Source organism: Ambystoma mexicanum, chromosome 2q (assembly GCF_040938575.1).
Source record: "Ambystoma mexicanum isolate Mex_15411 chromosome 2q, UKY_AmexF1_1, whole genome shotgun sequence".
Lineage (NCBI taxonomy): Eukaryota > Metazoa > Chordata > Amphibia > Caudata > Ambystomatidae > Ambystoma > Ambystoma mexicanum.
In genome coordinates this window covers 1,467,786,405-1,468,761,579 of record NC_090924.1, presented here as the reverse complement: position 1 = coordinate 1,468,761,579, position 975,175 = coordinate 1,467,786,405, and the positions used below count along the sequence as shown (strand labels likewise).

Below are 975,175 nucleotides of genomic sequence, written 5' to 3'. Positions count from 1 at the left end.
ATTTTAGTGTGTCTGTGTTTCTTTGGCCTTTGTGTATGCTCTAATTAATTGTACCTCCCTACAGCCCTTTGTCCCTCTTAAAATAAGCCTGGCTCCTCAGCCACTGCTACCAACAAAACGTGTGTTGGAGCCCTGTGTCGAAGTGTGAGACTTATTTTGCAAAACTCCCTAACAGTGTTGTGTGGCTATTTGCCCACCCTTTAACTGCCAATGGCCATGCTAATCCCTATAGCCCTTCCCACTCAGTTCCTGCCCCACCTCGCCCAAAACACCTCCTCATAGGAACTCTTAGAGATCGCTTTAATCAAGCCTGAACGTGAAGTGGCTGCCAGGGTTTCTGAAAGCAGTCTTCTGAGAGTTAATGATATGATATGATAGGTTGCGAGGACCGGGAATCGAACCTGTGGTGCTCTGTGTCGCCTTGCTTCCAAGGCGAGCATGTTGCCCCTGAGCTATCCACCCAATAAAACGTCTTAACCAGGCCGGACTTCAGACACTTGATTTATAAGCACTGGGCATGTCCTTCACTGAGGACCTTTTATAAACAAGCATTGGCAAAGCCAACAGTTTTGGCTTGTTTATAGGTTGTAGGCATTTGCCAGGCACTGCTATTAGATGCACCTGCTACCATTAATGCCCAGTTAATACCACCACGGCAGTGCCAGGCAGCTGTCTTTCCCATGCCCACACAAAAGCCCAAACTGTTGGCATTGCCAATGCTTCTTTTAGTTCTAGGTCACACGTCTTCGCGATATTGCCATAGAAATTAGAACGATTGTTAGACCACATCTCTGGTTCAGTTCGAGCACGACTGTGCAACAGTGGTGCCGAGCAGTGCAACAGCTGTGCCGAGCAGTGCAACAGCGGTGCCGAGCAGTGCAGCAGCGGTGCCGAGCAGTGCAGAGCAGCGGTGCCGAGCAGTGCAGCAGCAGTGCCGAGCAGTGCAACAGCAGTGCCGAGCAGTGCAGAGCAGCAGCGCCGAGCAGTGCAGCAGCAGTGCCAAGCTGTGCAACAGCAGTGCCGAGCAGTGCAGAGCAGCAGCGCCGAGCAGTGCAGCAGCAGTGCCAAGCAGTGCAACACCAGTGCCGAGCAGTGCAACAGCAGTGCCGAGCAGTGCAACAGCTGTGCCGAGCGGTGCAACGGCAGTGCCGAGCAGCGCAGAGCAGCAGCACCGAGCAGTGCAGCAGCAGTGCCAAGCTGTGCAACAGCAGTGCCGAGCAGTGCAGAGCAGCAGCGCCGAGCAGTGCAGCAGCAGTGCCAAGCAGTGCAACACCAGTGCCGAGCAGTGCAACAGCAGTGCCGAGCAGTGCAACAGCTGTGCCGAGCAGTGCAACAGCTGTGCCGAGCGGTGCAACGGCAGTGCCGAGCAGTGCAGAGCAGTAGCGCCGAGCAGTGCAGCAGCAGTGCCAAGCTGTGCAACAGCAGTGCCGAGCAGTGCAGAGCAGCAGCGCCGAGCAGTGCAGCAGCAGTGCCAAGCAGTGCAACACCAGTGCCGAGCAGTGCAACAGCAGTGCCGAGCAGTGCAACAGCTGTGCTCAGTGGTGCAACAGCAGTGCCGAGCAGTGCAACAGCAGTGCCGAGCAGTGCTACAGCAATGCCGAGCAGTGCAACAGCTGTGCTCAGCGGTGCAACAGCGGTGCCGAGCAGTGCAACAGCAGTGCCGAGCAGTGCAACAGCGGTGCTCAGCGGTGCAACAGCGGTGCCGAGCGGTGCAACAGCGGTGCCGAGCGGTGCCCAGCGGTGCCGAGCGGTGCAACAGCGATGCCGAGCGGTGCAACAGCGGTGCCGAGCAGTGCATAATAAACTGTTAATTTGGGGCTAAACGGATCCATTTGATTTGAAATGAAAGTGAATCATAGAGAACATTGCTGGAATTCCAACTAGATGTGCAATATATAAGAAACACATTGGCCCAGCGCCTTGAAACACTTGTGCACCAGCGCGCTATAAATGCCATATCATTTCATATCATATCATATCACAGCCCTGTTCAGAGCAGACGCTCGTGCAGAGCAGGGGACGTGCCTCACTATAGGACTGGCAGAGCTGCCAGCTGTGCTGATGCCCGCCTGCTAGGGCACGGGCACTCGATGCAAGCGTTGGCAATGAAGCGTTCTGCTGCACTGATGGCAAGTCTTTCTTGCCTGGGCAGCAGAGATGCGCGCGCCCAGCTGCCACTCTGAGCCTCCAGAGGAGGGCAGACAGCACTCCATTGTTCTGCTCCCCCAAAGGCCCATTGTCCCTGGATGAATGGAGCCAGGGACCAAGTGTGGCAGCGCCGGAGCTTGTGCCCGGGCAAGGGGCTGTGCTGAGATCACCTGCATTGAAAGAGACAGGGCTGGAATCCCACCCACAGGCAGCAGGGTGGCAGGGCTGGAATGCCACCCACAGGCAGCAGGGTGGCAGGGCTGGAATCCCACCCACAGGCAGCAGGGTGGCAGGGCTGAGATTTCACTCAGAGCACGGCGACGGCGCTCAGCTCTCACCCAGAGCAGGAGGATGTGCTGAGATCCCATACAGGGCCTTGCATAGGAACTGCCTGCGCCTGATCACCATAGCCAGGGCACGGAGCAGCACCACAGATCCGCCCTCTGCAGGGCATTGCTGGGCACCTATCCTCTGCCAGAGGCTGGAGTCCCTGGCCAGCGCATAGGCCCAGTGCCCACGTGCTCGGGCGGAGATCAGACACTGTCGGCATGACTGGTGCACCCTGGCATAGACCGTGCTCACATGGCATGGGCCTGCTGGCCGTCGTGGGGGTCCTGTGCCTGCCCTCTGCGTCCAGCTCTGCTCCGGAATTCTCAGGTGAGTGCTGGTGCCCGCCACAGGAAGGGTTTATAGTCTGACACTGGAGGGCATTCCTGTAATCTGCGACAATGCCACTACAGCCGGTGGCAGCTGGGACGTGGAGGGGTGCAGGGGCGTTGCTAGGGGGGGGCTAAGGGGGCTATAGCCCCTGATCTTTTGGTTGTAGCCCCGGATAGAATCTCAGGATCTACAGCCAAAAGACTAGCTAGCCCCCAGTCCCAACAGTTCCCACAACAGCTTAGCCCCGGGTCTTTTCCAGACCTAGCAACTCCCCTGGAGGGGTGTAAGGGAGCAGAGAAGCAAGAGAGTCGGGTCTAACAACACGGGGTGGGAGGAATTGCCCTCAATGGATCTACCAGTAAACAGGGGAGGACCCAGGCAAGCACACCTGAATTAATCTAGCAAGATGTCGGGCACTGATTTCTTCTAGAAATGGTTTAAAATTTTGGATTGCAATCATGCATTTCGCTGCAAACATTGGTTAACAATGTAGAATGTACATTTGGTTCTGCAGGACACCCCATGGAACACTCCGATAGGATCAAAACAGTAACAGGAGCATTTCACAACACATGCAGAGGCTGGTTCTCCCCAAAGATAAACACAGTCAGCATTTCTCAACAGCATATGGCAGCATTGCCTTCGTTCAAATATATGCCAGCATTGCCCTCGTTCACGCTGGGTCTGCCAACATCTAATCATGAGACGTGCCCCCCTTTCATCCTTTGTGTGTGCTGGCCGGCATTGCTGGTCTCAGTAATGCATGCCATCATGGCCACTGCAAAGCGCATGCTTGTGCTGCTATTGCCGAAAGAAAACATAAGGCCTGTCTCAAAGATATATGCCAGTGCTGCCCACTTTTCATGCTGCTAGTGCTCAAATTAAATCCTGCCGCCTGTCTGGCTGTATGCCCTCCGTTCTTCATCGTGTAGCCCTCAGCGGTGCCCACAAAGAGTGCATTTGCTGCAGATGTTCATTCACGCACTAATGCACACACATTCCCGCAAACAGAAAAGCAGAGACATGTTTTAAACATACCTTTTCTTAACTTAAAAGCCATGAACGTATAAAACTAGCATTGGTAAAGCCAACCGTTTAGACTTTTGTGTAGGCATGGGAATGGCGATTGCTAGGCACTTCCGTGGTGGTATTAACTGGCAATTGCTAATAGCAGATGCAAAAGCGTGCCAGTGCCTGGGTATCTAATAGCAGTTACTTTCAAATGCCTAATATCGTTGGCTTTTTAAAGGAATGTTGTTAACAGGACTTCAGTGAAGGACACTGAGAGGCTTATAAATCGAGTGGCTGAAGGCAGACCTGGTGAGACATTTGTATTACATCAGTATCGGATTTAAAGCTGCAATTCATCTATAAACGCTCAGAACAATGCTTTGAAAAAAACACTGGCAGGTACTTTGAGTGCAAGGTTTGATTTGAAGGCTTGATACAGCTAGCTCAAAGGAGGAGGCGTTTTGGGCGGGAAGGGGCAGGAAGTGTGTGGTGATATTAGTGTAGGCATGGGCAGTCAAGAACCAAACAGCACCTACAAGCTGCGCCTCCCTCCTAATGGCCCAAACTAAAAAGGACAGGAAGGAATATCCGAAGCTAAAGAATTCCATAATTTAGGAGCTAAGGGCTGGAAAGAACGCACATGGGGAGGTGCACGGGGGTCGTGGAACAGAGAAAAGAACCCTAGAGAACAGCAGTCATTAAGACGCGACAAGACAACGGATTGCAATGAAACCTATGCCCAGGCAACAGTTAGCAAATGGCGGATATTCCTGACATTGAAAAGATGAAAAGGACAACGTACGCCTCCAGCAGAGATTGATGTGAAAAGGATGAGTTAAGAACGAATCAGAGATTAGGCACGCGATGGCCAATCCGAAGCTGGAGTGGAGGGAGCAGAGTAACAGGATGGGAAGGGCTTGAGGAAGAGGCGGGGCACATTTAGAGAGAGGAACCGAGGGGGTGCAGGGGGTGGGAGCTTCCATGATCTACGAGCAGAAAGACTGGCAGAACTTTGCTGATGGGCAGAGTCCCCCAATAGGGGAGAGAAATAAAGACGTGTGCACTGTGGGCACACAATTGCACCTGAACCCCAGGACCTGAACCCCAAGAGGCCGGCGGTGAAGAGTAGCGTGTAAAGAAGAGCCGGCCTAGAAAGGAACCCTGGGGGCAGCAAATGAAGGCCCGAAAGACTAAAGAGTGACCTCAAAGAACCCCAAGGATGAAAGCCCAGGAGGCAGTGTGTGAGGGTTAACCCGTAGGGAGCGAAAAATCAATGCTATTAGGCCAAGAAAAAATATCGATGTATAAAGACCACTCGGAGAGCTCCGAGCGGTCTTCCTAAATCAAACTGTCCTGTCTCTGTCGCACAGGAGCGAGCTCCGAGCGGTCTTCCTAAATCAAACTGTCCTGCCCCTGTCGCACACGAGCGAGCTCCGAGCGGTCTAACTAAATCAAACTGTCCTGCCCCTGTCACACACGAGTGAGCTCCGAGCGGTCTTCCTAAACCAAACTGTCCTGTCTCTGTCGCACACGAGCGAGCTCCGAGCGGTCTTCCTAAATCAAACTGTCCTGCCCCTGTCGCACACGAGCGAGCTCCGAGCGGTCTTCCTAAATCAAACTGTCCTGCCCCTGTCGCACACGAGCGAGCTCCGAGCGGTCTTCCTAAACCAAACTGTCCTGTCTCTGTCGCACACGAGCGAGCTCCGAGCGGTCTTCCTAAACCAAACTGTCCTGTCTCTGTCGCACACGAGCGAGCTCCGAGCGGTCTTCCTAAATCAAACTGTCCTGCCCCTGTCGCACACGAGCGAGCTCCGAGCGGTCTTCCTAAATCAAACTGTCCTGCCCCTGTCGCACACGAGCGAGCTCCGAGCGGTCTTCCTAAATCAAACTGTCCTGCCCCTGTCGCACACGAGCGAGCTCCGAGCGGTCTTCGTAAATCAAACTGTCCTGCCCCTGTCGCACACGAGTGAGCTCCGAGCGGTCTAACTAAATCAAACTGTCCTGCCCCTGTCACACACGAGTGAGCTCCGAGCGGTCTAACTAAATCAAACTGTCCTGCCCCTGTCGCACACGAGCGAGCTCCGAGTGGTCTAACTAAATCAAACTGTCCTGTCTCTGTCGCACACGAGCGAGCTCCGAGCGGTCTTCCTAAATCAAACTGTCCTGTCCCTGTCGCACACGAGCGAGCTCCGAGCGGTCTTCCTAAATCAAACTGTCCTGCCCCTGTCGCACACGAGCGAGCTCCGAGCGGTCTTCCTAAATCAAACTGTCCTGCCCCTGTCGCACACGAGCGAGCTCCGAGCGGTCTTCCTAAATCAAACTGTCCTGCCCCTGTCGCACACGAGCGAGCTCCGAGCGGTCTTCCTAAATCAAACTGTCCTGCCCCTGTCACACATGAGCGAGCTCCGAGCGGTCTAACTAAATCAAACTGTCCTGCCCCTGTCGCACACGAGCGAGCTCCGAGCGGTCTAACTAAATCAAACTGTCCTGTCTCTGTCGCACATGAGTGAGCTCCGAGCGGTCTAACTAAATCAAACTGTCCTGCCCCTGTCACACACGAGTGAGCTCTGAGCGGTCTAACTAAATCAAACTGTCCTGCCCCTGTCGCACAAGAGCGAGCTCCGAGCGGTCTTCCTAAATTAAACTGTCCTGCCCCTGTCGCACACGAGTGAGCTCCGAGCGGTCTTCCTAAATCAAACTGTCCTGTCCCTGTCGCACACGAGCGAGCTCCGAGCGGTCTTCCTAAATCAAACTGTCCTGCCCCTGTCACACACGAGCGAGCTCTGAGCGGTCTAACTAAATCAAACTGTCCTGCCCCTGTCACACACGAGCGAGCTCCGAGCGGTCTTCCTAAATCAAACTGTCCTGCCCCTGTCACACACGAGCGAGCTCCGAGCGGTCTAACTAAATCAAACTGTCCTGCCCCTGTCGCACACGAGCGAGCTCCGAGCGGTCTAACTAAATCAAACTGTCCTGCCCCTGTCACACACGAGCGAGCTCCGAGCGGTCTTCCTAAATCAAACTGTCCTGCCCCTGTCACACACGAGTGAGCTCCGAGCGGTCTTCCTAAATCAAACTGTCCTGCCCCTGTCACACATGAGCGAGCTCCGAGCGGTCTTCCTAAATCAAACTGTCCTGCCCCTGTCACACATGAGCGAGCTCTGAACGGTCTAACTAAATCAAACTGTCCTGCCCCTGTCACACAAGAGTGATCTCCATGTGGTCTCCCTAAATCAAACTGTCCTGCCCCTGTCGCACACGAATGATCTCTGAGCAGTCTAACTAAATAAAACTGTCCCGCCCCTGTCACACACCAGCGAACTCCACATGGTCTTCCAAAATCAAATTGTCTTGCCCCTGTCACACAAGAGTGAGCTCCATGTGGTCTCCCTAAATCAAACTGTCCTGCCCCTGTCACACATGAGCGAGCTCCGAACGGTCTTCCTAAATCAAACTGTCCTGCCCCTGTCACACATGAGCGAGCTCCGAGCGGTCTTCCTAAATCAATCTGTCAGGCCCCTGTCGCACACAAGCGCGCGCAGGTGGTGACAAGCGTGACCAGGCGAGGGATGTCACTGTAGTGAGGTGTCATTCTTTATGTGTGTCTGAGCAGAGGTGTCTTTAAGGGAGGGCAAAAGGTGCACATGACCCGGGACACCACCCTGGGGGGGGGGGGGAGAGGAGTTCCCCATCTGGCTGCCTGTTTGAAAGCAGTCAGTGCCCATTTTTTTCACAAAACTAAAATAACCCAAAACAGGATGTTTTGTTTTGCACTGCTGCGTTGCCAAACCTGCTGCCATGTTCTTTTCCCAACTCAGCCTTTCCTATGGATGAGGTTGCAAAGCGTGCATATACATTTACATTTGTGATAGTAACACTTACTTTGTGCTACACAGCAACGCAACTGTGATGTGTGTACTTTCCAAGTCAGTTCTTAAGATAATAGGGTATTCTTTTAGTTCATGAATTTGAAACGTTCACAAATAATTGCTCCTTTCTCTACTGTAAGAATAGGCAAACTATGGGGTCAAGTGCATACATTTCAGATTCGACTCACATCTCAGCTGCAGCTCTTAACCGACAGGCAACTCAATCTTGTGTTCCCTAACTCGTCAACATTGCCAGAATGTAAGCTTTTGAAAATTGTCAGCCCAAAGAGTCATTTAAACCTGAAGGTATGCTCTTCAAAAAAGTCTCACTCATGGATTTAGTGTCCCATCTCCTGAACTATGGACCTCTCACCTCACTGCCACTCTCCCACCTTACTCTTCCACTTCCATCAATGGCGGCACCAAGTGGGAAGCCCTCCTTGCAGGCTTCTTCTCACCGCGCTGCCTGCATCAATGTCTACTTCACAGGCACAGTCCTGGTTCAAGGCCCTTAAGCCAACCTCCTCCCCTTTGACCGGATCCTGCCTTCTCTCACCAATTTCCTTCCTTCTCCTCCCTCTCCCCTTTCTTGCCCCTCTGCTCCTCCACTTCTGATTGAAGCCCCACACCCCAACACTCCACCTCAAAAAACCTTCAAAGGGAGTGATCGTCTCCACCCAGTGACCCTCAACTCGCGCTCAGCCATCAAACACTCTGCTGACATTTGCCGCCTTCTTGAAGACACTGATCTGGAAGTCCTTTCAGGATGGCAACCTTCTCCATATTGCCACTCTTAACTCTCGCTCAGCTGTCAAACACTCCTCCAACATCTGCTGCCTTCTGGAGGAACTTGACCTTGATGTCCTCGCTCTCACCGAGACATGGTTCACAGCCAGCTCTGTCACAAGTTTTGACACGCTCCTCACAAATGGCTACAAGATCCTCTCCACGCCCAGGCCCAACCGCTCCAGAGGGGGTATAGCTCTGATCTTCCCCAAGTGGATTCCTGCCTTCACCATTCCTACGCAGGCCTACCCCTCTTTCAAATGCCTCGTCTGCAAGCTCTCTATCCTAGCCATTCCCTTACTGTGGCTACTATCTATCGGCCACCTGGTCAGATCTCCTCCGTCCTCTCTGAGTGGGCAGACCTCTCCTCTTCACTCCTGGCCTCGACCACTCAACCCCTCCTTCTTGGAGACTTCAACATCCACCTGTCTTCCTACTGTCCACCCTCTGGACTCTTTCACAACCTTTGCGACTCTCTCTCACTCTCTATCCTCCCCTCTGGCCTGACTCACACTGCAGGGCACACTTCGGATGTTCTGATTTCCTCAGACCTCCCCCTGTCTATCCCCCTCACCACTCCTCTCTCCTGGAGTGATCACTTTCTCCTTTCCTCCCATCGCTCCCTCTCTACCCCTCAGGCTAAGCCACCTCCATCACTGCCACCCACCTTCTCGGTCATCCGACCCATGAAGCGCATGTCAGTTGAGGCTTTCGCTGCCACCTTCTCGCCCCCCCCCCTTCGGCTGACTCCCACCCTGACACAGCCCTTTCCATGCTCCACTCTGCTATATCTGATACTCTTGATATCCTTGCCCCTGTCATGAGAATCCGCTTGAAGCCCAAAGCCAAGTGCAACTCCTGGTACGACACAGACCTCGTCACCCTTAAAGGCAAGTGCAGATGGCCGAGAGGAAATGGCGTGCTTCATGTTCATCCTCTGACAAACTGGCCTGCCTCCTGCTCCAAAGGCAATACTGCCTCTCTATCCTCACAAAGAAGAGAGCTCTTATTCAAATCCGTGTCTCTGCAGCATCAAACAACTTGGCTGCACTCTTTAAAATCTGCAAGGAACTGCCCAATCCTGCTGCAGTCTCTACCTCTCCTGTCCCCTCCCAGGCCCTCTGCATGGCACTGGTATCTCACTTCATCTCTAAAACCCAGAACATCCTGTCCTGCCTCTCCACCTCTGTCCTCCCTCCCTCTACTCCCTGCTCCTCCTCTGTCCCTTCTGCAGCAACCTCTCCTCCCTCCTTCTCTGCCTTTCCCCTGTTCTCTGCAGATGAGGTTTCTAGACAAGTCCGATATATGAAACTCTTGTCAAAACAGGTTCACCCCTGTTCCTCCAAAACCATCAAGGACCACATTGACTCCCTGGCCTCTGCCTTGGCTGACTTCTGCAACCACTCCTTCGCCACTAGAGTCTTCCCATCCCCCTGAAGCACTCCCTTGTCCACCCTCTTCTTAAGAAAGCCTCTCTGTATACCTCCTGCCCGGCTAACTATCGCCCAATATCCATCACTCCCTTCCTCGGCAAACTCCTAGAAAAACTGGCCATCTCCCAGCTTAATCTCCTCACTGAATCTGTTGGTTGTCTTCATGACTATCGATCTGGCTTCAGAGCTGCCAGAAGCACGGAAACTGCTCCCCTGAACATCCGTGAAGACCTGTTCTCCAACCTTGATTCTAACACCCCCTGTGTCCTCATCCTGCTTGATCTCTCTTCTGCCTTTGACATGGACAACCATGCCATCCTGCTCAAATGTCTCCGTGATAACCTGGGTATCACCGGTCAGGCCCTGGCGTGGTTGACCTCTTTCCTCTCTGACCGACCGTCCCAGGTCTAACTTGAGTCCTTCCTCTCTACTATCTTTTACTCTACCTGTGGTGTCACCCAGGGGTCTAACCTCTCTCCCTGGCTTTTCAATCTAAACCTGGCACTTCTTGCCCACACCATTGCCACTCTCGGCCCCAATTTCAGTGCTATGCTGATGACACTCAGCTCATTTTCAGGCTACCTTCGGCCAACTCTTCCCCGTCTCTCATCATTGACTGTTTGTCTACTATCCAGGAGTGGTGTGCTGACAAAGTGACCTCTGCCTTAATGCCAGTAAGATTGAGATGCTCCTCATTGGTACGCCTGCTCCCTCCTTTCCTGTCACTCTCTGGCTGGCCTCCCTTGGCCCTCCTCCTGTTCCTACCTGCGAGGCTAAATGTTAAGAAAGGAAGAAGGTCTTGACTATGGCAAGGGGAAAAGTGCACAGAATTGCACAGGGAACAACTTTGGATCTAACAACGTGCATAAAATACCCAAGGCTTGTGTATGTATAAACCCAGGAGTGCAAATAAAGTATTTACCAATATACGAAAAAGGAATGTAGGGTAAGCACTTAAGACCTCCTTATAACTGAAAGGAAAGTCAGAAAACTCTTTACCCACTATGCTCTTACAGATACTGACGGCGCTAAACCCACGTAGCGGGCAAGCAAGTACAGATTCTATGAACTGGCACTCTGTAAAATACTGAATAAGTAACATTCAAACAGTACTCACGAGGACCGGAAAGACCACTAGAATGTCAGTAATTTCACGAACCCTGTAGATCAAACAGGAACCCAGAAGGCTGTAAAAGCAAAGTGTTAAAGATAACAAAATACATTAACCCTAGTCAGGGGCAAGTATGAATTGATATTAACTTGTGAGGAAAACAAAAGGCGATACACACTGGAACATGTTACAACAACACCCACACCTAATATGCGATGGAAAGTAAATGCTGAAGTGCAATGGAAAATATGGAATGGAATCTGAATAAAGTAGGATCAGGAGCAGGGGAAACGCTATTACAAAGAAAACCTTTCCCACCCAACCAAGGGAAAAAGGCAGTAAACTAATACTACAAAAGTAAGGTTAATGCATCAAGTCTTTCAGTAACCAGAACAGCATAAAGAGACAGAATGCTCCGGCAACCTGGGCTGCATCAAATAGTAAAGCACAGAGAAAGGCTGTCTGCAGACAGAGGAAGATAGAAAGGGAAATGCAGAAAGCATAAATCAATTAAGCACATTAATCCGAAATCCAGGACAGAGGAACAAGATACTGGAGCTAAGAACTGGGCACAAAAGCTAGGAACTGGAACTAGGTACAAGGCACAGAAACCAGGAACAAGGAACAGGATACTAGTCACAACAGGAACACTGCTACAATGACCAGCGCCGGACTGAAGCAAACTGAGGCTTTTTAAAGCTGCTAAACGAGCACACCCCTCAGGCGTGCCGCCTGCTGCACCTGCAGCCACAGGTGTTGCCTATCCTCCACCCAGCCTTGTCCTGCAAGGGAGGAGATGAAGCAGTGAGCCAGGCATTCTGGGAAGCAGGAGGTGAAGCAGTGAGCCAAGGCATTCTGGGAAGCATAGTCATTTGATTTAAGTAGCATGCTGGCTGTCAAAAACCTGGAATGGATCCGGAAGGGAAGAAACTTGGAAAATAAGTTTGTAACGGTCCCAATTCATCAGAACACTGTAGCATAAGGTTCGAAGGAAATGTCCAGTAGGGAATAAACCCCAAAACATGCCCCCAAGTGGCGGGAACGGGAACGAAGGGAGCGAGAACGGGAGCGAAGGGAGCGTGCCGTGACACTAAAAACCTCAGGGTTATCTTCGACTCCACACTCTCCTTCTCCCCTCACATCTCAGACATCTCTAAACTGTCACACTACCAGCTGCACCTCCTCAGAGGTATTCTACCTTTCCTCTCCTTCCCCCAGAAGCTCACTGTCTCCAGAGCTCTGCTTCTCCCTAGGCTGGACTACTGCAACAGTTATTTTCTAAATCTGCCTGCCTCTACTCTCTGCCCTCTGAAAATCATTCAGATCAAGACTGCAAGACTTATCCTTGGCCTCAAGCCCAGGGATCGTATCTCTCCAGGACTGAAATCTCTGCCCTGGCTCCCAGCGGCTGCGAGGAATAAGTTCAAAACCCTATGCATTGTCCACAAGGCCTTCTGGGGCCTGGGACCCCAATACCTTCAACTCTCTCATCCTAAATATCTTCCCTCTTGAGCTCTTCGCTCATCCGCCTCCAACTCCCTTAGGGTCAGTTGCTTCTCCAAGCAACGAGTTGGTGGTAGATCTCTTTCTTCGGCTGGGGCCTCCCTGTGGAACAGCCTCCCTGTCTCCCTGAAACTTGAGGAGAACCATCTCCGATTCCGGAAGCATCTCAAAACCTTTCTCTTTGCTTCTGCCTTTTCTCCTCCTCTCCCCTGCTGACCTTCTGTCTGAAACTGAATCTGCGCTGATTACCTGGGCACCCTTTGATCATGGGCCCAGCCCCCCCCCCAGTCACTCCCACCGGCACTGCCTGCCTGGCAACTCATGAACTTGGGGACTGTTTCTGCATCCCTACAGTCCCACTACCAGCACTTGACTCCTGTTGTCTGCACACACATGGCACTTGCCACCTGCTGGACGTTACTTACTTATGTTATTATTCTATGCACATGTACTGCACTGTCCCTGCATTTTCCCCTTTCCCCATCCCTTGCACTTGCACAATCTGATTGACACCTGGCCTAGTAGGATCGTTGTCTGTTCTCCCTTTGTTCACCCTCCCTTGCTTTGTCACGCCTTGAAACACTTGTGTATAGGCGCGTTATAAATGCCATATCATATCATATCATATCATATCATACTTGCACTCAAAGAAACTTGGTTCAATGCCAGCTCAGTTACCTCCTTTGATTCACTCCTAACTGACGGCTTTAAGATCACCTCAAAGCTTGACCCCAACCGGCTGGCGGAGGAGTTGCCCTAATCTTCCCAGAGTGGATTCCTTCTTCCATCCTACCCACTCAGCCTTATTCATCCTTTTAGAGTCTACTATGCAAATTGGTCATCTCTCCTTCCTCCACCTTGACCATTGCTACCATCTTCTGGCCCCCTGCCACTTCTTCTCTCTTGCTCTCTGAGTGGGCGGACTTCTGTTCTCCCTACTCTCTACCACCTCCAACCTGCTACTACTAGGTGACTTCAACTTCCACCTAGACTCCCCTTGTACAGCAACCATCCTCTTCACTGACCTCTGTTCCTCCCTATCCCTCTCCTTTCTTCCCTCTGGCCCTACCCATTCTGCTGGACACACGCTAGACACCATCATCATATACTCCAACCTCACTCGCTCTACTTCCGTGGTCACCCCTCTCTCCTGGTATGACCACTCTCTCCTCACCTCTCACCTGGGTCCCTATGGCCCTTTGACAACTTCTCATAAAACTCTTCCAACCTCGTTCAGGAACAATCGTCCAATGAAACGAGTGTCAGCTGCTGCCTTGTCCTCCTCCTTCATTCCACCACGCCCACCCAAAACAGACTCTAACACTGATTCTGCCCTCAGCAAGGTATATCTATCCATTACCAACACACTTGATATTCTTGCCCCAGTCATGAGGACCCGCAGGAAACCGGTCTCTAAGCGTAATACATGGTACGACTCCGATCTTGCAGACCAAAAACGTAAGTGCAGGGCTGCAGAAAGGAAGTGGCAAACCTTAGGTGCACCCTCTGACAAACTGGCCTGCGGCCTGACCCAAAGACACTACAGACTCTCCATCCGTGCCAGGAAAAGAGCCCACATTCAGGCATGAGTGTCCTATGCCCCCAACAACACTCTTCAAAGTCTGCAGGGAACTTGCCAACCGGTCCGAAGTATCTTCTGCCCCTACTCCTTCCCAGGCCTCTCACTTCATTTCCAAAACCCAAGACATACTGAATCAACCCTCCCATCTCTCTCCCCCTACCACCTATCGTCCTCCTTCCTCCTTCTCCTCCTTCGCTGCTGTTTCTCCTGAAGAAGTCACCAGAGTTGTCAAATCCGTAAATGTCTCTTCCAAACAAGTCGCCCCTTTCTCTTCCAGAACCATCAAGGACAACATCTCCTCTCTCACCCCTGTTCTTACTGATCTTTGCAATCACGCCTTTGCCATTGGCTCTTTTTTAATCTCCCTCAAGCACTCCCTTGTGCACCCCTTCTTAAAAAACACTCTGCAGACCCTTCCTGCCCAGCCAACTACTGACCCATTTCCATCACCCCCTTCCTGGGGAAATTGCTCGAGAAGTTGGCCCTCCCTCTACTCAAATCTCATACCAAACTTGTTGGCGGACTACACAACCACCAGTCTGCATTCCGAGCATCCTGAGGTTATGGAAACTGCTCTTCTGAACACCTGTGAAGAACCCTTGACTCCAACTCCCCTGCTGTCCTCATCCTCCTTGATCTCTCTTTGGCATTCAACAGAGTGAATAACTCCATCCTCATAACAAGGCTCCATGATACCCTTGACATCTCGGACCGGGACTGGTCGGGCTCACCTCCTTCCTTACGGATCGTTCCTCCAACACCATTCTGGGCCCTTTCTCCTCCCCTACTTCCTTCCCCACCTGTGGCGTCCCCCAGGGCACTATTCTCCTGCCCTAGCTCTTTAACATATACCTTTCTCTGCTGGCACGTCTCATTTCCTCGTTCTCCCCCATCTTCCAGTGCTACGCTGACAACACACAACTCTTCTTCAAACTTCCCACTGATACCCTTGCACCTTCCCTCGTCCCTGTCTGCCTCTCTGCCATCCAGGCCTGGTGCACTGCTAATGACCTCTGCCTCAATACTAGCAAAACAGCGATTCTCCCTATTGTGTCCTATTTCTTACCCTCACTCTGGGCTCCCCCTTCCCCCTCCTCTGTAGCCAGGAATCTCAGAGTCATCTTCGATCCCTCCCGCTCCTTCATCCCTCATCTTCAGGACATTGTCAAAAAGTCCTACTTTCAGCTCTTCCTTCTCAAAGGAACTCTGTCCTTCCTCACCTTCCTCAGAGACTTAATGTTACCCGTGCTCTGGTTCTCTCCAGGCTAGACTATTGCAATAGCCGCCTCCTTAATCTTCCTGCATCCACACTGCAACCCCTCCAGCTAACCCAGAATATGGCAGCGAGAGCCCAGGGACTGCATGTCTCCTGCCCTACAAATCCTTCACTGGCTCCTGGTCTCAGCACGGATTAAATTCAAATCTCTCTGTATCTTCCACAAGGCTATCTGGGGCCGGGGACCTCTCTAACCTCAACGCTTCCTGACTAAATATTCCCCTTCTAGACTCCTGTGTTCCTCTGGCACCAACTCCTTGGGTGTGAAGCGGTTTGTGAAACAGGGATCTGGTGGTCAATCATTCTCCAAAGCGGGCTCCCTCCTTTGGAACACCCTCTCCCTCTGGGTCTTGAGCAGGACCTCCGTAAGTACTGGAAAAGCCTCAAGACCTTTCTCATTACCTCTTCCTTCTACTCCTCTCTTCCCTTCTAATCATACAGTACCGTGACTGATGTGCAGGGCCTTTATGTATCCTTGGGGCCCTGACCTCCCACATCGCTCATCCCAGCCGCTGTCTATTTACTGCACTTACTTGGATCACCCTCCCCACGGGAGGTTGCACTTAGGTTCTTCTCTTCTTAGCACTTCACCCTGAGCACTTCACCCCGAGCAGCACAGCACCTATCTCTTACCCCCTCCCCTCTGCACTTGCACACTCTGAACGCTCACAAGGCATAGTAGGTTTGTCTCCCCTTCCTGTTATTCTCATTATTTGTTTGTAATATTAATTCAATTAGTTATCTTTGTTGGAATTCATTGTCTACCTTCCCCTGACCCCACCCTGTTGCCCTGTGGGTGCTTTGAAACAGTTTTGCTAATTGTATAAGCGCCTAACAAATTCCCAATAAATAAATAAATAGAAAAAATGTCTGGGGCAAACAAACAAGTATTTTGGAAAAGGCTACTTATTCTTTCTAAAGGTTTTCAAAAGTGACACTTGCGGCTCTTATGGTGTTTCCTTGGTAACACAAATAAATAAAAATAGCATAGCAATGATGTGTGGAAAAGAGTATCATCTGAAAATAGCAAGTCTTGGAAAGGAAATCTACAGCTGGAAAGGCCATCTCATAACCTCAAAGCCCTAAAGCGTGGCTGTGGCTGAGATCCTCGGGATGGAGAGAGCCTCAGCCTGAATGAACGGTGCATTCCTGAAACTTGTCAAACATGCATTGTCAATGCCAACAGCTTTGCCTTTTGTGTAGGCATGGCAAAGGCATTTTCCATCCACTGCCGGTGTAGTATTAAATGTCCATAGATGGTAGCTGCTACACAGTGATGCAAATACATGTCCAAATAATATCAGTGTCTCACTGTTATGCTGGGACCATGCTCTAGAGCAGGGGTCTCCAACCTTTATGTTAGCTAGAGCTACTTGTAGTGGAGGCCAACAGTGGAGAGCTACTAGCGGGCGATAACGGGGTGGGGATATTTATAAACCTCTGAATTTTTAACAATATTTCTTTGCCCAATTATTTCCTCTCTATAAACAGATGGAATAACATATGCCTTCACGATTATATTTAGAACTTCAAAAACCTCTTTGTTGACTTATTATTTATTAGTAGCTGTCTCAAAAAGACAGATATTTGTTGGACTACCACACAAATATCCTGTAATTATTGTGCCCTTCCTTTGCGTTTTATGAAGGCTTTCTACATGCTAGGCACACTATTGTTTTCCAAATGTGCATTTCACACTTTCATTAAAAAAACAAAAGTAATTTCCAAATTGAAAAATGCCGCTTGCATTCTCTAGTTTTCGTTTAAATGTTTTTTTTTGTGAGACACCACACATACTCTGTTATTTGTGTGCCCCTCTGTGTTTTAGCACAGGTTATATTTATAAAGATGTTATATGCTTGTCAAACTGGTTAATCACAAATAAATGCTTCTGTTGTGCTGACAGCAGTTTTTAGGAAATTAAACTTTGGGTTCATGGATGCCAACTTTTGATTTTCATTACAGGGGCAGAAATATCCCCACCTCCGTCCTGAATATGAACAAGCAACCAGCCCAACCCATACCCTGGACAAACACATTTATAGCACTTTTTATATGATTCCAGTGCTATGCAGATGAAACTCAGCTCATTTTCAGGCTATCCTCGGCCACCTCTTCTCCCTCCCTCATCTCTGACTGCCTGTTCGCCACCCAGGAGTGGTGTGCCGCCAATGATCTCTGCCTTAATGCCAGTAAGACCGAGATTCTCCTCATTGGCACACCTTCTCCCTCCTTCCCTGCAGCTCTCTGGCCGGCCACCCTTCTCCCTCCTCCTGCTCCCACCTGTGTGGCTAAAAACCTTGGGGACCTCTTCGACTCCACACTCTCCTTCTCTCCTCACATCTCTGACATCTCTAAGATGTCACACTACCAGCTGCACCTCCTCAGAGGTATTCTTCCTTTCCTCTCCTTCCCCCAGGTGCTCAATGTCTCCAGAGCCCTGGTTCTCTCTAGGCTGGACTATTGCAACAGCCTCTTTCTAAATCTGCCTGCTTCTACTCTCCGCCCTCTGCAACTCATCCAGAACAGGACTGCGAGACTTGTCCTTGGCCTCAAGCCCAGGGATCGTATCTCTCAGGACTGAAATCTCTGCACTGGCTCCCAGTGGCTGCGAGGATTAGGTTCAAAACCCTCTGTATGGTTCACAAGGCCTTCTAGGTCCTGGGGCTGCAATACCTTCAACTCTCTCTACCGAAATATCTTCTTTCTCGAACTCTTCGCTCATCAGCCTCCAACTCACTCAGGGTCAGTCGCTTGTCCAAGCAACGAGTTGGTGATAGATCTCTTTCCTTGGCTGGGGCCTCCCTCTGGAACAGCCTCCCTGCCTCCCTGAAACTTAAGAAGAATCATCTCTGCTTCCAGAAGCACCTCAAAACCTTTCTCTTTGCTTCTGCCTTTTCTCCTCCTCTCCCCTGCTGACTTCCTGGCTGACACTGAAACTGCACTGGTCACCTCCACTGGTCACCTGGCAACCCCCCCTGCTCTGAAGCCCAGCCCCCCCCAGTCACACACCTGCACTGCCTTCCTGGCAACCCCTACGCACTTAGGGATTGTTCTGTACCCCTACAGTTCCACCACTAGCACTTGACACCTGATGTCTGCACTACCCTTCCACCAGCTGGCCACGGACGCTACTGATTGTTATTTATTATCCCATGTACTGCACTGTCCCCTTCCCCTCATCCCACACTTTCCTCCTTCCGCCTTCCCATGCCCTTGCACGATCTGAATGACACCTGGCATAGTAGGATCATTGTCTGTCTTCTCTCTGTTCCCCCTCCCATGCCTCGTCGCGCCTGAAACACTTATGATATGATTTGATACGGCATTTAGTTTTGATTATATAACATCTCAGCATCGGTCTGTCAACTTGTTGAGCTATCCTGGTAGGCTTCTAATGTACAGCGTGTCTATGGATAGCTTAATGTACTAAAAGTGGGTGTACCTGTGTCATGCAAGTGATTTAAAGTGGAAATGTACAATGTGGAGTTTGGAAAGAAGCCACATGAAAGAAATTGCACCACCCTTAAAATAGTATGTTCAACAGTTCCAGGCGAGCAGCAGTGCTACTGTGATATTTTCATTACGTGGTCACAATGATCCTGATCCTGCCCCAACCTCTCTGACATCTCTGGCAAACAAGAGCAGCTTGCTTAAGAAGGACAATGTTGGGGGGCGCACAAGGCCAACTCTGGTACTACAGGCGGCCTGCAGAAGCAGGATGTGATACTGAAATCTGTCAGGGAATATGCAAGCTGCTCCATGTGGCACAGCAGCCAAGCTCCCCACCAGCAATTGGAACGATCCTGATCAAGGAAAATAACTGCGAAAACAGCATTGAGTAATTTCACTTAAAAAATTGTTTCTTTTTCAGTATTTCCAGCGCGGACCGTTTGGCGACCTCTGCTCTAGAGTGTGGTGCTAACCACACATTGCTGTGCCCTGTGTCTCCCTGTTAGGCAGAAACCTGTGCAGTACCCTTAGGGACCACTGCAAAAAGTTTAAGTCTACAGGAGTAAGCAGTAAACCCAATTGGTAGCAGTCCGCACCACCCAGATTTACCTGGTAGCTGTGGCTGAGCAGTCAGACTTCTCTCAAGAAGAATTAGGCAGTATATAGAGTATACACAATAGGGCTAAAAATACAGTAGAACAAGCAAACACTGACCAGAGCTCTGGTATAAAAGTATATAATTATTTATTTAAAAACACACTTATGAAAATACACTGGCACTAATATATCAAGCAAGTTCAAACACAGTCACTATAAGTATATATGCCTCCCTAGTTAATTATTCGACAAGTGTAGGTTAAGACACCACTTATTTAGCAAAACAGAGGTGAGCGCCTAACCGTAGATGGCACTCCAATAATTTGTTTAAAAAGGGAGAGAAAAGGCAGAGTAGGAAAATAAGACAGTACCAAAAATTTTAAGAAACCTCAGCAAGTCAAGAAAGGCAGGGTCTACTGTAGAGCAAAAAGTTCATAGGCCAGGCCCACTCTTGGAGAGAGCAAGGCGGAATGTGCCCAAGATCACACAGTGGAAATGCACTCAAAGTCTTTGCAGAATAGTCAAAAAGAGATTGGATCAGTTCAGAAAGGCAAAGTTAGCAGGTCTGAGGTCAACCCAGTTAGAAAGTCAAGGATTTACGGGACACCTTGGACAATCTGTTGCAAGGGAGACCAGGCGGGGCACAATACCTGAAAGGGTGAGAAAGCTCCAGTGGTGGCAGTTGTTCCTGGCAGCGGGTGCAAGTTGTGGCTTCAACCAGAGGAAGAAAGGATCTCGACGAGGAAGAAACCTGGAGGTCGTTGTACTGCCAGGGAAGAAACCAGCCGCGGAGTTTCCCAATTAAAAGGTACGACCCTTTCATGCGCGGTAGTGGTGAAGCGTGGCTATCCGCGTGCCGGGGTGCTTGGCATGGGCAATTCGACCACGAGACATCCAGGAAGGCGAAAAAGGCGAACTGGTTGGTCCCACCAGCTCAAAGGGAAGAAGACTCTCCTGGAAGAAGATCTCCTCTGTCATCGGGGAAATGGTGAGTTCGTACAGCAGGGCTCCACCAGTGGTGTCGTCGTTGTAGATGGCTCAGCTTCTCCCCTCTTCGGATTCTTTAGGTCCTGTGGCGACTTCTGAAGTTCCAGTCCCCAAAGCCCTGCTTTTATGCAGAAAACCCCCCATTCAACAGCCTAGCTGTCACTCAAACATGCCAAGTGGTGAGCCGGGCGGCTCACCACTGGGCCAATCACACAAGAGTGTGACTTGAGTTGCCAAGGCAACTCAGTCCAGGGTGCCTAATCCCCCTCCCACACATCCTGTAGACCCCAGACAGAGTGGCACCACTTTTGGGGCTTCTGTGGAGAAGCCCGCCAAAAAGTGGAACAAAGGGCTCGACTTGGGTTAGAGTTTCAGAGGCGAACACAAACGCCATTTTAAAACCGAGTCCTGGCAAAAAGACCCGACCGGGGAATAAATATTAAATAAATAACCCAGCGGTATCTTTAACATTGCACCAAAAAAGTGGTGCGTTTAAAATCAATGGGAAAATCCCATAGGAAATATTCTGGTGGAATATTTCGTGTGGTATCCACTGCCACCAGCCAGAAACTTGACAAGGGGGGACTGGACAGTGCAGACCCAGGGACAATCGAATTACCCCTACCAGTACTTCCACAATATGATGGTTTGTACTGGTTCTGTTCACAATTTGAGACTAGTAAAGCCTATGGTGACTTTACATGCCCTGGGAGACAGTAGTCAGTCCCAGGGTATGGAGTCTATGTTTGGGGGTCACTATGACACCCCTGTGTTACTGCACTGAGGGTGCTGTGTAACACACGTACCAAAACAGATGACGCCCTATGGAGTAAAAGACCCCATAGCCCACAAGCACACACCAAGTCAAAATCATACCTCAAATCATGCCTAAGAGTGGGAGAAAAAGAGTCTCACTCTTAGCAGGAGAAAAAAATAAACCCCAAAAAAACCAGCAAAGCTGCTGGGGGACTCACTAGGTTTGGGAAATTAGCCTTAACAGAGAATTCTCCCTAACACTCCCTCTGGTGCTGGGCCCATGCTCTCGAGTCGGAGTGCTGACCACGGATTGCTGTGCCCCTGTGTCTTACTCTGATGCTGGGTCCATGCCCCAGAGTGTGGTGCTAACCGCAGATTGCTGTGCCCCTGTGTCTCCCTCTGGTGCTGGGTCCATGCCCCAGAGTGTGGTGCTAACCGCAGATTGCTGTGCCCCTGTGTCTCCCTCTGGTGCTGGGTCCATGCCCCAGAGTGTGGTGCTAACCGCAGATTGCTGTGCCACTGTGTCCCCCTCTGGTTCTGGGACCATGCTCTCGAGTGGGGTGCAGAACACACATTTCTGTGCCCCTGTGTCTACCTCGGGTGCTGGGACCGTTTGAGTGGGGGTGCTGGCTACCCATTGTAGTCCTCCTGTGCCTCACAGTGGTGCTGTGACAATGCTCAGAGTGTGGGTGCTGGCAAACCATTGCTGTGCCCCTGTGTCTCACTCTGGTGCTGGGCCAATGATCTCAAGTGGGGAGGGGGGGGAGGGGATCTGGCCACACATTGCTGTGCCCCTGTGTCTCCCTCTGGTGCTGGGACCATGCTCTCGAGTGGGCAGCTGACCACAGTTTGCTGTGCCCCTGTGTCTCACTGTGATGCTGGGACCATACTTAGAGTGGGGAGATAGCCACACATTGCTGTGCCCCTGTGTCTCACTCTGGTGCTGGGCCAATGTCCTAGAGTGGGGAGGGGGGGGCTGGCCACACATTGCTGTGCCCCTGTGTCTCCCTCTGGTGCTGGGACCATGCTCTCGAGTGGGCAGCTGACCACAGTTTGCTGTGCCCCTGTGTCTCACTGTGATGCTGGGACCATACTTAGAGTGGGGAGATAGCCACACATTGCTGTGCCCCTGTGTCTCACTCTGGTGCTGGGCCAATGTCCTAGAGTGGGGAGGGGGGGGGCTGGCCACACATTGCTGTGCCCCTGTGTCTCCCTCTGGTGCTGGGACCATGCTCTCGAGTGGGCAGCTGACCACAGTTTGCTGTGCCCCTGTGTCTCACTGTGATGCTGGGACCATACTTAGAGTGGGGAGATAGCCACACATTGCTGTGCCCCTGTGTCTCACTCTGGTGCTGGGCCAATGTCCTAGAGTGGGGGGGGGGCTGGCCACACATTGCTGTGCCCCTGTGTCTCCCTCTGGTGCTGGGACCATGCTCTCGAGTGGGCAGCTGACCACAGTTTGCTGTGCCCCTGTGTCTCACTGTGATGCTGGGACCATACTCAGAGTGGGGAGATAGCCACACATTGCTGTGCCCCTGTGTCTCACTCTGATGCTGGGTCCATGCCCCAGAGTGTGGGTGCTGACCACACATTGCTGTGCCCCTGTGTCTCACTGTGATGCTGGGACAATGCTCAGAGTGGGGTGCAGAACACACATTGCTGTGCCTCTATGTCTCTCTCTGGTGCTGGGCCAATGCTCTAGAGTGGGGGCACTCACCACAAATTGCTATGCCCCTGTGTCTCACACTGGTGCTGGGACCATTCTCTAGAGTGTGGGTGCTGGCCACACATAGCTGTGCCTCTGTGTCTCACTCTGGTGCTGGGACCATTCTCTAGAATGGGGTGCTGACCACAAATTGCTGTGCCCCTGTGTTATGTTATGTTATGTTAATGTCATTTGTAGAGCGCAAGCGCATGTACGCCCATGGGCATCATGGTGGTAGAGGAGACAGTGAGGTGGACGTTCCAGGGCGCCGTTGATTAAAACAGCAAAGTCTTCAGGTTGCGCCGGAAAGTGAAGTGGGCAGTAGTCTCCCGCAGGGAGAAGGGCAGGTTGTTCCACATCTTAGCAACCGAAAAATCACGGCCGCCTTTGCGGACCAGCCTAAAATGAGGCACCACCACCCAAAGAGCTGCTTAGGATCGAAGGATACTAGTAGGTAGGTAGCGGGGGAATTTGACTTGCAAGAACTCCGCTCCCATAACATAAAAGGCTCTATGCACTATGCACATGGATTTGAACATAATCCGATGAGCAACAGGGAGCCAGTACAATTACCTCAACAAAGGGGTCATATGAGCCGCCAATGGAGGTCGGATGATAAATCAGGCGGCCGCATTTTGAAGCAGCTGCAGCCGCCCAATGAAATAACCTGGTTCAGCTAAATAGAGTGAGTTGCAGTAATCCAGAACACTAAGGGCCAAAGCAGCAACTGCTGGTGCCTGGTTTACTGTCGGAATGAAGGGGAGAACCTTACAGAGAATCCAAAGTTTAAAGTGGCCAGATTTACATGCCGCACTGACCTGTTCATCCATGGTCAGTGTGGCCGAGATCTGCACACCAAGATTCCGCACAGATGAGACTGGTATTGGAAGAGAGCCGAGGGATGGGGGCCAGAAGTCTGACGTCCAGATTAGTTGAGGATTAGAGGTGCCCACAACTAGAACCTCGGTTTTACTTGCATTAAGTTTCAACCAGTTCAGCAAAATCCATCTTCCCAGTTCCTCCAGGCAGCGTCTGACACGGGATGCCTCACTCTGATGCTGGGAACATGCTCTAGAGTGGAGTGCTGACCAGCCATTGCAGTGCCCCTGTGTCACATTCTGGTGCTGGGACAATGCTCAGGTGGGGGTGTGGGCCACCCATTGCTGTGCCCTTGTGTCTCACTCTGGTGCTGGGACCATGCTCTGGAGTGGGGTGCTGGCCACACATTGCTGTTCCCTTTTTTCTCACTCTGGTGCTGGGACCATGCTCTGGAGTGGGGTGCTGGGCACACATTGCTGTTCCCTTTTGTCTCACTTTGGTGCTGGGACCATGCTCTGGAGTGGTGTGCTGGCCACACATTGCTGTTCCCTTTTGTCTCACTCTGGTGCTGGGACTTGTGAGGTAGGCATTGTATCAAGAGATGACACATACAATGTATTTTAAGTTTCAAAGAAGCTGTATTTTCTAGCTTTGATTTAAGTTGGTGTTCAGTATGTTTTAACTAGCAGCTTTGCTTCAGTTACATATTCAATATGCTTTAATTAGCAGATTTACTTCAGTTTGTTATTCAATGGACTTTAACTAGTAGCTTTACTCTAGTTCAGTATTCAATATACTTTAATTTCGCCTGGACCGTTGCCTTTCTATGGTCCCATATGAGCGCTCCGGTCTCCGGTGTCCTCAGACACTTACCAGCTCTCTGTGCCTACCACAGCGGCCTCTGCTCACCTTCCCGGTAATGGAGAAACAGATCGCCACACATTCTTCCCGACTCCTTCTCGACTTCGTGATGGATGCGGACCATGTCTCTCCGACTCTCGGCTGCCCCGCTGCACCGAGACGCAGCACAGATGGTGTTTCTCTCTCTCGTCTCTCCGTTCTGCATCCCAGCTGCCTAACTTCCTTGTTGAAGGCTTCCGGACCGGCTCCTACTAGCTGCAGGTCCTCTCGGATTTGTGGCCGGCATCCAAACTCTTCAGTGTCCTCCCAACATAGCGGTACACCTCCCAACACGGCGATACTCTCCTTCCTCCTTTTATACACCTGGGCCTTATTAAGGGTCCTTAGGTGTAAGTCCTTGGCTTCCCTTGCCTGACTCCAACAAGCCCAAATAAGGGGACAAGCCTGACCTTCAGTGTAGGAGGATTTCCTACTCATCTTCTTTGTCCCACTACTAGCGTGGTGTTGGATATTGGAAGTGTGCATTACGTTGAGTCGCTTCTACCTCTTCTTAGTACTGGGTAGATCTTTACAGGGAAGGGTGGGGCATGAATGATCGTAGTCCATGAAGGCTGAGGGAGGGGATCGAAAGTCAATGTCGGGGAAGCAGGGATACCATGTCTCATCATCCAGCACCCTCTCTCCGATCCCTGAGGATCCTTCACCCAGGTAATCCTCCCTCACTTGTCCACCCCTAGGGTCCGGATCCAAAAGCGATGGCCCTTCCCAGGTCACCTGAGCAGAGGATCCCAGGGGAGTAGTAGTGAGATTGGCTTAAGGATTCTCACAGACCATGCTCAGAGTGGGGTTGCTGGCCACACAATGGGTCACTTGTGATGGACTGACTTCTGTCCTGACGGAGTATAACAATGAGTACAGGCTGAAGTGCTCAGTCAGTCCTTACACTTGTACACACGAAGAGCCAACACAATCATAAAAGTTAAACAGGCACAGTCAAGATATATACGTCCTTGACCTGTTTTGGTAATATGGGCTGAGGGAAGGCTATACTCTCAAGTGGGGTGTGAATGATGTTTAGTAGCAACCAAAATAGCAAGGTTACACAGTCTAATCAAGGTTCTATAAAATAGATATACTTTAATTAAACACACCATCTGCAATTTTAACTAAATAGAAAAACTACACAAAATCCACCCTTGAGGACAGAACACAGAATAAGCAAAGATTGCAAGTTGCAGCACTCTGGGTAATACATCAGGAGTGTAAGGCAAGTAATAACCACAATGTTTTTTAAAGTGACATGTTCTTGGGTCAAAAGTCACCTAACCAGTCTCTAGGGCTCATAAATGGACCAAGGGGGCAGTTAGCAGTCAATAGTACCTTTTACAGTTCTTGGTGGTCCGGAAGCACCAATTCAGACTTCTTTGCACTTTCTTAGCAATTCGAAGATCGGGAGAGTGCAAAAGGAAGCAATGTAGGGTCCTGGTGGTTCAAATGTGTCGAACGGTTCTTGAAAAAAATGGCTATAAGCAGATCAACAGTGATAAACACTAGCTTCCTGGCTGTCTTGGCTCTCAGGTTGCAGTGCGTCCCACTTCAGGGATCAGGCACAAGATGGGTTCTTGTTCTCTGGCTTCCAAACACAGGGGAGGATGGCACACAACTGCAGGGGTCCTGCAACATGGCAAGATCCCAAGTACCACTGTGGCTGGCAGAGAGGCAGGTCTTGCTATGGCAGTAGGTCACTCCTCAGGATGCTTTGATTCCCGCTCCAGGTAGCCAGGGACAAGATGGCGATAGGATGGGCCATTTTCTCTCAGACTCCCAAACACCGGGGAGGTTGGCACACAAAAGAGTGGTCTTTCAACACAGTGAGGTCCTGGTTACTGCTCTGGCTCGCAGAGAGGTGGTCTTGTTCCAGCAGCAGGATCACCCCAAATGGTCAATGGGGATGTGTAGGGGTCAGAGTTTGCCTCTGCCTGGGTACATCCACTTTCACCCCACAACTGGAGGACCCTGGAAAGGACAGCTCTCCCAGCAGAGTCTAAATTTAATTTTCTTCGAGGGTTGCAGTCCAAACGATGATTAAAAAAAGTGGTGTGAGATCCCTTTTTTTAAAGGTAAAAGTGCGCAGGTGAATGGACTAAAGTCACCCAATACATGTTCTGTGAGTGGACCTTGCCTTTCTGACATCACACTCAAAGTAATTTGCTCTAGAGTAAGTGTATGGGACAGGAAGGAGAGAGAGAGGCAGAGAGAAACAAGATGGTGGAAACCTTCCTCCACTATACAGAGATCTCCGGTCTACACTAACCCCTCCCCTTTGCCTTCTCACAAGGATAAGAGGCATTTAGAAATGCAGCGCCCTGGTGTGAAGCTACTCCCTTTGGATGGATATGCTCCTTTGATGCCTAATGTGCCACTGTATCTGGAGGAGGGTGTTACCTACCCTCACAAAGAGATCAAAGAAGAGGCACGGCCAATCAGGATCCTGTCCTGTCATTTGGCAGGATCAGCCTGTCTGGCCAGAATACACACACCTTTCACAGCTGAGCTGGCTTACAAAGCTGACACATGTGTGATATCAAATTGGATGTGAGTGCAATGATCATGACTAGTGCCATGCATCATGCCTTGACCCAGGCATAGCTTATATGTAGAGTTCACCCTTCCACCAACATGGGCAGCTTATGATCATCATAGTTTTGTTACAAGGGTGAATATCTTAAATGAAGGCTTTGTGTTGCTGAGACTTGACTGTCACTGCAGCTGTCAAAAAGGCACCTGTGACCTCTGTACCTGATCTGTGCCACTTGTAGAGCTACTGCCAGGATACTAACGCAGCAAGGCAAGAGTGTACACTATGTGTTTGGTATGGAGCTTATGAAAGGGGAATCTTATCAACAGATTACTCTTGCAGAGATGGAATTACTTGTGTCATTGTATTAACTAAAATGAAAAAGCCAGGGCTCCTACACCCTTGACAGATAGGCATTCATCACACGCCCCGAGCCAAAAAGGTTGAGAACCACCCTGCCAAGGGCCAGGATCATACTCAAGCAGGGAAAATAACCAGTTGCATCTGCACTAGCAAGTTGATGCCTAGGCTTGGGAAGCATGTCATTCTAACTCTCTGTAAATAGATGTCCCAATGCCCAGGTTCTGGACTATTCTCAACCACGTCCCAGTTTTCCTCTAACCCTATCAGTCACCTGTTAAGGCAGGTACTGGGCTGATCAGTGACTTCTGAGCTCAGCTGTGCTAAGAAGTCCACTCTAATTCCAGTTTTACAAGTGCCTCTCTGGCTTTTGCTTCCCTGCCCAAAGTCTGGGGTTTCTTGAACTGGGCCCTGGTCAGGCCAGCTTTCCAATGCTGGAACGTGGTTTGGCAGGCAGATGCCACCTGAGGCTTCTGTGATGTATGCACAGCGACAGCGATGACATGGGACCGCTGTTAATTAACGAAATCTTGGAGGAATCCCACCAGAGAGAAGTTACTGTTCCTCTTACAAGACCACTGAACAACAGGTAGTGGAATTAAATGGGTCTGGCATGCATCTCCTGTCCTATCAGTAGCTAGGTAGGATTGGACTGAGTGCACAGTTTTCATCTCGGAATGCGCACATGGATTACCAAAATCATCTGACAAGCTTTACAGATCCCCCAGCCACATCTAAATGGACAGCAGATTTGTCAGGAACCAAGTCCAAGTCCATTAGGAAACTCCTGGAGCTTGGGTGAACAACCATGTCCTGGCTGTGCCCGGATCGAGAATTGTTGGGATCCTTGTCTTTGAACTCACCAGGGCTTTCACCCTGCACTGGTTCCTGGTTTTGAAATAGGCCAGGGATTTTGCCCTGCACCTGTTGTCTTTCTAGGAGTTGTTCAATACCTCTACCCTGCGCATGCTCCTCTGTCTGCTTCAAAAGACTTGGGACAGTACATCTATTCTCGGCAAGACTCAACCTGTCCTGGGCCAACAGCTGAAGACAACTCTTTCATCTCTGCCAGGTCCTTCCTGTGTGTAACATCCTTGTCCATCATCTCAGGTATCTCCTATATGTCCTTAGACAGTCCTGAGCTCACTGAGTCATTTTCTAACTCCAAAGTCACTTCTGTGGCCGTAGAGTCCTCGCCTGCAAGAGTAGGAGTCTCAGGGGACTTCAGGCCTGGCTGGCAACTACTATTGAGATCAGTCTCTCCCACATTACAGTGGAGGAATCCTCCTGTTTATGGAATAGGTATAGGCTTTCCCTCTGTGCTTGCTCCCTGTGTGGGAGTGGTTCAGGACGTCCGCCCCATACCTGCTCTGTAGTCAGCCTCAAGTGACCTACTTAAGTGGAACAGCCCTGCAGAGGCTTGACTGTCACTGCAGCTGTCAAATAGGCATCTGTGACCTCTGAACCTGCTCTGTGCCACTGGTACCACTGGTGCCAAAGGCTTGGTCGGGGACTTCTCAAGAGTGTAGAATCTGTAGGCTCTGCAGTGTGGCATTGGAGACAGCCCGGCATGTGCTGACCCAGATTCCTAGATTGCAATCTATGTATGATAGGGGGTATGCATCCTATCAAAACATCTGCTCTGATCAATTCTGGAGTCTCCTCTATGGAGCAGAATCCTGTGTTCTTGCAGCTGGGGCAATCCAGACTAACAGCCTCATCATGAGTTTGGCAGTAACCCTTAAATGCAGAGGTAACGCTATTACCACGGCATTTAAGGGTTTGCCAAATCACGGGTTTGGCTGTATTTGCGCCAGGAAAATTCCCATTTTCGGGAGCAAATAGCGCTCCGCTATTAGCACACGGTAATTGTGGCAAAAATCCCCTATTGGGTCCAGTGGGCCCAATGGGGAATTACTGTTACCGCCAAACCCGTGAACCAGCGCTAATAGCTCCAGAGGGTTTGGCGGTAATGCTATTAGCCTAGGCGGTATTTTGTGGTAATACTGCCGGGATGCCGGGATACTGGCCAACTCGTGATGAGGCACTAAATGTTTGAGCTTTTTTTCATTGGGGCCATTTCTTATCTATATGTAAATGTTTATAATGGATTTGCACATTTTATTTTGTTCTATTATGTTAAATGTATGTTTTAACAAGTTTTAACTAGCTTGTAAATTCTTTTTATTGTTTTTATATGTAGTGTGAAAGGTTAATTTACCATATGCACTTAAAACAAAAAACAAAAAAGAGCAAGTGCTGCACGTCAGGATACTGATGTAGCAGGGCACAAGTACACAATAGGCTTTTAGCATGGACTGAGTGAAAGGGGTATTTGTTCAGAAGATTAGCCTTTCAGAGATTGAATTACCCTCAAAATTGTATCAAATAATAAATAATAAAAACACAAGCTGTCACACCCTTGCCAGATGGCAATTAATCACAGCACCCCTGGGCCTCTGAGTGGTGCTGGGACAAAGTTCAAAGTAGGGTGTTGGCCACTCCTTGTGGTATCCCTGTGCCTCGCAGTGGTGCTGCGACGATTCTCAGAGTGAAGGTACTGGTCACCCTTTGCTGTGCCTCTGTGCCTCACACTGGTGCTGGGATAAGGCCCTGAGTGGGGGTGATAGCCACCCATTGGGGTGCCCCAATGCCTCTCGGAGGTGCAGGGACAATACTCAGAGTTGGGATTCTGGCCACCCCTTCAAGTGCCCCTGTGCCTCTCTGTGTTGCTAGGACAACGTTCAGAGTGAGGGTGGTGGCCTCTACTTGCTGTACCCCTGTTCCTCTTAGTGGTTCTGGGACATTGTTCAGGTTGGGTTTGCTGGTGACCCATTGCTGTGCCCCTGAGCCTCACAGTGGTGTTTGGACAAGACCTCGGTGGGAGTGCTGGCCACCCCTTCGGGTACCCCTATGCCTCGCAGTGGTAACAGGTCAATGGTCAGAGTAGGGGTGAAGATACGCATTGCTGTGCCCCTGTGCCAAACATGCTCAGAGTAGGGGTGCTGGCCACCCATTGGGGTGTCCCTTTGCCTTTCCATGGTGCAGGGACAATGCTCACAATAGGGGTGTTGGCCAGCCATTGAGGTGCCCCTGTCCCTTTCAGTGGGGCTGGAACACTGCTCAGATATGCTTGTATCATCTCACAGTGAGTTGCCAGAAGTCATTTGTAGTTTTGGCTATTAGGTGGCTCTGAAAGCGCTACCTTTAAGCTGAAACTGTTGTCATTAAATTATGAGCTTCAAATAGGGGCTTTAAATGAGGGTCTGTAATGATTTTCAATGCAGATGATTTATGAGGCTGGGTTTGTGTTGTTTAGCTATGTGTCCCACCTAGTTAACGGCCATCTCTAAATGCAAACTATTTATTGTCCTCCCATTCCCACCAATCCCACCCCGAACGACACCCCTTTTTGCACTCTTTGCTTGCAATTGTGTTGTGTGCTGAATATGTCAGCCATTTGTACTACCACAATGGTGGCCGCCATGTGTTAATGCTATTATTATGTTATTTGACTTGTTTGATGCTTTAAATAAATGTACTATATATTTGAATTTATGTAATATATTTGTATTTATTTTGTATGACAAATAAACAACTTACTTTTATAAATATGTTTTATTGCAAGCTGGCTCTAAAATGCCCATGTACTAATTCATGGGTGTTGGTCTAGTGTGTTGAAATGTAAGCAGTACCTGATTGGTTGGCAGCATGTTAAAGTGATGTCAGTATGATGTGATTGGCTCTAGAGTGATTTTTTTTTCAACATGGCAGCCCTTTTCTTTCACCTCCTTGTTTGCAACCGAGCAGGGCTTTATAGGTATTACTATAAGGTGAAATTGCTGACTCCGCATTAAATTGTTTGGTGAAATCTAAATAACTTGTTTAATGAGGGGTTCCTTGAAATCAATGCACAGGTCTCTGAGGGGAGCTTCGTGAGTGCATACACCCAGCTGCAAGTTCCTATCAGCAGCTGAAGCACAGCTTGAGGCGGTGGAGGAAGATTCCCGGCACTGACACAGGTGAGGAAGCAGAGAGTGGCACACCGGATAGGAAGGCATGCAGCGCCTTCAGCAGCACCATTCATGTCTGGTGTTAGGACTGATTTTCTACACTCTGGCGTTGTGGACAGATGTATAGAAGGCCAACCTATATTGTGACAGGTACAACTCTGGGGAGCTGTAGCCAAACCAGTTCATCTAGCAGTGATAGGCTACGTTCTTCAGAGGTGGTGAGCTTGTAAGGTGTCCACAATGAGGTCACACAATGGGAATCACAGATTACACTTAGACAGGATGTATAAAAATACAGCTATTTATGGCCGAAAACACACTATGAGAAATGACTACAAGCAGGTAGAGTTATCACACAATACTATTAAACTAAATACATATATACATTCACTTTTTATAGGGTCTAATACACATCAGAAACTCCTGCAAAGGAAAGTTTAGGATAGTATTAGGTAATCAAGGTCCACAGAGATGATCCCTAACTAACATTGTCCAGCCCTAAATTGTCTCTGGCCTTTTGCCCAATTGTTCAGGTAAAGGTTCCACCGAAGTTATGAAGTTATGAAGTAGGAAAAAATTGCAGGTAGGATCTCCGGGGTCCAATGAAGGGCTCTTAGGGTTAGGGTTCAAGTTAGAAAAAATACCAAACAGTCAGATGTCTTACACAGGTAAGCAATGGCAAAGCCAATAATGTTAGACTTAAGGTTTATTATAAGCCTATTGACCTATAATGGAACCAGTAGGTTAGAAGCTCTGAAATTTACCCCCCTACTCCAATTCTTCCCCAGCCTTGGCAGGACAAAGGAAGAGGGTCCGAGGTTGCTTTTCCTGCCAAAAGTCACAGTGCCCGATTCACAGAGGTTGCAGATTCAAGCTGATCTCCGGTTGGTCTCTTTCACAGTTGAAAATTGAAGAATGCATCAAAACTTGATGCAGGACCCCTCTCAGGAATGGACTTGGGTCAGGTAAGCTATTTCAGATGGTGGTCACTGCAGCACGGTGACACAAAAATAGTCATCAGCCACAGTCTTTTCCACGATGCTAGTACGCCGTAACTTCGCAGAGGTTAGTCACGTAAGACCAGCTGAGGATCCCCCAAGTTTCAGGCTGAAACTCGGAACAGTAATGCCAGCAGCACGGTAGCCCAAAATCGAGGCTGGTCAGCAACAGGAAGGTTCCAGGGCTCTTCAGAAGGCTTCCTTTGACAGGGAACCGAGCAGACGTCAGAAATGGATGGTCCCTCCACTCCAAGGGTCACATCACCTTCACAGGACTGCTAAAGATCACGAGCAAGACAGGGCTCCTCCAGGACAGCAGCAGAAGTTGGTTGCCAGGCCTCCTTCAGTCAGGTCTCAGGTTTCCTGGACAGGATACCTGGCTCCTTCAGGTTTCTCCAGGATCTCTGAAGAATAGGAGAAGGAGTCCACTTCTTATCAGAAAATCCAGGTAAGAGCTGAAACTCCCACTAGCCAACAGCAGCACTAGCCCACACACACACTCCCCAATCAGAAACCAGTTTGTGGATTGGGACCAGACAGTCCCAGCCCACATTCTGCCAGCAAACACACACAGCCCTCCAATAGCCCGCCAAACATTTCTGCTTTCCCGGGCACTGGAAGTCCTTATAAGGATTTTCCTGGCCTTTCAGAAGGCTAAATAGGAAGATGGCAGAAGGACAAGCGACACATGTGCTGGCACGGTCATGTTTGACCAATAGCCACAATTAGTAGCCAAACGTGGTAACTGCGGTAAATGCAGTTAAGCTAAAATGAAAATTCCCCAAAAGTGGGAAAAAGTCACTGCTGCCACCAGCCTGTCCTTTTAGCACACCTAGTAACCAAAAATCCTCTGAGTGTTAGTCTAGGGCAACACAAAAATGTACCTCATTATACTGCAGTGTAAGCTGCTGTGCACAATGATGAAAAGCTACCACAAGTGATACAAAAGTAACTAAAAGTAGTGACACAGTAACACGACTAAGGGAAACAATGTTTCTCAGTACTGACAGCCTGAAGGAATTGTCAATTTCCCCATAACATATGAGCAAACTCCAGTGAAGTGAAGTTTAAGGCTGTGACTGTGCAATGAATATATCAGTTTGGAAATAAATATTAATTTTCTGTTTAATGCGGATCGTGTTCGCGAACTGCAAGACCTGCAGAGCCACACACCCTTATTCACGTCAGCTCTATGGCCTGTGAAGAAATGTACGTCCGCATAACTTAAAAATAGCTCCTGTGCTAATGCACCCGTGGGGACAAATTGGAAGATGGAACTCGATTTCTTTTGTTGGGTTTACAATTTAATTCCGGAAAGAATCAGGTCTTAATTCCCAAAGTGTTTTTTTCCCTCCATCCAACAGGTGAAATCTCGCCCTAATCCCCCCGCTGAAATCAGCAAGGAGGGCTCTGCCGGGATGCACCGGTGAGGGGCACGCCCTTCATCAGGGCTTCTAAATATAGCTTGGCGGCGACTGAGAGTGAACTGCAGCAGCGGCCAGAGAGAGCACAGTAACAAACCTGGCAACCACATGGCGGTTGCTTGCCAATAATAACAACGCGCGGCCTGCTTTCCCACCTTACTGAAAACAATGACTATTCATATATATATATATTCAGCTCCAGGGTCAGACGCAGAAGTACAAGGTGGGCGTTACTTGTCTTTTGCCTGTTCTTTCCTTCGGAGGTCACACAATGAAGCCAGAATGGGATGCTCAGGTCTCCAAGGCCATGGCCTGCAGTGATCCTGTCTGGCAACATTCGCAGGGCAGTCCCCAGTGTCAGGCAGACAAACTGACAAGCCAGCAAGATCCTTTTCAAACCCAGATGAGGGCAAAGGTCCATGCACAAGTCATTTAGTCAGTGCCACGCAATCTGGGCACATAGGGAGGGCAGTATTTTGATACTCAGGTATTCACGATAAACATTGAGCTTCAGCTCAAACTCCCCCTTTGGAACGTGCATTGGTAAATCCAGCAGGTTTGGCTTGTATTTACATACGGGATATGAAAGTGCCAGGCACTGCCATAATTGCACTGTCTCTTCATAAGATGGCAACAGCTAAAACATTGTGTGAGAACCCAGGCATATGATGTCAGGGCCTGTCACGTGTCTAGCTAACACCTAAACGCAAGTCAAAACTATTACATTTGACAATGCTTGTTTTAACAGCACTTTAGTGCCAGAAGCAGATGCAGGAACAAAAAAATCAAGTGGCTGATGGCACACTTTGTTAAGACCTGTATATCACACCAGTATCCAATGTATAGCTGTGATTGAGCTATTAACTCTCACCAAGACTACTTAGGAATTCGACTGGCAGGCCCTATACAGCATTGCAATGTTATTGCTTGAGAGAGCCCAGAAGAGAGTGTTTTGTGTGGTGTATGGCCTAGGGCAGTGTCTGCAGCATTTGAAATGACAGGTGTTTTGGAATGCAACTCCCATCATCCCTTGCCAGCATAGACAATAATGAGGAATCATGGGAAACCTAGTCCAAAACATCCAGAAAGCCACAGGTTACACACAGACTCCTGCCACAGTTAATGCTAAATCCGCCTCCCTTGTGAGACCCCCAGAACTGTTTGCTGGACTTGTGGATCATGTGTCCTTGTTCCCCATTGAGTGGGATCCTCTCTCCCCACTCACTCTTACTTTAACTCTTTTCACTGGTGTCAGTGCTTTGAGTCTCCATAGTGTATTTCTGATTTGATCCTTCTTGATAACTTTTTGGCATCTGCATATTACTGTTGTAACAAACAGCATTTCCTGTGCAGTGTTGCTGTGTTGCACTTTGGGTTCCCCTTTTTGTTTTCTCTGGTTTACCTTGTTTGAACAACTGTTCCCAAGGGTACAAAGGATATTTTTATCCTCTCTACATACTGTGTTGGCTTGGGTATTACCTACCTTAAGTCTTCTCTGAAGTCCCTGGACCCCTTCTGCAACTCTGAAGTAAAGTACTTACTTGTTTGAAGAGCATTCCTCAGGAACTATGACTGTTCGGCATTCTGTGCCTATCCTGATCCTGCCAGAATCTGGCCACTAGACCTCTAGGGCCCCTCTTCTGCCATAGAGAAGACTCATGTTTCAAGAGTAGGGAAGGACTTACAAGGTTGGACCTTTGCCTTGAACTTTATCAAGTGCTGAAAGTCTCTTACTGGTGTATGAGTTGGTTTGGTAACTGTCTGTCTGAAATATTAACAGTTACAACAGTTGTTACTTACCTTGGAATGTGTTCTGCCATTCCTAAAAGTATAGAGGGTTATTTTACTTGCCTGTGATTTGGATCCTATCCTCCTTTTCCAAAAGTAATACTGTTGGCTTCTCTTTGTTATTTCTTTCAGAAAACGAGTGTATAAGTTCACCAGCTGGGTTTTGCTTCCCCAGACGTTCTGTATAGCCTGTCTAGAATAAGTCTGCCTTTGGTTTTACCTACCCTAAATAACTGTGTGCCATTATAAATAAGTGTACTGTGGGTTTTGCTAATCTTGGTCTGCCTGTTGCAATCCTAAAAGAGTGTAAGGAGTTACTGCTTACCTTAGTATGTGTTTCACTGATCTGAAAATCAACAGTAATCGTTTATTACAACATTGGGTCTTGCTCACCTGGTATACCTGAAGGTTACCCTAAATGTAGTTGTAGGTTCATACTGTTCCATGAATTTGTATTCCACTATTCAGAAAATGTATACTTGTGAATGTAAGCGTCCCCAAAAATGCACCCCCCTTAGTGAGAGGCAATAACAGACACACCCCAGGAGGGAATTTAGACCAAGACGAAGTGCGGGTGAGATCAAAAGTGTTTTTATCTAAACCAATACAGGGCATGCAAAGGACTCTGCAAACTCCGAGAGCGCTCTGTCTGACAATAGCAAAGACAGTCCTACTTATTACAAAACTACATCACGCATGACACAAGCTATAGGGGGCACATATTCTTAGAGATTGGGTGGTGATGGCTAGGTGGTATACATTGTATACAGTTTCTGCTCCAGGATTGGTGGACGTCCGTGCGGTGCCACGCGGGGTGGATGGGTCAGCTGGGCTCATCGGGGTGGAGTGCTGGGCCGGACATGACTTGTAGTGATGATAAGTGGCGACTCTGATACTTTGCCCTTGTGGACAAACATTCACATCCATTCATCATGTTATACAGTTTCAGTTGTCTTGTAACTCTTGTAATACATTGACCTCAGATCGAGAATGAGACAGGGACATTGAAATATAATAGGAAGTACCCCAATACATCTGTTGTAAGGACACCTTAGGTTCAAACACGTTAATCCCATGGGTCCATGTGTGGGGTCAGAGCACAGGAGGGGTTACTTGATCGTCCTGTTGGTGGTGGGCACCCTCCTTCGAGGGCCATTAACTTGGGGTGAACGGGGATACCAATGGGCCGTGGGGGGCATGTAACCGGTGCCCGGGAGATGGTGGGATTTAGGACCAGGTAGCTCGTAATTGATAGAGTCAGGCTGTGGCCACCTCTGACATGGGGGAGGTGGATGCTTGAAGAGGGTCCAGCAAGATTGGGAGGGGAGGCGAAGCTGTTCTGTTTGAACACCAGCTATCCCCGGCGAGCCGGGGAGGGAGGAAGGGGGAGACGACCTTGCAGCTCTGAGCCTGTCTCCCTGCACAGGTCAGAGTATCGTACAATTGCCAAGGGGCGGGTGACAACACTTGGGGGCTTCTGGGTTGTGCACATATATTTACATTAGTAAGAATATAAGCTGGGTGACTTTGTCATTTAGCCAATATTTCATAACAGCAGTTGACATACGAACCTGAGGTAGTGTTAGATTGGTTGGTGTGCAACAGAGGGCAATACATATTATACCATGATACAGTCTGCCTCCAGTCCCTTGATGGGCCTATATGCATTTCAGCGATTCATTATTACATTATGTACAGGGGCTGTCAAAAAGCTATCACATATCTTATGGCCACTCTTCTACACAATAGCGGCAAACGTTAGTCAACACGGCAAATATCACAAAAATGGTTACCATACAATACAAGGTGCCTCGGGGGTAGGCGGGGTAAGGGGTGCCACACAGTCCAACTTTGGGAGCTTGGTACAGGGTCAGGGCATATAGGATTGGGCTGGTTTCGGTTACTTCCTAATGAGCTCGGTCATGACTGGGGCAATGATATACTGCGGAAGGTTAATTGATACAGTGTTTATTTTGTTGTTTGTTCATGTCTGGGTTGCTCGTGAGAATGAGCTCTCAGCGGATCTACAATGAGGTGGAGGCCGGGGGAAGTGCAGGCCTCTGTGAACGCGGTCAAGCAAGGGACAGGCTGTAGCTTTCAATGTGTGCAAGTTGTTATGCCTGTGTTAGGTTTTAGCGCCTTTGACAAAATGGAGTTGTCTAGTACAAAATGGTGTCCGTGTTGTGCCATATATGTGGTCGTGCAGCCTCACGTGCCGATCCGCAGCCACCTCGCCTCCCGGGCCCTTGGGCGCAGGAGCTGTCGACGAGTCATGAGTCTTCAACTGGGTAGGAGATGTAGGCTAGAGGGGGGTCCTATTGACCTGCCCTCCCCTACATTTCCCCCTGTTCGTTCCTTAATTAACGAATACCGTAATTCCCCTAGCCGCTCGCGTTCTTTTTCATCCATTACTGCTTCTTCCCATGGTGGTGTCCACTTTATTGGCATCCACGCCCTACATACTCCCCGGAGGCTTTCTCCCCTTCTAGCATACTCATCTGGCGTGCAGCTCAAATATATGCAACCCCCATCTCCCTCCAGGTCTACCCATACTTCTGTGTACCATTCTAGTTCCAGGGGCTCTTTTATTGTTGTATGATATAACCTATCTACTATATCCCCATCATAGTATATTGGCACCATTCTGAACTTTCGCTTAGAGCTCTCACCAGTCTGTACGTGTACCTCCTGTTGCGTTCATGCCTCTAGCGTTGCCGATTGTCACCATCATCATTGCTCCATTGGGGCCTGCACTTGCGCAGCAGCAAAGACCCAGCTGGCACACACAAAAAATCAAGAAAAAAAACATGATGAGGGGCATCAGCATTTTGACGGCGAGTCCCATCCAGGAAGGCACCCATGAAAAGATGTTGTCGAACCATGTGCTTGACTCCACGCTGCCTTCTTTCCTCATGCGTTCCCCCAAGCGTGCACTGCAGTGATAACGTGCAATAGTGTCCCATTATCTGCGTCTTCAGAAGGCGCGAATGTGCAACATGCACTCCCAATTTTTCAGCAAATACCTCCATCCATCACAATCAACAGGTCTAGGACATACCTGTTTTGCATTGTCATTAGTCTCAGAGCCCTTAGCTCCACCTTGATCACGTTGAACCCTTCTTCAGTGTTGTTTGCCAGTTGGATCAACTCCCAGCATGTGATCTGCAGCCACTTCGCGTTCGTTCGTGCCTGGCTGCTCGGGAAAAGGGAGGCGAAAAAGGTCTCTGCTGAACTGAATGACCTGTACCTGTCTGGGATCTGTGCCAACAGTTCTGAGGAGGCTTTTGATATATAGTTTGATGACCTTCATTTCTGGGATACGCCTCCTTCGATGTGGCCCTCCGACAGGGCATACAGCGGTGGCTCCTCAGTGGGTGGGGCGTTGGCTGCTAATCAGACCACTCTCCTTCTTCCTTCTCCGATGTGGCTCTCCGGGATCACCATTAGGACTGAATGCAGCGTTGCCAGGGAACACGTGCCCCTCCATGATGGTGGGAGGTGCATGTATGCCTGTTTGCCACAGACCCAGTAAGTGTCCATCAGGGCAGCTGTCCCCTTTTTCATGTCTGGTATCATGAGTGTTTTATTGCAGTTCGTGTTTTTTCCTAGATCATTTTTTTCCTTCTCCCAGGAAGCTAAGTTCATTTGAGATTTCCTTCTGCAGCTTGAACGGTTTTTCTATGGCACTCACCCACGTCAGTTTGGCTATGTGTTCTGTCCAGATTGTGGTACAGGTTTCCTCGAACCATTGTCGCTTTTCGGTTGGCAACCCTCGCAGTGCTTCAGCCTCACACGTTATCAAGTCATCCTTCCACTTGTTTTCAGAGAATAGGGTTCCTTTTATGATGAAAAATGGTTCTTTCAAGCACAAAACTCCTTTGGCTCTTGAGTAGCATGTCTTCTCATTTTTCATCATTTCGAACAACACCGTGTGTGCCTGGAAGGTGTTCTTAATTCTACACAGAGTGAGATGAAGGAGGCATTGGGCATTTGTGAGAGGCAGTTCTTGTGGCATCAATACCTTAGGTGTGCCTGAAGCATGGGGAATCAATGAGCACGCATAGCAACTTTTGTTAGTTTGTTTAGCTGTGGAGCTCATGTCTGCATACCATTTATTTGATTGGCGTGGGTGTCTGGGATCTTCTATTGTGTCCAGCCCCAGGCCGCAGTATTCGTCATATTTTTCCCTACCCACTTCCCTCCTCCTTCTACTGCTTTTAAGGAATTATTTTGCATTCCTGGCTGCTCGTAGTAGTGTATCCCTTCCCCCCACTTTTTCCACTCGTCATACAGGGTCATGAAGTTATTAGTCATTTCTGCATTTTCTTTCATTCTATCTGTGATGTAAACATTTTCTATTGGTTAACTGGTTGCTGGGGTGGGCAGGGTAGCAGTGGTGTCATATAGCCATGATATAGCAGAAGGATTTCGATCATTTAAATCATATACACTGACATTTTTTGCATTGAGTTGGGGCTTTGGGAGTGTGGTTGGGCTTGTAACGCTCACCTGATTCCCGCAGAGGCGCCGGTCTTGACTGGGTGAATGCCGTATCTTCAAAGGTGATGTGTAACACACGGTTGGCTCTTTGGGCTGGACCTCTGTGCACTGTATGTCTGACTCGAAGAGTAAGATGTCTGCAGATAGAAAATATGGGATTAATGAACTGGGTTTATTGGGTGCCTCTCTCCTCTTCCCTTTCTCTTCTCCTGTAGAACCCCAAAGGTTAACGCCCTCACCTTAGGTAAGTGAACGCCGAGCTCTCCATCTGCCTCGGGGCAGGGTGCCGTAACCAGTTTCTTCACTGGATAAGGGTGCAGGCCTCTTGACCTCAGAGGACTGCTGTCCGTCGTTAACTGCACGAACGGTAAGTTCTGGGCACTTCAAATGTCTTAAAAGTCTTTTGTAATGATATCTCTTGTTTTGCAGGGTTCTGGCGATGGCGGATCGCGGGCTGATGAGAGTTGAGGATCGAATCCGCGTGAAGAATAGAAGCGCCTGGAAGCACGTAAGTAAGCGCTTGTAGCCTGCTTCATGATGCGCATTAACTGTCCCTTTTATCTTGCAGGTACAAGTTCGGAGCTTTAGAGAAGCTGAGGGTGCTGGAATACCCACTGGATTCGGCGTGGGAAGGAGTAATGGCACGTGAGTAATAAAGTTGCCCAATGTCTTTAAACGCACCTTCTTTTGTCTTTCAGATGCGGGATGCAGCGCCGAAGGCCTACGGAGCGTGCGAAGAGCTGGTAAGCTTTTGTCTTTCAGATGCCGGAATGCAGTGCGAAGACCTCCGGAGCATGCGAAGAGTAGGTAAGCCTTTGTCTTTCAGATGCCGGAATGCAGCGCGAGGTGTTGGTGACAGCCGATGGACCAGGTAAGAGATGCGATGCCACTGAAGACCGTAGTGCTAACCTGTTCTTTCTTTGTCTTTACAGGTGCTGCTGAAGACTGGATTCCAGGATGGTAAGCCTTTGTTCCCTTAGGCCCAGGATCAGAAGCAGAAGACACAATGAGCGTTCTGCTGCAGAGAATGCAGAATAACACAAAGCAAGATTCATCCATCGGGTGTGGTTTAAATAGCCTCCTGTAGTGCTTAGGTGTCTCCCTCCACAGCCACGCCTAGGTAAGAAAAGAGTTCCTGCTTTCCAGAAGAGTTCCAGTGTTCTGAACCTAGGGAGTGGCACCTGCCCCACCCAACAGGAAAAGTAGTCCCAAACAGAAGAGGATCAGGGGTTCAACTGGCAGGTAAGTAAGCAGCATGGTCTGCTGCAGGTAAGTCCACCCAAGCATTATGAGCCCGGCGCTTCCAGCGCTGGGACTGGGCATCTTTATGAGCCTGGTGCCACTGGCGCCAGGACAGGGTCCAAAAGGTCCCAATTGGGAGTGGCTGGCACTCGGAACCGGGGTTATGGGTCTGCTTCCAAGGGAGTCGGGCAAGTCCTGATTTTTTGGAAGCAGAGATCATGACAGCACCCCCCCTCAAGGCCCCTCCCAAACCGGGCTTCTCCGGGGGTTTGGGCTTGTTAGGAAATGTTCGATGAAATCTTTTGATTAGACGAGGCGCGTGGACATATTCTGCAGGTTCCCAGGATCTTTCTTGGGGACTGTAGCCTTTCCAGTCAATCAGGTAAAATAGTTTAGATTTGGAGATCTTGGAATCCAGGATGCTTTTGACTTCAAACTCGAGTTCTCCATCAACTAGAATAGGTTTTGGAGATGTAGTTAGTCGGGTTTGAGGTTGCACGGGTTTTAATAGAGAGACGTGGAAGACGAGATGTATCTTCATGTGAGGGGGCAAGTCCAACTTGACCGCTACTGGATTTACTATGGTAGTGATGGAATAGGGACAAGGTATCTTGGGTTGAATGTGCGTGGTCCTTTTAGAGGTAGATATTTGGTGGATAACCAGACTTGATCTCCTACTTGATATTGTGGGGCTTCCTTCCGATGTTGGTCTGCTCCTTTCTTGTATTGTTCTTTAGCCCTTTGAAGGTGAGAAACGGCTTCCTTAAAGGCTTGGGTGATTGTAGAATGCAGGTGGTCTACTGCTGGTGTTCCAAGATCTTGGAGTGGATCCAACTCCGAGGTTCGAGGGTGACTGCCGTATAGAAGATAAAATGGGGTTTTCCCAGTTCCCGAGTGGACAGAGTTATTGTAGGCATATTCGGCTATCCAAAGGATATCTTTCCAAGTTTTTTCAGTTTGTTGTAGCATGCAGCGCAAATACTGTTCCAGAGTTTGATTGGTCCTCTCGGTTTGTCCGTCGGTTTGAGGGTGGTGGCTGGTCGAAAGTCTCACATCAATTTGAGCCGCCCGACAGCAACTTCGCCAAAAATGAGAAATAAATTGACTACCTCGATTCGAAATTAGAACTGAAGGAAAACCGTGCAGTCGGACGATGTTTTCGAGAAATTCTCGGGCCAGAGTTGCTGCTGTTGGTAAGCCTTTGAGTGGAATGAAATGCGCCATCTTGGAGAATAGGTCCACGATTACTAGGATCGTATTGTATCCGGAGCATGGAGGTAGATCGGTGATGAAGTCCATAGAAAGCATATGCCAAGGGCGAGGCGGGATGTCAATAGGGCGTAAGAGGCCGGCTGGTTTTTCCTTTTGACTCTTGTTTTGGGACTCTTGTCCACAGGACATTATAAAGTCTCTGATATCTTTTTTCCAAGACGGCCACCAGAAGTAGCGCTAGATCTTTTCCGAGGTCTTGGTCATACCGGGATGTCCTTCCATTAAAGAATCGTGATAACAAGAGATTACCTTTTTCTGTAAATCTGTGCTGGGCAGGTATAACCGTTCTTTGGAAATATAATAGGTTGTCCTTCACCGTAAAGTCCTTTCCCTGCAGATGCCAATTCTGTATGTCTGCTGGAGTTACCAGTAGCCTGGCTTTATCCTTAACTTCCTCTATGGATTGTGTGGTGATTACACCTAGAATTCTTTGTTCTGGAATGATAGGTACAGGTTTAGGATTGATCAAATGTTCTTCCACTCCCATCCGAGAAAGGGCATCAGCTTTACCGTTTTTTGTACCAGGTCGATAGGTAATTATGAAGTCAAACTCGGCAAAGAATAGTGCCCAACGGAGTTGCCTAGAGGATTGAGCTTTTGCGGTTTTCAAATATTGCAGGTTTCGGTGATCTGTAATCACAGTAACGGTGTGTCGGGCCCCCAGAAGATAATGCCGCCAAGCCTTAAAGGCGGACTTGATAGCTAGAAGTTCCTTATCAGTAATAGTGTAATTGATTTCAGGAGGCGAAAATTTGCGGGACCAAAATGCCACGGGATGCAACTGATTGGTCACTGGGTCCTTTTGTGATAGAACTGCCCCCATGGCAAGGCTCGAAGCATCAGTTTCAACGATGTAGGGGAGTTCTGGGCGAGGATGTTTTAAGATCGGTGCAGAGATAAATCTAGTCTTCAAATTCTGGAAAGCTTGTTCCGCCTCGGTAGACCATTCAAAACGTTTGTTTTTCTTTAACAAGGCGGTGATGGGCTGGACTATTCAAGAGAATTCGGGGATAAACCTGCGGTAAAGGTTAGCAAAGCCTAACATGCTTTGAACACCTTTTACGGAGGATGGCGATGGCCATTTGAGAATTGCATCGACCTTCTTTGAATCCATACGCACTCCGCTAGGTGATAATATGAATCCCAAGAATTCAACTTCAGTCACGTTGAAAACGCATTTTTCCAACTTAGCGAAAAGTTTGTGTTGACGCAATCTCTCGAGGACCATTTTCACGTGTTTCCGATGTTCAGTTTCCGATGAAGAATAAACGAGGATGTCGTCAATGTAAACAACAACACACACATCTATGAGCTCTCTGAGGACATCGTTCATAAAATATTGAAAGGCGGCCGGGGCATTGCAAAGTCCGAAGGGCATGACCTGATATTCAAATAGCCCATACTTGGTGCGGAAGGCCGTCTTCCATTCATCGCCCTCTTTTACTCGTACCAAGTGGTAGGCTCCTCTAAGATCCAGCTTTGTATATATGCATGCTTTTCTGACTTGGTCCAGGAGTTCAGGGATCAAAGGTAACGGATATCTATTCTTAACGGTGATCTGGTTCAGGGAGCGATAATCTATCCAAGTTCTAAGGTCCCCTTCTTTTTTTGGAACGGAGAACAAAGCTGAGGAAGCAGGGGACTTGGAAGGACTAGGTATTGATCCAGGTATTGTCGGAGGTGAAGATTCTCAGGCTCGGTGAGGGCATAAATTCTACTACAAGGAGGAGTAGATCCAGGTATCAGGTCTATCTGGCAGTCATAAGACCTATGAGGAGGTAGAGAGTTAGCCTGATCCTTCCGGAAAACATCTTGGAATTCTAGGTATTCAGGAGGTAACTGGGGAGCCTCCGAGGAAATTGCTGCCAGTGCAACACCAGGTCGAGGGTGACAAGTAGAGACACATTCTGGAAACTGAACCGTTCTTGCTCGCCAATCGATCTGAGGATTGTGCTTCTCTAACCAATGAATTCCTAGAATAATCTGGAACTGAGGGGCCTTGATCACATCGAACACGATCTTCTCATGGTGTCCATCTTGACTTACTAGCGTCACTTCTTGGATGGTATGCGTTACTGGTCCGGAGGCTATCTCCGTACCATCCACCGTAGTAATGACGTCCTTTACAGCCTTTGGACAAAGAGTCAGATTCATCCTCAAAACCATTTCATGATCCACATAATTGCCGATGGCACCGCTGTTGACGTAAGCTTCAATCGCATGTAATCGATCTGGATGTTTAGGGCTAATGAGGACCATAGGTATCACGAAATGCGAGGTCACGGAACTGGTTTTAACGCTCGGCAAGAGGACCTCTATTCTTGTCGGGCGAGGTCGTTTCCCTGCTCAGAGTTTGTGACCCTGGTAACTGCAGCTCCTACTGCCTTCTTGGCTGGTTTCACCGGACAGTCTCGAAGAAAGTGCCCCGAGTTTCCGCAATAGAGGCATAATTGCAGCTGTTTTCTCCTTTCCCGCTCCTTTTGTGTTAGTGGTCCTTTCAGGCCCCCTATTTGCATGGGTTCCCCGGAGTCTACTCCTTTGGTAGGAGTTGGTGGTTTGGAAAATACTCGAGCATCAAACTTGGAACGATCGGCCTTCCTGTTCTGCAGTCTGTGGTCAATTTGAACGACTAAGTCAATATAGTCCGGACAGTCTTGCGGGGGATTCACTACTTGGGCTAACACATCTTTGAGCTCTCCACATAGACCTCTATAAAACAGCGTAATCCTTTTGTCCTCAGGCCATCGAGTTTCCACTATCAGTCTGTTGAAAGACACAATATAAGCCAAAAGGTCTTGATTACCCTGTCGCAATGAAAGGAGCTCATTGTCCAAGGCCTGCCCCTGTGAATGTCTTGCAAACAGTTTTTCCATACTGAGCTGAAAAGCTTGAAAATCATGGAGAACCGGATCATCTTGATTAACTAGAGGGAGCTCTCCATCTGCCTCGGGGCAGGGTGCCGTAACCAGTTTCTTCACTGGATAAGGGTGCAGGCCTCTTGACCTCAGAGGACTGCTGTCCGTCGTTAACTGCACGAACGGTAAGTTCTGGGCACTTCAAATGTCTTAAAAGTCTTTTGTAATGATATCTCTTGTTTTGCAGGGTTCCGGTGATGGTGGATGGCGGGCTGATGAGAGTTGAGGATCGAACCCGCGTGAAGAATAGAAGCGCCTGGAAGCACGTAAGTAAGCGCTTGTAGCCTGCTTCACGATGCGCACTAACTGTCCCTTTTATCTTGCAGGTACAAGTTCGGAGCTTTAGAGAAGCTGAAGGGTGCTGGAATACCCCCTGGATTCGGCGTGGGAAGGAGTAATGGCACGTGAGTAATAAAGTTGCCCAATGTCTTTAAACGCACCTTCTTTTGTCTTTCAGAGGCGGGATGCAGCGCCGAAGGCCTCCGGAGCATGCGAAGAGCTGGTAAGCTTTTGTCTTTCAGATGCCGGAATGCAGTGCGAAGACCTCCGGAGCATGCGAAGAGTAGGTAAGCCTTTGTCTTTCAGATGCCGGAATGCAGCGCGAGGTGTTGGTGACAGCCGATGGACCAGGTAAGAGATGCGCTGCCACTGAAGACCGTAGTGCTAACCTGTTCTTTCTTTGTCTTTACAGGTGCTGCTGAAGACTGGATTCCAGGATGGTAAGCCTTTGTTCCCTTAGGCCCAGGATCAGAAGCAGAAGACACGATGAATGTTCTGCTGCAGAGAATGCAGAATAACGCAAAGCAAGATTCATCCATCGGGTGTGGTTTAAATAGCCTCCTGTAGTGCTTAGGTGTCTCCCTCCACAGCCACGCCTAGGTAAGAAAATAGTTCCTGCTTTCCAGAAGAGTTCCAGTGTTCTGAACCTAGGGAGTGGCTCCTGCCCCACCCAACAGGAAAAGTAGTCCCAAACAGAAGAGGATCAGGGGTTCAACTGGCAGGTAAGTAAGCAGCATGGTCTGCTGCAGGTAAGTCCACCCAAGCATTATGAGCCCGGCGCTTCCAGCGCTGGGACTGGGCATCTTTATGAGCCTGGTGCCACTGGCGCCAGGACAGGGTCCAAAAAGTCCCAATTGGGAGTGGCTGGCACTCGGAACCGGGGTTATGGGTCTGTTTCCAAAGGAGTCGGGCAAGTCCTGATCTTTTGGAAGCAGAGATCATGACAGGGCTGTTACTGGTATCATTATGCTGCTTAGCCTGGTTGGGGTGAGGGCCGTACCCCCATACCAGCTGAAAACCATCCCATATCAAATAATTACCCTCCTTAAACGGTTTTGTTGCATTCTCCATAATGGTTCCATTACCTCCCCCCTCATTTATCTCAATGGAGATAAATGCAACGGCCCAGTAAATTACGAGCCCAAACATTATAGTAAAAAATAGAAATGCAGAAACAGTCAAACCACATTCATACGAATAAGTCCGCAAATCAAAAGTTACATTTCTATTCCTAATTTCCCTATCCATATCCGTTGAAGGCTACCTGTTCGTTACCATGGCTTCTCCTACATGTTAAAACATAAAAACATATTAAGCATACAGATACATTAAAATTCACATTTCTCAATTTCCGATAGTATAGGTAAGGAGTGGAAGATAGAAAAAAGAGTGAAAGAGAAGGAGCGAGAGAGAGAGAGAGAGAGAGAGAGAGAGAGAGAGAGAGAGAGAGAGATATTTCACTTATTTACATTTTCCTTTTAAATTTTAACGCACGTTAAATATAGTTGTCATATATTGTCATTCGGTATTCTTGTACATCACGTGGAGACATTCAGTGTGGCTATTTTGTCAGTGTTGTACACTTGTGCTTCTAGTACATTTTCACCTTCTGTGCTATTCACCTGTGTGACGGTGTCATAAGCCCTTCGGACGTCTGTCAAATGTATCCAATATCTCAGGCCCTTCACCTTTACAGCCGTGGGCGTGCAATACACCATCTCGTATGGGCCATGAAATCTTGGGGCATTCCACCTACGTACAAAGCTTCTGACATAAACCATGTCTCCTGGCTCTAGCTGCCCTGTTTGTATTTCGATTTCTTTATCTGATGCATCTGATTCTCCCTCACCTGTGAATGGTGGTCCGAGCTGCCTTGCTATCATGCGGGCTGCTTTAGTAAGTTTTGTCAGATACTCATTAAATTCTTCTCCCAGTACAGTTGCACTCCTGTGGGCGTCAGAATGTCTGCGAAGGGGTGAGTTTGCTGTGTGTATTCGTCTTCCTGTCACAATCCCATGGGGTGACAGATAGTGGTCCTTGCTGGGCTGATTTCTCAGCTCGAATAGGGCCAAGGGGAGACAGTGCACCCAATTATTTTTAAGAGTGAAGCAAAGCTTTGAGAGTCTCCCTTCCAGCAGGCCGTTTATTTTTTCTACCACGCCGTGACTTTGCGGGTGATAAATCGAGCACAATTTGCGTTTTATGCCCAACATTGATGTTACTTCCTTAAATAGATCATTAACGAAGTGCGTGCCATTGTCTGAGCGAATTATGTCTCAAATTCCCCAGCGGGGCAATACCTCTCTCACCAGAAACTTTGCAGCGCACTTCGCATCAGGACGTGCACATGGTCCTGCCACAACCCACCTTGAGAAGGGGCACACTACCACTATCATATACCTAGCTCCATTGCATCTTTCCCCCATGTCTGCATAGTCAATATGCAGCTCTCTGAATAGGCCTATTGGCTTGGGTATTGTACCTCTTAGTGTTCTTAGAGTCATGCCTGAATTGTATATCTGGCACGTTGTACATTCCATTGCCAATTTTGAAAGTTGTTCTTGAAACCCAGGGACGAACCAGTGTTCTTGTATTTCTGCAGCAATGTGTTGTTTTGCATTGTGTGCGGGAAAATGCAATTGCTGGAATGCCACTTATAATAATTTAGTGGGCATGACCACCTTCCCTGTGTTGTTTTGTCGCCACAATAAATCAGTTGCTGACTGGCTGCATCCCCTATTTTCCCACAGTTCTTTTTCCTCTTCTGTTGCTCCTTCTTGCAGCTCTAATATTTGTGATATGGGCATTGTGTTGTAACCGTCTGGGAGGTCCTCCACTGTTTCCTTCCTCACTAAGTACTCACCTGTCCTTTCTTTTACAAAATAGGATGCTTCTGTGGTGGCAGCGTCCACGGCTGCGTTTCCCAAAGAGACGAAATCGTTGTTGATAGTATGGGTTTGGCATTTCACTACTGCCACTGCAGCGGGATCCTTCAAGGCCTCTATAAGTTCTTTCAGGAGTTCTGCATGTTGCACCGGGGACCCATCAGCCATATTAAATCCCCTTCTCCCCCACCTTGCAAGTCCACCATGTACCGTTGTGGTCATGTTTGCTGAGTCTTTGTAGAATGTGACTGCACACCCCTTTGCAGCACTCAGCGCTTCAATCAATGCTATGAGCCCTGCCGCTTGTGCTGAGAAATGGACGGGCAGGCGCTGCTGTATTAGCACTTCATACTCACCTTCTTCCAATCACACGACAGCCACCCCTACATGTTTTTCTCCTGTTTCTGAATTTATAGAGGCTGACCTGTCTATTAAAAATATTTCACCTTCAGCTAGTGCGTTTTCACTCGCTATTGTTGCCAAATTTCCTCTCCTTGGAATGTCGCACAGTCATGTGCTTGTATGTCCTCCACAGTGCAAGGTTCTGAAATGAATCTAGCAGGGTTGACCACCTTACATCTCACTACATGTATGTTGGCGCTAGATAGGATTACTTCATATGCGGTGGCTCTTTGTGTGGTTAGTGTGCTTTTTGATCTTTCTAGTATAGCAAACAAGGAATGTTCCATGTACAATGTCACTGAACACCCCATTACTATTGTGGCGCTTTGCTCAATGGCGAATGCGGCAGCTGCGAGGGCTAGTTCGCACGCGAAGTGTCCCTGCATTACTGCATCTAGTGTTCCACTGTAGTATGCCAGAGGCTAGTGCCCCAATGATGTTTTTTGTGTTAAGACTGTTGTCATGAGCGTTCCTTTGCAGTGTGAGAACAGGTAGAACTCGCGTTCATAGTCTGGGTATGCGAGTACTGGTGCACTTGATATGAGTTCTTTGAGTGAGGTAAATGCGTCGCACACTTCTGAGTCCCTCTGGATTTCTGTATTTTCCCTCTGTGCTTCTTTGAGTGCCTGAAGCAAGAGGCGTGTGTATGAAGCATAGTCTAAAATCCATCCACGGCAGTAGTTGCACATCCCTAGGAATTTTTGCATGTCCTTCACTGTTTTTGGTCTTCCTACAGCTCAAATGGCTGTTACTCTGTCTGGAATTATTCTCTTGCCATCTTGTTAAATCAATTGCCCCAGGTACAGTACTTCACTTTGACAGTATTGCAACTTTTCTCTGTCAACCTTGTACCCCTTTTGGGCTTGCAATGTCAAGAGGGCAAAGGAGTCTTTTCTACATTCGGCTTCATTTTTACTGCAGATCAGCAGATCATCCACGTACTGAATTATTGTACTGTCTGCTGTCATGTTTCCAAGATCTTCATGGAATATTCTGTTGAATATGCTGGGGCTTTCACAATAACCCTGGGGCAATCTGCAGTGTTCGTACCTCCTCCACCGTAGGGTGAATCCTGTCAGGTATCTACACTCTTCTGCGAGTGGTATTGAAAAGAATGCATTCTTTAAATCCACCACGGTGAAGTGAGATGCATCTTTTGGGATACTGCATAGAATAGATGCAGGATTTGGCACCAAAGGGAACTCTTTCTGAATGACGTCATTAAGTGGGCGTAGATCTTGGATCATCCTCCATGCCCCACCTTTTGCTTTTTTGATGGGGTAAATGCATGTGTTACATGGGTTGTTTTAGGGTACTATTATCCCCTGTGCCAATAGTGTGTTGATTGTTCCCTTTATCCCTTCTTCAGCTTCACAGGACAGGGGGTATTGTTTTACTTGGGGCAGTATGGCTTAAGGTTAATTTTCACTGGAGTGACCCCCTGTAGTATCCCTACGTCATGTGGACCTGCTGTCCATAACTGGCAGGGCACTGATTGCATGTCATCATTGAAAAATGATGGTGGGGCCCCCACTACCGCCATTAGCTGTACTGGCACCTGTCTCTGCTGTATCATTATTTCACAAGGGATGGCTATCTCCATTATGATTTCTTCATCACTCTCTGAGTCTGTGAAAAGCTCCTCGTCTGACAAATCTTGAAGTGCAATGTCGGAGTTTATGCATAACACTGTACGGCACTCGCACCCGTGTAAGTCCATTGCAATTACAGCTATTCTCTTGGCAGAGACTTGTACTGCATGTATGTCCAGTGACATGACTGTCCCTGGCACTATCTCTGGGCGGGTTATTGGATGAAAAGCAAATTCTGCTGGCACCCTCCACTCCAGCTTCTTTAACTCTGGGACCACCCGGGCCAATGTTTTTAACCCATGGAGGAACATATCTGGGTCCACCGGTAAGCCGCGCACCTCTTGGCATGTTGCTCGTGAATATATCACTAGCATTACATGCATGGAGCACTTCCCTGGGGTTGGGCAAACAATCCCTCCTCTTCTGGTAAACGAAATAGTCATGTTAAGCGTGCTGAGGAGATCCCTCCCCAGTAAGTTGACAGAGGATTTTTCATAATACAATAGGGGTGCCCTTACTGTTTTTCCCCCTACTGTTACATCCAAATCTTCTGTGTAAGGAACTTCGACCACCACCCCAGAGAACCCCTGCCTCTCCAATTTACGATTAGATAGCGGAAACCAGCTTTCATGTATACCTGACTTCTCGGCACCGGAATCTACCATAAAGATTAATTGCTTATTCCCTATCTCTGCCCCTATCAATGGTTCCTCAGTTGCATTGAAGGTCGTCGATAGGATTGGACACGCAAGTGCTCCCTGTGGGCTGTCCTATGCTGGGTGTCTTGTTGTTCCCCTTGGCTGAAAACATTACCTGACACTACCGCTACTCCTCCATATGGGCCAGGTGCGCCATTCAGTGTCATGGTGAACGGGTTGTTTTGTGTGTAGGTGAGGTGTTCACTACTTTGTGGGTGTTGTTGAACATTATGTGGTTGTTCCCTTTATTTCTCTTGCCTTCTGTGGTCTTGCTGTTCTCTCCCCCGTCCCGGGGCAATCCGTATGGGCTCCCTGGATGGGGGTGCCCGCAATACTGATCATCTTGGTAAACTGGGTTCGGTCTGCTTCTACACTCGCGTGAGAAATGTCCCCACCTCCCACAATTCCAACAGTTTCCTTGCCCCCCTCTGGGTCCTGGTCCCCCATTTCCGCCATTAACTCTATATCCCGGTCCACCTCCTCGGCGCCCCCTGCCCCACCTTTCCTGTTGCTGGGGTGCCACACTTGCCACTGCTGTCCTCCGTAGTCCTCCTGTCCATTCCACTGTCTTTGTCCATTGTTTGCCCAATTTGCAGCCATCCTCCCCTGTATCACTACCAGTCCCTCCTCCTCCTCTGCGTCTCTGTCGTGGGGGAGTGCTGCTACAGCTGCAGCGACCTTCACTAGTTTCGTTTGTATTAGTTTAGCTTCATCTGCCAGCCTTTTTTGTGCCACCTCCTTCTCTCTTTCTTTGATTCTTTTGCAATGGTGAACTATTATGCTCTGTATTTCTGGCCATCCCTTTGCCTCGATCCCTGCTATTTTATAAAGCGATTTTTGGACTTCTTTCGGGAGCCGCCTCTCTATTATGAAGTAAAATAAGGATGTTGATTGGTCATATGGTGGGCCCGTTTCAGTTCTCCACATCTCCTGCACTCTGAAAATGTAATCCATAGCCTCTTCCTCATCATTCATGGTGCATTGCATCACTGACTGTAAATCTGGCGTGTCTGCGAAGATTTCCCTCAACGCGTCCCACACTCGCGCTCGCACTGTATTGAAAGCAGCGCCATCATGTCTGTCACTGTACAATGTTATTCCCGGGAAACCTGCTTTTGCTCACACTCTGTCTGATTGGTCACCTACTGCTGACACGAGTAAACTCTTAACATCTTCTATGGCCAGGGGTACTCCCGCGGTATGCTTCTCGAAGGCATATATCCACTTACTGGCTCCTCTGGATAGCGGGGGCAATGATTTTAGTAAATTAGCCTTATCCATTTGTGCCCAGGGTATGTAATTTGGTCTTAACACCCCCGATGTATCAGTGGGAGTTGTAGGCGTCCCTTGCTTCCTCTCCCAATACGCACCTTTGACACTTTCTGTACCACCAGGGCCATCCTTCCCATCCTGTTCCTTAATCTCCCTGTCCATTCTTGTTCCATTGCTCATCCCAATGGTGTCCCCCCAAACTCCAGTAAATCACCCCCTGTGACCATTCCTAATCTCCCAGCTTCTTGCTCGTCCTCTTCTATATCGCACCATAGCTCTTCTCTCCCTTTGTCCGCCACTTCGTCTGCCACTTCTTCCCCCTCTGCACTCTCTCCAAGGTTGTGTGCTCCCAGTTCTGCTATCCTTGTAGGCTCCTCCTGTATCCTGAATAGGATCTCCCCCTTTTTCCACCCCTCCTCATTTCATTTATCTAGGGTGTGTGATCGGGACAATCACTCTGATCTTGTCATGCCTGGGTCACTTTGTTCGCAAATGCTTTGTATCTTTGATAGCTCTTCTCTGGCTATTGAGAGTCGTGTATCTAAGTCTCCTGTTAGTTTACATATGTTCACTGATGGCACACTCACCTGCCCACTTGTTCGGGGACAATCATATGGTGATGGTGCTGTTGGTTGTGGTTGGGGGCTGGGGTGCAGGTGGGCACATATGTGGGGTCACTATAACCTTCAGCAGGTGCAGGTTTATTCAAGAGTGGGTACAATCGGGTTACCTCCACCGGTCCCTCTTTCCCCCGTCCTCCTTACCACCTTCTGCTCTTGCTGATGGGGTGGCAGTGAGGGCAGGTTGATCGAGTGTGGTGTCTATTTTCTTCGGTGGGGGTATTTTCTCGAATAATTACCACATATCTAGTATTTCTCTCCTGCTATGAAAATGTTTTCCCTTGTATTTTAGGAATATGCACGTCGCCACCATATCCAGAACGCTCTTATCAAAGAACCCTCCTTGTGGCCAGACATGGCAGAGACCCTCCCCCTTCAGCTCCGTGACCCACTGGTCATGGTACTTAGCTATTCTTTCCGCATGTCCCGGTAAACTTCTACAAATGTGCGCTGAGGGTGTCTCCACCCCCATGCTTAGACCTGTGTTACTCTATTCTCTTGCGTCAATCTCTTCTACCACCATACATGTGTACCTGTATATGTGGGGCTCTACTCACTGTCAGTTCCTAACGATCAACTTATAATTTTACTCAAACAAGAACATTTCTTTGTCAAATCTTACCAGGTCACACTTACATTGACCACATCACCTGGAAATCATTTAAATCAGTAGTAATATATATAGACAATCGATTGCAAAAAATCATAAACACACAAGGTGCACAACCTACGACAGACATTCATCATACTTCAGCATACACGCATAGCATTTACCCTCCCTGCCTGGCTCTTCGCCTTTCTCTACGGCGATACCCCCTAACCCTGACACAACTTCTTTTGTTTATTTATTTATTTATTTATTTATTTATTTGTTTATTTAATTTATTTTATTTATTTATTTATTTATTTTTGTTCCCTTATGCGGACCTTGTTTTACCCCAAATAAGAAGAAGAGAAAGAAAGGCTAGTTCTAACGTATTTACTGTGTCTGTTTACGACACCCTCAATGTATTTTTCCATTGTTTTACTTATTCCCAGCACTAGTCGAGATAGCACTACGCGGCACCCCCTTCTACCCCCTTGCAGAGTTAGGATCCCGTCCTCTTTTCCCTTTTTCACTTTTGTATCCTAATGGCTATATGCAAAGAAAGAGAAAGTAATAGAAATTTAAAGTCTCTCTATGTCCCCAACTTATTTCCCCTTGTCCTCTCGATTATCTCCCCTTTTAGTATCGCTCGCACTTAATACTCACGTGCCCATCTTGATTCGAGACTCTCCGGACTTGGTCCGTCCAAGCGGCGCGGCCTCGCACTCAATGGCCCCTCCCTGCTCCGGCGAGTGGTACTAAGGGTTTTAAGGGACCGTACCCTCTCGCCCTAACTGTGTGCACACGTCTCGGCGTACCAGTTGCCGTAGGTGGGCGGCTCTGTTGAGCGGGCGCACCGTGCGTCTCCACTGCGACTGGGGCCGTCTCGTGCCAAGGGGACAATTATTAAAATAAATCACGTCACCACTGAATGTAAGCGTCCCCAAAAACACACCCCCCCTTGGTGAGAGGCAATAGCGGACACACCCCAGGAGGCAATGAGACCAAGACCAAGTGCAGGTGAGATCAAAAGTGTTTTTATCTAAACCAATACAGGGCATGCAAAGGACTCTGCAAACTCTGAGAGCGCTCTGTCTGATAATAGCAAAGACAGTCCTACTTATTACAAAACTACGTCACGCATGACACAAGCTATAGGGGGCACATAGTCTTCAGTATTGGGTGGTGATGGCTAGGTGGTATACATTGTATACAGTTTCTGCTCCAGGATTGGTGGACGTCCGTGCGGTGCCACGCGGGGTGGATGGGTCAGCTGGGCTCATCGGGGTAGAGTGCTGGGCCGGACATGACTTGTAGTGATGATAAATGGCGACTCTGATACTTTGCCCTTGTGGACAAACATTCACATCCATTCATCATGCTATACAGTTTCAGTTGTCTTTTAACTCTTGTAATACATTGACCTCAGATAGAGAATGAGACAGGGACATTGATATATAATAGGAAGTACCCCAATACATCTGTTGTAAGGACACCTTAGGTTCAAACACGTTAATCCCATGGGTCCATGTGTGGGGTCAGGGGCACAGGAGGGGTTACTTGATCGTCCGGTCGGTGAGGGATGCTATTACGATCTGTTGATACAGGGGTGGGCGCCCCCCTTCGAGGGCCATTAACTTGGGGTGAACGGGGATACCAATGGGCCGTGGAGGGCATGTAACCGGTGCCCGGGAGACGGTGCGATTTAGGACCAGGTAGCTCGTAATTCATAGAGTCAGGCTGTGGCGGCCTCTGACCTGGGGGAGGTGAATGCTTGAAGCGGGTCCAGCAAGATTGGGAGGGGAGGCGAAGCTGTGCTGTTCGAACACCAGCTATCCCCGGCGAACCGGGGAGGAAGGAGGAGGGAGAGACGACCTTGCAGCTTTGAGCCTGTCTCCCTGCACAGGGTAGCGTATCGTACCATTGGCAAGGGGCGGGTGACAACACTTGGGGGCTTCTGGGTTGTGCACATATATTTACATTAGTAAGAATATAAGTTGGGTTACTTTGTCATTTAGCACAATATTTCATAACAGCAGTTGACATACGAACCTGAGGTAGTGTTAGATTGGTTGGTGTGCAACAGAGGGCAATACATATTATACCATGATACAGTCTTCCTCCAGTCCCTTGATGGGCCTATATGCATTTCAGCGATTCATTATTACATTATGTACAGGGGCTGTCAAAAAGCTATCACATATCATATGGCCACTCTTCTACACAATAGCAGCAAACGTTAGTCAACACGGCAAATATCACAAAAATGGTTACCATACAATACAAGGTGCCTCACGGGTAGGCGGGGTAAGGGGCGCCACACAGTCCAACTTTGGGGGCTTGATACAGGGTCAGGGCATATAGGATTGGGCTGGTTTTGGTTACTTCCTAATGAGCTTGGTCACGACTGGGGCAATGATGTACTGCGGAAGGTTAAACGATACAGTGTTTATTTTGTTGTTTGTTCGTGTCTGGTTTGCTTGTGAGAACGAGCTCTCAGCGGATCTACCATGAGGTGGAGGCCAGGGAAAGTGCAGGCCTCTGTGAACGAGGTCAAGCAAGGGTCAGGCTGTAGCTTTCTATGTGTGGAAGTTGTACTGCCTGTGCTAGGTTTTAGCGCCTTTGACAGAATGGAGTTGTCTAGTACAAAATGGTGTCCGTGTTGTGCCATATATGTGGTCGTGCAGCCTCACGTGTCGATCCGCAGCCACCTCCCCTTCGGACCCTGGGGTGTGGGGGCTGCCGACGAGTCATGAGTCTTCACCTGGGTAGGAGATGTAGGCTAGAGGGGGGTCCTATTGACCTGCTCTCCCCTACACTTGTAACAGGGTTAGTTTACTATGTGATTTCTACAATTGTCACTGTATAACTGACAGCATCTACTACCCTTGAATTACTGAAAGTAATAAAAGTAACTTATGGTTTTAATCCCCCTGAATATGTGTGTTCTTTTCTAAATGTGTATAATTGGGTTTGATTTACCTAGAATTATTGTCAGTTTTATTTTTTAACATGGTCTATGCTTTGGTCTGTATTCCTAAAGCTTTGTGTTGTGTTTTCATAGTGTGTTCATGATTCAATGACAAAGTACCCCCCCCACCCAAGATTTAACTTGGCCTACTTGTATTTATAATAAACCTTTATTTTTATTATACTTCTTGATGTAAGTACTTTTTTTGACTGATTTGTATGCTACAGGTTCTTTGTACTTTCCTACAGCTCTCTCTCCCACCTGAGATAAGCATGGCTGCTCGGTCTACGCTACCAAATATTCAGGTGGTACAGCCTTATACTAAGAGGGGAGTTCTGTGCTGCCCCAGTGGACCGTTTTGTACTTAATTGGACTTTAACAAACTGGTCCTTACAGACAGTATAAGAGTAAATACCTACACATCATGACTGAACATGTAATTGGTGTTCACAAATCCACAAAATGGGTTTTTCAATTTAATGAACAGCTATCAAGCTGCAACAATGGGTATGGCAGCACATGTCCATGCAAACAAACAGCTGCTTTTGGGATAACCTAAGCATGGGTTAGCAACCAACAAGTCTAACAAAAGCCTGATTCAAAACCATCAAGAGTGTAGGAGACTTTAGGACTATCAAAAGTAGGAATACTAAAACAGCTTTAATAAATAATTGATTAGCCTTCATAAAGCCCTCCGTATGAAACACTACCCAGGGCGGTGAAGTCACGTGGCGTGATGGCAACGTTCTGCCATCGCGCCTTCATATAAATAAAGGGGGTGGACGCACTACACGAGTAGTGTGCACTGGGAGCCCAGTGACATTCAAATCTGTGTCTGTGTGCTTATTTCAGGTACAGGGGGCAAAGCCTTCACACGGGAGTCCCGGGAAAAGTCCAGATGTAACATCGGCAACGAGGATACAGCTAGGCAGGGGGAAGATGCTCTGATGCTTTAATTAGCTCCGGTGGCCCGATCCTACACCTGTCAGAGGCATTCACCCTCACGGTGAAGCAAAAAAGACAATTTTTGGGTCCCTACGGCAGCAGCTCCACGTGTGGAGTGCTTGTGCGCTGTGAGGGCCACTAACCAGAAGTAGGGTCACAAGAGCCCTTTAAAAAATAAAAAAAAGGAAAAGATTTTTTTTTCTTCTCCTTTTCCACTGTACAGTACATTATGCCTACAACCAACACATTTTTGCAGCCATACTGAAGTGCCATCTGGGAGGGCTCATGTGCCAAAAGGTGAAAACGACAGCACCGGGAGTCTGGGGAGTGCGCCAACGGGTGCAAAGTGCGGCCTTCTTCCACAAACAGGGTGCATGTGCAGTTTTCTACCATGGGCGATGAAGAGGACCCCAGGGAACCGGTCAGAGAGCGGCAAGGGCCGTGCAAGCGAGAAGGACACCATGCCAACAAGGGACACTACCCTGATGCCAGAATTCAACACTTCAGGCAACCCCTCCAAGCTGGGACCAAAATGGCTGCTCTGGATCGAGAAGTTGGACGTGTATTTAAGGGTGATTGAAGCCAAAATTGCAACCCCCATATACTCCGCTGGGTTTGAGGTTCACAGAATGATCACGTCCCTCACTCCCATCGACAACTCCTACCAAGCTGTCAAACACAGCCTCAGAGAACACTTCCTGCCACTAGCCAATCAAGACTATGAAAGGTTTGTTATGTGCAGTGAGAACCAGAAGGAGGAGGAATCCCGGGATTAATTCTATGGCAGGCTTCGTCACCTGGCAAGTACATGTGCATGGGAGAATGAGGAGGGTATGGTGAGGAACTAGTTGATACAAGGGTGCGCTTCAGGGAAGCTGCGTCGACAAGTGCGGCGTGAGACTGGGGCGTCGTTGGCCCAGATCTTACAAATGGGATGATCATATGAACTGGCGGAGAGCCGCGCAACTAAATTGGACGCTGCGCTTCGCTGAAAGGGGAGGATGCATGCGCAATAGGGCTCTTGCAAAATGCTGGTCCGTCAAGACCTAGATGGCCCCCAAGGAGATCTGAGACACTGCTGCCATGCCCCAAATTTGGCTATGACCTTCCACATGTGGGGGAGTGCCTGGCGAAGGGGAGAGTGGAGCAGCGGGTCACTTTGCCCGGATGGGCAAAGCCTCCACACCAGTAACTATTCCCACAGGGACCAGCCGGACACCCAGTGACACCCCACGGCGACAGAGGCAGGTTGCGGGTGTTGAGCAAGGAACGCTGAGTCAAGACCTGGAAGAGGAAGAGAAGGAATAAGAGAGATTTTCTTTAAAGAAGAAGAGAAGGAATCCCATGTGCACACTAGCCGTGGATGAAACAAGACACCCGTACTTGTAGACAACGGGGCATCGGTTGGTGCGTGTTGGCAACCTGCCACTACGAGGCACTGCCGTGGCCTCCAGCACTCATGAAAAGCCTGGGCAAAAATATTCACATTTGGTGGTACTCAGCCGATACCTCTTAGAGGCATGTTGGTGACCATGGTTGCCCACAAAGGAAAGGAGATTTGAGTCAAGTTCTTCAACATAGGCATAATCACGCACTCTCTACTGAGCTGCGCCATGGCAGAAGCCCTCAGAATTGTACATTTCACCCTCAGCGTCTATCTATGCTGAAGACATCAACAAGGTTCTCGAGAGGTTTACGGCAGTGTTTGAAGGCATTGGTAAATTGAAGGGCGAGCCCACCAAGTTGCATATAGATGAGACAGTACGCCCGACCCCACTAAAACACTGACAAATCCCCTTTCATATCCGACAACAGGTGGAAAAAGAACTGCAAAACCTGGTAGACCTGGACATTATAGAAAGGGTGAAGGGTACCACCCCATGGGTATCTCCCATCATCGTGGCAATCAAACTGGAGCAACCCGGTTCAGTATGAATCTGCGCCGACAGGAGGCTTCCAAACCTGGCCATCAAGCGGGAATGACACATCACACCGACTCTTGATGACGTGGTAGGAGAAATGCAAGGGGCGAGGGTATTTTGAAAGCTAGATCTGCGGTCCGGGTACCATCAGCTGGAACTTCACCCGGACTTGCGCTACATTACTACATTCACAACACACCAAGGGCTTTACCAATGCAAGCACTGTTTTCTGGTCTCCTCCGCAGATGAAGTATTTCAGAATGTCATATGTGGAGCCTTGGCAGGTCGCAAAGGTGTCGTCAATCTCAGCGATGACATTCTGGTCTACGCCACGTCGGAAGCCCAACACATGGCTCTTCTCGACAAAACTCTGGAAAGAATCCAAAGCCTTGGACTCACCTTATATCGCGAAAAGTGCGAGTTCCTGAAGGACAGCGTTGCATTCTTTGGATTCGTTTTACATGAGAAGGGGATATCCCCAGACCCACAGAAAATCAAGGACATTCAGGAGGAAAAATCACCAGGAAATGTGTAGAAGTCAGGAGCTTCCTGGGGTTGGTGACGTATTGTGGTCGGTTCATACCAAACCTGGCGACCCTCTCAGAGCCCCTCAGGATGCTGACGCAAAAGGACAAAGTGTGGGAATGGTCCATCAAAGAACAGGAGGCTTTTGAAACCATCAAAAAGGTGCTCACCAGGAAAGAATCAATGGTGTTCTTCGACCCAAGGAAGGAGTCAGAGATCATTGTTGACGCCAGTCCGATTGGGCTGGGAGCAGTTCTGTCACAACAGGATGCGCTAGGACAGATGAGGCCAATTGCGTATGCCAGCAATACGCTCACCAACACAGAACAATGCTACTCCCATATCAAGAGAGAAGCCCAGGCCGTCCTCTGGGGATGCCGTTATTTTCGGTTTTACATTTCGGTCAAACCCATTACTTTAGTGACTGACCATAAACCACTACTCCCCATCATGGCAGGATCCTCGTTCAAGCCACCCCAAGGATCGATGGATGCTGGCCCTGATTGAGAATGGAGTAGTGCTGATATATAGACCCAGAGCACATAACCCAGCTGACTACCTCTTGCGATACCCGAGAAGTAGAGGAGAACAAGGTGGCACAGCATCGGTAGAAGTCGAGGAGCATGTTCGCCTAGCAGTGGAAGCCGCCAAGGCAGTAGCTCTCACCATTTAGGCAGTAACAGATGCCTCCAAAGAAGACAAATGTTTCCAGGTGATCCGGACTGCCATGATCAGCGGTGAGTGGAAGACGGTCCTGTCCAATCACAACCGCACGAGCCGAGAGGTGCAGCAGGGTCTGGAGTAGCTGTGGCAGGTCAGGCATGAACTGTCGGCAACTGATGGTTTAATACTAAGAGGACACCAGCTAGTGATCCCGCAAGCACCGGTGGGAAAGGTAATTGAGTTGGCACACTATGGCCATCAGGGAACAGCAAAGGCGAAGGCCAGACTACGATCAAAGGTCTGGTTTCCAGGCATAGAAGCAAAAGTGGATAAACACACTGCCAACTGCATCTGGTGCCAAGCGACCGCACCAGCTATCAAAGAGCCGGGGATAGAGTCCATGCCCTGGAGTGAAAATCCCTGAGACATTGTCCACGCTGACTTTGGGTCCACGGGCAGGGGGATACACTTCCTCGTCATGATAGACCAGTGGTCCCGATACCCGGAGGTCGAGTTAGTGGAGTCCACCTCATGTGACCAGGTGATACAAGTCATGGAGAAAATGTTTGCAGCACATGGTTTCCCCAAGATTGTCTGATCGGATAATGGGCCACCATTTCACGGGGAGAACTTTGCTGAGTTTATGGCAGACTGTGGGATCACACACCGGAGGGTCACACCAGTATGGCCTAGGTCTAACAGGGAGGCTGAATGTTTTATGAGAACATTAAACAAAGTATTCCACATAGCCCAAAGCCAGGGAAATGAGCTGAGGAGAACTCAATACCAATTCCTGAGGGAATACAAAGCAATACCTCACCAGTCAACAGGCATGTCCCCTGCAGAGGCGCCTTCCGGAGGTGCCCCCTAGGATTACTCCCAGAGGAGGAAGGTCGGTCCCCAGGGATCATTGATGACAACAGGAAGTCTGAGGCTCAAAGAATACTTAACGACAAGGAGAACCTCCAATGACATCTCAAACCACCAGATATGGGGGTGGATGACACTGTACTGGTGCGAAAACCCGAAGGGAAGTTGTCCCTCACCTATGAGCTCTCCCCCATGGGGGTGTTCCAAGTCCAAGGCTGGATGGTAACTGCCACCGATCAGAGGGGGAATGCAACTCGGAACCCCAGTTTCTTTCGGAAGCTGGTAGGAACAGAAGGGGTGAGAGAGCAAGAGAAAGGTCCTGTGACAGGAACCACAGGTGTGGAGCAAACATCGGATGACAATGAAGATTCCCCCTGCTAATAGAGCAGGGAGCTCTTGATTCTATTAAAGACAAGGAGGCGAGCAGTAAGCTTTCTCTTCTCTTTAATTTACACTCCAGCAGTTTCAACAAATAAATCATATTTCGTAAAAACATTTTTTTTTTCAAAAAACTTCAAGTCCCATCATTCCCTGTAGTTTCAGTCTCTAGTCTCTGTGCCTTAGCCCTTTCCGTTCCTGTGTTCCTCCTCTTTGACTGCTTTAAACTGCTTTAAACTGCAATCTTCTGTAATATTAACTATGGGCCCAACACATTGGTTTACCTGCTTTCAGCGGAATCGATCTCTTTGCTTCGGAACTTGCAATTCGATCTTCTCAATCTAACTTCCTCAAAAAGAGTTCAACCGTTCTTGTGATCATCTCCTAAAAGAACAATAGAGATATGTTAGGATTGGGAATACACACCCTATTCTGGGAAGAAAATGATAATCCTGGTTATTTACAATGCATACTTCGTTCATTACATTAACTTTTCCTATTTCCTGTGTATTTGGTTCGGGAATTTAATGTTTGCCTCCTTGTCTTTAATAGAATCAAGAGCTCCCTGCGCTATTAGCAGGCGGAATCTTCATTCTATGTCAAGACGGAGGCGAGCATTAAGCTTGTTCAAAGCTTTTTGCTACTGCTCCTGCTATCGTGTTGATTGGCCTAAAATAAAACGTCCTAAATGTTTTATCACTTGCCCAATCTGCTGCTTTCATGATGTCTTGTAAGGCCTCGCCTTGCCCTAGTGCCTTCGAAGCCATTGCTCCTCTGACTGAATGCGCTCCAAATGTAGACAAATCAATATCCGCTAGGCCCATGATATCTCTGACCCATCTTGCTATCGTGGCTGATGCTACATCTTTGTGTGGTTTTCTGTGCGCTATAAGGAGTTGGGTTGAACCTATAGGTCTCATTTCTGCCGTTCTACTTTCGTATTCTTTTATACATGAGGCTACGCACCATTTGGGATAGGCTTGCATGTATGGATATGTGATTGTAGACAAATTTGTTGTCGTTCTTTTTTCCAGGTGAAACGTTACTCCTTATGGCCCATATGTCTTTCTATCTATCTCCAGTGCCTTCACGTCTGCCACTCTCCTGCATGATATCATGCACAGTAGCATGGCTAGGTTCCCTGATAATTGTTCTAGAGATAAGTATCTGTTATTAGGCCAGTCTGCCAGCAGTTTCAGTAGCACTGATACGTCCCATAGCACCTTGTACTTAGGCTGTGGCAGTTTCCTAAATCTTATTCCTTTTAGGAGTCTAATCACTGCCACGTTCTCACCCACTGGTGTGCCATCTAGTGGTATATGACCTGCTGAAATCGCAGATCTGTAGACTCCTATGGTTCTATATGCTTAGCCATCCTGCAGAAGTTCTGCCAGAAAGTTCAGTACTTCGACTAAAGGTGCAGAAACGGGATGAACATCTCTCCTTCTGCACCATGATGACCACTTATTCCAAGCTGCGTCGTAGCTCCTTCTGGTTGAAGGTGCCCATGAATCGCGATGAGGCTTGCAGCCTGCGCCGAAATGCCCGGGAGGTTCCAGCGTCTCCTGCTATCCTGCACGCCATCAATGGCAGCGTCCCCTTCACTCTCAGAGGGTGAAATCACCCAACTGGGTCCGTGAGAAGGCTCACACCTTGGGGTAGCATTCTCGGGTAGTCTACTAACATTTTCATGAGTGCCGGAAACCATACTTGCGATCTCCATATTGGAACTATTAATATCTGATTCGCTGCTTCCCTGCGAGCTTTCGCTAGGACTCTGCTCAGCATTAGGAAAGGCGGCAAGGCGTACAGTATCTGCTCTTGCCAGTCCTGCAGAAAAGCATCCACTCCAGCTGCTGCTGGATCTAACCTCCAGCTGAAGAACTTCTCTTTCTGTGCGTTCAGTCTGGACGCAAACAGATCTGTATGAATCGGTCTCCAACGTTCTTCCAGCTGATGGAAAACCTCTCTATCCAGCCTCCAATCGCTGGAGTCTGAGAGGTACCTGGAGTTCCAGTCTGCTATCACGTTCTGTGATTCCGGCAGATTTTCTGCTACTACCGAGATCCCTGATTCCAGGCAGGAGTGCCAGAAATCTTTGGCTATCTCCGCCAGGAGTTTGGATCTGGTCCCACCTAGGTGGTTGATGTATTTTACTGCTGAAATGTTGTCCATTTTCAACAGAATACAGGAGTTCACTTTCCCTTTGGTAAAAGCTTTGATCGCAAATGATCCGGCTAGTAGTTCTAGACAGTTGATGTGAAGTTTCAGTTCTTCCGAACTCCACTTCCCTCCTGTCTGCAGGTCTCCGCAACGGGCTCCCCAGCCTGCTCTGCTGGCATCCGACTCTATAACCAGGTCTGGACAATCGCCGAAAATGGCTCTCCCGTTCCATGCTTCCATGTTTGCTAGCCACCACTACAGTTCTGTTCTGGATTCCTGGTCGATGTGGATCAGCTGCTGATATTGCAGACCCTGATGGAGGTGTCTTATCTTTAGTCTTTGCAGGGCTCGATAATGTAATGGCCTTGGGAATATCGCTTGTATTGAGGCTGCCAGGAGGCCCACCACTCGTGCTATCGTGCATAGTGATATCACAGATTTGCTGAGACATAATCTTATTTCCCTTTTTATGTCTCTTATTTTCCTGTTTGGAAGTTCTAGTTTTGCTGACCTGGTATATACAATGAAGCCTAGAAATTCTATTCTCTTGTTTGGTTTCATTTCCGATTTTTCCTAATTCACTAGGAATCCCAGCAAAGTCAAGAGATTCATTACCCAGCTGGCTTGGTAGCGGAGCGTCTCCTTGCAGCTGGCCATCAGAAGGATATCGTCTAGATATATAATCATACGAATCCCCTTCCCCTGATCGCTGCTGCTACTGGCTTCATGATCTTCGTGAAAGCCCATGGCTCTGATGCCAGGCCAAATGGCATCATGGCAAACTGCCATAATTGCTCGCCCCAGTAGAATGCTAGGAATGGACGGAAATCTTTTCGAACTGGTATTGTCAAATAAGCATCTTTGAGGTCTATCCTCACTAACCAATCGTCTTGCCTGAGTGTGTCTCTGAGATGATGGGTTCCTTCCATTTTGAAATGGTTGTACGTTACCCATCTGTTCATGTCTTTTAGGTTTATTACGGGTCTCACTTTGTCCTTTCGATGGACTAAGAACATGTTGCTCACAAATTTGGGAGGAGTCTCGCAAGGCTCTGACGCCAGCTTCTCCGCTAACTTCTGTAGCTCTGCGCGTAGAAGATCTATCTCTATTCGTGTTTTTGCTAGAGGGCGGGGTACCTGACTTTTGAATGGGAGTCTCTATAAAAATGTATGTGCATGCCTTTTACTGTCTGTAAAACCCAGGCGTCGCTGGAAAGCGCTTGCCAGTTCTCCCAGAATACTGCTGTTCTCCCCCCAACTGCTGGATAATTTGGGACTCTCACCTGTTCAGAAGTTGTGTCCTCTCCCTTGTCCTCTACTACGTCTTCCTCTCGGGAAGCGACCCCTGGGTGGGAAGAATGCGTCTGGCTGTCTGTTTTCCCAGTAATTACTTCTGTTACCTTGAGGCCTCCTGAATGCTTGGTAGCGACCGGCCACTCGGCCTCTAGACCGACCGGTCCCTCCAAAAATTCTTCCCGTAAAAATCTTTTTCATGGATGCTTGGGCCTTTTCTAGGGAGGTGTATGATCCCACAAACCTCCCCATTTCTTTACCGAAGGTTTCACCGAATAGAAGGCCTTGGGGGCTTTGCCTGTTTCACAGGATGACAGGTCTCCTAATTTCTGATCAATCTTAAGTAGCAGGCCTTTCCTGCGTTCAGAAGAAATTGCGCAGTTCGCATTGCCTAAAAGGCATACTGCCCTCTGGGCCCAGTTTGCCAGGACTCCTGGGTCCACTTCTTCCCACGTGTCCTTTGCTCGTTCGGCGAGATCCATAATCTTCGCTAATGGTCCCGCTATGTCAAGCAGTTTCTCTTGACAGCTTTTCCAAGAGCGATCTATGCCTTTCCTTGGATCTTTGTTAGATTTTGAGACAAATGATAACATTTTTGTGTCGAGCTCCGGAGCATCTGCTACCTTGCCTGGTAACTCCGGTTTCAGGCATTCCGCCCTCATCCTCTGCCTGACCTCTTTCTCTAAGGCTTTTCACAATCTCTGCGTCATGTATTTCGCCACTCTTGGCGATGGTACCCATTCTGATGATCTTGGGTTTCTGATATCATCGGGGTTAATCATATCGGAGGTCTCTTCCTCCTCTAAGTTGTTGAGCTTTCTGAGCCTCTTCCTCAGCGGAGGTTGGCTGCTCTCGTCCCCTTCGTTGTCTGCTTCATCTTGTGAGAAGGTAGGGGATTCTGGAATTTCCTCTTCGGGGAAACCTCCTTCTATGTTGCCCATATTATCATCGCCTGGGTAGGGGATCTCGAGGCTCGGCACCTGCGATTTTTGTAAGAATGCTTCACTTAGTTTGGTAAAAGCGTCTAAAGCCTCCGGAGCATCAGTACTTGCCCCCTCAGTTTGGCCCGGGGCGTCAGAAGAGTCCTTGCTCTTCCGGGCCTTGTTACACCCCTTGGGGTCCTTTGCTGCGACCCTGGTGGACTGCTATCATTGATGCATTTACCTTTTGTGCTCAGGTATAGTTCTATGGTGTGTAGCCTGTCTTGCAGGGGTCTCACACCCTGCGCATCTGCCTCTGTGAGCGAGTCTACCAGCACTTCCTTAAAGCTGTAGGCTAAATCTTCTGGATAGATTGCCTCTTGCTCCTCATCACTCCACTCAAAGTTAGACATTATTGTGCTGTTTAGGTGCCTTTCAAATATCTTTACAGGTGTAGGGGCACGTCCACTGCTCTACTCAATGAGGCTGCACCTGTCTGCACTATTTCTTGATGTGCAGGGATCTTCAGGGCTAAACTCTATGCCCTATGCGCAAGGATATATGCCTGCGTAAGAATGTATTTGTGTTAAACACGTAATGTCAATCCACTGAGCTTATTAACGCTCCATAACACACAGCGCTGTGAAATCACTTCAAAGTGAAGATATCTCCGTGCCGTGTGTTTGATTCCGCCCCCCCAAGGGTGGGGGGCTCCTCAAGCCGAGCGCTCGCGCTCTTATTGGCTTAATCGCTCAGGAGTAGTGCTCCTCCCTCGCAAAGGAGGGAGAAAAATTCTCCCTTCGGGAGCGCGAGCTTCTGTGCGTGTTCGCGATCCGCTCCGTCCCCACAAGGGTGGGGGCTATTCTATACTCTCTAGCGTGAGTGGGAAAGCAAGGTTTCCTGCTCGCGCTGCTTGCTCCGCCCCTCCAAGGGTTGGGGCCACCCGCCCTCGGCCGCGCTGGGCACCGCTGCAGGCTTGAATGAGGAGATCGGCAGGCCCCTGATGTGCCGGGTAATGCGGCACGGGCCGCCGATTCTCCTCAGTGACACAAATTACTTCTTCACCGCACGCTGCGCTGTGCTCACGCTGGGCTCCACAATGAACCCCATACCATTAGACCTCATCATTAACAATAAACGCCATACAATCCTACTTCTATAAGCATCCAATTCACGGAGCTCTAAAATAACATGTGCTTAGCTGGAGAGCAGGAAAAGAAGAGGAGGAACACAGGAACGGGAAGGGCTAAGGCACAGAGACTAGAGACTGAAACTACAGGGAATGATGGGACTTGAAGAAAAAAAAGGTTGTTTTCACGAAATATGATTTATTTGTTGAAACTGCTGGAGAGTGAATTAAAGAGAAGAGAAAGCTTAATGCTCGCCTCCGTCTTGACATAGAATGTGGAAGATGCTGTCCCCTACCAGGTGAGGTGGAAGGAGACGCCATGGAGGAACCAGCAGGAGGAAGATACCCCTGTCGAGAGAGCAGAAGATGCCCTGTGTGGTTTTGAGACTATATAACGGATGGCTAGTCACGAAAGGACCTTTGCCAGACCAAGTTACCTGATGTTGCCCACGTTGAGCCCAACCTAGTTTGATATGTTACCATGTTTAAGACCATACTATTTGCACTGACTTGATTATGAAAAGTTGTGTTTTTCAATTGTTATGCAAATGAAGGAATGTGATGAAGTCATGTGGCATGATGGCAACGTTCTGCCCTTGCACATTCATATAAATAAAGGTTGTGGTCCTGCGACACGGGTAGTGTGCGCCGGGACCATGTGACATGCAGATCTGTGTCCGTGTGATTCTTTCAGGTACAGGGGGCAAGGCCTTCACACGGAAGACATGGGGCAAGTCCAAATGTAACACTCAGGATGTTTATACCCTCCTTCAATGTTTCTTACATTCATAAATACTGTGCCACATACAAATATATAACCACACTTGGGTGTCATTATCCAAAAAGAGACAAGGCCTCACCAGAACGCTACACTCATTTGTCGCAAAAACGCAAAGTGCAGCTAAAAATCAGTCAATTTAGCAATCCAGTACTGAGCCAAGAATTACAACGTTTTATAATGAGAACCGTGCGCAGGATGAACCTAAAAAAATGTCAGCACAGCACAAAGCACACGCAATGCCCTGGAAACGAGCCCTGTAGGCGTGACTCTTGATCCTTGTTAATCATGCCCTCCCCATTACACTCGTGACCCCAGTGTGGGCAGACAGGACATCAGCTTCAGGTGACGTGCATGGGGGCTGGGGGTGATTGTGCTGCAAGGCAGCAAGCATAGACCCATAGGTCTACACGGGGTCTCCCAGGGCCTGCTAAGCACAGCTGTGAAACGATAAACCCCTCCCCCAGGCGCCCCAGCCTGAACCAATGGGTGAAAGAAGTGAACACCCGCTCTCCAATCAGCAGCTTGGTAAGAAGCAGGTCAGGCGCCCGGCTTCAGCAACAGCAGCCAGCAGCAGTGTCAGGTCTGAGGGACCCAGCTGAGGCAGGTGGATGTTTGGTGTCTGTGGGAAAGTGTTGGTGAAGGTGGATGCGGGGAGTCTGGAATGGAGGAGGGGGTAGGAGGTGATGCTGAATCGGTTGAGAATAGGATATGTGGGGCTGAATGACTGTCTATATCGAGTGGGGAAGCGTGAGTCGAGGGACTGTGCAGCGTGTGGGGTGCCTGAGACTGTGGGACATTTTCTGCTCAGGTGTGAGAGACATGTTGAGGAGAGAGAATTGATGAGAGTTCGGATGTCTGCGCTGGGTGTGGCTGAGCTGAGTGGGAAGGCTTTGCTGGGAGGTGACTGGGTGAGAGGCAGGAGAAGGAGCAGTGTGTTGTTGGATTTTGTGAGGCAGACCGGGCTTTGGGAGGAGTTATGAGATTGTGAGGGCTATGTGTATGAATGGTGGGGGTAGGTGCACATCATCCTATTGGATGGGGAAGCGCCTGCGTGGGTCCGCCCACGGATTCAATAATTTAGAAGAAGAAGAAGAAGAAGCTGAGGCAGCTTCCGGGAAGCTGCAATGAGCTCGGTAGGGAGGTCTGGTAGGGTCCTCGAATTAAAAACTTCGTACTATTTCGCAAATTGAAGTTGCTAGAAATCAATGAACCATCAAACACTGCGTGATTTTTAAACTGAACACATTTTAAACAATTGTGAATCGAAATTACATTTTAAAAATCGCGAGGATGACCAAACACACATATAGAATGGGGGACATGATGTTAACATGAATACGAGGATAACACATTTCATTCTTCTACCCCCCCGTCCAAGTCTCACACAGTGTATTATTTAATGATCCCGGGAGAAATATTCTAATCCTACCACATTCATACCACCAAACTGTCCTTCCCACTCACACTGTCACATGCTGCCACAAAAGACACATGTAAAACACAAGAGCGTTACAAAAAGAAAAACAAACTGTTGTATCCGCCCTGCGTCCCGCTACGCGGTCACGCAGGGCGTCTAAATATAAGCCCCGCCCCCGCGCACGGGAGGCAGTTCCGGGGTAGTGAAGCCAGCAACATGTGTGTTATTCAGCTCCTGCCGGAGCTACGCCACTGCGGTCTACTCCGAGGCCTTGAACGTTCTGTCCCACGGCCGCCGCAGTGCCGGGCCAGAACGTAACACTGGCAACGAGGGACACGAGAACCAGGGCACGCGTACGACGCACTATAAGTTGTTACACATAGCAGCAACTCATAATTTTTGGAAACCCGGTGGGGGGGCACACAAAACCCCCCCGCCCAAAAAAATATATATATATATTTTATTTTCTCTCGCCACACGCCCGCTTCGCTGAATGGAGATGCTGTTTCCACATCAGGGCCATAAGGTACTGCCAGAAGTAATCGCTAACATCTAGGAGTCAGAAGCAACACACGGCTCGACATTGGAAGGACACACACACGCGGCAAGTATGAATGATCACAGCAATCTGACATTTTGGGTACCTGGGACAAGGTAGCAGACCCATCCACGGCCAGCACGTGAATTCACCCGCAGAGGGGACCACAGACCCCTGCAGCTACGCACAAAGGTGAGGAGAAAGACCCTGTCAGGGGAAGTGAGGCCCTGCCAGGGCGACCGGCACATCCACCCCCAGGCCTGGCACGCCATCTAGACTAGCTGCTAATTTGTCGGTGTCGACACTGCAAGCTCGCCCACAAGGTGGCTCCTCTGTCATGATACAGCCATTTGACCCTGTTAGGCAGAAACCTGTGCAGTTCCCTTAGGGACCACTGAAAAAAGATTAAAACTACAGGTGTTGGCAGTAAACCCAATTGGTAGCAGTCTGTACCACCCAGATTTACCTGGTAGCTGTGGCTGAGCTGTCAGACTTCTCTCAAGAAGAGTTAGGCAGTATATAGAGTATACACATTAGGTACAAAAATACAGTAGCACAAGCAAACACTGACCAGAGCTTGGGTATAAAAGTATATCATTATTTATTTAAAAACACACTTGTAAAAATACACAGGCACTAATATGTCAAGCAAGTTCAAGCGCTCCCTGATTAATTATTCAACAAGTCTTAGGAAAAGAACACCACTTATTATCAATACAGAGGTGAGCGCTTAACCAAGATGGCACTGCAATAATTATTTAAAAAGGGAGGGAAAAGGAAAAATTAGGAAAGCACACAATACCAACACTTTTGAAAGAACCACAGCAAGTCAAGAAAGGCAGAGTCTACTGTAGAGCAAAAAGTTCATGGGCCAGGCCCACTCTTGGAGAGAGCAAGGCGGAATGTGCCCAAGATCACACAGTTGAAGTACACATTAAAAGTCTTTGCAGATAGTTCAAAAGGAGTTGGATCAGTTCAGAAAAGTTAGTTAACAGGTCCCAGGTCACCCAAGTATAGAGAGTCAAGGATTTACGGGACACCTTGAACAGTCTGTTGCAAGGGAGACCAGGCGGGACACAGTACCTGAAATGTTGAGAAAGCTGCAATGGTGGCAGTTGTTCTTGGCAGCGGGTGCAAGTTGGTGCTTCGTCCAGGGGAAGAGAAGATCTCGACGTGGAGGAAAGCTGGAGGTCGTTGCACTGCCAGGGAAGAAACCAGCCACGGAGTTTCCTGGTTAAATGGTACTACCCTTTTATTTGCGGTAGTGGTGAAGCGTGGCTATCCGGCCGCCGGGGTGCTTGGCACGGGCGATTTGATCTCGAGATGATCCAGGAAGGCGAAAAGAGGGCGAACTGGTTAACCCCACCAGTTCAAAGGAAGAAGACTCTCCAGGAAGAAGATCTCCTCTGTCGTTGGGAAGTGGTGAGTCGGTTCAGCAGGGCTCCACCGGTGGTGTTGTCGTTGCAGGTCGGCTCAGCTTTTCCCTCTTTGGATTCTTTATGTCCTGTGGTGACTTCTGAAGTTCCAGTCCCCAAAGCCCTGCTTTTATGCTGAAAACCCCCATTCATCAGTCCTAGCTGTCACTCAAACATGCTAAGAGTGTGACTTGAGTTGCCGAGGCAACTCAGTCCAGGGTGCCTATTCCCCCCCACACATCCTGTAGATCCAGACAGAGTGGCACCACTTTTGGAGGCTTCTGTGCAGAAGCCCGCCAAAAGTGGAACAAAGGGCTCGACTTGGGTTGGATTTACAGAGGCGAACACAAACGCCATTTTAAAACTGAGTCCTGGCAAAGACCCAACCGGGGAATAAATATTAAATAAATAACCCGGCTGTATCTTTAACATTGCACCAAAAAAGTGGTGCTTTTAAAATGAATGGGAAAATCCCGTAGGAAATATTCCGGTGGAATATTTTGCGTGGTAACCACTGCCACCAGCCAGAAACTCGACGAGCAGGGACTGCACAGTGCCCCCTCGAACAACAGACCCAGGGGCAATCTAATTACCCCTACCAGTACTTCCACAATATGATGGTTTGTACTGGTTCTGTTCACAATTTAAGACTAGTAAAGTCAATGGTGAATTTACATGCCCTGGGAGACAGTAGTCAGTCCCAGGGTATGGAGTCTATGTTTGGGGGTCACTATGACACCCCTGTGTTACTGCACTGAGGGTGCTGTGTAACACACATCACAAAAACACATGAAGCCCTATGGAGTAAAAGACCCCATAGCCCATAAAACACATTACTAAGTCAAAGGACATTCTCAAATCATGCCTAAGAGTGGGAGAAAAAGAGTCTCACTCTTAGCAGGAGAAAAAAATAAACCCCAAAAATCCAGCAAAGCTGCTGGGGGACTCACTAGGTTTGGGAAATTAGCCTATACAGCAAATTCTCCCTAACAGACCCATTCACTGATCCATCGTCAGTTGGCCCCCGGTGGCAACTATGGATTCAGAAATTTGAAATGGCAATGGAATGCAAGGACATCACTACCGGCAGAAAAATGAGATCTCACCTGTTGTTGAATGTGGGGGGATGAAGTGCTACGTATTTTTAACTCGCTAACCATTGATGATGGCCAGGACATTTACCAGCAGGCGAAGGATGCGTTGACGGCTCAATTTCTCCCACAACTTAATCCTGATTACGAAACATTTATATTCTGTACCACCATTCAAGCAGAAGAGGAGACCTTAGATGCCTACCACACCCGACTCAGAAAACTGGCAATATCCTGCGAGTTCACAGACATTGAGAAAGAAATCCGGAGACAGCTCATCAACGGCATCCAATCGGAGAAACTGCAAAGGATGGTACTGAGTGAAAAAGGCATCTCCCTAACACACATTCTTGAATTGGGTCAGCAGAGAGAACTAGCACACGCCAGGGCAGCTCATATGGGCACTACACTTCAAAAACTACAGCCTGCCCTCACGATGGCCATGGTAGCCCAAGTCACTAATCGACAGTCAACGAGGGATGAAACTGGTGGAAATCACATGCATGCCAGATGGCAGCCATGAATCCCGGGGCCCATGTAGTGCGGATGGTGTGGTGGACCGCGACATGGACAACGGAACTGCCCGGCACAAGGGACCACATGCAGATCATGTGGCAGGAAGGACCACTATGCCAAAGTGTGCCGGTCGTCAGGTGTCCAACAACCGTCACCACAAAATGCCCTGGAGAAGAGTGCAAGAAAAAGAAGGGGCAAGAAAAAGAAGCAAGCTAGTTCTCAACGAGTGGAAACCACAAATTCATCGACTGAGGAAGAAGGGGATGACACGACCGGGGTCCAACAGGAGTCTATCAAGGAACAGTGGAAAAAGGGGAGAAAGGTTTACCTGGTGTCAGCCCTTAATCATGGACATGCCATGCCAAGAAAAGGACACAAATCCAAAACCAGCAAATATGGATGACCATAGACACGGGGGCATCCGTAAATGTCATGCCCATGAGCACTTTTCAGACACTGCAGCCACAACCGAACATGAAAGACACGGACACTTTGCTGTTCGCATATGGATGCAGGAAACCTTTACCTGTGGTTGGCAGGTTCCGCACTACCCTCAGCCATGGTGAAACCATGTTACCGTCCAAGATCTACATAGTGAACGCGGGCATTGAATGCCTACTAAGTGGTGATGGGCTGAAGACCTGGGGTTAGTAAGTTTCATCTGTCAAGTAAAGGACTCCCAAGAAGTTGAGAAGCTCTTAGAACAATATCCTAACCTGTAGAAAGGCATAGGATGCTTAAAAGGAAAGGCGATCAGACTCCACATTGACAAGTCGGTCCAGCCAAAAGCCGTAAGACACAGGAGGACAGAAGGACCCCCTTCCACATGCGAGAACAAGTGGAAAAAGAGCTTGAAGCATTGGAGAAGGCTGGCATAATAGAAGAGGTAACAGGACCCACACCATGGGTCTCCCCGATGGTGGTCACAAAATAACCAAAGCAGCCTGGCAAAGTCCGAATCTGTATAGACATGCGTTTCCCAAACGCCGCCATCAAGCGGGAACACCACATCACGCCAACCCTGGATGAAATCGTGGACGATCTCACAGGATCAAAGTTATTCTCCAAAGTGGACCTAAAAGCCGGATATCATCAGCTGAAGTTACACAGGGAATCCTGATACATAACCACTTTTTCGAGACACATGGGTTTGCGAAGATACAAGCGTCTGAGTTTTGGTATCTCCTCAGCGGCCGAGGTATTTCAACAGACAATTCAAGAGGTCATCCGGGTGTTAGGAAAGATTTCGTAATTGTAGGTAATTTTCCTTCCATGTGGCAACCCCTAAACTTTTTGCTATTGTTTTTAACCTTGTTCTTGACTTTGCCAGAGAAGTACAGCCTTCTGCCGCACTTCTCTGGGCTTTCGCTCCTTTCTTACGGGGAAACTGACATGCCCTTAAGACAGTCAGTACCGGGGAACGCTGTTTCCCGTAGTTTCTTCTATTATGTTGCGGCTTTCGCGCAACATGACACAAGAGGGCACTGTAAGCTAAGTTACAGCTCTCTTGGGTCTCTAGCCTTCTACAGGCCCTAGATACTCTTTTAGGATGGTATTTGATCGGTGCAAGTCATTCAGGGACTCGAATGGTGGCAGCGATCGTTTTGTTTATTTTGAGCTCCTTTTGGCGTTCTGAGCACGTTTTTCGCACTGAACCCAAAATGGTGGCCTGGCTCCCAAAATGGCCAGACCACGAGGCTCCTTTGTCTTGTCCACTGACCGTCTTGCGCCCTTCACCTTCCCCAGGTCAAGCGACCCGGGGCCTTCCTTATTTGGGCATGTACTTTCCCGCGAAACGTGGTTGCTTTCGCGGGCTTCTACATGTCGTTTGTGTGCCTCCAGGGTGTGGGCTGGGATGTCTGGTCCCAATACACATCCTGGGTGCCAGAGAGTCTAGGGTGGTGTGAATGCCTGGGACCACCGTGGTCCGTGATTGGTCCACGTATGGTATGTGTGTTGATGAGCGGATCTCCCATTGGCTCCCCTCCGTTTTGGCGCGAAGGGAACCGTGGATAAGAGGGAGCTGGAAACACCACTACCATGTCGATCTCCTGAGTTCTCACGAACGAAGGAATACAGGAGCCAAGTATCCTGCAACCAAGAGGCTGGACCGAGGAATCGCTGGTGACCCGCTGAAGGAATCCTCCTTTGCACTGCTGTCGTCCTGTGAAACCCTTTCCTCCTTTGATCGAACCAGAAGGCCTGTACTGGTGCTTCGACCTTTGGAATAGCAGGAACAGCTATTCCCGGCGACTTCATCAACTCCTGCCAAGTAAGCCTTCGGAAGTGTCTCTGGGCCATCCAGTTGACTGACCAGCTTACAAGGGAGTCCTGCTCTGTAACTGCCGCCAGGTTGTGTTGTATTTCGAGTCCTTGTCACTCTCCCACGCTTCGTACACTTGGCGTTCCCAAGTCTGAAGGGAGGAGTGTACATTTGGCTCGAATACACACGGCCGCTCCGTTGTCCTGCTGCGGCAACAAACTGTGCTGGTTTCGTCGATTGGGACGTCTTTTTGCTCTACACGACTACGAGGCGTTCCCTGCTCTTCTGAACCTGCCAGCTGCTGAAACTAACGTGGAGAAGCCTGGGTCTGCTTGCTTCGGGGACCGGTGAGTAGTTTAGCTAGGATCTGGTCGCCCTCCTGCAGTATCCCATTGCTTTTCCCTGCTGTGTAAAAACAGCACCCTTTTGGCCGTACTCGCGCTCTGCTTCTGCCCGCTGTGGAGGCTGCGCTTGAGTTGCGGAACCTGTTCTCCTTCTGCTGTGCACTAACCCGAACTGCCTGACTTCCTCCGAAGAGCTTCCCCTTTTGCCCGTTGGCACCGGCGTGGCAGGTACTTTGAGCACAAGGCTCCACTCTTCGCAGGGCTCGGACTTCCATCTAGTTAGGTGCCTCTGAATGCGAACTGAGTCTAAAGCGTTATCGCACTGCCTGTTTTCCTTTCCTTTCAGGTGGACTACATATTTCGTGCTTTAAACGCTTGCGACTGTGTATTTGTATATATATTGTGTTGATATGGTATGTGTTGGTTTAATATTGTGATATTGTGATTTTCTCGCTACGGTCATTGTTTTAAAGGCCTTAAAATAAATGTGTATCTATTTTTGATATAACAACTGTTTGGAGTAGTTTGTAAGCGCTCTTGCTTTGTGTGCTCATTGCGGGCTTTCAGTCACCCTCACCCCTCTTGAGACCTAGTCTTGACCGCCGCGATCGCTACCTTGATTGGTCTGGCTTGTCCAGAGGTTACCCTGTTCCAAGTAATTAGGTTGGCCTTCTGAACTTCTGCGCCACCAGGACAGAGTTCAGAAATCCGTCTTAACAAATTGGTGTACAGCGGTGGGATACGACTGAAGGTATCCAGTGTTGCGCTCGAACTAAGGCATTTCAGGTTATTCCAACCAGTACACGTAGTGAATTGTTGTAGTATAACTTTAAAAAGGCCATAGTCCTATCAAACAGTATGGAAACAAATACCTTGTTAACTTTAAATGCTTCCAAATCAGAAACATTGAAGAAGATGTGTGCGGAGAGAGGGGTTTCCTCTCAAGGCACTAAATTGGAAATGATCCAAAGAATCGTGGCGTGGCAAGAAGCGCAGCTTGACGCTATTACTTCTGAGGACAGTGCAGAAGGTGGTGGGGCTGCTCTCACTGGTAGAACCGACGGTTCTGCCGCTGCACTGATCCATCGCGACCACGAGGACAGGGAGGACGAGCTGTCTAATGTTTCCTCTGCCAGTGTTGATGGGGAGGCTATGCTTGAATTCAAGAAGCAAGAGCTGCGGTTTAGGCAGCAGGAGCTTGAATTCAGCATAGCCAAACTAAAAATCGAACAGGCAGAAAAACAGAAAGACAGGGATCACCAGTTGGAACTGGCCAAGCTTCAGGTTGCAAATGGGTCCAAGGGTCCTGGACATGGGTCTGGGGCTTCCTCTCATCCACGGTTTCCGAAAGATCTGCTCAGTGTGTATGAAGAAAGGAATGACATTATGGACTGGCTGAATGCGTTTGAGTATGCATGCGAGGTTCAAGAAGTTGACAATGCTGATAAGATTGCGTGGTTGCTCAGTAGACTGCCCCATTCTGGCTGTAGTGCCATTATGGAAATGTCAAAGGCTGAGCGAGCTGATTTCGCAATGTTAAAGCAAACTCTCATTTTAAAGTTTGGGAAGACTCCGGCCCAATATTTAAAGCGTTTTCGAGAGTATAAGAAAAAGGAAGGTGGTACTTGGGTATCTTATGTCGCTGAATCTTTGAAAAACTTAACTGGCTGGGTCGAAGGTTATAAGGTTTCTACCTTCGAAGGCATGATAAATCTTGTCATGCTGGAACACATTTTTGGTTCTTCTTCCCCGGAGCTTAAGCAGCATTTGGCCGATTCGAAGGAGATAGATCCTAAGAAGCTGGCCATTGCAGCAGACTTATGGGTGTCACATCGAGTGTCCCATAAGGACAAAACTCATCCTGGTAAGCAGGAGGAAGGGAAAAAGTCCAAAGATATGGAGGGTGGGGAATCTGCTAAATCTTCTTCCCATAAGGGCCACAAAAAGAAAAACAAGGGTAAGACACAAGAGAACTCACAGGGCAGTGGAGGTCCGCCTCCGAAACAGAACTCTGGTTACAATAAGCCTCCCTACGTAAACAGACCCACTGGGGCTTGTTTTTCTTCTGGAGCAACTGACCATGTGAAGGGGGATCCCGTTGTAAGGTTAGACCTTTGGGGGTCCACTCTGCTAATCTGGCCTTCTCCTCCTACGAGGAAGAAGAGATTACAGGAGCATCCTTCTCCTCAGACTCATTTCCCAGCGGAATAGAGGCTGAGGTAGTTTTAGTGTCCCTGGGTTCCTGGGAGCCTAAAGTCGCAGAGGCTTATGCTAGGATTCTGGATAATACCAAGCACTACTTTAAAGACAGTGTGCTGATCAATGGAGTGGATACTCCAGCTCTTAGGGATAGTGGGTGCAGTCGCACTGTAGTGGATTCTACCTTGGTAGACTCAGAGGAAGTTGCCAGAGCTACTCTGATGCCCACTAAGTTGGCTGACGGCCCCCTCCGTATGTTTCCCGTGATCCCTGTAAATCTTACTTTAAATGGTACAGCAGTCAGGATTCCAGTGAGCATTCAGAGAAACGTCCCGGGAAAGGTCTTGTTAGGTAATGATCTCAGAGCTTTAGGGCTCGTAGGAGACACTGCCGAAAGACCCTACACACGGTCTCAAGCACGGGCAGCATTGGCCAAGTCCAATACGCCGCCCCAGCCAAAGGGGAAACCCAAGGCGAAAGGAGTCTACAAGTCAAGACGAGGGAAAGAGAATATTCCCCCGAGCTCGCCTACCACTGCGGTGGAGGAAGTTGGTCAATCGACCGGGCCTGACGAGGAGGTGGTGATGCCTGAAGTATTCGACCCCAACGATCATCCTGAACTAAAAGACTTGTTAGTTGAAGGAGGTCCTGATAGGGACGAATTCAGTAAAGGCCAACGTGAGTGCCCATCTCTGGAAGGCCTAAGGAGACAGGCCTGCTCCCAGCTTGAGGGTGAACCTCCTGGGAAGCATAGGATTTATTGGGAAGGTGGACTCCTGTATAGTGAGCCCACAGAGTCTACAGAAGGAGACCATAGGAGGTTGGTGGTTCCCCTTGCTGTTAGGCCCTTCCTCCTGCAGTTGGCGCATGAAGTTCCCCTTGCTGGTCACCTTGGTATGAAGAGGACCAAGCAAAGGTTATCCATGCACTTCTACTGGCCCAAGATGGGGGTGCAAGTAGAAAGTCACTGCAGGAGTTGTGCCTCCTGCCAGTTGTCTGGTAAGGTTGGCGCGACAATCCAAGCTCCGTTGGTACCGCTCCCAGTTGTGGGGGTACCATTTGAAAGGGTAGGGATCGACATCGTTGGTCCCCTTGACCCGCAAACATCCTCGGGCAATATGTTTATCCTGGTGCTGGTCGACCATGCAACCAGGTATCCTGAGGCCATCCCATTGAAAACTGTAACTGCCAAGTCAGTTGCAAAAGCTTTACTCGGCATATTTACTAGGGTTGGCTTCCCTAAAGAAGTTGTGTCAGATCGTGGCAGCAACTTTATGTCGAAGTATATGCAGGCTATGTGGAAAGAATGTGGGGTCACCTACAAGTTCTCTTCTGCATACCACCCCCAGACCAATGGTCTGGTGGAACGTTTCAACAGAACGTTAAAGAGCATGATTGGGGCTCTGGAGGAGCCTCAGAGAAGAAAATGGGATCTTCTTTTACCATGCTTACTGTTTGCCTACCGAGAGGTACCACAGGAGGGTGTTGGCTTCAGCCCCTTCGAACTTCTGTTCGGTCATCCCGTACGGGGACCCTTAGCCATCGTCAAAGAGGGATGGGAGATGCCCACTCCCCCTGTTACTACCAATGTAGTTGATTATGTGCTAGGGCTCAGAAAACGGATGGTACTTCTGATGGGCTTGGCTAGTGATAAATTGAAGGCAGGGCAAGCGCTGGTGAAACATTGGTACGACCAGAAAGCTTCCCTCATCAACTTTACACCTGGTCAGCAAGTCCTGATCATGAATCCAATAAGGCCTCGAGCTTTACAGGACAAATGGTCAGGCCCTTACACAGTGGTGGAGCCCCTGGGTGAGGTGAACTATTTAGTGGACCTTGGAAGGCCTGGACAGGCTCCAAAAGTGTTTCACGTGAATAGGCTGAAGGCTTTCGTCCCAAGAGTCGAAATCGCAGCACTGCTACTGGCTCCAGATGTTGAGGAAGAGGAGTCTGAACCTCTCCCCGACCTGTTCCACAGCGGTCCTTCAGATAGCTCCATTGAGGGTGTCCGAGTGGCCCCTCACCTGACTTCTGATCAGCAGGCTGAGGTGAAAAGTTTGCTTAGGCAGTTTTCCCCCCTGTTTTCACAGTCGCCTGGTTTGACACCTTGGTGCAAACATAACATTGACACAGGAGACAGTGTACCTACCAAAAGTAGGGGATACAGGATGTCAGATAAAGTACGGTCTTATATTAAGACCGAGGTCAACAAGATGTTAGACCTTGGGGTGATTGAACCCTCTAGTAGTCCTTGGTCCAGCCCAGTGGTGTTGGTTCCAAAGGCAGGCACTTCTGAATTGAGGTTCTGCGTGGATTACAGGGCTCTGAATGCTGTCACCAAGACAGACACACACCCCTTGCCTCGAACAGATGAGCTGGTGGATACTTTGGGTGCCTCCAAGTACCTCAGCACGTTTGACCTCACTGCTGGCTATTGGCAAATAGCTTTAGCAGAACATGCCAGGGAGAAGACGGCATTTTCTACTCCAGACGGCCTTTACCAATTCCGGGTAATGCCGTTCGGGTTGAAGAATGCACCTGCCACTTTCCAGAGGCTTGTGAATCATGTGTTGAATGGGTTGGACGAATTCTGTCTTGCATATCTGGACGATATAGCAGTTTTCAGTGCCACCTGGGAAGACCATGTGAAACACCTCAGGATTGTGCTCCAGGCTCTTCAGAAAGCCCACTTGACCATAAAGGCTAGTAAATGCCAGATTGGACAAGGCTCAGTGGTTTACCTTGGACATGAAGTAGGTGGAGGGAGGATACAGCCTCTACCCAGTAAAGTACAAGCAGTACAAGACTGGCCTACCCCCACTACGCAAACCCAAGTGAGAGCCTTCTTAGGACTCACGGGGTATTACCGCAATTTTGTGGCAGACTATGGCACCATAGCTGCTCCTCTGACTGCCCTCACAACTCCGAAGAAACCCAAGAAGGTAACTTGGACCGACGAGTGTGAGAAGGCCTTCAATGGCTTAAAAGACTCCTTGTGCCAGGCCCCTGTGCTTAGGGCCCCTGATTATCAAAGACCTTTTATCGTGCAGACGGATGCCTCTGACACTGGGATAGGAGCTGTACTATCACAAGTAGATGAGAAGGGTAAGGAACACCCTATCGGTTTTATTAGTCGCCAGCTTAAGGACAGAGAGCTCAGATGGTCCACGGTAGAGAAAGAATGTTTCTCTGTTGTGTGGGCCCTAAGGAAGCTGAGGCCCTACCTCTATGGGACCCACTTCACTGTGCAGACTGACCATAAGCCGTTAAAGTGGCTAATGAACATGAAGGGGGAGAATCCAAAGTTGCTTAGGTGGTCCATAAGTCTACAAGGCTTCGACTTCACTATTGAGCATAGGCCAGGTGTCCAACATAGCAATGCTGATGGGTTGTCCAGAATGTTTAACCGACCTGAACAAGAGACTCATCCAGGGGTGGATTAGTTCCCCCTGTCCATAGTCTGGGAGGGGCGAGTGTTAGGAAAGATTTCGTAATTGTAGGTAATTTTCTTTCCATGTGGCAACCCCTAAACTTTTTGCTATTGTTTTTAACCTTGTTCTTGACTTTGCCAGAGAAGTACAGCCTTCTGCCGCACTTCTCTGGGCTTTCGCTCCTTTCTTACGGGGAAACTGACATGCCCTTAAGACAGTCAGTACCGGGGAACGCTGTTTCCCGTAGTTTCTTCTATTATGTTGCGGCTTTCGCGCAACATGACACAAGAGGGCACTGTAAGCTAAGTTACAGCTCTCTTGGGTCTCTAGCCTTCTACAGGCCCTAGATACTCTTTTAGGATGGTATTTGATCGGTGCAAGTCATTCAGGGACTCGAATGGTGGCAGCGATCGTTTTGTTTATTTTGAGCTCCTTTTGGCGTTCTGAGCACGTTTTTCGCACTGAACCCAAAATGGTGGCCTGGCTCCCAAAATGGCCAGACCACGAGGCTCCTTTGTCTTGTCCACTGACCGTCTTGCGCCCTTCACCTTCCCCAGGTCGAGCGACCCGGGGCCTTCCTTATTTGGGCATGTACTTTCCCGCGAAACGTGGTTGCTTTCGCGGGCTTCTACATGTCGTTTGTGTGCCTCCAGGGTGTGGGCTGGGATGTCTGGTCCCAATACACATCCTGGGTGCCAGAGAGTCTAGGGTGGTGTGAATGCCTGGGACCACCGTGGTCCGTGATTGGTCCACGTATGGTATGTGTGTTGATGAGCGGATCTCCCATTGGCTCCCCTCCGTTTTGGCGCGAAGGGAACCGTGGATAAGAGGGAGCTGGAAACACCACTACCATGTCGATCTCCTGAGTTCTCACGAACGAAGGAATACAGGAGCCAAGTATCCTGCAACCAAGAGGCTGGACCGAGGAATCGCTGGTGACCCGCTGAAGGAATCCTCCTTTGCACTGCTGTCGTCCTGTGAAACCCTTTCCTCCTTTGATCGAACCAGAAGGCCTGTACTGGTGCTTCGACCTTTGGAATAGCAGGAACAGCTATTCCCGGCGACTTCATCAACTCCTGCCAAGTAAGCCTTCGGAAGTGTCTCTGGGCCATCCAGTTGACTGACCAGCTTACAAGGGAGTCCTGCTCTGTAACTGCCGCCAGGTTGTGTTGTATTTCGAGTCCTTGTCACTCTCCCACGCTTCGTACACTTGGCGTTCCCAAGTCTGAAGGGAGGAGTGTACATTTGGCTCGAATACACACGGCCGCTCCGTTGTCCTGCTGCGGCAACAAACTGTGCTGGTTTCGTCGATTGGGACGTCTTTTTGCTCTACACGACTACGAGGCGTTCCCTGCTCTTCTGAACCTGCCAGCTGCTGAAACTAACGTGGAGAAGCCTGGGTCTGCTTGCTTCGGGGACCGGTGAGTAGTTTAGCTAGGATCTGGTCGCCCTCCTGCAGTATCCCATTGCTTTTCCCTGCTGTGTAAAAACAGCACCCTTTTGGCCGTACTTGCGCTCTGCTTCTGCCCGCTGTGGAGGCTGCGCTTGAGTTGCGGAACCTGTTCTCCTTCTGCTGTGCACTAACCCGAACTGCCTGACTTCCTCCGAAGAGCTTCCCCTTTTGCCCGTTGGCACCGGCGTGGCAGGTACTTTGAGCACAAGGCTCCACTCTTCGCAGGGCTCGGACTTCCATCTAGTTAGGTGCCTCTGAAGGCGAACTGAGTCTAAAGCGTTATCGCACTGCCTGTTTTCCTTTCCTTTCAGGTGGACTACATATTTCGTGCTTTAAACGCTTGCGACTGTGTATTTGTATATATATTGTGTTGATATGGTATGTGTTGGTTTAATATTGTGATATTGTGATTTTCTCGCTACGGTCATTGTTTTAAAGGCCTTAAAATAAATGTGTATCTATTTTTGATATAACAACTGTTTGGAGTAGTTTGTAAGCGCTCTTGCTTTGTGTGCTCATTGCGGGCTTTCAGTCACCCTCACCCCTCTTGAGACCTAGTCTTGACCGCCGCGATCGCTACCTTGATTGGTCTGGCTTGTCCAGAGGTTACCCTGTTCCAAGTAATTAGGTTGGCCTTCTGAACTTCTGCGCCACCAGGACAGAGTTCAGAAATCCGTCTTAACACCGGGGCATACCAGGTGTCCTAAATGTGAGCGACGACATTCTGATCCATGCTCACGACAGAGAAGAACACATGAAGTGGCTGCATATGCTTGTTGGCAGACTAGATGGGGCAGGATTAACCATTCACAAGGAAAAATGTGAATTCCACAAAACTGAGATATCCTTTTTTGGCTACAAGTTCAGCAGCACTGGCATCTCACCGGACCCCCAAAAGGTTGCAGACATCCAGGCTGCCAGTCCACCCACCACACCAACCGAAGGGCGCAGTTTCTTGGGGATGGCCACATACTGTGGCAGATTCATCCGTAATTTGGCCACACTGTCGGAACCCCTTCAAGAATTTACTAAGATCAATGCAAAGGGGGAATGGGGGTGGGTGTGCCAGGAAGCTTTTGAAAACATCAAAGAGTCACTGTCAACGGACACCAAGATGGCGTACTATGACACCAGCCTCCCAACTGAGCTATACGTGGATGCCAGCCCAGTAGGCCTAGGGGCCATCCTCACACAGGTGACTAAAGAGGGTGAGCAAAGACCAATTGCATACACATCCAGAGCCCTCACGATGACGGAACAACAATACTCCCACATTGAGAAGGAGGCAATAGCCGTACTTTGGGGGTGTTGCCACTTCTACCTTTACCTGTATGGCAGAAGATTCACAACATATACAGACCACAAACCCCTGAAACCTATTTTCATGGGCTCGTCCTCCCACCCGTCGGCCAGAATAGCCAAACGGCTATTACACCTCCAACAATACGATTTCGAATTGGCCTATAAACTGGGAAGCGGAAATCCGGCTGACTTTCTCTCAAGGCACCCTCGAGCGGCGACTCAACAGGAGGTGCAGGTAGCAGAGGAGACAGAGGAATATATCTGCCAGGTGGTGCGTGCTATGAGACCAAAGGCCGTCAGCATCGACGACATTGCAGAAGAAACACACAAAGACCTGTGTTGCGACCTGGTGAAGAACACATTATTTCAGGAGAATGGAAGTCATTTATGAAGAACATCAGCAATAGGACAACGGAAGCAAAGGCGTTCCTCATGGGGATGTTCACATACGGTGGATCTATCTATCACGGAACAGGGGCTACTACTTAGGGGAAATCGAATCATCATCCCACCGAGCCTCCAGGACAGAATAGAGGCATTAGCCCATGAAGGCCACCAAGTAATGGAACGTACTAAAGCTTGCATCCGTCATCGAGTGTGGTTCCCTCAGATAGACGAGAAAGTCGAGAGACTAATTAACACCTGTTTACCATGCTAGATAACTGGAGCTCCACCTGACCTAGAGCCGATTCAATCAGCAGCACGAGGACTTGGCAGATGGGACGCAATAAGCATTGTTTTTTGCAAACTGCACGAAGGCCTTCATCTCTTAGTGGCCATTGACGATCACTCCCGATACCCCGAAGTCAAGATTGTAAACTCCACGGCAGCGGAAGTGGTCATCCCAGCAATTGAGAACATTTTTGTGGCGGATGGATTACCCACAAGACTCAAGAGTGACAATGGCCCCCTATTCCAAGGGGAGGAGTTCAAACAATACCTGCAAGAACTAAACATACGTTACCACCACATTATGCCAAGGTGGCCACAGGCGAATGGGGATGTGGAACGATTTATGAGGACACTCAACAAAGTTCTGAGACGGTCAAGAGCAAATGCGAGTCTTTGGCAAATTGATCTATATCGATTTCTGCGAAACTATAGGGTCACACCTCACAGTACAACTGCCGTCCCGCCAGCAGACCTGATGTTTGGCACAGTCATAAAGTCCTCCATACCGCACCATCCCAGCAGAAGCCCGGACAGTATTGACAATGAGCGAACAGAAAGGAGGAGAACAAGTGCCAACGCGCACATGAGTGCCAAGAGAAGGTCGAAACCATCCAACCACCAGGTGGGTGACCAGGTGGTCATGATGCGAAATCCGACAAAATCCAAGCTGGAATCTCGCTATGAGTCCGTCCCATGGACCATCAGTGAGAGACAAGGAACAATGATAAGAGCACAAAGAGGACTCCGACAGGTGACACATAATGCGTCGTGGTTCAAGGTCGTGCCAAGAAACTTATGAACTGACAGGGATTGTCCACGAGAAGATGACAACCACCTGCCGGACGAGGGAATACCCGAGCACCTGAATGGGGGAGAAGATCGGATGACAGAACGTGGGAGCTGTGGAATGAACCAGAAATGGGTGTGGTGGATACTGAAGGTGAGACACCCAATGAGACAATGGGGCCCAGTTCCAGGGTGGGGGCTATGGTTTAAGAAGCACCACCAAGCCGCCAGCTTTGCTCAAAGACTAAGTGTGGTAGGCAGCCCCCTGAGGACTAGAATAAGGGGAGACGCCCTGTTTGTAATTGAAGTATTTGCAGATATATCTGACATGTTTTGTCCATTTTGATTTAAGTTAAAATAAAGGAGGAATGTTGTATCCGCCCTGTGTCCCGCTATGCGGTGACGCAGGGCGTCTAAATAAAAGCCCCGCCCCCGCGCACGGGAGGCAGTTCCGGGGCAGTGAAGCCAGCAACGTGTGGGTGTGTGTTATTCAGCTCCTACCGGAGCTACGCCACTGCGGCCTACTCCGAGGCCTCGAACGTTCTTTCCCACGACCCCCGCAGTGCCGGGCCAGAACGTAACACAAACTGCACTGCTTCATTGGGGTCTGAACATGCCAGTCAGCTCCCCCCATCTGTTTGTACACAATACTACGGGTGCTGGTATCGGTGAACACTCTGTGCCATTACAAGGCATACAAGCAATTCTAAAAAGGCACTAACTACTAATAGCATGTAATGTACAGTTGGATAATTGGAAAAGGAACAATAAAGCAGGTGAGTACACTTTTCATGTACTTGGCATATACCACTCGCAGAGTGACTTCAGTAAAAACACTTATTTCTATCAACTCTGCAAGATTCAGTTTTAGGCATAGCTCTCAACTCACACGCATTTGGCGGGTGTAACCTGCCTTGTAAAGGGCTGACTCACCCGCCAAGCCTCCTGCACGCCCATTCATTCCAATAGGCGTCTCACCCGCCTAAAACAAAATCGGGTGATTTCACCCGCCTTTGTATCACAAATGGTTGCGAGCTATGGTTTTAGGAGAAAGTAAAGGTTAGCAAGGACACGGTTTCAACAGGTAAGTAATAAAGCTACACTTTCAAAGGAGGATTTAAGCAGTCTGTTCCCCAACTAGAAATGAGTTCACAGTTCAGGTTGTGGAGGGACAAGCAAGGCCCAAGCCAGTAGGTTGAAGAAGATAGCCTTTTGGGAAAACAGCAATGCCAAAGTAAAATGGACAAGACCAATTCTGAGCACAATCTACAGTGGAACGAGTCACGTGTTCTTGTAGAAGGCACACAAGCTCAGGGGGAGCCTTCCTGTAGGCACGCAGGTTGCAAGGCCTGAGCAAAGGATTTGGGGTCAAGTCCCAAATGTTGAAAACCGGCACTCATACAGCAAAGGAGCACCGACAATGGCCTAATGGAGGTGTAGCCCAAGTCCTACAGTACATGGATGGTGGCGTTGAAGATGCAGCTGGATGCCTCCCGAAGCAGCGGTGCAGACCCGGTTTCCTGCTCCGTGGTGATGAAATATGGGACCTTGGATGCGCTTCTACTGCAGCAATCAAGTGAAGAGCTTGCCAGCAAAGGGGTCAGCTCACTCCCACATTGGTTTGTGGTTTTGGTGCCTTTTTCTGAGCATCAAAAATGAAACAATATTGCTGGTCAGATTCTCCTTGATTTCTCGGTGCTGAACTCTTTTGAGGGGACTTTGGAGAGAGAAGTCCCACATCTGGAGGTCCACGAGGCTGCCTGAGATGGTTGAGTGGGTTTTGTTGATTGCAAGATGATGGACTCTGAAATGGGCAAGGTAGCCCGAGTATTGGGGTTCTGCAACTCAAGAAGGTCGCAGGATGTCGGGGGATGGCCCAAATCGAAGATGGTCTTGAGGCTAATTATTCCCATTAGTTCAAAGTTGAAAGCCGTCCTTGGACGAACTTCCCTGCTGAGTACAAATTGAGGTCAGGACGGTAGCAGGGTCTCACCGGTACTTCTGTGGTTGCTGAAGATGCTGCAGGCGTCTCTGGTCATCTTCAGCTTCAGATTTCCAGTTTCAGTCGTTGACTCTATCTGAGGTCCACAAATCCTCGCGTTATATGCTGGAACCCACTCATTCAATTCCTGATGATTTTCATGCTCACTCAGAGCTCTGCGCTAGAGACTGCATCATTCACAGCGGTGCCCTCTACAATACCCACATGCAAAGAGAGCTCTTCATGAATATGCTCAGACTCGCTCAGAGCTCTGCGCTAAAGACCCCAGGTGTGTGGTATGCATTCAAGATACAAACCTTCCTGTCCTCATTGACACGGGTGTGTCAGTTAATGAAATGGCCATGTCACACTACAAGAGGCTGTGCAGGCCCTCACCACTAAGGAACACTCAAGTGCATGTATATTTACGCTTGGAGGGGTGCCACCGATTCCGGTAAAAGGAGGTTTTGTAGCCAGAGTTCTAAATGGTTCTAGTCAAATACGTTCCATATCCTTCGTAACACCTGTGAGTGAGGTCACTCTGCTTGGCTGCACCGCAACTGAAGCACTACAGATTGTACAGTTTTCCTTTGGAGCCTATGTTAAGGATGTCAATTGCCAGATTGAAAAATCAGTCGCTCACAGTCTTTGAAGGATTCGGGTGCAGGGAAGGGGAACCTCTTCTGTCAACCTAAGACACTGCAGAGTGCTATTTTACTTGAGAGATAAAGTGGGGGAAGAACTGAACAAATTCGTAGCCTTTGACATCATCAAGCATGTGGAAGGTTGCATACCACGGGTCTCCGCAATAGTGGTGGTCAGAAAACCAAAACAACCTGATTTGGTGAGACTCTGTGTGGACATGAAGCCGCCAAAGAAAGCCATTGGAAGAGAAAGGCACATGACACTTACAATTAATGACATTGTATCATACTTGCAAGATCATGCATTCTTTTTGAAGCTCGATTTGAGAGCAGTATACATTCTATTGCTCCGACACCCTTCGTGTAGGGAGATCGCCACCTATATTACTAACAAAGGCCTGTACTGCTACAAGAGGCTCGGCTTTGGCGCCTCCTCAGAGGTGGAGGTTTTTCAACACACTGTCTGGGCAGTGCTGGCAGGTCTCCATGGAGCTGTAAATATCAGTGATGATATACTGGTATATGCTAACACAGAACCAGAACACTGCAAACCACTGGAAATGGTCTTGGAGAAGATAAAGTCTGTGGGTCTGACGATCCACAAAGACAAATATGTGTTCCTCTGGAAGAGGTTGGAGGTTTTCTAATACAAATTCCAGGAAGATGGAATTTCTGTGGATACAAAGAAAGTGCAGGACATCCGTGTGGTTCGAGCTTCCATTAACATATCTGAAATCGGAGGGTTTCTAGAAATGGTCACATACAGTGGTAGATTTATTAAGAACCTAGCGACCCACTCCAAATCTCAGACATTTAATCCAGTGGCAATAGACACCTCTTGAAGAGACAGCATTCATAGACATTAAGGCTGCCCTAACTTTGGAGATGACGATGGGTTTGATCAAAACAAGGTGGCGATCGAAACTGGTGGTCAATGCAAGTCCATTTGTTCTGTTACAAGCGGATCTGCATGAGGACACGAATTCCGCGACATATGGCCACTGAACAGCCCTGCTCACAGATTGAATATGAGGCACTGACGGTGCTGTGGGGTTGTTGTCATCACCACTTATTAATTTATGAGAAGTCCATTGTGGTTGTCACAGACTATAGATCACTGCTACCGATCATGTCTGGGTCATCGCTACAACTCCCAACAGGAATAGGTAAATGGTTGCTCACCTTGCAGGGCTATGATGTGACACTTTCTTACCACCTTGGTGGAGACAATCTGGTGGACCACCATCCTCCCATAGGCCAGACACGAGATGCATGGAAATTGCCACAGAAAATTATCTGTGTATGGTCACGGAGAGTGCTGTTCCCAGATCCATGTCAGAAGAGGAGATATGAACAGTGCCAAAAGACAATGGAGGTCATCACGAGTTGGGCAGAGTGGGAAAATGTGGTGATACCGCTTTTACCGCTGCATTTAGCGCTCCGCCCAATCCTGTGTTCCTTTTGGTGGTTATTGACCAATCATCACAATACCCTGAGGTGTAGTTTGTGACTTCCGTGGTGGCTGCTGATGTAATACTGATACTGATACTAGAGAAGATATTTGCGATGCATGGCTATTGTGGCAAATCCGTGGATGTTGTCCCCTTTTCACTGGGGCGAGCCCCTTTGCATGAGAACTCAGCCCCTTCCTACAACCCGCAGAACAACCACTTCCCTAAACAGTTCAAAACTTGTAGTCACCCTACCATTCCCCTAGAATGTATTGGGACGAAGAAGAATAGGAGGTACATAAGTGAAATTCCCTTTCCCAGTACTGCGATGAGGAATAACCCCAATGCCTCACAAGGGAGTCCTAAGATCAGTACTGTGACAGGGGTGAAGCGTGAGGCATGAGGATTAACTAAAGGAACCGTGTTGGGCTGTCTAGTGTTTTCCCAAGTCCTATTAGCCAGAGCCAGTATAAAAGGGAAGCCAGACTCAGGAAGTATGAGAGAAAATCTCCCTGAAGAAGCAAGGAACAGGAATGCTGTGCTGAAGCAGAGGTAGAAGCACAAGAAGCTGTGGACCAGAGGTTTTGTCAGAAAGTAGGGGAACCTTTTGCACACCATGAAATGCTGAGAACTGGGGGGAGCCCAGGCGAATCCCTTTTCAAAGGAACTGACAGAGAGCCTAACCCTCCCTGTAGGAACCAGGGGAACCACATGCTGTGGGGCTGCTGCAGCATACCAGAGAAGGAGAAACCAAATCAAAAGGACCCCAAGACCGACCACAGACTGCTGGGAAACCCCCAAATGTACTGGGGTGAACAGGACAGTTGGAAGGAGCAGAAGGAAGCAGGGAGTTACCCTGGCTCAGCAAAACTGAGGAAGAAGGGAAGCTTGGGGAAGCAACGTAACCTTCCAGAGCCCCTCGAAGAAAGAAACTTAGAAAGATGGGTTGGGGACCCCCAATGAAGATTACCATCATCAGTCATCTTAATAGTCACAGTACTTGGCAGACTAGTGAACCAGGTCTGTGTCACTATCACGCAAGAACGTTACGGGTTTGGGACCAGTACTCTAGAGGCTTGAAAGCAAGGTGAAACAAGGTGAGAGAAGAAGGGACCAGGTGAAGGGGAGCATGCTCCCTGGTGTTGTGAGAACTGTATAAGCGAAGCCAAGAGACCAAGAGAAGGAAGGGTCTCTCTTGACATTGTAAGAAAGCCAGGGGAAGGGAGACATTTCCCCTGGTGTTGGTAACCACAGTGAGAAGCCTGAGCGAATCCTAGAGAAGGAAGGGACTCTCTTGACATTGTAAGAAAGCCAGGGGACGGGAGACATTCCCTGTGGTGTTGCTAACCACAGTGAGAAGCCTGGCAAAGCCAAGAGAAGGAAGGGTCTCTCTTGACATTGTAAGAAAGCCAGGGGAAGGGAGACATTCCCTCTGGTGTTGGTAACCACAGTGAGAAGCCTGACAAAGCCAAGAGAAGGAAGGGTCTCTCTTGACATTGTAAGAAAGCCAGGGGAAGGGAGACATTCCCTCTGGTGTTGGTAACCACAGTGAGAAGCCTGACAAAGCCAAGAGAAGGAAGGGTCTCTCTTGACATTGTAAGAAAGCCAGAGGAAGGGAGACATTCCCTCTGGTGTTGGTAACCACAGTGAGAAGCCGGTAAGAAACCCAGGGGAGGGGAGACATTCCCTCTGGTGTTGGTAACCACAGTGAGGAGCCTGGGCGAGACCAAGAAAAGGAAGGGTCTCTCTTGACATTGTAAGAACGCCAGGGGAAGGGAGACATTCCCTCTGGTGTTGGTAACCACAGTGAGAAGCCTGACAAAGCCAAGAGAAGGAAGGGTCTCTCTTGACATTGTAAGAAAGCCAGAGGAAGGGAGACATTCCCTCTGGTGTTGGTAACCACAGTGAGAAGCCAGTAAGAAACCCAGGGGAGGGGAGACATTCCCTCTGGTGTTGGTAACCACAGTGAGGAGCCTGAGCGAGACCAAGAAAAGGAAGGGTCTCTCTTGACATTGTAAGAAACCCAGGGGAAGGGAGACATTCCCCCTGGTGTTTGTAACCACAGTGAGAAGCCTGGCAAAGCCAAGAGAAGGAAGGGTCTCTCTTGAAATTGTAAGAAAGCCAAGGGAAGGGAGACATTCCCTCTGGTGTTGGTAACCACAGTGAGAAGCCTGAGCGAGACCAAGAGAAGGAAGGGTCTCTCTTGACATTGTAAGAAATCCAGTGGAAGGGAGACATTCCCTCTGGTGTTGGTAACCACAGTGAGGAGCCTGAGCGAGACCAAGAAAAGGAAGGGTCTCTCTTGACATTGTAAGAAACCCAGGGGAAGGGAGACATTCCCCCTGGTGTTTGTAACCACAGTGAGAAGCCTGGCAAAGCCAAGAGAAGGAAGGGTCTCTCTTGACATTGTAAGAAAGCCAGGGGAAGGGAGACATTCCCTCTGGTGTTAGTAACCACAGTGAGAAGCTGGTAGGAAAGCCAGGGGAAGGGAGAGATTCCCTCTGGTGTTGCTAACCACAGTGAGAGGCCTGAGCAAGACCAAGAGAAGGAAGGGTCTCTCTTGACATTGGAAGAAAGCCAGGGGAAGGGAGACATTCCCTCTGGTGTTGGTAACCACAGTGAGAAGCCTGACAAAGCCAAGAGAAGGAAGGGTCTCTCTTGACATTGTAAGAAAGCCAGAGGAAGGGAGACATTCCCTCTGGTGTTGGTAACCACAGTGAGAAGCCGGTAAGAAACCCAGGGGAGGGGAGACATTCCCTCTGGTGTTGGTAACCACAGTGAGGAGCCTGGGCGAGACCAAGAAAAGGAAGGGTCTCTCTTGACATTGTAAGAACGCCAGGGGAAGGGAGACATTCCCTCTGGTGTTGGTAACCACAGTGAGAAGCCTGACAAAGCCAAGAGAAGGAAGGGTCTCTCTTGACATTGTAAGAAAGCCAGAGGAAGGGAGACATTCCCTCTGGTGTTGGTAACCACAGTGAGAAGCCGGTAAGAAACCCAGGGGAGGGGAGACATTCCCTCTGGTGTTGGTAACCACAGTGAGGAGCCTGAGCGAGACCAAGAAAAGGAAGGGTCTCTCTTGACATTGTAAGAAACCCAGGGGAAGGGAGACGTTCCCCCTGGTGTTTGTAACCACAGTGAGAAGCCTGGCAAAGCCAAGAGAAGGAAGGGTCTCTCTTGAAATTGTAAGAAAGCCAAGGGAAGGGAGACATTCCCTCTGGTGTTGGTAACCACAGTGAGAAGCCTGAGCGAGACCAAGAGAAGGAAGGGTCTCTCTTGACATTGTAAGAAATCCAGTGGAAGGGAGACATTCCCTCTGGTGTTGGTAACCACAGTGAGGAGCCTGAGCGAGACCAAGAAAAGGAAGGGTCTCTCTTGACATTGTAAGAAACCCAGGGGAAGGGAGACATTCCCCCTGGTGTTTGTAACCACAGTGAGAAGCCTGGCAAAGCCAAGAGAAGGAAGGGTCTCTCTTGACATTGTAAGAAAGCCAGGGGAAGGGAGACATTCCCTCTGGTGTTAGTAACCACAGTGAGAAGCTGGTAGGAAAGCCAGGGGAAGGGAGAGATTCCCTCTGGTGTTGCTAACCACAGTGAGAGGCCTGAGCAAGACCAAGAGAAGGAAGGGTCTCTCTTGACATTGGAAGAAAGCCAGGGGAAGGGAGACATTCCCTCTGTTGTTGGTAACCACAGTGAGAAGCCTGACAAAGCCAAGAGAAGGAAGGGTCTCTCTTGACATTGTAAGAAAGCCAGAGGAAGGGAGACATTCCCTCTGGTGTTGGTAACCACAGTGAGAAGCCGGTAAGAAACCCAGGGGAGGGGAGACATTCCCTCTGGTGTTGGTAACCACAGTGAGGAGCCTGGGCGAGACCAAGAAAAGGAAGGGTCTCTCTTGACATTGTAAGAACGCCAGGGGAAGGGAGACATTCCCTCTGGTGTTGGTAACCACAGTGAGAAGCCTGACAAAGCCAAGAGAAGGAAGGGTCTCTCTTGACATTGTAAGAAAGCCAGAGGAAGGGAGACATTCCCTCTGGTGTTGGTAACCACAGTGAGAAGCCGGTAAGAAACCCAGGGGAGGGGAGACATTCCCTCTGGTGTTGGTAACCACAGTGAGGAGCCTGAGCGAGACCAAGAAAAGGAAGGGTCTCTCTTGACATTGTAAGAAACCCAGGGGAAGGGAGACATTCCCCCTGGTGTTTGTAACCACAGTGAGAAGCCTGGCAAAGCCAAGAGAAGGGAGGGTCTCTCTTGAAATTGTAAGAAAGCCAAGGGAAGGGAGACATTCCCTCTGGTGTTGGTAACCACAGTGAGAAGCCTGAGCGAGACCAAGAGAAGGAAGGGTCTCTCTTGACATTGTAAGAAATCCAGTGGAAGGGAGACATTCCCTCTGGTGTTGGTAACCACAGTGAGGAGCCTGAGCGAGACCAAGAAAAGGAAGGGTCTCTCTTGACATTGTAAGAAACCCAGGGGAAGGGAGACATTCCCCCTGGTGTTTGTAACCACAGTGAGAAGCCTGGCAAAGCCAAGAGAAGGAAGGGTCTCTCTTGACATTGTAAGAAAGCCAGGGGAAGGGAGACATTCCCTCTGGTGTTAGTAACCACAGTGAGAAGCTGGTAGGAAAGCCAGGGGAAGGGAGAGATTCCCTCTGGTGTTGCTAACCACAGTGAGAGGCCTGAGCAAGACCAAGAGAAGGAAGGGTCTCTCTTGACATTGGAAGAAAGCCCGGGGAAGGGAGACATTCCCTGTGGTGTTGGTAACCACAGTGAGAAGCCTGGCAAAGCCAAGAGAAGGAAGGGTCTCTCTTGATATTGTAAGAAACCCAGGGGAAGGGAGACATTCCCTCTCGTGTTGGTAACCACAGTGAGAAGCCTGAGCGAGACCAAGAGAAGGAAGGGTCTCTCTTGACATTGTAAGAAAGCCAGGGGAAGGAAGACATTTCCCCTGGTGTTGGTAACCACATTGAGAAGCCTTAGCGAAGCCAGGGCCTCTCTTGACATTGTAAGAAAGCCAGGGGATGGGAGACATTCCCTGTGATGTTGCTAACCACAGTGAGAAGCCTGGCAAAGCCAAGAGAAGGAAGGGTCTCTCTTGACATTGTAAGAAAGCCAAGGGAAGGGAGACATTCCCTCTGCTGTTGGTAACAACAGTGAGAAGCTGGTAGGAAAGCCAGGGGAAGGGAGAGATTCCCTCTGGTGTTGCTAACCACAGTGAGAAGCCTGAGCGACACCAAGAGAAAGGAGCCGTTTTCTTGAAATCAACATTTTGAGTAAGAACTTTGCTGCCTTTTGAGCCCAAGAACTTTAATACTTTACTTGGATTGCACTACATGGTACCTAGTTTCGGTACACGTTGGAACTTTGTTTTTCCCCAAATTGGAACACCAATTAATTCTTCTGCACCAAGAAGACCCACATTCTTTCTAGTTTAGTTGATGAGGTAAAGGACAGAAATAGGTTTTTGACACAGGACGTTGGACCATATAATTTTTACGGACATCCTGCCAGAGTCCTTAGTATTTGGTTTGAGGCAGGAAAATGCCTCTTAGCAATAGGTAAAGGTAGTTTTCCTGCTTATTTTCTATTGAATACAAGTTTATGCCAACAAACTTACCATTCCTGTGTCTGTCTCCTACCACCACAGTAATCCCACCCTTTCAAGGTGACTCTTTCTGGCAGTTCCTGGTTGAGGGAAAATTATGTTGATATGTTCGTGAGAAAATGGTGATGCAGAGCGCATTTTGTGTACTTTGTACAAAGTTTTAATCATAGCTAATGGTCAGGGTGCTAGACGTGCCCAGGCCCTGTATCAGTTTCTGTTTGAAGACCGGTGGACACCCATCTCACCAGTGGATGCACTGTTTGGAAGATGTCCCTGGTGCCTGATCCCTCTTCATGAATCGCATGAGCCCTCTGTGATTGACAATGGCAACATAGAAAAGAAATGACTCATGATGAGAAGAGAGATGCAGGCCCTTAACCAGCAGTGTCAGGCGCCCTGATTGTGTATAAAAGAAAATACAAGTCTGCCTCTGAGCACAAGAAGGTAAACGATGATTACCATCAAAAAGAGTAAATAAACAAAAAAGGGGCATGTGCCTGTGCCCCTCAAGTCATGATCCAGGTACCTTTTTATGTTTGTTCAATGCAATACGATAACACCAAGAAATTGAATAATAAGAATTGCTGACACAGGTTTCGGCCGTTCAGTCTTCGATAGGGCAACATTTTTATAAATACAAAATACAGCAATAACCACAATTGATAAATTCATACCATGAAAAAAGCAAGGAAAACATTTACACATCATGAAAACAATACCATAAAAAAGATTAATCGGTACATTATTTCAGAGATCAGTAATCATACAAATACAAAGCATACAATTACTGTAAGTATCTGTTACGCTCACCTGGCTCCCACAGGGGCGTCGGTCGGACCCGGACAGCTGCGTTCTCCACCCACGTGATGCGTAGTGCAGCGATGACTGAATGGATCTGCCCTCCTAATCTTATCTGCTTAACCCGTAGAAATATTCTCCTGCAAGTGGAGAGATGGATTTAGCCACTTGTAGATTCAAGTAATGGCACCCCCAGAGTCCTCCCCAACTAATCACCTCCGAAATGCCCTCACAGCAATCTCACCTTATATTCATGAAAGATGAGCTCTCCATCCTGCGTGGATTTGCAGGGGCGTGTCGATTCCAGTTACTTCACTGGTTTGAAGGCTCGGGAGAGCCAGAGAGTATTGACTCTGAGGTTCCTGGTGAGGACCAGTAAGTATTATGTTCATAGAGTTCAATATGTCCGATGTTCACTCTTGTTTCCCCCCTTCATTTCTTGTCTTGCAGCTGGCTCGTGAAAAGATGCTATTGTGGCAGCTGGTGGCGCTCAGGTAAGAGTCTGTATTACCCGGCGCTGTCCGGTAAATGTTGCATGAGGAAAACGTGTTGTTTTGTCTCTCTTTACAGATGCGGCACGTGAAAATATGGAGAGTCACAAAAGGATGCCTCCGGTGGTAAATCAGGTAAGTCTATGGTGGTAAGAATGATATTTGTTGGTTCCCTCGGCTCACCTTGTGGTTTTCTTTTGTCTCCTAGGTGCCGAAGTTCAGCGAAGAAATGATGGAGGCAGCGCCGACCCGAAGGATGCTGTGAAGACTGGAGAGTATGGCGCGGCGCTGCAGCTGGCGATGCGGCGCGTGTAGAAATGATGTTCTTTACAGGTCCGGAGACGAGAGGGATCCAGAATCAGGTGTGGAACAGAAATAAGTTTGTTTTCTAACCTTGTCCCTTTCTTTCCTCTTTGTTTTAGGAGCTCCGGATTCGAGGCGGGCGTGGCAGAAGACTGGATGCAGGCTGATGGCACGGTGAGTGTTAAGCTGCTGGATGCAGAATAACGCAAAGCGTGTGTTGCTGGTCGGTTGTGGTTTAAATAGCCTCAAAAGTAGTCCCAGGTAAGAAGTCCCTAGAACCACACCCGAGTAAAAAATAGTCCCTGTAGAAAAATAGTCCCTTTCAGGCTTCATGTTCGATTGGAGTCATCTGCAGCATGGTCTGCCTGAGGTAAGTAATGACTATGAGCCTGGCGCCCTAGGCGCCAGGACTGAACCCAGATAGCCCCTAGCCGGAGCTGCTGAGGTTTTACTAAATGTCTAGCTGCCTGCTCCCGGGGCTGATGGGCTTGGTCCAGATGCCTGGCGGTAGGCATCATGACAGCATCACAGAAACATGCAAAAGCCATTATTGGAGTAATCAGTCAAGTGGGGAGAAAGTAAAGAAACCACATTTAGTATCTAAGTCTAAATCTGTTATGTTCATGTCAGTGGGTTTTCCATTCGAAGTAAACCAAAGAACTGTGATATGTAAATACGTGATATGTAAATGTGTGTAGAAAAATGATTACAATGTTAATATAAAATTCACATTGTCTGACTGATGTGAAGAAAATGACACAGAAGCAAGCAACGCGGTTTATGTTTATGTTAAGGAACTTGTAACGTCCCTTAGGCTCAAAGGCACATGGGTTCACATAGGACAAGCATAATCAGCATTACACGAACATTAAACACATGAGATGAAAGCAATAAAAAGAATGCAGCAAAAATCACATAGTAAAAACAACAGCAACAATCAGCAGATAAAAGCAATACAATCACAAAGATAAAACCATGCAGACTAAAGCAAAGCAAAACGATCAGCAGGATAAATCACCAGAACCGAACTGAAACAGTACAAGTAAGAAAGAATGTCTGAAGTGACCTCTTAAAAGATGTGAGCAGGGGATCCAGTCTTAGCATACAAGGCAACGTGGTCCAGAGAGACGAGGCAATAAGGTCAAAAGACCATTCACCTGACCTCTCCAGATTCCCCTCAGGCACTGTGAGCAGATTCTTCAGTGTGGGTCTTAGCACTCGGACAGATTGGTTCACCTGCTGCCTCCTTATGTGGTAGGAAGGGCATTTGGCAAATATACCTGTATGTGCAATGGCAAGAATCCTGAAGCTCAGACGGTCTTTCGCAGGTCACCATTGCAAAGCCTTACGAGCATGTGCAATATGTGCTCTTCTATTAAGATTGGAGGCGATTCTTACCACACTCTTTTGCAGCACTTGAGACTTGCAATATTTTTCTGAGCAGTTCCAACAAGAAGACTTCCACAGTAGTCGGTTTTCGCATCAATTATAGAGCGAGCATGAATGGCGCAGTCCTCCTTAGTGATGAAAGGTCTGATGCAGCAAAACAGCTTCAGATAATAGGCTGAAGATGCGATTACTGCATTTACTTGGTCCTTCACGGTCCTTCTCATTTTGAATCTAGTTGTGTTTCCACCCACTGTTTCATTTTGAATCTAGTTGTGCTTGGCCAAGTGACTGCATTGTGCTACTCTGCCACATTGGTCCTATCCTGACCCTCACCCTCTGATCCTATCTCCCCCCCTCTCTCCACATCACCTATGTCGCTCTCTGTTTCTCCTATCTTCTCCAACTGTTTCTCCATTGACTATCCATCCCTCCTCACAAAGTCTGGCAAGAAGAAGTTCAAAAGGGATATCTTGGTCTCAAACCCTGGACTCCCTATCGCTGACACTTCTACCAGCGCTTCCTCCAGACAGACCCTCACTGACATCCTCTTTGTCATTCCCTCGCCAGATCTATGGCCTCTATGCGCTCTCCTTTCTCCTCTTCTCCCATTTATGGTGGCAACTGCTGGGTGCCCCTCCTGGCCCCCTTTTACTCCTTTAAGCTCACAATTAATGTCTATCTGAATGGTACCGTCTTGGTCCAAGGCCCTCAGGCCAACCTCCTTCTCTTTGATAGGCACTTGCCACGCCTCATCAATTTCCTTTCATCTCCTGCTCTCCCCTCTCTTATTTCCTCTGCTTCCCTGCTTCACCCGTTTGCCTCCCTTTGGCCAACTTGCCCTCACCTTCTTCCTCTCCTGCCCCCCCCCCAGGCTCTGTCTACACCTCCCTCTACACTTCCGCAGGGCATACCCCTGATCTGTACCCCTCACCGGAAGTCCTTCAAGGATGGTAACCTTCTCCACATTGCCACTCTCAACTCTCTCTCAGCCGTGAAACACTCCTCTGACATCTGTCGCCTCCTGGAAGAACTTGACCTCGACGTCCTCCATCTCACCGATACTGGGTTCATGGCCAGCTCTGTCACAAGTTTTGACTCTCTCCTCCCTGATGGCTACAAGATCCTCTCCACGCCCAGATCCATCCGGTCCGGATGGGGTGTAGCCCTGATCTTCCCCGAGTGGATTCCTGCCACTGTCATTCTTACGCAGACCTACTCCTATTTCAAAAGCCTTGTCTGCAGGCTTTCTCTCCTGGCCACTCTCTTACCATTGCTACCATCTATCGCTCACCTGGTCAGATCACCTCCTTCCTATCTGAATGGGCGGACCTCTCCTCCTCCCTCCTGGCCTCAACCACTCAACTACTCCTTCTTGTTGAATTCAATATCCATCTTGAGGTGCCCTGTTCCTCCAGTGTACTCTTCCGTGACCTTTGCAACTCCCTTTCTCTCTCTATTCTTCCCTCTGGCCCGACTCACTCTGCAGGGCACACGCTTGATGCTCTGATCTCCTCCGACCTCCCCCTCTCCATCCCTCTGACCACTCCCACCTCCTGGAGTGATCACTTTCTCTTCTCCTATCATCTCTCTCTCTCTACCCCTCAGGCCAAGCCTACCCCCACACTGCCACCCACCTTCTCAGTCATTCGACCCATGAAGTGTGTGTCAGTTGAGGCTTTCGCTGCCACTTTCTCTTCACCTCCTCCCCCTCTGGCTGACTCACATCCTGAAGCAGCCCTTTCCATGCTCTACTTTTCTATCTCTGATACTCTGGATGTTCTTGCCCCTGTCATAAGGATACACTTGAAGCCCAAAGCCAAGTGCAACTCTTGGTACGACTCTGACCTAGTTACTCATAAATGCAAGTGCAGGATGGCTGAGAGGAAATGGCATGCTTCCTGCGCATCCTCTGACAAACTGGACTACCGCCTGCTCCAAAGGCAATACTGGCTCCTTGTTTGCACTAAAAGCAAGCCTATATCCAAGCCTGCGTCTCTGCGGCCTCTAACAACTCAGCCGAACTCTTTCAATTCTGAAAGGAGCTGGCCAATTCTGCTGCAATCTCTACCCCTCCTGTCACCTCCCAGGCCCTTCGCATGGCCCTTGCCTCTCATTTCATCTCAAAAGCCCAGGACATCCTGTCCATCCTCTCGTCCTCTCCTCTCTTCCCCCTCCTCTCTCCGCTACCTCTGGCCCTCCTTCAGCTGTCCTCAGGGTCATCTTCAACTCTGCACTCTCCATTTCTCCTCACATCTCTGACGTCTCTAAGAAGTCACACTAACAACTGCACCTCCTCAGAGGTATTCTTCCTTTCCTCTCCTTCCCCGAGAAGCTCACTGTCTCTCGAGCTTTGATTCTCTCTAGGCTGGACTACTGCAACAGCCTCTTTCTAAATATGCCTTCTTACACTCTCTGCCCTCTGCAATTCATCCAGAACAGAACTGCGAGACTTGTCCTTGGCCTCAAGCCTTGAGATCGTATCTCTCCAGCCCTGAAATTTCTTTAATGGCTCCCAGTGGCTGCAAGGAGTAAGTTCAAGACCCTTCACATTGTCCACAAGGCTTTCTGGGGCCTGGGTCCAAAATACCTTCAGCTCTCTCTTCCTAAATATCTTCCTCTCAAGCTCTTCGCTGTAAAGACTGGAGGGGGGTGTCTGTACTTCTGCTCTCTATATGGTAGAGGAGAGGCACAGAAGACCCCAGCCAAGATTCTCTATTATGGTAGCAATGGACGAGCAATCAAGGCCTAGCTTCTCAGGAGGTGATGCAGGCTGGTTCTTAAGTACAGTGTAGTCCCCGAACCCCCACAAAGGAATGTCCAAACACTGTATTACTGAAAACACAGTCTTTATATAATTAATATTCAAAGATATGTACACTGTCACAATAACTCACTTTGTGCTCGGGAAAATCAACAATGGTAAATATCTACAATTCTAAAGTGGTACCACCAATATTATTAGATCTCATTAAAGTGCATCCATAGCAATGTAAAAATGTCACACAGATCAATAAAGAGGAAACCAGCAATAGAGAGGAAGGAAAGCAAGATGGTTGAAACAATAGGCAGAGTACTGAGTCAGCTACTTAACTACAGTTCTGTTTGGAGATCCCCCCACCTGGGCAACCTGTAAAATAAGATATATAGCACAAGCCCAGCCCGTATATTGTTCAATAGTCTTATTTGCTCCTGTAATGTTTTTACCCCCCCAATGTACCTGGTGGAGTAGAGTTCTTTGAAGAGGGTTTGACAGATCCTTCTTGAGTGACCCCCTTTAAAGCAGGAGTCACGGATCGTCGAGAGGTGCCGAGGAAGGCAAACTTGGCGTTCGGCGTCAGGGAATCGATGACCGTTCTTGAGTGCCCTCCCTTTAAAGCAAAAGTCACGGGTCATCGAACGTCCGACAGCGAACAGGGTAGAACGGCGTCAATGAGGTGGCAGCTTCGATCCGAGCGGTGCTCATCGACGATGGAGCATTGGCATCCTGCAAGGAAGAGGCGTACGGGGCACCACGGTGATGATAGTTCTGGACTGCAAAGAGTATAAAGAACTGTGGCCCAGCAAAGGCGTTGAGTCGTTGAAGTCTTTGTGGTCGTGAGGTGGCGGGAATCCCACCGGCTGATTCTCATCGGCGCGTTGGTCGTCCTCGACTTTCTCCGGTGGTATAAAGTGGTCAACGGCGCGGACAAGGGAGTCCTTCGATTCAAATGTTCTTAGGCAAAGGAGCGAGCGGCTCCGGTCGTCAGCGGCACGGCATCAAGCGGTCCCCACGGCTGGGCAACACAACTTCGACAGGCCTCCAGCGGTAACACAAACCTGCGAACCCTGGTCGACGGCAATGGACTTTGACGGCGGCGAAGTCCGGGTGCTTCACTTTGATCTCCTCGGTGGTCCCGTCTCCGATCGGCAGCCTTTCCAGGGTCTGGCATCCAGGGAGCTTCGGCGAACGTTTAGCGGTGCTCGATGGTCCCTCAGAGCACGGGAAGAGTGCGCCTTAGCAGGTCCTCTCTCGGATCAGTCTTCAACAGATTCGCAGCTTTAAGATCGGTCGAAGCAAATGCAACAGCAAGCCTTCTTCCAGCTGGGCATCGAGGATCAGCAGTTCCAGTTACTCTTAAAGTGTAGACACAGCTTCTGAATGCTTCCAGTGGTGAGAGGTCCCCAGATTTACTATTCTGTCTCTCATCCACACTGATGGGTCACTCTCAGCAGCCAATCATACAGAAGGGCATTCATGCAGTCAGTCAGCCAATCAGGCACACAGTGCATTCAGGCCATCCTCCTCCCTCTCAGACACTCAAAACAAGGAATGTGGATTGGGACAAGTACCCAGCCATTCAACACTACACACTGCATTCAGGCCAGTTTCGGGCAGGGCTGTCTCAGTCTTTATCTCTCATGCCAGAAACCAGACAACCACAACAAGAAGTGCATATTGGTCACACACTCCATTCACCCAGGTCCCACCCACAGGAGGTACCCACAACATACAGTCACTGGGAAGGCTCCAGCTAGTCTGGCCGGGCCTTCGCAACAACACCATATATGGCACTTCCACCCAACAGCCAGTCAGGGGGAAGGGACAGAGTCAGGGCTTCCCAGGACTTTGGGAAAACAAGGTAACAGGCAATAGAAAGCAAGAGGTCACAGGGGCCATCTTGTTTCCTATCAGGAATCAACTGATCCCAATGGCAGGGCCTGGGTATCCCAAAATGGAGGACACCCAGAGCACCTGTCAAATTCAGCATGGAGCTGCCACCAGCCCATACCCTGCTCTGCAGGCCACCCACAGGTGCCCAAAAACATACACTAGGGGCACAGGGTTGTACCCCCACCCATGGGTGCCGTAAGGGTATCCATGGGTCTGTACACCAAACCAAAAACAGGAAGAGCTGCACTGCCAGGAGTCCCACATGGACTCCTGGGCAGAAAATAATACAGAACACAAATGAAAAAAGGACTACAGGACAAGGACAGGGAGGCCCTGTCCCTCCAATGCATTTCCAGCATCACAGTCACCCCCCCCCAGACTGAGGTGGAGGGTGCCTAATCTCCCACGGGATAGACACCCTCATCCAGACGGTCGACATACCTTCTGGAAAGGCCATCTGCATTATCGTGACTCTTCCCTGGTCTGTGCTCTATGGTGAAGTCTAGCCCTTGCAGGCTAATGGACCACCTGAGCAGTTTCGGATTTTCACGCTTCATCTGCATGAGCCACTTCAGAGGCTTATGATCTGTTTGGACCTTGAAGGTAGACCCCGTAAGGTAGGGCCTAAAACGCCTAAGGCTCCAAACTATACTGAAGCACTCCTTCTCAACAGTAGTCCACCTAAGTTCTCTACCCTTAAGTTGTCTACTGATGAAGATGATAGGATGTTCCCTCCCTTTGTCATCTAACTGGGACAAGACAGCTCAAATTCCGGTGTTGCAGGCATCCGTCTGGACGATAAAGGGTTGGCTTTAGTCAGACGCACACAACACAGGTGCCCTACACAGACTTTCTTTCAAGCCATCAAAGGCCCTCTGATAGTCTTCCATCCAATTAACCTTCCTAGGTTGTTTGGGGGAAGTCAGAGCTGTCAGTGGTTCCGATATGGTTCCATAGTCCGCCATGAAATTGCGATAATACCCAGTGAAGCCCAAAAAGGCTCTCACCTGGGTTTGAGTAGTGGGAGTCTCCCAGTCCTGTGCATCCTTTACCTTACTAGGGAGAGGTTGGATTTGACCCCCTCCTACCTCATGACCAAGATACGTGACTTTCCCCTGAGCTATCTGGCACTTGGTGGCCTTGATAATGAGGTTAAGTGCTCTTCCCAAGTGGAACTGTAGACGGCAATGTCGTCTAAATAAGCCACACAAAGACTTCCAGCCCACTGAGCGCATGATTGACCAATCTCTGGAAGGTGGCAGGGGCATTCTTCAACCCAAAAGGCATGACCCTAAACTGGTAGAGTCCCTCTGGTGTTGAGAACGCCGTCGTTTCCTTGGCATGGTCCGTCAGAGCTATTTGCCAATAGCCTGAGGTGAGGTCAAAGGTGCTCACAAATTTGGCAGCACCTATGGTGTCCACGAGCTCATCAGCCCTGGGCAATGGGTGCGCGTCATTTTTGGTGACGGCATTGACTCCTCAGTAGTCCACACAGAACCTCCAATCAGTGGTACCTGCCTGGTAACTTGCCTTGGGGACAAGGACCACGGGACTGAACCAGGGACTGGTTGAGGGTTCAATAACACCCAGATCCAACATCTTGGCGACCTCAGCCTGGATGTGGTTCTTAACAGTGTCTGACATACGGTAGCTCCTGCTTTTAACAGGCACGCTGTCACCAGTGTCAATCTCATGTTTACACCACGGTGTAAGGCCTGGCGTCAGCGAAAAGAGAGAGACATACTGATGGAGCAAATTCCTGCATGGCCTCTGCTGCTCGGTTGTCAAATCTGGAGAGAGATGCACTCCCTCCACTGAGCCATCCTGAGGGTTGCTATACAGCAAATCAGGAAGGGGCTCACTCTCATCCTCTTCTTGCTCTGAAGCTAGCAAGAGACATGAGACTTCTGCTCGCCTGTGGAAAGGCTTGAGCCGATTAACATGGAATACCTGAGGGGATACCCATGGGATTCCCATGTCAACCAGATAATTGACCTTGCCCATCTTGGAGATTATCCTGAAGGGTCCAGTCCATTTATCTGCCAATGCCCGAGGCTTGGTAGGCTCCATCACGAGGACCTCCTGTCCCGGAGTCCACTCCACTTGTGATGCTTTAAGGTCATGCCAGTATTTGTTCTATTCCTGGATGGCCTTGAGATTCGCTGTTGCCTGACCCATCAGCTGTGTCATCCTCCGTCTGAGGCCTAACACATAGTCCCCCACTTGCTTTGCGGGACCTGGAGGGGCAGCTTCCAAACCTTCTCTGATCAAGGCAAGGGGCCCCCTCACGGGATTTTCAAAGAGTAACTCAAAGGGGCTGAAACCAATACCCTCTTGAGGCACCTCTCTGTAAGCAAACAGCAGCCATTTCCTCCTTAGGGGCTCTTCCAAAGCACCGAGCATGCCCTTGAGAGTTTTATTAAATCTCTAAACCAGACCATTGGTCTAGGGGTGGTAAGAGGTGGAGAACTTGTAGGTTACCCCGCACTCTTTCCACATGGTTTTCATGTAACTAGACATGAAGTTGGATCCTCGGTCAGAGACAACCTCCTTGGGGAATCCAACACAGGTGAAAATGCCCAGGAGAGCCCTGGCAACCACCTTGGCAGTTACAGTCCGAAGGGGGATAGCCTCAGGGTACCTGGTGGCATGATCTACCAAAACCAGGATGAACCGATGTCCACCTGAAGTGGGAGGGTCCAGGGGACCGACAATGTTGATGCCCACCCTCTCAAATGGTATGCCAACCACTAGCAATGGCTGCACTGGGGCGATGACACTGCCTCCAGTCTTGCCTGACAACTGACAAGTTGGGCAGGTCCTGCAGTGGTACTCCACTTCTACTCCCATCCGGGGACAGTAGAAATGGGCAGAGAGCCTCTGCCTAGTCTTCTTGGTACCAAGATGACCAGCCAAGGGCAACTCATGCGCCAACTGCAGTAGCAAGGGCCTGTAAACCTGGGGTACCACCAACCTCTTGAGGGCACCAGGTTCAGGCTTAGTGGGCTCACTAACAAGGAGCTCACCCTCCCAATAAATCCAGAATGTCCTAGGCACTTCTCCTTGTGCCTCGGACAGGGCCTGTTTCCTCAGACCCTCGAGAGAGTGGCACTCTCTCTGTCCTTTACAGAAGTCTGCCCGGTAGGGTCCCCCTTCACCTAACAAGCATTGAAGACGGGATGATCCTCCGGGTTGAGAACCTCTCCCACAGGAGAGTCTTCTGGCTCTTCTTCCACAGGAGTTGAGACGGGGTTTACCACTGGACCCAGCCCGTTCGGAGCATGGATCCCAATGGGTGCTGTCGGAACAGCAGGAAGAGAAGGTGTTCCTCCCACAGAGGTGGCCTTCTTGGTCTTCCTTCTTCGTGCCTTAGGCCTCGCCTTTGGCTCGGGTACCTGACTCACAGCCAGACCCGGAGTCACCTGTGACCTAGTGACCGCAGCAGCAGTCATGGGAAGACCATCCGAGATCAACCCCAACTCTACTAGATCATTACCTAACAGAATGTTAGCAGGGACATTGTCCTGAACCAGGATAAGAAGCTTTGCTGTCTTGTCTCCAATTACGAGTGTGACTACGGCTACAGGCGATAATTTGGGAGGCCCACCAGCTAACCTGGTAGTTCTCAGAGGAGCACCTACATAGTCCTCTGGCTTGAGCAGGGTCCTGTCCACCACTGTCATGCTTGCCCCAGTGTCTCTCTAAACCAGTAGAGGGCTGGCCATTCAGGAGGACACTTCTCAAAAATCTACAGGTGTTCTGTGGGATAGTCGCCAGTACTTCCGCCTACTGGTCCCAGGCCCCAAGGGACACTAAGGAAATCTCTACAGGAGCACCAAAGGTGATCCCTGTAGAGGAGGGGAGGACAGTGGCCTCCATCTCAGACATGGGGTAAGGGTAGGTCAGGCTGACAGCCTGTATTCCAAGTGCCTTACCTTTACACTTGGAGTCACTCCTCTTGTGATCCAGAGCCCCACAATCCCAACAAGTGCCGGGAGTGCGGGGTACGGTACTGGAACAACTGGGAGCCTGCTTTGCAGCAGGTGGACCACTACTCTTATTCCCACCCACAGATGATTTATCCCACTAGGTTTTTGGGTCTTAGGAGAGCAGGGTTTAGGTTTACCCAACTGTGACTGCTTTTGGGACTCCTCAGCTTTCTGAGAGGCCCCCTTTTCATTGTCCTTATCCTTCCCAATGGAATCCTTAGGGGATACCTGGAGGGAGACCCACTTGTCAGCCAACCTAGCCAGCTTAAAGGGATCCAAAATGTTCTGGTCAGCAACATACTGACGCAGCTCCGGTGAACAGGCTTCAGAAAAATGCTCAAAAAACAACAGGTGGGACAATTTAACAAAAGTTTTCACCTTGTAACCATCAATCCACCCCATCATGACAGGGCGCAGCACTCACCCAGTCAACCCAAGACACATTCTCTCTTTTCTTAAAATCCCTGAACCTTTTAAGGTATTGGGTAGGTGTCTTGCCAAACTTGGCAATCAAAGCAGATTTCATACACTCATACTGACCCCTTTCTTCCACACTCAGCTTCAGAATACAGTCATACCCAGTCTGAGGCACTCTACTTAACAAACACTTAGCCCAATCTCTTTTGTCAACATCATGAATTGCACAAACCATTTCAAACGCTTCAATCCATCGGAGGATATCAGAACCGCCCACAAACACATCAACCAAATCTTTCATAAATTTAGTTGCTGGGGACCGGATACTCTCACTGGGTTTCACTGAAGTCTCCACTCTAGCTTTCTCTAGCTGGATTCTCTGACATTCAGTGTCCTGGTTCTTGAGTTCAAGGTCCTTATTTTTGAGTTCAAGATCCCTATTCTTGAGCTCCACTTGTTGAGCCAACTCCTCCTTCTTACGCTCAGCATCTATTTCCAACTTGTGATATTCAAAGGCCAATTTAATCCTTAATAACTCAAGCTCCAAGGAATAGCTGGGGTTCAGAACAGAGGCAGCAGGAATGGTGGCATTCCCAGAAACAGATTCAGTAGAACCCCCAGTGGCAGAGTCCTCATTGGTTGCATTCCCCCCCTCATCAAGAGTTTCACCATCAGTCTGGTAGTCCACCAGGGCAGCTATCAGCTCAGCCCTAGACTTATCCACAAAGTCTAACTCCCTGGCTTCATAAGCACTCTGGAGAGCCTCTAAGCTCATCCTAGTCAATTTACCATTTGCAATAGACTCCATTGCTTGTAATGCAGGTATTTTGTACACAACCAAACCTTAATTTAATAAAGTGCATATATTTTGTAAGTGGCACGGTTATACACTGATTCTTAAAACCATATGCATCCCACCGCTGCCACCAGTGTAAAAACTGGAGGGGGGTGTCTGTACCTCTGCTCTCTATATGGTAGAGGAGAGGCACAGAAGACCCCAGCCAAGATTCTCTATTATGGTAGCAATGGACGAGCAATCAAGGCCTAGCTTCTCGGGAGGTGATGCGGGCTGGTTCTTAAGTACAGTGTAGTCCCCAAGCCCCCACAAAGGAATGGCCACCCACTGTATTACTGAAAACACAGTCTTTATATAATTAATATTCAAAGGTATGTACCCTGTCACAATAACTCACTTTGTGCTCAGGAAAATCAACAATGGTAAATATCTACAAATCTAAAGTGGTACCACCAATATTATTAGATCTCATTAAAGTGCATCCATAGCAAAGTAAAAATGTCACACAGATCAATAAAGAGGAAACCAGCAATAGAGAGGAAGGAAAGCACGATGGTTGAAACAATAGGCAGAGTACTGAGTCAGCTACTTAACTACAGTTCTGTGTGGAGATCCCCCCACCTGGGCAACCTGTAAAATAAGATATATAGCACAAGCCCAGTCCGTATATTGTTCAATAGTCTTATTCCCTCCTATAATGTTTTTACCCCCCCAATGTACCTGGTGGAGTAGAGTTCTTCGAAGAGGCATCGACAGATCCTTCTTGAGTGACCCCCTTTAAAGCAGAAGTCACGGATCGTTGAGAGGTGTCGAGGAAGGCGAACTTGACGTTCGGTGTCAGGGAATCGACGACCGTTCTTGAGTGCCCTCCCTTTAAAGCAGGAGTCACGGGTAGTCGAACGTCCGATGGTGAACAGGGAAGAACGGCGTCGATGAGGCGGCAGCTTCGATCCGAGCAGTGCTCGTCAAAGATGGAGCGTTGGCGTCCTGCAAGGAATAGGCATGCGGGGCACCTCGATGACGATAGTTCTGGACCGCAAAAAGTGTAAAGAACTGTGGCACAGCAAGGGCGTCGAATCGTCGAAGTCTTTGTGGTTGTGAGGTGGCGGGAAACCCACCGGCGGATTCTCCTCGGCGCGTTGGTCGTCCTCGACTTTCTCCGGCGGGATAAAGTGGTCGACGGCGCGGACAAGGGAGTCCTTCGATTCGAATGTTCTTAGGCAAAGGAGCGGGCGGCTCCGGTCGTCAGCGGCACGGCATCAAGTGGTCCCCACGGCTGGGCAACACAACTTCGACTGGCCTCCAGCGGTTACACAAACCTGCGGACCCTGGTCGACGGCAATGGACTTCGACGGCAGCGAAGTCTGGGTGCTTCACTTCGATCTCCTCGGCGGTCCCGTCTCCGGTAGGCAGTCTTTCGAGGGTCTGGCGTCCAGGGAGCTTCGGCGAAGGTTTAGTGGTGCTCGATGGTCCCTCGGAGCACAGGAAGAGGGCGCCTTACCAGGTCCTCTCTCGGATCAGTCTTCAACGGATTCGGCAGCTTTCAGATTGGTCGAAGCAAATGCAACAGCAAGTCTTCTTCTTTCAGCTGGGCGTCGAGGTTCAGCAGTTCCAGTTACTCTTAAAGTGTAGACACAGCTTCTGAACGCTACTGAACAATTTCCAGTGGTGAGAGGTCCCAAGATATACTATTCTGTCTCTCATCCACACTGCTGGGTCACTCTCAGCAGCCAATCATACAGAAGGGCATTCATGCAGTCAGTCAGCCAATCAGGCACACAGTGCATTCAGGCCATCCTCCTCCCTCTCAGACACTCACAAGAATGAATGTGGATTGGGGCAAGTACCCAGCCATTCAACACTACACACTGCATTCAGGCCAGTTTCGGGCAGGGATGTCTCAGTCTTTGTCTCTCATGCCAGAAACCAGACAACCACAACAAGAAGTGCATATTGGTCACACACTCCATTCACCCAGGTCCCACCCACAGGAGGTACCCACAACATACAGTCACTGGGAAGGCTCCAGCTAGTCTGGCCGGGCCTTCGCAACAACACCATATATGGCACTTCCACCCAACAGCCAGTCAGGGGGAAGGGACAGAGTCAGGGCTTTCCAGGGCTTTGGGAAAACAAGGTAACAGGCAATAGAACGCAAGAGGCGACAGGGGCCATCTTGTTTCCCATCAGGAATCAACTGATTCCAATGGCCGGGCCTGGGTATTCCAAAATGGAGGATACTCAGAGTACCTGTCAAATTCAGCATGGAGCAGCCACCAGCCCATACCCTTCTCTGCGGGCCACCCACAGGTGCCCAAAAACATACACTAGGGGCACAGGGTTGTACCCCCACCCATGCGTGCCCTAAGGGTATCCCATGGGTCTGTACCCCAAACGTAAAACAGGAAGAGCTGCTCTCCCAGGAGTCCCACATGGACTCCTGGGCATAAAATAATACAGAACACAAATGAAAAAAGGACTACAGGACAAGGACAGGGAGGGCCTGTCCCTCCAATGCATTTCCAGCATCACATTCGCTCCTCCAACTCCCTCAGGGTCAGTCGCTTCTCCATGTAACAAGTTGGGGGTAGATCTCTTTCCTCTGCCGGGGACTCACCCTGGAACAGCCTCCCTGCCTCCCTGAAACTTGAGGAGAACCATCTCTGGTTCCCGAAGCACCTCAAGACCTTCCTCTTTGCTTCTGCCTTCGCTCTTCCTCTCCCCTGCTGATCTGTCTGCTTTGGCACCAGCCACCTGGTTACACCCTGATTCTCAGGCCCAGGTCCCTGCCCACCCTGCTACACACTGGCATTGCCTCCTGGCAACCCTGCACTTGGGTCTTTATCTGTAACCCTACAGTCCCCCTACATGTACTTATCAGACACTCCTTGTCTGCGCCCTAACCTTGGCACCTTGCTGGCTGCACTACAAGTTGTTGCAGTTTTTTCCCTTGCTCTGCACTTTCCACTTCTCCCCATTCCCTTGCACTTTCCCTCCTTCCCTTTCCCCTGCGCGTTCTCAATGTCACTGGGCCTAGTAAGATTGTTGTTTCTGTTCCCCTCCCTTGGCTGGCTGCGCTCTGAAACACGTGTGTATGAGCTCGATACAAATAAAATATCATAAGTGGAGTCGAAAAAGGACACCACTAGTTTCAACTGAGGCAAGAACTGGAATAAAACAACCAGCGATGATAACATTTTTGAACAAATCAGAGAGCCTAGAAATTCATATCCAGGAGCCCACCAGTAAAAGCTCAATCTTGGGATCATTTTAGGCGAGGCAATTATGAGCCATCCAGCCTCGAATCAAATTAAACATATCTTTAACTTGCTCAAAATCTGCAGAATAGTCACCCGATAGTCGAGTCAGGATCTGGGTGTCGTCATCGTCAGGATCTGCGTATCGTCATCATAGTTTGTATATAATATATCCGGCTCAGCTAAAAGATCAAATAAAGACTTCATAAAAACATTAAAAAGAGTGGGTGAAAAACAGGATCCCTGCGGTACAGCACTCATGACCTAAAGAGGGGCCGACACGGCATATTTAGGAATTACTCTAGCAGATTTGCTCGATAAAAATTATAAAAGCACATCAGCTGCTTTTTAGAAAGGAGAGCAATGGACTGAATTCTGTAATACAAATTGTTAAAATCCACAAGATCAAATGCAGTCGATAGATCTAAAAGAACAAGAAGAGCAGCCCGTCCATTTTTCATAATCTGGGACATACTTGCTTTCAAATCCCGAAGTGCGGACTCCGTACCATGCATGCCTGATTGTCTAGCACCAAGCAAACCAAACTCTTGCAGAAGCGCTTGTGCCCGCAAGTATGCCAGGCGGTCTAGCATCTTCAGCAAGACTGGTACACTTGTGATCAGTCTGTAATTAGTGGGGGAGTTTGTATCCAGAGTGGATTATTTTTTATGAGTGGAGTGATCCAAACTTGTTCAATGGAGGCTGCACTGAAGCCATCATAGAGGAGGCCTTCACTAATTTAGTGATCATACGCGAGAGAACAGACACGCCTGTCTTAATGATCCTGGAAGGACATGGATCCCCAGGACAGTTGGTAGGGTTTGGAGGCTGTAGCACAGCCCCTTCCTGAAGTTGTAAAGGTTATAAAGACACACCCCTAGGGGACGATGGCAGTCAGGCTACCTGAAGACTACTCAGCTTCCAGGTAATGGCTGCTTTGAGTTAGGAAGCCTTCTGAGAAAGTGCTTGCTGAATGTTAATGCACCCACCTTGATCCAATTGGGTTTCTATAACTCTCTCAAGATGATCATAAATAACTCTTTCCATGCAGCCTGACTAACATGAATGTTAAAACGCTCCTTCTTGGCTAGTTCTTATACTGGCTACCTACTAAGAGGTAAGACTCTTTATCATGAGAGATGGATGACTTGTGCCAAAGTCGATATGCTTTATTTTGATTGAACAGGGTTTTTTTTTGAGTGGGCTCTAGAATGGAATCAACCTTGCTGAGCCCTGATAATGAGATTCCTTAGTTTCTGTTGTTGTGGCAAGGTCACAGGTTGTGGCTGAGGTGTAGCCCACACCCCGTATGTTTGGTATAAAATCGAAAAAGACCTGGATACCTTGCCTTAGTGGATAGATGAAAAAATGTATTTTTCACACAGGTTTGTGTTTTCTTGGAAAGTGCTGCTTTGTAGAAGGTCTGTTTATTTACTTGTGTTGAACCCAAACATGGTGAGGGTGGGATTCTTGATGTCCCATGTGGTCATCCGACATGAATTTCGACCCGAAGGTCTTTCTCAAGGCTATGTCTGTTCGGTCCGGCACCCCCAGGAACGGAACGTGGACAGACAGCAATGGACACACAGGGCCCAAAAGGAGCCACTGTATATACAGGACCAAGAATACAAAACAAAATGTCACAGGGGGCGCCGGACCGAACAGGTTCAACCCAAGTAAATAAACAGACCTGCTTCAAAGCAGCACTTTCCAACAAAACACAAATCTGTGTGGAAAATACATGTTTTCATCTATCCACTAAGGCAAGGTTTCTAGGTCATTTTCGACTTTATTTTTATTCGCCCGCAAGCTACGCAGATCCTGTGTGTATCAGATTCCACCGTGGTGGATTTACAGTTTCTCGAAGAGGCAATGGTATGAAGGACTAAAGACAACATATGATTGCAACATGCTGCTAGACCCTCAGGCAAAGAATCAGAGCAAGGGGCATGGTAGGGGAACTCAAAACACGGTTGGGGAGAACAAGGTCTTCATTTATGTAAACTGGGCTTCATCAACGACTCAGTCGGAGGATAAGAATGTGATGGCAAGCTGGAAACAGAATCAAGCAATGGCCAGGTCATGGGCTGGCTGAAACCTGTGCAGATTTAACAGGAATGCCAGAGGTGCAGATCCAGTCCAAAGAGTGCCCGTCCTTTTGAGGAGGCTCTAAATGGCCTGAACAAATCCACAATCAGTAAAGGCTTGGTCCAACAAGGCAGCTCTATGATCCTGCGAGTCATGTGACCACACGTTAAAGTCTCCAAGAATGAGAACCTTGGAAGAAGATTTAACAACAGAATGTAATAATAGAAAAGGTCCTTCAAACGTAGCAGTGATACGAGGCAGTTTATAGGAAAGAAACGATACGGCTACACCACGCCGGGGATAACCAATAGCTTGAGAAAAAGTCATTCAGGGGCTTCAGGGGCTTCCACATCAACTTGGTAAATGTGCAGGGATTTAGGATAAATAATAGAAACCCCTGCCCCGCACCAGCAGTTCTATCGACATTGAGAATTAGATAACCTTGTGGCGCTGCCAAAGCTAAAACGGGGACCTGAGGTAGAAGGGAGCCAAGTTTCAGTGAAGGAAGCAATACCTCTGCCGCTCTCCTGAATGCAGTCCAACACCCCACTAGTGAACGGGCGTGTAATGGGATGCAGCAAAGCTGAGGAGCAAGAGAATCCCCTGTCCAAATCATCAAGACGAAGGCTGCTTGCACGAGTATGGAAATCCAAAATGGAGGGCTGCACATTGGATGGCAATTCCTGTGCAAGAATATGCACAGCTGTCTGCTTCCAGTCACTATCAACATAATTATATACAGCGACGGGTGTTAGAGTAGAGAATGGATCAAGAGCCCTTTAAGAGGAGCAGACCAAAGCCAGAGGGGGAGGCGGGAGGAGGGAGCAAGGGGAGGCGGGTAGGGTGGAAGGGGCCAGTTGTTGTAAGGGAAATAAAGAAGTAGGATGCAACATCCGTGAGTCCTGTGTCGTCCGTGAACGTTGTTCGTTGGGGCCTAAGAACTGGCGATCAGGCGCCACGACCCACACTGCACCCACGCGAAGACTACTACAGGTGGAAGTACCCAGCACTGTGCGGACCAGAGAGAGAACGGCCGCTCGTCAACGAGCACTGCCGGGCAGGTGAGAGGACACCGACGGAGGAGGCTGGACAATGAAGGGAAGAGCAGCAGAGGACCTGCACTGGGGGGCCGCGTGTGAGCAGCAGACCGGGAGGAGCCAGCGTAGGAGGACCGACCTCCATCCGTCAGTGATGCAGGCATAGACGTGCAAGGAGGGCACGCGTGGAACGGCGACACAGTGGCCCACTAAAACACAATGCCGTAAGGATGCCTGCCCCGAGGGACACACGAGGAGGGTAAACGAAGGAGCAGGAATCAGCAGGAAAGCAGACCACCATGCAGCAGAGCCTGCAAGCAGGGCCGACTAGTACCTGAAATACACGTGGCCTTGCCCCCCAAAAACATCTAAAAATAATCATAAATACCCGGAAGGGCAATTGAAGCAAATACAAAAGAGAAAGCAGCAATAATCTCCCCCATAACTAAAGGAGTAAGAACATCAAGAGGAAAATAGTAAAAACAAGAGAAAGCAGAAGGTGACCCAGAGAGGGGAGAGCACAAACAGCCCACGGAGAGAACACAGATAACAACCGGTATCTGACCTACCCAGATAAGAGTGATAAGACAACCTCCCACATAGGCACGAGGAGGAAGAGCCAGAGCTCGCACCCACAGTATAGGGCCATGAAGGAGCTGACCAACCTGCCACACAAGACAGACAAGCCGCCACAAGTAAACCGAAGCAACCAGAAAAATGTCAGGAGTGCAAGTGGCAGCGGGAGCAGAGGCCCAAGCCGCCATCGGGTAAAATATAGCATCCAGAGCCACATTCCTATGGCACCCCAACCCATTTACACTGCAACCACACCACAGCCAAGGGCAGAGGTGGGAAGAATGGATGGAGGAGCTTGAAGACTTTATGAGAGCCATAGGTGACCAGGACTCACCGAACAAAATGGACATTTTCGCAAACCTAGCCGGGAAAGAGATCAACGGAATCTTGAAGACCATCCCAGTGCCAAGGAAAGCCACATACCAACGCCTCATTGCTGCTGTTAGCATGAAGCTGATAATTCTCCCCAACAGAGACTACGAGAGATACACATTTAACCAATATGCAGAGTTGCCACACAAAACAATCGGCAAATTGATTCGCCAACTTCAGAAAAATAAATTACATACTGCGTCTTCGCCAAATTCAATGATGTTGAAGTAATCAGGCTGAGAGTAATAGAAGGATTCATGTCCTCACAGTTCCGAAAACACTTGCTGAAGAAACCCCTCCCGCTGCAGGAAATAGTGGACCTAGCAAGGGTGTACGAAAGAGTAAACATGCAAGCAGAAGCTATAGAAAACCCAAAGAAAAGCAACATCATTGCAGCCATAGCCACTAGCCCTCTGGGATACACCCGATACCCAGGACCACCAGGCTGACAGGAACCCCGAAGCCCAAACCACCGCACCCTAGGGGAAAGACAATGCTACAGGTGCAGGTTCGAATTTCCCCAAAAAGGACACTGCCCAAAACATAGGGCAGATGTGTATGAGGTGTGGACAAGAGAACCACTTTCAAACGATGTGTAAGGAAAATGTTTTGATGCTTGTGGCATACAGACCAACGCCATCACCCGGCCCAACCAGGAGATATGACCTATGGAGAGGATCCATTCCCTGGCCATTCCAAGAGAGAGACGTCAGGAGAACATTCCCAAGCAGAAATGCCCCGACATACCCCGCCCACCAGGGATTCATAAGGGAGGTCAAAAACCTCAATATTGATCTGCCAATGAGATACTCTAACGCGTATGACTATGCACCTAGCCCGCAAGCAAATTACGCGCTGGTGCAAGGCCCTATGCAGGAATATGGTGTCCATGACTCCTACAAACCCAACACCCAACGAAGAAGAACACTCAGTGGATGAACCATACTACACTCATGACAGGTACAGCAAAGAATATGTGCGACTCATCTGCGACACCTCGGATGACCGCACAGCACCAAAGATCGCAGTCCAGATAGGGGGATTAAATAACCAGTTCATTGTAGACACCGGAGGGACAGTCAATGTCATCACGATGGTGTGTACAGTGCCATAGAAGGTGTCTACCCGGTATGCCCATCCCAGGCCTGTATATTTCAATGGGGAGCAGCCCTCCCGCTCTAGTCCGAAGGCCAATTTCACTGCAACCTACTCCACAGAGGACGACGAGTGCCCACCACCATCCATGTCATCCACAGTCCGATGACTGGGAGATGTCTCCTCAGATACAGGACGGCCAGAGGCCTAACTCTAATTGACATCCAGTACGACCCATCTTTGATAGTCCAAGGCCTATCTCCAGGGGATCAGATCCTGAGAGCCATATCACACCAAGAGCTTGACATGGAGGAACTCAAATGCACCTACCCAAAACTGTTTGAAGGAGTAGGAATGATAAAAGACATTGTCATAACTCTCCACAGTGATTCGTCAGTGTGCCGAGTGCCTCAACACAACTGCAGAACAGGATTTCATCTACAGGCTCAAGTCACACATAAACTACAACTCATCCTCGACAATGACATCATTGAGAGAGTGAATGGCCCCACACATGGGTATCCCTCCTAGTAGTTGTGCCCAAGGCCAACTGCCGCCTGTGCCTCTGTGTGGACATGCGAACCCCCAACACCGCAATCCAGAGGGAGAAACATCCAGGACACAACATCAAAGACATGCTGGTGAGACTCAACCAGGCCACCCGGTTTTCCAAATTAGACTTGAACCAAGGGTATCACCAGCTAGTCATTGATCCTGCCTCCAGACCAATTACCACCTTCACGACACATGAGGGACTGTTCCACTACAAGTGGCTCAACATTAGGATATCGTCTGCCACAGAGATATTTCAGGAGACCATCCGCAGACTGATATCCCACGTGTCCATTGCGCTCAACTACAGCGACAACATCCTTGTCTTCGGCATAACCCAAGAACAACGCCATGCAGCACTAAAATCAGTATGTGACATCCTCCACAAAGCTGGACTCACCCTCAATGGGCCCAAGTGTGCCATCAACAAATGAAGCCTACGCTTCTTCAGACACATCTTTTTGGATTGAGGCATTACGGCTGAACCCGTCAAAATTAGTGCCATCGTCAACTTCGATGCCCCCACCGGGGTTGCTGAACTACGATTATTCCTGGGGATGGCAGGGTACTGTGCCCGCTACTTGCTGAACTATGCCACAGTGACGGACACCCTCCAGAGACTCCTCAAGAAAGTCTTCCCATTCCAATGGGACCCACAGTGCCAGGAAGCATTTGGCACCAAAGACAAACTTGCCAACAATCGTCATCTGCCCTACTTCAACCCGAAGTGGGTCACATAAATTATGGTTAATGCCAGCCCAGTAGGCTTGCGGGCCATACTGGCCCGGATGGACCCAGACGAACCCAGCAAGACAGAGATAGTGGCATACGCCAGCAGAGCACTGTCGCCTTTCGAACAAGCATACTCCGAAGCAGAAAGGGAAAGTCTGGTAGCAGTATGAGCAAAATTCCATCATTTCATCATTGGCAGAAAAGTCATTATCATCACGGACCACCAGGCATTGCTCTCCCTGTTTGGGAACCCCAAAACCAAAATGCCCCCACACATCGAAAGATGGGGCATCAGACTTCAGGAATATGATTACCGGATTGTCCACCAAACTGGTGGTGACGCCAACCCAGCAGACTACTTGACCAGACACCCGTAAGGCAAGGTGGGCGATGTGATGGGAATAGAAGCGGAGGACTACCCATATCATATTTGTCGCTCAATGCCCTCCCGCCCGCCATCACGTGCAAGACATTTGCCGACAAGGGCAGGGCCGACTCGATGATCCAAGCAGCAATACGCCTTACAGACACCAACAAGTGGAAACACCTCAACAAGGAACAATTTGCGAATGGAGAGGTGAACAGAAAGGATCTGTACAGGATGGCAAAGATACAGAACAAACTAGCCCCAACCAACCAAGGAACACTGCTACGGGGAAACTGCCTAGTAGCCCCCAAGAGCCTGAGGAAAGCGCTAGTGATCATAGCACACAAAGGTAACAGCAGGGCTGCGAATACAAAGAAGATATTGAGAAATCAAGTACGGTTCCCATACATGGACACCATTGTAGAAGACACCTTGACACGCTGCATACCTTGCCAAATGACAGCGGCAAACATTCCCCCGTGTCCACTACAGACAGAAGGACGATAGCAAAGAGTAGCCATGGATATCTATGGGCCCCTGGAAGAAGGAGGACACTTCCTGGTGACAATAGATGAATATTCATGCTTCCCACTCATATAACATGTACAGTCCACAGCATTTTAGCACATCGTGGGAGTAATCAACGAGCTGTTCAGTGAATGGGAGATTCCCAACACTGTAAATATTGACAATGGCCTGCCATTCAGGCACAAGACTTCCACAGATTTGCCACCCACCTGGGCTTCCACCACCAGGGAACCACCCCACAATGGCCACAAGCCAACTGCATTTGTAGAACGATTCATGGCACCATCAAGTGGACCCGTGAGAAGGCAACCACTGATCAAACGTCGCTACCACATGCCATCTGCCAAATTCTAAGAAGCTATCGAAACACCCCACATGAGACCACAGGACGGACGCCCCTCAATCTCATGATAAAGTTCAAGCCTAGGACTCGGCTTCCACAAGTAGGAGACTACATGCCAGCGCAGGACGCAGAGATTAAAGAAAGAGATGCAGAAAAGAAAAAGAAGGCAAAGGAGTGGGCGGGCAGGTAGAGGAGAGCGAAGGAACCTCAACTCCCAATAGCTGAAGTTGTGTTGGTAAAATAAAGGCAGCAGAAGAAGGCCGACCCAAGATATGGCTCGGAACCACTCCTGGTCACAGAAGTGAAGGGACCAATGGTCACTGTGATGGGGGCGGAGGAGACATAATCTGCGACACCTCTTTTTTCCGCAAGTTGTACAAGAAGAGCCCGAGCTGACAGAAAAAACAGCAAAGAGAAGAAGAAGAACTGAGAGAGGAGGAAGCCCAAGACCCGCCAGACACAGAACAGGCTGGTGAAACCTGTGAATTACCAGGCCACCCACAAGGGAACACACAGACACCTGCACGCCTAATTGAGCAAATGTAGACTGCGAACCTCCCTGCTAAGCAAGGTGGAGATGTTAACTTAGAGAATGTAGCAAGAGCCATTTAAGAGGGGCGGACCAAAGCCAAAGGGGGGAGGTGGGAGGAAGGGGAGGAGGGTAGCTAGGAAGTGGTTAGTTGTTGTAAGGGAAATAAAGAAGTAGGACGCAACATCCATGAGTCCCGTGTCATCTGTGGACTCTATTCATTGCGGCCTAACAACATGTCTGCAGTAAAGATGGTTTCTTCAGGCATTGGGGAAGACTGCAGTGAACCTGATCAGCTGTCTGAGCGGCCGGGTCACATACATTGTCAGTTCACTTCTCAGTTTTGCTTGCAGAGGGCAATGCATTGCATCAAGGTTCAGCACCAGGAGGGGAATGCTGCTTTAACACGCACCCTAGATTTTTGAAGCCATACCGGCTTAGAAACCTCCTGAATGGTATTCTTGGACTCAGGGGGTGCTACGAAAGACCCCCATGTCCAGAAATCTTTGCAATCATGCAGGCACCCCAGAGTAGCAAGGCAATCAAGTTCAAAAATCAAATACAGCAAGAACTTTATACCGAAGGGCCCAACAGTGGAGGCTCATGGGTTATGTAGTCCCAATGTAATCACAACATCCAAAAGAAACTCCTTCCTACAAAGCCCAGCCAGCCGCGCAAGCGTGTGGCTTACAATATTCTCTCACCAAGCACACACAAAGGACACACCTGTGCTTACTGATGAAGACGGAATTAAATTCACTGTCAGATCAAAGCAGACCCACCTTCTTTGCCTGTGGATTAAGACCCTCAGGGGTGATCTCGTGCCCTAAGAGGTTCACTTGGGTCGTAAACCACTGTGCCTTCTGAAAGGACAGCTTTGCTCTGGCTTTCTGCAATGGGGTCAGAACATAGCAGATTTCTGCTATATGTTCCTCCACAGTTGAGCTCTTGATCAAGACATCATCCACATAGGCCAGGTTTCCCCTTTCGACCAAAAGGGGCATGGCCTTATATAGGAAGATGTTCAACTAATTGCTGGAGTTTATGTATCCAAAGGGGGTTCGGATCCACGTGTACTGCTGCCCCCCGGAGGTAAAGGCAAGCTTGTACTGGTCTTCCATACTCACGGGTACTGTTCAGTAACCGTTGGTCAGGTCATTGGCAGTGTACACCTTGGACCCTTGGATCTGGGCAAGTCCCTGATCGATGTAGGAAAGGGGCCATCTTGACATACGGACCATTTGTTCAACTCCCACAGGTCTGCACATAGTCTCCACTGGCCGTTTGATTTGAGTATCCCCAGCACTGGGTTATTGACGCTGCTGTGGATAGGACAAATTATCCCACAGCATTCAATGTTCTTGAAAATCTCTATGAGTGACTCCATAGACGCAAGCGGTAACCAGTATTGTTTCACAAATACTGGAGCCACCTCAGGGTCCGTGAGAATGGTCGTTGAATGAATGGATGTGCGTCCACCGTCGTATGAGCCCACTGAAAAGACACCTTGGAATTCAAGGAAGCCCTGTTTTAGATTTTGTCTCTGCTCCTCATTCTCACAGGCATCATCAGCAGGAGTGATCCTTTCCTTGAGCATCTGCTTGAAACCTGGAAAGACCTCAGGCTTGGCAATTTCAGCGATATCCTCCAGTTGTGTGGAGCGCTCCCTTTTGATGATGTTGATGTGGATAGGGGATTCAAGGTCCTTGACTGTGAACACTATCTCCTCCCTCCTAATGTCACAAGTCACCTCTTCCACCCCGTAGGGGCAGAAAGAGTGCACCATCAAATTCCCCCATTCCTAGTAAAAATCTTTTCTAGAGGAATACCGTCACTGAGGCCATTTTGGACAGGAGCATGGTTTAGGATCTAGTATCCACCAGATCTGATAATTCACACTGACCCTGCACCTTGACCGTTGCATAAAATCGGCCTTCTTTTCCTCCAAGGTGCAAAGAAAGAGTTATTTGACAGCCCGGTGGTCATTTTCTTAATATTGGAGTTTGGGAATCTGTAAAAATAACCTCTGCAACTCACAATGGGAGTGTGTAAAGACCAGAGGGGGGGGTCTGCACTTCTGCTCTCTTTATGGTAGAGGGGAGGCACAGAGACCCCTGCCAAGATTCTCTATTATTGGTAGTTGTGGTCGAGCAATCAAGGCCTAGCTTCTCAGGAGGTGATGTGAGCTGGTTCTTAAGTACAGTGTAGTCCCCAAGCACCCACAAAGGAATGTCCACACACTGTATCAGTACAACACAGTCTTTATAATTAATTAATTAATGTTCAAAGGTATATACAATATCACGATAACTCACTTTGTACTCCGAAAATCAGCAATGGTAAATATACACAGTTTCTAAAGTGGTACCACTAACGTTATTAGATCTCATTAAAGTGCATATGGTCAGAATGACACACAGAATGACACACAGATCAGAATAAAGAGGAAACCAGCAGTAGAGAGAGGAAGGAAAGCAATCTGGTTGAGCAATTGGCAGAATACTGGCCCCGTACCACTAGACACAGTTCTGTGTGGGGATCCCCTCACCTGGGCAACCTGTAGAAGAAAGATACAAGCCCAGTCCATATATTATTCACACTAGACTTTCCAATAGTTCTGCAACCCCAAAGTACCTTCGCGTTGTAGCGTTCTGTGTCGGGGAATCGACGGCCCTTCTTGAGCGTCCTCCCTTTCAGGCAGGAGTCACAGTGACGGAGAACAGGTCGAGCTACTATGGTGAAGTGGCCGCATCGTTCCTAGAGGTGCTCGTTGACGGGGAAGCATAAACGTCCTGCCAGGAAGAGGCGTGCGGGGCACCTCAGTGTTGATAGTTCTAGACCGCAAAGAGTGGAAGAACTGTGGCCCAGCAAGGGCGTCGAGTCGTCAGCGTCTCTGTGGTCTTTGGGTGGCGGGAAACCCACCGGTGGATGCTCCTCGGCACGTCGATGGTCAGGCATTCTCCAGCAGGATACAGCAGCGACGATGCGGACGAGAGCGTCCTTGGATCAATGAAGTTCTTAGGCAACAGGAGCACAGCGGCTCGCTTCTCATTGGAGTTCCGCAGCAATCCCTGTATCGGGTCGGCAGCCTATCGAAGGTCTGTCTACCAGGGAGCTTAGGCAAAGATCAGCTCTGCACGATGGTCAGTCGTAGCTCGGGAAGAGGGCGTCTTGCCAGGTCCTCTCTGGGTCAGTTCTTGAAGCACAGCCGCTTTCAGATTGAGAAGGAGAGCAACAACAATTCTTCTCGTCCAGCAGGGCTTCAGGATCAAGCTTCAGTTACTCCAGTTACTCGTCGTAGTGGACTTCAGCTTCTGAACACGATTCCTAGCAGTGAGAGGTCCCCAGATATACTGTTGATCTCCCATTCATTCCGCTGGGTCATACTCAAGCATCCAATCATGACCACGGTCATTCATGCAGGCAGGCAGCCAATCAGGCACACGGGCATTCAGGAAATTCATTTCTCTCCAGACACTCACAACAAGTTATGTGATTGGGACAAGTACTGAGCCATTCAACACTCCAAGCTGCATTCATACCGGTTTCGGGCAGGGCTGTCTCAACCGTTGTGTCAACCACCAGATACTAGACAGCCACAACATAGAATGTATATTCGTCACACACTCCATTCACCCAGGTCCCACCCACAGGCGTACCCACAACATACGGTCATTGAGAAGGTTCCACCCAGTCTGGTCGGCACTTCCCCACACTACCATATACAGAACTTACACCCAACAGCCAGTCAGGGGGAAGGGACAGAGGCAGGGCTTCCCGGGACTTTGGGAAGATCAAGGTAACAGGTGATGGAAGGCAAGAGGCCATGGGTGCCATTTTGTCTCCACCCTGAATCTACCGATTCCAATGACAGGGCCTGGGCACCCCAAAATGGAGGACGCTCAGGGCACGAGTCATTTCAGTCAAAACATACACTGGGGGAACATGGTTGCACCCCTACCCATGGGTGCCATACCATAAGGGTATCCCATGGGTCTGTTCACCAAACCAAAAGAGAGAGCTCTGCACCGCCATGAGTCCCACATGAACTCCTGTGCGTAAAACACGACAGAACACATGATAAAAAGCAGTAAATGACAAGGATACGGAGGCTCTCTCCCTGCGATACATTTCCAGCATCACAGAGTGGTTGGGAAATCCTCCTTTTCCCCTGTTCCTTGGCTGTTCACCTTTACCTAGCGACAGTTCTCTTCACCTTTACCTAGCGACAGTTCTCAGAACCTGGTCAGAAAAAGGACACCCACTCTATTTCAATTCTGTCTGACTCACCCTTAGGAGTTGAAGCGTTTCCTATTCTGGGTCAGTCTCTATACTTATCCTGTCCCACTCAAGGTCTTTTAGGACCCATTTTTCTTTGGGAGGGATCCCCCCATTGTTGAAAGAGAGACGGTCTGCTTACCTGAATCCTCCAGGGATTCTTTTCTTTCAAAGGGGATGATCCAGAGTTCCTCCACAAAGGGGATTCTTCTTTGGCCTCTCCTACTTACGCTTTGCTCTTTGGCTTCAAATATTTTAGGGGGTAGAAGATACACTTTCAGGCTGAGAGGTCCTTAGTGGTTCTGTTTGGGTGAGAAAGGAAGCTTCCTCTATGGCTTGGAATCCCCCCTCCACCCAAACCCCCTCCCCTCCTCAGGAACCTGTGGTTTGTCGGAGGTATCCTTCCATCATACTCCACCCCCCACCCCGCCTGAGGCATCAGCCCTGGGTGTTAGAGAATTCTGGGAAGTAGGGTTAGGTTGAGAGTCAGACTGAGCCCTCCGCATGCACCCCAGGTTATCAATCAGTCGGTGGATCTGTTGCTCCAGTTGTAAGACCTGGTCTGGGTGGTAAGGAGATCTCAAGTCATACCTCGCTGCTCCCGAAAAGTGTAACTGTCCCTTCTCCCGGAATAGCTCAGGTACTGGAAATTTCCCCCATCATTTTCTATCCTGAATCTCCCTTCTCCCGGGTTCATGAATCTATTGTCCTGGAACCGGGGAGAGAGAGAGACTTTTTTTGGAAGTTCTGATTCGGGGGATATCTGGGGAAAAAGTTCAGATTGGGAGGTGGAGTGATACTTCTCTCCTGAGGTAAGTTTGGAGGGAAGTTTCCTGGGGCAGTACTTACCTGATTATTTACCCCCTGTGGCCAGGGGAGTGTATACATACCCTAGGATTGGTTTGGTACCCTTGTACCTAGGACTTATATAGGTGACAGTGTCATAGGGATCATTGTTCTGGGCCCATGCCTGACTACCATTCAATTGGGCATGGTTGCGGGTCCCTTATGCTTTCCATTTTGCTTGTTGGCAGGAGGGTTACTTTTAGGAGCCCTGTCTCCAGACCCAATGGAGGGATCGTTTTTACCTCTGCCACCTTTGCAGCAACAGGGGTGTACAATGGTTTGGGAGTGTTGTAAAGTGACTTGCAGGCTTAACTTGGGTTATATTTTAGGTTTATCCAAGGCACTTAAGTTACAGTTACATGAAAGAAAATACAGGAGTATGGAGTATAATCATCACTGGCCCCATCACCCAGGCAGGGGAGCTCTAACTGCCTGCCTCAGTATGGAACCCTCAGATCAGCATTCCATCATTCAACCAACAACATTCCATGTGACATCACACACTCACATATGTCAGACTAACACAGACAGTCACTATATAACACATCTCCTTCCTTTACCAGACCCACATACACAGAAGGTCACAACATAACACATCTCCTTCCTTTACCAGATCCACACACATGCACAAAACAGTCACAACATGACACCTTGCTGGACCCATCTCAAATCACGCATCTAATTCCAAACCGAAAACAGAAACACTCACAACGTGACACAACACAACTCCCTCATTCAAACACCAAATAGACTCAGCCTGTTGGGTATGACCTACTTAGCCAATCCAATCAAATACTGCTGATAAATCTGAGACACTGGCCAGACATCCCAAATCCATCTGCATACCCGGTAAATGACCACTGATAACCCAATGGCAGTATTGCGGAGTCTGCCATGCCAAAACCCACACTGGAGAAGGCAAAGGCTTTTGCACAACAACATATAAGAAAATATCACTTACGAAGGCGCTACCTCCTTTAACAATTGTGGAAACAATCCGGTGTGGGACTGATCCACTCAGATCCCTGCCCTACTTCATACTGGCAGAGGCGCTACCGCTCGCACATCGCAGTGTTCCACAAATCAGAGGCGCTACCTCCCTCACATACACTTGCGTCCATGCACACCAGAGGCGCTACCTCTCTCCAATACAGTTATTTGCATGAACCGGAGGCGCTTCCTCCCTCAATTACCCCAGCGACAATTATTAGCATAAACCAGAGGCACTATATCCCTCAATTACCCTAGCGACATTTATTCGCATAAACTGGAGGCGCTACCTCCCTCAATTACCCTAGCGACACACACATCAGAGGCGCTACCTCACTCAAATGCCAAATGTGTCACAAACCGGAGGTTCCAATGGATTGCCAACACACCAGGGCCCTCATTGACATCATCAATGCTGCACAGAGGCCGGCACCTAACGGAGCTCTCCGTTCCTGACCGCCACACATACACAGCGAGAGACTGGTGACTGTTACAATTCGAACAGACCAACTTTTACACTATGTGCGCAGCACGCAATATGCTGCAAAGAGTTCATAAAACGTCCCTGTGTGGAAGGGTCTTTTCTAACTCGCTCAGGACCTCTCATTTTCTCCGCCTATATTAAAACGGGACTTCGCACTTGTAGCATTGTGGGATTCCCACTGCTCCTCCCCTCTCCTGCTATTGGGCGGCCCATCAGGACATGCAGATTCCACTTGCTCTTGAGGTGAAAGCAGGAACGGGTGCAACGCTTCCCTCGGGACAGCTGCCCTCAACCACAGTTCAATCTTCACTCTGTTTTGCCCATGGGATTCTGTTCACCTAGGGAGTCTCACATATGGGATGACTGTCCCCATCTTAACCAACAGACTTCTCGCTTCCTTCTCCAACTGACTTCTTGCTTCAGGGGCCCTTTATATTGCCAGTTTTCTCTGCCTGCAGACTTCACCTTAAGGGCGCAGCTCCCTTCCTGAGCTTCCCTTAAAGGCCCTGCTTCATTCTTCAGCCCCCTTGGGACCAGCTCTCCCTCTCACTAGTGAGCAGCTAATGGGTCTTTATTATTTTCTTCCTGCTACCCCTTAATGCCCTGGGTGATGGGTCTTACTTGTCTTGTCGGGCAGTGCTGATATCCGCTATGTCGTCCTCTCTACTGCACCCCCCGCAGCAGGCTCCTTCATCTTCAGCTTCTTCCTGTGTGCAGATTCTTCTTTAAAGACCAACTCGTTGCCAATGTTGTAAAGTGACTTGCAGGCTTAACTTGGGTTATATCTTAGGTTTATTCAAGGCACTTAAGTTACAGTTACATGAAAGAAAATACAGGAGTATGGAGTATATTCAGCACTGGCCCCATCACCCAGGCAGGGGAGCTCTAACGGCCTGCCTCAGTATGGAACCCTCAGATCAGCATTCCATCATTCACCCAACAACATTCCATGTAACATCACACACTCACATATTTCAGACTAACACAGACAGTCACTATACAACAGGGAATGTTGGCAGTATTTTCACTCAGTAGGCTTTTGGACCTCATATATTCTGGTGGCCTATTCAATCACCCAATCCAGGGTCCTATGGTCGTGAAAAAAAATGCACCAACTGAGTCAGGATGTATTTGGGGAGTACATGGAACTATGTAGTTATGAACTCCCTACTATTTGTGTTCACCCACCGGAAAGTCTGAGCAATTGAGCGCTTTATCTCCTACACAAAATCCCCAGGCACCTGATCCTCCCAACATTGCACATTATGTGCAGCCTCATGGCCCTCCTGTGGCTTTCTGTGTGAAGAGAAATGTTTTTAAAGGGTTGCCTTATAAATGGTTGCTTTATAGGTGGACCCTTTATAATGTCCTGGTTCTCCAGTCCCGCAAAGAAACTGGAATATGCAGGTGAGAAAGTCCATTTAGCAAATGCTGAACAATTCACATCATTTCTGATCTGGAATGATGCCATCCTCTGCTCATAAAGTTCCAGGTGCTCCCATACCGAATACTTGGCATTCTTCTGTTATAGGGTCAGGAAACTCAAAACTCTTTATAGCCTTGATTTGTCTTCATGGGTCTTTCACAAAACACTTTCTCTGTTTCCCTGTCTTTCTTCCGCTGCGCCTGAGTCAATTCATCTTCTGACTCAGAGCTGCTATTTGCACTCCATTACCTGTCCTCTAGGCACTGCCTATCCCTATGAGACTGGGAATATATCCCAGAACAACAAGGTCTTGACTCCTCTCACCTGGGCAAAAGTGAACTCTCCCTGTAGTTGTTTTTAAGCTCAGGATAGAAACCAGTTTCCACATCCCTCCTTCCAGGGAGTCTGGGGAATTCCCCCTTCCCCTGAATATACAGAGTTTTTTAGAATGACCCTCCTAGGCTGAGGGTCTGGCTTTAATCCTTCAGTGAAGCTGGCAAGGTGGTCTCTTTGCATTCTCACCTTCAGACAATCTAACTTCCTGACTTTCTCATCATAAGAGTTTTCATGGTCTGAAGTACTTACAGTATTATTCCTTACTTCCCAGGACACACTGGTCTGGCCACTTTCCCTACTGTGTGGTAAAGATGAATACACGTCAATGTCAGACAGGGACTGGCCTTCTGGATCAGTTGAGCTAGGCCTGGCTAAGTCTAACTACCTCATGTCACACTGTTCTTGCATGGGGTAGGTTCCCATTTGTGCACAAGAGTTTGTAAATGACTGGCATGAGGCCCTGCTGGAAGGGGCACCTCACCTTGATCTGTGGGCCTTTTTCCATATCCTGATTGGTCAGGGTACCTCAGCGCCTGTTCATATTTTTCAATGTCCTTGGTGAGACTCTCATACATATGTCTCTCTTCCCTTAGTTCCTGCTGGTAGTCAGAGAGCTGGCTTTATTAATTCTGACACTAAGGCCTGATAAGCATCAAGCACCCTGCTCTGAGCTACCAACCAATTGTTTCATTCTCCCTCTGTGAGCCTTGTATGCTCTGTGCATATTCAAGTCACATTTCCTTCAGGAGACTAATCTCTCTCTCTCGCTCATCCCTACAATGCGCTGCCTCGGATAATTCTGCTTCTATTTGTATCACACACCTTTCCAGCACATTCCTTTCTTCTCTAATTCCAGTCAGTTCTTGGGAACTTGAATGTTCCATTTCTACTTCCATTTCCAACAGATTTATCCTCTTTAATAGGATTCTGTGATCCTGATTCAAGAGTCATTTTTCCTGAAACGGCTGCGTGCTCTGTTGTTTCTGAGTACTTATACTTTGGTGCATTTCATCAAATCCTTTTGTGAGTTATTTTTTTTTAATGATAAACAGACTATTTTCCCTTTCTAAGGTCTTCATTTGTTGTTTGAGGCCCACAATGTCATCTAACAACCCTCTCTTATGACCAATTTGATAATTTAATTGGCTGTAAAGATGGCTTACAATATGTTTCCCTTCTTTACGTGTATCTCACCGTGCAGAAAGCTGCATTTCTCGCTCTGCCCTATCTTGCCGCAGTATTTTCAGCTCATTTTTGAGTTGTTGAACAAGATCATGGGCTTGTGACAGGTCTCCAGCCTGATTCATCTAACTAACCCCACTATTTTGCCCACACTCTTCCGCTAACAGCAAATGAAAAAACAACAGAACAGTTAGCTGAGCCATATGTAGCTGTTCATCATAAGCAGTTGTGGTTATATAAAATGCCTCAAGCGCCTGGTGTAACATTCCACCTTCAGGCAAAATAGCATTGCTTACTGAGGTAACCTCCCGCACAATTCTGCTTTGCCAGTTTCCAGCATCGCCCTCATCCTATTCTCCATTAAGAAATTATTTAGCTAGGAGATGTTCCCTGGCTTTACCAATTTGTACAGTAGTCCTTTTTACAATGGCTTTTTGCACTTTAGTAAAACTTTCTTTACCCAGGAGCAGCATCCCCCTGTGCCTGCTTGATTTCTTCACACAAATCAATTCTTACACAATATTAATTTGTTCACCTTTACACCTCCCTGTAACTCAGGGTTCAAATCCTTGTGGCACTTTAACAAAACAAAAATGATTTTCCCTCCCATTGCATCTAAATGAACAGTCTGTCCCAATGCACTTGCCCTGAGTTAGAAGTAGCCAGATAAATCCCGGTCACAGGCCCCCAATTCATAACAGTTTATTGAGAGGCCACCCTCAACACAATGAGTTCCTTTCCTCCCCACTCAAGGTGTCATGCAAAAAAATGTTTAATGGATTGTTTTATACAGCCCTATCTCCAATTCATCTAATACCTCTTGGATCCCTCCCCCTGAGCTACCAATGAGCCAAGAACCAGGCAAGTGTACAGGAAATATAAGTGTATGTATTTAATCTATAAATAATAGAAATCACACTCAACTACACACGCCACCTTCTTTGTGGATCGCAATTAACTTGTTACACAAGTGAGTCACACCCATGGGTTAGGAAAAACACAAATTACAATACTTTTCTTTCTACAAATTTCAAATCAAATCATCATCAACACTGGTTCATGCCTAAAATCACTTTACATTTGCAATGCTGTACAATTTCGATTTTGTGCAAATGCATATTGCAATTATTATTTCACCCACCCTTTTAGTTTAAAATAAACACAGAGTGATTTAGCATTTTGATTTTCATCAGCCCCTCGCTGCTTTGCTCTGGATTGGGGAAGTGTGACAGAAACATTAGGATGATTGAAGAATTTTTGATTTCAGGCCACCCTCCACTGAAAGGCCTGTGTTTGGGAAAGTTGGCCAAACAGATTGGACCGATTTAAGAACAAAGATACCTCTCTTCCTTGAAGAAGTCAGGATCAACAGGAAAAAAGGATGACCAACTTAAATTATAGGCTATAGCTTTTCACCACACACTGGGAAGGGAGCTTGTACATTTCAAATTTTAACATAAATCACCCTGTAGTGTTCCACCAAATGGGGAATTGATAAATTCATATTTTTAGTTAGGTAGGTTAAGGATCTTAACAGTTTTGCCCCCCTACCCACTATAAAGGGAAAGGATTCAAGACAAGCAGACGCCCCCACATTTTGGTTTTCCAGGGCTTAGTTTTACTTACTTATAAAGCCTCAGCTTAAAGTTCAGGAAAGCCATCTGTACTTCAGGACACTCTGGAAAGATATGGCAGGGGTCTGGTCACTCCACTCTCAAGGATGGCCTCCCGTTCTCCACCATAGGATCCAGTCAGCTCTTTTAGGACTTCCTATAAATAAACAGCCTTACCCAGATGCACTGTCAGCAATTTCCTCTGGTGTCTCCTTGCAGCTGCCAGATGATAAGTTTCGGTAGTCCTCTTGACAGTAAATTTGAAGAGCTCTCTATTCCTCCTAGTGCATTCCTTCTTATATAGTAGCGTTGGCACCATCAAGTTTACAATCTTTGGGTAGTTCCCTGCAAGAGGTTTTGCAAATAGGATTGGACAGTTACCCTTCTCTCACCTCCCAAATCCAGCCTCCCTCTAAGGATTGGTTTAGGGGTTTGGAGCAGACATATGGTAATTCCCATTTGCAATCCCCATTTGTTCTCATGTCAAATTTTGGCAAAAATCTAGTTTTGTGACCAAACTTTATAATTTTACTCACAACTGCCATAATATATATACATTACATACATTATAATAAGAATCCCTTGTACACATATTTCATGAAAAGTACACACACATGTGATGTCATCAGTGATGTCATCAATGACATTTGTGATGTCATCTTTGATGTCCTGGGTGTTAGTCTTAGCAGTGCACGGTGGTGTCGCGAGTTATGGTTGCTTAGCTTATCATAACTGGCAAATTTCAAGATTTTTTCGGTTTTACTTGGAACCATAACGTCCCTTTGACAAAGTTTTTTCACTGAATTTCATAGGTTTTTAGTAGCGCAACTTAACCAAAACGTCCCTTTAACAACGTTTTTTCACTGAATTTCATAGGTTTTTAGTAGCGCAACTTAACCATAACGTCCCTTTAACAAAGTTTTTTCATTGAATTTCATAGGTTTTTATTAGTGCAACTTAACCATAACGTCCCTGTAACACAATTTATTTTTACTGCATTTCATAGGTTTTTATTAGTGCAACGTCACCATAACATCCTTTTCAATAGATGAAGACCACTAGCATCTTAGGTCCTCAAAGTGGGAACCCCAGGTGGTAAAAAAAAGATTTTTCTTCCCAAACCGGGACGGCTGCGGCGTCCCGGTGCAGGAAGGAAAATCTTTTACCAAGATGGCCACCATGGAAAGGGAAGGCAGGGTGTATAAAGAGAACACAACAGGGCATGAGCAGGCGGTGGGCGGGAGGGGATAGACACACACAGGGCATGAGCGGGGGGTGGGCGGGAGGGGATAGACACACACGGGGCATGAGCGGGGGAGGGCGGGAGAGGATAGACACATGGGGCATGAGCGAGGGGGTGGGCGGGAGGGATAGAGACACACAGGGCATGAGCGGGGGGTGGGGCGGGAGGGATAGAGACACAGGGGGCATGAGCGGGGGACAGATAGAGACATACGGGGCATGACCGGGGGGTGGGCGGGAGGGATAGAGACACACGGGGCATGAGCGGGGGGTGGGCGGGAGGGGATAGAGACACACAGGGCATGAGCAGGGGGTGGGGGAGAGGGATAGAGACACATGGGGCATGAGCGGGGGGTGGGTGGGAGGGATAGAGACACACAGGGCATGAGCGGGGGGTGGGTGGGAGGGATAGAGATACACGCTTCTTAAATATCTGTGGAGGTGAATGGAGTCACACTACGAGCACAGAACCATATTTTAATGAAGAAGCCTACAAACAAAAGCAAACAAATACAATTGCCATAAATAGCAGTGATCGAGGTTATGAAAAAGTGAATAATACCATAATGGAACAAGAAGTACTCCTTACAAAAATATGCCCTGAAAACTTAGAATTACCCCTCCATTCAACTGAATCAGAACGTCTAGTGTACAAATGGCCATGCACGTCAATGTGTAACATTCCCAAACAATGTTTCAAATCTTTACGCCAATTCCTCAATAAATATGTAAAAAGCAAAGACAAAATCAAAATTAAACTACTGCAAAATATAGATACCTGTCCAGTGCGCAAGTACACAGGACTACAAGGACATTCATTGGCCTGCATTACAGGACCTACTTGTAAAACCACTTTCCATGATATCAAAAGGATATCAACACATCATTCAACTATAAGAAATCTAGTCTATAAACTGTACTATGCTAAAAGTCCTGCTTTAGCACTAGCAAAGTTAAATAACATCCTTCTACATGGTACAGCAAAAGACCTACTTGAAGAAATTCACTATATCCAGAAAAAATATTTTGGAAGTGAAACCCATTTACAGAATGAAATAGCTTTAAACCAATTAAGCAACAATTCTACACATGGCAACCTTTTGCTAAACACATACAAAAAAGAAATACTAAAATTTAAAAGTACATCTGCTGAAGTACCAAACCATGTAATGTTGCTGTAGAATTTTTTATAAAAGTAACACAAAAACTGTGGACCTATCATACAAAATAGAAGACAATGAAGATTCTAAATGGTTTGAATTAGCTCTCTACCTTGTAGCAGAAAACAAATACGAAATAACTGACCCCGTAATACTTTGCAGTTATTGCACTACAAAACTTGACAACAACCAAACTCCTTCACGTTCTATCACAAATAATTTGGAATTATACCCAGTACCAAAACCTCTACAACAACTTAATTTATATGAGAGAATCATAATTCAAACAGTACACCCATTTCAAGCAATAATACGCCTTCAACCAAAACCAGCAAAATTACCTCCCTCTGAATTGGTAAAAGGCATTCGTGGGAAAGTAGTTTATTTACCATTAAATCTAAAAGAAAATGTGCATACTCTAGGAGTGCAACGTCCAATGCAGCAATCTTTAATTATATTAGTAAATGGAGTACCTACAAAAGACAAAAAAATATGGCAACAGCTGGTAGATTTATATAAAGTTAGACAAGCCTTCCAATATCTTAAAGAGAATAATGAATATTACAAAGAAATTAATATTGAAGAAAACTTGAAAGATACAACTGAAATAATTCAAGAAACACAAGAAGCTGGTCAATTTGAGCTACTAGATCCTGCTACAATATCAAATACTTTAGACCATTATACAATTCATCCTTTGCACTGTAATGACACCATACAAGATCTACTGGAAACTTACCAAATGCGTAAAAAAAAAGGATCGCCAATCAGTATATGGGAAAAAAGTATAGAAGCACATGCTTTTCCTCTACTCTTTCCTACTGGAAAAGGAGGAAGGTATGATGATAGACCTGTTCAAATATCAGCTTCAGAATACCGCTCATTACGGATGTATTCTGAAGATCCCAGATTTAGACAAAATGTGGAATAGATATTCCACCTTCTCTTTGAAAGTGAACTAGCAACTTTACGTTACGGAGTTGCACACATATTAAAATCAGGATCACACTTTCAAAATATGACAGCTACACAATTATTAGAGAAAGTGCAACAAAAGGATGAGGTTTTACAATCAAATATTACAAATCTATTAGCAAATATGCGTGGTACTAAAGAGTACTGGTTTCGACGTCATGGAGATGTACGTTGTCTGATCAGAAACCTTGGCCCACCCACTTGGTTTGTTACATTAAGTTGTGCAGAATATGCATGGGAAGATTTACATGACTTCCTACGCATATCAAATAAAAACAAAACAAACATAGATATTCTAACACCTGGAGAACTTTGTTCTTTGGATCCTGTTAATGTTTCAAGATATTTTCACCATCGCTTCATTGCTATGCTACATTTTATTTGTAATAAAACTGTTCCTCCCCTTGGAGAAGTGCAACACTTCTTTTGGAGAAAAGAATACCAAGCCAGAGGAGCACCACATATCCACATGCTTTTATGGATTAAAGATGCTCCTAAATTTGGTCAAGACAGTGATGCCACTGTTTTACAGTTTATTGAAAAATATGTCACTTATGAAATTCCATCAGAAGCCACAAATATTGTTGTCGCAAATACAAAAACAAAGGCAAAGGTTCCCAGTCAATTGGTCTAAAAAATTTGGTTGACAGGACAATTGGTCGACACCATTTGGTCGAATGCCAAATGGTCGAATTTTTTTTTTTTTTTTACACTTTTTTTTTTTTTTTTTTGGGGGGGCCCCCCCCAACCCCCTTTTTTTCTATTTTTTTTTTTTTCGACACACGAAAACCCACAAAACACATATATATATATAAAAAAAAAAAAATTCGACCATTTGGCATTCGACCAAATGGTGTCGACCAAATGTCCTGTCGACCAGTTTGCTGTCGACCAATTGACTGGACACCAAGGCAAATACTACACCAAATGCCGATTTGGTTTCCCTAGATCAGTTACAAATACAGGTCAAGTAAACAACCTCATGTCTTCAGTTAGACATAGTGTTAAAGGTAAGTCACCTAAAAATACATATTACATAAAAAGAAAAGAAGAGGAAAAATATATCAATGATTATAATGCAATCATTGCCCACTTATGGAATGCAAACATAGATGTGCAGTACATTGCAGACAATTCTACTGCAGTTGCACAATATGTCACAGCATACTTACCTAAAGCAGAAAAGACAGAGCTCCAAGACCTCTGGAATGACCTGTCATCAGATAAAACAGTATCTCAGAAATTATACAGCTTGGGCATAAACATTCTCACCCATAGAGAATGTGGATCTTATGAAGCAGCTGATCGTTTAACTGGTACTTCATTGTATGGTAAATCTGAAAATATAGTATGGCTAAGTCTTGGTCCAGCTAAATCTAGAAAAAGAGTTCTAAAATCATATGAAGATATAGAAACAATAGCCACACATGATCCCAACAGCCAAGACATTTTAAAAAACAATTTATTGGACACATACTACCCAAACAGAAGTAATACTTTGGAAAACATGTGTCTATACCAAATAGCCCAAAACTACACATACAAAAATAATATGAAACCTGATGAAAAAAAAGGTAAATATAGAGTGACAGACTGTGAAGGCAGCTTAGTTAAACTCACTAAACCAAATGTAATTAATCATATCAAATTGTCATTGAAGACTCCTCAACATAAAGAAGTATATTACATGTCCCTGCTACAACTCTTCAAACCATGGAGAAAAGAAGAACAATTACTAGATAACTATGACTCATATGAGGATGCTTTCAAAGCAAATGAAAGCACTATAACTGATGTAAACTTTACACAGTACAAAACAATCTTGCACAAGGAACAGCAACATGAAGAAGAACTCCAAGCCCAACTAGATAATGATACTCCTGACAGCAGTCAACCTTCTGTAACAGGAAGCCAAGAACCACTGGGAGAACCACTAATAACAAATGAGGCAGAATTAGCTGTGATAGAAGTAGAAAACACCATGTGTCACTATGAAGATAAGGAAGACTTAACTATACTACAATCAAAACTAAACAATGAGCAAAGTAGCATTTTTCAAGAAGTAACAAAACAAATTGCACATGGTGTAAAACATGAAAATAATGATTGTTCCTGCCATAATTATAAACCTATACTACTGTACGTCAGTGGTGAAGCTGGTTCCGTTAAAACATTCCTAATCAAAATCATTAGTAAGTTCCTTCAACAATTGACAAACAAACTGTCAGCTGTTGTCACTGCCCCCACAGGTTTAGCTGCCTACAACATAGGTGGTGTTACATTACACCGATTACTACTATTACCAGTAGAACACCAGAACAAATTAGACTATTACAAACTTTCTGCAGAAGCTGCAATGGAATTACGCAGAGTATTGAAACAAATGAAAATGCTACTAATAGATGAAGTGAGCATGGTCTCCAACCTGATGTTAGCTTTGATTCACCTCAGATTACAAGAAGTACTCAAAACAGACTATGAAGAGCTCTTTGCAGGAAAACACATTATTGTTTTTGGAGATCTGCTTCAATTAACACCAGTAAAAGGTGAACCTATTTTTAAAACATTAGGGCACAAACTCTGCCGTAAAACTGTTGGCAGCATTGGAAATGTCAACCTTTGGCAACATTTCCAATACAGAGAATTAACAGAAAACATGCGCCAATCTGAAGATCTAACTTATGCCAACATTTTAAAAAGTTTGAGAGTTGGTATACTTTCTAAAGAAGCAGAAGCAACATTGAAAACCCGGCACATTAATGCACTTTATGGCGATAATGCATGTGCTACAGATGTTATGGAACAATTAGCCCACAAAAATGTCAATTGTATGGCCTTAATGCCAACTCTTGCAAGCTGTCTCAAATTCAATGAAATAATGTTAAGTAAAGAAATGCAACCAATAATGGAAATTAGCGCCACAGACAAACTAGATGTACATGGTATGACACTACCCATGTGGGAGCAAGCCACAACAAGACTAAATAATTTAGAAAAATCAACCTCAAACACAGCAGGCTTAGAAAAGATGTTAAAATTATCCTTATAATGCAGAGTAATGCTTAAACGTAACCTTGACGTGGACCAAGGACTAGTTAATGGAGCACTGGGTACAGTTGTTGGCTTTCAAACATACCCACGTGACAACAAAATTCAGTTTGTCAATATACTCTTTGACAAACTTTCAGAAGTAAAACGGATAGGACGCTCAACAGCTAGATTCCTTCTCTTCAAAGATATGTATGTACGCAGAGAACAATTTTCTCTAACTCTTGCATACGCAGTCACGATTCATAAATCACAAGGTCTTACCCTAGACAATGATAGATATTGGTAACACAGTCTTTAAAGAAGTCATGAGCTACGTAGCACTATCACGCTTACGTACACTTGACGGTCTATTTCTAATCAACTTTGATGCAAGTAAAGTAAACGCTGATATTCCTTGCATTTTAGAATATAATAGACTTCGCTCACTATATACTCCCCATCTAAACACATATTCTGTTCCACAAAAACTAAAACGTTGTAAAAGAAAACTAAATCAAACAGAAATGCAACAGGACGTCACTACAAATCCTCCAAAGAGAGTAAAAGAAACTAATACTTCATCAAGTACCACAAACAAAAAAGAATCAATTAGAGAAAGTAAACCAGGTACTTCTTTAAAGAAGGAAGACAAACTCCAAAAAAGCAGTTAGATACAGAACTACCTGGACCATTTAAATTCTCAAATATAGTTGGTGTAAGTTGCTATGCAAATGTAGCAAAGAATATTCTATTTCAATTACCACCAATTGTTGACAACATTTACTTACACAGTACAGACCCTTTGTGTTTGCTAATGTTAGTACTTCACAGAAATGCAGCAAACAATCCTGACAACACATATACTGTTTTTGGAGTAAGACGACAATTGGACTACTGTGCTGGAATGGTGAAATTCACTATAAACTCACAGGAAGATCCACAAGAATTTCTAATGTACTTACTATTAGTACTGGAAAACAAAAACATACCTATAAATGAAATCTTCCAGATTTCATACATGTGGAAACATACATGCACTCTCTGCAACAATGTGACACAAGAAGAAATCCCCAATGAACGCTTCATATATATATCAATACCTAATTGTGAATCCGTTCCATTTCAGCAACTTGTACAAAATGCAAACCATGGTAGATTATGCTCTACCTGCAATTCAGATAATCGCTCCACGTTAGTAATACAAACACATAGTAAATACGTAATACTAATGCTTCTACGTTACAATGCAGATGGTACCAAAAACAACTGCAAGCTGACTGGATTCACACAGTCAAATATCACTTGGTAAGAAAACCTTCACAACAATAAGTATAATCTACCACGCAGGAGCCACAACCAATTCAGGGCACTACACGGCATATATAAAAAAGAAATGTGGATGGTTTGAATGTAATGATAGTACCATTACTCTAAAGCAGAGATTAACAGCAAATTTTACAAACGCTTATTTGATGTTCTTAAAACCAAAATTTGATAAATAAACTGTATTTAAACCTTTAAGTAAATTTGTGTTAAAAAAATATAAACTGTTAGAATTCTCCAAAAGCTATCTAACTGCTCAAAGATTCTACAACTAATCAGATAAATGAATACCACTAAATTAGACCAAAAAATCCACAGTTACAATACGCCAATTGGTATCTAACTGTCCCAAAATTATAAATTTGTCTTAAAATAATATAAACTGTTAGAATACTCCAAAAGCTATCTAACAGCTCAAAGATTCTACAACAACTAATCAGATAAATGAATACCACTAAATTAGGCCAAAAAATACACAGTTAGAATACGCCAATTGGTATCTAACTGTCCCAAAATTTAACAATATCCAAATAGTTCAATCAAAACCACTAAAATATATTAAAAAAATAGACAGTTAGAATACGCCAATTGGTATCTAACTGCTCCAAAATTTTATAATATCAAAACAAATTAAGAATCTGTTACTGCTCCAAAAAAAATACAACAAAGCAAAGTATAAAGCATTAGCCAGAAACAAAAAGTGAACACTGAAAACAAACAAACAAATAAACTGTAGCATAACAGAAAAAGGTTTTTTTTTAATCCAACATGGATTTTTTTTTCTCCCACAGACCCAATGATTTTAGCAACAAATACAGAAACTGAGCAAATTGCACAGTACTCTGATTTGTACTCTACTAAATATGAGGGTCGAAAAAAAAATAAAAGTATATTGCTTATACAATGTAATAAGTCATTACAAAATACTAATACTAACATGCTATTTTCTTTTATCACAGAAATGAAGAAGAAAAACATGGACTCCCATTACTAAACCAAACAGTAAGTATACAATAATAAGGACAACCATAGCAGCATATCACATCCATAGTATCTAATACCTTTGTTCCTTATGCATTTGTTTTTCACCCAAAGTTATAAACAAATATGAATGTGATATGCTGCGGTGGTTGTTGCCAGGGCATAGAGTCTTGGGTGCATGGCCAAATGGCCATGCACCCAAGACTCTATACCCTGGCAACTACCACCGCAGCATATCACATCCATAGAGTCAAACATTTCAACTATAATCTATGGGAAACTTTTAATGTCCGCGAACAATGTGAGTGTTCTTAGAACACTTTGAACTTTCCAGCGAACAATACGAACACCGTTTTCAGGACACCCCCTACGAACATTTCAGAACAACGCGATAGTTCTTAGAACACTTTCAACTTAACAATGAACAATACGGACAGCGTCCTAAGGACACCCCCTACGAACATTCCAGGACACCGGGAGTGTTCTCAAAAACGTCTTCAGAACACCCCCATTTTGTTTATTTGCGAACATTTCAGGACACCGCGGGTGTTCTTAGAACACATTCAACTTGACAGAGAACAATACGGACAGTGTCCTCAGGACACCCCCTACAAACACTCCCCAGACACCGCAAGTGTTCTTAGACGCGTCTTCAGAACACCACCATCTTGTTTATTTGCGAACATTCCAGGACACCGCGAGTGTTCTTAGGACACATTCAACTTGACAGAGAACAATACGGACAGCGTCCTCAGGGCACCCCCTACGAACATTCCAGGACACCGGGAGTGTTCTTAGAAGCTTCTTCAGAACACCACCATCTTGTTTATTTGTGAACATTTCAGGACACCGCGAGTGTTCTTAGGACACATTCAACTTGACAGAGAACAATACAGACAGCGTCCTCAGGACACCCCCTACGAACACTCCCCAGACACCGCGAGTGTTCTTAGAAGCGTCTTCAGAACACCACCATCTTGTTTATTTGCGAACATTTCAGGACACCGCGAGTGTTCTTAGGACACATTCAACTTGACAGAGAACAATACGGACAGCGTCCTCAGGACACCCCCTACGAACACTCCCCAGACACCGTGAGTGTTCTTAGAAGCGTCTTCAGAACACCCCCATTTTGTTTATTTGCGAACATTTCAGGACACCGCGAGTGTTCTTAGGACACATTCAACTTGACAGAGAACAATATGGACAGCGTCCTCAGGACACCCCCTACGAACACTCCCCAGACACCGCGAGTGTTCTTAGAAGCATCTTCAGAACACCCCCATTTTGTTTACTTGCGAACATTTCAGGACACCGCGGGTGTTCTTAGAACACATTCAACTTGACAGAGAACAATACGGACAGCGTCCTCAGGACACCCCCTACGAACATTCCAGGACACCGGGAGTGTTCTTAGAAGCGTCTTCAGAACACCACCATCTTGTTTATTTGCGAACATTTCAGGACTCCGCGAGTGTTCTTAGGACACATTCAACTTGACAGAGAACAATACGGACAGCGTCCTCAGGACACCCCCTACGAACACTCCACGGACACCGCGAGTGTTCTTAGAAGCGTCTTCAGAACACCTCCATTTTGTTTATTTGCGAACATTTCAGGACACCGCGGGTGTTCTTAGAACACATTCAACTTGACAGAGAACAATACGGACAGCGTCCTCAGGACACCCCCTACGAACATTTCAGGACACCGGGAGTGTTCTCAAAAACGTCTTCAGAGCACCCCCATTTTGTTTATTTGCGAACATTTCAGGACACCGCGGGTGTTCTTAGAACACATTCAACTTGACAGAGAACAATACGGACAGCGTCCTCAGGACACCCCCTACGAACATTTCAGGACACCGGGAGTGTTCTCAAAAACGTCTTCAGAACACCCCCATTTTGTTTATTTGCAAACATTTCAGGACACCGCGGGTGTTCTTAGAACACATTCAACTTGACAGAGAACAATATGGACAGCGTCCTCAGGACACCCCCTACGAACACTCCCCGGACACCGGGAGTGTTCTTAGAACAGTTTCACTTTGCTTGCGAACAAAAAGGACACATATTGAGTCCTTAGAACACCCCCCAGTCAGTTTATTTAGAACATTTCAGAACACCTGTGATGTCTGCAAACAAATTGAACACAAAAAGAACGTCTAACACATAAAAAACACAACTTTCATCCTATCTCATACACTCCCACCCTCCCCAAACACTCCTACACACCAACACACTTTACAAAATACACATTTTGAACAAAGTTTCACCGCGCTGTCCGGGCACGTCCGCGAATCCAAGATGGCGGGCGCTACCGAAAAATCTGACGCGCTTCACGCTCCACGCCGTCCAATCAGCGAACATTTTGCATGTCCGCGAACATCACGCAAGACGATTGGCCAATCAGGACACTGTCCGCGGAGCGAACAGGGAAGTGTGTCCGCGAACCAAACACAGATATCACTAATTTTTGTTTACCTACTTTTTGGTCATTTTAAAAAAAACTACTGGACGGATTTTCACCACATTTGCAAAAGCACGCTTTCGGGACCAAGCCGCTGCTCCTGGTCCAAATTTGGTGGAAATCCATCCAGCGGTTTGGGCTGTAGGCGCGAGCAAATTTTTTTTCCCATTCAGTCTATGGGAAAAAAAAAAGTTTTGGGACCCCCCTATAACTTTTCCCCCCCTGGACGAATCCTCACCAACCTTTGCAAAAAAATTCAGAGTGACCCAAATACTTTTTTTGCAAAGTTTGGTGAGGATCCGTCCAGGGAGAGCGAAGTTATAAGCCACCCAAAAAGTGCTCTTCCTATGGAAACAGCAACTTAACCATAACTATATGGCCACTAACGTGGCCATGTAATATATATATATATATATATATATATATATATATATATATATATATATATATATATATATATATATATATATATATATAGTGATTCAGCTGATTATGGGGAATTAAATAAGAATACGACCAGGATCGCACCATTTTGCACGGCCGTGTGGCAATTTACTACCGTTTTCACAGAATGTACAATCATTAGAAAAATGCCATTCATTCCCCATATTCCTAATTTTACAATACACCTATTCACCAACTCTCAGATTTGGAACATTTTCCAATCAGCCCAAATCCCATTTTAGATCGCCATTATAGTTCCCTGAGTCACAAGTGATTGAATTTTATATTGCCTGGAAATTGCATAAAATATGACACATACAATTAAAAAAATCCAATTCATGGTTGCTGGATAAAGGGCCTAAATTATAATAGTCCTTTTAAATTAATTGTACATCTGCATGTTCATAAATGGCAATTCTGCTTCATCCAGCCATTTGGCCAGAGTTTTTATGACTCTCTTTGAAGTTGGTTGCTTGCTTTTGGAAGTTGGAGTTTCAGCCTCCCTTAATTGAATTGTCTTCACAGCTCCCCCATCTACACACCTCACGTCTACATTCTGGTCATACTCCAGACAAAGGGAAATTGTCCTGCAGAGACAAGTCTAAAGGACAATTGGTTTCCACACCTTCCAGGGGCCACATATAATTGCAGTTGTAAAATAGCTGGAGGATGTAAAAACCAGCCTTCCAGTGGGACAGTTATTTGTGACATGTGTCCCACAGCCAGCAAAAGGGTTTGTCTCTGGCCTACAGAAACTTTTTCATGAAAACAAGTGGCTTTTCTTTTCAAATGTCTGCTGGTATTTTGCATGCGTAACATAATATACATTACTTTTTTTCAACATGCACCATGTCTTTTTCCCTGACATTTTTATGTTGGCTGGGGTACATTTTTCACATTTAAATTGCAAACCCACATGCAAAGCCGTTTTTGTGTCAGTGTTTACAAATCCTGTTTTTTATGTCAAAGGGAACTTTGAATTCCCCTTCCTTTGTGAATTAAAATGCTGCTTTTCCTTGGGCAATGACAGGTAGGCCTTTTTCACAATGCCCTTTAGTTTTCATTTACAGCCACATATGCAAAGCCGGTTTTCGTGTCAGTGTTGAAGAATCCTACTTTTCATGTAAAAGAGACCTTCAGTTTGGGGCCTGTGAATGCACCCCACAACACACTTTAATATTACTGCAAACTGTTGGTAGGTGTTGAGTAGATGCATGAATCAATAATGTTAAGCAAATGGATTAAGCAGGTGAAATATGCAATCAATGTCTCTAATTATGCTCCCCATATTTTGAAATGAAAGGGGTTCTCGATTACAGAAACCATGCTGATACTCTAGAATAGACTAGGTCGAGCTGAGAACTCCTGGGCTGAGTAACTTACTTCTGTTACTTGGCCTGTGGGGGTCAAGGACCTGTTTTGGGTATTTTCAAGTTCTGAATGTGGTTCTTTATTTCCCTTCCTCGAGTATGCTCTTGCTGAAAATAGGCTAGCCCTGGCATATGGTGACCAGACCAGGCATACAAAGGCATCATCCGGGCTTTTGAAGGCTGCATATTGCACAGGATGGTATATCATGATATGTGGTGACCACACCAGGCATATGAAGGCATCATCCAGGCTTTTTTTGGCTGTGCATGGCACAGGATGGTATATCATGGCATATGGTGACCACACCAGGCATATGAAGACATCATCCAGGCTTTTGAAGGCTGCACATGGCACAGGATGGTATCTCATTGCATATGGTGACCACACCAAGCATATTAAAGCATTATCCGGGCTTTTGAAGGCTGTACATGGCACAGGATGGTATATCATGGCATGTTAGCAGCATTGGAGGCTGCACCAGAGCTATGCCAGTCGAAAACAACTGCCTTTACCAATTCTTCGTGGTTTTCTGAGATGCCGTTCATCCTAAGAATGTCTTCAAGTGGCCAACATGGAGATTTACACTGTTCACTGGTGTGAATAGAGTCTCTTTAACTGCATCTAAAGTGAGAATAATGTAGGCATTGAGGGTTTGGGCTCAGTTAGATCATTTTGTGGTTGATCACTTTTTGTCCTGTGTTCCAATTCACAACAAGTAATAGTATTATTATTGTTATTATTATTATTATTATTATTATTATTATTATTATTATTAACAGTAATGTGTAAACTGGAAAGGGAGCCAGATTACTGGTTATTTTCCAGATTCACAGGAAGGCAGGACCATGGAGAACTGACAGGTTTGAAGGCTCGGGCAGAGCCATTCACATTTTAGTGAAATCAGTGACAGGTCAATGAGGCTGGGGAATAATCAGTGCCATTTCAGGTGATGTGAGCCTCTGCATGGCTTGACTCTCCAGGGTGAGAGTCAGTCATATGCTCAACTCACTCAGAGGCCAGGGTGTTTGGGGACTCATTGTCACATGTCAAGTAATCCTGCAGATAACAGATGGGCTGGAGCAGAGTCAGTGTGTCTCAAATCAGGGGAGTTTGGGGGCAGGGGCCATTTATACGGCTGATAGTTCATGGGCAAAGTCAGTCACTTGTCAGGCTGGTAGTCCAGGGTTGGATATTCATCAAGTCACTGAGAGGCCACGATGGTTGGAGACTAGTCAGTCATATGGGAAGTAATCCTATAAAAAGCAGCAGGGCTGGGGCGGAGTCAGGACAAAGTCAGGGACATGTCAGTGGACTGTGAAAGGCTGGTATTGGGAGGTGAGAGTCATTTACATGTTCAGCAAGTCTAACAGAGGCAAAGATGGCTGTTAGAGTCCATTACGAGTCCGTCGAGACCTAATTAGCCGGTCACATGTAAGTTGAAAGGTGGCCATACTAACTCTGCATGTTTGACTCCCTAGATTACCTGCAGAAGGTGCTGAAGAATCACACTGCTAACGGCTGCGACGGGGGGCAGCTGGGGATCACGTGCCCCCACAAGACCTCCATCAGCGTCCTGTCAGCATTCTATGGCCGGCGGGTACCCAGCCAGAACCTGTGCCCCGGTCCAGCCAGCAACACCAGCGAGGACACTTTCTGCTCCTCACCTGTGGCCGTTCAGGTACAAAACACACCTTGATAACAGCCCTAGACACTGCTCCTCTCCAGTGGGCATATTTCATGTCATTGGGGTTAATGATCATGTGAGGTTGCTAGCAGGTCCAACCTTGGTGTGATTTAACTTTCTGTGATGTCATTGCATATGCTAATTATGCCTCGTTTCTGAGCTCCATATGAGGTACAAGGGTGACTGCCAGCAGGACTGGCACAGTGCGGCGGACAGTTAGGGCACAGGATCAGACTTACAATGCATATCACAATATATGTATTTCCTATAATGAATTTGCAGGTGGGTGTTGGGAAACGTGTATTCACTCAAAGGAGCTTTGCATTCAATGTCAGAGAGAGGGCCCTACCAGGAGGCCCCACAGGACAGGGGTGCACAACCCAATGGGTCTAGCAAGCCTTTGATGGCGGGATGGATAGACTGGAAGATTCCCAATGGGTCTAATAAGCCTTCCATGGTGGGATGGATAGACTGGAAGATTCCCAATGGGTCTAACAAGCCTTCCATGGTGGGATGGATAGAATGGAAGATTTCCAATGGGTCTAGCAAGACTTCGATGGCGGGATGGATAAACTGGAAGATTCCCAATGGGTCTAACAAGCCTTCCATGGTGGGATGGATAGACTGGAAGATTCCCAATGGGTCTAACAAGACTTCCATGGTGGGATGGATAGAATGGAAGATTTCCAATGGGTCTAGCAAGCCTTCCATGGCGGGATGGATAGACTGGAAGATTCCCAAATGGGTCTAACAAGCCTTCCATGGTGGGATGGAGAGACTGGAAGATTCCCAATGGGTCTAACAAGCCTTCCATGGTGGGATGGATAGACTGGAAGATTTCCAATGGGTCTAACAAGCCTTCCATGGTGGGATGGATGGACTGAAAGATTCCCAATGGGTCTAACAAGCCTTCCATGGAGGGATGGATAGACTGGAAGAGTTCCAATGGGTCTAACAAGACTTCCATGGACGGATGGCAAGACTGGAAGATTTCCAATGAGTCTAATAAGCCTTCCATGGTGGGATGGATAGACTGGAAGATTTCCAATGGGTCTAACAAGCCTTCCATGGTGGGATGGCAAGACTGGAAGATTTACAATGGATCTAACAAGCCTTCCATGGTGGGATGGATAGACTGGTATATTTCCAATGGGTCTAACAAGGCTTCAATGGTGGGATGGATAGACTGGAAGATATCCAATGGGTCTAACAAGCCTTCCATGGTGGGATGGCAAGACTGGAAGATTTACAATGGATCTAACAAGCCTTCCATGGTGGGATGGATAGACTGGTATATTTCCAATGGTCTAACAAGCCTTCCATGGTGTGATGGATAGAGTGGAAGATTCCCAATGGGTCTAACAAGACTTCCATGGCGGGATGATAGACTGGAAGAAATCCAATGGGTCTAATAAGCCTTCCATGGCGGGATGGATAGACAGGAAAAATTTCCAATGGGTCTCACAAGCCTTCCATGGTGGGATGGATAGACTGGAAGATTTCCAATGGGTCTAACAAGACTTCCATGGACGGATGGCAAGACTGGAAGATTTCCAATGGGTTGGATGGATGGACTGGAAGATTTCCAATGGGTCTAACAAGACTTCCATGGTGGGATGGATAGACTGGAAGATTTCCAATGGGTCTAATAAGCCTTCCATGGTGGGATGGATAGACTGGAAGATTTCTAATGGGTCTAACAAGCCTTCCATGGTGGGATGGATAGACTGGAAGATTTCTAATGGGTCTAACAAGCCGTCCATGGTGGGATGGTTAGACTGGAAGATTTCCAATGGGTTTAACAAGCCTTCCATGGCGGGTTGGATAGACTGGAAGATTTCCAATGGGTCTAACAAGCCTTCCATGGTGGGATGGATAGACTGGAAGATTTCTAATGGGTCTAACAAGCCTTCCATGGTGGGATGGAGAGACTGGAAGATTTCCAATGGGTCTAACAAGCCTTCCATGGCGGGATGGATAGACTGGAAGATTTCCAATGGGTCTAATAAGCCTTCCATGGTTGGATGGATGGACTGGATGATTTCCAATGGGTCTAACAAGCCTTCCATGGTGGGATGGATGGACTGGATGATTTCCAATGGGTCTATCAAGCCTTCTATGGTGGGATGGATAGACTGGGCGATTTACACACATATTAAGAAAAAGAACCATTGGGATATGTACTTTGCAAAGTCCTATTGACTGGTCTATCAGCAACATGTGAAATTGCAGAGGAGGATGTCTTCAGGGCCCGTTCCTAGGGTTGCACTTCTTTGTGACCACCTTGTGCATAAAAGGCGCCCAACCGAGTGCTCCTCTGCTCGGACACACCCATCTCCTTGTGCCCCTACAGATGCAGTGCACCAGAGGAGGTATGACTGGTTGCCTGAGGGGGGGGTGGACGCAACAGCATACACTACCATGCCCGCATATCCAAAAACCCTAGAGAGGAGGAGGAAAAGTTACTAAGCCAAGAAACAAGCTCCCTCTTATTATACAAACACCCTAGTGTGTGATCACACTCCAGTTCTGGGTAACAGCTGGATGCGTGATTTCGAGGCCTCCAAACCTTGACCACAGAAGTGAGAGATATAGCGTACGAAATACCAGAGGACCCTTACCCACTTACCCGGATCTAAAGCAGAAACTGAATGATAATTTCCTAATTCACAAAAAATGTAGTCTACGAATGCCACATGTTCCACACTATCACTCAACTATCACTCAACGAAAATGGGCAAAGATGGGCTGCTCCATAACCCGACTTTGCACACGTGTGAAGCATTGAGATGTCAACATATGCTGCAATGAGGAAGCTATCAAGTCACAAATAATTGCAGGGAATGAATCACTCAAGAAAAATCTTCTACTAAAACCATATACATTACCTGAAATTCTCACAATGGCCCAGGCTAACATGAACATTTATAGGCAAGTCACTTCAATGGAGAGACCTAATATTGCGCCACACCTGCTGACGATTGTACATCAAATAGTCTCAAAGCAAATGCCAGAGAAATGCATCAAATTACTTTGTTACAGATGTGGCTATGATTTCCCACATGAAGGGGTCTGCGCTGCTCTTGGACGGGAGTGTTCTGCATGCGGAAGGGAAAACCACTTCCGTTCAGTCTTTCAAACACCAAGAACCAACTCTACTTATGCTCCAGACAGCAACGTTTTCAGTAACAATGCCCCTAAGCACAAGCTGAAGAGGGTCAGAAGATCGACAGAAATCGGGAGATACCCTCATCCAGAGAAACAAACACAAAGCAGACGCTCGATATCTCCTAATCGATGACACAAACCAGAAAGGAGAATACATCATCTGAGAACTACCACCCTGTCAGCATTAAGACAGGAGAGGAGAGAACTGTGAACCCAACGGCAATAGAACATAGCCCCATCCTACGACTGAATATAAACAAACACACACACCAGTTACTAAATGACACCGGTGCTGCCATAGACATCATGTTTGAAGAAGAATTAAAGAAATTACCTAGAGCCCTAAAATTAAGAGCCCAGGTAGGCCTGTATGCGTATGGCTCTGAAGAACTGGTGCATTGTAAATGTACGTACACAGCCAAGTGTTCATACAAAGAACAATCTGATAAAATACTAATACATTAATATTGGGGTTCAAATCAGCGACCCAACGGGTCTTATACACGTGTTATACACGTGCTATACTAACTAATGGCGAATAAGTATATACCTATGTCTGGCAAAATAATAAAACATGTTCCCATCACTATTCAGAGGAATTAGAAAATTGAAAGGACGTCAAGTCAAGCTACACATTGATCCGAACATAACACCAGTGGCACAGCATTACAAGGGTATTCTTTTTAATAGCCAAGAGCAAGTAGAAAAATACCTACACTCCCTCTTCAAGACAGACATCCCAGAACCTGCAAAAGGCCCCACTCCATGGGTGTCACCCACAGTGACTGCATGAATGCCCTCTGTATGATTGGCTGCTGAGAGTGACCCAGCAGTGTGATGAGAGACAGAATAGTATATTTAGGGACCTCTCACCACTGGAAATTGTTCAGAAGCGTTCAGAAGCGTTCAAAAGCTGTGTCTACACTTTAAGAGTAACTGGAACTGCAGATCCTCGATGCCCCGCTGGAAGAAGAAGACTCAAGAAAGATAAAAAAAATCACAAAAGCCTGTGTGATGCTGGAAATGCATCGGAGGGACAGAGCCTCTGTATCCTCGTCCTTTACTGCCTTTTTATCGTGTGTTCTGTCATATTTTCTGTGCAGGAGTTCATGTGGGACTCCTGGCGGTGCAGCTCTCTCTCTTTTGGTTTGGTGAACAGACCCGTGGGATACCCTTACGGCACCCATGGGTGGTGGTACAACCCTGTGCCCCTAGTGTATGTTTTTGGGCACCTGGTGGCAGCCCCATGCTGAATTTGACAGGTGCTCTGGGTGTCCTCCATTTTGGGATACCCAGGCCCTGCCATTGGAATCAGTTGATTCCTGATAGGAAACAAGATGGCCCCTGTGGCCTCTTGCTTTCTATTGCCTGTTACCTTGTTTTCCCAAAATCCTGGGAAGCCCTGACTCTGTCCCTTCCCCCTGATTGGCTGTTGGGTGGAAGTGCCATATATGGTGTTGTTGTGAAGGCCAGGCCAGACTAGCTGGAGCCTTCCCAGTGACTGTATGTTGTGGGTACCTCCTGTGGGTGGGACCTGGGTGAATGGAGTGTGTGACCAATATGCACTTCTTGTTGTGGTTGTCTGGTTTCTGGCATGAGAGACAAAGACTGAGACAGCCCTGCCCGAAACTGGCCTGAATGCAGTGTGTAGTGTTGAATGGCTGGGTACTTGTCCCAATCCACATTCCTTGTTGCGAGTGTCTGAGAGGGAGGAGGATGGCCTGAATGCACTGTGTGCCTGATTGGCTGACCGACTGCATGAATGCCCTCTGTATGATTGGCTGCTGAGAGTGACCCAGCAGTGTGATGAGAGACAGAATAGTATATTTAGGGACCTCTCACCACTGGAAATTGTTCAGAAGCGTTCAGAAGCGTTCAGAAGCTGTGTCTACACTTTAAGAGTAACTGGAACTGCAGATCCTCGATGCCCCGCTGGAAGAAGAAGACTTGCTGTTGCATTTGCTTTGACCGATCTGAAAGCTGCCGAATCCGTCGAAGACTGATCCGAGAGAGGACCTGGTAAGGCGCCCTCTTCCCGTGCTCCGAGGGACCATCGAGCACCGCTAAACCTTCGCCGAAGCTCCGTGGATGCCAGACCCTCGAAAGGCTGTCGACCAGAGACAGGGACCGCCGAGGAGACCGAAGTGAAGCACCCGGACTTCGCCGCCGTCGAAGTCCATTGCCGTCGACCAGGATTCGCAGGTTTGTGTAACCTCTGGAGGCCCGTCGAAGTTGTGTTGCCCAGCCGTTGGGACCACTTGACGTTGTGCCGCCGATGACCAGAGCCGCCCCCTCCTTTGCCTAAGAACATTTGAATCGAAGCACTCCCTTGTCCGCACCGTCGACCACTTTATCCCGGCAGAGAAAGTCGAGGATGACCAACGCGCCGAGGAGAATCCGCTGGTGGGTTTCCCGCCACCTCACGACCACAAAGACTTCGATGACTCGACTCCCTTGCTGGGCCACAGTTCTTTACAATCTTTGTGGTCCAGAACTATCGTCACCGAGGTGCCCCGCATGCCTCTTCCTTGCAGGATGCCAACGCTCCGTCGTCGACAAGCACCGCTCGGATTGAAGCTGCCGCCTCATCGACGCCGTTCTACCCTGTTCACCGTCGGACGTTCGATGACCCGTGACTCCTGCTTTAAAGGGAGGGCATTCAAGAACGGTCGTCGATTCCCCAACGCCGAACGCCCAGTTCGCCTTCCTCAACGCCTCTCGACGATCCGTGATTCCTGCTTTAAAGGGGGTCACTCAAGAAGGATCTGTCGACGCCTCTTCGAAGAACTCAACTCCACCAGGTACATGGGGGGGATAAAAACATTATAGGAGGGAATGAGACTATTGAACAATATACGGACTGGGCTTGTGCTATATATCTTATTTTACAGGTTCTCCAGGTGGGGGGATCTCCACACAGAACTGTGCCTAGTGGTAGGGGCCAGTATTCTGCCTATTGTAAGAACCATTTTCTATTGTTGGTGTCCTTGTTATTGATCTGTGTGACATTTTAACCGTACAGTTGATGCACTTTAATGAGATTTGATAACATTGGTGGTACCACTTTTGAATTCTATATATTTATCATTGTTGATTTCCGAGTACAAAGTGCATTATTGTGATCGTGTACATAGCTTTGAATATTAATTATATAAAGACTGTGTTTTCAGTAATACAGTGTGCAGACATTCCTTTGTGGGGGTTCGGGGACTACACTGTACTTAAGAACCAGCCTGCATCACCTCCTGAGAAGCTAGGCCTTGATTGCTTGACTATGTTACCAATAATAGAGAATCTTGGCTGGGGTCCTCTGTGCCTCTCCTCTACCATATAGAGAGCGGAAGTACAGACAGCCCCCTCCAGTCTTTACAGCCTGTGTATAGACATGAGAATACTGAACCATGCAGTCACCAGAGAGAGAGAAAACAAGATGCACCTCCTAAACAAAGCCTCAGTATTTTCAAGACTAGACTTTAATAGAGGTTACCATCAAGTGGAAATCAGTGAAGATTCCAGCTACATTACTACACGCATTACACACATAGGCTTATTTCGATAAAAGCAGCTTAATTCTGGAATAGTATCGAGATATTCTAAGAGGAAATACATAAGGTAATCCACCATACACCAAATTTTCTAAATTATAGCGGCAATATGCTTGTCTTTGCATGTCACAAGACAAACAATGCCATGCACTTCCACATCTGCAAGGCTCTTGAAAATGGAAACCTCACCCTCTATTGAGATAAATGAGATTTTAACAAATCGACTCTCAAATTCTTTGGCCATATATATTCATCGAAAGTCATTGAGCCTGATCCTGACAAAACCAAGGCTCTGATGGAAGTGCCTCAACCACTCAACATCGCCCAGTTGAGGTCTTTTCTAGGCCTTGCAAGCTACTGTACACATTATCTCTATGACTTTGTGTCTGTAGTGCTCCATGACATCACCGTCCGAAAAAAGAAAAGGAATTTGTATGGTCTTGTGACCTCCAAGACGTGACACAACATGGCGTCTGCTACCTGCATGTCATATTTTGACCGAGATCTCAACATGTAAATCACAGTGGATGCCAGCCTCATGGGACTGGGGCCATCTTGGCCCGATACTCTAAGTCGACATACTGAGACAGATTGTTTTCACATGCGAGCAGGAGCCACACGGAGAAAGCTACTCATTGGTATAAAAAGAGAGCTTAGCCGTAGCGTGGGTTTGTGAGCATTTTTATTTATTTATGTTTGGGAAATCATTCAACATAATAATGGACTATGAAGCCCTGAAGACTATCCACTGGCGCACATGCCTCCATGCATAGTGCATTGGGGTCTGCGTTTGCAAGACTACAAATTCAACATCATGCATAAGTCTGTGAATCCTGCAGATTTCTTATCACGACATCCACAGCCCTCCTAAAAAATAAAGGTGTTGGTAGCAGGCCAATACATCAATTACGTCACACATAATGTGTGTCCACTGCGATTATCAATGGACGACAATGTACAGCAGAAGACCCAACAGTGAACATAATCATCACCTGCCTCAAATTGGGACGTGGAAACACGTGAGACGGCTGGGGGAGGCGAGCACATGCCATACAAACACTACTAGTGTACAAGACAGTCATTCCTTCCACACTTCATCAACGAGTGATAACCCTGGCTCATGAGAGACATCGGGGGAAAGTATCAAGGAAATGCCTACTAAGGAAAAAGGGTATGGTTCCCCAGGATAGACCACTTACTAGAATAGACCCTGAAAGGATGCACCTTTTTTTTTTTTTAATTCTTATAACACGCCGCATGCACGTAGGCCTCAGGGCGCACAAAAATCACAGACATAGACAGGACAACAAGAGAGAGCAAGCAGGATCAGAAAGGGGTCATAAGGATTACTCCATGTTAAAAAGATAGGTTTTATGGCTTTTTTAAATAGGAGGTCATTTTTGATTTGTCGTAGCCCTGCTGGCGTGCATTCCAGAGTAGAGGGCCCTGGACGTCAAGTGTGGTGGCTCCAAATTTTGCGGTCTTAAATCTGGGGGATGCACGGACTGTGGCAGAGGATGAACGAAGATTTCTTCCATTGCTCTTGATGTTAATGCGTTCAGACAAGTAGATGGGACTGCTGAAAGAGAGGCATGTATTTGTCGTAGTGAGCATTTTATGTGGAATGCGATGTTTGAATGGTAGCCAATGAAGCTTCTTCCTGAAGATGGAGATATGGGAGCGACGAGATTTAGTGATAGTTCTGGGCCACTTGTAAGGACTGTATATTTGCGGCAGTAGTACCAGACAATAGGCTATTGCAATAGTCCAGTCTGGAGTTTATCAACGCCGTGGATAGAAGAGCACAGTTTTCGGCTGTTAGAAATGGACGGATGTAATTGATTTGCTTATTGATCAGTCCGCAGCAAGACCTGATGTAAGAGACATGCAGCTTCATGGATAATTCATCGTCTGAGACAACTCCTAGAGTTTTTACCTTCCTCTGGACTGTGATGATGTTTCCTGCAATAAGGAAGTTGGAGTAATCAGTATCTAGTTTGCTCCGGGTGTTCTTGGAGGATACTATCATTAGTTCAGTTTTATTTTTGTTTAAGGCTAGAGAGTTACAAGCCATCCAATCCTGGATGGCTTTGTAGATGTTATTGATGGCCTCAACATCATTTCTGTACTGACCACTAAGCTGTAGGACCACCTGTGTGTCATCTGCTTAGTTGGTATACTGAACACCAAGTTTGTTTAAGAGGTCCAGGAGAGGGCAAATTTACAAATTAAAAAGCAGTGGAGACAGGCAGGAGGCCTGTGGGACACCACAGGTTTGAGAGACAGGAGTGGAGTGGTGACTCCCTACACAAACCCTAACCATGCGAGGGCCCAGAAAGGAGGCGATCCAGTTAGATGCCATTGAGTAACAATTTGTGACCTCTCCGAGCCTTGTCACTAGTAAGCTGTGATCTACCAGATCAAAGGCTGCGGAGAGGTCAAGAAGCATCAGTAGTGCGGCTTGATTCTTGTCAGCAATGTTCGCCAGTGTGGACTTAAGGTCGAGCATGGCTGTTTCAGTACCATGCCGAGCCCTATATACTGACTGTCGAGTGCCGAGGATCTTGTGTTCTTCAACATGAGCTTGGAGTTGTTTGTAGGCTAGTTTGTCCATTATCTTCAGTATAAAAGGCACGTTGGTTATTGGCCTATAATTATCCTTGTTGGTGGGGTCTAAATTTTCTTTTTTCAGCAAGGGTGTTATCCAAGCTGATTTTAGCACATCTGGTACTACACCTTCGTCAAAAGATAGGTTTATCAACTTGGTGATCCAGGGTACTAGCAAGTCAGTCGATTCTTTGAAAATGTTTGTGGGATAGTCGTCACCAGGGCAGGAAGTAGTTTAAGTTGTGCTACTAAAAACCTATGAAATTCAGTAAAAAAACTTTGTTAAAGGGACGTTATGGTTAAGTTGTGCTACTAAAAACCTATGAAATTCAGTGAAAAAACTTTGTTAAAGGGACGTTATGGTTCAAAGTAAAACCGAAAAACCCCTGAAATTCGGCAGTTATGGTAACATAAGCAACCATAACTCGCGCCACCGTGCACTGCTAACACTAACACCCAGGACATGACGGCATTGATGACATCACTGATGACATCACATGTGCATTTACTTTTCATAAAAACTCTGTACAAGGGATTCTTATAATGCTGACCAAAAACTGTCAAGGATCATTGGGATAAATATCATGAGCTAATTAGTGCATTAAGCAATGCATTGATATAAATAGCATTCTATTATGAAGTTCTATCCAGTATACTAAGCTACTCATGCAGAAACATAGGCAGTGTGTGCAGCATACATGATGAAGGTGCCATATTCATAATCTTGCCATGTTGAATACTGAAATGATAACTGCTTTCTTATTAGAGTTTTGCGTACTGTGAAACATGTAATAAGTAGATAATAAAACCCACTTAATACAGAATTATTACAGACAAAACACAAAGAGACAACAACACATACAAATATGAGTATATACAGGGACAGTGAAGTAAACAAAAAGCAGAAGTAGTAGCAGAAAGAGTTCATAACCTAACTGATTGTCTTTATGCAGAGAAACTATTGCTCTGTTTCAAAGCTGCTACTTACCATATGTATGTGTATCACATGATGTGACTGCACCCAAAGGAAAGGAGAGTGAGTATAATGTATAAAAATATGAGCATATACAGGGAAGGTAGAGTAATAAAAATAAAACTATGAGAAAGTGTTGATAACCCTAATGATTATCTTCATGCACAGAAAGGATTGCTCTCTTTGAAGCCTGTGTCTTCAGCTATGTATATGTTTCATATGATGTGACTTGACCCTAAGTCTACAAATATAGTACCTTTTCAATTTTTACTTCCTGACAGTTACTGAAGAAAACTATGTGGCTTAGATATGTCAGTAAAGGGAAAAAAGGGAGTGCCAGACATGTGATGTGATCAGTGATGCCATCAATGACATTTGTGATGTCATCTTTGATGTCCTGGGTGTTAGTGTTAGCAGTGCACGGTGGCGCGAGTTATGGTTGCTTATGTTACCATAACTGCCGAGTTTCAGGGGTTTTTCGGTTTTACTTTGAACCATAACGTCCCTTTAACACAGTTTTTTCACTGAATTTCATAGGTTTTTAGTAGCGCAATGTAACCATAACGTCCCTTTAACAAAGTTTTTTTACTGAATTTCATAGGTTTTTAGTAGCACAACTTATCCATAATATCCCGGACTTCATATACATGTAACATAGAACATACTAACCCCCTCGTAGTGATTTTCATGTCCGCGGACTACCGCCATGTCCGAGGACATATCGAAAATCTGAGCGTGGTGAATGTAAATTTAAATAGTGTGCCCCATTTCCCCTTTGAAGTTGGCTCTGAAAAGAGCCGTTTTTTTTTTTACAGACTTTACAGATGCTTGACAGACACCTGTTATTTTGTATTTTTTTCTTGTTTTTTTTTCTTACTTTACTCCTAAAATCTTCACATAACCTTCTCCAAAGCAACCCTTACATTCCAAAATAGAAAGGCATTTCCCGTAAAAGATAAAGAAATGCCATCTTCTTTAAAATTAACAGCATTGCTGGCATCAATATTCTCATTATTACAAAAGAACATACCAGCTCTAAGCATGGAGGCACACATGCCTCGGTTGATGACACACCTAGCAATGTTTTGCTGAGGACAAAAAACTGAACTATTGTCCCATATTGACCTAGGTAGTAATCCAGAAAAAATTACTTTCGCATTTGGAAGGATCTTCATTACGGCTTGAACCAAGCGTTCCAAATCAGCCAACAAAGTAGGGGCACTGACGTTGCCCAAATGGAAAGCACCATAGTGCAAAACTACCACATGCGGACTGTTCATTGTGGCCATATCCTCACAAACTTGTACAATTCCCTGTACATTGCAATCAGGCACAGTGCTCCACACCACCTCCACTCCTTTCACATCAAAGTTCTTTGCAACATGCCTGCATTGAGCATACTGTTGTAAACCATACACAAACATATCTCCAAGCACCAACACCCTGACTTTCTCTACTTCTGACATCTCCACACACACAGTCTCTTTCAACACAAATCCACAACCTCGACATCTGATTGGCTGATCCGTACAGTCTTCTTTCCATGTTGGATTTCCTGGAAAAACCAGGATGTAGCATGCCCTGTCCACGAACAGCCGCGGTGTCCGCGGACGGCGTCCACTTTACTCTCTGTGCCATTCCCTCATTGCATACAGCTAAGCAATCACACAATACGAATAACTTCCTCAGAACACCACCATTTTGTGAATTTTCGAACATTTCAGGACAATTATCATTTCATTATTCAACATATTAACATTACAAATATTATACTTTCATCTTGTACTCTGCACACAATGCTATGTTTCTCCATTAGTAGCTCAGTATACTAGATAGAATCCCATAATACAATGCTATTTATATCAATGCATCGTTCAAAGCACTAATAACGGTATGATATTTATTGCAATATCCTTGACACTTTTTTCGCAACATTATAATAAAAATCCCTAGTACACAAATTCCATGAAAAGTACATACACATGTGATGTCATCAGTGATTTCATCAATGACATTTGCGATGTCATCTTTGATGTCCTGGGTGTTAGTCTTAGCAGTGCACGGTGGTGGCGCGAGTTATTTTTCATAGCTTACCATAACTTGCGATTTTCAGTGGTCTTTCGGCTGTACTTAGAACCATAACGTCCCTTAAACAAACTTTTTTTAATATCACACAAACAATATACAAACATGGCGTGCAAAAACCAACTTCTACAAATGGCTTTACACAGAATGTTGCAAAGTAAGAATGTATGCTCATTCACAGTGAAGGTCAGCTGCTTCCATTTTTTTCTCGGGCCCCGGAGAGGCTCACGAAGCGGACTATAAGGTTGTATTGTGTTTTGACCTTGACAGACAGAGATTGTGATGAAAGACTTCTCTTCAAGGAGTGTTGCTAAAACGTAAGAGAAGATAAAGATGACATTTCTGAAACGAAACCACCTTTATATATTATATCACCTTGCGAAAGATCGTTCCCACACACGGAGTCGTATTTTGGGCTGCACCACTCGTAGACAATGGAAATTGCAATTGTACTGTAAGTAACCCTTTAGATTATTTTATACCAAATATAATTACAATAGCGTAGCATTAAAGACCGCTCAAGTTGAACTTGTTCTTTGAAAGTGGCATAATGTTTTCTACCGCGCACTATCACCGCTGAATTGATCCCCTGTCGTTTAGAGGGCTCTGAAAAAGGCAGATGACACAGGGTGGGTTAATAGAAATAATTTAACCGGTCTATAGGCGGTCAAGCGCTCTACTCGCTGTGCCACTTCACTATAGCCTGTCAAGTGGCACAGCGAGTACAACGCTCGCTTTGACATCCATGCACAGCTTGCTAACGCAAGTTCGAATCCCGGCAAGGCCAAACTCAGCCTTTCATCCTTCCGTGGTCGATAAATGGGCACCACACACCGTGGTTAATAATAAGCACCGCTTAGATACCTCACGGTTCTTAGCGCTATATGAATGGGAAAATATTATTATTTTATTATTAACATACTCCGTTGCACTATCTTCGATAGCAAATAGTTTCGCGCCCTAATAAATAAAATGATGATTTTTAATGAAGATGGGCTGGTGAGACTAATTTATGTTTTTTAAAATGGGTATGTGGCCCCATTTTGCCTATCTCATGATTTACAGACTCCAGCGGATGGGGTCTTCAACTGACAGGTGCAGGTCCAAATATGCAACTTCATGACCCTCACCATTTTATGGGACAATCGCCAAGGGCCCTTACGCAGTACTAGCGGCTACAAACAACATACCAACCAATAGGGTGGTCTAATGGCTCGTTGTTGGAGCAAACTTCCGATTATCAGAGCGACCATTTACTGCTTTTATCATAAACCAACAGCCTATCTACCGCAAAGGAACAATGTGTGGCTCCAAATAAACTTTTCCTGATCGACAGCAGAGACAATAGCAAATCGCTGAATATTCACTAAACATTTCATGTGAAATAAATGTACTTTACCAAATGTACAATCCTGCTGTTTACTTTTAAACCACAGTTTCATATTCCGAATTGTGGCGCATTGAGTTGTAAGCTGATCTAACACCCTCTGTACCGCAAAGGAACATCGCGTGCCTCAACATGAACTTTTGCGGATTGACAACAAAGACAAATGCAAATTGCTGAATATTCACTAAACATTTGATGTCAAATAAATGTACTTTACAAAATTTACAATCTTGCTGTTTGCTTTTAAATCACTGTTTCATATTCCGAATTGTGGCGCGCTGTGTTGTGACATAATATGTGTTGTCTTCTGGGTTCTGTGTAAAGTCACTTAGGACTGCAGAGAACTGGGCGCGTTTGATGACGCACCCTGTAACGTCACGGAGAGAGGCGGGGAATATGAATGCTTTGATAATATCAGGCTTAGGGGCGGGAGATATGATTTAGTGTCGCAAAAGCAAGTCAGCCAGGTCAGCGCCAATCATAGGATTATCACATAATGTCGGCGCACACCAGCCGGATTTATCTTTTCTTTAGTGGACAAAAAGTCGGTTGACGCCCATAGGAAATTGTACTATTAGCGGACAAAAGGAGTGGTCTTAAAACACTTTCACCCTGACAACGAACAATACAAACAACGTTCTCAGAACACCCCCATTTTGTGTAATTGCAACCATTTCGGGACACCGCGAGTGTTCTTAGAACACATTCAACTAGACAGATTACAATACGGACAGCGTCCTGAGGACACCCCCAGTTTGTGTATTTACGAACAATTAAGTACACCGCGAGTGTTCATAGCTCATTTTTACCTTCCTTGCGAACAAAAATGACACATACTCCGTCCTCTAAACACCCCACTATTTAGTTTATTTACAAAATGTCAGAACAGCTGTGTTCTCCGCGGACAAATCGAATGCAACAAAAACGTCTAGCACATAAAAAAACAAAACATTGAACCTATCTCATACACCCCACCCTCCCCAAACACTCTTACACACCAACACACGGCACTAAATACAATTTTTATCCACGTTTCACCGCGCTGTACGCGTTCGACGGCGAATACAAGATGGCGGGCGCCACAGTAAATCTAACGCGCTCCACGCCCCTCGCCGTCCAATCAGCGAACACGTTGCATGTCTGCGGACATGACGCAAGGCCATGGGCCAATCGGGGTGCTGTCCGCGGAGCGAACAGGGAAGTCCGTCCGCGAAGCGAACACAGATATCACTGATTTTTTTGCCTTACATTTTGGTCATTTTTAAAAAAAACTACTGGACGGATTTACACCAAATTTGCAAAAGCACGCTTTCGGGACCAGGCCGCCACTCCTGGCGCACATTTGGTGTAAATCCGTCCAGCGGTTCGGGCTGTAGCCGTGCGAAAGTTTATTCCCATTCAGTCTATGGGAAAAAAAAAGTTTTGGGACCCCCCTATAACTTTTACCCCCCTGGACGAATCCTCAACAAACTTTGCAAAAGAATTCAGAGTTGGCCATATACTTTTTTTGCAAGGTTTCGCGAGGATCCGTCCAGGGAGAGCGAAGTTATAAGCTGCCCAAAAAGTGCTCTTCCTATGGAAACAGCAACTTAACCATAACTACATGGCAGCTACTGTGGCCATGTAATATTTATATATATATATATATCTCAATAAGAAAAAAGAGGAAAAGGGAGAGACTGCACTCTCCGCGGATCATATGGCAGGATCCAATCAAATATAATGCGCAACTCACACGGGGAAGAGGTCGTAAAGTAAGTATATTCAATAAAAAAACATTGTTAGGGGAGGTTATGGTTAAGTTGCACTGATTAAAACCTATGAAATACACTGAAGAAACGTTCAAGGGACATTATGGTTAAGTTGAACTAATAAAAACCTATGAAATTCAATGAAAAAACTTTGTTAAAGGGACGTTATGGTTACGTTGCACTAATAAAAACCTATGAAATGAAGTAAAAAAAACGTTGTTAAAAGGATGTTATGGTTACAAGTAAAATCGAAAACCCCCTGAAATTCACCAGTTATGGTAAGCTAAGCAACCATAACTCGCGCCACCACTGTGCACTACTAAGACAAACACCCAGGACTTCAAAGATGACATCACAAATATGGCCATATCCAATCCAATCCTCATCCCCCCCACATCCCCAGAGATTGTTTGTTGAGTTTGACAAGTGAAATGCTGCTTTTTAAAAAAAATTTCACTGCGCTATCTGCGGACCCCAAAAAGTCTGCGAATCCAAGATGGCGGGCGCTTCAGGAAAACCAACGCATTTCACGTTTTCCCACCAGCCAATCAGCGAGCGTGTCCCGATGTCCGTGGACCACGCAAAAGTCCGGGAATTTTCTGGCCAATCGGAGGCCAGCTCGCAGACACTACAGCCAATTAGAGGCCAGTCCGCGGACCGAACAGGGAAGTGAGTCCGCGGAGCGTACATAGATATCACAAATGTATTTGCCTCACATTTTAGTCATTTAAAAAATAACTACTGGACCGATTAGCAAATTAACAAAAGCACGCTTTCGGGACCAAGCCGCCGCTCCTGCTGCACATTTTGGGAAAATCTGTCTAGAGGTTTGGGCTGTAGACGTGAGCAAAGTTTTTTCCCATTACGTCTATGGGAAAAAAAAAAATTTGGGACCCCACCTAAAACTTTGCCCCCCTGGACCAAATCTCACCAGACTTTGCAAAACAATTCAGAGTGGGCATATACTTTGCAAAGTTTGGTGAGGATTCGTCCAGGGGGAGCGAAGTTATAAGCCGCCCAAAAAGTGCTCTTCCTATTGGAGTAGCAATTTAACCATAACTACATGTCCGCTACTGCAGGCCATGTAATATATATTTTTGTGAAAGTGTGTTTGTATGTTCGGGTTTGGCTCCAGCCCCATAACATGTGGGCTGACATTTTGACCAACAGTCAGCATACTAGCCTGGGATGTACTGGCGATAGTGAAATTTGACCAACCCCACCCATTCGCCCTGCACAGGAAGGGGTCCGGCTCTGTGCTATCAGTATAGGCGATCTTGGTAGATTGCCCATTTTGCGATTGTTGGCTCCAGCCCCATAACAGTAGGTGGACTGAAATTTTGGCCCAAGTTCGGCATGCCAGTCTGGGGTGTACTGGCAATAATGAAATGTGTCCAACCCTACCCATTCGTGCTGCACAGGGGTGGAGCGGCGTCCAGCCCTGTGCTATCAGTATAGGCGATTTCCGGAGAGTTATGACAGCAAAACATACACAAGGCTATAGCAGACCTCCACGTGCATGTCAACTACAGACCCGTGCAACGCCGGGTGGTACTGCTAGTATCTTATAAATGGAGACCACCGTTCGACCCAAGGCCCATAATGATGACGGATACAAATAGGCTCATGATAACAGCGGAGCAGCGTGACAAAAGGAACTTGATACAGCCACCACCTCAGAGCACAGACGAAGAAGAAGATGACATGCAGTGCAGCGTTACACCCGAGGAATCAGGATATACAGGTGATGAAGAATGGGCCAATCATGAAGATGGGAATGGAAATGAAAGAAGTGAGCCCTCTGAGGATGAGAACAATCGGCCTATCAGGTCTGATGAGATGGAGGGCGGAGACTGGCTACTAGTTAATCGAGGGGGAGAATGCAGTGTCTTGTTGATTGATCTATCAGTGTCATTATGCATAGAGAGTGGGTGAACCCTGAAGGAAATGGAATAGAGGGCGGGGAAAGGGAATACAGGCTCAGCATTGTCACGTGATAGCGCTGTTCTAGTGCTATCATGAAACACAGTAGCCCTGGGGTACATGGCCGAATCTGCCTAACAAGCCTTCCATGGTGGGATAGATAGTCTGGAAGATTTCTCAAAATATTGAGAAAAGGAGCCATTTTAGAGATGTACTTATTGACTGTATTGCTTTCTTTTCTACCTTGAACATTTTACTAACAATGTAATATCCAAGTACAATTCTTAATGGTTATGGAAACACAATGAAAACATGACCTCACACAGGTTTAAAGAGAGAATGGGCCTCATTACGACCCTGGTGCTAATGGTTTAACAGTGCCGTAAAAGGCTGCAGCGCCGTTAACCCATTAGCGCCTTACTACGAGGTCCCTTTGCGGGACCCGACCTAAACAGCTGGTCTAGACCAGCCATTAAAGTAGGGACCCGCAAAGGGACCTTGGTGCTAAGTACGGTACAGCAATTTGCGGTACCGTACTTAGAACCTTCCCCAGTCCCATTGAGCCCTATGGGGCAAAAATGGGAATGGGGAAGGGCCAATGTTCACTGGGGAATTACCGCCCCGCCAACCTTGGAATGGGGTGGTAATTCCCCATTGAACATTGGCGGACTCGTTACTAATAGCGCCATGGTTTAGCGCTAGTATCGTAATGAGGGGCAATGTGTGGCATATGATAAATAAAACATGGAAGCAGACGAAAGGACCCCCAAATCAGTAAACTAGTGCTGGCCAGTATCTGTTAAAAAATCCCAAAACAGAATCTTAAGTACTTGCATTCATTTGAATAACACAGTTTGAAAAAGAAATGACTAGGGCCTCATTACGACTCCGGCGCTGGACCATGGTGCTATTAGCACCATGGTCCATGCCGGAGTCCGGCATGGTGGATGGCGGAATTACCGCCCCATTCCAAGGTGAGTGGGGCGGTAATTCCCCATTCACCATTTGCCCTTCCCCATTCCCATTTTTGCCCCATAGGGCATAATGGGGATGGGGAAGGCGCTAATTACGGCACCGTAAATTACGGTGCCGTAATTAGCACCAAGTTCGCTTAGCGCCTTGGACTTTAACGCCTGCAAAAAGCAGGTGTTAAAGTGTGAATCAGGCGTTAAGGGTTAACGGCGCCGATGGCACCGTTAAACCCTTAACGCCTGACTTGTAATGAGGGCCTTGCATTCACACCTGTCAGAGGCCTATCCATGGAGGGTGCCTCTACAATAGCATGAAGGTGAGACCATGCGGTGGGCCCGTTTATGAGGCTGCGAACAGTGTGGGACACAGACCAGAGACAAAACAACATAACAACACAGGTGATTTACAAAGGTGACATTTGCCTAGGGAGCAGGTACTGCAAACTAAAGACAAGTACTGAACACATATACACGATGGCACTATTGTGAGACACTGGAAGGAGCAAATTGGTTAGGTCGGTAGGGTGGAGGGGGGAGTTCAAATAAACCTGTTGGGTGGTTTGTGTCCCTTTGAGTTAGAGCCAAAGGTGAGAGCAGAGGAAGATTAAGTCATAAGAACCTGCCCCTGCTCAGTGCGCATGTCCATGAATCCTGAGCCGGTCCTGAGCCCAGAGGATGCTGGGAGAAGGTAGGCCACACCTGCATGCTGGGTTAGCAGGAATATGTGAGGTTCAGGAGGAAGCCCCCACAGAACGAAAGGCACCCGCACAGTCTTGTGTGTTATGTTACACAATGGCCACACAAAAACCTCAGAATATAATTTGACCAAGATCACAAGGTTGTACTAAATCCTTCCATCCCCCGTACTGTCTACTGTGCAGAATGATTGAAACAGAAGCACTAGGAATATACTCTTCATCAAAAATCACAAGACCGGTCTGCTTTGAACCTCCATTTGCCATTTCCTTTTCTCCCCCCCCATGGAAAACAAGAACACAAAACATACTGCTTAACCATGCTCAATAGACTGCACAGTAATGAGTTCCTACACCCCACAGTGACCACTGCTTGCCGAGGATCGCAAGTCAAATCTGCACTGTAATGAGTTCCTTCATTCCACACTGACCACTGCCTGACCAGGATCACAATTCTGCATTGTAATAAGTTCCTACACCCCCACACTGACCACTGCTTGACCATTAATACACGCTGCACTGTAATGAGTTCCTCCACCCCACAGTGTCCACTGCTTGCCGAGGATCGCAAGTCAAGTCTGCACTGTAATGAGTTCCTCCACTCCACACTGACCACTGCTTGACCAAGATCACAAGTTTGCACTGTAATGAGTTCCTTCATCCCATAGGGTGACTGGTGTGCTGATTTATTTCATCTCTATGGTTGGATACTTTCCCAGATTGCCTGAAGAACACACCAACTATCAAAGACAGTTGAAGGTAGTTTATTGAAATACTTGAGAAGGGGCTCATTTGGGTCATCCCTCCCTCCCTTGTCGCCAATGGGAAGTTCCCTCCCTTGCGCAGGTGTCCGTAAACCGCAAGATGATCACTAAAGAGCGGTATCCATTACTGCCTAATATCTGAATGGCTTCCATGATGGCCAAAGGGCAAACACCATTTCTATCTCCCTGCCTCTGGGATCAAGATGGGTGGGTCCTGCCCTAAGACCCATGGTAAGCATGTTATCAAGAAGAGGTGCTTTCCACTTACCCAGATTGACTTAGTTGTCTCCTTGTATGTTGTTGTATTCCTTGCCATGACGGTCTATCAGTCCTCTATCTTCCTACTACTCTCCTCCCTTCCCTTCCTCCCTCTCTACTCGGCCTCCCAGTCTCTTTCTCACTTCCCCTCAGTCCCTCTGATATTCTCTTCTTTACTCCTACTCTCCTAAGATCCTTACTACTTACTTACTCCCCACACTGCTACTCTTCCCTTACCACAGTACTATTCTCCCCTCTCCACTTTATGACTCTCCCCTCTCTGCATTATTATTCTCCCCCTCGCCTAGAGTAGTGTACACTAGACTACACTGCACCCACACCTTCTCCCTCAGTCACTCTCCTTTCTCTCACCTTCCCATTCACTCTCATTCACACTGTACTCTCCCCTATTAGCATAACAGAACCAATGTGCACCCATTCTCTGGCCCAAGTAATACTTCTCCCATCAAGCAATACTTCAGCTTGAACAGACTTACAGCAATCCTCCTTCCCGTTCCTCTGACCGTCCTTCCTCTGCTTGTGTTTTTGGTCCTCTTTTACTCCCCCCACCTCCCTTCCCTCTACATTGGTTCTCACCCTTAGCTGGTTCCCTGGGCCAACTACTGTCTTCCTTCTCCAGAGGGGCTTTGTTACACATAAAGAAACCCCATATAATTGGCTGTATGCCCAACCCCCTTTTCGTACTTGAGTTCAATGGCATTTGGTAATGTTGGTTAATGCTCTCCAGGGGGCTGATTGCTTTTCTTCATAAGTACTTAGAATATGCTGCAGGTGGCTGGCCCAACAAACTTCTAGATTAAGAACAGGAAGCAGGTTAGTCCTCCGTGAACGACGCTTCAGTGGACTTTTATCCTAATTAATCAAAGCTAGAAGAAGGAGAACATGTGCAGAAGTTGCTGTTGAAAGCCAAGCAGCGTGACCATGAGATGTTGCTGAGGAAGTCTCTTCTTGATGTTCAGAGGCCAATCAATTCCAAACCACCTGGAACCTTCTTGGCGGGAGCTTGAGATGCTGCAATGGTATTGCTCTGGTAGTGCCACCTGGCAATGCCTTTTGCTTGGAACGATTCGGTCCAACAGTGATGACGTGTATGATCAAGCCACCCATTCTGAAGGTGTTTGACAATGCATGAAGTAAGTCATGCTAGTGTGGGTGCACGGGAACCCAACCACTCATAGCCTTGATGGTCTTTCTGTGACCCTGAGGAGACACGGCCTCCAGTACTGGTCTCGTCTTTCTGCGACCCTGAGGACGCGCTGCCTCCAGTACTGGGCTTGTCTTTCTGCGACCCTGAGAACGCGCTGCCTCCGGAACTGGGCTTGTCTTTCTGTGACCCTGAGGAGATGCGACCTCCAGTACTGGTCTCGTCTTTCTGCGACCCTGAGGACGCACTGCCTCCAGTACTGGGCTTGTCTTTCTGTGACCCTGAGGACGCGCAGCCTCCAGTACTGGGCTCGTCTTTCTGCGACCCTGAGGACGCGCTGCCTCCAGTACTGGGCTTGTCTTTCTGTGACCCTGAGGACGCGCTGCCTCCAGTACTGGGCTTGTCTTTCTGCAACCCTGAGATCGCGCTGCCTCCGGAACTGGGCTCGTCTTCTGTGACCTTGAGGACGTGCTGCCTCCAGTACTGGGCTCATCTTTCTGTCACCCTGAATATGTGCAGCCTTCAGATAGTTTTGATCCTGATCCTGAGAACTGTCCATGTTCCTTTTGCGTGCTGGGGTTGCTGTACTGCCCCAGGCCAGATCAGAGGGACAATGTTAGTTGGCCTTGGGGCCGCAGTAATCTGCGGAGGCTACTGTCCAGTGTTTCACCAAAGCTCGGAGCATCTCTGCGATATGGTGAGCTAGACAGATTTGTTTCATGATGCACAAATATGCAGCTGGGGTTTAAACCCAAGCCTGTAACAATTGATCAGTGGCCAGTGCTGAAACGTTTGGTATCCTGCAAGAGCTCTTTTGGGGACTTTCATCAGGTTTTAGCTCATCATTGTTTGTGGAACATTATATACTACTCATCATATTTTCCATCATGTGTTCAATTAGACCAGCTTTAGCAGGGATAGAGAGGGGCCATTTGCTAGTGTGTCCCGGTCATGAGGCTTTGATATTTAGGGGAAACAATGGCAATTTCTTGACTCAGTGGCAACAGTTATCTGACCTTTAAAGCACATCTAAAGCATGAGGTTTGGTTTTAAAAGGCACTCGTGTTGCTTGCAATATTCTCCTTCAATCATCATCACTGTCAGGTTGTTAGTGAGGGCTACACAGCCCGCCCACATCGTTAGGTGGGCAGACCGCCGTTGCAGTCTTAGTTCCCGGCACAAGGGAAGTGACGTTGGGCTAGGGAGGGGGAGGGACATGGGGAGGGCAGTTCGTGTTGGGAAAGAGAATAAAGAGGTTGCACCGTACCCCGGCTCGCGTGTGACTCTGTTCCGAGCGGTTAAGGGACCTGCGCAAAACCCGACATTTGGCGACGAGGGGTACATCGTACCCACTCGCAACCCCGGAGGCCCGCAGGCGCGCGGGTGCTGCGCGTCGGCGCACCTCCGCCCTGAAAGCCAGGGGTGCCACGGAGGTCCGCGGTCGAGCGGCGTGGCGCGTCGGCACACCTCCCGAACACAGGAACCGCCGGAGAGGCCGCAGGCACGGAGTGCCAAAGGGGGAGGAGGCACCCCCCCCACAAACACCGCGTGGGAGCGGCCGAAGCTGCGGGGGAGCGACCACAGGGCACGGAGCGCCGAAGGGGGAGGAGGCCCCCCCCACAAACACTGCGTGGGAGCGGCCGAAGCGGCCGAAGCCGCGGGGGAGTGGCCACAGGCGCGCTCGTAGAAGCGAACGCAAGCCCGCGGGCAAATTGCCGTGGGTCCCGCCCCCCCCCGCACATCAACCCGCGATTGGCGGGAGGCCCCGAGACGGGCCGAAGAGCCAGGGGACAGCGCCAAGAACACGCGCCAGCCCGGGAAGAGGCCAAGGACACGCCAGAGCCGGTGAAGAGGCTGCTCATCGCCTACACGGGCCGCGGGCGGCCACACAGCACAACACAAGGCTGCACAGAGGTACCTGGCGTCCACCACAGTCGCAGCGGACATGTCGGCCCCAGTGAGCCCCGTAGCCTCCACGTCGGACGGATCTGGAGCCGTGGAGGATGGCCATCAACAGGCACCAACGTCAGGTACCGCCGCTCACAATTTACCGCTACCGGGCCCCTTTGATGTTAGAGACACATCCAACCTAGGACCCAGATGGGTCTTATGGCTCAGGGATTTCAAATTCTACACGGGGGCAATCGGCTTGACCAACAACGCGATGCTGAAAAACACCCTATTCATGACAGTAGGCCCCACTGTCAGGGACATCGCAGGCGAACTGATGAACGTAGACACGGTCACCTATGCGGAGCTACATGGGAAGCTATCTGAATATTTCAGGCCCCATACAAACATTGACTACGAGCGCCACGTCTTTCACACTACGAGACAGGAGAAAGGAGAGTCCCTTGACAACTTTGTGATGCGCCTACGCATCAAGCTAAAGTACTGTGAGTTCCATAGGTACTCAAATGACGAGGCGCTAAGATCTCAAGTCATAGCAGGCTGCATCTCGCAGACGTTCAGGAAGCAGCTCCTCCAAAAGCAAAGGTCCCTCGAAGAAATCCTTGCACTGGCCAGGATGGAAGCAGCAGTCGAGTCGCAGCTCGACAGCCTAGGCAAGGTTACCATTCAACACCCGCCGCTGACTGCTGAGACCATTAACAGACTGCATACCGCGCCCTCACCGGGTGGAAAAGGAACAGACGCCACGTGCTACCGATGCGGATTCGAGTATCCGCACGTGGGTGACTGCCCTGCTGTAGGACAAAAGTGCGCCGCCTGTGGCGGAATGGACCACTACAGAGCCGTCTGCAAAAATCCGCCGGGACAGGGACCCAGCAGAACGAGACAACAAGAGAGAAGGAGAAGCTCGCGACACAGCCCACCAGCAGGCAGAGGAGAAGAAGACCAGCCAGGAACCCGGAGAGAAGAAAAACCTCGAAGGAGCTCCTACGCCAGAGACGACAGAAGGCAATCGGACGGATCGAGGCGATCGCAAAGAAGACGGTTCGTCCGGTACATTGAGATGAGATCCCCATCAGGCAGTGAATCCCAGTCATCAGAGGACGATCAATGGAAAAAAGGATACGTGTGGGCGCTCAACAACGCCACAGCCACCCAACACAGTCCGACGCTCCTGCTACAAATCAACAACACACCGGTGGAATTCCTCATAGACACGGGGGCGATGGTTAATATAATAAGCGAACAGGCGTACAACTCACTCCCCAGCCCCCCAAAGATCCGAAAGGCGTCAGTGGACATATACCCCTATGGAGCCACAACCCCGCTGCCATGCAAAGGAACAATATCGGCATGGTGCGTGCATAAATCGCACGCTGCAAAGATCACGCTTCACATCCTGAAGACGGAAGCCAACAGCGGGTGCATCCTCAGTTTTAAGACAGCCGTCGAGATGGGTCTGGTGCACATCCTATACCAGCTGATGGCCCATAAATACTTCGCCAGACCGGACGCCATCGAACAAACATTTCCCAGCCTATTCAGCGGCCTAGGAAAACTAAAACACCGGAAGGTACAGTTGCACATAAACCCGAAGATACCACCCGTCGCCCAGCACTACAGGGGCATTCCGATAAATATACAACACCAAGTCGAAGAGGAGCTGGACAAGCTAATCAAGCTCAACGTTATTGAACCAGTCTCAGGGCCCACTCCATGTGTGTCCCCCATCGTTCCCGTCCCCAAGAAGTCACCGGACGGATCGATACGCCTGTGTGTCGACATGAGGAGAGCCAACGTGGCCATTGAGAGGGAAAGACACCAGGCGCCCAGGATCACCGACATGATACACCTGCTCCACGGGGCACAGGTCTTCTCGAAACTGGACCTCACTAAAGGCTATCATCAGATTGAGATCGCTCCCGAATCCAGGTACATCACGACATTTGTCACACACTTGGGTCTGTTCCAATATAAAAGGCTCAGTTTTGGGATATCCTCCACAGCAGAAATTTTCCAGGTTGAAATACATAGAGTCATCAGGCACGTGCCCAACTGCCTGAATTACTCGGATGACATTCTCGTATTCGGAAAGACCAAAGAAGAGCACGACACCGCTCTCCACAGAGTGTGCGCGGCACTGCAAGAGGCCGGACTAACGCTCAACAAGGCCAAATGCGAGTTCGGGAAAGGCTCCCTACGATTCTTCGGCCACATTTTCAATGACAAAGGGATGCGACCAGACCCGGAGAAGGTGGCGGCACTCAACTCAGCCGCACCCCCAACGAACACGACAGAGCTTCGCTCGTTCCTAGGACTGGCCAGCTATTGCTCCAGATACCTAAAGGACTATGCAACCATCAGCAACCCGCTGCACCTCCTAACGTGCAAGGATCAACCCTACACATGGTCCACAGACTGTCAAAAGGCCTTTGAGGCGATACGAGACGCCATTTCCAAGGCAGAGGACAAGGCGTACTATGACGCCAAAAGGCACACCGAGGTGATAGTGGACGCCAGCCCCGTAGGTCTGGGAGCCATACTAACGCAAATAGACCCACTGGAACCCGCAAAAATATACGTGGTCGCATACGCCAGCAGGAGCCTAAACCCGACAGAACAGGCCTATTCCCAGGCGGAAAAAGAGAGCCTAGCGGTGGTATGGGCATGCGAGTACTTTCACCTGTTCGTGTACGGCAAGGAGTTCACCATCATCACTGACCACCAGGCACTGATCACAATATATGGAGACCCCAAGTCAAGGATGCCGCCCAGAATAGCCACATGGTGCCTACGATTGCAGGACTACAAATTTATCATCAAGCACCGGCCTGGGAAAGAAGATAATCCAGCAGACTATCTGTCACGCCACCCGACTGGCCCAGCCACACCACAACCTTCCATCGCCGACGAATACCTCAATTACGTGGTGCATCACCTACAGCCATTACCAGTGGGGTGGGCAGACATCATGGCACACTCAGAACAAGACCCAGCTCTACGCATCGTACGACACTGCATACAAGAAGACAGAAGGGCGCACATGCGTCAACAGGCGCTGCACGAATCGGAAGAGGTCCGAGAGGACGTCAAACTAATAGACCATGTCCAGGACAAGCTCTCCATCGTCGACGACCACATAATACTAAAAGGGTGCAAAGTACTCCTCCCGAAGTCACTGCGCACCAGAACAATCCAGGTAGCACACGAAAGTCACCGAGGAGTGGTGGCCACCAAGAGACTATTAAGGGAAAAAGTGTGGTTCCCCAAAATGGACATGATGGTGGAGGAAACCAAAGGGCAATGCACGACGTGCGCACAGGTAGCACCGCCCCCGCACCCTAACCCACTCCAAATGTCGCCACTACCGAAAAAGGTATGGGAAGAACTGGCGGTGGACTTCTTTGGACCCCTAAGAAATGGTACATACATGTTAGTGCTAATAGATGAACACTCCCGATTCCCTGACGCACAAATCGTGGACAGCACGGCAGCATCCAGCGTCATCCCGGTAATGGACCGCATGTTGTCCACATACGGAATACCCAGGATCATAAAATCCGACAATGGAGCACCATTCATGAGCACAGATTTCGAGAACTTCGCGAGGTATATGGGCTTCCACCATCGGAAGATAACGCCGAGATGGCCACAGGCCAACGGGATGGTCGAGAGGTTCATGGCCAACATCAAAAGAACCCTGCAAATAGCGACCATCCTCCACAAACCGTTCGAACAAGCACTATATCAGTTCCTCAGGGACTATCGCCACACTCCCCACAGCACGACGGGCGTATGCCCCGCTGACTTGATGTTCCGCAGACCAGTACAGACACGACTGCCGGAAGACGCACGTGCAACAGAGGCCACGCCTCTGGAACAAGAGGCCAGAGACAAGGACGACACGGCCAAAGCCAAAATGAAGGACACGGCTGATCACAAAAGAAAGGCACAGGAGTCGAACGTGGAACTGGGAAACCAAGTGTGGTTACGGCAACCCAAACAGCGCAAGGAGGACGCCACGTTCGCGCCGGAACCGCTGACGGTCACGCACAAGAAAGGAACGATGGTTACGGCCCAGAGAGCCGACCAGTCCTCCGTCACGAGAAATGTGTCGTACTTCAAACCCAAGAAGGGCTACATGGAGGATACACAGGATCAAGAAGCAGACAGCGAGGATGACCACGCTCAGGACAGATATTACGGGGAGGTGAGCGAGGCCTCAGAAGGGGAAGACAGGTCATCACCACAGGGCCTGACTGAGCACACACCGGGTCACAGAGGTCGGCCTCAGAGAAGTCGTTTCAAGCCTCATAGACTCATAGAAGAAATGGAGTAAGGAGGAGAGAGCCGTGTGGTTGTTAAAAAGGGGGGAGATGTCAGGTTGTTAGTGAGGGCTACACAGCCCGCCCACATCGTTAGGTAGGCAGACCGCCGTTGCGGTCTTAGTTCCCGGCACAAGGGAAGTGACGTTGGGCTAGGGAGGGGGCGGGACATGGGGAGGGCAGTTCGTGTTGGGAAAGAGAATAAAGAGGTTGCACCATACCCCGGCTCCCGTGTGACTCTGTTCCGAGCGGTTAAGGGACCCGCGCAAAACCCAACAATCACAGTCTCTTCCTAGTGTCTTGAATCTGTAATGATGATGTCATCATGAAAAACTGACGCAGTAAGTCCTCATCATTATCATCAGCACCAGGTCAGCCACCAGAGAAGAGGAGACACCCTATGCCTCCATTCTGACTGTTGCTGCCCCCTGGCACGGGGACGGATATGTCGACGACTGATACGAACTGACGCAGGGCTGGGAGACACAGCTTCACCGGCGCCAAGAGCCTCTCTGCCGGATGAAGTGGGATCTTTTAATTCCATGATTGCATGGGCTTCTGAGCTTTTTCAGCTCACCCCGGAGGAGGGATTCCTGTACCAACACCGGGAGGCGAAGAGGAAGACTATCCTGTCGGTACTGCTCCTGGACGACATCTGGGATGAGGGGCTGGCGTTGCTGAAGAACCCTTCTTCAGCTCCAGGCAAGAGAGACCGGCTTCAGAAAAAGTACTGGGTGCCGGAGTCTGTGCCCAAGTGCCTGCGGTCTCAACCGTCGCCGGACTCAGTGGTCTCAGCAGCTGCCAGGAAGAAGTCATCAAGTAAATTGTCTTCATCTACCCCTGACAACGTGGGGAAGAAATTGGATTCCATGGGTAGAAAGGTAATCTATACAACGACTGTGAAAGTGGTCAATTCCTTGGCGATCGTGGCCAGGTACAACCAGGAGGTTTGGTACAAGATGGCTCCACTTCTAGATTTTCTCTCCGATGACAAGCGGGCCGAGTCTTTGGAGATCCTCCGGGAAGGTGAGGTAGCGTCAGACCACACCATCACGGTGGCACTGGACATTGCGGACACTGGTTTCCACCAAATGGGCAACAGGGTTTGCCTTCGCTGTCGTAGCTGGCTCAAAGCCACCAACTTTAGGCAGGAAGACCAAACGAGGGTCCTGGACATGCCATTCGACAGACAACCTGTTTGGGAAGGCCATCGATAAATCCCTCCAGGCCCTCAAGACTGACATGGAGACGGCCCATGCTTTGGGCACCCTGCAGCAACACCGGCTGTCCTTTTGTTCGTCAGGAGGAAGTCCAGCAGGTCTTGGAAGGGTTTCGGTAGGGGCTCCTCTTAACGCCAACCCTCTGATCTTCGACCCAGGAAGCCAATGGGGGTTTCTCCAAGACCTTCAGAGGTGGCCGTTATCAAGGGCCCCAAGGCAGTCCTACCTCCAAACAAGATTGAACTGGCCAGGACGTCAGGCCCCCACCCATGCACCCCGGTGGGAGGCCGGCTGGTGAACTTCGTCAGTGTGTGGGAGACATCTCCACTGATCGATGGGTGCTGGACGCTCTCGACCCACGGACACACCTTGGAATTTCAACAACATTGTCTGCGAATTCCACCGGTGGCACAACAGGAAAATCACATCCCTCAGCTGCTGCTGGAGGTTTGGGCCATGTTATGAAAAAGAGCGATGGAGCTGCTTCTACGGCAACTCCGGGGCTCCGGTGTCTACTCAAGATACTTTCTCATAAGAAAGAAGACCATGGGCTGGAGGCCCATTCTTGACCTACGATGACTCAAATATATTAAGTCCCAGAAGTTCAGGATGGTCATGCTGCAGCACGTGCTCGGCCAGCTAGTGTAGGGGGGCTTTCTGTTGTTGGATCTAGAGGACGTGTATTAGCATGTCCCAGCATGTCCCACACCTAGACGGAATTGTGAATGCTAGCATGTCACACGCTTAGATGGACTTTTAGATGGAAGCATGTGCCTCACTTAGATGAAGTCACAAACATTAGCCTGAGTCGCATCTAGACAGAAATGAAAATGTAAAGGTTAGCATGCCCCACTCGTGTGTCACTGTTCCCCATGCTATTGCTATATATCCGTATGCCCCTCCTGTCGCTGTAAGGCCAGCCCCCTGTCACAATGTGTCTGTGTGTCGCTGTGTTCTCTGCCACCCTGTTCACATGCCTGGTCTTGGGTGCTTTAAAGATAACCATCATGTCACATCACTATGCTTACTCTCTGCTATACTCCATCACACAACTAGAACACAGCTATTCCCCTGACAAATTCGGCCTAGCTGTTCACATACGAATACTACCCATGAACACCTCATCACCCTAATAAAATGCAGCTAGCCAAGCACAGTCCGGCTTAGTTGCACACATGCACACATATGCATCCTTCAGGCCTAACGCAGCCAACCCCAGTCTGGGTGTCCACCCATCAGACTGCACATATCCAACTGATATCTTCAGCACCTCACCCAACGCTAGGATGCAGCTACCATCCAGAAATTCATCAGCTGCACACATAACCAGTGCACACACACACCGGACGACTCTATCTTTCTCTACTGACCAGAACTGCGGTTCCCGAGGGCGTTCAACCTGCCAGCGCTTTGAGATCATACCAGTGATATAGAGCGCTATATAAATGCCAAGTAACATGACATTATTTCCACTAACCACCTAGACTTTATCGCCATCACGGAGACATGGCTCCACCCAGCAGCCGGTCTCACAATAGCTCTAGCCACTCCAGACAACTACAACATCATCCGAGCTGACAGGAAAAATGGAATAGGAGGAGGAATAGCAATTATTGCGAAATCCACCCTAATCCTCAGAGAAGTAACCTGCACAACCCTACCTTCAGCCGAACATTTATCCGTCAAACTCCCATTATCTGACACACAAACCATCCTGCTCCATATTATATACAGACCCCCACAACCCCCTCCACCTTTGAAGAGGATATCTCTCTCCTACTCACTACCAATTTGAAACCGAAATCCCAAATCATCATTCTGGGGGATTTCAACTTGGGACTCAATTACCCCAATGACAACCAAGCCACTTCCCTTAATGACACAATTACTCATCTAGGCTTCACCCAACACATTAATCAACCTACACATACAAAAGGAGGATCCTTGGATTGGCTAGCAGAGGCCAACTGCAACCTCTCACTGACTGACATCACTCCCTGTGCTTGGACTGACCATCATCCTATTACCTTCTCTTTACCTAGATCCTTACCATCTACCACACAATCCACAAAGTTACCTCAAATAATCTCCAGAAACAACCGCAACATCACTATAGAGAACCTCAAACCTCTTCTCGCGCCTATCAGTAAAGCTAATCTGCCCACGCAAAAAAACAAGCCAGCAGCCATAGTAGACCTATATAACAATACTTTAGAACTAGCCCTCATCCAGATAGCTCCTCTCAAACAACGAAAAGCCAAACCTATTGCCCACTCCAACAAATGGTTCTCAGCAGAATTAAAAGCTCTCCGTAATATTAAAAGAACTGCAGAAACCAGCTGGAGAAAAGCCCCTTCTCTCGCCACTAAAGACAAATTTGCTTCAGCTGCTTCCGCCATCTTAAATTCTAAGAAAGAGACCTATAACTTGAGAATGCAAAATGCCAAATCTGGCACCAAAGAACTCTTCTCTATACTAAGAGAACTTGAATCACCATTGCCTCCTACAGAGGACTGCATCAAAGACAAGGCCTGGTGTAATAATATCCAGCTCGCCCTCGCTAACAAAATTTCCCTCCTACAAACTAAGATAGAAGCAAAAAAAATTAGCCTTGCCTCCAAGCAGAACCCCAGCAGCAAAATTAACCACACTATCCCTATCTGCCCATCCTTCCACTTCTCACCAGTCACAGAAGAGGAAGTAACCAAGATAATCGCCAGCCTCAAACCATCCAACTGCAAAGGTGACATTTGCCCAGCATCTGTCATCAAAGATGGTGCTAATGAGTTAGCCCCTCTCATCAGCTTGCTGATCAACTCCTCTTTCAAAAACTCAGTGGTCCCCAACAACCTTAAAGAAGCGTGGGTCCTACCCCTGCTCAAAAAACCCAACCCAGATCCCAACATCCCCACAAATTACAGACCCATCACTACAGTCCCATTTCTTCTCAAAATCTTGGACAGGGTAGCCTATCTCCAAATACAACAACATTTGGAAGACAACAACCTCCTAGGCCTGCGACAATCCGGCTTCAGACCAAGGCACGGGACTGAAACTGCCCTCTAAAAATCCAAATGGATGACGCCAAAGACAAGGGCAAACTGGCCATCCTGCTCTTGTTGGATCTCTCTGCTGCCTTTGATCTGGTTGACCACCAGATCCTCACTCAACACCTCTCCTCGGCTGCTGCATTCTCTCAGAATGCCACTAAGTGGATCCAGTCATTTCTGTCTGACAGGTTGACTAGAGTCTTCGCCCCCACCGCGGCTGCGGACCCTATCCCAATCACATGTGGAGTGCCGCAAGGCTCCTGCATTTCTCCCACACTTTACAACATCTTCACAAAGCTCCTATTTGACCGTCTGGGTGTCAGCTACACTAATTATGCAGACGACATCCAGGTCCTCATCACACTCACTGGTAGCTATGAAGAAGATGCTGCAAAGCTTAATGATATCTATTTAGAATCCAAGCCTGGGTGGCCACACACAGTCTTTGCCTTAACAACGTAAGACAGAATTGCTTATCGTAGGCTCCCAGGCTCGCCCCAACAAACTTGACCAAAGGTACCAATCCTTTACCATTGATAGCAACATCATAAAAGTTTCCAAAGAGGTTAAAACACTAGGTGTATACCTCGACTCTACCTTATCACTAAAGAAACAAATAAACTCTACCATCTCAGCTACCTCATACACCAATAAATTGATCAATGCCTGCAGGCCTTTTCTCTCCACCTCTAGCTGCCTCACCCTATCTAGAGCGCTGATATTGTCTAAATTACACTATTGCAACACACTCTACTTAGGCACTACCACTAAGAACTTGAATAGACTCCAGATCCTGCAAAATAATGCACTTAGATGTGCCCTCAACCTCCCGCACAAGGCACACATATCCACAGTTAGAAAAGAAGGCCACTGGCTCCCGATCCATGACAGAATTAAGCTAAGAACACTGGTCATCACCCACAAATGCCTATCACGTACTGCCCCACGTTACCTTTCTGACAAATTCTCTAGACACTGCCCCATTAGACCCACCAGAACACCGTACCTGCACCAACTAAAGATCCCTAATTATAACCTAAAAACAGCAGGAGGCTACAGTTTTCCAGTGCTCGCAGCACAATGTTGGAACACCCACCCCACTACAATTAGATCGGAAGCCGCATTCTGGCCATTCAGAGCCATGGTAAAATCATGGCTATTAGCCTAAACATCCAGACTCTCACTGACACGACCGGCTAGCCGCCGCTCTCTACCTGTAGTAATGTTTACTCTATCTACAGCCTATTCAGGACCAACCTGTAACCCGGTCCGCATTAGCCATTGTAACTTTTTTTGTGTCTATTCTCTGTACATACTCTCCTCGGTATATTCTACTCTTGTATGTAAACATTCAGAGCCGGGACTAATGTATGCTCTGTCTGTAGTATTATGATGTTCGTTTAATGATATGTAACTCTGCTGTGCACATGATTATGCGCCCAGCTACCTGAGGGTTCGGACGCGCTTTATAAATAAACAAACTAAACTAAAACTAAACTAAACTAAACATAACATAACATCATGTGTGGCCCTGGTGGCGGCCACATACTGGATCTGCACTAACTCTTCAAACCTGCTCGATCACTGGCAGACATGCTACCATTAGCAAGCATGGCAAAGCCAATAGGCCTGCCTTTTGTTGGTCTTTCTAACATGCAGAGAGCTGTGTGCTCTATTTTGTAGGACTATGTGGGAAAATGAGTACTGCACACGTTATAAGTGCAGCATGTGTTTGGCAATGAGAGGTTGCACTTTGTTTGTCTAGCAAAGTGTCCCTGGTTGCACTTTGCTTATGAACCTTGAGCTGTTTGTAAGTGCTTGCAACTTAAAGTGATTTGTCTAGGATAACACAACTTGGCTAGATGGGGAAGCTGGAAGGTTGTGACTGGACCAAGATGTCCTAATTTAGTCAACTGTGGAGGCTGACGACGCACCCACTAAATCATATCTGGACTGCCCTGAGTGTTGGGGGTCTGTTACACTTTTTGATTGACCTTTCTGCCAGTATATGGCCGGTTTATTGTGTCTATTTATTCATTGGGTATTTATAATGCGCCTATACAGCCAAATGCAGTTTCAAGGCTCATCAAGACAAGGGATGGGGAGGTACAGGGGAGAAAAACAAAATGTTCCTACTAGGTCTTGAGGCATTAGGATCGTACAAGTGCCGGCCACAAGAAGGAAGGAGATGGGGACGATGGGAGGGGAAGGAAGGGGGGGTGAGGATGAGGGGGTGAACAAGGAAGAAGGTACACAGTAACGTTCCTACTAGGTCGTGAGACAATTCCGAGCGTGAAAGTGCAGTAGCAGAGGAGAGGGGAGAGGTGGGGACATGTAAGTTGGGATAAACAGGGAAGAGGACAAACAATCCTAACGGCCCCTCCACTTTTGGAAGATAATTAGAGTGTGGTATTGAAAGATAAAGAACTTCCCTGTTTCATACTGCTTGGCTAAGTCAAGAAGTAGAGACACAATGATTAACCAGAAAACAGACACCACAGTTTGAGGTGATAGTTCAGTTAGGCCTTGCTGCATAAGGACCTGTGTGTGGCCTGTACATTAGGGAAAGTTCCCCACGGCAGACATATTCATCCGTTTCGCTGGTACTGGAATCTGTGGCCCACAGTCGCTTACAGAGTTCTGCAGCAGGTGCCTTGACTGGCTGTGATGCTCTGCATATATGATATGAAATTATATTTTATTTATATCGCGCTTATACGCAAGTGTTTTATGTTGAGGCGAGGCCAAGTTCCATTGTTTTGGTTGTTTTTCTGCCATTACAAATGGGGCGCTCAAATCAGCAAATCAGTATTACTACATGGAGGAATTCAGACCATGTCCCCGCCACACTGGAGAGTCCAGCGGGAAAAGCAACCAGGCATGTTCTCAGCAGGCATCTACCTAGATGCCAGTCCCTGGCCAAGGAAATAAAGAGGCATTTAATGGTGGAGGCCCCACAAAGCAACACCAGGTCTGAGGGTGCTGGTGCAGAGCATGTGTGCTAGGTGGGTGGGATCCAACTCTGAGGGACCCATAAACCTTCCCGCCCTTCCATCCCCTCCCAGGGGAGGGTCCATGCTGCCTCTCTAGGCACCCTTCAGCTTCTCGGATATTTCTTAAGAGCCAAGACAGCATGGTGGAGGAGCCAATGAGGACAGCCCAATAGCAGCAGTGTGGATCTGGCCACCCTAAGTCAACATCCTCACCGTCATTGGGAGGTGCCATCCTCCCTGAGTTCATCTCACCGTCATTGGGAGGTGCCATCCTCCCTGGGCTCATCTCACCGTCATTGGGAGGTGCCATCCTCCCATGGAGTATCTCACCATCATTGGGAGGTGCCATCCTCCCTGAGCTCATGTCACCGTCATTGGGAGGTGCCATCCTCCCTGGGCTCATCTCGCCGTCATTGGGAGGTGCCATCCTCCCTGGGCTCATCTCACCGTCATTGGGAGGTGCCATCCTCCCTGGGCTCATCTCACCGTCATTGGGAGGTGCCATCCTCCCTGGGCTCATCTCACCGTCATTGGGAGGCGCCATCCTCCCTGGGCTCATCTCACCGTCATTGGATGGTGCTATCCTCCCTGGTCTCATCTCACCGTCATTGGATGTGCCATCCTCCCTGGGCTGATCTCACCGTCATTGGGAGGTGCCATCCTCCCTGGGCTCTTCTCACCGTCATTGGGAGGTGCCACCCTCCCTGGGCTCATCTCACCGTCATTGGGAGGTGCCACCCTCCCTGGGCTCTTCTCACCGTCATTGGTAGGTGCCACCCTCCCTGGGCTCATCTCACCGTCATTGGATGGTGCCATCCTCCCTGGGCTCATCTCACCGTCATTGGGTGGTGTCACCCGCCCTGGGCTCATCTCACCGTCATTGGGTGGTGCCACCCTCCCTGGGCTCATCTCACCATCATTGGGAGGTGCCACCCTCCCTGGGCTCATCTCATCATTGGGAAGTGCCTTCATTGGGAGGTGCCATCCTCCCTGGGCTCATCTCACCGTCATTGGATGGTGCCATCCTCCCTGGGCTCTTCTCACCGTCATTGGATGGTGCCATCCTCCCTGGGCTCATCTGTCATTGGATGGTGCCACCCTCCCTGGGCTCATCTCACTGTCATTGGGTGGTGGCACCCTCCCTGGGCTCATCTCACCGTCATTGGGAGGTGCCATCCTCCCTGGGCTCATCTCACCATCATTGGGAGGTGCCATCCTCCCTGGGCTCATTTCATCGTCATTGGAAGGTGCCATCCTCCCTGGGCTCATCTCACCGTCATTGGGAGGTGCCATCCTCCCTGGGCTCATCTCACCGTCATTGGGAGGTGCCATCCTCCCTGGGCTCATCTCACCGTCATTGGGTGGTGCCATCCTCCCTGGGCTCATCTCACTGTCATTGGGAGGTGTCATCCTCCCTGGGCTCATCTCAACATCATTGGGAGGTGCCATCCGCACTGGGCTCATCTGACTATCATTGGGAGGTGCCATCCTCCCTGGGCTCATCTCACCATCATTGGGAGGTGCCATCCTCCCATGGATCATCTCACCATCATTGGGAGGTGCCATCCTCCCTGGGCTCATCTCACCATCATTGGGAGGTGCCATCCTCCCTGGGCTCTTCTCACTGTCATTGGGTGGTGCCATCCTGCCTGGGCTCATCTCACCATCATTGGGAGGTGCCATCCTCCCTGGGATCATCTCACCGTCATTGGGAGGTGCCATCTTCCCTGGGCTCATCTCACCGTCATTGGGAGGTGCCATCCTCCCTGGGCTCATCTCACTGTCATTGTGCGATGCCATCCTCCCTGGGATCATCTCACTGTCATTGGATGGTGCCATCCTCCCTGGGCTCATCTCACTGTCATTGGGAGGTGCCATCCTCCCTGGGCTCATCTCACCGTCATTGAGAGGTGCCATCCTCCCTGGGATCTTCTCACTGTCATTGGGTGGTGCCATCATCCTTGGGCTCATTTCACTGTCATTGGGAGGTGCCATCCTCCCTGGGCTCATCTCACCGTCATTGGGAGGTGCCATCCTCCCTGGGATCATCTCACCGTCTTTGGGAGGTGCCATCCTCCCTGGGCTCATCTCACTGTCATTGGGTTGTGCCATCCTCCCATGGATCATAGATCATCTCACCGTCATTGGGAGGTGCCATCCTCCCTGCGATCATCTCACCATCATTGGGAGGTGCCACCCTCCCTGGGCTCATCTCACCGTCATTGGGAGGTGCCATCCTCCCTGGGCTCATCTCACTGTCATTGTGCGATGCCATCCTCCGTGGGATCATCTCACTGGCATTGGATGGTGCCATGCTCCCTGGGCTCATCTCACTGTCATTGGGAGGTGCCATCCTCCCTGGGCTCATCTCACCGTCATTGAGAAGTGCCATCCTCCCTGGGATCTTCTCACTGTCATTGGGTGGTGCCATCCTCCCTGGGCTCATTTCACTGTCATTGGGAGGTGCCATCCTCCCTGGGCTCATCTCACCGTCAATGGGAGGTGCCATCCTCCCTGGGATCATCTCACCGTCATTGGGAGGTGCCATCCTCCCTGGGCTCATCTCACCACCATTGGGAGGTGCAATCCTCCCATGGATCATGGATCATCTCACCGTCATTGGGAGGTGCCATCCTCCTTGCGATCATCTCACCATCATTGGGAGGTGCCATCCTCCCTGGGCTCATTTCACTGTCATTGGGTGGTACCATCCTCCTTGTGCTCATCTCACCATCATTGGGAGGTGCCATCCTCCCTGGGCTCATTTCACTGTCATTGGGTGGTACCATCCTCCCTGGGCTCATCTCACCGTCATTGGTGGGTGCCATCCTCCCTGGGCTCATTTCATTGTCATTGGGAGGTGCCATCCTCCCTGGGCTCATTTCATTGTCATTGGGAGGTGCCATCCTCACTGGGCTCATCTCACCGTCATTGGGAGGTGCCATCCTCCCTGGGCTCTTCTCCCTGTCATTGAGAGGGGCCATCCTCCCTGGGCTCATCTCACCGTCATTGGGAGGTGCCATCCTCCCTGGGCTCATTTCACTGTCATTGGGTGGTACCATCCTCCTTGTGCTCATCTCACCATCATTGGGTGGTGCCATCCTGCCTGGGCTCATCTCACCATCATTGGGAGGTGCCATCCTCCCTGGTATCATCTCACTGTCATTGGGAGGTGCCATCTTCCCTGGGCTCATCTCACCGTCATTGGGAGGTGCCATCCTCCCTGGGCTCATCTCACTGTCATTGTGCGATGCCATCCTCCCTGGGCTCATCTCACTATCATTGGATGGTGCCATCCTCCCTGGGCTCATCTCACTGTCATTGGGTGGTGCCATCCTCCCTGGGCTCATCTCACTGTCATTGGATGGTGCCATCCTCCCTGGGCTCATCTCACTGTCATTGGGAGGTGCCATCCTCCCTGGGCTCATCTCACCGTCATTGGGAGGTGCCATCCTCCCTGGGCTCATCTCACTGTCCTTGTGCGATGCCATCCTCCCTGGGCTCATTTCACTGTCATTGGGAGGTGCCATCCTCCCTGGGATCATCTCACCGTCATTGGAAGGTGCCATCCTCCCTGGGCTCATCTCACCGTCATTGGGAGGTGCCATCCTCCCATGGATCATCTCACCATCATTGGGAGGTGCCATCCTCCCTGAGCTCATCTCACCGTCATTGGGAGGTGCCATCCTCCCTGGGCTCATCTCGCCGTCATTGGGAGGTGCCATCCTCCCTGGGCTCATCTCACCGTCATTGGGAGGTGCCATCCTCCCTGGTCTCATCTCACCGTCATTGGATGTGCCATCCTCCCTGGGCTGATCTCACCGTCATTGGGAGGTGCCATCCTCCCTGGGCTCTTCTCACCATCATTGGGAGGTGCCACCCTCCCTGGGCTCATCTCACCGTCATTGGGAGGTGCCACCCTCCCTGGGCTCTTCTCACCGTCATTGGTAGGTGCCACCCTCCCTGGGCTCATCTCACCGTCATTGGATGGTGCCATCCTCCCTGGGCTCATCTCACCGTCATTGGGTGGTGTCACCCGCCCTGGGCTCATCTCACCGTCATTGGGTGGTGCCACCCTCCCTGGGCTCATCTCACCATCATTGGGAGGTGCCACCCTCCCTGGGCTCATCTCATCATTGGGAAGTGCCTTCATTGGGAGGTGCCATCCTCCCTGGGCTCATCTCACCGTCATTGGATGGTGCCATCCTCCCTGGGCTCTTCTCACCGTCATTGGATGGTGCCATCCTCCCTGGGCTCATCTGTCATTGGATGGTGCCACCCTCCCTGGGCTCATCTCACTGTCATTGGGTGGTGGCACCCTCCCTGGGCTCATCTCACCATCATTGGGAGGTGCCATCCTCCCTGGGCTCATCTCACCATCATTGGGAGGTGCCATCCTCCCAGGGCTCATTTCATCGTCATTGGAAGGTGCCATCCTCCCTGGGCTCATCTCACCGTCATTGGGAGGTGCCATCCTCCCTGGGCTCATCTCACCGTCATTGGGAGGTGCCATCCTCCCTGGGCTCATCTCACCGTCATTGGGAGGTGCCATCCTCCCTGGGCTCATCTCAACATCATTGGGAGGTGCCATCCGCACTGGGCTCATCTGACTATCATTGGGAGGTGCCATCCTCCCTGGGCTCATCTCACCATCATTGGGAGGTGCCATCCTCCCATGGATCATCTCACCATCATTGGGAGGTGCCATCCTCCCTGGGCTCATCTCACCATCATTGGGAGGTGCCATCCTCCCTGGGCTCTTCTCACTGTCATTGGGTGGTGCCATCCTGCCTGGGCTCATCTCACCATCATTGGGAGGTGCCATCCTCCCTGGGATCATCTCACCGTCATTGGGAGGTGCCATCTTCCCTGGGCTCATCTCACCGTCATTGGGAGGTGCCATCCTCCCTGGGCTCATCTCACTGTCATTGTGCGATGCCATCCTCCCTGGGATCATCTCACTGTCATTGGATGGTGCCATCCTCCCTGGGCTCATCTCACTGTCATTGGGAGGTGCCATCCTCCCTGGGCTCATCTCACCGTCATTGAGAGGTGCCATCCTCCCTTGGATCTTCTTACTGTCATTGGGTGGTGCCATCCTCCTTGGGCTCATTTCACTGTCATTGGGAGGTGCCATCCTCCCTGGGCTCATCTCACCGTCATTGGGAGGTGCCATCCTCCCTGGGATCATCTCACCGTCTTTGGGAGGTGCCATCCTCCCTGGGCTCATCTCACTGTCATTGGGTGGTGCCATCCTCCCATGGATCATAGATCATCTCACCGTCATTGGGAGGTGCCATCCTCCCTGCGATCATCTCACCATCATTGGGAGGTGCCACCCTCCCTGGGCTCATCTCACCGTCATTGGGAGGTGCCATCCTCCCTGGGCTCATCTCACTGTCATTGTGCGATGCCATCCTCCGTGGGATCATCTCACTGGCATTGGATGGTGCCATGCTCCCTGGGCTCATCTCACTGTCATTGGGAGGTGCCATCCTCCCTGGGCTCATCTCACCGTCATTGAGAAGTGCCATCCTCCCTGGGATCTTCTCACTGTCATTGGGTGGTGCCATCCTCCCTGGGCTCATTTCACTGTCATTGGGAGGTGCCATCCTCCCTGGGCTCATCTCACCGTCATTGGGAGGTGCCATCCTCCCTGGGATCATCTCACCGTCATTGGGAGGTGCCATCCTCCCTGGGCTCATCTCACCACCATTGGATGTGCCATCGTCCCTGGGCTGATCTCACCGTCATTGGGAGGTGCCATCCTCCCTGGGCTCTTCTCACCATCATTGGGAGGTGCCACCCTCCCTGGGCTCATCTCACCGTCATTGGGAGGTGCCACCCTCCCTGGGCTCTTCTCACCGTCATTGGTAGGTGCCACCCTCCCTGGGCTCATCTCACCGTCATTGGATGGTGCCATCCTCCCATGGATCATCTCACCATCATTGGGAGGTGCCATCCTCCCTGGGCTCATCTCACCATCATTGGGAGGTGCCATCCTCCCTGGGCTCTTCTCACTGTCATTGGGTGGTGCCATCCTGCCTGGGCTCATCTCACCATCATTGGGAGGTGCCATCCTCCCTGGGATCATCTCACCGTCATTGGGAGGTGCCATCTTCCCTGGGCTCATCTCACGGTCATTGGGAGGTGCCATCCTCCCTGGGCTCATCTCACTGTCATTGTGCGATGCCATCCTCCCTGGGATCATCTCACTGTCATTGGATGGTGCCATCCTCCCTGGGCTCATCTCACTGTCATTGGGAGGTGCCATCCTCCCTGGGCTCATCTCACCGTCATTGAGAGGTGCCATCCTCCCTTGGATCTTCTTACTGTCATTGGGTGGTGCCATCCTCCTTGGGCTCATTTCACTGTGCCATCCTCCCTGGGCTCATCTCACCGTCATTGGGAGGTGCCATCCTCCCTGGGATCATCTCACCGTCTTTGGGAGGTGCCATCCTCCCTGGGCTCATCTCACTGTCATTGGGTGGTGCCATCCTCCCATGGATCATAGATCATCTCACCGTCATTGGGAGGTGCCATCCTCCCTGCGATCATCTCACCATCATTGGGAGGTGCCACCCTCCCTGGGCTCATCTCACCGTCATTGGGAGGTGCCATCCTCCCTGGGCTCATCTCACTGTCATTGTGCGATGCCATCCTCCGTGGGATCATCTCACTGGCATTGGATGGTGCCATGCTCCCTGGGCTCATCTCACTGTCATTGGGAGGTGCCATCCTCCCTGGGCTCATCTCACCGTCATTGAGAAGTGCCATCCTCCCTGGGATCTTCTCACTGTCATTGGGTGGTGCCATCCTCCCTGGGCTCATTTCACTGTCATTGGGAGGTGCCATCCTCCCTGGGCTCATCTCACCGTCATTGGGAGGTGCCATCCTCCCTGGGATCATCTCACCGTCATTGGGAGGTGCCATCCTCCCTGGGCTCATCTCACCACCATTGGGAGGTGCAATCCTCCCATGGATCATGGATCATCTCACCGTCATTGGGAGGTGCCATCCTCCTTGCGATCATCTCACCCTCATTGGGAGGTGCCATCCTCCCTGGGCTCATCTCACCATCATTGGCAGGTGCCATCCTCCCTGGGCTCATCTCACCGTCATTGGGAGGTGCCATCCTCCCTGGGCTCTTCTCCCTGTCATTGAGAGGTGCCATCCTCCCTGGGCACATCTCAATGTCATTGGGAGGTGCCATCCTCCCTGGGCTCTTCTCACTGTCATTGGATGGTGCCATCCTCCCTGGGCTCTTCTCACCATCATTGGGAGGTGCCATCCTCCCTGGGCTCATTTCACTGTCATTGGGTGGTACCATCCTCCTTGTGCTCATCTCACCATCATTGGGAGGTGCCATCCTCCCTGGGCTCATTTCACTGTCATTGGGTGGTACCATCCTCCCTGGGCTCATCTCACCGTCATTGGTAGGTGCCATCCTCCCTGGGCTCATTTCATTGTCATTGGGAGGTGCCATCCTCCCTGGGCTCATTTCATTGTCATTGGGAGGTGCCATCCTCACTGGGCTCATCTCACCGTCATTGGGAGGTGCCATCCTCCCTGGGCTCTTCTCCCTGTCATTGAGAGGTGCCATCCTCCCTGGGCTCATCTCACCGTCATTGGGAGGTGCCATCCTCCCTGGGCTCATTTCACTGTCATTGGGTGGTACCATCCTCATTGTGCTCATCTCACCATCATTGGGTGGTGCCATCCTGCCTGGGCTCATCTCACCATCATTGGGAGGTGCCATCCTCCCTGGTATCATCTCACTGTCATTGGGAGGTGCCATCTTCCCTGGGCTCATCTCACCGTCATTGGGAGGTGCCATCCTCCCTGGGCTCATCTCACTGTCATTGTGCGATGCCATCCTCCCTGGGCTCATCTCACTATCATTGGATGGTGCCATCCTCCCTGGGCTCATCTCACTGTCATTGGGTGGTGCCATCCTCCCTGGGCTCATCTCACTGTCATTGGATGGTGCCATCCTCCCTGGGCTCATCTCACTGTCATTGGGAGGTGCCATCCTCCCTGGGCTCATCTCACCGTCATTGGGAGGTGCCATCCTCCCTGGGCTCATCTCACTGTCCTTGTGCGATGCCATCCTCCCTGGGCTCATTTCACTGTCATTGGGAGGTGCCATCCTCCCTGGGATCATCTCAAAGTCATTGGAAGGTGCCATCCTCCCTGGGCTCATCTCACCGTCATTGGGAGGTGCCATCCTCCCATGGATCATCTCACCATCATTGGGAGGTGCCATCCTCCCTGAGCTCATCTCACCGTCATTGGGAGGTGCCATCCTCCCTGGGCTCATCTCGCCGTCATTGGGAGGTGCCATCCTCCCTGGGCTCATCTCACCGTCATTGGGAGGTGCCATCCTCCCTGGGCTCATCTCACCGTCATTGGGAGGTGCCATCCTCCCTGGGCTCATCTCACCGTCATTGGGAGGTGCCATCCTCCCTGGGCTCATCTCACCGTCATTGGATGGTGCTATCCTCCCTGGTCTCATCTCACCGTCATTGGATGTGCCATCCTCCCTGGGCTGATCTCACCGTCATTGGGAGGTGCCATCCTCCCTGGGCTCTTCTCACCGTCATTGGGAGGTGCCACCCTCCCTGGGCTCATCTCACCGTCATTGGGAGGTGCCACCCTCCCTGGGCTCTTCTCACCGTCATTGGTAGGTGCCACCCTCCCTGGGCTCATCTCACCGTCATTGGATGGTGCCATCCTCCCTGGGCTCATCTCACAGTCATTGGGTGGTGTCACCCGCCCTGGGCTCATCTCACCGTCATTGGGTGGTGCCACCCTCCCTGGGCTCATCTCACCATCATTGGGAGGTGCCACCCTCCCTGGGCTCATCTCATCATTGGGAGGTGCCTTCATTGGGAGGTGCCATCCTCCCTGGGCTCATCTCACCGTCATTGGATGGTGCCATCCTCCCTGGGCTCTTCTCACCGTCATTGGATGGTGCCATCCTCCCTGGGCTCATCTGTCATTGGATGGTGCCACCCTCCCTGGGCTCATCTCACTGTCATTGGGTGGTGGCACCCTCCCTGGGCTCATCTCACCATCATTGGGAGGTGCCATCCTCCCTGGGATCATCTCACCGTCATTGGGAGGTGCCATCCTCCCTGGGCTCATTTCATCGTCATTGGAAGGTGCCATCCTCCCTGGGCTCATCTCACCGTCATTGGGAGGTGCCATCCTCCCTGGGCTCATCTCACCGTCATTGGGAGGTGCCATCCTCCCTGGGCTCATCTCACCGTCATTGGGTGGTGCCATCCTCCCTGGGCTCATCTCACTGTCATTGGGAGGTGCCATCCTCCCTGGGCTCATCTCACCATCATTGGGAGGTGCCATCCGCACTGGGCTTATCTGACTATCATTGGGAGGTGCCATCCTCCCTGGGCTCATCTCACCATCATTGGGAGGTGCCATCCTCCCATGGATCATCTCACCATCATTGGGAGGTGCCATCCTCCCTGGGCTCATCTCACCATCATTGGGAGGTGCCATCCTCCCTGGGCTCTTCTCACTGTCATTGGGTGGTGCCATCCTGCCTGGGCTCATCTCACCATCATTGGGAGGTGCCATCCTCCCTGGGATCATCTCACCGTCATTGGGAGGTGCCATCTTCCCTGGGCTCATCTCACCGTCATTGGGAGGTGCCATCCTCCCTGGGCTCATCTCACTGTCATTGTGCGATGCCATCCTCCCTGGGATCATCTCACTGTCATTGGATGGTGCCATCCTCCCTGGGCTCATCTCACTGTCATTGGGAGGTGCCATCCTCCCTGGGCTCATCTCACTGTCATTGAGAGGTGCCATCCTCCCTGGGATCTTCTCACTGTCATTGGGTGGTGCCATCCTCCTTGGGCTCATTTCACTGTCATTGGGAGGTGCCATCCTCCCTGGGCTCATCTCACCGTCATTGGGAGGTGCCATCCTCCCTGGGATCATCTCACCGTCTTTGGGAGGTGCCATCCTCCCTGGGCTCATCTCACTGTCATTGGGTGGTGCCATCCTCCCATGGATCATGGATCATCTCACCGTCATTGGGAGGTGCCATCCTCCCTGCGATCATCTCACCATCATTGGGAGGTGCCACCCTCCCTGGGCTCATCTCACCGTCATTGGGAGGTGCCATCCTCCCTGGGCTCATCTCACTGTCATTGTGCGATGCCATCCTCCCTGGGATCATCTCACTGGCATTGGATGGTGCCATGCTCCCTGGGCTCATCTCACTGTCATTGGGAGGTGCCATCCTCCCTGGGCTCATCTCACCGTCATTGAGAAGTGCCATCCTCCCTGGGATCTTCTCACTGTCATTGGGTGGTGCCATCCTCCCTGGGCTCATTTCACTGTCATTGGGAGGTGCCATCCTCCCTGGGCTCATCTCACCGTCATTGGGAGGTGCCATCCTCCCTGGGATCATCTCACCGTCATTGGGAGGTGCCATCCTCCCTGGGCTCATCTCACCACCATTGGGAGGTGCAATCCTCCCATGGATCATGGATCATCTCACCGTCATTGGGAGGTGCCATCCTCCTTGCGATCATCTCACCATCATTGGGAGGTGCCATCCTCCCTGGGCTCATCTCACCATCATTGGCAGGTGCCATCCTCCCTGGGCTCATCTCACCGTCATTGGGAGGTGCCATCCTCCCTGGGCTCTTCTCCCTGTCATTGAGAGGTGCCATCCTCCCTGGGCACATCTCAATGTCATTGGGAGGTGCCATCCTCCCTGGGCTCTTCTCACTGTCATTGGATGGTGCCATCCTCCCTGGGCTCTTCTCACCATCATTGGGAGGTGCCATCCTCCCTGGGCTCATTTCACTGTCATTGGGTGGTACCATCCTCCTTGTGCTCATCTCACCATCATTGGGAGGTGCCATCCTCCCTGGGCTCGTCTCACCATCATTGGGAGGTGTCATCCTCCCTGGGCTCATCTCACCGTCATTGGTAGGTGCCATCCTCCCTGGGCTCATTTCATTGTCATTGGGAGGTGCCATCCTCCCTGGGCTCATTTCATTGTCATTGGGAGGTGCCATCCTCACTGGGCTCATCTCACCATCATTGGGAGGTGCCATCCTCCCTGGGCTCTTCTCCCTGTCATTGAGAGGTGCCATCCTCCCTGGGCTCATCTCACCGTCATTGGGAGGTGCCATCCTCCCTGGGCTCATTTCACTGTCATTGGGTGGTACCATCCTCCTTGTGCTCATCTCACCATCATTGGGTGGTGCCATCCTGCCTGGGCTCATCTCACCATCATTGGGAGGTGCCATCCTCCCTGGTATCATCTCACTGTCATTGGGAGGTGCCATCTTCCCTGGGCTCATCTCACCGTCATTGGGAGGTGCCATCCTCCCTGGGCTCATCTCACCGTCATTGGGAGGTGCCATCCTCCCTGGGCTCATCTCACTGTCATTGTGCGATTCCATCCTCCCTGGGATCATCTCACTGTCATTGGATGGTGCCATCCTCCCTGGGCTCATCTCACTGTCATTGGGTGGTGCCATCCTCCCTGGGCTCATTTCACTGTCATTGGGTGGTACCATCCTCCTTGTGCTCATCTCACCATCATTTGGAGGTGCCATCCTCCCTGGGCTCGTCTCACCATCATTGGGAGGTGTCATCCTCCCTGGGCTCATCTCACCGTCATTGGTAGGTGCCATCCTCCCTGGGCTCATTTCATTGTCATTGGGAGGTGCCATCCTCCCTGGGCTCATTTCATTGTCATTGGGAGGTGCCATCCTCACTGGGCTCATCTCACCGTCATTGGGAGGTGCCATCCTCCCTGGGCTCTTCTCCCTGTCATTGAGAGGTGCCATCCTCCCTAGGCTCATCTCACCGTCATTGGGAGGTGCCATCCTCGCTGGGCTCATTTCACTGTCATTGAGTGGTACCATCCTCCTTGTGCTCATCTCACCATCATTGGGTGGTGCCATCCTGCCTGGGCTCATCTCACCATCATTGGGAGGTGCCATCCTCCCTGGTATCATCTCACTGTCATTGGGAGGTGCCATCTTCCCTGGGCTCATCTCACCGTCATTGGGAGGTGCCATCCTCCCTGGGCTCATCTCACCGTCATTGGGAGGTGCCATCCTCCTTGGGCTCATCTCACTGTCATTGTGCGATGCCATCCTCCCTGGGTTCATCTCACTGTCATTGGATGGTGCCATCCTCCCTGGGCTCATCTCACTGTCATTGGATGGTGCCATCCTCCATGGGCTCATCTCACTGTCATTGGGAGGTGCCATCCTCCCTGGGCTCATCTCACCGTCCTTGTGCGATGCCATCCTCCCTGGGCTCATTTCACTGTCATTGGGAGGTGCCATCCTCCCTGGGATCATCTCACCGTCATTGGAAGGTGCCATCCTCCCTGGGCTCATCTCACCATCATTGGGAGGTGCCATCCTCCCTGGGCTCATCTCACCGTCATTGGCAGGTGCCATCCTCCGTGGGCTCCTCTCACCGTCATTGGGAGGTGCCATCCTCCCTGGGCTCTTCTCCCTGTCATTGAGAGGTGCCATCCTCCCTGGGCTCATCTCAATGTCATTGGGAGGTGCCATCCTCCCTGGGCTCTTCTCACCATCATTGGGAGGTGCCATCCTCCCTGGGCTCATTTCACTGTCATTGGGTGGTACCATCCTCCTTGTGCTCATCTCACCATCATTGGGAGGTGCCATCCTCCCTGGGCTCATCTCACCATCATTGGGAGGTACCATCCTCCCTGGGCTCATCTCACCGTCATTGGGAGGTGCCATCCTCCCTGGGCTCATTTCACTGTCATTGGGAGGTGCCATCCTCCCTGGGCTCATTTCATTGTCATTGGGAGGTGCCATCCTCCATGGGCTCATCTCACCGTCATTGGGAGGTGCCATCCTCCCTGGGCTCTTCTCCCTGTCATTGAGAGGTGCCATCCTCCCTGGGCTCATCTCACTGTCATTGGGTGGTGCCATCCTCCCTGGGCTCATCTCACTGTCATTGGGAGGTGCCATCCTCCCTGGGCTCATTTCACTGTCATTGGATGGTGCCATCCTCCCTGGGCTCATCTCACCGTCATTGGGTGGTGCCATCCTCCCTGGGCTCATCTCACCGTTATTGGGAGGTGCCATCCTCCCTGGGCTCTTCTCACTGTCATTGGGAGGCTCATCTCACTGTCATTGGGAGGTGCCATCCTCCCTGGGCTCTTCTCACTGTCATTGGGATGCTCATCTCACTGTCATTGGGAGGTGCCATCCTCCCTGGGCTCATCTCACCATTATTGGGAGGTGCCATCCTCCATGGGCTCTTCTCACTGTCATTGGGAGGTGCCATCCTCCCTGGGCTCATATCACTGTCATTGGGAGGTGCCATCCTCCCTGGGCTTATTTCACTGTCATTGGGATGTGCCATCCTCCCTGGGCTCATTTCACTGTCATTGGGAGGTGCCATCCTCCCTGTGCTCATCTCACTGTCATTGGGAGGTGCCATCCTCCCTGGGCTCATCTCACCGTCATTGGGAGGTGCCATCCTCCCTGGGCTCATTTCACCGTCATTGGGAGGTGCCATCCTCCCTGGGCTCATTTCACCGTCATTGGGTGGTGCCGTCCTCCCTGGGCTCATCTCACCGTCATTGGGTGGTGCCATCATCCCTGGGCTCTTCTCACCGTCATTGGATGGTGCCGTCCTCCCTGGGCTCATCTCACCGTCATCGGGAGGTGCCGTCCTCCCTGGGCTCATCTCACCGTCATCGGGAGGTGCCGTCCTCCCTGGGCTCTTCTCACCGTCATCGGGAGGTGCCGTCCTCCCTGGGCTCATCTCACCGTCATCGGGAGGTGCCGTCCTCCCTGGGCTCATCTCACCGTCATTGGGAGGTGCCGTCCTCCCTGGGCTCATTTCACTGTCATTGGGAGGTGCCATCCTCCCTGGGCTCATCTCACCGTCATTCGGAGGTGCCATCCTCCCTGGGCTCATCTCAATGTCATTGGATGTTGCCATCCGCACCTCCCTGGGCTCATCTCAATGTCATTGGATGTTGCCATCCTCTCTGGGATCATCTCACCGTCATTGGATGGTGCCATCCTCCCTGTGCTCATCTCACCATCATTGGGAGGTGCCATCTTCCCTGGGCTCTTCTCACCGTCATTGGGAGGTGCCATCCACCCTGGGCTCATCTCACTGTCATTGGGAGGTGCCATCCTCCCTGGGCTCATTTCACTGTCATTGGGAGGTGCCATCCTCCCTGGGCTCATTTCACTGTCATTGAGTGATGCCATCCTCCCTGGGCTCATCTCACCGTCATTGGGTGGTGCCATCCTCCATGCACTCATCTCACCGTCATTGGGAGGTGCCATCCTCCCTGCGCTATTCTCACTGTCATTGGGAGGTGCCATCCTCCCTGGGCTCATTTCACTGTCATTGGGAGTTGCCATCCTCCCTGGGCTCATCTCACTGTCATTGGGAGGTGCCATCCTCCCTGGGCTCATTTCACTGTCATTGGGTGGTACCATCCTCCCTGGGCTCATCTCACCGTCATTTGGTGGTGCCACCCTCCCTGGGCTCTTCTCATCGTCATTGGGTGGTGCCATCCTCCCTGGGCTCATCTCACCATCATTGCTTCGTTTAATCCTCCCTGGGCTCATCTCACCGTCATTGGGTGGTGCCATCATCCCTGGGCTCTTCTCACCGTCATTGGGTGGTGCCATCCTCCCTGGGCTCATCTCAATGTCATTGGTAGGTGCCATCCTCCCTGGGCTCATCTCACCGTCATTGGGAGGTGCCATCCTCTCTGGGCTCATCTCGCCGTCATTGGGAGGTGCCATCCTCCCTGGGCTCTTCTCACCGTCATTGGAAGGTGCCATCCTCTTTGGGCTCATTTCACTGTCATTGGGAGGTGCCATCCTCCCTGGGCTCATTTCACTGTCATTGGGCGGTGCCATCCTCCCTGGGCTCTTCTCGCCGTCATTGGGAGGTGCCATCCTCCCTGGGCTCATCTCACCGTCATTGGGAGGTGCCATCCTCCCTGGGCTCTTCTCACTGTCATTGGGAGGTGCCATCCTCCCTGGGCTCATTTCACCGTCATTGGGAGGCGCCATCCTCCCTGGGCTCATCTCATCATCATTGGGAGGTGCCATCCTCCCTAGGATCATCTCACCGTCATTGGATGGTGCCATCCTCCCTGTGCTCATCTCACTGTCATTGAGAGGTGACATCCTCCCTGCGATCATCTCACCATCATTGGGAGGTGCCATCCTCCCTGTGCTCATCTCACTGTCATTGGGAGGTGCCATCCTCCCTGGGCTCATCTCACCATCATTGGGAGGTGCCATCCTCACTGGGCTCATCTCACCGTCATTGAGAGGTGCCATCCTCCCTGGGCTTATCTCACCATCATTGGTTTGTTCAATCCTCCCTGGGCTCATCTCAATGTCATTGGGAGGTGCCATCCTCCCTGGGCTCATCTCAATGTCATTGGGAGGTGCCATCCTCCCTGGGCTCATTTGACCGTAATTGGGAGGTGCCATCCTCCCTGGGCTCATCTCACTGTCATAGGGAGGTGCCATCCTCCCTGGGCTCATCTCACCGTCATTGGGAGGTGCCATCCTCCCTGGGCTCATCTCACCATCATTGGGAGGTGCCATCCTCCCTGCGATCATCTCACCATCATTGGGAGGTGCCATCCTCACTGGGCTCATCTCACCGTCATTGGTAGGTGCCATCCTCCCTGGGCTTATCTCACCGTCATTGGTAGGTGCCATCCTACCTGGGCTTATCTCACCATCATTGGGAGGTGCCATCCTCACTGGGCTCATCGCACCATCATTGGTTTGTTTAATCCTCCCTGGGCTCATCTCAATGTCATTGGGAGGTGCCATCCTCCGTGGGCTCATCTCAATGTCATTGGGAGGTGCCATCCTCCCTGGGCTCATTTCACCGTTATTGGTAGGTGCCATCCTCCCTGGGCTCATCTCACCATCATTGGTTTGTTCAATCCTCCCTGGGCACATCTCACCGTCATTGGGAGGTGCCTTCCTCCCTGGGATCATCTCACCATCATTGGATGGTGCTATCCTTCCTGGGCTCATTTAACCGTCATTGGGAGGTGCCATCCTCCCTGGGCTCTTCTCACCGTCATTGGGAGGTGCCATCCTCCCTGGGCTCATCTCACCATCATTGGGAGGTGCCATCCTCCCTGCAATCATCTCACCATCATTGGTTTGTTCAATCCACCCTGGGCTTATCTCACCGTCATTGGGAGGTGCCTTCCTCCCTGGGCTCATCTCGATGTCATTGGCAGGTGCCATCCTCCCTGGGCTCATCTCACCATCATTGGTTTGTTCAATCCTCCCTGGGCTTATCTCACCGTCATTGGGAGGTGCCTTCCTCCCTGGGCTCATTTCACCGTCATTGGGACGTGCAATCCTCCCTGGGCTCTTCTCACCGTCATTGGGAGGTGCCATCCTCCATGGGCTCATCTCACTGTCATTGGGTGGTGGCATCCTCCCTGGGCTCATTTCACTCTCATTGGGAGGTGCCATCCTCCCTGGGCTCATCTCACTGTCATTGGGTGGTGGCATCCTCCCTGGGCTCATTTCACTCTCATTGGGAGGTGCCATCCTCCCTGGGCTCATCTCACTGTCATTGGGTGGTGACATCCTCCCTGGGCACATCTCACCGTCATTGGGTGGTGCCATCCGCCCTGGGCTCTTCTCACCGTCATTGGGTGGTGCCATCCTCCCTTGGCTCATCTCACTGTCATTGGGAGGTTCCATCCTCCCTGGGCTCATCTCACTGTCATTGGGTGGTGTCATCCTCCCTGGGCTCTTCTCACCGTCATTGGGTGATGCCATCCTCCCTTGGCTCATCTCACCGTCATTGGATGGTGCCATCCTACCTGGGCTCATTTCACTGTCATTGGGAGGTGCCATCCTCCCTGGGCTCATCTCACCGTCATCGGGAGGTGCCATCCTCCCTGGGCTCATCTCAATGTCATTGGGAGATGCCATCCTCCCTGGGCTCATCTCACCGTCATTGGGAGGTGCCATCCTCCCTGGGCTACTCTCACCGTCATTGGTAGGTGCCATCCTCCCTGGGCTCATCTCACCATCATTGGTAGGTGCCATCCTCCCTGGGCTCATCTCACTGTCATTGGGTGGTGCCATCCTCCCTGGGCTCATCTCACTGTCATTGGGTGGTGCCATCCTCCCTGGGCTCTTCTCACCATCATAGGGAGGTGCCAAACCTCCCTGGGCTCATCTCACCGTCATTGGGAGGTGCCATCCTCCCTGGGCTACTCTCACCATCATTGGTAGGTACCATCCTCCCTGGGCTCATCTCACCGTCATTGGGAGGTGCCATTCTCCATGGGCTCATCTCACCGTCATTGGTAGGTGCCATCCTCCCTTGGCTCATCTCACCATCATTGGGAGGTGCCATCCTCCCTGGGGGCTCATCTCACCATCATTGCGAGGTGCCATCCTCCGTGGGCTCATCTCACTGTCATTGGGAGGTGCCATCCTCATTGGTCTCATCTCACCGTCATTGAGTGGTACCATCCGCCCTGGGATCATCTCACCGTCATTGGGAGGTGCCATCCTCATTGGGCTCATCTCACTGTCATTGGATGGTGCCATCCTCCCTGGGCTCATCTCACTGTCATTGGATGGTGCCATCCTCCCTGGGCTCATCTCACTGTCATTGGGAGGTGCCATCCTCCCTGGGCTCATTTCACTGTCATTGGGTCGTACCATCTTCCCTGGGCTCATCTCACCGTCATTTGGTGGTGCCACCCTCCCTGGGCTCTTCTCATCGTCATTGGGTGGTGCCATCCTCCCTGGGCTCATCTCACCATCATTGCTTTGTTTAATCCTCCCTGGGCTCATCTCACCGTCATTGGGTGGTGCCATCATCCCTGGGCTCTTCTCACCGTCATTGGGTGGTGCCATCCTCCCTGGGCTCATCTCAATGTCATTGGTAGGTGCCATCCTCCCTGGGCTCATCTCACCGTCATTGGGAGGTGCCATCCTCTCTGGGCTCATCTCGCCGTCATTGGGAGGTGCCATCCTCCCTGGGCTCTTCTCACCGTCATTGGAAGGTGCCATCCTCTTTGGGCTCATTTCACTGTCATTGGGAGGTGCCATCCTCCCTGGGCTCATTTCACTGTCATTGGGCGGTGCCATCCTCCCTGGGCTCTTCTCGCCGTCATTGGGAGGTGCCATCCTCCCTGGGCTCATCTCACCGTCATTGGGAGGTGCCATCCTCCCTGGGCTCTTCTCACCGTCATTGGGAGGTGCCATCCTCCCTGGGCTCATTTCACCGTCATTGGGAGGCGCCATCCTCCCTGGGCTCATCTCATCATCATTGGGAGGTGCCATCCTCCCTAGGATCATCTCACCGTCATTGGATGGTGCCATCCGCCCTGTGCTCATCTCACTGTCATTGAGAGGTGACATCCTCCCTGCGATCATCTCACCATCATTGGGAGGTGCCATCCTCCCTGTGCTCATCTAACTGTCATTGGGAGGTGCCATCCTCCCTGGGCTCATCTCACCATCATTGGGAGGTGCCATCCTCACTGGGCTCATCTCACCGTCATTGAGAGGTGCCATCCTCCCTGGGCTTATCTCACCATCATTGGTTTGTTCAATCCTCCCTGGGCTCATCTCACCATCGTTGGTTTGTTCAATCCTCCCTGGGCACATCTCACCGTCATTGGGAGGTGCCTTCCTCCCTGGGATCATCTCACCATCATTGGATGGTGCCATCCTTCCTGGGCTCATTTAACCGTCATTGGGAGGTGCCATCCTCCCTGGGCTCTTCTCACCGTCATTGGGAGGTGCCATCCTCCCTGGGCTCATCTCACCATCATTGGGAGGTGCCATCCTCCCTGCAATCATCTCACCATCATTGGTTTGTTCAATCCACCCTGGGCTTATCTCACCGTCATTGGGAGGTGCCTTCCTCCCTGGGCTCATCTCGATGTCATTGGCAGGTGCCATCCTCCCTGGGCTCATCTCACCATCATTGGTTTGTTCAATCCTCCCTGGGCTTATCTCACCGTCATTGGGAGGTGCCTTCCTCCCTGGGCTCATATCAATGTCATTGGCAGGTGCCATCCTCACTGGGCTCATCTCAATGTCATTGGGAGGTGCCATCCTCCCTGGGCTCATTTCACCGTCATTGGGACGTGCAATCCTCCCTGGGCTCTTCTCACCGTCATTGGGAGGTGCCATCCTCCATGGGCTCATCTCACTGTCATTGGGTGGTGGCATCCTCCCTGGGCTCATTTCACTCTCATTGGGAGGTGCCATCCTCCCTGGGCTCATCTCACTGTCATTGGGTGGTGGCATCCTCCCTGGGCTCATTTCACTCTCATTGGGAGGTGCCATCCTCCCTGGGCTCATCTCACTGTCATTGGGTGGTGACATCCTCCCTGGGCTCATCTCACCGTCATTGGGTGGTGCCATCCGCCCTGGGCTCTTCTCACCGTCATTGGGTGGTGCCATCCTCCCTTGGCTCATCTCACTGTCATTGGGAGGTTCCATCCTCCCTGGGCTCATCTCACTGTCATTGGGTGGTGTCATCCTCCCTGGGCTCTTCTCACCGTCATTGGGTGATGCCATCCTCCCTTGGCTCATCTCACCGTCATTGGATGGTGCCATCCTACCTGGGCTCATTTCACTGTCATTGGGAGGTGCCATCCTCCCTGGGCTCATCTCACCGTCATCGGGAGGTGCCATCCTCCCTGGGCTCATCTCAATGTCATTGGGAGATGCCATCCTCCCTGGGCTCATCTCACCGTCATTGGGAGGTGCCATCCTCCCTGGGCTACTCTCACCGTCATTGGTAGGTGCCATCCTCCATGGGCTCATCTCACCATCATTGGTAGGTGCCATCCTCCCTGGGCTCATCTCACTGTCATTGGGTGGTGCCATCCTCCCTGGGCTCTTCTCACCATCATTGGGAGGTGCCATCCTCCCTGGGCTCATCTCACTGTCATTGGGTGGTGCCATCCTCCCTGGGCTCATCTCACCATCATAGGGAGGTGCCAAACCTCCCTGGGCTCATCTCACCGTCATTGGGAGGTGCCATCCTCCCTGGGCTACTCTCACCGTCATTGGTAGGTACCATCCTCCCAGGGCTCATCTCACCGTCATTGGGAGGTGCCATTCTCCATGGGCTCATCTCACCGTCATTGGTAGGTGCCATCCTCCCTTGGCTCATCTCACCATCATTGGGAGGTGCCATCCTCCCTGGGGGCTCATCTCACCGTCATTGGGAGGTGCCATCCTCCGTGGGCTCATCTCACTGTCATTGGGAGGTGCCATCCTCATTGGGCTCATCTCACCGTCATTGAGTGGTACCATTCCTGGGATCATCTCACCGTCATTGGGAGGTGCCATCCTCATTGGGCTCATCTCACTGTCATTGGATGGTGCCATCCTCCCTGGGCTCATCTCACTGTCATTGGATGGTGCCATCCTCCCTGGGCTCATCTCACTGTCATTGGGAGGTGTCATCCACCCTGGGCTCATCTCACTGTCATTGGGTGGTGCCATCCTCCCTGGGCTCATCTCACTGTCATTGGGTGGTGCCATCCTCCCTGGGCTCATCTCACCGTCAATAGGAGGTGCCATCCTCCCTGGGCTCATTTCACCATCATTGGGAGGTGCCATCCTCCCTGGGCTCTTCTCACCATCATTGGGAGGTGCCATCCTCCCTGGGCTCATCTCACTGTCATTGGGTGGTGCCATTCTTCCTGGGCTCTTCTCACCATCATTGGGAGGTGCCATCCTTCCTGGGCTCTTCTCAGCATCATTGGGAGGTGCCATCCTCCCTGGGCTCTTCTCACCATCATTGGGAGGTGCCATCCTCCATGGGCGGCTCATCTGTCATTGGTAGGTGCCATCCTCCCTGGGCTCATCTCACTGTCATTGGGAGGTGCCATCCTCCCTGGGCTCATCTCACCGTCATTGGGAGGTGCCATCTTCCCTGGGCTCATCTCACCATCATTGAGTGGTACCATCCTCCCTCGGATCATCTCACCATCATTGGGAGGTGCCATCCTCCCTGGGCTCATCTCACCATCATCGGGAGGTGCCATCCTCCCTAGGCTCATCTCACCATCATTGGGTGGTGTCATCCTCCCTGGGCTCATCTCACCGTCATTGGGAGGTGCCATCCTCCATGGGCTCATCTCACCGTCATTGGGAGGTGCCATCCTCCCTGGGCTCATCTCACCGTCATTGGGAGGTGCCATCCTCCCTGGGATCATCTCACCGTCATTGGGAGGTGCCATCCTCCCTGGGCTTATCTCACCATCATTGGGAGGTGCCATCCTCCCTGGGCTCATCTCACCGTCATTGGGTGGTGCCATCCTCACTGGGCTCATCTCACCGTCATTGGGAGATGCCATCCTCCCTGGGCTCATCTCACCGTCATTGGGTGGTGCCATCCTCCCTGGGCTCATCTCACCATCATTGAGTGGTACCGTCCTCCCTGGGCTCATTTCACCATCATTGGGAGGTGCCATCCTCCCTGGGCTCATCTCACCGTCATTGGGAGGTGCCATCCTCCCTGGGCTCATCTCACCGTCATTGGGTGGTGCCATCCTCTCTGAGCTCATTTCACCGTCATTGGATGGTGCCATCCTCCCTGGGATCATCTCACCATCATTGGGAGATGCCATCCTCCCTGGGCTCATTTCACCGTCATTGGGAGGTGCCATCCTCTCTGAGCTCATTTCATCGTCATTGGGAGGTGCCATCCTCCCTGGGCTCATCTCACCATCATTGGGAGATGCCATCCTCCCTGGGCTCATTTCACCATCATTGGGAGGTGCCATCCTCCCTGTGCTCATCTCACCGTCATTGGGAGGTGCCATCCTCCCTGGGCTCATCTCACCGTCATTGGGTGGTGCCATCCTCCCTGGGCTCATCTCACCATCATTGAGTGGTACCATCCTCCCTGGGCTCATTTCACCATCATTGGGAGGTGCCATCCTCCCTGGGCTCATCTCACTGTCATTGGGAGATGCCATCCTCCCTGGGCTACTCTCACCGTCATTGGGAGGTGCCATCCTCCCTGGGCTCATCTCACCGTCATTGGGTGGTGCCATCCTCTCTGAGCTCATTTCACCGTCATTGGATGGTGCCATCCTCCCTAGGCTCATCTCACTGTCATTGGGTGGTGCCATCCTCCCTGGGCTCATCTCACCATCATTGAGTGGTACCATCCTCCCTGGGCTCATTTCACCATCATTGGGAGGTGCCATCCTCCCTGGGCTCATCTCACTGTCATTGGGAGATGCCATCCTCCCTGGGCTACTCTCACCGTCATTGGGAGGTGCCATCCTCCCTGGGCTCATCTCACCGTCATTGGGTGGTGCCATCCTCTCTGAGCTCATTTCACCGTCATTGGATGGTGCCATCCTCCCTGGGCTCATCTCACCGTCATTGGGTGGTGCCATCCTCTCTGAGCTCATTTCACCGTCATTGGATGGTGCCATCCTCCCTGGGCTCATCTCACCATCATTGGGAGGTGCCATCCTCCCTGGGCTCATCTCACCGTCATTGGGAGGTGCCATCTTCCCTTGGCTCATCTCACCATCATTGGGAGGTGCCATCCTCCCTGCGATCATCTCACCGTCATTGGGTGGTGCTATCCTCCCTGGGCTCATCTCACCATCATTGGGAGGTGCCATCCTCCCTTGGCTCATCTCACCATCATTGGGAGGTGCCATCCTCCCTGCGATCATCTCACCGTCATTGGGTGGTGCCATCCTCCCTGGGATCATCTCACCATCATTGGGAGGTGCCATCCTCCCTGGGATCTTCTCACTGTCATTGGATGGTGCCATCCTCCCTGGGCTCTTCTCACCGTCATTGGGTGGTGCCATCCTCCCTGGGCTCTTCTCACCGTCATTGGATGGTGCAATCATCCCTGGGCTCTTCTCACCGTTATTGGATGGTTCCATCCTCCCTGGGCTCATCTCACCGTCATTGGGAGGTGCAATCCTCCCTGGGCTCATCTCACCATCATTGGGAGGTGCCATCCTCCCTGGGCTCATCTCACTGGAATTGGTAGGTGCCATCCTCCCTGGGCTCATCTCACCATCATTGGGAGATGCCATCCTCCCTTGGCTCATCTCACCATCATTGGGAGGTGCCATCCTCCCTGGGCTCATCTTGCCATCATTGGAGGGTGCCATCCTCCCTGGGCTCATCTCACCGTCATTGGTAGGTGCCATCCTTCCTGGGCTCCTCTCACCATCATTGGAGGGTGCCATCCTCCCTGGGCTCATCTCACATCATTGGGTGTTGCCATCCTCCTTGGGCTCAGCTCAATGTCATTGGGTGTTGCAATCCTCCCAGGGCTCATCTCACCATCACTGGGAGGTGCCATCCTCCCTGGGCCCATCTCACCGCCATTGGATGGTGCCATCCTCCCTGGGCTCATCTCACCGTTATTGGATGGTTCCATCATCCCTGGGATCATCTCACCATCATTAGGAGGTGCCATCCTCCCTGGGCTCATCTCACCATCATTGGGAGGCGCCATCCTCCCTGGGCTCATCTCGCCGTCATTGGGAGGTGCCATCCTCCATGGGCTCATCTCACTGTCATTGGGAGGTGCCAACCTCCCTGGGCTCATCTCAATGTCATTGGGTGGTGCCATCCTCCCTGGGCTCTTCTCGCCGTCATTGGGTGGTGCCATCCTCCCTGGGCTCTTCTCACTGTCATTGGGAGGTGCCATCCTCCCTGGGGTCATCTCACCCTCATTGGGAGGTGCCATCCTCCCTGGGCTCATCTCACCATCATTGGGTGGTGCTATCCTCCCTGGGCTCATCTCACAATCATTGGGAGGTGCCATCCTCTCTGGGCTCATCTCACCCTCATTGGGAGGCGCCATCCTCCCAGGGCTCATCTCATCCTCATTGGGAGGTGCCATCCTCCCTGGGCTCATGTCATTGGGTGGTGCCATCGTCCCTGGGCTCATCTCACTGTCATTGGGTGGTGCCATCCTCCCTGGGCTCATCTCACCGTTATTGGGAGGTGCCATCCTCCCTGGGCTCATCTCACCGTCATTGGGGGGTGCCATCCTCCCTGGGATCATCTCACCGTCATTGGATGGTGCCATCCTCCCTGGGCTCATCTCACTGTCATTGGATGGTGCCATCCTCCCTGGGCTCATCTCACCGTCTTTGGATGGTGCCATCCTCCCTGGGCTCATCTCACTGTCATTGGGAGGTGCCATCCTCCCTGGGCTCATCTCACCGTCATTGGGAGGTGCCATCCTCCCTGGGCTCATCTCACCGTCATTGGGAGGTGCCATCCTCCCTGGGCTCATCTCACTGTCATTGGGTGGTGCCATCCTCCCTGGGCTCATCTCACCATTATTGGGAGGTGCCATCCTCCCTGGGCTCATCTCACTGTCATTGGATGGTGCCATCCTCCCTGGGCTCATCACACCATCATTGGGAGGTGCCATCCTCCCTGGGCTCATCTCACTGTCATTGGGTGGTGCCATCCTCCCTGGGCTCATCTCACCGTTATTGGGAGGTGCCATCCTCCCTGGGCTCATCTCACTGTCATTGGGGTGTGCCATCCTCCCTGGGCTCATCTCACCATCATTGGGAGGTGCCATCCTCCCTGTGCTCATCTCACTGTCATTGTGCAATGCCATACTCCCTGGGCTCATATCACTGTCATTGGGAGGTCCTCCCTGGGCTCTTCTCACCGTCATTGGGAGGTGCCATCCTCCCTGGGCTCTTCTCACCATCATTGGGAGGTGCCATCCTCCCTGGGATCATTTCACCATCATTGGGAGGTGCCATCCTCCCTGGGCTCTTCTCACCGTCATTGGGAGGTGCCATCCTCCCTGGGCTGTTCTCACCGTCATTGGGAGGTGCCATCCTCCCTGGGCTCTTCTCAAAGTCATTGGGAGGTGCCATCCTCCCTGGGATCATCTCACCGTCATTGGGAGGTGCCATCCTCCCTGGGCTCTTCTCACCATCATTGGGAGGTGCCATCCTCCCTTGGCTCTTCTCACCGTCATTGGGAGGTGCCATCCTCCCTGGGATCATTTCACCGTCATTGGGAGGTGCCATCCTCCCTGAGCTCTTCTCACCATCATTGGGAGGTGCCATCCTCCCTGGGCTCATCTCATCGTCATTGGGAAGTGCCATCCTCCCTGGGCTCATCTCACCGTCATTGGGTGGTGCCATCCTCCCATGGATCATCTCACCGTCATTGGGAGGTGCCATCCTCCGTGGGCTCATCTCACCGTCATTGGGTAGTGCCATCCTCCCATGGATCATCTCACCGTCATTGGGAGGTGCCATCCTCCCTGGGATCATCTCACCGTCATTGGGAGGTGCCATCCTCCCTGGGCTCATCTCACCATCATTGGGAGGTGCCATCCTCCCTGGGCTCATCACACCGTCATTGGGAAGTGCCATCCTCCCTGGGCTCATTTCACTGTCATTGGGAGGTGCCATCCTCCCTGGGCTCATTTCATTGTCATTGGGAGGTGCCATCCTCCATGGGCTCATCTCACCGTCATTGGGAGGTGCCATCCTCCCTGGGCTCATCTCACTGTCATTGGGTGGTGCCATCCTCCCTGGGCTCATCTCACCATTATTGGGAGGTGCCATCCTCCCTGGGCTCATCTCACTGTCATTGGATGGTGCCATCCTCCCTGGGCTCATCACACCATCATTGGGAGGTGCCATCCTCCCTGGGCTCATCTCACTGTCATTGGGAGGTGCCATCCTCTCTGGGCTCATCTCACCCTCATTGGGAGGCGCCATCCTCCCTGGGCTCATCTCATCCTCATTGGGAGGTGCCATCCTCCCTGGGCTCATGTCATTGGGTGGTGCCATCCTCCCTGGGCTCATCTCACTGTCATTGGGTGGTGCCATCCTCCCTGGGCTCATCTCACCGTTATTGGGAGGTGCCATCCTCCCTGGGCTCATCTCACCGTCATTGGGGGGTGCCATCCTCCCTGGGATCATCTCACCGTCATTGGATGGTGCCATCCTCCCTGGGCTCATCTCACTGTCATTGGATGGTGCCATCCTCCCTGGGCTCATCTCACCGTCATTGGATGGTGCCATCCTCCCTGGGCTCATCTCACTGTCATTGGGAGGTGCCATCCTCCCTGGGCTCATCTCACCGTCATTGGGAGGTGCCATCCTCCCTGGGCTCATCTCACCGTCATTGGGAGGTGCCATCCTCCCTGGGCTCATCTCACTGTCATTGGGTGGTGCCATCCTCCCTGGGCTCATCTCACCATTATTGGGAGGTGCCATCCTCCCTGGGCTCATCGCACTGTCATTGGATGGTGCCATCCTCCCTGGGCTCATCACACCATCATTGGGAGGTGCCATCCTCCCTGGGCTCATCTCACTGTCATTGGGTGGTGCCATCCTCCCTGGGCTCATCTCACCGTTATTGGGAGGTGCCATCCTCCCTGGGCTCATCTCACTGTCATTGGGGTGTGCCATCCTCCCTGGGCTCATCTCACCATCATTGGGAGGTGCCATCCTCCCTGTGCTCATCTCACTGTCATTGTGCAATGCCATACTCCCTGGGCTCATATCACTGTCATTGGGAGGTCCTCCCTGGGCTCTTCTCACCGTCATTGGGAGGTGCCATCCTCCCTGGGCTCTTCTCACCATCATTGGGAGGTGCCATCCTCCCTGGGATCATTTCACCATCATTGGGAGGTGCCATCCTCCCTGGGCTCTTCTCACCGTCATTGGGAGGTGCCATCCTCCCTGGGCTGTTCTCACCGTCATTGGGAGGTGCCATCCTCCCTGGGCTCTTCTCAATGTCATTGGGAGGTGCCATCCTCCATGGGATCATCTCACCGTCATTGGGAGGTGCCATCCTCCCTGGGCTCTTCTCACCATCATTGGGAGGTGCCATCCTCCCTTGGCTCTTCTCACCGTCATTGGGAGGTGCCATCCTCCCTGGGATCATTTCACCGTCATTGGGAGGTGCCATCCTCCCTGGGCTCATCTCATCGTCATTGGGAAGTGCCATTCTCCCTGGGCTCATCTCACCGTCATTGGGTGGTGCCATCCTCCCATGGATCATCTCACCGTCATTGGGAGGTGCCATCCTCCCTGGGCTCATCTCACCGTCATTGGGTAGTGCCATCCTCCCATGGATCATCTCACCGTCATTGGGAGGTGCCATCCTCCCTGGGCTCATCACACCGTCATTGTGGGGTGCCATCCTCCCTGAACTCATCTCACCATCATTGGGGGGTGCCATCCTCCCTGGGCTCTTCTCACCGTCATTGGTAGGTGCCATCCTCCCTGGGCTCATCTCACCGTCATTGGGAGTTGTCATCCTCCCTGGGCTCATCTCACCGTCATTGGGAGGTGCCATCCTCCCTGGGCTCATCTCACCGTCATTGGGAGGTGCCATCCTCCCTGAGCTCATCTCACCGTCATTGGGGGGTGCCATCCTCCCTGGGCTCATCTCACCGTCATCGGGAGGTGCCATCCTCCCTGGGCTCATCTCACCGTCATTGGGGGGTGCCATCCTCCCTGGGCTCTTCTCACCATCATTGGTAGGTGTTATCCTCCCTGGGCTCATCTCAGCATCATTGGGAGGTGCCATCCTCCCAGGGCTCTTCTCACCATCATTGGGAGGTGCCATCCTCCCTGGGCTCATCTCACTGTCATTGGGTGGTGCCATCCTCCCTGGGCTCATCTCACCATCACTGAGAGATGCCATCCTCCCTGGGCTCATCTCACCCTCATTGGGTGGTGCCATACTCCCTGGGCTCGTCTCACTGTTATTGGGAGGTGCCATCCTCCCTGGGATCATTTCACCATCATTGGGAGGTGCCATCCTCCCTGGGCTCTTCTCACCGTCATTGGGAGGTGCCATCCTCCCTGGGCTGTTCTCACCGTCATTGGGAGGTGCCATCCTCCCTGGGCTCTTCTCAATGTCATTGGGAGGTGCCATCCTCCCTGGGATCATTTCACCATCATTGAGTGGTACCATCCTCCCTGGGCTCATTTTACCATCATTGGGAGGTGCCATCCTCCCTGGGCTCATCTCACCGTCATTGGGAGATGCCATCCTCCCTGGGATACTCTCACCGTCATTGGGAGGTGCCATCCTCCCTGGGCTCATCTCACCGTCATTGGGTGGTGCCATCCTCTCTGAGCTCATTTCACCGTCATTGGATGGTGCCATCCTCCCTGGGATCATCTCACCATCATTGGGAGATGCCATCCTCCCTGGGCTCATTTCACCGTCATTGGGAGGTGCCATCCTCTCTGAGCTCATTTCACCTTCATTGGGAGGTGCCATCCTCCCTGGGCTCATCTCACCGTCATTGGGAGGTGCCATCCTCCCTGGGCTCATCTCACCGTCATTGGGTGGTGCCATCCTCTCTGAGCTCATTTCACCGTCATTGAATGGTGCCATCCTCCCTGGGCTCATCTCACTGTCATTGGGAGGTGCCATCCTCCCTGGGCTCATCTCACCGTCATTGGGAGGTGCCATCCTCCCTGAGCTCATCTCACCGTCATTGTGGGGTGCCATCCTCCCTGGGCTCATCTCACCGTCATCGGGAGGTGCCATCCTCCCTGGGCTCATCTCACCGTCATTGGGGGGTGCCATCCTCCCTGGGCTCTTCTCACCATCATTGGTAGGTGTTATCCTCCCTGGGCTCATCTCAGCATCATTGGGAGGTGCCATCCTCCCAGGGCTCTTCTCACCATCATTGGGAGGTGCCATCCTCCCTGGGCTCATCTCACTGTCATTGGGTGGTGCCATCCTCCCTGGGCTCATCTCACCATCACTGAGAGATGCCATCCTCCCTGGGCTCATCTCACCCTCATTGGGTGGTGCCATACTCCCTGGGCTCGTCTCACTGTTATTGGGAGGTGCCATCCTCCCTGGGCTCTTCTCACCGTCATTGGGAGGTGCCATCCTCCCTGGGCTCTTCTCACCGTCATTGGGAGGTGCCATCCTCCCTGGGCTCTTCTCACCGTCATTGGGAGGTGCCATCTTCCCTGGGATCATTTCACCGTCATTGGGAGGTGCCATCCTCTCTGGGCTCATCTCACCATCATTGAGTGGTACCATCCTCCCTGGGCTCATTTTACCATCATTGGGAGGTGCCATCCTCCCTGGGCTCATCTCACCGTCATTGGGAGATGCCATCCTCCCTGGGCTACTCTCACCGTCATTGGGAGGTGCCATCCTCCCTGGGCTCATCTCACCGTCATTGGGTGGTGCCATCCTCTCTGAGCTCATTTCACCGTCATTGGATGGTGCCATCCTCCCTGGGATCATCTCACCATCATTGGGAGATGCCATCCTCCCTGGGCTCATTTCACCGTCATTGGGAGGTGCCATCCTCTCTGAGCTCATTTCACCTTCATTGGGAGGTGCCATCCTCCCTGGGCTCATCTCACCGTCATTGGGAGGTGCCATCCTCCCTGGGCTCATCTCACCGTCATTGGGTGGTGCCATCCTCTCTGAGCTCATTTCACCGTCATTGAATGGTGCCATCCTCCCTGGGCTCATCTCACTGTCATTGGGTGGTGCTATCCTCCCTGGGCTCATCTCACCATCATTGAGTGGTACCATCCTCCCTGGGCTCATTTCACCATCATTGGGAGGTGCCATCCTCCCTGGGCTCATCTCACTGTCATTGGGAGATGCCATCCTCCCTGGGCTACTCTCACCGTCATTGGGAGGTGCCATCCTCCCAGGGCTCATCTCACCGTCATTGGGTGGTGCCACCCTTTCTGAGCTCATTTCACCGTCATTGGATGGTGCCATCCTCCCTGGGCTCATCTCACCGTCATTGGGTGGTGCCATCCTCTCTGAGCTCATTTCACCGTCATTGGATGGTGCCATCCTCCCTGGGCTCATCTCACCATCATTGGGAGGTGCCATCCTCCCTGGGCTCATCTCACCGTCATTGGGAGGTGCCATCTTCCCTTGGCTCATCTCACCATCATTGGGAGGTGCCATCCTCCCTGCGATCATCTCACCGTCATTGGGTGGTGCCATGCTCCCTGGGCTCATATCACCATCATTGGGAGGTGCCATCCTCCCTGGGCTCATCTCACCATCATTGGGAGGTGCCATCCTCCCTGCGATCATCTCACCGTCATTGGGTGGTGCCATCCTCCCTGGGCTCATCTCACCATCATTGGGAGGTGCATCCTCCCTGGGATCTTCTCACTGTCATTGGATGGTGCCATCCTCCCTGGGCACTTCTCACCGTCATTGGGTGGTGCCATCCTCCCTGGGATCTTCTCACCGTCATTGGATGGTTCCATCCTCCCTGGGCTCTTCTCACTGTTATTGGATGGTTCCATCCTCCCTGGGCTCATCTCACCGTCATTGGGAGGTGCCATCCTCCCTGGGCTCATCTCACCATCATTGGGAGGTGCCATCCTCCCTGGGCTCATCTCACTGTCATTGGTAGGTGCCATCCTCCCTGGGCTCATCTCACCATCATTGGGAGATGCCATCCTCCCTTGGCTCATCTCACCATCATTGGGAGGTGCCATCCTCCCTGGGTTCATCTTTCCATCATTGGAGGGTGCCATCCTCCCTGGGCTCATCTCACCGTCATTGGTAGGTGCCATCCTTCCTGGGCTCTTCTCACCATCATTCGACGGTGCCATCCTCCCTGGACTCATCTCACATCATTGGGTGTTGCCATCCTCCTTGGGCTCAGCTCAATGTCATTGGGTGTTGCAATCCTCCCAAGGCTCATCTCACCATCATTGGGAGGTGCCATCCTCCCTGGGCCCATCTCACCGCCATTGGATGGTGCCATCCTCCCTGGGCTCATCTCACCGTTATTGGATGGTTCCATCCTCCCTGGGATCATCTCACCATCTTTAGGAGGTGCCATCCTCCCTGGGCTCATCTCACCATCATTGGGAGGCGCCATCCTCCCTGGGCTCATCTCGCCGTTATTGGGTGGTGCCATCCTCCATGGGCTCATCTCACTGTCATTGGGAGGTGCCAACCTCCCTGGGCTCATCTCAATGTCATTGGGTGGTGCCATCCTCCCTGGGCTCATCTCACCGTCATTGGGAGGTGCCATCCTCCATGGGCTCATCTCACCGTCATTGGGAGGTGCCATCCTCCCTGGGCTCATCTCACCGTCATTGGGAGGTGCCATCCTCCCTGGGATCATCTCACCGTCATTGGGAGGTGCCATCCTCCCTGGGCTTATCTCACCATCATTGGGAGGTGCCATCCTCCCTGGGCTCATCTCACCGTCATTGGGTGGTGCCATCCTCACTGGGCTCCTCTCACCATCATTGGGAGATGCCATCCTCCCTGGGCTCATCTCACCGTCATTGGGAGGTGCCATCCTGCCTGGGCTCATCTCACCGTCATTGGGTGGTGCCATCCTCCCTGGGCTCATCTCACCATCATCGAGTGGTACCGTCCTCCCTGGGCTCATTTCACCATCATTGGGAGGTGCCATCCTCCCTGGGCTCATCTCACCGTCATTGGGAGGTGCCATCCTCCCTGGGCTCATCTCACCGACATTGGGTGGTGCCATCCTCTCTGAGCTCATTTCACCGTCATTGGATGGTGCCATCCTCCCTGGGATCATCTCACCATCATTGGGAGATGCCATCCTCCCTGGGCTCATTTCACCGTCATTGGGAGGTGCCATCCTCTCTGAGCTCATTTCATCGTCATTGGGAGGTGCCATCCTCCCTGGGCTCATCTCACCATCATTGGGAGATGCCATCCTCCCTGGGCTCATTTCACCATCATTGGGAGGTGCCATCCTCCCTGTGCTCATCTCACCGTCATTGGGAGGTGCCATCCTCCCTGGGCTCATCTCACCGTCATTGGGTGGTGCCATCCTCCCTGGGCTCATCTCACCATCATTGAGTGGTACCATCCTCCCTGGGCTCATTTCACCATCATTGGGAGGTGCCATCCTCCCTGGGCTCATCTCACTGTCATTGGGAGATGCCATCCTCCCTGGGCTACTCTCACCGTCATTGGGAGGTGCCATCCTCCCTGGGCTCATCTCACCGTCATTGGGTGGTGCCATCCTCTCTGAGCTCATTTCACCGTCATTGGATGGTGCCATCCTCCCTAGGCTCATCTCACTGTCATTGGGTGGTGCCATCCTCCCTGGGCTCATCTCACCATCATTGAGTGGTACCATCCTCCCTGGGCTCATTTCACCATCATTGGGAGGTGCCATCCTCCCTGGGCTCATCTCACTGTCATTGGGAGATGCCATCCTCCCTGGGCTACTCTCACCGTCATTGGGAGGTGCCATCCTCCCTGGGCTCATCTCACCGTCATTGGGTGGTGCCATCCTCTCTGAGCTCATTTCACCGTCATTGGATGGTGCCATCCTCCCTGGGCTCATCTCACCGTCATTGGGTGGTGCCATCCTCTCTGAGCTCATTTCACCGTCATTGGATGGTGCCATCCTCCCTGGGCTCATCTCACCATCATTGGGAGGTGCCATCCTCCCTGGGCTCATCTCACCGTCATTGGGAGGTGCCATCTTCCCTTGGCTCATCTCACCATCATTGGGAGGTGCCATCCTCCCTGCGATCATCTCACCGTCATTGGGTGGTGCTATCCTCCCTGGGCTCATCTCACCATCATTGGGAGGTGCCATCCTCCCTTGGCTCATCTCACCATCATTGGGAGGTGCCATCCTCCCTGGGCTCATCTCACTGTCATTGGGTGGTGCCATCCTCCCTGGGCTCATCTCACCATCACTGAGAGATGCCATCCTCCCTGGGCTCATCTCACCCTCATTGGGTAGTGCCATACTCCCTGGGCTCGTCTCACTGTTATTGGGAGGTGCCATCCTCCCTGGGCTCTTCTCACCGTCATTGGGAGGTGCCATCCTCCCTGGGCTCTTCTCACCGTCATTGGGAGGTGCCATCCTCCCTGGGCTCTTCTCACCGTCATTGGGAGGTGCCATCCTCCCTGGGCTCTTCTCACCGTCATTGGGAGGTGCCATCTTCCCTAGGATCATTTCACCGTCATTGGGAGGTGCCATCCTCTCTGGGCTCATCTCACCATCATTGAGTGGTACCATCCTCCCTGGGCTCATTTTACCATCATTGGGAGGTGCCATCCTCCCTGGGCTCATCTCACCGTCATTGGGAGATGCCATCCTCCCTGGGCTACTCTCACCGTCATTGGGAGGTGCCATCCTCCCTGGGCTCATCTCACCGTCATTGGGTGGTGCCATCCTCTCTGAGCTCATTTCACCGTCATTGGATGGTGCCATCCTCCCTGGGATCATCTCACCATCATTGGGAGATGCCATCCTCCCTGGGCTTATTTCACCGTCATTGGGAGGTGCCATCCTCTCTGAGCTCATTTCACCTTCATTGGGAGGTGCCATCCTCCCTGGGCTCATCTCACCGTCATTGGGAGGTGCCATCCTCCCTGGGCTCATCTCACCGTCATTGGGTGGTGCCATCCTCTCTGAGCTCATTTCACCGTCATTGAATGGTGCCATCCTCCCTGGGCTCATCTCACTGTCATTGGGTGGTGCCATCCTCCCTGGGCTCATCTCACCATCATTGAGTGGTACCATCCTCCCTGGGCTCATTTCACCATCATTGGGAGGTGCCATCCTCCCTGGGCTCATCTCACTGTCATTGGGAGAAGCCATCCTCCCTGGGCTACTCTCACCGTCATTGGGAGGTGCCATCCTCCCAGGGCTCATCTCACCGTCATTGGGTGGTTCCACCCTTTCTGAGCTCATTTCACCGTCATTGGATGGTGCCATCCTCCCTGGGCTCATCTCACCGTCATTGGGTGGTGCCATCCTCTCTGAGCTCATTTCACCGTCATTGGATGGTGCCATCCTCCCTGGGCTCATCTCACCATCATTGGGAGGTGCCATCCTCCCTGGGCTCATCTCACCGTCATTGGGAGGTGCCATCTTCCCTTGGCTCATCTCACCATCATTGGGAGGTGCCATCCTCCCTGCGATCATCTCACCGTCATTGGGTGGTGCCATGCTCCCTGGGCTCATATCACCATCATTGGGAGGTGCCATCCTCCCTGGGCTCATCTCACCATCATTGGGAGGTGCCATCCTCCCTGCGATCATCTCACCGTCATTGGGTGGTGCCATCCTCCCTGGGCTCATCTCACCATCATTGGGAGGTGCCATCCTCCCTGGGATCTTCTCACTGTCATTGGATGGTGCCATCCTCCCTGGGCACTTCTCACCGTCATTGGGTGGTGCCATCCTCCCTGGGATCTTCTCACCGTCATTGGATGGTTCCATCCTCCCTGGGCTCTTCTCACTGTTATTGGATGGTTCCATCCTCCCTGGGCTCATCTCACCGTCATTGGGAGGTGCCATCCTCCCTGGGCTCATCTCACCATCATTGGGAGGTGCCATCCTCCCTGGGCTCATCTCACTGTCATTGGTAGGTGCCATCCTCCCTGGGCTCATCTCACCATCATTGGGAGATGCCATCCTCCCTTGGCTCATCTCACCATCATTGGGAGGTGCCATCCTCCCTGGGCTCATCTTTCCATCATTGGAGGGTGCCATCCTCCCTGGGCACATCTCACCGTCATTGGTAGGTGCCATCCTTCCTGGGCTCTTCTCACCATCATTCGACGGTGCCATCCTCCCTGAGCTCATCTCACATCATTGGGTGTTGCCATCCTCCTTGGGCTCAGCTCAATGTCATTGGGTGTTGCAATCCTCCCAGGGCTCATCTCACCATCATTGGGAGGTGCCATCCTCCCTGGGCCCATCTCACCGCCATTGGATGGTGCCATCCTCCCTGGGCTCATCTCACCGTTATTGGATGGTTCCATCCTCCCTGGGATCATCTCACCATCTTTAGGAGGTGCCATCCTCCCTGGGCTCATCTCACCATCATTGGGAGGCGCCATCCTCCCTGGGCTCATCTCGCCGTTATTGGGTGGTGCCATCCTCCATGGGCTCATCTCACTGTCATTGGGAGGTGCCAACCTCCCTGGGCTCATCTCAATGTCATTGGGTGGTGCCATCCTCCCTGGGCTCATCTCACCGTCATTGGGAGGTGCCATCCTCCATGGGCTCATCTCACCGTCATTGGGAGGTGCCATCCTCCCTGGGCTCATCTCACCGTCATTGGGAGGTGCCATCCTCCCTGGGATCATCTCACCATCATTGGGAGGTGCCATCCTCCCTGGGCTTATCTCACCGTCATTGGGAGGTGCCATCCTCCCTGGGCTCATCTCACCGTCATTGGGTGGTGCCATCCTCACTGGGCTCATCTCACCGTCATTGGGAGATGCCATCCTCCCTGGGCTCATCTCACCGTCATTGGGAGGTGCCATCCTGCCTGGGCTCATCTCACCGTCATTGGGTGGTGCCATCCTCCCTGGGCTCATCTCACCATCATTGAGTGGTACCGTCCTCCCTGGGCTCATTTCACCATCATTGGGAGGTGCCATCCTCCCTGGGCTCATCTCACCGTCATTGGGTGGTGCCATCCTCTCTGAGCTCATTTCACCGTCATTGGATGGTGCCATCCTCCCTGGGATCATCTCACCATCATTGGGAGATGCCATCCTCCCTGGGCTCATTTCACCATCATTGGGAGGTGCCATCCTCCCTGCGATCATCTCACCGTCATTGGGTGGTGCCATCCTCCCTGGGCTCATCTCACCATCATTGGGAGGTGCCATCCTCCCTGGGATCTTCTCACTGTCATTGGATGGTGCCATCCTCCCTGGGCACTTCTCACCGTCATTGGGTGGTGCCATCCTCCCTGGGATCTTCTCACCGTCATTGGATGGTTCCATCCTCCCTGGGCTCTTCTCACTGTTATTGGATGGTTCCATCCTCCCTGGGCTCATCTCACCGTCATTGGGAGGTGCCATCCTCCCTGGGCTCATCTCACCATCATTGGGAGGTGCCATCCTCCCTGGGCTCATCTCACTGTCATTGGTAGGTGCCATCCTCCCTGGGCTCATCTCACCATAATTGGGAGATGCCATCCTCCCTTGGCTCATCTCACCATCATTGGGAGGTGCCATCCTCCCTGGGCTCATCTTTCCATCATTGGAGGGTGCCATCCTCCCTGGGCACATCTCACCGTCATTGGTAGGTGCCATCCTTCCTGGGCTCTTCTCACCATCATTCGACGGTGCCATCCTCCCTGAGCTCATCTCACATCATTGGGTGTTGCCATCCTCCTTGGGCTCAGCTCAATGTCATTGGGTGTTGCAATCCTCCCAGGGCTCATCTCACCATCATTGGGAGGTGCCATCCTCCCTGGGCCCATCTCACCGCCATTGGATGGTGCCATCCTCCCTGGGCTCATCTCACCGTTATTGGATGGTTCCATCCTCCCTGGGATCATCTCACCATCTTTAGGAGGTGCCATCCTCCCTGGGCTCATCTCACCATCATTGGGAGGCGCCATCCTCCCTGGGCTCATCTCGCCGTTATTGGGTGGTGCCATCCTCCATGGGCTCATCTCACTGTCATTGGGAGGTGCCAACCTCCCTGGGCTCATCTCAATGTCATTGGGTGGTGCCATCCTCCCTGGGCTCATCTCACCGTCATTGGGAGGTGCCATCCTCCATGGGCTCATCTCACCGTCATTGGGAGGTGCCATCCTCCCTGGGCTCATCTCACCGTCATTGGGAGGTGCCATCCTCCCTGGGATCATCTCACCGTCATTGGGAGGTGCCATCCTCCCTGGGCTTATCTCACCGTCATTGGGAGGTGCCATCCTCCCTGGGCTCATCTCACCGTCATTGGGTGGTGCCATCCTCACTGGGCTCATCTCACCGTCATTGGGAGATGCCATCCTCCCTGGGCTCATCTCACCGTCATTGGGAGGTGCCATCCTGCCTGGGCTCATCTCACCGTCATTGGGTGGTGCCGTCCTCCCTGGGCTCATCTCACCATCATTGAGTGGTACCGTCCTCCCTGGGCTCATTTCACCATCATTGGGAGGTGCCATCCTCCCTGGGCTCATCTCACCGTCATTGGGAGGTGCCATCCTCCCTGGGCTCATCTCACCGTCATTGGGTGGTGCCATCCTCTCTGAGCTCATTTCACCGTCATTGGATGGTGCCATCCTCCCTGGGATCATCTCACCATCATTGGGAGATGCCATCCTCCCTGGGCTCATTTCACCGTCATTGGGAGGTGCCATCCTCTCTGAGCTCATTTCATCGTCATTGGGAGGTGCCATCCTCCCTGGGCTCATCTCACCATCATTGGGAGATGCCATCCTCCCTGGGCTCATTTCACCATCATTGGGAGGTGCCATCCTCCCTGTGCTCATCTCACCGTCATTGGGAGGTGCCATCCTCCCTGGGCTCATCTCACCGTCATTGGGTGGTGCCATCCTCCCTGGGCTCATCTCACCATCATTGAGTGGTACCATCCTCCCTGGGCTCATTTCACCATCATTGGGAGGTGCCATCCTCCCTGGGCTCATCTCACTGTCATTGGGAGATGCCATCCTCCCTGGGCTACTCTCACCGTCATTGGGAGGTGCCATCCTCCCTGGGCTCATCTCACCGTCATTGGGTGGTGCCATCCTCTCTGAGCTCATTTCACCGTCATTGGATGGTGCCATCCTCCCTAGGCTCATCTCACTGTCATTGGGTGGTGCCATCCTCCCTGGGCTCATCTCACCATCATTGAGTGGTACCATCCTCCCTGGGCTCATTTCACCATCATTGGGAGGTGCCATCCTCCCTGGGCTCATCTCACTGTCATTGGGAGATGCCATCCTCCCTGGGCTACTCTCACCGTCATTGGGAGGTGCCATCCTCCCTGGGCTCATCTCACCGTCATTGGGTGGTGCCATCCTCTCTGAGCTCATTTCACCGTCATTGGATGGTGCCATCCTCCCTGGGCTCATCTCACCGTCATTGGGTGGTGCCATCCTCTCTGAGCTCATTTCACCGTCATTGGATGGTGCCATCCTCCCTGGGCTCATCTCACCATCATTGGGAGGTGCCATCCTCCCTGGGCTCATCTCACCGTCATTGGGAGGTGCCATCTTCCCTTGGCTCATCTCACCATCATTGGGAGGTGCCATCCTCCCTGCGATCATCTCACCGTCATTGGGTGGTGCTATCCTCCCTGGGCTCATCTCACCATCATTGGGAGGTGCCATCCTCCCTTGGCTCATCTCACCATCATTGGGAGGTGCCATCCTCCCTGCGATCATCTCACCGTCATTGGGTGGTGCCATCCTCCCTGGGATCATCTCACCATCATTGGGAGGTGCCATCCTCCCTGGGATCTTCTCACTGTCATTGGATGGTGCCATCCTCCCTGGGCTCTTCTCACCGTCATTGGGTGGTGCCATCCTCCCTGGGCTCTTCTCACCGTCATTGGATGGTGCAATCCTCCCTGGGCTCTTCTCACCGTTATTGGATGGTTCCATCCTCCCTGGGCTCATCTCACCGTCATTGGGAGGTGCAATCCTCCCTGGGCTCATCTCACCATCATTGGGAGGTGCCATCCTCCCTGGGCTCATCTCACTGGAATTGGCAGGTGCCATCCTCCCTGGGCTCATCTCACCATCATTGGGAGATGCCATCCTCCCTTGGCTCATCTCACCATCATTGGGAGGTGCCATCCTCCCTGGGCTCATCTTGCCATCATTGGAGGGTGCCATCCTCCCTGGGCTCATCTCACCGTCATTGGTAGGTGCCATCCTTCCTGGGCTCCTCTCACCATCATTGGAGGGTGCCATCCTCCCTGGGCTCATCTCACATCATTGGGTGTTGCCATCCTCCTTGGGCTCAGCTCAATGTCATTGGGTGTTGCAATCCTCCCAGGGCTCATCTCACCATCACTGGGAGGTGCCATCCTCCCTGGGCCCATCTCACCGCCATTGGATGGTGCCATCCTCCCTGGGCTCATCTCACCGTTATTGGATGGTTCCATCATCCCTGGGATCATCTCACCATCATTAGGAGGTGCCATCCTCCCTGGGCTCATCTCACCATCATTGGGAGGCGCCATCCTCCCTGGGCTCATCTCGCCGTCATTGGGAGGTGCCATCCTCCATGGGCTCATCTCACTGTCATTGGGAGGTGCCAACCTCCCTGGGCTCATCTCAATGTCATTGGGTGGTGCCATCCTCACTGGGCTCTTCTCGCCGTCATTGGGTGGTGCCATCCTCCCTGGGCTCTTCTCACTGTCATTGGGAGGTGCCATCCTCCCTGGGCTCATCTCACCCTCATTGGGCGGTGCCATCCTCCCTGGGCTCATCTCACCATCATTGCGTGGTGCTATCCTCCCTGGGCTCATCTCACAATCATTGGGAGGTGCCATCCTCTCTGGGCTCATCTCACCCTCATTGGGAGGCGCCATCCTCCCTGGGCTCATCTCATCCTCATTGGGAGGTGCCATCCTCCCTGGGCTCATGTCATTGGGTGGTGCCATCCTCCCTGGGCTCATCTCACTGTCATTGGGTGGTGCCATCCTCCCTGGGCTCATCTCACCGTTACTGGGAGGTGCCATCCTCCCTGGGCTCATCTCACCGTCATTGGGGGGTGCCATCCTCCCTGGGATCATCTCACCGTCATTGGATGGTGCCATCCTCCCTGGGCTCATCTCACTGTCATTGGATGGTGCCATCCTCCCTGGGCTCATCTCACCGTCATTGGATGGTGCCATCCTCCCTGGGCTCATCTCACTGTCATTGGGAGGTGCCATCCTCCCTGGGCTCATCTCACCGTCATTGGAAGGTGCCATCCTCCCTGGGCTCATCTCACCGTCATTGGGAGGTGCCATCCTCCCTGGGCTCATCTCACTGTCATTGGGTGGTGCCATCCTCCCTGGGCTCATCTCACCATTATTGGGAGGTGCCATCCTCCCTGGGCTCATCTCACTGTCATTGGATGGTGCCATCCTCCCTGGGCTCATCACACCATCATTGGGAGGTGCCATCCTCCCTGGGCTCATCTCACTGTCATTGGGTGGTGCCATCCTCCCTGGGCTCATCTCACCGTTATTGGGAGGTGCCATCCTCCCTGGGCTCATCTCACTGTCATTGGGGTGTGCCATTCTCCCTGGGCTCATCTCACCATCACTGGGAGGTGCCATCCTCCCTGTGCTCATCTCACTGTCATTGTGCAATGCCATACTCCCTGGGCTCATATCACTGTCATTGGGAGGTCCTCCCTGGGCTCTTCTCACCGTCATTGGGAGGTGCCATCCTCCCTGGGCTCTTCTCACCATCATTGGGAGGTGCCATCCTCCCTGGGATCATTTCACCATCATTGGGAGGTGCCATCCTCCCTGGGCTCTTCTCACCGTCATTGGGAGGTGCCATCCTCCCTGGGCTGTTCTCACCGTCATTGGGAGGTGCCATCCTCCCTGGGCTCTTCTCAATGTCATTGGGAGGTGCCATCCTCCCTGGGATCATCTCACCGTCATTGGGAGGTGCCATCCTCCCTGGGCTCTTCTCACCATCATTGGGAGGTGCCATCCTCCCTTGGCTCTTCTCACCGTCATTGGGAGGTGCCATCCTCCCTGGGATCATTTCACCGTCATTGGGAGGTGCCATCCTCCCTGAGCTCTTCTCACCGTCATTGGGAGGTGCCATCCTCCCTGGGCTCATCTCATCGTCATTGGGAAGTGCCATCCTCCCTGGGCTCATCTCACCGTCATTGGGTGGTGCCATCCTCCCATGGATCATCTCACCGTCATTGGGAGGTGCCATCCTCCCTGGGCTCATCTCACCGTCATTGGGTGGTGCCATCCTCCCATGGATCATCTCACCGTCATTGGGGGGTGCCATCCTCCCTGAACTCATCTCACCGTCATTGGGGGGTGCCATCCTCCCTGGGCTCTTCTCACCGTCATTGGTAGGTGCCATCCTCCCTGGGCTCATCTCACTGTCATTGGGAGTTGTCATCCTCCCTGGGCTCATCTCACCGTCATTGGGAGGTGCCATCCTCCCTGGGCTCATCTCACCGTCATTGGGAGGTGCCATCCTCCCTGAGCTCATCTCACCGTCATTGGGGGGTGCCATCCTCCCTGGGCTCATCTCACCGTCATTGGGAGGTGCCATCCTCCCTGGGCTCATCTCACCGTCATTGGGGGGTGCCATCCTCCCTGGGCTCTTCTCACCATCATTGGTAGGTGTTATCCTCCCTGGGCTCATCTCAGCATCATTGGGAGGTGCCATCCTCCCAGGGCTCTTCTCACCATCATTGGGAGGTGCCATCCTCCCTGGGCTCATCTCACTGTCATTGGGTGGTGCCATCCTCCCTGGGCTCATCTCACCATCACTGAGAGATGCCATCCTCCCTGGGCTCATCTCACCCTCATTGGGTGGTGCCATACTCCCTGGGCTCGTCTCACTGTTACTGGGAGGTGCCATCCTCCCTGGGCTCTTCTCACCGTCATTGGGAGGTGCCATCCTCCCTGGGCTCTTCTCACCGTCATTGGGAGGTGCCATCCTCCCTGGGCTCTTCTCACCGTCATTGGGAGGTGCCATCTTCCCTGGGATCATTTCACCGTCATTGGGAGGTGCCATCCTCTCTGGGCTCATCTCACCATCATTGAGTGGTACCATCCTCCCTGGGCTCATTTCACCATCATTGGGAGGTGCCATCCTCCCTGGGCTCATCTCACCGTCATTGGGAGATGCCATCCTCCCTGGGCTACTCTCACCGTCATTGGGAGGTGCCATCCTCCCTGGGCTCATCTCACCGTCATTGGGTGGTGCCATCCTCTCTGAGCTCATTTCACCGTCATTGGATGGTGCCATCCTCCCTGGGATCATCTCACCATCATTGGGAGATGCCATCCTCCCTGGGCTCATTTCACCGTCATTGGGAGGTGCCATCCTCTCTGAGCTCATTTCACCTTCATTGGGAGGTGCCATCCTCCCTGGGCTCATCTCACCGTCATTGGGAGGTGCCATCCTCCCTGGGCTCATTTCACCGTCATTGGGTGGTGCCATCCTCTCTGAGCTCATTTCACCGTCATTGAATGGTGCCATCCTCCCTGGGCTCATCTCACTGTCATTGGGTGGTGCCATCCTCCCTGGGCTCATCTCACCATCATTGAGTGGTACCATCCTCCCTGGGCTCATTTCACCATCATTGGGAGGTGCAATCCTCCCTGGGCTCTTCTCACCGTTATTGGATGGTTCCATCCTCCCTGGGCTCATCTCACCGTCATTGGGAGGTGCAATCCTCCCTGGGCTCATCTCACCATCATTGGGAGGTGCCATCCTCCCTGGGCTCATCTCACTGGAATTGGCAGGTGCCATCCTACCTGGGCTCATCTCACCATCATTGGGAGATGCCATCCTCCCTTGGCTCATCTCACCATCATTGGGAGGTGCCATCCTCCCTGGGCTCATCTTGCCATCATTGGAGGGTGCCATCCTCCCTGGGCTCATCTCACCGTCATTGGTAGGTGCCATCCTTCCTGGGCTCCTCTCACCATCATTGGAGGGTGCCATCCTCCCTGGGCTCATCTCACATCATTGGGTGTTGCCATCCTCCTTGGGCTCAGCTCAATGTCATTGGGTGTTGCAATCCTCCCAGGGCTCATCTCACCATCACTGGGAGGTGCCATCCTCCCTGGGCCCATCTCACCGCCATTGGATGGTGCCATCCTCCCTGGGCTCATCTCACCGTTATTGGATGGTTCCATCATCCCTGGGATCATCTCACCATCATTAGGAGGTGCCATCCTCCCTGGGCTCATCTCACCATCATTGGGAGGCGCCATCCTCCCTGGGCTCATCTCGCCGTCATTGGGAGGTGCCATCCTCCATGGGCTCATCTCACTGTCATTGGGAGGTGCCAACCTCCCTGGGCTCATCTCAATGTCATTGGGTGGTGCCATCCTCACTGGGCTCTTCTCGCCGTCATTGGGTGGTGCCATCCTCCCTGGGCTCTTCTCACTGTCATTGGGAGGTGCCATCCTCCCTGGGCTCATCTCACCCTCATTGGGCGGTGCCATCCTCCCTGGGCTCATCTCACCATCATTGCGTGGTGCTATCCTCCCTGGGCTCATCTCACAATCATTGGGAGGTGCCATCCTCTCTGGGCTCATCTCACCCTCATTGGGAGGCGCCATCCTCCCTGGGCTCATCTCATCCTCATTGGGAGGTGCCATCCTCCCTGGGCTCATGTCATTGGGTGGTGCCATCCTCCCTGGGCTCATCTCACTGTCATTGGGTGGTGCCATCCTCCCTGGGCTCATCTCACCGTTACTGGGAGGTGCCATCCTCCCTGGGCTCATCTCACCGTCATTGGGGGGTGCCATCCTCCCTGGGATCATCTCACCGTCATTGGATGGTGCCATCCTCCCTGGGCTCATCTCACTGTCATTGGATGGTGCCATCCTCCCTGGGCTCATCTCACCGTCATTGGATGGTGCCATCCTCCCTGGGCTCATCTCACTGTCATTGGGAGGTGCCATCCTCCCTGGGCTCATCTCACCGTCATTGGAAGGTGCCATCCTCCCTGGGCTCATCTCACCGTCATTGGGAGGTGCCATCCTCCCTGGGCTCATCTCACTGTCATTGGGTGGTGCCATCCTCCCTGGGCTCATCTCACCATTATTGGGAGGTGCCATCCTCCCTGGGCTCATCTCACTGTCATTGGATGGTGCCATCCTCCCTGGGCTCATCACACCATCATTGGGAGGTGCCATCCTCCCTGGGCTCATCTCACTGTCATTGGGTGGTGCCATCCTCCCTGGGCTCATCTCACCGTTATTGGGAGGTGCCATCCTCCCTGGGCTCATCTCACTGTCATTGGGGTGTGCCATTCTCCCTGGGCTCATCTCACCATCACTGGGAGGTGCCATCCTCCCTGTGCTCATCTCACTGTCATTGTGCAATGCCATACTCCCTGGGCTCATATCACTGTCATTGGGAGGTCCTCCCTGGGCTCTTCTCACCGTCATTGGGAGGTGCCATCCTCCCTGGGCTCTTCTCACCATCATTGGGAGGTGCCATCCTCCCTGGGATCATTTCACCATCATTGGGAGGTGCCATCCTCCCTGGGCTCTTCTCACCGTCATTGGGAGGTGCCATCCTCCCTGGGCTGTTCTCACCGTCATTGGGAGGTGCCATCCTCCCTGGGCTCTTCTCAATGTCATTGGGAGGTGCCATCCTCCCTGGGATCATCTCACCGTCATTGGGAGGTGCCATCCTCCCTGGGCTCTTCTCACCATCATTGGGAGGTGCCATCCTCCCTTGGCTCTTCTCACCGTCATTGGGAGGTGCCATCCTCCCTGGGATCATTTCACCGTCATTGGGAGGTGCCATCCTCCCTGAGCTCTTCTCACCGTCATTGGGAGGTGCCATCCTCCCTGGGCTCATCTCATCGTCATTGGGAAGTGCCATCCTCCCTGGGCTCATCTCACCGTCATTGGGTGGTGCCATCCTCCCATGGATCATCTCACCGTCATTGGGAGGTGCCATCCTCCCTGGGCTCATCTCACCGTCATTGGGTGGTGCCATCCTCCCATGGATCATCTCACCGTCATTGGGGGGTGCCATCCTCCCTGAACTCATCTCACCGTCATTGGGGGGTGCCATCCTCCCTGGGCTCTTCTCACCGTCATTGGTAGGTGCCATCCTCCCTGGGCTCATCTCACTGTCATTGGGAGTTGTCATCCTCCCTGGGCTCATCTCACCGTCATTGGGAGGTGCCATCCTCCCTGGGCTCATCTCACCGTCATTGGGAGGTGCCATCCTCCCTGAGCTCATCTCACCGTCATTGGGGGGTGCCATCCTCCCTGGGCTCATCTCACCGTCATTGGGAGGTGCCATCCTCCCTGGGCTCATCTCACCGTCATTGGGGGGTGCCATCCTCCCTGGGCTCTTCTCACCATCATTGGTAGGTGTTATCCTCCCTGGGCTCATCTCAGCATCATTGGGAGGTGCCATCCTCCCAGGGCTCTTCTCACCATCATTGGGAGGTGCCATCCTCCCTGGGCTCATCTCACTGTCATTGGGTGGTGCCATCCTCCCTGGGCTCATCTCACCATCACTGAGAGATGCCATCCTCCCTGGGCTCATCTCACCCTCATTGGGTGGTGCCATACTCCCTGGGCTCGTCTCACTGTTATTGGGAGGTGCCATCCTCCCTGGGCTCTTCTCACCGTCATTGGGAGGTGCCATCCTCCCTGGGCTCTTCTCACCGTCATTGGGAGGTGCCATCCTCCCTGGGCTCTTCTCACCGTCATTGGGAGGTGCCATCTTCCCTGGGATCATTTCACCGTCATTGGGAGGTGCCATCCTCTCTGGGCTCATCTCACCATCATTGAGTGGTACCATCCTCCCTGGGCTCATTTCACCATCATTGGGAGGTGCCATCCTCCCTGGGCTCATCTCACCGTCATTGGGAGATGCCATCCTCCCTGGGCTACTCTCACCGTCATTGGGAGGTGCCATCCTCCCTGGGCTCATCTCACTGTCATTGGGTGGTGCCATCCTCTCTGAGCTCATTTCACCGTCATTGGATGGTGCCATCCTCCCTGGGATCATCTCACCATCATTGGGAGATGCCATCCTCCCTGGGCTCATTTCACCGTCATTGGGAGGTGCCATCCTCTCTGAGCTCATTTCACCTTCATTGGGAGGTGCCATCCTCCCTGGGCTCATCTCACCGTCATTGGGAGGTGCCATCCTCCCTGGGCTCATTTCACCGTCATTGGGTGGTGCCATCCTCTCTGAGCTCATTTCACCGTCATTGAATGGTGCCATCCTCCCTGGGCTCATCTCACTGTCATTGGGTGGTGCCATCCTCCCTGGGCTCATCTCACCATCATTGAGTGGTACCATCCTCCCTGGGCTCATTTCACCATCATTGGGAGGTGCCATCCTCCCTGGGCTCATCTCACTGTCATTGGGAGATGCCATCCTCCCTGGGCTACTCTCACCGTCATTGGGAGGTGCCATCCTCCCAGGGCTCATCTCACCGTCATTGGGTGGTGCCACCCTTTCTGAGCTCATTTCACCGTCATTGGATGGTGCCATCCTCCCTGGGCTCATCTCACCGTCATTGGGTGGTGCCATCCTCTCTGAGCTCATTTCACCGTCATTGGATGGTGCCATCCTCCCTGGGCTCATCTCACCATCATTGGGAGGTGCCATCCTCCCTGGGCTCATCTCACCGTCATTGGGAGGTGCCATCTTCCCTTGGCTCATCTCACCATCATTGGGAGGTGCCATCCTCCCTGCGATCATCTCACCGTCATTGGGTGGTGCCATGCTCCCTGGGCTCATCTCACCATCATTGGGAGGTGTCATCCTCCCTGGGCTCATCTCACCATCATTGGGAGGTGCCATCCTCCCTGCGATCATCTCACCGTCATTGGGTGGTGCCATCCTCCCTGGGCTCATCTCACCATCATTGGGAGGTGCCATCCTCCCTGGGATCTTCTCACTGTCATTGGATGGTGCCATCCTCCCTGGGCACTTCTCACCGTCATTGGGTGGTGCCATCCTCCCTGGGATCTTCTCACCGTCATTGGATGGTGCCATCCTCCCTGGGCTCTTCTCACTGTTATTGGATGGTTCCATCCTCCCTGGGCTCATCTCACCGTCATTGGGAGGTGCCATCCTCCCTGGGCTCATCTCACCATCATTGGGAGGTGCCATCCTCCCTGGGCTCATCTCACTGTCATTGGTAGGTGCCATCCTCCCTGGGCTCATCTCACCATCATTGGGAGATGCCATCCTCCCTTGGCTCATCTCACCATCATTGGGAGGTGCCATCCTCCCTGGGCTCATCTTTCCATCATTGGAGGGTGCCATCCTCCCTGGGCTCATCTCACCGTCATTGGTAGGTGCCATCCTTCCTGGGCTCTTCTCACCATCATTCGACGGTGCCATCCTCCCTGGGCTCATCTCACATCATTGGGTGTTACCATCCTCCTTGGGCTCAGCTCAATGTCATTGGGTGTTGCAATCCTCCCAGGGCTCATCTCACCATCATTGGGAGGTGCCATCCTCCCTGGGCCCATCTCACCGCCATTGGATGGTGCCATCCTCCCTGGGCTCATCTCACCGTTATTGGATGGTTCCATCCTCCGTGGGATCATCTCACCATCTTTAGGAGGTGCCATCCTCCCTGGGCTCATCTCACCATCATTGGGAGGCGCCATCCTCCCTGGGCTCATCTCGCCGTTATTGGGTGGTGCCATCCTCCATGGGCTCATCTCACTGTCATTGGGAGGTGCCAACCTCCCTGGGCTCATCTCAATGTCATTGGGTGGTGCCATCTTCCCTGGGCTCTTCTCGCCGTCATTGGGTGGTGCCATCCTCCCTGGGCTCTTCTCACTGTCATTGGGAGGTACCATCCTCCCTGTGCTCATCTCACCCTCATTGGGAGGTGCCATCCTCCCTGGGCTCATCTCACCATCATTGGGTGGTGCTATCCTCCCTGGGCTCATCTCACCATCATTGGGAGGTGCCATCCTCTCTGGGCTCATCTCACCCTCATAGGGAGGTGCCATCCTCCCTGGGCTCATCTCACCCTCATTGGGAGGCGCCATCCTCCCTGGGCTCATGTCATTGGGTGGTGCCATCCTCCCTGGGCTCATCTCACTGTCATTGGGTGGTGCCATTCTCCCTGGGCTCATCTCACCGTTATTGGGAGGTGCCATCCTCCCTGGGCTCATCTCACCGTCATTGGGGGGTGCCATCCTCCCTGGGATCATCTCACCGTCATTGGATGGTGCCATCCTCCCTGGGCTCATCTCACTGTCATTGGATGGTGCCATCCTCCCTGGGCTCATCTCACCGTCATTGGATGGTGCCATCCTCCCTGGGCTCATCTCACTGTCATTGGGAGGTGCCATCCTCCCTGGGCTCATCTCACCGTCATTGGGAGGTGCCATCCTCCCTGGGCTCATCTCACCGTCATTGGGAGGTGCCATCCTCCCTGGGCTCATCTCACCGTCATTGGGTGGTGCCATCCTCCCTGGGCTCATCTCACCATCATTGGGAGGTGCCATCCTCCCTGGGCTCATCTCACTGTCATTGGATGGTGCCATCCTCCCTGGGCTCATCTCACCATCATTGGGAGGTGCCATCCTCCCTGGGCTCATCTCACTGTCATTGGGTGGTGCCATCCTCCCTGGGCTCATCTCACCATTATTGGGAGGTGCCATCCTCCCTGGGCTCATCTCACCGTCATTTCGGGGTGCCATCCTCCCTGGGCTCATCTCACCATCATTGGGAGGTGCCATCCTCCCTGTGCTCATCTCACTGTCATTGTGCAATGCCATACTCCCTGGGCTCATCTCACTGTCATTGGGAGGTCCTCCCTGGGCTCTTCTCACCGTCATTGGGAGGTGCCATCCTCCCTGGGCTCTTCTCACTGTCATTGGGAGGTGCCATCCTCCCTGGGATCATTTCACCATCATTGGGAGGTGCCATCCTCCCTGGGCTCTTCTCACCGTCATTGGGAGGTGCCATCCTCCCTGGGCTCTTCTCAATGTCATTGGGAGGTGCCATCCTCCCTGGGATCATCTCACCATCATTGGATGGTGCCATCCTCCCTGAGCTCATCTCACCGTCATTGGGAGGTGCCATCCTCCCTGGGCTCTTCTCACCATCATTGGGAGGTGCCATCCTCCCTTGGCTCTTCTCACTGTCATTGGGAGGTGCCATCCTGCCTGGGATCATTTCACCGTCATTGGGAGGTGCCATCCTCCCTGGACTCATCTCACCGTCTTTGGGTGGTGCCATCCTCCCATGGATCATCTCACCGTCATTGGGAGGTGCCATCCTCCCTGGGCTCATCTCACCGTCATTGGGTGGTGCCATCCTCCCATGGATCATCTCACCGTCATTGGGAGGTGCCATCCTCCCTGGGCTCATCTCACCGTCATTGGGTGGTGCCATCCTCCCATGGATCATCTCACCGTCATTGGGAGGTGCCATCCTCCCTGGGCTCATCTCACCGTCATTGGGAGGTGCCATCCTCCCTGGGCTCATCACACCGTCATTGGGGGGTGCCATCCTCCCTGAACTCATCTCACCGTCATTGGGGGGTGCCATCCTCCCTGGGCTCTTCTCACCGTCATTGGTAGGTGTCATCCTCCCTGGGCTCATCTCACCGTCATTGGGAGTTGTCATCCTCCCTGGGCTCATCTCACCGTCATTGGGAGGTGCCATCCTCCCTGGGCTCATCTCACCGTTGTTGGGGGGTGCCATCCTCCCTGGGCCCATCTCACCGTCATTGGGGGGTGCCATCCTCCCTCGGCTCTTCTCACCATCATTGGTAGGTGTTATCCTCCCTGGGCTCATCTCAGCATCATTGGGAGGTGCCATCCTCCCTGGGCTCTTCTCACCATCATTGGGAGGTGCCATCCTCCCTGGGCTCATCTCACTGTCATTGGGTGGTGCCATCCTCCCTAGGCTCATCTCACCATCACTGAGAGATGTCATCCTCCCTGGGCTCATCTCACCCTCATTGGGTGGTGCCATACTCCCTGGGCTCATCTCACTGTCATTGGGAAGTGCCATCCTCCCTGGGCTCTTCTCACCGTCATTGGGAGGTGCCATCCTCCCTGGGCTCTTCTCACCGCAATTGGGAGGTGCCATCCTCCCTGGGCTCTTCTCACCGTCATTGGGAGGTGCCATCCCCCCTGGGATCATTTCACCGTCATTGGGAGGTGCCATCCTCTCTGGGCTCATCTCACCGTCATTGGGAGGTGTCATCCTCCCTGGGCTCATCTCACCATCATTGGGAGGTGCCATCCTCCCTGGGCTCATCTCACCATCATTGGGAGGTGCAATCCTCCCTGGGCTCTTCTCACCGTCATTGGATGGTGCCATCCTCCCTGGGCTCATCTCACCATCATTGGGAGGTGCCATCCTCCCTGGGCTCATCTCACCATCATTGGGAGGTGCCATCCTCCCTGGGCTCATCTCATCATCATTGGGTGGTGCCATCCTTCCTGGGCTCATCTCACCATCATTGGGAGGTGCCATCCTCCCATGGATCATCTCACCATCATTGGGAGGTGCCATCCTCCCTGGGCTCATCTAACCGTCATTGGGAGGTGCCATCCTCTCTGGGCTCATCTCACTGTCATTGGGTGGGGCCATCCTTCCTGGGCTCATCTCACCATCATTGGGTGGTGCCATCCTCCCATGGATCATCTCACCGTCATTGGGAGGTGCAATCCTCCCTGGGCTCATCTCACCGTCATTGGGAGGTGCCATCCTCCCTGGGCTCATCACACCGTCATTGGGGGGTGCCATCCTCCCTGAACTCATCTCACCATCATTGGGGGGTGCCATCCTCCCTGGGCTCTTCTCAATGTCATTGGGAGGTGCCATCCTCCCTGGGATCATCTCACCATCATTGGATGGTGCCATCCTCCCTGAGCTCATCTCACCGTCATTGGGAGGTGCCATCCTCCCTGGGCTCTTCTCACCATCATTGGGAGGTGCCATCCTCCCTTGGCTCTTCTCACTGTCATTGGGAGGTGCCATCCTCCCTGGGATCATTTCACCGTCATTGGGAGGTGCCATCCTCCCTGGGCTCTTCTCACCGTCATTGGGAGGTGCCATCCTCCCTGGGCTCATCTCATCGTCATTGGGAGGTGCCATCCTCCCTGGACTCATCTCACCGTCTTTGGGTGGTGCCATCCTCCCATGGATCATCTCACCGTCATTGGGAGGTGCCATCTTCCCTGGGCTCATCTCACCGTCATTGGGTGGTGCCATCCTCCCATGGATCATCTCACCGTCATTGGGAGGTGCCATCCTCCCTGGGCTCATCTCACCGTCATTGGGTGGTGCCATCCTCCCATGGATCATCTCACCGTCATTGGGAGGTGCCATCCTCCCTGGGCTCATCTCACCGTCATTGGGAGGTGCCATCCTCCCTGGGCTCATCACACCATCATTGGGGGGTGCCATCCTCCCTGAACTCATCTCACCATCATTAGGGGGTGCCATCCTCCCTGGGCTCTTCTCACCGTCATTGGTAGGTGCCATCCTCCCTGGGCTCATCTCACCGTCATTGGGAGTTGTCATCCTCCCTGGGCTCATCTCACCGTCATTGGGAGGTGCCATCCTCCCTGGGCTCATCTCACCGTCATTGGGAGGTGCCATCCTCCCTGGGCTCATCTCACCGTCATTATGGGGTGCCATCCTCCCTGGGCCCATCTCACCGTCATTGGGGGTGCCATCCTCCCTCGGCTCTTCTCACCATCATTGGTAGGTGTTATCCTCCCTGGGCTCATCCCAGCATCATTGGGAGGTGCCATCCTCCCTGGGCTCTTCTCACCATCATTGGGAGGTGCCATCCTCCCTGGGCTCATCTCACTTTCATTGGGTGGTGCCATCCTCCCTGGGCTCATCTCACCATCACTGAGAGATGCCATCCTCCCTGGGCTCATCTCACCGTCATTGGGGGGTGCCATCCTCCCTGGGCCCATCTCACCGTCATTGGGGGGTGCCATCCTCCCTCGGCTCTTCTCACCATCATTGGTAGGTGTTATCCTCCCTGGGCTCATCTCAGCATCATTGGGAGGTGCCATCCTCCCTGGGCTCTTCTCACAATCATTGGGAGGTGCCATCCTCCCTGGGCTCATCTCACTGTCATTGGGAAGTGCCATCCTCCCTGGGCTCTTCTCACCGTCATTGGGAGGTGCCATCCTCCCTGGGCTCTTCTCACCGCAATTGGGAGGTGCCATCCTCCCTGGGCTCTTCTCACCGTCATTGGGAGGTGCCATCCCCCCTGGGATCATTTCACCGTCATTGGGAGGTGCCATCCTCTCTGGGCTCATCTCACCGTCATTGGGAGGTGTCATCCTCCCTGGGCTCATCTCACCATCATTGGGAGGTGCCATCCTCCCTGGGCTCATCTCACCATCATTGGGAGGTGCAATCCTCCCTGGGCTCTTCTCACCGTCATTGGATGGTGCCATCCTCCCTGGGCTCATCTCACCATCATTGGGAGGTGCCATCCTCCCTGGGCTCATCTCACCATCATTGGGTGGTGCCATCCTCCCTGGGCTCATCTCATCATCATTGGGTGGTGCTATCCTTCCTGGGCTCATCTCACCATCATTGGGAGGTGCCATCCTCCCATGGATCATCTCACCATCATTGGGAGGTGCCATCCTCCCTGGGCTCATCTAACCGTCATTGGGAGGTGCCATCCTCTCTGGGCTCATCTCACTGTCATTGGGTGGTGCCATCCTTCCTGGGCTCATCTCACCATCATTGGGATGTGCCATCCTCCCTGGGCTCATCTCACCGTCATTGGGAGGTGCCATCCTCTCTGGGCTCATCTCACCGTCATTGGGTAGTGCCATCCTTCCTGGGCTCATCTCACCATCATTGGGTGGTGCCATCCTCCTTGGGCTCATCTCGCCGTCATTGGGTGGTGCCATCCTCCCTGGGCTCATCTGTCATGCCTGTGCCACTGGCGCACACATTGGCAACCATCATGGACTATTTGGAACTCATTTATCTTCATAATACTCTTTGAACAACCCCTATTCACACTTTGGCCCTTAAATTCCACTTGCACGACTTTGGTATTTTCTTATTTAATTCAGCTAACTACATGTACCATAATGCACCTTGCTACAGTTATCATTTCCTGGCTATTCCCATTCATCAGCATTGGAACAACAATACCCAGAAACCCTAGAAATCAGTGCTGCTTCCACCTTCTCAGGACCAGAGAGGGAGGAGGCAGATTACCTTCAGGCGTGTTGCTCCAGGTGCTGCCAATTAACCTGCCTCAGTACAGGGCAGGGCTGTATTTAAGCAGCTGCCTGCAGGATCTCAGTCTCTTGCATTAAGAGTTCTCCCAGCCCCTTTTTGCCTTGTGACTCGAATTTGTTTGCTGTTCCTGTTGCTGTATTATCCTGCTTCTGATACTGTGCCCTTTGCCCGGCTCCTCTGGGCTCCCTGCCTTGCAGCTTGCTACACTCCTCTGCCTTCAGCTCTGCTCCTCTGGGCTCCCTGCCTCAGTGTCCAGCACCTTTGGGCTCGCTGCTTGCTGCCCTGTTCCTCTGGGCTCTCTGTCTGCAGCCTACTTCAGCTCTCTGTCCTGCTCCTCTGGACTCTCTGCCTTGCAGCCTACTACAGTCCTCGGCAGCCCACTACAGTCTGCTGCCCTGTGCCTCTAGACTCCCTGTCTTGCAGCCTATTACAGTCCTCGGCAGCCCACTACAGTCGGCTGCCCTGTGCCTCTGGACTCCCTGCCTTGCAGCCCACTACAGTCCTCTGCAGCCCACTACAGTCGGCTGCCCTGTGCATAGCAATGACAATGAGTGACCTTAATGTCACTTTTAGAAGGTTTTAACTGGGTGCTGATAACAGCACTCAATCCGTCACATATGTCTTCATCTCTGTCTCTTCCAGCAGGTTCTAGACCAGTGCCCAATGCATGTTATAAGTCTCCATGTCTCTCTTCCGGCAGGTTCTAGACTAGATCAGATCTCAATGCATGTTATAAGTCTTCCTGTCTCTCTCTTCCAGAAGGTTCTCGATGAGTGCCAGGACCAGCGCTTTTGCCAGTTCTCCGTAAACAGCCGGATGTTTGGGATGGACCCTTGCCCAGAGACCTCCAAGTACCTCATTGTTTCCTACAAGTGTAAACCAGGTATGTCCTGCCCCTCGGAGGGCTGTGCAGGAGCTATACACCCTGCACGAGCTGGCCTGGGTGTTTGGTTGTCTCTAAGCTCTCGTGATGTTATATTTATCCAACAAATCCACAAATATCCTTCGGAGCAGGGGGTGAGGCAAAGTGTGAAGCTCAACCTGGAGCAGGCAGTACGGTAGAGGCAAGAATCCTGGTCTTCCAAAAGGATCTGTATGAAGAACGGACTGCAAGGCCAGGCCACTTCAGGTTCCGATATAGGTGCGTCAAAGGGACCCCGAAGTCGTGGCCAGCGGCCCACTGGATGAATGCTGGATTTGCAAGCTCTCGACCTAAGCACCCCCTACATTCTACAATCTTAAGTTACAAAAAGACGTCAACCTTAATGTTGGGGTTCTCACTCTTGATAGACTTCTGCCTTTCACGGTTGCTATGGGGAAACATTAGAGAAGGGGACCCTGTGTTTTTTTTTTTAATACTCCAGGCCCTTCACTTGATGACAGGGATACACATCAAAGCTGCATTTCCGGCTGCAGAAGTGGGGGTTCATTTAAATTGGTTGCCTGTTGTGGTTTTGGGTAGTAACTGCGGGCACATTTCCTGTTGTTCATGTAGCCTACAAACACACTTCATAAATCCCCCTCAGTTACATGCCTTTGATGTGTATACATGTAAAACCCAGGGCACCTAATACTCAATTGTTGTATGTCATTATACATGCACTAAACGTGCATGAAATAAATCTACAAAAACCACATTGTTCCATGTAATCTGCCACCCAGTGCATTCCTATCCCTTGTGTTAACACACAAATGGATTGTACACAATTATGACAAAACTTAGGACTTGGGTCTCATAATGCAGCTTCCCTTTAACTTCTAATATCGAAGTACCCAAAATATGGCCGACAACTAGTAGACAGCATTCATAGAAACAGACATAGGACCACGGTTCCCATGACAATGATATAAACACTCTAACAAACAGGGAACGTTCTACCATTTTACATGGACGCGGGACATGAGACAAATCATTGTAGGTACGCCCTTAGGGGCCCTGGCAGCCCACCCACCTGGAGGACCAATCTCACACGGGCTCATGTTAGAGATACTTAATAGCGCAACTTCCACCAACTACGATCAGGGCCACAGGAAGCAGTGGGCCAGCGATACTTGATATACCTTTGCCGTATGTATGTAGTCATTGGTCCTCATTACACGGTAGGCGGAGGACCAAGGTGCTAATAGCACCTTGGTCCATGCCGGTACAATACCGGCACTGCCTTGGAGGAAAGGGGAATTACCGCCCTATTCCAAGGTTGACGGGGCGGTAATTCCCCCTTCCCCAGTCCCATTTTTGCCCCGTAGGGCTCTATGGGAATGAGGATGGCGTTAATTACGGTGCCGCAAATTGCGGTACCGTAATTAGCACCCTGGTCCCTTTGCGGGTTGGTTTTTAACGCCTGCTAAACAGCAGGCGTTAAAGTACCAACCCGCAAAGGGACCTCGTAGTAAGGCGGTAAGGGTTTACCGGTACCGGTGCCCTTACCGGTACCGGTAAACCCTTTCCGCACTACGTGTAATGAGGCCCATTGTTTCAATTTTGGAACACAAAAGAATGGCACGGGCACAGACCGCTCCCCTCATTATTCCAATGAATTGTTTTCTGACTAAAAATGGGCTAACTTCAATCACGGCCACTTGAACTAGAGCCATCATGGGTGCCATTGATGCCTGATATACCGTGCCATGTATATACACAGATCATTAGAATTGGAACACTAAGAAGGTAATCATTACAACAAGATGTACGCATGATACGGAAATGACTCATCACCCCATCCCCCCACCCCTCCCTCCTTTCTACCCCTCCAGTTGGGATTTATCCCAGTAATATTCTACAATTTAAAACTACCCTAATGGTTAAGAGTGACACCACTGGGTAAGAAACAAACGTTTTCTTTGCAACCTGTACAACAACCACATTGGCGTTAAGCATTGAAATTAACTAACCTTTTCATATGCAACCTTTTACTTCTTTTTTGTACCTAATCATCCTTCCCTTATCCCCATCCTAAATCTCTGTCTCATTACTATGCATACTGTATATCTCCATGCATATTGTATCATTCTTGTGTTTTCTCACTTCTGGGTTATATGTGTGTACATTCTTTGAATATGACATTGTTTATTTTTTTTTAATGTCCAATTGAATGTGCATTTTATATTTTCATTGACATTTTCTTTCTAACGTTTGACCTGTCCAATATGCTTTCTATATAAAGATATGCCCTGATTTGAGAAAGGCACTTGCCGAAACAAGTGTTATCATAAAGGGCCATCAATTAAACTCACCAACCATCAAATACTTTTGGAATTAGCATCATCTGTTTGGTGCAGTAATGAGGTGTGATCAAAGCATTTCCTTTCCAATCAAATGCATATGTTTGGCATCCAGAAATCCAATGATGATGTACACATGGAAACATATATCGGCAGTCTCATCAGCACACCATGCGTTCTAATGATGGACGGCCCACATGTAATTAATTAAATACATCTGGGTGCATTTTTCCACTGCAATTTATAACTTGATCTGAGGTGCATTTTTCCCACCACAGTGTATATCTGGTCACTAGGTGCATTTTCGCCACTACTGTATGATTGGATTCTAGGTGCATTATCCCACTGCATTGACTGTTTGAATGTGGGTGCATCCTCCTGCAGGGCATGTTTTTGAATCTAGGTACTACAGTGTAAGTCCTGAATCTAGGCGCTTTCACCCACTACTAGGTTTTGAATGAATTGTTTTTTTACTCCCACTATTAGACCCCATTGGCCACCCAAAAAGCCCAGGTCAGAGCTGCACACTGGCACTCCAGAATCCTAATAACCTAAAAAGCCACCTTATCCCCTCTTCCTCCACCCGCATTCCCCTCTGCCCCATCATACATGCAACCCCCTCCCCCTTAACCATACCCAGTTCAACCCTCACCTACTACTTAATTCTCACCCCCCACTTCCCACGCTCGGTCCTCCCAAATCAGAGCTGCACGCTGGTAATCTAGAAACGGAACATCAGTACCTCCAGTCACCCTCCCAGCTCTCTTTCTCAGCCCCCCACCCGACTACTTGCCCACACACACTCCCAACCATTTGTCTGCTTCTCCCTCTACCCACATCACCTTCACAACCTCCCCCACCCCTCACCAACTTGCACTTCCCATCCCTAAGTGCAGCAAGGGCCGCCCTGGCCAACACAACAATCTCAACAGCCCCACCCACTCTCACCCACACCCCTCAGCCCCCAGCATTCCCTGAAAGTGTTATAGGCTCATCCAACTAAAGACCCCCACCCCCACTCTTCTCCTCTGCTCCATCTGAGATCCCAAACCCCCGCTGTTTTGTCCCAACACCCTCCCTCCCCTGGACACCGAACCTGCTCTCTTGCATACTCATCAAGGCCAGGTCAGTCTCCAAAAAGAAATGTAAAATCTATGACTTTATCCCAGATGAAAACCCGAACATCCTCTTCATCACAGAGACCTCGTTCACCAACGATTACAAACCTGTTTCAAACAATATTGTACAGAATAGATCCTGCAGCGAAGGAGGGTTGGACATGCTCCACAAACACCAGCTCCAAGTCCTACTTAAGGATAACCCAGCCTGCAGCGCTGATTGTGAATCACTGCTAGTAAAGTTTCAGTTCTCCCCCCTATCAGCCACAGCTTTCTACTCTTATACAGACCCTCGGGCTACAACAGAAACTTTGCAGACTCCCTCAGTGACGCCCTACCAACCACCTTCAACCAGCATCCTTCTCTCACCATATTAGGAGATTTCAATCCCTCAAACCCCATGACCCGTTTTCTCACTGATAAACCAGAAGACCAACCACCTTCAACCAGCATCCTTCTCTCACCATATTAGGAGATTTCAATCCCTCCAACCCCATGAACCGTTTTCTCACTGATAAACCAGAAGACCAACCACCTTCAACAAGCATCCTTCTCTCACCATATTAGGAGATTTCAATCCCTCAAACCCCATGACCCGTTTTCTCACTGATAAACCAGAAGACCAACCACCTTCAACCAGCATCCTTCTCTCACCATATTAGGAGATTTCAATCCCTCAAACCCCATGACCCGTTTTCTCACTGATAAACCAGAAGACCAACCACCTTCAACCAGAATCCTTCTCTCACCGTATTAGGAGAATTCAATCCCTCAATCCCCATGACCCGTTTTCTCACTGATAAACCAGAAGCCCTCGACTTGACACAAATCATATCTCTCCACACCCACTCTGCAGGCCCCACTTTCATTGTTGTATTTAGTGCCACAAACCTGATATTCTCTCTGCCCCCCACACCCTCTAAGCTGCAGAGATCACTCCACAATCTTATTCTCGGGTTTCACTACACAATCTTCTTCTCCCACCTGACCGCCCCTCCCTCCATCCCTCTCCTGGATCACCAGCCTGCCCTCTTCAACCCCTCCCACGCAGAGCCATCTCTGCAATAAAGTCACCATTAACCCAGATCTAACCAACTCTCTTCTAAACTCTCTCCCAGCACTCTTACTCCAGGAAGGTCCCCCCCATTGAACATTTAGATCATTGGCTCTCCAGCACCCTAATCCTCTTACTCCAACGAGACGCAACTCTCAGACACCGGGCCCCAACCCCAAGTGGTACACAACCCACCTCAAATCTATCAAAACCCTCAAACACTGACTGGAGCGGGCTTGGCAAACCAACCCCACAACTCAAAACAAAACCTCTCTTGCATGACTGACAAGGGCCTACTGGTCAGAAATTGGGAAAGCCAGTAAATCCTTCTACAGGAATTGAATATTGAACTCCCTTAAGCCTAGCCAGGAACTCCACAAACTCATCACAGAATTCAAGACACCAGGCTGCTCCCCCAACACCCAATCTCTCAGCAACGACATGTCCTGTCTTTTGAGAGACACTGTTCCATCCAAATTATCTATGATGCCCCCTACTCCTTCTCCTTCTCATTCTCCACCCAACCCCGACCTACCCCCATCTATGCCAGTCTTCTCCACTTTCTCCCCATCTCGCACCCTGAGTTCTTCAAGCTTCAAGTGAAAAGACGACCGACAGCCTCCTCTGGGGACTTCTGCTCCCCAGTTTTTCTTAAGAACATCCTAACAACAACATGTGCAGGCAGCATTGCTCGGTCCATCATTAACCAGGCCCTCTCCTCGGGTATCTTCCCGAAGGACTTCAAAACTTCTTATGTGGAACCTCTCCTCAAAAAACCCTCACTTGACCACCTCCTTCCACTCAACTACCGGCCTATTTCCAACACCTGCTTCAATGCCAAACTCCTCGATCGCACTGTAGAAAAACAGCTCTGCCTCTTCACAGAAACCAACAACCTTCTTGACCCATCCCAAACAAGCTTCAAATCCATCTGAGGAATTGCGTCCTCTCTTGTGTTGGTTTTGGATGACCTAAAAGGAACAGCAGACTCAAAAGGATACACAGTTAGGCCTCATGCATTAGGAATCAAAGACTCTGCTCTAACATGGATCTACTCCTTTGTCTCGAACTGCTTACAAATTATATCCCTCCCCCCTTTCTCCTCCCTCTCGCCCTTTCCCAAAAGGGGTCCAGCAGGGAGCCTCTGTCTCCCTCCCTCTTCAACATCTACCGTAGCCCACTCCCTGCACTCATCCGATCTCATAACCTTATCTGTTACAACTACGCAGACAACACCAGATCATCCTCAAGATCCCAAAGTCACCAGCCCCCCCCCGTCCTGACCTCTCCTCCTACCTTTCTGACATCAATCAAGGATGACAATCAACCACCTCCTCCTCAATCCTGGCAAAACAGAAATCCTATTATGCAGCATATCTGCTCTCCTTACCCAACCAATCCCCTGGCCACATTCCCTAGTAACTGCCTCAGCAACATCCTCCTAAAAAATCTTGGATGCACGCTGGAGTCGAATCTATCACTCTCCCACCACATCCACTGTGTATCCAGAACGTGCTTCTTCCACCTACGCATCCTCAGGCGTATCTTCCCGTACTCCACCTACCCACACAGAATCTCTGCTATCCGTGCCATCATCATCTCCCGCATAGACTATGCAAACTCCCTTTACTTATGTGCTCCGGCATACCAGCTCAGGAAACTCCAAAGAATCCAGAACTCTGCTGCCCGTCTCCTCCTTGCCATCTCATCTAGAGAACATATTAGCCCTGCACTCAGAGTGCTACACTGGTTCCCTATCAGTCGACGGACTACTTTTAAAGCCATGTGCATCACTCACCATGCCCTCCACAACAGTGGCTCAGAATTCCTCCAGGATAAACCCATACGCTATCAACCCACCAGGAGCATCAGATCTGGCTCTGCTCTTCTCCTCGTTATCCCTGATTACATCTCCACCAGATTGGGAGGATACTCATTCTCCATCTAAGCCCCTGCCATCTGGAACTCACTTCCATTCCACATCTGCTGCATTGATAACTATGTATCTTTCAGAAAGGCCCTCAAAACGTGCCTATTTCCTACTTCAACTTGAAACCCCTTCCTCAGCCCTATCCCTATCGCCACAGCCTCATTCACACACATCACCCTCACTCACATCTAAATACTAACAAGTGACGGCTGCACGCACCTACGGGTGGATGGCGGCTGTTGTTACGGTTGCCCACCCTTCATACATCAAAACACTGACAAGCCTCCTGTCCATAAACCCACAGGTGGATGCTGGCCGTTGTGGCAGAGGCCCGCCCGACACACTCAATCCACAGACCACTCAGCGTACACGAACACACACCAGCCCCCCTGGACCCCGTTTACTCTGACTGGTGCATTTAGACTAACTTTATACAGCTCTTGACAGTCTGATGATAGCCGGTACTTTACCAAAGAAATGCATTAGGATAGTCGCACAGGACACCACATTTGCACTGTGTTCCCATCCATTACACCCTGCCTGGGTGGCTGCACACCTAGAGAACTCACACTGGTTGCCCATCTGTGGTCAATGATTTAAGGAGATTGATGATAAAAATAAATGCTCTGAATGTTCTTAAAACTGGAATCACAAGTCCAAGGACGCAAACCCTTATGATTAGAAGATGTATTAGGCCAGCAGGTCATGTTCTAATCTAGAGACAACGCAGCCTTGACAGATAACTACGTTAAACACAAATGCACGTTAATACCTGGGAAGACTAGCACATGTACGACTCCTTAAGAGATTGTGATGGTTAGCACATATATTTCACTTGGAAGATCTGTGAAGGTTAGCCGGATTGAAGGGTGAGCAATGTGCCGCACCCAGATAGATGTGGAGTGGACACTTGGTGCAGCACCGTATAATGTTAACCTGTCTGATGTACTCATAGATATATGATGGTAGCCTGTCCATGGCAATTTGAAGACCTATAAGTAATCCACTGTAACTCATAATGATATAAGCAGTTATCTTTGATACTGCACTAGAAGAGGCCTGATGTTAGCCTATTTTGGGACTTACAAGCTGTATAGTAAGACTATAAGGCGAGCCTGTCTATTGCGCTAGAAAATCCTATGACCCTTGATCCTAAGGAAGCTTGTCTGTATGAGGAATCCTTTGGAGTCATCACTGATCCCCAGCCTAATGTCTCCTCTCAAGTGGCCAGGGGAAGGCAGCCGCTACCTGATCCTGGCCCTGGGGGTGGCATTATGAGGGAGGATCGCATGGGAGAAGATGGCTGCCAGGGGGATGTGGTGACTCCATTAAGAGAGACATGGTGACAGTGACCCTATAATTCCAGAATTTCAATGGCATATTGCCACTATACAGATCCCTGTAATTATAGAGCCTTGACACCCCTTTCTGTTAATCATCTGCAGGTGAGGAGAAGCTAGTTGCAGGGTGAGCAGAGCAGGAAGTGGTACAGGCAGCCGAAGCAGATGAGATGAGGTGAACTGTGCAGGGAATAGCAGACACTTACAAGCCTCTGCTGGGAAGCCCACCTGCCTGGAGAGACGTGAGGCTGGGAGAGTTGTTAGGATGCTTCAGAGAGACTGCTAGGAGTGCAACAGCAACGGTAAGGCTGCTGTAAGCGCGGCCCAGTGAAAACCTTTCATTCTCACTGACACACGAACGCAGAACAGACGCTGGAATCGAATGAGGGTCAGCAAAGCCGTGGAAGCCCTTCAGGAGTTGCTGCTTTGGCACAGCAGTGTGCCACGGTACAAAGACGCCAATCAACACTGGTGAGAATGTCCAAATGTGCTGGGGCCCTAGGGTGTGTGAACAGGCACATGGACAATTAAATGAAACTTTTGAATACCGACCAAGTAAATTGAAGAGACCGAATTTACACAAATCCTCATGTGAAAGAGAGCCATATTGGGAAAGCTGGAGCAGATTAATATGAAAAAGGAAGTTGAAAGCCCAAGTTTATACAAGTCCCCTTATATGAGAGGTCAATTTGGAGAAAATTGGAACAAGCATTAACACAAGCTCATGCTTATTAATGTAAACATTAAGGAGGAAGTTGAAGGGCAGAATTAATACAAGTCTCCTTATATGATCGGTCAGTTTGGAGAAGAGTGGAACACACATTGTCACAAGCTAAAGCAATGTCAGCAGTGAAGAGGAATAACTGTGCTATACCAAGAAGGAAAGTGAACATTGTAGAAAGCCCTGATGAAAGGAACCATCAGGCAAATAATCCCATTGGGAAGAAATACCTGGCAAACGAGTAAACCAGGGGATCTACGGGACCCAGAAGGGGAAGAAAGTGTTGTGAACCTTTGCAAAAGTCCTGGTGTAAGGAACCATCAAGCAGACAATCCTTTTGGGAGCAGATCCCTGGCAGGAGAGTACATCAGGCGATCTGCAAGACCCAGAAGGGGAAGAAATCCTTGTGAACACTGTATAACGTCCTGGTGTACGGAACCATCAGGCAGTCAGTCTTTTGGGGAAAAGATCCCTGGCAGGAGAGTACACCAGGCAATCTGCCAGACCCAGAGGGGGAATTCCTGGCAGGGGAGTGTACCAGACATTTCAAAACTTTATTGAAGAAGAAAATATACGTTTTGCCATCCAGAAGAAAGACTCATTAAGAAAGAGGCATTTCATGTAGTCTTAAAGGCTCACTGACTAAGAGAGATACGCTCGCCATCCTTCCTGAATTCATCCATGGGAAGGGAACCTGACCCTGGATACAGAGACTATTACACTTTGTATTCAATCAAAACAAACACTCAACACACACCCTTAATTGTTCACAAATAGTGTGAGGGTCAGATACCTTTTGTACACAAGGATGATTAATATAGTTTTGACGACAAGACACAGGCTGATCTTTAGTTCTAGTTTCCTAGGTAGGGAAACTCTCTTTTGGATAGGGACAGAAAAGCCTTCACCCAATCCCTTTTACTTTAATAAAAATGTTGAATGTTGAAAAAGTTACAACTTTGTGTCCACCTCTCATTTCTGACCCTTCACATCTGCCATGCCTAGAAGACGGTATAAGATAACGAGTCTATTCACGCTGAGAGGACTTTGCAGGTAGCCTGTCTATAGTGCCTAGAAGAGCATTTGAGGGTAGCTTGCCTTCCCACAGACGATCAGATCACACTGCAAGATCAGAGATAAGCTGTGCCTGAGCTTAATGTATGTATGAACGCCCCACTGTGGTGGACATCAGCCACAGGCATGACTCTCCATCCATACACTTAAGAATGCAGCTACACTATGAAACATTCAGTCTAGCTGGACACGTAATAGCGCCCTTGCACAAGACTTGCCTCAACACCTCTGCCATTAGAATACAGAGACAACCTATGACAAGTTTTGGGTCTCTTGCAGTAGCGCTCAGTCATGACCTCCCTTAGCACCCATGCACATGTCTGACCTCTTGGGTTGCTTACGGGAGCCAAGCCAGCCCACCTAATTCCTAATCTTGGCAAAATGCAGACGCAGACTTTAAGCTCTGTGTCACTCTGCAAGTTACAGGTACAGAGTGCCATCAGCACTCCCTTGCGTCAGAGGCGGTTGTGTTAAGCGGTGCAGCTTGACACTTTGGGTAGTGTACTCTATCCAAGCCTCGTGGAGGCCGGCAGTGATTGTCTGTGTAGGGTTTCATCCGGGCTGGTGACCGTTGTGAAGAACTCAGCGTTGTGCCTCTTCTCTGAGGTTACTTTGGGACTTCACGCCTGCTGGCTTTTTCCAGTTTCCTGGTGGCTCCTCTCGTCTGCGGGTTGTCGGTTGATGCTTGTGTGCCGTGGGAGTCCATGATAGCCGGTACCACGCTCAGGTTTGGCGTCAGGTCGGTCCTGTGCCTAATAGTCGGGTAATTGTGTTTCCTTTTCTCTTACTCCTGTAAACCCGCTACGATTGTTTTTGACTCGGCCCCTTACCTGTATTTCCCCCATCATTCAGCTATGCATAATACAAGGCTACAGTCAAAGCTTTGTATGGACAGGGTCACAGTCCGCTCTTTAGAAGCAAACTTGATATCTACTCCACTACCACCATATGCCCAGCAGATCATGGGGAGATTAGAGAATTCCCATTAATCCCTGCACCTTGCACCCCCTGTACTCCTTGTACACCGCAGGAACATCAGGGGAGAAGCAGCTGCTTTTCGGAGGTTTTAGCGCTCAGCGTGAAATGAAGGCAGATGCTGCGGAAGGAACAGCGCCTTCTCTCCGAACTCCTCTATAACAACTTAAAGCTTAGTACTGTTACCAAGAGCGGCACTGAGGTGCCATGCCCCTCTGTCACCTCTCCTGTGTATGAACAGCCTTTTTCGTCTGAGTCTCTGCAAGAACACATTGAGAATATAGGGGTATTTGTTGAGAAGAGTGATAAGGGATTTTGTACCCCGAAGACCAACCAGAGCTGGGCGCCCTTTAAGGATCAGTTGATACAAGACCTGGGGTCTTGCTTCAGCTTCGAGGATTTTTGGTGCTGGGTGTTATTGGTGGGCCAAAATGTCCTCAAGCTCCCTCAGTTTGCTCCACAGTCTCTAGACATCCCAAAAGTGATAAGAAGTGAAAATTCCTCCCAAACTGTACTTGGCCAATATGGGACTCACAAAGGTTGTCAAATAACCCCTACGGTATCCACTAACCCGCTTCCAGTAGTGCAAGACAAATCAGTAGCTCTTGATGTTTGTCCTGATGTGGAAGCACCATTGGGGGGGTCCTTATCTAGCAGTCTCCCCCAGTTTTTGCATAGAGTAACTAATCTGAATCTAGTATCACCGCTCTCTAAGATGAATATTGTCTTGAACTAATTTTGATCAAGAAGACTTTACTTACTTGTCCCAGTTCTAGAACTATTTTTTTGTTTGCTTTTAGGTGATCATTTATGTTTTATGTTGTATTAAGGTACGTTTTCTGTGTCCTTGTATGCACCATCATGCCTGTGGGTCTATTGAGCACGATATAAATAAATAAAAATAATTTAAAAAATATATAAAATAAAAAGCCTTATCTGAGAATGTTCCCAAACCTGGACTTCAGTCCCTGAGGGCGTTCCGTACTACAATGTTCGTTAAGACCGAGCAAATTGGAAAAGGTGTTATAAAAATGACAACTACTACTACATTTGTACATTTATAATAACTCAGAAAAATTGTGTATTGGATACCATGGATGTTAAATGTATGAACCTCAGAGGCAGGTAACCTAGAGGGATTTATTATGTGGTTTTCTTTATATTGCAGGTCCATCCAATAACAGAATCAAGCTCATGTAGCCTAGGTCGTCCTCCCTGAGATCAGAGTTGCTTGATGGTGCGCTAGTCCAATAGCAGAATCAAGCTCATGTAGCCTAGGTCGTCCTCTCTGAGATCAGAGTTGCTTGATGGTGCGCTAGTCCAATAATAGAATCAAGCTCATGTATCCTAGGTCGTCCTCTCTGAGATCAGAGTTGCTTGATGGTGCGCTAGTCCAATAGCAGAATCAAGCTCATGTAGCCTAGGTCGTCCTCTCTGAGATCAGAGTTGCTTGATGGTGCGCTAGTCCAATAATAGAATCAAGCTCATGTAGCCTAGGTCGTCCTCCCTGAGATCAGAGTTGCTTGATGGTGCGCTAGTCCAATAGCAGAATCAAGCTCATGTAGCCTAGGTCGTCCTCTCTGAGATCAGAGTTGCTTGATGGTGCGCTAGTCCAATAATAGAATCAAGCTCATGTATCCTAGGTCGTCCTCTCTGAGATCAGAGTTGCTTGATGGTGCGCTAGTCCAATAGCAGAATCAAGCTCATGTAGCCTAGGTCGTCCTCTCTGAGATCAGAGTTGCTTGATGGTGCGCTAGTCCAATAATAGAATCAAGCTCATGTAGCCTAGGTCGTCCTCTCTGAGATCAGAGTTGCTTGATGGTGCGCTAGTCCAATAATAGAATCAAGCTCATGTAGCCTAGGTCGTCCTCCCTGAGATCAGAGTTGCTTGATGGTGCGCTAGTCCAATAATAGAATCAAGCTCATGTAGCCTATGTCGTCCTCTCAGAGATCAGAGTTGCTTGATGGTGCGCTAGTCCAATAATAGAATCAAGCTCATGTATCCTAGGTCGTCCTCTCTGAGATCAGAGTTGCATGATCGTGCGCTAGTCCAATAATAGAATCAAGCTCATGTAGCCTAGGTCGTCCTCTCTGAGATCAGAGTTGCTTGATGGTGCGCTAGTCCAATAATAGAATCAAGCTCATGTAGCCTAGGTCGTCCTCTCTGAGATCAGAGTTGCTTGATGGTGCGCTAGTCCAATAATAGAATCAAGCTCATGTAGCCTAGGTCGTCCTCTCTGAGATCAGAGTTGCTTGATGGTGCGCTAGTCCAATAATAGAATCAAGCTCATGTATTCTAGGTCGTCCTCTCTGAGATCAGAGTTGCTTGATGGTGCGCTAGTCCAATAATAGAATCAAGCTCATGTAGCCTAGGTCGTCCTCCCTGAGATCAGAGTTGCTTGATGGTGCGCTAGTCCAATAATAGAATCAAGCTCATGTAGCCTAGGTCGTCCTCCCTGAGATCAAAGTTGCTTGATGGTGCGCTAGTCCAATAATAGAATCAAGCTCATGTAGCCTATGTCGTCCTCTCAGAGATCAGAGTTGCTTGATGGTGCGCTAGTCCAATAATAGAATCAAGCTCATGTATCCTAGGTCGTCCTCTCTGAGATCAGAGTTGCATGATCGTGCGCTAGTCCAATAATAGAATCAAGCTCATGTATCCTAGGTCGGCCTCTCTGAGATCTGAGTTGCATGATCGTGCGCTAGTCCAATAATAGAATCAAGCTCATGTATCCTAGGTCGTCCTCTCTGAGATCAGAGTTGCATGATTGTGCGCTAGTCCAATAATAGAATCAAGCTCATGTAGCCTAGGTCGTCCTCCCTGAGATCAGAGTTGCTTGATGGTGCGCTTGTCTCCTCTGAGTGGCTGCTAACTTACCCTTTTGGTGTGCACCTAAGGCAGCAGAGGGTGAGCATCGTCCATGGGCCGAGAGGTGCTGCCTCTTGAGTACCGTTCGCTATTCACCCCTAGCGTGCCATCACTGTGCAATGCCCTCTGCAAACGCAGAACATGCCATCAGCGGATGCCCTCTGCAGGCCTTCCACCTACAGATCATCTGATCCACCACCCACACATTCATCTACCTGGGTGAAGGACACCATCCTGCGGGTGCTCCTGCAGCTGACAATGCTCTCGCTGCCGAAGGGCACATCTCACCCCAGGGTGGGCAGGTGCTCCTCACCAGTCTGCGCTGCTTATGCGGCCTGCCAACGGGGCTTGCTGCACCATTCTCTGACACGCTCATCTTCACCCCCGGCCAATCAACACAGGGTTCATTTACCTTCCTCACAGCCCGGGCCACCCTAATGATCCACAACTCCTTGCACCCAAAGTGCCTCTGAGTGCAGGGCTCACACTGTTCTAGCCAGCTTCCTCTGCCCTGAGGGGGACTGGCACTGCCAAGGAAGCAACCCCAGAAGGCTCTGATGCTGCCGCCTTCTTCATATCTCCCTTTCTTTAACCCTCCTAACTCCTCTTTCTTTCCTCCCTGCCACAGTTCAATCATCCCACCAAGGGGGTGGGTTTGCAATTGTTCTCCCTGGGCTAACATTCCAGGGAGACCCCTGCAGAAGAGGGCCTTTGGCACAGACCTCGCCAACATCGTGCATACAGAAAATGTGCAATGTAAAATAGAAAGAGGCACTGTGAGGGATATGTTTCAGATCAAGACATATTCTGGAATAGGGAGTCAGTCCATAATTCTAATAAACTCAGGGGAGGGGATTGGGGACACATGCTCGATCAAGTTACTTTGAAGGGGAAGCGGGGTCATGAACCTGAGTTGATGTGTCCACTGTTCTTTGTTTCTAACTCTTGAAAGTATTCTTCATTGTGTGCCTGCATGAGCGTTTCAAGTAGGTGAAAAAACTAATGGATTCCGATGAAATCATCCTCCATTTAGCAACCGATAAAAGCAGGGGATTCCATAGGAATACATTGTACATGCAGTGGATTCCATAGGAACACATTGTACATGCAGCGGATTCCATAGGAATACATTGTACATGCAGTGGATTCCATAGGAATACATGGTTCATCCAGCAGATTCCATAGGAATACATTGTAAAAGTAGCAGATTCCATAGCAATACATTGTAAATGCATCGGATTCCATAGGAATACATTATACGTGCAGCGGATTCCACAGGAACACATTGCAGATGGCGTCTGCTAAGCATAATTTGAGAGCAGCATTTACATTTGTTACAGAAGTGTTGGGATCTCGCGGGACGCGTAGTCTCGCGAGGCTTCGGGAGGAACCTGGAAGAGCCGGGAAAGAGTGCGAAAGTGCCATTAAGGCGACGCAGAGGACACAGAGCAGGTCGTGCTCCCGGCGCTCCTCTTAAGGAAGGCATAAAGAGACTCATTGGGACATAATCCATTACACCTCTCTGCACGGTTTATGGCCAGAGCCCATGGACTCGAGCTGCACTATTCTACATTGTCTGCACTGCTAATAAAGCTATAAACCCAGAAGCCATGGCACGATTTATTTACTACAAGAAGTAAAGAGTAAAGCTGATTTTTCTCGTTTAAATCTTTACTTTTGCACTTCGATTTACAAAAGTGAAAATGTAATGCAGGGACCCAACACATAGGGGTGTCTGTGTATGTGCGTATACCCGTGTTTAATGTCATGGTTTTTGATGCACATATACAAACATACACAAAGACATTAGGCCTCATTACGAACATGGCGGTAACCGTGTCTGTATGGCAGGCACGGCTACCAACATGTTTGCTACCGGCACCGCCTCCCGCGATTGGGCAATAACCGTCCCATTACGAGACGAATGGGCCGGTAATTGCCCATTCGTAGGTGGCGGTATTGCTGGGCTCCCAATCTCCATTCTGCCCGATAGGGCAGAATGGGGGTGGGGAGCATGGATGCGCCGGCGCCGGTGATAACAGCGCCGGCGCAATTACGAGTTATGCTCGCGGGTGCCGCACAGCCCACCAGGTAAGACCTGGCGGGCTGTCATAGCGTGGCCGCCACCCTTATAATGAGGCCCATTGTTGTATGTTTTAGGCAAGATGAGCAATCAGTCAGCAAGATTGTATGTTCTTTGCACACTTACCGTGGAACTACTTGCAGAACATGGCTCATGCGTGGATAGTGCAACGGTGGGTGCAGCAAGGTGCCAATCAATGTCATTATTTACAGTACTCTGTGGTGTGGCTTTCCGGCTCCCATGTATTCATCTCCCCCACGTGACCTCTTGCGGCCGTGCATTATCACGTGATCATATTCCAGCCCTGCTGGCTGCACTGCGCCACAGATAAGAAATAAGGCCAGCGTGCTGCCAAGAATAGCTACACCACACTGCAGGAAGTGGGCAGGAAACCAGAGATAGTCACCCAGAAGGCCTCTCTTCCAGGGGATGCAACCCCCTCTATCGGGCCAGCCCTTACAAAAGCAGCGTCTTGACCCCCAGCTCAGCCTCGCTCCAAATAAAAGGTTACAGAACAAATTTAAACCAAATACCCCCTTGTATCTTGATGTCCAATGTTGCAAAGACCATCTTTCTTGTTAAGAAAGTGTTGCTTACACCCTGGTGCTGCACACATGTGTACCTCTTGATAACCTCCAGCAAGCTCCCACCAGTCAAATATAGTAATAAGGCGACGCCAGTCAGTTCTCATATGTATAGTAACAGGTGCTGCTACCGACTGAGCAGTCAGTTCTCACATGTCCAGTAACAGGTGCTGCTACCGACTGAGCAGTCAGTTCTCACATGTCCAGTAACAGGTGCTGCTACCGACTGAGCAGACAGTTCTCACATGTCTAGTAACAGGTGTTGCTACTGACTGAGCAATCAGTTCTCACATGTCCAGTAACAGGTGCTGCGACCGACTGAGCAGTCCGTTCTCACATGTCCACTAACAGGTTCTGCTAACGACTGATCGGCCAGTTCTCACATGTCCAGTAACAGGTGCCGCTACCGACTGAGCAGACGGTTCTCACATGCCCACTACTAGGTGCCGTTACTGACTGAGCAGTCAGTTCTCACATGTCCAATAACTGGTCCAGTTACTGACTGAGCAGACAGTTCTCATATGTCCAGTAAGAGGTGCTGTTACCCACTGAGCAGTCAGTTCTCACATGTCGAATAACAGGTGCTGCTACTGACTGATCAGCCAGTTCTCACATGTCCAGTAACAGGTGCTGCTACCGACTGAGCAGTCAGTTCTCACATGTCCAGTAACAGGTGCTGCTACCGACTGATTGGCCAGTTCTCACATGTCCAGTAACAGGTGCTGCTACCGAATGATCTGCCAGTTCTCACATGTCCAGTCTGCCAGTTCCGTTACTGACTGATCAGCCAGTTCTCAAATGTCCAATAACAGGTGCCGATACTGACTGAGCAGACAGTTCTCACATGTGCTGTAGCAGGTGCCGTTACTGACTGATGGGCCAGTTCTCACATGTCCAGTAACAGGTGCTGCTACTGACTGAGCAGACAGTTCTCACATGCCCAGTAACAGGTGCTGCTACCGACTGAGCAGACAGTTCTCGCATGTCCACTAGCAGGTACCGTTACTGACTGAGCAGTCAGTTCTCACATGTCCAATAACAGGTCCAGTTACTGACTGAGCAGCCAGTTCTCACATGTCCAGTAACAGGTGCTGTTACTGACTGAGCAGACAGTTCACACCTGTCCAGTAATAGGTGCTGTAACTGACTGAGCAGCTTGCTCACCTATGCCCGGTGATTGGTACTGGTATTGCCAAAACATGCCTACTAATAGGTAAAAGCTTTGCCCACATGCCCAGTCACATGTACAGCCTGCTCCCCCAATGTCTAGTGGTTGCTCACATGTGCAGTTACTGGTACTGCTAGCTGCTGCTCATGCCCAGTAACAGGTACTGACACCCCCACATGTCCAGTTACTGGTACTGCTGGCTGCCACTCATGCCCAGTAACAGGTACTGCCACCCTCACATGTCCAGTAACTTATACTGCTGGCTCCCACTCATGCCCAGTAACAGGTACAGCCACACACCACATGTCCAGTTACTGATACTGCTGGCTCCCACTTATGCCCAGTAACAGGTACTACCACCCCCACATGTCCATTACCTGGCACTGCTGGCTCCCACTCATGCCCAGTAACAGGTACAGCCATCTCGCACATGTCCAGTAACGGGTACTGCTGGCTGCCGCTCATCCCAGTAACAGATACAGTCACCCCCACATGACCAGTAACTGGTACTTTTGGCTCTCAATCATGCCCAGTAACAGGTACATCCCCCCCACATGTCCAGTAACTGTACTGCTGGCTTCCACTCATGCCCAGTAACAGGCACACCACCCCACATGTCCAGTAACTGGTACTGCTGGCTTTTGCTCATCCCCAGTAACACATACCGTCACCCCCAAATGACCAGTAACTGGTACATTTGGCTCACAATCATGCCCAGTAACAGGTGCATCCCCCCACATGTCCAGTAACTGATACTGCTGGCTTCCACTCATGCCCAGTAACAGGTACACCACCCCACATGTCCAGTAACTGGTACTGCCGGCTTTCGCACATCCAAAGTAACACATACCGTCACCCCCACATGACCAGTAACTGGTACTGCTGGCTCCCACTCATGCCCAGTAACAGGTTCATTCACCCCCACATGACCAGTAACTGGTACTGCTGGCTCCTGCTCATCCCCAGTAACAGGTATAGCAACCCCCCACATGTCCAGTAACTGGTACTGCTGGCGCCCACTCATGCCCAGTAGCCGATACAGCCACCCCCACATGACCAGTAACTGGTACTGCTGGCTGCCGCTCATGCCCAGCAACAGGTATTGCCACGCCCCACATGCCCAGAAACAGGTACAGCCATCTCCCACATGACCAGTAATTGGTACTGCTAGCTGCCGCTAATCCCCAGTAACTGGTACAGTCACCCCCACATGTCCAGTAACTGGTCCTGCTGGCTGCCACTCATCCATAGTAACAGGTTCAGCCATCTCCCAGATGTCCAGTAACTGGTACTTTTGGCTCCCGCTCATGCACAGTAACAGGTACAGCTATCTCCCACATGTCCAGTAACTGGTACTGCCACCCCACACATGTCCAGGAACTGGTACCGTCACCCCCACATGTCCAGTAACTGGTACTGCTGGCTCCCACTCATGCCCAGTAATAGGTACAGCCACCCCCACATGTCCAGTAACTGGTACTGCTGGCTCCCACTCATGCCCTCTAACAGGTACAGCCACACCCCACATATGCAGTAACTGGTACTGCTGGCTCCCACTCCTGCCCAGTAACAGGTACAGCCACCCCCACATGACCAGTAACTGGTACTGCTGGCTGCCGCTCATCCCCAGTAACAGGTACCGCCACCCCCACATGACCAGTAACTGGTACTGCTGGCTCCCACTCCTGCCCAGTAACAGGTACAGTCACCCCCACATGACCAGTAACTGGTACTGCTGGCTGCCGCTCATGCCCAGCAACAGGTACAGTCACCCCCACATATGCAGTAACTGGTACTGCTGGCTGCCGCTCATCCCCAGTAACAGGTACAGTCACCCCCACATGACCAGTAACTGGTACTGCTGGCTCCCACTCCTGCCCAGTAACAGGTACAGCCACCCCCACATGACCAGTAACTGGTACTGCTGGCTGCCGCTCATGCCCAGCAACAGGTACTGCCACACCCTAAATGGCAAGAAAAAGGTTTGTTTGTTTGTTTTTTTTTTATTTATAGTGCGCGCCAGACCCTGGGGCATCAGGGCGCAAGACATAAGAATATGTTAAACTTGGTTACACAGGAAAATGTAATACCTCAAGAATCAAAGCGATGGGGAAATGTATATTAGGGAGTAAGTAAACAGTCATAGGAATTAATATACAGAATAGTGTCCAAAAGGGACTGAAGCATAGTAAATGGGACAATATGCAGAGGAATGGACAGTGCGGAGGAATATTAACAGTCAGGTACAAAATTAGCAGAATACTGGGGCTGGCCTCTACGTTTTGGAGGCAGCTAAGGTAAGGCTATAGCATTGCAGATTACTTGTCGTTATTTTTCAGCCAGTTAGTCATATTCTGTCTAAATTTGGCAAGAGTTTGGTGTTCTCTCAGATGGGCAGGCAAGGAGTTCCACAGTTGAGCTGCCTCCAATGGTGGATAATTTAAATTGTGGTACTAAGAGGCTGTTGGAATTGGCTGATCTAGTCGGTCTGAGAGAAGTTTTTCTGACAATCCTATCAGTTAAGTATGGAGGTGCTTTATTATTCAGGCATTTGTAGGTGAGGGTGGCCATTTTAAGTCGAATTTTGTCAAAGGTAGATAACCATTTGTATTTTCTCGTAGTGGATGAGATGTGTTCCTTTCTATTTATCATAAGTGCTGCTCTCAGAGCGTTTTTCTGGAGTACCTGTGTTTTTTGGATGATATGTTTGCTTGCACCAGCATACAGGACCTTACAATAATCCAATTTAGAGAGTATAAGGGTTCTAGAGAGAATTAGGCAAATGTCTATGGATAGACATTTTTTGCTTGCTCTGATTAGTTTGAAAGTATATGCAGTAGCAGATTCCATAGAATTGACTTGTTTATTAAAGTTAAGGGTAGCATCTAGGTAAAAGCCTGGGCAAGTGGGCATAGTCCGGGCTTAGTTTGGATAGGTGGGCCGTAGTGCCTAGAATAATAAGCTCTGTTTTATCATCATTCAAGCATAGTCCATGGGTGGCCATCCATGCATAAACGGTGCCATAAATTCTATTCACCAAGGCCAGGTCCAGAGAGTAGTCACCAGTGAGAGGAAGGAGGATTTGGGTATCGTCTGCGTAATTTGTGTAGGTGATACCCAAGTGGTCCATTTCGTCAAAAAGGGGCTTAGTGAATACATTGTAGAGAGTCAGTGACATGCAGGATGCCTGGGGTACACCGCAGGTTATAGGGATAGGGTCTGCTGATGCCGAGGGTGAGAAGAATCTCATGGTCCTGTTGCTCAAGAATGACTCAATCCATATTATGGCCTCCTTAGAGAAATGTGCTGCGGAATCTAGGTGACTGCATAAGACTTTGTGGTCAACCAAGTCAAATGCAGCCGAGAGATCTAGCAGGAGGAGTTGAGCAGTTTGGCCCTTATCTCTAAGTTCATCTATTTGGGCCTTAAGATCAATTAGAGCTGTTTCTGTACCATGTTGAGGACGGAAACCAGATTGGCGAGATCCTAATAGGAGGTTGGATTCCATCTCCCACATGTCCAGTAACTGGTATTTCTGGCTCCCGCTCATGCACAGTAACAGGTACAGCCCCCCCCACATGACCAGTAACTGGTACGGCTGGCTCCCACTGATGCCCAGCAACAGATAATGCCCCCCCACATGCCCAGTAACAGGTACGGCTACCCCCCACATGACCAGTACCTGGTACTGCTGGCTGCCACTGATGCCCAGCAACCGATAATGCCCCCCCCACATGCCCGGTAACAGGTACAGCTACCCCCCACATGACCAGTAACTGTACTGCTGGCTCCCACTGATGCCCAGCAACAGATAATGCCCCCCCACATGCCCAGTAACAGGTACAGCAATCTTCTACATGTCCAGTAACTGGTACTGCTGGCTCCCACTCATGCCCCATAAAAGGTACAGCTGGCTCCCGCTCATCCCCAATAACAGGTACAGCCATCCCCACATGTCACGTAACTGGTACTGCTGGCTGTCACTCATGCCCAGTAACAGATACAGCCACATCCCACATGTCCAGTAACTGGTACTGCTGCTGCCGCTCATCCCAGTAACATGTACAGTCACCCCCACATGACCAGTAACTGGTACTGCTGGCTCCCACTCATGCCCAGTAACAGGCACAGCCACCCCCCCCCACACACATGTCCAGTAACTGGTACTGCTAGCTCCCACTCATGCCCAGTAATAGGTACAGCCACACCCACATGTCCGGTAACTGGTACTGCTGGCTCCCACTCATGCCCAGTAACAGGTACAGCCACCCCCACATGTCCAGTAACTGGTACTGCTGGCTCCCGCTCATCCCCAGTGACAAGTAAAGCCATCCACACATGTTCAGTAACTGGTACTGCTGGCTCCCGCTCATCCCCAGTAACAGGTACAGCCACCACGCACATGCCCAGTAACAGGTACAGCCATCTCCCACATGTCCAGTAACTGGTACTACTGGCTGCCGCTCATCCCAGTAACAGATACAATCACCCCCCACATGTCCAGTAACTGGTACTGCTGGCTCCCACTCATGCCCAGTAACAGATACAATCACCCCCCAAATGTCCAGTAACTGGTACTGCTGGCTCCCGCTCATCTCCAGTAACAGGTACAGCCACCCCCCACATGTCCAGTAACTGGTACTGCTGGCTCCCACTCATGCCCAGTAGCCGATACAGCCTCCCCCACATGTCCAGTAACTGATACTGCTGGCTGCCACTCATGCCCAGTAATAGGTACTGCCATCTCCCATATGTCCAGTAAGTGACATTGCTAGCTTCCACTCCTGTCTAATAACTGACATGTCTAACATTCCAACATTAACCCATTCCATTCAGGAAAACAAGTCCCATCCTGCTTTTAACGTTGCTTTCTGGGGCTTTCTTCCCTGCGGTTATAAGGGGGAAATCAAGGACTACCAGTTCCAGATTCCAGATTTAAAATCAGGACTGGGCTATTTTCTCCCGAACAGAGTGAGTAATGTAGTCCTCCAATAGGTCCGACCACGGCCTGTGCTCTGCCAGTTCCTGCTTATTCCTAGTAATTGGTAGAGATAGACCACTATCTTGCCCTTACCCACAAGATAAAACACTTGCCCTTACCCACAAATGCTTGACGAATAAGGCCCCTCTCTACCTTTCCAATCGCCTCTCCCTACACACTTCCTCTCGACCCCAAAGAACTGCCCAGACACACAGCTTTTCTCTGCCAAGATTTAAACTCCAAAAAGCTGGGGGCGTGAGCTTCCCTGTTCTGGCCTCCAAGCTCTGGAACACTCTTCCGTCCACTATCAGGTCTGAGCCCTCATTCAATTCATTCAAAATGAAAACCAAATCTTGGCTCCTCGCTCAAATCTAATGTAGCATTCTTGCTGTAGCAATCACCTTGAGTCTCTGCCTCCGCTAAACTTTGTTTAGCCTAAATGATGTCCTATGTTCATTGCTCATTGTGATCACCTCTGTATTATACTGTAAATGTACGCACTGTGGTTTCTTATGTATATGCTGTGTAATCTATGTAAATATGCCTACCAAGCTTCTCGTGCCTGGATGCCTCTTGGCCTGGTGTGCGCTACAAATAAAAGAAATACAAAAACAATGTATACCGTGTCGTGGGAATATCCTGCTCCCATCCTTGCCGGCAATAGAAAGAGTCATAACCACTCATGTCCAGTAAACAGTACATGGAGCTAATCCCCATGTCCAGTAACACAGATTCTCCCCATGCCCAGTAACCAGTACACACAACTTCCCCTATGTCCAATCACTGGAATGGCCTGCTCTCCTCCTTTAAAGCAATAGATAGTCATCTAGCACTCATGTCCGGTAGGCAGTACCCATAGCTGCTTACCATGTCTAGTGATGGGTACAGCCTCCTCCTATCCTTTCCAACAACAGATAGTCATCTAGCACTCATGTCCAGTAACCAGTATATGTAGCTGATTCCAGTGCCCACTAACTGGTACAGCCTGCGCCCATCCTTACCAGAGCAATAGATAGCTAGTACTCATGCCCGGCAGCCAGCACATCTAGCTGTGCCCTGAGTCCAGTACCTGGTACAACCTGCTCCCATTCTTTCCAGTAATAGATAGTCATCTAGCATGCCGAGTAGCCAGTGCATGTAGCTCTTTCCCAAGACAAGTAACTGGAACAGCCTGCTCCCATCCTTTCCAGCAATAGATAATCATCTAGCACTCGTCCAGTAGCCAGTACCCATAGCTGCTTCTCGGGTCCAGTACCTAGTAGGGCCTGCTCCTATGCTTTCCAGCAATAGATAGTCATCTAGCACTCATGATCAGAAGCCAGTACCCATAGCAGCTTCCCGTATCCAGTAACTGTCACGGCCTGCTCCCATCCTTTCCAGCAATAGATAGTCATCTAGCACTCATTTCCAGTAGCGCATACTTTTAGCTGCTTCCCGTGTCCAGTAACTGCCACAGCCTGCTCTCATCTTATTCAACAATAGATACTCATCTAGCACTCATGTCCAGTAGCCAGTACTCATAGCTGCTTCCCGTGTCCAGTAACTGCCACAGCCTACTCCCATCCTTTCCAGCAATATAGAGTAATCTAGCACTCGTCCAGAAGCCAGAACCCAAAGGAGCTTCCCATGTCCTATAACTGCCACGGCCTGCTCCCATCCTTTCCAGCAATATATAGTTATCTTGCGCTCATATCCAATAGTGACTACCCATTGCTGCTTCCCATATCCAGTAACTGCCACATCCTGCTTCCATTATTTCCAGAAATATATAGTCATCTAGCACTCATGTCCAGTAGCCAGTACCGATAGCTGCTTCCTGTGTCCAGTACCTAGTAGGGCCTGCTCCCATCTTTTCCAGCAATAGTCATCTAGCATTTGTCCAGTACTCAGTACCCATAGCTGGTTCCTGTGTCCAGTACCTGATATAGTCTGCTCCTTTCCCTTCCAGCAATAGATAGTCATCTAGCACTCGTCCAGTAGCCAGTACCCATAGCTGCTTCCTGTGTCCAGTACCTGGTATAGTCTACTCTTTTCCTTTCCAGCAATAGAAAGTCATCTAGCACTCAAGACCAGAAGCCAGTAGCCATAGATGCTTCCCATGTTTAGTAATGGGTACAGTCCTGAATCAATAAAGGGAAAAACAAAATTAACCCCTAAAATTCACTATCTCTACCTTTAGGGGGTATAAAGATATACTTAAACAAAGAGATAGGACAAAGAAATAATAAAATCTATGTGTAATACTGTGACTCTACAGGTATTCCTAACTGGAAGACACATACTAATATCTTGAAAAAATAGATAAAGTACAAAAAATACAAAAATATATGTTTATTATACATAAAAAAGGTGAACAATTAGAAAAGAAGACCCACAATATAGCACAATAACTGATCGTAAAAAATACAGTGAAGTTGCTCAATTCACATAAAAACCACTATACATAAAACATTTACACCACATACATAAACACAACCTTAGCAGCAAATCACAATATCATAAAACAAATGTGTTTCAGACAATGCATATATTCCCGACATGTGACATGTTTCAGTTCTTGGTGCCACAAATGGCTGAACTCTCTTCAGGGGAAACAAACACTTCTTTTCTGTAGTTTTAAAATTCTTCCAATATTGTGCAGTAGGGGTCCTAAGCACATCTACCAACAGTTGTAGTCAAAACCAGCTGCAAGATACAAGGGGCAGAAAAACACCCTGAGTACTCAGTAATCACAACACGTTAACTCAACAACATACACCATCTTTTCATATGCAGAGGGTCACTGCCTCTAAAGTGAAAAGAGGGTGAAAGAAACAGTCACCATGACAGAATTATCAAGAGTCTAAACAGGCACCCTCGACGTGAAGATACATTCACAATCCTACAGAAAGGATAATAAATAATCGCTTCCGAAGCAACAAATCAATAAATGTATTCGCCTGATCACTTTAAATGTGGTCCAATAAGTAAAAGGTGGACTAGTCACCTTAGGTAAGTAGAGAAACCAACCCATCACCAAGAGTGAACGCCAAGAAGAGAAGATGACAAAGAGACATGTTCCCTTTGCAGGACAAAACTGTAAAATACCTGAAAGTAATCCAGCACTGTTCAATATTCACAATCCAACACGAAGGTCACAGGGGTAACGAACTGTAGTTAACAGTACCGATGGGCATCAATACAATGCGAATTCACTAAAGCCATAAATCCAAAGGTGTTTATAAATCTGAAACAACACGGGAAAATTGCCCCATTACTACATTCCCCAGCTTATGCGACTGCTGTTACAAAGTATCTCAGGATGCTGTACGTCAACGTCGTCGAATATACTTAGAAAAATGCCAGCATCATGTACGCACAAGTCGAGGTAGAAAAACACGTGTACAAACACAAACAAGTATGGGGTACAGTGTATCCAAAATGTGGCACACATACAACGAGACCTCTCACAATACCCTCTGCCCGTGAGGTGAAAATATCAAAGCAGGGGTTCCCGGGAATCGGGCGACAGCCTACGAGCATCGTTTGCAGCAATAGATAGTCATCTAGCACTCATCCAGTAGCCAGTACCCATAGCTGCTTCCCGTGTTCAGTACCTGGTATGAGCTGCTCCCATCCTGTCCAACAATAGATAGTCATCTAGTTTTCATGCCCAGTAGCCAATGCATGTAGCTGCTTCCCGAGTCAAGTAACTGCCCCAGCCTGCTTCCATCCTTTTCAGCAATAGATAGTCATCTATCACTTATGTCCAGTAGCCAGTACCCATAGCTGCTTCATGTGTCCAGTACCTGCCATGGCCTGCTCCCATCCTTTCCAGCAATAGATAGCCATCTAGCACTCATGTTCAGTAGCCAGTACCCATAGCAGTTTCCCGTATCCAGTAACTGTCACGGCCTGCTCCCATCCTTTCCAGCAATAGATAGCCATCTAGCACTCATGTCCAGTAGCCAGTACTCATAGCTGCTTCTCGGGTCCAGTACCTAGTAGGGCCTGCTCCTATGCTTTCCAGCAATAGATAGTCATCTAGCACTAATGATCAGAAGCCAGTACCCATAGCAGCTTCCCGTATCCAGTAACTGTCACGGCCTGCTCCCATCCTTTCCAGCAATAGATAGTCATCTAGCACTCATTTCCAGTAGCGCATACTTTTAGCTGCTTCCCGTGTCCAGTAACTGCCACAGCCTACTCTCATCTTATTCAACAATAGATACTCATCTAGCACTCATGTCCAGTAGCCAGTACCCATAGCTGCTTCCCGTTTCCAGTAACTGCCACAGCCTACTCCCATCCTTTCCAGCAATATAGAGTAATCTAGCACTCGTCCAGTAGCCAGTACCCAAAGGAGCTTCCCATGTCCTATAACTGCCACGGCCTGCTCCCATCCTTTCCAGCAATATATAGTTATCTTGCGCTCATATCCAGTAGCGACTACCCTTAGCTGCTTCCCATATCCAGTAACTGCCACATCCTGCTTCCATTATTTCCAGAAATATATAGTCATCTAGCACTCATGTCCAGTAGCCAGTACCGATAGCTGTTTCCTGTGTCCAGTAGCTAGTAGGGCCTGCTCCCATCCTTTCCAGCAATAGTCATCTAGCACTTGTCCAGTAGCCAGTATGCATAGCTGCTTCCTGTGTCCAGTACCTGGTACGGCCTGCTCCCATCCTTTCCAGCAATAGATAGTCACCTAGCACTGTCCAGGAGCCAGTACCCATAGCTGTTTCCTGTGTCCAGTAACTACCATTGCCTGCTCCCATCCTTCCCAATAATATATAGTCATCTAACACTCATGTGCAGTAGCGACTACCCATGGCTGCTTCCCGTGTCCAATAACTGCCATAGCCTGCTTCCCTCCTTTTCAGCAATAGTCATCTAGCACTCATCTAGCAGCCAGTACCTATAGCTGCTTCCCATATCAGTACCTAGTATGGCCTGCTCCCATCCTATCCAGCTATAGATAGTCATCTATCACTTATGTCCAGTAGCCAGTACCCATAGCTGCTTCTCGTGTCCAGTACCTAGTAGGGCCTGCTCCTATGCTTTACAGCAATAGATAGTCATCTAGCACGCATGATCAGAAGCCAGTACACATAGCAGCTTCCTGTGTCCAGTAATGCCACAGCCTGCTTCCATGCTTTCCAGCAATAGATAGTCATCTAGCACTCATCTAGTAGCCAGTACCCATAGCTGCTTCTTGTGTCCAGTAATTGCCAGAGTGTACTTCTGTCCTTTCCAGCAATAGTCATCTTGCACTTGTCTAGTAGTCAGTACCCATAGCTTTCTTATTGTGCCCAGTAACTGCCAGAGCCTGCTTCCATCCTTTCCAGCAATAGATAGTCATCTAGCACCCATGTCCAGTAGCCAGTACCCATAGCTGCTTCCTGTGTCCAGTAGCAAGTAGGGCCTTCTCCCATCCTTTCCTGCAATAGATAGTCATCTAGCATGTGTCCAGTAGCCAGTTCCCATAGCTGCTTCCTTTATCCAGTACCTGTTATGGCCTGCTCCCATCCTTTCCAGCAATAGTCACCTAGCACTGTTCAGAAGCCAGTGCCCATAGCTGCTTCCTGTGTCCAGTAACTGCCATTGCCTGCTCCCATCCTTCCCAGCAATATATAGTCATCTAGCACAGATGTGCAGTAGCGACTACTCATGGCTGCTTCCCGTGCCCAATAACTACCACAGCCTGCTTCCATCTGTGGAATCAGAAAAAATACAATATTACAGCTGTTACACCGAGCAAAGGAAAATACACCGACACAGGCTTATAAAGATTCCCAGAATCTTTATTACAAAACTGAACAATATTCAACAAAGTACACAAATAGCTATTTGGCCGTCAATACATCACAGAGACCACCAGCAGGGTTCAATGTGAGCAGTGACAGAATTTCCTAGCTGGAGATCGACACATTTATACAATTCGTAAAATGATGTCCAGCCCTCTTACAGGTTAATCATACACTGGGCTATGGTCGCGCCAGGTTCACTTTCCTAATTTACATATCTCGTGCATGCGGTTTACTTTTCAATACATTTACTAACACACTCCATTATTCTTTTAATTTCGCATTTACACTCTTTACATGCTTGTTTAATACAGACCAAACAAATGTTTCACTTATTATATTTGGATATCATTACTGTACTTATACACTTGTAGTTTAACTTTGCTAATTCAAGTAAACCCCTGCTCCTGAGGTCAACAAAGGACAAGGTCTACATGACCCTAACATATAGCCTGAGGGCAGGTTGGACATTAACTCCCCTACAGAGGTTGGAGAGGTTAAGGCAAGAACAAGGACACACAAGACGGCCATTTTAGATTACACAGTGACTTTGTATAAAACCCAAAAATGGCGGTTTCTAACCTAAAATGGAGGCTTGATTCAAGATGGTGGCTTACATCAATTTCTAAGGTCAAGACCTTGCCGTAGAGAGTCAATTTTAAGCAACTTGGCGTAGGCCAATATACATACAAATCGTTTGTAATAAGAGGCATAATTTAATATCCGGTTTGACAAACCCTCCTTTTGGCCTATGCCAAGTGCTAATACTACTTCTGATTTGCTTGCAAGTAACTCCATGCGTCATCGCCCACACACCCCGAATAATTGTCGGACATATCTATTGCCATTAGGTCTGATACCAGAGTTTCTTTCAACACATACTCTTTGGAGAGCTCCATTGGGGCGTATTTTTTATTCCCTAATACACTTGTTGTTTGCGCGCAACATCCCCCTAATACTGAGCATATACCAGGGAGACACTGTATACAACAACAAAGAAACAGAAAACTTCCCAAGATAATCAGCAGGGCCGAGAACAACTTCCATCCCCATGACCGTAGGAGGTCCCAAAACCATGTACCAAGTTCCCAGTTTCCCTCAGGAACATGTACTTCTGAACTAAGAACATGTAGATTTTTGATCGCCCTAAAGATCGTTGGAGAGGGGTCTGGAACGTAAACGCAGCAAGCGGACCGCACTAATTTACATACTCCTCCTCGCTCTGCCAGGATGACATCTAATGCCATCCAGTTCTGAAGAGCCACTAATCTTATCGCTCTCTGCTCTAACATCATATTATAGAGTATGTCAGTGGTCCGATTGATGGTTCTCTCCAATTCTCTCGCTAGGCCCCTAATATCTTCTGAATTCGTAATTTACCCAAAAAATGGCACAAAGGATTTCATAATATCCCCTAGAGTTTGCGCTGGAGTATCCCCTTTTACACCTCATTGTGGACGAGTCTTGGAAATTTCTGTAGTACTGGCAATAAATACCCCAGATAATAGAATCCCTAAATAACAGGTTCCTTGCCAATCCCTGGGCAACCATGGAAATGCCACATTACCGCAAACAAAATAGACAGGTTCGCCTACGTACAGAGATCTGTTTTCACTAGTCAAATTCGCAACGTTGGCGCAATTTCTATGCACTTTGATTAACAGAATAAGATGGAGGAGTGGCATCCTTATTGCCTATAGAAGCCATTTTGAAAGAGATTAAAGACTGAAAAGGACGAGACAATCTATCAGAGGGCCTAACAGAAGCAACGTTTGACTTACTTCTATTTGCAAAAAGCGAGCATCCCAGGGGCATCAAAACATTTTTTTCAAAACTATTTAAATTTGTACCATCAAAGTTCCCTGAGATGCTGTCATTCCATCGACCAAAAAATAGTGTTCTAAGAGAAGCGTAACAGGCAGTTGTCAGAGGCAAAGGGTAAATATACCAACCTAGCCCCTTATCCCCATGTTGTGGTAGATGTGTACAGATCCAGCAATTGTTCTTATTAAAAATTGCATGAGTGGCATTCATTATTAACAAAATGGTATTATTTTGATAATTCCGTCTATGCAAACAATCTCTAGGCGACAAAGTATGCAATTGCACAGAAGGAGTGGGAATCACAGATACATTTTCAATAGGTAAAAAGTCCTATAATGGATATGCTTCTTCCAGATACCATAACCCAAACCCAAAAGTCATTACAAATCCAGTAATTATCATGAGAAGGCAACAATACACTTTGGGGGTACCCTTACATACTTGATCATTGTCTCTGCTAGTCACATTTTTATCTAAAAGTTCAGTACGAGCGGTAGCGGGTGCAGGCATCGTAGTCTTCAATCGAAAAAACACCAATTGTTCGTTTGCTGGCGACTTCAGTCATGCGTCTTCTTAATGTCTTTCCCACAACCCTTAGCCAACAGAATCTTCCCGTACAATCGGGCCAAAAGGCAAGCCCTCAAATGATTTTCTCAATCGCAAAGTCAGACCATGCTGTACATTTACTTCCTTGGGCCCAAATTATATTTTGCAGTTTCTGGTGGGAATAAAGTGTCGTCACTTCCTCCTGGAAGTGGCGAACAGACAGAAATGGGATCAAGAAAGGATTGATCCGGAAGTTCCACTGTTGGGGAGTGTGGAGACAAGATGGCTGTTTTGTCCGGTTCTGCGGATTCTGAAGCGGTCTCCGATTCTCCCTTGTTGGTTGTTGCTGTTTCAGGCGCGCTAGTTACAGCAGTGGGAAGGGATTCTGTGTCTTCTGTATCGTGAGGCACGGGCTGTGGGATCCGTTTGGTGTGCGTCGCATGGATCCAGTGTTTACGACCCGCTACCCGTATGGCAGCCTGAGTGACCAGCAGGATTTAGTAGGGACCCCTCCACCGAGGTGCAAGGCAAGACGACCTCTCAAAAACCTTCGTGAGGATCCAGTCCCCCAGTCGTAGACTGTAACCAGGACCCTCGTAGTGCACAGGTAATGCCTCTCGCACCTGGTGATAAATTGAAAACAGATTTTTAGTCAACTGGTTACAGTAGTCTGAAAGAAGCACATTTTCTATATCCCATAGTGAGCAACTTTTTGGCATACCCCAAATATTAGCAGGTCTCCCCATTACCACCTCAAAGGGAGAGAGCCCAGTCTTAGTTCGAGGGGTTGTTCTCATCAATAGTAACAAGATCGGTAAGGAGCCCGGCCATTTTAGCTTGGTGCCAACACATGTCTTAGCGAGTTTGTTCTTTATAATGCCGTTGTGCCTTTCCACTAATTCGGCACTCTGGGCATGTCTAGCTGAATGGAATCGCTTGTCAATCTGTAATCCTTTGCAAATTTGTAGGATTACAGTGGCAATAAAGTGTGGCCCATTATCAGACCAGATGACTCTCGGCAGCCCGAACCTAGGAAAAAACTCTTTCAACAGAGTTTTTGCCGTGGTTATGGCCGCTGCATCTCTAACCGGGAAGGCCTCAACCCACTTACTAAAGGCGCAAATAACAACCAATACATATTTAAGATTGTTACACCGTTCCATTTCAATAAAATCAAAGTGAATAACCTCAAACGAGATGGAAGGTGGACCGAAACTTCCTCTAGGAGTCGAGGTACCTTTTCCTACATTGTGCTGCAAGCAAACCATGCAGTTCTGGACAACACACTCAGCAGTTTTGAAAATCTTATCATTGGCCCATACACTGTGTAGCATTTTTGTTAATTTCCGCGCACACACATGTGTCGGGCATGAGCCATAATAACCATCATTGTAATGTAGGCGTCGGGGAGTAACCATTTCCCTTCAACATTATCTACCCAACACCCATCATCATCCAATCTCCCTGCACCCTCGATCCATCTCTTAGTTTCCTCTATGGTAGCATCTGCTTGAATATCTTTTACAGCATCGATACTTTCACCCAAAGTGCAAACATTTACAATTTCTTTTACAGCGTACATTTCTGAACTGAAATCAGTGGCAGTTTGTTTAGCTATCTGATCGGCAAAGGCATTCTCTTTTCCTACATCATCTGTAACATTTTGATGTGCTGAAAGCAATCGCACTATTAAAGTGCCGTGCTGGATTTTTGTTCCGTGCGAGGTCAAGAAGCCTCGTTCTTTCCAAAGTCTACCAAAATTGTGGGCCACCCCAAAGACATACTGACTGTCAGTATATATGTTCACCGTACGCCCTTCAGAAAGCTCACAAGCTCGAGTTAACGCTATAATTTCTGCGGCCTGCGCAGAGTTATGCATAATTCTTTTAGTTTCCACAACCGTGCTTAAAGTAGTGACAGCATAAGCAGCCGTGGATGCACCGTCTGGAAGTTTAAAACAAGAGCCATCACAAAATAGCTCTCCTTGAGGGCTATTCAAAGGCGTGTCTTTCAAATCGATTCTGCCTTTAGTCTCTTGTTCTGTCATATAAAGGCAATCGTGTGATGTATCGTCATCATCAACAGTATTTTGTGAGACAGGTAAAAGTTCAGCCGGATTTAATACACAACACCTCTGAATTTGAATGTGGGGGGCAAACAAGATCAGTTCATATCTTGTCAATCGTGCAGAAGTGAGGTGTTGCGTTTGAGTTCTATTCAATAGAATATCTACAGAGTGAGGTACCATTAGGGTTAACGTATGACCCAGGACCATTCCCTCACTCTGTTTTACAGACGCAGCAGCAGCAGCAACAGCGCGCAAACATCTTGGCAAAGCGCATGCTACAGGATCAAAGGCGGAGGAATAGTAGCCGCACGGCCTATTCTTCCCTCCATGTTCCTGCGTTAACACAGCCAAAGCACATCCATCACGTTCATGCACAAACAATACAAAGGCCTTATCATAATTCGGAGTTCCTAAAACCGGCGCTGAACACAGCGCAGATTTGAGCAAATCGAATGCTGTCTGGTGTTCCAAGGTCCATGGCAATGGCAAAGAAATGCCCTTCTTTGTCAAAGCCAGCATTGATTTAATCGTTAATGAAAAATTAGGGATCCACAATCTACAATAAGAAGCCATACCTATCAAGGCTCTAACTTCCTTTTGCGTATTTTGGACAGACATACCAGAAATGGTCTTTATTTGTTCAGGTGTCAACCGTCTTCCCTCCTTTGACAGGAGATAGCCTAAATAGGCGACCTCCTGGCAACAATATTGGAATTTCCTAAGTGAAGCTTTGTGGCCATGTTTTGCTAGATGACAAAGCAACAACACGGTGCCTTTTTTACAGGCACTCTCAGAATCAGCAGCCAAGAGGAGGTCAGCTACGTACTGCAGTAACGTGCAAGTAGTAGGCAACTCGAGGGTATCAAGCTGGTCTTTCAATGCCCTACTATAAATACTTGGACTTTCAGTGTACCCTTGTGGTGCACGAGTGAATGTAAACGAGCGTCCACCTAGGGTAAACGCAAACAAATATCTGCTATCCTTGTGTATGGGAATACTGAAAAACGCGTTTTTAAGATCAACAACGCTAAAATGAGTGGCAGAAGCCGGAATCATAGTTAGTATCGTTGTGACATCAGGTAAAATAGGACATTGAGGAGACACAATTTTGTTAATAGCACGTAAATCAATTATAAAACGAAAGGGAATCGCATTATCACCTTTTTTGTATACTGGCAAAATAGGGCTGTTACATATGCTACCCGTAATCTCCTCAATTACTCCACGATGTACAAAATCAGAAACTATACATTTCAAAGCCTGTTCGCCTTCAACTGAGATCTTATATTGCGGGATGCGAGGCAATTATACTCCATGTTTCAAAATAATTTTAACAGGTTCAATTTGGAGAATGCCCACATCATTATCATCAATTGCCCATAAGCATTCTGGAACATTACTAAATTCTGGTGGTAAAGGTCGAGTCAAAAACTGAGAGGCGAGTGATTGCTGAGGTGAAATTGTTAGCCGAATTCCATCCGGAGAACAATGAATTACTGCATGTAATGCCTTCAACAAATTTAGCCCCAGCAAGTTCTCCCCACAGTTTGTGGTAAGTAGAAATGGACACTGTTCTATGAAGGGACCCAGTGTTATCGATACCGGCAAAGAGACCGGACAAACTACAGGTGTGCCTGAAAACCCTACGGAAATGTTGGATTGCCCTGAAAGGGGAATATTTGGAACCAGCGAATGATCAATGGAACATTTCTGTGCTCCCGTATCTACTAAAAATAGATGCTTCCTATTTCCCACCGCCATCTCAACATAGGGGCCTTTCTGATGAATGGGAATAGGCGTAGGTTCCAAATCCTGCTTCGGGCAATCCTAGTGGAACAGAATATTATCAAAAGGAAGAGAGTTACGCGGCAGAAGGGTGATCAAAAATGTTTCTATTATTCACATTTGAAACTTGCTTATCTTGTAAAGGAGGTTGCTGTGATTCTGGTGTAAACTGACCTCTGCCAGGGCCCCCTGCACCTGGGTGACCTCTGGATCGTCTACTCATGTTCCCAAATGACCTTTGCTTTAAGGTCGGACATTGTGTGCGCCAGTGGCCTTCCTGCCGGCAATAGGCACACTGGTTAATGGTTACCAGAACCAAGGGCGCACTTCCCTGTGGAATCTACTGACCTCTAAATTGATTACTCCCTCTAGGGTTTCTAACAATCTGCTGCAATAAAACTTTAATTTTCAAGTCACCCTTGTTTTTCTCAAGTTTCTCTTTTTCAGTATTTACACGATTTTCATAATACTGAGCCATATGCAAAACTTCTGATTGGGACTTCGCCTGCCAAGCGCTTTCAGAGGACATAATCTGTAACTGGATGTCAGGCAGCAATCCACGTACAAATTTGTCAACAAACAACCTTTTCCCTGACTCTGTGCCCAAGTCTTGTCCACTGAAATCCGAGAATACCTGCTCGAACCGATTGAAAAAATCGGTAGCACCCTCAGACTTTCCTTGGACACAGGCCGTAAGCTTGTCCCAAATGATTCTATTTCTGGAACCATAGTTTTCAATTTTACAATAATTCTATCAGGCAAGGTTAATATCACTTGAGGTGGTCGTTTGCCAGCTGGTCTTTCTCTGTCCAGCCTAGTCATATTATCCCATGTATCTCCCAACCCAGGTATGTCATCTATAGTCCTAATCTGCTTCCACAAATCAACTGGCAGGAGTACGGAAAATAATAGGTCAATATCACTTAAAGTGAATACCGACGACTGTAAGACCGACTCTATTTCTTTATAGAATCCGGTCGGATTTTTTCTTATATCAGCAATAGATTGCTTTATGGTGTTCACTTCCTGTCTTGAAAACGCGACATGAACAAACTGTGAAACGTAATGTGCAGGAATTTCTCCGGCTACTATACCTCGTGCAGCATCAGCCGCAATCTCAACTTTCAGGACAAATGTCGGAGGGACCTCTCTCATAGGCAACTGAGAAGTAGGCAGCTCCGAACGCTTACTAAGCAACAGAGCCAAATCAAGCGCCAAGGCAGTCGAATAAGTATCAATCGAAAAAGCTCTCTTATATACACTCAACAATTCTGCGGGACAACAAATCTTTCTTGTTACACACTCATTCTGCAGGTGCTCTACCATCACCTGTATCACTTTCTTTTGCATTTCTAACGTATACTGACTATATGTGTCATATACTTCATCTGGAGTTATCGACATATCCGAAATCCATCTTATCGCATCCTTTGTACAAATTCGTGCTTCCTCACCTTTTAATTCTTGACGAGGAGAAAACCGTTTCTGTAAGTACATAATACCTTAACTATCACCATCTACTTCCTCGTTCTGTAACTCTTCCAACTCCTTCCTGTACTCAAAAATCCTCTCAACATGCTCATATACCTTCTCTGCAGTATCTCTGGACAAAGCTAAGGCGTTCAAATCCCGTAACCCTAGTGGGAAATCTACATCATTTAGTCTATTCCACATTATACTTAAATGAGTCCCTAATCCTTCGATAAAAACATTTTTCTCAGGCATATCTTTTAAATTTTTGAGTGTGGAAAATACATCAGCTGTTCACCCTTCTCCATACAATGTTTAGCCCAAGCAGTCAATTCACTCCTCTTGTCTGGGGACACAGTATTACGAGTCACAACCCTTCGTCTTGCTCCCTAGTCTACTACAAACGATGCAGGATCACTTGGAAGAGAAAGAGTAAGCACATTCCGAATAACAACAGGTGAAAGCAAGGGAGCAGTCAAAGGGGCGACGGCTGGAGAACAACAGGGAGGACCGGAGGAACTACAGGAGGGGGAACTACAACAGAAAGGGGCAAAGCGCCAGGATGAGGGACATATGGAGGTGGCGCGGAGGCATCGGGCCTTCGTTCATGCAAAGGTTTATTAATCAATTCGTCTGACGTATGAAAATCTTTTGAAGGGTAGATTTTCTGAATGCCTAATTGAAATGCCCTGTCCGTCTTCCTAACTGACTCCAATTGTTTATTTTGATCATATAACCGTGCCTTTTCGACACTCGTCATATGTCGACACATATGTTTCTCTCTACTCTTTTGTTGCTGCAATGCTTCTGTTTTCCAACTGTGCAACGCGTCAAATGCTGCAGGCCTAGCCATTTTTCTTTACTAATACAGACTCTAAATATTCTATACGAGGGATTTCAAAACTACCATTGGTTGGCCACCGGAGATTAGAATTATGTCTGGTTTGTCTGTGCCAAATGTCATTAAATGCTATACTACCAAATCCTTTCTTACAGTACATAGTACATGCCGGCGACCCCTCCTGTGGTGCGGGACGGCTATCTTCCAATGATTGTCTGTCGCTACGGAAAAATGCCCTAAAGCAGGCAGACAATTTCCCATGCATATCAAAGTTCTGGTGTTACCTGGTTAAATAATTGTGCTCGCGAGTACAATACTCCAAATTCAAATTTGTCAGGGTTAGATTAAGAATCGGGACACGATTCACCTGACCAAAGGACTGGGAGGCCCGATCGGGTTACTTAGGACAATCCAAAGGACCCACGTGTCTGGTGATTTTCGGCAAATTTACCAACCTCAAATATATGGACCCTCGTCAAGACGTCGTCTCGGGCTACAGCTCACCATCTAGGGATCGGATTGTGCAGTTTTGTTGAGGAATTCACTTCTCGTCTAGAGTGGCCTGTTCTATTGGCACCGTCCGATAGCCGAGCCAACCTTCAACGAGATGAAGTCAATCTTGAGGTTCCCTATTCGGGCGCCATCTGTGGAATCAGAAAAAATACAATATTACGGCTGTTACACCGAGAAAAGGAAAATACACCGACACAGGCTTATAAATATTCCCAGAATCTTTATTGCAAAACTGAACAGTATTCAACAAAGTACACAAATAGCTATTTGGCCATCAATACATCACAGAGACCACCAGCAGGGTCCAATGTGAGCAGTGACAGAATTTCCTAGCTGGACATCGACACATTTATACAATTCGTAAAATGATGTCCAGCCCTCTTACAGGTTAATCATACACTGGGCTAGGGTCGCGCCAGGTTCACTTTCCTAATTTACATATCTTGTGCATGCGGTTTACTTTTCAATACATTTACTAACACACTCCATCATTCTTTTAATTTCACATTTACACTCTTTACATGCTGGTTTAATACAGACCAAACAAATGTTTCACCTATTATATTTGGATATCATTACTGTCCTTATACACTTGTAGTTTAACTTTGCTAATTCAAGTAAACCCCTGCTCCCATGGTCAGCAAATGAGAAGGTCTACATGACCCTAACATATAGCCTGAGGGCAGGTTGGACATTAACTCCCCTACAGAGGTTGGAGAGGTTAAGGCAAGAACAAGGACACACGAGACGGCCATTTTAGATTACAGGGTGACTTTGTATAAAACCCCAAAATGGCGGTTTCTAACCTAAAATGGAGGCTTGATTCAAGATGGCGGCTTACATCAATTTCTAAGGTCAAGACCTTGCCATAGAGAGTTATTTGCGTACAATTTTAAGCAACTTGGCGTAGGCCAATATACATACAAATCGTTTGTAATAAGAGGCATAATTTAAAATCCGGTTTGACACACCCTTTCCAGCAATAGATAGTCATCTAGCACTCATCTAGTAGCCAGGACCTATAGCTGCTTCCCATGTCCAGTACCTAGTATGGCCTGCTCCCATCCTTTCCAGTAATAGATAGGAATCTAACACTCGTCCAGTAGCCAGTACCCATAGCTGCTTCCCGTGTCCACTACCTGGTATGGCCTGCTCCCATCCTTTCCAGCAATAGATAGTCATCTAGCACTCATGTCCAGTAGCGACTACCCATGGCTGCTTCTCGTGTCCATTAACTGCCACAGCCTGCTTCCATCCTTTCCAGCAATAGATAGTCATCTAGCACTCGTCTAGTAGCCAGTACCCATAGCTGCTTCCTGTGTCCAGTACCTGGTGCGGCCTGCTCCCATCCTTTCCAGCAATAGATAGTCATCTAGCACTCATGTCCAGTAGCCAGTACCCACAGCTGCTCCCATGTTTAGTAATAGGTACAGCCTGTTCCCATCCTTTCTAGCAATAGGTAGACATCTAGTACTCATGTCCAGTAGCCAGTACCCATAGCTGCTTCCTGTGTCCAGTACCTGGTATGAGCTGCTCCCATCCTGTCCAACAATAGATAGTCATCTTGTTCTCAAGCCCAGTAGCCAATGCATGTAGCTGCTTCCCGAGTCAAGTTACTGCCCCAGCCTGCCGCCATCCTTTTCAGCAATATATAGTCATCTAGCACTCATGTCCAGTAGTCAGTACCCATAGCAGCTTCCTGTGTCCAGTAACTGCCACAGCCTGCTTCCATCCTTTCCAGCAATACATAGTCATCTAGCACTCATCTAGTAGCCAGTACCCGTAGCTGCTTGTTGTGTCTAGTAACTGCCAGAGCATACTTCCATCCTTTCCAGCAAAAGATATTCTTCTAGCACTCATGTCCAGTAGTGTGTACTTTTAGCTGCTTCCTGTGTCCAGTAACTGCCACAGCCTGCTCTCATCCTAGCCAGCTATAGATAGTCATCTATCATGTATGTCCAGTAGCCAGTACCCATAGCTGCTTTACGTGTCCAGTACCTGCCAGGGCCTGCTCCCATCCTTTCCAGCAATAGATAGTCATCAAGCACCCATCCAGTAGCCAGTAACCATAGCTGCTTCCGGTGCCCAGTAACTGCCATGGCCTGCTTCCATCCATACCAGCATTAGATAGTCTCTAACACTCATGTCCAGTAGCCAGGACCTATAGCTGCTTCCCATGTCCAGTACCTAGTATGGCCTGCTCCCATCCTTTCCAGCAATAGATAGTCATCTCTCACTTATGTCCAGTAGCCAGTACCCATAGCTGCTTCCCTTGTCCAGTACCTAGTAGGTAACAATTTCGATGAATAACAGAGGTCTGGTATGTTTTCCAAGGTCAGGAAATTAACCTGTTCTTTAACATAAAATCACTGGGGTCCAGGGCACAATTTAATGTTCCTGAAGATCGGAACTACTGTAGGTTTTAACACCCACAGAAGCAAGGCTGTGTAGGAGGACAAAAAAGGGAAAGATTTGAATTCTAATTATCCCTTCCTGGTGAACTCCACTGTCCCTGTGTAGCGCTGCTGGGCCGCCTACAAACAGGGGGATAGAAAAAGAAGAAAAACTAAATACTTCTAAATGTAATTAACCATTCAGCCTTGCACAAAAGTGCCCTATCGCCCCTCTCTCCCCCTATGTGTGTGCATGGGCAGAGACAAGTACCAAATGTAAAACCAGTGTTGAATGATGGGGAGTGTCAACATCCAATGGGTTTTGAACAATTTTATTTGCCCACGGACTATGAATCGCCCCTCATCCACTGTAGTTTTAAAAACAAGGAATATCACAAGGACAGGTGATCATCACTCTGAGCTTGTGTCTAAACCAACAACACAAAAGACAACACTTACAACATTCTCCAATGTGTCTTTTACAGGAATTTACTATTAATCCAACAAGTGGAGAACAGTAAAAAATCGCTCAGAAATAGAGAAGTGAACTGTGGTATCTATCTTCTGTAGCGATTACCGTCTACCGGTTTCAGCGGCTCATATTTATTGCGGTCGCTTTCTTCAGGACAGTCTTTTTCTGTGTTAGACACCTCTAGGGGTAAATAATTACTTTTGAACCCCAAGGGTGAATTCTGGTATGAGGAAAGTGATTAATACTTTACCACCTCTTTCTTGTGGCAGAGCTGGACGTGACCGGTGAGCTGTGTGGAAAAACAGGAACATAGTCACCACACATGTCTCCAAAAGTTATTCATCGCCAATTAATGGCTTTTAGGGTTGGTAATTTGTTATTACCAAGCCTACTTTCGAACGCACTACGTCGAGCGCAATATGAAGTATCTCTTTTAGCAATAGTGTAGATTCCAGTTTGAGAGAATGAGCTAAAGCCCGTTGTTACACCCTAAAACACAGACTGGGCCATGTTGGCTGTGAAGTTGTTCTATAATCTGTGACACAGTCTCTCTAGCCCCTGCATAGATATGATATATTGGGCCTCATTAGGACCCTGGCGGAAAGGGCTTTACGCCGGCGTAGAGCATGGCGTACCTTTCCGCCTGACTACGAGTTCCCGTAGCGCCATGGTGATTTTTACGCCTGCTTTTTGCAGGCGGAAAAATCCATGGCGCTACGGGACTTGTTGTTAATTACGCCACCGTAATTTACGGTCGCGTAATTAACGCCTTCCCCACTCCCATTATGCCATATGGGGCAAGAATGGGAATGGGGAAGGGCAAAATGGGGATTGGGGACTTACCGCCCCGCCAAGGTCGGGATGGGGCGGTAAGTCCGCCAACCACCATGGCGGAATTGCCAGCTTAGCGCCATGGACCATGGTGCAAATTGCACCATGGTTCTCCGCCAGGGTCGTAATGAGGGCCATTGTGCAGCATGGCAAGGTGATGTAAACCAGGTTCAGTGTTTAGCTACTGACCTGGATCTGGGCCAGTTCGAGTGTCGTGCTTGTTTTTCTGGGTGCCAATCGATTGTTCACTCCAAGGATCCACTGTACTTGTAGAATTCCTGGGGCAAAACCAACAAACAATGCACAGGGTATTTCAGTCCAGCCGTACGTTTGGAGGAAGAGGGCCATGTCTCAGAGGCACCTCAAAGTGCTTTCTTAGTTAATATGTGTCTGGGACACCTCAGGCTGCTAACTTGACCACACTCATTGTTAAGGCTCACACAGAGTGCTTTTAGTTGTTCTTACCTTGCTGCAAAGTCGGATCTGCTCTGGGGGTGTTCTCTCCCTCCTGAAAACAAGTTGCCAGGGTTGTGGCAGACTATTCGTTAACCCGTCGCGGGTCACGTGGTATCCGGGGACTGCGTCGTGTCCGTGGCGCATGTTGTCTCCAGTACCGCCCACCCGGAAGTCAGGCACACGGCAGGTATACTTGGGTGAGCACGACCGCAAATAGCCACCAGTGGGTATGGTTGTCATAGCGACTAGGCCCACCAATGCTCTGTGTGCAGCGGCGTCAACCACAGGGATCCCCGGCGGTGACCAGGAGCAAGAGCCTACAACAACAGCAACACAGCTACTAGTCATAAATCTATCAGAGCACATTCTCAGTGATGCAGAAACAAGAGTCCTCCAGAAGGGGCTCAGCTTTGTTCCCACCACGGCGCATGATGCTTTTCAGACTAGAATTGAAGTCGCAATACTAATGAGAAACATCCGGTTACGGCAACACTTTGGAGAACGCGATCTAGACACAGACAGTGCAAGAGAACAAGATACCACTGGTCTACACCCAAAATCAACCTATTATCCTCCCACTCCATCTGCGGAGTCAATAGTTTTTGAAAAAGCCATTTTTAAAAAACTAGAGGAACTTGAAAAGGAAGACAAACCATGTTTCCAAAATCTTTCGAAACAGGAACAACAAGCACTACAAGGCCTAAAAAATAATGTGGCATTAACCATCAAACAGGCCGACAAAAGAGGGGCCACAGTCATCATGAATTCGGGAGACTACGATGCAATGGTAGCGGCACTATTGAATAACCCCAACCACTATATAATTATGAGAGGCGATCCGACACAGCCTTGCTTCTGTGGGCGTTAAAACCTACAGTAGTTCCGATCTTCAGGAACATTAAATTGTGTCCTGAACCCCGGTGATTTTATGTTAAAGAACAGGTTAATTTCCTGACCTTGGAAAACATACCAGACCTCTGTTATTCATCGAAATTGTTACCCAGTTGGCAATTGTCCATCCTTTCTGTGTTACTCATTGCTTTACCAAAGGCATGCCCTGTCACGATTACCCTTTTCCCCCACACAATACCTAAAAGTACCCAGTAGGGCCTGTTCCTATGCTTTCCAGCAATAGATAGACATCTAGCACTCATGATCAGAAGCCAGTACCCATAGCAGCTTCCCGTATCCAGTAACTGTCACGGCCTGCTCCCATCCTTTCCAGCAATAGATAGTCATCTCTCACTTATGTCCAGTAGCCAGTACCCATAGCTGCCTCCTGTGTCCAGTACCTGCCACGGCCTGCTCCCATCCTTTCCAGCAATAGATAGTCATCTCTCACTTATGTCCAGTAGCCAGTACCCATAGCTGCTTCTCGTGTCCAGTACCTAGTAGGGCCTGCTCCCATCCTTTCCAGCAATAGATAGTCATCTCTCACTTATGTCCAGTAGCCAGTACCCATAGCTGCTTCTCGTGTCCAGTACCTAGTAGGGCCTCCTCCCATCCTTTCCAGCAATAGATAGCCATCTAGCACTCATGTCCAGTAGCCAGTACCCATAGCTGCTTCCTGTGTCCAGTACCTGCCACGGCCTGCTCCCATCCTATCCGGCAATAGATAGCCATCTAGCACTCATGTCCAGTAGCCATTACTCATAGCAGCTTCTGGTGTACAGTAACTGCTACGGCCTGCTCCCATCTTTTCCAGCAATAGATAGTCATCTAGCACTCGCTCAGTAGCCAGTACCCATAGCTGCTTCCCGTGTCCAGTACCTAGATGGGCCTTCTCCCATCTTTTCCAGCAATAGATAGTCATCAAGCACCCATCCAGTAGCCAGTACCCATAGCTGCTTCCCATGTCCAGTACCTGGTATAGCCTGCCCCTTTCCATACCAGCATTAGATTGTCATCTAGAACTCATCTAGTAGCCAGGACCTATAGCTACTTCCCATGTCCAGTACCTAGCATGGCCTGTTCCGATCCTTTCCAGTAATAGATAGGAATCTAACACTCATCCAGTACTCAGTACCCATAGCTGCTTCCCATGTCCAGTACCTGCCACAGCCTTTCCAGCAATAGATAGTCATCAAGCACCCATCCAGTAGCCAGTAACCATAGCTGCTTCCTGTGCCCAGTAACTGCCATGGTCTGCTTCCATCCATACCACAATTAGATAGTCTCTAACACTCATGTCCAGTAGCCAGGACCTATAGCTGCTTCCAGTGTCCAGTACCTAGTAGGGCCTGCTCGTATGCTTTCCAGCAATAGATAGTCATCTAGCACTCGTCTAGTAGCCAGTACCCATAGCTGCTTCCTGTGTCCAGTACCTGGTACGGCCTGCTCCCATCCTTTCCAGCAAAAGATAGTCATCTAGGACTCATGTCCAGTAGCAAGTACGTATAGCTACATCCTGTGTACAGTAACTGCCCAGATCACTTCCATCCTTTCCAGCAACTGCCCCAGCCTGCTCATGTCCATTGTCATGACATTGTCATGTCCATTGTCATGACTCATGTCCAGTAGCCAGTACCCTAGAGCTTCTTCCCGAGTCCAGTACCTAGTAGTCCCTGCTCCTATCCTTTTCAGCAATATATAGTCATCTAGCACTCGTCTAGTAGCCAGTACCCATAGCTGCTTCCTGTGTCCAGTACCTAGTAGTCCCTGCTCCCATCCTTTCCAGCAATAGATAGTCATCTCTCACTTATGTCCAGTAGCCAGTACCCATAGCTGCTTCTCGTGTCCAGTACCTAGTAGGTTCTCCTCCCATCCTTTCCAGCAATAGATAGCCATCTAGCACTCATGTCCAGTAGCCAGTACCCATAGCTGCTTCCTGTGTCCAGTACCTGCCACGGCCTGCTCCCATCTTTTCCAGCAATAGATAGTCATCTAGCACTCGCTCAGTAGCCAGTACCCATAGCTGCTTCCCGTGTCCAGTACCTAGTAGGGCCTTCTCCCATCTTTTCCAGCAATAGATAGTCATCAAGCACCCATCCAGTAGCCAGTACCCATAGCTGCTTCCCATGTCCAGTACCTGGTATAGCCTGCCCCTTTCCATACCAGCATTAGATTGTCATCTAGAACTCATCTAATAGCCAGGACCTACAGCTACTTCCCATGTCCAGTACCTAGCATGGCCTGTTCCGATCCTTTCCAGTAATAGATAGGAATCTAACACTCATCCAGTACTCAGTACCCATAGCTGCTTCCCATGTCCAGTACCTGCCACAGCCTGCTCTCATCCTTTCCAGCAATAGATAGTCATCAAGCACCCATCCAGTAGCCAGTAACCATAGCTGCTTCCTGTGCCCAGTAACTGCCATGGCCTGCTTCCATCCATACCAGCATTAGATAGTCTCTAACACTCATGTCCAGTAGCCAGGACCTATAGCTGCTTCCCATGTCCAGTACCTAGTATGGCCTGCTTCCATCCTTTCCAGCAATAGATAGTCATCTAGCACTCATGTCCAGTAGCCAGTACCCATAGCTGCTTCCCGTGCCCAGTACCTAGTAGGGCCTGCTCCTATGCTTTCCATCAATAGATAGTCATCTAGCACTCATCTAGTAGCCAGTACCCATATCTGCTTCCTGTGTCCAGTACCTGGTACGGCCAGCTCCCATCCTTTCCAGCAAAAGATAGTCTTCTAGGACTCATGTCCAGTAGCAAGTACGTATAGCTACATCCTGTGTACAGTAACTGCCCAGATCACTTCCATCCTTTCCAGCAACTGCCCCAGCCTGCTCATGTCCATTGTCATGACATTGTCATGTCCATTGTCATGACTCATGTCCAGTAGCCAGTACCCTAGAGCTGCTTCCCGTGTCCAGTACCTAGTAGTCCCTGCTCCTATCCTTTTCAGCAATATATAGTCATCTAGCACTCGTCTAGTAGCCAGTACCCATAGCTGCTTCCTGTGTCCAGTACCTGGTACGGCCTGCTCCCATCCTTTCCAGCAATAGATAGTCATCTAGGACTCATGTCCAGTAGCAAGTACGTATAGCTGCATCCTGTGTACAGTAACTGCCCAGATCACTTCCATCCTTTCCAGCAACTGCCCCAGCCTGCTCATGTCCATTGTCATGACATTGTCATGTCCATTGTCATGACTCATGTCCAGTAGCCAGTACCCATAGCTGCTTCCCGTGTCCAGTACCTAGTAGTCCCTGCTCCTATCCTTTTCAGCAATATATAGTCATCTAGCACTCATGTCCAGTATCCAGTACCCAAGAGCTGCTTCCCGTGTCCGGTACCTAGTAGGGCCTGCTCCCATCCTTTTCAGCAATATATAGTCATCTAGCACTCATTTCCAGTAGCCAGTACCCGTAGCTGCTTCCCGTGTCCAGTACCTAGTAGTCCCCGCTCCTATCCTTTTCAGCAATATATAGTCATCTAGCACTGTCCAGGTGCCAGTACCCATAGCTGATTCCTGTTTCCAGTACCTAGTAGTCCATGCTCCTATCCTTTTCAGCAATAGATAGTCATCTAGCACTCATGTCCAGTAGCCAGTACCCATAGCTGCTTCCCATGTCCAGTACCTAGTAGGGCCTGCTCCTATGCTTTCCAGCAATAGATAGTCATCTAGCACTCATGATCAGAAGCCAGTACCCATAGCTGCTTCCCGTGTCCAGTACCTAGTAGGGCCTGCTCCTATGCTTTCCAGAAATAGATAGTCATCTAGCACTCATGTCCAGTAGCCAGTACCCATAGCTGCTTCCTGTGTCCAGTAACTGCCACAGCCTGCTTCCATCCTTTCCAGCAATAGATAGTCATCTAGCACTCATCTAGTAGCCAATACCCATAGCTGCTTCCTGTGTCCAGTACCTGGTACGGCCTGCTCTCATCCTTTCCAGCAATAGATAGTCATTTAGGACTCATGTCCAGTAGCAAGTACGTATAGCTACATCCTGTGTACAGTAACTGCCCAGATCGCTTCCATCCTTTCCAGCAACTGCCCCAGCCTGCTCCCATCCTTTCCAGCAATAGCCATCTAGCACTCATGTCCAGTAGCCAGTACCCTAGTGCTGCTTCCCGTGTCCAGTACCTAGTAGGGCCTGCTCCCATCCTTTTCAGAAATATATAGGCCCTCATTACGACCCTGGCGGAAAGTGACTGACCGGACCGCAACAGCGTAAATAGCGTTTCCGCCATTGCACGAAGGAGCAAAGTGCGGCCAATCACGACCCATCGGGCACGAGCATTACGCCATGGCGGAATCCGAAAGGCTGCGATGGCGGAAATGACCCCAAAACGGCCCTTACCGCCGCCGTACGCTGCACCAGGTGCAATACCGCCACCCATCTTAGCGGTCACCGTAATGAGCGGTCACCGTAACGAGCGTGCACCGCAAATTACGGCCACCGTAAATATACGGAAACGGAAGTAAAAGCATGTGGCCGGAACGGGAAACAGCACGCCGCACAACTATAAAAACCGAATCCCAACACAACCATAAAAAATCCGACCCTGACACACATCCCAACCCGTTAGCAACCCCAGTTAAAAAAATAAATATGGGAAAGGTAGCCAAGAAAGCGTGTGACCGCAAGCGGCAGGTACACTTCTCCCGAGAGGAACTGACCGTGCTCACCGAGACCCTACAGGAAAATTCCGCCGTCGTCTTCTCCAGTCAAATGACCAGGACGGCCCTTGCCAACAAGAAGGCCATATGGGCCCTGGTGGCACAGCGCGTAAGTGCGGTGGGGACAACACCCCGCACGCCACAGCAATGTCGCAAGCGGTGGGACGACCTGCGGATCCGCGTACGCAGCATACTTTCTGCGAACAGGAACATCGCCACAGCTACCGGGGGGGGTTCAGAGTCGCCCATCAAGTTGACCCCCTGGGAGGAAATCTGCGCCTCCACCATAGGAATGGAGAGCATAGAGGGAGTCGGAGGGATGGAGAAAGGAGTGCCGACATCCGGAGAATCAGGTAGGTTGGCCAAGAGAAACAATGCGAAATCCACAAACCACGAACATGTGCAGTACCATGTGACCCCATAGTGCAATACATACTTAGCCCTGACAGCGCCCTCTAAAAGTCAGAATGAACAAACAAATCAATCAAGAAGCCATAAACAACCCCTACATGTGCAGCATGCACCCCCTAACTGCAGGCAGCCAAATGAATGCATCCTCAATCCACACGAAAATGAGACCACCTCCAAGGCCCAGTCCCAAATCAGCCTCATGTACCACCCCAATGCATTTGATACGTTGCCATTCCAAATCCGACAGACCCATAACTAACGCTCGCCCCTCTTTACTCCACCACAGGGTCCGATACCAACGACGAGCTGCAGGACACCCCTACCAGCACGCCTGCAAAGAGGGCCAGGACCAACGTCCCAAGAGCCTCCACCTCAGGTGCAAGGATCAAGACACGGCAGCAGCAGGAATCAAGTGGCAGCACACTGGAGGGGACTGCAACAGGCACCCCAGCAGCCAGCAAGTCCACAACCCCAGCACCACAGGTCCCCCCAAAGAACGTATCTGATGGCACTGCCTCTGGTGGTAGCAGCACCATAGGTGACACAGCTGTCATGCCAGCATGCTCCGACACGGAAAACAGTGCTGGCGACGTAGGTACCATCCATGACCTTTCCCAATCCCCCTGCATGTTCCATCCCCTACACCATGACGAAACCACGCAGGGGCACCCTGAAGACGACGACTGGCCAACCCCCACAAGTCCTGTGCCAAGGCAACATGTGTTGAGCAGCCCCCCTGTCACACCACCGCAAATGTCCATGGCCCAGCAGAGGCAACAGTCCCTCGACCTGCTGATCGAGCAACAGCAGGAAGCGTCCACGCTACTCAAGGACCATGCAAATGAATGCGGGGGTTCCAGGGCAGCCATGGAAACATCCACCGAGACACTCAGGGCACAAATAGAGAAAAGTAGTGAGAGCCTCAGGGGAGAAATGGAGAGAAGCACCGAGAGCCTGAGAGCACAAATGGAGAAAAGCACCGAGAGCCTGAGAGCACAAATGGAGAAAAGCACCGAGAGCCTGAGGGGGGAACTGCATGCGACGTCCAAAGACGTTTGTGCTGAACTTGCTGCTGTGCGCCGTGTGCTCTCGGAGCTCTCACAAACCCTCAGAGACATGCATGGACGCGAGCAGGCCGAGACCTCATCCGTGGCAAGTTCCGTCCAGGGCAGCCCCCAACGCAGATCTGGCAGGAACCTGCGCTCCACGGGCAGGGGTGCCCCTGATACCCGTAGAGGGGGCTTGCAATAGCGTCTACCCACGGACAGCATGCATATTTGGACACTGGTGTTGGGGGGGGAGGTAGTAGGGTGGAGGGGGTGTGTTGGGCTTCACTGGGTGGCGGGTCCATAGGGTGTATAAATCAAATCACATTAACAATACAGCACCTCATTATCATCCAATGACATGTGTGGACATTGATATTTGCGTACGAGGCCTTCATAGGCGTACAGTCCACAATGTGCCTGTACTACACACACACAGTGCCACAGGTCCCCTTTCCGTGTAATAGGCACCATGCGTGGTTGCTAGAAGCATGCATCTATGATGCTCTGTCGGATTGCACGTGCATCCTGTGCCTCATGGACTCCTTGAGGTGCCTCCACATCCCCACCCTCATCATCATCATCATCTTCAGGTGCATGCAGTACAGCGTCAGGGGGCATGGGCACATTCCTACGTATGCACATGTTGTGCAGCATGACACATGCCATGACCATCTTAGAAACCTTCTCATGGCTGTATATGAGTGCCCCGCCAGACCTGCTGAGGCTGCGGAAACGAGCCTTCAGTAGGCCGAATGCCTGTTCAATGACCACACGGGTACGTGAGTGGGCATGGTTGTAGTCCTCCTCATGCTCGTTCTGTGGGTTCCGGATTGGTGTAAGGAGCCATCTCTTCAGTGGATACCCGGCATCACCTGTATGAGACGAATAAAGGGTGTCAGTGGAATGATAGTGCTAAGTAGCCCCCCCCCCCCCTGCAAGGTCATTGACGCATCAAATGGGCCACGATGTCATGCATGGAATGAGACTCACCGAGTAGCCAGGATCTGTGCCCTGCGTGTCGCTCCATGTAGCGTGGTATTCTTGTGTTCCTCAGGACCATAGAATCATGGGTAGATCCTGGAAATCTGGCACAACAATGCGTAAATATCTTGTTGGAGTCACACACCATTTGCACATTGATTGAATGAAATTGTTTCCGGTTGCGGTACTGGACCTCCATGGCATGTGGGACAACCAATTCAACATGGGTGCAGTCGATGGCACCAATGCAACCCGGGATGCCGCCAAGTGCATGGAATCCCACTTTAGCGTTGGTAATCTCCTGGTACGTGCGTGGTAGTGTGATGTGGTCGTCGGCGTGCTTCAGGAGGGCATCGTGCACTTGGAAGAGTGTCCGTGAGAACAGTGGCTGTGAAATGCCATGCAACTTTCCCACTGTGTGCTGGTAGGTGCCTGTGGCCAGGAAGTGGAGTGCAGACACCACCTTCAGTAGGGGTGGGATGGCGGTTGGGCTATCTATCATGCTCACGAGGTCAGCATGTGTCATGTCCACAATGGCGATTATGGTGTCCCGGTCCAAACGGTAGAGGGTGTGGATCTGCTCAGCAGTGAGGTTGAACGGATCGGCTCGGAGGCGTGGGATTGCGGGCCGCCTGCGTGGTGGTAGTGGCAGTGCTTGTGGCCCTTGCTGACCCTGCCTTGCCCTCCTCCTCCTCCTTCTCCTCCGTCTCCCCTGTGCGCCCGGTTGTTGTACCTGTTGTTGTTCGTCGTCTTCTTGTAGTTGTAGCACTTGCAGTGCTATCTGGTACCCCAGGCCCAACATCGCTAGTCCTGCCGGTAGCATTTTGGAGTGGGAGTGGTTGTGGGAGGGGTTTGGGTCTGCAATATATGTGCTGTCGGCCTGTATGGCCTCCACCTGTGCTGATTGAATGAATCTGTGGCAGATGCAATCCCTTCTGGTCGAGCACGTCCCGCACGTAAGGCTGCATTTGGCCGCATGGCATCTTGGGATTTGAATCATGTATCTAATCCCGATGGCAGTGTGATGTACTTTGACTGATCTTCATGCTATGCTCCCATTGTTACACATGCTATGATTGCAGCCGCTTACATACCTGTGAAGAGTCAGTGGTATGTAGGGCTCGATCGATGGGCGACCCTCATGCAGCACAGTAACGTAATTCACCGACGGGCGTGGCGTACCATTTGTGATTGCAGCCAGTTAGCATCATGACACACAGCCGCACTACATTGATGTAATTGTGAATGCAAGCGTTCACAGAAGCCTTTTCGACGTAATGTTGCAAGTGAGGAATTCGAAGGCCAGCATTTTGGGTTTTGAAGTAGCGGCGAGGATACGCCCACAGGTCTGGCTGGAAATGTAACGTTCTATTGTAGAATGTCCTTGGGACATGGCCCATAACGAGCAGGCAATGAGTGATATGAATTGAATGGGATGCGCAATAGCGTAGTGGACGATGAGGCAGGACGTTCCCAAATCCATCTTGCTTCACAACACTACAGATCCGGCCAGGGGCACAGTGGTTTTTGGCGGACTGCATTACGCACAGACGCGATGGAAGTTTCACATATTATGTGAGTGAATATTCATGCGTTTTCATTGCGGGATGAGGGAATGATGTGTGGATGCATGGACTGATGAATCCGTTTAGGGTCTGCCATGTACATGGGTTTTTTGGTTCACTCCCCTTCCCCTGCGTTATGTGATGCAAGGCTGCCATAGTGGGACATACGTCTATCTGCCCTTGTCGGATCCTCCCTGTCTCGACGCGCCTTCATACACTTGTGTCTAGGCACGTTACTAATCCCATGTCATGGGTTCTATCTTGACGGACGCATGCACAGTAACCGACGTTGCCAATGGTGTATTTAGCTCGATTGGTTTCGTTGTGATTCGATACTGATTTAGGGGTGTGTATATTCCTTTGGAGTGGGCTAGCATGCATATGGGTGTGGATTTGGTGTGTTGAATGAAGATTGTAATGCATCATGAGTCCCGTAATGCAATCGGTTGATTTGTGTTTCTTTTGGGTGACAGGTATCTCCTGCCCTATTGCAGATGCCATCTCTACGCCACTCCTCCAGATGGTTTTTACTCTCGACTCCTGCAGCTTCGGGTGAATCAGTGGAGCACCATTTCGATCATATGGGACGATCGCCAATGGGCCACATGCCCTTACGCTGTACTGGTGGCTAGGTGCAACATTTCGGCCTTTCAGCTCGACTAGTGCCTGCCTCATGGGACGGACCTGCGGTTCTTGCCGCTTCCATGTTGCCTTTTGGAACGTTGATGTAAGCCCTGTGTGCCATGATGGTACAGGGCGTCACACAAGTGGAAGCCGGTCAATTATTGCAGATGCAGCCCTCGGTGATGATGGTTGTTTTGGTGGTATTTTGCAAATTGCTGTGGGGCCTTTGTCATTTGGATGTGCATTTAAATTGTATTCCGATATTTGTCGTGTTGCGTTGTTCTTTGCAGGTGATGTGGCGATTTTCGCTTTGTGGCGGTATGTATTGCGTGATGATCTGCATTGTGTTCCGCCTTCTGAGTTGAGTTGTGTGGTACAGTACTGGCCGCGTTTGCCTACGTAGCACAGTATGGTCACGGATAGAGGCTGCCATTGTGACTGTTTACATGATGTGCTGTTCAGGGGCGGGGGATTGGCTTTTGGCCGACTGGTGCCTGTCAGCCAGGTCGATTGGTGGAATGATGGGTTGTTCAGAATGTGGCTGGTCACAGGTGACTGTGTTTGCGTGCGTTTGTTGGAGGGGGACTGGGGTCATGTCCATTGGAATAGCTTCTGTATTGATGCCATCTGTGCCCTGCAGCTCCCATCGGCCCCTCTTGGGATGAGCCTGGCTGCTCAGTCACTCTGCCGACTTGTGTGGTACATGCTTCTGCTGATGGTTGGTTTGTTTACTGGCATGAGTACAGGGCTGGTGCAATCCCCCTCAGGATGCTGTTGTGGATGTTGCCTTGCGCTGGTGGCAAGCGATGGGGGACTACTGTTGTTTTGTGTCATGTGTTCTTGATTTTCATTTTGATGTGTTGTACCTTCACATGCCTGTGCTGCGTCAGTACGGCTATGGTGACATGCCGTACATGGATGCCCACTCACGGGGCGCTTTGAGCCCCTGCATGCTTTTCTACGTTGGCATGCATGGGTGAATTGTGGATTTCACTGGTTGCATAGTGTGAGTACATTGCGCATGCCAGGAGTTGTGCAATGAGGCCAGGGAGTGGAGTACAGGCACTCAGTGGGCCATTTACGGTTGGTTCGCGTTGCCGTATTTCTCGCCATGGCGGAATGGTACTTTACGACGTGCTTGATGGCGTTCAGTACATGTCCGCTAGGGTCAGAATTCGCGTACCGTTGCGCCATGGCGGTGATTCCGGTTTTGCAAGGCGCGCGTGCGCGTACTTGGTGCAGTTAGCGTTGCCGTTCACTGCGGTGTCGCTAATGGCATCGTACTTTACGGTGACGGGTCATGATCGCAACGAGCGGTGTTCGATGGCGGTATTGCATTTCCGCCATCATTTTTCCATTTCCGCAAGGGTCGTAATGAGGCCCATAGTCATCTAGCACTCATTTCCAGTAGCCAGTACCCATAGCTGCTTCCCGTGTCCAGTACCTAGTAGTCCCTGCTCCTATCCTTTTCAGCAATATATAGTCATCTAGCACTCATGTCCAGTAGCCAGTACCCTAGAGCTGCTTCCCATGTCCAGTACCTAGTAGGGCCTGCTCCCATCCTTTTCAGAAATATATAGTCATCTAGCACTCATGTCCAGTAGCAGTACCCTAGAGCTGCTTCCCGTGTCCAGTACCTAGTAGGGCCTGCTCCCATCCTTTTCAGCAATATATAGTCATCTAGCACTCATGATCAGTAGCCAGTACGCATAGCTGCTTCCCGTGTCCAGTAACTGCCACGGCCTGCTCCCATCCTCTCCTGTTATAGTGCCTTGTAGGCATCCCATGAGCAGTGCAATGGGCACTGGCAGGTGGTGGATTGCAGTGCACAGCAGCCCTGTCATCTTGTTGAAAATCAAATTATGATGTGATATTTTATTTGTATAGCGCTCATATACAAGTGCTTCAGAGCGCAACGAGGCAAGGGAGGGGAGCAAGGGAGGACAAAACAACGATCTTACTAGGCCCACTGACATTGAAAGCGCACAAGTGCAGGGGAGAGGGACGGGGAAAGTGCAAGGGAGAGCGGAGAAGAGGACATTTCTGAGCAAGGGATAAAAACTAAAACAACTGGTAGTGCAGCCTCCAAGCTGGCAAGTGCAAGGTTTAAAGTGCAGACAAGGGGTGTCTGATATGTGCAGGTAAGAGGATTGTAGGGTTGCTGATACAGACCCAAGTGCAAGGGTTGCCAGGAGGCAGATGCTCAGTATTAGTGCATTGGCCAAAGACATTCCCATCACGATAATTCAGTTTACTTTACTATTACTGAATTTGAATTAAGGTAGTTGATTAATATTAAGAAATAAAGCATTGAAATGAGCCTCATTGAAAGCACGTTTCTACTCTGTCCTCGTTATGCCCCTTTCCACATATCATTGTCTTGGGAGGATAGCTCAGGGGCAACGTGAAGATGACCCAGAGCACCACAGGTTCGATCCCCGGGTCCGCGCTTAGAAACCTTTGGGTATTAAGCGCGTTATAAATAACCGATCGTAAGGATATTTTTGAAGCTGCCCATGAGACAGTCGCCTGCTCGCCCAGTCTTCCGTGCCACTTGTCGCGTGCCTGGGGCAATATCCAGGCATATGTTCTCTGTCAGATTCCATGGCCTCCCTCCCATCTGCACGGGCTTCGTCCATCTGCCCGGGGCTTCACCGTGGTCACTCAGCTTCCTCTTCCGGCCGAGCAGTATCTCTTCCGCCATTCGCGCCCACCACCAAGTGGTCATTTACAGTGAGATGCACATGGATTTCCCCCTCTGTAGTGAGCCCAGCAGACAGCAGGAGGAAGTGCTATGGGTGTATTGCGACTCGTGCTGCACTCAGGCATAATGAGGCATGTGCTGCACTCCGCTGCAATGAGGCCTGTGCTGCACTCGGGTATAACGAGGCCTGTGCTGCACTCAGGCATAATGAGGCCTGTGCTGCACTCAGGTATAATGAGGCCTGTGCTGCATTCAGTTATAATGAGGGCTGTGCTGCACTCAGGCATAATGAGGTATGTTCTGCACTCGGCTGCAATGAGGCCTGTGCTGCACTCGGGTATAACGAGGCCTGTGCTGCACTCATGTATAATGAGGCCTGTGCTGCACTCAGGTATAATGATGCCTGTGCTGCACTCAGGAATAATGAGGCCTGTGCTGCACTCTGCCATTGCCGTAATGAGGCCTGTGCAGCAGTAAGGCATAAAGAGGCCTGTGCTGCACTCAGGCATAATGAGGCCTGTGCTGCACTCAGGTATAATGAGGCCTGTGCTGCACTCAGGCATAATGAGGCCTGTGCTGCATTCAGGTATAAAGAGGCCTGTGCTGCACTCAGGCATAATGAGGCCTGTGCTGCACTCAGGTATAATGAGGCCTGTGCTGCACTCAGGCATAATGAGGCATGTGCTGCACTCAGGGATAAAGAGGCATGTGCTGCACTCAGGCATAATGAGGCCTGTGCTGCACTCAGGCATAATGAGGCATGTGCTGCACTCAGGCATAATGAGGCCTGTGCTGCATTCAGGTATAAAGAGGCCTGTGCTGCACTCAGGTATAATGAGGCCTGTGCTGCACTCAGGCATAATGAGGCCTGTGCTGCACTCAGGTATAATGAGGCCTGTGCTGCACTCAGGTACAATGAGGCCTGTGCTGCACTCAGGCATAATGAGGCCTGTGCTGCATTCAGGTATAATGAGGCCTGTGCTGCACTCAGGCATAATGAGGCCTGTGCTGCATTCAGGTATAATGAGGGCTGTGCTGCACTCAGGCATAATGAGGCCTGTGCTGCACTCAGGTATAATGAGGGCTGTGCTGCACTCAGGCATAATGAGGTATGTTCTGCACTCGGCTGCAATGAGGCCTGTGCTGCACTTGGGTAACGAGGCCTGTGCTGCACTCAGGTATAACGAGGCCTGTGCTGCACTCAGGTATAATGATGCCTGTGCTGCACTCAGGCATAATGAGGCCTGTGCTGCACTCTGCCGTTGCCGTAATGAGGCCTGTGCTGCAGTGAGGCATAAAGAGGCCTGTGCTGCACTCAAGCATAATGAGGTCTGTGCTGCATTCAGGTATAATGAGGGCTGTGCTGCACTCAGGCATAATGAGGCCTGTGCTGCATTCAGGTATAATGAGTGCTGTGCTGCACTCGGGTGTAACGAGGCCTGTACTGCATTCAGGCATAATGAGGCCTGTGCTGCATTCAGGCATAATGAGGCCTGTGCTGCATTCAGGTATAATGAGGCCTGTGCTGCATTCAGGCATAATGAGGCCTGTGCTGCATTCAGGTATAATGAGGCCTGTGCTGCATTCAGGTGTAAGGAGGCCTGTGCTGCACTCAGCCGCAATGAGGCCTGTGATGCACTGAGGCCTAATGAGGCCTGTGCTGCACTCAGCCGTAATGAGGCCTGTGCTGAACTCAGCCTTAATGAGGTCTGTGCTGCACTCAGGTATAATGAAGCCTGTGCTGCACTCAGGTATAATGAGTCCTGTGCTGCACTCAGGCGTAATGAGGTTTGTGCTGCACTCAGGCGTAATGAGGCCTGTGGTGCACTTGGGTATAATGAGGCCTGTGCTGCACTCAGGTATAATGAGGCCTGTGCTGCACTCAGGCATAATGAGGCCTGTGCTGCATTCAGGTATATTGAGGCCTGTGCTGCACTCGGGTATATTGAAGCCTGTGCTGCACTCTGGTATATTGAAGCCTGTGCTGCACTCAGGTGTAATGAGGCCTGTGCTGCACTCAGCCGTAATGAGGCCTGTGCTGCACTCAGCCGTAATGAGGCCTGTGCTGCACTCAGACGTAATGAGGTCTGTGCTGCACTCAGGGGTAATGAGGTTTGTGTTGCACTCAGGGGTAATGAGGCCTGCGCTGCACTCAGGCGTAATGAGGACTGTGCTGCACTCAGCCGTAATGAGGTCTGTGCTGCTCTCAGCCGTAATGAGGTCTGTGCTGCACTCAGGCATAATGAGTCCTATGCTGCACTCAGGTGTAATGAGGCCCGTGCGGAACTCAGGCCTAATGAGGCCTGTGCTGCACTCGGGTATAATGAGGCGTGTGCTGCACTTGGTATAATGAGGCCTGTGCTGCACTCGGGTATAATGAGGCATGTGCTGCACTCAGGAGTAAGGAGGCATGTGCTGCACTCACGTATAATGAGGCATGTGCTGCACTCAGGCCTAATGAGGGCTGTGCTGCACTCAGGTATAATGAGGGCTGTGCTGCACTCAGGTATAATGAGGGCTGTGCTGCATTCAGGTATAATGAGGGATGTGCTGCACTCAGTTGTAACGAGGCCTGTGATGCATTCAGGTGTAATGAGGCCTGTGCTGCACTCAGCCGTAATGAGGCCTGTGCTGCACTCAGCCATAATGAGGCCTGTGCTGCACTCAGGCCTAATGAGGCCTGTGCTTCCACTAAGGCCTAATGAGGCCTGTGCTGCACTCAGGCATAATGATGTCTGTGCTGCACTCAGGCGTAATGCGGTTTGTGCTGCACCCAGGCGTAATGAGGCCTGTGGTGCACTCGGGTATAATGAGGCCTGTGCTGCACTCAGGCATAATGAGGACTGTGCTGCACTCGGGCATAATGAGGCCTATGCTGCACTCAGCTGTAATGAGGCCCATGCTGCACTCAGGCATAATGAGGCCCGTGCTGCACTCAGGTATAATAAGGCCTGTGCTGCACTCAGGTATATTGAGTCCTGTGCTGCACTCGGGTATAATGAGGCCTGTGCTGCACTCAGGTGTAATGAGGCCTGTGCCGCACTCGGGTGTAAGGAGGAAGGTGCTTCACTCAGGTATAATGAGGCCTGTGCTGCACTCAGCCGTAATGAGGCCTGTGCTGCACTCAGGTGTAATGAGGTCTGTGCTGCACTCAGGGGTAATGAGGTTTGTGTTGCACTCAGGGGTAATGAGGCCTGTGCTGCACTCAGGGGTAATGAGGCCTGCACTGCACTCAGGTGTAATGAGGCCTGTGCTGCACTCAGCCGTAATGAGGTATGTGCTGCTCTCAGCCATAATGAGGTCTGTGCTGCACTCAGGCATAATGAGTCCTGTGCTGCACTCAGGTGTAATGAGGCCTGTGCTGCACTCAGCCGTAATGAGGCCTGTGCTGAACTCAGCCTTAATGAGGTCTGTGCTGCACTCAGGTATAATGAGGCCTGTGCTGCACTCAGGTATAATGAGTCCTGTGCTGCACTCAGGCGTAATGAGGTTTGTGCTGCACTCAGGCGTAATGAGGCCTGTGGTGCACTTGGGTATAATGAGGCCTGTGCTGCACTCAGGTATAATGAGGCCTGTGCTGCACTCAGGCATAATGAGGCCTGTGCTGCATTCAGGTATATTGAGGCCTGTGCTGCACTCGGGTATATTGAGGCCTGTGCTGCACTCGGGTATATTGAGGCCTGTGCTGCACTCTGGTATATTGAAGCCTGTGCTGCACTCAGGTGTAATGAGGCCTGTGCTGCACTCAGCCGTAATGAGGCCTGTGCTGCACTCAGCCGTAATGAGGCCTGTGCTGCACTCAGACGTAATGAGGTCTGTGCTGCACTCAGGGGTAATGAGGTTTGTGTTGCACTCAGGGGTAATGAGGCCTGCGCTGCACTCAGGCGTAATGAGGACTGTGCTGCACTCAGCCGTAATGAGGTCTGTGCTGCTCTCAGCCATAATGAGGTCTGTGCTGCACTCAGGCATAATGAGTCCTATGCTGCAATCAGGTGTAATGAGGCCTGTGCGGAACTCAGGCGTAATGAGGCCTGTGCTGCACCGGGTATAATGAGGCCTGTGCTGCACTCGGTATGAGGCATGTGCTGCACTCGGGTATAATGAGGCATGTGCTGCACTCAGGAGTAAGGAGGCATGTGCTGCACTCAGGTATAATGAGGCATGTGCTGCACTCAGGCCTAATGAGGGCTGTGCTGCACTCAGGTATAATGAGGGCTGTGCTGCACTCAGGTATAATGAGGGCTGTGCTGCATTCAGGTATAATGAGGGATGTGCTGCACTCAGTTGTAACGAGGCCTGTGCTGCATTCAGGTGTAATGAGGCCTGTGCTGCACTCAGCCGTAATGAGGCCTGTGCTGCACTCAGCCATAATGAGGCCTGTGCTGCACTCAGGCCTAATGAGGCCTGTGCTTCCACTAAGGCCTAATGAGGCCTGTGCTGCACTCAGCCGTAATGAGGCCTGTGCTGCACTCAGGCCTAATGAGGCCTGTGCTGCACTCAGCTGTAATGAGGCCTGTGCTGAATTCAGCCGTAATGAGGTCTGTGCTGCACTTAGGTATAATGAGGCCTGTGCTGCACTCAGGCATAATGATGTCTGTGCTGCACTCAGCCGTAATGAGGCCTGTGCTGCACTCAGGCGTAATGAGGCCTGTGGTGCACTTGGGTATAATGAGGCCTGTGCTGCACTCAGGTATAATGAGGCCTGTGCTGCACTCAGGCATAATGAGGCCTGTGCTGCATTCAGGTATATTGAGGCCTGTGCTGCACTCGGGTATATTGAGGCCTGTGCTACACTCGGGTATATTGAGGCCTGTGCTGCACTCTGGTATATTGAAGCCTGTGCTGCACTCAGGTGTAATGAGGCCTGTGCTGCACTCAGCCGTAATGAGGCCTGTGCTGCACTCAGCCGTAATGAGGCCTGTGCTGCACTCAGACGTAATGAGGGCTGTGCTGCACTCAGGTATAATGAGGGCTGTGATGCTCTCAGGTATAATGAGGGCTGTGCTGCACTCAGGCATAATTGCTGCACTTAGGTATAATAAGGCCTGTGCTGCACTCTGGTGTAAGGAGGCCTCTGCTGCACTCAGGTATAATGAGGACTGTTCTGCACTCAGGTGTAGTGACCATATAGCAATAGCCCCTGGCAGGGGCAGGCTTAGCTCTATGTCAGGCAGAGTGGCAGGGACACAGGAATCAGTACAGTCATGCCTGGGGCCATGCGGGCACAATCCACCCCAGCCAACCTGTTTTCCGGCCACCAACACCATTGCCAGTGTTATTTCTTGTCAACTCGCAGTTATGCCAGTTCTACCAGCAGCTCAGGCCAGATTCTTCTTCTTCTTCTTCTAAATTACCGAATGCGTGGGCGGACCCACGCAGGCGCTTCCCCATCCAATAGGATGATGTGCACCAACCCACCAATCAACACATAGCCCACATAAACTCACAACTCCTCCCACCGCCCCGTCTGTCTCACAAAATCCAACAACACACTGCTCCTCCTCCTGCCTCTCACCCTGTCACCTCTCAGCAAAGCCTTCCCACTCATATCAGCCACACCCAGCGCAGACAACCGAACCCTCATCAATTCTCTCTCCACAACATGTCTCTCACACCTCAGCAAAAAATGTCCCACAGTCTCAGGCACCCCACACACTAAGGCCGGATTCACAAGCATTTGTTCTGGAGCAAATGAAGGTCCATCCAAGGTCAGAGTGAGAAATGGACAGACTTTACTGCGGGGGAATCACCCTAACCCCTATGCACGAGAGATCGGGGGTAAATTGGCAGTGATGTGTGTGTGACTGGGGGAGGAGCTAAGTGTCCAATGATGTGCGTACCCTGAATATAGGATGCTGGCTGCTTTGCATAAAAACAAAGTGCATGTTGGGACTATAGGATATCAAACACGGCTGTGCTAGTAATTCAAAGGTTCATTCCTTCTGAGCACGCAATGCACACTGAGCATAGTGCAAGTTTCCTCTGCCAGGAGAGTCACCCTGACAGTAAAATGTGTGCACTAAGAAAGATATATAGAACCTAAAGGCACACCTATTTATGATGTTTATCTCATCAAAACTAGTTAGATGAAGTGGGGAAATTGAGGATGAATTTGAGGTGCGGGGGGAGAAAGGCTCAACCTTGGCATCTGGGTTGGAAAAATAGAAAAAGTATGGTTGTTCCCAAAAATTCTTTGGGAACTCCCGTCCCCTGCACACTGTCGAATATCTGAAAAATCAGATCAATAACTCAAAGGAGATTTTTGGAGTTTTTTGTTTAGCATACTGTTTTAGGCAAAATTTGGCCAACAGTAATTTTGACAAACATTTTTTGTAATACATAAACCATTTTTCTTAATCAAGTAAGAGATATTTTGAAGAAACAAAGATTTTGGTGAAAGTATCCTTTTCTTTATTGTACATAGTACATGATGATGCCCAACGCGTTTCGAGTTAATCAACTCTTCTTCAGGGGCAACGGCACAATTTTTTCAATTTTTCTACAAAGTGAAAAGAGGACATAAGTCATATTTTTTGGTCCATTATAACAATTCATATCACTTGTCTCTGTTTTTAACTCAATAAAACAAGTGGCGATTTCGTTAGACACATGATGACAATTTTCAACAAATAGTAACAGTTTGGGAAGTAGTGGGCATACATATATTGATTTGAAAGCAAATCCTTGGAAAACACATAGTGATGTTCTTGATTTACACAAAAGAAAAGAAAAATGTAGCTCCTATTCAGCTAAACTTATCTACTTTAAACCAGATCATAAATTCTTAAAAAAGATTTTGTTGCTGCGGTCGTATCTAGAACCATTTTAAGTAATAATATGTACAGAAATGCCTTTAAAAAGCGTTTTATGTTGTGATAGGTGAAGAAGTATAGAGGAGCGAAAACTAACATATCTTAAAAGGATCGATAAAGTGTAGTGAATGCATAGTGCATCTGGTCGCTGTCATCAAACACGGACGGATTGTAGGAGGCGCTCAAAGTTGGAAAACTACTGTTAACCAAAAAGATCAAGGTGGAGGTAAGTATCTAGAAATAGCCTTCAACTAATCTGAAAGGCACCTGGTGGCGGCAAGTACTTACATTGAGTCTTTTATAGAAGGCGTTCTTCGGATGGTCGCATCTGCCGGTCTGGAGATGCGTCCAACCCGGGAAACGTCTCCTTTTATACTGACGGTAATGCCGTTTGTTTGGAAAATGACATGGCTGAAAAACGATGGTCTGGAGGGTTGCCCAGAGCTTTGCCCGTGGTTATGATTAATTCAAAACCTTCCAGCCATCACCTTTCTGTTTTGCCAAAGTCCACTCCCCACCATCACCAGCAACACGGCAGGCAGACATGTGGCAGAAGCTCCAACCAGTACCATCACCAGCACCATGGACCAGCACCACGGCAACCAAACATGTGGCAGAAGCCCCAACCAGTACCATCACCAGCACCACGGAAGCCAGACATGTGGCAGAAGCTCCAACCAGTACCATCACCAGCACCACGGACCAGCACCACGGCAGCCAAACATGTGGCAGAAGCCCCAACCAGTACCATCACCAGCACCACGGCAGCCAGACAAACGAAAGGACCTCTGACCACTTTCATCAATGCTATCAATGCTGTCAGTCATGTGGAAACAGCTCCAACCAGTACCATCACCAGAACCACAGCAGCCAAACATGTGGCAGAAGCTCCAACCAGTACCATCACCAGCACCACGGACCAGCACCACGGCAGCCAAACATGTGGCAGAAGCTCCAACCAGTACCATCACCAGCACCACGGCAGCCAAACATGTAGCAGAAGCTCCAACCACTACCATCACCAGCACCACGGACAAGCACCACGGCAGCCAAACATGTGGCAGAAGCTCCAACCAGTACCATCCCCAACACCACAACAGCCAGACATGTGGCAGAAGCTCCAACCAGTACCATCACCAGCACCACGGCAGCCAAACATGTGACAGAAGCTCCAACCAGTAACATCACCAGCACCACGGACCAGCACCACGGGAGCCAAACATGTGGCCGAAGCTCCAACCAGTACCATCACCAGCACCACGGCAGCCAAACATGTGGCAGAAGCTCCAACCAGTACCATCAACAGCACCACGGACCAGCACCACAGCAGCCAAACATGTGGCAGAAGCTCCAACCAGTACCATCACCAGCACCACGGCAGCCAAACATGTAGCAGAAGCTCCAACTAGTACCATCACCAGCACCACAGACCAGCACCACGGCAGCCAAACATGTGGCAGAAGCTCCAACCAGTATCATCACCAGCACCACGGACCAGCACCATGGCAGCCAAACATGTGGCAGAAACTCCAACCAGTACCATCACCAGCACCATGGACCAGCACCACGGCAGCCAAACATGTGGCAGAAGCTCCAACCAGCACCATCACCAGCACCACGGCAGCCAAACATGTGGCAGAAGCTCCAACCAGTACCACCACCAGCACCACGGCTGCCAGACAAACGAAAGACCTCTAACCACTTTCATCAACGCTATCAATGCTGTCAGTCATGTGGAAACAGCTCCAACCACTACCATCACAACCACTGCAGCTGCCAGATATGTGGAAGCAGCTCCAACCACTACCATCATCACTATCACTGCTGTCCGTTATGTGGAAACAGCTCCGACCTCTACATCACTGCTTTCACTGCTGTTGGCCATATGGAAGCAGCTCCAACCACTACCATCACTGCTGTCGTTCATGTGAAAACAGCTCCAACCACTACATCACTGCTTTCACTGCTGTTGGTCATATGGAAGCAGCTCCAACCACTACCATCAACACTATCACTGCTGTCAGTCATGTGGAAGCAGTTCTGACCACTACCATCACTGCTATCACTGCTGTTGGTTATGTGGAAGCAGCTCCGACCACTGCCATCACCACTATCTCTGCTTTCAATCATTTGAAAGCAGCTCCGACCACTGCCATCACCACTATCTCTGCTTTTGATCATGTGAAAGCAGCTCCGACCACTTCCAACCACTTTGAACTGTGTTGTGCCCTAATGGTCGCCCCTGACCTCATTTGAACTGTGTTGTGCCCTAATGGTCGCCCCAGACCACATTTGAACTGTGTTGTGCCCTAATGGTCGCCCCTGACCTCATTTGAACTGTGTTGTGCCCTAATGGTCGCCCCTGACCTCATTTGAACTGTGTTGTGCCCTAATGGTCGCCCCGGACCTCATTTGAACTGTGTTGTGCCCTAATGGTCGCCCCTGACCACATTTGAACTGTGTTGTGCCTTATGGTCGCCCCTGTCCACATTTGAACTGTGTTGTGCCTTATGGTCGCCCCTGACCACATTTGAACTGTGTTGTGCCTTATGGTCGCCCCTGACCACATTTGAACTGTATTGTGCCCTATGGTCGCCCCTGACCACATTTGAACTGTGTTGTGCCTTATGGTCGCCCCTGACCACATTTGAACTGTGTTGTGCCTTATGGTCGCCCCTGACCACATTTGAACTGTGTTGTGCCTTATGGTCGCCCCTGATCACACTTGAACTGTAGTGTGCCTTATGGTCGCCACAGACTACATTTGAACCGTGTTGTGCCCTATGGTCGCCCCAGACTACATTCGAACTGTGTTGTGCCTTATGGTCGCCCCCAGTCTTTATTTGAACTGTGCTGTGCCCTATGGTCGCCCAGACTACATTGCCTGTCCCTGACTGCATTCAACCTGTCTCTGATTGCATTTAGCCTACATATGATTGCTCCGTCTAGCCTAGAGGTACCCGACTCTTGCAAACCAACAGCCTAAAACCAGGCCACAATGATACTAACTTTTATTTACCTGTCAGCCCTTTGGACCACAATGCCTAAAGTAAACCACTATCCGAGGCCCACACTACAGGGCATACCGCCTGTAGATGAAGGACTCTTAACTCCCCCCCTAGAGCCCAGCCATCTACTTTCACACTCACTTATTACCCACCAATCACTAACACACCTTCCCTGTGACATCGCAAATAGAAACGCAAAACTACGCTCAAGACTACCTAAAATTCACGAACCATTAGCTAGACTCAATACCTCCTGCAATAGAAGTAACGCTAACATCCGAAACATTCCTCCTGTAAAAACTGACCTCCATCGCAACAACCGCCTAAATAAGCAGCCCAACACTAACAATAGCATACCAAAAAAGAAAAGCAATGCCACCCAGCCCACAGTAAAGCCGAACATCCAACTGAAGTGCGCCCTTATTAATGCCAGGTCACTAATAGCACACGCTACCGAAATTGCGGATCTCATTCAAATAGGAGACTATGACATCTTCGCCATAACAGAAACTTGGCTGCACCAAGCTGCAGGACCTGCCCTAATGCTTGCCTTACCCCATAATTACACCATACTTAGAGAAGACAGAGTCAACTCTCGAGGAGGTGGCCTAGCTATTATTGCTAAAAATAATCTCTCCCTAAAAATTGATTCAAGCTCAACAACCAACTCCTGCGAATCATTAACTGCTAAACTCCTCGCATCTCCCTCTCAAACTATTACTATTCACCTTATCTATAGACCACCTGGCCCTATTGGCACGTTCGAGGAGGACATTTCCACAATCCTCTCAAACAACCTAAAAACTTCATCCCAAGCTATCCTTCTGGGTGACCTAAACCTAGGCTACAATGACCCTAAAGACCGGCAAGCAACTAATATCACTAATGTCATCTCAGAACTAGGCTTCTCCCAAAAAATCCTACAACCCACACACAAAAAAGGCCGTATACTTGACTGGGTTGCTGACTATAACTGCAATACGACGATTGTCGATATCACCTCACAAATCTGGACTGATCATGCACTGATAACTTTCCTCCTAAATGTTAACTTGGCCCTACCTATTGAAAATGCGCTGGCTCCCCCCTTGCCAACCAGAAACAAAAAACTTATAACTACAGAAAAACTGCTACCACTCATCCTCCCTAGAATAAACTCTCTACCTGACTCATTGGACACCTCATCACTAGTAAATGAATTCAACTCTTCTATGGCTACAGCTCTAGATACTATTGCCCCACTGAAACTGAGAAAGAGCAAGCCCAGAGCCCACCTAAACACCTGGTTTACTCCTCACCTTAAATCTCTAAGACTTGAAAAACGTAAATGCGAATCTGCTTGGCGACTAACCCCAACAGAGACAAATAAAATTACACTCATCAATGCCTCCAAGATCTACAAAAATGAAATAAAGAAAGCAAAAAGAGATAACTTCAACAACAGAATACTGCAGGCCAAATCTGGAACGAAAGAACTATTCCTTATACTAAAGGAACTAGAAAACCCCATTCCTGTCCAAGATAATTGTGACAAAAATAAAATATGGTGCTCGAACATCCAAAAAGCACTAAATGACAAAATTGCCACACTCCAAACAAAAATTGAGATAAAAAAACAGAATATTCCACCCTCAACTAACCCAAGAGGCAAACCACCAATCAGCACTAAACTTGACTATAAATTTAACTTCTCGAAAGTAACTATACTCGAAACTGAAAAGATAATACTTTCACTTAAGCCATCCAATTGCCGAGGCGACCTATGCCCAGCCCAACTAATAAAGGACGCGGCCAGAGACCTCTCCCCATTCATTTCTAAGCTTATTAATGCCTCCTTTGCTTCAGGCACCATACCAGATAACCTCAAGCAATCCTGGGTCCTCCCCCTCCTAAAAAAACAAACACTGGACCCATCCATCCCGACTAACTACAGGCCTATCACAACGGTACCCTTCCTATTAAAAATCCTAGACAGGGTAGCCTACCTACAGATCCAAAAACATTTGGAGTTGCACCACCTCTTAGGCACAAGACAATCAGGCTTCAGACCCCAGCACGGAACTGAAACCGCGCTCATCGATCTTAAAACTCAGGTTGATGAGCTGAGAGACTCTGGAAAGATGGCCCTACTCCTCTTACTGGACCTCTCTGCAGCCTTCGACCTGGTGGATCATGATGTGCTCTGCACCCACCTTGAAACAGCTGCCCATTTCTCCACACATGCCATCGCATGGATTAAATCATTCCTAACCGGTAGAACTATGAGAGTCTTCTCTACTTCTGCTGCTGCTGACCCTGTATCCATCACATGTGGAGTCCCACAAGGTTCTTGTGTCTCCCCCACTATGTACAACGTCTTCACGAAGCCCTTGTTCGATGATCTAGATGATCTGGGTGTTACCTACACTAACTATGCGGATGACACTCAGATTCTCATACCACTTTCAGGGGATTATGAACAAGATTTGGCCTTGGTGAACAAGACTTATCTCATCATTCAGGCATGGATGGCCACCCACGGGCTATGCCTGAATGATGACAAAACTGAACTTATCATACTGGGGAACAAACAAAACATCAATAGATTAAAAGAAGAATACTCCTCCTTCGTCATAGACGGCAATATTATCAAGGTTGCAAAAGAAGTAAAAACATTAGGGTTTTACCTTGATTCCCACCTCTCCCTAACCAAACAGGTGAGCGCAATGGCATCCAGTACCGCATATACCTGCAAGTGAATTAGAGCCGCAAAGCCATACCTATCCACTGCCAACTGCCTAACCCTTGCTCGAGCATTAGTGCTGTCGAAATTGGACTATTGCAACGCACTATACTTAGGGGCCAATAAACATACGCTGCAAAAAATTCAAACACTTCAGAACAATGCTCTTAGAGCTGCCTTAGGAATTCCAAGAAGGGAGCATATTTCAGAAGCTAGAAGACAATCCAACTGGCTCTCCACAGTGGACAAAATCAAACTCAAGACAGCTTCTCTAACTTTCAAAAGTATCAACCATCTAGCACCCAAATACCTAGCCGCTAGATTCAACAGAAAAATCTCCACCAGACCCACCAGAGAAGCATACTCCAACCAGTTAGTGATCCCCCCATTTAAACTAAGTACGGCCGGAGGAAACAGCTTCCCGGTCAAAACTGCCCAGCTTTGGAACTCCCTGCCGCCCGGCCTGAGATCTACCCAATCCTACGCCCTCTTCAGATCTAACTGCATCAACTGGATCAAAGAAAATGACCGATAGTCCCGCCCTACACCAATATAACTACTGTCCTACAGTCGTACTATGTACATAATTAAATACTCTCTATCTTCCTACTGCATATTTCCTGTATATACTATGCTATATGTCTATATTATGCACAATGTATATTCTCCCTATTGTCCTGCATTATGTAATTTCTACTATGTATAACTACCATCTGTAAGCATGCGTAACCTGTAAAGTTTAAAGTATCCTTGAACAACGCGCCCGGTTACCCTCGGGTTTGGTGCGCGCTATAAATAATAAACAAACAAACAAACAAACAAACAAACCATCACCACTATCTCTGTTGTCGATCATGTGAAAGCAGCTCCGACCACTGCCATCACCACTATCTCTGCTGTCGATCATGTGGCAGCAGTTCCGACCACTGCCATCACCACTATCTCTGCTGTCGATCATGTGGAAGCAGCTCCGACCACTGCCATCACCACTATCTCTGCTGTCGATCATGTGGAAGCAGCTCTGACCACTGCCATCACCACTATCTCTGCTGTCGATCATGTGAAAGCAGCTCCGACCACTGCCATCACCACTATCTCTGCTGTCTATCATGTGAAAGCAGCTCCGACCACTGCCATCACCACTATCTCTGCAGTCGATCATGTGGAAGCAGCTCCGACCACTGCCATCACCACTATCTCTGCTGTCGATCATGTGAAAGCAGCTCCGACCACTGCCATCACCACTATCTCTGCTGTCGATCATTTGAAAGCAGCTCCGACCACTGCCATCACCACTATCTCTGCTGTCGATCATGTGAAAGCAGCTCCGACCACTGCCATCACCACTATCTCTGCTGTCGATCATGTGAAAGCAGCTCCGACCACTGCCATCACCACTATCTCTGCTGTCGATCATTTGAAAGCAGCTCCGACCACTGCCATCACCACTATCTCTGCTGTCGATCATGTGAAAGCAGCTCCGACCACTGCCATCACCACTATCTCTGCTGTCGATCATGTGAAAGCAGCTCCGACCACTGCCGTCACCACTATCTCTGCTGTCGATCATGTGAAAGCAGCTCCGACCACTGCCGTCACCACTATCTCTGCAGTCGATCATGTGGAAGCAGCTCCGACCACTGCCGTCACCACTATATCTGCTGTCGATCATGTGAAAGCAGCTCCGACCACTGCCGTCACCACTATCTCTGCAGTCGATCATGTGGAAGCAGCTCGACCACTGCCATCACCACTATCTCTGCTGTCGATCATGTGAAAGCAGCTCCGACCACTGCCATCACCACTATCTCTGCTGTCGATCATGTGGAAGCAGCTCCGACCACTGCCATCACCACTATCTCTGCAGTCGATCATGTGAAAGCAGCTCCGACCACTGCCATCACCACTATCTCTTCTGTCGATCATGTGAAAGCAGCTCCGACCACTGCCATCACCACTATATCTGCTTTCGATCATGTGAAAGCAGCTCCGACCACTGCCATCACCACTATCTCTGCTGTCGATCATGTGAAAGCAGCTCCGACCACTGCCATCACTACTATCTCTGCTGTCGATCATGTGGAAGCAGCTCCGACCACTGCCATCACCACTATCTCTGCTGTCGATCATGTGAAAGCAGCTCCGACCACTGCCATCACCACTATCTCTGCTGTTGATCATGTGAAAGCAGCTCTGACCACTGCCATCACCACTATCTTTGCTGTCGATCACGTGAAAGCAGCTCCGACCACTGCCATCACCACTATCTCTGCTGTCGATCATGTGAAAGCAGCTCCGACCACTGCCATCACCACTATCTCTGCAGTTGATCATGTGAAAGCAGCTCCGACCACTGCCATCACCACTATCTCTTCTGTCAATCATGTGAAAGCAGCTCCGACCACTGCCATCACCACTATCTCTGTTGTCGATCATGTGAAAGCAGCTCCGATCATGACCACTACCATCACCACTATCTCTGCTGTCGGTCATGTGGAAGCAGCTCCGACTTTTGGGCTTCGGGGAGTGCAGGTATCTCCCCCGCTTCATTGGCAATGGAAGCGGGGATCCAAAAAAAAGAAAAAATGGACCCTGAGGCATCAGCTCTGACCCACGTTAGAGGGACGGAACTGGCGACATCAGGGTACAGGAGAAGCGGTTGCCAGATAAAAGGGAAGTATGGGGGGTTGGTATACGGCTATATTTGGGTTGTTTTGCCAAAGCGAAAACCGATTTGCAGCAAAATCGACTACGCTCAATTCCAGCACATGTCTTACGACTTCGGCAACACAACCCAAATCCACACAACCCAGTACCAGAATAATAGTGACGAGCAGAAATACACAGGGAGCCCAGGATATGCCGGCCCAGGGTATGCCGGCCCAGGATATGCCGGTCCGATAGCACACCGAGTAGGAGTGCTCGCTTTGACATCCGTGCAGAGCCTGCTGACGCAGTTTCGAATCCCGGCAGGGCCAAGGTCAGCCTTTCATCCTTCCGAGGTCGATAAATGAGCACTACACACTGTGGGAAATAATAAGCAGCGCTCCGATACCCGAGAGTTCGTAGTGCTATATAAATGCTAAATTATCATTATCATTAACAGAATAATAGTGAGGAGGAAAAATACACGGTACACAACCCAGTAGCAGAATAACAGTCTGTAGTAGAAATACATCAGACACAACAAAGGAGCAGAAAGACAGTGTGCGGAAGAAAGACATGTGACACAACCCAGGAGAATAATAGCAGGGAGGAGAGGTACACGGTACGCAACCCAGAAACAGACTAATAGTGAAGAGGAGAAATAAATGGGTCACAACCCAGAAGCAGAAAAGCAGTGTGGAGTAGAATTGCAATGGACACTACCAAAGGAGCAGAATAACAGTGAGGAGTAGAAATACAAACAGCAGAGAGATCAGTGTGAGAGAAATCCTGTGGGTCAAAACATTGCAGCAAGAACAAGGGCGGTAGGGAGGATATCGGAGGAGCAGAATCCCAGTGTCAAAAAGAGGGGTGTGCTCCTAGAAGGGGATTCAAAACATCCCCCGAGGCAATACCTGGTAACAAAATCCAAAATAAGGATAGGCAGTTGCATGCCAGGCCAATATGTTTGCAAGGCGCTGGTCTTACTATGCGGTTGCATATCCCAGTCACACTGACCAAATGACATATTTCAGTTTAAGGGGGTGAAATAAGAGCATTGTTTTATTGTGTCATTTAGTTTTACAATTTATTGAAAACCTTTAACTCCCTCCATACAACTCTTTTCCTCAAAGCTCCAATTCAAATCCCTTCAACCTAGAATACTCATTTGCTTACTAAAAACTCATGTGTCCATCCGATTTCCTGACCTTTCTCTTTCATTAAATTGTCTAATAAAACAATAGCTGCTGCCATAAACGTGGATTCCCCCCAATCATCTATATGAAATGTTTTAAACTCTCTCATATAGCCTAACAAACATGTTGTTCTCCTGCTTGTTGTCTCTAAGCATAGCAACAGTACATGCTTTGTTTTCTCCAGTTCTGCCTCCACTTTACACAAGCGACATATAATAATAATGAGCCTTTATATAGCGCTACGAACCCTCAGGTTTCTGAGCACTGATTATTATTACCCACGGTGTGTGGAGCTCATTTATCGACCTCGGAAGGATGAGAGGCTGAGCTTGGCCCCGCGTCAGCAGGCTCTGCACGGATGTCAAAGCGAGCGCTCTACTCGCTGTGCTATGGACCTGCTATTCCATGATTCGTCCCACACTGTCCTGTTCTAAACTTAAAGGCATTCGTTGGATACACATCCGGCCTTATTTGCATGAGTCTTTCTCTAATGTGTCTGGAATATGATTTCTCCAAATACGCTGGTACTGTGCCTCTCTTCCCTGGTTCCATTGCAGCATATTTGTGAGATTCATATGACAGTCTAATCTCTCTCGTCTTTATCCCATCCAGAGTTTGTTCTCTTTCTTTAGTTCTCCCTGGATTTGAGATTAATTCATCTTCAGTAGATCCTATTTTTTGACAGCTCTTCTTTCCATTTCTTTTTCCAAAGCGTCAGCAGCTCCGCTGTTTTACTGACCTCACAGTTTACCAGAATTTGAAATCCTGCTGCTGGTTGGGGCACAATTATTTTCTCAATAATGGAAATGATTTCCATCTAGGAGTATGATGACTGCAGCCCCAGTTCCCCTCTTATTGCTACCATTGGTGTACATTTCGGAAGGTTTAGTAATTGCAGCCAAAATAACTTTCAAATTGCGTCCAAAGTTTCCACGTTATATTCAGGGCTGCTTCTCCACCATAAGTAAGCACTGGTATGGCTTTTTGTACGTAGATAATTCAAATAGACAATAGCGAAAATGTTCCGTACCGTGCTTTCAGTATTCTCCCTGGAATACTTAATCTTTTCACCTTTAGTTGTAATTCTTGTTCCTAGTTCCTTTCAGCAATTGACTGATTGAATCGGATTCCAAGATAAGTTCTGTTACTGACTTTTTCTAGTTTTACCTCTCTTATGTACCAATTAAATTGTTTGTCCTTCTTCTTTTTAGGTCTTCCGATTGATACAATTTTCATTTTATTAATGTTTATTTCTAGTTCATTTTCTTTCATGCAATCTTATAGATCATTCATCATATGCTGTAGACAAATTTGTGTCCGAACGATTAGGACAATGTTGTCCGCGTAACATATTATTGGAATTTGTACATTGTTCAATCTTGGTGGAAATGTTCGTGTTTTCTGGAGACTATCTGGGAGATCCGCTATGTAAAGCTTAAAAAGTGTTGCTTCCAAGAAACACCCCTGTTTAACTCCTGTTTTTGTCTCCAGATTTGCTGAGAGGTGGCCCTTATAATTTATTCTGATCTTGGTAGATGTCTTTTCATGTAGCGCCTTTATGGGCTGTAGGATCTCGGTTGGACAGTTCCAAGCTTCCAGTTTTGCCCATAATCTTTCTCTGCTGACTCCATCAAAGGCCTGTCGTAGATCTATAAAGGCCAGATGAAGATTGACCTTGCCTTTGATGGAGTGCAGCTTCAAGAGGGATAGAATGAACAAGTTCAGCTCAGTGCCAGTTTGTTGCGTAAACCCTGATTGTCGAGGGTCTATTATATGATGATTATCCTCCCATTTACTTAGTTTTCGTTGTAAGTCACTTGCAAACAACTTGCCAATTGTATCTAGGAGGGCTATTGGTCTATAATTTCCGGGATCACTACTTAGACCCTTCTTAAAAATCGGCACTGTGATACCGGTTCACCAGGATTCCGGTATTTTATTTTTGGTTTTGATGGTCAAATATATATCCCTGATCAGCTTGCTCCACATTTTGGGATCTTTTTTAAGTGTGATATTGATATCCCGTCCGGACCAGCGGCAGATGAAGAAGATAATGGACTTATTCTTTTCTGTATTTCTTCTTCTTCTATTAGTATATCCCACGTGTCAGAAGATTTTTGAACTTCTGATCTATTATATGTCTCACTACATCCAAAGACGTTTGAGTGGTGGTCTATCCATGTCAATTCAGAGACTCCACATTCTATTCAGCAGGACTGATTAAGTGATTGGCTGTTTGTAATAGACCACAACTCTCTCCTGTTAGATTTAGCTAATGAGCGTAACATCAGCTCTCCTTGTACTTGGTCCCGCATCCTTTTAAATCCATTCAACCAGTTCTTATAGTGTTTTTTTTACCTAGCATTAACTGTTTTTGGTGACCTCAATCTGCAAGTTTTTAAAGTGATTTTATTTCTTGTCTCATCGTTTTCCTCTGGCTCACCACTTTTTTGCTGTAACAATGTTTTGGATCTAAAAGTGGAACTTTTAAGCCAGTCTTTTTTTCGGCGTACTTTTTTAACAGCGCTATATATGAACCATTGCACAACTCGGTGTCATTTAGAGCATTACATCTCTCATTTAGATCTTTAATATCTTTCCGTCTCAGTCAAACTCGAATGCATCCTTGATTCATTTCTATGTTAATCAAATCTAAGTTTGTGTTGTCTCCATGCAGGTGATCGCTCCGTGTCAGTTTAAGACTGTTATGATCACTGTTTGTTGACTTACTATTTCAAATAGTGCAACTTGTTGCAAGTGACATTTTTTAGTCCACATGTAATCGATCGTGGTTTTGTAATTCCATTAGACCAAGTTTCCTTCGCAGGTACATCACCTGTCATTTGACCATTTAACATTGACATATCGAAGTCTGCCATCAATTAGAAACCATTTTGCTAAGAGCATTCTGGGCCTACTAACACACATTGACCAAATTACATATTTCAGTTTAAGGGGGTGAAATTAGAGCATGCTGGGCCTACTAACACACAGGGCAGTGACGTTATTACATGGCTGTTTACTATGCACACTCATCCCTTCTTTTTCCGGTGCCTTATGCTGTGAAAAATATAGAGGGTTTATAATACGGCATGCAATTCACATTACAGCCACTAGATGGCAAGCTCCATTCATATATAGTGTGCCTGTAGGCGTGTGTGAGCTTAAGCAAAGTAACAGGCAAACAGTAAAGAGGAGCGTGCCTGTAGGCGTGTGTTAGCTTAAGCAAGGTGACAGGCAAACAGTAAAGAGGAGCAAGGTGGGAGTGTGCCTGTAGGCGTGTGTGAGCTTAAGCAAAGTAACAGGCAAACAGTAAAGAGGAGCGTGCCAGTAGGCGTGTGTGAGCTTAAGCAAAGTAAAAGGCAAACAGTAAAGAGGAGCGTGCCTGTAGGCGTGTGTGAGCTTAAGCAAGGTGACAGGCAAACAGTAAAGAGGAGCAAGGTGGGAGTGTGCCTCTAGGCATGTGTGAGCTTCAGCAAGGTAACAGGCAAACAGTAAAGAGGAGCAAGGCGGGAGTGTGACTCTAGGCGTGTGTGAGCTTAAACAAGGTAACAGGCAAACAGTAAAGAGGAGCAAGGCGGGAGTGTGCCTGTAGGCGTGTGTGAGCTTAAGCAAGGTAACAGGCAAACAGTAAAGAGGAGCAAGGTGGGAGTGTGCCTCTAGGCGTGTGACAGCTTCAGCAAAGTAACAGGCAAACGGTAAAGAGGAGCGTGCCTGTAGGCGTGTGTGAGCTTAAGCAAGGTAACAGGCAAACAGTAAAGGGCAGCAAGGCGGGAGTGCTCCTCTAGGCACGTGTGAGTTTAGGCAAGGTAAAAGGCAAACAGTAAAGAGGAGCAAGGCGGGAGTGTGCCTCTAGGCGTGTTTGAGCTAAAGCAAGGTAACAGGCAAACAGTAAAGAGGAGCAAGGCGGGAGTGTGCCTCTAGGCGTGTGTGAGCTTAGGCAAGGTAAAAGGCAAACAGTAAAGAGGAGCAAGGCGGGAGTGTGCCTCTAGGCGTGTGCGAGCTTAAGCAAGGTAACAGGCAAACAGTACAGAGCAGCAAGGAGGGAGTGTGCCTCTAGGCGTGTGTGAGCTTAAGCAAGGTAACAGGCAAACAGTAAAGTGGAGCAAGGCGGGAATGTGACTCTAAGTGTGTGTGAGTTTAAGCAAGGTAACAGGCAAACAGTAAAGAGGTGCAATGCAGGAGCGTGACTCTAGGCGTGTGTGAGCTTAAGCAAGGTAACAGGCAAACAGTAAAGAGGAGCAAGGCGGGAGTGTGACTCTAGGCGTGTGTGAGCTTAAGCAAGGTAACAGGCAAACAGTAATGAGGAGCAAGGCGGGAGTGTGCCTCTAGGCGTGTTTGAGCTAAAGCAAGGTAACAGGCAAACAGTAAAGAGGAGCAAGGCGGGAGTGTGCCTGTAGGCGTGTGTGAGCTTAAGCAAAGTAACAGGCAAACAGTAAAGAGGAGTGTGCCTGTAGGCGTGTGTGAGCTTAAGCAAAGTAACAGGCAAACAGTAAAGAGGAGCGTGCCTGTAGGCGTGTGTTAGCTTAAGCAAGGTCACAGGCAAACAGTAAAGAGGAGCAAGGTGGGAGTGTGCCTGTAGGCGTGTGTGAGTTTAAGCAAAGTAACAGGCAAACAGTAAAGAGGAGCGTGCCAGTAGGCGTGTGTGAGCTTAAGCAAAGTAACAGGCAAACAGTAAAGAGGAGCGTGCCTGTAGGCGTGTGTGAGCTTAAGCAAGGTGACAGGCAAACAGTAAAGAGGAGCAAGGTGGGAGTGTGCCTCTAGGCGTGTGTGAGCTTCAGCAAGGTAACAGGCAAACAGTAAAGAGGAGCAAGGCGGGAGTGTGACTCTAGGCGTGTGTGAGCTTAAGCAAGGTAACAGGCAAACAGTAAAGAGGAGCAAGGCGGGAGTGTGCCTCTAGGCGTGTTTGAGCTAAAGCAAGGTAACAAGCAAACAGTAAAGAGGAGCAAGGCGGGAGTGTGCCTGTAGGCGTGTGTGAGCTTAAGCAAAGTAACAGGCAAACAGTAAAGAGGAGTGTGCCTGTAGGCATGTGTGAGCTTAAGCAAAGTAACAGGCAAACAGTAAAGAGGAGCGTGCCTGTAGGCGTGTGTTAGCTTAAGCAAGGTGACAGGCAAACAGTAAAGAGGAGCAAGGTGGGAGTGTGCCTGTAGGCGTGTGTGAGCGTAAACAAAGTAACAGGCAAACAGTAAAGAGGAGCGTGCCAGTAGGCGTGTGTGAGCTTAAGCAAAGTAACAGGCAAACAGTAAAGAGGAGCGTGCCTGTAGGCGTGTGTGAGCTTAAGCAAGGTGACAGGCAAACAGTAAAGAGGAGCAAGGCGGGAGTGTGACTCTAGGCGTGTGTGAGCTTAAGCAAGGTAACAGGCAAACAGTAAAGAGGAGCAAGGCGGGAGTGTGCCTGTAGGCATGTGTGAGCTTAAGCAAGGTAACAGGCAAACAGTAAAGAGGAGCAAGGTGGGAGTGTGCCTCTAGGCGTGTGACAGCTTCAGCAAAGTAACAGGCAAACAGTAAAGAGGAGCGTGCCTGTAGGCGTGTGTGAGCTTAAGCAAGGTAACAGGCAAACAGTAAAGGGCAGAAAGGCGGGAGTGCTCCTCTAGGCATGTGTGAGTTTAGGCAAGGTAACAGGCAAACAGTAAAGAGGAGCAAGGCGGGAGTGTGCCTCTAGGCGTGTTTGAGCTAAAGCAAGGTAACAGGCAAACAGTAAAGAGGAGCAAGGCGGGAGTGTGCCTGTAGGCGTGTGTGAGCTTAGGCAAGGTAACAGGCAAACAGTAAAGAGGAGCAAGGCGGGAGTGTGCCTCTAGGCGTGTGTGAGCTTAAGCAAGGTAACAGGCAAACAGTACAGAGGAGCAAGGCGGGAGTGTGCCTCTAGGCGTGTTTGAGCTTAAGCAAGGTAACAGGCAAACAGTAAAGAGGAGCAAGGCGGGAGTGTGCCTCTAGGCGTGTGTGAGCTTAGGCAAGGTAACAGGCAAACAGTAAAGAGGAGCAAGGCGGGAGTGTGCGTCTAGGCGTGTGCGAGCTTGAGCAAGGTAACAGGCAAACAGTACAGAGCAGCAAGGAGGGAGTGTGCCTCTAGGCGTGTGTGAGCTTAAGCAAGGCAACAGGCAAACAGTAAAGAGGTGCAATGCAGGAGCGTGACTCTAGGCGTGTGTGAGCTTAAGCAAGGTAACAGGCAAACAGTAAAGAGGAGCAAGGCGGGAGTGTGCCTCTAGGCGTGTTTGAGCTAAAGCAAGGTAACAGGCAAACAGTAAAGAGGAGCAAGGCGGGAGTGTGCCTGTAGGCGTGTGTGAGCTTAAGCAAAGTAATAGGCAAACAGTAAAGAGGAGTGTGCCTGTAGGCGTGTGTGAGCTTAAGCAAAGTAACAGGCAAACAGTAAAGAGGAGTGTGCCTGTAAGCGTGTGTGAGCTTAAGCAAAGTAACAGGCAAACAGTAAAGAGGAGCGTGCCTGTAGGCGTGTGTTAGCTTAAGCAAGGTCACAGGCAAACAGTAAAGAGGAGCAAGGTAGGAGTGTGCCTGTAGGCGTGTGTGAGTTTAAGCAAAGTAACAGGCAAACAGTAAAGAGGAGCATGCCAGTAGGCGTGTGTGAGCTTAAGCAAAGTAACAGGCAAACAGTAAAGAGGAGCGTGCCTGTACGCGTGTGTGAGCTTAAGCAAGGTGACAGGCAAACAGTAAAGAGGAGCAAGGTGGGAGTGTGCCTCTAGGCGTGTGTGAGCTTCAGCAAGGTAACAGGCAAACAGTAAAGAGGAGCAAGGTGGGAGTGTGACTCTAGGCGTGTGTGAGCTTAAGCAAGGTAACAGGCAAACAGTAAAGAGGAGCAAGGCGGGAGTCTGCCTCTAGGCGTGTTTGAGCTAAAGGAAAGGTAACAAGCAAACAGTAAAGAGGAGCAAGGCGGGAGTGTGCCTGTATGCGTGTGTGAGCTTAAGCAAAGTAACAGGCAAACAGTAAAGAGGAGTGTGCCTGTAGACGTGTGTGAGCTTAAGCAAAGTAACAGGCAAACAGTAAAGAGGAGCGTGCCTGTAGGCGTGTGTTAGCTTAAGCAAGGTGACAGGCAAACAGTAAAGAGGAGCAAGGTGGGAGTGTGCCTGTAGGCGTGTGTGAGCTTAAGCAAAGTAACAGGCAAACAGTAAAGAGGAGCGTGCCTGTAGGCGTATGTGAACTTAAACAAAGTAACAGGCAAACAGTAAAGAGGATCGTGCCTGTAGGCATGTGTGAGTTTAAGCAAGGTAACAGGCAAACAGTAAAGAGGTGCAATGCAGGAGCGTGACTCTAGGCGTGTGTGAGCTTAAGCAAGGTAACAGGCAAACAGTAAAGAGGAGCAAGGCGGGAGTGTGCCTCTAGGCGTGTTTGAGCTAAAGCAAGGTAACAGGCAAACAGTAAAGAGGAGCAAGGCGGGAGTGTGCCTGTAGGCGTGTGTGAGCTTAAGCAAAGTAATAGGCAAACAGTAAAGAGGAGTGTGCCTGTAGGCGTGTGTGAGCTTAAGCAAAGTAACAGGCAAACAGTAAAGAGGAGTGTGCCTGTAGGCGTGTGTGAGCTTAAGCAAAGTAACAGGCAAACAGTAAAGAGGAGCGTGCCTATAGGCGTGTGTTAGCTTAAGCAAGGTCACAGGCAAATAGTAAAGAGGAGCAAGGTGGGAGTGTGCCTGTAGGCGTGTGTGAGTTTAAGCAAAGTAACAGGCAAACAGTAAAGAGGAGCGTGCCAGTAGGCGTGTGTGAGCTTAAGCAAAGTAACAGGCAAACAGTAAAGAGGAGCGTGCATGTAGGCGTGTGTGAGCTTAAGCAAGGTGACAGGCAAACAGTAAAGAGGAGCACGGTGGGATTGTGCCTCTAGGCGTGTGTGAGCTTCAGCAAGGTAACATGCAAACAGTAAAGAGGAGCAAGGCGGGAGTGTGACTCTAGGCGTGTGTGAGCTTAAGCAAAGTAAGAGGCAAACAGTAAAGAGGAGTGTGCCTGTAGGCGTGTGTGAGCTTAAGCAAAGTAACAGGCAAACAGTAAAGAGGAGCGTGCCTGTAGGTGTGTGTTAGCTTAAGCAAGGTGACAGGCAAACAGTAAAGAGGAGCAAGGTGGGAGTGTGCCTGTAGGCGTGTGCGAGCTTAAGCAAGGTAACAGGCAAACAGTACAGAGCAGCAAGGAGGGAGTGTGCCTCTAGGCGTGTGTGAGCTTAAGCAAGGTAACAGGCAAACAGTAAAGTGGAGCAAGGCGGGAATGTGACTCTAAGTGTGTGTGAGTTTAAGCAAGGTAACAGGCAAACAGTAAAGAGGTGCAATGCAGGAGCGTGACTCTAGGCGTGTGTGAGCTTAAGCAAGGTAACAGGCAAACAGTAAAGAGGAGCAAGGCGGGAGTGTGACTCTAGGCGTGTGTGAGCTTAAGCAAGGTAACAGGCAAACAGTAAAGAGGAGCAAGGCGGGAGTGTGCCTCTAGGCGTGTTTGAGCTAAAGCAAGGTAACAGGCAAACAGTAAAGAGGAGCAAGGCGGGAGTGTGCCTGTAGGCGTGTGTGAGCTTAAGCAAAGTAACAGGCAAACAGTAAAGAGGAGTGTGCCTGTAGGCGTGTGTGAGCTTAAGCAAAGTAACAGGCAAACAGTAAAGAGGAGCGTGCCTGTAGGCATGTGTTAGCTTAAGCAAGGTCACAGGCAAACAGTAAAGAGGAGCAAGGTGGGAGTGTGCCTGTAGGCGTGTGTGAGTTTAAGCAAAGTAACAGGCAAACAGTAAAGAGGAGCGTGCCAGTAGGCGTGTGTGAGCTTAAGCAAAGTAACAGGCAAACAGTAAAGAGGAGCGTGCCTGTAGGCGTGTGTGAGCTTAAGCAAGGTGACAGGCAAACAGTAAAGAGGAGCAAGGTGGGAGTGTGCCTCTAGGCGTGTGTGAGCTTCAGCAAGGTAACAGGCAAACAGTAAAGAGGAGCAAGGCGGGAGTGTGACTCTAGGTGTGTGTGAGCTTAAGCAAGGTAACAGGCAAACAGTAAAGAGGAGAAAGGCGGGAGTGTGCCTCTAGGCGTGTTTGAGCTAAAGCAAGGTAACAAGCAAACAGTAAAGAGGAGCAAGGCGGGAGTGTGCCTGTAGGCATGTGTGAGCTTAAGCAAGGTAACAGGCAAACAGTAAAGAGGAGCAAGGTGGGAGTGTGCCTCTAGGCGTGTGACAGCATCAGCAAAGTAACAGGCAAACAGTAAAGAGGAGCGTGCCTGTAGGCGTGTGTGAGCTTAAGCAAGGTAACAGGCAAACAGTAAAGGGCAGAAAGGCGGGAGTGCTCCTCTAGGCATGTGTGAGTTTAGGCAAGGTAACAGGCAAACAGTAAAGAGGAGCAAGGCGGGAGTGTGCCTCTAGGCGTGTTTGAGCTAAAGCAAGGTAACAGGCAAACAGTAAAGAGGAGCAAGGCGGGAGTGTGCCTCTAGGCGTGTGTGAGCTTAGGCAAGGTAACAGGCAAACAGTAAAGAGGAGCAAGGCGGGAGTGTGCCTCTAGGCGTGTGCGAGCTTGAGCAAGGTAACAGGCAAACAGTACAGAGCAGCAAGGAGGGAGTGTGCCTCTAGGCGTGTGTGAGCTTAAGCAAGGTAACAGGCAAACAGTAAAGAGGTGCAATGCAGGAGCGTGACTCTAGGCGTGTGTGAGCTTAAGCAAGGTAACAGGCAAACAGTAAAGAGGAGCAAGGCGGGAGTGTGCCTCTAGGCGTGTTTGAGCTAAAGCAAGGTAACAGGCAAACAGTAAAGAGGAGCAAGGCGGGAGTGTGCCTGTAGGCGTGTGTGAGCTTAAGCAAAGTAATAGGCAAACGGTAAAGAGGAGTGTGCCTGTAGGCGTGTGTGAGCTTAAGCAAAGTAACAGGCAAACAGTAAAGAGGAGTGTGCCTGTAAGCGTGTGTGAGCTTAAGCAAAGTAACAGGCAAACAGTAAAGAGGAGCGTGCCTGTAGGCGTGTGTTAGCTTAAGCAAGGTCACAGGCAAACAGTAAAGAGGAGCAAGGTAGGAGTGTGCCTGTAGGCGTGTGTGAGTTTAAGCAAAGTAACAGGCAAACAGTAAAGAGGAGCATGCCAGTAGGCGTGTGTGAGCTTAAGCAAAGTAACAGGCAAACAGTAAAGAGGAGCGTGCCTGTACGCGTGTGTGAGCTTAAGCAAGGTGACAGGCAAACAGTAAAGAGGAGCAAGGTGGGAGTGTGCCTCTAGGCGTGTGTGAGCTTCAGCAAGGTAACAGGCAAACAGTAAAGAGGAGCTAGGTGGGAGTGTGACTCTAGGCATGTGTGAGCTTAAGCAAGGTAACAGGCAAACAGTAAAGAGGACCAAGGCGGGAGTCTGCCTCTAGGCGTGTTTGAGCTAAAGGAAAGGTAACAAGCAAACAGTAAAGAGGAGCAAGGCGGGAGTGTGCCTGTATGCGTGTGTGAGCTTAAGCAAAGTAACAGGCAAACAGTAAAGAGGAGTGTGCCTGTAGACGTGTGTGAGCTTAAGCAAAGTAACAGGCAAACAGTAAAGAGGAGCGTGCCTGTAGGCGTGTGTTAGCTTAAGCAAGGTGACAGGCAAACAGTAAAGAGGAGCAAGGTGGGAGTGTGCCTGTAGGCGTGTGTGAGCTTAAGCAAAGTAACAGGCAAACAGTAAAGAGGAGCGTGCCTGTAGGCGTATGTGAACTTAAACAAAGTAACAGGCAAACAGTAAAGAGGATCGTGCCTGTAGGCATGTGTGAGTTTAAGCAAGGTAACAGGCAAACAGTAAAGAGGTGCAATGCAGGAGCGTGACTCTAGGCGTGTGTGAGCTTAAGCAAGGTAACAGGCAAACAGTAAAGAGGAGCAAGGGGGGAGTGTGCCTCTAGGCCTGTTTGAGCTAAAGCAAGGTAACAGGCAAACAGTAAAGAGGAGCAAGGCGGGAGTGTGCCTGTAGGCGTGTGTGAGCTTAAGCAAAGTAATAGGCAAACAGTAAAGAGGAGTGTGCCTGTAGGCGTGTGTGAGCTTAAGCAAAGTAACAGGCACACAGTAAAGAGGAGCGTGCCTGTAGGCGTGTGTTAGCTTAAGCAAGGTCACAGGCAAACAGTAAAGAGGAGCAAGGTGGGAGTGTGCCTGTAGGCGTGTGTGAGTTTAAGCAAAGTAACAGGCAAACAGTAAAGAGGAGCGTGCCAGTAGGCGTGTGTGAGCTTAAGCAAAGTAACAGGCAAACAGTAAAGAGGAGCGTGCCTGTAGGCGTGTGTGAGCTTAAGCAAGGTGACAGGCAAACAATAAAGAGGAGCACGGTGGGAGTGTGCCTCTAGGCGTGTGTGAGCTTCAGCAAGGTAACAGGCAAACAGTAAAGAGGAGCAAGGCGGGAGTGTGACTCTAGGCGTGTGTGAGCTTAAGCAAAGTAAGAGGCAAACAGTAAAGAGGAGTGTGCCTGTAGGCGTGTGTGAGCTTAAGCAAAGTAACAGGCAAACAGTAAAGAGGAGCGTGCCTGTAGGTGTGTGTTAGCTTAAGCAAGGTCACAGGCAAACAGTAAAGAGGAGCAAGGTGGGAGTGTGCCTGTAGGCGTGTGTGAGCTTAAGCAAAGTAACAGGCAACCAGTAAAGAGGAGCGTGCCAGTAGGCGTGTGTAAGCTTAAGCAAAGTAACAGGCAAACAGTAAAGAGGAGCGTGCCTGTAGGCATGTGTGAGCTTAAGCAAGGTGACAAGCAAATAGTAAAGAGTAGCAAGGTGGGATTGTGCCTCTAGCCGTTTGTGACCTTCAGCAAGGTAACAGGCAAACAGTAAAGAGGAGCAAAGCGGGAGTGTGACTCTAGGCGTGTGTGAGCTTAAGCAAGGTAACAGGCAAACAGTAAAGAGGAGCAAGGCAGGAGTGTGCCTGTAGGCGTGTGTGAGCTTAAGCAAGGTAACAGGCAAACAGTAAAGAGGAGCAAGGTGGGAGTGTGCCTCTAGGCGTGTGACAGCTTCAGCAAAGTAACAGGCAAACAGTAAAGAGGAGCAAGGCGGGAGTGTGCCTCTAGGCGTGTGCGAGCTTAAGCAAGGTAACAGGCAAACAGTAAAGGGCAGCAAGGCGGGAGTGCTCCTCTAGGCATGTGTGAGTTTAGGCAAGGTAACAGGCAAACAGTAAAGAGGAGCAAGGCGGGAGTGTGCCTCTAGGCGTGTGTGAGCTTAGGCAAGGTAACAGGCAAACAGTAAAGAGGAGCAAGGCGGGAGTGTGCCTCTAGGCATGTGCGAGCTTAAGCAAGGTAACAGGCAAACAGTAAAGAGCAGCAAGGAGGGAGTGTGCTTCTAGGCGTGTGTGAGCTTAAGCAAGGTAACAGGCAAACAGTAAAGTGGAACAAGGCGGGAATGTGACTCTAGGTGTGTGTGAGTTTAAGCAAGGTAACAGGCAAACAGTAAAGCGGTGCAATGCAGGAGCGTGACTCTAGGCGTGTGTGAGTTTAAGCAAGGTAACAGGCAAACAGTAAAGAGGAGCGTGCCAGTAGGCGTGTGTGAGCTTAAGCAAAGTAACAGGCAAACAGTAAAGAGGAGCGTGCCTGTAGGCGTTTGTGAGCTTAAGCAAGGTGACAGGCAAACATTAAAGAGGAGCAAGGTAGGAGTGTGCCTCTAGGCGTGTGTGAGCTTCAGCAAGGTAACAGGCAAACAGTAAAGAGGAGCAAGGCGGGAGTGTGACTCTAGGCGTGTGTGAGCTTAAGCAAGGTAACAGGCAAACAGTAAAGAGGAGCAAGGTGGGAGTGTGCCTGTAGGCGTGTGTGAGCTTAAGCAAGGTAACAGGCAAACAGTAAAGAGGAGCAAGGTGGGAGGGTGCCTCTAGGCGTGTGACAGCTTCAGCAAAGTAACAGGCAAACAGTAAAGAGGAGCGTGCCTGTAGGCGTGTGTGAGCTTAAGCAAGGTAACAGGCAAACAGTAAAGGGCAGCAAGGAGGGAGTGCTCCTCTAGGCATGTGTGAGTTTAGGCAAGGTAACAGGCAAACAGTAAAGAGGAGCAAGGCGGGAGTGTGATTCTAGGCGTGTGTGAGCTTAAGCAAGGTAACAGGCAAACAGTAAAGAAGAGCAAATCGGGAGTGTGCCTCTAGGCGTGTTTGAGCTAAAGCAAGGTAACAGGCAAACAGTAAAGAGGAGCAAGGAGGGAGTGTGCCTGTAGGCGTGTGTGAGCTTAAGCAAAGTAACAGGCAAACAGTAAAGAGGAGTGTGCCTGTAGGCGTGTGTTAGCTTAAGCAAGGTCACAGGCAAACAGCAAAGAGGAGCAAGGTGGGAGTGTGCCTGTAGGCGTGTGTGAGCTTAAGCAAAGTAACAGGCAAACAGTAAAGAGGAGCGTGCCAGTAGGCGTGTGTGAGCTTAAGCAAAGTAACAGGCAAACAGTAAAGAGGAGCGTGCCTGTAGGCGTTTGTGAGCTTAAGCAAGGTGACAGGCAAACATTAAAGAGGAGCAAGGTAGGAGTGTGCCTCTAGGCGTGTGTGAGCTTCAGCAAGGTAACAGGCAAACAGTAAAGAGGAGCAAGGCGGGAGTGTGACTCTAGGCGTGTGTGAGCTTAAGCAAGGTAACAGGCAAACAGTAAAGAGGAGCAAGGTGGGAGTGTGCCTGTAGGCGTGTGTGAGCTTAAGCAAGGTAACAGGCAAACAGTAAAGAGGAGCAAGGTGGGAGGGTGCCTCTAGGCGTGTGACAGCTTCAGCAAAGTAACAGGCAAACAGTAAAGAGGAGCGTGCCTGTAGGCGTGTGTGAGCTTAAGCAAGGTAACAGGCAAACAGTAAAGGGCAGCAAGGAGGGAGTGCTCCTCTAGGCATGTGTGAGTTTAGGCAAGGTAACAGGCAAACAGTAAAGAGGAGCAAGGCGGGAGTGTGCCTCTAGGCGTGTTTGAGCTAAAGAAAGGTAACAGGCAAACAGTAAAGAGGAGCAAGGCGGGAGTGTGCCTCTAGGCGTGTGTGAGCTTAGGCAAGGTAACAGGCAAACAGTAAAGAGGAGCAAGGCGGGAGTGTGCCTCTAGGCATGTGCGAGCTTAAGCAAGGTAACAGGCAAACAGTACAGAGCAGCAAGGAGGGAGTGTGCCTCTAGGCGTGTGTGAGCTTAAGCAAGGTAACAGGCAAACAGTAAAGTGGAGCAAGGCGGGAATGTGACTCTAGGTGTGTGTGAGTTTAAGCAAGGTAACAGGCAAACAGCAAAGAGGTGCAATGCAGGAGCGTGACTCTAGGCGTGTGTGAGCTTAAGCAAGGTAACAGGCAAACAGTAAAGAGGAGCAAGGCGGGAGTGTGACTTTAGGCGTGTGTGAGCTTAAGCAAGGTAACAGGCAAACAGTAAAGAGGAGCAAGGCGGGAGTGTGCCTCTAGGCGTGTTTGAGCTAAAGCAAGGTAACAAGCAAACAGTAAAGAGGAGCAAGGCGGGAGTGTGCCTGTAGGCGTGTTTGAGCTAAAGCAAGGTAACAGGCAAACAGTAAAGAGGAGCAAGGCGGGAGTGTGCCTGTAGGCGTTTGTGAGCTTAAGCAAAGTAACAGGCAAACAGTAAAGAGGAGTGTGCCTGTAGGCGTGTGTGAGCTTAAGCAAAGTAACAGGCAAACAGTAAAGAGGAGCGTGCCTGTAGGCGTGTGTTAGCTTAAGCAAGGTCGCAGGCAAACAGTAAAGAGGAGCAAGGTAGGAGTGTGCCTGTAGGCGTGTGTGAGTTTAAGCAAAGTAACAGGCAAACAGTAAAGAGGAGCGTGCCAGTAGGCGTGTGTGAACTTAAGCAAAGTAACAGGCAAACAGTAAAGAGGAGCGTGCCTGTAGGCGTGTGTGAGCTTAAGCAAGGTGACAGGCAAACAGTAAAGAGGAGCAAGGTGGGAATGTGCGTCTAGGCGTGTGTGAGCTTCAGCAAGGTAACAGGCCAACAGTAAAGAGGAGCAAGGCGGGAGTGTGACTTTAGGCGTGTGTGAGCTTAAGCAAGGTAACAGGCAAACAGTAAAGAGGAGCAAGGCGGGAGTGTGCCTCTAGGCGTGTTTGAGCTAAAGCAAGGTAACAGGCAAACAGTAAAGAGGAGCAAGGCGGGAGTGTGCCTGTAGGCGTGTGTGAGCTTAAGCAAAGTAATAGGCAAACAGTAAAGAGGAGTGTGCCTGTAGGCGTGTGTGAGCTTAAGCAAAGTAACAGGCAAACAGTAAAGAGGAGCATGCCTGTAGGCATGTGTTAGCTTAAGCAAGGTGACAGGCAAACAGTAAAGAGGAGCAAGGTGGGAGTGTGCCTGTAGGCGTGTGTGAGCTTAAGAAAAGTAACAGGCAAACAGTAAAGAGGAGCGTGCCAGTAGGTGTGTGTGAGCTTAAGCAAAGTAACAGGCAAACAGTAAAGAGGAGCATGCCTGTAGGCATGTGTGAGCTTAAGCAAGGTGACAGGCAAACAGTAAAGAGGAGCAAGGTGGGAGTGTGCCTCTAGGCGTGTGTGAGCTTCAGCAAGGTAACAGGCAAACAGTAAAGAGGAGCAAGGCGGGAGTGTGACTCTAGGCGTGTGTGAGCTTAAGCAAGGTAACATGCAAACAGTAAAGAGGAGCAAGGCGGGAGTGTGCCTGTAGGCGTGTGTGAGCTTAAGCAAGGTAACAGGCAAACAGTAAAGAGGAGCAAGGTGGGAGTGTGCCTCTAGGCGTGTGACAGCTTCAGCAAAGTAAGAGGCAAACAGTAAAGAGGAGCGTGCCTGTAGACGTGTGTGAGCTTAAGCAAGGTAACAGGCAAACAGTAAAGGGCAGAAAGGCGGGAGTGCTCCTCTAGGCATGTGTGAGTTTAGGCAAGGTAACAGGCAAACAGTAAAGAGGAGCAAGGCGGGAGTGTGCCTCTAGGCGTGTTTGAGCTAAAGCAAGGTAACAGGCAAACAGTAAAGAGGAGCAAGGCGGGAGTGTGCCTCTAGGCGTGTGTGGGCTTAGGCAAGGTAACAGGCAAACAGTAAAGAGGAGCAAGGCGGGAGTGTACCTCTAGGCGTGTGCGAGCTTGAGCAAGGTAACAGGCAAAAAGTACAGAGCAGCAAGGAGGGAGTGTGCCTCTAGGCGTGTGTGAGCTTAAGCAAGGTAACAGGCAAACAGTAAAGTGGAGCAAGGCGGGAATGTGACTCTAGGTGTGTGTGAGTTTAAGCAAGGTAACAGGCAAACAGTAAAGAGGTGCAATGCAGGAACGTGACTCTAGGCGTGTGTGAGCTTAAGCAAGGTAACAGGCAAACAGTAAAGAGGAGCAAGGCGGGAGTGTGACTCTAGGCGTGTGTGAGCTTAAGCAAGGTAACAGGCAAACAGTAAAGAGGAGCAAGGCGGGAGTGTGCCTCTAGGCGTGTTTGAGCTAAAGCAAGGTAACAGGCAAACAGTAAAGAGGAGCAAGGCGAGAGTGTGCCTGTAGGCGTGTGTGAGCTTAAGCAAAGTAATAGGCAAACAGTAAAGAGGAGTGTGCCTGTAGGCGTGTGTGAGCTTAAGCAAAGTAACAGGCAAACAGTAAAGAGGGGCATGCCTGTAGGCGTGTGTTAGCTTAAGCAAGGTCACAGGCAAACAGTAAAGAGGAGCAAGGTGGGAGTGTGCCTGTAGGCGTGTGTGAGTTTAAGCAAAGTAACAGGCAAACAGTAAAGAGGAGCGTGCCAGTAGGCGTGTGTGAGCTTAAGCAAAGTAACAGGCAAACAGTAAAGAGGAGCGTGCCTGTAGGCGTGTGTGAGCTTAAGCAAGGTGACAGGCAAACAGTAAAGAGGAGCAAGGTGGGAGTGTGCCTCTAGGCATGTGTGAGCTTCAGCAAGGTAACAGGCAAACAGTAAAGAGGAGCAAGGCGGGAGTGTGACTCTAGGCATGTGTGAGCTTAAGCAAGGTAACAGGCAAACAGTAAAGAGGAGCAAGGTGGGAGTGTGCCTCTATTCGTGTTTGAGCTAAAGCAAGGCAACAGGCAAACAGTAAAGAGGAGCAAGGTGGGAGTGTGCCTGTAGGCGTGTGTGAGCTTAAGCAAAGTAACAGGCAAACAGTAAAGAGGAGTGTGCCTGTAGGCGTGTGTGAGCTTAAGCAAAGTAACAGGCAAACAGTAAAGAGGAGCGTGCCTGAGGGTGTGTGTTAGCTTAAGCAAGGTGACAGGCAAACAGTAAAGAGGAGCAAGGTGGGAGTGTGCCTGTAGGCGTGTGTGAGCTTAAGCAAAGTAACAGGCAAACAGTAAAGAGGAGCGTGCCAGTAGGCGTGTGTGAGCTTAAGCAAAGTAACAGGCAAACAGTAAAGAGGAGCGTGCCTGTAGGCGTGTGTGAGCTTAAGCAAGGTGACAGGCAAACAGTAAAGAGGAGCAAGGTGGGATTGTGCCTCTCGGCGTGTGTGAGCTTCAGCAAGGTAACAGGCAAACAGTAAAGAGGAGCAAGGCGGGAGTGTGACTCTAGGCGTGTGTGAGCTTAAGCAAGGTAACAGGCAAACAGTAAAGAGGAGCAAGGTGGGAGTGTGCCTGTAGGCGTGTGTGAGCTTATGCAAGGTAACAGGCAAACAGTAAAGAGGAGCAAGGTGGGAGTGTGCCTCTAGGCGTGTGACAGCTTCAGCAAAGTAACAGGCAAACAGTAAAGAGGAGCGTGCCTGTAGGCGTGTGTGAGCTTAAGCAAGGTAACAGGCAAACAGTAAAGGGCAGCAAGGCGGGAGTGCTCCTCTAGGCATGTGTGAGTTTAGGCAAGGTAACAGGCAAACAGTAAAGAGGAGCAAGGCGGGAGTGTGCCTCTAGGCGTTTGTGAGCTTAGGCAAGGTAACAGGCAAACAGTAAAGAGGAGCAAGGAGGGAGTGTACCTCTAGGCGTGTGCGAGCTTAAGCAACGTAACAGGCAAACAGTAAAGAGGAGCAAGGTGGGAGTGTGCCTCTAGGCGTGTGACAGCTTCAGCAAAGTAACAGGCAAACAGTAAAAAGGAGCGTGCCTGTAGGCGTGTGTGAGCTTAAGCAAGGTAACAGGCAAACAGTAAAGGGCAGCAAGGCGGGAGTGCTCCTCTAGGCATGTGTGAGTTTAGGCAAGGTAACAGGCAAACAGTAAAGAGGAGCAAGGCGGGAGTGTGCCTCTAGGCGTTTGTGAGCTTAGGCAAGGTAACAGGCAAACAGTAAAGAGGAGCAAGGCGGGAGTGTACCTCTAGGCGTGTGCGAGCTTAAGCAACGTAACAGGCAAACAGTACAGAGCAGCAAGGAGGGAGTGTGCCTCTAGGTGTGTGTGAGTTTAAGCAAGGTAACAGGCAAACAGTAAAGAGGTGCAATGCAGGAGCGTGACTCTAGGCGTGTGTGAGCTTAAGCAAGGTAACAGGCAAACAGTAAAGAGGAGCAAGGCGGGAGTGTGAATCTAGGCGTGTGTGAGCTTAAGCAAGGTAACAGGCAAACATTAAAGAAGAGCAAGGCGTGAGTGTGCCTCTAGGCGTGTTTGAGCTAAAGCAAGGTAACAGGCAAACAGTAAAGAGGAGCAAGGAAGGAGTGTGCCTGTAGGCGTGTGTGAGCTTAAGCAAAGTAACAGGCAAACAGTAAAGAGGAGTGTGCCTGTAGGCGTGTGTGAGCTTAAGCAAAGTAACAGGCAAACAGTAAAGAGGAGCGTGCCTGTAGGCGTGTGTTAGCTTAAGCAAGGTGACAGGCAAACAGTAAAGAGGAGCAAGGTGGGAGTGTGCCTGTAGGCGTGTGTGAGCTTAAGCAAAGTAACAGGCAAACAGTAAAGAGGAGCGTGCCAGTAGGCGTGTGTGAGCTTAAGCAAAGTAACAGGCAAACAGTAAAGAGGAGCGTGCCTGTAGGCATGTGTGAGCTTAAGCAAGGTGACAGGCAAACAGTAAAGAGGAGCAAGGTGGGAGTGTGCCTCTAGGCGTGTGTGAGCTTCAGCAAGGTAACAGTCAAACAGTAAAGAGGAGCAAGGCGGGAGTGTGACTCTAGGCGTGTGTGAGCTTAAGCAAGGTAACAGGCAAACAGTAAAGAGGAGCAAGGCAGGAGTGTGCCTGTAGGCGTGTGTGAGCTTAAGCAAGGTAACAGGCAAATAGTAAAGAGGAGCAAGGTGGGAGTGTGCCTCTAGGCGTGTGACAGCTTCAGCAAAGTAACAGGCAAACAGTAAAGAGGAGCGTGCCTGTAGGCTTGTGTGAGCTTAAGCAAGGTAACAGGCAAACAGTAAAGGGCAGCAAGGAGGGAGCGCTCCTCTAGGCATGTGTGAGTTTAGGCAAGGTAACAGGCAAACAGTAAAGAGGAGCAAGGCGGGAGTGTGCCTCTAGGCGTGTTTGAGCTAAAGCAAGGTAACAAGCAAACAGTAAAGAGGAGCAAGGTGGGAGTGTGCCTCTAGGCGTGTGACAGCTTCAGCAAAGTAACAGGCAAACAGTAAAGAGGAGCGTGCCTGTAGGCTTGTGTGAGCTTAAGCAAGGTAACAGGCAAACAGTAAAGGGCAGCAAGGAGGGAGCGCTCCTCTAGGCATGTGTGAGTTTAGGCAAGGTAACAGGCAAACAGTAAAGAGGAGCAAGGCGGGAGTGTGCCTCTAGGCGTGTTTGAGCTAAAGCAAGGTAACAAGCAAACAGTAAAGAGGAGCAAGGCGGGAGTGTGCCTCTAGGCGTGTTTGAGCTAAAGCAAGGTAACAGGCAAACAGTAAAGAGGAGCAAGGCGGGAGTGTGCCTCTAGGCGTGTGTGAGCTTAGGCAAGGTAACAGGCAAACAGTAAAGAGGAGCAAGGCGGGAGTGTGCCTCTAGGCGTGTGCGAGCTTAAGCAAGGTAACAGGCAAACAGTACAGAGCAGCAAGGAGGGAGTGTGCCTCTAGGCGTGTGTGAGCTTAAGCAAGGTAACAGGCAAACAGTAAAGTGGAGCAAGGCGGGAATGTGACTCTAGGTGTGTGTGAGTTTAAGCAAGGTAACAGGCAAACAGCAAAGAGGTGCAACGCAGGAGCGTGACTCTAGGCGTGTGTGAGCTTAAGCAAGGTAACAGGCAATCAGTAAAGAGGAGCAAGGCGGGAGTTTGACTCTAGGCGTGTGTGAGCTTAAGCAAGGTAACAGGCAAACAGTAAAGAGGAGCAAGGCGAGAGTGTGCCTCTAGGCGTGTTTGAGCTAAAGCAAGGTAACAAGCAAACAGTAAAGAGGAGCAAGGCGGGAGTGTGCCTGTAGGCGTGTTTGAGCTAAAGCAAGGTAACAGGCAAACAGTAAAGAGGAGCAAGGCGGGAGTGTGCCTGTAAGCGTGTGTGAGCTTAAGCAAAGTAACAGGCAAACAGTAAAGAGGAGCGTGCCTGTAGGCGTGAGTTAGCTTAAGCATAGTAACAGGCAAACAGTAAAGAGGAGCGTGCCTGTAGGCGTGTGTGAGCTTAAGCAAGGTGACAGGCAAACAGTAAAGAGGAGCGTGCCTGTAGGCGTGAGTTAGCTTAAGCAAGGTCACAGGCAAACAGTAAAGAGGAGCGTGCCTGTAGGCGTGTGTGAGCTTAAGCAAGGTGACAGGCAAACAGTAAAGAGGAGCAAGGTGGGAGTGTGCCTCTAGGCGTGTGTGAGCTTCAGCAAGGTAACAGGCAAACAGTAAAGAGGAGCAAGGCGAGAGTGTGACTCTAGGCGTGTGTGAGCTTAAGCAAGGTAACAGGCAAACAGTAAAGAGGAGCAAGGCGGGAGTGTGCCTCTAGGCGTGTTTGAGCTAAAGCAAGGTAACAGGCAAACAGTAAAGAGGAGCAAGGCAGGAGTGTGCCTGTAGGCGTGTGTGAGCTTAAGCAAAGTAATAGGCAAACAGTAAAGAGGAGTGTGCCTGTAGGCGTGTGTGAGCTTAAGCAAAGTAACAGGCAAACAGTAAAGAGGAGCGTGCCTGTAGGCGTGTTTTAGCTTAAGCAAGGTGACAGGCAAACAGTAAAGAGGAGCAAGGTGGGAGTGTGCCTGTAGGCATGTGTGAGCTTAAGCAAAGTAACAGGCAAACAGTAAAGAGGAGCGTGCCAGTACGTGTGTGTGAGCTTAAGCATAGTAACAGGCAAACAGTAAAGAGGAGCGTGCCTGTAGGCGTGTGTGAGCTTAAGCAAGGTGACAGGCAAACAGTAAAGAGGAGCAAGGTGGGAGTGTGCCTCTAGGCGTGTGTGAGCTTCAGCAAGGTAACAGGCAAACAGTAAAGAGGAGCAAGGCGGGAGTGTGACTCTAGGCGTGTGTGAGCTTAAGCAAGGTAACAGGCAAACAGTAAAGAGGAGCAAGGCGGGAGTGTGCCTGTAGGCGTGTGTGAGCTTAAGCAAGGTAACAGGCAAACAGTAAAGAGGAGCAAGGTGGGAGTGTGCCTCTAGGCGTGTGACAGCTTCAGCAAAGTAACAGGCAAACAGTAAAGAGGAGAGTGCCTGTAGGCGTGTGTGAGCTTAAGCAAGGTAACAGGCAAACAGTAAAGGGCAGCAAGGCGGGAGTGCTCCTCTAGGCATGTGTGAGTTTAGGCAAGGTAACAGGCAAACAGTAAAGAGGAGCAAGGCGGGACTGTGCCTCTAGGCGTGTTTGAGCTAAAGCAAGGTAACAGGCAAACAGTAAAGAGGAGCAAGGCGGGAGTGTGCCTGTAGGCATGTGTGAGCTTAGGCAAGGTAACAGGCAAACAGTAAAGAGGAGCAAGGCGGGAATGTGCCTCTAGGCGTGTGCGAGCTTAAGCAAGGTAACAGGCAAACAGTACAGAGCCGCAAGGAGGGAGTGTGCCTCTTAGCGTGTGTGAGCTTAAGCAAGGTAACAGGCAAACAGTAAAGTGGAGCAAGGCGGGAATGTGACTCTAGGTGTGTGTGAGTTTAAGCAAGGTAACAGGCAAACAGTAAAGAGGTGCAATGCAGGAGTGTGACTCTAGGCGTGTGTGAGCTTAAGCAAGGTAACAGGCAAACAGTAAAGAGGAGCAAGGCGGGAGTGTGCCTCTAGGCGTGTGTGAGCTTAAGCAAGGTAACAGGCAAACAGTACAGAGGAGCAAGGCGGGAGTGTGCCTCTAGGCGTGTGTGAGCTTAAGCAAGGTAACAGGCAAACAGTAAAGAGGAGCAAGGCGGGAGTGTGACTCTAGGCGTGTGCGAGCTTAAGCAAGGTAACAGGCAAACAGTAAAAAGGAGCAAGGCGGGAGTGTGCCTGTAGGCGTGTGTGAGCTTAAGCAAGGTAACAGGCAAACAGTAAAGAGGAGCAAGGTGGGAGTGTGCCTCTAGGCGTGTGACAGCTTCAGCAAAGTAACAGGCAAACAGTAAAGAGGAGAGTGCCTGTAGGCGTGTGTGAGCTTAAGCAAGGTAACAGGCAAACAGTAAAGGGCAGCAAGGCGGGAGTGCTCCTCTAGGCATGTGTGAGTTTAGGCAAGGTAACAGGCAAACAGTAAAGAGGAGCAAGGCGGGACTGTGCCTCTAGGCGTGTTTGAGCTAAAGCAAGGTAACAGGCAAACAGTAAAGAGGAGCAAGGCGGGAGTGTGCCTGTAGGCGTGTGTGAGCTTAGGCAAGGTAACAGGCAAACAGTAAAGAGGAGCAAGGCGGGAATGTGCCTCTAGGCGTGTGCGAGCTTAAGCAAGGTAACAGGCAAACAGTACAGAGCCGCAAGGAGGGAGTGTGCCTCTTAGCGTGTGTGAGCTTAAGCAAGGTAACAGGCAAAAAGTAAAGTGGAGCAAGGCGGGAATGTGACTCTAGGTGTGTGTGAGTTTAAGCAAGGTAACAGGCAAACAGTAAAGAGGTGCAATGCAGGAGCGTGACTCTAGGCGTGTGTGAGCTTAAGCAAGGTAACAGGCAAACAGTAAAGAGGAGCAAGGCGGGAGTGTGCCTCTAGGCGTGTGTGAGCTTAAGCAAGGTAACAGGCAAACAGTACAGAGGAGCAAGGCGGGAGTGTGCCTCTAGGCGTGTGTGAGCTTAAGCAAGGTAACAGGCAAACAGTAAAAAGGAGCAAGGCGTGAGTGTGACCCTAGGCGTGTGTGAGATTAGGCAAGGTAACAGGCAAACAGTAAAGAGGAGGAAGGGGGAGTGTGACTCTAAGCGTATGTGAGCTTAGGCAAGGTAACAGGCAAACAGTAAAGAGGAGCAAGGCGGGAGTGTGCCTCTAGGCGTGTGTGAGCTTAAGCAAGGTAACAGGCAAACAGTAAAGGGCAGCAAGGCGGGAGTGCTCCTCTAGGCATGTGTGAGTTTAGGCAAGGTAACAGGCAAACAGTAAAGAGGAGCAAGGCGGGACTGTGCCTCTAGGCGTGTGTGAGCTTAAGCAAGGTAACAGGCAAACAGTACAGAGGAGCAAGGCAGGAATGTGACTCTAGGTGTGTGTGAGTTTAAGCAAGGTAACAGGCAAACAGCAAAGAGGTGCAATGCAGGAGCGTGACTCTAGGCGTGTGTGAGCTTAAGCAAGGTAACAGGCAAACAGTAAAGAGGAGCAAGGCGGGAGTGTGACTTTAGGCGTGTGTGAGCTTAAGCAAGGTAACAGGCAAACAATAAAGAGGAGCAAGGCGGGAGTGTGCCTCTAGACGTGTTTGAGCTAAAGCAAGGTAACAAGCAAACAGTAAAGAGGAGCAAGGCGGGAGTGTGCCTGTAGGCGTGTTTGAGCTAAAGCAAGGTAACAGGCAAACAGTAAAGAGGAGCAAGGCGGGAGTGTGCCTGTAGGCGTTTGTGAGCTTAAGCAAAGTAACAGGCAAACAGTAAAGAGGAGTGTGCCTGTAGGCGTGTGTGAGCTTAAGCAAAGTAACAGGCAAACAGTAAAGAGGAGCGTGCCTGTAGGCGTGTATTAGCTTAAGCAAGGTCGCAGGCAAACAGTAAAGAGGAGCAAGGTGGGAGTGTGCCTGTAGGCGTGTGTGAGTTTAAGCAAAGTAACAGGCAAACAGTAAAGAGGAGCGTGCCAGTAGGCGTGTGTGAACTTAAGCAAAGTAACAGGCAAACAGTAAAGAGGAGCGTGCCTGTAGGCGTGTGTGAGCTTAAGCAAGGTGACAGGCAAACAGTAAAGAGGAGCAAGGCGGGAGTGTGACTCTAGGCGTGTGTGAGCTTAAGCAAGGTAACAGGCAAACAGTAAAGAGGAGCAAGGCGGGAGTGTGCCTCTAGGCGTGTTTGAGCTAAAGCAAGGTAACAGGCAAACAGTAAAGAGGAGCAAGGCGGGAGTGTGCCTGTAGGCGTGTGTGAGCTTAAGCAAAGTAATAGGCAAACAGTAAAGAGGAGTGTGCCTGTAGGCGTGTGTGAGCTTAAGCAAAGTAACAGGCAAACAGTAAAGAGGAGCGTGCCTGTAGGCATGTGTTAGCTTAAGCAAGGTGACAGGCAAACAGTAAAGAGGAGCAAGGTGGGAGTGTGCCTGTAGGCGTGTGTGAGCTTAAGAAAAGTAACAGGCAAACAGTAAAAAGGAGCGTGCCAGTAGGCGTGTGTGAGCTTAAGCAAAGTAACAGGCAAACAGTAAAGAGGAGCAAGGTGGGAGTGTGCCTCTAGGCGTGTGTGAGCTTCAGCAAGGTAACAGGCAAACAGTAAAGAGGAGCAAGGCGGGAGTGTGACTCTAGGCGTGTGTGAGCTTAAGCAAGGTAACAGGCAAACAGTAAAGAGGAGCAAGGCGGGAGTGTGCCTGTAGGCGTGTGTGAGCTTAAGCAAGGTAACAGGCAAACAGTAAAGAGGAGCAAGGTGGGAGTGTGCCTCTAGGCGTGTGACAGCTTCAGCAAAGTAAGAGGCAAACAGTAAAGAGGAGCGTGCCTGTAGACGTGTGTGAGCTTAAGCAAGGTAACAGGCAAACAGTAAAGGGCAGAAAGGCGGGAGTGCTCCTCTAGGCATGTGTGAGTTTAGGCAAGGTAACAGGCAAACAGTAAAGAGGAGCAAGGCGGGAGTGTGCCTCTAGGCGTGTTTGAGCTAAAGCAAGGTAACAGGCAAACAGTAAAGAGGAGCAAGGCGGGAGTGTGCCTCTAGGCGTGTGTGGGCTTAGGCAAGGTAACAGGCAAACAGTAAAGAGGAGCAAGGCGGGAGTGTGCCTCTAGGCGTGTGTGAGCTTGAGCAAGGTAACAGGCAAAAAGTACAGAGCAGCAAGGAGGGAGTGTGCCTCTAGGCGTGTGTGAGCTTAAGCAAGGTAACAGGCAAACAGTAAAGTGGAGCAAGGCGGGAATGTGACTCTAGGTGTGTGTGAGTTTAAGCAAGGTAACAGGCAAACAGTAAAGAGGTGCAATGCAGGAGCGTGACTCTAGGCGTGTGTGAGCTTAAGCAAGGTAACAGGCAAACAGTAAAGAGGAGCAAGGCGGGAGTGTGACTCTAGGCGTGTGTGAGCTTAAGCAAGGTAACAGGCAAACAGTAAAGAGGAGCAAGGCGGGAGTGTGCCTCTAGGCGTGTTTGAGCTAAAGCAAGGTAACAGGCAAACAGTAAAGAGGAGCAAGGCGAGAGTGTGCCTGTAGGCGTGTGTGAGCTTAAGCAAAGTAATAGGCAAACAGTAAAGAGGAGTGTGCCTGTAGGCATGTGTGAGCTTAAGCAAAGTAACAGGCAAACAGTAAAGAGGAGTTTGCCTGTAGGCGTGTGTGAGCTTAAGCAAAGTAACAGGCAAACAGTAAAGAGGGGCGTGCCTGTAGGCGTGTGTTAGCTTAAGCAAGGTCACAGGCAAACAGTAAAGAGGAGCAAGGTGGGAGTGTGCCTGTAGGCGTGTGTGAGTTTAAGCAAAGTAACAGGCAAACAGTAAAGAGGAGCGTGCCAGTAGGCGTGTATGAGCTTAAGCAAAGTAACAGGCAAACAGTAAAGAGGAGCGTGCCTGTAGGCGTGTGTGAGCTTAAGCAAGGTGACAGGCAAACAGTAAAGAGGAGCAAGGTGCGAGTGTGCCTCTAGGCGTTTGTGAGCTTCAGCAAGGTAACAGGCAAACAGCAAAGAGGAGCAAGGCGGGAGTGTGACTCTAGGCATGTGTGAGCTTAAGCAAGGTAACAGGCAAACAGTAAAGAGGAGCAAGGTGGGAGTGTGCCTCTATTCGTGTTTGAGCTAAAGCAAGGCAACAGGCAAACAGTAAAGAGGAGCAAGGCGGGAGTGTGCCTGTAGGCGTGTGTGAGCTTAAGCAAAGTAACAGGCAAACAGTAAAGAGGAGTGTGCCTGTAGGCGTGTGTGAGCTTAAGCAAAGTAACAGGCAAACAGTAAAGAGGAGCGTGCCTGAGGGTGTGTGTTAGCTTAAGCAAGGTGACAGGCAAACAGTAAAGAGGAGCAAGGTGGGAGTGTGCCTGTAGGCGTGTGTGAGCTTAAGCAAAGTAACAGGCAAACAGTAAAGAGGAGCGTGCCAGTAGGCGTGTGTGAGCTTAAGCAAAGTAACAGGCAAACAGTAAAGAGGAGCATGCCTGTAGGCGTGTGTGAGCTTAAGCAAGGTGACAGGCAAACAGTAAAGAGGAGCAAGGTGGGATTGTGCCTCTCGGCGTGTGTGAGCTTCAGCAAGGTAACAGGCAAACAGTAAAGAGGAGCAAGGCGGGAGTGTGACTCTAGGCGTGTGTGAGCTTAAGCAAGGTAACAGGCAAACAGTAAAGAGGAGCAAGGTGGGAGTGTGCCTGTAGGCGTGTGTGAGCTTAAGCAAGGTAACAGGCAAACAGTAAAGAGGAGCAAGGTGGGAGTGTGCCTCTAGGCGTGTGACAGCTTCAGCAAAGTAACAGGCAAACAGTAAAGAGGAGCGTGCCTGTAGGCGTGTGTGAGCTTAAGCAAGGTAACAGGCAAACAGTAAAGGGCAGCAAGGCGGGAGTGCTCCTCTAGGCATGTGTGAGTTTAGGCAAGGTAACAGGCAAACAGTAAAGAGGAGCAAGGCGGGAGTGTGCCTCTAGGCGTGTTTGAGCTAAAGCAAGGTAACAGGCAAACAGTAAAGAGGAGCAAGGCGGGAGTGTGCCTGTAGGCGTGTGTGAGCTTAAGCAAAGTAATAGGCAAACAGTAAAGAGGAGTGTGCCTGTAGGCGTGTGTGAGCTTAAGCAAAGTAACAGGCAAACAGTAAAGAGGAGCGTGCCTGTAGGCATGTGTTAGCTTAAGCAAGGTGACAGGCAAACAGTAAAGAGGAGCAAGGTGGGAGTGTGCCTGTAGGCGTGTGTGAGCTTAAGAAAAGTAACAGGCAAACAGTAAAGAGGAGCGTGCCAGTAGGCGTGTGTGAGCTTAAGCAAAGTAACAGGCAAACAGTAAAGAGGAGCATGCCTGTAGGCGTGTGTGAGCTTAAGCAAGGTGACAGGCAAACAGTAAAGAGGAGCAAGGTGGGAGTGTGCCTCTAGGCGTGTGTGAGCTTCAGCAAGATAACAGGCAAACAGTAAAGAGGAGCAAGGCGGGAGTGTGACTCTAGGCGTGTGTGAGCTTAAGCAAGGTAACAGGCAAACAGTAAAGAGGAGCAAGGCGGGAGTGTGCCTGTAGGCGTGTGTGAGCTTAAGCAAGGTAACAGGCAAACAGTAAAGAGGAGCAAGGTGGGAGTGTGCCTCTAGGCGTGTGACAGCTTCAGCAAAGTAAGAGGCAAACAGTAAAGAGGAGCGTGCCTGTAGACGTGTGTGAGCTTAAGCAAGGTAACAGGCAAACAGTAAAGGGCAGAAAGGCGGGAGTGCTCCTCTAGGCATGTGTGAGTTTAGGCAAGGTAACAGGCAAACAGTAAAGAGGAGCAAGGCGGGAGTGTGCCTCTAGGCGTGTTTGAGCTAAAGCAAGGTAACAGGCAAACAGTAAAGAGGAGCATGGCGGGAGTGTGCCTCTAGGCGTGTGTGGGCTTAGGCAAGGTAACAGGCAAACAGTAAAGAGGAGCAAGGCGGGAGTGTGCCTCTAGGCGTGTGCGAGCTTGAGCAAGGTAACAGGCAAAAAGTACAGAGCAGCAAGGAGGGAGTGTGCCTCTAGGCGTGTGTGAGCTTAAGCAAGGTAACAGGCAAACAGTAAAGTGGAGCAAGGCGGGAATGTGACTCTAGGTGTGTGTGAGTTTAAGCAAGGTAACAGGCAAACAGTAAAGAGGTGCAATGCAGGAGCGTGACTCTAGGCGTGTGTGAGCTTAAGCAAGGTAACAGGCAAACAGTAAAGAGGAGCAAGGCGGGAGTGTGACTCTAGGCGTGTGTGAGCTTAAGCAAGGTAACAGGCAAACAGTAAAGAGGATCAAGGCGGGAGTGTGCCTCTAGGCGTGTTTGAGCTAAAGCAAGGTAACAGGCAAACAGTAAAGAGGAGCAAGGCGAGAGTGTGCCTGTAGGCGTGTGTGAGCTTAAGCAAAGTAATAGGCAAACAGTAAAGAGGAGTGTGCCTGTAGGCATGTGTGAGCTTAAGCAAAGTAACAGGCAAACAGTAAAGAGGAGTTTGCCTGTAGGCGTGTGTGAGCTTAAGCAAAGTAACAGGCAAACAGTAAAGAGGGGCGTGCCTGTAGGCGTGTGTTAGCTTAAGCAAGGTCACAGGCGAACAGTAAAGAGGAGCAAGGTGGGAGTGTGCCTGTAGGCGTGTGTGAGTTTAAGCAAAGTAACAGGCAAACAGTAAAGAGGAGCGTGCCAGTAGGCGTGTGTGAGCTTAAGCAAAGTAACAGGCAAACAGTAAAGAGGAGCGTGCCTGTAGGCGTGTGTGAGCTTAAGCAAGGTGACAGGCAAACAGTAAAGAGGAGCAAGGTGGGAGTGTGCCTCTAGGCGTTTGTGAGCTTCAGCAAGGTAACAGGCAAACAGTAAAGAGGAGCAAGGCGGGAGTGTGACTCTAGGCATGTGTGAGCTTAAGCAAGGTAACAGGCAAACAGTAAAGAGGAGCAAGCTGGGAGTGTGCCTCTATTCGTGTTTGAGCTAAAGCAAGGCAACAGGCAAACAGTAAAGAGGAGCAAGGCGGGAGTGTGCCTGTAGGCGTGTGTGAGCTTAAGCAAAGTAACAGGCAAACAGTAAAGAGGAGTGTGCCTGTAGGCGTGTGTGAGCTTAAGCAAAGTAACAGGCAAACAGTAAAGAGGAGCGTGCCTGAGGGTGTGTGTTAGCTTAAGCAAGGTGACAGGCAAACAGTAAAGAGGAGCAAGGTGGGAGTGTGCCTGTAGGCGTGTGTGAGCTTAAGCAAAGTAACAGGCAAACAGTAAAGAGGAGCGTGCCAGTAGGCGTGTGTGAGCTTAAGCAAAGTAACAGGCAAACAGTAAAGAGGAGCATGCCTGTAGGCGTGTGTGAGCTTAAGCAAGGTGACAGGCAAACAGTAAAGAGGAGCAGGGTGGGATTGTGCCTCTCGGCGTGTGTGAGCTTCAGCAAGGTAACAGGCAAACAGTAAAGAGGAGCAAGGCGGGAGTGTGCCTCTAGGCGTGTGTGAGCTTAAGCAAGGTAACAGGCAAACAGTAAAGAGGAGCAAGGTGGGAGTGTGCCTGTAGGCGTGTGTGAGCTTAAGCAAGGTAACAGGCAAACAGTAAAGAGGAGCAAGGTGGGAGTGTGCCTCTAGGCGTGTGACAGCTTCAGCAAAGTAACAGGCAAACAGTAAAGAGGAGCGTGCCTGTAGGCGTGTGTGAGCTTAAGCAAGGTAACAGGCCAACAGTAAAGGGCAGCAAGGCGGGAGTGCTCCTCTAGGCATGTGTGAGTTTAGGCAAGGTAACAGGCAAACAGTAAAGAGGAGCAAGGCGGGAGTGTGCCTCTAGGCGTTTGTGAGCTTAGGCAAGGTAAAAGGCAAACAGTAAAGAGGAGCAAGGCGGGAGTGTGCCTCTAGGCGTGTGCGAGCTTAAGCAACGTAACAGGCAAACAGTACAGAGCAGCAAGGAGGGAGTGTGCCTCTAGACGTGTGTGAGCTTAAGCAAGGTAACAGGCAAACAGTAAAGTGGAGCAAGGCGGGAATGTGACTCTAGGTGTGTGTGAGTTTAAGCAAGGTAACAGGCAAACAGTAAAGAGGTGCAATGCAGGAGCGTGACTCTAGGCGTGTGTGAGCTTAAGCAAGGTAACAGGCAAACAGTAAAGAGGAGCAAGGCGGGAGTGTGAATCTAGGCGTGTGTGAGCTTAAGCAAGGTAACAGGCAAACATTAAAGAAGAGCAAGGCGGGAGTGTGCCTCTAAGCGTGTTTGAGCTAAAGCAAGGTAACAGGCAAACAGTAAAGAGGAGCAAGGAGGGAGTGTGCCTGTAGGCGTGTGTGAGCTTAAGCAAAGTAACAGGCAAACAGTAAAGAGGAGTGTGCCTGTAGGCGTGTGTGAGCTTAAGCAAAGTAACAGGCAAACAGTAAAGAGGAGCGTGCCTGTAGGCGTGTGTTAGCTTAAGCAAGGTGACAGGCAAACAGTAAAGAGGAGCAAGGTGGGAGTGTGCCTGTAGGCGTGTGTGAGCTTAAGCAAAGTAACAGGCAAACAGTAAAGAGGAGCGTGCCAGTAGGCGTGTGTGAGCTTAAGCAAAGTAACAGGCAAACAGTAAAGAGGAGCGTGCCTGTAGGCATGTGTGAGCTTAAGCAAGGTGACAGGCAAACAGTAAAGAGGAGCAAGGTGGGAGTGTGCCTCTAGGCGTGTGTGAGCTTCAGCAAGGTAACAGTCAAACAGTAAAGAGGAGCAAGGCGGGAGTGTGACTCTAGGTGTGTGTGAGCTTAAGCAAGGTAACAGGCAAACAGTAAAGAGGAGCAAGGTGGGAGTGTGCCTCTAGGCGTGTGACAGCTTCAGCAAAGTAACAGGCAAACAGTAAAGAGGAGCGTGCCTGTAGGCTTCTGTGAGCTTAAGCAAGGTAACAAGCAAACAGTAAAGGGCAGCAAGGAGGGAGCGCTCCTCTAGGCATGTGTGAGTTTAGGCAAGGTAACAGGCAAACAGTAAAGAGGAGCAAGGCGGGAGTGTGCCTCTAGGCGTGTTTGAGCTAAAGCAAGGTAACAAGCAAACAGTAAAGAGGAGCAAGGCGGGAGTGTGCCTCTAGGCGTGTTTGAGCTAAAGCAAGGTAACAGGCAAACAGTAAAGAGGAGCAAGGCGGGAGTGTGCCTCTAGGCGTGTGTGAGCTTAGGCAAGGTAACAGGCAAACAGTAAAGAGGAGCAAGGCGGGAGTGTGCCTCTAGGCGTGTGCGAGCTTAAGCAAGGTAACAGGCAAACAGTACAGAGCAGCAAGGAGGGAGTGTGCCTCTAGGCGTGTGTGAGCTTAAGCAAGGTAACAGGCAAACAGTAAAGTGGAGCAAGGCGGGAATGTGACTCTAGGTGTGTGTGAGTTTAAGCAAGGTAACAGGCAAACAGCAAAGAGGTGCAATGCAGGAGCGTGACTCTAGGCGTGTGTGAGCTTAAGCAAGGTAACAGGCAATCAGTAAAGAGGAGCAAGGCGGGAGTTTGACTCTAGGCGTGTGTGAGCTTAAGCAAGGTAACAGGCAAACAGTAAAGAGGAGCAAGGCGAGAGTGTGCCTCTAGGCGTGTTTGAGCTAAAGCAAGGTAACAAGCAAACAGTAAAGAGGAGCAAGGCGGGAGTGTGCCTGTAGGCGTGTTTGAGCTAAAGCAAGGTAACAGGCAAACAGTAAAGAGGAGCAAGGCGGGAGTGTGCCTGTAGGCGTGTGCGAGCTTAAGCAAAGTAACAGGCAAACAGTAAAGAGGAGTGTGCCTGTAGGCGTGTGTGAGCTTAAGCAAAGTAACAGGCAAACAGTAAAGAGGAGCGTGCCTGTAGGCGTGAGTTAGCTTAAGCAAGGTCACAGGCAAACAGTAAAGAGGAGCAAGGTGGGAGTGTGCCTCTAGGCGTGTGTGAGCTTCAGCAAGGTAACAGGCAAACAGTAAAGAGGAGCAAGGCGAGAGTGTGACTCTAGGCGTGTGTGAGCTTAAGCAAGGTAACAGGCAAACAGTAAAGAGGAGCAAGGCGGGAGTGTGCCTCTAGGCGTGTTTGAGCTAAAGCAAGGTAACAGGCAAACAGTAAAGAGGAGCAAGGAGAGTGTGCCTGTAGGCGTGTGTGAGCTTAAGCAAAGTAATAGGCAAACAGTAAAGAGGAGTGTGCCTGTAGGCGTGTGTGAGCTTAAGCAAAGTAACAGGCAAACAGTAAAGACGAGCGTGCCTGTAGGCGTGTTTTAGCTTAAGCAAGGTGACAGGCAAACAGTAAAGAGGAGCAAGGTGGGAGTGTGCCTGTAGGCATGTGTGAGCTTAAGCAAAGTAACAGGCAAACAGTAAAGAGGAGCGTGCCAGTAGGTGTGTGTGAGCTTAAGCATAGTAACAGGCAAACAGTAAAGAGGAGCGTGCCTGTAGGCGTGTGTGAGCTTAAGCAAGGTGACAGGCAAACAGTAAAGAGGAGCAAGGTGGGAGTGTGCCTCTAGGCGTGTGTGAGCTTCAGCAAGGTAACAGGCAAACAGTAAAGAGGAGCAAGGCGGGAGTGTGACTCTAGGCGTGTGTGAGCTTAAGCAAGGTAACAGGCAAACAGTAAAGAGGAGCAAGGCGGGAGTGTGCCTGTAGGCGTGTGTGAGCTTAAGCAAGGTAACAGGCAAACAGTAAAGAGGAGCAAGGTGGGAGTGTGCCTCTAGGCGTGTGACAGCTTCAGCAAAGTAACAGGCAAACAGTAAAGAGGAGCGTGCCTGTAGGCGTGTGTGAGCTTAAGCAAGGTAACAGGCAAACAGCAAAGAGGTGCAATGCAGGAGCGTGACTCTAGGCGTGTGTGAGCTTAAGCAAGGTAACAGGCAATCAGTAAAGAGGAGCAAGGCGGGAGTTTGACTCTAGGCGTGTGTGAGCTTAAGCAAGGTAACAGGCAAACAGTAAAGAGGAGCAAGGCGAGAGTGTGCCTCTAGGCGTGTTTGAGCTAAAGCAAGGTAACAAGCAAACAGTAAAGAGGAGCAAGGCGGGAGTGTGCCTGTAGGCGTGTTTGAGCTAAAGCAAGGTAACAGGCAAACAGTAAAGAGGAGCAAGGCGGGAGTGTGCCTGTAGGCGTGTGCGAGCTTAAGCAAAGTAACAGGCAAACAGTAAAGAGGAGTGTGCCTGTAGGCGTGTGTGAGCTTAAGCAAAGTAACAGGCAAACAGTAAAGAGGAGCGTGCCTGTAGGCGTGAGTTAGCTTAAGCAAGGTCACAGGCAAACAGTAAAGAGGAGCAAGGTGGGAGTGTGCCTCTAGGCGTGTGTGAGCTTCAGCAAGGTAACAGGCAAACAGTAAAGAGGAGCAAGGCGAGAGTGTGACTCTAGGCGTGTGTGAGCTTAAGCAAGGTAACAGGCAAACAGTAAAGAGGAGCAAGGCGGGAGTGTGCCTCTAGGCGTGTTTGAGCTAAAGCAAGGTAACAGGCAAACAGTAAAGAGGAGCAAGGAGAGTGTGCCTGTAGGCGTGTGTGAGCTTAAGCAAAGTAATAGGCAAACAGTAAAGAGGAGTGTGCCTGTAGGCGTGTGTGAGCTTAAGCAAAGTAACAGGCAAACAGTAAAGAGGAGCGTGCCTGTAGGCGTGTTTTAGCTTAAGCAAGGTGACAGGCAAACAGTAAAGAGGAGCAAGGTGGGAGTGTGCCTGTAGGCATGTGTGAGCTTAAGCAAAGTAACAGGCAAACAGTAAAGAGGAGCGTGCCAGTAGGTGTGTGTGAGCTTAAGCATAGTAACAGGCAAACAGTAAAGAGGAGCGTGCCTGTAGGCGTGTGTGAGCTTAAGCAAGGTGACAGGCAAACAGTAAAGAGGAGCAAGGTGGGAGTGTGCCTCTAGGCGTGTGTGAGCTTCAGCAAGGTAACAGGCAAACAGTAAAGAGGAGCAAGGCGGGAGTGTGACTCTAGGCGTGTGTGAGCTTAAGCAAGGTAACAGGCAAACAGTAAAGAGGAGCAAGGCGGGAGTGTGCCTGTAGGCGTGTGTGAGCTTAAGCAAGGTAACAGGCAAACAGTAAAGAGGAGCAAGGTGGGAGTGTGCCTCTAGGCGTGTGACAGCTTCAGCAAAGTAACAGGCAAACAGTAAAGAGGAGCGTGCCTGTAGGCGTGTGTGAGCTTAAGCAAGGTAACAGGCCAACAGTAAAGGGCAGCAAGGCGGGAGTGCTCCTCTAAGCATGTGTGAGTTTAGGCAAGGTAACAGGCAAACAGTAAAGAGGAGCAAGGCGGGAGTGTGCCTCTAGGCGTTTGTGAGCTTAGGCAAGGTAACAGGCAAACAGTAAAGAGGAGCAAGGCGGGAGTGTGCCTCTAGGCGTGTGCGAGCTTAAGCAACGTAACAGGCAAACAGTACAGAGCAGCAAGGAGGGAGTGTGCCTCTAGACGTGTGTGAGCTTAAGCAAGGTAACAGGCAAACAGTAAAGTGGAGCAAGGCGGGAATGTGACTCTAGGTGTGTGTGAGTTTAAGCAAGGTAACAGGCAAACAGTAAAGAGGTGCAATGCAGGAGCGTGACTCTAGGCGTGTGTGAGCTTAAGCAAGGTAACAGGCAAACAGTAAAGAGGAGCAAGGCGGGAGTGTGAATCTAGGCGTGTGTGAGCTTAAGCAAGGTAACAGGCAAACATTAAAGAAGAGCAAGGCGGGAGTGTGCCTCTAAGCGTGTTTGAGCTAAAGCAAGGTAACAGGCAAACAGTAAAGAGGAGCAAGGAGGGAGTGTGCCTGTAGGCGTGTGTGAGCTTAAGCAAAGTAACAGGCAAACAGTAAAGAGGAGTGTGCCTGTAGGCGTGTGTGAGCTTAAGCAAAGTAACAGGCAAACAGTAAAGAGGAGCGTGCCTGTAGGCGTGTGTTAGCTTAAGCAAGGTGACAGGCAAACAGTAAAGAGGAGCAAGGTGGGAGTGTGCCTGTAGGCGTGTGTGAGCTTAAGCAAAGTAACAGGCAAACAGTAAAGAGGAGCGTGCCAGTAGGCGTGTGTGAGCTTAAGCAAAGTAACAGGCAAACAGTAAAGAGGAGCGTGCCTGTAGGCATGTGTGAGCTTAAGCAAGGTGACAGGCAAACAGTAAAGAGGAGCAAGGTGGGAGTGTGCCTCTAGGCGTGTGTGAGCTTCAGCAAGGTAACAGTCAAACAGTAAAGAGGAGCAAGGCGGGAGTGTGACTCTAGGCGTGTGTGAGCTTAAGCAAGGTAACAGGCAAACAGTAAAGAGGAGCAAGGCGGGAGTGTGCCTGTAGGCGTGTGTGAGCTTAAGCAAGGTAACAGGCAAACAGTAAAGAGGAGCAAGGTGGGAGTGTGCCTCTAGGCGTGTGACAGCTTCAGCAAAGTAACAGGCAAACAGTAAAGAGGAGCGTGCCTGTAGGCTTCTGTGAGCTTAAGCAAGGTAACAGGCAAACAGTAAAGGGCAGCAAGGAGGGAGCGCTCCTCTAGGCATGTGTGAGTTTAGGCAAGGTAACAGGCAAACAGTAAAGAGGAGCAAGGCGGGAGTGTGCCTCTAGGCGTGTTTGAGCTAAAGCAAGGTAACAAGCAAACAGTAAAGAGGAGCAAGGCGGGAGTGTGCCTCTAGGCGTGTTTGAGCTAAAGCAAGGTAACAGGCAAACAGTAAAGAGGAGCAAGGCGGGAGTGTGCCTCTAGGCGTGTGTGAGCTTAGGCAAGGTAACAGGCAAACAGTAAAGAGGAGCAAGGCGGGAGTGTGCCTCTAGGCGTGTGCGAGCTTAAGCAAGGTAACAGGCAAACAGTACAGAGCAGCAAGGAGGGAGTGTGCCTCTAGGCGTGTGTGAGCTTAAGCAAGGTAACAGGCAAACAGTAAAGTGGAGCAAGGCGGGAATGTGACTCTAGGTGTGTGTGAGTTTAAGCAAGGTAACAGGCAAACAGCAAAGAGGTGCAATGCAGGAGCGTGACTCTAGGCGTGTGTGAGCTTAAGCAAGGTAACAGGCAATCAGTAAAGAGGAGCAAGGCGGGAGTTTGACTCTAGGCGTGTGTGAGCTTAAGCAAGGTAACAGGCAAACAGTAAAGAGGAGCAAGGCGAGAGTGTGCCTCTAGGCGTGTTTGAGCTAAAGCAAGGTAACAAGCAAACAGTAAAGAGGAGCAAGGCGGGAGTGTGCCTGTAGGCGTGTTTGAGCTAAAGCAAGGTAACAGGCAAACAGTAAAGAGGAGCAAGGCGGGAGTGTGCCTGTAGGCGTGTGCGAGCTTAAGCAAAGTAACAGGCAAACAGTAAAGAGGAGTGTGCCTGTAGGCGTGTGTGAGCTTAAGCAAAGTAACAGGCAAACAGTAAAGAGGAGCGTGCCTGTAGGCGTGAGTTAGCTTAAGCAAGGTCACAGGCAAACAGTAAAGAGGAGCAAGGTGGGAGTGTGCCTCTAGGCGTGTGTGAGCTTCAGCAAGGTAACAGGCAAACAGTAAAGAGGAGCAAGGCGAGAGTGTGACTCTAGGCGTGTGTGAGCTTAAGCAAGGTAACAGGCAAACAGTAAAGAGGAGCAAGGCGGGAGTGTGCCTCTAGGCGTGTTTGAGCTAAAGCAAGGTAACAGGCAAACAGTAAAGAGGAGCAAGGAGAGTGTGCCTGTAGGCGTGTGTGAGCTTAAGCAAAGTAATAGGCAAACAGTAAAGAGGAGTGTGCCTGTAGGCGTGTGTGAGCTTAAGCAAAGTAACAGGCAAACAGTAAAGAGGAGCGTGCCTGTAGGCGTGTTTTAGCTTAAGCAAGGTGACAGGCAAACAGTAAAGAGGAGCAAGGTGGGAGTGTGCCTGTAGGCATGTGTGAGCTTAAGCAAAGTAACAGGCAAACAGTAAAGAGGAGCGTGCCAGTAGGTGTGTGTGAGCTTAAGCATAGTAACAGGCAAACAGTAAAGAGGAGCGTGCCTGTAGGCGTGTGTGAGCTTAAGCAAGGTGACAGGCAAACAGTAAAGAGGAGCAAGGTGGGAGTGTGCCTCTAGGCGTGTGTGAGCTTCAGCAAGGTAACAGGCAAACAGTAAAGAGGAGCAAGGCGGGAGTGTGACTCTAGGCGTGTGTGAGCTTAAGCAAGGTAACAGGCAAACAGTAAAGAGGAGCAAGGCGGGAGTGTGCCTGTAGGCGTGTGTGAGCTTAAGCAAGGTAACAGGCAAACAGTAAAGAGGAGCAAGGTGGGAGTGTGCCTCTAGGCGTGTGACAGCTTCAGCAAAGTAACAGGCAAACAGTAAAGAGGAGAGTGCCTGTAGGCGTGTGTGAGCTTAAGCAAGGTAACAGGCAAACAGTAAAGGGCAGCAAGGCGGGAGTGCTCCTCTAGGCATGTGTGAGTTTAGGCAAGGTAACAGGCAAACAGTAAAGAGGAGCAAGGCGGGACTGTGCCTCTAGGCGTGTTTGAGCTAAAGCAAGGTAACAGGCAAACAGTAAAGAGGAGCAAGGCGGGAGTGTGCCTGTAGGCATGTGTGAGCTTAGGCAAGGTAACAGGCAAACAGTAAAGAGGAGCAAGGCGGGAATGTGCCTCTAGGCGTGTGCGAGCTTAAGCAAGGTAACAGGCAAACAGTACAGAGCCGCAAGGAGGGAGTGTGCCTCTTAGCGTGTGTGAGCTTAAGCAAGGTAACAGGCAAACAGTAAAGTGGAGCAAGGCGGGAATGTGACTCTAGGTGTGTGTGAGTTTAAGCAAGGTAACAGGCAACCAGTAAAGAGGTGCAATGCAGGAGCGTGACTCTAGGCGTGTGTGAGCTTAAGCAAGGTAACAGGCAAACAGTAAAGAGGAGCAAGGCGGGAGTGTGCCTCTAGGCGTGTGTGAGCTTAAGCAAGGTAACAGGCAAACAGTACAGAGGAGCAAGGCGGGAGTGTGCCTCTAGGCGTGTGTGAGCTTAAGCAAGGTAACAGGCAAACAGTAAAGAGGAGCAAGGCGGGAGTGTGACTCTAGGCGTGTGCGAGCTTAAGCAAGGTAACAGGCAAACAGTAAAAAGGAGCAAGGCGGGAGTGTGCCTGTAGGCGTGTGTGAGCTTAAGCAAGGTAACAGGCAAACAGTAAAGAGGAGCAAGGTGGGAGTGTGCCTCTAGGCGTGTGACAGCTTCAGCAAAGTAACAGGCAAACAGTAAAGAGGAGAGTGCCTGTAGGCGTGTGTGAGCTTAAGCAAGGTCACAGGCAAACAGTAAAGGGCAGCAAGGCGGGAGTGCTCCTCTAGGCATGTGTGAGTTTAGGCAAGGTAACAGGCAAACAGTAAAGAGGAGCAAGGCGGGACTGTGCCTCTAGGCGTGTTTGAGCTAAAGCAAGGTAACAGGCAAACAGTAAAGAGGAGCAAGGCGGGAGTGTGCCTGTAGGCGTGTGTGAGCTTAGGCAAGGTAACAGGCAAACAGTAAAGAGGAGCAAGGCGGGAATGTGCCTCTAGGCGTGTGCGAGCTTAAGCAAGGTAACAGGCAAACAGTACAGAGCTGCAAGGAGGGAGTGTGCCTCTTAGCGTGTGTGAGCTTAAGCAAGGTAACAGGCAAACAGTAAAGTGGAGCAAGGCGGGAATGTGACTCTAGGTGTGTGTGAGTTTAAGCAAGGTAACAGGCAAACAGTAAAGAGGTGCAATGCAGGAGCGTGACTCTTGGTGTGTGTGAGCTTAAGCAAGGTAACAGGCAAACAGTAAAGAGGAGCAAGGCGGGAGTGTGCCTCTAGGCGTGTGTGAGCTTAAGCAAGGTAACAGGCAAACAGTACAGAGGAGCAAGGCGGGAGTGTGCCTCTAGGCGTGTGTGAGCTTAAGCAAGGTAACAGGCAAACAGTAAAAAGGAGCAAGGCGTGAGTGTGACCCTAGGCGTGTGTGAGATTAGGCAAGGTAACAGGCAAACAGTAAAGAGGAGGAAGGGGAGTGTGACTCTAAGCGTATGTGAGCTTAGGCAAGGTAACAGGCAAACAGTAAAGAGGAGCAAGGCGGGAGTGTGCCTCTAGGCGTGTGTGAGCTTAAGCAAGGTAACAGGCAAACAGTAAAGGGCAGCAAGGCGGGAGTACTCCTCTAGGCATGTGTGAGTTTAGGCAAGGTAACAGGCAAACAGTAAAGAGGAGCAAGGCGGGACTGTGGCTCTAGGCGTGTTTGAGCTAAAGCAAGGTAACAGGCAAACAGTACAGAACAGCAAGGAGGGAGTGTGCCTCTTAGCGTGTGTGAGCTTAAGCAAGGTAACAGGCAAACAGTAAAGAGGAGCAAGGCGGGAGTGTGACTCTAGGCGTGTGCGAGCTTAAGCAAGGTAACAGGCAAACAGTAAAAAGGAGCAAGGCGTGAGTGTGACCCTAGGCGTGTGTGAGATTAGGCAAGGTAACAGGCAAACAGTAAAGAGGAGGAAGGGGGGAGTGTGACTCTAAGCGTATGTGAGCTTAGGCAAGGTAACAGGCAAACAGTAAAGAGGAGCAAGGCGGGAGTGTGCCTCTAGGCGTGTGTGAGCTTAAGCAAGGTAACAGGCAAACAGTAAAGGGCAGCAAGGCGGGAGTGCTCCTCTAGGCATGTGTGAGTTTAGGCAAGGTAACAGGCAAACAGTAAAGAGGAGCAAGGCGGGACTGTGCCTGTAGGCGTGTTTGAGCTAAAGCAAGGTAACAGGCAAACAGTAAAGAGGAGCAAGGAGGGAGTGTGCCTCTTAGCGTGTGTGAGCTTAAGCAAGGTAACAGGCAAACAGTAAAGAGGAGCAAGGCGGGAGTGTGACTCTAGGCGTGTGCGAGCTTAAGCAAGGTAACAGGCAAACAGTAAAAAGGAGCAAGGCGTGAGTGTGACCCTAGGCGTGTGTGAGATTAGGCAAGGTAACAGGCAAACAGTAAAGAGGAGGAAGGGGGGAGTGTGACTCTAAGCGTATGTGAGCTTAGGCAAGGTAACAGGCAAACAGTAAAGAGGAGCAAGGCGGGAGTGTGCCTCTAGGCGTGTGTGAGCTTAAGCAAGGTAACAGGCAAACAGTAAAGGGCAGCAAGGCGGGAGTGCTCCTCTAGGCATGTGTGAGTTTAGGCAAGGTAACAGGCAAACAGTAAAGAGGAGCAAGGCGGGACTGTGCCTCTAGGCGTGTTTGAGCTAAAGCAAGGTAACAGGCAAACAGTAAAGAGGAGCAAGGCGGGAGTGTGCCTGTAGGCGTGTGCGAGCTTAAGCAAGGTAACAGGCAAACAGTACAGAGCAGCAAGGAGGGAGTGTGCCTCTTAGCGTGTGTGAGCTTAAGCAAGGTAACAGGCAAACAGTAAAGTGGAGCAAGGCGGGAATGTGACTCTAGGTGTGTGTGAGTTTAAGCAAGGTAACAGGCAAACAGTAAAGAGGTGCAATGCAGGAGCGTGACTCTAGGCGTGTGTGAGCTTAAGCAAGGTTTGTTTGTTTGTTTGTTTGTTTATTTATTTGTATGGCGCACCTTACCCAGGGGCAACAGGGCGCAGGCAGAAGATAATTCGAAGCTTACAATGTTGCAGAAATATACAGTTTGAGGTAGTAAAGAGGAGCAAGGCGGGAGTGTGCCTCTAGGCGTGTGTGAGCTTAAGCAAGGTAACAGGCAAACAGTAAAGTGGAGCAAGGCGGGAATGTGACTCTAGGTGTGTGTGAGTTTAAGCAAGGTAACAGGCAAACAGTAAAGAGGAGCAAGGCGGGAGTGTGCCTCTAGGCGTGTGTGAGCTTAAGCAAGGCAACAGGCAAACAGTACAGAGGAGCAAGGCGGGAGTGTGCCTCTAGGCGTGTGTGAGCTTAAGCAAGGTAACAGGCAAACAGTAAAGAGGAGCAAGGCGGGAGTGTGACTCTAGGCGTGTGTGAGCTTAGGCAAGCTAACAGGCAAACAGTACAGAGCAGCAAGGCGGGAGTGTGCCTCTAGGCGTGTGTGAGCTTAAGCAAGGTAACAGGCAAACAGTAAAAAGGAGCAAGGCGGGAGTGTGACTCTAGGCGTGTGTGAGCTTAAGCAAGGTAACAGGCAAACAGTAAAGAGGAGCAAGGTGGGAGTGTGCCTCTAGGCGTGTTTGAGCGAAAGCAAGGTAACAGGCAAACAGTAAAGAGGAGCAAGGCGGGAGTGTGCCTCTAGGCGTGTGTGAGTTTAGGCAAGGTAACAGGCAAACAGTAAAGAGGAGCAAGGCGGGAGTGTGCCTCTAGGCGTGTGCGAGCTTAAGCAAGGTAACAGGCAAACAGTACAGAGCAGCAAGGAGGGAGTGTGCCTCTAGGCGTGTGTGAGCTTAAGCAAGGTAACAGGCAAACAGTAAAGTGGAGCAAGGCGGGAATGTGACTCTAGGCGTGTGTGAGTTTAAGCAAGGTAACAGGCAAACAGTAAAGAGGAGCAAGGCGGGAGTGTGACTCTAGGCGTGTGTGAGCTTAAGCAAGGTAACAGGCAAACAGTAAAGAGGAGCAAGGCGGGAGTGTGCCTCTAGGCGTGTGTGAGCTTAAGCAAGGTAACAGGCAAACAGTACAGAGGAGCAAGGCGGGAGTGTGCCTCTAGGCGAGTGTGAGCTTAAGCAAGGTAACAGGCAAACAGTAAAGAGGAGCAAGGCGGGAGAGTGACTCTAGGCGTGTGTGAGCTTAGGCAAGGTAACAGGCAAACAGTACAGAGGAGCAAGGCGGGAGTGTGCCTCTAGGCGTGTGTGAGCTTAAGCAAGGTAACAGGCAAACAGTAAAAAGGAGCAAGTCGTGAGTGTGACCCTAGGCGTGTGTGAGATTAGGCAAGGTAACAGGCAAACAGTAAAGAGGAGGAAGGGGGGAGTGTGACTCTAAGCGTGTGTGAGCTTAGGCAAGGTAACAGGCAAACAGTAAAGAGGAGCAAGGCGGGAGTGTGACTCTAGGCGTGTGTGAGCTTAGGCAAGGTAACAGGCAAACAGTAAAGAGGAGCAAGGCGGGAGTGTGACTCTAGGCGTGTGCGAGCTTAAGCAAGGTAACAGGCAAACAGTACAGAGCAGCAAGGAGGGAGTGTGCCTCTAGGCATGTGTGAGCTTAAGCAAGGTAACAGGCAAACAGTAAAGTGGAGCAAGGCGGGAATGTGACTCTAGGCGTGTGTGAGCTTAGGCAAGGTAACAGGCAAACAGTAAAGAGGAGCAAGGCAGGAGTGTGCCTGTAGGCGTGTGTGAGCTTAAGCAAAGTAATAGGCAAACAGTAAAGAGGAGTGTGCCTGTAGGCGTGTGTGAGCTTAAGCAAAGTAACAGGCAAACAGTAAAGAGGAGCGTGCCTGTAGGCGTGTGTTAGCTTAAGCAAGGTGACAGGCAAACAGTAAAGAGGAGCAAGTTGGGAGTGTGCCTGTAGGCGTGTGTGAGCTTAAGCAAAGTAACAGGCAAACAGTAAAGAGGAGCGTGCCAGTAGGTGTGTGTGAGCTTAAGCAAAGTAACAGGCAAACAGTAAAGAGGAGCGTGCCTGTAGGCGTGTGTGAGCTTAAGCAAGGTGACAGGCAAACAGTAAAGAGGAGCAAGGTGGGAGTGTGCCTCTAGGCGTGTGTGAGCTTCAGCAAGGTAACAGGCAAACAGTAAAGAGGAGCAAGGCGGGAGTGTGACTCTAGGCGTGTGTGAGCTTAAGCAAGGTAACAGGCAAACAGTAAAGAGGAGCAAGGTGGGAGTGTGCCTCTAGGCGTGTGACAGCTTCAGCAAAGTAACAGGCAAACAGTAAAGAGGAGAGTGCCTGTAGGCGTGTGTGAGCTTAAGCAAGGTAACAGGCAAACAGTAAAGGGCAGCAAGGCGGGAGTGCTCCTCTAGGCATGTGTGAGTTTAGGCAAGGTAACAGGCAAACAGTAAAGAGGAGCAAGGCGGGACTGTGCCTCTAGGCGTGTTTGAGCTAAAGCAAGGTAACAGGCAAACAGTAAAGAGGAGCAAGGCGGGAGTGTGCCACTAGGCGTGTGCGAACTTAAGCAAGGTAACAGGCAAACAGTACAGAGCAGCAAGGAGGGAGTGTGCCTCTTAGCGTGTGTGAGCTTAAGCAAGGTAACAGGCAAACAGTAAAGAGGTGCAATGCAGGAGCGTGACTCTAGGCGTGTGTGAGCTTAAGCAAGGTAACAGGCAAACAGTAAAGAGGAGCAAGGCGGGAGTGTGCCTCTAGGCGTGTGTGAGCTTAAGCAAGGTAACAGGCAAACAGTAAAGAGGAGCAAGGCGGGAGTGTGACTCTAGGCGTGTGCGAGCTTAAGCAAGGTAACAGGCAAACAGTAAAGGGCAGCAAGGCGGGAGTGCTCCTCTAGGCATGTGTGAGTTTAGGCAAGGTAACAGGCAAACAGTAAAGAGGAGCAAGGCGGGACTGTGCCTCTAGGCGTGTTTGAGCTAAAGCAAGGTAACAGGCAAACAGTAAAGAGGAGCAAGGCGGGAGTGTGCCTGTAGGCGTGTGTGAGCTTAGGCAAGGTAACAGGCAAACAGTAAAGAGGAGCAAGGCGGGAGTGTGCCTCTAGGCGTGTGTGAGCTTAAGCAAGGTAACAGGCAAACAGTACAGAGGAGCAAGGCGGGAGTGTGCCTCTAGGCGTGTGTGAGCTTAAGCAAGGTAACATGCAAACAGTAAAGAGGAGCAAGGCGGGAGTGTGACTCTAGGCGTGTGCGAGCTTAAGCAAGGTAACAGGCAAACAGTAAAGGGCAGCAAGGCGAGAGTGCTCCTCTAGGCATGTGTGAGTTTAGGCAAGGTAACAGGCAAACAGTAAAGAGGAGCAAGGCGGGACTGTGCCTCTAGGCGTGTTTGAGCTAAAGCAAGGTAACAGGCAAACAGTAAAGAGGAGCAAGGCGGGAGTGTGCCTGTAGGCGTGTGTGAGCTTAGGCAAGGTAACAGGCAAACAGTAAAGAGGAGCAAGGCGGGAGTGTGCCTCTAGGCGTGTGCGAGCTTAAGCAAGGTAACAGGCAAACAGTAAAGAGCAGCAAGGAGGGAGTGTGCCTCTTAGCGTGTGTGATCTTAAGCAAGGTAACAGGCAAACAGTAAAGAGGAGCAAGGCGGGACTGTGCCTCTAGGCGTGTTTGAGCTAAAGCAAGGTAACAGGCAAACAGTAAAGAGGAGCAAGGCGGGAGTGTGCCTGTAGGCGTGTGTGAGCTTAGGCAAGGTAACAGGCAAACAGTAAAGAGGAGCAAGGCGGGAGTGTGCCTCTAGGCGTGTGCGAGCTTAAGCAAGGTAACAGGCAAACAGTACAGAGCAGCAAGGAGGGAGTGTGCCTCTTAGCGTGTGTGAGCTTAAGCAAGGTAACAGGCAAACAGTAAACTGGAGCAAGGCGGGAATGTGACTCTAGGTGTGTGTGAGTTTAAGCAAGGTAACAGGCAAACAGTAAAGAGGTGCAATGCAGGAGCGTGACTCTAGGCGTGTGTGAGCTTAAGCAAGGTAACAGGCAAACAGTAAAGAGGAGCAAGGCGGGAGTGTGCCTCTAGGCGTGTGTGAGCTTAAGCAAGGTAACAGGCAAACAGTACAGAGGAGCAAGGCGGGAGTGTGCCTCTAGGCGTGTGTGAGCTTAAGCAAGGTAACAGGCAAACAGTAAAGAGGAGCAAGGCGGGAGTGTGACTCTAGGCGTGTGTGAGCTTAGGCAAGGTAACAGGCAAACAGTACAGAGCAGCAAGGCGGGAGTGTGCCTCTAGGCGTGTGTGAGCTTAAGCAAGGTAACAGGCAAACAGTAAAAAGGAGCAAGGCTGGAGTGTGACTCTAGGCGTGTGTGAGCTTAAGCAAGGTAACAGGCAAACAGTAAAGAGGAGCAAGGCGGGAGTGTGCCTCTAGGCGTGTGTGAGCTTAGGCAAGGTAACAGGCAAACAGTAAAGAGGAGCAAGGCGGGAGTGTGCCTCTAGGCGTGTGCGAGCTTAAGCAAGGTAACAGGCAAACAGTACAGAGCAGCAAGGAGGGAGTGTGCCTCTAGGCATGTGTGAGCTTAAGCAAGGTAACAGGCAAACAGTAAAGAGGAGCAAGGCGGGGGAGTGACTCTAGGCGTGTGTGAGCTTAGGCAAGGTAACAGGCAAACAGTACAGAGGAGCAAGGCGGGAGTGTGCCTCTAGGCGTGTGTGAGCTTAAGCAAGGTAACAGGCAAACAGTAAAAAGGAGCAAGGCGTGAGTGTGACTCTAGGCGTGTGTGAGATTAGGCAAGGTAACAGGCAAACAGTAAAGAGGAGGAAGGGGGGAGTGTGACTCTAAGCGTATGTGAGCTTAGGCAAGGTAACAGGCAAACAGTAAAGAGGAGCAAGGCGGGAGTGTGACTCTAGGCGTGTGTGAGCTTAGGCAAGGGAACAGGCAAACAGTAAAGAGGAGCAAGGCGGGAGTGTGACTCTAGGCGTGTGTGAGCTTAGGCAAGGTAACATGTATACAGTAAAGAGTAGAAAGGCGGGAGTGTGACTCTAGGCGTGTGTGAGCTTAAGCAAGGTAACAGGCAAACAGTAAAGAGGAGCAAGGCGGGAGTGTGCCTCTAGGCGTGTGTGAGCTTAGGCAAGGTAACAGGCAAACAGTACAGAGGAGCAAGGCGGGAGTGTGCTTCTAGGTGTGTGTGAGCTTAGGCAAGGTAACAGGCAAACAGTACAGAAGAGCAAGACGGGAGTGTGACTCTAGGCGTGTGTGAGCTTAAGCAAGGTAACAGGCAAACAGTAAAGAGGAGCAAGGCAGGAGTGTGACTCTAGGCGTGTCTGAGCTTAAGCAAGGTAACAGGCAAACAGTAAAGAGGAGCAAGGCGGGAGTGTGCCACTGGGCGTGTGTGAGCTTAAGCAAGGTAACAGGCAAACAGTAAAGAGGAGCAAGGCGGGAGTGTGCCTCTAGGCGTGTGTGAGCTTAGGCAAGGTAACAGGCAAACAGTACAGAGGAGCAAGGCGGGAGTGTGCCTCTAGGCGTGTGTGAGCTTAAGCAAAGTAACAGGCAAACAGTAAAGAGGAGCGAGGCGGGAGTGTGCCTCTAGGCGTGTGTGAGCTTAAGCAAGGTAACAGGCAAACAGTAAAGAGGAGCAAGGCGGGAGTGTGCCTCTAGGCGTGTGTGAGCTTAGGCAAGGTAACAGGCAAACAGTAAAAAGGAGCAAGGCGGGAGTGTGCCTCTAGGCTTGTGTGAGCTTAGGCAAGGTAACAGGCAAACAGTAAAGAGGAGCAAGGTGGGAGTGTTCCTCTAGGCGTGTGTGAGCTTAGGCAAGGTAACAGGCAAACAGTAAAGAGGAGCAAGGCGGGAGTGTGCCTCTAGGCGTGTGTAAACTTAGGCAAGGTAACAGGCAAACAGTGCAGAGGAGCAAGGTGGGAGTGTGCCTCTAGGCGTGTGTGAGCTTAAGCAAGGTAACAGGCAAACTGTAGAGAGGAGCAAGGTGGGAGTGTGACTCTAGGTGTGTGTGAGCTTAGGCAAGGTAACAGGCAAACAGTACAGAGGAGCAAGGTGGGAGTGTGCCTCTAGGCGTGTGTGAGCTTAAGCAAGGTAACAGGCAAACAGTAAAAAGGAGCAAGGTGTGAGTGTGCCTCTAGGCGTGTGAGATTAGGCAAGGTAACAGGCAAACAGTAAAGAGGAGCAAGGTGTGAGTGTGCCTCTAGGCGTGTGTGAGCTTAAGCAAGGTAACAGGCAAACAGTAAAGAGGAGCAAGGCGGGAGTGTGACTCTAGGCGTGTGTGAGCTTAGGCAAGGTAACAGGCAAACAGTACTGAGCAGCAAGGCGGGAGTGTGCCTCTAGGCGTGTGTGAGCTTAAGCAAGGTAACAGGCAAACAGTACAGAGCAGCAAGGCAGAGAGTGTGCCTCTAGGCGTGTGTGAGCTTAAGCAAGGTAACAGGCAAACAGTAAAAAGGAGCAAGGCGGGAGTGTGACTCTAGGCGTGTGTGAGCTTAAGCAAGGTAACAGGCAAACAGTAAAGAGGAGCAAGGCGGGAGTGTTCCTCTAGGCGTGTGTGAGCTTAGGCAAGGTAACAGGCAAACAGTACAGAGGAGCAAGGCGGGAGTGTGCTTCTAGGTGTGTGTGAGCTTAGGCAAGGTAACAGGCAAACAGTACAGAAGAGCAAGACGGGAGTGTGACTCTAGGCGTGTGTGAGCTTAAGCAAGGTAACAGGCAAAAAGTAAAGAGGAGCAAGGCGGGAGTGTGACTCTAGGCGTGTGTGAGCTTAAACAAGGTAACAGGCAAACAGTAAAGAGGAGCAAGGCGGGAGTGTGCCACTAGGCGTGTGTGAGCTTAAGCAAGGTAACAGGCAAACAGTAAAGAGGAGCAAGGCGGGAGTGTGCCTCTAGGCGTGTGTGAGCTTAGGCAAGGTAACAGGCAAACAGTACAGAGGAGCAAGGCGGGAGTGTGCCTCTAGGCGTGTGTGAGCTTAAGCAAGGTAACAGGCAAACAGTAAAGAGGAGCGAGGCGGGAGTGTGCCTCTAGGCGTGTGTGAGCTTAAGCAAGGTAACAGGCAAACAGTAAAGAGGAGCAAGGCGGGATTGTGCCTCTAGGCGTGTGTGAGCTTAGGCAAGGTAACAGGCAAACAGTAAAAAGGAGCAAGGCGGGAGTGTGCCTCTAGGCTTGTGTGAGCTTAGGCAAGGTAACAGGCAAACAGTAAAGAGGAGCAAGGTGGGAGTGTTCCTCTAGGCATGTGTGAGCTTAGGCAAGGTAACAGGCAAACAGTAAAGAGGAGCAAGGCGGGAGTGTGCCTCTAGGCATGTGTGAGCTTAGGCAAGGTAACAGGCAAACAGTGCAGAGGAGCAAGGTGGGAGTGTGCCTCTAGGCGTGTGTGAGCTTAAGCAAGGTAACAGGCAAACTGTAGAGAGGAGCAAGGTGGGAGTGTGACTCTAGGTGTGTGTGAGCTTAGGCAAGGTAACAGGCAAACAGTGCAGAGAACCAAGGTGGGAGTGTGACTCTAGGAGTGTGTGAGCTTAAGCAAGGTAACAGGCAAACAGTAGAGAGGAGCAAGGCAGGAGTGGGCCTCTAGGCATGTGTGAGCTTAGGCAAGGTAACAGGCAAACAGTAAAGAGGAGCAAGGCGGGAGTGTGCCTCTAGGCGTGTGTGAGCTTAAGCAAGGTAACAGGCAAACAGTAAAGAGGAGCAAGGTGGGAGTTCGCCTCTAGGCGTGTGTGAGCTTACGCAAGGTCATATGCCCTACAGAATGATCAGAGGAGAGACCTGTGCCTGTGAGGTGATATGATGTGGAGCAAGCCGGCCTTGCTTGACAGGATAAGTCATGTGTCCACATGAGGGGAATGTCATTATCCCCTGGGGAGGTTTATTAAAGACGTGAATGGGTGCCTCCAGTAGTAGCAGTTTGTCATTTGTAAAGCACCTTTTTCGCATTGGTATGGCCTCAAAGCGCTTGTGGGTGAAAGTCCTTGGGGCACCGTAGTCCAGGTATGGAGAGGATGATAGCCACGATTGCTGTGACTTTGTGAGGGTAGGAGAGATAGCAGAAGATTTGTCTGAGGATACAGAGGTGAATGTGGCATTTTATTTGATTTGTATAACGCGCATACAACCCCAAGGCATTGAGGCGCTGGGATGATCTGGGTGCAGTGTTAATGTGGTGAGTGCGTTAGACCCGGTGGCATGGAGGCACTGGGATGATCTGGGTGCAGTTTTAATGTGGTGAGTGCATTAGACCCGGAGGCATTGAGGCGCTGGGATGATCTGGGTGCAGTGTTAATGTAGTGAGTGCATTAGACCCAGAGGCATTGAGGCGCTGGGATGATCTGGGTGCAGTGTTAATGTGGTGAGTGCGTTAGACCCGGAGGCATTGAGACACTGGGATGATAAACTGGGTGCAGTGTTAATATGGTGAGTGCGTTAGACACGGTGGCATGGAGGCACTGGGGTGATCTGGGTGCAGTGTTAATGTGGTGAGTGCGTTAGACCCGGAGGCATGGAGGCGCTGGGATGATCTGGCTGCAGGGTTAATGTGGTGAGTCTGTTAGACCCGGAGGCATTGAAGCGCTGGGATGATCTGGGTGCAGTGTTAATGCGGTGAGTGAGTTAGACCCAGAGGCATTGAGGCGCTGGGATGATCTGGGTGCAGTGTTAATGTGGTGAGTGCATTAGACCCGGAGGCATTGAGGCGCTGGTATGATCTTGGTGAATTGTTAATGTGGGGAGTGCATTAGACCCGGAGGCATTGAGGCGCTGGGATGATCTGGGTGCAGTGTTAATGTGGTGAGTGCGTTAGACCCGTAGGCATTGAGGCACTGGGATGATCTGGGTGCAGTGTTAATGTGGTGAGTGCATTAGACCGGGAGGCATTGAGGCGCTGGTATGATCTTGGTGAATTGTTAATGTGGGGAGTGCATTAGACCCGGAGGCATTGAGGCGCTGGGGTGATCTGGGTGCAGTGTTAATGTGGTGAGTGCGTTAGACCCGGAGGCATGGAGGCGCTGGGATGATCTGGCTGCAGGGTTAATGTGGTGAGTGTGTTAGACCCGGAGGCATTGAAGCGCTGGGATGATCTGGGTGCAGTGTTAATGCGGTGAGTGAGTTAGACCCAGAGGCATTGAGGCGCTGGGATGATCTGGGTGCAGTGTTAATGTGGTGAGTGCATTAGACCCGGAGGCATTGAGGCGCTGGTATGATCTTGGTGAATTGTTAATGTGGGGAGTGCATTAGACCCGGAGGCATTGAGGCGCTGGGATGATCTGGGTGCAGTGTTAATGTGGTGAGTGCGTTAGACCCGTAGGCATTGAGGCACTGGGATGATCTGGGTGCAGTGTTAATGTGGTGAGTGCATTAGACCGGGAGGCATTGAGGCGCTGGTATGATCTTGGTGAATTGTTAATGTGGGGAGTGCATTAGACCCGGAGGCATTGAGGCGCTGGGATGATCTGGGTGCAGTGTTAATGTGGTGAGTGCGTTAGACCCGGAGGCATTGAGGTGCTGGGATGATCTGGGTGCAGTGTTAATGTAGTGAGTGCATTAGACCCAGAGGCATTGAGGCGCTGGGATGATCTGGGTGCAGTGTTAATGTGGTGAGTGCGTTAGACCCGGAGGCATTGAGACACTGGGATGATAAACTGGGTGCAGTGTTAATATGGTGAGTGCGTTAGACACGGTGGCATGGAGGCACTGGGGTGATCTGGGTGCAGTGTTAATGTGGTGAGTGCGTTAGACCCGGAGGCATGGAGGTGCTGGGATGATCTGGCTGCAGGGTTAATGTGGTGAGTGTGTTAGACCCGGAGGCATTGAAGCGCTGGGATGATCTGGGTGCAGTGTTAATGCGGTGAGTGAGTTAGACCCAGAGGCATTGAGGTGCTGGGATGATCTGGGTGCAGTGTTAATGTGGTGAGTGCATTAGACCCGGAGGCATTGAGTCGCTGGTATGATCTTGGTGAATTGTTAATGTGGGGAGTGCATTAGACCCGGAGGCATTGAGGCACTGGGATGATCTGGGTGCAGCGTTAAAGTGGTGAGTGCATTAGACCCAGAGGCATAGAGGCGCTGGGAGGATCTTGGTGAATTGTTAATGTGGGGAGTGCATTAGACCCGGAGGCATTGAGGCGCTGGGATGATCTGGGTGCAGTGTTAATGTGGTGAGTGCATTAGACCCCGAGGCATTGAGTCACTGGGATGACCTGGGTGCAGTGTTAATGTGCCAAGTGCGTTAGACCCAGGGGCATTGAGGCGCTGGGATGATCTGGGTGCAGTGTTGATGTGGCGAGTGCATTAGACCCGGAGGCATTGTGGCGCTGGGATGATCTGGGTGCAGTGTTAATGTGGTGAGTGCGTTAGACCCGGAAGCATTGAGGCGCTGGGTGTGGAAGGTGCTGATGGTGCTGATGGTGCTGGTGGTGCTGATGGTGCTGAAGGTGCTGATGGTGCTGAAGGTGCTGATGGTGCTGAAGGTGCTGAGGGTGCTGATGGTGCTGGTGGTGTGGATGGTGCTGATGGTGCTGGTGGTGCTGGTGGTGCTGATGGTGCTGAAGGTGCTGATGGTGCTGAAGGTGCTGAAGGTGCTGAAGGTGCTGAGGGTGCTGCGGGTGCTGATGGTGCTGATGGTGCTGAAGGTGCTGATGGTGCTGAAGGTGCTGAAGGTGCTGATGGTGCTGATGGTGCTGAAGGTGCTGATGGTGCTGATGGTGCTGATGGTGCTGAAGGTGCTGATGGTGCTGATGGTGCTGAAGGTGCTGAAGGTGCTGATGGTGCTGTTGGTGCTGATGGTGCTGAAGGTGCTGATGGTGCTGATGGTGCTGATGGTGCTGAAGGTGCTGATGGGTGCTGAAGGTGCTGATGGTGCTGAAGGTGCTGATGGTGCTGATGGTGCTGAAGGTGCTGAAGGTGCTGATGGTGCTGATGGTGCTGAAGGTGCTGATGGTGCTGAAGGTGCTGAAGGTGCTGATGGTGCTGATGGTGCTGATGGTGCTGAAGGTACGGATGGTGCTGAAGGTGCTGATGGTGCTGATGGTGCTGATGGAGCTGAAGGTGCTGATGGTGCTGAAGGTGCTGAAGGTGCTGATGGTGCTGAAGGTGCTGAAGGTGCTGATGGTGCTGATGGTGCTGATGGTGGTAAAGGTGCTGATGGTGCTGATGGTGCTGAAGGTGCTGATGGTGCTGAAGGTGCTGAAGGTGCTGATGGTGCTGATGGTGCTGAAGGTGCTGATGGTGCTGGTGGTGCTGGTGGTGCTGATGGTGCTGATGGTGCTGATGGTGCTGAAGGTGCTGAAGGTGCTGATGGTGCTGATGGTGCTGGAGGTGCTGATGATGCTGATGGTGCTGAAGGTGCTGAAGGTGCTGCGGCTGCTGAGGGTGCTGATGGTGCTGAAGGTGCTGAAGGTGCTGATGGTGCTGATGGTGCTGATGGTGCTGAAGGTGCTGATGGTGCTGGTGGTGCTGGTGGTGCTGTGGGTGCTGATGGTGCTGATGGTGCTGAGGGTGCTGCGGGTGCTGCAGGTGCTGAGGGTGCTGAAGGTGCTGATGGTGCTGAGGGTGCTGAAGGTGCTGATGGTGCTGATGGTGCTGATGGTGCTGAAGGTGCTGATGGTGCTGATGGTGCTGAGGGTGCTGAAGGTGCTGATGGTGCTGATGGTGCTGATGGTGCTGATGGTGCTGAAGGTGCTGCGGGTGCTGGTGGTGCTGGTGGTGTGGATGGTGCTGATGGTGCTGAAGGTGCTGAAGGTGCTGATGGTGCTGATGGTGCTGGTGGTGCTGGTGGTGCTGATGGTGCTGATGGTGCTGATGGTTCTGATGGTGCTGAAGGTTCTGAAGGTGCTGATGGTGCTGATGGTGCTGGTGGTGCTGGTGGTGCTGTGGGTGCTGATGGTGCTGATGGTGCTGATGGTGCTGAAGGTGCTGCGGGTGCTGCAGGTGCTGAGGGTGCTGAAGGTGCTGATGGTGCTGAGGGTGCTGAAGGTGCTGAAGGTGCTGATGGTGCTGATGGTGCTGATGGTGCTGAAGGTGCTGCGGGTGCTGGTGGTGCTGGTGGTGTGGATGGTGCTGATGGTGCTGAAGGTGCTGAAGGTGCTGATGGTGCTGATGGTGCTGGTGGTGCTGGTGGTGCTGATGGTGCTGATGGTGCTGAAGGTGCTGAAGGTGCTGATGGTGCTGATGGTGCTGAAGGTGCTGATGGTGCTGGTGGTGCTGGTGGTGCTGATGGTGCTGATGGTGCTGATGGTGCTGAAGGTGCTGAAGGTGCTGATGGTGCTGGTGGTGCTGGTGGTGCTGATGGTGCTGATGGTGCTGATGGTGCTGAAGGTGCTGAGAGTGCTGATGGTGCTGATGGTGCTGGAGGTGCTGATGATGCTGATGGTGCTGAAGGTGCTGAAGGTGGTGCGGCTGCTGAGGGTGCTGATGGTGCTGAAGGTGCTGAAGGTGCTGATGGTGCTGATGGTGCTGATGGTGCTGAAGGTGCTGATGGTGCTGGTGGTGCTGGTGGTGCTGTGGGTGCTGATGGTGCTGATGGTGCTGATGGTGCTGAAGGTGCTGCGGGTGCTGCAGGTGCTGAGGGTGCTGAAGGTGCTGATGGTGCTGAGGGTGCTGAAGGTGCTGATTGTGCTGATGGTGCTGATGGTGCTGAAGGTGCTGATGGTGCTGATGGTGCTGAGGGTGCTGAAGGTGCTGATGGTGCTGATGGTGCTGATGGTGCTGATGGTGCTGAAGGTGCTGCGGGTGCTGGTGGTGCTGGTGGTGCTGATGGTGCTGATGGTGCTGAAGCTGCTGATGGTGCTGATGGTGCTGAAGGTGCTGATGGTGCTGAAGGTTCTGATGGTGCTGAAGGTGCTGATGTTGCTGATGGTGCTGATGGTGCTGAAGGTGCTGTGGGTGCTGATGGTGCTGATGGTGCTGAAGGTGCTGCGGGTGCTGCGGGTGCTGAGGGTGCTGAAGGTGCTGAGGGTGCTGAAGGTGCTGATGGTGCTGATGGTGCTGATGGTGCTGATGGTGCTGAAGGTGCTGCGGGTGCTGGTGGTGCTGGTGGTGCTGATGGTGCTGATGGTGCTGAAGCTGCTGATGGTGCTGATGGTGCTGAAGGTGCTGATGGTGCTGAAGGTTCTGATGGTGCTGAAGGTGCTGATGTTGCTGATGGTGCTGATGGTGCTGAAGGTGCTGAAGGTGCTGATGGTGCTGAAGGTGCTGAAGGTGCTGAAGGTGCTGATGGTGCTGATGGTGCTGGTGGTGCTGATAGTGCTGATGGTGCTGATGGTTCTGATGGTGCTGATGGTGCTGAAGGTGCTTATGGTGCTGAAGGTTCTGATGGTGCTGAAGGTGCTGATGTTGCTGATGGTGGTGATGGTGCTGAAGGTGCTGAAGGTGCTGTGGGTGCTGATGGTGCTGATGGTGCTGATGGTGCTGAAGGTGCTGATGGTGCTGATGGTGCTGATGGTGCTGAAGGTGCTGCGGGTGCTGCGGGTGCTGAGGGTGCTGAAGGTGCTGATGGTGGAAGCCGTTTGAAACCACTAACCAGTAACATGCCTAACTTGACCACTCTTTGGGGTCTACCACCACCCAGTGGCCACTATCCCTGTGGAGCATGTGGGGCTTGTGAAATTACTAGCAAAAGCAAAGAAGTTGACATAGGTTTAACCCGGCCATGGGTACAAACAATCTGACCAATTGCAACACTGAGTATGTGGTATACTTAATTACATGTGGACTCCCATACGTGGGGAAAACGATCCGAAAAGTGAAAACACGCATCATGGAACACCGTAGTTGCCTTAAAAACAAAATTGACATGGACCATACTTTTGACACTGAAAGGAGGACATTTACAAACACTAGGAAATAGACTCCTTAGGAAAGAGCAAGAGATGATCTTCAGATTACGAAATGACATTAGAGGTATTAACGATTCTATTAAATGGCATAAAATCCGCCAATAAGAAGAGGGCATTTCCACTCCAATTTAAAGCATGAAGAGAGCATACTTAGACAACTGTGTGAGATGCTTGCTGTGAAATTCAGGTATCCTCTGTTATATGTTTTCATGACTTTTATATTGCTGAATGAAATCTATTTTCTGATGTGACCGTGACATCCTAGTTGTTGTGTGGTATGCACTGTGTCCATGGTTACCCGGTGACTACGTTTAAATGAGACTGTATTACTATCCACCTAACAACTAATGAAGACGACCACCTAAATACTGCTGTGTGGTTAATTGAAATATACATAATGTGAGATTTTAGTCACTGGACACTATTGAAATTGCAATCTATAGTTATTCGTTACTGTTAATATAAGGGATAGTGACCCATGCATACCGCCTTCGAAGGATTTCACAGCGGGTCTGGCCCTACATATCCTTACAACACAACTCACGAAGGTCCTGAACAGAGATCTGATTATATACACTGCTCAGTTCTCTCTCCATCTTAAGATGGCCGACCCCTTTTCTATGTTAGACACTACGTCCTGTCTCAAGACGGGCCTATGCTCTGTTTCCATAGTAACTTATAAACACTGTTTCCCTGCCGCGCGTTCCTCATACAGACACGCAGCTGCCTCCTGTTGAGTCCCTGTCATTCACGTTCCAAACGGACGTCATTGCAGTTAACCTTGAGGTATGTTTTTAATATCGTATTGCACGGGTTCCCTATATGCTTTTAGACACACATGTATGTGAATCTCTGGCACTGACACCTGATATGTTCTACTCGCTATAGATTGCTACTCGAGTAGCGACGAGATGTGCGGTGCCGACATCTGATGCAACTAGAACTACTGTCACTAGAAATCTGCAGAGTCCATGGTGGTAAGTGACTACCCTGTGAGTTTACCGTATACACTTGGGTGCACTCTGTGTCCAGTCACTTGCCATGACTTACCCGCCGTTTGCTTAAACTTTATGTAATTCTAACACGGATGGTACCATAGGGGGTCCTTTATTGTTTTGGGTTACAACTTGGCCTCTATTTGTACCGACCACGTTGATGGTCCCCGTAACTTCCACGACTGGGTTTGGGTCTATTCCGCACGGGTTAACACTTTCTCTTCCCACACGCTGTTCGGAGGTCTTGCTAATTTTAACTGACTGGTTTTCTAACTATTTGAGCTGTATTTTGAGACGGTTCGTAGTAAGTGTGTTATCCTCCATTAATAGACTATACTGAGGAGTGTCCCCCCTCGCCCTCCTCCCCCATTTCCTGTCTAGGGAGTGCCGGTTCCTGCCCACACTGGTGGTAATATCTTTTGCCTACAATAATCTTTTGCCAGAGTGGAGTAACTTCAAAAGACCTGACATCTTTTTATCTACGTCTGTTTCCTAATATCAGACATATAGGTGAGCCATTGGCTTTTTATGATATATGCTAATCCCAGATTTGAATATGCAGGAGTTTTGTCCTGCTGTAACTTTTAAACTATTGAGTAGGTTTTTGTAGCTCATTTGAAAAACACTCAGTGAGGTTTTTCATGTATTAGTTGCAGGTGAAGAGCTAGCTGGCAGCATTCTTCAACTTAAGCAACCTACGTTGTGAGCCCCCACGAGCACCACACAAGGTAATTATAACTTTACTTGTGGTCCTCTGTTCCATTTTTCAGGATATTGACAAACTCAATTAGCTAAAGTTCTAGCTCCTTATTTGTCCCCTTTTCTTTTAATTCACAGGTTGCACGTGTACACCACATTTGTCCTTTATGAAACAATTGAATTTTAATTGGGATTTTCGTGATTATTACAACACTCCTGATGAATGTTCTATGAGTTATCCCGCAAGAACTGAAACATGTCGAGACATTTTCCTGGATTGGTACAGGGAAAGAACAATTCTAGTTATCCAACAATTATTAGAAACTGATACAATACCAGTTATATGTTGAATGTATCGTTCACTTTTTTGTTAATCACCCATCTGATTGTTAATGACGAAATCCTATGTCTTTTATGTAATGATCCAGTAAGATTCTTATTGGACTTGTTGAGCATTTGTGTAATGATTTCGATTACTTGTGTATTTTACTAATTTTCAAAATGTATGAAATTAAAGTTTGTATGTAGGTTTCTTTGTAAACTGAGCTTGTTTGTGCAACCTCCTAAACTTCTGCCCACCAGGTCAGAGTTCAGAAATCCATCTGAACACTAGAAGAGAGGAGTGAAATGTGATCTGGGTGGGAGAATAGGAGAGGATTGATGGGCTGTAAGCCTGTGGTGGTTGAGTCTTCTGTGTTTTGAAAGGTGTGTAGGTGCCAGAGGTATATGTGTGAGGGTTGGAGGGGCGGACGACTAGAGTGTGTCAGCCAAGGCTGCTCAAGCTGCACTTAGGGATGGGATGGCTGAGGGGGGAGGGCAGGTGAGGGCTCTCTGAAAGAGAGTGGCGGTAGCTATGAAGGTTAGGTTAGGGGTTGGGGTGTATTGCAGAGCTGTAGACTTTGGCAAGGGAAGACGGGGGTGGGCTTGCCAGAGGCTGGCTTTGAAGGGGGAAAGAAGGGTGGAGGGGGACAGGGAGGGGCAGTGGTCCGGTTTCTGAGACATCATAGTGCACCTATCACCTCAGAGCTGAGGTGGGGGTTCTGGTCTGAGTTATGAAAAGTTGGGGACTCACCTAGGGGGTTAGTGGCCCTGTCTGTCTACTCAGGCCTGGAGAGGGGGAGGCAGGTGAAGAGTAGGGTTGAAAGTGGGGGATGTGTGGAAGTGGTGAAGGTAGGTGAGGTGCAATAATTACACAGGTGCCGCAGAATTCAGGACCAATGCAGTACTCAGACTGAAGCTAGCTTTGAGGGACTCAGCTACACTTATGTTGCAACAAGATTCTGAAACATATGCTGTACCTGCAATACTGCAAGATCCAAACACTTGTTCTGTCTAAAAGCATCTAGATTCAAAACATTCGCTGTACATTGAATTGCAACTTGAATCCAATACTTTTGCTAAATTAAAAGTGTAAATAGATTCAAAACTCAATACAGAAACATACCAGCAACAAAAACAAAATTATTCAGGCTTCAAGCTACCAAAATATAGTTACGGAGTCCACAAACCAGTGAAACCAGTGCTATTCCAAAACCTAATCAGCATTGGAAGCGGCTGGCACTCCAGGTGCAGCCCGGCTTGATGCTCTATTGCTTGATGCTCTATTCCTACTCCCCACCCACTGTTAGGTACTTTCTTCTAACTTGCCAAGTGAGCTCTGCGTGTCTTCAGAGGGAAGCGCGGGCAGTTGCTGGCTGTTGCGGCTGGCTGGTGGTGGAGCGGATGGTGGTCAAGGGAAGTGGTCCCACAAGTACTCCAACCCTCAGCATGCTGTTTGCACTGTTTAAGGAGCGCCAGTTTTAAATGGCGTTTCTGTGTAGATTGGTGAGCTGTTGTGTATTTGGTGGTCCCCTTTTCTATTGCGACCAGTGAGTCTTGTTTAATCTTTTCTCCACCGGCACTCTACCGTAACGCTTACTTGTTAAGTGGGCGGCTTCATGGCTATATCTGTATTCTTCTCTCTTCCCACAGTGGAATGAAAAAAGGGAAAAGGGGCAGCGTAAAGGGCATAGCTGAAAAGCTTGTTGGTCCACCGACCCCGTTCACTTTTGTAACCTGCATGACTCCCCCAGGCAAGTTGCGAGAAAGGAGGCATCCTCTCCCTTGCCTATTGCTCTAGCTACTCCCCTAGCTGACAGCGTGGGCAGGGACATGGAGCCTATGCCTTCCACTCTTATGGTCGCCCCTACATCTTTGAGAGGGGACCTTTGTTGGAGGCTCGGATACTGAGTCTGGACTTGCAGAACATTGAGACCTTGGTTGCTACCCCTATGGCCCCTACCCTCTCTTTAAAGAGGGATCGACTGTCTGAGGTGAGGGCACTTAGCCTACGTAGAAGGCAAAGGATCTACCCCGAAAGGACGGATTTGCCTCAAACGTTTAGCCTTTTCAACACTGGGGATCTTGATAAAAGTGAACAGGCTGGCAAAGAAGCTCGCCAATATGTAATCCTGATCAGTGAAAAGGCCACTGTCTCTGGTATTGCTTTAGTCAATTCAGGGAAGACTTTTTGGTCGCCCCCGTCCACATCCCCTACCTTTGACTTAGCAAGGCCTAAGAATAATGTTCAATCTCAAGGTAACTTTGTGTCTATAGCAACGGCCATCCTGGTGGTTAATCCCCAAGAGCAGATCACTCCAGAGCAATGGATCATGGTAAAGGTCAACATTATTAACCAACTGAATGTGTGCCAAAATCTTGACGATTTTAGTAATTGGATGGATTCCTCAGACAATTGTGTGGGGAATTATCTCATTGTGAGGGTGGATCGCTCTTGCCAAACTGGCCCCATATCGTCCCCATTGATGCATCAGTATCCAGCCCCTCTTGGCACTTCTGTACTGCCGGCCCCACTATTGATGGAGGGGGCCGAGCTCCTTTTTTCACATTGTGAACATCCCATGACCCGGCTCCTATCATTGGCTCTGGATTCTCAACGGGTCCTGGTGATCCTTCCCTCAGAGGAGAGGATAGAGTGAGTCATCTACACCCTCCACTGCTGATGGACCCCAAGAAAACTTTGTTAGATACTGTTACTGTGGGTTACCCTGGGAAAAGACATAAAATGTCTTCTGCAAAACACTTTCATGTTAGGAAGTCTTTTATGCCACGGCCTGGGGACAAGACCATCCGGAATTACGTCATGGACAAAAGGCACTTCATCATTACCAGTATCAAAAAACCTACAGAGAAAGCACCCAGAGAAGCTTTGAGGAACATTGTTCTGGCCTGGCTTCGCAAATGAACTGGGCCGGGGGTGGTTAGACATATAGATCTGAAATTCCTACAGAGTCTGGAAATAGAAGAGTGGTGTACCCAGGAAAGTAGGGAATGTGTCCTGGTCAGATGTGGGTCCAGCAATTTACCTAGCTACCTTAGTAACATGATATGATATGGCATTTGTAACGCGCCTATACACAACTGTATCTATTTGCCCAGAGGTTCATCAAATCTAAAACTCATAGTTGATTAACCTGAAAGCTTGTATCCCTTGATGAGAAGGCTGTATTTGATGAACTCTGTCTTGTTACTTTTATTGTGACTGAAGGGCTTTCAGCGCCTTGTTAATAAATAAATAATACATAATTAAACAAGCAGCCAAAAAACAGTTATGCAGGCTGCTTGGAACCAAATTCCGGTTGCTGTTGCTGCAGGTGACCACAATTATTAATAACATTATTGTATTTATTGAGCATGGACCTAGCTTCGGGTAGCAATGCAGCACTTTACAACCATACAAGAGCACAGCGAGGGATGCAGAGAGACAAGTAGTGGGGAGTTACCAATAGAGAGGGGATGGGCAATTTGTCAGCAAGGGATCACAATCAACCCAGAGAGAAAACCATGGCGATCAGATCACCCAGTCCCAGGTACGGGGGAGATGAGGGTGTTGTGGGCCTAGTTGTTAGAGAAGCACCATTTCTTGAAGGGGAGGGTCTTGACCCCCTTCCTGAACAGTAAAAGCAAGGGGGCGAGTCTGATGATGATGGTGAGGAGGTGTTTTCCTGAACTGGTGGAGTTCACGTCTGAACATGTTTGATTGATTGTTTTTGATTGATTGTTTATTTGTATAGCGCCTATACACAATGTGTTTCAAAGCGCTTCAAGGAGGGAGGGAACATGGGAGAAAAACAATTACATTCTTACAAGTCCTTGAAAACAGTACAAAATGTGAAAAATAACTATCAAATCATAAACAGATAGTAAAGTGCATGGAACATTAAGGGAGAGGCGAGGGAGGAAAGGAGACAAAACTAGCAGTAACGTTACTATGTCTGACGACAATTGTTGCAGTGCAAGAGTGACAAGAGGAGGGGGAAGGAGGGGCGGTAGGGGAGAGGAGAGAAAGGGTAAGGTGAGGAACAAAACAAGAGACTATCCAAAGGGTCAATGGCTACTCAAGATACTACTGGGGTGGGAGGGGAGGAGAAAAACAAGAAGGGAAGAAGGGGGACAGACAAGCTGTTATCGGAGGTGAAGACCAGTGATAAGAGTAAGTGCTAAGAGTGGTCAAGAAGAGAGGGAGGGGGATGGGCAGGATGAAAGACAAGACAGGCGGCTATGGATTTCAATGCCAGAAGGCAATTGGGGGTACCAGGATTTGAAAGAAGGAAAGTGAAGGAGGAGAGAAAAGGGAGAGGAAGGGGAGGAGGAAGGGAGGCAGATGAGAAAGATAAGGCAAGACTAAGGGGAAAAAGGGGGACACTGGCGGGCGGCATGGGGGACACAGACACTGGCGGGGCAGGGGGGACACACTGGCGGGGGCAGGGGGTACACAGACACTAGTGGGGGGCAGAGGGGACACAGACACTGGCGTGGGGCAGGGGAGACACAGAGACACTGGCAGGAGGCAGAGGGGACACAGAGACACTGGCGGGGGGCAGGGGAGACAGAGACACTGGCAGGGGGCAGGGGGACACAGAGACACTGGCAGGGGCAGGGGGACACAGACACTGGCAGGGGCAGGGGGACACAGAGACACTGGGGGGGCAGGGGTGACACACAGACACTGTTGGGGCGCAGGAGAGACACAGAGACACTGGCGGGGGCAGGGGAGACACAGAGACACTGGTGGGGGTCAGGGGAGACACAGAGACACTGGCAGGGGGCAGAGGGGACACAGAGACACTGGCGGGGGGCAGGGGAGACAGAGACACTGGCAGGGGGCAGGGGGACACAGAGACACTGGCAGGGGCAGGGGGACACAGACACTGGCAGGGGCAGGGGGACACAGAGACACTGGGGGGGCAGGGGTGACACACAGACACTGTTGGGGCGCAGGAGAGACACAGAGACACTGGCGGGGGGCAGGAGAGACACAGAGACACTGGTGGGGGTCAGGGGAGACACAGAGACACTGGCAGGGGGCAGAGGGGACACAGAGACACTGGCGGGGGGCAGGGGAGACAGAGACACTGGCAGGGGGCAGGGGGATACAGAGACACTGGCAGGGGCAGGGGGACACAGACACTGGCAGGGGCAGGGGGACACAGAGACACTGGGGGGGCAGGGGTGACACACAGACACTGTTGGGGCGCAGGAGAGACACAGAGACACTGGCGGGGGGCAGGGGAGACACAGAGACACTGGTGGGGGTCAGGGGAGACACAGAGACACTGGCAGGGGGCAGAGGGGACACAGAGACACTGGCGGGGGGCAGGGGAGACAGAGACACTGGCAGGGGGCAGGGGGACACAGAGACACTGGCAGGGGCAGGGGGACACAGACACTGGCAGGGGCAGGGGGACACAGAGACACTGGGGGGGCAGGGGTGACACACAGACACTGTTGGGGCGCAGGAGAGACACAGAGACACTGGCGGGGGCAGGGGAGACACAGAGACACTGGTGGGGGTCAGGGGAGACACAGAGACACTGGCAGGGGGCAGAGGGGACACAGAGACACTGGCGGGGGGCAGGGGAGACAGAGACACTGGCAGGGGGCAGGGGGACACAGAGACACTGGCAGGGGCAGGGGGACACAGACACTGGCAGGGGCAGGGGGACACAGAGACACTGGGGGGGCAGGGGTGACACACAGACACTGTTGGGGCGCAGGAGAGACACAGAGACACTGGCGGGGGGCAGGGGAGACACAGAGACACTGGTGGGGGTCAGGGGAGCCACAGAGACACTGGCAGGGGCCAGGGGAAACACAGAGAGACTGGCAGGGGCTGGGGAGTCACAGAGACACTGGCGGGGGGCAGGGGAGATACACAGACACTGGCGGGGTCAGGGGAGACACAGAGACACTGGCAGGGGGCAGGGGAGACACAAATACACTGGCGGGGGGCAAGGGAGACACAGAGACACTTACCGGGGGCAGGGGAGACACACAGACACTGGCGGGGGGTAGGGGAAACACACAGACACTGGCAGAGGCCGGGGAGACACACAGACACTGGCGGGGGGCAGGGGAGACACACAGACACTGGCGGGGGGCAGGGGAGACACAGAGGCACTGGCCGGGGGCAGGGGAGACACACAGACACTGGCGGGGGGCAGGGGAGATACACAGACACTGGCGGGGGCAGGGGTGACACACAGACACTGGCGGGGGCTCACTAAGGGGTCAAATAAGGGAAAGGCTGGTGGCGTACCGTGGTGGACAGGGGTAGACAGGGCCTTCGTTGTCCAAACTTCTGGTGGATCATAGGCCTCTGGAGATGCTGACTTTCCGAGTGAGACTAAAATACTATCACAAGTGCCACGCGCAACCATATAGAATTGCGCTGACATTAGTGACCACAATGCAATTATATAGGCCCACAGACACCAAAATAGTATTAGTAAACACAGGCCCTTTGCAACCAAACACTGTTACCCGTTTACTAGAAAACAAAATCCATTTGCACTGGCCACCAGCAACCATAATAGTTCAGGCCACAAGTAACCAAACTACAGTTACCCAGGCAAATAGCAACTAATACACAATTACTCATGGTAACCTACAACCGGAATATAGTTACTCCTGCCACTTGCAATGGTAATATAGTTACTTGGGCCATTAGCAACCAAATACTGTTGCCCAGGCTACTAACAAACAAAATACTGTTGCATAGGTCCCAGAAACTGAAATACAGTTACGCAGGATAGAAAGTCACTAGAAACCAACATACAGTTGCCATCGACTGCTGCAACAAATCCCCAATGGAAACTACCAGGCCTTTATGACTGTCCTTCCACTCCCTCACCCTCTCCCACTTGTCAACACCATTGTGGCTTCTGCTCTGATATCCATACATGCACATGGGTGCATGGTGCCGATGTATACCCAATCTGGTGCAACCTTGAACATCTCCGATACTCATCTGGTGTTTTAGGGTAACAGAAGACCATCCATTGTGCTGTGAAGGCCTTTCAGTCAATGCTCTAAGCACTGGTCCACATGTCCTTAGTCAAGTGTCCTTTTTGCCCTATAGAGTGCTGTGGTGCCTGCCACATTGTAATCATAACCTTGTCTTACACATTCCAGTACTGCTTTGTGAGAGAAAAACTATCGGCCGTGGAAGTCCCAGTGGGGGATCAACTTTTCCCATGACTCAGCGGAACCCAGTACTTTTGACAAATCAATAAGGCAAGAGATCTATTGCCAGCATTGTAGCCTACACCAGGCACTGTCTGTCATGGGACTTGTGATATTTCTAGCCACACTCAGATGCTTCCATAACGTTATGCAATGGGGGGTCGATGCTATGCGCTGCTATGATGCAAGGGTAGAGCTTGGCGGGCTTCACTCTGTGCCCTGCACTGGTGTAGCTGAGGTATTTTCAGTGGTATTAGCACAGACTGGTGGAGGCATGCTACTTCTCTGATAGTACGGAAAGGGGTGCACCTCAGATCTTTTGAATTCTTCCCATGCCTATGCATGGTGCCACTTCATATGAGGGCGCATAGATGGTACTCAGGTTTTCACCTTCCGTCCCTCGGCACACACTTTTCCGGCAGAGTGTTCATGAGTCAAGGTTCAGTCACTTTTTGCCACGCTTTTGGCTTTCATACAGTGGCGCAGCCAGGATTGTCCTGCGGCCTTAAGTAAATGTAGTTGTGCCCACCTCAAGTGAAGCCTGTGGCCCCCGGCGGAATATGCCAGAGCGGCCGAGCATTGCGAGGGAGACAATCCTACTGATGGGGGTTCAGGATGGTTCTCCCCCCGATTAAATTGTTTAAATAATGGGTTAAAATTAAGAACTGTAGGGACAGTTAAAAAAACGGTTCTGTGTTCATTCATCCCCAGATTATTTTCGCAGAGTTTTTTGCCGAAATTCTTTGGCCGAAAAAATTCATCAAATTTATTTTTTATTTTTTTCGGGGGCATTACTCCTCCGAGCCCCCCTCCCTTTTTTTATTCTCTATCCTCCCGCCACCTCTACCTCTTATACCCTATATTTTCCGATGAGCTTTTTTCGGCCAAAGGTGTGAGGCACAAAATTCAGTGCTAATAAAAGAAACTTGCGATGAATGAACGTTGTACCGAAAAAACAAGAAAACCTACAGCACAAGGTACATTGTGGTTCTGCCCCCATGGTCCTTCCAGTAAGGCCCCTAGAGACATATTAAGACCCATTGCTCCCTTTGTGCTAAAGCCAAGTAACTTTAAACTGTGGTGGCTATTAAGCATAATGACTATCCCCCTGTCAGTATCCAGAGTGCATCCCTTTGTCTTCTTTGAAACTGTCTGTCCTCTGCATTCCTTTACAGGGTGGGTTGTCTTTCATAGTGTTGCTAGAACGGTCTGTTGTGATATAAATAAAGTAGATATTTTTTACACAAATTTGACTGACAGTCCTTTTTATCATTGGGTAATAATTGTATTTTCGCTGTGTTGCTGCTAACCAATGTTCCCCAACCTTTCGAAGATGGGCCTGCCGTTCCGTACAAGTTACCAAAATTGGACAAGGAGGTCTATCATTTGCTTGTTATTACAATTTGTTTGGATCCCTTCCGGTGTAGTAGAGGCGCAGGGCTGATTGATGGTTAAGAAACCAATAATCACCCCTGGACCACTGGTACACCGGAAGTTGATTTGTCGACTGCATGATTGCTTTTTAGTAAGATTGGGCAAGGTTTTAACTGGCAGCCCTGCCCCCTTTGGAACCTGACCCTACAGAAAACTCCACCCCCCGCCCCCCACCGCCGGCACTTGTGGGATCCCCACTCTGTCTTGCTCATGGGGGCCTTTTCCTTACATCTACTATTGATACTGGTCCTTAGCACCAGAAACCTGTCCCATTTCTGATGAAAAAGTCATTGGGTTGGGTTCCCACTCCCCGATTGTTTCGCCAGGGACCTGTGCTCATACCTACATAACCTCTGGTTTTAATCCGAATACTCAGAGAGTTTTTGCGCTCATCTCTGGGATTTGCGGCCTTCCGAGCATCTCCAGCCACGCCTCCACGTGATTGGCTACAAGAAGACTATTAGTGGGCAATTACATGGAGATGTCGGTGGAGACACTGTAAGGTGGGCAAATCCCACCCATACTTTGCTTCAGTCACCACACAGCATAACGTTTCACTACTTTTTTTAAATATGTGTGCTGAGCATGTGGTCATGGTCTTGCGAACATGTGGGCGGGGCATTCCGGTGACGTAGATCTCTGGGCATTTCATTTTGAAATGTAGGCAGGTATGCCTGTTTTGCAGAGCTGTCAATAATGACGTCCTTGTTTTCCCAGATAACCACAGAGTAAAGACGGCCTGCGAGGATGACAAGCTGCGGCTGCACTGTCGGAACACCTCGGTGCTCGCCATCTACTCCGCCAGCTACGGGAGGACACTACGTGGCAGCGCAGACTGCGCCTCCTCTGGCCCCGACATCGGTACGTGACCTGGCACGCACCGCCCCGCCCAAACCACACATTGATGCAGGTCATTGCAGCCCTCCCCAGTGTGAGATGGACTCTGTGCATTGGCGCGGGAAACCCAAGGGGTGCGTGAGACTGGGAGGCAAGTGTGAGCCTGTGATCTGATTGCATTCATTGGGAATTAGGGCATTTTGACTATCAACATTTTCCTGGGCGGGTGATTCCATTGAAGTCTATAGAAAACAAGTGCTGTATTGGGAGGGTGAAAATGTCCCCAAAGCAGGAGACGCCCTCCAGATGCGTGCGAGTTGAGAGGTATGTTTAACAACAATTCTGCTGACAGATACTATGGTGCTGAGGATGCAGAAAGGGGAGTGGGGCCGACACGCTGACCCAGAGAGAACAGAAACAAACTGAGAGATAGTTATTATTATCATTATTATCATTATTATTACTAATAATAATACAATTATTCATTTTAATGTTATTATTATGCGCCCTTAGGATTCAGATTATGTTTGTGCCATTTAGTTGTGTTAACTTCTTAAGAGTGTAAAGGTGAGCGGGGCCCTGAAGCAGTCGCCACAATTTCCATCAAAGAACACTTGGGCCCATCAAAAACCCACGCCACAAGAATGGAAGACTCAGCCATGGGGCAAAGTTACTGTCTTTTATTAGCAAACAAAACGACAGGGATCACACCAGGAACACAAATATCCTCCGGAGCTCTCGTCTTCTAAGCATGTGTCACTTGGTTTTATTCCGGTGTGATGTCACAAGTTCAGGTTCCAACCCACAAACCTATCAGCTGATTGCATTGGGCAGTTTGGGTAAGTTGCATATAGAGGATATACAGGTTAGCTCTACGATTGGATAGCCATGTCTAGGAGCCCCTCTTAAGGCTACCCCTACTAGTATCAATCTACAATGTTGCTGCGTCGCAGAGAGTCCAATGGCCCTTGCAATAAATTATCCCCACGTGAATGGTGAATCTGGATTGGTCAGAGTGTGCCCTCCCATCCCTGGGACCATGGACAGTTACCTGGCTGGGTGTTACTTTTCAAGGCAATGGGAATAAACATGGGGGTACAAAGTGTTCCCTAATGTTGCAATTCTCGGATCACTTAGGCCTGTGAGATTGCATTCAGTTGATCGTCCAGATGCAACACTTGTAGCTTCTTTTCCCCTGGTTCGATGGGAACAGCTCTCCATGTCTGCCTTGGTTGAATGGGCGTTGTCTTGTTCGTCTGGGTCACATGTGCTGAGACCACGAAATTAAGCCCTCTTGCCTGTAATTATGAGGATTTTAGCCTGGCTTTCTGCAAGTGACTTATTGTCTTGGTAACTGGAACTTTTACAACTATAATTGTCTTTGGCTGAGTGCCTTTGTTTCTGCTCGCCTCTAGCTGCGGCGATCGTGTCACCTACTCCATGTGCTTTGTCAGAGATGCTCAGGTCCTAGGCGCAGGAGCGACGCTGTACCAACCACCCCCTCAATGGTTTTAGTGCCTGCAAGACAGAGCTTACACAGGCCTCTTTAACCAGAGCGGGGAAGGAGGGTTAGGGTCTCGATGATTGGATAGGTAGAGGGAGTTATAGGAATACCGGATAGAGGGTTGGGAAGGAGTTATGGATAGGACTGGGGATTTTAGGGTAAACGATGTCTGCACACTTTCCTCAAACTGGCTGATGGAACTGCCGTAGCACCTCTACATGTAAAGGTGCTGCCACCCTCACCAGATCCCTGAACAGAGATGAAGGTGCTCCCTGAGCCTTACAGCAACATACTCTAATTAGCAACAAACAATTGTTGACATTAGTCCTTTTACATTTTCATGAACACAGTCACATGCACTAGCACACTTAGCTTTGCTTTGGTCTTTAAAGTCCTGTCCTGCAAGGCTGTCAAGTCCTGTGCCACGTCCTTGCAGTCCGAGATTCAGGTTCGAGTCGGATTCAAACTAAAAGAAAACAGAGGACAAGCATTAGCGTTTTGTCTTTCGTTCTGCTGAACACACACTCTCTCTCAATCACTCTCAACATGCATTCAGCGTTCGTAAAATAAACAATCCAGGAATCTAGGAGTGCGCTGCCGCACGTGGCTTTATCAAGCTCCAATGGAACTTTCTGCCCCGGACACGGTCTTCCCTCAGACCGGGTGTCGGAACGCGGCCTTTCCTCAGACCGGGTTCCCCAAGCTAGTGCTTCTTTATCTCACGCGCCCTTCCGGCGCTTTTCCCAAAGATTAATGCACCCAAAACATGCTCAGTTAGCAACACAACTTTCCCGTAAAATCCGCCCACTTAGCTTTTGCGTGGTGCGCAGGGGCTCAGAAAGGGGTCGGGATATGCCCCCTGCGCTTTCCCTAAGATCCCAAACTCTCCCTGGGATGAGCGGCACTTATCTTGTGTCTGCGAGGGGCCGGATCGTGGTTCCTGTGGGCGTTGGCCCCTCGCGTATGGATTCCGGGGAGCTGCTGGGCTCACGTCCTCTCTCCTCGGCGTCTCGAGCACAAGCCCCGTGCCTTGGAGCTTGCGCATGCGCATTCGCCGCGCGCCACACCCAGCGCGGCTTCCTATTGGCTCGCGGGCCCGCGAAGCCTGCTGGGAATTGTAGTTCCGGCGGGCTGAATACTGGATCAGTCTGCAGAAAGGGCACAACAGCCCTTTAAAGTATGGAAACCCTTTGGGTCCGGGTTTCTTCATGGTCCCTGGCCCCACAGTCCCAATAGTACCGGGCCCTGGGCCAGTCTTACCCCTGACAGCACTCCCCCTCCCACGGAAGGCAGGTCCCCCAGGTTTTTCAGGGTAGTTTTTGTGGAAGGTGCGCAGCAATCGTGGGGCATGTACATGGTATGAGGGTTCCCAGGAGCGGTCTTCAGGTCCGTACCCCACCCAGTCGATTAAGTAATAGACTTGGCCATTCTTTTTTTTAGAGTTCAGAATTCCCCGGACTTCATATTCTGGCTCCCCCTGTACAAGTACCGGGGGTGTTTTTTGAGTGCGTACCCCAGGCGGGGCTGGTTTCAACAATGACGTATGGAAAGTTGGGTGGATTTTCATCTGAGGGGGCAGGGCCAGTCGGACCGCTACTGGGTTGATTACTTTTTCAATGCTGAATGGGCCTAGATAGCGAGGTTGTAACTTTTTGGGTCCCTCTAATCGTAAATTACGAGTGGACAACCATACCAAATCGTTTTTATGGTATACAGGGCTAGCACGTCGATGTTTATCGGCGTAAGTTTTGTACATTTTTTTGGCTTTTACGAGATTGTCCTGCACCTCCTTCCAAACCTGCTCCATTCCGATCCGTTGTCCTGCTAATGTAGGCAGTGCCGCTTCTGTTGTAGGGACGGATGAAGGTAATATCCGTGGATGTCTTCCGTACAAGCAGAAGAACGGGGATCGTTTTGTGGAAGAATGAACAGCATTATTATATGCCATTTCTGCTAGCCAAGTATGTTGAACCCATGTTGTCTCCCGTCCTGCGGCTAAGCAACGCAGGAACTGTTCAAGCCCCTGGTTCACACGTTCGGTTTGGCCGTCCGTCTCGGGATGATATCCCGAGGATAACCGAACTTCCATACCAATGATGTTACAAAATTCACGCCAGAACCTGGAGGTAAACTGTGGGCCCCTATCTGTGATTATACGGCAGGGAAGCCCATGTAGCCGAACCACGTTTTGCAGGAATAATTCAGCGATTTCTTTAGCTGTTGGAACCCCTTTACAGGGGATGAAATGGGCCATTTTTGAAAAGGCATCCACTACCACCAGTATGGAGGTAAACCCCTGCACTTGTGGAAATTCAACTATTAGGTCCATGGTTACTGTATGCCAAGGAGTAGTTGGTGTTGGCAGGGGGCGTAGGAGGCCTGCCGGTTTCTGGTGATCGGCTTTGTTCCGAGCGCATACTGCACACTGTCCTACATATTGTTGGACATCAAGCCGCCACTTTGGCCACCAAAAATGTCTCCCCACCAGTTCTAGAGTTTTTGTCTTACCGGGATGACCCGCTAGGGAGGAATCGTGACACCAAGACATCGCCTGTTCTTGTAGCTGGGGCGTAGGCAAGTACAATGATTGCCCATGATATGGGAGCCCGTCCAGAATGGTGTGCTGTGGGTCTTGCTTGCACCATTGGTGAAGATCATGCACAGAAAGTTCTTTTTGAATGCTTTCAAAGATGCTGGTAGTTAAACCCAGTATGTGCTTCGGAGAGACTATTGGCCGAGACGCGATTTTTATTTCCTCAGAGACCTTATCAGGATAGCGGGACAAAATGTCAGCTTTCCGATTGTTTGTTCCTGGTCTGTATGTGATTATAAAATCAAATTCTGCGAAATATTGGGCCCAACGCAATTGACGTGGACTCAAGGTCTTGGCAGTCCTAATAAACTGAAGATTGCGATGGTCTGTAATAACCGTCACTGTGTGACGTGCCCCCATTAAGTAGTGCCGCCACTCGCCAAAGGCTGCCTTTATGGCCAATAGTTCCCTGTCTGCGATGATGTAATTGACTTCTGCTGGAAGCAGTTTCCTTGAATAATAGGCCACTGGGTGTAAAAGCCCCGTCTGAGGATCACGTTGGGACAGAACAGCTCCCAGCGCATGGCTGGAAGCGTCCGTTTCCACCACAAATGGTTGGGACAAGTCCGGATGTCTCAATACCGGTGCATCGGTAAAGGCCTTCTTGAGCCGTTGAAAACCCTGCTCAGCCAAGGCGTCCCAAATAAACGGGCAGCCCTTACGAAGAAGTCTTGTGATTGGTGTTACCAACTCAGAGAAATTCTTGACGAACCGTCTGTAGAAGTTTGCAAACCCTAGAAAGGATTGTACGTCTTTGACATTGGTTGGCGGGGGCCAATCAAGAATGGCCTTCACCTTTTTTGTATCCATTTGTACGCCTGTCGGAGTAAGGTAGTACCCCAAGAATTCCACGGTAGTACGGTGGAATTCACATTTCTCGAGTTTGGCATATAGATGGTATTCCCTTAACTTTTGTAAAACAGCGCGTACATGCTGAACATGATCTTCTAGGCTATGGGAATAAATGAGGATGTCATCGATGTACACGACGGCACAGACGTCTAAATATTCCCGAAGAACCTCATCTAGGAAATGCTGAAAGGCAGCAGGTGCGTTACAGAGACCAAATGGCATAACCTGATATTCATACAATCCGAATTTTGTTCGGAAGGCGGTTTTCCACTCGTCACCTTCGCGCACCCGCACAAGATGGTAAGCCCCACGAAGATCCAGCTTAGTATAGATAACCGCGTCCCTAACCTGATCTAGAAGGACGGGAATGAGTGGAAGTGGGTAACGGTTTTTGATGGTTATCCGATTCACCCCGCGGTAATCTATGCAGGTCCTGAGTTCTCCGGACTTCTTCGGTACGAAGAACAAGGGAGAAGATACTGGAGAGTTAGAGTGTCTAATAAAGCCATTTTGCAAGTTGGCTGTAATATATTCTCGAAGGTGTTCGTTTTCAGCCTCGGTCAAGGCATATATACGGCTGCACGGTAACGTTGCCCCAGGCTCAAGATCGATCCGGCAATCAAATGGCCGATGTGGGGGCAGAGTTTCAGCGGCTTTCTTATTGAAAACATCTATAAAGTCTGAGTACTCTGTGGGTAGTTCTTCTAAACGCACTTCCGGCTGGACATTAGTAATGCCTGCGAGTTGAATAGCCGCAGCCACCGGCTGTTTACAATGCTCCCGACAATAAGGAGAGGAAAGGTTTATCAAACCGGAGGTCCAGCAAACCTGAGGATCGTGTTTTCTCAACCAGGGTAACCCTAAGATAAGTCCGAACTGCGGGGCAGCAATTAAGTCAAAGGCAATGTATTCCCAATGCCCAATACCACAACTCAGGGTCACTAAATGAGTGTTATGTGTGATGGGTCCCGAGCATAGAGGTGTACCATCTACCGCGCGTACGGGCTCAGGTTTTGCCTTTTGTTGGATAGGAATACCCAACCTGGCCGCAAACTGGATATCTATAAAATTACCCGTTGCCCCCGAGTCAATCAACATGGTGACCTCTTTTGATATACCCTGAAAACCAAGACACCCCCTTACCGAAATGTGTGGGGCAAAGTTGGGACTACCTTCTATTGGGGCCCTGCAATGAGTCAGGCTCGACCGGGTGACCCCCACTACCGACGAGCCGAGGCGTTTCCCTGAGTCTTGGGCTTTGTGGGGCATTCACGAACAAAGTGTCCGGACTTCCCACAGTACATGCATACACCATCCTTTCTCCTCCGTTCTTTTTCTTCTTTTGATAGGGGACCGCGAACCGACCCAATTTGCATCGGCTCGTCTCCATCTGACTTGTCCATTGACCCTCGTGCCCCTTTAAATTGGTCAAACCTGGCTACTGGACGGGTCTCTCCTTTTTTCCTATCCCCCCGTCGCTCCGCTTGACGATGATCCAATCGCATCGCCAAATCGATCATATCCGAGCATTCCCGGGGTTGGGGGTCAACCTGAGCTATAAGATCTTTCAAATCATCCCTCAATCCCTGATAAAATAGGGACATGCATTTGTCGCGTGGCCATTCGGCTTCGGCTATCAATCGATTGAACTGAGTGACATAGGTCACTAGTTCCTTATTTCCCTGCCTCAATGTCAGCAACTCCCGATCCTTACACAGGGTAGCAGCCCTACGATTGAATATTTTCTCAAATTCACAGAGAAACTCGTCCCAATCATAAAGGATAGTATTGTCCTTTTGGACTAAAGGATTCGCCCATGCTGCTGCATCTCCTGTGAGATAGGAGATAACAAAAGCAGTCCTAGACTGATTGGATCGGAATGCTGTTGGTTTCGTAAGGAAATGGAGGCGGCATTGCATAATAAAGGTGGTGAATTTTTGCGGATCTCCTGCATAACGCTCAGGTGGAGCCAAAGGAATCAGGGGCTCTGGGGTGACTTGAACCTGTACTGGTGCGTGACTCGGCAAAGGTGCTGTTTGTGCGGCCAAACTTCGTACCTGCGCTGACAACGTGGCATAGTCCTGTCTGGACGCCGCTAGCTCGCTTTGCAGGTCCTGCAACACCTTGGCAATCTCTTCCATTTTGGTAATGGGGGGGGTGGCTACACCACTCAGGCGCCTGAATATACGTGGGCTTGTGCTTCTGTCAGAGATGCTCAGGTCCTAGGCGCAGGAGCGACGCTGTACCAACCACCCCCTCAATGGTTTTAGTGCCTGCAAGACAGAGCTTACACAGGCCTCTTTAACCAGAGCGGGGAAGGAGGGTTAGGGTCTCGATGATTGGATAGGTAGAGGGAGTTATAGGAATACCGGATTGAGGGTTGGGAAGGAGTTATGGATAGGACTGGGGATTTTAGGGTAAACGATGTCTGCACACTTTCCTCAAACTGGCTGATGGAACTGCCGTAGCACCTCTACATGTAAAGGTGCTGCCACCCTCACCAGATCCCTGAACAGAGATGAAGGTGCTCCCTGAGCCTTACAGCAACATACTCTAATTAGCAACAAACAATTGTTGACATTAGTCCTTTTACATTTTCATGAACACAGTCACATGCACTAGCACACTTAGCTTTGCTTTGGTCTTTAAAGTCCTGTCCTGCAAGGCTGTCAAGTCCTGTGCCACGTCCTTGCAGTCCGAGATTCAGGTTCGAGTCGGATTCAAACTAAAAGAAAACAGAGGACAAGCATTAGCGTTTTGTCTTTCGTTCTGCTGAACACACACTCTCTCTCAATCACTCTCAACACGCATTCAGCGTTCGTAAAATAAACAATCCAGGAATCTAGGAGTGCGCTGCCGCACGTGGCTTTATCAAGCTCCAATGGAACTTTCTGCCCCGGACACGGTCTTCCCTCAGACCGGGTGTCGGAACGCGGCCTTTCCTCAGACCGGGTTCCCCAAGCTAGTGCTTCTTTATCTCACGCGCCCTTCCGGCGCTTTTCCCAAAGATTATTGCACCCAAAACATGCTCAGTTAGCAACACAACTTTCCCGTGAAATCCGCCCACTTAGCTTTTGCGTGGTGCGCAGGGGCTCAGAAAGGGGTCGGGATATGCCCCCTGCGCTTTCCCTAAGATCCCAAACTCTCCCTGGGATGAGCGGCACTTATCTTGTGTCTGCGAGGGGCCGGATCGTGGTTCCTGTGGGCGTTGGCCCCTCGCGTATGGATTCCGGGGAGCTGCTGGGCTCACGTCCTCTCTCCTCGGCGTCTCGAGCACAAGCCCCGTGCCTTGGAGCTTGCGCATGCGCATTCGCCGCGCGCCACACCCAGCGCGGCTTCCTATTGGCTCGCGGGCCCGCGAAGCCTGCTGGGAATTGTAGTTCCGGCGGGCTGAATACTGGATCAGTCTGCAGAAAGGGCACAACAGCCCTTTAAAGTATGGAAACCCTTTGGGTCCGGGTTTCTTCATGGTCCCTGGCCCCACAGTCCCAATAGTACCGGGCCCTGGGCCAGTCTTACCCCTGACATGCTTGAAGCCTGTCTCTCCCTTGTCATCCGTTTCAGAGACCCATAGCTTCTATATCATTCCCTATGACTTCTCCATGTTAATAGCAGTAGGCATGTGCAAGCTAAATATATGAACTCTTTGCATCTTGCGGTTTCAGCTTTGGCGAAAAAGATATGAACACACCTATATGCACATGTATCTGTCCTCTACATACGTGGGCCACAAGCATGTGCTTCGTGCCTACATGCAATAAACTAGTGCAGGCTTGTGTAACTTTATGAATGGATGAGAATGTACTTCATGTATAATGCAGCTACGTCGTGATGTCAGTGATGACGTTATTGATTTCTGGCCTTGCATTCAGTCGACTTGCTCGATCGATGTAATTTCCATATTGTCCAAGTCATCTATTGGGTATGATCTGAACGGTTGTCTGAGCGAATAGCGCTTCTCACACCTGCAATACATTGAGGTTCGTGTTGATGGACGTAGAAGCGGGGCACATCTGTCATTTCTCTGCCTTCATGCTGAGGGTCGTGTGGGGGGCATGAGGGTTAGATTTGGCCGCCTATATGCAAGTGTATTAAACAATAAGTGGTATTTACATGCAGAAGAATATTAATAGATTATATTTTTAACAATGTGTTTTAATATATGACAGTCGTATTGTTCATGTTTCATATCATGCTTATTCTAACGTTGCAAATTGTACAAATATAACTCATTTTTTTTCTTTACAATTGTAAAGACAAAAAGAATAAATGCATATGAACAGATGGCGGGTTAGGCGAATCATTTCACCAGTAGCGCTGGTGGCATCGAGGATGGGGGGCTCTGTAGACATAGGGGTTCAGAACAGTTGGTTCGTGAGGGATGTTATGACACTTTGCAGGGGGTTGTGGGCATTATAGTTTGGGGGTGCTAGAATTGAAAGCGACATATATCTTTAAGGGACACATGAAGTTGAGGGTCATGTGGGGGAGCTAGCTGAATAGGGGTAGAGGGCCTATAGTTTATTGGGAGATGGATTGTGTGGAGTATTTTGGGACAAGGCTGTTCAGTGATTTCACTACTAAGGCGAGGCCGCTGTAGCAGGGGCCGATATATATTGCGGTGGGGCACACCTTATGTATAAAAGAGGCAGTCAGTCAATCAAAGACACTGAGTCCCATACTGGGAAGACCATGGGGCCATGTGTGAGAGACTGTGGGAATGGGGTTTCTACAGAGTTTCCAATCACAGCCACAGAGTCCCAGAGCGGGTAAGGCTGTTGGTCCCTGTTTTGACAGTGTTTAGACCTTGGGTGGCCTGGATTCTACCATCACAAACACAAAGTCCCGAGCTGGTAAGGCCATTGGACCAGTGTTGTGAGTATGTAGACCTTGTGTGGCATGGAGTCTTCCACGACAGATACAGAGTCCCACAGTGGGGAAGGATGTGGGGCCCTGTGGTGACAGTAGACACTTAGAAGTGAGTTGGTGGTGTGAATGCCTCTATCTCCACTTGCCTACCTCTGTATAGCAAGGTAGGATTAAATGATGTAGCGTGTCAGCTGTCATGGCTGATGTTTCAGGAGAGAGGGGCTGAATCTGATGGGTTTATGTGTAATGGCTCTGATGTAGTGCTGCAACCCTTGTGTATTACCCTCTATGTGGCATTGAAAGTCTGGGATCCTTGATCTTCAACCTGCTGCTTTGTCTTCCCAGAGTGCCTTGCTCCAGTTGCCCTGCGGAAGGTTTCCCGGAAATGCCACGGAAAGCAGAACTGCACAATCCTCGCTGATACAGCCAGCTTTGGGGACCCCTGCTTCCCTGGGATCAGGAAAGAACTCAGTGTCTCATACACGTGTGGTAAGGGGGTGCTGACCCATCACAAACCATTCACCTTCCAGGACTGCAAATGAATAGCACCAATGCATGCTATCCAAATACTTGCTACCACACACAGCTCTGACAATCATTTACATTCTGCTGATCAGCAGCTGTGCTATCACAATACCAGTACCCAAACACCACTGTGGCAATGCATGTCAATCCCGCTGTGCAGGCCTCCTGCTGTCGCAATTCTGGGATGTTCAGACTGCTGTGGCAATGCATGTCAGTTCTTCTGTGCTGCACCCCTTCTACGGCAGTGACCATTGCGACAATGAATCCTGCTGTCACAATACTGCGACCTACACACTGCTTTGACAATGCATGTCAGACCTGCTATACTGCAGCCCTTCTATGACAATACTGGGACCCACTGTGGAAATGAATGTCAATCATGCTGTGTAGTACACCTGCTGGTAGAATTCTGGAACCTACACACTGCTATGGCAATGCATGTCACTTCTGCTGAGCTGCACCCTTGTTATTGCAATACTGTGTCCCACACATTGCTGTGGGTGTAACTTGCATAGCGACTGTGCCACTGCTACTCATAGGGAGATGTTACGGGGTTATCATATAGACTTATTCACCAAGCCCGCATAGAGGTGGCCCCCCAAGCCGATAGTGATGTTGACGCGTGACAAGGACAGGCCAGTCATCAATCTTAGGGACTGCAACAGCTTTTTGTTATAAAGACACTTTTAGATGGACGGTATTCACATGCTCAGAGATAATTTATAGCAAATGACAGGTTGGTCCGCCGAGAGCAGAAAGTTGCCTATGTGGCAGTTCCAAATTTTCCATTGCACAGTCATTTCCTCCATTTCATGTGGGCAGGTCACATATGGGAATTCCTCAGCCTGGCCTTCAGGTTGTCTTCTGCATACTCACTAAACTAATATAGCTGGTAGTGGCATCCCTCAGGCAATGAGGCGTTAGAGTTATCATGTCACAGCTGAGGTGAAGCTAAAAAGAGTAAGAACAGATAGTTATTTTTTTTTATTATTATTATTATTTTTTTTTACTTTTGCTTTTATCAATCTTTTGATTTTGCAAAGTCGTTTGCTTCTTGTCCTTTCTTTCTTTTTTTTTTGTTTGTGTTCTTTTAGTTTCTGATTATCGTTTCGTTTCCCACCATTACTTTTTGCAGTCGAGTTTTCTGTTAGGCGATCTGGGACTTTCTTTGCGCATTCATCCAGGGCAGCTTTTAGAATTGTTGCCGTCGCTATGGACCACGAAGTCCTAGACCCACTCATTAAGCGACACCACCACACTTCTTCGTCGTATTGAGAAAAAGTTCCAACAGGGGGCCAAGAAAGGATCTTCTCCATATGATGGTCTTTGGGCAGCTTAAGAGGAGGTGTTTTACTGACTCTTTTTCAGATTGGCTCTTACACAGATGACAATGGTTTGTAGCAGAGAGGCCCCTTATGGCCCGGACCTCGTTGGTTGGCAGTAAGTTCAGCCTAGCCCTGAGGAGAGTTGCACGTAAGACTCTATCTGGAAATCTTTTGAATAATTCGAGAGTCGCATCCAGTTTTTTTCGGTTGGGCAGGTAGGTGTTTTAGGAGTTTGTTTTTTTCCGCAATTGTGTGGGTTTCGATCCAGTCCTCCTGGTTCATTTTCTTTTTTATTTTTATTGGATTTCTGGTCAGAGTCTCTTCTGTGCATGCAATGTTTTCTAGGGAAATTATTTGTTTGGATGTCCTTATGGTCAGCATTTTGCAGGTCTCGTTGTTCATTTCTGTGTTTATCAGGTTGTAGAGTGAAGGAGAATCAGGCATGAGAATTTTCCTGAAGAATGACATTTCCCCGGCCTCTTTGGGTGCTTTCAGGGATCTGAGGCCTAGTTCTCTTCTGATCCCAGCGATCAGCATCAAATTAGGAAGTTGGAGTAGCTTCCGCCAGAAGTACCCCTCCAATTTTCCCCAAATCGCAGTGGGAAGAGTGGGAAGGGCATCTCCTCCATAGACCAGACAGGGGACCACTTTTCCTTTGTAGAATTTCAGGACCGGTAACAGAGAGAATCGTCCATACTTCCTGTCGATGATCTGCGCTTGTGTTGTTAGCTTTCGTGTTTTTTCCCACAGATGTTTTTGCATTGCGACTTCTGATTTGGAGCTATCCATCATCACACCGAGGTATTTGTAGTTCTTGACAACCTCCAAGGCTGCTTTTTCGATGTGCCAACTCGATTTCTTTTTTGACTTCTTCCCTGTTGGTTTTTCCATTATCAGGATTTTTGTCTTTTCTTTGTTAATCTCCAGATTGTTAGCGGATATGTATGAAGCCAGATTGTCTAGTTGTCGTTGTAGTCCTATTTCTGTCTGGTCAAGGAGAATGATGTCATCGGCGTAGAGAAGTCGACCCAGTGGTGTTTGGCCTATTTTTGGAGGAAAAGATCTTATTCGGTTTGCACTTTCTTTGTAGTCACCCAAAAAGGAGATAAATAGGGCCGGGGGCAGGGGGCATCCCTGCTTGACTCCTCGGAATGTTGGAATGACTTCCGAGAGTAAGCCTTGGTGGTTCAGTTTAACTCGTATGGCGGTTTCTTTGTGAAGGGCTTTGATGTGTTCCAGTAGCGATGGCGGGCAATTCCAAGCGGACAATTTGGACCATAACCTCTCTCTGTCGACTTGGTCGAAAGCCTGGGTAAGGTCTATGAAAGCTAAAAAGACCTTCCCAGAACCTTCCATGATTTTGCTCTTCAGAATGCTAAGGATCAAGATGTTGACTTGAGTTCCGCAGTTTTTCATGAAGCCCGCTTGGAATGGATCGTTGCAGTCAGCCGATTTTGCCCATGTTTGAAAGCTCCTTTGTAGGAACGAGCCGTAGATTTTTCCAATAGTGTCCAGCAAGGCGATGGGGCGGTAGTTTACAGGGGCCGACCTGTCTCCTTTCTTGTATATCGGTGCGACAACTGAGGTGGACCAAGAGACTGGAATCGAGTCGGACAGGGTACAATTCTGAAAGACTTGGCTGATGAAGGAGGTCCATTCTGACGGATGATTTTTCAAATCGATGTTGGTAATTCCATCGGGACCCGGGGCTCTTGAAGATTTTAGCCTTCTTATGGCTGATGTAATGTCTTCGATGTCGGAGAAGTCCTCCCAAGTATTGTAAACCAATGGCGCTGTTGTCTTGGGAGCATTCGGCTCGGGGAGTTTGAAAATAGTGGAGAAATGGGTTGTCCAGGCAACCTCCCCAACGCAATTTGATGTTGAGGAGGATGTTCTGTTGTCATACTTTTTTATCAGCTGCCAAAAGGCTCTGGAATTTTTGTCTGCCAGTTTCTTTAGCATTTCTTCAGCGTCATGTTGGTATAAGGCCGATCGATGGAATCTTAGCCAGGATTTGTAGCATTTTTGCTCTTGCAAGTAAATTTTCACTGCGTCGCTTGTTTTTAAGTTAGCCGCTTGTCTCTTCAGTTTCCGAAGTTCTCGTCTTCTGAGTACTAGCTCTAAGTTATACTCATGCAGCGGGTTGGTTGAAGGCCAGTTTTTTTATGTGGTTTCACGTAGTATGGAATTAGCAGAGGTTGGTAGTCTGCTAGATGGTTAGGTGTCCCAGATTCTCTGTACTGTTGACTTCCGTATTTTTTCGTCAGTTCTCTGATTCTTTCGCTTGTAAGTCTGAGTCAGTTTTCTTGAGCTGTGGGTTCCGGGGCTTCAGGCAGGAATACTCTTGTGCTATGCTCCACCGGCCAGCTGGCTTTCAGAATGTTGTGATCATTCTCAACGGTCCGCAGAATCTCGAATGAGGTCATCCTTGCTAACATCTCTTCGGATGTGAAGATGTAATCTATAGTCCTCTTTTGCGCGCCTCTTTCCCAAGACGGGATAGGGTTTGATGGGAGGAGGGCCTCTTCGATGTTATGGAGGTTTCTGGTATTCATCAGTGTCTGCCATTTCTCTCCTTGTGACTCAGCCTTGGTTTTTTCTCTCAGGTAAGTGGTTTTTTGTCTCTTTTTTGGGCACGTACATTTAAGTCGCCGCTTATAATTATTTGCACTCCTTCTTTGGCTGCCAAAATTCCATCCATCTCTGTTTCGATGATGTTGAGGAATTTCTCGTCCGTGATCGACTGCGGGTTCCAGTACGCGGTGATTATGGCCAACCATTGGGTCTCGTTTTTGTTTTTGTTTCTGTTCTTGTATTTCTCGGCCTTTGCATCGAGAGAGGGAGCCCAGTCAACAAGGACTGCTAGGTGGTTTTGAGTAGCGGCCAGTCGTTTCTTGATTGAAAGATCCACTCCGTTCCGGACTGCTATCAAGAGACCAGAGGACGGCCGACCCAGACGACCCTTGCTGGCAGGGGCAACCATGACAGAAAAGCCATCGATACCTGGTTTGTCAAGCAGCCATGTTTCTTGTAGCATTATAATGTCAAATTCCGCCAGATTGACTTTGCCCGGTCTTGTAAGGTGATTGAAACCTCTTGTGTTCCAGGACATCATTGTGATGTCTGAGCGGACTTGAGTCGTTGTGTGTTGTGAGGCTGCTGAAATTGAAAGTTGGGTTGTTTCTCTGTTTAGCAGACTCACTGCTGTTGATTGCTATTTTGTCGTCGAGTACTTCAGCGCTTTAGGCAACCACGCTAGGAGTTGTTTTATAGGCGCGAATGATGATGCAGAGTTTGAGGCTTGCGGGGCTAACCTCGCGCTCGTCTCTTCGTTTGAGGTGGCGTTCATTTAATTTCTTGATGTTTTAGGAGAGCCTTTTGGAACTGGGCTTGTGTTACTTCCTTCTCTTTCTAACTCAGATGGATTTAGGTTTGCTTTCCTTTTAGGACCTAAGCTCTCTTTGGCAAGATCGTGTGAGTGAGCCGTCCGTTGGCTTGAAGGTTTGAATTGATCATGGGTGCTACAGTTTTTTTCTGTTGCAGGTTGGTATTTGGTGGACTGCGCGTTCGTCGCAGAATTGGTTTCCTTTTCAGTAGTACTTGTCCATTCTGTGATGGTGTACCCGGATTTGAGGAGATTGCTGGAGTCGGCTCTTGAACCCCTTCTCACCGCATGAATTTTGACGTGGAGGAAGGCCTTAGCCCTATGCCCTTTATGATAAGGTTCCACTAGCGTAAGGTCTGCCGATGTCAAGTGGTTTAAGGTTTTGGAGTGTTTTAGGATTTTTAGGACCGTTCCTCTGTTCAATGTATGGCTTCTGAATTTTGTGGAGTCTGTTCAATCTTGAAAATAATAGACGGCAGGTAGTTTTTCTTAGGTCTGTGGACTCGTGAAGAGAATTTTAGTCCGTTCAGACTAATTTGCCTTTTTGGGCTGTGGCGTGTTCTTGGGCTGCCCGGACTGCTTCTGCTTCTTTTCTTGTGGTAGTCGTTGTCCTTTACTTCCGCTTCTCTTTGGCGGTTTTTTGTTGGTGGTAAGCGGTTTCTTGTTTCTTGTGGGCCTCTCGGGTTTCTGGGGATATTATCTTGGAGCTCGTCCTTGCGAGGGCCGCTCTGTCATCTACGTTTTTTATGGAGAGGAGAGACGGGCTTATTGCTTTTGGATTGGCTTTTTTGGTAACCAAAGTCCCAGTTCTGTGGTTCGGCAGCACTCGTCAGTGACAGGTGGATTGTTAAGTTCATGAGGTTGTCGTCTCTCATAAAGTCCTCCGTTGTTATTGGGGACTTTCTTGAGTTGGCTGGATTCAAGAATTCTTTCTGAGGCGCCCCCGATGATGTCAGTCTCGGAAGTTCTTTTATTTTGGGCCTGGCTGATGGGCCGTTTGAAGCGGTTGGAGATTTAAGGCCTTGTGTGCACCACACTCTGAGGTTTTGTCTGTCTGTAGTGATGCCTTTGCTGTCTCCACCCTCTTTGGAGACGTTGATACACTGTCCAAAGTTTTCTTGTGGTTCTGGAATTCCTGCAGCTTTGTATGTTGCCCTTTAGGTTGTAGGTGCGGGGTAGAGGTCTCTCGTGACCCGTTTACTGTTGGAAGTACGTTGGTTAGAGCCGGAAGAGCCGGGAAGGACAGGCTCTCTTTTTGTTTGTTCAGAAGAGCCGGAGAGTTGACAGAAAACTGCTTGTTCCCCGGCCCTCGTTGGTGGGATGTCAACTGTTGCCCAAGTGGGAAGCCGTTTTCTGTTTGGGAGCCTTGATCTGCAGAATCTTTGATCTCGATGGGTCTCTGACTTGGCTGCGTTGATGTAGGGGTCACTCTGGTGGTCGTGAGCAGGATTTTATTGAAAAGTTCGGAGTCCAGTTTTTCTTTTGCTGCAACGTACCCTTCCAGGTAAATCAGTTTCGTATGGGTCATTGCGAGCAAGGTAGTTTGATCTTTGAGTGAGTCACTTATTGCCTCGTATAATTTGCCAAACGGGGCAAGTGCGATGGTAATTGCAGACATTAGGGTTGCTATGTCAAGCCGCTTGGGAGATGACCCTTCCTGAGTTTCGTCCTGTTGCCGCTCCCCTGATTTGCTTTTTCTTCTTGGTGTTCCCACGGGCAGTGTCAAGAGAGGGGAATGATTTTGCTCCCGACTCTTTATCCTGTCTCTCCAACTCGAGTCCCTCACAATTGGAGATAGGTTCACTTGTTGTGGGGAAAGGTTGATGGGGGAGCTGGTCTGGTTTCCCTTTCCGTTTCCCTGATTTAAGGACGCTGAGAGGAAATCTGTTTGAGGAAGAGGTTCCTTGGAAATCTCCGCTTGACCCATCTTAGCGGAGAGAAATTCCTGCAGCGACAGTACACTTGGAGTAAGCAATGGCAAAGTGTTCGGTGTGGTGGAGTTGGGGGTGACTGGTTCCAGAGCTTCACAGTTAATAGGGTCTGTATAGCTGATAGGAAATGCTGGATTTTCAGGGACTGGTGAGGTTAAAGGATGCGGGGGCGCCTGGGTTGCCTGTCCTGTACAAGGAAGATTAGACGGGTCTTTTGCTTTATTGTAGTTTCTGAAGTCAATTTGGGCAGGCATGCTTTGAATTTGTGATGTTGGGTGCTCGATGGTTACTTCTAATATCTCTGCGGCCGTAAGTCCTATTAGGACGTCGTATTTTCTTTTCCCTTGGCTCACAAAGTATTCCTTCAGGGAATTGCATATCGCCATGTTGGACAAAGATTTCAGGGCAGATGTTTTTTTGTTTTGTTTTGGGTGGTTTGCTGAATAGGTTTTGATTTTTTTAACACTGCTGGATGTGCCGCCTTAAGACCCGATCTTGTTTTTAGTTTTTTTTCTTAAGAGGAGGAGTCATTGAAGGCGAGGTGGAGGACTCCATAATGTATAATTCCACGATCGAGTCGTCTATTTGGACACTAGATTCCAAAGACGGGGCTGGCAGCCTTGGCCCCTCAGACGAGGTCAAATTTTCTTCTGCTGAGTTCCGCATTGCTCCGCCTTTACTTGGGGGTGGGGACACGTTTTCGGAGGCGTGGAATAAAGCCGCCGTCCGCCTCTGTTCTGATGACGATCCTTGACTCTCCACACCCTCTGGTGTGGCGAGGAAGTTCAGGCCCGATACATCGACCGGGAGATGCGTGAATTCGCACGGCGAGTGAAGGGCATCCGTAGATGGCAGCGAGGAAACGGTAGGTGGAAGTCGGTTCCTGGGCTCAGAGACATGATCCTTACACGGCTCGTGTGCAGACCCAGGGAAGCAACTCAAACCGGCAGGTGAGTCCCTTGCAGTCCGCTCTTCGGCAGGCTGCACTGGGGGTGAGCTGGGAGTTTGCCCCGCCATGGGTTGTGCCGGATGATGAGGCACGTCCTTTTCAGGTGTCTGTGAGCCTCTCGAGGATTCTTCGGCCTTTTCCTGGCTGCTTGAATTGGTTGACTCTACCGTACCCAAGGCAGCTGAAGTGAATGTCGCCTGGCTAAGGGGGGTAGGAGACCCCACTCGTAGCATCGAAGTTACTGGTGGTGAAAGCCCGCTAATGGTCCTTGAGGCGTTGGTACCCTTGGGGGCTTTGGTGAGAGATAGAATTAGAGGTGGGCAACCTCGAGAGCCTGTTTAGCCACTAGAAGGCTCTGGTCTGTTGTGTGAAACGCTGGTGCTCCGCGTCCGGCGCCAATCTTCCTCCTGATCCAAAGGGGGTTTCAGGACCATAGTTGGGAAGCTGCTCGTCCTGCTCACGGACTGCCACAGACTGCAGCTACTCAACTCTGCTGCCAACTCCGCCTAACAGATAGTAAACCTGCTACACAGCCTTGGCTTCCTGATAAACTGAATCAGAATTTACTCCCTCGCACTCCCTGGATCTCATGGGTTCCTTAGTTAACACCGAGGAGAACTCCCTAAAATTTCCCTTGGCAGAGATCCACTTAATCAGAAGCGAGATTTTAATCTTACTAAGGAAAGACAATGGGCCCCATTACGGGGCTGGCGGTAGCCTAGCCGGTGATACCGGTGGGTTGCCACCAGACCTGAAAAAAATGACCCGCACCAGTAAATTCTGTAAATCCCCATTCCCATAGAGTCCTATTGGACTGGGAATGGGGAACAAGTTAGCCCCAGCACCGTTAATAACGATGCCGCAGCTACCATTACCATCTGTTTACCGTGGCCGCTGTGCCCAGCAGGGTAAGACCTGCCAGACACAGCGACTCTGGCAGGCAGACCCGTCGTGTGCTGGTCCGGTAACAATGGTGCCGGTAGGCTTACCAGCACTGTTGTTACCGGACCAGCAGACATGTAATGAAGCCCAATGTCTCGCTCAGAGAATTGGCAAAGGTGATAGGGCTTCTATCGGCATTCAATCAAGCCACTTCCCCTTACTTTATTGGGTATTACAGGGACACACATGTTTCCATCTGTTCACACTCTTTCATATATGCTAAGTTCTTTCCCAGGAAGCAAGGATAGAAAATAGATGGTGGCTGGACTATATGGTAGCATTGAATGACATAGCCATTTTCAGGTCAAATATGGACCTCATTGTAAAGGTGGCTACCAGCTGACGTGCTGATTGGACGAGATGCAAGTCAATTTCCACGAGGGCAAGTAATCACCCCACAAGCAGGAACTACACATCAACTGCCTCGAGCTTCTGGTGGAATCCTTAACGGTCTGCTAGTTTAACAAGTGCAGAGTGAGCTGCCGCATTCTGCTAAAAATTGACAAATTGTCCAAATTGTCCACAGTGAGGTACATAAATCACCTCGGCTGCATTCGATCCAAGCTTCCAGCAAAATAGCCAAGGAATTGTGCCATTTCTTTCTCAAACACCTGATATCCATCTCAATGGATACCCGCCAGGTTCGCCCAACACGGTACCTAGTGGATCACAGTAACTAGAAACTGCACATTTGCAGGAAAAATGGGGGTCATGAATACGGACTATTAACCTCCATCTTGCAAGCTTCTTCATCTGGAAGCCGGATACAGCAGTGATGGCCATAGATGCTTTCCCTCAGCCCTGGAACCCCGGGTTAAACTATGCGATTTCTCATTCATCCTGATCGCGAGAACCTTAGTAAATACTCACCAGGAACAAGAGGAGCAGGTCCTGAAAGCCCTGTTTTGGACATCTCAAGCTTGATTTCCAGTTCTTCTGGAACTTTCTTCAGATTCTCCACTTAAACTACCCAATGTTCCCAATCTCCTGACCAGTCTGTGGGGGGAGCTACATCCAATGATTTTGAGCAAGATATTTATACCCACTGCATACATCTCCCCAGATAAAAGGGACAGGGGCAACAGGAATTCTAGAAGCTAAATCTTGTGGTAGATGAGTGTACTGCCGGGTTGCTTGGTGGTACGTGTTTATGCTGTGAGCCCAGGGGGGTGCGCCAGAGCCCTCTGACTCCTGGCAGGTGCTGTTGAAGGTGACAATGGTAGTACTGAAAGAGTGGATAAGCAGTGGCACACACATGGTCAGAATGTAAAAGTAACACAAAGATAACCAAGCCTGTGCCATAATGCTAAATAAAATCCAATGGGAACAGTTCCAAAAACAGTTCCAGAAGTCTTGAAAGGTTCCAACCAGGGACGGTGAACAAGAGTCAATTTTCATCAGTTCATTTTCCTCCACAGGACAGTTCAGTAAAGGAAGTTAAAATACATATGAAGTCAAAATGAACAAATAAACTGCTGTCGGTTCAGTTCAGGGAAGCAGTTGGAAATATTTTCTGGAACGCTAGAGACGGATGTGAATACACATCAGGATACGTAAACCACTAACGACAAGAAAGAGCCCAGCGGCTCCAGTGTAGAAAAGAAAGACAGATACATTCTGGGCAGGCTATCAAACTGCAGTGTTTCCAACAGCTTTCTCCTCGCTCCTCAGCAACTGGAGTAGGCATTTAGACAGGGAACTCACACTAATTCAAGACGGTACCCACGGTTTGTCTCATTTCACTTTACTTACTTTTCTAGAGTATCCCTTGCATGGGCGAAGGTTATATCCCCTGGCTGTAGGAGATTGACTCTGGAAAACAGTGGCAATCGACTGGGAGGTTAAATGTGTCCTCTACACTAGTGGGGCTCCACTGCCTTCTGCAGCCAGCTGTATAGCAAGTCCTTTATCATTCCCACTATGTTGAACAATTCATTCATCAAGGGGTTCCAATTTAGGACCTGGGCATAGAAATAGATTAGTAATGGTGGAATTGGCAGCTGCTCGGTTTCCGGAATAGATTGAAGGAATAGGCAAGGACAACAGTGAGACAGCCTCTTTGTTTACTGTTGCAGAGCAGCAATTATAGGAGGATGGGCTCTGTGGAGATGGCAGGCTGTTGCACTCTCCGGCACTAACAGGCATGTGTCCAAGACAGGATACACAGGTACTTAACCGCAGTATGTGTGGTGAGCAGGATCAGATGGTGACCATGCCTGAGGGGCTGCAGTGCTGACATTTGTTGATTTACCTTCACGTAATCTCTGCATTGCAGCAGATGACAGGGGCCAACGGGAGTTAAGTCAGGTAAGGCAGTTTTCACCTGTGAATGGAGAAAAATAACAGATGTTTGTAGGTTATGCGCATAGGGCATCCAGTAGGGAACTCATGGGGAAACAGACCATGAATCCGGTGTGGATTATTGTGCACGTGCAGCAGAACCAGGGGCAAGGTCTCTGGTCATTTAAGACCTGTTTCTTGACACACTTTAGACAATTTGTCCTTAAGTTCTCCATTGCAACGTTCCACTGTGCTGCTAGAAAGGGGGTGGTAAGCATAGTGAAACCTATGAGAGATAGTAAGGTCTTTACAGATCTCTTGGAAAGCCAGACCAGTGGGAAGGTTTCCTTGGTCACTGTCTATTATTAGAGGAATCCCAAATCGAGAAATAAAATCCAGTAACAGGCACAACACCCCTACCAAGACAGGGTGGTGTAACTCACCGGCACAACCATAACCCAACTACCAACTGAGGCAATAACTCTCAAAACGCCGAAAACTGACAGGATGAAATCCCCCTCCATTCATGGTCTTGCAGAATTTGTGATCTCTGATGATAATATTCTCTGAGTTTAACCATAGAGGGGAGATGAAAGACAAGAACACGAATGCGTGCTGCACTGTCAAGTAGGATTGGCCCAGCAGCTGTCTCTCAGAGTATGGAAGAAAGCGCAGGGCACTGCAGAGCAGCGAGCTGAAATGGGCACTCATGCCTGTCAGCAGCTATGATGTCATAGAACTGCCATGCTATGCTACCACCCCCTGACCGCCCCCCCTCCTCCCTTACAGCTGCCTGCATTATCTGATCTGGTAGCAAACTTTGAGTCAAATAGAAGATGCCGTTTCCATTTGGCTCACTTTACTCTCTGCATTCTCTGGCCGTATCTATTCAAACTACGTTTTCACACTGATCCCATGACTTTGTTTGCTGGCACAAGACAACCTCAAACTTAAAGCCGCTCATGAGGCTTTCTAAGCATGTACCATGATGAGCAAGACCTCCCTGGCTGGATTGCCTTTGCACACTAATGATGTATGATGAGCAAGACCTCCGTGCCGGGATTGCCTGTGCACACCAGTGCTCCATGATGACAAAGACCAAGATGACAAAGACCTCCCTGGCTGGATTGCCTTTGCACACCAGTGCTCTATGATGAGCAAGACCTCCCTGGCTGGATTGCCTTTGCACGCCAATGATGTATGATGAGCAAGACCTCCCTGGCCGGATCGCCTTTGCACACCAGTGTTGTAGGATGAGCAAGACCTCCCTGGCTGGATTGCCTTTGCACACCAGTGCTGTACGATGAGCAAGACCTCCCTGGCCGGATCGCCTTTGCACACCAGTGTTGTATGATGAGGAAGACCTCCCTGGTGGGATTGTCTTTGCACACCAATGCTGTATGATGAGCAAGACCTCCCTGGCTGGATTGCCTTCACAAGACTTCCCTGGCTGGATTGCCTTTGCACACCAGTGCTGTATGATGAGCAAGACCTCCGTGGCTGGATCGCCTTTGCACACCAATGCTGTATGATGAGGAAGACCTCCCTGGTGGGATTGTCTTTGCACACCAATGCTGTATGATGAGCAAGACCTCCCTGGCTGGATTGCCTTCACAAGACCTCCCTGGCTGGATTGCCTTCACAAGACCTCCCTGGCTGGATTGCCTTTGCACACCAGTGCTGTACGATGAGCAAGACTTCCCTGGCTGGATTGCCTTTGCACACCAGTGCTGTATGATGAGCAAGACCTCCGTGGCTGGATCGCCTTTGCACACCAATGCTGTATTTTAATCCCAGCCTTCGGGTCTATTGACTATTAATTCATCCGCAGACTCAGATGTGTCTTATTCAACGCCCGTCAAATGCTCTATTCCCCACCTTGGAACTGCCTCACGGCACTGCAACAGAACAGGAGTTTGCTGAAAATGTTTCTCACTCGCAACCTACCTACTATGACCTGTCGGCCTTCTGCTGTAACTGCACTTCACTCGCTACTTAACCATTATGACCTAGCTGCATTGTGCTGCAAATGTAATCTGGAGCCTATCATCGAACCATCGTGTAGCCCAGTGCTTAATATTGTATCCTAATACATCTGCATCCGTGCTGACCTGACCAGCACACTCATGCTAAATATGTATTTTACTTATATGCTAGCTACCTGATCTTGCCATACCTGTCTGTATACCTGATGTGGCCCCTGTACCATGAGGCGTGGCTTTGCCAGACTGTACACCTTCCTGAGTTTGCCTCACCTGTCTGTATACCTGATGTGGCCCCCTGTACCATGAGGCGTGACCTTGCCAGACTGTGCACCTTCCTGAGTTTGCCTCACCTGTCTGTATACCTGATGTGGCCCCCTGTACCATGAGGCGTGGCTTTGCCAGACTGTACACCTTCCTGATTTGCCTTACCTGTCTGTATACCTGATGTGGCCCCTGTACCATGAGGCGTGGCTTTGCCAGACTGTACACCTTCCTGAGTTTGCCTCACCTGAATGTATACCTGATGTAGCCCACCTCGGTACCATGAGGCGTGGCTTTTGCCAGACTGTGCACCTTCCTGAGTTTGCCTCACCTGTCTGTATACCTGGTGTAGCCCATCTCCGTACCATGAGGCGTGGCTTTGCCAGACTGTACACCTTCCTGAGTTTGTCTCACCTGTCTGTATATCTGATGTTGCCCCCTGTACCATGAGGCGTGGCTTTGCCAGACTGTACACCTTCCTGAGTTTGCCGCACCTGAACGTATACCTGATGTAGCCCACCTCGGTAGCATGAGGCGTGGCTTTGCTAGACTGTGCACCTTCCTGAGTTTGCCTCACCTGTCTGTATACCTGGTGTAGCCCACCACGTACCATGAGGCGTGGCTTTGCCAGACTGTACACCTTCCTGAGTTTGCCACGTATGTCTGTATACCTGGTGTAGCCCACCTCCGTATCATGAGGCGTGGCTTTGCCAGACTGTACACCTTCCTGAGTTTGCCACGTATGTCTGTATACCTGGTGTAGCCCACCTCCGTATCATGAGGCGTGGCTTTGCCAGACTGTACACCTTCCTGAGTTTGCCACGTATGTCTGTATACCTGGTGTAGCCCACCACGTACCATGAGGCATGGCTTCGACCAGACTATTCTTTTCCAAAAACACTTTTATGTTGTAACCTGTATGAATGGTCCTGCACTTTGAAGAAGGTTCACTTCACACTCAAAGTAACTAGCACCCTGATGCCTGAGAGTTTGTTGAGCTGCTTTACATGTAAATATAAAATAAAATAAATAACGATGAATAATAGCAACACCTGTTACCTGTCTCTGCTGTTTGTGGATCACTGCGAATTATTAGTAATGCAGACATGTACCTATACACATACATGTGCATGCATACATTTCTATGTCTAAACATAAAATAAGAGCATTAACATGTGTTTCTAATGCATGCTTTTCTTGCAGTGCCTAAACAGCTGCTGGAGGAGGTGGCCCGTGACTCCCCAGATCCTTTCTCACTCTCAGACTACACTCATGGTAAGTGAAAAGTACAAACCTTTGCAACATGAATGTGTATGACATTCCAGGCTCTACACGCATATTATGTGACAATGATTGTGGCAGTCAGGATTATACATGTCAAGAAAATACCTCTTACCACCTTAATTTCAGGAAAGGGTTCATTTTTGAAATGGGGTTTAAGAATATATTAGTATGTATCACGCAGATATTCCGATTGTGGTCTTTTGAGGACACCTGTAGTCCCACAGAGTGTAACATATAATGTCCCCTAAGGTACGCAGGTTCGGCAAAGCTACAGCAGGAGTGATGGTAAGAGAAGCACCGACCCTACGAGTAGCCTTCACTCACCACTGGGTAGCAGTGGTTGAGCCATATAGGCATAGCTCTTTCGAGGGATGGAGTGTCGGATAAGCACACATGGGTATTGAACATCAAAGTGAACACACCAAATAAAGCAACGCCCATGTGGCAATTATTCATTGTGCTGAAATGACTACTGCTCTACAGGAGTACAGTAATGAGTAGTGACTAAAGCTCCTAACTACTACTAAACCAACAAGGATCCCAATCATAAAGTTGAAACAAGGCGCAGCATGATGGTAGACCTCCTTAAGTGCCTTTGGTAACGTGGGCCGAGTGCAGGCCATACCCTTGAGAAAGAATGTGAACTAGCACAGTAGTATCCAAAACAATATGCCAAATATTCAACCAAAGGTTTACAAAAAAGGAACATTTAATACAAAAATACATACAACTAATACAAACACTACTAAACCACACCTGTAACAGCGAACATACAGATTGAACATTTTGCAATCGAAGGGAGCACTCTGGGTCCACAAGACTGGGGTCAAACAATATTTACTGCAGCAAATGCCAAGTTCAAAGGAGACATCTTATCAAAAGGCAGAGTGGGCTACTAGAAGTCATTCTGGCCTTTTAAGGTATGCCAAGGAGAAATAAATATATTATATTGGCTTGTCTTTGCAGCTCGACTGTGCTGAGCCAAGCTTCTAGTTCTTTCCTGCAGTTCGGGACAGTGTTGAGACAGGTCAAGTCAGGCTTCCAATTGAGAGTCTACATTGCGACAGTTTCATATGTGCGCTTCCAGTCCATTCCACTAATGGTCACCCTCAATGGTTGGGGGACAGAGCTTGCTTCTTTCTTGGAAGCCTGGATCTTTGCCTCTATGGCAGAGGACTTTGGAGCAGACTGTACTATTAGCCATGTTCCAGGTGAATCCGCAGTTGCCCAAAGATAAATCCCCTAAGGGGAGGGTCTTTCTCCCCATAAATAGGGAAAGTACCAGAGTGGGATGGTCCACACTACATGAAGAATACTAACATAAGCAATGTATCAGCTGAATGCAACATGAATGACGTGAATATAGCTCAATAACATAGAAACACACCATTAATGAGCAGCCATCTTTTCCAAAACGGAAACCACATTATGCTTCTCATTAAACGATAGGCCCCAAAGCTTCAGGAGAACTCAAAATGCTGAAATCACAAAAATACAGATCCATGCACAGCTCAGGAAGGAGCTGGCAACCACATGCAAGGTTATAGCAAATTAAGGGAGGGTCAGAACATTGCAATGAAAGCATGACATAGACATTCCCAGGACCCAAGAAGGATACACACAGTTTTATAAGAGTAGAAACAGCCCTTGTAAGCCAGGACAATTATAAGCCAATAGACTCCATGAAGAATAACGCAAAAGTGTTTCCAGTGGCAAGAGAAAACATAGCACTCACATCATTATTAGCTAAACTCCTAATAAATGAAAGGTGAAATCATTCCAAACACGGTCCCATCACACATGAGCCATAATTGAAGAACACGGTCTATACATTAGCAACAACCACAGATAGGACACCTGCCTTATTCCATACATCTTCTTTGATTGAAAGGAAAGCAGTCTGTGGACCTCTCTCCTGCGACTCCTGTCTGGCTCATGTCTTAACAACCTGTCAATTATCCAAGGTTGGTTAGTACAAAGCCGACCAATGAAAATCTTCAATGTTACACCACCCATGAAGTATCGGACTCCACGGGAATGGGAACTTACTGTTCCTCTGACACCTGTGATGTCCCGGTAACACCGGGATGTCAAGCAGCGGGAATGGTAATGCGAGTCTACTGGTAGCCCGCCAGTAGCACCGGCAGGTTACTGGCACTCGTAATGAGGCCAAATGACTGTTGCTCTTGGTAAACAAGACAATTGAGTTTCCTCATCCTGGGGTGGTTTGGGCCTCGGGATAATTTGTGTTCCACCCCAATTCCTTCCCTGCTCTGTGACGGACATGATATGACTCTGCCGTGCGCACATGTGCAGAGGACCTCAGGTCATCATTGGGGCAGTGTGAAGCCATATATTGCATGACTGCTAGAGGACTGCCCCTGTGTGTAGTGCTGAAGTCACAGTGCAGTCCACAGACATAATAATTGCCTGGGCTATGCTTCCACAGGGTGCCACATTTTTCTTGCGGGTTCTCTCAGGAAGTCTTCTGCCAAGGCAATTTTGTTTATTATATAAGAAGTTATGATTTTTGATTTCAAACAGATTGACCATTTAAACTCTATCTTCTTGTGTGTATTGAAATCTCCAGAAAATAGTGCAAGGCCCAAAAGACACAATTGATGCACCCTTTCTAGGCGAAACTGCAAAAAATATTTTAATTAAGATTGATTATCAACCCATGCAGCCGACACCAAAAAATGCACTGCCCAATGCATTCAGCACTTGATCTATCTTAGCAACATCAAAATGTATCTTCCTAGAAGCCGCCTGGGATGTCTCAAAGTATTTAATCTTTGCAACAAGTGAGATTAAAAAAACAGTTTTCCTGTAGGTTTCCTAAAGTGTGGGTCTAGAGTGTCAAGGGATGGGTGTAGTAACACAAGGGTCTAAGTGGAGGCCACAGGAAAGCTGCAGGTTCATTTTTACAAATGACTCCAAAAATTATTTTTCCGCGCTCACGGTTCAAAAACTTTCATCAGCTTATATCAAACCTAAATGACAAAGATGATTTAGTGTACACTATGCAAGGGCAGTAACTTTACCGCTTTTTAAGTGCCGCAAAACGTGCCCTCCTTGAACACCTTCACACACCTGCCATGAGTGGGCCACTCCACGTTTGAATGGCTGGATCGTGTGAACCCCTGCCATGTGTGGCATGTTCAACCATGCTAAGGTTGCTAGCAAAAGGGATAGAACTAAAACAAATGCTGCTCACTAAATAAACTCAAAGACTGTAGGTGTCACAAATAGCATTGTGCCAGGTCCTGGCTATGCATGGCAACAAGCAATTCAGTTCCTCACACTTCAAAAACAGAATCACTGCACAGCATGTCAAGGCAAAGGGGGGGCTCAATACAAGTGAGCCGCTCTGGAAAAAAATGCAGCATTTTATTCGGACCAGCTCACTCCAACTTTGCCGGTTGAGACAGGGAACTACCGGCAGGCCCGACCTACCGGGAGTTCAGGCCCCTACCAGCAGAGTAATCACTGAAGCACTGGCACCGCTCACAATGCTCTGATTCATTTCAACTTGCTCTTGTTATGGGAACAGTATAAAACAAACAGTACGTTCTTTGGATAACTGACAGTACAATGCAAAAACAAGCACTGGCAATGCCAATAGTTTGGGCGTTTGTGTAGTCATGGGAAAGGTGACAGATGACAATCACCTGGTCTTCAGAAAAACTCTCAAAATCTAACCATTCACTCGATCATAACAGAGAGACTAGCCTGACACCCTCTACAGGCTGGACCAGGCAGAATTTGCAAGCACTACACACCCCATTCTGTGGCTGTAAGACTCACCAGAATTACACAGATGAGCCAGCTGGTCCTGCAGGGCTGCAGCACTCAGATTTAACAACATAAAAGACCTCACTGATAAGTGCGCCACCCTCACAAACAGGATGACATATAGACTGCCCCATTCGGGCCAGCCTCACTGACCTGGGCAATATGTCTGTGCACAACCCTTAAATCAAGAACACCTTGGAGGTTGGACCCCGGTCAGTCGCCCCATCTTTATTCCACATCACACATATGACACCGACACCTCACCACAGCCATCATAAAATGGAACTAAGACCAGTAATAACCCCTCATGCAGATGGACAGCACAGCTTGAACTCTACTGATTCGGTCTAACACTAACATTCTGAAAGGACTTCCCAGCAGCCCCAAATCTCTGCCCCCCCCAACCAGTCAATCTACTAGCACCTTTAAACCACACACAAGCAATATACCACACGCAGATGGTTTGTGCCTGTGAGCGCCATGCCAGCTACAGGTACCTTGGGGAGCAGCTCGGAGCTCATCGTACGGCCTTCTACATCCTACATCACACACTGAGCTCGGCCAGGGGCTCTCCCAGCGTGGTCATGTACTCGATCTTAGACCTTATCCCACACACATGTATTCTAAATGTGAATGCACCCAAACGCTTTAGGTGAGGTGTTGATCAGGTCTCCCATCTCCCACAATAGTTCAGGGAGGGAGGCGGGGGTGGCTGCCACCAGGAGACTCCTTTTAGGCAACAGAGGGCAGAATCTCTCTGGATGGCACCACTGCAATCATTTCTATAATTCCTGGCAGCCTACCATCGGCAGGAACACCTGTAAAAAATGGGTTAATGACCGCCCTGGGCGGAGAACTGTGCCGTCCCGCTGGCTTGAATGTGGACTTCATTAACTGATATAAGCCCCTGTTTCACTGCTGGCACCTCTCCCCAGGCGGCCATTTTCTCGCTCGCCTCCACTGTCCGCCACCCCTGCCTGAGTCCCACGCACCTGACCATTGCCCCAGTTTCACTCCCAAGAACTCCCTGTCCCACCTCCATCACCCCATCTATCTGTGTCCCGACACTTTGCCCTTCTCTGTGCCACTCCTTTATCTTGTCATAGCTGCCAAAACATAGAGAAGTGCTCTGTAGTAAATGGGAGCTGCAGGAATGCCAGCCAGCACTCAGAAACCACGCAGACACCAGTAAGTACAAACAGGAAATGTTCTTTATTACTTGAGATCACAGGTCAAAGGTTACATGGCACAACAGGGGTTGGTCATCCTTCTAGGTCAAGTTTCCATCTCCAGGTCCCCCCCAACCATCTGTTTAGGATTCTCCAGCCACTCACCAATGCACATTCACCAAGCATTGCAGACAGCTGACACAACATGCAAACAAGCCAGACACCACACACCTCCCTTCCATATAGAAACAAAGAAGCAACCCTAACGCCCGAATATAAACCACCACCAGGACCAACTACAAAACGATCAAAAACAACAGGTTTCACACAGTCAAAATAAACTATACATCCTCTTGGGCTGGGCTTCCACTCCAGGGCATCAGACCTGCCAGGTCTGAGCACAGCCTGCTCTCACAAGAGCAGCACCCAGCTTATACAAAAACAGCAAACCTACCCACACAAACACAAACCATACAATAAAATAAACCTCCTTCTGCCAGAGCCTGCGCGCCTCAGCCTCAGGCCTGCCACACCTGAGCTTTATTTTTTTTTAATTTTTTTTTTTATTTAGTTAGTTGATAAAATCAACCTTTCAAATTATATCAACATTTTTCATTACCATGTACATACGTCACATTTGTCTTTACAACATTACACGAAAAATAAAAGCATAACATTATCCAATTATTTCAAATTCTGTTAAACCAGGCATGAGTTTAACATGTAATTTAAGCATTCAATTTACATAATTAGTTTGAATTTTCTGAGACGATTGAATCTAAAAACTGTACTACTGCCACTGTAATGGCCAATTTTGGGCTGGAGAATATACACTGCCATATTTCCATCGAATCACTTGTGGAGTGTTGTACAGTTAAGTTCTTAAAAAGCATTTTCCACTGAGAATTCAGCTGAGGGCAAAATACAATACAATGTTCTAGAGTTTCTCTTTGTCTTTCATTCTTGCAAAAGCGACAGTAATTTTGATCTTTTGCAATTTGTTTTCTTCTTGCTAGCACATCCAATGTTGGCCAAAGGTTTAGTCGGAAACAAAGATATTGATACCGAATATTTGTGGAAGGAAATTTGACTAGTCTGCTATTGTTTGCTATTACTTATGCCCAAACAGTTTTCTATCAAAATCCTTATAATGTGAACATTTAGCTTCATTCTCACACAAGTCATGCTGAAAGATCTTCATTTTTGAACGAACCGGATTGTTTAAAAGGAGTTCCAACTTAACCGAGGCATCAGCCAAAGCATTCAGAGTAAAATGGCACCAAGTTTTAGAAAAAAACTGGTTCCGATCTAGTAGATGGTGAGCCATTAAACCCAATATATTAGGAGAATTCAGGCCTAGCAGACATTTTCTCGACAAGGGACAATATTTCCACACCACTTGAAAGTACATAGAAAGTAGGCCCAGTTGAAATCGAATTAGAGGTAATGGAGTGGAGTGAGGGAGATGTAAAACTTGCTTCCAAAATAGGGATTCTAATTTATCCCACCATTTGCAAACTTTTGGCTTTATGGCTTCAGTGCCATAGGTTAGGATTGGAATCACCTTTTGTTGGTAAAAAATCATTACATGTTGCACTGAAAATTTACCATACTTCCCTATTAGTATTTTTGCTTGCGAAGCCAAGGAACGCAATTTACCTCTCAATTTCTGCTCATAGATCGAACTTGTCATGGTGTTGGAGAATGTTATTCCCAAATACTTATATTGGGATACTCTTAGAAGCAGAGGCGTTGCTAGGGGGGGGCAAAGGGGGCTATAGTCCCGTGTCTTTTGTTTGTAGCCCCGGATAGAAACTCAGGTGCTACAACCAAAATACTAGCTAGCCCCGAGTCCCACCAGTCCTGACATTAGCTTAGCCCCTGATCTTTTCCCACCCTAGCAACACCCCTGCTTAGAAGTTCTACATTCTGAAGTTTCCATTTAAACAATCTTATTTTTCTGCAGCAATTTGGTTTACAGACCATTATTTGAGTTTTTTCTGTATTATTTATAAGGTGATTGTCATTCAAATATGAATCGAGACTGTTCAATAAGTTCTGCAAACCAATATGAGTCTTAGACGGCAGCACCAGGTCATCTGCATATAGCAGATAACAGACTTTCTGCTCACCTATACTTGGGGTGGTCACTTGAGATTTTTCTTAGTGAAATTCCCAAATCATATAGAAACAGATTAAATATTGTGGAGGCAAGAATACACCCCTGTTTTAGACCTCTATAGGTGGAGAATATAGATGACAGGTGCCCTAATTTGCAGGGTCGTATTTATATGCAACAGGATAATCAGTGCAAGAAGAGATTGGGGGCAACTGAATTTAACCAGCTTGTTATACAAAAGTGTACGGTCAATGGAGTCAAAGGCCACTCGGAAATCGACAAATGCAAAATACAGTAGTTGTTTCCCAGTGGCATAGTCCGATTGGGTCATATTTAATGTAATGATGTTAGGGATAGTGACGAGACCAACCACAAAACCTGACTGGAATGGGTCTCAAAGATGGATTTGAAGGGTCCATGCATTCAGCTTTCTCAATATGATAAGCGAGAAGATTTTTCCAGGCACGTCTAACAGAGCTATTGGTCTGTAACTAATAGGATCTTGTCTATCCCCCTTCTTCTATATGGGGACCAATATAGAATGTTTCCAAGTAGGGGGTATAGTCTGGGTCTTGTTGATGTTGATAAAGATGTCAAACAATATATTTGGCCCAATTTCAGGATGTTTTTTTTAAAGTTTGATTGGATGATCCATCTGGGCCACAAGCCCTGGATTGACTAGCTTTTTAAATATAAAGTCTAATATCATCCAAGTCAAACTTCAAGTAAAAATGTGTTGGAATTATTAGAGATTCTAATTTTTGGGCCCCTTCAGGTCCCGCATAAAGGTTTGAGAAATGAGAAATCCAGTTCTGTTCTGTAACTCCATTTGCTTGTATGATTGCTTGTGAGCCAACGATGGCTTGATTTAGTAGAGTCAAGGTCTTGACTATATTCTTAGTTTGTAATGCGCTTAGCATTGTAGCGACATCAGTTTGATATAGTTTAACCAGTTCTTATATTTAGTTCTAATGTTAACTAAAAGTTTAGGCCTAACCTCTTTCGGTTGTTTCAATGCCTCACGTTTTTGCAATCTGTATAAAGCTTTTCTTAGTTTCAGATTGTGATCATATACATGAATTTTTGGGGGAATTGCTTTCTGGTAATGGGAACTTAAACTCGAATTGCTCTGAAAAGCTTGCATCATATCCGAGTAAACCACCCTATTGGGACAAACTCCTGAGTTGGCTTTCCTCAATTCCATACCCAAACAAGACTGAAATTACCCAAAGACTCCCCCGACCATCACAGTCTATTACAACCAGCACTTATAGTTAGATAGCCTTGTTGATATGTGTTTCTGTCACGCATATTACCGTTTGAGATCTGCCATTTTGCTGTTAATTGATTGTGGTCATGGCTGTTGTTTCCAAAATTTCAAATTCAGTAAATGCGTGAAAGAACTCATCATTGGTGTATATGTAGACTATTGTCGAAAAACATACCCCTCTACGCCATGTCGAACGGGGGGGAATATCCGACTTAAAGACTCCATTGAGCTTGTGCAGATTGTAATACTTTATAAATAGATTCCAGTTTACTATCCTGCTTTTGTTGTTTTTAACTTTCTCATTTATGCAGTCAAAATTCAAGTCCCCCGCAATAAGAAATTGCGATACGGTAGTATCCATTGTAATTATATTCATCAGCTCACTCAGATCTTTTAAGAAGCATTCGTCGAATATTCCCATCGGGTTCAAATAGACATTTATCATAGCATAAATTGTTGAAGAGAGTTGTAATCAAACCCTTTGCATGTACATGTTTGGTGTAGCCCATGGCTTAGCACTAATATCGGGGCCAGAGGTGGGTCTTCCACGAATTCCCTTTTGGGCAGGATTTAGGAGCAAGTCATAATTATCCCATATTGCAACAGATGTTAGCCACGTTTCTTGTAGCATAAGTACATTGGACTTAGTTAAGGAATTGTCATAGTTATCTAACAAGTGAGTAAGGAGATTTCTCTAACATCATGCTCTAGATCTAGTTATTTTTGTTTAGTCATGCAGTTGCATTCATTGCAAGTCTGCTTACGTACAGATGTGTTTTGATGTATCGATTGATAATGGTCATATTGGGATTTTGGTTGGTCTTGAATCTGATCAGCAAGTGAGGCTTCTACTGATAATTCAAAACCCATCTCAAACAAGTGTTTTTTAGAAGACCATATGATATTTTGGATGACCCTTGAGTACATCCAGATTCTAACAGAATTAAGATTTTGTTTGTTCAGAAATTCCACTAATACAAAGTCAGTGGAACTAAGGTCCTCTAATTGAGGAATGACTGAGCTTATCCTCACTCAACCTATCAGAGCAACCAACAATGCAAACTATAAACTTGCCATGCCACACACCTGAATCAAGTCCTGAAACTGCTACCAACCCCAACAGACAATCACCAGCATCCCGACGAAATCTCAACCAACCAAACCAACATCTCCCTAAGGAACAAATAACAGAAAGAAAAGATAGAAAAGAGACTCACAAATCAAAGAACACACTAAAACGAACGTAACTGCAAGAGAGCAGCACTTCACAGCACACAAACACAGGGCACCAATCACTTGTTCACATGCAACCTCGCCTGTCACCCAAACACAGGTTGGTCAGTCCCATGTTCAGGCAACTCATCAATCTTCTAAAGAATAATAAATAATTACAACTAATGGCTGGCTACGTACCTCTGCCACAACCATGCCAACACAACTGCTACACCTAAAATACCCACATGCACATACGTTGTATGTTGTCATCCAAACCCTGACAACATACATACAAATGGCAGAAAACTCCAGGACACTAATGTGCACATTCTGTCACAGCACCTACATAACTCCTGCACAACTGTGCTAAGACACCCCGCAGCTACACAAACACTCACTCTAACCTCAAGTCAAAAACTCGTACAACAATATAATCAAACGCGTACCTGGTGTCCAACATCCCACAATACACACTTTTACCTGGTGTCCAAAACTCCTACAAAAACATTTTCAAACAAACACCTACTCTTAACTGGTTTCAAAATCAAACACCTTCGGAAAAACTCCCAAAAAGTATTACACTTGCACTCAATACTACAAAATTACACCCACTCCAGTCACTCCAACGTCAACTCTTGAACCTAAGCCTACACACATGTATTCTAAATGTTAATGGATCCAAATGCTTTAGGAGAGGTGTTGATCAGGCCTCCCATCTCCCCCAGTGTCCTCACAATAGACCCTGTGATTCTCACTACATTAAAAACACATGTTAAGGGTGTACCACTCTATACCCCAAAGCTTTGCCCCCACTCCCAAGAAACATGGGATTCAGGGAGGGGAGGTCTTAGCTGCAGGCTGCACACAGATGTGTTCAGAAGGCATGTCAACCCACTGAGCTATCCCACTAAAGAGCAATAGGAAGAAAGGCAACATTGATGTAGCCGGTGGTATACAGTGAAAGATGTTTCATCGAAAATGTTTCATTGAAAAATAATGTAATCGAAAAAATCTTTCAATTCATTTTCTTCTTATTTAAAATATATGTATGTATGTTTGGGTGGGGTAAATGGTTACATTTGGAAAACAGGGGAATGGATGGGACCCCCAATTAAAAAAAAAAAATATATATATATATATATTCTGTGAAAAAACTTTGTTAAAGGGACGTTATGGTTCAAAGTAAAACCGAAAACCCCTGAAATTCGGCAGTTATGGTAAGATAAGCAACCATAACTCGCGCCACCGTGCACTGATAACACTAACACCCAGGACATCAAAGATGACATCACAAGGAAATTGTACTATCAGCGGACAAAAGGAGGGTTCGTAGAACACTTTCAACCTGACAACGAACAATACAAACAGCGTTCTCAGAACACCCCCATTTTGTGTAATTGCAACCATTTCGGGACACTGCGAGTGTTCTTAGAACACATTCAACTTACCAGATTACAATACGTAATATTACAATATTGTGTATTTACGAACATTTAAATACACTGCGAGTGTTGTTAGCTCAATTTTACTTTCCTTGTGAACAAAAAGGACACATACTCCGTCCTCTGAACACCCCACCATTTAGTTTATTTACAAAATGTCAGAACAGCCGTGTTCTCCGCGGACAAATCGAACACAACAAAAGCATATAGCACATAAAAAAACAAAACATTGAACCTCTCATACTCCCGCACCCTCCCCAAACACTCTTGCACACCAACACACTCCACTAAATATAGGTCGACGGCGAATACGGCGAATACAAGATGGCGTGTGCCACAGAAAATCTGATGCGCTCCACGCCCCACGCCGTCCAATCAGCGAACACGTCGCATGTCCGTGGACATGACGCAAGCCCATGGGCCAATCGGGGTGCTGTCCGCGGAGCAAACAGGGAAGTCCGTCCGCGAAGCGAACACAGATATCACTAATTTTTTTGCCTTACATTTTGGTCATTTTTTAAAAAACTACTGGACGGATTTACATCAAATTTGCAAAAGCACACTTTCGGGACCAAGCCGCCGCTCCTGCCGCAAATTTGGTGTAAATCCGTCCAGCGGTTCACGCTGTAGCCATGCGCAAAGTTTTTTCCCATTATGTCTATAGGAAAAAACAAAAGTTTTGGGACCCCCCTATACATTTTCCCCCCTCGACGAATCCTCACCAAACTTTGCAAAGTGACCCAACTCTGCGTCATGTCCGCGGACATGCGACGTGTTCGCTGATTGGACGGCGAGGGGCGTGGAGCGTGTCAGATTTTCTGTGGCGCCCGCCATCTTGTATTCGCAGTCGACCGCGTACAGCGCAGTGAAACGTGGATAAAAAATTGTATTTAGTGCCATGTGTTGGTGTGTAAGAGTGTTTGGGGAGGGTTGGGGAGTATGAGATAGGTTCAATGTTTTGTTTTTTTATGTGCTAGACCTTTTTGGTGCTTTCGATTTGTCCGCGGATAACACGGCTGTTCTGACATTTTGTAAATAAACTAAATGGTGGGGTGTTTAGACATAGCTCTCAACCATTTTTGTTTTACAGGCGGGTGAAATCACCCAATTTTGTTTTTAGCGGGTGAGACGCCCATTGGAATGAATGGGCGTGCAGGAGGCTTGGCGGGTGAGTCTGCCCTTTACAAGGCGTGTGACACCCGCCAAAAGCGTGTGAGTTGAGAGCTATGGTTTAGAGGACGGAGTATGTGTCATTTTTGTTCGCAAGGAAGGTAAAAATGAGCTATGAACACTCGCGGTGTACTTAATTGTTCGTAAATACACAAACTGGGGGTGTCCTCAGGACGCTATCCATATTGTAATCTGTCTAGTTGAATGTGTTCTAAGAACACTCGCAGTGTCCAGAAATGGTTGCAATTACACAAAATGGGGGTGTTCTGAGAACGTTGTTTGTATTGTTCGTTGTCAGGGTGAAAGTGTTTTAAGATCACTCCTTTTGTTCGCTAATAGTACAATTTCCTAGGGGCGTCAACTGACTTTTTGTCCACTAAAGAAACGATAAATACGGCTGGTGTGCGTCGACATTATGTGATAATCCTATGACTGGCGCTATTGACCTGGCTGACTTGCTTTTGCGACACTAAATCATATCTCCCGCCCCTAAGTCTGATATTATCAAAGCATTCATATTCCCCGCCTTTCTCCGTGACGTTACAGGGTGCGTAATGAAACGTGCCCAGTCGTCTCCAGTACTACGCGACTTTACACAGAACCCGGAAGACATCACACATTATGTCACTACACAGCGCGCCACAATTCGGAATATGAAACTGTGATTTAAAAGCAAAGAGCAAGATTGTAAATGTTGTAAAGTACATTTATTTGACATCAAATGTTTAGAGAATATTCAGCAATTTGCATTTGTCTTTGTTGTCGATCCGCAAAAGTTAATGTTGAGACACGCAATGTTCCTTTGCGGTACAGAGAGTGTTAGATCAGCTTACAACTCAGTGCGCCACAATTCGGAATATGAAACGGTGGTTTAAAAGTAAACAGCAGGATTGTACATTTGGTAAAGTACATTTATTTCACATGAAATGTTTAGTGAATATTCAGCGATTTGCTATTGTCTCTGCTGTCGATCAGCAAAAGTTTATTTGGAGCCACGCGTTGTTCCTTTGCGGTAGATAGGCTGTTGGTTTATGATAAAAGCAGTAAATGGTTGCTCTGATAATCGGAAGGTTGCTCCAACAACGAGCCATTAGACCACCCTATTGGTTGGTATGTTGTTTGTAGCCGCTAGTACTGCGTAAGGGCATATTAGTCCTTGGCGATTGTCCCATAAAATGGTGAGGGTCATGAAGTTGCATATTTGGACTTGCACCTGCCAGTTGAAGACCCCATCCGCTGGAGTCTCTAAATCGTGACATAGACAAAATGGGGCCACGTACCTGTTTTAAAAAACATAAATTAGTCTCACCAGCCGATCTTCAATAAAAATCATCATTTTATTTATTAGGGCGTGAAACTATTTGCTATCGAAGATAGTGCAACAGAGTATGTTAATAATAAAATAATAATATTTTCCCATTCATATAGCGCTAAGAACTGTGAGGTATGTAAGCGGTGCTTATGATTAACCACGGTGTGTGGTGCTCATTTATCGACCACGGAAGGATGAAAGGCTGAGTTTTGCCTTGCCGGGATTTGAACTTGCGTTAGCAAGCTGTGCACGGATGTCAAAGCGAGCGCTTTAGTCGCTGTGCCACTTGACAGGCTGCAGTGAAGTTGCACAGCGAGTAGAGTGCTTGACCGCCTATAGACCGGTTAAATTATTTATATTAACCCACTCTGTGTCATCTGCCTTTTTCAGAGCCCTCTAAACGACAGGGGATCAATTCGGCGGTGATAGTGCGCGGTAGAAAACATTATGCCACTTTCAACGAACAAGTTCAACTTCAGCGGTCTTTAATGCTACGCTATTGTAATTGTATTTGGTATAAAGTAATCTAAAGGGTTACTTACAGTACAATTGCAATTTCCATTGTCTACGAGTGGTGCAGTCCCAAAATACGACTCTGCGTGTGCCAACGATCTTTCACATAGTGATATAATATGTAAAAGTGGTTCCGTTTCAGAAATTTCATCTTTATCTTCTCTTACGTTTTAGCAACACTCCTTCAAGAGAAGTCTTTCATCACAATCTCTGTCATTCAAGGTCAAAACACAATACAACCTTATAGTCTGCTTCGTGAGCCTCTCCGGGGGCCGAGAAAAAAATGGAAGCAGCTGACCTTCACTGTGAACGAGCATAAATTCTTACTTTGCAACATTCTGTGTAAAGCCATCTGTAGAAGTTGGTTTTTGCACGCCATGTTTGTATATTGTTTGCGTGATATTAAAAAAAGTTTGTTTAAAGGACGTTATGGTTCTAAGTACAGCCGAAAGACCCCTGAAAATAGCAAATTATGGTAAGCTATGAAAAATAACTCGCGCCAACACCATGCACTGCTAAGACTAACACCCAGGACATCAAAGATGACATTGCAAATGTCATTGATGAAATCACTGATGACATCACATGTGTATGTACTTTTCATGGAATTTGTGTACTAGGGATTTTTATTATAATGTTCCGAAAAAAGTGTCAAGGATATTGCAATAAATATCATACCATTATTAGTGCTTTGAATGATGCATTTATATCAATAAATAGCATTGTATTATGGGATTCTATGTAGTATACTGAGCTACTAATGGAGAAAGATAGCATTGTGTGCAGAGTACAAGATAAAAGTATAATATTTGTAATGTTAATATGTTGAATAATGAAATGATAATTGTCCTGAAATGTTCGAAAATTCACAAAATGGATGTGTTCTGAGGACGTTATTCATATTGTGTGATTGCTTAGCTTTATGCAATGAGGGAATGGTACAGAGAGTAAAGTGGACGCCGTCCGTGGACACCGCGGCTGTTCGTGGACAGGGCATGGTAAATCCGGGTTTTTCCAGGAAATCCAACATGGAAAGAAGACTGTACGGATCAGCCAATCAGATGTCGAGGTTGTGGATTTGTGTTGAAAGAGACTGTGTGTGGTGAAGATGGCAGAAGTGGAGAAAGTCAGGGTGTTGGTGCTCGGAGATATGTTTGTGCATGGTTTACAGCAGTACGCTGAATGCAGGCATGTTGCAAAGAACTTTGATGTGAAAGGAGTGGAGGTGGTGTGGAGCACTGTGCCTGATTGCAATGTACAGGGAATTGTACAAGTTTGTGCGGATATGGCCACGATGAACAGTCCGCATGTGGTAGTTTTGCACTATGGTGCTTTCCATTTGGGCAACGTCAGTGCCCCTACTTTGTTGGCTGATTTGGAACGCTTGGTTCAAGCCGTAATGAAGATCCTTCCAAATGCAAAAGTAATTTTTTCTGGATTACTACCTAGGGCAATATGGGACAATAGTTCAGTTTTTTGTCCACAGCAAAACATTGCTAGGTGTGTCATCAACCGAGGCATGTGTGCCTTCATGCTTAGAGCTGGTATGTTCTTCTGTAACAGTGAGAATATTGATGCCAGTAATGCTGTTAATTTTAAAGAAGATGGCATTTCTTTATCTTTTACCGGAAATGCCTTTCTATTTTGGAATGTAAGGGTTGCTTTGGAGAAGGTTATGTGAAGATTTTAGGAGTAAAGTAAGAAAAAACAAACAAGAAAAAAAATATAAAATAACAGGTGTCTGTAAAGCATCTGTAAAAAAAAACGGCTCTTTTCAGAGCCAACTTCAAAGGGGAAATGGGGCACACTATTTAAATTTACATTCACCACGCTCAGATTTTTGATGTGTCCGCGGACATGGTGGTAGTCCGCGGACATGAAAATCACTACGAGGGGGTTAGTATGTTCTATGTTACATGTCAGGGATATTATGGTTAAGTTGTGCTACTAAAAACCTATGAAATTCTGTGAAAAAAACTTTGTTAAAGGGACGTTATGGTTCCAAGTAAAACCGAAAAACCCTTGAAATTTGCCAGTTATGGTAACATAAGCAACCATAACTCTCGCCACCGTGCACTGCTAACACTAACACCCAGGACATCAAAGATGACATCACAAATGTCATTGATGACATAACTGATGACATCACATGGCTGGCTCTCCCTTTTTATCCTTTACTGACATATCGAAGCCACATAGTTTTCTTCAGTAACAGTCAGGAAGTAAAAATTGAAAAGGTACTATATTTGTAGACTTGGGGTCCTGTCACATCATATGAAACATGTACATAGCGGAAGATACAGGCTTGAAAGAGAGCAATCCTTTCTGTGCATGAAGATAATCATTATGGTTATCAGCACTTTGTCATAGTTTTATTTTTATTACTCTACCTTCCCTCTATATGCTCATATTTGTATACATTATACTCACTCTCCATAGAGTGAATGGGAAAAAAAATTTGCTCGCGCATACAGCCCAAACCGCTGGACGGATTTCTACCAAATTCGGACCAGGAGCAGCGGCTTGGTCCCGAAAGCGTGCTTTTGCAAATTTGGTGAAAATTCGTCCAGTAGTTTTTTTTGAAATGACCAAAAAGTAGGTAAAAAAAAATTAGTGATATCTGTGTTCGGTTTGCGGATACAATTCCCTGTTCGCTCCGCGGAAATTGTCCTGATTGGCCAATCGTCTTGCGTGATGTTCGCAGATATGCAAAGTGTTCGCTGATTGGACGGCGTGGAGCGTGAAGCGCGTCAGATTTTTCGGTAGCGCCCGCCATATTGGATTTGCGGACGTCCCCGGACAGCGCGGTGAAACTTTGTTCAAAATGTGTATTTTGTAGGGTGTGTTGGTGTGTAGGATTGTTTGGGGAGGGTGGGAGTGTGTGAGATAGGATGAAAGTTGTGTTTTTTATGTGTTAGACGTTCTTTTTGTGTTCGATTTGTTTGCGGACATCACGGGTGTTCTGAAATGTTCTAAATAAACTGACTAGGGGGTGTTCTAAGGAGTCAATATGTGTCCGTTTTGTTCGCAAGCAAAGTGAAACTGTTCTAAGAACACTCGCGGTGTCCGGGGAGTGTTCGTAGGTGGTGTCCTGAGGACGCTGTCCGTATTGTTCTCTGTCAAGTTGAATGTGTTCTAAGAACACGCGCAGTGTCCTGAAATGTTCGCAAATAAACAAGATGGTGGTGTTCTGAAGACGCTTCTAAGAACACTCCCAGTGTCCGGGGAGTGTTCGTAGGGGGTGTCCTGAGGACGCTGTCCGTATTGGTCTCTGTCAAGTTGAATGTGTTCTAAGAACACGCGCGGTGTCCTGAAATGTTCGCAAATAAACAAAATGGGGGTGTTCTGAAGATGCTTCTAAGAACACTCGCGGTGTCCGGGGAGTGTTCGTAGGGGGTGTCCTGAGGACGCTGTCCGTATTGTTCTCTGTCAAGTTGAGTCTGTCCTAAGAACACTCGCGGTGTCCTGAAATGTTCACAAATAAACAAAATGAGGGTGTTCTGAAGACGCTTCTAAGAACACTCGCGGTGTCCGGGGAGTGTTCGTAGGGGGTGTCCTTAGGATGCTGTCCGTATTGTTCTCTGTCAAGTTGAATGTGTCCTAAGAACACTCGCGGTGTACTGAAATGTTCGCAAATAAACAAGATGGTGGTGTTCTGAAGAGGCTTCTAAGAACACTAGCGGTGTCCGGGGAGTGTTCGTAGGGGGTGTCCTGAGGACGCTGTTCGTATTGTTCTCTGTCAAGTTGAATGTGTCCTAAGAACACTCGCGGTGTCCTGAAATGTTCGCAAATAAACAAGATGGTGGTGTTCTGAAGACGCTTCTAAGAACACTCCCGGTGTCCTGGAATGTTCGTAGGGGGTGTCCTTAGGACGCTGTCCGTATTGTTCGTTGTTAAGTTGAAAGTGTTGTAAGAACTATCACGTTGTTCTGAAATGTTCATAGGGGGTGTCCTGAAAACGGTGTCCCTATTGTTCGCTGGCAAGTTCAAAGTGTTCTAAGAACACTCACATTGTTCGCGGACATTAAAAGTTTCCCATAGATCATAGTTGAAATGTTTGACTCTATGGATGTGATATGCTGCAGTAGTTGTTGCCAGGGCATAGAGTCTTGGGTGCATGGCCATTTGGCCATGCACCCAAGACTCTATGCCCTGGCAACAACCACCGCAGCATATCACATTCATATTTGCTTATAACTTTGGGTGAAAAACAAATGTATAAGGAACAAAGGTATTAGATACTATGGATGTGATATGCTGCTATGGCTGTCCTTATTATTGTATACTTACTGTTTGGTCTAGTAATGGAAGTCCATGTTTTTCTTCTTCATTTCTGTGATAAAAGAAAATAGCATGTTAGTATTAGTATTTTGTAATGACTTATTACATTGTATAAGCAATATACTTTTATTTTTTTTTGACCCTCATATTTAGTAGAGTACAAATCAGAGTACTGTGCAATTTGCTCAGTTTCTGTATTTGTTGCTAAAATCATTGGGTCTGTGGGAGAAATAAAAATCCATGTTGGTTTAAAAAAAAAACTTTTTCTGTTATGCTACAGTTTGTTTGTTTGTTTTCAGTGTTCACTTGTTGTTTCTGGCTAATGCTTTATACTTTGCTTTGTTGTATTTTTTTTGGAGCAGTAACAGATGCTTCATTTGTTTTGACATTATAAAATTTTGGAGCAGTTAGATACCAATTGGCATATTCTAACTGTCTATTTTTTTAATATATTTTAGTGGTTTTGATTTACCTATTTGGATATTGTTAAATTTTGGGACAGTTAGATACCAATTGGCGTATTCTAACTGTGTATTTTTTGGCCTAATTTAGTGGTATTCATTTATCTGATTAGTTGTTGTAGAGTCTTTGAGCTGTTAGATAGCTTTTGGAGTATTCTAACAGTTTATATTATTTTAACACACATTTATAATTTTGGGACAGTTAGATACCAATTGGCGTATTCTAACTGTGTATTTTTTGGTCTAATTTAGTGGTATTCATTTATCTGATTAGTTGTTGTAGAATCTTTGAGCAGTTAGATAGCTTTTGGAGCATTCTAAAGTTTATATTTTTGTAACACAAATTTACTTAAAGGTTTAAATACAGTTTATTTATCAAATTTTGGTTTTAAGAACATCAAATAAGCGTTTGTAAGATTTGCTGGTAATCTCTGCTTTAGAGTAATGGTACTATCATTACATTCAAGCCATCCACATTTCTTTTTTATGTATGCAGTGTAGTGCCCTGAATTGGTTGTGGCTCCTGCGTGGTAGATTATACCTATTGTTGTGAAGGTTTTCTTACCAAGTGATATTTGACCATGTGTGAATCCAGTCAGCTTGCAGTTGTTTTTGGTACCATCTGCATTGTAACGTAGAAGCATTAGTATTACGTATTTACTATGTGTTTGTATTACTAACGTGGAGCGATTATCTGAATTGCATGTAGAGCATAATCTACAATGGTTTGCATTTTGTACAAGTTGCTGAAATGGAATGGATTCACAATTTGGTATTGATATATATATGAAGCGTTCATTGGGGATTTCTTCTTGTGTCACATTGTTGCAGAGAGTGCATGTATGTTTCCACATGTATGAAATCTGAAAGATTTCATTTATAGGTATGTTTTTGTTTTCCAGTACTTGTAGTAAGTACATTAGAAATTCTTGTGGATCTTCCTGTGAGTTTATAGTGAATTTCACCATTCCAGCACAGTAGTCCAATTGTCGTCTTATTCCAAAAACACTATATGTGTTGTCAGGATTGTTTGCTGCATTTCTGTGAAGAACTAACATTTGCAAACACAATGGGTCTGTACTGTGTGAGTAAATGTTGTCAACAATTGGTTGTAATTGAAATAGAATATTCATTGCTACATTTGCATAGCAACTTACACCAACTATATTTGAGAATTTAAATGGTCCAGGTAGTTCTGTATCTAACTGCTTTTTTTGGAGTTTGTCTTCCTTCTTTAAAGAAGTACGTGGTTTACTTTCTCTAATTGATTCTTTTTTGTTTGTGGTACTTGATGAAGTATTAGTTTATTTTACTCTCTTTGGAGGATTTGCAGTGACATCCTGTTGCATTTCTGTTTGATTTAGTTTTCTTTTACAACGTTTTAGTTTTTGTGGAACAGAATATGTGTTTAGATGGGGAGTGTATAGTGAGCGAAGTCTATTATATTCTAAAATGCAAGGAATATCAGCGTTTACTTTACTTGCATCAAAGTTGATTAGAAATAGACCGTCAAGTATACGTAAGCGTGATAGTGCTACGTAGATCATGCCTTCTTTAAAGACTGTGTTACCAATATCTATCATTGCTTTGTCTAGGGTAAGACCTTATGATTTATGAATTGTGACAGCGTATGCAAGAGTTAGAGAAAATTGTTCTCTGCGTACATACATATCTTTGAAGAGAAGGAATCTAGCTGTTGAGCATCCTATCCGTTTTACTTCTGAAAGTTTGTCAAATAGTATATTGACAAACTGAATTTTGTTGTCACGTGGGTATGTTTGAAAGCCAACAACTGTACCCAGTGCTCCATTAACTAGTCCTTGGTCCACGTCAAGGTTACGTTTAAGCATTACTCTGCAATTTAAGGATAATTTTAACATCTTTTCTAAGCCTGCTGTGTTTGAGATTGATTTTTCTAAATTATTTAGTCTTGTTGTGGCTTGGTCACACATGGGTAGTGTCATACCATGTACATCTAGTTTGTCTGTGGCGCTAATTTCCATTATTGGTTGCATTTCTTTACTTAGCATGATTTCATTGAATTTGAAACAGCTTGCAAGAGTTGGCATTAAGGCCATACAATTGACATTTTTGTGGGCTAATTGTTCCATAACATCTGTAGCACATGCATTATCGCCATAAAGTGCATTAATGTGCCGGGTTTTCAATGTTGCTTCTGCTTCTTTAGAAAGTATACCAACTCTCAAACTTTTTAAAATGTTGGCATAAGTTAGATCTGCAGATTGGCGCATGTTTTCTGTTAATTCTCTGTATTGGAAATGTTGCCAAAGGTTGACATTTCCAATGCTGCCAACAGTTTTACGGCAGAGTTTGTGCCCTAATGTTTTAAAAATAGGTTAACCTTTTACTGGTGTTAATTGAAGCAGATCTCCAAAAACAATAATGTGTTTTCCTGCAAAGAGCTCTTCATAGTCTGTTTTGAGTACTTCTTGTAATCTGAGGTGAATCAAAGCTAACATCAGGTTGGAGACCATACTCACTTCATCTATTAGTAGCATTTTCATTTGTTTCAATACTCTGCGTAATTCCATTGCAGCTTCTGCAGAAAGTTTGTAATAGTCTAATTTGTTCTGGTGTTCTACTGGTAATAGTAGTAATCGGTGTAATGTAACACCACCTATGTTGTAGGCAGCTCAACCTGTGGGGGCAGTGACAACAGCTGATAGTTTGTTGTTTGTCAATTGTTGAAGGAACTTACTAATGATTTTGATTAGGAATGTTTTGCCAGAACCAGCTTCACCACTGACGTACAGTAGTATAGGTTTATAATTATGGCAGGAACATTCTTTATTTTCATGTTTTACACCATGTGCAATTTGTTTTGTTACTTCTTGAAAAATGCTACTTTGCTCATTGTTTAGTTTTGATTGTAGCATACTTAAGTCTTCCTTATCTTCATACTGACACATGGTGTTTTCTACTTCTATCATAGCTAATTCTGCCTCATTTGTTATTAGTGGTTCTCCCAGTGGTTCTTGGCTTCCTGTTACAGAAGGTTGACTACTGTCAGGAGTATCCTTATCTAGTTGGGCTTGGAGTTCTTCTTCATGTTGCTGTTCATTGTGCAACATGGTTTTGTACTGTGTAAAGTTTACATCAGTTATAGTGCTTTCATTTGCTTTGAAAGCATCCTCATATGAGTCATAGTTATCTAGTAATTGTTCTTCTTTTCTCCATGGTTTGAAGAGTTGTAGCAGGGACATGTAATATACTTCTTTATGTTGAGGAGTCTTCAATGACAATTTGATATGATTAATTAAATTTGGTTTAGTGAGTTTAACTAAGCTGCCTTCACAGTCTGTCACTATATATTTACCTTTTTTTTCATCGGGTTTCATATTATTTTTGTATGTGTAGTTTTGGGCTATTTGGTATAGACACATGTTTTCCAAAGTATTACTTCTGTTTGGGTAGTATGTGTCCAATACATTGTATTTTAAAATGTCTTGGCTGTTGGGATCATGTTTGGCTATTGTTTCTATATCTTCATATGATTTTAGAACTCTTTTTCTAGATTTAGCTGGACCAAGACTTAGCCATACTATATTTTCAGATTTACCATACAATGAAGTACCAGTTAAACGATCAGCTGCTTCATAAGATCCACATTCTCTATGGGTGAGCATTTTTATGCCCAAGCTGTATAATTTCTGAGATACTGTTTTATCTGATGACAGGTCATTCCAGAGGTCTTGGAGCTCTGTCTTTTCTGCTTTAGTTAAGGATGCTGTGACATATCGTGCAACTGCAGTAGAATTGTCTGCAATGTACTGCACATCTATGTTTGCATTCCATTAGTGGGCAAAGATTGCATTATAATCATTGATATATTTTTCTTTTCTTTTCTTTTTATGTAATATGTATTTTTAGGTGACTTTCCTTTAACAGTATGTCTAACTGAAGACATGAGGTTGTTTACTTGACCTGTATTTGTAACTGGTCTAGGGAAACCAAATCGGCATTTGGTGTAGTATTTGCCTTTGTTTTTGTATTAGGAACAACACTATTTTCCACATTTGTGTCTTTGAAATTGTAAAATTTGTGCACAAAGATCACTATTTGTGGCTTCTGATGGAATTTCACAAGTGACATATTTTTCAATAAACTGTACAACAGTGGCATCACTGTCTTGACCAAATTTAGGAGCATATTTAATCCATAAAAGCATGTGGATATGTGGTGCTCCTCTGGCTTGGTATTCCTTTCTCCAAAAGAAGTGTTGCACTTCTCCAAGGGGAGGAACAGTTTTATTACAAATAAAATATAGCATAGCAATGAAGCGATGGTGAAAATATCTTGAAACATTAACAGGATCCAAAGAACAAAGTTCTCCAGGTGTTAGAATATCTATGTTTGTTTTGTTTTTATTTGATATGCGTAGGAAATCATGTAAATCTTCCCATGCATATTCTGCACAACTTAATGTAACAAACCAAATGGGTGGGCCAAGGTTTCTGATCATACAACGTACATCTCCATGATGTCAAAACCAGTACTCTTTAGTACCACGCATATTTGCTAATAGATTTGTAATATTTGATTGTAAAACCTCTTCCTTTTGTTGCACTTTCTCTAATAATTGTGTAGCTGTCATATTTTGAAAGTGTGATCCTGATTTTAATATGTGTGCAACTCCGTAACATAAAGTTGCTAGTTCACTTTCAAAGAGTAGGTGGAATATGTATTCCACATTTTGTCTAAATCTGGGATCTTCAGAATACATCCGTAATGAGCGGTATTCTGAAGCTGATATTTGAATAGGTCTATCATCATACCTTCCTCCTTTGCCAGTAGGAAAGAGTAGAGGAAAAGCACGTGCTTCTATACTTTTTTCCCATATACTGATTGGCGATCCTTTTGTTTGACGAATTTGGTAAGTTTACAGTACATCTTGTACGGTGTCATTACAGTGCAAAGGATGAATTGTATACTGGTCTAAAGTATTTGCTATTGTAGCAGGATCTAGTAGCTCAAATTGACCAGCTTCTTGTGTTTCTTGAATTATTTCAGTTGTATCTTTCAAGTTTTCTTCAATATTAATTTCTTTGTAATATTCATTATACTCTTTAAGATATTGGAAGGCTTGTCTAACTTTATATAAATCTACCAGCTGTTGCCATATATTTTTGTCTTTTGTAGGTACTCCATTTACTAATATAATTAAAGATTGCTGCATTGGACGTTGCACTCCTAGAGCATGCACATTTTCTTTTAGATTTAATGGTAAATAAACTACTTTTCCACAAATGCCTTTTACCAATTCAGAGGGAGGTAATTTTGCTGTTTTTGGTTGAAGGCGTATTATTGCTTGAAATGGGTGTACTGTTTGAATTATGATGCTCTCATATAAATTAAGTTGTTGTAGAGGTTTTGGTACTGGGTATAATTCCAAATTATTTGTGATAGAACGTGAAGGAGTTTGGTTGTCATGTTTTGTAGTGCAATAACTGCAAAGTATTATGGGCTCAGTTATTTCATATTTGTTTTCTGCTAGAAGGTAGAGAGCTAATTCAAACCATTTAGAATCTTCATTGTCTTCTATTTTGTATGATAGGTCCACAGTTTTTGTGTTACTTTTATAAAAAATTCTACGGCAACATACACATACATGCTTTGGTACTTCAGCTGATGTACTTTTAAATTTTAGTATTTCTTTTTTGTATGTGTTTAGCAAAAGGTTGCCATGTGTAGAATTGTTGCTTAATTGGTTTAAAGCTATTTCATTCTGTAAATGGATTTCACTTCCAAAATATTTTTTCTGGATATAGTGAATTTCTTCAAGTAGGTCTTTTGCTGTACCATGTAGAAGGATGTTATTTAACTTTGCTAGTGCTAAAGCAGGACTTTTAGCATAGTACAGTTTATAGACTAGATTTCTTATAGTTGAATGATGTGTTGATATCCTTTTGATATCATGGAAAGTGGTTTTACAAGTAGGTCCTGTAATGCAGGCCAATGAATGTCCTTGTAGTCCTGTGTACTTGCGCACTGGACAGGTATATATATTTTGCAGTAATTTAATTTTGATTTTGTCTTTGCTTTTTACATGTTTATTGAGGAATTGGTGTAAAGATTTTAAACATTGTTTGGGAATGTTACACATTGACGTGCATGGCCATTTGTACACTAGACGTTCTGATTCAGTTGAATGGAGGGGTAATTCTAAGTTTTCAGGGCATATTTTTGTAAGGAGTACTTCTTGTTCCATTATGGTATTATTCACTTTTTCATAACCTCGGCCACTGCTATTTATGCCAATTGTATTTGTTTGCTTTTGTTTGTACGCTTCTTCATTAAAATATGGTTCTGTGCTCGTAGTGTGATTCCATTCACCTCCGCAGATACTTAAGAAGTTCTTTCTGCTGACATTTCGCTTATTGAGAAGACTTTTTTGTAATTTAGTTATTAGTTTTGTTAGTGGTTTCATTTTGTTTAACAGTAAAATAAATACATTTCTTTTGAGAAGAATTGCACTGTCCATCAATGGTTCTAAGATTAATTTCCTACGATAGGTTTTAAGCTTTGAACCTGATTTCTCTCCTGTTTTTATAAGATTTTGAAGGACTTTGTGACGGTATATTTTGGCTAAAATACTTTTCTTGGTATGCTTACTTTGCACTATATTAAAATTTGAAGAAGTAGTTTTATCTGTACTGATAGCTGATTTTCTGTTAATTGGTTTTTGGTTTGTTTTACATTTTGATAGAGGAAGCGCAGTTGTTGTACTTGAAACTTCTTGTGTTTCACTAAATGATTGTATTAGCTGTTTTGTTTCAACTTTTTTTACAAATTCTGCTAGAGATGGATGCTTATGTTGGACACCTTTATTTTCATTTGCTCTAATTTTGCGTTGCTTTCTACGGAGTTGTCTTTTGGTAGGCATTCTTTAGGGTCTGTTGAAAAAAATAAAGAAGATATGGGTGGGGTGTTCTGGAAATATGTGTGCTGTGTGCATGAGTGTTTGAGTAAGATGATAAAGATGTATGTAATGGTGTGTGATTGTGCATTGGGAACTAAAACTAGTAGGGATAGGTATTCTTGAATTTATGTGTCACTAAACTGGGGTGCAGATGACAAAAAAAAGTAAGCTAGTGGTGTGGAAAGGTACAAATAGTAAATGTAATGTATACAATTAAAACAGTTGTTTGTTCTATAATATGAAAATTGTAGTGGTTCAGTTGGCTAATTTGTGTGTCCAAAAATAGAAATTTGTGGGCCATTCTGGTTGTAAATCGCTGTTTACGACATGGAAATTTTTGGACAAAATGGTACAAAATCTCTATTTTAAGAAACCAAAATAGCTGGTATTAATGTTATAGTATATTTGATTAATAATATAAATAATATGGTGATATTTTACTTACTTTTTTTTTAAATTAACAGGTAACTTCTTAGTTTTTCTTTCTTCTTCGAATTCGGCTGCTTCTTTTCAGGAAACTGGTCTTCACTGCAACTGTAAAAGCTTCAAATTAGTAACTTTGTTTGTATATAGCACTGTTTTTAATTTAGATATTGATTTTTTTAATTGAAATCCTCAGTGCATTCTGTAAAACCATTAAACTAATTTATTTACATAAGATACATTGCATCAGTTCAGTACATATGATATGTTCTTAATGAACAAATTGTATTGAATGACTAACTGTAGCAAAAATAAAATATCTTTACTATGTCTTGTGAAATGTATAATATATTAGTGAATACCACTATTTCTGTAAGTAAACTGTTCTAGGTAATAGCGCCTCAATGTCATGTCTAATTTAAAGTAATTAAGTAAATAAATAAATAAAAACAAAAAATATGAAATTGTATAAGTATTTTTATAAAGGTTTAAACATAGATTGTGTTTGCATGCAATTTTGTTTGAATATATGTAGTCTATATATTTCATTTAAAAAATGTTAGTTTAACATGATTTGAGTGTGTGTGTATAAAGAAAGTAAAAAGTATAAAGGTGTATAAGTGGTAGTTGATTTTAGGAAATTGAAAAAAGTACAGTAAATTCATTTTACAGATTTTACAAGGTAAAAGTCTGTTTGAAAATGTTTTCATCTACCATAGCTCTCAACTCACACGCTTTTGGCGGGTGTCACACGCCTTGTAAAGGGCAGACTCACCCGCCAAGCCTCCTGCATGCCCATTCATTCCAATGGGCGTCTCACGCGCTAAAAACAAAATCGGGTGATTTCACCCGCCTGTAAAACAAAAATGGTTGAGAGCTATGTCATCTACTATACAGAAAATATGCATACCTGAAGTTTGTGTTCATGCATATGGATATGCATGTAGCTGCAAATAGAAATCTTGAAGACTTGTACAGTATTTCTGGTAGATGCTGCTTGCCAATGATATGACACTTGTACTCAGAGAGATTCAGAGTACATTTGCAGTGCTGATCTATGATGATGCAGTTAGATGTAGAGGTCTTGAATGTGATTGGTGCATGGTCATGTGATTTTTGAGGTACATCCAATGAGGGAATGGCAGAGAAAGTGTAGTGGAAATGGTAGAAGGGCTGTTCATGTTACGATATGTCCGCGGACATGGCGGTAGTTCCCGGACATCGGGAGTTACATCTGGGGATTTTTGGGTTCAGAAGTCATGCAAATGAGAATAAGCACTGAAAGGGATTGGTCAGGAAAGTTTGGTGGGTGTGTTGTGCCAGGAGAGATTTTCTGAGATACTCTTTTTGCTGAGAGAACAAAAGATAGCTATGGCTGTGTGTTTCAGAAAACAGATTGTTTGGATTTTAGGAGATTTGTGGATACATTGGTTGAAGGTGCATGCAGAAAGCTGTGGAGTAGCTGTAGATCTTGGATTCCCACATGTGGAGGTACACTGGCATGGAGTACGTGGAATGAAGTGGTTGGACTTGCTACCTCTCTGTGCTACTTTGGAGACAGAGCAACATCTAGACATAATTGTAATTCATTGTGGAGGGAACAGTTTAGGGCATGTGACTGGAATTTGTTTTGCAATTTGCTATGAAAGAAGGACTGAGGAAGGTTATGGACATGTTTCCTAATTCTCAAGTGATATTTTCACGGATTGCGCAGAGACAAATGTGGCTTCGTTCTTCTTCATTTGGTCCACAAATGGAAAAAGCAAGGCGCAATGTTAATAAGGCTGTTTGTGGCTTTCTAAGAGATTTTGGCATGTCTTCTTTTCACAATGAAAATATTATGTTTCGTAGTACATACATTTTTCGCAGAGATGGAGTCCATCTTACTTATGCTGGCAATCAGATTTTTCTGAGAAATGTACAAAATGCATTGCAACCTTTTTTGGAATTACAACAACGATTTTGAAGTAGATGTTAAGCATTTACAATTTTTGACTTACAAACACCACCCAAAGGCTCTTTTCAGAGCCACCACTTCCTTCCAGAGAAAATTACAATGTTTGTGATGGAGTAGTAACCCAATTTTTTTAATGTTCGCGAACTGTCCGCGGACTTCTAAAAAATACAAAGAGCCCTGCTTCATTTATTTTCACTTCTATTTTTTAACTGGGAAAGGCGGCTCTGAAAAGAGCCTTATTTTTTTTTTTTTTTTTAATTTTGTATTTTTTTTGCTTTTTCAGACACGACACACTAGGAGAGGAGGGTAAAGGAGGGTAAAGGGGGGACACCAACCACAGGGATAAGAAAGGGCGAGCTGAGAGAGGAAGATGTAGAGTGGGTTTTATTTGGGTAGTGAGCAGGTCTTCTCGTGCTCTGAGACAATAGTCTCAAAAGCACTCCGAAGTCGCTCCCCCCTGCAGAGTACTGTGTCACAGTACATACATACAACTGTGACCCTCGAAAGGTAAGGGTCATCAGCATTCTGTCTGGCCTGTGAGGCAGCTTGAGAAAGACGCTGTCCCACAAAGGTGGTCCTTGTGGTGACAGGATCAGAAACAGAGGATGAAGTAGAGGAAATCAACCTGCTACGTTCTTCGCAAGGTACAACCCTGCGAATAGCCCCAGAGTGAAATGACCTCAGGTGTCGCTTCATAGTAGTGGTCCCAAAGCTGTAGTTACCGTGCTTCCCGTGACTGAGTATCATTTTGCACTCATTGCAGGTAACATGGTTCGCACAAGCCTTAGGACCATTCCCATGAATGGTAAATAACCGTCACACCCAAGACTCACGCCTAGTGCGGGTAGTAGGGATTTCCTCTACCTCATTGTCATCATCCTCTTCTTCCTCCTCCGCATCCTCAGTCCTGTTCCCCTCTTCAGGCCCTTGGGGAGGTGGTGGTGGTGGAGGGGGTGGTGCTGGTGCTGAAGCAGGTGCAGCACCAAGTGGCAGTTCAGCAGCCAAGGATGCCATGTCGATGATGGTGTAGTCTGCAGGTGGCAGCAAAAATCACTGTGTTCTGAAGAATAGCCAGAAACACAATGGGAATAAGCTCTTGGGCGTGGTCTTTTATAGGGGTGCTTGTGCACGGTCCACGGACATGCGCACTGTGCGCGGAAAGATCGAACACAAAAAAAGGATCGCAAAGTTTCAAAAGGTATATAGAAACTCAAGATTGCTATGTGGGACTTGTGGCATGGTGAGATTTTATTGAAAAATATTATGGATTAACTGAAAATGTACTTTTAAATTGTTCGGGGACACGAACAGTGTCCACATTTCAGGACACACGATGAGCGTGGGCGCGGTCATATGATCTGTTTGCGAACTAGTCTGCGAAGGAAGCGCCTGTCCGCAGGACACCAAGTGCACGGAGATTGGTTAGCGCATGCGCATTGATGTCCTACGGACACTGTTCGGGTTCTGAAGTAATTAAAAGTGCGTCACACGTGAAACGAATATTTCAGGACACCGCGTGTGTTCTTAGAACAGTTTAAACTTGGTAGCGAATAGTAAGGACAGATATAGTGTTCTTCAGGACTCGTGTAATTTAGTTTATGTACGAACATTTCAGGACACCAATTGTGCTCTTAGAACACTTTCAATTGTGTAGTGAACACTACGAACAGTTGTACTGTTGTTCAGGACACATCATTTTCGTTTATTTACGAACATTTCAGGACACCAATTGTGTTCTTAGGACAGTTTTAAGTTGATAGCGAACATTACGGACAGATATAGTGTTCTTTAGAACACTTTAATTTTTGTTTCTTTACGAACATTTCAGGACACTACGAGTGTTCTTAGAACATTTTGAACTTGCATGAGAACATTACGGACAGATGTAGTGTCCTCAGGACAGTTACATTTTCGTTTCTTTACGGACATTTCCGAACAACTGCGGTGTCCGTGGACACCTAAATTGGTTTTATTACAAGGAACTGAAAGTAATTACAACACAATATAAAAAAGTAACTTTATTTAACATATATAAACAATTTATGACTGAGAAGGTGGGGCAGAAACGGAAACAAAAACAGGAGAATTAGGGTTTTCAATATTAGTGGGATCAGGGGAAGAAGGGATGGAAATCTCATCAAAACGTTGTGGTCCATGGAGAGAGTTTGGGGATAAATGAATGGGATATAGTGAGGGGGGACAAGTACAGGTGGGACAATGGTATGTTGTTGGTGGTTTTAGGTGATCTTCCACAAAGTTCTTTAAATCTATAAAATTTGCCATAAGTTGGTCCATTTTGTGGGTAATGTGTTCAAGAGTGTTATCCACCACTTTTTTTTCTTTGGAAGTTGCAATTTTTATAGGGTCTGTAAAAAAAAAATGTATATGTTGAATGTATACAAAATAATATTTATCAATTGGTTTATACAGTAAAGTGTGTACCATTAGGTGGACTATCTTCTAACATTTCGTCTCGTGGGGAATGGTCCTCTAGCCAGTCCAGAGTACTACACATTTCTGTGAGAAAACAAAGAAGTAATATGTTTTTTTTTTCTAATATAGAAAGTTTATAAATATATGAGTAAAAAGAAGTGCACTTACTATGTCTGGTGAGATATGTAATCAGTAGTGTATACATCTGGTCTTGCTGTTGGTTGTGGAGCGTCTGTGAGGTAATCATGGTGGAAGCCACTTTATCTTCTTTTGGTATATTCCATTTTAAAACATATTGTATTTACATGAATGGTTAGTGTTTTACATATATGGGTAACATTTTTTAAGTATTACTACATATACTTTGTATGTGTGCTGCTTTTTGAATTTGTTAAATGTTCCTATGTTATGATATAACTATTACACATAGCTCCCCAGAGTTTTTAGGTGGTGGTACTGTTCTCCGAACATGTCCGCGAACATTAAATAAGTTCGCGGACATCAAGTTCATAAGAAGAGATCTAGTCAGTTCCATATGACATGCATATAAAGTCAAAGTCATTATTGTTATGTTGTGCTACTAAAAAACTATGAAATTCAGTGAAAAAACTTTGTTTAAGGGACGTTATGGTTAAGTTGCGCTACTAAAAACCTATGAAATTCAGTGAAAAAAACGTTGCTAAAGGGACGTTATGGTTAAGTTGCGCTACTAAAAACCTATGAAATTCAGTGAAAAAACTTTGTTAAAGGTACGTTATGGTTCCAAGTAAAACCGAAAAACCCTTGAAATTCGGCAGTTATGGTAAGCTAAGCAACCATAACTCGCGCCGCCACCGTGCACTGCTAAGACTAACACCCATGACATCAAAGATGACATCACAAATGCCATTGATGACATCACTGATGACTTCACATGTGTATGTACTTCCCATGAAATATGTGTAGAAGGGATTCTTATTATGTTGCGAAGTACATACACATGTGAAGTCATCAGTGATGTCATCAATGACATTTGTGATGTCATCTTTGATGTCCTGGGTGTTAGTCTTAGCAGAGCACGGTGGCGGCGCGAGTTATGGTTGCTTAGCTTACCATAACTGCCGAATTTCAAGGGTTTTTCGGTTTTACTTGGAACCATAACGTCCCTTTAACAAAGTTTTTTCACTGAATTTCATAGGTTTTTAGTAGCGCAACTTAACCATAACGTCCCTTTAACAAAGTTTTTTTCACTGAATATATATATATTTGGAAATGTTTGTGGTGTTTTAAAGGGCAGAAAACTGGGTTTTGGGGGAGGACCCCTCCAATAAAAATTTTTTTTAAAAAACTTGCTGAATTCGCTATACACATGTTCGATAAAAATGTAATTAATCTACATTCAGTGATTTTTTTTCTCGATGAAACATCTTTCACTGAAACATTTTTCAATGAAAAGACATGTGACTGCAAAGACTACTAATGGAATGGTTTCTTGACTCAATGATAGGATTTATTCTGGTGGCCACAGATTCATAAGAGGAAGGCGTTTGGTATCTGCCAGGTGTGACGCTCTTTCCTTCGCTTCTGGGTGTCTGTGCACGAGCAGAGAACACAGGGCAGCGATGGATCAGAGATCCACTGCCTAGATTCTGTGAAAGGCACTGGAGAGGGGTACTGCCATTGTTCCTATCCCTTTCACTGCACGCCTGCGGTGTGTGGCCAGGGTGATATCAAATATGACGCCAGTCACTGCACTATTTTCTGCAAGAACACAATATCCAGGCCGATTCCTATGGAATTAGACGACTCCAGAATGATCAGAGCAGTCTTCCCTGGTGTCGTGCGCAAAGTCAGGGTCAGCGCAGACTGTCCGCCGCGTAGTGTGGATGTTGTGGAACATGTTTTGCACTGGTTCCATCTGCAGAGGCAGCCACCTGAATGAGGCTTCCATTAGTAATTATTTTATTGACTTCAAAAAGGTAAAGATCTAAGTCCTCACTACCCACATTTGATGCTGTGGCCTGCAGGTTAAAGAAAGAAATCTGCAGCAGGTATGTTAACCCACTGAACTACCTTACAGTGGTATTGGAACTGGAGATGGGACTTAATGTTCCTTTTTTGTTCGGCAAATCCGCTGGAATCTCTCCAGATTCCCTGGCTCTCCCTTGAGGCTCGGAGCCTTCTGAATGGCTCAACATCCTGGAATCTCAGGCAGAAGGTCCCAGGGGCAGGCACACCTGTTTTTGGCAAGTCCATTCATTGCTTCCCCAACCTGCTTTTCTGTCCTCCCTCAGAAGCTTCACAGTGCGGAACCAGAGCTGGATTGGGCCGTAAGGATGGGGCAGAGTCAGCAGGGCCGGACTATCCATTAGGGCCAGTAGGCACCAGCCTATGGGACCCAAACCTTTAAGGAGCCCTGCGCTTGACAGTGCCTAGTTGCAGAGGCATTGCTAGGGAGGGGCTAAGGGGGATATAGCCCCTGGTCTTTTGGTTGTAGCCCCGGATAGAATCTCAGAAACTACAACCAAAAGGCTAGCTAGCCCCCAGTCCTGACAGTCCCGACATTAGCGTAGCCCCGGGTCTTTTCCAGACCTAGCAACACCCCTGCCTAGTTGGATTTTGTATTTCATTTGGAGTCTGCGCCACGTTCGCATTTGTTTTGGGTGAACACCTTTGGTCTCTGTATCCTCCCTGCCGAGTCTGACTTGCAACGTTTTCAGTTTTATCAGTTTCACTTTCTACTTACGAGCCTGTGCGTCCTAGCCTGGCCCCAAGCGCAGACTCAATGAGTCTAAGACACACCCTGGCTGATGCACACGGGCAGGCTGGCAGGAGCACCGCCACCAGAAAGTCATCAGAGGCCCAGAGAGGACGAGCAAAAGTGAAGCGAGAAAGGGAGGACTCACGGGGTGAGAAAGCTGCAGAGGAGACAACGCAGCTGAGACGGTGTATTACTAGAAGCTTGTACAATATTTGTAGGGTATCTGCTTAGTGGTTGAGGAGCAAAAGGGAAATAAAGCTGCTCCCCCTCCAGCTAAAATCCGCAGGTGTCCGCGGGACTTTGCAGTCTTGGTGTCTCCCATGGGCTGCAAAGGTCAGTGCTGTGGTCTTGGCATCCACATGGTGGACATGTGGTGCCAGTGATGGGCTTCTAGTGTACCCTAAAATGGTTATGGGGTCACCAGTCTCGTTCTGGGGGCTCCCGTGCACAGAGCACTGATTAGTGTTGAAGCTCTGAATGCTGCAGTGCGGAGGTGCCTGGCGATGGACCCCATGGCTCTTGCAGGGTGCTGTTGTCGTCAATCTCAGGGGCCGTGCTGCCCTAGGAGTGCTCAGGGCGGGCTCCCTGTAGTCCCCTGCAGGTGCACTGGCCTGTGATGGTATTGTGGGCCCCATGCAGGGAACGTGGGTCCATGACTAGCTCCCGAGAACCCCCGATGGTGGTTTCGACTGCCTAGAGCCCTCCACAGGGTTTAATCCGGCACTGGGAGTCAGTCGGGCTAGCCAGGCTGTGCCACACCCCTCTGCCCCTCGGAGGCACACAGAATAGACCTTTTAGTCCACTTTCCCAATCACTGAAATAGTGGATGCGAAGAGGCGGAGCAACCCACAGCAACTGTCGACTATAAGTTCACGTCACATGGCCATACAAATTATAAATAGAAGGAAGCGAACAGGGGGGGAGAGAAGGACAGTGGAAAACACCCAAGAGGCAGCATGTCCTTAGGAGTGGCAAGGTGACTGAGGCTGATTGATGCCAGGGTGGAGCGATGGCAGTGTCCTAGGACTGCCCTGACGAGGAAAACAATACATGCATGAAAGCCATCTGCATGCTAAAGCAGGGCAGCCAGCACCAGACCATCCCAGTAGGAGATCAATGGCGCGTACACAGCGATTCAGGCCAGTAGGAGATCACTGGTGCGTACACAGTGATTCAGGCCAGTAGGAGATCACTGGTGCATACACAGCGATTGAGGCCAGTAGGAGATCACTGGTGTGTACACAGCGATTCAGGCCAGTAGGAGATCACTGGCGTGTACACAGCGATTCAGGCCAGTAGGAGATCGCTGGTGCGTACACAGTGATTCAGGCCAGTAGGAGATCACTGGTGCATACACAGCGATTGAGGCCAGTAGGAGATCACTGCCGTGTACACAGCGATTCAGGCCAGTAGGAGATCACTGGTGCGTACACAGTGATTCAGGCCAGTAGGAGATCACTGGTGCATACACAGCGATTCAGGCCAGTAGGAGATCACTGGTGCGTACACAGCGATTCAGGCCAGTAGGAGATCACTGGCGTGTACACAGCGATTCAGGCCAGTAGGAGATCACTGGCGCGTACACAGCGATTCAGGCCAGTAGGAGATCGCTGGCATGTACACAGCGATAGAGTACACAGCGATTCAGGCCAGTAGGAGATCACTGGCGTGTACACAGCGATTCAGGCCAGTAGGAGATCACTGGTGCATACGCAGTGATTCAGGCCAGTAGGAGATCACTGGTGCATACACAGCGATTGAGGCCAGTAGGAGATCACTGGTGCGTACACAGCGATTCAGGCCAGTAGGAGATCACTGGCGTGTACACAGCGATTCAGGCCAGTAGGAGACCACTGGCGCGTACACAGCGATTCAGGCCAGTAGGAGATCGCTGGCATGTACACAGCGATTCAGGCCAGTACGAGATCGCTGGTGCGTACACAGCGATTCAGGCCAGTAGGAGATCACTGGCGTGTACACAGCGATTCAGGCCAGTAGGAGATCACTGGCGCTTACACAGCGATTCAGGCCAGTAGGAGATCGCTGGCATGTACACAGCGATTCAGGCCAGTACGAGATCGCTGGTGCGTACACAGCGATTCAGGCCAGTAGGAGATCACTGGTACGTACACAGCGATTCAGGCCAGTAGGAGATCACTGGTGCGTACACAGCGATTCAGGCCAGTAGGAGATCACTGGTGCGTACACAGCGATTCAGGCCAGTAGGAGATCACTGGCGCATACACAGCGATTCAGGCCAGTAGGAGATCACTGGCGTGTACACAGCGATTCAGGCCAGTAGGAGATCGCTGGTGCGTACCCAGCGATCCAGGCCAGTAGGAGATCACTGGTGCGTACACAGCGATTCAGGCCAGAAGGAGATCACTGATGCGTACACAGCGATTCAGGCTAGTAGGAGATCACTGGTGCGTACACAACGATTCAGGCCAGTAGGAGATTACTACTGGCGCATACACAGCGATTCAGGCCAGTAGGAGATCACTGGTGCGTACACAGTGATTCAGCCCAGTAGGAGATCATTGGTGCGTACACAGCGATTCAGGCCAGTAGGAGATCACTGGTGTTTACACAACGATTCAGGCCAGTAGGAGATTACTACTGGCGCGTACACAGCGATTCAGGCCAGTAGGAGATCACTGGTGCGTACACAGTGATTCAGCCCAGTAGGAGATCAGTGGTGCGTACACAGCGATTCAGGCCAGTAGGAGATCACTGGTGCGTACACAGAGATTCAGGCCAGTAGGAGATCACTGGCGCGTACACAGCGATTCAGGCCAGTAGGAGATCATTGGTGCGTACATAGTGATTCAGGCCAGTAGGAGATCACTGGCACGTACAAAGCGATTCAGGCAGTAAGAGATCATTGGCTTGTACACATTTGTTGTGTTCAGTCCAATAGGGGATCATTGGCTTGTCCACAGGTGTTGAGTCCAGTAGGAGATATTTGGCTCATACACAAGCGTTCAGTACACAGGCATTCAGTCCAGTAGGAGATCATTGGCTTGTACACAGGCGTTCAGTCCAGTAAGAGATATTTGGCTCGTACACAGGTGTTCATTAAACAGGCCTTCAGTTCAGTAGGAGAACTTTGGCTTGTACACAGGCGTTCGGTCCAGTATGAGATCATCGGCTTGCATACAGGCGTACAGTCCAGTAGATTATTGCTGCATACAAAAGTGTTCAGTCTAGTCATAGATAAGTTGATCATACACAGGCGTTGAGTCCAGTATGAGATCATCTGTTCATACACAGGTGTTCAGTCTAGTAGGAGATCATTGGTTCGCAAAATTTAACAAGAGAGAGGTAGAGGGGAAAGAAAACCAAAAAGCGTACCCTCTGGCTACAAGGGGAAAAAACCCTTAAACATAAAACAAAAATCTTGTGGTTTATGGCTGTTCTCCCACTGGGAACAGACTTCTAAATCTTCTGTCAATTCAGTTAGGCATAAGAAGACGATTCTAACACAGATATTTGTAAAAAAAAACACATATTTTAATATTGAATCAACACAATTATGAAAAAGATTATTAACACAATTGTCCTGCCACAAGTAAATCTAGTGAGACCAGAACATCATAACCGCCATGATACAAACACAAACTTTTCTAGAAGCAATAATAATTCTATTATTTGTTTTCATAAAGTGACTTGTGCTGTGCAAAAATTGACACTGGACTTACTTCATTTCACACACCACTCATTCCCTCATACCATTCATCCCAGTTCTGTTGTGTCAAGTACACCTCCAATGCATAACACAAGAACAATCTACACTGTGCCCAACATGTTTCTTTCCAACTCTTTAGAAATATACTAACTGCTTGGAAATTCATCAGGGGCTAAAGAAAAAAGTGTGGTCACTCATGCGGATAATTGTTGCATGGACACAACACAAATGCGGTTTACAATTCGTTTTTCTTGATCGTACATGAGTCTTAAATCAATAGGCTCAAGTTGTCCTGCGTTGAATGCAGAGAAAAGGAGTTTCCCCCGTTTGTGTGTTCGGGAGAGTTCAAGCTGAATAGGAACTTAGGGTCCTTTTGCAGGGCTGGGGAGTCCTGTGGTCAGGTTTTAACGGAGTAGCTCTGTTTTTCTTAAGTGCCCGATTGTCACAATGTGGGTTAATAGCTGGGGCGCTCTCGTTTTGTGGACTCTGAGGCAGCAAGAGTCCTGCTTAATACTGTCTTCCTGGTGCTTTGATCGCGGTCACTGGTTTCTCCCTTGAAAGGGCTTTGATTTCTCAATGTATTCCCTTAATATGTCAGAGCTGCGCGTTACGCATGTTCCAGCAGGCGGGCTTCAGGCGGCTGTCCCCCTCATGTTGTTCAGTTGTGTCCGAAATTACGTCGGAAACTTTCTCTCATTGCACTGGGGTGCACGAGATTTAGAGGTCGGATACCACTCCTCGATCGTTTACGTTATCTCAAACTATTGGCGTTAGTCTCGTGGATGCCGACTCTCATGCTGCGTCCAGCTTCACGAGCGTTGCAGGCACTTCCCCACCCCGTCGATCATTGGTTTGCACACAGGTTTTCAGTCAAGCAAGCAATCAGTGGCTTGTATAGAGGCATTCATTCCAGTAGGAGATCACTGGCTCGTACACAGGTGTTCAGTCCATTAGGAGATCATTGGTTTGCACACAGGGGTTCAGTCCATTAGGAGATCATTGGTATGTACACTGGGTTTCACTCCAGCATGAAATAATTGGCTTAAACACAGGGGTTCACTCCAGCAGGAGATCATTGATGTGTACACTGGGGCTCACTCCAACAGGAGATTATTGGCTTGCACACAGGGGTTCAGTCCAGTAGCAGATCATTGGTGTGTACACTGGGGTTCAGCCCAGTAGCAGATCATTGGTGTGTACACTGGGGTTCAGTCAATTAGGAGATCATTGGTATGTACACTGGGGTTCACTCCAGCATGTGATAATTGGCTTACACACAGGGGTTCACTCCAGCAGAAGATCATTGGTGTGTACACTGGGGTTCACTCCAACAGGAGATCATTGGCTTGCACACCGGGGTTCAGTCCAGTAGCAGATCATTGGTGTGTACACTGGGGTTCAGCCCAGTAGCAGATCATTGGTGTGCACACTGGGGTACAGCCCAGTAGCAGATCATTGGTTTGTACACAGGGGTTCACTCCAGCAGGAGATCATTGGTTTGTACACAGGGGTTCAGTCCAGTAGGAGATCATTGGTGTGTACACTGGGGTTCGGTCCAGTAGCAGATCATTGGTTTGTACACAGGGGTTCACTCCAGCAGGAGATCATTGGTTTGTACACAGGGGTTCAGTCCAGTAGGAGATCATTGGTGTGTACACTGGGGTTCAGCCCAGTAGCAGATCATTGGTTTGTACACAGGGGTTCACTCCAGCAGGAGATCATTGGTTTGTACACAGGGGTTCAGTCCAGTAGGAGATCATTGGTGTGTACACTGGGGTTCAGTCCAGTAGCAGATAATTGGTTTGTACACTGGGGTTCAGTCCAGTAGCAGATCATTGGTTTGTACACAGGGGTTCACTCCAATAGGAGATCATTGGTTTGTACACAGGGGTTCACTCCAATAGGATATCATTGGTTTGTACACAGGGGTTCATTAAAGTAGCAGATCATTGGTTTGTACACAGGGGTTCAGTCCAGTAGGAGATGATTAGATTGGTGTGTACACTGGGGTTCACTCCAGCAGGAGACCATTGGCTTGCACACAGGGGTTCAGTCCAGTAGCAGATCATTGGTTTGCATACAGGGGTTCAGTCCAGAAGCAGATCATTGGTTTGCATACAGGGGTTGAGTCCAGCAGCAGATCATTGGTTTGTACACAGGGGTTCAGTCCAGCAGCAGATCATTGGTTTGTACACAGGGGTTCAGTCCAGCAGCAGATCATTGGTTTACACACAGGGGCTCAGTCCAGTAGCAGATCATTGGTGTGTACACTGGGGTTCAGTTCAGTAGGAGATCATTGGTGTGTACACTGGGGTTCAGTCCAGTAGCATATCATTGATGTGTACACTGGGGTTCAGTCCAGTAGCAGATCGTTGGTTTGTACACAGGGGTTCACTCCAATAGGAGATCATTGGTTTGTACACAGAGGTTCACTCGAATAGGAGATCATTGGTTTGTACACAGGGTTTCAGTCCAGTAGCAGATCATTGGTTTGTACACAGGGGTTCAGTCCAGTAGGAGATCATTGGTGTGTACACAGGGGTTCACTCCAGCAGGAGCTCATTGGCTTACACACAGGGGTTCAGTCCAGTAGCAGATCATTGGTTTGCACACAGGGGTTCACTCCAATAGGAGATCATTGGTATGTACACTGGGGTTTAGTCCAGTAGCAGATCATTGGTTTGTGCACAGGGGTTCAGTCCAGCAGCAGATCATTGGTTTGCACACAGGGGTTCAGTCCAGCAGCAGATCATTGGTTTGCACACAGGGTTTAGTCCAGTAGCAGATCATTGGTTTATATACAGGGGTTCAGTCCAGTAGCAGATCATTGGTTTGTACACAGGGGTTCAGTCCAGTAGCAGATCATTGGTTTCTACACAGGGGTTTACTCGAATAGCAGATCATTGGTGTGTACACTGGGGTTCAGTCCAGTAGGAGATCATTGGCCTGCACACAGGGGTTCACTCCAGCAGGAGTTCATTGGCTTACACACAGGGGTTCAGTCCAGTAGCCGATCATTGGTGTGTACATTGGGGTTCAGCCCAGTAGCAGATCATTGGTGTGTACACTGGGGTTCAGCCCAGTAGCAGATCAATGATTTGTACACAGGGGTTCACTCCAACAGGAGATCATTGGTTTGTACACAGGGGTTCAGTCCAGTAAGAGATCATTGGTGTGTACACTGGGGTTCAGTCCAGTAGCAGATCATTGGTGTGTACACTGGGGTTCAGTTCAGTAGGAGATCATTGGTGTGTACACTGGGGTTCAGTCCAGTAGCAGATCATTGCTGTGTACACTGGGGTCCACTCCAACAGGCGATCATTGGCTTGCACACAGGGGTTCAGTCCAGTAGCAGATCATTGGTGTGTACACTGGGGTTCAGCCCAGTAGCAGATCATTGGTGTGTACACTGGGGTTCAGTCCAGTAGCAGATCATTATTTTGTACACAGGGGTTCACTCCAGCAGGAGATCATTGGTTTGTACACAGGGGTTCAGTCCAGTAAGAGATCATTGGTGTGTACACTGGGGTTCAGTCCAGTAGCAGATCATTGGTGTGTACACTGGGGTTCAGTTCAGTAGGAGATCATTGGTGTGTACACTGGGGTTCAGTGCAGTAGCAGATCATTGGTGTGTACACTGGGGTTCAGTCCAGTAGCAGATCATTGATTTGTACACAGGGGTTCGCTCCAATAGGAGATCATTGGTTTGTACACAGGGGTTCACTCCAATAGGAGATCATTGGTTTGTACACAGGGGTTCACTCCAATAGGAGATCATTGGTTTGTACACAGGGGTTGAGTCCAGTAGCAGATCATTGGTTTGTACACAGGGGTTCAGTCCAGTAGGAGATCATTGGTGTGTACACTGGGGTCCACTCCAACAGGCGATCATTGGCTTGCACACAGGGGTTCAGTCCAGTAGCAGATCATTGGTGTGTACACTGGGGTTCAGCCCAGTAGCAGATCATTGGTGTGTACACTGGGGTTCAGTCCAGTAGCAGATCATTGGTTTGTACACAGGGGTTCACTCCAGCAGGAGATCATTGGTTTGTACACAGGGGTTCAGTCCAGTAAGAGATCATTGGTGTGTACACTGGGGTTCAGTCCAGTAGCAGATCATTGGTGTGTACACTGGGGTTCAGTTCAGTAGGAGATCATTGGTGTGTACACTGGGGTTCAGTGCAGTAGCAGATCATTGGTGTGTACACTGGGGTTCAGTCCAGTAGCAGATCATTGGTTTGTACACAGGGGTTCACTCCAATAGGAGATCATTGGTTTGTACACAGGGGTTCACTCCAATAGGAGATCATTGGTTTGTACACAGGGGTTCACTCCAATAGGAGATCATTGGTTTGTACACAGGGGTTGAGTCCAGTAGCAGATCATTGGTTTGTACACAGGGGTTCAGTCCAGTAGGAGATCATTGGTGTGTACACAGGGGTTCACTCCAGCAGGAGTTCATTGGCTTACACACAGGGGTTCAGTCCAGTAGCAGATCATTGGTTTGCACACAGGGGTTCAGTCCAGTAGCAGATCATTGGTGTGTACACTGGGGTTCAGTCCAGTAGGAGATCATTAGATTGGTGTGTACACTGGGGTTCACTCCAACAGGTGATCATTCGTTTGTACACAGGGGTTTAGTCCAGCAACAGATCATTGGTGTGTACACTGGGGTTCAGTCCATTAGGAGATCATTGGTGTGTACACTGGGGTTCACTCCAGCATGAGATCATTGGCTTGCACACAGGGGTTCACTCCAACAGGAGATCATTGGTGTGTACACTGGGGTTCACTCCAACAGGAGACCATTGGTTTGCACACAGGGGTTCAGTCCAGTAGCAGATCATTGGTTTGCACACAGGGGTTCAGTCCAGTAGCAGATCATTGGTTTGCATACAGGGGTTCAGTTCAGCAGCAGATTATTGGTTTGTACACAGGGATTCATTCCAATAGGAGAGCATTGGTTTGTACACAGGGGTTCAGTCCAGTAGCAGATCATTGGTTTGTACACAGGGGTTCAATCCAGTAGCAGATCATTGGTTTGTACACAGGGGTTCACTCCAGTAGCAGATCATTGGTTTTTACACAGGGGTTCAGTCCAGCAGCAGATCATTGGTTTGCATAGAGGGGTTCAGTCCAGCAGCAGATCATTGCTGTGTACACTGGGGTTCAGTCCAGTAGCAGATCATTGGTTTGTACACTGGGGTTCAGCCCAGTAGCAGATCATTTGTGTGTACACTGGGGTTCAGCCCAGTAGCAGATCATTGGTTTGTACACTGGGGTTCACTCCAACAGGCGATCATTGGCTTGCGCACAGGGGTTCAGTCCAGTAGCAGATCATTGGTGTGTACACTGGGGTTCAGCCCAGTAGCAGATCATTGGTGTGTACACTGGGGTTCAGCCCAGTAGCAGATCATTGGTTTGTACACAGGGGTTCACTCCAGCAGGAGATCATTGGTTTGTACACGGGGGTTCAGTCCAGTAAGAGATCATTGGTGTGTACACTGGGGTTCACTCCAGTAGCAGATCATTGGTTTGTACACAGGGGTTCACCCCAGCAGGAGATCATTGGTTTGTACACAGGGGTTCAGTCCAGTAAGAGATCATTGGTGTGTGCACTGGGGTTCAGTTCAGTAGGAGATCATTGGTTTGTACACTGGGGTTCAGTCCAGTAGCAGATCATTGGTGTGTACACTGGGGTTCACTCCAACAGGCGATCATTGGCTTGCACACAGGGGTTCAGTCCAGTAGCAGATCATTGGTGTGTACACTGGGGTTCAGCCCAGTAGGAGATCATTGGTGTGTACACTTGGGTTCAGCCCAGTAGCAGATCATTGGTTTGTACACAGGGGTTCACTCCAGCAGGAGATCATCGGTTTGTACACAGGGGTTCAGTCCAGTAAGAGATCATTGGTGTGTACACTGGGGTTCAGTCCAGTAGCAGATCATTGGTGTGTACACTGGGGTTCAGTTCGGTAGGAGATCATTGGTGTGTACACTGGGGTTCAGTCCAGTAGCAGATCATTGGTGTGCACACTGGGGTTCAGTCCAGTAGCAGATCATTGGTGTGTACACAGGGGGTCAGTCCAGTAGCAGATCATTGGTTTGCACACAGGGGTTCAGTCCATTAGGAGATCATTGGTTTGCACACAGGGGTTCATTACATTAGAAGATCATTGGTGTGTACACTGGGGTTCACTCCAGCATGAGATCATTGGCTTGCACACAGGGGTTCACTCCAGCAGGAGATCATTGGTGTGTACACTGGGGTTCACTCCAACAGGAGATCATTGGTTTGTACACAGGGGTTCACTCCAGTAGCAGATCATTGGTTTGTACACAGGGGTTCACTCCAGCAGGAGATCATTGGTTTGCATACAGGGGTTCACTCCAACAGGAGACCATTGGTTTGTACACAGGGGTTCACTCCAATAGGAGATCATTGGTTTGTACACAGGGGTTCAGTCCAGTAGCAGATCATTGGTTTGTACACAGGGGTTCACTCCAATAGGAGATCATTAGTTTTTACACAGGGGTTCAGTCCAGTAGCAGATCATTGGTGTGTACACTGGGGTTCAGTCCAGTAGCAGATCATTGGTTTGTACAGAGGGGTTCAGTCCAGTAGCAGATCATTGGTTTTTACACAGGGGTTCAGTCCAGTAGCAGATCATTGGTGTGTACACTGGGGTTCAGTCCAGTAGCAGATCATTGGTTTGTACACAGGGGTTCACTCCAATAGGAGATCATTGGTTTGTACACAGGGGTTCAGTCCAGTAGCAGATCATTGGTTTGTACACAGGGGTTCAGTCCAGTAGCAGATCATTGGTGTGTACACTGGGGTTCAGCCCTGTAGCAGATCATTGGTTTGTACACAGGGGTTCAGTCCAATAGGAGATCATTGGTTTGTACACAGGGGTTCAGTCCAGTAGCAGATCATTGGTTTGTACACAGGGGTTCACTCCAATAGGAGATCATTGGTTTGTACACAGGGGTTCAGTCCAGTAGCAGATCATTGGTTTTTACACAGGGGTTCAGTCCAGTAGCAGATCATTGGTTTGTACACAGGGGTTCACTCCAATAGCAGATCATTGGTTTGTACACAGGGGTTCAGTCCAGCAGCAGATCATTGGTTTGTACACATGGGTTCACTCCAATAGCAGATCATTGGTTTGTATACAGGTGTTCAGTCCAGTAGCAGATCATTGGTTTGCACACAGGGGTTCACTCCAGCAGGAGTTCATTGGCTTACACACAGGGGTTCAGTCCAGTAGCAGATCATTGGTGTGTACACTGGGGTTCAGCCCAGTAGCAGATCATTGGTGTGTACACTGGGGTTCAGCCCAGTAGCAGATCATTGGTTTGTACACTGGGGTTCACTCCAAAAGGCGATCATTGGCTTGCACACAGGGGTTCAGTCCAGTAGCAGAGCATTGGTGTGTACACTGGGGTTCAGCCCAGTAGCAGATCATTGGTGTGTACACTGGGGTTCAGTTCAGTAGGAGATCATTGGTGTGTACACTGGGGTTCAGTCCAGTAGCAGATCATTGCTGTGTACACTGGGGTCCACTCCAACAGGCGATCATTGGCTTGCACACAGGGGTTCAGTCCAGTAGCAGATCATTGGTGTGTACACTGGGGTTCAGCCCAGTAGCAGATCATTGGTGTGTACACTGGGGTTCAGTCCAGTAGCAGATCATTGGTTTGTACACAGGGGTTCACTCCAGCAGGAGATCATTGGTTTGTACACAGGGGTTCAGTCCAGTAAGAGATCATTGGTGTGTACACTGGGGTTCAGTCCAGTAGCAGATCATTGGTGTGTACACTGGGATTCAGTTCAGTAGGAGATCATTGGTGTGTACACTGGGGTTCAGTGCAGTAGCAGATCATTGGTGTGTACACTGGGGTTCAGTCCAGTAGCAGATCATTGGTTTGTACACAGGGGTTCGCTCCAGTAGCAGATCATTGGTTTGTACACAGGGGTTCAGTCCAGTAGGAGATCATTGGTGTGTACACTGGGGTCCACTCCAACAGGCGATCATTGGCTTGCACACAGGGGTTCAGTCCAGTAGCAGATCATTGGTGTGTACACTGGGGTTCAGCCCAGTAGCAGATCATTGGTGTGTACACTGGGGTTCAGTCCAGTAGCAGATCATTGGTTTGTACACAGGGGTTCCCTCCAGCAGGAGATCATTGGTTTGTACACAGGGGTCCAGTCCAGTAAGAGATCATTGGTGTGTACACTGGGGTTCAGTCCAGTAGCAGATCATTGGTGTGTACACTGGGGTTCAGTTCAGTAGGAGATCATTGGTGTGTACACTGGGGTTCAGTGCAGTAGCAGATCATTGGTGTGTACACTGGGGTTCAGTCCAGTAGCAGATCATTGGTTTGTACACAGGGGTTCACTCCAATAGGAGATCATTGGTTTGTACACAGGGGTTCACTCCAATAGGAGATCATTGGTTTGTACACAGGGGTTCACTCCAATAGGAGATCATTGGTTTGTACACAGGGGTTGAGTCCAGTAGCAGATCATTGGTTTGTACACAGGGGTTCAGTCCAGTAGGAGATCATTGGTGTGTACACAGGGGTTCACTCCAGCAGGAGTTCATTGGCTTACACACAGGGGTTCAGTCCAGTAGCAGATCATTGGTTTGCACACAGGGGTTCAGTCCAGTAGCAGATCATTGGTGTGTACACTGGGGTTCAGTCCAGTAGGAGATCATTAGATTGGTGTGTACACTGGGGTTCACTCCAACAGGTGATCATTCGTTTGTACACAGGGGTTTAGTCCAGCAACAGATCATTGGTGTGTACACTGGGGTTCAGTCCATTAGGAGATCATTGGTGTGTACACTGGGGTTCACTCCAGCATGAGATCATTGGCTTGCACACAGGGGTTCACTCCAACAGGAGATCATTGGTGTGTACACTGGGGTTCACTCCAACAGGAGACCATTGGTTTGCACACAGGGGTTCAGTCCAGTAGCAGATCATTGGTTTGCACACAGGGGTTCAGTCCAGTAGCAGATCATTGGTTTGCATACAGGGGTTCAGTTCAGCAGCAGATTATTGGTTTGTACACAGGGATTCATTCCAATAGGAGAGCATTGGTTTGTACACAGGGGTTCAGTCCAGTAGCAGATCATTGGTTTGTACACAGGGGTTCAGTCCAGTAGCAGATCATTGGTTTGTACACAGGGGTTCACTCCAGTAGCAGATCATTGGTTTTTACACAGGGGTTCAGTCCAGCAGCAGATCATTGGTTTGCATAGAGGGGTTCAGTCCAGCAGCAGATCATTGCTGTGTACACTGGGGTTCAGTCCAGTAGCAGATCATTGGTTTGTACACTGGGGTTCAGCCCAGTAGAAGATCATTTGTGTGTACACTGGGGTTCAGCCCAGTAGCAGATCATTGGTTTGTACACTGGGGTTCACTCCAACAGGCGATCATTGGCTTGCGCACAGGGGTTCAGTCCAGTAGCAGATCATTGGTGTGTACACTGGGGTTCAGCCCAGTAGCAGATCATTGGTGTGTACACTGGGGTTCAGCCCAGTAGCAGATCATTGGTTTGTACACAGGGGTTCACTCCAGCAGGAGATCATTGGTTTGTACACGGGGGTTCAGTCCAGTAAGAGATCATTGGTGTGTACACTGGGGTTCACTCCAGTAGCAGATCATTGGTTTGTACACAGGGGTTCACCCCAGCAGGAGATCATTGGTTTGTACACAGGGGTTCAGTCCAGTAAGAGATCATTGGTGTGTGCACTGGGGTTCAGTTCAGTAGGAGATCATTGGTTTGTACACTGGGGTTCAGTCCAGTAGCAGATCATTGGTGTGTACACTGGGGTTCACTCCAACAGGCGATCATTGGCTTGCACACAGGGGTTCAGTCCAGTAGCAGATCATTGGTGTGTACACTGGGGTTCAGCCCAGTAGGAGATCATTGGTGTGTACACTTGGGTTCAGCCCAGTAGCAGATCATTGGTTTGTACACAGGGGTTCACTCCAGCAGGAGATCATCGGTTTGTACACAGGGGTTCAGTCCAGTAAGAGATCATTGGTGTGTACACTGGGGTTCAGTCCAGTAGCAGATCATTGGTGTGTACACTGGGGTTCAGTTCAGTAGGAGATCATTGGTGTGTACACTGGGGTTCAGTCCAGTAGCAGATCATTGGTGTGCACACTGGGGTTCAGTCCAGTAGCAGATCATTGGTGTGTACACAGGGGGTCAGTCCAGTAGCAGATCATTGGTTTGCACACAGGGGTTCAGTCCATTAGGAGATCATTGGTTTGCACACAGGGGTTCATTACATTAGAAGATCATTGGTGTGTACACTGGGGTTCACTCCAGCATGAGATCATTGGCTTGCACACAGGGGTTCACTCCAGCAGGAGACCATTGGTTTGTACACAGGGGTTCACTCCAATAGGAGATCATTGGTTTGTACACAGGGGTTCAGTCCAGTAGCAGATCATTGGTTTGTACACAGGGGTTCACTCCAATAGGAGATCATTAGTTTTTACACAGGGGTTCAGTCCAGTAGCAGATCATTGGTGTGTACACTGGGGTTCAGTCCAGTAGCAGATCATTGGTTTGTACAGAGGGGTTCAGTCCAGTAGCAGATCATTGGTTTTTACACAGGGGTTCAGTCCAGTAGCAGATCATTGGTGTGTACACTGGGGTTCAGTCCAGTAGCAGATCATTGGTTTGTACACAGGGGTTCACTCCAATAGGAGATCATTGGTTTGTACACAGGGGTTCAGTCCAGTAGCAGATCATTGGTTTGTACACAGGGGTTCAGTCCAGTAGCAGATCATTGGTGTGTACACTGGGGTTCAGCCCTGTAGCAGATCATTGGTTTGTACACAGGGGTTCAGTCCAATAGGAGATCATTGGTTTGTACACAGGGGTTCAGTCCAGTAGCAGATCATTGGTTTGTACACAGGGGTTCACTCCAATAGGAGATCATTGGTTTGTACACAGGGGTTCAGTCCAGTAGCAGATCATTGGTTTTTACACAGGGGTTCAGTCCAGTAGCAGATCATTGGTTTGTACACAGGGGTTCACTCCAATAGCAGATCATTGGTTTGTACACAGGGGTTCAGTCCAGCAGCAGATCATTGGTTTGTACACATGGGTTCACTCCAATAGCAGATCATTGGTTTGTATACAGGTGTTCAGTCCAGTAGCAGATCATTGGTTTGCACACAGGGGTTCACTCCAGCAGGAGTTCATTGGCTTACACACAGGGGTTCAGTCCAGTAGCAGATCATTGGTGTGTACACTGGGGTTCAGCCCAGTAGCAGATCATTGGTGTGTACACTGGGGTTCAGCCCAGTAGCAGATCATTGGTTTGTACACTGGGGTTCACTCCAAAAGGCGATCATTGGCTTGCACACAGGGGTTCAGTCCAGTAGCAGATCATTGGTGTGTACACTGGGGTTCAGCCCAGAAGCAGATCATTGGTGTGTACACTGGGGTTCAGTTCAGTGGGAGATCATTGGTGTGTACACTGGGGTTCAGTCCAGTAGCAGATCATTGCTGTGTACACTGGGGTCCACTCCAACAGGCGATCATTGGCTTGCACACAGGGGTTCAGTCCAGTAGCAGATCATTGGTGTGTACACTGGGGTTCAGCCCAGTAGCAGATCATTGGTGTGTACACTGGGGTTCAGTCCAGTAGCAGATCATTGGTTTGTACACAGGGGTTCACTCCAGCAGGAGATCATTGGTTTGTACACAGGGGTTCAGTCCAGTAAGAGATCATTGGTGTGTACACTGGGGTTCAGTCCAGTAGCAGATCATTGGTGTGTACACTGGGGTTCAGTTCAGTAGGAGATCATTGGTGTGTACACTGGGGTTCAGTGCAGTAGCAGATCATTGGTGTGTACACTGGGGTTCAGTCCAGTAGCAGATCATTGGTTTGTACACAGGGGTTCGCTCCAATAGGAGATCATTGGTTTGTACACAGGGGTTCACTCCAATAGGAGGTCATTGGTTTGTACACAGGGGTTCACTCCAATAGGAGATCATTGGTTTGTACACAGGGGTTGAGTCCAGTAGCAGATCATTGGTTTGTACACAGGGGTTCAGTCCAGTAGGAGATCATTGGTGTGTACACTGGGGTCCACTCCAACAGGCGATCATTGGTTTGCACACAGGGGTTCAGTCCAGTAGCAGATCATTGGTGTGTACACTGGGGTTCAGCCCAGTAGCAGATCATTGGTGTGTACACTGGGGTTCAGTCCAGTAGCAGATCATTGGTTTGTACACAGGGGTTCACTCCAGCAGGAGATCATTGGTTTGTACACAGGGGTTCAGTCCAGTAAGAGATCATTGGTGTGTACACTGGGGTTCAGTCCAGTAGCAGATCATTGGTGTGTACACTGGGGTTCAGTTCAGTAGGAGATCATTGGTGTGTACACTGGGGTTCAGTGCAGTAGCAGATCATTGGTGTGTACACTGGGGTTCAGTCCAGTAGCAGATCATTGGTTTGTACACAGGGGTTCACTCCAATAGGAGATCATTGGTTTGTACACAGGGGTTCACTCCAATAGGAGATCATTGGTTTGTACACAGGGGTTCACTCCAATAGGAGATCATTGGTTTGTACACAGGGGTTGAGTCCAGTAGCAGATCATTGGTTTGTACACAGAGGTTCAGTCCAGTAGGAGATCATTGGTGTGTACACAGGGGTTCACTCCAGCAGGAGTTCATTGGCTTACACACAGGGGTTCAGTCCAGTAGCAGATCATTGGTTTGCACACAGGGGTTCAGTCCAGTAGCAGATCATTGGTGTGTACACTGGGGTTCAGTCCAGTAGGAGATCATTAGATTGGTGTGTACACTGGGGTTCACTCCAACAGGTGATCATTTGTTTGTACACAGGGGTTTAGTCCAGCAACAGATCATTGGTGTGTACACTGGGGTTCAGTCCATTAGGAGATCATTGGTGTGTACACTGGGGTTCACTCCAGCATGAGATCATTGGCTTGCACACAGGGGTTCACTCCAACAGGAGATCATTGGTGTGTACACTGGGGTTCACTCCAACAGGAGACCATTGGTTTGCACACAGGGGTTCAGTCCAGTAGCAGATCATTGGTTTGCACACAGGGGTTCAGTCCAGTAGCAGATCATTGGTTTGCATACAGGGGTTCAGTTCAGCAGCAGATTATTGGTTTGTACACAGGGGTTCATTCCAATAGGAGAGCATTGGTTTGTACACAGGGGTTCAGTCCAGTAGCAGATCATTGGTTTGTACACAGGGGTTCAGTCCAGTAGCAGATCATTGGTTTGTACACAGGGGTTCACTCCAGTAGCAGATCATTGGTTTTTACACAGGGGTTCAGTCCAGCAGCAGATCATTGGTTTGCATAGAGGGGTTCAGTCCAGCAGCAGATCATTGCGTGTACACTGGGGTTCAGTCCAGTAGCAGATCATTGGTTTGTACACTGGGGTTCAGCCCAGTAGCAGATCATTTGTGTGTACACTGGGGTTCAGCCCAGTAGCAGATCATTGGTTTGTACACTGGGGTTCACTCCAACAGGCGATCATTGGCTTGCGCACAGGGGTTCAGTCCAGTAGCAGATCATTGGTGTGTACACTGGGGTTCAGCCCAGTAGCAGATCATTGGTGTGTACACTGGGGTTCAGCCCAGTAGCAGATCATTGGTTTGTACACAGGGGTTCACTCCAGCAGGAGATCATTGGTTTGTACACGGGGGTTCAGTCCAGTAAGAGATCATTGGTGTGTACACTGGGGTTCACTCCAGTAGCAGATCATTGGTTTGTACACAGGGGTTCACCCCAGCAGGAGATCATTGGTTTGTACACAGGGGTTCAGTCCAGTAAGAGATCATTGGTGTGTGCACTGGGGTTCAGTTCAGTAGGAGATCATTGGTTTGTACACTGGGGTTCAGTCCAGTAGCAGATCATTGGTGTGTACACTGGGGTTCACTCCAACAGGCGATCATTGGCTTGCACACAGGGGTTCAGTCCAGTAGCAGATCATTGGTGTGTACACTGGGGTTCAGCCCAGTAGGAGATCATTGGTGTGTACACTTGGGTTCAGCCCAGTAGCAGATCATTGGTTTGTACACAGGGGTTCACTCCAGCAGGAGATCATCGGTTTGTACACAGGGGTTCAGTCCAGTAAGAGATCATTGGTGTGTACACTGGGGTTCAGTCCAGTAGCAGATCATTGGTGTGTACACTGGGGTTCAGTTCAGTAGGAGATCATTGGTGTGTACACTGGGGTTCAGTCCAGTAGCAGATCATTGGTGTGCACACTGGGGTTCAGTCCAGTAGCAGATCATTGGTGTGTACACAGGGGGTCAGTCCAGTAGCAGATCATTGGTTTGCACACAGGGGTTCAGTCCATTAGGAGATCATTGGTTTGCACACAGGGGTTCATTACATTAGAAGATCATTGGTGTGTACACTGGGGTTCACTCCAGCATGAGATCATTGGCTTGCACACAGGGGTTCACTCCAGCAGGAGATCATTGGTGTGTACACTGGGGTTCACTCCAACAGGAGATCATTGGTTTGTACACAGGGGTTCACTCCAGTAGCAGATCATTGGTTTGTACACAGGGGTTCACTCCAGCAGGAGATCATTGGTTTGCATACAGGGGTTCACTCCAACAGGAGACCATTGGTTTGTACACAGGGGTTCACTCCAATAGGAGATCATTGGTTTGTACACAGGGGTTCAGTCCAGTAGCAGATCATTGGTTTGTACACAGGGGTTCACTCCAATAGGAGATCATTGGTTTTTACACAGGGGTTCAGTCCAGTAGCAGATCATTGGTGTGTACACTGGGGTTCAGTCCAGTAGCAGATCATTGGTTTGTACAGAGGGGTTCAGTCCAGTAGCAGATCATTGGTTTTTACACAGGGGTTCAGTCCAGTAGCAGATCATTGGTGTGTACACTGGGGTTCAGTCCAGTAGCAGATCATTGGTTTGTACACAGGGGTTCACTCCAATAGGAGATCATTGGTTTGTACACAGGGGTTCAGTCCAGTAGCAGATCATTGGTTTGTACACAGGGGTTCAGCCCTGTAGCAGATCATTGGTTTGTACACAGGGGTTCACTCCAATAGGAGATCATTGGTTTGTACACAGGGGTTCAGTCCAGTAGCAGATCATTGGTTTGTACACAGGGGTTCACTCCAATAGGAGATCATTGGTTTGTACACAGGGGTTCAGTCCAGTAGCAGATCATTGGTTTTTACACAGGGGTTCAGTCCAGTAGCAGATCATTGGTTTGTACACAGGGGTTCACTCCAATAGCAGATCATTGGTTTGTACACAGGGGTTCAGTCCAGCAGCAGATCATTGGTTTGTACACATGGGTTCACTCCAATAGCAGATCATTGGTTTGTATACAGGGGTTCAGTCCAGTAGCAGATCATTGGTTTGCACACAGGGGTTCACTCCAGCAGGAGTTCATTGGCTTACACACAGGGGTTCAGTCCAGTAGCAGATCATTGGTGTGTACACTGGGGTTCAGCCCAGTAGCAGATCATTGGTGTGTACACTGGGGTTCAGCCCAGTAGCAGATCATTGGTTTGTACACTGGGGTTCACTCCAACAGGCGATCATTGGCTTGCACACAGGGGTTCAGTCCAGTAGCAGATCATTGGTGTGTACACTGGGGTTCAGCCCAGTAGCAGATCATTGGTGTGTACACTGGGGTTCAGTCCAGTAGCAGATCATTGGTTTGTACACAGGGGTTCACTCCAGCAGGAGATCATTGGTTTGTACACAGGGGTTCAGTCCAGTAGGAGATCATTGGTGTTTACACTGGGGTTCAGCCCAGTAGCAGATCATTGGTTTGTACACAGGGGTTCACTCCAGCAGGAGATCATTGGTTTGTACACTGGGGTTCAGTCCAGTAGCAGATCATTGGTTTGTACACAGGGATTCACTCCAATAGGAGATCATTGGTTTGTACACAGGGGTTCACTCCAATAGGAGATCATTGGTTTGTACACAGGGGTTCAGTCCAGTAGCAGATCATTGGTGTGTACACTGGGGTTCAGTCCAGTAGCAGATCATTGGTTTGTACACAGGGGTTCAGTCCAGTAGCAGATCAATGGTTTGTACACAGGGGTTCACTCCAATAGGAGATCATTGGTTTGTACACAGGGGTTCAGTCCAGTAGCAGATCATTGGTTTGCACACAGGGGTTCAGTCCTGTAGCAGATCATTGGTGTGTACACTGGGGTTCAGTCCAGTAGGAGATCATTGGTTTGCACACTGGGGTTCAGTCCAGTAGCAGATCATTGGTTTGTACACAGGGATTCACTCCAATAGGAGATCATTGGTTTGTACACAGGGGTTCACTCCAATAGGAGATCATTGGTTTGTACACAGGGGTTCAGTCCAGTAGGAGATCATTGGTGTGTACACAGGGGTTCACTCCAGCAGGAGTTCATTGGCTTACACACTGGGGTTCAGTCCAGTAGCAGATCATTGGTGTGTACACTGGGGTTCAGTCCAGTAGGAGATCATTAGATTGGTGTTTACACTGGGGTTCAGTCCAGCAGGAGACCATTGGCTTGCACACAGGGGTTCAGTCCAGCAGCAGATCATTGGTTTGCACACAGGGGTTCAGTCTAGCAGCAGATCATTGGTGTGTACACTGGGGTTCAATCCAGCAGCAGATCATTGGTTTGCACACAAGGGTTCAGTCCAGCAGGAGATCATTGGTGTGTACACTGGGGTTCACTCCAACAGGAGGCCATTGGTTTGCACACAGGGGTTCTGTCCAGTAGCAGATCATTGGTTTGTACACATGGGTTCAGTTCAGTAGCAGATCACTGATTTGTACACAGGGGTTCATTCGAGAAGGAGATCTTTGGCTTGTACACAGACGTTTAGGCCAGTAGGAGAGCATTGGCTCATACACATGTTTGTTCAGTAGGATATCATTGGCTCGGCACACAGGCATTCAGTCCAGTAGGAGATCACTGGCTCGTACACCGACGTTCAGTCCAGTAGGAGATCACTGGCTCGTACACCGACGTTCAGTCCAGTAGGAGGTCATTTGCTCGTACACAGGCATTCAGTTCAATAGGAGATCACTAGTTCATGCACAAGCGTTCAGTCCAGTAGGCGATCATTGGTTCGTACACAGGATTTTCAACCAATAGCCTACAACTGGCTCATACACATGTGCTCTGTCCATTATGAGAACCAGGGCAGTTTCTAGCCAACTTCAGTGCCCATGGCGAAACACTAGAATGTGCCCCTCCCACCCTCAACTGGCACACGTCACTACCAAACTACACCTCTGTGACCAGCCTGCTGGGGTCTGAGGGCCCACTGACCACTGGCCCTGTAAGGAGCAATACTAGACTAACCATCTGAATTACTTTCTGGTGGAAGGTAATCATTCCAAGATGGATAATATGGTACACTCTTATTGTACTCTTTTAAAATACCTCTGTGAAAGTGGGAAAGAGGGCCAAATAGCACCAATGAGGGTCCCTGTCTGATTTGTATTAAATCACGGAGCATTTCAGGAATATAACAGTGATAAGAGATCTCTAGATTTGATAAACAAGTCTGTGATAAAAGGATTGTATGTGTTAATCTCATAATACATTACAGACACATGGCCTGGTGCTCACATCACAGTACACAACATTCACCCTAACATTCAAATGTTTGTAAATGTGAACCATACATACTCATTTGGTTGACTTACGTTTTTGGATGTGAATTAAAACGGCTCCAACCACAGCCACTCAAATGGGGTACAAGGGCTCTTTTGCTTCTTGGTCCTTTAGAATTATAGCTGCAGAGGGGCTGGGTGTCAGTGTGTGCATCTCAACCCCAATACAGAAACATATTTAGGGAATTATATCTATAGGCAGGAAAGGGTACTCGACAAGAGACACCCAATAAACAATGCACAGAAAGGATTGCACCTCGTGCAAACTTTACCCTGACCAGTAATACGCTGATGAAGCATTTGAAACAAAACCGGCTTCTAGTGCATGGTAAGTGTTCCCCAGCTCCTCAGTTACTACCTCCTCAGCATTATCCAGCCTCAGGGGTTATGTTTCCAAGGAAGAGCAGACACATGCTTTATCGAACAGAGCTGGCATGAGCATCTCTTAGTAGTGCTGGTCTGCAGCTAGTGTAAATCGTGGTGTGGCATTGTAGAAAGGGCGTTTGACTTAGTGGATGCACAATTTGCGGCACCTTCTTTGCTTGCTTTGTGTGCCAGTGTGCTATAGTATAGACATGGACCACGTCCAACAATAACAGGCATATATGCTGTTATACAGAGCATCACCAGATAGATGCCATTAACCAACAGGGTGTTGACTTGTGCAGCGCACAAATCATCGCTGCACACATATCACTTCATTGATTTGCCATGAACTACTGTCTGCATGGTGATACACAATGAGTCCTGCATTCCTAATCAAGTTCCAAGTCATATAAAGGTGCTGTCTGGTGGGAGCTAGGCAGTGCTTGGCTTGTTTAGAAAATTAAAAGACCTTTGATGCTGAGCGATTGTATTTAGCCCATGTTCCAAAGCAGCCACTAGATTAGTTAAGCAAGAACATTGCATTTAACGTTCTCAGGGATGCGCCATGTGTTACTAAAAAGTAATATATAAAATAAAAACAACATATTGGTGTGTCAAATAAAAAGACATGAAAATAAAGAATATAGGTTAAAACTTTTTTGAGTGGCACATTAATTATTGTGAAAGGATGCATAGGTTTGGTCTACTAACTGATGCTTTGTGCTTTCATTCTGAATAAAAATACCCCATGTTCAGTTCTTAATACTGACATACTAAGCACATACTGTGTAAAAACAATGGCTTGTTAAATGAGCTATCACTTTAAATTGCCCCATGAATCAGTCTGTCACCACAAAGAGTGAGGGGCACAGGGTGTCTGACTCCAGAGCATCTCACAGGTTGCTTTAGGAATATGGATTCCTTTTGTTGCCCATTCGAAATGCACCGCAGTCATCCCCAAGCCAGCAGAGAGCAGCCAGCCGTGGATCGCAGAGAAGAACCCCACCGGCACAGCAGGCTGCTTAAGGTTTTCTCCAGCAATCTCAGTATTAGCTTTCTGGATGGGCCACCTTCCTGTGGGCTCAAGCGACTCCTTCCTGTAAGTCCCCATTCTTATTGTCGCCCAATCAGTGCTCATCAGCTGGTTAGGCATGCATGGATGTGCCTGCCAGATTGGGTGTCTCAGTATCTGTGTGCATGAGCACGAGTGTCGTGTAAAAGAATATGTATACAGAGCTAAGATCCCAAGGGTATTAGAGCACTGGCAGGAGTAACGGAGTAACTGAGTAACAGAGGCATCAGTGCCAAGGAGGCACTGGCACAGAAATACAGAAAGAATGAAGAAAAGTCATTTTAAAAAATAAATAAATATTAGCTTCAGTATTGATCTTTGTGGGTAATTCATTCCATATTTTGGCCCTAAAACACTACAACAACAACCAGCTGCTGAGGTCAAGTTAAACCAGTGAATAGTAAAGCGAGGAGAGTTGGACGGGTGCAGAAACCGGTTAGGAACGTATTTAATCAATCTGTTGGTGAGGTAACGTGCAGCAATGCCATGGAAACATCTGTGAGACAGAGTGGCCCACTGCCAATGTAATCTTGACCACAACCAATGAAGGCGACGTAATACAGGCGGGATATAAACTCCCAGTAGAATATTATCAATAATTCCAGTTCTGTTATTCTTCAGCAGCTGTGGTGTAGGGAGTTCCATAAAGGGAATTGGTAATAGCGTTGCCCAATAATGTACCTTGTTAGGTGTATATATATCCATGGGATTAGAGTCCCTGCCTTGCGTACGTGTATACGCTATAAACGACTTCATTGAGGAACAGCACAGATAAAATTTGGCATCACAACCACTGATAGTGGATTGCTGTGGTGTCATGTTTTAGAAAGAATACTGATCAAGATCGCAATACGCTGAGCACATGAGCATTATTGAAGGGGAATACTCCCTAATCACTAGAATTGCCTTGAGGACGACCTTAGGACGAAACACGTGTCGGCTGTCACTGAGCGCGTGAATAAAAAGCACTGATGCATTGGACTGTGAAAATATTTGAATGACTTATGAAATTAGTAGGGTGTGGCGCAAGTTACTGGCACAAACAGCCCAGATACATACTTGAATTTTAGAGGTCAAGGGGGGTGTTCCTCTAAGTGCTGATACAGTTGCTGACCACAGATCTTTACGGCTTTAGTACAGCTATTTATGGTTCAAACCTTCACACATACCATAAGCCTTATCATCAGATAAGTCTGCACAAAGATTCCCGACCTCTCACCGCTTTCATTGCACCCTTTGGCACATACCAGTACACTTGCATGCAATTTGATCTGCCGTCAGCTGCTTCAGCGTTCCAAGGAATGATGGACTCCCTGTTACGCGCTACAGGAAATGTGTTATACGTTCAGGATGAAATCCTCATCTACACAAAGGACGCTGAAACACACTACAAAAATATGAAAAATATGTATTGGGAGCTCATGAAGTCGAATATCTAGGGTACACAATCTCAAACGATGGTGTAAGTCCCAAGAAAGACCTCTTGCAGGCCATAGTCCAGGCTGCCAGCCTGGGGTCAAAAGAAGAGTTGCGTTCCTTCTTGCGACTTGTGGAGTACTATGCAAAGTTTGTACCCAGGTTCTCAGAGTCAACGGCTCATTAAGAGAATTACTGAGGAAAGGAGCAGAGTACAAATGGGGTTGAGAACAAATGACTGCCTTAGAAGTAGTAAAAACAAAGATAATCAATGCCCCGTGTCTGAAGCCATTCAATCCCAAGTAGGTGACGTACATCATCACAGATGCAAATGCATACTGACTGGGTGCCATGCCACTCAGAAGAAAGGAGGGGCAGAACATATAGTAGTATTGGCAACCAAAGTCCTTTCTGATGCAGAAAAGAACTACTCCATCATTGCAAAAGAAATGCTTGCATGCGCCTGGGCAGTGGAGTACTTCCTGACATATGTTTGGGGCACGAAGTTCCGGTTGGTCACTGACCACAAACCCCTAGTCCACATGCTAAGCCCAGGGTGCATACAGACTTTGACGCTGAGACTGGCGTGGATAGCGGCCAAACTGCAAGAATATACCTATGAAATATTACACATAGCAGGGTGGAGGAACGCTCAAGCAGATTGCATGTCGAAAGGTTACTGGAAAGGGGAACTCGTACCACCATGTTTCTGCAAGATGAATGCATGATAGCATCCGTCAGTGATTCAAGAAGCCAAGAGTTCCTGGAAAAAAGTGAGGCTCATTGGAAAGAGGAGATAGACAAGGATGAGTCATTGTGAAAAGTAGCCAATTGGGCTCAGAACGGGTGGCCCAATGATAGAGCCATACCAGAGAGACTGCGACCTTACTGGAAGGTGAATGAAGCCATTTTTCGTAACCGATGGGTTGGTGATGAGAGGGGATCAGATGATACCACCAGTGGGAATGCAGAAGGTGATCTTGTGCAGGGCACACGCATGCCATCTGGGTGGCAACATGACCAGAAGACGAGTGCGAGAGACATACTGGTCGCCGTGCATGGGCCAGGACATCAGAGTCATGATAGAAAGATACCACAAGTGTATGAACAGCGACAGAGGCCTCAAAGTACCGCAGGCACTCCTGATCCCCACGGAAATCCCATCAGGAGTATGGGACAAGTTGGGCCTTGACTCTATATGTCCATTGGACACCATGTCGCCCGACCACAAGTATGGGGTGGGCATTGTTGATACCTGTCAAAATGGGTAGAGGCAGAAATTGTACCCACCATCACAACAACTCAGTAATAGAAGAGTTGAATGTTTTTTTTCAGAGAGAAGGCCTACCTAGAGAATTGGCCACAGACAGTGGCGTCCAGCTTGTCCCAAGAGAAATGGAGGAGTTTCTTAAAAGAAACAACATCAGGCAAATCAGAGCTAATTTGTATCACCCACAAGCCAATGGGCTAGTAGAAAGGACTAGTAGGTTCATTAACGGAGCACTACAACTAGCTAGTGCAGCAGGGATGGATCCCTATAAGAGAGTAAAGGAGGCCATAGCTTTACACCGCCTAATGACCACGCGATCACCAGTGTGTCGCCCTTTCACATGCTGAGGGGGAGGAGGGCTGCTTCCACATTAGTAACTGCATGGTTATCCATAGTAAGGCTGGACGACACCGTAGAAATGGAGGAAGTGGTTTGGATGATCTACAAAATCAAAGAGCACATGAAAGACCGAAGTGACATCCACAGAGCAGTTAGGAAAACAGAGGTAAATGAAGGAGACATAGTGAAAATAAAATTACCTCACAAGGAACCAACCATATATACAGCAGAGATGGGAAAAGGCGACACTTGGAGCGAGTTGTAGTATTGAAAAGACGTCCCATGGAGAGAGGAGAATCATCCGAAAAGGAGACAATGGTAAGATATCAAGAACCCTGTGAAGAACCAGAAACAAAAGAAACCGAGAACAGGTTAGAGAAGAGTCAAGAGGAAAGACAACCAAGAGGAGAGAAGCAAGTCACTGCAAATACAAGAGGGAGCAACAGATTTCGAGACCACATCTCCCAGAATGTCGCTCAGTGGGAATCGTCCCCAGCGAGAGAAGCAAAGACCAGTCAGGTAAAGAAGCTTCAAGATGGAGTGGGACCAAGCTGCTCGACATAAGGAGATATTTCAGGAGCAGCCTCGCAAGATCACGGCATCCGCCGGATCTTGCGAGACACGAGTGCTCATGCGTGAGAGGCGCAGCATTTACACGAAAAGGACAGTGGACTGAGAGTGAACCAGGAGAGAAGCAGGGCTCCCGGTACTCCTCCTGGACATGGGCCCACAGCCTACCTACACAGCTGGAGTCAGGACCTCAAAGACCCATCCATTTAAACGCTCTGGCTGCAACAGTGAAGCAAGTGCTGCGTACGATCCAGGGACCAAACCTTCTTCTTAACTGTTATGTTTTCAGTGGATGTTACCCATAAATAAATCTTTCCATCCACAATCCGAGTCCAGTCGTCTGTACACTACTACAGTCTGCTGCGACTTGGTGACCCCGATTTGAACGACAAGCTAGATTTCCTTTTCCGAATGATTCATCTTTTCAGCAAGTTCATGGGTATTCGTGAGGGATATCCCGCTTGGTACTACACCGAAGCCTTGGTACTCCGAAGGGGTACTAGGGAAGATTTATTTTTGTGAATTGTCAGACCGGCCAGTTCTGCAGATGGGGTACTCTATTTCACATTGTAAATGTCTAATTTATTGCATTTGGAATGAGTCTTTTACGCTTGCCTTTCGGCTTTATGCTCTTGAGTTTTTAAGATCTTGGAGTGTGGTAAGTGCAGCCACTTCACTGGCCGCACTGAAGGCATTTCTAGTGTTTACAGAGGCACAGTCTATAGAGCACTGTGTCAATTACCTTGTCACTAGCACCACACCTCACCCACTGCCACCTTATTTTGACATGTGACTAATAATGCTGTATGCAAACTGTTTAGTTTAGTTTAGTTTCTTTAAATGTACCGCGCGCCGGACCCTGGGGTAACTGGGTCCGGAGACTTAGTGAGGTTACAGCATAGTATATACAAACAGTAAAAATAACAGTAAGTGCGATTGACCAGATTACATGATGGTCGACACTAGGCAAGTATGTTTAAGAGGAGAATCAGATGGTGTTGGAGATCTTGTTGGTGAGTCAAGAGCTTTAGTTTTGGCTCTGAAAGTCCAGAAGGAGGGCTCTGCTCTGATGTTCAGTGGTGTGGCGTTAGTATATAACGAATGACCTTAAATTGTTGCGCTGATATGCATTTCACAACTATCACGTCACCACACCACCCATCACAGCCTTGATAAAGACTACGGTCGAAACGCACATTGGCTCCTTTTTACACCTGTACCTAGCATGTGTTGCTAGGCCTGTGTTACAACATTAAACTCTTTTTGATGACATCAGGAGTTCTTTCTCCATTATTTCAAGTAATGTAGCAGTCTTGAGTAGCAGTCTCTGCAGTCATCCCTACGGTCCCTGCTGAACGTGTTTTTTCTGCTGATCCTGTTTCAAGTCTGTCTACCAGCTTGTTTGCTGAGAGGGTTGGAATTCTGCTCAAAACCCCTCTCCTGCCGCGGAGCTTCCGCAGAGTAGCTGCAGAGTAGCAGTCTCTGCAGTCTATGGCAGCACGGGCAGCTCGAAGTGGAAGTGAAGGTGATTTACGGCCCTGTCCTCATCGGCCTGTAAGCCCTCCCTCAGAGGCAGAAGGTTGCTGGCTTCGGAGATCGAGCAAACTCAAAGGAAAATCAATGGCTCTTCGGGACGCCTCTGTGCGTTGGATCCTTTGCGCCCTGAAGACTCGCAAGCAGAATCATCTTCCAAACTGCTTCCTGCTGTTGACAACCTTGGACCCTGCCTGCCCTCTCTAGCTCCCACCCACCGAGTAAATCCTCCATCGCCGCAGGCAAGTCTGGCAACTCTCCTCGGAGGAGGGACGCCACCAGCTGAACCAGGTAAGGAGGTGGGGGCGGTTGGGGAGTGGGGTGGCGTGGAGCCAGCTGTTGTTTACCCCCATCTTTCTGCGGTGAAACCCAATGGAGAAAGCCAGGCCTCCATTGGCACCACTTGCCAGTTCTGAGGTGGCTGGAGGTGAGGGGGCTGTGCCTCCACACCGGGACCATACCCGACCGCCTCTTCCAAATCAAATAGAGGTCCATATCCAGCTTCACTCCCCCCGCCTTCAAGCGGGTTGCAGGAGACCCAGAGTGAACCTGGGGGGTTCGTCCCCATCCACTCTGGTTCAGCTGGAGGCCTCTGAGGGGCGGCATCTTCCGGGGCGCGCTCCCCCAGACACCTTACAAAATGGCCAGGAGTATCCTCACCAAACAAAACCATCATACTCATCTACAAACCAGCGTCTGCAGAAACTAAAGAAAGTGCCTGCTCGAAGAAAGCGATGTGCCCATCTTCACCAAAAGTCCTGGAAAAAAGCGCTGCCTAACCCACCCCTGAGACCTAGCAACTCCCCTTCAAGTCCTATGAAAGGAGAAACTAGACCCCACATATGGACATCGCCCCTAAAACATTTCTTTGCCAAATTTATTTTAAAAAAAGATGCGGTTTCTGAGGAAATCTCTGACGCTGAAATCCTGAGTGCCGTTGTTGATCAGGCTCCACTTCTCAGAACCCCTGTAAACGTTCTGCATCTAGTGGGGGGCCAAATGCAGGCAGGAAGTCGCGAGGCCGTGGTCCCCCACCTGTCTTCAGTCAGATGGCATTTTGGGTCACCAGGTCTGTCTACCAACCAAGCAGCGTGGTTACCTATATCTGCCCCGCAGATGTAGGAATGTAGTGGGATTTTGGCCAGTCCCGGCTTTCCACCCCGGTCTCAAGCCTCAGACCATTCCAACCCTCTGCAAGCTGCAGTTTGTGTTCTAGTGGCCCCCTGATTCTCCCCCCTCCAGTCACTCCCAGTTTGGACACAGAGGAGACCTCACAACCAACTGGGGGTGGGTAGGACATGGATCCTGTAAGGCCACCTCATCTTTGCCTCAGTCCCAAATGCCCCTCAAGGGAAAAAACAGCTGTTGCCCTCAACCTGCTGCATGCAAGGAGAATGGTAGTGGGGACGCACAGTTGGGTGCGCACCCCAGGGGGGTGAATCCACCAGAATTATCCTTGACTTCTGTCGATCCACGCTCAAAGGCGTGCTTGGGTTTAAACGCCCCCCCAGCCAGAGACCCCCATCTAACACCCCCAAAGACTCTCCGGGTAAGAAGTCGGACCTCATGTCGATAATGTCAGCAGTCACCATCGCTCTTGCACGCTTTTGTAAACGGTACAAGTCTATTAATGAAACCCTAAAAGATCACACATCCATCACAGCAATGTTGAATAGTAGACTGATTTTCCTCGAAGGCTATATCAACGCACTGAACAACCGAGTGGAAAAAAGGTCTTGTAAGACTCTAAAAGAGCATCCCCAGGCCAGTCAAGAGGTTCCCTCTCCTCTTTCCTCTGTCAAAACCCTAACAACTGCTGAAATCAGCACACAGGCTCTCTCGCCACAGCAATCCGCAATCCAAGGTGCCGTGACCAAAAACAACAATAGCAAGCCCGGAGGCTCACGCTCCAACGGTGCGATTAACAACAAGGTGATTCTCCTCTCACCTGCCTTGGATGATTGCGCAAAGACTGACCCACTACTAAAAGAACCCTCAAGCAAATATTTAGCAATTTTTGATGGCTCAAAGGCCAAGGACCAACCAGCCAACATACAGCTACCACCCCGAGTCGAGGACCACGCCCATAACGAGGGGGTGCCCTTAATCTGCTACCCCAACCAAAGCATCAAGAAATAAGCTTGGGTAGAAAACTCAGCGCAACGAGAGGTCGGTTGCCTAATCCTAGGCACGTAAACGACGAGACTCCCACGTGCCAGCCACCTCTAAACTCGTCGGAGGTACATGCTGCAGATGATGACTTGATGAATCTAAGTGTCTACTCGGTCTCAGAGGCTGAAGATGGAAATCCCCAACCTGGCACCCCTGGAGCCGAGGAAACCGGTGAACCCTTGGGTTCAGTTATGTCTTCGAATCGACCAGAAGCAGGGGTCGCCAGCCCAGAAGAACCTCCATTTCAGACTCTGGAGAACCATTGCAAGAAACTAATTGCTAAGCCCACCTTGGGCCTTGCAGAAAACAAGAGGCCCCCCCGTGACCTATCACGACGGGCCAATCGAGCAGTCCGCATTCAGTCTCGGAGTCCAGCTCCTACAGGCAATAGGCGGGAGGAGGATGTGTCGCCGGTCCCCGTCCTAAAACTCCAAAATCGGCAAGAAACGGGTGCCCAAAGTTAGTCCAAGACGGTCTAGACTCGACTCAAAGTCGGGAAACCGGAAATCTTCTCTCTGTGCAAAGACCAAATGCTCGTTTAAGTTAGAACAACTCCTCGATAACAAGAAATACATTATCTTAAATTGAGGCTACGTGCTTAACCTATTTCAATGTATCCCGACTTTGAGGCTTCTGAGAACCGATGACATCCCACTGGTCGAGCCAATCCATGAAGGGGCAAAAACTACTGCATACCTTCATCTATCCTCTTCTCTGGTAAAGACCATGATCTTGGATGCGGCTGAAAACTTTCTGAAGCTGGGCTTCGATCTTCTAGAACTAGCAGAAAATGGTCTACCCCTGTCCATGAGGGTGTCCCATGAGGACACTAGGAACACAAGCACTAAAAGCTCTGTCCACTTTGAGTCTTCTCACTCTATGCCATCGCAGCAGATGACCGATGCATCCACAAACAAAGACAAACAGATGAAAGAAATGGCAAATTCATTTCCATGCGAACCGTCAGTCAGCTCACGAGAGAGTTTGCGCTCTGTTTACCACAAACAACCTCTGAAGCAGGGAACGTTTTCAGACAAAACAATCTACAAAGATCCACTGGGCATAGGGACAAAATCCAGCGAACCATCCTGCAAGCTCCAAATTCTGACACCAACTCATCCCAATCATATACAAAGCAGGCCCCCCTCTCACAACTCTGGTCTTGGATCCCAAAGGCGCTTTGCGCTTATGATTAACAAGAACAAATAGCAATGCGCCAGTCTCCTTAGGCCCAAGTCAGATCCTTCAATTAACCAACCTATTCCCATAAAAGAGGCGCTGACTTTGGGGTCCTGGAACACTCGGGGCTTTCACCATCTGACTAAGGAGGGCAGCCTAAACTTAGGCCTTTTTGACATACTCTGCATCCAGGAATCCTGGATGATGGCAAAACCAACAATGGACGGATACGACATAGCGTTCGTTCCAGCAAAAAAAGGGACTCAGTGTCGACCATTTTCAGGCATCATAACAGCGATGCGCTCAGGCAGCAGGCTGCCTTTTTGGAAAACGTTGATTACAACGACATACCTACTGGTCGCGTTACTATGATGGGATCAACATACAGGAGAAGACTCAACGTCCTCGTCAACGCTGTTGATTGTCATTAATACCTACTGGAACCCTCAAGCCAGGGACGACAAGACCTTTCTCTTGATGATTGAACAAGCGATCGACAAGGCCCGCATAGAATACCAGGGTGCAAATGTGATAATATGTGGGGATCTCCACGCCACATGTCGCCTGCAAGATGACCCGTCCGTCCAACAGACGTCCTCATCGCATAGAGAAGAAAGAGGAAACAAATGGACCTCCTTAATGTCTTCAAGAGGCCTCCTGAATGCTGGTGACTTGTTCCCGAGGCTAAATCGAGCTCCCACCTGGGCGAGAGACAGTTCCCACACCGACATTGATTACATCTTTCTAACTAGATCTTAAGCTGTGTCATTTGAAGTATTGAAATCTACTGCCAGTGACCACAACTTACTGGCCGTCACGTGGAAATCACGCCCTGCACAAAACCTTTTCATGCAAAATGAAGTTGAGTGCAACCGTCAAGGAAACCATCTAAAACTGTCTGTTAGATCACTAACGGCTATAACAACACACTACTTAAAGGGATCTGAGGATTGCAGTTCGATTGTTGGACCAGCACCTCCGGACTATCAGCCCCTACTAGTCCCCTATTTATCCACTGCTAAAAAGACCAAAAACCTTCTGAACTCGCTTAACCATGCATACTGCAAGACTTTTGTCGGGAAACGCCAAGATCTTAGGAAATTGAAGCGGCTCGCCAAAACACACCCGCCACCAACCAATTTAGAACAACTAGACACGGCTGAAAGATCTTACAAATCTTGGGTTAGACACCACCGCCTACACCTTCACCAACAGGACGCAGAAGAAATGTTGAGAAACGTTTATGGTCATAATACCTGTGAATTTTAGGCATTACTCAGATCTGCAGATCGATCCATGGAGGACGCCCCGTTCAATAACATCAGCGAGGAGACTTGGATGAATTTCTTCAAATTACTTTTCCAATGGCCCGCCTTACCATCAGCGCCAGAGGAAAAATCCCAACCAGAACACTGGGTCGACTTGAGCCCCAAAGAAGACATAATAGAGGTCATACGCAGATTGAAATCATCCAGAGCCTCGGGCCTAGACGGCATCACCAATGTGGACCTTAAAAAAGCGTCGCTCATTAGCGCAATCTTCAAAAGATGCTCAGAAGCAAAGTCGATTCCATCATCCTGGACGACGTCTATTGTGGTCCCTATATTCAAGAAGGGATGCAAAGTGGAGCCATTGCGTTACTCGACGTGATTGGTAAAGTCTTTGGAGCTCTCTTATTAAAATACTAAAATACTTCCAGCTATGGGCCAAAAATGCCCCCTGTGTAGATCCATTTCAAACTGGATTCACTAAAAACATCGGTATACCGGCGAACATAATGCTCATGAGCGCCCTAAAGAGCAAAATCATCGATGGGGCTCCTCGAGTTTTCGTGGCCTTTATGACCTGGCTCAAGCATTTCACTAGATCAATGGAGACATTCTGTGGAAAAAATTAAAAGAGTGGATCTGTCCTCCTGCCATCCTCCAGCCTATTTGCGGTCTCCATGAAAACACCAGAGTGAGACTAAATCAAGCTGGTCTGTTATCTGATGACATTCAGGTAGAACGGGGAGTCAAGCAGGGCTGTCCACTAGCCCCGGCCCTTTTTATAGCATATATGGGCGACTTCAAGGACAAGAGTGTACCATTAGATCTTTTCCACCTACCATGGGCCTGATCAAAATCACCCGCCTGTTGTACCCCGATGACCTGATTCTAATGGATCACACCCCTATCGGCCTTCAACGCCAACTCGACAACCTGGCTGCCTACATTCGTGGAAACAACCTGTAAATCAATGTCGCAAAAACAAAGGTCCTAGTTCTGGAAAAAACACAAAAGCGAAAGGAACACTTGAACTGGTTCCTAGAAGGCTCGGCACTCGAAAAGGTACAACATTTCAAATACCTTGTTGTGACCCTTGACAGTTCAGGTACAAACACAGTAATGCAACAAAACCTTCTGGGAAAATCAAGAAAACTTTCTTCCCAAGCTTTTGGACAACAAGTACAGCCGATTCTCATTGATCCCCATGATAAGATTTTATCGATCTAAGGTGGTGCCATCTCTAACTTATGCCGTGGAGGCACTGCCCCAAACACCAGGTTGGAAGCCTACCTCTAGCTCACCGTTCTGAGCCTCCCCAAATCAAACTCTATGATCCTAATCAGACGGGAACTCAGCCTCCTCTTACAGGAAGCGAACTTCAAAAGAAACAGCATAATACTTTACAGGAAAACACTGCTGCCTGTCTGTCCAAACATCGTAAGCATGATCAGAGAGGAAAGCGTGGGCTCTCGATGCAGTATGCTGAAAACATGGGCAAACACCTGCAAAGCAAAGTTGGATGAAATTCAATTGTCTGAGGCTGAGTTAATCCAAAATCCAATGAAGATAAAAAGGAAGATGGAGGAACTTGACTGGATAAAGACTCTGGACAGTGCCGCAGAGTACAAATCGACCAGTCACCTTCCTCCACAACGGAGGAAACTAAACTCAGTTCCGAACTACCTAGAAAAATGTCCTAGTAAATCAGTAAGGAACACCTTTATGAGGGCCCGTCTAAATCTACTGGAAACCAGTGAGAGGCCTAACCAACTCAAATAAATGTTGCTTTTGTCAAAAAGATGAAGAAATTGAAACAATACGGCATCTGCTCCTCAACTACCTGAGAACCAAGGCTATAGGTTCGAAATACCTGCAGGGGCTCCTGTCTGCATCTTACACCCAGGGTGAACTTGGACTATTGCTACCGCACAGACACTTAAGCAGATCCTTGGATCCGTAAACCAGCAAGCGAGCCCAGACACGCTTCAGAACTAGGGAATCAGTGAAAGCGTGTTTTTTTTACTGCATCAAAAAAAAAACTTCTTTTCCTTTTGTCTTCTCTTCTTTTCTTGTTTTCTTTTCTTTGTCTTGTAAAAATCATTAATTTGATTAAATCAAGTAAATAAAAAAAATAATAATAATTATTTCAAATATCCAGCAACTAAAGTAACGTAGGGCTACAACCAATGTTTAAGAACCACCTGCCAGCACCATCATAAAACAAGCTTTGTCATATTATCCAGTAACTAACGCTGTGGGAACGTTGGAGTTTTGATTCCCCGACAAACCATGTGCTAGGACGCAGGTCTTATAATAGCTACCAACTAACTCCTTCTGTTAGCGCAGGTGACCGCCATCCTTCCAACTCCAACCAACTGAACGTATATATATTGAACCTTATTTTTATATAAATATCTGTGTTACCACATAACATAGTGTATGGAGAATTCCTTTGTGGGGGGCTTGGGGACTACACCGTACTTAAGAACCAGCCCACATCACCTCCTGAGAGCGTAAGCCTTGGTTGCTTGTCCATTGCTACCACAATAGGGAACCTTGGCTGGGATGCTCTGTGCCTCTGCTCTGCCATACAGAGGGCAGGAGTACAGATAACCCCCCTCCAGTCTTTACACTGGTGGAAACTGTGGTATGCTAATGGTTTTAAGAATCAGTGTGTAACCTTGCCACCTACAAAATATCCACACTTAGTTAATTTAACGTTTAGTTGTGTACTAGAATAACTTCATTACAAGCAATGGAATCTATTGCAAATGGTAAATTGACCAGGATGAGCTTAGAGGCTCTCCAGAGTGCTAGTAAAGACAGGGAGTTAGACTGTGAGGATAAGTCTAGGGCTGAGCTGATAGCTGCCCTGGTGGACTACTAGACTGATTGTGATGCACTTGATGAAGGCAGAGATGAAACCACTAAGGACCCTGCCCTGGGGTTGTTATTGAATCTGTTTTTGGAATGCCACATCTCCTGCTTCCTCTGTTCTGAAACCGAGCACTATTTATTCAGGGAATGCCTTAGAACTTGAGTTATTGAGGATGAAATTGACCTTTGAATATAGAAAGTTGGAAACTGAAGCTGAACTAAAGAAAGAGGAGTTGGCACAGCAAGTGACACTCAAAGATAGGGATCTTGAATCTAAAACCATGGACACTGAATGTCAGAAAATCCAGCTAGAGAAAGCTGGAGTGGAGATTTCAGCCAAACCGGTTGAGAGTGTCAGGTCCCCTCCCACCAAGTTTATGAAAGATTTTGTTGGTGTGTATGTGGAGGGTTCTGGTATCCTCCAATGGATTGAAGCATTTGAGATGGCTTGTGGAATCCATGATGTTGATAAGAGAGATTGGGCTAAGTGTTTGTTAAGCATAGTGCCTCAGACTGGATATAACTGTATTCTTCAACTGAGTGTGGAAAAAAGGAGTCAATTCGAGTGCATGAAAGCTGCTTTGATTGCCAGGTTTGGCAAGACACCGTCCCAATGCCTTAAAAGTTCAGGGAATTTAAGAAACGAGAGAATGTGTCTTGGGTTGACTGGGTGAGTGCTGCGCACATGAACATGATGGGGTGGATTGATGGATACAATGTGAAAACCTTTGTTGAATTGTCCTTCCTTTTGTTTTTTGAGCATTTTTTTGAAGCCTGTTCACCGGAGCTGCGTCAGTATGTTGCTGACCAGAACATTTTAGATCCCTTCAAGCTGGCCAGGCTGGCTGACAAGTGGTTCTCCCACAGAGTGTCCCCTAGTGATACCAGTGGGAAGGTAAGGACACAGAGAAAGGTACCTTTCAGAAGCCTGAGGAGTCCCAAAAGCATTCACAGTCGAGTAAATCTAAACCTTCCTCTCCTAAGACCCACAAATCTAGTGTGGACAAGTCTTATGTGGGTGGGAGTAAGAGTAGCGGTTCTCCTGCTGCAAAGTAGGATCCCAGTGGCTCCAGTACCGTACCTAGCATTCCTGGCACATGTTGAGACTGTGGGGCTCTGGACCACAAGAAGGGTGACCCCAAGTGTAAAGGTAAGGCACTTGGAGTCCAGGCTGTCAGCCTGAGCTACCCTTGCTTCATACGTGAGGTGGAGGCTACTGTCCTCCCCTCCTCTACAGGAATCACCTTTGGTGCTCCTGCAGAGGTTTCCCTAGTGTCCCTTGGGGTCTGGGACCAGTACGCAGAAGTACTGGCTACTATGCCACAAAACACCCACAGATTTTTGGGAAGTGTCCTCCTGAATAGCCCGCCTTCCACTGGTTTGAGAAGACTATGTAGGTGCTCCTCTGAGAACAACCAGGTTAGCTGGTGGGCCTCCCAAATGATCTCCTTCTGCCCTAGTCACCATCATGATTGCAGACAAGACAGCAAAGCTTTCTGTCCTAGTTCAAGACAACATACCTGCCCGCATCTTGTTGGGAAATGATCTGGTAGAGTTGGGGTTGATCTCGGATGCACTACCGTTGACTGCTGCTGCAGTTACTGTCACGGTTTTATAACACAGCACACTCCCGCCAGGGACTCCTTTCCCTGAGAATGTGATGCACAATAAAAATGCTTTTTATCTTTAATAAACCACGGGTTCTTTATTTGAGTAGACCACCAACCCGTCTCGCACCCACCTTTTACACACACCCTGTGTCAAAATGGACAAGGAATCAGGCCGGCGTGCATCAATAAGATATGTATTCATTTATTATTCAGTGGAAAAGGAAACATTTTCAAAATAGAATTTTACAGCAGCCACCTGTGTTTTGGCAACACTAATGCAATGCATCCTATATTACAATGGGTTGAAAATCCTAACACAATTCACATGGATCTTTAATGACAAAACATGAAATACCGTTTTAAAGCATAGGATAGCATCAAGGTTAAGCACTCCCCCACAACACTCACCCCCAAATCTCAGCTACCTTAATTTCCTTTGAATGGAAGGCAGTGGCAAGGAGTAAGGATAAAGAGAGATTGATTGGATTTGGAATACAGCCCACCACCCTTAGATGGGAAGCCAGAAAAGAAAATGAAAACCCGATATTCGAGCAAAACAGCAGAAACGTATTTGGATGATTACTCGCACAGCAACTCACAAACGTTGTGGGACAGCTCGAAAGGAACCTCATGTTGCTACACTTGAGGAGATAGGGAAGCTTATAGATTACTAACCAGCACACCAGGGCAACATGAAAACAAAGTAGGAAAATCGATTTTGGAGAAGAAAGCAAATGCAAAAGAAAAAGACACACGGAAAATGGAAATTCGTTTTACCCAGGATTTGTAATGACAGGCAGCTAAGGAAAGAATGAGCTGTCAAACCGGTTTTAAGGACAAGGACAGAGGCACATAACCAATAGGATTCTAACAGAATGGGATTGCTCTCAATGCAATGTTTTTTTTTAATGGGACAGATGCAAATTAGGAATTCATAGGAATGCACACAATACACAAACAAATTCAGTTTTCAGTGACAAGGAGACAAACTCTGTTAAAGCTATACTTTAATGATTATAGTTATTAAATAAATACACTAGGCACAAGGGAGTTAATTTCGAATTTTAACCAACTTAAACCGCAAATTTCCTTATAGGGGAATTCATTGATTTACTTCAAAATGAGACTAAGGACAATTGAAAGATTTTTCAAAGGAATACGCTAACATACATAGGGTAATACAGATTCTTCCATGGAAAGGTGAATGAATTATGCTGGCAATTTAGGACTTTCAATGGGATTTTCAATGGGATTTCCGATAGGATTTTCTATGGGATTTATGTTACAAAAGGAGAAGTGTATGAAATCTGGGACTGGTGTTATTTGCTACTTACAAAGTAAGCCTTGGTTTGGGATTCTGGAAAGTCAGCTAGATCTCAGGACCCTCTGGAGAGCTAGGCAAGGGGTCTGGTCTCTGCACTCTCTTGGATAGTATTCTGGGCAGCCAGCAGGATCTCAGGACTCTGGGCAGCTAGGCAGGGGTCTGGTCTCTGCACTCTCTTGAATGGGATCAGCTAGGCAAGGGGTCTGGTCCCTTAATTCTCCTGGATAGGATTCTGGACAGCCAGCAGGATTTCAGGACTCTCTGGACAGCTAGGTAGGACTCTAGAAGCTGCACTCTCTTGGATGGAATTCACTGCCTCTTCTCTGTCCTCTTTTTACTGTCTCCTTGGATTCTTGTGTGTGTGTACCCTGTGTCCAGTACAGTCCCCCCTTATATAGCCCCAAATGACATCATTTATTTTACAATCTGGGGGAAAGTACCCTAGAATTACTCTGGGATAGGACAGCCTACCATTCTTCCCTTCATCCCTGGCATCATTGGTTCTAGGGGAGGGAGCACCATCTGTCTGTTTGACATTTATGACAGTTCTTTGTTCTCTTGGCCAACTTTTTAGCAACACTGAGTTATGCATCATAACTCCTAACTTATACTAGACACCGCCATAAGAGATACGGTTTCAGTGCGGCAGGGGGAACTAGACAAGCCGATTGCCGACTCTGTGTGAGGTAGCATTGCCCCTTGCCACCTTTTTGTCCTTTTCATGAAATGCATAATAGTTATCAATCTGAAAATAATCAAGCATATTCATAATGTACATCTCCATCTTTCCATCAACTGTCATATTTGTCCCTTTTAAAAATCAGCCCGAAACGAGTTTTGGCTGGCCATTTCAGTTCACAAAGTCCTAGCAACATGCACTTAGTCTCAAAAAAATCTGCCTGGAAATCAAATGGAAAAATATCATAAAACAAAATGATTTCTTATTCTGAGTGCTTGGGAAAAATGCCTAAAATGCATAAATCCTTTAATGTCATTTGGAGGATCTGTACCCTTTGAAGTTTGTCAGTTTGTCCTTGAGAGTGGGTGCAGAAGGAACTTGCACTTCTTGGTCAAGCACTAGCCACACTTGCTTTATTTGTCTTTCCTGCCAGTACTGCCTTCTACTCTGGCAGAGCAGAGGATTGTCATGCCCTCCGCCACATACATGTCATTTTTGAATGGTTCACTTATTAATGTGACTTCCAGTGAGAGGCCAGGCTTTCAACTGAGCCCAAAAACGAGTTTTACTGGTATTCTGAGTCTCAAGGTGATTGAAGTCTTGTGGGGGAGAACATACTGTACATGTGTAGCCAACCCCCCAACCACACTGACATTTCTGTGCAAGCAAAAGCTACCATCTCACATTGGCTTTCAAACGTCATTTTTCTTTATGTTTTTTCACATGTGTGCAAGTTGTATTTCATTTAATGTTTGAAATGCGGTTCTGTCTGTCATGGGATTTTCTTTTAGTTTGACCTTTTGAATGGGTTTGCAATTACTGTTGTTCATGGACACGGAGGGGTAAGGCACAGGGTTCTTTGATGTGACATGAAATGAAAAAAAACATGCAGTTTTTTCCCATTTGCAGTGTTTTGAGAGATGCAGTTTACATGAAAGGGAAAACAAAAGCCGTGTCAGTTGCATTTTGATGAAAACCTTGCCCTTCATCTGAATTAACTGTCGGACAAGGTCATTTTCTTGATGGAGCACATGCTTTTTGACATTCAGATGGAATAAAGCAGACTCAGGGCAATTTTTCAGTGCAGTGCACACTTCTTGTGATGCAGATGAAAGATAAGCAAATGCAGGGTAGTTTTTCAATGCAGGGTTGAAATGCTTGACACATATGTGCCAGGGAAAAAAGCAGAGCTGTTTTTGGTGGAAATGTTTAATGTAGTCTTTCAGGTGACAATGATTTCTGTTAGGGCCTGTAAATGCACCCCACATAACTATCTCAGGTCACACATGGTCTGACTGCTAGTCAGGTACCTAAGCCAAAGGGGAGGCCCACGGCGAGTTGGAAGAGCAAGAAGGCCACCTCTGTCAAGAGGGCTCCTTCTCTTCCTGTTGTTTCATCAGCACGCACAGGAATTCAGGCTCCAGACAGACTCGGTCCAGTGGTAACTGGAGGCTCAACTCCTGAGGTAGAAGAGACAGAAGACCCTCCTGCAGGAGTGGTACTCAACCCAGAGGATCACTCTGAACTTCAATGCCTGCTGGCTGAAGTGTCCCCTATAGGGGAGGACTTCTGTAAGGGTCAGGGAGAGTGCCAATCTCTTGAGGGTCTAAGAAAACAGGTCCAAGGTGAAGTGCCTACGTCATTCAAGATTTATTGGGAGGGTGAGCTCCTTTGTAGTGAGCCCACTAAGTCTGAACCTGGTGCCCTCAAGAGGTTGGTGGTACCCCAGGTTTATAGGCCCTTCTTGTTGCAGGTGGCACATGAGGTGCCCTTAGCTGGTTACCTTGCAACCAAGAAGATTAAGCAAAGGCTCCCTGTGCATTTCTACTGGCCTCCTTGGACTAGAAGTGGAGTCCTACTGCTGGACCTGTGCCACTTGTCAGTTGTCTGGCAAGACTGAAGGCAGTGTCATTTCCCCACTGCAACCATTGCCAGTGGTTGGCAAACCATTTCAGAGCGTTGGCATCAACAGTGTCGTTCCCTTATTCCCTCCCACATCAGGTGGACACCGGTTCATCCAGGACCTGGTTGATCATGCCACCAGGTACCCTGAGGCTATACCTCTTTGGACCTGCTGGGTTACCTCGGGCTCTCCTGGGTAATTTTATGAGGGTTGGATTCCCTAAAGAGGTGGTCTCTGACCAAGGATACAACTTCATGTCTAGTTACATGCAAGCGATGTGGAAGGAATGCAGAGTAACGTAAGTTCTCCACCTCCTACCATACCCAGACCAATGGTCTGGTTGAGAAGTTTAATAAAACTCTCAAGCGCATGCTGGGTGATGTGGAAGAGCCCTTAAGGAGGAAATGGGTTCTCCTCCTACCATGCCTGCCGTTCACCTATAGAGAAATGCCTCAAGGGGGTGTTGGTTTCAGCCCCTTTGAGCTTTGAATTGGACATCCCGTGAGGGGGCCCCTTGCCTTAGTAAGAGAAGGTTTGGGAGCCACCCCTCCAGGTCCTGACAAGCAAGAGGCAGACTATGTGTTAGGCCTCTGACGGAGAATGACACAGATGATGGGCCAAGCGACAGCAAAACTTAAGGCGAGCACAAATTAAACAAGTACTGGCATGACCTTAAGGCCTCACAAGTGGATTGGACTCCAGGGCAGGAGATCATTGTGATGGAGCCTACCAAGCCAAAAGCTTTGGCAAATAAGTGGACTGGACCCTTCATGATAATCTCCAAGATGGGCAATGTCAACTATTTGGTTTATATGGGAGTCCCTGGGGTAGCCCCTCAGGAATTCCATGTTAATAGGCTCAAGCCTTTCCACAGGCGAGAGGAAGTCTCATGTCTTCTGCTAGCTTCGGAGCGAGAGTAGGATGAGAGTGAGCCCCTTCCGGATTTGCTGCATAGCAACCCTCTGGATTTTTCAGTGGAGGGAGTGCATCTCTCTCCAGATCTGACATCAGAGCAGCAGAGGGTCTGCAGGGCTTTGCTCCGGCTGTATGCCCTCTGCTCTCACTGACACCAGGCCTCACCCCGTGGTACAGGCACACAATTGACACTGGTGAGAACATACCTGTCAAAAGCAAGTGCTATAGGATGTCAGATACCGTGAAGAACCACATCCAGGATGAGGTCGCCAAGATGTTGGATCTGGGTGTAACTGAACCCTCAACCAGTCCCTGGTCCAGTCCAGTGGTGCTTGTCCCCATGCCAAGTTCCCAGGCAGGTACCAAGAATTGGAGGTTCTGTGTGGACTACCATGGAGTCAATGCCATCACCAAAACTGACGCACACCCATTTCCCAGGACTGATGAGCTCGTGGACACCATAGGTGCTGCCAAATTTGTAAGGACTTTTGACCTTACCTCACGCTCTTGGTAAATAGCTCTGACGGACCAGGCTAAGGAACAAGCTGCGTTCTAAACACCTTATGAGCTCTACCAGTTTAGAGTCATGCCTTCTGGGTTGATTAATGCACCATTCATGCGCTCAGTGGGCTGGAGGCCTTTTGTGTGGCCTATCTAGACAACATTGCCATCTACAGTTCCACCTGGGAAGAGCATTTGACTCATTTGGATCGGGTGTTGCAGGCCTTGCAAAGGGCTAACCTCACTATCAAGGTCAACAAGTGCCAGATGGCTCAGGGTAAAGTCACTTACCTTGGTCATGTGGTAGGAGGGGGTCGAATTCAACCTCTCCCCAGTAAGGTACAGGATGTACATGACTGGTAGACTCCCACTACTCAAACCCAGGTGAAAGCTTTTTTGGGCCTCACTGGGTATTACCGAAACTTCATGGTGGACTATGGAACCATAGCTGCCCCTCTGACAGCTCTGATAGCGCCTAAGAAACCGAGGAAGGTTCATTGGACGGACGACTATCAGAGGGCCTTTGTTGGCTTGAAGGAAAGTCTGTGTAGGGCACCTGGGTTGTGTGTTACTGATTATAGCAAACCCTTTATTGTTCAAACTGATACCTGCAACACCGGAACTAGAGCAGTCTTGTACCAGTTAGATGACAAAGGCAGGAAACATCTTGTCATATTCATCAGTGGACAACTCAAAGGTAGAGAACGTAGGTGGGCTACTGTTGAAAAGGCATGTTTTAGTATTGTTTGGAGACTTAGGCGTTTTAGTCCCTACCTTATGGGGTCTACCTTCAAGGTCCAAACAGACCATAAGCCCCTGAATTGGCTTATGCAGATGAAGGGTGAAAACCCGAAACTGCTCAGGTGGTCCATTAGCCTGCAAGGGATAGACTTCACCATTGAGCATAGACCAGGGAAGAGTCATGATAATGCAGATGGCCTTTTCAGAAGGTGTGTTGAATGTCTGGATGAGGGTGTCTATCTCGTGGGAGATTAGACCTCCCTAACCTCAGTCGGCGGGGGGGGGGCGACTGTGATGCTAGAAATGCATTGGAGGTACATGGCCGCCATGTCCTTTTCCTGTTCTCCCTTATCATGTGTGTGCTGTGTTTTCTGCACAGGAGTCCAATTGGGACTCCTGGAAGTGCAGCTCTAACTCTTTTTGGTTGTGGTGAACAGAGACCCTTGGGATTCCTTTATGGCACCCATGGGTGGGGGTACAACCCTGTGCCCTTAGTGTATGTGTTTGGGCACCTGTGTGTGGCCCACAGAGCATGGTATGGGCTGGTGCCAGCTCCATGCTGAATTTGACAGGTGCTCTGAGTATCCTCCATTTTGGGATACCCAGGCCCTGCCATAGTAATCAGTGGAATCCTGATAGGAGACAAGATGGACCCTGTGGCCTCTTGGTTTCTATTACCTGTTACCTTCTTTTCCCAAGGTCCTGGGAAACCCTGACTCTGTCTCTTTCCCCGACTGTTTTCGGGTGGAAAAACCATATATGGTATTGTAGGGAAGTCCAGGCCAGACTGGATGGAGCCTTCCCAGTGACTGTGTGTTGTGGGTACACCCTTGCGGTGGGACCTGGGTGAATGGAGTGTGTGACCAATATGCATTCCATGTTATGGGTGTCTGGTATCTGTGTGTGTGACACAGAGAATGAGACAGCACTGCGCGAAACTGTCACAAATGCAGTGTGGTGTGCTGAAAATGCTGGTTGCTTGCCCCAATCCACATACCTTGTTATGGAACAAGGTAAAACAAAAAAATAAAACAGCACTCTTACTAGGCCCAGTGACATCTAAGAAAGCGCAAGTGCATGGAAAGGGAATGAAGGGGAAAGAGTGCATGTAAAGGGAGGGAGAGGAAAGTGCAGAGCACAGGAGAGAAAAATAGAACATTAAATAAAAGAAATAAATAAAGGTAGTGCAGCCAGCAAGTGGCATGTGCAAGTTGGTCAGATAAGGTATATCTAATAAGTGCAGAAGAAAAGTGGGAGGGGTCCATATGGGTACAGATACAGAACCCTAGTGCAGAGGGTGGCCTGGAGGCAGTGCAGGAGGTTGGCAGGGTGAGCAGGTACCTGGACCCGACTGACAGAGGGTGGCCAGGAGCATGATGCCAAGAGAATAAACAGATAAACAGGAGAGAAGTGGGGCAAAGGCCGAAGCAAAGAGACAGGTCTGAAAGAGGTGTCGTCAGCATAGCACTGGAAAGTTGAGCAGAAAATGGAGATGCAATAGGCGAGAGTTGCCAGGTATTGGTTGAAAAGCCAAGGCGAGAGGTTTGACCCCTGGGGGACACCGCAAGTGGAGAGGTAGATAGAAGATAGCAAGGACCCAAGTTGTACCTGGAAGGGTCGATCAGAGAAAAAAGAGGTCAGCCAGACAAGAGCCTGATCAGTGATACCCAGGTTGTCACAGAGACGATTGAGCAGGGTGGTATGGTTTATTCTGTCGAACGCAGAGGAGAGATCAAGTAAGACGAGAACAGAGTGAATGTTAGAGTCGAGGTTGGAGAGCAGGTCTTCAGAGATGTTCAGGAGAGCAGTTTCCGTGCTACTTTGAGTTCTGAATCCAGATCGGTGTTCATGGAGGGGGCCAACAGAGTCGGAATGAAGATTAAGTTGAGAGATGGCAAGCTTTTCCAGGAACTTACACAAAAAAGGGAGTGATGGAGTTTGGGTGGTAGTTTGCTGGACATGATGGGTCAGCAGTGGATTGCTTGAGGAGAGGATGCACAAGGGAGTGCTTAAGAGGGGAGGGGAAATAGCCAGAGGCAAATGAGAGGTTGCATAAATTGGCATGGACCGGAGCAAGAGTGTCAATGTGGTCCTTAATAGTTTTAGAGGAACAGAGATGGACCTGTTTTCATAAGGTTTTCATAGATCGGACTTGTCTAGCAACCTCATCATGGGAGAAAAGGGAAAAGGAAGAGAAAGGGGGGGTAGCATAGGGAGGGTCAGCCAGACGAGAAGGAAAGGGAAGAGGAGGGGGAGCGGAGGAGAGCATTGGCAGGATTTCCTGAGTTTTAGACATAAAGTGAGAGGCAAGGGCATTGCAGAGAGCCTGGGAGGCAAGAGGAGGGGTGGAGACTGCAGCAGGGTTGGCCAGCTCCTTGCAGATTTTGAAGAGTTCAGCTGAATTGTTAGATGCCACAGAGATGCGGGCTTGTATGTGGACTCTCTTCTTGGTGCAGACAGCGAGTCGGTATTGTCTTTGGAGCAGGCGGCAGGCCAGTTTGTCAGAGGATGAGCAAGAAGCCCTCCATTTCCTCTCCACCAACCTATACTTCGCTTAAGTGTAGCTACGTCAGAGTCATACCAAGAATTGCACTTGGAGTTGGACTTCAAACGATCCTCATGACGGGGGCAAGAGTATCAAGAGTAGCAGAAATAGAGGAGTAGAGAAGAGACAAGGCTGTGTCAGGGTGTAAATCAGTCTGGGGTGGAGGAGGGGAGGAGAAGGTAGCAGCAAAGCTCTCGATTGACACACGCTTCATGGGACGAATATCCAAGAAGGTGAGTGGCAATCTAGGAGTGGACTTTGCTTGGAGGGCAGAGATGGAGGGATGAGAGGAGTGGAGGCAGTGATCACTCCAGGAGAGAGGGGTGGAAGTGAATTGCACAAATACACTGTGAGCCTGATTGGTTGCCTGCCTACATGAATGCCCTTCTGTCTGATTAGCTGACTGAGCTTGGCTCAGCAGTGTGAATGAGGGACATATCTGGGGACCTATCACTTACCAAATTATTCAGAAGCTGAAGTTGAAACTTGAAGATGCTTATTCTTGTAGCCCACCTGGAAGAAACATAATTTCTTCTGCTTTCCTTCGAACCAATCCGAAAGCTGTCGAGTACTGATCCAAGAGTGAACCTGGCTAGGAGACCTCTCCCCGAGCTACGGGGAACATCATGCAGAAGCTGATCTTCATCAAGGCACCCTGAAGTCACTCCCGAAAGGCTGTCGACCGGATACCGGGTCCGCCGAGAAATCTTGAAGTAAAGCACCTGGACATCGAGGCCATTGAAGTCCATTTTCGTCGACCATGGTTCAGAAGATTTCCATAACCGCTGGAAGCCAGTCTAGTTGTGTTGCCACAAAGTGGGGACAGCTTAACACTGTGCTGCTCGGTGATGGAAGCTGAAATGCTCCACCTTTTGCCTAACATTTAAATGAAGGGCTTCCTTGCCTTTACCGTTGACCGCTTTGTCCCACCGAACTCTTTTCTTCGAGGACCCTCAATGCCAGGGTTCACCTTCTTCGATGACTTTTGACCCCCTGTGGCTACTGCTTTAAATGGAGTCCACCCTCCAGGGATCCGTCTACAAACCGTCAAAGAAACTCATGTATATTGGGGTAGTGGAAAATGTTTAACCAAGAAATAAGACGATGTAACATTAATGGAATGGGCATGTTAATACACTTCATTACAGGTTGCCAAGCTGGTGTCATCCTCACCCAGAAAGTTGCCTTGGTAGAGGGAGATAGCATTCTGCCATTATTTAAACTAACTTGTCTTCCTTCCTATGTCCTATGCGGATACACATTGCTGTGTGATTTGTATGCCATTAGAAACTGTCAGCAGTTGGTGCATTTTAAAGGAGTCAATAGTTAAGAGTGGTACCACATAGACATTGTATATATCTGCCATATTAGATTTGCCAAAGTACAGAGTGTGTTATTAATTGTGTATATATATTGAACCTTATTTTTATATAAAGAACTGTGTTAGCACATAACATAGTGTGTGGACATTCCTTTGTGGGGTCTTGGGGACTACACTGTACTTAAGAACCAGCCTGCATCACCTCCTGAGAGCTTAAGCCTTGGTTGCTCGTCCTTCGCTACCCGATAGAGAACCTTGGCTGGGGGTGCTCTGTGCTTCTACTCTGCCATATTGAGGGCGGTGGTACAGATAACCCCCTCCAGTTTTTACACACTAAAGGACAGTGGTGGTGAGGCCTAGAGATCTGCTCAGAGATCCCTGCCTGCAAGTGTCTGATATGTGTCCCCTTGTTCACTGCAGGCGGCTGGTACACCGGGCCCAGGTTCTCCAGACTTCATGAAGAAGTGATGATCTTCACTAGTGCTCTGGCAGTGTTTGCCCATGTTTGGGGTATGTGATTTCTCTCTTTGTAAGTGTATTTATTTGCAAGTGTTTCCTACCTACATCTTGCACCTGATGGGGCTCTTGCTGCAGCAGCATACACTAAAAACAGGTTCTCACCATCATCGTACTGTTTTCAAATAGTTTTTTAATAGACCTTCAAAATGTGATGATTTAGTACACAGCGGAATACCAGGTGGAATTAGCCTAAAGCACCATTTACCATAATGACTGCCAAAGCAACGCTGAACACCTCAAGGTGTTTTATGAGCTCCACACACTGCAAGTTGTATGGAAGCCCAGTACAGGAATCACAGACTGCGGATATCCCCACTGATGTCACGCATCAAGTTGACTCCTCCTGTCCAAATCTTGATGGCTGCCTACGGCAAGACATCAGAAGGTCCTGTTCCCCCAAAAGACACAGAGGGCCTCCCTCTGCTTTCATCCTATACCTCCCTTTCTTACCCATGGCAACAAAAGCTTAGTTGTCCTTCTGAACAGCACACACTCATGGGACCTAGCCTTCAGGGAGTCTGGTTCCACCAGTCACCAGGAAGCTGAATGAGCAATGAACACATTTCTTCTGGGTGATCATTGACCACCCAGATAACTCCTCTAGTTCCCCAAGAGCTTGAATTACTTCCGGGTGACCACTTCAGTTCCAGGATACCATAAACAAATGATATGCATGTGACCTTTCCATGCCGGGAGACCTTCAAACCCATTGTACATTTTTCTTAGTCCAGCACTTAAATCGGTAACTGTACTTAAATATTTTGATACCTGTTGTGAAAGGTGACACCTGTGTCTCATCTGGTATTAACAATCCAAGGTGTCCTGAGCAAGCACAGTGTGTGTGCGAAACACAAGGTGAATCGACTTTCGGAGCTAATTGACTCAGATTTAGGATCTAAGTGTCGTACATGACAATGCTAAGCCGTATCTTTATGATGACGTAACGCAAGGCGCCACACAAATCCTAGAGTTTCAAATGACCACGAGAGGCAGCGGTGGAAGGGGAATAAAGGAACTCGTGTTACTCTGGCAGCATCCAAAAAAGAGGGTGTGGAATGGTGGGACAGGTGCGAGCAGGGGAGAGAGAGATCGGGGAGGAGGGTGGTGCAGGTCTGGGCTTGATCTTTGGTCTGCATTGTTCAATGGATCTTTTTGTATTGTGGCCCAACTACACATTGCTTGGATAATAAACGAATGGCACTAGATTCCTGGCAGAATTATCAATACAATATATTCATGAATAGACAAATCCTTCAGAACATGGTCATTGTTGTTACCTGCAAATCATCATTTACACTAAAACACACAATTACAAATATAGTTTAATCATATTTTGATTGGCAATAAAATGCAAACTGTGTAGGGTTCTATACATTGCCAGTAGGTAAAGATGTACATTTCCAACACGAATAGTACAGGAAGTTAATCCATCTAAGAAAGGTGACAGGTTAATGTTTATTTTTTGGACTGAAGTCCGCACCGTGCAAGTTCGCAAATAACACCAAGAGACACCACTGGGATGTGTCTGGGTAATGGGGTCATGGAACTCTCAGGGTTTTTCCCATTTGTTTATGGAAGGTGACCTGCATTTAGTGAACCTCTATATACTATTCTTGCAGGAAACTTGGTTGCAATCGAGCCCCGTTTTAAATGGCTACAGTTCCTGTCTCAATCCGGCCTACAGGGGCATTAGGGGTAGACCTTCATCGGGACTCCTTACCATTGTGAGAAATGGGACGGGAATTGTTGTAGTAGATGCATGTAACTTGAATCCTTTTGTACAAGTTCCTACTTTGAAAATTGATCATGGCCCTCTCAACAGCACAAATTGGGGTTAAATCTTCAATTAATATTGGAATCCTGTCGCTATAACATCTAAGCTATTTTCGGATTCTGTCACCGACATTATCGATAACCTCGGTACACAATCTGAAGTCTCATTTATAGTTATATGTGGAGATTTGAATATTCCGTGCATCCATAAAAAAGGTGAGATTATCAAGAACTGGGATAGCTTAATCAGTAAAAGGCACGAAAGAGCCGTCAGGTGGTTTAACGCTATGCAGACAAGAGATTTCTACATGCTTAAAGGCCAAACTAACAGGGATATATATACCCTGTAAACCAACCTGGTCTAACGGCAATCAATCTAGAGTTTTAGATTATTTCTTTGTACCAGGTTCAAACATTAATTATATAAAAACTTTAGAAGTAATGGGAAATAAAAAAAAAGCGACCATTCTCTATTAAAAATAAGGAGGGGTATAAGAACAAAAACAAAGATGTAAAAACTGGCCATTAAAGGTAGAAATCGTCTACGCATGAAACCTGACGTAGCTGTATTGTCTGAATATAGCAAAAGGCAGGAGCAATGGCCGCTGGACGTTAACTACGCTCTGTTATTGCCTGCTTTCACCACAATTGACAAAAGAGGAAGCAAACCAATTTTCTCTCCTAAGCCGGGTTATGATGAGAAAATACCACTGGAAAGTAAATTGCTCTGTAAAAATCTCTGTTATTAGCCAACTAGCAAGCAATTCGAGATTTGAATAGCAAAGGAAACAAAAATAAAAAAAATTGGTTGTCGCTCTGTGCAGCCCAAATACTGCAGTCGAATGCTGAACAGATGTTAAATGCCATTACAAAAAAACTCACAACAAATATGGCAACTGATTAATAACCATTTTTCCTTTCAATCCGGACTTTTGACTTATGTGGTTACCGAGGAAGACTGGTTTAAATTTTAGAGGCAATTATTGGTGCCTGTGGGTGCGATTGATCAACTGGCGCCTAAGAAACTGTCAGAGCCATGCGCTTTTCCATTAGATGTTATTGACTTAGAATAGCTAATTGGGAAGGCTAACTCTTCGAGAGCACCTGGTCCTGATGGCCTCACAAATAACATGATCAAAGTGGCCCCTGAAGTCTGGATTCCTTCTAAATCCAAACTTTTCCAACACGTGATGTTGCTAGGTGATGTGCATGACACTTGGAAATCTGCTATAATAGTTCCAATATTCAAGAGGGGCAATAGAGCTGACCCTTCCATCTATCAACCTCATTGATGTATTAGGTAAACTATTTGCAGCCTTCATTTTCTCTCACCTGTGGAAATGGGCAAGGAACACAAGCAGATGTGTCTCCTGGCAAATAGGATTTGTAAAAGAGGTGGGGATTGACCTTAACCTGTTTCTATAGAAAATCTTGAAAATGAAGGCTTCAGAAAGTGACGTGATACTGTATTTGGCCTTCATTGACTTGAAAAAAAAGTTTTTGACAGCATCAACAGGCAAATCCTTTCCTCAAAATTAGAGGCCTGGAATTGCCCGACCGACTTACTGTCTGCGATTAAAGCCTTATACATCTCGACGAAGGTTCAGATTAGACTAAACTCTCAAGGCCTTCTGATTAGGGAAATTAGCACTTACAGAGGGTTCAAACAAGGATGCCCATTGGAACCCATGCTTTTCAATTAGTTTCTGTCTGACCTCTACGAAACCCTGGAAGTTGCTTGAGCCTTTCCACCTACGATCAGTGATCAGGATCTGGCATGGATTCTATATGTGGACGATCTCGTTCTGATTGACCAGACCGCTAAAGTGTTACAACGTAGGTTGTCTGATTTACAGGAATATGTGGCTAAAAATGGCCTTGAGATAAATACCTCTAAAACACACATCCTGATCCTGTGTCATATGGGGGGCAGCGAAAACAGCCCTTTAGATGGTACTTGGGTAAAGATGAACTTACTAAAGTAACATATAGGATCTACCTAGATTCTTGAATTAACTCGAGTGTATGTGACAATCTGCGACTGATGGAATTAAAAATCAAGATTAAAAAAATGACGGGCCAGGGATTATTGGTTCATAAAAAATACAGAACATTTAAAATTCTCCCTGTGCTGACTTTCTATCATTCGAAAGTGACCCCAACTCTAATTTATAGTGCAGAGGCCTTTTTTATTTACCACCTGCAAAGTGTGGGCATATGCAGAGGTGTGTCTACCTCAGTAATAAGATTCAAACTGGGTTTAACATCATTGTATGCAAGAAGGGTGTGGAAGGTTCTCTCTTTATTTCAAAAGTGTGTAATGCCTGAACACTGCTCTTCCTTATCAAAGACCGACCTTGGAAATCGCATGGGGAAATACTCATTTAATTGAGCAATGGAATTTAGTAAGTCTGCCCATTTTAGAACTAAGCAATTGAAGCTTGAGATAAACCCAAAAGACATAAAGCGGAACCTCTGGCACCAGGATTGGATCCTGACGGTTGAGTCCAAAAATAAACATTGATTGCAAGGTCATTTAAGAAATGAAACTAAAGCCTTCAATTGTCTCCCGAAATATATAAGTAGTCTTCCCCGTCCATGGTTTAGACATCAATTCATGAGGTTTTGCATGAATACATATATATATATTAATGTATTGTTTGCTTGAAAGGCGCTTATACAGGAAATAAATACTGTTTCAAAGCGCCAACAGGGCAGCAGGGAGGGAACGTGAAATAGCAGTACAATTAAAAGCAAAAGAAATACAGAGGGGGAAAGGGACGGCCGAACCTACTATGCCTTGTGAGTATTCCGGATGTGCAAGTGCAGGAAGGAAGAGAGCAGTGGGGTAAGTGCTGTGGTGTCTGCGCTCAATGGGTGAGCCGCAGACGAAGTGCAAGGTATGGTAGGTACTAAGCAAATCTTGCTGGTTTATAACCAGAATGTAAGTGACTCTAAATGTAGATGTTGAGTTGCGGCGGGGAGACGGAAACTTTAAAACATAGCTCATCATTGTGCGTTTGCTTGTCTGAGCTAAGAACCAGATACATGAGAAAGTTCATTGAAGATCTTATGATGCAGAGAAAAGGTGGGCTTTATATTTTTGGGAGAAAATTTACCATGAGTTTTGGCTTGATAACATTTTTCAATGAAGTCTTTGCTCAGATCAATTTTTAGAATATGAAGTTTTATGGATCAATATTGTGAACGAAACGTGTTAGTGCTTTAGGCAATAAAGTGTTGTCTTTGGCGTTTGATAGATGTTACGTTTGAAATGGAAAGTTATAGGTTTTTAATTTTGGATACAAAGTGAAGAAGAATATATGTATTTCAGGATGAATTTTGATGGATTCTTTTTTTAACGTTTGATAAAGACAATGGTCTGTAATAAACCAAATGTCTTAATAATAAAAAATAAATATTTTCTCTTAATGAATACATTTATTTGTAAGTAACAGCCAGGCCATACTTAGAGCAAACCCATCTCCGTACCTTATACTAAATACACTTGGTAGTTGCCAGTAGTCACCTGGCTGCAGCCAGTTGAATTGAATCCAAACACTGGCAAAGACAACAGATGTGGCTTTTGTGTAGGCATGGCACAGGCATTTGCCCGGCCCTGTCATAATGCTACTACCTAACCAAAAGATGCAACAGCTGGAGCATGGTATGATTTTTTTAGGCATACAAGTGTCCGTCATGTGCTTATCTAATACCTAAACACAAGGTAAACCTGCTGACGATGTCAATGTTTGGTTAGACAGGACCTCAGTGCAGGAAACAGATATAAATCAAGCGGTTGAAGGCACACTTGTTTAAGAGGTTTTTAATAAACATGTAAAACTTACAGCTGCAATTAAGCCATTAACTCCTAACTCTCAGCAGACTACTTAGAAATAACACTAACAGGCTGAAGTGTAATGCAACGGCTTGATAGATCTAGCTCAAAGGCATCACAGGAAGATGTGATTCCAGCAGGCGGAACGAGCCGGTATTCGGGTGGGGGGAGGGTGGCCATATGTACCAAAATGGTTGTGGGCAGTCACTTGGCTGATAAATAACTAAACCATACCCTCAAATTATGTGTTCCTCCTCACATGTCCTCTCCTTCCTAGCGTTATTCGAGTGCAATACTGAAGGCCTACAAGCACCATCTAACAGCCAAAAATAGCCTGAAGTAAAACTACTGTACAAGCAAAGCTCTGTGCTTAGGAGTTTCTGTGTGCTTTTCTTGTTAAAGCCTTAAATTGCCCCTCGTGCATGTTGTGTTAATGCAATCAAGTTTGCCATTGATTTGTGAAAGATATGGTAACAATATCCACTTCAAAATCACTCTACCTCCCACACTAACAGAAAATACTTCACGGGACACAACCTGTGCACCGTAAAAACACGGGTTACACAAGAGTGCATACACAATCTGAATGCGCACATATGTACTAAATCTCCCTAAACAGCGAACTAACACCAACACAACTCCCTCACACTCCTTAAGCACCACTCTGACACACCCACAGACAACCACAAAATCAAGTAACTTAGTAACCTGGAGTGCACATTAACTATTGAGCATGACAGCTCATAATAGCTCACAATATACCTAAAACTTACACCGCACAGAGCCGCATCTTCGGATCTGCAAATATCAACATTGTAAGAAAGCAATCTTCGCTGGTCCCTCGCTACAGCATCAGTCTCCTACCCCACTTCTTCTAGAAAGTGAGAAAATGGTAGGAGGTGCTCTATAAAAGATGCAATAAAATAGCATAACAGGGCATAGCAAAGAGCTTCACTCATTCTCCTGTGTGGTAGCAACGTAGCATAAAAGGGCATAGCAAAGTGCGTCACTCATTCTCCTGTGTGGTAGCAGCGTAGCATAAAAGGGCATAGCAAAGTGCATCACTCATTCTCCTGTGTGGTAGCAGCATAGCAACACAGGGCATAGCAAAGAGATTCACTCATTCTCCTGTGTGGTAGCAGCATAGCAACACAGGGCATAGCAAAGAGATTCACTCATTCTCCTGTGTGGTAGCAGCATAGCAACACAGGGCATAGCAAAGAGATTCACTCATTCTCCTGTGTGGTAACAGCGTAGCAACACAGGGCATAGCAAAGTGATTCATTCATTCTCTTGTGTGGTAGCAACGTAGCAACACAGGGCATAGCAAAGATATTCTCTCATTCTCTTGTGTGGTAGCAGCGTAGCAACACAGGGCATAGCAAAGAGATTCACTCATTCTCCTGTGTGGTTGTAGCGTAGCAACACAGGGCATAGCAAAGAGATTCTCTCATTCTCCTGTGTGGTAGCAGCGTAGCAACACAGGGAATAGCAAAGAGATTCTCTCATTCTCCTGTGTGGTAGCAGCGTAGCAACACAGGGCATAGCAAAGAGATTCACTCATTCTCCTGTGTGGTAGCAGCGTAGCAACACAGGGCATAGCAAAGAGATTCTCTCATTCTCCTGTGTGGTAGCAGCGTAGCAACACAGGGAATAGCAAAGAGATTCTCTCATTCTCCTGTGTGGTAGCAGCGTAGCAACACAGGGCATAGCAAAGAGATTCACTCATTCTCCTGTGTGGTAGCAGCGTAGCAACACAGGGCATAGCAAAGAGATTCTCTCATTCTCCTGTGTGGTAGCAGCGTAGCAACACAGGGCATAGCAAAGAGATTCACTCATTCAGAAAGAGTTTGTTTTTTGGAATATCTAATAATATTTATCTAACACTGGTGGGCCCACAGGGGCCTATGTTAGTACAGAAGCTCATGATAGTCTAACTTGCCACCCGCGCCACTTCCCTATAACTCTGTTCTCCTTAATGATCCCAGAGATATTACTTCTGATTGTACTCATTATTAATGATTGAAAACTTACTACAAGCAGTCGACACGTGTTTTGACCTTTCCACAAGGTCTTCCTCGCGGCTTAAAGCACAGTCTTATTTCTCGAATTTCCTGTATGTCCTTAAGGCCAAACTCAATTGTACATACAACTCTTTCTTGTTTTACTTTACTCGAAACCGATCTCTGTATCTTATAAGCCTGTTGCTACTTAATATCCTTTTCTTGTGCAATAGTTTTTTGGACCATCCCCTATATCGCCGTCTGCTCAGAACTAGTCCTTATATCTGATTTGGTTCTCAACTTATTTTAAGGTGAACATCTATCAAAATGCTTTATTGCTTCTTTTAAGTAAGAATACTCTGCTATTACATACAGCCAACCCTAATTTGGGGTAAAAAAGAAACTGCTCTTCCTTTGCAGTGTCCCGCTGGTCTTCTCAGGAGATATAGGGTAGTGGCGCAGGTGGCAAGTTACACTACCATACCCAACATCTGTGGCTGGCAGCAGCAGGAGGGAAAATCGATGTTGACTTTGCCATAGTTAAAGTGTTGCAGGTAAATCAGAGAGGGACCTGGACAAAACTGACCAGGATCACACACTTTGGCTAAAGAGTGACCCAGGGATTTTAAACCCCTTTGCACATTTGCCCCCGTACCTTCCAAGCTTTACTTAGTACAAATACTTATGTTTTGGATTTCAAGGTCTACAATAATACTGTCTTACAGAGTTTACTTACAAAACACACACATTGCATGGTAGTTCCATGTAACAACATGCATATGCTTATAGCAATGTTAAGCCAAAAGGATATCATTGTGGCTTTAGTTTTCACATCCTAATGGTAAAATAGAACTCCCAGAATGCAGACCTGATACATCTATTCAAGCCCACTGTACTTTCAGTGATTTAGGCCATGTAATAAATGAAGATAGATCTGCCGATTCTATCTTACAAACCTCAAGATCGTTGTTATTCATAATGTTGAGAACATTTGATTAGTAACATATAAAAACGTTATTATCTTGCATGTCAGAAAAGTAGATATAATGGATATAAAACAATCTTTAAACGGGGGCTTTATGTGCTCACTCTAGCTATCCTAGATGTGCAAGCTCACTGGTGCTTTGCGGGGCCTTTCAGTTGGAAATGTGACATCATGCACATGAAAGGCTCTGCCACTGCTAAAAGAAATGGGTCTGCAGGTCTTTAAGGTGCTCAGGCTGCAGAGCCGCGGCATGGTGTGTCGCTTGGCCATGGCTTGGGAAACTGGCACTGCTTGAACGTCCGGTCTGAGCTGATTCTATATCTGTCTCAGGAGAAGGAAAAAGCGTGCATTTACATTCCCGTCTCTGACTGGAGGCCACAGCGATGAAGATTGTGACCAAAGTAATTCTGTTGTACAACGAGGTGGAGTATGTCAGCTCGACATCGCAGCTTCCAGAAATGGCGGCTGTAGAGTTTGTGGCCGGTGCGCGCAGCTGTGTACCGCGTCTGTTGGGTATGGTACTAAATGCACCAAGAAGATCTACAGGTACATGGTTATTCACCCAAAGTGGGGTTCCCTCTCAGTCAATGAATTCGTAATGAATGTCTTCCACATGCGTTGCCAGATCTGCTGTATGGGAAGGCGTGTCTTAAAGAATAAAGATCTTTCAGGCCGCGGAATATCCAGAAATCTGTCTCTATGGGTACAGGGTACTTCTATAAAACCACAGCTGGGGTATGGCGAGCTCAATATTCTCAGAAAAGGCTTTCCTATACTGGCCAGGTCAGGGCAGCGGTGTTCAACGCTGCCTGGAAGTGTGTCTAGCAGTCCTACCGGACCATAGAAAGGAAATGATGTGGGACTCCACTTATATAAAGAGTGGAGTATGGATATATGCCGGCATCTCATGGAACATTTCGAAAGATTTTGGGAGAGTGATCATGGTTTTAAAATTATTTTTTCCAAATATTTCGTTTTATGTGCAGACAAGGCCATGTCTCAAAGAAGTCATAAGTAGAAGAGGATTGGAGGTGGGGGTGGGGCCGATCATTATCCACCCAATGCCGCTGTATCTCTTCCACTACAGATCACTACACATATCCCACCCAGAGCACGGTCCCCCGGTGCCTCCTCCCTGGTGAAGGATCCTTTCTCCTTCTCAGAGTGAGATAACACCACCTGGACCAGTCGTGGCACTGAGGTGCACTGTCACCTTTCCAAGCCCTCAGAAGCAGCTTTATCACTACAATGAAGGAGCTATATGTTATGTTATATGGAATTTGTATAGCGCCTACTGCCATTGGTATTGCCTCTAAGCGCTGTGGGCATAAACGCCCATCTGAGGACCGTGATCCGAGATTGTGAGATGTGAAAGAGGATTCTGAAGGTAGGTAGGGAGTGGCTGGGTCCCTGATAGCAGACCCTGGAAATCGTAATGATAGATGCGCGCTGTGCCAGACTATCAGGAGAGTTGGAGAGTTAAGGAAACTGATTATGTGTACAGCTGGATCGAATTGTTTGTGGTCCTCAGCTGCATTCTATTGGAAGTGGTGATGTGCGTTTGGGTGATTGCAGTGCCCCCAGATGGATACAGCTATGTTCCATTGTAATGGAGTGCTTGACGTACCAGTGAATCAAGGCTGACATCTAGTTACAATGAGGTCTCGCGCAGCATATCATGAGGACTGACTGGAATCGTTTCCATGCGGGATCAGTACCACATTGCTGTACCATCAGGTGACTAGTCAGGTGCCCTCGCATTCCTGTCTGGGGTTTATAGATCACCAACAGGGTGGACTAAGGCGGTCAGGAGGCAGGAGGGAAAAGTCAGGATTCGAGCACTTTCCGAAAAGCAAAGTGGTCCTCTGTGTGGCGGAAGGTAAATGGAATGAAGTTCAAGATAGTGGGAGTTGGACTGAGAAGGACAAGCCCCCTATTCTGGACGATTTTGCAACAATAATGAGGAGGAGAGCTTTGCCTGATCTCAGTCTTCTGGTGGACAGTAGAGAGTGAGTTTGTGTTGCAGATATTCTGGTCCTGTGTTGTGGAGAGGAGCTCAGTGGTTGATGCACATTGCTGTGAAGGTGGATCGTCGCCCGGTCGGCAGCCAGTGAAGGATACAGAGGGTAGGTGTGATGCGTTCTCTAAGGTCAAGGGCAAGAAGGAGCCTTGCTGCAGTGTTTTGATCCATTGGAGTTGCGTAAACTGTGATGCGGGGCCCTCAGGTATAAGCTGTTAGCATAGTGTAAGCATGAGAGGACGGTAGCAACGATTGCAGAGACTCTGCGTGGGAAGGTCAAGTAGCCGAAGATTCATTGGAGGCTGCGCATGTGTAGGTAACAGCTTTTTGTTACTGAATTGATGTGTTGTGATAGGACCAGCAGCAGGGGGGTTGCACCCCGTATGTAGAGAAGGAGCATCCTCAGGACCACAGTGTTGAACGTCAGCTCAATTCACGGCTATACTTCCTGCCAATAGTGGCCGATCGCCCTACATTCCATGCACATGTGTAAGCTAGTACCACTCTGTTCCTTGCAGCACAAACAAAGGGCCATCTTAATGGCCTTTCAGGGCCTGGAACATAAATACCTTTGCCCCTCTACCCTCCCCCCACAAAATCTACCCCCCCAACTACATGAAATTAAAGGATGACATTCAAGAGTAGGAAACATACTAAGTGTAACTCCTTCCCAGAATTTAGCTTACCAGCTGAAACTAATAATATAATGGCACAGGGGGAAGGGTATGGGCTGTAGACCCTGGAGCCTTGTAACATACACGGCACATCTCCCACTTCTTTTTTGTATGCAAAACTTTCCAATACCAGCTGCAAGTGAATGGTGGCGATGAGACAGGCTGCAGAGGGACGGGTGTAGGGGAGGGGTGTTGAAGTCCTATTGTGAGGATAGAATGCATGGTGTGTTTAGTACGGACATGATACAGATTATTTCTGGCAATAGGAAGGCTGCAGAGGGACGGGGAGCAGTCTTATTGTGAGGATAGAATGCATGGTGTATTTAGTAAGGACATGATACAGATTATTGCTGGCAATAGGAAGGCTGCAGAGGGACGGGAGCAGTTTTATTGTGAGGATAGAATGCATTGTGTATTTAGTAAGGACATGATACAGATTATTGCTGGCAATAGGAAGGCTGCAGAGGGACGGGAGCAGTTTTATTGTGAGGATAGAATGCATGGTGTATTTAGTAAGGACATGATACAGATTATTGCTGGCAATAGGAAGGCTGCAGAGGGACGGGGAGCAGTCTTATTGTGAGGATATAATGCATGTTGTATTTAGTAAGGACATGATACAGATTATTGATGGCAATAGGAAGGTTGCAGAGGGACGGGGAGCAGTCTTATTGTGAGGATAGAATGCATGGTGTATTTAGTAAGGACATGATACAGATTATTGATTTCAATAGGAAGGCTGCAGAATGGAACACGCGCGCCACCTGAAATGTTACCTTCTCTATGGAGAGCTAAGGCAGGACCGCTGATCACTGGGAGCAATTACAGAAGACCTGAGTGGGGTGGATAGTGGGAAACAGAGATAAATAACAGATGCCATGAACTCAGGCAATGGGCCTCATTATAAATTGGTCAGTGTGGTGGTAACACCGTTTACCACAAAGCCAAACTATGAGTTTAGGGGTAAGGTGGAGGAAAACCTCCAGCAAAAACCTGAGGGAAAACTGCCACCTCACCACGCACAATCGGCCAATTTGGTGCATGTACCGCTGGTGGTATTACTGCCGAAATCCACCATGGAGTGCTATGGGGACTAACACCACCTACTGCCACTTGTAATCTGGAGTAAATGGTGGGAACAGTAATACAGTTTGCTGGTGTCTCTGAGGATTTACTGCCGAGAAAGCTGAAGTAACATGTGTCACATTCATTCGCACGAGGGGAGGGTCTGCATGCAAGTGATTCTAAATGCAACGGGTGGCTGAGAATGCTGTTGCACTGAGGCAGCATTTACTACCACTAAGCATCCAGAAATTCTTCCTAATGTCAGGACAGGTTCTAGGATTTGAACGGCGCTGTGCGCCCAAAGACCCGCAGAGACCTATAGTGTGCAGTATTGATATGACTGCACGCGGTAATACAAACAATGACATCACAGATAGTAAAGCCTGCCTGTGTAATGCTTTATAAATCTGATAGAAGTTTTAAAACCAATACCAGCAATCCGAAATACCACTTGGAGCAGTTCATGATGTACAATTAGAATCCCCAAGTGTGTGCAACACATTAACATTAAAAGTAAGCCAAGAGACGAATCATGTTCCTATGGGCATCTGAATGTTCACTATTACTATAATATATAACAACAACATCTGTTAAATGATGAGTGCAGCTTTCTGGAAATGCGTGCACTGTAAAGTGAAGCACTTCTTTGGAAGATAAGGCAGAGAAAGTGGAAATGCTGTGCCCAAGGTCACACGCTTTATTTAAGGAGTGAAGCTGGGATTTGAGGCCAGTCCGCAGTTTATGAACGTGATCATATGTCTTCTTAACTCTTGTCCGTAAATTTATATAATAAAGCAACCTGACAAATATATACATCATTGAAACACTTGTGTATAGGCGCGTTATAAATGCCTTATCATATCATATCATTATTGACTGTCTTAAGAGTGATATTTCGCACAAGGCGAAGAAAACGTGAAATGTCAAAGCGCAAATGGACATCATGTAAATGCAATGGCCATTTAAAAAAGGGTTCAGGGATTTATTCCCACCACACAAATGTAAGCAGAATTTAACAGTTTCGGTAATAAAATTCGTACTTTGGGAGAGCAATAAAACATGCAGTATTTCCAAACACTGCCTTTGTATCGTTACGACCCAAATTTTAATCAGATGGACACTTAGACTGACCCTAAAAGAAGACACCTGCTTGTAGTCTTTGCCTGACACAAGAACACAGCTTCTGGTTATCCATAATGCGCTCCACGTGACATAACGTATTCCACTGTTGCTCCCTTTGGAGTCTAGGTCACTAGGCCATCCCACGGTCAGCACATTCTTGAGCTTGACCGTTATTTTTTGTGGCCGGTATTTTCATGAGGACAACCACAAAACACCAAGGAGCAACCAATTCATCAGGGACATCATTTCACCAAAATGCCAAGGGTAGCGGGAGTGACATAACACAACCTCTGGCCTCTGATGACATCACAGGAAGTGATATCATGTGACCCCCATCTCGACGTGACATCACGGGAAGCGATGGAACACAGCCTTTCACCCCCTGACAAAACAGGCAGTGACATCACATATTGTTCCAAAGTACACAACAAAAAATATAGTTGAGTTCTCACTATAATTTGATATACATTTCATACAAGAATGGCTCAACATATGTATCATTAACAGCAGTGTGTATAGGCCCATATTACCAAATTACTGTGAATGCAAGCAGACGTCTAAGGCCAAATGATAATGATATGGTATTATATAGCACTTACGCTTAAGCGCTTTATATAGAACAAATATACAATATCACCCAACATGTGTTGGTACTCATTTATCGACCTCAGAAGGATGAAAGGCTGAGTTGAGGTGTTTAAGAACAGGCTACATCAGTGACTCACCACTGAAGTGTGCCTGAAATGAACATTTATGTGTCTAGCAATTATTGTATAGAATTCCAGAAAGAACAATGATTTGTTATTCCTATTCTTTCTTATTTAGGGCCACTGCTCAAAGTGTTACACTTGTGAAACCCCCTGTTTTTTTTAAGAGGCCTGAACAAGAAAGTCAGCCACACCAAAACTAAAGAGCCACATGACACTGGCCACAGCCCAGGAGCTTACATTAAAAAAAAAAAGTTAAAAAGATATTTTTTCTAGGGGTAGCAAGGGAGACCACAGGGGTAGCAAGAGAGACAGCAGGGGTCTCTAGTGCGACCCCTGGCGACCCCCAAATGATGTCTCTGCGATTGATCTATGCAGTCTTCGTGCTAGTGCCTGCCACACTACCAGTGGTGGTCAGAGCAACCGAGGGAGTGTAGCAAAGGGAGAGGGGTGGGGAAGAGGGTAGAGACTGAATCAAGAGCAAAGCCAGAGGAGTTAACGATGGTTGGAGGGAAAGCAGGTTATAAACAACCACATAGAGAGGGGAGAGGCAAGGAAGGCAGCTAGGGGAGAGGGGCGGTCAGGGAAGTGTGAAAGAGGAAAGGAATCCCAAAACTGAAGGTACAGAAGATGTTTGGCAGCCAGAAAAGAATGAGAGAGAGGAGTGAATACCCGGCCAGATGTAATGGAGGAGACGCAAGAAAGGAGAGCGAGAGAACAGATCAGAGATTGGTGCAACCAATGGGAAGACACAAGAAGCGCACCAGGGAAGATGGAAAGGCAAATTGGCATCAGGGGATGGAAAGAGACAGGACTTAGGGGAGGGACAAGTTAGGGGAGCAAGATAGTTGATCAGGGGGGCAAGGAAGGCAAAGAAATGGAGGGACACAACTAAATAGGGGTAGAGAAAGGGGCAGCACGAGCGGGAAGATGGATCGTGAACGGACAGATAAGGATGAAACAAATAGGCTTAGAACAAGGCGGAAGAAGAAAGACAGAAGAGATGGGCCATATAAGGGAGAGTACGGAATGAGGGGGACGCCAGGACGGTAAGTGAGAGAAGGTAAGTGAGAGAAGAGAGAGGACAGATGGAGGCACAGAGCGAGTAAAAGGAGACACACAAAGGTTGCCATCAGGAGGAATACGTAGGAGTGACATTCTAGAGGACTGGAATAGAGAGGTGAGCTACATAAGGGAGAGGATGAAATGAGGTGGAGGCAAGGTGGGTAAGCGAGAGAAGAGAGCGGACAGAAAGGAGGTAAAGAGTGGGTGAAAGGAGAGACACAAAGGTTGCCATCAGGAGGAAAACAAAGGAGTGACACTCTAGGGGTCAGGAGTAGAGAGGTGGGCTAGATAAGGGAGATTATGGAATGGGGAGGTAAGGGAGATTAGAGAGGGGACAGAAAAGAGGTAGAGAGTGAGTGGAAGGAAAGAGACAAAGGTTGCCATCAGGAGGAATACAAGGAGTGATACTTCAGAGGGAAGGAATAGAGATGTCCCATTTGATTTCCGCAATACTTTTATTACCTGCTTGACCATTTCCAACTGGAAAAATGACTGATCTGTTAGAAACAATATGACATGGCATTTATAACGCGCCTATACACAAGTGTTTCAAGGCGCAACAATCCAAAGGAGCAGGAACAGAGCAAAGACAGAGACAACGATCTTACTAGGCCTGGTGAAATTGTGATCGCGCAAGTGCAGGGTAGGGGGTGGAGGGGAAAAGTGCAGGGGAAAGGGGGTGGGGCAGTGCAGTCCATAGGATAATAGTAACATAAATAAAGATAATACATAAAAGTGCGGCCAGCTGGTGGGAAGTGCAAGGGTAAGTGCATAGATCAGGTGTTAAGTGCTTGTAGGGGCTGTAGGGATACGGAAACAGTCCCTGAGTGCAAGGGTTGCCAGGTGGGCAGTGCAGGTGTGCAGCTGGCAAGGAGGGGACCTGGGGCTGAGATCAGAGGGTAGCCAGGTAACCAGTGCAATTTCAGTTTCAGCCAGGAGATCAGCAGGGGAGAGGAGGAGAGAAAGCAGAAGCAAAGAGGAAGGTCTTGAGGTGCTTCCGGAACCACAGATGGTTCTCCTCAAGTTTCAGAGAGGTTGGGAGGCTGTTCCAAAGGGAGGCCCCAGCAGATTAAAGAGATCTACCACCCACTGGCTGCTTGGAGAAGCGACTGACCCTTAGGGAGTTGGAGGCGAATGAGCGAAGAGTTCGAGAGGGAAGACATTTAGGAGGAGAGAGTTAAAGATATTGAGGCCCCAGGCACCAGAAGGCCTTGTGGACAATGCAGAGGGTTTTGAGCTTAATCCTCGCCACCACTGGGAGCCAGTGCAGAGATTTCAGTCCAGAAGAGAAACGATCCCTGGGCTTGAGGCCAAGGACATGTTTTGCAGTCCTGTTTTGGATGAGTTGCAGAGGGCGGAGAGTAGAGACAGGCAGATTTAGAAAGAGGCTGTTGCAGTAGTCCAGCATAGAGAGAACCAGAGCTCTAGAGAAAGTGAGCTTCTGGGGGAAGGAGAGGAAAGGAAGAATACCTCTGAGGAGGTGCAGCTGGTAGTGTGACTTCTTAGAGATGTCAGAGATGTGAGAAGAGAAGGAAAGTGTGGAGTCGAAGATGACCACGCGGTTTTTAGCCTCACAGGTGGGAGCAGGAAGAGGGCCAAGAGAGGCCAGCAAGAAAGTGACAGGAAAGGAGGGAGCAGGTGTGCTGATGAGGAGAATTTCAGCTTTACTGGCATTAAGGCAGAGCTCATTGGAGGCACACCACTCCTGGATAGTAGACAAACAGACAGAGATGAGAGAAGGAGAAGAGGCCCCTGAAAGTACCCTGAAAATGAGCTGACTGTCATATGCATAGCACTGGAAGTTGGGGCAGAGAGCGGCAATGCTGTGGGCAAGAAGTGCCAGGTATTGGTTGAACAGCCAGGGAGAGAGGTTATACCCCTGGGGAACACCACAGGTAGAGATAAAAATAGAGGAGAGGAACGACCCAAGTTGGACCTTGGAGGGTCGATCGGAGAGGAAAGAAGCCAGCCATACTAGGGCCTGACCGGTCATACCCAGGTTATCACCGAGACGGTTGAGCAGGATGGCATGGTTGACAGCGTCAAAGGCAGAAGAGAGATAAAGTAAGATGAGGACACAGGGGGTGTTGGAATTAAGGTTGGAGAGCAGGTGTTCACGGATGTTCAGGAGAGCAGTTTCCATGCTTCTGGCAGCTCTGAAGCCAGACTGATGATCATGGAGACAACCATGGTGGGCCAACAGTCTGCACTGAGCAGGCCAGACCATGAGTTTGAGCGCAGTAGAAAAGCAGGCTGCCACTTGCCAAGCAACCCCAGCTCTGTGAAGTATGAGAGCCTGGAAGGCCAGATACCAATCCGAACCAACACCACCAACCAAAGAGCTGGAGAAGAATACCAGCAAGACGAGTGTGGACCCCGGTTTGCAGTGCATGCCATGTCAATGCCTGCAGATTCTAAGCCCAGCATCAGGCCAGACAACCGCTCTCAGGCACCTGCCACTCTAGCTTTGGAATGAGAGGAAATGGGCTCCTCAAATTAAAAGGACTGGGTGAGTACATGGCCCCAGCCAAAGGCTACGTATCACCACTTTCCAATAGGCTGCACTAGTGATTGGGCCCCCTAAGGTGCTGACTAAGGGGGAGGAGGGAGCAAGATTTCACAAGCGGCATCGGACTACGCGCCTGATGATGGCTGCAACAGCCAGAGGTGTTGGCAATAATGAGGCTGGCATGTCTCCATAGAATAGTGGTGGTGAAAGCCGTGTATGGGCTCCCTGTGATCCCCTCCCTGTGACTGAGTAATTAACAAAACAGGATAAGGCCAACTTGGTACCAATGGAAACCAAATACAGGATGGCTGGAACGCTGGGCAGAATTCCCATTCCAAGGAGCTTTTTGAGACCAGGAATTCATTTTCAAACAAGCAATTCAAGGCAGAGTTAACTTATTTACAGCACTATTTACACTTGAAAAGGACACACCATGATTGCATACACAATATACTGTCCCTCTACAATACCCACAACAGTGCTCAGAACATCAGAAATACACAGAAATTCCATGCAAGCATTCTAGAACTGTCAGCTCCAGGGATGGCTGCCTGAAAGCTGTGCTCCTGTGCCTGGATTGAACTACAACTGAATAAACACAGCCTGCAAAAAGGCCAAAGGGGGGTGGAGAGAAGGCCTCTGAAGAAAGAGAGGACAAAATACTGCAACCACTAACCAATGTGACCCTGGATGTCGCTGAGATCAAGGAGAAGGTGTCTAAAGCTGAGGAGAGATCTGTGGCGCCAACTTCAAATATCAGCAGAGTTGAAACTAATTTATCTGAGATGGATAATAAGGTGCTAACAATGGACGACTAGATAAGAGACTTACAAACCAAGAATGAAAGACTAGCTCAAAAGATTCCCGAGCAAGAACATTTCTCTAGAAGAAATAATGTCAGAATTGCTGGCTTGCCTGAAAATATTGAAAAAGGCAAAGCTGTGGACTTCATAGAGAAAGCTTTGATCACCTTCCTAAAATAAGATTGGAAATTGAAAGGGCGCAAAGAAGTTTTGAGGCCCAAACCGGCAAGTGGCCAAAGACCTAGACAATTTGTGGTCAAATTCCTGAGATTTCCAGTGAAGGACATGATCCTAAGGAAAGCCCATGAATTCACTGATCTCTCCTGGGTCGACACAGAGTTATGATTTTTGGAAACTTAAGTCAAGATGTCCTGGACAAAAGGACTGAGTTCAATATGGCAAAAGAGAAGGCAAAAGCCAAAAACCTCAAGTATCATATGGTCTACCCTGCAATATTCTGTGTTATTATGAATGGTCAACTTTTCTCATTTAGTGATAATAAGAGTGCTGAAGCCTTTCTGAGTGATCTTGAGAAGGACCAGGAACCCCTGGAAGCCATTGCAACTACTTCTCAAAGGGTCTTGCCAGCCAAGAAAAGATAATGGTCCTAGCATTTGGATCTTGGAAGAGTAGTGGTTTGGTTAATTTATCTACATTTTATTAGTCTATATGCTTTATTTATTTGTTTTTCATTTATTCTCATTGAGTATACAATGTTTAATTGCTGGCATAGACACGCCGTGAAAGAGGGTGCATCTGTGGATTTTGTTCCAGCTTGTTTACTTTTGCACTGCAAGTATCAGAGGAAAGGGCCTAGCGATAACGTGTGTTGCACATACAAGCCATTAGGAAATGATCGTAGAACTTAACATGTAGGAAAATGGATGGAGCGTCGTCGTGGTCCTGTGCGGCGTGCAATGGCAGCTTCTATCCTGCGAAATATAGAACATGAGGGCGAACCACTACCAGGAAGGAATACACGGTAAGCATGAATAGTATGTAACTGTGAGCGGGCAGAGATTAGCCATGCTGCAGGCGAGTGATGAACGGCTACGGGTCTGTGTGCACCGACATGCATGCGGTGTCCCTCGGCAGAAAGTAGAGCCTCCCGCTCCCCCTCTGCGGCTGGACGTTAGTTGGCCCTCCTTGACGGATTCCGATACTGTATTGGTTTAGAACTTGTGGCAGCAAGGGATTGTCTGACAATGAAGTCAGCACGCACAATACTTCCACTCTGAATTTCCAACATAGGCGGGGGGGGGATGCTTACACCCCTCTTTGGGAGTTTCTGTACATTACGTCGCCTAGCGTTGATCCACTATGTGCAACCCACTTAATGAGCCTATGCCTGCAGGTCTGATCGGAGTAATGTTCTGGGTTTGTGTTGAAACATCGCCTCAGACTTTACGTCATCCTCTTTCATGTTACTAATATAATACTGACCCCAGTCAATGGCCATTGAGTGATCTGCTGGGGTGTGCAGCATGGTTATGGGGACCAGATACATTATGTACCGAGACGGAATGACATGCTGTACTGGGTATAAGCTAACTATTAACCAGCCTATTCCTTTATAAGCAACAGATGCCCGGACCCAACTGGCTAGAGTGTTTATAACAGTACATTTCCCTTCATGAAAAATGCCCTCATTGAGGAAACAGTGCTTGAGCCGGGGAAGAATTATGATGCTCTATGTCTAATGTTGCAATAGGGCTGCTATGAATAGACACATGGGATAAGTGCTGATCTTGTTAGTAAAGAACTGTCTGGAAGGCTCCAGGATCTTTAATAAATGCAATCTTAATTGGATATTGATCCCAATTATCGTGGTTGAATTGTGCGCCTGAACTCAATATGTTGTTGTAATCAATGGGATAAGCTATATTATGTTGGGTTTAAGGACCAGTCTATTTGGTCATGGGTGGCAGTGAGAGGAGCAATAGCAGAATCTTCAAACTGGGCCTATTTACGATTTCTGGACGGCTATGCAGTTCTGGTTGGCGGCACGGCGCCTGACACTTTGCAATGTTAGTGTAAATAGGATATTAAAAGTGGGAAGTCAGTCCCTGTGGTGTCAGGGAATGCAATCACAGAAAATGTATCAAGTGGGAGTGGGTAGAGGATGATATAGAGCGTTTTTGTGATGGTAGTGGTGGGTGGAGTGTGGCGTTACAGCGCTGCAGCGTACTGTGAAGGTGGGGGCATCAATTGACCAGTTATGCATACACATAAAATATTATGTTCAGGGGGCCATACAACAAGTATTGTAATAGGAGATGCATTGACTGCTACGTATGGTGAGGGGGAGTGGACAGCAGGAACAGTTATAGATAAGTGTTGAACTTGTATTATTCATTTTGCTTCTCAAATTAATACTGGTTAGAAAGGCCACTATATTCATACGGTTTGAGATCCACTGATTGATATCAGGCAGGCGGTCTGTTACGCTTTAGGGGGGAACAAAGGAGGAATAGCAAAAAGATTGGGGGTAGACACTACTTTGGTAAGGCTAATTCCTGAGGCACGGCCTTTGTAGTGATTACAGTTCAGAATACTGATGATAATGTAAATATTGTGACTCAGAATCGCTCTCTGAGGATTCAGGACGTTATGGTTGTTTAATCTTGGATGTGTATGTAGTGTAAGTGTCTTTGTCTGGTGTTGTTCTGTGTGTATTATCAATGCGATGTGGGAATCTCCGTCAAGTCATGAAAGTATTACTAACTGGATACAAAGTTCTCTGATTCCATCCCCGAATCGGGCTCTTAAGGAACTTGACTTCAAATGTGTATTACTAGGGTAATTCAGGAATATCCAGTGCTGAGTGTATCACCTATAGAATTGGGACTGCAGCAGGAAAAGGTGAGATATTTGGTGATCTTGGTAATCTGGCTACTAGATTAATCCCAGAAAAAGGAAGAACTTGTTGATGAGATTAAAGAGGGAAAAGGACGGATGTTGTCCTCCTGCAAGAGACTCACTTGTTAGAGGAAACCAAACATCTTAGGAACAATGCACTATACAACAAGACGTTGTCGAACTGTTACATTTCTAAATCAAGCGGAGTGGGTATTCTATTCTGTAGAGGGTTACATTTGAATCTGGAAAAGGTGGTTATGGATGACGAAGGAAGAGTGATCCTAGTAGATATTAATTATGAAGGTAGTGTGATTACAATAGGATCCATTTATGGACCATGTGCTGCAGGAAGTGATTTTTTCATAAAAATAATATTGTTGTTATGAGGCATGAATGGGGAGCACACTATTCTGGAGGGAGATTTCAATTGCGTCCTCGATTGTAAATTAGACTGCTCTGCACAATGTCGATGCACGGCGGGAAGTGCTAGCAGAGCATTTGCTGAACTTCTGCATAGCCTAGATTTGGTGGATGTATGGAGATTCGTACACCCTGGAGAGAGAGAGTACTCTTTCTTCTCGCCAGTTCACGACTCATATTCCAGAATTGATGATTTTTTGACTTCGGAAAGAATGATTGAAAAGGTAACTAGTGTAAAGATAATGGAGTGGGGTTATTTCAGATCACTCACTGATAAATCTGAAATTAGAACTGGGGGATGTACGATCAGCAATGTCACGGTGGCGTCTGAAGACATACATATTGCAGGAACAGGAGGTACTTATGTCGTTAAAGTCATTTATCAAGACATTTTTGGAAATATTTGCTTCTGAGCTGATGGTTTGGGATTGCTTTAAGGCAGCAATTAGGGGTAAAATGATGGATATTACAGCCAGCACAAGGAAAAAGGGAATGGGAGAGTTGAAGCGGGCTGGAGAGTACGTTGGATAAGTGCCAGAAGAAATATAAATTGACAAGAAATAGTGAAGATAAAGCAGAGATGGACAGGGCATGTGAATCTTTGAAAAGTTATATGGATATACAGAGGGTGCAAGGTATCTTCTTTATGAAACAGAAATACTAGGAGCAGGGAGATAAAAGTGCTAGATTTCTTGCCAACAAATTAAGGGGTTTAAATGATAATCCCTATGTACAGAAGATAGTGACTGAGGAGGAAATATCTAAAGTCAAAAAGGGAGAGATAAGTGAATGTTTCAGGACATTTTACGCGTCTCTATACACAGAGGATCGGTTCTCGACACCGGAGGGTTTGGGAGAGTTTTTTTGAAAGGTCAATTTGCCGAAATGATCTGTAGAACAAGCAATTTCTATTGATCAGCCTACTGGGGAGGAAGAGGTACTGAGAGCAAATGACCAACTTAATACTGGTAAATCGCCGGGCCTGGATGGGTTATCGGTTGAGTACTCCAGGGCATTAGGCCCTGAAGTGACGCCATTTTTATGTAGCCTATATTATAGTTTTATTTTTGAAGGGATTATATGCCCAACGATGCGAGAAGCATGTGTGACAGTAATCCCCAAACCAGGTAGGGACCATAAAAGATGTGAATACTATAGACCAATATAGTTATTAAATGTGGGCTTTAAAATATTCTCCAAAATATTAACTAATCGATTGGATAGGTGCATTGGTGTATTGATTGGGCAGTCTCAGTTTGGGGGTAATGCGTGGGGGGTTTGGCTATGATCACATCAGGACACTTATAGATATATTAGGCCTTCCAAAGGATGAGGTGAAGAACATGTTACTAATCTTCATGGATGCGGAGAAGGCCTTTGATCGGGTTAATTGGGCTTTTTTGGATAATACACTTAGGAAAATGGGATTTGGAGATACCTTCTTGAGAGTCATTAAATCTCTAAATTCATCCTTTAGTGCAAAAGTATGGGTCAATGGAGAACTGTTTTCCTCCTTTGCTTTAACTAGGGGCACTAGGCAGGGCTGTCCGCTGTCTCCTTATCTTTTCAGCTTGGCATTAGAGCCTCTAATAGCCTACATTAAGCAGGAGCAAGGCCTTCAGGGGCTTAAAGTTGTTGACAGCCAGATCATAGTACTGTGTTATGCGGATGACATGACCATAATATTGTCTAACCCAAAGTAGGGGGTGGGTATAAGGTTAAGTGCATGTTTGAGGAAGTGGGGTGTTTGTCTGGCCATAAGATAAATTGAGAAAAGACAGTGGTCTTTCCATTAGATGTCTCACAACCAAAGGGTGATTTAAATTCATGGAACTGTCAATAGAATGTGGGAGCGATGAAGTATCTCGGGGTCCACCTGGTTCGCGATTTAAAGAGAATGGTGAAATTTAATGTGACAAAACTTATTGAGGTGCTCCAGAAAGATGTATGAAAATGGAATCAGTTATGATTGTGGTTCTGGGTGAGGATCAATGCCATTAAAATGGTTCTTCTGCCGAAGGTTCTCTATATCATTCACTCAATACTGTTAAGGTTTATAAAGAGGATCATTGGCCGTATTGATAACGTTTTTCTAAAGTTTCTATGGGGTGAAGGCAAGAGGCCTAGAATCCCAAAGTATGTCCTGATGCGGGCTGTGTGAGAGGGGGGCTTCGGGTACCCCAATCTGGAAAGTTACTGGATGGGGTTTATACTGAAGAAATCAAAACTATATTTCGATGGGAGGAATAATGACATGCCTCTTTGGAAGTTTATGAAAGGGAAAAATTCTCCCCCAACTTCAACTGCTAGATTACCTACTGTGGGAATTACAGGAGAGGCCTTGAGAACCTTTGCGACCACCAGAGGAGAAAACATTGGGATTCACTATGGCACAATATTGTAATTGTAATTGGTTATTCAATATGGGTCTGCAGATTGATGACAAGACTTTGTGCTGGCGGAGCTGGGTCATAAAGGGTATTTTGACGATACGTGATGTGTGGAAGGATGGTCGGATGGTCCCTTTTCAGCAACTTGGAGGAACTTTTGGGTTAGGGGGAAGAGAGCGAAGACCTTACATGGGCTTGAAATGCTGTCTAGCTGGAAGGCAGGGGATGATGAATGGCCCAATGAAAGAGAGACCAATGGTCTGTAATGTTGTTCACTCCTCTCCGCGTATGGTATCGACATACCTGGAACTGATGTCGATGGATAGCTCTTACGTGAGTGCTTGAGAGAAGCTGCGTCAGACTAGGATAAGGGAGTTGGGCAAAGGAGTGGGATAACTTAATGAAAATTGGCATGCAATCAAAGATGATTTGGGCCTACGATATGTGCTGCAAAGGCTTTTGTGTCGACTATACTGGATCCCGGTAAGGATGGCTAGTTTAGGCTTGTCGTATGATGACATGTGTTGGGGCTGTGGCTGTAATGGGGGTAACCTTGTCGCACATGTTGTAGGCATGTCCAAGGGTGGTTGATTTCTGTAAGGATGTTCCGAGTATCTTTGATTTAATACAGGGGGATACACTACCGAGGACATCTTATTCGACAATACTTTTGTCAAATAACGAGAAAGGTGTGGTAGCTTGGGAATACTGTGAATGGATTGCTTGTGGTGGCAGCAACGCAAATTCTAAGGGTATGGAAGTCGAGGGAAAAAGCAGAAGTGGAAGGATGGCTGTTGGACTTGCAAACTTGGTCTGGTTATGAGAAAGTCATGTTTAAAAAACAGAAGCTTGAGGAATATTACTCTGAAATGTGGGGATCATTCAATGAGCTATATGGTTAGTGTAAGCATTGTCAAGCGAATAGATGGATGCGACATTATAGGAGAAAGGTTATTAGGAAAGTCTGTTACTTGTTGTTCGTTTGTGTTTGACCATCATGGCTTGTCTTGTCTGGTCTTGTCACATGTGTTGGTTAGTTACAATAAGATAGAGGACTTGTGCAGTAGGTTAAGAGAAGTATTGCAATTATTGTTAACATCATACTTGGACTCTTAGATACTGTACACACGGTCTATTCCAAATGGCCACCTCTGATGTTATGAAAATGATAAATAAAGTAAATAAAGTGTTTAAAGAAATTCCATGGAAAAAGAGAGGGATGTGTAGATGTTGGAAAGTGCACTGCAGCTAAACTAGATCACACACATACGTGTCCGAAAATGTTTTCTTCTCAACATGCCTTCTCTTCCTGTAGCATTGTTTTATCCACACGGTTGTACTAAAGAGTCACTGCACGCGCCAAACCCAAAAATGGTCAGGGAAAGGTGAGTGAAAAAGAAGGAAGATGGGAAAAAGGAAAGCTGGAAATAACCATACAGGGGAAGTCAAGAAGGACAGGGCTAGCGGTTGGGTGAAGGAGTTTTTATATATTTTTAAATGGTAAATTTGTGACGGATAGAAATTGGGATAGACTTGTTTTTGCCAATGTTGTCAGAACTTCTGCCATGGATCCGCTGTTGGGCATGTGGTCAGCACTTGGCGTTGCTTGTGGTGAAGGGGCTGCATGGTTCTCAGTATTTTAGAGGCGGGATCTCACAATGCCTTCGCTCTGCGGCATGGATTGACAGGTGTCGTGATCTGTTTTTGTGTCCATTGGCCTTGCGTGTTTCTGGACTGGATGTGGTGACCTTGGGAGCCCAACCTTTGTGATCTCTCTCTTGTTTCTCCGCAGGTCTGCCTGAGAAGGTCGGGCTCTACTTCCTCTGTGGTGTGTCAGTAGGGCTGGTGTTCCTTCTGTGCATTGTCACCCCTAAAATGGCCTTCCTTCAGGAAGTCCAGAAAGTCTTCCTGGACTCAGAGCTGGGGAGCAGCATGGAGCTCGGTGGGCTGAAGCGCCGCCATGGCAGCGAGGACGAAGACGTCAACCATTACGACAGCTCTTCCGACTCGTCCTTCCGTCGCCTAACCCGCTCCTACTACACGTCCAATAACATCTTCAGCCCAGAGTTGACTGCCGCCCTGGAAGAAGCAGCGGATCCTGGGGGGGCAGCCAAGGATGATATCTGGATCCCCAAAGAGTCCAGCCCTTACGCCATCAGCAAGATCAAGTCTGCCACCAAGTGACCCACTCATGGAGACCTCTGAACTCTCAGATGCTCATCTGTCTGGGGCTCCGGGTGCTCGTGAGGGTCTGGGGTGTGGGGGCACTCTGCTAGTTCTGATCTATGATAGTCTTCTGAACAGGAAGGGCTGTGATCACAGCTGCCGGGGGAATGTGTGTGATTTCAGTGCTGGATCTGTGCCCTCACATCTGTTATTGGGACCTGGTCTGTATACAGAGGAAAGTAGAGGAAAGGACCTGATATTCTGGGGGATGTATTCAGCTATTGCTCTTCAGTAAGCAAAACACGAGTAACTGTGTAGTAGTAGCTTCTACTAGAAGTAACTATGTGCACTATTACTCCAGCAATCTCTTATTTGGTTTGACTCATTCGCATGTTTGGATGTTCTAATGGACCTTGGCTCACTGCGCGCCCTGTTCTAATGCTGCTCACTCTCTGTGTGTCATTGTTGCGCTCAGTGCACTCATCTCTATTTCCATTCACGCCAGAAAAAGGCCATATGCAACTTTTCACACCCTTCCTGTCACTATTACTTAGGCAACCTCAGGTATCCCTTCCCCCTGGCTCTGTACCCGCATTGCTCATGCATAGCCCACATCTTAAATCTACTCGGAATTCCGATTTCACATCTGCTTATCACACCTCTGTCACAGCCCTCTCCTCCAAAAGGTTGCTGATCTCATGTATTCATTTATTCTGACCTGCCACTATTTGCACTCTCTTTTAGAGTTGCCTAATTGCCTGTGAAGGAAAAGAGAAACACATTGAAAGTTTGCAGCGCCCGATTCCTGCATGTGGAGGTCCACCCAGAGCAACTCACATGTTGTCATGAGATACATGCATCCTTTCACTGTATTCCCAAAATGTATAGACGTTTTAGGAAATGCAGTTCTCAGATAAACCACAGAGGGCAGTCTTGCCCCCTTCAGGTAAAGCGAATGCAAAAATGTTTGCAACCCATTTGTGATGAAATGCCACATTTGCACTGAAAACTGCCTTCGCTATCCGTGGCCCATCTGTCCTGCTATACCGCTTCTTTCATGTGTTGTGGCACTGTGGTGGTTCAGAGGAATTAAAGGTCTGTGGGGTGCAATGGCCAATGCACCCGTTGTGTTTCATGGTGTGTCTACGCCCAACGGGTGCAGACGTTCTTTGACATGCAATAACCCACACTGGTTCACTTACTTATCTCCATCACATTAGCCTGAGTCTTGTCTGTGGGCACCAATGGGTTTTGGGGGTGTAAAGTCATGTGTTTTAAATAGTAAGAAGATGTGTGCCTGGGTGTAAATATGCCCTCGTGCACCTGTGGCGCATGGAGACAGGCAGCCCCTTCCTCACAGCTGCTGACCCTTGGCCGCTCACCACATTGTTAACCTATTTGGGGTTGAGGCTGTAACCCCCACAATGACTCCTTGAGGGTGATGAAAGCACTGACCATGGCAGATGTGTGATTTACAGGTAACGTTCAACATATCATGTCATAACATAACATACTAGTAGGGTATTGAAATACAATTACATGCTTAAGTGCTTCTTTAAACACACCATGGCTATCACCAGTTTGCTTTAATCCTATGCGTGGTGTGTGGAACACGTTAATAACTGTGCAAGGAACACAGAGCTAGCCTGCTCTCCAACCATGGGTACACTGCTGAACAAATACAATCACAATCCTTACTGGACGGACAATCCTGCCTCACAGACACTGCAGCAAGGTCTTCGTGTATAGGCTGGCCCTGGTGAATGGCGCTCCTCCACAGCTGTGCTCTTTTCCCTGGCCTTGCCCGAGTGTTGCTGCTGCTGGCTGGTGACTGCCCTGCTGTTCTCCACATAGGCTGCTCTGCCAGTGCTGCTGCTTACCACAGTGGCGGAGCGGCACCAATGTCATGCAGGTTGACTGGAGTGCGGTCAGGAGGTGCTGGAGCGCCAGGCGTTGCCATCTTCCAACTCATTCATAAGCATGAGAAAGCATAACTAGCTCTGTCCTGCCCGCGTGGTTCATCACGTCCTTGACTGGCAAAGAGCCGGCCCAGGATGCAGAGACCTCAGCCAGTGGCCACTGGCATTGCTTGTAGAGTGACTATCATTTACTGCTAAACTAATACAGTTGCCAATAAAACCACCGTATAATAAAACTGACACAATAAGTGCTGGGGATCAGAAATAAGTCCTGGGGCTGAGCCCTGGCAAACATCGCCACAAACTAAGCACTCGTTACACCACTGGATCACGCGCGACAGTCTCATGATGTCCATACTTTGGTAATTCTTGTCCCTGTGGGAAACCGCACATGGAGTTTAGATTGGACATGCACTGGACTCGAGACTTGGCCTCAAGAGGATAATCAGCGCGACTTTTCAAACTAAAGATGGTATACATGAGCAATATCAGGTCTGCCTAGCTGTAGAAACTGCAGCTGAGTGAATCAGTCAAGTGGGGGTGAGAGGCACATGTTCCACAGCCTGCTCCTGTCCGCTGTGCATAGGCACATGCTGAACGAGGGACCGCCCCATCAGCTATGGCAGAGGCTGGCACAGGTCCCAGGCATACCAGGCAGAACCGGTCATTGCATGGGACCCAGGAAGTAATGCCCCCGCCCAACCTCCATTCTTCGGGGCTCCTCAGGGCTTTATATGTAGCTGTAGCCTTTAGTGTAGAAATAAGAATAATAAAAAAAAACAATTCTATTGAAAGTAAAACAAACAGGTTCCCAAACAGACATTCATTCACTCAAAATACACGGGGATTTAAAAAAGAGACATTGGATGAAGAATCATTATCAGCTCTTAGGGGGTCATTCTGAGTTGGGCGGTAGGGGGTTAACGGCACCGGTAAGGATGCCAGTGCCGTTAAACCCCTACCGCCACATTCCGATGTTCCTTAGTGGGTCTGACCCGCCGTCCTTAGTGGGACCTGTTAAGGGACCATGGAGCTAATAACGGGACCGCTATATGCGGGCCCTTTATCAGCTCCTTCCCCATTCCCATTGAGCCCTGTGGGGTCTCGAATGGGAATGGGGAATGGTTTTCGAAATGGGGACTTACCGGGTCTGCATAGGTTGGAATGTCCCGGTAAGTCCCCATTCCGACTGACCGGACCCGGACCCGAGTTAGGAGGCAGCCATGGTGCCAATAGCACCATGGCTACCTCCAAACTCGGAATGACCCCCTTAGTCTCGGGAGGATAGCTCAAGGGCAACACGCTCCTCTTGGAAACAAGACGACGCTGAGCAGCGCAGGTTCCATCCCCGGGCTGCGCTTAGAAACCTCTGGGTATTAAGCGCGTTATAACTAACCAGTTATAATTACAATTAGTCCTGTAAAACATATAATGTATCAATTAAGACTAGAGAAACACTGAATAAGTTATAGTTCCTTTTTCTAAAAATCCTCTGGATTCTCAGTGAGGCTTTGAGGAATCCCAGTAAAGACCAGACTATTACTGGTGTCTCTACCTTTAAAAGAAAGCAAAGGGCTGGTTTAGATTGCCTGAAATTCATTGGTTTAAGGATTGGGGGTAAGAAGTGACGACGGGGCTTTGCATAAACTGGGCAGAGAAGTGGTACATGAAGAAGGTCTTCCTTGCCATGATTACATATCCAATTATTTGTATTTGTTGTTGAGTTGCCCGTCCACGTCGCAGTAATCCCATTTACCCATATGGCGCTACACCTTGCTCTGGTAAGAATAGAGAACTCACGTCATCTATTTAGCCATGTCAATAAGCAGGGCATTCACCACTCTGTAATACTGGAGGGGTTGGGGGGAGGTTTCCTACGAGCTGGCTTCACCATTTCCCGATGCTTGCTTTCTAAATTCCGCCTTAATCAAGAATTCAACATAATTCTAGTAACCATCATTTTTAAGAGTTCTGTTACATTATTAATACAAGAAATACAATTGCCCGCCTGTAAGGTCTGCTTTATGATGGCTAACCATGGGATTTCGAATGTCTTTCTTTCACTTACCAGGCCAGCTGCCATCATACATGTATCATGTGCGCAGCCTCTTAGCCACACACGGACTGGTTCTGTTTTCAGGTCATCCTCTGCCAATGGGGACTCCAGCTCTTTCTATACTGCATAATTAGGTAATGATTGGGGTAAGCCCAAGACATATATTAATAATGTATGTCTCAATATAGGTAAAGAGGGGATATTTTCAGGGCCAAAATACTAGCTGTGTATAAAGCAAGGGATTTCTTTTTTTTTTTATTATTTTTTTTATTTGTTTTGTTTTTTTTATAAACCTTTACAACATTTCAAAACGAAAGCAATATCACAATCTGAGATTAAGTACAAATACATATTAAACTGAAGCAATTATTCAATTCCATCTACTAAAAACATAAATATCACAAGCATCATATAAAATAAACAATCAGTGCAATTTCAGATTCTAAATTCCAAGAAAACATTCTATTATACTAATAGAATCAATATTGGTCTGACAAAGCATTGGACAGTGCAGTGGATCTCTATAACAGACAGAGATGAGACACAGTATTAGCACAAGTCACAGACATTTCTCAGAAAAGAGGTAACACGCATACTTAAGATGGTAGAGTTCATGTGCAACATTCTATTGAAAATTAATTCCTTGTTAACTGTTTCGGTGGTTCTTAGAAATTGGGCAAAATAGAGAATACTTTGGCTTTTGAGTGCTGGGCAGATACGGAGAATATGTTGAAGTGATTCAACAACCCCCTCAAGTTTGCAAAATCGACACCAAGCCAGTCTTCTGCACAACGATTTCTAATACTCCTAATTTGATTCGTTTGAATCACATTTAATCAAAAAAGCATAAAATCATTGCATAACATTTTACAAGGATATTTCTTTAGGTATCCTTCCATAGCAGGGTACCATTTCCATGTCGAACATGCTTGGTTATACAAATTAGTCTCTACAGTTATGTTCACAGTGTTCTGCCAATCGAAGCCCATGAGGCTTTCTTTGATTTTTGCCGGTTTATTAAGCATTGAGGTAACAGACATGCCCAAGTTTTTCAAACAACTCATAGTTTCTGTGTGCAAGGAGTTTGTGAAGGGATTGGTAAGTTCATTACCTGCAAATTTGTACAGTTCACCCTCACTCGACATTTTACATTTTCTCCATATACACATTCTTTTCCAAGTTACACATGTTGAGAGAGATTGTAAACCAAATTCAAACTTTATAAGTTCTATCTGGATGCATTTTGGTAAAAAGAATAAGACAGTCCACCAAATTCTTCCCTCAAGACTCTTCAGGAAAGCCAAAAGTTAATTTGGAAACAGTTCCATACCATGCAGTCTCTATATCACTTTCATGGTGTAAAATTCTCTCAAAGGGACCATAGAAAACTTGCCAAATTTCCTTTCAATTGAACACATTTGTCTAATTGCCACTTCGGCTTTTAATTTAAGTTGACTTTTGATTAGAACAGTAGAGCCCACTCCTGAAAAGTGATAACCTAGGTATTTGAAGGCCGGTTGTGATCTAATCAATTTGCCTTCACAGGACCAAGTGAAGGTACTTTGCCTCTTATTGGGTTTGCCAAATCAGACAATAATTGTTTTGGCTGGATTGATTTTTAGTAATAGGCTAGATATAAACCTTTCAAATGCTTTTATAAGCCGTTGGAGACCTACCTTTGTATTATCTATCAATCAGAAGTCGTCTGCGTAGGCCATCCATGAAAGGCTAACGTTGTTAAGTTTGGCCGACACTCGCCCTTTATTAGACAATGCAGCTTCGGCACCACTGACATACAGGTTGAATATTGTGGGAGCCAACATGCACCCCTTGCGCGAACCATTCGGTATTTTAAATCCAGTTGAAAGATGTGCCTCAGAGTTCAACATGGTGTCAGAGTAGAGAGCAATTACAATGTCTAAAAGGTGTCTTGGCATGTCAAGATCTCTCAGCCGCTGCCATAGCGTCTTTCTGTCAGCAAGCTCAAAAGCCATACTTAAGTCCATTGATGCAATAATAGTGGGCCTTGCTCCTATTTTCATAGATTTCGCAGTTAAGCATTTGAGAATTAGTCCTCTACAATCCGTACCAATGTTCTTTTTAAAACCAATTTGTTTTTGATCCAGAATATGGTTGTTTAGAATCCATTTCTGGATATCAAGCAGGACCAAAGAGGCAAACAGTTTGGACTCTGGGTCAGCTATGGCAATCGGCCTATAGCTTGAGGGGCATAGGCCAGAACCCTTTATGAAAACAGGCATGACAATCGATACTCTCCAAGACTGTGGGATGTGTTTAAGACACAAGATATTATCAAATAGCAAATACAGTATTTTGGCCCACAACACTGGATTGAATTGTAATGTTCTGTTAAATAGATTGTTTGGGCCGGGGGCTCCTGAGTATTTATATTTTTTAATTAGGCCTACAATGTTATCCAAGGAATAGTCCAAAGATCACTTCAAGCTAGCATCGGTACCGACCCCCCCTTCTGCTTGTTACTTTGATAAAGCTTTGCAAAGTGACCTAACCGTTTCTTTTCTGAAATAGGTTTCTAAATTGAATCCTTCTGTGGTCTTTCTAGATCATTCATCAAGTTCCAAAAGTTAGAGGAATTTGCTCCCTGCAGAGACCTTAATATTGCTTCACTATCCAGTTGGGATCTACGCCCTCTGTGATTATCACCTAATTATTGTATCTTTGTTTGATTTTTCTTTTTGTAGTAATAATAACATTTTCGGGTAGCCCAGATTTTAGTAGATGCCTTAATTCCTTCCTCAGCAGACATTTGTGTTCGTGCACCTCACTATCAGTATGGTGATTGTGAGTTTTGTTTGACCTTATCCTTTTGGATGAATTCTCTTCCAACAGTGATATTTTAGTTGTTATATAATGAGTAAAATTAGTAGCTGAGTAATAATCGGCCCGCTGATAAAAGGTTAATGTATCAGTCATTTACCATGGTAGCAGAAAATTGTACAGTTTTGTTCTGGGTCCATTTGATTCTATTACCCATATTGTTTGTCGTTATACCTTTGCTATACATATCAACCATTGACCATTGAGAATTAGACCATATTTCCGTGATAAGCATACAGTGATCACTACAGGCTGACTCCTTAACATCGAATTTCAGCAGATGTTTCGCAAGACCACCCGAAAGGAAGAAATAGTCTATTATTGACTGAAATCCTCTAGCTTTCCAGGTATAGTGATCATTATAAAACAGATCAAGCCCCCATAACTGAGCAAAATGGGTCCATAATATCCCTTAGAGTTTGGAGTTTCCATCTACTATGACCTGGAAGCCAAAGTTAGAATAGATCACATCCCCTATCAGACGGTCAGCCAAATAATCTACATTCATATCACCAGCAATAACAAGCTGTCCCCCCCGGGTTCTCATGGGTCCACACTTCAATGTAGGAACCTAAGTTGATTAGCTCGTTCTCTAGTTGTTGATCAGACTGCTCACTGGGGTTCCAATACACGTTCACAATAAGTAGTGGGAGACCCACTTCTTTGTCCGCACCATAAAATATACCAGCAGAAAGAAATGAGAAAGACAGTGTTCACCTGTTTTGAACAGTCGACTAAAATCTTTGGCTGCTGAGATAAGACCACCCTTAGGACGTCCCTTACAACCACCATGTGCACAGAGGGTAGACATGTTAAAACCTTCCAAACACATTTTCATTCTGGACCAGGATTCTTGAATAAGATCATACTGTGCCGAATCGAACATCAGTTTCTCATTGTTGATTAGATTAAAACAACCTCTCGAATTCCAATTCAACAACTTTAAACTATTTTGAGAGCTAAAGAGGTTTGACCAGCTGTTTCAGCATGTCAATTGGCTCACGCAGAGACAGAGCAAGTCACCTCCAGTCTTGTTTTTCGGAATTAGCTTCCTGTTTGCGGTTTGCCATCTCTTGATTTACTTCTTGGTAACCCCCTTCATTCCTCATTGACCCATGTGCATTATTCTGAACAGTAGAGATCTTGAAGTTCTGTTGAAGAATATCAAAGCCTCTACATTGCAACGATTCAGCTTCTTTCAAGAGCAATGTTTTCACCAGGAGGGAAGGAATTATCAGACGCACATAATCATATCTGACTTTAAGAATAAAGTTGACTAAGTGTATGTCTGCTGTAGTAATTAGACTTAACTCTGGGATAGATGTGAATAGTCATAGAATGTATGGTCTATTCAAAGATATATTACTAGTGTAATTGGATAAAGAGCTTATAATCAGCCCGGTAATTCAAGGTAAGCGGGCTTTCTCAAATCAGTCTCATAGTTTGTTGACATAGGGGCCGGACGACCCCCCAAATTCATTCACGTTTTCATAATGACCCACATCTTTTTTCCCTTCAGCCACATGTCCCTTATTTTTGCTTAAAGAAGTTTCTGTTTTAATTAACAGTTCCGAGTTGCCCAAATTACTCCTGTTCTCAATGGGAATAACATTTTCTTCAAACATCTTCAAAATCAGACGTCGCAGGTCTTCTTCCTTTGTAAATTGCTTGTCCTTGTCAAGCAGTTTGGGCAAATCTTTTGTGACAGTTGAAACCAATAGGTCTCCTTTGTTACCTCGAGTGGCTACTAGTTCAGGCTCTAAAGTTGAGTTACGACAGGTCGTGCCAAGAGAGCCTTTCCACTCAAAATTGCCAAGACCTGTATTAACTGTAACTTTCTCTACCTTCGTAGGAGAGCCAGTCAAATTGCATATTTTGGTAATAGGTTGGTTCTTCAAGGCTGGGGCCAAGAAACAAGTGTTAATACATTTTTGTCCCCAGTCATAATTGGTGTTAGGTGTCTCAGTGCTGTTAATGGGTATATTCAAGTTTTTAAAATTTTTAAAAACATCGTCCCTTTTCTTTTTCATTACATCAAAGCGCATAATCACCCTCTGAAAATACACTCTGAGAGGATTGGTCAAAAGTTATTTTGGCCTGGGTCTGCGGCCCTTGATCGTTGAGGCAAGGGATTTTGGTTTGGCCATATGCACACGCCACATCATTTTAGTCAGTTGTGCTTTGTACATACCCGTAAACCTCTTCACACCCCCAATTGCCTGTGCCATCCGGATTGCCTTTTTTTCAATTCATTGAAGGCAGATGAGAAAGTCACCCTTAAATAGTCATAAGACTCAACATTTTGAGGCTTTTTATAAAGGACTCAGAATTACCATCGTTTTGACCTTTATGTCTGACCAGTTGGGTGCAAGTGAGAGCTGCAGACTTGGAAACATTGGCCATCAGGTCAAGGCCCTTAGTAACATTAGTGTAAGTATTGGTCAATTTCGCAGAGAACACGCATTCCCCAGCCAGCAGGGCGGCCTCATCTGCCTTTGGTAATACAGGGGTAGGGCATGTAACAAAGAGGTGGACGTCACCCTTATTCGGCCAATCAGTGAGGCCCCTCATGTACAGTGTGAAGAGTAATGGCACACAAAACCACGGTGTGCAGTAACTGCTACAGCCAGAGCATGCACAATCGGAACTATTTCTATCTAAAGAGGTCAAAACACGGGTCCGATTCACTGGACAGTTCATGTTCCCGACACACTGCCATGGCTTTGCCCGATGAACTTTGTCAAAGGCCGTGCTGAGGTCCATGCATGCCATGCAGATGGTCTCCTTATGTACATGAATGGAATTCATAATGATTAAGAATAGGTTTGACAAATGTTCCTTCGCACCACCCCCAGAACTCCAGCTGTTATCGACCACAGTGTGTTCCTTAGCAGCCCATTCCTGCAGACGAGCAAGGACTGTCCGGCCAAAGATCTTACACTAGGTGTGTAGGAGGGAAATGCATCTATAAGATATTGGTTGCTCTAGAAAACCCTTCCTGAAGATTGGCACAATGATTGCTTTCCTCCAGGAAGCCAGAAAGGAGGATAGCTCCGACAAGCTATGAAAAAGACAGGTGGGGACCGGAGCCCAAAATCCTTCTAAAGTCCCAAGCTTGATGCCTTGTTGCACTTAGGATATCTGAGGGCGCAATGCGTAGGTCAATGTTCTCACCCATTGAGCGCACCCTAAACCCTGTCGTATCTTCTGAATAAGATGAGGGAGTAACCCTTCATATAATGCTGAACAATGGTTAACCCCGGCTGTATCTGGGCCATAATCATTAACCCCCTTTTATTTGGCCATGATTAAGAAACTCACAAAAGATTTTAGAGATAGAGTCTCTTTTGGGCAATAGGAGGAACCTCCCAGTCCTGCTTGCCACATTCCTCACTCGAACAGCCATTTTTTGACCGATTTTAAGGCATTCAACAATTCTACTTTAGCAAATGTTCATTCCCTGTAAACCCAGGAGTCTCTTTCCTTGGTATTGCCTTGACACGCCTCCTTAATGAACCTAGCTGATAGTTTGTAGTTTGTAATAATCATAAAAGGTCAGAGTTAGCCCCTTTGCTTGCCATCTCTACCTCCCCGCTAACCCTAGAATCTCACTGGATTCTCTTCTTATTACGCAAAACTTTATTCAACTTTAAAACCATAACAGCATCACAAAACCATCAGATTTCGTAAAACAAGAATTTAAAAAAATCATCATAAAATATAATACATTAGGACAGAACCCATGAAAATGCATCGTGCATCGGTTAGAAAGAATTTATCACAACAGTGAAAGTAAATGCGTTCTTCTCAACCATGCCCTGAATCATATTTAGAAGTAAAATCAACAACATTCAAATCATCAGTATTTTTATAAAGGTCCCCGGATACTCTGCTCAGTCTAACATTCATTAGTGTTAGAAATAATCGCCAGGCCACAAATGTACAATTCTAGATATTTATTAGATTAAGCATAAGGTGACAGCAGGCACTGCCTGAAGCAGCAGGCACCAACTGACTTGATACGGAATGCTCTCAAAGAGCAACACTCTGAAAGGAATACATTACGTCACAGTGGAACAGAATGGAAACGAAGCAATATACAAAAGATTACATGTGTAGATGACTATTAAACCATTAAGAACTGATACGTAACTCAAATGAGAAAACAATATCTCAACACACATCTCCTCCCCCACAATGTTGAAATTATTCAAGATAATAATCTCTTAACCAAAGAGGTTTACTCTTCACTCTCTCCAAATTCACATTCACATTGTTATCCTCTAATACATTTTAGTTCACCCTTTTGTTTGTATTTGAACTAAATGACAAATCATCATCATTTTCACCCTCAGTGCCTTCACAGTCCTCAACCGGACCATTGTTGTTACATTTCACCAACCTTGACATGGACCAGCACTCCCCTCCCTCCATGATGGCTACATTTCCTCTCACTACTGAAATTCTTTTTGGCCCAATGAATTTGCTCTCAATACACTTAGGAGACAATCTAGGGTTTTTGATATAAACCATATCTCCTTTCCTCCAAACTATGGCTTTGGATTTCCTTTCTGCATTCGCCCTCCCCATGTACTCATCTTGAGCCTCTCTTATCAGTGACATAATCTTAGTTCTGTCCACATAAGTACTCTTCGCCAAATCCAACCATCTGGACACAGTTTGGTCCCTGGTTGCCTACCTTTGAGGGACATAAAAGGAGAAATTCTAGTAACAGAATGTGGGGTTGTGCAGTAATTCTGCACCATTTCCCTCAAAACAGTCTGCCATTTTAGACCTGACGCCATGGCTAACTGTAACTCTCCTTTTATAAATATGTTCGCCCTCTCCACCTAACCATTTGCCCTAGGTTGGTAGAGGGCCGTTCTGTAATGTCTGATACCAAACCTCCTAAAGAAGTCTACCATTCTGTCAGAGCAGAACTGAACTCCATTGTCTGATACCAGCTCTGTGGGGAATCCCTCCCTATAAAATACCTCTTCAAAAAAATGTGATAATTTGAGCAGTGGTAGCCTCTCTTATCACCTTCCATTCAATCCACTCTGAGTGGTAATCCACAAGCACAATCAAGTACTTAAAGTCATCTCCCAAATCTTGCAGTGGACCCATCAGGTCTACTGCGACCTTTTCCATGGCTCGCTTGGAACACTCACGGGTCTTATGGATGTCTCCCTAATGACCTTACTCTTGTCACTCTTTTCACATTCTCTGCAACCTCTCACACATTTCTCAACCTCGCTGTCGATTCCTGGCCACCAAACAAAAAAATTGTCTAATATGTCTATTTGTGCCGCCTATGCCCAGATGACCTTGATGTGCAATATTCACCAATTTAGATCTAATATTACACTGGGGAACCACTCTTACTCCCTTCCTGAGCTGAAAGCCATCCTCTGATAAGCTTAATTCCTCCTTTATACCATGATAACACTCATATTTCTTCTCAATGAGATCCTTCCTGGGCCAACCTGTTTTGGTCCACACTTTTACCTGTTTTAGCATTCCATCCATATCATCGGCAAGCTTCCACTCATCTCTTCCTATGGCTTCATATTCAACCTCATAAATGCCTAAACCCTGTTCAATACTCACTTCCCTAGAGTCCTTGTCTTGTACAGGCAACCTTGACAAACAGTCTGCCACAATGTTGTCTTTACCAGGTATATACACAACCCTAAGCTAGTAAATCAACCATCCATCTGGATATTCTAGGAGAACCTTTGTCCCATTCCACACTCCCCAATAATTGAACTTGTGGTTTGTGATCCGTTCTCACAGTAAAAGACTGACCCCAGGGGTAAAACTTGAAATGCGCAACAGCCCACGAGACTGCTAAAGCTTCTCTTTCTACAACAGAATAATTTTCTTCAGCCCCCCTCAAAAGTCGAGAGGCAAAAGCAATGACATGTTCCACCTTGCCAGCATCAAACTGAGAAAGAGAAGCACCCAGGCCCAGAGTACTCGCATCCACTGCTAACAAATTTTTACTATTAGCAACAAACCCCCCCAAAGATGGTGCACTCACAATACAATCTTTGATTCTTAGAAAAACATTCTGACACTCATCAGTCCACACATACTTTGCACCTTTCTTTAACAATTCTCTCAAAGGAGAGGACACAGTGGCAAAACCATCAACAAACTTGTGATAGTACTCCGCCAACCCCATGAATGAGCGTAACTGCTCCTTATCTCGGGGTTGGGGAGCACATCTAATACTGTCCACCAGAGATTTCTTAGGGGAAATTCCATCACATGAAATTCTGTGGCCTAAATAATCCACTTATTTTACAGCAATTTTACATTTCTCCCTCTGAACTGTCAAACCAGCTTCTTTGAGTCTGACCAACACAGCTCTCAACATCTCATCATGTTCGATTTCATTCTCCGCAAAAATAAGAATGTCATCTTGAAAGACAGTGACTTTTCTTAAACCTTTGAGAACTTCCTCCATGACCCTCTGAAAAACAGAGGTCGCGGCGGCCAAACCAAATGGAATGCGGTTGTACTGGAACACACCTCGGGAGTGATGAAAGCGGTGAGGTGCTGGCAATCCTTGGATAACGGAACCTGATGATAGGCTGACGAAAGATCAATGACGGAGAATAACGTTGGCTCACCCAAGGTCGACAGAGTTTCAGAAATGTTCGGCAGTGGATGTCTCTCAATGACTATGTTCTGGTTCAGGCTGCGCAGGTCAACGCACAATCTCAGTTTCCCGTTGGCTTTAGCTACCAGGACAATAGGCGACAACCATTCGGTGCCCATCACCGGTTCAATAACACCCTTACTGACCAAGTTATTCAACTCCTCCTTGAGTTGATCTCTTACTTTCAATGGTACTTGCTGCACTTTGTGCACAACTGGCTGTGCATTACTTTTAAGTTTTATATGATGCTCAAATTTCTTGAGCTTGCCCAATCTTTCAGAAAACACTTCTGGAAATTCCTTGGTCCAAATATCTTCAACTTCTGCTATAGTTACCGGATTAGGAGCACTGGCCTGTACTCGCACCCCTAAATTCTTCTGTTCCTCCCAACCTAATAAGGAGGTACCTTTCTTTGCCACAAGTACAATAGCTTGACAACTTCTTTCCTTATAAAGTATCTTTGCCGGAAATTCACCCAGAATGTCTATGGCAGATTCTGCATAGCCACAGGCCCTGACACTGGTGGGGCGAATTATCGCATCACTCTTCTTCAAAACACCAACTAAGGTGTCTCGGGATATAATAGTCCAAGGAGAGCAGGTGTCTACATTCATGACAACCTCACATCCATCAATAAGGAAAGTGTCCGATGGGCCCTTCGTCTCCCCAGATAGGGCTGAAATTTCACAAACATACTTGGTGCTTGATTCCCGCACATCCGATACTTCCTGTATGTCATTTCCCTTCCTAATATTTTCTTCTTTGTTGTCTTCTACCCTGGGTTCCATGAGGTTGACAGAAGTGGCTTTACAGACGTTGGCAAAATGTCCCTTGCCCCTGCATCTGAAGCATTCACCAAACTTAGCAGGACAAGATGGGAAATTTGCGCCGTGCCTGGAGCTCCCACAGCGAGGACAAGAACTTCTCATGTTCCAGTTCCCTTTTTTTCCAGTGAAAACATTAGACTTCTTCCTCTGATCTACGGCGCACACAGCCACTGATGGAACACCAGTTTTATCTACCCTGAGTTCTTTGACATACTGCAACGTTTGCTCAATACTCCTGGCCAGCTCCACCGCCTCATCCAGACTCATATCTTAGGCAAGGAGTTTCTTTTGAAATCTGACATTGTTGGTGCACCTGAGTAATTGATCTCTGATTAATGAGTCAGCCAACTGTTCAAACCTGCAGAAATAACTCAGGGACCTCAGGCAGGCAATGTATGATTCAACAGGTACTGACTTTTCCAGTACCCTCTGAAAGAATTTGTGCCTCTGAAAACTGACATTCTTCTTTGGTTCAAAATGATCTTGCAGCCGACCAAGAGCCAACTCATACTCATCCAAGTCGCCAGCTCCTGACACTTGATTTCCAGCAAGGCCATCAAATATTCTGCGCCCCTCCACACCCAAATTGTGTATAAGAAGAGCCTTCTTGCGTGCAGGTGAGAATCTGTCTCCCCCCATAGCCACCAAGTAGTTCTCAAACACATCTTTCCACTTATCCCACCTGATGGCGGGTCGACCTGGCTCATTCAGAAAGGACAGAGGGGGTGGAATGGATGCAGCCATGCTGAACAGTATATGGAGTGAGCAGTGAAGGGGATTGAAGAAAACTGGTCACACACACCAAACATTTTTATTTTTCCAACGTACACAGTTCCTTATTGTTTTTCCTTAGGGATCTCCTTTTCAGGCATCCAAAAGGGCATCACTGAAGTGAGACAGCTCAAGGACACAGCGAGGCAGAGATACAATGTGTCAGCTCCAAAGCAGAACGAATGTTCAACAACAAAGGCAAGAGGGCGGCGGCATGCGGAATGAAGTTGCTGCTAGGCAACGTACGTCACAATGGCAGGGCCCGGCACACTCCTGAAGTTGCAACTCCTCTGGCATCCAACAAAGGGGAAAACAAATTGTGCGTGGGCGTAGCTCGCGCACAGTGCGGCTCGAGAGCTGCCAAGCCTGATCCGGCGCTTGCTCTCCCAGCGCGGCTCGAGAGGCAAAAGCAATGCGGCTCGAGGGCTGCGAAGCATGAGCTGTTACTCGCGCGCTCTCCCTTTGGGGATTAGCGCACCCTGCCGCCTGGGCCCACACCCCACTCGCCTGGATACTGGCATCGTCGGTGTCCGTCTTCCTCCTCCTGCAGTTTCCTCTGCCTGCTGTCACGCTCGCAGAGAGGATGGGGCTCCGACACAGGCAGAGGGCAAAACACGTACACAGAGGCAGCAACGCAGTGGATCCTTTAAAGTCCTCGTCGCCAATGTTAGGAATAATCGCCAGGCCACGAATGTACACTTCTAGATATTTATTAGATTAAGCATAAGGTGACAGCAGGCACTGCCTGAAGCAGCAGGCACCAACTGACTTGATACGGAATGCTCTCAAAGAGCAACACTCTGAAAGGAATACATTACGTCACAGTGGAACAGAATGGAAACGAAGCAATATACAAAAGATTACATGTGTAGATGACTATTAAACCATTAAGAACTGATACGTAACTCAAATGAGAAAACAATATCTCAACAATTAGCCTAAAAAGAGGTCATAAGTAGCGTCTTTGTACCCTGGGCAAAACAATAAGAAATGTTTCATTGATTCCCGAGAATCAATTCATTGGGGATCATTGAAAGGTTTCCACTCCACCAACTTCAGCGTATTGTTGCGCTACTGGATGTATAGAGACCGAGCACCAATACGATCTAAATAGCACTCGAAGACCTTGGTCTGTTTGAGTTCATAATATAAATGGCCAATGCTTACATTTACACAGGCCCCTCTGATCCTATTAATAATTGGCACGTGGCATGCCTTTTTACCACTATCTTTGAGCCAGAAGTCATGCCAGCGGGGATGGACCAGATAACTTCCAGATCCAAACCTGCAAGACCCCTTCGGATATTCCTAAGCCAAGGTAGGGACCCTGATCCAGGTATGTTCAACAGACTACCAAGTGCGTCTCTATAATTACACAAGTCATGTGCGCTCCAGATTCTAACCCAGTATAGTTGGGGTTCAGTCGCCAATACCTTAGAAATTGGCATGAGGTCACATTCCCAGTGAAGGCTAGCCAGCGGTGCTCCTCTAGGTAGCATAGGTAAGGCTCTCAGAAAATACTTATCAAGTTCACTGAGTGGGGGGATGTGCGATAACCCCTCATCTGAGCCCCATACATGCTTGCCAGCAAACCCTGGGACTTATATAAATATGCCATCAAAACTTTAGCATGGACCTTAGCCATGGCATTGAAAAGTGAGACAGGCCTATAATTTGAATGCTTTGTGTCTTAATAATATGTATAATTATTGCCTTGCCCAAGATTGTGAAACACTCCCAGCTCTTTGATTGTAATGGGTGTGTAATCCTCACCTGGGTATGGAATGCTACCAACCTGTGATGCTGCCGGTGCTTCTGCCAGCCTATACCATCAGGTGGTATATACAACACATAGGCCCCACAGGACTCGGGTCTCTTCCTCCTAGAAGCTTCCAAAAGCCTATCTAGTCACCCCCAGCACAGCAGAACAGCAGTTCATCCCATCTGGCCACCCCCAGCACAGCAGAACAGCAGTTCATCCCATCTGGTCACCCCCAGCACAGCAGAACAGCAATACACCCCATCTGGCCACCCCCAGCAAAGCAGAACAGCAATTCATCCCATCTGGCCACCCCCAGCACCACAGAACAGCAATTAATCCCATCTAGCCACCCCCAGCACAGCAGTACAGCAGTTCATCCCATCTGGCCACCCCCGGCACAGCAGAACAGCAGTTCATCCCATCTGGTCACCCCCAGCACAGCAAAACAGCAATTCATCCGATCTGGTCACCCCCAGTACAGCAGTACAGCGGTTCATCCCATCTGGCCAGCACAGCAGAACAGCAGTTCATCCCATCTGGCCACCCCCAGCACAGCAGAACAGCAGTTCATCCCATCTGGTCACCCCCAGCACAGCAGAACAGCAATTCACCCCATCTGGCCACCCCCAGCAAAGCAGAACAGCAATTCATCCCATCTGGCCACCCCCAGCACCACAGAACAGCAATTCATCCCATCTAGCCACCCCCAGCACAGCAGTACAGCAGTTCATCCCATCTGGCCACCCCCGGCACAGCAGAACAGCAGTTCATCCCATCTGGTCACCCCCAGCACAGCAAAACAGCAATTCATCCGATCTGGTCACCCCCAGTACAGCAGTACAGCGGTTCATCCCATCTGGCCAGCACAGCAGAACAGCAGTTCATCCCATCTGGCCACCGCCAGCACAGCAGAACAGCAGTTTATCCCATCTGGCCACCCCCAGCACAGCAGAACAGCAATTCATCCCATCTGGTCACCCTGGCACAGCAGAACAGCAATTCATCCCATGTAGCCAACCCCAGCACAGCAGAACAGCAGTTTATCCCATCTGGCCACCCCCAGCACAGCAGAACAGCAATTCATCCCATCTGGTCACCCTGGCACAGCAGAACAGCAATTCATCCCATGTAGCCAACCCCAGCACAGCAGAACAGCAATTCATCCCATCTGGCCACCCCCAGCACAGCAGAACAGCAGTTCATCCCATCTGGCCAGCCCCAGCACAGCAGAACAGCAGTTCATCCAATCTGTTTTTAACGTGCTCTGATTTCTTCATGGCAGTACAGCCTTGTATTTAGATCTCAGGTTTCTAGGATGTAATTTATGAATCTGGGCTCTGCTATTAAGATAAATTAACACATCTTGTTTTGCCATCTGGCAATCCTCATCGTACCAACCGCTGATCCCTTGGGCGATCTTTCTCATTTTCTCCCCAGATTTGGTGAAGTAAGGGTACAGAGCTGCACCCAGCATCTATTGCATATCACTCCGCACATGTACCTGCTGGCCGTACTTGAGTAACAATTTGATTACTAAACTGTACATGTATCTGACGGCCTTATTTATGTATTAACCTGCTTGCTAAATTGCACATGTACTTGTCGGCGATATTTGAGTAGTAATCTGCTGCTAAACTGCACATGCACGTGTTGGCCATATTTGAGTAATACCTTGAGTAAGGTGTTTGCTAAATTTGCACATGCACCTGTCAGCCATATTTGAGTAATACTCAGCTGCTAAACTGCACATGCACGTGTTGGCCATATTTGAGTAATACCTTTGAGTAAGTTGTTTGCTAAATTTGCACATGCACCTGTCAGCCATATTTGAGTAATACATTTGAAGTCATTTGACTGCTAAACTGCACATGTACCTGTCGGCCATATTTGAGTAGTAATCTGCTACTAACTGCACATGCACGTGTTGGTCTCTGCTGTTTAGTGCTCCCGCATTAACTGTGTGATACTTTGCCACCCCTACTAGTAAAGTTATCTGTACACCATTTCAGAGCTGTGCCCTTGCATTAACAGTCTCGCCATTCTGAACTATCATAAACCTATCATTCCTGATGAGTTCACCCTGCCAATGAACGTCAGCGCAACACCACACCTACAGGTAGGAATCCCAGGTTACGACATGCGGCTGTGGCCTTCTGCTAGCCTCTACTTCACTTACCTTGTCATCTCAGGGTACCTAACTTCTACCTACTGCATCCTTTCCACTAGCACTACCAAGATTTTACACCTGTACCCCCCTACATACACTCACACCATGCTCCACAGCACTAACCCTCCTACCAATCCATACCTCAATGATCGATCTTTGTGGCTCCAAAATTCTGCTACAAAACCCACACCTAATCAACCATGCACACTTCAATCTAGGAAAGCCAGACTTAGATCTAGACTGCCTCGAGCACCATGTATCCAGCGCGACCACACCGCTAGCATACAGCGTGTCACACAAAAGATACCCAACCCCCCTACTACCCCTCCCACCACTAAAGAACTTAAGGGAGCCCTTATCAATGCCAGATCCCTCACAGCCAACGCACTTGATATCATTGACCTCATCACGGTCCAAAACCTTGACTTCATTGCCATCACTGAAACATGGCTACATACAGCCTCTGGCCCACTTCTCGCCCTCGCCATTCCTACTAATTACGCTGATGACACCCAGATACTCATTCCTATTACTGGTGACTACATTGCATACTCTAAAGCTCTGAATGACATTTATCAAATCATCCAAGCCTGGATGGCCCAACATGAGCTTTGTCTCAACGATGACAAGATAGAGATCCTCATTTTGGGTACACAACAGAGACTTAATAAACTGAACCCACCATTCAGCTCTTTCAATATCGATGGTAATTCCATCAAAGTATCCAAAGATACCAAAACACTCAGAATCTACTTAGACTCCACACTCTCCCTACAAAGACAAACCAATGCAGTTGTTGCTACCTCGGCTTACACCTGCAAGCTGATCACAGCCTGCCGCCCATTCCTCTCTACCCAGAATTGTATCACCCTGGCCAGGACATTGGTTATGTCCAAACTGGACTATTGCAATGCATTATACCAAGGCACTAGCCAGCAAAACCTCAACAAACTCCAGATCACCCAAAATAACGCCATCAGGGCAGCTCTTGACATCCCCAGATCAGCACACATCTCCGAAATTAGGAAGAACCTTCACTGGCTCTCAGTCGCTCAAAGGATATCACTGAAAACACTGGCCCTTACTTACAAATGCGTAATTAACCAGGCCCCCATCTATCTAGCCTCAGGATTCACTCAGTACACTCCATCTCGGTCACTGAGATCGGCTCAAATTCAAGGCCTCACGATCAAGCTTCAAACAGCTGGAGGTGTTAGCTTCCCAGTTCTGGCTGCCAAACTGTGGAACACCGTGCCACTTACCATTAGAAATCTCCCTTCACTGAACCTATATAAAAACATAAAGCTAAGCTATGGATAGCTACCACACCTGACGTGTCTTCTTAGAACATCTCAATAGCACTATTCACTGTGTGCCTGAGTAAATCTGCACTGCTCTTGTACTTTATTGCCTTGCTTATGTAAATGACCTACTGTAACCTGACTTATTGTAACATAACTGTAACCATGCCATTCCTGTAATTATTGCTTGAAGATATGCACCCGGTTGCCCTCGGGCCTTGTCTGCACTATACAAATAAAATAAATACAAATAGAAAACCTTCACCATATCAGTATGAATATCCCCAATACCGGGTCCAGGACCGTTAGCCATGCAATACATGCGATATGTGATACACTATGTGCATAGATACAGGGCTTAGCCACAGGCACATCTATGGTGCACCATTTATCAGATTGTCTCGAGTGTCCCGAGATGGAATCCTTCGAATCAGTAGATCTACGAGTCCCCGTCAGTTGCAACTCAGAACACAGCTAAGTGGATAATGATCAATGTCGCTGCACTTAAGGATCTACAGACTGACCACCATGTCCCAGTCCATCAGACTAATCAGGACATAGTGGATCCTTGAGCTCCCCTCGTGGCCAACACTAGTAACTCCGGCAGGCCAACCTGGAGATACTCTCCCATTACAGGCTAGGAAAACTGCCTCATACCGTTTATGGGCTTTCCATTGAATGTTTTGCAACGAAAAAATTTGCATCTAATGCATTTTTTTTCTTTTTTTAATTGGGGGGGTTCTCCCAACCCCCCCCCCCATGCATGTTTTGCTCTTTAAAACCCACCACAATGAAATTAACCCTTTACCCCTGAAAAACATGCATTTGATGCATATTTTTTGCTGCAAACCCCTCTCTGCAAAATAATTTGATGGAAAGGCATTCGATGTATATACTAGATACTGCCTCATACATTAACTGCGCTACCTCAATAGCACATGGATGTAATATTGCCTGTGTGACGGTCCCTAATGTAGGGATCCTGTGTGCCGCATCCTGGCCATCCCATGGCCCACTTAGAACATCAACAGGTTTCTCTTCTTAGTTGCACTTTGAATCATTTTCAAATGCTTATGGATAGGGTGTGAGTTTTGACATTCTAGATTCTCCAAATCAAGTTTCAAAGACAAAGCTTAGTGGTCTCTTGTCACAGCCAACCTAACTGGAAAACCCTTCATACATTTCCAATGGTTTATGGTAATGCCAACATAGTCAATGGTAGTCTTGCCTCTATGGTTTACGAATGCGTAATTCCGCTGGTCTACCGCCAATATCTCACATTGATTTACTGAATCCCCCATTCCTGTAGCCAGAACACAGGGCAGACTCTTGGTCACCATCATAACTAACATTGGCAATGTATAGTCATGGAACCTCAGTGCTGATCTTTAGAGAAATAAAGTGTTGTGTGCAGTCTCCCCCCTGAAATAGCTCATCATGCCAAGAAAAGCACCTCTGAAATCTGCAGGCAGCAGCCCACTCGCAGCTCCGCTCCGCTCCGCCCTTAGTTCACATCGCCTCCTCTTGTTTACTTATGCAGATTATGCACAGCTGTTACGGGGTCGGCAGGGAGCAACTAAGGCATCGCTGAAGGTCCTGGGTACAGTCTGCTAGTTGCAAGGTTACAAAACGAGACAAATACTACCCGTTAATATGAAAATCATCAAAGTAGTGCAAGTGCGCTTGCTCCACCAGAGAATTCTTAGAGATATGCTGAAATGGCCAGAAAAGGCAGAGCACATATCAGAAACCTTGTCCTGGGTCATGTCAAGGTTGGACTAGGCCAATGCTGTTCAGTTGGGCCTGCCTACATACCCCATTGATAGGCTTAAGAGAGTAAAGTTGACGGTGGGGGCAGAAATGGGACTCAACCAGCCGAGTCTTAAATCATAACGCTAGACACCATACACTGGCTCTTGTTCAGAGTTCCCAGTGCGATGCCATGCTCGGACTGTCTACTTCATGGCAGATAGATTGCATCCCTACTTCCCAGAGCCTTCAGTGTGTCCAGCAGCTACTTTTCTGCTCCACATGCCAATAATTAAACGTTATGAGTGGATGACGGCCAATGACCTACTTCAAATTTAAGAGGTGGTACTCCTTTGCCCCCGCACTAATCTCTGCCCATTCACACATATGCTCCAGAAAAAAACCTGAAGACGTCTCTTGTAACTGATTACACTGAAGGATCTGTGATGATTCACGGGTTCTCGTCACTTCTCCCCAGATGGCAGCCCTTCCCTATAAGGCTAGGGAGGTGAGACTGCTACCCAATAGTCCCCATAAGCTGGTAAAAAGTGGGAGGCCCTCACAGGGAGAGACTCCCCAAATGTGGACAAGGACTCCGGTCCCATAAACGACATCCCTAAACCCTTGTTCCCAGAAGCATAGCCCTATTAACTCCTCTCCCTCCTAACCTGAAACTACTTCTGTGTGTTATTGTGAAGTCTCTACTATATAATTTGTGAGACCAGATAGGAGTGAGACAAAGAGGAACCAGAGGAAAATACAGAACAGCAGCAGAAGGGATTACCAAAGAACTGTGACGAGGTGGCCACTGGGAGGCATGAGGATAACTTCAGAGGCATGAACGACAAACATTGATACTATGCTGGGGTGGTCCCAGCAATATAAAGGAAAGACAGAGGAACGACTAAGGGTGTTTGGCAGCAGGCAAAGCAGCGAGGGAAGCTGGTGTTCATGTTGCAGTGCCCAGGAAATTCAAACCTGTGTTTCCCAAAGTGTCAAAAGATAGTCGGTCTCAGAAGAAGAAGCTGAAGGGAACCACATGAGCCTGAGTAAATTCGACTCGCTGCAGAAGCAGAAAGAATCCAGTGGTGGTGTTGCCTCACCGAGGTGGACCAGATAATCCACAAACCACACTGAGACCGCCACAGTAACGGCTCCATGAGGTTGCACATGTTATGTTATGTTATGTTACTTTGCATTTATATAGTGCCTTATATACCATTGGTATGGTCTGAAGGTGCTGGTAGGTTGAATGCCCTTGGGAACCGAGGTTCAAGTCAGTAGAGAGAGTAGAGAGAGTCAAAGGTGCGTGTGAGCACCGGATATGTGTGCAACTGGTGTGGCATCCGTGTAATAGCTGCTTCTTAGCGGTAGGTGTGGTGGTTGAGAGATCACAAGTATGTGTTCGTTATGGCAGGATTTATCCAGACCGATTGTGGCTGTGTTAGGCCTGAGGAGAACGCCTGGCTGGGCGTGTGTAACAGGCACTGTTTAGTTAGAGTGATGTGGAGTGTGTGGCAGATGTTGGTATGAGAACAGCTATACCGAATGGTGTCATAGTATCTCTATGTTCTAGTTGAGTGGTGGTGTAAAGAAGGGAGTAAGCATGGTGATGTGATATGATGGATTACATGCTCTTTCAAACGTTCCATGCACTCCAAACTATTCCATGTAAGTCACGCAGTTCTATGCGCTCCAATCCGCTCCATGCACTCCAGACCGCTCCATGCACTCATGACTGCTCCACGCACTCCAGTCTGTCCCTCGCACTCCAGTCCGCTCCACGCACTCCATTTCAGAGTACTCACCCTCATCACACTAGTGATACCCAGAGAACTAAGAGTAAAGTATTCCTCTGAAGTGATCTCCCTCATTATACTCAGAGAACCAAGAGTCAAGTATTCCTCTGGAGTTATCGCCCTCGTCACAGTGGTGACACATACAAAACATGCATTTCAAGAGTTTCCCATCAGGAATGAAGTCCCTCGTCAAAGTGGGAAACGAAACACATGTGAAAGATACCAAAACATCAGAGAACTGTCAGGGAGTAATATCCCTAATGCTCAACATACACAACGTCCTGGAAAAGTGCCAGCAATAAGAAGAGTTGATAAAGCCTTACCTCTGTTGTTTACAAATCCTTTGAAGGAAACTGGGAGACTTCTAAGAACGTGTACAGACGTCCATCGAGGAATAGTCTCCGAAAACTCTTCCAGATAGTGCATTTCAATTTTCTGCTCAAATTTACAGTGCTACGCTGATGACTCTCAATTTATTTTCAGGCTGCACTCGGCCACCTCCTCTCCCTCGTTCATCTCTGATTGCCTAACTGCCATTCAAGATTGGTCTGCCGCCAATGATCTTTGTCTGAATGCCAGCAAGACAGAGATTCTTCTCATCGGCACACCATCACCATCCTTTCCCCTCACTCTCTGGCCAGCCTCCCTTGGCCCTCCTCCTACCCCCACCTGCAAGGCTAAGAACCTTGGGGTCATCTTTGACTCCACACTTTCCATCTCTGCCCACATCTCTGTGGTCTCTAAAAATTCAAACTTCCTACTGCACCTCCTAAGAGGTACTCTGCCTTTCCTCTCCTTGCCCCAGAAGCTCATGGTATACCAAGCTATGGTTCTCTCTAGGTTGGACTATTGTAACAGCCTCTTTCTAAATCTACCTGCCTCTACTCTCCGCCCTCTGAAGCTAATCGAGAACAGGACTGTGAGACTTGTCCTTGGCCTCAAGCCCTGGGATCGTATCTCCCCAGCTCTGAAATCTCTCCATTGGCTTCCAGTGGATGCAAGGATTAAATTCAAAACCCTCTGCATTGTCCACAAGGCTTTCTGGGGCCTGGGTCCAAAATACTTTCAACTATCCCTCCGCAAATACCTCCTCTCTCAAGCTCTTTGCTCCTCTACCTCTAACTCCCTCAGGGTCAGTCGTTTTTCAAAGAAACAAGCTGGGGGTAGATCTCTGTCTTCGGCTGGGGCCTCCCTCTGGAACAACCTCCCTGCCACTCTAAAACTTGAGGAGAACCATCTCCAGTTCCGGAAGCTCCTCAAGACCTTCCTTTTTTCTTCTGCCTTCGCTCCCCCTCTCCCCTGCTGATCTGTTCTCTCTTGGCACTGTGCACCTGGCCACCCTCTGTCCTTCGGGCCCAGGTACCTGCTCACCCTGCCACCCTCCCACACTGCCTCCATCCACCCCTTGCACTGGGGTCTGTATCTGTACCCATACAGCCCCCCCCCCTTTGATTCCTGCACTTATCAGACCTACCCTGTCTGCTGCCTTAAACCCAGCACTTGCAAATTGCTGGCTGCACTACCACTATTTGTTGCCTTTATTATTTATTTATTGTTATTTATCTGTTTCTCATCTGCTTCTCACTTTCTACTTCTCCCCCTTCCATGCACTTTTCCCCTCCCCCCTCTCCCATGTACTTGCACGTTCTCAATGCCACTGGGCCTAGTAGGATTGCTTTTTTGTTCCCCCCTGTTCCCCTCCCTTGCCGTGTCGCGCTCTGAAACACTTGTGTATGAGCGCGATAGAAATAAAATATCAAAATCAATATTAATATCAGGAGAAGAGAGTCACTCTCCTGGTCTAAGTGTATTTGTTAAATCAGACCCTGTTGCAAGAGACTGCTTTTGAGTCAGCCTAAGACTGGATTGTTTGACCAGGAGAAGGAAGCCATTATCCTTGAGGTTTTCTGATAGTTAATTGAATACTTTTTGGTTTATTTCTTAGTGGTATGGGTAGAGGACAGAGGGTGGTATATTGTTTTTTGACTAACATCGTGACGAGCACCTGACTTATTCTATTTTGAGGTAGAGAAACCCCCTATAGAAATTTTGGAGAGAAGAGGTTATTTTCTTTATTTGAAAAAAAGTCTTTAGCCAAAACGACAATGCCTTGTCATCCTCCTTACTCCATCTCGTCATGGATCACAGATGGTTCTGATACTTCTTCAACTAACCAAACAAATAAAGGCATTCTGATGAAATTGTATTTTTAAAATCAGAGATATTAAAAATAGCCTGTATTTACTGCTCCCATCATGCTTATGATGAGGCCTGATGCATTTATTTTCCCTTAACACCATCCTCATAACAAGTTCTAGTATTTTGATTGTACCAGGCTCTTTTATCCAGTATTTAAACAAGCTCTTAAAATCACCCATAAACAGGGCATCTTTACAACTTGCGGATCCCTTTTGGGCAGATTACCACCAGAAGTAATTACCCTTTCTGCCAGTGGTAATCTGGAATGTCCTGCCAATTACTGCAATATCCATATATGAATGGTAACAGCCGGGTATGAACAGAACTACTGCCAGAAGTATAAAAGGATATTAACTTTGTACGCACAAGAAATAAATAAAGAAGCACATGGCAGTTCAAAACAATGATTGAATACACAATGTAACCACAGTCTCTCTTCATCACCTGGGTGAACTCCTCTTCACCAGGTTTAAACGTGATTCTTCTTTAAAGTTTAAGAAAAGAACACAAATGAATCCTGGCTTGCAACAAAGTTCCGATACAGTTTGATGCAACTTCAATTTGTCAACAGAAAGTTGCAGCACAAAAGATATAAGGCTCGTCTTCATCCTTTAATAGATTCTCAGTTCCTCAATAGCAACAATGATGGTCTTGGTCAGGATGATTAGCCAGTCAGATTACTTTACTTAAAAAGATACAACTTCTCTGCAACAGCCTTGCCCGGCTCTTACTTTAGCACCACAAATAACAAAGAGTCTCTGTCAGGACCACCTTATAGCACTTCAACTTCCACCTGGCCTACTACCATGCCAGGCCTATAGTCTCCAAAGGTTGGCCATCCGGTTATACTCTCCTGCCCAAACAGAGTTTCACAACAACAAGAGTGTTTGTGGTTAAGCTCAACTGACAAGAGGTTTACAGTTGAGCTTAACCACAAACAGCATTCAATAATTTGCAGCTTTAAAACTTTCACCAACTTTTCAGGGAAAACAATATTCACATTGGTGCTCTTTAACACTCTCCTGGAAATTATGCTCCTCTCCTTCTGGATATCTCTGCCCAGAAGGGCAGCCTTTTTGCCACTCTTGTTTTCCCACTACACAAGTAACCAAAGACTGACATGGATAGAGTCTCTTTCTGCATCGCCCTTGGTTTTGGTAATTTGTGTTCATCCCAGCATTTAGCATATGATGTGCACAGTACAGGCAATATGTTTCAGAGCTTATAGACTTTGCATTAACCCCCTTCTGTTTTTGGAAATATTCTCTAGGCTGTATTGGCATTGGTGTTAGTCTCCATTGGCTTGAGTAATGCTTGCATGTATTAGATCTCAACAAAGTCACCCACTCTGGTTGCTGGGTTTTCAACAGACGCTCTCTTTTTAGGTTACAGTCATTTGGCTTTGTTTTAATAGGTTTTTGCTGCTCATCCCTAATTTGGTTTTGAAAATAAACTTGGGAATCACTTTCAGTCACATGCAAGTGCTGATTCTGCCGCTTTGCAATAGTTTGTTATTCAAAAGTAACTTGGGAATCACTGGCACGCATATGCGAGGGCTGCTTCTGCTGCTTCGTGATAGTGCTGAATTTAAAATTATTCTCTGAACTACTTTTGCTTCTACGCAAGCGTTGCTCACTCGCTGAATGCCTACTTCTGCCACATGAACAGTAACAGAGCGCTCCAGGCTCACTACTTGCTTATGAACTCACCGGGTAAGAGGTGCGCCTTCATACTCCTTGTCGCTTACAGGACTTCTGTTCCAGTGGCTCCTCACGACCGGGAAAACTGCTTCTATTAGTCTGCCTTTGACCCATGCCACTTACAACTGGAGCTCCTCTTACTCCTGAGGCCCTCTGGTGCACGCCAGCCAACAGGACAGCCTTGAGGCCTGTGGGTGCATGACAGCCAACTGAGACAGCCTTTTGCATGCTTCCCGCTGCGTAGCATCTGCAGAAAAGGTCACCAGAGTGCAAGCCTTCCTCCGGTACTCTTCCACGATGCAAACTCTGTACTTCAGATTTCTGGAGACACAGACACACTCAGCTGATATCTGCCAAACAGTGGTCCCATCATCTTCTCTCTTCTCCAGCTTCTGCCTTGACTGCCAGCTTGAGCCATGTTGCTTCTGTTTCTTGCTTCCTATAGTCTTCTCCACCAGCAACAACTCTATGTCCTGTACCTGAGGGGGCCCTTTAAGCGTCTCTGTCTCCCTCAGGTTTGGGTTATCTGCATTAATGAGTGGGCCACTCCTGTAACCTTGTACCTTTTTAGCCCTCTTATTTGTCCCAGTACTTGGTAAATTATGGGACTTGAAGTCCCTATTAGCAAATGTAGGTTTTCTTATGTCTGTTGTTTTATATTTAAAGCCCAGTTTTCCTATAACGTTCTTTAAAGGAGCATCATATAGATTAGTCATTAGCCTGGATTGAAAACGAAAAGGCACTTCTTTTAAGACGGTATTATTCACACATTTCCTTTCACTGCAACTTTGGTATTAGGGATGTCTTCAGCTTTACAGGTCTTCCAGATTTTAGAAGGACTTTCATTTCTCCTAAGAGATTATGATTACTTTCAACCCTATTAATATGTGTATCTTGTGGAACAGCAAGGTGGTTTTAACAACAAGCCATTACATACTTTGCCATTGCGAAGTCATCCTCCATAGAGGAAGACAACTACTGTGTCTCATCCCACAGAGTCCTCCCATTCCCTGGGTCCTTTTCTCATCCCAGGTGATCCTCCCACATAACATGACCTCCAAGTTCAGGATCAGAAAGTGTCTGCCTTTGCCTGGCCACCTAGGAGGATAACTTAGGCAGGGAATTAGTGCGGAGTCCATAGGATTCATCACAATGGCTAAACTCAATTTCTTGCAAGATGTCACACTAGGGGATAGTGGGTCCACTTCACTATAGCCAAAGAACTTTTTGTCAGAGTGAGTAAAGGATACTATTTTGTGGTGCTTATGTTTACAAAAACAGTCTGCATTCCGTTTTAAATCTTGTCCTTTCAATGCAAAATGATTTGGGATTTAAGGAAATAACGTCTTTCTGGATATTCAATTCATAGGGGAAAACACAGGGCATGTTCCATGTACTACACCAGTATTGTCATTCTCAAACTGTATTCTACTAGACCCCCAGCTCTCTATTCTCCTAGTAGTCATCCTGGACAGATATATGGACAATTTCTGAGTTACATTTTAAGTTTTAATTATCTTTTGAATGTTACATCTCATTTTGAAGAAAAAAGCAGGGAAACCAGTCAGTCTGGAATGTCTTCCTTGTTAAGCTCTCTTTTCAGCTAGCTCATGGAAACCACTTTCCAGCATGAATTGATCATCCCTCTCTCAATGAGCTGGTCTCCCGTCTGCATGGGTAAGTACAAATGGGCTAAGCTCTGCTCAGCCATTTCCAATAGCTTTGGATGTGAGCATGTGAAATTAATAAAATATAGATCACATTAATCTAGATATCAGTGCAACCAATTGAAAATGCAGAACATTTCTGTGCATCAAGTATTTCAGGAGATATGTTATTTTCCACCATTTTCCCCCTAATCTTTACATGGCACCCTGTGTACATTTTTACATGGTTTTGTAGATATAATTTCTAGCTACAAATACAATTTGGTCTGTGTTAATTCAAACTTGCATCACAGAGTTATGATTTTTTAATTGCAAAATAAAATGTGGGTTTTGTGTGCATCGATTAGCTTTCTATTCAATTATGAAAGTAAAGAAATGTTAGCCACATCCTATAGAGGGCACCATTGATACAGTTATTTATTTATTAATTTATAAAGTGCAGTAGGCATGGGGGCATCAAGGCTCTGGTTACACCATATGCATATTATGAACAGAAACCTAACATATTACACAGTGCAGTTATTTGTTAAAAATGTAGTTGTCAGTATGTGTTCATGGCGGCCTCAAGGAGAAAATAAATGTTTTGAGCTGTTTCCTGAAAGCCCAGTAGGATTGTTCAGATCTTACATATTACAAAATTATGCAGTTTGTGTTGTTGCGATATTCCAAGGAGCAAACATATCACACGGGCCAGAAAGGGAGTTAACTGGCTGAGTGTGACTGCAAGAATTAGATTTACGGCACTCTCTGTGGCCCACAATTGTGTTTTTGGCAATGCCCCTGCTTATATCAAGGATAAAATAAAACTTTACACTCCCCAGTGCCAACTTCAGTCAGGATTGGGTGGTCTACACTCTGTCCCCAGAGCTAAAAGAGCCAGAGGTCTAGAGTGCACCTTTATTGTCCTGACCACTCAACACTGGAATTCGCTTCCATCTAAATTATGTCTGGAGTGTGTTATCAAACATTTTGGAAACATTGAAAACCTTATTATTTGAATAATTACTCCTGTACTGATTTGTAGGCCATGTTTGTCCCTACTTTCTGCTGTCCCTATGTATTTGTAGTCCCCTGATGCCTAAGGACTTCCAGATCTTAAGAAATAAATAAATACATACAAATAAATTAAATAAAGAGGTAGGTCATTCCACCATTTGGCAGCAGCCACTGGTAAACTGGGCCCTTCCAATCTGGATCTTTTGAATCTTGGGATTGTCAGTTCATAAGAGTAGACAGAGCAGATGGGCCTAGTAGATTACAATTTAGATAATTGTTTAGAAATATATCTCAGAGCAGAGTTCAACAGGCATGTGTGTATGATGGTCATGATTTAAAGATACTGCACGCCCAGATGGGCCGTCAGCATGCTTTCCTTCTAGTTGCAGAGATGTGATCACGCTTGTGTATGTTATTCAGAAATATTTGAAGTTTGCAGATTTTGCGTGCGGATGTTCCTGTAAAAAGTGCATTGCAGTATTCAAGCCGTGATCCTATGAGGGCTCTGGCAATGGTGAGGCAGCTATCTGCAGGCAGGAATGGTCTGCAAGTGCTAATTAGTTTAGATGAGTGGGCTGCAGAGGAAGCAATTGCATTGACCTGTTTTGAGAGACACAAGGTGGAGTCCAGATAGATGCCCAGGGTTTTGACATGATGAAAGATTTGTAGGAATTGCTGAATGTGGATTGTGAGTCAACTACTAATATTAGTGTCTTCTCATCATTGAGGTAAAGGTGGTGTGATGCCATCCAGACCTGAATGGTGTGGTATACGGAGCAGCGGTTTGCCATGTCTTTGTTTTCTCGTGAATATTAGACAACTGTCACATGATTCAGCTACTTTTATTTTTTTTTACGAGTCCTGTACTTTGACAAATGTTGGCAGGCCTCTTTCAAGTTCTGTTTGCCATACTCAAGCAAAGTAGCATCTCCAGGCTGGCTTTCAAAGCCAGCCTGGACACAAGGTATCTCGGCTTGTGTGGACTCCTGATGATTGTGTAGTCTACATTGCTGAGGGGGGTGGGTTCAGAAAGTAGAGCTCTATCCTTTCCAAATAGGCTAAGCAATCACAGGGATATGTCTGGGGAAGTCTTTCAATGTGTAAGAACAAAGCCCGTTCTTGCCAACGGGTATCCTAGGTGGCTGAATTCCCAGTGTGATTTTTAGGTGCTCATGAGTGGTGTCCAATAGCATGGGCCTCACACAGCACACCATTATATTCATACACTTGGCTCGAATATTTATCATACAACAGTGTTGGTGTAGACTCGGGTGCAATCAGAGATTGAATGTTGTCCAGGAAGTGATACCATCATTCACCATTGTACTCTGAACTCAAGGTCATGCAAAATAACATTTTTAACACACAGTTTTTCACATACATGAAGAACATACACATCCAAAGGTGACCATAATCAATATACCTCCCTTTGTCAACATCTCAATTTCCAAACAATTCAACTAAAATGAGGTCAATAAATCATACAGATGGTGCTGAAACACAACACAATTTTCCCAAAAACAAATATAATTCAATCAAATATATTTATCCAATAAGATCCAATGAAAGAACAATAGCCAACGCGTTTCGGAATGAAAATCCACATTGCGCTCAAAGTTCCAAAGTATTCAATGGTAAGGTAGATAACAATTCTGAGAGACAGCTTCAATCCCTCACCGAGTTCACTCAGTGCTGTTACGCCCCGGCTGAAACCCGTGTTTCACCGGCTAAGCTGGGACGACAGAAAGTTGGTTGACTGTATTGTTATTAAATAGTTAGCAAGTCACCACTTGTCTCTCTCCACTACAAATCAAACTCCTTCAATGCCTCACATGAGGCTGCAGTAGGCCTTACATTTGACATCATTTTGTACAATTCACTAGGTGCTGTCACTTCTCTCCAGAAGAGAGCCCATTCTCATGAGTCTAGGGAGGTGAGGCTGCTACCCAATATTCCCACTGGGGGTGGTCTAATGCGGGAAGACCTCATTGGGAGGGACTCCCCTCCTCGAGATAAGGATGACCACCGGTTCAAAGGTCAGCACAATACCCTGAATCTAAAACTCACAAGCCTGATACCGCCTTTCCACCAACCCCCCATGATAGCAGTTCTATTTGTAATTGTAACATTATGCAACTTAATTCTACTGAGACAAAGAAGATTGCTAACAATACAGATAGCATGACTAACTCCAGTACTGACATTAAAAAGAAGACCCAAAGCATGAAGATTACCATTAAGGCCAGTACTGAGATGAGGTGGCCACCAGGAGCCATGAAGAATGGCATGGAGGAGATACAGAAACGTAATAGACTTCCATTGGGGAGTTGTCCTGAGAAAAACACAAAAACTGACAAAGGACTCAGAGAAAGAGAGCTGCAGACCAGCATGAATGACAACCCGGGAAGTTCAAAGGAGATGCAAAGGGTGCAGTGGGAAAGCCGAGAGCAGTTTGCTCTCAAAGGAAAGAGGCTGACGACAGGAGTCCTTTGCCCGATGTTGTGGAGCAGGTCAAGGTCGTGCCTGGAGCCTGGGAGATGGTTGCACAACCTCTGGCAGGTGGACTGAGCGGTCCAGAGACGGTGCCCACACTGTTGGTGAAGAGACCAGGAAGAAGATGAGCGGAGTGAGAGCAGAAGAAGCCAGAGATGGGTGCGCAGCCCCGCAAGAGGACGCAAGCACCCAGGAGGAAATGGCCGAGAGTTCCGGAGCCAACAAAGGTAACGGGCACGTTGCGTGGATCGGTAGGAGTTAGGAGGTATGGAAGTCAGACAAACCACATGGGGATAACGATACAAAGTATCTTCCGGTGGGCATTACTTTGGAAGAGTGTCACCCAAGTGAGCCTAGTTGTAAGGGAAGAGGATGAAGAGTCTGGGACCTGAACCAAGGTGAAATCTATAATGATAAGAAGCATCTTTCTCGTGGCAGTACTTGAGAAGAGAGCTACCGAAGTGGGCCTAGTGAGAAGGGAACAGAACCAAGGATCTAGGACCCAAACAGAGGTGAAGCCTGCGTTGATACAAGTCATCTTCTTGTGGCAGTACTTGGCAGGGGAGTGAACCAAATGGATCTGATGAAAGAAGAATAGAAACCAGGGTCTGGGACCCAAAGTAACAGATATCAGTACATACGTCATCCAAGTGGGCCTGACAAGAAAGTGGGAGAAAACAGGCTCTGGGAACCAAATAAGTACAAGGTGCCTCTCAAAGGGAGAAACCATCTAAACACTGGTAGAGAAAAGACTTAGAAGCCAGGGGAATGGAGCCATTCCCCCTGATCTTAACTAGAACTTGTTCTTGTTAAAACTAGTCATCCAGGGGAAGGAAGGCATCCCCTTGGACACAAATGGAACTTTGGTGAAACTATTATCCAGGAGAATGGAGCCATTTCCCCTGGATCCAGATTGAACATTAACATAGAAGGCAGGGGAAGGGAGTCATTTCTCCTGGATCCAGCTTGAACATTACCAGAGAAGGCTAGGGAAGGAAGTCATTTCCCCTGGATCCAGCTTGAACATTACCAGAGAAGGCAGGGGAAGGGAGTCATTTCCCCTGGATCCAGCTTGATCATTAACAGAGAAGGCAGTGGAAGGGAGTCATTTCCCCTGGATCCAGCTTGAACATTACCAGAGAAGGCGGGGGAAAGGAGTCATTTCCCCTGGATCCAGCTTGAACTTTAACAGAGAAGGCAGGGGAAGGGAGTCATTTCCCCTGGATCCAGCTTGAACATTACCAGAGAAGGCAGGGGAAGGGAGTCATTTCCCCTGGATCCAGCTTGAACATTAACAGAGAAGGCAGGGGAATTGAGGCATTCACCCTGGATCAAGCTTGAACATTACCAGAGAAGGCAGGGGAAGGGAGGCATTTCCCCTGGATCCAGCTTGAACATTACCAGAGAAGGCAGGGGAAGGGAGTCATTTCCCCTGGATCCAGCTTGAACATTACCAGAGAAGGCAGGGGAAGGGAGGCATTTCCCCTGGATCCAGCTTGAACATTAACAGAGAAGGCAGGGGAAGGGAGGCATTTCCCCTGGATCCAGCTTGAACATTACCAGAGAAGGCAGGGGAAGGGAGGCATTTCCCCTGGATCCAGCTTGAACATTAACAGAGAAGGCAGGGGAAGGGAGGCATTTCCCCTGGATCCAGCTTGAACATTAACAGAGAAGGCAGGGGAAGGGAGGCATTTCCCCTGGATCCAGCTTGAACATTAACAGAGAAGGCAGGGGATGTATTGGAGTCCTGAAGAGACTTTATTTTAAAACACTAGGAGAAGGGAGTCATTCTCCTGGTGAGAAAAGGTGTATTTTGATTAAGATGCTTTAGTTATAGTGTAAGGGATAGAGGTAGGTGTCCGGTTAAAGGTGCGAATACAAAAGGTTTGAATGAAATCGGATCGGGTCAATAGGACCGAAAACAAAAGGTTTGAATGTTTTTTTTTTTATTATATTTTTTTGGGGGGTTTCCGTTTAGGTAAAAAAAAGTGGTTTTTACCACAAAAACAGAAGAAAAAAACTTTTTAACCTTTTGTTTTCAGTCCTTTTGATTCGACCCTATTGTATTTCGAACCTTTTGATTCGAACCTTTAACCTATAACCATAGAGGTACAGTTTTGACTCAGACCATGCTTTCTTCAGTTATGGACATTCTGAGAGACCTGTTAGTTTTTTGTTTAAGGCAGGGAAACTGCTCTTAGAGATAGGTATAGCTAGGTTTTTAAATTCAACAAAAGTCTTTGACAACCACATGACATCTTGTGATCTTTTGCACCCTTAGAACACATAGTAAAGATATGATAGTTTATTTATATAGCGCCTATACACAATGTGTTTCGAAGCGCTTCAAGGCAAGGAGGGAACAAGGGAAAATACAATGACATTCTTACAGTCATGAACAGTAAGGATGTGAAATTAACTATCGTACTCGGCCTGACGACATTTCAGATGGTGCAAGAGCTAAGACATAGATAAGGAAGGGAGGGGGAGAGTAGGAAGGACATGGAAACACACAGGCGACTACCGTACTAGGCCTGACGACATTTCTGGTAGATCCAGAGGAAAACAAAAGGTGAGGGAGAGGGGTGCAGAAAGGGAAGGGAGGAACAAAACGAGCGACTTTCATACTAGGCCTGACGACATTTCAGGTAGCAATCGGGGGGAGGGGAAAAGTTAGGGGAGGAGCGAGGAGACAGACGAGGTTGCTATCATACTAGGTATCCGGGGACAATTATGATAGAATAATTGCATAGAAGAAAGTAAGGGGAAGAGGGGAGGAGATAGGAAAAGGGAGAAAGGGTGAGGAGGAGAGAACAGAAAGTAAGCAGTCAAGAAGACTAGAGAAGCATGAGGGGAGAGCGAATACAATTCCAGAAGTCAGTTTTAACACATAATGTTTCAAGCCAGAATACAAGATGAAGATGGGAACAGCATAATTCAGGGCCACTATGAGTACAAGATGCCAGGGAAGCCCAGCGTGAGATTCACACTGTGAATCAATGAAGTCCATAAAAGTAAAATCCAGCATTGGCCACAAGACGGTGATGGTGAACCAGAATGTATCAGGACAGACTCCTGCAGAAGTAGACTGGAGGTGGGGAAGGGGGGGGTGCAGGGTAGAAGAATCAAGCAAAACAGGCAACACCTGTGTGAGAGAAGAGGGGGGGAGGGAACATCACAGGGGCCCAGAGGGTGTGGGGTGGCCTGTGGAGACAGAGAAAGTAAACACATGTTGGTGCATGCTTACCTGCTGTCTGATCAGGGGTTCAGGCCCTGGGTCCTCCTGGTCCAAACAGGTGCAAACAGAAATTGCCCTTTTCTTCATCTGCCATTAGCTTCAGACGCCCGGCCGAGAGACACCCTTGGTCTAAGAGTTAAGAGCAGAAAGGAAGAAGCAGGGTTAAGGAGGTTGGCTGGGCTTAGGCCAGGTGACCTAGACCCACTAGCACCTGCTCCCCATCTGCTAAGGAAAAGAGGCTGGAGGGCTCCTTTAGTAGGGAAAAAGAGCAGCAACCAGGAAGGCACCAGGTGGGCGGGGCTTGCTAAGTGGGGAAAAAGAGCATCAACCAGGAAGGCACCGGGTGGGTGGGGCTTAGGCCAAGTGACCTGGACCCACTTGCACCTGCTCCCCATCTGCAAAGGAAAAGAGGCTGGGGGGCTCGTTAAGTAGGGAAAAAGAGCGGCAACCAGGAAGGCACCGGGTGGGTGGGGCTTAGGCCAAGTGATCTGGATCCACTTGCACCTGCACCCCATCTGCAAAGGAAAAGAGGCTGGAGAGCTCCTTAAGTGGGGAAACAGAGCAGCAACCATCAAGGCACCAGGTGGGCAGTGCTTACTATGTGCTGAAAAGGAGCGTCAACCAGGAAGGCACCGGTGAGCGGAGCCTGCTAATTGAGAAAAAGAGCAGCAACCATGAAGGCACCAGGTGGGCTTGGCTTAGTCCAGGTGACCTAGACCCACTTGCACCTGCTCCCCATCTGCAAAGGAAAAGAGGCTGTAGGGCTCCTTAAGTAGGGAAACGGAGCGGCAACCAGGAAGGCACCAGGTGGGCGGGGCTTGCTAAGTGGGGAAAAAGAGCGGCATCCAGGAAGGCACCATGTGGGCAGGGCTTAGATCAGGTGACCTAGATAAACTTGCACCTGCTCCCCATCTGTAAAGGAAAAGAGGCTGGAGGGCTCCTTGAGTAGGGAAAAAGAGCGGCAACCAGGAAGGCACCAGGGGGGAAGGGCTAAGGCCATGTGACCTAGATCCACTTGCACCTCCTCCCCATCTGCAAAGGAAAAGAGGCTGGAGGGCTGCTTAAGTTGGGAAAAAGAGCGGCAACCAGGAAGACACCAGGTCGGTGGGGGTTAGGTCAGGTGACCTGGATCCACTTGCACCTGCACCCCATTTGCAAAGGAAAAGAGGCTGGAGGTCTCCTTAAGTTGGGAAAAAGAGCAGCAACCAGGAAGGCACCAGGTGGGCAGGGCTTGCTAAGTGGTGAAAAAGAGCAGCAACCAGGAAAGCACCAGGTGGGCGGGGCTTGCTAAGTGGGGAAATAGAGCGGCAGCCAGGAAGGCACCAGGTTGGCCGGCCTTAGGCCAGGAGAGCTCCTAAGTAAGGAAAAAGATTGGCAACCAGGAAGGCATCAGGTGGGTGGGGCTTAGGCCAGGATGGCTCCTCAGTAAGGAAAAAGAGCAGCAACCAGGAAGGCACCAGGTGGGCGCGGCTTGCTAATTGGGGAAATAGAGCGGCAACCAGGAAGGCACCAGGTGGGCGGGGCTTGCTAAGTGGGGAAATAGAGCGGCAGCCAGGAAGGCACCAGGTGGGCGGGGCTTGCTAAGTGGGGAAATAGAGCGGCAGCCAGGAAGGCACCAGGTGGGCAGGCCTTGCTAAGTGGGGAAAAAGAGCAGCAACCAGGAAAGCACCAGGTGGGCGCGGCTTGCTAAGTGGGGAAATAGAGCGGCAGCCAGGAAGGCACCAGCTGGGCGGGGCTTGCTAAGTGGGGAAATAGAGCGGCAGCCAGGAAGGCACCAGGTGGGCGGGGCTTGCTAAGTGGGGAAATAGAGCGGCAGCCAGGAAGGCACCAGGTGGGCGGGGCTTGCTAAGTGGGGAAATAGAGCGGCAGCCAGGAAGGCACCAGGTGGGCGGGGCTTGCTAAGTGGGGAAATAGAGCGGCAGCCAGGAAGGCACCAGCTGGGCGGGGCTTGCTAAGTGGGGAAATAGAGCGGCAGCCAGGAAGGCACCAGGTGGGTGGGGTTTAGGCCAGGAGGGCTCCTTAAATCGGGAAAGAGAGAGGCAACCAGGAAGTATTCAGATAGTTACTGAATACAAATCACATTTATACTGCGGACTATTATTACTATTATTATTATTGTTATTATTATTATTATTGTTATTATTATTATTATTATTATTGTTATTGTTATTATTATTGTTATTGTTATTATTATTGTTATTATTATTATTATTATTATTGTTATTATTATTATTATTATTATTATTGTTATTGTTATTATTATTGTTATTATTATTATTATTGTTATTATTATTATTATTGTATTTTTTGCAGTCATAAGGGAAGAACAAGGTTGGGGACAGAGAAACAAGGGAGTGGTGATCAACCAACAGTGGAGGGAGGTGAATTGCCAGCAGTGGATCAACGAGCAACCAGGGGAGGAAGCAGTAGAGGTCAGCTCGCCCAGTTTACGGTATGGTGGGGGTGGATGGTATATGCACCTATGTGTGATGGAGAAGCCATTCTTTGAAGAGGAGTTCTTGAGCTCCTTCCTGAACTCTAAAAGTGAGGGAGCAAGTTGGATGTTGATGGGGAAGAGGTTCCAGAGTCTTTGAGATACTTTTTCTCTACACAGGGCATGTTCGTAATACAAATAGATTTTTTTCTTGTATCCTGGAAATCCAGAAAAATCACAGTGGGTGATACAATTCTGGATATTCCTGTATCTCTGATATGTTCTAAAACAAATATTCTGAGCCTGCTGAATTATTTTGGGAGTACATGCACTTCAAGGTTTTGGGTCCGGTCATTGACATGGGACATAGTTCTTGTTTGGTTCTCAGCCTTGCTTTCAGCACCTATGAGCCGGTCTGTAAATTCAATGGGCAAGTCTTGGAAATGGTTGCACATTTTTAGACCATTGAAGAAAAGATGTTCTGTAGTGCGTGCATTTATTTACAACTCGCACTAGTGCCCTTTTATCTTGGCAGCAAGCAAGAAGTGAACTCCAACAGGCATTTCTTTCATTGTGATTGTGAGTAAGGAAGACATCTCCAACAAATGACATCATTTGTGACTGGTGCCTTTCTTCCTCTCCCAGGTAGGCCTTTCTCCGGTCACTTTATTTTCGGCCATTTTGTAAAGCCTTATTTTCTTTTACAATGGCCACAAGCGCACTTGGTGCAAGGGCTGATAGAATCCAGGTGTGCATGAGTCTTCTGGCTGTAGAGGTTAGGACTAGAGACACGGTGCTATGTACACCAGGGATCATCAAGGGTGGCAGGTGGCTATGTGCGTTTCATCATCATGTGCATATGTAGAAGGTTGAGAAACTCTCCCACATATGTGTTTTTCTCATGTGGTTCTAGTACTTCAGAGCCTTCAACAAAAGGATTCAAACTTTGGATCTGCAGATGGTATTGATTACAACTCCCATCAACCCTGGTCATGATAGACAATGGTGAGGGGTCATGGGGGTTGTAGTCCAAAGCATCTCGTGAGCCACAGTTGGCAGACACCTGGCTTACATGATTGTTCTCATGTTTCTATAGGGTCATCGGCTCTTATATTGTTAGGTTTTCTTGTAAGGTCCCATTAAGAAGGCTGGGCAACAGATGAATGACCGGGATTGTCACAAAACGTGAGTGTCACACTGACTCTTAGCTCCTCCCCAGGATTGAGAGTCTGAGTGTGAACTGAACTTTTGCAAGTGGTACGAAGGCCCATTAAGGATCAGGAAACCAAGGTGGCAGATGTTCTGGCGCAGCTGTTTTTTTCACAGATCCCCTGTCGGCGCGCTCTGTTAGCGGTGGCCAGCAGGGCGCAGGGACCTATAGGCACCGATACGTTTTGGCACACCTAAAATGAGGCAGGATTTGCATTCTGAACCGCGGTGCAACACCACTGCCAGCTGCCAACTAAAGATGAGTGCAAAACATGCAGCGCTTTATTTAAAAAATAACATTCTTTTTAGCTAAATTCCAGAGAACACATGCTCAAAACATCTGCCCACCACACTTCATGAAGAGGATATTGATTGCCTTAGAGAGTATCTGGCTCAACTTTGCTAATTTCATTAAAGGATTTGAAACAGAAAACTGTCCTAAGCCAGCCCTGCTCTGCAGCAACTGGTATTCGGGTAGTACCGTATGTGGTTGCCGAGTTGCCGAAAAGAACAGGTGCTGCTTTCGCGCACGCACTCCTGAAAAAAAGAACAGAAACACCCACCATTGTGTCTCGTCTGTGACTGGAGTGATATTGCCATTGAGTGAGAGCTGACTGATGAAGTGGGGAATGCAGATTTAGTGGCCTGGGGGAGAGGTCTGCGTGCTCATCATCACATGTGGGTTACAACCTGGCAACAGGTGTGAAAAGAAGTGGGGCGTGAGGTGGCATCAAGTGCCACCCAGTGCCCCTCAAACGTTAAGCAACCATCCTCACCACCACCAGTAAGTCACCTCTGGGCATTGGCAGCATGTCCCACAAGAGACGGGTCCCACCATTTAGCATTATTGATTAAAAGAGGGGAGGTACCTGAGGGCTTCAGGAATCTGCCTTCAACTAATTCGGAGAAAAACCCAGCAGCTGCTCTGGAGGTCCAGAATGCTGCCCACTAGTGTCTTTTGCCGGCACTGAGATGATGAAATGCGTACCAAGATGGACGCCTCCTACGCCAGGCTCTGTGGAATGTGGCAGAGTGTAAGAGGAAGCGCTGCTCTCTGCCGGGAGCTCACTCATTCCTTGAGAGGGCTCCTCTCCAGCAACGGATGTGCAGTGAGAAGGAAAGGACTACCCCGCATCATGGAGCCGCTACCGTGCAGATTGATGACGGCACACTGTCACGGGCTCGTCCTGCTCCCCACGATACCAGTGCTCATCCAGCTCCCTCATGCCAACTCAGGAATTCCAGGCACTCGGCACTCGGACACAATTAATATACAAAGCCAGAAGTGGGGTGAAAAGGCACTGTAATGCTAACACCCACACCAGTGCTTGGGAGGGCTGCATTCGGCTCTGCTCCTCTCAGGCCTGGCTCATCCTTATGTACAATGCAGAAGTTACATATTATTCTCCTCCCATTAACACCATGTATGATAATATTTTGCCGAACAGGGAGAAATAAAAAAAATTCGTACGGCCGACTGTCTCTTGCATGGCAGCCTCTAGCGGTGCACATCTCAAGGGAGGCCTGCTGGCATTCCACAGATCAGCTGTGCTCGGAGACATCACTTGGCACAGATGTTCAGATGTTAGGCCAGTTCTTAGGCTAGTCTTAAGGCCAGTACACGTGTATCAGATGAAGCTCAAAGAAACCAACAGAGAGTGCAGAATTAGAAATGGAACATGGAACACACACAAGTGTGCACTCGGACGGAGACAGCAGTCCTGCATGTGTGGGAAGTGGGCTACAGAGCTAGCCGTCCTTCATCTGCTCTGCGCCACCTTATGGTGGACATGTCGCCATCTTTTGGGAGTTCCGCCTCCATCTCTGCAGTAGGGCCAGGGGCAACGCCCATCCTACCTGTAGGCTAGAGAGACCCCCTCAAGGTGAAACTGCAATACACGTGTTCACCTTGTTTCTGTAGAGTGAATATTCAACTTAGCAGCGCCCCAAGTCTGGCTACTCACAAGTCCCCGAGTTAAGCATCTTAACTGAGCAGGCAGTTCAGGAACGGTGAAGTGGGGCAATGATAGGTGCCACTGAGAGAAGCAACGTGGCAGCCACTGGCACCCCCTAAAAGCAGTCAAAGACCCCAGCCAGCAGAAGGAACGCATAGGCACGCAGGAGCGTAGCTCTCCCACCCCCATAGAGCTAGACTGCTGTTCGGACCGGTGGTACTAGCAGGCCAATTATTAATGCTGTCTGATCCGAAGAGAAACGAAAAGGGAAGCATACAGCTTCCCTTTGTATAAACTACTTGCACATAGTGTGACCCAGAAATGAATATCCGTCGGGGGCCAAAATATATCGTCCAGAAAAATCCTCCTTGGCCATGGGACTTACTTTCTAGCCCCCGATTCTTTTCTTCCTCCCAACATCACAGTATGTGGGGTTGGGGTCTATGGGGCCTGATTTGCAAAGGGATTTTCCCATTAAGCTTTTTGTGAATGAGCTCCACTCCCTGAGCTTATGAGGCGCCCTGCACTCGGTACATTCTGAATGCAGATGCAAGATTGATAAGAAACGTCCCCCCCACCCCCTCCGCAAAGAGGGCCGCATGTCCTCAGTGCTTCTCTCTCCTCAATACCGAGAGGCACTGGAGGGACTCCCCACGCCACTGGGTTTGGTTCATAAAGCGTGGGTCACTAAGACCATCTGCTCCCGAGGACAGGGGGCACCCTTCCAAAGCATCAAGGGAACTGCACATCCCACAGTGCCCTCTCTCGGCTTCACCGCAGAATGAGTGGCAGGTGACGCGCCTCCACACTCTGGCACAGACTGCCGAGATCCGGCCTGAGCAAAACCGGGCACAATAGAGAACTAAGCTTCAAAATGTGCATTGCCCGAACATGTAGTGCATGTAGTGCCTACTGTTAGAGCAACATGTTGTTCTGAAACCGGTGCCACGAAGCCGTTTTTTGATGCTTTGTAGGCACTTTATAAATCCCAGATACAATGGCTGGCAATATTAGAGCGCACAGTGTGCATCTTACTGCTGTCTGCAAATCCTGACGCGTATTAGAACTGCGCCACCCTCTCCATGCTTGGCGAGCCTGTAGAAAGGCAGTCCTCCCGCAGGTGCAGCTGCTAAATGCTGACAGCACTCGCACCTAAATGTCCCTCGCGCCAAATGACCGGCCCCACGCTGGCCGCGCCGAAAGGGAGGCTGCTGCCTCAGCGCTGCGCCAGAGTTGCTTTTATTGTCATTGGGTGCCCTCTGGTGGGAAAATGATGCACTGCACCTTAATGTCGTTCCCGAGTCAGAATGAAAGGCTATTCAGCAAATTGCTTCGGAAAGGCCCTATTTAAGTATTTACTAAAACCCTAGACATCAACGTATGGGGCAGTAAAATATCAATCAGCTAAAAAAAAAAACAGTGACATTTCACGCAACTGTTCGAGGATAAATAACCGGCTTGCAGGAGAGAGATGTGTGTTACTGCTTGGGAAGAGGCCTTTGGGCATGTCAACCGCTTGCAACTGGGAGCGCCCTTTCCTTGGAATGCAGCATTAAAAGTGTGCACTCTTTTGCGCATGCTCCCTGTCCCACGGTGAGAGGGACACCAGACAAGTTATTTAAATGGGCTGTTTCGAATTTGGACTGGCACCAGCGTAAGTCACTTTTTGAAGTGCTCACATTGTTAAAGGTCGGTTTGGAAATATAGAGCAATGCCTTCGTGTGCATATGATTAACGACTATTGATTATGCGGATAAGGAAAAACATAGTGGTAGTGCCCCTTGGTCTGAGTGCCAGGAAGGACAGTCGTATATGGATAGGCGCTAGACTGCGATTTGTCCACTTGCGGAAGGTGTAGCATGCGAGCACTGGTCATAACATTATTTTCGGGCCCTGGTCCTGAACTGTAATCAATGCACTGTGTATAATACATGTTGCGGGCTATCGGGTGATCCCTGCGCGAATGTACTCTGGCCTGCACTGGCTGTTTCTAATATCAATGGAAGGTAAGGGGTTCAGAACTGTACTACAGCTTTGAGGTAGGACGGTGTGGCGCCTTTGCTCAAGTTTCCTCCATCAATCGTGTAGCAAGGCGGACATATATGGCACAAGCAGCAGCAGATTTAAGGCAAAGGGCCCAGTGGGCAATTACAGAGTGCCCCGGGTGGCCGGGGTCTAGAGTGGGCAGAGTTACACGATGATGAACTTTAGGGACAAATTATGCCTTTTTTAAAGTTGTGTTTTTGTGTCTGACTCGCCAGGTGTTTGACGTCAATGGTGGTGATGTTGAAAGATCAAGCCTGGAGCGGATGTTGGAAATGATGGGGTTGAGGGCATGGGGGGTGGATATTACAGGAGGCGATTTCAGGGGTTGATTCGAAGAGCAGCAGAACCATTGTGTGCATGTCCTTGGTGTTCTTACCCCACACACTTATGCCAAGTTGGCAGCTAAACAAGCCCAGTTGAAACCCAAGGTTAGAGAACAGGGCTGGGTGTGTCTGTAGGGTGGCCAACCATCCCGCATTTTGTAGAACTGTCCAAATTTTATGGGCTGTGTCCTATGTCTTGCACACAGCCTGCTCAGTCAGGAATAAGGCCTGACATTTCTCCTCTGAAGCAGGATCAGCTGTTCAAAGTCTTCCCAACTCACACTTTTCGTGTGACAGTTAAAGCGCAGGGAAGCACAGCGCCTTACTCACTGCTCCACAAGCACCTCCAGGTTCAGCTTTGTGTCAACCTCATTTTAATAAACAGATAGTTTATTTCCTCTAATCTGCTGTGCCTGTCTGCTGGTCTCAGCGAGAGAAGGAGCGAGAGTGCAGTCCGTGTATTGGTGTTCTGGCGTTGATCTGCCAGGGATCTACAGGGACCGGATGTGCTGTTAGTGGTCAAAGTCGACATCGGGACTAAGCTGACACATAAAACAGACAGCAGAGAACATTCTGTGGTGAGGGTCAGTATCCCCGAACCGGGCAGCCGCAGTGAGTGAAATCCACACCCCGCGGGGTGCTTGGCCGTGGGCTGCCCTGTGGTCACCAGGCTGTCACCAGGCCGACAGCAGACAAATTCACATGACGTAGACCTCGGTGGGATTCTTTCCCCCAGATTTGGCAGACAGTAATAATCAGCCAAGCATGCGTTCAAGGAAGGGAGGGGAACTAGGAGGCTGTTCTGAAATTTCCTTTGCCGGAAAACAATGGGGGCATGACGGGAGCCAAAGGAAACACTGCCAACGTTGGAAGCATCGGAGGTAAGTAAACGCAGCTGGAACGGAAACCCGCCTTGGTGCGAAATACTTTGAGCAGGGCCTCTCTGACTCCTGACGTGATTCTTGTGATCCCTGGTACTCCCCCCAGCCCACAAACCCATTTGCAATTGCCAATGACCCTGTTTCCCGACCTTCCTGGCTCCCCCAACCTCAACCCGTATCTCCTCCGAGACCTTCCTCGTCCACCTCATCGATTACGCCGGCGACTGAGGCAGCCGCCAAAACTGCTAACAAAAACTTTAATGCTAACATTAATACTAATAGTACGAGACTGGAGCCCATTTTCTGCCCTAAAGATAGATCCAGGGACGATAGAGACATACTAGTCATATCTAATGTGACATTTAATGACTTGGTGAAAATTACCCCAGAGGACCAGGACGCTGAAACAACAACTGTCGAAGGGCCTGTGCTTGAGTCTCAAGCCCAGCTTGCTGTCAAGGGCCAGCGCTGAGTGAAAGCACAGGTTCATATAATCCTCGAGGCTGTGCGAGTAATTGATGTTGACATGTTCTCAAATATAATTTTAAACACAAGCACCACCTTGCACAGCCCAAGTCAAAATCTTGGAAATGTTCCGTCCAATGCGCCGTACGAAAACCATGAAGAGTCTGATGAAACCGAAGCATCCAAGTTATCCAAAGCCAACCCGGACCTGCGGCCAGTCACACCAGAATTGCGAACGGTTCATTCAGGCAGGGTGAACCCTATAGAGGCTAGACCCATTGTTCAAAATGAGGTCCAGTGGAACCAGGGAGAACAGGAACTAACTGACTTGGAAATCCCTGAAGGGGCGGAATCACGGGGGATTTAAGGGTTTATGTCAGCTAATGAGCGAAACGGGCACGAAGTAACTCCATTGGCTGCTACGAAAAGACAATTGGAGCAAACTACTCCAATACATAATTGTAAACAACAGGGCATAATAATTGGACAGAAGGTAGTAGGGAATTTACCACAAGTCCAAATAGCACGAGATGAGAATGGTGATAGAGGCTAAAAAGGAGTTGCCGATGAAAAGTTGGTAAACGTATCAAATTATATGCTTTTGAAACATAAAAATAACGACACAAGCACTCCTGATCTGAACAGAGGAATTATAACTCAGGCCAAAGAACAAGAGAAAACGATGAAAAGGCCATTGAATCGGACACTGGAAGAATTGAGCAGATTGATCTGGTGGAGCAAAGCAGGGCGACCCCGACAATTCTTGCAATAGCCACAGCGATTGAGGACCTGGGGCAGCTGTGGTGGCTTTCAAAGAAAAAAAAAAAAAAACCAAAAAGGACTAGATAAAAAAATCTAGTCCAACAGCCGCTCTCTGTACAAACCCCAAATGGGTGATATAATTTAAACATGGATTCCAACAATGGAGATGTAAATTCTTTTCTTCTTATGTATGAGTTCAATAGAAAAACACTGAATTCAAAGTAGAAGTGACGGTAATATGTTTATCAAAAACATGGATTCAAATCAAGGAGGAAAATCACTAATAATGTCTTAGTGAGGATTCAGCTGTCACATCTCATATTTTAAATAGACTTCTTTTACCAATGCATTTCGGAGCTTATAGCTCCTTCATCAGGGTGAGTCTAATCTAATTACATAGAATACAAATATGTAACGCAACACGTGAGAAATAACACAATATATAAAAAAAGACAAGGTAAAAATTGAAAATCACATACCAAAGACACGATGTGGGTTCAGGATGGAATATGTAATGAAAACATGAAAAAAATAAAGAATAAATAACTGAAAGTAGCATGGATAATATGACCAGGTAAACGAAGGGAAAATAATGTAAAAGGACTCACGAGATGTGTTTGGCCTCGTAGAGACGAGAATCCACAGTCAAAAAGCAGATGTGTGGTCTGCTGTCAGTAACGGCAGCGTGCAGAGTACAGACAGATCAATAAACCTATCGGAAACAAAAGTGTGCATTAAAAGGAGTTTCGGGAGCGTAGTGGTGCTATAGTTACAAAGGAACATCTACAATGATTACCTGGAGGATAATCAGGGTCTGTATCGGCTAAGAAAACGCTGTTCTGCATCGCTGTAAGCAAACGTTGCTAATGGTAACGCTGCTAAAAATACCCACGTGACAGCATCGCATCGGGCGAGCAGCGTGATGTGGCACGTACATATAAGCGAGACTGCATTAGAGATATATGGGCATGTATGGAACTATAAATATAATTGTCAACACTCAGGTAAATGAAAGAAGGAAAGTGAATAAAAGAAAAATAAATGTGCAACAATATCATAGACATAGAAAAAATACTATCAAAAAATACTATAAAAAACAGAGATAGTAGTAGAAGAAAAACATACAACCACACAGGCTCCAAAGATGGCAGCCCATGGAAAAATAAGAGAAAGTAAACATGCATCTCAGCCGTAGTGGGTAGCACCAGAGGTGTCACCTTGGGTCCCAGACGGATGTCCGGGAAAGGCTGACATGATGCTTGGACATAAATGAAGCAATTTAAAGAATTAGCAAATCTTAAACTAACGACTTAGGTGATCAAGAACACTACATGGATATTATCAATGCCTAAGGATACTGGCGTTAGCAAAGTTGGTCCTGACAAATGTCTAGGACCACATTAGTTGTCAATTAACAGTCTAGCCATTACATGTAACATGCAAAATCATCAATAATACATGCAAAAACATTATACAGTGTCACATGAAATCAACATAGGTGCATCAAATTCAAAGATAACAATGATAATTGATTTCTTCATTTAAGCCATTGGGATATAAGCTCCCCAATCTGTCGATCCAATATGTCTCTCTTTGGTTAAGCCGAAGGCCCAGATCCTCATGTGGATTGACTTTGCTCAACACTTCAAGAATCAGAAATCTGATTTGGGTCAAATTATGGCGTTTCTCGTTCCAATGGCGAGCCACTGATGAATTGGGATTAGAGTTACGTATGCAAGAGCGATGTTCGTTCCAACGCATTTTGGCTGCTCTCGTAGATTGACCAACATAATATTTTCCACACGGACACTTTATTCCATAAATGATATTCTCACTATCACAAGTGCCAAATGTCCTCAGCAGAATCTTATTGCCTGTACTAGGATGGTATACGGTGTTGCCCGTGATGACTAAGTTACAATTAGTACAATGGAGACAAGGGTATGTTCCCGTGCGTTGAGTACTAGGTTCTTTCAAGGGAGGTCTTGTACGTACTAGTTCATCACGTAAATTCTTGCTTCTTTGGTAAGCAAATACCGGTAATTGATCAAACAATTTCTGTACTCTAACGTCATTCTTAAAGATGTTCCAATGTTTCTTAATGGAATTCTTTATCTTGTTGCTCTGAATGGAGAATCTTGAAACATATACAGGTGTTTGTAGTTCTCTTTTGGGTTTGGTAGTACCGGTAAGTAGTGTGTCGCGATCAAAAGTTTGTACCCTTTGGGACGCTAAATTGAGTTCTTCGTTTGTGTAGCCACGTGCTAGAAATTTGTCTTTCATAGCTAGCTGTTGAGCTAAGCATTCTGCAGGATCACTCACTATTTTTTTCACTCGTAAGAGTTGACTGTATGGTAAATTCTTCAGAAGACTAGGTTGATGAAAACTGAGACGGTGTAGAAGATTGTTGCGATCGGTGGTCTTGCGAAACAAAGTGGTGTTGTAACCAGTTTCGTTTTTGACAATACTAACATCAAGGAATGTGATGCGTTCTCTAGATATCTCGCTTGTGAATTGAATACGTGGATCGATGTTGTTTAGATATTCAAAAAAGACCATGAACCTGTCGTAAGTACCTGTCCAGATTCCAAATATGTCGTTGATATAGCGTAACCATAGGTAGATGTTCTGATTCCACTCTTGCTTTTTTAGTACATGATCGGATTCAAATATGTGCATAAAGCAATTAGCATATGATGGTGCCATGGTGGCGCCCATCGATGTTCCTGAAGTCTGTAAAAAGAACTTATTGCGATATTGAAAATATGAGTTCTCTGCAATAAATTGAAGAAGAGTCAGAATGAATTCTTTCTGTGCACGGATTGGAGGTGATTCAAGTAAGAGCCATTCAACAGATTCAATGCCTAAATCATGGGGGATGGATGTGTACAAACTCTTAACATCGATTGTAAAAGAAACCATGGATTCTTCAAGTGACAACCTATTACACTTACCAGCTACAATGAACCCAGAGGAAAGACTGGCTCTGTTATTTCACCAATGGAATCATCAACCTCAAAATATTCACTGTCAAAAGATCAGTTAAGTGAACAGAGGTCTACAGGAAGAAAAGGTCTTTGAAGAAACAACAAAGGAATAAGGGGAAAAGAGGGGAAAACTCCCTCAGTTGAGAGGTTTCACACCCTTGAACCAGCCAGCATTGTGTCTATGTTACCTCGATTGTCCTTTCACAATGATACTATAAGTGATCAAAGTACCCTGATTGCAATGATGCTCTCTAAGTTAATATACAGGAATGCTATTCAACCGCAACAAAATCAATAAGCAGAGACCCTCCTGAAGAATCAACTAAAGAGAGGATCTCATTGGATCGATTTAGCAATAACAAGTACAGGCCACAGACACTTTAAGTGAACCCCACAAACTAACCTCAGAGAAAGAACCCCATCGGCTAACCTTGGTAGTAAAGAGGGATGTGCCATGCCAAGGGAGCCTGGAGGACGAAATTGAAGTTGAGTTGCGATGGGCCCGCAGTCAGGGTAGTATGGAGGATTCTGAGTCTAACCCCAATCACAGTGAAGATCTTTGTAATCCAATAGGATTACAGGGTGAGATTGACCTTCCAGGGGTGGATCAAGGGAGGAGGTGACCGACCCCATGGTTGGGGTGGACGCACCGTTGAAAGGCACTCAGAAATAGTTTCCACAATTTGAAGAAAAAGAACGGGAGAAATACTGCTAATCCTATTAGAAAGTCTCAACAGACACTATCCAGGGCAAGGTCAAATGATTCACAAGCATTTCTAAGAAAGTTACCACTTCCAACAGAACCAGAATTGCGAATAAAAAAAATAAGTAAGAAAGTGCCGTTAGCTAGGGTAGTAGAGGATGAGGAAACAGAAATAATAGAGAATTCCCCTCAGAACAAATCAATGAATTGGTCTGTGCACTCAGTGGGGGAATTGGAACGGAGGTCATCCCAACCTTTAATGACCATTGTGTGGGAGCGAGGGGCCAATGGGCCCCTCTCTGCCATCACTTCTCAGTACGAAACTCCGGAGCAAGTGCCTCTAGAGGTGGGTACGCCCCTCGCCCTTATGCGATGTTAACTTTGGGTTACATTCGCGTAGATGGGACCACCGAGCAGGACACGGGGCATCCATTGTTTGTACCCCCTTTGACTCCATCTTAGTGCGATAGTACAAAATGACTCTCTCCCTTTTCCCCGCCGCAGCAGCTCGGAGCACATGGCCCCCACCCTCGTTCCCATTCCGACTGGAAAACTCTGCGGCTCCATTCACACGCTGAAGCCGCAGATGCTTGCAACAAATAATAAATGTAACACATCTCTTTTCCTCTGAGATCACTGTCCTGCATGTGAACCAACATGAGCCAAGCACATAGCTCGTCCATCTCCACAAAAGTGCCCTTGCACTCTCACCCTCGCCAGTTGAAACTTATTGCCATTCTAACCCTGTGTCAAGGCAAGTTATCCCTTTCATGTGCCAGACCGCTGACCATGCTATGAAGCCCACCCAACTGAGCCCCAACTAACATTAGACCCCTGCTGCAGTATATCGTGCCCAATACTAACAAATGCCACATACCTGAGATTCTTGTAAGACTAACCCTACAGTTCAATGACAGTATAATAGTGGTCAAGACTCGTAAACCTGTGATCCGTATAACCCAAACGTCACAGATGTTATAGATACCTGTGTGATTTGTATAGTGACATGATAAACTACTGTATGTCTTTTGATCAACCATTATTTAGTGCATGCATTATTTAGAATGTATTTTCTTAGCTTAGATAGTGACCACCATGTTTCACAGTGACCTGACCTTCACCCATCCGGAGTACAGATGTCTGACATCAATCCTCCCGCCAAGTAAGCAACCAACCCGGAGGAAGAGATGATGCCCACACCTAAGACACCACCCTTGCTGACCAATCCGGGTCCAACGTAGCATATTGTGTTAAATATGCCAATGTACTATATAATATGGTGTAACTACGATGTGTTCAGAGCGCTCTCAGAGATCTAGATAAACTTTTCCTTGAACTCTCGCAGCCTGCTCGTTTGTGCCTTATTCCCTGTCCAGGCAGTGCCTGTTTTATTAATTTCTACATGTATAAATCAGGGAGGGCACAAACATTTGGTGACCCCCTGCAACGTGATCGGAGAGGTGCCTCTAGGCTGGCGCCGTGCGGCGAGATCCGGGACGCACCCCAGCAAAACCATCACCTCCGCGGCCGACCAGCCTGTGCGCACTACGAACAAGTGTCAAGGGTTCCCGGTTGACGAATACCTGTTATGGAGAATTCTCTGTTTAGGCTGAATTTCCTAACCTAGTGAGTCCCCCAGCAGCTTTGCTGGATTTCTGGAGTTTGTTTTTTTCCATCCTGCCAAGAGTGAGACTCTTTTCTCCCACTCTTGGACATGTATGTGTGTAATTCCTTTGAAATGTCAATGTGTTCGATGGGCTATGGGGTCTTTTACTCCATAGGGTCTCATATGTTTTTCAATGTGTGTTACACCGCACCCTACGTGTCGTAACACGGGGGCGCCCTAGCGGGTCCCCCACCATAGACTCCATACCCGGGGACTGACTACTGTCTCCCCGGGCATGTAAAGTCACCATTGACTTTACTAGACCTAAATTTACTAACAGAACTAGTACCAACCATCTTATTGTGGACGTACTAGTAGGGGTAATTCGATTACTCCTAGGTCTGTTATTCGAGGGGGCACTGTCCCGTCCCCCCTCGTCGAGTTTTGGCTGGTGGCAGTAGAAACTACTTGTTATGTTCGTCCCCGAACATAACCCTATGGGATTCATCCCATTGTTGGAGATTAATACTTTTTCTCATTAATCTCTGACGTACCACCGATCTACTTATCTTAAATAAGTTTATCAAGTGGTATTTTCTGCCAGAACTCGGTTTTAAAATGGAGTCTGTGTTCGTCTCTGTGACTCCTAAACCAAAGGTTGAGCCCTTTGTTCCACTTATGGCGGGCCTCTGTACAGAGACCCTCCAAAGTGGTGCCATTCTGTCTGGGCTACCTCAAGGGTGTAGGAGGGGGTTTAGGCACCCTGGACCGAGTTGCCTTGCCAACTCAGGTCGCACTCTGGAGTGATTGGCCCAGGTGGTGAGCCTTCCCGCTCACCACTTAGCATGTGGTGATTGACAGCTAGGCTGAATGAATGGGGGTCTTCTGCATAAAAGCAGGGCTTTTGGGATTGGATCTTCAGAAGTCGCCACAGGACCTAAGAATCCGACGAGGGTAACGCTGAGCCGACCTGCACGACGACACCTCCGGTGGAGCCCTGCGGAACCGATTCACCACTTCCCGACGACAGAGGAGATCTCCCTGCCGGAGAGTCTCTTCCCCTGACTGGTGGGAACAACCAGTCCCCTTTGCTTTTTATTCGCCTCAGGACGCAGTGGTCGAATTGCCCGTGCAGAGCACCTCGGCAACCGGATAGCCACTACCCCTGTACCGCGACCAAAAGGTGGTGCCTTGTGACGGAGCACTCCGCGGCTGGTCTCTTCCCTGGTGGTGCACCAGACTTTACTTTCCTTCGACGACGAGATCATCTCTACTCTTGGCCAAGACCCGACGTGCATCCACCACCAGGAACAACTGCCCCCGCCGGAGCTGCCCTCCACAACAAGGTACCGTGTCCGCCTGGCTTCCCTTTCATTCGGTTCGAGTGAGGTGTCTTAATCCTCTCCGTTCCGCTGGGTCGCCTCCAAGCTTTGCTCATTCTTTGTTCTGAACTGGTTCAATCTGCCGATAACAATTTGCTATAAAGACTTGAATGCATCTCCGCTAGAGACTTTTTGGGACATCGCGCCTTGCCTCTCTCCGAGTGGGCCTGGCCTCTGAACTTTACGATCTATTGTGATTCTTGCCTCCCTGCCTTGCATTTTATCCGCATAGGATTGAACTGTGTTGATGTCATAACCGGCCTATCTTTTTCTCTCCCGTCCTAATTAATAATCGAGTGTCATCTAGGTTGAGGTATACACCTCTGTCTGAAAATAAGTGGTACCGGTAGAACCTAGAGTTGTCGATATTTTGCTAGGGGGATTGATCGTTTTCCACTCCGTAGAGTAATTGTGTTTGATTTGTTTGCCGTGATTTGCTTTAGTGTTTTCCATAGATGTTGTGTTATAAACAAATAACTTACTATCTTTACACTAAGGCTCGTTGCATGTTTGCTTGTCTTGCTGTGAAGAATTCCCCTTGTTGTATACTCCACATACAGACCAACTTTTCTTGAGAGAAGTCTGACTGCTCAGCCACAGCTACCAAGTGAATCTGTGTGGTACAGACTGCTACCAAGTGGGTTCACCGCCAACGCCTGTAGTCCTAAATCTTTTGCAGTGGTCCCAGAGGGAACTGCACAGGTTTCCGCCTAACAATACCCGACTGAAAAGCTGCTCACCGAGGCGGGCCACGGCTTGGTTGGGGTGCGAGCCTGACTGGGGTTGGACTGCGAGCGGCGACCCTCGTGTCACCTGACTGAACACGTGAGTGCCACTTGCGAAGGTTACGAAGGAAAGGTAAGGGGGAAATAGGGGGGACAGGTGGTAATCAGTTATAGGGAAGAGTAGGGCCTGTGTGAGTGATGATGAGGCTTTTCTGATCTGTCCTTTATATGGCCATTAGGTTTTTGTAAGAAGTGAAGAGAAAAAGAGAAGTGGTATCCTAGCCCAAACGGGGTAGAAGGCCGCGCCACGCAGCATTGTCTCGTCCAGTGCAGAATAAATAAGTGAAGATACAGAGAAAATAGTAGGAGTCTCGTATATAGAGTAGACTCAGAGTAGTTATTTAGAACATTCTTTTTCTGGGTACGAAAGGATTCTTGGAAAAGAGTAAAAGGATGTAAGAGGTGGGGAGTGAATTTAGAGAGCTCCATATAGACTATGCTGATATGGGATTGCGGTGTAATAGAGCAAGATATTTGATTGTGGTGGTGTGCCCCTTCTCAAGATGGGAGGAAGTGGGCCCATGTCCCCAACCAGATGCAAAGTGTGCGGCCAAATTCCTTGTTCGGGAAGTGTTTTCCCGATGGGGAATATGAGAAGAGTAGGCAAAACGGGGAAGGGGTGGTAAAAGAACAGACGGGAAGAAAAAGCGCGCAGGTAGTGCATGTGCATGATATGCGTTATATGTCTTTTGGGTTCGGTCCATTTTTGTCAAGGATATCCACGTACTGTGAGTAGTTTGTGGTTAAAGTGGTAAAATACGCAAAAATGAACTGTTGAATTTGAACATGCAACAACCATAAGGTTAACGCAGAAAAGTGATTTATATATCTATCTTGATACATATGTGTGCAGACAACCTATAAGTAATTGAAAAGATTCAGGGTATATTGTTCAGCTAGAAGGAAAGAAAGGCAAGTGGAGAAGTGATTAGAGGGAAAGAGAGACTGAAGGGCAAGTACAGACAAAGGGAAAAATATTGTCATGGGGGAATAACACCACTACCACATATTTGTCAGCACCTTCCGTTATACAGTGAGAAGATACAAAAATACCACGATCAATGGTTGACAGAGATAAAAGGAGACAGTGCGATGCCAATTTGGCCAGAAGGTGGGTCACTCGATAAAAGGGTGTTAGATTTAGTATCCACACACTTGTTAGTAAGGTATAAGGGGAAACAACTACAGAATAGAAGAGAAGTACTAGACCTGTAGTGAATGTTTGAGGAAGTTATGCCTACAGCAGAGGTAGGTAAAGAAAAAACAAATGAAAATCAGAAAAGACAGGAAGAGGTAAGTGGAACGTCAAAGGGCGAGTGCACAACCACTACAGCTGAAGGAGATACAACAAAAATATATCCTTTAATGACAAGGCCAGCAGTAGGATAGAGAGAGCCCCTGTACACACCAGCATGTCCCACCCCCACACCCTCAGCAGGAGTAGTCGCCATGGCACCACCACCCTATGATAAAGGAGGTTTGTATGGCCCAACAAGCGCACCCTGCATGAATTTGGCACACTTAACTGGAGAATTAGACCGCCAGCTAGCGCATGCACAGATGGAAATAACGCGGCTAAGAGCATTGTGCGATACAGGCCAAATGCTGCCAGGGGAGGAGAGGTGCCACCATTATCCATGGCGGATCTAATGCCAACATTGAGCACAGCAGGGGAAGTGGCGCAAGCAATCTCAGAGCCAGTGCAATCAATATCATCACAGGGAACATGCATACCACAAGGGCAAGAGAAAGAGTGGCAGTCAGGGGAGTTCCTGTTTCATCTAAATGACAAACCCGTGAGGATTATACACCCACCCACCCCAGAAAGTGAGAGAGGGGAAGGATGTGAAGAAAACAATGAGCAAGAATCAGAAATAGAAGAGGTGTGGAGTGACAAACGAATATGAAGAGGCAGCTGCCGAGGCCGGCTCCCCACTGCCAAACCGCCATTACCCAGATACACCATCGCCACCACTATGGCAGGATAGACTAAGGCAGCGAGGAGGAAATATAATGGCAAGTAAAATAAAGAAAGGCGCACTAAGTAAGGTAGGAAAGAAACACAAGTTACAAATGCCATTGATACATAAAGGAGCAGGTAGGCCACACTACATCCCGTGGGCACAGATGGATAAAAACAACTTGCTGAAAGTCCTACCCCACTATCGGGAGGGGCTGGCAAATGGATACAAGCCTTTGAGAAGAACACAGCAGGAGTGCCTCTCGCAATAGGGGATGTGAAAAGTTTATTAGTGTCAGCAATTGGTGACCAAGCAGACGCAGTGTGGGAAAAGGGCGTATTACCCGGAGTAACGATGAGTTGTGACCGCCACGATGGGTTGGCGTTCAATAACGTTTGAGCACAAGTATGGGATGCATTGAGGCGCACGTTTCCAGATATTCCAGATTTACATTTAATGATGCAGTGTACAATGGATGAGAACAAGGATCCTACGCAGTTCATACTGCGGGTGCAGGATTTATGGAGAAGTGAAACTGGCACAGCATGGAACCAGTCCACCGCCTCGTTTTATTTTATCATCAAAAAGGGGCTCCCGAAGGAGGTACAGAAGGCCTTGGACAAAATAGCTGGGATAGAAGCCAAGGGCTGGCCTGAAATACAGAGTATAATTGTGCATCACTGTAGGAGGATCAAAGAGAGAGAAAAAGAGATAGCTCAAAAAAGGCTGGCAGATGAGGCGAAGCTGGTACAGAACAAATTAGTGAAGGTCGCCGCCATCAACATCAGCGTAGCCACAGACAGAGAAAACGAGGGGGATGAAGGAGTGGGAAACAGACCAGCAACAATAGCGGCACTGCGGGCAATCGGAGGACGAGGACCGAGGAACGGAGAAGAGCAGTACGGTGGACAACAGTTTCAAGAAAGACAAGCAAGAGGAAGAGGTGGGTACCGTGGCCACAGAGTGGGGTTTGGAGGTATGGGGAATAGAGGATTTGGTGGACAATGAATGAGAGGCGGACCACAAGGGTCATGCTGGAATTGTTGGAGATGGGGACACTATTCCAGAGATTGAAGAATGTGGCCTTCAGGGTATTTCCAAGGGAAACAGCCCATGGCGAACGAACAAGGCCGGGTGGTGCCCACACCCAGGTAGCCCCTATGGACTACCGATGGGCGGGAGGGAGACAGCAGGACCAATGCTATAACGAACCTCAGATGCAGCAAGGACAGCAACCACCGCCACAACCTATGGCAAGACAAAACACGGTAGGAAATGCAAACAGCAATTGTTTTGCGACAGCCGCAAACGGTGCGCCTGCACCATACCGTGGCGTAACAGTGGTTGGAGACAATGTCTTTTCAGTGCCAGGGCAAGAAAGACATTCAGATTAGGACATCCTACATGGAACACTTGCGTGTCCAGTCCTATCTACCACCCTATGTGCAGAAGAGGAACCACTAGTGGGGGCAGAGGTAGGAAATAAGCAGTTTATCTTTATTGTAGACTCAGGAGCGGGGAAATCATGTCTTATGGAAGGGCGGTTTCCGCTCTCAGGCAGGAATGTAGAGATGCAGGGGTTCTCTGGGGCTATTTTAAAACTTCCTTACACTAAAGATCTTTATATAACGGTGGGGGGAAAAACCATGCGTGCACCTTTACTGTACCACGAATACACGCAATCAATCTGTTGGGGAGAGATTTGTTATGCAAATTAAATATAACCATCTCGTTTACAGAACGAGGAATAGTGTGTTCAACCCCAGGAGTATGCCCAGTACGAGGCATGTTGATGATCAGCAGAGTGATGAATGAAGTTTTGGTACGAGGGATACCCATTGATATAAGTATGTTTATTTATGGCATCAAGGTAGAAGCACGAGTGGTACCAGAGATAACGAGAAAAGAATGGAGAACACCATCATATTTCCTATTCCGCCCAATTACACACACAGATGTCGTGCCAGGCACGATAATGTCCATAGACATCGAGGCACTTCAGGTATCCAGAAAACGCATTGTGGTCATAGGACTGGACGCGCATGGGTGCGAGTGGAGAACTGTGTTATGCATAGACCCAAACATAATGCTACGAGACATAACAGATGAGGACTTGTTCACTGATGGTGAAAATGATGGAGAAATAATAATGGAAATAAGTATACCCTGTGATATTATGATTCAGTACAGAGAGGTACACAACCCACTCATGGCTAGCGTCAAAGCCCCACTGACTATATTTGAGGCGAAGGTAGCACCTGAAATTTGGACCACAGGGCCCCACGATGTAGGGTTACTGCATGAGGTGACACCAATAAAAATAAAACTCAAGCCAGGTGCAATACCACCGAGGGTAAAGCAATATCCCATATCGAGAGAAGCAGAGGAGGGAATTAGGGAAACCATAAATGCACTCCTAAAACAAGGCATCATAGTGCCAGCAAACTTCCCATGTAATACGTCAATTTTCCCGATCAAAAAAGCAAAATGAGGGGCGTGGTGGATGATCCAGGATCTCCGCCCACTCAATGATGTCATTCAAAAAGAGTTCCCATTAGTGCCTAACCCGGCATCAATATTGTGCAGCACACCAAAAGAATTAACATGTTTCACTGTAATGGACTTGAAGAATGCTTTCTTCTCCATACCACTCGACCCAGGATCCCAATACCTGACAGCGTTCACATTAGGGAACAACAGGTATGAACATCGCAGATTCCCACAAGGGTATTGCGAAAGCCTCAGCATTTTTAACAGGGTGTTACGTGAGGACATTGGAAACATAGATGTAGAGAGTACCATCATCCAATACGTAGACGATTTACTTGTCTGCAGCCATGCAGAGAAGACTCGATAGCACTACTGAATGTGTTAGCTACCACTGTACATGGTGGTCAAAGGAAAATTGCAATACTGCCTCGCCGAGGTTGTATACCTCGGACAGCTAATATCAAAAGATGGGAAGCGAATACTCCCAGACAGAGCAGCTGCTATACACAACATACTAATCCCAAAAACTGTGAAAGATATGCAAAAGTTTCTTGGCATTTGTAACTATTGCCGAGCATAGATCCTTGATTACGCGGCATACGCACGTCCCTTACTACAAGCATTAAAAGAAGCACAGAAAAATAGAGCCGTTATAAAATGGACGCATGAAATGATGACACAGTATTTTAAATTAAAAGACCTCATTGCGGATGCCCCAGTTCTCGCGAACCCAGATTATGATAGGATATTTTTCTTGTTTTCACACTGTAATTGGACACCGATGACGGCAGTACTGACACAGAAAACATCACTAGGTCACAAACCATTGGCTTATTACAGCGGGACACTAGATCCAGTAATGCAAGGCCATTTCATGTGCGAACAGGCTCTCGCAGCTGCGGCCTTCGCGATTGAAAAGAGCGCCACCATTGTCATGGGATGTTCAGTAACGCTATATGCAGAGCATTCCCTTTCCGCCATCCTTGAGCGATGAAAATCAACGCTAACAACACAGAGAGCAACAGCATATGAAATAATAATTTTGAGCCCCAACGTATAGGTTGTGAGGTGCAAAACAGTAAACCCAGCAACATTCATTACAGAGCCATGCACGACAGAGGACATACATGAACACGATTGTGCCACATATGAGGGGGAAGGTGATGACATCCCAAAAGCAAGTGAAAATGCCCTACAGGAGGGAGAAATATATTTCATAGATGGGTCAGCATCAATAAACCCCGAAACAGGGAAAGACACGTAGGGATGGCGGTAGTGCACATGGAGGAAGATGACTATGAGACAATTGTGCAAACGCGCCCCCATCCCATTACTCTGCACAGGCAGCTGAACTAACTGCACTGATCGAAGCACTGCACAGAGCTAAGGGATGTGCAGTGACAATATACTCAGACTCAGCATATGCGACTACCACGGTGCACTCAGGATTGTCACGGTGGCGTAGACAGGGATTCAGGAGGGCAGACGGTTCTCCAGTACAGCATATGACATTGTTGAATGAGTTAATAGATGCATTAGCAGTACCATCGGTAGCGGCAGTGGTGAAATGCCAAGCCCATACCAGCAACACAGATGCAATCTCATTGGGAAATGCGGCAGCCAAAGCAGCAGTGAAGGAGGCCTCGTATTTAAATGTAGCACCAACACTCAAATGCATTGTAAAAGCAACCACCACAGACCCACTAGAAGAAGCACCACAGGAGGAACAAGAACTGTGGAGCAAACGGGGATGTAAACAATCAGCCACAGATGTCATTTGGAGACAGGAGACAACAGGAAAGGTTGTAATGCCCATATAATTACTAGAAATAGCATTCCAACAGCTGCATTTCCCCGGCCATGTAGCAAAACAACACATTGCCGCAGACATCCAGGAACACTGGTTCGTCCCCAATTTGCAAGAGCACCTGTCAAAATTCATTGTAGAATGCATAACATGCCAAACATATAATTCAAGAATGACATTGAGAACACTGCGCGGTACCCTGCCCCGACCAACAAGACCATTTAGAGAGCTCCATATAGACTATGCCGATATGGGATTGCGGTGTAATGGAGCAAGATATTTGATTGTGGTGGTGTGCCCCTTCTCAAGATGGGTGGAAGTGGGCCCATGTCCCCACCCAGACGGGAAATGTGCGGCCAAATTCCTTGTTCGGGAAGTGTTTTCCCGATGGGGAATATGCGATGTGATAAGATCAGACAACGGTACGCCCTTCGTGAAGGACCTCTTTAAGGAAGTGACATCACTCTTGGGGGTAAAACACAAACTATGCTCAATTTATCATCCGATGGCGAATGGAATTGGTAGAAAAGATCAACGGATTGCTAAAGAGGAAGTTATCTAAGTTGTGTAACACGCTGAAGAAGAACTGGGTTTATTGCTGGCCCCTAGCACTGTTCCAACTCAGGACGCAACCATGTAAAGACCACCATCTGAGCCCCCACAAAATTGTAACTGGGAGGCGAATACACACGCCAATATCCCAGATTAGAAGAGCATCGGATGCACACAGGGCTGTCACAGTGCTGGGGGAAGAGTTCAAGGAATACCTGACCCAGTTAACATGCGCAGTACGCATCACAGCGCAACAAATAGCACCGGCTTTTACTGAAAATGTGGCGACTGATACTACCACACCTGCCACAGACAGTCCAAGCGCGCCACTGATGCCAGGAGCACACGTGTACGTCCGCAGCTTTGTAAGGAGGTAGAATTCACCCAGGTTTCATGGCCCTTACGAGGTCATCTATAGTACACCCACTGTGGTGAAGGTGAAAGGATTGAAGTATTGGGTGCACTTATCAGATGTGAGGAGGGCACACTTTAGTACAATCCCCCAGAAGGAGCAAGATGGTGCCACTGGTACCACAAATGAGGTTGAAACAGGATAACCAAATTGTCAGTAAAGAGAATATGCAGAGATAAAAGTTATGATATGTATTTTGTTCTGCACGACTTATCTCCTACTTCCTTCTTTTCTATGTTTTTCTTCTTTCCTTTTTGATTGATCGATATCCTCTCCATACACCTCAACTCTCTCTATCTCCCACCTTCATTTCGATTATTGTTCCACGCTTTTCTCCATCACTGTTTTACTCTCCTTCCCTCCATAGCCAAAGTAAATATGTAATAGAGCAAATGAACAAATATGACTAAAAATAATGATTAAACATGAAGTTGAACAAAAAATGTAAATACATGTATATATTGTGGTGACTTAACGAATTTATATCGCCCCTCCAGGTGACAAATGGCCCAACGAACTACAATCGCGGAGAACCAAGTAGTGCTAGATAGTGATAGGGATGCCATTAGGGCTAAAAGGTTCAGTAACTTCAAATGTGTTTTGAAATGTGCTCCAGTTTTGATGTCAGTAATGTTGTTTTTCACGGCTTGGTATTATACCCTTTTATCTTTGGTTAATGACATGCACAGGGGAGGAAGCGGGGCTAACATGATACGGGAAGGGTCGCACTTGATATGGACTGGATTGAAGTCTATGTGGAAAGAATCACATGAGATTAACATGAACACTACAGATGTGATGCAACCTTCAGGACACGCCACTGTAGGACCAGCAAGAGTATCATTGTTACATCTGAACATAAATATGAGTGATGATTATGAATTTAACGAATACGATGGAGATTATTATTGGCCAAATGATTTAATTAACACTAGTACACATGCACAGACAACCATATACCCTACCTCATACAACATTGCTGCTACTGATGACGATACACATACCATATTGAATAGCAATGATACAACCTGGACTGGAATGTTTCCAATACATTACAAACGGGTGAAAAACAATAACAAGGAAGGGAGGAGGAGGAGAACAAGGAGGGCAGGAGGGAAAGATACAACATTTATCATGACCTTGGGTTGGATGAAATAGAAGATCCCTGCAACCCTGATCAATCAAATAAATGGTATTCCGACATGAGTGCCACAGCGAAGCAAGCAACAAATGAAAGCTGCTACGTCTGTTCACTCATTCCGCACGCATCAGGAACACCGAAAATGTTAGTACCGCAGGAAGTGCCCTTGTCGGAGGCCCAATGTTTCATTCATCTGCTTTTATGCAGAATAAAGAGCACGTTCCAAGCACACACCATCACATTGAAAAAACTGGAAAATGAGAGAACGTGCACAAGCAGACACCAAGGAGTAATTTGCCTCAAGGAACCATTTCTTGTCATCAAGGGGACGCGATATGTGGAAAATAAGTGCCACGAAGAAACTATCGAATGCAAAGCAGAAGCACTTCGAGGCCTATCCAATGACACTTTCCAATGGATAAAGGAGGTATGTGACCCCATCTGGTCGCACCATGTCACAAAGCTAACGTGGGTCACAGCATTAGAAAAGCCTATCAAAATACAGAAAGAAGTACCACGTGAACTGTGTTTCCATGGGGAGGGAAGAGTGAACATGGGAGAGACAAGGAAATGTAACAAGACGTTCATAATACCTGACATGAAGAAAGGCACCGCTGCACTAATGGATATGTACTGGATTTGCGGTAAACAACCTTACCTGCACCTCTCTGCATCATGGAAAGGAACTTGTGCTCTAGCCACCCTCCACACAGCCCTGATGGTAATACCAGAGAGCCATTTCCAAGGGTCAGCAGGGTAATCGGCTGACATATCGGCAGCAGGGCAATCGGCTGGCATATCGGCAGCAGGGCAATCGGCTGAACCATCGACAGCGCCCAAACTAATAATAACAGAAGCTCCAGCGTATGAACTATTGTCAGAATATCAACTAAAGAAAAGATTGACACCAAGTAAAAGATCCTCAATTACATCTCATCCGAATCATCAAAACTCCTTGCTGAGATCTCGCAAAAATACAAGCTCTTTTCATCAGCAGAGACATTTTTCTCCTCATTTCTTGTCCCAGGACTGCAAGCACGAACAAACGCCAAATGGTTGCAGATAGTGCGCTGGGAGCTCATCCAACTGGCTATTGACACTGAAGAGTGGTTCAACGCACTGCGCCTAATGACAATGCAAAACAGATATGTCCTAGATCTCCTCACGGCAACGGATGGTGGTGTTTGCCGAAAAATTGGGGGGAGGGGGGCGTGTTGCACATTCTTGCCAACTGAAGATGCTGATAACGGGACACTCTCACATGTGATAACAGCAGTACACAGTTTAGGGGAAAGGATGAGAACAGAAGGAGGCGCAGAAGAAAGCACGTGGTTCGACAATTTGTTCAGGTGGATACCATCATGGGTAAACGTGGCAATGAAAATACTGGTCCCATCATCGTCTTTGTGCTCCTGTTCTTTTGTGTGTGCCAACTGGGACTACGGTGTTGTGAGAAAAGCATGCCAACCTCAGCTATTATGATGGTAACAATGGGCCGACCGACAACGGTAGCTACCGTGATAGATGCACAAATGCAAACAGGGGAGTACACTACACCACAATACAGGATGACAGCAATTTACAGGCAATATGGGGATATAGTTGATAATTTGCATCATACAATGATAAAAGAACCAAGGGAGTTGCAATGATACCAAGAAGTATGGGTGGATCTAGATGGGGATGGAGGAATTTACTTAATGTGTACAGCAGACGAATATGCCAGAAGAGGAAATAGCTTAAGAAGTGTATGCAGGGCATGGATGCCAATAAAAGGCACCCCCGCGTGGGACGAGGTTGTGGCGGAGGCTGAGTACTACTGAAGAGAGAATGAAAAGAATAAAAAATAGAAGTATTTGTTACTTTAGATGTAACGAAAGGGGGGAATGCGTGGGAGTGAGAGGCCAATGGGCCCCTCTCTGCCATCACTTCTCAGTACAAAACTCGGACCAAGTGCCTCTAGTGGTGGGTACTCCCCTCACCCTTACGCAATGTTAACTTTGGCTTACATTTGCGTAGATGGGACCACTGAGCAGGACACGGGGCATCCATTTTTTGTACCCCATTTCGACTCCATCTTAGTGACAAGGCCTCACTGCGATAGTACAAAATGCCTCTCTGCTTTTTCCCCACCGCAGCAGCTCGGAGCACCTGGCCCCCACCCTCGTTCCTACTCCGACTGGAAAACTCTGCAGCTCCATTCTCACGCTGAAGCCGGAGATGCTTGCAACAAATAATAAATGTAATACATCTCTTTTCCTCTGAGATCACTGTCCTGCATGTGAACCAACATGAGCCAAGCACATAGCTCGTCCATCTCCACAAAAGTGTCCTTGCCCTTTCACCCTCGCCAGTTGAAACTTATTGCCATTCTAACCCTGTGTCCCGGCAAGTTATCCCTTTCATGTGCCAGACCGCTGACCATGCTATGAAGCCCACCCAACAGAGCCCCAACTAACATTAGACCCCTGCTGCAGTATATCGTGCCCAATACTAACAAATGCCACATACCTGAGATTCTTGTGAGACTAACCCTACAGTTCAATGACAGTATTATAGTGGTCAAGACTCGTAAACCTGTGATCCGTATAACCCAAACATCACAGATGTTATAGATACCTGTATGATTTGTATAGTGACATGATAAACTACTGTATGTCTTTTGATCAACCATTATTTAGTGCATGCATTATTTAGAATGTATTTTCTTAGCTTAGATAGTGACCACCATGTTTCACAGTGACCTGACCTTCACCCATCCGGAGTACAGATGTCTGACATCAATCCTCCCGCCAAGTAAGCAACCAACCCGGAGGAGGAGATGATGCCCACACCTAAGACACCACCCTTGCTGACCAATCCGGGTCCAACGTAGCATCATGTGTTAAATATGCCAATGTACTATATAATATGGTGTAACTTTGATGTGTTCAGAGCGCTCTCAGAGATCTAGATAAACTTTTCCTTGAACTCTTGCAGCCTGCTCTTTTGTGCCTTATTCCCTGTCCAGGGAGTGTCTGTTTTATTCATTTCTACACGTATATGTCAGCGAGGGCACAAACACCATCTCGGGGTAAACAATAAAGCTGGCATGGATATAAGGAATTTGGAAGTCAAGAGAGAATAAAGTGGGAAGTTTCATCAACAAAAATTGTAACACTAGAAGAGAAGGGACAGGTAGTGGAGGATCGACACAAGCAGAGCCAACTAAATAAACAACAAATAATTCAGACCACACAGATTGTGGAGTTGGAGTACAAAGAGTCTTTAACACTGGAGGCATCAGTTGCTCAAGGTCCGTCACTGTCTCCATTATATCTATTCCCAAGTTTTGGGAAACATAAAGGCACAAGTGGAAACTAAACAAAGAAAGAACGAGAGACCGAGTTTACTTTTGAGGGACATGCCAAATGAAATGAAAAGAGACAACTCAAAATGCTTGTCCTTGCAAAGGCTGTTGGACAGGAATGGCAAACTAATCCTGAATCGGATGAATGGAGTGGAGCGGACACATTGTATACCTACATTAAGACACATTGGTTCTAACAAATCGATTGAGTTTGCTGATGAGCTGCATGGATAATGTATATCTCCACATCCCTTCACCTATTGTCAGACAAATGATGTTGGATGCAGCTGGTAGTTTCCTAATGTTGGCTTTTGATCTAACAAAAATTAGATCTACCGATTTGACTTCTAACAATCTGGACAGAGACCGGGGTGTTCAGGTGCTGGATTCAATCATGGTACATTCCTCACTGGTAATGGAAGACAAAATACCATTGCGAGAAGCCGTAAGATCAATCCAGGTGGTCGCAGAAACAGTAAGAACTACCCTGGATAGGATTGTGGCAAAGGGAGCAAACCTTTTGATTACAGTTAACAGTAAAAGGGTGGACAGTGGTGAAAGGTCACATTTTCATCCATAGAGTATACCGATTAAAAAGTAGATCCATACAAGTATGGTCTAAACTTATTCAAAGACCACACAATAGCAAAAGATTCTCTTTCAATGGTTCCCCACCTTGTCTCAGGTTCCTTCAGCTTCCTGCTGATGAAGCAAATGGGGTGCTCCCTACCTTTCTCATCCAGCTGACTCAGGAATGCACCTATACCTGTATTGGAAGCATCTGTTTGCACAATTAAGGTTGTTTGGTTGTAGTCAGGAGCTCTTAAAACTGGAGCTTGACAAAGGGCTTTCGTAAATCCTTCAAATGCTCGAGTGCACTCCTCATTCCACCTGACCAATTGGGAAATGTAGGTGAAGAGACTACATTGAAGGGAGAGCTATGGTCCCATAGTTCTCTATGAAGTTCCTATAGTAACCAGTGAGGCCTAGGAAGGCTCTCACTTGGGTTTTAGTAGTAGGATTGGCACAGTTTTGTACAGCTTGTACTTTACTAGGCAATGGCCTGATTTCACGTCCTCCTACCTCATGACCAAGGTAGACCACTTTGCTCTGACCAATTTGATACTTACTTGCCTTTATGGTCAGATGGGCCTGCTCAAGAGCCTGCAAAACATATCCTAAGTGGTCAATATGTTCTTTCCAAGTAGGGCGGAACACTGCAATGTCATCCAAGTATGCCATGCAGAAGTCCTCCATCCCATTCAGACCTTGATTAACCATCCTTTGGAATGTAGCAGGTGCATTCTTTAGTCCAAAAGGAATTACCTTAAACTGGTAGAGGCCTGCTGGGGTTCAGAATGCAGTTTTCTCCTTGGCATGGTCTGTCAGGGCTATTTGCCAATAGCCTGAATTGAGATCAATGTACTGAGATACTTTGCTGAACCAAGTTTGTCTACCATTTCATCTGTCCTTGGTAAAGGGTGGAGATCCATTTTTGTGACTGCATTAAGAGCTATATAGTCCACACAGAATCTCAACTCCTTGGATCCTGCCTTTGGTACTAGAACAACTGGACAAGACCATGGACTGGTAGAGGGCTCTATTACCCCGGGATCAAGCATCTTGTTGACCTCCTCCTTTATGTGGGATCTTACATGATATGACATCCTGTAACCTCTGCTTTTAACAGGTAAACAGTCACCAGTGAGAATATCATGCTGCCCCCAAGGGGTCAAGCCTGGTGATAGTGAAAGCAGGGAGGAAAACTGATTTAACAGAAACGTGCACTCCTCCTGTTGTTCAGGTGTCAAATTAGAAGAGAGATTAACTCCTATGTTCTCATTTAAAGGCTGGCCTCTGAGTAGGTCAGGCAGAGGTTCACACTCCTTCTCCTCTTGAGCTGAAGCTAGAAGCAAAGCTCCCACTTCTGGCCTCGAGACATAAGCTTTTAGACGTTTGGTGTGAAAGACTCTGGCAGCCTCCTTAGGATTGCCTAAGTCCACTCGATAGTTGACCTCTCCAAGTTTGCCCACAACCTTGAAGGGTCCTATCCATTTGTCCTGTAAGGCCCTCTGCCTTGTAGGGACCATAACTAAAACTTGCTGGTCTTGAGTAACCTCAACCATGTTGGCCTTCTGGTCATGCCAATGTTTGACCTGCTTTTAAGTTATCTGATGCTTCTGCCATCATGTGTGACATTCTCCTCTGGAGACCTATCACATAGTCAGTGACTCTCACTGGCTTGGGGGAAGGAGCACTCTCCAACCCCTCCTTAATCAAGACCAAGGGGCCTCTAACTGGATGGCCATAGAGAAGCTCAAAGGGACTAAATACAAATCCCTCCTGAGGGACTTCTCTATAAGCAAATAGAAGGCATGGCAGTAGAAGATCCCACATTCTCCTAAGGGGTTCCTCTAAAGCACCTATCATGTTCTTCATTGTATGATTGAACCTCTCTACCAATTCATTTGTCTGAGGATGGTAGGCAGTTGAGAACTTGTAAGTTCCTCCACAGTTTTTACACATGTAGTCGGACATCAAATTGGATCCCCTGTCAGAGATAACTTCCTTAGGAAAACCTACCCTGGTAAAAATACCAAGTAGGGTCTTAGCCACAGCCTGAGCTGTAACAGTTCTCATAGGTATGGCTTCAGGATACCTAGTAGGATGGTCTACTACAACTGGACTAAACCTGTTGCCTGAAGATGTTGGATGGTCTAAGGGACCAACAATGTCGATTCCTACCCTCTCAAAAGGGACTCCCACCACTGGGAGAGGCGGGAGAGGCACCAAGGGTGCTGCATTCTTGGCTCCACTCTTGCCAGAGATTTGGCAAGTGTGACAGCTCCTACAGAACTTATCTACATCAGACCCCAACTTAGTCCAGTAGAAATATAAAGAGAGCCTTTCCTTGGTCTCCTTGAAACTCAAGTGACCAGCCAAAGGTATCTCATGGGCTAACTGTAGGAATTGGAGTTTGCTTTCTAGAGGCACTACTAGTCTTCTGTAGTCCCCTGGGATAGACTTAGTCGGTTCACTGTAGAAGAGGCCATCTTCCCAGTGCAACCTATGCTTCCCTGGCTCTTACCCATTGTTACTCAGCACTCCGAAATAGGCCCAAGATGTGCACGAGTGGCCTTGGAGATGATGGTGGTACAAGAATCGATATTCAGCCTTCCATCCCAGCTCCCCTGAGTACAAGACTCAGGCTTCCTCAAAGAGGGGCTCCTTTCTACAATGTACCTCTCTGCTGTTTCAGTTGGGACAGACAGACGTGTCAATTCAATAAAAGAGTGGGGAGAACACACACCGCCAATACCAATGCTGCAAAGGAATACAAAGATATTAGACAGTGTTGAAATTAAAGCAAGTAATCAGAACAGTTGTATTTTACAGGAAACTACCTAGGTAAGTATTGGAGTGGAGCTTCCCCGGGGTGGATCTACAAAAAATATGAATAAACACAATTAGTGGGATAATTCTAAAGAGCCTTCCTAAAGTATCAATCCCACCTAATATTTCAAACCGATAACAACTAACCTGAATAAGGATATTTTGAGGAAAGTAGTCCAGGAAACAGAAGACAACGAAAGGAGAAAATAACAAACAGGAATGTTAGTATAGGGAAGTTGCCCCGAACGGCACGAGGTTCGCATTAGTGCCGGGTTGGTGCAGTTTCAGCAGAGCGTTTATATGTACTTGAAGACAAGTTCAAAATATAGTCACTCAATGTCCCAGAATCCAACAGAAGACAAATATCCAAACAAGGCCGTGGAGAGAAATAATAGCAGAGACAGGAGTTGTCAATTATAAGTATGTACCTGAGCACACACGCATCCAGAGTAGGCGTAGAAAAGTTCCAGATGGTTGACAGCAAGTCCTCTGCGAGGAAGGCTTTGTGGTTCCGTGTCCAGAAACGGCTAGCTGGAATGAAGTACCACAAGAGACAGCAGGAAGTCGGATCCAATAACGTTCCGAGTCAAAAGCCAGACGAGCATGACAAGAATAAAGGAGGAGGCAAGCCAATCCAGTAGTCAGGCAAGGGTCAAAACCAGGAAAGCAGATAAGGAATCGTGTGGAGAAGACACAAAGTAGTAACGGATGTAAACGCTGTAGCTTGTAACGCTAATTAGCAGCAACTAGCCCCTTGAAAGACGGTGGTTCTATAGCCGTATGGGGGCGTGTCTTGCCGTATGTCTTCCACGTACAGGACGTGTCAGCTGACCCGGAGTCCATCGTAGTTTGTACAGGTGCCATGGCAACCTGTATCTGCTCCAGAGAGGAGCTTGTAAAGAAGTCGTATTCTGCAAGGAAGCGTGCAGGGAAGCCCGAAGTGTAACAGACATCCAGCTAGGAAGCTGACTGTTAGCAAAGACCTTCAAGAGTAGGACAATCTCTGTGACCTCTGATGAAGTCTGCCCTACAGGGTCCACCTTCTGCCAGTAAAGACTGCAGCTCAGGGTGGTCTGCAGGATCCAGATCTCCAACAGGAGCAAGGTCCTCTTCCAGCTCTGTTTCCTCAGCAGCTGATTCAACCACACAAGGTTGTTCCACCCACTCAGCCTCAGCTGGAGGAGGAGTCACAGGTGTGACTTGGGACAGTCCTCTCGGGGATGTCCTTGTTGGTAGAACAGGAGTGCTGCCTGGTTTCTTCCTGGAGGTTTTAGGTTCCCTCTTTTCCTCCTCCTCCTTTGAAATTGCAGTAAGTAAGTCCTGTGGCCTGGGAGTTATAGTTTCTTCTATAATCTCCTCTTGAGAGCCTTTTAAGGTACTCTCTCTGGCCTTCATAGTCTGATCCCGTTTCGTTTTGCTGGGAGGCCTGGGGGTGCTTGATACAACTCCAAGAGTTTTTAAGTCATACCACAACAGGACTCTCCCAGGTACTTCACTTTGCACACTTACAGGTATCTTGACAGTCATGTCATTGCACTGGATGAGAGCTAGTAACTGTCTGCATTTGGACAGGGCCTCCAGCAAGCTTAGTGAGGTATTTGGGTGCCTTAGCAACATCCTGTACCTTGAAAAATGATTCATCAACTACAGTTATGCTGGCCCCAGTGTCTCTGATGGCAGGGGTCTCCTAACCATTCACAAGAACACTGTCTTTGTAATACTCTTCAGTATTGTCTGGAATATAGTTGTACACATCTAAGTTCTGTTGTTCTCACAGACCCAGGGATACTAAAGAAACACTGGCTGAGACTTGACTTCCTCAGCCAGTAAGTGAAAGTTTCCACTTGCCATTGGTACTTCATGCTCAGGGAGAAGGCTAAGGAGACAGTGTGGATCCCTGAATGATTACCCTTACATCTGGGATCCCCTTTCACATGGTCAGTTGACCTACAAGCATAACATTTAGCAAATGTCTTCATGAATGGGGGTTTGTTCTGACCTCCTTCTGGTTTGGCACCAGGAGGTACACTAGCCTGATTCGGTTTCCCAGGGGGCTTACCCTTATTATGTTTGGGGCCTTCTTTTGGAGTGGAGGTATTGTAATTCTCTTTGTTATATTTCTTGTGTTGCTTTCCCTCATCATTCTTCTGAGTTGCCCCAGAATCCTTGTGAGTATATCTGTTGGCATCCCACAAGTCAGCAGCCCTTGCTAACTTCTTGGAATCAATTTCCTTAGAGTCAGCCAAGTGCTATCTCAACTCAGGAGAGCAGGCATCATAAATAGATTCCAACCTAAACAGATTTATCATACCTTCATAAGTGTTAACTCTGTAACCCTTTACCCATCCATCCAAGATTTTCAAAGATTCAGTCACCCAGGTAGCCCAAGGGGTACCATCATGCTTTGTGAGGGTTCTAAACCTCTTAAGATACTGGGAAGGGGTCTTCCCAAACCTAGCTATCAAAGCTAGCTTCACAGTTTCATACTACTTTCTGTCTATATCTCCCAACTCCATTACCTCATCAGTTGAAACAGGGGGTAGCCTAGAAAAAAGTCAAGGAATCAGCTGATTCCCTGTAATGTCTTGAATCTCATGGTTATATTCAAAAGCAGCCAACCAATCCAGAATATCAAGCTTAATATCATACATACCTACTGCATCTTTGGGCATGCGAGGTCTCTTAGGACTGGAAGACCTAGAAGACTCTGGGAGAGAACCAGTTTCAAGAGACAACATTTTCATTTCAAGTTCATTATTCAACTCCATTTCTCTCAGTTTAAGTGCTTGATGTTTACCTTCAGTTTGGGCTTGGATTATTTTCAATTCTAACTCAAGTCTCATTCTTTCCAAAGAGACAAATTCAGGACTTAGTGTTGGACCTGATGGGGTCCCTGTGGCCAAAGGTTGAGGCCTATAAGCAGGTAGAGGTAAAACAGGGCCTACATTGTGAGACTCTTCTGCCTCATCTAACTCATCCATCACATTAGAGCTTGGCTCAGACACATTATCATCCTCATGAACATTTTCCACATTTGCTGCAGGGGTAGGGGTTTCAGTCCCACTCCTCAGACTTTAGCATTCCAACATTTTTTCTAGCAATTCAACCTTTTTGCCTTTTACAGTGAGATTCCTAGCTTTACACATATCCCTTAATTGATCAACTGATAAATTGACTAGGGTCTCCTCTCTGTAGCTTTCCCTATCAGACATGATAAAACAATTGCTTCTCTAGTGTTGCTTAGCCTTGTGAGGGTTATCTGAACAAAGGTAAGAGTAGCACTCTAAGTGTAACAAGTATACTTTGTCCTCACCACTGTACACTAGTGTTAGGCAGAATCATATGCAATACCCTTTGGGAACACTACACACAATTAAGACTACAAGTGTAAGTACAATTTCACCTTTGGTACAAGACTGTACTACACATTAAAGTGGTAGCGATGGCTGAGCAGCAAGTTCTGTATCTGAGTGCATTTTTCAAATTTTCTGTTGCTTCTTTGCTGAAGTTCCTGATATACATTCCCTAATAGGTTCTTCTATGTTTGTGGTAATTGATGACACTTTAGCTGCTTTTCTTTTCTTTGTGGATTTTGCTGTTGGATTTTGTTGCATTTCTGTTTCATTTTGCTTTCTTTTACCACAATTCCCTTTATCTGGAACAGGGTATTGTTTCAGATGAGGGCTGTACAGTGAACGCAATCTATTGTATTCTAGAATGCAAGGAATATCAGCTTTGACTTTACTTGCATCAAAGTTCATTAGCAATAGACCATCAAGTGTACGTAAGCGTGATAATGCAACGTAGCTCATGCCTTCCTTAAAGACTGTGTTTCCTATATCTATCAATGCTTTGTCTAGGGTAAGACCTTGGGATTTATTAATGGTAACTACATATGCAAGACTTAGAGAAAATTGCTCTCTACGTACATACATGTCTTTGAAGAGAAGTAATCGAGCAATTGAGCGCCCTATCCTTCTCACTTCTGAAACTTTATCAAAGCGAATATTTCTAAACTGAATGTTGCTATCACGTGGGTATGATTGAAAGCCAACAACTGTGCCCAGTGCTCCATTAACTAGCCGTTGCTCTACGTCAAGGTTACGTTTAAGCATTACTCTACAATTTAAGGATAATTTCAATATTTTTTCCAACCCAGCTGTGTTGGAGATTGAATTTTCTAAACTATTTAGTCTTGTTGTGGCTTGCCCACACATGGGTACTGTCATACCATGTACGTCTAGTTTGTCTGTGGCGCTAATTTCTATTATTGGTTGCATTTCTTTATTTAACATTGTTTCATTGAATTTGATACAGCTTGCAAGAGTTGGCATTAAGGCCATACAATTGACATTTCTGTGCGCTATTTGTTGCATAACATCACTTGTTCATGCATTATTGCCATAAAGTGCATGTATGTGCCCATTTTTCAATACAACTTGCGCTTCTTGCGATAATACACCAACTCTAATACTTTTTAAGATCTGCAGATTGCCGCATTTTCTCAGTTAATTCTCTGCATTGGAAATGTTGCCAAAGGTTAACATTACCTATGCTACCAACAGTTTTCCGGCAGAGTTTGTGGCCTAAGGTTTTAAAAATCGGTTCACCTTTCACTGGTGTCAATTGTAGAAGATCTCCCAAAACGATAATGTGTTTCCCTAAAAAGAGTTCTTTGTTGTTACTTTTAAGTACTTCTTGCAATCTAAGATGAATCAAAGCCAACATTAGGTTGGAGACCATGCTTACTTCATCTATTATTAGCATTTTCATTTGTTTCAATACTCTGCATAATTCCATTGCAGCTTCTGCAGAAAGTTTGTAGTAGTATAATTAATTTTGATGCTCTACTGGAAGCAGTGGTAATCGAGTTACACCGCCTATGTTGTAGGCAGCTAAACCTGTGGGGGCCGTTACAACAGCTGACAGTTTGTTGTTTGTCAATTGTGGGAGGAACTTGCTGATGATCTTGATTAAGAATGTTTTCCCTGATCCAGCTTCACCACTGACGTACAACAGTATAGGTTTGTAATTTTGGCAGGTACATTCTTTATTTTCGTGATGTACACCATGTACAATTTGTTTTGTTACGTCTTCAGAAATGGCGTGCTGATCGTTGTTAAGTTTTGTTTGTTGTACAGTTAAGTCTTCTGTATGTTCTTGATACTGATACATGGTGTTTTCTACTTCTTCCATAGCTACCTCAGCCTCATTTGCTATCAGTGGTTGTCCTAGTGGTTCTTGACTTCCTGTTACAGAAGGTTGACTACTGTCGGAAGAGTCCTTATCTAGTTGGGCCTGAAGTTCTTCTTCCTGTTGCTGCTCATTGTGTAACATTGTTTTGTTCTGCGTAAAGTTCACATCGGTGATAGCGCTTTCATTTGCTTTGAAAGCATCTTCATAGCAGTCATAGTTACCTAGTATGTCTTCCTCTTTTCTCCACGTTTTGAAAATTTGTAACAGAGACATGTAATATAATTCTTTCTGTTGAGGAGTTTTTAATTACAATTTTACATGATTAATTAAGCTTCATTGTTAAGTTTCACTAAGCTTCCTTCACAATCAGTTACTCTATATCTACGTTTGCTTTCATCGGGTTTTACATTATTTTTGTATGCAAAGTTTTGAGCAATGTGGTATAGACACATGCTTTCCAGAGTGCTACTCCTGTTCGGATAGTATGTGTCTAGTAAATTGTTTTTTAGAATGTCTTGGCTATTGGGATCATTTCTGGCAATTGTTTTTATGTCCTTGTATGATTTTAGCACTCTTCTTCTAGATTTTGCAGGACCAAGACTTAGCCATACTATGTTGTCTGATTTTCCATACAAAGCAGTACCGGTTAAATGATCTGCTGCTTCCTAGGTGCCACATTCTCTATGAGAGAGCATTTTTATGCCTAGGCTGTACAATTTCTGTGATACTATTTTGTCTGATGCTAGGTCATCCGAGAGATCTTGAAGCTCTGTTAACGTATCGTGCAACAGCAGTAGCATTGTCTGCAATGTACTGCACATCTATATTTGCATTCCATAATAGGGCAATGATTGCATTATAATCATTGATATATTTTGATTCTTCCCTTCTTTTTATGTAATACATGTTTTATGTGATTTACCTTTAACACTATTTCAAACTGAAGACATGAAGTTGTTTACTTCACCTGTTTCTGTAACTGGTCTAGGGAAACCAAAGCAGCATTTGGTGTAGTATTTACCTTTGTTTTTGTATTTGCGGCGACAATATTTGCCACATTTGTGTCTTTGAAATTGTAAAATCTGCCCATGCAGCTCACTATATGTCTGTTGTTTAGGAATTTCACAAGTGACAGATTTTTGGATAAACTGCAAAATAGTGCTATCACTGTCGTGACCAAATTTTGGTGCACCTTTGATCCACAACAGCATGTGAATATGTGGTGCTCCTCTCGCTTGATATTCTTTTCTCCAAAAGAAGTGTTGCACTTCTTCAAGGGGAGGAACAGTTTTATTGCAAATAAAGTGTAGCATGGCAATGAAACGATGATGGAAAATCTTGACACATTCACTGGATCTAGAGAGCAAAGTTCTCCAGGTGTTAATATATCTATGTTGTTTTTGTTGCTGTTTGCTATGCGTAGAAACTCATGTAAATCTTCCCATGCATATTCTGCACAACTTAGTGTAACAAACCAAGACGGTGGTCCCAGGTTTCTGATCATACAACGCACGTCTCTGTGCCGTCGGAACCAGTATTCCTTTGTGCCACGCATGTTTGCAAACAAATTTGTTATACTTGATTGTAAAACCTCATCTTTTTCCTGTACTTTTTGTATTAACTGCATAGCTGACATATTTTGAAAGTGGGTTCCAGATTTAAGAATATGTGCAACTCCGTAACATAGTGTTGCTAGTTCACTTTCATAGAGTAGGTGGAATATGTATTCCACATTTTGTCTAAATCTGATCTTGCGAATACATTTGTAATGAGCGGTATTCTGATGTCCCAATCTGAGTGGGTCTATCATCGTATCTTCCACCTTTGCCAGTAGGAAATAGCAGTGGAAAAGCAAGTTTTTCTCATATACTCATTGGTGACCCTTTGGTTTGTCACATTTGGTAAGTTACTAGTGCATCATCTATGCTTTCATTGGAATGCAATGGATGGATTGTGTAATGGTCCAAACGAGTGGATACTGTAGCAGGATCCAGCAGTTCAAATTGTCCAGTTTCTGATGGCTCTTAAAGAATTTCAGTTGTTTCCCTTAAGCTTTCATCAATATTTATTTCCTTGTAGTACTCATTATCGTCTTTTAGATATTGCAATGCTTGTCTAAATTTGTGTAAGTCCACTAATTGTTGCCTATTAAAGAATGCTCTATTGAACGTTGCACTCCTAGAGTATGCACATTTTCCGTTAGATCTAATGGCAAATAAACTACTTTGCCACAAATGCCTTTCACCAATACAGAGGAAGGTAATTTTGCTGTTTTTGGGTGAAGGCGTATAATTGCTTGAAATGGGTGAACTGTTTCAATTATTGTGCTCTCATACAAATTGAGTTGTGCAGGATTTTTGGTAATGGAAACAATTCTAAATTATTTGTAATAGCAGTGAAGGAGTGCAGTTGTTGGCTAATTTTGTAGTACAGTAACTGCAACATATTAGGCGTTCAGTTAGTTCATATTTGTTTTCTACTAAAAGGTAGAGAGCTAATTCAAACCACTTAGAGCCTTCATTGTCTTCTATTTTGTATGCTATGTCCTCATTTTTTGTGTTCCTTTTGTAAAACGTTCTGCGGCAACACACACACGTGGTTTGGAACTTCCGCTGATGATCTTTTAAATTTTACTATTTCTTTTCTGTATGTGTGTAATAGAAGGTTGCTATGTGCAGAATTGTTGCTACTATGTTCTAAAACTGGTGCATTTTGTAAGTGGCTCTCAATTCTAAAATACTTTCTCTGAATACAGTCAATTACTTCTTGTAAGTATTTGGGTGTACCATGCAGAAGAGTGGTATTTAAATTGCCTAATTCTGAATCTGGACTTTTTGCATAGTATATTTTATACACTAAATTTCTTACATTGGAATGATGTATTGATATCCTTTTGATATCATGGAAGTTACTTTTGCAAATAGGCCCAGAAATGCAGACTAATGAATGTCCTTTTAGTCCTGTCTCTTTCCGCACTGCACAAATATCCATATTTTGCAGCACTTTTATTTTACTTTTGTCTTTACCTTTTACATATTGATTGACGAAATGACGTAAAGATTTGAAAGCTTTGTTTGGAATGGCACACATTGATGTGCACAGCCATTTGTATACTGGACGGTGTGGTTCTGCTGACTCGAGAGTTAATTCTAGGTTTTCAGCGAATACTTTTGTAAGCAGTGTTTGTTCCATGATGGTAGTTTTGATTTCTCATACCCTCGTCCACTGCTATGGATGGAAATTGTGTTTGTTTTATTTTGTTTGTATGCTTCTTAATTAAAATATGGTTCTGTGGTTGTTGTGTGACTCCATTCATCACCACAAACATGTAAGAAGTTATTTTTGTTCACATTCCGTTTATTGCTGAGTTTCTTTTGTAGTTTGGTACTTAGTTTTGTTAGTGCTTTCATCCTATTTAATACTAACAACTTCCTTTTGAGAAGGATTGCACTGTCCATGAGAGTTTGTAGGATTAACTTTCTACGGTAGGTTTTAAGGGGTGAGGATGATTTCGGTCCTCTTCTTAGTAGATTGTGAAGGACTCTGATGAAACATTTTCGCTAAAATACTTATTTTACTATGGGTTCTTCTTACACTATCAGGTATAAGGAACATTGTTAGCTGTACTGGTAGCTGTTTTTTTTACAACATTTTTGTGTTTTGTGACACATTTTGATGGAGGAGGTAAAGTTTTGGTAATTAAGACTTTCTTCATTTTGCTAACCAACTGCATTTGCTGGTTTGTACCAACATTCTCTACAAACTCTACAACAGGTCTTTGCTTACATTGGGCACCTTTTTTTTAATTTGCTCTACTTCTGTGTTCCTTTCTATGGAGTTGCTTTTTGGTAGGCATTCTTTGGTGTCTGTTGAAAAAAATGGTGTACTTTGGTCTGTTGTTCAATGTATGTGTGCAGTGTGCGTGTGTGCATGAGTTTGATGGGGAAGCTCTTTGTCATGGCGTGTCAGCGTGCATTGAACGCTTGCAATAATTTGGTAAGGCTACTTTACTGTTTGTATACTACTACAATGTGCTTCAGATGAGAGTACAAAGTGGGCTACTTGTGACGATAACCATTATTAATAACCGAAATGCCACAAACTTGCTACAGCAACTTCATTTCACAATCTAACCTTCTAAAGATTACGTATGTTATTTGAGTACCAAACACAAAGGGTTTTCTCAGCCATTCTTCCTGTTATTCTTTGCTCAAGAAATGGATATTTGTAGGTAGAATGGTTTAGAAATCAATGCTTGCTTTGGTGCCCAAAAAAAACAAATAACCCACGCAGTCTCTTTGAGGAGTAGTTACAATATAAAGGTTGTAGTTTACTTACTTTTTTTTACAAGATTACCAGGTTTCTCCATATATGTCGTCTGCAGTGTAGATGCTGTTGGTTCTCAGGAGAGTAGTCTTCACTGCGAAAAAAAACTCAATTACTTTGTGTGTTTGCAGCAGTGATGATACTGCACACATTAATTGTGCTTCTTTCATCAGAGCATTCAACTTCCATATTTCAACCCAGTGCATGTGTACATTTGACTTCACTCTGTGCCGTCTTTGCATGGTACTTGCAATATGGTACTTGAAAGTCCTTCAAAATAGCTAACAATTTTAAGGGTGTGGAAATTGCTTGTTTTTTACAAAGAGTACTATGCATAGCAGAGAGGTTTGTAAGCGATAGGGCATAGTACTAGATGGGGATCCATTTTATACTTGTAAATTAAAAACACAATGCCGAGAAATCGGGAGACCCTCAGAGGGAACTATCACCACCGCAATCGGGAGCGCTTACTATTCTCACACGATCACATTGCAAGTAGCGTTACTGTCGGCCACAACTCTGACATTTTCACATACAAAATTGAGTTCTGCCCTAAATAGACATGCTTGCAACGTATGTACAGGTTATGCGGAAGACAGCAAGCAGTCGTGCGGTTTGTAAATGACAAATCAGACATCTTGTACTTAAAAGGGGGAGCGTTCTTATGTATTCAAAATGCACATTTCCCGGCATTATTTTGTCTAAATTAAATCATAAGGCTTCCACATGTACTCTCATTATAATGAACATACCTGTACTCTATACTGATGCATGTGCACATGCATGGAGCTGTACGTAGAAATTCGCAATCCTTGCTCAGTAGCTTGTGAAGTAGGTGCTTTGCAATGATATGCGACTATCATTCAGAATCATCGACAGTAATTTTGAAGTGCGCAATGTTGATGACGGAGTTAGAATTAGCGATGTTCAATGTGATTGGTGGATGGTTGTGTGACTGCTTACTTGTGTCCAATGAGGGACTCGATTTGGTACTGCCGTAGAAAGGGTAGAAGGACTGGGTATGAGTTACATGCCGCACATTTGCAACCCTTGTACGGGGGTAGGGTGTGCAACATACGGGTTTCTACAGCAAATCCTGCATGGAAAGGTGACTGTAGGCATCAGCCAATCAGATGTTCACATTACTGTTTTGTGTCGAAAGACGGTGCGCACACTGAAGATGGCAGAGGTGGAAAGGGTCAGGGTTTTGGTGCTTGGAGACATTTTTGTGCATGGCTTACAACACTATGCCGAGAGTAGGCATGTGGCACACCATTTCGATGTGAGAGGAGTGGAGGTGGTGTGGAGCGCTGACACTGATGCGAATGCTGTGTCAATTCTTCAAGTTTGTAGAGACATGCATACAATGACCACTCCTCATGTGGTAATTTTGCACTCCGGTGCTTGCCGTTTGGGATACGTGAGTTCACGTACTTTGTTGGCAGATTTTAAACAGTTGGTTGAAGCACTCATGACCATCTTCCCAACAACGCAAGTCATTTTTTCAGCTTTACTTCCTAGACTACAATGGAACAACTATTCTGTTTTTTGTCCAGATCAAAGTATTGGGAGGTGTATCATCAATCGCGGCATGCGTGCATTCATGCTACGAGCTGGTATGTTTTTTTTTGTAGCCACAATAACATTGCTCCAAGCAATGCAGATTATTTTGAAGGAGATGGTGCTGCGCTATCTTCTTTGGGAACTGCGATGCTCTTTTGGAATGTAAGGCTTGCTTTAGAGAAGGTTCTGTAATGTTTGCAGGAGTAAAGCAAGGACAAAAAAAACAAATAAATAAGCAAAATACCACATGTCTGTACGGTAGCTGGCCAAAAATAAAATAAAACTGCTCTTTTCAGAGCCTACCTTAAAGGGGAAAAAGGGAAATAGTACTTTAATGTACCGTTGTCACGCTCTGATCCTGTACATGTCCGCAAACATGGCACTAGTTTGCAGCCAGCACATATCGCCAATGGCGATTCAGGGGTGGAGATGCATGCAAATGAGTATGAGCGGAGCTAGGGATTGGTCCATAAAGTTCAGTAGGTGTGTTCAGACCGGCATACTTTAGTAAGACTGTCTTCTCCCTCACAGGAGACCACACAGCCATGGCTTTCCATGCTCGAAAACAGATTATCTGGATTTTGGGAAACTCATGGATTCATTGGTTGAAGGTGCATGCAGAAAGCTGCAGTTTATCTGCACATCTCGTATTTCCTCATGTGGAAGTGCACTGGCATGGCGTGCGTGGTATGAGATGGCTGGACTTGGTACTTCTCTGTGTTACTTTACTGACAGAGCCTCATCCAGATATACTGACCATTCATTGAGGAGGAAACAATTTAGGCCATGTTTCTGGGATTTCTTTGCAATTTGCAATGAAGGAAGGACTTGCGAAGCTCATGGACACGTTTCCAAATTGTCGAATACTTTTTTCCCGTATTGCACAAAGGCAAATATGGCTGCGTTCTTCTGCGTTTGGTCCACAAATGGAGAAAGCGAGACACAATGTGAATAAGGCGGTTTGTGCCTTTTTAAGAGATGTTGGCATGTCCTCTTTCCACAATGAAAACATTTTGTTTTGCATCACTTTCATTTTCCGGAGAGATGGAGTCCACCTCACCTCAATTGTCTGCAAAGTACTGCACATGGCAGTTAAATTTTTCTTCGCAATGTACAAAATACATTGTGATCTCTTTTGCAATCACACTAACCTATCTGACAATCCATTTTCACCAATCCACAGTTTTTGACCCATACAACGCGCCACCGAAAGGCTCTTTTCAGAGCCATCACTTACTCCCAGCGTACACTTCATTGTGTTTACTCCGCTTGCACCCTCCCTTTTTTCCCCTATGACTGTCCGCAAAACTTTTTCAGAACTCTGCGGGGGTCTACGACCGTCACTTCATAGTTCTATTGTTATACTGAGAAAGGCGGCTCTGAAAAGAGCCTTTGGTATTATTTTTGTAGTTTTTACGTTTAATGTATAACAGCACACAGTACACTAAGAGAAGAGGCCAAAGAAGGGTAAGGAAGGGACACCAGCCATGGGGATAAGAAAGGGCAAGTGAACAGAGAAAGATATAGGGTGAGCTTTATTTAGGTAAGGAGCAAATCTTCTGGTGCTCTGTGACTGCAGCCTCAAAAGCACTTTGAAAAGTCTCCCCCCTGCAGAGTCCTGCGTCACATTTCATACACACTACTGTCACCTTTGAAAGGTAAGGGTCAACAGCATTGCGAATGGCTTGTGAGGCAGCTGGAGGGATGCACTCCCCCACAGGAGTGTCTCTTGTGGTGGGAGGATCGGACACGGAGGATGCTGTGGAAGAACTCAATCGACTACGCTCTTCACATGGCACCACCTTGCGAATGTCTGCAGTGTGGAACGAAGTGAGGTGTCGCTTCATGGTTGTAGTACCAAAACTGTACGCACCAAATATCCCGCGACTTAGCACCACCTCGCACTGGTTACACTTCACTAGGCTCGCACGTGCTTTTGGTACGTTGCCATAAACAGAAAACAACGCCACACCCACGACTCCCGGCGAGTGCTCCTAATGCAGAGTTCCTCCACTTGATTCTCTTCCTCCTCTTCTTCCTCGCTCTCTACATCCTCACCCATATATCTCTCTGCAGGCCCTTGGGGAGGTGGTGACGGGTTTGGGGGTGATGTGCAGGCTAATGACCCAACAGCAGCCATGGAAGCCATACTGATTAGTTTCCTTTTGGTCACTATAGCAGTAAAGGCAGTACACCTCAATCTGCTATAGCTAGAAGGACAATGAAGATGCGCTCGGGGGTGTGGCCATTTGTAGGGGCGGAGCGGTGTGCCTTGTGACCGTCTTCATCCCTGCAAAGTGGTACAAAAATTTTACACAGCAAGTCCTGAGGTCAGCTATTGTCTGGGATATGTGAAATTACATTTATTTTTACACTCTACAATACTTTCCCTTGTGTCTACAAGTACTTTTGTACTGTTGCGGAAGCACACCAACTGCGCAAATTAGTCTTCCTCAAAGAGGGGCTCTTTTCTACAATGTACCTCTCCGCTGTTTCAGTTGGGACAGACAGACGTGTCAATTGAATAAAAGAGTGGGGAGAACACACACCGCCAATACCAATGCTGCAAAGGAATACAAAGATATTAGACAGTGTTGAAATTAAAGCAAGTAATCAGAACAGTTGTATTTTACGGGAAACTACCTAGGTAAGTATTGGAGTGGAGCTTCCCCGGGGTGGACTGTTGCGGAAGCACACCAACTGCGCAAATTAGTCCACACGCTCAGCGTGGGTGCGGTCACATGATGACGTCCTGAACACATCCGTGCCAGAAATGAGAGTCCGCTGGACAGCAAATGCAGAGTACCAAACGTGCGCATGCGCACAAGTGTCCTACGACAGTGTTCGGGTTCTCAAACTAATTCAAAGTGCGACACAAGTGAGACGGAGAGTTAGGGACAGGCACGATGTTCGCTATACTTACGGTTGTACTGTGCATGTGTATACATGATATGTTCACTGTACAGACAGTTCCAGTGTCTTTATGACAACTCCATTTTGTTTTACTACGAACTTGCCGGCCACTGCACCTGTCCTACAGACGGCACCATTTTGGCTGCACCCGATACGGACAGGTATACTGTCCTTCACACACTCCCATTTTGCTCATTTACACCCATTCCGGATATCTGGTGTGTTCTACGAACATGTATCATCTCGTTTCCAAGCTGTACGTTGAGGTAAAATATCCTTTGGACACCCCTTTCTGTTTATGTACGCACATTTTCAACAGATGGTGCAGTCAAACATCAAATCCATCTTACTTGACATCATTAAGGGTAGGTGTACTGCCTTTACAGCACCCACATTCAGGTCGAACAGGCGTGCTGTTTGCGAACATTTTACGTCTTTTTTTAAAAAATGTTTTAACACAAACTCATTCACTTCAACTACTGTACAAAAACATTTATAACTCACACACACATCATTCCAAAGAAATAGCGGGGGAAGCGGACACTGCAACAATTATGGGGGAATTAGGATTCAACACGGGCTGGTTATGAGGAGAAGATTTGTGAGGGGAAGAAGGGATGGATATTTCATCAAAATGTCTATTTTCTTGAAGGTTTGAGGATGGTTCACTAGGGAATGGAAAAGCGGGGTAGGTACAGGTGGGACAATGGTAACATACTTTTCCTTCCACACATTCCTCCACAAACTCCCATAAACTTTTAAAATTATCGTTCAATATGTCAATTTTCTGCTCTATCCTTTTTATCCTGTCTTCTTCTGTCTCGTTTGTTGCCCTTTCTTCATTTCTTTCCTGGTCTGTTGAAAAAAAAAAACGTTACTGAAATGCCTATGATAATAATGATTGGGCATTTATATAGCGCTACGAACTCTCAGGTATCTGAGTGCTGCTTATTATTACCCACAGTGTGTGGTGCTCATTTATTGAGCTCAGAAGGATCAAAGGCTGAGTTTGGCCCTGCAGGGATTCGAACCTGCGTTAGCAGGCTCTACACAGATGTCAAAGCAAGTGCTCTACTCGCTGTGCCACTTGACCAGCCTATAAAACACTGGTCATTATTTTGCAGATGCAGTGCTCTGTGTACCATTATTGTTGCTGTCTTCAGATATTTCCCCATGTGGGAAATACTCCTCTAGCCACTCCAAAGTACTAGCCATTTCTGAGTCAAAACAACAGAAAACAATTATTATTTCTGCACCACATACCAAAAAAAAACACACCCACATCAAAAAAATGACCTACCCTCACTCTTTTCCTGTAATCTCCCTTCGTCCTACTGCGTCCGTCCACAGTCGTTCCAGGCTGCCGAGTTTCTGTGAAGTGATTATGCTGGAGGCATCCTTTTTTCTTTATGGTACCATCCACTTCATTCTACATGGTTATTATTAAATGTGTCGTTTTCTGTCCCCATCTTCAGGTTTCCAAATGTACTTATTACTACTTATAATATCTGTATGTCCTTCTTCTACGTTGCACACTTTTTGTCTATGACAATAGTACATTTTCGGATACCCCCGCCTCTTTGGGTAATGTTGATCCTGTCCGCCCCATCCGCAACCAGGCGCTCAGTTGGTCCCTTTCCAATATCAATAGGGAGGGGTTTCTGTATGTTCTACGTTAAATGTATGTCAAGCACACAGATTATACTACATATCTCCCAAAATCACATGATTACAATGTACATTCTGCACAACAACTTCATTGCCACAATGTCATGCTTAAGTTCCACCTTCCAAAAACCTGTACAATTCACTACAAAAAAAAAAACTTTGTTGAGGGGACGTTATGGTTAAGTTGCCCTAACAAAAACCTGTACACTTTACTAAAAAATAGTTTCCACCGCCCATTTATGCTTCAAATTAAAACTGAAAAACTCCTGAAATTGAACAGTTATGGTAAACTAAGCCCGCAAACCTGCCACCACTCCTTTGTACTGCTAACACTAACACTGAGACCATGAAAGATGTCCTCTCAAATGTCAATGATGACATGAATGATGACATCACTTGTACATTCAGTAAAAACATTTCACTAATGGAATGTTAAACTTCACAGTGAAACCAAAAACCGCTAGACATTCTCCCATTATGGTAAGCTAAGCAACCATAACTTGCACCATCTACGTGTATTGCTAAGACTAACACCCAGGACATCAAAGATGACATCACAAATATCATTGATGACATAAGCAATAAGCAATAAGGGGTAAGACTAAGCAAAACAAGACCATGCGTTGCCGTATGGTGACCCTTGTATGCACTCCTAAGGACATTTTAATCCCATGTCAAATACGATGGTCTATCATCCAGGGCACAATAAAAAAACTCTTTGCCCGTGGTTTAGACTCCAACATAAATTCAATTGAGCAGAGAAATAGCTTCATACAAGTCTCATTAATACATCTCATATATGTAAATCATATTCATACACAGAATTAGTAGATGAGAATATAAAGTCAAACTTTCTCTCTTCATTTTCATGCAAACATAAGTAAATTCAAAATCATGGGCACCCCAACGTCTGGTGTGATTGACGCTGGGGGAATCGAATGCCCACACCAAGATGGCAGCCTGCCGGATCCGACAATGGTGTGCTTGCGGATGATTGTCATGACAACCAATTTAGTTGTCAGACACCTGGCTGCGCGCATACCAGCCGGCTGGTGGCGTCTTTCTCAGTCTCTCCTTATCTCGGGCAGGAGTAAGTGGATTATGTGAAGCGGGATGCTATTTTGAAAATGTCGACTAACATATATAATCACCATTGACACCCAGAGTGAGCAAAACCTAGAGGTTGAGCAGCACTTTACTTTCATTTAGTGTTGCATAGCGTTTAAGTCATTGTGGCCGCAGACTAATCAGAAATAGGGCAGCTTCTATATTATATGTTATTGACGGGCATATCAAAAATAGCTCATCAGCCATCATATCTTACATATTAATATGCAAATGAGTTAACAGAGAACTATGGTAAGTTAAAAAAATAACATTTAAGTGATGCTGCCCTGGAGCTGATATTGATCTTGCCCAATATATTTTCCCACATCTCATACCGAGCCAGCAACAACTCCTCTCACCATGCACCGTGAATTACTGCTAGCTCCCAGCGAACAACACTGATTACTGCTCCTCAATGGCCATTTACATGATGCCCATCTATTTTTTTTTTATTATTTGCTTTTAAAAATTCTACATGACAATTTCTTTAGCAAACTACAAATGACAAAATAGCACAGGTAGACAAAAAAAAATAACCCCCAAACCTAACCACCAGCAAGAAGTAACAATGGCCAGCCACGATGACCGCTGCACAGACAGTCAGATAAAGATGACCGAATCATATGAATCAAAACAACACATAAATTGGTCCGTTCCAGCAAAGGCACAGTTCTCACTAGCATCCACAGTTCGATGAATCCCAAGTTTCATGTTCTATTTTTCCATAATGATCACGACATGGGCTGAAACCAGGCACTATAGCATTACATGGTGTGTACCCCATTATTGGTCCAAAAATAGGAGTCCTAGAAATGTTATCAACGCGATCACAAGTTGTTTTGTTCCCTGCAATCAGAGATGGCCAACATGCCTCCATGTCCTGTTTTTGGAGATCAGTGACTAGATGATTGAAGAAGGTGATACACCTCTCAATGAGGGCTGGGCAGGAGATCACCCAATGCTTCAAGGTTTCAATCTCAAGTGTGGTTTTGCAATGGCAACAAGTGTTGCTCTCACAGAGCCTTCGAATGAATCTTCATTCGTTGGTTGTAAGTTGAGTCGTGTGCGCAGAAATTGGCCTCGTATTATTTTATCTGGCAATTGTTTCAAATAGTCACAAATGGAATCCATTCGGTGTGTTTCACCAAAAATGTGTTCGATGGATTAGAATCTTCCTGCAGATTCCAAAGTTTGGATCCAGTCGAGTTCTCTTAGTTTCTTTTTGCATCGCATAGGATTGACAATTAGCTCTTCTAAGGAACTCCCAATTTCTTTCAACGTCAGACACATTTCTTCTCTCCATGGTTGTAACAGCACAGTCCGAGATGCTATAATTTCTTTACAAGGCATTTCCAAGATCTCAGAATGCCCAGGTGCAAAACATTTCCTGAATAAGTTCAAGCTCTTCCATAAGACAGTTGACTTCAGTGATGACAGGTCCAACTCTCGTCATTATTTGCATTGGCACAGATTGAGGAATGCCGAGCACTTTTTTTCCAAAAAAGGCCCTCTAATGAGATCCACATGTTTTCCGGAATATGTAGCATCGCGTCAGCTCTGCAAGATAATGTGGGAACTACTTTGAAGCGGTAAAACGTTAAACGGATAGAATGGAAAACCGCCCGTAAATCTGGTTTACCGCCACTGTCACACATCGGGGTCTGAATGACACGCGCGCCTCCTCATCATGCCAGGCGAAACAGACCACTTTCAAGGCACCTACCAAAGTCGTGCCGCTTCGCCACAGTATCTGACATTTCTCAGCCCCTTACTTCCCTCGGTGGTGGTGACCCCGGAGATTGGGGTCAACAACATCAAAAGTATCAACAACCCAGCCTTTGCCTACAACTCCCAGGAAATCTACCTTTTGCGTGTAGTTCTGACTATTCAGAACGTGAGCTCTGACGGGCATACGGCGCTCCGCCTACTGGGTAATATTAGGCACTGCAGCGGGAAGGACACTGCTTCTGATTAACGTTGCAACTGGCATCCGAAGTTTCGTCTTCTGTGCCTTTCCTAATCATTGCCTTCTCGTGTACCAGTTCCTGTTTTCCATTTAGGAATGCCTTGAGATTTCTCAATTCTTCTGCCCACCCTTGTACCGGACCTTTGCCTGCCCTACGGTTTGCTTGCTTCCTGATTCTGTCTTTAGCCCGCCTGTGTACCAGACCTCGCTGCGTGTCCACTGGATTGCCTTTCGCTGTTCTTCCCGTACAGAAACTTTTGTCCTGAATTACCCAACCACCGCCTTCACCTGGTTTTCCTCACCTTCCCAGCTGACTCCAAGTTCTCAGCTTCAACCTCTCAAAATCGAGGGTGAGTTCTTCCTGTTACGATTTCTACTTGGAACATTTGAGCTACTGAAACATGGCTACCTTATTTGTGTAGCCTTCTGCAATACTTCACCTTAGGTATACTGTGAACTGTACCCTTGTTCAATTCAAGTGTTCTTTTGTGGATTCCGACTCCATTCCGTTGTTTTGGATTTATTTCCTCAAGTGTACGCAAGGACGCTTTACTGATTGTACACAAAGACTAATTTCTGTAAGTGCACACAGGGACGCCTTGCTGAGAAGTGCACCTACCCCTATCAGGTGCGCTCCTCGTGCTGCCCGGGTATAGCGTCCCTACTAACCTTCCTGTTTATTGTTTTGTACTTCCGTTGTTTTCTAGCCTGGATTGATTAGGTTATTTCAATTCCTGTTCTGGTAAGACCTCCTTAACTCTTGTTTATATTATCCTATCTGAAACCATCAAAATAGAATCCAATATCTTTTCTATACTAACAGGGGAAATTCCATTCTTGTTCTTTTCAATAACAAGGGGAGTGGGTGACCCAGGTAATTCCTGCTTTTGTGAGGCTTTTCTTGTGGTGATCTTTGCTCTCACCAAGTATTTACCATTTGTCTTTTTCTTTTCAGCTGGGTCCGTGGCGGTGTGTTCTCCCCGCTCTTTTGGGTGTTCGGTCTCTCTGTCTGCGATTAAGCGCAGCAGAGAGTCATATCATGAAAAAGAGCTTATTTCCCTCAACAGAGAGGAGGCTCAGGTGTTCTACCCAGTGTAACATTGTTTGAAATTTCCAAGGAAGCTTCACACAGAATGAAAACATTTTGGTTATCAGGCTCTGTGTGCATCATTGCTTTTGCCATGATTTCCTTGTGGCACACTGGGCTGGCTTACCCAATGTTGATGAGTCGGACACAAAGTCTTCCATGATCGGGTGTGTTGGTGACACGGCTACTGAGGTGTCGAACACAGATGAGCCGGCAATATCCCCTTCTTTTTGTTTTTTGAACTTCATAGAGTTCTTCCTTCCTCCACGAGTCCACCGTCCACTGAAGCACCGGACAACAGACACTCTCCACACTCTGCTACGCTACGCTTTGCAGAATGTTCTTGCTGCAGGCATAAGCAGGAGGCAGAGTCTGGCTCTGGTGTAAGACTAGTGGAAAGACTGGATACAATGACTCCAGGTAAAGGAAAGACTGAATGTCTTTTGCTGCAAAGATGGAATGCTTTATTTTCAAATGCCACAAGTCCTCTTGACAAATGTTTGTGTAAACGCACACAATGTAGAGTTCCCTCAAGACACCAGACACTCTCCACACTCATGGACGCTCATCTATGATATTATAACCTTCCCAGCATATTCTTGAGGATTTCATTGCTCTGCAGAGCCGAATGATGCAGTCTTAAAATTAACAAGAGGGATGTGGAGCATTTCAGCAAGTGTGGGAAGCAACCCCCCTCTTCAAACAGCTGTGCCACACATTTGATCACCAGTCTCAAGAGAGATGCTCTTGCATTTGTAATATAGGTCTATTTTACCAGATGATAGGGGTTGATACATGAGATCATTTATCATCTATCAACAACTTCTCAAAGCTTAGCCACATTTGGACCCGGGGTTCATGGTTGAAAAAGAACAACCACTGAGTCAGCCGTAAAGTGAGGGCTCTACGGTAGGTTTTGAAATCACTCCATAAGGACCACAATAGTGAATCTAATTTTATATTTAAAAACAAAAAATATAGGAAGTGTGATGGGATGTATGGAAAGCTGATAAAAAACAATCAGAGATTTTAAAATGCACAAGTCTGATCGACCAAATCAGCAATAGTGGAAACACTTGTCTAGCACACCGAGAACTTCCCAAGTGCCAGCATTGTTTTTAGATTATCATCTCTTTTAAATTATCAAAGTATAGTTTATAACCTGACACAAAGGAAAATTCACTTCTACAAACCTTAGACTCTGGTAGTGAGTACCCCAGAATAAGAAAACTATGTTAGCATATAATCGGCAAATGCTGAGTGTTGGGCAGAATTACATGCAGTGCCCTTTGGGAACACCACACACAATTAAGACTAGAGGTGTAAGCACAATCTCACCTTTGGTACAAGTCTGTACTACGCAGTTTTCTGGTAGCAGGGCTGAGCAGCCAGGCTTATCACAAGAGGGATGTGAGCAATTCAAGATTTTACACAAAAGACTAGCAATCACAGTAGTTCAAACAAACACTATTCAAGGTTTCCTGGTAAAAGAATATACATTTATTTACACATTTAGTTTGATAACATTGCACCAGTAATAGGCAGCTCAATATCACAATCTAATATACTACAATACACAACCAATCAGTTTCTGAACAAGTTCAGCTCCCCTGAAGTGGGAGCAAATGGCACTTCAGTAACTTTTAAAAGGGGTAGAAAGACAAAGGTTACAAGAATCAAAACACAGTTACTTTCAGAGACAGGGCAAATAGTTTCAGTCACTACAAGAGGCAATTCAATTCAATAGGCCTGGGCCAAAGGCAATGGTTCAGTGCTCAGATGAGGTCTGCTTAGACTTGCATGTGTATTTGCAGGATGAAGCATGTTATGACTATAGTATTAAGGTTTTCACCACACTCTAGTTTGGCTAACTGATATTGGTCCTTATTTCAAAAGGTTAAGAGTACAGGGTTATACCCACATGCCAAATATACATTCTCCCCCAACCATTTCCCCCACGTTTACCCTTAGCCCACTGTTATGGTTTTGTTCAGCAGGATGTGCGTCTGTAGAACTGGAGAAATTTCAGAAAATCATCTCTAAAACTCAGGACATCTTGTCCTCTCTATCCTCTTCTCCCCTTCCTCTCTTTACTCCCTGCTCTTCCCCTGGCCCCTCTTCGGCCTCCTCTACTCCTTCATTCTCTGCCTTCTCCCTCTGCTCCCCAGACGATGTTTCTAGACAAGTCCGATCTATGAAGGTTTCATCAAAACAGGTTAATCCCTGTTCCTCCAAAACCATCAAGGACCACATTGACTCCCTGGCTCCTGCCCTGGCTGATTTCTGCAACCACTCCTTCGCCACCGGAGTCTTCCCTTGCCCCCTGAAGCACTCTTTGTGCACCCTCTTCTTAAGAAACCCTCTGCCGACCCATCGTGCCCAGCTAACTATCGCCCAATTTCCATCACCCCCTTTTCTGGGCAAACTCTTGGAAAAGCTGCCCATTTCCCAGTTCAATCTCCACACTGAATCTGTTGGTTGTCTTCATGATCATCAGTCTGGCTTCAGAGCTTCCAGAAGCACGGACACTGCTCTCCTGAATTTCCGTGAAGACCTGCTCTCCAACCTTGATTCTAACACCCCGTGTCCTCATCTTACTTGATCTCTCCTCTGCCTTTGACACGGTTAACCATGCCATCCTGATCAACCATCTCCATGATCACCTGGGCATCACTCAGCAGGCCCTGGCATGGCTGACTTCTTTCCTCTCTGATTGACCCTCCCAGGTTCAACTCAGATCTTTCCTCTTCTCTATCTCTATATCCACCTGTGGTGTCCCCCAGGGGTCTAACCTCTCCCCCTGGCTGCTCAATGTATACCTAGCACTTCTTGCCCACCGCATTGCAGCCCTCTGCCCTAACCTTCAGTGCTATGCGGATGACACTCATTTTCAGGCTGCCCACAGCCACCTCCTCTCCCTCTTTCATCTCTGATTGTCTGTCTGCCATCCAGGAGTTGTGTGCTGCCAATGATCTCTGCCTTAATGCCAGTAAGACCAAGATTCTCATAATCGGCACACCCGCTCCCTCCTTTCCTCTCACTCTCTGGCTGGCCTCTCTTGGCCCTCCTCCTGCTCCCACCTGTGAGGCTAAAAACCTCGGGGTCATCTTCAACTCCACACTCACCTTCATACCCCACAACTCTGACATCTCTAAGAAGTCACACTACCAGCAGCACCTTCTCAGGGGTATTCTTCCTTTCCTCTCCTTCCCCAGAAGCTCACTGTCTCTAGAGCTCTGGTTCTCTCTAGGCTTGACTATTGTAACAGCCTCTTTCTAAATCTGCCTGCTTCTACCCTTTTCCCTCTGCGACTCATCCAGAACAGGACTGCAAGACTTGTCCTTGGCCTCAAGCCCATGGATCATATCTCTCCAGGACTGAAATCTCTGCACTGGCTCCCACTGGCTGCAAGGATTAAGTTCACCACCCTCTGCATTGTCAACAAGGCCTTCTGAGGCCTCTATACCTTCAACTCTCTCTTCCTAAATATCTGCCTTCGCGAGCTCTTCACTCAGCCGCCTCCAACTCCCTCAGGGTCCGTCGCTTCTCCAAGCAACAAATTGGTGGTAGATCTCTTTCTCCGGCTGGGGCCTCCTTCTGGAACAGCCTCTCTACCTCCCTGAAACTTGACGAGAATCATCTCCGGTTCCAGAAGCACCTCAAAACCTTTCTCTTTGCTTCTGCTTTCTCTCCTCCTTCCCCTGCTGACTTCCTGGCTGACATTGAGACTGCCCTGGTTACCTGGCCACCCCCTGATCTCGGGCCCAGGTCCCCTCCCCCGCCAGTCGCTTACCTGCACTGCCTTTCTGGCAACCCTTGCACTTCGGGCCTGTCTATGTACCCTTCAGTTCCACTACCAGCACCTGACACCTTATGTCTGTTCTTACCCTTGCACTTGCCATCTGCTGGCCGTACTTGACCTACTGTTATTATTCTATTAACCCTTGTACCGCACTGTACCCCTTCCTCCTTCACATGCACTTGCGAGATCTGAATGACACCTGGCCTAGTACGATTGTTGTCTGTCTTCCCTCGGTTCCCCCTCCCTTGCCTCATCGCGCCTTGAAACACTTGTGTATAGGCGCGTTATAAATGCCATATCATGTAACTTGTTTTTTTAATCAATTGTTAAATATATGTGTGTATGTGTGTGTCGTAGAAAATTATAGTACTTTTGAAGTCTAATAATAACAGCTAAAAAATAAACAATGTATCATATAGTTGAAATGGTGACTCACAGTCCCCTCTGAAATACAAATTCTGTTAGGCACAATCAGGGAAGACAAACGCATTTCACTGCTATATTTGTCAAAGGCAGTTTATGTACAGAAATCTATTTCCATTAAGGTTAAATAATGTCCCCAGACACACACAAATTGCTAAGGTATACTTAGCTTTCACATTATTTACAGTGAGAATATTACAATTTAATTGATCAATAAAGACCAGACCATAAAATGCTTTTTCGCAAAGAATGTTTATTAAATGAGTACACTTGAATCTAATTCATGATGGATCACCTTTTGATAGGTATCCAGCTAAGCCAATCTATTCCATTGGCAGAACATTGGATAACGCCCCTTATTGTCTTGCTAATCCATATTTCTTTGGAGCACTACAAATATGTCTATGCCCTGTACCGTTCCTACCATATTTTTACAAAAGGTAATTTATATTTACATTTACATATGTTATGGAAAATGTTTGGCATATTCAGCATAGTCTTTACAATGAGAAACCATTTACTGTTACAAAATAGAAGCTTAAGCCGCGCACATTGAACCCTCTATTTAATGTACATATACATAAGTCATGTACTAGACCAGGTAAGAATCTACTAATCTCAGGTGCTCCAGTGAACGCCGACAATGGTGTAAGAAAGGTCTCAGGATCCTTAGGCAAGATGAGACTGTAGGAATACAAAATATAACAAATACAGCAACTGCAATAGAGTTCAGTTAGAATGATGTTTCAGAGGGTACCATGCTCTGGCTGTTCTCACGGCAGTCTTGTTTTTTGGAGATTCCATGTTTTGCAAAGTATGTCTTGATATCACTGAAGAAAATTGCCTTCTCACAATAAAAAGGTAGTAACAGTGTCACCAAATCTTTCTGACAGAGGGGTTCTTCCCTTACGAGTTCCTTTGCTTCAACGGTACTCGATCTTCCAAAATAATGTAAATATGCTACAAGTAGGCTATGCCTTGCCCCTAAAAAAAGCTTAAAAAGATATATGAATTGAATAGCCAAGTGTGAAAAAAGGTTCCCATATTTTCTGTGGTCATGAAATGTCCCACTGTCCTTAAGCAAAGAGTTCCATATGATGGCCAAACTTAATACTAAAGGAGCAGTCCCCTATTCCAGCTATCAGCAAATATTTGTTTAAAAAACCTATATGCAATACACAGGCCTTTTAATTGAACCATTTTGCAAATAAAAACTAAGAAGAATCGGAGATATGTGGTCTTCACAGTTCTGTTCAAAAGCCACGCCAATCTCAGTCTTATTTGGAAAAACAGCTCTCACCTCATATTTTCTCCGCTATGAATGAAAATGTTTTCACATGTATGCTTTCTCTCATAGAAAATAAGATTTCCTTTCTGAGTGAAGCTTTTCCCACATTCATTGCACTCATGGGGTTTCCCGCCTGTATGTATTCTTTGGTGGGATAGGAGAGTTCCTTCCTGACTGAAGCTTTTCCCACATTCAGTGCACACATGGGGTTTCTCACCTGTATGTGTTCTCCGGTGGGTAATCAGAGTTTGATGTGCACTGAAACTCTTCCCACATTCATTACACCAATAGGGTTTCTCACCAGTATGGGTTCTTTCATGGTAAATAAGATGTCCCTTCTGGCGGAAGCTTTTTCCACATTTAGTGCACTGATGAGGTTTCTCACCTGTATGACTTCTCTGGTGGTCACAAAGTTGATTCTTCCTACTGAACAATTTCCCACACTCATTGCACTGATGAGGTTTCACACCCGTATGACTTCTCTGGTGCATAATAAGAAGTATTTTCTGATTGAAGCTTTTCCCACACTCACTGCATTGATGGGGTTTCCCACCCGTATGTGTTCTTTGGTGATTAATAAGAATTTCCTTACGACTGAAGCTTTTCCCACATTCAGTGCACCGATGAGGTTTCTCACCTGTATGTGTTCTCTGGTGGATAATAAGATGTATTTTCTGAATGAAGCCTTTCCCGCATTCACTGCACTGATGAGGCTTCCCACCTGTATGTCTTCTCTGGTGGTATAGGAGAGTTCCTTTCTGACTGAAGCGTTTTCCACATTCAGTGCACTCATGGGGTTTCTCACCTGTGTGTGTTCTGTGATGGGTAATCAGCGTTTGATGCGCACTGAAGCTCTTCCCACATTCATTGCACCAATGAGGTTTCTCACCAGTATGTGTTCTTTGGTGGTAACTAAGATGTCCCTTCTGACAGAAGCTTCTCCCACATTCAGAGCACACATAGAGTTTCTCACCGGTATGTATTCTCTGATGGGTAATCAAAGTTTGATGTGCACTGAAGCTCTTCCCACATTCATAGCACCAATGAGGTTTCTCACCAGTATGCGCTATTTGGTGGTAAATAAGACGTCTCTTCTGGCTGAAGTTTTTGAAACATTCAGTGCACTGATAAGGTTTCTCACCTGTGTGACTTCTGTGGTGGTTAATGAGAAGTCTTTTCTGACTGAAGCTTTTTATACATTCAGTGCACTGATGAGGTTTTTCACCTGTATGACTTCTCTGGTGTGCATGAAGATTACCCTTCCTATTAAACAATTTCCCACATTCATTGCACTGAAAAGGCTTCTCACCTGTATGTGTACTCTGGTGTTTATTAAGATTTCCCTTGCAACTGAAGCTTTTCCCACATTCAGTGCACTGATGAGGTTTCTCACTTGTTGGTTTACTTTGGTGGTAAAAAAGGCCTTCATTCATTTTGACATTTTTAGTACATTCAATACATGAATAGCGTTTCTTGAACATCTGTATTCACAAGTACTTTACCAATTATTTTAAACCGCACTTAGATTCAGCATACCTATAAAATGTCACTCAATTACATTCTAGCATGCTGAATGGGCTAAATAGACTGTGTGCATAGTACATAAAACACCATGTTCCTTTGATTGGTCTATACAGTTACATATGTCTTGAGCGAAGGCACACCAGCACTCACATCCATTTTGTGTTGGGGAACCTCCTTAAGCATGGGATAGACATGATCAGAAAAACCAGTTTGTCATTCTTAGTTATGTCCACACCATTTGCTGGGATGCCAGATGTTACCATAAACGTGCTGCATGATTGAAAGTTTTGTCTCGTGTCCGAGATATGTTGGGACCTTGGGACATTCAATGCTGCTTTAAGGGCATTATTTTAAAATTAATACTGGCTTCTTGAGTTGAATCTAAGATTTGTGGTAATCACAGTCTACCAAGAAAACTTTGCACTGTAGATGTCCGTCACAGTAACTCAATTGTTGTCTTTTCAGGCCATCATTCACCTATGGGATTAAATAGAGATTCACATTATACATTTGTATAAGTAAACTATTACAGACATAGAAGAAGCAGAATGTTTCTCTTTAGTAATGGGTAGAATGTCGAATTCCCCATCTATTAGGGCACAATCATACAAAAAAGTGGTAGAGCAGTTATGATCCAATGATGAAGCAATATTAAAGTGACAAATCAGATTATTCTCTGTTCTTTTATTTATTAGATTGTGGAGGAAAGAGAAGACAAAACCAATTTAAAAGAAAGGTTGAAAGAACAAAATATACTTAGACAATACTTTTCAAATCAAGGCCAAATATTTATCTTCTATAAATGTATGTAGAAAATTACTTTTTGAAATGCATAAGAAGTCAGTAGTTAAGATCCAAATATGTATTAATAAATCATAAATGGGTCAGGATGTTCATCAATATTTCAGTGCCTCAGGGTTTGAATCATCTCTTCTTACCTCATGACCTCTTGAATCTTTTCAGTATCTTTGGCTTGTGTCATGACGCCTATTATCTACTTCAATCAGGTATTTACTTATTATGAAGGTAATTCATAGAATTCGGCACACAAGTGGCGCATGAGGCTGGCGCACAAAGTCCGTGTGCAGTAGTCTGCATCAGCCATGTGCGCCAAAACCTATTTAGGCACACAGCATATTCATGGATTAATACATCCATAAGCAGCCGTGGCACAGAGTGGTGCGACACTGCAGCAGCGCCAGTTACGCCCACAACCTCGCCCCATGCGCCAAAAACATAGCACAAATCCAGTACATGGCACAAAGACCAGTGTACCAGCATACAGCCACCCAACCACGAAAATGTCTGTAAAAGTCCCCACGCATGCCCCAGAATGCACGTACCACGCTCGCACCAGGCCCATCGTGTGTAAAACTCCCTGCGCAGCCCTCGGAATACACGTACCTCGCTCGCGCCAGCGAAAATGCGTGTAAAACTCTCTGTGCAACCCCTGGAATACACACACCCCATTCACGCCAGGCCTATCGCGTGTAAAACTCCCCGCACACCGCCTGGAATACACGTACCCCGTTCGCGCCAGGCCTATCGCGTGTAAAACTCCCTGAGCACCCCTCGGAATACACGTACCCTGCTCGCGCCAGCGAAAATGCATGTAAAACTCCCTGCGCACCCCCTGGAATACACGTACCCCGCTCACGCCAGTCCTATAGCGTGTAAAACTCCCTGCGCACCCCTCGGAATAAACGTACCCCGCTCGCGCCAGGTAAATTGCGTGGAAAAAGTCCTCCCTGTGGTGTGTGCTGCCTGTGGGGCATGCCCAGGGTGGATGGGCTGCCTGCGGGGCATGGGGAGGGTGAATGGGCTGCCTGCGGGGCATGGGGAGGGTGAATGGGCTGCCTACATGTATTCCAGGGGTGCATGTGGAGTTCAACACGCGATAGGCCTGGCACAAGCGGGGTACGTGTATTTCAGGGGTGCACGGGAAGTTTCACATGCAATAGGCCTTGGGCGAGCAGGGTATGTGTATTTCGGGAGTACGCGGGGAGTTTCACACGCGATAGGCCTTGGGCGAGCGTGTATTACAGGGATGCGCGGGAAGTTTCACACGCGATTTGGCATTGTGGCCCCTCCGGGTGTGCCCTTTCCCCCCTTCCCATGTCCTCCAGGCAGCCCACACCACAGGGGACTACCCTACACCCCTGCCTATGCCCTGTAGGCAGCCCACATGGCACCATGCACCTGTGAGCCCCAACTCATGTCCCCCACAAACCCACCATTGACGGGCACCTGCCAGCAGTCCCTGAATCATGTTCCCCCACCCACCCACCATTGACGGGCACCTGCCAGCAGGCCCCGACTCATGTACCTTGACGGCCACCTGGCAGCAGGCCCCGACTCATGTCCCCCCACCCGACACGTCATCACACTCCAGACACATGGCCCTTATGGCCAACCAAATCCCACCCCACCCCACGCCACCCCAGTCCAAACACCCAACCAAGCATTCCATCCACTCCAGATTGAATTCCCAATGTCATGATAGAAAATAAATAACCAGTATGCCCATGAATACATGTCCCTCAGACCCACACAATGGCGACACATGACTGTGAAAAGTGTATTGAAGAACAAACCAAATGAATAAAACAAATGCACACAATTAAAAAAAAAAGAAAATTCCAAGTCCGGAAGTCCAAAAAAGAAAAAAAAAATTAATGCTGTAACCAATAAAATCCAAAGTAAAATGGCTCCAATGGGTCCGTCCATCAAACTAAAATCAGAGTTCAAAGTATTCCACCATGGGTCCTTGAAAATTAAATCCAGGTCTAAAACTATTTACAAATGAACATCCAAGGGTCCATGAGCCCAACAATCCAAAGGAAACCTAACCTAAATCCTACCCAAGTAATAACTATATATAAAAAGGTCAGGCATAGTCCATGTGCCACAAAGGAAAAAAAAATAGAAAGCAATCTTACACCTACAGAACTATTTACAAAGGCAGCGGACAAGTCCAACGGCTCACTTGTTGATGTCCCGGGCCAGGGCATCATCAAACTCCTCTTCAACGTCCTGGAGGCAGGCCTCTTCCCTAGCCCTGAGGTCTCGCAGGGATAAAGCCATGTCCACCTCAAACTCCCTGCAAATTGCCTCAATGCACTCAGCCCACCTCAACGCCATGCACATGGAGTTCTCCTCCCTGACCATAGTGAGCCGTGCCTCTTCCGCCCGCCGCCCTTACGCATCTATTTGCCGGCCCAACCGCTGCCACATAGAAGACACTCCCAATCCAGGGTCCTCCTGCCCTCTGGCCGATGCCTGCCCCTGTGATGTTGATGGCCCTGAGCCATCACCGCTCCCACCTTGAGCCTGCTGCTGCCGTGCATGAGCCCTACCTGTCGATGCCTGCACATCCTCCACCTGGATGACCCCATGCCATCTTCCTCCATAGGCCCCTGTGGGGTCTCAGCTGAACCTCCTGCTGCCGAGGAGTCCACCTCCGACCTCCGCCTCTTGGACTTATCCTCGGCAGCTGCGGCCGCGTCACCAGACTCCTCACTCCCCAAAGAGATGACAACCCGGGAGGGGAGCTGGGCCTTGTGTCTCCGGCTGGCGGTGGAATCCCTGCCGCTGTGCTCCACAGCACCGTCCCACTTCATCAGTTGACGCTGCAGACAGGGAGAGACAGAACACAGGCATCAGGGCACTGTACAATGGTCTGATACACACATGACAGTTGCACATGAATGGCAGTCTCAAACTTCACAGATGTTATCACACTCTGCAGCACACATCATTTGCACCCACACATGCACAAATTAACAGGAATGATGCAGCAGGCAGCACCATCCATAAACATACAACAGCATGAGCATCCAGCCTGACGTCACATGCAACACAGGGAGTACCGAACACATGCACACACGGCACCAGACATACATGCATCTGTACATCTCCACCACCTGTCACAGTGAAATCAATCAGCCTCCTACATGTTGGTTTCACTTGCATCCATGGTGTATCACAGTGGCACACATGTCAAATACACACACACGCACATGTACACCGTGCATGTACATGAAGGTGGAACCAGCATCCATGTGTCACACCCCAACCATGCCATAGTACATACAATGAAATGTAAACATGTGTGCACCAACACATGCATTTGGCCATCATGCATTTGAACACATATACCATTGATTTGACTCACACATGACTGGACTCAAATGCGGCAGGCTCATGTCCCTGTACATGCACATCCATACATGGCCTTTTCAAGACATATGTCCAACCTCCACACTCCTGGCACACCTCAACATGCACTGCATCCAATCGTTACGCATGGACACTTACCGGCTGACTCCGGACGGGTCGGCATCTGAAGGACCTGGAGGTGGAGCGCTGGGTGTATGCGTTCCAGGACCCTCATCTGGATGTTGATAAGGCGGACCCGGCACCCTCGGCATGCTTTGCCTTCAAGAGGCGCCAGGCCTTGCTGAGGGTCCTGGACCTGAAGTCCTCCCAGCGCTTCCAGACGTGTTGCATGTCACGGGCTGCCACCCACTCCACGTGGATGGCAGCCACATTGTCCTTCCAGATCCTCTTCCGCGCTTCATTGTCGTCGCGTGAACTTCCAAAGAGGGCATCATAATGGACCAGGACTTGCTTCACCAGGATACTAACTTCTGCGGCACTGAAGCTCGTAGCTCTCTGCCTCTCTGGTTGGGGGTTGCCAGTGGTCTCCGATGGTGTTTCCCCCCGACATGGCAACCCCTGAGGCAGGTGTGGGTGGGCAACTGGGTCCTGGTGCTGGGCTGTGGAGCGATGGAACTTTAGTCGGGAGTCTTCTGTTCCAGCAGGGGTGGTCACAGCAACTGGACCCCTGCAGATGGCTGACGTGCAGGCACCAAATAGCAGGGCATGTTGCCAGCAGGCAGGCAGGCAGGCAGCAGCAGATGGCAGGTGGGAGCGGGCTCGGGGCTCTGGGGGACAGGAAAGTGGCCTTCTGGGCAGGAGTGTGGTCTTCCGTGTGTTGTCGTGTGGCCAGCTTGATATGGAGTGAATTGGCACGTGAAAAAATAGCACGTCAGCGTGTAATTCGAGGAAATGCCCTTAGCGCGTAAGCACATCTGTGTCATGACGCGCACGGGCGTTCCCCTGGCACGGGTTGAAGGTCCCACGTGGGTTTCCATCGCTCTGTACGTGCTTTTCGTGGAAAGCGGTGCGTGTGTTTTCAGGCGTTAGGGTTTGCACGCTATTACTTCACAGAGGGTGTGTGTTGGCTACTCGTTCTTCTACACACACGGCAGACGGTAAGTCGCACATGCTATTTTTCCCACTGCGGGTGTCCTTGTTTGTCGCGTACCCCTTTTTTTCCGGCCATACTAGCCTGCGTGTTGATTACGTACGTATTTTGTGGGTTCCTGGCTGCCACAGCGTACTGCGTTTCCACGCACGTAGACTACAGGGGTCACTTATCTCTTTTTCTTGCTTTTATGGGATGCCTGTGCGTTGCGTGACATGTCATTTCTCCTAGGGGGACACAGAATAGGACATTCATATTGGCTGTATATACGTGTTTGTTGTTTGCGCACACTTTTATAATGCGCAGGGACGCTACTTCCTGCCTTCGTGTGGCGGACGTGTTTAGGCCTATGCGCATCTTTTGCAGTGTGTGTGTTTCCTGTATTCAATTCCATGAATACGTGTTGTTCGCGTGCATGTGGGCGTTTCCGTGTATTTCCCTGCAGTACTTCCCCAGTTACTCCTTTTCATGCGTTGTTCCCCATTCCGCGCGTTACACCCCGTGTTCTGCCCCCTTTTTGGTGTGTACGCTAATGTTGTGCGCTTTAGCTGTGTGCTTCGCGCACTGTGTTCGGGATGTTGCAATGACGTGTGCGCCACGCACGGATTTGGCACACATCCCGGGGAAAACACGCACAGGACCTTCCATGAATCGCGCGCGTGCGCATGCACTTGCTTTTTCACGCTTGATCCACCTTGTCCACGATTTTTGGCGCACATTTGTTCCATGAATCGCCCCTCAGTTGTATAGTGCACCGGGCCCTGGGGCAACTGGGCGCATTGCTTGCGGATACAGTGATACAAGACAAGTTATTTACAGTTACATATGGTACAAAAAGTTACACATGAATTATTTAGTTACAGATTGTTGAAATGCAATGATACAGGGCAAATTATTTACAGTTGCATTTAGTATAAATTTGTAAATGATTTACTTAAGTGAGCTTGAGCAGATCTGGTGGGGCGTGCTGTAGTGAAGGGTGAAGTTGTCGGCCAAATAGCGAGGCGCCAAATTGACAAGGCACTTATGAGTGAGTTGTAGAGTTTTGTACTCTATCCTTTGGATGACAGAGAGCCAATGGGTGTTTCGTCTCGGCCTGTGATATGTTGGCACATTCAATGCTGCTCTAAGGGCATTATTTTGAAGTACTTGCAACTTGTTAAGGTTGCATTGACTTGTGCCTAGGCAGAGTGTGTTGTAGTAGTCGAATTTGGAGAGTACTAACACTCTGGCTTTGGAGGTATAGTTAGCTGTGGATAGAAATGGTCTGCATGCATGAATTAGCTTTCAGGTGTAGGCAGTGGAGGAGGATATTGCATTGATTTGTCTGGTCAGGGTGAGTGAAGAGTCTAGGTAGATACCTAGTGTTTTGACATCCTTGGATGCCATTAGGTCATTAGCGTCGATATTAAATGAAGAGTATTGTCTGTTGAGTTTGTTAAGTCTGGATTGGGAGCCTCGTAAGAGTAGCTCGGTCTTGTCGTCATTGATGCATAGTCCATGCCTAGCCAACTAGGCTTGTATAATGATGTATATGTCAATGAGGACTTTAGAGTCTTTGATATAGTCTCTGGTAGGGATGAGTATTTGGGTGTCATCTGCGTAATTCATGTAGATGACACCGAAATGATCAAGGTCATCAAACAGGGGTTTTTTAAACACGTTATTACGGTTGGTGATACACAGGAACCCTGAGGGACACTGCAAGTGACTGGCGCTGGCTCGGCAGCGGCTGAAGGTGCGAAGACCCTCATGGATCTATTATTTAGAAATGATTGGATCCAAGCGTTAGCTTTCTCTGAAAAAAAAAAGGGGCTGCTGAAAATAGGTGGTTGCATAAGACTTTATGGTTTACCAAGTGAAAGGCAGCTGAGAGGTCTAATAGTAGTAAGAGGGCAAGTTTGCCATTGTCTTTTAAGGTGCCCATTTGTGTATTGAGGTCGATGAGGGCAGTTTCTGTGCTGTATTTTGGTCGGAAACCCGACTGCCTGAGGCCCAGGAGTTTGTGGTTTTCTAGATGGTTCTGGATCTGCAGGTCGGCTGCTCTGCCCAGGATTTTTAAGAGGAATGGCACTGTTGTAATGGGGACATAAACTAGATACAAGTCAACTACCCCTGTCTCTATCCACTGCAAACCGGGCACAGCGCTACAAAAACAGCCGGTTGCTAAATTAGTCCCAACATCTATATCATGTCCAGATCCTGAATATACATTTAAAAAACATGTATTCGTACATCAAATGCATTCATATACTTTTTAAAAAAAATGTTTAGAAAAAACATAATTTTTTAGAGAATTATTTTTTTAGAGAACAAAATGTGCGCTTTCCACAAGGTGCATATGCATGAAATAAGAACATGACTTAATCAGTGCATTATTATATCCAATAGTGCAGTTAGTGACATATTTATATATACACAATTTGACAATTTTTATATTTTCATACAGCTTTTTGAATTTTGTCAATTTGCACTATTCCTTAATAGCCGTTGCTTGGACAAAGAGCTAATTGTTGTTATCCTCTCTATGGAACTGTTATTTATATCCCATGTCTCAATATTTTGTACTCTGTCACACCCTTCTTACTCCATGCATGCTCTTGTGTCCCTACAATGTTTCAGTCCTATGTCTCGCCTTCACTCTTTGATGTTACATCTCCTCCCACTCAGTTTGTTCTTCTCCCCTCATGAAACTATTATTCTCCTCCTCCCACTAATATTCCCCTCCAGCTACAACTCTCACTCTTAACCGCTACTCAAACATGCACCTAGTACTTCCCAATTATAATCCATATCGTTACTCTATATCATTACTCCAACACCCCTCTTCCTCGTCCCATTACGCAACATTAATCCATATCATTATCCATACACCACTCTTCCTCATCCCAGTATAATCCAAATTATTACCTCTACATTCAACTTCATCATCCTACTACTCTATAGAAATATATCATTATATCAACACCAATATTCCTTATTCCACTATTTCATATTAACATATCTTTAGCCACACACACCTCCTACAACATTCAAATACACACTCTTTTCTCCAACAGACAAAATAATGCCTACTAAAACTCAGCTCTGTAGAAAAATAAATAATTTATCAGATAAAAAGTGAAAGTCATATACTCACTCTCCACTGAAACAATTTACAGAAAACGTACAAAAGAACAAGTAACTCTGCTATTGAAAAGTACACCAGCAGTCAGCACTAACAAAGTATTGCTCCTGCTTCAAAAAAGAAAAGTAACCAAATGCATGTTAAAAAAAATACAACCGAAAATTAACCACACACTATATCTAGCAATGTCAACGTAGTCAAAACATAACATTCCGAAAAATCATTTTTTACAAAAATTCTGAGAAGGTGCGTTCCTCACTTCACTGATTTGCACAAACTAAAAAGCCACTAACTGAAATAACTAAAAAAACTACAAACAAAACTTCGAAACATGCGCAATGTCAACATGGATAACGTTTACAACTTCTGTGCAGGTGAATGGTGTGACACCAGTAGCACAGAGCCGTATGTCAATGAAGAAGCATACAACGAGCAGCAACCAAACCCAATTGCCATAGATAGTGTTAGGCAGAATTACATGCAATACCCTTTGGGAACACTACACACAATTTAGACTACAGGTGTAAGCACAATCTGTTACACAAAGGACTTGCAATCACAGTGGTTCAAACAAACACTTACTCCAGGTTTCTTGGTAAAACAATATTAATTTATTTACACATTCATTTAGAAAACATTCCACTAGCAATAAGCAGCTCGGTATCACGCTAAAATTCACTCCAGTACCCAACGAATACGTTTCTGAACAAGTTAGGCTCCCCAGAAGTGAGAGCAAAATGGAACTTCAGTAACTTTAAAAGAGAGTAAAAGACAAGTTATAAGAATTAAACACAAATACTTTCTTAGGCAGGGCAAATAGTTTCAGTTCACTACAAAAGGCAGTTCAATTCAATAGGCCTGGGCCAAAGTCAATGGATCAGTGTCTTGGAAAGGATAGTACAGTTCTTGTAATAAACAGTGAAGCCTGTGCCAATGTTCTTAGAAGTAGTTTGCACGAAAAAGAGTTATATGTCGGATTAGGAGCGAACAAGACTCCAAAGTTGGGAAAGCTTCACAAACTCTCACCGCAGCAGAGAGGATTTCTCAGCCGTGTTTGCACAGTACCTTGGTAATGAAGAAAAGCTGCAGCTGAGGCAATTGTTGCGGCCAGTTCCTGCAGATCTCGCTGTTCCAGGGCTTCAGTCGGGAAGACAAGAGGTAGGACGTGAGGAGGTTCCTGCACTCCACGGGGACGGATCCACAAGCTTGGAAAAACGTTGGTTTAAGGTGGGAGTGCCTTAAAGTCCACAAACTGGTATCCTTCTCACTGGCTATCTGGTTTTCAACAGCACTCTAAAGAAAATTCAACCAGTATGGAGATGGTTTCCAGGTGGCTTGGGAGTTGGGTGTTCCCACCAGCTCAAGGGAAGAAGTAGTCCTTGAAGGGGCTTCTCTGTCGAGGGAGTTTCAGGCTATTCTGACCTGCAGCAGGGCTTCACCGGGCAAACCAATGGTCCAGGAGTTGCAGCAGTCGTCTTCCTTAAGCTCGTCTTCGGTTCTTTCGTTCCAATGGTCGACTGTGCCTTCCAAGTCCCAGAGACCTGCCCTCTAGACAGATTTTTCCCATTCATTCCAGCCTAGCTGCCACTCACCCAGCAGGGTGGCTGCCCTTGCCGAACAGTCAGCCAGCCAATCATGTCAAGGTGCATTCAGGTCTCCTAGGAGACTAAGCACATGGAGTTTCGGGCACCTCCCTCACTTCCTGTCCACCCCAGATACTCAAGCGCCAGAGGCGGTCTTCAGTACTGAAGCCTACCAAAGGCAAATGGACAAAGGGACCAAACCTGATTTGGCGCTCAGGGACAAACACTAGAAGGACCTTTCCCGAAAGAAACGGTAAAAAAGTCAATCAGAACCTGTTTTTACAGAGAGGGGCTCAGACGCCTTCTTGAAAAACATGGCTCTGGTGGATTTTAGCTACCAGAGCGTTTAAACGGGTCGTGGTCTGGAAAATCATGGCAATACTACTGCCACCAGCCATTCTGAGAGGAAAGGGTAGCATTTCAGTGCTACATGAGTTTGAGGCATAGGGAATACTAGGTATTCCCTCCAGCACTCTGCTGTAAGGCAGAGTGTCCTGGGTCTAGCAATTTAAAAAGACTAGCAAAGTCAATTTAACTTTATATTCACTGGGAGACAGTAGTCAGTCCCAGAGAAGGCATTTAAACCATGGGAAGTCTGAAAGACATCCCTGTGTCACTGCACTAAGGGTGCTGTGTGACACACAAGATAAGATGATGCCTATGGAGTTGTCTAAAACTCCATATCCAAAGAACACAAAAGTAAAAACAAACATCAAAATACATAATAGTGGGAAAAAAAAGGCTCAGACCCTTTCCTGGTAAAAATTGAAGTCCTAAAAATCCAGCAAAGTTGTTGGGGGTCTCAAAAGGTAAGGGAAATTAGCACATTTATGAGAATTCTCCCTAGCACTCGTCCCCTCCAGATTAAGGGACAGGAGGATTTAATTCACTCCTTGATGAATCTCCTTACTCCAGTCGGTCAAACATCCTGGAGAGACCATCAGTATTTTGGTGGTTACACCCTGGCCTGTGTTCAATGATGAAATCAAACCCTTGCAGGCTGATTGACCATCTCAGTAGTTTAGAATTTTCCCCTTCAGTTTTCATCAACCATCTCAGGGTTGGTGGTCAGTCTGAATCACAAAAGTAGATCCATACAAGTATGGCCTAAACTTATTCAGTGACCACACAATAGCAAAACATTCTCTTTCAATGGTTGCCCACCTTGTTTCTGGTTCCTTCAGCTTCCTGCTGATGAAGCAAATGGGGTGCTCCCTGCCTTTCTCATCCAGCTGACTCAGGAATGCACCTATACCTGTATTGGAAGCATCTGTTTGCACAATTAAGGTTGTTTGGTTGTAGTCAGGAGCTCCTAAAACTGGAGCTTGACAAAGGGCTTTCTTAAATCCTTCAAATGCTCGAGTGCACTCCTCATTCCACCTGACCTTTTTGGGAAATTTAGGTGAAGAGACTACATTGAAGGGAGAGCTATGGTCCCATAGTTCTCTATGCAGTTCCTATAGTAACCAGTGAGGCCTAGGAAGGCTCTCACTTCAGTTTGAGTAGTAGGGGTGGCCCAGTTTTGTATAGCTTATACCTTGCTAGACAATGGCCTGATTTCACGTCCTCTTACCTCATGACCAAGGTAGACCACTTTGCTCTGACCAATTTGATACGTACTTGCCTTTATGGTCAGATGGGCCTGCTCAAGAGCCTGCAAAACATGTCCTAAGTGGTCAATATGTTGTTTCCAAGTAGGGCGGAACACTGCAATGTCATCCAAGTATGCCATGCAGAAGTCCTCCATCCCATTCAGACCTTGATTAACCATCCTTTGGAATGTTGCAGGTGCATTCTTTAGTCCATCTATAACAATTTAAAATAACTTATTCAGACAATCCAAATAATTTTACAGTAAAAAATTACCATTTCAATTGTTCCAGACAATGGCCCTGGCTTTCCACATATTTTTTGTAACTTTTTGAACGCTTTTGAGTGTTCGATATGTTCTCGAGATGCACCCCTCCACCCCTATAAAAAGCCACACCCCAGAGCTGATCTTCATTGTACTTCTGGCTATTGCAGATTGACTTTTGCTGCCTTTAGTGCTCTAGCTGAGTTTACCTCATCAACCCTAATGGCATCCATGGCTGCTATGTCTACATCTTCTTCAGCACCACCCCCAAACCCTCCACCACCTCCCCAAGGGCCTGTAGAGGGGAATATGCGGGAGGATGTAGAGAACGAGGATGAAGAGGTGGAGGAACGCCCTACTAACAGCACTCACTGGGAGTCTTGGGTGTGGCGGTTGTTTACCATTTATGGTAACATACCAAAAGCACGTGCGGACAAGGTCACCTGTAACCAGTGCAAATTAGTGCTGAGTCGTGGGAGACGTGGTGCATACAGCTTTGGTACGACATCCATGAAGCGACACCTAACTTCGGTGCGGACATTTGCAAGGTTGTACCTTGTGATGAACGTAGTAGGTTGAGTTCCTCAACATCATCCTCCGTTTCTGCTCCTCTCACCACAAGAGACACTCCTGTGGGAGAGCGCATCCCTCCAGCTGCTTCACAGGCCATTTGCGATGCTGTTGACCCTTACCTTTCGAGGGTCACAATATTGTGTATGTACTGTGACGCAGTACTCTGCAGGGGGGAGAGTCTTCAAAGTGCTTTCGAGACTACGGTCACGGACCACCAGAAGACCTGCTACCCACCCTACATCTTCCTCTCTCCACCTGCCCTTTCTTATCCCCGTGGTTGGTGTCCCTTCCTTACCCTCCTTTCCACTCCTCTCCTAGTGTGTCGTGTGTAAAAAAGCCCAAAAAATAACAAAAATCCCCCCCCCCCCAAAAAGGCTCTTTCAGAGCCGCCTTTCTTAGTTTAAAAATAGAACTATCAAATGAACAGTGCAGGGCCTTGCACATTTTTTTAAAAGTCCGCGGACAGTCTTAGGACAGATAAAATTTTGGGGTGCTGCCTTAGCAAAACCAATGCACTTTTCTCTGAGAGTAAGTGGTGACTCTGAAAAGAGCCTTTTGGTGGTGTTTTGTGTGCTTGAAAAACTTGGAATCGTCACCATCTAATGCAAAATAGGTGACTATAATTCCAAAAAAGGGCGCAATGCATTTTGTACATTTCTAAGACAAATATGATTGCCTGCATATGTAAGATGGACTTCATCTCTGCGAAAAATGAATGTGCTACAAAACATAATATTTTCATTGTGAAAAGAGGACATGTCAACATCTCTTAGAAAGGCATAAACAGCCTTATTGAATTTGTGGACCAAATGAAGAAGAACGCAGCCACATTTGTCATTGCGCAATATGAGAAGAAATTACTTGGGCATTTTGGAAACATGTCCATGACATTCTCAAGTCCTTCTTTCATTGCAAATGGCAAAGAAATTCCAGACACATGTCCTAAACTGTTCCCTCCACAATGAATTATAATTATGTCAGGATAACGCTCTGTCTGTAAAGTAGCACAGAGCGGTACCAAGTCCAGCCACTTTATTTCACGCACACCATGCCAGTACACTTCCACATGAGGGAATCCAAGATCTGCAGATACACCACAACGTTCTGCATGCACCTGCAACCAATCTATCCATGAGTCTCCCAAAATCCAGATAATCTGTTTTCGAAAACACACAGCCATAGCTATCTGTTCTTCTCTCAGGAAAGACGTTCTCACTAAATATCTCCTTACACAACACACCCACTAAACTTTACTGACCAATCCCTAGCTCCGCTCATTCTCATTTGCATGCCTCTCCACCCCAGAATGCCCATATGTAATACGTGCTGTCCGCAGACTACCACCATGTCCGCGGACATGTAGAAGATCTGAGCATGGTGAAAGTACATTTAAATAGTGTTCCCTATTTCCCCTTTAAGGTGGGCTCTGAAAAGAGCCGTTTTTTTTGTTTTTTTTGCAGATGCCTGACAGACACCTATTATTTTGTATTTTTTGGCGTTTTTTTTCTTCTTATTTTACAACTAAAATCTTCACATATCCTGTTCCAAAGCATCCCTTACATTCCAAAAGAGCATGGCATTTCCCAAAAAAGATAAAGAAACACCATCTGCTTCAAAATAAGCAGCATTACTCGAAACAATATTCTCGTTGTTACAGAAAAACATACCAGCTCTTAGCATGAAAGCACGCATGCCTTCATTGATTGCACACCTAGCAATGCTTTGCTGAGGACAAAACAAAGAACTGTTGTCCAATATTGCTCTAGGCAGTAATCCAGAAAAAAATACTTTTGCATTTGGAAGGATGTTCAATACTGCTTGAACCAACTGTTCCAAATCTGCCAACAAAGTAGGGGAACTCACGTAGGCCAAATGGAAAGCACCATATTGCAAAACTACCACGTGGGGACTGTTAATCCTACGCATATCTCTACAAACATGGAGAATTGTCTCTACATTGCAGTCAGTCACAGCGCTCCATATCACTTCCACTCCTCTAACATCGAAATTGTTTGCCGCATGCCTGCATTGAGAATACTGCTGTAAACCATGGACAAACATATCTCCGAGCACCAACACCCTAATGTTCCCTCATTGGATACAGCTAAGCAGTCACACAACCATCCAACAATCACATCCAAGACCTCTACATCTAACTCCATCATCAGAGTTCCGCACTTCAAATATACTGTTGATCACTCTGAATACAAGTCTCATATCATTGGAAAGCACCTACTACAAAAACTACAGTACCGAAGATTTCTACGTACAACTTCATGCATATCCACATGCATGATTACAAAGTACAGGTATGCATATTTTATTCAGAGTACATGTACAACTCTTATGATTGCATATAAACAAAGTAATGCCACTAAATCTGCATAGCCAATACATACATGCCAACGCTCTCGATTTAAGCACAAGGCTCCCAATTTTTCATTGAATAATTGCGCTATTTTTTACTGTCTCCTGCATAACCTATACAAACATTCCAACCCTCCCGATTTACGCACAAGACTCGATTTTTCATTGAAAAATGTCACCATTTTTTACTGTCTCCTGCCTACATTAATGGTAATCTCAATGCAATCGTATGAGAAAAATACATGTTCCCGATTGCTGAGATGAAATCTCCCTCTCAGGTGCTCCCGATTGTTCGCATGTCTAGTTATAATATGAAATTATTCAAATTTTTCCCATCTACTATAATGAACTATCACTTCTAAACCTCTCTGCTATCTACAACATAGCTGTAAAAAAAGAAGTGAATTTCATGAACTTAAAATTCTACTCATTTGCGAAGCATGTTGAACTAACATACTGTAATAACATATAAAGGCTGCACATAGTGAAATCAAATGCATGCATACACTATGTTCAGACATCAAACAAGAATACTACCAAAAAAACATAAAAATCAACATGTACATCAGTGCTATAAACATGCGAAATTACTAACGTCTTCCTTTTACAATTGCAGTGAAGACCAGTCTCCTGAAAATCAGCAGAATCTAAACTACAAACAACATATCCGAAGAAACCTGCTCATTCCACAAAAAAAGTAAGTAGAATACTATCTTTATATTCTTACTGTTCCTCAAAGACACTGTGTGGTTCATTTATGTAATTTGCACACCAAAAAAAACATTGATTTCTGAACCATTCTGCCCCAAAATCCCCATTTATTAAACAGATATTAGCAGGCAGAATGGCAAACAAATCCCCATTTTCTTTGGAACACAAATAACATACTCAACCCTTAGAATGTTAGTACTACAAAACAAAGAACCGGTTTAATTTTACACCATCACTTTTACTATTAATGCTTCTCCTCACCACTAGCTCACTTCCTACTCTCAGCTGAACTGCAGTGTAGTAACAACAAACAGAAGAATAGCATTCCCAACTCATGGTAATTGCCCAATGCACATTCACACACGACCACATACATCTTCCCCATCAAACTCATACACGCATACACACAGCACACATACATTGCAAAACTGACCAACCCGTACAATTTTTTTTTTTCAACAGACCCCAAAGAATGCCTTCCAAAAAGCAAGTCCGTAGAAAGCAACACAGAAATAGAGCAAATGAAAATAAGTGTCCAAAATAAGCATCCATCTGTACCAGAGTTTGTACAAAACGTTCAAACAAAACAGCTAATGCAGTCATTTAGCAAAACAAAAGAAGCTTCTAGTACACAAACTTTGCCTCCTCTATCAAAATGTAAAACGAAACAGAAAGTGATTAACAAGATTTCAGCTACCACTACTGCTAACACTGCTCCTACAAATCTTGATGTAGTGGCAAGTAAACATACCAAAAAAAGTATTTTAGCAAAAATGTTCTGCCACAGAGTCCTTCAAAATCTTATTAAAACAGGAGCGAAATCATGCACAATCCTCAAAACCTACTGTAGAAAATGAATCCTAGAAGCTCTCGTAGACAGTGCAATCCTTCTCAAAAGGAAGTTATTTATTTTAGTTTTACACAGGATGAAAACACTAACAAAAATAAGTACTAAACTACAAAAGAAAGTCTCAATAAACGCAATGTCAACAAAAATAACTTCCTAAATATCTGTGGAGGTGAATGGAGTCACACCATGACCACTGAACCATATTTTAATGAAGAAGCATACAAACAAGGCAAAACAAACACAATTTCCATCCATAGCAGTGGACGAGGTTATGAAACAATTAATAATACCATCATGGAACAAGAAACACTGCTTACAAAAATATCCCCAGGAAACTCAGAATTACCTCTCCATTCGACTGAACCAGAACGTCCAGTATACAAATGGCCGTGCACGTCAATGTGTAACATTCCAACAAATCTTTCAAATCTTTATGGCAGTTCCTCAATCAGTATGAGAACGGTAAAGATAAAATAAAACTGAAAATGCTGCAAAATATGGATACCTGTCCAGTGTGCAAATACACAGCACTACAAGGACATTCATTAGCCTGCATTTCAGGACCTATTTGCAAAAGCACCTTCCATGATATCAAAATGATATCAACACATCATTTAACTGTAAGAAATCTAGTCTATAAACTGTACAATGCTAAAAGTCCTGCTTTAGCACTAGCCAATTTAAATAACACTCTTCTACATGGTACACCCAAAGACCTACAAGAAGAAATCAACCGTATCTAGAGAAAATATTTTGGAAGTGAAAGCCACTTACAAAATGCAATAGCTTTAGAACAGACTAGCAACAATTCTGCACATGGCAAGCTTCTACTACACACATACAAAAAGAAATACTAAAATTTAAAAGTACATCCTCTGAAGTACCAAACCATGTGTGTGTGTGTGTTGCCGCAGAACTTTTTACAAAAGTAACACAAAAACTATAGATGTATCATACAAAATAGAAGACAACAAAGATTCCAAATGGTTTGAGTATGCTCTCTACCTTGTAGCAGAGAACACATATGAAATAAGTGACCCCTTAATACTTTGCAGTTATTGCACTACAAATCTTGACAACAACCAAACTCCTTCACGTGCCATCACAAATAACTTGGAATTATTTCCACTACCAAAACCCCTGCAACAACTCAATTTGTAAGAAAGCATCATAATTCAAACAGTGCACCCATTTCAAGCAATAATACGCCTTCAACCAAAAACAGCACAATTACCTCCCTCTGAATTGGTGAAAGGCATTCGTGGCAAAGTAGTTTACCATTAGATCCGACAGAAAATGTGCACACTCTAGGAGCGCAACATCCAATAGAGCAATCTTTAATTGTCTTAGTAAATGGTGTACCAACAAAAGACAAAACAATTTGGCAACAACTCGTGGATTTATATAAAGTTAGACAAGCCTTGCAATATCTAAAAGACAATAATGAATACTACAAAGAAATAAATATTGAAGAAAGCTTAAGGGAAACAACTGAAATAATTCAAGACTCGCCAGAAACTGGTCAATTTGAACTTCTGGATCCTGATGCAGTATCCAATATTTTAGACCATAATACAATTCATCCATTGCTTTCTAATGACAGCATAGATGATGCACTAGAAACGTACCAAATGCGACAAACCAAAGGTTCACCAATGAGCATATGGGAAAAAAGTATAGAAGCACGTGCTTTTCCTGTACTATTTCCTACTGGCAAAGGAGGAAGGGACGATGATAGACCCACTCCGATAACAGCATCAGAATACCGCTCATTACGAATGTATTCTGAAGATCCCAGATTTAGACAAAATGTGGAATACGTATTCCACCTACTCTTTGAAAGTGAACTAGCAACTCTATGTTACAGAGTTGCACACATATTGAAATAGGGAACCCACTTTAATAATATGTCAGCTACGCAATTAATACAAAAAGTGCAAAAAAAGATGTGTTTTTACAAACAAGCATTACACATCTGTTTGCAAACATGCGTGGTACGAAATAATACTGGTTCCGATGTCACGGAGATGTACGTTGTATGATCATAAACCTTGGGCCACCCACTTGGTTTGTTACATTAAGTTGTGCAGAATATGCATGGGAAGATTTACATGATTTCCTGCGCATATCAAACAAAAACAAAACAAACATAGATATACTAACACCTGGAGAACTCTGCTCTCTAGATCCTGTTAATGTTTCAAAATATTTCCACCATCGTTTCATTGCTATGCTACTCTTTATTAGTAATAAAACTGTTCTGCCACTCTGAGAAGTTTAATACTTCTTTTGGAGAAAAGAATACCAAGCCAGAGGAGCACCACATATCCACATGCTTTTATGGATTAAAGAGGCTCCTAAATTTGGTCAGGACAGTGATGCCACTGTTTTGCATTTCATCCAAAAATATGTCACTTGTGAAATCCCTTCACAAATGAGACATAGTGACCTTCATGCACAAATTGTACAATTTCAAAGACACAAATGTGGCAAATATAGCCGTTGAAAATACAAAAACAAAGGGAAATACTACACCAAATGCCGCTTTGGTTTCCCTAGACCAGTTACAGAAACAGTTGAAGTGAACAACTTCATGTTTTCAGTTAAACATAGGGTCTCATTACACGGACGGCGGTAAGGGAATAACAGTACCGGTAAGCGAATACTGGTACCGCTAAATTCCCAATCTAATTACGACCCGGACTTGCCGCGATTAGCGCCACCGGTAAGAACGGTGCCACTAATAGCAGCAGGTCCGTGGGCGCACGACCCCCAGGTCGGAAATAGCGGTATGGTGCTAATAGCATCCCATCACAAGCTAGGCAGACATGGCAATAGCGGCATGGGAAAGACCCAAAAAACCCTTACCGGCATGGCACAAATACCGGCATCGCGAACCACCCGTTAAGAGCCTTGAGCAGTGTTTCCACCTGCCACAGGTGAACACATCCAGCACAGGTGGAGGCGATGGAGACTGTGGCAGCACAAAAGAGCACACCACACCCCTTCCCACACCCCTTCCCACACAAAAATGCTTCCAATACTGCCCGCATTGCATGGGCTGGAGGACATGATTGCAGTGCGGCAGCACCAACAACAGGCAGCACAGAGGAGACGCAGGAGGAGGAGGAGAAGGAGGAGGAGTAGGGAAAGACAGGCGCAGCAAGCACCACCAGGGCACCCAGAAATACCACAGAGCCAGCCACCAATCTCCAGGATCCAAGCCAGTCCATTGAACCAGACACCTGAGCACTTACAAACCCTGTGCCGTCTGCACTGGGATACCATCACCATCAAAGTGGATAAGATACATGACGACAGCGTGAGACTCATATAGACATCAGAACTGCAATCCCCCCTCTAGTGCAGGTGTTGACTGCGCTCCACTCCCTGGCCACAGGCTCGCAGCAGCAGAATGTGTGACAGATGCATTGCATCTCACAACCAGTATTCCCATGCACGCCGAACCAGGTACACAATGCCCTCCTGAAGCTTGGATATGAACACATATTCCTGCCACGGACTGCCCAGGACATTGCAAACACCAAAATATGCATCTATTCACTTGCAAACATCCCAAATAGCATCGGTGCCAGCAACTGTACCCATGTGGAATTGGTGGTCCTACATCACAATGAAGTAGTCCATAGAAACAGAAAATATTTTCACCCAATCATTTTCCAAATGGCATGTGATGCAAACAAGACAATCACACATTGTTATGCCAGACATGTCGGATCAAAGCATGATTCAATTGTCCTGCAGAACTCAACCATACCAAGCAACATGGAGCGACAAGCTGGCCAACGATCGTGGCAACTTGGTGAGTAGCAGGCCATGCACAGGGCGGTGTGATTGGGGGGGAGAACGATACACCAACTGTGAATTGTCTGGCGTGTGTGGGACAACTGGTCATACAGATGTACTTCAATGTCCATTGGGTGACTTCACAATGTACCTGATAAGACCCCACATGAAATGCCAAGCTGCACAACATTGCATACATTCCAACATTTCAAAGATGACACATCCATCCACAACCACATTTCACATCATGCCACACCACATAATACACAAATCATCATCTTGCCCTCAGGACAGTCATACAGAATTTGGGCAGCACAACATCATTACCGCAATGTGCCCTAGAATGCATGCAAAGGAATCACCCCTAGCCATGGCACCTGACCACAAACCCATAGCACCACTGAAGTGATGCCCCGCAGCACAGCAACATGGATGTAGGGATGGCTGCACACTGGCATAGCGGTACAAAATTTGCCTGGGCCCAAGGACACCTGAGGCCTGGCCTCAGCCAGGACATTTCCATTACTTGCGGAGGCATGTTTCGGGCATGTCGACTTGCATAGTTGAGCACAGCTTTGTACATTGCAGTCACGCAGATTGTCTGCATGCATGCTGTCAGTTGTGACTTCCAATCACAATGCAAAGAAGACATGTGTGACATGTACAGTCCACAGCAGGGTGGCCGGTAACAGGTACCCATTCTTCACCCCATACAGGCAAAGCCGGCTATCCCCTGAAGAGGTAGCACCTAACCCCTGTATGGTACCCACAGAACCAGTAGGAAGAGGACAACAATATTGCACATACCTGTACCTGCGTCGTGATGGAGCAGGCATTCGGCCTCTCCAACACACAAGCGTGCCGGGTGAGGCTCTCCTGTACGGCCATGACAAAGTGCCGAAGATAACCATGGCATGTGTGATGCCGGACTAAATTTTCATCAGACGGAATGTGCCTATGCCACCTGACATGCAAGCGCCAGATGAGGATGATGTGGATGGTGATGAGGATGGGTCAAAAGGCCCGCAGGGACATGCAAGTGGCAACGTCCAGGAGGGACACGATGTGCATCAGCATCTGATGTATCAGATTCCATGACATCCAAGGTATGACTATTATGGATGCAGATGGGTATTACTGCCCTGATGCATGTGGTCAGTGCCACAAAGAACCATCTCCCCAATACAGTACACACACACAATGATGAATACCAAGCCTGTGTTTCAACTTTTCAACAGTGTATTGTGAACAAAAGACAATAATTAAGTGCATGGCCCCAACTGTGCAAACAACTTTACCCCCCTCCCCCCACAACACTCCCAAGAACACCCTTACCCCCCTTCCCCCACAACACCCCCATGTGAGCCTCATGGTGTGAACGTGTCCTTCTACACATGTGCCACCTAGTCCTTGCTGGCCCCAATTGTCAGTGCCTCCTCCGCCATTTGGTGGTTGGGATGTGGTGTGCCTCAGGTTGCGCAGAGACCGGCGTAGGGGGCTAGTTTGCCGGGAACTCCCAGAGGAGGTAGTGCCCGGTTCATCCTGGGTTGTGAGTGGGCATCAGCGCTCAATGGCGTCTGCTATACGGTTCATGGCCTGCCTGAGTTGGGCCATTTCATTGCAGATCCTGTTGGTGCATGCCTCCATGCCCTCCCTTGTCTGCCGTGCATAAATACAGAAGTCCTCCCTCAGACGGCCTGCCTCAGCCACATGCTGCCCTACTAGCCCAGTGATCTCTGCCTGCCTCTGGATGATGGATGAGAGGTCATGTTGCATGCTAGGTGCTGGAGGGATGACTGCTGCGCCTTGATCCATGGCAGTGGCATCAGGTGAGAATACCTGGGGGCTCCATGACCCTTCCAGGGTGGGGGTGGGTGATCCTCCATGGCTACTCGGACCTGATGACAACCTTGGGCTTGCCAGTATGGAGCGTGTTGGTCTGGGGGTCTGGCTTTGATCAACAATGCCATGTGCTTCCTCCTCATCCGAAAGTGGGGCAGTGGCTGCTGCCTCACCAGTTGAACTGGTGGCAGCAGAGTGCATGCCCTCCATGCTGGTTTCACTTGCAGGGAGACACACTACCGTGGGTGCTACGATGGCAGCAGGCATGGCCTCAGGCTGCGTGGAACTGGTGCGCCTGCTGCCTTTGTCCCTCTGGTCATGGTCACTCCTCCCGGTTCCCCTTGAGGCTGTGGCGGTGTCCCTTGTGGCATCTCGCCTGGGTTTTTTGGTGGATGGGGGAGCAGGTGTCGCAGTGCGTGGCTCCTCAGTTTCTGTGTGTGATCCTGTAGGGGTGAGAAATGGGGATGTTCATAATTTATGGTTCTACCTGCCTTATGCTGAATGATTACATGCTGCTCTATGCATTTGGCCCTCTTTATTGTGGATTCAGGTAATGGGGATGTTGGGTGGGTCATGCATGAATGGGTCTGTGTTGCATGTGTATGTGGTGATGCATGCATGTATGTTTGTGGCTGGATCCACGGCATTAATATGGACACATAATTGGGGGGCCCCTCACACTTCACTGTGCATTTTTGGATGCATACACTCACCTCCATCGGACAAAGTGGCCACGCCATGCTCCATTTCTCCAACTCCCTATATGGATTCCACTCCAATTGTGGATGCACAGGTCTCCTCCCACTCACGGAGTTTAATAGGCGATTCGCTGCCTCCTCCTGTGCCCGTAGCCAGGTTGCTGTTTGCTGCCGGTATGTTCCTGACACGGAGCCAGAGGTCGTCCCACCTCTTTCGACAGTCTTTAACTGTGCGGGTGGTGGTGCCCACCGCGCTGACCTTGTTGGCAACCTCTGCCCAGATGGCCTTCTTCTTGAGGATGGTCTCCCGCCGCATGTCGTTGCTGAAGACCACATGTGCATTTGCCGCTAGTGTCTCGGTCAGCATTATGAGCTCCTCATTGCAGAATTTTTCCTTGAGTTGCCACTCTGTAGATTTTTCTATGGCCTTGGGCATCTTTAGGGTGTCCTGGAAGGATTTTTGTCTGAGTTTCCTGGAAAGGTGTCCTGGATACGGAGGATGGCAATGGACTGTGTTTTTAAAGATGGCTGTCGCGCTATTTCCCGTTCCTGTGCGATGACGCTATTTCCGCATCCGCGTTTTTACGGTGACCGCAATTAGCGGTGACCGCTAATAGCGGTGACCGCAATTTGCATGCAGTAAGAAGACAGAGGTGCTATTGGTCGAATCCGTTAATGGACTTTTTGGGGGCTTTTACAACATGGCGGTAGGAGGATTACCGGCATGGCGTTATGCTCGTGTCCGCGTACTCGCAATAGTCCGCAATTTCCGGGCTCTTGCGAGGGCGGAGATGCAAATAACGCCATGCCGGTAAATGCCTTTTTTTACCGCACAACGTGTAATGAGGCCCATAGTGTTAAAGGTAAATCACCTAAGAACACATATTACATAAAAAGAACAGAAGAATCAAAATATATCAATGATTGCAATGCAATCATTGCCCTCTTATGGAATGCAAACATACATGTGCAGTACACTACAGACAATTCTACTGCAGTTGCACAATATGTTACAGCCTACTTAACAAAAGAAGAAAAAACAGAGCTTCAAGACCTCTGGAATGACCTATCATCAGACAAAACACTATCTCAGAAATTGTACAGCTTAGGCATAAAAATGCTCTCTCCTAGAGAATGTGGCACCTACGAAGCTGCAGATCGTTTAACCGGTACTGCTTTGTATGGAAAATCTGAAAATATAGTATGGCTAAGTCTTGGTCCTGCTAAATCTAGAAAAAGAGTAGTCAAATCATATGAGGACATAGAAACAATAGCCAAAAATGATCCCAAGAGCCAAGAGATTTTGAAAAACAGGTTACTAGACACATACTACCCGAACAGGAGCACCACTTTGGAAACCATGAGTCTATACCACATAGCCCAAAACTTTGCATACAAAAATAATATAAAACCCAATGAAAACAAAGGTAGATATAGAATGACAGATTGTGAAGGCAGATTAGTGAAGCTTACCAAACGAAGCTTAATTAATCATATCAAATTGTCATTAAAAACTCCTCAACAAAAAGAACAATATTACATGTACCTGCTACAACTTTTTAAACCATGGAGAAAAGAAGAAGAGATACTAGATAACTGACTGCTAGGAAATGCTTTCAAAGTAAATGAAAGCACTATCACTGATGTGAAATTTACGCAGTACAAAACAATGTTGCACAATGAACAGCAACATGAAGAAGAACTTCAGGCCCAACTAGATAAGGACTCTTCCGACAGTAGTCAACCTTCTTTAACAGGAAACCAAGAACCACTGGGACAGCCACTAATAGCAAATGCGGCAGAATTAGCTATGACAGAAGTAGAAAACACCATGGGGGTAATTCATAGAATTCAGCGCACAAGTGGCGCACGTGGCTGGTGCACAGTGTGCACGTGCGACAGTCTGCACCAGCCGCGTGTGCCAAAATCCATTCCCGCCTACTGCGTATTCATGGATTTTAACATCCATTACCAGCCGAGGCGCAGAGTGGCGCAGCGACCTTGCAGCAGCGCCAGTTACGCCCCCAACCCCTCCCCATGCGCCATGTACAGCGCACACATCCCGTACATGGCGCACAGGCCCCCAACCACGGAAACGCCTGTAAAACTCCCTGCGCACCCCTCCGAATACACGTACCCCGCTGTGCGGGAAGTTTCACAAGCGATTGGCCCTGTGCGAGCGGGGTATGTGTATTACTAGAGTGCGTGGGAAGTTTCACACGTGATTGGGCCTGTGCGAGCAGGGTACATGCATTTTGGGGGTGCGTGGGAAGTTTCACACGCAATTGGCCCTGTGTGAGCGGGGTACATGTATTACTGGGGTGCGCGGAAGTTTCACACGCGATTGGGCCTGTGCGAGCAGGGTACATGCATTTCAGGAGTGCGTAGGAAGTTTCACACGTGATTGGCCCTGTGTGAGCGGGGTACGTGTATTACAGGGGTGCGCGGGAAGTTTCACATACGATTGGCCCTGTGCGAGCAGGGTAAATGAATTTTCGGGGGTACGCAGGAAGTTTCACACACTATTGGCCCTATGCGAGCAGTGTACATGCATTTCGGGGGTGCGCAGGACGTTTCTCACGCAATTGGCCCTGTGTGAGCGGGGTACGTGTATTACTGGTGTATGCGGGAAGTATCACACACGATTTCACTGTCAGAGCGGGGTACGTGTATCCAGTGGGGTGCGCAGGGATTCCCACATGTGAATTGGTAGTGTGGGTCCTCCCAGGTGGGCCTTCTACCCCCTCCACAGCCCCTGCAGTCACCCCACACCACAGGGGACTACCCTGCACACCAGGTCTTGTCCCGCACGCAGTCCATCCACCATGGGCATGCCCCCCAGCCAGCCCACATGTCACCTTCCACTAGGGATCACCAACCCATGTCCCCCAGCACCCCCAACCCCCAGCAGTGAGGGGCACCTGCCAGCAGGCCCTGACTCATGTCCCCCAGCACCCCACCCCCCAGCAGTGAGGGGCATCTGCCAGCAGGTCCAGACTCATGTCCCCCAGCACCCCCACCACACAGCAGTGAGCCTCAGGCCCAGACTCATGTTCCCCAGCACCCCCACCCCCAGCAGTGATGTGCACCTGCCAGCAGGCCCAGACTCATGTCCCCCTGTTCCCCCAACCCCCAGCAGTGAGGGGCACCTTCCATCAGGCCCCCACTCATGTCCCCCAGCACCCCCACCCCCCAGCAGTGAGGGGCACCTGCCAGCAGGCCCCGACTCATGTCCCCCAGCACCCCCACCCCCCAGCAGTGAGCCTCAGGCCCAGACTCATGTTCCCCAGCACCCCCACCCCCCCAGCAGTGAGGGGCACCTGCCAGCAGGCCCCGACTCATGTCCCCCAGCACCCCCACCCCCCAGCAGTGAGGGGCACCTGCCAGCAGGCCCCGACTCATGTCCCCCAGCACCCCCAACCCACAGCAGTGAGGGGCACCTGCCAGCAGGCCCCGACACATGTCCCCAGCACCCCCACCCCCCAGCAGTGAGCCTCAGGCCCAGACTCATGTCCCAACAAACAACATGTCCTAACAAAACAGACCCATGTCCCTAAAGCCAACCCTAAACCCCCTTGCCCCCAAATCCAAGCATGCAACCATCCACATAACTCACTCCCAAATTACCCATGCCATGATAGATTAAATGAACCACCATGCCCATGCAGGAATGCACAACGTAGCCACACAGTGGCAACACGTGACTGAGGAAATGTTCAATGAGACATGAACAAAACCAATTACAGAACATAACACCAATTCTGAAGTAATAAAAAATGTATTAAAAACATAAAGAACTGACTTTGAGGAATAGTAAACTGAAAATCAAGGTACAATGACCGATGTAGAAAAAAAATATTGTAAATCTAATGAAGTTAAAAAAAAGAAAAATCACGTAGAATAAAAAAGTGGTCCATTGCTAATGCCCATAATAAAAACATAATCCAAATTAAGAAAAAAAACATTGATCCATGGGAATATAAAAAAAGAAAGTATGCACAAGTCTGTAAATATATCCAATGTAAGTCCAAATGGTCCATGATCCATAAACAAAAGGAAACCTACAAAAAAGTCCTAGGAAGAAAAAACTATACACACGAAGTGGATCAATGTCCATTAACTCCAAATTAAAAGCAGAACAAAGGAAACCTAACACTATCTAACCATATACAATGGCAGCGGGCAAGTCCTGCGGCTCACTCTGTGATGTCCCGGGCCAGGGCATCATCGAACTCCAGGCCTCTGCCCTGGCCCCGAGGTCACGAAGGGATGCACTCATGGCCTGTTCCAACTCCCTGCGAGTTGCCTCGAGGCACTCAGCCCGCCTCAACGCCTGACGCATGAAGAACGCCGCCGCTCCGCATCTATGCGCTGGCCCAACCGCAGCCACACGGAAGACACTCCCATTCCAGGGTTCTCCTACCCTCTGGCCGATGCCTGCCGCTCTGATGTCGATGGCCCTGAGCCACCATTGCTCCCACCTAGAGCCTGCTACTGTTGCTGCTGTCCATGTGCCCTGTCCGATGCCTGCACATCCTCCATCTGCTGGACTCCAGTTGTTGGGGTGTCCACCCCTGCTGGACCGCCGACTCCCGACTCCCGACTGTGGAAGGGATGGGGTCTCCACCAAGCTGGCTGTGTTGGTAGGCCAGGTCCACAAGGAGCCCTGCTGGAATCTTGGCCGGAGGACGGCAGGGAGAACAACTGGCGCATATTCTCCACAGAGGAGAGGTCTGCCAGAGTGCGCAACACATGTAGGAACCCACCGACCAGGGCCCTCCACCCCAACAGTGCCATGTCGTGATGCTGCTGTTCGTGATGACGTGCGTGCTCCACCCAGGAAGCACGCATGTCATCACGAATGTCACGCGTGCGCAACGAGACACCAACCAGGACGGAGCCCATACGGTCGTGGGAGCCCTAGTCCGCAGGAGGCAGATGGAGAAGCAGATGACGTGGCACTCCCCCCTAGATGCGGACGGGCCTGGGACGGGGCATCCCTGCTGGTGCATGGTGGTGCAGTCACAGGGTCAAGGACAGCGACATGCACAGGCCCCTCCGCGGTGACCTGTGCTTCCTCCTGACCCTGGCCCTGGACTGCACCTCTTGCACCAGTGGTACTACCCTCACCAGGCCCCATGTGCAGCTCAGTAGCGGGCTCCTCCTCCTCTGTGGAGACCACCAACCTGGATGTCTCCACACCGTCTTCTGCCATTGCAAGCCCCTGTGGGGGCTCACCCGGCCCTTCCGCTACAGCCGTAGTGGCAGACGCGGCACCAGCCCCCTCGCTCCCAGATGATGGCAATTCCTGGGAGGGTGGCTGGGCCTTGTGTCGCCACCCGGTGGAGGCATCCCCGCCGCTTGGCTCCACAGCGCCTTCTCCGCCCTCTTCTTCACTTGACACTGCGTAGAGGGAGACATAGAACACAAGCATCAGGGTACAGTACAATATTGCCCTAGACAGGAAGCAATAACACATGAGTGGCACTGTCAAATGTCACTTCCATCCTGTCCCTCCACAACACATGGGTGAATGCACGCAACACACATGCAGAAACAGTCCCGGCACCTACAATCAACATCAGCATCCATGTACAAGGGCCTCTGTTAACAAAAATGTTGCCGTCAAACTCACATGCATCATGGCTCACACTTGTCCCATGCACACACATCACCGGAGGGTCATGCATCATGGCTTGTACACCACAGACACAGTGGATAGACACAGTGGATACAACAGTGACGGCACTGCATGAGTGAATCTACACATCATCACGGATATGTGTCATGCATCCATGGCATTTCAAGTCACACACACACACGTGCACCATACATGTACATGACAGCAGCACCCATCCCTCACCCCCCTCCATATCCAAGAGCAGAGACTGGCATTCATTCATGTGTGCATTGCGCATACAGCTCCCCATGTTGCATTGGAACACATGCACCATCCATGTGGTTCACACATTACTGGTCTCACATGCATGACCATGATGGCCCTGCACACACACATCCATACATGGCCTATGTCACACATACAGGCAAGTATCAGACTACCAGCATGCTGCAACATGCCCTGTCTCACACAGCAATGCTTGGCCACTTACCGCTCAACTCCAGACGGGTCTGCTCCTGAAGGATCTGGGCGTGGAACGCTAGGGCTACGTGTTCCAGGACCCTCATCTGGATGTTACTCATGCTGCCCCGGCCCCCCTCCGCGAGGCGCCGGGCCTTGTAGAGGGTCCTGGACCTCAGGTCCTCCCAGCGCTTCTTAACATGCTTGATGTCGCGGGTTGCCACCTCCTCCGCGTTGATGGCAAGCACTGCATCCTCCCAGATCCTCAACCGTCCTTCCTTGTTGGCGCGTGATGTTCCGAAGAGGGCATCATAATGCCCCAGGACATGCTCGAACAGGACACCAACTTCCTTCTCACTGAAGCTGGTGGCCCTCTGCCTCTCTGACTGGGGGTCGCCAGTGGTCTCAGATGGTGTTTGCCCCGACATGGCGACCCCCGAGGCAGGCGTGGGTGGGCAACTGGGTCTTGAGGCTGGGCTGTGGAGTGATGGTATCCCAGTCGGGAGTCTTCTGTTCCAGCAGGAGTGGACACAGCAACTGGACCCCTGCAGATGGCTGACGTGCAGGCACCAAATAGCAATGCACGTGGGCAGCAGCAGATGGCTGGTGGGAGCGTGCTCGGGGATCTTGGGGGTAGGAAAATGGCCTTTTGGGCAGGAGCATGGTCTTCTGTGTGTATTCGCGTGGCCAGCTTGATACGGAGTGATTTGGCACGTGAAAGAAATTGCACGTCAGCGTGTAATTCGAGGAAAGGCCCTTAGCGCGTGTGAATGCGTGTAATCCGAGGAAAGGGCCTACTCGCAGAAGTGAGGTGACGTGCACAGGCGTTTCCCTCAGCATGGGTTAAAGGTGAGCGGGGCCAGCAGTTCGCTGTACGTGCCTTTCGTGGAGACCGACGTGTGTTGCTACTTCGTGTTGTTTCGGGCGCCATCACAACTTCACAGCAGATCAAGGACGTATTTCTTCTTTTGGCGGGGGTATTGGCTACGCGTGTTTTTCATTATCACGCTAGTCAGACGGTGAGTCGCGCACGCTATTTTTCCCACTGCGGGTGCCCCTGTGTATTAAACTTTAGGCCCATAGTTGTTGGCACCATCGGTATCATGTCACCCATCATGCTGGGCATCATGTCACCCATCATGCTGATAAGATATATGATATGATATGATAGGGCATTTATAATGCACCTATGCACAAGTGTTTCAAGGCGTGACGAGGCAAGGGAAGGGGAACAGAGGGAAGACAGACAACGATCCTACTAGGCCAGGTGCCATTCAGATCGCGCAAGTGCATGGGGGGGGGAATGGACAGTGCAGTACATAGGATAATAGAATAAATAACAATACGTAAGTGTACTGCCAGCAGGTGGCAAGTGCAAGGGAAAGTGCAGTCAGTGCTGGTAGTGGGACTGTAGGGATACAGCAAACAGTCCCCAAGAGTGGGGGTTGCCAGGAAATCAGTGCAGGTAAGCAACTGGCGGGAGAGGGGACCTGGGCCCAAGATCAGAGGGTGGCCAGGTAACCAGTGCAGTTTCAGTTTCAGCCAGGAAGTCAGCAGGGGAGAGGAGGAGAAAAAGCGGAAGCAAAGAGTAAGGTTTTGAGGTGCTTCCAGAACCGGAGAGGATTATCCTCAAGTTTCAGGGAGACAGGGAGGCTTGTCGAGAGGGAGGCCCCAGTCGAAGAAAGAGATCTACCACCAACTTGTTGCTTGGAGAAGCGACTGACTCTGAGGGAGTTGGAGGTGGATTAGTGAAGAGCTTGAGAAGGAAGATATTTAGGAAGAGAGTGCTGAAGGTATTGAGGCCCAAAGCCCCAGAAGACCTTGTGGACAATGCAGAGGGTTTTTTACTTAATCCTCGCAGCCACTCGGAGCCAGTGCAGAGATTTCAGTCCTGTAGAGATACGATCCTTGGTCTTGAGGCCAAAGACAAGTCTTGCAGTTCTGTTCTGGATAAGTTGCAGAGGGAGGAGAGTAGAAGCAGGCAGATTTAGAAAGAGGCTGTTGCAATTGTCTAGCCTAGAGAGAACCAGAGCTCTGGAGACAGTGAGCTTCTGGGGGAAGGAGAGGAAAGGAAGAATACCTCTGAGGAGGTGCAGCTGGTAGTGTGACTTCTTAGAGACGTTGGAGATTTGAGGAGAGAAGGAGAGTGTGGAGTCGAAGATGACCTCAAGGTTTTTAGCCTCACAGGTGGGAGCAGGAAGAGGGCCAAGAGAGGCCGGCCAGAGAGTGACAGGAAAGGGGGGTGTGGGTGTACCAATGAGGAGAATCTCAGTCTTACTAGCATTAAGGCAGAGATCATTGGCGGCACACCACTCCTGGATGGCGGACAGACAGTCAGAGATGAGAGAGGGTGAAGAGGTGGCGGAGGGTCGCCTGAAAATGAGCTGAGTGTCAACCGCCTAGCACTGGAAGTTGGGGCAAAGTGCAGCAATGCGCTGGGCAAGAAGTGCCAGGTATTGGTTGAACAGCCAGGGAGAAAGGTTAGACCCCTGGGGAACACCACAAGTAGAGAGAGATAGGAGGAGAGGAAGGACCCAAGTTGGACCTGGGAGGGTCGATCAGAGCGGAAAGAAGTCAGCCACTCCAGGGCCTGACCGGTGATCCCCAGGTTATCACAGAGACGGTTGTGCAGGATGGCATGGTTGACCGTGTCAAAGGCAGAAGAGAGATCAAGTAAGATGAGGACACATGGGGTATTGGAATCAAGGTTGGAGAGCAGGTCTTCACGGATGTTCAGGAGAGCAGTTTCCGTGCTTCTGGCAGATCTGATGCCAGGCTGATACTCATGGAGACAACCAACAGAATCAGTGTGAAGACTGAGCTGGGAGATGGCCAGCTTTCCCAAGAGTTTGCCCAGGAAAGGAGTGATGGAGATTAGGCGATAGTTAGACCGGCAGGACGGGTCGGCAGAGGGTTTCTTAAGAAGAGGATGCACAAGGGAGTGCTTCAGGGGAAGGGAAGACTTGCGTGGTGATGGAGTGGTTGCAGAAGTCAGCCAGGGCCGGAGCCAGGGAGTCAATGTGGTCCTTGATGGTTTTGGAGGAACAGGGATGAACCTGTTTTGACAAGACTTTCATAGATCGGACTTGTCTAGAAACCTTGTCAGCAGAGAAAAGGGGAAAGGCAGACAAGGTGGAAGGGGAGATGGCCGAAGAAGGGCCAGAGGAAGAGCAGGGAGTAGAGGGAGGTAGGGGAGAGGAGGAGAGAGAGGACAGGATGTCCTGGGTTTTAGAGATGAAATGAGAAGCCAGTGCAGTTCAGAGGGCCTGGGAAGGGACAGGAGAGGTAGAGACTGCAGCAGGATTGGCCAGTTCCTTGCAGATTTTAAAGAGTTCATCCGAGTTGTTAGATGCCGCAGAGACGCGGGCTTGAATGTGAGCTCTTTTCTTGGTGAGGACAGAGAGCCGGTATTGCCTTTGGAGCAGGCGGCAGGCCAGTTTGTCACAGGATGTACATGAAGCATGCCATTTCCTCTCAGCCACCCTGCACTTGCGTTTAAGTGTGACGAGGTCTGAGTCATACCAGGAGTTACATTTGGCTTTGGGCTTCAGGCAGATCCTCATGACAGGGGCAAGAACATCAAGAGTATCAGATATAGCAGAGTGGAGCATGGAAAGGGCTGTGTCAGGGTGTGAGTCAGCCAAAGGGGGAGGGGGTGGTGAGAAAGTGGTGGCAAAAACCTCAACTGACACGTGCTTCATGGGTCGGATGACCGAGAAGGTGGGTGGCAGTGATGGAGTTGGCCTGGCCTGAGGGGTAGAGAGGGTGAGCTGGGAGGAAAGGAGAAAGTGATCACTCCAGGAGAGATTAGTGGTGAGAGGGATAGAAAGGGGAAGGTCTGTAGAGATCAGAACATCCATTGTATGCCCCACAGAGTGAGTCGAGCCAGAGGGGAGAATAGAGAGTGAGAGAGAGCCGCAAAGGTGACGAAAGAGTCTAGAGGAAGGACAGGAAGCATCCAGGTGGATGTTGAAGTCTCCAAGAAGGAGGAGTCGAGTGGTTGAGACCAGGAGAAAGAGGAGAGGTCCACCCAATCAGAGGGGAAGGAGGAGATCTGACCAGGTGGCCGGTAGATAGTAGCCACAGTAAGGGAATGGCTAGGAGAGAGAGTCTGCAGACAAGGCATTCAACAGAGGAGTAGGCCTGCATAGGAATGACAGAGGCAGGAATACACTCGGGGAAGATCAGGGCTAAACCTCCTCCGGAACAGTTGAACCTGGGCGCGGAGAGGATTTTGCAGCCATGAGGGAGGAGAGTGTCAAAGCTCGTGACAGAGCTGGCCATGAGCCATGTCTCGGTGAGATCGAGGACATCGAGGTCAAGTTCCTCCAGAAGGTGGCATAAGTCAGAGGAGTGTTTGACAGTTGAGAAAGAGTTAAGAGTGGCAATATGGAGAAGGTTGCCGTACTTGAAAGACTTCAGGAGAGGGATACAAATCAGAGGTAAATCCTGTAGAGGTGTAGAAGAAGCCAGAGGGGGAGGAGAAAGGGAAGGAGGAGTGGGCAAGGTAGCCGTGGAGGTGGGAGAGGGGACAGCAGTGGAAGAAAGGAAATTGGAGAGGTGCGGGAAGCGTCTATCGAAGAGGAGAAGGTTGGCCTGTGGGCCTTGGACCAAGACAGTACCATTCACATAAATATTAATGATGCCCTTAGAGGAGTGGAAGGAGGCCAGGAGGGCCTCCCACCGGGTGCCACCATTAATGGGAGAAGAAGAGAAAGGAGAGAGAACAGAGACCATGGGCCTCATTACAAGTTGTGCGCAAAGTGATATCGGGCACCGGTAAGGACACCGGTGCTAGTTATCCCTTTGCGCCCTATTCCGAGTTCCTTAGCGGGTCCCTTCCTTAACGCCTGGTCCCGTCCTTTACCAGGCATTAAGGACGGGACCCGTTAAGGGACGTTAAGGGACTTTAGAGCTAAAAACGGTACTGCAATTTGCGGTACCGTTATTAGCGCCTTCCCCCTTCCCATTGAGCCCTATGGAGGCTCAAATGGGAATGGGGAATGGCTTTTTCAATGGGGACTTACCAGTCCCACAAAGGTCGGAATAGACCGGTAAGTCCCCATTGAACGAGGGCGGACTCGGTACCGGTATTGGAGGTAGTAATGGCGCTAATAGCGCCATGATTACCTCCAAACTCGGAATGAGGCCCCATATGTAGGGTCCGTAGGTCTGGTGAGGGAACGATAAAGAGGATGTCGGTGAAAGTTTGCCTGGAGGAGGTACTGGTATAGGTGTCAGCGATAGAGAGGCCTGGGTTGGAGACCAGGATGTCCTTTTTAAACTTCTTCCTAGCAGATTTAGTGAGGAGAGCAGGATAGTCGATAGAGAAGCAGTTAGAGAAAATAGAAGAGACCGAGAGCACCATAGAGTAGGTAGGGAAAGGAGAGAAGAGGAAGAGGAGAGGGAAGGGGAGAGCACTAGGGAAGTACACAGGGCAGGGTGCAAGCAGAGGAGACAGAGAGGCAACACAGGTTGAACAAGACGACAGACACTCAGATTTAAAAGACTATCACAATGCAATTTGTTTTAAGAACAGGAAAAAACACACCTGAGTTTGAGAGTCCTAATAGAGGGAAAAAGGCCTAGGTTTCACAATGCAATTTTCAACACTTTCACAGTGCAATTTTAAGAAGAGGAGAAAACACACCTCAGTTTGAGAGTCTGCTAGGTAGACAGGGGTAAGCAGGGTAGCGTGCGGGTCAACCCTGTTGGAAGGCTGGCCACTGGCTACCCCTGCAGACACCTGCAGACACTAGCTGGAGCCGCCGCTGAGGGAGCCTCCCTTTGCCTGGTTCCTTTAGCCGCAGTGGCTGCCAGGCAGAGGGCTGCCCTTGGAGGGAGAATGATAACCAGCAACCCACCAATCAGGGGAGGGGGCGGGCTGGGAGGTGGGACAGGGAGCCGGAGCAAGGAAGTGGATGCCGGGGAGGGGAGGGGGAAATAGAGACACAAAGGCGCTGAGAGCGCTATGCCACTAAGTACAAAAAACAAACAGCGGGGCCCTGGAGGCTCAAATTAGAAGCATGCCTCACCTGCACAACGCCAGAAATGGACAACGTGTCACCCATCACGCTGGGCATCACGTCACCCATCACGCTGGGCATCGTGTCACCCATCACGCTGGGCATCACGTCACCCATCACGCTGGGCATCGCGTCACCCATCACGCTGGGCATCGCGTCACCCATCACGCTGGGCATCGCGTCACCCATCACGCTGGGCATCGCGTCACCCATCACGCTGGGCATCGAGTCACCCATCACGCTGGGCATCGCGTCACCCATCACGCTGGGCATCACGTCACCCATCACGCTGGGCATCGCGTCACCCATCACGCTGGGCATCGCGTCACCCATCACGCTGGGCATCACATCACCCATCAGACTGGGCATTACATCACCCATCACGCTGGGCATCACGTCACCCATCACGCTGGGCATCGCGTCACCCATCACGCTGGGCATCGCGTCACCCATCACGCTGGGCATCACGTCACCCATCACGCTGGGCATCGCGTCACCCATCAGGCTGGGCATCACATCACCCATCAGACTGGGCATTACATCACCCATCACGCTGGGCATCACGTCACCCATCACGCTGGGCATCGCGTCACCCATCACGCTGGGCATCGCGTCACCCATCACGCTGGGCATCACGTCACCCATGATGCTGCTCAGCAACCTCCATGTTCTTCTCAGATTACTTAGACATGGAGGACCTAAGCAGGAACATTGCAGAACTGAAAAGGAAATCGAAATTCATGCCGAACAGACAATGGTACAAAACTATCGATATATTTCACAAGGCTGTCACGCTTGACCTTGACAGGTTTGAAGACTACACAAGAAAAACCTGGAACAGATCTGTGAAGCTGGGCCTCAGGGACATGGGAATTTGAACCCGAAAGACACCATAAGCACAAAGGTAGTTAAAAACCCGGCAAGAGGAACAGAGTATAGGGATCTAGGGGAAACCAAGAGGAAACGGAGGAACCCACGACTCAACCAAGACACCGTGCTGGGGTAGCACCGATAATGGAAATTAACTGCATTCCGTATACAGGCATAAGAACTACTACGCCCATAATACATTTCCCGGAATCACATCAAACAGTCTACCATCTGCAAAGCCCTAAAGCCAAAACCGTTAAAACCCTTAGCGAAAGACTATTACCCTATCATCAGGTGGGAGGACTTTTAGGGTGGAAAGAGCACCGACAAGGTGAAGGGGACACTGTATGCCACAGGGTGGACGAAAAGAAGAAACGCCAAAAGTGGAAAACGGGTGAAGGGAGGGATTGTTTGAGTGGGGAGGTGGGGAGGAATCAACTACACCTTGGAAGGGGCGGGGTGGAGGAACATTAAGAACTACTTGCATAACTTCAGGGCTGTCTCTGTTTCTGGATCAAGGAGCGGTGCGAGGAGACAGGCGTGTGGACAGAAGACGCTGCCAGCTGGAACTGGGCATATTAAGTCGGAAAGAAACCAGCTAGGGAGGACTCCCTTTGCCAGAGAGAAAACAAAGGAGAAGCGGAGCCTCCACCCGAAGCGGCCAGGGGTTCTGAAAGGTTTTGCTTTGCACGGGAGAACCGGCGAAGGCAAAAGCAGTGTGTTCCCATTAAGGAACTTATACGAGCGTGACACTATACCGGCAAGGCTAAAAGTGCCTGATTCTTTGGCAGAGAACGCAGCTTCACGGAGGTCAAATGGTACCCATTTGGAACGTTAATTTAGGGGTCCGACCGACCTGAACATACAAAGCAGTGATTTGGTTTAAGTTGGTGTTTCAGTTCACGTTGACCGAGCCGGCCGGCTCACAGAGACATTGGTTTAACGTTGCCATAAGCCCCAAACTGAATGATTACCAAAGAGGACTACCAAGAATATTAAACTGCAGAATAAAGGTTCATTTCTTGTTAATGGATTTGTGACTCCCGCCTGCTGATTGACAAGATCCCAGAAGAACCTCGGGGAAACTAAAATCATTGAATAGTTTGAAAAAGAACAGGAGTATAATCATCAAGAAAGCAGAGCAAGGACTGAACAAAGTCATTTGGGACAGGGCTGACCACATCAAGATGGCCACCACCCACTTGGAAACATCTGGCTTTTATGAAACAATAGCCTCCAACCTCACCCCCATGACAGTGACAAAGGCCAACGAAAAGATAAACGAATGGCAAATACGTGGACAGATGAGGAACACAGATTCCTGAGGACAGACCACCCTCATATGTCACCTATTTACTTTCTGCCTAAAGTGCACAAACGGTTTACACTCATTCCCGAGGGAAGGCCAAAATTAAGTGGCATGGGATGGGTCATGGACCCGATCGCCCAATAAATCAACAATATTATAGACACAGAAGTGCCAACGATCCCTAGATACCTTATGGACACAATGCATGCCCTATATATACTACAAGACATTAAATGGAAACATGGGTATCTACTTGTCACATTAGATGTGAAGGCCCTATACACTATACACCTCCATCAATCATGTTCCGGCTCTCAAAGCCTTTGACTACACCTACGCCAAGGCCTCAGCATCTTTTTTCTCGCACCTCGAGCTGACCAAGGACTTTTGGAATTTTACCTCACTAACAATGTCTTTCTGTTCAATGGCACCTACTATCGGCAAACAAGAGGTATTGCAATGGGTGTTACTTATGCAACAGCAGTTGCCAACCTATTCATGTATTACTTTGAACAGATATTTTCTTTGGCCAACCCAGATTTCAACAGTCACATCTTCAAATGGTACCAGTACATCGACGATGTAATATGATCTGGTCTGGTACACCAGAACGACTCGCAGCCTTCAAAGAATATCTGAACAAAAACTCTTTTGGCATTCAAATAACTGGAAGTAACAGCTATGACACAATTGACTTTCTGGACATAAGAATCACAGTGGACATAAGAATCACAGTAGATCCCGAGGGACTACATACAAGAACTTACAGAAAACTCGGTCCTATTCGCCACAAGCTGTCACAGAAAGACAGTCATACAAAACATCCCCAAAGGGGAGTTCAGTCGAGACAGGAGGAATTGCAGCAATGAACACGCAAACCAATCAGAGAGCAGCCTGCTAAAAGAATGATCCACAGGCATAGGATATCTGAGAGAGCAGCCTGCTAAAAGAATGATCCACAGGCATAGGATATCTGAGAGAGCAGCCTGCTAAAAGAATGATCCACAGGCATAGGATATCTGGAAAATACTGTTGACACATCCATAAGGACAACCAGTGACATCACCAGGGACTCGCTCCGAACCCCTAAAGTGACCAAGTAACAAAGGGACGCCACATTAAGATACGTAATCCAATACAGCCAGGACAGCTACAAGCACCAGAAAATCATAAACAAACACTAGCACCTACTAGCCAAAGACGAAGACATCACCAATGGTACTCTCTCAAACCAAAATTCTCTTTCACCAAAGCACCAACTGTAAGAACCATCCTGATCCCATCATACAGGACACCAATCTCAGTAAACCACCCAAACTGGCTCATAGCCTCACAAACGGACGGGTTTCACAAATGTGGTACTTAACCACCTCCACCTCTCTAAGGGTCAGACGCTTCTCCGGGCAGAGAGTTCGGGGCAGATCTAGCTCCTCGGCTGGGGCACCCTTCTGGAACAGCCTGCCTGCCTCTCTCTGACTTGAGCAGAACCACCTCTGCCTCCATAAGAAGCTGAAGACCTTCCTTAAGAATGGCATTCACAGTAGTTAGATTGTGCACGGTCCTGAGAGGTTGTCTTTGATAATGGACAGCAGTGACCAGAAACATGCTCACTGTAGTCTACTGTGCATCTTCTGGGAAGAGTGTCCAGCCCCCAATGCTGCTGCGTCATCCAATGATGTCCCGGCACAGGCCAATCAGTGGTTTCTCCTCTAGGGCACGGCGTCCTATTGGACCATTTCGAAAATAAACCACTGTTGTTTCATTCCACTGCACTCGTTATGTTACGGTATCTTGCATTTGTATAGCGGTTATTGCCATAGTTTACGGCTTTGACACACTTTAGCTTGACCCTATTTTGGTGAAAGGTCATGGCGATGAAAGACTGGGTGCAAAATGTGCACTCGACACTAGCCAATGGCTAGTGATATTTGACCCTTGGCGAGTCAGAAAAGGTGTGCTGTGTGTATGCATAGAATTGAGGTGATGAGTGATTTAGGGCAGGCTAGCACCTTGTAACTTGATTTATGCCCCGTGTTGAAAGACATCCATTTAAGTCTGTGGGAATAGTTTGCAAAGTAGGCTCAGAGTATAGCCCTCAATGAACACAACCCCTCTTTAAATTGCATGTCACATGACCTTCAACTCAAGACAAGGCAAGCTCTATCGGGTGCCTTTGAGCAGTGCAGCTGTGCAATAAACGGAACCGGAATGGCCGCCCTCCGACGGGCGAGGCTGAAGAGGCGCTGTGTTCATAGGAAGTGAAGAAACGACATCAAAGGTCAGAAAATAAAGAGTTAGCTTGACTGTGTAGACAATAAACAACCCGTGCCACGCCTCTCAACTCACATGCGGAGACAGCCACCTGCCAAGCCCCAAAGCAGCCAATGCAATTCAATGGACTCGATCTCACCCGCCAAAAAGGAAGTCTTCTGTTCTCACCTCTCCTGGGGAGACACAGAAAGGGTGAGTGCTGTGCTGTGCTGTGCAGTGGGTGAAATGAGGGAAGCACCGCCCCCGTTTCGCTTTAGAGTCACAGCAGAAGTGGAACTCATGGCTTCCAGGCAGGGCAGAGTGCATTTAGCAGAGAGTGGACGTGCAGAGTAACAGAGGCTTATTCACTGTTCCCCACCCCTCTGAGAGTGAAAATAAACTGCATGCAGGTGACAGCACAGCATAGAAGGGCCAGTATTGGCGGTCCACTGCATGCAGGTGACAGCACAGCATAGAAGTGCCAGTATTGGCGGCCCACTGCATGCAATTACCACATGTCATCCAATGACCCGCTTAACGTGTGTGGTCATGGACACACGTGCGCTGCATATTACACGTTACACCCAATGTTTCACAACATGCGCTGTGTGTCACTTGGAGAGCTCGGGCACGTTCTTACCCGAGCCCTCATTAGCACCATTTAAACGCGGCCACGTCTGTACATTACAACATAATGCTTCTAAGAGTTCCACGCCAGTATGTGTGGCTCGGCCCTGGCTCGGCTCGCATTCTCTGGCTCTGCAACCCCTCCTAAAAGACGCATAGCGCCTGCCTGCGCCCCCTACCCGAGGCTGGCCTGGCACTCTCCTGTGGTCAGATGGCTGCCTCGAGGCCTGCAGCGATATCACAGTAGCAACGCTGAAGGGTGTGATAGGGCTGGTGGTGAGGGGGACGGGGGGGGGCTTCCTTACCGGCGGGGCGACCAATGCTTCCTTTCCAACCAGAATCTCGGAAGCTCCGCGGGTGTCACCCCCTGTCACTGAGCGTGCCCCATTGATTAGCGCCTCGAAGCCTGGCCCGGGAAGTAGCGTCTCTGCACTGAGCGTGTGCAGCTGTTAACCTGTCCCGTGTTCCCATCAGCTGCTTCAAGACCGAGCCTGCAGGGTCCGTGTTCACTAGGCAATCCCATCATGCACAGCGGGATTCGAGCGCCCCTCCCCCCCTTCGCTATATGTGACGGATTTGACCGTGCAGAGTGCAGGCTGGTGTTTCACTGGTGAGTGCTGTCTTGTTTCCTCCTAACACCTTTGCCGGCCCCTGTGATACCACACCAGGCCTGGGGGGAGGGGCGGCGGAAATCCTGTTCTACCAACCCCAACTAGCCTGCCTGCCACAGTGGCAGCGCCCGAGGCTGGCCATGCTGGCCATGCTGGCCATGCTGGCATCGTCAGTGTTTTGCAACGATCTCGCCTTGAATATAATGTGAGTCCGTTTAATGTTCTTCACATGTTGGGACCTAATCCTGCATGATTCGGACCCCAGCAAACATGGCTCCCCTTCCCAACCTATTGCAGGGCTGGTGCAGTTATATAACCACGCCACTCCAGTCTCAGAACACGTGGGAAGGTGTTGCCCAGTGGCTGAAACACATACCATTTACCCAGCGGTGATCAAACCACTGCATACCGATCAATCCCATGGATTATGATCTACTGCCAAAGACTAATTAGGGTCCACTCCCCCACCACGCAATGTAAAATGACACGGCATTGTGTGGATATGTATATGCACAGGGCGGGCGCCGAGTAGGGTGGCCAACTTTACAAAACGGTTTTGCAGGACCCTTTAGCCATTGAAAGCGGCCAGCAGTGCATACGGGTCCATGTAGTGTCAGTCCAAACCATCCACTTTTGGGGTAAATGAGGGGCAGAGGGCATTTTAACACACACAGCACAAAATAACTGTGGCACCATTGTACACGCAGGACCCTCATCTGTTAGAGCTGGTTCCAGGCGCTGTGGTCCAAAATATCTGCAAACATCCCAACATAAGTGAGGTCAGAGAAAGGTCACTGCCGGAAGCAGCACCAGTCTGTGATACTTGGAAGCACCAGGGGAAGAGGCTCTAGAATAAGCTGGAATGATTACCCTGCGGTGTGAAAAACATGGATGACACTATTCCCAGAGATGAAGCGATGCTATAGTCATGAAACAGCGAGTGGGGATTTTTTTTTAATTATAATAGCTGATTATAATAACGTGATATGACATAAACTATGGACTGAATCAGGGAGATTACACATGATGCCAGGGTCAGGCACTGTGGTTAGGGGGTAAAAACAGGATGTGGGCAATTTAAGAAGCTAACTACATGTCTTTCCAGGTTGAGGTGATATACATATGTATTAAGGCTTTGTTTAAAGAAATGTCTTGAAAATAATGCACACAACATACTAAACAACTAAACATACACTGTGTACATTTTCATAGAAACAGCTGGAGCATAATACGTGTGGCATTAGCTTTACTTTCCCCATCCTGCACGGCACCAGGGAAAATAATGCCAGACAAAACAATCGAAAAGGACTATGAACCAGGCCGTTGTGTGTCACAAAGAATTATTTATTTATTTTTAGAATTCAAATGAAAATCAGAGCAAAACGAAATTTAGGGCAGCAACCACCAGTGTGGTGAGAATATTTTTTTTTTTTTTTTTTTTTATTGTTTTATCAAAATATGATTTTACAATTTTATACTTTTTGTAGTTAACTACAAAGGATGATCAGAGAAAGACATGTCTTTGTTTTCTGTTTTGCAGACTTCTGTTTTGCTATTCATTGTTCGCATTTAGTAACTTTTCATCGATGTGTTCTAGCATTTTTGCAGTTGCTATTTGCCACGTTGTTTTGTCTCCCCCAATGAGTCTGCACCACCACAGTTGCTCTTCTGGCAGTGCGCTGAAACCTGATATCATTGGCAGATAGCACTGTCTGAGTGCTGCGGTCGCTGTGCATGTCATGAGTAAGTGTCTTATTGTCTCCGTTGGGGGTTGTGTGTCGTTGGAGCAGAATCTGCAGATGTTTGACTGTGATTGTCCTCGTATGTGTCTTATTTCGTTTGTTTTGAATAGGTTAAGCCTGGCGCGTAGGATTAAGATCTGTGCTTGCCTGTTTGGAAATTGCTTTATATAGTTTTGTAGTTCATTTCTTTTTGCAGTGAAACTTGGTAGGTGAGCGATGAGTTTTAACATCGAGGTGTCATCGATCGTTTTGGCCCAGTCCAAGTCTTTAATCTTCTTCAGCACTTTGCATGGATTTGTGATAAGTTCATCTTCATCTGAGTTGATTGTCTCTAATACTTTTTGATTTTGCCTTTGCCAGTTGGTTATCATGTTGCACGTGTTGTCATTCATTTCTTGTTTAATGATGCTGAAGATTTTGTTTTTGCTGTCCATTCTGCATTTGCAGTATAGCATGACTCCATTACAGGTTGCGGCGCATTCTAGGGATTGTAAACTAAGTTTGCGTCGTATTGCTGTCCCTGGAGTCGAATTCGGTAAATTAAGAACTTTGCGCCAAAAATGAGCTTCTAGTTTACACCAGACTTTCTGTGGAATCATTGGCATGGCTTCACTGCCGTATATGATGGTTGGTACGACTTTCATCTTGTAAAAGTTAATTATTGGTTTCAGGGAGAATTTTCCAAATTTGCTGTTGATTTTTTTTGCTTGCGCTGTTAGTTTGTTCATTTTTGTGTGTAATTCCTGCTGCATTGTGGTCTCATGGTGAGAGCTGTCCATGTGGACTCCTAGGTATTTATAGTTTGAGACCACTTCGATTTTGGTTTTGCCCAAATGCCATTGAAAGTTTTCCTTTCTTGGATGGGATTGGAAAATCATGATTTTTGTTTTATTAATATTGATTTCCAGGTGATTGCTATTGGCGTAGATTAGAAGGGCGTCAAGTTTACGCTGCAGGCCAATTTGGGTTTGGTCAAAAATCGTTAGGTCATCAGCGTAGAGTAGGTGTCCAATTTGTGTTTTACCTAATGTTGGTGGGAAGACTCGTGTTGGACTTTTCATATTTTGAATGTCACCTATATAGGTGATAAAGAGTGCTGATGCTAATGGGCAACCTTGTTTGACTCCTCGCGTGGTGTTTATTTCGGATGATAGGTCACCTTCACGGCTGAGTCTGACTCTTATGGATGTTTCCTGGTGCAGAGCTTGGATTGGCTCTAACAGAGCGTGGGGACATTTCCATGCTTCAAGTTTGTTCCACAGGAGAGATCTTTCAACTCTGTCAAACGCTTGTGAAAAGTCAATATAAGCAGCAAATAGTCGGTGCTTCTTTTCTAGGGTTTTTGCTTTTAATATACTGCACACTAGTATGTTGCATGTTGTACCTGTGTGTTTCTTGAACCCCGTTTGCATTTCGTCATTACATTCTGCAGAGGCCGCCCATCTTTGGAATCTCGTCAAGAGTAGTGAGGCGTATACTTTCCCCATGACATCTAGTAGAGCGATAGGTCGGAAGTTTGTTGGATCCGTGAGACTACCTTTTTTGTAGATTGGTACCACAATTGCTTTGGACCAGGATTGTGGTAGTGATCTCGTTTCGTTGCATCGCTTAAAGATGACGCTTAGCAAGGTGGCCCATTCCTCTGGATGGTTTTTTAGTTCTGCATTACTGATGCCATCTGGGCCTGGCGCACGAGAGTTTTTCAATTTGTTGATGATATCGATAATGTCTTCTTTTTTGTCTAAGTTCAACCATTGTTCACCTGTTGGTTGTTGTGCCTGTGATTTTGCGTTTAGATCGGATTTGAAGACTTTGCTGAAATGACTTTCCCATGTGTATTGACTGATGTTATTTAGAATTTGATTATCCTGGGATTGTTCAACGTTGTGTATTAAGGACCAGAAGTTCCTGCTATTGTTGTTGATGAGCGCTTTTGTTATTTGTTCGGCGTCCTCTTGGTACAAATTGTGTCTATATGATCCTACCCAGGCTTTGTATTTTGTTTTGATGTTTTCCATCTCTGATATGCCATTTGTGGGCGTTTGCTTGGAGGCTGTTCGAAGGAGTCTTCTGTATTCGCGTCTTTTATCAATTAGAACTTTGTTGTATACGTGCCTTGGATTTTTGTTTGTTGCATTTCTTTTTCTTTTTGTTGATTGTATGTACGGCAGCAGTAGGGGTTGGTAATCGATACTGAGGCATGTCGCTGATGTGGTAATGGCCTTGTATTTTGCTGTGATTTTGAGAATTTCAGCACTGCTTAATTTAATTCTGGTGCCTTTCGCGTTTGCCTCAATTTGTATGTTCATTTGACAGTTTTTGTTTGTTTTGAGGTTCCATGCAGTTTCTAGCAAGTTGTGGTCACTTGTTGGAGTGTGCCGTACTTTGAAAAATTGTAGGCGTTGCAACATGGATTTAGATACATAGATATAATCGATCGTGGAGGCTGAGGATGCTCTCTGCCAGGTTGCTATTCTATCTATTTCTACGAACACTTCATCCAAGTTGTATAGCTCATTCGAGTCGGTGAACTTTCGCCAGATTGTGCCACGGTGTACAGACGCCTTTTGTGATTCCGTTGCGTTCGTGTTAATTTTTTGGGTGACATTTAGATCTCCGCATATCAGGATGTTTTCTATGTCGTGCTCGGTTCTTATTGCGTCAATTGTTGTTTCACAAAGGTTTATGAATTTTTTTGTAGTGATTGCAGCTGGGTTCCAATAAAGGTTTATTATCGCCAGTTTTGAAAAAGCTGTCTTATGATTTGCGTTGCTTTGCCAGGCAATTTCTACTGCCAAGATTGATTGATTTGCAATCATCGTTTGTACAATGGAGGCTCCATGACCGTTTCGGCAGGCTATTAGTAGACCTGAAGTTGGACGTCCTTTGGATCCTTTTGCAGCAGGGGATAGAATGATTTGATAACCTTCTAGTGTAGGAGTTTGCTGCAACCAAGTTTCCTGTAGACAGATTATGTGGAATTCTCCAAGATTGGGGCCTCCCGGAGCAGTCAGATGTGCATGACCTCGTGTGTTCCATGAACATAACTTGATGTCGTTGTTGATTTCTGTTGGTTCGTTGCATGTGACTGCTTCCGCTGTCTTGAGTGGCTATTGTTTACGATGTAGGTTTAAAGCTCGTGGTAACCAGGCCCAGATTCCTGTTTTGTTGCTTGTGTTTGGACTTTGTTTGTGTTGAGCTGTGGGTGTTGAGCCGACTCTTTGCGTACAAGTTATTTTTGTGGTACCATCTATGGTTAATTTCTGTTGTAGCGTTGCCGTATTTTCTTTCTTCGTTGTTTTGTTGTGTACTGAGTCATTCTTGGTTTTGTAGTTTTCATTTTTGCTCGTATCATGATGTGATCTCTGATGTTTTTTTGATGTTTCGACTTCCATTATTACTTTGTGGTCTTTCTGAGGGTAATCCTCTGTGTCTTTTGTGACATGCTTCTCATGTTTCGTGGTTAAGGGTTTGCTTTCTGTGGCATCGGTCTCTCTGATCTTAATTGATTCCATGTGTTCTTCGTGTCTGTGAGTTGTGAGATCTTCCACGTGGTAACCAGAATTGTAGATATCTCTTTTGTTGTTTAGAATTTTTTTGAATGTTGTTAACGACGTTAAATGCAGTATTGTAGCTGCCCCATGTTGTGTGTGCCATGGTTCGACAATTTTCAGGTTGTCTGTGTGAAGTCTCTGCAAGTCTTTAACTTGACGTAATATTTTTAAGACCGTTCTTCGATTTAAAATGATCTCTTCTTTTATGCAACTTCATTGGGTCAGTCTGATGAAATATCTTGAGACATTTTTCGTGGAATATAACTCGTCGTTTTCTTCAGTTTCTGTATTTCTTGTTTTTGAAGCATGAGATGCTCGTTTATTTGTCTCGTTCTGTTGGTTAGTTCTTGAGCTTGGATTGTATTTGGTGTTATTGTTAGATCTTCTTACTTCGTAATCTCGTTTCTTGGGTGTTTCTTCGTACACCTTTGACTTTCGCTTTTTGTCCACTTGAAGTTCTTGTGTTTTGTTTTGTACTTGTGAAGTGGTTATTGGCTCTCTATCCATTTTCTTATTCTTTTTTGTCGACAGTTCTTCTGATTTGTTTCTGATGTGAGTTGTTTTATCGGTGTTCTTGCTTTTGTTGGTTTCTGTATGTTTGATTGTGGTATGTATTTGCTTGTGCTCTTTTTTGTTCTCACGGGATGCTGCGTACTTTGTTAGACGATTTCGTTTTTGTTCTAAAGTTTCAAAGTTACATTCTTGCAGCATTTTCGCGTGATTTTCTTCTGTAGTTGTTGTAGTTTTTTGTTTCAGTGATTGTGTTTGTTCTGTCTTTTGATTGACTGTGGTTGGTGTTATTGGTGAATCACTGATTTCATCCGAGTATGTGCTCAGATTCGTTAGGGGATCTGTTAAATTCAGTTTATCCTTGAAATTCTGGTTTTTAATTTGTTTACTTTTGTTGTTTGTTGCGCTTTCTGAGTTACTGTTTTCCCCTGTTGTGGTGGGCGTTGAGCTACTCGTGTTCCGTTTTGATGCTGCGGCTGGTGCTATTGTTTCAAAACTTGGGTTCGATTCTTTTTCTATGTTCTGATTATTGGCGGTGGCTTTTAAGACATCCTTGTTGGTGCAGGTTGAGATTGTTTTTGGACCGTTATTCGGTTTGTCTTTTCGGCCAGTTGTTTCAAAAATGCCAAATGAGGGTGTTACATGTCTGGTCTCGCATTTGTCATTAGCGTTTGCTTGATTTAGTACCAACATTACCGATGGCGTTTGTTGTTTCGTGGTCACATTATTTTTGATGTTTGTGATCTCGTTATTGTTTGCTGAGTTTTGCTGTGTTGTTTCTTTATCAATTGCTTTTCTGTCAACTGTTAAGTCGATGATGGTCTCTGTTTGTATTCCTACTTGATATGTGTTGATAGACTTGCTTGGTTGATTAGACAGTGTTTCGTTTATCGTTTCTGTGCGGTTGATGATCGTGTCATTGCTACTTGACTCTATTGTACCTTTGTTGTTTGTGTGATTTCTTTTTGCTGTGATGTAACCTTCCAAGTATACTATTTTTGTTAGCAACATTGCTAGGATAACTTGTTGATCTTTTACTGCGTCATTCATGGTCTCATATAATTTGCAGAAGGGATTGAGTGCAATAGTTATGACAGACATAATTCCTTGTAGGTCCGTTTTTTTTGAGGATGCTTCTTGTACTGCGTTTGGCGTTTGTGGGCATGAGGTTCTGCCTGACTGATGTTCAAATTCGCTATGGCTTCTCCTAGGTGTTCGTGGATGATGAGAACCTCTTGCTTCCGTTTGTATTATTTTTTCTGTCGGAAAGATCCATTGAGGTCGATCTTTTATTTTATCCCCTTGCATATCCAGTTCCGCTGTCTTTAAATGTTTAATTGGTTCTTTTGTTTCTGTCGCGTGATGACTGGTTGAGCGTGGGCTGAGACTTTGACTGGATGCAGCTCGTAATGGGGATACTTCTGACACAGAGGTCTGAGGTGGGTTTTCTTGTTCTTGTGTTTTTGCTATGACCGCAATGGCCTTTTGAGGCTCTTTAAGTTCGTTATTGCTTCGAGTCGGTTGTTCATCGCTTGTCGCGCTCTCTTGGTCTGTGTTAAACGATGTTGAGTACACACCTTCTATGGTGTCTTGATAAGGTGCGTTTTTTCTATTAGGTGTGTCTTCGTCTATATTCATAGAGGGGCTGATTTTTGCCATTTGACCTGTTGCATTCTCGTTATTTGCGTTTGTTTTTTTATCGTCCTTGACAGTTGAGTCTGTTGATGTACTTCTTTGAACTGCGGTTTTGTCTGCTTGTGGCGATCCAGCTTCAGGTGTGAGGTCCATTCTTCGTTGTTTTGCGTGTGGTATGTTTTCGCTTATGGCTGTTAACATTTCTGCATCAGAAATTTCCATGTAGTTTCGTGATTTCTTCAGTAGCTGGAGTTCAAAAAAGTCAGTCAGCATTCGCATAGTATTTGTTTTTTTTGATTTCGCGATGCTTGCGCTTTTGCTCATCCGCTCTTTCGTAGTGAGTGATGCGTTCTTAATTGATCGATTCACTTTGGATCTAGCATGCATATTTGATTTAGTATTCTTTTGATTGGTTAGTTTGTGCAAACTTGATTGTCCGAATGTGGTTTCGCAACTGTCTCTGTTTCTTTTTTTCATGTTTCGCTCTGATGGTGGTGCGCTTTCTACGCCATTCGTTTCTGGTGGAGCGTGTTCCGTACCGTTTATACTTTCCTGGAGGTTTTCTTCGTTGTTTGCAGCGTGCACTAGGACTCTTACTTGTTGATGGGTCTTCGTTGATAATTGGGCATGAGTCTGTTTTTCAGATTTTTTCTCTTTCTGTCTATACGGTTCACAGCTCTCTATTTCGATTGCGGGTTGTGTGTTCTTCCTGTGCGCACGATCTTCATCCTCTGACGGCAGATCAAAGGTAACTGTAGACAATCCAGAGTTGGTAGAGCTTGATTGCGGCGTTTCTTCGACGTCTTTATTTTGAGGGCGTTCGTCTGTTCCCTCACTTTGCTCCAGGCTCTCTTCGTGCATACACTCCAACCCCCCCTCCGGGGGTTGGCAGTGTAATTTGCTTGGGAGTGCCGAGTTGTGGGGATGCAGACTTTTTGCCGTCCTTGCCTTCTTTGCTCTCTTCGGTTTCCAAATGTTTGTGATTTTGGACGCTGGTTATTGTTTCCTCGTTCATCGTAATTTCAACGATTGTAATGGGGGTCTGCGCAGACTTGTGGTTTCTTTCTAGATTGACTGACCGCGGGCCGGTGTGCTCGCAACTCGTTTGTATGAGGGATATTAACGATGCATCGGTGACTTCAGAGGGAGCGTCGTTCTTCTTTGTCGATCTATTTATCTCATCTCTTTTAATGGCTGCACCGGTTCTGGGCCCTCCTGTTCCTTTCCTCGAGCTGCGAAGATGACGCCCGTCATCTTCTTCCATTTCTGGGATGAACAGATTTTATACGCTGGGAGTTTGGGTGCGTGTGATGAGTTAGCAAGCTTCAATGCTAGTGATTTTAAGTGGGATAGGTGTAGGAATTGAAGGTAGTGGGCTGGATGCGAGAAAAGAAAGCTTAAGAGCTTGGAAGGGCTTACCGTGTGAGCTTCTGGGACAGGGCTACCGCGGCCCTCCGCCTGACCACGCCAGACCACTTAGACACCAATTCGCACCGCGCGCGCTCCGCGCCACGGGTGGTGTTTTGTAGTTGCTGCAGCTCCTCCTTCAAAATCGTGGCAATGGATGACAGACTCCGACCACGCCAGACCACTTAGACACCACTTCGCACCGCGCGCGCTCCGCGCCGCGGGTGGTGTTTTGTAGTTGCTGCAGCTCCTCCTTCAAAATCGTGGCAATGGATGACAGACTCCGACCACGCCAGACCACTTAGACACCACTTCGCACCAAAATAACCTCTCTAGGTGGTTTCCCTGCTGGTGCCGCGTCTTCGTCGGTTGTTGTTTGTGAGAATATTATGCAAAATGTTATAATACAACGATTGCAACTTTCTGGCATCATCTACATACACTTTAAATTCGAAATGGAGGCAGAATCACTTTTCTGTCTAAATCATAGATGGCACTTATGTTATGTAGCCCCCCTGCAGCACTCCCCCAAACACCTGCTAACTGAATTCTCTGTGGATAGAAAGCAGTGGCCAGGAGTCAGCAAAAAGTGGGAACATCATTTTTTTAATTTGCCACACCACCCCAGAATGGGAGATCAAAGAAGAAAATGAAAACCTTAAAAATGAGCAAACTAGCATATGAAAACCTTAAAAATTAGCAAACTAGCATACACGGACTGCACTTGTTACTTGTAGATCAGTTACAGCTGCGGTAGGATACATAGGACGGAAATTCGAGTGCCTTCACTAAAGAGACAAGGACGCTTACAGACTACTGAGCAGGGTATTAAAACAACATGAACGCAGGTGAGAAAATCGATTTTGGGAGGAAAACAATGCAACAAAAAATCTCGCGCGGTAGAATTGCAATTTCTTTTTTCACATGGGCTTTAAATTGGGAAACAGCTAAGAAAATGGGTTTAGCAATCAAAATCGGAAAATCTTTTTTTGGGATGGGAAACTAAGGACACAGAACAGAGAGGATACTAAGGGTAAGGGATGACTCTTATGGGGTGATGATATATGGTTTTTATGGGAAAAGCAAATCAGATTTTAAAAGGAAAGCTAATACACGGGCAAAATCGGTTTTGTTCGCGCGATGATTCGTTCCACTGAGACTATATTTTAAAGACTATAATTGTTAAAGAAAGGCACTTGTCATGAAGAGGTTGAGTTCGAATTACAACCAAATCACTCTGAATCTCTTTATAGGGGAATTCATTTGAGTCATTCCAAATGATACTTGGGACTTACACAGGTAACAGTAGAAAATAAAGAACAGAAATATGCTAACAGATATGGACTTACACAGATTCTTCTAAGGAGAGGATGAACCGAGGATACTGGCACGGTGAAATAGCGGGATATGCAACTGGTTTGTACTGTCTGATGGGATACTTACAAGGCAAGCTTGGGTTTGTGTAATTTGGACATCCAGCAAGGTCTCTATATGGCGGAGCCATGGATCTGGTCACCGGCAGCGGGGTCAAGAGATCTGGTTACTAGGTCAGTTGGGCTCTCCGGGTAGGGAACCACTGGGCAAAGTCTGATCACTGTGGACAGCGGGATAGGTCAGCTGGGCAAAGAGTCTGGTCACGGGATTCTCCTAAATGGATCACTGCATTTCCTCCTTTCTCCTTGGATTATTGGGATGAAGGTGGATCTGGATCTGGGTCAGCTACCTCTGGACCTGGTTATGGAATCTTGGAATCTTGCAGGGTGGATTTTGAATGTTGAAGATCCATGTGCCTCCCTGTCTACCCTTTAAATAGCCAGAGTGACATCATAGAAATTTACAATATGGGCGGAAGCACCCTGGACATACCCCTGGCATGGGATAGGCCAGGCTACGGGTGTCCCCTCCTCCCTGCGAGCTGATTGGTTCCAGTGAAGTGACCTCACCATATGTTTGTGTGTTTTATGACTTGCTTTGTCTCACAAGCCTATTTTTCACTAACGTGAGTTATGGAACAAAACTTCATATTTACAATAGTCACCATCATAAAAATCAGATAAGCATATTCCATATTTTACAAGCAATATGCCGGTTTGAACAGAAATTCTGTGCGATTTTGCCTCGTCCTTGGGCACAATTTCATCTTTTTTAGGAAAAATATAACATTTACAATTCTGCAAATGGCTACACATATGCATACTAGTATTTGGCATATTTTCAGCAAGTTTAAGGTCTATGCCATTTATGCTTCTCCCAGATACGGATTTTTCTTGCCCTTTCAGTTCACCACATGCCTGAGAGAGTCACATAATCATATTCTGCTTTTCCAAAAATCACTTTAATCTGTCATAAAATCACACAGCTGCTTATTCAGACCGCAGAGAAACATGTCTTAATATGAAAAGGTCTTTAAATCAATTGGGCTGGATTTGTCCCAAATGGGGGCAGTTTTACAAATCCCCACAGCAACTGTCTCTGCCAAGCTTTAAAGAACTTTTATGATGTCTTTTTGAAGTTGTTGACAGTCAGAGGGATGCTTGAGGAAATCGAACCTCCCTGTTATGCCCAGCCCAACTGGCTTCCTTTTTTTCATTCTGGCAGAACTGCCGGTCAGTCTGATGAGGTTGCGAACTTCCACACCTCTGGGCCTTTCATGTACCCATGGGGTGCTAGTTCACAATTCTGTTGCATGGGAGGCAGGGCACTTTTGAAATAAGCTGCTGGTTTCCCACGTTTTTTATGTCTTCCTTTCAACAGGAACCACGTCTTTTTGGCCATAAATATAATGTACATTCTAGAGCAAGGCCCTCATCCCACATATTTAATAGAATTTCTGTGTGAGTACAGGCTGTACTTGTCTTTCATTTTGAAACAACATTCACCTGCTTTGCACAAAAAAAGTTTTACACGTGGGTTAAGTTTTCTTTTCTGTCACTTTCCAAATGCGTTTTTTTTCCACACATAGTTTCACTTCACTCAATCTTCTAGAAGGCTTTTATAGATATGGTCAGTTTCTGAACTCAGAGCGACATATTTCCAAGCATCTCTTTGAAACTGACATGGGAAAAAGAAACACTGCATAATTGCTTTCATTTACTGTGGTTTGTGTGGTTTGTGCACAATGATTTCTAGCAAATGAAAACACAAGCCATGTTGAATGATAAACACAGAATTGCTTGTTGTTCATGTGATCTTTCAGTAGCGGAACCTGTTCCTGAGATCTACTGCCTCATTGCTTAACAGTGTTAAGAAATAAAGCATGCAGGGTGTGTTTTCACTAAGAGCACAACTTTGTGATGTTTTAATATGAAATCAAGAGCAAATTGCAGAGCCGTCTTAATGTCATGTGTGCAGTTTTAGTATTCAGAAAACAGAACTGCAAATGTAATGTTGTTCTGCATGTAGGTCATTTCCATGGGCTTTGAGTTGAGGCAAAAACAAGTGCAGACATTCTCTGGGGCTGCAGTGCTCAAAGCTCGCCAGGGAAAGAAAGCACAGCCGCTTTTGGGTGACTGCTGAAATGCAGCTTTTTGTTTTAGGGGGGTTCTGCCTTAGGCCTTAAGTGAACCCCACAGTGTGTGCACGCACAGCATGGAATAAATATGTACACTGCAGGGGACAGCAGTGAGGCACACATAGAGAGTAGAATAGACATGTACACGCATGGGACAAAGGTGATGCACACATATATAGTAGAATAGATATGTACACTGGTGGTGTACACATAGAGAGCACAATAGATATGTACACTGCAGGAGACAGTTGTGATGCACACATCGCGAGTAGGATAGATATGTATACTGCATTGGACAGAAGTGGTACACACATAGAGAGTAGAAAACATATGCACACTGCATGGGACAACAGTGATGCAGACATAGAGAGTAGAATAGATATGTACACTGCACGGGACAGAGGTGATACACACATAGAGAGCACAATACATATGTACACTGCAGGGGACAGCAGTGATGCACACATAGTAGAATAGATATGTACATTGCATGGGGCAGAGGTGATGAACACATAGTAGAATAGATATGTACACTGCATGGGACAGAGGTGATCACACATAGAGAGTAGAATATATATGTACACTGCAGGGGGCAGTGGTGAAGAACACATAGTAGAATAGATATGTACACTGCATGGGACAGAGGTGATCACACATAGAGAGTAGAATATATATGTACACTGCAGGGGGCAGTGGTGAAGAACACATAGTAGAATAGATATGTACACTGCATGGGACAGAGGTGATCACACATAGAGAGTAGAATATATATGTACACTGCAGGGGGCAGTGGTGAAGAACACATAGTAGAATAGATATGTACACTGCATGGGACAGAGGTGATCACACATAGAGAGTAGAATATATATGTACACTGGCGGTGCACACATTGAGAGTAGAATAGATTTGTACACTGCAGGGGACAGAGGTGATCACACATAGAGAGTAGAATATATATGTACACTGGTGGTGCATACATAGAGAGTTTAATAGATATATGCACTGCCTGGGACAGATGTGTTGCACACATAGCGAGTAGAATAGATATGTACACTGCATGGGACAGTGGTGATGTATACATTGATAGTAGAATAGATATGTACACTATAGCAGATAGCGGTGATGCACACATAGAGAGTAGGATATGTACACTGCAGGGTACAGCAGTAATGCACACATAGTAGCACAGATATATACACTGCACGGGACAGAGGTGATGCACGCACACATAGAGAGTAGACTAGATATGTACACCCGCAGTACTCACTTCACTGCATGAGATGTTTTGGCCTTATGACAGGACTCACTTGACTGATGGGACCTTCTGATCTTGTGGCAGTACCAGCTTAATTGCATGTGATCCTCTGAACAGATGGTAGAACTCACTTCACTTCATGGGACCCCCTTAACTGATGGCAGTACCAACTTCACTGCCTAGGACCTTCAGACCTAATTACCGAATTCTCTTCACTGCATGCAACCGTCTGATCGTACGGCAATACTCACTTTAATACTGTGAGTGAAGCTTGGCACAGTTACCAAAGCTGTGTAATTGGGCCATCGTGTTCTGGTTGCCTTGTAGTATAGGAACATCCTTGTATTGGATTCGGGGCCCCTGCAGCAGAAGGCACCATGGGTGATGCATGGGGCTTTGAGTTTAATTATCTGTTTGAGTGGGATCTGGTGAAGCACTTGGAATGGTGTCTTTCCTGTCTCAGATGCCAGTGGAAGGCATCAGGGACATGCATGAAACTTCAAAATGGACTCCTTATATTAAGCATGCACTATTTGATCTCCCAGAGTACAGACACAGGTATTATCACTGACATGTACTCCCAGGCTATGCCCTCTGCCACATGAAGCAACACCTATAAGCACAGCATATGCATCCATCTTCTCCGCCATCAGCCACACCTACGCATTGCCCTGAAGAAGAGCCTCACTACATAATGCCACAAAGTTCAGTCAAGGATGTATACTCACCCAAAGAATATCCCAGCCAGGCAGACATATGCCCAATTGTTCTGGACGTCGCACAGGATGCCTTTATTCCACCCTCCAAACTCTCTGCAAGTGTCAGCCAACATTATTGATGACATCTCGGGTGAGGAAATTGCTCCCAAAGATGGCACCAATTTGGATATCCCTGATGATGAACCAGTGGATTCCAGTGCTCGGTGCCCCAAAGTCTGCCTAACATGATGGCAGTAAGTGACAACATAAGAGCCCTCTGAGCGATGGAGTACAGGCTGGAGTGACATTTTGATATTGCCAGATAGAACCTGAGTATGAGTAGGACCTTAGGAAGCCCATCACAAGCCTGCAAGAAAGGAGCAGCACAGTCCCCATATGTGTGAACTAAGGAGGGACTGTCATAGGCAATAACTCAGCACAGCCTGCATATTTGGGAGTTAACAGAGGCTACAGCCCTGTGTCCTCAGGGACAGTTGGGAATCTTAGTGGGGGCTGTGCAGTCCCTGTTTCATTTGTAGTCTAAGGTGGCATTCTGCACACTCAACCCCCTCAACACTGAAAGAATAATAGGGCTTAGCAACCGTCCTCATCACTCCTCAAGACTTGCCTATCCCCCAAAACACAAACCAATTGGGCAATTATTTTGCTCTCCACCAAGAGTGCACGGACAATTATTCATCACCAGTACATTTGTAGAGCAAGAAAATACTTTGAACGCAGGTAGGTAAGCGAAGCAATAACTCACAACCAGATACGCAGTTAGCGAAATAATTAGCACTTATACGGCGATTTATTCATAGCTTGGAAGCAACAAGTGATAACACAGAAATAAATCACAGAAAGGACAGAGAATTCAAAAGAAAATACATCACTGTGGGCGAAACTGAATCCCTCATCTCGCCAGAAGTGGCTGGAAGACCCAGGTAATAGCCAGGCAGAGATCACAATAGCCCACAGGAAGGTCGGAACAAGGCGTCCCCCTTCTGACTGAGGTCTTTGTGGTTTCCCCTGACCTTCCCGATAGCTCCGCATATATGTGCCCTCCTCAAAAGGGGTGGCAATTTCTCAAACCTTCTGACATTAGCGTTTGCGCATTGCTGAGTGACTGTTGATTGCCGGCCGGTCAACCGACAGTAACCCCAAGGAGCAAAGCTTCCCTCTTCTTCTAAAACTCCACGGAAAACAATTCAATAACTCGTAGCAAGACATAACAAAACCAGCTTTCCCAGCAGAATGTCCTTGACTGGCTGCATACCAGGTTTAGAAAGCATGTGTTTCAGCAAAGCAAGTACAGCTTTTCACTGAGGCATGGAATAGATATCCATTATGGCTCTGAGTTCCCCCAGCGCCATGTTTTAGCTCAAGCATAACATAATGGAAGAAGACACTTCACCAGTGAAGACTCTGATGACCGTAGACATATGTTCTGTTTGGTTGAGGGGTGTGTTAGGTGGAATTTCCAGAACCATTACTGTGACTGATGTGGTAAGTCAGAGGAAGGAGTCGGACAAAGGATTGGCATTTTAAGCAAGGCTTTTATTGAAAATAATAAGAAAAAGACGTACCTTTCCTTGTACTAAAGGGTTTGCCCTAACACAATCATAACTAGGGTGCTCGTCATCAGGGTGGTTTGTCCAAAGCAAAAACTCTATACTCTGTTGAAAAAACGCACCTACTTCTGACCCTATCACTAATGAAAAAGGATTCAGAAAACAAAAGGGGCTCAGGAGAATGGCTCTCTTCTCCTGGCCTGACTGGTTCAGCCTTGGTGACTGATCTTCTCATGGTCTCTTGTAACAGTTCTTATTAGCCACGGCAGCTCCTGAAAGGTACTTCTTTGGTCTTCCTCAAGTGCTGAAAGACTGTTGGCTCTCAATGTCCAAAACGGTTCTTTCCTTTACTGTTGATCACATCTTCTTTGTCTCCTGGTTTCTTTGTTTTGGTTCAACAAACCTTTATCCCCACTATTGGGACAAGGGCGGTTAGTTCCATAGTAATCTTGTCTTTTCTTAGGGCTTTCACAGTCACTGTGACTAGGGAGATTACTCTCTTGCCACTCTTGTCTTTTCTTATGTTCTTCATGATTTATGTAACCAGGGAGATCACTCCTGTAATACCTATGGCCTCTCATACGGTTTCACAATTACTGTGATGAGGGAGATCCCTCCTGTAACGCTCTTGTCTTTTCCTATGTATTTCCAATTACTGTGATGATCTTTACTTATGTAATGGTTCTCACAATAATTGTGACCAGGGAGATTACTCCCATAGACATTTTTACTTCACCCTGAACCGCTACCCGGTCTCCCACCGCTCCCGTTACCTTAAATCTGATGGGGGCACATCATTGGTTCTTCCTGGGGTTTCAGGCTGGCTTGTTCCCTATAAACACTCCCAGTGTGTCCCTCGCTGTTTTCTTGTGTGCATCTGTGACTCTGCAGAGCCTTTAGGCTGTCGGTGTCGTCACAGTTTATGAACCACATGGTCTACCTCCCAGAGGTCACGTCACTGTCTGACTTCTTCGAGTTTCCAAGTGGGACGGTTCTCTGTCAAGTCACGGAGTACTCCACTGAACTTTCGCCGTTGTCCCCTTGACCGAGGACCAGCTTCTTTACATAACCTTCTCTTTCCCAGGTTTGAGCTTCCCAGGCTGTGCAGGCTTGATGGTGGCTTCTCCCTTTAGCAAGTCCTTCCTCTGTTGCTGGCTCCTTTCCAGCGGAGCATCAGAGTCCTTTCTTTATTTCCAAGAGCTATTCTTCATGCCTCTTTGGGACAAACTCTTCCAAGTACTGGCTATCTTCACTGAAGGAGTAGTTGATATTACTCCTTCACTTTTACTTCTCTGCAGTATTGGCTTCCAGCCTGTTGCCGTTCTTCATGTCTCTTTTACTCTTTCTCTTCTTAGTGGTTTTAGATTTGGTTGAGTAAAAGAAGAGATCTGACAGTAGTAAACAGTAGTTGCTTTATGTGGGACTTCTTGGGAAATTGATTGTCTCAGGGTCTCATAGGAAAGAGGATTAGGGAGTTCCTACATGGAATGGGAGCCTTTATCCCCAAGAGGGGATTCTTTCCCTGTAAGGTCCTGTTTTCTTCACCCCTGGGGTAAATGCTGCCTACCGGGCTCACCTACCTAGCCTCACAGGGAAGTGCTCCCCCCTGGGGAGACGTGACAAGATCCCTTGAATCATCACACTGAGTAGTCAGGCTTAGACTCAGGAGGTGACGAGAGGTAAAGTTGACAACTGCATACACTGTTAAGGGATTGCTTCTACCCTGGGAGAGCCTAGTTAGCTTAAAACTAACCGTTACCAGGAGCTACTGTGGGCTCCCAAGGCCAACTGGTGCCTTACACACCCGCTTATGTGGCATTAAATTTGAATGTTTGAGAATGTACGAATGAGTACATGTTTAGGACATGTTTAAATATAATGGAGGACAGAAGTTAAAGCACATACCATATACCTTACGAGAGTGCACAGGTTTATCAACGAAAACCCAAGCCCTGTACTGCAAAAGGTTCAGCACAGTTCCGTGTAAGTAATATCCTTTCTAAGTTGAAATGGCAGTAAGTCGCAGAGTCAGGGTGAGGTTTGTGTAATTGTACATGTGGGTGTCCTGTAAACAAAGGTGCAGATTATACTCCCTAGTCATCCAGGAGGCCCTGAGACAGTATTAATTTGTTCAGGCTCGACCGCCAATGGCAGGGCAAGGAAAGCTGCTATTGGGGGATTTGTGCCCCTGGGTCTGATATGGGGAGCAGCGGAGTATCAGCCATGTTCTGTCATCAGTGGAGTGAACCAGGGATGTGTTCCAATCAAATCCACCTTTTAATTATTTCATAAGGGTGTTCATGATGTTAGATTTAAGTACTTCCCCTATTAGGTTTACTCTACCCAGTATGTGAAGCGTTTCCTCCATCTGATAACATTTTGATTATTGATATCCTTCCCACTATAGAACTGAAATCCGCTGTTGGTATTTCAAAATGGATATGGGCGTGGAAGTAAAAAAGTAATTCCCCTTCCCAATGGGGTATTTGAATTTTTTTTTGCAAATTGAATATAGACCTAGTAATTAAATGAAGATTGTTTTTTTTTACCTTAAACATCCTCTTCAGATCAGGGATTAATAATATTCGTAATAATTAATAACTAATAATATTAGTTCTTCCTGTTGCACTGCTGCCACCACTGACCCAAGGATAGCCATGGGGCTGTGTATGATATGATTTTTTATATGTATCGCGCTCGTACACAAGTGTTTCAGAGCGCGACAAGGCAAGGGAGGAGGAAACGGGAGGACAAAAACAACGATCTTACTAGGCCCAGTGACATTGGGAACATTCAAGTGCAGGGGAGAGGGGGAGGGGAAAGTGCTGAACACGTGATAGAACAACAACTGGTAGTGTGGCCAGTAGTTAGTAAATGCGAGAATAAGGTGTAGAGAACAGGTGTCTGATAAGTGCTGGAGTGGACTGTAGGGTTGCAGACACCGCCCCAAGTGCAGGGGTTGCCAGGAGGCAGTGCGGGTGTGTGGCTGGGAGGGCCCGGAATCAGAGGGTAACCAGGTGCCCGGTGCCGAAGCAGACAGATCAGCTGGGGAGAGGAAGCATGGTGGCAGGCGTCATTGAGTCCTCTGAGACTATCGTTTGTTGGTAATATTTGAAGCTTTTTACGCAGTAACTGTGACTGTAATGCCACTTGTCGCAGGGTTGCTCCTACATGTTGGTGAAGATTTTCCTATCAGATCCGGGTGGCGTTCCCGAGTTTCTCCTCCTGGTGCTGGCTGTTTTCCTCCTCTCACAAAGTCAGCGAGGCAGGATGATTTAAGTGGGACATCATGGTGTCTTCAGCTCAGTGCAGCCCCACGTAGGCCAACACTTGGCTCCTGCTCTGCTCTCTTCGCCATGCAGAGTGGAGCTAGTCAGCCGTCATTCACATCCAGTAGGACAGAGCGGTGGCTCACCCATTTCCCATGATTCTGTGACAGGCGTTTCACCACACTGTAGTAGTCCTTGTTGTGATTCCTGCTTGCTGGGTTAATCTTTATCATGAGACTGAGAAGGAGGAATCAGTCTCCTCTACACATTTCAGGCGCATTTCAGCGTTTTGTGAGATCAGCGTTATACAATCTAAACATGCCCTTGTGTTTTTCACATAGACTATTCAAAATATGCAATTTTCATGCTTTACTTACAGAACACTAATGGATATTTCTCTTTTTTCATTCCAATGAGGAACGCCGAGACCAATATATCACAAAATCCAAAGCCTTCTCACTAGAAAAGGACTCCAATTATTATTGACGCTGGGGGAGTTTCCAAATAGCACAGTCTTTGTCTCTTTTCACTTTGGGTCTCCTCTAATTCGTCGGATGCGGCCTCTGCAGAATTACGAGGAGCGGCCTGACGTGTTGTTTGTGTCTGTGCCTGTACACAGGACGTGAGGAAGGGAAGTGAGGCATTGCAGTTGGTGGTGAGTCCTTTTTTCTAACATGAGTGTCAGCGTGGCCAGACCTTCTTCTGGTTTCACGCAGCCTTTTCTTTCGTTCACAGATCCACATCCAGAGAAGTGAGGGATGCGACTACATGACCTGCTCACAGTGCAACACTAACTTCTGCTACCGCTGTGGCGAAAGATACCGCCAACTCGGTTTCTTTGACGATCACACAACAAACCGCAGCATATTTGGATGCAAATACTGCTTCCTCCCTGAAAGACCAAATTTAAAGAGATTGGTCCAAGGCTCTGTGTGTGCTGCAAAGTTACTTATTGCACCTCTGCTTTTGATTCTGGGACTGGCGCTGGGTGCCATTGCAGTTGTAGTAGCTGTCCAACACCACGTAGAGTTTCAACTCTGTGGTCCATCAGGGTGAGTCCCTCACCTGATCTAAGATGGTAGCCGCACTGAAGAGCCGTGTATATTTTGTTTAACCAGGTTGTCTAGCAACCAGTCCACACAATGCCCTCATATCCTTCCAGGGTCCGACAGAAGGTGGAAACCGGCCCCCATGCCTAAGGCTCCTAACACAAGGCCCCCCTGGCTGTGCAAGAAGAAAGGCAGAACGCAAACGTACCCCCTGCCCGAACTTCATGAGCCCCTGATACTCCGAAATGCACTACCTGGACTAATCTTCCTCAGACTGACCCATCCATCGTCTGTGCCAACTGATTTACTCGCATGCACTGACATTTAACATTGCTCGCAGATATCGAGCTCTTTTTGACTTTAAGGTAAGGCACAACGCGATACAGTGTCAATTGTCTAACTACGACATAACACATGTTGTTTTATAGTCAAACGTTCATACTGTATATTGTCTTAACACCTTGCACCTGCAGGCATGTACTCAAGCTACAGGTGAAATTCACAATGTATGGCGGAGATTGCGCCTCGACTCGCACACCACCAGCTAATTCTAATATACGGCACTTAGATACACTGTAGTATGTGTGGTCAATGCGCCTGCAATGATAAATGTAATTGCTTAACTACCTCATAGCCAGAACTGAATTGTTTCTGATACTCATTGTATTATCTGCTGTCACTGCGCCTACAGTGTTTAACGCCATCCAGAGCGCCACAGTATTGAACCACATTGCATTACCTGCAGTCTATGCATTGATAGATAATGAAACACCACTATGGTGCCTCTAGTCAGGACAATATATAGTGTTTAGGTTCTCATCATAAGCCCATAGCTGTTAACTGCTGATCCTACTGCTTATACCACTACCACTATTAAATTAACAACAGCTACCACCACACTAGTATAAGGATGCCAACCACACTGATCAAAATGCCTGCCCTTCTAATTAAACACCACACCCATGTAATACAGATAATGTCATGGCCTAGATTACCCCAAACCATAGCCATGCCTCGACAACTTCCAGACTCCCGCTCTTTCCTACCTAACAACATTCTACCCGCAGCTCTCAACCATAGGACACCCTAAGGGAACAACAACCTAACCAATGGTATTGACAAGTGCAGCTCTGCAACCCTGACAACTACTCAGTACCAGACTCGCCCCTGTCCACTGACACTCAAAATAACAAGCTAGCTTCTAGAACTAGGTCCATGAGAGACATCCTCTTCAACAACGCCACCATCCTAAGAAGGAACTCACTCTTAACACTCTGAACGGCTCGCTAATGTACTCAACTACCTAAGCTCCACCAGACCAAATCCAGACTATAACATACTTGGTGCACTCATCAATGCCAGATCCATACCAGCTCATGCACTAGATATAGCAGACATCATTACAACTCATAAACTGGACTTCCTAGCCATAACTGCATCATGGCTCCATACGGCCTCAGGCACAACCCTTGCCTTGGCAGTGCCAGATAGCTACACTATATGTAGGATGGACAGACCATCAGCTAAAGGCGGAGGAGTTGCTATCATTGCTAAAAGTGCCTTGAACATGAGAGAAACACCTGGTACTCCTATCACATCAGGAGAACTACTATCAGTGAAAAGGTCACTCTCAGCTACTGCAACATCGAATATCCACATTATCTACAGATCCGCAGGGCCTATACTCACCTTTGAGAATGATATAACACAAATACTATCTGCAAATGCCAAACTGAAATCAAAAACCATTTTATTGGGTGATTTCAACTTAGGCTTCAATGACCCACTTGCCAAAAACGCTCTATCCCTAGCCAAGACTATGGGCCTCATTACACGGATGGCGGTAGGGATTTACTGGTACCGGTAAAATACCGGTACCGGTAAATCCTTACCGCCTTACTACGAGGTCCCTTTGCGGGTTGGGGGATTTAACGCCTGCTTTTTGCAGGCGTTAAAATCCAACCCGCTAAGGGACCTCGGAGCTAATTACGGCACCGCAAAATTGTGGTGCCATAATTAGCGCCTTCCTCATTCCCATAGAGCCCTATGGGGCAGAAATGGGAATGGGGAAGGGCAATGGTGGAAGGGGGATTTACCGCCCCTCCAACCTTGGAATGGTGCGGTAAATCCCCTTTCCGCCAAGGTGAGCCATGGCTCAGCGCCTACCGTGTAATGAGGCTGTATGTCAGCACTGGGTCTCTCGCATCAGATCCAGAATCCCACACATGCAAAAGGCTGCACTCTCAACTGGCTTGCGAATATCAACTGTTATTCGACCATCTTATCGAACTCTCCCTGTCCCTGGTCCGATCACCATCTCATAACTTTCAATACAGATACCAAGATTAGCCGCACTAACCCCTCCAAGCTGGCTCGGCAGCCCCATCAAGAAATAAACAGACCATTACAGCCAATAGCTTACTACCCTTGTTGCAACCAGCCTTATTTACACAAAAGTTCGAGCATCCTGATCTGACCAAACAGTACAACAAAACCATACTGGCCGCCAAAGACAAGCTTGCGCTACTTGCCTTACGCAAAAAAAAAAAAAAACTTCCCACCGAATGGGTGGTTTACTCCCACATTAAACGCATTAGGAAAAGCAAAAAGAAAAATCCCTGTTAGAAATAAACAAACTAGAATTCAAAAGAGCTGCCCAGGAATACAAATTACAAGTCATCCTAACAAAAATCTCACTGTGTAATGACAGAATCTCTAAGGCTAAATCAAAAACAAAAGAATGGTTCTCAGTCTTCAAGGAGTTAAAAGCTCTGATTCCCCCAGTGGAAAGCTGCAACAAGGACGCAAACTGGTGTCTGAACATACAAAATGCCCTACAAGATAAAGTTGCATGACTCCAATCCAAAATTGAAGCAAAAAGAACTTTAGTCACACTATCTGATCACCCTAGACACCATGCGAATCCCCCCACTACCAATGAAATACATACATTCAAATTTACAGAGGTCACTAACTCAGAATTACTCCAAATCATCTCCAACTAGCTCCATTTATTACGAATCTCATTAATGCCTCATTTAAAAATAATTACCTATTGACCTCAAGAATGCCTGGGTATAACCCCTGACAGCAAAAAGTGTGTGGGGGGGGGGTTAATTCACATGCTTTATCTTCTCCTGTTGCATGCACTGCTAAACTGAGACAGTTGACTATAAGGTGGGCCTCGAGGAGCCATGTCGCTACTACTACAGAACCCATTGCCCCTGCAACTGAGAAATCCCGGCGATCCTGGGAGATGGATAGATCTGAGCAACTTATTCAATTGCCAGAATCCCCTGGTCCACTTAACAAGTTGGGTGAACATGGGGAGGGGTTCTCTTGACAAACTCGGATGCAGACAAAGAGTTATCTCCCTCAGATCCACTCACGCAGTCTACTCGACTCCACGACGTTATGCAGGCACACGGGGGGAATCACAGATTGTTACTCACTACAGGCCTTAGAACGCGCTATAGATCGCCTGTATCTAGAGAATTGTATGAGCCTCGACAAGGACCTTGCTGTTGAAAATGGGGCTCCATGTGCAGGAGCACTCTTACCAGTAGAATCGGGAGAGACTACTTCAAATCCTGGCTTTGAGGGCAATGTTAGCATTGCTTCTTGCGTATCCTCCTCTCTGCTGCTGCTGCCTCAGGATTCACCTATGGATTTACCTATGATGGGGCATTCCTTATTTCTGGCACAAGGGATCATCATTGGGAAGGGCAGCAATACTGCAAAGAATACTTTTGAGTTACTTCCCCTCCTAGCATTCAACCAAGTCATTGTGGACCCAATGAGCGAACCCGTGGAGGATGTAGTCGTGGCTCGCCCTTAATCCTTAAAGTTAAATGAAGATATCAACCAGTTTGACCCCTTAGCAAAGGATGATTTTAGGAGCTTGGCTTCGCTCGCACCCATGCCACAGACCTTAACTTCGAAACCAATACTTTTGGCTGGGAACTGGAACTCTCATGTCTAATGAAAAATCAGCCTCTTCGAACTTTCAAACAGATCAGCCGTCCTTCCTTGGTCAGAGTGGATATCTGGATATACCTTCTCTGGTAAGGAGTGCCAGAGGGTTATTAGACGGTGCATCTCAACTACAGGCCACTATAGCGGGAGAGTGTATTGCTAAGGTGGCTGCATCGTATTGACGAAGCAAGTGATGCTATCAAACAAGAAATAGGGGGCCTGAATTCGTCCCGTAGCAAAACCGACTATTTTAAGTCAGATGTTTAGATGTGTCACTTAAACTTGTAGTAGGGGGCCAGAGTTAAAATCCACCTCAGGTCCACTCACAATGTTAGCGCAAAGACGCATCAACCCAGACGGAACGCATTTCTCTTGGCCTATTGAACTGCACATCCGCGGGGGTCAGTATTTCTGGACAGAGTTATGGATGCATGCAGACGCTCTGCTTGATAAGCGTGAGTGGTGCAGCTACTGGGATCTCAGCTGCCCAGCCTACCAATCCAGAACACGACACACATGTCCGCGTGAAGCAGTCACAGGAAACTGGCTCACACTCAACCAGGCCAGTCAGGTTTTATTAATCCTGCCCATAATTGTCCAGGGGTGAGTTTGGACTTTACCACAGGTTGCCTACAGGGCACATGTGGCACTTAGTGACTTAGCACCCCTGGAACGATCGGCCGATGTCTTGGCAGAATAGCCTGAGCAGAACATTATCTGTTGCTTTAAGGGATTGACTCCCGAGAATAAGAACCCACATGAAAGAATGTTGATCAAAGCCCTGAGTGAAATCCTTGGGGTCTCGGACATATCCTTTAGAATTTTTACTGTAAATCACATTTTATATGATAGTATTAGGTTTACTCTGGTTAAAAGGTTTATGCACTCTTTCATCAGACTCTTTTCTTTCGGATTCGAAGCATAAGATTTGCCACTTGCATGATGCTTGGTTGGCACTGTTAAATGCTATTAAACTGTATAACCCTGCAGATAGTGCACATGCTCGGGCCACCCAGCTCAATCAGCTTAATCAGCAGACTGCAATGTATCCGAACCCAAAACAGCTTGAGACTACATTATGGGTGAAGATACTTGTCCCATTGACCCCCCCCCCCAGCAAGAGCAAGGGATACAGTTTACGGTTGCATGAAACATGCTCAACCTTGCTCTTCCTAATGTTCTTAAATGTTTTTCCTCCTCGATTCTAAAAATTATATCATGGAACATTGCAGGTCTAGAGAGCAGACTGAGTGACTTGTAGATTTTTTTTTTTTAACCAGTTTGATATTATTATGCTACAAGAAACCTAGTCTGTTGCTCTGCCGGCTCTAATGAATTATCTGTTGCTTCATGTCAGTGTTACTCCCAGCAAACACTCTCGTAACTGGGACTAATGTCTGGCAGAGAGACTCCCAGGACCCCTTTTGTTTTTTGCATATTTAAGTAACTTTGGGTCTCACCATAAGTTACTAGGGGAATCCAGACGAGGACCCCTAGCTCACTATTCTTAGAGAGGCACAGCTCCACCCAACTAGACCGAAACACATGTCTGGGGTTGCTATTGGTACTCTTGGTCACAGGAGAATTGCCTAGCATTTCAGTGCTGGACATAGACTGATATGTTTGGGATATTTCTCCTCTGTGGATGATAGTGAGCTAAAGACTCTGGGTAAGTCTCTCGTGACCGGAACTAATGTCCGGCAGAGGGACTCCCAGGACCCCCCTTATTTTTTAGTCCCAGCAAACATGGCAGGAAGGGTGGATAATTGGTGACTTATATCTCTATGCGGTTGGGTTGTGCTAGCATAACAGGTCTTCCCCTCTGATACTCTTTTGATTGCAGACATTGCAATTCTTTCTGCTAAGACATTGCATCTGTTTAACTTTTATAACACGACTGGAGGGAAGAGCAGGGGGGCCCCATTTAATAAGTTGGGGAAAACTCTCACTGTAGCGAAAGCCGAGAGCAAGCTTTGCTACTGCATAGGTGGGATGTCAACCTACACATGGGTAATCCATTGCATGCGATGCGTGAGGTGAGGCTCTGCATCTTCCAGCCTCAGATACATTCTGGTCAAGGTTCTACGAGCTGGGTTTACGCCCTGTCCACGACAGGTGTAGTTCAGATGTTCCTTCCAAGTACAACTTTAGCAATTCTAACTTTCACTCTTTTACTGATTATGTCATTATAGGCATATCTAGTTGGAACCTGATACATGATTTTGAAGTGATATATCGCTTCGAACGTGAGCATGAACCTCTGATTTCAAGTATTAACTCTTCATCGTTCCTGTGATATGTGAACAGTTCTGCCCACAGAAACAAGAAGTTAGTAATAGTAATACTTGTAAATCATGAATGTGATGCACACATGTTCTTATAAAGCCCTGCTTAGTGTCGAAGTATGCCTGAATCCCCTAACTGACCCAAGCAGGGTTTCGAATGAATTGGGGCTTACGATGCTGATCACAGGCGATGCTTTTGTAGGAACTAGAAGGAAGTTAAGGATAGATAACAAATATCCAGGCTGGTTTGGATGACAGTGCAGGGTTGCCAAGCAGTCACTTCTCACAGCCTTGAAACACCCAACTAGGTGCAGTAGAGAATTTATAGAAACTAGGCTAATGTACCAAAATACAATCACTACGGGGAAAGCTGCATGGGCTGCAAAGATGTAGACGGATTTGGCAATGGCTGCTCTCTCTGGTTACCCGAAGTTATATTGGAGAATGGTCGCTGCCGGTCTAGGTGATAACTCATGTAAAGACAGAATGGGTATCATTGGGATTTCGACTTTAAGTTGGCATGAACCTTTTTCCAGATTGTATAACCCTAGACATCATTCTCAGCTATGGTACCAAGGATAATAGGAAATAACTCTGGGAAAGAAGATCATTTTAGCTTCTCCATTAAGGATTTAGAAATGGCACTAAAATAAAATGCATCTATTGGGAAAGCCGCCGGCCCAGATATGTCGCTATTGAATTTTTTAAACATGAGCGCATAATTTGGCTACCATTATTAACAAGGGTATGTAAGATCAATTTCCGGAAACAGGTTGTCCCTCACAGCTGGAATCAGTCCATTGTTGTCCTGATTTTTAAGAAGGGGAACACAGCAGACCCAATCTGTTACCGTCCCATCTGTTTAATTGATTCAACAGCAAGCTGGTTTGGCCGGGCTTTTTATGGGAAAATCATGGACTGGGTGGAGGAGAATGCTATCCTGTCAGATTGACAATATGTATTCCGCAAGGGCTTGGGGACGACCAATCAGATCTTGAATTTGTCCCTCATTTTGGGAAAGCATGTCCATGGTTATCGGGTCCCTATTTATATAGTATTTATGGATATAAGCACAGCATTTGATTGTGTAAACCATGAAAAATCGTGGACGTATTTGAAATCTCTTGGAATGCTGCCTCCTTTATTGGACATGTTGGTAGCCATGCACACAGACCTGTCTGTAAGAGTATGTGTTAACACTTCAAGGGAGCTAATGGATACTATTGGTTTAACCCGTGGCGTCAGATGTGTTGCTTTTTATTTTATTTTCATTAATTCAGCATCTGCCACACCGAACGATCTGCCAAGTGATGTACTTAAGCCAGCCGGCAGGCCGTTTCCTCAGTTAATGTATGCTGACGATGCGGTTCTTACTGCGAAAACTGCAAGGTCCCAGCAGCAATTGGTGGAGTGTTTCTGTAATTATAGGTCAGCAAGAGACTGGAAAATCAATGCAGCAAAATGCAAAGTAATGCGTATTGGGTCCACCAAAAGTAAAACAAAAACTATACCAGATGAAGGATCCGCTCTGCAATGGGTCAGCTCTTTCACTTGGGCATAACAGTGTCTAAAGATTTGACATGACACCTGCATATTGAAGCTCAGGCCGGTAAATGTGCCCAGGTGAATGGCTTTATATTGTGATTCGGGCACCTCATGGGTGGGCTCCCAGTTGAACATGCTTTACGTAATTATAGAGTAAAGTCTGTGCCGGTGGCCATGTACGGTGCAACAGCCTGGGAGCATCAGAAGCCTTTGCCTATACAAAGGAAAGAGAATCAATTGCTCAGAAGAATTATGGGGGTAAATCAGGATTTTCCTGGTCAGATACTCCACCAAGAATGCAGCACAATGTTTGTTTCAGATCTTATCCAACTTTGACCGTTATTATATTGTCTACGTCTCTGGGGCAATCCAGCATTGTCACTGGCAAGGTCATTAATCCATGATATTTTGGGCTAAGATGTACTGCACAGATTAGCATGGCTAAACTATATACAAGCAAGCTTTGCTCAGCTTGGCCTGATGGATTATTTGTATTGCAAAACAAGTGTGGGGGGGATCAGGCTTTGGAGACTACGACCAAAGCCTTTTTTTAAATTGAAACATATTAAAAGAGAATTAAGTGAATTCCATAAAAAAATATTTTGGGTTAACTGAGTAAGAAAGACATTTTGGGCCTGCCAAATAGAGGGCCTGATTCACAGAGTGTTTTCCTATGGGAATGCGTCATTATAAAACTCGTCTGTGAATCAGGCCCTATGTGATCTGGGTCAATGAACCGAGAAAGAGGGCCGTTTTCATTCGTTTGAGGTCCAACTTACTTTTTACGAAAGGTCCCCTGCAGGACTAAAGAATGCAAGTCTTGAATAGTTGTCTTTGCAATCAACATACGTTTAGATCTAGATCAGGCTGAGATGTGTTGGGCCTGCGAAGATGCCTGACTTCTCTTGGTGAGTGGATGAACAACAACTGGCTCAAATTAAACGCAGACAAGACAGAGGTCTCGGTGGTGGGGTGTCCCGCTGATCCTTTACTTTGGGTGTCTTCCTTCTGGCCTTTATCTTTTGGTCCCCTTCCCACTCCTGTTGGGAAGGTGAAAAATCTGGGGGTAACACTATCGGCTTCTCTATCTATGGAGAGTCAGATCGCCACTGTTTGTCAAACAGGCCCCTTTCAGCTGAAAGTCCTGAAGAAAGTGCTCCCTTTGATCTCTGAGCCTCTTCACCCTCCGGTAATTGCAGCCCTTATACTATCCCGGTTGGACTATTGTAATTCCCTATACTTGGCTCAACCGAAGGGGCTTATTCAGAGACTGCAGCGTATGCAAAACCTGGCAACTAGAGTGGCTACTGGCTCCCCCTATGGAGCCCACATCTCGCCTGTCTTAGGGTCTCTGCATTGGCTACCTCTGAATCAACGCATCAGGTTTGAGGCCTGTGAACCGGGCTGTACACAATCTGGGAGCAGAGTTTCTCCGAGACAAGTCTGTGCGCTATTCTCCTACGCGCCAGCTGCGTTCTGCAACTGCGGACTTACTTATCGTGCCGTCTTATCGACGTGCACGGGTAGGAGGTAGGGCTATCTCTGTGTCTGCTGCCGTGGCTTGGAATGAGCTACCACTTCCTATAAAGAAACTATCTGATCACTTTGTCTTTAGGAACGCGATAAAGACATTCCTTTTTGTTTAATGCTGGCCCCTTCCCTGTCCTCCTTCATGCGAGGTGGCTCCCTCTTTCAGTGCCAAGATGCCTTCAGGTGATCGATTGCGCTTTAGAAATGTCATTAACATAACATAACATAGTATTTGTATTTTGTTTATTTGTAAAGCGCACCAAGCCCAGAGGAATCTGGGCGCATTTCTTAATGTTACACATTTAGGTTACATACATATAGTCGATACAGGGTTACAGAGAATGTGAACATATTTACATTAGTAATAATAATAATAATAATAATAGTATTAATATATTTACATAGTTACAGGCGTGTTACAGTACTGGCAATTGGCGTGGTAGCAGTGTCATGGGTGCAGGAGCTAATGTGCTTGTGCTAGAAGCCAGTTTTTGACTTTGCTTCTGAAGGAGTGGTAAAATGGTTCGGCTCTGAGAGCTTTGGGTAGTGTGTTCCACAGTTTTGCAGCGAGCACAGGGAAGCTGCTTCCCCCTGCTTTCTGTAGCTTAAACCTCTGGATTTTGAGGCAGTGTGCTTGAGCAACTCTGGTGGGGCGGTCAGATGTGTTACGTGAGAAGAGATTAGACAAGTAGCTAGGTGAACGGTTTGCAAGGCATTTATGTGTAAGAGATAGTGATTTAAAGGCGATTCTTTGGTTGATCGAGAGCAAATTTAGGCTGCGTCGTATTTCTGAGATATGTTGGGCTCTAGGGCTATTCATTGCTGCCCTGATGGCGTTGTTTTGAAGTAGTTGCTTCTTATTGTTGCGTTGGCTCATCCCTAGATAGAGTGCATTGCAATAGTCTAGTTTAGATAGGACTACTGCTCGGGCTATGGTGGTGCAGTTGGGCATAGTTAAAAAGGGTCTGCAAGCGGAGATCAGTTTGCACGTGTAGGCAGTAGAGGAGGTTATTGCATTGGTTTGTCTGTCTAAGGTTAGAGTGGAGTCTATGTACATGCCAAGAGATTTCACATCCTTAGATATCTTGATGGGGATGCCATCTATGGTGAAGGTATCAAACTTGGCTTCTAATTTGTTAAGCCTGTGTTGTGACCCAAGGATGAGGAGTTCTGTTTTATCGTCATTAAGACAGAGCCCATGTTTCGCCATCCAGGCCTGGATGATGAGGTCAATGTCATTGAGTGCTTTGGAGTCTTCTTTGTGGTCACCGGTGATGGGGATGAGTATTTGGGTGTCATCTGCGTAATTTGTGTAGGTGACACCCAAATAGTTGCGGTCATTTAAGAGAGGCTTCGTGGAAACATTATAAAGAGATGGCGGCACACAAGAGCCCTGGGGTACTCCGCACATGACTGGTGCGGGTTCAGCAGAAGCAGTCTGAGAGAAGACCCTCATATAGAAATGATTGGATCCATGTGGTGGCTTTGTTAGAAAAGTGTGCTGCAGTGGTAAGATGTTTGCACAGGACTTGGTAATTAACCAAGTCGAATGCTGCCGACACGTCAAGCAATAAAAGGAGGGCTAGTTTGCCGTTGTCTTTTATTACTTCTATTTGAGTCTTCAGATCAATCAGGGCCGTCTCTGTCCCATGCCTTGGTCTGAAACCTGACTGTCTTATGCCGAGGAGGTTGGTATATTCTAGGTGCTCCTGAATCTGCAGATAAGTTCTCTATCCAGGATTTTCAATAGAAAGGGGACAGTGGTGATAGGTCTGTAATTCACGGGTATACTAGGATCAAGTGAAGGTTTCTTCAGTAATGGAAGAACCCAGGCGTCTTTGAGGTTGTTGGGGACTATACTTGTGTTAAATGAGGCGTTGATTAAAGATGTGATATAAGGTGCCATTTCTTTAGTGGCTTCCTTGATGATGGGCAGGTGTCTCCCTGGCATTTGGAGGGTTTGAGTTTCAGTATTCTGTTTCTACCTCTTTGATAGATACTGGGGAGAAGTTAAATGGCTTGCAGGTATTCTGAGTTGAGGTTGGCTGTATGGTTAGAGGAGTGGCGAGGGAGAGGCTGTTTCTTTTTTAATTCAATGTTGGCATGGAGCATGGACATTTTATCTAGCAGTGCTTTTTGAATGTTCAAGCACTATTTGGAGGGTTTGAGTTTCAGTATTCTGTTTCTACCTCTTTGATAGATACTGGGGAGAAGTTAAATGGCTTGCAGGTATTCTGAGTTGAGGTTGGCTGTATGGTTAGAGGAGTGGCGAGGGAGAGGCTGTTTCTTTTTTAATTCAATGTTGGCTTGGAGCATGGACATTTTATCTAGCAGTGCTTTTTGAATGTTCGAGCACTATGTGATGTCTTAATACAAGTGTCGGGCGAGGCTGATGGGGATTCTAATTCTTTGAGTATGTTAAAGAGTTCTTTGGTACTTGATTTGGCTTGTAGAAACGGATTGTTATAAGTGTCTTTTTTAGCCTATCGGATCGCCTCTTTATAGTTGAGGGAAGTTATAAGAAGGCTGTCTTTATTAGTTGCTGTGGGAAGTCTTTTCCAAAGAGTCTCTGCATTTCTTTTTAACTTGCGTAGAACTTTGAGTTGCGGCATAAACCGAGAGTTAAGGTGTGCACAGGGTTTCTGCTTGCGTAGTTTGATTAGGGCAATGGTATTGATAGCTTGGAGTAGTGTTTGGTTATAAATGTCCACTAGCACAGTGGGGTTTGAATGTAGTTTAGCAGCGTTGTTAATAGTGGGTAGTATTAGAGGGAGCAGTTTCTCCATGGTGATGTCCCTATTGTTTCTCGTGCATAATGGTGGAGAGAGGTTCTGCTTGATACGCTGGTTATCATTCTTGATAGTGAATGAGATCAGATGGTGGTCTGACCAGGCCCACAGGGTGTTGGCTAGGATGTTGATGTTGCAGTTGAGGTCTGCCAACCAATCGAGGGTCCAACCTTTTTTGTGGGTCGGTTTTAGAGATACGATCATGGAAGGCAAGTTCCGTTATCGCGTTGGCGATATATAGGGCTTTGGCATGGTAAGCGTGTTGGAAGCTGAGATTGAGGTCACCCAGTAGGATTATTTGGGAGCTTAGCTTGGCGGAAAGAAGGGTGGTGATGTCCTCTTTGAAGGTGGATATAGGACCTGGTGGCCTATATATGAGATGCATGGTCAGAGTTTGGGTAGCTGAGATCGGTAACTTTACGGATAGTAATTTTGCTGAGTGGAACGGTTGGCCGGATATGGGTCTGAGACCTAAGGATGTTTTTGATATAAAGGCGACATCCCCACCTCTGGATAGTTTGGAGTCTCTATCACATCTGATTATGGAATAGTCATTGGGGAGCGAGCGAGAGGAGAGGCCCGGCTGCAGTATGTAGCCAGGTCTCTGTGATAGCTAGGAAGTCGAGGTCTTGTGTTATAAAATAGTCTGCAATATCTAGAGCATGGGCCGTAAGTGATCTAGCGTTGATAAGTGTGCCCTTGATGGGGGGATGGCAATGTTGTGGCTACGCTTGTTGTTTGCCGTGGTGGTGGTTTCCTTTATCGGGGTGCTCTTGTTTGGTGCCTTCTACAAATAAACAAAATACAAATACAAACATGATGTGGATGATCTGTTGTATTTCTTGTTAATATGCCCTTTATATATGAAGTTGCGGTGTAAATACCTTTGTCCATTGTTTAGGAATCGGGGGATAAGAAGCACAGCTTTTAATATGATTTTATTGCCACCAGATCTTAACTATGCACTGAAAATCCATATCTCTGTCGAGCGGTTTTATTGTAATGTTGTAATTTTATTTTGCAATTCTTTATGTTGTATTGAATGAATTCAGCTATGTTATATTTGTGCTGTTGTGATTGTTTTTGTACTTTTATGGGTATTGCCTGACATAAAGTTTTATTTCTTCTGTTTTGTCCAGTCAGTATCTCCCACTTATGCGGACCTACAAGACACCCCCGTAGAACTAAAAAAAGGAAGTATGAGCCATCTGCTGATATTCACGGAGGGATGGCCATGTACATGTGCTGAAAGAATGTTTCTTCCATGTACAACTAAATCACCGGAGACAGAAAAATTGGTGCAGGTGTCGCTAACCCTGAGAGAGGCTGTTTAAATGCACTGAACTATATTCAGCTTCTAAAGGACAATACTTGAAATAATTCACAGAGTGGAGGCTAACACCAGGAGAACCCCAAAAATGCACTGAGCCTGACCGAGATTGTTAGAGAAATTATGATCTAAAGCAGCACCTTGTGTGCCACAAATTAATAAGACCTTACAAGTGCAGTGGCAGACGGGCCTTTCACTGCAAGAAACCATCTGATGCTCCACGATTGCATGTCTACTGGAGAAAATGGAGACACAGCAGTGTCAGAAAGGAGGTGAATATGGCTGCCACGTTCAAGTCTTCATTCAGTAGCTTCCTGCTTTGGGGCTTGTAGACCATCATTACCAAATATTGTTAACGTGAAGAGACGGGCGACCACATCCAGTATAAAAAGGTCCTGAAAATCAACTTTGGGCTTGGGTTGACAGAAGTGGTTGCACTAATGATGATGATTCAGAATCCCTGCCGCAGTGCAAGTCCACTGCAACTGTTGATGATCCTGCAATAGCTGCCGCCAGAAACTAAAAGTAGACAATCACATAACAACACATCACTGAGAACTGTGCTGAACATAGGAAGGTTAAAAGGACAAGGTTTCTGCGAAATAAAATACACTGTACAATATATTTGCCACTCCCTGACCTAGGACTATAGGATGAAGTTTCTTTCCTGTCATTACATATGTGTGTGTGTAAATATACCTAACATGGTGACACTAAGCCAGAGAATCTCTGCACCTCGGCATTGATAACTATATATTAACAAGAATCTCCTTTAAGCATATCATCCACAAAATGGAGGAAAGTTATGAATGTTCTCAATTTAAAAAGCAAACAGATGGTCTACTGCAACCTGCGATATTTCAAACTGGCAAGAAGAAACTCACGTGTGATGTATGCAACAAGACTTTCAAGCAAAAGTGTGATCTATTGAAACATCAGAGGATTCACACCGGGGAAAGACCGTATACATGTTCAGAGTGTGATAAGGCCTTCAAACAAAAGGGTAATCTATTGGTACATCAGAGAATTCACACTGGAGAGAGACCGTATGCATGTTCTGAATGTGATAAGGCCTTCAAACAAAAGAGTGGACTATTGCAACACCAACACACTCACACTGGGGAGAAACCATATCCATGTTCTGAATGTGAGAAGGATTTCAAGGGAAAGGGTGATCTTTTGAAACATCAGAGAATTCACACTGGGGAGAAACCATACACATGTTCTGAATGTGATAAGGCTTTCAAACAAAAGGGACAACTATCGAAACATCAAAGAAATCACACAGGAGAGAAACCATATACATGTTCTGAATGTGGTAAGACTTTCAAGCAAAAGAGTGCACTAGTCGAACATCAACGTACTCACACTGGGGAGAAACCATATCCATGTTCTGAATGTAGCAAGGCTTTCGTGACAAAGAGTGATCTATCAAAACATCACAGAATGCACACTGGGGAGAAACCATACACATGTTCTGAATGCAATATGTCCTTCAAGCACAAGGGTCAGCTATCGAAACATCAAAGAAAACACACAGCACAGAAACATTATACATGGTATGAATTTTGTAACGCTTTTAATCAAGAGTGATTTATTGCTACATCAGAGAACCCACACTAGCGAGAAACCATATACATGCTCTGAATGTGGCATGGGAAAAGGTGAACTATTGCTAAATCGCACTTGTGGGAAATTATATATAAGTTCTGAATGTAGTAAGGCTTTCAAGCAACATGTGAACTTTTGTTACATCAGAAAACCTGCACTGGGGAAAACACATGTGCATGTTCTGAATATGATAAGGCTTTCAAAGGAAAATGTGATCTATTGCTACACCAGTGAACTCGCACTGGGGCTAAACCATACACACCTTCAGAAAGTGATTACGCTTCGAGGTGAAAGGGTCAAGTATTTCCATATCAGATAATTGTACTGGGGGGAAACCATATTCATGTTCTAAATGTGATATGGCTTTCAGGGAAAAGCGTAATTTATTTTGACATGACGGAATTCACAAAAGGTCTTGATAGGAGCAACTCGGACACCCAACAATCCAGAAAATTGCACAGATATTCCCATAGTTACCTATGCCAAGAGCACCCATGTCAGGACCTGTAGAATATTCAGGGTAATTTTGCATGCAACACATGTGGAGAGTTTCATTTAATGAAATTCAAGTAAGAAAATAATTTTACTGAAGGACAAAATAAGGATTCAGAAGGACATGTCAAAATGCAACACCAACCATGGTAGTGTATGCAATCTGGTGTGCCTGTGAAATGACGTATGACAAAACCATCAGGGGGTTCAGCATAACAATGATCGTGATCATTGCATCTCCATTCAGGATCACCTTACAGCGGCCCTATAGGTAATGGGGCACACAGGTGGTTATAAAAGGGACCAGACTGCAGGTGACCATATATTCCCCAAAACACAGCCACAGCGACCTTTTAATTAGTGAGCAGCTATTTTTCTCTGCATTAGCCATTTCTCTGCGCTGAACAAAAATGTAAAATAGCAATAAAAAAGATTCTTGGATGAATGCAAGATTCATTGTTCCATCTTATCTGAATGAAAAGGTATGTAAAGTCTTTGAAGCAGGTAAAAATAGTTGCGCATGTTCAGGCATTAAGTACAGGTAAAAAACCATCATGAGCAGCGTTAAATCAATTCCATGTCGTATGTATTTAGTTTGGTGTGGCCTTTGTGTCACATTTAAAGGCACAAAATTCCCCAGATAACCCTGCAGTATACCATTGCAACACAAACAAGTCCCAGTTTCACTGCGCCAAGTATAGCAAAATAAAAATCGGGAGTCCAAGTGATTTGTATGAAAGAACAGCCTTTAAAGTCCAGGGTTTAGTACAAGCAACAGCCTAACACGTGTTTCGAGCCTTCCACGGCTCTTCACCTGAGGCTTAGTAGGGATAGAGCCTGACATTTAAGCTGAAGGGACAATGCCCACAATGCGTATTGATTTTTTCAGTCTGTCTAAACAGCCGACCAGCTTTAACCGCAATTGCGAAGCCTTCAGAGTACTTTTTGGGCATTGCCCCTTCAGCTTAAATTTCAGGTTCTATCCCTATTAAGCTTCAGATGAAGAGCCACACTACCCAGATAGCTGCAGCATTGACGCTCTTTGTCTAATTTATACTTACAAGCTCTGTGGATCGTGACTTTTTCTGCCAATTTGTTCTTTCCCTGCAGTATACCATGTCTGGGCAAGGGCACATGGTGAAAGTTCTGTAAATTGGATGCATGCATTGTATTTTCTCTGAGGTTTATAAGTGTGGCATCTCTTATTCAGTTTCATTCTGGCCGTAACAAAGCGATTGTGGGGAACAGTTGTTGCTTGCAATTTTAAAAGTAAAAGTGACCCTTTATGTAAGTGTGAGGTTTAATGTAATGTCCCGCAGTATGTACCTTAAAAGTATATCAGTTGGAGAAATGTAGCCTGGGTGGCGGGAGCCAGTGGGCTCTCCTGAAGATCTTTGCTCCTTGATCCTTATTTCTTGAGGAAACCTGATTTTCTATGTAATGGAATAAAGAATTAAGGACTTACCTGCTGCCTTGTAGGATGACTGTATGTCGCTGGCGACTACGAGCCCACACGTGCAAAGCATGATCGATTAGTATTCTATGCTCTCATGACATCACACCATCCATACAGGAAGGGAGGCAGGATATAACACCATCTGTGTCCTCACAGCACAGAGAACCCTGTTGTACCTTAAATGTAAACAAAATAAGAAGGATACATTGAATGGAAGTGGCTGCGGAGAATATATACCACATGCCTAACCGTGCTAGTAATCATTTATTTGTACAATGTCCTGCAGTTTTGGAACTGTAAAACAAAAGCATGTGTATGCTTTATTTTAGTACAATAGGCCCATGATGTAAATGACTCTAGGAAAATTGGACCAGCTCTTACGGTGTAGAAGGAACTGTTACTTTTATCTATTCAAGTTCAAGATATTTTATTTTGTACCTTCAATTCTGTGTTTTAGTTGCCTATGACAAGCCCAGCAAAATCCATGATGTGTTAATGCATACGATTCTCTAGGTTAACCCAAGAATGCATGGAGCTGCCAGAAAGGAGGTATTTATCACACAGAAAATATACACTATAATTCTGCACACATTGTAATGTTGCTCTTGTTTAACTGTGAGCAGTAAGACGTACTAAGAAGATATTTACGCCTCCAGTAATCATGTCCAATTAGCACCTTAATGTGTTTAGATATGAATGCAATTATCTTGAGTTTTTTGGTTTGATATTATGTGTTTTTTAAATTTATTTTACAAATGCATGCTGAATGCTCAATTATTAAATTACATTTTATATATAAAAAAATGGGTGGTGGACATTATGTTATAGGTGTGTCTGGTTAATTTGGTAATGTTGATTTATTTTATATACGTTTATACACAATGATAATACATTCTCACAATAAATACAATTAAGGTAGTGGTAATAATGAATGAATTTGGCAACAATTGTATTTAAAGCATTATATATATATATATATATATATATATATATATATATATATATATATATATATATATATATATATATATATATATATATATATATATATATATATATATATATATATATAAAATGTTTAGGTATGTTACCGTAATCAGCTGATGCAATTTATCAGTGTTAGGTTTCCCTCTGCTGTCCAAATGGCAAAGAGAACCCACTTCAACAACAGCTATGATTTCAACAAACAGAATGAGCATGGTTTTACACGGTCACCTTCCACTATCGCAAACATTCGGAATAATTTCAAGTTACTTCTCTCCTCTCCCACTTCTGTTCACACAGGGCACGGTGGTTCCAGTGTCAATGAACAGTTTATTACCGGCTCTACAAGATCACCTTTGCTAAAACTGAAAGTAGTTGCTGTAATTATGCTACTATGCATTCTTATGTCATCACCGGGACTCTGCAATGGAACAAAGCAGGCACATCATAGGGGGCCATGTAATCTATGTAACTTAGATACTATTCTTATGCAGCGAACAGCACTCATACCTTCTGATACGTTAAACCTTTTCAATGTACATTTATCAGTCACAGGGACCTATGCCCCCTTCCTGGAAGCGATCAGTACTAATTCTGATATTTAAAAAGGGGGTCAGAGGTAGAGACCCTATGAATTACTGTCAGATATTGACCTATAAAATATGCTAGAACGGTGTATGTTACACTGGAAACAGCCAGTTAAATATATTTTGTAGGACTTTATTTATTTATTTTTCCATTTATAGCAGGGCATAAAGCTGATGGGGATCTAAGCACTAGTTACAAGGGTAATTACAGGAAGGAAAGGTACAATGGTTTGGAAATAGTCTGGTGTAGTTCAACTATAGGGCTCAATGGGAATGGGAATAGTGCTAATAACGGGCCCGTTAATAATGGGCCCGTTATTAGCTCCTTGGTCCCCTCGCAGGACCCGGAAAGGACGTCTGGTTTTATCAGACGTCTGATCCGGGTCCCGCTGGGGACCTCGTAATCAGGCATCCTGTAATGAACGGTGCTGACCCGTAGCGGCACCGTTCATTACGGGACCGCCAGGGTCGTAATGAGGCCCAATGACTGAGACAACCCTGCCCGAAACTGGTATGAATGCAGTGTGGAGTGTTGAATGGCTGGGCACTTGTCCCAATACACATAGAGAAGCGAATGGCCTGAATGCACTATGCACCTGATTGGCTGCCTGGCTGCATTAATGCCCTTCTGACCGATTAGTTGCCTGAGTGTGACCCAGCAGAATGAATAGGAGATCACCTAGTAAATCTGGGGTCCTCTCACTGTTCGAATTTGTGTTCAGAAGCTGAAGGCCAAACTACAAGAGTAACTGGAGTGAAACTGAAGATTGACCTTGAAGCCCTGCTGGAAGAGAAGAATTGCTGTTGCCCTGCTTCATCGAATCTGAAAGCTGCTGTATCTCCAAGGACTGACCGAGAGAGGACCTGATAAGGTGCCCTCTTCTCGAGCTACGAGGGACCATCGTGTGCCAGCTGATCTTTGCCAAAGCTCCCTGGTGGACAGACATACTTCAGGCTGCCGACCGGAGACAGGGACTGCTGCCGAATCCCAAAGAGAAGTGCCCGGACTGTTGTCTGCCACTGTCGACGACCGCCGTCGCTAACCGGAGCCGCCGTGCTCCCGTTGCCTAAGAACTTTCGATTCACGGACGCGCTCGTACACACCACCGCCCGCCTTATCCAACCAGAGGAGGACAGGCCGTCGCCGCGCCGAGGAGCATCCGCCAGTGGGTTTCCCGCCAAGCAAAGACCACAGAGACGCTGACGACTCGACGCCCTTGCTGGGCCACAGTTCTTCAAACTCTTTGCGGTCCTGAACTATCAGCACCGAGGTGCCCCGCACGCCTCCTCCTTGCCGGACGTTTACGCTTCCCCGTTGACGAGTGCCGCTAGTAAAGAAGCTGCCACTTCACCATCGTAGTTCACCCTGTTCTCCGTCAGATGTTCGACAACCTGTGACTCCTGCCTTAAATGGAGAGCACTCAAGAAGGGCCATCGATTCCCCGACGAGGAACGCTAAAACGCCAGGTACTTTGGGGTTTCAGAACTATTAGAAAGTCTCTTGTGAACAATATATGGACTGGGCTTGTGATATATCTTTATTCTACAGGTTGCCCAGGTGGGGGGGATCTCCACACAGAACTGTGTCTAGGTATTGGGGCCAGTATTCTGCCACTTGTTCTAACTGCTTTCCTCTTATATCTATTGATGATTTCCGCTGCAAACGGATTTGTGTGCCATTTAACTGTACAGTTGATGCACTTTAAAGAGAGCTAATAGTCATTGTGGTACCACGTAGAACTGTATATTTGCCACTATAGATAACCGAGTACAAAGTGAGTTATCGTGATATTGGACATCCTTGAATATTAATTATATAAAGACTGTGTTTTAACTAATACAGTGTGCGGACATTCCTTTGTGGGTGCTTGGGGACTACACTGTCCTTAAGAACCAGCCTGCATTACCTCCTGAGAAGCTAGGCTTTGATTGTTCGTCCATTGCTACCACAATAGAGAATCTTGGCTGGGGTCCTCTGTGCCTCTCCTCTACCATATAGAGAGTAGAAGTAGAGACACCCCCCTCCGGTCTTTACACTGGTGGCAGCGGTGGGATGCTTATGGTTTTAAGAATCAGTGTATAACCGTGCCACTTACAAAATATCTGCACTTTGTTAAATTGAGGTTTTAATTGTGTACAAGATAACTGCATTACAAGCAATGGAGTCTATTGCAAATGGTAAATTGACTAGGATGAGCTTAGAGGCTCTCCAGAGTGCTTGTGAAGCCAGGGAGTTAGACTTTGTGGATAAGTCTAGGGCTGAGCTGATAGCTGCCCTGCTGAACTACCAGACTGATGGTGAAACTCTTGAAGGGGGGATGCAACCAATGAGGGCTCTGCCCCTGGGGTTTTTGCTGAATCTGATTCTGGGAATGGCACCATTCCTGCTGCCTCTGTTCCAAACCCCAGCACTGCTCTTCTGCTCTTCCAAACGGCTGCGTGAGGTACACCCCACCTCCATTTGGGGTGAGGGGGGAGAGGGCCACCCCAAAAGGTGGGGCAGGACCCCCAATAGATGGGGCAGTAGAGTTTGGGCACCCTGGGGGCAGAAAGCCACACTAATGGGCCCATCTGCACCAAGCAATATTGGGTAAACAAAAAAAAATATACAAAATCACAGGCTGCTTTTTAGGGGGGGCTGAGGGCCACCCTAAATTGGCAGCACATGATGTACCGCAACGGGGGGTGGCCCTCAACCCCCGCCACCCCAAATGGAGGGCCCCACCTCATGCAACCCTCCCTGGGGGCAGATAGGGGGGGCCTCACCTCATGCATCCCTCCCTGGGGTCAGATGCCCCTTCCTAGGAGAAGATATCTGCCCCCAGGGAGGTTTGCATGAGGTGGGGCCCTCCATTTGGGATGGGGGGGGTTGAGGGCCACCCCCCATTGCGGTACATCATGCGCTGCCAATTTAGGGTGGCCCTCAGCCCCCCCTAAAAAGCAGCCTGTGAATTTGCATTTTGTTTTTTGTTTACCCAACTTTGCTTGGTGCAGATGTCCACATTAGTGTGGCTATCTGCACCCAGGGTGCCCAAACCCTACTGCCCCATCTATTGGGGGTCCTGCCCCACCTTTTGGGGTGGCCCTCTCCCCCCTCACACCAAATGGAGGTGGGGTGTACCTCACGCAGCCGTTTGGAGGAGGCCCAGGGAGGCCTGCATCAGGTGTGTCCCCCAGCCATTTGGGGTGAGGGGTAGAGGGCCCCTGAAAATGGTGGGACAGGCCCCCCCAGTGGGTGGGGCAGTAAGGTTTGGGCACCCCGGCACCAGATTGGCACACCAATGTGACCCTCTGCACCAAGGGGAGGTGGGTTACCAAAGGAAAAAAATGAAAATGGTGGAACGCTTTTTAGGGGGGGCGGTGGAGCACCCCAAAGGGTCAGGGAATTTTCTAATGGGATGGGGCGTTGACCCCCTCCCCCCCACCCGCAATGGATTGGGTGCCAAGTCATGCAGCCCTTCCTGGGACCAGATATCTGCTCCTAGGAACGGACGCCTGAGCCCAGTGAGGAGTGCAGGACAACCCCCCCCCCCTATCTGCCACCGGGGAGGGCTACATTTTGCTGGTGTGACCGTAGGTAACACATGTTCTTTGTTTTGTTTACAGCTTTTTCTACCCGAGCAGCTGCAACGTTATGTGAGTACTGTTTTTTATTATTCTATGGTTAGGGCCCACTGTCAGTGGGGTGGGTGAGACTGGGGCTGGATTGTTGGTGGTGTGGGTGGGAATGGCCCGTCTGGGCAGATCACCTCCAACTGTCCTGGAGTTGCGGCTGGGCTGCATTACAGCTTTTCCCTTCGGGGAGGTATTGGCACACTGCCGAGACTCCTTGGTGGGGAGAAGCTGTAACGCAGGGCAGCCAGGGCTCCAGCAAAGTCGGCGGTAATATCCCTGGCCTTGGGCACCCTTCTCCTATGTGGGTCTTTGCTGGTGGTTCTGGGTATTACATTCTGGCCCGATTTGCGTAAATCAGACCTCTGTGGATTCCCACGGGCGTCCTCTTTCGGGAAATGCATGGGGTTCCCTGTTTGCCTTGCTGGCTGCGACACCCTAGGCCCAAATCTGTAGGTTGCCCACATGAACAAAATGGGCAGTGGCGAATGGCTTGGGGTTCCCAGTCGGTTACCCTTTTCCTTTTGCGCCCCCGGTAGGTGCACCCACACATGTGAGGTACCGTTTTCATCGGGACACGTGTGGGGACACGGGAAGGTAGGCCACGTGTTGTTGGCGGTGTGTTTCGGTGGGTGGCCAGAGCGAAATGTCTGAGAATTGTCTTCATTTCCGGCCAATTTCAGAGACATTTCCCTGTGTCCACTCACCAAAACACGTCGCCAACAGCAGATGTCATACCTTCTTGTGTTCCCACAGGTGTCCCGACGAAAAAGGTACCTCGCATATGTGGGTGCACCTACCGGGGGTGCAAAAGGAAAAGGGTAACCAGCTGGTAACCCCAAGCCTTTCGCCACAGCACAATTTGTTCATGTGGGCAACCTACAGATTTGGGCCTAGGGTGTCCAAGCCAGCAAGGAAAACAGGGAACCCCATGCATTTCCCAAAAGAGGACACCCGTGGGAAAGCACAGAGGTCTGATTTGCGCGAAGCGGGCCAGAATTTATTACCCAGAACCCCAGACAAAGTGAACATTGTGTTTTTTCCCCACCAAATATCACACTTTGTCGGGGATTGTGGCTAATAAAAACTGGGGCAATTTGCGCAAGGCAGACCTCTGTGGATTCCCACGGGTGTCCTCTTTTGGGAAATGCATGGGGTTCCCTGTTTCCCTTGCTGGCTGCGACACCCTAGGCCCAAATCTGTAGGTTGCCCACATGAACAAAATGGTCAGTGGCGAATGGCTTGGGGTTCCCAGTCGGTTACCCTTTTCCTTTTGCGCCCCCGGTAGGTGCACCCACACATGTGAGGTACCGTTTTCATCGGGACACGTGTGGGGACACGGGAAGGTAGGCCACGTGTTGTTGGCGGTGTGTTTCGGTGGGTGGCCAGAGCGAAATGTCTGAGAATTGTCTTCATTTCTGGCCAATTTCAGAGACATTTCCCTGTGTCCACTCACCGAAACACGTCGCCAACAGCAGATGTCATACCTTCTTGTGTTCCCACAGGTGTCCCGACGAAAAAGGTACCTCGCATGTGTGGGTGCACCTACCGGGGGCGCAAAAGGAAAAGGGTAACCCGCTGGTAACCCCAAGCCTTTCGCCACAACACAATTTGTTCATGTGGGCAACCTACAGATTTGGGCCTAGGGTGTCCAAGCCAGCAAGGAAAACAGGGAACCCCATGCATTTCCCAAAAGAGGACACCCGTGGGAAAGCACAGAGGTCTGATTTGCGCGAAGCGGGCCAGAATTTATTACCCAGAACCCCAGACAAAGTGAACATTGTGTTTTTTCCCCACCAAATATCACACTTTGTCGGGGATTGTGGCTAATAAAAACTGGGGCAATTTGCGCAAGGCAGACCTCTGTGGATTCCCACAGGTGTCCTCTTTTGGGAAATGCATGGGGTTCCCTGTTTCCCTTGCTGGCTGCGACACCCTAGGCCCAAATCTGTAGGTTGCCCACATGAACAAAATGGGCAGTGGCGAATGGCTTGGGGTTCCCAGTCGGTTACCCTTTTCCTTTTGCGCCCCCGGTAGGTGCACCCACACATGTGAGGAACCGTTTTCATCGGGACACGTGTGGGGACACGGGAAGGTAGGCCACGTGTTGTTGGCGGTGTGGTTCGGTGGGTGGCCAGAGCGAAATGTCTGAGAATTGTCTTCATTTCCGGCCAATTTCAGAGACATTTCCCTGTGTCCGCTCACCGAAACACGTCGCCAACAGCAGATGTCATACCTTCTTGTGTTCCCACAGGTGTCCCGACGAAAAAGGTACCTCGCATGTGTGGGTGCACCTACCGGGGGCGCAAAAGGAAAAGGGTAACCCGCTGGTAACCCCAAGCCTTTCGCCACAACACAATTTGTTCATGTGGGCAACCTACAGATTTGGGCCTAGGGTGTCCAAGCCAGCAAGGAAAACAGGGAACCCCATGCATTTCTCAAAAGAGGACACCCATGGGAAAGCACAGAGGTCTGATTTGCACGAAGCGGGCCAGAATTTATTACCCAGAACCCCAGACAAAGTGAACATTGTGTTTTTTCCCCACCAAATATCACACTTTGTCGGGGATTGTGGCTAATAAAAACTGTGGCAATTTGCGCAAGGCAGACCTCTGTGGATTCCCACGGGTGTCCTCTTTTGGGAAATGCATGGGGTTCCCTGTTTCCCTTGCTGGCTGCGACACCCTAGGCCCAAATCTGTAGGTTGCCCACATGAACAAAATGGGCAGTGGCGAATGGCTTGGGGTTCCCAGTCGGTTACCCTTTTCCTTTTGCGCCCCCGGTAGGTGCACCCACACATGTGAGGTACCGTTTTCATCAGGACACGTGTGGGGACATGGGAAGGTAGGCCACGTGTTGTTGGCGGTGTGTTTCGGTGGGTGGCCAGAGCGAAATGTCTGAGAATTGTCTTCATTTCCGGCCAATTTCAGAGACATTTCCCTGTGTCCACACATGTGAGTGTGATGCTGGAAATGCATCAGGGGGACAGGGCCTCTGAATCCTTGTCCTTTACTGCCTTTTATCGTGTGTTCTGTCATGTTTTCTGCCCATGAGTCCATTTGGGACTCCTGGCAGTGCAGCTCTCTCTTTTGGTTTGGTGAACAGACCCATGGGATACCCTTATGGCACCCATGGGTAGGGGTACAACCCTGTGCCCCTAGTGTATGTTTTTGGGCACCTGTGGGTGGCCCACAGAGCAGGGTATGGGCTGGTGGCAGCTCCATGCTGAAATTGACAGGTGCTCTGGGTGTCCTCCATTTTGGGATACCCAGGCCCTGCCATTGGAATCAGTTGATTCCTGATGGAAAACAAGATGGCCCCTGTGGCCTCTTGCTTTCTATTGCCTCTTACCTTGTTTTCCCAAAGTCCTGGGAAGCCCTGACTCTGTCCCTTCCCCCTGACTGGCTGTTGGGTGGAAGTTCCATATATGGTGTTGTTGTGAAGGCCCAGCTAGACTGACTGGAGCCTTCCCATTCCCTGTATGTTGTGGGTACCTCCTGTGGGTGGGACCTGGGTGAATGGAGTGTGTGACCAATATGCACTCCTTGTTGTGGTTGTCTGGTTTCTGGCATGTGAGACAAAGACTGAGACAGCCCTGCCCGAAACTGGCCTGAATGCAGTGTGTAGTGTTGAATGGCTGGGTACTTGTCCCAATCCACATTCCTTGTTGTGAGTGTCTGAAAGGGAGGAGTGTGGCCTGAATGCACTGTGTGCCTGATTGGCTGACTGACTGCATGAATGCCCTTCTGTGTGATTGGCTGCTGTGTGTGTGCCAGCAGTGTGGATGAGAGACAGAATAGTATATCTGGGGACCTCTCACCACTGGAAATTGTTCGGGAACGTTCAAGCACGTTCAGAAGCATCCTGGAGCTGAGTCTCCACTCTACGAGTAACTGGAACTGCTGATCCTCGACGCCCAGCTGGAAGAAGAAGACTTGCTGCTGCATTTGCTTCGACCGATCCGAAGGCTGCCGTGCGCGTCGAGGACTGACCCGAGAGAGGACCTGGTAAGGCGCCCTCTTCCCGTGCTCCGAGGGACCATCGAGCACCGCTACATCTTCGCCGAAGCGCCCTGGAAGTCAGACCCTCGAAAGGCTGCCGACCCGGGACGGGACCGCCGAGGAGATCGAAGTGAAGCACCCGGACATCGACGCCGTCGAAGTCCATTGCCGTCGACCAGGGTTCGCAGGTTTGTGTAACCGCTGGAGGCCCGTCGAAGTTGTGTTGCCCAGCCGTGGGAACCACTCGACGCCGTGCCGCCGACGACCGGAGCCGTCCGCTCCTTTGCCTAAGAACATTCAATCGAAGGACTCCCTCGACCGCATCGTCGACCGCTTATCCTGCCGGAGAAAGTCGAGGACGACCAACGCGCCGAGGAGAATCCGCCGGTGGGTTTCCCGCCACCTCACGACCCCAAAGACTCGAGCGACTCGACGCCCTTGCTGGGCCACCGTCATTCACAATCTTTGCGGTCCAGAACTAGTGTCGCCGAGGTGCCCCGCACGCCTCTTCCTCGCAGGACGCCGACGTCTCGACGCCGACGAGCACCGCTCGGATCGAAGCCTGCCGCCTCATCGACGCCGTTCTACCCTGTTTGTTGTCGGACGTTCGACGCCCCGTGTCTCCCGCTTGAAAGGGAAGGCATTCAAGAAGCGCCGTCGATTCCCCGACACCGAACACCGAGTTCCTCGACGCTTCTCGACGCCTCTCGACGATCCGTGACTCCTGCTTTAAAGGGGGTCATTCAAGAAGGATCTGTCGACGCCTCTTCGAAGAACTCGACTCCACCAGGTACATTGGGGGGGTAAAAACATTGTAGGAGAGAATAAGACTATTGAACAATATATGGACTGGGCTTGTGTTATATCTCTTTATTTTACAGGTTGCCCAGGTGGGGGGATCTCCACACAGAACTGTGTCCAGTAGCGAGGGCCAGTCTTCTGCCTATTGTTTCAACCATCTGTTATCTCTCCTCTCTCTATTTGCTGGTTTCCTTCTTATTGATCTGCGTGCCATTTCTACAGTATTGTGAATGCACTGTTATGAGGTCTAATATTAGTGGTACCACTTTAGAATTGTAGATATTTATCATTATTGGTTTTCCTGAGCACAAAGTGCGTTGTTGTGATAAGTGTACATAACCCTTGAATATTAATTATATAAAGACTGTGTTTTCAGTAATACAGTGTGTGGACATTCCTTTGTGGGGGCTTGGGGATACACTGTACTTAAGAACCAGCCTGCATCACCTCCTGAGAAGCTAGGCCTTGATTGCTCGTCCATTGCTACCATAATTGAGAATCTTGGCTGGGGTCCTCTGTGTAAAGAAGACCGGTGGGGGGGTCTGTACTTCTGCTCTCTATATGGTAGAGGGGAGGCACAGAGGACCCCAGCCAAGATTCTCTAATACGGTAGCGATGGACGAGCAATCAAGGCCTAGCTTCTCAGGAGGTGATGCAGGCTGGTTCTTAAGTACAGTGTATCCCCAAGCCCCCACAAAGGAATGTCCACACACTGTATTACTGAAAACACAGTCTTTATATAATTAATATTCAAGGGTTATGTACACTTATCACAATAACGCACTTTGTGCTCAGGAAAATCAGCAATGGTAAATATCTACAATTCTAAAGTGGTACCACTAATATTAGACCTCATTAAAGTGCATTCACAATACTGTAGAAATGGCACACAGATCAATAAGAAGGAAACCAGCAATAGAGAGAGGAGAGATAACAGAGGGTTGAAACAATAGGCAGAATACTGGCCCTTGCTACTGGACACAGTTCTGTGTGGAGATCCCCCCACCTGGGCAACCTGCAAAATAAAGAGATATAACCCCAGCCCAGTCCAGATATTGTTCAATAGTCTATTTTTCTCCTATAATGTTTTTACCCCCCCAATGTACCTGGTGGAGTCGAGTTCCTCGAAAAGGCGTCGACAAGCGTCGAGGGACTCGCTGTTCGGCGACGGGGAATCGACGGCCCTTCTTGAATGCCTTCCTTTTCAGGCGGGAGGCACGGGGCGTCGAACGTCCGTCGACGAACGAGGCCGAACGTTGTCGAAGAGGCGGCAGCTCCGTCCGAGCGGTGCTCGTCGGCGTCGGGGCGTCGGCGTCCTGCAAGGCGGAGGTGTGCGGGGCACCTCGATGACAATAGTTCTGGACCGCAAAGATTGTAGAGACGGGAGCCCAGCAAGGGCGTCGAGTCGTCCGAGTCTTTGGGGTCGTCGGGTGGCGGGAAACCCACCGGCAGGTTTCTCCTCGGCGCGTTGGTCGTCCTCGACTTTCTCCGGCAGGATAAGCGGTCGACGATGCGGTCGAGAGAGTCCTTCGATTGAATGTTCTTAGGCAATGGAGCGGACGGCTCCGATCGTCGGCGGCACGGCGTCAAGTGGTTCCCACGGCTGGGCAACACAACTTCGACGGGCCTCCAGCGGTTACACAGACCTGCGAACCCTGGTCGACGGCAATGGACTTCGACAGCGTCGATGTCCGGGTGCTTCACTTCGATCTCCTCGGCGGTCCCGTCTCGGGTCGGCAGCCTTTCGAGGGTCTGACTTCCAGGGCGCTTCGGCGAAGATTCAGCGGTGCTCGATGGTCCCTCGGAGCACGGGAAGAGGGCGCCTTACCAGGTCCTCTCTCGGGTCAGTCCTCGACGATTTCGACAACCTTCAGTTCCGTCGAAGCAAATGCCACAGCAAGTCTTCTTCTTCCAGCTGGACGTCGAGGATCAGCAAATCCAGTTACTCTTGAGTGGAGACTCAGCTTCTGAATGCTTCTGAACAATTTCCAGTGGTGAGAGGTCCCCAGATATACTATTCTGTCTCTCATCCACACTGCTGGCACACACACAGCAGCCAATCACACAGAAGGGCATTCATGCAGTCAGTCAGCCAATCAGGCACACAGTGCATTCAGGCCACACTCCTCCCTTTCAGACACTCACAACAAGGAATGTGGATTGGGACAAGTACCCAGCCATTCAACACTACACACTGCATTCAGGCCAGTTTCGGGCAGGGCTGTCTCAGTCTTTGTCTCTCATGCCAGAAACCAGACAACCACAACAAGGAGTGTATATTGGTCACACACTCCATTCACCCAGGTCCCACCCACAGGAGGTACCCACAACATACAGTCACTGGGAAGGCTCCAGTCAGTCTAGCTGGGCCTTCACAACAACACCATATATGGAACTTCCACCCAACAGCCAGTCAGGGGGAAGGGACAGAGTCAGGGCATCCCAGGACTTTGGGAAAACAAGACAACAGGCAATAGAAAGCAAGAGGCCACAGGGGCCATCTTGTTTCTATCAGGAATCAACTGATCCCAATGGCAGGGCCTGGGTATCCCAAAATGGAGGACACCCAGAGCACCTGTCCAATTCAGCATGGAGCTGCCACCAGCCCATACCCTGCTCTGTGGGCCACCCACAGGTGCCCAAAAACATACACTAGGGGCACAGGGTTGTACCCCCCCCACCCATGGGTGCCATAAGGGTATCCCAGGGGTCTGTTCACCAAACCAAAAGAGAGAGCTGCACTGCCAGGAGTCCCAAATGGATTCCTGGGCAGAAAACATAACAGAACACACGATAAAAGGCAGAAGAGGACAAGGATTCAGAGGCCCTGTCCCTCTGATACATTTCCAGCATCACAGTCGCCCCCCCCAGACTGAGGTGGAGGGTGCCTAATCTCCCACGGGATAGACACCCTCATCCAGACGGTCAACATACCTTCTGGAAAGGCCATCTGCATTATCGTGACTCTTCCCTGGTCTGTGCTCTATGGTGAAGTCTAGCCCTTGTAGGCTAATCGACCACCTGAGCAATTTCGGATTCTCACCCTTCATCTGCATAAGCCACTTCAGGGGCTTATGATCTGTTTGGACCTTGAAGGTGGACCCCGTAAGGTAGGGCCTAAAACGCCTAAGGCTCCAAACTATACTAAAACATTCCTTTTCAACAGTAGCCCACCTAAGTTCTCTACCCTTGAGTTGTCTACTGATGAATATGATAGGATGTTCTCTCCCTTTGTCATCTAACTGGGACAAGACAGCTCCAATTCCGGTGTCGCAGGCATCCGTCTGGACGATAAAGGGTCGGCTGTAGTCAGGCGCACTCAACACAGGTGCCCTACACAGACTTTCTTTCAAGCCATCAAAGGCCCTCTGACAGTCTTCAGTCCAATTAACCTTCCTAGGCTGTTTGGGTGAAGTTAGAGCTGTCAGGGGTGCAGCTATGGTTCCATAGTCTGCCATGAAATTGCGATAGTACCCAGTGAGGCCCAAAAAGGCTCTCACCTGGGTTTGAGTAGTGGGAGTCTCCCAGTTCTGTACGTCCTGTACTTTACTGGAGAGAGGTTGGATTTGACCCCCTCCTACCTCATGACCAAGATAGGTAACTTTCCCCTGAGCTATCTGGCACTTGGTGGCCTTGATAGTGAGGTTAGCCCTTTTCAAGGCCTGCAACACCTTATCCAGATGTGTCAAATGCTCTTCCCAGGTGGAACTGTAGACGGCAATGTCGTCTAAGTAAGCCACACAAAAGGCTTCCAGCCCACTGAGCGCATGGTTGACCAATCTCTGGAAGGTGGCAGGGGCATTCTTCAACCCAAAGGGCATGACCCTAAACTGGTAGAGTCCCTCAGGTGTGGAGAATGCCGTCTTTTCCTTGGCATGGTCCGTCAGAGCTATTTGCCAATAGCCTGAGGTAAGGTCAAAGGTGCTCACAAATTTGGCAGCACCTATAGTGTCCACGAGCTCATCAGCCCTGGGCAATGGGTGCGCGTCAGTTTTGGTGACGGCATTGACTCCTCGGTAGTCCACACAGAACCTCCAATCCTTGGTACCCGCCGGGGAACTTGCCTTGGGGACAAGGACCACTGGACTGGACCAGGGACTGGTGGAGGGTTCAATAACACCCAGATCCAACATCTTGGCGACCTCAGCCTGGATGTGGTTTTTGACGGTATCTGACATACGATAGCTCCTGCTTTTGACAGGCACACTGTCACCAGTGTCAATTTCGTGCTTACACCACGGTGTAAGGCCCGGTGTCAGTGAAAACAGAGGGGCATACTGCTGGAGCAAAGCCCGGCAGGCCCTCTGCTGCTCTGTTGTCAAATCGGGAGAGAGTTGTACTCCCTCCACTGAGCCATCCTGAGGGTTGCTATGCAGCAAATCAGGAAGGGGCTCACTCTCATCCTCTTCTTGCCCTGAAGCTAGCAAGAGACATGAGACTTCTGCTCGCCTGTGGAAAGGCTTGAGCCTGTTGACATGGAATACCTGGGGGGCTACCCCAGAGGCTCCCATGTCCACCAGATAATTGACTTCGCCCATCTTGGAGATGATCCTGAAGGGTCCAGTCCACTTGTCTGCCAAAGCTCTAGGCTTGGTAGGCTCCATCACAAGGATTTCCTGTCCCGGAGTCCAATCCACTTGCGAAGCTTTCAGGTCATGCCAGTACTTATTCAATTCCTGGCTGGCCTTGAGATTTGCTGTTGCCTGACCCATCATTTGTGTCATCCTCCGCCTGAGGCCTAACACATAGTCCCCCACTTGCTTGGCGGGACCTGGAGGGGTGGCTTCCAAGCCTTCTCGGATCAAGGCGAGGGGCCCCCTCACGGGATGTCCAAAGAGTAACTCAAAGGGGCTGAAACCAACACCCTCTTGAGGTACCTCTCTGTAAGCAAACAGCAGGCATGGCAGGAGGAGATCCCATTTCCTCCTTAGGGGCTCTTCCAAAGCACCTAGCATGCCCTTGAGAGTTTTGTTAAATCTCTCAACCAGACCATTGGTCTGGGGGTGGTAAGAGGTGGAGAACTTGTAGGTTACCCCGCACTCTTTCCACATGGTTTTCATGTAACTAGACATGAAGTTGGATCCTCGGTCAGAGACAACCTCCTTGGGGAATCCAACACGGGTGAAAATGCCCAGGAGAGCCCTGGCAACCACCTTGGCAGTAACAGTCCGAAGGGGTATTGCCTCAGGGTACCTGGTGGCATGATCTACCAAGACCAGGATGAACCGATGTCCACCTGAAGTGGGAGGGTCAAGGGGACCGACGATGTCGATGCCCACCCTCTCAAATGGGGTGCCAACCACTGGTAATGGCTGCAGTGGGGCAATGACCCTGCCTCCAGTCTTGCCAGACAACTGACAAGTTGGGCAGGTCCTGCAGTGGGACTCCACCTCTACTCCCATCCGTGGCCAGTAGAAATGGGCAGAGAGCCTCTGCTTAGTCTTCTTGGTCCCAAGATGACCAGCCAAGGGCACCTCATGCGCCAACTGCAGTAGGAAGGGCCTGTAAACCTGGGGTACCACCAACCTCTTGCGGGCACCAGGTTCGGGCTTAGTGGGCTCACTAACAAGGAGCTCACCCTCCCAATAAATCTTGAATGTCCTAGGCACTTCACCTTGTGCCTGGGACAGGGCCTGTTTCCTCAGGCCCTCGAGAGAGTGGCACTCTCTCTGTCCCTTACAGAAGTCTGCCCGGGAGGGTCCCCCTTCAGCTAACAAGCATTGAAGGTCGGGATGATCCTCCGGGTTGAGAACCTCTCCCACAGGAGAGTCTTCTGTCTCTTCTCCCACAGGAGTTGAGTTTGGGTTTTCCGCTGGACCCAGCCCGTCCGGAGCATGGATCCCATTGGGTGCTGTCGGAACAGCAGGAAGAGAAGGTGTTCCCTCCACAGAGGTGGCCTTCTTGGTCTTCCTTCTTCTTGCCTTAGGCCTCGCCTTTGGCTCGGATACCTGACTCACAGCCAGACCCGGTGTCACCTGTGACCTAGTGACTGCAGCAGCAGTCATGGGAAGACCATCCGAGATCAACCCCAACTCTACTAGATCGTTTCCTAACAGAATGTTAGCAGGGACATTGTCCTGAACCAGGACAGGAAGCTTTGCTGTCTTGTCTCCAATCATGAGTGTGACTAGGGTTACAGGCGATAATTTGGGAGGCCCACCAGCTAACCTGGTGGTTCTCAGAGGAGCACCTACATAGTCCTCTGGCTTGAGCAGGGTCCTGTCCACCACTGTCATGCTTGCCCCAGTGTCTCTCAAACCAGTAGAAGGCTGGCCATTCAAGAGGACACTTCTCAAAAACCTACGGGTGTTCTGCGGGATAGTCGCCAGTACTTCTGCGTACTGGTCCCAGGCCCCAAGGGACACTAAGGAAATCTCTACTGGAGCACCAAATGTGATTCCTGTAGAGGAGGGGAGGACAGTGGCCTCCACCTCAGACACGGGGTAAGGGTAGGTCAGGCTGACAGCCTGTACTCCAAGTGCCTTACCTTTACACTTGGGGTCACCCCTTTTGTGATCCAGAGCCCCACAATCCCAACAAGTGCCAGGAGTGCGGGGTACGGTACTGGAACCACTGGGAGCCTGCTTTGCAGCAGGTGGACCACTACTCTTATTCCCACCCACAGAGGACTTATCCCCACTAGATTTTTGGGTCTTAGGAGAGGAAGGTTTTGGTTTACCCGACTGTGACTGCTTTTGGGACTCCTCAGCTTTCTGAGAGGCCCCCTTTTCTTTGTCCTTGTCCTTCCCACTGGAGTCCTTAGGGGACACCCGGTGGGAGACCCACTTGTCAGCCAACCTAGCCAGCTTAAAGGGGTCCAAAATGTTCTGGTCAGCCACATACTGACGCAGCTCTGGTGAACAGGCTTCAGAAAAATGCTCAAAAAACAAGAGGTGGGACAACTCAACAAAAGTTTTCACCTTGTATCCATCAATCCACCCCATCATGTTCATGTGCGCAGTACTCACCCAGTCAACCCAAGACACATTCTCTCTTTTCTTAAATTCCCTGAACCTTTTAAGGTATTGGGCAGGTGTCTTGCCAAACTTGGCAATCAAAGCAGACTTCATACACTCATACTGACCCCTTTCTTCCACACTCAGTTTCAGAATACAGTCATATCCAGTTTGAGGCACTCTGCTTAACAAACACTTAGCCCAATCTCTTTTATCTACATCATGAATTGCACAAGCCATTTCAAACGCTTCAATCCATTGGAGGATATCTGAACCCTCCACAAACACACCAACCAAATCTTTCATAAACTTGGTGGCTGGGGACCTGACACTCTCACTGGATCTAGCTGAAGTCTCCACTCTGGCTTTCTCTAGCTGGATTCTCTGACATTCAGTGTCCTGGCTTTTGAGTTCAAGGTCCTTATTTCTGAGTTCAAGATCCCTATTCTTGAGTTCCACTTGCTGTGCCAGCTCCTCTTTCTTAAGCTCAGCTTCTATTTCCAACTTGCGATATTCAAAGGCTAACTTCATCCTCAATAACTCAAGTTCCATGGAATTGCTGGGGTTTGGAACAGAGGCAGCAGGAATGGTGGCATTCCCAGAAACAGATTCAGCGACAACCCCAGGGGCAGAGTCCTCACTGGTTGCATCCCCCCCTTCCTCAAGAGTTTCACCATCAGTCTGGTAATCCACCAGGGCAGCTATCAGCTCAGCCCTAGACTTATCCACAAAGTCTAACTCCCTGGCTTCACAAGCACTCTGGAGAGCCTCTAAGCTCATCCGAGTCAATTTACCATTTGCAATGGCCTCCATTGCTTGTAATGCAGTTATTTGGTACACACCCAAACCTTAATCTAATAAAAGTGCGGATATTTTGTAAGTGGCACGGTTATACACTGAGTCTTAAAACCATAAGCATCCCACCGCTGCCACCAGCTTTGTAAAGAAGACCGGTGGGGGGGTCTGTACTTCTGCTCTCTATATGGTAGAGGGGAGGCACAGAGGACCCCAGCCAAGATTCTCTAATACGGTAGCGATGGACGAGCAATCAAGGCCTAGCTTCTCAGGAGGTGATGCAGGCTGGTTCTTAAGTACAGTGTATCCCCAAGCCCCCACAAAGGAATGTCCACACACTGTATTACTGAAAACACAGTCTTTATATAATTAATATTCAAGGGTTATGTACACTTATCACAATAACGCACTTTGTGCTCAGGAAAATCAGCAATGGTAAATATCTACAATTCTAAAGTGGTACCACTAATATTAGACCTCATTAAAGTGCATTCACAATACTGTAGAAATGGCACACAGATCAATAAGAAGGAAACCAGCAATAGAGAGAGGAGAGATAACAGAGGGTTGAAACAATAGGCAGAATACTGGCCCTTGCTACTGGACACAGTTCTGTGTGGAGATCCCCCCACCTGGGCAACCTGCAAAATAAAGAGATATAACCCCAGCCCAGTCCAGATATTGTTCAATAGTCTATTTTTCTCCTATAATGTTTTTACCCCCCCAATGTACCTGGTGGAGTCGAGTTCCTCGAAAAGGCGTCGACAAGCGTCGAGGGACTCGCTGTTCGGCGACGGGGAATCGACGGCCCTTCTTGAATGCCTTCCTTTTCAGGCGGGAGGCACGGGGCGTCGAACGTCCGTCGACGAACGAGGCCGAACGTTGTCGAAGAGGCGGCAGCTCCGTCCGAGCGGTGCTCGTCGGCGTCGGGGCGTCGGCGTCCTGCAAGGCGGAGGTGTGCGGGGCACCTCGATGACAATAGTTCTGGACCGCAAAGATTGTAGAGACGGGAGCCCAGCAAGGGCGTCGAGTCGTCCGAGTCTTTGGGGTCGTCGGGTGGCGGGAAACCCACCGGCAGGTTTCTCCTCGGCGCGTTGGTCGTCCTCGACTTTCTCCGGCAGGATAAGCGGTCGACGATGCGGTCGAGAGAGTCCTTCGATTGAATGTTCTTAGGCAATGGAGCGGACGGCTCCGATCGTCGGCGGCACGGCGTCAAGTGGTTCCCACGGCTGGGCAACACAACTTCGACGGGCCTCCAGCGGTTACACAGACCTGCGAACCCTGGTCGACGGCAATGGACTTCGACAGCGTCGATGTCCGGGTGCTTCACTTCGATCTCCTCGGCGGTCCCGTCTCGGGTCGGCAGCCTTTCGAGGGTCTGACTTCCAGGGCGCTTCGGCGAAGATTCAGCGGTGCTCGATGGTCCCTCGGAGCACGGGAAGAGGGCGCCTTACCAGGTCCTCTCTCGGGTCAGTCCTCGACGATTTCGACAACCTTCAGTTCCGTCGAAGCAAATGCCACAGCAAGTCTTCTTCTTCCAGCTGGACGTCGAGGATCAGCAAATCCAGTTACTCTTGAGTGGAGACTCAGCTTCTGAATGCTTCTGAACAATTTCCAGTGGTGAGAGGTCCCCAGATATACTATTCTGTCTCTCATCCACACTGCTGGCACACACACAGCAGCCAATCACACAGAAGGGCATTCATGCAGTCAGTCAGCCAATCAGGCACACAGTGCATTCAGGCCACACTCCTCCCTTTCAGACACTCACAACAAGGAATGTGGATTGGGACAAGTACCCAGCCATTCAACACTACACACTGCATTCAGGCCAGTTTCGGGCAGGGCTGTCTCAGTCTTTGTCTCTCATGCCAGAAACCAGACAACCACAACAAGGAGTGTATATTGGTCACACACTCCATTCACCCAGGTCCCACCCACAGGAGGTACCCACAACATACAGTCACTGGGAAGGCTCCAGTCAGTCTAGCTGGGCCTTCACAACAACACCATATATGGAACTTCCACCCAACAGCCAGTCAGGGGGAAGGGACAGAGTCAGGGCATCCCAGGACTTTGGGAAAACAAGACAACAGGCAATAGAAAGCAAGAGGCCACAGGGGCCATCTTGTTTCTATCAGGAATCAACTGATCCCAATGGCAGGGCCTGGGTATCCCAAAATGGAGGACACCCAGAGCACCTGTCCAATTCAGCATGGAGCTGCCACCAGCCCATACCCTGCTCTGTGGGCCACCCACAGGTGCCCAAAAACATACACTAGGGGCACAGGGTTGTACCCCCCCCACCCATGGGTGCCATAAGGGTATCCCAGGGGTCTGTTCACCAAACCAAAAGAGAGAGCTGCACTGCCAGGAGTCCCAAATGGATTCCTGGGCAGAAAACATAACAGAACACACGATAAAAGGCAGAAGAGGACAAGGATTCAGAGGCCCTGTCCCTCTGATACATTTCCAGCATCACACTCTGTGCCTCCCCTCTACCATATAGAGAGCGGAAGTACAGACCCCCCCATCGGTCCTTACAAGCTGGTGGCAGCGGTGGGATGCTTATGGTTTTAAGACTCAGTGTATAACCGTGCCACTTACAAAATATCCACACTTTATTAGATTAAGGTTTGGGTGTGTTCCAAATAACTGCATTACAAGCAATGGAGCCCATTGCGAATGGTAAATTGACTCGGATGAGCTTAGAGGCTCTCCAGAGTGCTTGTGAAGCCAGGGAGTTAGACTTTGTGGATAAGTCTAGGGCTGAGCTGATAGCTGCCCTGGTGGACTACCAGACTGATGGTGAAACACTTGATGAAGGGGGAGATGCAACCAGTGAGGACTCTGCCCCTGGGGTTGTCGCTGAATCTGTTTCTGGGAATGCCACCATTCCTGCTGCCTCTGTTCCAAACCCCAGCAATTCCATGGAACTTGAGTTATTAAGGATGAAATTGGCCTTTGAATATCGCAAATTGGAAATAGAAGCTGAGCTTAAGAAAGAGGAGCTGGCACAGCAAGTGGAACTCAAGAATAGGGATCTTGCGCTCAAAGACAAGGACACTGAATGTCAGAGAATCCAGCTAGAGAAAGCTAGAGTGGAGACTTCAGCTAAAACCAGTGAGAGTGTCAGGTCCCCAGCCACCAAGTTTATGAAAGACTTGGTTGGTGTGTTTTTGGAGGGTTTAGATATCCTCCAATGGATTGAAGCGTTTGAAATGGCTTGTGCAATTCATGATGTGGATAAAAGAGATTGGGCTAAGTGTTTGTTAAGCAGAGTGCCTCAAACTGGATATGACTGTATTCTGAAGCTGAGTGTGGAAGAAAGGGGTCAGTATGAGTGTATGAAGTCTGCTTTAATTGCCAAGTTTGGCAAGACACCTACCCAATATCTTAAAAGGTTCAGGGATTTTAAGAAAAGAGAGAATATGTCTTGGGTTGACTGGGTGAGTGCTGCACACATGAACATGATGGGGTGGATTGATGGTTACAAGGTGAAAACTTTTGCTGAATTATCCCACCTGTTGTTTTTTGAGCATTTTTCTGAAGCCTGTTCACCAGAGCTGCGTCAGTATGTGGCTGACCAGAACATTTTGGACCCCTTTAAGCTGGCTAGGTTGGCTGACAAGTGGGTCTCCCACCGGGTGTCCCCTAAGGACTCCAGTGGGAAGGACAAGGACAAAGAAAAGGGGACCTCTCAGAAAGCTGAGGAGTCCCAAAAGCAATCACAGTCGGGTAAACCAAAACCTTCCTCTCCTAAGACCCAAAAACCTAGTGGGGATAAGTCATCTGTGGGTGGGAATAAGAGTAGTGGTCCACCTGCTGCAAAGCAGGCTCCCAGTGGTTCCAGTACCGTACCCCGCACTCCTGGCACTTGTTGGGACTGTGGGGCCCTGGATCACAAAAGGGGTGACTCCAAGTGTAAAGGTAAGGCACTTGGAGTACAGGCTGTCAGCCTGAGCTACCCTTACCCCATGTCTGAGGTGGAGGCCACTGTCCTCCCCTCCTCTACAGGAATCACCTTTGGTGCTCCTGTAGAGATTTCCTTAGTGTCCCTTGGGGCCTGGGACCAGTACGCAGAAGTACTGGCGACTATCCCGCAGAACACCCGTAGGTTTTTGAGAAGTGTCCTCTTGAATGGCCAGCCTTCTACTGGCTTGAGAGACACTGGGGCAAGCATGACAGTGGTGGACAGGACCCTGCTCAAGCCAGAGGACTATGCAAGTGCTCCTCTGAGAACCACCAGGTTAGCTGGTGGGCCTCCCAAATTATCGCCTGTAGCCTTAGTCACACTCATGATTGGAGACAAGACAGCAAAGCTTCCTGTCCTGGTTCAGGACAATGTCCCTGCTAACATTCTGTTAGGAAATGATCTAGTAGAGTTGGGGTTGATCTCGGATGGTCTTCCCATGACTGCGGCTGCGGTCACTAGGTCACAGGTGACACCGGGTCTGGCTGTGAGTCAGGTACCCGAGCCAAAGGTGAGGCCTAAGGCAAGAAGAAGATGGAAGACCAAGAAGGCCACCTCTGTGGAGGGAGCACCTTCTCTTCCTGCTGCACCCATTGGGATCCATGCTCCGGACGGGCTGGGTCCCGTGGAAAACCCAAACTCAACTCCTTTGGGAGAAGAGGCAGAAGACTCTCCTGTGGGAGAGGTTCTCAACCCGGAGGATCATCCCGACCTTCAATGCTTGTTAGCTGAAGGGGGACCCTCCCGGGCAGACTTCTGTAAGGGACAGAGAGAGTGCCACTCTCTCGAGGGTCTGAGGAAACAGGCCCTGTCCCAGGCACAAGGTGAAGTGCCTAGGACCTTCAAGATTTATTGGGAGGGTGAGCTCCTTGTTAGTGAGCCCACTAAGCCTGAACCTGGTGCCCTCAAGAGGTTGGTGGTACCCCAGGTTTACAGGCCCTTCCTGCTGCAGTTGGCGCATGAGGTGCCCTTGGCTGGTCATCTTGGTACCAAGAAGACTAAGCAGCGGCTCTCTGCCCACTTCTACTGGCCCCGGATGGGAGTAGAAGTGGAGTCCCACTGCAGGACCTGCCCAACTTGTCAGTTGTCTGGCAAGACTGGAGGCAGGGTCATTGCCCCACTGCAGCCATTGCCAGTGGTTGGCACACCGTTCGAGAGGGTGGGCATCGACATTGTCGGTCCCCTGGACCCTCCCACTTCCGGTGGACATCGGTTCATCCTGGTCTTGGTTGATCATGCCACCAGGTACTCTGAGGCTATACCCCTTCAGACTATTACTGCCAAGGTGGTTGCCAGGGCTCTCCTGGGCATTTTTACCCGTGTTGGATTCCCCAAGGAGGTTGTCTCTGACAGAGGATCCAACTTCATGTCTAGTTACATGAAGACCATGTGGAAAGAGTGCGGGGTAACCTACAAGTTCTCCACCTCTTACCACCCCCAGACCAATGGTCTGGTTGAGAGATTTAACAAAACTCTCAAGGGCATGCTAGGTGCTTTGGAAGAGCCCCTAAGGAGGAAATGGGATCTCCTCCTACCATGCCTGCCGTTTGCTTACAGAGAGGTACCTCAAGAGGGTGTTGGTTTCAGCCCCTTTGAGTTACTCTTTGGACATCCCGTGAGGGGGCCCCTCGCCTTGATCAGAGAAGGCTTGGAAGCCACCCCTCCCGGTCCCGCCAAGCAAGTGGGGGACTATGTGTTAGGCCTCAGGCGGAGGATGACACAAATGATGGGTCAGGCAACAGCAAATCTCAAGGCCAGCCAGGAATTGAATAAGTACTGGCATGACCTTAAAGCTTCGCAAGTGGATTGGACTCCGGGGCAGGAAATCCTTGTGATGGAGCCTACAAAGCCTAGAGCTTTGGCCGATAAATGGACTGGACCCTTCCGGATAATCTCCAAGATGGGCGAAGTCAATTATCTGGTTGACATGGGTGCCTCTGGGGTAGCCCCTCAGGTATTCCATGTCAACAGGCTCAAGTCTTTCCACCGGCGAGCAGAGGTCTCATGTCTCTTGCTAGCTTCAGGGCAAGAAGAGGATGAGAGTGAGCCCCTTCCTGATTTGCTGCATAGCAACCCTCAGGATGGCTCAGTGGAGGGAGTGCGTCTCTCTCCAGATTTGACAACAGAGCAGCAGAGGGCCTGCAGGGCTTTGCTCCAGCAGTATGCCTCTCTGTTTTCACTGACACCGGGCCTTACACCGTGGTGTAAGCACGAAATCGACACTGGTGACAGTGTGCCTGTCAAAAGCAGGTGCTACCGTATGTCAGATACCGTCAAGAACCACATCCAGGCTGAGGTCGCCAAGATGTTGGATCTGGGTGTTATTGAACCCTCAACCAGTCCCTGGTCCAGTCCAGTGGTCCTTGTCCCCAAGGCAAGTTCCCAGGCGGGTACCAAGGATTGGAGGTTCTGTGTGGACTACCGAGGAGTCAATGCCGTCACCAAAACTGACGCGCACCCATTGCCCAGGGCTGATGAGCTCGTGGACACCATAGGTGCTGCCAAATTTGTGAGCACCTTTGACCTTACCTCAGGCTATTGGCAAATAGCTCTGACGGACCATGCCAAGGAAAAGACGGCTTTCTCAACACCTGAGGGACTCTACCAGTTTAGGGTCATGCCTTTTGGGTTGAAGAATGCCCCTGCCACCTTCCAGAGATTGGTCAACCATGCGCTCAGTGGGCTGGAAGCCTTTTGTGTGGCTTACTTAGACGACATTGCCGTCTACAGTTCCACCTGGGAAGAGCATTTGACACATCTGGATAAGGTGTTGCAGGCCTTGAAAAGGGCTAACCTCACTATCAAGGCCACCAAGTGCCAGATAGCTCAGGGGAAAGTTACCTATCTTGGTCATGAGGTAGGAGGGGGTCAAATCCAACCTCTCTCCAGTAAGGTACAGGACGTACAGAACTGGGAGACTCCCACTACTCAAACCCAGGTGAGAGCCTTTTTGGGCCTCACTGGGTACTATCGCAATTTCATGGCAGACTATGGAACCATAGCTGCACCCCTGACAGCTCTAACTTCGCCCAAACAGCCTAGGAAGGTTAATTGGACCGAAGACTGTCAGAGGGCCTTTGAGGGCTTGAAAGAAAGTCTGTGTAGGGCACCTGTGTTGTGTGCGCCTGACTACAGCCGACCCTTTATCGTCCAGACGGATGCCTGCGACACCGGAATTGGAGCTGTCTTGTCCCAGTTAGATGACAAAGGGAGAGAACATCCTATCATATTCATCAGTAGACAACTCAAGGGTAGGGAACTTAAGTGGGCTACTGTTGAAAAGGAGTGTTTTAGCATAGTTTGGAGCCTTAGGCGTTTTAGGCCCTACCTTACGGGGTCCACCTTCAAGGTCCAAACAGATCATAAGCCCCTGAAGTGGCTTATGCAGATGAAGGGTGAGAATCCGAAATTGCTCAGGTGGTCCATTAGCCTGCAAGGGCTAGACTTCACCATAGAGCACAGACCAGGGAAGAGTCACGATAATGCAGATGGCCTTTCCAGAAGGTATGTTGACCGTCTGGATGAGGGTGTCTATCCCGTGGGAGATTAGGCACCCTCCACCTCAGTCTGGGGGGGGCGACTGTGATGCTGGAAATGCATCAGGGGGACAGGGCCTCTGAATCCTTGTCCTTTACTGCCTTTTATCGTGTGTTCTGTCATGTTTTCTGCCCATGAGTCCATTTGGGACTCCTGGCAGTGCAGCTCTCTCTTTTGGTTTGGTGAACAGACCCATGGGATACCCTTATGGCACCCATGGGTAGGGGTACAACCCTGTGCCCCTAGTGTATGTTTTTGGGCACCTGTGGGTGGCCCACAGAGCAGGGTATGGGCTGGTGGCAGCTCCATGCTGAAATTGACAGGTGCTCTGGGTGTCCTCCATTTTGGGATACCCAGGCCCTGCCATTGGAATCAGTTGATTCCTGATGGAAAACAAGATGGCCCCTGTGGCCTCTTGCTTTCTATTGCCTCTTACCTTGTTTTCCCAAAGTCCTGGGAAGCCCTGACTCTGTCCCTTCCCCCTGACTGGCTGTTGGGTGGAAGTTCCATATATGGTGTTGTTGTGAAGGCCCAGCTAGACTGACTGGAGCCTTCCCATTCCCTGTATGTTGTGGGTACCTCCTGTGGGTGGGACCTGGGTGAATGGAGTGTGTGACCAATATGCACTCCTTGTTGTGGTTGTCTGGTTTCTGGCATGTGAGACAAAGACTGAGACAGCCCTGCCCGAAACTGGCCTGAATGCAGTGTGTAGTGTTGAATGGCTGGGTACTTGTCCCAATCCACATTCCTTGTTGTGAGTGTCTGAAAGGGAGGAGTGTGGCCTGAATGCACTGTGTGCCTGATTGGCTGACTGACTGCATGAATGCCCTTCTGTGTGATTGGCTGCTGTGTGTGTGCCAGCAGTGTGGATGAGAGACAGAATAGTATATCTGGGGACCTCTCACCACTGGAAATTGTTCAGGAACGTTCAAGCACGTTCAGAAGCATCCTGGAGCTGAGTCTCCACTCTACGAGTAACTGGAACTGCTGATCCTCGACACCCAGCTGGAAGAAGAAGACTTGCTGCTGCATTTGCTTCGACCGATCCGAAGGCTGCCGTGCTCGTCGAGGACTGACCCGAGAGAGGACCTGGTAAGGCGCCCTCTTCCCATGCTCCGAGGGACCATCGAGCACCGCTACATCTTCGCCGAAGCGCCCTGGAAGTCAGACCCTCGAAAGGCTGCCGACCCGAGACGGGACCGCCGAGGAGATCGAAGTGAAGCACCCGGACATCGACGCCGTCGAAGTCCATTGCCGTCGACCAGGGTTCGCAGGTTTGTGTAACCACTGGAGGCCCGTCGAAGTTGTGTTGCCCAGCCGTGGGAACCACTCGACGCCGTGCCGCCGATGACCGGAGCCGTCCGCTCCTTTGCCTAAGAACATTCAATCGAAGGACTCCCTCGACCGCATCGTCGACCGCTTATCCTGCCGGAGAAAGTCGAGGACGACCAACGCGCCGAGGAGAATCCGCCGGTGGGTTTCCCGCCACCTCACGACCCCAAAGACTCGAGCGACTCGACGCCCTTGCTGGGCCACCGTCATTCACAATCTTTGCGGTCCAGAACTAGTGTCGCCGAGGTGCCCCGCACGCCTCTTCCTCGCAGGACGCCGACGTCTCGACGCCGACGAGCACCGCTCGGATCGAAGCCTGCCGCCTCATCGACGCCGTTCTACCCTGTTTGTTGTCGGACGTTCGACGCCCCGTGTCTCCCGCTTGAAAGGGAAGGCATTCAAGAAGGGCCGTCGATTCCCCGACACCGAACACCGAGTTCCTCGACGCTTCTCGACGTCTCTCGACGATCCGTGACTCCTGCTTTAAAGGGGGTCATTCAAGAAGGATCTGTCGACGCCTCTTCGAAGAACTCGACTCCACCAGGTACATTGGGGGGGTAAAAACATTGTAGGAGAGAATAAGACTATTGAACAATATATGGACTGGGCTTGTGTTATATCTCTTTATTTTACAGGTTGCCCAGGTGGGGGGATCTCCACACAGAACTGTGTCCAGTAGCGAGGGCCAGTCTTCTGCCTATTGTTTCAACCATCTGTTATCTCTCCTCTCTCTATTTGCTGGTTTCCTTCTTATTGATCTGCGTGCCATTTCTACAGTATTGTGAATGCACTGTTATGAGGTCTAATATTAGTGGTACCACTTTAGAATTGTAGATATTTATCATTATTGGTTTTCCTGAGCACAAAGTGCGTTGTTGTGATAAGTGTACATAACCCTTGAATATTAATTATATAAAGACTGTGTTTTCAGTAATACAGGGTGTGGACATTCCTTTGTGGGGGCTTGGGGATACACTGTACTTAAGAACCAGCCTGCATCACCTCCTGAGAAGCTAGGCCTTGATTGCTCGTCCATAGCTACCATAATTGAGAATCTTGGCTGGGGTCCTTTGTGCCTCCCCTCTACCATATAGAGAGCGGAAGTACAGACCCCCCCATCGGTCCTTACAGTGAGGTACCGTTTTCATCGGGACACGTGTGGGGACACGGGAAGGTAGGCCACATGTTGTTGGCGGTGTGTTTCGGTGGGTGGCCAGAGCGAAATGTCTCAGAATTGTCTTCATTTCCGGCCAATTTCAGAGACATTTCCCTGTGTCCACTCACCGAAACACGTCGCCAACAGCAGATGTCATACCTTCTTGTGTTCCCACAGGTGTCCTGACGAAAAAAGGTACCTCGCATGTGTGGGTGCACCTACCGGGGGCGGAAAAGGAAAATGGTAACCCGCTGGTAACCCCAAGCCTTTCGCCACAACACAATTTGTTCATGTGGGCAACCTACAGATTTGGGCCTAGGGTGTCCAAGCCAGCAAGGAAAACAGGGAACCCCATGCATTTCCCAAAAGAGGACACCCGTGGGAAAGCACAGAGGTCTGATTTGCGCGAAGCGGGCCAGAATTTATTACCCAGAACTCCAGACAAAGTGAACATTGTGTTTTTTCCCCACCAAATATCACACTTTGTCGGGGATTGTGGCTAATAAAAACTGGGGCAATTTGCGCAAGGCAGACCTCTGTGGATTCCCACGGGTGTCCTCTTTTGGGAAATGCATGGGGTTCCCTGTTTCCCTTGCTGGCTGCGACACCCTAGGCCCAAATCTGTAGGTTGCCCACATGAACAAAATGGGCAGTGGCGAATGGCTTGGGGTTCCCAGTCGGTTACCCTTTTCCTTTTGCGCCCCCGGTAGGTGCACCCACACATGTGAGGTACCGTTTTCATCGGGACATGTGTGGGGACACGGGAAGGTAGGCCACGTGTTGTTGGCGGTGTGTTTCGGTGGGTGGCCAGAGCGAAATGTCTGAGAATTGTCTTCATTTCCGGCCAATTTCAGAGACATTTCCCTGCGTCCACTCACCGAAACACATCGCCAACAGCAGATGTCATACCTTCTTGTGTTCCCACAGGTGTCCCGACGAAAAAGGTACCTCGCATGTGTGGGTGCACCTACCGGGGGCGCAAAAGGAAAAGGGTAACCCGCTGGTAACCCCAAGCCTTTCGCCACAGCACAATTTGTTCATGTGGGCAACCTACAGATTTGGGCCTAGGGTTTTCAAGCCAGCAAGGAAAACAGGGAACCCCATGCATTTCCCAAAAGAGGACACCCGTGGGAAAGCACAGAGGTCTGATTTGCGCGAAGCGGGCCAGAATTTATTACCCAGAACCCCAGACAAAGTGAACATTGTGTTTTTTCCCCACCAAATATCACACTTTGTCAGGGATTGTGGCTAATAAAAACTGGGGCAATTTGCGCAAGGCAGACCTCTGTGGATTCCCACGGGTGTCCTCTTTTGGGAAATGCATGGGGTTCCCTGTTTCCCTTGCTGGCTGCGACACCCTAGGCCCAAATCTGTAGGTTGCCCACATGAACAAAATGGTCAGTGGCGAATGGCTTGGGGTTCCCAGTCGGTTACCCTTTTCCTTTTGCGCCCCCTGTAGGTGCACCCACACATGTGAGGTACCGTTTTCATCGGGACACGTGTGGGGACACGGGAAGGTAGGCCACGTGATGTTGGCGGTGTGTTTCGGTGGGTGGCCAGAGCAAAATGTCTGAGAATTGTCTTCATTTCCGGCCAATTTCAGAGACATTTCCCTGTGTCCACTCACCGAAACACGTCGCCAACAGCAGATGTCATACCTTCTTGTGTTCCCACATGTGTCCCGACGAAAAAGATACCTCGCATGTGTGGGTGCACCTACCGGGGCGCAAAAGGAAAAGGGTAACCCGCTGGTAACCCCAAGCCTTTCGCCACAGCACAATTTGTTCATGTGGGCAACCTACAGATTTGGGCCTAGGGTGTCCAAGCCAGCAAGGAAAACAGGGAACCCCATGCATTTCCCAAAAGAGGACACCCGTGGGAAAGCACAGAGGTCTGATTTGCGCAAAGCGGGCCAGAATTTATTACCCAGAACCCCAGACAAAGTGAACATTGTGTTTTTTCCCCAACAAATATCACACTTTGTCGGGGATTGTCGCTAATAAAAACTGGGGCAATTTGCGCAAGGCAGACCTCTGTGGATTCCCACGGGTGTCCTCTTTTGGGAAATGCATGGGGTTCCCTGTTTCCCTTGCTGGCTGCGACACCCTAGGCCCAAATCTGTAGGTTGCCCACATGAACAAAATGAGCAGTGGCGAATGGCTTGGGGTTCCCAGTCGGTTTCCCTTTTCCTTTTGCGCCCCCGGTAGGTGCACCCACACATGCGAGGTACCGTTTTCATCGGGACACGTGTGGGGACACGGGAAGGTAGGCCACGTGTTGTTGGCGGTGTGTTTCGGTGAGTGGCCAGAGCGAAATGTCTGAGAATTGTCTTCATTTCCGGCCAATTTCAGAGACATTTCCCTGTGTCCACTCACCGAAACACGTCGCCAACAGCAGATGTCATACCTTCTTGTGTTCCCACAGGTGTCCCGATGAAAAAGGTACCTCGCATGTGTGGGTGCACCTACCGGGGGCGCAAAAGGAAAAGGGTAACCCGCTGGTAACCCCAAGCCTTTCGCCACAGCACAATTTGTTCATGTGGGCAACCTACAGATTTGGGCCTAGGGTGTCCAAGCCAGCAAGGAAAACAGGGAACCTCATGCATTTCCCAAAAGAGGACACCCGTGGGAAAGCACATAGGTCTGATTTGCGCGAAGCGGGCCAGAATTTATTACCCAGAACCCCAGATAAAGTGAACATTGTGTTTTTTCCCCACCAAATATCACACTTTGTCGGGGATTGTGGCTAATAAAAACTGGGGCAATTTGCGCAAGGCAGACCTCTGTGGATTCCCACGGGTGTCCTCTTTTGGGAAATGCATGGGGTTCCCTGTTTCCCTTGCTGGCTGCGACACCCTAGGCCCAAATCTGTAGGTTGCCCACATGAACAAAATGGGCAGTGGCGAATGGCTTGGGGTTCCCAGTCGGTTACCCGTTTCCTTTTGCGCCCCCGGTAGGTGCACCCACACATGTGAGGTACTGTTTTCATCGGGTCACGTGTGGGGACACGGGAAGGTAGGCCACGTGTTGCTGGCGGTGTGTTTCGGTGGGTGGCCAGAGCGAAATGTCTGAGAATTGTCTTAATTTCTGGCCAATTTCAGAGACATTTCCCTGTGTCCACTCACCGAAACACGTCGCCAACAGCAGATGTCATACCTTCTTGTGTTCCCACAGGTGTCCCGACGAAAAAGGTACCTCGCATGTGTGGGTGCACCTACCGGGGGCGCAAAAGGAAAAGGGTAACCCGATGGTAACCCCAAGCCTTTCGCCACAGCACAATTTGTTCATGTGGGCAACCTACAGATTTGGGCCTAGGGTGTCCAAGCCAGCAAGGAAAACAGGGAACCCCATGCATTTCCCAAAAGAGGACACCCGTGGGAAAGCACAGAGGTCTGATTTGCGCAAAGCGGGCCAGAATTTATTACCCAGAACCCCAGACAAAGTGAACATTGTGTTTTTTCCCCACCAAATATCACACTTTTTCGGGGATTGTGGCTAATAAAAACTGGGGCAATTTGCGCAAGGCAGACCTCTGTGGATTCCCACGGGTGTCCTCTTTTGGGAAATGCATGGGGTTCCCTGTTTCCCTTGCTGGCTGCGACACCCTAGGCCCAAATCTGTAGGTTGCCCACATGAACAAAATGGTCAGTGGCGAATGGCTTGGGGTTCCCAGTCGGTTACCCTTTTCCTTTTGCGCCCCCGGTAGGTGCACCCACACATGTGAGGTACCGTTTTCATCAGGACACGTGTGGGGACACGGGAAGGTAGGCCACGTGTTGTTGGCGGTGTGTTTCGGTGGGTGGCCAGAGCGAAATGTCTGAGAATTGTCTTCATTTCCGGCCAATTTCAGAGACATTTCCCTGTGTCCACTCACCGAAACACGTCGCCAACAGCAGATGTCATACCTTCTTGTGTTCCCACAGGTGTCCCGACGAAAAAGGTACCTCGCATATGTGGGTGCACCTACCGGGGGTGCAAAAGGAAAAGGGTAACCAGCTGGTAACCCCAAGCCTTTCGCCACAGCACAATTTGTTCATGTGGGCAACCTACAGATTTGGGCCTAGGGTGTCCAAGCCAGCAAGGAAAACAGGGAACCCCATGCATTTCCCAAAAGAGGACACCCGTGGGAAAGCACAGAGGTCTGATTTGCGCGAAGCGGGCCAGAATTTATTACCCAGAACCCCAGACAAAGTGAACATTGTGTTTTTTCCCCACCAAATATCACACTTTGTCGGGGATTGTGGCTAATAAAAACTGGGGCAATTTGCGCAAGGCAGACCTCTGTGGATTCCCACGGGTGTCCTCTTTTGGGAAATGCATGGGGTTCCCTGTTTCCCTTGCTGGCTGCGACACCCTAGGCCCAAATCTGTAGGTTGCCCACATGAACAAAATGGTCAGTGGCGAATGGCTTGGGGTTCCCAGTCGGTTACCCTTTTCCTTTTGCGCCCCCGGTAGGTGCACCCACACATGTGAGGTACCGTTTTCATCGGGACACGTGTGGGGACACGGGAAGGTAGGCCACGTGTTGTTGGCGGTGTGTTTCGGTGGGTGGCCAGAGCGAAATGTCTGAGAATTGTCTTCATTTCTGGCCAATTTCAGAGACATTTCCCTGTGTCCACTCACCGAAACACGTCGCCAACAGCAGATGTCATACCTTCTTGTGTTCCCACAGGTGCCCCGACGAAAAAGGTACCTCGCATGTGTGGGTGCACCTACCGGGGGCGCAAAAGGAAAAGGGTAACCCGCTGGTAACCCCAAGCCTTTCGCCACAACACAATTTGTTCATGTGGGCAACCTACAGATTTGGGCCTAGGGTGTCCAAGCCAGGAAAACAGGGAACCCCATGCATTTCCCAAAAGAGGACACCCGTGGGAAAGCACAGAGGTCTGATTTGCGCGAAGCGGGCCAGAATTTATTACCCAGAACCCCAGACAAAGTGAACATTGTGTTTTTTCCCCACCAAATATCACACTTTGTCGGGGATTGTGGCTAATAAAAACTGGGGCAATTTGCGCAAGGCAGACCTCTGTGGATTCCCACAGGTGTCCTCTTTTGGGAAATGCATGGGGTTCCCTGTTTCCCTTGCTGGCTGCGACACCCTAGGCCCAAATCTGTAGGTTGCCCACATGAACAAAATGGGCAGTGGCGAATGGCTTGGGGTTCCCAGTCGGTTACCCTTTTCCTTTTGCGCCCCCGGTAGGTGCACCCACACATGTGAGGAACCGTTTTCATCGGGACACGTGTGGGGACACGGGAAGGTAGGCCACGTGTTGTTGGCGGTGTGGTTCGGTGGGTGGCCAGAGCGAAATGTCTGAGAATTGTCTTCATTTCCGGCCAATTTCAGAGACATTTCCCTGTGTCCGCTCACCGAAACACGTCGCCAACAGCAGATGTCATACCTTCTTGTGTTCCCACAGGTGTCCCGACGAAAAAGGTACCTCGCATGTGTGGGTGCACCTACCGGGGGCGCAAAAGGAAAAGGGTAACCCGCTGGTAACCCCAAGCCTTTCGCCACAACACAATTTGTTCATGTGGGCAACCTACAGATTTGGGCCTAGGGTGTCCAAGCCAGCAAGGAAAACAGGGAACCCCATGCATTTCTCAAAAGAGGACACCCGTGGGAAAGCACAGAGGTCTGATTTGCACGAAGCGGGCCAGAATTTATTACCCAGAACCCCAGACAAAGTGAACATTGTGTTTTTTCCCCACCAAATATCACACTTTGTCGGGGATTGTGGCTAATAAAAACTGTGGCAATTTGCGCAAGGCAGACCTCTGTGGATTCCCACGGGTGTCCTCTTTTGGGAAATGCATGGGGTTCCCTGTTTCCCTTGCTGGCTGCGACACCCTAGGCCCAAATCTGTAGGTTGCCCACATGAACAAAATGGGCAGTGGCGAATGGCTTGGGGTTCCCAGTCGGTTACCCTTTTCCTTTTGCGCCCCCGGTAGGTGCACCCACACATGTGAGGTACCGTTTTCATCAGGACACGTGTGGGGACATGGGAAGGTAGGCCACGTGTTGTTGGCGGTGTGTTTCGGTGGGTGGCCAGAGCGAAATGTCTGAGAATTGTCTTCATTTCCGGCCAATTTCAGAGACATTTCCCTGTGTCCACACATGTGAGTGTGATGCTGGAAATGCATCAGGGGGACAGGGCCTCTGAATCCTTGTCCTTTACTGCCTTTTATCGTGTGTTCTGTCATGTTTTCTGCCCATGAGTCCATTTGGGACTCCTGGCAGTGCAGCTCTCTCTTTTGGTTTGGTGAACAGACCCATGGGATACCCTTATGGCACCCATGGGTAGGGGTACAACCCTGTGCCCCTAGTGTATGTTTTTGGGCACCTGTGGGTGGCCCACAGAGCAGGGTATGGGCTGGTGGCAGCTCCATGCTGAAATTGACAGGTGCTCTGGGTGTCCTCCATTTTGGGATACCCAGGCCCTGCCATTGGAATCAGTTGATTCCTGATGGAAAACAAGATGGCCCCTGTGGCCTCTTGCTTTCTATTGCCTCTTACCTTGTTTTCCCAAAGTCCTGGGAAGCCCTGACTCTGTCCCTTCCCCCTGACTGGCTGTTGGGTGGAAGTTCCATATATGGTGTTGTTGTGAAGGCCCAGCTAGACTGACTGGAGCCTTCCCATTCCCTGTATGTTGTGGGTACCTCCTGTGGGTGGGACCTGGGTGAATGGAGTGTGTGACCAATATGCACTCCTTGTTGTGGTTGTCTGGTTTCTGGCATGTGAGACAAAGACTGAGACAGCCCTGCCCGAAACTGGCCTGAATGCAGTGTGTAGTGTTGAATGGCTGGGTACTTGTCCCAATCCACATTCCTTGTTGTGAGTGTCTGAAAGGGAGGAGTGTGGCCTGAATGCACTGTGTGCCTGATTGGCTGACTGACTGCATGAATGCCCTTCTGTGTGATTGGCTGCTGTGTGTGTGCCAGCAGTGTGGATGAGAGACAGAATAGTATATCTGGGGACCTCTCACCACTGGAAATTGTTCAGGAACGTTCAAGCACGTTCAGAAGCATCCTGGAGCTGAGTCTCCACTCTACGAGTAACTGGAACTGCTGATCCTCGACACCCAGCTGGAAGAAGAAGACTTGCTGCTGCATTTGCTTCGACCGATCCGAAGGCTGCCGTGCTCGTCGAGGACTGACCCGAGAGAGGACCTGGTAAGGCGCCCTCTTCCCGTGCTCCGAGGGACCATCGAGCACCGCTACATCTTCGCCGAAGCGCCCTGGAAGTCAGACCCTCGAAAGGCTGCCGACCCGAGACGGGACCGCCGAGGAGATCGAAGTGAAGCACCCGGACATCGACGCCGTCGAAGTCCATTGCCGTCGACCAGGGTTCGCAGGTTTGTGTAACCACTGGAGGCCCGTCGAAGTTGTGTTGCCCAGCCGTGGGAACCACTCGACGCCGTGCCGCCGACGACCGGAGCCGTCCGCTCCTTTGCCTAAGAACATTCAATCGAAGGACTCCCTCGACCGCATCGTCGACCGCTTATCCTGCCGGAGAAAGTCGAGGACGACCAACGCGCCGAGGAGAATCCGCCGGTGGGTTTCCCGCCACCTCACGACCCCAAAGACTCGAGCGACTCGACGCCCTTGCTGGGCCACCGTCATTCACAATCTTTGCGGTCCAGAACTAGTGTCGCCGAGGTGCCCCGCACGCCTCTTCCTCGCAGGACGCCGACGTCTCGACGCCGACGAGCACCGCTCGGATCGAAGCCTGCCGCCTCATCGACGCCGTTCTACCCTGTTTGTTGTCGGACGTTCGACGCCCCGTGTCTCCCGCTTGAAAGGGAAGGCATTCAAGAAGGGCCGTCGATTCCCCGACACCGAACACCGAGTTCCTCGACGCTTCTCGACGTCTCTCGACGATCCATGACTCCTGCTTTAAAGGGGGTCATTCAAGAAGGATCTGTCGACGCCTTTTCGAAGAACTCGACTCCACCAGGTACATTGGGGGGGTAAAAACATTGTAGGAGAGAATAAGACTATTGAACAATATATGGACTGGGCTTGTGTTATATCTCTTTATTTTACAGGTTGCCCAGGTGGGGGGATCTCCACACAGAACTGTGTCCAGTAGCGAGGGCCAGTCTTCTGCCTATTGTTTCAACCATCTGTTATCTCTCCTCTCTCTATTTGCTGGTTTCCTTCTTATTGATCTGCGTGCCATTTCTACAGTATTGTGAATGCACTGTTATGAGGTCTAATATTAGTGGTACCACTTTAGAATTGTAGATATTTATCATTATTGGTTTTCCTGAGCACAAAGTGCGTTGTTGTGATAAGTGTACATAACCCTTGAATATTAATTATATAAAGACTGTGTTTTCAGTAATACAGGGTGTGGACATTCCTTTGTGGGGGCTTGGGGATACACTGTACTTAAGAACCAGCCTGCATCACCTCCTGAGAAGCTAGGCCTTGATTGCTCGTCCATAGCTACCATAATTGAGAATCTTGGCTGGGGTCCTCTGTGCCTCCCCTCTACCATATAGAGAGCGGAAGTACAGACCCCCCCATCGGTCCTTACAGTGAGGTACCGTTTTCATCGGGACACGTGTGGGGACACGGGAAGGTAGGCCACATGTTGTTGGCGGTGTGTTTCGGTGGGTGGCCAGAGCGAAATGTCTCAGAATTGTCTTCATTTCCGGCCAATTTCAGAGACATTTCCCTGTGTCCACTCACCGAAACACGTCGCCAACAGCAGATGTCATACCTTCTTGTGTTCCCACAGGTGTCCTGACGAAAAAAGGTACCTCGCATGTGTGGGTGCACCTACCGGGGGCGGAAAAGGAAAATGGTAACCCGCTGGTAACCCCAAGCCTTTCGCCACAACACAATTTGTTCATGTGGGCAACCTACAGATTTGGGCCTAGGGTGTCCAAGCCAGCAAGGAAAACAGGGAACCCCATGCATTTCCCAAAAGAGGACACCCGTGGGAAAGCACAGAGGTCTGATTTGCGCGAAGCGGGCCAGAATTTATTACCCAGAACTCCAGACAAAGTGAACATTGTGTTTTTTCCCCACCAAATATCACACTTTGTCGGGGATTGTGGCTAATAAAAACTGGGGCAATTTGCGCAAGGCAGACCTCTGTGGATTCCCACGGGTGTCCTCTTTTGGGAAATGCATGGGGTTCCCTGTTTCCCTTGCTGGCTGCGACACCCTAGGCCCAAATCTGTAGGTTGCCCACATGAACAAAATGGGCAGTGGCGAATGGCTTGGGGTTCCCAGTCGGTTACCCTTTTCCTTTTGCGCCCCCTGTAGGTGCACCCACACATGTGAGGTACCGTTTTCATCGGGACACGTGTGGGGACACGGGAAGGTAGGCCACGTGATGTTGGCGGTGTGTTTCGGTGGGTGGCCAGAGCAAAATGTCTGAGAATTGTCTTCATTTCCGGCCAATTTCAGAGACATTTCCCTGTGTCCACTCACCGAAACACGTCGCCAACAGCAGATGTCATACCTTCTTGTGTTCCCACATGTGTCCCGACGAAAAAGATACCTCGCATGTGTGGGTGCACCTACCGGGGCGCAAAAGGTAAAGGGTAACCCGCTGGTAACCCCAAGCCTTTCGCCACAGCACAATTTGTTCATGTGGGCAACCTACAGATTTGGGCCTAGGGTGTCCAAGCCAGCAAGGAAAACAGGGAACCCCATGCATTTCCCAAAAGAGGACACCCGTGGGAAAGCACAGAGGTCTGATTTGCGCAAAGCGGGCCAGAATTTATTACCCAGAACCCCAGACAAAGTGAACATTGTGTTTTTTCCCCAACAAATATCACACTTTGTCGGGGATTGTCGCTAATAAAAACTGGGGCAATTTGCGCAAGGCAGACCTCTGTGGATTCCCACGGGTGTCCTCTTTTGGGAAATGCATGGGGTTCCCTGTTTCCCTTGCTGGCTGCGACACCCTAGGCCCAAATCTGTAGGTTGCCCACATGAACAAAATGGGCAGTGGCGAATGGCTTGGGGTTCCCAGTCGGTTACCCTTTTCCTTTTGCGCCCCCGGTAGGTGCACCCACACATGCGAGGTACCGTTTTCATCGGGACACGTGTGGGGACACGGGAAGGTAGGCCACGTGTTGTTGGCGGTGTGTTTCGGTGAGTGGCCAGAGCGAAATGTCTGAGAATTGTCTTCATTTCCGGCCAATTTCAGAGACATTTCCCTGTGTCCACTCACCGAAACACGTCGCCAACAGCAGATGTCATACCTTCTTGTGTTCCCACAGGTGTCCCGATGAAAAAGGTACCTCGCATGTGTGGGTGCACCTACCGGGGGCGCAAAAGGAAAAGGGTAACCCGCTGGTAACCCCAAGCCTTTCGCCACAGCACAATTTGTTCATGTGGGCAACCTACAGATTTGGGCCTAGGGTGTCCAAGCCAGCAAGGAAAACAGGGAACCTCATGCATTTCCCAAAAGAGGACACCCGTGGGAAAGCACATAGGTCTGATTTGCGCGAAGCGGGCCAGAATTTATTACCCAGAACCCCAGACAAAGTGAACATTGTGTTTTTTCCCCACCAAATATCACACTTTGTCGGGGATTGTGGCTAATAAAAACTGGGGCAATTTGCGCAAGGCAGACCTCTGTGGATTCCCACGGGTGTCCTCTTTTGGGAAATGCATGGGGTTCCCTGTTTCCCTTGCTGGCTGCGACACCCTAGGCCCAAATCTGTAGGTTGCCCACATGAACAAAATGGGCAGTGGCGAATGGCTTGGGGTTCCCAGTCGGTTACCCGTTTCCTTTTGCGCCCCCGGTAGGTGCACCCACACATGTGAGGTACTGTTTTCATCGGGTCACGTGTGGGGACACGGGAAGGTAGGCCACGTGTTGCTGGCGGTGTGTTTCGGTGGGTGGCCAGAGCGAAATGTCTGAGAATTGTCTTAATTTCTGGCCAATTTCAGAGACATTTCCCTGTGTCCACTCACCGAAACACGTCGCCAACAGCAGATGTCATACCTTCTTGTGTTCCCACAGGTGTCCCGACGAAAAAGGTACCTCGCATGTGTGGGTGCACCTACCGGGGGCGCAAAAGGAAAAGGGTAACCCGATGGTAACCCCAAGCCTTTCGCCACAGCACAATTTGTTCATGTGGGCAACCTACAGATTTGGGCCTAGGGTGTCCAAGCCAGCAAGGAAAACAGGGAACCCCATGCATTTCCCAAAAGAGGACACCCGTGGGAAAGCACAGAGGTCTGATTTGCGCAAAGCGGGCCAGAATTTATTACCCAGAACCCCAGACAAAGTGAACATTGTGTTTTTTCCCCACCAAATATCACACTTTTTCGGGGATTGTGGCTAATAAAAACTGGGGCAATTTGCGCAAGGCAGACCTCTGTGGATTCCCACGGGTGTCCTCTTTTGGGAAATGCATGGGGTTCCCTGTTTCCCTTGCTGGCTGCGACACCCTAGGCCCAAATCTGTAGGTTGCCCACATGAACAAAATGGTCAGTGGCGAATGGCTTGGGGTTCCCAGTCGGTTACCCTTTTCCTTTTGCGCCCCCGGTAGGTGCACCCACACATGTGAGGTACCGTTTTCATCAGGACACGTGTGGGGACACGGGAAGGTAGGCCACGTGTTGTTGGCGGTGTGTTTCGGTGGGTGGCCAGAGCGAAATGTCTGAGAATTGTCTTCATTTCCGGCCAATTTCAGAGACATTTCCCTGTGTCCACTCACCGAAACACGTCGCCAACAGCAGATGTCATACCTTCTTGTGTTCCCACAGGTGTCCCGACGAAAAAGGTACCTCGCATGTGTGGGTGCACCTACCGGGGGCGCAAAAGGAAAAGGGTAACCCGCTGGTAACCCCAAGCCTTTCGCCACAGCACAATTTGTTCATGTGGGCAACCTACAGATTTGGGCCTAGGGTGTCCAAGCCAGCAAGGAAAACAGGGAACCCCATGCATTTCCCAAAAGAGGACACCCGTGGGAAAGCACAGAGGTCTGATTTGCGCGAAGCAGGCCAGAATTTATTACCCAGAACCCCAGACAAAGTGAACATTGTGTTTTTTCCCCACCAAATATCACACTTTGTCGGGGATTGTGGCTAATAAAAACTGGGGCAATTTGCGTAAGGCAGACCTCTGTGGATTCCCACGGGTGTCCTCTTTTGGGAAATGCATGGGGTTCCCTGTTTCCCTTGCTGGCTGCGACACCCTAGGCCCAAATCTGTAGGTTGCCCACATGAACAAAATGGGCAGTGGCGAATGGCTTGGGGTTCCCAGTCGGTTACCCTTTTCCTTTTGCGCCCCCGGCAGGTGCACCCACACATGTGAGGTACCGTTTTCATCGGGACACGTGTGGGGACACGGGAAGGTAGGCCACGTGTTGTTGGCGGTGTGTTTCGGTGGGTGGCCAGAGCGAAATGTCTGAGAATTGCCTTCATTTCCGGCCAATTTCAGAGACATTTCCCTGTGTCCACTCACCGAAACACGTCGCCAACAGCAGATGTCATACCTTCTTGTGTTCCCACAGGTGTCCCGACGAAAAAGGTACCTCGCATGTGTGGGTGCACCTACCGGGGGCGCAAAAGGAAAAGGGTAACCCGCTGGTAACCCCAAGCCTTTCGCCACAACACAATTTGTTCATGTGGGCAACCTACAGATTTGGGCCTAGGGTGTCCAAGCGAGCAAGGAAAACAGGGAACCCCATGCATTTCCCAAAAGTGGACACCCGTGGGAAAGCACAGAGGTCTGATTTGCGCGAAGCGGGCCAGAATTTATTACCCAGAACCCCAGACAAAGTGAACATTGTGTTTTTTCCCCACCAAATATCACACTTTGTCGGGGATTGTGGCTAATAAAAACTGGGTCAATTTGCACAAGGCAGTCCTCTGTGGATTCCCACGGGTGTCCTCTTTTGGGAAATGCATGGGGTTCCCTGTTTCCCTTGCTGGCTGCGACACCCTAGGACCAAATCTGTAGGTTGCCCACATGAACAAAATGGGCAGTGGCGAATGGCTTGGGGTTCCCAGTCGGTTACCCTTTTCCTTTTGCGCCCCCGGTAGGTGCACCCACACATGTGAGGTACCGTTTTCATCGGGACATGTGTGGGGACACGGGAAGGTAGGCGACGTGTTGTTGGCGGTGTGTTTCGGTGGGTGGCCAGAGCGAAATGTCTGAGAATTGTCTTAATTTCCGGCCAATTTCAGAGACATTTCCCTGTGTCCACTCACCGAAACACGTCGCCAACAGCAGATGTCATACCTTCTTGTGATCCCAGAGGTGTCCCGACGAAAAAGGTACCTCGCATGTGTGGGTGCACCTACCGGGGGCGCAAAAGGAAAAGGGTAACCCGCTGGTAACCCCAAGCCTTTCGCCACAGCACAATTTGTTCATGTGGGCAACCTACAGATTTGGGCCTAGGGTGTCCAAGCCAGCAAATAAAACAGGGAACCCCATGCATTTCCCAAAAGAGGACACCCGTGGGAAAGCACAGAGGTCTGATTTGCGCGAAGCGGGCCAGAATTTATTACCCAGAACCCCAGACAAAGTGAACATTGTGTTTTTTCCACACCAAATATCACACTTTGTCGGGGATTGTGGCTAATAAAAACTGGGGCAATTTGCGCAAGGCAGACCTCTGTGGATTCCCACGAGTGTCCTCTTTTGGGAAATGCATGGGGTTCCCTGTTTCCCTTGCTGGCTGCGACACCCTAGGCCCAAATCTGTAGGTTGCCCACATGAACAAAATGGGCAGTGGCGAATGGCTTGGGGTTCCCAGTCGGTTACCCTTTTCCTTTTGCGCCCCCGGTAGGTGCACCCACACATGTGAGGTACCGTTTTCATCGAGACACGTGTGGGGACACGGGAAGGTAGGCCACGTGTTGTTGGCGGTGTGTTTCGGTGGGTGGCCAGAGCGAAATGTCTGAGAATTGTCTTAATTTCCGGCCAATTTCAGAGAGATTTCCCTGTGTCCACTCACCGAAACACGTCGCGAACAGCAGATGTCATACCTTCTTGTGTTCCCACAGGTGTCCCGACGAAAAAGGTACCTCGCATGTGTGGGTGCACCTACCGGGGGCGCAAAAGGAAAAGGGTAACCCGCTGGTAACCCTAAGCCTTTCGCCACAGCACAATTTGTTCATGTGGGCAACCTACAGATTTGGGCCTAGGGTGTCCAAGCCAGCAAGGAAAACAGGGAACCCCATGCATTTCCCAAATGAGGACACCCGTGGGAAAGCACAGAGGTCTGATTTGCGCAAAGCGGGCCAGAATTTATTACCCAGAACCCCAGACAAAGTGAACATTGTGTTTTTTCCCCACCAAATATCACACTTTTTCGGGGATTGTGGCTAATAAAAACTGGGGCAATTTGCGCAAGGCAGACCTCTGTGGATTCCCACGGGTGTCCTCTTTTGGGAAATGCATGGGGTTCCCTGTTTCCCTTGCTGGCTGCGACACCCTAGGCCCAAATCTGTAGGTTGCCCACATGAACAAAATGGTCAGTGGCGAATGGCTTGGGGTTCCCAGTCGGTTACCCTTTTCCTTTTGCGCCCCCGGCAGGTGCACCCACACATGTGAGGTACCGTTTTCATCAGGACACGTGTGGGGACACGGGAAGGTAGGCCACGTGTTGTTGGCGGTGTGTTTCGGTGGGTGGCCAGAGCGAAATGTCTGAGAATTGTCTTCATTTCCGGCCAATTTCAGAGACATTTCCCTGTGTCCACTCACCGAAACACGTCGCCAACAGCAGATGTCATACCTTCTTGTGTTCCCACAGGTGTCCCAACGAAAAAGGTACCTCGCATGTGTGGGTGCACCTACCGGGGGCGCAAAAGGAAAAGGGTAACCCGCTGGTAACCCTAAGCCTTTCGCCACAGCACAATTTGTTCATGTGGGCAACCTACAGATTTGGGCCTAGGGTGTCCAAGCCAGCAAGGAAAACAGGGAACCCCATGCATTTCCCAAATGAAGACACCCGCGGGAAAGCACAGAGGTCTGATTTGCGCAAAGCGGGCCAGAATTTATTACCCAGAACCCCAGACAAAGTGAACATTGTGTTTTTTCCCCACCAAATATCACACTTTTTCGGGGATTGTGGCTAATAAAAACTGGGGCAATTTGCGCAAGGCAGACCTCTGTGGATTCCCACGGGTGTCCTCTTTTGGGAAATGCATGGGGTTCCCTGTTTCCCTTGCTGGCTGCGACACCCTAGGCCCAAATCTGTAGGTTGCCCACATGAACAAAATAGTCAGTGGCGAATGGCTTGGGGTTCCCAGTCGGTTACCCTTTTCCTTTTGCGCCCCCGGTAGGTGCACCCACACATGTGAGGTACCGTTTTCATCAGGACACGTGTGGGGACACGGGAAGGTAGGCCACGTGTTGTTGGCGGTGTGTTTCGGTGGGTGGCCAGAGCGAAATGTCTGAGAATTGTCTTCATTTCCGGCCAATTTCAGAGACATTTCCCTGTGTCCACTCACCGAAACACGTCGCCAACAGCAGATGTCATACCTTCTTGTGTTCCCACAGGTGTCCCAACGAAAAAGGTACCTCGCATGTGTGGGTGCACCTACCGGGGGCGCAAAAGGAAAAGGGTAACCCGCTGGTAACCCCAAGCCTTTCGCCACAGCACAATTTGTTCATGTGGGCAACCTACAGATTTGGGCCTAGGGTGTCCAAGCCAGCAAGGAAAACAGGGAACCCCATGCATTTCCCAAAAGAGGACACCCGTGGGAAAGCACAGAGGTCTGATTTGCGCGAAGCAGGCCAGAATTTATTACCCAGAACCCCAGACAAAGTGAACATTGTGTTTTTTCCCCACCAAATATCACACTTTGTCGGGGATTGTGGCTAATAAAAACTGGGGCAATTTGCGTAAGGCAGACCTCTGTGGATTCCCACGGGTGTCCTCTTTTGGGAAATGCATGGGGTTCCCTGTTTCCCTTGCTGGCTGCGACACCCTAGGCCCAAATCTGTAGGTTGCCCACATGAACAAAATGGGTAGTGGCGAATGGCTTGGGGTTCCCAGTCGGTTACCCTTTTCCTTTTGCGCCCCCGGCAGGTGCACCCACACATGTGAGGTACCGTTTTCATCGGGACACGTGTGGGGACACGGGAAGGTAGGCCACGTGTTGTTGGCGGTGTGTTTCGGTGGGTGGCCAGAGCGAAATGTCTGAGAATTGTCTTCATTTCCGGCCAATTTCAGAGACATTTCCCTGTGTCCACTCACCGAAACACGTCGCCAACAGCAGATGTCATACCTTCTTGTGTTCCCAGAGGTGTCCCGACGAAAAAGGTACCTCGCATGTGTGGGTGCACCTACCGGGGGCGCAAAAGGAAAAGGGTAACCCGCTGGTAACCCCAAGCCTTTCGCCACAGCACAATTTGTTCATGTGGGCAACCTACAGATTTGGGCCTAGGGTGTCCAAGCCAGCAAATAAAACAGGGAACCCCATGCATTTCCCAAAAGAGGACACCCGTGGGAAAGCACAGAGGTCTGATTTGCGCGAAGCGGGCCAGAATTTATTACCCAGAACCCCAGACAAAGTGAACATTGTGTTTTTTCCCCACCAAATATCACACTTTGTCGGGGATTGTGGCTAATAAAAACTGGGGCAATTTGCGCAAGGCAGACCTCTGTGGATTCCCACGAGTGTCCTCTTTTGGGAAATGCATGGGGTGCCCTGTTTCCCTTGCTGGCTGCGACACCCTAGGCCCAAATCTGTAGGTTGCCCACATGAACAAAATGGGCAGTGGCGAATGGCTTGGGGTTCCCAGTCGGTTACCCTTTTCCTTTTGCGCCCCCGGTAGGTGCACCCACACATGTGAGGTACCGTTTTCATCGAGACACGTGTGGGGACACGGGAAGGTAGGCCACGTGTTGTTGGCGGTGTATTTCGGTGGGTGGCCAGAGCGAAATGTCTGAGAATTGTCTTAATTTCCGGCCAATTTCAGAGAGATTTCCCTGTGTCCACTCACCGAAACACGTCGCCAACAGCAGATGTCATACCTTCTTGTGTTCCCACAGGTGTCCCGACGAAAAAGGTACCTCGCATGTGTGGGTGCACCTACCGGGGGCGCAAAAGGAAAAGGGTAACCCGCTGGTAACCCTAAGCCTTTCGCCACAGCACAATTTGTTCATGTGGGCAACCTACAGATTTGGGCCTAGGGTGTCCAAGCCAGCAAGGAAAACAGGGAACCCCATGCATTTCCCAAATGAGGACAACCGTGGGAAAGCACAGAGGTCTGATTTGCGCAAAGCGGGCCAGAATTTATTACCCAGAACCCCAGACAAAGTGAACATTGTGTTTTTTCCCCACCAAATATCACACTTTTTCGGGGATTGTGGCTAATAAAAACTGGGGCAATTTGCGCAAGGCAGACCTCTGTGGATTCCCACGGGTGTCCTCTTTTGGGAAATGCATGGGGTTCCCTGTTTCCCTTGCTGGCTGCGACACCCTAGGCCCAAATCTGTAGGTTGCCCACATGAACAAAATGGTCAGTGGCGAATGGCTTGGGGTTCCCAGTCGGTTACCCTTTTCCTTTTGCGCCCCCGGTAGTTGCACCCACACATGTGAGGTACCGTTTTCATCAGGACACGTGTGGGGACACGGGAAGGTAGGCCACGTGTTGTTGGCGGTGTGTTTCGGTGGGTGGCCAGAGCGAAATGTCTGAGAATTGTCTTCATTTCCGGCCAATTTCAGAGACATTTCCCTGTGTCCACTCACCGAAACACGTCGCCAACAGCAGATGTCATACCTTCTTGTGTTCCCACAGGTGTCCCGACGAAAAAGGTACCTCGCATGTGTGGGTGCACCTACCGGGGGCGCAAAAGGAAAAGGGTAACCCGCTGGTAACCCCAAGCCTTTCGCCACAGCACAATTTGTTCATGTGGGCAACCTACAGATTTGGGCCTAGGGTGTCCAAGCCAGCAAGGAAAACAGGGAACCCCATGCATTTCCCAAAAGAGGACACCCGTGGGAAAGCACAGAGGTCTGATTTGCGCGAAGCAGGCCAGAATTTATTACCCAGAACCCCAGACAAAGTGAACATTGTGTTTTTTCCCCACCAAATATCACACTTTGTCGGGGATTGTGGCTAATAAAAACTGGGGCAATTTGCGTAAGGCAGACCTCTGTGGATTCCCACGGGTGTCCTCTTTTGGGAAATGCATGGGGTTCCCTGTTTCCCTTGCTGGCTGCGACACCCTAGGCCCAAATCTGTAGGTTGCCCACATGAACAAAATGGGCAGTGGCGAATGGCTTGGGGTTCCCAGTCGGTTACCCTTTTCCTTTTGCGCCCCCGGCAGGTGCACCCACACATGTGAGGTACCGTTTTCATCGGGACACGTGTGGGGACACGGGAAGGTAGGCCACGTGTTGTTGGCGGTGTGTTTCGGTGGGTGGCCAGAGCGAAATGTCTGAGAATTGTCTTCATTTCCGGCCAATTTCAGAGACATTTCCCTGTGTCCACTCACCGAAACACGTCGCCAACAGCAGATGTCATACCTTCTTGTGTTCCCACAGGTGTCCCGACGAAAAAGGTACCTCGCATGTGTGGGTGCACCTACCGGGGGCGCAAAAGGAAAAGGGTAACCCGCTGGTAACCCCAAGCCTTTCGCCACAACACAATTTGTTGATGTGGGCAACCTACAGATTTGGGCCTAGGGTGTCCAAGCGAGCAAGGAAAACAGGGAACCCCATGCATTTCCCAAAAGTGGACACCCGTGGGAAAGCACAGAGGTCTGATTTGCGCGAAGCGGGCCAGAATTTATTACCCAGAACCCCAGACAAAGTGAACATTGTGTTTTTTCCCCACCAAATATCACACTTTGTCGGGGATTGTGGCTAATAAAAACTGGGTCAATTTGCACAAGGCAGTCCTCTGTGGATTCCCACGGGTGTCCTCTTTTGGGAAATGCATGGGGTTCCCTGTTTCCCTTGCTGGCTGCGACACCCTAGGCCCAAATCTGTAGGTTGCCCACATGAACAAAATGGGCAGTGGCGAATGGCTTGGGGTTCCCAGTCGGTTACCCTTTTCCTTTTGCGCCCCCGGCAGGTGCACCCACACATGTGAGGTACCGTTTTCATCGGGACACGTGTGGGGACACGGGAAGGTAGGCCACGTGTTGTTGGCGGTGTGTTTCGGTGGGTGGCCAGAGCGAAATGTCTGAGAATTGTCTTCATTTCCGGCCAATTTCAGAGACATTTCCCTGTGTCCACTTACCGAAACACGTCGCCAACAGCAGATGTCATACCTTCTTGTGTTCCCACAGGTGTCCCGACGAAAAAGGTACCTCGCATGTGTGGGTGCACCTACCGGGGGCGCAAAAGGAAAAGGGTAACCCGCTGGTAACCCCAAGCCTTTCGCCACAACACAATTTGTTCATGTGGGCAACCTACAGATTTGGGCCTAGGGTGTCCAAGCGAGCAAGGAAAACAGGGAACCCCATGCATTTCCCAAAAGTGGACACCCGTGGGAAAGCACAGAGGTCTGATTTGCGCGAAGCGGGCCAGAATTTATTACCCAGAACCCCAGACAAAGTGAACATTGTGTTTTTTCCCCACCAAATATCACACTTTTTCGGGGATTGTGGCTAATAAAAACTGGGGCAATTTGCGCAAGGCAGACCTCTGTGGATTCCCACGGGTGTCCTCTTTTGGGAAATGCATGGGGTTCCCTGTTTCCCTTGCTGGCTGCGACACCCTAGGCCCAAATCTGTAGGTTGCCCACATGAACAAAATGGTCAGTGGCGAATGGCTTGGGGTTCCCAGTCGGTTACCCTTTTCCTTTTGCGCCCCCGGTAGGTGCACCCACACATGTGAGGTACCGTTTTCATCAGGACACGTGTGGGGACACGGGAAGGTAGGCCACGTGTTGTTGGCGGTGTGTTTCGGTGGGTGGCCAGAGCGAAATGTCTGAGAATTGTCTTCATTTCCGGCCAATTTCAGAGACATTTCCCTGTGTCCACTCACCGAAACACGTCGCCAACAGCAGATGTCATACCTTCTTGTGTTCCCACAGGTGTCCCGACGAAAAAGGTACCTCGCATGTGTGGGTGCACCTACCGGGGGCGCAAAAGGAAAAGGGTAACCCGCTGGTAACCCCAAGCCTTTCGCCACAGCACAATTTGTTCATGTGGGCAACTGTGATGCTGGAAATGTATCAGAGGGACAGGGCCTCTGAATCCTTGTCCTCTTCTGCCTTTTATCGTGTGTTCTGTTATGTTTTCTGCCCAGGAATCCATTTGGGACTCCTGGCAGTGCAGCTCTCTCTTTTGGTTTGGTGAACAGACCCCTGGGATACCCTTATGGCACCCATGGGTGGGGGGGTACAACCCTGTGCCCCTAGTGTATGTTTTTGGGCACCTGTGGGTGGCCCACAGAGCAGGGTATGGGCTGGTGGCAGCTCCATGCTGAATTGGACAGGTGCTCTGGGTGTCCTCCATTTTGGGATACCCAGGCCCTGCCATTGGGATCAGTTGATTCCTGATAGAAACAAGATGGCCCCTGTGGCCTCTTGCTTTCTATTGCCTGTTGTCTTGTTTTCCCAAAGTCCTGGGATGCCCTGACTCTGTCCCTTCCCCCTGACTGGCTGTTGGGTGGAAGTTCCATATATGGTGTTGTTGTGAAGGCCCAGCTAGACTGACTGGAGCCTTCCCAGTGACTGTATGTTGTGGGTACCTCCTGTGGGTGGGACCTGGGTGAATGGAGTGTGTGACCAATATACACTCCTTGTTGTGGTTGTCTGGTTTCTGGCATGAGAGACAAAGACTGAGACAGCCCTGCCCGAAACTGGCCTGAATGCAGTGTGTAGTGTTGAATGGCTGGGTACTTGTCCCAATCCACATTCCTTGTTGTGAGTGTCTGAAAGGGAGGAGTGTGGCCTGAATGCACTGTGTGCCTGATTGGCTGACTGACTGCATGAATGCCCTTCTGTGTGATTGGCTGCTGTGTGTGTGCCAGCAGTGTGGATGAGAGACAGAATAGTATATCTGGGGACCTCTCACCACTGGAAATTGTTCAGAAGCATTCAGAAGCTGAGTCTCCACTCAAGAGTAACTGGATTTGCTGATCCTCGACGTCCAGCTGGAAGAAGAAGACTTGCTGTGGCATTTGCTTCGACGGAACTGAAGGTTGTCGAAATCGTCGAGGACTGACCCGAGAGAGGACCTGGTAAGGCGCCCTCTTCCCGTGCTCCGAGGGACCATCGAGCACCGCTGAATCTTCGCCGAAGCGCCCTGGAAGTCAGACCCTCGAAAGGCTGCCGACCCGAGACGGGACCGCCGAGGAGATCGAAGTGAAGCACCCGGACATCGACGCTGTCGAAGTCCATTGCCGTCGACCAGGGTTCGCAGGTCTGTGTAACCGCTGGAGGCCCGTCGAAGTTGTGTTGCCCAGCCGTGGGAACCACTTGACGCCGTGCCGCCGACGATCGGAGCCGTCCGCTCCATTGCCTAAGAACATTCAATCGAAGGACTCTCTCGACCGCATCGTCGACCGCTTATCCTGCCGGAGAAAGTCGAGGACGACCAACGCGCCGAGGAGAAACCTGCCGGTGGGTTTCCCGCCACCCGACGACCCCAAAGACTCGGACGACTCGACGCCCTTGCTGGGCTCCCGTCTCTACAATCTTTGCGGTCCAGAACTATTGTCATCGAGGTGCCCCGCACACCTCCGCCTTGCAGGACGCCGACGCCCCGACGCCGACGAGCACCGCTCGGACGGAGCTGCCGCCTCTTCGACAACGTTCGGCCTCGTTCGTCGACGGACGTTCGACGCCCCGTGCCTCCCGCCTGAAAAGGAAGGCATTCAAGAAGGGCCGTCGATTCCCCGTCGCCGAACAGCGAGTCCCTCGACGCTTGTCGACGCCTTTTCGAGGAACTCGACTCCACCAGGTACATTGGGGGGGTAAAAACATTATAGGAGAAAAATAGACTATTGAACAATATCTGGACTGGGCTGGGGTTATATCTCTTTATTTTGCAGGTTGCCCAGGTGGGGGGATCTCCACACAGAACTGTGTCCAGTAGCAAGGGCCAGTATTCTGCCTATTGTTTCAACCCTCTGTTATCTCTCCTCTCTCTATTGCTGGTTTCCTTCTTATTGATCTGTGTGCCATTTCTACAGTATTGTGAATGCACTTTAATGAGGTCTAATATTAGTGGTACCACTTTAGAATTGTAGATATTTACCATTGCTGATTTTCCTGAGCACAAAGTGCGTTATTGTGATAAGTGTACATAACCCTTGAATATTAATTATATAAAGACTGTGTTTTCAGTAATACAGTGTGTGGACATTCCTTTGTGGGGGCTTGGGGATACACTGTACTTAAGAACCAGCCTGCATCACCTCCTGAGAAGCTAGGCCTTGATTGCTCGTCCATCGCTACCGTATTAGAGAATCTTGGCTGGGGTCCTCTGTGCCTCCCCTCTACCATATAGAGAGCAGAAGTACAGACCCCCCCACCGGTCTTCTTTACAAAGCTGGTGGCAGCGGTGGGATGCTTATGGTTTTAAGACTCAGTGTATAACCGTGCCACTTACAAAATATCCGCACTTTTATTAGATTAAGGTTTGGGTGTGTACCAAATAACTGCATTACAAGCAATGGAGGCCATTGCAAATGGTAAATTGACTCGGATGAGCTTAGAGGCTCTCCAGAGTGCTTGTGAAGCCAGGGAGTTAGACTTTGTGGATAAGTCTAGGGCTGAGCTGATAGCTGCCCTGGTGGATTACCAGACTGATGGTGAAACTCTTGAGGAAGGGGGGGATGCAACCAGTGAGGACTCTGCCCCTGGGGTTGTCGCTGAATCTGTTTCTGGGAATGCCACCATTCCTGCTGCCTCTGTTCCAAACCCCAGCAATTCCATGGAACTTGAGTTATTGAGGATGAAGTTAGCCTTTGAATATCGCAAGTTGGAAATAGAAGCTGAGCTTAAGAAAGAGGAGCTGGCACAGCAAGTGGAACTCAAGAATAGGGATCTTGAACTCAGAAATAAGGACCTTGAACTCAAAAGCCAGGACACTGAATGTCAGAGAATCCAGCTAGAGAAAGCCAGAGTGGAGACTTCAGCTAGATCCAGTGAGAGTGTCAGGTCCCCAGCCACCAAGTTTATGAAAGATTTGGTTGGTGTGTTTGTGGAGGGTTCAGATATCCTCCAATGGATTGAAGCGTTTGAAATGGCTTGTGCAATTCATGATGTAGATAAAAGAGATTGGGCTAAGTGTTTGTTAAGCAGAGTGCCTCAAACTGGATATGACTGTATTCTGAAGCTGAGTGTGGAAGAAAGGGGTCAGTATGAGTGTATGAAGTCTGCTTTGATTGCCAAGTTTGGCAAGACACCTGCCCAATACCTTAAAAGGTTCAGGGAATTTAAGAAAAGAGAGAATGTGTCTTGGGTTGACTGGGTGAGTACTGCGCACATGAACATGATGGGGTGGATTGATGGATACAAGGTGAAAACTTTTGTTGAGTTGTCCCACCTCTTGTTTTTTGAGCATTTTTCTGAAGCCTGTTCACCAGAGCTGCGTCAGTATGTGGCTGACCAGAACATTTTGGACCCCTTTAAGCTGGCTAGGTTGGCTGACAAGTGGGTCTCCCACCGGGTGTCCCCTAAGGACTCCAGTGGGAAGGACAAGGACAAAGAAAAGGGGGCCTCTCAGAAAGCTGAGGAGTCCCAAAAGCAGTCACAGTCGGGTAAACCAAAACCTTCCTCTCCTAAGACCCAAAAATCTAGTGGGGATAAGTCCTCTGTGGGTGGGAATAAGAGTAGTGGTCCACCTGCTGCAAAGCAGGCTCCCAGTGGTTCCAGTACCGTACCCCGCACTCCTGGCACTTGTTGGGATTGTGGGGCTCTGGATCACAAAAGGGGTGACCCCAAGTGTAAAGGTAAGGCACTTGGAGTACAGGCTGTCAGCCTGACCTACCCTTACCCCGTGTCTGAGGTGGAGGCCACTGTCCTCCCCTCCTCTACAGGAATCACATTTGGTGCTCCAGTAGAGATTTCCTTAGTGTCCCTTGGGGCCTGGGACCAGTACGCAGAAGTACTGGCGACTATCCCGCAGAACACCCGTAGGTTTTTGAGAAGTGTCCTCTTGAATGGCCAGCCTTCTACTGGTTTGAGAGACACTGGGGCAAGCATGACAGTGGTGGACAGGACCCTGCTCAAGCCAGAGGACTATGTAGGTGCTCCTCTGAGAACCACCAGGTTAGCTGGTGGGCCTCCCAAATTATCGCCTGTAACCCTAGTCACACTCATGATTGGAGACAAGACAGCAAAGCTTCCTGTCCTGGTTCAGGACAATGTCCCTGCTAACATTCTGTTAGGAAACGATCTAGTAGAGTTGGGGTTGATCTCGGATGGTCTTCCCATGACTGCTGCTGCAGTCACTAGGTCACAGGTGACACCGGGTCTGGCTGTGAGTCAGGTATCCGAGCCAAAGGCGAGGCCTAAGGCAAGAAGAAGGAAGACCAAGAAGGCCACCTCTGTGGAGGGAACACCTTCTCTTCCTGCTGTTCCGACAGCACCCAATGGGATCCATGCTCCGGACGGGCTGGGTCCAGCGGAAAACCCAAACTCAACTCCTGTGGGAGAAGAGACAGAAGACTCTCCTGTGGGAGAGGTTCTCAACCCGGAGGATCATCCCGACCTTCAATGCTTGTTAGCTGAAGGGGGACCCTCCCGGGCAGACTTCTGTAAGGGACAGAGAGAGTGCCACTCTCTCGAGGGCCTGAGGAAACAGGCCCTGTCCCAGGCACAAGGTGAAGTGCCTAGGACATTCAAGATTTATTGGGAGGGTGAGCTCCTTGTTAGTGAGCCCACTAAGCCCGAACCTGGTGCCCGCAAGAGGTTGGTGGTACCCCAGGTTTACAGGCCCTTCCTACTGCAGTTGGCGCATGAGGTGCCCTTGGCTGGTCATCTTGGGACCAAGAAGACTAAGCAGAGGCTCTCTGCCCATTTCTACTGGCCACGGATGGGAGTAGAGGTGGAGTCCCACTGCAGGACCTGCCCAACTTGTCAGTTGTCTGGCAAGACTGGAGGCAGGGTCATTGCCCCACTGCAGCCATTACCAGTGGTTGGCACCCCATTTGAGAGGGTGGGCATCGACATCGTCGGTCCCCTTGACCCTCCCACTTCAGGTGGACATCGGTTCATCCTGGTCTTGGTAGATCATGCCACCAGGTACCCTGAGGCAATACCCCTTCGGACTGTTACTGCCAAGGTGGTTGCCAGGGCTCTCCTGGGCATTTTCACCCGTGTTGGATTCCCCAAGGAGGTTGTCTCTGACCGAGGATCCAACTTCATGTCTAGTTACATGAAAACCATGTGGAAAGAGTGCGGGGTAACCTACAAGTTCTCCACCTCTTACCACCCCCAGACCAATGGTCTGGTTGAGAGATTTAACAAAACTCTCAAGGGCATGCTAGGTGCTTTGGAAGAGCCCCTAAGGAGGAAATGGGATCTCCTCCTGCCATGCCTGCTGTTTGCTTACAGAGAGGTACCTCAAGAGGGTGTTGGTTTCAGCCCCTTTGAGTTACTCTTTGGACATCCCGTGAGGGGGCCCCTCGCCTTGATCCGAGAAGGCTTGGAAGCCACCCCTCCAGGTCCCGCCAAGCAAGTGGGGGACTATGTGTTAGGCCTCCGGCGGAGGATGACACAAATGATGGGTCAGGCAACAGCAAATCTCAAGGCCAGCCAGGAATTGAATAAGTACTGGCATGACCTGAAAGCTTCGCAAGTGGATTGGACTCCGGGACAGGAAATCCTTGTGATGGAGCCTACCAAGCCTAGAGCTTTGGCAGACAAGTGGACTGGACCCTTCAGGATCATCTCCAAGATGGGCGAAGTCAATTATCTGGTGGACATGGGAGCCTCTGGGGTAGCCCCCCAGGTATTCCATGTCAACAGGCTCAAGCCTTTCCACAGGCGAGCAGAAGTCTCATGTCTCTTGCTAGCTTCAGGGCAAGAAGAGGATGAGAGTGAGCCCCTTCCTGATTTGCTGCATAGCAACCCTCAGGATGGCTCAGTGGAGGGAGTACAACTCTCTCCCGATTTGACAACAGAGCAGCAGAGGGCCTGCCGGGCTTTGCTCCAGCAGTATGCCCCTCTGTTTTCACTGACACCGGGCCTTACACCGTGGTGTAAGCACGAAATTGACACTGGTGACAGTGTGCCTGTCAAAAGCAGGAGCTATCGTATGTCAGATACCGTCAAAAACCACATCCAGGCTGAGGTCGCCAAGATGTTGGATCTGGGTGTTATTGAACCCTCCACCAGTCCCTGGTCCAGTCCAGTGGTCCTTGTCCCCAAGGCAAGTTCCCCGGCGGGTACCAAGGATTGGAGGTTCTGTGTGGACTACCGAGGAGTCAATGCCGTCACCAAAACTGACGCGCACCCATTGCCCAGGGCTGATGAGCTCGTGGACACTATAGGTGCTGCCAAATTTGTGAGCACCTTTGACCTTACCTCAGGCTATTGGCAAATAGCTCTGACGGACCATGCCAAGGAAAAGACGGCATTCTCCACACCTGAGGGACTCTACCAGTTTAGGGTCATGCCCTTTGGGTTGAAGAATGCCCCTGCCACCTTCCAGAGATTGGTCAACCATGCGCTCAGTGGGCTGGAAGCCTTTTGTGTGGCTTACTTAGACGACATTGCCGTCTACAGTTCCACCTGGGAAGAGCATTTGACACATCTGGATAAGGTGTTGCAGGCCTTGAAAAGGGCTAACCTCACTATCAAGGCCACCAAGTGCCAGATAGCTCAGGGGAAAGTTACCTATCTTGGTCATGAGGTAGGAGGGGGTCAAATCCAACCTCTCTCCAGTAAAGTACAGGACGTACAGAACTGGGAGACTCCCACTACTCAAACCCAGGTGAGAGCCTTTTTGGGCCTCACTGGGTACTATCGCAATTTCATGGCAGACTATGGAACCATAGCTGCACCCCTGACAGCTCTAACTTCACCCAAACAGCCTAGGAAGGTTAATTGGACTGAAGACTGTCAGAGGGCCTTTGATGGCTTGAAAGAAAGTCTGTGTAGGGCACCTGTGTTGAGTGCGCCGGACTACAGCCGACCCTTTATCGTCCAGACGGATGCCTGCGACACCGGAATTGGAGCTGTCTTGTCCCAGTTAGATGACAAAGGGAGAGAACATCCTATCATATTCATCAGTAGACAACTCAAGGGTAGAGAACTTAGGTGGGCTACTGTTGAAAAGGAATGTTTTAGTATAGTTTGGAGCCTTAGGCGTTTTAGGCCCTACCTTACGGGGTCCACCTTCAAGGTCCAAACAGATCATAAGCCCCTGAAGTGGCTTATGCAGATGAAGGGTGAGAATCCGAAATTGCTCAGGTGGTCGATTAGCCTACAAGGGCTAGACTTCACCATAGAGCACAGACCAGGGAAGAGTCACGATAATGCAGATGGCCTTTCCAGAAGGTATGTTGACCGTCTGGATGAGGGTGTCTATCCCGTGGGAGATTAGGCACCCTCCACCTCAGTCTGGGGGGGGCGACTGTGATGCTGGAAATGTATCAGAGGGACAGGGCCTCTGAATCCTTGTCCTCTTCTGCCTTTTATCGTGTGTTCTGTTATGTTTTCTGCCCAGGAATCCATTTGGGACTCCTGGCAGTGCAGCTCTCTCTTTTGGTTTGGTGAACAGACCCCTGGGATACCCTTATGGCACCCATGGGTGGGGGGGTACAACCCTGTGCCCCTAGTGTATGTTTTTGGGCACCTGTGGGTGGCCCACAGAGCAGGGTATGGGCTGGTGGCAGCTCCATGCTGAATTGGACAGGTGCTCTGGGTGTCCTCCATTTTGGGATACCCAGGCCCTGCCATTGGGATCAGTTGATTCCTGATAGAAACAAGATGGCCCCTGTGGCCTCTTGCTTTCTATTGCCTGTTGTCTTGTTTTCCCAAAGTCCTGGGATGCCCTGACTCTGTCCCTTCCCCCTGACTGGCTGTTGGGTGGAAGTTCCATATATGGTGTTGTTGTGAAGGCCCAGCTAGACTGACTGGAGCCTTCCCAGTGACTGTATGTTGTGGGTACCTCCTGTGGGTGGGACCTGGGTGAATGGAGTGTGTGACCAATATACACTCCTTGTTGTGGTTGTCTGGTTTCTGGCATGAGAGACAAAGACTGAGACAGCCCTGCCCGAAACTGGCCTGAATGCAGTGTGTAGTGTTGAATGGCTGGGTACTTGTCCCAATCCACATTCCTTGTTGTGAGTGTCTGAAAGGGAGGAGTGTGGCCTGAATGCACTGTGTGCCTGATTGGCTGACTGACTGCATGAATGCCCTTCTGTGTGATTGGCTGCTGTGTGTGTGCCAGCAGTGTGGATGAGAGACAGAATAGTATATCTGGGGACCTCTCACCACTGGAAATTGTTCAGAAGCATTCAGAAGCTGAGTCTCCACTCAAGAGTAACTGGATTTGCTGATCCTCGACGTCCAGCTGGAAGAAGAAGACTTGCTGTGGCATTTGCTTCGACGGAACTGAAGGTTGTCGAAATCGTCGAGGACTGACCCGAGAGAGGACCTGGTAAGGCGCCCTCTTCCCGTGCTCCGAGGGACCATCGAGCACCGCTGAATCTTCGCCGAAGCGCCCTGGAAGTCAGACCCTCGAAAGGCTGCCGACCCGAGACGGGACCGCCGAGGAGATCGAAGTGAAGCACCCGGACATCGACGCTGTCGAAGTCCATTGCCGTCGACCAGGGTTCGCAGGTCTGTGTAACCGCTGGAGGCCCGTCGAAGTTGTGTTGCCCAGCCGTGGGAACCACTTGACGCCGTGCCGCCGACGATCGGAGCCGTCCGCTCCATTGCCTAAGAACATTCAATCGAAGGACTCTCTCGACCGCATCGTCGACCGCTTATCCTGCCGGAGAAAGTCGAGGACGACCAACGCGCCGAGGAGAAACCTGCCGGTGGGTTTCCCGCCACCCGACGACCCCAAAGACTCGGACGACTCGACGCCCTTGCTGGGCTCCCGTCTCTACAATCTTTGCGGTCCAGAACTATTGTCATCGAGGTGCCCCGCACACCTCCGCCTTGCAGGACGCCGACGCCCCGACGCCGACGAGCACCGCTCGGACGGAGCTGCCGCCTCTTCGACAACGTTCGGCCTCGTTCGTCGACGGACGTTCGACGCCCCGTGCCTCCCGCCTGAAAAGGAAGGCATTCAAGAAGGGCCGTCGATTCCCCGTCGCCGAACAGCGAGTCCCTCGACGCTTGTCGACGCCTTTTCGAGGAACTCGACTCCACCAGGTACATTGGGGGGGTAAAAACATTATAGGAGAAAAATAGACTATTGAACAATATCTGGACTGGGCTGGGGTTATATCTCTTTATTTTGCAGGTTGCCCAGGTGGGGGGATCTCCACACAGAACTGTGTCCAGTAGCAAGGGCCAGTATTCTGCCTATTGTTTCAACCCTCTGTTATCTCTCCTCTCTCTATTGCTGGTTTCCTTCTTATTGATCTGTGTGCCATTTCTACAGTATTGTGAATGCACTTTAATGAGGTCTAATATTAGTGGTACCACTTTAGAATTGTAGATATTTACCATTGCTGATTTTCCTGAGCACAAAGTGCGTTATTGTGATAAGTGTACATAACCCTTGAATATTAATTATATAAAGACTGTGTTTTCAGTAATACAGTGTGTGGACATTCCTTTGTGGGGGCTTGGGGATACACTGTACTTAAGAACCAGCCTGCATCACCTCCTGAGAAGCTAGGCCTTGATTGCTCGTCCATCGCTACCGTATTAGAGAATCTTGGCTGGGGTCCTCTGTGCCTCCCCTCTACCATATAGAGAGCAGAAGTACAGACCCCCCCACCGGTCTTCTTTACAGCAACCTACAGATTTGGGCCTAGGGTGTCCAAGCCAGCAAGGAAAACAGGGAATCCCATGCATTTCCCAAAAGAGGACACCCGTGGGAAAGCACAGAGGTCTGATTTGCGCGAAGCAGGCCAGAATTTATTACCCAGAACCCCAGACAAAGTGAACATTGTGTTTTTTCCCCACCAAATATCACACTTTGTCGGGGATTGTGGCTAATAAAAACTGGGGCAATTTGCGTAAGGCAGACCTCTGTGGATTCCCACGGGTGTCCTCTTTTGGGAAATGCATGGGGTTCCCTGTTTCCCTTGCTGGCTGCGACACCCTAGGCCCAAATCTGTAGGTTGCCCACATGAACAAAATGGGCAGTGGCGAATGGCTTGGGGTTCCCAGTCGGTTACCCTTTTCCTTTTGCGCCCCCGGCAGGTGCACCCACACATGTGAGGTACCGTTTTCATCGGGACACGTGTGGGGACACGGGAAGGTAGGCCACGTGTTGTTGGCGGTGTGTTTCGGTGGGTGGCCAGAGCGAAATGTCTGAGAATTGTCTTCATTTCCGGCCAATTTCAGAGACATTTCCCTGTGTCCACTCACCGAAACACGTCGCCAACAGCAGATGTCATACCTTCTTGTGTTCCCACAGGTGTCCCGACGAAAAAGGTACCTCGCATGTGTGGGTGCACCTACCGGGGGCGCAAAAGGAAAAGGGTAACCCGCTGGTAACCCCAAGCCTTTCGCCACAACACAATTTGTTCATGTGGGCAACCTACAGATTTGGGCCTAGGGTGTCCAAGCGAGCAAGGAAAACAGGGAACCCCATGCATTTCCCAAAAGTGGACACCCGTGGGAAAGCACAGAGGTCTGATTTGCGCGAAGCGGGCCAGAATTTATTACCCAGAACCCCAGACAAAGTGAACATTGTGTTTTTTCCCCACCAAATATCACACTTTGTCGGGGATTGTGGCTAATAAAAACTGGGTCAATTTGCACAAGGCAGTCCTCTGTGGATTCCCACGGGTGTCCTCTTTTGGGAAATGCATGGGGTTCCCTGTTTCCCTTGCTGGCTGCGACACCCTAGGCCCAAATCTGTAGGTTGCCCACATGAACAAAAGGGCAGTGGCGAATGGCTTGGGGTTCCCAGTCGGTTACCCTTTTCCTTTTGCGCCCCCGGTAGGTGCACCCACACATGTGAGGTACCGTTTTCATCGGGACATGTGTGGGGACACGGGAAGGTAGGCGACGTGTTGTTGGCGGTGTGTTTCGGTGGGTGGCCAGAGCGAAATGTCTGAGAATTGTCTTCATTTCCGGCCAATTTCAGAGACATTTCCCTGTGTCCACTCACCGAAACACGTCGCCAACAGCAGATGTCATACCTTCTTGTGTTCCCAGAGGTGTCCCGACGAAAAAGGTACCTCGCATGTGTGGGTGCACCTACCGGGGGCGCAAAAGGAAAAGGGTAACCCGCTGGTAACCCCAAGCCTTTCGCCACAGCACAATTTGTTCATGTGGGCAACCTACAGATTTGGGCCTAGGGTGTCCAAGCCAGCAAATAAAACAGGGAACCCCATGCATTTCCCAAAAGAGGACACCCGTGGGAAAGCACAGAGGTCTGATTTACGCGAAGCGGGCCAGAATTTATTACCCAGAACCCCAGACAAAGTGAACATTGTGTTTTTTCCCCACCAAATATCACACTTTGTCGGGGATTGTGGCTAATAAAAACTGGGGCAATTTGCGCAAGGCAGACCTCTGTGGATTCCCACGAGTGTCCTCTTTTGGGAAATGCATGGGGTTCCCTGTTTCCCTTGCTGGCTGCGACACCCTAGGCCCAAATCTGTAGGTTGCCCACATGAACAAACTGGGCAGTGGCGAATGGCTTGGGGTTCCCAGTCGGTTACCCTTTTCCTTTTGCGCCCCCGGTAGGTGCACCCACACATGTGAGGTACCATTTTCATCGGGACATGTGTGGGGACACGGGAAGGTAGGCGACGTGTTGTTGGCGGTGTGTTTCGGTGGGTGGCCAGAGCGAAATGTCTGAGAATTGTCTTCATTTCCGGCCAATTTCAGAGACATTTCCCTGTGTCCACTCACCGAAACACGTCGCCAACAGCAGATGTCATACCTTCTTGTGTTCCCAGAGGTGTCCCGACGAAAAAGGTACCTCGCATGTGTGGGTGCACCTACCGGGGGCGCAAAAGGAAAAGGGTAACCCGCTGGTAACCCCAAGCCTTTCGCCACAGCACAATTTGTTCATGTGGGCAACCTACAGATTTGGGCCTAGGGTGTCCAAGCCAGCAAATAAAACAGGGAACCCCATGCATTTCCCAAAAGAGGACACCCGTGGGAAAGCACAGAGGTCTGATTTGCGCGAAGCGGGCCAGAATTTATTACCCAGAACCCCAGACAAAGTGAACATTGTGTTTTTTCCCCACCAAATATCACACTTTGTCGGGGATTGTGGCTAATAAAAACTGGGGCAATTTGCGCAAGGCAGACCTCTGTGGATTCCCACGAGTGTCCTCTTTTGGGAAATGCATGGGGTTCCCTGTTTCCCTTGCTGGCTGCGACACCCTAGGCCCAAATCTGTAGGTTGCCCACATGAACAAAATGGGCAGTGGCGAATGGCTTGGGGTTCCCAGTCGGTTACCCTTTTCCTTTTGCGCCCCCGGTAGGTGCACCCACACATGTGAGGTACCGTTTTCATCGAGACACGTGTGGGGACACGGGAAGATAGGCCACGTGTTGTTGGCGGTGTGTTTCGGTGGGTGGCCAGAGCGAAATGTCTGAGAATTGTCTTCATTTCCGGCCAATTTCAGAGACATTTCCCTGTGACCACTCACCGAAACACGTCGCCAACAGCAGATGTCATACCTTCTTGTGTTCCCACAGGTGTCCCGACGAAAAAGGTACCTCGCATGTGTGGGTGCACCTACCGGGGGCGCAAAAGGAAAAGGGTAACCCGCTGGTAACCCCAAGCCTTTCGCCACAGCACAATTTGTTCATGTGGGCAACCTACAGATTTGGGCCTAGGGTGTCCAAGCCAGCAAGGAAAACAGGGAACCCCATGCATTTCCCAAAAGAGGACACCCGTGGGAAAGGACAGAGGTCTGATTTGCGCAAAGCGGGCCAGAATTTATTACCCAGAACCCCAGACAAAGTGAACATTGTGTTTTTTCCCCACCAAATATCACACTTTGTCGGGGATTGTGGCTAATAAAAACTGGGGCAATTTGCGCAAGGCAGACCTCTGTGGATTCCCACGGGTGTCCTCTTTTGGGAAATGCATGGGGTTCCCTGTTTCCCTTGCTGGCTGCGACACCCTAGGCCCAAATCTGTAGGTTGCCCACATGAACAAAATGGGCAGTGGCGAATGGCTTGGGGTTCCCAGTCGGTTACCCTTTTCCTTTTGCGCCCCCGGTAGGTGCACCCACACATGTGAGGTACCGTTTTCATCGAGACACTTGTGGGGACACGGGAAGGTAGGCCACGTGTTGTTGGTGGTGTGTTTCGGTGGGTGGCCAGAGCGAAATGTCTGAGAATTGTCTTCATTTCCGGCCAATTTCAGAGACATTTCCCTGTGACCACTCACCGAAACACGTCGCCAACAGCAGATGTCATACCTTCTTGTGTTCCCACAGGTGTCCCGACGAAAAAGGTACCTCGCATGTGTGGGTGCACCTACCGGGGGCGCAAAAGGAAAAGGGTAACCCGCTGGTAACCCCAAGCCTTTCGCCACAGCACAATTTGTTCATGTGGGCAACCTACAGATTTGGGCCTAGGGTGTCCAAGCCAGCAAGGAAAACAGGGAACCCCATGCATTTCCCAAAAGAGGACACCCGTGGGAAAGGACAGAGGTCTGATTTGCGCAAAGCGGGCCAGAATTTATTACCCAGAACCCCAGACAAAGTGAACATTGTGTTTTTTCCCCACCAAATATCACACTTTGTCGGGGATTGTGGCTAATAAAAACTGGGGCAATTTGCGCAAGGCAGACCTCTGTGGATTCCCACGGGTGTCCTCTTTTGGGAAATGCATGGGGTTCCCTGTTTCCCTTGCTGGCTGCGACACCCTAGGCCCAAATCTGTAGGTTGCCCACATGAACAAAATGGGCAGTGGCGAATGGCTTGGGGTTCCCAGTCGGTTACCCTTTTCCTTTTGCGCCCCCGGTAGGTGCACCCACACATGTGAGGTACCGTTTTCATCGAGACACTTGTGGGGACACGGGAAGGTAGGCCACGTGTTGTTGGCGGTGTGTTTCGGTGGGTGGCCAGAGCGAAATGTCTGAGAATTGTCTTCATTTCCGGCCAATTTCAGAGAGATTTCCCTGTGTCCACTCACCGAAACACGTCGCCAACAGCAGATGTCATACCTTCTTGTGTTCCCACAGGTGTCCCGACGAAAAAGGTACCTCGCATGTGTGGGTGCACCTACCGGGGGCGCAAAAGGAAAAGGGTAACCCGCTGGTAACCCTAAGCCTTTCGCCACAGCACAATTTGTTCATGTGGGCAACCTACAGATTTGGGCCTAGGGTGTCCAAGCCAGCAAGGAAAACAGGGAACCCCATGCATTTCCCAAATGAGGACACCCGTGGGAAAGCACAGAGGTCTGATTTGCGCGAAGCGGGCCAGAATTTATTACCCAGAACCCCAGACAAGGTGAACATTGTGTTTTTTCCCCACCAAATATCACACTTTGTCGGGGATTGTGGCTAATAAAAACTGGGGCAATTTGCGCAAGGCAGACCTCTGTGGATTCCCACGGGTGTCCTCTTTTGGGAAATGCATGGGGTTCCCTGTTTCCCTTGCTGGCTGCGACACCCTAGGCCCAAATCTGTAGGTTGCCCACATGAACAAAATGGGCAGTGGCGAATGGCTTGGGGTTCCCAGTCGGTTACCCTTTTCCTTTTGCGCCCCCGGTAGGTGCACCCACACATGAGGTACCGTTTTCATCGGGACACATGTGGGGACACGGGAAGGTAGGCCACGTGTTGTTGGCGGTGTGTTTCGGTGGGTGGCCAGAGCGAAATTTCTGAGAATTGTCTTAATTTCCGGCCAATTTCAGAGACATTTCCCTGTGTCCACTCACCGAAACACGTCGCCAACAGCAGATGTCATACCTTCTTGTGTTCCCACAGGTGTCCCGACGAAAAAGGAACCTCGCATGTGTGGGTGCACCTACCGGGGGCGCAAAAGGAAAAGGGTAACCCGCTGGTAACCCCAAGCCTTTCGCCACAGCACAATTTGTTCATGTGGGCAACCTACAGATTTGGGCCTAGGGTGTCCAAGCCAGCAAGGAAAACAGGGAACCCCATGCATTTCCCAAAAGAGGACACCCGTGGGAAAGCACAGAGGTCTGATTTGTGCGAAGCGGGCCAGAATTTATTACCCAGAACCCCAGACAAAGTGAACATTGTGTTTTTTCCCCACCAAATATCACACTTTGTCGGGGATTGTGGCTAATAAAAACTGGGGCAATTTGCGCAAGGCAGACCTCTGTGGATTCCCACGGGTGTCCTCTTTTGGGAAATGCATGGGGTTCCCTGTTTCCCTTGCTGGCTGCGACACCCTAGGCCCAAATCTGTAGGTTGCCCACATGAACAAAATGGGCAGTGGCGAATGGCTTGGGGTTCCCAGTCGGTTACCCTTTTCCTTTTGCGCCCCCGGTAGGTGCACCCACACATGTGAGGTACCGTTTTCATCGGGACACGTGTGGGGACACGGGAAGGTAGGCCACGTGTTGTTGGCGGTGTGTTTCGGTGGGTGGCCAGAGCGAAATGTCTGAGAATTGTCTTCATTTCCGGCCAATTTCAGAGACATTTCCCTGTGTCCACTCACCGAAACACGTCACCAACAGCAGATGTCATACCTTCTTGTGTTCCCACAGGTGTCCCGACGTAAAAGGTACCTCGCATGTGTTGGTGCACCTACCGGGGGCGCAAAAGGAAAAGGGTAACCCGCTGGTAACCCCAAGCCTTTCGCCACAGCACAATTTGTTCATGTGGGCAACCTACAGATTTGGGCCTAGGGTGTCCAAGCCAGCAAGGAAAAAAGGGAACCCCATGCATTTCCCAAAAGAGGACACCCGTGGGAAAGCACAGAGGTCTGATTTGCGCGAAGCGGGCCAGAATTTATTACCCAGAACCCCAGACAAAGTGAACATTGTGTTTTTTCCCCACCAAATATCACACTTTGTCGTGGATTGTGGCTAATTAAAAACTGGGGCAATTTGCGCAAGGCAGACCTCTGTGGATTCCCACGGGTGTTCTCTTTTGGGAAATGCACGGGGTTTCCTGTTTCCCTTGCTGGCTGCGACACTCTAGGCCCAAATCTGTAGGTTGCCCACATGAACAAAATGGGCAGTGGCGAATGGCTTGGGGCTCCCAGTCGGTTACCCTTTTCCTTTTGCGCCCCCGGTAGGTGCACCCACACATGTGAGGTACCGTTTTCATCGGGACACGTGTGGGGACACGGGAAGGTAGGCCACGTGTTGTTGGCGGTGTGTTTCGATGGGTGGCCAGAGCGAAATGTCTGAGAATTGTCTTAATTTCTGGCCAATTTTAGAGACATTTACCTGTGTCCACTCACCGAAACACGTCGCCAACAGCAGATGTCTTACCTTCTTGTGTTCCCACAGGTGTCCCGACGAAAAAGGTACCTCGCATGTGTGGGTGCACCTACCGGGGGCGCAAAAGGAAAAGGGTAACCCGCTGGTAACCCCAAGCCTTTCGCCACAGCACAATTTGTTCATGTGGGCAACCTACAGATTTGGGCCTAGGGTGTCCAAGCCAGCAAGGAAAACAGGGAACCCCATGTATTTCCCAAAAGAAGACACCCGTGGGAAAGCACAGAGGTCTGATTTGCGCGAAGCAGGCCAGAATTTATTACCCAGAACCCCAGACAAAGTGAACATTGTGTTTTTTCCCCACCAAATATCACACTTTGTCGGGGATTGTGGCTAATAAAAACTGGGGCAATTTGCGCAAGGCAGACCTCTGTGGATTCCCACGGGTGTCCTCTTTTGGGAAATGCATGGGGTTCCCTGTTTCCCTTGCTGGCTGCGACACCCTAGGCCCAAATCTGTAGGTTGCCCACATGAACAAAATGGGCAGTGGCGAATGGCTTGGGGTTCCCAGTCGGTTACCCTTTTCCTTTTGCGCCCCCGGTAGGTGCACCCACACATGTGAGGTACTGTTTTCATCGGGACACGTGTGGGGACACGGGAAGGTAGGCCACGTGTTGTTGGCGGTGTGTTTCGGTGGGTGGCCAGAGCGAAATGTCTGAGAATTGTCTTAATTTCCGGACAATTTCAGAGACATTTCCCTGTGTCCACTCACCGAAACACGTCGCCAACAGCAGATGTCATACCTTCTTGTGTTCCCACAGGTGTCCCGACGAAAAAGGTACCTCGCATGTGTGGGTGCACCTACCGAGGGCGCAAAATGAAAAGGGTAACCCGCTGGTAACCCCAAGCCTTTCGCCACAGCACAATTTGTTCATGAAGGCAACCTACAGATTTGGGCCTAGGGTGTCCAAGCTAGCAAGGAAAACAGGGAACCCCATGCATTTTCCAAAATAGGACACCCGTGGGAAAGCACAGAGGTCTGATTTGCGCGAAGCGGGCCAGAATTTATTACCCAGAACCCCAGACAAAGTGAACATTGTGTTTTTTCCCCACCAAATATCACACTTTGTCGGGGATTGTGGCTAATAAAAACTGGGGCAATTTGCGCAAGGCAGACCTCTGTGGATTCCCACGGGTGTCCTCTTTTGGGAAATGCATGGGGTTCCCTGTTTCCCTTGCTGGCTGCGACACCCTAGGCCCAAATCTGTAGGTTGCCCACATGAACAAAATGGGCAGTGGCGAATGGCTTGGGGTTCCCAGTCGGTTACCCTTTTCCTTTTGCGCCCCCGGTAGGTGCACCCACACATGCGAGGTACCATTTTCATCGGGACACGTGTGGGGACACGGGAAGGTAGGCCACGTGTTGTTGGCGGTGTGTTTCGGTGAGTGGCCAGAGCGAAATGTCTGAGAATTGTCTTCATTTCCGGCCAATTTCAGAGACATTTCCCTGTGTCCACTCACCGAAACACGTCGCCAACAGCAGATGTCATACCTTCTTGTGTTCCGACAGGTGTCCCGACGAAAAAGGTACCTCGCATGTGTGGGTGCACCTACCGGGAGCGCAAAAGGAAAAGGGTAAACCGCTGGTAACCCCAAGCCTTTCGCCACAGCACAATTTGTTCATGTGGGCAGCCTACAGATTTGGGCCTAGGGTGTCCAAGCCAGCAAGGAAAACAGGGAACCCCATGCATTTCCCAAAAGAGGACACCCGTGGGAAAGCACAGAGGTCTGATTTGCGCGAAGCGGGCCAGAATTTATTACCCAGAACCCCAGACAAAGTGAACATTGTGTTTTTTCCCCACCAAATATCACACTTTGTCGGGGATTGTGGCTAATAAAAACTGGGGCAATTTGCGCAAGGCAGACCTCTGTGGATTCCCACGGGTGTCCTCTTTTGGGAAATGCATGGGGTTCCCTGTTTCCCTTGCTGGCTGCGACACCCTAGGCCCAAATCTGTAGGTTGCCCACATGAACAAAATGGGCAGTGGCGAATGGCTTGGGGTTCCCAGTCGGTTACCCTTTTCCTTTTGCGCCCCCGGTAGGTGCACCCACACATGCGAGCTACCATTTTCATCGGGACACGTGTGGGGACACGGGAAGGTAGGCCACGTGTTGTTGGCGGTGTGTTTCGGTGAGTGGCCAGAGCGAAATGTCTGAGAATTGTCTTCATTTCCGGCCAATTTCAGAGACATTTCCCTGTGTCCACTCACCGAAACACGTCGCCAACAGCAGATGTCATACCTTCTTGTGTTCCGACAGGTGTCCCGACGAAAAAGGTACCTCGCATGTGTGGGTGCACCTACCGGGAGCGCAAAAGGAAAAGGGTAAACCGCTGGTAACCCCAAGCCTTTCGCCACAGCACAATTTGTTCATGTGGGCAGCCTACAGATTTGGGCCTAGGGTGTCCAAGCCAGCAAGGAAAACAGGGAACCCCATGCATTTCCCAAAAGAGGACACCCGTGGGAAAGCACAGAGATCTGATTTGCGCGAAGCGGGCCAGAATTTATTACCCAGAACCCCAGACAAAATGAACATTGTGTTTTTTCCCCACCAAATATCACACTTTGTCGGGGATTGTGGCTAATAAAAACTGGGGCAATTTGCGCAAGGCAGACCTCTGTGGATTCCCACGGGTGTCCTCTTTTGGGAAATGCATGGGGTTCCCTGTTTCCCTTGCTGGCTGCGACACCCTAGGCCCAAATCTGTAGGTTGCCCACATGAACAAAATGGGCAGTGGCGAATGGCTTGGGGTTCCCAGTCGGTTACCCTTTTCCTTTTGCGCCCCCGGTAGGTGCACCCACACATGTGAGGTACCGTTTTCATCGGGACACGTGTGGGGACACGGGAAGGTAGGCCACGTGTTGTTGGCGGTGTGTTTCGGTGGGTGGCCAGAGCGAAATGTCTGAGAATTGTCTTCATTTCCGGCCAATTTCATAGACATTTCCCTGTGTCCACTCACCGAAACACGTCGCCAACAGCAGATGTCATACCTTCTTGTATTCCCACAGGTGTCCCGACGAAAAAGGTACCTCGCATGTGTGGGTGCACCTACCGGGGGCGCAAAAGGAAAAGGGTAACCCGCTGGTAACCCCAAGCCTTTCGCCACAGCACAATTTGTTCATGTGGGCAACCTACAGATTTGGGCCTAGGGTGTCCAAGCCAGCAAGGAAAACAGGGAACCCCATGCATTTCCCAAAAGAGGACACCCGTGGGAAAGGACAGAGGTCTGATTTGCGCAAAGCGGGCCAGAATTTATTACCCAGAACCCCAGACAAAGTGAACATTGTGTTTTTTCCCCACCAAATATCACACTTTGTCGGGGATTGTGGCTAATAAAAACTGGGGCAATTTGCGCAAGGCAGACCTCTGTGGATTCCCACGGGTGTCCTCTTTTGGGAAATGCATGGGGTTCCCTGTTTCCCTTGCTGGCTGCGACACCCTAGGCCCAAATCTGTAGGTTGCCCACATGAACAAAATGGGCAGTGGCGAATGGCTTGGGGTTCCCAGTCGGTTACCCTTTTCCTTTTGCGCCCCCGGTAGGTGCACCCACACATGTGAGGTACCGTTTTCATCGAGACACTTGTGGGGACACGGGAAGGTAGGCCACGTGTTGTTGGCGGTGTGTTTCGGTGGGTGGCCAGAGCGAAATGTCTGAGAATTGTCTTCATTTCCGGCCAATTTCAGAGAGATTTCCCTGTGTCCACTCACCGAAACACGTCGCCAACAGCAGATGTCATACCTTCTTGTGTTCCCACAGGTGTCCCGACGAAAAAGGTACCTCGCATGTGTGGGTGCACCTACCGGGGGCGCAAAAGGAAAAGGGTAACCCGCTGGTAACCCTAAGCCTTTCGCCACAGCACAATTTGTTCATGTGGGCAACCTACAGATTTGGGCCTAGGGTGTCCAAGCCAGCAAGGAAAACAGGGAACCCCATGCATTTCCCAAATGAGGACACCCGTGGGAAAGCACAGAGGTCTGATTTGCGCGAAGCGGGCCAGAATTTATTACCCAGAACCCCAGACAAGGTGAACATTGTGTTTTTTCCCCACCAAATATCACACTTTGTCGGGGATTGTGGCTAATAAAAACTGGGGCAATTTGCGCAAGGCAGACCTCTGTGGATTCCCACGGGTGTCCTCTTTTGGGAAATGCATGGGGTTCCCTGTTTCCCTTGCTGGCTGCGACACCCTAGGCCCAAATCTGTAGGTTGCCCACATGAACAAAATGGGCAGTGGCGAATGGCTTGGGGTTCCCAGTCGGTTACCCTTTTCCTTTTGCGCCCCCGGTAGGTGCACCCACACATGAGGTACCGTTTTCATCGGGACACATGTGGGGACACGGGAAGGTAGGCCACGTGTTGTTGGCGGTGTGTTTCGGTGGGTGGCCAGAGCGAAATGTCTGAGAATTGTCTTAATTTCCGGCCAATTTCAGAGACATTTCCCTGTGTCCACTCACCGAAACACGTCGCCAACAGCAGATGTCATACCTTCTTGTGTTCCCACAGGTGTCCCGACGTAAAAGGTACCTCGCATGTGTTGGTGCACCTACCGGGGGCGCAAAAGGAAAAGGGTAACCCGCTGGTAACCCCAAGCCTTTCGCCACAGCACAATTTGTTCATGTGGGCAACCTACAGATTTGGGCCTAGGGTGTCCAAGCCAGCAAGGAAAAAAGGGAACCCCGTGCATTTCCCAAAAGAGGACACCCGTGGGAAAGCACAGAGGTCTGATTTGCGCGAAGCGGGCCAGAATTTATTACCCAGAACCCCAGACAAAGTGAACATTGTGTTTTTTCCCCACCAAATATCACACTTTGTCGGGGATTGTGGCTAATAAAAACTGGGGCAATTTGCGCAAGGCAGACCTCTGTGGATTCCCACGGGTGTTCTCTTTTGGGAAATGCACGGGGTTTCCTGTTTCCCTTGCTGGCTGCGACACCCTAGGCCCAAATCTGTAGGTTGCCCACATGAACAAAATGGGCAGTGGCGAATGGCTTGGGGCTCCCAGTCGGTTACCCTTTTCCTTTTGCGCCCCCGGTAGGTGCACCCACACATGTGAGGTACCGTTTTCATCGGGACACGTGTGGGGACACGGGAAGGTAGGCCACGTGTTGTTGGCGGTGTGTTTCGATGGGTGGCCAGAGCGAAATGTCTGAGAATTGTCTTAATTTCTGGCCAATTTTAGAGACATTTACCTGTGTCCACTCACCGAAACACTTCGCCATCCGCAGATGTCTTACCTTCTTGTGTTCCCACAGGTGTCCCGACGAAAAAGGTACCTCGCATGTGTGGGTGCACCTACCGGGGGCGCAAAAGGAAAAGGGTAACCCGCTGGTAACCCCAAGCCTTTCGCCACAGCACAATTTGTTCATGTGGGCAACCTACAGATTTGGGCCTAGGGTGTCCAAGCCAGCAAGGAAAACAGGGAACCCCATGTATTTCCCAAAAGAAGACACCCGTGGGAAAGCACAGAGGTCTGATTTGCGCGAAGCAGGCCAGAATTTATTACCCAGAACCCCAGACAAAGTGAACATTGTGTTTTTTCCCCACCAAATATCACACTTTGTCGGGGATTGTGGCTAATAAAAACTGGGGCAATTTGCGCAAGGCAGACCTCTGTGGATTCCCACGGGTGTCCTCTTTTGGGAAATGCATGGGGTTCCCTGTTTCCCTTGCTGGCTGCGACACCCTAGGCCCAAATCTGTAGGTTGCCCACATGAACAAAATGGGCAGTGGCGAATGGCTTGGGGTTCCCAGTCGGTTACCCTTTTCCTTTTGCGCCCCCGGTAGGTGCACCCACACATGTGAGGTACTGTTTTCATCGGGACACGTGTGGGGACACGGGAAGGTAGGCCACGTGTTGTTGGCGGTGTGTTTCGGTGGGTGGCCAGAGCAAAATGTCTGAGAATTGTCTTAATTTCCGGACAATTTCAGAGACATTTCCCTGTGTCCACTCACCGAAACACGTCGCCAACAGCAGATGTCATACCTTCTTGTGTTCCCACAGGTGTCCCGACGAAAAAGGTACCTCGCATGTGTGGGTGCACCTACCGAGGGCGCAAAATGAAAAGGGTAACCCGCTGGTAACCCCAAGCCTTTCGCCACAGCACAATTTGTTCATGAAGGCAACCTACAGATTTGGGCCTAGGGTGTCCAAGCTAGCAAGGAAAACAGGGAACCCCATGCATTTTCCAAAATAGGACACCCGTGGGAAAGCACAGAGGTCTGATTTGCGCGAAGCGGGCCAGAATTTATTACCCAGAACCCCAGACAAAGTGAACATTGTGTTTTTTCCCCACCAAATATCACACTTTGTCGGGGATTGTGGCTAATAAAAACTGGGGCAATTTGCGCAAGGCAGACCTCTGTGGATTCCCACGGGTGTCCTCTTTTGGGAAATGCATGGGGTTCCCTGTTTCCCTTGCTGGCTGCGACACCCTAGGCCCAAATCTGTAGGTTGCCCACATGAACAAAATGGGCAGTGGCGAATGGCTTGGGGTTCCCAGTCGGTTACCCTTTTCCTTTTGCGCCCCCGGTAGGTGCACCCACACATGCGAGGTACCATTTTCATCGGGACACGTGTGGGGACACGGGAAGGTAGGCCACGTGTTGTTGGCGGTGTGTTTCGGTGAGTGGCCAGAGCGAAATGTCTGAGAATTGTCTTCATTTCCGGCCAATTTCAGAGACATTTCCCTGTGTCCACTCACCGAAACACGTCGCCAACAGCAGATGTCATACCTTCTTGTGTTCCGACAGGTGTCCCGACGAAAAAGGTACCTCGCATGTGTGGGTGCACCTACCGGGAGCGCAAAAGGAAAAGGGTAAACCGCTGGTAACCCCAAGCCTTTCGCCACAGCACAATTTGTTCATGTGGGCAGCCTACAGATTTGGGCCTAGGGTGTCCAAGCCAGCAAGGAAAACAGGGAACCCCATGCATTTCCCAAAAGAGGACACCCGTGGGAAAGCACAGAGATCTGATTTGCGCGAAGCGGGCCAGAATTTATTACCCAGAACCCCAGACAAAATGAACATTGTGTTTTTTCCCCACCAAATATCACACTTTGTCGGGGATTGTGGCTAATAAAAACTGGGGAAATTTGCGCAAGGCAGACCTCTGTGGATTCCCACGGGTGTCCTCTTTTGGGAAATGCATGGGGTTCCCTGTTTCCCTTGCTGGCTGCGACACCCTAGGCCCAAATCTGTAGGTTGCCCACATGAACAAAATGGGCAGTGGCGAATGGCTTGGGGTTCCCAGTCGGTTACCCTTTTCCTTTTGCGCCCCCGGTAGGTGCACCCACACATGTGAGGTACCGTTTTCATCGGGACACGTGTGGGGACACGGGAAGGTAGGCCACGTGTTGTTGGCGGTGTGTTTCGGTGGGTGGCCAGAGCGAAATGTCTGAGAATTGTCTTCATTTCCGGCCAATTTCATAGACATTTCCCTGTGTCCACTCACCGAAACACGTCGCCAACAGCAGATGTCATACCTTCTTGTATTCCCACAGGTGTCCCGACGAAAAAGGTACCTCGCATGTGTGGGTGCACCTACCGGGGGCGCAAAAGGAAAAGGGTAACCCGCTGGTAACCCCAAGCCTTTCGCCACAGCACAATTTGTTCATGTGGGCAACCTACAGATTTGGGCCTAGGGTGTCCAAGCCAGCAAGGAAAACAGGGAACCCCATGCATTTCCCAAAAGAGGACACCCGTGGGAAAGCACAGAGGTCTGATTTGCGCGAAGCGGGCCAGAATTTATTACCCAGAACCCCAGACAAAGTGAACATTGTGTTTTTTCCCCACCAAATATCACACTTTGTCGGGGATTGTGGCTAATAAAAACTGGGGCAATTTGCGCAAGGCAGACCTCTGTGGATTCCCACGGGTGTCCTCTTTTGGGAAATGCATGGGGTTCCCTGTTTCCCTTGCTGGCTGCGACACCCTAGGCCCAAATCTGTAGGTTGCCCACATGAACAAAATGGGCAGTGGCGAATGGCTTGGGGTTCCCAGTCGGTTACCCTTTTCCTTTTGCGCCCCCGGTAGGTGCACCCACACATGCGAGGTACCATTTTCATCGGGACACGTGTGGGGACACGGGAAGGTAGGCCACGTGTTGTTGGCGGTGTGTTTCGGTGAGTGGCCAGAGCGAAATGTCTGAGAATTGTCTTCATTTCCGGCCAATTTCAGAGACATTTCCCTGTGTCCACTCACCGAAACACGTCGCCAACAGCAGATGTCATACCTTCTTGTGTTCCGACAGGTGTCCCGACGAAAAAGGTACCTCGCATGTGTGGGTGCACCTACCGGGAGCGCAAAAGGAAAAGGGTAAACCGCTGGTAACCCCAAGCCTTTCGCCACAGCACAATTTGTTCATGTGGGCAGCCTACAGATTTGGGCCTAGGGTGTCCAAGCCAGCAAGGAAAACAGGGAACCCCATGCATTTCCCAAAAGAGGACACCCGTGGGAAAGCACAGAGATCTGATTTGCGCGAAGCGGGCCAGAATTTATTACCCAGAACCCCAGACAAAATGAACATTGTGTTTTTTCCCCACCAAATATCACACTTTGTCGGGGATTGTGGCTAATAAAAACTGGGGCAATTTGCGCAAGGCAGACCTCTGTGGATTCCCACGGGTGTCCTCTTTTGGGAAATGCATGGGGTTCCCTGTTTCCCTTGCTGGCTGCGACACCCTAGGCCCAAATCTGTAGGTTGCCCACATGAACAAAATGGGCAGTGGCGAATGGCTTGGGGTTCCCAGTCGGTTACCCTTTTCCTTTTGCGCCCCCGGTAGGTGCACCCACACATGTGAGGTACCGTTTTCATCGGGACACGTGTGGGGACACGGGAAGGTAGGCCACGTGTTGTTGGCGTTGTGTTTCGGTGGGTGGCCAGAGCGAAATGTCTGAGAATTGTCTTCATTTCCGGCCAATTTCATAGACATTTCCCTGTGTCCACTCACCGAAACACGTCGCCAACAGCAGATGTCATACCTTCTTGTATTCCCACAGGTGTCCCGACGAAAAAGGTACCTCGCATGTGTGGGTGCACCTACCGGGGGCGCAAAAGGAAAAGGGTAACCCGCTGGTAACCCCAAGCCTTTCGCCACAGCACAATTTGTTCATGTGGGCAACCTACAGATTTGGGCCTAGGGTGTCCAAGCCAGCAAGGAAAACAGGGAACCCCATGCATTTTCCAAAAGAGGACACCCGTGGGAAAGCACATAGGTCTGATTTGCGCGAAGCGGGCCAGAATTTATTACCCAGAACCCCAGACAAAGTGAACATTGTGTTTTTTCCCCACCAAATATCACACTTTGTCGGGGATTGTGGCTAATAAAAACTGGGGCAATTTGCGCAAGGCAGACCTCTGTGGATTCCCACGGGTGTCCTCTTTTGGGAAATGCATGGGGTTCCCTGTTTCCCTTGCTGGCTGCGACACCCTAGGCCCAAATCTGTAGGTTGCCCACATGAACAAAATGGGCAGTGGCGAACGGCTTGGGGTTCCCAGTCGGTTACCCTTTTCCTTTTGCGCCCCCGGTAGGTGCACCCACACATGTGAGGTACCGTTTTCATCGGGACACGTGTGGGGACAAGGGAAGGTAGGCCACGTGTTGTTGGCGGTGTGTTTCGGTGGGTGGCCAGAGCGAAATGTCTGAGAATTGTCTTCATTTCCGGCCAATTTCAGAGACATTTCCCTGTGTCCACTCACCGAAACACGTCGCCAACAGCAGATGTCATACCTTCTTGTGTTCCCACAGGTGTCCCGACGAAAAAGGTACCTCGTGTAAAGACTGGTGGGGGGTCTGTACTTCTGCTCTCTATATGGTAGAGGAGAGGCACAGAGGACCCCAGCCAAGATTCTCTAATACGGTAGCTATGGGCGAGCAATCAAGGCCTAGCTTCTCAGGAGGTGATGCAGGCTGGTTCTTAAGTACAGTGTATCCCCAAGCCCCCACAAAGGAATGTCCACACACTGTATTACTGAAAACACAGTCTTTATATAATTAATATTCAAGGGTTATGTACACTTATCACAATAACGCACTTTGTGCTCAGGAAAATCAATAATGGTAAATATCTACAATTCTAAAGTGGTACCACTAATATTAGACCTCATTAAAGTGCATTCATAATACTGTAGAAATGGCACACAGATCAATAAGAAGGAAACCAGCAATAGAGAGAGGAGAGATAAAAGATGGTTGAAACAATAGGCAGAATACGGGCCCTTGCTACTGGACACAGTTCTGTGTGGAGATCCCCCCACCTGGGCAACCTGTAAAATAAAGAGATATAACACAAGCCCAGTCCATATATTGTTCAATAGTCTTATTCTCTCCTGCAATGTTTTTACCCCCCCAATGTACCTGGTGGAGTCGAGTTCTTCGAAGAGGCGTCGACAGATCCTTCTTGAATGACCCCCTTTAAAGCAGGAGTCACGGATCGTCGAGAGGCGTCGAGAAGCGTCGAAGAACTCGGTGTTCGGTGTTGGGGAATCGACGGCCCTTCTTGAATGCCTTCCCTTTCAAGCGGGAGACACGGGGCGTCGAACGTCCGACAACAAACAAGGTAGAACGGCGTCGATGAGGCGGCAGGCTTCGATCCGAGCGGTGCTCGTCGGCGTCGAGACGTCGGCGTCCTGCGAGGAAGAGGCGTGCGGGGCACCTCGGCGACACTAGTTCTGGACCGCAAAGATTGTGGATGACGGTGGCCCAGCAAGGGCGTCGAGTCGCTCGAGTCTTTGGGGTCGTGAGGTGGCGGGAAACCCACCGGCGGATTCTCCTCGGCGCGTTGGTCGTCCTCGACTTTCTCCGGCAGGACGAAAGCGGTCGACGGTGCGGACGAGGGAGTCCTTCGAGTCAAATGTTCTTAGGCAAGGAGCGGACGGCTCCGGTCGTCGGCGGCACGGCGTCAAGTGGTTCCCTCGGCTGGGCAACACAACTTCGACGGGCCTCCAGCGGTTACACAGACCTGCGAACCCTGGTCGACGGCAATGGACTTCGACAGCGTCGATGTCCGGGTGCTTCACTTCGATCTCCTCGGCGGTCCCGTCTCGGGTCGGCAGCCTTTCGAGGGTCTGACTTCCAGGGCGCTTCGGCGAAGATTCAGCGGTGCTCGATGGTCCCTCGGAGCACGGGAAGAGGGCGCCTAGCCAGGTCCTCTCTCGGGTCAGTCCTCGACGATTTCGACAACCTTCAGTTTCTGTCGAAGCAAATGCCACAGCAAGTCTTCTTCTTCCAGCTGGACGTCGAGGATCAGCAAATCCAGTTACTCTTGAGTGGAGACTCAGCTTCTGAATGCTTCTGAACAATTTCCAGTGGTGAGAGGTCCCCAGATATACTATTCTGTCTCTCATCCACACTGTTGGCACACACACAGCAGCCAATCACACAGAAGGGCATTCATGCAGTCAGTCAGCCAATCAGGCACACAGTGCATTCAGGCCACACTCCTCCCTTTCAGACACTCACAACAAGGAATGTGGATTGGGACAAGTACCCAGCCATTCAACACTACACACTGCATTCAGGCCAGTTTCGGGCAGGGCTGTCTCAGTCTTTGTCTCACATGCCAGAAACCAGACAACCACAACAAGAAGTGTATATTGGTCACACACTCCATTCACCCAGGTCCCACCCACAGGAGGTACCCACAACATACAGTCAAAGGGAAGGCTCCAGTCAGTCTAGCTGGGCCTTCACAACAACACCATATATGGAACTTCCACCCAACAGCCAGTCAGGGGGAAGGTACAGAGTCAGGGCTTCCCAGGACTTTGGGAAAAACAAGACAACAGGCAATAGAAAGCAAGAGGCCACAGGGGCCATCTTGTTTTCTATCAGGAATCAACTGATCCCAATGGCAGGGCCTGGGTATCCCAAAATGGAGGACACCCAGAGCACCTGTCCAATTCAGCATGGAGCTGCCACCAGCCCATACCCTGCTCTGTGGGCCACCCACAGGTGCCCAAAAACATACACTAGGGGCACAGGGTTGTACCCCTACCCAGGGGTGCCATAAGGGTATCCCATGGGTCTGTTCACCAAACCAAAAGAGAGAGCTGCACTGCCAGGAGTCCCAAATGGACTCCTGGGCAGAAAACATAACAGAACACACGATAAAAGGCAGAAAAGGACAAGGATTCAGAGGCCCTGTCCCTCTGATGCATTTCCAGCATCACAGTCGCCCCCCCCAGACTGAGGTGGAGGGTGTCTAATCTCCCACGGGATAGACACTCTCATCCAGACGGTCAACATACCTTCTGGAAAGGCCATCCGCATTATCGTGACTCTTCCCTGGTCTGTGCTCTATGGTGAAGTCTAGCCCTTGCAGGCTAATGGACCACCTGAGCAATTTCGGATTCTCACCCTTCATCTGCATAAGCCACTTCAGGGGCTTATGATCGGTTTGGACCTTGAAGGTAGACCCCGTAAGGTAGGGCCTAAAACGCCTAAGGCTCCAAACTATGCTAAAACACTCCTTTTCAACAGTAGCCCACCTAAGTTCTCTACCCTTGAGTTGTCTACTGATGAATATGATAGGGTGTTCTCTCCCTTTGTCATCTAACTGGGACAAGACAGCTCCAATTCCGGTGTCGCAGGCATCCGTCTGGACGATAAAGGGTCGGCTGTAGTCAGGCGCACACAACACAGGTGCCCTACACAGACTTTCTTTCAAGCCATTGAAGGCCCTCTGACAGTCTTCGGTCCAATTAACCTTCCTAGGCTGTTTGGGCGAAGTTAGAGCTGTCAGGGGTGCAGCTATGGTTCCATAGTCTGCCATGAAATTGCGATAGTACCCAGTGAGGCCCAAAAAGGCTCTCACCTGGGTTTGAGTAGTGGGAGTCTCCCAGTTCTGTACGTCCTGTACTTTACTGGAGATAGGTTGGATTTGACCCCCTCCTACCTCATGACCAAGATAGGTAACTTTCCCCTGAGCTATCTGGCACTTGGTGGCCTTGATAGTGAGGTTAGCCCTTTTCAAGGCCTGCAACACCTTATCCAGATGTGTCAAATGCTCTTCCCAGGTGGAACTGTAGACGGCAATGTCGTCTAAGTAAGCCACACAAAAGGCTTCCAGCCCACTGAGCGCATGGTTGACCAATCTCTGGAAGGTGGCAGGGGCATTCTTCAACCCAAAGGGCATGACCCTAAACTGGTAGAGTCCCTCAGGTGTGGAGAACGCTGTCTTTTCCTTGGCATGGTCCGTCAGAGCTATTTGCCAATAGCCTGAGGTAAGGTCAAAGGTGCTCACAAATTTGGCAGCACCTATGGTGTCCACGAGCTCATCAGCCCTGGGCAATGGGTGCGCGTCAGTTTTGGTGACGGCATTGACTCCTCGGTAGTCCACACAGAACCTCCAATCCTTGGTACCCGCCTGGGAACTTGCCTTGGGGACAAGGACCACTGGACTGGACCAGGGGCTGGTTGAGGGTTCAATAACACCCAGATCCAACATCTTGGCGACCTCAGCCTGGATGTGGTTTTTGACGGTATCCGACATACGATAGCTCCTGCTCTTGACAGGCACGCTGTCACCAGTGTCAATTTCGTGCTTACACCACGGTGTAAGGCCCGGTGTCAGTGAAAACAGAGAGGCATACTGCTGGAGCAAAGCCCTGCAGGCCCTCTGCTGCTCTGTTGTCAAATCGGGAGAGAGTTGTACTCCCTCCACTGAGCCATCCTGAGGGTTGCTATGCAGCAAATCAGGAAGGGGCTCACTCTCATCCTCTTCTTGCCCTGAAGCTAGCAAGAGACATGAGACCTCTGCTCGCCTGTGGAAAGGCTTGAGCCTGTTGACATGGAACACCTGGGGGGCTACCCCAGAGGCTCCCATGTCAACCAGATAATTGACTTCGCCCATCTTGGAGATGATCCTGAAGGGTCCAGTCCACTTGTCTGCCAAAGCTCTAGGCTTGGTAGGCTCCATCACAAGGATTTCCTGTCCCGGAGTCCAATCCACTTGCGAAGCTTTAAGGTCATGCCAGTACTTGTTCAATTCCTGGCTGGCCTTGAGATTGGCTGTTGCCTGACCCATCATTTGTGTCATCCTCCGCCTGAGGCCTAACACATAGTCCCCCACTTGCTTGGCGGGACCTGGAGGGGTGGCTTCCAAGCCTTCTCGGATCAAGGCGAGGGGCCCCCTCACGGGATGTCCAAAGAGTAACTCAAAGGGGCTGAAACCAACACCCTCTTGAGGTACCTCTCTGTAAGCAAACAGCAGGCATGGCAGGAGGAGATCCCATTTCCTCCTTAGGGGCTCTTCCAAAGCACCTAGCATGCCCTTGAGAGTTTTATTAAATCTCTCAACCAGACCATTGGTCTGGGGGTGGTAAGAGGTGGAGAACTTGTAGGTTACCCCGCACTCTTTCCACATGGTTTTCATGTAACTAGACATGAAATTGGATCCTCTGTCAGAGACAACCTCCTTGGGGAATCCAACACGGGTGAAAATGCCCAGGAGAGCCCTGGCAACCACCTTGGCAGTAACAGTCCGAAGGGGTATTGCCTCAGGGTACCTGGTGGCATGATCTACCAAGACCAGGATGAACCGATGTCCACCTGAAGTGGGAGGGTCAAGGGGACCGACGATGTCGATGCCCACCCTCTCAAATGGTGTGCCAACCACTGGTAATGGCTGCAGTGGGGCAATGATCCTGCCTCCAGTCTTGCCAGACAACTGACAAGTGGGGCAGGTCCTGCAGTGGGACTCCACCTCTACCCCCATCCTTGGCCAGTAGAAATGGGCAGAGAGCCTCTGCTTAGTCTTCTTAGTCCCAAGATGACCAGCCAAGGGCACCTCATGCGCCAACTGCAGTAGGAAGGGCCTGTAAACCTGGGGTACCACCAACCTCTTGCGGGCACCAGGTTCAGGCTTAGTGGGCTCACTAACAAGGAGCTCACCCTCCCAATAAATCTTGAATGTCCTAGGCACTTCACCTTGTGCCTGGGACAGGGCCTGTTTCCTCAGACCCTCGAGAGAGTGGCACTCTCTCTGTCCTTTACAGAAGTCTGCCCGGGAGGGTCCCCCTTCAGCTAACAAGCATTGAAGGTCGGGGTGCTCCTCCGGGTTAAGAACCTCTCCCACAGGAGAGTCTTCTGCCTCTTCTCCCACAGGAGTTGAGTTTGGGTTTTCCACTGGACCCAGCCCGTCCGGAGCATGGATCCCAATGGGTGCTGTCGGAACAGCAGGAAGAGAAGGTGTTCCCTCCACAGAGGTGGCCTTCTTGGTCTTCCTTCTTCTTGCCTTAGGCCTCGCCTTTGGCTCGGGTACCTGACTCACAGCCAGACCCGGTGTCACCTGTGACCTAGTGACCGCAGCAGCAGTCAGGGGAAGACCATCCGAGATCAACCCCAACTCCACTAGATCATTACCTAACAGAATGTTAGCAGGGACATTGTCCTGAACCAGGACAGGAAGCTTTGCTGTCTTGTCTCCAATCATGAGTGTGACTAAGGCTACAGGTGATAATTTGGGAGGCCCACCAGCTAATCTGGTGGTTTGCAGAGGAGCACCTTCATAGTCCTCTGGCTTGAGCAGGGTCCTGTCCACCACTGTCATGCTTGCCCCAGTGTCTCTCAAACCAGTAGAAGGCTGGCCATTCAAGAGGACACTTCTCAAAAACCTACGGGTGTTCTGTGGGATAGTCGCCAGTACTTCTGCGTACTGGTCCCAGGCCCCAAGGGACACTAAGGAAATCTCTACCGGAGCACCAAAGGTGATTCCGGTAGAGGAGGGGAGGACAGTGGCCTCCACCTCAGACACGGGGTAAGGGTAGGTCAGGCTGACAGCCTGTACTCCAAGTGCCTTACCTTTACACTTGGGGTCACCCCTTTTGTGATCCAGAGCCCCACAATCCCAACAAGTGCCAGGAGTGCGGGGTACGGTACTGGAACCACTGGGAACCTGCTTTGCAGCAGGTGGACCACTACTCTTATTCCCACCCACAGAGGACTTATCCCCACTAGATTTTTGGGTCTTAGGAGAGGAAGGTTTTGGTTTACCCGACTGTGACTGCTTTTGGGACTCCTCAGCTTTCTGAGAGGCCCCCTTTTCTTTGTCCTTGTCCTTCCCACTGGAGTCCTTAGGGGACACCCGGTGGGAGACCCACTTGTCAGCCAACCTAGCCAGCTTAAAGGGGTCCAAAATGTTCTGGTCAGCCACATACTGACGCAGCTCTGGTGAACAGGCTTCAGAAAAATGCTCAAAAAACAAGAGGTGGGACAACTCAACAAAAGTTTTCACCTTGTATCCATCAATCCACCCCATCATGTTCATGTGCGCAGTACTCACCCAGTCAACCCAAGACACATTCTCTCTTTTCTTAAATTCCCTGAACCTTTTAAGGTATTGGGTAGGTGTCTTGCCAAACTTGGCAATCAAAGCAGACTTCATACACTCATACTGACCCCTTTCTTCCACACCCAGCTTCAGAATACAGTCATATCCAGTTTGAGGCACTCTGCTTAACAAACACTTAGCCCAATCTCTTTTATCTACATCATGAATTGCACAAGCCATTTCAAACGCTTCAATCCATTGGAGGATATCTGAACCCTCCACAAACACACCAACCAAATCTTTCATAAACTTGGTGGCTGGGGACCTGACACTCTCACTGGATCTAGCTGAAGTCTCCACTCTAGCTTTCTCTAGCTGGATTCTCTGACATTCAGTGTCCTGGCTTTTGAGTTCAAGGTCCTTATTTCTGAGTTCAAGATCCCTATTCTTGAGTTCCACTTGCTGTGCCAGCTCCTCTTTCTTAAGCTCAGCTTCTATTTCCAACTTGCGATATTCAAAGGCTAACTTCATCCTTAATAACTCAAGTTCCATGGAATTGCTGGGGTTTGGAACAGAGGCAGCAGGAATGGTGGCATTCCCAGAAACAGATTCAGCGACAACCCCAGGGGCAGAGTCCTCACTGGTTGCATCCCCCCCTTCCTCAAGAGTTTCACCATCAGTCTGGTAATCCACCAGGGCAGCTATCAGCTCAGCCCTAGACTTATCCACAAAGTCTAACTCCCTGGCTTCACAAGCACTCTGGAGAGCCTCTAAGCTCATCCGAGTCAATTTACCATTTGCAATGGACTCCATTGCTTGTAATGCAGTTATTTGGAACACACCCGAACCTTAATCTAACAAAAGTGCGGATATTTTGTAAGTGGCACGGTTATACACTGAGTCTTAAAACCATAAGCATCCCACCGCTGCCACCAGACTTTGTAAAGACTGGTGGGGGGTCTGTACTTCTGCTCTCTATATGGTAGAGGAGAGGCACAGAGGACCCCAGCCAAGATTCTCTAATACGGTAGCTATGGGCGAGCAATCAAGGCCTAGCTTCTCAGGAGGTGATGCAGGCTGGTTCTTAAGTACAGTGTATCCCCAAGCCCCCACAAAGGAATGTCCACACACTGTATTACTGAAAACACAGTCTTTATATAATTAATATTCAAGGGTTATGTACACTTATCACAATAACGCACTTTGTGCTCAGGAAAATCAATAATGGTAAATATCTACAATTCTAAAGTGGTACCACTAATATTAGACCTCATTAAAGTGCATTCATAATACTGTAGAAATGGCACACAGATCAATAAGAAGGAAACCAGCAATAGAGAGAGGAGAGATAAAAGATGGTTGAAACAATAGGCAGAATACGGGCCCTTGCTACTGGACACAGTTCTGTGTGGAGATCCCCCCACCTGGGCAACCTGTAAAATAAAGAGATATAACACAAGCCCAGTCCATATATTGTTCAATAGTCTTATTCTCTCCTGCAATGTTTTTACCCCCCCAATGTACCTGGTGGAGTCGAGTTCTTCGAAGAGGCGTCGACAGATCCTTCTTGAATGACCCCCTTTAAAGCAGGAGTCACGGATCGTCGAGAGGCGTCGAGAAGCGTCGAAGAACTCGGTGTTCGGTGTTGGGGAATCGACGGCCCTTCTTGAATGCCTTCCCTTTCAAGCGGGAGACACGGGGCGTCGAACGTCCGACAACAAACAAGGTAGAACGGCGTCGATGAGGCGGCAGGCTTCGATCCGAGCGGTGCTCGTCGGCGTCGAGACGTCGGCGTCCTGCGAGGAAGAGGCGTGCGGGGCACCTCGGCGACACTAGTTCTGGACCGCAAAGATTGTGGATGACGGTGGCCCAGCAAGGGCGTCGAGTCGCTCGAGTCTTTGGGGTCGTGAGGTGGCGGGAAACCCACCGGCGGATTCTCCTCGGCGCGTTGGTCGTCCTCGACTTTCTCCGGCAGGACGAAAGCGGTCGACGGTGCGGACGAGGGAGTCCTTCGAGTCAAATGTTCTTAGGCAAGGAGCGGACGGCTCCGGTCGTCGGCGGCACGGCGTCAAGTGGTTCCCTCGGCTGGGCAACACAACTTCGACGGGCCTCCAGCGGTTACACAGACCTGCGAACCCTGGTCGACGGCAATGGACTTCGACAGCGTCGATGTCCGGGTGCTTCACTTCGATCTCCTCGGCGGTCCCGTCTCGGGTCGGCAGCCTTTCGAGGGTCTGACTTCCAGGGCGCTTCGGCGAAGATTCAGCGGTGCTCGATGGTCCCTCGGAGCACGGGAAGAGGGCGCCTAGCCAGGTCCTCTCTCGGGTCAGTCCTCGACGATTTCGACAACCTTCAGTTTCTGTCGAAGCAAATGCCACAGCAAGTCTTCTTCTTCCAGCTGGACGTCGAGGATCAGCAAATCCAGTTACTCTTGAGTGGAGACTCAGCTTCTGAATGCTTCTGAACAATTTCCAGTGGTGAGAGGTCCCCAGATATACTATTCTGTCTCTCATCCACACTGTTGGCAACACACAGCAGCCAATCACACAGAAGGGCATTCATGCAGTCAGTCAGCCAATCAGGCACACAGTGCATTCAGGCCACACTCCTCCCTTTCAGACACTCACAACAAGGAATGTGGATTGGGACAAGTACCCAGCCATTCAACACTACACACTGCATTCAGGCCAGTTTCGGGCAGGGCTGTCTCAGTCTTTGTCTCACATGCCAGAAACCAGACAACCACAACAAGAAGTGTATATTGGTCACACACTCCATTCACCCAGGTCCCACCCACAGGAGGTACCCACAACATACAGTCAAAGGGAAGGCTCCAGTCAGTCTAGCTGGGCCTTCACAACAACACCATATATGGAACTTCCACCCAACAGCCAGTCAGGGGGAAGGTACAGAGTCAGGGCTTCCCAGGACTTTGGGAAAAACAAGACAACAGGCAATAGAAAGCAAGAGGCCACAGGGGCCATCTTGTTTTCTATCAGGAATCAACTGATCCCAATGGCAGGGCCTGGGTATCCCAAAATGGAGGACACCCAGAGCACCTGTCCAATTCAGCATGGAGCTGCCACCAGCCCATACCCTGCTCTGTGGGCCACCCACAGGTGCCCAAAAACATACACTAGGGGCACAGGGTTGTACCCCTACCCAGGGGTGCCATAAGGGTATCCCATGGGTCTGTTCACCAAACCAAAAGAGAGAGCTGCACTGCCAGGAGTCCCAAATGGACTCCTGGGCAGAAAACATAACAGAACACACGATAAAAGGCAGAAAAGGACAAGGATTCAGAGGCCCTGTCCCTCTGATGCATTTCCAGCATCACACCTCGCATGTGTGGGTGCACCTACCGGGGGCGCAAAAGGAAAAGGGTAACCCGCTGGTAACCCCAAGCCTTTCGCCACAGCACAATTTGTTCATGTGGGCAACCTACAGATTTGGGCCTAGGGTGTCCAAGCCAGCAAGGAAAACAGGGAACCCCATGCATTTCCCAAAAGAGGACACCCGTGGGAAAGCACAGAGGTCTGATTTGCGCGAAGCGGGCCAGAATTTATTACCCAGAACCCCAGACAAAGTGAACATTGTGTTTTTTCCCCACCAAATATCACACTTTGTCGGGGATTGTGGCTAATAAAAACTGGGGCAATTTGCGCAAGGCAGACCTCTGTGGATTCCCACGGGTGTCCTCTTTTGGGAAATGCATGGGGTTCCCTGTTTCCCTTCCTGGCTGCGACACCCTAGGCCCAAATCTGTAGGTTGCCCACATGAACAAAATGGGCAGTGTCGAATGGCTTGGGGTTCCCAGTCGGTTACCCTTTTCCTTTTGCGCCCCCGGTAGGTGCACCCAAACATGTGAGGTACCGTTTTCATCGGGACACGTGTGGGGACACGGGAAGGTAGGCCACGTGTTGTTGGCGGTGTGTTTCGGTGGGTGGCCAGAGCGAAGTGTCTGAGAATTGTCTTCATTTCCGGCCAATTTCAGAGACATTTCCCTGTGTCCACTCACCGAAACACGTCGCCAACAGCAGATGTCATACCTTCTTGTGTTCCCACAGGTGTCCCGACGAAAAAGGTACCTCGCATGTGTGGGTGCACCTACCGAGGGCGCAAAATGAAAAGGGTAACCCGCTGGTAACCCCAAGCCTTTCGCCACAGCACAATTTGTTCATGAAGGCAACCTACAGATTTGGGCCTAGGGTGTCCAAGCCAGCAAGGAAAACAGGGAACCCCATGCATTTTCCAAAATAGGACACCCGTGGGAAAGCACAGAGGTCTGATTTGCGCGAAGCGGGCCAGAATTTATTACCCAGAACCCCAGACAAAGTGAACATTGTGTTTTCGCCCCACCAAATATCACACTTTGTCGGGGATTGTGGCTAATAAAAACTGGGGCAATTTGCGCAAGGCAGACCTCTGTGGATTCCCACGGGTGTTCTCTTTTGGGAAATGCACGGGGTTTCCTGTTTCCCTTGCTGGCTGCGACACCCTAGGCCCAAATCTGTAGGTTGCCCACATGAACAAAATGGGCAGTGGCGAATGGCTTGGGGCTCCCAGTCGGTTACCCTTTTCCTTTTGCGCCCCCGGTAGGTGCACCCACACATGTGAGGTACCGTTTTCATCGGGACACGTGTGGGGACACGGGAAGGTAGGCCACGTGTTGTTGGCGGTGTGTTTCGATGGGTGGCCAGAGCGAAATGTCTGAGAATTGTCTTAATTTCTGGCCAATTTTAGAGACATTTACCTGTGTCCACTCACCGAAACACGTCGCCAACAGCAGATGTCTTACCTTCTTGTGTTCCCACAGGTGTCCCGACGAAAAAGGTACCTCGCATGTGTGGGTGCACCTACCGAGGGCGCAAAATGAAAAGGGTAACCCGCTGGTAACCCCAAGCCTTTCGCCACAGCACAATTTGTTCATGAAGGCAACCTACAGATTTGGGCCTAGGGTGTCCAAGCCAGCAAGGAAAACAGGGAACCCCATGCATTTTCCAAAATAGGACACCCGTGGGAAAGCACAGAGGTCTGATTTGCGCGAAGCGGGCCAGAATTTATTACCCAGAACCCCAGACAAAGTGAACATTGTGTTTTTTCCCCACCAAATATCACACTTTGTCGGGGATTGTGGCTAATAAAAACTGGGGCAATTTGCGCAAGGCAGACCTCTGTGGATTCCCACGGGTGTCCTCTTTTGGGAAATGCATGGGGTTCCCTGTTTCCCTTGCTGGCTGCGACACCCCAGGCCCAAATCTGTAGGTTGCCCACATGAACAAAATGGGCAGTGGCGAATGGCTTGGGGTTCCCAGTCGGTTACCCTTTTCCTTTTGCGCCCCCGGTAGGTGCACCCACACATGCGAGGTACCGTTTTCATCGGGACACGTGTGGGGACACGGGAAGGTAGGCCACGTGTTGTTGGCGGTGTGTTTCGGTGGGTGGCCAGAGCGAAATGTCTGAGAATTGTCTTCATTTCCGGCCAATTTCAGAGACATTTCCCTGTGTCCACTCACCGAAACACGTCGCCAACAGCAGATGTCATACCTTCTTGTGTTCCCACAGGTGTCCCGACGAAAAAGGTACCTCGCATGTGTGGGTGCACCTACCGGGGGCGCAAAAGGAAAAGGGTAACCCGCTGGTAACCCCAAGCCTTTCGCCACAGCACAATTTGTTCATGTGGGCAACCTACAGATTTGGGCCTAGGGTGTCCAAGCCAGCAAGGAAAACAGCGAACCCCATGCATTTCCCAAAAGAGGACACCCGTGGGAAAGCACAGAGGTCTGATTTGCGCGAAGCGGGCCAGAATTTATTACCCAGAACCCCAGACAAAGTGAACATTGTGTTTTTTCCCCACCAAATATCACACTTTGTCGGGGATTGTGGCTAATAAAAACTGGGGCAATTTGCGCAAGGCAGACCTCTGTGGATTCCCACGGGTGTCCTCTTTTGGGAAATGCATGGGGTTCCCTGTTTCCCTTCCTGGCTGCGACACCCTAGGCCCAAATCTGTAGGTTGCCCACATGAACAAAATGGGCAGTGTCGAATGGCTTGGGGTTCCCAGTCGGTTACCCTTTTCCTTTTGCGCCCCCGGTAGGTGCACCCACACATGTGAGGTACCGTTTTCATCGGGACACGTGTGGGGACACGGGAAGGTAGGCCACGTGTTGTTGGCGGTGTGTTTCGGTGGGTGGCCAGAGCGAAGTGTCTGAGAATTGTCTTCATTTCCGGTCAATTTCAGAGACATTTCCCTGTGTCCACTCACCGAAACACGTCGCCAACAGCAGATGTCATACCTTCTTGTGTTCCCACAGGTGTCCCGACGAAAAAGGTACCTCGCATGTGTGGGTGCACCTACCGGGGGCGCAAAAGGAAAAGGGTAACCCGCTGGTAACCCCAAGCCTTTCGTCACAGCACAATTTGTTCATGTGGGCAACCTACAGATTTGGGCCTAGGGTGTCCAAGCCAGCAAGGAAAAAAGGGAACCCCATGCATTTTCCAAAATAGGACACCCGTGGGAAAGCACAGAGGTCTGATTTGCGCGAAGCGGGCCAGAATTTATTACCCAGAACCCCAGACAAAGTGAACATTGTGTTTTTTCCCCACCAAATATCACACTTTGTCGGGGATTGTGGCTAATAAAAACTGGGGCAATTTGCGCAAGGCAGACCTCTGTGGATTCCCACGGGTGTCCTCTTTTGGGAAATGCATGGGGTTCCCTGTTTCCCTTGCTGGCTGCGACACCCCAGGCCCAAATCTGTAGGTTGCCCACATGAACAAAATGGGCAGTGGCGAATGGCTTGGGGTTCCCAGTCGGTTACCCTTTTCCTTTTGCGCCCCCGGTAGGTGCACCCACACATGCGAGGTACCGTTTTCATCGGGACACGTGTGGGGACACGGGAAGGTAGGCCACGTGTTGTTGGCGGTGTGTTTCGGTGAGTGGCCAGAGCGAAATGTCTGAGAATTGTCTTCATTTCCGGCCAATTTCAGAGACATTTCCCTGTGTCCACTCACCGAAACACGTCGCCAACAGCAGATGTCCTACCTTCTTGTGTTCCCACAGGTGTCCCGACGAAAAAGGTACCTCGCATGTGTGGGTGCACCTACCGGGGGCGCAAAAGGAAAAGGGTAACCCGCTGGTAACCCCAAGCCTTTCGTCACAGCACAATTTGTTCATGTGGGCAACCTACAGATTTGGGCCTAGGGTGTCCAAGCCAGCAAGGAAAAAAGGGAACCCCATGCATTTCCCAAAAGAGGACACCCGTGGGAAAGCACAGAGGTCTGATTTGCGCGAAGCGGGCCAGAATTTATTACCCAGAACCCCAGACAAAGTGAACATTGTGTTTTTTCCCCACCAAATATCACACTTTGTCGGGGATTGTGGCTAATAAAAACTGGGGCAATTTGCGCAAGGCAGACCTCTGTGGATTCCCACTGGTGTTCTCTTTTGGGAAATGCACGGGGTTTCCTGTTTCCCTTGCTGGCTGCGACACCCTAGGCCCAAATCTGTAGGTTGCCCACATGAACAAAATGGGCAGTGGCGAATGGCTTGGGGCTCCCAGTCGGTTACCCTTTTCCTTTTGCGCCCCCGGTAGGTGCACCCACACATGTGAGGTACCGTTTTCATCGGGACACGTGTGGGGACACGGGAAGGTAGGCCACGTGTTGTTGGCGGTGTGTTTCGATGGGTGGCCAGAGCGAAATGTCTGAGAATTGTCTTAATTTCTGGCCAATTTTAGAGACATTTACCTGTGTCCACTCACCGAAACACGTCGCCAACAGCAGATGTCTTACCTTCTTGTGTTCCCACAGGTGTCCCGACGAAAAAGGTACCTCGCATGTGTGGGTGCACCTACCGAGGGCGCAAAATGAAAAGGGTAACCCGCTGGTAACCCCAAGCCTTTCGCCACAGCACAATTTGTTCATGAAGGCAACCTACAGATTTGGGCCTAGGGTGTCCAAGCCAGCAAGGAAAACAGGGAACCCCATGCATTTTCCAAAATAGGACACCCGTGGGAAAGCACAGAGGTCTGATTTGCGCGAAGCGGGCCAGAATTTATTACCCAGAACCCCAGACAAAGTGAACATTGTGTTTTTTCCCCACCAAATATCACACTTTGTCGGGGATTGTGGCTAATAAAAACTGGGGCAATTTGCGCAAGGCAGACCTCTGTGGATTCCCACGGGTGTCCTCTTTTGGGAAATGCATGGGGTTCCCTGTTTCCCTTGCTGGCTGCGACACCCCAGGCCCAAATCTGTAGGTTGCCCACATGAACAAAATGGGCAGTGGCGAATGGCTTGGGGTTCCCAGTCGGTTACCCTTTTCCTTTTGCGCCCCCGGTAGGTGCACCCACACATGCGAGGTACCGTTTTCATCAGGACACGTGTGGGGACACGGGAAGGTAGGCCACGTGTTGTTGGCGGTGTGTTTCGGTGAGTGGCCAGAGCGAAATGTCTGAGAATTGTCTTCATTTCCGGCCAATTTCAGAGACATTTCCCTGTGTCCACTCACCGAAACACGTCGCCAACAGCAGATGTCATACCTTCTTGTGTTCCGACAGGTGTCCCGACGAAAAAGGTACCTCGCATGTGTGGGTGCACCTACCGGGAGCGCAAAAGGAAAAGGGTAAACCGCTGGTAACCCCAAGCCTTTCGCCACAGCACAATTTGTTCATGTGGGCAGCCTACAGATTTGGGCCTAGGGTGTCCAAGCCAGCAAGGAAAACGGGGAACCCCATGCATTTCCCAAAAGAGGACACCCGTGGGAAAGCACAGAGATCTGATTTGCGCGAAGCGGGCCAGAATTTATTACCCAGAACCCCAGACAAAATGAACATTGTGTTTTTTCCCCACCAAATATCACACTTTGTCGGGGATTGTGGCTAATAAAAACTGGGGCAATTTGCGCAAGGCAGACCTCTGTGGATTCCCACGGGTGTCCTCTTTTGGGAAATGCATGGGGTTCCCTGTTTCCCTTGCTGGCTGCGACACCCTAGGCCCAAATCTGTAGGTTGCCCACATGAACAAAATGGGCAGTGGCGAATGGCTTGGGGTTCCCAGTCGGTTACCCTTTTCCTTTTGCGCCCCCGGTAGGTGCACCCACACATGTGAGGTACCGTTTTTATCGGGACACGTGTGGGGACACGGGAAGGTAGGCCACGTGTTGTTGGCGGTGTGTTTCGGTGGGTGGCCAGAGCGAAATGTCTGAGAATTGTCTTCATTTCCGGCCAATTTCAGAGACATTTCCCTGTGTCCACTCACCGAAACACGTCGCCAACAGCAGATGTCATACCTTCTTGTGCTCCCACAGGTGTCCCGACGAAAAAGGTACCTCGCATGTGTGGGTGCACCTACCGGGGGCGCAAAAGGAAAAGGGTAACCCGCTGGTAACCCCAAGTCTTTCGCCACAGCACAATTTGTTCATGAGGGCAACCTACAGATTTGGGCCTAGGGTGTCCAAGCCAGCAAGGAAAACAGGGAACCCCATGCATTTCCCAAAAGAGGACACCCGTGGGAAAGCACAGAGGTCTGATTTGCGCGAAGCGGGCCAGAATTTATTACCCAGAACCCCAGACAAAGTGAACATTGTGTTTTTTCCCCACCAAATATCACACTTTGTCGGGGATTGTGGCTAATAAAAACTGGGGCAATTTGCGAAAGGCAGAACTCTGTGGATTCCTACGGGTGTCCTCTTTTGGGAAATGCATGGGGTTCCCTGTTTCCCTTGCTGGCTGCGACACCCTAGGCCCAAATCTGTAGGTTGCCCACATGAACAAAATGGGCAGTGGCAAATGGCTTGGGGTTCCCAGTCGGTTACCCTTTTCCTTTTGCGCCCCCGGTAGGTGCACCCACACATGTGAGGTACCGTTTTCATCGGGACACGTGTGGGGACACGGGAAGGTAGGCCACGTGTTGTTGGCGGTGTGTTTCGGTGGGTGGCCAGAGCGAAATGTCTGAGAATTGTCTTCATTTCCGGCCAATTTCAGAGACATTTCCCTGTGTCCACTCACCGAAACACGTCGCCAACAGCAGATGTCATACCTTCTTGTGCTCCCACAGGTGTCCCGACGAAAAAGGTACCTCGCATGTGTGGGTGCACCTACCGGGGGCGCAAAAGGAAAAGGGTAACCCGCTGGTAACCCCAAGCCTTTCGCCACAGCACAATTTGTTCATGAGGGCAACCTACAGATTTGGGCCTAGGGTGTCCAAGCCAGCAAGGAAAACAGGGAACCCCATGCATTTCCCAAAAGAGGACACCCGTGGGAAAGCACAGAGGTCTGATTTGCGCGAAGCGGGCCAGAATTTATTACCCAGAACCCCAGACAAAGTGAACATTGTGTTTTTTCCCCACCAAATATCACACTTTGTCGGGGATTGTGGCTAATAAAAACTGGGGCAATTTGCGCAAGGCAGACCTCTGTGGATTCCCACGGGTGTCCTCTTTTGGGAAATGCATGGGGTTCCCTGTTTCCCTTGCTGGCTGCGACACCCTAGGCCCAAATCTGTAGGTTGCCCACATGAACAAAATGGTCAGTGGCGAATGGCTTGGGGTTCCCAGTCGGTTACCCTTTTCCTTTTGCGCCCCCGGTAGGTGCACCCACACATGTGAGGTACCGTTTTCATCGGGACACGTGTGGGGACACGGGAAGGTAGGCGACGTGTTGTTGGCTGTGTGTTTCGGTGGGTGGCCAGAGCGAAATGTCTGAGAATTGTCTTCATTTCCGGCCAATTTCAGAGACATTTCCCTGTGTCCACTCACCGAAACACGTCGCCAACAGCAGATGTCATACCTTCTTGTGTTCCCAGAGGTGTCCCGACGAAAAAGGTACCTCGCATGTGTGGGTGCACCTACCGGGGGCGCAAAAGGAAAAGGGTAACCCGCTGGTAACCCCAAGCCTTTCGCCACAGCACAATTTGTTCATGTGGGCAACCTACAGATTTGGGCCTAGGGTGTCCAAGTGAGCAAATAAAACAGGGAACCCCATGCATTTCCCAAAAGAGGACACCCGTGGGAAAGCACAGAGGTCTGATTTGCGCGAAGCGGGCCAGAATTTATTACCCAGAACCCCAGACAAAGTGAACATTGTGTTTTTTCCCCACCAAATATCACACTTTGTCGGGGATTGTGGCTAATAAAAACTGGGGCAATTTGCGCAAGGCGGACCTCTGTGGATTCCCACGAGTGTCCTCTTTTGGGAAATGCATGGGGTTCCCGGTTTCCCTTGCTGGCTGCGACACCCTAGGCCCAAATCTGTAGGTTGCCCACATGAACAAAATGGGCAGTGGCGAATGGCTTGGGGTTCCCAGTCGGTTACCCTTTTCCTTTTGCGCCCCCGGTAGGTGCACCCACACATGTGAGGTACCGTTTTCATCGAGACACGTGTGGGGACACGGGAAGGTAGGCCACGTGTTGTTGGCGGTGTGTTTCGGTGGGTGGCCAGAGCGAAATGTCTGAGAATTGTCTTCATTTCCGGCCAATTTCAGAGACATTTCCCTGTGTCCACTCACCGAAACACGTCGCCAACAGCAGATGTCATACCTTCTTGTGTTCCCACAGGTGTCCCGACGAAAAAGGTACCTCGCATGTGTGGGTGCACCTACCGGGGGCGCAAAAGGAAAAGGGTAACCCGCTGGTAACCCCAAGCCTTTCGCCACAGCACAATTTGTTCATGTGGGCAACCTACAGATTTGGGCCTAGGGTGTCCAAGCCAGCAAGGAAAACAGGGAACCCCATGCATTTTCCAAAAGAGGACACCCGTGGGAAAGCACATAGGTCTGATTTGCGCGAAGCGGGCCAGAATTTATTACCCAGAACCCCAGACAAAGTGAACATTGTGTTTTTTCCCCACCAAATATCACACTTTGTCGGGGATTGTGGCTAATAAAAACTGGGGCAATTTGCACAAGGCAGTCCTCTGTGGATTCCCACGGGTGTCCTCTTTTGGGAAATGCATGGGGTTCCCTGTTTCCCTTGCTGGCTGCGACACCCTAGGCCCAAATCTGTAGGTTGCCCACATGAACAAAATGGTCAGTGGCGAATGGCTTGGGGTTCCCAGTCGGTTACCCTTTTCCTTTTGCGCCCCCGGTAGGTGCACCCACACATGTGAGGTACCGTTTTCATCGGGACACGTGTGGGGACACGGGAAGGTAGGCCACGTGTTGTTGGCGGTGTGTTTCGGTGGGTGGCCAGAGCGAAATGTCTGAGAATTGTCTTCATTTCCGGCCAATTTCAGAGACATTTCCCTGTGTCCACTCACCGAAACACGTCGCCAACAGCAGATGTCATACCTTCTTGTGTTCCCACAGGTGTCCCGACGAAAAAGGTACCTCGCATGTGTGGGTGCACCTACCGGGGGCGCAAAAGGAAAAGGGTAACCCGCTGGTAACCCCAAGCCTTTCGCCACAGCACAATTTGTTCATGTGGGCAACCTACAGATTTGGGCCTAGGGTGTCCAAGCCAGCAAGGAAAACAGGGAACCCCATGCATTTTCCAAAAGAGGACACCCGTGGGAAAGCACATAGGTCTGATTTGCGCGAAGCGGGCCAGAATTTATTACCCAGAACCCCAGACAAAGTGAACATTGTGTTTTTTCCCCACCAAATATCACACTTTGTCGGGGATTGTGGCTAATAAAAACTGGGGCAATTTGCGCAAGGCAGACCTCTGTGGATTCCCACGGGTGTCCTCTTTTGGGAAATGCATGGGGTTCCCTGTTTCCCTTGCTGGCTGCGACACCCTAGGCCCAAATCTGTAGGTTGCCCACATGAACAAAATGGTCAGTGGCGAATGGCTTGGGGTTCCCAGTCGGTTACCCTTTTCCTTTTGCGCCCCCGGTAGGTGCACCCACACATGTGAGGTACCGTTTTCATCGGGACACGTGTGGGGACACGGGAAGGTAGGCCACGTGTTGTTGGCGGTGTGTTTCGGTGGGTGGCCAGAGCGAAATGTCTGAGAATTGTCTTCATTTCCTGCCAATTTCAGAGACATTTCCCTGTGACCACTCACCGAAACACGTCGCCAACAGCAGATGTCATACCTTCTTGTGTTCCCACAGGTGTCCCAACGAAAAAGGTACCTCGCATGTGTGGGTGCACCTACCGGGGGCGCAAAAGGAAAAGGGTAACCCGCTGGTAACCCCAAGCCTTTCGCCACAGCACAATTTGTTCATGTGGGCAACCTACAGATTTGGGCCTAGGGTGTCCAAGCCAGCAAGGAAAACAGGGAACCCCATGCATTTCCCAAAAGAGGACACCCGTGGGAAAGCACAGAGGTCTGATTTGCGCGAAGCAGGCCAGAATTTATTACCCAGAACCCCAGACAAAGTGAACATTGTGTTTTTTCCCCACCAAATATCACACTTTGTCGGGGATTGTGGCTAATAAAAACTGGGGCAATTTGCGCAAGGCAGACCTCTGTGGATTCCCACGGGTGTCCTCTTTTGGGAAATGCATGGGGTTCCCTGTTTCCCTTGCTGGCTGCGACACCCTAGGCCCAAATCTGTAGGTTGCCCACATGAACAAAATGGGCAGTGGCGAATGGCTTGGGGTTCCCAGTCGGTTACCCTTTTCCTTTTGCGCCCCCGGCAGGTGCACCCACACATGTGAGGTACCGTTTTCATCGGGACACGTGTGGGGACACGGGAAGGTAGGCCACATGTTGTTGGCGGTGTGTTTCGGTGGGTGGCCAGAGCGAAATGTCTGAGAATTGTCTTCATTTCCGGCCAATTTCAGAGACATTTCCCTGTGTCCACTCACCGAAACACGTCGCCAACAGCAGATGTCATACCTTCTTGTGTTCCCACAGGTGTCCCGACGAAAAAGGTACCTCGCATGTGTGGGTGCACCTACCGGGGGCGCAAAAGGAAAAGGGTAACCCGCTGGTAACCCCAAGCCTTTCGCCACAACACAATTTGTTCATGTGGGCAACCTACAGATTTGGGCCTAGGGTGTCCAAGCCAGCAAGGAAAACAGGGAACCCCATGCATTTCCCAAAAGAGGACACCCGTGGGAAAGCACAGAGGTCTGATTTGCGCGAAGCGGGCCAGAATTTATTACCCAGAACCCCAGACAAAGTGAACATTGTGTTTTTTCCCCACCAAATATCACACTTTGTCGGGGATTGTGGCTAATAAAAACTGGGGCAATTTGCGCAAGGCAGACCTCTGTGGATTCCCACGAGTGTCCTCTTTTGGGAAATGCATGGGGTTCCCTGTTTCCCTTGCTGGTTGCGACACCCTAGGCCCAAATCTGTAGGTTGCCCACATGAACAAAATGGTCAGTGGCGAATGGCTTGGGGTTCCCAGTCGGTTACCCTTTTCCTTTTGCGCCCCCGGTAGGTGCACCCACACATGTGAGGTACCGTTTTCATCGGGACACGTGTGGGGACACGGGAAGGTAGGCCACGTGTTGTTGGCGGTGTGTTTCGGTGGGTGGCCAGAGCGAAATGTCTGAGAATTGTCTTCATTTCCGGCCAATTTCAGAAACATTTCCCTGTGTCCACTTACCGAAACACGTCGCCAACAGCAGATGTCATACCTTCTTGTGTTCCCACAGGTGTCCCGACGAAAAAGGTACCTCGCATGTGTGGGTGCACCTACCGGGGGCGCAAAAGGAAAAGGGTAACCCGCTGGTAACCCCAAGCCTTTCGCCACAGCACAATTTGTTCATGTGGGCAACCTACAGATTTGGGCCTAGGGTGTCCAAGCCAGCAAGGAAAACAGGGAACCCCATGCATTTCCCAAAAGAGGACACCCGTGGGAAAGCACAGAGGTCTGATTTGCGCGAAGCAGGCCAGAATTTATTACCCAGAACCCCAGACAAAGTGAACATTGTGTTTTTTCCCCACCAAATATCACACTTTGTCGGGGATTGTGGCTAATAAAAACTGGGGCAATTTGCGCAAGGCAGACCTCTGTGGATTCCCACGGGTGTCCTCTTTTGGGAAATGCATGGGGATCCCTGTTTCCCTTGCTGGCTGCGACACCCTAGGCCCAAATCTGTAGGTTGCCCACATGAACAAAATGGGCAGTGGCGAATGGCTTGGGGTTCCCAGTCGGTTACCCTTTTCCTTTTGCGCCCCCGGCAGGTGCACCCACACATGTGAGGTACCGTTTTCATCGGGACACGTGTGGGGACACGGGAAGGTAGGCCACGTGTTGTTGGCGGTGTGTTTCGGTGGGTGGCCAGAGCGAAATGTCTGAGAATTGTCTTCATTTCCGGCCAATTTCAGAGACATTTCCCTGTGTCCACTCACCGAAACACGTCGCCAACAGCAGATGTCATACCTTCTTGTGTTCCCACAGGTGTCCCGACGAAAAAGGTACCTCGCATGTGTGGGTGCACCTACCGGGGGCGCAAAAGGAAAAGGGTAACCCGCTGGTAACCCCAAGCCTTTCGCCACAACACAATTTGTTCATGTGGGCAACCTACAGATTTGGGCCTAGGGTGTCCAAGCCAGCAAGGAAAACAGGGAACCCCATGCATTTCCAAAAAGAGGACACCCGTGGGAAAGCACAGAGGTCTGATTTGCGCGAAGCGGGCCAGAATTTATTACCCAGAACCCCAGACAAAGTGAACATTGTGTTTTTTCCCCACCAAATATCACACTTTGTCGGGGATTGTGGCTAAAAAAAACTGGGGCAATTTGCGCAAGGCAGACCTCTGTGGATTCCCACGAGTGTCCTCTTTTGGGAAATGCATGGGGTTCCCTGTTTCCCTTGCTGGCTGCGACACCCTAGGCCCAAATCTGTAGGTTGCCCACATGAACAAAATGGGCAGTGGCGAATGGCTTGGGGTTCCCAGTCGGTTACCCTTTTCCTTTTGCGCCCCCGGTAGGTGCACCCACACATGTGAGGTACCGTTTTCATCGAGACACGTGTGGGGACACGGGAAGGTAGGCCACGTGTTGTTGGCGGTGTGTTTCGGTGGGTGGCCAGAGCGAAATGTCTGAGAATTGTCTTCATTTCCGGGCAATTTCAGAGAGATTTCCCTGTGTCCACTCACCGAAACACGTCGCCAACAGCAGATGTCATACCTTCTTGTGTTCCCACAGGTGTCCCGACGAAAAAGGTACCTCGCATGTGTGGGTGCACCTACCGTGGGCGCAAAAGGAAAAGGGTATCCCGCTGGTAACCCCAAGCCTTTCGCCACAGCACAATTTGTTCATGTGGGCAACCTACAGATTTGGGCCTAGGGTGTCCAAGCCAGCAAGGAAAACAGGGAACCCCATGCATTTTCCAAAATAGGACACCCGTGGGAAAGCACAGACGTCTGATTTGCGCGAAGCGGGCCAGAATTTATTACCCAGAACCCCAGACAAAGTGAACATTGTGTTTTTTCCCCACCAAATATCACACTTTGTCGGGGATTGTGGCTAATAAAAACTGGGGCAATTTGCGCAAGGCAGACCTCTGTGGATTCCCACGGGTGTCCTCTTTTGGGAAATGCTTGGGTTCCCTGTTTCCCTTGCTGGCTGCGACACCCTAGGCCCAAATCTGTAGGTTGCCCACATGAACAAAATGGGCTGTGGCGAATGGCTTGGGGTTCCCAGTCGGTTACCCTTTTCCTTTTGCGCCCCCGGTAGGTGCACCCACACATGCGAGGTACCGTTTTCATCGGGACACGTGTGGGGACACGGGAAGGTAGGCCACGTGTTGTTGGCGGTGTGTTTCGGTGAGTGGCCAGAGCGAAATGTCTGAGAATTGTCTTCATTTCCGGCCAATTTCAGAGACATTTCCCTGTGTCCACTCACCGAAACACGTCGCCAACAGCAGATGTCATACCTTCTTGTGTTCCGACAGGTGTCCCGACGAAAAAGGTACCTCGCATGTGTGGGTGCACCTACCGGGGGCGCAAAAGGAAAAGGGTAAACCGCTGGTAACCCCAAGCCTTTCGCCACAGCACAATTTGTTCATGTGGGCAGCCTACAGATTTGGGCCTAGGGTGTCCAAGCCAGCAAGGAAAACAGGGAACCCCATGCATTTCCCAAAAGAGGACACCCGTGGGAAAGCACAGAGGTCTGATTTGCGCGAAGCGGGCCAGAATTTATTACCCAGAACCCCAGACAAAATGAACATTGTGTTTTTTCCCCACCAAATATCACACTTTGTCGGGGATTGTGGCTAATAAAAACTGGGGCAATTTGCGCAAGGCAGACCTCTGTGGATTCCCACGGGTGTCCTCTTTTGGGAAATGCATGGGGTTCCCTGTTTCCCTTGCTGGCTGCGACACCCTAGGCCCAAATCTGTAGGTTGCCCACATGAACAAAATGGGCAGTGGCGAATGGCTTGGGGTTCCCAGTCGGTTACCCTTTTCCTTTTGCGCCCCCGGTAGGTGCACCCACACATGTGAGGTACCGTTTTCATCGGGACACGTGTGGGGACACGGGAAGGTAGGCCACGTGTTGTTGGCGGTGTGTTTCGGTGGGTGGCCAGAGCGAAATGTCTGAGAATTGTCTTCATTTCCGGCCAATTTCAGAGACATTTCCCTGTGTCCACTCACCGAAACACATCGTCAACAGCAGATGTCATACCTTCTTGTGCTCCCACAGGTGTCCCGACGAAAAAGGTACCTCACATGTGTGGGTGCACCTACCGGGGGTGCAAAAGGAAAAGGGTAACCCGCTGGTAACCCCAAGCCTTTCGCCACAGCACAATTTGTTCATGAGGGCAACCTACAGATTTGGGCCTAGGGTGTCCAAGCCAGCAAGGAAAACAGGGAACCCCATGCATTTCCCAAAAGAGGACACCCGTGGGAAAGCACAGAGGTCTGATTTGCGCGAAGCGGGCCAGAATGTATTACCCAGAACCCCAGACAAAGTGAACATTGTGTTTTTTCCCCACCAAATATCACACTTTGTCGGGGATTGTGGCTAATAAAAACTGGGGCAATTTGCGAAAGGCAGAACTCTGTGGATTCCCACGGGTGTCCTCTTTTGGGAAATGCATGGGGTTCCCTGTTTCCCTTGCTGGCTGCGACACCCTAGGCCCAAATCTGTAGGTTGCCCACATGAACAAAATGGTCAGTGGCGAATGGCTTGGGGTTCCCAGTCGGTTACCCTTTTCCTTTTGCGCCCCCGGTAGGTGCACCCACACATGTGAGGTACCGTTTTCATCGGGACACGTGTGGGGACACGGGAAGGTAGGCCACGTGTTGTTGGCGGTGTGTTTCGGTGGGTGGCCAGAGCGAAATGTCTGAGAATTGTCTTCATTTCCGGCCAATTTCAGAGACATTTCCCTGTGTCCACTCACCGAAACACGTCGCCAACAGCAGATGTCATACCTTCTTGTGTTCCCACAGGTGTCCCGACGAAAAAGGTACCTCGCATGTGTGGGTGCACCTACCGGGGGCGCAAAAGGAAAAGGGTAACCCGCTGGTAACCCCAAGCCTTTCGCCACAGCACAATTTGTTCATGTGGGCAACCTACAGATTTGGGCCTAGGGTGTCCAAGCCAGCAAGGAAAACAGGGAACCCCATGCATTTTCCAAAAGAAGACACCCGTGGGAAAGCACATAGGTCTGATTTGCGCGAAGCGGGCCAGAATTTATTACCCAGAACCCCAGACAAAGTGAACATTGTGTTTTTTCCCCACCAAATATCACACTTTGTCGGGAATTGTGGCTAATAAAAACTGGGGCAATTTGCGCAAGGCAGACCTCTGTGGATTCCCACGGGTGTCCTCTTTTGGGAAATGCATGGGGTTCCCTGTTTCCCTTGCTGGCTGCGACACCCTAGGCCCAAATCTGTAGGTTGCCCACATGAACAAAATGGGCAGTGGCGAATGGCTTGGGGTTCCCAGTCGGTTACCCTTTTCCTTTTGCGCCCCCGGTAGGTGCACCCACACATGTGAGGTACCGTTTTCATCGGGACACGCGTGGGGACACGGGAAGGTAGGCCACGTGTTGTTGGCGGTGTGTTTCGGTGGGTGGCCAGAGCGAAATGTCTGAGAATTGTCTTCATTTCCGGCCAATTTCAGAGACATTTCCCTGTGTCCACTCACCGAAACACGTCGCCAACAGCAGATGTCATACCTTCTTGTGTTCCCACAGGTGTCCCGACGAAAAAGGTACCTCGCATGTGTGGGTGCACCTACCGGGGGCGCAAAAGGAAAAGGGTAACCCGCTGGTAACCCCAAGCCTTTCGCCACAACACAATTTGTTCATGTGGGCAACCTACAGATTTGGGCCTAGGGTGTCCAAGCGAGCAAGGAAAACAGGGAACCCCATGCATTTCCCAAAAGAGGACACCCGTGGGAAAGCACAGAGGTCTGATTTGCGCGAAGCGGGCCAGAATTTATTACCCAGAACCCCAGACAAAGTGAACATTGTGTTTTTTCCCCACCAAATATCACACTTTGTCGGGGATTGTGGCTAATAAAAACTGGGTCAATTTGCACAAGGCAGTCCTCTGTGGATTCCCACGGGTGTCCTCTTTTGGGAAATGCATGGGGTTCCCTGTTTCCCTTGCTGGCTGCGACACCCTAGGCCCAAATCTGTAGGTTGCCCACATGAACAAAATGGGCCGTGGCGAATGGCTTGGGGTTCCCAGTCGGTTACCCTTTTCCTTTTGCGCCCCCGGTAGGTGCACCCACACATGTGAGGTACCGTTTTCATCGGGACACGTGTGGGGACACGGGAAGGTAGGCGACGTGTTGTTGGCTGTGTGTTTCGGTGGGTGGCCAGAGCGAAATTTCTGAGAATTGTCTTCATTTCCGGCCAATTTCAGAGACATTTCCCTGTGTCCACTCACCGAAACACGTCGCCAACAGCAGATGTCATACCTTCTTGTGTTCCCAGAGGTGTCCCGACGAAAAAGGTACCTCGCATGTGTGGGTGCACCTACAAGGGGCGCAAAAGGAAAAGGGTAACCCGCTGGTAACCCCAAGCCTTTCGCCACAGCACAATTTGTTCATGTGGGCAACCTACAGATTTGGGCCTAGGGTGCCCAAGTCAGCAAATAAAACAGGGAACCCCATGCATTTCCCAAAAGAGGACACCCGTGGGAAAGCACAGAGGTCTGATTTGCGCGAAGCGGGCCAGAATTCATTACCCAGAACCCCAGACAAAGTGAACATTGTGTTTTTTCCCCACCAAATATCACACTTTGTCGGGGATTGTGGCTAATAAAAACTGGGGCAATTTGCGCAAGGCAGACCTCTGTGGATTCCCACGAGTGTCCTCTTTTGGGAAATGCATGGGGTTCCCTGTTTCCCTTGCTGGCTGCGACACCCTAGGCCCAAATCTGTAGGTTGCCCACATGAACAAAATGGGCAGTGGCGAATGGCTTGGGGTTCCCAGTCGGTTACCCTTTTCCTTTTGCGCCCCCGGTAGGTGCACCCACACGTGAGGTACCGTTTTCATCGAGACACGTGTGGGGACACGGGAAGGTAGGCCACGTGTTGTTGGCGGTGTGTTTCGGTGGGTGGCCAGAGCGAAATGTCTGAGAATTGTCTTAATTTCCGGCCAATTTCAGAGACATTTCCCTGTGTCCACTCACCGAAACACGTCGCCAACAGCAGATGTCATACCTTCTTGTGTTCCCACAGGTGTCCCGACGAAAAAGGTACCTCGCATGTGTGGGTGCACCTACCGGGGGCGCAAAAGGAAAAGGGTAACCCGCTGGTAACCCCAAGCCTTTCGCCACAGCACAATTTGTTCATGTGGGCAACCTACAGATTTGGGCCTAGGGTGTCCAAGCCAGCAAAGAAAACAGGGAACCCCATGCATTTCCCAAAAGAGGACACCCGTGGGAAAGCACAGAGGTCTGATTTGCGCGAAGCGGGCCAGAATTTATTACCCAGAACCCCAGACAAAGTGAACATTGTGTTTTTTCCCCACCAAATATCACACTTTGTCGGGGATTGTGGCTAATAAAAACTGGGGCAATTTGCGCAAGGCAGCCCTCTGTGGATTCCCACGGGTGTCCTCTTTTGGGAAATGCATGGGGTTCCCTGTTTCCCTTGCTGGCTGCGACACCCTAGGCCCAAATCTGTAGGTTGCCCACATGAACAAAATGGGCAGTGGCGAATGGCTTGGGGTTCCCAGTCGGTTACCCTTTTCCTTTTGCGCCCCCGGTAGGTGCACCCACACATGTGAGGTACCGTTTTCATCGGGACACGTGTGGGGACATGGGAAGGTAGGCCACATGTTGTTGGCGGTGTGTTTCGGTGGGTGGCCAGAGCGAAATGTCTGAGAATTGTCTTCATTTCCGGCCAATTTCAAAGACATTTCCCTGTGTCCACTCACCGAAACACGTCACCAACAGCAGATGTCATACCTTCTTGTGTTCCCACTGGTGTCCCGATGAAAAAGGTACCTCGCATGTGTTGGTGCACCTACCGGGGGCGCAAAAGGAAAAGGGTAACCCGCTGGTAAACCCAAGCCTTTCGCCACAGCACAATTTGTTCATGTGGGCAACCTACAGATTTGGGCCTAGGGTGTCCAAGCCAGCAAGGAAAACAGGGAACCCCATGCATTTCCCAAAAGAGGACACCCGTGGGAAAGCACAGAGGTCTGATTTGCGCGAAGCGGGCCAGAATTTATTACCCAGAACCCCAGACAAAGTGAACATTGTGTTTTTTCCCCACCAAATATCACACTTTGTCAGGGATTGTGGCTAATAAAAACTGGGGCAATTTGCGCAAGGCAGACCTCTGTGGATTCCCACGGGTGTCCTCTTTTGGGAAATGCATGGGGTTCCCTGTTTCCCTTGCTGGCTGCGACACCCTAGGCCCAAATCTGTAGGTTGCCCACATGAACAAAATGGGCAGTGGCGAATGGCTTGGGGTTCCCAGTCGGTTACCCTTTTCCTTTTGCGCCCCCGGTAGGTGCACCCACACATGTGAGGTACCGTTTTCATCGGGACACGTGTGGGGACACGGGAAGGTAGGCCACGTGTTGTTGACGGTGTGTTTCGGTGGGTGGCCAGAGCGAAGTGTCTGAGAATTGTCTTCATTTCCGGCCAATTTCAGAGACATTTCCCTGTGTCCACTCACCGAAACACGTCGCCAACAGCAGATGTCATACCTTCTTGTGTTCCCACAGGTGTCCCGACGAAAAAGGTACCTCGCATGTGTGGGTGCACCTACCGGGGGCGCAAAAGTAAAAGGGTAACCCGCTGGTAACCCCAAGCCTTTCGTCACAGCACAATTTGTTCATGTGGGCAACCTACAGATTTGGGCCTAGGGTGTCCAAGCCAGCAAGGAAAAAAGGGAACCCCATGCATTTCCCAAAAGAGGACACCCGTGGGAAAGCACAGAGGTCTGATTTGCGCGAAGCGGGCCAGAATTTACTACCCAGAACCCCAGACAAAGTGAACATTGTGTTTTTTCCCCACCAAATATCACACTTTGTCGGGGATTGTGGCTAATAAAAACTGGGGCAATTTGCGCAAGGCAGACCTCTGTGGATTCCCACGGGTGTTCTCTTTTGGGAAATGCATGGGGTTCCCTGTTTCCCTTGCTGGCTGCGACACCCTAGGCCCAAATCTGTAGGTTGCCCACATGAACAAAATGGGCAGTGGCGAATGGCTTGGGGCTCCCAGTCGGTTACCCTTTTCCTTTTGCGCCCCCGGTAGGTGCACCCACACATGTGAGGTACCGTTTTCATTGGGACACGTGTGGGGACACGGGAAGGTAGGCCACGTGTTGTTGGCGGTGTGTTTCGATGGGTGGACAGAGCGAAATGTCTGAGAATTGTCTTAATTTCTGGCCAATTTTAGAGACATTTCCCTGTGTCCACTCACCGAAACACGTCGCCAACAGCAGATGTCATACCTTCTTGTGTTCCCACAGGTGTCCCGACGAAAAAGGTACCTCGCATGTGTGGGTGCACCTACCGAGGGCGCAAAATGAAAAGGGTAACCCGCTGGTAACCCCAAGCCTTTCGCCACAGCACAATTTGTTCATGTGGGCAACCTACAGATTTGGGCCTAGGGTGTCCAAGCCAGCAAGGAAAACAGGGAACCCCATGCATTTTCCAAAATAGGACACCCGTGGGAAAGCACAGAGGTCTGATTTGCGCGAAGCGGGCCAGAATTTATTACCCAGAACCCCAGACAAAGTGAACATTGTGTTTTTTCCCCACCAAATATCACACTTTGTCGGGGATTGTGTGTTCTGACTTGGTGGGTCCGACTTGATGGTCGTGCAGTTATAAAATGCCTCCGTCCCCAAGTACCGCTCGAGCAGAATATAAACACTGCCCGAGCAATCTTTGAGGCCACAGGAAGGAGTGTTGTCGTCAGCCTGGTATTGAGAACGCCGGAAGGACCCCTGAGTGCTGTAAGGCAAAAGGTTATAATCAGGAATATACTCTATAATGGCAATGGGCAATAGATAGAAAGGGTTAAACAAGATGCAGTGACACCAGCTTACCTAGTAGAGATGGAATGTAGGTAGAAAACCTACGCAGGGAAATCCACGGCAAGCTGGAATGATGTAATAGGCACTCCTTCCCAGTACCTCGTGGAGTGTGGCAAGATATGTACCAAGGCTTGAAGCAATCCGAAGGTTGCAAAACAGAAGGGCAATCCAAGAGCAAGTCCAGAGTATAACAGGGGTCGGATGTCCAGAAAATCAGAGAGCACGCCAAAATCCAGGGGTAATCCAATAGCAAATCCGAAAAGAGTTCCAAGGTCGAAGCAAACAAGAGCAAGGGTAATGCGTGACAGTCCTCCGTAGAAGTTGAAGTAGCTGTGAAGCAAAGAGTCTTGTTTGCCGGCTTCTTTTGAAGGGGCGAGTGGTATAACGTGACGTATCACGTGACTGCTCGCGTACGTTGCATGGCGCGCAACGCGGCCAGCGATTGGAGCTGCCGGCACTTCCTGGTATTCTGACGTTGCCGGCTGTGCAAGAGGCGCCATGGCAGACGCCAACGCGGAAAAGGGCGAAACGAGGCAGAACCGCCCAACATGGTATTCCGCCTGCCGTGTTTTCCCTGCTGGTGGTGCGAATGGGAAATACTACGGCGCGAGGCGCCTGAGGAGGAGAGGTGTGAAGAGGGAAAGGTCGTGTGAGAGGGCGTGACAGAGCCCCCCCTCAAAGGCCCACGACCGCGTGGGCTGGCAGGATGCTCTCGATGAAACTTGGCCACCAGGCGAGAAGCATGAACATCTCGAGCAGCAACCCAGGAGCGATCTTCAGGGCCATAACCCCGCCAATCCACCAGATATTGTAGCCCACCCCTGTGTACACGGGAACCCAGTATTCCCTGGACCTCAAAAACATCAGGAGAAGAGACAGAGACCGGAGCAGGAGGGGCAACTATTCGGGTAGGACCAGGGCAGGGCTTAAGCAGGGAGACATGGAATACTGGGTGGATTCGCCAAGCAGGAGGTACCGCCAGACGCATAGCCACCGGATTCAGAACCTTGGCCACCTTGTAAGGACCCACAAAGCGAGGGAGAAGTTTGCGACAACCAGGAATGTGTAAATGGCGAGTGGAGAGCCAAACCCTGTCCCCCACCTTGTAAGCAGGAGCATCCGCCCTCTTCCTGTCAGCTGTGGATTTCATGGAAGATTGGGCCTCACGCAAATGGATCAAAGTCTGGGCATGTACTGACACTAAATCCCTAGCGCAGGCCGAGGCAGCGGGGTTATCAGAAGAGGGGTAATCTGGCAGAGGAAGAGTACGAGGATGTTGGCCATAGAGAGTGAAGAATGGCGAAAAACCAGTAGCAGAATGCAAAGAGTTGTTATAAGCAAATTCGGCAAGATGCAATAAATTAAGCCAAGCGTCCTGATTTTGTAACGTTAGGCAACGTAGGTATTGCTCCAATGACTGGTTAACCCTCTCAGTCTGCCCGTTACTCTCTGGATGGTAAGCAGAGGAATAATGAGCATCAATTCCCAACAGAGAGGTGAGGGCCCGCCAGAAACGAGAGGTGAACTGTGTGCCTCGATCGGACACCAAAACATGAGGCAGGCCAAAGAGACAGAAGACAGACTTAAAGAAAAGCCTGGCCAAAACCGGGGCTGAGGGTACTCCCTTACATGGTACAAAACGAGCCATTTTGGTATAGGAGTCGACAACAACCCATATAGTATCGAAACCCTGTGTGCGTGGCAAATCAGTAATTAAGTCCATTGAGACCGTGTGCCAGGGACGTGGAGGAACCGGGAGAGGAAGAAGAAGACCCAAAGGCCGGCCCCTACGTGACTTGCCCTGAGCACAGATGGGACAGGTATTGACATAATTCTGTACGTCTCGTTTCATAGCCGGCCACCAACACCATCGTTTGAGTAATTCCAGGGTACGATGCTGCCCGGGGTGATCATTAATGGCAGCATCATGAGACCATTCCAACGCCAAATTCCTGGTTTCACTCGTGGGAAGAAAAAGCTTCCCATGTATAAAGGGCAGCCCATCCTGCATGACGGGATCCCATTCTGTTAGTGACTGTGGATATCGGGAGACCCATTGTCGTATGGTGGACTGCAATGAAGGCGATGGTGTGCAAACACATACTACGTGAGAATCACTCAACAAGGTTTCAGGGAAGGATGGTAGAACTTCCCCCCCAGGAGAACGAGACAGGGCGTCTGCTTTCCCATGCCCTACACCAGGTCTATGTTTGACCACGAAGTCGAACGCGGCAAAGAAAAGATGCCAACGTACTTGTCGACTATTGGTACATTTCAAGGAGGCAAGGTCTTGGAGATTCTTATGGTCTGAGAACACGTGTTTTGCTCCTAGAAGGTGATGTCTCCAGGTCTGTAAGGCGTCCTTAATGGCCAATAGTTCTTTTTCTGTGACTGTGTAATGTAATTCACTTGTTGTGAATTTGCGAGAGTGGAAAGCCACCGGATGTAGCCGACCAGTGGCAGGACATGGCTGGGACAGTACAGCTCCAAGTGCATAAGAGGATGCGTCTGCCTCAAGGACAAACGGGAGTTCAGGGTCAGGGTGTTGTAACACCGGAGCAGTAGTAAACATAGTTTTCAGAGAATCGAAAGCATTTTGTTGTTTTTCGGACCAGACATAGGGGACTGAAGGACTAGTGAGCGCAGTGAGTGGTGTTACAATAGAAGAAAACCCAGCTATGAACCATCGGTAAAAGTTGGCAAAACCCAAAAACGACTGTAATTGCTTGAGTGTGGTCGGAATCGGCCAATCGTTTATTGCCCGAACTTTGGACTGATTCATGGAGAGGCCTCCAGGAGAGATATGGAACCCCAAGAACTCAACCTGGCTGGTATGGAAAATACACTTTTCGGGTTTAGCGAAAAGTGCATTGGCTTGCAGACGTAACAACACTTCCTTGACGTGTTTGATGTGTTCATCGAGAGAGGAAGAGAAGACCAATATGTCATCTAAATACACTACTACGTATGTGTTCAGGATATCGCCAAATATGTCATCCATGAAGTGCTGGAACGTAGCAGGAGCATTACAGAGACCAAACGGCATAACTGTATACTCAAACAGCCCTTGTCGTGAGCAGAAAGCCGTCTTCCATTCGTCTCCATCTCGTATGCGTATGAGATTGTATGCACCCCGTAGATCCAATTTGGTGTACATTGTGGCATGAGTAAGTCTGTCCAACAACGGGGTAATAAGAGGAATAGGATAGCGGTTTTTTACTGTGATGGCGTTCAAACGCCTGTAATCAATGCAGGGACGGAGATCCCCTTCCTTCTTTGGCACAAAGAAGATGGGACTTGCAGCTGGAGAGGTTGATGGGCGAACATGACCTATACGCAGAGCCTGCTGTATGTAATCCTGAAGGACCCGCTCCTCTGTTTGGGTTAAGGAGTATATCCGCCCCTTTGGGATAGGTGCGTCTGGGATTAAATCAATGGGGCAGTCGTAAGATCGATGTGGAGGAAGGCCTTCTGCAGAGCCTTTGTCAAACACTGCCCGAAATTCATAATACTCAGGAGGTATGTTATTTGTGACCGCCCCTATCATGTGTGTGTCTGGGGAATCGGATCTGTCTTCTATGTCTAATGAAGCGACTATCCCTAGGATGTCTGCGGGACTGGAAACATGAGGTGTCTCAAGCAGGCAGTAGTATTGACATGTTTCGGATTCAAAGAGTACCTGACCTGTACCCCAGTTAATCAAAGGATTATGCCTCTTTAGCCAAGGAATGCCCAGGATAACACCAAACTGAGGCGTAGCTATGAGGTCAAAAGTCATGGTCTCTCTATGGACTTCCTGTATGACTAATTCCAAAGGGGCTGTCTGGTGTAAGATCGGCCCAGAGGTTAATGACGTTCCATCTACTGCATGAACTGGTTCGGGGTGTTTCTTTCGGACCAGAGGTAAGTTTAGAGCACTGGCTAGTGCTATATCTATAAAGCAACCAGTAGCACCAGAGTCGATCACTATTTGTATTGCATGGGAAACTCCTGCAGCTAGGTTTAAGGAAGCTTGCACCACCACAGGTCGAACGGGGCCAAAAGTAAGATCAGAGGTATTAGGTATAGGACTCGCCCCAACCCCTGATCTCAAGGGCGAGTCTTCGGAAAACCCGGAGCTTTGTTTCTTGGTCGACGGGGACACTCCTTTACAAAGTGCCCATTGAGTCCGCAGTAGTAGCAAGCGTTGTCTGCCCTCCTGCGCTCCCGTTCGGCATGTGTAATAGGACTGCGTACCCCGCCGATCTGCATGGGTTCAGGTAAGGTGCTAGATGAGGTTGAAGGTGAGCTCTGGGATATCCCTGCTTCCCCCTTACGTTCTGCCCGCCTGGCGTCGATTTGCAAGGTTAATTCTACCAGATCAAGAAAAAGCGAGGGAAGGGAGGGCACTACAGACAAAGCATCCTTCATGGAACCACACAGACCCCGATAATAGATCACTGCCTTCTTATTCTCTGGCCATGAAGTCTCGGTGGCGAGTTGATTAAACTTGGTAATATACTCAATGAGAGTAGATCGACCTTGAGTGAGATCTAAGAGCTCCATGTCTCTGGATTGGGCTTTATATCTAGTGTCAAAAACCTTAGCCATTTCTTGAGTCAATAATTCGAAATCGTACAGAGCGGGATGATTGCTCTCCAAAAACGGATTAGCCCATGTGGCTGCTACACCCGACAAATGGGAGAGTAGAAAAGCCGCTTTAGAGACTGGATCAGAGAAAGCTTGAGGTCGGCATAAGAAATGTAGTTTGCACTGATTTATAAAAGTGCGATATTTCAAAGGATCTCCCTGGTACCTCTCAGGGGCTGCTAGAGGAAATGGAGTCTGAACCACCACAGACGGGACTGGCAAAGTAAGTGGAGTGATGGGGATGTTTTGGGATGAGGCAGCATCGCCGAACTCAGCGTCAGCAGGTAAGGGATGTCGGGTGCTTTGCATGGCATCAAGACGATGGTTCAGTGCAGTGGTGGCAGAGGCTAAATCAGTGAGGAGGGCAGTGGTAGCAACTGCCATATCTGTCCTAAGCGATGTCACTGCTTGCATTAATGCAGTCACAGGGTCCCCGGCTGAAACATCCATAACTGGACGACCATAAGGCTTCACAGTCTGTTCTGACTTGGTGGGTCCGACTTGATGGTCGTGCAGTTATAAAATGCCTCCGTCCCCAAGTACCGCTCGAGCAGAATATAAACACTGCCCGAGCAATCTTTGAGGCCACAGGAAGGAGTGTTGTCGTCAGCCTGGTATTGAGAACGCCGGAAGGACCCCTGAGTGCTGTAAGGCAAAAGGTTATAATCAGGAATATACTCTATAATGGCAATGGGCAATAGATAGAAAGGGTTAAACAAGATGCAGTGACACCAGCTTACCTAGTAGAGATGGAATGTAGGTAGAAAACCTACGCAGGGAAATCCACGGCAAGCTGGAATGATGTAATAGGCACTCCTTCCCAGTACCTCGTGGAGTGTGGCAAGATATGTACCAAGGCTTGAAGCAATCCGAAGGTTGCAAAACAGAAGGGCAATCCAAGAGCAAGTCCAGAGTATAACAGGGGTCGGATGTCCAGAAAATCAGAGAGCACGCCAAAATCCAAGGGTAATCCAATAGCAAATCCGAAAAGAGTTCCAAGGTCGAAGCAAACAAGAGCAAGGGTAATGCGTGACAGTCCTCCGTAGAAGTTGAAGTAGCTGTGAAGCAAAGAGTCTTGTTTGCCGGCTTCTTTTGAAGGGGCGAGTGGTATCACATGACGTATCACGTGACTGCTTGCGTACGTTGCATGGCGCGCAACGCGGCCAGCGATTGGAGCTGCCGGCACTTCCTGGTATTCTGACGTTGCCGGCTGTGCAAGAGGCGCCATGGCAGACGCCAACGCGGAAAAGGGCGAAACGAGGCAGAACCGCCCAACATGGTATTCCGCCTGCCGTGTTTTCCCTGCTGGTGGTGCGAATGGGAAATACTACGGCGCGAGGCGCCTGAGGTGGAGAGGTGTGAAGAGGGAAAGGTCGTGTGAGAGGGCGTGACATTGTGGCTAATAAAAACTGGGGCAGTTTGCGCAAGGCAGACCTCTGTGGATTCCCACGGGTGTCCTCTTTTGGGAAATGCATGGGGTTCCCTGTTTCCCTTGCTGGCTGCGACACCCTAGGCCCAAATCTGTAGGTTGCGCACATGAACAAAATGGGCAGTGGCGAATGGCTTGGGGTTCCCAGTCGGTTACCCTTTTCCTTTTGCGCCCCCGGTAGGTGCACCCACACATGCGAGGTACCGTTTTCATCGGGACACGTGTGGGGACACGGGAAGGTAGGCCACGTGTTGTTGGCGGTGTGTTTCGGTGGGTGGCCAGAGCGAAATGTCTGAGAATTGTCTTCATTTCCGGCCAATTTCAGAGACATTTCCCTGTGTCCACTCACCAAAACACGTCGCCAACAGCAGATGTCATACCTTCTTGTGTTCCGACAGGTGTCCCAACGAAAAAGGTACCTCGCATGTGTGGGTGCACCTACCGGGGGCGCAAAAGGAAAAGGGTAAACCGCTGGTAACCCCAAGCCTTTCGCCACAGCACAATTTGTTCATGTGGGCAGCCTACAGATTTGGGCCTAGGGTGTCCAAGCCAGCAAGGAAAACAGGGAACCCCATGCATTTCCCAAAAGAGGACACCTGTGGGAAAGCACAGAGGTCTGATTTGCGCGAAGCGGGCCAGAATTTATTACCCAGAACCCCAGACAAAGTGAACATTGTGTTTTTTCCCCACCAAATATCACACTTTGTCGGGGATTGTGGCTAATAAAAACTGGGGCAATTTGCGAAAGGCAGAACTCTGTGGATTCCCACGGGTGTCATCTTTTGGGAAATGCATGGGGTTCCCTGTTTCACTTGCTGGCTGCGACACCCTAGGCCCAAATCTGTAGGTTGCCCACATGAACAAAATGGGCAGTGGCGAATGGCTTGGGGTTCCCAGTCGGTTACCCTTTTCCTTTTGCGCCCCCGGTAGGTGCACCCACACATGTGAGGTACCGTTTTCATCGGGACACGTGTGGGGACACGGGAAGGTAGGCCACGTGTTGTTGGCGGTGTGTTTCGGTGGGTGGCCAGAGCGAAATGTCTGAGAATTGTCTTCATTTCCGGCCAATTTCAGAGACATTTCCCTGTGTCCACTCACCGAAACACGTCGCCAACAGCAGATGTCATGCCTTCTTGTGTTCCCACAGGTGTCCCGACGAAAAAGGTACCTCGCATGTGTGGGTGCACCTACCGGGGGCGCAAAAGGAAAAGGGTAACCCGCTGGTAACCCCAAGCCTTTCGCCACAGCACAATTTGTTCATGTGGGCAACCTACAGATTTGGGCCTAGGGTGTCCAAGCCAGCAAGGAAAACAGGGAACCCCATGCATTTCCCAAAAGAGGACACCCGTGGGAAAGCACAGAGGTCTGATTGGCGCGAAGCAGGCCAGAATTTATTACCCAGAACCCCAGACAAAGTGAACATTGGCCCTCATTACGACCCTGGCGGAAAGTAACTGACCTGACCGCCATAGCGTAAATAGAGTTTCCGCCATTGCACGATGGAGTAAAGTGCGGCTAATTCCGACCCATCGGGCACGAGCATTACGCCATGGCGGAAGTGCAAAGTCTGCGATGGCGGAAATGTCCCCAAAACGCCCCTCACCGCCATCGTACGGCGCCCTAGGTGCAATTCCGCCACCCATCATAGCGGTCACCGTAATGAGCGGTAATCGCAAAATACGGTGACCGTAAATTTACGGAAACGGAAGTAAAAACATGGGGCCGGAACGGGAAACAGCACGCCGTACACCTACAAAATCAGAATCCCAACACAACCATTACAAATCCGACCCTGAGACACATCCCAACCCGTAAGCCACCCTAGTTAAAACAATCAAAATGGGAAAAGTTGCTAAAAAAGTGTGCGACCGCAAGCGGCAGGTCCACTTCTCCCATGAGGAACTCACCGTGCTCACAGAGACCCTCCAGGAGAATGCTGCCGTCGTCTTCTCGACGCAAATGACCAGGACGGCACTTGCGAACAAGAAGGCCATATGGGCCCTGGTGGCACAGCGGGTAAGTGCGGTGGGGACCGCACCCCGCAACCCACAGCAATGCAAAAAGCGATGGGACGACTTGCGGATACGCGTACGGAGCATACTATCAGCCAACCGTAACATTGCCACAGCTACCGGGGGAGGATCGGAATCACCCATCAAGTTGACCCTCTGGGAAAAAATCTGTGCCTCCACCATTGGAATGGAGAGTATAGAGGGAGTCGGAGGGATGGAGAAAGGAGTGCAGACATCCGAAGAATCAGGTAGGTGGGCCAAATAAAACAATGCTAAATCCACAATGTCCAATCATGTGAAGTACCATGTGTCCACATAGTGCAACAGAAACACATGTCCAGGAGAACGTCCACATACATTGGCCTGATAGCGCACTTTAAAACTCACATTAAATACATAAATAATTAAAAATCCTAAAAACACCCTCTACACGTGCAGCATGCACACCCTAACTGCAGGCTGCAAAACAACTGCATCCTCAATCCACACAAAAATGAAACCACCTCCAAGGCCCTGACCCAAATCACCCTCAGGTACCACCCCAATGCATGTGATACATTGCCATTCCAATTTCCACAGACCCATAAATAACGCTCGCCCTCCTTTACTCCACCACAGGGCCCGAATCAAACAACGAGCTCCAGGACACCCCTACCAGCAAACCTGCAAAGAGGGCCAAGACCAACGGCCAAAGACCCTCCACCTCAGCTGCACGGATCAAGACACGGCAGCAGCACAAATCAAGTGGCAGCACACAGGAGGGGACTTCAACAGGCACCCCAGCAGCCAGCATGCACACAACAGCAGCACCACAGGTCCCCCCAATGGATGCCACAGAAGGCACTGCTTCTGGTGGCAGCAGCACCATAGGTGACACTGCATTAATGGCTGCATGCTCCGACACAGAAAACGGTGCTGTCGATGTAGGACCCATCCATGACCTGTCTCAATCTCCCTGTTTGTTTCATCCCGTACACCATGAGGATACCACGCAGGGGCACCCACAAGACGACTACTGGCCATCCCCCACAAGCCCTGTGGCAAGGCAACATGAGGTGATCAGCCCCTCTGTGACACCACCGCAAATGGCCATGGCCCAGCAGAGGCAACAGTCCCTCGACCAGGTGATCATGCAACAGCAGCAACTGGCCACGCTCCTCAAGGAGCATGCTGATGAATGTGGGGGTTCTAAGGCAGTCATAGAAACATCTACTGAGACACTTAGGGCACAAATGGAGAGAGGTACAGAGACACTAAGGGTACAAATGGAGAGAAGCACCGAGAGCCTGAGGGGGGAACTGCATGCGACGTCCAAAGACGTATGTGGTGAACTTGCCGCTGTGCGCCGTGTGCTCACTGAGCTCTCACAAACCCTTAGGGACATGCATGGACGTGAGCAGGCAGAGACATCATCCGTTGCAAGTTCCGTCCAGGGCAGCCCCCAACGTAGATCTGGGAGGAACCTGCGCTCCACAGGCAGGGGTGCCCCTGATACCCGGAGAGGGGGCTTGCAATAGCGTCTGCCCACTGACAATGAGCATCTTTGGACACTGGTGTTCGGGGGGGAGGTAGGAGGGTGGAGGGGGGGTGTTGGGCTTTCTTGCGTGGCGGGTCGATGGGGTGTGTAATATAATTTCACATATGCTATAAACATTACATAATCATCCAATGAGATGTGTGGACATTGATCTTTGTGTACGAGGCCTTTATTGGCGTACAGTCCACATTGTGTATGTTCCAGACACACACAGTGCCACAAGTCCCGTGTCCATGTATCAGCCACCAGGCGTGAGTGCTAGAAGCATGAATCTATGATATTCTGACGAATTTCACGGGCCTCCTGTGCCTCGCGGACTCCTTGAGGTGCTGCCACATCCCCACCCTCATCATGACCATCTTCAGGTGCTTGCAGTTCTGCGTCAGGGGGCATGGGCACATTTCTACGTACGCACATGTTGTGTAGCATGACACATGCCATGACCATCTTTGCAACCTTCTCATGGCGGTACAGGAGTGCCCGGCCAGACCTGCTGAGGCAGCGGAAACGAGCCTTCAGTAGGCCGAATGCCTGTTCAATGACTACACGGGTACGTGAGTGGGCATGGTTGTAGTCCTCCTCATGCTGGTTCTGTGGGTTCCGGAGTGGTGTAAGGAGCCATCTCTTCAGTGGATACCCGGCATCACCTGTATGTGGACAATAAAGGATGTTTGTGGAATGACATTGCTACGTACGCATTGTGATGCTGGAAATGCATCAGGGGGACAGGGCCTCTGAATCCTTGTCCTTTACTGCCTTTTATCGTGTGTTCTGTCATGTTTTCTGCCCATGAGTCCATTTGGGACTCCTGGCAGTGCAGCTCTCTCTTTTGGTTTGGTGAACATACCCATGGGATAACCTTATGGCACCCATGGGTAGGGGTACAACCCTGTGCCCCTAGTGTATGTTTTTGGGCACCTGTGGGTGGCCCACAGAGCAGGGTATGGGCTGGTGGCAGCTCCATGCTGAAATTGACAGGTGCTCTGGGTGTCCTCCATTTTGGGATACCCAGGCCCTGCCATTGGAATCAGTTGATTCCTGATGGAAAACAAGATGGCCCCTGTGGCCTCTTGCTTTCTATTGCCTCTTACCTTGTTTTCCCAAAGTCCTGGGAAGCCCTGACTCTGTCCCTTCCCCCTGACTGGCTGTTGGGTGGAAGTTCCATATATGGTGTTGTTGTGAAGGCCCAGCTAGACTGACTGGAGCCTTCCCATTCCCTGTATGTTGTGGGTACCTCCTGTGGGTGGGACCTGCGTGAATGGAGTGTGTGACCAATATGCACTCCTTGTTGTGGTTGTCTGGTTTCTGGCATGTGAGACAAAGACTGAGACAGCCCTGCCCGAAACTGGCCTGAATGCAGTGTGTAGTGTTGAATGGCTGGGTACTTGTCCCAATCCACATTCCTTGTTGTGAGTGTCTGAAAGGGAGGAGTGTGGCCTGAATGCACTGTGTGCCTGATTGGCTGACTGACTGCATGAATGCCCTTCTGTGTGATTGGCTGCTGTGTGTGTGCCAGCAGTGTGGATGAGAGACAGAATAGTATATCTGGGGACCTCTCACCACTGGAAATTGTTCAGAAGCGTTCAGAAGCTGAGTCTCCACTCAAGAGTAACTGGAACTGCTGATCCTCGACGTCCAGCTGGAAGAAGAAGACTTGCTGCTGCATTTGCTTCGACAGATCTGAAGGTTGCCGAATTCGTCGAGGACTGACCCGAGAGAGGACCTGGTAAGGCACCCTCTTCCCGTGCTCCGAGGGATCATCGAGCACCGCTACATCTTCACCGAAGCGCCCTGGAAGTCAGACCCTCGAAAGGCTGCCGACCCGAGACGGGACCGCCGAGGAGATCGAAGTGAAGCACCCGGACATCGACGCCGTCGAAGTCCATTGCCGTCGACCAGGGTTCGCAGGTTTGTGTAACCGCTGGAGGCCCGTCGAAGTTGTGTTGCCCAGCCGTGGGAACCACTTGACGCCGTGCCGCCGACGACCGGAGCCGTCCGCTCCCTTGCCTAAGAACATTCGAATCGAAGGACTCCCTCGTCCGCACCGTCGACCGCTTTATCCTGCCGGAGAAAGTCGAGGACGACCAACGCGCCGAGGAGAATCCGCCGGTGGGTTTCCCGCCACCTCACGACCCCAAAGACTCGAGCGACTCGACGCCCTTGCTGGGCCACCGTCATTCACAATCTTTGCGGTCCAGAACTAGTGTCGCCGAGGTGCCCCGCACGCCTCTTCCTCGCAGGACGCCGACGTCTCGACGCCGACGAGCACCGCTCGGATCGAAGCCTGCCGCCTCATCGACGCCGTTCTACCCTGTTTGTTGTCGGACGTTCGACGCCCCGTGTCTCCCGCTTGAAAGGGAAGGCATTCAAGAAGGGCCGTCGATTCCCCGACACCGAACACCGAGTTCCTCGACGCTTCTCGACGCCTCTCGACGATCCGTGACTCCTGCTTTAAAGGGGGTCATTCAAGAAGGATCTGTCGACGCCTCTTCGAAGAACTCGACTCCACCAGGTACATTGGGGGGGTAAAAACATTGTAGGAGAGAATAAGACTATTGAACAATATATGGACTGGGCTTGTGTTATATCTCTTTATTTTACAGGTTGCCCAGGTGGGGGGATCTCCACACAGAACTGTGTCCAGTAGCGAGGGCCAGTCTTCTGCCTATTGTTTCAACCATCTGTTATCTCTCCTCTCTCTATTGCTGGTTTCCTTCTTATTGATCTGCGTGCCATTTCTACAGTATTGTGAATGCACTGCTATGAGGTCTAACATTAGTGGTACCACTTTAGAATTGTAGATATTTATCATTATTGGTTTTCCTGAGCACAAAGTGCGTTGTTGTGATAAGTGTATATAACCCTTGAATATTAATTATATAAAGACTGTGTTTTCAGTAATACAGTGTGTGGACATTCCTTTGTGGGGGCTTGGGGATACACTGTACTTAAGAACCAGCCTGCATCACCTCCTGAGAAGCTAGGCCTTGATTGCTCGTCCATAGCTACCATAATTGAGAATCTTGGCTGGGGTCCTCTGTGCCTCCCCTCTACCATATAGAGAGCGGAAGTACAGACCCCCCCATCGGTCCTTACACGCATCCCCCCCCCTTCCTGCCAGGTCATTGCCGCATCACATACCCCACATTATCATGCATGAAATGAGACTCACCGAGTAGCCAGGATCTGTTCCCTGCGTGTCGCTCCATGTAGCGTGGTATTGTAGAGTTCCTCAAGACCATAGAATCATGGGTTGATCCAGGAAATCGGGCACAACAATGTGTAAAGATCCTGTTGGAGTCACACACCATCTGTACATTAAGAGAATGATATTGTTTCCGGTTGCGGTACTGGGCCTCCATGGCATGTGGGACAACCAATTCCACATGGGTGCAGTCGATGGCACCAATGCAACCCGGTATGCCGGCCAGTGCATGGAATCCCACTTTTGTGTTTGTAATCTCCTGCTCCGAGCGTGGTAAAGAGATGTAGTCGTCTGCGTGCTTCAGGAGGGCATCGAGCACTTGCGATAGTGTCCGTGACAACAGTGGCTGTGAAATGCCATGCAACTGTCCGACTGTGTGCTGGTAGGTGCCTGTGGCCAGGAAGTGGAGTACAGACACCACCTTCAGTAGGGGTGGGATGGCGGTTGGGCTATCTATCATGCTGACAAGGTCAGCGTGTGTCATGTTCACAATGGCGGTTATGGTATCCCCGTCCAAACGGTAGAGGGTGTGGATCTGCTCAGCAGTGAGGTTGAACGGATGAGCTCGGAGGCGTGGGATTGCGGGCTGCCTGTGTGGTGGTAGTGGCTGTGCTGGTGGCCCTTGCTGGCCCTGCCTTGCCCTCCTCCTCCTCCTGCGTCTCCTCTGTGCGGCCGGTTGTTGTAGTAGTTGGTGTTCGTCTTCTTCTTGAAGTTGTAGTACTTGCAGTGCTATCAGGTCCCCCAGGGCCAACATCGCTAGTCCTGCCGGTAGCATTTTGGAGTGGGTGTGGTTGTGGGAGGGGGTTGGGTGTGCAATTTATGTGTTTTCAGGCTGTATAGCCTCCACCTGTGGTGATTCATTCCACCTGTGCCAGCTGCAATCCCCTTTGGGCGAGCACGTCCCGCACACAACGCTGCAATGTGACGCATGGCATCTTGCTATTACAATCATGTATTTAATCCCGATGGCAGTGAAATATTGGCTTATATGTTCATTCTGCTATGGTCCCATTGTTTCACATACTATCTTTGCAGTCGCAAACAAATTTGTGAAGGGTCAGTGGAATGTAGTACTCGATTAACGGTGGACCCTCATGCAGCACTGTACCGAGGTTCACCGACGGGCGGGGCGTCCCATTTGTGAGTGAAGCCAGTTGCCATTTTCACACACTGCCGCACTACATGGATGAATTTGTGATTTCAAGCGGTCACAGATGCCTTATCGACGTGATGTTGCAAATGAGGAATTCGAAGGACAGCGCTTTCGGTTTTCAGCTAGCGGCGAGGAGACGCCCACAGGTCTGACTGCAAATATAACGTTCTATTGTTTAATGTCCTTGGGACAGGGGCCATGGCGAGAATGCAATGATTGATATGAATAGTATGGGATGCGCAATAGCGTAGTGGACGATAAGGCAGGACGTTCCCAAATACATGTTACTTCACAACACTAGAATTCCGGGCTGGAGCACAGTGGATTTTGCAGACTGCATTACGCACAGACTCAATGGAAATTTCAAATGTGATGTGAGTAAATAATCAGGCGTTTTCATACCGGGATGAGGGAATGATGTATGGATGCATGGACAGATGATTTAATTGAGAGTTTGCCATGTACATGGCTTTTCGGAATCTATCCCCTTCCCCTGCGCTATGTGATGCAGAGCTGCCATAGTGGGACCATCGTCTATCTGCCCTTGTTGAACCCTCCCTGTCTCGACGCGCCTTCAAACACTTGTGTCTATGCATGTTACTAATCCCATCTAATGGATTCTGTCTTAACAGACGCATGCACACAAACACTCGTTTGTAATAGTGTTTTCACCTCGATTTATATAGTTATGATTCGCAAGTGATTTTTGGGTGGAAATAATCCTTTTGAGTGGGCTAGCATGCATATGGCTGTAGATTTAGTGTGATCATTGAAAAGAGTAATACAAATGAAGTTCTGATGCCCATGCTATTCTTTTTCATTTCATTTGGGTGACAGGTATCTCCTCCCCTTTTGCCGCTGCCATCTGTATGCCACTCCTGCAGATGGCTTTTACTCCCGACACCTGCTGCTTTGAGTTAATCAGTGGAGCACCATTACGATCTTATGGGACGATCGCCAATGGGCCACATGCCCTTATGCAGTACTAGTGGCTAGGAGCTACATATCAACCTTTCAGCTGGACTAGTGCCTACCTAATGGGACGGCCCTGCGGTTCTCGGCGCTTCCATGTTGCCTTTTTGAACGTGAATGTAGCCCCTGTGTACCATGAAGGAACAGGGCGTCACACAAGAAGAAGCTGGTCATTTATTGCGGATGCAGCCCACAGTAATGAAAAATATTTTGGAGTTTATGACCTAATAGCTGTATGGGCTTGGTGAATTTGATGTGCATTAAAATTTGATTCTGATTTCAACCGTGTAGCGTTATTCTTTGCAAGTAATGTAGCATATTCCTATTTGTGGAGCGGTGTATTGTGAGGAGATCTGCATTGGGTTCCGGCTTCTGAGTATAGTTGCGTGGTACTGTACTGGCCGCGTTTGCCTACGAAGCCCAGTAAGGTCAGGGATGGGGCCTGCCATTATGACTGTTTTAATGATGTCATGCTCAGGGGCGGGGGATTAGCTTTTGTGTAACAGATGCCGGTCAGCCAGGTGGATTGGTGGAATGATGTGATTATCAGAAAATGGCTGGTCACAGGTGCCTGTGTTTGCGTGCGTTTCTTGGAGGGAGACTGAGGTCATGTCCATTGGAATTGCTTCTGTATTCGTGCCATCTGTGCCCTGCAGCTCCCATTGGCCCCTCTTGAGAAGAGCCTGGCTGCTCAGTCACTCTGCCAACTTGTGTGGTACATGCTTATGCTGATGGTTGGTTTGTTTACTGGCAAGGGTACAGGGCTGGTGCAGTCTCCCTCAGGATACTGCTTTGAATGTTGCCTTACACTGGTGTCAAGCGATGGGGGCCTGTTGTTGTTTTGTCTCATGTTTCAGTTCATATTGCTGTACTTGAACCTTCACGTGCCTGTGCTGCATCAGTACGGCAATGGTGACATGCCAAATATGGATGGCCACTCACAAGGCACTTGGAGCCCCTACATTCATTTGTTCTTTGGCATGCATGGGTGACTTGTACATTTCACTGGTTGCATTGTGTAACTTCATTGCACCTACGAGCTGTTGTGCAATGTGGGCAGGGAGTGGTGTACAGGCACTCAGTAGGGCCATTTACGGTTGGTTCACGATGCCGTAATTCTCACCATGGCGGAATGGTACTTTCCGCCATGCTTGATGGCGTTAAGTAAATGTCCGCTAGGGTCAGCATTCCCGTACCGTTGCGCCATGGTGGTAATTACGGTTTTGCATGGCGCGCGTGCGCGTACTTGGTGCAGTTAGCGTTGGCGTTCACTACGGTGTCGCTGATGGCATCGTACTTTACGGTGACGGGTCATAATCGCACCGAGCGGTATTCGATGGCGGTATTACATTTCCGCCATCGTTTTTCGATTTCCGCCAGGGTCGTAATGAGGGCCATTGTGTTTTTTCCCCACCAAATATCACACTTTGTCGGGGATTGTGGCTAATAAAAACTGGGGAAATTTGCGCAAGGCAGACCTCTGTGGATTCCCACGGGTGTCCTCTTTTGGGAAATGCATGGGGTTCCCTGTTTCCCTTGCTGGCTGCGACACCCTAGGCCCAAATCTGTAGGTTGCCCACATGAACAAAATGGGCAGTGGCGAATGGCTTGGGGTTCCCAGTCGGTTACCCTTTTCCTTTTGCGCCCCCGGCAGGTGCACCCACACATGTGAGGTACCGTTTTCATCGGGACACGTGTGGGGACACGGGAAGGTAGGCCACGTGTTGTTGGCGGTGTGTTTCGGTGGATGGCCAGAGCGAAATGTCTGAGAATCGTCTTCATTTCCGGCCAATTTCAGAGACATTTCCCTGTGTCCACTCACCGAAACACGTCGCCAACAGCAGATGTCATACCTTCTTGTGTTCCCAGAGGTGTCCCGACGAAAAAGGTACCTCGCATGTGTGGGTGCACCTACCGGGGGCGCAAAAGGAAAAGGGTAACCCGCTGGTAACCCCAAGCCTTTCGCCACTGCACAATTTGTTCATGTGGGCAACCTACAGATTTGGGCCTAGGGTGTCCAAGCCAGCAAGGAAAACAGGGAACCCCATGCATTTCCCAAAAGAGGACACCCGTGGGAAAGCACAGAGGTCTGATTTGCGCGAAGCGGGCCAAAATTTATTACCCAGAACCCCAGACAAAGTGAACATTGTGTTTTTTCCCCACCAAATATCACACTTTGTCGGGGATTGTGGCTAATAAAAACTGGGGCAATTTGCGCAAGGCAGACCTCTGTGGAATCCCACGGGTGTCCTCTTTTGGGAAATGCATGGGGTTCCCTGTTTCCCTTGCTGGCTGCGACACCCTAGGCCCAAATCTGTAGGTTGCCCACATGAACAAAATGGGCAGTGGCGAATGGCTTGGGGTTCCCAGTCGGTTACCCTTTTCCTTTTGCGCCCCCGGTAGGTGCACCCACACATGTGAGGTACCGTTTTCATCGGGACACGTGTGGGGACACGGGAAGGTAGGCCACGTGTTGTTGGCGGTGTGTTTCGGTGGGTGGCCAGAGCGAAATGTCTGAGAATTGTCTTCATTTCCGGCCAATTTCAGAGACATTTCCCTGTGTCCACTCACCGAAACACGTCGCCAACAGCAGATGTCATACCTTCTTGTGTTCCCACAGGTGTCCCGACGAAAAAGGTACCTCGCATGTGTGGGTGCACCTACCGGGGGCGCAAAAGGAAAAGGGTAACCCGCTGGTAACCCCAAGCCTTTCGCCACAGCACAATTTGTTCATGTGGGCAACCTACAGATTTGGGCCTAGGGTGTCCAAGCCAGCAAGGAAAACAGGGAACCCCATGCATTTCCCAAAAGAGGACACCCGTGGGAAAGCACAGAGGTCTGATTTGCGCGAAGCAGGCCAGAATTTATTACCCAGAACCCCAGACAAAGTGAACATTGTGTTTTTTCCCCACCAAATATCACACTTTGTCAGGGATTGTGGCTAATAAAAACTGGGGCAATTTGCGCAAGGCAGACCTCTGTGGATTCCCACGGGTGTCCTCTTTTGGGAATTGCATGGGGTTCCCTGTTTCCCTTGCTGGCTGCGACACCCTAGGCCCAAATCTGTAGGTTGCCCACATGAACAAAATGGGCAGTGGCGAATGGCTTGGGGTTCCCAGTCGGTTACCCTTTTCCTTTTGCACCCCCGGTAGGTGCACCCACACATGTGGGGTACCGTTTTCATCGGGACACGTGTGGGGACACGGGAAGGTAGGCCACGTGTTGTTGGCGATGTGTTTCGGTGGGTGGCCAGAGCGAAATGTCTGAGAATTGTCTTCATTTCCGGCCAGAGCGAAATGTCTGAGAATTGTCTTCATTTCCGGCCAATTTCAGAGACATTTCCCTGTGTCCACTCACCGAAACACGTCGCCAACAGCAGATGTCATACCTTCTTGGATTCCTACAGGTGTCCCGATGAAAAAGGTACCTCGCATGTGTGGGTGCACCTACCGGGGGCGCAAAAGGAAAAGGGTAACCCGCTGGTAACCCCAAGCCTTTCGCCACAGCACAATTTGTTCATGTGGACAACCTACAGATTTCGGCCTAGGGTGTCCAAGCCAGCAAGGAAAACAGGGAACCCCATGCATTTCCCAAAAGAGGACACCCGTGGGAAAGGACAGAGGTCTGATTTGCGCGAAGCGGGCCAGAATTTATTACCCAGAACCCCAGACAAAGTGAACATTGTGTTTTTTCCCCACCAAATATCACACTTTGTCGGGGATTGTGGCTAATAAAAACTGGGGCAATTTGCGCAAGGCAGACCTCTGTGGAATCCCACGGGTGTCCTCTTTTGGGAAATGCATGGGGTTCCCTGTTTCCCTTGCTGGCTGCGACACCCTAGGCCCAAATCTGTAGGTTGCCCACATGAACAAAATGGGCAGTGGCGAATGGCTTGGGGTTCCCAGTCGGTTACCCTTTTCCTTTTGCGCCCCCGGTAGGTGCACCCACACATGTGAGGTACCGTTTTCATCGGGACACGTGTGGGGACACGGGAAGGTAGGCCACGTGTTGTTGGCGGTGTGTTTCGGTGGGTGGCCAGAGCGAAATGTCTGAGAATTGTCTTCATTTCCGGCCAATTTCAGAGACATTTCCCTGTGTCCACTCACCGAAACACGTCGCCAACAGCAGATGTCATACCTTCTTGTGTTCCCACAGGTGTCCCGACGAAAAAGGTACCTCGCATGTGTGGGTGCACCTACCGGGGGCGCAAAAGGAAAAGGGTAACCCGCTGGTAACCCCAAGCCTTTCGCCACAGCACAATTTGTTCATGTGGGCAACCTACAGATTTGGGCCTAGGGTGTCCAAGCCAGCAAGGAAAACAGGGAACCCCATGCATTTCCCAAAAGAGGACACCCGTGGGAAAGCACAGAGGTCTGATTTGCGCGAAGCAGGCCAGAATTTATTACCCAGAACCCCAGACAAAGTGAACATTGTGTTTTTTCCCCACCAAATATCACACTTTGTCAGGGATTGTGGCTAATAAAAACTGGGGCAATTTGCGCAAGGCAGACCTCTGTGGATTCCCACGGGTGTCCTCTTTTGGGAATTGCATGGGGTTCCCTGTTTCCCTTGCTGGCTGCGACACCCTAGGCCCAAATCTGTAGGTTGCCCACATGAACAAAATGGGCAGTGGCGAATGGCTTGGGGTTCCCAGTCGGTTACCCTTTTCCTTTTGCACCCCCGGTAGGTGCACCCACACATGTGGGGTACCGTTTTCATCGGGACACGTGTGGGGACACGGGAAGGTAGGCCACGTGTTGTTGGCGATGTGTTTCGGTGGGTGGCCAGAGCGAAATGTCTGAGAATTGTCTTCATTTCCGGCCAGAGCGAAATGTCTGAGAATTGTCTTCATTTCTGGCCAATTTCAGAGACATTTCCCTGTGTCCACTCACCGAAACACGTCGCCAACAGCAGATGTCATACCTTCTTGGATTCCTACAGGTGTCCCGATGAAAAAGGTACCTCGCATGTGTGGGTGCACCTACCGGGGGCGCAAAAGGAAAAGGGTAACCCGCTGGTAACCCCAAGCCTTTCGCCACAGCACAATTTGTTCATGTGGACAACCTACAGATTTGGGCCTAGGGTGTCCAAGCCAGCAAGGAAAACAGGGAACCCCATGCATTTCCCAAAAGAGGACACCCGTGGGAAAGGACAGAGGTCTGATTTGCGCGAAGCGGGCCAGAATTTATTACCCAGAACCCCAGACAAAGTGAACATTGTGTTTTTTCCCCACCAAATATCACACTTTGTCGGGGATTGTGGCTATTTAAAAACTGGGGCAATTTGCGCAAGGCAGACCTCTGTGGATTCCCACGGGTGTCCTCTTTTGGGAAATGCATGGGGTTCCCTGTTTCCCTTGCTGGCTGCGACACCCTAGGCCCAAATCTGTAGGTTGCCCACATGAACAAAATGGGCAGTGGTGAATGGCTTGGGGTTCCCAGTCGGTTACCCTTTTCCTTTTGCGCCCCCGGTAGGTGCACCCACACATGTGAGGTACCGTTTTCATTGGGACACGTGTGGGGACACGGGAAGGTAGGCCACGTGTTGTTGGCGGTGTAGTTCGGTGGGTGGCCAGAGCGAAATGTCTGAGAATTGTCTTCATTTCCGGCCAATTTCAGAGACATTTCCCTGTGTCCACTCACCGAAACACGTCGCCAACAGCAGATGTCATACCTTCTTGTGTTCCCACAGGTGTCCCGACGAAAAAGGTACCTCGCATGTGTGGGTGCACCTACCGGGGCGCAAAAGGAAAAGGGTAACCCGCTGGTAACCCCAAGCCTTTCGCCACAGCACAATTTGTTCATGTGGGCAACCTACAGATTTGGGCCTAGGGTGTCCAAGCCAGCAAGGAAAACAGGGAACCCCATGCATTTCCCAAAAGAGGACACCCGTGGGAAAGGACAGAGGTCTGATTTGCGCAAAGCGGGCCAGAATTTATTACCCAGAACCCCAGACAAAGTGAACATTGTGTTTTTTCCCCACCAAATATCACACTTTGTCGGGGATTGTGGCTATTTAAAAACTGGGGCAATTTGCGCAAGGCAGACCTCTGTGGATTCCCACGGGTGTCCTCTTTTGGGAAATGCATGGGGTTCCCTGTTTCCCTTGCTGGCTGCGACACCCTAGGCCCAAATCTGTAGGTTGCCCACATGAACAAAATGGGCAGTGGTGAATGGCTTGGGGTTCCCAGTCGGTTACCCTTTTCCTTTTGCGCCCCCGGTAGGTGCACCCACACATGTGAGGTACCGTTTTCATTGGGACACGTGTGGGGACACGGGAAGGTAGGCCACGTGTTGTTGGCGGTGTAGTTCGGTGGGTGGCCAGAGCGAAATGTCTGAGAATTGTCTTCATTTCCGGCCAATTTCAGAGACATTTCCCTGTGTCCACTCACCGAAACACGTCGCCAACAGCAGATGTCATACCTTCTTGTGTTCCCACAGGTGTCCCGACGAAAAAGGTACCTCGCATGTGTGGGTGCACCTACCGGGGCGCAAAAGGAAAAGGGTAACCCGCTGGTAACCCCAAGCCTTTCGCCACAGCACAATTTGTTCATGTGGGCAACCTACAGATTTGGGCCTAGGGTGTCCAAGCCAGCAAGGAAAACAGGGAACCCCATGCATTTCCCAAAAGAGGACACCCGTGGGAAAGCACAGAGGTCTGATTTGCGCGAAGCGGGCCAGAATTTATTACCCAGAACCCCAGACAAAGTGAACATTGTATTTTTTCCCCACCAAATATCACACTTTGTCGGGGATTGTGGCTAATAAAAACTTGGGCAATTTGCGCAAGGCAGACCTCTGTGGATTCCCACGGGTGTCCTCTTTTGGGAAATGCATGGGGTTCCCTGTTTCCCTTGCTGGCTGCGACACCCTAGGCCCAAATCTGTAGGTTGCCCACATGAACAAAATGGGCAGTGGCGAATGGCTTGGGGTTCCCAGTCGGTTACCCTTTTCCTTTTGCGCCCCCGGTAGGTGCATGTTAGGGAGAATTCTCTGTTTAGGCTGAATTTCCTAACCTAGTGAGTCCCCCAGCAGCTTTGCTGGATTTCTGGGGTTTGTTTTTTCCATCCTGCCAAGAGTGTGACCCTTTTCCTCTCACTCTTGGACATGTATGTGTGGAATTCCTTTGAGGTGTCAATGTGTTCGATGGGCTATGGGGTCTTTTTACTCCATAGGGTCTCATAAGTTTTTCTATGTGTGTCACTCTGCACCCTACGTGTCGTGACACGGGGGCGCCCTAGCAGGTCCCCCCACCATAGACTCCATACCCGGGGACTGACTACTGTCTCCCCGGGCATGTAAAGTCACCATTGGCTTTACTAGACCTAAATTTACTAACAGAACTAGTACCAACCATCTTATTGTGGACGTGCTAGTAGGGGTAATACGATTACTCCTGGATCTGTTACTCGAGGGGGCACTGTCCCGTCCCCCCTCGTCGAGTTTTGGCTGGTGGCAGTGGAAACTACTTGTTATGTTCGGCCCCGAGCATAACCCTATGGGATTCGTCCCATTGTTGAAGATTGATACTGTTTTTCGTTAATCTCCAACGTACCACCGATCTACTTATCTTAAATAAGTTTATCGAGTGGTATTTTCTGCCAGAACTCGGGTTGTAAAATGGCGTCTGTGTTTTTCTCTGTGACTCCGAAACCAAAGGTTGAGCCCTTTGTTCCACTTTTGGCGGGCCTCTGGACAGAGACCCGCGAAGGTGGCGCCATTCTGTCTGGGTTACCTCAGGGGTGTGGGAGGGGGTTTAGACACCCTGGACCGAGTTGCCTTGCCAACTCAGGTCGCACTCTGGAGTGATTGGCCCAGGTGGTGAGCCTTCCCGCTCACCACTTAGCATGTGTTGATTGACAAGCTAGGCTGAATGAATGGGGGACGTCTGCATAAAAGCAGGGCCTTTGGGACTGGATCTTCAGGAAGTCGCCACTGGACCTAAAGAATCCGACGAGGGTAACGCTGAGCCGACCTGCACGACAAAACCTCCGGTGGAGCCCTGCGGAATCGTCTCACAATCTCCCGACGACAGAAGAGATCTCCCTGCCGGAGAGGCTCTTTCCCTGGCTGGTGGGAACAACCAGTCTTCTTCTTCTTTGCGCTTTTTGGTCGCCCAGGACGCAGTGGTCGAATTGCCCGTGCAGAGCACCCGGCAACCGGATAGCCACTACTCCTGCATCGTGATCGAAAGGTGGTGCCTTGTGACGAAGCACTCCGCGGCTGGTTTCTTCCCTGGTGGTGCACCGGACATCTTCTCTTCGACGACGAGAGCATCTCTTCTCTTGGCCAAGACCCGTCGTGCATCCACCACCAGGAACAACTGCCCCCGTTGGAGCTGTCTTCCCCCACAAGGTACCGTAAACCGCCTGGCTTCCCTTTTCGATCGGTTCGTGTGAGGTATCTGATTCCTCTCCGTTCCGTTGGGTTGCCTCCAAGCTTTATTCACTCTTTGTTCTGAACTGGTTCAACCTGTCGCTAAACAATTTGCTAAACAAGACTTGAGTGCATCATCCGTAGAGACTTTCCAGGACATCGTGCCTTGCCTCTCACCGAGTGGGCCTGGCCGCCGAACTGTATGATCTAGTGTGATTAATGCTTTCTTGCCTTGCATTTTTACCCGCTTCAGTACGAACCGTGTTGACTTCGTTACCTGCCTTTCTCTTCTCTCACTTCCTCACTAAAAATATTCGAGTGTCATCTGGGTTTAGGTATACACCTCTGTCTGAAAATAAGTGGTGCCGTAGAACCTAGAGTGTCGATATAGTGTTTCGGGGGGTTGAGCTTTATTCCATCCTGCAGAGTAATTGTATTTTGATTTGTTTGCCGTGGTTCACTTTAGTATTTTTCGTAGACATTCTGTTATTAATAAATAACTTACTATCTTTATACTAAAGCCTGGGTGCGTGTTTACTCGTTTTGCTGCGAAGAATTACCCTATCTTGTATACTCCCTATACTGACCAACTTTTCTTGAGAGAAGTCTGACTGCTCAGCCACAGCTACCAATTGGATCTGTGTGGTACAGACTGCTACCAAGCGGGTTCATCGCAACACCTGTAGTCCTAAATCTTTTGCAGTGGTCCCAGAGGGAACTGCACAGGTTTCTGCCTAACACTGGTGTACAGCGGTGGGATTAGTATCGAGTATACAGTTTAGAGTGTTTTTCGACGCTGTAGGACGACTAACCACAAAACGTTACAAAAGCAACTTTCAAAAAACATGTCTACAATGGAAATGTACAGCCAAGAGTCTTTGTCGGATAAAAATACTGAGAGTCTGCGAGCTCTCTGTAGACAAGAGAATCTTCCTGTAAAAGGCAAGAAGTTAGAACTGATAGAGAGATTGCTGGCGAACCAAAGTCTGGGTACTGGTTCAGAGGAACCAAACTCTCCAGCAACTGTAGATAACAGTAATGGTGTTGATCTGAATCGTAATTCTGATGATAGCGATGAAGAGGCTGACGAGGACGGCGAGGCTAACGAAACTGTCTCACCTGTTCCTCTACCTGCCTTACCAACTGTGCCTACGGGGCCAATACCAGGTCCCACAAGTAACCCTGCTTATTTTGAACTTGAAAAAATGAAGCTCGAATTAGAATATAAACGGTTCTTGGCTCAATCTGAACGAAACCAAGAGCTCGAGTTCAGACGAATGAATGCCCAGGCTGAGCAGAAACAAGCTGAGTTAAGACTCAGGGAAATAGAGCTTAATCATGAGTTACAAATGAAAAAGTTGTCTATGGAAAATGCTTCTCTCTCCTCTGGTTCCTCTAGGAGCTCCAGTCCCAAAAGACCCCGGATGCCGAAGGAATTAGTGGGTATGTACGAACCGAGATTGGATGTGTTGGATTGGTTGAAACTGTTTGAATACAATCATGGGCTCCAGGACATCACCGGGAATGCGTTGCTTCCCTGGTTGTTCTCTAGGCTTCCTCCTGTTGCGACTGATGTGGTAATGGAATTGGGGGAGGTGGATAAGACGGATTACGAAAGTGTGAAACTAGCTTTGATAGCTAGATTCGGGAAGACCCCTTCCCAGTATCTTAAGAGGTTTAGAACCCTCAAAAAGCATGATGGTACCCCTTGGGCTACCTGGGTGAGTGAAGGGTTGAAAAACTTAGAGGGATGGATTAAGGGTTACAAAGTTGACACTTACGAGGGTATGCGAAATCTTTTTATGTTGGAGTCGATTTATGATGCCTGTTCTCCTGAGCTCAGACAGCACTTGGCTGATTCGAAGGAATTAGATTCCAGGGCTCTAGCTAAGGCTGCTGACTTGTGGGTTGCCAACAGGGCTACTCACAAGGATTCTGGGGTAACTCAGAAAAAGGACGAGGGAAAACAGCCTAAAAAAGACTCAAAGGAGAATTCGAATAACTCACATTCCAAAGAGGGCCCCAAACAAAACCAGAAGGGTAAGCCACCGGGAAAACCACAGCAGAATAGTGTGTCTTCTGGTGCCAAACCGGAAGGAGGTCAGAACAAGCCACCATTCCAGAAAGCATTCGGGAAATGCTTTGTTTGTGGCTCGACTGATCACGTGAAAGGAGATCCCAGATGTAAGGGTAAACCTTTAGGGGTCCAGCTTGTCTCCTTAGCCTTCGCTCCAGAGGAGGAAGTCCAAATGGCAAGTGGAAACTTTCTACTGCTAGCTGACGAACCCATTGGAGTCTCAGCCAGCGTTTCTTTAGTATCTCTGGGGTTGTGGGAACAACAGAATTTAGACGTCTATAATTCTATCCCCGATAATACTAAAGAGTATTATAAGGACAGTGTCCAGGTGAATGGTCAGGAGACGCCTGCCATTAGGGACACTGGGGCCAGCATAACTGTGGTGGATAAATCGTTTTTTCAGGCTGAGGATGTTGCTAAGGCACCCAAACGCCTCACCAAGTTAGCTGGAGGGCCTGTGCAGATGCTTCCCCAATTACCAGTTCTCATCCAGTGTAACAACATGACTGTAAAGATACCTGTCAGCATACAGAGTGAGGTACCAGGACGCGTACTGTTGGGTAACGATTTGAAAACTCTCGGAGTTGTATCGCATACTCCCAGACCTCCTAGTAAACGGTTACAGGAGCTAACCAGACCTGCAAGAGAGAGGACCCTGCGCGGTACTCTCGGGGAGATGATGAAGAAAGAAATCACTCCTGCTCCATTGGAAATGGCGGCCGCTGTCTCTAGGAACACAGAAGTCAAAGGGAAACCTAAAACTTCTAAACCAAAACCAACAGCCCACATTCCGATGCAGCCGACACGGACTTCCCCGCGGTTGTCCAGTGTCACACCCGTAACTCCACCTCCAGCTGAGGCTGAGGGGGAAGTACAACCCTGTATGGTAGAATTAGACTCTGAAGAAGAGCTAATGGAAGGCCCGGAACTCATTGGAGATCTGGATCCTGTTGACCATCCTGAGCTGCAGTCGTTACTGGCAGAAGGTGGACCCAGCAGGGCAGACTTCAGTAAGGGACAGAGAGAATGTCCAACTCTGGAAGGTCTTCGCCGTCAGGCAGAAACTCAGGCTGAAGGGCAAGAGCCTGGGAAACATAGGTTGCACTGGGAAGATGGCCTCTTCTATAGTGAACCGACCGAGTCTGCACCTGGAGACTACAAACGCCTTGTAGTACCCCAAGAGAACAGACCGCAGTTCTTGCAGTTAGCCCACGAGATTCCTTTGGCTGGTCACTTGAGTTTCAAGAAGACTAAGGAAAGGCTCTCACTCTACTTCTATTGGCCAAAAATGGGGGCCGAAGTAGAAAAGCACTGCAGAAGCTGCCATACCTGCCAGATCTCTGGTAAGGTTGGGTCCAAGAATGTGGCACCGTTAGTGCCTCTTCCCGTTGTGGGAGTCCCATTTGAGAGAGTAGGGATTGATATCGTTGGTCCCCTTGATCCTCCAACCTCCTCAGGCAACAGGTTTATACTTGTTGTAGTAGACCATGCTACTAGGTATCCTGAGGCAATTCCTATGAGGACTGTTACAGCTCCGGCTGTGGCTAAGGCCCTCCTTGGTATTTTTACTAGGGTCGGATTTCCTAAGGAAGTTATCTCTGACAGGGGGTCAAATTTTATGTCCCACTACATGAAAGCCATGTGGAAAACCTGAGGAGTAACTTACAACTTCTCAACGGCTTACCACCCACAAACCAATGGGTTGGTAGAACGGTTCAACCGAACCATGAAGAGCATGATAGGTGCTCTAGAAGAACCCCTTAAGCGTAAGTGGGACCTTCTATTGCCATGCCTTCTTTTTGCTTATAGAGAAGTCCCTCAGGAGGGAGTAGGCTACTCTCCCTTCGAACTGCTCTATGGTCATCCCGTCAGAGGTCCATTGGCCCTGATTAAGGAGGGGTTGGAGAGTGCTCCTTCCCCCAAGCCAGTCAGAGTGACTGACTACGTGATAGGTCTCCGGAGGAGAATGTCGCACCTGATGACAGAAGCAAGCGATAACTTGAAAGCTGGACAAGCATTGGTCAAGCACTGGCACGATCAAAAGGCTAACATGGTTGAGTTCGCTCAAAACCAGCTTGTTCTTGTTATGATCCCCACAAGGCAGAGGGCCTTGCAAGATAAATGGATGGGACCCTACCGAGTAGTGGGTAAGCTCGGTGAGGTTAACTATCTGGTGGACTTGGGCAACCCCAAGGAGGCTCCGACAGTCTTTCACACCAACCGACTTAAAGCGTATGTCTCACGACCTGACGTAGGAGCGTTGCTTCTAGCATCGGTCGAGGAAGAAGAAGAGAGTGAAGCTCTTCCAGATCTCCTCAGAGGCTTACCGTTAGATGAAAAAATTGAAGGAGTAAAACTCTCCTCCAATCTGACACCCGAGCAACAAGAAGAGTGCAAGTCTATGTTGAATCAGTTTGCCTCCCTGTTCTCGCTCTCACCAGGCTTGACCCCTTGGGGCCAACACGAGATACTCACTGGTGACTGTCTGCCTGTCAAAAGCAGAGGATATCGCATGTCAGAAAACGTAAGAACCCACATCAAAGGTGAGGTCAGCAAGATGCTTGATCTCGGGGTAATAGAGCCCTCTACTAGTCCATGGTCTAGCCCAGTTGTGTTAGTACCAAAGGCCGGATCTAAAGAACTTAGATTCTGCATGGATTATAGAGCTCTTAACGCAGTCACCACGACTGATGCCCATCCTTTGCCAAGAACAGATGAGTTGGTGGATAAACTTGGCGCCGCCAAGTTCCTCAGCACATTTGACTTGACGTCAGGCTATTGGCAAATAGCCCTGACCAACCATGCCAAGGAGAAAACTGCATTTTCTACCCCCGTTGGTTTATACCAGTTTACGGTAATGCCTTTCGGACTAAAAAATGCACCTGCTACGTTTCAACGGATGGTAAACCAGGTTCTAACCGGGATGGAGGACTTCTGCATGGCATACTTGGATGACATAGCAGTGTTCAGAAATTCCTGGGACGAACATGTAACCCACCTGAGAGATGTTTTGCAGGCTCTTGGACGAGCCAATCTGACCATAAAGGCGAGTAAATGCCAAATTGGACAGAGTAAGGTAGTCTACCTTGGGCATGAGGTAGGCGGTGGAGAAATAAGGCCTTTGCTCAGTAAGATTGAAGCTGTGCAAAATTGGACAACACCGACTACTCAGACTCAGGTGAGAGCCTTCCTAGGCCTCACCGGGTATTACAGGAATTTCATAGAGAACTATGGGACCATAGCTTCTCCACTGAATGTCATCTCCTCGCCCAAATTCCCTAAAAAGGTTAAATGGAACGAGGAGTGCAATCAGGCGTTTGAAAACCTGAAAAAGGCTCTTTGCCAAGCCCCAGTACTCAGAGCTCCTGATTACCGCCAACACTTCATTGTGCAGACAGACGCTTCCAATGTAGGGATAGGTGCCGTACTCAGTCAACTGGATGGGAAAGGTAGGGAGCACCCCGTTTGCTACATCAGCCGTAAGCTGAAGGATCCTGAAACAAGGTGGGCAACAATCGAAAGAGAATGCTTTGCTATCGTGTGGGCTCTGAAGAAGTTTAGGCCGTACTTGTATGGTTCTACTTTTGTTATTCAGACTGACCACCAACCCTTGAGATGGTTAATGCAAATGAAAGGGGAAAACCCAAAACTACTGAGATGGTCGATCTGCCTGCAAGGGTTCGATTTCACCATTGAGCACAGGTCAGGGTGTCACCACCAAAATGCTGATGGTCTCTCTAGGATGTATATCATCGACTAGAGGTATGAGATTCATCCAGGAGTGGATTAAATCCTCCTGTCCCTTAGTCTGGGGGGGGCGAGTGTTAGGGAGAATTCTCTGTTTAGGCTGAATTTCCTAACCTAGTGAGTCCCCCAGCAGCTTTGCTGGATTTCTGGGGTTTGTTTTTTCCATCCTGCCAAGAGTGTGACCCTTTTCCTCTCACTCTTGGACATGTATGTGTGGAATTCCTTTGAGGTGTCAATGTGTTCGATGGGCTATGGGGTCTTTTTACTCCATAGGGTCTCATAAGTTTTTCTATGTGTGTCACTCTGCACCCTACGTGTCGTGACACGGGGGCGCCCTAGCAGGTCCCCCCACCATAGACTCCATACCCGGGGACCGACTACTGTCTCCCCGGGCATGTAAAGTCACCATTGGCTTTACTAGACCTAAATTTACTAACAGAACTAGTACCAACCATCTTATTGTGGACGTGCTAGTAGGGGTAATACGATTACTCCTGGATCTGTTACTCGAGGGGGCACTGTCCCGTCCCCCCTCGTCGAGTTTTGGCTGGTGGCAGTGGAAACTACTTGTTATGTTCGGCCCCGAGCATAACCCTATGGGATTCGTCCCATTGTTGAAGATTGATACTGTTTTTCGTTAATCTCCAACGTACCACCGATCTACTTATCTTAAATAAGTTTATCGAGTGGTATTTTCTGCCAGAACTCGGGTTGTAAAATGGCGTCTGTGTTTTTCTCTGTGACTCCGAAACCAAAGGTTGAGCCCTTTGTTCCACTTTTGGCGGGCCTCTGGACAGAGACCCGCGAAGGTGGCGCCATTCTGTCTGGGTTACCTCAGGGGTGTGGGAGGGGGTTTAGACACCCTGGACCGAGTTGCCTTGCCAACTCAGGTCGCACTCTGGAGTGATTGGCCCAGGTGGTGAGCCTTCCCGCTCACCACTTAGCATGTGTTGATTGACAAGCTAGGCTGAATGAATGGGGGACGTCTGCATAAAAGCAGGGCCTTTGGGACTGGATCTTCAGGAAGTCGCCACTGGACCTAAAGAATCCGACGAGGGTAACGCTGAGCCGACCTGCACGACAAAACCTCCGGTGGAGCCCTGCGGAATCGTCTCACAATCTCCCGACGACAGAAGAGATCTCCCTGCCGGAGAGGCTCTTTCCCTGGCTGGTGGGAACAACCAGTCTTCTTCTTCTTTGCGCTTTTTGGTCGCCCAGGACGCAGTGGTCGAATTGCCCGTGCAGAGCACCCGGCAACCGGATAGCCACTACTCCTGCATCGTGATCGAAAGGTGGTGCCTTGTGACGAAGCACTCCGCGGCTGGTTTCTTCCCTGGTGGTGCACCGGACATCTTCTCTTCGACGACGAGAGCATCTCTTCTCTTGGCCAAGACCCGTCGTGCATCCACCACCAGGAACAACTGCCCCCGTTGGAGCTGTCTTCCCCGACAAGGTACCGTAAACCGCCTGGCTTCCCTTTTCGATCGGTTCGTGTGAGGTATCTGATTCCTCTCCGTTCCGTTGGGTTGCCTCCAAGCTTTATTCACTCTTTGTTCTGAACTGGTTCAACCTGTCGCTAAACAATTTGCTAAACAAGACTTGAGTGCATCATCCGTAGAGACTTTCCAGGACATCGTGCCTTGCCTCTCACCGAGTGGGCCTGGCCGCCGAACTGTATGATCTAGTGTGATTAATGCTTTCTTGCCTTGCATTTTTACCCGCTTCAGTACGAACCGTGTTGACTTCGTTACCTGCCTTTCTCTTCTCTCACTTCCTCACTAAAAATATTCGAGTGTCATCTGGGTTTAGGTATACACCTCTGTCTGAAAATAAGTGGTGCCGTAGAACCTAGAGTGTCGATATAGTGTTTCGGGGGGTTGAGCTTTATTCCATCCTGCAGAGTAATTGTATTTTGATTTGTTTGCCGTGGTTCACTTTAGTATTTTTCGTAGACATTCTGTTATTAATAAATAACTTACTATCTTTATACTAAAGCCTGGGTGCGTGTTTACTCGTTTTGCTGCGAAGAATTACCCTATCTTGTATACTCCCTATACTGACCAACTTTTCTTGAGAGAAGTCTGACTGCTCAGCCACAGCTACCAATTGGATCTGTGTGGTACAGACTGCTACCAAGCGGGTTCATCGCAACACCTGTAGTCCTAAATCTTTTGCAGTGGTCCCAGAGGGAACTGCACAGGTTTCTGCCTAACACTGGTGTACAGCGGTGGGATTAGTATCGAGTATACAGTTTAGAGTGTTTTTCGACGCTGTAGGACGACTAACCACAAAACGTTACAAAAGCAACTTTCAAAAAACATGTCTACAATGGAAATGTACAGCCAAGAGTCTTTGTCGGATAAAAATACTGAGAGTCTGCGAGCTCTCTGTAGACAAGAGAATCTTCCTGTAAAAGGCAAGAAGTTAGAACTGATAGAGAGATTGCTGGCGAACCAAAGTCTGGGTACTGGTTCAGAGGAACCAAACTCTCCAGCAACTGTAGATAACAGTAATGGTGTTGATCTGAATCGTAATTCTGATGATAGCGATGAAGAGGCTGACGAGGACGGCGAGGCTAACGAAACTGTCTCACCTGTTCCTCTACCTGCCTTACCAACTGTGCCTACGGGGCCAATACCAGGTCCCACAAGTAACCCTGCTTATTTTGAACTTGAAAAAATGAAGCTCGAATTAGAATATAAACGGTTCTTGGCTCAATCTGAACGAAACCAAGAGCTCGAGTTCAGACGAATGAATGCCCAGGCTGAGCAGAAACAAGCTGAGTTAAGACTCAGGGAAATAGAGCTTAATCATGAGTTACAAATGAAAAAGTTGTCTATGGAAAATGCTTCTCTCTCCTCTGGTTCCTCTAGGAGCTCCAGTCCCAAAAGACCCCGGATGCCGAAGGAATTAGTGGGTATGTACGAACCGAGATTGGATGTGTTGGATTGGTTGAAACTGTTTGAATACAATCATGGGCTCCAGGACATCACCGGGAATGCGTTGCTTCCCTGGTTGTTCTCTAGGCTTCCTCCTGTTGCGACTGATGTGGTAATGGAATTGGGGGAGGTGGATAAGACGGATTACGAAAGTGTGAAACTAGCTTTGATAGCTAGATTCGGGAAGACCCCTTCCCAGTATCTTAAGAGGTTTAGAACCCTCAAAAAGCATGATGGTACCCCTTGGGCTACCTGGGTGAGTGAAGGGTTGAAAAACTTAGAGGGATGGATTAAGGGTTACAAAGTTGACACTTACGAGGGTATGCGAAATCTTTTTATGTTGGAGTCGATTTATGATGCCTGTTCTCCTGAGCTCAGACAGCACTTGGCTGATTCGAAGGAATTAGATTCCAGGGCTCTAGCTAAGGCTGCTGACTTGTGGGTTGCCAACAGGGCTACTCACAAGGATTCTGGGGTAACTCAGAAAAAGGACGAGGGAAAACAGCCTAAAAAAGACTCAAAGGAGAATTCGAATAACTCACATTCCAAAGAGGGCCCCAAACAAAACCAGAAGGGTAAGCCACCGGGAAAACCACAGCAGAATAGTGTGTCTTCTGGTGCCAAACCGGAAGGAGGTCAGAACAAGCCACCATTCCAGAAAGCATTCGGGAAATGCTTTGTTTGTGGCTCGACTGATCACGTGAAAGGAGATCCCAGATGTAAGGGTAAACCTTCAGGGGTCCAGCTTGTCTCCTTAGCCTTCGCTCCAGAGGAGGAAGTCCAAATGGCAAGTGGAAACTTTCTACTGCTAGCTGACGAACCCATTGGAGTCTCAGCCAGCGTTTCTTTAGTATCTCTGGGGTTGTGGGAACAACAGAATTTAGACGTCTATAATTCTATCCCCGATAATACTAAAGAGTATTATAAGGACAGTGTCCAGGTGAATGGTCAGGAGACGCCTGCCATTAGGGACACTGGGGCCAGCATAACTGTGGTGGATAAATCGTTTTTTCAGGCTGAGGATGTTGCTAAGGCACCCAAACGCCTCACCAAGTTAGCTGGAGGGCCTGTGCAGATGCTTCCCCAATTACCAGTTCTCATCCAGTGTAACAACATGACTGTAAAGATACCTGTCAGCATACAGAGTGAGGTACCAGGACGCGTACTGTTGGGTAACGATTTGAAAACTCTCGGAGTTGTATCGCATACTCCCAGACCTCCTAGTAAACGGTTACAGGAGCTAACCAGACCTGCAAGAGAGAGGACCCTGCGCGGTACTCTCGGGGAGATGATGAAGAAAGAAATCACTCCTGCTCCATTGGAAATGGCGGCCGCTGTCTCTAGGAACACAGAAGTCAAAGGGAAACCTAAAACTTCTAAACCGAAACCAACAGCCCACATTCCGATGCAGCCGACACGGACTTCCCCGCGGTTGTCCAGTGTCACACCCGTAACTCCACCTCCAGCTGAGGCTGAGGGGGAAGTACAACCCTGTATGGTAGAATTAGACTCTGAAGAAGAGCTAATGGAAGGCCCGGAACTCATTGGAGATCTGGATCCTGTTGACCATCCTGAGCTGCAGTCGTTACTGGCAGAAGGTGGACCCAGCAGGGCAGACTTCAGTAAGGGACAGAGAGAATGTCCAACTCTGGAAGGTCTTCGCCGTCAGGCAGAAACTCAGGCTGAAGGGCAAGAGCCTGGGAAACATAGGTTGCACTGGGAAGATGGCCTCTTCTATAGTGAACCGACCGAGTCTGCACCTGGAGACTACAAACGCCTTGTAGTACCCCAAGAGAACAGACCGCAGTTCTTGCAGTTAGCCCACGAGATTCCTTTGGCTGGTCACTTGAGTTTCAAGAAGACTAAGGAAAGGCTCTCACTCTACTTCTATTGGCCAAAAATGGGGGCCGAAGTAGAAAAGCACTGCAGAAGCTGCCATACCTGCCAGATCTCTGGTAAGGTTGGGTCCAAGAATGTGGCACCGTTAGTGCCTCTTCCCGTTGTGGGAGTCCCATTTGAGAGAGTAGGGATTGATATCGTTGGTCCCCTTGATCCTCCAACCTCCTCAGGCAACAGGTTTATACTTGTTGTAGTAGACCATGCTACTAGGTATCCTGAGGCAATTCCTATGAGGACTGTTACAGCTCCGGCTGTGGCTAAGGCCCTCCTTGGTATTTTTACTAGGGTCGGATTTCCTAAGGAAGTTATCTCTGACAGGGGGTCAAATTTTATGTCCCACTACATGAAAGCCATGTGGAAAACCTGCGGAGTAACTTACAACTTCTCAACGGCTTACCACCCACAAACCAATGGGTTGGTAGAACGGTTCAACCGAACCATGAAGAGCATGATAGGTGCTCTAGAAGAACCCCTTAAGCGTAAGTGGGACCTTCTATTGCCATGCCTTCTTTTTGCTTATAGAGAAGTCCCTCAGGAGGGAGTAGGCTACTCTCCCTTCGAACTGCTCTATGGTCATCCCGTCAGAGGTCCATTGGCCCTGATTAAGGAGGGGTTGGAGAGTGCTCCTTCCCCCAAGCCAGTCAGAGTGACTGACTACGTGATAGGTCTCCGGAGGAGAATGTCGCACCTGATGACAGAAGCAAGCGATAACTTGAAAGCTGGACAAGCATTGGTCAAGCACTGGCACGATCAAAAGGCTAACATGGTTGAGTTCGCTCAAAACCAGCTTGTTCTTGTTATGATCCCCACAAGGCAGAGGGCCTTGCAAGATAAATGGATGGGACCCTACCGAGTAGTGGGTAAGCTCGGTGAGGTTAACTATCTGGTGGACTTGGGCAACCCCAAGGAGGCTCCGACAGTCTTTCACACCAACCGACTTAAAGCGTATGTCTCACGACCTGACGTAGGAGCGTTGCTTCTAGCATCGGTCGAGGAAGAAGAAGAGAGTGAAGCTCTTCCAGATCTCCTCAGAGGCTTACCGTTAGATGAAAAAATTGAAGGAGTAAAACTCTCCTCCAATCTGACACCCGAGCAACAAGAAGAGTGCAAGTCTATGTTGAATCAGTTTGCCTCCCTGTTCTCGCTCTCACCAGGCTTGACCCCTTGGGGCCAACACGAGATACTCACTGGTGACTGTCTGCCTGTCAAAAGCAGAGGATATCGCATGTCAGAAAACGTAAGAACCCACATCAAAGGTGAGGTCAGCAAGATGCTTGATCTCGGGGTAATAGAGCCCTCTACTAGTCCATGGTCTAGCCCAGTTGTGTTAGTACCAAAGGCCGGATCTAAAGAACTTAGATTCTGCATGGATTATAGAGCTCTTAACGCAGTCACCACGACTGATGCCCATCCTTTGCCAAGAACAGATGAGTTGGTGGATAAACTTGGCGCCGCCAAGTTCCTCAGCACATTTGACTTGACGTCAGGCTATTGGCAAATAGCCCTGACCAACCATGCCAAGGAGAAAACTGCATTTTCTACCCCCGTTGGTTTATACCAGTTTACGGTAATGCCTTTCGGACTAAAAAATGCACCTGCTACGTTTCAACGGATGGTAAACCAGGTTCTAACCGGGATGGAGGACTTCTGCATGGCATACTTGGATGACATAGCAGTGTTCAGAAATTCCTGGGACGAACATGTAACCCACCTGAGAGATGTTTTGCAGGCTCTTGGACGAGCCAATCTGACCATAAAGGCGAGTAAATGCCAAATTGGACAGAGTAAGGTAGTCTACCTTGGGCATGAGGTAGGCGGTGGAGAAATAAGGCCTTTGCTCAGTAAGATTGAAGCTGTGCAAAATTGGACAACACCGACTACTCAGACTCAGGTGAGAGCCTTCCTAGGCCTCACCGGGTATTACAGGAATTTCATAGAGAACTATGGGACCATAGCTTCTCCACTGAATGTCATCTCCTCGCCCAAATTCCCTAAAAAGGTTAAATGGAACGAGGAGTGCAATCAGGCGTTTGAAAACCTGAAAAAGGCTCTTTGCCAAGCCCCAGTACTCAGAGCTCCTGATTACCGCCAACACTTCATTGTGCAGACAGACGCTTCCAATGTAGGGATAGGTGCCGTACTCAGTCAACTGGATGGGAAAGGTAGGGAGCACCCCGTTTGCTACATCAGCCGTAAGCTGAAGGATCCTGAAACAAGGTGGGCAACAATCGAAAGAGAATGCTTTGCTATCGTGTGGGCTCTGAAGAAGTTTAGGCCGTACTTGTATGGTTCTACTTTTGTTATTCAGACAGACCACCAACCCTTGAGATGGTTAATGCAAATGAAAGGGGAAAACCCAAAACTACTGAGATGGTCGATCTGCCTGCAAGGGTTCGATTTCACCATTGAGCACAGGTCAGGGTGTCACCACCAAAATGCTGATGGTCTCTCTAGGATGTATATCATCGACTAGAGGTATGAGATTCATCCAGGAGTGGATTAAATCCTCCTGTCCCTTAGTCTGGGGGGGGCGAGTGTTAGGGAGAATTCTCTGTTTAGGCTGAATTTCCTAACCTAGTGAGTCCCCCAGCAGCTTTGCTGGATTTCTGGGGTTTGTTTTTTCCATCCTGCCAAGAGTGTGACCCTTTTCCTCTCACTCTTGGACATGTATGTGTGGAATTCCTTTGAGGTGTCAATGTGTTCGATGGGCTATGGGGTCTTTTTACTCCATAGGGTCTCATAAGTTTTTCTATGTGTGTCACTCTGCACCCTACGTGTCGTGACACGGGGGCGCCCTAGCAGGTCCCCCCACCATAGACTCCATACCCGGGGACTGACTACTGTCTCCCCGGGCATGTAAAGTCACCATTGGCTTTACTAGACCTAAATTTACTAACAGAACTAGTACCAACCATCTTATTGTGGACGTGCTAGTAGGGGTAATACGATTACTCCTGGATCTGTTACTCGAGGGGGCACTGTCCCGTCCCCCCTCGTCGAGTTTTGGCTGGTGGCAGTGGAAACTACTTGTTATGTTCGGCCCCGAGCATAACCCTATGGGATTCGTCCCATTGTTGAAGATTGATACTGTTTTTCGTTAATCTCCAACGTACCACCGATCTACTTATCTTAAATAAGTTTATCGAGTGGTATTTTCTGCCAGAACTCGGGTTGTAAAATGGCGTCTGTGTTTTTCTCTGTGACTCCGAAACCAAAGGTTGAGCCCTTTGTTCCACTTTTGGCGGGCCTCTGGACAGAGACCCGCGAAGGTGGCGCCATTCTGTCTGGGTTACCTCAGGGGTGTGGGAGGGGGTTTAGACACCCTGGACCGAGTTGCCTTGCCAACTCAGGTCGCACTCTGGAGTGATTGGCCCAGGTGGTGAGCCTTCCCGCTCACCACTTAGCATGTGTTGATTGACAAGCTAGGCTGAATGAATGGGGGACGTCTGCATAAAAGCAGGGCCTTTGGGACTGGATCTTCAGGAAGTCGCCACTGGACCTAAAGAATCCGACGAGGGTAACGCTGAGCCGACCTGCACGACAAAACCTCCGGTGGAGCCCTGCGGAATCGTCTCACAATCTCCCGACGACAGAAGAGATCTCCCTGCCGGAGAGGCTCTTTCCCTGGCTGGTGGGAACAACCAGTCTTCTTCTTCTTTGCGCTTTTTGGTCGCCCAGGACGCAGTGGTCGAATTGCCCGTGCAGAGCACCCGGCAACCGGATAGCCACTACTCCTGCATCGTGATCGAAAGGTGGTGCCTTGTGACAAAGCCCTCCGCGGCTGGTTTCTTCCCTGGTGGTGCACCGGACATCTTCTCTTCGACGACGAGAGCATCTCTTCTCTTGGCCAAGACCCGTCGTGCATCCACCACCAGGAACAACTGCCCCCGTTGGAGCTGTCTTCCCCCACAAGGTACCGTAAACCGCCTGGCTTCCCTTTTCGATCGGTTCGTGTGAGGTATCTGATTCCTCTCCGTTCCGTTGGGTTGCCTCCAAGCTTTATTCACTCTTTGTTCTGAACTGGTTCAACCTGTCGCTAAACAATTTGCTAAACAAGACTTGAGTGCATCATCCGTAGAGACTTTCCAGGACATCGTGCCTTGCCTCTCACCGAGTGGGCCTGGCCGCCGAACTGTATGATCTAGTGTGATTAATGCTTTCTTGCCTTGCATTTTTACCCGCTTCAGTACGAACCGTGTTGACTTCGTTACCTGCCTTTCTCTTCTCTCACTTCCTCACTAAAAATATTCGAGTGTCATCTGGGTTTAGGTATACACCTCTGTCTGAAAATAAGTGGTGCCGTAGAACCTAGAGTGTCGATATAGTGTTTCGGGGGCTTGAGCTTTATTCCATCCTGCAGAGTAATTGTATTTTGATTTGTTTGCCGTGGTTCACTTTAGTATTTTTCGTAGACATTCTGTTATTAATAAATAACTTACTATCTTTATACTAAAGCCTGGGTGCGTGTTTACTCGTTTTGCTGCGAAGAATTACCCTATCTTGTATACTCCCTATACTGACCAACTTTTCTTGAGAGAAGTCTGACTGCTCAGCCACAGCTACCAATTGGATCTGTGTGGTACAGACTGCTACCAAGCGGGTTCATCGCAACACCTGTAGTCCTAAATCTTTTGCAGTGGTCCCAGAGGGAACTGCACAGGTTTCCGCCTAACAGTGCACCCACACATGTGAGGTACCGTTTTCATTGGGACACGTGTGGGGACACGGGAAGGTAGGCCACGTGTTGTTGGCGGTGTGTTTCGGTGGGTGGCCAGAGCAAAATGTCTGAGAATTGTCTTCATTTCCGGCCAATTTCAGAGACATTTCCCTGTGTCCACTCACCGAAACACGTCGCCAACAGCAGATGTCATACCTTCTTGTGTTCCCACAGGTGTCCCGGCGATAAAGGTACCTCGCATGTGTGGGTGCACCTACCGTGGGCGCAAAAGGAAAAGGGTATCCCGCTGGTAACCCCAAGCCTTTCGCCACAGCACAATTTGTTCATGTGGGCAACCTACAGATTTGGGCCTAGGGTGTCCAAGCCAGCAAGGAAAACAGGGAACCCCATGCATTTCCCAAAAGAGGACACCCGTGGGAAAGCACAGAGGTCTGATTTGCGCGAAGCGGGCCAGAATTTATTACCCAGAACCCCAGACAAAGTGAACATTGTGTTTTTTCCCCACCAAATATCACACTTTGTCGGGGATTGTGGCTAATAAAAACTGGGGCAATTTGCGCAAGGCAGACCTCTGTGGATTCCCACGAGTGTCCTCTTTTGGGAAATGCATGGGGTTCCCTGTTTCCCTTGCTGGCTGCGACACCCTAGGCCCAAATCTGTAGGTTGCCCACATGAACAAAATGGGCAGTGGCGAATGGCTTGGGGTTCCCAGTAGGTTACCCTTTTCCTTTTGCGCCCCCGGTAGGTGCACCCACACATGTGAGGTACCGTTTTCATCGGGACACGTGTGGGGACACGGGAAGGTAGGCCACGTGTTGTTGGCCGTGTGTTTCGGTGTGTGGCCAGAGCGAAATGTCTGAGAATTGTCTTCATTTCCGGCCAATTTCAGAGACATTTCCCTGTGTCCACTCACCGAAACACGTCGCCAACAGCAGATGTCATACCTTCTTGTGTTCCCACAGGTGTCCCGACGAAAAAGGTACCTCGCATGTGTGGGTGCACCTACCGGGGGCGCAAAAGGAAAAGGGTAACCCGCTGGTAACCCCAAGCCTTTCGCCACAGCACAATTTGTTCATGTGGGCAACCTACACATTTGGGCCTAGGGTGTCCAAGCTAGCAAGGAAAACAGGGAACCCCATGCATTCCCCAAAAGAGGACACCCGTGGGAAAGCACAGAGGTCTGATTTGCGCGAAGCGGGCCAGAATTTATTACCCAGAACCCCAGACAAAGTGAACATTGTGTTTTTTCCCCACCAAATATCACACTTTGTCGGGGATTGTGGCTAATAAAAACTGGGGCAATTTGTGCAAGGCAGACCTCTGTGGATTCCCACGGGTGTCCTCTTTTGGGAAATGCATGGGGTTCCCTGTTTCCCTTGCTGGCTGCGACACCCTAGGCCCAAATCTGTAGGTTGCCCACATGAACAAAATGGGCAGTGGCGAATGGCTTGGGGTTCCCAGTCGGTTACCCTTTTCCTTTTGCGCCCCCGGTAGGTGCACCCACACATGTAAGGTACCGTTTTCATGGGGACACGTGTGGGGACACGGGAAGGTAGGCCACGTGTTATTGGCGTTGTGTTTCGGTGGGTGGCCAGAGCGAAATGTCTGAGAATTGTCTTCATTTCCGGCCAATTTCAGAGACATTTCCCTGTGTCCACTCACCGAAACACGTCGCCAACAGCAGATGTCATACCTTCTTGTGTTCCTACAGGTGTCCCGATGAAAAAGGTACCTCGCATGTGTGGGTGCACCTACCGGGGGCGCAAAAGGAAAAGGGTAACCCGCTGGTAACCCCAAGCCTTTCGCCACAGCACAATTTGTTCATGTGGACAACCTACAGATTTGGGCCTAGGGTGTCCAAGCCAGCAAGGAAAACAGGGAACCCCATGCATTTCCCAAAAGAGGACACCCGTGGGAAAGGACAGAGGTCTGATTTGCGCAAAGCGGGCCAGAATTTATTACCCAGAACCCCAGACAAAGTGAACATTGTGTTTTTTCCCCACCAAATATCACACTTTGTCGGGGATTGTGGCTAATAAAAACTGGGGCAATTTGCGCAAGGCAGACCTCTGTGGATTCCCACGGGTGTCCTCTTTTGGGAAATGCATGGGGTTCCCTGTTTCCCTTGCTGGCTGCGACACCTTAGGCCCAAATCTGTAGGTTGCCCACATGAACAAAATGGGCAGTGGCGAATGGCTTGGGGTTCCCAGTCGATTACCCTTTTCCTTTTGCGCCCCCGGTAGGTGCACCCACACATGTGAGGTACCGTTTTCATTGAGACACGTGTGGGGACACGGGAAGGTAGGCCATGTGTTGTTGGTGGTGTGTTTCGGTGGGTGGCCAGAGCGAAAATGTCTGAGAATTGTCTTCATTTCCGGCCAATTTCAGAGACATTTCCCTGTGTCCACTCACCGAAACACGTCGCCAACAGCAGATGTCATACCTTCTTGTGTTCCCACAGGTGTCCCGACGAAAAAGGTACCTCGCATGTGTGGGTGCACCTACCGGGGCGCAAAAGGAAAAGGGTAACCCGCTGGTAACCCCAAGCCTTTCGCCACAGCACAATTTGTTCATGTGGGCAACCTACAGATTTGGGCCTAGGGTGTCCAAGCCAGCAAGGAAAACAGGGAACCCCATGCATTTCCCAAAAGAGGACACCCGTGGGAAAGCACAGAGGTCTGATGTGCGCGAAGCGGGCCAGAATTTATTACCCAGAACCCCAGACAAAGTGAACATTGTGTTTTTTCCCCACCAAATATCACACTTTGTCGGGGATTGTGGCTAATAAAAACTGGGGCAATTTGCGCAAGGCAGACCTCTGTGGATTCCCACGGGTGTCCTCTTTTGGGAAATGCATGGGGTTCCCTGTTTCCCTTGCTGGCTGCGACACCCTAGGCCCAAATCTGTAGGTTGCCCACATGAACAAAATGGGCAGTGGCGAATGGCTTGGGGTTCCCAGTCGGTTACCCTTTTCCTTTTGCGCCCCCGGTAGGTGCACCCACACATGTGAGTTACCGTTTTCATCGGGACACGTGTGGGGACACGGGAAGGTAGGCCACGTGTTGTTGGCGGTGTATTTCGGTGGGTGGCCAGAGCGAAATGTCTGAGAATTGTCTTCATTTCCGGCCAATTTCAGAGACATTTCCCTGTGTCCACTCACCGAAACACGTCGCCAACAGCAGATGTCATACCTTCTTGTGTTCCCACAGGTGTCCCGACGAAAAAGGTACCTCGCATGTGTGGGTGCACCTACCGTGGGCGCAAAAGGAAAAGGGTATCCCGCTGGTAACCCCAAGCCTTTCGCCACAGCACAATTTGTTCATGTGGGCAACCTACAGATTTGGGCCTAGGGTGTCCAAGCCAGCAAGGAAAACAGGGAACCCCATGCATTTCCCAAAAGAGGACACCCGTGGGAAAGCACAGAGGTCTGATTTGCGCGAAGCGGGCCAGAATTTATTACCCAGAACCCCAGACAAAGTGAACATTATGTTTTTTCCCCACCAAATATCACACTTTGTCGGGGATTGTGGCTAATAAAAACTGGGGCAATTTGCGCAAGGCAGACCTCTGTGGATTCCCACGGGTGTCCTCTTTTGGGAAATGCATGGGGTTCCCTGTTTCCCTTTCTGGCTGCGACACCCTAGGCCCAAATCTGTAGGTTGCCCACATGAACAAAATGGGCAGTGGCGAATGGCTTGGGGTTCCCAGTCGGTTACCCTTTTCCTTTTGCGCCCCCGGTAGGTGCACCCACACATGTGAGGTACCGTTTTCATCGGGACACGTGTGGGGACACGGGAAGGTAGGCCACGTGTTGTTGGCGGTGTGTTTCGGTGGGTGGCCAGAGCGAAATGTCTGAGAATTGTCTTCATTTCCGGCCAATTTCAGAGACATTTCCCTGTGTCCACTCACCGAAACACGTCGCCAACAGCAGATGTCATACCTTCTTGTGTTCCCACAGGTGTCCCGACGAAAAAGGTACCTCACATGTGTGGGTGCACCTACCGGGGGCGCAAAAGGAAAAGGGTAACCCGCTGATAACCCCAAGCCTTTCGCCACAGCACAATTTGTTCATGTGGGCAACCTACAGATTTGGGCCTAGGGTGTCCAAGCCAGCAAGGAAAACAGGGAACCCCATGCATTTCCCAAAAGAGGACACCCGTGGGAAAGCACAGAGGTCTGATTTGCGCGAAGCGGGCCAGAATTTATTCCCCAGAACCCCAGACAAAGTGAACATTGTGTTTTTTCCCCACCAAATATCACACTTTGTCGGGGATTGTGGCTAATAAAAACTGGGGCAATTTGCGCAAGGCAGACCTCTGTGGATTCCCACGGGTGTCCTCTTTTGGGAAATGCATGGGGTTCCCTGTTTCCCTTGCTGGCTGCGACACCCTAGGCCCAAATCTGTAGGTTGCCCACATGAACAAAATGGGCAGTGGCGAATGGCTTGGGGTTCCCAGTAGGTTACCCTTTTCCTTTTGCGCCCCCGGTAGGTGCACCCACACATGTGAGGTACCGTTTTCATCGGGACACGTGTGGGGACACGGGAAACGTAGGCCACGTGTTGTTGGCCGTGTGTTTCGGTGGGTGGCCAGAGCGAAATGTCTGAGAATTGTCTTCATTTCCGGCTAATTTCAGAGACATTTCCCTGTGTCCACTCACCGAAACACGTCGCCAACAGCAGATGTCATACCTTCTTGTGTTCCCACAGGTGTCCCGACGAAAAAGGTACCTCGCATGTGTGGGTGCACCTACCGGGGGCGCAAAAGGAAAAGGGTAACCCGCTGGTAACCCCAAGCCTTTCGCCACAGCACAATTTGTTCATGTGGGCAACCTACAGATTTGGGCCTAGGGTGTCCAAGCTAGCAAGGAAAACAGGGAACCCCATGCATTTCCCAAAAGAGGACACCCGTGGGAAAGCACAGAGGTCTGATTTGCGCGAAGCGGGCCAGAATTTATTACCCAGAACCCCAGACAAAGTGAACATTGTGTTTTTTCCCGACCAAATATCACACTTTGTCGGGGATTGTGGCTAATAAAAACTGGGGCAATTTGCGCAAGGCAGACCTCTGTGGATTCCCACGGGTGTCCTCTTTTGGGAAATGCATGGGGTTCCCTGTTTCCCTTGCTGGCTGCGACACCCTAGGCCCAAATCTGTAGGTTGCCCACATGAACAAAATGGGCAGTGGCGAATGGCTTGGGGTTCCCAGTCGGTTACCCTTTTCCTTTTGCGCCCCCGGTAGGTGCACCCACACATGTGAGGTACCGTTTTCATCGGGACACGTGTGGGGACACGGGAAGGTAGGCCACGTGTTGTTGGCGGTGTGTTTCGGTGGGTGGCCAGAGCGAAATGTCTGAGAATTGTCTTCATTTCCGGCCAATTTCAGAGACATTTCCCTGTGTCCACTCACCGAAACACGTCGCCAACAGCAGATGTCATACCTTCTTGTGTTCCCACAGGTGTCCCGACGAAAAAGGTACCTCGCATGTGTGGGTGCACCTACCGTGGGCGCAAAAGGAAAAGGGTATCCCGCTGGTAACCCCAAGCCTTTCGCCACAGCACAATTTGTTCATGTGGGCAACCTACAGATTTGGGCCTAGGGTGTCCAAGCCAGCAAGGAAAACAGGGAACCCCATGCATTTCCCAAAAGAGGACACCCGTGGGAAAGCACAGAGGTCTGATTTGCGCGAAGCGGGCCAGAATTTATTACCCAGAACCCCAGACAAAGTGAACATTGTGTTTTTTCCCCACCAAATATCACACTTTGTCGGGGATTGTGGCTAATAAAAACTGGGGCAATTTGCGCAAGGCAGACCTCTGTGGATTCCCACGAGTGTCCTCTTTTGGGAAATGCATGGGGTTCCCTGTTTCCCTTGCTGGCTGCGACACCCTAGGCCCAAATCTGTAGGTTGCCCACATGAACAAAATGGGCGGTGGCGAATGGCTTGGGGTTCCCAGTAGGTTACCCTTTTCCTTTTGCGCCCCCGGTAGGTGCACCCACACATGTGAGGTACCGTTTTCATCGGGACACGTGTGGGGACACGGGAAGGTAGGCCACGTGTTGTTGGCCGTGTGTTTCGGTGTGTGGCCAGAGCGAAATGTCTGAGAATTGTCTTCATTTCCGGCCAATTTCAGAGACATTTCCCTGTGTCCACTCACCGAAACACGTCGCCAACAGCAGATGTCATACCTTCTTGTGTTCCCACAGGTGTCCCGACGAAAAAGGTACCTCGCATGTGTGGGTGCACCTACCGGGGGCGCAAAAGGAAAAGGGTAACCCGCTGGTAACCCCAAGCCTTTCGCCACAGCACAATTTGTTCATGTGGGCAACCTACACATTTGGGCCTAGGGTGTCCAAGCTAGCAAGGAAAACAGGGAACCCCACGCATTCCCCAAAAGAGGACACCCGTGGGAAAGCACAGAGGTCTGATTTGCGCGAAGCGGGCCAGAATTTATTACCCAGAACCCCAGACAAAGTGAACATTGTGTTTTTTCCCCACCAAATATCACACTTTGTCGGGGATTGTGGCTAATAAAAACTGGGGCAATTTGTGCAAGGCAGACCTCTGTGGATTCCCACGGGTGTCCTCTTTTGGGAAATGCATGGGGTTCCCTGTTTCCCTTGCTGGCTGCGACACCCTAGGCCCAAATCTGTAGGTTGCCCACGTGAACAAAATGGGCAGTGGCGAATGGCTTGGGGTTCCCAGTCGGTTACCCTTTTCCTTTTGCGCCCCCGGTAGGTGCACCCACACATGTAAGGTACCGTTTTCATGGGGACACGTGTGGGGACACGGGAAGGTAGGCCACGTGTTATTGGCGTTGTGTTTCGGTGGGTGGCCAGAGCGAAATGTCTGAGAATTGTCTTCATTTCCGGCCAATTTCAGAGACATTTCCCTGTGTCCACTCACCGAAACACGTCGCCAACAGCAGATGTCATACCTTCTTGTGTTCCTACAGGTGTCCCGATGAAAAAGGTACCTCGCATGTGTGGGTGCACCTACCGGGGGCGCAAAAGGAAAAGGGTAACCCGCTGGTAACCCCAAGCCTTTCGCCACAGCACAATTTGTTCATGTGGACAACCTACAGATTTGGGCCTAGGGTGTCCAAGCCAGCAAGGAAAACAGGGAACCCCATGCATTTCCCAAAAGAGGACACCCGTGGGAAAGGACAGAGGTCTGATTTGCGCAAAGCGGGCCAGAATTTATTACCCAGAACCCCAGACAAAGTGAACATTGTGTTTTTTCCCCACCAAATATCACACTTTGTCGGGGATTGTGGCTAATAAAAACTGGGGCAATTTGCGCAAGGCAGACCTCTGTGGATTCCCACGGGTGTCCTCTTTTGGGAAATGCATGGGGTTCCCTGTTTCCCTTGCTGGCTGCGACACCCTAGGCCCAAATCTGTAGGTTGCCCACATGAACAAAATGGGCAGTGGCGAATGGCTTGGGGTTCCCAGTCGATTACCCTTTTCCTTTTGCGCCCCCGGTAGGTGCACCCAACATGTGAGGTACCGTTTTCATTGAGACACGTGTGGGGACATGGGAAGGTAGGCCACGTGTTGTTGGTGGTGTGTTTCGGTGGGTGGCCAGAGCGAAAATGTCTGAGAATTGTCTTCATTTCCGGCCAATTTCAGAGACATTTCCCTGTGTCCACTCACCGAAACACGTCGCCAACAGCAGATGTCATACCTTCTTGTGTTCCCACAGGTGTCCCGACGAAAAAGGTACCTCGCATGTGTGGGTGCACCTACCGGGGCGCAAAAGGAAAAGGGTAACCCGCTGGTAACCCCAAGCCTTTCGCCACAGCACAATTTGTTCATGTGGGCAACCTACAGATTTGGGCCTAGGGTGTCCAAGCCAGCAAGGAAAACAGGGAACCCCATGCATTTCCCAAAAGAGGACACCCGTGGGAAAGCACAGAGGTCTGATGTGCGCGAAGCGGGCCAGAATTTATTACCCAGAACCCCAGACAAAGTGAACATTGTGTTTTTTCCCCACCAAATATCACACTTTGTCGGGGATTGTGGCTAATAAAAACTGGGGCAATTTGCGCAAGGCAGACCTCTGTGGATTCCCACGGGTGTCCTCTTTTGGGAAATGCATGGGGTTCCCTGTTTCCCTTGCTGGCTGCGACACCCTAGGCCCAAATCTGTAGGTTGCCCACATGAACAAAATGGGCAGTGGCGAATGGCTTGGGGTTCCCAGTCGGTTACCCTTTTCCTTTTGCGCCCCCGGTAGGTGCACCCACACATGTGAGGTACCGTTTTCATCGGGACACGTGTGGGGACACGGGAAGGTAGGCCACGTGTTGTTGGCGGTGTGTTTCGGTGGGTGGCCAGAGCGAAATGTCTGAGAATTGTCTTCATTTCCGGCCAATTTCAGAGACATTTCCCTGTGTCCACTCACCGAAACACGTCGCCAACAGCAGATGTCATATTTCTTGTGTTCCCACAGGTGTCCCGACGAAAAAGGTACCTCTCATGTGTGGGTGCACCTACCGGGGGTGCAAAAGGAAAAGGGTAACCCGCTGGTAACCCCAAGCCTTTCGCCACAGCACAATTTGTTCATGTGGGCAACCTACAGATTTGGGCCTAGGGTGTCCAAGCCAGCAAGGAAAACAGGGAACCCTATGCATTTCCTAAAAGAGGACACCCGTGGGAAAGCACAGAGGTCTGATTTGCGCGAAGCGGGCCAGAATTTATTACCCAGAACCCCAGACAAAGTGAACATTGTGTTTTTTCCCCACCAAATATCACACTTTGTCGGGGATTGTGGCTAATAAAAACTGGGGCAATTTGCGCAAGGCAGACCTCTGTGGATTCCCACGGGTGTCCTCTTTTGGGAAATGCATGGGGTTCCCTGTTTCCCTTGCTGGCTGCGACACCCTAGGCCCAAATCTGTAGGTTGCCCACATGAACAAAATGGGCAGTGGCGTATAGCTTGGGGTTCCCAGTAGGTTACCCTTTTCCTTTTGCGCCCCCGGTAGGTGCACCCACACATGTGAGGTACCGTTTTCATCGGGACACGTGTGGGGACACGGGAAGGTAGGCCACGTGTTGTTGGCCGTGTGTTTCGGTGGGTGGCCAGAGTAAAATGTCTGAGAATTGTCTTCATGTCCGGCCAATTTCAGAGACATTTCCCTGTGTCCACTCACCGAAACACGTCGCCAACAGCAGATGTCATACCTTCTTGTGTTCCCACAGGTGTCCCGACGAAAAAGGTACCTCGCATGTGTGGGTGCACCTACCGGGGGCGCAAAAGGAAAAGGGTAACCCGCTGGTAACCCCAAGCCTTTCGCCACAGCACAATTTGTTCATGTGGGCAACCTACAGATTTGGGCCTAGGGTGTCCAAGCCAGCAAGGAAAACAGGGAACCCCATGCATTTCCCAAAAGAGGACACCCGTGGGAAAGCACAGAGGTCTGATTTGCGCGAAGCGGGCCAGAATTTATTACCCAGAACCCCAGACAAAGTGAACATTGTGTTTTTTCCCAACCAAATATCACACTTTGTCGGGGATTGTGGCTAATAAAAACTGGGGCAATTTGCGCAAGGCAGACCTCTGTGGATTCCCACAGGTGTCCTCTTTTGGGAAATGCATGGGGTTCCCTGTTTCCCTTGCTGGCTGCGACACCCTAGGCCCAAATCTGTAGGTTGCCCACATGAACAAAATGGGCAGTGGCGAAAGGCTTGGGGTTCCCAGTAGGTTACCCTTTTCCTTTTGCGCCCCCGGTAGGTGCACCCACACATGTGAGGTACCGTTTTCATCGGGACACGTGTGGGGACACGGGAAGGTAGGCCACGTGTTGTTGGCCGTGTGTTTCGGTGGGTGGCCAGAGCGAAATGTCTGAGAATTGTCTTCATTTCCGGCCAATTTCAGAGACATTTCCCTGTGTCCACTCACCGAAACACGTCGCCAACAGCAGATGTCATACCTTCTTGTGTTCCCACAGGTGTCCCGATGAAAAAGGTACCTCACATGTGTGGGTGCACCTACCGGGGGCGCAAAAGGAAAAGGGTAACCCGCTGGTAACCCCAAGCCTTTCGCCACAGCACAATTTGTTCATGTGGGCCACCTACAGATTTGGGCCTAGGGTGTCCAAGCCAGCAAGGAAAACAGGGAACCCCATGCATTTCCCAAAAGAGGACACCCGTGGGAAAGCACAGAGGTCTGATTTGCGCGAAGCGGGCCAGAATTTATTACCCAGAACCCCAGACAAAGTGAACATTGTGTTTTTTCCCCACCAAATATCACACTTTGTTGGGGATTGTGGCTAATAAAAACTGGGGCAAATTGCTCAAGGCAGACCTCTGTGGATTCCCACGGGTGTCCTCTTTTGGGAAATGCATGGGGTTCCCTGTTTCCCTTGCTGGCTGCGACACCCTAGGCCCAAATCTGTAGGTTGCCCACATGAACAAAATGGGCAGTGGCGAATGGCTTGGGGTTCCCAGTCGATTACCCTTTTCCTTTTGTGCCCCCGGTAGGTGCACCCACACATGTGAGGTACCGTTTTCATCGGGACACGTGTGGGGACACGGGAAGGTAGGTCAGGTGTTGCTGGCGGTGTGTTTCGGTGGGTGGCCAGAGCGAAATGTCTGAGAATTGTCTTCATTTCCGGTCAATTTCAGAGACATTTCCCTGTGTCCACTCACCGAAACACGTCGCCAACAGCAGATGTCATACCTTCTTGTGTTCCTACAGGTGTCCCGATGAAAAAGGTACCTCGCATGTGTGGGTGCACCTACCGGGGGCGCAAAAGGAAAAGGGTAACCCGCTGGTAACCCCAAGCCTTTCGCCACAGCACAATTTGTTCATGTGGACAACCTACAGATTTGGGCCTAGGGTGTCCAAGCCAGCAAGGAAAACAGGGAACCCCATGCATTTCCCAAAAGAGGACACCCGTGGGAAAGGACAGAGGTCTGATTTGCGCAAAGCGGGCCAGAATTTATTACCCAGAACCCCAGACAAAGTGAACATTGTGTTTTTTCCCCACCAAATATCACACTTTGTCGGGGATTGTGGCTAATAAAAACTGGGGCAATTTGCGCAAGGCAGACCTCTGTGGATTCCCACGGGTGTCCTCTTTTGGGAAATGCATGGGGTTCCCTGTTTCCCTTGCTGGCTGCGACACCCTAGGCCCAAATCTGTAGGTTGCCCACATGAACAAAATGGGCAGTGGCGAATGGCTTGGGGTTCCCAGTCGGTTACCCTTTTCCTTTTGCGCCCCCGGTAGGTGCACCCACACATGTGAGGTACTGTTTTCATTGGGACACGTGTGGGGACACGGGAAGGTAGGCCACGTGTTGTTGGCGGTGTGTTTCGGTGGGTGCCCAGAGCGAAATGTCTGAGAATTGTCTTCATTTCCGGCCAATTTCAGAGACATTTCCCTGTGTCCACTCACCGAAACACGTCGCCAACAGCAGATGTCATACCTTCTTGTGTTCCCACAGGTGTCCCGACGAAAAAGGTACCTCGCATGTGTGGGTGCACCTACCGGGGCGCAAAAGGAAAAGGGTAACTCGCTGGTAACCCCAATCCTTTCGCCACAGCACAATTTGTTCATGTGGGCAACCTACAGATTTGGGCCTAGGGTGTCCAAGCCAGCAAGGAAAACAGGGAACCCCATGCATTTCCCAAAAGAGGACACACGTGGGAAAGCACAGAGGTCTGATTTGCGCGAAGCGGGCCAGAATTTATTACCCAGAACCCCAGACAAAGTGAACATTGTGTTTTTTCCCCACCAAATATCACACTTTGTCGGGGATTGTGGCTAATAAAAACTGGGGCAATTTGCGCAAGGCAGACCTCTGTGGATTCCCACGGGTGTCCTCTTTTGGGAAATGCATGGGGTTCCCTGTTTCCCTTGCTGGCTGCGACACCCTAGGCCCAAATCTGTAGGTTGCCCACATGAACAAAATGGGCAGTGGCGAATGGCTTGGGGTTCCCAGTCGGTTACCCTTTTCCTTTTGCGCCCCCGGTAGGTGCACCCACACATGTGAGGTACCGTTTTCATCGGGACACGTGTGGGGACACGGGAAGGTAGGCCACGTGTTGTTGGCGGTGTGTTTCGGGTGGTGGCCAGAGCGAAATGTCTGAGAATTGTCTTCATTTCCGGCCAATTTCAGAGACATTTCCCTGTGTCCACTCACCGAAACACGTCGCCAACAGCAGATGTCATACCTTCTTGTGTTCCCCGAGGTGTCCCGACGAAAAAGATACCTCGCATGTGTGGGTGCACCTACCGGGGGCGCAAAAGGAAAAGAGTAACCCGCTGGTAACCCCAAGCCTTTCGCCACATCACAATTTGTTCATGTGGGCAACCTACAGATTTGGGCCTAGGGTGTCCAAGCCAGCAAGGAAAACAGGGAACCCCATGCATTTCCCAAAAGAGGACACCCGTGGGAAAGCACAGAGGTCTGATTTGCGCGAAGCAGGCCAGAATTTATTACCCAGAACCCCAGACAAAGTGAACATTGTGTTTTTTCCCCACCAAATATCACACTTTGTCGGGGATTGTGGCTAATAAAAACTGGGGCAATTTGCGCAAGGCAGACCTCTGTGGATTCCCACGGGTGTCCTCTTTTGGGAAATGCATGGGGTTCCCTGTTTCCCTTGCTGGCTGCGACACCCTAGGCCCAAATCTGTAGGTTGCCCACATGAACAAAATGGGCAGTGGCGAATGGCTTGGGGTTCCCAGTCGGTTACCCTTTTCCTTTTGCACCCCCGGTAGGTGCACCCACACATGTGAGGTACCGTTTTCATCGGGACACGTGTGGGGACATGGGAAGGTAGGCCACGTGTTGTTGGCGGTGTGTTTCGGTGGGTGGCCAGAGCGAAATGTCTGAAAATTGTCTTCATTTCCGGCCAATTTCAGAGACATTTCCCTGTGTCCACTCACCGAAACACGTCGCCAACAGCAGATGTCATACCTTCTTGTGTTCCTACAGGTGTCCCGATGAAAAAGGTACCTCGCATGTGTGGGTGCACCTACCGGGGCCGCAAAAGGAAAAGGGTAACCCGCTGGTAACCCCAAGCCTTTCGCCACAGCACAATTTGTTCATGTGGACAACCTACAGATTTGGGCCTAGGGTGTCCAAGCCAGCAAGGAAAACAGGGAACCCCATGCATTTCCCAAAAGAGGACACCCGTGGGAAAGGACAGAGGTCTGATTTGCGCAAAGCGGGCCAGAATTTATTACCCAGAACCCCAGACAAAGTGAACATTGTGTTTTTTCCCCACCAAATATCACACTTTGTCGGGGATTGTGGCTAATAAAAACTGGGGCAATTTGCGCAAGGCAGACCTCTGTGGATTCCCACGGGTGTCCTCTTTTGGGAAATGCATGGGGTTCCCTGTTTCCCTTGCTGGCTGCGACACCCTAGGCCCAAATCTGTAGGTTGCCCACATGAACAAAATGGGCAGTGGCGAATGGCTTGGGGTTCCCAGTCGGTTACCCTTTTCCTTTTGCGCCCCCGGTAGGTGCACCCACACATGTGAGGTACTGTTTTCATTGGGACACGTGTGGGGACACGGGAAGGTAGGCCACGTGTTGTTGGCGGTGTGTTTCGGTGGGTGGCCAGAGCGAAATGTCTGAGAATTGTCTTCATTTCCGGCCAATTTCAGAGACATTTCCCTGTGTCCACTCACCGAAACACGTCGCCAACAGCAGATGTCATACCTTCTTGTGTTCCCACAGGTGTCCCGACGAAAAAGGTACCTCGCATGTGTGGGTGCACCTACCGGGGCGCAAAAGGAAAAGGGTAACTCGCTGGTAACCCCAATCCTTTCGCCACAGCACAATTTGTTCATGTGGGCAACCTACAGATTTGGGCCTAGGGTGTCCAAGCCAGCAAGGAAAACAGGGAACCCCATGCATTTCCCAAAAGAGGACACCCGTGGGAAAGCACAGAGGTCTGATTTGCGCGAAGCGGGCCAGAATTTATTACCCAGAACCCCAGACAAAGTGAACATTGTGTTTTTTCCCCACCAAATATCACACTTTGTCGGGGATTGTGGCTAATAAAAACTGGGGCAATTTGCGGAAGGCAGACCTCTGTGGATTCCCACGGGTGTCCTCTTTTGGGAAATGCATGGGGTTCCCTGTTTCCCTTGCTGGCTGCGACACCCTAGGCCCAAATCTGTAGGTTGCCCACATGAACAAAATGGGCAGTGGCGAATGGCTTGGGGTTCCCAGTCGGTTACCCTTTTCCTTTTGCGCCCCCGGTAGGTGCACCCACACATGTGAGGTACCGTTTTCATCGGGACACGTGTGGGGACACGGGAAGGTAGGCCACGTGTTGTTGGCGGTGTGTTTCGGTGGGTGGCCAGAGCGAAATGTCTGAGAATTGTCTTCATTTCCGGCCAATTTCAGAGACATTTCCCTGTGTCCACTCACCGAAACACGTCGCCAACAGCAGATGTCATACCTTCTTGTGTTCCCACAGGTGTCCCGACGAAAAAGGTACCTCGCATGTGTGGGTGCACCTACCGGGGGCGCAAAAGGAAAAGGGTAACCCGCTGGTAACCCCAAGCCTTTCGCCACAGCACAATTTGTTCATGTGGGCAACCTACAGATTTGGGCCTAGGGTGTCCAAGCTAGCAAGGAAAACAGGGAACCCCATGCATTTCCCAAAAGAGGACACCCGTGGGAAAGCACAGAGGTCTGATTTGCGCGAAGCGGGCCAGAATTTATTACCCAGAACCCCAGACAAAGTGAACATTGTGTTTTTTCCCCACCAAATATCACACTTTGTCGGGGATTGTGGCTAATAAAAACTGGGGCAATTTGCGCAAGGCAGACCTCTGTGGATTCCCACGGGTGTCCTCTTTTAGGAAATGCATGGGGTTCCCTGTTTCCCTTGCTGGCTGCGACACCCTAGGCCCAAATCTGTAGGTTGCCCACATGAACAAAATGGGCAGTGACGAATGGCTTGGGGTTCCCAGTCGGTTACCCTTTTCCTTTTGCGCCCCTGGTAGGTGCACCCACACATGTGAGGTACCGTTTTCATCGGGACACGTGTGGGGACACGGGAAGGTAGGCCACGTGTTGTTGGCGGTGTGTTTCGGTGGGTGGCCAGAGCGAAATGTCTGAGAATTGTCTTCATTTCCGGCCAATTTCAGAGACATTTCCCTGTGTCCACTCACCGAAACACATCGCCAACAGCAGATGTCATACCTTCTTGTGTTCCCACAGGTGTCCCAATGAAAAAGGTACCTCACATGTGTGGGTGCACCTACCGGGGGCGCAAAAGGAAAAGGGTAACCCGCTGGTAACCCCAAGCCTTTCACCACAGCACAATTTGTTCATGTGGGCAACCTACAGATTTGGGCCTAGGGTGTCCAAGCCAGCAAGGAAAACAGGGAACCCCATGCATTTCCCAAAAGAGGACACCCGTGGGAAAGCACAGAGGTCTGATTTGCTCGAAGCGGGCCAGAATTTATTACCCAGAACCCCAGACAAAGTGAACATTGTGTTTTTTCCCCACCAAATATCACACTTTGTCGGGGATTGTGGCTAATAAAAACTGGGGCAATTTGCGCAAGGCAGACCTCTGTGGATTCCCACGGGTGTCCTCTTTTGGGAAATGCATGGGGTTCCCTGTTTCCCTTTCTGGCTGTGACACCCTAGGCCCAAATCTGTAGGTTGCCCACATGAACAAAATGGGCAGTGGCGAATGGCTTGGGGTTCCCAGTCGGTTACCCTTTTCCTTTTGCGCCCCCGGTAGGTGCACCCACACATGTGAGGTACCGTTTTCATTGGGACACGTGTGGGGATACGGGAAGGTAGGCCACGTGTTGTTGGCGGTGTGTTTCGGTGGGTGGCCAGAGCGAAATGTCTGAGAATTGTCTTCATTTCCGGCCAATTTCAGAGACATTTCCCTGTGTCCACTCACCGAAACACGTCGCCAACAGCAGATGTCATACCTTCTTGTGTTCCCACAGGTGTCCCGACGAAAAAGGTACCTCACATGTGTGGGTGCACCTACCGGGGGCGCAAAAGGAAAAGGGTATCCCGCTGGTAACCCCAAGCCTTTCACCACAGCACAATTTGTTCATGTGGGCAACCTACAGATTTGGGCCTAGGGTGTCCAAGCCAGCAAGGAAAACAGGGAACCCCATGCATTTCCCAAAAGAGGACACCCGTGGGAAAGCACAGAGGTCTGATTTGCGCGAAGCGGGCCAGAATTTATTACCCAGAACCCCAGACAAAGTGAACATTGTGTTTTTTCCCCACCAAATATCACACTTTGTCGGGGATTGTGGCTAATAAAAACTGGGGCAATTTGCGCAAGGCAGACCTCTGTGGATTCCCACGGGTGTCCTCTTTTGGGAAATGCATGGGTTTCCCTTGCTGGCTGCGACACCCTAGGCCCAAATCTGTAGGTTGCCCACATGAACAAAATGGGCAGTGGCGAATGGCTTGGGGTTCCCAGTCGGTTACCCTTTTCCTTTTGCGCCCCCGGTAGGTGCACCCACACATGTAAGGTACCGTTTTCATGGGGACACGTGTGGGGACACGGGAAGGTAGGCCACGTGTTATTGGCGTTGTGTTTCGGTGGGTGGCCAGAGCGAAATGTCTGAGAATTGTCTTCATTTCCGGCCAATTTCAGAGACATTTCCCTGTGTCCACTCACCGAAACACGTCGCCAACAGCAGATGTCATACCTTCTTGTGTTCCTACAGGTGTCCCGATGAAAAAGGTACCTCGCATGTGTGGGTGCACCTACCGGGGGCGCAAAAGGAAAAGGGTAACCCGCTGGTAACCCCAAGCCTTTCGCCACAGCACAATTTGTTCATGTGGACAACCTACAGATTTAGGCCTAGGGTGTCCAAGCCAGCAAGGAAAACAGGGAACCCCATGCATTTCCCAAAAGAGGACACCCGTGGGAAAGGACAGAGGTCTGATTTGCGCAAAGCGGGCCAGAATTTATTACCCAGAACCCCAGACAAAGTGAACATTGTGTTTTTTCCCCACCAAATATCACACTTTGTCGGGGATTGTGGCTAATAAAAACTGGGGCAATTTGCGCAAGGCAGACCTCTGTGGATTCCCACGGGTGTCCTCTTTTGGGAAATGCATGGGGTTCCCTGTTTCCCTTGCTGGCTGCGACACCCTAGGCCCAAATCTGTAGGTTGCCCACATGAACAAAATGGGCAGTGGCGAATGGCTTGGGGTTCCCAGTCGATTACCCTTTTCCTTTTGCGCCCCCGGTAGGTGCACCCACACATGTGAGGTACCGTTTTCATTGAGACACGTGTGGGGACACGGGAAGGTAGGCCACGTGTTGTTGGTGGTGTGTTTCGGTGGGTGGCCAGAGCGAAAATGTCTGAGAATTGTCTTCATTTCCGGCCAATTTCAGAGACATTTCCCTGTGTCCACTCACCGAAACACGTCGCCAACAGCAGATGTCATACCTTCTTGTGTTCCCACAGGTGTCCCGACGAAAAAGGTACCTCGCATGTGTGGGTGCACCTACCGGGGCGCAAAAGGAAAAGGGTAACCCGCTGGTAACCCCAAGCCTTTCGCCACAGCACAATTTGTTCATGTGGGCAACCTACAGATTTGGGCCTAGGGTGTCCAAGCCAGCAAGGAAAACAGGGAACCCCATGCATTTCCCAAAAGAGGACACCCGTGGGAAAGCACAGAGGTCTGATGTGCGCGAAGCGGGCCAGAATTTATTACCCAGAACCCCAGACAAAGTGAACATTGTGTTTTTTCCCCACCAAATATCACACTTTGTCGGGGATTGTGGCTAATAAAAACTGGGGCAATTTGCGCAAGGCAGACCTCTGTGGATTCCCACGGGTGTCCTCTTTTGGGAAATGCATGGGGTTCCCTGTTTCCCTTGCTGGCTGCGACACCCTAGGCCCAAATCTGTAGGTTGCCCACATGAACAAAATGGGCAGTGGCGAATGGCTTGGGGTTCCCAGTCGGTTACCCTTTTCCTTTTGCGCCCCCGGTAGGTGCACCCACACATGTGAGGTACCGTTTTCATCGGGACACGTGTGGGGACACGGGAAGGTAGGCCACGTGTTGTTGGCGGTGTGTTTCGGTGGGTGGCCAGAGCGAAATGTCTGAGAATTGTCTTCATTTCCGGCCAATTTCAGAGACATTTCCCTGTGTCCACTCACCGAAACACGTCGCCAACAGCAGATGTCATATTTCTTGTGTTCCCACAGGTGTCCCGACGAAAAAGGTACCTCTCATGTGTGGGTGCACCTACCGGGGGTGCAAAAGGAAAAGGGTAACCCGCTGGTAACCCCAAGCCTTTCGCCACAGCACAATTTGTTCATGTGGGCAACCTACAGATTTGGGCCTAGGGTGTCCAAGCCAGCAAGGAAAACAGGGAACCCTATGCATTTCCTAAAAGAGGACACCCGTGGGAAAGCACAGAGGTCTGATTTGCGCGAAGCGGGCCAGAATTTATTACCCAGAACCCCAGACAAAGTGAACATTGTGTTTTTTCCCCACCAAATATCACACTTTGTCGGGGATTGTGGCTAATAAAAACTGGGGCAATTTGCGCAAGGCAGACCTCTGTGGATTCCCACGGGTGTCCTCTTTTGGGAAATGCATGGGGTTCCCTGTTTCCCTTGCTGGCTGCGACACCCTAGGCCCAAATCTGTAGGTTGCCCACATGAACAAAATGGGCAGTGGCGTATAGCTTGGGGTTCCCAGTAGGTTACCCTTTTCCTTTTGCGCCCCCGGTAGGTGCACCCACACATGTGAGGTACCGTTTTCATCGGGACACGTGTGGGGACACGGGAAGGTAGGCCACGTGTTGTTGGCCGTGTGTTTCGGTGGGTGGCCAGAGCAAAATGTCTGAGAATTGTCTTCATGTCCGGCCAATTTCAGAGACATTTCCCTGTGTCCACTCACCGAAACACGTCGCCAACAGCAGATGTCATACCTTCTTGTGTTCCCACAGGTGTCCCGACGAAAAAGGTACCTCGCATGTGTGGGTGCACCTACCGGGGGCGCAAAAGGAAAAGGGTAACCCGCTGGTAACCCCAAGCCTTTCGCCACAGCACAATTTGTTCATGTGGGCAACCTACAGATTTGGGCCTAGGGTGTCCAAGCCAGCAAGGAAAACAGGGAACCCCATGCATTTCCCAAAAGAGGACACCCGTGGGAAAGCACAGAGGTCTGATTTGCGCGAAGCGGGCCAGAATTTATTACCCAGAACCCCAGACAAAGTGAACATTGTGTTTTTTCCCAACCAAATATCACACTTTGTCGGGGATTGTGGCTAATAAAAACTGGGGCAATTTGCGCAAGGCAGACCTCTGTGGATTCCCACAGGTGTCCTCTTTTGGGAAATGCATGGGGTTCCCTGTTTCCCTTGCTGGCTGCGACACCCTAGGCCCAAATCTGTAGGTTGCCCACATGAACAAAATGGGCAGTGGCGAAAGGCTTGGGGTTCCCAGTAGGTTACCCTTTTCCTTTTGCGCCCCCGGTAGGTGCACCCACACATGTGAGGTACCGTTTTCATCGGGACACGTGTGGGGACACGGGAAGGTAGGCCACGTGTTGTTGGCCGTGTGTTTCGGTGGGTGGCCAGAGCGAAATGTCTGAGAATTGTCTTCATTTCCGGCCAATTTCAGAGACATTTCCCTGTGTCCACTCACCGAAACACGTCGCCAACAGCAGATGTCATACCTTCTTGTGTTCCCACAGGTGTCCCGATGAAAAAGGTACCTCACATGTGTGGGTGCACCTACCGGGGGCGCAAAAGGAAAAGGGTAACCCGCTGGTAACCCCAAGCCTTTCGCCACAGCACAATTTGTTCATGTGGGCAACCTACAGATTTGGGCCTAGGGTGTCCAAGCCAGCAAGGAAAACAGGGAACCCCATGCATTTCCCAAAAGAGGACTCCCGTGGGAAAGCACAGAGGTCTGATTTGCGCGAAGCGGGCCAGAATTTATTACCCAGAACCCCAGACAAAGTGAACATTGTGTTTTTTCCCCACCAAATATCACACTTTGTTGGGGATTGTGGCTAATAAAAACTGGGGCAAATTGCTCAAGGCAGACCTCTGTGGATTCCCACGGGTGTCCTCTTTTGGGAAATGCATGGGGTTCCCTGTTTCCCTTGCTGGCTGCGACACCCTAGGCCCAAATCTGTAGGTTGCCCACATGAACAAAATGGGCAGTGGCGAATGGCTTGGGGTTCCCAGTCGATTACCCTTTTCCTTTTGTGCCCCCGGTAGGTGCACCCACACATGTGAGGTACCGTTTTCATCGGGACACGTGTGGGGACACGGGAAGGTAGGTCAGGTGTTGCTGGCGGTGTGTTTCGGTGGGTGGCCAGAGCGAAATGTCTGAGAATTGTCTTCATTTCCGGCCAATTTCAGAGACATTTCCCTGTGTCCACTCACCGAAACACGTCGCCAACAGCAGATGTCATACCTTCTTGTGTTCCCACAGGTGTCCCGACGAAAAAGGTACCTCGCATGTGTGGGTGCACCTACCGGGGGCGCAAAAGGAAAAGGGTAACCCGCTGGTAACCCCAAGCCTTTCGCCACAGCACAATTTGTTCATGTGGGCAACCTACAGATTTGGGCCTAGGGTGTCCAAGCCAGCAAGGAAAACAGGGAACCCCATGCATTTCCCAAAAGAGGACACCCCTGGGAAAGCACAGAGGTCTGATTTGCGCGAAGCGGGCCAGAATTTATTACCCAGAACCCCAGACAAAGTGAACATTGTGTTTTTTCCCCACCAAATATCACACTTTGTCGGGGATTGTGGCTAATAAAAACTTGGGCAATTTGCGCAAGGCAGACCTCTGTGGATTTCCACGGGTGTCCTCTTTTGGGAAATGCATGGGGTTCCCTGTTTCCCTTGCTGGCTGCGACACCCTAGGCCCAAATCTGTAGGTTGCCCACATGAACAAAATGGGCAGTGGCGAATGGCTTGGGGTTCCCAGTCGGTTACCCTTTTCCTTTTGCGCCCCCGGTAGGTGCACCCACACATGTGAGGTACCGTTTTCATCGGGACACGTGTGGGGACACGGGAAGGTAGGCCACGTGTTGTTGGCGGTGTGTTTCGGGTGGTGGCCAGAGCGAAATGTCTGAGAATTGTCTTCATTTCCGGCCAATTTCAGAGACATTTCCCTGTGTCCACTCACCGAAACACGTCGCCAACAGCAGATGTCATACCTTTTTGTGTTCCCCGAGGTGTCCCGACGAAAAAGATACCTCGCATGTGTGGGTGCACCTACCGGGGGCGCAAAAGGAAAAGAGTAACCCGCTGGTAACCCCAAGCCTTTCGCCACATCACAATTTGTTCATGTGGGCAACCTACAGATTTGGGCCTAGGGTGTCCAAGCCAGCAAGGAAAACAGGGAACCCCATGCATTTCCCAAAAGAGGACACCCGTGGGAAAGCACAGAGGTCTGATTTGCGCGAAGCAGGCCAGAATTTATTACCCAGAACCCCAGACAAAGTGAACATTGTGTTTTTTCCCCACCAAATATCACACTTTGTCGGGGATTGTGGCTAATAAAAACTGGGGCAATTTGCGCAAGGCAGACCTCTGTGGATTCCCACGGGTGTCCTCTTTTGGGAAATGCATGGGGTTCCCTGTTTCCCTTGCTGGCTGCGACACCCTAGGCCCAAATCTGTAGGTTGCCCACATGAACAAAATGGGCAGTGGCGAATGGCTTGGGGTTCCCAGTCGGTTACCCTTTTCCTTTTGCACCCCCGGTAGGTGCACCCACACATGTGAGGTACCGTTTTCATCGGGACACGTGTGGGGACATGGGAAGGTAGGCCACGTGTTGTTGGCGGTGTGTTTCGGTGGGTGGCCAGAGCGAAATGTCTGAGAATTGTCTTCATTTCCGGCCAATTTCAGAGACATTTCCCTGTGTCCACTCACCGAAACACGTCGCCAACAGCAGATGTCATACCTTCTTGTGTTCCTACAGGTGTCCCGATGAAAAAGGTACCTCGCATGTGTGGGTGCACCTACCGGGGGCGCAAAAGGAAAAGGGTAACCCGCTGGTAACCCCAAGCCTTTCGCCACAGCACAATTTGTTCATGTGGACAACCTACAGATTTGGGCCTAGGGTGTCCAAGCCAGCAAGGAAAACAGGGAACCCCATGCATTTCCCAAAAGAGGACACCCGTGGGAAAGGACAGAGGTCTGATTTGCGCAAAGCGGGCCAGAATTTATTACCCAGAACCCCAGACAAAGTGAACATTGTGTTTTTTCCCCACCAAATATCACACTTTGTCGGGGATTGTGGCTAATAAAAACTGGGGCAATTTGCGCAAGGCAGACCTCTGTGGATTCCCACGGGTGTCCTCTTTTGGGAAATGCATGGGGTTCCCTGTTTCCCTTGCTGGCTGCGACACCCTAGGCCCAAATCTGTAGGTTGCCCACATGAACAAAATGGGCAGTGGCGAATGGCTTGGGGTTCCCAGTCGGTTACCCTTTTCCTTTTGCGCCCCCGGTAGGTGCACCCACACATGTGAGGTACTGTTTTCATTGGGACACGTGTGGGGACACGGGAAGGTAGGCCACGTGTTGTTGGCGGTGTGTTTCGGTGGGTGCCCAGAGCGAAATGTCTGAGAATTGTCTTCATTTCCGGCCAATTTCAGAGACATTTCCCTGTGTCCACTCACTGAAACACGTCGCCAACAGCAGATGTCATACCTTCTTGTGTTCCCACAGGTGTCCCGACGAAAAAGGTACCTCGCATGTGTGTGTGCACCTACCGGGGCGCAAAAGGAAAAGGGTAACTCGCTGGTAACCCCAATCCTTTCGCCACAGCACAATATGTTCATGTGGGCAACCTACAGATTTGGGCCTAGGGTGTCCAAGCCAGCAAGGAAAACAGGGAACCCCATGCATTTCCCAAAAGAGGACACCCGTGGGAAAGCACAGAGGTCTGATTTGCGCGAAGCGGGCCAGAATTTATTACCCAGAACCCCAGACAAAGTGAACATTGTGTTTTTTCCCCACCAAATATCACACTTTGTCGGGGATTGTGGCTAATAAAAACTGGGGCAATTTGCGCAAGGCAGACCTCTGTGGATTCCCACGGGTGTCCTCTTTTGGGAAATGCATGGGGTTCCCTGTTTCCCTTGCTGGCTGCGACACCCTAGGCCCAAATCTGTAGGTTGCCCACATGAACAAAATGGGCAGTGGCGAATGGCTTGGGGTTCCCAGTCGGTTACCCTTTTCCTTTTGCGCCCCCGGTAGGTGCACCCACACATGTGAGGTACCGTTTTCATCGGGACACGTGTGGGGACACGGGAAGGTAGGCCACGTGTTGTTGGCGGTGTGTTTCGGGTGGTGGCCAGAGCGAAATGTCTGAGAATTGTCTTCATTTCCGGCCAATTTCAGAGACATTTCCCTGTGTCCACTCACCGAAACACGTCGCCAACAGCAGATGTCATACCTTCTTGTGTTCCCCGAGGTGTCCCGACGAAAAAGATACCTCGCATGTGTGGGTGCACCTACCGGGGGCGCAAAAGGAAAAGAGTAACCCGCTGGTAACCCCAAGCCTTTCGCCACATCACAATTTGTTCATGTGGGCAACCTACAGATTTGGGCCTAGGGTGTCCAAGCCAGCAAGGAAAACAGGGAACCCCATGCATTTCCCAAAAGAGGACACCCGTGGGAAAGCACAGAGGTCTGATTTGCGCGAAGCAGGCCAGAATTTATTACCCAGAACCCCAGACAAAGTGAACATTGTGTTTTTTCCCCACCAAATATCACACTTTGTCGGGGATTGTGGCTAATAAAAACTGGGGCAATTTGCGCAAGGCAGACCTCTGTGGATTCCCACGGGTGTCCTCTTTTGGGAAATGCATGGGGTTCCCTGTTTCCCTTGCTGGCTGCGACACCCTAGGCCCAAATCTGTAGGTTGCCCACATGAACAAAATGGGCAGTGGCGAATGGCTTGGGGTTCCCAGTCGGTTACCCTTTTCCTTTTGCACCCCCGGTAGGTGCACCCACACATGTGAGGTACCGTTTTCATCGGGACACGTGTGGGGACATGGGAAGGTAGGCCACGTGTTGTTGGCGGTGTGTTTCGGTGGGTGGCCAGAGCGAAATGTCTGAAAATTGTCTTCATTTCCGGCCAATTTCAGAGACATTTCCCTGTGTCCACTCACCGAAACACGTCGCCAACAGCAGATGTCATACCTTCTTGTGTTCCTACAGGTGTCCCGATGAAAAAGGTACCTCGCATGTGTGGGTGCACCTACCGGGGCCGCAAAAGGAAAAGGGTAACCCGCTGGTAACCCCAAGCCTTTCGCCACAGCACAATTTGTTCATGTGGACAACCTACAGATTTGGGCCTAGGGTGTCCAAGCCAGCAAGGAAAACAGGGAACCCCATGCATTTCCCAAAAGAGGACACCCGTGGGAAAGGACAGAGGTCTGATTTGCGCAAAGCGGGCCAGAATTTATTACCCAGAACCCCAGACAAAGTGAACATTGTGTTTTTTCCCCACCAAATATCACACTTTGTCGGGGATTGTGGCTAATAAAAACTGGGGCAATTTGCGCAAGGCAGACCTCTGTGGATTCCCACGGGTGTCCTCTTTTGGGAAATGCATGGGGTTCCCTGTTTCCCTTGCTGGCTGCGACACCCTAGGCCCAAATCTGTAGGTTGCCCACATGAACAAAATGGGCAGTGGCGAATGGCTTGGGGTTCCCAGTCGGTTACCCTTTTCCTTTTGCGCCCCCGGTAGGTGCACCCACACATGTGAGGTACTGTTTTCATTGGGACACGTGTGGGGACACGGGAAGGTAGGCCACGTGTTGTTGGCGGTGTGTTTCGGTGGGTGGCCAGAGCGAAATGTCTGAGAATTGTCTTCATTTCCGGCCAATTTCAGAGACATTTCCCTGTGTCCACTCACCGAAACACGTCGCCAACAGCAGATGTCATACCTTCTTGTGTTCCCACAGGTGTCCTGACGAAAAAGGTACCTCGCATGTGTGGGTGCACCTACCGGGGCGCAAAAGGAAAAGGGTAACTCGCTGGTAACCCCAATCCTTTCGCCACAGCACAATTTGTTCATGTGGGCAACCTACAGATTTGGGCCTAGGGTGTCCAAGCCAGCAAGGAAAACAGGGAACCCCATGCATTTCCCAAAAGAGGACACCCGTGGGAAAGCACAGAGGTCTGATTTGCGCGAAGCGGGCCAGAATTTATTACCCAGAACCCCAGACAAAGTGAACATTGTGTTTTTTCCCCACCAAATATCACACTTTGTCGGGGATTGTGGCTAATAAAAACTGGGGCAATTTGCGGAAGGCAGACCTCTGTGGATTCCCACGGGTGTCCTCTTTTGGGAAATGCATGGGGTTCCCTGTTTCCCTTGCTGGCTGCGACACCCTAGGCCCAAATCTGTAGGTTGCCCACATGAACAAAATGGGCAGTGGCGAATGGCTTGGGGTTCCCAGTCGGTTACCCTTTTCCTTTTGCGCCCCCGGTAGGTGCACCCACACATGTGAGGTACCGTTTTCATCGGGACACGTGTGGGGACACGGGAAGGTAGGCCACGTGTTGTTGGCGGTGTGTTTCGGTGGGTGGCCAGAGCGAAATGTCTGAGAATTGTCTTCATTTCCGGCCAATTTCAGAGACATTTCCCTGTGTCCACTCACCGAAACACGTCGCCAACAGCAGATGTCATACCTTCTTGTGTTCCCACAGGTGTCCCGGCGATAAAGGTACCTCGCATGTGTGGGTGCACCTACCGGGGGCGCAAAAGGAAAAGGGTAACCCGCTGGTAACCCCAAGCCTTTCGCCACAGCACAATTTGTTCATGTGGGCAACCTACAGATTTGGGCCTAGGGTGTCCAAGCTAGCAAGGAAAACAGGGAACCCCATGCATTTCCCAAAAGAGGACACCCGTGGGAAAGCACAGAGGTCTGATTTGCGCGAAGCGGGCCAGAATTTATTACCCAGAACCCCAGACAAAGTGAACATTGTGTTTTTTCCCCACCAAATATCACACTTTGTCGGGGATTGTGGCTAATAAAAACTGGGGCAATTTGCGCAAGGCAGACCTCTGTGGATTCCCACGGGTGTCCTCTTTTGGGAAATGCATGGGGTTCCCTGTTTCCCTTGCTGGCTGCGACACCCTAGGCCCAAATCTGTAGGTTGCCCACATGAACAAAATGGGCAGTGGTGAATGGCTTGGGGTTCCCAGTCCGTTACCCTTTTCCTTTTGCGCCCCCGGTAGGTGCACCCACACATGTGAGGTACCGTTTTCATCGGGACACGTGTGGGGACACGGGAAGGTAGGCCACGTGTTGTTGGCGGTGTGTTTCGGTGGGTGGCCAGAGCGAAATGTATGAGAATTGTCTTCATTTCCGGCCAATTTCAGAGACATTTCCCTGTGTCCACTCACCGAAACACGTCGCCAACAGCAGATGTCATACCTTCTTGTGTTCCCACAGGTGTCCCGACGAAAAAGGTACCTCGCATGTGTGGGTGCACCTACCGGGGGCGCAAAAGGAAAAGGGTAACCCACTGGTAACCCCAAGCCTTTCGCCACAGCACAATTTGTTCATGTGGGCAACCTACAGATTTGGGCCTAGGGTGTCCAAGCTAGCAAGGAAAACAGGGAACCCCATGCATTTCCCAAAAGAGGACACCCGTGGGAAAGCACAGAGGTCTGATTTGCGCGAAGCGGGCCAGAATTTATTACCCAGAACCCCAGACAAAGTGAACATTGTGTTTTTTCCCCACCAAATATCACACTTTGTCGGGGATTGTGGCTAATAAAAACTGGGGCAATTTGCGCAAGGCAGACCTCTGTGGATTCCCACGGGTGTCCTCTTTTAGGAAATGCATGGGGTTCCCTGTTTCCCTTGCTGGCTGCGACACCCTAGGCCCAAATCTGTAGGTTGCCCACATGAACAAAATGGGCAGTGACGAATGGCTTGGGGTTCCCAGTCGGTTACCCTTTTCCTTTTGCGCCCCTGGTAGGTGCACCCACACATGTGAGGTACCGTTTTCATCGGGACACGTGTGGGGACACGGGAAGGTAGGCCACGTGTTGTTGGCGGTGTGTTTCGGTGGGTGGCCAGAGCGAAATGTCTGAGAATTGTCTTCATTTCCGGCCAATTTCAGAGACATTTCCCTGTGTCCACTCACCGAAACACATCGCCAACAGCAGATGTCATACCTTCTTGTGTTCCCACAGGTGTCCCAATGAAAAAGGTACCTCACATGTGTGGGTGCACCTACCGGGGGCGCAAAAGGAAAAGGGTAACCCGCTGGTAACCCCAAGCCTTTCACCACAGCACAATTTGTTCATGTGGGCAACCTACAGATTTGGGCCTAGGGTGTCCAAGCCAGCAAGGAAAACAGGGAACCCCATGCATTTCCCAAAAGAGGACACCCGTGGGAAAGCACAGAGGTCTGATTTGCTCGAAGCGGGCCAGAATTTATTACCCAGAACCCCAGACAAAGTGAACATTGTGTTTTTTCCCCACCAAATATCACACTTTGTCGGGGATTGTGGCTAATAAAAACTGGGGCAATTTGCGCAAGGCAGACCTCTGTGGATTCCCACGGGTGTCCTCTTTTGGGAAATGCATGGGGTTCCCTGTTTCCCTTTCTGGCTGTGAAACCCTAGGCCCAAATCTGTAGGTTGCCCACATGAACAAAATGGGCAGTGGCGAATGGCTTGGGGTTCCCAGTCGGTTACCCTTTTCCTTTTGCGCCCCCGGTAGGTGCACCCACACATGTGAGGTACCGTTTTCATTGGGACACGTGTGGGGACACGGGAAGGTAGGCCACGTGTTGTTGGTGGTGTGTTTCAGTGGGTGGCCAGAGCGAAATGTCTGAGAATTGTCTTCATTTCCGGCCAATTTCAGAGACATTTCCCTGTGTCCACTCACCGAAACACGTCGCCAACAGCAGATGTCATACCTTCTTGTGTTCCCACAGGTGTCCCGACGAAAAAGGTACCTCACATGTGTGGGTGCACCTACCGGGGGCGCAAAAGGAAAAGGGTAACCCGCTGGTAACCCCAAGCCTTTCGCCACAGCACAATTTGTTCATGTGGGCAACCTACAGATTTGGGCCTAGGGTGTCCAAGCCAGCAAGGAAAACAGGGAACCCCATGCATTTCCCAAAAGAGGACACCCGTGGGAAAGCACAGAGGTCTGATTTGCGCGAAGCGGGCCAGAATTTATTACCCAGAACCCCAGACAAAGTGAACATTGTGTTTTTTCCCCACCAAATATCACACTTTGTCGGGGATTGTGGCTAATAAAAACTGGGGCAATTTGCGCAAGGCAGACCTCTGTGGATTCCCACGGGTGTCCTCTTTTGGGAAATGCATGGGGTTCCCTGTTTCCCTTGCTGGCTGCGACACCCTAGGCCCAAATCTGTCGGTTGCCCACATGAACAAAATGGGCAGTGGCGAATGGCTTGGGGTTCCCAGTAGGTTACCCTTTTCCTTTTGCGCCCCCGGTAGGTGCACCCACACATGTGAGGTACCGTTTTCATCGGGACACGTGTGGGGACACGGTAAGGTAGGCCACGTGTTGTTGGCCGTGTGTTTCGGTGGGTGGCCAGAGCGAAATGTCTGAGAATTGTCTTCATTTCCGGCCAATTTCAGAGACATTTCCCTGTGTCCACTCACCGAAACACGTCGCCAACAGCAGATGTCATACCTTCTTGTGTTCCCAGAGGTGTCCCGACGAAAAAGGTACCTCGCATGTGTGGGTGCACCTACCGGGGGCGCAAAAGGAAAAGGGTAACCCGCTGGTAACCCCAAGCCTTTCGCCACAGCACAATTTGTTCATGTGGGCAACCTACAGATTTGGGCCTAGGGTGTCCAAGCCAGCAAGGAAAACAGGGAACCCCATGCATTTCCCAAAAGAGGACACCCGTGGGAAAGCACAGAGGTCTGATTTGCGCGAAGCGGGCCAGAATTTATTACCCAGAACCCCAGACAAAGTGAACATTGTGTTTTTTCCCCACCAAATATCACACTTTGTCGGGGATTGTGGCTAATAAAAACTGGGGCAATTTGCGCAAGGCAGACCTCTGTGGATTCCCACGGGTGTCCTCTTTTGGGAAATGCATGGGGTTCCCTGTTTCCCTTGCTGGCTGCGACACCCTAGGCCCAAATCTGTAGGTTGCCCACATGAACAAAATGGGCAGTGGCGAATGGCTTGGGGTTCCCAGTCGGTTACCCTTTTCCTTTTGCGCCCCCGGTAGGTGCACCCACACATGTGAGGTACCGTTTTCATCGGGACACGTGTGGGGACACGGGAAGGTAGGCCACGTGTTGTTGGCGGTGTGTTTCGGTGGGTGGCCAGAGCGAAATGTCTGAGAATTGTCTTCATTTCCGGCCAATTTCAGAGACATTTCCCTGTGTCCACTCACCGAAACACGTCGCCAACAGCAGATGTCATACCTTCTTGTGTTCCCACACGTGTCCCGATGAAAACGGTACCTCACATGTGTGGGTGCACCTACCGGGGGTGCAAAAGGAAAAGGGTAACCCGATGGTAACCCCAAGCCTTTCGCCACAGCACAATTTGTTCATGTGGGCAACCTACAGATTTGGGAATAGGGTGTCCAAGCGAGCAAGGAAAACAGGGAACCCCATGCATTTCCCAAAAGAGGACACCCGTGGGAAAGCACAGAGGTCTGATTTGCGCGAAGCAGGCCAGAATTTATTACCCAGAACCCCAGACAAAGTGAACATTGTGTTTTTTCCCCACCAAATATCACACTTTGTCGGGGATTGTGGCTAATAAAAACTGGGGCAATTTGCGCAAGGCAGACCTCTGTGGATTCCCACGGGTGTCCTCTTTTGGGAAATGCATGGGGTTCCCTGTTTCCCTTGCTGGCTGCGACACCCTAGGCCCAAATCTGTAGGTTGCCCACATGAACAAAATGGGCAGTGGTGAATGGCTTGGGATTCCCAGTCGGTTACCCTTTTCCTCTTGCGCCCCCGGTAGGTGCACCCACACATGTGAGGTACCGTTTTCATCGGGACACGTTTGGGGACACGGGAAGGTAGGCCACGTGTTGTTGGCGGTGTGTTTCGGTTGGTGGCCAGAGCGAAATGTCTGAGAATTGTCTTCATTTCCGGCCAATTTCAGAGACATTTCCCTGTGTCCACTCACCGAAACACGTCGCCAACAGCAGATGTCATACCTTCTTGTGTTCCCACAGATGTCCCGACGAAAAAGGTACCTCTCATTTGTGGGTGCACCTACCGGGGGTGCAAAAGGAAAAGGGTAACCCGCTGGTAACCCCAAGCCTTTCGACACAGCACAATTTGTTCATGTGGGCAACCTACAGATTTGGGCCTAGGGTGTCCAAGCCAGCAAGGAAAACAGGGAACCCCATGCATTTCCTAAAAGAGGACGACCGTGGGAAAGCACAGAGGTCTGATTTGCGCGAAGCGGGCCAGAATTTATTACCCAGAACCCCAGACAAAGTGAACATTGTGTTTTTTCCCCACCAAATATCACACTTTGTCGGGGATTGTGGCTAATAAAAACTGGGGCAAGTTGCGCAAGGCAGACCTCTGTGGATTCCCACGGGTGTCCTCTTTTGGGAAATGCATGTGGTTCCCTGTTTCCCTTGCTGGCTGCGACACCCTAGGCCCAAATCTGTAGGTTGCCCACATGAACAAAATGGGCAGTGGCGAATGGCTTGGGGTTCCCAGTCGGTTACCCTTTTCCTTTTGCGCCCCCGGTAGGTGCACCCACACATGTGAGGTACCGTTTTCATCGGGACACGTGTGGGGACACGGGAAGGTAGGCCACGTGTTGTTGGCGGTGTGTTTCGGTGGGTGTCCAGACCGAAATGTCTGAGAATTGTCTTCATTTCCGGCCAATTTCAGAGACATTTCCCTGTGTCCACTCACCGAAACACGTCGCCAACAGCAGATGTCATACCTTCTTGTGTTCCCACAGGTGTCCCGACGAAAAAGGTACCTCGCATGTGTGGGTGCACCTACCGGGGGAGGAAAAGGGTAACCCGCTGGTAACCCCAAGCCTTTCGCCACAGCACAATTTGTTCATGTGGGCAACCTACAGATTTGGGCCTAGGGTGTCCAAGCTAGCAAGGAAAACAGGGAACCCCATGCATTTCCCAAAAGAGGACACCCGTGGGAAAGGTCTGATTTGCGCGAAGCGGGCCAGAATTTATTACCCAGAACCCCAGACAAAGTGAACATTGTGTTCTTTCCCCACCAAATATCACATTTTGTCGGGGATTGTGGCTAATAAAAACTGGGGCAATTTGCGCAAGGCAGACCTCTGTGGATTCCCATGGGTGTCCTCTTTTGGGAAATGCATGGGGTTCCCTGTTTCCCTTGCTGGCTGCGATACCCTATGCCCAAATCTGTAGGTTGCCCACATGAACAAAATGGGCAGTGGCGAATGGCTTGGGGTTCCCAGTCGGTTACCCTTTTCCTTTTGCGCCCCCGGTAGGTGCACCCACACATGTGAGGTACCGTTTTCATCGGGACACGTGTGGGGACACGGGAAGGTAGGCCACGTGTTGTTGGCGGTGTGTTTCGGTGGGTGGCCAGAGCGAAATGTCTGAGAATTGTCTTCATTTCCGGCCAATTTCAGAGACATTTCCCTGTGTCCACTCACCGAAACACGTCGCCAACAGCAGATGTCATACCTTCTTGTGTTCCCACAGGTGTCCCGATGAAAAAGGTACCTCACATGTGTGGGTGCACCTACCGGGGGCGCAAAAGGAAAAGGGTAACCCGCTGGTAACCCCAAGCCTTTCAACACAGCACAATTTGTTCATGTGGGCAACCTACAGATTTGGGCCTAGGGTGTCCAAGCGAGCAAGGAAAACAGGGAACCCCATGCATTTCCCAAAAGAGGACACCCGTGGGAAAGCACAGAGGTCTGATTTGCGCGAAGCAGGCCAGAATTTATTACCCAGAACCCCAGACAAAGTGAACATTGTGTTTTTTCCCCACCAAATATCACACTTTGTCGGGGATTGTGGCTAATAAAAACTGGGGCAATTTGCGCAAGGCAGACCTCTGTGGATTCCCACGGGTGTCCTCTTTTGGGAAATGCATGGGGTTCCCTGTTTCCCTTGCTGGCTGCGACACCCTAGGCCCAAATCTGTAGGTTGCCCACATGAACAAAATGGGCAGTGGTGAATGGCTTGGGATTCCCAGTCGGTTACCCTTTTCCTCTTGCGCCCCCGGTAGGTGCACCCACACATGTGAGGTACCGTTTTCATCGGGACACGTTTGGGGACACGGGAAGGTAGGCCACGTGTTGTTGGCGGTGTGTTTCGGTTGGTGGCCAGAGCGAAATGTCTGAGAATTGTCTTCATTTCCGGCCAATTTCAGAGACATTTCCCTGTGTCCACTCACCGAAACACGTCGCCAACAGCAGATGTCATACCTTCTTGTGTTCCCACAGATGTCCCGACGAAAAAGGTACCTCTCATTTGTGGGTGCACCTACCGGGGGTGCAAAAGGAAAAGGGTAACCCGCTGGTAACCCCAAGCCTTTCGACACAGCACAATTTGTTCATGTGGGCAACCTACAGATTTGGGCCTAGGGTGTCCAAGCCAGCAAGGAAAACAGGGAACCCCATGCATTTCCTAAAAGAGGACGACCGTGGGAAAGCACAGAGGTCTGATTTGCGCGAAGCGGGCCAGAATTTATTACCCAGAACCCCAGACAAAGTGAACATTGTGTTTTTTCCCCACCAAATATCACACTTTGTCGGGGATTGTGGCTAATAAAAACTGGGGCAAGTTGCGCAAGGCAGACCTCTGTGGATTCCCACGGGTGTCCTCTTTTGGGAAATGCATGTGGTTCCCTGTTTCCCTTGCTGGCTGCGACACCCTAGGCCCAAATCTGTAGGTTGCCCACATGAACAAAATGGGCAGTGGCGAATGGCTTGGGGTTCCCAGTCGGTTACCCTTTTCCTTTTGCGCCCCCGGTAGGTGCACCCACACATGTGAGGTACCGTTTTCATCGGGACACGTGTGGGGACACGGGAAGGTAGGCCACGTGTTGTTGGCGGTGTGTTTCGGTGGGTGTCCAGACCGAAATGTCTGAGAATTGTCTTCATTTCCGGCCAATTTCAGAGACATTTCCCTGTGTCCACTCACCGAAACACGTCGCCAACAGCAGATGTCATACCTTCTTGTGTTCCCACAGGTGTCCCGACGAAAAAGGTACCTCGCATGTGTGGGTGCACCTACCGGGGGAGGAAAAGGGTAACCCGCTGGTAACCCCAAGCCTTTCGCCACAGCACAATTTGTTCATGTGGGCAACCTACAGATTTGGGCCTAGGGTGTCCAAGCTAGCAAGGAAAACAGGGAACCCCATGCATTTCCCAAAAGAGGACACCCGTGGGAAAGGTCTGATTTGCGCGAAGCGGGCCAGAATTTATTACCCAGAACCCCAGACAAAGTGAACATTGTGTTCTTTCCCCACCAAATATCACATTTTGTCGGGGATTGTGGCTAATAAAAACTGGGGCAATTTGCGCAAGGCAGACCTCTGTGGATTCCCACGGGTGTCCTCTTTTGGGAAATGCATGGGGTTCCCTGTTTCCCTTGCTGGCTGCGATACCCTATGCCCAAATCTGTAGGTTGCCCACATGAACAAAATGGGCAGTGGCGAATGGCTTGGGGTTCCCAGTCGGTTACCCTTTTCCTTTTGCGCCCCCGGTAGGTGCACCCACACATGTGAGGTACCGTTTTCATCGGGACACGTGTGGGGACACGGGAAGGTAGGCCACGTGTTGTTGGCGGTGTGTTTCGGTGGGTGGCCAGAGCGAAATGTCTGAGAATTGTCTTCATTTCCGGCCAATTTCAGAGACATTTCCCTGTGTCCACTCACCGAAACACGTCGCCAACAGCAGATGTCATACCTTCTTGTGTTCCCACAGGTGTCCCGATGAAAAAGGTACCTCACATGTGTGGGTGCACCTACCGGGGGCGCAAAAGGAAAAGGGTAACCCGCTGGTAACCCCAAGCCTTTCAACACAGCACAATTTGTTCATGTGGGCAACCTACAGATTTGGGCCTAGGGTGTCCAAGCCAGCAAGGAAAACAGGGAACCCCATGCATTTCCCAAAAGAGGACACCCGTGGGAAAGCACAGAGGTCTGATTTGCGCGAAGCGGGCCAGAATTTATTACCCAGAACCCCAGACAAAGTGAACATTGTGTTTTTTCCCCACCAAATATCACACTTTGTCGGGGATTGTGGCTAATAAAAACTGGGGCAATTTGCGCAAGGCAGACCTCTGTGGATTCCCACGGGTGTCCTCTTTTGGGAAATGCATGGGGTGCCCTGTTTCCCTTTCTGGCTGCGACACCCTAAGCCCAAATCTGTAGGTTGCCCACATGAACAAAATGGGCAGTGGCGAATGGCTTGGGGTTCCCAGTCGGTTACCCTTTTCCTTTTGCGCCCCCGGTAGGTGCACCCACACATGTGAGGTACCGTTTTCATTGGGACACGTGTGGGGACACGGGAAGGTAGGCCACGTGTTGTTGGCGGTGTGTTTCGGTGGGTGGCCAGAGCGAAATGTCTGAGAATTGTCTTCATTTCCGGCCAATTTCAGAGACATTTCCCTGTGTCCACTCACCGAAACACGTCGCCAACAGCAGATGTCATACCTTCTTGTGTTCCCACAGGTGTCCCGACGAAAAAGGTACCTCACATGTGTGGGTGCACCTACCGGGGGCGCAAAAGGAAAAGGGTAACCCGCTGGTAACCCCAAGCCTTTCGCCACAGCACAATTTGTTCATGTGGGCAACCTACAGATTTGGGCCTAGGGTGTCCAAGCCAGCATGGAAAACAGGGAACCCCATGCATTTCCCAAAAGAGGACACCCGTGGGAAAGCACAGAGGTCTGATTTGCGCGAAGCGGGCTAGAATTTATTACCCAGAACCCCAGACAAAATGAACATTGTGTTTTTTCCCCACCAAATATCACACTTTGTCGGGGATTGTGGCTAATAAAAACTGGGGCAATTTGCGCAAGGCAGACCTCTGTGGATTCCCACGGGTGTCCTCTTTTGGGAAATGCATGGGGTTCCCTGTTTCCCTTGCTGGCTGCGACACCCTAGGCCCAAATCTGTAGGTTGCCCACATGAACAAAATGGGCAGTGGCGAATGGCTTGGGGTTCCCAGTAGGTTACCCTTTTCCTTTTGTTCCCCCGGTAGGTGCACCCACACATGTGAGGTACCGTTTTCATCGGGACACGTGTGGGGACACGGGAAGGTAGGCCACGTGTTGTTGGCCGTGTGTTTCGGTGGGTGGCCAGAGCGAAATGTCTGAGAATTGTCTTCATTTCCGGCCAATTTCAGAGACATTTCCCTGTGTCCACTCACCGAAACACGTCGCCAACAGCAGATGTCATACCTTCTTGTGTTCCCACAGGTGTCCCGACGAAAAAGGTACCTCGCATGTGTGGGTGCACCTACCGGGGGCGCAAAAGGAAAAGGGTAACCCGCTGGTAACCCCAAGCCTTTCGTCACAGCACAATTTGTTCATGTGGGCAACCTACAGATTTGGGCCTAGGGTGTCCAAGCCAGCAAGGAAAACAGGGAACCCCATGCATTTCCCAAAAGAGGACACCCGTGGGAAAGCACAGAGGTCTGATTTGCGCGAAGCGGGCCAGAATTTATTACCCAGAACCCCAGACAAAGTGAACATTGTGTTTTTTCCCCACCAAATATCACACTTTGTCGGGGATTGTGGCTAATAAAAACTGGGGCAATTTGCGCAAGGCAGACCTCTGTGGATTCCCACAGGTGTCCTCTTTTGGGAAATGCATGGGGTTCCCTGTTTCCCTTGCTGGCTGCGACACCCTAGGCCCAAATCTGTAGGTTGCCCACATGAACAAAATGGGCAGTGGCGAATGGCTTGGGGTTCCCAGTCGGTTACCCTTTTCCTTTTGCGCCCCGGTAGGTGCACCCACACATGTGAGGTACCGTTTTCATCGGGACACGTGTGGGGACACGGGAAGGTAGGCCACGTGTTGTTGGCGGTGTGTTTCGGTGGGTGGCCAGAGCGAAATGTCTGAGAATTGTCTTCATTTCCGGCCAATTTCAGAGACATTTCCCTGTGTCCACTCACCGAAACACGTCGCCAACAGCAGATGTCATACCTTCTTGTGTTCCCACAGGTGTCCCGATGAAAAAGGTACCTCATATGTGTGGGTGCACCTACCGGGGGCGCAAAAGGAAAAGGGTAGCCCGCTGGTAACCCCAAGCCTTTCACCACAGCACAATTTGTTCATGTGGGCAACCTACAGATTTGGGCCTAGGGTGTCCAAGCCAGCAAGGAAAACAGGGAACCCCATGCATTTCCCAAAAGAGGACACCCGTGGGAAAGCACAGAGGTCTGATTTGCGCGAAGCGGGCCAGAATTTATTACCCAGAACCCCAGACAAAGTGAACATTGTGTTTTTTCCCCACCAAATATCACACTTTGTCGGGGATTGTGGCTAATAAAAACTGGGGCAATTTGCGCAAGGCAGACCTCTGTGGATTCCCACGGGTGTCCTCTTTTGGGAAATGCATGGGGTTCCCTGTTTCCCTTTCTGGCTGCAACACCCTAGGCCCAAATCTGTAGGTTGCCCACATGAACAAAATGAGCAGTGGCGAATGGCTTGGGGTTCCCAGTCGGTTACCCTTTTCCTTTTGCGCCCCCGGTAGGTGCACCCACACATGTGAGGTACCGTTTTCATCGGGACACGTGTGGGGACACGGGAAGGTAGGCCACGTGTTGTTGGCGGTGTGTTTCGGTGGGTGGCCAGAGCGAAATGTCTGAGAATTGTCTTCATTTCCGGCCAATTTCAGAGACATTTCCCTGTGTCCACTCACCGAAACACGTCGCCAACAGCAGATGTCATACCTTCTTGTGTTCCCACAGGTGTCCCGACGAAAAAGGTACCTCACATGTGTGGGTGCACCTACCGGGGGCGCAAAAGGAAAAGGGTAACCCGCTGATAACCCCAAGCCTTTCGCCACAGCACAATTTGTTCATGTGGGCAACCTACAGATTTGGGCCTAGGGTGTCCAAGCCAGCAAGGAAAACAGGGAACCCCATGCATTTCCCAAAAGAGGACACCCGTGGGAAAGCACAGAGGTCTGATTTGCGCGAAGCGGGCCAGAATTTATTCCCCAGAACCCCAGACAAAGTGAACATTGTGTTTTTTCCCCACCAAATATCACACTTTGTCGGGGATTGTGGCTAATAAAAACTGGGGCAATTTGCGCAAGGCAGACCTCTGTGGATTCCCACGGGTGTCCTCTTTTGGGAAATGCATGGGGTTCCCTGTTTCCCTTGCTGGCTGCGACAGCCTAGGCCCAAATCTGTAGGTTGCCCACATGAACAAAATGGGCAGTGGCGAATGGCTTGGGGTTCCCAGTCGGTTACCCTTTTCCTTTTGCGCCCCCGGTAGGTGCACCCACACATGTGAGGTACCGTTTTCATCGGGACACGTGTGGGGACACGGGAAGGTAGGCCACGTGTTGTTGGCGGTGTGTTTCGGTGGGTGGCCAGAGCGAAATGTCTGAGAATTGTCTTCATTTCCGGCCAATTTCAGAGACATTTCCCTGTGTCCACTCACCGAAACACGTCGCCAACAGCAGATGTCATACCTTCTTGTGTTCCCACAGGTGTCCCGATGAAAAAGGTACCTCACATGTGTGGGTGCACCTACCGGGGGCGCAAAAGGAAAAGGGTAACCCGCTGGTAACCCCAAGCCTTTCACCACAGCACAATTTGTTCATGTGGGCAACCTACAGATTTGGGCCTAGGGTGTCCAAGCCAGCAAGGAAAACAGGGAACCCCATGCATTTCCCAAAAGAGGACACCCGTGGGAAAGCACAGAGGTCTGATTTGCGCGAAGCGGGCCAGAATTTTTTACCCAGAACCCCAGACAAAGTGAACATTGTGTTTTTTCCCCACCAAATATCACACTTTGTCGGGGATTGTGGCTAATAAAAACTGGGGCAATTTGCGCAAGGCAGACTTCTGTGGATTCCCACGGGTGTCCTCTTTTGGGAAATGCATGGGTTTCCCTGTTTCCCTTTCTGGCTGCGACACCCTAGGCCCAAATCTGTAGGTTGCCCACATGAACAAAATGGGCAGTGGCGAATGGCTTGGGGTTCCCAGTCGGTTACCCTTTTCCTTTTGCGCCCCCGGTAGGTGCACCCACACATGTGAGGTACCGTTTTCATCGGGACACGTGTGGGGACACGGGAAGGTAGGCCACGTGTTGTTGGCGGTGTGTTTCGGTCGGTGGCCAGAGCGAAATGTCTGAGAATTGTCTTCATTTCCGGCCAATTTCAGAGACATTTCCCTGTGTCCACTCACCGAAACACGTCGCCAACAGCAGATGTCATACCTTCTTGTGTTCCCACAGGTGTCCCGACGAAAAAGGTACCTCACATGTGTGGGTGCACCTACCGGGGGCGCAAAAGGAAAAGGGTAACCCGCTGGTAACCCCAAGCCTTTCGCCACAGCACAATTTGTTCATGTGGGCAACCTACAGATTTGGGCCTAGGGTGTCCAAGCAAGCAAGGAAAACAGGGAACCCCATGCATTTCCCAAAAGAGGACACCCGTGGGAAAGCACAGAGGTCTGATTTGCGCGAAGCGGGCCAGAATTTATTACCCAGAACCCCAGACAAAGTGAACATTGTGTTTTTTCCCCACCAAATATCACACTTTGTCGGGGATTGTGGCTAATAAAAACTGGGGCAATTTGCGCAAGGCAGACCTCTGTGGATTCCCACGGGTGTCCTCTTTTGGGAAATGCATGGGGTTCCCTGTTTCCCTTGCTGGCTGCGACACCCTAGGCCCAAATCTGTAGGTTGCCCACATGAACAAAATGGGCAGTGGCGAATGGCTTGGGGTTCCCAGTAGGTTACCCTTTTCCTTTTGCGCCCCCGGTAGGTGCACCCACACATGTAAGGTACCGTTTTCATCAGGACACGTGTGGGGACACGGGAAGGTAGGCCACGTGTTGTTGGCCGTGTGTTTCGGTGGGTGGCCAGAGCGAAATGTCTGAGAATTGTCTTCATTTCCGGCCAATTTCAGAGACATTTCCCTGTGTCCACTCACCGAAACACGTCGCCAACAGCAGATGTCATACCTTCTTGTGTTCCCACAGGTGTCCCGACGAAAAAGGTACCTCGCATGTGTGGGTGCACCTACCGGGGGCGCAAAAGGAAAAGGGTAACCCGCTGGTAACCCCAAGCCTTTCGCCACAGCACAATTTGTTCATGTGGACAACCTACAGATTTGGGCCTAGGGTGTCCAAGCTAGCAAGGAAAACAGGGAACCCAATGCATTTCCCAAAAGAGGACACCCGTGGGAAAGCACATAGGTCTGATTTGCGCGAAGTGGGCCAGAATTTATTACCCAGAACCCCAGACAAAGTGAACATTGTGTTTTTTCCCCACCAAATATCACACTTTGTCGGGGATTGTGGCTAATAAAAACTGGGGCAATTTGCGCAAGGCAGACCTCTGTGGATTCCCACGGGTGTCCTCTTTTGGGAAATGCATGGGGTTCCCTGTTTCCCTTGCTGGCTGCGACACCCTAGGCCCAAATCTGTAGGTTGCCCACATGAACAAAATGGGCAGTGGCGAATGGCTTGGGGTTCCCAGTCGATTACCCTTTTCCTTTTGTGCCCCCGGTAGGTGCACCCACACATGTGAGGTACCGTTTTCATCGGGACACGTGTGGGGACACGGGAAGGTAGGCCACGTGTTGCTGGCGGTGTGTTTCGGTGGGTGGCCAGAGCGAAATGTCTGAGAATTGTCTTCATTTCCGGCCAATTTCAGAGACATTTCCCTGTGTCCACTCACCGAAACACGTCGCCAACAGCAGATGTCATACCTTCTTGTGTTCCCACAGGTGTCCCGACGAAAAAGGTACCTCGCATGTGTGGGTGCACCTACCGGGGGCGCAAAAGGAAAAGGGTAACCCGCTGGTAACCCCAAGCCTTTCGCCACAGCACAATTTGTTCATGTGGGCAACCTACAGATTTGGGCCTAGGGTGTCCAAGCCAGCAAGGAAAACAGGGAACCCCATGCATTTCCCAAAAGAGGACACCCCTGGGAAAGCACAGAGGTCTGATTTGCGCGAAGCGGGCCAGAATTTATTACCCAGAACCACAGACAAAATGAACATTGTGTTTTTTCCCCACCAAATATCACACTTTGTCGGGGATTGTGGCTAATAAAAACTGGGGCAATTTGCGCAAGGCAGACCTCTGTGGATTCCCACGGGTGTCCTCTTTTGGGAAATGCATGGGGTTCCCTGTTTCCCTTGCTGGCTGCGACACCCTAGGCCCAAATCTGTAGGTTGCCCACATGAACAAAATGGGCAGTGGCGAATGGCTTGGGGTTCCCAGTCGGTTACCCTTTTTTCTTTTGCGCCCCCGGTAGGTGCACCCACACATGTGAGGTACCGTTTTCATCGGGACACGTGTGGGGACACGGGAAGGTAGGCCACGTGTTGTTGGCGGTGTGTTTCGGTGGGTGGCCAGAGCGAAATGTCTGAGAATTGTCTTCATTTCCGGCCAATTTCAGAGACATTTCCCTGTGTCCACTCACCGAAACACGTCGCCAACAGCAGATGTCATACCTTCTTGTGTTCCCACAGGTGTCCCGACGAAAAAGGTACCTCGCATGTGTGGGTGCACCTACCGGGGGCGCAAAAGGAAAAGGGTAACCCGCTGGTAACCCCAAGCCTTTCGCCACAGCACAATTTGTTCATGTGGGCAACCTACAGATTTGGGCCTAGGGTGTCCAAGCCAGCAAGGAAAACAGGGAACCCCATGCATTTCCCAAAAGAGGACACCCGTGGGAAAGCACAGAGGTCTGATTTGCGCGAAGCGGGCCAGAATTTATTACCCAGAACCCCAGACAAAGTGAACATTGTGTTTTTTCCCCACCAAATATCACACTTTGTCGGGGATTGTGGCTAATAAAAACTGGGGCAATTTGCGCAAGGCAGACCTCTGTGGATTCCCACGGGTGTCCTCTTTTGGGAAATGCATGGGGTTCCCTGTTTCCCTTGCTGGCTGCGACACCCTAGGCCCAAATCTGTAGGTTGCCCACATGAACAAAATGGGCAGTGGCGAATGGCTTGGGGTTCCCAGTCGGTTACCCTTTTCTTTTTGCGCCCCCGGTAGGTGCACCCACACATGTGAGGTACCGTTTTCATCGGGACACGTGTGGGGACACGGGAAGGTAGGCCACGTGTTGTTGGCTGTGTGTTTCGGTGGGTGGCCAGAGCGAAATGTCTGAGAATTGTCTTCATTTCCGGCCAATTTCAGAGACATTTCCCTGTGTCCACTCACCGAAACACGTCGCCAACAGCAGATGTCATACCTTCTTGTGTTCCCACAGGTGTCCCGGCGATAAAGGTACCTCGCATGTGTGGGTGTACCTACCGGGGGCACAAAAGGAAAAGGGTAACCCGCTGGTAACCCCAAGCCTTTCGCCACAGCACAATTTGTTCATGTGGACAACCTACAGATTTGGGCCTAGGGTGTCCAAGCTAGCAAGGAAAACAGGGAACCCCATGCATTTCCCAAAAGAGGACACCCGTGGGAAAGCACAGAGGTCTGATTTGCGCGAAGCGGGCCAGAATTTATTACCCAGAACCCCAGACAAAGTGAACATTGTGTTTTTTCCCCACCAAATATCACACTTTGTCGGGGATAGTGGCTAATAAAAACTGGGGCAATTTGCGCAAGGCAGACCTCTGTGGATTCGCACGGGTGTCCTCTTTTGGGAAATGCATGGGGTTCCCTGTTTCCCTTGCTGGCTGCGACACCCTAGGCCCAAATCTGTAGGTTGCCCACATGAACAAAATGGGCAGTGGCGAATGGCTTGGGGTTCCCAGTCGGTTACCCTTTTCCTTTTGCGCCCCCGGTAGGTGCACCCACACATGTGAGGTACCGTTTTCATCGGGACACGTGTGGGGAAACGGGAAGGTAGGCCACGTGTTGTTGGCGGTGTGTTTCGGTGGGTGGCCAGAGCGAAATGTCTGAGAATTGTCTTCATTTCCGGCCAATTTCAGAGACATTTCCCTGTGTCCACTCACCGAAACACGTCGCCAACAGCAGATGTCATACCTTCTTGTGTTCCCACAGGTGTCCCGACGAAAAAGGTACCTCTCATGTGTGGGTGCACCTACCGGGGGTGCAAAAGGAAAAGGGTAACCCGCTGGTAACCCCAAGCCTTTCGCCACAGCACAATTTGTTCATGTGGGCAACCTACAGATTTGGGCCTAAGGTGCCCAAGCCAGCAAGGAAAACAGGGAACCCCATGCATTTCCCAAAAGAGGACACCCGTGGGAAAGCACAGAGGTCTGATTTGCGCGAAGCGGGCCAGAATTTATTACCCAGAACCCCAGACAAAGTGAACATTGTGTTTTTTCCCCACCAAATATCACACTTTGTCGGGGATTGTGGCTAATAAAAACTGGGGCAATTTGCGCAAGGCAGACCTCTGTGGATTCCCACGGGTGTCCTCTTTTGGGAAATGCATGGGGTTCCCTGTTTCCCTTGCTGGCTGCGACACCCTAGGCCCAAATCTGTAGGTTGCCCACATGAACAAAATGGGCAGTGGCGAATGGCTTGGGGTTCCCAGTCGGTTACCCTTTTCCTTTTGCGCCCCCGGTAGGTGCACCCACACATGTGAGGTACCGTTTTCATCGGGACACGTGTGGGGACACGGGAAGGTAGGCCACGTGTAGTTGGCGGTGTGTTTCGGTGGGTGGCCAGAGCGAAATGTCTGAGAATTGTCTTCATTTCCAGCCAATTTCAGAGACATTTCCCTGTGTCCACTGTGATGCCGGAAATGCATCTGAGGGACAGGGCCTCTGAATCCTTGTCCTTTTTCTGTTTTTACCGTGTGTTCTGTCATGTTTTCTGCCCAGGAGTCCATGAGGGACTCCTGGCAGTGCAGCTCTCTTTTGGTTTGGTGAACAGACCCATGGGATACCCTTATGGCACCCATGGGTAGGGGTACAACCCTGTGCCCCTAGTGTATGTTTTTGGGCACCTGTGGGTGGCCCACAGAGCAGGGTATGGGCTGGTGGCAGCTCCATGCTAAACTTGACAGGTGCTCTGGGTGTCCTCCATTTTGGGATACCCAGGCCCTGCCATTGGGATCAGTTGATTCCTGATAGAAACAAGATGGCCCCTGTGGCCTCTTGCTTTCTATTGCCTGTTGTCTTGTTTTTCCCAAAGTCCTGGGAAGCCCTGGCTCTGTCCCTTCCCCCTGGCTGGCTGTTGGGTGGAAGTTCCATATATGGTGTTGTTGTGAAGGCCCAGCTAGACTGACTGGAGCCTTCCCAGTGACTGTATGTTATGGGTACCTCCTGTGGGTGGGACCTGGGTGAATGGAGTGTGTGACCAATATACACTCCTTGTTGTGGTTGTCTGGTTTCTGGCATGAGAGACAAAGACTGAGACAGCCCTGCCCGAAACTGGCCTGAATGCAGTGTGTAGTGTTGAATGGCTGGGTACTTGTCCCAATCCACATTCCTTGTTGTGAGTGTCTGAAAGGGAGGAGTGTGGCCTGAATGCACTGTGTGCCTGATTGGCTGACTGACTGCATGAATGCCCTTCTGTGTGATTGGCTGCTGTGTGTGTGCCAGCAGTGTGGATGAGAGACAGAATAGTATATCTGGGGACCTCTCACCACTGGAAATTGTTCAGAAGCATTCAGAAGCTGAGTCTCCACTCAAGAGTAACTGGATTTGCTGATCCTCGACGTCCAGCTGGAAGAAGAAGACTTGCTGTGGCATTTGCTTCGACGGAACTGAAGGTTGTCGAAATCGTCGAGGACTGACCCGAGAGAGGACCTGGTAAGGCGCCCTCTTCCCGTGCTCCGAGGGACCATCGAGCACCGCTGAATCTTCGCCGAAGCTCCCTGGACGCCAGACCATCGAAAGGCTGCCGACCGGAGAAGGGGACTGCCGAGGAGACCGAAGTAAAGCACCCGGACATCGACGCTGTCGAAGTCCATTGCCGTCGACCAGGGTTCGCAGGTCTGTGCAACCGCTGGAGGCCCGTCGAAGTTGTGTTGCCCAGCCGTGGGAACCACTTGACGCCGAGCCGCCGACGACCGGAGCCGTCCGCTCCTTGCCTAAGAACATTTGACTCGAAGGACTCCCTCGTCCGCACCGTCGACCGCTTTTGCCCTGCCGGAGAAAGTCGAGGACGACCAACGCGCCGAGGAGAATCCGCCGGTGGGTTTCCCGCCACCGCACGATCCCAAAGACTCGAGCGACTCGACGCCCTTGCTGGGCTCCCGTCTCTACAATCTTTGCGGTCCAGAACTATTGTCATCGAGGTGCCCCGCACACCTCCGCCTTGCAGGACGCCGACGCCCCGACGCCGACGAGCACCGCTCGGACGAAGCTGCCGCCTCCTCGACATCGTTCTACCTCGTTTGTCGACGGACGTTCGACGCCCCGTGTCTCCCGCTTGAAAGGGAAGGCATTCAAGAAGGGCCGTCGATTCCCTGTCGCCGAACCCCGAGGTCTTCGACGTTTCTCGACGCCTCTCGACGATCCGTGACTCCTGCTTTAAAGGGGGTCATTCAAGAAGGATCTGTCGACGCCTCTTCGAAGAACTCGACTCCACCCGGTACATTGGGGGGGTAAAAACATTGTAGGAGAGAATAAGACTGTTGAACAATATATGGACTGGGCTTGTGTTATATCTCTTTATTTTAAAGGTTGCCCAGGTGGGGGGATCTCCACACAGAACTGTGTCCAGTAGCAAGGGCCAGTCTTCTGCCTATTGTTTCAACCATCTGTTATCTCTCCTCTCTCTATTCGCTGGTTTTCTGCTTATTGATCTGCGTGCCATTGCTACAGTATTGTGAATGCACTGTTATGAGGTCTAATATTAGTGGTACCACTTTAGAATTGTAGATATTTATCATTATTGGTTTTCCTGAGCACAAAGTGCGTTGTTGTGATAAGTGTACATAACCCTTGAATATTAATTATATAAAGACTGTGTTTTCAGTAATACAGTGTGTGGACATTCCTTTGTGGGGGCTTGGGGATACACTGTACTTAAGAACCAGCCTGCATCACCTCCTGAGAAGCTAGGCCTTGATTGCTCGTCCATTGCTACCACAATCGAGAATCTTGGCTGGGGTCCTCTGTGCCTCTCCTCTACCATATAGAGAGCGGAAGTACAGACCCCCCCACCGGTCTTGACATCCACTCACCGAAACACGTCGCCAACAGCAGATGTCATACCTTCTTGTGTTCCCACAGGTGTCCCGATGAAAAAGGTACCTCTCATGTGTGGGTGCACCTACCGGGGGTGCAAAAGGAAAAGGGTAACCCGCTGGTAACCCCAAGCCTTTCGCCACAGCACAATTTGTTCATGTGGGCAACCTACAGATTTGGGCCTAGGGTGTCCAAGCAAGCAAGGAAAACAGGGAACCCCATGCATTTCCCAAAAGAGGACACCCGTGGGAAAGCACAGAGGTCTGATTTGCGCGAAGCGGGCCAGAATTTATTACCCAGAACCCCAGACAAAGTGAACATTGTGTTTTTTCCCCACCAAATATCACACTTTGTCGGGGATTGTGGCTAATAAAAACTGGGGCAATTTGCGCAAGGCAGACCTCTGTGGATTCCCACGGGTGTCCTCTTTTGGGAAATGCATGGGGTTCCCTGTTTCCCTTGCTGGCTGCGACACCCTAGGCCCAAATCTGTAGGTTGCCCACATGAACAAAATGGGCAGTGGCGAATGGCTTGGGGTTCCCAGTCGGTTACCCTTTTCCTTTTACGCCCCCGGTAGGTGCACCCACACATGTGAGGTACCGTTTTCATCGGGACACGTGTGGGGACACGGGAAGGTAGGCCACGTGTTGTTGGTGGTGTGTTTCGGTGGGTGGCCAGAGCATAATGTCTGAGAATTGTCTTAATTTCCGGCCAATTTCAGAGACATTTCCCTGTGTCCACTCACCGAAACACGTCGCCAACAGCAGATGTCATACCTTCTTGTGTTCCCACAGGTGTCCCGACGAAAAAGGTACCTCGCATGTGTGGTTGCACCTACCGGGGGCGCAAAAGGAAAAGGGTAACCCGCTGGTAACCCCAAGCCTTTCGCCACAGCACAATTTGTTCATGTGGGCAACCTACAGATTTGGGCCTAGGGTGTCCAAGCCAGCAAGGAAAACAGGGAACCCCATGCATTTCCCAAAAGAGGACACCCGTGGGAAAGCACAGAGGTCTGATTTGCGCGAAGCGGGCCAGAATTTATTACCCAGAACCCCAGACAAAGTGAACATTGTGTTTTTTCCCCACCAAATATCACACTTTGTCGGGGATTGTGGCTAATAAAAACTGGGGCAATTTGCGCAAGGCAGACCTCTGTGGATTCCCACGGGTGTCCTCTTTTGGGAAATGCATGGGGTTCCCTGTTTCCCTTGCTGGCTGCGACACCCTAGGCCCAAATCTGTAGGTTGCCCACATGAACAAAATGGGCAGTGGCGAATGGCTTGGGGTTCCCAGTCGGTTACCCTTTTCCTTTTGCGCCCCCGGTAGGTGCACCCACACATGTGAGGTACCGTTTTCATCGGGACACGTGTGGGGACACGGGAAGGTAGGCCACGTGTTGTTGGCGGTGTGTTTCGGTGGGTGGCCAGAGCGAAATGTCTGAGAATTGTCTTCATTTCCGGCCAATTTCAGAGACATTTCCCTGTGTCCACTCACCGAAACACGTCGCCAACAGCAGATGTCATACCTTCTTGTGTTCCCACAGGTGTCCCGACGAAAAAGGTACCTCTCATGTGTGGGTGCACCTACCGGGGGTGCAAAAGGAAAAGGGTAACCCGCTGGTAACCCCAAGCCTTTCGCCACAGCACAATTTGTTCATGTGGGCAACCTACAGATTTGGGCCTAGGGTGTCCAAGCCAGCAAGGAAAACAGGGAACCCCATGCATTTCCCAAAAGAGGACACCCGTGGGAAAGCACAGAGGTCTGATTTGCGCGAAGCGGGCCAGAATTTATTACCCAGAACCCCAGACAAAGTGAACATTGTGTTTTTTCCCCACCAAATATCACACTTTGTCGGGGATTGTGGCTAATAAAAACTGGGGCAATTTGCGCAAGGCAGACCTCTGTGGATTCCCACGGGTGTCCTCTTTTGGGAAATGCATGGGGTTCCCTGTTTCCTTGCTGGCTGCGACACCCTAGGCCCAAATCTGTAGGTTGCCCACATGAACAAAATGGGCAGTGGCGAATGGCTTGGGGTTCCCAGTCGGTTACCCTTTTCCTTTTGCGCCCCCGGTAGGTGCACCCACACATGTGAGGTACCGTTTTCATCGGGACACATGTGGGGACACGGGAAGGTAGGCCACGTGTTGTTGGCGGTGTGTTTCGGTGGGTGGCCAGAGCGAAATGTCTGAGAATTGTCTTCATTTCCAGCCAATTTCAGAGACATTTCCCTGTGTCCACTCACCGAAACACGTCGCCAACAGCAGATGTCATACCTTCTTGTGTTCCCACAGGTGTCCCAATGAAAAAGGTACCTCTCATGTGTGGGTGCACCTACCGGGGGTGCAAAAGGAAAAGGGTAACCCGCTGGTAACCCCAAGCCTTTCGCCACAGCACAATTTGTTCATGTGGGCAACCTACAGATTTGGGCCTAGGGTGTCCAAGCCAGCAAGGAAAACAGGGAACCCCATGCATTTCCCAAAAGAGGACACCCGTGGGAAAGCACAGAGGTCTGATTTGCGCGAAGCGGGCCAGAATTTATTACCCAGAACCCCAGACAAAGTGAACATTGTGTTTTTTCCCCACCAAATATCACACTTTGTCGGGGATTGTGGCTAATAAAAACTGGGGCAATTTGCGCAAGGCAGACCTCTGTGGATTCCCACGGGTGTCCTCTTTTGGGAAATGCATGGGGTTCCCTGTTTCCCTTGCTGGCTGCGACACCCTAGGCCCAAATCTGTAGGTTGCCCACATGAACAAAATGGGCAGTGGCGAATGGCTTGGGGTTCCCAGTCGGTTACCCTTTTCCTTTTGCGCCCCCGGTAGGTGCACCCACACATGTGAGGTACCGTTTTCATCGGGACACATGTGGGGACACGCAAAGGTAGGCCACGTGTTGTTGGCGGTGTGTTTCGGTGGGTGGCCAGAGCGAAATGTCTGACAATTGTCTTCATTTCCGGCCAATTTCAGAGACATTTCCCTGTGTCCACTCACCGAAACACGTCGCCAACAGCAGATGTCATACCTTCTTGTGTTCCCACAGGTGTCCCGACGAAAAAGGTACCTCGCATGTGTGGGTGCACCTACCGGGGGCGCAAAAGGAAAAGGTTAACCCGCTGGTAACCCCAAGCCTTTCGCCACAGCACAATTTGTTCATGTGGGCAACCTACAGATTTGGGCCTAGGGTGTCCAAGCCAGCAAGGAAAACAGGGAACCCCATGCATTTCCCAAAAGAGGACACCCGTGGGAAAGCACAGAGGTCTGATTTGCACGAAGCGGGCCAGAATTTATTACCCAGAACCCCAGACAAAGTGAACATTGTGTTTTTTCCCCACCAAATATCACACTTTGTCGGGGATTGTGGCTAATAAAAACTGGGGCAATTTGCGCAAGGCAGACCTCTGTGGATTCCCACGGGTGTCCTCTTTTGGGAAATGCATGGGGTTCCCTGTTTCCCTTGCTGGCTGCGACACCCTAGGCCCAAATCTGTAGGTTGCCCACATGAACAAAATGGGCAGTGGCGAATGGCTTGGGGTTCCCAGTCGGTTACCCTTTTCCTATTGCGCCCCCGGTAGGTGCACCCACACATGTGAGGTACCGTTTTCATCGGGACACGAGTGGGGACACGGGAAGGTAGGCCACGTGTTGTTGGCGGTGTGTTTCGGTGGGTGGCCAGAGCGAAATGTCTGAGAATTGTCTTCATTTCCAGCCAATTTCAGAGACATTTCCCTGTGTCCACTCACCGAAACACGTCGCCAACAGCAGATGTCATACCTTCTTGTGTTCCCACAGGTGTCCCGATGAAAAAGGTACCTCTCATGTGTGGGTGCACCTACCGGGGGTGCAAAAGGAAAAGGGTAACCCGCTGGTAACCCCAAGCCTTTCGCCACAGCACAATTTGTTCATGTGGGCAACCTACAGATTTGGGCCTAGGGTGTCCAAGCCAGCAAGGAAAACAGGGAACCCCATGCATTTCCCAAAAGAGGACACCCGTGGGAAAGCACAGAGGTCTGATTTGCGCGAAGTGGGCCAGAATTTATTACCCAGAACCCCAGACAAAGTGAACATTGTGTTTTTTCCCCACCAAATATCACACTTTGTCGGGGATTGTGGCTAATAAAAACTGGGGCAATTTGCGCAAGGCAGACCTCTGTGGATTCCCACGGGTGTCCTCTTTTGGGAAATGCATGGGGTTCCCTGTTTCCCTTGCTGGCTGCGACACCCTAGGCCCAAATCTGTAGGTTGCCCACATGAACAAAATGGGCAGTGGCGAATGGCTTGGGGTTCCCAGTCGGTTACCCTTTTCCTTTTGCGCCCCCGGTAGGTGCACCCACACATGTGAGGTACCGTTTTCATCGGGACACATGTGGCGACACGCAAAGGTAGGCCACGTGTTGTTGGCGGTGTGTTTCGGTGGGTGGCCAGAGCGAAATGTCTGACAATTGTCTTCATTTCCGGCCAATTTCAGAGACATTTCCCTGTGTCCACTCACCGAAACACGTCGCCAACAGCAGATGTCATACCTTCTTGTGTTCCCACAGGTGTCCCGACGAAAAAGGTACCTCGCATGTGTGGGTGCACCTACCGGGGGCGCAAAAGGAAAAGGTTAACCCGCTGGTAACCCCAAGCCTTTCGCCACAGCACAATTTGTTCATGTGGGCAACCTACAGATTTGGGCCTAGGGTGTCCAAGCCAGCAAGGAAAACAGGGAACCCCATGCATTTCCCAAAAGAGGACACCCGTGGGAAAGCACAGAGGTCTGATTTGCACGAAGCGGGCCAGAATTTATTACCCAGAACCCCAGACAAAGTGAACATTGTGTTTTTTCCCCACCAAATATCACACTTTGTCGGGGATTGTGGCTAATAAAAACTGGGGCAATTTGCGCAAGGCAGACCTCTGTGGATTCCCACGGGTGCCCACTTTTGGGAAATGCATGGGGTTCCCTGTTTCCCTTGCTGGCTGCGACACCCTAGGCCCAAATCTGTAGGTTGCCCACATGAACAAAATGGGCAGTGGCGAATGGCTTGGGGTTCCCAGTCGGTTACCCTTTTCCTTTTGCGCCCCCGGTAGGTGCACCCACACATGTGATGTACCGTTTTCATCGGGACACGTGTGGGGACACGGGAAGGTAGGCCACGTGTTGTTGGCGGTGTGTTTCGGTGGGTGGCCAGAGCGAAATGTCTGAGAATTGTCTTCATTTCCGGCCAATTTCAGAGACATTTCCCTGTGTCCACTCACCGAAACACGTCGCCAACAGCAGATGTCATACCTTCTTGTGTTCCCACAGGTGTCCCGACGAAAAAGGTACCTCGCATGTGTGGGTGCACCTACCGGGGCGCAAAAGGAAAAGGGTAACCCGCTGGTAACCCCAAGCCTTTCGCCACAGCACAATTTGTTCATGTGGGCAACCTACAGATTTGGGCCTAGGGTGTCCAAGCCAGCAAGGAAAACAGGGAACCCCATGCATTTCCCAAAAGAGGACACCCGTGGGAAAGCACAGAGGTCTGATTTGCGCGAACCGGGCCAGAATTTATTACCCAGAACCCCAGACAAAGTGAACATTGTGTTTTTTCCCCACCAAATATCACACTTTGTCTGGGATTGTGGCTAATAAAAACTGGGGCAATTTGCGCAAGGCAGACCTCTGTGGATTCCCACGGGTGTCCTCTTTTGGGAAATGCATGGGGTTCCCTGTTTCCCTTGCTGGCTGTGACACCCTAGGACCAAATCTGTAGGTTGCCCACATGAACAAAATGGGCAGTGGCGAATGGCTTGGGGTTCCCAGTTGGTTACCCTTTTCCTTTTGCGCCCCCGGTAGGTGCACCCACACATGTGAGGTACCGTTTTCATCGGGACACGTGTGGGGACACGGGAAGGTAGGCCACGTGTTGTTGGCGGTGTCTTTCGGTGGGTGGCCAGAGCGAAATGTCTGAGAATTGTCTTCATTTCCGGCCAATTTCAGAGACATTTCCCTGTGTCCACTCACCGAAACAGGTCGCCAACAGCAGATGTCATATCTTCTTGTGTTCCCACAGGTGTCGCGACGAAAAAGGTACCTCTCATGTGTGGGTGCACCTACCGGGGGTGCAAAAGGAAAAGGGTAACCCGCTGGTAACCCCAAGCCTTTCGCCACAGCACAATTTGTTCATGTGGGCAACCTACAGATTTGGGCCTAGGGTGCCCAAGCCAGCAAGGAAAACAGGGAACCCCATGCATTTCCCAAAAGAGGACACCCGTGGGAAAGCACAGAGGTCTGACTTGCGCGAAGCGGGCCAGAATTTATTACCCAGAACCCCAGACAAAGTGAACATTGTGTTTTTTCCCCACCAAATATCACACTTTGTCGGGGATTGTGGCTAATAAAAACTGGGGCAATTTGCGCAAGGCAGACCTCTGTGGATTCCCACGGGTGTCCTCTTTTGGGAAATGCATGGGGTTCCCTGTTTCCCTTGCTGGCTGCGACACCCTAGGCTCAAATCTGTAGGTTGCCCACATGAACAAAATGGGCAGTGGCGAATGGCTTGGGGTTCCCAGTCGGTTACCCTTTTCCTATTGCGCCCCCGGTAGGTGCACCCACACATGTGAGGTACCGTTTTCATCGGGACACGTGTGGGGACACGGGAAGGTAGGCCACGTGTTGTTGGCGGTGTGTTTCGGTGGGTGGCCAGAGCGAAATGTCTGAGAATTGTCTTCATTTCCAGCCAATTTCAGAGACATTTCCCTGTGTCCACTCACCGAAACACGTCGCCAACAGCAGATGTCATACCTTCTTGTGTTCCCACAGGTGTCCCGATGAAAAAGGTACCTCTCATGTGTGGGTGCACCTACCGGGGGTGCAAAAGGAAAAGGGTAACCCGCTGGTAACCCCAAGCCTTTCGCCACAGCACAATTTGTTCATGTGGGCAACCTACAGATTTGGGCCTAGGGTGTCCAAGCAAGCAAGGAAAACAGGGAACCCCATGCATTTCCCAAAAGAGGACACCCGTGGGAAAGCACAGAGGTCTGATTTGCGCGAAGCGGGCCAGAATTTATTACCCAGAACCCCAGACAAAGTGAACATTGTGTTTTTTCCCCACCAAATATCACACTTTGTCGGGGATTGTGGCTAATAAAAACTGGGGCAATTTGCGCAAGGCAGACCTCTGTGGATTCCCACGGGTGTCCTCTTTTGGGAAATGCATGGGGTTCCCTGTTTCACTTGCTGGCTGCGACACCCTAGGCCCAAATCTGTAGGTTGCCCACATGAACAAAATGGGCAGTGGCGAATGGCTTGGGGTTCCCAGTCGGTTACCCTTTTCCTTTTGCGCCCCCGGTAGGTGCACCCACACATGTGAGGTACCGTTTTCATCGGGACACGTGTGGGGACACGGGAAGGTAGGCCACGTGTTGTTGGCGGTGTGTTTCGGTGGGTGGCCAGAGCGAAATGTCTGAGAATTGTCTTCATTTCCGGCCAATTTCAGAGACATTTCCCTGTGTCCACTCACCGAAACACGTCGCCAACAGCAGATGTCATACCTTCTTGTGTTCCCACAGGTGTCCCGACGAAAAAGGTACCTCGCATGTGTGGGCGCACCTACCGGGGGCGCAAAAGGAAAAGGGTAACCCGCTGGTAACCCCAAGCCTTTCGCCACAGCACAATTTGTTCATGTGGGCAACCTACAGATTTGGGCCTAGGGTGTCCAAGCCAGCAAGGAAAACAGGGAACCCCATGCATTTCCCAAAAAAGGACACCCGTGGGAAAGCACAGAGGTCTGATTTGCGCGAAGCGGGCCAGAATTTATTACCCAGAACCCCAGACAAAGTGAACATTGTGTTTTTTCCCCACCAAATATCACACTTTGTCGGGGATTGTGGCTAATAAAAACTGGGGCAATTTGCGCAAGGCAGAACTCTGTGGATTCCCACGGGTGTCCTCTTTTGGGAAATGCATGGGGTTCCCTGTTTCCCTTGCTGGCTGCGACACCCTAGGCCCAAATCTGTAGGTTGCCCACATGAACAAAATGGGCAGTGGCGAATGGCTTGGGGTTCCCAGTCGGTTACCCTTTTCCTTTTGCGCCCCCGGTAGGTGCACCCACACATGTGAGGTACCGTTTTCATCGGGACACGTGTGGGGACACGGGAAGGTAGGCCACGTGTTGTTGGCGGTGTGTTTCGGTGGGTGGCCAGAGCATAATGTCTGAGAATTGTCTTAATTTCCGGCCAATTTCAGAGACATTTCCCTGTGTCCACTCACCGAAACACGTCGCCAACAGCAGATGTCATACCTTCTTGTGTTCCCACAGGTGTCCCGACGAAAAAGGTACCTCGCATGTGTGGGTGCACCTACCGGGGGCGCAAAAGGAAAAGGGTAACCCGCTGGTAACCCCAAGCCTTTCGCCACAGCACAATTTGTTCATGTGGGCAACCTACAGATTTGGGCCTAGGGTGTCCAAGCCAGCAAGGAAAACAGGGAACCCCATGCATTTCCCAAAAGAGGACACACGTGGGAAAGCACAGAGGTCTGATTTGCACGAAGCGGGCCAGAATTTATTACCCAGAACCCCAGACAAAGTGGACATTGTGTTTTTTCCCCACCAAATATCACACTTTGTCGGGGATTGTGGCTAATAAAAACTGGGGCAATTTGCGCAAGGCAGACCTCTGTGGATTCCCACGGGTGTCCTCTTTTGGGAAATGCATGGGGTTCCCTGTTTCCCTTGCTGGCTGCGACACCCTAGGCCCAAATCTGTAGGTTGCCCACATGAACAAAATGGGCAGTGGCGAATGGCTTGGGGTTCCCAGTCGGTTACCCTTTTCCTTTTGCGCCCCCGGTAGGTCCACCCACACATGTGAGGTACCGTTTTCATCGGGACACGTGTGGGGACACGGGAAGGTAGGCCACGTGTTGTTGGCGGTGTGTTTCGGTGGGTGGCCAGAGCGAAATGTCTGAGAATTGTCTTCATTTCCGGCCAATTTCAGAGACATTTCCCTGTGTCCACTCACCGAAACACGTCGCCAACAGCAGATGTCATACCTTCTTGTGTTCCCACAGGTGTCCCGACGAAAAAGGTACCTCTCATGTGTGGGTGCACCTACCGGGGGTGCAAAAGGAAAAGGGTAACCCGCTGGTAACCCCAAGCCTTTCGCCACAGCACAATTTGTTCATGTGGGCAACCTACAGATTTGGGCCTAGGGTGTCCAAGCCAGCAAGGAAAACAGGGAACCCCATGCATTTCCCAAAAGAGGACACCTGTGGGAAAGCACAGAGGTCTGATTTGCGCGAAGCGGGCCAGAATTTATTACCCAGAACCCCAGACAAAGTGAACATTGTGTTTTTTCCCCACCAAATATCACACTTTGTCGGGGATTGTGGCTAATAAAAACTGGGGCAATTTGCGCAAGGCAGACCTCTGTGGATTCCCACGGGTGTCCTCTTTTGGGAAATGCATGGGGTTCCCTGTTTCCCTTGCTGGCTGCGACACCCTAGGCCCAAATCTGTAGGTTGCCCACATGAACAAAATGGGCAGTGGCGAATGGCTTGGGGTTCCCAGTCGGTTACCCTTTTCCTTTTGCGCCCCCGGTAGGTGCACCCACACATGTGAGGTACCGTTTTCATCGGGACACATGTGGGGACACGGGAAGGTAGGCCACGTGTTGTTGGCGGTGTGTTTCGGTGGGTGGCCAGAGCGAAATGTCTGAGAATTGTCTTCATTTCCAGCCAATTTCAGAGACATTTCCCTGTGTCCACTCACCGAAACACGTCGCCAACAGCAGATGTCATACCTTCTTGTGTTCCCACAGGTGTCCCGACGAAAAAGGTACCTCGCATGTGTGGGTGCACTGTAAAGACCGGTAGGGGGTGTCTGTACTTCTGCTCTCTATATGGTAGAGGAGAGGCACAGGAGACCCCAGCCAAGATTCTCTAATATGGTAGCAATGGACGAGCAATCAAGGCCTAGCTTCTCAGGAGGTGATGCAGGCTGGTTCTTAAGTACAGTGTATTCCCCAAGCCCCCACAAAGGAATGTCCACACACTGTATTACTGAAAACACAGTCTTTATATAATTAATTCAAAGGTTATGTACACTTATCACAATAACAGGGGTTGAACAATAGGCAATGTACTGGCCCCTAACTCGAGACACAGTTCTGTGTGGAGATCCCCCCACCTGGGCAACCTGTAAAAGAAAGAGATCTAACACAAGCCCAGTCCATAGGTTGTTCAATAGTCTTATTTTCTCCTACAATGTTTTTACCCCCCCAATGTACCTGGTGGAGTCGAGTCCGTCGAAGAGACGTCGACGGATCCTTCTTGAGCGACCCCCTTTCAAGCGGGAGTCACGGATCGTCGAGAGGCGTCGAGAAACGTCGAAGAACTCGGGGTTTGGCGACGGGGAATCGACGGCCCTTCTTGAATGCCTTCCCTTTCAAGCGGGAGGCACGGGGCGTCGAACGTCCGTCGACGAACGAGGTAGAACGATGTCGAAGAGGCGGCAGCTTCGTCCGAGCGGTGCTCGTCGGCGTCGGGGCATCGGCGTCCTGCAAGGCGGAGGTGTGCGGGGCACCTCGATGACAATAGTTCTGGACCGCAAAGATTGTAGAGACGGGAGCCCAGCAAGGGCGTCGGGTCGTCCGAGTCTTTGAGGTCGTTGGGTCGCGGGAAACCCACCGGCAGGTTTCTCCTCGGCGCGTTGGTCATCCTCGACTTTCTCCGGCAGGATAAGCGGTCGACGATGCGGTCGAGAGAGTCCTTCGATTGAATGTTCTTAGGCAAAGGAGCGGACAGCTCCGGTCGTTGGCGGCACGGCGTCAAGTGGTTCCCGCGGCTGGGCAACACAACTTCGACGGGCCTCCAGCGGTTACACAAACCTGCGAACCCTGGTCGACGACGATGGACTTCGACGGCGTCGATGTCCGGGTGCTTCACTTCGATCTCCTCGGCGGTCCCGTCTCGGGTCGACAGCCTTTCGAGGGTCTGTCTTCCAGGGCGCTTCGGCGAAGATGGAGCGGTGCTCGATGGTCCCTCGGAGCACGGGAAGAGGGCGCCTTACCAGGTCCTCTCTCGGGTCAGTCGTCGACGATTTCGACAGCCTTCGGATCGGTCGAAGCAAATGCCACAGCAAGTCTTCTTCTTCCAGCTGGACGTCGAGGATCAGCAGTTCCAGTTACTCTTAGAGTGGAGACTCAGCTCCAGGATGCTTCTGAACGTTCCTGAACGTTCCTGAACCCTGAACAGTGGTGAGAGGTCCCCAGATATACTATTCTGTCTCTCATCCACACTGCTGGCCTACACTCAGCAGCCAATCATACAGAGGGGCATTCATGCAGTCAGTCAGCCAATCAGGCACACAGTGCATTCAGGCCACACTCCTCCCTTTCAGACACTCACAACAAGGAATGTGGATTGGGACAAGTACCCAGCCATTCAACACTACACACTGCATTCAGGCCAGTTTCGGGCAGGGCTGTCTCAGTCTTTGTCTCACATGCCAGAAACCAGACAACCACCACTAGGAGTGTATATTGGTCACACACTCCATTCACCCAGGTCCCACCCACAGGAGGTACCCACAACATACAGTCACTGGGAAGGCTCCAGTCAGTCTAGCTGGGCCTTCACAACAATACCATATATGGAACTTCCACCCAACAGCCAGTCAGGGGGAAGGGACAGAGTCAGGGCTTCCCAGGACTTTGGGAAAAACAAGATAACAGGCAATAGAAAGCAAGAGGCCACAGGGGCCATCTTGTTTCCTATCAGGAATCAACTGATTCCAATGGCAGGGCCTGGGTATCCCAAAATGGAGGACACCCAGAGCACCTGTCAAATTCAGCATGGAGCTGCCACCAGCCCATACCCTGCTCTGGGGGCCACCCACAGGTGCCCAAAAACATACACTAGGGGCACAGGGTTGTACCCCTACCCATGGGTGCCATAAGGGTATCCCATGGGTCTGTTCACCAAACCAAAAGAGAGAGCTGCACTGCCTAGGAGTCCCAACTAGACTCCTGGGCAGAAAACATGACAGAACACACGGTAAAAACAGAAAAAGGACAAGGATTCAGAGGCCCTGTCCCTCAGATGCATTTCCAGCATCACAGTCGCCCCCCCAGACTGAGGTGGAGGGTGTCTAATCTCCCACGGGATAGACACCCTCATCCAGACGGTCAACATACCTTCTGGAAAGGCCATCTGCATTATCGTGACTCTTCCCTGGTCTGTGCTCTATGGTGAAGTCTAGCCCTTGCAGGCTAATGGACCACCTGAGCAATTTCGGATTCTCACCCTTCATTTGCATAAGCCACTTCAGGGGCTTATGATCTGTTTGGACCTTGAAGGTAGACCCCGTAAGGTAGGGCCTAAAACGCCTAAGGCTCCAAACTATGCTAAAACACTCCTTTTCAACAGTAGCCCACCTAAGTTCTCTACCCTTGAGTTGTCTACTGATGAATATGATCAGATGTTCTCTCCCTTTGTCATCTAACTGTCACAAGACAGCTATAATACCGGTGTCGCAGGCATCCGTCTGGACGATAAAGGGTCGGCTGTAGTCAGGTGCACACAACACAGGTGCCCTACACAGACTTTCTTTCAAGCCATCAAAGGCCCTCTGACAGTCTTCGGTCCAATTAACCTTCCTAGGCTGTTTGGGTGAAGTTAGCGCTGTCAGGGGTGCAGCTATGGTTCCATAGTCTGCCATGAAATTGCGATAGTACCCAGTGAGGCCCAAAAAGGCTCTCACCTGGGTTTGAGTAGTGGGAGTCTCCCAGTTCTGTACATCCTGTACTTTACTGGAGAGAGGTTGGATTTGACCCCCTCCTACCTCATGACCAAGATAGGTAACTTTCCCCTGAGCTATCTGGCACTTGGTGGCCTTGATAGTGAGGTTAGCCCTTTTCAAGGCCTGCAACACCTTATCCAGATGTGTCAAATGCTCTTCCCAGGTGGAACTGAAGACGGCAATGTCGTCTAAGTAAGCCACACAAAAGGCTTCCAGCCCACTGAGCGCATGGTTGACCAATCTCTGGAAGGTGGCAGGGGCATTCTTCAACCCAAAAGGCATGACCCTAAACTGGTAGAGTCCCTCAGGTGTTGAGAAAGCCGTCTTTTCCTTGGCATGGTCCGTCAGAGCTATTTGCCAATAGCCTGAGGTAAGGTCAAAGGTGCTCACAAATTTGGCAGCACCTATGGTGTCCACAAGCTCATCAGCCCTGGGCAATGGGTGCGCGTCAGTTTTGGTGACGGCATTGACTCCTCGGTAGTCCACACAGAACCTCCAATCCTTGGTACCCGCCTGGGAACTTGCCTTGGGGACAAGGACCACTGGACTGGACCAGGGACTGGTTGAGGGTTCAATAACACCCAGATCCAACATCTTGGCGACCTCAGCCTGGATGTGGTTTTTGACTGTATCTGACATACGATAGCACCTGCTTTTGACAGGCACACTGTCACCAGTGTCAATTTCGTGCTTACACCACGGTGTAAGGCCCGGTGTCAGTGAAAACAGAGAGGCATACTGCTGGAGCAAAGCCCTGCAGGCCCTCTGCTGCTCTGTTGTCAAATCTGGAGATAGACGTACTCCCTCCACTGAGCCATCCTGAGGGTTGCTATGCAGCAAATCAGGAAGGGGCTCACTCTCATCCTCTTCTTGCCCTGAAGCTAGCAAGAGACATGAGACCTCTGCTCGCCTGTGGAAAGGCTTGAGCCTGTTGACATGGAACACCTGGGGGGCTACCCCAGAGGCTCCCATGTCAACCAGATAATTGACTTCGCCCATCTTGGAGATGATCCTGAAGGGTCCAGTCCACTTGTCTGCCAAAGCTCTAGGCTTGGTAGGCTCCATCACAAGGATTTCCTGTCCCGGAGTCTATTCCACTTGCGAAGCTTTAAGGTCATGCCAGTACTTATTTAATTCCTGGCTGGCCTTGAGATTTGCTGTTGCCTGACCCATCATTTGTGTCATCCTCCGCCTGAGGCCTAACACATAGTCCCCCACTTGCTTGGCGGGACCTGTGTAAGGACCGATGGGGGGGTCTGTACTTCCGCTCTCTATATGGTAGAGGGGAGGCACAGAGGACCCCAGCCAAGATTCTCAATTATGGTAGCTATGGACGAGCAATCAAGGCCTAGCTTCTCAGGAGGTGATGCAGGCTGGTTCTTAAGTACAGTGTATCCCCAAGCCCCCACAAAGGAATGTCCACACACTGTATTACTGAAAACACAGTCTTTATATAATTAATATTCAAGGGTTATGTACACTTATCACAACAACGCACTTTGTGCTCAGGAAAACCAATAATGATAAATATCTACAATTCTAAAGTGGTACCACTAATATTAGACCTCATAACAGTGCATTCACAATACTGTAGAAATGGCACGCAGATCAATAAGAAGGAAACCAGCAATAGAGAGAGGAGAGATAACAGATGGTTGAAACAATAGGCAGAAGACTGGCCCTCGCTACTGGACACAGTTCTGTGTGGAGATCCCCCCACCTGGGCAACCTGTAAAATAAAGAGATATAACACAAGCCCAGTCCATATATTGTTCAATAGTCTTATTCTCTCCTACAATGTTTTTACCCCCCCAATGTACCTGGTGGAGTCGAGTTCTTCGAAGAGGCGTCGACAGATCCTTCTTGAATGACCCCCTTTAAAGCAGGAGTCACGGATCGTCGAGAGGCGTCGAGAAGCGTCGAGGAACTCGGTGTTCGGTGTCGGGGAATCGACGGCCCTTCTTGAATGCCTTCCCTTTCAAGCGGGAGACACGGGGCGTCGAACGTCCGACAACAAACAGGGTAGAACGGCGTCGATGAGGCGGCAGGCTTCGATCCGAGCGGTGCTCGTCGGCGTCGAGACGTTGGCGTCCTGCGAGGAAGAGGCGTGCGGGGCACCTCGGCGACACTAGTTCTGGACCGCAAAGATTGTGAATGACGGTGGCCCAGCAAGGGCGTCGAGTCGCTCGAGTCTTTGGGGTCGTGAGGTGGCGGGAAACCCACCGGCGGATTCTCCTCGGCGCGTTGGTCGTCCTCGACTTTCTCCGGCAGGATAAGCGGTCGACGATGCGGTCGAGGGAGTCCTTCGATTGAATGTTCTTAGGCAAAGGAGCGGACGGCTCCGGTCGTCGGCGGCACGGCGTCAAGTGGTTCCCACGGCTGGGCAACACAACTTCGACGGGCCTCCAGCGGTTACACAAACCTGCGAACCCTGGTCGACGGCAATGGACTTCGACGGCGTCAATGTCCGGGTGCTTCACTTCGATCTCCTCGGCGGTCCCGTCTCGGGTCGGCAGCCTTTCGAGGGTCTGACTTCCAGGGCGCTTCGGCGAAGATGTAGCGGTGCTCGATGGTCCCTCGGAGCACGGGAAGAGGGCGCCTTACCAGGTCCTCTCTCGGGTCAGTCCTCGACGAGCACGGCAGCCTTCGGATCGGTCGAAGCAAATGCAGCAGCAAGTCTTCTTCTTCCAGCTGGGCGTCGAGGATCAGCAGTTCCAGTTACTCGTAGAGTGGAGACTCAGCTCCAGGATGCTTCTGAACGTGCTTGAACGTTCCTGAACAATTTCCAGTGGTGAGAGGTCCCCAGATATACTATTCTGTCTCTCATCCACACTGCTGGCACACACACAGCAGCCAATCACACAGAAGGGCATTCATGCAGTCAGTCAGCCAATCAGGCACACAGTGCATTCAGGCCACACTCCTCCCTTTCAGACACTCACAACAAGGAATGTGGATTGGGACAAGTACCCAGCCATTCAACACAACACACTGCATTCAGGCCAGTTTCGGGCAGGGCTGTCTCAGTCTTTGTCTCACATGCCAGAAACCAGACAACCACAACAAGGAGTGTATATTGGTCACCCACTCCATTCACCCAAGTCCCACCCACAGGAGGTACCCACAACATACAGTGAATGGGAAGGCTCCAGTCAGTCTAGCTGGGCCTTCACAACAACACCATATATGGAACTTCCACCCAACAGCCAGTCAGGGGGAAGGGACAGAGTCAGGGCTTCCCAGGACTTTGGGAAAACAAGGTAAGAGGCAATAGAAAGCAAGAGGCCACAGGGGCCATCTTGTTTTCCATCAGGAATCAACTGATTCCAATGGCAGGGCCTGGGTATCCCAAAATGGAGGACACCCAGAGCACCTGTCAATTTCAGCATGGAGCTGCCACCAGCCCATACCCTGCTCTGTGGGCTACCCACAGGTGCCCAAAAACATACACTAGGGGCACAGGGTTGTACCCCTACCCATGGGTGCCATAAGGGTATCCCATGGGTCTGTTCACCAAACCAAAAGAGAGCTGCACTGCCAGGAGTCCCACATGGACTCCTGGGCAGAAAACACGACAGAACACACGATAAAAAAACAGTAAAGGACAAGTATTCAGAGGCCCTGTCCCTCTGATGCATTTCCAGCATCACAGTCGCCCCCCCCAGACTGAGGTGGAGGGTGCCTAATCTCCCACGGGATAGACACCCTCATCCAGACGGTCAACATACCTTCTGGAAAGGCCATCTGCATTATCGTGACTCTTCCCTGGTCTATGCTCTATGGTGAAGTCTAGCCCTTGCAGGCTAATGGACCACCTGAGCAATTTTGGATTCTCACCCTTCATCTGCATAAGCCACTTCAGGGGCTTATGATCTGTTTGGACCTTGAAGGTGGACCCCGTAAGGTAGGGTCTAAAACGCCTAAGGCTCCAAACTATGCTAAAACACTCCTTTTCAACAGTAGCCCACTTAAGTTCCCTACCCTTGAGTTGTCTACTGATGAATATGATAGGATGTTCTCTCCCTTTGTCATCTAACTGGGACAAGACAGCTCCAATTCTGGTGTCGCAGGCATCCGTCTGGACGATAAAGGGTCGGCTGTAGTCAGGCGCACACAACACAGGTGCCCTACACAGACTTTCTTTCAAGCCATCAAAGGCCCTCTGACAGTCTTCGGTCCAATTAACCTTCCTAGGCTGTTTGGGTGAAGTTAGAGCTGTCAGGGGTGCAGCTATGGTTCCATAGTCTGCCATGAAATTGCGATAGTACCCAGTGAGGCCCAAAAAGGCTCTCACCTGGGTTTGAGTAGTGGGAGTCTCCCAGTTCTGTACGTCCTGTACCTTACTGGAGAGAGGTTGGATTTGACCCCCTCCTACCTCATGACCAAGATAGGTAACTTTCCCCTGAGCTATCTGGCACTTGGTGGCCTTGATAGTGAGGTTAGCACTTTTCAAGGCCTGCAACACCTTATCCAGATGTGTCAAATGCTCTTCCCAGGTGGAACTGTAGACGGCAATGTCGTCTAAGTAAGCCACACAAAAGGCTTCCAGCCCACTGAGCGCATGGTTGACCAATCTCTGGAAGGTGGCAGGGGCATTCTTCAACCCAAAAGGCATGACCCTAAACTGGTAGAGTCCCTCAGGTGTTGAGAAAGCCGTCTTTTCCTTGGCATGGTCCGTCAGAGCTATTTGCCAATAGCCTGAGCACAGGTCAAAGGTGCTCACAAATTTGGCAGCACCTATGGTGTCCACGAGCTCATCAGCCCTGGGCAATGGGTGCGCGTCAGTTTTGGTGACGGCATTGACTCCTCGGTAGTCCACACAGAACCTCCAATCCTTGGTACCCGCCTGGGAACTTGCCTTGGGGACGAGGACCACTGGACTGGACCAGGGACTGGTTGAGGGTTCAATAACACCCAGATCCAACATCTTGGCGACCTCAGCCTGGATGTGGTTCTTGACGGTATCTGACATACGGTAGCACCTGCTTTTGACAGGCACACTGTCACCAGTGTCGATTTCGTGCTTACACCACGGTGTAAGGCCCGGTGTCAGTGAAAACAGAGAGGCATACTGCTGGAGCAAAGCCCTGCAGGCCCTCTGCTGCTCTGTTGTCAAATCTGGAGAGAGACACACTCCCTCCACGGAGCCATCCTGAGGGTTGCTATGCAGCAAATCAGGAAGGGGCTCACTCTCATCCTCTTCTTGCCCTGAAGCTAGCAAGAGACATGAGACCTCTGCTCGCCGGTGGAAAGGCTTGAGCCTGTTGACATGGAATACCTGAGGGGCTACCCCAGAGGCACCCATGTCAACCAGATAATTGACTTCGCCCATCTTGGAGATTATCCGGAAGGGTCCAGTCCATTTATCGGCCAAAGCTCTAGGCTTTGTAGGCTCCATCACAAGGATTTCCTGCCCCGGAGTCCAATCCACTTGCGAAGCTTTAAGGTCATGCCAGTACTTATTCAATTCCTGGCTGGCCTTGAGATTTGCTGTTGCCTGACCCATCATTTGTGTCATCCTCCGCCTGAGGCCTAACACATAGTCCCCCACTTGCTTGGCGGGACCGGGAGGGGTGGCTTCCAAGCCTTCTCTGATCAAGGCGAGGGGCCCCCTCACGGGATGTCCAAAGAGTAACTCAAAGGGGCTGAAACCAACACCCTCTTGAGGTACCTCTCTGTAAGCAAACAGCAGGCATGGCAGGAGGAGATCCCATTTCCTCCTTAGGGGCTCTTCCAAAGCACCTAGCATGCCCTTGAGAGTTTTGTTAAATCTCTCAACCAGACCATTGGTCTGGGGGTGGTAAGAGGTGGAGAACTTGTAGGTTACCCCGCACTCTTTCCACATGGTCTTCATGTAACTAGACATGAAGTTGGATCCTCTGTCAGAGACAACCTCCTTGGGGAATCCAACACGGGTAAAAATGCCCAGGAGAGCCCTGGCAACCACCTTGGCAGTAATAGTCCGAAGGGGTATAGCCTCAGGGTACCTGGTGGCATGATCAACCAAGACCAGGATGAACCGATGTCCACCGGAAGTGGGAGGGTCCAGGGGACCGACAATGTCGATGCCCACCCTCTCGAACGGTGTGCCAACCACTGGCAATGGCTGCAGTGGGGCAATGACCCTGCCTCCAGTCTTGCCAGACAACTGACAAGTTGGGCAGGTCCTGCAGTGGGACTCCACTTCTACTCCCATCCGGGGTCAGTAGAAGTGGGCAGAGAGCCGCTGCTTAGTCTTCTTGGTACCAAGATGACCAGCCAAGGGCACCTCATGCGCCAACTGCAGCAGGAAGGGCCTGTAAACCTGGGGTACCACCAACCTCTTGAGGGCACCAGGTTCAGGCTTAGTGGGCTCACTAACAAGGAGCTCACCCTCCCAATAAATCTTGAAGGTCCTAGGCACTTCACCTTGTGCCTGGGACAGGGCCTGTTTCCTCAGACCCTCGAGAGAGTGGCACTCTCTCTGTCCCTTACAGAAGTCTGCCCGGGAGGGTCCCCCTTCAGCTAACAAGCATTGAAGGTCGGGATGATCCTCCGGGTTGAGAACCTCTCCCACAGGAGAGTCTTCTGCCTCTTCTCCCAAAGGAGTTGAGTTTGGGTTTTCCACGGGACCCAGCCCGTCCGGAGCATGGATCCCAATGGGTGCAGCAGGAAGAGAAGGTGCTCCCTCCACAGAGGTGGCCTTCTTGGTCTTCCGCCTTCTTCTTGCCTTAGGCCTCACCTTTGGCTCGGGTACCTGACTCACAGCCAGACCCGGTGTCACCTGTGACCTAGTGACCGCAGCCGCAGTCATGGGAAGACCATCCGAGATCAACCCCAACTCTACTAGATCATTTCCTAACAGAATGTTAGCAGGGACATTGTCCTGAACCAGGACAGGAAGCTTTGCTGTCTTGTCTCCAATCATGAGTGTGACTAAGGCTACAGGCGATAATTTGGGAGGCCCACCAGCTAACCTGGTGGTTCTCAGAGGAGCACTTGCATAGTCCTCTGGCTTGAGCAGGGTCCTGTCCACCACTGTCATGCTTGCCCCAGTGTCTCTCAAGCCAGTAGAAGGCTGGCCATTCAAGAGGACACTTCTCAAAAACCTATGGGTGTTCTGCGGGATAGTCGCCAGTACTTCTGCGTACTGGTCCCAGGCCCCAAGGGACACTAAGGAAATCTCTACAGGAGCACCAAAGGTGATTCCTGTAGAGGAGGGGAGGACAGTGGCCTCCACCTCAGGCATGGGGTAAGGGTAGCTCAGGCTGACAGCCTGTACTCCAAGTGCCTTACCTTTACACTTGGAGTCACCCCTTTTGTGATCCCGGGCCCCACAGTCCCAACAAGTGCCAGGAGTGCGGGGTACGGTACTGGAACCACTGGGAGCCTGCTTTGCACTAGGTGGACCACTACTCTTATTCCCACCCACAGATGACTTATCCCCACTAGGTTTTTGGGTCTTAGGAGAGGAAGGTTTTGGTTTACCCGACTGTGATTGCTTTTGGGACTCCTCAGCCTTCTGAGAGGTCCCCTTTTCTTTGTCCTTGTCCTTCCCACTGGAGTCCTTAGGGGACACCCGGTGGGAGACCCACTTGTCAGCCAACCTAGCCAGCTTAAAGGGGTCCAAAATGTTCTGGTCAGCCACATACTGACGCAGCTCTGGTGAACAGGCTTCAGAAAAATGCTCAAAAAACAACAGGTGGGATAATTCAGCAAAAGTTTTCACCTTGTAACCATCAATCCACCCCATCATGTTCATGTGTGCAGCACTCACCCAGTCAACCCAAGACATATTCTCTCTTTTCTTAAAATCCCTGAACCTTTTAAGATATTGGGTAGGTGTCTTGCCAAACTTGGCAATTAAAGCAGACTTCATACACTCATACTGACCCCTTTCTTCCACACTCAGCTTCAGAATACAGTCATATCCAGTTTGAGGCACTCTGCTTAACAAACACTTAGCCCAATCTCTTTTATCCACATCATGAATTGCACAAGCCATTTCAAACGCTTCAATCCATTGGAGGATATCTGAACCCTCCAAAAACACACCAACCAAGTCTTTCATAAACTTGGTGGCTGGGGACCTGACACTCTCATTGGTTTTAGCTGAAGTCTCCACTCTAGCTTTCTCTAGCTGGATTCTCTGACATTCAGTGTCCTTGTCTTTGAGCGCAAGATCCCTATTCTTGTGTTCCACTTGCTGTGCCAGCTCCTCTTTCTTAAGCTCAGCTTCTATTTCCAACTTGCGATATTCAAAGGCCAATTTCATCCCTAATAACTCAAGTTCCATGGAATTGCTGGGGTTTGGAACAGAGGCAGCAGGAATGGTGGCATTCCCAGAAACAGATTCAGCGACAACCCCAGGGGCAGAGTCCTCACTGGTTGCATCTCCCCCTTCATCAAGTGTTTCACCATCAGTCTGGTAGTCCACCAGGGCAGCTATCAGCTCAGCCCTAGACTTATCCACAAAGTCTAACTCCCTGGCTTCACAAGCACTCTGGAGAGCCTCTAAGCTCATCCGAGTCAATTTACCATTCGCAATGGGCTCCATTGCTTGTAATGCAGTTATTTGGAACACACCCAAACCTTAATCTAATAAAGTGTGGATATTTTGTAAGTGGCACGGTTATACACTGAGTCTTAAAACCATAAGCATCCCACCGCTGCCACCAGCTTGTAAGGACCGATGGGGGGGTCTGTACTTCCGCTCTCTATATGGTAGAGGGGAGGCACAGAGGACCCCAGCCAAGATTCTCAATTATGGTAGCTATGGACGAGCAATCAAGGCCTAGCTTCTCAGGAGGTGATGCAGGCTGGTTCTTAAGTACAGTGTATCCCCAAGCCCCCACAAAGGAATGTCCACACACTGTATTACTGAAAACACAGTCTTTATATAATTAATATTCAAGGGTTATGTACACTTATCACAACAACGCACTTTGTGCTCAGGAAAACCAATAATGATAAATATCTACAATTCTAAAGTGGTACCACTAATATTAGACCTCATAACAGTGCATTCACAATACTGTAGAAATGGCACGCAGATCAATAAGAAGGAAACCAGCAATAGAGAGAGGAGAGATAACAGATGGTTGAAACAATAGGCAGAAGACTGGCCCTCGCTACTGGACACAGTTCTGTGTGGAGATCCCCCCACCTGGCCAACCTGTAAAATAAAGAGATATAACACAAGCCCAGTCCATATATTGTTCAATAGTCTTATTCTCTCCTACAATGTTTTTACCCCCCCAATGTACCTGGTGGAGTCGAGTTCTTCAAAGAGGCGTCGACAGATCCTTCTTGAATGACCCCCTTTAAAGCAGGAGTCACGGATCGTCGAGAGGCGTCGAGAAGCGTCGAGGAACTCGGTGTTCGGTGTCGGGGAATCGACGGCCCTTCTTGAATGCCTTCCCTTTCAAGCGGGAGACACGGGGCGTCGAACGTCCGACAACAAACAGGGTAGAACGGCGTCAATGAGGCGGCAGGCTTCGATCCGAGCGGTGCTCGTCAGCGTCGAGACGTCGGCGTCCTGCGAGGAAGAGGCGTGCGGGGCACCTCGGCGACACTAGTTCCGTCATTCACAAAGATTGTGAATGACGGTGGCCTAGCAAGGGCGTCGAGTCGCTCGAGTCTTTGGGGTCTTGAGGTGGCGGGAAACCCACCGGCGGATTCTCCTCGGCGCGTTGGTCGTCCTCGACTTTCTCCGGCAGGATAAGCGGTCGATGATGCGGTCGAGGGAGTCCTTCGATTGAATGTTCTTAGGCAAAGGAGCGGAAGGCTCCGGTCGTCGGCGGCACGGCGTCAAGTGGTTCCCACGGCTGGGCAACACAACTTCGACGGGCCTCCAGCGGTTACACAAACCTGCGAACCCTGGTCGACGGCAATGGACTTCGACGGCGTCGATGTCCGGGTGCTTCACTTCGATCTCCTCGGCGGTCCCGTCTCGGGTCGGCAGCCTTTCGAGGGTCTGACTTCCAGGGCGCTTCGGCGAAGATGTAGCGGTGCTCGATGGTCCCTCGGAGCACGGGAAGAGGGCGCCTTACCAGGTCCTCTCTTGGGTCAGTCCTCGACGAGCACGGCAGCCTTCGGATCGGTCGAAGCAAATGCAGCAGCAAGTCTTCTTCTTCCAGCTGGGCGTCGAGGATCAGCAGTTCCAGTTACTCGTAGAGTGGAGACTCAGCTCCAGGATGCTTCTGAACGTGCTTGAACGTTCCTGAACAATTTCCAGTGGTGAGAGGTCCCCATATATACTATTCTGTCTCTCATCCACACTGCTGGCACACACACAGCAGCCAATCACACAGAAGGGCATTCATGCAGTCAGTCAGCCAATCAGGCACACAGTGCATTCAGGCCACACTCCTCCCTTTCAGACACTCACAACAAGGAATGTGGATTGGGACAAGTACCCAGCCATTCAACACTACACACTGCATTCAGGCCAGTTTCGGGCAGGGCTGTCTCAGTCTTTGTCTCACATGCCAGAAACCAGACAACCACAACAAGGAGTGTATATTGGTCACCCACTCCATTCACCCAGGTCCCACCCACAGGAGGTACCCACAACATACAGTGAATGGGAAGGCTCCAGTCAGTCTAGCTGGGCCTTCACAACAACACCATATATGGAACTTCCACCCAACAGCCAGTCAGGGGGAAGGGACAGAGTCAGGGCTTCCCAGGACTTTGGGAAAACAAGGTAAGAGGCAATAGAAAGCAAGAGGCCACAGGGGCCATCTTGTTTTCCATCAGGAATCAACTGATTCCAATGGCAGGGCCTGGGTATCCCAAAATGGAGGACACCCAGAGCACCTGTCAATTTCAGCATGGAGCTGCCACCAGCCCATACCCTGCTCTGTGGGCTACCCACAGGTGCCCAAAAACATACACTAGGGGCACAGGGTTGTACCCCTACCCATGGGTGCCATAAGGGTATCCCATGGGTCTGTTCACCAAACCAAAAGAGAGCTGCACTGCCAGGAGTCCCACATGGACTCCTGGGCAGAAAACACGACAGAACACACGATAAAAAAACAGTAAAGGACAAGGATTCAGAGGCCCTGTCCCTCTGATGCATTTCCAGCATCACAACCTGGAGGGGTGGCTTCCAAGCCTTCTCGGATCAAGGCGAGGGGCCCCCTCACGGGATGTCCAAAGAGTAACTCAAAGGGGCTGAAACCAACACCTTCTTGAGGTACCTCTCTGTAAGCAAACAGCAGGCATGGCAGGATGAGATCCCATTTCCTCCTTAGGGGTTCTTCCCAAGCCCCTAGCATGCCCTTGAGAGTTTTATTAAATCTCTCAACCAGACCATTGGTCTGGGGGTGGTAAGAGGTGGAGAACTTGTATGTTACCCCGCACTCTTTCCACATGGTTTTCATGTAACTAGACATGAAGTTGGATCCTCTGTCAGAGACAACCTCCTTGGGGAATCCAACACGGGTGAAAATGCCCAGGAGAGCCCTGGCAACCACCTTGGCAGTAACAGTCCGAAGGGGTATTGCCTCAGGGTACCTGGTGGCATGATCTACCAAGACCAGGATGGACCGATGTCCATCTGAAGTGGGAGGGTCAAGGGGACCGACGATGTCGATGCCCACCCTCTCAAATGGTGTGCCAACCACTGGTAACGGCTGCAGTGGGGCAATGACCCTGCCTCCAGTCTTGCCAGACAACTGACAAGTGGGGCAGGTCCTGCAGTGGGACTCCACCTCTACTCCCATCCGTGGCCAGTAGAAATGGGCAGAGAGCCTCTGCTTAGTCTTCTTGGTCCCAAGATGACCAGCCAAGGGCACCTCATGCGCCAACTGCAGAAGGAAGGGCCTGTAAACCTGGGGTACCACCAACCTCTTGCGGGCACCAGGTTCAGGCTTAGTGGGCTCACTAACAAGGAGCTCACCCTCCCAATAAATCCGGAAATTCCTAGGCACTTCTCCTTGTGCCTGGGACAGGGCCTGTTTCCTCAGACCCTCGAGAGAGTGGCACTCTCTCTGTCCCTTACAGAAGTCCGCCCGGGAGGGTCCCCCTTCAGCTAACAAGCATTGAAGGTCGGGATGATCCTCCGGGTTGAGAACCTCTCCCACAGGAGAGTCTTCTGCCTCTTCTCCCAAAGGAGTTGAGTTTGGGTTTTCCACTGGACCCAGCCCGTCCGGAGCATGGATCCCAATGGGTGCAGCAGGAAGAGAAGGTGCTCCCTCCACAGAGGTAGCCTTCTTGGTCTTCCGCCTTCTTGCCTTAGGCCTCGCCTTTGGCTCGGGTATCTGACCCACAGCCAGACCCGGGGTCACCTGTGATCTAGTGACTGCAGCAGCAGTCATGGGAAGACCATCCGAGATCAACCCCAACTCTACTAGATCATTCCCTAACAAAATGTTAGCAGGGACATTGTCCTGAACCAGGACAGGAAGCTTCGCTGTCTTGTCTCCAATCATGAGTGTGACTAAGGCTACAGGTGATAATTTGGGAGGCCCACCAGCTAACCTGGTGGTTTGCAGAGGAGCACCTTCATAGTCCTCTGGCCTGAGCAGGGTCCTGTCCACCACTGTCATGCTTGCCCCAGTGTCTCTCAAACCAGTAGAAGGCTGGCCATTCAAGAGGACACTTCTCAAAAACCTACGGGTGTTCTGTGGGATAGTCGCCAGTACTTCCGCGTACTGGTCCCAGGCCCCAAGGGACACTAAGGAAATCTCTACCGGAGCACCAAATGTGATCCCGGTAGAGGAGGGGAGGACAGTGGCCTCCACCTCAGACACGGGGTAAGGGTAGGTCAGGCTGACAGCCTGTACTCCAAGTGCCTTACCTTTACACTTGGAGTCACCCCTTTTGTGATCCAGAGCCCCACAGTCCCAACAAGCGCCAGGAGTGCGGGGTACGGTACTGTAACCACTGGGAGCCTGCTTTGCAGCAGGTGGACCACTACTCTTATTCCCACCCACAGATGACTTATCCCCACTAGATTTTTGGGTCTTAGGAGAGGAAGGTTTTGGTTTACCCGACTGTGATTGCTTGGGGGACTCCTCAGCTTTCTGAGAGGCCCCCTTCTGTTTGTCCTTGTCCTTCCCACTGGAGTCCTTAGGGGACACCCGGTGAGAGACCCACTTGTCAGCCAACCTAGCCAGCTTAAAGGGGTCCAAGATGTTCTGGTCAGCGACATACTGACGCAGCTCTGGTGAACAGGCTTCAGAAAAATGCTCAAAAAACAAGAGGTGGGACAATTCAACAAAAGTCCTAACCTTGTACCCATCGATCCACCCCATCATGTTCATGTGCGCAGCACTCACCCAGTCAACCCAAGACACATTCTCTCTTTTCTTAAAATCCCTGAACCTTCTAAGGTATTGGTTAGGTGTCTTGCCAAACTTGGCAATCAAAGCAGACTTCATACACTCATACTGACCCCTTTCTTCCACACTCAGCTTCAGAATACAGTCATATCCAGTTTGAGGCACTCTGCTTAACAAACACTTAGCCCAATCTCTTTTATCTACATCATGAATTGCACAAGCCATTTCAAACGCTTCAATCCATTGGAGGATATCTGAGCCCTCCACAAATACACCAACCAAATCTTTCATAAACTTGGTGGCTGGGGACCTGACACTCTCACTGGTTTTAGCTGAAGTCTCCACTCTAGCTTTCTCTAGCTGGATTCTCTGACATTCAGTGTCCTTGTCTTTGAGCGCAAGATCCCTATTCTTGAGTTCCACTTGCTGTGCCAGCTCCTCTTTCTTAAGCTCAGCTTCTATTTCCAACTTGCGATATTCAAAGGCCAATTTCATCCTTAATAACTCAAGTTCCATGGAATTGCTGGGGTTTGGAACAGAGGCAGCAGGAAGGGTGGCATTCCCAGAAACAGATTCAGTGACAACCCGAGGGGCAGGGTCCTCATTGGTTGCATCCCCCCCTTCATCAAGAGTTTCACCATCAGTCTGGTAGTCCACCAGGGCAGCTATCAGCTCAGCCCTAGACTTATCCACAAAGTCTAGCTCCCTGGCTTCACAAGCACTCTGGAGAGCCTCTAAGCTCATCCGAGTCAATTTACCATTTGCAATGGGCTCCATTGCTTGTAATGCAGTTATTTGGTACACACCCAAACCTTAATCTAATAAAGTGCGGATATTTTGTAAGTGGCACGGTTATACACTGATTCTTAAAACCATAAGCATCCCACCGCTGCCACCAGCTGTAAAGACCGGTAGGGGGTGTCTGTACTTCTGCTCTCTATATGGTAGAGGAGAGGCACAGGAGACCCCAGCCAAGATTCTCAAATATGGTAGCAATGGACGAGCAATCAAGGCCTAGCTTCTCAGGAGGTGATGCAGGCTGGTTCTTAAGTACAGTGTATTCCCCAAGCCCCCACAAAGGAATGTCCACACACTGTATTACTGAAAACACAGTCTTTATATAATTAATTCAAAGGTTATGTACACTTATCACAATAACGCACCTTGTGCTCAGGAAAATCAATAATGGTAAATATCTACAATTCTAAAGTGGTACCACTAGTATTAGACCTCATTAAAGTGCATCCATAAAAATGTCACACAGATCAATAAGTGAAACCAGCAATAGAGGGAAGAGAGAAAATAAGGGGTTGAACAATAGGCAATGTACTGGCCCCTAACTCGAGATACAGTTCTGTGTGGAGATCCCCCCACCTGGGCAACCTCTAAAAGAAAGAGATCTAACACAAGCCCAGTCCATAGGTTGTTCAATAGTCTTATTTTCTCCTACAATGTTTTTACCCCCCCAATGTACCTGGTGGAGTCGAGTCCTTCGAAGAGGCGTCGACGGATCCTTCTTGAGCGACCCCCTTTCAAGCGGGAGTCACGGATAGTCGAGAGGCATCGAGAAACGTCGAAGAACTCGGGGTTTGGCGACGGGGAATCGACGGCCCTTCTTGAATGCCTTCCCTTTCAAGCGGGAGGCACGGGGCGTCGAACGTCCGTCGACGAACGAGGTAGAACGATGTCGAAGAGGCGGCAGCTTCGTCCGAGCGGTGCTCGTCGGCGTCGGGGGATCGGCGTCCTGCAAGGCGGAGGTGTGCGGGGCACCTCGATGACAATAGTTCTGGACCGCAAAGATTGTAGAGACGGGAGCCCAGCAAGGGCGTCGGGTCGTCCGAGTCTTTGAGGTCGTTGGGTGACGGGAAACCCACCGGCAGGTTTCTCCTCGGCGCGTTGGTCGTCCTCGACTTTCTCCGGCAGGATAAGCGGTCGACGATGCGGTCGAGAGAGTCCTTCGATTGAATGTTCTTAGGCAAAGGAGCGGACAGCTCCGGTCGTCGGCGGCACGGCGTCAAGTGGTTCCCACGGCTGGGCAACACAACTTCGACGGGCCTCTAGCGGTTACACAAACCTGCGAACCCTGGTCGACGGCAATGGACTTCGACGGCGTCGATGTCCGGGTGCTTCACTTCGATCTCCTCGGCGGTCCCGTCTCGGGTCGACAGCCTTTCGAGGGTCTGTCTTCCAGGGCGCTTCAGCGAAGATGGAGCGGTGCTCGATGGTCCCTCGGAGCACGGGAAGAGGGCGCCTTACCAGGTCCTCTCTCGGGTCAGTCGTCGACGATTTCGACAGCCTTCGGATCGGTCGAAGCAAATGCCACAGCAAGTCTTCTTCTTCCAGCTGGACGTCGAGGATCAGCAGTTCCAGTTACTCTTAGAGTGGAGACTCAGCTCCAGGATGCTTCTGAACGTTCCTGAACGTTCCTGAACCCTGAACAGTGGTGAGAGGTCCCCAGATATACTATTCTGTCTCTCATCCACACTGCTGGCCTACACTCAGCAGCCAATCATACAGAGGGGCATTCATGCAGTCAGTCAGCCAATCAGGCACACAGTGCATTCAGGCCACACTCCTCCCTTTCAGACACTCACAACAAGGAATGTGGATTGGGACAAGTACCCAGCCATTCAACACTACACACTGCATTCAGGCCAGTTTCGGGCAGGGCTGTCTCAGTCTTTGTCTCACATGCCAGAAACCAGACAACCACCACAAGGAGTGTATATTGGTCACACACTCCATTCACCCAGGTCCCACCCACAGGAGGTACCCACAACATACAGTCACTGGGAAGGCTCCAGTCAGTCTAGCTGGGCCTTCACAACAATACCATATATGGAACTTCCACCCAACAGCCAGTCAGGGGGAAGGGACAGAGTCAGGGCTTCCCAGGACTTTGGGAAAAACAAGATAACAGGCAAAAGAAAGCAAGAGGCCACAGGGGCCATCTTGTTTCCTATCAGGAATCAACTGATTCCAATGGCAGGGCCTGGGTATCCCAAAATGGAGGACACCCAGAGCACCTGTCAAATTCAGCATGGAGCTGCCACCAGCCCATACCCTGCTCTTGGGGCCACCCACAGGTGCCCAAAAACATACACTAGGGGCACAGGGTTGTACCACTACCCATGGGTGCCATAAGGGTATCCCATGGGTCTGTTCACCAAACCAAAAGAGAGAGCTGCACTGCCTAGGAGTCCCAACTAGACTCCTGGGCAGAAAACATGACAGAACACACGGTAAAAACAGAAAAAGGACAAGGATTCAGAGGCCCTGTCCCTCAGATGCATTTCCAGCATCACATGCACCTACCGGGGGCGCAAAAGGAAAAGGGTAACCCGCTGGTAACCCCAAGCCTTTCGCCACAGCACAATTTGTTCATGTGGGCAACCTACAGATTTGGGCGTAGGGTGTCCAAGCCAGCAAGGAAAACAGGGAACCCCATGCATTTCCCAAAAGAGGACACCCGTGGGAAAGCACAGAGGTCTGATTTGCACGAAGCGGGACAGAATTTATTACCCAGCACCCCAGACAAAGTGAACATTGTGTTTTTTCCCCACCAAATATCACACTTTGTCGGGGATTGTGGCTAATAAAAACTGGGGCAATTTGCGCAAGGCAGACCTTCCCATGTCCCCACATGTGTCCCGATGAAAACGGTACCTCTCATGTGTGGGTGCACCTACCGGGGGTGCAAAAGGAAAAGGGTAACCCGCTGGTAACCCCAAGCCTTTCGCCACAGCACAATTTGTTCATGTGGGCAACCTACAGATTTGGGCCTAGGGTGTCCAAGCCAGCAAGGAAAACAGGGAACCCCATGCATTTCCCAAAAGAGGACACCCGTGGGAAAGCACAGAGGTCTGATTTGCGCGAAGCGGGCCAGAATTTATTACCCAGAACCCCAGACAAAGTGAACATTGTGTTTTTTCCCCACCAAATATCACACTTTGTCGGGGATTGTGGCTAATAAAAACTGGGGCAATTTGCGCAAGGCAGACCTCTGTGGATTCCCACAGGTGTCCTCTTTTGGGAAATGCATGGGGTTCCCTGTTTCCCTTGCTGGCTGCGACACCCTAGGCCCAAATCTGTAGGTTGCCCACATGAACAAAATGGGCAGTGGCGAATGGCTTGGGGTTCCCAGTCGGTTACCCTTTTCCTTTTGCGCCCCCGGTAGGTGCACCCACACATGTGAGGTACCGTTTTCATCGGGACACGTGTGGGGACACGGGAAGGTAGGCCACGTGTTGTTGGCAGTGTGTTTCGGTGGGTGGCCAGAGCGAAATGTCTGAGAATTGTCTTCATTTCCGGCCAATTTCAGAGACATTTCCCTGTGTCCACTCACCGAAACACGTCGCCAACAGCAGATGTCATACCTTCTTGTGTTCCCACAGGTGTCCCGACGAAAAAGGTACCTCGCATGTGGGTGCACCTACCGGGGGCGCAAAAGGAAAAGGTTAACCCGCTGGTAACCCCAAGCCTTTCGCCACAGCACAATTTGTTCATGTGGGCAACCTACAGATTTGGGCCTAGGGTGTCCAAGCCAGCAAGGAAAACAGGGAACCCCATGCATTTCCCAAAAGAGGACACCCGTGGGAAAGCACAGAGGTCTGATTTGCGCGAAGCGGGCCAGAATTTATTACCCAGAACCCCAGACAAAGTGAACATTGTGTTTTTTCCCCACCAAATATCACACTTTGTCGGGGATTGTGGCTAATAAAAACTGGGGCAATTTGCGCAAGGCAGACCTCTGTGGATTCCCACGGGTGTCCTCTTTTGGGAAATGCATGGGGTTCCCTGTTTCCCTTGCTGGCTGCGAGACCCTAGGCCCAAATCTGTAGGTTGCCCACTTGAACAAAATGGGCAGTGGCGAATGGCTTGGGGTTCCCAGTCGGTTACCCTTTTCCTTTTGCGCCCCCGGTAGGTGCACCCACACATGTGAGGTACCGTTTTCATCGGGACACGTGTGGGGACACGGGAAGGTAGGCCACGTGTTGTTGGCGGTGTGTTTCGGTGGGTGGCCAGAGCGAAATATCTGAGAATTGTCTTCATTTCCGGCCAATTTCAGAGACATTTCCCTGTCTCCACTCACCGAAACACATCGCCAACAGCAGATGTCATACCTTCTCGTGTTCCCACAGGTGTCCCGATGAAAATGGTACCTCACATGCGTGGGTGCACCTACCTGGCCGCCAAGGGGAAAGCCTAAAACACAAGTAACCCAAAGTCTTTTTTCAGAGGGAAATCTCAGACATTCTGCCGACTGGCACAACGTACAGATATGGGCCTCGGGTGTCCAAGCCACCGAGGAAAACAGGGAGCCCCATGCATTTCCGAAAAGAGGACACCCGTGGGAATCCGCAGAGGTGTGATTTGCACACATCGGCCCAGATTATTTTACCCAGACACCCCTGCAAAGTCCGAAATGTGGGGAAAAAATGCTTTTTCCGCACATTTCGCTCGACGCACCCATCGAAACACGCCCCCAACAACACATGGCCTACCGTCCCGCGTTCCCACAGGTGTCCCGATGAAAACGGTCGGGGGTGTCTGGGTAATAAATTCTGGGGCGATGTGCGCAAATCACACCTCTGCGGATTCCCACGGGTGTCCTCTTTTCGAAAATGCATGGGGCTCCCTGTTTTCCTTGGTGGCTTGGACACCCGAGGCCCATATCTGTATGTTGTGCCGGTCGGCAGAATGGCTGAGATTCCCCTCTGCAAACAGACTGGGGGTTGCTTGCGTTTTGGGCTTGCCCCTTGCCGGCCAGGTAGGTGCACCCACGCATGTGAGGTACCGTTTTCATCGGGACACCTGTGGAAACGCGGGCCGGTAGGCCATGTGTTGTTGGGGGCGTGTTTCGATGGGTGCGTCAAGCGAAATGTGCGGAAAAAGCATTTTTTTCCCCACATTTCGGACTTTGCAGGGGTGTCTGGGTAAAAAAATCTGGGGCGACGGGCGCAAATCACACCTCTGCGGATTCCCACGGGTGTCCTCTTTTCGGAAATGCATGGGACTCCCTGTTTTCCTTGGTGGCTTGGACACCCGAGGCCCATATCTGTATGTTGTGCCTGTCGGCAGAATGGCTGAGATTCCCCTCTGCAAACAGACTGGGGGTTGCTTGCGTTTTCGGCTTGCCCCTTGCCGGCTAGGTAGGTGCACCCACGCATGTGAGGTACCGTTTTCATCGGGACACCTGTGGGAACGCGGGACGGTGGGCCATGTGTTGTTGGGGGCGTGTTTCGATGGGTGCGTCGAGCGAAATGTGCGGAAAAAGCGTTTTTTTCCCCACATTTCGGACTTTGCAGGGGTGTCTGGGTAAGAAAATCTGGGGCGATGTGCGCAAATCACACCTCTGCGGATTCCCACGGGTGTCCTCTTTTCGGAAATGCATGGGGCTCCCTGTTTTCCTTGGTGGCTTGGACACCCGAGGCCCATATCTGTATGTTGTGCCGGTCGGCAGATTGGCTGAGATTCCCCTCTGCAAACAGACTGGGGGTTGCTTGCATTTTCGGCTTGCCCCTTGCCGGCTAGGTAGGTGCACCCACGCATGTGAGGTACCGTTTTCATCGGGACACCTGTGGGAACGCGGGACGGTGGGCCATGTGTTGTTGGGGGCGTGTTTCGATGGGTGCGTCGAGCGAAATGTGCGGAAAAAGCATTTTTTTCCCCACATTTCGGACTTTGCAGGGGTGTCTGGGTAAGAAAATCTGGGGCGATGTGCGCAAATCACACCTCTGCGGATTCCCACGGGTGTCCTCTTTTCGGAAATGCATGGGGCTCCCTGTTTTCCTTGGTGGCTTGGACACCCGAGGCCCATATCTGTATGTTGTGCCGGTCGGCAGAATGGCTGAGATTCCCCTCTGCAAACAGACTGGGGGTTGCTTGCGTTTTCAGCTTGCCCCTTTGCCGGCCAGGTAGGTGCACCCACGCATGTGAGGTACCGTTTTCATCGGGACACCTGTGGGAACGCGGGACGGTAGGCCATGTGTTGTTGGGGGCGTGTTTCGATGGGTGCGTCGAGTGAAATGTGCGGAAAAAGCGTTTTTTTCCCCACATTTCGGACTTTGCAGGGGTGTCTGGGTAAAAAAATCTGGGGCGATGTGCGCAAATCACACCTCTGCGGATTTCCACGGGTGTCCTCTTTTCGGAAATGCATGGGGCTCCCTGTTTTCCTTGGTGGCTTGGACACCCGAGGTCCATATCTGTATGTTGTGCCGGTCGGCAGAATGGCTGAGATTCCCCTCTGCAAACAGACTGGGGGTTGCTTGCGTTTTCGGCTTGCCCCTTGCCGGCCAGGTAGGTGTACCCACGCAGGTGAGATACTGTTTTCATCGGGACACCTGTGGGAACGCGGGGCGGTGGGCCATGTGTTGTTGGGGGCGTGTTTCGATGGGTGCGTCGAGTGAAATGTGCGGAAAAAGCATTTTTTTCCCCACATTTCGGACTTTGCAGGGGTGTCTGGGTAAAAAAATCTGGAGCGATGTGCGCAAATCACACCTCTGCGGATTCCCACGGGTGTCCTCTTTTCGGAAATGCATGGGGCTCCTTGTTTTCCTTGGTGGCTTGGACACCCGAGGCCCATATCTGTATGTTGTGCCGGTCGGCAGAATGGCTGAGATTCCCCTCTGCAAACAGACTGGGGGTTGCTTGCGTTTTCGGCTTGCCCCTTGCCGGCCAGGTAGGTGCACCCACGCATGTGAGGTACCGTTTTCATCGGGACACCTGTGGGAACGCGGGACGGTGGGCCATGTGTTGTTAGGGGCGTGTTTCGATGGGTGCGTCGAGCAAAATGTGCGGAAACAGCGTTTTTTTCCCCACATTTCGGACTTTGCAGGGGTGTCTGGGTAAAAAAATCTGGGGCGATGTGCGCAAATCACACCTCTGCGGATTCCCACGGGTGTCCTCTTTTCGGAAATGCATGGGGCTCCCTGTTTTCCTTGGTGGCTTGGACACCCGAGGCCCATATCTGTATGTTGTGCCGGTCGGCAGAATGGCTGAGATACCCCACTGCAAACAGACTGGGGGTTGCTTGTATTTTCGGCTTGCCCCTTGCCGACTAGGTAGGTGCACCCACGCATATGAGGTACCGTTTTCATCGGGACACCTGTGGGAACGCGGGACGGTGGGTCATGTGTTGTTGGGGGCGTGTTTCGATGGGTGCGTCGAGCGAAATGTGCGGAAAAAGCGTTTTTTTCCCCACATTTCGGACTTTGCAGGGGTGTCTGGGTAAGAAAATCTGGGGCGATATGCGCAAATCACACCTCTGCGGATTCCCACGGGTGTCCTCTTTTCGGAAATGCATGGGGCTCCCTGTTTTCCTTGGTGGCTTGGACACCCGAGGCCCATATCTGTATGTTGTGCCGGTCGGCAGAATGGCTGAGATTCCCCTCTGCAAACAGACTGGGGGTTGCTTGCGTTTTCAGCTTGCCCCTTTGCCGGCCAGGTAGGTGCACCCACGCATGTGAGGTACCGTTTTCATCGGGACACCTGTGGGAACGCGGGACGGTAGGCCATGTGTTGTTGGGGGCGTGTTTCGATGGGAGCGTCGAGTGAAATGTGCGGAAAAAGCGTTTTTTTCCCCACATTTCGGATTTTGCAGGGGTGTCTGGGTAAAAAAATCTGGGGCGATGTGCGCAAATCACACCTCTGCGGATTCCCACGGGTGTCCTCTTTTCGGAAATGCATGGGGCTCCCTGTTTTCCTTGGTGGCTTGGACACCCGAGGCCCATATCTGTATGTTGTGCCGGTCGGCAGAATGGCTGAGATTCCCCTCTGCAAACAGACTGGGGGTTGCTTGCGTTTTCAGCTTGCCCCTTTGCCGGCCAGGTAGGTGCACCCACGCATGTGAGGTACCGTTTTCATCGGGACACCTGTGGGAACGCGGGACGGTAGGCCATGTGTTGTTGGGGGCGTGTTTCGATGGGTGCGTCGAGTGAAATGTGCGGAAAAAGCGTTTTTTTCCCCACATTTCGGACTTTGCAGGGGTGTCTGGGTAAAAAAATCTGGGGCGATGTGCGCAAATCACACCTCTGCGGATTTCCACGGGTGTCCTCTTTTCGGAAATGCATGGGGCTCCCTGTTTTCCTTGGTGGCTTGGACACCCGAGGTCCATATCTGTATGTTGTGCCGGTCGGCAGAATGGCTGAGATTCCCCTCTGCAAACAGACTGGGGGTTGCTTGCGTTTTCGGCTTGCCCCTTGCCGGCCAGGTAGGTGCACCCACGCAGGTGAGATACTGTTTTCATCGGGACACCTGTGGGAACGCGGGACGGTGGGCCATGTGTTGTTGGGGGCGTGTTTCGATGGGTGCGTCGAGTGAAATGTGCGGAAAAAGCATTTTTTTCCCCACATTTCGGACTTTGCAGGGGTGTCTGGGTAAAAAAATCTGGAGCGATGTGCGCAAATCACACCTCTGCGGATTCCCACGGGTGTCCTCTTTTCGGAAATGCATGGGGCTCCTTGTTTTCCTTGGTGGCTTGGACACCCGAGGCCCATATCTGTATGTTGTGCCGGTCGGCAGAATGGCTGAGATTCCCCTCTGCAAACAGACTGGGGGTTGCTTGCGTTTTCGGCTTGCCCCTTGCCGGCCAGGTAGGTGCACCCACGCATGTGAGGTACCGTTTTCATCGGGACACCTGTGGGAACGCGGGACGGTGGGCCATGTGTTGTTGGGGGCGTGTTTCGATGGGTGCGTCGAGCAAAATGTGCGGAAACAGCGTTTTTTTCCCCACATTTCGGACTTTGCAGGGGTGTCTGGGTAAAAAAATCTGGGGCGATGTGCGCAAATCACACCTCTGCGGATTCCCACGGGTGTCCTCTTTTCGGAAATGCATGGGCCTCCCTGTTTTCCTTGGTGGCTTGGACACCCGAGGCCCATATCTGTATGTTGTGCTGGTCGGCAGAATAGCTGAGATTCCCCTCTGCAAACAGACTGGGGGTTGCTTGCGTTTTCGGCTTGCCCCTTGCCGGCCAGGTAGGTGCACCCACGCATGTGAGGTACCGTTTTCATCGGGACACCTGTGGGAACGCGGGACGGTAGGCCATGTGTTGTTGGGGGCGTGTTTCGATGGGTGCGTCGAGTGAAATGTGCGGAAAAAGCGTTTTTTCCCCACATTTCGGACTTTGCAGGGGTGTCTGGGTAAAAAAATCTGGGGCGATGTGCGCAAATCACACCTCTGCGGATTCCCACGAGTGTCCTCTTTTCGGAAATGCATGGGGCTCCCTGTTTTCCTTGGTGGCTTGGACACCCGAGGCCCATATCTGTATGTTGTGCCGGTCGGCAGAATGGCTGAGATTCCCCTCTGCAAACAGACTGGGGGTTGCTTGCGTTTTTTTCGGCTTGCCCCTTGCCGGCCAGGTAGGTGCACCCACGCATGTGAGGTACCGTTTTCATCGGGACACCTGTGGGAACGCGGGACGGTGGGCCATGTGTTGTTGGGGGCGTTTTTCGATGGGTGCGTCGAGTGAAATGTGCGGAAAAAGCGATTTTTCCCCACATTTCGGACTTTGCAGGGGTGTCTGGGTAAAAAAATCTGGGGCGATGTGCACAAATCACACCTCTGTGGATTCCCACGGGTGTCCTCTTTTCGGAAATGCATGGGGCTCCCTGTTTTCCTTGGTGGCTTGGACACCCGAGTCCCATATCTGTATGTTGTGCCGGTCGGCAGAATGGCTGAGATTCCCCTCTGCAAACAGACTGGGGGTTGCTTGCATTTTCGGCTTGCCCCTTGCCGGCCAGGTAGGTGCACCCACGCATGTGAGGTACCGTTTTCATCGGGACACCTGTGGGAACGCGGGACGGTAGGCCATGTGTTGTTGGGGGCGTGGTTCGATGGGTGAGTCGAGTGAAATGTGCAGAAAATGCGTTTTTTTCCCCACATTTTGGACTTTGCGGGGGTGTCTGGGTAATAAATTCTGGCCCGCTTCGTGCAAATCAGACCTCTGTGCTTTCCCACGGGTGTCCTCTTTTCGGAAATGCATGGGGTTCCCTGTTTTCCTTGCTGGCTTCGACACCCTAGGCCGATATCTGTATGTTGTGCCGGTCGGCAGAATGGCTGAGATTCCCCTCTGCAAACAGACTGGGGGATGCTTGCGTTTTCGGCTTGCCCCTTGCCGCCAGGTAGGTGCACCCACGCATGTGAGGTACCGTTTTCATCGGGACACCTGTGGGAACGCGAGACGGTAGGCCATGTGTTGTTGGGGGCGTGTTTCGATGGGTGAGCCGAGCGAAATGTGCGGAAATTGTGTATTTTTTCCCACATTTTGAATTTTGCAGGGGTGTCTGGGTAATAAATTCTGGGGCAATTTGGGCATATCATACCTCTGCGGATTCCCACAGGTGTCCTCTTTTTGGAAATGCATGGGGTTCCCTGTTTTCCTTGGTGGCTTGGACACCCGAGGCCCATATCTGTATGATGTGAGAGTGTGACATTTCCGGTGTGAAAACAGACTTGGGGTTACTTGTGTTTTAGGCTTTCCCCTTGGTGGCCAGGTAGGTGCACCCACACATGTGAGGTACCATTTTCATCGGGACACCTGTGGGAACGCGTGACAGTAGGCCATGTGTTGTTGGGGGCGTGTTTCGATGGGTGAGCCGAGCGAAATGTGCGGAAATTGCGTATTTTTTCCCACATTTCGGACTTTGCAGGGGTGTCTGGGTAATACATTCTGGGGCAATTTGGGCATATCATACCTCTGCGGATTCCCACGGGTGTCCTCTTTTCGGAAATGCATGGGGCTCCCTGTTTTCCTTGGTGGCTTGGACACCCGAGGTCCATATCTGTATGTTGTGCCGGTCGGCAGAATGGCTGAGATTCCCCTCTGCAAACAGACTGGGGGTTGCTTGCGTTTTCGGCTTGCCCCTTGCCGGCCAGGTAGGTGCACCCACGCAGGTGAGATACTGTTTTCATCGGGACACCTGTGGGAACGCGGGACGGTGGGCCATGTGTTGTTGGGGGCGTGTTTCGATGGGTGCGTCGAGTGAAATGTGCGGAAAAAGCGTTTTTTTCCCCACATTTCGGACTTTGCAGGGGTGTCTGGGTAAAAAAATCTGGAGCGATGTGCGCAAATCACACCTCTGCGGATTCCCACGGGTGTCCTCTTTTCGGAAATGCATGGGGCTCCCTGTTTTCCTTGGTGGCTTGGACACCCGAGGCCCATATCTGTATGTTGTGCCGGTCGGCAGAATGGCTGAGATTCCCCTCTGCAAACAGACTGGGGGTTGCTTGCGTTTTCGGCTTGCCCCTTGCCTGCCAGGTAGGTGCACCCATGCATGTGAGGTACCGTTTTCATCGGGACACCTGTGGGAACGCGGGACGGTAGGCCATGTGTTGTTGGGGGCGTGTTTCGATGGGTGCGTCGAGTGAAATGTGCGGAAAAAGTGTTTTTTTCCCCACATTTCGGACTTTGCAGGGGTGTCTGGGTAAAAAAATCTGGGGCGATGTGCGCAAATCACACCTCTGCGGATTCCCACGGGTGTCCTCTTTTCGGAAATGCATGGGGCTCCTTGTTTTCCTTGGTGGCTTGGACACCCGAGGCCCATATCTGTATGTTGTGCCGGTCGGCAGAATGGCTGAGATTCCCCTCTGCAAACAGACTGGGGGTTGCTTGCGTTTTCGGCTTGCCCCTTGCCGGCCAGGTAGGTGCACCCACGCATGTGAGGTACCATTTTCATCGGGACACCTGTGGGAACGCGGGACGGTGGGCCATGTGTTGTTGGGGGCGTGTTTCGATGGGTGCGTTGAGCGAAATGTGCGTAAAAAGCGTTTTTTTCCCCACATTTCGGACTTTGCAGGGGTGTCTGGGTAAAAAAATCTGGGGCGATGTGCGCAAATCACACCTCTGCGGATTCCCACGGGTGTCCTCTTTTCGGAAATGCATGGGCCTCCCTGTTTTCCTTGGTGGTTTGGACACCCGAGGCCCATATCTGTATGTTGTGCTGGTCGGCAGAATAGCTGAGATTCCCCTCTGCAAACAGACTGGGGGTTGCTTGCGTTTTCGGCTTGCCCCTTGCCGGCCAGGTAGGTGCACCCACGCATGTGAGGTACCGTTTTCATCGGGACACCTGTGGGAACGCGGGACGGTAGGCCATGTGTTGTTGGGGGCGTGTTTCGATGGGTGCGTCGAGCGAAATGTGCGGAAAAAGCGTTTTTTCCCCACATTTCGGACTTTGCAGGGGTGTCTGGGTAAAAAAATCTGGGGCGATGTGCGCAAATCACACCTCTGCGGATTCCCACGAGTGTCCTCTTTTCGGAAATGCATGGGGCTCCCTGTTTTCCTTGGTGGCTTGGACACCCGAGGCCCATATCTGTATGTTGTGCCGGTCGGCAGAATGGCTGAGATTCCCCTCTGCAAACAGACTGGGGGTTGCTTGCGTTTTTTTCGGCTTGCCCCTTGCCGGCCAGGTAGGTGCACCCACGCATGTGAGGTACCGTTTTCATCGGGACACCTGTGGGAACGCGGGACGGTGGGCCATGTGTTGTTGGGGGCGTTTTTCGATGGGTGCGTCGAGTGAAATGTGCGGAAAAAGCGATTTTTCCCCACATTTCGGACTTTGCAGGGGTGTCTGGGTAAAAAAATCTGGGGCGATGTGCACAAATCACACCTCTGTGGATTCCCACGGGTGTCCTCTTTTCGGAAATGCATGGGGCTCCCTGTTTTCCTTGGTGGCTTGGACACCCGAGTCCCATATCTGTATGTTGTGCCGGTCGGCAGAATGGCTGAGATTCCCCTCTGCAAACAGACTGGGGGTTGCTTGCATTTTCGGCTTGCCCCTTGCCGGCCAGGTAGGTGCACCCACGCATGTGAGGTACCGTTTTCATCGGGACACCTGTGGGAACGCGGGACGGTAGGCCATGTGTTGTTGGGGGCGTGGTTCGATGGGTGAGTCGAGTGAAATGTGCAGAAAATGCGTTTTTTTCCCCACATTTTGGACTTTGCGGGGGTGTCTGGGTAAGAAAATTCTGGCCCGCTTCGTGCAAATCAGACCTCTGTGCTTTCCCACGGGTGTCCTCTTTTCGGAAATGCATGGGGTTCCCTGTTTTCCTTGCTGGCTTCGACACCCTAGGCCGATATCTGTATGTTGTGCCGGTCGGCAGAATGGCTGAGATTCCCCTCTGCAAACAGACTGGGGGATGCTTGCGTTTTCGGCTTGCCCCTTGCCGCCAGGTAGGTGCACCCACGCATGTGAGGTACCGTTTTCATCAGGACACCTGTGGGAACGCGAGACGGTAGGCCATGTGTTGTTGGGGGCGTGTTTCGATGGGTGAGCCGAGCGAAATGTGCGGAAATTGTGTATTTTTTCCCACATTTTGAATTTTGCAGGGGTGTCTGGGTAATAAATTCTGGGGCAATTTGGGCATATCATACCTCTGCGGATTCCCACAGGTGTCCTCTTTTTGGAAATGCATGGGGTTCCCTGTTTTCCTTGGTGGCTTGGACACCCGAGGCCCATATCTGTATGATGTGAGAGTGTGACATTTCCGGTGTGAAAACAGACTTGGGGTTACTTGTGTTTTAGGCTTTCCCCTTGGTGGCCAGGTAGGTGCACCCACACATGTGAGGTACCATTTTCATCGGGACACCTGTGGGAACGCGTGACGGTAGGCCATGTGTTGTTGGGGGCGTGTTTCGAAGGGTGAGCCGAGCGAAATGTGCGGAAATTGCGTATTTTTTCCCACATTTCGGACTTTGCAGGGGTGTCTGGGTAATACATTCTGGGGCAATTTGGGCATATCATACCTCTGCGGATTCCCACGGGTGTCCTCTGTAAAGACTGGTAGGGGGTGTCTGTACTTCTGCTCTCTATCTGGTAGAAGAGAGGCACAGCAGACCCCAGCCAAGATTCTCTATTACGGTAGCAATGGACGAGCAATCAAGGCCTAGCTTCTCAGGAGGTGATGCAGGCTGGTTCTTAAGTACAGTGTAGTCCCCAAGCCCCCACAAAGGAATGTCCACACACTGTATTGGTTAGAACACAGTCTTTATATAATAAATATTCAAGGTTATGTACACTTATCATAATAACTCACTTTGTACTTAGGGAAATCAACAATGGCAAATATATACAGTTCTAAAGTGGTACCACCCTTTGTATTAGATCTCATTAAAGTGCATCAACAATACTGTAACAATGTCACACAGATCAATAGAGTGAAACCAGCAATAGAGAGAGGAGAGAAAATAAGATGGTTGAGCAATAGGCAGAATACTGGCCACTACCACTAGACACAGTTCTGTGTGGAGATCCCCCCACATGGGCAACCTGTAAAATAAAGATATAGCACAAGCCCAGTCCATATATTGTTCTGCCAGTCTTATTCCCTCCTATAATGTGTTTACCCCCCCAATGTACCTGGTGGAGTCGAGTTCTTCGAAGAGGCGTCGACAGATCCTTCTTGAGCGACCCCCTTTCAAGCGGGAGTCACGGATCGTCGAGAGGCGTCGAGAAGCGTCGAGGAACTCGGCGTCCGGCGACGGGGAATCGACGGCCCTTCTTGAATGCCTTCCCTTTCAAGCAGGAGACACGGGGCGTCGAACGTCCGTCGACAAACAGGGTAGAACGGCGTCGATGAGGCGGCAGCTTCGATCCAAGCGGTGCTCGTCGACGACGGAGCGTTGGCGTCCTGCAAGGCAGAGGCGTGCGGGGCACCTCGATGACAATAGTTCTGGACCGCAAAGATTGTGGAGACGGGGGCCCAGCAAGGGCGTCGAGTCGTTTGAGTCTTTGTGGTCTTCGGGTGGCGGGAAACCCACCGGCAGGTTTCTCCTCGGCGCGTTGGTCGTCCTCGACTTTCTCCGGCAGGATAAGGCGGTCGACGGTGCGGACCAGGGAGTCCTTCGATTCAGATGTTCTTAGGCAAGGAGTGGACGGCTCCGGTCGTCGGCGGCGCGGCGTCAAGTGGTTCCCACGGCTGGGCAACACAACTTCGACGGGCCTCCAGCGGTTACACAGACCTGCGAACCCTGGTCGACGGCAATGGACTTCGACGGCGGCGATGTCCGGGTGCTTCACTTCGATCTCCTCGGCGGTCCCGTCTCGGGTCGGCAGCCTTTTGAAGGTCTGACTTCCAGGGTGCTTCGGTGAAGATGTAGCGGTGCTCGATGATCCCTCGGAGCACGGGAAGAGGGCGCCTTACCAGGTCCTCTCTCGGGTCAGTCCTCAACGAGTTCGGCAGCTTTCAGATCGGTCGAAGCAAGTGCAACAGCAAGTCTTCTTCTTCCAGCTGGGCGTCGAGGATCAGCAGTTCCAGTTACTCTTAGAGTGGAGACTCAGCTCCTGAACTCTTCTGAACAATTACCAGTGGTGAGAGGTCCCCAGATATACTATTCTGTCTCTCATCCACACTGCTGGCACACACTCAGCAGCCAATCATACAGAAGGGCATTCATGCAGTCAGTCAGCCAATCAGGCACACAGTGCATTCAGGCCACACTCCTCCCTTTCAGACACTCACAACAAAGAATGTGGATTGGGACAAGTACCCAGCCATTCAACACTACACACTGCATTCAGGCCAGTTTCGGGCAGGGCTGTCTCAGTCTTTGTCTCTCATGCCAGAAACCAGACAACCACAACAAGGAGTGTATATTGGTCACACACTCCATTCACCCAGGTCCCACCCACAGGAGGTACCCACAACATACAGTCACTGGGAAGGCTCCAGTCAGTCTAGCTGGGCCTTCACAACAACACCATATATGGAACTTCCACCCAACAGCCAGTCAGGGGGAAGGAACAGAGTCAGGGGGAAGAGGCCACAGGGGCCATCTTGTTTCCTATCAGGAATCAACTGACCCCAATGGCAGGGCCTGGGTATCCCAAAATGGAGGACACCCAGAGCACCTGTCAAATTCAGCATGGAACTGCCACCAGCCCATACCCTGCTCTGTGGGCCACCCACAGGTGCCCAAAAACATACAATAGGGGCACAGGGTTGTACCCCTACCCATGGGTGCCATAAGGGTATCCCATGGGTCTGTTCACCAAACCAAAAGAGAGAGCTGCACTGCCAGGAGTCCCACATGGACTCCTGGGCAGAAAACATGACAGAACACACGATAAAAAGCAGTAAAGGACAAGGATTCAGAGGCCCTGTCCCTCTGATGCATTTCCAGCATCACAGTCGCCCCCCCAGACTGAGGTGGAGGGTGTCTAATCTCCCACGGGATAGACACCCTCATCCAGACGGTCAACATACCTTCTGGAAAGGCCATCTGCATTATCGTGACTCTTCCCTGGTCTGTGCTCTATGGTGAAGTCTAGCCCTTGCAGGCTAATGGACCACCTGAGCAATTTCGGATTCTCCCCCTTCATCTCCATAAGCCACTTCAGGGGCTTATGATCTGTTTGGACCTTGAAGGTAGACCCCGTAAGGTAGGGCCTAAAACGCCTAAGGCTCCAAACTATGCTAAAACACTCCTTTTCAACAGTAGCCCACCTAAGTTCTCTACCCTTGAGTTGTCTACTGATGAATATGATAGGATGTTCTCTCCCTTTGTCATCTAACTGGGACAAGACAGCTCCAATTCCGGTGTCGCAGGCATCCGTCTGGACGATAAAGGGTCGGCTGTAGTCAGGCGCACACAACACAGGTGCCCTACACAGACTTTCTTTCAAGCCATCAAAGGCCTTCTGACAGTCTTCGGTCCAATTAACCTTCCTAGGCTGTGTGGGTGAAGTTAGAACTGTCAGGGGTGCAGCTATGGTTCCATAGTCTGCCATGAAATTGCGATAGTACCCAGTGAGGCCCAAAAAGGCTCTCACCTGGGTTTGAGTAGTGGGAGTCTCCCAGTTCTGTACATCCTGTACTTTAGTGGAGAGAGGTTGGATTTGACCCCCTCCTACCTCATTACCAAGATAGGTAACTTTCCCCTGAGCTATCTGGCACTTGGTGGCCTTGATAGTGAGGTTAGCCCTTTTCAAGGCCTGCAACACCTTATCCAGATGTGTCAAATGCTCTTCCCAGGTGGAACTGTAGACGGCAATGTCGTCTAAGTAAGCCACACAAAAGGCTTCCAGCCCACTGAGCGCATGGTTGACCAATCTCTGGAAGGTGGCAGGGGCATTCTTCAACCCAAAAGGCATGACCCTAAACTGGTAGAGTCCCTCAGGTGTTGAGAATGCCGTCTTTTCCTTGGCATGGTCCGTCAGAGCTATTTGCCAATAGCCTGAGGTAAGGTCAAAGGTGCTCACAAATTTGGCAGCACCTATGGTGTCCACGAGCTCATCAGCCCTGGGCAATGGGTGCGCGTCAGTTTTGGTGACGGCATTGACTCCTCGGTAGTCCACACAGAACCTCCAATCCTTGGTACCCGCCTGGGAACTTGCCTTGGGGACAAGGACCACTGGACTGGACCAGGGACTGGTTGAGGGTTCAATAACACCCAGATCCAACATCTTGGCGACCTCAGCCTGGATGTGGTTCTTGACGGTATCTGACATACGATAGCACCTGCTTTTGACAGGCACACTGTCACCAGTGTCAATTTCATGCCTACACCACGGTGTAAGGCCTGGCGTCAGTGAAAACAGAGAGGCATACTGTTGGAGCAAAGCCCTGCAGGCCCTCTGTTGCTCTGTTGTCAAATCCGGAGAGAGATGTACTCCCTCCACTGAGCCATCCTGAGGGTCGCTGTGCAGCAAATCAGGAAGGGACTCACTCTCATCCTCTTCTTGCCCTGAAGCTAGCAAGAGACATGAGACTTCTGCTCGCCGGTGGAAAGGCTTGAGCCTGTTGACATGGAATACCTGAGGGGCTACCCCAGAGGCTCCCATGTCAACCAGATAATTGACTTCGCCCATCTTGGAGATGATCCTGAAGGGTCCAGTCCACTTGTCTGCCAAAGCTCTAGGCTTGGTAGGCTCCATCACTAGGATTTCCTGTCCCGGAGTCCAATCCACTTGCGAGGCTTTAAGGTCATGCCAGTACTTATTCAATTCCTGGCTGGCCTTGAGATTTGCTGTCGCCTGACCCATCATCTGTGTCATCCTCCGTCTGAGGCCTAACACATAGTCCCCCACTTGCTTGGCGGGACCGGGAGGGGTGGCTTCCAAGCCTTCTCGGATCAAGGCGAGGGGCCCCCTCACGGGATGTCCAAAGAGTAACTCAAAGGGGCTGAAACCAACACCCTCTTGAGGTACCTCTCTGTAAGCAAACAGCAGGCATGGCAGGAGGAGATCCCATTTCCTCCTTAGGGGTTCTTCCAAAGCCCCTAGCATGCCCTTGAGAGTTTTATTAAATCTCTCAACCAGACCATTGGTCTGGGGGTGGTAAGAGGTGGAGAACTTGTAGGTTACTCCGCACTCTTTCCACATGGTTTTCATGTAACTAGACATGAAGTTGGATCCTCTGTCAGAGACAACCTCCGTGGGGAATCCAACACGGGTGAAAATGCCCAGGAGAGCCCTGGCAACCACCTTGGCAGTAACAGTCCGAAGGGGTATTGCCTCAGGGTACCTGGTGGCATGATCTACCAAGACCAGGATGAACCGATGTCCACCTGAAGTGGGAGGGTCAAGGGGACCGACGATGTCGATGCCCACCCTCTCAAATGGTGTGCCAACCACTGGCAATGGCTGCAGTGGGGCAATGACCTTGCCTCCAGTCTTGCCAGAAAACTGACAAGTTGGGCAGGTCCTGCAGTGGGACTCCACCTCTACTCCCATCCGTGGCCAGTAGAAATGGGCAGAGAGCCTCTGCTTAGTCTTCTTGGTCCCAAGATGACCAGCCAAGGGCACCTCATGCGCCAACTGCAGTAGGAAGGGCCTGTAAACCTGGGGTACCACCAACCTCTTGAGGGCACCAGGTTCAGGCTTAGTGGGCTCACTAACAAGGAGCTCACCCTCCCAATAAATCCGGAATGTCCTAGGCACTTCTCCTTGTGCCTGGGACAGGGCCTGTTTCCTCAGTCCCTCGAGAGAGTGGCACTCTCTCTGTCCCTTACAGAAGTCTGCCCGGGAGGGTCCCCCTTCAGCTAACAGGCATTGAAGGTCGGGATGATCCTCCGTGTTGAGAACCTCTCCCACAGGAGAGTCTTCTGTCTCTTCTCCCACAGGAGTTGAGTTTGGGCTTTCCACTAGACCCAGCCCGTCCGGAGCATGGATCCCGATGGGTGCTGTCGGAACAGCAGGAAGAGAAGGTGTTCCCTCCACAGAGGTGGCCTTCTTGGTCTTCCTTCCTCTTGCCTTAGGACTCGCCTTTGGCTCGGGTACCTGACCCACAGCCAGACCCGGTGTCACCTGTGACCTAGTGACTGCAGCAGTAGTCATGGGAAGACCATCCGAGATCAACCCCAACTCTACTAGATCATTTCCTAACAGAATGTTAGCAGGGACATTGTCCTGAACCAGGACAGGAAGCTTTGCTGTCTTGTCTCCAATCATGAGTGTGACTAAGGCTACAGGCGATAATTTGGGAGGCCCACCAGCTAACCTGGTGGTTCTCAGAGGAGCACCTACATAGTCCTCTGGCTTGATGTCACGTCCCCCGGTTTCTTAGGGTATTCTTATGCCCAGGGGAGAAGCCCGTGGCGTTTAACTTGGCGTTTGCGGCAACGCCGACGCCACCGCCGGTAATCAACTACATCTCCCAAGAGGACGATGCCCGCCAGGAACCTTTGGAACGTTTTCTACTTTCTTTTTGCGTGCGTTCCACGCCTCGATTGCATTTCACTTCCTATAATTGGCCACGCCCCCAGTAAGCCGGTGCTCCTAAACCATTGCGTTACGCGAGCTACGCTCTTGGATTAAGTTCCTTCTCCCCTTTTTTCCTTGCCTTTCTGGTTCCTGAAATTCTATGCTTACCTTGGACTTTGGACCTTTGTTATCGTCTCCTTGGTTCTGACTTAGACCTTCGTTTGATCAACTCCCCTGCTCGACCACGGAATACACCTCGGACTGATTTTGGATTCTGCTTCTCATCTCTGGTTTCCGGCCCCCTTCAACCCCGTAGTCTTCAAATCACTCCTGGCCACCCGCTCCCCGAGTGGAGACGCTCTCTTCTTGGTTATTGTTGGGACGCTTTGCTGTGCTCATCATTTGTGGGATTTTTTGGGACGCTTTGCTGTGCTCATCATTTACTCCGCCCCCTTGGATCTTGAGACACTTGGCTTCACTCCTTGGATAGTGGGACGCTCTGCTGTTTTCTTTGCCTATTTGCTCTTGGAACATTTGATTTTGTTTTCACTCATTGGAATGGGGGACACTCTACTGTTGACATCACCAATCCATCATTGAGGGAAGTCTATGGTCCCCCTTCATTCAAGCCAGAAAACTTCCCCTGACCTTCACGCACTCCCATTCTTGTGTATTGTCACAAGTAGGTATTCCGCTGAAGGAAAAGAATACACAGGTAAGCTTGTGGGGCTCGGAGGGGGTAGAGGGACTGGAATTGTCAACAAACGGTATGTAATATTTGCTTTGTTTGTTTTCTTCCCTCTAGCTCCGCTGTGCGTTCTGCCTTTTTGCCTGAGCCCTTGGCCTGACAGGTGTTTCTTTTCCCTGCAAGCTGTGCTCTCAGGAAGGAAGTCTGGATTACTTTAGCGGCATCTAACCCAAGTGATTCCTCAGACTCATCGTGGAACCCTCGAACCGCGACAGATTTAGGAGCCTAATACTGGTGCCTGTCTGTCCGAGATGGATCCTAATGCAGATCCTATGGCTGCTATGATGCAAGCCTTTACCACGTTACGCACAGACATGGCAGCAGCACATGCCGCTTTGCACCAACGCATGGATGTCATGCAAAGCTTTGTGCAACCCTTGCCGGTGGATGAGGAGTTTGGGGATGTTCCCGCTCCTGTACCACCACCAGTTCCTCCGACACCCCTAGCCCCTGTGGTGTTGCCGGGTCCTTTTCCATTGGCACCACCGGAACGCTTCACGGGAGACCCAAAAACGTATAGGACATTTGTCAATCAATGTCGTTTACATTTCCTATGCCGTCCCTTGGCATTCCCTAATTCTGAAACAAAAGCAGCTTTTGTGCTCTCTCATCTAGGGGGTATAGCTGCGGCCTGGGCAAATCCGTTGTTGGAGTCCAATGACCCGGTCTTGTACGATTTCGATGCCCTACTAGTCGCCATGAATCTGGTCTTTGACACCAGATATAAGGCTCAGGCTTCGGATTTAGAGTTTTTGGCAATATCCCAGGGGAAACAACCTCTTTTGGCGTATTTAGCCCGATTCAATCAGCTGGCCGCAGAAACCTCTTGGCCTGAATCAAAAAAGGCGGCAGTCTTCTATAAGGGGTTATCAGACGAACTTAAGGAAGCATTGTCCGTTGTCCCTTCTATCCCTTCCGTATTTCCTGAATTGCTTGATTTGGTGTTACAGGTCGATGCTCGGATGCAACAAAGGCGTGGAGAACGCCGTCACCTTGAGCCTCGCCCTGGCAGATCCGAATTAGGATCTTCTCCAACCTCTGGAGAGGTAGAACCCATGCAAATTGGGGCAGTAAAAGGTCCCCTCTCAAAAGCAGAGAGGGAGAGAAGAATGCAAAACATTCTGTGTCTGTATTGTGGACAAACGGGACATTTCATTCGTGTCTGCCCTAAACGCCCTGTTAAACGGGCGGGAAACGCCACGACCCGTCCCTAATTCGAGTCGACGTGACGGGTCAGCCTTCCAATGGCTCATTCCTTCAAACAACTGCCGCGCACATATATTTGGATATGTCTTTTATGTTGCCCAATTCTCAAGTCTTTTCTAGTCCAGTCATGATAGATTCCGGGGCAACAGGTAATTATATGGATGAACATCTGGCAGCAACCTATGGTATCCCGGTAGACCCTAAGGAGACACCAGAACTTGTCTATGCAGTAGACGGCTCCTGTTTGGTTTCGGGTCATGTTGTGAAACAAACACAACCCTTGCGGATGAGCACAACGGAAGGGCATGCTGAATACCTGTCCTTCGATCTCATTTCCACACCACAATTTGGGGTCATCTTGGGCCTCCCATGGTTGCGTAAACATAACCCTATCATTGATTGGGTGGAGCAAACAGTGCTTTTTTCTTCTCCCCTGTGTTTGAGGGACTGCTTTCCACTTCACGGGACATCTCACCCATCTCCATGTAAGGCTCTGATTTCAAGTATCCTCACTTGTAATGCTACTACTAGGATGACGGTGGAAATTCCTTCTGCATATCAGGACCTGATGGAAGTGTTTGACAAAGGTTTGTCTGAACAACTGCCGCCACATCGGGAATATGACTGTCCGATTGATTTGGTACCCAATGCCATTCTCCCCCACGGAAGGATATATTCTTTGGCACGGCCTGAGGAAGAACTCCTAAAGGAGTACGTTGAGAAATCTCTGAGATTGGGCCATATAAGGCCTTCCCGTTCTCCAGCTGCTTCTCCGATTTTTTTTGTCCCAAAAAAGGAAGGGGATCTCCGGCCTTGTGTAGATTATCGTACACTTAATGCTGTGACAATAAAAAACCAGTACCCATTACCCCTCATTTCGGAGTTGTTGGATCGTCTCTCTACCGCCAAACCCTTTACGAAACTAGATCTAAGGGGGGCCTACAATCTGGTGAGAGTGCGTGCGGGCGACGAGTGGAAGACTGCCTTCAAGTGCAAATACGGCCTTTTTGAATACCTAGTAATGCCGTTTGGTCTATGTAACGCCCCCGCAACCTTCCAACACTTTGTCAATGACATCTTCCGAGACCTGTTGGATGTTTTTGTTGTGATATATCTGGATGATATATTAATATTCTCGGAAACGTTATCACAACATGAGAACCATGTCCGGACGGTGTTACTCCGTCTTCGGGAACATGGGTTATATGCAAAGGCTGAAAAATGTGTCTTTCATGTTTCCTCTGTGGAGTTTCTAGGATTCGTGATATCCTCTCAGGGTGTTCACATGCATGATGCAAAGATACGAGCAGTCCTTGATTGGCCTGCTCCGACTTCGCTTAAGGGTTTACAATCTTTCCTAGGATTTGCTAACTTTTATAGACGCTTTATTGCATCCTTTTCAGCCATTGTAGTCCCATTGACACGCCTTACCAGTCCTTCAGTTCCCTTTTGTTGGGACATTCAGGCTCAGGACGCCTTTCAGGCCTTGAAAGAGGCGTTCACTACGGCTCCGGTCTTGCTACATCCAAACCCCCTATTACCTTTCATCATCGAAGCTGATGCCTCTGCCCTTGCCCTTGGGGCGATCTTATCTCAGAAATGCCCCACGACTCGGCAACTACACCCAGTAGCCTTCTTTTCCAGGAAATTGACTTCTCCGGAGAAACATTATACTATAATGGAACGTGAGCTATTGGCTATTCGAGCTGCCTTTAAGGAGTGGAGACACCATCTACTGGGGGGTCGACACCCTGTCACGGTTTACACGGACCACCGTAACCTACAAGCTCTATCCACGGTGAAATGTACCAACTCTAGACAAATCAGATGGCATTTGTTTTTTGCACAATTCAATTTCACGGTTTCTTATCGACCGGGCCCCTTGCATGGCAAGGCCGATGCACTTTCTCGTATCGGAGTTGATATCCCCTTCGAGGAGACAGTCCTTCCTGTTTTGCCACACAACACGGTTATGTGTGTCTGTGCTGCAACCGGTTCCTTATTAGAACGGATCCGTCACTGGGCTGCTGACCATGGGGAGGTACTTCAAGGGCTAAAAGCACAATTGATATCGGGATTACCTTACGTACAGGAACGTCTATATATCCCTGATGCTCGGACCCGCTTACAGGCCCTAAACTGGTCCCATGATACTCGCCTGGCGGCCCATCCAGGACAAACTAAGACAGCTGATCTACTCCTCCGGTGGTGTTGGTGGCCCAATATGAAACGGGATGTGGCAGACTATGTATCTAAATGTGCCGTCTGTACACAATGCAAAACGGTGCCTGGAAAACCGGTGGGGCTTCTCCAGAAAATGGCCATCCCATCACGCCCATGGCACACTGTGTCACTTGATTTTGTGGTAGAGCTACCACCAGTCCAGGGGTTTACCACTATCTTGGTGGTGGTAGATGCCTTCACCAAGATGGCACGCTTTGTCCCCTGCAATGGTGTTCCTTCTGCTCCTACATTGGCCAAGTTGTTCTTCGAACAGGTGGTTCGCCTATTCGGCCTCCCTCTGATCCTTATCTCAGATCGTGGATCCCAATTCACCTCGCGTTTCTGGCTAGCTCTCACTCGATTTCTTGGCATTGACGTTCGTCTATCCTCAGCATACCATCCTCAGACGGACGGGCAAACAGAACGTCTCAATGCCACAATGGAGCAGTATCTCCGATGTTTGTGTCTACAATATCAGTCGGACTGGCTGTCTGTATTGGGGGCTGCGGAATTCGCTTACAACAGTGCCTGCCATGCATCGGCTGGTTGTTCACCCTTCTATGCCATGTACGGTTTACATCCTCGAGTTCTACCATCCACCCTTCCTTCGGTGGCACGAGTACCCGCAGCTCAAGCAACAGCCCAGTCCTTACGATCTATCCATGCCGCTGTGCTTCAGCATCTACACCAAGCACAAGATCGCACGAAACGGAATGCTGATAGGCATCGCAGGACAGCCCCGGAGTATCACCTGGGGGACAAGGTCTGGCTATCCACTGTGCACCTTCGCATACCAGGAAAACGTAAGCTGAATCCCCGCTACGTGGGTCCCTATACCATCACGCGATGCATCAACGCCGTGGCCTATCGTTTGGGCATACCCTCGGCTTGGAAGATCCACCCCGTGTTCCACGTCTCCCTATTACGGCCTTATGTTGCCGGTACGCGTTTGGGTGATCGTCCCGCTCCCGTTGCGATTCAGGGGGAAGAGGAATATGAGGTTCAGGCCATATTGGATACTCGAGTAATCCGGGGCACCCGGCATTATCTAGTAGACTGGAAAGGCTATGGCCCCGAAGATCGTACCTGGGAACCTGCCTCAAATCTTCACGCTCCGCGTCTTTTGCGGGCGTTTCTCCGGTCTAATGGTTCGAGACCCGGGGGAGGCCCATCTTTGAGGAGGGGTACTGTCACGTCCCCCGGTTTCTTAGGGTATTCTTATGCCCAGGGGAGAAGCCCGTGGCGTTTAACTTGGCGTTTGCGGCAACGCCGACGCCACCGCCGGTAATCAACTACATCTCCCAAGAGGACGATGCCCGCCAGGAACCTTTGGAACGTTTTCTACTTTCTTTTTGCGTGCGTTCCACGCCTCGATTGCATTTCACTTCCTATAATTGGCCACGCCCCCAGTAAGCCGGTGCTCCTAAACCATTGCGTTACGCGAGCTACGCTCTTGGATTAAGTTCCTTCTCCCCTTTTTTCCTTGCCTTTCTGGTTCCTGAAATTCTATGCTTACCTTGGACTTTGGACCTTTGTTATCGTCTCCTTGGTTCTGACTTAGACCTTCGTTTGATCAACTCCCCTGCTCGACCACGGAATACACCTCGGACTGATTTTGGATTCTGCTTCTCATCTCTGGTTTCCGGCCCCCTTCAACCCCATAGTCTTCAAATCACTCCTGGCCACCCGCTCCCCGAGTGGAGACGCTCTCTTCTTGGTTATTGTTGGGACGCTTTGCTGTGCTCATCATTTGTGGGATTTTTTGGGACGCTTTGCTGTGCTCATCATTTACTCCGCCCCCTTGGATCTTGAGACACTTGGCTTCACTCCTTGGATAGTGGGACGCTCTGCTGTTTTCTTTGCCTATTTGCTCTTGGAACATTTGATTTTGTTTTCACTCATTGGAATGGGGGACACTCTACTGTTGACATCACCAATCCATCATTGAGGGAAGTCTATGGTCCCCCTTCATTCAAGCCAGAAAACTTCCCCTGACCTTCACGCACTCCCATTCTTGTGTATTGTCACAAGTAGGTATTCCGCTGAAGGAAAAGAATACACAGGTAAGCTTGTGGGGCTCGGAGGGGGTAGAGGGACTGGAATTGTCAACAAACGGTATGTAATATTTGCTTTGTTTGTTTTCTTCCCTCTAGCTCTGCTGTGCGTTCTGCCTTTTTGCCTGAGCCCTTGGCCTGACAGGTGTTTCTTTTCCCTGCAAGCTGTGCTCTCAGGAAGGAAGTCTGGATTACTTTAGCGGCATCTAACCCAAGTGATTCCTCAGACTCATCGTGGAACCCTCGAACCGCGACACTTGAGCAGGGTCCTGTCCACCACTGTCATGCTTGCCCCAGTGTCTCTGAAACCAGTAGAAGGCTGGCCATTCAAGAGGACACTTCTCAAAAACCTACGGGTGTTCTGTGGGATAGTCGCCAGTACTTCTGCATACTGGTCCCAGGCCCCAAGGGACACTAAGGAAATCTCTACCGGAGCACCAAATGTGATCCCGGTAGAGGAGGGGAGGACAGTGGCCTCCACCTCAGACACGGGGTAAGGGTAGGTCAGGCTGACAGCCTGTACTCCAAGTGCCTTACCTTTACACTTGGAGTCACCCCTTTTGTGATCCAGAGCCCCACAGTCCCAACAAGCGCTAGGAATGCGGGGTACGGTACTGGAACCACTGGGAGCCTGCTTTGCAGCAGGTGGACCACTACTCTTATTCCCACCCACAGATGACTTATCCCCACTAGATTTTTGGGTCTTGGGAGAGGAAGGTTTAGGTTTACCTGACTGTGACTGCTTGTGGGACTCCTCAGCCTTCTGAGAGGCCCCCTTTTCTTTGTCCTTGTCCTTCCCACTGGAGTCCTTAGGGGACACCCGGTGGGAGACCCACTTGTCAGCCAACCTAGCCAGCTTAAAGGAGTCCAAAATGTTCTGGTCAGCCACATACTGACGCAGCTCTGGTGAACAGGCTTCAGAAAAATGCTCAAAAAACAAGAGGTGGGACAATTCAACAAAAGTCTTAACCTTGTACCCATCGATCCACCCCATCATGTTCATGTGCGCAGCACTCACCCAGTCAACCCAAGACACATTCTCTCTTTTCTTAAAATCCCTGAACCTTCTAAGGTATTGGGTAGGTGTCTTGCCAAACTTGGCAATCAAAGCAGACTTCATACACTCATACTGACCCCTTTCTTCCACACTCAGCTTCAGAATACAGTCATATCCAGTTTGAGGCACTCTGCTTAACAAACACTTAGCCCAATCTCTTTTATCAACATCATGAAACGCACAAGCCATTTCAAACGCTTCAATCCATTGGAGGATATCTGAACCCTCCACAAATACACCAACCAAATATTTCATAAACTTGGTGGCTGGGGAACTGACACTCTCACTGGTTTTAGCTGAAGTCTCCACTCTAGCCTTCTCTAGCTGGATTCTCTGACATTCAGTGTCCTGGCTCTTGAGTTCAAGATCCCTATTCTTGAGCTCCACTTGTTGAGCCAACTCCTCTTTCCTAAGTTCAGCATCTATTTCCAACTTGCGGTATTCAAAGGCCAATTCCATCCTTAATAACTCAAGCTCCAAGAAATTGCTGTGGTTTGGAACAGAGGCAGCAGGAATGGCGGCATTCCCAGAAACAGATTCAGCAGAAACCCCAGGGGCAGAGCCCTCATTGGTTGCATTCCCCCCCTCATCAAGAGTTTCACCATCAGTCTGGTAGTCCACCAGGGCAGCTATCAGCTCAGCCCTAGACTTATCCACAAAGTCTAGCTCCCTGGCTTCACAAGCACTCTGGAGAGCCTCCAAGCTCATCCGAGTCAATTTGCCATTTGCATTAGACTCCATTGTTTGTAATGCAGTTATCTTGTACACAACTAAACCTTAATTTAATAAAGTGCAGATATTTTGTAAGTGGCACGGTTATACACTGATTCTTAAAACCATAAGCATCCCACCGCTGCCACCAGCTGTAAAGACTGGTAGGGGGTGTCTGTACTTCTGCTCTCTATATGGTAGAAGAGAGGCACAGCAGACCCCAGCTAAGATTCTCTATTACGGTAGCAATGGACGAGCAATCAAGGCCTAGCTTCTCAGGAGGTGATGCAGGCTGGTTCTTAAGTACAGTGTAGTCCCCAAGCCCCCACAAAGGAATGTCCACACACTGTATTGGTTAGAACACAGTCTTTATATAATCAATATTCAAGGTTATGTACACTTATCATAATAACTCACTTTGTACTTAGGAAAATCAACAATGGCAAATATATACAGTTCTAAAGTGGTACCACCCTTTGTATTAGATCTCATGAAAAGTGCATCAACAATACTGTAACAATGTCACACAGATCAATAGAGTGAAACCAGCAATAGAGAGAGGAGAGAAAATAAGATGGTTGAGCAATAGGCAGAATACTGGCCCCTACCATTAGACACAGTTCTGTGTGGAGATCCCCCCACCTGGGCAACCTGTAAAATAAAGATATAGCACAAGCCCAGTCCATATATTGTTCTGCCAGTCTTATTCCCTCCTATAATGTTTTTACCCCCCCAATGTACCTGGTGGAGTCCAGTTCTTCGAAGAGGCGTCGACAGATCCTTCTTGAGCGACCCCCTTTCAAGCGGGAGTCACGGATCGTCGAGAGGCGTTAAGAAGCGTCGAGGAACTCGGCGTCCGGCGGCGGGGAATCGACGGCCCTTCTTGAATGCCTTCCCTTTCAAGCGGGAGACACGGGGCGTCTAACGTCCGTCGACAAACAGGGTAGAACAGCGTCGATGAGGCGGCAGCTTCGATCCAAGCGGTGCTCGTGGACGACGGAGCGTTGGCGTCCTGCAAGGCAGAGGCGTGCGGGGCACCTCGATGACAATTGTTCTGGACCGCAAAGATTGTGGAGACGGGGGCCCAGCAAGGGCGTCGAGTCGTTCGAGTCTTTGTGGTCTTCGGGTGGCGGGAAACCCACCGGCAGGTTTCTCCTCGGCGCGTTGGTCGTCCTCGACTTTCTCCGGCAGGATAAGGCGGTCGACGGTGCGGACCAGGGAGTCCTTCGATTCAGATGTTCTTAGGCAAGGAGCGGACGGCTCTGGTCGTCGGCGGCGCGGCGTCAAGTGGTTCCCCCGGCTGGGCAACACAACTTCGACGGGCCTCCAGCGGTTACACAGACCTGCGAACCCTGGTCGACGGCAATGGACTTCGACGGCGGCGATGTCCGGGTGCTTCACTTCGATCTCCTCAGCGGTCCCGTCTCGGGTCGGCAGCCTTTCAAAGGTCTGACTTCCAGGGAGCTTCGGCGAAGATGTAGCGGTGCTCGATGATCCCTCGGAGCACGGGAAGAGGGCGCCTTACCAGGTCCTCTCTCGGGTCAGTCCTCGACGAGTTCGGCAGCTTTCAGATCGGTCGAAGCAAGTGCAACAGCAAGTCTTCTTCTTCCAGCTGGGCGTCGAGGATCAGCAGTTCCAGTTACTCTTAGAGTGGAGACTCAGCTTCTGAACTCTTCTGAACTCTTCTGAACAATTACCAGTGGTGAGAGGTCCCCAGATATACTATTCTGTCTCTCATCCACACTGCTGGCACACACTCAGCAGCCAATCATACAGAAGGGCATTCATGCAGTCAGTCAGCCAATCAGGCACACAGTGCATTCAGGCCACACTCCTCCCTTTCAGACACTCACAACAAGGAATGTGGATTGGGACAAGTACCCAGCCATTCAACACTACACACTGCATTCAGGCCAGTTTCGGGCAGGGCTGTCTCAGTCTTTGTCTCTCATGCCAGAAACCAGACAACCACAACAAGGAGTGTATATTGGTCACACACTCCATTCACCCAGGTCCCACCCACAGGAGGTACCCACAACATACAGTCACTGGGAAGGCTCCAGTCAGTCTAGCTGGGCCTTCACAACAACACCATATATGGAACTTCCACCCAACAGCCGGTCAGGGGGAAGGGACAGAGTCAGGGCTTCCCAGGACTTTGGGAAAACAAGGTAACAAGCAATAGAAAGCAAGAGGCCACAGGGGCCATCTTGTTTCCTATCAGGAATCAACTGACCCCAATGTCAGGGCCTGGGTATCCCAAAATGGAGGACACCCAGAGCACCTGTCAAATTCAGCATGGAGCTGCCACCAGCCCATACCCTGCTCTGTGGGCCAGCCATAGGTGCCCAAAAACATACACTAGGGGCACAGGGTTGTACCCCTACCCAAGGGTGCCATAAGGGTATCCCATGGATCTGTTCACCAAACCAAAAGAGAGAGCTGCACTGCCAGGAGTCCCACATGGACTCCTGGGCAGAAAACATGACAGAACACACGATAAAAAGCAGTAAAGGACAAGGATTCAGAGGCCCTGTCCCTCTGATGCATTTCCAGCATCACATCCTCTTTTCGGAAATGCATGGGGTTCCCTGTTTTCCTCGGTGGCTTGGACACCCGAGGCCCATATCTGTACGTTGTGCCGGTCGGCAGAATGTCTGAGATTTCCCTCTGAAAACAGACTTGGGGTTACTTGTGTTTTAGGCTTTCCCCTTGGCGGCCAGGTAGGTGCACCCACACATGTGAGGTACCGTTTTCATTGAGACACCTGTGGGAAACGCGTGACGGTAGGCCATGTGTTGTTGGGGGCGTGTTTCGATGGGTGAGCCGAGCGAAATGTGCGGAAATTGCGTATTTTTTCCCACATTTCGGACTTTGCGGGGGTGTCTGGGTAATAAATCCTGGGGAGATTTGGGCATATCATACCTCTGCGGATTCCCACGGGTGTCCTCTTTTTGGAAATGCATGGGGTTCCCTGTTTTCCTTGGTGGCTTGGACACCCGAGGCCCATATCTGTATGATGTGAGAGTGTGACATTTCCGGTGTGAAAACAGACTTGGGGTTACTTGTGTTTTAGGCTTTCCCCTTGGCGGCAAGGTAGGTGCACCCACACATGTGAGGTACCGTTTTCATCGGGACACCTGTGGGAACGCAGGACAGTAGGCCATGTGTTGTTGGGGGCGTGTTTCGATGGGTGAGTCGAGCGAAATGTGAGGAAAATGCGTATTTTTTCCCACATTTCGGACTTTGCAGGGGTGTCTGGGTAATAAATTCTGGGGCAATTTGGGCATATCATACCTCTGCGGATTCCCACGGGTGTCCTCTTTTCGGAAATGCATGGGGTTCCCTGTTTTCCTCGGTGGCTTGGACACCCGAGGCCCATATCTGTACGTTGTGCCGGTCGGCAGAATGTCTGAGATTTCCCTCTGAAAACAGACTTGGGGTTACTTGTGTTTTAGGCTTTCCCCTTGCCGGCCAGGTAGGTGCACCCACGCATGTGAGGTACTGTTTTCATCGGGACACCTGTGGGAACGCGGGACGGTAGGCCATGTGTTGTTGTGGGCGTGTTTCGATGGGTGCGTCGAGTGAAATGTGCGGAAAATGTGTTTTTTTCCCCACATTGCGGACTTTGCGGGGGTGTCAGGGTAATAAATTCTGGCCCGCTTCGTGCAAATCAGACCTCTGTGCTTTCCCACGGGTGTCCTCTTTTCGGAAATGCATGGGGTTCCCTGTTTTCCTTGCTGGATTCGACACCCTAGGCCCTTATCTGTATGTTGTGCCGGTCGGCAGAATGGCTGAGATTCCCCTCTGCAAACAGACTGGGGGTTGCTTGCGTTTTCGGCTTGCCCCTTGCCGGCCAGGTAGGTGCACCCACGCATGTGAGGTACTGTTTTCATCGGGACACCTGTGGGAACGCGGGACGGTAGGCCATGTGTTGTTGGGGGCGTGTTTCGATGGGTGAGCCGACCGAAATGTGCGGAAATTGCATATATTTTCCCACATTTCGAACTTTGCAGGGGTGTCTGGGTAATAAATTCTGGGGCAATTTGGGCATATCATACCTCTGCGGATTCCCACGGGTGTCCTCTTTTCGGAAATGCATGGGGTTCCCTGTTTTCCTTGGTGGTTTGGACACCCGAGGCCCATATCTGTATGATGTGAGAGTGTGACATTTCCGGTGTGAAAACAGACTTGGGGTTACTTGTGTTTTAGGCTTTCCCCTTGGCGGCCAGGTAGGTGCACCCACACATGTGAGGTACCGTTTTCATCGGGACACCTGTGGGAATGAAGGACAGTAGGCCATGTGTTGTTGGGGGCGTGTTTCAATGGGTGAGTCGAGCGAAATGTGAGGAAAATGCGTATTTTTTCCCACATTTCGGACTTTGCAGGGGTGTCTGGGTAATAAATTCTGGGGCAATTTGGACATATCATACCTCTGCGGATTCCCACGGGTGTCCTCTTTTCGGAAATGCATGGGGTTCCCTGTTTTCCTCGGTGGCTTGGACACCCGAGGCCCATAACTGTACGTTGTGCCGGTCGGCAGAATGTCTGAGATTTCCCTCTGAAAACAGACTTGGGGTTACTTGTGTTTTAGGCTTTCCCCTTGGCGGCCAGGTAGGTGCACCCACACATGTGAGGTACCGTTTTCATCGGGACAACTGTGGGAATGCGTGACTGTAGGCCATGTGTTGTTGGGGGCGTGTTTCGATGGGTGCGTCGAGCAAAATGTGCGGAAAAAGCGTTTTTTTCCCCACATTTCAGACTTTGCAGGGGTGTCTGGGTAATAAATTCTGGGGCGATTTGGGCATATCATACCTCTGCGGATTCCCACGGGTGTCCTCTTTTTGGAAATGCATGGGGTTCCCTGTTTTCCTTGGTGGCTTGGACACCCGAGGCCCATATCTGTATGATGTGAGAGTGTGACATTTCCGGTGTGAAAACAGACTTGGGGTTACTTGTGTTTTAGGCTTTCCCCTTGGTGGCCAGGTAGGTGCACCCACACATGTGAGGTACCGTTTTCATCGGGACACCTGTGGGAACGCGTGACGGTAGGCCATGTGTTGTTGGGGGTGTGTTTCGATGGGTGAGCCGAGCGAAATGTGCGGAAATTGCGTATTTTTTCCCACATTTCGGACTTTGCAGGGGTGTCTGGGTAATACATTCTGGGGCAATTTGGGCATATCATACCTCTGCGGATTCCCACGGGTGTCCTCTGTAAAGAATGGTAGGGGGTGTCTGTACTTCTGCTCTCTATATGGTAGAAGAGAGGCACAGCAGACCCCAGCCAAGATTCTCTATTACGGTAGCAATGGACGAGCAATCAAGGCCAAGCTTCTCAGGAGGTGATGCAGGTGTGATGCTGGAAATGTATCAGAGGGACAGGGCCGCTGAATCCTTGTCCTCTTCTGCCTTTTATCGTGTGTTCTGTTATGTTTTCTGCCCAGGAATCCATTTGGGACTCCTGGCAGTGCAGCTCTCTCTTTTGGTTTGGTGAACAGACCCCTGGGATACCCTTATGGCACCCATGGGTGGGGGGGTACAACCCTGTGCCCCTAGTGTATGTTTTTGGGCACCTGTGGGTGGCCCACAGAGCAGGGTATGGGCTGGTGGCAGCTCCATGCTGAATTGGACAGGTGCTCTGGGTGTCCTCCATTTTGGGATACCCAGGCCCTGCCATTGGGATCAGTTGATTCCTGATAGAAACAAGATGGCCCCTGTGGCCTCTTGCTTTCTATTGCCTGTTGTCTTGTTTTCCCAAAGTCCTGGGATGCCCTGACTCTGTCCCTTCCCCCTGACTGGCTGTTGGGTGGAAGTTCCATATATGGTGTTGTTGTGAAGGCCCAGCTAGACTGACTGGAGCCTTCCCAGTGACTGTATGTTGTGGGTACCTCCTGTGGGTGGGACCTGGGTGAATGGAGTGTGTGACCAATATACACTCCTTGTTGTGGTTGTCTGGTTTCTGGCATGAGAGACAAAGACTGAGACAGCCCTGCCCGAAACTGGCCTGAATGCAGTGTGTAGTGTTGAATGGCTGGGTACTTGTCCCAATCCACATTCCTTGTTGTGAGTGTCTGAAAGGGAGGAGTGTGGCCTGAATGCACTGTGTGCCTGATTGGCTGACTGACTGCATGAATGCCCTTCTGTGTGATTGGCTGCTGTGTGTGTGCCAGCAGTGTGGATGAGAGACAGAATAGTATATCTGGGGACCTCTCACCACTGGAAATTGTTCAGGAACGTTCAGGAACGTTCAGAAGCATTCAGAAGCTGAGTCTCCACTCAAGAGTAACTGGATTTGCTGATCCTCGACGTCCAGCTGGAAGAAGAAGACTTGCTGTGGCATTTGCTTCGACGGAACTGAAGGTTGTCGAAATCGTCGAGGACTGACCCGAGAGAGGACCTGGTAAGGCGCCCTCTTCCCGTGCTCCGAGGGACCATCGAGCACCGCTGAATCTTCGCCGAAGCGCCCTGGAAGTCAGACCCTCGAAAGGCTGCCGACCCGAGACGGGACCGCCGAGGAGATCGAAGTGAAGCACCCGGACATCGACGCTGTCGAAGTCCATTGCCGTCGACCAGGGTTCGCAGGTCTGTGTAACCGCTGGAGGCCCGTCGAAGTTGTGTTGCCCAGCCGTGGGAACCACTTGACGCCGTGCCGCCGACGATCGGAGCCGTCCGCTCCATTGCCTAAGAACATTCAATCGAAGGACTCTCTCGACCGCATCGTCGACCGCTTATCCTGCCGGAGAAAGTCGAGGACGACCAACGCGCCGAGGAGAAACCTGCCGGTGGGTTTCCCGCCACCCGACGACCCCAAAGACTCGGACGACTCGACGCCCTTGCTGGGCTCCCGTCTCTACAATCTTTGCGGTCCAGAACTATTGTCATCGAGGTGCCCCGCACACCTCCGCCTTGCAGGACGCCGACGCCCCGACGCCGACGAGCACCGCTCGGACGGAGCTGCCGCCTCTTCGACAACGTTCGGCCTCGTTCGTCGACGGACGTTCGACGCCCCGTGCCTCCCGCCTGAAAAGGAAGGCATTCAAGAAGGGCCGTCGATTCCCCGTCGCCGAACAGCGAGTCCCTCGACGCTTGTCGACGCCTTTTCGAGGAACTCGACTCCACCAGGTACATTGGGGGGGTAAAAACATTATAGGAGAAAAATAGACTATTGAACAATATCTGGACTGGGCTGGGGTTATATCTCTTTATTTTGCAGGTTGCCCAGGTGGGGGGATCTCCACACAGAACTGTGTCCAGTAGCAAGGGCCAGTATTCTGCCTATTGTTTCAACCCTCTGTTATCTCTCCTCTCTCTATTGCTGGTTTCCTTCTTATTGATCTGTGTGCCATTTCTACAGTATTGTGAATGCACTTTAATGAGGTCTAATATTAGTGGTACCACTTTAGAATTGTAGATATTTACCATTGCTGATTTTCCTGAGCACAAAGTGCGTTATTGTGATAAGTGTACATAACCCTTGAATATTAATTATATAAAGACTGTGTTTTCAGTAATACAGTGTGTGGACATTCCTTTGTGGGGGCTTGGGGATACACTGTACTTAAGAACCAGCCTGCATCACCTCCTGAGAAGCTAGGCCTTGATTGCTCGTCCATCGCTACCGTATTAGAGAATCTTGGCTGGGGTCCTCTGTGCCTCCCCTCTACCATATAGAGAGCAGAAGTACAGACCCCCCCACCGGTCTTCTTTACAAAGCTGGTGGCAGCGGTGGGATGCTTATGGTTTTAAGACTCAGTGTATAACCGTGCCACTTACAAAATATCCGCACTTTTATTAGATTAAGGTTTGGGTGTGTACCAAATAACTGCATTACAAGCAATGGAGGCCATTGCAAATGGTAAATTGACTCGGATGAGCTTAGAGGCTCTCCAGAGTGCTTGTGAAGCCAGGGAGTTAGACTTTGTGGATAAGTCTAGGGCTGAGCTGATAGCTGCCCTGGTGGATTACCAGACTGATGGTGAAACTCTTGAGGAAGGGGGGGATGCAACCAGTGAGGACTCTGCCCCTGGGGTTGTCGCTGAATCTGTTTCTGGGAATGCCACCATTCCTGCTGCCTCTGTTCCAAACCCCAGCAATTCCATGGAACTTGAGTTATTGAGGATGAAGTTAGCCTTTGAATATCGCAAGTTGGAAATAGAAGCTGAGCTTAAGAAAGAGGAGCTGGCACAGCAAGTGGAACTCAAGAATAGGGATCTTGAACTCAGAAATAAGGACCTTGAACTCAAAAGCCAGGACACTGAATGTCAGAGAATCCAGCTAGAGAAAGCCAGAGTGGAGACTTCAGCTAGATCCAGTGAGAGTGTCAGGTCCCCAGCCACCAAGTTTATGAAAGATTTGGTTGGTGTGTTTGTGGAGGGTTCAGATATCCTCCAATGGATTGAAGCGTTTGAAATGGCTTGTGCAATTCATGATGTAGATAAAAGAGATTGGGCTAAGTGTTTGTTAAGCAGAGTGCCTCAAACGGGATATGACTGTATTCTGAAGCTGAGTGTGGAAGAAAGGGGTCAGTATGAGTGTATGAAGTCTGCTTTGATTGCCAAGTTTGGCAAGACACCTACCCAATACCTTAAAAGGTTCAGGGAATTTAAGAAAAGAGAGAATGTGTCTTGGGTTGACTGGGTGAGTACTGCGCACATGAACATGATGGGGTGGATTGATGGATACAAGGTGAAAACTTTTGTTGAGTTGTCCCACCTCTTGTTTTTTGAGCATTTTTCTGAAGCCTGTTCACCAGAGCTGCGTCAGTATGTGGCTGACCAGAACATTTTGGACCCCTTTAAGCTGGCTAGGTTGGCTGACAAGTGGGTCTCCCACCGGGTGTCCCCTAAGGACTCCAGTGGGAAGGACAAGGACAAAGAAAAGGGGGCCTCTCAGAAAGCTGAGGAGTCCCAAAAGCAGTCACAGTCGGGTAAACCAAAACCTTCCTCTCCTAAGACCCAAAAATCTAGTGGGGATAAGTCCTCTGTGGGTGGGAATAAGAGTAGTGGTCCACCTGCTGCAAAGCAGGCTCCCAGTGGTTCCAGTACCGTACCCCGCACTCCTGGCACTTGTTGGGATTGTGGGGCTCTGGATCACAAAAGGGGTGACCCCAAGTGTAAAGGTAAGGCACTTGGAGTACAGGCTGTCAGCCTGACCTACCCTTACCCCGTGTCTGAGGTGGAGGCCACTGTCCTCCCCTCCTCTACAGGAATCACATTTGGTGCTCCAGTAGAGATTTCCTTAGTGTCCCTTGGGGCCTGGGACCAGTACGCAGAAGTACTGGCGACTATCCCACAGAACACCCGTAGGTTTTTGAGAAGTGTCCTCTTGAATGGCCAGCCTTCTACTGGTTTGAGAGACACTGGGGCAAGCATGACAGTGGTGGACAGGACCCTGCTCAAGCCAGAGGACTATGAAGGTGCTCCTCTGCAAACCACCAGATTAGCTGGTGGGCCTCCCAAATTATCACCTGTAGCCTTAGTCACACTCATGATTGGAGACAAGACAGCAAAGCTTCCTGTCCTGGTTCAGGACAATGTCCCTGCTAACATTCTGTTAGGAAATGATCTAGTAGAGTTGGGGTTGATCTCGGATGGTCTTCCCATGACTGCTGCTGCAGTCACTAGGTCACAGGTGACACCGGGTCTGGCTGTGAGTCAGGTACCCGAGCCAAAGGCGAGGCCTAAGGCAAGAAGAAGGAAGACCAAGAAGGCCACCTCTGTGGAGGGAGTACCTTCTCTTCCTGCTGTTCCGACAGCACCCAATGGGATCCATGCTCCGGACGGGCTGGGTCCAGCGGAAAACCCAAACTCAACTCCTGTGGGAGAAGAGACAGAAGACTCTCCTGTGGGAGAGGTTCTCAACCCGGAGGATCATCCCGACCTTCAATGCTTGTTAGCTGAAGGGGGACCCTCCCGGGCAGACTTCTGTAAGGGACAGAGAGAGTGCCACTCTCTCGAGGGCCTGAGGAAACAGGCCCTGTCCCAGGCACAAGGTGAAGTGCCTAGGACATTCAAGATTTATTGGGAGGGTGAGCTCCTTGTTAGTGAGCCCACTAAGCCCGAACCTGGTGCCCGCAAGAGGTTGGTGGTACCCCAGGTTTACAGGCCCTTCCTACTGCAGTTGGCGCATGAGGTGCCCTTGGCTGGTCATCTTGGGACCAAGAAGACTAAGCAGAGGCTCTCTGCCCATTTCTACTGGCCACGGATGGGAGTAGAGGTGGAGTCCCACTGCAGGACCTGCCCAACTTGTCAGTTGTCTGGCAAGACTGGAGGCAGGGTCATTGCCCCACTGCAGCCATTACCAGTGGTTGGCACCCCATTTGAGAGGGTGGGCATCGACATCGTCGGTCCCCTTGACCCTCCCACTTCAGGTGGACATCGGTTCATCCTGGTCTTGGTAGATCATGCCACCAGGTACCCTGAGGCAATACCCCTTCGGACTGTTACTGCCAAGGTGGTTGCCAGGGCTCTCCTGGGCATTTTCACCCGTGTTGGATTCCCCAAGGAGGTTGTCTCTGACCGAGGATCCAACTTCATGTCTAGTTACATGAAAACCATGTGGAAAGAGTGCGGGGTAACCTACAAGTTCTCCACCTCTTACCACCCCCAGACCAATGGTCTGGTTGAGAGATTTAACAAAACTCTCAAGGGCATGCTAGGTGCTTTGGAAGAGCCCCTAAGGAGGAAATGGGATCTCCTCCTGCCATGCCTGCTGTTTGCTTACAGAGAGGTACCTCAAGAGGGTGTTGGTTTCAGCCCCTTTGAGTTACTCTTTGGACATCCCGTGAGGGGGCCCCTCGCCTTGATCCGAGAAGGCTTGGAAGCCACCCCTCCAGGTCCCGCCAAGCAAGTGGGGGACTATGTGTTAGGCCTCAGGCGGAGGATGACACAAATGATGGGTCAGGCAACAGCAAATCTCAAGGCCAGCCAGGAATTGAATAAGTACTGGCATGACCTGAAAGCTTCGCAAGTGGATTGGACTCCGGGACAGGAAATCCTTGTGATGGAGCCTACCAAGCCTAGAGCTTTGGCAGACAAGTGGACTGGACCCTTCAGGATCATCTCCAAGATGGGCGAAGTCAATTATCTGGTGGACATGGGAGCCTCTGGGGTAGCCCCCCAGGTATTCCATGTCAACAGGCTCAAGCCTTTCCACAGGCGAGCAGAAGTCTCATGTCTCTTGCTAGCTTCAGGGCAAGAAGAGGATGAGAGTGAGCCCCTTCCTGATTTGCTGCATAGCAACCCTCAGGATGGCTCAGTGGAGGGAGTACAACTCTCTCCCGATTTGACAACAGAGCAGCAGAGGGCCTGCCGGGCTTTGCTCCAGCAGTATGCCCCTCTGTTTTCACTGACACCGGGCCTTACACCGTGGTGTAAGCACGAAATTGACACTGGTGACAGTGTGCCTGTCAAAAGCAGGAGCTATCGTATGTCAGATACCGTCAAAAACCACATCCAGGCCGAGGTCGCCAAGATGTTGGATCTGGGTGTTATTGAACCCTCCACCAGTCCCTGGTCCAGTCCAGTGGTCCTTGTCCCCAAGGCAAGTTCCCCGGCGGGTACCAAGGATTGGAGGTTCTGTGTGGACTACCGAGGAGTCAATGCCGTCACCAAAACTGACGCGCACCCATTGCCCAGGGCTGATGAGCTCGTGGACACTATAGGTGCTGCCAAATTTGTGAGCACCTTTGACCTTACCTCAGGCTATTGGCAAATAGCTCTGACGGACCATGCCAAGGAAAAGACGGCATTCTCCACACCTGAGGGACTCTACCAGTTTAGGGTCATGCCCTTTGGGTTGAAGAATGCCCCTGCCACCTTCCAGAGATTGGTCAACCATGCGCTCAGTGGGCTGGAAGCCTTTTGTGTGGCTTACTTAGACGACATTGCCGTCTACAGTTCCACCTGGGAAGAGCATTTGACACATCTGGATAAGGTGTTGCAGGCCTTGAAAAGGGCTAACCTCACTATCAAGGCCACCAAGTGCCAGATAGCTCAGGGGAAAGTTACCTATCTTGGTCATGAGGTAGGAGGGGGTCAAATCCAACCTCTCTCCAGTAAAGTACAGGACGTACAGAACTGGGAGACTCCCACTACTCAAACCCAGGTGAGAGCCTTTTTGGGCCTCACTGGGTACTATCGCAATTTCATGGCAGACTATGGAACCATAGCTGCACCCCTGACAGCTCTAACTTCACCCAAACAGCCTAGGAAGGTTAATTGGACTGAAGACTGTCAGAGGGCCTTTGATGGCTTGAAAGAAAGTCTGTGTAGGGCACCTGTGTTGAGTGCGCCTGACTACAGCCGACCCTTTATCGTCCAGACGGATGCCTGCGACACCGGAATTGGAGCTGTCTTGTCCCAGTTAGATGACAAAGGGAGAGAACATCCTATCATATTCATCAGTAGACAACTCAAGGGTAGAGAACTTAGGTGGGCTACTGTTGAAAAGGAATGTTTTAGTATAGTTTGGAGCCTTAGGCGTTTTAGGCCCTACCTTACGGGGTCCACCTTCAAGGTCCAAACAGATCATAAGCCCCTGAAGTGGCTTATGCAGATGAAGGGTGAGAATCCGAAATTGCTCAGGTGGTCGATTAGCCTACAAGGGCTAGACTTCACCATAGAGCACAGACCAGGGAAGAGTCACGATAATGCAGATGGCCTTTCCAGAAGGTATGTTGACCGTCTGGATGAGGGTGTCTATCCCGTGGGAGATTAGGCACCCTCCACCTCAGTCTGGGGGGGGCGACTGTGATGCTGGAAATGTATCAGAGGGACAGGGCCGCTGAATCCTTGTCCTCTTCTGCCTTTTATCGTGTGTTCTGTTATGTTTTCTGCCCAGGAATCCATTTGGGACTCCTGGCAGTGCAGCTCTCTCTTTTGGTTTGGTGAACAGACCCCTGGGATACCCTTATGGCACCCATGGGTGGGGGGGTACAACCCTGTGCCCCTAGTGTATGTTTTTGGGCACCTGTGGGTGGCCCACAGAGCAGGGTATGGGCTGGTGGCAGCTCCATGCTGAATTGGACAGGTGCTCTGGGTGTCCTCCATTTTGGGATACCCAGGCCCTGCCATTGGGATCAGTTGATTCCTGATAGAAACAAGATGGCCCCTGTGGCCTCTTGCTTTCTATTGCCTGTTGTCTTGTTTTCCCAAAGTCCTGGGATGCCCTGACTCTGTCCCTTCCCCCTGACTGGCTGTTGGGTGGAAGTTCCATATATGGTGTTGTTGTGAAGGCCCAGCTAGACTGACTGGAGCCTTCCCAGTGACTGTATGTTGTGGGTACCTCCTGTGGGTGGGACCTGGGTGAATGGAGTGTGTGACCAATATACACTCCTTGTTGTGGTTGTCTGGTTTCTGGCATGAGAGACAAAGACTGAGACAGCCCTGCCCGAAACTGGCCTGAATGCAGTGTGTAGTGTTGAATGGCTGGGTACTTGTCCCAATCCACATTCCTTGTTGTGAGTGTCTGAAAGGGAGGAGTGTGGCCTGAATGCACTGTGTGCCTGATTGGCTGACTGACTGCATGAATGCCCTTCTGTGTGATTGGCTGCTGTGTGTGTGCCAGCAGTGTGGATGAGAGACAGAATAGTATATCTGGGGACCTCTCACCACTGGAAATTGTTCAGGAACGTTCAGGAACGTTCAGAAGCATTCAGAAGCTGAGTCTCCACTCAAGAGTAACTGGATTTGCTGATCCTCGACGTCCAGCTGGAAGAAGAAGACTTGCTGTGGCATTTGCTTCGACGGAACTGAAGGTTGTCGAAATCGTCGAGGACTGACCCGAGAGAGGACCTGGTAAGGCGCCCTCTTCCCGTGCTCCGAGGGACCATCGAGCACCGCTGAATCTTCGCCGAAGCGCCCTGGAAGTCAGACCCTCGAAAGGCTGCCGACCCGAGACGGGACCGCCGAGGAGATCGAAGTGAAGCACCCGGACATCGACGCTGTCGAAGTCCATTGCCGTCGACCAGGGTTCGCAGGTCTGTGTAACCGCTGGAGGCCCGTCGAAGTTGTGTTGCCCAGCCGTGGGAACCACTTGACGCCGTGCCGCCGACGATCGGAGCCGTCCGCTCCATTGCCTAAGAACATTCAATCGAAGGACTCTCTCGACCGCATCGTCGACCGCTTATCCTGCCGGAGAAAGTCGAGGACGACCAACGCGCCGAGGAGAAACCTGCCGGTGGGTTTCCCGCCACCCGACGACCCCAAAGACTCGGACGACTCGACGCCCTTGCTGGGCTCCCGTCTCTACAATCTTTGCGGTCCAGAACTATTGTCATCGAGGTGCCCCGCACACCTCCGCCTTGCAGGACGCCGACGCCCCGACGCCGACGAGCACCGCTCGGACGGAGCTGCCGCCTCTTCGACAACGTTCGGCCTCGTTCGTCGACGGACGTTCGACGCCCCGTGCCTCCCGCCTGAAAAGGAAGGCATTCAAGAAGGGCCGTCGATTCCCCGTCGCCGAACAGCGAGTCCCTCGACGCTTGTCGACGCCTTTTCGAGGAACTCGACTCCACCAGGTACATTGGGGGGGTAAAAACATTATAGGAGAAAAATAGACTATTGAACAATATCTGGACTGGGCTGGGGTTATATCTCTTTATTTTGCAGGTTGCCCAGGTGGGGGGATCTCCACACAGAACTGTGTCCAGTAGCAAGGGCCAGTATTCTGCCTATTGTTTCAACCCTCTGTTATCTCTCCTCTCTCTATTGCTGGTTTCCTTCTTATTGATCTGTGTGCCATTTCTACAGTATTGTGAATGCACTTTAATGAGGTCTAATATTAGTGGTACCACTTTAGAATTGTAGATATTTACCATTGCTGATTTTCCTGAGCACAAAGTGCGTTATTGTGATAAGTGTACATAACCCTTGAATATTAATTATATAAAGACTGTGTTTTCAGTAATACAGTGTGTGGACATTCCTTTGTGGGGGCTTGGGGATACACTGTACTTAAGAACCAGCCTGCATCACCTCCTGAGAAGCTAGGCCTTGATTGCTCGTCCATCGCTACCGTATTAGAGAATCTTGGCTGGGGTCCTCTGTGCCTCCCCTCTACCATATAGAGAGCAGAAGTACAGACCCCCCCACCGGTCTTCTTTACAGCAGGCTGGTTCTTAAGTACAGTGTAGTCCCCAAGCCCCCACAAAGGAATGTCGACACACTGTATTGGTTAGAACACAGTCTTTATATAATCAATATTCAAGGTTATGTACACTTATCATAATAACTCACTTTGTACTTAGGGAAATCAACAATGGCAAATATATACAATTCTAAAGTGGTACCACCCTTTGTATTAGATCTCATTAAAGTGCATCAACAATACTGTAACAATGTCACACAGATCAATAGAGTGAAACCAGCAATAGAGAGAGGAGAGAAAATAAGATGGTTGAGCAATAGGCAGAATACTGGCCCCTACCACTAGACACAGTTCTGTGTGGAGATCCCCCCACCTGGGCAACCTGTAAAATAAAGATATAGCACAAGCCCAGTCCATATATTGTTCTGCCAGTCTTATTCCCTCCTATAATGTTTTTACCCCCCCCAATGTACCTGGTGGAGTCGAGTTCTTCGAAGAGGCGTCGACAGATCCTTCTTGAGCGACCCCCTTTCAAGCGGGAGTCACGGATCGTCGAGAGGCGTCGAGAAGCGTCGAGGAACTCGGCGTCCGGCGGCGGGGAATCGACGGCCCTTCTTGAATGCCTTCCCTTTCAAGCGGGAGACACGGGGCGTCGAACGTCCGTCGACAAACAGGGTAGAACGGCGTCGTTGAGGCGGCAGCTTCGATCCAGGCGGTGCTCGTCGACGACGGAGCGTTGGCGTCCTGCAAGGCTGAGGCGTGCGGGGCACCTCGATGACAATTGTTCTGGACCGAAAAGATTGTGGAGACGGGGGCCCAGCAAGGGCGTCGAGTCGTTCGAGTCTTTGTGGTCTTCGGGTGGCGGGAAACCCACCGGCAGGTTTCCCCTCGGCGCGTTGGTCGTCCTCGACTTTCTCTGGCAGGATAAGGCGGTCGACGGTGCGGACCAGGGAGTCCTTCGATTCAGATGTTCTTAGGCAAGGAGCGGACGGCTCCGGTTGTCGGCGGCGCGGCGTCAGGTGGTTCCCACGGCTGGGCAACACAACTTAGACGGGCCTCCAGCGGTTACACAGACCTGCGAACCCTGGTCGACGGCAATGGACTTCGACGGCTGCGATGTCCGGGTGCTTCACTTCGATCTCCTCGTCGGTCCCGTCTCGGGTCGGCAGCCTTTCGAAGGTCTGACTTCCAGGGTGTTTCGGCGAAGATGTAGCGGTGCTCGATGATCCCTCGGAGCACGGGAAGAGGGCGCCTTACCAGGTCCTCTCTCGGGTCAGTCCTCGACGAGTTCGGCAGCTTTCAGATCGGTCGAAGCAAGTGCAACAGCAAGTCTTCTTCTTCCAGCTGGGCGTCGAGGATCAGCAGTTCCAGTTACTCTTAGAGTGGAGACTCAGCTTCTGAACTCTTCTGAACAATTACCAGTGGTGAGAGGTCCCCAGATATACTATTCTGTCTCTCATCCACACTGCTGGCACACACTCAGCAGCCAATCATACAGAAGGGCATTCATGCAGTCAGTCAGCCAATCAGGCACACAGTGCATTCAGGCCACACTCCTCCCTTTCAGACACTCACAACAAGGAATGTGGATTGGGACAAGTACCCAGCCATTCAACACTACACACTGCATTCAGGCCAGTTTCGGGCAGGGCTGTCTCAGTCTTTGTCTCTCATGCCAGAAACCAGACAACCACAACAAGGAGTGTATATTGGTCACACACTCCATTCACCCAGGTCCCACCCACAGGAGGTACCCACAACATACAGTCACTGGGAAGGCTCCAGTCAGTCTAGCTGGGCCTTCACAATAACACCATATATGGAACTTCCACCCAACAGCCAGTCAGGGGGAAGGGACAGAGTCAGGGCTTCCCAGGACTTTGGGAAAACAAGGTACCAGGCAATAGAAAGCAAGAGGCCACAGGTGCCATCTTGTTTCCTATCAGGAATCAACTGACCCCAATGGCAGGGCCTGGGTATCCCAAAATGGAGGACACCCAGAGCACCTGCCAAATTCAGCATGGAGCTGCCACCAGCCCATACCCTGCTCTGTGGGCCACCCACAGGTTCCCAAAAACATACACTAGGGGCACAGGGTTGTACCCCTACCCATGGGTGCCATAAGGGTATCCCATGGGTCTGTTCACCAAACCAAAAGAGAGAGCTGCACTGCCAGGAGTCCCACAAGGACTCCTGGGCAGAAAACATGACAGAACACACGATAAAAAGCAGTAAAGGACAAGGATTCAGAGGCCCTGTCCCTCTGATGCATTTCCAGCATCACATCCTCTTTTCGGAAATGCATGGGGTTCCCTGTTTTCCTCGGTGGCTTGGACACCCGAGGCCCATATCTGTACGTTGTGCCGGTCGGCAGAATGTCTGAGATTTCCCTCTGAAAACAGACTTGGGGTTACTTGTGTTTTAGGCTTTCCCCTTGCCGGCCAGGTAGGTGCACCCACGCATGTGAGGTACCGTTTTCATCGGGACACCAGTGGGAACGCGGGACGGTAGGCCATGTGTTGTTGGGGGCGTGTTTCGATGGGTGCGTCGAGTGAAATGTGCGGAAAATGTGTTTTTTTCCCCATATTTCGGACTTTGCGGGGGTGTCTGGGTAATAAATTCTGGCCCGCTTCGTGCAAATCAGACCTCTGTGCTTTCCCACGGGTGTCCTCTTTTCGGAAATGCATGGGGTTCCTTGTTTTCCTTGCTGGCTTCGACACCCTAGGCCCATATCTGTATGTTGTGCCGGTCGGCAGAATGGCTGAGATTCCCCTCTCCAAACAGACTGGGGGTTGCTTGCGTTTTCGGCTTGCCCCTTGCCGGCCAGGTAGGTGCACCCACGCATGTGAGGTACCGTTTTCATCGGGACACCTGTGGGAACGCGGGACGGTAGGCCATGTGTTGTTGGGGGCGTGTTTCGATGGGTGAGCCGAGCGAAATGTGCGGAAATTGCGTTTTTTTCACACATTTCAGACTTTGCGGGGGTGTCTGGGTAATAAATTCTGGGGCAATTTGGGCATATCATACCTCTGCGGATTCCCACGGGTGTCCTCTCTTCGGAAATGCATGGGGTTCCCTGTTTTCCTCGGTGGCTTGGACACCCGAGGCCCATATCTGTACGTTTTGCCGGTCGGCAGAATGTCTGAGATTTCCCTCTGAAAACAGACTTGGGGTTACTTGTGTTTTAGGCTTTCCCCTTGGCGGCCAGGTAGGTGCACCCACACATGTGAGGTACCGTTTTCATCGGGACACCTGTGGGAACGCGTGACGGTAGGCCATGTGTTGTTGGGGGCGTGTTTCGATGGGTGAGCCGAGCGAAATGTGCAGAAATTGCGTATTTTTTCCCACATTTCGGACTTTGCGGGGGTGTCTGGGTAATAAATCCTGGGGCGATTTGGGCATATCATACCTCTGCGGATTCCCACGGGTGTCCTCTTTTTGGAAATGCATGGGGTTCCCTGTTTTCCTTGGTGGCTTGGACACCCGAGGCCCATATCTGTATGATGTGAGAGTGTGACATTTCCGGTGTGAAAACAAACTTGGGGTTACTTGTGTTTTAGGCTTTCCCCTTGGCGGCCAGGTAGGTGCACCCACACATGTGAGGTACCGTTTTCATCGGGACACCTGTGGGAACGCAGGACAGTAGGCCATGTGTTGTTGGGGGCGTGTTTCGATGGGTGAGTCGAGCGAAATGTGAGGAAAATGCGTATTTTTTCCCACATTTCGGACTTTGCAGGGGTGTCTGGGTAATAAATTCTGGGGCAATTTGGGCATATCATACCTCTGCGGATTCCCACGGGTGTCCTCTTTTCGGAAATGCATGGGGTTCCCTGTTTTCCTCGGTGGCTTGGACACCCGAGGCCCATATCTGTACGTTGTGCCGGTCGGCAGAATGTCTGAGATTTCCCTCTGAAAACAGACTTGGGGTTACTTGTGTTTTAGGCTTTCCCCTTGCCGGCCAGGTAGGTGCACCCACGCATGTGAGGTACCGTTTTCATCGGGACACCTGTGGGAATGCGGGACGGTAGGCCATGTGTTGTTGTGGGCGTGTTTCGATGGGTGCGTCGAGTGAAATGTGCGGAAAATGTGTTTTTTTCCCCACATTGCGGACTTTGCGGGGGTGTCAGGGTAATAAATTCTGGCCCGCTTCGTGCAAATCAGACCTCTGTGCTTTCCCACGGGTGTCCTCTTTTCGGAAATGCATGGGGTTCCCTGTTTTCCTTGCTGGCTTCGACACCCTAGGCCCTTATCTGTATGTTGTGCCGGTCGGCAGAATGGCTGAGATTCCCCTCTGCAAACAGTCTGGGGGTTGCTTGCGTTTTCGGCTTGCCCCTTGCCGGCCAGGTAGGTGCACCCACGCATGTGAGGTACCGTTTTCATCAGGACACCTGTGGGAACGCGGGACGGTAGGCCATGTGTTGTTGGGGGCGTGTTTCGATGGGTGAGCCGACCGAAATGTGCGGAAATTGCATATTTTTTCCCACATTTCGAACTTTGCAGGGGTGTCTGGGTAATAAATTCTGGGGCAATTTGGGCATATCATACCTCTGCGGATTCCCACGGGTGTCCTCTTTTCGGAAATGCATGGGGTTCCCTGTTTTCCTCGGTGGCTTGGACACCCGAGGCCCATATCTGTACGTTGTGCCGGTCGGCAGAATGTCTGAGATTTCCCTCTGAAAGCAGACTTGGGGTTACTTGTGTTTTAGGCTTTCCCCTTGGCGGCCAGGTAGGTGCACCCACACTTGTGAGGTACCGTTTTCATTGGGACACCTGTGGGAACGCGTGACGGTAGGCCATGTGTTGTTGGGGGCGTGTTTCGATGGGTGAGCCGAGCAAAATGTGCGGAAATTGCGTATTTTTTCCCACATTTCGGACTTTGCGGGGGTGTCTGGGTAATAAATCCTGGGGCGATTTGGGCATATCATACCTCTGCGGATTCCCACGGGTGTCCTCTTTTTGGAAATGCATGGGGTTCCCTGTTTTCCTTGGTGGCTTGGACACCCGAGGCCCATATCTGTATGATGTGAGAGTGTGACATTTCCGGTGTGAAAACAGACTTGGGGTTACTTGTGTTTTAGGCTTTCCCCTTGGCGGCCAGGTAGGTGCACCCACACATGTGAGGTACCGTTTTCATCGGGACACCTGTGGGAACGCGTGACAGTAGGCCAAGTGTTGTTGGGGGCGTGTTTCAATGGGTGAGTCGAGCGAAATGTGAGGAAAATGCGTATTTTTTCCCACATTTCGGACTTTGCAGGGGTGTCTGGGTAATAAATTCTGGGGCAATTTGGACATATCATACCTCTGCAGATTCCCACGGGTGTCCTCTTTTCGGAAATGCATGGGGTTCCCTGTTTTCCTCGGTGGCTTGGACACCCGAGGCCCATAACTGTACGTTGTGCCGGTCGGCAGAATGTCTGAGATTTCCCTCTGAAAACAGACTTGGGGTTACTTGGTTTTAGGCTTTCCCCTTGGCGGCCAGGTAGGTGCACCCACACATGTGAGGTATCATTTTCATCGGGACAAATGTGGGAATGCGTGACTGTAGGCCATGTGTTGTTGGGGGCGTGTTTCGATGGGTGCGTCGAGCGAAATGTGCGGAAAAAGCGTTTTTTTCCCCACATTTTGGACTTTGCAGGGGTGTCTGGGTAATAAATTTTGGGGCAATTTGGGCATATCATACCTCTGCGGATTCCCACGGGTGTCCTCTTTTCGGAAATGCATGGGGTTCCCTGTTTTCCTGGGTGGCTTGGACACCCGAGGCCCATATCTGTACATTGTGCCGGTCGGCAGAATGTCTGAGATTTCCCACTGAAAACAGACTTGGGGTTACTTGTGTTTTAGGCTTTCCCCTTGGCGGCCAGGTAGGTGCACCCACACATGTGAGGTACCGTTTTCATCGGGACACCTGTGGGAACGCGTGACGGTAGGCCATGTGTTGTTGGGGTCGTGTTTCGATGGGTGAGCCGAGCGAAATGTGCGGAAATTGCATATTTTTTCCCACATTTTGGACTTTGCAGGGGTGTCTGGGTAATAAATTCTGGGGCAATTTGGGCATATCATACCTCTGCGGATTCCCACGGGTGTCCTCTTTTTGGAAATGCATGGGGTTCCCTGTTTTCCTTGGTGGCTTGGACACCCGAGGCCCATATCTGTACGTTGTGCCGGTTGGCAGAATGTCTGAGATTTCCCTCTGAAAACAGACTTGGGGTTACTTGTGTTTTAGGCTTTCCCCTTGGCGGCCAGGTAGGTGCACCCACACATGTGAGGTACCGTTTTCTTCGGGACACCTGTGGGAACGCGTGACGGTAGGCCATGTGTTGTTGGGGGCGTGTTTCGATGGGTGAGCCGAGCGAAATGTGCGGAAATTGCATATTTTTTCCCACATTTCGGACTTTGCAGGGGTGTCTGGGTAATACATTCTGGGGCGATTTGGGCATATCATACCTCTGCGGATTCCCACAGGTGTCCTCTTTTTGGAAATGCATGGGGTTCCATGTTTTCCTTGGGGGCTTGGACACCCGAGGCCCATATCTGTATGATGTGAGAGTGTGACATTTCCGGTGTGAAAACAGACTTGGGGTTACTTGTGTTTTAGGCTTTCCCCTTTCTGGCCAGGTAGGTGCACCCACACATGTGAGGTACCGTTTTCATCGGGACACCTGTGGTAACGCGTGACGGTAGGCCATGTGTTGTTGGGGGCGTGTTTCGATGGGTGAGCCGAGCAAAATGTGCGGAAATTGCATATTTTTTCCCACATTTCGGACTTTGCAGGGGTGTCTGGGTAATACATTTTGGGGCAATTTGGGCATATCATACCTCTGCGGATTCCCACGGGTGTCCTCTTTTTGGAAATGCATGGGGTTCCCTGTTTTCCTCGGTGACTTGGACACCCGAGGCCCATATCTGTACGTTGTGCCGGTTGGCAGAATGCCTGAGATTTCCCTCTGAAAACAGACTTGGGGTTACTTGTGTTTTAGGCTTTCCCCTTGGCGGCCAGGTAGGTGCACCCACACATGTGAGGTACCGTTTTCATCGGGACACCTGTGGGAACGCGTGACAGTAGGTCATGTGTTGTTGGGGGCGTGTTTCGATGGGTGAGCCGAGCGAAATGTGCGGAAATTGCGTATTTTTTCCCACATTTCAGACTTTGCAGGGGTGTCTGGGTAATAAATTCTGGGGCGATTTGGGCATATCATACCTCTGCGGATTCCCACGGGTGTCCTCTTTTTGGAAATGCATGGGGTTCCCTGTTTTTCTTGGTGGCTTGGACACCCGAGGCCCATATCTGTATGATGTGAGAGTGTGACATTTCCGGTGTGAAAACAGACTTGGGGTTGCTTGTGTTTTAGGCTTTCCCCTTGGTGGCCAGGTAGGTGCACCCACACATGTGAGGTACTGTTTTCATCGGGACACCTGTGGGAACGCGTGACGGTAGGCCATGTGTTGTTGGGGGCGTGTTTCGATGGGTGAGCCGAGCGAAATGTGCGGAAATTGCGTATTTTTTCCCACATTTCGGACTTTGCAGGGGTGTCTGGGTAATACATTCTGGGGCAATTTGGGCATATCATACCTCTGCGGATTCCCACGGGTGTCCTCTGTAAAGAATGGTAGGGGGTGTCTGTACTTCTTCTCTCTATCTGGTAGAAGAGAGGCACAGCAGACCCCAGCCAAGATTCTCTATTACGGTAGCAATGGACGAGCAATCAAGGCCTAGCTTCTCAGGAGGTGATGCAGGCTGGTTCTTAAGTACAGTGTAGTCCCCAAGCCCCCACAAAGGAATGTCCACACACTGTATTGGTTAGAACACAGTCTTTATATAATCAATATTCAAGGTTATGTACACTTATCATAATAACTCACTTTGTACTTAGGAAAATCAACAATGGCAAATATATACAATTCTAAAGTGGTACCACCCTTTGTATTAGATCTCATTAAAGTGCATCAACAATACTGTAACAATGTCACACAGATCAATAGAGTGAAACCAGCAATAGAGAGAGGAGAGAAAATAAGATGGTTGAGCAATAGGCAGAATACTGGCCCCTACCACTAGACACAGTTCTGTGTGGAGATCCCCCCTCCTGGGCAACCTGTAAAATAAAGATATAGCACAAGCCCAGTCCATATATTGTTCTGCCAGTCTTATTCCCTCCTATAATGTTTTTACCCCCCCAATGTACCTGGTGGAGTCGAGTTCTTCGAAGAGGCGTCGACAGATCCTTCTTGAGCGACCCCCTTTCAAGCGGGAGTCACGGATCGTCGAGAGGTGTCGAGAAGCGTCGAGGAACTCGGCGTCCGGCGGCGGGGAATCGATGGCCCTTCTTGAATGCCTTCCCTTTCAAGCGGGAGACACGGGGCGTCGAACGTCCGTCGACAAACAGGGTAGAACGGCGTCGATGAGGCGGCAGCTTCGATCCAAGCGGTGCTCGTCGACGACGGAGCGTTGGCGTCCTGCAAGGCAGAGGCGTGCGGGGCACCTCGATGACAATTGTTCTGGACCGCAAAGATTGTGGAGACGGGGGCCCAGCAAGGGCGTCGAGTCGTTCGAGTCTTTGTGGTCTTCGGGTGGCGGGAAACCCACCGGCAGGTTTCCCCTCGGCCCGTTGGTCGTCCTCGACTTTCTCCGGCAGGATAAGGCGGTCGACGGTGCGGACCAGGGAGTCCTTCGATTCAGATGTTCTTAGGCAAGGAGCGGACGGCTCCGGTCGTCGGCGGCGCGGCGTCAGGTGGTTCCCACGGCTGGGCAACACAACTTAGACGGGCCTCCAGCGGTTACACAGACCTGCGAACCCTGTCGACGGCAATGGACTTCGACGGCGGCGATGTCCGGGTGCTTCACTTCGATCTCCTCGTCGGTCCCGTCTCGGGTCGGCAGCCTTTCGAAGGTCTGACTTCCAGGGTGCTTCGGCGAAGATGTAGCGGTGCTCGATGATCCCTCGGAGCACGGAAAGAGGGCGCCTTACCAGGTCCTCTCTCGGGTCAGTCCTCGACGAGTTCGGCAGCTTTCAGATCGGTCAAAGCAAGTGCAACAGCAGGTCTTCTTCTTCCAGCTGGGCGTCGAGGATCAGCAGTTCCAGTTACTCTTAGAGTGGAGACTCAGCTTCTGAACTCTTCTGAACAATTACCAGTGGGGAGAGGTCCCCAGATATACTATTCTGTCTCTCATCCACACTGCTGGCACACACTCAGCAGCCAATCATACAGAAGGGCATTCATGAAGTCAGTCAGCCAATCAGGCACACAGTGCATTCAGGCCACACTCCTCCCTTTCAGACACTCACAACAAGGAATGTGGATTGGGACAAGTACCCAGCCATTCAACACTACACACTGCATTCAGGCCAGTTTCGGGCAGGGCTGTCTCAGTCTTTGTCTCTCATGCCAGAAACCAGACAACCACAACAAGGAGTGTATATTGGTTCACACACTCCATTCACCCAGGTCCCACCCACAGGAGTTACCCACAACATACAGTCACTGGGAAGGCTCCAGTCAGTCTAGCTGGGCCTTCACAACAACACCATATATGGAACTTCCACCCAACAGCCAGTCAGGGGGAAGGGACAGAGTCAGGGCTTCCCAGGACTTTGGGAAAACAAGGTAACAGGCAATTGAAAGCAAGAGGCCACAGGGGCCATCTTGTTTCCTATCAGGAATCAACTGACCCCAATGGCAGGGCCTGGGTATCCCAAAATGGAGGACACCCAGAGCACCTGTCAAATTCAGCATGGAGCTGCCACCAGCCCATACCCTGCTCTGTGGGCCACCCACAGGTGCCCAAAAACATACACTAGGGGCACAGGGTTGTACCCCTACCCATGGGTGCCATAAGGGTATCCCATGGGTCTGTTCACCAAACCAAAATAGAGAGCTGCACTGCCAGGAGTCCCACATGGACTCCTGGGCAGAAAACATGACAGAACACACGATAAAAAGCAGTAAAGTACAAGGATTCAGAGGCCCTGTCCCTCTGATGCATTTCCAGCATCACATCCTCTTTTCAGAAATGCATGGGGTTCCCTGTTTTCCTCGGTGGCTTGGACACCCGAGGCCCATATCTGTACGTTGTGCCGGTCGGCAGAATGTCTGAGATTTCCCTCTGAAAACAGACTTGGGGTTACTTGTGTTTTAGGCTTTCCCCTTGGCGGCCAGGTAGGTGCACCCACACATGTGAGGTACCGTTTTCATTGGGACACCTGTGGGAACGCGTGACGGTAGGCCATGTGTTGTTGGGGGCGTGTTTCGATGGGTGAGCCGAGCGAAATGTGCAGAAATTGCGTATTTTTTCCCACATTTCGGACTTTGCGGGGGTGTCTGGGTAATAAATCCTGGGGCGATTTGGGCATATCATACCTCTGCGGATTCCCACGGGTGTCCTCTTTTTGGAAATGCATGGGGTTCCCTGTTTTCCTTGGTGGCTTGGACACCCGAGGCCCATATCTGTATGATGTGAGAGTGTGACATTTCCGGTGTGAAAACAGACTTGGGGTTATTTGTGTTTTAGGCTTTCCCCTTGGCGGCCAGGTAGGTGCACCCACACATGTGAGGTACCGTTTTCATCGGGACACCTGTGGGAACGCAGGACAGTAGGCCATGTGTTGTTGGGGGCGTGTTTCGATGGGTGAGTCGAGCGAAATGTGAGGAAAATGCGTATTTTTTCCCACATTTCGGACTTTGCAGGGGTGTCTGGGTAATAAATTCTGGGGCAATTTGGGCATATCATACCTCTGCGGATTCCCACGGGTGTCCTCTTTTTGGAAATGCATGGGGTTCCCTGTTTTCCTCGGTGGCTTGGACACCCGAGGCCCATATCTGTACGTTGTGCCGGTCGGCAGAATGTCTGAGATTTCCCTCTGAAAACAGACTTGGGGTTACTTGTGTTTTAGGCTTTCCCCTTGCCGGCCAGGTAGGTGCACCCACGCATGTGAGGTACCGTTTTCATCAGGACACCTGTGGGAACGCGTGACGGTAGCCCATGTGTTGTTGGGGGCGTGTTTCGATGGGTGAGCCGAGCGAAATGTGCGGAAATTGCGTATTTTTTCCCACATTTCGGACTTTGCAGGGGTGTCTGGGTAATACATTCTGGGGCAATTTGGACATATCATACCTCTGCGGATTCGCACGGGTGTCCTCTTTTTGGAAATGCATGGGGTTCCCTGTTTTCCTCGGTGGCTTGGACAACCGAGGCCCATATCTGTACGTTGTGCCGGTTGGCAGAATGTCTGAGATTTCCCTCTGAAAACAGACTTGGGGTTACTTGTGTTTTAGGCTTTCCCCTTGGCGGCCAGGTAGGTGCACCCACACATGTGAGGTACCGTTTTCATCGGGACACCTGTGGGAACGCGGGACACTAGGCCATGTGTTGTTGGGGGCGTGTTTCGATGGGTGAGTCGAGCGAAATGTGAGGAAAATGCGTATTTTTTCCCACATTTCGGACTTTGCGGGGGTGTCTGGGTATTAAATTCTGGGGCGATTTGGGCATATCATACCTCTGCAGATTCCCACGGGTATCCTCTTTCCGGAAATGCATGGGGTTCCCTGTTTTCCTTGGTGGCTTGGATACCCGAGGCCCATATCTGTATGATGTGAGAGTGTGACATTTCCGGTGTGAAAACAGACTTGGGGTTACTTGTGTTTTAGGCTTTCCCCTTGGCGGCCAGGTAGGTGCACCCACACATGTGAGGTACCGTTTTCATCGGGACACCTGTGGGAATGCGCGACGGTAGGCCATGTGTTGTTGGGGGCGTGTTTCGATGGGTGAGCCGAGCGAAATGTGCGGAAATTGCGTATTTTTTCCCACATTTCGGACTTTGCGGGGGTGTCTGGGTAATAAAATCTGGGGCAATTTGGGCATATCATACCTTTGCGGATTCCCACGGGTGTCCTCTTTTCGGAAATGCATGGGGTTCCCTGTTTTCCTTGGTGGCTTGGACACCCGAGGCCCATATCTGTATGATGTGAGAGTGTGACATTTCCGGTGTGAAAACAGACTTGGGGTTACTTGTGTTTTAGGCTTTCCCCTTGGCGGCCAGGTAGGTGCACCCACACATGTGAGGTACCGTTTTCATCGGGACACCTGTGGGAACGCATGACGGTAGGCCATGTGTTGTTGGGGGCGTGTTTCGATGGGTGCGTCGAGCGAAATGTGCGGAAAAAGCGTTTTTTTCCCCACATTTCGGACTTTGCAGGGATGTCTGGGTAATAAATTCTGGGGCAATTTGGGCATATCATACCTCTGCGGATTTCCACGGGTGTCCTCTTTTCGGAAATGCATGGGGTTCCCTGTTTTCCTCGGTGGCTTGGACACCCGAGGCCCATATCTGTACATTGTGCCGGTCGGCAGAATGTCTGAGATTTCCCACTGAAAACAGACTTGGGGTTACTTGTGTTTTAGGCTTTCCCCTTGGCGGCCAGGTAGGTGCACCCACACATGTGAGGTACCGTTTTCATCGGGACACCTGTGGGAACGCGTGACGGTAGGCCATGTGTTGTTGGGGGCGTGTTTCGATGGGTGAGCCGAGCGAAATGTGCGGAAATTGCATATTTTTTCCCACATTTCGAACTTTGCAGGGGTGTCTGGGTAATAAATTCTGGGGCAATTTGGCATATCATACCTCTGCGGATTCCCACGGGTGTCCTCTTTTTGGAAATGCATGGGGTTCCCTGTTTTCCTCGGTGGCTTGGACACCCGAGGCCCATATCTGTACGTTGTGCCGGTTGGCAGAATGTCTGAGATTTCCCTCTGAAAACAGACTTGGGGTTACTTGTGTTTTAGGCTTTCCCCTTGGCGGCCAGGTAGGTGCACCCACACATGTGAGGTACCGTTTTCATCGGGACACCTGTGGGAACGCGTGACGGTAGGCCATGTGTTGTTGGGGGCGTGTTTCGATGGGTGAGCCGAGCGAAATGTGCAGAAATTGCGTATTTTTTCCCACATTTTGGACTTTGCAGGGGTGTCTGGGTAATAAATTCTGCGGCAATTTGGGCATATCATACCTCTGCGGATTCCCACGGGTGTCCTCTTTTTGGAAATGCATGGGGTTCCCTGTTTTCCTCGGTGGCTTGGACACCCGAGGCCCATATCTGTACGTTGTGCCGGTTGGCAGAATGTCTGAGATTTCCCTCTGAAAACAGACTTGGGGTTACTTGTGTTTTAGGCTTTCCCCTTGGCGGCCAGGTAGGTGCACCCACACATGTGAGGTACCGTTTTCATCGGGACACCTGTGGGAACGCGTGACGGTAGGCCATGTGTTGTTGGGGCGTGTTTCGATGGGTGAGCCGAGCGAAATGTGCGGAAATTGCCTTTTTTTCCCCACATTTCGGACTTTGCAGGGGTGTCTGGGTAATAAATTCTCGGGCAATTTGGGCATATCATACCTCTGCGGATTCCCACGGGTGTCCTCTTTTCGGAAATGCATGGGGTTCCCTGTTTTCCTCGGTGGCTTGGACACCCGAGGCCCATATCTGTACATTGTGCCGGTCGGCAGAATGTCTATGATTTCCCTCTGAAAACAGACTTGGGGTTACTTGTGTTTTAGGCTTTCCCCTTGGCGGCCAGGTAGGTGCACCCACACATGTGAGGTACCGTTTTCATCGGGACACCTGTGGGAACGCGGGACGGTAGGCCATGTGTTGTTGGGGGCGTGTTTCGATGGGTGAGTCCAGCGAAATGTGAGGCAAATGCGTATTTTTTCCCACATTTCGGACTTTGTGGGGGTGTCTGGGTAATAAATTCTGGGGCGATTTGGGCATATCATACCTCTGCGGATTCCCACGGGTGTCCTCTTTTCGGAAATGCATGGGGTTCCCTGTTTTCCTTGGTGGCTTGGACACCCGAGGCCCATATCTGTATGATGTGAGAGTGTGACATTTCGGTGTGAAAACAGACTTGGGGTTACTTGTGTTTTAGGCTTTCCCCTTGGCGGCCAGGTAGGTGCACCCACACATGTGAGGTACCGTTTTCATCGGGACAGCTGTGGGAACGCGTGACGGTAGGCCATGTGTTGTTGGGGGCGTGTTTCGATGGGTGAGCCGAGCGAAATGTGCGGAAATTGCGTATTTTTTCCCACATTTCGGACTTTGCGGGGGTGTCTGGGTAATAAAATCTGGGGCAATTCGGGCATATCATACCTTTGCGGATTCCCACGGGTGTCCTCTTTTCGGAAATGCATGGGGTTCCCTGTTTTCCTTGGTGGCTTGGACACCCGAGGCCCATATCTGTATGATGTGAGAGTGTGACATTTCCGGTGTGAAAACAGACTTGGGGTTACTTGTGTTTTAGGCTTTCCCCTTGGCGGCCAGGTAGGTGCACCCACACATGTGAGGTACCGTTTTCATCGGGACACCTGTGGGAACGCGCAACGGTAGGCCATGTGTTGTTGGGGGCGTGTTTCGATGGGTGAGCCGAGCAAAATGTGCGGAAATTGTGTATTTTTTTCCACATTTTGGACTTTGCGGGGGTGTCTGGGTAATAAAATCTGGGGCAATTTGGGCATATCATACCTTTGCGGATTCCCACGGGTGTCCTCTTTTCGGAAATGCATGGGGTTCCCTGTTTTCCTTGGTGGCTTGGACACCCGAGGCCCATATCTGTATGATGTGAGAGTTTGACATTTCCGGTGTGAAAACAGACTTGGGGTTACTTGTGTTAGGCTTTCCCCTTGGCGGCCAGGTAGGTGCACCCACACATGTGAGGTACCGTTTTCATCGGGACACCTGTGGGAACGCGTGACGGTAGGCCATGTGTTGTTGGGGGCGTGTTTCAATGGGTGCGTCGAGCGAAATGTGCGGAAAAAGCATTTTTTTCCCCACATTTCGGACTTTGCAGGGGTGTCTGGGCAAAAAAATCTGGGGCGATGTGCACAAATCATACCTCTGCGGATTCCCACGGATGTCCTCTTTTCGGAAATCATGGGGTTCCCCATTTTCTTCGGTGGCTTGGACACCCGAGGCCCATATCTGTACGTTGTGCCGGTCGGCAGAATGTCTGAGATTTTCCTCTGAAAACAGACTTGGGGTTACTTGTGTTTTAGGCTTTCCCCTTGGCGGCCAGGTAGGTGCACCCACGCATGTGAGGTACCGTTTTCATCGGGACACCTGTGGGAACGCGTGACGGTAGGCCATGTGTTGTTGGGGGCGTGTTTCGATGCGTGAGCCGAGCGAAATGTGCGGAAATTGCGTATTTTTTCCCATATTTCGGACTTTGCGGGGGTGTCTGGGTAAAAAATCCTGGGGCGATTTGGGCATATCATACCTCTGCGGATTCCCACGGGTGTCCTCTTTTTGGAAATGCATGGGGTTCCCTGTTTTCCTCGGTGGCTTGGACACCCGAGGCCCATATCTGTACGTTGTGCCGGTTGGCAGAATGTCTGAGATTTCCCTCTGAAAACAGACTTGGGGTTACTTGTGTTTTAGGCTTTCCCCTTGGCGGCCAGGTAAGTGCACCCACACATGTGAGGTACCGTTTTCATCGGGACACCTGTGGAAACGCGGGACAGTAGGCCATGTGTTGTTGGGGGCGTGTTTCGATGGGTGAGTCGAGCGAAATGTGAGGAAAATGCGTATTTTTTCCCACATTTCGGACTTTGCGGGGGTGTCTGGGTAATAAATTCTGGGACGATTTGGGCATATCATACCTCTGCGGATTCCCACGGGTGTCCTCTTTTCGGAAATGCATGGGGTTCCCTGTTTTCCTTGGTGGCTTGGACACCCGAGGCCCATATCTGTATGATGTGAGAGTGTGACATTTCCGGTGTGAAAACAGACTTGGGGTTACTTGTGTTTTAGGCTTTCCCCTTGGCGGCCAGGTAGGTGCACCCACACATGTGAGGTACCGTTTTCATCGGGACACCTGTGGGAACGCGTGACGGTAGGCCATGTGTTGTTGGGGGCGTGTTTCGATGGGTGAGCCGAGCAAAATGTGCGGAAATTGGTTACTTTTTCCCACATTTCGGACTTTGCGGGGGTGTCTGGGTAATAAAATCTGGGGCAATTTGGGCATATCATACCTTTGCGGATTCCCACGGGTGTCCTCTTTTCGGAAATGCATGGGGTTCCCTGTTTTCCTTGGTGGCTTGGACACCTGAGGCCCATATCTGTATGATGTGAGAGTGTGACATTTCCGGTGTGAAAACAGACTTGGGGTTACTTGTGTTTTAGGATTTCCCCTTGGCGGCCAGGTAGGTGCACCCACACATGTGAGGTACCGTTTTCATCGGGACACCTGTGGGAACACGTGACGGTAGGCCATGTGTTATTGGGGGCGTGTTTCAATGGGTGCGTCGAGCAAAATGTGCGGAAAAAGCGTTTTTTTCCCCACATTTCGGACTTTGCAGGGGTGTCTGGGTAAAAAAATCTGGGGCGATGTGCGCTAATCATACCTCTGCGGATTCCCACGGATGTCCTCTTTTCGAAAATGCATGGGGTTCCCCGTTTTCTTCGGTGGCTTGGACACCCGAGGCCCATATCTGTACGTTGTGCCTGTCGGCAGAATGTCTGAGATTTCCCTCTGAAAACAGACTTGGGGTTACTTGTGTTTTAGGCTTTCCCCTTGCCGGCCAGGTAGGTGAACCCACACATGTGGAGTACCGTTTTTATCGGGACACCTGTGGGAACGCGGGACGGTAGGCCATGTGTTGTGTTTGTGTGGTTTTCATAACGTTTTGACCTATTTGCTGGAGCCCTTTGTCTCACAACCCTTTCTTTTCCCAAATGTGACCTACATTTAGTCGCTGCTTTAGCCACCATACACTTTTGTAACCTGCACAAGTCACCTACCCTTGAAAAGGTCTGCCTGTGCTCTTTCAAAAAATGTATGGCTGCCGTTCCTCACCACATTGGTTTTCCCAATTTACACATGCTAAGGGCGTCTGGTCAGGCCGTGAGCGTAAAACTCCTGTGTACCATGGCTCAGTGTTTGGCTTGTGGTATTGCTTGTTTTGTACAAACACTACAAAAATGGTATGCTCTCCTAACTGCAAGAGTCGGGGGAATGTAGCGGAGCATTGCTTTTCTCAAAATTCATAGAAGCCTTTGCCGTACCAGCCAACCATGTCCAACACATACCTTTTTTTCAGTCATTTTCCCGCTTTTCCCCCATTCGATGGCAGTTTCCCCTACCTAGTTGTTGCCTGACCTATGCAAATCACCCCTTCCTAAACTTGGAATTTTGTCTACTTTTCAGAAATATATGCCTTTCTGTCCTCCAATTTGGCTTTCCTGCCCTTTTCTTCCATTCCGTCCATGCATGTCCAATTGGCAAAAATGGCAAAAATCGCCTACCTCTCACAAAACGGTTGATAACCCCATCAAAATAATTTTTTTCCATTTCCACTCAACCTGTTCCTGAAGGCCAATACATTGGGGAACTCAGCACAGCAAACCATTTGTTCCTAGCTCTTACAAGGAAAAAACCACAGGCTTCTTTGTACATCATTTTATTGGCATTTTTTGAAAAAACCCCAAATTTTCGCACTTTTTCCTTATTTTCTCTCACCCTCACGACCGCCTACATGTGGGAAAAAAAGGAGCCAAATTTGGCCGAGATATCTCATGTAACGAAAAAGTTACAAGCCATTGAATGGCCACATACCAAAATCACCAAAAAAGGCTCTGGCACTGGGGAGAAATACCCATGGCACTTAAAGGGTTAAAGCCTTGCAAGTGGATTGGACTCTGGGACGGGAAATCCTTGTGATGGAGCCTACCAAGCCTAGAGCTTTGGCAGAGAAGTGGACTGGATCCTTCAGGATCATCTCCAAGATGGGGCAAGTCAATTATCTGGTTGACATAGGAGCCCCTGGGGTTGCCCCTCAGGTATTCCATGTTAACAGGCTCAAGCCTTTCCACAGGCGAGCAGAAGTCTCATGTCTCTTGATAGCTTCAGAGCAAGACGAGGATGAGAGTGAGCCCCTTCCTGATTTGCTGCATAGCAACCCTCAGGATGGCTCCGTGGAGGGAGTACATCTCTCTTCCGATCTGACGACAGAGCAGGAGAGGGTCTGCAGGGCTTTGCTGCAGCAGTATGCCTCTCTGTTTTCACTGACTCCAGGCCTTACACTGTGGTGTAGGCGCGAAATTGACACTGGTGACAGTGTGCCTGTCAAAAGAAGGTGCTACTATATGTCAGATACAGTTAAGAACCATATCAAGGCTGAGGCTGCCAAGATGTTGGATCTGGGTGTTATTGAACCCTCAACCAGTCCATTGTCCAGTCCAGTGGTCCTTGTCTCCAAGGCAAGTTCCCAGGCAGGTACCAAGGATTGGAGGTTATGTGTGGACTACAGAGGAGTCAATGCCATCACCAAAACTGACACGCATCCATTGCCCAAGGCTGATGAGCTTGTGGACACCATATGTGCTGCCAAATTTGTGAGCACCTTTGTGTGAAGACCGAAGGGGGGTCTGTACTTCCGCTCTCTATATGGCAGAGGGGAGACACAGAGACCCCTGCCAAGATTATCTAGTATTGGTAGACGTAGTCGAGCAATCAAGGCCTAGCTTTTCAAGAGGTGATGCAAGCTGGTTCTTAAGTACAGTGTAGTCCCCAAGCACCCACGAAGGAATGTCCACACACTGTATCGGTGAAAACACAGTCTTTATATAATCAATATTTAGGCTGGTGTACACGATCACGATAACTCACTTTGTACGCAGAAATCAACAATGGATAATATATATACAATTCTACAGTGGTACCACTAACGTTATTAGATCTTATTAAAGTGCATACGATCAGAATGACACACAGATCAAAATAAAGATGAAACCAGCAGTAGAGAGAGGAAGGAAAGCAAGATGATTGAGCAATAGGCAGAATACTGGTAACTACCGTTAAACACAGCTCTGTGCGGAGATCCCCCCACCTGGGCAACCTGTAGAAGAAAGATACAAGCCCAGTCCATATATTGTTCGCACTAGACTTTCCAATAGTTCTTCAACCCCAAAGTACCTGGCGTTGTAGCGTTCCACATCGGGGAAATCGACAATCCTTCTGGAGTGCCCTCGCTTTAAGGCAGGAGTCACGGGTCGTTGAACGGCTGACGGAGAACAGGTCGAGCTACGACAGTGAAGTGGCCACGTCGTTCCTAGCACTGCTCGTTGATGGGGAAGCGTAAACGTCCTACAAGGAAGAGGCGTGCGGGGCACCTCGGTGTCAATAATTCTGAAGAACTGTGGCCCAACAAGGGCGTCGAGTCGTCAGCGTCTCTGTGGTCTTTGGGTGGTGGGAAACCCACCGGTGGATGCTCCTCGGTGCGTCGACGGTCAGGCCTTCTCCGGCAGGATACAGCGGCGACGATGCGGACGAGAGCGTCCTTGGGTCAATTAAGTTCTTAGGCAACGGGAGCATGGCGGCTTCAGTCGGCGACGGCGGTCGGCGACAGTGGTGGACAACAGTCCGGGCACTTCTCCTTGAAGTTCCGGAGCAATCCCTGTATCGGGTCGGCAGCCTGTCGAAGGTCTGTCTACCAGGGAGCCTAGGAAAAGATCAGCTGTGCACGATGGTCCCTCGTAGCTCAGGAAGAGGGTGTCATACCAGGTCCTCTCTGTGTCAGTTCTTGAAGCACAACAGCTTTCAGATTGCGAAGGAGAGCAACAGCAATTCTTCTAATCCAGCAGGGCTCAAGATTAAGTTTCAGTTACTCCAGTTAATCGTCGTAGTGGACTTCAGCTTCTGAACATGATTCCTAGCAGTGAGAGGTCCCCTGATATACTGTTGATCTCCCAGTCATTCCGCTGTGTCATACTCAAGCATCCAATCACGACTACGGGTATTCATGCAGGCAGGCAGCCATTCAGGCACACAAGATATTAAGGCCATTCAGTTCTCTCCAGACACTCACAACAAGTTATGTGTATTGGGACCGAGCCATTCAACACTCCAAGCTGCATTCATACCCGTTTCAGGCGGGTCTGTCTCAACCATTGTGTCAACCACCAGATACTAGACAGCCACAACATAGAATGTATATTCGTCACACACTCCATTCACCCAGGTCCCACCCACAGGCGTACCCACAACATACGGTCGTTGAGAAGGCTCCAGCCAGTCTGGTCAGCACTTCCCCACACTACCATATATGGAACTTCCACCCAACAGCCAGTCAGGGGGAAGGGACAGAGGCAGGGCTTCCCGGGACTTCGGGAAGATCAAGGTAACAGGTGATGGAAGGCAAGAGGCCATGGGGTCCATTTTGTCTCCATCAGGAATCTACCAATTCCAATGACAGGGCCTGGGCATCCCAAAATGGAGGACGCTCAGGGCACCAGTCATTTTAGCACGGAGATGCCACCAGCCCGTACCCTGCTCTGTGGGTGACACACAGGTGCCTAAAAACATACATTAAGGGCACAGGGTTGTACCCCTACCAATGGGTGCCATAAGGGTATCCCACGGGTCTGTTCACCAAACCAAAAGAGAGAGAGCTGCACTGCCAGGAGTCCCACATGAACTCATGCATGGAAAACATGACAGAACACACACTACAAAGCAGTAAAAGACAAGGATACGGAGGCCCTGTCCCTCCGATGCATTTCCAGCATCACAGTCGCCCCCCCAGACTGAGGTTAGAGTGCCTAATCTCCCACGAGATAGACACCCTCATCCAGACGGTCAACATACCTTCTGGAAAGGCCATCTGCATTCGTGACTCTTCCCTGGTCTCTGCTCAATGGTAAAGTCTAGCCCTTGCAGACTAATGGACCACCTGAGCAGTTTTGGGGGCTTATGATCGGTTTGGACCTTGAAGGTAGACCCGGTAAGGTAGGGCCTAAAACGCCTAAGGCTCCAAACTATACTAAAACACTCCTTTTCAATAGAAGCCCACCTAAGTTCCCTACCCTTAAGCTGACTACTGATTAAGATGATCAGATGTTCTCTTCCTTTGTCATCTAACTGGGACAATACAGCTCCAATTCCGGTGTCGCAGGCGTCAGTTTGAACGATAAAATGGTTTGCTTAATTCAGGCACACACAACACGGGTGCCCTACACAGACTTCCTTTGAAGCCATCGAAGACCCTCTGACAGTCTTCCGTCCAATTAAACTTCCTCGGTTGCTTGGGTGAAGTCAGAGCTGTCAGGGGTGCAGCTATGGTTCCATAGTCTGCCATGAAATTGTGATAATACCCAGTGAGGCCCAAAAAGGCTCTCACCAGGGTTTGAGTAGTGGGAGTCTCCGAATGACAAAGTATCGAGGCTGAAATATCCGAAAACAAAGTGCTCGAATGACCAAAAGTTCGAACACTTTGTTTTCGGACATTTCAGCCCCGATAATGTGTTAAAACACACATTCTCTCTCACACACACACACACACCCACAACACACCCATAACACTCCCCCAGGATACCCCCACCCACACCACCAACATAAAGAAACCCCACTTACCTTCACCTTCACGCTGGTTCCTGCAGCACCAGTTCCCTTTCACTTCTGTGATTGGGAACTGGCGCTGCAGGGTCCTTTTCTTTTCTTGTTTTTTTTTTTTAAACGGACGGCTGCGCGGGTGTCCCCCGCAGCCCCCGCTCACTATACCATAAAGTATAGTGAGCGAGGCAATGCAGGGGACACCTCCGCAGCCCCTGTTTTTTTTAATGCTACCACCAGAGGATCAAACTTTTGGTGTTCGATCCTTTGGTGGTAGCATTTTTCGAACTTTTGGTCGTTTCGACCTTTTCTTATTTGATCATTTCAACCCAAACCGGAGTCTCCCAGTCATGTACGTCCTGTACTTTACTAGGGAGAGGATGGATTTGACCCCCTCCTACCTAATGACCAAGATACGTGAGCTATCTGGAACTTGGTGGCCTTGATAGTGAGGTTAGCCCTTTTTTAACGCCTGCAACATTTTATCCAGGTGAGTCAAATGCTCTTGCCAGGTGGAACTGTAGACGGCAATGTCGTCTAAGTAAGCCACACAAAAGGCTTCCAGCCCACTGAGCGCATGGTTGACTAATTTCTGGAAAGTGGCAGGGGCGTTCTTCAAACCAAAAGGGATGACTCTAAACTGGTAGAGTCCCTCTGGTGTCGAGAATACCGTCTTTTCCTTGGTATGGTCCGTCAGAGCTATTTGCCAATAGCCTGAGGTAAGGTTGAAGGTGCTCACAAATTTGGCAGCACCTATCGTGTCCACGAGCTCATCAGCCCGGGGTAGTGGGTGCGTGTCAGTTTTGGTGACGGCATTGATTCCTCGGTAGTCCACACAGAACCTCCAATCCTTGGTACCTGCCTGGGAACCTGCCTTGGGGACAAGGACCACAGGACTGGACCAGGGACTGGGTGAGGGTTCAATAACACCCAGATCCAACATCTTGGTGACCTCAGCCTGGATGTGGTTCTTGACGGTATCTGACATACGGTAGCACCTGCTTTTGACAGGCACACTGTCACCAGTGTCAAACTCGTGCCTACACCACGGTGTAAGGCCTGGTGTCAGTGAGAACAGAGAGGCGTACTGCCGGAGCAAAGTCCTGCAGGCCTTCTGCTGCTCTGTCATCAGATCGGGAGAGAGATGTACTCCCTCCACTGAGCCATCCTGAGGGTTGCTGTGTAGCAAATAAGGAAGGGGCTCACTCTCATTCTCTTCTTGCCCTGAAGCTAGCAAGAGACATGAGACTTCGGCCCGCCTGTGGAAAGGCTTGAGCCTGTTAACATGGAATACCTGAGGGGCTACCCCAGAGGCTCCCATGTCAACCACATAATTGACTTTGCCCATCTTGGAGATGATCCTGAAGGGTCGAATCCATTTATCTGCCAAAGCCCGAGGCTTGGTAGGCTCCATCACGAGGACCTCCTGTCCCGGAGTCCAATCCACTTGTGATGCTTTAAGGTTGTGCCAGTACTTATTCAATTCCTGGCTGGCCTTAAGATTCGCTGTTGCTTGACCCATCATCTGTTTCATCCTCCGTCTGAGGCCTAACACATATTCCCCCACTTGCTTGCTGGGACCTGGAGGGGTGACCTCCCAACCTTCTCGGATCAAGGCGAGGGGCCCCCCTCACGGGATGTCCAAAGAGTAACTCAAAGGGGCTGACACCAACACCCTCTTGTGGTATCTCTCTGTAAGCAAATAGCAGGCATGGCAGGAGAAAATCCCACTTCTTCCTGAGAGGCTCTTCCAAAGCGCCCAACATGCCCTTCAGAGTTTTGTTAAATCTCTCAACCAAACCGTTGTGGAGAATTTGTAAGTTACCCCGCATTCTGTCCACATGGTTGTCATGTAACTTGACATGAAGTTGGATCCTCTATCAGAGACAACCTCCTTAGGGAATCCAACACGGGTGAAAATGCCCAGGAGAGCCCTGGCAACCACCGTGGCCGTAACCGTCCGAAGGGGTATAGCCTCAGGGTACCTGGTGGCATGATCTACCAAGACAAGGATGCACCGATGTCCACCTGACGTAGGAGGGTCAAGGGGACCGACGTTGTCGATGCCTTCCCTCTCAAACGGTGTCCCAACCACTGGCAATGGTTGCAGTAGGGCGATGACTCTGCCTCAGTCTTGCCAGACAACTGACAAGTTGGTCAGGTCCTGCAGTGGGACTCCACTTCTACACCCATCCGTGGCCATTAGAAATGGGCCGAGAGCCGCTGCTTTGTCTTCTTGGTCCCAAGATGACCAGCTAATGGCACTTCATGCGCAAATTGCAGCAGGTAGGACCTGTAAACCTGGGGTACCACCAACCTCTTGAGGGCACCAGGTTCAGGCTTAGTGGGCTCACTAACAAGGAGCTCACCCTCCCAATAAATCCGAAATGACCTAGGCACTTCTCCTTGTGCCTGGGACAGGGCCTGCATCCTCAGACCCTCGAGGGAGTGGCACTCTCTGTCCCTTGAAGAAGTCCGCCTGGGATGGTCCCCCTTCAGCTAACAGCCATTGCAGCCATTGAAGGTCGGGATGATCCTCTGGGTTAAGAGTCTCTCCCACAGGAAAGTCTTCTGGCTCTTCTCCCACAGGAGTTGAGACGGGATTTACCACTGGACCCAGCCCGTCCGGAGCATGGATCCCAGTGGGTGCTGTCGGAACAGCGGGAAGAGCAGGGGCTCCCTCCACAGAGGCGGCCTTCTTACTCCTCTGTTTCTTTCATGCCTTGGGTATCCTCGTCGGCAAGGATACCGGGCTCGCAGTCGGACCCTGTGTGACCTGAGATCGGGTGACCGCCACAGCAGCCATGGGTAGACCATTCGAGATCATCCGCAACTCGACCAAATCGTTTTCCAACAAAATGTTTGCAGGTATGTTTTCCTGCACCAGGACCGGAAGCTTTGCTGTCTTGTCTCCAATCGTAATGTTGACTAAGGCTACAGGCGATAATTTGGGAGGCCCACCAGCTAACCTGGTGGTTCTCAGAGGAGCACCTACATAGTCCTCTGGCTTGAGCAGGGTCCTGTCCACCACTGTCATGCTTGCCCCAGTGTCTCTCAAACCAGTAGAAGGCTGGCCATCCAAGAGGATACTTCTCAAAATCCTACAAGTGTTTTGCGGGATAGTCGCCAGTACTTCTGTATGCTGGTCCCAGGCCCCAAGGGAAACTAAGGAAATCTCTACGGGAGCACCAAAGGTGATTCCAGTAGAGGAGGGGAGGACAGGGACCTCCACCTCAGGTACGGAGTAGGGGTAGGTTAGGCTGGCAGCCTGGACTCCAAGTGCCTTACCCTTACACTTGGGGTCACCCTTTCGGTGATCCAGAGCCCCAAAATCCCAACAAGTGCCAGGAGTGCAGGGTACGGTAATGGAACCACTGGGACCCTGCTTTGCAGCAGGCGGACCACTACTCTTACTCCCACCCATGACAGTCTTATCCACACTAGGTTTTTGGGTCTTCGGAGAGGAAGGTTTTGGTTTACCCGACTGTGATTGCTTTTGGGACTCCTCAGCTTTCTGAGAGGCCCCCTTTTCTTTGTCCTTGTCCTTCCCACTGGAGTCCTTAGGGGACACCCGGTGGGGGACCCACTTGTCAGTCAACGTAGCCAGGTTAAAGTGGTCCAAAATGTTCTGGTCAGCAACATACTGACGCAGCTCTGGTGAACAGGCTTCCGAAAAATTCTCAAAAAACAAGAGGTGAGACAATTCAACAAACGTTTTCACTTTGTAACCATCAATCCACCCCATCATGTTCATGTGCGCAGCACTCACCCAGTCAATCCAAGACACATTCTCTCGTTTCTTAAAATCCCTGAACCGTTTAAGATATTGGGTAGGCATTTTGCCAAACTTGGCGATTAAGGCTGATTTCATGCACTCATACTGACCACTTTCTTCCACACTCAGTTTCAGAATGCAGTCATATCCAGTTTGAGGCACTCTGCTCAACAAACACTTAGCCCAATCTCTCTTATCAACATTGTGAATTGCACAAGCCATTTCAAACGCTTCAATCCATTGGAGGATATCAGAACCCTCTGCATACACACCAACCAAATCTTTCATGAACTTGGTTGCTGGGGACCTGACACTCTCAACTGGTTTTGCTGAAGTCTCCACTCAAGCTTTCTCTAACTGGATTCGCTGACATACATTGTCCTTGTCTTTGAGTTCAAGATCCCTATTTTTGAGTTCCACTTGCTGTGCCAACTCCTCTTTCTTAAGCTCAGCATCAATTTCCAACTTGCGATATTCAAAGGCCAACTTCATCCGTAAGAACTCAAGTTCCAAGGAACTGCTGGGGTTCGGAAAACAGAGGCAGCAGGAATGGTGGCATTCCCAGAATCAGTTTCGGCGACAACCCCTGGGGTAGAGTCCTCATTGGTTGCATCCCCCTCTTCAAGAGTTTCACAATCAATCTGGTAGTCCACCAGGGCAGCTATCAGATCAGCCCTAGACTTATCCACAAAATCTAATTCCCTGGATTCACAAGCTCTCTGGAGAGCCTCTAAGCTCATCCGAGTCAATTTACCATTCACAATAGATTCCATTACTTGTAATGTAGTTATCTCGTACACGACTAAACCTCAATTCAACAAAGAGGAGATATAATTCATAAGTGGCACGTTTATACACTGAGTCTTAAAACCATAAGCATCCCAACGCTGCCACCAGCTGTGAAGACCGGAGGGGGGTCTGTACTTCCGCTCTCTATATGGTAGAGGGGAGACACAGAGACCCCTGCCAAGATTCTCTAGTATTAGTAGACGTGGTCGAGCAATCAAGGCCTAGCTTTTCAAGAGGTGATGCGTGCTGGTTCTTAAGTACAGTGTAGTACCCAAGCACCCACGAAAGAATGTCCACACACTGTATCGGTTAAAACACAGTCTTTATATAATCAATATTTAGGGTGGTGTACATGATCACGAAAACCCACTTTGTACGCAGAAATCAACAATGGCAAATATATATACAATTCTACAGTGGTACCACTAACGTTATTAGATCTTATTAAAGTGGATATGGTCAGAATGACACACAGATCAAAATAAAGATGAAACCAGCAGTAGAGAGAGGAAGGAAACCAAGATGGTTAAGCAATAGGCAGAATACTGGTAACTACCGTTAAAAACAGCTCCGTGTGGAGATCCCCCCACCTAGGCAACCTGTAGAAGAAAGATACAAGCCCAGTCCATATATGTTCGCACTAGACGTTCTAATAGTTCTGCAACCCCAAAGTACCCGGAGTTGTAGCGTTCCACTTCGAGGAAATCAACAACCCTTCTTGAGGGCCCTCCCTTTAAGGCAGGAGTCACGGGTTGTCAAATGTCTGATGGAGAGCAGGTCATGCTACGACGGTGAAGTAGCCACGTCGTTCCTAGCGGTGCTCATTGACGGGGAAGCGTAAACATCCTGCAAGGAAGAGGCGTGCGGGGCACCTCAGTGTCAATAGTTCTGGACCGCAAAGATTTGAAGAACTGTGGGTCAACAAGGGCGTCAAGTCGTCGGCGTCGCTGTGGTCTCTGGGTGGTGGGAAACCCACCGGTGGATGATCCTCGGCGCGTCAACAGTCAGGCCTTCTCTGGCAGGATACAGCGGCGACGATGCGGACAAGAGCGTCCTTGGGTCAATGAAGTTCTTAGGCAACAGGAGCACGGCAGCTCCAGTCGGCGACGGTGGTCGGCGACAGTGGTGGACAACAGTCCGGGTGCTTCTCCTTGGAGTTCCGCAGCAATCCCCATATCGGGTCGGCAGCCTGTCGAAGGTCTGTCTACCAGGGAGCCTAGTAAAAGATCAGCTGTGCACGATGGTCCCTCATAGCTCAGGAAGAGGGCGCCTTACCAGGTCCTCTCTGGGTCAGTTCTTGAAGCACAACAGCTTTCAGATTGCAAAGGAGAGCAACAGCAATTCTTCTAGTCCAGCAGGGCGCAAGGTTAAGCTTCAGTTACTCCAGTTACTCATCGTAGTGGACTTCAGCTTCCAAATACAATTCCTAGCAGTGAGAGGTCCCCAGATATACTGTTGATCTCCCATTCAATCCGCTGGGTCATACTCAAGCATCCAATCACGACTACGGGCATTCATGCAGGCAGGCAGCCAATCAGGCACACAAGGTATTCAGGCCATTCACTTCTCTCCAGACACTCACAACAAGTTATGTGTATTGGGACAAGTACCGAGCCATTCAGCACTCCAAGCTGCATTCATACTGGTTTCAGGCAGGGCTGTCTCAACCATTGTGTCAACCACCAGATATTAGACAGCCACAACATAGAATGTATATTCGTCACACACTCCATTCACCCAGGTCCCACCCACAGGCGTACCCACAACATACGGTCATTGAGAAGGCTCCAGCCAGTCTGGTTGGCAGTTCCCCACACTACCATATACGGAACTTCCACCCAACATCCAGTCAGGGGAAGGGACAGAGGCAGGGCTTCCCGGGACTTCGGAAAGATGAAGGTAACAGGTGATGGAAGGCAAGAGGCCATGGGGGCCATTTTGTCTCCATCAGGAATCTACCAATTCCAATGACAGGGCCTGGGCATCCCAAAATGGAGGACGCTGAAGGAATCAGTCATTTCAGCACGGAGCTGCCACCAGCCCGTACCCTGCTCAGTGGGTCACACACAGGTGCCCAAAAACATACACTAGGGGCACAGGGTTGTACCCCTACCCATGGGTGCCATACGGGTATCCCAGGGGTCTGTTCACCAAACCAAAAGAGAGAGAGCTGCCCCGCCAGGAGTCCCACATGAACTCCTGCGCGGAAAACATGACAGAACACACGATACAAAGCAGTAAAGGACAAGGATACGGAGGCCCTGTCTTTCCGATGCATTTCCAGCATCACACTTTGACCTTACCTCAGGCTATTGGCAAATAGCTCTGATGGACCATGCCAAGGAAAAGCCGGAATTCTCAACACCTGAGGGACTCTACCAGTTTAGGGTCATGCCTTTTGGGTTGAAGAATGCCCCTGCCACCTTCCAGAGATTGGTCAATCATGTGCTCAGTGGGCTGGAGGCCTTTTGTGTGGCTTACTTAGATGACATTGCTGTCTACATTTCCACCTCGGAAGAGCATTTGACACATCTGGATAAGGTGTTGCAGGCCTTGAAAAGGGCTAACTTCACTATCAAAGCCACCAAGTGCCAGATAGCTCAGGGGAAAGTCTTGTAGCTTGGTCATGAGTTAGGAGGGGGTCAAATCCAACCTCTCCCCAGTAAGGTACAGGATGTACAGGACTGGGAGACTCCCACTCCTCAAACCCAGGTGAGAGTCTTTTTGGCCCCACTGGGTATTATTCCAATTTCATGGCAGACTATGGAACCATAGCTGCACCCCTGACAGCTCTGACTTCACCCATACAGCCTAGGAAGATTAATTGGACTCAAGACTGTCAGGGGGCCTTTGATGGCTTGAAAGAAAGTCTGTGTAGGGCACCTGTGTTGTGTGTGCCCGATTATAGAAAACCCTTTATTGTTGAAACTGACGCCTGTGACACTGGAATTGGAGCTGGCTTGTCCAAGTTAGATGACAAAGGGAGGGACATTCTATTTTGCTCTCCAAGAGTGCACGGACAATTATTCATCACCAGTACATTTGTAGAGCAAGAAAATAATTTTAACGCAGGTAGGCAAAGCAATAACTCACAACCAGATACGCAGTTAGCGAAATAATGAGCACATATACGGCTATTTATTCATAGCTTGGAAGCAACAAGTGATAACACAGAAATAAATCACAGAAAGGACAGAGAATTCAAAAGAAAATACATCACCGTGTGCGTAACGGAATCCCTCATCTCGCCAGAAGCGGCTGGAAGACCCCGGTAACAGCCAAACAGAGAGCACAACAGCCTACAGGAAGGTCGGAACAAGGCGTCCCCCTCCGACTGAGGTCTTTGTGGTTTCCCCTGACCTTCTCGATAGCTCCGCATATATGCCCTCCTCAAAAAGGGGTGACAATTTCTCGAACCTTCTGACTTAACGTTTGCGCATTGCTGAGTGACTGTTGATTGCCGCCCGGTCAACCGACAGTAACCCCAAGGAGCAAAGCTTCCCTCTTCTTCTAAAACACCACGGAAAACAATTTCATAACTCATAGCAAGACATAACAAAACCAGCTTTCCCAGCAGAATGTCCTTGACTTGCTGCATACCAGGTTTAGAAAGCATGTCTTTCATCAGAGCAAGTACAGCTTGTCAGTGAGGCATGGAATAAATATCCATTATGGCTCTGAGTGCCCCCAGAATGCATTGCGCACCAGCGCGATGTTTTAGCTCAAGCATAACAATTCCACCCTTGGATATTTATCTTCCATAGCCCAGTGGCAGAGGAGCCGGTCTCTGTAACCGACGAAACATTAGAACCAAGTTAGGAATACATTGAATACAACAACAACCAAGTATTATAATAGCTAAAATAATTCAAATGCAGGCCAAGGCGTAACGCAGTGTACCCCCAATGTCAGGAATCCATGAACATAACCAATCCCACCAATTACCAGCATAATTTTGAGATACTTGGGAAATGAGGTCCCTCAAACCTCTAATATGACTTCAATGGATCGTGAATGGTCACTTAGATTGAAACAACACATACATTCCACTGCGTTACAGCCCAAAATATGTTTCAGCAAGAGATAATCAACGGCAACCCTGTTTTGCAATGTTGCTTTTCTAATAACTTTGCTATCAAGGAGCAACTCTTCTAATGCTTGAGAAGTATGATTCAGACCTTTTACCACTAAACATGCTAGTTTAATCAGATATTTGTAACCCTCAGCAGCTAAACCCCAGACTCCCACTAATGAAAGGGCTAACGCTAGAACTTCAGTCTCTGATAATAAATGCACATGTGAACCACAATCTGGGGATAAACCCAAAGATTCAAAAAGGATTGTCTAATATCGGAATCCTGAACCAAATAATCATTGTGCGTGGCGCCAAACATGTGTTTTAGAACCGGAACTGGCATCGGTACCGCTACTAGACATGTAGTCAACAAAGCTTCTGCATGTTGCACGTCAGTAAGGCAAAAGTGCGTAATGTTGAGTACTTGCTGCGCCAAGTATGTCCACATATTCTCAGTTTGTGTAATCATCGGGGAATATTTTCGTCGTCCTAAAGATATTTGTTGTATAGCTGGCATCAATGTTGTTTGCGTCTGCACCTGACGTGATTTTGGCATTCCACAAATCCATTTCTTCGGTCTGGCTGGCTTTTCGGCATCAGCATAGGGCTGTTTTTTGTACATCATTGCTCATCATCATCGGTTTCCCCTGGATCGCTGGCACAGATGAGACATGTTTCGTGGGAAGCAGCATGCCGTTTAACTCTCCCAAACGGAGTCCATTTAGTCCCACAATTACACCAGCCAGACACAGGATCTACAAGGCAAACCCAGAAAAGAGATATCAGTGTTGAAAATCACTCTCTTAGGTAACATTTGTCTGCGGGCACATACTGCCATTTCTTACTACCGGGCTCCATCACTAAGACTACCTGGTCCTTGCCTGATGCAATAACATCTGCGGGCACTGGTGGGCCACTTGGCCTTTCGACCCACACCTTCGCACCCGGTACCATATTGTCTGAAGAGCCAAAACCACAATCCTCACAGATAGTTAACACTGTAGGAGGCTCCCCCTTTTTAATCATGGACAGCTTAACAGGAATAATAATCAACTGGGCAACCCGATCGCCCTTGTGGATCGGTATCAATTGGTCCCCACTCTTCATCAGGATGACTTTGATCTCGCCTTGGTAATCAGCATCAAAGACCCCTCCCAGCACTTGAACTCCCTTTAATGCTAGGCCAGATCTAGGGGCAATCCATCCCATATGCTCTGGAGGAATTTGTACCCCAATCCCTGTTCCAATCACAACAATCCCTCTTGGGTCTAATCTGATTTCCTCATGAGAATGCAAGTCTACCCCTGCTGACTCTGGAGTCGCCCGATAGGGAGCTAAAGAACCCGGGGTAATTTCCCAGTACAATAGAGTTTCCTGACTGAGTTGGGTTGAATCTGTAAATCAGGAGTCATTAGCCACATCAAATTAGTTTCATGTTTATTCACAGGCCTATTGTTTAACACTTGCACCGCCTCAAACACACGATCACGCCAGCCTGTTAAACTGCCATCTCCGGATTTGCGCAGCTGCTCTTTCAAAAAACCATTCATCCGTTCAATTAATCCTGAAGCTGCAGGGTAATAGGGCACATGATAGAGCCATTCAATACTCTTTTCCTGACAGTACTCTTGAATTAATTTGCCTTTGAAGTGTGACCCATTGTCACTTTGAATCTGCAATGGCACCCCATAATGCAACGTGATCTGATCCAAAAACGTAATGGTGTTCAGTTGTGTGGCACGCTTGCACGGTAAAACCATCATGTATCCCGAGTATGTATCCACAATAGTGCATTTATACTGACAACCTCTACTGATTGGCAGGGGTCCGATATAATCAATATGCCAAATTTGACCTGGTAATTTTCCTCTTCGCAACGTACCCTGGACAATCTGAGGGATAGGCCTGTGCTGTTGGTGTTGGCACACTGGACATTGTAAAATTATTGTTTTCACTACCTCCAAAGGAATACTGATTCCTCGAGCTTGTGCCCACGTGGTAGTAGCCTTTTCTCCAAGGTGCCCACATTTCTGGTGAGCCCACTTGGCCAAACCCTCCAAATCGTCTTCCTGAGCCTCTGCATCCACAGATGAAATCTTGGTGTGTTTGTCTCTGCAACAGAATTAAACCAACGTTCTAATGAGTCTGCAGCACAATGAGCATCCACATGATACACAGTGACTTCACTTTGTGATAACATCTCAGCAATATCTTGCCACAGTTCTTTTCCCCAAAACTCTTTTGAATGAATCATCCACCCATACTTTTGCCAGGTTGGCAGCCACACCGCCAATCCATTCGCCACTGACCATGAATCTGTGTACAAATGACATCAACCAGGGGTCTCTTGTTTCAATGCTTGGTAAACTGCGTAAAGTTCTGCAAAATGACTGCTCCTCCCTTTCCCTGATGTGGTCAAAATCTTTTTTGTCTTGGGATTGTAAGACACCGCTTTCCAGTATCGCTCGGTCCCCACATATCGGGCCGAGCCATCTGTAAACCAGGCATATTATGTCTGCTCTACGGTCAGATCGCCATAAGGTACTCCCCATTTCACGGGAGACTCGCGTTTTTCAGACACTTCCGGTGCTATGTAATCTGAGGGTGGTATGTTGGCCACTTGCTCATTTAATTTGGCAACCCCACCCTTCCCTGATTTAGCTCTGTCTTGAATGTACCATTTCCATTTGATTATGCTGGCTTCTTGAGCGTGTCCTATTCTGTGTGTTTTAGGAGAGCTCAGCACCCATTGCATAATCGGTATTCCTGGCCTCATCAATACTTCATGCCCCACTGTCATTTTCTCAGTATCGACCAGGGCCCAATAACATGCCAGCAATTGCTTCTCAAACGGAGTGTATGAGTTACCAGCCTCTGGCAACTTACTGCTCCAAAACCCCAATGGCACACGTTTCCTGTCTTGTTTCTGCCACACACTCCAGTTAGCATAATTGTCTTGCACAGACACATTCAACTCCACTTCGCCTTCCTTCAATGGCCATAGATCAAGCACCTGCTGCACAGTATCTTTTGCCAAATTAAATGCTTTTTGCTGCTCTTCCCCCCACTGAAACTCATATTTCTTTCATGTCACTTTGTAGAGGGGGGCCAGTATCTGCCCTAAATGGGGAATGTGCTGTCTCCAAAACCCAAACAGCCCTATGAACTGCTGAGCTTGCTTTTTGTTCATTGGAGTGGTAAACTCAAGAATTTTCTGTCGGGCCTTCCGCACCATCTCTCGCTGCCCATGATGCCACTGAATCCCTAGGAATATCACTGTCTCAGCTGGCCCTTGAATTTTGTTCGGGTTAATCTCCCACCCTTCCTTCTTCAATCCTTCCATAATGACTTCTAACTGGTGTTGCACATTGCGCTCATCCTTACCCTGAATCAAAATATCATCAATGTAGTGAGAGATTTGTATGTCAGGTTTACACGGTATCTTGTCTAAGTGCTCTGCCACCAGCCGGTGACAGATAGTCGGGCTATGTATGTACTCCATAGGTAACCTCGTGAAGGTGTACTGACGCCCGCTCCATGAAAATGCAAACTGCTCTTGTCACTCTTCAGCAATTGGTACAGAGAAAAAGGCATTGGCTAGATCTATCACTGCATATCAAGTACCCTCAAACTTTTGGACATTCTCAATCAAGGTAATGGCATCTGGGAATGCGGGCACCAAGGGAGGAGTGTGTTTATTTAATTTGCGGTAATCCAACGTCATCCTCCAAGACCTGTCCCCTTTTTTGACAGGCCAGAGTGGGTTGTTCCACGTGGTAGTAATAGGGCGTAACACACCCGCCTCTATGTACTCTTTGGTGGTGTCTGAAATGTCCTTGTGTCCCCCGGGAATGCGGTATTGCTTCATTGCTACCCGCTTGGTCGCCAGAGGCACCTGCACTGGGGGAATCTTCAATTTGCCTACGGTAATGGGTGTGCAGGTCAATGCACTCACCCCAAACTGATACGTTTAACCTCCTAGTCCCAAAGTCAATCCTTCTAGAATGTCAAAGCCAATTATGTACTCGGGTATCGGGACAATCAACACTTGGTATGTCTTCCTAGTCAAATTGCCTATTTTCATATCCACTTCTGTTTGTACTGCGGGGGTCTCCTTCCCCCCAGCCCAGTAATGGTAAAGCGTCTGCCTTTGAATCGTGTTGGATTTCCATGAATCAGAGAGGCCTCCGCCTTGGTGTTTATCAATGCTCGCACCCCTTGTGTATTTCCCGGCCCCCAAAAAATCATCGGGCCGCCTATCAACTTTTATGTGAGCGGATGCCACCTGGGATTGGCCATAACCCTAGTCAGATTTTGAATGAGTGTAACCTGACTCTGCCTCTAACATTGCACTCACCAGCTTTCTCAAATCAGCATATGTTGGCTGGTATGGGGAAGGTGTCCTCATAGGCCCTTCTTCTTGTTCTTCCTCAGGAGGAGTGGTGGGTGAGGTGTCCCCCTGTGGCTTAGTTACTACCTGTTTCTTAACCTGTTTATAGCGCTCTTTGGCTGCAAGCCCTCTCTTTTTGTATACTTCATACATTACTCTAGTTTCAATGCCATCAATTTCTTCTCGTGGCACACCATCTTTTAACAAAGCCAAAAACATGTCCTTTCTAGACACTCGGGAGTCTCTACTATCTTGCCTCCTGCCTTCAGTTCTCCTCTCACTACGCCCCTCTCTCTCTCGGGGCTTGTCATCACTCTTATCCCACTCCCCTAAGTCTGCCAATTGCCGGATGGCATCCACTACTTCATCAGTGGGTTTGGCCGTCATAATGACACTTTTGTATGCGGGCGGTGCAGTTCTGATCACCATATTCCTTGTTGAAACTGAGAGCGGCACAGCCCCCATGTGTCCTGGAGCATCTACATGAATTGCCTCTTTCATAGCATGCGCTCTGACCTTTTGAATCACCTCTTTCAAAGTGTACCACTTTGTTTCCTCACTAGGCCAATCTGTGGTAATGGGATACTTACAGTTACATGCCTGGGCTGCTAGGTGCAACAAAGACACCTCTGAATCATCAGGGGGCGGCCCTGCTCTTAAGACCTCCTGTACATTGGTGTCAGTTGACAAAGGCAAAAGCACGGTGAGTCTGTGGAATCTACCAACAACCCTGCGGCACCTGCATCTAGCAATCTCACCATCCATGTCAGTAAAGGTTCCCCATATTTTTGCCTCAAACGAGTAATGATTTCCCCAACCTCCTGCTGGGTGTAATCCTCCAGCGTGGTTAAATCCACAACCCTACCCACAGGATTCTGTGGGTGGGGTCCGGCACGCCTTCTTCTAACCGGCTTAGCCTCCACTGTCTTTTGATGAAATTCCGCTTTGGGATCTGACTCATTTGCCGAGCTGCTCTCTGGGCTTGTTGAGTCAAAAATGTCTCCATCCCACTTATCAGGGTCCCAATCCACACCTGCGGTAGCGATTACAGCTGCCACTTTTCTTTGGTTGACCCCTCCCCGTCTTTTCCTATACTTATACCGGGCTACTCTGACTGCTGCCCTCTCTGCCACAGCCTGATATTTATCAGCTTTATCTTTACAAAGTTTCATCCGAATCTGCTGCATCAACGCAATTTGCTTTTCTGCAGCCAACTCTTTTTCTAATCGCAAAATATTCTCTTTCATTTCTAAATTTTTCGGATGCATTTTCCTATAGGCATGCAGGAGGACCCAACCCCGCCTGCCGAGCATGGCACATTCCTTTCCTCTCTCTACTGAAATCTGTTGTAAACAAAACATTACTTCTGATGGAGCAGCTTCCCCCAAACAATCACCCCACGTTTCACACAGACCCGCTCTGCACGCCCCCACCTGTGCTAATTTATCATATGGGCCTTTAGCCCAACCTGGAATGATAACATCCGGACATTCACCGCCAGCGGGAAGGCCCTTTTTCCTGAACAAACTATTCATCATTACAGTAATTTACAAAACCTCTTTTTTCTTTCTCCTTTCAACACTGCAGTCACTCGCGCAGGCCCACACACACAAACAAAAAAAACAGATTAACACAGCCCAACACTCACTGCCAAATGAAAACAAACGTTCGCCTGCAATGAAAGCAAAGCCTATCTGTGTTTAAACAGATTCTTTAATATTTGGAAACAATTCATCACAAAAACCCTGCTCCCAGTGCGAAAATGTTTTGCTCTCCAAGAGTGCACGCACAATTATTCATCACCAGTACATTTGTAGAGCAAGAAAATAATTTGAACGCAGGTAGGCAAAGCAATAACCAGATACGCAGTTAGCGAAATAATGAGCACTTATTCGGCTATTTATTCATAGCTTGGAAGCAACAAGTGATAACACAGAAATAAATCAAAGAAAGGACAGAAAATTCAAAAGAAAATACATCACCGTGGGCGTAACAGAATCCCTCATCTCGCCAGAAGCGGCTGGAAGACCCCGGTAATAGCCACGCAGAGAGCACAACAGCCTACAGGAAGGTCGGAACAAGGCGTTCCTCTCTGACTGAGGTCTTTGTGGTTTCCCCTGACCTTCCCGATAGCTCTGCATATATGCCCTCCTCAAAAAGGGGTGCCAATTTCTCGAACCTTCTGACATTAGCGTTTGCGCATTGCTGAGTGACTGTTGATTGCCGGCCGGTCAACCGACAGTAACCCCAAGGAGCAAAGCTTCACTCTTCTTCTAAAACACCACGGAAAACAATCCCATAACTCATAGCAAGACATAACAAAACCAGCTTTCCCAGTAGAATGTCCTTGACTGGCTGCATACCAGGTTTAGAAAGCATGTCTTTCAACAAAGCAAGTACAGCTTATCACTGAGGCATGGAATAAATATCCATTATGGCTCTGAGTGCCCCCAGAATGCACTGCACACCAGCGACATGTTTTAGCTCAAGCATAACAACATCCAATCATATTCATCAGTAGACAACTCAAGGGTAGAGAACTTAGGTGGGCTACTGTTGAAAAGGAATGTTTTATCATAGTTTGGAGCCTTGGGCGTTTTAGGCCCTAGGTTACAGGGTCTACCTTCAAGGTCCAAACAGATCATAAGCCCCTGAAGTGGCTTATGCAGATGAAGGGTGAGAACCCGTAACTGCTCAGGTGGTCCATTAGATTGCAAGGGCTAGACTTCACCATAGAGCATAGACCAGGGAAGAGTCACGATAATGCAGATGGCCTTTCCAGAAGATATGTTGACAGTCTGGATGAGGGTGTCTATCTCGTGGGAGATTAGGCACCCTAATCGCAGTCTGGTGGGGCGACTGTGATGCTGGAAATGCATCAGAGGGACAGGGCCTCCGTATCCTTTTCCTTTACTGCTTTTTATCGTGTGTTCTGTCGTGTTTTCCCCGCAGGAGTTCATGTGGGACTCCTGGCGGTGCAGCTCTCTCGCTTTTGATTTGGTGAATAGACCCATGGGATACCTTATGGCACCCATGGGTAGGGGTACAACCCTGTGCCCCTAGTGTATGTTTTTGGGCACCTGTGTGTGACCCACAGTGCAGGGTACGGGCTGGTGGCAGCTCCGTGCTGGAATGACTGGTGCCCTGAGCGTCCTCCATTTTGTGATGCCCAGGCCCTGTCATTGGAATCGGTAGATTCCTGATGGAGACAAAATGCCCCCCATGGCCTCTTGCCCTCCATCACATGTTACCCTGATCTTCCCGTAGTCCCGGGAAGCCCTGTCTCTGTCCCTTCCCACTGACTGGCTGTTGGGTGGAAGTTCCGTATATGGTAGTGTGGGGAAGTGCCGACCAGACTGGCTGGAGCCTTCTCAACGACCGTATGTTGTGGCTACGCCTGTGGGTGGGACCTGGGTGAATGGAGTGTGTGACGAATATACATTCTATGTTGTGACTGTCTAGTATCTGGTGTTTGACACAATGGTTGAGACAGCCCTGCCCGAAACCAGTATGAATGCAGCTTGGAGTGTTGAATGACTCGGTACTTGTCCCAATACACATAACTTGTTGTGAGTGTCTGCAGAGAAGTGAATGGCCTGAATACCTTGTGTACCTGATTGGTTGCCTGCCTGCATGAATGCCCGTAGTCGTGATTGGATGCTTGAGTGTGACCCAGCGGAATGAATGGGAGATCAACGGTATATCTGGGGACCTCTCACTGCTAGGAATTGTGTTCAGAAGCTGAAGTCCACTACGATGAGTAACTGGAGTGAAGCTTAACCTTGAGCCCTGCTGGACGAGAAGAATTGCTGTTGCTCTCCTACGCAATCTGAAAGCTGCTGTGTCTCCAAGGACTGATCCAGAGAGGACCTTGTAAGCCGCCCTCTTCCCGAGCTAGAGGGACCATTGTGCACCAGCTGATCTTTGCCAAAGCTCCCTGGTAGACAGACCTATGAACGGCTGCCAACCGGAGACGGGGACTGCTACAGAATCCCCAAAGACAAGCACTCGGACTGTTTTCCGCCACTGTCGACGACCGCCATCGCCGTCCGGAGCCGCCATGCTCCCGTTGCCTAAGAACTTTCGATTCACGGACACGCTCATCTGCACCGCTGCCTGCCTTATCCTGCCGGAGGAGGCCAAGCTGTCGATGCGCCGAGGAGCATCTGCCGGTGGGTTTCCCGCCACCCGAAGACCACAGAGACGCCGACGACTCGACCCCTTTGCTGAGCCACAGTTCTTCAAACTCTTTGCAGTCCTGAACTATCGACACTGAGGTGCCCCGCATGCCTGTTTCTTGCAGGGCGTTTACGCTTCCCCGTCAACGAGCACCGCTCGGAAAGAAGCTGCCAATTCACCGTCGTAGTTCACCCTGTTCTCTGTCGGACGCTCGACCCGTGACTCCTGCCTTAAAGGGAGGGCACTCAAGAAGGGCCATCGATTCCCCGGCGAGGAACACTACAACGACAGGTACTTTGGGGTTGCAGAACTATTGGAAAGTCTCTTGTGAACAATATATGGATTAGGTTTGTGATATATCTTTATTTACAGGTTGCCGAGGTGGGGGGATCTCCACACAGAACTGTGTCTAACGGTAGGAGTCAGTATTCTGCCACTTCTTCTAACCAACTGCTTTCCTCTTATATCTATTGTTGGTTTCCGTTACAAACTGATGTGTGTGCCATTTAACCATACAGTTGATGCACTTTAAAGAGATCTAATAGTTATTGTGGTACCACGTAGAACTGTATATTTGCCATTATAGATAACAGAGCACAAAGTGAGTTATTGTGATATTTTACATAACCTTGAATATTAATTATATAAAGACTGTGTTTTAACTAATACAGTGTGCGGACATTCCTTTGTGGGTGCTTGGGGACTACACTGTACTTAAGAACCAGCCTGCATCACCTCCTGAGAAGCTAGGCCTTGATTGCTCGACCACGTACCAATAATAGAGAAGCTTGGCTGGGGTCCTCTGTGCCTCTCCCCTACCATATAGAGAGCAGAAGTACAGAGCCCCCTCCAGTCTTTACAGTAAGGCAGGTTGAAATATTTCTCAACTTAATCTTCTTGCCAGTCTGTGTATGGGAGATAGTGTCCCCTTTTATGACATTGTTGCAGTGAGTGCAACAAAGGCATTGGAATGTACCCGTCTTCCTGGTTTTTAGGAATAGTTATTTCTCTTTCAATGGTTTTTCCGCTATTACCAATTAGTCTCATAGGTTTCACCCTCTTTTGAATGCCATCATTGGAGCTTTTGGCAATAGTTTGTACAATATTGGCTCATTGTGGAGAATGTTCCAATGTTTCTTGGTGGCCCCCATTGCCATATCCATCCCGCGCACCTGGTTATAAATGAGGTCGGTCATGAACTCCTGCTCCTGTGTGTCAAGTAAGACCTGGCCACAGTCTGACCCATCATGCAGGTATTGCCAGAGATGCTTGTAGCCACACAACACTGTGTCTGCGCCGTATGATCCATAGGTATTGGTCCGCAGCACCAGGTGGAAGCCGACATAAGAATTTTTCCAGACAGAGTCCACCTTCTTGTCAGCATCTCTAACCACAAACTCTTCAGCGGGCCTGGCAGACCTGCCTACCAGGCTCACTAGGATATTGTCCACTGCCATGTAAACCGTCAACCAAGAGTCTTCACCTTTGAGAGGATGCAGTTTAGACATAAATCTAGGCATGTTGATGTACTCCAGGTCAGACCATACCATACATGCCAACCCTCCCGATTTAGGCGGGAGAGTCCCGATTTTCTAGCGAAAAATACTGCTATTTTTCACGTTCTCCCGACTAAAATCATTATTTCCCCAATGCATTCCTATGGGGAAATTGCTGTCTCCCGATTTTGCTTGAGAAATCTTCCTCTCAGCCGCTTCGGAATGTTGGCATGTATGCCATACCTGCAGGAACTTCTCACTGTTCTCAGAAATTAAGGGGGGACCGAACTTAGGCATATGGGTATATTACTGTATTTTTGGATCCATGGATGACGCCCAGCTCCTGCTCCTTGAAGGTCATTGCCTCATACATGTGTGACAAAACAGTCTGCACCTCATCCCTGTCAAGGTACTTCCTAGTGACTTCCTCATCATCATCCGTGGGGGTCACAGGAATCAATGGAAGAGGAATTCGTAGATGAAGAGGGGGAGGGAGAGGAAGAAGGGGAAGGAGAGTTTGCCTTCCTACCCTTCCCTTGCCAATGTTGCAGAAACCTTTTTAATGGGGTTTTAGCTCCTTCCTGGACACAGCAATGTCAACCTTCTTGCAGGCAGTCTTCCTCCGTTTACTCGAGTGCCTGAGGAAGGGGACTTTTTCAGCTCCACATGCTTCAGTTTTTCTGTGCATTTCCCCATGGCTGGAGTGCTGGAGACCACTTTCAAGAAAGCAACTGAACGCCCAGCAACCAACCCCTGACATATAAATGGGGTGCCAATCATGTTCCCTGTTATCCCGTAACCGGGGCCGTGGGGAGAAATACAAACATCTTTTTCCAAATGTTATGTCTCTATGTATTGTGCAAAAAACAAGGGGGGTCCTGGGAGTCCCTCTGGCGGACATTAGTCCCGGTTACGAGAGCCTTAGCCAGTGTCTTTAGCTCACTATCTTCCACAAAGGCAAATATCACAAAAAATGTATAAAATAACTATACCACCAGTGGAATCCTATGGGGAAAATGCATTCTCCCCTGATTTCTGTGGTGAAATCTCCCTCTCCGGGTCTCCAGAATGTTGGCAAGTCTGCGTTCATCCCAGGCTCTTGGGTCTCCAGAATGTTGGCATGTCTGCGTTCATCCCAGGCTCTTGCATCTCCAGAATGTTGGCATGACTGCGTTCCTCCCAGGATCTTGCGAGATTCTCTGGCCACATTATGCTTCCAGAGGCGAGGTGGAGCAAAGAGGTAAGCAGCAATTGGAAAGCCTTGCGGAAGGAGGCAGAAACTGTGAACATTAAGTACTGGGACGAAGATGAGGGACCTGAAGGTAATGCATTGTGTACAAATCAGGTCAAAGTGGACGGGAACCAGACATGGGGAATAACTCCCGTCACGGGTGGAGGACACAGCAAATAACTCAAGCTCATTCTTAGACAGCATTCAAGTTTCCACTTTCAATGCAGGAGTAGGGTATCTTGTTTTTCCTATATTTATTTTAATGTCTTGTTATGATCTTTCTAGATCGTTAAAAGGCATTACCCTAAAGCAAAGATGTCTGGGGCTTGAAAACAATGCATGATTAATAAGGGAATTGTATATATATGTATTACATATTTCCTATAGAAATAAACGTATAATTGCAAGGATTTTTGGGGAAGCGGCACTGGTGCCACGTTAGGGCTCTGTTGAAGAGCAGTCTGGGGGTGTACCCCATTGGGCACACCCTCTGCCTTCCCCAGTTATTCCCCATTCCCTACCCCTTCTGCTTTCCTCATAATATTTTTCCCATCATGCCCAACCTCTGCCAGCCTGGAGGTATTTCTCATTACTGGTCCCTTCAGCATTCCTCATCATGCATTAGCTCCACGTCCACTCTTATCGTCCCAGTACTTACCTCATGAGGCACCTGCCTCCGACACAGGACCTTCTTTTATTTCTTTTTATTTCTATAGCTCCTCCCCCACACCCACGTCACTTAGTTGAATTTTTCCTGCCTCCGGCAGGTTGGGCTTGTTTTTTCTTCCCGGCGTGGGGCGCTGGGGATCTCTGATTACTGGCCCCCTGGTGGGACTGTGTGGCGGGGCCTTCGGCTCCCTCAGGTGCGGCAAGACTCCTGGGTTCCCTGTGGGGCTTGGGACCCGGTCGAGTCAGGCTGCCTTGTATGGTGTCTGCTGGGCTTTGGCCAGTTCAGGGCATCGTGGGCCGGATCCAAGGAAACAGACCCAGGTTAAGGTAAGGAGTTTGGGGACATGTTTTCCTGTTGCATGGCCATGCTGCATGGGCACCTGTGTGCAGATTGGCGGCTCCTTTTTCTTGTTTGATCCACGTGCTCTGGAGGTGAGTGGGCTCCGCCACTAGTGCTGCAAGCAGTGTTGCCATGGGAATTAATTGTTTATATTCCTATTGGTTGTTGTTCTTTCTGGCCTTTATTTGAATGTGGGAGAGGCACGTTGGAAATTGTTTGTATGTGGAGCCTTGGTTCAGTCTGCAGAGGGCTTTGGTGGTGAAGCAGGCTTGATATGATATGATATGGCATTTGTAACGTGCCTATACACAAGTGTTTCAAGGCGTGATGAGGCAGGGGGGGAAACAAGGGGAGACAGACAACGATCCTACTAGGCCAGGTGCCATTCAGATCGCACAAGTGCAAGGGTAGAGGGGAAGGGAAAAGTGCATGGGGGCAAGGGAGAGGAGAATGTGCAGTACAGGGTTATTAGCATACAGCATACAGGATAAATAACAAGGGCCAGCTGGTGGCAAGTGCGAGGTAAGTGCAGACAAGTGCTGGAATGGGGGGCTGTAGGGATACAGACACAGTCCCGTAGTGCAGGGGTTGCCAGGGAGGCAGTGCAGGGGAGAGTGGCTGGGCCAAGGACAGAGAACGGTGAGTGGCCCAGTTGCAGATTCAGTGCAGTTTCGGTAGTATTAGCAGGGGAGAGGGGGAGAGAAAGAGGAAGGTTTTGAGGTGCTTCCGGAACCAGATATGGTTCTCCTCAAGTTTCAGGGAGGCAGGAAGGCTGTTCCAGAGGGAGGCCCCTGCAGCGGAGAAGATCTGCCCCCAACTTGTTGTTTAGAGAAGT

The 975,175-nt window shown here is 49.0% G+C and overlaps 3 protein-coding genes and 1 long non-coding RNA gene across 6 annotated transcripts; 3 read left to right on the top strand and 1 right to left on the bottom strand.

The window, feature by feature from the left end:
• Positions 1-2,206: 2,206 nt before the first annotated feature.
• LOC138570276 (protein eva-1 homolog C-like) lies at positions 2,207-504,122 on the top strand. 2 transcript variants are annotated; one of them, XM_069649045.1, is made up of 8 exons: positions 2,207-2,805; positions 145,576-145,775; positions 234,058-234,181; positions 369,333-369,476; positions 379,616-379,759; positions 394,057-394,128; positions 474,774-474,863; positions 500,898-504,121. In XM_069649045.1, the coding sequence occupies exons 1-8, from the start codon at positions 2,697-2,699 to the stop codon at positions 501,287-501,289; spliced, it is 1,275 nt and encodes a 424-aa protein (XP_069505146.1). In that variant the 5' UTR covers positions 2,207-2,696; the 3' UTR covers positions 501,290-504,121. The 2 variants fall into 2 exon arrangements, with proteins under 2 accessions (XP_069505146.1, XP_069505147.1); XM_069649046.1 differs by lacking the exon at positions 474,774-474,863 and having other exon boundaries at positions 500,898-504,122.
• Positions 358,705-360,198, top strand: LOC138570278 (uncharacterized). The gene is made up of 4 exons (XR_011303434.1): positions 358,705-358,749; positions 358,852-358,940; positions 359,609-359,686; positions 359,796-360,198. It is a non-coding gene; the product is annotated as an uncharacterized lncRNA (long non-coding RNA).
• Positions 504,123-591,387: 87,265 nt separating the features above from the next.
• On the bottom strand, positions 591,388-637,213 carry LOC138570273 (zinc finger protein 84-like). Its single transcript, XM_069649041.1, has 2 exons — positions 637,096-637,213; positions 591,388-597,424 (listed from the first exon to the last, which is right to left on the bottom strand). Exon 2 carries the CDS (start codon positions 596,902-596,904, stop codon positions 595,432-595,434), a length of 1,473 nt encoding a protein of 490 aa, XP_069505142.1. The 5' UTR covers positions 596,905-597,424; positions 637,096-637,213; the 3' UTR covers positions 591,388-595,431.
• A 54-nt stretch (positions 637,214-637,267) lies between these two features.
• On the top strand, positions 637,268-674,623 carry LOC138570274 (zinc finger protein 271-like). 2 transcript variants are annotated; one of them, XM_069649042.1, is made up of 2 exons: positions 637,268-637,400; positions 670,866-674,623. In XM_069649042.1, exon 2 carries the CDS (start codon positions 671,849-671,851, stop codon positions 672,647-672,649), a length of 801 nt encoding a protein of 266 aa, XP_069505143.1. In that variant the 5' UTR covers positions 637,268-637,400; positions 670,866-671,848; the 3' UTR covers positions 672,650-674,623. The 2 variants fall into 2 exon arrangements, with proteins under 2 accessions (XP_069505143.1, XP_069505144.1); XM_069649043.1 differs by lacking the exon at positions 637,268-637,400 and adding an exon at positions 657,013-657,208.
• The last annotated feature ends 300,552 nt before the right edge of the window (positions 674,624-975,175 follow it).

Excerpts from the sequence above, each read along its gene's own strand:
- LOC138570276 (XM_069649045.1), top strand. The coding sequence starts at position 2,697 with ATGACTGGTGCACCCTGGCATAGACCGTGCTCACATGGCATGGGCCTG. Across the intron at positions 369,477-379,615 it reads CTCCTCTGGCCCCGACATCG|AGTGCCTTGCTCCAGTTGCC; the intron begins GTACGTGACCTG and ends TTGTCTTCCCAG. Across the intron at positions 379,760-394,056 it reads CAGTGTCTCATACACGTGTG|TGCCTAAACAGCTGCTGGAG; the intron begins GTAAGGGGGTGC and ends CTTTTCTTGCAG.
- LOC138570273 (XM_069649041.1), bottom strand. The coding sequence starts at position 596,904 with ATGTTCAAGAAACGCTATTCATGTATTGAATGTACTAAAAATGTCAAA.
- LOC138570274 (XM_069649042.1), top strand. The coding sequence starts at position 671,849 with ATGGAGGAAAGTTATGAATGTTCTCAATTTAAAAAGCAAACAGATGGT.